At 40.3% G+C, this 1066484-nt stretch overlaps 22 protein-coding genes and 3 long non-coding RNA genes across 35 annotated transcripts in view; 10 read left to right on the plus strand and 15 right to left on the minus strand.

Annotated features, from left to right (window-relative positions):
* LOC109040492 (sphingomyelin synthase-related protein 1) overlaps window positions 1-4356 on the minus strand; it is a 12599-nt gene extending 8243 nt beyond the window's left edge. Inside the window, exons 1-5 of the mRNA XM_072302925.1 lie at window positions 3694-4356; window positions 3181-3335; window positions 2279-2318; window positions 1766-1870; window positions 837-1066 (exon numbers count right to left, since the gene is read on the minus strand). Of these exons, the coding sequence (XP_072159026.1) occupies window positions 837-1066; window positions 1766-1870; window positions 2279-2318; window positions 3181-3335; window positions 3694-3906 (743 nt within the window). The 5' untranslated portion in view covers window positions 3907-4356. The remainder of the gene's footprint in view (window positions 1-836; window positions 1067-1765; window positions 1871-2278; window positions 2319-3180; window positions 3336-3693) is intronic.
* Window positions 4357-47559: 43203 nt separating this feature from the next.
* Window positions 47560-586242, plus strand: LOC109030130 (Crustacean cardioactive peptide receptor). Of its 7 annotated transcripts, none has more exons than XM_072302110.1 (14): window positions 47560-47805; window positions 49160-49593; window positions 368988-369041; window positions 416782-416836; window positions 490311-491623; window positions 505365-505500; window positions 507026-507129; window positions 529985-530078; window positions 534913-535008; window positions 538430-538615; window positions 559329-559427; window positions 561519-561699; window positions 562764-562992; window positions 585004-586242. In XM_072302110.1, the coding sequence occupies exons 5-13, from the start codon at window positions 491390-491392 to the stop codon at window positions 562966-562968; spliced, it is 1335 nt and encodes a 444-aa protein (XP_072158211.1). In that variant the 5' UTR covers window positions 47560-47805; window positions 49160-49593; window positions 368988-369041; window positions 416782-416836; window positions 490311-491389; the 3' UTR covers window positions 562969-562992; window positions 585004-586242. The 7 variants fall into 7 exon arrangements, with proteins under 7 accessions (XP_072158211.1, XP_072158210.1, XP_072158212.1 ...); XM_072302109.1 differs by having other exon boundaries at window positions 47560-47718; window positions 49317-49593; XM_072302111.1 differs by having other exon boundaries at window positions 47561-47718.
* LOC109030131 (uncharacterized) lies at window positions 220357-240477 on the minus strand. Its single transcript, XM_072302573.1, has 6 exons — window positions 240242-240477; window positions 232304-232416; window positions 229356-229745; window positions 227986-228093; window positions 226502-226603; window positions 220357-225048 (listed from the first exon to the last, which is right to left on the minus strand). Exons 1-6 carry the CDS (start codon window positions 240382-240384, stop codon window positions 224780-224782), a joined length of 1125 nt encoding a protein of 374 aa, XP_072158674.1. The 5' UTR covers window positions 240385-240477; the 3' UTR covers window positions 220357-224779.
* Window positions 247987-254993, minus strand: LOC140225151 (uncharacterized). Its single transcript, XM_072302926.1, has 6 exons — window positions 254821-254993; window positions 252515-252603; window positions 251447-251547; window positions 250338-250721; window positions 248535-248654; window positions 247987-248012 (listed from the first exon to the last, which is right to left on the minus strand). Exons 1-6 carry the CDS (start codon window positions 254944-254946, stop codon window positions 247987-247989), a joined length of 846 nt encoding a protein of 281 aa, XP_072159027.1. The 5' UTR covers window positions 254947-254993.
* On the minus strand, window positions 447994-458801 carry LOC140224964 (uncharacterized). The gene is made up of 3 exons (XR_011900181.1): window positions 458476-458801; window positions 456905-457019; window positions 447994-449588 (listed from the first exon to the last, which is right to left on the minus strand). It is a non-coding gene; the product is annotated as an uncharacterized lncRNA (long non-coding RNA).
* Window positions 472784-480874, minus strand: LOC109030129 (uncharacterized). Its single transcript, XM_019040943.2, has 5 exons — window positions 480432-480874; window positions 478278-478511; window positions 475976-476855; window positions 474501-474698; window positions 472784-473052 (listed from the first exon to the last, which is right to left on the minus strand). Exons 1-5 carry the CDS (start codon window positions 480513-480515, stop codon window positions 472862-472864), a joined length of 1587 nt encoding a protein of 528 aa, XP_018896488.2. The 5' UTR covers window positions 480516-480874; the 3' UTR covers window positions 472784-472861.
* On the minus strand, window positions 513123-515347 carry LOC140225108 (uncharacterized). Its single transcript, XR_011900269.1, has 2 exons — window positions 514913-515347; window positions 513123-513414 (listed from the first exon to the last, which is right to left on the minus strand). It is a non-coding gene; the product is annotated as an uncharacterized lncRNA (long non-coding RNA).
* LOC140224962 (uncharacterized) lies at window positions 542341-549631 on the plus strand. The gene is made up of 3 exons (XM_072302115.1): window positions 542341-542807; window positions 543869-544193; window positions 546959-549631. Exons 2-3 carry the CDS (start codon window positions 543894-543896, stop codon window positions 547265-547267), a joined length of 609 nt encoding a protein of 202 aa, XP_072158216.1. The 5' UTR covers window positions 542341-542807; window positions 543869-543893; the 3' UTR covers window positions 547268-549631.
* LOC140224963 (uncharacterized) lies at window positions 556286-557558 on the minus strand. The gene is made up of 2 exons (XM_072302116.1): window positions 557492-557558; window positions 556286-557031 (listed from the first exon to the last, which is right to left on the minus strand). The coding sequence occupies exons 1-2, from the start codon at window positions 557517-557519 to the stop codon at window positions 556706-556708; spliced, it is 354 nt and encodes a 117-aa protein (XP_072158217.1). The 5' UTR covers window positions 557520-557558; the 3' UTR covers window positions 556286-556705.
* A 4180-nt stretch (window positions 586243-590422) lies between the features above and the next one.
* On the minus strand, window positions 590423-602446 carry LOC109030097 (uncharacterized). Its single transcript, XM_019040891.2, has 7 exons — window positions 602221-602446; window positions 601066-601424; window positions 599876-600109; window positions 598931-599146; window positions 597007-597613; window positions 596179-596310; window positions 590423-594911 (listed from the first exon to the last, which is right to left on the minus strand). The coding sequence occupies exons 2-7, from the start codon at window positions 601384-601386 to the stop codon at window positions 594850-594852; spliced, it is 1572 nt and encodes a 523-aa protein (XP_018896436.2). The 5' UTR covers window positions 601387-601424; window positions 602221-602446; the 3' UTR covers window positions 590423-594849.
* A 299-nt stretch (window positions 602447-602745) lies between these two features.
* LOC109030098 (mitochondrial import inner membrane translocase subunit TIM44) lies at window positions 602746-609347 on the plus strand. Its single transcript, XM_019040892.2, has 6 exons — window positions 602746-602977; window positions 603107-603223; window positions 604722-604888; window positions 605906-606039; window positions 607314-607581; window positions 608542-609347. Exons 1-6 carry the CDS (start codon window positions 602975-602977, stop codon window positions 609179-609181), a joined length of 1329 nt encoding a protein of 442 aa, XP_018896437.1. The 5' UTR covers window positions 602746-602974; the 3' UTR covers window positions 609182-609347.
* Window positions 609348-610450: 1103 nt separating this feature from the next.
* On the minus strand, window positions 610451-625147 carry LOC109030029 (laminin subunit alpha). Its single transcript, XM_072302927.1, has 11 exons — window positions 624932-625147; window positions 623773-623911; window positions 623048-623143; window positions 622253-622371; window positions 620524-620691; window positions 619143-619494; window positions 616740-617101; window positions 614962-615207; window positions 613540-613702; window positions 611942-612175; window positions 610451-610771 (listed from the first exon to the last, which is right to left on the minus strand). The coding sequence occupies exons 1-11, from the start codon at window positions 625145-625147 to the stop codon at window positions 610542-610544; spliced, it is 2325 nt and encodes a 774-aa protein (XP_072159028.1). The 3' UTR covers window positions 610451-610541.
* On the minus strand, window positions 625003-630908 carry LOC109030177 (laminin subunit alpha). The gene is made up of 5 exons (XM_072302928.1): window positions 630894-630908; window positions 629152-629322; window positions 627573-627788; window positions 625717-625848; window positions 625003-625204 (listed from the first exon to the last, which is right to left on the minus strand). Exons 1-4 carry the CDS (start codon window positions 630906-630908, stop codon window positions 625789-625791), a joined length of 462 nt encoding a protein of 153 aa, XP_072159029.1. The 3' UTR covers window positions 625003-625204; window positions 625717-625788.
* Window positions 630909-651289: 20381 nt separating this feature from the next.
* On the minus strand, window positions 651290-664535 carry LOC109030180 (MD-2-related lipid-recognition protein). Its single transcript, XM_019041012.2, has 4 exons — window positions 664326-664535; window positions 653908-654039; window positions 652478-652644; window positions 651290-651411 (listed from the first exon to the last, which is right to left on the minus strand). Exons 1-4 carry the CDS (start codon window positions 664423-664425, stop codon window positions 651331-651333), a joined length of 480 nt encoding a protein of 159 aa, XP_018896557.2. The 5' UTR covers window positions 664426-664535; the 3' UTR covers window positions 651290-651330.
* An 18687-nt stretch (window positions 664536-683222) lies between these two features.
* On the plus strand, window positions 683223-691373 carry LOC109030044 (uncharacterized). Its single transcript, XM_019040790.2, has 3 exons — window positions 683223-685098; window positions 687940-688371; window positions 689775-691373. The coding sequence occupies exons 1-3, from the start codon at window positions 684805-684807 to the stop codon at window positions 690180-690182; spliced, it is 1134 nt and encodes a 377-aa protein (XP_018896335.2). The 5' UTR covers window positions 683223-684804; the 3' UTR covers window positions 690183-691373.
* Window positions 691374-692541: 1168 nt separating this feature from the next.
* LOC109030030 (uncharacterized) lies at window positions 692542-696740 on the plus strand. The gene is made up of 2 exons (XM_072302364.1): window positions 692542-694893; window positions 695196-696740. The coding sequence occupies exons 1-2, from the start codon at window positions 694245-694247 to the stop codon at window positions 695501-695503; spliced, it is 957 nt and encodes a 318-aa protein (XP_072158465.1). The 5' UTR covers window positions 692542-694244; the 3' UTR covers window positions 695504-696740.
* Window positions 696741-722941: 26201 nt separating this feature from the next.
* Window positions 722942-733715, plus strand: LOC140223722 (uncharacterized). 3 transcript variants are annotated; one of them, XM_072302106.1, is made up of 8 exons: window positions 722942-723538; window positions 726574-726630; window positions 726802-727024; window positions 728265-728624; window positions 729633-729889; window positions 730623-730785; window positions 731450-731546; window positions 732279-733715. In XM_072302106.1, exons 2-8 carry the CDS (start codon window positions 726628-726630, stop codon window positions 732448-732450), a joined length of 1275 nt encoding a protein of 424 aa, XP_072158207.1. In that variant the 5' UTR covers window positions 722942-723538; window positions 726574-726627; the 3' UTR covers window positions 732451-733715. The 3 variants fall into 3 exon arrangements, with proteins under 3 accessions (XP_072158207.1, XP_072158206.1, XP_072158208.1); XM_072302105.1 differs by having other exon boundaries at window positions 726574-727024; XM_072302107.1 differs by lacking the exon at window positions 726574-726630.
* A 15446-nt stretch (window positions 733716-749161) lies between these two features.
* Window positions 749162-750349, plus strand: LOC140225013 (uncharacterized). Its single transcript, XR_011900214.1, has 2 exons — window positions 749162-749609; window positions 750012-750349. It is a non-coding gene; the product is annotated as an uncharacterized lncRNA (long non-coding RNA).
* Window positions 750350-752334: 1985 nt separating this feature from the next.
* Window positions 752335-764530, plus strand: LOC109030005 (MD-2-related lipid-recognition protein). Its single transcript, XM_019040747.2, has 4 exons — window positions 752335-754354; window positions 760416-760529; window positions 761199-761365; window positions 762996-764530. The coding sequence occupies exons 1-4, from the start codon at window positions 754255-754257 to the stop codon at window positions 763074-763076; spliced, it is 462 nt and encodes a 153-aa protein (XP_018896292.2). The 5' UTR covers window positions 752335-754254; the 3' UTR covers window positions 763077-764530.
* A 54027-nt stretch (window positions 764531-818557) lies between these two features.
* Window positions 818558-828033, plus strand: LOC109030042 (uncharacterized). The gene is made up of 6 exons (XM_019040787.2): window positions 818558-819016; window positions 819456-819534; window positions 820298-820386; window positions 825107-825300; window positions 826854-826912; window positions 827620-828033. The coding sequence occupies exons 1-6, from the start codon at window positions 818942-818944 to the stop codon at window positions 827688-827690; spliced, it is 567 nt and encodes a 188-aa protein (XP_018896332.2). The 5' UTR covers window positions 818558-818941; the 3' UTR covers window positions 827691-828033.
* A 57682-nt stretch (window positions 828034-885715) lies between these two features.
* LOC140224971 (uncharacterized) lies at window positions 885716-902071 on the plus strand. Of its 3 annotated transcripts, XR_011900185.1 has the most exons (6): window positions 885716-889133; window positions 889825-889973; window positions 890425-890552; window positions 891497-891639; window positions 892077-892236; window positions 895709-902071. XR_011900185.1 is itself a non-coding variant. In XM_072302146.1 (5 exons), the coding sequence occupies exons 1-5, from the start codon at window positions 888859-888861 to the stop codon at window positions 892147-892149; spliced, it is 768 nt and encodes a 255-aa protein (XP_072158247.1). In that variant the 5' UTR covers window positions 885716-888858; the 3' UTR covers window positions 892150-895663. The 3 variants fall into 3 exon arrangements, 2 of the variants coding, with proteins under 2 accessions (XP_072158247.1, XP_072158246.1); XM_072302146.1 differs by lacking the exon at window positions 895709-902071 and having other exon boundaries at window positions 892077-895663; XM_072302145.1 differs by lacking the exon at window positions 895709-902071 and having other exon boundaries at window positions 891497-895663.
* LOC140225152 (uncharacterized) lies at window positions 896648-911633 on the minus strand. Its single transcript, XM_072302929.1, has 5 exons — window positions 910355-911633; window positions 908189-909924; window positions 907651-907970; window positions 906185-906676; window positions 896648-896754 (listed from the first exon to the last, which is right to left on the minus strand). Exons 1-5 carry the CDS (start codon window positions 911504-911506, stop codon window positions 896648-896650), a joined length of 3807 nt encoding a protein of 1268 aa, XP_072159030.1. The 5' UTR covers window positions 911507-911633.
* Window positions 911570-912756, minus strand: LOC140224970 (uncharacterized). Its single transcript, XM_072302144.1, has one exon. The coding sequence runs from the start codon at window positions 912686-912688 to the stop codon at window positions 911570-911572; it is 1119 nt and encodes a 372-aa protein (XP_072158245.1). The 5' UTR covers window positions 912689-912756.
* A 957-nt stretch (window positions 912757-913713) lies between these two features.
* Window positions 913714-915599, minus strand: LOC109030195 (tubulin alpha-3 chain-like). Its single transcript, XM_072302198.1, has one exon. It carries the CDS (start codon window positions 915499-915501, stop codon window positions 914959-914961), a length of 543 nt encoding a protein of 180 aa, XP_072158299.1. The 5' UTR covers window positions 915502-915599; the 3' UTR covers window positions 913714-914958.
* Window positions 915600-986793: 71194 nt separating this feature from the next.
* On the minus strand, window positions 986794-1004521 carry LOC109030111 (RNA-binding protein 5). Its single transcript, XM_019040913.2, is given in 4 exon segments — window positions 986794-991186; window positions 991189-993140; window positions 996661-996751; window positions 1004342-1004521. Coding segments are annotated over 2 exon segments (2628 nt in total). The 5' UTR covers window positions 993119-993140; window positions 996661-996751; window positions 1004342-1004521; the 3' UTR covers window positions 986794-990488.
* Window positions 1004522-1066484: the final 61963 nt, after the last annotated feature.

Raw genomic sequence — 1066484 nt, forward strand, 5'->3', positions numbered from 1 at the left:
GGACATCATAAAATGGTGAAAATTTGTCTGCATTGGACGTTTTGAAATAGAGTCTTATAGCCTTAATTTCAAAGAAAATTTTATAAAAAGTCTATGAAGACAGTGATTTTAGTTTCCATGTAATATGAACCAGAAGGTAAAAAACACTTTCTCTTCAAAATCATGAAAAATAGAGGTGAAAAAAAAGACTTACATACATACCTAGATTGACCTAGACCATTTATGAAAAATTGTGATCAAATATTTTAAAAGTACCAGACTAGGTCAAAGGTTAAAATAAAATTTAAAAACTCACTAGTCAGAGAAAATTCAAAACTATCCGACGCGCGTTTCGACCCGTTGGATCATCATCAGGGGCGCAACTGGTATGATCTTCAGATATGCGGCGGTTGCTGGGCCTTTCTTTAATGTCCTTGTTGCCAGATGTTTGAAACAACTTAAATACTGTGTTGGGTGGCGGAAATTCTACATTCATCAGGTGGTCTTTCTTTTGTTTTTGGATAAAGATATTTTCCCAACATGTCAGTCTATTGATATTATTTTCTTCCTTCAGTAATTGAGGTTCAAAATCTATGTCGTGTTTTTCTTCCCAAATATTGTGATTAAAAGAATGATTTTCTGAACTTTAGAAGCTAAAAGCATCATCTATAAAGTCAGACAGAAAAAAAGTCAGGAAAAAAAATTAGACATTTTTTTTTATTTGGGATACTTACTTCTTTCCTTGCAAGGTCATTGCTACTTTGGCTGTGTTTTTATGATTCTTCCCTTTCTGAGTTTATACGAGCCAAAGCAATATTTCGTTTCAATGATATGAATAAGCAATAAATAAAACAAACCTATGCTTGTGAAAAACAAGGACGCAAATCCAGATGAGGAGGAGCAGGGTGCCTGTCCATTCACACATGTGGAATGCCCAGGGGATATAAGGCACATTGTCCAGGAATATGTCTGGCAGAGGAGGGTAGCGTTTCATGTCGGGCACACGATCATGTACAATCACCATTACAAACGCAGTTATCCAAGTCACGACAAACACATACGCCATTGCAATAAGAGTCTTCGACACCTGTAATCAATCAAAATCTAGTTTAAGACATCAAATTACAGCAGTAAAAAAATCATGGTTCATGTGGGCTAGAAAAACAAGGAATCAGGTACATTCAAGTATTTTTCATTGATATTTGCACAAATGTTGAAGCATTACAAGACACAATAAAAATTAACTTATTACCTATCACAGGACAAATTTCCTCATCAAAATTTCAAGCAGAACACAATAAAGAAAAGAGATGCTTAAGATTTTCTTGGGTTCTTTTAACGTTTTTGATCATTTTTTAATTTATTGTTTGTAATATTCACTTAATTTTAGTTGATTCAGAGAATTTTATTACAGCAAATTCACTCGGAACTCCAGATCATATTTAACAAGAATGGTATTTTTTATTTTTATATGCGATTTAACGTTCAATTCCTGATAAGTTACGAGGAGTAGTAGCTTTATAGTTGTCAAATTCAATTTTGTTAATAATGCTACTTTGTGAGAGCTAATTTAACAGGCTAAGTTATTATCCTGTCTTAGGTGATTTCTGCTATTCTATTTTTGTATTTTCTGTTAACTTGCTTTTGTGAATTGGAGCAGAGGATCTTTTTTATTTAGAGGGTCAACCGATGCAGCTAAATTTTCTGGAGTAATAAATTCCTTTGCATAATTCCTATGAATTGCATTTTGTATGAGTGAAAAAACGGTTGAAAAAAACAAACTTACCTCAGGTCTCAGTTTGGTTGCCAGGCCATCTTCTGATGATGGTGTTGAGTGCGTGTAGCAGACATCAGGATCGGTGTACCCTAATTCATTATATGAATCGTAATACTAAGACAAAAAAAAACATAAACCGTCATGAAACAGTGATCAATAATATCCTCTACAATTTGGTGCAAAATTTTCAGGGAATATTAATGAAAGAACCAAGAAAAATCATGCAACATCCTACTCGAAAATGATACTTAGCCAGGCTTTCTTTAGAACAGTAAATTATGACAGGAGCTTTGCAATTTTGCAAACCAAGACACAAGGGACGGTACTTCTACCATTTATATGTTCGATAAGGATGCATGTGAAGTTAGGGTAAGATGACAACATCCAATAAGCTATGAGAAGCAAAAAACTTTCCAAAAAAGTACTCAAAACTCCAATAAAAAGAAGAGACTGTTTTGAGGAGCAGCTGCTAGAGTCAGGACTTTTTAAAAGGAAAAAAGGCCTCTTCCCTTAAAATCATACCTCTTCACATATTTGAACCCTTCCATTGTTCTTATGTAACCTGACAAAGTGGCGACTTGGCAGTTTGTACTTTGGAACAGAAGCTATAAGCGCTTGGAAAGTATATTCATAATCAAAGTGAAAAAATGCTCCGCTTGTAACATTGCAGACTTTCTGTCATACTTTCCTTCTTTTTTGGAAAACTAATCAACACTACCTCTTGAAAATTTCATTGATTTTTCTTCATTGTTAGTAGAATATTTTGTACAAATTTCAAGCTATCAAATTGGTTTGTTTCTCTTCAAAAAATAAAATAGTGACTGAAATTGTGAAAAATTGTTATGGAGATGAATAGTTTTGCACTTCGGCCATAGATATGGCAGTAGAAAGTGCAAGTAGTTTTGTTTCTGCTAAAAAATTTATTTTTTGGACTTCCACCTTCTGAAAAAACCCTGATTCATCCATGTAACTTGGAGTATTTGCAATCAGTTCTTTGCAATACTGAAGGGCATTTTCCTCTAAGGGCTAAAATTCTTACTATTAGAGGTAACTCAAGAAAAATCACTTTCTTGAAGATTTTGCCTCTGAAGACTGAGTCCCCTGAAACATTTACAGAGTGAAATATTGATAGCTGAAGTGCCAAACCATACATATCTGTTTGCCACGGCGTAGACTTCCTGTCATGCTTCAATTTTTTTTGGCCAAGCTACTGCATAAAATTCCTTAAAAATTTTCTTGATTTTTCTTCTCAGTTAGCAGAATATTTTGTAAAAACTTCAAGCAATAAGTGTTCCTCTTTGAAAAATTAAAATAGGAACGGAACTTTGGAAACACCGCAATGAAGATTATAGTTTTGCACTTTGGCCATCCATATGATAATGCCCCATGTTTAAACTATTATTCAAAAAAGAATTGAGACTCACAAAGGATTGGATGAGGAGAGTCCTTTACCATACGGTGAGCAAGGTGAGAGATGCAGAAGAGATGTCGGATCAAACCCAAGCTCTTGGATAGATTGACGATTGTCTGCTTTCAGTTGTCTGATATCTAGATTCAGCCTTTTCATATCTCCTAGAGCCTGAAAATGAAATAAATGATTATACCTATAGTGGTAATAAACGAGTGTTCTGCCTTTCTTCTGAACAACCGCACTCAAAAGGTTAAGGATGCTGGATGCTGGCAGCGAAGATTTAGGCTTTATGCTAGACTGGAATCAAGGGTCAAGGTAACAAGGGATTCAGTCTTTTCTCTTTGCAGTCCATTGCATTTCAATGCAGTTTAGTAAAATAATAAAGGCAATAAGTATCATATCGCTTGGTAAAGCATCAATGTTAACTAACATTTCACGATTAGTACATGATTAACCAGTTTTAGATATATTACCCTTTGGCACCTTAAAATCCTGAAATTATTAGAAACAAGGACTGAGTGCTTACAGTTATGTTGAGCAACGGAGATCGGAGGTCGGAATCATTGAGGAGCAGCAACGCTTTTCCGTCAATGCGATTTTTTTCGAATGTTGATCGCAGCCGCTCATCGTACCCTTTCTCATGGAGCCACTGTTTAACATGTTTTACACTCCAATAGATGACATTGACATTCGATGATGGTGCAGCTTCAGACATTGTCGTTTTACTGCCCACCGCCATTAAGACTAAGCAAACAAAACTCAATTAGGAATTCCACTCGTTCCATATTTTTTAAAGATAAGATTTTGCTGAGGTGATAGACATGCTGAGGGTTCCAGTGAACCCATGGAAAAGATTACACTTGGAAACATAGTAAATGCTTTGAAAGTTTGCAATCCAAGGGGCAAAGTGCAAATGGTTTTGAAAAATCTAATGGGCACCGAGTATTAGAAGTTACACAAGAACACAACATCGAAGATGAAAAATGCCAGACATTTGTCCTTCACTGACACTCAGATGAATTTGAGGTATTAAAGATCACCCACAGTTTATTACTCCACAAAATAATTAGTGCACTCTTGAAAATTAGGATGAAAATGAAAAAATACAAAAGCAAAAGCACTAAAATTGAGGTTATATCTCTTCTGGACCAGAAACACACAAACAACACGAAAGTCAAACGCGTTAATTATTCCAGTAGCCGCGAGAGTGCATAGAGCTCGCAGGCTGTAAGATATGTGGATGTAATAGCGCCTTACAAATGTCTATTATGTAACCCGTGCAACGAATGAAAGAATATCTCTGGATGAGAGACTTCAATGCAAAAGAAGAAAAATAAGAAGTATATCCTGAGTTTTTTTTTGGAAATATCCAGAGATTGCACTATTTCACGATGTTTAAGTAAAAAATTTAAAAAAATATCTTTGAGTCTAATGTATAAGGCTGAAAGGTTTCCCTCCTGCCCCGTGTTTTTAATCATTGGCGTAGTTAGAGGGGTTTCGGGGAGGGGGGGGGATGGCCCCTTGGAATTGGGAATAGTATCATTTGACACCCCCCTCCCCCATCCAGGAGGGGAGGGACTGAAAATCTATTGAATCCAACAATTCGAAAGTATTCTGAAAATTCATACAACAGCGTAATTTTTGTGCAAGATTGAATGGAAAATTTGCGGTTATGAGCTTAATCCTAATATAATCGATCAAATATGTCAGAAGATGAAAATTTCTCGCAAAGAGAATAGCCTCCTCCGATTAAGGAACGTATTTATTTAATTTCATTTAATTTGGCGTTCAGAATGGCTTAAAATTGCCCTGAGACGTTCCAATTTTCAACAATTTCCCCCATATTAGCCCAAGCTCTGTATCCTCCTGTGCCCCCCCCCCCCCCCCCCCCCACAGAAAATTCCAAATTCCGCCTAGAGTTCCATTCCTGACACATCTGAACGAAACTTGAAAAAGAGGCACAAAAGGGTCCTTTTTTGACAGGCTCTCCCCAAGATTCTTTTAGGTAACAGTCGTCGATACAGGAGTGCGTCTGTGTAATTTGTTATTTCAGCGTGAAAACTACAGGGTTTGAGGAAATGCACGTGATTGTAGTAGAAGCTCCGGTTCATCGCTGAAAAGCATGGAGATTTGGCAAGAATTTTTCCCGCTCAATCAAGTCGATGGCTAAAATGTGAAACGACGTTTCTGTAATGCGTGATTCAAAATCTTTGTTCCTAATTTATTTTTTCGAAGGAAAACAAGCCAACTCGACAGCAATTACAGCTTGAAATTTTTGCAGAATATACCACTAGTATAGCTAAACAATCGAGGAAGGTTTCAAGAAATTAAGTTGACAAGTTTTTCAATCAAAAAATAAAGTTTGATAAGAAGTTGCAACGTCGCAAAGGAAGAATCAGGTGAGCGCGCTCTCTTGGATGTGTGTGTGTGTGATGGGGCGCGTGTGTACGTGCCCTCGAGGCTCGAACCACGCGAGGCTCTCCCCTCCACTCCCCTCACGGCCTACCGTTCCTTCAGTTTCTGTCAGTCCGCAGCCTTATCAAGCGGCCAGACGAAAGAAAACCTGACCCGCCGCGACATTTCGACGCCAATTTCGAACAGGGTACAGTCTGTCACAAACACCCTTCCGCGCCAATCAAAATCAGTGTTGATCGGGCGACGCTACCCCAGACCCCCCACCTTCATGCCAATCAAGCCATGCAGATCATCACTCTCGCTTTTCAGATTTCCGTCAGCGGTCGCCCAAGTCGGTTGCATTGTCTCGCGCCCGGTCGGAGTGAAGTCCTCATGGCTTCAAGTAATTTTACTTTCATGAAAAGTTTAACACTCATAGGACTCTAGAAAGTGTCTCGTTACCTCGTCTGCTCTGCGAAAACTCTTCGGTGTACGTATACTGATCGTGTGAGATAAGTTTCTCGGATTGAGTCGGCCTTCATCATCGCGGTATAACTCGTGCCCGGCGTCTCAAGTGACAGTAATGGATCCTGACCTTTTCATCGTTTTCGTTGGTATTTATTGTTCTGTTGTTTTCGGCGTTCATTTTCGACGAGCGAGTCTCGGTACCTCGTGTGTTTCGTGAAAACTCTTTACGATTTATACGGAAAATGTCTTGTATATTATTTGTCACAATGTTGGATCATGGCCGCCATTAGAGTCCCTCTTTCTCTCGAAATTTTTGGTAACTCGCGCCCGGCGTTCGAGTGAACTGAACTTAGGTAATTGATAAATCCAAAATTTTCATCGATTTTCGTAGTTTCCAGTGTCGCGGTGTATCTATGTGGATTGTGAACTTCGCCATTTCTCAGTGAATTTCGCGTGGTGTTTTCTCCATCGTTCGATGACCTGTTGCGCGAAATTTCGGTAGCGATGTTCGTTTCTCGTGTGTGCGTTATTGTTAGATTTGTCGGCTTCGCGTTTGAAGTGTGTGTGCATCTCTTTTTCAACCTACCTACCACGATCAATTTGATTAATTTATATTGTTCCATACCATTTGAAGGAGTCGGATATCTGGTCATAGCTTCCTTTGATGCGTGAATATTTTGGCGTTGGTCTGGATTCAGGTCAGAAGTATCAGCACATAACTTACTTAGATTCTGCTCAGATTTGATGTCATTGATTTCAAAATTTTATGTAACTCACATTTTCTTCCTTCACTTCTCTCTTTCCGCTTTGTCTCATTTACTTTTATTGTGGTTCATTTTACTGTTTTTTTGAGCCTTTGTGCCCTACTTGATTGGGGAACCAGATAAGTTTTATTACAGCAGCATCCTAGTCAGAGGTAGCTTTTTCTGAGACGGGAGTCTGATGCTTTCATGCGCCCGATTTTTTATTTTCAACTCCCCCCCCCCCTCTTTTCCTCCTCATGCCTGTATATTATTTCCTCGGAGTCGAAAAATGTTTCAGTTCGAGAATTTCCGAAGTAGATTTTCTCGGTTCTTGTAATTAAAATAATACCGTGTGTAGTTCCCTCGGATAATCTGCATAGTTGAAAGTGGCATTGTAACGAGTCTATGTTTTCTTATTTCATCGCATACTTTTAAAGACAGGAAAAAGTTTGAGATGTAGATTGTTCCAATGACCATTGGTACCTGAAATTAAACCTTAGATTTTTTTTTATTCTTTAGTTTTGAAGCTTATTATTTGAGTGTCCTCTTTCGTCGACTAGGCCCATCCGATGAAATTTAAAGAGTGAGAAAAAAGGAAGTTGAAAGAGGGAGAGAGAGAAGAAAGGACAGATGATAGAGAGAGAAAAAAGGATGGATGAAAGTGGAAGAGTGAGAGAGAGCGAATATTCGTGCCCCTCCAAAGTTACGAGAACCGTAAATTTTCTTACGGCCGTTGGTGTGAGAGGAGCCTCAAATTGCATCTTAGAGATATCTAATCCAAAATTCCCATATTTCTCGGAGCAGATCTCCCGAAACCTCCCTTTGTGTTGGAAAGACTCATTGTCAGGCTCCTAGAAAAATGGGGCCAGCCCCCCTTCCCTTGAAATTCGATGTAGACACACACCCATGTTCATATCTTACCTGAAAATTTCCGCAGTTATATTTTTTCTAAAAATTGAGACGAAGATACAATGAGCGCCACTTCAAACAAATTCCTCGGGGGGGGGGGGGGATGTCCGGCAGGGGCGAAATTTTCCGCTGGATCAAATATCCGCTTTCCAAAAATGCCTTAAATTTCTAGTTTAGGAAGGTGCGAGGTCTTTCTACTCCCTTTCCCCAGCCGAATGAGAAGTTTGAGTTGTAGTAATTTTTAAATTATGTTTAAATTGATTATTCTTAGGTCAAGAGAGGTCGCCCCTCGCCCTGCCCGTTTAAATAATTCTAATTTGCTGTCGTAAGAAATAGTTATTTTTCTCCAAAACATTTATCGCCTCAGGCAATTCATATCTCCATCAGATTTTTGTTTTTCTAATTTTGTAACCTTACATAGCTAGAAAGAGGCTTTTCGTTAGGTCCGAATGCCAAAGTGAATTTTTTGTCGAGAAGAAGGGAGCAAAGGAATTGGCGGGAAGCGAAGTAGGTAAAACCTCTCCGCTCAGACCACACCTGAAGCCGTTCCAACCGGATGCTGAGTCGTGCACACAGAGAGACCTTTCTAGGAATTCTTTCAGGCTTCGAAGATTTCAGCTCGTAGATCCCGACACTCGGCCCGGCCCCAAACCCTCCCTAGTCAAATCGTTCGGTTTGCTCGCCGTTTGCCGATCACCTATTGTTTTTCCCCTCTGATCCTTCCTTCCAGTCTCCGCAGAGTCAGATAAGAAGCGTTGAACACCTCTCACTCCCTCCTCCCCCCCCCTGTTTTTCACTCATTCCTTCCTGTCTCCACACAGTTAGATAAGAAGCGTCGAATACCTCTCACTCCCTCCCCCTCCCCCTTCACCCCTTACCTGCCCTTTCTCATTTCAGTTTTCTTGTTTCTATAACTGATCTAGTGACTACGTCATTCGATATTATATCGAACTCTCGGTTCAAACCGAAACAAACTATAACCAAAAGGCATTTAAGTGAGAATTCTTCATGAGTTAATTGAGTTAATTTATTAAAATTTAATCCTTGTCTGGTTATAAAGCAAATGAAGACTCATTAAACACGAGAACTTTCAATTGTTAGAAGCACTCGGATGCATTTTACCACCATGGCGCAGCGCAAAAGGCGTGAATTGAATATAAGGCTCTGTGTTTGTTTACATTTGAACCAAGGGCTCGACATTTTATCGAATGACGTAGCCACGAAATCAGTATGTGTATTCAATCCTTGAATATGGCACTGTTCGGATTTTTATCACTAGTAGTATTTAAGTACTTTTACGCGATTTAAGTACTTTATCTTACATCACATTTCGTGAGAAACACAATGGTGCCACTGGTTTTTGCTTACACCAATTTCCAAACTCAAACATAACTCTCCAAATTGAGGCCATAATAGAGGGGATATTCCACGCTGCCCCGAGAGTCAAACTCTATATCCAGTCGTTTCCATGCAAAAATAGGGAGCAACTACATTACCAGGGTTGCCACGTTGTTCGGGGACTCGCTCCAGGATTGGAACAAGGGCAATCCTGCCAATGTATTTGCTCCCTATTTTTGCATTAGACATTTTACTGGATTTAGAGGTGGACTTTCAACGTTGCGTGGGATATCACCTCCATTACGGTCTCAACTTTCAGAGAGATTTTTTGAAAATGGGAAATGATTTCAGAGAAACCCAATGGCACCATCGGGTTGCTCACGAATCTTTCAATTGAGACGCTGAAGTACTTGAAGCGCAAACCCTGACACCTGCAAGAACTTCATTGTAATTTGTTCCCTCTTATCATTTCAGGTATTCTAAATTTTTGTTTTTCAGGTATTCTAAATTTTTGTTTTTCAGGTATTCTAAATTTTTGTTTTGATCTTGAGTGGGTGAATACATTTACCTCCTGCGTGAATGTTGTCTTTGGAGTGGGGGGGGGGGGGAGGGAACCGGGACAGAGGGTGGGTTAGTTTGACAAACAAGTTTGGGCGGTTTGACAAACGGCGAGTGAATGTAGTTTGTTGGACAGTCGGGTGGGCAGTCGGTCGAGCGATCCGTTGATCGCTTTTTCCTCGGAATAAGCTTTCGAGAGATTGTTCGACCTACTGTCCATCTGGCAGTTTGACAAACGGCGAGTGCATGTGGTTTGTTGGACGGTCGGGTGGGCAGTCGGTCGAGCGATCTGTCGAATGCTTTTTCCCTGGAAAAAGCTTTCGAGAGATCGCTCGACCTACTGTCAATCTGGCAGTTTGACAAACGGCGAGTGCATGTGGTTTGTTGGACGGTCGGGTGGGCAGTCGGTCGAGCGATCTGTCGATCGCTTTTTCCCCGGAAAAAGCTTTCGAGAGATCGTTCGACCTACTGTCCATCTGGCTGTTTGACAAACGGCGAGTGCATGTGGTTTGTTGGGCGGTCGGGTGGGCAGTCGGTCGAGCGATCTGTCGATCGCTTTTTCCCCGGAAAAAGTTTTCGAGAGATCGTTCGACCTACTGTCCAACTGGCAGTCGGACAAACTGCGAGGCCTCGCCTGGCTCTCGTCGCACCATCAGTTTACGATCAGAAACTCCCACCATTGTGTGGTCAGCGATGACTTGACATTGATGGGAGTGCGGTCGTAACCTGTTGATGCAACGAGCGCTCTGCATGGTGGTGTTGGTAACCAGGGAGGCCGTTTTTATTTATGCACCATCCACCCTGGGTACACCTGCCGCCGAGTGGCAAAGTCTGCGGATCGAACTCCCGCCGGCGCTGGCCTGCGGCCGTTGGGTTGGGCGTCATTTAGCCGTGATTTGCACGTTGCGGCGAAAGAGCCCGGGTTTCGTTCCGGGGGAGCCGGGACGGAACACGGGTCAAACGGGACTTCTCTGGGGCCGAATGAACCTCTCACTCTTTACGAGGTCTGTCAGATTAGAAACCAGATTTTGGTGATAACTAGCCCACAATGCGTCCGACTTAGGTTTTCTTGAACTTTCCTGATAGCTGGAAATACACTTAAGAACGCTACGTTCACAAATTTCAAAAATCTAAATTAGCTTCGTTGGTATATGCCTTGAAGTAAGGCAACCTCGTGGGTGTTCTGCGAGTTTCATGTTTGACCGAACTTGTCTCTCTTTTCCGGTTTTGCACTACCTTTTTCAACCCATAAGGATGATTGGAGTTTCGTCTCCATATCGTAGCCGTACACTCAAGTTTCGTCACCGAAAATTATCCTATCCAAAAAATTAGGATCATTGTTAGAAATTTCAAGCAGCTAAAGGGAAATTGACATTTGGTTGGATTTTTGTTCAACGGACAACAATCAAGGGGCAAGTGCGTGCCTGAAACTCGATCCATGTCTACATATTCTATCAAAATTGTATGTACAGAGCCTTCAGAAATATTACACTGTTCAGCAAGCTCAAAATTACCATTTTAGAGCACTTTTGCCCTCACTTCTTCCACGTTGCAAATGTCAGTTGCCATTGGTGGTCGATTCCTGTGCTCCTCATCTTCCACAGACTCCTGACCAGTTTTGAATGGTTTAATCCACTCAAAACAGTGAGAACAACTCGTACATTGATCTTGGTAAACTTTACTTAGGAAACCAAAAGTTTCAGCACAAGGCATACTGAGTTGAAAACAAAATCTAATGTTAAATCTTTGCTCTATCGGTGATCGCATTATGAAAAGCGCTAAACGCACCTGACTTACTCGTATTCAAGGTGACACAGAATGAATACTGATCAAAATAAACAAAATCTGTGAATCTAGCGTTCTTTAGTATGTTATCGGCTATCAGGAAAGTCCAAGGAAACCTAATTCGGACGCACAATGGGCTAGTTATCACTAAAATCCGGTTTCTAATCTAACAGACCTCCTACTAAGGCACCAAATTTTACTTTCTTAAAAACTCTGCATCCGACTTGCATCCCGCGCGTGGTTAAAATAATTGTCACACCTGTGTTCTAGAGATAAAAAGCGACGACTTACTTGCATCCCGACTGGAAAATGGGAAAATTCTCTTGTGTCACGCGGCACGGGCGGTAGACGTAGGTTTGCAGCTTCTCGCAATTTCAACTTTTGAATGCGGGACGCAAAGGAGTCCATAGTCGGATGCAGCCCTCGAAAAAACCTTTTTTTAAAAATCTTTTATTGAAGTTGTCTTCTTATCCAGAGATTAATTTTTACATAATTATGTACACTTTTTTACTACTACTGCTGCTACGACTACTACTGCTACTTTACTTAAACTTACTCAGGGCCGCCCAGAGGCCGCAGGGGGATGGGGACGAACGAGTCTCTAATCTTTAGGGGTCGATGTGGTTCCAGTGGCTCTAAAATGTTTAAAGTACCGGAGCAATTTGTTCATCCGTCTTTGGACCTTTTGAGACAGCTCAATTTTTTCGTATTGAGCAAGTGTGGGGTCCTCTTTCGCAGTCTTACGGGCCCCTCTGATCCATCTTTTCTCTTAATTCTTTTTAGCCGTGTTTGGCAATAAGAGAGCTATCAAAACTGTTTGAAATAATTTACATTGAGTAAGTTCAAAATTGCATCTATTTTACCTTCAATTTCAAGAATTTACCGGGAGAACACCCCCCCCCCCCCCCCCCGAGCCTCCCCTTTTCCAGGCGGGGGTGTTTGTCCCGGGGCCAATCTTGTGTTTCGGCGGCCCTGCTCTTCCTACTCTGAGACTCTACTTTCTTTTATTTTATCGGTAGTGGAGAATTTGCACGTACCCAAAATTTGATTTTGATATTGAAGAGGAAACTACTGACCGAACTGAACACGAGAATACCCTTGGTTTTTTAAGTAGAACAGTCGTTGGAGGAGATATGATTATCAAGTGGCGCAATCTGCTAAAATCATTGTGATTAAATGGACTGCATTTTGCAATTCGGAGCTACAAAACCTGGCTTAGTTTAGAAACAACGTATGCACCATTAGTTTCCCTATGCACATAAGTATTTTTACATATGAGCCAGGAATTATAGTTCCGAATTGCAAAATGTAGTCCAAATGGGAATCGCCGCCTGATGACGTCACAAAGCGTTACGTTTTTCATTTTAAAATCTCCTTTTCGACAATTTCCCGTATAATCAAAGAAAAATTATAAAAAACGCTATGAGCTTAGCTCATTATGCACTCACAGTTGAAGCAATACAATGGTATCGTGCAAATTCTCCAAACTAGGTACTGTACGTACGTTCCCGGAAACGTTTGCAAGAACTTTCCCGCTACAAAATGTCCGTTTCCGGCACTTGATTTCTTCGGGAAATATTGGTCCTTACAAGAAGTGGTTTAAATAAAAATGAATGTCATAGTTTTTAAATGTAATCAATGTTCCAAGCCGCATACTCTCGTGATACCCATCTAACAAGTCGTCGAGAATGAAAGAGGTGACTGAAGTATCGCTCCTCCAAATCATCAAAATTATTTTTCATTCTAGGTACGACAATTTTTAAGTTTTTTCAATCTTTTGGGTCGTCCGCCGCAACCCCGTTTAATCGATTCATTATCATAGATTCCAGTTCAAGGCAATTTATTGGGTCCGCAATAAACTTTTTTGGACCTTGACCAACAATGACCTTGTTAGATATGCAGTTCATAGTTTTTGCTTCTTGCACTGTCCACCGAGGAGTCTCTTAGCACTGCGCATTTCCTCAACACGCGTACCTGTTAATATGGATCAATATGTAGATAAGCTTGATTTTGTCCCTTTAATTTTTGCTAATTTAATAGCGTGATAGAAAAATTACATGAACTTAAAGTTAGAATAAGGTTAATTGCTCATGTGGGTAACATATTTCCAACTTTAATGCGGAATTACTTTCTTTTTTTTAAAAAAAAAAAAAAAAAAAAAAAAAAAAACATTAACTCAATTAATCCGTTTAAATTGATTTGAGAGATCATAGCTTACTTGAAATTTTTCATCAATGATCTTGAGCTGTAGTACAGGGAGCGTTCATAAGTTACTAACGCACTTTTTTTGCATCTTTGACCCCCCCCGGATTGCTTTAAAATGCAACCACGGATCCCCTTAATCATTACGTAACTCTTAACAGACCTCCCTCCCTCTATCTTTGATCACTTGGATGGTTCTGATTTCGATTAACTGTTGTTTTATGACCTTTAAACCGAATTCATGATTTGGGACGGAAATATTAGTAAAATGGCCAAGTGTATCCTTTTATCAAGGAAACATGAGTTACAAATTTAGGAAAATCAGCAATTTCCCCCTCTAATATTTTCATCATATACAGGGACATTCTGTGGTGATTTTTCGACTTGCTAGCCGCCTTTGTTGTCAGCTGCCTTTAACTTTTGGTCACACGTCTTCATACGCTCAATACGAATTCTTTCGTGTCATCGGTTTTGGCGCTTTTGCTCTGTCAATGATTTAATGTGAGGCAGGAATTTTATCTGAAACTAAGTTTTACAACATCGCATCATGGAACTGGACAATTTGCGAGGTTTCGTGTGTTTGGAACTCGCTCAGTTTAGTATAAAGTTTGAACTGAATCGGCGGGAGTAATTATTTCAGAGTAAACTTCATGGATCAAGTTTGTCAAGGAAAGACATTCTTAATTTTGCATACGGCTTCTCAGCTGAGGAATCCAAGCCAACATAGATCGGCCATCGATTTGGCAGGCGTGTTAGGTTTTTGTGTTTTTTCGTTAATATCGTTAGTTTTCTAGTTTTTTAAATCTGAGAATTTTGAAACTAAAAAATTCACTCCCTCCCTGTCCTCCTCGTTCTCAATTCGGAAGGCGTGTTTGTTTTTTAAAAAACATAAAAGCATGGGCAGAACTTATTGTGGTGTAATTTGACAGTAAGAACAGCTCAAAATTGCTCCTAAGGCGACTCTTGTTTTTCAAAATCTGCGGGGGAGGCCCCCCGGATCTTTCTAAGACTCGACAAATCCCCTGAGCTCTTCTTTAGCACTGCGGAGGAGTCCCACCATTCCCCCTTGACGGGATGTTTTTTCATGTCCCCTTGACTTCCCTTGACGAGGTGTCCTTTTGCCCCCCCCCCCCCCCCCCCCGCAATGTTCCCTCTTCCGCCCATGTATCGAAACTCTGGTGTTTGTCAGGATCCTCTCGGCGCTAATAACTTTTTCGATAAATTGACGCCTCGCTGTCAAAAATTCTTGCAACTCAGTCAGCAAGGAAATATTCTAATTATATCATAGTGTTACATTACCGTCGTTGGTAATTATAATGTAAGTAACTGAAATTGAGGATGATCAGCCCCTGAATTTTTTTAAGTCTTGCGTTTTATTCCGACATGGTAGGCCTGACAGTGACTCAGACGCTTAATTTTCCTCGTTAAGTTTTCTTTTTGCGAATAATGCAAACATCAGCTGTATTTAGTTTTTTTCTGTACTTAAACCCAAACGCGGTTTTTCAAATATCGAGGAGAACGTAGAGTAGATGGCAGGAAAGTAGTACAAAATGGAAACTCTCGAACATGTTTCGTTTGGTGATGATGAATTTCTTTCGACAGTGGCATTACTGAAACTGAATGTGTTCATGATTTTAAAATATGTGTGCAATGTTCATAATATATGTAAGATTTTAACTGAGTCGTCGATGAAAACTAGCGAAAAGTTTATTTCCTCTACTTGAAATATAAATGCATCTACATTGTGTATTAAGTAACCCATATTGTACGTTCTGTTGTTCGCGAATTCTGGAAAGGTTGATACCTGTGTTTCTAATTGTAAGTTAATTTGTCCCCTTTGCAGAAGGGTTACTTACTCTAGCTTCTAATCAACTTCTATTCTTTTTGGTCCAACAGCTAGACTTTTTTTTATCTTTCTCTTGATAGAAAATACCTATGACTCCAGATTTTCCGGAATTTTGGTCAAAACTGAATGTAACATACCACACACTGAAAAAAAAAAACACATCGGATCTAGTCCAGACTCTTAAAACATCGACAAGAAAAAATTCTCTCGATTCAATCGGATTTTTGCTTAAATCAAGAACCAAGCCTCTTCATTTGAGCGGATTTTCTTTTGATTTAAGCTTAAATCTGCTTGAATCAAGAGTATTTTTTCTTTTCAATGTTTTCAAGAGTCTGGACTCTAGATCCTATGTGTTTTTTTTTTCCAGTGCAGTACTTCCCTAAATTAAAATTTGATCATGTTTTAGACGTAATTTATGGGAGAAATGTTTCGAGTTTAGACTGAGCTAGGGATATGGGATTAGTCCCATAATGACTGAAATTGCTTCCTGTATTATGTAAGAATGATAATTTTTTTTCCTGAAGAGGAAATTTGTCTTTCCTGTCCTCTCTAAAACTATACATTTTTACGGCAAAAAAAAAAAAAAAAAAAAAAAAAAAAAAAAAAAACTCCCTGACAAACAATACAGAAAGCGATTTTGATCGTATTTAGACAACCAGATGGTTCCAGCTCAAACAAAACTTGAGATCTTTCCACCGCGAGCTCGAAAAAATTTCTAAAATTAATTTTGGAAGGAAACGTCGGCCTAATCTATGTTTATTATTTTTGACTGCAAATTAAGTACTGAAGTACCAATATCTCTAAATCTTTTGTAAGTGCACCTATCTAGATTAGGGAACTGGCTCGTACGTTGTCTTTGAAATAACCCAGAAACTATTTCTGGCCAAACAGACCAACCACCAAATAAATGTTACCAAATAAATGAAGTTCAATTATCGTGTACTTGTAGCTTTGAAGTGTATAAATGCCTATAGTCTGCAGGGGCTGTCTGCAGCTTCATTGTTCTGCCTTGCTAAAGAATAGCGCCGTAGGAGCCTTCGGACGTTGTCAAATTTCCTCCGATGAAATACTAATTTTCAAGGAAACTGGTGGAAATTTTCTCTTAATTCCTCAGGGAATTTTATTCGCAATTTAATCTACTGTTTCTGAACATTTCAAAGAAAAATATTGATAACTTTCCCTGAAATTAATATTTAAGAGGGGAAGGTTTGGCAACATCTGGTTGGTCGTGCGGCTGTATTCCTTACTATGGCAGTGTTGTAAATCGTGTATTTATAAGTGTCGCTTTTTCTCAATCCGTGGGTTTCATGCCAAACATCCCTATCGTCGCAACGTTTTCAGCCCTTTTCCCATCTCTCGACGTGTGCTCACGGGAGTTTCAACCGGATTTTGCTCTAACCATTCGTTGAATTATTATTCAAGCAAGGCAACTGGATTCAATTTGGTCAATGAATGTATCCCGAAGAAGATATGCTCCGTTGTCAAACTCTTAGATGGTCACTCTTCAATGGCCACAAGATCAAATTCGTTCACACACTCACGAAATACGTTTCATACAAAATTCATGTGAAAACTATGAGGATACATTCTGATCGCCAGTTGGTCGAATTTCTGCCTAAATCAAGTGAAATTCTGTTCAAGTCCAAGTCAAACTGTCGCGGAAAATCATTGAGGTGGCGAAAAATTCACAAGCCGGTGAAAACATCTTGTTGAGATAGCAGCCGTCGCGTGTCGTGGATAACGGCGATGATGCGATGCTTGAAGTATTCATACGACTTTGCAGGCGCTCCAAACGGTCCATGCTGACTGAACTTCGTTGGTATTCTGCGTGACTGTTCAAAATCACGGCAACCGGAGACGGGACGAGTCCCGAACTTCATTTCGAGATGTTCCTGTTTCCATCAAATTGTTGATAGTGCATTTCTCGAGGCACTCAAGTCTTGAGACAACACCTCAAGTTAGTTGTTATCTCTAATACAATGGTGCAATACCCAATATTCGCTGAACCATCCACGACGCAGAGATTTCGTTCTCGATGCCCGATTTTGCCGGAGTTGCAATCAAGATCTGCAAGATTGCAGATCTCATGTTTCTTTTCTCTCTCTCTCGGCGACAGAAGCAACGTCCCCGATAAAAAATCTTGGAATACTTACGGCCGGATCGCTACCCTACGTCCGTCAATTTGAAAATTGGAAGTTCGCATTTTTCAAGACTGTGCCCTGAAAAATATATCTGTTCCAAATATTCGTCCATAGAATTCTCGGCCAGCGGTTCTAGCCGTTTGAGCTGTACTAACGACCAGTGACGCACGAATCATTGATCAAATCAATACAGCACGAGGAACTGAAATCAACGCCCGTTTTTGCCTGGAATTGAATCGTTGACCAAATCAGTGCAGCACGAGAAACTGAAATCAACGCCCGTTTTTGCCTGGAATTTAATCGTTGATAAAATCAGTGCAGCACGAGAAACTGAAATCAACGCCCGTTTTTGCCTGGAATGGAACATCAGCTCGCTGACTTTCGTCAAAAATTTCATTGACGCCGCAGTTTCATCGATACCACAATTTCATCGCTCGGAAGGAATGCTTCGCGCGTCCACCAACATTCGTCAACCAAGGGCCATGGATATGATCCTGTTTTCTTTTCTGCTTGCAATTTCTAGAAGCGCGCTTGCAGATGTAACGCTCCAGAAACTTGTCGGTATTGTGCGCCAAGCCAGTCTATTCCTGTTGACAGGCATGCTGGTCCCTTAATTGAAGCAGCCTCTCCCTGTCAACAGGCAAGCTGGTTTAGAATTGTGGCCTCTTTCTGTTTTTAACAGGCAAGCCGAGTGTTGCGGCCCTTCCTTTTTTCTTTTAAGAAGCAAGCAAGTGGAATGCTAAGAGCCCTCGTAAACATGGCCCCAACATGGACTGTAGCAACGGCTGGTGACGCATGGACCATTGATCAAATCAACACAAAACGACAGAAACTTGTGGGCACTTTGCGCTAAGCCAGCCTCTCCCTGTTGACAGGCATGCTGGTCCCTTAATTGAAGCAGCCTCTCCCTGTCAACAGGCAAGCTGGTTTAGAATTGTGGCCACTCTCCATTTTTAACGGGCAAGTCGAGTGTTGCGGCCTCTCCTTTCTCATTTCAAGGAATAAGTAAGTGGACTACCAAAGAGCCTCATAAACATGACCCCAACATGGACTGTAACAACGGCTGGTGACGTATGGACCGTTGATTGAATCAACACAGCACGATGCGTCGAAATCACGGCGAGCCCTATTTTTTCAGGCAAATAACATCAGCTCGCTGACTTTTGTCAAAAATTTGAGTGACGTCACAACTGGACGTCAACGTCCATGGACCTTTCATTCGACATTCGAGCAAGGCCGAAGTTCTTTGCCGTGGACTACATCTCATCATGGGCGTTTCACTTGGAAATTATTTGCTGCAGAGCCACCGATTCGATGAGCGTGTCTAATGCCACGCTTATATGGAAAGTCTAGGAATTCGTCGATAGATTCAGCGGCTGGAGTCGAGAGCTTTTGGAGCCCGCCAGGACTTATTTCTGTCAGGAGCATCTTCACTCAAATGTGCTATAGCTATTCACAAGCGGGACTGTTACTTTTTTTCGACAAATTTCAACGGTGGATCAAGAAAAACACCCGAGTAGTACACTCAAGATGGGAGAAGGAAAAGATAATGGCCAGTGAAGAAGATCTGGTCGGTCAGTGGTGGGGATGATCACGGCGTGGAACCCGAGAAGTGACATGAATTTGCCCGTGCAAATTTCTTCAACCAAATAAATCGCGTAAGACCTTTATGGGAAAAGCATCGTTAAAAGCTTAAAAAAAAAACAAAAAACAAAAAAAAACAAAAAAAAAAAAAACAAAAAAAAAACAAAAAAAAAACAAAAAAAAAACAATAAAAAACAAAAAAACAAAAAAAACAAAGAAAACAAAAAACAAAAAACAAAAAAAAAAAAAAACAAACAAAAAAAAAAAATAAACAAAAAACAAAAAAAAAAAGAACAAAAAAAAAAAAAACAATAAGAAAAAAAATGAGAAAGAAAACAAATTTAAAAAGAAGAGAAAGAAATTAAGTTTATCTGTTAGTAATGAAGTCTGCAGTGAAGAGCCGAAAGACCGTGCGCGTATATTTATATAGTTTTGATTTGTCCAAAAAGAACTTTAATATCTCCCGTCGCTAACAATTTAATGTTAAACATAGAAGAATACTTAAGAAAACATCATTTAAGACGTCAAAATTACCACTTATAATAATCACTCAACGAGTCTTTAGACATGGTCTCAAGACTCCTTGAGTGATTATTTTAAGTGGTATTTTCCAAACGTCATGCATGTACCCTCTTCAAGATCTTATGTAGGAAACTATTCACATGTACAATGGGAAGTTCGAATATCAACACTTGAACGAAGAAATAACAAGTACCTACTTTCAACATAGATCAAATGAAAATCAGATTATAAAAATAAAGGCGTGATTTTTATTTTCGCCTTTCACCCAATTTAATTTTAAATTTATACATAGTCAGGTTTGATTTCCGGACTTTCCATTAGGTGATTTGCTTCCTCTCATGAAATTTTGAAAAGATCGTCGCATTGTGCTTTAATTCATATTGTTAAAATGCATATTCTGCTTCCTTGGATTCTCCCAAATAGAGGCAATTTGCAACAAAGCATTCAGAATTAAAAATTGGAAATAGCTTATAGTTTTCGAGGAAAAACAAATGTGACAGCACAGCATCAAATCATATATTAATTAGCTAACCCTGAATGATTAAAATTCTCATATTTTTTTGGACCTAAAATTCATCTGGTCGGTCGGCTCTAATCTGTAGTTCTGCGGAAGTATCTGTAAAGCGTTAGAAAACTACTGTAAGATAATATTTTGTCTACTGCTGAACTCTGTAAAAACAATTTGTTAAGTGAAGTGCATGCGAATTAATGATTTTTGTCGAGAAATTCATCATCACCAACGTAGCTAGCACATCGGATTTCGTTCTTTTTTACCTTGGTATTTCAGAAACCTCGCTTGTCAGTTTTCAATTAGGGGGTGACTCATCTACATCAGCCGAGCCATTCACCCCGCAGTGGCGACTAGCGTGTCGTGCACTGCGATGAATCGATTGATATGCTATTTTCATCCATGGAATATTGGAATAGGGTCGATCAAGAGGGTGTTCGCAGCAAACACCTAATCGATTCTTAACCATAATTTTAATGGGAGAATGTCGATAGTTGATAATTCACACTTCGCCACTGCATGTACTAACCCTATTTGGAGGAATCGGTGTGCCTGTGATGCTGCCTCGTGCGTTTTCTTATTGAATAATGACAGGTTTTAAAGTATACAAATCGTGACGTTTTAAAATATGTAATGTACCCAAGTAGCACAGTGCAACGAAAATGTTGAAATTAAATTGCAATTTGATTTCAATACAATTGTAATTTTTTCCTTTCAATTGCAATATTTTTACATAATTTAGTCGAGTTATGCCGATTTTAAGAAATCAACAAAATGAGCCCCATGCACTGGAAAAAAAACACATTGGATGTAGAGTCCAGACTCAAAACATCGACAAGAAAAACTACTCTTGATTCAATCAGAATCAAGCTTAAATCAAGAACCAAGCCTCTTACTTTAAGCGGATTTCGTTTTGATTCAAGCCAAAATCCGATTGAATCAAGAGTAGGTATTTTTTCTTGTCAATGTTTTCAAGAGCCTGGACTCTACATCCAATGTGTTTTTTTTCCAGTGTATATTAGAAAGATAGGCAATATGCAATGCCAAGAAAAATTGCAACTCATTTAAATTATATTGCAATAAGTTTAATAACGGGGCCCCTTCAAATAGGAGCTAGGCAACATACACAACACGCAGTTGAATTGCAATATTTTTTACTTTGTAATTGCTCCTTATTGTAATCTGTGCTACTTGGGTATAAGTTAAGGTATCACTCTCATTGGCGGGCCGAAATCGCCGCACTGCGTGCGGGCAGAGACGAAACAGTCAGTGAGAGTACTAAATTGGGCGAGATACTACTTTGCGGGGAAACCAAGGCCAAAAATTAGCTCTCGTCACCAAATAAATTCTGATGAGTATCAGAGCAAAACTGAGGTCTGAAAGTTCTCAGCTCAGGCAGATGCACTGGAATACTAAACTATTCACCAATATATATTATGATGTGTATTATTTTCCAATATCTTTGTATGGTTAGTTAAAAAAGCTCAAATCTTCTTATATCCAATGACTAATAGTTAAATAATAACATCAAAATGAAGTTTTGAATTTACTTGAAATTTTAATGAATGAAGTCCCTGATCAAATGATGAATAGATTTCATAGCTGATTGGCCTTTATTTCCCCGTATAGGATAGTGTGGACCCAGCGTTACAGTATTTGGGCCACAGTGTTTCAGCGTTTTAGCGTTTAAATCGGGTATACTTAGGCAAGCACATGTCACTAGGACATACATAAGTAAATTAGATTAGAATAGTACTTTTCTTCTAAAGTAATTTCGCATTTCTGGCACATCGAAACACCCTCCCTGAGGATTGCGGCGTCTGAGTCTTGCAGGCTTTCGAAACCATAAATGTCGGTGCTGGGGAGAAAAAAAAAAAAAAAAAAAAAAACCCAAGAATTTTAACAGAACGTATCGAAAGTCCGAGTATTTTTTTTGATTCATGCATCATAACTGAATCAGCTCTTGCGAAAACTGCTTATTTTTTTTCTAATCTTGTAAAAAGTGCAAAAAAACTGTAATTTGAATGGCGGCTATTGCTCTCAATGTCTGGCCGAAATCGCCGCACTGTGTGCGGGCAGAGACGAAACAGTCATTGAGAGGAATTGAACTTGTAATGGTGGGATTCAGAATGAGCGAAAGCTAACCACTAAACCGCAAGGAGTCCTAAAATCGGTGAGCTTTAAGGATGTAAGAAATATTAAAATTAGCGGTGTTCTCAAGAGCTGACTCCATTTATAACTGTTCAATACTCTCATTCTCTGGCCGAAATCGCCGCACTGTGTGTGGGCAGAGACGAAACAGTCAATGAGAGTAATTGAACTTGGAATGGTGGGATTCAGAATGAGCAAAAGCTAACCACCAAACCGCAAGGAGTCCTGAAATCGGCGAGCTTTAAGGATGTAAAAAATATGAAAATTAGCGGTGTTCTCAAGAGCTGACTCCCTTATAACTGTTTAATAGAGCATATTAAAATTATTGGATGCATGTATGAATAATTTTCGAAACCGTTTTTTTTCCTATTGCCCTCGGATTTATTATGGCTCATTATGCATTACCTCTCTGGTTGCGTTTGGATCCTGACAGACATCGGAGTGCTGTAGTTATACAATGTAATTTCCCTCTCTGTGTACTCAAACAACTTAGGATTCAGAGATCAAAATATTTTTATCAAAAAGGTTCATTGCTATCCTTGTTGGTAGGATAGATGAGAGATGTTTATTCTGGATTGCAATAATATAGAACCTGCATTCAGGAGGTGATCTTGGCCCATCACCGCCCATGAGCTTTATGTAAAATTCAGAAACCCAACTTTTTCTTCCAGCGACAGTAATCGTACTTTCTCTAAATCTTGGTCCTTTTTCCCCCGAATCTTTTCTCGGTAGGAAACTTTTCGGCTTTCGAGCAGTCTCATCTCTCAGTAGTCTTATCAGGGCAGTTGTTACTTGCTTTTGGAACGGAGGTAATTTTTTCTCAAAAATATGAGTGGGTAGGATGACGTATACCATTCAATTGTCATAAGTTCTCAACAGTATTTTTAGATCTATCTACCTTTTTGCGTCCTTTTGTCGATTTAATTTTTCCTTTATCAAAGGATGCACTTTTCCTCTCGTTGCATTGAGCAAGTCGCTGAGTCGCTTGTGGTTGCGTGTTCTGATGATCAGGAGGTGTCGACCTTTTAATTATCTTTTGTTGGTAGGTCATCTAGTCGTGCGTGACGTCTGATTAGCAATTTTTCACCTCAAACTAAAATTTCTTGCTCTTTTCTGAAATTGCCGCTCTTTTTTTCGTATCCTCGTGTGTCTTGTCGCACATCACTGTAGCAATTGATAGGTGACCAAAATAATGGGTAACTAAGCTGTTTTCTGTAGCTTCGTTGCAGAGATTTTTTTTTTTTTTTTTTTATAAAAAAAGTCCTTGTGTTGCAGTTTTAATTTCATACCCGATGGAGTAGCCAGAATTTGTTCCTGGGAAGGGGAAAGTTTATAATCAAAAATTTCTGACGGGGATACGGGGTTCCAAACACTCTCACCTCAGTACCCCTACTCTCCCGCACTACTGCAATTCCTCATGTCGTTTCGAAAGTTCGAGGAGCTATGATGCTGATCTCTCATTCAATATTGCGGCTTTATTTTTATCATATTTATGCTCTTTTCTCGTGATTTACAATTCAAGGGAATAAAATCGTTCAGAAATGTTACTATTGATTCGTAAAACTGATAAAGTGATCATTAAAGGTCCCGATAAAAAAATCAACGCAAGTCTCTCCTCGAGCTATATGACTTCAGATTTTGAGCATCCAAGTTTATTTAAATTTCTACCTTATCATATTTATGCTCTTTCTCCGCGATTTACAATTCAAGGGAATAAAATCGTTCAGAAATGTCACTATTGATCCGTAAAACCGATAAAATGAAAATCGAAGCTCCCAATAAAAAAATTAATGCAAATCTTTCCTCGGGGCTTATTACTTTGAGCATTCACGTTTATTTAAACCACCATAATTTTTGCAGTAGTCATGCTGTTTTAAAAAAAATTCGTTTTTTTTTCTCCCCCCTTATTTTTTTTCTAATCAACCGATTTTAAGTAATTTTCTCAGCTAATGCATCTAATAGAAATAGGTATTCTGATACGCACCTCCTCGCACGGAAACAGCGTAAACAGAAGCAAAAACATACATTTTACTGACTTCATGCAAACTTGCATGCCTGACACTACGACGTATGACATCACCACTGACTCTTCTTCTTTCGTCTTATGTATATGCAATGCAGTAGTAGTAATAGTAACAGTAGTAGTAGTAGTAGATATTTCTTTTAAAAAGGTGCCTTAGCAACGTAGGTCACTCATACCTCTACAATTTAAAAATCTATGATTTAAGCCCTAATTGAAAAGTACTTTTTAAGTAACTTGAAAGAAAAGTAAAAATTAAAATGTGCTTCAGCACTTGAGCATCAACTTGAAGAATATCTCGAGGGTGAGTGCCTTTTCGAGGGAGGGTGCAGAGGTTCGAAGAGCTGATTACACAAGTCCTAAATGGGAGCCGAGACGATGAGCTAGACTCGTCGTGTCGATCCCCACTTAGGACTCGCGTAATCGGCGTGTGTGCTCGGGTCAAACTCACAGTGTGGAGCTCCGTTTCAACGATCAAATTGAGCCCATGAAAACGAGTCATCCATGTGAGCGTTGAGTGTTGCCGATCAAAATTAAGGTGAATCCAGGCTTGGAACTTCGCGATTTGGCCACCACGTCGCGCTGCTCAGAATAGCCGTATATGTATATTTGCCAAAATAATGAAAACCGTAATACTTATTCAAGATTGGGGATCCAGGGGATATAGCAACATACTTGAGGAACACTCAGTAAAAAAATCTTCCCAAAATTCCCAAAAATAAAGCCTTAACTACGGCGGAAAGCAATTCCCATTACGGCAATGGGAGAGAGAGAGACAGAACATGAGGGATTCGGTTGCGCGCTCGGCCGCCGCCGCTGAGCTGAAAGTTTCAGTCGTACTTTCTCTGCGCTTGTGAATCCAATCGCCAATAATTTTGGCTCAAAAAATCAAGGAAAAAATAATCTATATCTTGTGGGTCTGCTTTTTGTAATTTGAACAATATTATTTCAGTAATCGTCGAAGGAAAGTGAAATTCTCAGCGGTGACCGGTGGCGCTTTCTCTAATCTTGAATTATCCCTAATCGAACCCTGGATTCACCTTCAGAAGCGCCTCTATTTTTTTTTGATCATCATGAATCGCGAACTGAGTATCAAAATATGGTCAGTCGATACTCTGTTCGCGATTTGTCTTGATCATGAAGTAGAGATTTAGAGTAATTTTAATGGGCAACATTCAACAGTCACACCGATGATCCACTTTGATGGGCTCAATTTGATGGTGGAAACCGGGCACCACACTGTGAGTTTGACCCGAGCTTCAGGTGATTCGATGGACGCCATATTTTGTGTCAGAACGGCATGCGATATATCGCATCAATTGGTTCCATTTTTTCAGCTACTCGTCATTTTTCTCCAATTTTGAGATCGCAATTCTGTTGTCAGGAGACTAAAGCACTCGCTTACCAATTTTAACAAAGAAATCCAACGTAATAAAGGCGTGGTTTTTTTTAGGGAGAAAATATCGCATTCGAGTGCGTTTCGATATCAGTATCGAATGCGATGTTTTCTCTCTGAAAAAACCACGCCTTTATTACGTTGAATTTCTTTGTTAAAATTGGTAAGCGAGTGCTTTAGTCTCCTGACAACAGAATTGCGATCTCAGAATTGGAGAAAAATGACGAGTAGCTGAAAAAATGGAACCAATTGATGCGATATATCGCATGCCGTTCTGACACAAAATATGGCGTCCATCGAATCACCGTAAAGAGGTCCCGGAAGTTCCGCAAGAGCCGCGACGTGCATTTCACGGCCGTGACGCACAACGACGACGACCGCCGTCAGTTCCGGTCATAGTGCCTCCTTACGGTCCGACGATCCGACGAACGGGTGGACACCCGCTGGACGCTCCGTCGACTGCTCTACCGTGATGACAGCGCCTCCGTATCAGCTTCACTCTCAGGCTGAGGCCTTTAGCCTCGGTCTGAAAGTGAAGTTGAGTTGGAGGCTCTGTCGTCCGACCGAGCACTCGTCGGAGCGCCCGGCGCGCGGTCGTCCACCCGGTCGGCGGGGGTCGTGTCCGACGTCCGACGAGCGGGTGGACACCCGCTGGACACTCCGTCGACTGCTCTACCGTGATGACAGTGCCTCCGTATCAGCTTCACTTTCAGGCGGAGGCCTTTAGCCTCGGTCTGAAAGTGAAGTTGAGTTGGAGGCGCTGTCGTCCGACCGAGCACTCGTCGGAGCGCCCGGCGCGCGGTCGTCCACCCGGTCGGCGGGGGTCGCGTACCGTCTGGAGGCACTAGAGGAGCGACCGCAGACACCGCCCCGGCCGCACGTCTGCCCCGGTGGATGGTTGCCGGCACCGTGGAGGTGCCCTTTTTACCCTTGGTCAGTGACCTTGGGATTGGCTCCCTGGTTACAGCTGCGGTAAAAACGAGTTTTTTACCGCGTGGTTGACTTGGTTATGTTGTGTTGTAGTGTGGTATGGTGTGGTGTGTGGTGTGGTGTGGTGTGGTGTGGTGTGGTGTGGTGTGGTGTGGTGTGATGTGGTGTGTTGCACGGAGAAAGAAACTTTGTGCGTGAGACCCGAAGTTGAGGTCAAATGGATTTCTGAAGTTTACGGATCACGGATCCGAAAACCGATGCCGAAGGGTTCGGGTCGCACATCTGAAGTACTCCGGTACATACCGAAGTACTTCAGATGTCTGACTTGAACTTTGGCAGCTGGACCTCAAGTTTTCGGATCAGAGATCCATAAGATCTCAACTTCCGGTCCCACGCACGAATTTTTTTTCTCTGTGTGAGGTGTGCTGTGTTATGCCAGGTAAGGTCAGGTTAACTAGGCGGGATTGATAGGCCTAAGGCAGGCGGCGGGCGAGGGTTAGGGGTATGGTGGGGGGATTGGGTTGGGATTAGGGGACGGGTTAGAGGGGAATCGGGCGGGGGCGGGGGTCTGGGCACTGTTTATTTTAGAAGTTAGGTCTAGTTTGAATGTGTGTTGGGTTGGGTAAGGCCGAGTTCAATGAAACGTAGGTAGGTTCTTTCAGTCTCTTTCAGTCCAAACTCGGCTTTTGGCTCCCACCGCTAGAGCTGTGGCGCGAAATATGAATTTCAACAACTTTTTAGTCCTGGCCGTTGGCCAAGAATGTAAAGTTATCGAAATTCAAATTTCGCGCCTCAGCTCCAGCGGCGGGAGTCGGAAGCACACTTTTGACCGAAAGAGTCAATAAGAGTATACCTACGTTTCATTGACCTCGGGGTTAGCTGAAACAGGTTAGGCGTCAGTTGACTGACTTGGTAAGGCGGGACTTACGAGTTTAGGTGGGCGAAGACTAGGATGGGGGAGGGCGTTTGGGTTGGGACGAGGGGTTGGGTTAGGCCAGGTTTTGGGTTAAGGTGATTCCACTCAGGAAGCAAACAAACATCGATCAGTCGAACAAATTTTGCTGCAATTCGAGCTTTGCTTTTCACTCTCTGCAAAAAAGTGCTGAAACCTTGTAAAAGCATACTTCTGCTGTCTGTTGGTGAAAAATATCTTCCCAAACCCCCTAAATTAAAGCCTAACGAGACTTAACGCGAAATATCGCAATCGATTTGAATAATCGAATGCGTCGCGTTCAGTCTCGTTTGGCTTTAATTTAGAGGTTTTGGGAAGATACTTTTCACCAACAGACTTCTGAAGTATGCTTCTACACTTTCTCAGTACTATTTCGCAAAGACTGAAAAGCCAAACTCGTATGACAGCAAAATTTGTTCGACATATCCATGTTTGTTTGCTTCCTGGGAGGAATCACCTTAAGGGGTACGTTGAGATTAGGAATTTCGAGGTAGGAGTAGGAAGTATGAGAATTTTATCCCTCGCATTCACTCACTCTTGATCTTAAAGTGATTCGATGGACGCCATATTTTGTGTCAGAACGACATGCGATGTATTGCATCGATTGGTCCCATTTTTTCAGCTAATCGTCATTTTTCTCATATTTTGAGATCGCAATTCTGTTGCCAGGAGGCTAAAGAATTCACATATCAATTTTGACAACCAAATTCAACGTATTATAGGCGTGGTTTTTTCAGAGGAAAAATATCGCATTCGAGTGCAGTTTCGATATCAGTGTCGAATGCGATATTTTTCCCCTAAAAGAACCACGCCCTTAATACGTTGGATTTGTTTGTGAAAATTGGTAAGTGAATGCTTTAGTCCCCGGGCAACAGAACTGCTACCTCAAAATTCGAGAAAAATGACGAGTAGCCGAAAAAATGGAACCAATCGATGCGATATATCGCATGGCGTTCTGACACAAAATATGGCGTCCATCGAATCACCAAAGGTGACTCGTATCGATTACTTTCATTTTTTCTGCTACTTGTCATTTTCCTCGAATTTTGAGGTACACTTAAAAAAAAAAAAAAAAAAAAAAAAAAAAAAAAAAAAAAAAAACATTGGATCTAGAGTCCAGACTCTTAAAAACATCGACAAGAAAAAATACCCTTGATTCAATCGGATTTAAGCTTAAATCAAGAACCAAGCCCCTTAATTTGAGCGGATTTCCTTTTGATTTAAGCTTAAATCTGATTGAATCAAGAGTCCTTTTTTTTCCAGTGTAGTAATTCTGTTTAGCAGGAGGAGAGGAAGTTATAGCAGCCAGTGCTGGACAAAGAAGAATGAGCAGCAGAACTTTTAAGAATAGGAATAGCTGTTCCTTAACACAACGATTATTTTTCTCTAAGCTTAAGGAATAACTGGCAAGGAAACTGTTCTTTTAGTTACGAGTTATGAATCCAATATTTCTTAGTTAGTAAGCAAATCAGGGCTGCCGATTATTGAGTAACTCGAGCATGGTGAGTAGAATGTGAGTAATTAGCAGTTGGTGAGGAATCCGAGATCCGCAAGTAATTTAATGATCTGCTAAGAATATGAGAGTAATTTTCCATCAAATTGTACCAAATTCTGTTGAAGGGATCGATGGAGCGATGGATGATTTTAAGGAAATTCATACCTCGCGCGATTGTGTAGGTAATGAGTGAGTTTAATTGAGAACGGTGAGTGAAGAGTGAGTAAAATCGAGAGCGGAGATCAAAGAGGGAGTAAAAGCGAGCCACGGTGAGTAAAGAGAGAGTAAAAGCGAGAAATAGTGAGTAAAATGAGTTCAAATCTAAAATCTGTAAATTGAAGTGAGGAAAATTAGAATTAAGAGAAAGAGAGAGTATAAAGAGGGAGTGAAATCGAGACACGGTGAGTAAAGAGAGAGTAAAATCGAGACACGGTGAGTAAAGAGAGAGAAAAGTGTGAGTTAAAATCTAGAATTCGTGATTCCAATTGAGGAAAATCGAGATCGGAGAATAAAGAGGGAATGAAATCGAGACATGGTGAGGGAGGAGAGAGTAAAATCGAGAAACTGTGAGTTAAATGTGAGTTCAAATCCAGAAACGGTGAATCAAATTGAGGAAAATCGAGAACGGTGAGTAGCAACTGAATAAGATTTTTAACGACGAGGAGCGGTCGTGTAAAAAATTTGCGAAACTCTTGAGTATCGGGGTGAGGAAGGAGAGATTAAAATCGAGAAACATTGAGTAGAGTGTGAGTTCAAATCCAGAAATGGTGGATCAAATTGAGGAAAATGGAGAACGGTGAGTAGCAACTGAATAAGATTTATAATCACGAGGAGCGGTCGTGTAAAAAATTCCGTCACTCTGAGTATCGGCAGCCCTGATAATGATGTACATCCCAGGGTGAACAGTCCTTCAAAAGTCGTCGAGAATCTGGGGAAGTCCAAGGAATTCAGCGCAGCCCTGAAAAATCAGGGAATTTCTCCTAACCTCGAATAGTCGAGGAATTTTGCCCAACCTTGTAACGTCAGGTATTTTTTGCAGCGGAACCTTGAAATTCTTTCTTCCCGGCGAAAAGTATACCAATTTTTTTTTAAAGCGAATTTAATTTCTCTTCTTGCTATTTTCCTTGAAATGGTTGTCGGATCCTCGGTCTTCAAGAGTCAGTTTTGAAGTTAAAGCCACGAACTTGGCAGCCAATATTGTAGGTTTTCGCTTTGTATAAAAAATCTCCACGCCATAAAGCCATTGAAGTGCAAAACACAAAATTTAGTGATTTTAAACCGAATGATGAATTAGCGATGATGCGACTTAGGTACGACTTGCATCCACGATACTGGTCGAACGTCAATTAATCAAGTCATATGTTTCATTAGGTATACGAAATCAATACAAATGTTAATTTTGTTTAATTTAAAGCAAAGATGGCACTCACATTTTCTTTTTCGCCCGATGTGAATTCACATTGCGCGAAAATGGAAATGTGTACCATGATACAACTCGTTAAAGAAGAAAAATGAAACATCGAAGCAAAGAAATCAATTGAAAACAAGAATTGGAAAATTTTGCATATACGTCTGGAAGTTAATATAATGGAACAATTCATGTTCTAACAATATACGCTATGGTTGTTTTTTTCCTCTTTTCGTTTTTTAATAATCCACAGGAAGATTTGTTCCTGGTTGTACGTATTTCTAGTTTCAAGATGCACGTTTAACTGCTTATCCTTACCATCATTTTATTTTTACGATTTTTCCCATATTTTTTTTATGTCATCTATCATTGTAAACACCTTATCTGAGCAGAATTTAAGTTAGTTAGTTAGTATAATTTTAGCTAAGCAAATATGCTAATATGCATAGATATGTTTCATTTCCTGGTGAATCTGTACATGGTTTCAGTGATGATGTCGTGTCGTGAGTGCTTTCAGCTTGGCGTCGGGCAATTGGATAACACTCATCTGGTACGTATCTAATAGTTCTTCCTTTCTTGTTTTTGAATTTCATCAATTGTCTCTCGGCAGTTGACAGTTGCAAGTCAAATGGGTCAGTTGCGCGTTGCGCCAGATACAAGTCTCAAATGCGTCCAAATAGATTTAAAATTTCATAAATATTCGGGAGATGGCGTACAGACCCCCCCCCCCCCCCCTCGGTACTGGGGGGTTATTTTATGCTCCCCAAATCCCCTAGAGATAGAGGAGCTAGAGTTCCCATATTAAAAGTCTATAACTACGCCTATGTCACAGGAAAACATTCCCCTGTTAATAATTTCTCTAAATAAACAGCACATATGCAAATAGGCTTGTTGCTAACTTCAGCTAGAGCCAAAAGAAGAGTTATTTCTTGTAGAAAATGGCTCAAAAATCTGTATAAGCGCATTGGGTAAGTCTGAAATACACTTCTAACTTCACTTTCTGCGTGAGAAGGATGCATGTGTCTTTTAAAGCTTCCTCACGGAGAAAAAAAACTTCGTGCGTGGAACCCGAAGTTGAGGTACATATGGATCTCTGAAGTTTTCGGATCACGTATCTAAAAACTTGAGGTCGAGCTTCCGAAGTTCGGATCGGACGTCCGAAGTACTTCGATATAATTATACCGAAGGGTTCGGGTCACACATCTGAAGTACTCCGGTACGTACCGAAGTGCCTCAATGTCTGACCTGAACTTCGGCAGCTCGACCTCAAGTTTTCGGATGCGTGATCAGAAAACTTCAGAGATCCATATGACCTCGGCTTCGGGTCCCATGCACGAAGTTTTTTTCTCCGTGCTGCTTCAAAAACGATACAACGATACTACGGGAGGAGACGGGATTTTATCAACCGGCGTGTTTATATTTACATTTTCCTGGGGTTGATGAAGACTATGGTTCTTCATCCCAATTTGCGCGCAGAAGCGTCAGCCATGTTGAATATTGTGTAGCATCCTAGTGCGCAAGGGTTGGATGGAACGACTCCTCTCACGAAATATTCACCCGTGCCGAGATAGTATCGTTTTTGAAGAGGGAGCTTGAAGAAGCGCGTAGTTCTCATGCAGATTGTGAAGTTAAGAGTGTATTTCAGGCTTTCTTGATGCCCTCAGCGTGATTTTTGAGCCATTCTCTTTTGAAAACAACTCTTCCTTATGCTGTAGCTGAAGTTTGCAACCGGATCATTCTGCGAAACTCACCTAACTCCAGTCTTCCTGCCCTTTTTGGCGGAAACTTTTAGTAAAAATTAATCATTGAAAGAAACTGATCTCTTATTAGTTCATTAACTAAGCCTTCCTTTTTGTTTTCAGCTCGCATGGTGAAGGCCCACTACCTCCCGATCGAAATCGGTAAGTCACCTTATTTTGAAGCTCATATATTTCATATATTCTTCCTTCCATCTCAAAGCGTATTTTTTGTTGAATTGTAAATATTTCTTTCCAACGGTGTTTTGACTCGCATGGATTTCGGTTTCTTTTTGATCAAGTAGGTAGTTAATTCGTATCTAAAGTTATCGAAAAATCTGCTTCTTCTGCTTTTCCAGTGCACCTCTAAGAAAATCAGGCCCCTGCCCCAGTGAGCAATAGTCAAAACCGGAACATCTTATTTCTATTTTTTCAAAAGATATAGTCACCTTTCAGTTACTTTAGGCCCACCCTGTATACAAATTTTCCAATAGTTGATTAGACACACAATTTTTACCTCAATTTCGCGGAAAATTCGAAGGTACTTGTCTGGATATTACGGTGATCATCGCGTATTTTCTCATTGTCTTAAAAAAATTGCCGGAAAAATCACGCATTTTCCGCTAGGCCCACCCTGTATACAAATTTTCCAATAGTTGATTAGACACACAATTTTCACCTCAATTTCGCGGAAAATTTGAAGGTACTTGTCTGGATATTACGGTAATCATCGCGTATTTTCTCATTGTCTTAAAAAAATTGCCGGAAAAATCACGCATTTTCCGCTATACCGAGATGAAAAGCACGTAATTTCTATGCATTGGTGGAATCCGCTGTAAATGTCGCGCATTTCTCGCGATATTGAGACGAATCTCGCGTAACTTCTCACACGCGGAAACTGAGCGAGCAACTATTCGAACTCCGGAGTAGATGTGTGGTATCACGCGTAATTGAAGGAAATTTATAGCTTCTCGCCTATCGTAAATTACTAATGTTTATGAATATGCTCGCATCGATGTAAAAGTCGCGTATCTTTAACCATATTGATGTGAAAAATGTGTGTTTTTTCCCGTTGTCAATCAATTACTGGAAAATTTGAGAATATGAGGTGATACTGACACAAGTAGCGCATAATTTTTAGTGATTTAACAGGCTCGATCAATGAGTACTTGCCTCGATGTTGCGGTGATTATCGCGTATCTTCTCATCTTTTAAAAAAAATCTCCAGAAAAATCACGCATTTTCCGCTATACCGAGATGGAAAGCACGTAATTACTTTCGATTTAAGGAATCGTCTGAAAATATCGTGCCTTCTTCGCGATAATGAGATAACTTCCGTAATCTCGCGCTTTTCACACGCAGAAACCAATCGCGCAACTATTAGAACGCCGGAGTAGGTTTGTAGTATCACGCGAAATTGAAGGAGAATAATAGCTTCTCACCTATCTCAAGTCTGACTTTACTGAATTTTATGCTCTCATCGATATGAAAATGCTGTATTTTCCGCGATATCGAGTAGGAAATTGTGTGTTCTCAATCAACCGAAAGTAACTTGGTGTATGTGCCGATGTAGAGGTGAATAACGCGTGATTCTGAATGATTTTATAAAGCCGCTGGAAAAATTGCGTATTTGCTACGATATTGCAATGATTATCGCGTAATTTCTCATATCTTATACGAGTACAGAAGAGTTCTCGAGTAATCGGGCATTCATAAACATCAGTAGCTTGAATAGTTGCTAATCTATGGTTTTCCTTCAATTTAGCGTGATACCACATACCTACTCCGGAGTTCGAATAGTTGCTCGCATCGATGCGAACATTAAATTCATTAACGTCAGTAGCTTGAGTAGTTGCAGAGATATGGTTTTCCTTCAATTTAGCGTGATACCGCATACCTACTCCGGAGTTCGAATAGTTGCTCGCAACGACGCAGGCATTAAATTCATAAACGTCAGTAGCTTGAATAGTTGCAAATCTTTGATTTTCCTTCAATTTAGCGTGATACCATTTACCTACTCCGGAGTTCGAATAGTTGCAGAGCTATGGTTTTCCTTCAATTTAGCGTGATACCACATACCTACTCCGGAGTTCGAATAGTTGCTCGCAACGCCGCAGGCATTAAATTCATAAACGTCAGTAGCTTGAATAGTTGCAAATCTATGATTTTCCTTCAATTTAGCGTGATACCACATACCTTTTTCAGAGTTCGAATAGTTGCTCGCAACGCCGCAGGCATTAAATTCATAAACGTCAGTAGCTTGAATAGTAGTATGTAGTTTTTGCAAGTGAAGAGGAGCAAAATTACGCGAGTTCACCTTAAAATCGCGAGATACACGCGATATTTTCGACGGTTTCATATATATAAAAAGTAAGTCGCTTTATAACGCACTCTGGCGTTCTACGACACCCAAGCGCCACATATGCCTGTCTTCCCAGAGGTTATCGGGCAACTGACACCGCAACATCTCTTTGTCAACGCCCTGCCGCCAACCCTTTACGGGACGTCCCCGTCGCCTCTTCCCAGGTGGTACCCAATCCAAAGCTTGTTTGGGCAACCTCTCCTCCGACATTCTTTGCACATGTCCATACCAGCATAACTGCCTGGACATGACGTCGTGCACGATATCTTTCTCAACCTTCATCACCTGGCGAATTCTCTCATTACGGACACGGTCCCGTCTCGAAATGCCGGCAGATCGCCGCCAAAAATCCATTTCAGTTGCCCTCAACATTTCTTGCGTTCTTTTCGTCAAAGGCCACACTTCACTACCATAGAGCACGATACTTTTAACGATGGCGTCATATATCCGGTGCTTGTTTGCCTTTGAGATGCTCTGATCCCAGAGCACCCCGTTCGCCGTTCGACGGTTTCATTAAATCAAAAGAAATTACGCGCCTTTCTTCTCCGTTTCTAGGGAAATTTAATGTTGCATCGATACGAGCAACTATTCGAACTCCGGAGTAGGTTTTGATTTGCGAGAAAAAATGTACCCTACTGCGAAATTTTAGGGTAAATATGATGTCTTCTTGTTAGGTATTCTGTGCTAAAACTTCCCTTGGCCCTGTCGAGCTGTACGTCGATGGAGTTGCCGTCGTAGCTCCAGGAGCCGCGCAGCCCCTGGGTTGGATTCCTTGGTTGTCACGTGGGGCAGCCCCCGGAGGGTTGGCCTCCTTGGGTGCCAGGGAGGTAGTCTCGAGGGTTGGGTCGCATGGGATGTCAGGTCGGATAGCCCAGAGGGGGTTGCCCTCCTTTGATTCCAAGGGCCCTGGTGGTTGGGACTCTTGGATGCCAAGGGGAGCAGCCCCTGGGTGTTGGACTTCTTGGATGCCAAGGGGCCCAGCCCTTGGAGGTTGGGCTTCTTGGATGCCAGGGGGACCACATCGAGGGTCGGGTCGTTTGGATGTCAGGTGGGGCAGTCCCTGGTAGGTTGGGCTTCTTTATGGAATGAATTCCAGGGGAAAAAGAATATTCTAAGGGGTGCCTTAATCCGAGGGGGGGGGGGGGGCGGCCTCTTGACATCTACGTAGTAGATTAAGTAAGGACGTGGGTCCAATTAGCAAAACACGGGGGAGGGGTCCAGAAAAATGCGAACCACCCCCCTCTCACTAAAACTAAGTCCACTTCGTGCGTCGAGGCCCCCCCCCCCCCCCCGATTCTACTCGTGCGCGCTCCACCATAAAGATTGCTTTGCCGTCCTTTGGCGGAAACGGAATGTTTATACCGCCACCGAATTTTCTGTCGCGTAATTTTTCCTTTTCGTGAAAAAAAAGGTCTAGCAGAAGCCCTTCTCTTTCTCCCGGGTTTTTTTCGCCCCCTTGTTCTCGGCATTCGGCTACATAACGTCCAGCTCAAGTGACGTGTTCAAACTGGCATGCGATATATCGCATCGAATAGGTAAAAAATCTCGGCAGTTTCTGAATTTTTAGCAAAAAAAAGGAAGATAGCCCCTGCGCATCATTCTAAACCCAAAACTTGGCAAAATTCAGAGAAATTAAAGCAGAATAGTGTTAGAAAAAAAAAACCTCGCATTCGATTCAGCTATCCATTTCCTTATCGAATGCGAGGTTTTTTTCGCAACATTAATCTGCTTTCATTTCTTTAAATTTTGCCCTTTTTTAGGTTCAAAATGATCCTTTAGGCTCATGCGCAGGGGAGATCGTCCTTTCTTGTGCTAAAGATTCAAAATCTTCCGAGATTTTTTACCTAATCGATGCGATATACCGCATGCCAGTTCGACCACGTCACTTGAGCTTGACGAATCACCTTAAAACAAAATTGGACGGATTTGAATAAGAGAGAGCTACATTCATTGTAACACGATCCCTATCATGCACGCATTCTTATGCTTATGGATCTCAGGGCTCATGTCAGAATGGATATTGTTCCTTTAAAGACGTTCCAATAATAGAACCTCCTACTTTCTTTCGCTGAGGAAACGCTGAGGAAAAGTGAGAATTCTGCGCGTGAAACTATAAAAAGTGGTTCTCCATTTTATTGTTTGGCTTCATTGAAAATACGTGTTATGCCGCAATCACACGCTGAATTCGGCAGCTGAATGTGGCAGTCAACAGTCAGCGCTCAACAGCTGAACTTTTACTAATTCGAGTTATTTTCATCCAAATGTGTATCAAATATGTTCGTATAGTTCAGACAAATCCGAGAATATCCGATGGTCGCTGAATTTTGCGCGTCAAGCCCTGGATAGACGATCAAACTCCGATCAAAGTAGACATGCTGATGAATTTGGATTCCTTGGGGTCGATTACCCATGAATGCTCATTTTTTCCGAGTCTCCACGTCAATTTAACGAATTTGAATTTTTTTAAAAGGGGGCTCCGTCCCCCACCTTTAGGGGTCGGTATTTTGGACACAGATGGGCCGATTTTGGATTTCTTGGTGTCGATTTAAGTTAAAAATTTCTGTACGTTCTGATTCCAATGAGATAATTTCAAAATTTTGACATAGACCCTGGCTTTTGAAGTACGGACCCCCCTTTTTACCCCCCCCCCCCCTGCCCAAGAGGCTCTAGGGGGGCTCTGGGACCATGAAATTCGGATTCCTTGGGGTCGATTCCCTATTCATCCCCGCGGTCCTGGACTTCTTGCGACCCACATTAACCGAAAAAAAGGCCTGGTACGGTAGGTCTGGGCCACCCTGTATATATTTTTGAGGGTACAAGCCTAGCCGATATATTCTAGTGACTTCGAACTGTCCTCTTACCCATGGTGTAAAAGTTACTCAATGAAGCGAATTCTCTGATTCACTTATTGATGACTCACGGTATTGGATCAACTAAAGCTTCTAAACAAGTTTTAAGTATGATTAAACTCTATTTTTAATCTTAATGATCAAGAGCAGGTTCTAAACCCTAATAATTGCCGAAATGCGTATCTCGTGGTCAAATGTCATTTTATAATCATACAATGCTTGATCTGACCGTATCAGATCAAACTAAATCTTATCAGATAAGGAATTAGAAGCGTGAAACTCTTTTTTCAGTCTTTAAATGATCCAAATCCGCCAACAACAGGTTTAAAACACTAATATAAAAATGCGTATCTCGTGATGAAGTGTCAATTCTTAGTGCCCAAAACGAGAATCTCGGCATTTTTGCCGTATTTCCTAACAGTTCAAGAAATTATTCAAAATACTGATGGAGTCAGAAAAAGCATCTTATTCTTGCTATCCTGAGGAATTATTACCCTTCTACTTACAAGAAGGAGAAATGTAGACAGTTTTTTTACTCGCCTAGAAAATCGTGTTTTCCGAGATACGCACTTCTGCACTTTCACCATCGATATGCCGCGATTTTTCGGTGATGAGCGCGTAACTTCTCAATTCTTTTACAATATCGCAGTGAAAATCCCTCTTTATCGGCGATATCGACTTGGAAAGCGCACAACTTCCTAGGATTGAACGAATCCGATGGAAATACGGCGTGAGTCACGCGATGTCGAGGATTGCAACTAAGCAACTAAGCAACTATTCGAACTCCGGAGTAGGTTTGTGGTATCACGCGAAATTGAAGGAAAATCGTAACTTTTAGCAAATCTCTTGTGAAAGACTTTCACGAATAATATGCGCGCATGTATGTAAAAGTCGCTTGTTTTCCCGGATAGTAAGGTAAAATTTACGTGATCTTCAGTGATTTCACGTGACCTCAAGAAAATTTACGGAGATTTATGGATATGGAGTCGAAGTGCACGCAAGTTCTATTGGCTTTAATATCGCTGGAATTAACGCTTATTTGCCTCGATTTAGCTGTTGAGAGCGCGCAATATTTTAATTTGTTTCTTTTCTTTTGCAATATCTCAGTGATAATTGCGCTTTCCCCGCGGTACCGATCAGTGCAGTTTAAGATATTACGCGCTTTTCACTCGGGTATAGCAGGGTATAGCATATGTGTGATTTTTCCGGCGATACTGTTTAATCAATGCTGCTGATCATGCCTCACAGTGTAAGTTATTTATGCCGTGTCGCATTCCCAAGTAGATTTTTTTATCAAAGTTTTTTTGCGTACTAATAATTGCAATCACAATAACTTCACTTGTTTGAAGAGAAAGAGAATGAAACCAAACTCATCCTCTTAAGTTCTTTCGTTACTTGCAAACTCGCCTACTGCTTTACTATCGTGTACGTTTTCTCCTTTCGAAAGTCATTTTTCTTATAGAGCTAAGAAAGAGAAGTGTACAGGGTAAAGTAACCTCATAAACATACATCAAGCATATCAAAACACATTCGCGAAGATTTCTTTCCAATCTTATTGCGCTCATCGGCAAAAAAACGAATAGCCCACATATGCTGTTTTTAAAATTACCAGTGGCCACTCATTGAAAAATGTAGCCCAGTTACTGCAACTGCTCTGAAATTGTATCTATTGACAATCACAACTCTAATATCTAAACGAGTTGAGAGCACCGAGGGGCATAATACCAGAGAAGTTGCCTGCGCTCAAAATGAAGGCGTTTTAAGCTCTTGGATAATATTACGTTCCTCAGCAGTCAGCGGGGATCAGAATATACTTTTTTGCTGTAGACTTGAAGTGCGCATTCCATTCCCGCGAAAATTTTCCCTATATTTTTATAGATCAATTTGTGAGTAATTATTTTCTCCGTTTGCATTTTAAGGATTTTAAGGGGAAAATTAAAAAAGATATTTAAAAAATAATGGGTGCACTTTGATCCTTGACAATCATTTTTACATCGAAAAGTAGTAGATGATTTCATATTTTATTGAAGGGGATAATTCGGTTGCGTTATCGAAGGCCTGTGTCAGGCTTCGTATCTCATCGATTGCGGCTTGAAGAATGGTGAATTTGCACGCAAATTTTCATTGCTTCATCTGAAAGTGCTTAAAAAGCTGATTTCACAGTATTTCTTACAATTTTTTTCTGATACGGGAAATAGTGTACAAATCGATTTAAAAGTGAGAAAATGTACCGGCGAGTGACGTTATCTAGCGGCATTACCCATTTAAACACACGTATTTTAGCAGATTAGATTATTTTGTCAAATCTTCTCCAATAATTGTTCAATTCATGATTCATGAACCAAGGGTATCCTCGTATTCAGTTCACTCAGTAGTTTCCCCTTGAACACGAAATTCATCAAATTTCAGACACCTGCAAATTCTCTATCGTCGGTATGATCTATCATTGGCCTAATGTGTAGTATCACTCAAAATTGAAGGAAAATCATAGGTTTTTGCGTATCTCAATTATTGACGTTTATATTTGCATGAATGGTATGCTCGTGTTCATGTAAAATCGCGTATTTTCGGCGATATTTCATGTGAAAATTGAGTGATCCCCGTGTTCTTCTTCAACTGCTAGGTTTGCGCAAGGACCGCAGTGTTAAGGTGAATGCCACGTAATAATTAATGATTTATAATACCACTGAACAATTCTCGTATATTGCGGCCATTCGGCTCTCATTTGTTGCAAAATCGCTGGAAAAATGACACATTTGCTGCAATACTGAAATAAAAAGCGCGTAATTTCTCGGATCTACACCCTCAGTCGGTAAAACCGCGTAATTTTCGCGATATTTAGATGAAATTCGCGTATTTCTCTCGTCTCAACGAGCGGAAATCGAGCAAGCAACTCTTCGAACTCCGGAGTAGGTATGTGGTATCAAGCAGGATTGAAGGAAAATCATAGGTTTTCGCCTATCTCAAATTAATAACGTATATATTTGTATTTATAGTATGCTCGCGTCGATATTAAAATTGCGTGTTTTCCATGGTATTGGGGCGGAAAGCTTTTAGTTTTAAGTTTTTCAACATCGCTGAAAAGTCGTGTACTCCTTTTGACATATACGTAAAAACTGCGCAGTAATTTTGCAATTTTTTTTAAACAAAACTGCCGGGTACTGCACGTATGTTCCGCGATTCTGAGATAAAAGTCGAAAAATGTCATACTTTTTCACAATATTGCTTGAAATATCGCGTATTTCCCGCGACATGGAGTTGAAAATCGCATCATTTCTCATATTTCAACAAACCGTAACGAAGTCGCGATTTTTATGAAGTTCATGGCAATTTTTATTTAAATTTTTAGTGTAACAGCATGTCATAGTCATAGTGGAGTGGACGTAATTCGCGGAACGATTCGAACCCCGGAGTAGGTATGTGTTGTGGTATCATGGACAAATGAAGGAAATTCTTAGCTTTTTGCCTGTCTGAATTCACTGGCGTTCAGAAGTTATCCCAAGTTGTTCGCGTCGTTATTAAACTAGCATAATTCAATTTTTTGCAGTATTGAGGTGAAAATTGTGTGTTATATGCGTTATGCCTCGACACTGAGGTGAACAACGGGTAATTTTTAATGATTTTACAAAACCGCTGGAAAAACGAGTATTTGCCGCGATATTGTGGTGATTATTGTGTTATTCTTCATTTTTTTTTATTTGGGTATAAAATCTGTGAAAAAATCGCGCATATTTATGGATACCGAAATAAAATACGCACAATTTTGTTGGATTCAATGCATCCGCTGAAAATATCACGTACCTCTTGCGATATTTTACTGAAATGCGCGCAATTTCTCACTTTTAACAACCGGAAGTAGAGCGAGTAACTATTCAATCTCCGGAGTAGGTATGTGGTATCACATGAAATTGAAGGAAAATATTAGGTTTTTGCTCATGTCAAATTACCTACTGACGTGTATGCATATTATGCTCGCAGCGATGTAAGAAGCGCGTATTTTCCGCGAAATGTATGCACGTGAGAATTGAGTGATCTGTAGATTCTTTATCAACCGCTGGAAAATTAGCATATTTGCCACAATATTGAGGTGAATAAAGTGTAATTGTTTAATGATTTTACGAAACCGATGTATAAATCGGGGTATTGCTGTGAGTATAGCTTAATTTTTCATGTTTTTACAACATTGCTGGATACTCATGCTTTTCTCGCGATACCGAGATGGAAAGCGTGAAATTTCTTTGCCTTCACTTAATCCGATGAAAATATTGCGCTGCTCTTGCGATGTTATGATAAAATTCGCTTTCCGACAAGCGGAAATCGAGCGAGCAACTATTCAATCTCCGGAGTAGGTATGTGGTATCACGCAAAATTGAAGGAGAATCATAGGTTTTCGCCTATATCAAATTACGGACGTTTACGAATGTGCGGTCGCGTTGCTCTCGGGCCGGTGTAAAAATCGCGTACTTTCCGCAGTATTGAGGTGAAAATCGTGTGATTTTTTATGCTCTCAATCATCCGCTGGATTTGCGCAAATGTTGCGACATCTATTGAGGTGAGCGACAGGTAGTTTTTAATGATTGTACAAAACCGCTGGATAGAACTCGTATTTACCACAATATTTTGATCATTATTGCGCTGTTTCTCCCTTTTTTGTATTTATTTTACAAAATCCTCGGAAAAATCGTTCATTTTCTGCGACTCCGAGATGAAAAGCGCTTATTTCCATCGGATTAAACGAATCAGCCGGAAATATCGCTTCATTTTTGCGATATTCAGATGAAATTTGCTTTTCGCCAAGCGGAAATCGAGCGAGCAACTATTCGAATTTCGGAGTAGATATGTTGTTTCACGCGAAGTATAAGGAAAATCCTAATTTTTTGCATTTATCGCTAATTATTAACGTTCATGTGTATGCTCGTGTTGATGTAAAAATCGCGTGTTTTCTGCGATATTCAGGTGAAAATCAGACAATAGGGGGAATCAGGAGATTATTTCATCATGTCCATGTGTTGAATATCTCAGACAGTGGTCGCTTTCTAATTTTCTCGTTGTTTGAATTGCTTTTAGCGTAAAGTTTTGAAGAGAAATCGATTTAATTTTTTTTCCGGTTCAGACAGCTTCTAGTGCGGCACGCAAGTGAACGAGTCAATTTGAGAAGTCGGACAAAATCTGGAAACTTAAAAAGCTTATAATTTTGAAAATATGAAACAATTTAAGTTTGAGAGTAGTTCCATTGCGTTTTTCGTAAAATTTTCTTTCAGAAACACACCTTGAAATGGTATTTATGACGAAATAAGCATCAAAATTTGAAAGTTTATCTAAAAATTTCAAGTCCGGCCTCTCTTTTCACCTCGTTCCATTGTGCGGCCCAGCTGTGTGTGTGTGGGAAGTTCGTGAGAGATAGGTTCCATCACCAATGGCGATTCTTAGATGTTGCAACACAGATTTTCTTCCATTTAAATGCACGTAAAACAATCGATTCTTGGTGAGGTAGCTTTGTCGCACCTCGGATTGAAATGGAAGAAAAGCTATGCTGCCAACCTCAAAGAATTTCTACAAAATAAGAGTCACCTGTATACCGTGCATTACATTTATTTTATAGTTAAATCTGTACATACGCTCGAGGCCTTTCGGGATTACCGCATCTTCAAGAGCACCACTAAAATTACACACTACAACAAGCACATAATTACAATGATAAATAATGCATTGAGCAAACAAACTACATCACCAAATTATAACATGCTAACTCATAATTATATGTAAATATAAAGAATTTCCTTTGACCATTTCACTCTAAACTACGACTCCTGGAGTGTCCGTCAAACTTGACCGCACTGCGAAAAAGTTCAACCACTGGATTTCTGTCGTTTTCCCCCCAAAATTCGCTTCAATGCGTTTTGGTGCCGCATACTAATTGGATTGCATTTTGCAATAAGGAACCACTATCTCTGGCTCTTCCATAAAAGCACCTTTCTGTAAAGGGAAACCAATGGCATATGCTGTTTCTAAATTGAGGCAGAAATAATGGTTCTTTATTGCGAAAGGTGGTCCAATAGTTGAGGGACGATCAAAAATCGTCCTGAAAAATGCTCTTCTTGAACTCTCAGGACTTAGTTGTCAAGTAGGTAGATCTTGAGTGGAAGCTTTTCCTACAGGGTGATCCGAAAGTCCACCATCACTAGCAGTGGCGAAGAGAGAATAATCTATCGTAGAAATTTTCCCGTTCGAAGCTATGGTAAATAATCGATTATTAAGGTGTTCGTTGCAAGCACGCTGTTTATCGATCTTTCCATAGGTTAAAATGACAGGTCAATTGATACATCGCAAAGCACGCCACGCCACTTCATCACCAGCACCCTCGCCTCTGTAACTTTTGAAATAATTAAGATGGAGACTTGAAATGTTATGAGTGCTCGTAGGTTAAAGTAAGCGACTTTTAGGACCCTCCCCCCCCCACCCCCCAGAAAGTGATATCCTTGAAATGGGGAAGAGTCCTGGAGGCTGTAAAGGAAGCGCGGTATTTTTGGATCACCCTGCATATGGAAAACAGCCCCGTGAACTTTCAGACTTTGCTGAATCTCCTTTGAAAAAGGACGAATTTGTATAAGAAGTAATGCATGTTTTTCTTTGATTTTTTCACAGAACTCAACAATCTGGAATGGAACTCCAAGTGACGGAGCTCTTGCATCACCCATCAATCAGGTAAATGCTCACCAACTATCAAATTTAATAAAGAAATTGTGACCGAATCAATGTGCGCACCGTGTTTTACGCGCCATTTACTTCAGTACAATGTATTTGCGAGTCAAAATTCGTTCATCACTGGAAAAAGAAAAAGAAAAAAAAAAAAACACATTGGATCTAGAGCCCAGACTCTTGAAAACATTGACAAGAAAAAGGACTCTTCATTCAATCAGATTTAAGCTTAAATCAAAAGGAAATCCGCTCAAATTAAGAGGCTTGGTTCTTGATATAAGCAAAAATCCGATTGAATCAAGAGTATTTTACATTTTGAATTACATCAACTTCAGTCCAAAATTGAATGTCCGACACAGTGGCGAGGCGAGAATGATCGATTATCGATATCTCCTCATTTGACGCTGTGCACTGAAAAAAACACACATTGGATCTAGAGTCCAGACTCCTTAATACATCGACAAGAAAAAATACTCTTGATTCAATCAGATTTAAGCTTAATTCAAGAACCAAGCCTCTTAATTTGAGCGGATTTCCTTTTGATTTTAAGCTCAAATCTGATTGAATCAAGAGTCCGTTTTCTTGTCAATGTTTTCAAGAGCCTGGACTCAGATCATGTGTGTTTTTTTTCCTTCCCCAGTGTGGTGAAGAATCGATTATTATTACGAGCACCCTGTTATCGATCCTTTTCCATAGATTTAAATGACAGATTAATCAATAGATTGCGAACACGCCACGCCACTATTATGCACCTGCATAAACGGCAGCGCGATTGAGAATGATGTCAATAATATAGAAGCTAAATGGGCAGAGCTATCCACGTAGGGCGGAGGGGGGGGGGGGGGGGGGCGAGCCGCGGCGTTTGTCACGGCGCGCAGCGTGCGGGTGGAAACACGCGAGTTTCACTGCACCTCTTATCTCGCAGATGACAAATTGAGCCGTGCTTCATGGTCCATTGCCGCACCCCCCCCCCCCCCCCTCGCCCCCTTCGACTGACAAGTGCTCCCCGCGTGTCAAAGAGCCAAATCCTGGGAGTGCGAACACGGGGCAGGCGACAGGGTTAGAGAGGGCTCCTCGAAAATTGATGGAAGGCGGCCCCCTTCGCCGCTTTAAAATAGACCGTTTTCGAGGACCCAACGGAACGAGGAAAAATCCAGGCCTCAAAAGCGGGAGATGCATTTATGAGAAATGGGAGGCGTTGTTCAACTTCGCTGAGGAGACAGCAAGAGTGGCCGTGATTGACGTCATCGAAACTGTTATCGACCCCGATCCGTCATGATGGATTCTCGTCAGCGTGGTGTTGGGTACTTTTTCGAAAATCGATTACTCGAATCGATTTGAGTTTCTTCGAGTATCCAATTTCATCGATTTGGATCGTGACAATGAAAGACATCGATTTTAAAAAATTGGAAATTACAAAAACTTAAATTCTCGCTTTTTGAAAAAGAATTCGAATGGAAATTTCTAGGAGGCATGCTGAAATTTTGGTTCAAGAATCGTCTCACGTGCCGATTTTATAAATTCGAGTGGCAAAAATCGGAATTTTCGATTTCGTGGGAATATAGCGATTTACACGATTAATCGAACCCAATTAAATCGATCCGATTGAATCGATTTTCCCGGATAAAGAATTGATTTTTCGGGAGAATGATTAAAAATATCCAACAATATTAAACAATATTGCTCTCTATATGTTCAACGGCCAAGTCATTTATGGTTCCATCACTTCCATCCAGTGATTTTGTGTCTCTTTCGTTCCGTTAACTTTTCTGTGTTGGTATCTTACTCAGATTCCGACAATCGTGGCCAGTAGTGAAGTAAGCAGATTTTTTACACTACGAACAATAAAGGTTGAGAAAGGAACAATGCTCGATTGAGAAGCTTTTCCAACCCGTTGCAAGGAGCAATTTGACTCTCGTAGAGTATTGCGTTTTTTGTGGCCGGGCAATTAAAATCTCCTACAGCCAATCTAGACTAAAGACGTATATTTCTTAGTGAGGAGTTGATTTCAGTAATTTTTGATGCGAGAATCGTGTTCTAAGTGAAATTCTGGTTAAGATATACATGTCTGAATGATAAAGTTATTGTACTTCGTATTGTGGTCCATTTTGACGAGCAAAACTATGTAATGCTTACAAGTCATTGTCGTTTCTCTTGCAATTGGACCTAACTATATGTGAATGCTGCTAAATTTCCCTCAAAAATTTTCTTTTTATGTGGAGAATGTTGGGAAATTTCACTAATTTTTCGCTCCGGAGAGCTTCTCAATTGCGGATATTTCAGAAAAATACGGTTCCATACTTCACTTTCTGGTGTTGAAGGCGGATTTTACGAATCTTTTCACACTGGAAAAAAAACACATTGGATCTAGAGTCCAGACTCTTGAAAACATTGACAAGAAAAAATACTCTTGATTCAATCGGATTTTTGCTCGAATCAAAACGAAATCCGCTTAAATTAAGAGGCTTGGTTCTCGATTTAAGCTAGATTCTGATTGAATCAAGAGTAATTTTTCTTGTCGATGTTTTCAAGAGTCTGGACTCAAGATCCAAACGACTTTTTTTTCAGTGTACGGATACACGTAGGCCTTGTCTCCACGAGCCGTTTCACGTGATTTGTCCTAGGGAAAAATCCCACTTACGAAGTTGGGAAAAATTTTGAGTCAATCAATATTTTTCCCAGTACCAAGTATGGTACTTGTACCCCTATAGGACCCACTGAGAGAAGAAAAAGAAGTGAAAACAAATTGTGCGATATTTTATTCATTACTACATTGTTCATGTTTGTTTAGTTAAAATAATGTGTCTATTTGTCAATTGAGTGCAATTATTATTTTAATCCCGGTTAAATACTCGACTTTAACTAATTTATCTTCCCGCGCAAACTAGTCGCAGGACTGTACATGAGCCCCGTCCCGTGGAGGCGGTAACTGGGAAAAATCCCAGAAGTTTCATTCCTGCGATTCGAACTTGGGACAAATCCCATGAAAACGTCCCGTGGAGACAAGGCCTGACGGACTCTAGATACAATGTGTTTTTTTTCCAGTGATAGTCTCTTCGCGTATACTTGAAAAATTATTCTGTGGTTCATTTGGTGGTCCTTCTGTAGTTCATTCGGTGGTCCTTCTGTGGTTCATTCGGTGGTCCTTCTGTAGTTCATTCGGTGGTCCTTCTGTAGTTCATTCGGTGGTCCTTTTGTAGTCTCCACATCTAATCCATTGGACTTTAGAAATGAGGAGCCTTTACGAAGCAGTCGATAGCCCATATGCGGGGAAGCCGAAACCGTCCGTGGTGGATGCTACTTGTTGCTGGCGTCGCGGCGTGGTCGGCGGCGTCGGCGGCGTTCGGGGCTCTTCGGGCCGGGCTCCCGGTGCCGCGGCGCGGCCCAGCCCGAGTCCGAGACCGCGGTCGGCTCCAGAGTTCGGTGTCGGCCCTCGTCGCTACCACCACGAGATCCGCGCTCGCGTCGTCCTCCTATCCGGAAATCCGCTCGCGGAATCCCTACCCTTCGCTCTTGCTCGCCGAGCCAAGTACTCAGTGCTCGCTCTTCTGCTCTGTTTGTATTCTTGTGTCGTTTGTCTAGCCTTAGGGCGGCGTTTAGTGAATGGGCACCGATTTTTTTGGAGGAACGAGAGGTCTAATAGTTTAAAGTGTCAAAATTGTTGAAATTTGGAATTAAGTATCAATTTCCTCGTCTAATTTGAATTTGATCTCTTGAGCTTCCGGACGATCCAAATTCTTCGAGAAACTAGAGTTCCGATTCGTTAAAAATTTTATATTCTGAGTGAAATTTTGGAGGAACAAGGGGTCTAATGGTTCAAAGTGTCAAAATTGTTGAAATTCGGAATTAAGTATCAATTTCCTCGTCTAATTTGAATTTGATCTCTTGAGCTTCCGGACGATCCAAATTCTTCGAGAGACTCGAGTTCCAATTCGTTAAAAATTTGAAACTCTGAGCATATTTTATTTTAAAAAATTGTTTTGAAGAACGAGACGTCTAATGGTTGGAAGTGTCAAAATTGGTGAAATTTTGAAATTAAGTATAAATTTCATCTTCTAGTTTGAATTTCATCTCTTGAGCTTCTAGACGATCCAAAATTTTTGAGAAACTAGAGTTCCTATTCGTTAAAATATTGAAATTCTGAGCATATATAAATCAAATTGTTTTGAAAAACGAGAGGTCTGATGGTTGGAAGTGTCGAAATTGCTGAAATTTCAATGTTCGTTTTAAATTTCGTCATGTAGTTCGAATTTGACCTCTGGAGCCTGTAGTCGATCCAAATTTTCTGGGAAAATATTATAGTTCCAAATCGTTAAAGTATTGAAAGTTTTCAATTAAAAAAATTATTTTGAAGAACGACAGACCCAATCGTTGGAAGTGTCAAAATTGTTGAAAGTTCAGTCTTCCAAACTTGTTTTTAAATTTTAAGAAAAACGACAAAAATAACAATTGAGGAATTATTAGGAGCCTGAAAAACGATTAAGACTTTAAAGTCTGAATTCGACCGCTTGAACTTATTTGTGATTCAAATTGATCGAGAAAGTAAAGTTTCAAATCGTTAATATATTGAAATTGTTTTTTTGTTTTGTTTTTGTAAAAAAAATATATCATTTCTTAAAGAACGAGTGATCTACTAGTTAGAAGTGTCAAAATTGTTGAGAGGTTAAGATTCCAAACTTTTTTGAATGATACTTCAAGAGAAACAATAATGGCAGATGGTTAATTTATTAATTAATTAATTTTCCTACGGGTACTAATACCAGAAAAAAACGGTACGAATAGAAGATTAAAAATCTCATCGAGTACTTTCTCACGAAGTGTTGCAATGTCCTCATGGATATTTTTGGAGAAAATGGGATCAAAGTTAAGTTCTTCCACTAAATTGTCTCTCGCAGAAAGTTCTACTTACTAAGCAGCGAGTAGACCCTTAGTTTCCCCAATGAAGATTTGGTTACCCTACGCTAAACGCCGACTTTATATTCGCGAAATGGATCAGCTGCAAACGTCAATCCACCCATTTAACGAGTTTACTCATTATCTATAACTAAATCCTTAACAAAACTGTGAGCACCGCATATATTTCAATTAATATTTCTCCTATCTCGACGCGATTTTTTGTTTCATATTTGTGTTTGCTATCTAATTATACGTAGTAGTTTGTTTTCCTTATGTAACTAAGAAAAAAAAATAACTATAAAACGTCAATGCCAAACTTTTTAGTACATTTCAAATATTGGTGTTCCTATTTCTGATAATATACGAGTAGTGACAGTGTGACTCCAAGTGATTCTTAATCTAAAAAGAACAATTTGTGTGGTGTTGTTCCTCGGATATTTGGTGGAACAAGAGTGAATATTGGAACGTGACTCAATCAAACGACTGCCTAGTTGCTGTTTACTTTCATCCGCTTATTTTGGAACCCCATTTCAGGTGGGAGAGTTATTTGATTCATTTCAGTTTGATATTAGAGTTTCCCAACGCAAAGTTCTTTCGTATTTTAACCATCAATTCCCAGGTAGTCATGATTGCGATAAGTTGTGCGATTTTATCGATGGTTAAACATAAACATAGCCAAAATTAGCGATGAACCGCGATAAAATTTGACTGCGAAACCGTTACCTTATCGATGCTAATTTTTGGTGATATTACCGGGAAAATCAACAAAGAATCAAACCATGGATCCTCTGTTAGTGATAACAATTGAGACATCCCAACCGGTAAAACCGACAGAGGATCAAAGTTATGAATTTTTGTTTTTTAATAATTGGTTGATTGGGGGGGGGGGGGGGGGGGGGTTAACCGTCCCAAAACGTCCCAGCCACTATTTAACTCATCATAGGTACCCTTTTTAGCCATGTTTCTTGTGATTTCATCCGTACCTCTATTTTTTCTTTAGTTGCGATCTCCCTGAATTTGTTGAGAAACTATTAGACCATGCGTATTTCTGGCATTTAAATAGCCATCCTCTAGTTTTGGTTCTTACTTTGATGGAACATTCCTTCACAGACCACACACGTTGAAACATTGAATTGAAACACAACGAACACGTGATTTTGTTTTTATTATTTCATAGCTTAGAATAAGTCGAAAAGTGGATTGATGCAAACGCTGGCCAAAATTCACCAATAAGCAACAGAGTTTAGCTCTTGACTGTAGCAGAGCGTTTTTTCTCATTTGGCGGGCAACCCTTCTGATCTGGTTTAACAAATTCGACCAAATCTACCAGCGGAAATTCGCCTGGTGTACCTCATCGTGCTTTTTCGCGTTTTTTTCTTTTTCTGCTGCATTTTTCAAATTATTTCATGCTTTCTTTTCTCATACCGAATCTCCCTGCGATTCTCGTGACATCCTTCCGTAATGATGAAATGAACCCGGATATCAATATAATGAATGAGAAAGTAAAAAGGAAGATTACATGGCATCCAGGATGATCGGAGGTCAACTTTGCAATGGTGAATCATTTATTTTCCCTGTTCCATGGAAACGCTCGAGTGCCCGGCTGTGTGTCCCACTTATGAAATTCTTGATAGCGATTGCTGCCATGCCAGGGAAAAAACGCCGTATCAACATCCGAATGTTGCCAAATTTCCTTCTTTAAAACATTCATTTTTCAGGATATCAATGAAAATTTCTCATTGAAATTTTCAGATATCGCAGATGCAAGTACGGCTTAAATTCTTCTAAAAATTGGGAGAAAAATATCCACAAGTTTCCCTGGAAATTTGAATTTCATCAGAAGAAATCTTGCAACGTCTGATGGCTTATACGGCGTTTTTCCAGAACGGCAGATAACGCCTATCGCGTTCCTTCCGCCAGGATTCATGTCCGCAGACGTCGCATCTTTTTACCTTCAGCGTGGGCTACGATGCTGTGCTAAGGAAGAACGCCGTATGAACCTTCAGGCGTTGCCAAATTTTCCTCGATAAAACACGAATTTCCTGGTCAACTTAAGAATATTTTTCTTCCAATTTTTCGGATAATTTTGCTCGCAATTCCACCAAAAAGCCCTGAAAATTTCAAGAGAAAATATTTATAAGTTTCTTCGAAAATGAACATTTTATCGAAGGAAATGTGGCAACTCTCGAATGTTCATATGGCGTTCTTCCTTAGCACGTCATCACGAGTGACAGATTTTCACCGCCTTTCCCACCTCCCCCCTTCAATTCCTCGGACGGGGAGGGAAACGGAGTTGAAGGTAAACCAAGAACGAAAGGCCGCTAACAAGGAGGATTCAAATTCATTGACGCTTGACAAATAGTAGCGGCTCGGAATCAGGTTTCGCTCAGTGGCGAGGCGTGAATGATCGATTATCGATGTTTACCCATTCGAAGCTATGGTAAAGAATCGATTATTAAGGTGTCCGTTGCGAGCACCCTCTCTATCGATCCTTTTCCATAAGTTCAAATGAGAGATAAATCGATCTATTGCAAAGCCTGCCACGCCACTGATTTCGCTCCATTCTCTGCCCTCTCATTTGCGTGGGTGAAACCGACTGATGACTTAATCGATTAATCATGTTTCGTAAAAATTCTCAATTCTCCTTTCGAGTGTAATTTATTTTGATCGGCGGGTTTTTGTTCTCGAGTACAGTTTAACATAGATTAATGGATCAGATTCGATTTTTTTCTGCGTCTACCAAGATTCCTCCCGGTGAATTCGGAGATATCTTGATTTTGGGTTCTTCTAATTTTGATTTAATTTTTCTCGCGCGGTTGGAACTAGGTCAGGGGCGTCGATGGCAGGAGGCATTTGGTTCCTCTTGAATTTTGAAGTTGTCCTATCATTAGTACGTTGTGGTTCAACTCTCTAAAATTATACCTTTCAAACTGATTTTACAATGGCACGTTCAGAAATTAACTCAAAAAGCAGATTTCAGGGCCGTGTATGAAATACGCACAGCTAAATTTCGGATTTTTTTTACCCCCTCCCTCTCGTTATATTTTTGGGGCGTAGGTCTTAAAAGATATATTCAAGTTAATATTAAGAAATCTGTAAGATAATCACAAAGCTGCGACGGTTCGACGAAAAAATCACGGAAAACGCTGTATTTTTGAAGTAGCGAGAGAGTCGTTTTTGACATTCGACCCAAACCCCAAAGGTGTCGGTCGACCATTTTCATTTAATTTACGTCTCAAGTGGTCCCAAAAACATATCAAAAGCGCCAACCGTCACCTTGCAACCTAGACTATAACGCTGATGTTGAGCATACTGAAAAAAACGCAAATTTCCGTAGATTCGATCCTTCAGAATTGCCTCCGGATTGAAGTTTGGGCCTCCATTTCAACGCCAAAAATGCGAGTATCGTCAAAACACAAATGTTTCTGTTAAAAAATACTCCATCAACTGCAAAATATCGAGAAAGCTCGGAATTTCGGGAGTTGGTCGATTATTTTGGCTCTTATCGATACCCGTTTTTTGCCGGCCATAATAGCAACTCACAGGAATGGACCACTAGACACAGTACGCGAAGTTACGCACTCTGATACATGTTTCTGAACTGAAAGTTCAAGGAGAGCACGATTCGCGCAACGAAAATTACTGAAATTTTCTCCTAACCATGATATTTAATGTTTATTGACGCGTGAATTCAAACCACCCGCTCATGAAAACCTAATGGTCTACGTGAGTCAAATTGCGGACTGAACGTTACCGTAAAAGTCTGCTCGGTATGACAATATGACAACCTCAATCATGACGATTTGACTCAGTTGTAGCTTGTTGTTTACATTTCAAACAACTCAGGGTGGGGAAAGAAAACTGCTCAAGTAAGAAGCTTGCCATTGGCGATGTAGAGTGCGATTTGCCTAATGTAGAGTATTTCGTTTCCTGTAACCGGGCAATTCAAATTTCTCGTAACCAATGTTAAATACAAACGTTAATATCTTAGTTAGGAGTTGATTCCAGTAATTTTCGATGCGAGAATCGTGTTCCTCGCAAGATTCTAGTTACGAAACATGTATGAGAATGCTTGAATTCGTACCTTGTCTAGTGGTCCATTCCGTAGAAATCCACGGAATTTCATGAATTTCGCATGTAATTTTACATATCGCACGTACCAACGCGAAACATTCGTTGATAGCCGACTGAGAGAGCTAGTTTCGACCAGTGGCGAGGCTTGAATGATCGATTTTCGATAATTCCTCATTTGAAGCCATTGTAAATGATCGATTTTCAAGGTGTTCATTGCGAACACCCTGTTTATCGATTTTTTCCGTTGGTTTAAATGGCAGATCAATCGATTTATCGCAAAGCACGCTACGCCACAGGAATTCGTCAAAGCCCTCGAGACAAACCCCGAGGCGCTTCTCAAATCAAGAATGTCTGCGGTAACTCGGTCTATTTGATTCTAGCTCCCGGGATTTTCTCCGCTTCCGCGAAAGCTTTCCGACGTCTGACCTTAATTTTTCGTCTCCGTTTCGTCTGTGTCTAAATTGCCTCCAGGCTCCCCGAATAGACGACTCAAATTCCCAAGTCTCCGTAATCAACGAAATTAACTGATCTCGCGGCCCTGTATCTCCGCCGGTAATCAGCAGTGAAAGGCCTTATTATCCCGTAGGCGTTGCCCCAGGAAGTGTTAGTCGCAGGTGTTTTATGTCCTAAGTAAAGTGTGAGAGGAAAAAGGTTGGAGGTCGAGTAGGCGGGAACGAAGTCTACAAATTCGTACATTTGTTGTGTTCTCTTCATGTGTATTGAATAGCAAAGTGACGGATTTGACCGAAAAAAAGCTATTTATATTACAAGCTATTTAGTCAAAACAGGCATTTAGATGTGTCTTTGCTTTGAAAAAAAAGAAATAAACCTAGGTATGTGAATAGAGTTTCCGTGCAACATCCGCCCTTCCGTCCTTTTAGCAAGCATAAATACGTCTATTTCATAAATTGCCTTTCGGCAGATTTTGAGACCTACTATACGTAGTATCAACTCGTGAGCATTGTATAGACAGTTATCTACGTATGGAAAGAAAAAAAGAGAAAGGGAAAAACGAAAATGTTTACCTTACAAAAAACAGGACAACACACGGAGTAAGAAAGAGGGAACAGATCAAATCACCGCCGAAATACCCCTCGATCTCAAGTGAATACCGTCACCCCCGAGGGAATCATATTCTTCAGCGTTATCCACACTATTCTCCTCAACTCAACCTTCCGACGGATCCAAATGACATGAAAAGCTCAGCTTTCGATCAACTTTATCATCATAAACGTGCCGCCTAAATTTCCGGGCTAGTATCTTCAATTCTTCCGTGCTAAGGAAGAAAGCCGCATGAGTCCTCAGGCGTTGCCAAATTTCCTTCGACAAACTACGGATTTTTAAGCAAAGTTGTGAATATTTCTCTTCCGATTTTTCGGATGATTTCGCTCGTAATTTGTTCTAAAAAGTCTGTAAATGCCAAGGAAAAATATTCATAGATTTTTTCCTTAATTAAATAACTTCCGCGAGGAATTTGGCAACATTGGAATGCTCATACGGCGTTTTTACTTAGCACGACAGAATTGCCTCCGGGAGAACCAAGCATACCCTCTCTGCTCGACAGTATTATTACTCCAAAATTCCCGCTACTGCTTAAGAACCTAATAGTCTATTGAGCTTTCGATAAACACGGCGGCAAATTCAACCTTTTTCCAGTCCTCAATTAGATCATATTGTTGCATCCAGTGGCGAGGCATTTCTCTCACAAAATAACGCACTTACTTGTCAATGCTGTCAAATTTCCCCTAGCATGTTTTCCTTTTATGAAGAAAATCTGAGAAAACCAAAAATTTCACAGGTTCTTCCTATGACCCACGCGAAAATCAGAAAAATTTTGGAAAAAAGAGCGCATGTTAGGTCATATTCTTGTAAAATTTCGAATTTTTCGGGTCAATTTCATAACTTTGGAATGGAGTTACGAAAAACGACGAATTATCAACTTCAATCTCAAATTCCATGCCCGACACCGTGGTGAGGCGTTCATAATCGATGGTCGATATCTTTCTATTTGAAGCCTCGCGGTGAAGAATCGATTACTAAGGTGTTGGTTGCGAACACCCTGTTTATCGACCCTTTTTCCGTAGGGTTAAATGGCAGATCCATTGATATATCGTAAGACATACGACGCCACTGGTTGCATAGGCTTGGGGAGCGCGATTTGGGTTTAGAGGTAATAACGTTGACGGATGGATGTCAAGGAGATATTAGATGAGGCTTTACAACATTGAATCTCAATGACGGGGAAGTCGAGAAATTGATTTTGGCCGACGTTACCCCTCAACAGCGATTCTTCAACTTATTCAGCTCCATTATTCGTTTTTGGTCTGGACGCTACGCGATGTTAATAAAACGCCTGCCTGGATGCAACTATTAATGGTCAGTTGTTGACCTGCTTGCACGTCAATGCCAATGAAGGCGTTCCTGTTTTTTCTGCCCCAATGTCAAAGAGGAATGCTATGCGCTACAAGTTGCTCTCGTGAGAACGAAATATGAGACCATTTTGGACAATATCTGGTTGTTTTATTGGTTCTATTGATTTTCGTAGATTATCTGCAGATATCTTCGACAAATTAGATATATCTGACAGGGTTCCTATTATCGAGAAAACCCAGGGAATGGAATTTTCAGGGAAAACCTAAGGATTTTGACTTTATTCTGTAATTTTTGCTTTTTCAAATGGGAAGTTTATATAATTGAACATTAATAAAATCAATATTTTTTTTAGAATAAGATTGTGCGTTTGTGAAGTTACACAAGAAATTTAAAAGGCAGGGGTAGCTTGGTAGCCTTTTTAAGTCCTCAGTTATCAGAACCTTGGGAGAGTGATTGCGTTACACCTCTGTGACGAAGGAATTGTAAAGAGGTATTTTACACAATCGACGAAGGAAAATATAGGGAAAACACAGGGAATTCGAAAGTAGAAATAAGGTAGAAACCCTGCTTTGATACGCTGCTGTGTTAAGGAAGATCGCCGCGTCGTATCAGGCAATGCTTCGACAAATCAACAAATTTCAAGACAATTTGCAAATATATCTCTTCCGATTTTCCGGAAGATCTCGTTCGTAATTTGATCCAGAAAGTCTGAAAATTTGAAGGAAAAATATTCATAATTTTTTTCAAAAATAAATATTTCCCGAGAGTAAATTTGGCAACATTCGAATGCTCATACGGCGTTCTTCCTTCGGATTACATTTGTTCGCAATAAGGAACCACCATCTCTAGCTCTTCATAAAAGCCCGTTTCTTCGCAAGGAAACCAATGGCACGTATGTTGTTTCTAAAATGAGCCGGCAATAGTGGTTCCTTATTGCAAAATATAATCCATAGATCGAAGCAGGCTATCAAATCTAGAATCGATTGTTCATATAATAAATCGTAATAGAGAAAAAGAACGGTGTAACCGACTCGCGAGGATCGTCCTTCTCAACCGGAAACAATCAACTCCGCGGGTAATCGGATCGCGGATAATGCGAAACCGCGCAACTCTCATTAAAAAGCGGATAACTGGGAAAATTTCGGATGCCGAAGGGAAAAGAAAAGGAAAGACAAGACAAGAGACCCGTAATACGCAGCAAATGCATTAGTTGTTTACTTTATTGATGGAAAAATGTAAGTTATTCGGTCTGAACGCACGGTCGGATAAATATTTGGGGAGTCGTCGGGTTGGGGGGTTGGGAGCCCTCCCCCCCCCGGGGGGGGGGGGGGATCCGCGGATAAGGGAGGCGGCCGGAAGAGAACTAGTCGTGTCTGTGCAAATAGACCGAGCGGCGAGATAACCGTTTCCCTTTTAAAACAAAATAAAGTCTTATCTTAATTTCACGACAGACAGCTTAGTGTCCCTAGCGATGTCGCCAAGCCCCGGAAAATCACCCGGCACCAATGCTTCCGATTTTAAGTCCCGCCGAGGGGGATGGTGGCGGGTGACTGTTGAGGCTCCTTTTGAGGATCCTTTTAAGGTTCCTTGTCCCTTTCGTATAATATGACAGGGTGTCTAGCATCTGGATTTTCCCGATTCTATCAGGATTCGAGGTCAATCAAGATTTAATCCGGATTTCATCAGGATTTGAGGAAAAACCGGTCGTAAAATCAGGATTTGAGAAAAGTCCTTGGAACTTAATTCTCTCTGCTTTCGCATACGTCTGTGCTGAAATTAAAATTTTTCTCCGCAAAAAAAATCAGGATTTTGAAAGAATTATGATATCAGGATCAAAAATCAGGATTTCCCATAATGAAGAGAAAACAAAAACTAGACACAGACTGTATAAATAAGTCGATCTGCATCGGAGGGCGGTAGCGTGGCGTCCTTTGCGATAAATCGATTGGTCTGCCACGTAAACCTACGGAAAAGGATCCTTAAACAGGGTGTTTGCAGCCAATACCTTAATAATAGATTCTTCACAACAGCGGGAAAATGAACAAATATTCCTCTTATCATCTGTAATAAGAGTACTATCTCATGAGCAGGGTCGTAGAGGTTTGGCAAGAAATAATTTGTTTTAATAATTGGGCAGATACGCCTTTCTTCCACCAAGTCGCTCCATACTCCAATTTTTAGCCGTATTATGACAGTCAAACAGCATAATACGTTCGGTTATACGAATCGAAAGTTCGGTCTGAGAACCGAATACATATCGATCTAAATGGAACATCGAACTTCGGTTCCTAATTGGACTCATAGGTTTGACTGCACATGATTCCTGAAACATCAGTTAAACAGCTGACAGTATCAACCATGACTTGACGTCATTGAAAGAAAACTTAACCGCGAAGTATTTCCGAAGGATTAGAATAATATATTCATCATAGTTGCGTTCTTCACGAGTTCGTTCCAGTCCCATCAACTTTTTTCCCCGAAGCGACTTCATGGTGCGGCACAGTATCGACCGGTAAACTGCCGTGCTGAGAAGAAACGCCGTATGAACATCCAAATGTTGCAAAATTCTCCTTTAAAAATTATCCATCGTTGAGGGAATCAATGTATATTTATTACTGAAAGTTTCAGATATCGCAGATTATAGCACGACTTCAGTTCTCTGAAAGATTGGGAGAAAACTGTCCATAAGTTTCCTTGGAAATTTTTATTTTATTAGAAGAGGTCCGGCAACCTTTGAAGGCTTTTACGGCGTTTTTCTTTAGCACGGCTGTAACTAGCCCGACTTGAGAATAGAAACCAGAAATCGTCGATTTTGCGCATCGTCCGGTAACTCATTTGTTAAATTAGTCGCGTGTGGCCAGCAGGAGGCCGATCTACCGCTGCCCCATGAATATTCAGCCGATTTTTTGCGCCTCTACAAATTTCGGGCATTCCATGACCGATGCCAAAGTTTTCTAGAAAAAATAATTTTTTGGAGGAGTTGCCCGACAGGGACGTACATGAAGTACTTTTGGGATCGTTCTGGTATTTTGTAAGCATTTTTGGGCGAATTTTTTAATTTTTCTCCCCTCTCAAAAGGCACTTAAAAGTCAACCGTTCAGCCTCAATTTTTTTTTTATAGAAAGTTAGAAATAAAGGTTACGAAGTTTAAACTTGGAGAGTGAAATTCTATACCAAAGTTTATAGAGCTCCCAAAAACCCCCTAGTATGATGAAGACGTAGTGAAAGAAGCACCTTGAAAGCGTATGACACTCAGCAAAAAGAGTAGACTGCGCTCCGTAACTGCGTAAGTCATTCCGTAACTCCGTAAGGAGACTAGTACTCGGGTTTTTTGTGCATTGTGTAGATTCTACCACTCCAGCACAGAACTGCACTCAAAAATGTTTAACGGCGTAGTGAAATATTAAATACAATACAAGCATTTATAGTAAAGTATATTTATTTTTAGAAAAAAATGAACTTTTTTTCAACGAGAGGGGCTTACTGTAGTCTGGGCTTGACTTCCCTTCCCCTTTGTAAGATCCTTACTGAACGGTCCTTTGGAAGAGATAAGAGAATGGTCGTGTGTTAAAGCTTAAAAATCGATCAGGCCTTCATCAATATGTTCTTGTTCCGTTCTCTCTTGCTTTCACAGCTACCCCACAATCCTCCTACCTAATAATCTTCTTCTTATTCTTTAGCAGCGTTCGAATGCTCATCCTTCGTTTTTTCTCAACACGGCAGCGTCCAGTTCGGTTTGACATTTCCGAGCGTATTTAAGTGACAGTATCTTCGAAAAGCTCTCCTCCAATCATTAGTGCCAATATCTCAATCTTGAATTGTTCTCAACTCTGTAAGGCTCTTTTTCTAACGAATGGTCGCTTGCAATTGAATAAATTATGATTTTCCTTCCTGGTAAACTCGATCCAACTATGTGAGCGTCTCTTGACCCAAAGAAGGTTCCGATTTATCATTGATTGATGGATCGACTTCTAATAAAGCTGTACGTCACCTGTCGAGCGAAAGGTTAAATTTAAGAATCGAATTCCGTTCTTTCTAAAAGCCCTGGTCAATCGCGTGCCTGATTGTCAGTCTGATCTCCAGGCAGAATTTCAATTGGGCAAGTTCTGGATGGCGACATACCATCGTCGAGGTAAAAGTTCGTCCTGCAGCTCTCCAATCGTTTTCCTCATGGTTTCTAGAATTCTTGATTTATTTTTAGCATCGTGTAGTTTCCTGGTTCCCTCTCATTTCCGGGGAAAAATTTTAAGGTGTCCCTCATTTCTCTAAAGTTTTTTTGAGAATATCCAAATTTACTCCAGCATAGTGGAGCAAGTCAATCGAAAATTTTGAAACTTTCAAGGTTACGAGATCTTAGAGCTGTCCTGTTTTTTTCGTTTTGGAGTCCCCAAACAAAGTGACAACTCTGTTAATGTATTCGCTCCCTATCTTTGCATTGAGAATTTGTCTTGATGCAGAGGTGGACTCGCAGGGTAGCGCGGGATATCCCCTCCAATACGGCCTCAACTTTGAAATCTTTTTTTGAGCTTTGGCAGCTGATTTCAGAGGAGAATACCGGCAACATCGTGTTTTTTTACGGACATTTAAGCAAGATGAAGTACTTAAATCGCAAATCCCTCACGCATGCAAAAACTCCAGCTCTATTACTTTCTCTCGTGCGGGAAACGACCATTGGCGGGTCCAGCAAATTGGCAACATTGTTTTTTTCCATTTAAAACTATGGAAATATATCGATTCTAGGTGTCTCGACGAGAATCGATTATTTAACATAGGTTCAAACGGTGGGAATCCGGTGTTGCCAAATTGCTGGATCCGCTTCTGGAAAGGACAAATTATCAACTTCAGTCAAAAATCTCATGTCCGACATCTCTCAATATCTCGCTCCATCGTACGAGTGTCTCGACGAGAATCGATTATTTAACATAGGTTCAAACGGTGGGAATCCGGTGTCGCCAAATTGCTGGATCCGCTTCTGGAAAGGACAAATTATCAACTTCAGTCAAAAATCTCATGTAATGTCCGACATCTCTCAACATCTCGCTCCATCGTACGACGCCGTGTTAAACAAAAACCGCGAATCCATACGGTGGTTTCACTGGATTTACGCGGTTCTTCCTTCGTGGTTCCCCTCTATTTTTCTCCTGTTTTCAGGATAAACGGCGAATCCACGAAGCGTTTCCGTTGGATTTACGTGTTTTTGACTTCGCACGGCGGCGGCGGTTTCGGATCCGCGAATCTGCCGCTACAAATTGATGCTTGGCGATTAAGCGGCACTTTGTTTGAGTTGTTGCTCCGTGGCTCGTGAATGGGGCTCATTAACGGAGACGCCCGACACGTCTTTTTCCGAGGCTCGCAGTGAGTTATCTCCCGCTATTTGGGCGTATTTCTACCAAACGGAACTATGTGCATTAAGCCATGAGCCCTGAGACCCATAAACATATGTGCATAACAGGGCTCACGTCATAATGCACATAGTTCCGTTTGATAGAAATACGTCCATTTGGGTCCCCGCTCGTCCTGTATCACCCTTTTCTGTATTCCTACCCCTAGTATTGCATGGCACAAGATCCAACGTGAAAAGGTAGACAGGGTGCTCGGTGTCTCCTGTACGGAAAAAGTACACTGGAAAGAGAGTCGCTTGGATATTGAGTCCAGACTCTTGGAAAAATTGACGAGAAAAAATACTCTTGATTCAATCGAACTGTTTGCTGGAATCAAAAGAACACCCTTTTCTGTATTCCTACCCTTAGTCTTGCATGGCACAAGATCCAACGTGTAAAGGTAGACAGGGTGCTCGGTGTCTCCTGTACGGAAAAAGTACACTGGAAAGAAAGTCGCTTCGATCTTGAGTCCAGACTCTTGAAAACATTGACAAGAAAAAATACTCTTGATTCAATCGAACTTTTTGCCTGAATCAAAAGGAAATCCGCCTAAATCAAGAGGCTCGGCTCTTCGATTCAAGGAAAAATCGGATTGAATTAAGAGTATTTTTCCTCGTCAATTTTTTTTTTGCAGTGTTAAACAAACCAGTCACATTTGCATGGAAAGTTTTGAGAGTGGTAGTACTCGATTTGTACCATTCATACTCATCATGTACCTGAATTTTGCGAGCTCGCTGTAAATTTGAGAGCCTCAACCCCTCTCCCCGCCCCCTCCATCGCGGGCCGAAGACCCATAACGTGGAAATCGATGAGACTATATGTGGAGCTTAATGTGTTTTTAATTCCGCACCTATTGGGCCGGAATGTGAAAAAAGCTCCCTATTCAATTACACCCTCGTTCTGCATCGGACAGAGCACGTCCGAAATTGAAAGGCCGGAAAAAGCGAGGGGGGTCCGGGGGGTTGGCTGTTGAATTCAGACGGGGGACACTAATAGGCATATCGCGGGTTTATGAACGATCGATTCTCTACTTTCACTCGGCTGAAACACGGGCGCCGAAAAGAGCAGCCCTATAAATATCTCGTTGCTAGAGTTCACGGCTTTCACTAAGTGTTTTTATTTTTGTTTACGGCCGTATCCGATGTTTATGGTGGTATTCATAGTCAATTGTTAAGAATTTATCCATACACGAAGCGCATGGGCATCCTGAGAGAATCGAGAATGCTAAAAACTCAATTGTTCCAATAATGTTAGTCCCTGATTTTATTTTTAAAACCCTCTAAATTATTGACAATATTCAAGTGTTTGCCTGGAAACAGCTCGTAAACGATTCTCTTTAACGATCAGATAGTCTCTTGCAGAGGGATAGATAGGTGCAGATAGGTGCTTTTTTGGATGAGCCTGAACTTTCAGTTCCTTGGTGCATAAGATATAATGCATTTATAAGGCTCACATCGCAGTCGTCTGCTTAATCTTATATGGCTGAAATAAATGTTAGTTCTGCCTAAAAATCTTTTGGAACCTGGCAAGTTTTAGTGAAAGCTTAGTTAACTGTTAGTTTGTGAACGCCGGGAGAGCCTTCAAATACTGGCTATACATCCCGCTTTATCGGGAGGTTAGTTTAGTTGCGTGACCCAACCGAACGCTTAGAACGCCTTCAAATCTGGCGATACCTCCAGCTTTGCCGGGAGGTTAGTTCAGTTGCGTGACCCAACCGAACGCATAGAACGCCTTCAAATCTGGGGATACTTCCCGCTTTGCCGGGAGGTTAGTTTAGTTGCGTGACCCAACCAAACGCTTTGAACGCCTTCAAATGTGGCTATACTTCTCGCTTCTCCGGGAGGTTAGTTTAGTTACTTTTTCAGAGAATATTATTTGCAATTTGTTTTAAGTCATCTGAAAGTTTCAGAGAAAAAAAGTTATCACTTTCCTCAATACTGATTTACTTTTTCTAGAGAAATGTGGCAATATTTGAATTTTCAAATGGTGTTCTTCCTTAGCACGGCAAAATGTTGCCTTAGCTGCACTGCGCATATTAGCTCTTTCATTGGAATTCTATGCACCTCGCGATGATTGGCATGATTCACTTAAGTTTTAAATTACGCCCCACAAGTGCATTCCGCTCATAGAGCGTAAACAGAGTATTTGAAGAGTCACGAGAAACAATGAGTTAGGTTCTGTCATCGTGATAAACTAGCCTCATAATTAGTGTGCAGCGTCCAATTGTAAGTCATGCGGATGTATAGTCGCAGTATTCATACACGGAAAAAAATGGATTGCTGATTTAAAAATTTTGTAGTTTAAAAAAGTGACGGACATGTTTCAAATGTACATTTTACAATGGTGGAAAGCTAATTTAACAACGGGCGTAGTTAAATCAGCATTTTTTTATCGTAAAATCTACTTTGAAACATGTCTGTCACTTTTTTTAACTACAAAATTGTTAAATCAGCAATTTCATTTTTTCCGCACATGTCCGGCTTAAACTAGGTTCGCATCAACGTGAATTTACACCAGAATGTTTTAAGGTAGAACATTTTTCGAAAAATAGTGCTTCACTGGGCTGTTCTGGCGCGCATTATGCGGCTTCTGAATCAGAAATCGCTGGACATATCGTCGCTCCTCTGACGTAAGGGAAGGGCGAAGCTTGATTTTCACATGAGCCCTGTAAGACCATGCTTTCTGGGGTTCATGCTGATATCGAAATATGTTCTTACGCCAGAGGACCGACGATATTCAACACGCAAGTAGCTGACGCCCATCGCAAAAATTGCCCTGATCTCAACTTCTCTGAATTTTTAAGACCTCATAAATCTGAAAATAAAGAAACTGATCCTGAGAAACTTTGAAACGTTGAAAAGGCTTGGAAGTAGGCCGAGTGATTCGCAACTCATTTCATCTCACCGTAAATTACGGACATTCCACGAGAGGGATGGAGCACTCTGTCGTGCAAAGAAGAAAAATGCCGCGTGGACTGTAGGTGTTGCAAAATTTATTCCCAGAAAATATGAATTTTCTCCGACAATTTTAATTTTTTTCTTTAAAATTTTCAGATTATTTTATGTGGAATTTTTCGTATAGTGTGCCTGAAAATTGCGATGAAAAACATTCCCAACTTTTCTCAAAATCCAAATTTTCGTCGGAGGAAATTTGGCAACGTCCGAATGAACATACGGCGTTTTGTCTTAGCACAGCAACGTGGACATTCGATGGGGCTGAAATTCAGCCACTGAATATAAATCGTGGGATTTCTATCCAGCCGCACATGGTCCTCAACAACTTTGGCTGCTGTCGATAGCTTCTCGGGCTGTTTTCGCGCACTAATCTGGCAAAATATGAGGACAAGGATGGTCAAACTTCTGAAAAATTCCCTCTGCCTTTTTATTTCTATGCCTGTTGATTGAAGTGGTTGTTTTCGCGAGGTTTTTTATTGATTTTTCTTGAGATTTCGGAGACGTGACCTCCGTGTTTTTATTGCACTACGATCGCCAAAATTAAGGAATTTGAAATTTTATTTCAAATTTTTTTAGCGCATTTTATGTAGGGAACGAATTAACGCTAAGTAGAATTGTTTTAGATTTTGAATGAATATAATCCTTTTCAATATACCTCATTTAGTCGCATTTAGCTCGTGACAACGGATTATTTTCGGAATTATTTTCGATTCAACTTTACCCTTTTGCATATGTTGGTAGTCAGAAGCTACGAGGTTTTGGAAATATTCATGTAAGCAATTTTTGAAGATTTATTTTCAAGAAATCCACGTTTCAACATGAATAACGATATCTAACGAGTAACGGAATGCTCGCTCATTTTTGGTTTAATTTTGAGGCGAAAAAATTACGTATGTGGTGGCCCAAATCTAATACTAACCTCAGAGAATTCGGTAACCCAATTCGAAGCAAAATGAAAGGAGACCAGGCCCGTATTGACTTAATGTTCATAATTTCGCGTAATTTGATATTACCCTAGCGAAATGTTGACCGCCACGACTAAAACGCGTAAAATTCAATTTGTCACGATATCATGCAGACACGTCCTATCGTGACCAAATTTGTTCCAATTTGGACATCGGGACCTTGGCTCGCCCTTCCAAAAGTTGCCTTCTTGGGAGTTTGGCGAATTTATATTCGCACAGGGTCGATATCAGAAGATCTTGCGCTCGGAAAACATGACCAATTACTTATGCGCTTACAGACTTACACAAACACACGATGTAATTTTCAGAAACGCATGGACTCTGCATTTGGATCAAAAGTTCCCTTTTCTTCATCTGCCTGATCTGCTTCTTCCTCTTTTTTTTGCTTCGTTGTTTTGTAGGAAACAATTTTAAGAATCTCTGAGGGATTGGATATGCATCAATTTAACCTCTGACCGTGTCAAAAAAAAAAAAAAAGGAGAAAATCCCTTACTTTTGTGAGCGATCGTCCGAAAATCCATTATTTTTACAAGACCTATTTTTTGGAAAGGGGAAAACAAGAGAAAAGCAAGAAAGAAAGAAAGAAAGAAAGAAAAAAAAAATTCACATAAATATTTTCTTAAATCTCTAAGACCGAGGTATCAATCCATCGGAAATCATACATCTTAATTATGAATCTAGGAAAAAATTAGGGAAAATGCTTTATTATAAACAAGTGAATACACTGATTTGCTAATGTGAGCCTTGTGACCCATACCACACGCGCACGTATTTAACGAGAAGCGGCCTAACTACACTTCGTGTTGCCTCTTTTCCTCTCTTGATAATTTTCAGAGAAAAATTAAGTTTTATTCCAGAGAATCGGAGAACAAACGAAAAGACCTCCGAGTTTCCACCTCTAAAAGTCTAAAAATATGAAAGTTTGAAGAAATTCCTAGACATCGTGCTTATTCTTAGTTTGCAATGGCCACATCATCTTTGGTGTCGAACACTCACCCAGAATACATTAGAAATTTTCAGGCACCCTGTTGATGGACCGCGGCAATATCAACTGATTCGCGAAGGCGGAATACAGTGTGACGAGTCATTGAAAAAGCTCGTCCTAAGATACGTGGCTCACCCTGCGCTTTAGGATTATCTCAAAAATGGAAAAAATCGATAATTTGTTTCCAGAAACATCTAGTTATTTTTTTTTTCTAAAGGAAGTAGAGGTAACTCGGAGTTTTCACCAGGATTCTTCTGTAAAAATATCAAGGTGCGAAAATTCCAGAACGTGAAAAAAATCCAATACTCTCGTCACTGTGCTTATTCTTAGCGTGCGACAGGTTTATTAACTCCACCGTCGAACAATATCCGCGATTTATTTATTAATTTTCGGGCACCCTGTTGATAGACCCGCGCGATATCAATGGGCTCCACAGGGCGGGGGGCAGAGGCGAGTGATTGAAAAGTCCCGTCGTAAAACTAGTGGTTTGCGTGGCACGTTGATTGCGTCGCATGTTGCCTACGCGTCCGGGGGCCGCTACTTGCTATTCAAAGCTCTCGAGCTCTTGTTCGCGGTTTTACACTCGCTTAATTGACGTTGACGTGCCCCCGCTCCGCTGCGATAGGCAAAAACAGCTGATATACGTATTAAGTGCCTGTGGAGTTAGGTGGTTTTTGAATGGCTGGACAGCACGCGTGCGAACTTTGCCATCCCTCGCGTACTCGCGGGAAATTCTGAGAAATACTCGCGAATAGTACAGAGTGTTTCAGAATTCAAAACTACTCGGAACTATGGACTGTTTCGGAACTCTCCGACTTACTCGGGAGTGGTGTTGACTGTTCTCAGAATTTTCACAACTACTCTACCGTGCGCTAAGGAAAAAACGCTGTATGAACATGCCAGAGGTGCCAAATTTCCTCCGATAAATCTTTTTTTTTTGGGGAGAGCTATGAATATTTTTCCTTTAAATTTCCAGGAACTTTAGGTGAAATTGTGAACATAATTATCTGAAAAATTGCGGGAAAAATATTTACCATTTTTCCCGAAAATTCGTGATTTATCAAAGGAAATTTGGCAATGCCTGAACGTTCATACGACGATTTCTAGGACGCATATGTATATGTAGGCTGTTCCTGGATTCAGAAATGTCTTATACTTGAAGACAGCGTACTTATACTGTTCCTGGATTTTAGTAATTACTCGAAACAGGGAAGACTGTTTCAGAATTGCGAGAATTACTTCGAGATGGTATTGACTGTTTTAGAATCCTCAGAATTATCTACTAATGGACGTTCAAGGAGATCCATGACATTACGCCCTAAACAGAACGATGTTTGTAAACCTCTAGTATAATTCAGTTGTATCACTTTAGATACAGAGCCCTTTGAAGGAATGACAAGGACTTACTACTACAATTAGAAAAAAAATACGATAGAAAATTTAATGCGAGTTTCGTAAATTTTGAGGTAGGTGCGAACCTAACAGACCTTGAAGTTTGTCAAAATCATAGAATTTGTCATTCCGTATACTGTACCTCTTTCAGTGGCAAATCATTGTAATCCCTTGCTAGGATCCAGTTGAATCGGCTCCTGCGAAAACGTCCGATGTCCGATTCAGTTTTTCAGAATTGGAGTGTAAGATTTCGTTTTTTGCTTACAGACACAAGATGGTTTCAGACGTTAGAAATGCAGACCAATTTTAATAAAAAAAAATCCCTCAAGTATAATCAAACGTTTACTAAAGAGATCGATCTTATTCATCAGTGTCATGGGGCAAAAGAAACCACTGCAATTATGAAACCCTCTTTTGGACAACGTAGGTTTTTGCACGAGCCGATTCATTTACAAAGTCACACTGCGTAATTTTTCCCAAGATTGCGGCAAAGAGTGTCCATTTTATGATGCTAACTTAAGTATTTTCTCGAGTGTCCCTTAATCACATTGTAAATCATGTGGGGCTTCCTAAGAAAAAGAGCTGTTGGAGGAACGACTATGACTATGCATAAGAACTAGGTATACTTGGTATAATAGAGAGTGTTTCAATATCGAAACATTCACTTTAGGGATGAGCTCAATGACGTTGGAGCACACTGGAAAAAAAAAAACACATTGGATCCAGCGTCCAGACTCTTAAAAACGTCAACAAGAAAAAATACTCTTGATTCAATCGGATTTTTGCTTAAATCAAGAACCAAGCCTCTTAATTTGAGTGGATTTCCTTTTGATTTAAGCAAAAATCTGATTGAATCAAGAGTATCTTTTCTTGTCAATGTTTTCAAGAGTCTGGACTCTAGATCCAATGTGTTTTTTTCCAGTGCATCTGCGACTGCAGGTGAGTTGCTAGTGAGATCTGAGATATCTGGACCACTCAATCCCATAACGGTCCGAAAAAAGCAGGAGGCCGAGGAAATCTCGGGGGACGAAGAATGCGGGCCGAGGAGCCAAGAATTTTTATAACTTCATAAATACTGGCCGAAAAAAAGGCGCCTTTGTCTCAGCGGCTCTCCCCGGCGTTATGAAGGAAATCTCGGTTATTTACTGACTTGTTGCAAAGAATTCTGGGCTTTATTTCAGCTCCCAGTAATCACCTCCTATTCTCTCTCCTCCGCGGCATCCATTTTCTTGCCGACTTTTTCCCTCATTACGGGGATGCCGCGCATTCATGCAGTGTGCGCTTCCCGTAAATCATTTTTTCCCTTATTTCCCCGCTGACTCCCGAGTCCTATCCCACATGTGCCTCCGTCTTCCGGGAAAGTGAGAGAGGGCGTATTTCCAGTGGAAACGAATTAAAGCAGCATTAACCTGGGAGTAACGCCGAGAATTCAGAGACGAATGAGACGTCGGAGAAAATCTTGGATTAAATTGAATTCTTTTCGATTTTGACTCAGACACTTGGAGCAGGGGGCTGGGGGCTTCCTAGAGGATTTGCAAAATTTTAAAGCATCTAATACGCAGTTTGAGTCAATTTCGTCACGAATAATCACCAAATATAGGCGTCCTTCCATCTGTTTCCTTCGATCCTTCCTTCTCTTTTTCTTCCTTTTCTCCCCTTGGAGGAATAGGGGGGGGGGGGGGCGTATGCCCCCTGCGCTGATTAGTACCTTGCGAAATTAGCGAGTTGCTCTGGTTGAGGAATCGTATTTTAATGATTGAATCTTACTAATAAATCAAAATTCGCCAGAGCACCCAGTTTCTGCGTCAAATATTGATGAAAATTCTGAGGCTTTTCTAATCTAAGCACAAGAATTTTAACAGATTAGGTAATTTGGTCATATCGCCTCTAATAATAATTCCTCATTTCTTTTTTACCCTCACGAAGGATCGCAACTTTAATCCAAGGTTGCAAAATTGACTCAAACAGTTCAATTTTTTTACCCGGTTCAAATTTTTGCCCAAAATTTGTCTGATTTTTGCATGAAAACACTAGGAAAATCAGTGAAATTTTCAGTCTAAGATATCCATTTTCTTTAGGTAAAAATGCAATTCGCGGGGAACAATTTCGAAACATTGAAACGTAGTTTCGTTCCTTCGTCCGGGAAACGACGATTTTTGAAACCAAGGATATTCTTGCTCAGTTCGATCGGCAATTTCTTCATAAACGAGAGCTTCACAAAATTCCAGTCATCTGCAAATTCTCCATTGCTCGGATTGCGGAGGAAACTCACCGAAGCAGACCGAAAGAACTAATGCACTCAAAACGATTCCGATCAAGTGGCTTTTGCGATTGTGTGACCTCTCACCGCCGCCGTGACAAAGTCATCTAGATTGAGTCAACATCCATCAACACGTATATTAATTTTTTCTCTCGACCGGGTGGGAGGGGGGGTTGAGGTGGGGGCGGGGCGGATCGGAAAAAAATCCTCGTGTCAACACGGGTTTAATCGCGGGACGTGATGGTCGTAACTGATGACTGCGGGGCCAATTTTAATTCTCGAATCGCGTGTATTCACTCAAACTGACAGCTCCGCTCCGCCGCACCGTGGGAGCCGATCGCTCGGCATCGAAATTTCTTAAACAGCTCACTGGAAAAAAAAAACACATTGGATCTGGAGTCCAGACTCTTGAAAACATTGACAAGAAAAAGGACTCTTGATTCAATCAGATCTGAGCTTAAATCAAGAACCAAGCCTCCTAATTTGAGCGGATTTCCTTTTGATTTAAGCTTATAATCTGATTAAATCAAGAGTATTTTTTCTTGTCGGTGTTTCTAAGAGTCTGGACTCTAGATCCAATGTGTATTTTTCCCGTGCTCCTCTCCCTAAGAAGACCCGTATTGACAGTGGAACTCCCAAAACCACGTATCTCGATCGTGGTGTTTAAAAATCGTCGCTCCTGTTTAATTTTTATAAAGGAGAAAAAATCAACATCATACCTTGAAGTTTTCTCAGAACTTGTCTCGCACACAAGAGAAAAATTAAGGAGGTTTTTCAGAACTGACTTAGAGTGTTCTACTCTCAAAAATAATGTACGATGGAAAGAATGCGGTGCTTTAAACCGAGATATGTTGTTTTAGAGTTTCATCATCGATGTTGAGAGTTTCATCATGGTTTACATTGTCATTAAGGGAGGTATATGGAGATCCTTAACACAGCATCATTCAAAACGACGATTTTTTGCAAGTTAGAGTTGAATTCAATAGTGGAATTCAGAAAATGGATCCTTTCAAGGAATTACAATGATTTGCCATTGAACAAAAGCGTACACATTATGGGGAAAAAATTCTTTGTTCATAGGTAATTTTAAGCTAGATGCGAACCTACCTTAACATTTACCTAACTCGCAACAGTTTCTTCCATATTTTGTACTTCTACCATGGTGATTCATTGTAATCCATTTCCAGAGTAGTTATACCGCTGGCTCCTCGATATTTGAAAAAAATTTCCTTTTTATGATGATATTTCAAGACTCTCCTCAAACCTCCCTTAGTCGCATTAGAGACCATGGGGTCTGATACGGAAAGGAGCCGTTTAAGAAATGACCATGAGTACGACCCTAGATATTTTTAGTATTTGTCGTAAATCCTGTTTTTTATGCCAAAAATTAACCCGTGCTTTTCATTTTTTCTGTTTCAGGTAAAATTCCCTTCTCTGATGTTTCTTCTATCGCATGAATCTTAAAGGCCAGTGCTGAAAGTAAGTAATTCTGTTTTACGTATTCAATCCGAGCTCTTGTTTTATTCCAAACCGAAGGTTCGGTTACACAAACCGAATGTTCGGTTACACAAACCGAAAGATCGGTTTGACAAACCGATTGTGTGGAATGATATGGAACACCGATCGCTCGGCTCACATATGGCAGAGTTTTTTTTCGTCAGTGATGAAACGTTGCAATGGGGATACTACATTCTTCGACTTGAGTCATCAATACATCGAAGGAGGAGGAGAAGAAAAAAAAACCACCTCCGAATTGCTGGAGTAATGGATTTTCCTCAGAAATTACGAATTACCCACTGCATTTGAATGAATTACCCGCTCATCGCGGCTCTCATCGAGCCGGACAAGGGCCGATAATGAACCGTTGAATTTCGAGCCTGGATCGGCGATTTGTGTCCATTTTGCGGCGGACCGCCTCGCCGCGCCGCGCCGCACGCTACGGGCTCCGCGCTGGGTGCGTTCCCAAATCGGGCCCATCGGCGGAAAGGACAGGTTCGCACACCCACGGCTAATTTATATTCCTGGGTCACGTGGCGTCCCAAAGTCCCCCCCCCCCCCTCCGAAGCTTCGAATGGATGCCAAATAATAGTTTTAAACTTGTGATTGCCCAGTTATACAGAGAGCAAAAACTTCGATTTAGAAAATTGTTTGCACTGAAACGAAAAGCTTGGCCATGTAAACCGAACGTTCGGTGTACCATATCATTCCAAGTATTCTGCTGGTCCAACTGAACTTTCGGTTCATATGACCTAAATTTGCTCATCAGTTCATTTCACCTTTGAAGTTCGGTTTGACGAACCGAAAATTTGGTTTGACAAACAGAATTAGTTGAGATACTATGGAACACCTGACTTTTAGTTCGTACGACCGAATTTTTTTTCAGTGTGGTTCATATTGAGTTATAAGTTATTACGTTATAGCGTATTTAGTCCCGGTAACTGAAGTTTTCTATCGCACGAGAGCAGAAGAAATCAAATCCAAGAAAATCCCAAGGGAGGGAGCTATTAGTGTAGGGTTGCATAGACCAAGGAAGAAATTCAGGTCATTTGTGCCGTATGTTGACTGTGTTCTATCATGGGCCGCACTGTTCGGTTCATGTAACCGTATTCAAGGTTTTAGGAACTGTATCCTCGGTTCATTCAACCGAGGTTTCAAATCAAACCAAACTATGCATAGAAAAACCTCGGTTGCATGGAACGCGGTTTTACGGTTTTTAGAACCGAGAGCATAGTTACATGAGTCAGATGACGATTCGTATGATCGAACTATATTTCATAGTGTAATATGGACTCTGCCTCAAAATATGTTGAAAGTTAGAAACATTGACATCGCAATATGAAGCTGTTTTGACGTATGTATAATGCTAGAAGGAACTATGTTACATGCAAAGCCACGCTCACAACACTGAAAACTTTTAGCTCAATTTGCGGCGTTCATATCATCCATCATGCATCGATATTTTAACCAAAAACCGAGGGACGTCCGTTTTGGCGATGATTCCTATTAGTCTGGGGCCGATTTTTGTTGGTCCTACCACCGTACTTAAGTATACCTACACTGGAAAAAAAACCACATTGGATCTAGAGTCCAGACTCTTGAAAACATCGACAAGAAAAAGTACTCTTGATTCAATCAGAATCTAGCTTAAATCAAGAACCAAGCCTCTTAATTTAAGCGGATTTCGTTTTGATTCAAGCAAAAATCCGATTGAATCCTGAGTATTTTTTTCTTGTCAATGTTTTCAAGAGTCTGGACTCTAGATCAAATGTGGTTTTTTTTTCCAGAGTAGGACAAGTCTCGACTGCTTTTAAGTTGGGCTTAGCGCTTCTGGTTGGCCGATGGTGCGATTTGGACTCATCGATGGATGTCGCACCTCCGTGTGATAGAGCCGACAAAATTCGGCCCGTGGATAATTTATGGGTAAAAATTTGAAGTAGCTAAGCTGTCTTGTTTACCTGAAGCACACAGTGGTGATGCGTGTTTTTTTAGTTTCATCCACGGTGTAAATAACGCGCAAAAAATGATACGCGCAACTTGAAATTCAAGGCAGATGATTACGGAGTGGTAGGATTCCACAGTTTGTTAAATGAAGAGCGTATAACGACGCCTTTTTTCTGGTTCAATTAGTGTGAAGTAAACTTGTTAATGGGTTAGAATTGGCTCTAGAGCTCCTTGGTCTGAGCGTGTTTGAAAAGATCTCGTCGTAAGTATGGTCCTTGAATGTCAATGCGGAACACTCGTTTTTTCCTTGTATATTTCGACCATGTTTAGATGGAACTTCAAAGGGTAGTTTCCCTGTTAGCGCTACTGAAGTGCCATTAGTGGCTCTACGATTTTTTTGAACGCTTAAATCAGTAATATAGTCATTTGCATAACAAATAATTTTACCTCCAGATGTTTTGGCCTGGAGGCCCTCGCGCAAAAAGCTCAAAATTGTAATGTTATTACCGACGCTCAGGGGTTTCGCAAATTTTTTACCGCACAAAGTGCACAAAATACCAAGCCGAGCGGTTGTTATAACGATCAAAAACCACAGTTTAAAAAAAAAAACTATTTGGAGCCTTAAGTCGTCATATTTGAGATTCTAAACGCTCGGATTGAAATGGAACGCGAACTAACGCTTTTTTAAGATTCGGTTTTTCCTCAATGTATAACAATGAAGTAAATAATATCGGTTCCTGGCCCTAAAAACTAATTGGACCACATTTTGCAATAAGGAACTATACAGTCTGGCTCATATCAGTAACGAAAAATGTGTCACTCGTTTCCTATGTACATGGGTGTTTTATGGAAGAGTCAGAAATTCTTGGTAGTCCCTAATTACAAAATGTGGTCAAATTTTCCAGTTTACCGTGATTTCCAGTTTTTCCAACTTTGGCTCTTTTCGAGGAAAACGATTCACTTTGTCTCAGTGTACTAATCGTAAGGTCCTTTTTCTCGTGTACGGACCTGCACCGTCGTTTTCCGGACCAAGGAACGTAATTATACATTGAGGTCGTAAAATAGACTCAAATAATATAATTTTATACAAAAGTTAGATCGTGCAAATATTCTTCAAAATTCTGTTGATTTTTTGCGTGTAATCTGAAGAAAAAGCAGCGCATTTCAAATTAAAAACGCCTATTGGAGTGCTCGTAAAAAATGAATCTGCGAATGCTTTAGCAATTTTGAAAGGAAGTTACGTTCTTGCATCGAAGAAACTAGGATATACGTAAAAACTGCTTGCACTACACCGCATAAGGTCGATATTAAGCAAGCAACGAATTGAGCTGCATTTTCCAACATTAGGAACTACAATTTCTAGCACAGTTTAGGAGCAATGTATGTACCATTAGTCTCCCCATATACTTAAGTGTTTTTACACATGACCCTAAAATTGTAGTTCCAAATTACAAAATAAAGTCCAATCAAGTTTTGGCTCAAACCTGGCGACATCGCCCAACAAACTGTGCCCAATCACATGAAGGGGCGATTAAATACATAACTTAAATTAAACGAGCCCCCATTTGCATATTTCTTAGAAGCTACCCACGCGCCAAGGGTGCAAGAAGCATAGCCCCCGTTCGGTTTTCCGTTAATCGCGCTATTTTCCAATATAGTGTTGCTGTATACGAGACGGTTCGGCCGATGAGGGTGTTATGTGCTAACAAAATTTTAGAGGAACATTGCGGCTTACAGGTTGCGAGCTCTCTTGCCAAATTTAGTGTTATTTCGTTTCTCCTCTGGCGTAAGAACGTCTCACGATTTCCGCATGAGCCCCGGTGGTCTGATTATTGAAATTGATAGACAATGCAGTTGATAGACAAAAAAGGTTTAGGGAGTATGGAGCGATTCTATCGGTTGAACTGGGTGGTTCCTATGGTTTCCGGGAGGAAATGATGGACGAACAGTAGGGTCTCTCGCGGGTTGCCGTTGTCCAGTGCAACCACCCATTTCCACCAATAGGATCCCTCCATACCCCTTATGTCTTCTTCGTCTATAGCTTTGTCTATCAATTTCTATAATCGGTTCGCAGGTAGCATGCAAACAAGGCTCCCGTGGAAATTGAGGTAATCCTTTTACGCCAAAAGAGTGACGATTTATCGCTATTTCCTTCAGAAAAATTGGGAATTATTCTACGCGTTTAACTGGAAACAGCTTAACTGGATTTCACGTTGCCTCATTTTTTCTCTTGTTTAATTTCTTTTATTCTTAGTGCCTTTGAACTTTCTGTGAATTTAACTCAAAGCATGAAGAATGTACTCTGAAAATTGCACGTTTTAGTGTTGCTTAGCTCTCTGTTTTTAAAATAATTCGTAGAATTCAATTTCTTTTGAGGCAGCATCATGCAAAACAAGTCTATCTACATGAAAGCCTGGAGAAAAACCACTGTAATTCCTCCAGGCTAAGTCTTATTTATGAAGTCACATATCGCTACGTCTTTCGCGCAGAAAATGAGCTCTGAACCGGCTACCAGGATCTAATCCTATCATCCGATCCATCCCTTCTGCAGATATGCCCTTTCTAAAATTTTCCGATGTGAGTAGATAGACTCCTTTTGCATGGCGAAAACCGTAACCGACTTTGGACTCCCGGATAAACCTTGTCAAGATCCTTCCTCTTTGAATCTAGTTAACAAAAGGACTCCGTCAAAGGGATAGTCGGGAGAGAAGTCAGTCGTCCAATGGATTTGTCGCAGAGCTTCTGGGATGTAAGGGAAACGGAATCGGGAATTAATTAAAACAACCGGGAGCTGAGCAAACGCGTCGTTGAACCTCGGATCGTGCTCAGCGCGGTTGCCAAACTGTGCTGAGAATCATCACTTTCCTCCATCTAACCTAACGTGGAATGAACGGGATTTTGGGCATAGCCGCCGAAAGTCAAATTTCCGGAAAACTTGAAAAAATTGATTTTTACATATCTCTGTTCGAAAAATTGATTTTTTCGTATCTCTGTTCGAAAAAATTGATTTTTTCATATCTCTGTTCGAAAAAATTGATTTTTTCATATCTCTGTTTGAAAAATCAACCAAGTTTCTTCGTCCCATCTCTAATGAGACCACCGTCACCGAACAGGGTCAGAGAAATTGGGCAAGAAAAAAAAATAAATTTAAATTTTGGTAGATAAGCAGGATACGCTTCCCTTCCGTAAAATCACTCAGTATTGCCATTTTTAGCAGTATCGTGCGACAGTGAAGTAGCATACGTGTTCTATGATAATGTTAAACATTATAGTTTGTGCCCCTACTCATGCTCATGGTTTTTATTCAGTGGAAATTCTCTGCGCTGAGAATTTTTCGGTAGCAAGATGCTTCCTTTCTCGAAGAATACATGGAGAAAAGAAAAAATTGTGCGTGGGACTCGAAATTTAGCTCTTCTGGATCTCTGAGTTTTCGGATCATTAATCCGAAAACTTTAGGTCCATCTGCCGAAATTGGGTCACACATCTGAAGTCCTTATGTTTTTCAATTGAAAATAAGGAGTCAACCAAGTACTTCAAGTTTTCGGACTCGCTTTCCAAAAACTTCAGAGATTCATATGACCTGAACTCGGGTCCCACACACGATAAGTTTTCATTTCTCTGTGTCGTATTTCGTCAAAAATTCCATCTTTGCAAATTTGGCGCTCACGCCCCTCTTCATATAGCCCGTTGAAATATGCAAATTTTGATCGGACAGTCTGGCAACCTCTGGTGCTCAGTGGGGGACGTGCGGTGGAAATGTGGAATTGGCTTGTTTTCCGTTCAACAGCGTCACCACCCCACCCCGACTGCCTGCCTCTCTCTTCGTTCGGATAATCAAATTAAGCCACTTATCTTTGATAGTCGTCAACTTTGGCATGGTTTAAAGGTCTCGAAATATTTACACCCGCGGAGTCGCGAAACGGGACTTTCAGAGGAGCTTCAAATTTTATTTTCCCTGAAAATAGGATAAAAACGTATCAGTAGAGACATGGGTTATCTAGAGCAGAGACACATGGAGACCCTCTGTTGGTATCTGTTGAAGGAAACAAGGCTCCTGGGATAACAGCGGGCTGATTATTGAAATCGATAGACAAATCTAAGGACAAAGGAGACATGAGAGCATGGAGGACAAGGCGCATAAGTGTAGTTTTTACAATGTCTAGAAATGCGTTTTTGAAGTCTCGAAATTACATGATACCTAATTGCGGAAAGAATGTTGAAACTGACTCTTTGATGCTTAAAAATTGGAATTTGGGAGCACATTTTTCACAGAATATGCATCAGGACTAGTTTTATGTGAAATCATTAATATCTCATTTTTTTCAAACACTGTATTTATGCGCCTACTAAGGGAGGAAATGATAGACTAACCAGAGGGTATCTCGTAAGTTGCCGTCAGTTAGTCTATTACTTGCGTCCTTTGTCCAATGCAACCACCTGCTTCCACCAATAGAGTTGCTCTGTTTTCCCCCTGTCTCCTTTTCCTATAGCTTGTCAATCAATTTCAAAAATCAGCCGATTGTAGAGCATAGCCAAGAAACCGAAGGAAAGATGGGCAATCCTAGCGGTGAAAGCGGGCGGTTGAATTGAACGAAGGAGGCGAGTAGTAGACTAACTAACGGCAACCCACGAGAGACTCTTTAGTTAGTCCATCATTCCCCCGTTCGTCTCAAACAACTACCCGTTTCAACCAATAGGACCACTTCGTACTTTCTATGTCTTCTTTGGGTTCGTCTTTCATGTTCAAAACTCAGCTCACAGGAAGTTGAGAAACCATGAAATTCTCTTAATTGTGAACGTGATACCTAATGCTTAGAGAAAAGACATGAATTAAATTAAAATGAACTATCTTATCACTTTCCCCTCCTCCTCTAAGACAACCACCCGTTTCAACCAATAGGATCCCTCCACACTCTCAATGTCTCCTTTGTCTATCAATTTCAATACAGGGTTATTCAGAAGTCACGCACCAATGGTCATAACTCTAGTTCTAAATATGATATCGATTTGCGATTTAAGACGTTTTTCCTCATATCGAGGGGGAAACTTCCATTGGTACTTTCCAGTTTTTGATCCCCTCGGGGAGAAGGGGGGCGGCAACTCAAAAATTTCAAATGACCACCCCCCTCATGGCCAGTGGTGCATGACTTTTGAATAACCCTGTATAATCAGCCCGTTATTATCCCGGGAGCCCTGTTTCCTTCAACAGGTGCCCCACGTGCAGCAGGCTCCCGGCCACCGTCCGTGCCTTGGAAGCTCTATAAACTTCCCCGAAGAGCACGCAGCTTTGAGGTGCCTCCCGGCAGGAGGACAATGGGCTAGAATAAAGCTCGGCGGAGTTGAAAGCTCCCCGAAAAGTGGTAAATGGGCCGAATGGGCGAGCGTGAAAGACGACGAAAAATGGGGCCGGGGACCCGCGAGTGGGGCTCGGAATCGGGATCTTTTGTCTCTCGGCTCCGGATCAATTATCAAAGCGGGAACCACCACTCGGGCCCCCATTCACGAGCTCAATGGCTATCGCTAATCATCGAGTGTTTGACAAGTCATTAGGGGCTTTTGTCATGCAAAGAACTGGAAGACGTCGACTAATTAACATTTATTGGCTCACCCGCGAAGCCGTCCCAAGGAAAAACAGCGTATGAACCTCCAGGTGTTGCCGAATATCTTTGGAGAGAATACGAATTTTCAAGAAAATATGTGAATATTTTTCCTCCACATTTTCGGACAATATGGTAATTGATTAAAAAATTGAGCTACAAGCCAAAATAAACGAGTGATTTTCAAACTACATGAAGATGAGACATGTAGATCTTGTAAGTTGTATATTTTTTCTCATCTACATGTAGTTTGAAATATCACTCGTTTACTTTGGCTCGTAGCTCGGTTTTTTAATCAATTACCATGTTCTATACAGCTTAGCCAGCGAAATTTGGCAATGAAATGTATTTTCGAATTTTTTACGCAATTTAATCGTAATTATTTGGAAATTGCAAGGAAAAATATGTATAACTTTCCTAAAGATTTCATATTTCATCCGTAGTAATTTGGCAACTCTCGGATGTTCATACGGCGTTTTTTCCATAGTACGGCAGCGCGAAGTGAACATGCTTCCGGAAACACCAGTAACTCCATTCCGAACGTGAGCCGTCGTTAACACGTCCTCTTACCCACTTGAAGGCTCAATTCATAGTGGAGTTACTGCTGTTTACCGTAACAAGACGTGTCTCCTATGTTCCTGCGGAATAGAACGGTATAACTCCGATTCGGACATGAGTCGTGGTTGGGAAGTGATTTTACGCGCTTCGGGGCTCACTCTAGAATGGAGTCACGGTTGTTTTCCGTTATACGCCTCTGCCTTTTTTCGTCGTTCTCTCTCTCCTCGAAAATTCGTCGAAAAGGGTATTTTAAGCCTCAATTACTTAGTGGAAGCCGTTCAACCGGTTTTCCTTAAGTTTCGTTCTCGACGTCGTTGGGTAATTTTTCGGATCGGATGTTTTCATCAGTTAATCTGATGAGAATTTGGGTCTTTTTGACTGCTCCGCCTTTTGTGTAAAATGCCGTAGAAAACTCGAGCAATATGAGACTGGATCTGTGAAAAGGCCTCATCCTTCGGGAGAAAATTTTCTATAGCTTTTAGCGAAAATCTAAACCACGTTTTTCTACAACCTAAAATTGTCTTTGAACATCATTACTTTTATCTCTTTCAATTCTTGAGTATTCATGGTCACAATTGCGCCATAATTTCCAAAGTCTCTTTCTCAATTTGCGAAAATTCAAGGAACATTTGCTTTTGGAAGATGAAGTCCCTTTCCACAGATCCGGCCGTCGTACTGTCCTAATGTAACAATGTCAGCTTTTTCCCTAGAGAAAAAAGGAAATGGTCGTATTTCGGGCATCTTGGATATCGTTGATGACGTAGGTAGATATACCGACGCTTTTTGTAATCGATCTTCTTGAAAATGGTGCAGTTTATGGAAACAAGCAATTTGCGGAGTGTCATACACTTTTATGGTGCTAATTTCACTTCGCATTCATATCACTCGGAGTTTTGAGCGCTTCATAGACTTCGGCACTGAATTTCACCACTAGATTTTGAACAGCACACCCGCTTCCATCGATAGGATCCCTCTATGTTCTCTTCGTCCTGTTTGTCTATCACTGGAAAAAAACCACATTGGATCTAGAGTCTAGAGTCCAGACTCTGAAAAACATCGACAAGAAAAATACTCTCGATTCAATCGGATTTTTGCTTAAATGAAGAATCAAGCCTCTTAATTTGAGCGGATTTCCTTTTGATTTAAACTTAAATCTGATTGAATCAAGAGTATTTTTTCTTGCCATTGTTTTCAAGAGTCCGGACTCTATGTAGATCGAATGTGCTTTTTTTTCCAGTGATCGGTTTGTCTATCAATTTCAATAATGAGCCTGCTGTCACTTTTCTCTATGCTCTCCTCGTCCTCTGTGTCTATCACTCTGTCTCAATAATCAGCTTGGTGCTACCTCCCTCTATTTTCTCTTCGTCCTCTGTGTCTATCACTCTGTCTATCAATTTCAATAACCAGCCTGCTGCCACCTCCCTCTATTTTCTCTTCGTCCTCTGTGTCTATCACTCTGTCTATCAATTTCAATAATCAGCATACTGTCACTGCCCTCTATGTTCCCCTCGTCCTGTGTGTCTATCGCTCTGTCTATCAATTTCAATAATCAGGCTGCTGCCCCGTTCGGAGGGCGTTGCGGAAACGCGTCAGGTGATTTACGCTCGGGGACCCGTCGGTTCCGGGCGTCGCACGGGTACGGCACGGCACGGTACGGAATTTGTCGGGAGTGTTGTAAAACACGTCGGGCCGGCGCTGGCTGTAGCTGGGCTGCCCGGTGCGGGGCCGGCTCCGGCCGCGGATGCGCTGATTTATTCGAGCACCTGGAGCTAAAACCGCGCCGGCCAGTAAATCCCGGCCTCGTTGACAACATTTTTATGGGCAGGAGCGAATGAAATATGGGCGGAGTCGGCGCACGCCCCCCGCTCCCCCCTCCGCCACGGCTCCCCAGTTCCGATTCGGTTTGCAATACGATACGTCATTACTCACAGGTGGAACTCACCGTGAGTGTACCGCTCCTCGACCGCTGCCCCGCCGCGAGGTCGTAGAGAACCGACTCGCGGTGCACTCTTCTAAAAATCGGACATACGATGTGCTTTTTTTGGATTCTCTGTTCTAATCAGCACCATAAGCTCTCTGATCCAAAAACCACTGACTAGTTCTCCGAAGGTTATTGATTTCACTGCTCAATTTGGCCGACGTTAATTATGGTTTTTTCGCGAGCAGGAAGTCTGAAATTTCTGTTGAAAATGTAAACTTTCAACGTTTATTTCTTACTCATGGGTTGATTTAGAAAGTTTTCGATATGTTAAACTCATGGTGTCTAGTTTTTTAAAAACCGGTATTCATCAGGGAATGATTTACCGGGAAAATCAGGGACTCTGTTCCAGAAACCGGGCTGTTCTCTTCTCCAACCACCAAAGGGTCATTTCGTTTTCAAATTTGGCGGTCTAATCTGACGTGCGCCAAAGAAATGGCTGCAAGATTAATTAAAATCGATATTCATATCTAAAACTCTGGAAAATTATACTCTTTTCCCTAAAAAAAATCCCGGGAAGTGGGAGAAAACTTCGGTTTCTCATCAGGGAATGAGCTCCTGAAAATCAAGGAAAATCAGGGAAAAATCAGGGAATGAGCCATGCCAAGAAAACTAGACACCATGGTTAAACGTGTTTTACGTCAAAGTTAGCTGAGAATGCCGAAAAAAACTTTGAGGGGTTGGCCCCTAAAATAGTGGTGCTACCAAGATTTGTTAGATGATGCGGACATTTCCAATTAATTGTGGTGGCGCCACAACTCAAGTTGGGGTAATGTCGCTACATTTGGGTTCGCAACCTAATTTATTGGGGTGCTACCACGCTTTATTAGCCATTTTCTTATTATCCAACAACCCCTACCACTCCTTTTCCGCAAAAACATGTGCTGTAGTGCCTGATTTCTTACCCTGTCCAGTGGTCCATAAGGAACCATGATCTTCGGTCTCTTAATTGATGCACTTAAGCTGAATAGGAAAGCTTTGGGGCCTAGGTTCAAAACTTGCAATCCTCATTGCGCTGGTTTACTATTTGGCAATCGTTTCAACTGGTTCCGAAGAGGGTAGGTGACTAGTTTTCCAAAGATTACTGATTTTACCGCGCCTAATTTGGCCTAATTTGCGCCTTTTCTCAAGAATTTTCTACGCGTTCGTATATAAGAGAAAATTACAGGTGTATTTTACGCACCAAGTCTTATTGATTACTTCTTTTTCAAAAATTATAACATCTGCCACATTTTTAGACACCAGAATAAAGATCGCAGCTTTTGGTTCCCGGCGCTTCAACTAATGGTGAATATCGACGGTGTAAGTCGGCAATCACATAACTCGTTTGTGGTATCTGAAAATCTCCGCCTCTGTGTTATTTTTTTAAAGGAGAACAAATTGGCATCATTCCTTGAAGTTTATCCAGAATTTTCTTCGCACGGAGCAGAGAAATCACGGCAGTTGAATTGCCGTTGAGTAGTTTTTCGTTCGTAAATGAAGTATGACAGGAAGTTTGCGACGTCGCAAACCGAGTCATATGATTGCCGACTTACACCGTCGATAGAATGTTCTTAGAATGAGCCTGAAGTAGTGCTAAAATGTGGTCGAAATGAACATTTCCGACTCGGATATCCGAAAATGAATCTTTTCGGATACCGCGTTGACATCCGGAGCGGACGCGACTGCGGTAGAGTGCGAGTATGCTAATCAAAAGCTGATGAGAACTACGAGCTTTTATCAATGCCCCGAGTTAGCGCTCCTAGCTCTCATCCTATTCTTTTCTTCGGGCGCTTTCAGCTTCAGCAGGGCTGGCCTTTTATCTCCTCGCCGCCGGTCGGAAAAAGGACGTAACTCGATCCTAGCCTGCTCCTGCGGAAGCGTGTAAGTGCAGGGACTCGGGGGCTGATCCGAGAGTGGTGTTGCGTCGTTTTGTCGGACGGGGCGGCGCTTTATCAGGATCCGACGCCGCGGTCGCGCCGAGGCGGGTGAAGTGGGTCCATGAATGAGGAAACATGGTCACAAAAGAGTCGCATGCGGAGACAATCGCGTCCGGCGCACAGTGAGGCAAACGATCTTGTGAGGAAAATAAAATCATCTGGATTTGAAATATATTTTGTGAATAGGATTTACTATCAAGGTCTGGGTGAGAAAAGTGAGAGTGCCTTCAATTTTGAACATGCAACCCGCACATCCGTGGAATAATAGTTGCATCAAGACGCCACAATCGACTCAGTGTAGTTTTCGTAGGTCCAGATAAGCACCGATTTTAGACGGTCATGCCAAAAAAAGACTCAAGAACCAGCAATTATAATGAGATCAAGACAGTACGATAGTTTCAATCGTCTCATTCTAAATTTTAGAGCTCTGGCATGTTAAAGCGATGAATTCACTAATCACATGTTAATTTTTAGTCTTCGATTTAAAACCGGTCAATTATGACAGTTTCCAATGTTTTTCTCGTTATTAAGAATGACCGATTAGAGGGTCGCGCAAATATGGCAAGAAGTACACCAATTTAAAATGTTGGTGGACACGACTTTCCTCTTTAATTCGCTCAGTGCCACAATTTTTAGCAGTATTATGACGGTGAAACAGCATGTGTGTTCGATGAAAGTATTTTAAATCATAATTGGTGCCTTCACCAACGGTTTCGATCAGCCAGGGAGCACCCATTTTCTACTGAGACAGATATTCTAATGTCAAGAAAAGACTTTTAAATAGAAATTTTGGCAGAATTGCTCTCTGTAAGGTACGTCCATCCTCTGAGAACAGTATTCCGTCGGAAACTCAATTTATGAAAATTTGGCGGTGATGACACCCTTCCTCAAATCACCGCTTCTTTGACGTCAAGGGTGTAATCTCAATTGAATAAGTGAGAACGAAAACACACCAACTCGGAAAAATGAAAATAATCAAGACACATACAACACTGCAGAACAGGTGGAGAAGTTAGTTTAAGAAGAGGATTTTTGCTGCCGAAAGACAAGCAACATTGGACATTTTAAAGGTTCAAGTTGGAACAGATGCGTTAACATCAATGGCCTTCATGTAAATTAACTGTCTTTAATGGAAATTGAGCATTTTCGAGTTACCGAGTTGGTGTGTTTTCGTTCTCACTGATTCAATTTTGATATGAACCATGTATTACATACAAATCCATGCTTTCTGGGCTCATGCGGACATCGAAAAACACATTTTTGTCAGAGGAGCGACGAAATAACCCGCTCATTTTGGCTCGATGACTGCGCGGCCCAGCCCGGCGAGCGCCGAGCGGGACAAGAGTGCTAAATATTTGGGAAAAATTGAAAAGAGTGGAAGTCAGTCTAAATGGGTTTCTGGCGAGGCATTAAGTAAACCAATTATTTTTCTTTGACGTGCCAGCGAAGCCCGGAGGGAGGGAGGGAGGGTTTCGGACGTCGAGGGGGGGGGGGGGCGCACGCGACTTGACGATCAACGTCGCGTCGCGTCGCGTCGTGCGACGTCGACGACGTCCGCGCGAAGAAGATATCTTTTGAGTCGCGTCTCGCTCCGGGTACCCGGTTTCGGGGCTCGGGAGCAGCAAATCTGGAATTAAGTGCTTTTAGCCCCTAACAAGTGCGCCCGAGGGTGGGTTTTCCAGGTTGATGCGCCCCCGTCACAAGTCGTTAGGGTCGCTGTCCGCAGTGTTGCCACTCGAACGGCGCGTGGAAATACGTCGAAAGAGGTGAATCTATTCCTACGTGAGTCCCGGGAGGCGTTGAGTTATGTGAACTATTCTGCCGTGCTAAGGAAGAACACCGTATGAGCCTTCAGACGTTGCCGAATTTCCTTGTACAAAAAAAAATTATAGGGAAGTATGTGAAGTTTTGCCATCTAATTTTTTAGGGAATTTCACTCGCAGCCAGATCTGAATTATCTGAAAAACTCATGAGAAAATATTCACAACTCTCCTAAAAAATGAACATTTTTCTGGAGGAAATTTGGCAACTCTCGAATGTTCGCACGGCGTTTCTCCTTAGCAGGCAGTATATTAAGCTCAGCTTGGGGTGTAACTGAGGCATTTTTCGGTTAAAGAGCGTATGAGACTTTCAATGCTACTAAGATTGTGCAACGTAGTTCACGTCGTAGTTCAACGTTGGTTGTAAGTAATTTATCCGACAGTTCTGCCATGAATTTTTCCCTGAATCTGCTCCGTGTTTTTCATCTATATCGCAAGGAAGTATGTCGACCGCGAATGAATAACACCTAAGCAAACGCAATAAAAAATTGCACAATCTTAAGAGCATTGCAAGCCTCATACGCCCTTTTACCAAAGAAGTCCTCAAGTGTGTATGTTTGTTCATAGCTCGGTGGGCACTGTCGGGATAAACCCGGAAAAGTCAAGGAAAGTCAGGAAAACAGAGCCGTCTTGCTAAGGATGAACGCCTTTGAACGTTGCCACATTTCGTTCGAGGAAAATCTGTGAATATTTTCCAAAAACATTTTCAAAGTATTTTATTCTCGATCAGATCTGAATGATCTGAAAATTACAAGTATAATACTTATAACTCTCCTTAAAAGAGAACATTTCCTTGGACGGAATTTGGCAATTCTTATAAATGTTCATACGCCGTTTTTCCGTAACACGGCAGAGAATAAAATCATCATTCCCTAGACAAAGGAACGTATCTTCATGCCACTGGTGCAAAATCTACTTACATGACTTTTTGTCGCACATTAAATAACAGCGTAATTTCCGTCGAAAACTTTGTTGATTTTTTAGGACAATCAATTGAAATATCTCTGTGTCTGATTATCTTATTAATTTTAATTCATTCTGTATTAGATTGTCACAAAAGTTCAAATCTATGTAATTCGATCCTAGTATGCGTTCCCGGGCTTCTCGTAGAAAAAAAAGTTTCGGAACTCCTTTACAGAAGTCACGGGCTCTGACCTAGTTAACACACAATGCCTCCATGTGAAAGACTTTTAAGTAACACGGAAAACGCTGCATTCACTAATACATGACAGGGTTGCACACTATATTAGCATGATGGAAGCCATCAATAAACAGGCTATGCGTATAATGTTTGAGGTGATCTCCCGATAATTCAGTAAATTGAATTGAAAATGCACAAAAGAGTATAGTGTGGGGTAGCACTTTGCGGTATTACGGGAGCCTCATATACAGTTAAAGCCCCCGATCGGCAAAGTATTCATTTTCTGACGCGGATACAAAATTGCTTTCAAAATGGTGTAAATTTAATGCTTCCACACTCGCGTTTAAACAGTTGTCGCTTAAAATTTAAAAGGTTTTTTGCCTTTTAACAGCTTTTGCGGTCGATTTAAGATTTTGGTCTTTCATTGCTCATCGTATAATCTCTAAAAATTACAATAATCGTGGAAACCGTCCTATTTGTTAAAATCCAAAGTATATGTTCTCGGATCTGCTTAGTTAATTTGGATCTTTGTTGAAAGCCGAATATCCGGCTCATCATTTTGTCCCCCTTAAGGTTTAATTTAATTCGTGAACTGTTGAATTAGACACTAAAAAGGGCCCGCAATCATATTATGCATACAATTGTAATTTATACTTGTCTTTATTTTGATGGTAATGTTTCAATCATGCATAAAATATTAAAGGATTTTTCTCTCTTTTTTTTCAGGTAAGCACTGCTGCACCCTGGAGGTATTTCATTTAATCGAATGTGTTGCACGTGAGTACGTTTAATAAAATTAGTCCTCGACTCAACACCAATCATTATTCATTTTTGAACATAGATGTCAAATTGATACACAAAATAAAGTTTAATCGTCCCTTTTCCCTCTTGTTTTGGCCAGAAATCCAAGAATCAAAACGTGAAAACACACGGAAACAACTCACTGAATAAACAATCAGACGTGTCAAGCGCATTGACTAATGATGGTGTCAAAGTACATCTATTTGGTTGCCCGAAATGCAACCATCATCCGTCGACTAAAACTGCAAATTTCGATGTTAATTTTCTGTGGAATCATCGATGACGAATCATCGTCAATTTTATGGGGTGCCTCTCAAAGGAAATTTTGCGAGAAAATCAATGAAACTACTCCCTAATCTTATACGTTCCGCACTGACATCATTATGAGCTTTCAATATTACCTTGTTTCGTCCGACTCCTCTTACTGAGTCGCTTTACTGAGCGCTGCAGGTGAGGCGAGTATTGTCCGAAGTCAAAACGCCTTCAATTTCGTGCGTATGCAACACGGATATCCATGGAGCCCGAATAGTTGCATCCAGGCGTTATAATAAATTCGTTTAGTATCCGTCGCATGTGCGACACTTACGAAAGCTTTGGTTGTTTCTCCTACACGCTAACGCAATGCCAGCGTTCCCAATTGTGCCGCTGAAACAAACTATTACTAATCTTTATCACCACATTGTCAACTGTCCGTGAAATGCATTTATCATTTTTATGAAATATGTTATTTCCATGAGATAAGGGTTGCGGCCCCGGCACCTACAGACCTAAGAACGACGAATGTGGGAGTCATTTCATAGAACGATTCTTAACGTAACGTTAGTAACGCAATTGGACAAACATTTTTGAAATTTTTTTCTCTTTTTTATTTTTGTGTGCCAGGGTTCTCTTTTTCGTGGCCAATCATAATTGCAACCTAATTTGGCAATGGCGATCGCAAATTACTTTGCCGTTTTTTCGGGTAACTTGGCACTGTTTGGAAGCGTGAAAGGGTGGGTGGTTTGCAGGCCCGAGGCGTTGAAACCGGAAGCGTGGAGCGGGCATAAATCATATATTTACTTCTTTCGAGTCACAAAGTGGCCTTCTTAAATATATATTTTAAAAAATAAAAGAATCAACTCCTAATATCCACTCGGATTCTTTCACACTCGATGAGCCATTGTTCCGCCCGCGGCAAGGACTAAGTTGCCAAGCAGTCAGCGACTGCGTGGATTTCCCGACCACCTCCCTCACCCCCTCCCTCCTAAAGTATTAACTGTGCGTTATTTTGCGTTAAAACCGCACATATCGTCGCTCCTCTAACGTAAGGACGTATCTCTATTTCCACATAAAGGTCGAAATACACACGGCGGTTAATCGCCGCGATTGAAAGACGAAAGCCAATGGAGAGCCTTGTTTTCGATCCATTGACGTCGATATATCGAAAGCAAGGCTCTCCGTTGCTTTCGCAGGATGTCTACAAGTCCGGAATTTCCGGAAAGTCCGAAAATAGTACTGATTTTTTAAGGGCGGTCCGGAAGTACTGAGAAAGTGCGGAAATTCCGCAAAAAGGTCCGGAATTTTTTGAAATCTTTTGTCATTTTTGTCGCAATTTCAAATTTTTGAAATTTTTCCAATTTCGTCAAATGGAGGTGCTGAAAAAGTACGGAATTTTTCTGTTGGAGGAGGTGCTGAATTTCTTGATAAGGTACTGAAAAAGTACTGTAAAAGTACTTATTTTTGATCAGCCTGTTTTAGTAGACACCCTGCTTTCGTCTTTCAGTCGCGGCGATTAATCGCCGTGTGTATTAAGGCCTTAAGCCTCGGAAAGCTTAGATATACACAGAGCACAGGGTTCTTGTGGTAATTGAGATTCGCCCTTACGTCAGAGGGTCGACTATATAGTCGCTTAGCTGGCATAAGGGCGTAACTACACATTGAGATGAGCCCGGAAAAGCATTGAATTGTATGGAAGACAGGGTTCATTGCAGAGTGTAGTTACGCCCTTACATCAGGTAGGCGACGATATGTGACCCTCAGGAAAAGCCGCCAAGTCCACCCTGAATGTAGCTACGTCTCGTTGGAAGGAACATTTAGGTGGACTTAGGTGGAATCACTCTTCAGTCGGACTTGAAAATTTTAATTTTGATTCATGTAAGAGGGAGCGATATTTCGGCACAGGTTAAGATAATTAATCAAACAATTTTCAAAGAAGGAATAAAAAAAAAGAGAAAAAAAGACTTGTACTGCCCTGCTACAAAAGAAAGCAGCAGTGCTACAGTTGCGGATAATTGGACTGCATTTTGCAATTTGGAAGCTCTAACTCGGATTAGAAACAACCTGTGTACCATTAGTTCCCCTATGCAATAAGCGTTTATAAGGATGAGCCAGATGTTGTAGTTCTTAATTGCAAAATTTAGTCCAATTAAGACTGTAAATGTCTTCAAGAACGACGCAAATGCTAAAAAATTCTGCTCTTCTCGCAACTTTTGCAGCTACTGCTCTTTTTCGTAAAAAGGCAGTACTAATCAAATAATTTCGCCAAGAATCTGGCGCCTTACGAATTTGAGGACAGGTCTCGAAAAGAATTATATATAAAAAATCCCCAAAAATAAACGCAAATAAGAGACGAAAGATGTAGTAGAAGAAGAAGAAGAAAAATCGGCGCGGATTAGTCTGTGATTTCGAGCGGATTCCGTTTTGGCGGTGCGGCCTCCCACCCCTCCCCCTCTACCGCCGCCGCAACCCCTCCCCCATCCTGGCGGCTTAATTGTTTCCAGGATCTAGAATTAGATATCATAATGTGCTTTAATGACGTGCAAAGATTCGAGCCGACGGCGGCTAAACCCGGCTGAGCCCGCAATTTAAATATTTTCCCGGTGCCGAGCCCGAGGCTCGTCGAATTCCCGTCCGCGCTGGTGGTGGTGGCGCGGCGCGTTGTGTAAACACGCGTCCGGCTATTTGTCTTTCCGTTCAATCTAAAAGCTTCGATGGATTTCGCCTTGCTCACCAACGATTTGACTTGTTGCTCCTCCTTGGTTGTCAAATCTTGACATTCCGTCTCGTCACTCCTTTCTTTTCGCACACGGAGAAAAAAACTTCGTGCGGGGGACCCGAAGTTTAGGTCATATAGATTTCTGAAGTTTTCGGATTGAGCATCTGAACACTTTATCTAGCTGTCGAGGTTCGGATCACACATCTGAAGTACTTCGGTTTTCACATCCGAAAAACTTCGGTTCTCACATCTGAAGTACTTGAGATGTAAGAACTGAAGTTTCAGATGTGTGATCCGAACCTCGTCAGCTAGATCTAAAGTGTACGGATGCTCTATCTGAAAACTTCAGAGATCCATATGACCTAAACTTCGGGTCTCACGCACGAGGTTTTTCTTCTCCGTGCATCATTCGGCACTGGCAAGGAATTAATGCAGGGTCTTAGTAAAATTCGCCGAGTTGCCACTGTCAGGGAATACGCAGAAAAACGGGGAATGTTAGGAAATGCTTAAAAAGTCAGGGAAAACTTGGGAGCGTCAGGGAAAAATGTTTAATTCACCTTTATTTGCTTTCCAACGTGGGTTCGACTTTTCGAATTGCAGATTTTGCGAGGGAACTTTTTCAAATTTCGTCTTTTAAATGGACATATTTCTATCAAACAGAACTAAGCGCCAATTTGAGTTCCTTTTGAGGAATTTAGAATGCCGGATAGCGCGTTCTGTCAAACGGAACTAAGCGCCATGGAAAAGCATTGCGAGTATACGACGGAATGAGCCCGACGCCCGGTTCCGCCGCCAATCCAAGCCCCCCTCTACCCTCTTCAACCTGTGGCGCTTAGTTCCGTTTGATAGAAATACGTCCAGATCATCTAACGTATTCATTATTGTCAGGAAATTTCACGGGAATGTCTTAAGGAAATCAGGGAAATGTCAGGGAATTTCATTTTCTAATTTCTGTGGTACTCCATAAATTCGTCGTTTGGAGCCATCCCTAAATTACGAAATACTCTAGGGGAAGGGGGGGGGGTCAAGGAGAGCGTTACGCCATTTTGCGTTTACGTGTTAAAGGATGGTAAAAATGTCGTAAAAGTGCATTGTGTAATTTTGAGACGGTCTCTGAGGTTAGAATTGTTGAGTTGAGCTATCACTATGTTGCACGAAATGAAGCTGGACGTATCGGGAAGGGCGTCTCATTTTGACACGACTGTGCAACTAGCATCGCCGCAAAGTGCACTGTCACATGCAGCATCCATTTGTCTGACCGATGGCGCAACTGATTCACTCCGCGGAGAAGGAATCAATAGTTTCACCGCGCATAACACGGCTGCAACTTCATTCATTCCGTTGCGCTCTCGCCCTCGTTTGTTTTCTATTTTCTTCCCATTTGCGTTGCGTTTTTTCATCATTTGTCAGGACGCGAGACGCGGACGTATCCCAGCGGCGATTGTTGAGACTCGAAACTCGCGTCTGAATAGGGAAGGTGACAAAGCTCTCTTTGCGACAACTTCGATCAAGTTTGCTCTCGCGAGCTTACAGTGCTCTCAAAGAGCAGAAGTGTTGCCGAACGCAGCAGCGGAACTTATCAATAGGAAGTTATCTAATACCGGGAGGTTGATTATTGAAATTGATAGACAAAGCGAAAGAAAGATAAAACGGAACTATCCTTGGTGAAAGCGAGTGGTTGCATTCGACGCCGAAGGTACACGGGCTTCTACGACCTCCGTCGAATGTGTCTCTGCTAATTGCCCATGAGAACAGTAGGAAAGTCGAAACTATACTTTTAGAATTAAAGAATCGAATATCACTCATGTTATTTGTAGTATCCATGTTGGAATACGTTATATTTTAAAAATCAGTTGAAAATGAGAGGAGACAGCGATTTGACTGCCGCATACAATAATACATCTCCATACTGGATAAACATTCTCTTGGAACCAAAATCCAGACTCTTAACAAATTTGAATAAAGAAAGTACTCTTGATTCAATCTGTTTTTTAATCAGAAGGATATCTCTTGACTCAAGCAAAAACTCGCGTGAATCGAAGTATGTTATTCTTGTCGAATTTTTGAGAGTTCGGGCTCTGGATTCAAGGGGCTTATTTTTCCAGTGCATCATTCCCCTGCCATCTCGGCGCGTTTGAAATTCCTTCGAGTCTTTTGAATTTTTTAAAGTGGGCTTTTCCAGGGTTGTGGCCACAAAAATTCACTGTGTAATCTACTTACCCGGTACTTTCAGCATAGGCGTAGCTAGGTCATTTTGCTGGGGGGGGGGGCTGCCTGCCCCCCCCTCCAGCAGATGGAGGCATCCCCATGGAATATGGGTATGGAATATCCCCCAGCTCAATGGGGGGGGGGGTTCCGGGGGGCCTGCCCCGAAAATTTTTTGAAATTTTAACTCTATTTGAGCGCATTTCGAGGCACTTGTGGCGCTAATCTTCCTTCAATTTCTGCCTAAAAATCACCCAGTTTTATGCATTTTAAGGTTAAAATACTTTGAAATTGTTGCAGTCAACAGGTTATTCTATTTATAGGCATATGTTGGGCATGGTTGACTAACATACTGAATACATACTAACATACTACATGTTTACTAATTGCCGAAATATTTACTTTCTATTTGTTACGCATGAAAAATGCAAAAATTAAAAGGTAAAGAAGATTTAAAAGAAAACACTGTTTGTAATGCTTCTTTTGATGGTATCAGCTTGCTGCGTGCAGTAAAATGAGTAAAGTAACAATGTGTTGTGTTCAGTTAGGTCACGCAACTAAACTAACTTCTCGGCAAAGCGGGGGGTATCGCCAGATTTGAAGGCGTTCTAAGCGTTCGGTTGGGTCACGCAACTAAACTAACTTCCCGGAGAAACGAGAAGTATAGCCAGATTTGAAGGCGTTCTAAGCGTTCGGTTGGGTCACGCAACTAAACTAACCTCCCGGCAAAGCGGGAGGTATCGCCAGATTTGAAGGCGGTCTATGTGTTCGGTTGGGTCACGCAACTAAACTAACCTCCCGGTAAAGCGGGAGGTATCGCCAGATTTGAAGGCGTTCTAAGAGATCGGTTGGGTCACGCAACTAAACTAACCTCCCTGCAAAGTGGGAGGTATCGCCAGATTTGAAGGCGTTCTAAGCGTTCGGTTGGGTCACGCAACTAAACTAACCTCTCGGCAAAGCGGGAAGTATCGCCAGATTTGAAGGTGTTCTAAGCGTTCAGTTGGGTCACGCAACTAAACTACCCTCCTTAGCCAGGATTTGAAGGCTCTCCCGGTGTTCACAAACTAACAGTTAACTAAGCGTTCACTAAAACTTGCCAGGTTCCAAAAGATTTTCAGGCAGAACCAACATTTATTTCAGTCATATAAGATTAAGCAGACGACTGCGATGTGAGCCTTATAAATGCATTTTATCTTTTGCACCAAGGAACTAAAAGTTCTGGCTCATCCAAAAAACGCACCTATCTATCCCCTCTGTAAGAGACTGATCATAGGCGTAGCTAGGTAATTTTGCTGGGGGGTCTGGGGGTATGGAATATCCCCCAGTTCAATGGGGCCTCCCCCGGAAATTTTTTGAAATTTTAACTTTATTTGAGCGCATTTCGAGGCACTTGTCGCGCTTATCTTCCTTCAATTTCTGCCTAAAAATTACCCAGGTTTATGCATTTTAAGGTCAGAATACTTTGAAATTGTTGCAACAGGTTATTCTATTTATAGGCATCCTCTCACGGGCCACGTCGACAGAGACTTACCGTTGAAGAAGGTGTTTTTGCACCATCCAGAATTTCTGGGGGGGGGGCAGATGATAATATTTCCAATTCTGGGGGGGAGGCAGGCCCCCCCTTCCTACGCCTTTGACTTTCAGAATATTGCATAAAAATCACAAGGTTTAGTGACCCAAAGGTTAGGACCCAAGGTTTAGTTACCCCCTCTGAAAATTTTGGAGAGAACTTTTTCAGAAGTCTGGTCGGCACTGTTCTTTTTGGTAACACGGCAGAAGAGTTGTCGAAATGTTTCCTTCTACAGTGCAACAGCGGGCGAGAGCGCGGGTAAAAAAAAACAATGGGGGGGGGGGGGCTGTTCGCCGTGAGTACCGTGTGCCCCTGAGTCAGAACCGCGTGAAAACTTTGCGTCGCCTTCACTTTTAATAGGATCATAAAGACTTGGCCAAGTTTTTCCGGCGACGCGAATGAGATCGCACGTACCTATCGCAAACTCTGCAGCGCGCTCCGGAAAAACGTTGTATGAACATTCCGACGTTGCCGAATTTCCGCGCACGGAGAAAAACCTCGTGCGTGAGACCCGAAGTTTAGGTCATTTGGATCTCTGAAGTTTTCGGATTGAGCATCTGAACACTTTAGGTCTAGCTGTCAAAGTTCGGATCACACATCTGAAACTTCAGTTCTTACATCTGAAATACTTCAGATGTGAGATCCGAAGTTTTTCGGGTGTGAAAACCGAAGTACTTTGAGATGTAAGAACTGAAGTTTCAGATGGGCAGGGGCGTAGCTAGGAAATTTTTCTGGGGGGAGAGGGCCATGGGACCACCTCTCGTTGTGAAGAGAGCGGGGGGCAAGTGAGGAATGGAGGATCCCATTTTTCTGGGGGGGCAGCCCCCCCCAGGACCCCCCTAACTACGCCCATGCTGATGTGTGATCCAAACCTCAGCAGCTGGACCTTAAGTGTTCGGATGCTCAATCCGAAAACTTCAGAAATCCATATGACCTAAACCTCGGGTCCCACGCACGAAGTTTTTTTCTCCGTGCAGAATCTCTTCGGTAGCTTGTGGATATTTTTTTTAATATTCCCTGGGTAGCTTTTTTTTTTTTTTTTTTTTTTTTTTTTTTTTTTTTTTTTTTTAATTGAAGAAAAATTTTCAGAGATACAATTTGCAACTTAATTTTGGAAACCTGAATATTTCAAGGAATAATATTTCCAACTTTACTCAAATGGCTCTGTCCCTTGGGGAAAAAGACCGAGAACCCCCAAAGTAGAATCCAGAATCTCTTCGTTAGTTTGTGGATTGTTTTTTTTTTTTTTTTTTTTCTTTTTTTTTTCTTTTTTTTCTTTACAAAAAAAAGTGAAAATAATTTGCAATTCAATTTTTTTTAAAATTTGAATATTTCAACAAACCTCAAAATTTCAAATTCTTGTTTGGCTGCATACTCAATCTCATATTTTAGCCCAAAATGTTTCCAGGATACTCTTCTAGGCGCTTGTTCCATTAACTCAATTATCAAACATAATTTAACTACATGGTCTCTTTTAACGTATCCGCTGGGATTGAGATTTTCGACAAAAAATTGATTTCGCGGTGATTCGATTTTTCCCAAAAAATCGATCGGATCGGGCCTATTCCGAGCCTAATGACATACAATATTTTATGGACGGAGATCGTCGCCTTCCAGCTAAAGTATAATACAAGCGCCATTCGACGTTTAAAAATTTCCGCCGCCATTTTGTTTTTTTACAGAGATATTTATGGTTGAATCCGTCAGAAAATTTCACTGAATTTTCTTTGTGCTTTCGATTAAATTCAATGAAATTATTCAACAGATTCAACCAAAGCTTTCTCCATAAAAAAATAAAATGGCGACGGAAATTTTAAAACGTGGCATGGCGCTCGTAATACTTTGGCCGAAAGGTAACTACATCTCTTTTTTATATTAACCACCTCAAAAATAAAAATGTATCAGCGGAAATTTGACAACCAGCAAATGCTCTTACGACCTTCTTCCATAGCGCAGCTGAATCGCTAGCCGGTGCTGTTGAGTTTCGGCGGGGCGCGTAGATGGAAAAACTGCACTCGCGCCCTGGCGGCATCTGATCCGCACCCTCGCCTTACCCCGGCTGATGCGGGGCGTACCTTCATTTCCGCATGATCCCCGGAAATCACGTGTTTATACGGAGAGCAGGGTTCACGTGAAAATGGAATTACGCGCTTAGGTGAGAAGGGCGACGAATTCAGTGCGAATAAATTGCCACCTCGATCCGGGTCCGGGGGAATTCGCTCGAGTCCCCGAACCCGGGAGTCGTGGCAAGGTTGCCAGATCGCGGGTATTAAGTATGGACCCAGGGTGTTTACTATTTGAATTTCCGGAAAGAGCACCGATTTTTAAGGGCATTCCGGAGGTGCTGAAAAGTGCGGAAATTCCGCAAGAAGGTCCGCAATTTTTGTCCCACACTGGGAAGAAAAAAAAAAAAAAAAAACACATTGGATCTAGAGTCCAGACTCTTGAAAACATTGACAAAAAAAGGACTCTCAATCAGATTTAAGCTTAAATCAAAAGGAGATCTGCTCAAATTAAGAGGCTTGGTTCTTGATTTAAGCTCAGATCTAATTGAATCAAGAGTGTTTTTTCTTGTCGATGTTATTAAGAGTATGTACTCTAGATACAATGTGTTTTTTTCTAGTGCAATTCCAGCGAGAATTTCAAATTTTCGAAGTTTTTCGAATTTCGCTAAATGGAGGTACTAGTAAGTACTGAATTTTTCTGTTGAAGAGGTACTAAATTTCTTGGGAATTCACTGAAAAAGTGCCGTACTGCCGAGTTAAGGGAAAACTCCGTATTAAATTTCAAGATTTGCCAAATTTCCTTTGATAAAATATTAATTTTTGAGGAGTGCTGTGAATATTTCTCCTTAAAATGTTGAGAAACTTAAGGTGAAAATATGGAAAAAATTATCTGAAGAATTGAATAAAAAATATCACCAAATTTGTCGGAAAATTCGTGATTTACCATTTAAGGAAATTCGCCAACGCCTGAAGGTCCATACGGCGTTTTTCCCTAGCACGGCAGTGTAAGAGTGACAGCACTTAAATGTAATAAATCAATAGACGAAGAGAGGACATTTAATAGATATTAGCAATAGAGAAGAAAAGGTAGAATAATATACAAATATATATTGTTGTTTAGTTTATTTACCCAAATCATTAAATTTGATTTTACTTATTTTTCTATCTTTATTTCAACTTTTAAAATTAATTACTATGAATTTTATTTCATTTTTAAATTCTTGTTATTCCCTTTTTATATATTTTCATTTTTTCTTATTTTTGGCTGATTTTTGGTTATCCTGTCTCAGTAGACAGTTAGACGCCCTAATGGGTTTAAGCGGGAGAAAGTACAGAGGCCGATTTTTCGGCACCATCTGGCAACTTTGAGTCGGGGGGTGCGAATATACGTCGCGGGAGCGTCCCGATTTGGCCGATGGAGTGCTCGGCACATATTTCTCCGGGATCCTTTGCCTTTTCGTGGCAGTCCCGCATCGTAATTTCGCGTCTTCGCAACCATTTATGAGCTTTGTGAAACGCAGCTCCAACTATCATAGCGTCGTCCTCGTCGTTATTTCGCGACGAGGTGAAGCTACCGGCTACCCCGCTCTTGGGGAGACTCCGACACGTTTTCTTTTCCCGTCGTCGAACACCAACGGGCTGATTATTGAAATTGATAGACAAAGATATAGACAAAGAGAAAATGGAGCTATCGTTTTGGTGGAAGCAACACTGGTAAAAAAAAACATCTTGGTTCAAGAGTGCAGTTTCTTGTCGCCAGATTGTTGCTTGAAACAAGAGTTCAAGACTCTTAAATCCGGCGACAAGAAACTGCACTCTTAAGTCAATGCACCGCGCCGGCATTGGTCCAAGAGGTTTTTTTTACCAGTGAAGTGCAGGGTGTCTACCATCAGTGAAAACCGGAAAATATTAGAGAATCCGATGTTTTCGCTATAAATCAGGAAAATCAGTCATGGATCAGGAACTTTTTAGTCTTTCGAGTGATTTTCAAGCAATTTTCAAGCTAGTATGGACTTGAAGCCGACCGCACTATTTGGCGCAATGCGTGAAGTATTCTTGCAGTCTTGCAGGCGCTAATATACGTGTATCGCCGGCCGCACTGTGTTGGGCGCGATTATTAGAACTCGTGTCATAATTATTTCGGCATCGAATAATAGAGCTTAAAAGGCTCATGCTGTGTTTCGACGCCGTGTATGAGCATTCCAACGCTGTCTCGTTTCTCTCGATTAAAGATTTTTCCCGATAAAAGTTAGGAAAATTCTGTATACCCACGGCCATTATTCAATCTTTTCACTTCATTTTTCGTCAGAAGGTAAGACATCGATGACTTGTCAACTAAACTAACCTTAACTAGCGTTAAAATAAAAATGCGTTTATTTTCCAACTGCATGTTCCTTGTTTTACACAAGTTCTCCCTTAAATCAACTTCATTTTCAATTCGTGCATTTCTGCAGCAGATGTTAAGCTTTTTGTTCGCACAATCCTCATATATTTTATCTCAGACCTTTCGCGCAATCTTTGATTGCCGAGGAAAGGTCAGGGAAATATCAGGAAATTCCAAATTTTTGCATTTTGCAATTTTGCAGTCCCTGCATATTCACCCTAATTTATTTATTTTTTGCCACGGCAAAATCTGAATCTCCCTTTTCCTGTCCCACAGGTAACTGCACGCGTGAAACCTGTTTTATTGGCTCACAATCAGCGGAATAAACGCAGACCCAATCTCCATTCCGAACTACAGCTCGAATCGCATGGTTAGTTTGCGGGTCGTTCATTTGATTCGATCATTGAAATCCGACTGCAGCATTGCCATAATGTGCGTTTATATCGCATTTTCCGAACGGGGAACATAAGAACGTTGCTCGGAATCGGCATCCCTGGTCAATTCGGTGGAGCCGGAACATGCGATCTCTTCCCTCGGGATGAGCGCCGTGCACGAACAAGGTATCGGGGGGTGGAGCCCCGTGATAAAATAAGTGGCGGCGATATTAATATTTTCATTCGCACGGGTCGCTTGCGTTTACGGCTAAATCATAGCGGGAAATTGCAGCCTGACCAACGGTTACCTGATCATCTGCGAAATTTACAGGCTGCCCATAAGGTTAGCACGGGAGGTTGCCGAATGGATAGAGTTTCAAAGGGCTGCTGTTCTGCCGTGCGAAGTGGAAATGCCGTATGTAAGTTTTAATTCGAGTATTTTTCCCCGAGAAAAAATCCCAATTGGGTTCAAGTTTAGGCCGTCTTTTGGCGTTCTCTTGCTCTCGTGTAAAAATCAGAAAAATTGCCTCGATATATTGTATTATAAAAAACTGAATTATTCTCCGAGTCAGTTTTCGGATTTCGGAATGGAGTAACGTTCTTTCGTCCGGAAGAAGACGACGAATTGGATTGCATTTTGCAAAAAGGAACCACTAGCATTGCAATGTTGCTAAGATTGTGCAACTTCTTTTGTCTTGGAGGAAAAACCCGATTATCCATTAATATTTTCTATTTCACTCGCTAAAAACTGTAAATTTAAGACAAAAATACCATCTAAATTTCATAGTTTTTCACGATTTCCGCAATTTTATTGCAAAAGATGAAGTTGCACAATCTTAGCATCATTGCAATGCTAGTGGTTCCTTTTTGCAAAATGCAATCCAATTGGGCTAAATTTTACAATTAGGGACTGCAATGTCTGGCTCATCCGTTAAAACACTTATTTACAAAGCAAAACCAATGGCACGTACGTTGTTTCTAAACAGAGCCATAAACAGTTGTTCCGAATTGCAAAATGTAGTGCAATTGGGCTTCCCTAAAAACAATTCGGAGGTAAGGCTCTTCCTGTAAGGTAATGTAAGTAAATGTAAAACAGGTTTAATTATAAAACAACGCATGGTCAGTTGCGTTTCTTCATTAGTTAAGCGTTTTTCAAAACTTCCTTTGTCCACACATACCTTCGATTAAATAACGTTCAATTCGAGGCCGCGATCATGTAGTTACAGCCTTAACCACCGAGACTAACGAGCAGTAACCGTGCAAACGAGAGCGCTCTTAAGAAAGGAAAAACGTTGTATCAACATGTAAACGTCGCCAAATCTCCATGGATAAAATATCTATTTTTGAGAGAATTCGGGGTTAATTTTTCTTGAAATTTTACCACACACGAGTTTGCGTTGCAAAGAAAATTCTACGAAAAATCCGAAGGAAATTATCCCCTAGTTTCAAAGAAAATTCGCTTTATATTTATAGGAATTTAGCAATGTCTAAATGTCCATACGACGTTTTTCTCGAGTATACAGCACAGGGAAACAGGATCTTTCTTCAAACGATTCGTGCTCTGCCGTGCTGATGAAAAAACTCGTATCCTCGGGGGGGTTTAAATTGGAGTTAGGTGGTTCTGGCATTCCGCGGCGCAGAGCGAGGGGTTATTAGCATCTGATTATCCCGGCAGATGCACCCAATGCACCGCCGCCGCTGTCAGTTGCACGCGGGCCCACAGTAAGCAACTAGTCAACGGGTACTTGATTTAATCGCGCCGCCGGTTTAAATACTTACTTACATTCTTACATCATTCGTATCGGCGGAGCATTTGTTGTAAAATTGCCCATTCGAACTACAACGAGCGTTTCTTCGACTCAGTAGTCGAACTTTTATCAATGGGCCACGAGGCAAGGTGCGACTTTAAGGATTTTGATCTCTGTTTTCTCATCAAAATTTCACGGAGGACAAGTTGTTTTCTAGTTATTACTAGATCGCATTTAGCCAAAAGGAACCAGCGTGATTACAGTGTTGTAAAAATTTTGCCTCTTCAATATTATCTAAAAAATTTCCCAAAGTAGCGAATAGTTTTGCCTTCCCATCAAAAAATTGCTAATTTTAAAGGAAAATGTGTTTAAATTTTAATACTGTACAGTGTATTTCTGAAAGAAAGTTGAAATTGCACGATTTTGAAAGCACTATAATCGAGCTGGTTCATTTTTGCTAATTGCGATCTAACTTTACATCCGTCAAATTGTGCCTTCCACCGCGCGCATTTCTGCAAATTCAAACACTTTTTTCATCTAATCACTTTTTTGATCCCATGAAGATAATGAAGAATTTGCAGGTACCTCCACGGATAAAAAAGCTCTAGGGGTTATCCCCTGAAATTGTTGGATGATATGGACATTTCCAATAAATTGTGGTAGCACCTAAGTTGGGTTAGTACAACAAAATTTGGGTTAGTACGTCAATTTATCGGCCGGGTATCACCTCAATTAATGGGGACACTACCAAAATTAATTGGGGCACTACCACAATTAATTGGAAATGTCCATATCATCAAACAACCCCGTGCTATTTTATCAGTGTGTTGGGGAATTCCATGTTGAAGATGAAACTAGTAATAAAACTGAACACGACGATACCATTTGTTCATAAATTGAACAATTGTGGGAGATATGACAAAATAATATAATCTGCTAAAATACATGTGCTTGCATAGGAAATGCTGTGAGATGACGTTACTAGGCGGTGAAGTTTCTCACTTTTAAATATATTTTTAAAATATCCAAATTTCCCATTTGAGAAAAAAATACCGGGAACTCAGCTCCTTAGGTATTCTTAAATGAAGCAATACATTTTTTTGGTCCAAATTTTCTATTCTTTTGAATTTAGAATTGGCAACAATAACATGTCCAGAGTGCACTAATGTTTAATTAAACTCGGAAAAAGTTGTGGTCGGGGTTCTAGGAAGCCCGCCCGAAGTCACCACTATTACACGGCGCGTGTAACCTTGAGAGCCACGTTCTTGTTAGCGTGTCGGTGAGGAAGAAGAAGGGAGCCGCTTAAATAATTGGCAGGGAAAAAATAATTTTAAAGAAACTTCTCGACGTTAGCAATTCAGCAGCGCTCTACGTCTCCCACATCTTGAAAAAATAAGTTAGCTTATTTGTTAATTTATATATCTGAACGTTTATTTATTTTCCGATCAATTTGTTCTCTCTCAGCCGCTTTCCCGCGGTTCAGATGGCAAGGTTCCGAATACTGCCGTGCTAAGGAAAAACCTCGTATGAGCATTCGAATTTTACTACATTTTCTCTTAGAAAATAATTTATCCATTTTTGAAGAAAGTTATCAATATTTTCTCTTGGAATTTTCAGCCCAATTAGATCTAATTTCAAAAGGAAATTCTTAGAAAAATTGGGGGAAAAATATTTACAGGTTTTTGGGAACATTTGTTTTTTTTATCAAAGGACATCTGTCAACGTTAGAAGGCTCATACAGCATTTTTCCTTAGGTTGACAGAATAGGTCACACCACTTTCACTAATGATCATTAAACTGCCTTGGAACGATAACCAATTTGCCATTTTTGCAAGGCCTTGACTCTTTTCTGTCAGCTCCATTTTCCCTTACTGTCAATTATTAGCAATTCAGACTAAACGTATCACGAAATGTTTGCTCGACATATTAGCGTGATGTTTTGAATAATCTTTTCAGCGAACAAGGTTAATGGAGCATTCTTCTTTTCTTCCTTATGAGAAGAAAATAATATGACCATCAATCTAGGAATTTTTTCGGGGTTGGCTTTTAGCGCCGTTTGCCTGAAATGATCCCCATTTTTCGCGAAAATTTCACTATAATTCGTACTTGATGATGGTTCTTTAATAATTTTCTTCAACGAAGAAATACGGTCGAATCAATCTCACAAAGAGTCGAAATTCAAAACCTGGTTATAGCTTTTTTGAATGTCACTAAGATAGTGGAACTGTTGCCCTCGTTCACAAGGAATCCAGCGGCTTACAAATAATTGGACCGCGTTAAACAGATTTTGTTCGTCCATGAAGTTTTTTTCCATAAGCGTCCTTTCCCACGGAGCTATGGCGCCCAAATTTATGAGAAAATCGTCGTTTTTCTGTCTTTTTTGACCGCACTCTTCCAACTTTCTCAACTTAACTCTTTCTCAAACTTTTTTCGTCGAAAAATTATCACACTAATATTATGTCAAGTCGATGGTACACTTGATGACATCCTAAAAGTCGAAAAACACGGCAAACGGGTCACTGACCTCATAAGTGAACTGCGTTCTTTAGCCTGTATCCTTCTCCTGTGGTTTTCCTTAGCAAGGCAGCGTCCGGTCGAATGCCTTTTCCCAAGCGATAAATCCGCGTCGAAAAGCCAGCGAATGACTCGGCATCGTTTTTCCACGTTGCGCCATGCGCCACGGCGTCGCAAAATGCGCGTCACGCGCGCGAGAAAAATTGAGCACTCACTCACCCGGACGACGGTGAGACTGGACGCTGGACGGTGGACGGGAGCTAATTAAGCGATGGGAAAGGTGCGCGTAAATGGGATGCTTAAACGGGGCAGTTGAGCCGCTGTCGCCCCTCGGTGCGGGGGTGGAAAAGCAGCGTCAGCGTGCGGGAGTGGAGGGGGTGACGTGGGTGGTAATTGAGACAAGGGAGCGGAGATCAAAGGGCCCCGGCCACCGGAGGACTAATGTTTGGACTAATGAGCCCCATAAAGAGTGCACGCGCGTGTCATCGCTTTATTCGCGCGACACATTCGCTATCGGATCAGCGTGGCCGCTTCAGTTTATTCCTCGGTCGGTCACTGCTCGTCGCGCGGTGGAACTCATGAAAAGAAGAGGTCGGACATGACATTTTTGGCTAACATTTCAAATTAGTACGTTTATTTTGTCTCAAATTCAATGGGCCTGTTGCAAACTTTTGCTATAGCAAAAATCAGAGTTGTTCTCTCACAGAAAATGACTCAAAAATCACGATGAGCACATTGGCAAAGTTTGAAATGCACTCCTGATTTCACAATCTGCGTAAGAAATTTCGCGTTTTTTTTTTAACTTCCCGCTTCAAAAACGATACTACGGCACAGGTGAACATTTCGTTTAGAGGAGTCGTTCCATTCAACCCTTACGTACTAGAATGTTTTGCAATACTCATAACCGACGCTATTAAGACAGATCTTTCTTTATCAACGCGAGGAAAATGTGAATGTAAACACGCCAGATTGTTGACAAATGGTTAGAATTTCGTCCCGGCACATGAGTTTTGGCCAGTTTTGGCGGATTGGCGTCGGCCATGTTGAACAGAAGCTGGAAGGAACGACTCCTCTAACGAAATGTTCACCTGTGCCCCAGTATCGTTTTTGAAGCGGGAAGCTCAAAAAACCGTGAATTCCTTACGCAGATTGTGAAGTTAGGAGTGCATTTCAGACTTTGTTGATGCGCTCATCGTGATTTTTGAGCCATTTTTTGTAAGATACAACTCTTATTATTGCTCTAGTAAAAGTTTGCAACAGGCCCATTTCAGGGAGTGTTTTTGAAAGGATATTTCATAGAGAAAAACCCATGGAGCCACTCTTGAACGTTTTTGTCTCAGTTTCGAAAATATAGACTTCCAAACTTTCCACATTTTGTCCGAACTCTCCTATTGACTCGATCCACTGTGCGTCGTGAGACATTTTTTCGCGCTATGAGGGATTATTTTCGATGGAGCTTGTTTTACTGAATTGAAATCATGGTTTCCTTTGGCTGAAGCGTAAAACCAGGCAAAGTCCATGCCAAACAAGCTCACGCACTTCTAGACTGAAACAGAGGATCGTCTGACGTCACTTTTACATGGATGGTAAATGGAAGTATGAAGATGACGGTTCTTCTATTGCCGTCTAAAAGTGCGTAAACTTAATTGGCTTGGACTCTGTCTCCATTCTCGATTGCGGTGTTTCAAAATCTTCGCTCCTTGGCATTTTTTTCTTTTTCTTTCACTTCTTTTTTTTCGAAAGGGAATAGCTTAAATTAAGTATAATACCTTGAAGTTTCTACAGAACATTCTATTAATAGAGTAGAAAAATCAAGAAATTAAGCCGATTAGTTCTCAAATGAAAAACAAGCAGGAAGCTCCAACGCATTGGCGTCGGAGAGCGGCTCTGGGGGCAGTAGTTGTAGTCAAGAATGAGGGCCTAGACACATTTTGTCATTGATGTACAATCCGACAACTGTCGATTCATGTTTTGTAACTTAGCAGATTTACGTAGCCGGTGTATAAATGTGTATTGGGCTTTGATATGGCGAATACATGGCATTATCACTTGTTGTATACTTTTAATTTTGAAAGCTCTTTGGAGGTCCGCTTCCTAAAAAATCTCTGGTTGATAAGTCGTTTAGCGAGGCTGCAAAAAATTTGCATTTTTATATCTGAAAGTGTAGGTATTGGTTTTTTGTATAATTGTTTTTTTGGATTGCTGGAAAAGTAACGCATACTTTTTAATTTAGGACTGAGTCAGGGAAATATAAGGTTCGTTAAATAGTAAATATTCCTAGTACCGTGTGACACTATTGTTAACGAAAAGTTTTTGCAACTTGTCAAAGAGGTTGTTGAATGATCTTCGAATAACTTTTGATGAGCTAGAGGTAATGGTTCTATCTGCAGCTCGTGGACTTCTGTACGATATTGTCCAGAATCATCTAAATTTTCAAAAAGTGTCCGCTTGTTCGATACCCAATTTGCTCATTCATGCATACAAGGAGAAGCGCATGAAAGCTTTAGCAGACATTTTGGAGATGAATCAAGAATTAGATGAAGAATTTATGACTTAAATCACGGCACCTTAATCACGGGATGACCTTAATTACGGCAACTATTTATTGTCCATGAGATGCAGATGGTTCCATTTCCCTAGCTCATCAAAAGGTATTCGAAGATCAATTTCATCAGCCACCCGTACGAACCACGTTTCTAGTGACCCGTACTTGCTTCGCACGTATGAAACATACAATCAGAGAAAACAGAATTCATCTTACAATAATCAATAATCAGTAGGACATGAATCGTTGCGATGTATAATACGACATTATAATGCGGCATTACTATTGTAATTCATTTTAATGTTTAGGGGCATTATAAATCATTATTGCCACGTCGGAATGAAATGTTGTAGACTGAATTGAAAAGCATGTTGGCAAAATTTATTATAAAAATAGTATAACATGTAGGTACATAACATAAAGGTAATACAAATTAAATGATTAGAGCGTGTATATTTCATTACATTATAGGTATATTACAATCATTTTTGTCATTGTTGGAAATTTTGATAGTTTGAATTTTGATAGTTGATAGTTGATAGTTTGAGAGTTGAAAATTTGGTTATTTTATTTAGTTAAGGTGATTCGATAGACGCCATATTTTGTGTCAGAATGGCATGCGACATATCCCATCAATTGGTTCCATTTTTTCATTTACTCATCATTTTTCTCCAATTTTAAGTTTCGCAATTCTGTTTTCAGGAGACTAAAGCACTCACTTATCAATTTGTATATTTATATTGAGTTTAAGGGTAGAGACGTATTCCTCACCGGAATTGAGGAATGGAGGTGTTACAGTAAGTCCGGCATTAGGTTCCATTTCGACATCAGCGACGATCAACGCTACGATACTGGAAGCCAGTCTTCCGATATTAAATCCCTAGCGGGGAAGAAAAAAAATGCCTAGATTTCGCTAAAAATCCCTAAATCCCCAGATTTGCTCAAATATACTTAAAAAATCCCTAGATTTTGCAAAAAGCGCCATTTTTTTATGAAGAATCATGATGTCATTCGATGTAGCGATTTGCAATATTTAAATCTGATTGGCTCGTTTGAATTTTGGCGCTCTCTGAAAGCAGTGCTAATCCAGACCAATAAAATGAAAGAATATTAGTTGATTTCTTATTATTAACAGGTTGAATGCAGTTGAATGTCAAGTACATCGAAGGACGCAATCGTTTTAATTTCCGGCTTATTTGCGGGGAAAATAGTGTTGCCAAAAAGGCCTACAAAATATAGATGAAAAAATGTTTTCGATTGTCGAAGCTAGAATTGAGGTTAAAAAGTTGATTTTTGGTAACTTTACCTCATAAAAAAAAAAAATCCCTAGATTTCCTGAAAAATCCCTAAATCCCTGGAAATTCCGGAAAATCCCTAAATCTAGGAATAAACTCTTAGACATCGGATGGCTGTTGGAAGCATTAGAGTCAACATTTGAAACGCTGCTGCAGAATTTGCCGGGAGTATAATCGAGTGTTGAAAGTCAGTAGAATTGAACAATGTAATAATTGCTTTCCGAAATAAGCGTTATAATAAAAAAACAACGAATCTGAACTGTTAATACTGGAACACACCTTCTGTAAATGTACCTTGCGAGAGATAAGTAAAAAAATAGATGTACTGGAGGAGAAGTGCTTCTCCACAGAGTTTGAAGAAGGAAAAAAAATGCCCAAATTTACTTACTTCAGCATTTTCGGCAAAATCACTGCAATTTCCGAACCTTTTTCTGGCCAGGGGCCAAAATTAAATGATTATGAAGGGCCACTTAGATGTTGTAGATAAAAATAGGACTGTTGAAAAATTCGCCGTTTTCAATAAATATGTACCCGGAATGGAAGACATCTAGGGGAAAATTGTTACGATTTTCCGATGCAAATATTTTCCTACAATCTATTTTCCTGCGTTTTGGGATTATACGTACTAAGCAGGCTAAGGGCCCGTTCGCCAAAACTAATCGGAACTGTATGAATGAATTGCTCCTTTTAAAAATCAAAACAATATCGAATTGCGATATATTACACAGTTAAGATAGGGCTATGTCCTGTCGTAAGCGGCGACATAAAGTCGATATCATTTCAATAATCGCCCCAATGGCCACGATAGTTGTTAGACGTTTACGGTTTCCCTGGTAACCTTTGTTTGCTATCAGCTGATATCGAGTAAATGACTAGGAAGCTCCAACCCAGTGGTTAAAGCTTCCTTAACCGCGAAAACTTTAAAATTCAAATTTTCAAATTTTGAACGTAAAGTACATTTTTTCCATCACGAGATAAAAGCACAAACAAGTTTTGAATTGTTGACTGTATCACCATGATTCCAAAAATACAATACACAACATAGCATTGACTAACAATAAAACAGTATGCAATAAAATAAAGTCATGACAAGGAACATAGCCGAAAATGGCGCCGATTCCCATCAACCAACGCGCGGTCTCTACAATGTAACATGCTGCATTGATACTCCCCAGCTGGGACCGTCCGGAATAGCAGCTCTAGTGCAAGCACCAGAGCCGCTAATAGCGAGTTTTGTAAACTTGTTTGCACTTACCTCGTAGTTGATCCAAACCTTATTACTTTTTCTTCTGTATGATGTACTTTTTGCAGTGGCAAATCGTTGCAATTTCTTGTGAGGGTCTTTATCCAGAGTCATAATACTTAATTCTACTCAAGGTGTGCAAAGACGTTCGTTTTTATAATGATGCTATGTCAAGGGTCTCCTAACATTATTTGATCGCAGTGTAAACCATGTGGGTGCTCCCAAGGAAAGTTGCTGTTTAAGGAACGACCCCGAATGCAAACTCCAATTTTTGTTGTATTTGTCTATCGTATATCTTGATCCTTATATGCTAAAAATTAACCACTTCTTTTATTTCTTATGTTTCAGGTATGATCGCCTTTCTGATGTTTTCTTGTCTGTTCAAATTGTGAAATTCAATGCTGAAAGTGAGTAATCCCATTATACGTACATATTCAAACTATCCTTTTATTCCTTCATGGTCTCTGGTGACCCGGAGAATCATCCAGAGATAAGGAAGCTCAGGTATGCGAACCAATAAGCTCAAGCCTCCTTTTTGTTCAGAATTTCTGAGCCATCAGACGAGGAGGACTACCAGGCCCACCTCTTTGGCTCATAGAACCGAAATTTCAGTTCAACGAGGAGAACAACTTTGGCTCTTATGGATCATACACGGAGAAAAAAACTTCGTGCATGGGACTCGAAGTTGAAGTCACATGGATTTCTGAAGTTTTCTGATCACGCATCCGACAACTTGAAGTCAAGCTGCCGAAGTTCGGGTCAGACATCGAGGCACTTCAGTATGTACCGGAGTGCTTCAGATGTGTGACACGAACCCTTCGGTATATATCGAAGTACTTCAGATGTCTGACCCGAACTTCGGCAGCTGGACCTCAAGTTTTTAGATACGTGATCCGAAAACTTCAGAGATCCATATGCAGGCCCGCCACAAGGGGGGGGATACTGGGTCCTTGGTACCGGGGCCCGGGCCCAGGAGGGGCCCGTGACGCAGGTGACAAACCACTACGAATTCATGTGTAACCCTTGTCTCGTAGGGAAAAGTGAAAAAATTACCCTAACAATTCCGCAAAAGGTGAATAAAGTTTCAAAAACATGTGAGGGCACTATAAAATTTTTCTTACTTTTTTAGAGATTTTCAAGATTTTGAGTATATGTAGAATGATATTTTTAGCAACTGTGTATCATTTTCTTCCGTTGTCGGATGCTAAGAGGCTCCTTTCTGGGCATCCTCGACTTCAATGGCTCAACTCCCTTGCCATAGACGTACGAAAGGGGAGTCCAGGGGGGCCCGGCTCCCCATAGAATTGAAAATTATCATCTGCCCCCTCAAAAAAAAAATTATAGATGTTTTGAATGCAACAATTCGAAAGTTTTTGGTGCTGAAAGTAAACAAAAAGGCGTAATTATTCTGCAGAAATTGATGGAAAATCTCCATCATAAGAGCTTCATAATGCGTCCAAATAGATTTAAAATTTCAAAAATTTCCTGGGGGAGGCCCCTCGGACACCCCCCCCCCCCCCCTGTGCTAGGGGCCCGGGCCAGAAAATTGGTACCAGGGCCCGAGATGGGATGTGGCGGGCCTGTCCATATGACCTCAACTTCGGGTCCAACGCACCAAGTTTTTTTCTCCGTGTATATGTGTCGAAAATACACTCACATTTTGCGAGTAGGTAACTATTCGTACTCCTCGGCAGGTTTATTGCCTATTCAGCAAGATTGAAGGCGAATTGAAAAAGAAGGTTATTCAAGTTAAGAACCAAGGATGAATCTTCTTATGCACATTTTGCGAGTAGATAACTATTCGTACTCCTTGGCAGGTTTATTGCCTATTCAGCAAGATTGAAGGTGAATTGAAGAAGAAGGTTATTCATCCTTGGTTCTTGAGAACCAAGGATGAATCTTTTCATGGATATGCTCTTTGTTCGGATCGGAACCATCCAACCTCGATGTATCGAATTTCTGAAGAACGCCACTAAATCAATCTATATTTGCCGTGGGAGGTGAAGGCGACACAGAATCCGTGCTCTTTGCAGCCTTTTGTCGCCAGATTATACCGAAAAGTCAGCGTTTTTTCCATTTAATCTCCTGTATAAATCCACAATTTGTAATCTAATCTGGCAATTTTGCAGTGCAGCACCTACACTCGCACGTTCAGGTCATTTTTCAAAATTAAGCGGAAGAAGCCCGGCTAACCGCAGCTGGAACCTGGAGATTTCGGGAAACGCGAATCTGGGTGGGAGGGATAGCAGTGGCTTTGTCGGAGTTTAGCTTGAGTGATTTCTTGCCATTCTTAACAGCGTTGCCCAATGTTTTAAAAAACTAGCAAGCCAGTAAAATTCTAGACCGGAACCATAGATGACACGGAAAGTGATTTAAAAGGGCGAACATTTTTTGCCATTTTTCCATCCTTGTTCTGTGAGCTGAAATGCGTTAATAAGAATAGCGCGCCCTTAATTTCTGCACGTACAGGAATGATAACCGTTGAATAAGTTAAATCAGTTTTCTATTTTTTGTGAGAGAAGAATAGTTTAATTCGATTCGGAGAGAGTAAGGTACGCCAAGTAGATGCATAAATTACATTTTTTATTTACCCAAATGCATTTCAGCCCATAGGGCCATCTTCAATTTAAAATGCAAAAATGTAATTTATGCATCTACTTGGCGTACCTTATACCTTACTCTCTCCGAATCAAGTTTCATAGATGCAATATGCGCTCCTTCAAAACCTACAAGAATGGTTTAGCTTAGCTCGAGTTATAAGTTAGCTAATTTAATGGCATTCTCAACGCTTTGGCCCAATTTTTTTTTTTTTTTTTTTAAATGGAAAGCTAATACAACTCTAAACCAAAACACAAGAATAACACGGACAGTGAGTTAAGAAGACAAACGTTTTTTGTCATTTTCTCGACGTTATTCTGTGAGTTCAAACACTGCAATCAGAACCGCGCGCCTTCAATTTTTGGACATGCAGCTAAGACTACCATCGAGCAAGTAGATTTGCATTTAGTCGTTGTATTCAATATAGGAATATGCCGCGACGTCTCTAGAAATCTAGTATACCACATATGTGTTTTTGAAAATAGCAACAAGAGATAGTGTGTTTTAGAAATCCCGCACTAAGAATGTGAGCCATGTAATTGGGCGAGGCAACCGTAAAATTCGTCCGTCAACGCTGTTTTTCACCTGATGATGGTTGATGAGCAAGTGTTCAAGCATGCATTAAACTCGCTAATGACCGATGAATATCGGGTTGAGCTTTTTGGTAGGCGAATTTTGGTAGGTTAGTCGAGAATTGCTGAATCAATCGCTGCAATCGCTCATCTCCTTGGTTATCAGTCGGTCAGGCGAATCTAAGCACTGACTTCCGAAAGTAATTTTCAAACTGAAATTACAGAGAAGATAGAAGTTCGGAGTCTTCAGAAGAAATTATCTCTGCATTTATCGAGCATTAGTTCCAGTTTGTCATATTTTAATCGGAATTCATAGGCGCTGTAAATAGAAACCAATTAAATAAGCCCATCCCGCGGATTAAAATAGCTTGCACCAATTACAAGTAAATATCCAATGAAAATTAAACTAGACTGAAACGCCTTCAATTCTTAGGGTATGCAGCACGGACATCCCTTGGACACGAATAGTTGCATCCTGCGTCATTATTCCATCATCACAGAATTCGGCTGCCGTGGCTATAGCGTTGCTTCTTTGGCGTAAGGGCGCATCATACACTTCATCGTGTGTCATCATTAGGCGAATCTGAGCATGAACTCCCGAATGTAACTTTTTCACCATGAGGATGATACGGGGTTTCTAAAATATATTGTCTTTGTTCGCATCAATATTGTTATTTGTAGACTCCTCATTTATTTCTTTCGAATGGGGCCAAAGCGGCGGTGAGAAACATACAAGTTGAAACGAGCAGTGAAATTACCAATAACAACGCGAACACGATGATGTATTAAAGAAATTACAGTAAACGTTTGACGACCAGTATTTTTTCACGCGAGCAAATATCACAATCGACTTTGGGTTTTGATAGCAGTGACAGTGTTATCACTCGGTGAGCGATGGTGGTCCTGCGACTCTTATTTCTTTATCAGCGAGACCATGAACCGGGAGGGAGCAGCGCATTGCAAGGCCACAACAACACGTAGAATTTATGGTCTCGCCCCTGGTGTCAAGCTTCCTGAATTCCTCCTTTCTCTCACGAAAGAACGTAACCACATCTCAATGTTGCCAAATTTCTCCTCACCGCGATTGAATTTTCACCAGGAGAATCTCGGTTTTTTTCTACCTGAAAATTTAGCCGAGTTTTTTTTCTGATCTGGTACAAAAATCAGACAAATTTTCAACGAGAAGTACGCAGGTGCATTCATGTAACAAAATTAAAGTGCTTGAGTCGATTTGCAACCTTGCAATGGAGTTATGTTCTGTCGTACGAGAAACGACAAATTCCTTCAATCACCCCCTAACAAAAGTAATGTAAGGGGATGTAAGTATACACGGAGGAAAAATCTCTATTACAGAAAGTTACTGGTTCAGTTGACTCTTTTCAGTTCTGAGGGCTGAGTTTGAACATTCACTACTTATTTAAGTACCCGTTTTTCCAATTGTAATGCATGAAAATCAACATTCGCCGTATTCAATTTTTCTTGGAAGAAGCGGAAAAAGTTGGTCCCTTCCCGACGAATACCACCCCAACTTTCGGGGGTTGTCCTTGCACTCAATTCAGGAATTCCATGTCTGCCGTCACAACCCCGAGCTTCGTTGCTCAAGATAATTGCAGGGCCAAGGGCCGTGGAAAATCCGAGGAAAATAAAATTACACAGGTCATAAAACTACCCCGAAGAACAATAAAAGCGATCTCTCTTCATCTGGTAGCGCATTCCACCAAGACACTTCTCTCGATCCTGTTTTCGGTGTGTCCCCGAGTTGAATCCACAACCCGTGTTTCCTGTCCTAACTTACAGCATCGCATGAAGGGTGTCAAAGAACGAAATCCAATAATTTTGGACATCGGCCATTACTGCCGTGCTAAGGAAAAACGCCCTATGAGCATTCGAATGTCGCCAAATTTCCTCTCAGAAAATGTTTATTTTAGAAAAAGTTATGTATATTCTTCCTTTATTTTCGAATATTTAAGATAAAATAAGGAACGAAATTTTCTAAAATTTGAAGGGAAAATTCGTAAAACTTTCCCCGAAAATTCGTGATTTGTCAAATAAAATTTGGCGACGTCTGAAGACTTATACGGCGTTTTTCCTTAGCACGGCAGATTAGTGGGACTGAAAAGAAAAAGGGTCGAATTCTGTCAGTGCCGTGACGTGAATTGTGATGTATCGATTGTTATGCCATGTAAACCTATGGTAAAGAATCGATTATTAAGGTGTCCGCTGCGAACACCCTGTTTATCGATCCTATTCCATAGTTTTAAATGGTATATATAACAATCGATATATCGCAATTCACGCCACGCCACTGAATTTTGTTGGAATTAGTCCCTTCTAGCGCTCTGAGAAGACGAACAATGCGAACATGTACCATTTAGGTGCGGCAAAAAAAGGAAGACAGTTTAATTGAAATTCGCTTTTTCGGAATAGTGAGTCAAAAGATCTGTATCCAAAAATATGGCAGCGTCCTAAATATCTCAAGCAAGCCCATGCTTTTCCCAAAATCAATGGATAAGCGTTTAAGTGCTTTGATGGTTTCAGTTGCGGAAACTTGTGATCGATTCAGCGCGATACGTAATGGTTCGTGACGTAATAAATTGTGTAAAGGATGGCACTGCGAAGTTAACTGTACTCGGGAAAACATTAGTGCTTGCAATTTCTAATGAATCTCAATCCTTTTCCGATTTTGCTTTTTCTCGTCTGTAACTCAAGGAGCCACAAATCAAGAAAATGAAATTTCGGTGCCCAAAATATTGTCCATTCGTATATTATTTCCCCTCGGTATTTTTTTTTCTCCGGGTATATTTCTGTCGCAATAGAGAGCATAAATGAAATTTATACCATGAGCTCTCTATGAATAGCCACTAAGTCATTAAACTACGTGATAGAGCAGCATTTGAATCTTGCATCGACAAAAAAATATTAAATTTGCGGCCAAGAAATGTTTTTTTTTTTTTTTTAAATCGTCAATTACACTGCTTTATTTAAGCTAATTTTTAGCTTAACCGAGGCATTCTTCTTGCCCCCCTTCTCCCAGAATTTCAGCTTGAATCAAGGTTATAAAAAAGCTGTTGGTGACAAATCCTAAAATCGTCGATTTATACTTGAGCCAAAAGCTAATAATTTTTTTCTCAGTGTGGCTTTCTAAAATTCTTTGTTTTTTACACTCAAGAACGCTGTTTTTCGACAAATTTTAAGATAAGTATGAATCCTGAGCTATATTTTCAAGAGATGCTGCAAGTCACTTGCTAGTCCATCCATCGGGTAGAGCGTCATTAGTCATAGAGCGTCTTGACCGTAGACTAAAAAAGGTAGCCCTTTTTTTGTAGCTCTTTTTTTCTGTAGACGTACTGTCTGCATGCCGCGAGATTAACGTACGTTTTTCGAGCAGATAACTATTCAAGCTCCCCAGTTGGTATGTTGCCTATTCAGCTTAATTGAAGGCGAACTGCAGTATATGAAAGCTCCAAATAGGTCGGTATTGTTTACAGTTTAACTGCCGCGCAAGAAGAAATTCGTCGTTCCCCTCACGAGAGAACGTAACTACACTCCAGTGTTGCCATATTTCCTCTCGAAAATTCAATTTTTACTAGGCACATTTTGGGAATTTATAACTGAGCTTTTCACTGAGGTTTCTTCTGATCTCATGCCAAAATCAGAAACATTTTAGACAGAAGTTGCAGTAGCGTGGCGTGCTTTGTGATATATCGATTGTTATGGCATTTAAACCTATAGAAAAGGATCGATAAACAGGGTGTTCGCAGCGAACACCTTAATAATCGATTCTTTACCGTAGGTTTAAATGGCATACCAATCGATGTATCGCAATTCACGCCACGCCACTGAGAAGTTGTGCAGTTATATTCTTGCAAAATATTGAATTGTTTGAGTCAATTTTGCAACCTTGGAATGTAGTTACGTAGTAGTAGTTAGTCCTTCGTCCGGGAAACGACGAATTGTGAGCCGTTTTTTCCTAAATATTTTATGAAATTAAATTTTGAAGATGAGATAAAAATGCACGGCGTTCTTCCGCAAAATTCGTCTCGTTTGATGAAGGAGGCCAAGTGAAAATTTGCTTTCCTACGCCACCCTCGGATATCAGCCCAGAAGAACTGCCCCGATGTTCCTGCAATACGAACAGTCGCACAGAGATCTAGTCGATGGGGGAGGTCGGACAAAAGTTGGAAACTTTTAAAGCTTACACGGAGAAAAAAACCTCGTGCGTGGGACCCGAAGTTTAGGTCATATGGATCTCTGAAAGTTTTTGGATTGAGCATCTGAACACTTCAGGTCTAGCTGTCGAGATTTGGATCATACATCTGAAACTTCAGTCCTTACATCTGAAGTACTTCAGATGTGAGAACCGAAGCTTTTCGGATGTGAAAACCGAAGTACTTCAGATGTAAGAACTGGAGTTTCAGATGTGTGATCTAAACCTCAGCAGCTGGACCTAAAGTGTTCAGATGCTCAATCCGAAAACTTCAGAGATCCATACGACCTTAACTTTGGGTCCCATGCACGAAGTTTTTTTCTCCGTGTATAACTCCGTGTATATAAAACTTTGCGGTTTTGAAATTGGTTCCACTGGTTTCCTCGTGAAATTTTCTTCTAGGAGCATCCTTCAAAATGTAAAATGTAACGAAATAAACATCAACATTTGGAGTTTTAGTCAAAAATTGAATGTCCGACCTTTCTGATTGACTCGATCCACTGTCTGTCGCTCAGAAATAAAATCCAGCGACACAGTTGAAAAAATCTCCGTCAGAAGATGACAAATGAAACCACGCCTCCACCTCTTGAACATGGAACCCCGAGCAATCATCAAAAATCACCATAAAAAACCGAGCATTGTCCCGGTTATTTTCCGGCTTTGTTTTTGATTAAAATAAAACTCGGTTTCGGCCATCGCAGCGACGACGGCTGGAGCGCTCCCCCGGTCCGGGAGCTCGTCGAAGCGAAATTTAGACTCGTGCGATGAGACAATATGCTCGCGGAAGTTTTGTTTTATTGTCGTCATATTTCCTCGCATTTCAGGTTTTATGGACTTGCTTCCGCGCAGAATAATGAAGTTTACGCGCCGCTTTAAACATAAATAAAGCGAGCGCCCGGACCGGGATCGGGGCCGGCCGGGAACGTTTTATTTTTTAGCGCCACAGGTTTCCCTCTCCGCTTGTGTGATTGCCAATTGCCGCCTCTTTGATCAACCGGAATCAGCGCTCGACAAGCGTGTCCAGACAGGAAGGCAAGTGTTTGTAATTAAATGTGCCTTTGTAAACTGATACAAAAAACTCCGGCCGTGAAAGCCGTACTCACGGGGTAAACCGAACTACCGTCCGGGCGTCCGGCCTGTGCGCTGATTGGTGGAATTGGTAGGCAATTCCAACAATGGTGATGTTGCATATGTGAGGAATTTGCGATTTGACTATTGTTTCTTAGGTAAAAGTTCGCAAGAAACACGATGGTGCCACTGGTTTTCTATGAAATTAACTCCCAAGCTCAAAAAAAGCTCTCGAGTTGAGGCGAAAATGGAGGGGATATCCCACGCTATCCTGAGAGTCCACCTCTACTTCAAGACAATCTCTCCATGCAAAGATAGGGAGCAAATACATTGACAGGGCTGCCACTTTATTTGGGAACTCTAAAACTGAAAACACGGCATCACTGCTAATGTATTTGCTCTCTATCTTTGCATGGAGAGTTGTCTTGATGTAGACGTGGAGTCTCAGGCTAGCGTGGGATATCCCCTCCATTTTGGCCTCAACTTGAGAACTTTTTTTGAGCTTGGGAGTTGATTTCAGAGAAAACCAGTGGCACCATCGTGTTTCTCGCGAACTTTTAACATCGGAATCAATAGTCAAATCGCAAATTCTTCACACATGCAACATCTCCATTGGTGCACAATTGGTCAAGTATGTGAAGTACAACGGTGTATCCCGAAGGGTTCGGGTCACACATCAGAAGAACTGCGGTATAGATGTTCGACCCGAACTTCGGTAATTGGATCTCAAGTTTTCGGGTGTGAGATTCGAGAAATTCAAGGATCCATGTGATCTCAACTTCGGGTCCCACGTACGAAGTTTTTTTTTTTATTCGTGTAAGAGTCACGAACCATCTGTGTTGGTTTGGTTCAATCGCAGCATGAAACTAAATAACGTATATTCTTCCGACAATTAATTATTCAAGCTGCCCGGGAGGTTTATTGCCTATTCGCTTAAATTGAAGGCGCGCGTAGAATGGTCGATATTTGAGCTAATACTTTTCAATATGATAATTATAGGTGGATCCTTGTTTTTCTATGAGCTTGAATATATGCATGGAAAAACGTTACTATCTCGGCGAAGAGCCACTATCGAAACGTAAGACCTTGGATGGGCTATATTTACGATAAGAGTTTCCAAGAAGGTATTTATAGGAATATTATTGCTTTTCTACAAGCGAAAAGCTTGAACACATGCGTTGAAAAACGTTCCTATCTTAGTTAGGAGTTACTTTCAATAACTTTCGTATTATAAATCGTGGTCCAAGTGATTTTGATGAGAAAACATTTTCTGAATGTTTCAAATTCGCACCCTGTCAAACGGTCCATCAATACGACATAACCAGAAGGCTATCTTTTGTTACAAAAGCAGAGCGCAAACCCGATTATTCCCACACCAAGTAAAAAGAGTAGAGTTTTCGGTCCTTGCGTGACTTCAAACCAAAGTTCCCAAGTCACGGATGTTACCCTCACCCATCCCCACTTCAACCCTGCGTGGGAGGGCGGTATTTTTACCGGGCGATTTGATCTACGGAGGAACAGGCCCCGATAATCATGGGGTTTTCGGGAGAAATGTTTTATGTCCGCCGGTGCCCGGCTCTCGTTTTCAAATGCACTTAAACTCCCGAACACGCGTTGTCAGCCAATTAAGCCGCAGCTAACGCTTGTAACGCTTGTAAAACAGGCGCTTAAGGAAGCGAGGGAAGTGAGAATGCGCCCGCGGTAAGTTTCGCGGCTGTTGGCGCTTTTTTTTTTTTTTTTTTTTTTTTTTTTTTTTAAATTTCGCGTGTTTTCATCGCGGCGATTTATCGGAGATCAAAGAATTCGTCAAATTGGCCGATCCACGTCATGAGCGCCGGATGTTTTTGGGTCGATTTGCTGTGTTAAGGAAGAACGTCGTATTAACATTCGAATATTGCCAAATTTTCTTCGATAATCATTTTAATTTTGAGCCAGATGATAATCGAATCAGTGAAAACGAAAATACACCAACTCTGTAACTCGAAAATGCTTAATTTTCATCAAAGACAGTCAATTTTCACAAAAGTAATTGAAGTTAGCGCACCTGTTCCAGGTTGGACCTTTCAAGAGTCCTTTAGTACTTGTCCTTCGAAACCAAAAATCGTCTTCTTAGACTAACTTCTTCATCCACTGTGCAGTTTTGTATGTGTCTTGATTATTTTCATTTTTTCGAGTTGGTGTGTTTTCGTTCTCACTGATTCAATTAATTTATCCTGATCTTTGCAGAAATTTTAGATTAAAGTTTACATACATTTCCTGAAAAATGTGGAGAGGAAAATTTATCTCAAACCTTCGTGCATTCTAGATTAAAGTGCGAGTAATAATCCCTAAAAATACAAAAAGAAAATAACTCTTCGCCGGACAATTCATGTTTCATTGAAACATATTTGGCGATGTTTGTATACTTAGGATTTTTTCTCTCAAAAAAGTTTTTAGGCATTGTGGATGAAATTGCGAGTGAAATTCCCTAAAAATGCAAATTTTTATTTGAACTGGTTTCAAGAAATTTTTATTTTATTGAAAGTTATTTGGCAACGTTTAAGTTTTCCTACTCGGTTTTTTCCTAAAATTTTCAGGCATTTATGGTTTAAGTACGAACGACATTACCTTAAAACCGCTAAGATTCAAATTTAGAACAATTTTCCAGATTCCGTATTTTATTTCAAGATATTTCCCCGCACGTAGTCATGCGGTGTTGCGCACTAAAATTTGAAGAAATTTTGGATGAAAATTGGAATGAAATTCCCCCCAATAATACCAAGAGACAAATTTAAAACATTTCCAGAAAATTCGTATCTTCTTGGTAGAGATTTGACATCACTTGAATGTCCATACGGTGTTTTTCGTAGCTAGGCAATATTGCTCTTGAGAATGGAAATAGCTTAAAGTGCGGAAGTTTACACGCATGTAAAATTTCGCGAAATCCAACACAGCACCACCGCCGGGCAGTTTTCACCCCATTCAAAATCAGCGCGGATGCGGGTTAACCAGACCGCTTTTAAATTACCGCCCCACAAATGGACCCAGCTTGATGGATAAAACGCATGCTGCTCTTGTTTTGACTTAATGATCTAAGTCGAATAGCCGTGCAAAATGATAGAAATCATCGTTCCTCTTTCGTTTTGGAAGTGTAAACAAAATCTGGCCGCAATCTCTTCTCCAATTCTCCATGTATGCGCTTCGTGCGTGGGTGGTTTAACTTAATGAAAGTTTGACCAACGGCTGATATTAGAAATTGATAGACAAAGTGTTCGAGAAAAGTAGACAAAGTGAAAATTGAGCAATCCTATCAGTTAAAACGGTTGGTTCTTAGAGACGAAGGGAGAAAATCACGGACCAACTGAAGTTTCTTGTGGTTGCCGTTAGTTAGTCGATTAATACCCGCCTTTTTTCATTGGACAAACCACATGCTTCCACCCATAGAATATCTTCTTTTTGCCTTTGTCGTCTTTGTCTTTCGCTTTGTCTATCAATTTCAATAATCAATTCACAGAGCTAGGGCTATAGTTCTTTCAACCAAGATTCATGGTAAGGTAGCAGAAAAGAAGAACGCACATGCCGCAAGAGAAAGAAAGTAAAAACCTAAAACTAACTGTTAAAATTTGAAGAAATTTACTTTCTGGGGTCAACTCCAGCGATTACATGGCGTTCAACTCACAAAAAAACCCAGAAAACAACAAAAAAAAGAGATTGGTCACATATTCCAGGTAATTAAAATGTCAAACTAATTGTCACATTCTTCGAGACGATTAATTTGGCAGTTATTTTTTCGGCACCGGTTGTAGGCCAAGTTCCTCGAAAGAACAGTCGAAACCGGTGCCATTTAGAGCCGTCATTTAATAAGTTCGTCTTAATTTTCAGCAGAAACCTCATTTTTCACAAGAGCCGCAAAATAGCGCGATTAGATATGTTCCAGCACTTGCGTGTTTCAACAATTAATTAATCTGAAAGTAAAGATTCACCTCGAATCCGATCTTTCGGAATTTCAGTACGATTTTTCACCTTCGGCAAATCATCTTAATTTGAAGGAGACACATGAATCAAAAAGCTTAATGTCACTCTGCGTAGCTCGGACTTGATTTTTCAGCTGTAACGATTTCGGTTCGATTGAAAAGGATTAGTCTCGTAGAAACGAGCATTTTTAACTCGGGGGTCTCTCAGGTATTTTGAAAGCCTCCTTAATGAAGAATGAGAGTAGTTATGAACATATTCTCGAATGTCTCGCAGCGTTGTCTCAAAAAAGAAATTGAGGCTAACTATGAAATGTAAATAATCTCATAATTTATGTCATTTACTTTTGATGTTTTATTTTCGGTAGAAGGTAGAATTAATAACTTTCTAGTCTTTTATTTTCAAGTTAACTTTCCATTTTATCGTGTGGCGTGTTGTATTCCATAAAAATTTATTAATGTTGTCCTTCAGTCCTTTGGAGAACAATTGAATCAGTGAAAACGAAAACACACCAATTCGGTAACTCGACAATGCTCAATTTCAATTTAAGAAAGTCAATTCTCATGAAGGTCGTTAAAGTTTGCGCATCTGATCCCAACTCGGACCTTTAAAGTGTACCGAAGTACTTGTCTTTGAGCACCAAAGATATTTTCGTACACTAACTTCTTCACTTTATTGTATAGTTTTGTTGTGTGTCTTGATTATTTTCATTTTTTCGAGTTGGTGTGTTTTCGTACTCACTGATTCAATTCAAAAGTGGATGAATCCTGGATTTTAGGACATTTCTTGAGAATTTCTTAACATCACATGTGCATCACGCTTACGGTGTGCAACATATTTTTACAATTTGACCAAAGAACACTCAGAAATGACTCTGGAAGTACCTTCAAGTGAATAGCTCAAATCGCTTCACCTTCCGATTTGCGATTTTTACCAGCGACGAGCTTTTAAAGATTTTTTAGAATATTTCTAAAGTATGACTATTGTATATTATAAAGTATAATATTGACTAGTCACACGTTTCGTCTCTTTTATTCGTGTTGCATTGCGTGTAAAAATTTAGCAATTGTGACCATAAAAAGATATGGACCTTTTGGCTGAAAATTATTCATTACTTTTTCTCAACACTTAAATCGCGTTTTTCTCCAACCTGAGAACTTTTGTCTCAGAACTTATGACCAATAGCTCCCTCAATTTTTAAGATTTTAGGATGAAATCTGCGTCTAAATGTCCAAATTTTCTTCAATTGAGGACTTTTTCGTTAAAAGGGCGTATGAGGCTTGCAATGCTGCTACGCTTGTGCAATTTTTTATAACGCTTGTGGCCGATGAAATTAATTCACAGCCGACTTACTTTCTTAGAATTGTGAGGAAAAGCTTAGAGCAAATTTAAGGGAGAATTCGTATAGCAGAACTGTCGCATAAGTTACTTACAACTGAAGAACTGCGTTGCACAATTGAAGCAGCATTGGAAACTCTTACGCCCTTTTATCGAGAAATTCCTCAATTATGCATTAGCGAGAAGTTACGATACGGAAAATTTTTCTCCGGAGAGCAAGGTCCCTTTTCAGATATCCGGTCACATTAGTTGGTTCTTTGGATAATGGATTAAAATCAGACTTAGTGTGCGGAGAAGTTATTTTCAAGTAAAGGAACCATTCCAATGAGAGAGCCAGAAGCGTGAGATGAGATATTGTAGCGAGGAAAAAAGACGGTAAATGAAGATGGGCTGAAAAGGAGGAGAAGTGGTGAAAATCTGGTCGATGGTTATTCGCGGGAAGAAGAAGGTTGAGTTTAATGGCCGCGTTAAATGGCGAGAGTTTGCCCATTATAAGTAACTCCATCATTCTGCGCGCCCTTTGAAGTCGCCACCGCGAATAAAAACTTCATTATGCAGTAGTTTAATTATGATTTACGCCGTCCCAAGCATTTCGTAATCTGAAGGTTATGCGTCATAATTTAACGCTTCGGCAAGTTTATGACACTAAATCATCGCCGAGATTTCAACTAGACTTTCAAAAATTTCGCCCAAATGTCGCCGATACTCGGGCCGAGCGCTCACAAAACCGCGCACCTCCGCGATGTACCGACCATGGTTGCGCTATCGTGCGTTTAAATTCGTTTTAAAAAATGTATCAAGGAAGTCACGGAAGTAAGTAAAATCTTTACTCCAAGCTGTTTGCTACAGTGCTAAGGAAAAACGCCATATGAGCTTTCAAATGTTGCCAAATTTCCTCTCAAAAATATTTATTATCGAAAAAATTATGAACATTTTCCCTTGAGATTTTCAGAAACTTAGATCAAATACGAACGAAATTTTCTGATAAAGCGGGAGCGAAATATTATTAAATTTTCCTGAAAGTTCCCAAAAATTTGTTGAAATAATTTGGCAACGCCTAATGGTTCATACGACGTGTTTACTTAGCACGGCAGATAATGGCTCCGTTGCTCCCCTCTATGGCTAATCATTTCTTCTAGTACACCTGGTCACAACCTAACCTAAAACTTTAGAATTTTGGTATTGGAATTTTAAAGGCGTCATGCCTCCCTCAATTTTTGGGCTTTTAGGGTGAAAATTATGTCGAAATGTCCAGATTTTCTTCCTCTGCGTAGGGGTACCAAATACTCATGTTTAGATTTTCTGAAAATAAGGTCACTTTTCGCAGACCCTGTTAAAGATCTGTATCGGGCTGTAAGAAGAGGAAGAAATGTGACAATTTCCAACACAACGCGTGTGAAAGTCTTTTCTCACACAGAAGCTGAGATTAGGCATTTCTCCTCGATGGATTAAGAAAAATGAAGTACGAAATTCTGACACATTGAGGTGTCAGTAGGTTGTTTTTGTCAGAGAGTCAAATTAATAACACGTCTGTATTTCAGCTATGGAAATAAGAGGCGAGATTTGCGGGAGAGAATTCGCGGTGACACTGCGACCTCGTGGCGGCGGAGTTGGCGGTGGAAATGTGTGAAAATTGGCGTAGGTTAGGAGTGCCTCCCCCCCTCCCTAGGTGGCGACCCAGCGCACAGTATGCCGATGATGGGAAAAAGTAGACATGAAATGTTTTACGAAAACTGAAAATTTTTACGTTTATTTCATCACATTATAAATCTTAAAGAATGTCGCTCACAGGAAATTTTACGAGAAAACCAATAGAACCTATTGTAAACCTCTACGTTTCGTATCAGCGAAGATATACAAGCCTTTGAAGGGTCCATATGTAAAGGAACCTTTCCCATCGACTCGCTTCATTGTGCGTCGGCGGGGGAGGGGAGGGGGGGGGGGTCCTGCTCCTCGCGACACGGTGACGCGCCGGACGGTGGCCGGTATGCGTAACAAGGGGTACGGGATGGGGGGGATGGAAAGAGGCGGAGGGTTCGGGGGGCTACGGAATGTTTTCCTCGTTCGATTTTGGGATTCCGCGAAAATCGTTGGGATGTCAACGCTCGTAACATCTTTGCCGACTCTCATGGACGCAGACTATCGCGAATTCCGTGACCAGTGGGGGGTGGTGGGGGGGGGGGGGGGGGGTTCCGTGCACCCTCACGCGAAGATCTTTACAGCTCCATTACCGAGCTCTTTTTTCAAAAAAATGTCAAGCCAAGTTCACACGCTAATAATGAGAGGTGGAAACGGAGCCATTTGCGTATTCTGCCATGCCAAGGATAAACGGCCGGCGCACGGTGGATCGAATTGGTAGGAAAGGTCGGACAAAATCTGGAAACTTTAAACGCTGATAAACTCCGTTTATACCAAGCTTTGAGATTCTGAAAGTGGTTCCGTTGGTTTCCCCGTAAAATTTTCTTCAAGAAACACCCCGTAAAATTCAAAATGTGACAATATGAACACCAAAATTTGCAGTTTTAGTAACATATGCTAATGCTGACCTCTCCAATTGACTCGATCCACTGTGTGGCGTATGAAAATTTAAACGTTGCAAAATTTCCCCTGGTAAACATGTATTTTGGAAGAAAATCATGCATATTTTTCCTTGCAATTTGCAGATATTTTATATTAAATTGCGTATGATAAATGGACCGCGTTAAACAGAAACGAACCAAGCCACATCAGCTATTGCCAAATTTAATCGTGCAATTTAATTTTTTACATGAAAACGGTCGTGTGGATTTGTGTGCAAATTTCAGTGAATTTTCTCTATACAAAGCAAATTCCTTAAAATCTTCATAGGAATCCGCACAAACGTTCTTTCGTAAAAAATAAAATTTCCCTGCTAAATTTGGCAACAGCTGATGTGGCTTGGTTCCTTTCTGTTTAACGCGGTCGAAATGTGCACTGAAAAATTTGAAGAAAAATATTCTCATGACCCCCAAATAATTTGTACTCTTGCAAAGGAAGCGGCCTTTTGAGTGTTGACATGGCGTTTTTCCTAAACACGGCGCAGCATTGGTGTTTTTTCGGGCGGTTTCCTGAGAGTAAAAGCTGTGTAAAACTCAGGGATTGCGATGAGAATTGGAGATGCCAGCTGAGAAAGCGCGCAACGGGCCGCCAGACAATATGTTATAAGCATTCTAAAGTATTGGCAGTGACTCAGACAAAAAGCATATTAAATTAATAATTAATTCAGAGAAAGGTTTTTGGAAAATATAACATTTTGCATGTATGTTGATCTTTCGTATTTTACATCAGATTTTCCCGAATGAAATTAGTTTACATGTTTGAACTCTGTGGCACTGGAAAACAAACACATTGGATCTAGAGTCCAGACTCTTAAAAACATCGACAAGAAAAAGTACTCTTGATTCAATCAGATTATAGCTTAAATCAAGAACCAAGCATCTTAATTTAAGCGGATTTTCCTTTTGATTCAAGCTAAAATCCGATCGAATCAAGAGTACTTTTTTTTGTCAATGTTTTCAAGAGTCTGGACCTAGATCTCTGTGTTTTTTTTCTGTGTTTGTCCATGTGTATAGATTTTGTCATATAATTTCAAATAGAGTGCTCGCTTTTCTGCTTAAAAAATAAAAGATCGGAGAAATTCATGCAACGTCAAATGTAGTTATCTGATTTGGTTAATGCGTCCAATGTATCTAAGGATATGTAAGGGGTTCTCGGATGGCAGCGTTATTATGCACGAAAACTTTCTGAGAGAGTAGAAAGCCAGCCCCAAGCGCACACACTTAAAGCAGAAAAAAAGAATGAGGTTGAAAAAATTACATTAAAATTGCAAAGCTACTCTGCATCTGCAGCTTCCTGTGTTTGGGCCCGTCGGAATCCGTGTATGAATATGTGTAACTTTTATGAAATTGCGCATTTCCCGTTTTGACTTGGGGACAGTTGACCTATATGCAAATACGATGAATAACCCGGTTTAAGCCCACAAGAGCTTACAAAGCATTTCGGCCTTCCTATTCGCTGTTATTGCGAAGCTTTATGCAAGCAGAAGAAGATAGTGCTTAGTCCAAACACAGTACGAATCATAATCTTAAGCAAGTTTACTTTCAAAGCATAGCGTCGGAAAAGACCAATAAAAAATTTAGAGCCGTTGGTTTTTCAGCGGCATTCGCTTGATTTTTTTCTGAAGATAAGAAGCTGTCGTAAACGTGGGAGTCTAGGTATACACGACATCGGTTGCTGTAAACAAAAGTGTTAGTTTAGCAACGAGCATGTAAATACAATGTCAACAAAGTATAAGCAGGATTTAAGAACTGAAATTGTGGGATCAGTGCGGAACAATATTGTCGAAACGAAAAATTTGTTTGATGAAGAACTTTCCGGAGAGATTGTTGCCACTCTCAGCTAAAAATCTTTTTGTTGTAAATGATTTCAGGATCAGTTTAACTGTATCTGACGTTGCCTCATCTCATCTCATATTTTATTTTTTGAACAGAAAACTATGCAACACCGCAACTCGAAAGTTTGTGAGTATACTCTCTACATATGATCCAGGAGAAATTCACACAATGTTTATAGGCCCAATTTTGAGTATTATTATCTCTAAAAAAATAAAACAAGAGAGGAAATTGGACAACTTGCATTGCAGTTAAGTTAATTCTGGTAAAGTGTGTTCATTATTCAAGCATCTGAAATTCCTGAATATCTTCTTTCTGAATGAAACTGACACTGTTTCCCCTTTTGCTGTTCCAGGTATGTTGAACTTTGTGTGATATCTTCATGGCTGGATGTTTGTCTGAAGGCCCAGTACGTAAGTTATAATGTTTACGATTTACATTTGCACTTTTAACTTTTTATTCACAATTCAACTTTTCGAAAACGGGCTAAAGACGAAATTTTCTACTGGAAAAGGGATTTTACTGCATGGGATTTAAATTGAATTGATTAATCATGAAGAGAATTTCTCTCAAACTCACTTAGTAGTTACCTGAAAAAAAAATTGTTCTCGGGTAATTTACCGAGGCCGAGACTTTTTTGGCCCTTTTTAGGAAGAAGATCTTAAGTTTGCTCCACGAAGAGGGATCAATTTACTATCGCGACCCTTACTAAAGTGGAATCGCGAATCTACGGGCCGAATATTTAAATTGACAGACAAAGCTCCTTGGCAAAGGGACATAGAGGGATCCTGTCGGTGGAATCTATTGGTTACAATGGACAAAGTTGACGAACATGGATGTGGAGGGAACCTATAGGAGGAAGCGAGTGGTTACAATGGATAAAGGAGAATATACCTAAGAGCAACTCACGACAGACTCTATAATTCGTCCACCATTTTCTCCTTCAGTCTATGATAACCACCCATCACAACCGAGAGGATCGCTCCATACTCCCTATTCCTTCTTTGCCTATCAATATCAATAACAATAATCAGCCCTCTGGGGTCTGGAACCCACAAGGGTCTAGGAGTTAGGTCTAGGAAAATATGCCTCAAGCGACAGAAAAATACCCTACTTCGGAATTTCTTAAGATTTTATAGAAGCCGCAAGGTTTTCCATGAGGGACAGATTTCTAGGGATACTCGCTCGACAGAAAACGAGACGAGGGAGGGGGGGGAGGTTCAGATCCCCTGGACACCCCGTTGACTATGCCACCACCGGCTCGCTTTGGTAAACACGGCAAAAAAGCGTCAGTGGTCACATCTTCAAACTCTATTTTCAGCGCGATCAGCTTCATTTTGGCGTTGCGAGGCGCGCGCAGAAAAAGCAAGCGACGGAATTATTTGCTCAGTGCAGTTTATTACGCTCGCGTCCGTAATCGGGGGCGTCACTTGGTCGGTAAAGTTGAGGGATTTTCCCGTTAAATTGGCAGGAGCCGGCGACGATTTGGCAACCGCGGCGGCGGTCCGGATGTTTACGGTGATAGCGTAGCGCCACACTGCTGCTCTGCATCGCCGCCGCAGTCGCGCCACCCGGAAAGGGGTCGCCGACGCATCTCCGTGCATCGTCTACAATGTTGCCGCTTTTTAGGGCATATTTGTTTACTTTACGTTGCTTCTAATGCCGTAATTAAAGTTGCTCTAGGTCAGGGTGTGACCCTAACCGAGGGCACGGCGCCAGTGAAAAAAGTATATGGAATATGGCAGGCGTAATACCAAAGTCTTGCCTTTACCAGTGGTCCCTTTCCATGACCGTCAAAGTTCGGAATTCAAAAAATTCGGAACTTTTTTGTTCCAATCTCGCCCACACTATGACCGTCAGAAATTCGGGGATCCTTATAGATTTTTCAAATGTTCCGAGAAAGTTCCGGAAAATGCGAAAAATCCGGAACAATTCGGGAATTTTAAAAGTATGGGGAAAAATCAAGGAAAATCTCAAAAGTTCCGGAATTCGGAACTAGTTCCGGGGAATGGGAGCGCTGGCTTTTACACGCATGTTACGTTTTTTCGTAGGGAGATTGTGATAACAGCACTAAAGATGGACTCGTAGTCCGAAATGTGCAAACACCAATCTTAATAAAAATTAACATGCGTGCAAAGACAAGACTTTTCATTTATTCTATTCTTATCAATAACAAGCGAATTGCGGCACTCCGGTTGAATAGGAGAGGTGTGCTATTCACAGAATCGTGTATCGATTATTAAAATTATAGATTTAGCAAACAAACCGTAAGATATGTCCGATTAATAAGTTTTCACGTCCAGTCTCAAAGGAGATATCGCCTTTTAGAAAAACCGTGTGTGACGTCATCTGCCGTGATGGTGCTTACAATGGTTTCCTCCACGTTAGTTTCATGCGTTTTGTAAGTCTAAGAACCAGTGAAAATTATTGGACTGCATTTTGCAATGAGGATCTACAATCTCTAGCAGCACGTTTCAGCAGTAAAATTCGCTGTCTCCTGAATGCTTCTTACATACCACCACAAGATAATAATAAAAATGACTCAGCGTTATTTTGACTTCTTGTTAAAATACACATGATGATAGGTTACACAGTGTTGTGTCCAATTTCTCTGATTTGTAGCTAAAAAGGCCAAATGGAACACAACAGCTTTATAACTAAAAACCACAAGTCTAGTTTTAACATTTCCACGGTGGAACTCCCAGACTACATATCTCGTGTTAGTTTGTTTTAAAGTCTCTGCTCCCATTTCATTTTTCTAAAGGTGAACAAATCGTCTTTATTGTTTGAAGTTTTTTACGGAATTTCCTTCGCACAGAGAGGAATAATCATCGAAGATTTTAATTGCTGATATTAAATATAGTTTCCTATTAAAAATATACAGTATGACAGAAAATTTGTGAAGGGTCAAAGCGAAGTACATTGTACCTCGCCGGTACAAACCGTCGATCACTTGTAAAAAAAACCTCTTGGTTCAAGAGTGCAGTTTCTTGTCGCCGGATTTAAGAGTCTGGACTCTGGTTTCAATGCAAATCCGTTGAATCAATGCAAAATCCGCTTGTAACAAAAGTTCAAGACTCTTAAATCCGGCGACAAGAAACTGCACTCTTAAGTCAATAATGCACTGCGGCATTGGTCCAAGAGGTTTTTTTTTACCAGTAATTGGTACGTTGGAGCAATTGTGTTGTGAAATATCATCGTTGAACTGAAAAAAAAGTTACGGGCTTTAAAGAAATACCGTCCATTCTGGGTACTGGAACCGTAGCTTCGATTGCCTCCGGTGCTGCGCCCGGAACTTTCGGCCACTAAGCCCGGAACGTGGACGGTATGTCTATATAGCCCGTAGGTACGGCTCTCACGGCCGGAGTTTTTTTTTTCAGTGCGTGTTGGATGGAGATTCATTCTCAACAAGGCATAGAAAAAGCATACTGGAAAAAAAAACACATTGGATCTAGAGTCCAGACTCTTGAAAACATTGAAAAGAAAAAATACTCTTGATTCAATCGGATTTTCGCTTGAATCAAAACGAAATCCACTTAAATTAAGAGGCTTGGTTCTTGATTCAAGCTAGATTCTGATTGAATCAAGAGTACTTTTTCTTGTCGATCTTTTAAGTGTCTGGACTCTAGATCTAATGTGCTTTTTTCCAGTGCAGGAAATTTTCCAACACTCGGCAACAGCGACTATACATCTTTTTATCGGAAGCGCCGCGCACCGCGACTTAGTAAATTCATTCACGAAGAAGACTTATTCATTCAAGGAGAAGCTCAGAGATAATGGGGTTTTTTTCTCCCAGATTTTACCCTGTCTCCGCGCGATGAACATATCGGTGCAACCCTGCGGAGTTGATCGAAGTCTCCGTAAAATAGGTCAGCTTGGTGTGACAGAATCACGCTTTGACAGGTGCAGCTTATACATCAGCGAAAAAATGTAGAAAGTAAACAAGCTGTGCTCCAATGCAAAGTTGCGAATCTTCACAAAATGCGCGTCTTTCTGCATACGGTTTAACGTCATCCACCGCGCGAGGTGCCTCGCTACGTTTAACTCCGCATTCGTTGATCTTTGATCCTGCGATTTCACTGTTTGCTTTACCTCTATCGCTGATAAAACCAAAGTGTGTTTAAATGTCGGAATCCAGATTTTGGAATATTTTTATGCGTGTAACGTGCTTTTGTGTGAATTTACTTGCACAGGGTGTCCAGCATCAGGAAAAATCGGAAAATATCAGGAATTTCGGCCGATCAGGAAAAAATCAGGAAACTCGGATAAATCGGACATTATATCAGGAATTTTTCTTACGCAAATCTCCTCAGCGGAGAATGTCTTACTGCTTTTTGCCTACCGTGCCAGGAGTCGAGAAAAATCAGGAAAATTAATATCAGGAATTTTCAAAATGAAAAATTCAGGAATTTTTAACACAATATCAGGAAAAATCAGAAAAATATCAGGATTTTTCAAATTTAAAAAGTGCTAGACACCCTGTTAAGGCAGTCTATCCATTTAACTCTATCTGTTGCATGTGTTGCGGGTAGTCAGAAATCGCCGGCAAATTTTAAGGGACATGCGTGTAATTGGACCTATTTATGCTGGAAGGAACTATGTGCATAGGGCTTGCGTGTAAAAAAGTTTCTTCTAGCATAAATATGTCCACTTTGTCAAATTGCAATGATGAGCCACATTGACCCCGTAAAAGTTCCACCGGAAAAGAAATTTAGAAGCACGTTTATCGCCTTACGGCGCCTTCAAATCCTATGATACTCTCCACTTTGCCAGATTGTTAGTTTAGTTGCCCACCCAAAGCAAACTCAACTAAGATGCCTGATTTTAGTAAACATACTTGTGAGTTTCCTGGTTTTTACCATGCATTTAAGAGGAAAAAAACGACTGTTTAAATTTCAAGTATAATAATCGGCATTTTCTGTCTTGTTTCTCTGCTTCTCAATTTTTGCATTTTCCTATTTAACGGAAATATAAATGGATCGCAATCTGCCAGCGATTGATAATCTCTTGCGACACATTGCATGATATTTGGAAAAAAACGGAAAGAAGTTTGATTTGAAGGGTAAAAAGTGATTTAGAAAATGTTAAAGTCCAATTCATAAAAAATGGCTCCTAGATAAATTGCCTCCTTTAAGTACTGATGGTCAGTTCAGAAATCTTTTTTAAATCATGAAAAACTTTTTATATCTTCAAAATGTGATGAATAATTGCTCAAGCATTCGACAACATGTCTGATCTTACCATTACCTCGCGACAAATCTGTCGTGCCAAGGAAAACCACCGTATCCAAACGTTGTCGTATTTCCTCTGAGAAAATATTTTTTTCTAAAGCAAGTTACGGAAATTTCCTCTCAAAATTTTCAGTCGATTCAGATGTGCTTGCGAAGAAAATTCTCTAAAAAAGTGGAGGAAAAATATATATAGGTTTCCCGGAAAATTCGTATCTTATGAGAGGAAATTCGGTAACGTCTGAAAGATCATACGGCGTTCTTCCTTAACCTGGCAGGGACACACATCGTCTTTTCCTAGACGAAGGAACGTTACCTAATGGCAAGGTTGTCAAATCTGTTCAGGCAATTCAAGAATATGAGTGTACAGTTTCGAACCGAAAATTTGCTGATTTTTCAATGTGTATAGTCCGACTGGGAACGGGTGAATTTTTCTGTTAGATATGCCTAACAGTTGCCTAGTGTAAATTCGGTTTGTGAGTGAAATTTTTCCATTTTTTAATAGTAGTTACGTTCTTTCGTTCAGAAAACGAAGACACGGAACATGCGATATCAATGACAGGTTAAAAGGAACGCGGAATGGTCGCTCAAGCGAACCGTGGAAGGGTCGACAAGGCCGTTAACGGATCGCAAAAAATAAGGAGGAAGTCCGTGAAGAGCTCACATAAGAGGGAAATATTCTAGTGCAGAAACTGGCGACGTCGGAAAATTGGGGCTCGGAAAAGCGAAAGACTCATATTCGGGGGTGCCTTGGTGCCATGACGAGGCTATTTGAGCCGTGCAATATTGCTCCGTGGAGATAAAATCGTGAACCTTATGACCCGGAATCTCTCCGCTTATTGTTTTACGTCCACGACGAGCCCCGTTGTATTCAATTTCTAGCTCATTGCCTCTTTGTAGTCGTAACGAAATGCACGTCCGAATGCAACGTAAGTGATCTCAAATGAACACCGTTGCCAAGTCAGTGCCTGAGATGCGATTCCTAACGGGAAAATGCAGGTTGATCCAACAATTCCGCAGCAACCTCATGACCCCTATCTTTTTGTAACTCCTTTTGTTTAACTATGTCACCAACATGTATATTACCTTTTCTGAATTAACAGGAGTATTGTTTTTTTTTTTAAAAAAAAAAAGAGGAATAACCACCAGGGTTCTTTCGCCTCTTTAGGGTCTTCCCCTTAGAATTTTGAGGAGTGTAAAAAGTATTTTCCTTTGATTGATGAGCAATCACAAAATTTCATGTTTCTATCTTCATTCGTTCGAAAGTTACGGAATTGATGCCTGGTGCTGGTCGTGCGGGACTTTTGGATTACCCTGTATTTGTATAAAAAAATTGTAAACGATTTATATCCTCGAATTGATAGCATTTACAGCACAGAGCATGTCCTCTGGTCTACCTCGGAAATTGAAAGCGGAATGCCAATTTGCGTAACTTCTATGCCCTGTAGGTAATGTCAATTCTGCTTCAGTTAAAGCTCTAACAAAGTTAGTGCGTCTCTCCGTGCCACATTCGTCTTTTCCCAGACGAAGAAACGTAATCATACCTCAACTTCTCAAAATATCTACTCGTAAATTTCATTTCTACCCACATATTTTTGAAAATTTTGACCTACAGTCTAATGATTTTATTCGTACGTAAAAATCAGGAAGAGTTTTGAACAGAAAGTGCACAGTCAAGTTCCTGAAAACATTTGAATGGTTTGAGTCAATTGTGAAACCTTAAAATAATTTTGTGTCCTGAGCGTAGCATGTCAAAATCTCAAAACGATTTCCCCGAAAACTACGTTTTTTGTCTGGTTTTGTTTTATTTTATTTATTGCAAACTTCCCCGCGTGAGTTGCGCTCTGCTGAAGTTGTGACGTCTCCCATTCGGTGGCGACTTTGCAACACTGCTTTTCGTCATTGAAATTTATTGAAAATATTGATTCAAGTGAGCAATGGTTTAACACACGTTAATGGAGGCTGAATAGCTTTGTCAACTTATAGAAATAGTCTCTGCTCCCATTTAAACAATGCAAATGCTCATTTTTTTTTACCGTTCGTTCTGGAAGTCTAAAGAGCAGGGGCCAGTCTGAAGGGTTAGTTTTTTGCTGGATTTTATGATTTTTGCAGCTACCGTAACCGCTAGGCCCTTGCTCTCTTTTGATTAACTCACGGCGCTCACAAAACGCATCTTAGTGAGGGAGAAGCGTCTTCTGGGGGTAGGGCTGCGTAGCAGTCAGGGGGGGGTGTACATCCCGTAGTAGCCCAATCATATCATCACGAATGAAGAAAATTTCCCGGCTAAATTGGCAACCGCGAGCGAGAGTATACGGAATCTTTGATCCATTGCGACATCGTGTCCCGTTGTCTCCGAACTAATAGGGGCCCAACACCAAGACTCCAACAGGTCCAATCCCAAGTTGAGAGACAGGGAGCAAGGAGCAAGGGCCCTGATTACACGGCGGCGCGCGCGAAGTTTCCGCGGCGAAATCTTCGAGTCGGCGAAAAGTTAGGCGCTCCCGAGTTGGATTTTTCCGAGCGGGTCGCTAATAACAAGATCCGACGGTTATGAGAGCTTTCTTTCCTCATCAATCAACCGAGGAACTTCACACATCAAATTAGCCATGCCCCGGCGAGCACAGGTGGAGGCCACCTTTGCTCCCGCGCTCGGGAAGAACGACACATGAGCATCCGGCTGTTGCCGTATCTCTTGCATGAAGAACGGATTTTCCGGAAAGCCCGTGAATTGGATCACACTGGAAAAAAACACACTTGGATCTAGAGTCCAGACTCTTAAAAACATCGACAAGAAAAAATACTCCTGATTCAATCAGATTTCAGCTTAAATCAAAGGAAATCCGCTCAAATTAAGAGGCTTGGTTCTTGATCTAAGCTTAAATCTGATTGAATCAAGAGTCCTTTTTCTTGTCGATGTTTTCAAGAGTCTGGACTCTAGATCCAATGTGGTTTTTTTCCAGTGCAGTTATCAAAACCTTGTTTAGGTAAAACCAAATGTGCTGAATAATAGGGGGAAAAATAATAATTATAACCTTTCGACGGCCATGAAGTCAAATTGGATAGAGAAAAGGAAACATTTTTACTTAATGTACGAAGCGTCTTATGCACTACTGACGATCTTCTGCACAGAGTGTGGAGCGCACCATTGCATTGCCAATGTTAGATATTTGCACAGTGACATGAATCTTTATGCCATTCAACGATATTGAGAGTGTTCGGCATGAGTAAGGATCAATTTGGATCATTCTGCCTATACAGTTTGCTAACTTCATAAAACTTCTAAAATGTCCAGACATATTCATTCATGAATTAAATCAAATGTGTAATTTCCATTATAAAAAAGGGCCATGAAATACTCCTTTACGAGTGTGTTTCGTGAACCACATGCAATGGTGAAAGTCTCGCTTAATTTACAAAAATTTCAAAAATCAAAAATTTTCAATAGTCCCTCAAATCCAAATGCAACAGGTTTTCGCACGAAAAGTCCCAGAGTGAAGATTTTTGGTCAAAAAAACTACTCAATCTTCAAGACTTTGATATAATATTCACAGAAACGATACAAATCCTCTAAAAAATTCCTCCCTGCAAACAACTCCTTCCTCATTTTTCGATTTTTTGGCCGTATGAGGTTTGGAACATCGACGTATTCATTTTCCTTTAAGCGTTCTACAATACCCAGTGTATTTTCATTGTCCTCGGTATAAGGGAAAATAAAATAAAGTTATATAAATATAATTCATATAAAATGTAAGTAAAATACAATTTTAAGGGCCTCTCAAAGACAGACATTTAAGCGGAGTAAATTGGCCAACATTCGAATGTCCATGCATACGACGTTTTTCCTCATCACAGTAGTTTGAAAGTTTGCTTTTCATGAAGGTCTCTTTGCCTCAAGCGTCGAGGCGTTTTTCGAAAGTTAGTTGCTCTATAATTGCGTGCCTTGAACCTTTCTCCGCCTTGCGGTAGCGTTGATCTCTTGAGTTTGAGACCTCTATTTAAGTTACCCCGTCGTTAAGTAGCTACTTCAGAAAGCACTATCAAAAGACTCCGCCATGGGAAACAAGCTCATATAAAGGAATATTTTAATTTTTGACCCATTCCAGCGATTCTTTCAAAGCCATAGTCATTTATATATTTATTTATTTTTTAATTTATTTTTTTTTTGAAGGGGAGGGGAAGAGTGGAGTTAATTGCGACGAGTTGAATAACTGGAAAGACGTTGGTGGAAATAGGACCAAAGTGATCATAAAGGGACCAGCTTTTTTGGTGTATTTGAGAGACGATCTGTCGACTGCTAAACTCGGAAAATTCGTATTTCCGATTGCAACGTTGAAAATCTCCACTAATGCTTAATTTATTGGAAAGAAAACTCAAGATCATTCAAAAGTATTCGTGGGATGTTCAGGCGATATTTTGGTTGGTTTACTTTAAAAACAAGAAGTCATAAACGGAGATTTTGAAGTGCTTTGATAGAAAAACGCACTTTTAATTACTTCAACCATCAGGTTGTAACAGGAAAAAGCGCCCACAGTGACGTGGCGTGAATAATCGATTATCGATATCTCGCCATTTGAAGCTATGGTAAATAATCGATTACTAAGGTGTTCGCTGCGAACACCCTGATAATCGATCTTTTTTCATGGGTTTAAATGGCGTAACAATCGATATATCGCAATTCACGCCACGCCACTGGCGCCCCAGTATTGCTCCGAGACATCTTTTTCAGGAAGTTATTATTGTCACATTGTGTCGAAAATCGGATTTCGAGGCTCCCTCTCTCTACCCTCGGAGACATAACTTCTGAGCCACCAGCGGGAAGAAAGTTAAATTTTAATACGACGCGGCAAACCACAACTTTACACAGCTTTTCCTCAATATTGAGATTATTGAACTGTAAACTTCTAACCGCCATAATTTCGTTTTGGATCGTTATTTTTGGCTTTTGTCTCAAATGTCCGTAGGACCATCTCTCTGTGCTTCGATAGCAACACATCAAAACAGTGGCGACTCTTGAAAGTTAGAAACACTATTTTACCCCCTCCCCCCCCATTAAATGCATGTGAAACCAATCGATTCGCCTCACCTAAAATCGATATTTTTAATGGTTTCCAATAAGACGGAAAACATTGTTGCCAACTTGCAAACTCGCCTCTTCAAACGCATGGAATTCAAGTAAATCAAGGAATGTGATCAGAATCATTTTCTCCCGTAACATACAGTGGCGTCTCTTTAAAGTCAACATTATTTTACCCCCATTTAAATGTATGAAAACAATCGATTCGCAGGTTGCTTCACAAAAAATCGATATTTTCAATGGATTCAAATGGAGGGAAAACATTGTTGCCAACTTGCAAAATGACCAAACGCGCATGAAATCTAAGGAAATCAAGGAATGCGATCAGAATCATTTTCTCCCGTAACCAACAGTGGCGACTCTATAAAGTCAACATTCTTTTACTCCCATTTAAATGTATGAAAACAATCGATTCGCAGGTTGCCTCACCAAAAATCGATCTATTCAATGGATTCAAATGGAGGGAAAACATTGTTGCCAACTTGCTAAATGGCCAAACGCATGAAATTCAAGTAAATCGAGGAATGCAATCAGGATTATTTTCTCGCGGGTCATCGCACCGGGCTCCGGTTGGCGGTGAAGAGTCATGATGATCCACGCGTGGTCATTTGGCTGGAAGCTGGCTTTTTTGCTGCGGAACGGCTGGCTCGGCTAATGAGGAGATGCAATAGAAATGTAAATACACCCGACGGAGTACGACGTTGAGCAAATAAAGCAAGTCAGGGCTCCGCAAGGAGAAATACTTGCGTACACAAACGAAACGCAGGTATTGGAATAAAACTTAGTAGGAAGAAACGGGGTTGTAGGCATAAATTAGGTGGTCCCAGACAGCGTCGCAAGATTGCGCTGCGGATTTGACTGTTGATATACAGGGTGATCTGGGGTTACAAGGCTAGGCACGGCGTGTTCAATGGGTCAAAATAAGAACTTTCTGTTGTATAAAGTTGGGATGATTCCGGCGTTATCCGGGCAGACATGCAGCCGTGAGTTTGGTTTAGTTGGTCGGCTCGATCTCGGTCCCCGATCTCCTTAGCCAGCTTCTGATCAAAGCATTCTACCTAAATTGAGAGCCAAACCAACATATGATAGTTTAACCAACTAGAGGACCATCTGGCCGAAACCCACCCCATGTTGGGGTAGTAGTGCGAAACGGATGGAAATCGAAATCCCCGACTTTGGTTTACCACAGCCGGTGAAGTAAGTTGCTTAAATTGTCATATCTTCGCAAAGATTCGCCACTTTTTCTCCCGGAAAAAACTACATAAAAAAAAAAAAAAAAAATGTTGTATAAAGTTTTTTTTTTTTTTTGCAGTCTATTTGCCTTCCACACGGAGAAAAAAACCTCGTCCGTGGGACCCGAAGTTTAGGTCATATGGATCTCTGAATTCAGATTGAGCATCTGAACACTTAAGGTCTAGCTGTCGAGGTTCGGATCCCACATCTGAAACTTCAGTTCTTATATCTGAAGTACTTCAGACGCATAAGAACTGAAGTTTCAGATGTGTGATCCAAACCTCAGCAGCTGGACCTTAAGTGTTCGAATGCTCAATCTGAAAACTTCAGAGATCCATATGACCTAAACTGCGGGTCCCACGCACGAAGTTTTTTTCTCCGTGTATTCTACTTAGTTTTCCAAAAGTGCCCCCAGTCGGAGCTACACCTCCTCCCCCCCGCCATTTCGGAAAGCTAATCGTTTTTCCTGAATTTTGGCAACGGTTGTGAACCAAATCTCATGAAAAGTACTTTCCTTTACTTTTATGTCCTGAATTCATAAATGATTTTAAAAAAATCGAAATCTCAATATAAAGAGGGGGTCTGGAGGTGTTACGGCTCCGCTTCAGTCTGCCGTTCAACCCTAGATCACCCCATATGGCAAAATACTACGACCAAATATTTTAAAATTCGATTGCGAGTGACTAGCGCAGTGGACGACAACCAATGCGATGTAGGGTCGACCGTAGTGGATCGCGTCCATAGGCGGACCCAGATACCTCAAATGGTGGGTCCGGAGGTGTCCCCCAGAAAATGTTTTGACTTTTTGAAGGAATGCATATGTATATAACAAGGTGGACATGGTGCGGGTCACCATTTCGCGGGGGAAAACGAAGCAAAAGTTCAAAAAATTTCAATTACACTGAAAAAAAAAATTCGGTGTATTTATAAGAAAAGGGTAAAATTACCAAGAATTCAGGGTTCTATTTGCTCCCAGTTTTTTCTGGTAAATTACCATTTATGGAATTGGTAATTTTACCGAGAAATCTCGGTAAATTATTGAACTTTCTCGGAAATTTTACTGAGTCCTTGGTAAAAACGCCAATATTTTTTATCGACTGTGGTAGAATTACCGAGATAAAAATGGCAAAGTTACGGGAATTGATTACCAATAAAAGTGGTATTCTTACTGAAAAAAACAGTAAAAATACGGTTTTTAGGTAAGCTTACCAGTCTGTCTTGGTCTAACATTGACCAATAATTGGTACACAAAAGTGACATGGTAAAGGTTACATGTCTACATCTGAAGTACTTCAGAATTAGAACCGCTTATTTTCGGTTGTGAAAGACCGCGAGTACTAAGATCTTTGTTTTGAGTCAGAGCGAATAGAGAAGCTGAAGTTTGTCGTGGATGTGTGATCGCAAACCTCCGCACTATGACCGATAAGGTTTCGAATGGCTCAAATCCAATACGTTCATGATCCAAATGGACCTAATCTTCGGGTCCACGCACTTGGAAGGGTTTGTTCCCTCCGTGTATCACTTAGTATATTCAAAAGTGCCCCCAGTCGGAGCCTCACCACCGCCCCCCGTCGCCCCCTAGTTCGGGACATGCTAATCGTGTTTGTTCCTGCATGTTGGCAACGGTTTTGTGAAGCCAATCTCATTGAAAAGTCCGTACTTTCCCTGATACTTATTTATGCCCTGAATTGGCATAAATGAAGGGCTCTAAACAAATCGACACTCTCAATTGGAAAGAGGGGCTCTGGGGGTGTTACGACGTGCTCCGCTGGTCCAGTCTGCCGTGTGAACGCCCTGGATCGACCCCAGATGCGCAGAAATAACCACCTACGACCAACTGAGTTCTAAAATTTCGATTCGCGGAGTGACTAGCGCAGTGAGACGGCAACCAAGATGCGATCTAGGGGTCGACCGTAGTGGATCGCGGCCCATAGGCGTGATGCCGGTAGTACCTCGAATGGTGGGTCCGACGGCCGGGGCGTCCCCCCAGAAAATGTTTTCGAATGTTTTGAAGGTGAATGTCTTTATGTATACGATAACAAGGTGTTGAAATGTGGCTGGGCTCCACGTGGGACCATTTCGCGGGAGAAAACGAAGCCAAAAAGTTCCAAAAAATTCCAATTAGAGTCAAACAGTTTTTGAGCTCCAATGGTGTTCAGCTCAGGCAGCTTGCATTGAAATATTAAGTTGTATATGTAGTTCGAGTGTCAATATGTAGTTTGAGTTAATCTCGTCATGATACTAATCAAATTTAAGTGTCTTTCCTTCTTCTTTGTTCCGTTCCTTCCTTCTTCCTTATTCCTCTTTTTTTTTCCCTCCTTTTGGGCGAACGGGAGGGAGAGGTGTACGTCCTTACGTCCCCACCCTGGATCCGCCTATACTCGCAATTGATTTTGAACGAGGTTGCATACAGCCCAAACATTTTGTTAGGTGAATGTAACCTGAAGTAAAAGGAACTAAAGAATATTAACCTCGCTTTTAGATTACTTTGTTTCTCTACTTCGCATATTAGCACAAAATTTCGGTTACTTTTTCAGTTAGTTGATTGTATAATAAGCCCAAAGTTGACTTCATTTTTCTCACTAATACGAGAAAAGCTCGCATAGAGTGTCATTCCCATCATGGAGTGAAGCTGTTTGGCGTAATACTAGTGTGGAAAATGACGTAATTGTAAGCTAATCATAGAATCAATCAACTTGTGTCTATTTGACTGGCGTGCACTAGAAAAAAAGAACACATTGTATCAAGAGTCCGGACTCTTGAAAACATTGACAAGGCAAGCCAAAACGCCTTCAATTTTTACGAATGCAACGCGGTCAACTCCGGAACACGAATAGTTGCATCAAGGCGCTACATCCTACGTGAGCTGTTTTGCGTCCTGTTTCCAAGAATCAGGTATGGAAGGTCAATGACCTGTCTTGCTGTGAGTGTAAATATTGGTCAGTGGGTTATTCTACCAACATTACGGATCATTGACCTTTCGATTTGCATGATCGGTGTGGCATACGTCTCAAAGATCAAAGGTCACTAGACCCCCGATAGATGATTTTAACTGACTCAAGTAGGTCAGTGAGATCAAAGCAAGAGAGGAAATGACCTAATGCGCTTTAATTTAAAAATGGGTCCACTGTGTTACGGCAGAGCTAAAGGTTAATGACCTGTCTTGCTGTGATGGTAAATATTGGTCAGTGGTTTTCTGACCAACATTACGGGATCATTTGACCTTTCGACATTTGCCTGATCGGCTTGTGGCATTTACGCTCGCTAAGTTTCAAAGGGTCACTGGATTCCGCCGTCCGTTATATGACTTTTACCTGTACGCAAGTCGGTCAGTGAGTCCAAGCAAGGAGAGGATTCTCGACCTAAGGATCGCTTTAGGGATTTAAAAATGGGTCACTGTGTTCCGGGCTGAGCTAACGGTTAAATGACCGTCTTGCTGAGGAGTAAGCAGTGTAGGTATCTACCAACATTACGGATCATTGACCTTTCGATTTGCATGATCGGTGTGGCATTACGTCTGCTAAGTTCAAAGGTCACTGACCCCCCCAATATATGATTTTAACTGACTCAAGTAGGTCAGTGAGTCAAAGCAAGAGAGGAAATGACCTAATGCGCTTTAATTTAAAAATGGGTCACTGTGTTACGGTCTGAGCTAAAGGTTAATGACCTGTCTTTCGAGTGCAAACATTAGCCATCGATTTCATGATGAAAAACCACTAATGTCCATCATACCAGCTTTTAGTTGTATTATGTTGATAATGTTAATACTCTTCGAGTTGATGTAAAAACATGAAAGTTGTGCAAATGCCCGTTTTGGGATCGAGGTACCTGAAATTAAGGGATAACACCACCTCCACGGTTCTTTGTAACTCTGAAAAGTAGTATCAACCCAAAAACTCTAAAGACTGAAAAAATCGACGATAGCGGTCTCCGCACGACATGATCCACTCATAATTAGGCGGAGAGTAGCGCCAGCGGTTTGCTGTGCAGCACCACGCACTGGAAAATAAAAAAAAAAAAACACATCGGATCTAGAGTCCAGACTCTTGAAAACATTGACAAGAAAAAAAACTCTTGATTCAATCGGATTTTTGCTTGAATCAAAACGAAAACCGCTTAAATTAAGAGGCTTGGTTCTTGATTTAAGCTAGATTCTGATTGAATCAAGAGTACTTTTTCTTGCCGATGTTTTTGAGAGTCTGGACTCTAGATCCAATGTGTTTTTTTCCAGTGTGTCTAACCGCTTTGCTCTTTACACTTTTTCTTTCGGTGCACTCACTACGATGCAAGTTGTGTGCATTTGGTGCGGAGGAAAAAGTGCATGAAGCAGGCGATGCACTTTTGATCGGGAGGCGATCTGGCAGCGAGGCCCCGGAATCAGTGCTCGCTCACTCATTTGGCGGCGGCCGTCGGCGCGGATGTTTATGATTTTCCCGCCGCGGACGGCTCTTTGATTAAAAATCATGGATTTCGTAATTTCTCCACTATTTATGCCGACCGGCCACGTTTTTCAACGTCCGGGCTCCGCCACCCGCCGCGCCGCGCCCCCCCCCCGCACCGCACCGTCCGACAAATTGAGTCGCCGGGAATATTTTCACAGATACCGCCGATGCCATGTGACACGCATCCAGCCTCCCGTACTAAGGAAAAACCCCGTGTGGACCCTCTGCCCTTGCCAGATTCCCTTTGAAAGGTTGCCCGCGGTCTGGAAAACCGCATTGGAATATGAAGTTACGGGCTAAATAGACGTACCGTCCGTTTTGGGCTCAGAGGCTGAAACTTCCGGGTGCTGGAGCTGTAGCTTCGATTGCTTTGGATGCTCTGCCCGGAACTTTCGGCATCTGAGTCTGGACCGCGGACGGTATGTCTATATAGTCTGTAAGTACGGCTTCCACGGCCGGAGTTTTTTTTTTAGTGCAGGAGAGTGAGGGAATTTACCGATGTGCGTTGAGCAGAAGTGACTATAATTTAAAGGGGATAAATCAAAGCGGAAGTTTTATTTAAATGTAAGGAAAGTCAGGATTTCCGAACATTTTGGAGCCAGCGAAAAGGAAGAAACGGTAATCCAGGATCGCGCGAATGGTCTAAGAAAATATATGAGGATTGCGCTAAAAAGTCACGAGGATTGCGCAAATAGAAGCCTTAGCTTCTGCTACAGGAATGCGCGAATTTAAAATGAAGTTAATATAAGGTAGAAGTTTGGCAGAACAAGAAACATGCAGTTGGAAACTAAACGCATTTTTATTTTAACGCTAGTTTAGGTTAGTGTTGTTGACAAGTCATCGATGTCATCCCTTCTACAGTTGGAAAATAAACGCATTTTTTACGCTAAAGCTAGTTCAGCGAGTCAATTGTTGAATCGTTATCGAATGACCTTGATCGATAAAAAGCATTGCCAAGATAAGGATATATCGATCGAGTTCATTAGATAACGATTCAACAATCGAGCCATAGGTTAGTTTGTTGACAAGTCATCGATGTCTTACCTTCTGATGATAAATGAAGTGAAAAGATTGAATAATGGTCGTGGGTATAAAGAACTTTCCTAACTTCTCTCGGAAAAAATATTTGATCGGGAGAAACGTGGCAACAGTGGAATGCTCATACGGCGTCGAAACACAACATGAGCCTTTTAAGCTCTATTCCTCGATGCCGCGATTATTCTAACAAGGGTTCGAATAATCGCGCCGACCACAGTGCGGCCGGCGCTGAACGTATATTAGCGCCTGCAAGACTGCAGGAATACCTCACGCATTGCGCCAAATAGTGCGGCCAGCGTAGCGCCTACAAGACTGCATGAATACTTCTCGCATTGCGCTAAACGCAGTGCAGTCCGCCAGTTGGCGTCTAACGCATATCAACGCCTACAAGACTGTAGGAATGTTGTAGGACTGCGTGTCATCATTCTTGACTTTCTGCTTTAGTTTTTACTTCAATTAAAGGGAAAATATGTATCCTCATTGTAACGATTCAGAAACTCGGATGATTTTTAATTTTTGTTGGTTACATTAAAAGAAGAAAGAACGAACAAAAACTATCCCTTCGAAATTTTTAATACTCTTATTTGAGATTATTTAGGTAAATTCGTGGAAACTTTTAAGAAAAACTGTGTGTAGCTTTTTTAAAAACATTTATTAAACGTAAACCATAAAAGTGGTGCATGACGTTTCAATCAGAGATAAATATGCACTTTCATTCGGGTGCACCCATCGGGTTGTGAATCCGTTCATCTCTTAAAAAACTTGAACATGGTTGTTCTACGATTTTCACGTGTAGTCTTCTTCGGTGTCTGGCAGCCGCGTAGCGGCCGCAGGCCACTTTATAAAGTACCTACGATATAAAAGTAACTGGACAATATTTTCATAATCTAAAAAGCAGGCTTATGTAAAGACTTTAACATAAAAAATAATGGAAATCGGCGAAGTCAAATGGTAGAATGAACCATAACAAAAGTGAAATTATGAGGTTCAGAGATCTTATAGTAATGATGACGATGCCCTCAAAAGAGAATTTTTTATAGGGGAAATTCGGCAATATCCGGGTGTTCATGCGGCGTTTTTCCTCAGCGCGGTCTTGCTCTGGGATGAGCAGATTGATCTGCCATTTACACCAATGGAAAAAGATCGATTATCAAGGTGTCCGCAAGAAACATCATGATAATCGATTCTTTGCCGTAGCTTTAAATGGGAAAAATTTCGATATTCCACGATTTACAATTCACCACTGCGGATCTCATTTTGCGATGAATCGATTGATTAAACCAACTGGAAAGGATCGATTATCAGGGTATACCTTAATAATCGATTTTTCATCTTCGCTTAAAATAAGAAAATATCGATAGTCCATGATTCACGTCCAGCCTCTGCGCGCATGCTCACATATGCAGTTTAATTATCATTCGAGAATGGAAGTCTAGCATTCGGGTTCGAACCGCGGGAATATATTATTAGGAATCTTGTGTACATACGTGGTTTTTATTAAGGAGTCGGGGCTCTATCGGGTCTTGTTAGATATTTCGTTGCGCGTCTAATCGCCCCGCTAATGGCTTCACAAGTGAATTCGGCTCCTGGATTCACCTGTCAAAACATGAAATGTTGAGTGGATATGCATCCACTCAGGGCTCCCAAACTTCGACCCGTAGACAAAGAATTTAGCTTTGCCGTCTTACCGAAGATAGTCGTTACGGAACTTCGGAATCGAGTTTTTTTTCTTCAAAATTTCAGTAATCGGCTTAAGGGCCGTCCCTGAATTTCGTAACGCACTTTTTCGGGGTCCCCCTCTTCTCCCTTGTAACGCGTTTGTAACGTACACCTCTATGCTTTAACACGCAAAAATAAAATGGCGTAACGCTCTCCTCAACCCCCCACCACCGTACAGCGTTACGTAATTTAGGGGCGGTCCCTTACATTAACCGAGTGATTCCGCTGAAACGGAACATTCGTGGTTGCGTTTTGGACACAAAACAAATGCGCTGGTTACACGCTCAAATTTCCATCAATTTCCGATCAAATGGTGACTGGTGCGCACCACCTACCATCAAATTTCTGCGGCCTGCAAAAATTTGATGGTAGATGATGGAGCTGTGGGGCTCATCCATCATCTGATTTCCACACAACCGTGCTTATTTCATGCTTATTTCAATCAACACGCTGTTTTAATTAATTTTACTCATCAATCTAGATAACTATCGACCGCCATCTTGGTCATCATTTTGATCGGAATTTGACGGGAATTTGATCGTGTAACCAGGCCAAAACACAGTTTCAGGATAGAAATTGGTAAAAGAGGGCGGCACTTTACCCGACAGAACTGTTGTCATCGGCTCTCTTGAGGAATTATGTCACATACTGCTGTCTTGCCTGAAATTACGTCATTTTTGCGCAGATGCGGCTTTCTCATATGTCTCGTTTTTATACAATTAAGATGAATTTTGCTGTTTTAGCTATTTCAAGAATTTCATCTGAAAGAGCTCAAACGAATTTTGAAGAAAACTCGATTTCGAAAATTTGACATTTCCTGCGCGCCTTGCGTTATCACGGCAGTATAAAGGTTGAATCCCAGAGACAAGAGATCCTCCACTAGTATCTTGGCCATGGTGGAAGCTTTTACTTTCGGGACTTCAGCTTTCTACCGTCGACTTACCTACATGGTTGATGTTCAACAACATGTTGGCAGTTTCCGTTTTGTAAACAAGCCGAAAATGGCCGAAGTTTGGGAAACTTGTTTGGCTCATGACGTTACCCGAAGCTCATCATCCACCATGTAGGTAGGTCAACAGCCGAAATTAGGATGATGACTGTTGCTTTCTTATAATTGTCCACAAGGAATTGTTGAATCCCCGAAAGTAAAAGCTTCCACTTATCGCCAAGAGGCCAGTGTAGATTACCTGTATAGCGAGAGTATGGACAGATCGCTTATGGAGGGCTTAGGCCCAAAAGTGCAGCCACCCCTCCAACCAACTCTAACGCACAAAATTTCACTGCCAGTCTGCAGATTCCAAGTCTAACCAAGATGGCTAAGGATGTACATAAATGAGCGTTCTTCCGCAAAATGAGTAAATCTATGCAAAAACTAAGTCAAATACGTGCTTTATAAACGATGTTCGTAACAATTGTATTAATAAATCGCTGTGGATAAATGAAATTCATGGTTCGCTGCATTCTGGGCCCTAACTTTATCGCGGAGGCATTGGTGAAGGCCTGATGGATTTTGGAGTTTCACATCTGTCTATACTCTCGCTATACAGGTAATCTAGGCCAGTGAAGGTTTCTTTTCTCTGTTAAATCCCAACGATGACCCCGGTGAGCACCATCCATCCGTTTGGTGAACCCCGAAAACAAAGATCGAGTCAGCGAGAAAATACATATGCATGCACTGGATTGGATTCACACGCTCTACCCTATCCGAAGCTAAAACACGGCGAACATTGCTTCGAAGATAGGAAGCCCTGGACGCGGTTGAGGAGCCCGGCGGCAGTGCATCGAAGATCGGGAGGCAGCGGGCAGCGGTGACGGCGTGAAAGACGGCCCGTATTAGGAAGCAAGCGCGCGGGCAACATTTCATCGAAAGCGGAAAGCGACCGATGGAGCATCCAGCATGAGCTGCATAACGGCATTTCCCCGTCGCCGAATCCGGGTCCCGGGTCCCCGGCGCGAATCAAAGGCATCTCGTGGTAATTGATGGCGTTTCGTAATTAGTAAAACGCATCCGGACGATCGGAACACGCCCAAAAAGACGCCCGTGTCGCCTGTCATCGGAATGGTCACCGACCGGCTAATCCGGATAGAATACTCGACTCCGGCCTGTCATCGTGGATTAAGCTCAGGGTCTAACAAGAATTCCTGGAATTTATGCAAAAGGGGTCTATCTACATCTCAAGATTTTAGGAGGGAACGTCTTTGCCAATAAGCCTCTTGCATACGTCAGCTAGAACAAGAAGAAGAGATGCTTCTTACGGCCTTAATGAAACACTGGAAAAAAACACGTTGGATCTAGAGTCCAGACTCTTGAAAACAACGACAAGAAGAAATACTCTTGATTCAATCAGATTTAAGCTTAAATCAAGAACCAAGCTCTTAATCTGAGCGGATTTCCTTTTGATTTAAGCTTAAATCCGATTGAATCAAGAGTCCTTTTTCTTGTCAATGTTTTCAAGAGTCTGGACTCTAGATCCAATGTGGGTTTTTTTCCAGTGAAACCGAATTTATGGGGAAATTGAGAATATTCTTTGAAAAACATTTCAGACAATTTTGTACACAATTCTAGAAGTTTCAAGGAATAAATGCATAATAAATTTCGTCAAAAATACATGTTTTATCAAGATGAATTATGCATATGTGTGCACAATGTTCATACGGCGTTCTTCCTTAGCACGGCAGGATATCCAATACGCCTGTTGAATACTTCAGCCGTAGAGCAACAATACTCGTGAGAGTTGCCTCTTACAGAAAATGGCTCAAAAATTACGATGAGCGCATCGGGGAAGTCTGAAGTGCGCTTTTAACTTCACAATTATCTCCGTACGAAATATGCGTGTTTTTAAGCTACACGCTTTAAAAATGACACTATGGCACAGGTGAACATTCCGTAAGAGAAGTCGTTCCACCCAACCCTTGCGCACTAGGTTGTTACGCAACATTCAACAAGCAAAACGCACTTTAAGAGATGGGATTTTATCAACTGGCGAAACTCGAAAAAATATCACTTGAACTTGTAACGTAACGCTTCGCTCTACATCCTCCCCCTGTAACGCCTCGTACCGCTGGGAAAAACCTCCCCATTTTTGAAGCGTTACGTAATTTAGGGACGGCCCCAAAGTTATAAATACATAAACTTTCCTCTGGAGTTGATTTCTTTCACGAAAACTCTTTTTCTTGTATATTTTGGAGAGAAAACCCGTCTCGTATATTTTTTGTCTCTACCATGACAGATTCCTTTGGCGACTAGGTGTCGCAGAGCGCCCTAGCGGGCCGTAAAAGCGACTTATACTTACATTTTGGAGAGGAAATATGCAACAGGGTGCTTTAGCTCATGCCCTGTCCGGTGCCGCATTCTCAACTCGACTACGTCTATCGGAACTTTGTCCCCGCTATCTACCATCAATTTAAATTGTTTTAAAGTTTAACTTAACTACTTTTTTGCACTACCCACGGACGTGGAAGACGGAGGTTTTTTACCGCCAAGTTTGTTAATCCTGGGTGGGTTTTGGTTTGATTTTGGAGTCGCACTCGAGAGATGCATTTGCCTCGCGTTTTAATTCCCTCATCGATCATCCTCTCGGACTCTCTCGACGCGCGTCGTAAGGGTGTATCTTCATCGCTATGTGAGCCTCGGAAAGCATGAATTTATACGAATTGCAGGGCCCACGTGGGATTTGGGATACGCCCTTAAGTCAGAGAAGCGAAATACCACACCGTAATGACGTCACCAGTGTCACCGTTGTCCGTCGGACTCTCGCAGCTGCAATTTCTGTCAAGAGGTTTTTTAAGACGATTTTTCTCTCTCTGGTTCCCGCGTTACAGCGGTAGCGTAGCGTTTTTTGCAATATGTCGATTTTTCTGCTGTTTAAACCTACACGGAAATGGATCGATAACAAGGTGTTTGCAACAAACACCTTAATAATTGGACCGCGTTAAACAGAAAGGAACCAAGCCACATCAGCTATTGCCAATTTTAACTGGGCAGTTTAATTTTTTCCATGAAAACGTTTGTGCGGATTTTTGTGCAAATTTCAGTGAATTTTCTGCATAGTGCCAAGCAAATTCCCTGAAATTTTCAAAGGAGTCCGCACCAACCTTCTTTTGTAAAAAATTAATTTGCCTCGTTGAATTTGGCAATAGCTGATGTGGCTTGGTCCCTTTCTGTTAAACTCGGTCCAATTGATTCTTTACCATATCGATAATCGACCACTCACGCCTCGCTACTGCTTTTCAGGGCTCCATTCAGAGCCCTGCCAGGCCAGGTTCGTTCCCTCCGTATTGACGGTGAAATTAGCTCTATTTAAAAAAAAAAATCTACCTTTAAAGAAGTATTTTGTGCAACATACCCTTTAAATAGCTATTTTTCACCTGAACGTACGGATTATTTCGTCGCTTGGCTGACATAAGGGCGGAACTACACTTTGAGATGAGCCCGGGAAAGCATTGAATTGTATGGAAGACAGGGTTCATTGCAGAGTGTAGTTGCGCCCTTATGTCAGGTAGGCGACGATTTAAAGAGGGAGGTAACTGCCTTTTCAGAAATTAAATTTTTAATCGAATATTATTTTTTGAGGATGGACGTATTTTGATACCGAGCGATTTTACCAGAATTGCTCCTCCGAGGAAGCGAGCTTTCTCAAAACTTGACTTGGGGGCGGTCACGCCCCTCTTCAAATAAGCGTTCATTTTTCGTGCCTCAGAATATTGACCCTTTTTTATTAAATAGTATTGTGATTTATTTTAATTGTGGATTCTGTTTTTGTTTCAGGTAAGAACACAGCTCAACTTCGTAGTCAAACAGCAGAAAGACGTGACTGTTGGTGAGTGGTTAAGAAACTCATTGCCAAGAATCATTGAACAAACTATATAGACGTACTACTATATGTATCTTCAGATAAGCCGCTCAATTCTTTGGATCACTGGAAAAAACCACATAAGATCTAGAGCCCAGACTCTTAAAAACATCGACGAGAAAAAATACTCTTGATTCAATCGGATTTTTGCTTAAATTCAAGAACCAAGCCTCTTAATTTGAGCGGATTTCCTTTTGATTTAAGCTTAAATCTGATTGAATAAAGAGTATTTTTTCTTGTCAATGTTTTCAAGAGTCTGGACTCTAGATCCAATGTGTTTTTTTTCCAGTGATCATTTTCTGAGCAGAAATATAAAGAATTGTTGAAATACTTTCCTCAAAAATAAGCATTGTATCGAAGAAAATGTGGCAACTCTCAAATGTTCATACGGCGTTCTTCCTTAGCACGGCAGTATTAACAACCCGTTCTTTAATTCGTACAATAATGTTCGCAAATGTTCGACCAATCTCCAACCGTGTAAACTGAGCTTTATGGTATTGAAACGGTCACCCGCGACCCAAACCCTGGCGCACAGTGGATCGAGTCAATTAAAGAGGCGGGGTCGGACATGAAATTATTAACTAAATCCGCAAATTTTGATGTTTAATTCGTCACATTATAAATTCCAAGGGTTGCTTTTAGCAGAAAATTGTACGAGGAAACCAATGGAACCACTCGGCAATAATGATAGAAAAAACAACTTAATCGGCCCGAAACATTAACAGAGAAAACAACTTAAAATGGGACTGAGGCCGCAAATAATAAAAAGAAACACATAAATCAAAATAAGAAACCCGGGACGTTTCGCAGGGATCACACCCGCATTTCCAACCGGCAAAACAAGAAAAATTAAATAAAAGACACCAGAGCCTCACCGTTGTTATTGTGAGACTTGAGTCTTTTGAGTCCCACAATAACAACGGTGAGGCTCATAGTGTCTTTTCTTTTAATTTTTCTTGTTTTGCCGGTTGAAAATGCGGGTGTGATCCCTGTGAAACGTCCCGGGTTTCTTATTTTATTTTATGTGTTTCTTTTTATCATTTGCGGCCTTAGTCCCGTTTTAAGTTGTTTTCTCTGTTAGGAGAAGAACCTCAAAGTTTTGTATAAACGGAGTTATAAGCTTTACAGTTTCCAAAGTTTGTCCGGTAATAGGTCAAAATGTCCAAAAACAAATGTCCAAAAGTCAAAATGTCCAAACCCTGAATGCCCAAAAATTTAAAAAGGCCAAATATCAGTAATGTCCAGCAGACAAATAAGTCCAAGAGTAGGCGAATGTCCAAATTAATGGAAAGAGTAATTATATACTAACTGTTTTCAGGCGGTTTTTTTTTTTTTTTTTTTCTTTTTTTTTTTGGCTTTTCATGACAAATGGGGTAATATTAGCCATGTTTGTTATGTTTGTCAATATCACTTAAAATTTGGAAAATAAATCACTAATGCATTTTTAATAGTAAGAATTTGCCTGCTCTCATGAAAAATGTTATCATCATTTTTTCTTAACCTGCATCTCTCCATTATCCGACGCATCTGTTTCTGTGGCTGCATTCACAAATAGCTTGCAAACCTGCACCCAAAAATCCAATAACAACTCAACCAATGCCTAATCTCACATTTGGACATTTGCCTACTTTTCGACTTATTTGTCTGCTGGACATTTCTGATATTTGGCCTTTTTAGATTTTTGGGCATTCAGGGTTTGGACATTTTGACTTTTGGACATTTTCTTTTGGACATTTTGACCTAGCACCGTTTGTCCGACTCTTCATGTTGACTGGATCCACTGTACGGTGGGAACCTGGCATCTCATCGGCGAGATGATCGGCGATCCCACGGCGACCCAGGACGTCTGTCCGGTCCCGTCCACGTCACGCGAACGTGACCGACCAATCGCGATTGAGATGCGTCCAGGCCCCTCTCGGCTCATGCCCTGTCAGGAGGTGGCCTAGCGCCGGTCCCGACCCGCGCTAAAACCGCATATCCGACGAGGATCCCTCGTTGGAGATACGTGGTTCTTCCTCGGCGAAGGTATTGTCAAGCCGAGATCTGCCGGGTGCTCCGCTTTCCTTAATGAGCGGTTGTTTATTCGAGCCGAGCATCTCGGTCCTCGGATCGGCCTTTGGACGTCGGAGCGTCACCGGCGCACGCACCAATAAGGATCGACGCCGGGAGTTATGGCTCTGAGTTTGCTCATGGAACTTAGCGGTGATGCCTGATTTTAATAGAAAAAACAACTTAATCGGCCCGAAACATTAACATAGAAACAACTTAGAAAGGGACTAAGGCCGCAAATAATAAAAGGAAACACATAACATAATAAAAGTCACGAGTCTCACAATAACAACTGTGAGGCTCATGGTGTCTTTTCCTTTAATTTTTTTGTTTGCCGGTTAAAAATGCGGGTGTGATCCCTGCGAAACGTCCCGGGTTTCTTATTTTATTTTATGTGTTTCCTTTTATTATTTGCGGCCTTAGTCCCGTTTCAAGTTGTTTCTATCCTGATTTTAATGAAGGGTACCCAACGGGATTGTAGTTGAAAACTGCAGCTGGAGCCAAAAGATGAGTTGCTTTCCATGGGAATGGTTCAAAAATCCCAATGAGAGCAACAGGAAAGTCTGAAAAACACTCCTAACTTCACGATCTGCGGAAGAATTACGTGTTTGTTTAGCTTTTGCGGGACTTGAAAGGCGTATGTGTCAGTGCCGAGGCGTCAATCAGTTTATTTCACTTGTGCCGTAGTATCGTTTTTTAAGCAAGAAGTAACATATGAATCAACATATGTAGTAACAAATGTGCATATTTCTTAGGCAGATTCTGAAGTTGGCAGTTTATATCAGACTTTCCCGATGCTGTCATTGTAATTTTCGCGAAGTTGAACTACAATCAAGACAAAAGTCCCTAGACAAGGCCATAAGGTGCAATGTAAAAAAAAGTATAATCAAGACGAACTTCAGACTTTAATTGCGAAAGAAAAGCCGCTGCTTGGATCGGAGACAATTTTGCGGGAAACCTAACAAAAATTCCTAAAGTGAACAATCAAAAAGGAGCAATTTTAAAAGAAAGAGACGTTTCAAAACAAGATTTATGATAACATTATCATGTATTTTTGAAGGCAGTACAGAAATAAGAGCTTCAAAGGCTGTGATATTTGATGAAAGTAAAGATACGGTATTTGAAATTTCGCTCATAAATTTAAAAATATACCATCAATTTTTGAAAAATTTACAAAAGCCACTGAAAAAACCACTCACAAATTCCGTAGAATCGCCAAACTCGAATTTTCGATCTCATTTTGCGTTCAAAATGATTTAAAATAAATTTAATTGAATTGTATCGTTCTATAATGAATTATCGTGGTCGTACTATCACGATAGTCACACTTAAAATACATCAAGGGAGTGCTTAGTTGTGTCAGCATCTTCGAGTCGATGAAGGAGCGATGCGATTTTTGATAACTGTATCGCGAAGTCAGATTCGCCTTCAGTTTTGAGTGATACTTTATCACGACACCCACGCTCGAATAGTCGCATCAATCATATTGCACCGATCTCCTTCACGCTAGCCAAGCCGCGCGTCGATTTAATAAACGAGGAATAGATGTACATAAAATCGACTTAGCTTGAGGATCGTTATCTAAGAACAGTAAACTTGTAAGGCTTTTTATTTTTTTCGCTGTGGTTATTCGTCGGTATCCTACCGAACAATCTTACAGCTAAGCAAATGACCAGTAATGGTGAATATAGCCAACTATTTTTACTTTATTTTATTGTTTCGTCGAGGTGTCTTGTTAATTTTGAAAATCATCATTTTATTTTTGTTAAAATGAGCCGTGTTTTTTTGTCACCGTTTGTTGACATTACACGAATGGACACTTCGTCGCAGTGTCTCAAAATCTACGATAACGTTTCATCCGTTATGATTAAAGCAAATGTGTGTAATTCTGTATTACTTTTACTGAATATTCTTCATGATTTCATAATGGTGAAAAAAATCCGTAAAATTTCGGAAAATTAGCCCAATAGTTTCCTCTTTAAAATACTAATCAGTACTGGAAATTCTGAAACACCGCGACCGAGGAGGGCCCTTTCTGCGTCCACACGGAGAAAGTATCACAATCCTAACTATGCTCCTAGCTACTTTTGGCGTCAGGCACAAGCCAGAGGTATGGTTAAATCAGCTAGAAGTGTGATTGGATCAACCATACCTCTAGCTGGTGCCCTTACAGTCAGCAGAAGTGTGGTTGGATTAACTATACCGCTGGCTGGTGCCTTTACACTTCTAGTTAGTGCACCTACTCTTATGCAGGGTGTTTAGCATCAGTATTTTCCCGATTTTTCCGATTCTATCAGGAATTGAGGTCAATCAGGTTTTAATCTCGATTTTATCAGGATTTGAGGAAAAATTGGTGGTAAAATCAGGATTCGAAAAAAGTCGGCCGTCCGATTTTTTCATACTTAATTTTTCGCCGCAAAAAATCAAGATTTGATCAGGATTTGGAAAAATCATGAAATGAAGATATAGCAGTCTAAAATCAGGAAATGAAGATATAGCAGTCTAAAATCAGGAAAAATCAGGATTCGATCATAATTTGATCAGGTTTCCCAAAATGAAATAAAAAAACTAGACTTCTTGCGGCTGGTGCCGGAATCAGCTGGAAGTATAATTAAGATTGTCATACATTTTTTTCAGTCCAATGCCGCAATTGAGGTACGCCCCTACGTCAAAGGGCCAAAACTAAAAGTCGTTCTTTTCCGCAAAATGCGGTTCATTCTATACTTTTCCAAAACTCCCCATGTAGGAACGACCATTGCAACGTGCATATCTCCATCCAATTACGGGTCGAAAAGACCCGGACGTCGGGGGGTTAATGGTCCATGGGCAGGAGCATCGACGGCAACTCGAAGCGGAAAAGCGGCGCGGCTTTCATTGAAGATCCAACGTCGCGAAGAAGCGTGTCGAACGGTTTTGACATAATATTGGAGCTTAACATCTTAACTGCTAATCGGGAAACTGTTGGGGATAAAATAGCGTGTTGGCGACTCCCGACCACGGGCACGGGCTCCGTCACCGGTCAATGATGCTTGAAGCGCAGCTACTTAGTCGCTTCTGCTCGGTCCGCGCACCCGACTCCCAGTTGGCATCTTGTCAAACGCTCCCATGTCGGATGCCCGCGCGTCTTAACAAGCGATTAAGGTAGTTTATTGGAGAGTGTCTCATCCTCCGTGTTCTCGATTCTGTTCCAGCAGAATTATTCATGTCCGCTTTGGACTTCAATGTTCGTCCCTCGCTCATGTCGCTTGATGCGGAAACCGCGTATGTACGTGAAGGGCTGTCTTTTGCGCTGATCATAGGATCGTCTTTATTCATTGAAAAGTCCACGCTGGAAAAAAAACACATTGGATCTAGAGTCCAGACTCTTAAAAACATCGACAAGAAAAAGTACTCTTGATTCAATCAGAATCTAGCTCAATCAAGAAGCATGCCTCTTAATTTAAGCGGATTTCGTTTTGATTCAAGCAAAAATCCGATTGAATCAAGAGTTTTTTTTCTTGTCAATGTTTTCAAGAGTCTGGACTCTAGATCCAATGTGTTTTTTTTTTTCCAGTGTGGAATTTTCAATGAATAAAGACGATCCTATGACCAGCGCAACTGACAGCCCCTCACGTACATACACGGTTTCTGCATCAGGCGGCATGAGCGATGGACGAACATTGAAGTCCAAAGCGGACATGAATACAACATCGACAAGAAAAAGTACTCTTGATTCAATCAGAATCTAGCTTAAATCAAGAACCAAGCATCTTAGTTTAAGCGGATTTCGTTTTGATTCAAGCAAAAATCCGATTGAATCAAGAGTATTTTTGCCAATGTTTTCAAGAGTCTGGACTCTAGATCCTACATGTTTTTTTTTCCATTGCACTGAATAGACAGGTCTATGACCAAAACCAGGAAACGATCAGAGTCGGAAATTCCCGTAGGATTTTTTGCGTTAAATGAAAAAATGTCGTGTGTTTCTCCCCCATCTTGTAAGGACTTTTTTGCAACTCAATTTTTTTTTTTGCAAAAACGGGAACCGCACCGGGAAAATGTTTTTCTAACATTTTCCTCTCTTTTTGTGTGTGAAAAAAATACCAAGTCAAAGAATTATCCCAAGGCCACTTTTTGCTTCAGCAACAATAAGCACTCAGGACCAGCCACAATATATATTTAGAGGAAAACAATTTTCTGCTTGAGAGCGGCCACAAACATGCTTCTGAGCTTCCCTGAATGATTTTCTTGTCATGTTCAACGATGTGAATTATTTCAAAATCTTTGATCAAGCCCTGATCATGAAGGTTTACAAACGAACAATGATTTACCACATCAAAAAACGTTCAAAATTAAGGATCAAGTTGAATTCACATCGAGTTGTTAAGTTGAATGCTCGGCGAATGAAGCACGCTGCACCATTTTATTTCGGATATCGATGGATGGATTTTGTGGTTTTGCCTTGATTTGCCTTTGTTACCATACTCCATGACGGTTCCGTCCTTCAAGAGAGACTAAATGGACGCATTTCCATCAAAAGGAACTATCTTCATCGTGACATAGGCCCTGTCTTGCATGCATTCTGATGAGCCTCAGGGCCCAAGTTACAATTGAATCAGTGAGTTCGAAAACACACAAACTCGGGTTTTTTTCAATCTTCAATTTTTTACGGTTTAGTAGCACTTATGGATAGAAGCATCTGCTCGCAAAAGGAAATTTCGAAATTGCAATCGGAAGTGCTCGAAACAGCGACGGGAAAAGGGAAAAATCGAAGTATTTCATTGGAAATACCAATTTTTGGCCATTTCAAGGGAAACGGGTGACCAACCGATTTTACAGTTTTCTTTTTTCGGTTCAGTATACCTTGTACCAACAAGTCATACAAATATTTAAGCGTTATTCAGGTCGAAAAATATACATTTTTTAGGGCAGACTATGAAAAATCAGTATCTGAAAGTCGGTGAGAAAGAAAACACACCAACTCGGAAACTTTTAAACGCTTAATTCTCTGTCATCAAACATGGTGTATCGATTTCAACTCGGTGCTTTACAAAGTCTCTAAGTTCTTGTCCTTTGGCACCAAAAAGGTTTTTCTTAAACTAACTTCTTCGCCCGCTGCTCAGTTTTAGGTGTTTCCTGAACAATTTTTTTTCCCCGAGTTGGTGTGTTTTCGAACTCATTGATGCAACTACGATGGCTCCTGTTGATTTAAGCACGTCTAAATAGGTTCGAACAAATCTACCATATCCTCTCTCTTCATCTATAAATGGGGTGGGGGTTCGTCAAAAGCGCCCACTCCTGTACCGAATGCGAAAAATTCAAAGCGCTCGGATTTGCTGCAGATGAGCTGTGCGGTATATTGAAGACTTTGAATAATTAGTTAATTCATCAACCAATCGATTAATCCATCGACAAATTTTAAGCTGCTCGATGTTTACGACGTGGTAACGGAACGCTAAGAGCATTATCCTCCGCCACGCCGAGCTAGGGAGCTTAAGGCCGCCATGCGTACCGACGATTGGACGTATTTCTGTCAAACGGAACTATGTGCATTAAGACATGAGCCCTGAAACCCTTAAGAATATATGCATTACAGGGCTCACGTCACAATTCACATAGTTCCGTTTGATAGAAATACGTCCAATTCGTCATGCGTATCTCAATTTCCACGAGAGCCCAGTTTCACATATAAATCCATGCCTTCCGAAGCTCATGCAAAAATCGAGTCTCGCCCTTTTCGTCGGAAGAGCGACGAATTTCAGCCCTACATTTCTGAGGGACGCAAGTCTCGCTGAGAAATTACGAAATATTATCAATCTCTCGATATTTCGAGGGTATCCTCTCCGCTTAACATTCCTTATGATTATTAAATACCAGTAACATTTGTCTTGCTTGTATTGTTTTAAAATTTCCACTCGAACTTTTACTTTCCCAGAACTGATTTAAATATCACCGAAAATGTTAGGGCAATGTGTAGCGCAGGAAGAACAACGGTTGTATTTAAATCAGTTTCTGTTTGATGGGCGTAAGTCCAAGAACTCATAAGCTCCAGCGTCTTGCATTATCAATGAAAGTCAGGGATCATGTTTGTTTGAACGTACGGCCGTCTAACAGAAACCGATTCATTTATGGTCATGGTACTTATCACCTCCTTTCTACAAAGCGGCCTTTCATCGACGTTCAAACTGCCAAAAAGCGTATCTTTTTTCCGGTAGTTGGTCCACATTTTGCAAACAGTAAAGCATGCTTTTGAACACTCAAAACTCGTAAAAATGGTCCTTTTTATGATGCTATGTTAGATCTCCTCACGCACATTATAAATTACTAGGGGGCTACGCCCCCTGGCCGCTACGCGGCCCAACCCCCTGAAGGCGCTCCGCGCCATCAATGGGCCGCTTCGCGGCTCTATTTTTACCCTCCTATCGGTGTTAGTTTTATTTTTTCCCCTAAAAAATTACGATATAAGGTATACTTTACTTTTAGAATGAAATAATTTTTGGTTTTGATGAATAAAGAAACAAAATCATTGTTTTGAAGTCTAAAGGACGCGTTTTGGAATGACTACTTGATGAAATATTGCAGTAAAACAACGAACATTGATAATCAGGTAATAATTAAGTGTTTCGGGAGACGGGGATCGAACCCACACCATATTTCAAGTGGACGCTTCCGACGTCTTTGACGACTCGGCCACCGCTCTACCTGAGGCAGATAAGGCGAATCTTGTGTAGATAAGTGTAGAGCTGATGCGCAGGCTACACAGCTACTGCGCAACCTCCTCGACCACTGCGCATCCTCCCGCGCATAGCGGTAGCAGTCTCGGAGCATTCTGAAAATTCACTCACTTTTATAACGTGATTGTAAAAAAACCTGGGTCCTATTTCCAAAATCTGAATAGAGCGGGCTCATCTAGGGTCAATTACCCGTCGATTACCGCAAAAAACTTAGAAATCGGCCCGGTAGAACGCTCAAACGAACTATGACAAAACATATAAATTTACATTGTTTAAATGGGAGAATTCGCAACTTTACCACTTAATATAAAAAAACCTAGGCCATATTTTGAAAATCTGAAAAGAGTTGGCTTATCTAGAGACAATTGCCCGTCGATAGCCGCAAAAATCATAAAAATCGGCCTGGTAGAACGCTGGAACTAAGCGTTACCAGTTTCGCAAAATTAGGAGGCTTGAGAGCTTATAGTATAGAAGATACGAGACCTCTGTAAGGGAAAGGTTCAATGACAGACTATGAATTCGGCCCCCAAGTGTCTGAAAAAGGGTTCCGGTAAACTGTAACGTTTACTCAGATTTTCATCTGTCAACAGGGATCATGAAACCCCAAAAAGGCTGCATTGACTCAAAATGAAAATGTTTTAAAAAAAAAACGCCATTCGGATCGTCAAGTGTCAATTCTATAGAAGCTAGGACTCAGTTTAGTCTTTTTATCGGAGCAATATTCCCCTTATATCGTCCTCAGAGTGTAGCATATTGCATTTTCCCGTGAACCCTGTTTTCCGTATAATTCCATTCTTTCCAGGCTCATGTAGAAAGAGGGGTACGCTCTCACGTCAGAGGAGCAACGGAAAGTGATCTGCCTAACAAGCTCAATGTGACGGCGAGCTTCTACAGAATCAGAACAGCCTTTTATTTTCTCCCTTCCTTTTTATTTTTTCGAGTCGGTCTCCAACGAATTATTTTGTCAAAACCTTGTAAAAAGGCTTGCATTCCATCCCAATGTGGAAAAAATCAACGCCAAACCTTTCAACATGAGCAATATTCATCAGGACTTAAACTACCTGTACTCCAACTGCGGTGTGAGATTTACGCTTCGATTTTGGTTGAGGTGACGTGGATTCTGTTGAGCGAGTGATGTGACCGGCATGTTCTTGTCACCTAATTTTACAGGAATGTTTTGATCGTTTTTCTGACAAGAGAGGATAGAACTGTCGCCTTGAGATCGGTTCATGTAGAGTTTCACATTGAGCTATCAATTTATTTTAAGTGTATCTAAAGTGAAGTCAAGGTGGAGAATTGGTGCTGGATCCACACCATTTCGCGGTGAAACAAAGCCAGGAAATTCCAAAAATTAAATTAGAGTCAAAATTAAATTTTTTGAACTCTAATGCTCACCAGTACGAAACTGACAAAAAACTGACTGAAGAACTGACTTGTGAGGCGGAAAGTGTTCAGCTCAGGCAGTTTGCATTGGAAACTCCCCCTCAGTTTCGTACTGGTGCGCATTAGAGTTCAAAAAATTTCATTTTGACTCTAATTTAATTTTTGGAATTTCTTGGCTTCGTTTTCCCGCGAAATGGTGTGGACCCAGCACTATTTCTCCACCTTGTTATCTACAGTTCGGGACACTTCTTAGTGCTTTTTTTCATAAAGTAAAGTCTTTACAAGGTAACGCTCAGTTTTGCCGAATGATGAATGATGATCTCTGAACCAAGCAATTGGTTTAGAGATCCTAACTTGCATGCGTAAGAGCCACTTTTACTGTGCCATCTGGCGTTCCTCGGCGCTGAACCGCCACGGCACCTTATTCTTCAGGGAATTGACACTCCCTCATTTCATTTAAAACCCCCTGACACCATCCTTTTACTCGGCGTCCTCTTCGTCTCCTCCCAGAAGGTACCGAATCATTTGGCAGTCCCTATTCCGTCATCCTGTCAACAGACAAGCTGTTTGGCCATGACGTCAAATACAACGTCATTTTCGATGTCCATAATTTGACGCACTTTATCTTTACGAACCCGATCTCTTTTAGACATTCTTGCTGACCTCCTCTAGAAATCCTTCGTCGTTTCCTCAGCTGCGGAACTCAACATTCTAGAGTTAAAATACTTACCTACCTTACCCCCAACTCTCCATAGCCATAGCAAAGTGTCAACCTCGATCCTCATCACTTAGACCGCGTTAAGTAGAAAGGAACCAAGCCACATCAGCTATTCCCAGATTTAAATGGGCAATTTAATTTTTTATATGAAAACGGTTGTGTGGATTTCTGTGCGAACAGTGAATTTTCTGCACAGTGCCTAGCAAATTCCTTAAAATTTTCAAAGAAATCCGCACAAGTGTTCTCTTGTAAAATATTACATTCCCAGTAAATTTGGCAATAGCTCATGTGGCTTGGTTCTTTTCTGCTAAACATAGTCCAGTTGAATCGGTGAGAACGAAAACACACCAACTCGGTAACTCGAAAATGCTCTATTTACACTAAAGACAGTCAATTTTCAAAAAAGTCATTGAAGTTAGTGCATTTGTTCCAACTTGAATCTTTTGAGTGTCCTTAAGTACTTGTCCTCCGGCGCCAAAAATCTTCTTCTTATAGAGTAACTTCTTCACCTACTGTGCAGTTTTGTGTGCGTCTTGATTCTTTTCATTTTTTCGAGTTGGTGTGTTTTCGTCCTCACTGATTCAGATATCATTGCCAGCGAATTTTATTCCATGTTTCCCTGAACAAGTTATCCATCAACCATCATTGGGAAAAGAGAAGCGTTGGCCTCCGAACTCAACTTTTACCTCACCCAATCATATTGTTTCGATTGTAAGTGCGCGGGGTCTCAAAAAAATCGCTCTGATGGTGAATTCGGATCGGGAGCTTAAAGTTAGGAGTTGGAAGACCCGATAACCGATTGATTCTCATTCTGCGTTCACGTCACAGAGTATGTTGTCGCTGTCTCTTCAGCGGCTCGGGTCGCGGTCAGACCTCAGACAGGTGCAAAGCGTCGAGCTAAAAAAAGATCCAGGAAAGAAGAGTCCAGGAAAACCGAAGAGTCGGGCGGGAAAAAAAGCAAGTTCACGAGTTGCCGCGATGCCACCGACAACAAATCCTACATTGCAGCCGGACCGCCGCAAAAAGCACGTTTTTTCTGCTGATTTTACGGATTTTATTCCAAAAGGACATACAACCAACCGTGGAAAAAGTTGATAGGGATTTAGAGCACTGGAATAAAAACACATCGGATCTAGAGTCCAGACTCTTAAAAACATCGACAAGAAAAAATACTCTTGATCCAATCGAATTTTTGCTTAAATCAAGAACCAAGCCTCTTAATTTGAGCGAATTTCCTTTTGATTTAAGCAAAAATCTGATTGAATCAAGAGTCCTTTTTATTGTCAATGTTTTCAAGAGTCTGGACTCTAGATCCAGGTGCTTTTTTTCCCAGTGAGGGCAAGACTTCTTACCTAGGTCTGTTCTTTGCTTATTTTCTTGCTTCAATTTTTTTAACTTTAAGTTTGGGCTCCACTTGAGAATACTCTGGAGTAAAAAGTCTCTTGAATCCAGATTCCAGACTCTTAAAAATTTAACAAGAAAAAATACTCTTGATTCTATCGGATTTTTGCTTGAATCAAGAACCAATCTTCTTAATTCAATCGGATTTCATTTTGATTCAAGCAAAAATCCGATCGAATCAAGAGTATATTTTCTTGGCAAATGTGTAAGAGTCGGACTTTCTAGACTGAGAAACTTGTTTTTCAGTGCAGGTTTGTAATTACATTGGAAAACAAAAAAACACATTGGATCTAGAGTCCAGACTCTCAAAAACATCGACAAGAAAAAGTAATCTTGATTCAATCGGATTTTTGCTTAAATCAAAAGGAAATCCGCTCAAATTAAGAGGCTTGGTTCTTGATTTAAGTAAAAATCCGATTGAATCAAGAGTACGTAGAATAACTACGTACTAAGAGAGTAGTAACTACTTTACCATTCCTACTCTTTAAATCTCACTGATCACAAAAATATTTACAATTTTTAATCCAAAATTTAGCGAACTTTTCTCCGACATCTATAAGTTTAAAAGCTTTTTGATTGTTTGTATTCAATGTCGATACTAATTTCCCAAAAAGTGGCTGTTGACAACTTCCAAAATTGTCCTGTATTCCACCCAACTGGTGAACTGAAGGCGGAAATTTTATGAGAAAGCTGGCGACATGCTTCCGTATCCACAAATACCTCGTCGAGTGTTGAGTGGAATTCAATCGCGTGTCGCTCGTATTGGAAACCAACCGCCACCGCGCAATAAATCAAGCTTCCATGAGTGTCCGTCTGTTGCTGTTGAAATTTCAAAGAAAAATTCACGCCGAGGCGCTATTGCTATGTGCCAGATCCCCCCGAGTAGCCACCAGACTCATTCCAACGAGATGAACTTAGGTACGCTGAAATATGTTTCCATTTCTCGGTGTCAATTTCAAGATTATCAAGTTTTTGTCCGATCGAAAGAAGTGGTTGATAGTAAAATTACATGAAATTTAAAAACGTCGAATTTCACGTCAATTATTTTAAGAAATTTTCAAAATTCATGGAACATCATAGGACATTTTTCGGATTGCTGTTCATGAGCCACACACTATCTAAGTTCCGTCATTATTATTGTCACGGAAAAAAGGGCACGGGGCTGTTGGATGATATGGACATTTTCAAACCGAAGCGATCATGCCAGAGCTCTTCTGGCAAAGCACTGTCACAATTAATTCGAAATGTCCATATCTTCATTTCCATATCAGGATTTTTGGTGATCTGGTGTCGCAAAGCGCACAGAAGCGCTGTAAAAGCTGCAAAGACACACGCACCAAAATCAAAAGCATGTTGTCAAGAAGCTTGTGTGAAGCTTCATCGTCATCGTGTCGAACCGTAACTAAGGGGACTCGTTTGGTTGAACTTGAAGGACCGAGATCAGAAACAGCAAGGCGGCTACAAAATGAAATAGTTCCTACGAATAGGTCCTCGCAAAATACAGCCCGAATGACTCGAACTTTGCATACAAGGGAGGTTTCGATGAAGTTTCAAGTTTATATGAACGAGTTCGGGTCGTTTTCAGGGAATATGTTCGTGTCGTTTGTTTTAAAACTAATTTCCATTTGAAAAGGCTGCAGTGTTAGACCGCGGCACGTGGTGTGTACTCGCGCACCTAAAGATCCTTGCAGTGGGCCTGTTGCAAACTTCAGCCAGAGCAAAAAGCAGAGTTGCCTTTCACAGAAAATGACCGAAAGTCACGACGCGCGCACCGAGAATGTCTGGAATTCTCTCCTAACTTCACAATCTGCGTAAGAAGTATGCGTTTTTTTTAAGCTTCCTGCTTCAGACGCGAGCGATGCAGGTGAACATTTCGTAAGAGCACTGGAAAAAAAAAACCAGATTGGATCTAGAGTCCAGACTCTTGAAAACATTGACAAGAAAAAATACTCTTGATTCAATCGGATTTTTGCTTAAATCAAAACGAAATCCGCTTAAATTAACTTGCTTGGTTCTTGATTTTAGCTGGATTCTGATTGAATCAAGACTACTTTTTCTTGTCGATGTTTTTAAGAGTCTGGACTCTAGATCCAATGCGTTTTTTTTTCCAGTATGGGGTCGTTCCATCCAACCCTTGCGCATTAGGATGCTACGCACTATAAAACATGGCTGACGCTTCCGCACGCAAATCGTGAGTAAGCACCGTGGTCTTTATATCAACGCAAGGAAAATGTTAGTATTAAACACGGTGTTTGATATAATCTTGTCTCGCCTATAGTGTTTTGGCGGGCTGGCGTCGAACATGTTAAGATAGCTTAGCATCCTAGTGTGCAAGAGTGGAATGGAACGACTCCTCCTACAAAATGTTCACCTAAGTCGTAATAGCGTTCTTGAAGCGGGAAGCTTAAAAAAGCGCATGCTTCCAACGCAAACTGTAAAGTTAGGAGTGTATTTCAGACTTTTCCGATGCGCTCATCGTGAATGTTGAGCCAATTTTCTATATGATAAAACTCTTCTCTTTAATCAACGAGAAGTCGAATGTGTGAGGTTTGGAACCATAAAACTCATTTTTGAGCATATGCCATTTAAAGCTATGTTCTAGGCTCAAAAATGTAGGATTAAAATATGGTGGAAAAATCCACCTAACATCAGCATATCTTGAACGAATTTAATTTGCTAAATCCGATCAAAATATGTGAATGTGGTTAAGTTGATTCCAGATCAGCCTAAGAACATCCACTCTTGCCGAATTTATTCTAATGTTTTACTTTTTAACAGGATCCTCGAGAAACATTCTAAAATTTTTGTAAGTATATTTTTCATAATGCAAGAGCAATTCAGAATACGTTTCAAGGCGCTATATATTTAGATGTCTGTTTAAAAATCAAACAAAATAGATAGCTAGGTAAGGTGAAATGCTGTAAGACGCATGTTGGAAGCAATTTGTCGTCCATCGCTTCCAATGGCGAACAAATCCACTTACAGAAGCGATGTGTCAACAGTGTTGGGTGGTCGCGCGGGCTCGAGGTCGGGGTTCCGTGTCGGCGAGCCACCCCCTGTGCAGTATGCAACAGGCAGTACTCGGAGGCAACGCGAGCTGCTTAATGATAGTAATAATGTTGTTAGGCGTTTTTTATGTCGACGATTCCATCGTAACCGTTATTGCTCGCGCGAGGCACTTAACTTGACTACTTGTTCGGCTTCGCCCAGGTAACCCGGCTCGTGCCAACTGCCGATTCAGAGCCGTTTTTTCAATCAATCACTCGTCCGAGAGGCTTCGATTGATTCGTATTAAGCTCTCTACCAACTTTCATTCATCAGCGTAGGGTCTATTCCTACTCTGCCGTGCTAAGGAAAAACGCCGTATGAACCTTCAGGCGTCGCCAACTTTCTTTTGATAAAACACGAATTTTCTGGTAAACTTATGGATATTTTTCTTCTAATTTTTCAGATTGTTTTGTTCGCAATTTCACCTAAAGTTTCTGAAATTTTAAAGGAAAAATATTCATTAATTTTCTTAAAAATGAAAGTTTCATCGAAGGAAATTTGGCAACTCTGGAATATTCACACGGCACGATAGTCACTGTTGTCCTATTCCTCTGTTTTGAGGGCTGTGTGATTGATCGAGGAGATCATATGGTTAGGCTAGTGCAGTTCATATAAATCAGCAGATCTGTTTTTCGCATCTCTTGATGAACCACTAGCCCAGGTACGAGTTTAAGCATTCTGATGTATGATATTTGAATTGATGCATCGAAAAATATCAGTAGTTTTAGGAGTCATTTTCAGTAATTTTCGCTGTACCAATCGTGTTGTACGTGAACTTTTGATAAGAAAATGTAACCTAATGCTTAATTTTGCACCCTGTCTAGTGGTCCATTGGTCCATTACAAAAGGATGAGTTAAATCAAAATCGCCCCTATCCGCATTTCACGTCTCATAATCCTCTCTCATATTTTACTTTTTAACAAAGACCATTACACCTACATTACATCATTACACCAGGGATGCAGAAAATGCCCGATCTTGGGATTCTATAGATCACGGAATATGCACACCTCTACTGCCGTGCTAAGGAAAACCGCCGTATGAGCCTTCAGGCGTTGCCTAATTTCAGTTCGTAAATCACAAATTTTCTGAAAAACTTGTAAATATTTTTCTTCCTATTTTGCAGATAGTTTTGTTCCCAATATTACCTAAATGTTCCGAAAATTTTAAGGAAAAATATCTTCAGCTTTCCTGAAAAACGAACATTTGATCGAGGGACTTTTGGCAACTCTCTAATGTCCATACGGGGTTTTTCCTTAGCATGGCAGTCTAGGTGTGAGCATCTCCTAGAGCTGTGGAGTAGCGAATCGCGGACGAAGCGGTGAGAAAGTGGGTTCTGGCTATTTTTCAGCGACTCATCTCCAGGTACGGAGCTGGTAGCCATAACTCTAGCCGCAGGTGGAGCGCTCATCGACAACCCATCAGCGGCAGCGTCCTCGAGACGAAAACAGGCAAATTGATTGGGCTTCCACGGCCATTTATGGTTGCACCGTCCAAGCCCCGGATTTTCGGTTCTTGCCAACGCGCTCTCGCCTCTTGGTCAGCGTTCAAGATTTTTTCCCCTCCCCGCGACCGCGACAACGGCGACGCTGACCTGCGCGGGAATGTTGTCATGTTGCTCGCGGCAGGTTGATCAAATTGCAATCAATTAATCAAAGGCAGAATTTTCGCCATCGATTATAAAGCCGACTTTTGCGGGATCGGATAGATCGTCTGAGCTAGATCCCCTTTCCCCCTTGAATGGAGATGTTGCATGTGTGAGGAATTTGCGATTTGACTGTTGATTCTGATGTAAAAGTTTGCTAGAAATACGATGGTGCCACTGGTTTTCTCTGAAATTAACTCCCAAGCTCAAAAAAAGCTCTCAAGTTGAGGCCAAAATGGAGGGGATATCCCACGCTATCCTGAGAGTCCACCTCTGCATCAAGACAAACTCTCCATGCAAGGATAGGGAGCAAATACATTGACAGGGCTGCAACTTTATTTGGGGACCCCACAACTGAAAACACGGCAACCTTGCTAATGTATTTGCTCCCTATCTTTGCATGGAGAGTTTGTCTTGGTGTAGACGTGGACTCTCAGGATAGCGTGGGATATCCCCTCCATTTCGGCCTCAAATTGAAAGCTTCTTTTGAGCTTGGGAGTTGTTTTCAGAGAAAACCAGTGGGAACATCGTGTTTCTCGCGAACTTTTACACAAGAATCAACAGTCAAATCGCAAATTCCTCGCACATGCAACATCTCCATTGCGGTTTCATATTAGCTCATTTCCTTGCTCTCCCCGCAAAAGAGCGTAACCACTTTTCAATGTTGCCAAATTTACTCTCGCTAATTGCATTTTTATCAGGAGAATCCTGGGCTTTTCTGACTGAAAATTTCATCGATTATTCTTCACATCTCATGCACAAATCAGATACGTTTCGGATCAAAATTGCACAGGCTTGTGTGTAAACAACGTAATGGTTTGCGTTAATTTTGCAACATTGGAATGACGTTACGTTCCTTCGTCCAGGGGACGACGATTTGTGCAGTCGGTGATTCGACCCAATTAACAAAAATGTACTACTGAGATGGGCAATTTCATAGAGAATAAGAATTTGAAATTTCAAGGATGTAATTTCACGTGAAATTGTATGAAACTTTTCTCTGACATTTCTATAATTTGAAATTGCAAGCTATTTTCCATTTTTGAAATTTCACGTGAAAATTCAAATGAAAAATCACGTAAAATCTCAATGGCATTCTCAGCACCTAGTCCCTGCCGATCTAACGCTAACATACCAAACTTTACCGATGCTACCATCATCGGTGCGCAAGATGTTTCCGGTGTTACCTCACAATCAGCCTCCCCAGCAGTCCCAGATTAATGGCCCTGGTAAAAATTGGCGATAGGAGCTGCGTTTCAAAATACCATAGGAGTTCTTATAGCCGACTAAAGAAGGCTATTGAAAATCATATAGCTGGCTGTAGAAAGCGGAGCAAATCATATAGCCGGGCTATACGAAGCCATAAAAAAGTATACAGTCGGGCTATAGTTCCTATCGCTGGGCTTTACACTTTATCGCCATTGGCTATAAAAGGCTATAAGAAATTGTGTAGAAATTCGTGTGCTTTGGAAATCATTAAGTTTGATACGGAACTACCTTAATATTTACAAAACACACATTATATTTTCCTTTAAAACATATTTTTTTCATCAATTAAAATGAGAATAATCCATACAGAGTGTGCAAACATTTCAAAGTCATGAGTTGAAAAACGCTGACTCCGCGAGATTAAATATTAGAGCCTAACACAAAGCGGAGCGGCGACGCACTGGCGCCTACAAACCTAACAGGGATACTTCACGCATTGCGCAATGCGTGAGGTATCCCTGTTAGGTTTGTAGGCGCCAATGCGCGTTTCGCGCTCTCTGCCCGCCCGCCGTGCCTCGGCATGCCACGGCGTCTGAAGCAACTATTTCTCACCAGATGTATTGCACAGTATCATAAGAAATTGAAGGCGCTCCAACATATTAAGAATGACAGGCATCCTTCAAAAGTACGGAGCTTTCCTCGCAAAATAAATCAAGACACTACGGCACAAAAAGAGAGCGGTAGTCCAAAAACTAACTAAGTCCTAGTATCCGTATTTAGTAACGTTTAGCACATACTTTATCGTCTAGCTGTTGCTTAATCGCCATCGGCTATAAAAGGCTACAAGAAACTGTACAGCCGGCTACAGAAGCTATTGGAAATCTTACAGCCGGCTTTAGGTCTATAGTATTTTGGAACACACATTCTACTGCCAACTTTTATCAGGGGGGTCATTTCTGTTCACTCTTCAAAACCTCAATAATAAATTAAAAAGGTCGATGTTCCTTCAACTTCCGTGTCTTAACTCTGTGACCTAGTGACTCGTTTTAAGTTATCCTGTGAGGGTCATTCGTCTTTTAGTTTCACTGTTAGGAAGAAAAAATTGAAATGGCCACGAGAACCTGCAACCTAATTTCTTTTCTATCAGGGGCTTGGTGAATCCGGAAGGCGGAAAGCTCTATGATTGGTTCGCACTGATGGACCGTTTTATCGCCCCCCCCCCCCCCCCTGATGGCATCGATGTTAGCAATTTAATCGGATCCGGAGGATCTATATGATCCAACGTGAAAATTCGCTTACTGACGGCAAATTCGTGGAAACTTCGGAACTCAAAATAGAAAGTGCAAACTCGAGGTTCGGGTATGAAATTTAGTTCCGAATACCTCAAAGTAAAATTCGCTGAAAATCGAGAATGGATAAATGAGCGAAATTCTGAATAAAATAGAGAAGCGGGTGATTCAATTTGGAGATAGCAGGTGGGGAAGGGAATAATGTCCATGTCACTGAGGATTGAGTTATTACTCCCAACCGAGTCAGTTTTTCCTCATAAATATGCACTCCATACGTAATTTCAAACGGAGGGAGCTTCGATCAAGAATAAAGCACATTTAATAAATAGAGACGCGATTTATTTTTGGCATATCGATGAAGTTTGTTGCTACCGCTTGCAACGATTCAAACTATGCACTTACTGCCGAAGATGGATTCATAATTTACTGTCAATTGATAGATTTTATCGATTTCTGATAAGACCAATCAACACTTCGAGAATGGCGGATAGGGAGAGGGAATGCAGTGACGTCAAATATTATACAAAGTAAGACTCAAAATTGAATCAGTGAGAACGAAAATACACCAACTCGGTAACTCGAAAATACTCACTTTTCATGCACCAAGGACAGACAATTTTCATAAAGGTCATTAAAGTTACCGTATCTGTTCCAACTTGGACACTTAAAGTGTCCTTAAGTACTTGCTTTTAGGCATCAAAAAGCTTTTTCGAAGACTAACTTTTTCACCTTATATGCAGTTTTGTGTGTGTCTTGATTATTTTCATTTTTTTGAGTTGGTTTGTTTTCGTTCTCACGGATTCAATCAGAGCATGGTACTGGTACATTCGCCGCACAATCTCAACGCAGTAATACAAATCGGATGTTGCACTGAATAAAAATTTCTCTAGGATCCTCAGTCCAGACTCCTAAAAAGTTTGACAAAAAGAAAAAATCTTGATTCCATCAGATTTTTGCTTGAATCGATAGACAAGCCTCTAAATGCAAGCGGATTTCCTTTTTATTCAAGCAAAAATCTGATTGGATCGAGTATATTTTATCGAGTCCGGACTCTGGATCCAAGCATTGGCGGATCCAAGAATGTGGCAATACCGGATTCCTCCATTTAAACCTACGGATTTGTATCGATTCTCGGAGGGGCCAAGTGCTCCGACAAGAATCGATTATTTAGCATAGGTTTAAATGGAGGAATTCGGTGTTGCCAAATTTTTGGGTCCAAAAGACTCTTTTCCCTGTGTGCGCGACTGTGCGTATATTAATTTATCTTCCACCCATCTGTCATCGTGTCTCCCTTGCTGAAAATTAATCAGTGCTTTTGTTTCTTTTGTTTCAGGTTAGAATATGTCCTCTCTGATATTTGCTCCATCGAGGTGTACAGATCATGAAGGTCAGTGCTGAAAATGAATAGTTCCACCGTATATATTCAATCCTATATTTGCTGAGAATAATAGAGTAACCGCTAAGATGTACTCGGTCTTCACTTATTAAACCACATAATGCCCACCTTTCATCCATCCTACCGAGAATGCACTGCGCCAAAGCTTAGGATCTACCTTAAAAAGTGATCAGGAGATGTTTTACAATGTGAGAGAAACCCATCATGGAGTCCCTTTGACTATTGACTACCCTGACTTGACTAATTTGTCTACTTTCTTTTCTTCCTCCTTTGTGACCGTCCTTTTTGACTATTTTACACGATACCTTGTTAAAAATTTTGGAGTGAATTTCTGTACCGAAGTTTATATAGCGCCCTAAAACCTCAAATGATATGAATGCGGAGCGGAATCTGTTGCCCTAACGGGGTAACTTACACTACTACAAAGCGAAATCAACTCTTTTTGCGGGGTATCATGCGCTTATATGGTGCTAATTTCACTTCGCGTCCGTATCACTCGGGGTTTTTGGGCGAATTTAACTTCTCGATTTTTAAAAGTGTATTTTCCTCTTCACTGAAAAAAACTCCAGCCGCGGAAGCCGTATTTACGAGCTGTATAGACATACTGTGCGCGTTTCGGGCTCAGATGCAGAAAGTTCCGGGTGCAGTACCCGGAGCAATCGGCACTCCGGCTCCACACGAAGAAAAAAACTTTGTGCGTGGGACCCGAAGTTTAGGTCATATGGATCTCTGAAGTTTTCGGATTGAGCATCTGAACACTTTAGGTCCAGCTGCTGAGGTTTGGATCACACATCTGAAGTACTTCGGTTTTCACATCCGGAAAACGTCGGTTCTCACATCTGAAGTACTTCAGATGTAAGAACTGAAGTTTCAGATGTGTGATCCGAACCTCGACAGCTAGACCTAAAGTGTTCAGGTGCTCAATCCGAAAACTTCAGAGATCCATATGACCGAAACTTTAGGTCCCACGCACGAGGTTTTTTTCTCCGTGCAGCATCCTGAATTTTCGGCATTTGAGCCCAGAACGGACGGTTTGTCTGTATGCACTGTAATTTTTTTTTCAGTGTGGTATAGACGAGAGATTACCCTTATGAAGAAGAAAGAGTATCCAGTAGCGATGAGCTTGTAGAATCAGTGTCCAAGAGGTGAAGCAGCAGCTCTGTTTACGCATTTACGGAGATCATAAGGACGTCCCGCGTCCCGGTCTCGGAGTTGGCCGGAGCCGCCGCTGACACTTCTGACAGCGAGCCAGCGCCGCGACGCCGCGCCGGCCGGAGGAGCGCCACCGACCGCCACCAGGGTCGCCGCGACGCTGCTTGCCACGTCGAAGTAATCAACAGCGCGCTCTTGACGCGCCGCGATAAATCTCGCGTTTCGCGCCCGCTGACCCGCTTGACCCCGCGCGTCTCATTACGGCTACTCGCCGGCACCGCTGTCGCTGCCAAGTCGCGCGCCCAGGAGAGAGAAGGAGCACCAATGACTGAAACAGGGTGTCTACAAGTCCGGAAAGTCCGGAAATAGCACTGATTTTCCAAGGGCGGTCCGGAAATACTGAAAAAGTGCGGAAATTCCGCAAGAAGGTCCGGAAATACTGAAAAAGTGCGGAAATTCCGTAAGAAGGTCCGGAAATACTGAAAAAGTGCGGAAATTCCGCAAAAAGGTCCGGAATTTTGTCATTTTTATCGCATTTCAAGCGAAAAATTCTTAACTTTGAAACTCTTCGAATTTCGTAAATTGGAGGTACTGAAAAAGTACTGAATTTTTCTGTCGAGTAGGTACTGAATTTCTTGGGAATGTACTGAAAAAGTACTGATTTTTGGCCAGCCTATTTTAGTAGACACCTTGCTGAAAGGAAGTAGCGCGGTCTCATAGTGAGCCAGAGGAACTCAAAGTAGACAGTCCGTTTACATGGTGTTTAGGACCGATAAATTGGGGATTCTTCAGGGAAGAGACAATTATAGGGGAAAAGCAGGAACTCTGTCCTGGAAGCCGGGAGTCTTGTTTCCTTTCGTTTAAAGACCAATTGAACTTCATTTTGCAATATTCAGGAACTACAATTCCTGCCTCGTCCGTACAAACACTTAAAAACATAGGAAAACAAATGGTACCTAGGTTGTTTCTAAACTGAGTCAGAGAATGGGGTCCCTAAAAGCAATGCGTTTTCAAATTTTCCAGAGATTTTAAGTGCCTATGGTTAGAGTCCACGCAAAGTAAGCTTACGCACTTTTAAACCACGACCAAAGATCGTCTGACATCATTTTCGCATGAAAATGAAATAGATAAAGCAAGATGACGGATCTTCTGTCGCAGCCTAAAAGTGCGTAAACTTACTTTACGTGGATTCTATTACTGTTATTAAAGTTGCATTTGAGTTTCAAGTATTGACCTTATGAATGACATTTTTTGGCGTATTCAAACGATCTTAGATTGATAGTCTTACGAATACGTGAATAGATTTCTTACCAATGTTGATCGATATGGCAACATTCGTCGTCATTTTGAAAAGCTCCAACTTCTTGAAGACCTCCCTATGGGATAAGAGTCACCTAGGCACCTGGTGCGATGCAGCAGAAACAGTGATGCCAAATCTCGAGTTAATTTCTTCCATCGCACATCGTGTATTATGAGAAAATGAACATAAGCATGTACTAAGGAGCTACATCGGCGGGAAGCACGGAAAACACCGGTGTGATCTCCTGCTGCAGGCGTGATTGAATAAAACCTAATTTGTTTCACAACCGCCTTCAATTAATTTCATACGCGTGTGCCAAGTCTGACAATATTAGATGTAATCCGCCTATTGAACGGAGATTTCAATTAAAATAACATGGGTTGTCTTCCTTTCGTGCTTCCAAGAAGATCCCTTCAATTTTCATCCAGTGAAATCCCAATGATCGGACCACCGGGAAATTAAGCCACACAGAGTCTCGCCAGTAGTAAGGAATGTGAACTTCATACACTTGTGGCATTGATCCGCACTCACCTGTAAGTTCGTCAAAGTCATCGAATTTCTTTCTTTGTATTTTGCACTTCTTACAGTGAAAATCATCATGATCCCTTACAAAAATCTATTTTCAAAGTAGCACCGCTGCGTTTCAATTTAGGTTTGCAAAAAATGTCATATTAATGATGCTACATTGAGCCTCCCTCAGTTTCAAGACTGAGAGAGGCTCGACATGAGTCGATCGACAGACCCATGAATCGTTCGACCAACCCGTGAGTCAGTCGAGTTTTGACGATCGAATCACGTCGATGGGTTCGCGTTTTGTTTTTCGATCGATTCATGTCGATAGTCGATCGAACCGACATCGATTTTTTTTTTTAAATTGGACGTATTTCTGTCAAACGGAACTAAGCGCCGATTTGAGTTCTTTTTAAGGAAATTAGAATGCGGGAGCGCGTTCTGCAGTCAAACGGAACTTACAAGGGGAACTTACGGACCTGCCGCCTCCGATTGGGCTGAATTTTTTTTTACAGACTCTATGGACCAATTCTAGAGGTCAATTTGAGCCGTTTTCCCGAATGCGCAATAGGAAGGGCGTAAAAAATTCCCAAAAGTTGCGTTTTCGGCGTGTGATTTGGTCGTGCGGCGCGTGGCAACACTGAAGCAGCCTCTAGTACCGCTTTATCGGCCTGAAGGTTTCAGCGGAGTCCGGAGCCCTACTGCACACGTACTGGTTCCATGATAGTGATGTCCCGGGTTCGATCCTCGACTTTTTATTTTCCGCATGATCACGTAACATTTTATTTTTAATTCTTCATCCGCATTTATAAATCAAGCAGTTCCGATCACTATCCCCCCCTCCCTCATTTTACGTACATTTTCCCCCGATATTTATTCACATTGGCCACATATAATCGTATGAAACTTCATTGATATAAATTAATGAATTAAAAAGCAAAAGAAAACCTTATTTGTTACTACATTATCTTCAAATGTTTTCCTGGAAAAATATGTAATGTGTAAATAAATCGAAGAGCAACCCCAAACCCATGTGCATGCAAGGGTCACCAAGAAACACATTATTTTAGCCCTTTGCTTTTTAATTCATTAATTTATATCAATGAAGTTTCATACGATTATATGTGGCCAATGTGAATAAATATCGGGGGAAAATGTACGTAAAATGAGGGAGGGGGGGGGATAGTGATCGGAACTGCTTGATTTATAAATGCGGATGAAGAATTAAAAATAAAATGTTACGTGATCATGCGGAAAATAAAAAGTCGAGGATCGAACCCGGGACATCACTATCATGGAACCAGTACGTGTGCAGTAGGGCTCCGGACTCCGCTGAAACCTTCAGGCCGATAAAGCGGTACTAGAGGCTGCTTCAGTGTTGCCACGCGCCGCACGACCAAATCACACGCCGAAAACGCAACTTTTGGGAATTTTTTACGCCCTTCCTATTGCGCATTCGGGAAAACGGCTCAAATTGACCTCTAGAATTGGTCCATAGAGTCTGTAAAAAAAAATTCAGCCCAATCGGAGGCGGCAGGTCCGTAAGTTCCCCTTGTTAGTGCCATGGAAAAGCATTGCGAGTATAGGACAGAGTGAGCCCGATTCCGCCGCGAATCCAAGCCCCCCTCTTCCTTCCTCCCCCGATGGCGCTTAGTTCCGTTTCACAGAAATACGTCCAATTAACTATCGATGGATTCACGTTTTCATTTTTCGATCGATTCATGTCGATCGAATCCATACCTTCCGATAAATCGGGGTTCCTCTGTACTTACTCTCTGTAAGAAGTAATTAAGTTGGCCGCCTGTCTCTGTATCGTACCTTCTCTTAGTTAGTATGTGATAGTTTCTTTTATCATTTTAGTGAATTTTAATTCTTTGTGACTTTATCCTGAGCCCGTATAGTAAAGGAGAGGGGATGAAAAGGTTAAGCCGTAAAAATAAAGAAAGACGGGAAGTGATATCCTGGAGGTTATTATGCACGGTGCACTCGGCGAATTCATTGGCTCTTTTTTTCCCAGTGCATTTCAGAGCGTTTCCCCCTCCATCGCTCAATTACTGTCAGAGCCGTCAGTGGCTCGAATTAACCTCTTAAGCCTCCCTTCCCCCTCCGCCTGCTCTTGAGCCAATCTCCGACCAACCATTCCCAGCGAAATAATCGCAACCGGCCGATTCGCGTGCGAAAAGAGCGCGGCGTTGCCAGGTCAACACCATACTTCGCCAGGTATGATGAAGAACCGCAGGCCAGCAGGCTGATTATTGACTTTGATTGACAAAGCAATAGACAAAGAAGACGACAGCGGGGCGATTATTGAAATTGATGGACAAAGCTATAGACAAAGAAGACATAGGGAGTATGGAGCGATCTTATTGGTTGACATGGTTGGTTCTTATAGACTAAGGAAGAAAATGATGGACTAACTGTCGGGTCTTTAGTGGGTTGCCGTTAGTTAGTCCAATTCCTACCTCCTATGTCCATTGCCACCACCTGCTTCCACCAATAGGATCCCTCCAAATCCCTTTTGTCGTCTTTGTCTATAGCTTTGTCTTATCAATTTCAATAATCGGCCCGCAGGAAAATGTAGCAATCTTATCAGTGGAAATGCTTGGTTATAACAGTCTTAGAGGGAAAATGATCGGCGAATTATAGGGTCTCTCGTGGGTTACCGTTAGTTGGATTATATTTTGCAATTTGAACTGTAAATTCTAGCCCGGTTTCAAACCGACGTATGTGCCATTAGTTTATCAATGCACATAAGTGTTTTTCCAGAAGAGCCAGAATTTATAGTTCCAAATTGCAAAATGCAGTCCAGTCAGTCTATGACTTACCTTCCCTATCCATTACAACCACCAGCTTCTACTACTAGGATCGCTCCTTTTTCAATTTCTCTTTTTTGTCTATAGCTTTGTCTACCGAATCCAATAATCAGCACGCAGGCAAGACACGTTCATTCTAGCGTTCGGGAGACGATGGAGTCTTTTATGAAGGGGTTCAAAAATTTCAGGATCCCACATTATATGTTCAATAGGAAGTTCTTAGGATTTTTAAAATAGCTTGGATGAAATTCACCTGATTAAAACTTCCTGAAAATCAAAGTTGATCGTGTGGGGAGTCATCTATCTCGTAAGCGATTTGCTCAATAAATGAAGATTGCTTGTCGGGATTTGTGTATGGCTTTGTCTATCAACTTCAATAATCAGTTCGCAAAGTAGTTAAAAGGATCCTTCTCAGCGCAGCAGAAACGGACTAAAATTGGCGGAGATTCGGGCCCAATAATGAGTCAGTTGAATATTTTAACAGGTAGAAAGTCTTTATATCGTCAGATTCATGACACCTCCTTCCATTCCTGTCTCTCTTAATTATCTGTCATCATTCTTTAGTGCCAAGTGAATCCCCTTCAAAAGAATAGAATATGCATACCATCACAATTGAATCAGTGAGAACAAAAACACACCAACTCGGTAACTCATAAATGCTCAATTTTCATTAAAGAGAGTTAGTTTTCATAAAGGTCATTGAATTCAACGCATTTGTTTCAACTTGGACCTTTAAAGTGTGCTTAAGTGCTTGTATTTCGGCACCAAAAATCGTTTTCTTGTGCTAACTTCGTCAACTAAGTAGTTTTGCGTAGGTCTTAATTATTTTCATTTTTTCGAGTTGGTGTGTTTTCGTTCTCACTGATTCAATTGCAGTAGCGTTGAATTGGTCACCAAATCGGCGATTCAAAGCGTTCAATGCCTTCCACGCAGACCAAAGGCTCACCTGTGTAGGTAAGGCACGGTAAATCGAGCATTCGGTCCGCTGAATTGAATCCTAGTCCATCGAGCCTAAGTTCACTTCTGTTAAATGGAATGGTCTGTTTGCGCGGCTCATGAATAGCGTCTTCAACATTGGAGAAATACTTCAAACGCTACACCTTTTACACATAAACTGGAATGGTCTGTAAGCGCGACTCGTGAATAGCGCCTTCAACATCCGAGAAATACTTCAAACGCTACACCTTTTACACACAAACTGGAATGGTCTGTAAGCGCGACTCGTGAATAGCGCCTTCAACATCCGAGAAATACTTCAAACGCTACACCTTTTACACACAAACTGGAATGGTCTGTCAGCGCGACTCATGAATAGCGCCTTCAACATCCGAGAACTACTTCAAACGCTACACCTTTTACACATACGTTCCGATGTTTAATTGGACCAGCAGGCAAAGTACGAATTTTAGCATTCGGATAAATAATTCTTTTTCAAAATTTCACGTAAAATACGACCCGTGCAACGAAAATCACTGACATTTACTTCTTGGGAAGAGATTAATGTATTTCGATGCAAAACTTTTAACTACCCACCATAGAAAGAACTTAAATCTTCATTCTTCGCACTCTAAACGTTACCGTGACATTCTCTGCGGTATGAGAATATGACAACCTCAATCCAGGTGCTTCGGCTCAGCTAATGCACGTTGTTTACTCTTTGAAAAACTCAAGGTAGGGAAGGATCACTGCTCGATTAGGGAGTCTATCAAAACCGTTAAATGTACGATCTGGTTCAAGTAGACTATTGTGTTTCATGTGGTAAACATTTTTTTAAACATTTGATTTATATCACTAAATATGTTACTTTCGTAAATCAAACGAGTCTAAATTTACTTGCGCGAAAATCAGGAAATCTCGTCTAAAACATCAGGTAAAAATTGAAGTGCTGGGTGGAGAAAGGGCATTTCTTGATTGCAGTGTCTCAAAATCACAGCTAACGTTTTATCCAATATAGTCAAAGTAAATAAATGTAACTTGTCGTAACTTTTACTGAATATTCTGTATAGTTTTAAAATACTGAAAACGTAAATTTTCGAAAAATTTACCCAATAGTTTCCGCTCTAAAATAAAAATTAGCACCGGCAATTCTAAAACAGCGCAATTAAGAAATGCCCTTTCTGCTTCTAACGCTTCAATTAGTAAAATATCAGGGAAATCCGAAATTATTTTTAGCAGACACCCCATATCAAGAATATTTCCGCCCGAATCAAGTCTCTCACTTCCACCAGTGCACTGGAAAAAAACGCATTGGATCTAGAGTCCAGACTCTAAAAACATCGACAAGAAAATGTACTCTTGATTCAATCAGAATCTAGCTTAAATCAAGAACCAAGCCTCTTAATTTAAGCGGATTTCGTTTTGATTCAAGCAAAAATCCGATTTGATCAAGAGTATTTTTTTCTCGTCAATGTTTTCAAGAGTCTGGACTCTAGATCCAATGTGCTTTTTTTCCAGTGTGAGTGTGGCAAGGTGGCTAAGTATTATGAATGAGCTTTGGCTACGTGATGACGAGCGTGGATCCGTATCTGGACTATGCAGTCGCAGTTAGCTCACATGTGCCGCCGCGGCGCCGCTTAAGTCGCGAGCTTGCGCGTTTTCCATCATCCAACAGAATTAACCCCGGTCGGCAGGGCGGCGCCGTTCGCGCTTTCCGATCCGGGAAACTCGTGACGCCTTGCCTTGCCCTCCGACACACCGTCCCGCATTCCGGCATCAACGTTTCCATCAATAACCGTCAACCGTTCCATCACTCACCACACGCTACTTAAATGCCACATTTTCCCATTTTTATTTCAATACGTCGCACTGAAAAAAAACCACATTGGTTCTAGAGCCCAGACTCTTGAAAACATTGACAAGAAAAAATACTCTTGATTCAATCGGATTTTTGCTTGAATCAAAACAAAATCCGCTTAGGTTCTTAATTTAGGCTAGATTCTGATTGAATCAAGAGTATTTTTTCTTGTCGATGTTTTTAAGAGTCTGGACTCTAGATCCCATATGTTTTTTCCAGTGTTCTCAACAGGTGAATTTTCGCGAGTGGCTTTGGTTAAAGCTTTTAACTTACTCCCTACCTCTGTTACTGCACTGAAAAAAAGCTCTGCTCTGGCCGTGTATGTAGTACTTGCGGGCTACATAGACATACCGTCCGCGTTCTGGGTTCAGAGACCGGAAGTTCCGGGTGCAGCACCCGGAGCAATCGAAGCTACGGCTCCAGCACCCGGAACTTTTGGCCTCTGAGCCCGGAACAAACACAGCCCGGAACTTTTTTTTTCAGTGTGCAAAAAGAAATTCCCTCCAGGCGCCGCGACGCACAGTGGATCGAGTCGATAGGAGAGGTTGAACGAAATTTGGAAACTTTAAACGCCTATAACTCCGTTTATGCAAAACTTTGAGGTTTTAAAATTGGTTTCATCGGTTTTTGCGTGAAATTTTCTTCCGAATGCAAACCTTGAAATTTAAAGTGTGACAAAATAAACATCAAAAGTTGCAGTTTTAGTAAAAAATTTCATGTCCGACCTCTCTAATTGGCTCGATCCACTGTGCGACGGTGCGCTTCCAATACCATTTGGCTTTCATGCTGGCAGCATTGACGACCATATCCAAAATTCTCGACTCATCTCCCAAGGTGAGTTGAAATGGATGGATGGATGCAAACGTTGGCCAAAATTAATCGAGCAACTGAATATAGTTCTTGACGCTAGCAGATCGTTTTTCTCCATTGGCTTGCAAACCTGCCGATCTGGTTAAAAAGTCGGCCAAATCCACTCGCGAAGATTCGCCTAATGACGACATATTTCAGGAACCTTACATTGATATTTTCCATTTGTTGTATAAAAGCTATATTTGGAGGTCAACGCTCAGATTCACCTGATAATGACTCACGACGAAAGATTTCAGTCATTGGTTTAGCGAACCTAACCTCATTTATGAACCACTATGGGGGAAGTTAAATGCTTAAAAGTTGGTCATCAGTCGTCGTTTGGCGATAAATAGCGCCGATCTATAAAATAAACTTCAGGCACTTTTGCCTCAACCGCCAAATGTGGGTATAGCGTCAAGTTGATCCCGAGAATTGATGTGCGAATTTTGTGCCGTCTGTAATAACTTTTCTCTGCATTTTTGGCTACTATAAAATCAAAAGAAGTCGGGCATTCAAAGGAAAAGTCATAGAAGAAGTCACGGAGTTTCAGGAGCAGTATTCAGCAGAAATTAGCATAATTAAAAGGAAAAGTATATATATATAAGTGGAAGTTTCGTTCGGAGGTCACCCCTTGAACCTACCTTCGGTTGGAGGAAGTCAGTCAGGGTATTCGAAAGTATAGAGTCAGGGAATCCGAAAATAAATAAAATATGGAAATTCTGCTCTTGAATATTTTTGACTCAAACTTGGCACTTGGGAGTCACACTCGTATTGCTGTTGCCAGTGATTATTTTTCGCACGCTCGATGCAGTTCTCTTGCGGGTGTCAGGGAGTAATTACTCATCACCACGCGGCTGGATCGATGTTCGATTCTCCACTGTAACAAGGCTAATACATCGATTATCGATAGGTCAATTAGCGATTATCGACGGGAGCAATCTTAATGGTCGTTAGGGGAGTTTGCTTGCTGCGTGTGTACGTAATGCTCGTCTCGCAGTCAAATGAGCTGGATGAGACGCATATTTCTCCAACGATGTCAGATTTATCCCTACTTTTATGATACACTGGAAAAAAACACATTGGATCTAGAGTCAAGACTCTTGGAAATATTGACAAGAAAAAGGACTCTTGATACAATCAGGTTTAAGCTTAAATCAAAAGTAAATCCGCTCAAATTAAGAGGTTTGGTTCTTGATTTAAGCTTAAATCTGATTGAATCAAGAGTATTTTTTTTTGTCGATGTTTTTAAGAGTCTGGACTCTAGATCCAATGTGTTTTTTTTTCAGTGTATGAGGATTGTCCTACGTAGAGAATAATGTAAATGAAACATTTTTCGGTAAAAGGGCGTCTGAGATGCTTCCAACGCTGCTAAGATTGTGCAACGTAGTTCTTTAGTTGTTGGTAACGAGTCCGGAATTTTCTGAAAGTCCGGAAATAGTGCTAATTTTTCAAGGCCGGTCCAGAAGTACTGAAAAAATGCTGAAATTCCACAAGACGGTCCGGAATTTTTCCCCTTTTTTTGTCATTCTTGTCGCAATTTGAGCAGGAAATTCGAATTTTTGAAAATTTCCGAATTCCGTCTTATCGAGGTACTGAAAAAGTATTGAATTTTTCTGTTAAGTAGGGACTGAAATAACTGGGAATGGACTGAAATAGTACTGTATAAGTTGTGTGTTTACTGTTCCACACAAAACAATTATCCTTCTCGCTCTAGCAAAAATTTGCGACGGACACATTTACACCTCAAGGATCCATTGGACTGCGTTCAGCAGAAAGGAACCAAACCACATAAGCTATTACCGAATTGAATTGGGCAATTTGATTTTTCATTTGAATACAGTTGCGCGGATTTTTGTTCCAATTTCAGTGAATTTTCCGCAAAATACGAAGCAACTTCCTCGAAGTTTTCAAAGGAATCCGCACAATTATTGTTGTCTTGTAAAAAATTAAATTGCTCGGTAAAATTTGGCAATGGCTAATGTTTCTTGGTTCCTTTCCACTTAACGCGGTTTCATTGTGAGGCTTCCCTCGTTAAATCCAGGAAATCCTAGCACGAAGTGACAATCCTCACTTGTTGCAATTACTCATTGCCGCTAAGATTAATTTCCGTTCGTACGCAAAAGTACGTTTACTCAGTGCTAATTATTTGTTGGGTTTGTTCGCTTCTTTCGCCCGATAAATCAACAAGTTGCAAATGCCCTCGGCGTCTCCGCAACTCGCTTTTAAATTTTTCAACCCCGGCAACTTGTGCTCCGACAGAGTATCCATTTCCGCTCGAAATTCGTTTTCGGTGCCGGTTTTCCGACCCCTGTTTACGGTTCCCGACCCGAAATCCCGGGGACAAATTAACATTACCTCGCTGGCACTTCTGTCGTGCCCAGGAGAAACGCCTTATGAACAAGTGTTCTTAAATAAGGGTTGCCAAACTTCCGAAGATGAAATTTTCATTTTTGGAGAAAATTATAAACGCTTTTTCATGAAGTCTTATAGTTGTGTGACACTTCTGTCGTGCCCAGGAGAAACGCCGTATAAACAAATGTTCTTAAATGAGGGTTGCCAAACACCCGAAGATGAAATATTCATTTTTGAAGAAAATTATGAATGCTTTTTCATGAAGTTGTTTTAGGTTAACTTGCAAATAAAATCATGTGAATGAATGGAATACGTATAATGGGCCTGTTGCATGCAAGAGATACAGCCGTGCGAATAGACTTGATAGTGGTTAAATGACACGAAAATTACGATGCTCACATTAAAAAAGTCTGAAATAAACTCCTTATTGCGCAATTTGCGTTGTCAGGAACGCGCTTTTTCAAATTTCCCGCGTCTGGGGGCAGTTTTCTAACGGAAACAATTAACGGCAACTCGCGGCTATTTCCGGTCAACTAAAACTGACAACATAACCTAAAAATCGGAGCTCGTGATATCGTGAAATGAAATGTAGAAGGATTGCGCTGGATATTTAAAAGCTAATCGATTTGGTTACTGCATAAAGCGTATATGGACCACTATAAGAGATCACGTTGGGTTTGTAAACAAACTGAAGGAAAAAATAACAACAACAACGACTCGACATCTTCCGGAAATTTCCGAGCCCGCCGTTTGCTCGTTTCCGGTGATTAGAAAACTGCCCCCAGACGCGGGAAATTTGAAAAAAGCGCGTTCCTAACAACGCAAATTGCGCAGTAAGGAGTGTATTTCAGACTTTTTTAATGTGACCATCGTAATTTTCGTGTCATTTAACCGCTAAAAAGTCTATTCGCGCGGCTGTATCTGTTGCATGCAACAGGCCCATTACAAGTTTCCAAGAAAATCGGCATTCCACGAGAGGAAATTTGGCAACCTCCGGAGGTTAATACGACATTTTTACTTATTGTTAGCATGACAGAATTACTCTGCCGTGCTAAGAATACACGGTTTAAACATTCGATTTTTGCCAAATTTCCGCGGTTTCAAAGTTGATTTCGGAAAAATCTAGTAAATATGTTTTTTTTTTCTCCTTTGGAAATTCTCGGGACTACTTGTTAAAAATGAAAATAAAATATTCGAAAAATTCCCAGGGGATGTCGAACAAAAATGTCTAGAAAATCCGTATTTTATCAGAAAGAATTTGGCGATACCCGAGTACTGACATCCTGTAAAGTTCCGCAAATTAAGGATAGCCGGACATTGTTTACTTTATGTTCGTTTACCAACCTCAATAACGCCTTTCTGATAATCTACCAGGTATTTTTCCAATCAGATTACTATTCTTGAAACACTGTGTCCTCGTATTAAAATTTTTGTGGTTTTTGTCCACTTTTTGAGAATGATTTTTTCGAAATTTGGTTTATAAAATAAAGTTCCACAAATTTTCGCTCAGGGCGAAAAGCGTTCCCAAAATTTGATTTGTAAATTTATCAAAATAATTCTCGTTTGAAGGCTCAGGGAAGAACGCAAAGAATCAAATCAAAAAACCCTTTGGAATAATAATCAGTGGATGCTCAGATTTTGCTTTTGATATCAATGATCATAATTATAATCAGAGCAAGGATTGATTAATTCTTCTCACTTTCAATCAGCGATAGATAGAAAAACGGGTGGCTCTCCGCATATCGTCGGCCCTCCGACGTAAGGGCGTATCTTAAATTCAACGTGAGTCCTGTTTTACGTATTAATCCACGCTTTCTGGGGCTCATCCGAAAATCGAGATACGCCCTTACGCCAGAGGAGGACGGTATAATATTCGTGTGGCACGAGAAGTGACCGGCGTGAGTGGTCAATCGGACACGAGTCCTGCGTGAATATTTTTATTCCTGGTTTGGGCATATCGATAGCGACGACTATGCGAAGTTTTAAGGGCGAATCTGGGATCATTCTGATGCAGATGAGAGAAGGGTGGCAGCAGGCGAGATTTATTGCTCCCTCTCACCAAAGCTCCCCAACTCGGTCATCATTTCTGCGACACATTTGCCATTCGCCCAGCCAAATTTAGCAGGAAAAATCGGAATTTTTCATCGGGAGAGGAACACGCGAGGAAATACTTTTTCTTTCATGATGAAGGAAGTCGATCACCAGCAGCCTGATTGTCACGACAATTCCTTGGCACGCCAAGAATCGAAAATCTGTATGTATATTACACGGCGCAGATAGGGCTATTTCTAGTCTTATTGTGCCGGGAGCCATCAAAGTTTCAATATTCAAACTGCTGGTAGAATAAACATTAATCCAAATAGCATACTGAAAAAAAAAATTTCAAGAAAACTTTTTATTTTTATCTCGGTAATTTAAGAGAACAGTTGAACCGTTTCTAGCCCTGGAAAACCTCTTTAAATGATAAAAAGTTGATTTATATGTTTGAGTTTTTAGAATTAGGAATAATGAATGTATTATAATCCTCTTTTTTGAAAACTTATTTTTAAAAAATTTTCAAAAGTTTAAAATGAACCATTCACTAAATTTTTTTTTTACATTTTTCAAAAGTATTAAATAATTTTTTTTTAAATGTTTTCCGTGGACCTAGTATTATTTACCCACTTTTTCTCGATTATTTAACATATAGCCACAAATATTATTGAAATTATCAAATCTTCTTCCCTACAAAGAGTCATCTTCCGGCCGAAGTATCACAAGCGCCATGCGATGGTTATTTTCCGCCGCCATTTTACGTTTTTCACAGAGAAATTGTTCAAAGAAGATGTCCGAAAAGTTCACTGAATTTTCTTTGTGCTGCCGATAAAATTCAGTGAAATTTTTGGAGAGCTTCGTTGAACAATTTCTCTGTATAAAAATAAAATAGGCGGCGGAAATTTTGAGACGCCACATGGCGCTTGTGATACTTCAGCTGGAAGGTATCGATATGGTACGAGGAGAAATTTTCGGGGCATGTAATCTGACAATGCCGACAGATAAGTGATAACCATATTCAACTTGGGACACTTGGCGAACCGCGAGTGATCAGAAGACGGATGGGTCGAAGGGTGCGCTCTTTATGACACCCCCCCCCCCCTACAACCCCCTTCCCCCCGGGAGCATCTTAGCACGAGCGATGGTGAACTGCGGCGTATACGGGAATTGGTGAGGGTCGAATAAAATGGTATGGTGCGCGGTAGTCGATCTCGAGGCGGGAAGCGGGGCACGAGGCCCCACGCCGAGAGGAGGGTCCCGCGGCGCTTGCTTTTACGACTTAGCTCCGAGCCCCCAAAAAACAATCTTGACGTCTTTATCCAATCGCGCAGGGTTGCAATCCTCGGACCTGCTTATTGGAAACCGCGCGGTATCCGCGATTGAGACCGTCGCATCGCGACGCGGATCCGAGCAAGCTTTCACACCACTCGAAATGACCGGTTCAAAATTGTGAGGCGTTAACCTCAGTCCACGGTGTCATGGACCAGGAGTAATCGGTGAAAAATTTCAAGGAAAATTAGGGACCCTGCACTGGAAAAAAATACATTGGATCTAGAGTCCGGACTCTTGAAAACATTAACAAGAAAAATGACTCTTGATTCAATCGGATTTAAGCTTAAATCAAAAGGAAATCCGCTCAAATTAAGAGGCTTGGTTCTTGATTTAAGCTTAAATCTGATTGAATCGAGAGTACTTTATCTTGTCGATGTTTTTAAGAGTCTGGACTCTAGATCCAATGTGTTTTTTTCCAGTGCGCATTCACACCACTCGAAATGACCGGTTCAAAATTGTGAGGCGTTAACCTCAGTCTACGGTGTCATGGACCGGGAGTAATCAGTGAAAAATTTCAAGGAAAATTAGGGACCCTGTTCTAGAAACCGGGAATATTTTCTTCAACCGCGTACCACCGTTTCATTTTCAATTTTAGCGGACATTTTTTAGTACCCATGGTTATTAAGCTTCATGTTGTAGCACCAAAACCTAAACCGCCATAGATGACCCATATTCGTTGGATCCGGCAGAATAATCGGGTATCCCAATTTGCCGGGCAGAATAATGTTGTTTTTCCTTTCATGCCTTACGATTTGGAAATAAAATATATCTTACATTGGAAAAAAAAAAACACATTGGATCTAGAGTCCAGACTCTTGAAAACATCGAGAAGAAAAAGGACTGTTGATTCAGTCAGATTTAAGCTTAAATCAAAAGGAAATCCGCTCTAATCAAGAGGCTTGGTTCTTGATTTAAGCTTAAATCTGATTGAATCAAGAGTACTTTTCCTTGTCGATGTTTTTAAGAGTCTGGACTCTAGATCCAATTTGGTTTTTTTCCAGTGTATCTTATTCTAATCTTATGTATGTATGAGCCGCTTTTACGGCGCGCTAGGGCGCTCTGCGACGCCTATTCTCCACAGGAATCTGTCATGGTAGAGATCCTCCGGAAGCTAAATTCTAATCTAGCTTATTCTAATCTTCAAATCATTAATAGAGATACTTTGATTGAGCCGCTTTTAGAATTAGTAATTTGAGTGTGCGCCAAAGAATCAGCGTGAGATGAAAAAACTTCGAGATTCAATCTAATATTCCTCAGATTTACATGGTTTTTCCCAAGAAAATCGTCGGGACCCGGATCGGAGGACGTTTCCACCTTTCGAAATGACGGCTTCAAAATTTTATACCGTTAATTATGGTGTCTTGGCCCGGGAATTATCGGGGAAAACCGGAGAAATGAAAAATTTCAGGGAAAAATTATGAACCTCCGTTCCAGAAGCTGGAAATTTTTCCTTCTACTGCTTCGAGCCATTTTATCTTCAAATTTTGTGGACATTTTTAAGTATCTATGGTTATTAAGGTTTATGCAGTGACATTTGAGCCGTCATAGTTGAACTTTTCAATGGCATATTCGAATCTTCAAATCATCATCATACTAGAGAAACTTTTATTGACCAGATAATACAATCATCAGGAACGCTTTTGGAATGAAGAATTTGAATGTGTGCCGAAGAATCGGCTGGAAGATGAAAAATTCCATTAATTAATGAATACTCAGAGTAAGATTCGATGAATTGACTCACTTAACTTCGCGTTACATTTTAAAAACTGGTAATTTTCACACACAAGCTAAAGGGGAACAGTAATTTTACAGGTGCAGTATAAATGAGGTACTTCGTGCAACAATTTCAACTGAACACAAATAAGAGTTTAGTGATAGCCCATGCTATTTACCATAAATAAGTCAAAGCATCATCAAGTCATCATGGTGTGTGCAACACGACTGCCAGGGAGGGTAAAAAACTGGAGGGCCTTCATTTATTAAGTATGCAACACGGACATCCCTCGAGCACGAATAGTCGCATCTAAGCGCCGTAGTCAATGCCGCACATTTAGACTACAATTTCTGGCTCATCCGTGAAACCACGTACGTGAACGGGAAGCAAGTGGGACATACGTTGTGCCTAGACTGAGCCGGAGATTATAGTTCCTAATTGAAAAATGTAGTCTAATTTATCTTCTGAAGTCCTTCGAGCTTTCTGGCTTTTAACATCGTCAGTGCGAAGGGTTTCAGCAGAAATTAATATTATAAGTAAGAGGTAGGGTGTTCTCTTATCTCGCGCTAATAATATTTTATCATTACTTTAACATGAATCGAGATAACAATAAATTACTCATCAGAGCACAGACAATTTTTGGTGTACTTCATTTGCCAAAAAAGTGTAAAAAGTGTCACTGCCTAAATGTTAGACTTCAACAACTTCGAAACTGAATGCAAATGGCGAAGAAAGCAATACTATACATTATGCTCCGAGTGATAGAGTGGTTATTAAAGTACAAATAAGATCCAAGAGAGGTAGCTCAACCGTGTTTAACGATCCTTGAGCGTTCCTCGGAGGTAGTTACCATGCGAAACTTTCAAAGAGTATCGATCATTTTCGAATTTCGCTTAGATCGGTCACTCTCCTTCCGAGAAGTTCCCTCGCTGCGGAACTTCGAAAGCCTTTTACTGGCGGAGATTCCCGTGAAAGGGGACAAGAAAAGTCCATTTTGTTTCAGGAGGAGCGCTAAAAGTCAAAGGAGGCGAATAAAATCGAATTAAGTGCAGCGGAAAATCACGGAGATAAACTATATCCCTTCGATGACGCTAACTTCACGGAACTGCGCTGCCATTCTGCGGAGACAGCAGTAAGTGCACGCCAGCGTGAGTTGCCGACGGCACGTACGCGAACGCGATCCGAGTCTCACATTAAATGGCGCTTACTGCTGTCTTCCGTAGCAAAGCAGTATCAAAAGCCCGTGACGCTGCTGGGTTTTCCTGGTCTTGAATGCTGTCATTCGTTATCTTTGTCTGGCATCCTCGTGGAAGCCACAGGAAGATCACTTATTTATTCACTATCTTAAGAATGATACACAAAAATAGCCAGAATTTGAGGTATATCTTGTTTACCATGATTTAAATTAACCAGTTCTTATATTTCTTATGTTTCAGGTAAGATCCCTTCTCGGGTAATTTCTCTACCTTGCAAATCATGAAGTTCAGTGCTGAATGTAAGTAAATCCATTCCTTCTATTTCTTTGTGGTTTATTGTGATCCCTGGAACCACACGGAGGAAAGAAAACTTTTATGCGAACCGAGAGGAAGAGGAAATGTCGAGCTGCTCAAGGAATGCCTCTTAATACGGTCCTTAATCCAAAAATATTAATCCCAAAAAAAAACTGTACTACATATCTCCATTGCTGTGTTGCAAAAATTCAGATCCTATTTTATGAGCGTAAATTTCAACGAACAGTGAAAGTAAATTATAAAATTTCACGTTATTTTTTAAAAAAAATCACCACTTTCATTAGGGCCAGTGAAGACTGGATAAAAGCTACTAGTTAATGTGGTGAGTTTTTTTTTAGAAAGTAATGCAAAATTGTATACCTATTTTATTGTTTTGAAAAGAAACAGGTCAACTTTACAGCTTAAAATTCATGCAGAGTACTTTGTCAATGGAGAAGAAAAGTCAAGGAAATTTTCAAAAAAATAAGTTCACCAGCTTCCTAAAGTAAAATAAAGTATGACAGGAAGTATGCAACATCACAAAAGGAGATACGTGGTTTTGCTCTTCGGCCATCGATACGGACCCACAGTTTATTTGGACTAAATTTTGCAATTTGGAACTATAAATTCCAGCCCGGTTTAAAAAACAACGTATGTGCCATTAGTTTCCCTATGCATACATGTGTTTTTTCAGATGAGCCAGACTTTATAGGTTCGATCGATTATCAATATTTCCTCACTTGAAACTATGGTCTAAAATCGATTAATAAGAAGTTCGGTGAGAACATCTTGTATATCGATCCTTTTCCATAGGCTCAAATGGCAGATCAATCGATATATCGCAAAGCACGCACGTCATTGAACCCCGCAAAACTATTTTCCTGTGTCACGACTTAACATGAACCCAACGCGGTTCCTCTCGCTTGAATTTAGCTCAAATCCTCTCTCCACCCGCCGGGGCTCCGCTCAAGGCCTCGCGTAAGCCTCGAAAGCTTAGCGTGCAAACTTTAAAGTCTCGCCGAGTTCGGGAAAAAAGCTCCGATGAAAACGAGGCTCATCGTAATTTATCGAAATATTCGGCGGAGTTGCGAGGATGAAGTCCATAAACGTCGCCGGACGAAAGGAGCTCCTCCCGACGCCGCACAGTGGATCGAGTCGATCAGAAAGGTCGGACATGAAATTTTTTGCGAAAACTGCGAATTTTCACGTTTATTTCGTCATATTTTAAATTTTAAGGGGTGCTTTAAGAAGAAAATTACACTAGAAATCTATCGAAACCACTTTTAGAACCTCAAATTTTTGTATACACGGAGTTTTGAGCGGTTAAAGTTTCCAAATTTTGTCCGACCTCTCCTATTGACTCGATCCACTGTGCGCCGCCGCCGGATCCGAGGAAACTTTCTCCGCTTTCCAGACCGACGCGCCCAACTTTCGGCCCCACCCCCGCCCCCTCGCCCACCCCTCGGGGGAAACTGTTAAGGACGGGGTGAAAGCGAAACGCCCGCGGGAAAGGAGCGAGCTTACGATAGTGCCCTCCCGAGGGCCCTTTCCCAAGAGCCGACGCTCTTAACGATACCGGGATTTTGATTCTCGTCCGATGAGTCGTCGCGTGCCGATGGGAATCGATTGGTCGAAGTTCGATACTTCAGCAGCAGTCACGGGTCCTTCTTACATACACTTGAAAAAAACAGAAAACACATTGGATGTAGAGTCCAGACTCTTAAAAACATTGACAAGAAAAAATACTCTTGATTCAATCAGATTCAAGCTTAAATCAAGAACCAAGCCTCTTAATTTGAGCGGATTTCCTTTGGATTTAAGCAAAAATCTGATTGAATCAAGAGTATTTTTTCTTGTCAATGTTTTCAAGAGTCTGGACTCTAGATCCAATGTGTTTTTCTTCCAGTGTGGATACAATCTTTTACGGAGCAGCCCGGGACGATGATAACAGGAAAAGAACGAGGGGGGAAAACGGGAAAGAAGGCGGAAATACAACACGAAAAACCCGAGACGTTCCGACTCAAAATTGAGTCATTTTCAGTCTGGAAATAAATTAAAGATTACAAATATCGAAAAAAAACGCGAGATCTACTTCTTGGCGGGCGAGATCCGAGCAAATCCAAGAATCCCCCCAGAACCACTGAAAATGACGCAGTTTGGAGTCGAAACATCTGGGGTTTTTAGTGTTGTCATTTAGGGTTGATTCCCATTTTGCTCCCTTGTTTCCTCAGTCCTCTTACCTAGAGCACCTATAATATATTGGGAGAATACGAACATTTGAACATGTTGGTAATTTTGCGGTAAAGGCCTGGATACATGCTCAAATTTTCATCAATATCCGATCAAATGGTGACTGGTGCGCACCATCTACCATCAAATTTTTGCGGCCTGCAAATATTTGACTGCTATTTATGTCATCATTTTGATCGGAAATTGACGGAAATTTGAGCGCGTATCCAGGCCATTAGGTGATGGAGCTCTTAGAGTCTAAAAGGGCAGCCAATCTGTGAGGTCAAATTATCCACAGTGATCCATATCCCAATTGTTACGATTGGTCGTTGAGAAAGCACGTGTTTGAGGTAGTTTTTGCATGAATTCATTCATTTTTTGCGGGTGTACGCTCATTTATGAACATCCTTGGCCATTTTGGTTTGATATTGGAGTCTGAAGATTGGCAGGGACATTTTTCGTTTTCAAACTTTGGCTGTTCTTTTGGGCCCTAAGTGCTCTATATTTTGACATGTCTGAACTCTCCCCAATTAGGTATACTCTATCTCAGGCTTTACTCGATTTTGGACTTCTGAAACGTCACCATCGTTTTTTTCGCGAGAAAATCTGTGGCAACGTATTTTTTTATTTAAATCCCCCACCCTTACAACAATCCCGAAAGTTTTCTCGATTTTAGAGAAATGTGATCCAATTGATGAAAAAAGAACCTTATTTGAAGAGGAAATCTTTTTTTCATAACCTTTAGCGAATGCACAGAGAAGAGAGTCGAGAAAGTTTGGCGCATGTTTGACCTTAAAAACTCAAAAATGGAAGTAGATATTAGTCCTGGAATTTCAAAACAAAAGTTCTCAGGCGGTAGAAAAGCGTGTTCGGAAATAGTTAAAGAAAATTTTCTCCTGGAAGATAAGGTCCCTTTGCGCAGATCCTGTCACAAATGTGCTCTTGGCGAAACATTGCAGAAAATTAAAGCGCCAATCAAATCCTATTTCTTCCAAAGTTTCCTTCGTGTTGTTGATTGCGTTCATGCTCAATAGGCACTGCTTACCCTATTGGAGATATGTTGTTTCTGCGAAGAATCGAAAATGTTCATCGCCTAATGTATTTTAAATGAGGTATAAGGTTCATTTGGATCCAACCACATCTTAACACTATAAAGGGTTTACAGCGGAGACATTTTGATTTTAATTCTGATTTCCTCGGTTGAGTTTTGGACAGTGATGGAAATCGATAGGTCGGAATTCAAGAATCGAGACGGGAAGCATGACCGTCTATCATCGAAAAGGGCATTTTTTTATCCGATGGATTCTTTCCGGCTGGTAATGGAAATCGATTGATTGAAATTCGATACTACCGGCAGTAGTGCAGGTCTGGGACGGAAGATAGTATTGACCGTGTAAATGAAGCTATTCAATTTCCGTTTAATTTTTCCTCTCTCTAGCAATAGCAGCCCACCACTTGCTGTCAGTGCAATGCTGCCAAATTGCTCGTTACAATCTCTACTTATGAAATGGACTGTAATTTGCAATTAGGAGCCCCAATTTCTGGCCTGGATCAGAAACAATGCATGCAGCATTAATATCCGTATGCACATGAGTGCTTTCACGAATGATAGAGAAATTGACCAAGATATTTTACACTTTTCGATGCGTATATTTAAACCTCCCACTCAGGAAAAAAACAGAATATTAAATGAGTCGCGCTCTAAATGTTACTATGACAGTCTTCGCGGTATGAAAATATAGCAACCTCAATTTCGGTGCTTCAGTTCTGCTGTTGCATGTTGTTTATATTTTGAAGAACACAAGGCGGGGAGAGAACATTGCTCGATTCAGAATTCTCCCAAAACAATTAAGTGCGCGTCTTGATTCAACTAGCCTTTGTTTTTCTTTTGAACGGGAAATTCAACATTTGCGTTACCAATGTGAACTAAAAACATCAATATCTTAATAATTAAAAGTTGATGTCAGCAATTTTTTTGCGCAATTTTCATTCGAACATGAGTCGGTTTTTTCATGACACAGCAGTGCTGGTCCGCCCACAGCAATTTCGAGAAAACGTTGAACTTTTATTTCACTTCATTCTTTTGAACTTTCGAAATGGTTTGATTGCGAGCAGGCATATTTTCATCCTACATTTCCACGGAATATAAAAAGTAAAACAATAAAATATAGAAGCAGGAAAATGCGGAGAAAATAATTGGGTAACTGGAATAAAAACAGGGTCGAGACCTTAATAAATCGTCGTCTATTAAAAAATTGGCTCGAACGAATCCGCGGTGGATAATGCACGACAAACTAACGAGATTGTTCTCTCGGATGTCGTCGCATCGAGTCTGATTTCTTTTGATGTCTCATGCGATGTCACTAACCCGGATAACAACAAGCGACATCGGTGCGAATAATCGTGATTTTGCCAAAAAATTTTCGAAATCAATCAGTTGTTATTTTCATTTACTTTAATTTTAATCATTAATTTTAAAACATGGGTAGCCATATTTTTACGAAGCAGAAATTGGCACACTCTAATTCTTTTACACACAGCATTTCCATTGATGAATGTTCATTAAAAGTGAGGCACATTGGGAGAAAAAAAACGCTTGGATCTAGAGTCCAGACTCTGGAAAACATCGATAAGAAAAAAGACTCCTGATTCAATCAGATTTAAGCTTAAATCAAAAGGAAATCCGCTCAAATTAAGAGGCTTGTTTCTTGATTTAAGCTTAAATCTGATTGAATCAAGAGTATTTTTTCTTGTCGATGTTTTTAAGAGTCTGGACTCTGGATCCAATGTGTTTTTTTTCCAGTGCAATTAGATAGCAGCCCTTCCTTTTGCCCGCATATATTTGAATTTCAAAATTTTGCAATGAAACTGTCACAGGCTAAAAGTCAAATCATGCATTTTGTTAAATACCTAGAGTAATGGTCCAATTTTGAAGACCTAGTTTTGTATCTCATTGATGAACATTTGGGCTGCATTTTTCAATGAGAAACTACAATTAATTTCTGTTCAGAAGCAACGTATATACTTACCATTAGTTTCGCTGAGCACATGAGTGTTTTTAAGAATGATCCTGAAATTGTAGTTCCAAATTGCCAAGTGTAGTCCATTTATAACCTTCCAGCATATTTAAACCTAATTAATCAAAATTCAAATTTCCTCTCTACAGAGTAATCCGAAATTCCCGCACCACTAGCATCAGGTATCACCTCTAACTTTCGAACAAATTGAGATAGAAACTTGAAATTTGTGAGCTTCTAGGTCTTCGGGAACAACTTTTGGAAGCCCCCAAAATCACAAAGGGACCACCCTAGAAAATGGGCAAGGAACCTAGGAGTCATGCAGGACTTTTGGATCACCCTGTCTTCTAGGACCAGGGTTAAGTTCGGTTCTGCAACCAAAAAGCGCCAAAAGTTCGCTGGAAAGAGAACTCAGCCCTCTGGACCAAAGAGCGCCCACCGGCCTGATCAGTCCGTGCAACTGAGGTTTTTTCTCCGTGAAGGTGATGGCGCCAATATCTCAATGTCTAATTTTCTGGCACTGTAGTCCTTCTTCATGTGGTCGTCACAAATACTTTTAAAATTCTTTCCAATCCACCGGAGCCACAGAATCCGATACGACCAAATTTCGGCCACGGGCGGTCTCCTTATTTGTCGACCGATTCCGCGAACATAAAACCGGGCGCCACGCACCTTTCGGGCTCGGCAATATAGAGAGGGTAAAAACGACACATCTTCGTACAATTACCACGGACGTTAAGCGGTTATCAATAAACGCAAGATCGAATAGTCGGACGACACTGCGGACATTCGACTAGCCTAGCGGTTCCTGAACAGCAGTTCGCGGACCCCAAAACTGAGAAAAACACTTCTTCAGATTTCATGGAACTCTAAAGTTATTAATCCAGATAAGTAAAGTTCATCTTCTCGCACAAACCGAACTTCAGCTAAGACAACGCTAGTCTTCGATAAAAAATGCGGGCCATATTATCATAAGTGCGGGTGAAAAAAGCTTCAGCTACTTGAACTGAAATGCAGTCTTTATGTCCGAAAACTTCGGTTACCTTGATTGAAAACCGTAGGTTTTCATACGAACCGAAGTATTTTTCCTTCGTGCAGACTGCCGTTTTACCGAAGAGAGCCATTCCAGAACATTTTTGAAACCTTGTAGAATACGAAGGTGGATGAAGAGAGCACTAAGTGCCGGTGACACAGATGAAAAGTGTTGGGTCGTCATCTCCTAAAATTGTGGTACTACTCCAATTGGTCGGATAATATGGACATTCTCAATTAATTGTGGTATTACCGCAATATTTGGGTTAGTAACTGAATTAATTGGGGTATTACCACATTTTTCGTGGGGATTCTTAAAAGTTGAAAACATAGTTTTTTGGTCCTTTTAAATAAATGTAAAACTATCGACCCTAGATAAGGTAGCATTCCTCACCTAAAATCGATATTTTTAATGGATTTAAATGGAAGAAAAACAGTGTTACCAACATGCAAAATCGGCACTGCTAAATGCGTAAAACTCGATGGCATTCTTGACAAAACCGCAGAATATCATCTTCATCCCGAGAAAAAGCTATACTTACTGCTGTCTCGTGCCAAACGGTGCTCTTTTTAGTCGGTATCTAATCTTAAAATGAGTTACGTATTCATTGTACATAAAACCAAGCAAGCATGCAGGTTCTTGCACGTACGATTATTGTTACCATATAGATCGCGGATAAATGTTGAGGAAATGGATTTAATACCGTTCAAGTGGAAAATTTGATCGGATAAAGCCCTCCATTTTGTCAAAACACTTCTTAAAATCGTTCTAGAGGTAAAAAATTGACGAAATTTATGGTGTATTAGAAAAACACAGACTTATTCATTTTATGTCAGGCAAGGCAGCAGCAAAGGTCCGCGAAGATTCACGAGAGGGTTCTTCAAAGGCGGAAAGCAGTGAAAAAATGCGGAAGTTGAAAAATGAGGATTGATGAACCGTATATTATCATCTAGTGCATCCTCCGTAACCGCTCATGGATTGGTTATCGAGGGCGGGTGGTGGTCGGGAACCAGTTGCATGACGTGCTTTGCGATGTATCGATTGATCTGCCATTTAATCCTATGGAAAAGGATCGATAAACAGGGTGTTCGTAACGAACACCTCAATAATCGATTATTTACCATGGCTTCAAATGGGGAAATATCAATAATCGATCATTCACGTCTCGACACTGTAGGGAATTCAAGATTCGTTTACGCCTACGTCATGCCGACAGCACGGCTTACGCGATGCTTGTAGATATTCACACCTCACTGAAATGTTATTATCTGCGGTAATGGCTTGGAATCTTCATTTATTCAGACAAGAGGAGCTCGCAGAAAAGCCTCCAACACTATTTTTTCATCAGTATCACATCATTCATTCAAAAGTATATGGCAAAATGGGCTCCAGGACATTTCGTCAACGATTTTTTGTCCGCGCACTTGTATTGTCCAGTAGTTTACGTCCTCGCGTAAAATAAGCAACAGTGACTTGGTTCAAGCATTATAATTTAGTTTGTATGTAAAATCATATTATTGAGACTATCTAAATGAGAAAATTGAGAGAGAAGGAGGTGTTGTTATGGTGACTAATTTTTTAAATGAAATGTTACTTCCTCCTTTTGATTCATCTTTTCAAATTGTCACTGGTGAATATTTGGTTTTATTTCTATTCTTAATATTTTTGATATGAAGTTTACCTTATATACACCTTTTGTCAATGAAAATATTACTTCATTTTAAAAACATTTACATTTTTAAAACGTGGCAAGTACTTTCTAAGAGGTGGGATCGATATCGATATCATTTAGCCGCAAAGGTGTTAAAAGAAACTGTACAAAAATGAATAAAAGAGGGAAAAAAACCAAGAAGCTTGCAATCATTGGTATTTTTACATCGTCCTTTTAGAGTCAAATGCGTCCAATTTTAAGCGTTTGGTTACGGATGCACCACGCTGGAGCACAGTAAAAGCACAAAATATAACTACCTGAACCACGGCACCCCCTGAATATTTACAAAACTCACATTATAATTTCCTTTACATACTTTTTTCCCATCAATTTAAATGAGAATAGTCCACGCAGAGTTTGCAAACATTTCAAAATCACGAGTTAAAAAATGCTGACCCCGCGAGTTTAAATATTAGAGCCGAACACAGATCGAAGCTGCCTACAAACCTAAGTGGATACTTCACGCATTGCGCAATGCTTGAAGTATCCACTTAGGTTTGCAGGCGCCAATGCACGGTGCGCGTTGACCGCCCCCTCGCCGCGCCGAGCCGCAGTGTGCCACGGCGTCTTAAGCAACTATTTCACAACAGAGGTGTTGCACAGTATCATACGAAATTGAAGACGCTCCAAAAAATTAAGGATGACAGGCATCTCTTAAGAGTACGGAGTTTCCCTCGCACAATAAATCAAGATACTCCGGCACAAAAAGAGAGCAGTAGTCCAAAAACTTAGTAAGTATTTCATGACGTTTAGCATAATTTCTGAATGTCATTAGAGAAAAAAGTAACTCAATCTAAGCAGAAACATTCTTGAGTATGCAGTCAAGAAGAATTTATTTTAAATCAAGACGAAAGTAGCTGAATGAAAGCGGGTTTCTGTTTGATGTGAGTGACTTTTCTTTTTATGTCAACATCTTTTCTTAAACAAACATTATTTTCTTTATTGATTAATGAGGAAACTCTCTCGGCGATAAATTCAAGTTTAGATCTGCTTGAATCAAGTCACTCTTTCCTCTTATGAAGTTCAAAAATCATGCTAAACGTTCTTGAATACAGATACTAGGACTGACATGTATTCATATGTGGACTTATTAACTTTGGGTCTCAGTTGGGAAGTGGACCAAAACTCCCCTGCCGAAAAAACGCGTGGACGTAAACCGCTAAAAAAACAGGTGCGTGGACCAAATATCGTTGTCGAAATGTCCTATAACCGGCAAAATGTGGTAAGGGTAATACCAATACAGTGGTTTGGATGGCAAGCTTTGTACAGAGTTAAATATTTCCATGCTTGTTGTCACTCGGCGTCACTTGGTGTCACTTTTTTTTGTGCCAGGTCAACTTAAAGGATCGAAGGAGGTCGATTGCTGAACACAGCTTTTTGCTAAATCGACCCAAACCATAGGCTACTCTGAGACATCGGATCATGAACACGGAAAAAATTAAATTGCTGATTTAACAATTCAACTGCTAAACAAAGTGACTGCAACGTTTCAAAGTATATTTTACAGTGGCGTGGCGTGCTTTGCGATATATCGATTGTTATGCCATATAAACCTATGGAAAAGGATCGATAAACAGGGTGTTCGCAGCGAACACCTTAATAATCGATTCTTTACCATAGGATTAAATAGCATAACAATCGATACATCGCAATTCACGCCACGCCGCTGATATTTTACAGCGAAAAAAATGCTACTTTAACCACTATTGTAAGCTAATTTAACCACGGGAGCGGTCGTAAAATCTACATTGAAACATTGCAGTCACTTTTTTCAGCAATTGAATTGTTAAATCAGCAATTTAATTCTTCCCGTGAGGAGAGTGTCCTGCGGACTGATTATTGAAATTGATGAACAAAGTTATAGACAGAGAAGACATTGGAGAAATGGAGCGATCCTACAGGTGGAATTGAGTGGTTGCACTGGACAAAAATTTCATAATCCATAAATTCATCCTTTCAAAGCTTCATTAAATCCAGAGATTTCAAAGTAACTATTTGAAACATATAATTGATAAGAGTCAAAAGGTAAGTTCGGAGGTCAAGGCCACTTTTAGCCTCATGATGATGGATGAACATCTTTTTGAACATAAAGTTCGGCAAATGATGACTGATGAATGTTGCGGGTGAGGACTTTACCTGGCGAGTTGACTCTTGAGTCGTCAGTCATCATTAGGCAAACCTGAGCGTTGACTGCGCCGAAATGTATCTTTTACACTACTCGTCGTTTCCCGCAGAACGAATTGCACCTCCGTTCCAAGGTTGCAAAGTTGACTCTCACAATATAATGTTTCACAAAAATGCTCCTGTGTGCTATCTGTCGATAATTTTTATAATTTTCGGATGAGATCATAAGAAAAATCAGCGAAATTTGCAGTTCGCAAAGACTAAGATTTTCCTGGTATAAATGCTATTGGCGAGGAGAAATTCGGCATTATTGAAATACAGTTCATTCTTTCGTGAGGGAAACCAAGTATTGAGCAAAATATAGTGCGCATTATATAGTAGTGCTGGGTCTCTAATATATAGTGTTTCTAATTTTATTATACATGTATTATTATTTCGTCTTGTTCAATTTTGCGGAAAAGTTGCCTTCAATTTCGTAGGAGTTCAGCAAGCTAAATAGTTAGCAAAATAAAGCGCGCAATTCAAAGTAGTGCTGGGACTCTAAAATATATTGTTTTTAATTTCATCATACTTTATTATATCTGAGAAAATTTCAATATTCGGTAAAGCGGCTTTGAATTTTTAGGAGTTAAGCGAGCAAAATTCTCGTAGTAAGCAAAATATAGTGCGCTTTTTATAGTAGTGCTTGGTCTCTTAAATGTACTGTCTAGATTTCTTTCTTACTTTACACAATTTCAATTTTCCGGAAAAGTGGCCTGACCTTGCATTTTGCAGGAGTTAAACGAGCAAAATCTTGTGGGAGGCGTCATGCTAGATCGACCTATCAGTTGCGTAGCGTGCCTAACGATGTATCGATTGATCTGCTATTTAAACCAATGAAAGATAAACAGGGTGTTCGCAACGAACACCTGAACAACGATTTTTTACCACAGCTTCAAATGGGGAGATATCGATTGTCGATTCATACGCCTCACCACCGTCGCGTCGGTGATACTATCAAGGTGATATCACTGTTTTTCCTCCATTGAAACCTATTACAAACAATCGATCTCTGGTAAAGTAGCCTGCTTCGATAGATATCGATTTCTCACACGCGCTCAAGTGACGTACACAGGTGATATCACTGTTTTTCCTCCATTGAAACCTATTACAAACAATCGATCTCAGGTAAAGTAGTCTGCTTCGATAGATATCGATTTTTTACCACAGCTCAATGGGAGATCGATGTCGATCTACCCACACGTCGCGCGTGATCTATCAGGTGATATCACTGTTTTTCCTCCATTGAAACCTATTATAAACAATCGATCTCAGGTAAAGTAGCCTGCTTCGATAGATATCGATTTTTCACAGGATCTCAAATGAGCGACACCAGTCTTGCCAACTAGAGGACGTCGGGCGGAGCGAGCTCGTAAATCCGGGCTCCGGGTGAAAAAAACAGGACACAAATGGAAGAATAATTTGGAGATAAATGACTCGTAAAACAATGTAAGCGCATTAAGGGGGTATTAAGGAGATTTATGGGGGGACTGTATGCCGCATGAAGCATTAAACCGCGCGGATCCCCGCATCCACCTTGTTATTGTCCCGCGCTCGGATTACACCTCCTTCCCGCCGCGCCGCGAGAACAGCGCAAGAACATGGCCAAACGTGCGGGAGATAGGTGGTTTTGCCCGAGGGCGGGAGCTTTCTCGCCGCAGCGCCTCCGGCACCGGATAAACAACGGCCAGGATTGCTGAGACCCCGACTCCCAACCCAGAGATTCGCTGCACGGCCGTGTGTGAATTAGTTCCTAGTCAAACCCAGCATGTCCGAATCTGCCGTGCTCAGGGAAAACGTCGTATGAGCCTGTAGACGCTGTCATATTTCCTTCGATAAATAATGAATTTACCGGGGAAATTAAGAATATTTTTCTTCGAATTTTTTGAATAGCTTTGCTCGCAATTTAATCTAAAATATTTGACAAATGGACGTATTTCTGTCAAACGGAACTAAGCGCCAATTTGAGTTCCTTTTGAGGAATTTAGAATGCCGGATAGCGCGTTCTGTCAAACGGAACTAAGCGCCATGTAAAAGTATTAGGCGAGTATAGGACGGAGCGAGCAGGACGCTCGTTTCCGCCGCCAATCCAAGCCCCCCCTCTACCTTCCTCCCCCTATGGCGCTTAGTTCCGTTTGATAGAAATACGTCCATAAATATTAATGAAATGCATGCTTAACTTTCGTCAGACCGCATGTTTTATTCAGGGAAATTTGGCAACTCGCGAAGGCTCATACGGCGTTCTTCCTTGGCACGACAGAAATAGTCACTCCCTTTTCCTTTTCTCCCTCTTGTTTTTGATCCTCTTCATCATCATCTTCTTTTTCCCTTCTGCTTCCTCCTCTTTCCTTTTATTATCTTGTGCTTGTTCCCCTCTTCCTTTGCTTCTCCTTCCTGTATTTATCGTCTTCTTATCCCTCCTTCTCTTTCACTACTCCCCTACGCTTCTCCTCCTTTCTCCTATGCTTCCTCTTCGTCCTCCTCATTTTCGCTCCTCGCCCTACACGTTTCGGTGGGCTCGACGGTTGAGTGATCACAAATACCGGTAAGAAACATGAAAACCCCTTCAATTCTGCGTGTATGCAGCACGGGCACCTTAGGAGTACGAATAGTTGTATCCAGGTGTTATTTTGAACTTCTCGCTGTGTTCGATAGCTGAAAATTCACAATGCAGGTAAGGAAGGTGAAAGCGCCTTCAGGTTTTTGAATATGCAGCAAGGACACCCTAGGAGCACGAATAGTTGCATCCAGGCGTTCGAAAATCACAAATGGACGGAATTTTGAAATTAGGAACTACAATTTCTGGCTCAGATTAGAAACAACGTATGCACATAAGTAATTTTACGGATAAGCCAGAAATTGCAGCTCCCAATTGCAAAATGACGTCCAAATGAGATGTGTGGTTTGAAAGTTTCACCGTATTAAATCTCTCATAAAAAAAGAAACTTCCAGGTGCAGGTACAGCAACATCTATTTGAAGCTTAATATCGTAGGATTCGACCTTCTTCAAGCTCCCAAGCTTTCGTTGCTACCGTCAAGGTCCGATACAATACACGATTCAGTTCAAGGGATTGAAATGAAAATTGAATCTGAGGAAATTGAGGCAAATTTTGAAATGTCATCGAAATCCTCGCATCCGACCACGAGCGTTGCACGGCGGACAGGAGATCCCGGCGAAAGACGTCCAGATTTGAGGCGGCCGCATAAATCATGAGCGCTCATTAAAATTCGGCTCATGCAAAGCGGGATCCGTGTTCAAGCCGCCCGAAACAGAGCAGGTGCCGAGTCGAATCAGCCGAGCGTTCGATTCGCGCGTGAAATCGGGCAGAAGCGTGAGTGTGCGTCTAAAGAAAAACGTCATGAGGGAATCACGGTACCGCCAAATTTACTCTGGTAGACCAAGTTTGCCACTATCTTCTTAGTGTTGCATTTTAAATTATTTGGGATAGGAGGGGTGTCGAACATTTTTTGGGCCCATCTCGAATTCCCTCAACTTTACTATATTTTTAATCCTTGAGAATCCACATTTTACGGGATATCGCCATGATTGAGTCATTTGCGGTCTCTTTTCGGAACTGAACCGGATTGAACGTGGGTCTGACGGCAGACTTTGGCAAAACATGCGGATTTGCGGTCGAATGCCAAGTAATATACGTTTACGTACGCAGTCGTTTGTAAAGCACGCATATGACTTAGTTTTTTTCATTTATTTACTCATTTTTGCGGAAGAAGGCACTTTTAAGAACATTCTTGGCTATCTTGGCTTGATATTGGAATCTAAAGATTGGCAGCTGCATTTTCCTAGTTTTTTTGTGTTAAAAGTTCAGCTGCGGTTTTGGACCTTAACAGATCTATATTTCGATCTGCATGTCCCACTCTCCTCGTTTTAACTCCCGTGCCGAGACACATGCACAATCTTGTTGGGTAGAATAATTATCGCTTGAAATTGCATCTCGATCCAGGAAACTCTAATCTATTTCGCAAAAAATCTGCTAGCAGAGTAGGTACTCACCCTCATAGTTATCGCAAGGATGCAGAACGCACTTAGCTTTCCCATTTAGAAAACCCATTTCCCCTCAAAAGTTTAAAATCTTTGACCTTCTTTTTTTTGCAGCTTTAATAACTTTTACCTCTTTTCAGAGGTCTACAGCCAACTATAGACAGTTTTAATGTCCTTAGACAACAGGGCGGTAGGGACATCCGTGCTCCAGGCTTTTCATATTTTCAGGATTGAGGCCGAGTGGAACCTGTTCCTGCAGATCTACTTTTCAGTTCCGTGAAAATTTGACGCCACTACCGGGATTCGCACCCGGCACCTATTGACCTAGATTCAGACGCGCTGACCACTAGGGCAACCTGTCCGGCTTTGACCACCTTTGTTTTTTATTCCTATATTACCGCAATTCTATGACCAACAGGAGAATTTCCCGCGCAATTTTTAAAAAATCGGACTCACCACGAGTCCGGCCACGATTTTACCACGATTTTCGAGAAACAACACGCGATTTTGAGTCTACGACGCGGTGGGCTTCCCAATTTTCAGAACCTGCCTATTTTTTTACGCTAGCGGCCACGCGATCATGATCGCGTGATTGGAAAGTCTCCGCATCCCTATTCTTATTCAGTCATCTCTTGGCGAATTCCATTTGGACGTTTTTCTGCCGAACGAAACTATGTGCAATATGACGTGAGCCCTGTCCTATATATATTCTTACGGGTTTCAGGCTTCATGTCTTAATGCACATAGTCTCTTTTGGCAGGAATACGTCCATTTGATTTTGTGCCAAACAAGTTTCTCATCAATCATCACCAGGCGGAAAGCTACATTGACTTCCGGAATTAACTTTCGATCACCCGATTTCGTTGCTCAGATTAACAGTGCAGGATCTACAAAACATGCTATTATCTATCGATAACCAAATTGCAAAACCACGTATCTCCATTTTGGTATTTCAAAATTTCCGCTTTTCTTCTATTTCTTAGAGAAACCACCAACTGTATTTCTTGCAATTTACAGGTAATATTCTGCTAATAGAGGAGAAAACTCAATTGAGTTTTCAAGAAATTACGAAGAAACGACTAGGTGTGTAAAGAAGAAGCAACGTATGACAGGACGACTGCAACGTTGCAAACGGAGATGCAATGTATCTATAGAAAATGAAAGGGGAAGAAAGCCTGTAAATCAAATTTTAGCGCCCGAAGTTGAAAATAGTTAGAAACAATTAAGAATAGTCAGGAAAAAGTCAGTCTGGGAATTTGAAGACGAAAGAATTTTGGCGATCCTACTTATTTCGGGTATTTTTTCCGTCATTAACAGGTACACCGGAAAATCAAAGTTACGGGATACATAGACAGACGCTCAGGGTCAGAGGCCGAAAGTTACGGGTACTGGAGCCGTACTTTCGATTGTTCTGAGTGCTACGCCCGGAACTTCCGGCCTCTGAGCCCAGAACGCGGACGGTATGTCTATATAGCCCGCAAGTACACTGGAAAAAAAAACACATTGGACCTAGAGGCCGGACTCTTAAAAAAATCGACAAGAAAAAATACTCTTGATTCAATCGGATTTTTGCTTAAATCAAGAACCAAGCCTCTTAATTTGAGCGGATTTCCTTTTGATTCAAGCAAAAATCCGATTGATTCAAGAGTATTTTTTCTTGGCAATGTTTTCAAGAGTCTGGACTCTAGATCCAATGCGTTTTTTTTCCAGTGGACGGTATGCCTACATAGCCCGCAAGTACGGCTTCCACGGTCGGAGTTTTTTTTTTCAGTGTATAGCTTCTCTCTTAAATGGACGTATTTCTACCAAACAGACCTATGTGCGGGTGAGAAATATGGGGTGTGCTCTAGGAAGCTGCATAAGAAGCAATGTAAAAGTGGGCGTGGTTCCTTTTGAAGAATTGGAAAAGCGGGATGTTGCATTCTATCAAAGAGACCTATGTGCAACTGAATGCGGAACTCATGAGCCGCGGGCATGGCAAGAGAGCCTTGTGCACAGGGCTCACGAGTTAAAGCGCCCCGACGACCATCTCCCCGTCGTTAGAGTGCGCACTATCATTGCCGCTGACGTCACTGGCGCACAATTATTCCCATTCACTCTTACGCAAAGAGAACTAACGAGCACACCCCACATTTCTCACCTCCACATAGGTTTCTTTGGTAGAATTACGTCCAAATCATTCTTGGTGGATCTTAAAATTGCGTCTAAATATTGATAACTCATGAATATTCCGATTCGGGAAATTTGGCAACGTTGGGATGCTCTTAGGGCGTTCTTGCTCATGTCGGCGGCGGCTGTGGGCGTGCGGAGCGGTCGCGGTCTGGGCGGTTATGATTGGTAGTCGGGAGGTGTCCGATCAAATAGCCATCGATTAAAATCGACGCCCGAAACGGCTTCATTAGGCGCTTTCCGCGTGTTCCTTCCGAGAAAGGACCGCCGAAAATTACTATAATTCATAACTCGGCCGCGGCCTCCGTGGGCGCCCAATTTGATTTGCTCGCCTTTTTTTCCCCCTTTCGCCTCCGACTTCCGCCTACCTATCGTCGTTGCCCGTAGTCCCGATCCAATATGTGTGACCCTTTGAAGTTAGATGGCTTAATGTGCGGGGTTGCCGGCGTCCCGGAAAACCGGGGAAGTCAGGGAATTCGCGACGACCGGGGAGAGTCAGGGCACTCGTAGGAAAAGTCAGGGAATTTTTAACAAGTTTACCAATCCCTAACAAATATGGATTGCATTTTGCGTAAAGAAACCAAGATCAATTCAATGTTGCTAAGATTGTGCAACTTACATTCTTTGCAATAAAATTACTGAAATCACGCAAAAAGTGTAAATTAACAAAGATAATTTTCGCATTGAAATCATAGTTTTTTGTAAGTACACTGGAAAAAAACACATTGGATCTAGAGTCCAGACTCTGAAAAACATCCACAAGAAAAAATACTCTTGATTCAATCAGATTTAAGCTTTAATCAAGAACCGAGCCTTTTAACCTGAGCGGATTTCCTTTTCATTTAAGCTTAAATCTGATTGAATCAAGAGTCCTTTTTCTTTTCAATGTTTTCAAGAGTCTGGACTCTAGATCCAATGTATTTTTTCCCAGTGTAAGGATAAAACTTGTTTAGATGATCAGTTATACATATTTGCAAGGTAATAAAAGTTGCACAATCTTAGCGACGTTTGAATATTTTTGGTTCCTCTTTGCAAAATGCAATCCATGTATAACTGATATTAGAGCTGCGTGCCCTTTCTGGTCATTTATGAGGCTCGTCACCTTTTAACCAGCTATTTGATGTCTTTTCCCGTCATTTGGTCGTTAAACAAGAAAGTTTATCCAAAGTTTGGCACAAAGTCGGTGTATTTATATAAGATTTAAAAAAAGAAAAAAAGGAGATATTTTGCTGGTAAGTCAGCGTTAATAACGGAATTAGAAGATTTTGGAGACACGCAGGGAAAAGCACAAATATTCATGTAGGAGTCAGGACATTTGAAAATGAAGAAATTTTGGCGATCCAAAACTGCATAGCTATACTGAATAACCAGGCATTGAAGGGGGCTTGCGGTTGTAGCCGAGTTGGCTTCCGGTCGTCCGAGTTCACCAAATCGGACCCCTCCAACCCCCTTAAACGCCTTTGGTGTCTAGGACCGGGAGAACCTATGGGAACCGGGATTCGTCTGGAAATGGAAGTTTCAGGGGTGATAAGGGAATCTATTTAAAAAATCGGTAATCTCTTCTTTTACCGCTTAGAGACCAGTTGAAGCACACTGGGAAAAAAAACACATTGGATCTAGGGTTCAGACTCTTGAAAACATTGACAAGAAAAAATACTCTTGATTCAATCAGATGTAAGCTTAAATCAAAAGGAAATCCGCTCAAATTAAGAGGCTTGGTTCTTGATTTAAGCTTACATTTGATTGAATCAAGAGTATTTTTTCTTGTCAATGTTTTCAAGAGTCTGGACTCTAGATCCAATGTGTTTTTTTTCCCCAGTCCAATATGCGATTGCACCTGAGCCCCCATTATTGACCTCTTGAATTTTCAAATCGTCAGAATAATAGAGAAGCTCTCATTTACCGGATAATATAAACATCAGAAACGCTTTTGGAATAAAAAGTTCTGATGTGAGCCAAGAATTGGCTGAAACATGAAGAGAATCGATATTCATATCTGAAACCCTGGAGGGTTACGTAGTTATTCTCAGGAAATCCCACAGAAATAGGAGAAAACTTTATTTCTTACCAGAGAATGAGTTCATAAAAATCAGGAAACAATCAGAGAATGAGCGTGGCCAACAATTTAGACACCAAACTTTGAGCACTTGAAACAAATTTCAGCCAATCTGATTGACAAGACAACCGGTTGTTTGGCTATCATGTAAGATTTGACTTCTAGAACCTACCTTCCCGCTCGAAATCAATTCAGTTATCGTTAGAGGTCATTTTTGTGTGACCCGCAAGGCGACGCGGCAGCGATGCATGTCGGCATAACGCACTGCATTTCCCGGCGTAGTACGAGAATGAAACACGGCGGAAGGCCCGTGGTCGTCCCTCTGGCGTAAGGGCGTATCTCTATTTTCACATGAGCCCCCACAAGGATTGAGTTGCACGGAGAAGAAGGCTCACGTGGAAATCGATATTCGCTCTCAGGTCAGCGCGGCGACGTTATTTGCATTTGCGGGTCCGTTGCCTGCCGTCTGCCGGTATTCTTAGATTTAACGCTGAAAAATTCCTCCTCCTCGCGCGATAAATAACTTAGTGCCGCGAATTTATCGCTGCAGCTGACAATGAGCGCCGCGTTAATTTCGTAAACGCTGAAATCCAGCCGGTCGAGTTCCATTTCGCAGCTCGGCCGTCTAACGCCCCGCTGTGCAACCGAATCCTGGCTTAATGAACAATGGAGGATTCCCGAAATTTACTCGCTTCGGCTGTCGTCGGTCGGGAGATTGAGCAATTTCTCTTTCAAGAGGAAATAAATGTTTCGCTTCGATCTGATAAACCTGTCATTCAGTTGGTTTGGTCCTGTAAGACAATTGCAACACCTGGGTGCATCCATGAGCCTCCGGACTGGTGTGCTAAAGGAGAGCACGGTAATTTTCTGGTTTGATTTTTTTTTTTTTTTTTTTTTTTTTTTTTTTTTTTTTTTTTTTTTTTACAAAAATCAATGATATTTTAGGAGGGAAGCTAATCATAGTTATGCATGGGCCACTAAACCGTACTTATATATTTGATATTCCAAAAGTATCAGGTAGAAGAGAAAGATTTTACCGTTTTTATATGCGTTTCATAGCATACGCATATTGACTTCAGTGCAGAAGTCTAAAAATTTCACGAAATGTCATGATTCCATTACGAAATTTAAATTAAATAAATAATTTATAAATTACGAAGTGCATCGGTAAGCCTTACTTGCATGCTACAGGAGAGCACGGTATTTTCAAAATTTTCAGTTTTGCGATTTTTTCTACAAAAATCAATGTTATTTCAGGTACGTAAGCAAGTCATATAGTCATGAATGGGCCTCTAAAGCATTTATCGTTCTGAAAGAACGAGGTACAAGAGCAAGATTTTTCGGTGATAGGACATTTCGTCAACGATTTTTGTCCGCGCACCTGTTTTTTCCAGTAATTTACGTCCACGTGTTTTTTCGGCACGGAGGTTTTGGTCTACGTGCCAGTTGAGACCCAAAGTTAATTGATCCACATGTTAATAAATACATACGACAATTGCTCAGACGTTTTGGATGAAAATGTAAAATGTCTCGGAAGAATGAGGGTTTGCTAATTTTTTTTTTTTTTTTTTTTTTTTTTTTTTTTTTTTTTTTTTTTTTAACCAACGGAGAATAATATATAATTGAGATTTTTGGTAAAATTGAGGGCGCTTCAATTCCATCAGACAAAATTCACTAAATCTCTCCACACCTCTTCGGTGCAACAGGACCTAATTACCTTTTAAGAAATTCCAACCTTGTTATACCTGAACCGGATGGACCTCTTGATTTGCCTCAGCTAAAGGTTCTTAGATTTTTCTTGTGTACGATAAGTATCTTGATTAATTTTGCGAGGAAAGATCTGAACTTTTAAAGGATACCTGTCATTCTTAATACGTTCAATTTCGTATAATACTATGCAACACCTCTGTTGTGAAATAGTTGCTTCAGGCGCCGCCGCACGGCGGGCGGGCGGTCAGCGCCAAACGCGCGTTGGCGCCTACAAACCTAAGTGGATACTTCAAGCATTGTGTAATGCGCGAAGTATCCACTTAGGTTTGTAGGCGCCAGTGAGCCTCTCACACTGGCAGCACGCCGCTCCGCTCTGTTAGGCTCTAATATTTATACTCGTATGGTCAGCGTTCTTTAACTCATGATTTTTAAATGTTTGCACACTCTGCATTGATTATTCTCATTTAAATCCATGAAAAAAAATATGTATCAATTTATCATAGGAGAGTAATAATATAAAGTGTTTTTTAAATATCGGTGGTTCCGTGTCAACTTTAATGATTTCCAAGGCCTTTTAATTTTTTATTTTACATTTTGTGCTTTTACTGGGCTGCAGCAAGGTGTACGCGCAACCTAACGCTCAAAATTTGACGTATTTGACTCTAAAAGATCGATGTACAAATGGGTTAAAAGTAAAGATTGCTTGCTTCTTGGTTTTTTCCCCTCTTTCATTCATTTTTGCAGTTTCTTTCGGCACAACTGCGGCTCATTGAGATTAATATCGTTGGAAAAGGTTTTACAAATTTGTCACGTTTTAAAAATGTAAATGTTTACAAAATGAAGTAATAATTTCGTAAAAAAAAAAAAAATTAAAGAAATAAAAAAAGTACCTATACATATGTAAAGTATATTGTACATATTTTAAGGATAGAAATCAAACCATAGATTCACCAATGACAATTTAAAGAGATGAATCAAAAGGAGGAATGTAACATTTCATTTCGAAAATGAGCAACCATAACAACATTTCTTTCTTTCTCAATTTCTTCATTTCGATATCGTCAGTAAAATTTTACATACCGACTAAAATATAAGGCTTGGACCAAGTCACTGTTGCTTATTTTACGTGTGGGCTTATTTTACGTGTGGGCTTATGTTACGTATCTGTCCGATATGGATATACTGTTGTTTACCTGTGGACAACACACCAATTTTTCCGCCTTTGATGAAACGAGTGTTTTTTCTGTCCACTGGTGAAACAGATAGCGCTACAAATCACCGAGCGGCACAATTATTTTTTTACATGGAGAGCAATAGACTGATTCAGTGATTTTTATATTCGATATGTGTATTCGATGATATCACCCAGAACAGATGAACCGTTTTGATTCCGATCGTTACGCCGCTTTTGAACGAGCGGCACAATTCAGTGGCGTTATATACAGCGATGTAGCCACTAAATAAATCCATACTCTCCCCGTTTAAGTACTCTAATTCCCTGAATGACAGTCAAATGTACAGTGCATTGAGAATGCTCAATAGCGCTACCTATCGGTGAAAATGCGAAGTTCACGATAGCAACAAGTCCCCAGGGAGGATAACATACATAAATGCCGCCACCAACGAGCTACGGTGTTAATTTTGTACCAACCGCTTAGCACCCAGTGAGCCGCGGCAGCGCACAATGGAGAGCGTTTGCTTGAGGTCGGACATGAAGTTTTTGACTAAAATTGCAAATTTTGTCGCAGTTTTTACATCTCAATTTAAATTAAAGTGTAGCTTATAGGAGAAAATCTTACGGAGAAAGAAATGCAAATACTTCCAAGCTCCTCCGCCGTGTATCAACAAAGGTATAAGCCTATAAAAATTCTAAATTTTGTCCGAATTTTCTCACTGGTTCGCTCCACTGTGCGGCGTGGAAAGGAACTTGAATGGGGAAAGGGAGTATGTCTCTACAATATATCGATGCGTATTAATTTGTTCCGACTGATAAAATCGATGGGTCGATTTAGTAAGCTACCCTGGTTCCCGATGGACTTGAAATATTCATACTTTTGTCAAGTGATTTTCAGGTAAGATGAGAATTTTCTCAATCGGCAATAATGCATGTTCTGCCACGTCGCTGTTGTTTATTGTACACGGAAAAAACGAGCTTAGGGTTGGGACCTACATGTTAGTGCTGGACACTAACGAGGGTTAGATCAAATGGAGCCAGCAAGTCAGAGGAGTGCTGGGCACTAAACAGCTCGAGGCTGGGTCACTAAGGAAAAAGTAGTGTCAAGCCCTAAAGTGACTTTGGAGCGAGCGTAAAATATGAAACGCCTCCGCCTGGGATCGAACTCGGGTTGCGCCGGTGGAAGACCAGCGCGTTACCACCAGGCTATGGTGACTCCGACGTATCTTGGGTGAATTTACACCTGTTAAGCACAACTACGTCTCGCGGCATCTGATTAGCACTACTCATGTTCAGTGCCCACCTGTACTGCCTTCCGGTGTTGAGCGGTACAGCGCTTAGACGCCAGCCCTCAACTACTCCCCACTAAACGGCCAGTAGTGCTCAACACTAGTCTTGTTTTTTCCGTGTAACTTCAATTTAATTTACTGCGCATTCCTATGTTCCGCACAAATGGGAGGCAGCGTTTTCAGCTTGATTGACTGCATCCATCGATTAATAACGTGGCGTGCTTTGCGATGAATCGATTGATCTGTCATTCTAACGTATGAAAGAGAATCGATTACCAGGGTGCTCGCAACTAAAGGTCGATTAATGGTCGATCCTTTACCATGGTTATAGGACATTTTTTCAAAAAATTTTTGTCAGCGCACCTATTTTTTCCAGTAGTTATCATCCACGCGTTTTTTTTCGGCAGGGGCGTTTTGGTCCACGTACCAATTATTATTGAGACTCAAAATAAAGTATTCTTGACGGCATACTCAGGAATTTTTCTGCCTAAATCTAGTCATTTTTTTCTCTAATGATGCTAGAACCTGATGAGTTTTAGGACTACCGCTCTCTTTTTGTGCCGTAGCATCTTGATTTATTTTGCAGAGAACGCTGCGTATTCTTAAAGGATGCCCGTCATTCTTAATATGTTGGGGCGCCTTTAATTTCGAATGATACTATGCAAATCCTCTGTTGTGAAATAGTTGCTTGAGGTGCCATGCCGCGGCATGGTGAGCGGGCGGGCAGCGCGTAACGCGCATTGGCGCCCACAAACCTAAGTAGATACTTCAAACATTGCTACTGACCAGAAAATGAATGATTGGTTGGTAAATACAATTATTTGAAGATGCCTCAACAAAACAAAGTCATTTACACCGAAGTAAAAGGTGTCAATGTAGAGAAGAGTAATACTAAGTAAAAAAGGGGGGATAAAAAGGCAAAGAATTAAGAAGGGGAATAATTGCAAAAAATAAAAAAAAGACAAGGCAAGAATGAATTAAATTGTTTTAAAAAAAATAACAAAAGAATTACGTTTCAAAACTGAAAGTGCTCATTTCGTTGGTAGAAACTGCTAACTCTCGTCATTTGAAAATTTACACCGAAAAGAAAACTTCACTTATATTGACCGAGTTTCAATGTTCCGAAGGGATATAATCATCCTTGTATGTACACGAATCGAATTTACGATCTGTGTAAAGAATTATCTTTCATTAATTTTGGTTGAATCCAAGAATTTTATGAGTCGAACATTCGGTTCGACAAATTGATCTTTGACAGTCCAAGGTGTTCTATTGAAATGAAATCCCAAATTTCGGTTCATATGATACATCTTTGTTTTCAATGTGGCGGAGGAGGAGGTTCTAAAAAATCAAAAAAATAAAAATTTTCGAAGTACACTGCAGCAAGTTTTGTTTTTACATCAAGTCGTCCAAATATTCTGTATATTCAGCATTGATACGCATTCAATTCAAGTATGGATCCTCAAATGTCAAACAGCTTAAAAGCATCACAAAGATGCCAACAACTTTCTTACGAAACTTCGTGGAAGGAACACAGCAAAAAACTTCATCTGGTAGGGAAGATAATAAGATAAACATCTTGGGTCTCCCACAGTACCAATAGAGGTTTACTCTGTAAGTTTTCGCTTCAACGAACATTATTTCCTCGATTTGAGAGTGAAGAATTAATCCCCTCAAAGCGTTTAGTTCTCTGTTTCCCATTTTTTGCGCAATTTGAGTTCCAGTTTTAAGTTTATTTTTTTATTTTTCGTAGAAAAACGGAGACCGTAAGTCGTGAATATTGACTTTTACAAAAAAAGGGGTAAAACAGAAAAAGAAAATAAAAAACAAGAACCACGTGGGACTGGCAGATTCTAAATCTAGGCAAGGAGGGATTGAATTTCGTGGATTTTCCAACTCGTGTTGTGCAATCCGAGCTGATGGAACAAGGTTTAATTTTACAATGTGAAAAAAAGGCGGAAAAAGTTAAAAAATGACGATGAAAATCAAATAGATGGGAAAAAATGGGTTTACGAATGACTAGTAGGTCAGCCATCGCCTGGAGTTGAATTCATGTGAAATTCGAAGCTGTCGATGAAAGTATTCGGAGAATAATGCACGCAGACGAAATAAATGTCGTAAATTGAGACTCTAATCCATCATTGACATTTGCTGGAAGGATGGATTCGTTATTAAATATACCTATATTTAGCCTGCCTTTGAGATATATCGATTTTTTGAATGTAGATCTGAACAATAACGTCTAATACATGTTGACTGTTCCATCTGTGCCCAAGATATTTCTCGGAAGGTGCTTGAAGTCCTTTAATTTCGTCTCTCCCATACCGTGCAGCCATTTCGCCTAATAATTAGTTTTACTGTGAATCGAATAGGAAAATAGAGGATACCCACCTCCGCCTATATTCTGTTTTTTTCCTCTCATTTTTTCCTTGACTATATAATTTTTCTCCTCCTCTCGTCCTAGTCTCTGCCGTGCAGTTTTCACTTGATCATTACATCTAGGAAAAGAGTAAAGTGCAATTCAATTCATTCATTATCTTTCAGCTTCTTTTAGCTCTTATGAAGATATTCTGTCGTATTTCTTTGCATGAAAAGAGCAGAGTCTTAATTTTCAAGATTAATCACGATTAAATAAGTAAAAGAGCCACGAAATTGGGCAAATCGTTCGACATTTTAAGTTTGTACCCCTAATTTTTAATTTGATTGTTTTAAAAATACGTGTCGGATATATTGTGTTTTCTATATGATGTAATTACGCCCTTCATTGTGCGGTTTCATCAATCATATTAGTGCTTTAGAGCACGAGGGTCGTAACCTTGTTCACGCCGTTTTGAGATACTCTTTTGGGTAGAAAACTACCTGGTAGTCATGTTACTCACCATGTAATTCAAAATTTTTTTAGTTTGGCATCTGCGTGTCTAGTGTCAGGTATTTTGACGCAAGTTTTCAATTAACAAAAAGCCGCCTCCCCATAAGCGTATCAAGGCAAAGGATGGCTCGATTATCTCTAAAGTACCTGATACAACCCTTTTGCTCTAAGTCACTGATTTTGTTTGTTTTCTCTAAGCATTTTGTTTTTTTGATCTGGTGACTAATTCTTATCGAATTATCTTGTTTCAGGTATGCAAAAGGACCTAAGACACTATTTAAGTTAATCTTCAGCTGTAGTTCCGAAAAAATCCACCACGTCGCGCTGCTAAAATCCGACTCCGAAATCAGTGATTATTTAAATATCACAATAGGTATCTTAAATTCTAAGACTCATAAGTTCTAGCAGCATACGTCTGGAATCCTTAGAAACAAACGCGAGCTTTGAAAGTCTAATAATAAAAGCTGTAAATTGATCCCAGTTTCTCTTACGGGATATCTGTAAGTGCGAGAGAGACAGCTTACGGTGGGAGAGAGATATCTGCCAACTGCTGAGAGCGATCAAGCGCGATTGGTTGCATCAAGGTCATCATGCTTAACCCTACTTTTTTCTGGGATCAAATTGCAGAGCTTCAGAAATGACTTTTCACGTTGTTTTTAGGGTCAATAGGAAGAAGATTGCTATGGCTAGAACTTATAACTCTTCGATTTAAACAGAAATTCCTTCAACTTTTATAAAAGCTCAAGGACTCACGTGGAGCTGTACGGACTCTAAAACACAGCGGTGGCGCCCCCTGCGCGGAGAAATTTCTTACTTCACGCAGCTTAAAACTTAAACATGTTGAAACCATCCGTAAGTTTCTTATGCTGATTTTCATTTTTTCTGCGAGGAGGTTGGGTCCAAGGAGAAGAAATATTGTCATCATCCTCAGATTAGATCACTTTACACAAGTTTACGCACTTTTACACTGCGACAAAAGATCGCCTAACGTTACTTTTACATGTAAAGTAAATGCACGAAGCAAGATGGTGGATCCTATGTCGCAGTCTCGACGTGGGTAAACTTACTCGGTGTGGTTTCTAACCCTCTACGAAGGAAGGAGTTCAATTCTTTCCTGTAACAAAATTTACATAACGTAGTCTAAAATTTCAGCAACAAATGCCATATCGTCGATGATTTTCCGAGAAAAGCCACGAATATGAAACGGAGGGGAGGCTCTCGCCCCATACACACGCCGCCACTAAATTTTTCCGGCTGCCTAAAAGAAACCAAATATTGATGCCATAGTGCATCTCTAAAGTAACTTTTACTCCGAAAGAGGCCGTTAAAGTGATGTCGGTAAAATACATCGTGTCTCCTCGCATTCCCATCCTTTTCTGTATACTGTCTATAATGGAAAACGTTGTATGAGTATTCGAGGGTTGCCAAATTTCCTTAGATAAAATGTTTACTTTTAAGGAAAGTCATGCATATTTTTCCTTGAAATCTTCGGGAACTTCCTGTGAATTTGCGGACGAAATCATCCGAAAAATTAGAAGGAAAACGTTCCGAAATTCACCCGGAAAGTCGTGTTTTATCAAAGGCATTTTGGCAACGTCTGAAGGATAGGAATCGGTGTCGGTAAAATACATCGTGTCTTCTCGCATTCTCATCCCTTCCCGTGTACTGCCTATAAGAAAGAGCATCGTATGAACTTTTGAGAGTTGCCAAATTTCTCTCGATAAAAGTTTTATTATCAAGGAAAGTTATTAATATTTTTCCTTGAAATCCTCAAAAACTTCCGGTTAAATTGCGAACGAAATGATCTGAAAAATTAAAAGAAAAATATTATTAAATCCACCTGGAATTTTGCGTTTTATTGAAGGAAATTTGGCAACGTCTAAAGGTTTATACGGGGTTTTCTTAAGCTTGGCAGTCCACGATTTCGTCCGAATTGGAGAAAGGGGGTCTCCGGAGAGGGCTGAGGCGAAAGGAAAGCACTCGCGGTTATTAAGGGTGCACTCAGGCCTGTAAACCCGCGGAGGCACTGAACAAACAGCCTCTGCATACGGCCACTTAGAGGCATCCCTCAAAGCTCGCCGAGAATTTTATACTCGAGAGCCGAATATCAACATCCGCGCTAAAAACTCGTGAATTCTAAAACCCTCCAACCGGCGGAGAATCCACAGTTCAAGAGTTTTTCGCGCTTAAAACATTAGCGCCCCCACCCCCTCCAGCTACGAGTCGGGGTGTAATATCAGATATGTATCGAGTGCGGGACGCTGAAGACACGGTTTCATAGGCAGCTCGCGGTGTGAAGCCGGCCGCGAGATGTTGACTGCGATTTGCCGCGAAATGGAGGGTTCGGTGGTTTTGAACTTGTTCGTTGCTTCCGACATGGGCGACACTAATTGCTGCAGCAGAGGAAAGTGGCACAAAATGCACGCAATTGTGTCGGACGGCGTACGATGGATGGAGTCAAATTAAGAAGTCGGACATGAAATTTTTGACTGAAACTGCAGATTTTGATGTTTATTTTAATCATATTTTAAATTTTAATGGGTGCTTCGAGAAGAAAATTTCATGAGGAAACCAATGAAACCAGATTGGTCGGCTATCTCTCATCACTGCTTTGTCGCGCCTATGCGAGGTAGAATTGACGACAAGCCAAAGGCACCTCTTAAGTTGTCCTGATGGCATGTCTTCAAAACAAAGCCGACTAATCACACTACGTCATTTAACCTATGTCATCTATGTACTCCCAACAAACGCAAAATGTCAATTATCGGCCTGCCCCTGCTAGTCCCTCGCCTATAGCACGCCTTGAGCGTTGCAATGAATCATGCGGGCAAGAAAAGTTAGAGCTCCTTCAATTTTGTGTGTATGCAGCAAGGACATCCTAGGAGCACGAATAGTTGTATGAGAGCGGAGCAATCGACAGTAGCAAAAAAAATTTAGCGCTTTTAGTCTCGTCTATCATGCAACTTCGGCACATACTACGATCAGATGCATCCGAGAGTTGTTACGTTATTTTATAGGCAAGAAAAGTGAGGGCACAAAGTTCCTTTTAGCATGAATAGTCTAAATCACCGCACCTCGTCACGCACTGTCCGTGAAAACGTGGCTTGAAGCGTCGGTAATGTTCGCGCAAGGGGGTCGCTCATTTCGTGAGTGCAAAGCTAACAGAGCAAAGCCGCCTGTAAACGGGCGGGTGAGAGTGTGGGCGCCGCCGCGCCGAAAGCTCCTCTTATGTCAGATCGTGCCAATCCAGGCTAGGAATCAAGAATGAAACATAGAATAACGATAGTTTCAAGTCGGGAAATCTGGCTGTGGAGTCGGTGCCTCTTAAGTTGTTTCGGAAGCATTATCGGGGAAACTTCAGTCGAGTAGAGCTTCAATTCAATGGCAAACTTGACGGCATTAAAAATGGACTGCGAGCGTCCAGTAGGGCTCTGGAAACCGAACTTGCATTTAAATTGTAATAATGCACCACTAGACAAGGTGCGAAGTTATGTATTCTGGTTCATGTTTCTTACCCAAAATTTCACGTAAAACACGATTCTCGCAACGAAAATTACTAAAATTAACACCCAAACAAGTTTTTTAATGTTTCTTGACGCTTGAATTCAATCCTCCTGCTTATGAAAACACAATGGTTTACGTATGTACGTTAGATCGCAAAACTAAACATTATACTGAGGCAGTCTCTTTAATACGAAAATATGGAAACTTCAAATTTGACACTTTGGCTCATCTTTAGCAAATTGTCTACACTTTAAACGATAAAGGGTGGGAAAAGAACCCTGCTTGGTTGAAAGGCCTGCCAAAACCGTTGTATAAGGTGCGATTTGATTCGCGTTGAGTATTGCGTTCCTTGTGACGGGGCAATTAACATTTTCCTTAATTAATGTAATATGAAGAAGTTAATATCTTAGCTAGGAGTTGATTTTGGTGATTTTCCATACGAGAATTGTGTTTTACGCGAAATTCTGGTTGAGAAACATGACTCAGGAAGCTTAAATTCGTACCTTGTCAAGTGGCCCATTGCTATTCACTCCTTTAATTTTTGGCTCTCAAGAAAACCGCCAAGGGGATATTGTAAAATCTATGCCGATGCATTTTTATAATGTAAATTGAAGGGCTTGGAGGACAAGGCGCATAAGAGCAGTTTTTGAAAAAAAATTGAGATACTAATGACTTCAAGTAAAACTAGTTTTAACGGATGTACTGTGAAAAATTCGCTCCCTAATGCAGATTTTTAAGCATCAAAAAGCCAGTTAAAGCGTTCTCTACGCCATTAAGATCAATGTAATTTCGAAACTTCAAACACATATTCCTTGAAATAGCAAAAACTATACTTATGCGCCGCGCCGTGTCCTACAAGCCCCTCAATTAAAATGCAACCAAACTCAGAGCTCCAACTAAACTATTCGGTTCGTATAACCGAAGTTATCTTCTATGTGCGTGTCATTCTTTTTTTGTTCGCTCTTCACTAAACTTCTCTCCAGGTGAAAAGGCCGCGAGTTCTTGTCATCTCCGATTCTCCACCGTTGAAATATTCCGAAACGTAGGACAGCCTTTGCGCGCGGCTTTAAAGAGATGTCCATTGGCAAGCTCAAGCTGTCTGCGGCCGAAGCAACGCATGATAATACCTTCGCGGTTACTCCATGTCTTACAAGCCTTCATCAGTCAAGATCCGGCTATGAATGATCCTACTTCTCCGCACAACGGGAGAGGCTCGCAGATTTGCTCGGACTCATTCGGAAATCCGCGATACTGACCATGCGAATTGCATGGTGAAAAGCGGATTGCGAGCGTTTTGACTTGCTGGAAGTAGTATTCTACACTGAGAAAAAAAAAACACATTGGATCTAGAGTCCAGACTCTTGAAAACATTGACAAGAAAAAATACTCTTGATTCAATCGGATTTTTGCTTGAATCAAAACGAAATCCGCTTGAATTAAGAGGCTTGGTTCTTGATTTGAGCTAGATTCTGATCGAATCAAGAGTACTTTTCCTTGTCGATGTTTTTAAGAGTCTGGACTCTAGATCCAATGTGTTTTTTTTTTTCCAATGTGCAAATTCTTTTCAGCAAGTGGTTGTATCTCTCTTGGAGAGATTGTAGGGACCCATTCTGCCGTACTACCGAACCGGTCTCGAAAGTTGACAATTTTTTTCCTCCATTTAAAATTATTTCCTTACACTGGAAAAAAAAACACATTGGATCTAGAGTCCAGACTCCTAAAAACATCGACAAGAAAAAGTACTCTTGATTCAATCAGAATCTAGCCTAAATCAAGAACCAAGTCTCTTAATTTAAGCGGATTTCGTCTTGATTCAAGCAAAAATCCGATTGAATCAAGATTATTTTTTCTTTTCAATGTTTTCAAGAGTCTCGACTCTAGATCCAATGTGTTTTTTTTCCAGTGTAACTTACTTAATAACTATGACTATTTGCCGAGGCATTCGACAAAATGCCTGACTTTACCATTTGCCTGCAACATATCGATCGCAAAACTCCCGCGTCGCTTATCTTGGTTTCTGACGTTACTTTATTATTTAAATCGAAAACTCTCAACGTCAACTCTTAAAAACTTCCTTGCTTTTTCCGCTCTGTAGGAAGAAAGCTCTGTGAAAACCTCGAGGAATGATGCTGATTCGGATTTTAAAGAAAGTGGAGATTTTAAAACAACACACGAGATACGTGGTTTGGGAATTTCACCGTCGACATGATGTCTGATTGACGAAGTCTCCAAGTCTGAACGGGGAAAAATGTTAATCGACCATTCTAGCCAGGCCCGCCGCCGCCCGCCACATCCCATCTCGGGCCCTGGTACCAGATTTCTGGCCGGCCCCTAGCACAGAGGGGGGTCCGGGGGGCCTCCCCCGGGAAATTTTTGAAATTTTAAATCTATTTGGACGCATTTTGAAGCTCTTATGATGGAGATTTTCCATCAATTTCTGCAGAATAATTACGCTTTTTTTTACTTTCAGCACCAAATACTTTCGAACTGTTGCATTCAAAACATCTATAAAAATTTTTTTGAGGGGGGCAGATGATACTTTTCAATTCTAGGGGGAGCCGGGCCCCTGGACTCCCCTTTTGTACGTCTATGGCAAGGGAGTTGAGCCATTGAAGTCGAGAATGCCCGGACAGGGGCCTCTTAGCATCCGACAACAGAAGAAAATGAAACGCAGTTACTCAAAATATCATTCTACATATACTCAAAATCTTGAAAATAGATAGAATCTCTAAAAAAGTAAGACAAATTTTATATTGCCCTAGCGTGTATTTGAAACTTCATTCATCTTTTGCGGAATTTTTAGGGCCATTTTTTCACTTTTCCTTACGAGACAAGGATTACACATGAATTCGTAGGGGATTGTCACCTGCGTCACGGGCCCCTCCAGGGCTCGGGCCCCGGTACCGAGGACCCAGTATCCCCCCCCTTGTGGCGGGCCTGATTCTAGCCTCGCTGCTGGTGATGACGTCAATTTTTGCGCATTTTTCTCTTTCAATAGACGAGCGTTGCTGTTTCCACTATATCAGGTTCATTCAAACCGGTTTAATCGAATTTCGAGACTCGATTTCGAAAAGGGCTTAACATAACTGCTCTTAGTCGCGCAACGTACATAGCGGCCCACTGTGCAACGGCTCAGAATCAGCGGTACGTAAGGGTCCGCGGCTTCGCGCTGCTCACCGCAAATCAATTTCCTGCCATCCAGTGTCTTCGCGACCATCGCTCATGGGTCTTGTCAAGAAGTCGACTCGACTCATGTAAGATGCGCCATTGTACACCGTTTACATTTACGGCGATCCTATTTAAGTCGCGCGTTATCAACGCAAATAGACAGCTCTCTTTGGACCCAGGCCGGTAGACTCGGGTGTTGCGGGTCAGTTTGGTTGGCGACTTGGCCACTGAAGAAGACGTTTTCGGTAAAACAGCATATTGACGGTGAAATTCCTAAATCACGTGTCTCGTGCGTTGTTTTAAATTCTCCGCTCTCTTTTAAATTCGGATCCGCAGCTTTCCTCGAGGTTTTCACAGTGTTTTTTCGCACAGAGCAGAAAGGTCATTGAAGTTTTTATGAATTGACGCTGAGATGTATTTCCACTTAAAAAATAAATTAATGTCGGAAACCGAGTCGCGTGGTTTGGGACTTTTGTCGTTGATATGATACAGGCAAAGTGTAATATCAGGCATTTGGTCAAATGCCCGGGCAAATAGTCAACTATTCTTACTGATATTGAAATTCTGATTTTCAGTGTAGTGATCCTCAATTTTGATGCAAGAAATTTTGATGATGCCAAAAATGTGTCTAGTATGATCCCAAGATGCTGCTTTTACTGTCCCGCAGTTATTTTTACATCCTGTAAATGCAAATTAAATTTCGTGAGCAATCATAGCAGCATCCTCGGATCACCAGGCACATTTTTGACATCCAAGGTGCTAAAATTGCATATTATTTATTTCAGTGTATATTCTAGTTTGCTTCACTCAACATTAGCCGAATTGACTAAATAATCATCAATATTTTACAAACTATCAATACAGTCAAGAAAAAAATCAAAGCCAAGTGATTAATGCACAACATCAATTAGAAGGGAACAGGACGAATTCCACTTAACACTTCAATTGATCCAAAATTTAACCGAAAATTCTCCTGGTAATTCGGTGATAATTAGAAATCGTCGATATTTGGATAAGTTTAATCGTGTTAAAATAAAACACACCGTATTACAAGATCACCGCCAAAGGGAGTCGTTAAAAATGCTAACATTTAATCACTCAGACAACGGCTCATTCGGCTCTAATTATGGGCTTTAATGTTTGGACGAGAAATGCATCGCGATATTTTTCCTGTAATAAATCAGGATTTGTCACAATTGCACGTCGCGCGCCGCTCGGCCGAGACGGTTTTCCATTTTTGGATCGATTGTTTGACATTCTGAATATTTGCAGGAGATTAATCTGAACGGAAGTCCACAATCATTCCGTCGTCTTAAGGAAAAACGCCTTATGAACTTTTGGACGCCGAATTGGGTTCTATAAATACGAGTCTTCTGGAAAACTAATGAATATTTTCATCCAGTTTTTTAGGAAATTTTATTCGCAATTAGACCAAAATTATCTGAAAAGTTTTAATGAAAAATTACTACCTTTCTTCAAATATAAATATTTTATAAGAAGAAATTTCGCAACTTTCAAATGTTCATACGTTGTTGTACGTTAGCAGCATAGCTTTGGTCGAGAGTCATACCCGAGTTCGCCGAAAGGAATAATTGAAGCTTGAGAATTCGGGCGATAGATTTATCAAACCCTCGCATACATTTGTTGCATTTCAGTTTCTAAAATGTTTGAATGTTGACAGATGATTTCTTTATCTTTTCCCGACATTTAGACAAGAGGAAACTTTTGTCGAATTCAACGATTAAATTGAACAAGTTACATTGGAGCTTGTGCCAGTTAACATTTGCAACATTATATGTATTTAGAGCATGGATTCCAGAATTATGACAGTTCTCCGCAATTTTTATAGATTTCTGAAAATATTGGTGGCTATAGAACGTTTTAAGCATAAACCTGTTTTATTCTAATTTGTCATGTTCAGGTCATGAAATCTTCATATTTCAATGCATTTTTGCGCCGCGTTCTACTGGCTTAAGATTGAAGCAAACAGTTTACAACTTTGAGAGATTTTTTTGTCGAAATCTTAAAATCCGATTTTTTTCTACCTAACCGAATATATTTCATTTAACTGGAAATTTTGCCGCTGTAGACTGAAGTAAAAATCCCTTTGCCCGTGGACGGTGACAATTTAAGCCATTCAATTTAATCGTGTAATTACACCTGTGTGTTTAAGTCGAAATTAAGGAATATAGAAAAGGGAAAATTGATAATTTTTAGTAAGTATGCATAATGGGTTATCAAGCTCCTCTGAAATGCAAAGTAATGTCTGTCCGAGATTTTTTTAAAAAAAATTGTATTTTTTTTTTATCCACGCTATGATACTTACAAATTACAAATTTACAAAAATACCATCGTGTTAGGCCGATGCAGTAAAACAATGATAACAAATCATAAAAATGAATACCATCGCAAAAAAAAGGAAGACCTTTACTGACTTGTTATACTGTTGCTGAAACCAAAATAACGCATATTTTTGTTTATGTTTTCATGTAGAGCATGCTAAACGCCTGCTAAAATATCGTGGATGTAGTTAATTTGATTTTAAGGGGGATACAACCCATTTTAACAAACACCATGCATCGCTAGATAATAAATTTTTTCGCCTCCGACCTGGGAAGAAAATTTCCATCTTACCCGCTCCTATGAGCGAATTTTCAGCGTTGAAAATTCGCGCCTTAACGTGAAATTGCATGTTGATATTATTCCCAGGTTTACATACATTGACGCTTAAAGATACGAAGTGGGGCTGAGTAGTACAAAAAATAAGACTTTCCCCCTTATTTTCTAAAGCTTTCGTGAGATGTCAGTCAACTGTGATCTCACACGCACCAAAAAATCTATCCCTCTGATATTTCAGAAAATGAGAAGACACTGTTCTGAATGTGAAAAGTACGGATATTACGACAAAAATCGTGAGCTGAAGGTTTATTTTTGGTGCCTACATCATAGGAACAACTTTAAATAATTAAATTAAAACGAGATAGTAAAATATATTTACTAATTTTTCTCTACTCTCATTTCAGAGAAGGGCCGTGTACGTTTACCGATGTTTTTCATCGCACATTTTTTGAACCCACAGGATTCGTCATTTGTGTTGTGTAACATCAAACCGAGCAATTTTCACTTTTTGCAACTGATGAAAAACTGCAAAAAACTATAATTCTTTATTGCTTATCAATTGGTTTAAAAACTATTTTCCTTTAAACATTACGAAACTACTACAAATTATATTGTTACCTCTGTATCTATTAACATGAATTAATACTCTAAACTAGGTTTAATCTTAAACTAACGTTAGATAGTACAATTTTAAAAACTTCATGTATCTTGAACAATTTGCTCCTCTTGGCAGTGGCGTGGCGTGAATTATGGACTTTCGATACATCCCCATTTAAATCCGTGGTAAAGAATCGATTATTAAGGTGTTCGCTGCGAACACCCTGTTTATCGATCCTTTTCCATAGGTTTAAATGGCATATAAATCGATATATCGCAATTCACGCCACGCCACTGACTCTCGGGTATAACACAAACCGTTTAGAATAACAGATGATAAATCAGGATTTTCGCAAGAAGCACCTTAATAATCGATTCTTTACCATAGATTCAAATGGGGAAATATTGATTATCGATCATTCACGCCTTGCTGTGATCAAACCGGAGGGGAAATGTTCTTTCAAAGTTTTTCTGAAATGATCGTTACACTCTGGAGTTAAAAGAATCTACCCTGGCTAACAATGCCTGTATTGTGAAAACGCTTATGTATAATCGTTCAAAAAGTGTATTTGCTAGTACCAACAGTACGGCTAACCCAAATGGCTGTTGTGCACCAACTCATCGGTACGCGGATAGAAAAACCTCGTGCGTGGGACCCGAAGTTTAGGTCATATGTATCTCTGAAGTTTTCGGATTGAGCATCTGAACACTTTAGGTCTAGCTGTCGAGGTCCGGATCACACATCTGAAACTTCAATTCTTACATCTAGAGTACTTCAGATGTGAGAACCGAAGTTTTTCGGATGTGAAAACCGAAGTACTTATTCAGATGTAAGAACTGAAGATTCAGATGTGTGATCCAAACCTCAGCAGCTGGACCTAAAGTGTTCAGATGCTCAATCCGAAAACTTCAGAGATCCATATGACCTAAACTTCGGGTCCCACGCACGAAGTTTTTTTTCTCCATGTACCTACTGTACAGGACTCTTCTTGAAGTACTCAACAGCAATCAGGATCCGGTCTTAATGCATCAGCCAACCGCTGCTGGTGAAGTCCATATTGACTGCTTAGCCAATCCAGAACTCTCGTAGCTATCGATTTATTTTTTGGACGAATGCCTTTCAAAGAGCAGTGACAGACCGGGCACGCAGGATGCTTCATGAGCATGAATGCTTCGTCGGTTATGGCTCCAGCGCATGTGAAACATACCTCGTGACCGCATTCCTCCAATACTGACTGCGTCTTCCGTTTAGAGCATATGCAACAAGCTGCGGGTTGAAAATAAACACATCTTTAAGAAAATTGCCTGTCTTTAATGAGCCATGTGAGCCTTTAAACAATGCTATATGGATCGCATTTAGCTTTACCTAGATCGCAACCAGCGCAATTGCAGTGTTTTTCAAAATTGTGCAACTTCTTCTTTTTCTTTTAAAAATACTTAATATGTGTACAGCATTAAAATTTACACACTTATTTTGCTTTAAAATTAACAAGTATTTGGTAGGAAGCAAAAACTGTTTGCAATTCTGGGGGATTCATTTTAGATAATTATGGAGAAGTGACATATTTATCACGCACTGTAAACGCGCTGGTCCCTTTTTGTTAAATGCGATCCATATCTCTTCTAATAAGAACAAATTTTCTAGGAAAATTGAGAATATTTTCCTTCAAACAATTTGTTCGCAATTTAATTTAAATCATATGAAAATTTAAAGAAAAAACATACATGATTTTTCTTAAAATACGTGTTTATCCGAGTTTTATAGCAATTCTCTGATATCTATGCGCTGTTCTTCCTTAGTGTGGCAGTACACTGGAAAAAAACACATTGGATCTTGAGTCCAGGCTCCTAAAAACATCGTCAAGAAAAAGTACTCTTGATTTAATCAGAATCTAGCTTAAATCAAGAATCAAGCCTCTTAATTTAAGCGGATTTCGTTTTGATTCAAGCAAAAATCCGATTGAATCAAGTGTATTTTTTCTTGTCAATGTTTTCAAGAGTCTGGACTCTAGATCCAATGTGGTTTTATTCCCCCCAGTGTAGGGTACCGTGCTAGGAGAAACGCCGCCGTATAAATATCCGGATGTTGCAAAATACCCCTTTTTACGAAATTTACGAACATTTTTCCATTACAAATTTTCAGGTACTGTAGATTTCATTACAAATAGAATTCACTGTAAAATGGGGGGGGGGGGGATAACCATGAGTTTTATATAAGACGTAGCTCTTCTTTCTAAGCTGCATGGATATGCTACCACATCGATGGCTAAAGTGCGAAACCTTGTAAATCCATTGCGGCGTTTCATTACTTTCGCTCGTATTTTATTTTTTCGAAGAGAAGAAAACCAATTTTATAGATCAAAATTTTTATAGAAAATTCTGCTAACAACGGAAGAGACCCAAGGAAGTTTTCAAGAGATAACGTTGACTAATTTTCCAAAGAAAAATTAAAGTGTGACAGGAAGTATATGCAGCGTCACTAACAGAGTTACTTCGTTTCGCACCACAGCCATTGATATACCGAACAAAACCCTGGAACTTCCGGGTTCACAATCCTAACAGTCTGATCGGCATGAAGCACCAAACTTTGGAGTTTATGATTGACCTTTTTTCATAGGTGTACACTCTGACAAAGTTGTAAATGTTTTTTACATTAATTGTAGTAAATCTTGATTCCATATTGGTAACTAGGAAAAATAATATTTTATGAATGAACTTACCGCTTTCATCCTTGTCGGAACATCGTTCATCTCTTGGGTCTAGAACATCTTCAACTTTTTCAAAAGAAACTGGAGCTGGTGAAAACCTTCTTCTATCATTTGCTGGTGCAAAACAAAACCGTAAAAGGAAATATATATTATTCTCTTTTTTTGTGTTTTCTTTCCGTAAGATATTTATACTTTTTTAATTACTTCTAAAATCTTTGTTGTTTGCTCGGCTGCAGCCATTAAAAAATATCCATGTAATTATGACTGATACTGTCAGCGAATATCAGTTCATAACTCACTTCAAACTATCTACAGTTTTCGAAAGAGGGTGATCACAAATGAGTTCTTTTCTACGCATGTTGGTCGACTGGGTGGTCCGTCACAAGATCTTATTTTGACGGTTTATGGTCACGAATTAGCAAAAATTAAATACAAAGGTCAGTCTAGGGAGCAAGTCCCAATAGACATCAGCGGATCCAGCAAATTGGCAACATTGTTTTTCTCCATTTAATCCTATGGAAATGTATCGATTTTTGGGGGGCCAGGTGCTCCGATAAGAATCGATCACTTAACACAGGTCTAAATGGAGGAAACCCGGTGTTGCCGAATTGCCAATTGGACGTATTTCTATCAAACGGAACTGAGCGCCACCGGGGGAGGAAAGGAGGGGGGGGGGGGCTTGGATTGGCGAGTGTTGCGAAACGCGATGTTCGTTCCTTCCTATACTGACAATGCTTTTCCATGGCGCCCAGTTCCATTTGACAGAACGCGCTATCCGGGATTCTAAAATTCATCAAGAGGAACTCAATTTGGCGCTTAGTTCCGTTTAACAGAACTACGTCCAATGGACCACTAGATAAGGTACGAATTTCAGCATTCTGATACATGTTTCTTAACCGAAATTTTACGCAAAACACGATGCACACAACGAAAATTACCGAAATTAACTCCTGACGAAGATATTTAATGATTCTTGATGCGTCAATTCAAACCACCCGCTCATGAAAACTCAATGCTCTACGTGATTCATATCGCGCGCTAAACGTTTATCATGACAGTCTCTGCGATATAAAAATCTGGCAACCTCAATCTTGACGCTTTGGCTCAGTTATAGCAAATTGCTAATAGTTTGAACAACACATGGCGGAAAATGAACATTGCTCGATTGAGAAGCTTGCTGAAACCGTTGTAGTGCGCGATTTGACTCACGTAGAGCTTTGAGTTTCTTGTGAGTGGGCAGTTCAAATTCCTCGTAACCAATGTGAAATAAAAACGTTAATATCTTCGTTAAGAGTTGGTTTCAGTGATTTTCGTTGTGTGGATCGTTTTCTACGTGAAATTCTGGTTAAGAAACATGTATCAGATCGCTTAAATTCGTACCTTGTCTAGTGGTCCATTGCTAGATCCGCTTCTGCCAATAGAATACCAAGGGAACCACTGTCCGGTTTCCAATCTAAATTTTTCATAACTTGCTTTTGCGGAGAGGAAGTACTTACCCCGAATGACTCTTCTCAGCCGTCTGTAGACTTCATCCGCAGGTTGCGCTCCCTGTGGGTTGGCCAGGAGATCTTTTCTCTGCCACGTCATCCTCCTCATGGCTTGGCCTACAAAAAGAAAACAGCGGGGCGATTATTGAAATTTATAGACAAAGCTATAGACAGAGGAGACAAAAGAGATATGGAGAGATTCTATTGGTGGAAGCGGGTGGTTGCAATAGACAAAGGAGGTAGGAAATAGACTAACTAACGGCAACCGACGAGAGACTCGACAGTAAGTCTATCAGTTTATCCTTTTGTCTATAGGAACCACCCATTTCAACCAATAGGATCGCTCCGTACTCCCTATGTCTTCTTTGTCTATAGCTTTGTCCATCAATTTCAATAATCAGTCCGCAGTTAAATTTATAGCTCTTCTTAGATTGAACCGGGCCCTTTAGAACCAAAGCTGGCTGCGATTTAATGGAATCCATATTTTCAATTACGTAGCATGGTGTCAACGATCATGGTGTCAACGAACAGTTTTTCTAAGTTTTTGTTGATACCACGATCATACAAAAAAAAATTCTGACTCCTGTGAGATGATCACGGTGTCAACGAAATTCAAAACTTCCCTCTATAACATCTTTCAAATTTTAAGTCTTGTTTTTCTTGTGTTATTTACTCTAACCTAAACCTAACCTAACTTAACTTTACCCAACTTTACCTCACAAGACCTAACCCACTTTCACTGTGCTTAACTTTCTCCGACCTTAACTTACGTAACTTTAACCTTACTTGCCTAATCTAACCTTATATGTCCTAACCTAAGCTAACCTTGCGACTTGCTAGCGCGTTGGCCTCATTAATGTGATCCAGGTTTTCTATCCTGGCCAATCGGCCCTGATACTAAATTAGGTTGCAAATTTTTAACCCAAAGATTTGGTCAGCGTAACCAAAAAAAAATTAATCAAAAAATATCGATTCCACGTCTAGGCTACGTTGTGTTCTACTTCTCTTTTGACGGCCCGACAGACAAGGTACGAATCTAAGCTCGAAGATATAAGTTTTCTCATCGAAATTTCACGAAAAAGACAGTTTGTGCGAAAAAATTCCTGAAAATCATTGAGAATCCTGTCATAACCATTGTGGTGCGGAATTTGATTCAAGTAGACTCTGCTTTTCTTGTGTGCGAGAAATTTAAATTCTTCGTAACCGCACCAATGCTAAATAGTAGCGTTTTTTTCTTGATTTTCAGAAATTGTCATCGAAATCCAATCGCGTTCTACGTGAGATTTTGAAGACAAAAAATGCATCATAGTGCCTAAATGCTTACCTTGTCTATTGGTCCATTAGGTTGTTATTTTTATATTTCGATGACTACAGCTCACCTGTAACTGGATGATGGAAGATTTCTCGCTTTACTAGATACGGCATGTAACCGTCAGAGGACTGCAACGCAATCATGACTGGGACAAAGAGGAAGATATGAGAATTCAACGTCGGATTCACTTCCGTCGTCACCATCACACCGTCCTCTGGCTGATCAAACATCACTCGCGAGTTTAAAATTTGTGTTGGTAATGCTAATGATTCAAGTTGAGATGATGATGATGATGATGACGATGACGACGAAGATAATGATGATGATGATGATGATGATGATGATGATGATAAAGATCGCTCAGGTCTGCTCCTATCATGGGAGGCTCTTCGCCGACTCGTCGGAGATCGTAATGCTCTTTTCTGCGCAGGTGTTGGGCTGTCTCCTTGGACTCGATCTAGAAATAACCACGACGATGGGTTACATGTAGGCAGAATAGGGAATTTCTGAATGGGGGAGAGGGCAGAAGGGTACCTCATGAAAAGTGTACCAAGAAATAAAAAAAAAAACAAAAAAAAAACACGGGTATACGGTTACCACGGTAGTAATGTCACACGGGATTCCACGGTAGTAGAATCGTGGACTTGAGTAAGATCAGTGGTGAGCATAGTAGCATAACTAAATGTAGTCCAATGGTACACGGACTTTATGTCCACTTTTTTTTACGTCCACAGACTTTTCGTCCACAATTTTTACGTCCACAGTTCTAAAGCCCTTACTATTGTTGGGGAATAATCAATGCAGATAGTGCAAACATTTCAAAATCATGAGTTGAAAAATGCTGACTCCGCGAGTTTAAATATTAGAGTCTAACACAGAGCGGAGCGGCGTGTTAGCAGCGCAGAACGCGCACTGGTGCCTACAAACCTAACGGGATACTTCACGCATTGCGCAACGCGTGAAGTATCCCGTTAGGTTTGTAGGCGCCTATGCGCGTGTCATGCTGGTTGCCTGCCGCGCCGCAACGCTTTAAGCAACTATTTCGCGTCAGAGGCGTTGCACAGTATCCTACAAGATTGAAGGCGCACGAAATAACTAGTGAAAGAGGACTTTCAATTTTGACTGCATCTGTCTACTGAAAAATGTTTAATTTGGCATTGGAGCGTTTCCTAGGCTCCCGCTTTGGTTTTCATCTTATCATATCCGTACAGTGTACACATGAACATACGTTTTTATCTGCTCTTAGAGTCTGTTCTCTTTCATGACTTGATTCATGAATGAAATGTTTTTAAGAATGAAGGTAGTAGTAGTATGCATTTATTTTTGAGGTGGTTCCTGTCATTTAAATGAGAAGGAAAAAATGTGGACATAACATGTCCACAATTTGGACAATTTTGGACATATTCATGGTTGGACATTAAATCATGTGGACTTAATAAAGACTGGACTTAACGTTTAGTGGACATGAATAGCGGTGGACATTTATTTAATGGACGAGAGGTAGGTGGACATGAAGTCCTGGAAGTGCTCTCCGTTAAACTCGGTCCAAATGTTTGTGATCTTTATATGGACTACATTTTGCAATTTGGAACTATAAATTCTAGCCTGGTTTAAAAACAACGTATGTGCTATTAGTTTCCCTATGCACATAAGTGTTTGTCCAGAAGAGCTGGAATCCATAGTTCCAGATTGCAAAATGCAGCCCAATTAACCATGCTTATAGTAGCATTATGAATCGTGCTCCCAGTAATATTACCGTGGACACGGTAACATCACCGTGCTCATCATTACAAGTATCAAAACCATCAAGCGGTTCTACTACCTTGAAATCCCGTGTGGCATTACCACCGTGGTTAACGTATTATCAAAAGGAAATTCGATTATGCGGATGATGTCCTTTGTTTTTTTGCCGTTTAACCGCAGTGATAATATAAAACACTTATATTTTGATCAGAGGTTGATTGTCAGACGTCCCTTTGTGCTATTCGTTCTTCTAGTGAAATTTTGATGAGAAATCACGGAGTGTTGTGATTTAATTCATACAATTCGTGTGATGATGGTAAAGTGAATCTTGCGATCGATGAGTCATTACTTGAGTTATGATTTTCTAATTACACAATTGTAAAGAGTGGACATGGGAAAATTCACAGTGGATTTGGACATTATGGTAACTTTTCAAAATTGTGCTGGCTTTATCTTGGTGCAAATAACAGTCGTTTTAAAATTGTTAAATTCTTGTTTAATTGATAATTTCGCTTTTTTTTTTTGTTGGACAAAATGGGAGATCAATGCGACTGAGCATTGTTCATCAAAAGGGGGCATCTCTTTTTTTCATCAAGATATGAAGTATCAGAAGACTTATTACAAGACGACACATCGCCACCTTCCGGCCAAAGTATCACAAGAGCCATGCGACGTTTAAAAATTTCCGCCGTCTTCTATTTTTTTACAGAGAAATTTTTCAAAAAAACTGTCCGAAAATTTATCTGAACTTCCTTTGCGCTGCCAATAAAATTCAGTGGAATTTTCGAACAGATTCAACCAACAATTTTGCTGTAAAAAAATAAAATGGCGGCGGAAATGTATAATCGTCGCATGGCTCTTGTGATACTTCGGTCGGAAGGTGATGACATCTTGATCGAAAAAAAGGGGCAACTCTAAATTTCGAGGAACGACACTGCTGTGCTAAGGAAGAACGCCGTATGAGCCTTCAGAAGTTGCCACGTTTCCTTCGATAAAAACCGAATTTATCAGAAAAATTGTGTATATTTTTATCCAAAACTTTTTAGACAATTTTGCGCGCAATCTAATCTAAAATATCTGAAAATGTCAAGGAAAATATGCATGAATGTCGTCAGAAATGCATGTCTTATCAAAGGAAATTTGGCAACTCTCGAATGTTCATACGGCGTTCTTCCTTAGCACGACAGAACAGTCATATCGATGTCCCGTTTTGATCGATTCATTCTGATCGTGGAACAAAGTTTTAGGTGACATAGGTCAAGATTAACTGACTTGAGGTCGCTTGTTCATCCAGCTGCCGAGCTCGTCTCGTTCCCGGTTCGGAATTGCTCGATTTTGGAAAGTATCCGGCGTATCCCTGCTGAATTTTTCTGTATCCTCTATTCCTGTCAAATTTTCAACCATACATATGAAAACGTCTCCCCATCTTCTGTCTCAGACGCAGCGTATTCAGGACACATCGACGGTGTAAGTCGGCAATCACATAACTCGTTTGCGGTGTCTGAAAATCTCCGACTCTATATTATTTTTTTGAAGGAAAACAAACTGACATCATTCCTTGGAGTTCTTGCAGAATTTTCTTCGCACAGAGAAGAAACAAGCAGGAAGCTCCAACGCATTGGCGTCGGAGAGCGGCTCTGGGGGCAGTAGTTGTAGTCAAGAATGAGGGCCTAGACACATTTTGTCATTGATGTACAATCCGACAACTGTCGATTCATGTTTTGTAACTTAGCAGATTTACGTAGCCGGTGTATAAATGTGTATTGGGCTTTGATATGGCGAATACATGGCATTATCACTTGTTGTATACTTTTAATTTTGAAAGCTCTTTGGAGGTCCGCTTCCTAAAAAATCTCTGGTTGATAAGTCGTTTAGCGAGGCTGCAAAAAATTTGCATTTTTATATCTGAAAGTGTAGGTATTGGTTTTTTGTATAATTGTTTTTTTGGATTGCTGGAAAAGTAACGCATACTTCTATAATTTAGGACTGAGTCAGGGAAATATAAGGTTCGTTAAATAGTAAATATTCCTAGTACCGTGTGACACTATTGTTAACGAAAAGTTTTTGCAACTTGTCAAAGAGGTTGTTGAATGATCTTCGAATAACTTTTGATGAGCTAGAGGTAATGGTTCTATCTGCAGCTCGTGGACTTCTGTACGATATTGTCCAGAATCATCTAAATTTTCAAAAAGTGTCCGCTTGTTCGATACCCAATTTGCTCATTCATGCATACAAGGAGAAGCGCATGAAAGCTTTAGCAGACATTTTGGAGATGAATCAAGAATTAGATGAAGAATTTATGACTTAAATCACGGCACCTTAATCACGGGATGACCTTAATTACGGCAACTATTTATTGTCCATGAGATGCAGATGGTTCCATTTCCCTAGCTCATCAAAAGGTATTCGAAGATCAATTTCATCAGCCACCCGTACGAACCACGTTTCTAGTGACCCGTACTTGCTTCGCACGTATGAAACATACAATCAGAGAAAACAGAATTCATCTTACAATAATCAATAATCAGTAGGACATGAATCGTTGCGATGTATAATACGACATTATAATGCGGCATTACTATTGTAATTCATTTTAATGGATTAGGGGCATTATAAATCATTATTGCCACGTCGGAATGAAATGTTGTAGACTGAATTGAAAAGCATGTTGGCAAAATTTATTATAAAAATAGTATAACATGTAGGTACATAACATAAAGGTAATACAAATTAAATGATTAGAGCGTGTATATTTCATTACATTATAGGTATATTACAATCATTTTTGTCATTGTTGGAAATTTTGATAGTTTGAATTTTGATAGTTGATAGTTGATAGTTTGAGAGTTGAAAATTTGGTTATTTTATTTAGTTAAGGTGATTCGATAGACGCCATATTTTGTGTCAGAATGGCATGCGACATATCCCATCAATTGGTTCCATTTTTTCATTTACTTATCATTTTTCTCCAATTTTAAGTTTCGCAATTCTGTTTTCAGGAGACTAAAGCACTCACTTATCAATTTGTATATTTATATTGAGTTAAGGGTAGAGACGTATTCCTCACCGGAATTGAGGAATGGAGGTGTTACAGTAAGTTCGGCATTAGGTTCCATTTCGACATCAGCGACGATCAACGCTACGATACTGGAAGCCAGTCTTCCGATATTAAATCCCTAGCGGGGAAGAAAAAAAATGCCTAGATTTCGCTAAAAATCCCTAAATTCCCAGATTTGCTCAAATATACTTAAAAAATCCCTAGATTTTGCAAAAAGCGCCATTTTTAACGAAGAATCATGATGTCATTCGATGTAGCGATTTGCAATATTTAAATCTGATTGGCTCGTTTGAATTTTGGCGCTCTCTGAAAGCAGTGCTAATCCAGACCAATAAAATGAAAGAATATTAGTTGATTTCTTATTATTAACAGGTTGAATGCAGTTGAATGTCAAGTACATCGAAGGACGCAATCGTTTTAATTTCCGGCTTATTTGCGGGGAAAATAGTGTTGCCAAAAAGGCCTACAAAATATAGATGAAAAAATGTTTTCGATTGTCGAAGCTAGAATTGAGGTTAAAAAGTTGATTTTTGGTAACTTTACACAGAAAAAAATGGATGGTGCTGACGACAGAACCTTTTGTTCATACGGCTCCCACAGTTTCTTTGTTACACTTACAGAACTTTTCTGTTTTGAGAACAGAACTTCTGTCGTGGGAACAGAGTACTCGGTTCCCACGACCAAAAGTTCTGTAAGTGTAACAAAGAAACTGTGGGAGCCGTATGAACAAAAGGTTCTGTCGTCAGCACCATCCATTTTTTCTGTGTACCTCATCAAAAAAAAATCCCTAGATTTCCTGAAAAATCCCTAAATCCCTACGACTGATCTGAAAAATAAGGTCGTCTGATTTTATCTTCTTTTTAGGCTTTGAGTTCGACTGATGCGTTTCAAGATTTTCGATGAATGAATTTTCTGCTTCATTTACTGGATGTGTAATATCAGAATCATTGTTCGATATATCATTTGCAACGTTCACCCTGTGTAGAGGAAAATATAAGATCGGTTGTTTTAAAAATAAATTGGAATTCTACTACATGTATGCCACTTGGGTTGAACATAAAACTGTTGGTCAAAGAAAAAATTACATTGGATACATGCATTGTGTGCTTCAAAATTTTGGAAGTTAAGAAGCATTTAAGCAAAGTTTACTTAGGTCATCCCTTATGCAGCCAAAAGAAGCGCGAATAGACTATCTAGGGAAATTTGAAAAAGCGCGTTCCTAACAACGCAAATTGCGCAGTAAGGAGTGTATTTCAGACTTTTTTAATGTGACCAATGTAATTTTCGTGTCATTTAACCACTGAAAAGTCTATTCGCACGGCTGTATCTCTTGCATGCAACAGGCCCATTCAGGCAATGAAATATGGCAACAGCGGCTTTTTTGGGGGCTTTGAATCCAAAAGAGTTTTTTAAGGAAGGTTATGACCACCCACGTCCATTCATTGCCAAAAAAGTTAAACTCTGGCGTAAGATGAGTCGCTTTTTCGAAAAGTTTTTTTTTAACTATGAGTGCAAAGTTTGACATCGACGAAAATTGGCCAAAGTGACACTCTTACATCCCTAATGAACATACTTGAAGGAATTTTTTGTCCTCCGAAAGGATCGGTTACAATAGCGCGTTGAATGCTGAAAAACCCGCATTTTTCGCCAAAATTGGCCTTCAGACCCATGTTTAGGCCAGTGGTAGACCCCAAAATAGATCGGAAATGACCAAACCATTATGCATTCCGTAAAATATAGACCTTCAATGACCATAAGTGACCTATAAGTGCTAAAAGTTCTCCATTATTGTAACAGGATCAGTACAAAGCTACCTCATCTACCGGAAGTACATTTCCGAAACATTGAACTTTGTGAAGAAAATGATCGTGCAAAGCGCCTGCAAAACTGTAGACATACTCCAAGCATAGCGCCGTCTCCCCTATTTTTAGTCTCGCGTTCGGTTTTTGACCTGCGAATCTCGCTAAGCTCCGAAATGCGTATGCCTAATTGCTGCGTAATGCCACAGACTAATTGCTCCGAAGAGGAAAGTTTCCTTTCCATGGCAATTAGTTAGTGCCAAAGAGAAAAATATTTTCTGCTAAGACTCATTGCTCCGAAAAGAAAAAATTTCTCTCCGGAGCAATGAGTCGTAGCAGCGAAGAGAAAATAGTTTTCTCCGTAGCACTAACTAATTCAGTTCGCAAATGCTGAAAACGGATCAACTCTTTTCAAAAACCGGTAGAAATAATTCCTCGACATGGCACAATTTAATGTAGGTGTGTACCTGTCTCAAAGGTTATAGCATTCCGAATGTATTTTCTGTTCTTTTATGTATTTTTTATCAGCTTATCGTTTTCCTCCTATTCAGATACACCCGAAACCGAGTTCCAACGAATCCATCGGCAAAAAGTCAAGGTTGCCCATTGTTGAAATAAAAAAAAAGAGAAAAAAAATTGTATATTCTTGAAACTATCACATTTCCTGGCAGGGAAAAATTGCATACTTATTCCAAGCTTTACAGTTAATTTAAAATTATTCCTATTTTTATAAAAAACAAAGTTGCAGGTTTGTACTTACGATAAGTCACGTGACTTTGATTTTATCTTCTTTTTAGGCTTTGAGTTCGACTGATGCGTTTCAAGATTTTCGATGAATGAATTTTCTGCTTCATTTACTGGATGCGTAATATCAGAATCATTGTTCGATATATCATTTGCAACGTTCACCCTGTGTAGAGGAAAATATAAGATCGGTTGTTTTAAAAATAAATTGGAATTCTACTACATGTATGCCGCTTGGGTTGAACAAAATTCTAAAAAGTTTTTTTTTAACTATGAGCGCAAAGTTTGACATCGACGAAAATTGGCCAAAGTGACACTCTTACATCCCTAATGAACATACTTGAAGGAATTTTTTGTCCTCCGAAAGGATCGGTTACAATAGCGCGTTGAATGCTGAAAAACCCGCATTTTTCGCCAAAATTGGCCTTCAGACCCATGTTTTGGCCAGTGGTAGAAAACAAATTACAGTTCAAGAAGACCACACAACTTCTGGTTACTAACAAATTAAGCCACCACTAAATATTAGGTATTCAAAGTATTAACTCCTAAAATGGTCTTATCAAACGTATAGATGTCCAAAACATTCCTCAATTTTGCATATCAACTAACACTTACATATTGAGTAAAAGCAGATTTCTTACCTCTGAATTATTCTTTGACTGCGGCGTCGACTCATTACCTGAAATGAAAATTAAAACAGCATTATATTTTCTACATTTTTTAAGTCAACTCAAAAACTAAATTTTTGAAATTCTATAAATACATTGAGGCTTTAAAAATAAAAAAGAAAAGCAAGACACTAGTGAGGAACTCTTGAACTATAGGTTAATGAGCTATAGATTGTGCATAGAAATTGCCAGTCTAAAGTTTCAAGAATGAGAAAATAATCAGCCCATGAGTGGGTCCAGAATGAGGGAGAAAGAAAAGTTGAAATAATTTTACTGGAAGAAGGGATAAATGAGGTACTCACCGAATTTCCGGCAAAAAAAATCTGGAAATAGCGGAAAATTCACATTCAAAATCCCCGTGAAAAAACAGCTCACAAATAAAAGCAAATTGCCATAGAAACTTCTTCACGAAATCACACACACAACGAAGAACGAGGCGGTACAGACGAGTCCGTCCAGGACAAGTTAAAAAATTCCCATGAGCCGAGTGCCATAGGTTAAGGGCCCGTTCGCCAAAACTAATCGGAACTGTATGAATGAATTGCTCCTTTTAAAAATCAAAACAATATCGAATTGCGATATATTACACAGTTAAGATAGGGCTATGTCCTGTCGTAAGCGGCGACATACAGTCGATATCATTTCAATAATCGCCCCAATGGCCACGATAGTTGTTAGACGTTTACGGTTTCCCTGGTAACCTTTGTTTGCTATCAGCTGATATCAAGTAATATAACTAGGAAGCTCCAACCCAGTAGTTAAAGCTTCCTTAACCGCGAAAACTTTAAAATTCAAATTTTCAAATTTTGAACGTAAAGTACATTTTTTCCATCACGAGATAAAAGCACAAACAAGTTTTGAATTGTTGACTGTATCACCATGATTCCAAAAATACAATACACAACATAACATTGACTAACAATAAAACAGTATGCAATAAAATAAAGTCATGACAAGGAACATAGCCGAAAATGGCGCCGATTCCCATCAACCAACGCGCGGTCTCTACAATGTAACATGCTGCATTGATACTCCCCAGCTGGGACCGTCCGGAATAGCAGCTCTAGTGCAAGCACCAGAGCCGCTAAAATCACGGCAGTTTTAAAGAATTGCCGTTGAGTAGTTTTCCATTTAAAAAATAAAGTACGACAAGAAGTCTGCGACGTCGCAAACCGAGTTTTGTGGTTGCCGACTTACACCGTCGATATTGACGGTCAAGTTAAAAACAACGACATTATTCAGTTTCCGGCTATTCATGATGAAATCAAATAAAAAACTGAGCTATCAGCCGATTTTCACCACAATGAAATGCGAACTCATACCATGCTTTAATAAAAAAACATTATGTGCAAGAGGATGTTTATGTTTATAAAATGTTTGCCTTAACATGGTGAAAAATAAGAGAGCACGCGTTTTGGCCGTGCTGACGGCCTTCATCAGTGCAAAGAAAGTAGGTACTAAGATATAAGAAACACTAGCAAGATGCAAACCAAGAAATAAAAAGAAAAAGCATTGCTACAGGATTGCTCCATGGTGTTGAAACTACAAGTCTACAAAAACGGAAGTAACAAGAGTGGTGAAATAGTGCAGGAATCAGCGCCATCAGCCGTTAAAATAGAGTTGAATCGCATAAGTTCATATCAAACCCTAGTTGAAAAACAACCTATCTCAAAGTGGGATTTTGGACTTTTCTCATCGCGTTTTCATTATTCAGTCGACGGGTTTTCAGCGATTTTGAGCAAAATTTCGCAGAATTTGTTTTTGTCTTGAATATAATTTTGAAATTCCGCCTAAAAGTATTCTAAAACTGTACAAGATGATTAGAAATTTTAGACCACTTCGCTCAAGATTCGCATTTTTGCAGTTTCAACGTCAATACGTGATGACGTCAGAGAAATGAGAATTAAAATGGCTTGGGGGGGGGGGGATTACAATCTTTTACCGCTCCTTCGTAACAATAATTCTGCATCCTCTGGTTCAAAATACATTGACAAATTCCGTGAATCAACGGGGTGTATTAACAACAATTCTCCAAAACGCTTTACTGTTTGCAAACCTAAATAGTGATGGATAAAGTCGAAAAGTGTACATTTTTGGGCCTTTGCAAGTCTCCGCTCATGTTTTATTTCAGTGATTATGAATCAATCAAATGTTTTTTGTTTTTTGTGAAAAGAAAAGTGTGTGAATATTCTTATTTCACTCCAAAATATCGCAGAAAATAGCAAGGAGATCTTCTAGTTTGTTTCCCTCAAAAAAGTACATGACTGGAGATTGGTGTACGCTGCAGTGACGATAAGCAATTTTTGTCATTTCCCATCGATAGGACTTAATATTCTTATTCAGAACGTCTTTTCTAGGTCGGACAGACGCATGAAAGTCTCTGCTGGGAGCAGAAACAATACGCTTGCATATTTTTGACATTGAATGTCCTCTTATTCATGAAAAAATAACATAATGTCTATATATGTATATCAAAACAAATATGATGTAACAAAATAACACTGTAAAATATTTCGCGCTTTTACAAAAAAGTTTCCAATTCATTGTTTCAACTGAACTAAATAAAGTTCTGCTTGAGCCATGTAGGTATGTTAAAAATTTTTTTTTTTTTCGTTACTCATCAGTGTGTTCCAGACTAAAAGCTTCATTTTCCTCTCTTTTCTTCTTTAATATTGAGGCGTAGGTTTTTTGCTACGACCGGGCGATGACAGCACTCACTACCTGGGTACCTGCCATTGATACTTTTTTGCTCCGGCTAAGTGAAAACTTGCGTCATCGCAAAAGTTTGACGCATCACCGTAGGGTCCGATTTTTTCTTGACCAAGTCATTCCGCGAACAAAGAGGTCCCACGGCTATTAATGGGTTGCATCTAGTTCACATGACTCTTGGGCTTTATGTCTTTGAAACTCTGAAAATGAACGCTAGGAGAATATTACGTACCAAAAGTTAACGGCGGTGTTCACGATCGGTTGAGATCGTTCGCGGACGGCCGATCTCAGTCGTTGTAAGTCAAGTGTACTTGTCTCCTGAATCTGAAATGTTTTAAAAGTGAACGTACCGTGAATTGTTCTTTGCACACTCATTAAAATGACGTTTTGAGAATTGATTATTCACGCCTCCCAGAGGCGGGTTCAGCAATTTGGCAACACCGGATTTCCTCCATTTAAGCCTATGTTAAAACATAGATTCTTGTCGGAGCGCCTGGTCCCTCCAAGAATCGATACATTTTCATAAGTTTAAATGGAGAACAACATTGTCGCCAATTTGCTGGATCCGCCAATGTACGCCACCGAGCTGAATAATGAGGAAAATGAGTTACGGTGTCTTTTTTGGTTTGTTTTCTACGTTATCCCTTCTAACTCGATTTTGAAACGTACAGACGGAAACGACAGTAATAAGCTATCAGTAAGGGAAACGAAGGTAGTTCCTTTCTTATAGATCATTCAAAGGCGACGAAATTCTCCGTTCTATACCCATTCGTTTCGTTTCAGTCTCCGCGGGAAGTTTGAAATAAAGTGCCGATTTTCATACTCGATGCTTATGGGTTCAATTGCTCCCAGCCAGAGGGAGAATGATCCTGCTCTATTTACATTAAGTCACCAAGGTTTGCATAGCGGGCCCCTAGTAATTGATATAGTCGACACTAACATAATTTTTTCTGTGTATGACATTTTTTAAGATCTGTAAAAGTTTTTCCGTATATTACTTGAAAAAACTAACAATTTTTTTTTTTTTTTTTTTTTTTTTTTTTTTTTTTTTTTTTTTTTTTTTAAATGTTGAAAGTCGTTCAGAATTACGATAGATCCTTGACTCGCTTCAATGAACTATTACACAAGGCACGAAGTTAAGCATTCTGATAGATGTTACCTAACCGAAATCTCACGTAAAATACGATTCTCGCAACCATGATCACTGAAATCAACTTCTAAACAAGATATTTAATGTTTCTTGACGAGTGAATCTAAATCTCTCGTTCCTGAAAACGCAATGGTCCACGCGATTCAAATCGCACAATATAAACGTTACCGTGGCAGTCTCATCGATCCGGAAATTTGGCAACCTCGATTTCGACGCTTTGGCTCAGCTATAGCACATTGTTTACGCACTTAGATCAATAAAAGGTGGGGAAGGAACAATGCTCAATTGAGAAGCCATACTAAAACCGTTGTGAGGCGCGATTTTACTCACGTAGAGTATTGTGTTTCTCGTGACCGAGCAATTCAAATTTCCCGTAACTGATGTAAAATAAAAACAGTATTAATGTTTTTTAGCAAACGTGTGTTAAAAATTCAGCATAAAGCAGAACATCTCTATATAGAAGGAAAAAGCTCATATTTTAACGCACGTTGGCTAAAAAACTCCAATACTGTCTTACGACCCGTAAGCCCACCGCAATCAGTTTGTGTAAAATAAAAACGTTAATATACTGGTTAAGAGTTTATTTCAGTAATTTTATATGCAAGAATCGTGTTCTACTTGAAATTCTGGTTAAACTCATGCCTTGTCTGGTGGTCCATTAGACCTCCTTTTTAAGAGTTTCAAGATCTCCTTCTAAGAGCCTGTCATGAACCTGTCCTAGGATCTATGAATCATTCAACTACGCATATGGAACATTGCGTTAGAAATACAATTAACTTGGTGTCATAGGTGACCAAAAATTCGTGTTTTAAAGAAGTCTCTTAAGTTTAAAAATCACGCATGTTTATTTTTGCATGGAAAAATTCACGGACACCATCCCATCCGATGAATTGCTCCTTTGTCAATATTCTTGACCAACGCGACCAAACCTTTATTATGGAATCACTCATGAGCAAATTTAATCTCAAGTGCCTTGCAAAGGCGTTATTACAGTGTCTCACCATTGAAATATTTACTCTGCTCTGAGGGAACATTTTAAAATCAAAGGCTCACCTGAACGCAAGCAACGAAGAAGACAAGCGAGCACCACAGAGTCCAGAACCGCATTTTCACAACCGAAAGAACGTTTTAACCAACACACATAAGAAATACTCCCAGCAGATAGGTCCGTGTGACCATTTTTCGGACTGAGAGTAAATGGATCTAGCTTAAAGCTATGGGGCTAGAGAGTAAATGGATGTAGCTACTTTTGATTAAAAATAGCGCATTTTACACTATCGGCGACACGTCCTGCACTGAACACTGGGGATGGCGCCTTGCACGCTAATGTCAGCCGCGGACGAATCGAAAAATGTTGTGCGTGGTGTTTTTATAAGACTTTTGTACCGCCACTTCGATGCGGAAAATCGTGCTCTCATTATGCGTACTGTCCTAGTCAGCTGTCAGCATCATTGGAGCTCAAAACGTAGAAAACACCATTGGGTACCGCTGCAACTGTGCATGGTATTTGAATCAGTGAGTTCGAAAACACACCAACTCGGGTTTTTTTTTCGATTTTCACTTTTTTGCGGTTCAGTAACCTATGGATGGAGGCATCTGCACGCACAAGGAAATTTCGAAATTGCAATCGGAAGTGCTCGAAACAGCGGCAGGAAAAGGGAAGAATCGAAGTATTTCATTGGAAATACCAATTTTTGGCCATTTCAAGGGAAACGTGTAACCATCCGATTTTCCGGTTCATTTTTTTCGGTTCAGTATACCTTGTACCAACAAGTTATATAAATATTCAAGCATTATTCAGGTCAAAAAATATACATTTTCAGGGCAGACTATGAAAAATCAGTATCTGAAAGTCCGTGAGAACGAAAACACACAAACTCGGAAATTTTTAAAAGCTGAATTCTCTGTCATCAAACATGGTGCATCGATTTCAACTTGGTGCTTCACAAAGTCTCCAAGTACTTGTCCTTTGGCACCAAAAAGGTTTTTCTTAAACCAACTTCTTCGCCCGCTGCGCAGTTTTAAGTGTTTCCTGAACAATTTTTTTTCCGAGTTGGTGCGTTTTCGAACTCACTAATTCATCTATCATCGCAGAAGAACGTAAACGCTCTCTTTTTATGAACTGTTCATTGAGAAATTTCCTAAATTTATATTATCAATATTATTTTTATGAACTATTTATTGAGAAATTTACTAAATTTATATTATCGATATCAATTCCAATAATCAGCCCGCTAGTCTCTAACGGCGCGAGAGGGATGTTGTCTCTCGGCCGATGAAATGTCTATAACAAGACTCAATGTGACTTGCATAAATAAAAGTAGATTCTCGGTTGATACTTGCGACAGTAAATACCGTAAGTAAAACAAGCAGCTGGTTCCAACGTTTAGACGTTGGAGGAGCGTTCACCAAACCAAGTCGTGAATGTTATTATTTTTTTTATCTTTGTATAATCACTTCACAAAAATTACAAAATCCAATTGTTGCAAGGACTGTTAATGCAATGATTAATCTCAATATAATCATTCTACCAGTGTGGTAAATATGAACCTTTTTATTGATCGGCGAGGAGCAGTTATTCTACATTCCATTGCCTTGTTAAAAGTTAGTCTCTTTATTCGAAAGCTGCACGATGGTATAGTTCCCAAATACGTTTTCCACGAATCAAATAAAACGAACGGACGAACGCTTACCCAAAGCACAGCGTACTAGAGTTTATGTTCTTACGGATCGATAAATTAATCAATTTAAATGGGTCAAGATAAATGTGTATTATTCGAAAAGATAATTGCATAGTCCCTGAAATGTGTGTTGCTTAAATGCGCGAATGAAAGCGAACCTCAAGTTGAGTAGGTATATCTATCTCTAAACAAGGTGGAGAAATGGTGCTGGGTCCACACCATTTCGCGGGGAAACAAAGCCAAGAAATACCAAAAATTAAAATCAGAGTCAAAAAATAATTTTTTTAAATATTTGCTTTCTTTAAAAGTCTACTCATTCTTTTTCGGCTTAATCGTATTGTACCTATGTGCACATAGGTATTATCTGCCCATGGGCAGATAATGTGACGGCGAAACTTCAAACCAGTTACTTCTTTAGCGGCGTTTTAAAAGCTCGATTTTTATTTAAAATTCATAACAAAGAAATTAACCAACATCATTTTGTTATGTTTTCACCAATTTTATTTGCAGGGATAACACTTTTTAAAAAAAAAATATCATCGTAAGAGATTATTTAGTATCATCGAATCGCATTTAACAGGCTATCGTCTGGAATCAAATCATTTAATGCGGCTATTTTGAAATCGGTAGTTATCCTTAACGAAGAGATGGCACCTTAACTAACTCAAATAAGAAAATGTTCACACATTTTTTATGCAGCACTTATTATTTTCAATTAATTTATTCATGATGACATAACATAAAAATATAGTCATAAAATATATCTTCCTCTGCCGGGATTCGAACATACTTGACGATCGTTCGCTCTAGAGTCAAGCGACGTAACCCCTCGGCCATTTCGTCGCTCCTCTGACGTAAGGGCGTATCTCAATTTTCACGTGAGCCCTGAAAAGCATGGGGTTATATGAAGAACAGGGCTCACGTAGAAATTGAGATACGCCCTTACGTCAGAGGGGCGACGATTTGTCCCACGATGCGGGCGATTAACATCAGCCGACATTCTATCATGGAGTATAATGTATATGGGTCATGTTGTATAGTGAATGGGTACTTTGTACCCAAAGATTTTTTTAGCAAAACGACGGCACGTATTTGAAGGAACTTTGAAGCAGCAATGAAATAATACGTACTTTGCTGAGTTTCAAGACGTAAGAATAAAAATTTATCAAAGACAAGCCTACCAGGATTACATTAAGTGGACAAGATAGGAGGAAAAAGGTGGAAATGGTAACTTAAAAACATTGAGAAAATAGGTATTGCTTCCCGCCGCAAAAAATGGCGACGATACCCATGGGGCAGCGTGGGCCTTACCAATGGTATAACATTCAAACGGCCGATGGAACACGTCGGGAAAGAGCGTACACTTCCAACGTGGTGAACCCTCAAATTGATTTTTAAAAAAAAGTCATCAGTAGGAGTGATGCCAATCATGTCTGCTTGACAATGAGGCGTGCTGACTTTGATGAATTGAAATCAATGGAATGACAATATTAAAAAAAAAAAAAAAAAAAAAAAAAAAAAAAAAAAAAAACACTAATTAGCCAAAATGTGTCAACTATCGGAAATTGCTCAGCGATGGGGCTCATAATGCTATTACAATGAATAACATTTGTTTCGCGAACTCACTCGCAAATAGGTTTATTATTTCTGAATAATTACAGCTCCATCACGAGCCGTTCGCGAACACATCACGCTATAACCAGCACGCAAAAATTGAATTTCGGTTTTCCAAGTAGGTTACCAAATTGGAAGTATTCGAGATTCAAAGGCCAGTCGTTGCATCATTTTCAACGTATTAGATCCTGGTCACGCCTAAAGCTTTATAACTGAAAAGTTGTATTCGATCCTTCACTTACGTAAAATTAACCCCCTCACTTAGTCCGTCTTCCTTGCCAATGTCGATTTCTTCTTTTTTTTTTAATAATCTGAAAGTTTCCTTGAAGTACATTGGACTTTTGTATTAAAGGAAATCTACGTGTATCCTCTTAAGGTTAACATATGGGCTGTTGGAACAACGAGCTCATTCTTAATTAATCTCTCCATGCATTCTAATTGATTTCAAATCCTTCAATCAAATGTCAAAAAAAAATTGCACAAGAATTAGATCAATATGTCACATTTTTTTTAAAAGGAGAGGTATCGACAAGAGCCGTTTTTGGGCCCTTCTGAGCCGATTCATACTCTACGATCATTTGTTCATTGAAGGTCTAGTTCAGTCATTTCCAGTCTCTTCTTAGATTTAATATTGGCCTGAACATGGGTCTGAAGGCTGATCTCAGCGAAATATACACATTGATGATCGAATGCCAAAAAATGTATACATTTTTCGCCAAAATCAGCCTTGAGACCGTCATTCAGGCTAATATTAAACCCAAGAAGAGACCGGAAATAACCTTATCATGATGCATTCCGTGAAATATTCACCTTTAATGAGCAAAATACCGCTGAGTTGAGGAAATTCAGATGAGGTGGGCCCAAAATTGACCCTTATCGATACCCCTCTTTCCTCATAATTTTGATTTATTTGGATCGTGTTCAAGAGAAAGGAACCTGACTTTTCAGCTACCGGCAAATTTAACCGGGCAATTTAATTTTACGAGAGAACATGTGTGCAGATTCCTTTGAAAATGTTGAGGAACTTGCATCGCACTATGGAGAAAATTCACTGGAATTTGCCCAAAAATCCGCACAACCGTTTTCTTGTAAAAAATTAGGTTACCCAATTGAATTTGGCCATAGCTGATGTGGCTTGATTCCTATTTGTTCAACGAGGTCATTTCATTTGTTCATTCTTATTTGTACATTATATTGACACTTCCGATCACAATTAGCTTAAATTGTTGCGAAGCCGTTTTGTTTTGTCTACGCGAGCGCGCCCGTATGGTTTGTTCCGTCAGAATTAGGGTTCTTTCCATCTGATGTCGCTTTTCCTGCACCAAGCTGTCGACGTTTAAATCTTTTAAGCCATCGTAGAATAACTTTCAATAACGATTTTTTGTTTTTGACGCTCTGATGCCAGCCTGTCACTTTGCAGCGGCAGATCGGGCATTTGAAAATCTCCATGTGGAGCATTGATATTGCTTTCATCCTTCTGGCGCATGTCAAACATACTTCGTGACCGCATGTCTCCAATTCGGTGTTTTTCTCCCGTTCGCGACATACGAAGCAAACTGCGGGTTGAAAATAAACACAGTAAGTACGAAGTGCTGTGTAAAGGTTGTAGTGCTGGTCTATGACGAAGATATCTTGGGTGGTCTAGCCTTACCAAGAAGTGGAATAAAGAATCATACATGTAAGAAAGAAAGAAAATAAGTTAAAATTTGAGAGCTAAATTTTTTTTTTTTTAATCCACCTATTCTGTTTGTCAAACCGGACTTCCGTCAAACGAAACTTTCAGTTTGACGAAACTAATGGTATGATCGCTGTGGAATAAGGAACACAAGTTCATTTGACCCACCTTACTTGTTTGTCAAACCGGACTCCCCGGAGGAACGGTAGTTCATTTGATTGAACTTTTTGTTTTTGTCTGCGATGTAGGACAAATGAGTAGGATGTAGGCAAAGTTAAGAAGCATTCTTTCCTTCACAGAGAAAAAAACTTCGTGCATGGGACCCGAAGTTGAGGTCATATGGATCTCTGAAGTTTTCTGATCACGCATCCGAAAACTTGAGGTCGAGCCGCCGAAGTTCGGGTCAGACATCAAAGCACTTCGGTATGTACCGGAGGACTTCAGATGTGTGACCCGAACCCTTCGGTATGTATCGAAGTACTTCAGATGTCTGACCCGAACTTCGGCAGCTGGACCTCAAGTTTTTAGATACGTGATCCGAAAACTTCAGAGATCCATATGACCTCAACTTCGAGTCCCACGCACGAAGTTTTTTTCTCCGTGTTAGATTCGTATAACTCTTGATTCTACATCGGCAAGTATGTAAAAATTATTATTTCGTATGAATGGACTAACCTCTTTCATCGTCGTCGGAACATGAATCATCAAATGGATCTGGATCAGTTTCAGGTATCTCTTGTTCTTCAGCTGTTGAAAAAATTTTCGAGTCGTATACATATATGGTTGCTGACGGAATCAGTAAAATAATATATAGATACTACTCTTAGTTTACTTTTTTTTTTTTCCCCATCAAATGATTATACTTTACTTCTTTCCACATTACCTTTAAAAATGGGAAGGATCTTAGATGTTTGTTTTCACTCAAGGCACTACGCCACGCGTAAGCGTGGTTTAATCAACCATATCTTTTGGAGCAGAAATCCCGAACCCTCAAAAACCAACGACTGAAATCGAATCCCAATCATGAGTTTGCCATTAGTTCGAACATTCATTGTTGAGTAGATCATGGTGTGCATTGTGCAACACGTTGTTGTTTGGGATCATGGACAGAATTTCAGACTGTCTAGACGTGCCTTCCGGTGGGTTTCTCCTTAATCAAGTCTATTAATTTACCTGCTAAGTATCTTTTGTGTGCGATAGACCCATTTTAGACTTTTCCGATTCAATTAACCGTCTTTTTTTCCGAGCAATTTTACATAATTTACCAAATGATGCTGGGCATAAACCGAGGCAAAATTTTACGATACGCTAATCGATCGATCAACCCTTGTATTTCTCCTAAGCGCTCGTTAGAGTTGCCAAGGGTGTAAATCCCTCGACCAATTTTTTGAAAATAGGAGCTTACCCATAAGTAATTCTGCCAGCTGGTCTACGACTTCATGTGCTCCCATTCCTAAACGCCCCCTCTGTGGCGAATAAGGCCTTAAATCTCTTCTTACCCACACCATCCTACGGGACCATTCACCTGCAAGAAAAAAGCAGTCTAATTTAGGTCTCATCCTACTAGCTCGAGCCTTGGAACAAATGCATGCTTCAATTCGATAGAATCAAGTTTTAGGGTGTAATATGAATGGAGACTGCAGAAAGAACACTAATTTGAAATACTCGAGGGCCGCGTACTCTCATCAAATGGCTTCGCATTAGACATCGGAAGACGAGGATGGAGGAAGCTACACATCGCTTTTCTTGCCTTTGCAAAATGAGAACAGGATGCAACTATTTGTACGCCTCGGATTTCTGTGTTGCATACACACAAACTTGAAGGAGCTCTCACTTTTCTTGCTCTTATTCTTGATTGCTTCGGTTTTAAACGGACTGAGACGTGCTCAGTGAGAAATAGGAAGGCGAAGAAGAAGGCCAATAATAATTAGAAAGTATAATGGAGAGGATGAGGGAGAATAGGTAGGAGGTAATGAAGAAGAGAGTAAGAAGGACAATGAGAAGAAGACAAAAAGGGAGTGGAAGTAGAAGAGGAAGAGTGTGAAGAAGAAGAAAATATCGTTTCCTGTAACTTTTTCCACTGCTTCTCCTTTAATTAAGAGGCCTAGATCTCGCCTCGAGCCATAATACAATTGAATCAAGAGTATTTTTTCTTGTCTAATGTTTTATGAGTCTGAATTCTGGATCCAAGCGACTTTTTTCCAGCGCACCTTCTATCTATTAATGGCTTACACCGCGCCAGTAGCGATTCCAGCAGGTTGGCAACACTGTTAATACTCTATTTGAATAATAAATAGATTAGGCAGTCTGTCTAACTTAACATACATTCAAATAGAGAAAAAAAAAGTTGCCAATTGAATCAGTAAGAACGAAAGCACAACAACTCGAAAAAAGGGAAATATTCAAGACGCACACAAAACTACACAGTAGGTGAGGAAGGTAAGTCTCAGAACAAGATTTTTGGTGCCAAGACACAGGTACGTGAGGACACTATGAGTCCAAGTTGGAAGAGATGCGCTAACTTCGATGACCTGCATAAAAATTGTCTATCTCTTATGAAAATTGAGCATTTTTGAGCAACCGAGTTGGTTTGTTTTCGTTCTCACTGATTCAATCAGCAAAAGTCGCAACTGGCTTACAAAAAGCCCTGGATAGACGATCAAATTCCGAACCAATTCCGATCAAAGTAGACATGCTGATGACTGGTGGTCACCATCTACCATCAAATTTCGACGGGCCGCACCTTTTTGTTCAAAGTAATATCAGAATAACGGAGTGCCACCATTCATTATTTCCTAGGCCGCAGGAATCATTTCTGCCAAGCTTTCATTTTAAAATGAAACAAATGGATAAGTTTAAGACTGATGACTCCCGACACTTTGATGGTAATTGGTTCGGGAATTTGATCGTCTATCCAGGGTGCCGATTATTGAAACTGATGGACAAAGCGATAGACAAAGCAGACATAGGGAGTATGGAGCGATCTTATTGGTCGACATGGTTGGTTCCTATATACTAAGGAAGAAAATGATGGACTAACTGTCGGGTCTTAGGTGGGTTGCCATTACTCAGTCCATTACCCACCCCCCATGTCCATTGCCACCACCCGCTTCCACCAATAGGATCCCTCCAAATCCCTTTAATCGTCTTTGTCTATAGCTTTGTCTATCAGTTTCAATAATCGGCCCGCTGGACTTAATGCGTGGACAGGTCGCGGCGAAAATCGATGGATTGCAAGTTTTACCTGTTTCTGGATCCGTAAGGGCCTCTTTTCGGATCAGGAACGGCATTCGCCCTTTGTAACTCAAGGCGCCTAAAACTGGCATTATAAGGAAGACGAAAGAACTGAGCGACGGCTTTTCCTCCGTCGTTATCATTACACCGGGCTCCGGCTGCACGAACGTAATTCCTGGTTCCATGGTGAATGATGGCGCTTCCTCTTCTGGAGGTGATGGTGGTGGTGATATGAATTCTGGTGGCAGTTGAAATCGCACTCGTTTGACCCTGCTTTTGGTTCGTGTCCCAGATACTGGAGAGGCTTGCTGCACACTTGGTGTAGACGATTCTGATGCATTATCCTGTGTGTGGTTGACTGAGAAGAGAAGTTCATTTTGTTTCAAAATTCCAATGTCGTACATCAACACTTTTGAAAGAAAGAAATAAGAGAAGTTCAGTTTTATAAACCGTAAACACGGTTGCACATCGGCCGCACTGTTCGGACGTAGAACCGTATCCTCGGCTCATGCAACCGGGCTTGTTTTATAGTTCAGTTTGATGGAAGAGTTAGGGGTTAGGTTCCAACCTGGGCAGTTCCAATTAATTATGTTACTAACACAAATGTTGCGGTACTATCAAAATTAATTGGAAATGTCCATATATTACCCGACAAATTGGGATGGTACAATAAGTTTAGGAAATAATACCTAACACTTTTTTTCCGTGGCCGAAAGTTCGACCTATATATTCGAAAGAGGCATCAAACTCAAGCTCATTTATTGTTTAATCTAAACCTACATTCCGAATTCCGAAAAGTAGAAAATTCCACGCCCAACATGAATATAAATAAAAATAAAAAAAAGAAGCCCCATTAATATGAGCATAACGAGTAAGTCAACCATTATTAACATCTCGCATAATATGAATTACTTTATCAAAAGCAACCCTCACGTTAGCTGCATAAGTTTGATCATAAAAACCGTTAGAACGGCCGAACGGTAGAGTTCGGAATGTAGGTTTAGATTAAACAATAAATGAGCTTGAGTTTGATGCCTCTTTCGAATTTTAAACAGAGACGTCGATTATTATTAAACATCTTACTTGAGGTTTCTGCTCCATCCGGTAGCTTCTCTTGCGATGCTTTTGATCCAGAATTGTTTGCTCTTGCGCCACTTTGCCCCTTTTTGCGTTGCCAACTCCTGCTGTAATTTCAAATTTAAAAATGCCTTACCTTCATCAGTCTCAGATGAAGAGCAAACAGCACGTATTGATGGACAAACTACAAAACAACGTGTCTCAAATTGTGATTTTGGACTCGATCAATTACGTTTTAATTATAAAGTGACGCTTGATTATCATTGCTGAGCCTTTCGCGGCGGTTTTCCACGCTTTTTTTAAGAGTATTGTTAATCCTACTACTACTGATAATACTGCTGCTGCTGCTGCTATGCAGTAGTTCCTCTTAATCTTGGAGTTTGCACAAAATCTCAAGTCTCCAATTACATTAGATCAGAAGTTATCAGGTTAGGCCGGGAGGGGCTGGTAACTTTAAGTACAGACACCCTGTAAAATAAATGTTGAGGAAACCTCAAAGGGTTGCACCTCATCGATAAGTAAATCGCATCACCGACTTCGTGAGCGGGTATAAATCAGACGACAAGAGCTGGGTGTGACGTCAAACACATTATTACGACACAAAAAATGAATTAGATCAAAGTTGTGAGTGGGGTCAGAGTGAAAAAGTGAACTTTTTCTGATTTTCCGCGAAATTGCTTCGCAGCCTACGACACTGCACTTAAAATAATCCAGTTTTCAAGGAAGATTGGAACTGCTTTGCCGCATTAAAAAGTTTTTTTCGCTGCAACGGTATTGAGAATAGGTATTAAACACCTTGAAGTGAAGAAACTCTCAGCTAAGCACTAGCATGCATTTTCTCTTGGTTCATTGCAAAAAAATTGATCGGAAAATTTGCAAACTTGTACATTGAGGACTAGGAGTGAACTTTTAACATTTTTAGAAACTGCTCGCGTCGTGCTTCTTAGGCGGGTTTACCCGGATAAGCACTCCCCGTTTGTCTGTATGTGCTGTGTGCAAAAAACCATTTTCAGTAAAATTAAATTGGCGGATTATAAAATGCTCAGTAATTAACGAAAGCAGAGGAATACTCACCGAACGTGTTTCATACGATGCAGAAGCGGTCTAGATCCTTGAAAAAGGGCCGCACCTAGATTTTCTACCGGTCCTAATTCAATCGTTACCTGAAGATGACATTTTTTGTACGTGAAAACGTTTAAAAGATTTAAATAAGTCAGCTGATACATAGGTTTAAAAAATGTGCTCCAAAAACACCGCGCACCCTGGGGGTCTTCTAAGGAGATCTGGCAAGCAGATGGTGCGGCACGAAGGAGACGGTAATATAGGTCTGCTGCGCTGGGCACAGAATTGCGTTTTGATGCTTGATTCTGGTATAATTGCTAAATGATAAGATCTGTCGAAACAGCAACTTTTCAAGTTCAATATATACTAGCCGAAAAATCGCCCTTCTAAAAGTCAAGTTTTTGACGTCATCCACCGCGGTAATGACACCCTTTTTTTTCCTCCACTTTATTTTCATCCGAGTTTCACCTTGAACAACTAATGCAAATGTGCGTCACGCTAACTGATGAAAGCAAGGTGGAAGAAACCAAGGGTGTCACTACCGCGGTGGATGACGTCAAAAACTCGACTTATGAAGGGACGATATATCTCCGTTAATATTGGACGTAGAAAGTTGTTGTTTGGACGGGTCTTATTATTTTAAGCTGATCCACAAGAATCAAGAATCAAAACAAGATTCTGCAACCAGCGCCATTCACTCATTTTTCGGTAAAAACATATTGCCGGAGGTTTTTTAAGGTAAACTATCGAACACTGGAAAAAAAAACACATTGGATCTAGAGTCCAGACTCTTGAAAACATTGACAAGAAAAAATACTCTTGATTCAATCGGATTTTCGCTTGAATCAAAAAGAAATCCGCTTAAATTAAGAGGCTTGGTTCTTGATTAAAGCTAGATTCTGATTGAATCAAGATTCCTTTTTCTTGTCAATGTTTTCAAGAGACTGGACTATAGATCCAACGTGTTTTTTTCTCCAGTGAAAATCTAAGAGTGAATTCGGCGCCGGAGTCTGTATAGTGCCCGAAAGCCCAAAGTGGTATCACTGCGCAACTGACCCATTCTTCTATTTCATTAATTTATTTCGTTTTGACTTTTGTTTAATTTGTGTCGAATACCTTATAATATTGATTGTAGTTGTATGGCATTAAGGTTTCTTGTTCAGTAAGACTCATAATGTCGCGCTGAGTTTCCTTAACAATCACCAGTCACTGAAATTTTCACCTTATAAACTACTTCTCTTTTTGCGTGGAAGTGAATTTTAAACCAAGCAGTGGGTATTATCGTGTTCAGCACAACCTTCACCGTGGATCTTTTAGGTAACTTACAAGCCCCAGCCCCTATTCAGAGAGAACACTCAACACAAAAGTTGTGTAATACAGGAAGTAGAACACAAAATAACCCAAGCCTTCGTTTGACTCTGGGGTTTACCAATCTTTCCATTATTTTTTGCGTTGAATCTACCGCAAATTCTACGAAAATCAACTGAAAATATAGGTTGGTTTGTGTTATTTACTGGCTATAGTAACACAAGAACACAAATATTTTTTCAGTGCGATTTCCGATCTCAAAATCACTATCGCAGATGTTTTTCCATCAAAACGTTTTCTGTTCTCCTACTAGAAAGCACACTAGAGATTTCTACCCATAAAATTGAGGGAAACTGAATTGGTGCGAGGGGGAAAGGGCCCGACACCGATTTTTTTAGTTTTTTAAAAATGTGAGATCTACCTTGGGGTTCTGTAGATAAAATCGTAAATTTGTGGCCAAGTGATCAGCAAAATAGTTCTCAGAATTTGACTTACAAGCGGAGAGAGCGATGGAAGACAGGGCTGCAAGGACAAGGTAGGGGGAAGGATATAGAGAGATAAGAGGGGAAGAGAGTATTAATGTCGGGATACTCGCTTTAGTTAGAGATAGCGATTTTACCGAATAAATCGATTTCGAGAGACCTGTTCGATTTTAAAATCGGATGGGAAAATTGATTTCAGAAAAAATAGATTTTTTCGAAATCGATTTTAAAACACTTAAAAATCCAGGTTCGGCTTCAAAAATATAACTACTACTACTAAAGCTGAGCTTGAAATGAAACTCGGGACTCAGAGAACCTAGACCTTATGTGATAGATTAACGGAGGAAACGATTTGTTTTCAATAATTCGGTTTCGACTCACAATCGACCTCGGACTTATCGATCCGATTTAATCGATTTTTTGGCGCGAAAAATCGATTAGAAATCGCCATCCCTAGCCTTAGTGTCTCGCATGGCCTCGGTTCCGAGTGAACTCTACTAGGAGCGGATTCGAAATTCAAAGACTCACCGAAATGCAAGCCACGAAGAAGATGAGCAAGTTCAGCAAAACCCAGAATCGCATCCTCACAACCGAAAAAGGGTACGAATATGAAACTATGCACGATTTCCGAACTGGCTGTCTGAGTCTGTGCATCCTCCTTCGACTGAAAGTAAATGGGAAAAAATTACTTCGAACTGAGAATCACGGGTACTTGATTTATGCGTCATGTTTCATTTAATAATGAAAGATACCAATTCGCTCATGGAAAGTCGACGTTGAACTTCCTTTTTTTTTAGGTTTTTCTTTCATTTTTTTACCTCATCGATCCACGCAAGTACCACGCTCCAAAGGGTGTGTGAATTGTGTAATTTCCCAGCAACTCTCGAAAACCTTTCTGCCCTAGAGTTTTTTCCCATTCCATTAGGTTCCCGTAGACTTTTTTTGACGGTCGGAGCCCGCATAGATAAAGCAACCGATGGTGAAACTCTCAAATTACGTGTTTCGGTTCGCGAAACTGTAGACTTCCCGGTATACCCTATTTTTAAATGGAGAGTTACTCAACGCGCATCCTGACAAACTCGCATGAACTTGCTCCTCTGTGTTGGAGGCAAATTCTGAAAAAATTCAAGTGACGATGTCGATTTGTTCATCCTCAAAAAAATAAAGTAGGAACGGAGATTTTCAAACACGAGGAACGATGTACTTGGTTTGGGAGTTTCATCATCGATGCATATGTTCAGTTAATAATCATGAGCATTTTAAATTAGGGTGTGGATTCAATCGACATGGGACGATCGAAAAATAAAAATGTAAACCGATTGTCTTGATTCAATCGGCACCGATTCGACTGATTCGATCGATTTGCAAATTTGTCGACCGATTCACGAATGGGTCAGTTGTATGTACTGGTCGCAGAATCGAATTTGACGCTTGATTCTTGCAGATGTTAAAAACAGTAAGATCCATCCAAACCGCAACTTTCTACGTTCAATATTGATCGAGATGTCGCCCTTTGAAAAGTCGGGTTTTTTACGTCATCCACCGCGGTAGTGACGCCTTCGGTTTCTTCCATCTTGCTTTCATCCGGGTTTCAGGTTGAATATCCAGTGCTAATGTGCGTCACACCGACTGACGAAAGCAAGGTGGAAGAAACCATGGGTGTCACATTAGGGTGGCCCAAATTTGGCAATGTCGGAATTTTTTTGGTCTTACCCCCTAGATGTTCCATTTGATCAAAAAACACTCTCTGCCAAGTTTCAGCGAAATCGGATAATATTAACCCGTGCCGACAGAGTCATCTTTTTTATATGGGATTTTACATTGAAAAACATTTTTTTCCAGAAAAATCCATTTTTAGAAAAATGTGTGATTTCTAGAAAAAATCTGAGGTCATATTCGGCTTTAGCAGGAAAAATTGAGTGGAAAACATGTATTGGACACTTCAAAAACAATTTTTTACCCCTCGTTAAAGAGGCGAAACAACTGAAACATCTAGAAAACGCTAAAAAAGGGTAAAATGACGGTGATAAATCCCAAATAATTACGTACGTCTGCATCCGAAAACAAAGCTCAACATATGGTAGGTGATTACAATGTACTTTTTTACGCTGAGTCCGAAAATGCTATCCATTTTTCTCTATTCCATCAGGATTTTCCGGAAAATCGATTTTCTTGTATAAAAAGAGGGTTTCCCGAGGAAAACTCAATTTTCAGGAAATAGACGTCCACATGTAACGGATGTTTTTTATGTGTTTTTCACCGCTGAGTCCGAAAATGGTGTCAAAGTTGCTCCATTACATCGGGATTTTCCGGAAAATCCATTGTACCGAGTTTTCCCTGGAAAATTACCTTTTTATACGGGAAATATTTAGTTCCTCAGAAACTCCTAGTAGAATAGAGAGAAATGGATATGATTTATTCGAGTTCACCGTTAAACAAAACATCAAAAACATATATTTCAAGTCGATCGTTCATTTCCTAAAAATTCAGTTTTCCCCGGAAAACCCTTTTCTACGAGAAAATCAATTTTCCGGAAAATTCTGATGTAATGGAGCAACTTTGACATCATTTTCGGACTCAGCGGTGAAAAACACATAAAAAACATCCGTTACATGTGGACGTCTATTTCCTGAAAATTGAGTTTTCCTCGGGAAACCCTCTTTTTATACAAGAAAATCGATTTTTCCGGAAAATCCTGATGGAATAGAGAAAAATGGATAGCATTTTCGGACTCAGCGTAAAAAAGTACATTGAAATCACCTACCATATGTTGAGCTTTGTTTTCGGATGCAGACGTACGTAATTATTTGGGATTTATCACCGTCATTTTACCCTTTTTTAGCGTTTTCTAGAGTACCTGTATAGGGAGAGTAGCGACAGATCGATTCATGGAGGGCTTAGGGCCCAAAAGTGCAGCCACCCTTCTGAGCAACTTCTAACACACAAAATTTCTACTGCCAGCCTACAGATTTCAATTCTAACCAAGATGGGCTAAGAATGTACATAAAAGAGCGTTCTTTCGCAAAAATAAGTAAATTTATGCAAAAAGTAAACCAAATACATGCTTTCTAAACGACGGTTCGTAACAATTGTATTTGTAAATTCGCTCTGGACATTCGAAAATTCATAGGTTGGCTGCCCTTTTTGGGCCCTAACTTTATCTTCGCGGAGGCATCGGTGAAGGCCTGATGGACTTTCGGAGTTTCAGATCTGTCGCTACTCTCCCTATACAGGTACTCTAGCGTTTTCTAGATGTTTCAGTTGTTTCGCCTCTTTAACGAGGGGTAAAAAAATTTTTTTGAAGTGTCCAATACATGTTTTCCACTCAATTTTTCCTGCTAAAGCCGAATATGACCTCAGATTTTTTCTAGAAATCACACATTTTTCTAAAAATGGATTTTTCTGGAAAAAAATGTTTTTCAATGTAAAATCCCATATAAAAAAAATGACTCTGTCGGCACGGGTTAATATTATCCGATTTCGCTGAAACTTGGCAGAGAGTGTTATTTGATCAAATGGAACAGTTCTAGGGGGTAAGACCAAAAAAATTCGCAAAATAAATTTTGCTGTGTATAATTGGGCCACCCTAGTGTCACATCCGCGGTGCACGGAAAAAACGAGCTTAGGGTTGGGACCTACATGTTAGTGCTGGACACTAACGAGGGTTAGATCAAATGGAGCCAGCAAGTCAGAGGAGTGCTGGGCACTAAACAGCTCGAGGCTGGGTCACTAAGGAAGAAGTAGTGTCAAGCCCTAAAGTGACTTTGGAGCGAGCGTAAAATATGAAACGCCTCCGCCTGGGACCGAACTCGGGTTGCGCCGGTGGAAGACCAGCGCGTTACCACCAGGCTATCGTGACTCCGACGTCTCAGTGGGTGAATTTACACCTGTTAAGCGCAACTACGTCTCGCGGCATCTGATTAGCACTACTCATGTTCAGTGCCCACTTGTACTGCCTTCCGGTGTTGAGCTGTACAGCGCTTTAGACGCCACCCTCAACTACTCCCCACTAAACGGCCAGTAGTGGCTCAACACTAGTCTTGTTTTTTCCGTGTGGATGACGTCAAAAACCCGACTTTTCAAAGGACGATATCTCGGTTACTATTGAACGTAGAAAGTTGCGGTTCAGACATATCTTATTATATTTAGCTAATCTACAAGAATAAAGCATCAAAACGCGATTCCGTGGCCAGCGTAATTGACCCATTTGTCAATCTATTCTCGGGTTCGTCGATCGATTCTCAGATTTTTCGATCTGTTCACGGGTTTGTCGATCGACTATCGGTTGTCGATCGAATCACGCCCATCGGTTCATGTTTATATTTTTCGATCAATCCATGTCGATCGAATTCATACCCTCCTTACCTTTTTATAAGGTGGCCCCCTTCCTTTGCCAGGGCTCTAATACCGAGGCCCGGTCAGGGAGGAAGGGGGAAAAACGGACGACGACGGGCCTAAAAATTGAGGCCACCAGTATCCGCAAATAAAGGTTAACCGTCCGTCGTGATCCAATCGACACCAATTCGATTTACAAAATTCAATCGATTCATAGATGCGTCGATATATTTGCTGAATCGTCGATCGATTCACGTATTTGTCGATCTATTGTCGGATTTGTCGATCGATTTTCAGATTTTTCGATCTATCCACGGGTTTGTCGATCGAATCGTCACGGTTGTCGATCGAATCACGTCCATCGGTTCACGTTTATATTTTTTGATCAATTCATGTCGATCAAGTCCATACCCTCCTTACCTGTCTATGTGTTAGTCCGCTTTCCTTCGCCAGGCTTAATACCGAGACCCGGTCTGGAAGGAAGGTGGAAAAACGGACGGCGACGCGCCTAAAAATAGAGGCCGTGAGTATCCGCAAATAAAGCGGGAGGAATTATCGCCGAGGCCCGATGGTGCGCGTAATTCGGGGGAATAATTCGCGACGGGACACGCGGGGGACGCGGACACGTGTTTACACGGACAATCGTAAATTACACGAAGCATGCATTCAAGTATGATCCGCGTGACAATAAACATAAATTCCGCGAGCCGCCGCGCCCGGCACGGAATCCGCTCCTCCGATGACTCATACAATTAAATCTAATTATAGGTCCTTCGGCCTAGGTGTGCGCCCCAAGCTCCTGGTGAACTTTCGCAGATTTTTGCCAAGCGCTTCCTCACCTCGTCCGAGATAATATGAACCGCGTCAAGAAAAAAGGAACCAAGCCGTATCAGCTATTGCCAAAATTAAGTGGGCAATCACATTTTTTACATAAGAACGGTTTTGCGGATTTTTGTGCAAATTTTAGTGAATTTTTTGCATAGTACGGAGAAACTTCACTAAACTTGCCAATGGTTCGGCGAACGTCCTCTTGTTAAAATTGAACTACCCAGTTAAAGGGAATAGCTGATGTTCCTTGGTTCCTCTCTGCTAAACGCAGTCCATATATTCTAAAACCCCAGCGGACGGATCGTTCAAATTGATGGACAAAAGTATGGACAAAGAAGACAAAAGGGATATGAAGGGATCCTATTGGTGAAAGCGGGTGGTGCAATGGACAAAGAAGGTAGATAATAGACTACCTCCTAACGGCAACCCACGTGAGAACCTTCAGTTAGTCCATCATGTACCCCCTCAGTCTAAAGGAACCAACCATTTCAACTAGATAATAGGATCGCTACATACTTTTTATGTCTATCGCTTTGTCTATTAATTTTAACAATCAGCCCTCGGCTTTGATAATAATCTAAGAAATGTAATCGGAACGTAAAATTTGAAGATCAAAATGACGGTCGATAAGCAACCGTTGAGGATAAAAATATGACAGATAATAAAGTGTAAACTAGATTAGGGTCTTTAAGGACGATATTTTCGCGAGTGGATTTGATTGACTTTTTAGGACATTCTTAGGTAGAACTTTTTTCCCCCGACCCAATCCCCTGTCCGTTGAGATCATCAGCAACCGCTGTCACATGTTTTTGTATGTTTGTATTGTAATTAGTATGATATTTAATATCGTGCATTTAGTCGTGTTGCATTGGCCCATTAGGGTGGCCCACAAAAACTGAATTTCGGAAATTTATAGCCGTAACCCCCTAAAACCTCTATCGGTTGCAGCATGTTCAAAAACACGGAAAATGAAATTTGGAGTCCATCGGACAAAATTAACCCGACGCGCAGTTGCCATTATCCCCCGCAAAAATAGCGAATTTTTACTGTTTTTCAGTAGTTTTCGCTCCCACAAAAATAAGTCGGAGGGGTCTGCAAATTAGACAGAGGGGCAAAATTAGTTCATAAACTACACCCTAGTGAAGTTTTTGGACACCCCTCCATGCATTTTGGACCCGACGCGCGGTTGCCATTTTCACGCATGAAAATAGTGAATTTTTTACTGTTTTTGATGATTTTTCTCCTCTCGATAAATTTAACGTAACAGATGCCTAAATGTAATCAGAGTGTGAAATTAGTAGCTAAGATGCTCCCAATGCTCCCCTTCTGATAGTTTTGACACGCTGCGACGTTGGCATTTTTCTGAGCAAAATCGTGAATTTCGACTTCTTTCAATACCATCTCTATAGACCTAAAAAAAAACTCAGGAGCTATCGAAAAAGTGCGCTAAAACACGGTGATTATACCATGAGTATCTTTTTTGAAAATTTGGACCCTGTAAAATGTTTTCACTCGGCGCTGAAGTTACCACTTGGCAACAGTGGTTGACGGTATGTAGTCAATCTTGCATACGTTAATGCGCCTTCAATATTACATTGGATACAGTGCAATACTTTCGTGGTGGAATAGTCGCATTGGCACTACAAACCTAACAGGATACTTCACCATCATTTCGCAATGCATGCAGTATCCCTGTTAGGTTTGTAGGCGCCAAGCAACTATTCCACCACGAAGTATTGCACGGTATCAAATGTAATTGAAGGCGCACTAACGTATGATAACTTGACTGTTACCGTCATGGTGTCAGGGGGTATTTTTTAACGAGGAACTTGAATCTTAACTCAAATTTTTAAAATTCAAAAATCCAAAATGGCAGAAATTGCTACTCAGTTGCACTTCCTTGTGCCGGGTTTCCTAATCTTTTTTTAAGAGTTTTTTGTTGAAGAATGATGATTTTTGCCCAACACGGTGTGCTCCTAAGTTTACAGATAGTTACAAATTGATGTCTTACGGGTGATGGATGGGAGACCGGGAGAGAGGAGGAACCGTCATGGGCGCCCAGCTAAAACAAATTGGTACTAGGGCCCGAGGATGGCCGTCGTGCGCCGGATCTGCGTTCAAAGAGTATATTGATATCTAGGATTGGCTAGGATTCGCTATATGGATCCTAGTCGGGACAAACATTTTGGCAATTAGGAAACTAGCAAGTTTTTGACTGTATCCAGTGTAAACAGTTTACTGTAGCAGAGGGAAGTAATGTCACATACGTTGTTTCCAGAATGAGCCAAAAATTGTAGTTCCCAATTCCAAAATGTTGTCCAATTGCTCAACGTTTGGTCATGAGTCATCCAAAGGCGAGTCTGAGCGTTAAATCCCGAAAATAACTTCTACAACTTCGGGGAGATACTTATTTGGGGGTCGCTCGTAAACTGTCACTCTGGCTCCATGGCAGAGACCAATGCAACCTCTAACCTTTGAGCCTCTGTACTTCTTACTCGATTATTATCTGATAGAAGAACCGGAGCTCTTATTTTTCACGTGTTAATTACAAAATGATGACCTCAGTAAAGCGCACCGCTGAACATTTTTCGCTCGTTGAAAAACCTAATTTAATTTTTTCTTCTCCTTTTTATTCAATTCCTGATAACATCTTGTACGCGCTGAGTGTTAGTGAGCCATGGATTTTAGTTGCCCCCTCCGTTCACTTTCCTCCTCCCTCCTTTTTTCCTCTCACAGCCTCCACGTCTTCCTCCCCCTTTTTCTTCCGTCTTCCGATCTCTTTGGCGGGGACGAACGCGTTCCTGGACCCTGGAACCCATTCCCGGAACCCGAGAACTTTTCCCTCATGCGTGAATTGGTCCTGTATGTTAGCAAATAAACAAAGGTGTACCCGCAGGGTTTGTCGTTGGGACGGAAAGGGATTTACCTTGATTAGAGCGTGCGGCCTGCTGAAGTCTCTCCCTACGTTTATTCAGGGGTAATCAATGTGCGCCTAGCCCTTTTCTATGAATACAGTTTCACCCATGAGAAATCTCAAGATTCCAATTTTCAATAGAAAACTACTATTTCTGGCTAATTTAAGAAACACATTTTGTGCCTTTTAGTTTCCATATGCAGATATGCGCTTTTACTGATGAGTCAAAATGAATGACTTCTTAATGTACCATGCACTACGCACTGGAAAAAAAAAACACATTGGAGTTAGAGTTCAGACTCTTGAAAACATTGACAAGAAAAAATAATCTTAATTCAATCGGATTTTTGCTTGAATCAAAACGAAATCCGCTTAAATCAAGAGGCTTGGTTCTTGATTTAAGCTAGATTCTGATTGAATCAAGAGCACTTTTTCTTGTCGATGTTTTTAAGAGTCTAGACTCTAGATCCAATGTGTTTTTTTTCCCAGTGCGATGCAGGTCAACTTACGATTTCTATCCCGGGTGCGATTTAGGGCATAGAGGGAGCAGAGTCAACGCCAGTTATTATGATATCAATGGCTAAAGTGCGAAACCACCTATCTTTATCGCAGCGTTTCAAAATTTCTGCCTCTATTTTATTTTTGCAAAGAAGAGCAAGCCAGATGTAAGCTTTACATTTTTACAAAAGTTTCTGGGAACAGAGTAGAAAAATCTGGAAAGTTTTTCAAGTAATTATGCTGATTAGTATTCCACCTAAAAAATCAAGTATGGCGGGAGGTCTGTAACGTCCCAATCAAGATACGTCTCACACTTTGGCTATCAGTAAGTGGCGTGGCGTAAATGATCGATTATCGATATCTCCCCATTTGTAGGTATAGTAAAGAATCGATTATTAAGGTATTCGCTGCGAACACCCTGTTAATCGATCCTTTTCCATAGGTTTAAAGACAGATCAATCGATATATCGCAAACCACGCCACGCCACTGCTATCAGTATAAGTGTAAAGAAGGAGCCCGGAGCTATTCGCAGATTTATTTGGAAAATAAAGGGGTTCTGAAAGACTATCAACGAACATGTTCTTGCCAAAATGTTGTTTTAGCCAAATGTTAGCAAGTGCGTCCCCTTGCTTCAACGACAATGATGATTGACTAATAGCATCAATCAATGGTGAAGAAATAAAACAAAATGAGATCTTGCGAAACCCCAAGTCAAATATTTTGAAAGTATGAGGGATTGATAGCAGGTGACTGAGTGGCCGAAAATTAATCGTTTGAGCCAAAACGAAGACAGGCAGAAACGTAAGCTGGGGAATGCAGTCCGCGCTGATAGCGCACGCCTTCGAGAAGAGCGTGAGACAGCTCTGTCACGCTTGAGGGGAACGCCGTATAAACATTTGACAGTTGCCATGTTTTCCCTTATAAAATTCGAATTTCTCGTAAGCTTACCAACACTTTCTCATGAATTTTTTCGAATTTTTTTTTCATCGGAAAATCTACTAGGTGTGAAAATTGCAAAGAAAACTGTACAACTTTTCTTGAATTAACAGTAATTATTTCTCCGTCCGAAAAGTATTTTCCTCGGGGAATGTTGCGATTCGTTGAAAGAAACTAGCAAGTTTTTTCATTGAAGCGAATGGCCATCGCTGTGATCAACATTAAACCGATTTAATAAGATTTTATCGCAAGTTATTGCCGTTTTTCCACCGCCTGTGTCGCCTAGTTTGGCATCCCACTAATTTTGCCTCCACGACCTAGCGACTATTTTCCGGGATTATGGAAAAACTGAATTTTTTTCTCAGCTGGATCTTTCCACTAATTTTGCCTCCACGATGTAGCGACTATTTTCCGGGATCATGGAAAAACTGAATTTTTTTCTCAGCTGGATCTTTGACCATCCGCGTACAGAGCGCGCTACGAGCGTTACGTAATTTAGTGACGGCCCCGTATGACGGTGCTTTTCTCACATTAAAATCTAATCTTCTGCAGTATCCTGTATCAAAATTAAAAAAAAAAAAAAAAAATACTGAGAATACAGCACCGAGTACATTTAAATGAAGCGATACATTTTTTCCGCGCAAATTCTCCATTTCTGGGAATTTTGGGGAGATTTGGCAACAATGGAGCTCACATACGGCATTCTCCCACTAGCTGTCAAAAGATGACTCGGGGCCTGGAGAGAGGGCTCATCCGCCGCGGAAATCCTTAAGCTCTACCGGGGCTTAAATCCACAGTTTTTCACCGCTGCTATTCTACCGTACCGTGCAAAAACAGCTTATCTCCAATGGAAACCCTGTGTAGTTTCGCTGTTTTTGCGAAGCATGGCAGTACTGTGGACTCATCCGGATGGAAGCTGAAATATATCCTCTCGTTTAGCTGAAACTGACGAAACACTCCTCCTCCCCTCCCCCACGGCACAGTAGAACGAGGTATTGGAAAGGTCGGACATGAAATTTCTCACCAAAACTGCAATTTTTTATGTTTATTTCGTCGAACTTTAAATTGAAAGGGGTGTATCTTACAGATAATTTTAAAGGAAAACCAAAGTTAAACCCCTTTGTCACGTATGAAGGAGGTTCTTTAGTAGTTGAGAAAGCGATTTGAGAGTCGATCAATAAATGGATAATTTCTGGATTTTAGGACACTTTTTAAACATGTTTGAGCATTACATCAATAAGTTTTTAAGGTTTTCAGTCGCAAGGCGTGAATGATCAATTACCGATGTTTCCCCACTTGAAGCTAAGGTAAAGAGTCGATAATTAAGGTGTTCGTTGCGGACACCCCATCAATCGATCTTTTTCCATAGATTCAAATGGCATATCAATCGATACATCACAAAGCACACCGCGCCGTTGAAAGTTTTTCCATAATATCCGAGCTCTTCCATCGACTCGTTCCCTTGTGCGCCACCTCTCATTCCTCAACCCGTCGTCCCCGTCCAGGAGCTGAAAAAGGGACTTTAAAGGAGGCGGTGATCCCTGATCTCTTGAAATTAAAAACTTGATCCCCTCGTCACAATGGAGATTACCGCTCGTTGCAAGCACGCCATCCGCTAAATCTTACGTGAAAGCATCGCATCGGGGATAACCGCTTCTCGGATTTACATCCCTCCCGCGCGACGTCATTTTCCGGTTTTGATGTTATTTTTGGTGACAATCCGCGGGAAAACGCCGAGACCAAAAAACTTAAAATCGGAAAGTTGATGGCACCCATGACGATTCTCGAAAACGGCAACTTTGACTTTGATTTCTCTGAATAGGAGACAATATCGATGGCGAAATTCCCAAACCACGTACCTCACTGGGAAAAAAACAAATTGGATCTAGAGTCCAGACTCTTAAAAACATCGACAAGAAAAAATACTCTTGATTCAATCAGATTTAAGCTTAAATCAAAAACCAAGCTTCTTCATTTGAGCGGATTTCTTTTTGATTTCAGCAAAAATCTGATTGAATCAAGAGTCCTTTTTCTTGTCAATGTTTTCAAGAGTCTGGACTCTTGATCCAATGTGTTTTATTTTTTCCAATGCTGGATCGCGGGTGCTTTATAATTGAACACTGGAACAAAGAGTCGCTTGGATCTGGAGTCTAGACTCTTAAAAACATTGACAAGAAGGAATACTCCTGATTCAATCGGACTTTTTGCTTGAATCAAAAGGAAATACGCCTAAATCAAGAGGCTCGGTTTTTCGATTCAAGGAAATATCGGATTGAATCACGAGTATTTTTTCTTGTCAATGTTTTTAAGAGTCTGGACTCTGGATTTAAGCGACTTTTTTTTCCAGTGAACATATTTATGCTAAAAGGAACTATTGGCATAGGGATTTCGTGTACCATAGTTCCTTTCAGCATAAATACGTCCAATTTTCGCTCCTACTTCCTTCTTTTAGGAGGAAAAATCGATCAATCCTAGAAGTTTTCACGGAATTTTCCTCAGATATCAACTTTTCCTCATGTTGCCTCATCTAAAAACCATCTTTTACCTGAATTCCATCGCACACTATTCGTTTACGTGACAGTCCATGTGTCCGCATCATTATGAAACAATAACGTCCTTAATATTTGAATTTCAGCTCAGCTTTTGTAGGCTGTTCGCAGTTTAGGAGAACGCAAATAGAAGATGCAGCACTGTTTGCGACTTTTAAAGGCTGCTCCAACCGCTGTTGTGCGTAATGCGATTCAAGTAGATCATGCTTTTTCATGTGAGCGGGACAATCCAATTCTCCGCATTAGATGCGAAATAAATTTCCCAATATCTTGGTCAGACGTCGATTTCAAGTTCTTAAATTAATTTCCTTACTCATTAAGATATTTTCGTTGCGGAAATTGTGTTAGCGTGAAATCTTTCCAAAGACGAATACGAATACGAATGAGAAAACTCGCACCTCGAGTTGCGGCAGAAATCTGTTGAGAAGTTTCAACTAAAAATTGCACAATCATTCCTCTAGTCACCGTAATACTATCAGGCACTGGAAAAAAAAACAACACATTGGAGAGTCAAGACTCTTGAAAACATTGACAAGAAAAATTACTCTTGATTCAATCAGATTTTTGCTTAGATCAAAAGGAAATCCGCTTAAATTAAGAGGCTTGGTTTTTTATTTAAGCGAAAATCCGATTGAATCAAGAGTATTTTTTCTTGTCAATGTTTAAGTGTCTGGACTCTAGGTCCAATGTGTTTTTTTCCAGTGGGCTGATAGATCAGCGCAATTTTGAACAGAAATTTAATTAGTTTTATACTTTCGTAAAAAATTATTCACTTTCGCACACTCGGAACTGAGTTACGTTCCCTCATTTTGGAAACTTGAAAATAAGGAGTCGATCCTACCATTTTGTCAACACTGCGACGCTATTCAATTAGTCCTTTGGGATTGCTCACCGAATCGCGTCTCAGTTCGTCATTTCGTCGCTCCTCTGAGGTAAGGGCGTATCTCAATTTCCACGTGAGCCCTGTATTCCATATAAATCCACGCTTGATGGGGCTCTTACGGATTTCGAGATACGCCGTTACGTCAGAAGATCGCCGATTTGCACGAGATTCATTGCAGCCAGACGCGAGCGAGACTGCATCAACGAGAAATTATGCAGTTGATGCGTTCGGCGTTCGGTGTGCTTAATGTGCACCCCTGCCATCCTCCACCTCGTCTGTGACGCCTTTCCATCGAGGACCGTTCCTTTTCGTAATCGCGACCTTTGCGTTGATCTGTGAGTGATTGTCCTTGACTGACCTCCCGTATCAACGTCAAAGCCCTCCTAATGCCTCTTGATCTCGGTGGGTTTTTCGCCCTACTCTCCTCGTTGCAGTGATCTACATCAATTGGATTGCATTTTGCAAAAAGGAACCACTAGCATTGCAATGATACTAAGATTGTGCAACTTCATCCCTTGCAATAAAATTGCGGAAATTGTGAAAAACTATGAAATTAAGATGGTAATTTTTATCGTAAATTTACAGTTTTTAGCGAGTAAAATAGAAACTATTAAGGGATAATCGGGTTTTTCCTCCAAGACAAAAGAAGTTGCACAATCTTAGCAACATTGCAATGCTAGTGGTTCCTTTTTGCAAAATGCAATCCAATTTTCCTCGAATGACCTCGTATCAACGTCAAAGCCTTAGTGGCTCGTGTTCTCAGTGCGTTTTTTGCCCTTCTCTCCTCTCTGCAGTAGACTGCTCCAGTCTCCTGGTTTTACGGTTTTTGACATCGAGGAAAAAACTTCGATTGTATCACGCAATATTCAGTTCGTATGAAACAAAGTTTCCCGATCATGAAACTGAATTTTTTAGACATGCAAACCCAACCACGATCCCGATAACTGAAGTCTTCAGAAGATGACAATTCCTCAATTTGTTGGATGATGTGTACACCTACAATTGAGTACTACAAATACAACACAAATTGAGGCGGTACCGCAACATTTGGGCTAGTACCCTTATGTACGCCCTAATGGGTCGCAGAGCGCCCTAGCGCGCCGTAAAAGCGGTTCATACATACCCTAATGTATCAGGCTACTACCGCGATTAATTGGGGTACTGTCATAACTAATTGTAAATGTCCATAACATCCAACAACCTCTACCTTTTTTTTCCATCGGCCATTCTTGCAACACTGTTAACATCCATCTTCATTTATATCTATTACTCGATTCCGAGAAACGGAGCCTTCTTTAATTAATATCGATTGTACACTCACATTTAAATATACGAAATCCACGGTTGCCAAATTTACGAGTTCCACCACCGCGGAAAAGGTCACAGAACCGCAATGAAGATGTCACTAAGCCGGCGAGGGAATCGACACTCGAAGCTCGGACCATTGCTGCCAGATTGTGCTGAAAAATCAGAACATCTCCCCAGTTAAACTAGTGTACCACTACCGTGCTAAGGAAAAACGGCGTATGATCGTTCGACAGTTGCCAAATTTCCTATCCGAGAATATCAATTTTTGAAGAAAGTTAGGAAAATTTATACTTTAAAGTTTCAGAATTTTTACTTCGAATTTCGAAGAAAGTTCTCCGATTAATCGGAGGAGATATATTAAAAAATTCCCCGAAAATTTGGCAACGCCTGATGGCCCATACGGCGTTTTTCCTAAGCACGGCAGAATACATCTACATTTTATCGTACAATCTGGGAAGCTTGCTCCTAACTCAGGCCCGGAGGAACCCGCCCGGCGAGGATTTTGATTTTAATGAGTGGCGTATCTCTTCTTGCCGCCAAAATCACCGTCGCCGAGGACCGCGTGGGAAATAAAATAGAGCCCATTCGTTTCGAATTAAAAGCTCTCGACTCGCGGAGTTTATAGGAGAAGTTCCGCGGGACCGGGAATAAGTTCCTGATAACTCCAGCTGAAAAAGTGTGTAAAATTGTAAATCCAATCGGATTAAAAGCCGTTAAGGAGCGCCGGGAAGTGCGGAAATGGAGGGAAAATAAAAAGGAAAAAAACCTGCGACGAGGATTTAATTTACATTTTCATTGTAAATATGTCGATGCCACACAAATTACACGGGTTTACGGACGCTATTCTCCGCGCCGCCAAATCGTCCGTTTAAAAAAAACCAAACGATAACGGTCTTGTTTATGGTCTTTCCCGAAACAGCTCCTTTCCTCGAGGAGGACCCAATGATTTACATGGTTCGAGGAGATCTTCGAAACATTGCCTCGTGACAATGGGAATCGGTCTGCATTTTGCAATAAGGCTATTCCGAGCTCATTTTAGAAAAAAACGTATCTGCCTTTTGATTCAGCATGCAGATTGGTGTTTTTTTATGGATGATACAGAAAGAGCAGTTTTCCTTAACGGAAGATTACGGTCTTGTGGATAGTCTTTCCTGAAACAGCTCCATCCCTCGAGGAGATGCCAGTGATTTACAGGGATCAAGGAGATCTTCAAAACATTGCCTCATGAAAATGGAAATCGGACTATAAATTTTTCAATTGGGAGCTAATAGGTATTCCCAGCTCATTTTAGAAACAACGCATCTATCTTTTGATGCAGCATGCAGATCGGTATTTTTTTGGATGATCTAGAAATAGCAGTTTCTCACCGAAAAATGTAATGTCATCGTTTCATGCCCCAAGTAGGACGTGTCTGTTGCACAAAAGTGATGCAGATGAAACAACACATCTGCCTTTTGATTCCCCATGCAGATTGGTATTTTTTATGGATGATCCAGAAATATTAGTACTTTAGTAAAATATGTAATCCCATCGTTACGAGCCTCAGGTCGATCGTGTCTGTTGCTTACAAGGGATGCAGATAACTGGACAGGGTTTAAGGTGACAAAGTGTCACGAAAATCACTATGCATACATAAATATAATCCAAAATCCACTCCTCAAAACACAATATGTGTAGCCCAATAAATATATTTATCAACACAAATATTTTTATCAGTGTGTGTGTAACAAACTCATTGCTGATGTCGGTTTGATTACGTCCAACGTGATTTTGTACAATTTTACACAAGGAAATTCTGCAATATCGTACACTGGTGGAAAAAGTAGCTTGGATCTAGAATCCTGACTCCTAAAAACATCGTCAAGAAAAAATAAGCTTGATCCAATCGGATTTTTGCTCAGATCGAGAACCAAGCCTCTTAATTTAAGCGGATTTCTTTTTGATTCAAGCAAAAATCCGATTGAATCCAGAGTATTTTTTCTTGTCATTCACGGAAAAAACGAGCTTAGGGTTGAGACCTACATGTTAGTGCTGGGCACTAACGAGGGTTAGATCAAATGGAGCCAGCAAGTCAGAGGAGTGCTGGGCACTAAACAGCTCGAGGCTGGGTCACTAAGGAAGAAGTAGTGTCAAGCCCTAAAGTGACTTTGGAGCGAGCGTAAAATATGAAACGCCTCCGCCTGGGATCGAACTCGAGTTGCGCCGGTGGAAGACCAGCGCGTTACCACCAGGCTATCGTGACACCGGCGTTTCATGGGTGAATTTACACCTGTTAAGCGCAACTACGTCTCGCGGCATCTGATTAGCACTACTCATGTTCACGGAAAAAACGAGCTTAGGGTTGGGACCTACATGTTAGTGCTGGGCACTAACGAGGGTTAGATCAAATGGAGCCAGCAAGTCAGAGGAGTGCTGGGCACTAAACAGCTCGAGGCTGGGTCACTAAGGAAGAAGTAGTGTCAAGCCCTAAAGTGACTTTGGAGCGAGCGTAAAATATGAAATGCCTCGCCCTGGGATCGAACTCGGGTCGCGCCGGTGGAAGACCAGCGCGTTACCACCAGGCTATCGAGGCTCGGACGTTCCAAGGGTGAATTTACACCTGTTAAGCGCAACTACGTCTCTCGGCATCTGATTAGCACTACTCATGTTCAGTGCCCACCTGTACTGCCTTCCGGCGTTGAGCTGTACAGCGCTTAGACGCCAGCCCTCAACTACTCCCCACTAAACGGCCAGTAGTGCTCAACACTAGTCTTGTTTTTTCCGTGTTGTTTACGAGAGTCTGGACTCTAGATCCAAGCGACTTTTTTTTTTACAGCGAACAGGATCAATTTGACCTCCTTACAAAGTTATTCAAATAACATTTATAGACATTCCTCTATTAAATACCATAATCTTACTAATATCGGGATTTTTCATTACCTGAGCACATAATGATTTAACCATAAATAAGTTCAAAAATTCGAGGGTTAAATTAATAATATCTATTGATATTGATTTTACTTGTGTATAAGCGGCCCGCAGCCACTCGGCAACTATGGCCGTCTCCATTGTGGACCACTCCGGTTAGTCGGGAATCCTCCCTGGACAATCTGGTGTCTCCCGACGTCGCGAAAAATTTGTGCTTGTAATTATTTCGGTTTTATGACGTTAATAATTTTACGAGCGGCGCGCGTTACGCGGCGTGCGCGGCGGCGGCGGCGCTGATTAAATTTTATACTTCAAAGTCGAATCATTTTTTTCGCGTCTCCGGCTCGTCGCGTTTTACTGCCGTTTTATTGTTTTCGCCGCTCCTTTTTTATATTAATTTCGCGGCCCCTTTTCCGTTTTCCGTTCGCTCGGGTGACCAGTGGCGTGGCGTGAATTGCGATATATCGATTGTTATGCCATTTAAACCCATGGTAAAGAATCGATTATTTAGGCGTTCGCTGCGAACACCCTGTTCATCGATCATTTTCCATAGGTTTAAATGGCATAACAATCGATAAATCGCAAAGCTCGCCACGCCACTGCTCGGGTCCCGTTTAATTGGAGCGCCCGCCGCCCGAAATAGCGCTACCGGTGTCTGTCGTCGCCGCGTTGTGTTTGAGGCCTCGAAATGGTCCTCTTGCACACAAAAGACACGGCCAATCGAGTAGGATTTTTACAGGAAAAATCCTACGAAAATAGTGATGCATCAGTCAAGTTGATAACTCGTTAACGCAGAATGCGACGTTTTCATGGTAAAATGAACTAAGCTCCTTGCAAATCCTATGTTCATAGTTCCTTTCAGCGGAAGTATGCCCAATTGACCAAGTTTTTTTGACGAATTCATGAATTTTCCGCGTCTACTGGTACTTTTTTTCAGCGGCTTTGCTGTGAGTAGCAAACTTTAATGATTTTGTCTTTTTTTGTTCCAGGTAAAAACCACGACCTTCATCAAAATGGAGAACGAAAATGAGCGAGGAAAATTTTCTGGGGCTTTTCCAATGTACTCTCATATTTAAGGTAAACATGCATGTATGTGCTTTTTTTTTCCACACGTTTGAAAATGTGTGGTTTGGACCACGCATGAAGGCATTTCAGTCGGTGCACGTAGTGCGTAATAGACGAACCATACAGTCGATAGTTGGCTGTATCTCTGCTGTACAATAAACCCATATTCTTTTTAGACATATCTTGGGTATATCACCATTACATCCCCCTAAAAGCTGTGTATATACCCACAACAGTGTGAAGCGTTCAAAAGTGGGAACTTGTCCTGAAATTATAAAGTCCTGAAATAAAAGTTACTTTCATTTATGGACTATTATGCAACTTGGCTTGTGCAAAGACGCACGACGTGGCCTCTTTGATGGGGATAAGGAAGAATTTTAAACTGAGCTATGTAAATTTCATTATTTTTCTTGCAAAGTACTCTAAACAGTGTATAATCTCTAAAAATTTCAAAGCCGTAGAAACATTTTAAAGGGAGAAAAAAAATTCGCGAAATGACAAAAAAACGCGTCTTTGCACGCCACGCTCGGAACTTTAGGCTCTTTTAGGCGCGTTTTAAAACATTTTTTTCTCAATTTTTATATTTTCCCCATTATTTTCTCATCAAATGAAACCATTTGCAGGGTTCCGCACTTTAAACTCCGTAAATTCAAAAATAAGAGCCATCCTACGCGAGTAACCTCTTCTGAAATAGCAATATTGACCATTTCGGCGCCAAAAACCGGTACTATACGTGGGGCGCAAGGACTCGATCGGCTTGAAACCTTTTCTGACGATATTAAGGCATGCCTCTTGAAACATTGAAACCAAAAATTAGAGATTTTATTGTTTTAATCTTGATAGCGTGCGAGTAAACCGTTGCCAAAAGAGCCATTTTAACCGTTTTGGCGCCAAAAAAACCATTTTTTCGGTGGGACGCACCACGCGTGAAGGCTTGAAATTTTTTTTGGTAACAACTGGGTATATTACCTACATTTTAAGGCAAAAAAAAAATGTATGTGTCCTCATTTTTTTTAAAACCGCTAAAATCTGAAAAAATTGGAAATTGACGATTTTTACGAATTTTTTTAGGGGCCTAAATGAAGTACGATAAATTTGATTTTTTTACCCAAGAATCTGACTGGTCTGATGTGTAATTGGTGCATTTTTATCGAAAATTGCGGGAGATATGAAATAAAACGTAAAAATACCCCAAAATTCCCCGAAAAATGGGTTTTTCGGGGCTGGAGGGGGGGGGGGTGGTTAGGGTCAGGAGGGTAAAATTGCCCAAAACTATGTTTTTAGGACCTCCTGAAAGGGTTTAGACCATTAAATTCAAAATCCGTGAGGAGGGGCATTTTGGTGCCCTTACCCAGGGATACCCTTTGACTAATTTTAACTCGCTATCGTACAAGAAAGCAGAATGTTTCAACAACCCCTTTTGTCTTAAGTAAAGTGGAATGAATGAATAAATGAGTCCCTCAATTGGTTTCATAGCTAAGAGAAAAACTTTCCGAACTTGAATCAATCGAAAGGTTCCTCATGGTCATTTAGCGGTAATTTTAAAAAGTACGGAGAATTTGTCGAGTAAAATTTCTTTGCATTTTTCCTGTCCTCATCGGTAACACGGCATTACTTTTGTCACTCGAGAGCTCTAAAGTACGAGCAAAAGCTACGTCACTTTAAAAATCTTTGCTTGAAGGGTAGCTTTTTCAGCACGACACCTTGTCACAGACACGGCTATCAACTAGAGTGGAGAAATCCTCGCCGTAAAAAAAGGTGAAATTAATCACGAAAAAGTGGATAGTATGAAGTTTCGTGTGCTCATCTCATCACCTCAACACTCAAAACCCTGCATGTAGGGCAAGTGGGTGAAGGGGGAAAGAGAATGGTGATAGTTTGTGGGTGTTGCCACGGTTGCCATTAAATATTTTAAATGTTTTCTTTTGAGGACTGGAAGTACTTCTGCTGAACGGAACTATGTGCATTGAGACATGAGCCCTGAGATCCATAAGAATATATGCATAACAGGCCTCACTTCATAATGCACATAGTTCCGTTTGGCAGAAATACGTCCAACTGGGCTCATGGCTAGCCGAGGTACGTCGGCCGAGGTATTCGGTGGTAGAGATTATATGTAAAGCAACAACTTTTGTTGGCTGAGCTAAACCTCAGTGGGTTTGTTGCTAACTTCAGCAAGAGCAAAAAGAAGAGTTGTTTCTGATACAAAAAGGCTCAAGAATCAAGATGAGCGCATCGGAAAAGTCTGAAATAATTCACTCCTATCTTCACAATCTGCGTTAAAAACATGTGTTTTTTAAGATTTTCGCTTCAAAAACGATACAACGGACAGTTGAACATTTCGTAAGAGGAGTCGTTCCATCCATCCAATCCTAGCGCACTAACAGCCAGGGGCACGCTAAGGTGTGCGAGAGAGACAGAAAATCGCCTGGCAGGACGCGTGTGTATGCGAGAGAGACAGAAAACAGCCATTGGGCACGCTTAAGTGTACGAGGGAGACAGAGAACAGCCAGGGGGCACGCTTAGGTGTGCAAGAGAGATAGAAAATCGCCCGGCGGGACGGGTGCGTGTGCAAGAGATACAGAAAACAGCCAGGCAGCACGCTTAAGTGTGCGAGAGAGACAGAAAATAGTCAGGGGCACGCTTAGATGTGCGAGAGGGACAGAAAATCGCCTGGCGGGTCGTATATGTGCGCGAGAGAGACAAAAAACAGCCAGGGGGCACGCTTAAGTGTGCGAGAGAGACAGAAAACAGTCAGGGGGCACGCTCAGATGTGCGTGAGGGACAGAAAATCGCCTGGCGGGTCGTGTGTGTACGCGAGAGAGATAGAAAATCGCCTGCCGGGACGCGTGTTTGTGCGAGAGAGATGGAGAACTAGAATGCTACACATTATTCAACGAGGCTGACGCTTCCAAGCGCAAATCGTGAGGAGGTGACATATCGACGGTGTAAGTCGGCAATCACATAACTCGGTTTGCGACGTCGCAGACTTCCTATCATACTTTATTTTTTAAACGGAAAACTACTCAACGACAATTCTTTAAAACTGTCGTAATTTTTCTTCTCTGTAAGAGGAAAATTCTGCAAAAACTTCAAGGAATGATGTCCATTTGTTCTCCTTCAAAAAATATTATAGAGGCGGAGATTTTCAGACACCGCAAACGAGTTATGTGATTGCCGACTTACACCGTCGATATTCTACATCAACGCAAAGAAAATTTGTATGTAAAGACACTAGTTGATAAATAAGATCCGCCTCGTCACGTTAGTTTTGGCGGGTTGACGTCGGCCATGTTGAATATTGCAAAGCATCCCAGGCTTGGATGGAATGACTTCTCTTACGATAAGTTCACCTGTGCTGTAGTATCGTTTCCAAAAGGGAAGCTTAAAAAAAACGCATAATTTTACGCAGATTGTGAATAGGTCGGTTGCGCCGGTCATAGAATTTTATTTTAATTCTTGTTTTTTGTAGATTAGCTAAAAATGATGAGACCCGTCTAAACAGCAACTTACTATGTTCAATATTAACCGAGATATCGCCCATTGAAAAGTCGGGTCTATGACGTTATCCACTGCGATGGGTACACCCTCGGTTTCTTCCACCTTGCTCTCATCCGAGTTTCTCGTTGAGTAACTAGTAAAAATGTGCGTCAGACTGACTGATGAAAACACACAGTTCTAAAGCCCAGATCCACATCATTAAATTTGACACGGAACTACTCTTATATTTACAAAAAACACATTATATTTTCCAGTAGTACATATTTCTTTTTCATCAGTTTAAAAGGTAATAATCAATGCAGAGAGTGCAAACATTTCAAAATCATGAGTTGAAAAACGCTGACTCCGCGAGTTTAAATATTAGAGCCTAACACAGAGCGTACGCGCGGCGTGTTAGCAGCGCAGAACGCGCACTGGCGCCTACAAACCTAACAGGATACTTCACGCATTGCGCAACGCGTGAAGTATCCCGTTAGGTTTGTAGGCGCCTATGCGCGTGTCACGCTGGTCGCCTGCCGCGCCGCAACGCTTTAAGCAACTATTTCGCGTCAGAGGCGTTGCACAGTATCCTACAAGATTGAAGGCGCACGAAATAACTAGTTGAAGAGGACTTTCAATTTTGACAGCATCTGTTACTGAAAAATGTTTAATTTGGCATTGGAGCGTTTCCTAGGCTCCCGCTTTCGGTTTTCATCTTATCATATCCGTACAGTGTACACATGAACATATGTTTTTATCTGCTCTTAGAGTCTGTTCTCTTTCATGACTTGATTCATGAATGATATGTTTTTAAGAATGGAGGTGTAGTAGTAGTATGCATTTATTTTTGAGTGGTTCCTGTCATTTAAATGAGAAAGAAAAAATGTGGACATAGCTATGTCCACAATTTGGACAATTTTGGACATATTCATGGTTGGATATTAAATCATGTGAACTTAATATAGACTGGACTTGATGTTTAGTGGACATAAATAGCGGTGGACATTTATTTAATGGACGAAAGGTAGGTGGACATAAAGTCCTGGAAGCAGGGCGATAGGTATCTCGGTTAATATTGAACGTAGAAAGTTGCCGTTTAGACGGGCCTTATCATTTTTAGCTAATCTACAAAAATCAAGCATCAAAATACAATTCTATGACCTGCCAACTGACCCATTTAGGAGTGTATTTCAGATGTTCCTGATGTAATTCCCATCGTAATTTTTGAGCCATTGCCTAGAAGGACAATTGTCGTTTGTTCTAGTCAAAGTTTGCAAGAGGTCCATTCTTCCTTGGCCTGTGGTCAGTTTGACAACAGGGGGCGCCATCCTCAAGGGATTTGAAGTCGCATGCAGACGGATGGCACGGGTCGTCCAGCCGGAGCGGAGGGACTCGTGCAAAAAAGCGGTGGCAAAGGGATGATAATTGCCGTCAACGGCGGAAATCAGGGCGGAAGAGGAGGGCTGTGTGCGTTTCCGGGACAGCCGGGGGTTGAAAAAAGCCGGAAAATAATGGCAAGTGACTCGCCGCCGCGTTATAGCAAGAGTAGGGACATAAATTCCACCTGTGAGCAATGTACCACCGCGTGCTCACATACACATACTGCTGTCCTCAGGAAAAATGCCATTTGAACAATCAGGAGTTGCCAAATTTCCAGCAATTAAAAATGTATTTTTGACGTTACCCATGTGTATTTTCCCTCGAAATTTTCAGATATTTTAGATTAAATTGCGTACAAAATTTTCTGAAAATTGTGAGGGAAAATATTCATAATTTGCCCAGTAAATTCGGTTTTTATCGAAGGAAAACTTGGCAACTTCTGAAGGCTCATACGGCGTTCTTCCCTAGCACGGCAGTCGTGCTGTCCTGATGTAAATTGCTGTATGAGACTTCTCATGTTGCCATTTTCTTTTCACAAATCACAAATTACCGGGAAATTTGTAAATATTTCCCTTCCAATTTTTAGAGAATTTTCTTCGTAGTTTTATTTAAGTGGTCTGTAAATTTCAAGGAAAATTTTCATGACTTTCGTTAAAAACACATATATTCCGACGTGGGATTCGTCAATATTCTAATGTTCATACGACGCTTTTCCTTACCACGGCAGCAGCATGTTTGCGCTTTCCAGCAGCCGCGGCTGGTGGATTTTCCCAGGGAAGCGATGCCAGGGAAAGCACTAAGTTTCTGTAAAACAAAAAAAAATTAAAATAAAAAAAATTGGTCAATTGAATGGGCCATTTGAAGGAGGGCGTAGCAAGTGCTGCAAGGGATTACAATGATTTGCCGCCACAAAAAATACAGAATCAATCCAGGTTATATGTGTATTGTAGGCAGAGACAAGAGACACTCCACTCGTATCTCGGCTATTGTGGAAGCTTTTACTTTCGGGACATCAACGTTAAACTGTTGACTTACCTACATGGTTGATGTTTAACAACGTGTTGGCAGTTTCGTTTTGCAAACAAGTCGTAGTTTGGGAAACTTGTTTGGCTCATGACGTCACCCGAAGCTCATCATCCACCATGTAGGTAGGTCAACAGCCGAAAAAAGAGGGATTACTGTTGCTCCCTCATAATAATGGACCACTAGACAAGGTACGGATTTCAGCATTCTGAAACATGTTTCTTAACCAAAATTTCACGTAGAACACGATGCACACAATGAAAATTACCGATATCAACTCCTTACGAAGATATTTAATGATTCTTGATGCGTGAATTCAAACCACCCGCCCATGCAAACTCAATGCTCTACGTGATTCACATCGCGCACTAAACGTTAACATGACAGTATCTGCGATATAAAAATCTGGCAACCTCAATCTTGACGCTTTCGCTCATAGCTATAGCAAATTGCTTAGAGTTTGGACAACACACGGTGGGAAATGAACATGGCTTGTTTGAGAAGCCTGTTGTAACCGTTGTACCGCTCGATTTGACTCAAGTAGAGCTTTGAGTTTCTTGTGAGCGGGCAGTTCAAATTCTTCGTAACCAATGTGAAATGAAAGCGTTTATATCTTCGTAAGGAGTTGATTTCAGTAATTTTCGTTGCGTGAATCGTGTTCTACGTAAAATTTCGGTCAAGAAACTAGTCTCAGATTGCTTAAATTCATACCTTGTCTAGTGGTCCATTGTCCATCAGGAAGTGTTGAATCCCAGAAAGTAAAAGCTTCCACGTGTCGCGAAGAGGCCAGGGGAGGGTCTCTTGTCTCTGATCGTAGGTGGAGTGAGATTGAGTTTTTGAGGATTCCATGAACATCCAGCGTCAGTTGAAGTAAACCAGTCCGTCACGTCTACGTAGGTGCAACCTAAAACGCCCTCATACATTATTCCATCCACAACCATCAGATTTTTTGGGATTTTTTTCGTCCTCCGACCAGCGTGTAGGATTCTCTCTCGATTTGTCTGCCAGTCACAGGTACTCTTAATGTCGCACGTTTTGAATCGCTTTACTGCTGTCATTGTAATTGATTACACATCGTAAAGGTAACGAATGGCTAGACATCAGCGCCGCTATGCTGTGATAAAACACCGTAAATGCATTTGAATAATGTCGTGTTTCCTGCGATGAAGTGTTTCTTTTTGAGAGGAGCCGTTCAAATATTGTGTTTGTAAGCCATGTGGGAGGGAAGGCGAGGGGAAAAATTTGGTTCACAAGGAGGGGAAAGGTCAGGTCGATAGGTGTAAAATTTCATGACATTTTATATTATTGAAATTTATTTATAAATGTAAAATGGTGATTTTTTTAAAACTTCTGTTTATTATTACATAAAACGCATAGACACAGTAAAATTTTAGGTTTTTTTTTTAAAAAAAAAGAAGAAAAAATATCATGGGTCAAATTTTGAAGTTTCTTAGCAAATTCTCGGATAATTGCTGCGGTTTGGATATGCAGCCAGCCTCTAACGAATCATTGAAATTTCTTGACCAATGAAATTTCTCTTCGCAGCAAAATAAATTTTATTTTGCATATCCTGTCAGACCTAATCTCAAGCCTCTCACTTGTAGAAAAATGATATCCCTCTATCAGTTTTTCCTCCCATTAATTTTCCAGGTTGTTTCCCGAAAAATTGTTCGAAGGGGTTGAAGTACAAGGTATGTAATTCGAAGGGAAGGGGTAAGACGTCGCTTGGTGCAGAGGGGGTGAGGTCGCGGGAAAGGGGAAGAAAGTCGGTCAAACGGCCTATTCAACACTTGAACAGCTCCAGAGAGTGTGTAAATATTTTCCCTCGAAATTTTCAGGAAGAAATGATATTACAAATCAAAGCAGAGCAAAAATCCAACATCATACCATCCCATTCAGAACTTAGAAGGCGGGGAATTTTCGGAGTTTCGAAGAACTTGATACCGATCCCTCCAATTTATTCAAACGCCTCTAATGAGTGTTTTTCAACTAAGCCCTCCGTCTATGGTAATTCATGGGAACGGAGTGCACGGACATCGTAACCAGATCGTGCTGAAAAATCAGGAGATTTCTCCATTTATACCCGTGTAAAATATTAAAATGTTATCAAAGAATCTGGCGACCTCCCGCACGGACGATCCGCGGACCTCAATTTATTTCGCGAGATCGGAAGTTTTACTCCTCAACTTTCAACTTTGGAGCTGCCGCAGCGGCGGACAGCAGCTTGGATCGCCGCGTCGGCCCGGGAAAGAATAACATAAATAAATGCATAATTCGGGGGGAAATAATTTAGCGTCGAAGGGGAGGGCGTCGGTTCTTATCGAGAGGTTAGCTCGGAACGAGGATATAATTAAAGAATAACGCCGGGGCGATTAAAAACTTTCGAGGGTCGACGGATTATTTTACGAAATTACTCGGAAAATACGCCCCAGACGCTCAGGGATGCTGTTTTTAAACACGGATATTTTTTTTCATGAGATAACCGACCGTCGAAATTCAATTTTCACCGAGGGAAGTTTTTTATTTTCAAAATTGACTGGATTTTTTCCTCGATTTTTCTACGTCTTGAAAGGAAAAAAATGTATTTTATATATTTTTTGATCCAGACAGACTATTTTAATGAAACATATCACTAATGACGTAACTCTAGTTTTTTTATAAGCACGTATAAAAAATGATCTCTCGTAAGGTAACCTTTATGAGATAACGGTCCGTCAAAGTTCAATTTTCACGAGAGTTTTATTTTTAAAACTGATCAGCTTTTTTTAAGTTTAGCTACGACGCAAAAGAGAAGTAATGTTGGTGTTAAATCAATAAATTGACTTAATGGTTGACACTAGTTAAATTTTTATAAAGTCTTGGGGTAATTTTTAACATATTTATACCAAAGTACAGCGGAAAAAAGTCTCTTGGATCTAGAGTCCAGACTCTTAAAAATCGTAAGAAGAAAAAGTACTCAATTGACGCGATAAGATTTTTGCTTGAGCCGAGAGCCAAGCCACTTAATTTAAACGGATCTCCATTTGATTCAAGCAAAAATCCTATTGAATCAAGTGCAGTTTTCTTGCAAAACTTTTTTAGAGTCTATACTCAGGATCCAAGAGACTTTTTTTCAAAGTATGTTTACATTATCGTCGGATATTCTGTGGCAAAGTTTTGAAGCAAATCTTTTAAAATGATATTGTCATGAAGATGCTCATAAATAATTTCGAAAGCATAAAAAACGTTCTTCCGATCTTGATAATTTTCCAAAAAGTATTGCGGAAATTTCTCGAGCGATTCATCTTTCTCAGTGATGGTAAAACGATTATTCTTACCAGTCTCGGATACCGGACGCAACGGTCAAGCGATCCTCCGTTTGCGCGAGCCGTTAAACGGGTCATAACGTCAGCGAAACGTCGCGAATGAAGCATTTTCCCGGTGGCAATCAATCACGTAATGGCCGGCGCTAACGGGGACTCAAACTTTACAAATTTAATCCTTTCCGGATGCACGGATAAGTGAAGGAAATGACAATGTCCGATGTCGCCCTGTGTTGCCGTGCTCATTGGAAAAGCCCGAATTACTTGTTGACTGGTCCGTTGCGAGGGCAAATTCTCACCTGCGCAAACGATTATGGCGAAGAAAAAGAAGGAGGAGAAGGGGAAGGAGAAGCAGGTGGTGGAGAAGAAAAGCAAGAAGATAATATTTTTAGATTTGAAATAGATCACTGAAAAAAAAAACACATTGGATCTAGAGTCCAGACTCTTAAAAACATCGACAAGAAAAAATACTCTTGATTCAATCAGATTTAAGCTTAAATCATCTTGTCAATGTTTTCAAGAGCCTGGACTCTAGATCCGATGTGTTTTCTTTACCAGTGATCCATTCAAACCGACAAGAAAAAGGAGTTCTCACTTTGTTTGCCTGTATTTTTGATGACTCAGCTTCCAGGAACACCGATACCTACGCAATAACGCCTGCTACTATACGTGCGATCTCATGACGTCCTCGATGCATGTACAAAAAATTGAAGGAGTTCTCACTTTTTGCCAGTGTTTTTAATTGCTCAACTATCTGATAGAAGGAAACGTTCAACGGCTGGATACAACTATTCGTACTCCGAAGACGTCCTTGATGCATATAGGAAAAATTGAAGGGGCTCCCACTTTCTTTGCTCATACTATTAATTTCTTAGCTATCGAAGTCAATCACACCAAGATATGTTGGACTGCTTGGTTTGGAGCGAGAAGGTGGAGGAAGAAAAAGAAGGAAAGAAAGAATAAGAGGTGGAAATAGATGAGAAAGAAGAAATAAAGGAAGAAGAGTAGAAAAAAATAGGACGAAATCAATCTTGAAAATCTATCAAAAACCAAGTAAATTAAAGAAACTTGAGAAATTTTGGTGCCCCTACGGTTAGCGCCCGACGCGAGTTGTTCATTCGTGTACACCGGAAAAAAAACACATTGGATCTAGAGTCCAGACTCTTAAAAACATCGACAAGAAAAAGTACTCTTGATTCAATCAGAATCTAGCTTAAATCAAGAACCAAGCCTCTATTTAAGCGGATTTCGTTTTGATTCAAGCGAAAATCCGATTGAATCAAGATTATATTTCTTGTCGATGTTTTCAAGAGTCTTGACTCTAGATCCAATGTGTTTTTATTTCCGGTGTACCCCTCACCGCTGACTGATTGTTGAAATTGGTAAACAAAGGGATAAAAAAAGAAGACTGAAGGAAAATGGAGTGATCATTTGGTTGGAACGAGTAGTTGTAATGGACGATGGATTTAAGTAATAGACTAAAATAGCAGCAATCGGATCTCCCTATTTTCCCCTGAGCTTTTCACTTTGTCTATCAATTGTCCTCGTTTGTTTGTTCTAGGATCAAAACCTGCAATCTCAATTGCGCTGTCTAAAAATTTCGAACGTTCTTCAATTATGCATACTCTCTCAAGAATGTCCAACACATTAACGAGAATACAATACCAGTATTTCACGCACGAAGTCTTATTGCGCTCAAGGTCTCAGGAAAAATAGAGCGATTATATTGGTTGAAACGAGTGATTTTTACTTCACTGGAAAAAGAAACACATTAGATCTAGAGTCCAGACTCTTAAAAACATCGACAAGAAAAAATACTCTTGATTCAATCAGATTTAAGCTTAAATCAAGAACCAAGCCTCTTAATTTGAGCAGATTTCCTTTTGATTTAAGCTTAGATCTGATTGAATCAAGAGTCCTTTTTCTTGTCAATGTTTTCAAGAGTCCGGACTCTAGATCCAATGGGTTTTTTTTTCCAGTTTTTGATTTTATTTAAAGTTTTAGATGTTCAAATGGAGATTGCAGCTAGATAGTTGCTAGATTGCCGCGCAAAAAATGGCGGAGCCGGCATCCGTGGAGCGGCGCGCCCCTGCAAAAAGTTGGGAAGTCGCGGGGAGTGAGATGCACATTACCCGGCGGAATGACCGTGGCTCCGTTTTCCTTTTGATTATAATGTAATGTGATGGCGCTCATGAAATCAAAACACCCCATTAAATTCGCCCAGGACTCGTTTCCCAGGATCCAGGAGGGATATCCCGCCGGAAATCGGACGAATCCCGGGCTTCCACGATCCCTGAGTCCCTGCCAAACGAGCGTCGGGACGCCTTTATAAAAGGAACTATGTGCATAGGCTTTGCGTGGTTCATAGTGCTTTTTAGCAGAAATGCCTCCGTTTATCCCGACTGCTTAGCTTACTCGGAGTCAAGTGAATGTAGGAATCGTGAAGCGATGATATCCGCGGTGAAAATGCGCGATTAGAGGAAGCAGCAATGAGAACCGAGGGACTAATGTGTAACAACTCGTCGTTTTCCTCACGAAAGAGCGTAACTCCACTTCAATGTTGCCAAATTTTTGTTCTGAAATCGCATGTTATAACCAGGAGGATCTTGCACATTTCTAACTGAAACTCCTATTGATTTTACCTCAGATTCCATACAAAAATCAAAACAAAATGTGTATGAAAATTGCATGCGTCTTGTTTTGTAAAATGATTTTTGAGTCAATCTGGCAACCTTGGAATTGAGTTACGTTCCTTCGCACGGAAAACGACAAATTGTTCATAACTAACTAGTGACCAGTAGGCGGAGAATAAGGGTGCATTTCGAGTTCAACCTTTGCCTCGTCCGGTTCAGATTGCAGGAGCGGGGTCTGTAAAATACATATATCGTCTCTGCTCAAGAGGGAAGATACATTGGTGAAATCGAGTAAATAAACAGAATTAAGGTACATGTAATAATTTATGACAATTAAAAATTGGATCGCATTTAGCGAAAAGGAACCAGCTTGAATACAGTGTGTTTTCAAAATTGTGCAACTTCTTTTTTTCTTTTAAAAATACCTAATTACATTTACAGTTTTAAAATCTACACAATTATTTTCCTTTAGAACTGACAAATTTTTGGTGGAAAGCCATCATTATTTGCTATTCTGGGAGATTTTTTAGATAGTAATGAAGAGGCAACATTTTAACAACACTGTAATCGCGCGGTTCTTTTTTGGTAAATGCGATCCAATTAAACCAATCATGTAATCTAAGCAACCACGAAAAATCGAAAGAACAACACAATATCACACATTTCCTCCCTCTCCCAATCGGTCTTTTAGCTCTGCAAGGGCCCTCCTCGGCACTGCGATTAATATTGAGTCAGTCACTATTTGTCGCAACTTGGTAAATACGACTTTTCTCCGCGACAAAACGGGAAAACATCCCGGGGAGACAAGACTTCAGAAACGGACTCAACCAGGCTTTTTTCCCGTGCAAAGTAGAGCAGGATCAACGTCAAAAAGTTTGTCCTGGTGAATTTTAAATCATAATAGAATATGATTCGAGCTGCAGAATTCCAGGAAGCGTCTTGCATCCCGAAGAGCAGCAATTAAACGAAGAAGACAATGAATTATGCTCCAGTAATGAAGCCTAACATTATTAACGGGCTAACTCAATTTAAAGTTAACGAGAGGCAAGCTCGGCATGGGTCGCCTCGGCTCTGATCGCCGGCTTTGTTGTCAGTCGTTAATGTTTCATACTTTAAAAAGTCAACTTCACTCAAAGTTTACCGGAGCTTAACTTCTGCAGGACCGTAATAACAGGTTTTCCAGTCGGTGAAAATGGATGGCGGTCACAAATTGAAGTTTGATGGCCGAAATTGAAATACTTTTGAACTATTTAAAGTTTCAAATTGAGTTCATAAATGGTTCGTACAGGGGCTCTCGGAGTATGCTGGAACCGGCCGAAGTTTTCGTTTGCCTCTGGCTATCATGTACACTGAAAGTTGAACATTTCGATAGCGAAAGTTCTCCGTGGCTTTTTGTTGATCGTGTTTTACGTACATATTGCGAGTAAATTATTTACTTCTAAAATTTATTTACTGATACCACGAACTTCAAATTTTGTCGTTATTTTATACTTTTACTTATTCAGGTACATTTTCCAGTCCTAAAGGGTCCACACAAATTCTCGTCACTCTTATTTGCTCGAGAATATTTTTTTCTAAAAAGGTGCCCCCTTTACAGAAGAGAAGGCGCGTCTGCAAACTTTTAAATACCGCCATCGAAATGAGTTTCTAAGTTGATTATGCGAAATTGCAGGACATTTCACCGCGGACATTTCACAGCGAGACATTTCACCGCGGCGACCTCTCAGCCTACGATTTTTCACCACGCGTGCTCCTGACATGCGTCTCAAGGAAAAATATTCTGTTCAAAGGGGTATCTAGAAGCATCTTCAGTCTTCAGCATTCTTACAGTCCTGTAGGCGCTAATGTGCGTCTCACGCCAATTTAACTGGCCGACTGCGACTGCACTGCATTTGGCGCAATGCGAGACGTATTCATGCAGTCTTGTAGGCGCTAATATGGGCTTTACTCCGACCGCACTGTTTAGCGCAATGCGTGAAGTATTTCTAAAGTCTTGCAGGCGCTAATATACGTTCAACGGCGGCCGCACTGTGTTCGGCGCGATTATTCGAACTCGCGTTAGAATAATCGCGGCATCGAATAATAGAGCTTAAATGGCTCATGTTGTGTTTCGAGGTCATATGCGCATTCCAACGTTGCCTCGTTTCTCTCGATTAAATTATTTTTCCGAGAGAAGTTAGGAAAGTTCTTTATACTGACAACTATTATCCAATCTTTTCACTTCATTTATCATCAGAAGGTAAGACATCGATGACTTGTCAACCAACAAACCAACCTAAACTGCGTTAATATAAAAACTCGTTCATTTTCCGACTGTTTCCTTTTTTTCCAAACTTCTACCCTAAATTAACTTCATTTTAAATCTGCGCATTCCTGTATCAGATGTGAAGGCTTCTATTCGCGCAATCTTTGTGCCTTTTTCGCGCAATCCTCGTGTATTTTCTTACACCTTTCGCGCATTCCTGGACCACTGGACCACTAAACCAGCAACTTCCGTTACTTTCAATTTCACCTGCCCCTATCAGTTAAACCCCCCCCCCCCCCTCTTACTAGGGTCGCTCCATTTCCGACGAGTCACAACACGAGGCTGCGATTGCTAATAAATCCGAACTGCCCGAGCAATTTCATTTCCTGACACGTCCTGCCAGGTTCAAGGGGATACGGAGCAGGGGCGAAGGAATCAATTGACGACACCGATCAAACACTCTAATCCGTCGATTTCAAGTGTCTCCCTCCCGCGGAAAACAGGCCTTAAGCAAATACCGAAAATTAATTAAGGTTTCCAAGGGCGGAACGGAAGTTCAACGGAACGTATTAAAAAGGTTCAGAGAATTTCGACGCGGTCTAGAGAACCTTCGAGCCTTAACCAAAAGATTCCGGCTTCTCCAGGGAACCGGCGCACAGTAACACGAGCAACTACACGAGTTCGGATATAAAATTGTTTACTGAAATTGCAAAATTTAACGTTGATTTTGTCACGAATTCAATTTCAACGGATGTTTCCGAAAGAAAATTTTACAGGAAACTTAATGAGGTCACTTTTAAAGTTCTCCTTTTTCAATTTTCGATAGTGTGGGGTTTCCAAATTTCGTCTTGTCTTTTGTCTGATTGTCTTGTTCCATTGTGCGGCGTGGCGTAACGGTTGTAGATTCTAAGAGCATGATCTCGATCATACCGACCCGGATCTCATTTTATTTCTGGGTTGTTTCTTTCCTGGCTTGAAAATATTTCCTCACGCGCAAATCCAAAGTAAATTAAATTTGATTATTTATTTAAATGCAAAGTAAATTACGTGTAAATCCAATGAATTGAGTATGAGACGAGTCGCTTTGAGAATGAGAGCCTTGGATTATATGCCGTGCCATAGAGGAACGGATTCGATCGACATGAAATGATCGAAAAAGAAAAATTCGATTCGATCGACGTAAACCGAGTGACCCCGATTCGGCTGGAAAATTATTGAAGAGGCAGTGTCGAATCGATCGATCGAAAAAAAACTGGAGTTCGATCAATATCGATTCTATCAACGAAATGTAATCGATTCAAGGGTTTGTCGATTGATTCATGGATTTTATGGACCGACTAACGGATTTTATCGATGGATTCACGGGTTTGTCGATCGGTACAAGGGTTTGACGATATTTACGGTTGTCAATCGAATGATTGTTTATTGTTACGTTCTCGAGTTGAGGGTTTAGTTTTTGATCGAATCAACACTGGATTTTCAATAAAATGGACTGAATTTTGCATTTAGGAACTATAAATTCCAGCTCGGTTTAAAAACAACGTATGTGCCATTAGTTTCCCTATGCATAAAAGTGTTTTTTTCAGATGAGCCAAAATTTATAGTTCCAAATTGCAAAATGCAGTCCAAATGTTGATCGAATCGGTGTCGATCGGTTCACGTCGATCGATTCACGTTTTTATTTTTCGATCGACCCTCCCAAGAAGATTGCCGTAGTTGTAAGCAATCGGAGTTGAAAATGTCTGTCAGTGACTCACATGACTCATTAAAAAAACTAAAAAAGAGAGAGATGTCAAACCCCCTCGGAGTAAAAGGTTATAGGTTGGTGGGAATGTGGGATGGATTATTCTCTCGTGCGTGCAACAGTGCGCGACGTGTATGGAACATTGTGTAGTGGGTGGCATTCGGCGCTTCGAAGGAGAAAAATCAAGGAGCCGAGGCGGGGAGGGAGAGCTTGCCACTAAGTAATTGATCCCTCAACACTGTCGCGTTATGAAAAAACCGCGAATGTACAAACATTCTCAATTGAAGTTACGAGTTTCTTGCACGTGGGTTGAAAATCCGAGTCTAATTACGGAATGAAAGCCACTCGATAAATCAAGTCGTTCACCAAAGGGTCCTTACACTTGTTTCGTGTGTTTAACACGTCCGCAATTTCGAGCAAGCACTCCCGTTTTCGAACTGTGTATTCGCGAGGTTTAAGAGTCGCAATGCGGAAGAATTTCGCATTATATTTTTGTGCTTTCGGAATATTTCAGCAATATTTAACAACCGTCAAACAATGGACCACTGGACGGTACCTGCAAATTTTTTTCTATAATTGCGCAAAAAGTTTTGTGTTTCCATACATGATCCCTGCAGATAAGCTTAGAATAATAAGATCCGTCCAAACAGCAACTTTCCACGTTCAATATTTACCGAGATATTGCGCTTTGAAAAGTATTCGGTTTATGACGTCATACACCGCGGTATAGTGACACCTTTGGGTTCTTCCACCTTGCTTTCATCCGAGCTCCACGTTGAGTAACCAGTGAAATGTGTGTCTCCCTGATAAATGAAAGCAAGGTGGAAAAAACGAAGGGTGTCACTTCCGCGGTGGATGACGTCATTAAATGCATTTTTCAAAGCGCGATTTCTCGGTTCATATTGAACGTAGAGAATTGCTGTTTGGGCGGATATTGTTATTTTTAGCCGATTCACAAGAATCAATCATCAAAATATGATTCTGCAACAAGCGCCATTCACCCATTGTCTTGGTGAATTCATATTGCCGGGGGTCTCTCCGGAAAATTGTTAAAAATCCAAGAGTGAAATTCGGTGACATTAGTCTTTATAGCACCCGTAAGCTCCGAGTGATATGAATACGAAGTGAAAGTAGCTCCATACTAGAGTGCATATGACATTCCGCAGAAAAATTAGATTCCGCTCCGTAATAATGTAAGTCGCTTGATCAGTAGAGCAGATTTATCTTCGCATTCATATCATCTGGGGGTTTTTGGGCGTCATTCAGACTCCAGAACAGGATTTTACAACTAAATTTTTGACAGTGTAATTTTTATAAGATCTATAGCGTTTTTTTGAAAACCATCCCCAGTTCGGATCAGTCCGGAAAATCCAAAGTTTTTTCTGTGACCAGCGTAACTGACCTCTTTTGCCGTGCTAAAGAAAAACGCCGAATGAACTTTCAGTTGTTGCCTAACATCTTTACATAGAATACGAATTTTTAAAGAAATATGTGATCATTTTCCCTCCAAATTTCCAGGCAATTTTGTACGCAAGTTAATCGCAATTCTTTGGAAAATTTCAAAAGAAAATATAACTTCTTACTTCATAACTTTCTTACAAGTTACGTATTTTATCCGAGGAAATTATGCATATCTCGAATGTTCATACGGCGTTTTTCCTCAACTCGGCAGCATTTCCAGGCTTATGTGATGGACAAGATACGCAGTGAGCGTAGTCGAAAACCCTGATACGATGCGAAAATATCGGAGCCGCACATCTTGACGAAACGAGACCAAAGCGAGATGGGGGTCTAAACGCTCCGGGATCCGCGACCCGAGCCAAGTTTAATGTTATCAAAAACAACAATGCACAATAACGCCATGTTATTTGACAGCCCCGCAATTAGTCGAGGATAATTGTTTTAGACGCCCTCCAATTTCACCTCTTCGCCGTTGTTTTGCCCCCGTTACGAGTTGAACCCCATCCCCGCACCCCACCGCAACGGAATTCTCCCCTCCATTGCACTTTTTCTGGGGTCTCCCCGAATTTAAAACCTCGTTAATCAACTCCGCGAATCCGCGATATAATTTTCATGACGAGGAGCTTGGATTATCCTTGTGCGTTGGCGTTGCATCGCCTCAAATTCAATTATGTTTTAATGTTCGCAAATTTTTTTGAAGGAAATTTTTGAAGGATACAATTTGTTTGTTCTCCCACAAGAGAACGTACTTCATTTTAATATTGCCAAATTTTCCCTTGCAAATTGCAATTTTAACTGAGAATCTAGGCATTTCCAACCCAAAATTTCACTGATTTTTCTTCCGATCTCATACAAAAATCAGAAAAAATTTTCAAAAGTACTTAAATTCCCGTAAAAAATTGAATTGTGTAAGTAAATTTTGTACCCTTGGAATGGAGTTACGCTCTTTCCTCCGGGGAGCAACGAATTGAAAGGGTAAAGAAAATCTCACAAGAACCTACCATGTAACAATATTTGACAAAATAGCAATTGTAATGATTTTAAACATACGAGAAGTCCAGGTGTGAGCGGTCTTGATCAATAGTATTAATCAAACGAGAAAACAACCGCGTTAATATTCCTGTGAATTTATCGTGCCCCTTGCGTACTTAAATTTTGTTACCATCTCTGGGAGAAGAAACGAAAGGAAAAATTGAGAGGAAAGTGAGGAAAACGGAAGGACGGGAAAACTTCTCTCCAGAAATAGAAGGTAATGCAACGGTTTCTGGGAGACATTCAGGGATGCACTTCAAAAATTAAATCGGATACAAGAGAAGGAGACAGCGATAAAAATAAGGAAAAATCATTTTTAGGTTAGAAGCTCCACCGAGCTGAAAGCGACTAAAAAGCGAGGAACGCTTCAAATCTAGCAGCTTTGGCTTATCCTTTTGATGTGCTGGTGCGAGGTGGGTCGTGACTGTCGTATTCCCTAGAAAACCCCCTTTTTTAAGGGGTTTTTTTTCTCTAGATTCCGAAAATTCTCTCTGATCTGGCTGGCTTGAAAAAGATTTCAGCGAGGGTGGGGGCTAGAATCTCGTTAAAGGGACTCGAAAGAGCTTTGTCGGTAGTTAGAAAAGTTAGGATTAATTGGGGGTACGTTATGGGAAGTGCAGATGCTATCAAGTGTTGAAAATGAAGAAGAGGTCAAAGAGTTGCCGGTATAAAAATTACTTTTATGCCCGATCATATACGTGACAATCACGAAGGGGTTGAGCAATGTGACAGGGGAAGGTAGTTCCATATGGATTATTCAATCATCTTTTGTTTTATTTTTCGCCCAATGACTTTTACCGGTAATCACAAAAACTTAGATAAAAGTTTTTTTTTAGAATTTACATGAAAAATTAGATAAAACTTAGATTAAAGTTTCTTTTTTTTTTTTTTGGCGCGTATACGTAGTATACCGCCTTTGCGATCGTTTCGAACCCTGCTCGATACAATAACCGAGTCCCTTAGTTCCTTACCGAAAAGTGACTACCGCGAACTTCTGAGATTTTCCAAAGCGTGTAAAAAGTTTATTATTTATCCATCAATAATTATGATTTAAAGTTGTTTCTCATTCTGGGGGTCTCTAGTTTATGTGCAGTGAATACCAAGAGTCAACGTTACTTGGTTTTTTTAAAAAAAAGCCTAAGAATGCGACGCGCTGATTTAAAATATGCATATATAAGCAGAATCAAGCGAATTGATTCGAGGATGGCTGAGCAGGTCGGCACTCTCGGAATGAGAATTTAACTCCTCCGTTTTGTTCAAAACGTTGCTTTGACAGATCTGTAACCTCGGTTACACTTTTCAAAAGTTGGTACCTGTGCTCTGATAGTGCAATCTGTGTAAGTGCAATCTGTGATGAGCCTCGAGACTCATTAGACCATTAGCTAAACGTGGCTCATACAGGAATCCACTTACCCCTCTCTTCCCCACGCTCCTGATCACTGCGTCGGCGTCTCGACGAACAATAGCTAATGACGGTCGCCAAGCGAGGCCGGGATCCTCAGCCCCTCGCCCAATTACTTACGCTTCATTAACCATTTCACCGTCACGCTAGGATTCGCCCAATTTTAAAAAAAAAATTGTCTCGCGAGTTTTTAGCAATTTTTTCCTTACTCTCCGTTGAAACACGAATTAAAAGAGGTCTCATTCATAAAAATCGGCCAAATAGAAGAGAAGTTACAGTATTCGAAATCCGAAGAAATCAACAAAACTTCTCCAAACAAAAAATAAAATGAAGGGGGTAAAAAAGAAATGTATAAATTACAATTTAATATTATTGACCTCAGAATGTGACAAGCAATTCAATTATAAAAAGGAGAAAAAATTGAGTGAAATTACAAAAAATTAGCCTCTTGCAAGGGGCTTCCTTGTATGAGTTTTGACCTGAAGACAAGTAAATCCTGTTTTATTATTAAAACGAAATTGACTCCATAGTTTAATGCCTTAGTTTCTTGAATAAGATTATTTTAAGCACTCGAAAATTTATACCAGCAATTTTACCCATGGGGTGATTTCCTGAGAGCTGATAATATCACGAATTTCTCATAGAGCCCTTCAAAACTGGCTTGCTTTTTGGGCAGCCGATTCGGCCATCAAACCGGGGTTTAAATGGAAGCTGATAATAACACGAAGCTCTGAGAAAAATTTTGAGATGAGTATAGGAACGGTTTGTAAATTACGAAGAGAGGTGGGCATTCTGTTCAGTATATCGATACATAAGTATTTTCACACGTAGAATTTAATTTTCACGTCAGGGAGTCGACATATTTTGATTTTTTCGATTTTATACGGAAAATTTATGGTTTTTTGGGATTGAAATTACTTACAATTTTTTCATGAAAAATGAATGCACCCAAAATGACTATAGCATTTTGACTTTCACGTACGTGCACTCACTAAAGTGATTGGTAAATTCAAAGAGTGGGTACATCGACCTGGTATATCAAGTTTCTGCGATTTTTTACGGCAAATCGGTAGATTTTCGGGATGTGGATTGCTTACATTCAATTCATGAATGAATAAAGCATGGACATGGTTGAGCTTCTTTGCATGAAAAGACGTTTAAAATAACAAAATCAAGACATATTTAATACAATTGCATTTATATCTAGTCAATTTCTTTTCAATAATATAACGAGATTTATAATACCGGTGATTTGGGTATTTTAGCCCCAAAATACCTTTAAATCGACTTTATCTTCTAGGAGTTCGACAAAATTTTTCCTTTTTTCGCTTAAATTTTTCCGTAGCACTTTTCTTCAAGAATCTGATAAGATTTTGCTTGAGGCAGATCAAAAAACTTAAATTTGTTCGAATAGCTTTCTAGATTCACAATACACGGTCTCGTCAAGGTGCGTCGTTGACCTTGCAGTGTTGGATCGTGAATTCTCTTGTTGTCCTGCTTGCCTTTTTTGAAATCTCTGTAAATGAAAACTAAAGGGGTTGATATGTGCGAGTTAATGATGCGCCTTATCAACACATTGTGTTGGAGTTCACTGCTTGTTTTTTTTTGTTAACACCGGCAAGAATTCCAATTTTTGTGACAACAATCTTAAGTTTTTGAAAGAACCGTCAAGAATCACCGGACGAAAAAGAAAGCTGAAGGCAAATACCATTACAGGGAATCAAAACATGTGGAATATTCCTGCAAACGACTGAAAAGAGCAACAAGGATAGAAATTTGAAAAATGCACGTGCACAATGTAATGAGTGCTTTCCCCTTCCTTCTTATATCGACATTCGATTGCGGCCTGTTGACGTTTCCTTCGACAAAACGACTTAACTCCATTTCAACCCTGAAAAAGTTCTACTTGGCTTAAAATTCCTATTCTTTAAGTGAAACTATTATCTAGTTTAAAATATATGCAGTCCGCCGTCTAAAAAATTGGCAATTTTAGTCAAAGCCTAGACAAAAATCGCTAATTTGTTAAACGGCTGTTTGCAAATATTCTTAAGTCGAAGTTAGTTTCACCAGCTTTCCTTGTATAGAGAGTAGTATCTCGTCGTGCCCAAACGCTTGCATATGGTAACATATTGTAGTGAAAGATCACCTGATTCGTATAATAGGGTTTATTGTGATTTTAATGCCTGCTGGATTATCTCTGGATCTTGACTGAAACAGGACGGAGGTGCCAAATTTATTTCGAAACATTACCAACTTCATGATTCGAGCGAAGCTCGTAAATGTGGATTTCGATTGGCAAGCAGGACTCGGCGCGGCGCTGGGTCGATTTTGGCACGGATAAGTGTTTGTTGAACGGGCGATTTATTAATTTAGCGCTCAATAATTTACCCAGAGTGGCCCCAGCGCACGGTGGAAGTTGGACATGGATTTTCATACATAAATGTTAATTTCAGTGCTTTTTCCTGTCACATTACTGGTTTTAAGAAACAATTCTTGAAGAAAATTCCAAAAAAGAACCGATGGAGGTACTATTTAACGTCTTCGTTTCATATTAACGAAGAATAAGCAGGCTTCAAAAATCTATTCCGCATTATGTACAACGTCGCCTAGCGGATTGTTCCAGTGTGCGGAGGGAGAGAATAAGTGGGTTAGGAGTCGAATATAATTTGTCGCGAATAAAACAATTCGTCAACATTAATCGGGAATCGAGCGACAACAGCTGCTTCTGCCAAAATAATTGAGGCGTCGAGTGCAGAAAGGCTTTATCTAGTTGCCGTTTTTTAGAATCTCCCCCATTTAATTCATGTTTCTGAAAGGAAACTATCGGATGAATTTTCTGAAATGTAGCAACCCGCAATTAGTTGAGTCCATCATTCAATCGCTTCACAGTTTATTCTTGAAATTATAATGCTTAAAGCGATAGACGAAGACGAAAGGAAAATGGAGAGAGCCTATTGGTTGAAAGCGGGTGGTTCTTATAGGCTATGGAGAAAAAATATGGACCAACGGTACTACCGTGCTCAGCAAGAGCGTCGTGGAAACTTTCGGGCGCTGCCAAATTTTCCTTCACAAAGTACACATTTTTGGCAGACTTGTGAATAATTTTAGTCCATTTTTTTTGTAATAGAACAGCTTCTTATCGGTATCATAAGAATAAATAAGAATAAGAAGAATAAATAGTAGCCTTGATACCTTGTTATACATCCTTTATTTTATGGTGCGAAGACCTTTCGAATGCAAGGATTCATCTTTAGGCACTTAAGTCACATCATAAAGTTAAGCAACTTTAACACATTTTAGACATAAAGGTTATATAGCGAATTATAAAATTTGGAAAAATTCGACTTTTAAAGGATGTATAACAAGGTATCGCAAGGCTACCATTTACTCTTCTTATTCTTATCAATTGTTTGTAGGATTTCGTTCGTAATTAAATCCGAAAATTTCCATGAAAATTATTCATAACTTTCGTAAAAAATCAATATTTCACTGGGTGAAATTTGGCGACTTTCGAATATTGACGCGGCGTTCTTTATATCGGCACGACAGTAGATAGGGCTTCTCGTGGGTCGCCGTTAGTTAGTCTTTAGTTTTCTCCTTTGTAACCACCTTTTTCCGTCAATGGGATCCCTCTATTTCATCTTCGTCTATCAATTTCAATGATCGGCGCGCTGTTAATTGAGGCGCTGAGTGCAGAAAGGACATTTCTTGGTTACGGTGTCGCAGAATCTTCGCTAATATTTCATCCATTATAATTAAAACAAATATGAAATTTGTCGAAACTTTTAGTGAATTTTTTTCATGATTTCACAATGCTGAAAACGAAAATTTACTGAATAGTTTTCCCTCTGAAAAATAAATTAGCAGTGAGGATTGTGAGACACCGGAACCAAGAAATGCCGTTCCTGCACCTAACGCCTCAATTTTGCAGATTTTTCCTCTGATTTCATGCAAAAATCATCAAAATATTAGACCAAAGCAGCGCACGGAGAAAAATCTATGGCTTTATAAACCAATCAGTGGTGAATATGGAACACCACTAACAGTCGTCAATGAACTAATGATCCTCGGTCTGTGAACCATACTAAGGTATATATACCACCACTAAGATATATATGCTATTATTATATGTTGCCTTTACTACTTTCAGTGTGTTCCATATGAACCACAAATTGGTTTATAAGCTTTAGCTTTCTCTCAGTGCATATCCGGGATAAATTTAATTTTTTGAGTCAAGTTTGCAACCTTCAAATGAAGTTCCTCCATTTAGGGAACGAGATACGCTTCATCTCCAAGTTTAAATTGCCGCCATTCCCCCGATGCAGCGCGAAAAGGAAACGGTGGCAAAAAACTGAGCGAAAAAGCTTATTATCAAACAGGCAGGAAATTTAGCAGGCCCTGCTGCGCCAGGCCGCTCCCTCCCTCGAACCCTTCCGCCCAGAATCAAAGTGCAAATGACATCGATTTCCCCCGACGAAGCACGAAAAAGGGGGCTTCATCGACGGAGGAGCGCGGAAAGACGCAAATTCCGAGCTCCTTGAAGATTCGGGGCACTCATGCCGATTGCGCCGCCCGCCCCGCGACCCGCGACTCGCCGAGTGCAAATTAATCCCATTCAGGGCAGGTAAACATCAATATTCATCCGACTTAATACTTGTTTATAAATATTGATATTCATCCGAAGTTCACCGACTTGGATGCGCCGCACGAGGACCGCCGTTGATAGACTTTGCATTCGGATCCGTCCCGTCGCACACTCCCGTCTTCGACAGTATGTCCACGGCCAAAGTGCAACCACCAATAACTCCGTTTCGGTAAAAGAATGGGCCTGTTGCAAACTTCAGCCAGAACAGAAAGAAGACCGTATCATTTGCCACAATCACACGCTGAATGTGGCTTGAATGTGGAAGTCATCGGCCCGATGCCTGAATTTTGCGCGTCACGCGCAAAATTTAGCAACCATTCTCAGCAACCATCTGACTAATGTTTGATTTGTCTGAACTATTCGAGTAGATTTGATACATACACATCTGGATGGAAATAACTCGAATTTGCGAAATTTCAGCCGTTGGGCGATGACTGTTGACTTCCACATTCAGCTGCTATATTCAGCGTGTGATTGCGGCATCTTGTAGAAACTGGCTCAGAAATCACGATGAATTCATCGGGAAAAAATTTTTTGAACTACTCAAATGTTCGAGTCCTCTGTTGTGTGTCGTAATATTCTTTTTGAAGTGGGAAGCTTAAAAAAGCGTATGTATCCAACGCAGATTGTGAAGTTAGGTTTGGTTATTTGTACTTCAGAATTTCCCTATGCACTTATCGTAATTTTTTGAGCCATTTCCTCCGTAAAAAACTTTTCTTTTTGCTCTGGCTTAAATTTACAACATGCATTGAGGTGTCTCATGATTTTTTCCCTTACATCACGAATCGGTGAAAATGTTGTTATGGCTCTTTATCTCTTAGCTACAACTACAGATATTTCTCATTTGTTTTGGTCGGTGAAAAGAAAATCAAGTTCCAGGAGTTTTGATGGCAGCTGAACGACTCACAATCCTTTTAATGAATGGAATTCGAGAGAGCGAGGGAAACAAAGGAATATCAAGAAATTATCAAGTTCTGTGAACAGACACTGCTTAAAAGCTTATATACTACTAAGCCATGTTTCTGAGAAATAACAGCGTAAGAACCTCCGCAAGTTGCCAAATTATCCCGATAAACTAGTAATTTTAGAAGAAAGTTATGCAGGTCCATTTTGTTTAGATTTTAAAAATATACATTAAGAAAATAACGCAGCCTGTAGCTTAATATTCTTGTGCTATGAATGGAACATAGGAGGAATCAAGGCAACATATAATGCAGTTGGGCTGATTTTAGATCACGCTACGCGGGAAAAAGTAGGACAGTTGTTACAACCAGCCGCTGCATGGTTGTGATGACTTACCCTAATTTGTTCTGTGCATCCGTGTTAAATGTTTTTGGCCTGGTTTTGAGCTCCAACACCGTAGTGTGCGTCGTTCGTACAGTGGAACGAGCTATAAAAAGTGGTCGGGAATGAACTTTTTGGTTAAATTTTCAAATTTTGGTGTTTATTTAGTCACAAACGTAATTTCGAATCCAACATAGCCTGACCGTAGCGTTATCGCTGCGCAATCGGATTTGTGCTTGTTGAGGTGCGTGTCTCAGCTTGGTGCGCCTTCAATTTTGATGATACTTCGAGCACCACTTTGGAGTTAGTATAGTTGCGTGACCTAACCAAACCCGACATAGCTTAAACACAGCGCTATCGCAGCGCATTCGGATGTGTACTTGTCGAGGTGCGTGTCTCAGATTGGTGCGCCTTCAATTTTGATGATACTTCGAGCACCACTTTGGAGTTAGTATAGTTGCGTGACCTAACCAAACCCAACATAGCTTGAACACAGCGCTATCGCAGCGCATTCGGATGTGCACTAGTCGAGGTGCGTGTCTCAGCTTGGTGCGCCTTCAATTTTGATGATACTTCGAGCACCACTTTGGAGTTAGTATAGTTGCGTTTCAGAAAGGAAATTTCATGAAAAAGCCAATGAAATCACATTCAAACTTTTTTGTCTCATATTTTCGAGAGTATAAGTTTTCAATATTTCCAGATTTTGTCCGACCTTTCCTATTGACTTGATCCATTGTGCGTCGTATCACTTCTCACGGAACATTTCTGCAACTCCGGCAGGGACGTCGGCCGGGTTCGTTCTGATTAACTAAGTTTGTTCCGCCGCATCGACAGAATTTAGGGATGCCAAATAAGAACCTGGATGCAGGAGTTTCCGAACAAGGGACTGCTCCGATTCAGGTTCGACAGAAATCCTCTAGGATACAGCAAAAACTATCAAAATGTCCCTCGGATTCCGACTCCAGGGATCTCGATCATTCAGGAGGAATTGTGAAAAAAAACGAAACTTTTAATGAGAATCGTATCGTTGAGGATAGAGGAAATCTGGACAACGAGACAACCGTTGACCGTCTGCCGTGCTTTAAGGAAGAAAGCCGTATGAACCTTCAGGCGTTTCCAAATTTCCTTTGGTAGGTGACGAATTTTCGGGAAAATTTGTAAATATTATTCTTTCAATTTTTCTAGCGTTTTTTTAGGGTTAGTTTTTTTTTAGGTTAGTTTGTTGACAAGTCATCGACGTCTTACCTTCTGATGATAAATGAAGTGAAAAGATTGAATAATGGTCTCGGGTATGAAGAACTTTCTTAACTTCTCTCGAAAAAAATATTCAGTTGAGAGAGATGAGACAACGTTGGAATGTTCATGCGTCGTCAAAACACAACATGAGCCTTTTAAGCTCTATTCCTCGATGCCGCGATAATTCTATCGCGAGTTCGAATAATCGCGCCGAACACAGTGCGGCCAGCGTTAAACGTATATTAGCGCCTGCAAGACTTACGGAATACTTCGCGCATTGCGCCAAACAGTGAGGTCGGCTTGAAGCCCATATTAGCGTCTACAAGACTACATGAATACTTCTCGCATTGCGCCAAACGCAGTGTAGTCGGTCAGTTGGCGTGAAACGCATATTAGCGCCTAAATGACTGCGCCTGTGTCATCATTCTTGACTTTCTGCTCCAGTTTTTACCATAAATAAAGGGGAAATATGTATCCTCATTGTAACAATTCAGAAACTTGGATGATATTTAATTTTTGTTTTGTTTTTGGGTACATTGAAGGAAAGTAGAACGGACGAAAAAATAAAAAAAGGAGCAATTTTAGACGTCCTTAAAGGTCGATCGGTGGTGGGGTAAATTTGGCAAAACCCTGAAACCCTGGTTTGGACAACAGAATTTTTGCACAACAGAATTTTTGCACGAGCCGATTCACTTGGTCGATGAATTAACCAATCAGAAATCGTTGACTAAATTTTTCAAATTTAAAAAAGGACAATTTTAGAAGTCTCTTGAAGGTGTATCGGTGGTGGACTGGTGAGGTAAAGTTGGCAGAAGGGAGGCGGCTCGAAGGACGACCGAAGCGGGCAGGACCCGTGATGGGGGGGTCGAGTCCTCCCGGGAATGTTCGTTTTGCGATGATTTAGTAATAAGCGTCGCCGAGCGGGTGCGGGGCAGCGCCCGGGCCGGGCCGTCCATTTCCGCGAGTTATTATAATGAGCCTGCAAAATGATAATAGCCCCGATAAAATGTATAAATAATGAAACGGAATAATGGTAATCCATACTCCCTGATCGCTCCTTCCTCCTCCTTCGCGCGACTCCCGTCCGACCAGAAAGAAGGAGCGCCGGTCCCAGACGAAAGACACGAATTCTCTCGCGCTAAGCACTGGAAAAAAAACACATTGGATCTAGAGTCCAGACTCTTAAAAACATCGACAAGATAAAGTACTCTTGATTCAATCAGAATCTAGCTTAAATCAAGAACCAAGCCTCTTAATTTAAGCAGATTTCGTTTTGATTCAAGCTAAAATCCGATTGAATCAAGAGTATTTTTTCTTGTCAATGTTTTCAAGAGTCTGGACTCGAGATCCAATGTGTTTTTTCCAGTGAGGAAAAACGCCGTATGAGCATTCAAATGTTGTCAAATGTCCTCTACTAAGATATTTACACGGAAAAAATTGATTGCTGATATAACAATTAAATTTTTAAACAATATTTCCGACATGTTTCAATGTGCATTTTTCAATAGTGTATTTGGGGGTAAAATCTGCATTGAAACATGTCGAACATTTTTTTTCACTACAAAGTTTTTGAATCATTTTTCCCGTGATATTTTGAAGGAAGTTATGACTAATTTTCCTTGAAATTTTCACACACTTTAGAACTAACTACGAACCAAATTCTCGGAAAAATTGGGAAGACATTATTCACAAATTTTCCCGAAAATTCGTGATTTTTCAGAGAAAATGTATCAAAGTCGAAAGACTGATGCGGCGTTCCTCCTTAACACGGCAAAATTGCCAATTGCGTCTTCATTCCATTTAAATTCTCAGATTCTTACATTCCACCCCTTATCACGATATTAAGAGGGTGCGCACCACAGTCGCCAAAAACTCACATCTCCGGAGAATTTTTTGCTACCTATTAATTGAAAAAAAGTGGCTTTAAGGTCTTTTAAATATATTCTCTTGAACCGATTGATGAATTTAATTTATTTCGACTCTCTTTCTAATTGAGTCCATTGATTATTTGTTCATTTTTGTTTCAGGTAATGATCGAACATTTCTAAGAAATTGACAACGAGCTACTTGTACATACTTGAGCATTTTGTACTATTTCCAACACAACCTGCATCAGTCGAGGTAAACTGTCAATTATGCCCATGTTCTGTGCACTCTCATAAGCCTCCAATGTTTAGCATGACTAAAAGTGACGGAAAGCAACACATATGGCTCCTCAGAGTTTCTTATATTTTAATTTCTTTTTCTTGTAGTTTTAGCTCACTTCCATGGGTTACTATCCATTGTACCTACGAATTAAATCAGTGTGTAATATGTTCTTCCTCCTAACGCGTTGTGCACGTAGGAATGCACTAGACTTTTTTTTCTAAAATTCGGATCTTTGTCTGGTGGCCAGTGGTACTGGAAGGCTCCGAACCATTCCGCGCTTTAATTTTCAATATTTTAACCTCGTTTCAGCTCAGTTTTTTTCTCTTTTTTTTCTCATTACGTGATCCATTCCCACTTTTCATTTGCTAAGAGCGACCCAGCGCACTTTTGTCGCATTGCGGTGAGGGAAACCTTCCCCCGAAACATTCCCCCGACCGGAGACTTTCCAACTGACACAGCAACTCCGTCTCCTCAGTAAGGGGAGAGGAGGGGGGGGGTACGCGGCTTTAATCCCCTAAATTCTACATTCCGGTCGACACGGACATTAACCGGGATTTTATGATGCGCGCTGTTAGCGAAATTAGGATATGAATGGTTGCGGTCCGCCGATAAACCCTATCGATTCCCGGCGACTGTTGACCCCGCGCGACCCGCCCGCCTCCATAAAGGCCGCGACAACCATATCCGACATCCAACGCACAGTGGCTCCGAAAGGTCGGGCTTAAAATTTTTGACCGCACTCGCAAATTTTGATGTTTATTTGTTGATACGTGCCAAAAGGAGGAGTATCTGCAAGAGCCAAAACGGCCCACCCCCGGAATCCCAAGATTTTCCGATATTTTGCCGTTGACAACGTACATCGTCGGCGAAACTACCAGACCACGCATCTCGAGCTGCAACGCTCACTGGGAAAAAAAACACACTGGATATAGAGTTTAGACTCTTAAAAACATCGACAAGAAAAATAACTCTCGATTCCATCAGATTTAAGCTTAAATCAAGAACCACTGAACCAAGCCTCTTAATTTGAGCGGATTTCCTTTTGATTTAAGCTTAAATTTGATTGAATCAAGAGTCCTTTTTCTTATCAATGTTTTCAAGAGTCTGGAATGTGTCATCCAATGTGTTTTTCTTTTCCAGTGTTGTGGACTTCCTGTCATATTTTAATTTCTACATGGAAAACCACTCGACGTCAATTTTCAAAAACTGCCGTAATATTCCCTCTTCTTTGCGAAGAAAACTCTATGAAAACTTCAAGGAATGAAATTGATTTTTTCTCCGTCAAAAAAATAAAATGGGATTTTTTAACACCGCAAACGAGATACGCGGTCTGGTAGTTTCACCGTCGATATTTTACAAAAACATTTGTATCTCAGTGGTAATCACATTTTTTGGCTTCGTTACGGAAGCCCAGACCTAAGGCCATCAATCCACAAAAATGTGCGTTTTTTCAGTGTTTCAATCCGATTTCATGCTGAACCAAACAGACTCTGTGAATCACCTTTTCTTCATTTGAGAATACTTGTACCGTAAAATATGTAAAAAGGGGCCAACCAAAGGACTTGGGGACTTGGGACTTGGGACTTTGGCCCAGTATGAACCTACTGTGAAACATTAAAAAAACGCGGATTTTGGTGGATTTTGGCCTTCAGACCCATTATTTTGGGCCTCGATCTCGAAGCCAACAGTTATGAGTATCGCAAGAACGCAAATACGTGTTTGTAACGTATTTGTCATGAGCAAAAAAATATCGAGAAATCCCAGAATTATGAGAGTTGGTCGATTTTGGCCCGTATCGACACCCCTCGCCCCCCCTCTTTAACTAAAACTGCAAATTTCGCTGTCTATGTTCTTAAATTTTCAAATTTAAGTGATGCCAATTGCAAAGAATGGGTCACTAGACAAGTAATTAGTTAGAGCACTACGTGACATGTTCTCTCTACCAAACAGGAGAAAATCGAGTACGCAAGTGTAAGTCTGGAAATCAACCCCGAAACAAGATGAATGTGTTTTGGTCAAGTGGTAAAAATACAAATGACTTCATTTGAATGATCTAACTTCCATTTGAAGGGCTCGGGGGACAAGGCGTAAAAAATCCAGTTTTTGAAAAAAAATTGAGATATTGATGATTTCAAGCAAAACCAGTCTTAATACACATTCTGTGAGAAATTTGCACCTAAGCTCCAATTTTTAAGCATCGAAAAGTCAGTTTGAACTTTTTTTTCGCCATAAGGTGTCATGTAATTTCGAAACTTCGAACACGTATTTCTCGAAATAGCAACAACTGCACTTATGCGCCTTGTCCTCTCAGCCCCTCATTTGATCTGCGATGAAAATACTTTTGAATATCTCGTTCAAAGGTTGCTTTCCAAACTTCCCGCGTGTGAATCATTTTCTACGTAAACTTTTGAAGAGGAAACATGAAAATTTCTTTCTGGTGCAGACCCTCGACAATTTTACGAGGAAACCTCTTTTGAAGTACGAATATTACGTTCTGTAGTGTCGGAGGTATAAGCCCTTGAATTTTCTCGAATCATGTCCGAATTTTCCCACTGTGCAATGTCGGGCGCCCGCAGGGATTAATCATCTCGCTGAGACGGGATCGGAACGGGCCGAAAGCGGCGGAAACGAAATTCGCAAAAGTTGCGCGCCTTTGTAATTGCTAACTTGGACGGAAGTGATTAACTGGTCCCGATAAATTCATATCGCCCGATGATGATGTTTGTTTCGGCGTCGCGTCGATCGAGGAGGATTAGACGCGTCTTGAGATGGATGTCACCCGCGCTGCCAAGTGTCTTTTGCAGCCTGATTGTTGAAATTTTGTGTTTGTCGGGTGGGAATGGATGACATAGGTTAAATGGCGAAGCGTGATTGGTCGGCTATGTCTTATCGCTGCTTTGTCGTGCCTTGTCGGATAACAAACTAAAGGCACCTTTTGAGTATCCGACAGTATGTCGTCCGTTCCACCCGACAAAGCACGACAAGCAACGATAAGACATAGCCGACCAATCACGCTTCGCCTTATAACTTTAGTCATCCATTTCCACCCGACAAACACAAAATTTCAACAATCAGGCTGCTGGTCTCCGGAAGGGTTTTCTTAGCTTCGATTTATGCTCTGTTCTCACTCCTGCTGACAGGTTCAACCGCTACTAAAATATAGGATCTTGCCTGCCTATACTTTTAGATGGAGGTTAAGTTGTTTAGGGCCGTATTCTTTGTCATTCCTTGAAGAAATCCTTTCTTCAGGAAGTCCCATATTGATGTTTGCAGTGCAAAACCTCATATCTCCATCGCGGCGTTTCAAAATTGCCTCTCCTACCTCGTATTTTTGAAAATAACAAATCAAATTCATAGCTTGTCTGCTGAAGGAGAAGAAAAATTAAGGAAGTTGTAATCAAGAAACATATACGCTTACGGGGATTTTTCCTTGAATTGAGAGACCAGCCCTGCCTCTTATAATTCACGTGGAGTTCATTTTGATTCAAGTTGTTTCACTGGATTCCAGATACTTTTTTCCGGTGTGGGCAAAAGTCTATACTTGAACATCCGTATTATTTTTGTTTTCAAGTATCATTCTTTATCACATGGAAATAAAATGCAAAGAAGGAGAAGAAGACATTTTTACGTTTTAGTGTATTCTAATGTAGACAACACGGAAATTTCATAGAGGATGCATTTTTCTTGTGGACAATTAGAATGAGGCCAAAACGCTGAGTAAAATATCTTCCGATGGAAACATTTCCCAATTTTCTGGTTTCATTTTTTGAACTGATGAGGAAAAACGATGTCAAAGAAAAGTGAAACAAACAACGAATTAAGAGAACTTTTGCCAGAGCGATCACCTTCCCCACAAGGTCCACGGCAAGGACAGATGTAGTATCAGTGACACAGAAGTGAAAAGTTACTTGACTATACCCAAAGGAGCTCCTCAAGAGCGGAGAATTTCCGATATAACAACGATTACGATTCCTTTGTAAACTTTGCGCGGAAAAAGAATGATGCCGCTAGTTTTCCTTATAATCTACGCCCGAACTCTTGGAAAAGCTCTTAGAGTTAACGCCCTTTACTCTCGTAAAGTTCCAGGATTATGGAAGATTTCATCTCTGTATTCAATCAATTTTTCTGAAAAGTGATAAAGATGAATACGTATAAGCTCTCAAGGAATGGCCGTCTTCATGATCTAAATACTTAGGCCAGCGTGCTGATTATTGAAGTTGATAGACAGAGTGATAGACAAAGAAGACATTGGAGAAATGGAGTGATCATATTGGTTGAAACGGGTGGTTCTTATTTCTTCTGAATCAAGAGAGATTATGAAGGACTAACTTCAGGGGTTTACTGTGAGTTGCCGTTAGTTCGCCTATTGATTACCGAATTTTTCCTTTACAACCGCTCGTTTCAACCAATAGGATAGCTTTATTTTCCCTGTATCATTTTTTCTTACCGCTGTGTCTATCAATTTTACTAATCAGCCTGCTGTGAGAGTTACAAGAAAAACACACTGGCGTGGGATGCCAACCATAGTGGCATCAAAATTTCTCGAGTTTCTTTCATTTACTTAGTTTTTGAGAGGTTTTCGTGAGTAATTTTCTCCTTTTTTATTCTACTTCTTCTTCCTCCTCTATTTCTTCTTCACCTGTTTTCTGCACTTCTTTCTTCCTTCTTTTTTTATCCTTTTCCTTCTTCTTCACCCTCTCTCGCCCACATCGAGCAGTCCAAAATGGCTCGTTGTGATCGGTTCAATAGCTGAGCAATCTACAATAAGAGTGGGAAACGTGAGAGCACCTTCAATTTTGTGTATATGCATCACGGACGTCCTGGTGGCTCGAATAGTTGTATCTGTGCGTTATTTTGAACGTCTCGTCGTATCCGATATGGTTGAGCATCAGCTAACAGCACAGGCTAAAAATGTGGGAGCTCTTTCAATTTTGTGTATACACAGCAGGGACATCTTAGGAGCACGAATGGTTGCATTTAGGAGTTTTACGTAGGTATCGGTGTATCCGTTGCAATCAGAAATACGGACAAGAAAAGCGAGAACTCCTTCAATTCTGTGTGTATGTAAAAGATGTTTCAAGAGTCATCTCAGTAGACTTGCTAGGTAGGATGGTAAAATGTATTTACCATCAAAGAAGTATATTCTTTCAAAAGCTCGATTTCTAAAAATTTGGCGGTTATGCCCTTCTTCAACCCGTCCTATTAAAGAGACCCAACCTTCATGAAGAAATCAATATAAGCTGCGAGGATCTTTTTCTTGGGGTCCCGAATTACGTCTCACGTAAATCTGCCAAAATTATACACCCCCCCCCCCCCCGATCCGCCACCTGCCGTGCAAATTGATGGTACGCCTTATAGCCACGGCGCGGCGCAATCTTTTTTGTGTCAAGGGCGGAGCTCGATGCTGTCGTGCTGCGGAATAACGTCGTATGAACATTCGAGGGTTGCCCAATTTCCTCTGTTATAACATGTTTATCTTCGAGAAAAGTAACAAGGTGGAGAACTGGTGCTGGGTCCACACCATTTCGTCGGGAAAACAAAGCCAAGAAATTCCAAAAATTAAAATTAGAGTCAAAATTAAATTTTTTGAACTCTAATGCGTGAATTTTGACTCTAATTTTAATTTTTGGACTTTCTTGGCTTTGTTTTCTCCACGAAATGGCGTGGACCCGGCACCATTTCTCCACCTTGTTGCATACAGCTCGGTCCACTTCTTAGTGGTTTTTTTTTCATTTTTGAGGAAAGTTATGACGATTTTTCTTTAAAATTCTCTGAAATTTTAGATCAAATTAAAAACAAAATTATATAAGAAGTTGGTAGGAAAAAATACACAAATTTTCCTGAAAATTAGTGATTTGTCCAACGAAATTTGGCAACGCCTGAAGCCTCATACGGCGTTCTTCCTTAGGACGGCAGAATGATCCAACATGTTCTTCCTCGTGGCATCGGAATCGGGCGCCGGGGTGCGGTGGATCTGCTGGAGGCATGCAGCGGGACAAGACGTCGCTATTCCGATGTAAGGGCATATCTCAATTTTCACGTGAGCCCTGCTTTACATATAAATGCACGCTTTTTGGGGCTCGTGCGGAAATGAAGATACGCACTGACGTGAGAGGAGCGACGAGGAGTCAGATCTGGCGATGGTATCCGTGTAGCTGCCACCCATTCAATCATCGCTTGATTATTTATCGACGGGTTCGGATCGGTGGCACTGCACCGCGGCCATGATGAATGGAGCCTCAACGGCAGGGCGCCGCCGCCGCACAGTGGATCGAGTCAATCGGAGAGCTTGGACATGAAATGGTTGCCGAAAACTGCGAATTTTGATGTTTATCTCGTCAAATTTTAAATTTTTAGGGGTGCTTTCAAAGGAAAATTTCACGAGTAAACCGATGGAACAAGTTTTAGCACCTCAAAGTTTATATAAATGGAGTTGTAAGCTTTCAAAGTTTCCAAATTTTGTCCGACTTCTCCTATTGACTCGGTCCAGTGTGCGCCGCTTCACAATGGAACGAGACTGTCAATGAGGTCGGACGTGAAATCTTTGATGGAAACTGAAAATTTTGATGATGATTTCGGGAGGGTGTGGATTCGATTGACTTAATCCGATCGAAAAATAGAAACGTGAATCGATCGACGTGAACCTGTCGACGCCGATTCGATCGACCAGTGATTAATTTCCGGTGTCGATTTTACTGACATGGATTGATTAAAAAAAAATAAAAAAAAAAAAAAAAAAAAAAAAAAAAAAAAAAAAAAAACTTGGATCGATTGACGTAAACCGTTCGACACCGATTTGATAAAAAAAAATTAGTAAAAAACCAGTTTCGGCTCGATCAAAAAATAAAAACGCGCGAAAACCGATCGATCGACGAGATTCGATCGACAACCGTGCACATTGACAAACCCCTTAAATCAATTGACAAATCTGTGAGTCGATTGAGGTAATCCATGAATCGATCGATAAATCCGTCAACCGATTGAAACGACCCATGATCACCAACTCGTGACTCAACGGGAAAAACCCACGAATCGATCGACAAATCCCTGAATCGATCGACAAACTCGTGAATAGGCCGACAAAGCCGCGAATCCACCGGCTGAATCCGTTTGTTTGTCGATCGGTACAAACCGTAAATCGATCGACAAAGCCGCTAATTCGATTGACAAACCTCTAAACCGATTGACAACTCGATCGAGAGATCACTGAAGTCGTGGATCGGTTGACAGCTCCAACATTCGATCGGAAAACCTGTGATAAGATCGCATTTTGTCGATCGGTTCGCATCGATCGCTTCACGTTTTTCCTTATCGATCGATTCATGTCAACCGAATCTGTACCCTCCATAATTTCGTCCTATTGTAAATCGAGCTTTATGCTTCTTGCAGGAAATACGAGGGAACCGACTGAACCACTTGTAGAACCTCTACATCCTTAAATGGACCGCGCTTAACAGAAAGGAACCAAGCCACATCGGCCATTGCCAAATTTATCCTGGCAATTTAATTGTTCACGAAAGAACGTTTGCGCGGATTCTTTTGACAATTTTCAGGAATTTGCCCAGTACAATGGAAAAAATTCACTAAAATTTGAACGAAAATCCGCACAAATGTTTTCATGTAAAAAATTAAATTGCCTCCTTAAAGTTGGCGATAGCTGATGTGGCTTGGTTCCTTTCTGTTAAACGCGGTCTGAATAAAACTATTAAAGTTGCCTTATTTTGTCTTACTTCTTCCATTGGCCTGCTTCACTGTGCGTCAGTAGCCGGGCGGCTACTGGGGCCCGGCGCATCTCGCGGCAGTCGCGGCATCGATATCAGACGCGAAGGATTTATGCCCGTTACCGATTGACAGACGCCCGAGGACCTCAGTCACTCAGCGGCCCCCGTTCCCTGAGACATCTCCACCGACGTTTCTATTTCAATATTCGTGCTTGTCGCACCCAGCCCTATACTTGATCGTACAACCTCGCGGTTTTTTTTTTCAAGCTTGGGGGAATCCAAGGGATTTTGGGACACAAGCGGATCCAGACACTTCGAACGAGAAAAAAGGGTCCTCCAGATCCCCTTGATGAGGCAGATACCCTTCTGCCCCCCCCTCCCCCGAAAAGTCCCACGTTCCGCCCATGGGTACTGCCTACCCGGTGTATGAAAAATCATAGATCATGTTCCTGTATATTGGGAAGAATTCTACAGTCTGCTAATTATTCTATTTGGCTTCAATGGAGATGTTGCATGTGTGAGGAAGTTGCGATTTGACTGTTGATTCTTGTGTAAAAGTTCGCGAGAAACACGATGGTGCCACTGGTTTTCTCTGAAATCAACTCCCAAGCTCAAAAAAAGCTCTCAAGTCGAGGTCAAAATGGAGGGGATATCCCACGCTACCCTGAGAGTCCACGTTTACATCATGACAAACTCTCCATGCAAAGATAGGGAGCAAATACATTGACAGGGCTGCCACTTTATTTGGGGACTCCAAAACTGGAAAGTGAAAATACGGCATCACTGCTTATGTATTTCCTCCCTATCTTTGTATGGAGAGTTTGTCTTGATGTAGATGTGGACTCTCAGGATAGCGTGGGATATACCCTCAATTTTGGCCTTAACCTGAGAGCTTTTTTGACCGTGAGAGTTGATTTCAGAGGAAACCAGTGGCACCATCGTGTTTCTCGCGAAATTTTACGCAAGAATCAATAGCCCAATCGCAAATTACTCACACATGCAACATCTTCATCATTCTATTTGGCTTCAATTATTAGTTTATTTTCATACCATGAAAATATACACAATGTGTGGCATCTCTAATTTAAGGGCTATTTTAATATTTTAACGCCCCCTCTATCAAATGATGGTGCGGTAGAGGATGGGGCGGTGGGGGATTCTTAGCCTTAAATAAACCATTCGTTTTTTGCGAATCGTGAAATGCCTTCAATTTACAGAGCATGCAATTCGCAAATGTGCGGGCCCCTTGTGCGTCCCGCAGCCAGCACCCCGAGCCCCTGAGCGCTAACTTGGCCCTGCGAGTTGATGACCTCACTGACCCTAGCGATAAACCCCAAGGGTGAAAGAGTCAATGGGAAACTCGGTTTCATGTGAAGGTATACAATGTCAATGTCGCATGCATACATCCGGACTTTCTGATCAATAATTGTAAATACTGTATTCGCAGATCAGCATGTCGTCGCAGGTGAAATGCCTTCAATTTAGAGAGTACGCAATCCGCAAATGCGCTGGCCCCTTGTGCCGCCAGCACCCCGTGCCCCTGAGCGTTAATCCAGCCCTGAGAGAATCGCACAAATTTTGATCAAGTACCTCGTCAATTTCACCCCTGTTTGACAGACCATGATCAAACTCAGAGGGCGTGTGCTATTATTATTTACAATAAACTACAAAAACCCTCAAAAACATTTTTCGGGCAAAAAATCCGGTCGAGGAAATTGACGTGTCACTTCCTTTTAATCAAGTCTAAGATAGGCAAAAACCTTTGATGAATTCCCAAGGTCCACTGAGACTACTAATCATCAAAAAGTTCCAAAAACTTACTCGAAAGGAGAAAAATAAAATGAAAAATAAATCCCTTGCCAAAAATAAATAAAAAACCGATTTTGAGGTAAATCCCTCGAATGAACTCGAATGTATCGGTAGCAAGTAAAATGTGATCGACTGATTGCATTGCTCTTTCTAGTCTTGAATCTGGATTTTCCGCCCAAAACAAATCGTCCGTAGAAATTCAACTTCAACTACAATGCCCGTTTGTCTTCTTTGTCTATCAATTGGAACTGTGTGCTTATGACGTGAGCCCTGTTATGTACGTATTCTCATGAAATTCATGGCTCTTGTCTTTAATGTACATAGTTTCGTTCGGCAGAAGTACGTTCAATTTCAATTATCATCCCGCTAGAAATACTCCCTGCCGTGCCCTGTTTTTGGTCACCTTACGGCGGTCGGCATGTTACAAGCAGTGAGAAACTGTAGGAGTGAATGACCTCTCTATACATGAGTGTGGAACTTGGTCAGTATGTCATTGTTTTAACAATGCGAAATTCCCGCGATCAACAGCGATCGTCTTCAAGGGTCAATGACCCACCAGTGTGGAACTTGGTCAGTGTGCCATTGTGTCAGCATCAACACCAATCATTTTGAAAGTGGCTCATAGTTGGTAGATACTGCTGAAAAAGCAGCACATTCCCAATTTAAATTATACAATTTTATCACCCAACTTGGCAACCCTGAAGTGGTTGTACCACCAGCCAAACGCCTCCCTGACCGAGTTACAAATGTATACATTGGTAGGTCATAGGTCATTGACCCTTCAAAATGATTGGTGTTGATGCTGACACAATGGCACACTGACCAAGTTCCACACTGGTGGGTCATTGACCCTTGAAGACGATCGCTGTTGATCGCGGGAATTTCGCATTGTTAAAACAATGACATACTGACCAAGTTCCACACTCATGTATAGAGAGGTCATTCACTCCTACAGTTTCTCACTGCTTGTAACATGCCGACCGCCGTAAGGTGACCAAAAACAGGGCACGGCAGGGGTATTTCTAGCGGGATGATAATTGAAATTGAACGTACTTCTGCCAAACGAAACTATGTACATTAAGACAAGAGCCATGAATTTCATGAGAATACGTACATAACAGGGCTCACGTCATAATGCACACAGTTCCAATTGATAGACAAAGAAGACAAACGGGCATTGTAGTCGCATTGTCGGCTGCAGTCGAATGGCAATCGAATCAATTTTCAGATTAAGTGAGTTGCCTGTGACTAAGAGTGTCGGCCACCCGTTTGTTATCGGGACTTTAGTAGGACGTCATTTTCCTCGACCGGGGGTGGCTACCGCCACTCTTGATCTTGAATGAGAGGAATTCGAAAACTCCTGACATACACGTTCTAAAATTCGATAAAGATTCATTCATAAGCAGCGCTGAGCGCTTTCGTTGACAAGACCCTCACTTCTAGGTATCGATAGACGATCTAAATTCTAAATATCCTTCTCGGTGGCGTGGCGTGCTTTGCGATATCGATTGATCTGCTATTTAAATCCATGGAAAAGGATCGATCTACAGGGTGTCCAAAACGAAGACCTCACACTGGATAAAAAACACGTTGAATCTAGAGTCCAGACTTTTAAAAACATAGACTAAAGAAAAAAATACTCTTGATTCAATTAGATTTAAGCTTAAATCAAGAACCGAGCCTCTTAAGTTGAGCGGATTTCGTTTTGATTTAAGCTTAAATCTGATTGAATCAAGAGTCCTTTTTCTTGTCAATGTTTCCAAGAGTCCAGACTCTAGATCCAATGTGTTTTTTTTTTTTTTTTTTTTTTTTTTCAGTGATTTCTACAGCTTCATGCGGGAAAAGCTCGATAATCGATCATTCTTGCCTCGCCACTGGGCCTTTTGACGCTAGTTGACTTCTGAGTCGAGTCCCTAACATCCCTACCCTCACGTGCTGACACCTCGCGCGATTAATTGGCGCCTAAACGCGACCTGGCGCGATTAAACGCGAGTTTAATCTCCAACCGCGCGCGGTGCGAGCGTTTGGCACGGGATGAAGACATCCGCATCCATATCCACCCACGCCGCCCGCGCTCGCGAAGGAGGACGACGGGCGATTCGCGCCACCTGTTACCCGCCGATATCCGCGGCGGGGGTGTCGCGTTCCCCGTACCCACGGCGGGGGCGGGGGGGGGGGGTCTCGTTACGACCCCCGAATCCGTGCGCCTAAGTGCAGCTCCGCGGCCAGGGCCAAGATTGATGGGCCCGCTAATTGTGTCGTGAAGCGACTGTCTGCACGCGCGCCGCCGCCGCGGAAAGAGTGCGACCCGCACATGCATGCGCCCGCCCGGGTCATAATTCACCCTGGCGTCGATGCCAGATTTCAACGCAAATCGTCGTCACGAAGGAACGTAACTCCATTGCAGGGTTGCAAAATTTAATAAACATTCAATTTTTCCACGAAATTGCGTATGTTCATCGTTAAAACTTTTCGAGTGAATTTCTGTGCCGGAGTCTATATGAATCTCTAAATACAAAAAGGGCACATGTTTAGAAAGCCAAATTGTTCAGGAGACACAGAAAACTGTTTATTTCTCGGTGGATATTTTTTTAAACAGAACGACTTTCCAAAAAATATCTACCACGAAATAAACAGTTTTTTGTGTCTCCTGAACAATTTGGTTTTCTGGACATGTGCCCTTTTTGTATTTAGTGATTCATATAGCGCCCAAAAATCTCGAGTCATATGGATGCGGAGCAGAATTCACTCTTTTTGCGGAGTTTCATGCTTCTATGTTGCTAATTTCACTCCGCATTCATTTGACGGCATATCATGTGACGCATATCATAAATTCGTATTGGAGTTTTGGGCAATATAGACTGCGGCATCGAATTTTACTCCTCGGTTCTTAACAATGTTCTGCCCTATGTCTTGGACCTTAGTGGATTCTGACTCGCTTTCAAAGGGGATGCGGGTATATTTGATCTTGCTACGTGAAACGCGTTGCTATGAGCCACGTCAAACTGTTGTCACCAGTCAAAAATGCCTTCAGTTTCGCGCGATACTTCATCCCTCACACCAGATTTAAAATATTTGTATCATAACTTGCCATGCAGAACCTTTCGTTTTCCGAACATTTATGAAACAAATTGTCTCGTCTTCAGTCGATAAACCTTCATGGAACCTATTAATATTATTTGCAAGTGTTCCTTCAAATATGTTGCAACTTGATTGATCCTGTCTTGTCTTCAAGAAATGACGGGGATGCGGGTATACTTGATCTTGTTACGTGGATCGCGTTGTTGTGAGGTGGGTTAAACTGTTGTCACCAGCTGAAAAACGCCTTCAGTATCGCACGATACTTCACAGCTCACATCAGAGTTAAAATATTTGTATCATAAATTGAATTGCAGATTCCTCCGCTTTTCGAACATCTATGAAGTAAATTGTCTTGCAGATTCAATCGGAAAAGTCTTCATGAAAACGGTTAGCATTCTTTATGACGTTACAATTTCAATCATTCACTTCGTCTAAACCTCCCAACGTGACAATTTCTGTCCATGCTTTTGCTGATTTTTACGAATACTCAATCAGAAAAAGATCAGTCGGAAAGGTATTGTCGCCTTGAGAATTCAGGTTCTCCCAAAGAGAATTCCAGAACGTTCTCAGGAGACTTGCAGAGCGGATTATGTTTATTAGACGTTCTTATTGGTCGAAGTAGAATTTTTTTCTTCGTGTATCTTCTATGTGTGACTCGTTCGAGAGTGGGGTAATATCCATTCGGGTAGGGATTTAGCGACGTAGTTGAGTTTGAATTTATGTCTTCGTATGAAACTGACGGGCGCTATTATAATTTTAAGATCTTTTTGGAGGATAAAACTCCGAGATGTAATTTCAATCGATACGAGTTCTTGGATAACAGTAGAAAGAGTGCAAATTCCCGTGACACAGCTAGCTGTAGGTACTTAGTACTTACAGCGGTTTTGTCGGAAATAACTGCACATATTACAGATTGAGACCAGTCATCTTTAAACACAAGGACGTTATCTCAGGAATTCAGGAAGAGGCTGTTTTAAACTCAGACCTTTTTGAAGGCAATTTTGTCAATTTTGATGAATCTTCGGACATTTTTTGAAAATGTTATAAATCGTCCCCTCTCTGACTTGAGGGCGTGTCTCCATTTGAACCCTAGTGAACCCTATCACCATTTGTTCATATAACTCCATATTTCCTGGGACTCATGTAAAATTGAATCTCTTAGTTCGAAAACGGCCCACCTCGGGTTTTTAATTATGTTCATTTTTTTGCGTGGAAACACCCATTTTCTGGCTGTCACGCAATTTTGAACTGAGAGATTCAATTAGACCTCGTTTGCAATTGGGAACTAATACAATTTCCGGCTCATTTTAGAGACAAAGTATGTGCCATTACGTTCCCCATGCAGATGAGTGTTTTTATGTATGGGCCAGAAATTTAAGTTCCTCATTGCAAAATGCAATCCCATTGGAGATACGCCTTACATCAGAAAAACGACAAGATGATAAACCCCCCCCCCCTTACATCCAAAAGAAAATTGGCTTCATTTTTCAATTAGACACTAAAATTTCTGACTCACCCATGAAAACACCTATGTCCACAGGGAAACTAATGGTACAAACGCCGTTTCTAAACTAAGCCAGAGATCATAGCTCAATGTAGTCCAATTCTTATCCGCCTAAAATAATCGATTACTTCTCAGGTGCATTTGGCAACGGTGGATTGCGGAAATCTTGCGCGGGTTTGCAGATGAATCTCCTCCGCAGGGGCAATGCATCATAGCCGCCGACAGGTGGGGAGGGGTCACCCCTCCCCAGCCCCCTCCCCCGCCGAGGAAGGGATTGCCCACGTTTAACGACGAAACGACCACGAGCACATTATCGCGCTAACTGCCGTAAATTATCATTCTTATTGGGTGCGCCCCCCCCCCCCCTCCTTCCTCGCGGAGAATCTCAGGTGGAGCTGCGGTGAAATAAGACCTCCAGGAGAATGGCGGATAATCGATGTGCAAACATTGTAATAATTGAGGAGTTAGCAAGGTATCGGATCGGGCAGTCGTAAGATACGGATCGGAGGATTGTATGGGCGTCGCGACGATAGGCGCCACATGTTGTCGCTCCTCTGACGTAAACGCGTATGTGAATTTCCACGTGAGCGCCGGGGAAGTTACAGTTAAATGGATAATAGAGCTCATTCCGAAATGGAGTTGAGCTCTTACGCCATAGTGGCGAGGATATGTGATCGTATCCGGAGATGCTAGTTCTGCTCGTTTTCAAATGGATGTATTTCTATCAAACGGAATTATGTGCATTAAGACGTGAGCCCTGTTATGCACATATTCTTATGGGTTTCAGGGCTCATGTATTAATGTACACAGTTCCGTTTGGCAGAAATACGTCTAAATGGTGTATACTATTGAATGGACGTATTTATGCTAAAAAGAACCATATGCATAGGGCTTGTGTGCGACATTGTTTCTTTTAGCATAAATACGTCCGAATGGAGTGTGATCCTTGTAAAAATACGTGGAATGATACGTAATCGAACCTGCGAAAAGGGGCCTTGTCTCCCGGAGGAAAATTTTCCTTTCCTTTTTCGAGTACATGAAAGAAGATAATTTGGAAATTTTGGTGTAAGCTTAACCCTGAAACCTCAAACATTGAAAGACATTTGACCTTTTGAATTTCAAAAACATTCTTCCGGTGTAGAAAAAATCGATTCCAGCTTTTCGACTGTGAAACTGCAGAAATGCGTTCCTCGATTTTTTGCGTTGCAGACTTCCCGTCGTACTTAATTTTCTACATCGGAAACTAATAAACGTACATAAATATAAGCCGCTTTATAGCACTCTATGGCGCTCTACGACACCTGCCCCCTGTCAAACCACAACCCCTGGGGCATCGAGCACCTTAAAATTGCTGTTTTAATCCCATCCCTCCAACCTCTCATCGGGCGCTCTCTGCGTCCTCTCCTTGGAGGAACCCAATCAAGGATTTTCTTATCTGCCATCCTCTTAATACGACCTTACAAAATACTAATAAACGTCATTTCTTGAAAACTCCGGTGGTATTTCTTATCTTCTATTTTAAAAATTTTCTGTGAAATTTCAAGCGATAATGTCGGGTTGGTCTCCTTCTAAATTATGAAAGAGGAGCGGAGATTTCGAAACACCACAACCGAGACACGCATTCTTGCAGTTTCACTTTCGTTTGATGAAAAGTTAAGGATTATTCTTTTCCGCAGCCTGATTGTTGATATTTTGTGTTTGTCGGGTAGAAATAGATGACTTAGGTTTAAAAGCAGAGCGAGCGTGATTAGTCGGCTATGTCTTATCGTTGCTTTATCGTGCTTTTTTGCCAGGTGGTATGGAATACTTAAGAAGTGCCTTTAGCTTGTCGTGAGTTCCACCCGATATAGGCACGACAAATAAGCAGCGATGAGACATAACCGACCAATCACGCTCCACCTTTTAACCTATGTCATCTATGTGTACCCGACAAACACAAAATTTCAACAATCAGGCTGCTGAAAGACAAAGTGCCTTTTCACAGATCTGGGGTCATCGGGCGCGATGGCGCCTACAAACCCAACAGGGATACTTCACGCGTTGCGCAATGCGTGAAGTATCTCTGTTAGGTTTGTAGGCGCCAGTGCGCCGCCGCTCCGCTTTGTGTTAGGCTCTAATATTCAATCTGGCGGAGTCAGCGTTATTCAACCTATGATTTTGAAATGTTTGCACATCCTGTATGGATTACTCTCATTTCAATTGATGAAAAAAAAAATGTATTAAAGAAAAATATAATGTGTGTTTTGTAAATATTAAGGTGGTTCCGTATCAAACTTAATGATTTCCAAAGCACACGAATTTCTATACCATTTCTTATAGCCTTTTATAATCGATGGCGAAAAAGCAACAGCCAGGCGATAAAGTGTAAAGTCTGGCGATAGGAATCATAGCCCGGCTGCATAATTTTTTATCGCTTCGTGTAGCCCGGCCGTATGATTTTCTCCGCATTCTACAGCCAGCTATATGATTTTCTGTAGCCTTCTTTAACCGGCTATAAAAATTCCTATGGTATTTTGAAACGCAGCTCTTATCGCCAATTTTTACCAGGGTAACCTCAAACTTTCTTGCTGATAACAGCTATCTTGTTTGTTTATTTACGGCCGTAAGAACATCGTGTCAGCCTATTTTCACGCGACCAATGAAAAACCGGCACAGAAATGGCCATACTCTGTCAAGGTACTCTATCACGAGGCAGGTGGCCGGGGACGTCCCCTGCTGGGGCGTGCGTATGAGGGTTAAAACCCGAAATAGTGCTGCGCGTCTCTACTCGGAGACCTCGCCCGAAAAATCCCCCTCCCGCTTGAATTTCCCTATCCACTGGCGGGAGCCTGACATGCGGGCGAGTGACATCCGAGCCGACCCGCGGGATGCCGCCCGTCACAACATGGAAGCCCAACAGCTGAAGTTGAAGTTGAGTCCTTGTCCACGCTCCTACGCATGACGTCAGCCTCAGCCTCTAGTGACGTCACGTCATCGGGTGCGAGTCGCCCGCCCAAGCCTGAGACACGGGAAATTCTATATTCTGAAAGAGAACATCAAAAAGTAGGTTTTCCACGTGCCTATAGAATCCGCGTCAACTAAGTTTACGCACTTTGAGACTACGACGGTAGATCCACGATCTTGATTCTTGGATTTACCTTTCATACGAAATTGACGTCAGACGATCTTCTACGTCCGAGAGATAATGGGCATTGAGGGGACGATTGTGCACGATATGACCAAGCAATTGACGTGGTATGGGCATGTGCAGAGAATGGCTGATACCAGGTTGCCGAAGAAGGTGTTGGAGTGGGGTCCCCCCAGGTAGGCGACGGAGAGGGCATCCGTGAAGAGATGGAGAGATGCCAGCTTCCGGAGGATCTCTACCATGACAGATTCCTGTGGCGGGTAGGCGTCGCAGAGCGCCTTAGTGCGCCGTAAAAGCGGCTCATACATACATACGATCTTCTGTCACGGTTTGAAAGTACCTAAACTCAAAGAATGTGAAATCTAAGAACCCCATTTGAGGAGTTTGGAGGACAAGGCGCATGAATGCGGTTTTTGCTATTTCAAGAAATACGGGTCCAAAGTTTCAAAATTTCGCGGAGCCTTAAGGCAGGAAAGAAGTTTCAACTCGCTTTTTGATGCTTTAAATTTGAATTTTGGTCGTGAATTTTTCACAGAGTATACTGTCAAACTAGTTTTCGTTGAGCTCATGAATATCTAAATTTTTTCAAAACTGCACTTATGCGCCTTGTCTTCCGAGGCCTTTCATTCACATGACGCTCTCTGGAACTCTGCGAAGCCTGACCGCATTAGCATCCTATCCTCCTGCAGCACTCAGGGGAGTTGGGACTCCCTCATTTCTTGCAAAACCCCCTGTCGCCATCCTTCCTTACGGCGCCCCCTTCATCTCCTCCCAGGAGGAGCCCAAGAAAGCGTTTTCTGCGGCAACTGTTCTTCTGTCATCTTGTAACATGCCCATACCAGACTAGCTGTTATGTCTGCATAACGTCGAATACGATGTCATTTTCGACTTCCATGATCTGACGTACTCTATATCACCACGGACCTCCTCTAAAAATTTTAGTAGAAATCCATCTCCGTTATTGCTCTTAGGTTGAGCCTAGGTGCATACTCTTATCCTCACTGGAAAAAAAAAAAAAACACATTGGATCTAGAGTCCAGACTCTTGAAAACATTGATAAGAAAAAGGACTCTTGATTCAATTAGATTTAAGCATAACTCAAAAGGAAATCCGCTCAAATTAAGAGACTTGGTTCTTGATCTAAGCTTAAATCTGATTGAATCAAGAGTATTTTTGCTTCTCGATGTTTTTAAGGGTCTGGACTCTAGATCCAATGTGTTTTTTTTCCAGTGCTGTTCCCGTTCATTAATTTAAAAGTAGATGTTTACCCAATATATAGAAAACTCTGTTGCCTCTTGACTGTGAACAAGGCATGAAAATCTGTCCAGTTGCAGGGTTGATTTTTACGCTTCCCGTCGTATGAATAGTTTTTACGCACGAATTGAAGAGACAATATGTGATGGTTCTTTCTAATTCAAAGCCTTCTTGTCTATTAGCCTACTTTTGGGGTCCGACTACGATTTTTCAGATGGAATGGTCGTCTTCGATTCATTGCGGTTGAATTTCAACTTGAGTAATGGCTGAGCCGCAACTCATGGCATGACCGCACCTTTCCCCGCTGTATCCCATTTAAGTGAGATCCCCGCCACATGCCACAGTTAACTAGGAATGGCCATTTCACTCAACAATTAGAATTAGATCTAGACCTTTAGCTCTCTTTTTTCCGCGCAAATTTTTTATTTGCTTTTTATTTTACTCTAAATGAGCTGCAGCGATTCAAGAAGGCATTAAACGGAGGCTGGCATTCACATCGGTGGAGGAAGAGGATCACAACCGTCCTAAGGAAAATCGCCGTATGAGCCTTTAGACGTTGCAAAATTTCCTTCGATTAAAGTTGTATTTTCAGGGAAACTTGTGTATGTTCTTCTCTCAATGTTTTAGACAATTTTATTCTTACTTTAATCTACAGTTTCTGAAAATGGCAACGAAAAATATTCTCATAAAGGAAGGGTATATCAATAAGGGCCATTTTTAGACCCACCCTGAATTGCCCCAACTCTACAAATTTTTGTTAGTTGAAGGTCTACATTTTCGCAATGCATCATAATGTGATAATTTTCCTTTTCAAGTCTACTACTGGCGTAATCACAGGTCTGCAGGCCGATTTTGGCGATAAATGTGGGTTTGCGGTCGGAGGCTCGAGTACTCGCATTTTTTATTGTCTTCAGCCTCATTTTCTGGACAGTATTTGACCTGAGTAGCTAAATTATAACAACAAAATGCAATTTTGAAATTGATTTATTTTAAATTGTAACAAATAAAGGTTCTGACGAAAGGATCAACATGTATTAGGTACAAGTTTTTCAAATTTTTAATAAAATTTGAATTATTAAATCTATTTATAATTTTGAGATTTCTTTAATAGTAAAAATCTTAGAGTTGAAGAAATTCAGCCAGGTTTTGCCCGAAAATAGTCCATTGTCGAGCCCCCCTCCTTTCCTAAAAATGAATGCTTCCCAGGGGAAATTTGGCAGCGTTCGGATGTTCATACACCGTTTTTTCCTTAGCCTGACAGATCAGTGGAAGGGGGACCTGGGAAAAAGGCTGCGAGTGTTGGGTGGCTATGCTCTAATTAAAGACGTTTTAACATGCCAAGGTTAATTAAAAGAAATGGAGCTTAGCGCGAATCCCAGCAGCGCACTCAAAACGCCAGCAGGAGTCGACAAGGGGCTCCAATTACGCCGATCCTCCGAAACAAACGCCCATCCGCACTCCGAAGTGAGCCCTCTTCCCCGTTTAACCGTAGGCTCCTCACGGCTCACGTTAAAGGATAGTCGCGCTCTCACGTCACGACAGCCATGAATTTGCATGCGAAACGAAGCCAACTTCCAAGTGGGTGGCAGTTAGGTGAAGAGCCAAATGAAGCCTCAGCCTCATCACACGTCCGCGTTTAGTGAGCTCCCGCGCAGAGAAAATAAAACAAAAGGCTCTCACGTCTAAGTTCGCCCAAAACAATATCTCACTCCGATTGTGAGCTCGGAGAATGTGAGCTCCTAAGCGTGAGGTCTGTCTGCGCATCGGTAACATACTGCTCTGGTTAGGAAGAGCGCCGTATGAGCCTTCGGGCGTTGCCGAATTTCCCTTGATAAAAGTTTAATTCCAACGGATTCAAAACCGTTGCTTGCTTATCGACGGTGAAACTACCAAACCACGTATCTCGTTTGCGGTGTTTAAAAATTTACGCTCACATTTTATTTTTTTGAAGTAGACCAAATCAATATCATTCCTTGAAATTTTCACAGAATTTTCTCTGCGCGAGGAGGAAAAATCACAGAAATTTTCAAGACTGGACGTTAAGTAGTTTTTCATTTAAAAAATAAAGTATGACAGGAAGTCTGCGACGTCGCAAACCGAGATACGTGGTTTGGTAGTTTCACCGTCGTTAATCTCCAAGGAGTACATATGGACCGGGTTTAGCAGAAGAAACCAAGATACATCAGTTACTGCCACATCTAACCGAGCAGTTCAATCCTTAAAATAGAACGTTTGTGCGGATTTGTTGTGAAATGTTCAAGGAATTCGCTTTGCACTATGCAGGAAATCCCTAAAATTTGCAAAAGAATCGCATAACCATTTTCATGTAAACGAATAAATTGCTCAATAAAATTGAAAATAGCTGATGTTGTTGGTTCCTTTCTGCTGAATGCGTTCCATATAACTTTAGTATTTTCGTAGTTTTTCTCTGAATAAAACAAAAGGAATAACGAATACGAACACAAATCAATTTGATTCATTCAATTTTTCAGAAAAATTTCTTTCGACGGCGAGACCGCGAAAATGCGTATCTCGGACCGATAACCATCATCGTGGAGTGCGATCACAGCATATTCCTTGCGTTGAGAAGTCATCCCACCGAAGCTTTAAAGAAACGACGCGGACGTTCAGTAGTGTTCCACGTAGAAAATAAAGAATAGGATATCACAAGATATCACAGGATTGACAGGATATCTGCAGCGCTGCAAACCGAGTTACGCATTTCTGCAGGTTCACTATCGATTCACGTTTTAATTTAAAGTATCTGAAAATTTCATGGGAGAATGTTTATGACTTTCCTCTGAAATTAATATTTTATCGGGTTAATTTGACAACTTGCAAATGTTCTTACACTGTTTTTCCTCAGAAAGACAGCTTGGTAGTAAGCTTTTAAGCAACGTCTGTTCACAGAACTAGATAATTTCTTGATATTCCTTTGTTTCCCTCGCTCTCTTGAATTTCATTCATTAAAAGGATTGTGAGTCGTTCAGCTGTCATCAAAACTCCTGGAACTTGATTCTCTTTCCATCGACCCCAAAACAAATGAGAAATATCTGTAGCTGCAGCTAAGAGGTAAGGAGCCGCCATAATAACATTTTCACCGATTCGATAAGTCAGAGGAAAAACCATGAGATACCTTAATAGACCTGTTCTAAACGAAACATCCAGAGCAAAAATAAGAAACATGAATGCTTCCTCAATATTTCCGCGAGTCAGCCATGTTGAATATTGTGTATAGCAAGGGTGCGCAAGTGTTGGATGGAACGACTCCTTTTACGTAATGTTCACGTAAGTCGTAATATTGTTTTTGAAGCGGGGAACTTTAAAAAAAAGCATGTTTCTAACGCAGATTTTGAAGGTAGGAGTATATTTCAGATTTTCCTACCGCGGTAAAAATTGGCAGTAGAATCTGTGTTCCAAAATACCATAGACCTACAGCCGGCTGTAAGATTTCCAATAGCTTCTATAGCCGGCAACACAATTTCTTACAGCTTTTTGTAGCCGATGGCGATTAAGTAACAGCCTGGCGATTCAGTGTATGCTAAACGTTAGTAATTACGGATGCTAGGACTTAGTGAGTTTTTGGACTACCGCTCTCTTTTTGGGCCGTAGTATCTTGATTTATTTTGCGAGTAAAGCTCCGTGCTTTTGAAGGATGCCTGACATTCCTAATATGTTGGAGCGCCTTCAATTTCGTATGATACTGTGCAATACCTCTGGTGTGAAATAGTTACTACAAGCGCCGTGGTACGCGGCGGCGGGCGGGCAGCCAGCGCGAAACGCGCATTGGCGCCTACAAACCTAGCAGGAATACTTCACGCATTGCGTAATGCGTGAAGTATCCCTGTTAGGTTTGTAGGCGGCAGTGCGCCACCGCTCCGCCTTGTGTTAGGCTCTAATATTTAATCTCGTAGAGTCAGTTTTTTTCAATTCATGACTTTGAAATGTTTGCACACTCTGTATGGATTATTCTCATTTTAGTTGATGAAAAAAAATATGTAGCAAAGGAAAATATAATGTGCGTTTTGTAAATATTAAGGTGATTCCGGACAAACTTAAGGATTTACAAAGCACACGAATTTCTACACAATTTCTTGTAGCCTTTTATAGCCGATGGCGAAAAAGCAACAGCCAGGCGATAAAGTGTAAAGCCCGGCAATAGGAGCTATAGCCCGGCTGTATAATTTTTTATCGCTTCGTGTAGCCCGGCCGTATGTTTTTTTTCCCACTTTCTACAGCCAGCTATATGATTTTCTATCGCCTTCTTCAGTCGGCTATAAGAACTCCTATGGTATTTTGAAACGCAGCTCCTATCGCCAATTTTTACCAGGGTAATACGCTCATCGTGATTTTTGAGCCACGTTCTGTGAGAGGCAACTCTTCTTCTTTCTGAGGTTTGCAACACGCCCATATTGTAATTAAATCGCTGAATTTCATGCTAGACTGTAGCGTAGTACACTGAGAAAAAACTATGGTTTATAAACCTATTAGAGGTAAATATGGAACACCTATAATAGTCGTAAATAAACTAATGATTCTCGGTCTGTGAACCATACTAAGGTCTCTGTACCTAATTAAGGTACAGGTACCATAACTAAGGTATATGTGCTATTATTATATGTAGAGGTACTACTATTAGTGGTGTTCCATATTTACCTCTAATAGGTTTATAAGCCATAGTTTTTTCTCAGTGTAGATCGCGGTGGTTTTGGAAACCAACGTCAACTAAAAACCTCAAGAATGAACAGAGGACCCAAGTATGAAAGTCGTTCAAATAAATTGACGAGCACACGATTCCACATGGGCTTTTCTCAAGGACCCAAAGAAAGACGTCTATTCGACTCTAAGTGAACAACTCCAGAATGGATGTAATTTTTACACACTCATAACCAGGAGAGCGGACCGTCGGCCATTACTCTCACACCCTGAGGCGATTTTTTTGTCGGGGGTAGATTGAACGGTCAGTCGCCCCCATCGGAGGGAGGAACAACGGCGGTTTCGGCCTTGGGAGAGCGCGTGAGCGTTCGCAACGATAAGAACGTAATGAGCGTTTCTCGGTCGGAGTCGAGGAACCCGCGAAAAAATTAGAGTAAATTAAAAACCGAAGCGAGGGTTGGACTCTTTCAGACTTGAGCCGAGAGGACAGGTCAAATCTACTCCCGCGCCCTCGTGAAAATTAAGCTGGTTTATTTTTCTCCCCGCAACTGAATTAACCGCAACAGCGTTGCCAGATTTCACCCCCCCCCCCCGGTCCTCGAAAACCCCTCTGACGGCTTCCTCACAACTGCACCTAACACCCTGCGGCCTGATTTTTGAACATAAAGAGGAAATACAAGTCCGCATTGAAGAGGAAAAGTGCGCAACCACCGGGTCTTCCCGCGAAGAGGCGCCCGACGACCACTTTTGAATTCCTTGAAAATAACTTGGGAAATGGAAACCATATATTTTTTTCGTATTCAGCCGATTTTTCGAGAAAAAGATGTCTGTTTAGTTTTATGGGCACCACATTTCTTTCTCTCCAAAAACAAAACACCTGGGATCTTGATTTTTGAAATTTCAATTTTCCTCTACTTGAGTTAGCAAGACAATCAGAAACATCGTCTCAAGTGGAAGAAAATTGAAATGTAACAAGTCAAGATGTCTGGTGTTCTTTGGAGAAAATGGAATTTGTTGTACACTAATAGTGTGGTATGGTCTTCAGGATCTTTCAGCGAAAGATCCTGGAAACCACCACAATAGAGATGCCAAATCCTCAAGTAGTCAGTCATGAACATGTTTTTGCAGAAAAATCGGCTACATTCGAAAAAAGTATATAGTTTCGATGAACTGTATTATTTTCCACGAGGAATTGAAAAGTGGTCGGCGAGAGCCTGATTGGCTAAAAATCAACCGAGGGAAGATCAAGCGCGGTCACAGCCCTTTGCGGACTCTATTTTGTCTTAGACTGGACACGTAGAAACTTGGCGTTTGGACAGATCCTATTAGTTTTTGCCAATCCATAAGCTAAAAACATCAGATTCGAATTCTTGAGCCAGCGAGATGATGATTGAAATTGATAGAGAAAGCTGTAGAGAAAGAGGACAAACGGCGTACGGAGGGATCCTATCGGTTGACGCGGGTGGTTGCCACGGACAAAATAGATAGGTAATAGACTAACCAACGGCAACCCGCGAGAGGCCCTATAGTTAGTCCATCATTTTCTCCCTTAGTCTATAGGAACTAACAATTTCAACCAATACACGGAGAGAAAAACCTCGTGAGTGGGACCTGAAGTTTTGGTCATGTGGATCTCTGAAGTTGGGCATCTGAACACTTTAGATCCAGCTGTCGAGGTTCGGATCATGCACACATCTGAAACTTCAGTTCGTACATCTCAAGTATTTCAGATGTGAGAACCGAAGTTTTTCGGATGTGAAAACTGAAGTACTTCAGATGTGTGATCCGAACCTCGACAGCTAGATCTAAAGTGTTCAGATGCTCAATCCGAAAACTTCAGAGATCCATATGACCTAAACTTCGGGTCCCACGCATGAAATTTTCTTCTCCGTCTAGAATCGCTCCAAACTCCATTGCATCTTCTTTGCCTAGTGCTTTGTCCATCAATTTGAATAATCAGCCCGCAGCGCAACTGACTCGTCCGCACCATGTCTAGTGGTCCAGCCGGCATCCCTGTCGGAAAGCGAGCGCGCGGGAGACTGCCGTAGAGTTGGCCTCGCGCCCTTGTTTTGGAATAGCGAGCGTGATGGAGTCCAGCCGGCGGAGCGGGGGCGCTGGGGTTGGGGGCGGGTGTCGCAGTGCGCGAAGGTGGAGATGGAGGCGGCGGTGGAGGTGGAGGCGGCGGCGGCGGTGGAGGCACAATTAGCAGCGTCCCGCGATTGTCGTCGACGTCAGCCGGTGGTAAGTGCCCGCGGATAATTGAGTCAAGAAAACTCGACGCGTCGGATTCCGCGCCATCTGCGACAAACCCTCGCACCCAATCGCTCTTGCACCGTTCAGTCTCCCGTGCTCGGGAACAACGCCGTATGCGCCTTCAGACGTTGCCAAGTTTCCTCCGATGAAAATAGGACTTACTCGGAAAATTGTGAATGTTATTTTCCAAAATTTTCAGACGATTTTCTACACAATTTAATTTAAAATATCTGAAAATTTCATGGAAAAATATGCATGGATGTTGTTGAAAATACACGTTTTATCAAGGGAAATTTGGCAACTCTCGAATGGTTGTACGGCGTTTTTCCGTAGCGCGGCAACAGTTCGGCTGCAACGGCTCAATGCCCCCACCCCTCACCCCGTGCGCCATCAACGCACTTCCGAATAAAATACGTCGGTCCCAGCTCTCTCTTTATTAACTGTTGACTCGAAGGGATCGATCTGTGCGATCAATTGGACTTCTTTTTGCAGTGAGGATTAGGCGCACTATTCGAAGCTCATAAAACAAAAGAACAAAAGAACGAAAGAAGCCTCAAAAGAACGTATGTGACACCAGCAGGGTTGCGGGTTGCCGGCGGTCTTGAAAACCGAAAGTCACTGCAGGGTGTCTACCACCAGTAAAAATCGGAAAAACTGGAAAATATCAGAAAATTCGATGTTATCAGGAAAACGCAGGAAAATTGGTCATGGATCAGAAAATGCCGAGTGCTTCAAGCATTTTTCAAACATTTGATTCAATTCATTGAATTTGTTGATTTTTTAAAGCAAACAAGTGTCAATTTATCCCCGCGAAAAATCAGAAAAATTTCGTCTGAAATATCAGGAAAATCCAACATTAAATGGCAGTAGACATCCTGTTTTCATATGAAAAAAAAGAATGAAAGAAAAGAGGAAAAACTTTACCGATTCCGGAGTTATTAATTCTATTACTTGTATCCACCGAAGATTTTTCGAGGTCTCATTAATTATTTTTCAGCCCTCCGTGTTCAATGAGTGGTGTTATGAGCTCAATCTGAACTCCGTGCGTCCGGGCGGATGAGGCGCGTTATAATCGGAACATTTCGAAATTCATTAGGTGCAATCACCCAATTAATTTTGATGAACCGCCCTTGATGGGAACGGCCGTTGGGGAAGATTAAGAGAGCCCGCAATGTTCTTCCAATTACTTTTAATCTAACAGTTTCTCCCTCCGCGAGCATCTCGGACGCATGCTTGCTCACTCGTAAAAACTGTCCGTGATTTCAAGTTGGACGGACTTACTTTTTGGGCCTGTATCTTCACAGTCATCGTGGTTCAACAGTGTGACCTCTCCGACTTTCTAGATTTTCTTTTTCACTCGTTCTTTTTTCCTTTACATGTCCATATAGTCTGTTGTGCTAAGGAAAAATGCCGTATGGACCTTCAGATATTGCCATGTTTCAAGAAAATGCGTGTCAAAAATTTAGGGCAATTCAAAATTCCATTGGGCCGATAGGTACTTTAGTGTGTTGAGCCAGAAATAATAGTTCGGAATTGAAAAATGCAGTCCATTATTCCCTAGTGCTTGGGTCATTTTGTTCTTTTTTCAGACTATATTACCAATTTTCCCAACTGGTCAACATACTACTACCGTGCTAAAATTGGTAATATAGTCTGAAAAAAGAACAAAATGACCCAAGCACTAGGGAAAAATGGACTGCATTTTTAAATTCAGAACTATTATTTCTGGCTCAACACACTAAAGTACCTATCTGCCCAGTGGAATTTTGGATTGCACTAAATGTTTGACACGCATTTTCTTGAATGAATTTTAATGGGAGCACGTGATTAATTTGAAGTGATGCAATTAATACTCTCAATAACGGTCTACATAATCTTTACGAACAAATATATTATGAGGCGATCATAAATCTACAATAAATATATTGATTCGCCGATGGACTTAAGTGTTTTATAAAACATTAGATTTTCATTCCGAAACTTTCAATCTTAATCTTTAAATCATTATTTCTACAGCCTCACCACCGATGTTCAAACTTTAAACCATTCTAGCAACAGAATTAACACGTGCTGACGTGTGTAACAGCTTCATGAAATTGTTTCGAAGCGGTGAATTATAGCGGTGGCACATGAGCAAAAGTACCCGTGACCCACACGAGAGAAATTCGCAATAATTGCCAGGGTTTTTCTCAGAAATGACGTGCGTTTCCCATCACGTTCACTGGCCACGTGATAGAGACGTCCACTCTTCCTGAATGCAGTGAGATCGGGGTAAAATCGTAACATTCGGCCCTGCAAACAATCAAGGAATGCGAATTACAACACACGATTTGGTGACACCATAGCGGATTTATCAACACGAACACAGTTATAAACACACGTCTAATGCAGAATGATAATGCAACATGCATTATGCATGTTTAGAGTGGTTTCATCACTTGCTGTCAATGTAAACTGAATGAATTCCGGAACAAAATAATACACAATACGTGTTCTCTCATTAAAACCTCATAAAGGGCATAGTGGACACATTTAAAATTTCCAAAATTACTCATAGGTGAATAATTAACACTCCTCGCTCTCGTAAATTCAAGCTGTCAAGTGTCTGTTTCGAGTTGAAGTCTGCATGAATTGAATCTAGCAATAATATCACCATTATTCTAAGCTCTCTGGCCAAATAAATTTTTAATTTTTGTCACAGTTTGTTCTACAGTTCCAATGGGCCCATTGCCATGATTTTTCCGGCTATCAACAAGTATTTGTCCCCATAAGAGGTTGCTCTTTTTAGATTCGGGAAATATGACCCAGGTTTTTATTTACATCCCCTGATAAATTTATGAATTCTCCCATTTACATAATGAGAATTTTAATTATTTGTCGCAGTTCGGTCTAAAGATTCACCCGTCCAATTTCTATGATTTTTGTTGTCAAAGACAGTCCCTAAATGAGCTCACTCTATTTCAACTGAGCGGGCCTTCTGGGTTGAGCCGCTTAGCGGCCCAGGGTATACCCTCTAGGAAATGATTCCTCTGTAAGTTGAAAATTCTTGAGAGGTTTATGTGCGCTCTCAATTATAGAAGGAATATTCTTCTTTTGAAATTCAACTGTAGTTATATACCAAATGATAAATTTATTCTCAAAGGCCAACCAGGCCTACGTATGTATTTTACTCTTTTTTTCCTCCTTCTTAAGGGATAGAAGGTTATAGGACATTTCGTCAACGATTTTTTGTCCGCGCACCTGTTTTTTTCCAGTAGTTCACGTCCACGCATTTTTTCGGAAGAGGAGTTTTGGTCCACTTACCACTTGAGAGCCAAAGTTAATTGGCCCACATGTAAATACAAACGACTATTGCTTACGACGTTTTTGGATGAAAATGTTTAATGTCCTGGAAGAATGAGGGTTTGCTTGTTTTCTTTTTGTTTGTTTGCTCCAACGGAGAATAATATATAATTGGGATTTTTGGTAAAAATGAGGGAGCGTCATCTCCATGAGAGAAAATTCACTAAAACTCTCTACACCTCTTTGGTGCAACAGGACTTAATTATCTTTCAAGAAAATCCCATATTTTCATACCTGAACTGGAAAACCTTTTGATTTGCCTCAGCTAAAGGATCTCATATTTTTCCTGTGCTTGATAACTTCGCTTCGGCACTGGTTTGCCGCAGCGCTTCGAGCTATTATTTCGCCACGGAGGTGTTGCACAGTATCATATGAGATCGAAAGCACCCTAACGTATCATGATTGATGGCATCTTTCAAAAGCACGAAGTTCCCTTGAAAATTAAATCGAGTGAGGACAACAAAAAGAGAGCGGTAGTTGAAAAATTTACTGTCCTAGTATCTGTATTTAATAACGTTTAGTATGATTTTTAACTTCATTAGAGGAACAAGTGACCTAATTTAAAGAGAAATATCCTCAAATTTACCGCCGAGAAGATTTCCTTATGAGTTAATAAAGATAATAATGTTTTCTCAAAGAAGGAAAGATGCTTTTATAAAAAGGAAAGTCACTTACATCAAGCAGAAACCCGCGTTTGTTCACCTATTTTATTCTTGATTCAAAATAAAATCTTCTTGACGGCATACTCAAGAATGTTCCTTTATCTCTCTTATCTCGACTTATTTTGCAAGAAAAGTTCCGTACTCTTAAAGGATGCCTGTCATTCTTATTGTTGTTGTTGATATGTTGGAGTGCCTTCAATTTCGTATAATAATGCACAACACCTCTATTGTGAAATAGTGAAGCGCCCTGGCACGCTGCGGCGCGGCGCGGCCAGCCAGCCAGCCAGCACGGAACCGCGCATTGGCGCCTACAAACCTAAGGGATACCTCAAGCATTGCGCAATGCGTGAAGTTTCTGCTTAGGTTTGTAGGCGCCAGTGCGCGTTTCGTGCTGGCAGCACGTCGCATCACTCCGCTTTATGCTAGGACCTATTATTTAAACTCGCGGAGTCAGCGTTTTTCAACTCATGATGTTTATATGTTTGCACACTCTGCATGGATTACTTTAATTTAAATTGATAAAAAAATAGATATATGAAGGGAAAATTTAATGTGTGTTCTGTAAATATTAAGGTGTTTCCTTGTCGTATTTAATGATTTTCAAAGCACATTAATCTTTTCTTTTATATTTTGTGCTTTTACTGTGCTGCAGCGTGGTGTGAGCGCAACCAAACGCTCAAAATAGGACGTATTTGACTCTGAAAGATCGATGAACAAATGGGCTAAAACCGAAGATTGCGTGCTTCTCGGTTTTTTCTCTCTTTTATTCATTTGTGCATAGTTTCTTTCGACACAACTACTGCTCATTGACTTTAATATCAATGCCATCGCTTGGAAAAGGTTTTACAAATATTTGCCACGTTTTAAAAATGTAAATATTTTAAATTAAAGTAATATTTTCATTAAAACAAAGAATTTATAAGGTTTTTTTTTTTCATCGAAAATTTTAAGGATGGATGGAAATAAAACCAAATATTCACCCATGACAATTTAAAAAGATTGATCAAAAGAAGGAAATAACATTTCATTTAAAAAATAAGTTACCACAACAACTCTTCCGTCTCTCTCAATTTTCTCATTTCATTATTGTCAATATAATTTTACATACGGACTAAAATGTGACGCTTGGACCAAGTCACTGTTGCTTATTTCACGCATGGACGTAAACTACTGGACAAAACAGGCGTGCGGACAAAAAATTGTTGACGGAATGCCCTGAAACCGGATAGAAACTTTAATTATCGCATATAATTATATTATAATTTTAATACTATCGAGAAGACGCGTATATCTCTCTTAATAGGTGATTTTAAAGCTTAATGTGTTTTAAAAGAGAGTGCAATGAGTGAATGTTTCTTGTAACGCTTCGACTCTTATCCTATCCAATCGAATCAATAGACTGATTCCGTCTAAAAGCAGAACTTGGTCTAGAAGGATTAATGTAAATCCTAAAGCAGTGGAAGATGCTTGAAAGGCGAAATAACAAGGAGTTATGCAGCAATTCGAGGAATTTTGACCGTAAGCAAACAGCTTCTGTTATCAGTTTGGAGCTTCACTCAGCTGAATAAATTATTTTCTGCAAAATCGGATTTGTGTATTATTTATAGTCGCTTCATGAACACAAGGCATGCTGTCAATAGCTCCTAGCGTTGTATGAACAGTTGGGAATTGAACATCTACCGCTACGCGGCTTTAAAACTAACGCCTTGATGCAACTATTCGTCCTCGAGGGACGTCCATGTTGCATATGCGAAATATTGAAGGCGTTTCAGTTTTTCTAGCTCAATCAGCTACTGCACTACACTTAATAACCCAAAGGTACTGTTTTACCAGTACGCGTAGTGGACTCTCCAGTTACTTTCAATGTCTTATTGCCATAGGAAACTAACCGCCGTTAATGCTTGATCTTTTCCTGAATATTAATCGCATTGAAAGATTCGTTCCACCAAAATCCAAAATTCCAATCAGAACAAGGTGTAGGAAAGCTATCTTTTTGAGAGGGTATAAGGATGTTATTTTTGTAGGTCAAAAGAATGTTAGGCAGTTGTACATTTTCATCTTGTGTGATACATATTTTTTGCTATTATTTCACACTTAACACAATTTACATAGACACAGCGAATTTCAATGATGATTCTCATTGTTTGAGTAAATTTTTACGTGACTTTAGTGTGAATCTCTGACCGATTTGCTCCCTTCTTTTTAACGTCTTAAAGGCCATATCAACAAACAGACTTTAATTAATTGTATAATTTCATAACTTCTTCAACAATATCGATTTCCATGCTAGTTTGGAAATAAATATGACACGAAATTAGTCTTCCATGACCGGAGGAAAAGTAGAGAATTCAGTGGAGGGGGGGGGGGGGAGAGAATTTACCAGTTAGAGTAAAAGATTGAAAAAGATAAAGACCGTAGGGGAAGAAGAGGAATCCAAGGAAGCGTGCAGTGAGCAGAAAGAAATCGACAACAATGAAATCAAATTCGAGAACGACGTTCGGGGAAGGGATAGGCGGTTCCATGCAACTCCACTTACGAGTAAGCCGTAAGGATAGACAGATAGTTACGAGAGGACGAAAATCTCAAATCCAGATAATCCCGATTGGCATACTGCCCTGCTGAGGAAAAACGTCGTATAAGCCCTTGGACGTTGCCAAAGTTCTTCTGATGAAATACGAATTTCCCAAGAAAGTTTTGGATATTTTTCGCCCATTTTTTCAGAGCATTTATTTCGCAATTTAATCTATAATATCCGAAAATTTCAATGCAAAATATTCATAACTCTCCTGAAAAATGAATGTTTCATGGGGGGAAAGTTGGCAACATCCGGTTTTCCATACGTTGTTTTTTCCTCAGAACGACAGCATAGGACTACGAGGCGGAAGTAATCCGGATGGGTAGAAGAGGGTGACCAAATCTTGACGGTCCGAACAAGAGGCTGTTTTTCGATTTGCATCCCTCGAGCCTTATTTGGTCATTACTTTGATTTTCTTGGAAAAAGAAAAAGGGAGCTCCTCGAAATGATGTCACTGCGCGTCTCCCCCTCGAATCAGAGGCAACTTACGATGATGCACGAAGACAGGCGTTATTTTGTGTCCTCACGAGCGGATCGGGAAAGTGTCCTTGGTAACAATACACGCTACGCACTCAATGCTTGCGTTCCCGATGAGAGCTTGATTTTCTCCAGTGGGTCAAAACTTTGAAAAATATATTTTCTTTTTTTCTCTATTTCTTTATCTCCCTCTCCTCCCCTCCCCTAATTTCTCTCTTGTATAAGAGCTCCATCCGTAAGCCACTGACTCGTTTTATTCCTCTGCCATTACATTTTGCTTTCGAAAAGTTCAAGCAAAGCCTCCAAATAATTTGTGATATTTCAAATAGAGTGTACTAGAAACGCTCCTTGTAGCGCCTCTGAACGAAGACATAAAGCTTCGAAGTTTTATTCCTCCTATGGACAAGGTGTTACGGACTAAGTTCAATGACTATTTTCAAGTTCAAAATATCTTTTCTTGACTTTAATTTTTTGCCAGAAGAAAATTAACGATAGGTAAAATTCAATACTATAAAATCTTTTTCTTCCAAAATGCGACTTGGTGCGCCTTCATTAGACTCGGTCTAGATTTAGATGGAGGATGATACTGCCGTCTGCCGTGCTAAGGAACAACGCCGTCTGAACATTCGAGAATTGGCTTTCCCGGAATAAAATATGTATTTTTGAAGAAAGTTTTGCGTATTTTTCCTTACAATTTTCCGATATTTTAGATTAAATTTGTAACAATATTGTCTGAAAAATTAGAGGAATAATATTCAAGATTCTCGCGGTAAATTCACTGGTTATTAAAGGGAATATGGCAACTCCTGAAGGTTCATACGGCAGGATAGTCGTTTACATAAAATTTACTTTTTTAGCGTTAGTGGAGTTTTCTCAAGAATTGATAGTTTTTTTTGGTGAGCGAGTTCTGTAATCGCAACGATGCTCATTCTCTCCGGGGAACTTAGAACCGCGCCCACATAGAAAGCAGCTAGGCGCTTTTCCTATAGCATTCCCGCTTTCCCCCCCCCCCCCCCGTATTTTCTAGCCATGCAAAGACTGTTCCCTGCTCACAGTCTTGCAGCGAGGCTATCAATACCTTTCCCGGTTTCACTCGAAACGACGGCCAGAGCGTAATTACAAATAAATCCCTTTTCCTCGATGCAACGACAATAAATACGGGAACGACGCTCATTAATCAAAACAATTATCTCCATTCATCACCACTTCCCGAACCCGGCGAGGGATTTTTCTCGCGGACAAAAAGGCTCCGTTTTCACTTTCCCCCGAGTTCGCAAAAACTCGCGGATCCGCGTTTTGGCACTCGGCCGCTTATCGCGCGCTCATCGCCACATTGTTCCCGCCCGATCGTACCCCCCCCCCCCCCACTTCTCCTCGCCCCCCCCCCCCGGGCTCCGCGGAAATCCGCCCGTCGGATGAAAAATGAACTGCGGGGCTTGCCGACTGTCAGCAGCAAAGATAAGGATCGAGAGGCGAGAGGGTCGCGTTGCGTCAAAATTCGGGTCCGGACGGGTCATGACGTCATGAACCGCCGAGACGCGAGGGAGGGGAGGGCTCATCCTGGCACATTGATTTATCCGCGTTTTGATCTCGCAGGAGGAACTCGCCGATTTTGAGCCAAGTATTGCGCTCCAAGGCTGTATTTTAGGCTGTTTTCGTTTTGAATTTAGCCAAGGAAAAATTGAATTTCCCTCTCGTTCAAAAAAGCGGAGTCCACTTGAATCAAATGGTATTTTGTGTAGAAATAAATAAGAGATACAAAACAGGGAAGTAGGGAAAAGGGAAACAAAAGTATATTCAGACAAAGTGTACAGAAAAAATACAATCACCATGACAACAAATGTTTTGCTTATTCTTAACATTTTGACAGTGAAACTCCCAAACCGTGTATCTCGGTTTGTGATGCTGCAGACTTCCTATCATATTCTATTTTTTACATGATAAACTTCCCACAGCCATTTCTTGAAAATTTTCTTGATTTTTCCTCTTTGTTTGAATAACATTTTTGAAAATTCCATCCACGTTGATTTTTTTTAAAAAAAATCAAATGGGAGTGGAGATTTTGAAACACCGTAAAAGAGATACGTGGTTTTGGAGTTTCACCGTCGATATTACAAAGGTTTCTGCAGGCGTCGTAACAATAGATCAGTGTTCTTACTCCTTTATGTGTCGTTCAAAGTGTAAACAACTTGCAACAGCCAGAAAAACTGGAGCGCCTTCAATTTTTTGAGGATGCAATACGGGCATCCATTGAGCACGAATAGTTGCATCAAGGTGTTGATATCAAATCAGATGCAAGCATGGTGAAGCCATGGAGGCATCTATTTAGGGATCTTTTAAGGGAAGATATTTGAGATTTCAAACTTCCATTAAGATCCAATGGCTGACTCAGTTTTTAGTTTTAACATCGATATCTTTTTTTTTAAACTTCTTGTGTAGTGAGATTTTTTTCGTTTGACTGAGTCCGTTTTACATAGAGACAGTTTTTTTTTCTCAACTTTCGTCACCGTTCAATGAGAATCATGCAGCCTTTTTTAATCATGCTATACAAATTATTAGTATATTTAGTATAATTATGGCCGACACTGTGGCTCTAAATTCATTTGGGTTTATTATAAATAATATTTTTGACAGGTTCCTGATAATTTTGATTACAATTTTTGTTTTTTCAAAGATGAATCCTTTCTAAGTTGCCTATGTTACTGTTAATATATTTTCCATGAACACGAATCTTGGTGATGCATTGAGTGTTTTATATAAATCACAAAATCAAATTATCTGTTTGTATTTTTTAATGTTAAGTCATACTATTGATTAAAATCATATTAAAACAGTTTTAAATGAGTGGTACACTCTTATCAAGTCGATTCTCGCGTCACGGTTAACATCATTCGTGTCGGTTTATAATTTTCGCTCTCGATGTGTCGGCGGACATGCGCTCGTGTATTTTTGATTGCTGGCCGTTCAACGGCGGAAAATTAGGGGATATCACGGACAGAAAGAGAGAATGTAGGGTGATGCTGGGAAATTGACACTTTTGCGCTAGAGGGCGTTTCAGGAGGAAGAAGTCCGCGACGCTTTTCGGGAATGAAACCATTAGTTTAAACCGGCGATGAGACCACGGTTGTCATATTGCCCATCGTTTCCTCGCGTTTGTTTTATCGAACAGCGGGGAAATTATCATGAAACTTTGAAATCGAACGGCAAACTCTTATAATATATAAGTACCATGGGCTGTTCATAGCTTTCCCCGGAACGCATCCGTAACATAAATCTGTATCGCCTTGGAAAAAAGTACGACATGTAACGAAAAAAAGTACGAAAGTACGAAATGTAACGACATTCAATTCAATCCACCTCAAATTAGCGTTTTGTGATGAATTTCGGATGAAAAATCACCAGCTTATGTTGATTTTCCATCTTAAATTTTCGAATCATGAGCACTACACGCCCAAACTAGCGTCACGTAGCGCAACCCTGAACGCCCCTCCTCTCTTTGTAGAGAGCCCGAAACGCAGGCACCTCTACCTCTCTAGTGAATGATGAATTTTATGAACGGTCCCTCATGTATCGCTAAGCAATCAATGGGGCTTTGAAGTGAAATGAATTGTTTTTCTTAGCCAGCGGGCTGATAACTGGAATCGAAGGATAAAGCGATAAATTAAGAGAACAAAAGGGAAATTGAGCGATCATATTCGATGAAACGGGTGGTTGTTATAGACTAAAGTGATCTCCATTTAACCATTGCTACCGTATGCTTCCACCAATAGGATCGCTTCATCATCCGTATGTCTTTTGTCTATCATCATTTGGTGTATCAATTTCAAGAATAAGCCTGTGGAGTATATAAAAGGATCTCAAATCATTAGTGCATTCTCTTTATTATTTCAACGCAGTATGAATCTATAGCGTTGTGCATAAATTAATCTATGTGTACATGTGTGTATTTATCTTGCGTTTGGCATCCCGATGTTTATTTATCTCTCCTACCTTCATCTGTTGTATATCTTGTTTCTTGTTCTAAAAATTAACCGGTGCTTTTATTTCTTTTGTTTCAGGTAAGATCCTATCTTTGATCTTTTCTCTATCGTACAAATAACAAAGGTCAGTGCTGAGAGTAAGTATAAAACCAAATTCAATACCCAGCCCGCATGCGAGTTTAACGAATATCTTGCTTTGACGTATTTCTGCCAAACGGAACTATATGCATTATGACGTGAGCCCTGTTATGCATACATTCTTATGGGTCTCAGGGCTGATGTCTCAATGCACATAATTCCGTTTGGCAGAAATACGTCCAATTAAGAAACGATGAGAGGGATTCGGATGAAAAACTCGTATGGATCTGAGGAGAAAATGATGGACTAACAATATAGGGTCTTTCTTCGGGCCGTTTTTCGGTCTATTGCTTACCTCCCTTGTTCATTGCAACCAACTGCTTCAATTACCCATAGGATCGCTCCGTTTTCTCTTTGTCTTCTCTTTCGATCGCTTTGTCTACTTAATAATTAGCCCACAGTTTACTGTAAGGAAAGAGAGGTTTAAATAATTAATCGATTAATTTTTTTTTTTTTTTTTTTATTTTTTTTTTTTATTTTTTTGAGGACGAGCATTCTGTATCATAATCATAACCAAGGTTTCAACAGCCAGCAAGATTCAACGAATTCTCAGAGGGATTTGCATAAAACATTGCTCTCAAAAATGGAAGCAGTGTCCAATTTCTCTCCATGATGCATTTCGTTGATAGTAAAAGTGCGAAAATTTAACTAATGCAGTTCTAGGTCACTTTTCGCCCCTAAAATGATACGTACTTAGGGGTCATCCCTAAATCTCGTAACGCTCTATCGGGGAAGGGAGGGGGTTTGAGGAGAGCGTTACGCCATTTCGTTTTCACGTGGTGAAGGGTTAGGATGACTTCACAAAAGCGTTACTCGGGGGGGGGGGGGGTCGAAAATGCCGAAAAATTGCGTTACGTATTTCAGGACGGCCTCTTATTGCATAACTAAAAAAAGAAGGCACTCTTTTTCCTCCCCGATTTTCCACCGTTACTAACGGCAACGGTGAAGGAGGCCGATAGCTGCGCGTCTAGTGTCGTCTAGCCGAGCTGGATCGGAGATTAAAAGTCGGAGGCGTGGCGGGGGTGGGAGGGGGGGAGCCCGAAACCGGGAAGCTGCAATTGTTTCGCGCGTATTTTGTTGTTTCCTTGCCCCGAATCTCGCCGACGCACGGTGGACCGAGCCAATAGGAGAAGTCGGACAAAATTTGGAAACTTTAAGCGCTTTACAACTCCGTTTATACAAAACTTTGAGGTTCTCAAAGAGGTTTCATCGGTTTCCTCGTGAAATTTTTTCTAGAAGCACCCCTCGAAGTGTAATGTATGACGAAATAAACATGAAAATTTGCGGTTTTAGTCGAAAATTGCATGTCCGACCTCTCTAATTGACTCGATCCACCGTGCGACGGAGGGGAGCGGGGGGAGGGGGGCGCACCCACAACCGCGGAGAAGTCATTTCGGTCGGGACCGACGTCACGTGACTCCGATGAAATTTCCCGCCGACCCATACACTCCGACTCATCCTCAGTTCGATCATAATTATACGTCCCTCCACCCCCTCTCCCCTGGTTCTCGGAGCAGCCCTTAGCCCCGAGCCCGACCGACAGGCAGGGTCCTTGCCTCATTTGCCCGATCGCTACTCCGTCTGAAATCGCTACCGGCCGGGTTAAAAGCGCTTGTTGAAAATGAAACACCAATAGAAAACCAGGATTTCGAGCGCTCGTCGTAGAGCTATCGAAATCCTCGTCGCCCGTTGGTGCTTCACACTCAACAAGCGCTTGCGACTCGAAGGTTTATCTGGACCTTAAACGACGGGCTTTTTTGATTCGATGGACGTCACATTTTGTGTAAGTACGATATGCGGTATATCGCATTGATTAGTTCAGTGGTTTTAGCTATTTGTGATTTTTATCGAATTTTGAGATCGCATTTCTCTTGTCGCGAGACGAGAGAATTCACTGACGAAATTCGACAAACATAAACGTAATAAAGACAGGGATTTTCGAGATGAGAAATATCGCAGCAGAATGCAGTTTCGATATTAGTGTATCGATTTCGATATTTCTCCTCTAGGAAATCCCTGCCTTTATTATGTTTTGGTTTTTCGAATTTGGTTAGGGAATTTTTCAGTCTCATGACAACAGAAATGCGATCTCAAAATCGATAAAAATGACAAGTAGCTGAAAAAATGGAACTAATCGATGCGATCTATCGAGTATTGCACTGACGCTAAATATGGCGTCCATCGAATCACCTTTATAGTTGTACACGACCATCGCGAAATTTCAGTAGCCCGAGCATTTAATATTGCCAACAGTTTCCATTAAGGTTTTCCGACTAATACATGTGACACAATACACTTCGTGAAATGAAGATTTGAGATTTCCAGTTTTCTGGATTTTAACGCACGTTGGCTACATCTACGACTTACTGTCTATTCATGAATGTTCGGAAAGCGTAGGGTTCTGCACGGCAAGCTATGATACAATTATTTAAACTCCGGTGTGAGCGGTGAGGTATCGCGCAAAATTGAAGGCGTTCTCGACTGGTGACAACGGTTTGACGTAGCTCAACACAATGCATGCCTCGAACATTGAGTTTATACTGATGCCTCCTAAGACGAGTCATCAGGATCCACCGAGGTGCAATACAGTTTGAGACATCGTACATTTGCAAGTATGGATGGATTTAAACGTAATCATTACACGAGAAAAAAGTTTGAATTACGTTTCAAGGATCATAAGTGTGTTTAGAAAACCATGAATCTACATTGAGGTGTCACGAAATATCCCGTTTTTTCCATTTTAAGCGCTCAGCTGGTAACGAGCCCGTTTGGATTCAAATCGCCTATAGAATTTTATTATAAGGTGTGTCTCCTCATAATAGGTAATAGCACCTCATAGTACCGCATAATACATCATACCATTCCGTGCTCTCTGAAGACTGATTGGACGCAAATTCCTCCATTTTTTCATTCATATTATTTTCAGGTCAGGATCGATCAAACTCAATACTTGGGAAATATTTTTCGCCCTTACAAGTCCAGCGGTGTTTACTAGTGCATGAGCGGTGTTTCTTGAAAATATCAAGCAGGTATATCATACATGCGAACAGTTGAAAACATGTAAAGAGCATTCAAGTGTTTTCCAGAATATGCACGAGCTAAATCGTTGAGGCCATACAATATCATTTACGTTAACGATGTGCAAACCTTCCCACAGCCCTGATACGCTTGAAGATGTTTTTCAATAAACATGTTCCACAAAAAATTAAAGTTGAAGTTGGATAATCGTTCATGCAATAATCGTTTAATCGTTTATTGCATTTTGGTTTATCATTTTTGAAATGTTACGGTGTTTAATTTTTCTGTCAGTGAAATCGAAAGGTTTGAATCCACTGTTAAACCATCAAACAAAATTAAAATAAATCAATAAATGATAAAATTGATCATTTTCGAAACATTTACACTCAGAACCCAATTCCGAATCATCATTGTTGAACTTACTGTTCTCAAAAGGTATGAGCAAAGTATATTTAAGGATTCAATCTGTTTCAATGATCAATAGTGAAGTGATAAACTGAATATTTGCTCATCGATCATGCACACGCTTGTGTCTTTGATCCTCGTACACATTGCTCGGGTCGTTTCCGGCAATTATACTGGCCTCCAACCCCCTCAAAAACACGAGTGGGAATTGCTCACATCACTTGCATTCCACGTAAGTCAAAAGATTGTAAGTATTACTAATGTGAAGTTATTTTACGTGGTGGAAATGAATTCGTATCCAAGTTTTACGGATTTCATTCATGCCTTGCATGAGGAATCGATCCAGACCATTTCAATATCTAATCACAGCAAAATTGCCAGCTTAGTGGTTCCTGATCATGGTAAAAATATCATTTTTACCCTAGATGACGTTAGTGAGATATTAGACTTGATTTACTACACTATTTCACGAGCGGGGCAGTTTGAACAGGAAGATAAATTGATAAAAACCCCTATGAGAAACGGAAAAGAGGATGTATACCAGAAGGAAGTCTTACCGCGTTACTGCATAAAAGTTGATGGAAGGTTTCTCTGGTTGAAAACGGCTGAAAGAAAGAAGTGCAGTAGGGAGATAAGCGTAACATCTCGCGAATTAGACGACGCCTCGATTCTGAGCGATCAAGTTTTTAATCTAACCCGAGGTTTGTTTTTGAGCAAAATCTGGAATTTCAAAAACTATCTGATCTTCTTGGTGAAACGTTTTGGCCACATTACCAAAAGGAGTATGCTGAACGCTTCCCGCAACGTAACGCTTATGAAATCTGAGTCGGTGAACGGCGCCTTGTTATTCTGTTTCAAATTTTTTTGGCGCTTCTTCAAAGGCCAAAAAGCTGTTATTTGTCATCCAAACGGCTGCGAGAGATACGACCCGTTCACGGAAAATCTTATTTCCTTCCAAGAATGGGAAGAGGCCGACGAGACTTTTTTCGACTTTTCATGGAGAAACATGCATAAAAAACCCTTAAAAGTAGTCTTCGACTTGTCCATAGATACACTCAAAAAAAAAACTACGGCCCTGTGACCCGGTTGCTCTGGACACTGGTGATCCCGGCGTTAACGCGCTGTGCGCCAGCTAGTACTGGACCCAGTGGCCGGTGTCCCGTGGACCCCGCGCGGCCTTCATGGCCGTAAGACCGGTTAGGAGCCGAGCGTAAGTTACGGGTTTCAGGATCGGAGCCAACCGCTTCCACGGCCGTTGGCAGTGAAGTGAGATTCAGTTTTCGGAAAATGGCGTCACCATCAGATTAAAATTGAGACGGCTACGTGTATATTCGCAGAAAATTATAATATTTTACGTCAATGTTATTCAGTGCGTGAATTTAAAGTTGCCGCCAGCCTTGAACATATTCGGGAGCGATCGCAGCCACCACTCAGCGTTGTTTATTGAGGTTAGAATCTAGTAAATTGCTTGTCGTTGTTCGGTGCCGGACACGGGAGCTGTCAGCATTAGATTTCGGGTGCACTGCAGATTGCGAAACGACGGGTGGCGCGACTGCGGATTGCACAGGAGTTAGGGCGCTCGTATGATGTAAACAAACTTTGGCCGCGGAATTGAAGAATTGAAAATCTCTAAATTGAATCGGACATCTGAGGAACTAACGAACAGCTTGTGAGCTGTAAAAATTGACGACCTGTAATACAGATGGACAAGATTCTAAAAACTCTTTGACTTTTAAAAAGAGGTGGCGGGGGATTCAAAACAAGTTGATGCTGTACATGCTAAAGAGGGTTTTATATATGAAGCGGAAAATTTATTAAAAATGAGAAATTTAGAAAATATTGACTCATCAAAAACTAATTAGCAATAAATGCGCGCAAAAAATGCGCAATAAAATTCCGGAAAGTTTTGCTTTGAGCGCTTGAGTGTATATACGCAGTATAGCAGCATTCTCATGCCGTCAAGTGGTGGCTCTGCGGCAGCGCGCTCGCCCTGTGATCCGGCGGGCCCGGGTTCGATACCCGGGCGCCACGCCAAATTTTTACGACCGAATTTTATATTCTCACACATTTTCACATCGATTCCCATTTGATACATTAGATCTTAAAACATCAATTAATTTACAACCATCAACGATCAATAACTTCTTCAATTTGAAGTATAATTTTTTTTTTTGGGAGGGGGGAGGGATCACGCGCGCGATATTCTCGCCAATCACTGTACTTTCACATTAGCAGACGACCCGCTCCGCCCCCTCACATCGACGTATTTCTCCCGAATGAGTCATGAGTCATGTCGCCCGGTCGTATGAGTCATGATTTTTTCCATCATTATCCAAAAAAAAAAAAAAATCATTATGAAAAATTGTAGCATTTTTAATTTGAATGTTCGTAGTAATTTTTCATTATAATTTTCTGGATAATGATGGGAAAAATCATGACGCATACGGGTGATCGGGAGAAATATGTTGATGTGAGGGGGCGGAGCGGGTCGTCTGCTAATGTGAAAGTACAGTGATTGGCGAGAATATCGCGCGCGTGACCCTTCCCCCCCTCCCAAAAAAAAAATCTATACTTCAAATTGAAGAAGTTATTGATCGTTGATGGTTGTAAATTAATTGATGTTTTAAGATCTAATGTATCAAATGGGAATCGATGTGAAAATGTGTGAGAATATAAAATTCGGTCGTAAAAATTTGGCGCGGCGCCCGGGAATCGAACCCGGGCCCGCCGGATCACTGAGCGAGCGCGCTGCCGCAGAGCCACCACCTGACGGTAAGATTACGCTGCTATACTGCGTATATAGACTCAAGGGCTCAAAGCAAAACTTTCCGGAATTTTTTTGGGGTGTTTCTGGGGGGCATTGGAAAAAACAAAAAAATACGGGTCAAATAAATTCATCCAAAGAATTCGTACGAATTTTTTCAGCCCGATCGGAGGCGGCAGCTTGGGCAGTTCCCCTTGTTAGGGTGATTAAAATACAAGAGGAGAAAGGTAAGGCCTTGTCGCTCCACGGGACGTTTTCATAGGATTTTTCCCAAGTTCGAATCGCAGGAATAAGAAAGAAAAAAGTAAAAACATTTAGAGCGAAAAGAATCACTCTCAAAAATGGGCAACCACTGTTTGACCAGTTATTCCGATTAATCAGTTCACTGCCCCTTCTTTTATATCGACACAATTCCCCTTTACCTGCACTTCTCTGTAATAGACCGTTAAAAAAAGGCAGCGTTCGGCCCGCAGTCCGGACAAGAAAACTTCTAAAAGTCAAAGTTCTAAAATGAGCCACACGCTTCATATAGGTATTGTTCATATATTCTCGCGGAGCGCCCTAACTCCTGTGCAATCCGCAGTCGCGCCACCACCTTCTTGATTCTGTGCGGTGCACGATTGATTCTAAAGTTCTGTGTGATAACGCTTGTCAAATACTTTCGGAAATGCGACGAGAGTTAAGTGAAAATTGTCAGTTTTACCTACACACTGAGCTCATATCCTCTCCTCCTGTAAGTTCGTTTGCAATTCACTTATTTTCCCCCTACTAAGGGAAAGAACTTAAATTCAAGAAAAGCAATCAATTACCTGCCACGCATCTTCCCACAGAGTAAATTACCGCCACACTAAAATACTGATAATGTAGACACAAGAATGTCTATTTACCGATTGCAACTTCATTGTGCCACCTTTGTTTGCTCATAAGATTGGGTTGATTTTTTATTCCATTTCAATCTAATCTCTGGCTTATACTTAAATGTTTTCAATTGAGAGTAGGTAGTATTTCACTCTCCGACATCCAACACCTCCCTTCTCTGTTGCCAAAATAGCTGTCCGCCAGCGGAAGCTATAAGCCAATCTTGCCTGCGTTGATTATCCGATAAGAGCCAGTGCAAACATTGTTGCTGTGAATATCTCTCTGATTCCATATCCCAATTCTAGGGAGCTCAGTGTACTGTAATAGTGGTAAAATTTTGTGTGAATCGCGCTTCAGTTTGCTGAAGGGAAGATCTACAATTTTAACAAGTGTGACAATTTTCGGTGGTATATTTCTTCGCTAATATTTTGTGGAAATTGTATCCGGTAGTTATTGCGGAGAGTTATATCTTGAAGTTTTGTCAACTTTTACTACTGAATTTACACTTTGAAATATTCTCAACCTCATTTTCAAGATTCTGAAGCTTTTCTAGTCGTAAGGAGTAAAAATCTGTAAGTACCTAGACCTACGCCTGTGCTTTTCCTTTGTTAATCATTTGGGTGATTTCCTACTTTGCATTCGTATTTTTTATTGAGGGATGAACCAGGTTTTGTTTTTGACAAATGCTGAATTCTCATTGAGTGAAAGTAATTACATTTATTGAGAACGGGCTGCCAAGTGATAAAAATGATTTTTCAATTTACATTTTTCGCTGCAATGAGTTTTAGCAATTTATCATACCTTGGACAGTCTGTTCTACATTTAAAATAGGTAGCATGAATTTTTGATCTATCTACATTTGTTCCTTCCAGTGCTTCCCCAGTGCTTTATTTATTTCTACGAAGGCTTGCAACATTAAAGTTAGGTTTTTGAAAATTTCTCTTGATATCTCTACACGATGAATAAGCTAACATTCATATGCTGATTTTCTTTCTCAATAAGCATCATCTCTTCTCTAAGATTCATCTCTTTTCTCAAATTGACTTGCTGAACTATCAGCCAAGGAGTTCAAATCTCTCTTGATATCTGAAACATGATCAACAAGCTAACGTTCATATGCTCTTTTTCTTTCTTAGACATTGAATTATCCATCACTTTCCTGAAACTAAATTGTTATGAACTATCAACAAAGAAATATATACCTATTTTAAAAAGAAGGAAAGAAAAAAAATCTTGTTCAGAAATTGACACAAGATAATTCACTCAATGTTTAAAACTTTGCTGGAAAGTTTTTCTTTTCTAAGTATGTACTTTAATGGTGAATTTTCAGCTGTAGTTCCGAAAAAATCCACCACGTCGCGGACAGCGGCGGCGCGCAGAGCTCCGGCCGTCCAGCCCGTAAGTAGCGCCTAGAGCGCAAGCTGCCTATGCCGCTCGAGGCCGCGACTTACGGTTTTCATGTCCGTAGGACTCCGCATCGTCCCCGCACGTAGCAATCCGGCCGTCAGGCGCGTAGGCGAACGGTAGTGCCATATAGCCCATCCAGTCCGTGCTCCAGGTCCGCTGCTTATGGCCTCCACGGCCGGAGCTTTTTTTGAGTGTAATGGCTTTATGGAATCTTCCCACCCTACTTGGTGTGACTGGTTCTTATTTCAGACGACTGTTCTTACACACCTCACAAGCTCCGTTAACGGCACCCTTCGGTATTATTCTTTTCCAGATTATGTTCATTTGAGCGGTGATGAGGCCCTAAAACACGGCCTCGATATGATTATGTATTCAAGTGGAACAATTGTATCAGAATCTGAGTATTCCAAACTTGACTTCACGGTCGGTTTTGATACGAGTATTCTGTGCATAGTCGCTCCACACAGCAGCTATATGTCACAAGGGCTCGTCATCTTCAAAAGTTTTTCACCAGTTGTTTGGGGCTTCATTTTCGTCACAATCGTCCTCTTTTGTTGCAACCAATATATTTTCCATCGTTTGCACGGATTATTTCATCGTCTCTACACGAATGCGGAGATCGACTATTACAGAAACGCATCATCTCTGTTGACGCTCTACGCGTACTTTATTTGCGGAAGTCCGCCATCTTTACACCTCGGCCATCTATTTTCCGGGAAGATCCTCTTCGTAATCTACAGCTTCTCTGCGCTCATTATCTCTACAGTTTTTTTGAGTGGTATGACGACACTGCTTAGTGATAAAGTTAGGTATCCAGAGGTTGACTCCTTGAAGAGTTTGGAGGAGTCTGACCTCCTCATTCAAAGCTATGAGTATGGTAAGTCGGAGATCACAAGTCTTTTTAACCAATTGAACCAATCTGAGACGATGAAAGCCAAAATAACGGACAGTTATCATTTTTACGTACAAGACATATTCCTTCATGACATAGCTGGGAATAAGAGGATTGTCTCTTCTATTAATAGAACCTCCTTTGATGAAAAAGTGTTTGGAGCGGTATTGAAACAATTTTTCGGAGTCCTATTCGAAGAGGCCGAGGAGAATGTGCGCACAATGGCGGAAGAAGACGCATTTTTAGTGAGTCTCCCTTACTCAGCTACGCCGGAAGAAAATCTTCGCATAAAGTTTCTATATGAAGACATTTGGGTGGAGTATCATGTGATCGAGGAGGGTCTTATTACGTACCCGTTGATAGGTGCGAGTCTGAAAAATTCTTTTTACTTTGAGTTATATAACCAGCTGGTCACTAAATACTTCGAGACTGGACATGCTCGAAGAATTTTGTTAGAGGGAAAATCCTTGAACTACAAAATGGGGTCAGAAGCGCCCACGGCTGAGAACAGTGAAGATCCCCGGCCGTTCAATTTAAATGATTTACAATCGGCATTCATTGGTCTCGGTGTTGGCTTGTTCTTAAGCATTTTGGCTTTCGTTGGAGAAATTTTGATGGATATTTTTCCGCATTCTGCCGCTGTGAAATTTCTAATGCGATTAGAAAAACTTACTTTCATAAAGCCCAAATGAAAATTCAGAGAGCTGAATGACGAAATAGATAAAAATAAAACAAAATAAGAAAACTGATAAGTTAAGAAGATGGATAAATAAAATTAACGTTTTCCATATTCTGGAACTTCGAGCATCAGTTAAATTGTTAAATGTTATTTTTTTCGGAAGTTTTTCTTTTGATTAAATTATAATTCTAAACGATATCTCACCCTAACCGTGAGCGTTTTTTCATTATTTTATTTTCAAGGATCACAAAGAATAAGCCAAATGAAAAGTGTCACCGTTCTCATTGTTCTATTTTTTGTGTTCGCACTGATTGTAGTTGTTGTTTAAATGTTAGTCAATACAATAAGCTGTTAATCTTACTGTATTTTTCTTCTTCTTTTTTTTTGCAAAAAATGGAGTTAAGTAAGTAATTATTATTATTGTTTTTTTTTTCTTTTTTTTTTTTGAGGACCTGCTTGTCAAAAAGGACCTTAACAGGTTGACGGCTAGTTGGAATATTGTCTGATAGGGTGATAAACCTTCCTCATGTCACAACTTGTATAATGTTTTAGAAGATTTTGAAAAGAAGCCATTCAGGACAACATGCATCCATAATTGGACGAAGTATCAACCTAACTACATTAGACGTTGTTTGACGTTTTCTAATTATTCGGTTTTTATATTTTCGCGATTGAAAGTACCTAGCAGAAGAAATACATTGGAAAAAAAGAAACACATAGGATCTAGAGTCCAGACTCTTGAAAACATTGACTAGAAAAAGGACCCTTGATTCAATCAGATTCAAGCTTAAATCAAAAGGAAATCCACTCAAATTAAGAGGCTTGGTTCTTGATTTAAGCTTAAATCTGATTGAATCAAGAGTATTTTTTCTTGTCGATGTTTTTAAGAATCCGGACTCCAGATCCAATGGTTTTTTTCCAGTGTAAGAGAACGGAATAAACGAAAATCAGCCTCACTCCAGAAAGATACTTGAAATTGATGGACAAAGCTATAGGCACAGATGGCAAAGGTGGAAATGGAGCGATTGGTGGAGGCGGGTGGTTGGAACAGATGAAAGAAGTTAGTGATAGACTGACTAATAGCAACCCTCAAGTTACGTTTACGTGCTTATGATTATGGTGAAGAGTGCGCGCTCTCCTCAATTTTTTTTTTTTAGTCAGTCTATTACTCTCTCTTACATCTCTTTCTCTTCTAAGCCTTAGATCATGAAAAAATTACAATTTTACCATGAAACCCCGCTGATTGCTGACTGCTTCCCTATCAGCTAACACCTACGCATTAGAGCTTTCCGACCAACAATTGAACTTGAACGGATCCATCTTCAATCAACTTAACTGCATAAGGCGTAGCCAAGTATTCGCTCATGTTTTATTGTTTCAACTGAAAACTGAGCCACACGGAGACTTGAAATTTTGTGAGTACATTCATCGTGTTCGAGGATAAATTCACAAAAAGTTAAAGGTGCTACATAATCTTAGTTCTCTGTTAAAAATTAAAAATAAAAAAAAGTAATAGAAAAATTGTAGAAAAAGTAGAAAAATCCAACCAATTGGACTGCATTTTGCAATTAGGAACTACACTGTTCAGAGCTAATGTTAGAAAGAACGTATTTGCCAGTAGTTTTCGTATACAGATAAGAGCTTTTACAACTGAGTCAGAAATTGTAGTTCCTAATTGCAAAATGACGTCCAATCAGGCAACGTGAAATGAAGTCGGGCTGATTCCGTTCAAATCTAAACACGTGAACTATATTCTGCAAATTAGGAACTGCAATTTTTAGCCCATCCGTAAAAACACTCATGTGCATAGGGAAACTAAGGATACATACGACGTTTCTAAACTGAAAATAATTGTTCCACATTATGCCTCATTCATGTTCTTGTTTCTGTCATTTTCTTGTTTTTTGTGTTTTCTCGTTTCTTGCTTTGTTTTTTTCTTATTTTCTGTCTCTAATTGTAGTTCCAAATTTCAAAATGCAGTCCAATCATTGTGTGGCGTTTATATGAAATGAGACAATTTTTGTTTTCAATTGAATCATTGGTCGGGCCTTATTTCTCAATCAGGAACTTCCTTCCAGGCTAGTTCAGAAAAGCAGCAATCCACCTAAGTTATCTGATTACTGAAATGTTGTTTTGGAAATAAGCCAGGAATAATAGTTGCTTATCGTGAAAAAATTGTCCAACCGATAAATCGACTGCGATATTGCAACGCTTCATCGGTCGGTTCGATTCCAAAAAATTTAATATAGTGTCTGAAAATGAGGGAGCTATGTGCATCCCACTCCCCACCCCCTCAATATCCCTTCCTTCTCCTCTTCTTTTCCTCCCCCTTGTTATTCTACGGAAATTCTTACAGCAGCTCTATCCAGCCGGAGCATCGCTTGATTAAATTAACATCGGAGCGGGAGTTTAACAAGATGAACTTCGCCTTATCGGGATTTGATTAAACTAAATTAGAGTCGTACTTAGAGGTCATGAAGATTTTTTTTTGCTCTTTTTTTCAAATTCCAATGTTCGGTAATTTCGTTCCATCAGTTTACCGGTTCAAACTTTTTTTAAAACTAATCACTTCCTCCCACTCCGCCTACGTTCTCATTTCGTGTTTCGCTTCTTTCATTTCTCAGGTTAGCATTTTCAAACCGTGTCCTCGAAATGTTTGTACAATCGATAAACGCCTTCACTTTTTCGCATATGCAACTCGACTTGCGCTGGAGCTGAAGAATTGCTGTCATTATATCAAAGGAGTCGCTTGCACAAAAACTCAAGCAGGGAGTGATAAATTGTAATAATACGTAGGTTTTAGAGCAGCGCTCAGGAATCGGCGGGGTTTTTAAGTGAAAATTGGTATGGACCACCACCACTAGACGAGGCCGGACTGTCGCGGCAAAGTAACCTCACAATACATTGAATTTTCATGTTTAATAGAAAGTTTGGGGAAAAATAGGACAATTCTCAAGTAAACCATGGTAGGCGATCTAGCGCATCATGCAACCGTCAACATCTTGCTCTGGAATTTGGCAACCTCAGGAATGGTTAAAGGAGAAGCAAAAAAAAAAAAAAAAAAAATTGTTTAAGAAGATAAAATTAAAGCTTTCTTGACAACTTAGAAATAGTAGAAAGTACATACATAGTAATAATACATTGAAAGCGAACAACCCAGGGGGAAGGTCTTGGTCGACATGGAAATATTTGAGAGTAGGTACACTGCTGAGTTACGGTAGCTCCAAAACTTCACAACATCATTAAACCAATGAGGTTCGGGTAACACGTTCAAGATCATTATATCCTTCATATTAATGCTATATCAACAAAAAAACTTGCCAGAAAAAGCTGATAGTATCGTAAAGGATCTTGGTGATATGAGCTAAGTGATGGCCACAACTTCGATACGATCGGGTTTACCAGGCGTGAAACACGAAGAAAAGATGTTATGAAAAATAACGTGGCGAACTGTTGATACTGTAGAAAACATGAGATAATGATAATTAAATGTTTAAAGTTAAAGAGATAGTAGAAAGAATATATTGGTATGTTTTGATATGGCTATGACATTGATAATAAACCAACAACAAACTGTGCATACTGTTTAGTGCAAAAACATCAAGCATCAAAGGTAGCAGCACTATCAACTCAAGGAGCGGGCAAAGAGAATAATCATTTAAATTAAACCGGGAACTTTTAAATCGGCACACCCCCCGAACATGTTCCCGAAACCTTTCCAGACTTGACACTCAACGCTTATTTTCAAAACAGCTTGGAATGATAAGCCGCAGATGAAGTTGTAAACGAGAAGGATCGTGCCGCTCACCAAACTCGTCTGGTGCACGGCACCAACCACTGCCTGACGTCATACGAAACAGTTCTCTAAAACGACTCAACAGTTCTCGTGCTCTGCAAGATTTTCTCGTTATCCACTGGAAAGAAACACATTGGATCTAGAATCCAGACTCTTAAAAACATCAACAAGAAAAAGTACTGTCGATTCAATCAGAATCTAGCTTAAATCAAGAACCAAGCCTCTTAATTTGAGCGGATTTCGTTCTGATTTAAGCAAAAATTCGATTGAATCAAGAGTATTTTTTCTTGTCAATGTTTTCAAGAGTCCGGACTCTAGATCCATAGTGTTTTTTATTCCAGTGAACTCATTTTTCAGTGTAAAACCGCCTACATCAGATCTCTCGCCTGGTGGTCCGTTGACCCTCGACCCGCAGAAATTCAGTATTCAGCGATTCCGAAATGCAACCGCTCGCTGGGCCTAAATATAAAACTTCGAAATCATGCGCGATTCCGCCGGCGGATGCCAATTGGACGTCTTCCTGCCGAACGGAACTAAGCGCATTATAACATGAGCCCTGTTGTGCATATATTCTCACGGGTCTCGGAGCTCATTTTTCAATGCACGTAGTTCCGTTCGGCAGAAATACGTCCAATTAGTCAAAGCGCGACAAAAGGGAGATGCCTCTTGGCCTCCCGGTCCCGGTCCGGGACTAGGATTTCCGCAACTTTTCCTCCTTATCACCGGATCTCCGTCATAATTCGCACACACGCGCCCGTCGACAGCTGGGCGGCTCCGCTCGCGACGGGATAAATCAAATTTGACTAGAACAACTCACAACATATGTAAATATGTTAAATATACACCTATCGTGTAACAGATAAGCGCGAATTAGCGTCGACGTTCGGGCATCGTGGAGGAGAGGGGGGAGAGGGAGGACGGGGTTGGGTCGCGGATCGTGGAGCGTGCCCAGGTCACTCTGCCGTGCTAAGTTAAAACGACGTATGAGCATTCGAATGTTGCCAAATTTCCTCTCAGAAAATATCTATTTTTTAAGAAAGTTGTGAATATTTTTCCTTGCAATTTTAGACTTTATAGATCAAATGGACGTAGTTCTATTAAACGGAACTAAGCGTCATAGGGGAGGAAGGTAGAGGGGGACTTCGATTGGCGGCAGAAACGGTCGTCCTGCTCGTTCCGTCCTATACTCGCAATGCTTTTCCATGGCCCTTAGTTCCGTTTGATAGAACGCGCTATCCGGGATTCTAATTTCCTCCAACGGAACTCAAATTGGCGCTTAGTTCCGTTTGACAGAAATACGTCCAAATGGAGACTTTGCAGGTGTCTGAGATTTGATGAATTCCGTGTTTAAGTGGACGCTACCAAGTGAGCTGAACACGAGGATACCTTTGGTTCATAAATTGAACAATTATTGGAGGAGATATGACAAAATAACCTAATCTGCTAAAATACATGTGTTTAAATGGGAAATGCCGCCAGATGACGTCACTCGGCGGTGCATTTTCTCACTTTTAAGTATATTTTTATGCTATTTCTCATTGCAGAAAAAAATATAAAAAATACTGCAAAATCAGCTCTTTAAGCACTTTCAGATGAAGCAATAAAAAATTTGCGTGCAAATTCTACATTACGTGCGAAATCATCTGAAAAATCGGAAGAGAAACATTCACAAATTTGTCTAAGAAGTCGTGATTTGTCGAAGGGAATTTGGCAACGCTTAATGGCTCATACGGCGTTCTTCTCTAGCACGGCAGCCTGGGTCACTGGGAACGGGAATCTTAGGGATTCATCGCGATCGCGGGAAGAGGAAAAGGTGGGCCCGTGTGTCTCCCGTTCTGTAACGTGAAACCTTTGACAGAGTTATGGCCCGGCACAGGAATTACTTATTCCGTCCGCAGCACTTGCCTCGGCTTCGGACCGCTGCGGATAAATCCCGACGCAGGGGAGGATGCGCTGCCCGGCCCCGAGGAAGGTGTGCACGTCCGAAATTTCGTCGGTCCTCCACAGTCAGTGGCGCTGTTGGCGTGGCTGTAGCTTTGCGATATTATCGCATTAGTTTTATGTCATTTAAACCTATGGAAAAGGATCGATAAACAGGGTGTTCGCAGCGAACGCCTTAATAATCGATTCTTTATCATAGGTTTAAATGGCATAACAATCGATACATCGCAAAGCACGCCACGCCACTGGTCCTCCAGCGTATGGTCGTATCTCGATTTCCGCAAGAGCCACAAAAGCATTGATTTATACGGGTGATCCGGGGTTAAACGGCCAGACTGCAGGAGCCGAACCTTCAAACCCCCTCTTTAAATTGAGATTTCGATTTTTTCAGATCATTTATGAATACAGGGCATACAAGTACAAGAGAGTGCGAATTTTCATAAGATTTGGTTCACAACCGTTATCAAAATTCAGGAAAAACGATTGACTTTCCGAATTTTTTTTGTGGGAGGGGGGCTTGGTTCTGACGGGGGCACTTTTGGAAAAAACTTTATACAACACAAAAGTCTTAATTTGGCCCACAGAACACGCTCTTGCAGATTGGCCATTTAACCCTGGATCACCCTTTTTGGACCGCGTTTAACAGAAAGTAACCAAGCCGCTTCAGCCATTGCCAAATTCAATTGGCCATTTTAATGTTTCACATGAAAACCGTTGTGCGGATTTTTGTGCAAATTTCAGTGAATTTTCTGCATAGTACGAAGCAAATTCCTTGAAATTTTCAAAGGAATCCACATCAACGTTCTTGTGTAAAAAATTAAATTGCCCAGTTAAATTTGGCAGTCGCTGGTGTGTCTTGGCTCCTTTCTGCTAAACGCAGTCCACGTGTAAAACTACGTGGAAATTGAGATACGCCCTAACGTCTGAGAGCGTCAATTTAGTCCATCGGGGGTCTATTAGTACCTCTAAGACTTTTTTTCAATGATATATGACTTAATTTTAAAAATATTTCCATTTTTAAAACGTGGCAAATATTTGTAAAACCTTTTCCAAGCAATGACATTGCGTAGTTGTGTCGGAAGATCTCCACAATAATGAATAAAAGAGGGGAAAAAACCAAGAAGCACGCCATCTTTGGTTTTAACCCATTTGCACATCGATCCTTTAGAGTCAAATGCGTCCAATTTTGAGCCTTTGATAGCGCGTACACCACGCTGCAGCACAGTAAAAGCACAAAATATAAAATTGCTTTGGAAATTATCTTTGACACGTACCCATCTGAATATTTACAAAGCGCATATTATATTTTCTTTTAATACATATTTTCTTTTTCATTAATTTGAATGAGAATAATCCATGCAGCGTGTGCAAACATTTCAAAATCGTGAGTTGAAAAACGCTGACTCCGAGAGTTAGAATATTGGAGTCTATCTCAAAGTGGAGCGGCGCGGCGTATGCTGCCAGCGCAAAACGCGCACTGGCGCCTACAAACCTAAGTGGATACTTCACGCATTGCGCAATGCTTGAAGTATCCCCTTAGGTTTGTAGGCGCTGGCCGGCCGCCCGCTGCGCCTCAGCGTGCCACGGCGCCTCAAGCAACTATTTCGCAACAGAGGTGCGGTGCACATTATCATACAAAATTGAAGGCACTCCAACATAATATGAATGACAGGCATCCTTTAAGAGTACGGAGCTTTCTTCGCAAAATAAATCAAATATACTACGGCGCAAAAAGAGAGCGATAGTCCAAAAGCTCACTAAGTAGCATCCGTATTTAAAAACGTTTAGTATATACTTTTTGAATTTCATTGGAGAAAAAAGTGACTCGATTTAGGCAGAAAACATATCATATCGATGCCCTAAGTGTGGAACCACGTTTCTCCGTTTGCGACGCTACAGACTTCCTGTCATACTTTTTTTTCTTTGGAAAACTATAGTCAAGGTAATTTCTTCAAAATTTACTCGATTGCTCTTCTCTATTGCAGAATATTTTGTGTAAATTCCAAGTGATGAAGTTGGTTTTTTTCTCTTCGAAAAAATAAAAGGGAAGCAGACATTTTGAGACGCCGCAATGAAAGTACGTGGTTTGCATTACGGTTATTGATATAAGATATACAGCCAACCGACCAGTCTCTTACAGATACGAAACGCACGAAAATTATGTCGCGCACATCTAAAGACTGATATTGAAATTTGTGGGCATCACAGTAATAGACGAAGGGAAAATGAAAATTGGTTGGAACGGGTGGCTGTAATATACCAAGGGGGAAAATGGACTACCTATTGAGTCTCTTGTGGAGTGCCGTAGGTCTATAACTTACCTCCCTTGTCCATTGCAAGTATTGCAAACACGCGCTTTAACCAAGAGGATTGCTCCAGTTTTGCTTCGTCTTCTTTGTGATTTACGTTGTCTATCAATCGCAACGATCATCCCGCAGGCCTGCTGCGGTCGTCCAGAGAAAAACGAACCCTGATTCTTAAAACCAATATTTTCGGGAGAGTGATTCTTGTCGAGAAAATCTAAGTTTTAACTTAAAAATTTTGACAAAAAATCCTCGTGAATGTCCTAAAGAATAAGTTCTGAGCAGGTTAGTTAGACTGGATTTTGCGATTTGGAGCTATAAATTCTGTCTTATTTGAAAAAACACGTATGTGCATAGGGAAACTAATGGCACATACGTTGTTTTTAAAGCGGGCCAGAATTTATAGTTCCAAATTGCAAAATCCAGTCCAGTTCATGCTTGTCAATTAACTGGTTTCTCATTCCTCTCGGTTCACCCTATGAAGATCTACAAATAATTCTGTTTTTGTTCCACTGCAGGGCGACAAGTTTGGCTCTTTGTGTAGGGATGTATTTTTAAAAAGCCAGAGAGGACCAAACAAATGAGGAAAGTGGAAAAAAGGGAGCATGAATACGGGGAAAATTTGGAAACCCTGTTGTAAATGACACCTCCTCCCGCTTTTCCCTATTTATCGAGCGATATTAAACACGCAACCATTTGGGTCCTACCCAGGGTGGTTTTTAGATTGAAATTTATGGGTTTCATGATCAAACGGCACATTGAAACCACGCTTACAACTTCCAGTGTGATGTCTCAATGGAAGCTCCATTATGCAGGCGCATATTCATCATTCAAAGTGCTTTTACAGGTCTTCGATTTACAAGAAGGAAGGAACTCATTAATTTTTGCATGGATGGCATTTTAATCTCACCTCGGAGGACTTCTATCATTTGACGTGTAATACCAAGTGTTCGGAATTGGAGGTCAGAGCGAAGCAGGAAAGATGTGAAGGGTGAAGCACAATAGCCCGACTTACTTAGAATGTTTAATCCACCCCCATAGTTGATGAAAGTGTATGAAATTTGAAATCTTCATGTTTGGATTGACAATGTCTTGAGATATTTTTTATTTAATACAAAGAGTGCGCAGTTGAATTCCATTTGAAGCATATATCATCAAAATGACATAGATAAATTCTCTCAAGCTGTAGGAAAAATGCATAGGGAAATGGGCAAGTGCGAAGGGTGTCAGATGATGGGTTGCTTAGGAAGATTCGAGATTGGGCCCCGGCCCCTGGCAGAAAACGTAGAAAACGTCCTGCCAAATAGTGGATTGATGGAATAAGACAGGAAATGTGATTTGCGAGAGGAGCTCTGCGAGGATCGCTATCAGTGGCGGTTGGATGTCGCGGAGCGTCCCGTTGTAAGAGCGGCATGGTAGTAGCAGTAGGAAAAATGGAAATAACGGCCATGTTGATTCAGAATTATTAATTTTGAACTAGCAAACCTGGTAATGTGAGGTATCTATGTTTAGACTTGACATTTCTTTCAATTTCAACGCGTTGCAGCTGAGAATTGCCAAATTTGAAAGAAAAAATATATTTTACCCATTTTTATGGTTGTAGCGTAAAATAGTATAAAGTATTTTTTAACCTATGTCTCAAACTCGATAGCATCAAAAAGCGGATCGGTGCAGTTTATATAGATTCTATATACTTTTTGTCATCAACATCTATTTGCACAGGTGTTAAACTTTGACGAATATCGGCTACATTCCCCTCGCTAGTCGAGGGTGACGAAGTGTTCATATTATGCGCCAAGAAGAGGGATCTTCTACGTCCTGTCTCCACATATTTGGATTACCGTTGGAAACATCACGAGTTTTTCTGATAAATTCTGCGAATTTAAGAAAAAAAGGTGAGAAGAGGATTATGGACACATTTCAGGTCACCTCAAAACAAATCGTCTTTACACCGCCAACAATTCACCTCATGTCTAACCAACCATTAATAATAAGATTTTGTTTCGGACCAGTTTCTTTCATTTTTTCCTGTGTTAGAAGTGTAACACATGCAAATGAAGTCTCTTTTCTTAAAATAAAACGGAGCATAAATTCTCAATGCTAAATATAGGTGTCAAAAACGCACGATTGCCTTAAGTCTTACAAACAAAAATGCAGGAAATATTCCTGTAACCTAAAGCTGATCATCAAATGCACATCCATCCTTATGATTAATTTCTGTTGCAACATTCGGTATTCAGTTTTAAACAGACACCAATACGCACGTATATGAGGAGCAATCAGCGAGGTTTTATATTAAAAATCTTATTGATGATCAAAGAGCGATAAAAATGAAGACTGAAGTAATCGACAACTTAATATTTTCAATGAATGACGTACACTCTCCCACCATCATAATCAAGGTAACGTGGTATTAGAAAGGATTATTCCCTGCGAACACCGAATGGAATGTAGAATGATGATAATAGTTTTGATAAAAAATGAATACTGTTGATTTTACGATGACTTATTAAAAAAAAAAAAAAAAAAATGTTTTTAGCGAGGTAAATTTTTAAGTTGCTCCATATTCCCTCCGCCGCGCCAATCGACCATTACGTTAAACGCATGAAACGCAGACGCAAATAAATCGTCGTAACTCAGACGAAGGAACGTTACTGCATTTCAATTGGACGTATTTCTATCAAACGGAACTATGTGCATTAAGGCATGAGCCCTGAGACCCATAAGCATATGTGCATAACAGGGCTCACGTCATAATGCACATAGTTCCGTTTGACAGAAATACGTCCAATTTGGCCACAGTTTCCCCCGTTTATTGCATTTTCACGAGGAGGACCTTGGACTTTATTAACTGAAAACACTAATTTACTTCTGATCTTACGCAAATATCAGAAAAATTTCGGACAAACGCTGAGCAGGTGTATCTTTGAAAAAAATTGAATTGCTCGAGTCAATTTTGCCACCTTGCATAGGCAAATCCAGGGGGTGTAGGCCCGTACGCCCCCCCCCTCCCACGCCCTCTTCCCGTTCGCAGAGTCTGGATATCCGCCTATGCAACCTTGGAATGTAGTTACGTTTCTTCGTCCTGAAAACTACGAAATTCACGAGGATTTAAGTCTCTTTTACTTAACAGATCATTCGAAACGTCGCTCACCAAGCAACATTCGGCGGGAAGTGTGGTGTAGTGTTGACTCCCGAAAATATAACTTTCTAACCATGGAAATATTTTATTGTGGGTTCTCTAAAGATTCTCTGTATGTAGATGGCATACGATACCCTTATTTTATTGGTAGAATTGTGCTGGTGATCGGTGGAACTTTCCTTCAGTCGCCCGCCAGGGCGCTTTATTTTACAGCTATTCTTAGCAGACAACAACGCTGCCCTGGTAGCGAAGAGAGCAGTGAGTGCATGCTGAGATGAGCCTCGAGACACATAAAAGCATGTGCTAACCATGGCTCATACAGAATTCACTTAATGCTCTCTTCGCTTAACGGCAGAACAACGGGCCCCACGAGACCAAAGCAAGCAACTGGAGGATGAAACTCTTATTTGGGCATAGCGCTCCATAAAACCTGAAAGTGTGCTTTCGGAATGTCGCTAATTACCGAAATGACATGTTGCCCCCAAAAGAGAAACGGAACCACCAACAAAAAAGACCTGTCAATCATCGCGACACTCATAGGATTTGACAGGTTTTGCCCATTACTCCCCAATAGGCTCCCTCCGATTATAAATCGATTTTAATCAGATCGATTAAAAAACATAGCCGCATCGGGGTTGTCAGATCGTCCATGAAAAGTATGCTCTTTCCTAGAGCATCTTTACAGGGAGAGCACATCCGTGTCTCTGCCGCTTTTTTTATCGGTCCTCTAATTTCGGGCCTTTTAATCTGCTCATAATATGACCCAATGTGAACAAAATCGAGCTGGAGATAATACAAAATTTGTAAATTATCTTATATTTTATTATCCGTATTTACTCATCCTTATTTGTTTCTTGTTAATTGTAATATTTTCCGAATTGCATGGAAGGCGCAAAAAAGATTTTTTTGTGGTTTAAAAAATTTTTTTTTTTTTTTTTTTTTTTTTTTACTATCAACTATCACTATTGTTTTTCCTTCCTGTGTTTGATCTCCCTGTTACCATACGAATACTACCATTTCCATAGATCTAACTTAAGCATTCTTAAAGGTTTTAAAAGAGGCGCAAACATTTAAACAAGGTTTAATGTAAATCGTTGAAGTTTGTTGTGCCCCCTTACACAATATTATCGCGTCTAAGAATTCGTTGAATTGAGATTTACTTCAAAGCTGGCACTCGCCCAATTTCCGCCGGTGGCAGTGTCTCTAATGTCTCCTTTAATTCTTCAGTAACGCACTAATTTTAAACCACCGCAACCGGGAATCCTCCTGGTATCTCATTGAAGTCTCCTCAACATTAATGCGGAAGTTTTAGCTACTCCAAAGTTTTCTTATTACGCAAGCTCTTTGTAGTATCTTCAAGCCTCGTTTGTCTGGTCGGAGATGATTTCGGGAGGGAAATCGCGAGACTGTTAAGTCGAGCACATTTAGCAAAAAGGAACCAGCGCAATTACAGTGTCGTAAAAATGTTGCTTCTTCATAATTATCTGAAAAGCCTCCCAGAATAGCAGATAGTTTCTGCTTATAGGATAAGAAATTCTTAATTTTAAAGAGAAATCTTTGTGTAAATTTTAATACTGTACATATATTGAGTATTTTTAAAGGAAAAGAAGAAGTTCCACGATTTTGAAAACACTGTAACTGCAGTGGTTTCTTTTTGCTAAATGCGTTCTTAAAGATAAACTTGCCGGCGCGGAACTGAACCATGATGAAAATAGTTAAACACGTACCTCAACTCCGCGGAACCAACATTTACGCCAAAATTTTATTTTTCGAAAAATGGACATTCATATCGCTACTGTTTGGAAGATTCAACAAGATAGAAAAGAAACATTTGACAATGCCTCAAGAAAATTTTATAAAAGTTACTCCTCGAAAGAGTAAATATTAAAGAATTGCAAGGTCATATATTGTGTTTTTTTTAGTTTTTGTCATTTTTTCGAAACACTTGAACCCCATGCTCTATGTTAAATACATCCACAAACCTCCCGTACTCACAGAATGAATCGTGTAGAGTCTCCCAAAATTAAGATACAACTATGAATACACAAACAAAAATACTTCCTGTATAGGATTCAAAGTTTAGGTCATATGGATCTCTGCGGGCTCATTGAAATTGATAGACAAAGCCATGGACAAAGAAGACAAAACAGATATGGAGAGATTCTATTGGTGTACGCGGGTGGTTGCAATAGACAAACGAGGGAGGTGATAGACTGAGCAGCGGCAACTCACGAGAGACCCTTTAGTTAGTCCATCATTTACCGCATTACTCTATAAGAACCAGCCAAATTAACGAGGAGGATCGCTCCATACTCATTATTTCCTCTTCGTCAATAGCTCTGTCCATCAATTTCAACAATCAGCCCGCAAAATGGAAATCTCATACGGATATCGGATTGTGCATCCGAAAACTTTTTGTCGAAGTTTGGATCACAAATCCTCTGAAATAGGTCCTTCCGTGCTTTGAATTTTTTTTTTACCCTAATTGAAATTTTTGACCTTTTTGACTTTTCTTTTCCATAAAGTTGTGTGGACTCAGCCGTATTTTACTAGCTTGTTACCTTCAGTTCGAGTCACATTTTTCAATGTTTTTTTCGTGTTCGGTACTTTGGTTGAATCTTTAAACGTTTCAGAATGCTGAAGTTCGCACCTCATTTAGTGGCCCCTTCTACCAAAATTCACAGTTTATCATCGAGCGAGTTTGCAACGGCGCGCGAAACTGGAATTGAAATCTCAACAGTTTTGACGTATATGGGTCTCGGACGCGGCCGAAATACTGAGCGTCCAGTTAAGCGGTCGACTTCTAATCAGTGGTCATCGGATTGTCTTCGCCAGGCGGCGAATTTTCGGCGGTAAAAGCTCCGATAAATTATTCGCATGCGGTTGGTCGGCTCTCGTTTATACAGTCGGAGATAAATTGGTCGACCATATTGGGAGGATTCTTTGACATTTGAAGAGCAGACCTGGCGTCATCACTGGCTTTGAGTTTCCATCGGATGATCAGGAAAGTAAATGTCCGATCGCAGCGAGTAACCTGATATTCGGCGGGTTTTCGCCGTTTTATCGACTTTTTGCAACCGGTTCTTGCAGCTAAAACGCACGCACCTATTTGTTTCGCCTTAAAATGAGATATTTTGCTTATCACACTGATCTTGTCAAAAGGCCTTATGGCAAATAACTGTTGCTGTCAGTCGTAAACGCCTTCAGTTTTGCGCGATACCTCATTGCTCACACCAGAGTTAAAATATTTGTATCACAAATCGCCGCGTAGAATCCTCCGCTATTTGAACATTCACGAAGTGTTTGTCTCGCACTTAGTCGGAAAAACCTTTGTGGAAACTGTTAGCAATATTAAAAGATGCTGGATTACTTGCGATTACTATTGGCAAAGACCAGATTAAAAATTGAGCAGCCTTTTCAACCTATAATTTCACTGCAGAGAATTTTCACCCTCCCTTTTCAAGAGAAAACGTCGCCTCTTGCTTTCTGGATGAAGCGCTATTCAATTATATTTTGTCCCCACTCCTACATAAAATTGAATTGGTTAATCACAGCGGGCCCGTCACAGTTCTTTTTTGTGTTAGTTTTTCATGAATTAGGCGTGCTTGAGCGAGATAAATTTATTTATAAATAAAATGAATAAAACGCGTATCTGCTGAAGAATGCCAATGAGCCGGATGATGATTCTGTCTGAAGTCCGCGTACGCAGATCCTCGCGGCTTAATCAAGTCCAATTCTCCCTCATTTTCATTATTACATTATTGAATCGTTCCTCGTCAAAACCACTGTGACGATTATTTGATCAACTCTAGAACACATGCCGCCTTACGGGGCTCAAGGTCCATTAGGATAGGTATCATAATCGACTGATTCAAGTAGAACAGCAGAGGATTCCTGATTCACATCTGTTCACATAACCATGACCTGAAAATAGCAGCATACAGCCATCTCAGCTCACACGAATAAAGTAATGAACAGAAACTTGGCACGGTAATTTTGTTCGTTCGGTGGTAGACTTGCAAATAGCTTTATGCATATGAACAACGGACAACTAGACAGACTTCAGAATTCAGTACCGCGGTGTATGTTTCCGAACCAAATTTTATATGTAGAATACGATGGATGCATCAAAATGTTTCAATGAATCCAATTCATGTATCAGGAAAAAAGTTTTTTGTTAACGTCAATTTACGCTCTCCATAATTTGTATCGCACTTTTCGCATTTTTTTTCCAGTGTATGGTTTCTAATGATTGACATGACTTACATCGATTATGGTTTTTTACTGAGCGGGAAGTTTGAATTTATCATTTAAATAGTAATCTGCAAACGTTTAATTATCTTGTATAACTTGATTTTTGAAGTTGTGGGTATGTTCAACGTGTCTGCGCGAAATTTTGACAAGGATTCGTCCATCATAGATATAGACATATAGATGTTTAATTCATACCTTATCTTGGGGTCCATTGTACATAAAAATACAGACGTAAGCGTTTACCAGTCGTAAAAACTGACGTAATAGTTCCCTGGGGATGGTTTTTCTCCCAAAACTCGTTCGCTTGCTAGCATAAAATAACGCTAATGGACGACAAAATGATATGAAAAATGCAGCCTATACCAAGTATCACCTCATCAAAATTTCACATAGAACATAATAAACACATCAACCCTTTCCACCTCTAACTTATGAATGAGACATCGATATTTTCTGCGTTGGTAAATTCAAACCTCTCGCTTACCATGACACCAAAGCCTAATTGGTTCAAATTTACATTGAAAATGTCGGAAGGTCCACTCTGTCCATTTCCCAAGTTTTTCCCTCTTTGGCATTGATCGACTTGACAGCCTCCTCGCGGCGCACGGTGGATCGAGTCAATTGGAGAGGTCGGATATGATTTAAAAACTTTAAAAGCGTTTATCTTCATTAATGTGAAATTTTGATGTTTTAAAAGTAGTTTAATTGGTTTTATCGTAAAATTTTCTGTGAAAAGCACCCCTTAAAATTAAAATTGTGATGAAACGGACATGAAGTTCTACAATTTTTGTCGAAATTTCATGTGTGACTTCTCCCATTCACTGGAAAAAAAAACACATTGGATCTAGAGTCCAGACTCTTAAAAACATGGACAAGAAAAAATACTCTTGATTCAATCAGATTTAAGCTTAAATTAAGAACCAAGCCTCTTAATTTAAGCGGATTTCCTTTTGATTTAAGCTTAAATCTGCCTGAATCAAGAGTCCTTTTTCTTGTCAATGTTTTCAAGAGTCTAGACTCTAGATCCAATGTGTTTTTTTTTTCCAGTGTTGGCTCTACTGTGCGGCGCGGCGATCAAAATAGGACTAGATTTTGCGTTAGAGGACTGCAATGTCTAGCTTATTTTAGAATCAACGTATATTCTATCAGCTTTCATATGGAGATACGTGTTTTTTGAGATTAGCAAGAAATAGTAGTTCCTTATTGCAAAATCTAGTCCGATTCGACAACGGAGCTCCGCCGTGAATTAAGTGCACACGTAATTTACCGGCTCCGGTTTATCGGCTCAGGTCGCTGCATCGTCTTCCCTTTGTGCTCGTGTCCTAATCAGAAACCGCGCATCTGCACGGAGATTGCGTGGGAGTTAGGCAGTTGTGCGGAGTGACCCACGCGACGATCAAAATGACGGCCCGTGACCGCTCATTTCGTCGCTCCTTTGATGCAAGGGTGTATCTGTAATTCTCTATGAGCCCCAGGAAGCGTGGATTTACATGTAAAACAAGGCTCACGTGGAAATTGAGGTACGCCTTTACGCAGAGGGGGGACGATTTGAGGATTCGCCCGTGTTTGCGGTTTGGCGCCCCGCGTAGCCCGAACGCGGTTTTGGGGACTGCGGTCAGTTTGGCGCTGTTTAAGTTCAACACCACGTCACCACGCCCGATGGGTCTGTTGCGCGTTAGAAGTAGAACAAATTAAACAGAGTTTCTACAGAAAAAATTACAGGATAATCACGTTGAGCGTATCGGAAAAGCGTAAGATAAAGTGTAAACCTTAGCATGACTGACCTGGGTCTGTTAGACCCTTATAAGGGTAGTTTTTAAAAAAAAATGTATGTGTGGAATAGCTTTCGGCTACTATTTACTTTTTTGTCTCAAAAAATACCAATTGCTATTTTTTCCTACATTTTCTCGTCATTATATAGTTTTCTCGTATTGGATGATTTCCGATCATTATAAACTTAAAAGCTTTGAAATGAGATCAACTAAATCAGCCAAAGCACGTATTAAAATAACAGCTTAATCTAGGGAAAGGCTCCACAACAACACAAACGACAAATTTGAAAATCCCAGAACGTTTAGAAATTTATGACGGATTTCATTTTAAACCGGAAAAAGGGCGAAAAACCGAGTCAATCTCGGTTTTGCAGTATCAGCAAATTGCTTCATTTTTTCGCCTTTTTTTCCGGTTGGAAATTAAATCACTAGAATGTGTTTTTTTCCGCGTAACTTAACCACAGAAGCTTGCTGTGTTGAACGCTGCACGTCTTTAAAAAAAAAATTAAAAAACACCCGACAGGAGAAAGCGTTCTTTCTCGCGTGAAACCCGCCACATTCTCAAGTCAAAACAACCGAGCGGGATGCGTTTTCTCAGAAATCAGCGCATAAAGTAAACTTGTGTACTGCCGGGGAGACTCTCCGTCAGTCGGTCGGCTTGGCGAAAAAGCATTCCTGAGCATGATATTTCAATCAAACACAGGAAGCCAACTGTATATACATTTTCGCTTGAGCTTTGAAGTGCGTAAAGACACGTAGAAACGGTGGCTCACGCTGAGGCACACTTGAAGCGAGCAGAAGAGCAGGACGTCTTAAACGGACAGTAATCACCGACATTTCGGCGTCGCGGCGCGCTAATGAAGCCGAAACGCGCGCCAAAGCGAAGCGTCATATTTTCGCCGGCGCACTTCGACACTTGAATGAAGCACGCACCGCAAGGGGGCCGGGGGGCGGTGCTCCCGCTGGGGGGAGGACGATATTCAAACACATCATTAACTTTTATTGGCGTCCGTAAAGAACTCGCTCGGACTCCACGCGACTGACAATAAGCACCTTCATTTCTCAGTCGAATCACTTCGCCGCGACTTTTAGTTGAGTAGTTATTGCTACCACGGATTCGTCCGTCGGCTACATTGTTTCTTCCCCGGCTTCCCGGCTTTTTAATTGAGCGGTGGCGTTGCCACGTTTGCTTAAATTTGGGTATTTTCCTTGGGATGGATTATAGCTACAGATGATGTATAAGGTGGTCCCAATAAGGCTAACTGTCAGCTGCACAAGCGTGTTCTATGGGTCAACATAATAAAGTTGTACCGAAAAAAGTCTACAGTTGGTATTGCAGCTCTCCGAGCTGCAGGGAAACCATACATTGTAACGATGACATTGGACCAATATTCAATAAAAATGACATTTTTAGCACTTAATACATCAATGGACTGAAAAATACCAATATTTCTTGTTGATAGGGGTTTTTTGGCATAGGCGGATCAAAAAGAAGGGCGTAGAGGGCGTATACGCCCTCCCCTGTTCTGCCGTGCTAAGGAAAAGCGCCGTATGAACATCCGAGAGTTGCAAAATTTCCTCCGATAAAATGTTTATTTTTACGGGAAATTATGCATTTTTCCCCTTGAAATTTTCAGGAGCTTTAGAGGAATTTGCGAACCAGACTGTTTGAAAAATTGGAGGGAAAATATTCATTTGTTTACGAAAAAATTCGTGTTTATCAAAAGAAATTTGGCAACGACTGAAGGCTCATACGGCGTTCTTCCTTAGCACGACAGTGTTCGCCCGATGAAAAGGAGGAAGAAAAAAGAGTTGAAGGAATGAAGAAGGAAGGATGCTTTTATTTGGTAATTTCTCATGACGAAATTGACTCGGATGCATTAGATTCTTTGTCTATCAATTTCAATAATCAGCCCGCTGGGTAGATAGCGGTGCGGGGTCTAAAAATATTGTCTCTGATTTCAGCCGCGATTTGGTAGCTGCGCGGGTGCAGGTCAGATTCAATCATCAAGTTGTTCGCGGTTCGCTCATGCAGCGGTGGCGAGGAATTTTTAAGCCTTTCTTTATTTTCAGCCGAAGAGTAATGCTCTCTTCTAACATTTGTTAATTAAAAATATACTCACGCAGGGACCGTAAACTTCAAATATGAATGCAGATGGGAATGAACAACAATTTTTCTCACATGAGTTACCGGTGGCGTGGCGTTCTTTAACATACATCGATTGATCTACCGTTTAAACCTGTGGAAAAGGATCGATAAAAAGTGTGTTCGCAACGAACTCCGTAATAATCGATTCTTTTTCATGGGTTTAAATGGGGAAATATCGATAATCGATCATTCCCGCCTCGCCACCGGTGACCGTCCAAGGGAGAAGGAATTCGATGAGCGGACGGAAGTATTCCAGAGGAGCCATTTTTTTCAACTCGGGTCGAAAATAATAAAATTGCCGTATTCTAAGCCAAATTATTTGAAAGGCATGAAAAAAGTTGTGCTGAGGATGCAAAATTTGCTTAGTAAGGGAGGAAACACCTAAAAAATGCGGTAGGAAGATGCAACGGACCATTAGACATGGTGTAAATTTAAGCAATTTTTGAGGCCCTTTCTTTTGAAGATAGTTGAACTGAGTGAAGAATGAAGAATCTAAGTCAAATTTTGGAAAACATCAATTTAAAGCAGTTTTAAACTTCATCCAGCCGCATGAGTTCTCCGTCGAGAATTTGCAGAAAAAATATTCTAATTGAGGCAAAGGCATTAAACTCTGGCTCAAGTATTGCATCTAACGGAGAAATTACTTTAAAATATCTTTTTCTCGCTTCGATTTTGGTGTCTTGATTCCTGTCTTCGGAACTCAGTCCAATTTATAATTGAAAGGTACATTGCATGAAAATGTCAAGTGAAATTCTTGCAAAGCTGATAATCTCTCTTTTTTCTGGTTTCTCAATACCATCGGAAACTTTTTTTCCAGCCCTAAGTCTTGAGGTGTATAACTGTTCAACCTTAGACTTGCTGTCTTCGAACAACGTCAGTTAATGAGGCTCGGGCTCCTGGTTTTCGAAAGAACCATTAAAACTGCACCGCTCCACTCATCTGAATTCTTTACATGAAAAAACCATTCATAATCCGATTAAGTATCCAACACAATAGGAAAGTTATTTAAGTTCGTGTCCTTTTATTCCTGAACAAATGCATTGCCCAAGATAAAACTGAGATCGTCTCCACGCTTCCCACGAAAGAACGTAACTAAGTATTAATGTCACCAAATTTCCTCTCACAAACGGTATTTTTGCCAGGACCATCTTGCTCAATTCTGACTAAAATTGTCACTGATTATTCTTCTGATTTCGTAGCGGATCAGGAAAATTTTGGACAAAAATTCCTCAGGTATATTCTTAGGAAAAAATTGAACTGTCCGAGGCAATTTTCCAACCTCGGAATGGAGTTAGGTTCCTTCGTCCGGGAAACGATGATCTGTACGCTATTAAAATAGCAGACTATCACAAATAGAGAAATATAGCTTGAGCCGTTGTGTCTCGACATGCAGCTAAACAGCTTTAAAGCTTGCGCATTTGGCATTTTACGACTTGGATCTGTCGGCCAATGACTGTAATTGCTTTATAACAATCGAGAATTTGTTTTATGTTGCAGAGAGCTTATTCGGACTGGTGGTGTGTCCTGGAGCTTTTTGGATATCCAAAAAAGGTAAAAGCTGAGTTTGTTTTTTTTGCTTTTTAGCGGGCTGATTATTGAAATTGATGGACAAATCGTTAGACAAAGAAGTCATACGGAGTATGAAGCGATCCTATTGCTTGAAATGAGTGGCTCCCGTAGACTAAGGGAGAAAATGATGGATTAACTAAATTTTTTTCAAATGAGTAAGGGAGAGAGAAAGGAAGATATCACGCATTGCGTGAATCAATAGGTTACGCCCGTTATGATAGTTTTATAATTTAAATTTTTAACGATTCATCAAAAATATCCCTGATTATGCTCACTTTCTTAAAACATATTGGAGTGGAATTCCGTGCCGGGGTCTATAAAGCACCCAAAATCACGAGTGTTATGGATGCGGAGCAGCATGTATTCTCCTTTTACGGAGTGACTTGCACTATTACGGAGCGGAATGTACTCTTGTCGCGGAGTATCATAACGCTTTTACGGTGCTAATTTCACTTCGCGTTCATATCACCGAGGGTTTGAGGGCGCTTTGTAGACTCCGGCACCGAACTTAGCTCCTCGATTTTTAACAGTGCACTGAGCTATTTCGGATGTAATACAGCAGTCCGACTTATAAATGGATTGAATTTTGCCAAAAGGAACCACTAGCATTGCAATGTTGCTGAAATTGTGCAACTTGGAAATTGTCTTGGAGGAAAAACCTGATTATCCCTTAATAGTTTCTATTTGACTCGCTAAAAACTGTAAATTTAAGACAAAAATTACCATCTAAATTTCATAGTTTTTCACAATTTCCGCCATTTTATTGCAAAGGATGAAGTTGCACAATCTTAGCATCATTGCAATGCTAGTGGTTCCTTTTTGCAAAATGCAATCCAAATTTGCTGTTGTGTGCGAATCGAGCAGAACTTAACAGTGGAAATAGCAACGGTGGCCGTTGAAAATCCGTAAGCAGGCGATTTAGCTAAATGAACTCGGTTGCGGTATCTGTATCAATCATGAGCGCGGGGCGATTTATCAAGCCTCGAATCCGGACGAATGAAAAATGCGTGGATTAGATGCAATAGCTGTTGGCAAAGCCGCTCCACGCTGCAGCGCACATATTTTGCAGCTGTTGCTCCCAGCCGCGATTCCACCGGAGGATTTCCCCTCCATTTTCGGCCCTTTACGCTACGCTCCTCCCGAAAATTTACGGACTGGACCGACTAATTTCAGCCGGAGGGTTGAAGTCATACACCCTTAATAATATCGCAGTTCCGTGCCTAAAATGTCATGTTTCAGAGATAATGTTATACCTTACGACTCTTCCACAAAATTACGTTTCGGTCGAACTCGAACGAAACTCCGAAGCTCCCCCAAATAGTGTACCCATTATGAATACAAGAAAATCCCAAAGAAATAAGTCGAATCACATAGAGCAACTTACTAGCAATTGAATTGATCCGTTATGGTTTAAAATCATTCGCTGGTTTTCAGAGAGGGCTCTGATCAAATGCCACTCAGGGATATCACGGCAAGAAGTTGGCGCGTAAAGAGCGCGAATCGCGTAATGCGTTCCATCGAACAACTTTTATGCACCCCTAAAAATCTGCAAAAGCACGTAACGAACATATCCCAGGCTTTGTGCGTTTTCAACTCACTAGTGAATGATCCAAAATCGCTTGATGCGTCCGACCGAATAGCCGTGTTTGTGACCCTAGGAATCTGCAAAAAGCGCGTAACGCACATCTTCCAGGCTTTGTGTGTTTTAAACTCACAAGTGAATGATCGGGGATCGCATGATGCGTCCGACCGAATAGCCGTGTTTGTGACCCTAGAAATCTGCAAAAAGCGCGTAACGCACATCTTCCAGGCTTTGTGTGTTTTAAACTCACAAGTGAATGATCGGGGATCGCATGATGCGTCCGACCGAATAGCCGTGTTTGTGACCCTAGAAATCTGCAAAATGCGCGTAACACACAACTTCCAGGCTTTGTGTGGTTTATACTCACAAGTGGATTGCATTTTGCAAAAAGGAACCACTAGCATTGCAATGTTGCTAAGATTGTGCAACTCCTTTTGTCTTGGAGGAAAAACCCGATTATCCATTAATAGTTTCTATTTTACTTGCTAAAAATTGTAAATTTAAGACAAAAATTACCATCTGAATTTCATAGTTTTTCACGATTTCCGCAATTTTATCGCAAAGGATGTAGTTGCACAATCTTAGCATCATTGCAATGCTAGTGGTTCCTTTTTGCAAAATGCCATCCAAGTGTATGATCCGGAATCGCATGATGCGTCCGACCGAATAGCCGTGTTTGTGACCGTAGAAATCTGCAAAAAGCGCGTAACACACATCTTCCAGGCTTTGTGTGGTTTAAACTCACAAGTGTATGATCCGGAATCGCATGATGCGTCCGACCGAATAGCCGTGTTTGTGACCCTAGAAATCTGCAAAAAGCGCGTAACACACAACTTCCAGGCTTTGTGTGGTTTAAACTCACAAGTGTATGATCCGGAATCGCATGATGCGTCCGACCGAATAGCCGTGTTTGTGACCCTAGAAATCTGCAAAAAGCGCGTAACACACATCTTCCAGGCTTTGTGTGGTTTAAACTCACAAGTGTATGATCCGGAATCGCATGATGCGTCCGACCGAATAGCCGTGTTTGTGACCCTAGAAATCTGCAAAAAGCGCGTAACACACAACTTCCAGGCTTTGTGTGGTTTAAACTCACAAGTGTATGATCCGGAATCGCATGATGCGTCCGACCGAATAGCCGTGTTTGTGACCCTAAAAATCTGCAAAAAGCGCGTAACACACAACTTCCAGGCTTTGTGTGGTTTAAACTCACAAGTGTATGATCCGGAATCGCATGATGCGTCCGACCGAATAGCCGTGTTTGTGACCCTAGGAATCTGCAAAAGCACGTAACGCACATCTTCTGTGGTTGATGCGTTTTAAACTCATGGTTGAACGATTAAGTATCGCGCGATGCATGTAACCGAATCGCCGTGTTTGTATACCCGTGATAAGGATCCGGATTCCCATGATTCGTTTGAGCGAAGAACCGTTTTGTCACTCCGGGAATCCGTTCAAATAATACCTGTTCGAAAAGTCCGAACGTTTCAGTTCCTTCATCTTATTTAGTCTCTTATTTAGAGGAAATGAGGAGAACAATTTTGAGGACATTGATTTCTAGCCTTAACAGTTCCTATCTTTTGATTTGAAGAGAATTTCATTTTTTTATATGAACACATTATATCGATGAGAATGGATGAATCCACTAAACTTCCGAGTTAGCCAATCAATATAAAGCAGTATTGGTTGGATTCTTTTTCGGCTCAGTCTGGTGTTTAAGTCGCAACGCAGCTCTCGGTGTCATACGAGTACATGTAACAGATTACACATTAAGCCAATTTTCAGAACACGAACGAATCCCGAAACAATTGTCGGTTCTATATCACCTGCGAAGTCCAATTTTACCTTCGAAACTTTTACCCTCAAACCCATCTTCCCGATAGATACCTTGATTGCACATCCATTGTCCTTTCCTCACCATTGAATTCTGTCGTTGCAGGGATGTGACGATTTGGGAAGCAGTGACGCGGCGTGCGAATGATCGATAGTAAATTTTTCCCCCATTTGAAGCTGCGGTAAAGAATCGATTATTTTGGTGCACGTCGCGGATTTATTGATCTCTTAATGACCTCTTTATTGATCCTTTTTCGTAAGTTTAAATGACAGATCAATCGATATATCGCATAGCACGCCATGCCACTGTTGGCAAGAGAAGCGGAATTCGGAGAGGAAAAAAAGTCCCTGGCGTCCCGCGAGGAAAAGGACCGCGGTGCAGTCATCCTCGAAGCGTGACAGATGCTATATTATTTAAATTATATAATTAATAACTCGAGGGAGCGCGCTGGCAGTTCTGGCAATGTCACACATTCCGCGGCGGTCGCGGGCAGAACCGCAGGACAGTTTAATGCACCGCATTCTTCCTTCAGACATCTGCCAGTGTCGAGGGTTGCAGCTTCGACCGAAAATCTTGTTTTAGCACTTAATTTCTTTTCAAGTGTGCGGTAGTCTCCATTGGCGAAACTCAGGGTGAGGGGTTAGCTCTTAAGAAGTCTGCTTGGCTCCCTCCAGAAAATATAAGCTATCTTGCGATGAAGATCAAGGGTCATGAAAATGGCGGGAAAAAGTACGGCGAACTTGATACAAATCTACGCGCTCCTAAGTCGAGAAATTGCCTACTCAATGCACAGTGAAGGCGAACATCTGAATGTACTAAAAGACGCGACGCCGCGCCAGTTTATAGACTATTCTGCCGTGCTAAGGATAAACACTGTTTGAACCGTTGCCAAATTTCCTTCGATGAAACGCGAATTTCCTGGTACAGTGATGAATATTTTCTTTCCAATTTTTTTATATAATTTTGTTCGCAGTTTTACCTATAGCCCTGAAAATTTGAAGGAAAAATATTCGTACTTTCCTCAAAAATCAACATTTTATCGCAGACAATTTGGCACCTCTCGAATTTTCATACGGCGTATTTCCTTAGCGCGGCAGTATTGGACAACATTTTGCAATCAGAAACAACGTTTGTACCATTGGTTTCCCTATGCTTCTAAGTGTTTTCACAAATAAGCCGGAAATTGCAGTTTTTAATTGCAAATCAAGTCAATTTATGCTGAAAGAAACCATGTGCACAGGATTTATGTGTACCATACGTTCCTTTTAGCATACATACGTCCATTTAATGTAATGCATGAAAATTAATGGTCAGTAATAATAATAGTGAAATGCGTGAAATTTCCGAGATTTTACTGGACGTACGATTTATCTCTAGAAATCGACCACATTTTGCACTTAGGAACCAGTATTCTCAGCTCACTCTAAAGACAGTGTATGTTTCATTAGTTTCTTCATGCAGACAAGCGTTTTTACAAATGAGTCAGAAATTGTATTTCCCAATCGCAAAATTCCAGAATACAGTCCAAATATAGCGCCGGCTACTGGATGGGATTGAGTGACCGCTAGCATTTATCCTTTTATTTTCTACCATGAAGACTTTTCCAAGATAGTTACGTATAGTTCGATAATGCGAGAACACCCATGCAGAGGATAACCGTTCAATTTTTGGAGCGAGAAATGAAAATACATGCATAGAAGTTTAAAATACCGAACAGAATATCACCAGACTAGAGCACTGCAAAAAATAAAAAATTACTGACTGCTTATCCGAAATTAGAATCATAGTCATTTTTTAAGAACGCTAGTGCCAGTGATGGATTTTACTTTTGCCAGTGTTTTTCGAAAAATGACTTCTTGCTGAAATAGCCGGCATGAATTTATTATTTGATTGAAATCAATGCCCGCCAATTCACCTTTCCAGAAACTGTCATTATGAATAATTATACGATTTCCGAGATTTTGCGTTTCTAACCATTTGTCTGCCAAAGCTTAAGAATGAGGACCACCGAGAGATAAACACCGTTCACTTTCACCTGCGGTTTATTCGAGTGGCTGGTCAGTATCATTTTTGAAAGGAAAATTAAAGCCTCCTCCGCAGAGAACGCCGTTTAATTGATGAGGGATTTCCAATTCACTCACGTAACGGAAGTGACTCCTAATCGTTTAATTTCCGGTCGCCAACGAGGGCAAGACAATTTACATCCCGAGCTTTGCCCAAAAGTTGAATACCTTTGCTCTGATGTCACAGTTCAAAGACCGCGTGTTCATGGTCGTCTCAATTTGACTTTAAAGCGTCTCATACCGAATTCAAGCGTATACTTCAATTTTCTAAAATCTACAAATATACGTAAACATTTTAAACAATAGACTGATTTCGTGACTTCGTCATTCGATACAATATCGAACTCTCGGCTCAAGCCAAAAAAAGTACCATAGTAGGTTCCTGGTTCGAATCCCGGTGGCGGCGACAAATTTTCACGGAACTGACGAGTGAATCTGCAGAAACAGATTCTACTCGACCTTAATCTCTGAAAATTTGAAAGCCGGAGCACGGATGTGCCAAAATCCCCTCGATATCTACTGACAGTAAAATGATATCTATGTTAAAACTCATGTATTTAGTTGACTGTAGATTCCTAAGCTACGTAATGCAGAGGAGTAGAAGCCAAAAAAAAAAAAAACAAACAAACAAAACAAACAAACAAACGTCACCTCATCATGCACGAATTCTTCAGTAGTTAATTGCATTAACTTATTATAATTTAGTCATTGACTGGTCATAAATCAATTAAAGACGCATTAAACACTTGGACGCATTTTACCATCATGGCGCAAAAAGTGCGAATCAGAAACAAGGTTCTAAGTTTGTTTACATTCGAACCAAGGGTTCGATATTATATTGAATGACGTAGCCACTAAGTCAGTCTATAGATCGTATTCGATACATCAAACAGGTGAGATTGTATCGATATCGATTGGTTCAAAACATAAACATAGCCTCAAAAGTAAATTCAGAAACCTGAGGGAACGGGTCTTTTGTAACAGATGTTTTATTCTTTTGAGTACCAAATGCCAATGCAAAGTGAAATTGTTAGGAATTTTCTCTTTTTCAGCTTCTCCAACTTAGATCCTAACAGATTAGTTTGAGGTTATGCTCCATTGTTTTGAACCGAACGATACATCGAACCACTATCGAATACGGTCTATAGACCGTATTCGATAGTGGTTCGATGTATCGTTTGGTTCAAAACAATGGAACATAACCTCAAACTAAACTAAAAGGATTTAAGTTGGAAAAGCTGAAAATGAGAAAATTCCTAACAATTTCACATTACGTTGGCATTTGGTACGCAAAAGAATAAAACATCTGTTACAAAAGACCCGTTCCCTCAGATTTCTGAATTTACTTTTGAGGCCATGTTTATGTTTTGAACCAATCGATATCGATACAATCTCACCCGTTTGATGTATCGAATACGGTCTATTCGAATACTGCAATTGGACGTATTTATGCGAAAAGGAGATATGTGGAAGTGGGAAGATGGGGTGTGCTCGTTAGTGGTCGGGCCATAAGAATGAATGGGGAATATAAAGCGCCAGTGACGTCAGCAGCAACTAAGCCGCTCGCCTACTCCGCCCTCGTCCGCCCGCCTCCGCATAAACTCATGAGCCCTGTCCACAAGGCTCTCTTGCCATGCCCGCGGCTCATGAGTTAGCATATTTTGGCGCTTAGCTCCTCTTGATGTAATGTCAAATCCCGCTTTTCAATTTTCTCAAAAGGAGCTATATCCACTTTTACATTGTTTCTTATGGCCCAACTGACGAGCACACCCCATCTTTCCACTTGCACATATCTCCTTTTCGCATAAATACGTCCAATTCAACCGTTACTGCACTAACGGCAGCAGTGGACCCACTCGCAGAGAATGATGAATTCCTCCGCGTCCGTTTATAGTCCAGAACGCTATGAGCCTCTACCCAAGGATCTCGTCCAATCGCAAACAAAGCCGCGAGTCCCATTCAAGACCGCGGTGATTCGACAGGAAGATTAATAAAAGCGAGTGCCTATAAAGGTCGATAAAAATCTGCTACAGGAGTGCTCGTTTGTGATCACGAGCCAGGGAAGCTTAGAGATTGCCGTATTCCGCGAAACAACAGTATGTGCGTTTCGATTTGAGCCTCGAATCACGTCGCGATACGTGCCCTTCGTGGCTCACGTTGGGCTGCACATACTGGTGGCTTGCGCAACACGGCGGAAGAAACGGAGCCTCTGAAGGCGCCGCTGCTCACAGTGGAACGAAACTTAGGAGAGATTGGACGTGAATTTGTTGGCTAAAATTGAAAATTTTGATGCTCATTGTGTCTTGTTAGGAATTTTTGAGGGGTGATTTTTTATAGAAACCACAGCAACACAAATGTCGAATAGAAACACTCGAACACACTCGCATTTTGTATTATCGACAAAGAACCGTAACTGCATTTTCGCCGATTCAAAAAATGGAGAGAAAACCTGACGACAGCTCGACTGCCTAAGGAGCGCAATTTTTCTTAGTTAAGAACCCAGTATCTTAGGCTTGTTGTCTGTTATCAAAAGTAATTTTTTGGAACTTACTTGTAAGTATTTATAAGGGTTTTTTTTTTGACGATAAGTATGTTGAGGATGCAAGTATTAGCACGATTTTCGTTCGAAAAATTGTCAGGTACGTTTCTTTTGCTCTTAACTATAGATCGTCGTTTCCCAGACAAAAGAACGTAACTACATTTCAGTGTTGTCAAGTATCCTTTCTCACTTGTATCGTATTTTTACTTGGAAATAATTAAAGAATTTGTATGAAAAGTGCAGGACTTTCTCATGGGTTAGCGTCAAAAATCAATAAAAATTTTGATAGAAACTATGCCGTCATGGAGGGAAAAAAGGAACGTGCAAGTTGATTTTGTAACCTATGACTGGAGTTGCGACGAATTGAAAAAGTTTAAGTGGTGCCATTGGTTTTCTTGTAAAATTCGATTCGAGAATCACTGAAAATGTTACGAATAAACATCAAAATTAGACTAGATTTTGTGATAGGAACTACTCTACTTTGCTCATCCCCAAGAACACCTATCTTTACAGGGACAGTAACGGCACAGGCGTTGTTTCTAAGATGAGTCAAGAATATATTGTGCTAAGGAAGAACGCCGTATGAATCTTCAGGCGTAGCCAACTTTCCTTTGATACAACGCGAATTTTCTGGTAAATTTATGGATGTTTTCCTCCCAATTTTCCAAATAATTTAGTTTGCAATTTTACCTGAAGATTTTGAACATTTATAGGAAAAATGTTCATAACTCTCCAAAAAAATAAACATTTTATCGAGGGAAATTTGGCAACTCTGGAATGTTCGCACGGCGTATTTCCTTAGCACGGCAGTATTGGACAGCATTTTGCAATCAGAAACAACGTTTGTACCATTGATTTCCCTATGCATCTAATTGTTTTCATAAATAAGCCGAAAATTGCAGTTTTTAATTGCAAATCAAGTCAATTTATGCTGAAAGGAACTATGTGCACAGGATTTTTGTGTAACATACGTTTCTTTTAGCATACATAATTACATACGTCCATTTATCAAATGCATGAAAAATAATGGTCAGTTATAATAATGGTGAAATGCGTTCTTCCTTAGTACGGTAGTATTGCAGAATGTAGTTGGAGTGGCAGTATGTGGTAAACAGTTTCATGTCTGTCTTCCTCGGAAGGGCGCTTCCTCTGTGCGGCGTCTTGTTGCGAGGGTATACACGTGCTCTTTGGCGCTAAGTAAATAATAAAGGCGGATTAAATCTAGACGAAGCGAGGCTAGGAGAGCCGCGTCCGCCTCCGAGGATTTCCCGCAACTTGAGAGAGGAAGCCTCTCAATTATGTTTGCGGCTTCGCGTGCTCCTACTCTATCGAAAAGTGCAGTGCGTGATACTTTGATCACCCCTCGGTAAAATATCCATGATTATATACTCGTATATGCGAAAAATGCTTATCTCCTCTGGAACGCATTTTTCACAACGCACTGAAAAAAAGCTATGGCCTGTAAACCAATTTGTGGCTGATATGGAGCACCACTTTAACCCTTTATTGCATAGCGTTGCATGAAAGCAACAGATAGTTTTCAGCTTTATTTATATGCTGGAGTATTAAATTGAATCAAAGCAAGAAATGATTTTTGGGGAGCATTGTAAGTCTGATCTCCTAACTTTAAAAAAATCTACAAAAATCGATTTCAACTGACTCTATTATCGAAAAAGTACTGTAAAATGTAGATTTTCTCTCCAAAATCGACGATTAGCTCATGCAACAAAGGGTTAAAGAAAATTTAATGCACTCTCAACACGGAAAGAAAAGTGTCAGTGGTTATCCCTCAAAATTGTTCTACTACCCAAATTTTACTGTATCGTCGTTTGTAATCTGGCGAAACATTGTGTGGCCACCGGTCGACGCGAAACGTATATTAGCGCCTACAAGACTGCAGGAATACTTCACGCATTGCGCCTAACACAATGCGGTCGCTGGTCGGCCCGAAAAGCAAATTAGCGCCTACAAGAGTGCAGGAATACTTCACGCATTGCGCCTAACACAATGCGATCGCTGTCGACGCGACGGTGAAACTATCAGACCACGTATCTGGGTCTTCGACGTTGCAGACTTCCTATCATACTTTAATTTTTACATGGGAAACTGATCATCGTCAGAGCTTGAAAACTTCCGTGATTTTTCTTCTCGGTGCGAAGAAAATTCTGTGAAACCTTCTAGGAATGATATTGCTTTGTTCTCCTTCAAAAAAAAAAAAAAATAAAATAAAATGAGTGCGGATATATTTAAACACCGCAAACGAGATACGTGGTGTGGTAGTTTCACCATCGATATAACCTAATGATGGGAGAGGAAGGAGAGACTGAAGAAGAGGAGCAAGAAATATAAGCAAAAGGAGGAAAGGAGAAATTACTTGCTTTTTGAGGATTAAAATAAAGATGCAATGTGCAAAGACGAAGCACGGACCAAGCGAGTCGTGCGTTTAGAAGTGAATTTTAGACTTTTCCTGATGCGCTCAACGTGATTTTCGTGCCATTGCACCAGTATCAAACGATTCGTTTTAGTCAATATCTACTTTTCTCATTTCTGTTAAGTTACTCTCTTGTTTACTTGCGAGGGATATTCAGCTTTAAATGATCACAATGTTGGATTTTTGCTCATTCGTCGGAGACAAATGGACGTATTTACGCTAGGAGGAACTATGTGCATAGGTATTGCGTGAGACATAGTTCCTTTTGACATAAGTACGTTCAAATAGAGTCCTTCCGCCGGTCTTCCCGGAATACAGGAAAATTTTACTCTCGGCGTCGCTTCAGGTGAGGGTCTCTTCGGAGGAAAATCAAATATCGTTATTATTGTTCATATATCAACAACAATATCCAAGATCCGTTTTCCTGCGGACTGTTAAAATTCCGTTTTTTCGATCCAACTTTCAGACAACATGGCCCTCGTTGTAATACAATAGTACAATCAAACCATTTTTCGGGAAATTAACAATATTGCGAAAAAAACCAGTAATCAGTAACCGGTAATCATTGGCGTAGTAAGGAACACAGGAATCAATAATTTGAGGAGTCAGATAAACAAGCTGTGCACCTTCAGTCTTTTGGATAATATCGCATGCAACGAATACTAAAAATAAGCGAATTTCATTATAACGCCTGGATGCAACTATTCGAGCTCCAAGGACGTCCATGTTGCATACACACGAAGGTGAAGGCGTTTTGATTATCCAGGCACTCACCACTCAACTATTCGAGCTCCAAGGACGTCCATGTTGCATACACACGAAGGTGAAGGCGTTTTCATTATCCAGGCACTCACCACTCACCACTTATCCCTACAAACATATCCACTTTCGTGCTCATTTGTCTTTTGGACGGAGACTGTATAATATCACGTAATTCAGAAATATCGTTTAAAGTTTTTCTTCAGGTTTTTCCTAAGTTTATAGGTTGAGAGAATCATCACTAAACAGACTTTTTTTTTCGGAAATCACATAAATATTTCGTCTTTAATACCCTTAATTCATTAATTGTGTTGCCTTTTGGTCACACCACGCCACCGCAACGCAGTTTGAATCTATAATATTGTATGTCATATAATAATCATTCTCGTATTCATCTGTCGCACATCTTGTATCCCATGTCAAAAATTAACCAGTGCTTTCATTTTTTATGTTTCAGGTAAGATTGCTCCAGAATATTTCCTGTATTTTACAAATAATGAAGGTCAGTACTGAAAATAAATAATTCCATAATAGACACAAGTTGGTTGACCTTATTTTAGTAACTCGAGGTTACGTGGTCAACCAAGGTGACCTCAATTCATTCCCAATATGGAGAGAAAATCTCACGTAGAGTATTATTTCTCTGATGGAATTAAGCTGTCTTTCGATGAAACGCGTCTAAAGTTGCCTTCTAATTGGACGTAACTATTGTTGCGCCAGACAGCTTAACTGCACGAGGGATATTATTTTCTATGCGAGATTTTCCCTCCATAGGGAGACTAAAATGACGTCACTGACTGACCGTCTAATCAACCATCTGGTGTCTCAGCAATTGACTGGTGCATCCCGCCGATACAAGGTGATTCAAAAGTACACCACCACCCACACCAGGCATCACCCTGTAAATTTTGAACTATTTAAGATAGAGATTTGAAATTTTTGGTGAGTGCTCCTGAATCAAAGGAAACGACTCTTTAGAATCCTCAAAATTTTCGAGGGACCACCTTGAATTGGGGCAAGAGCCTCAGGGGCTCCAGCAGGCTGATTATTGAAATTGATAGACGAAGGTTCATACAAAAAAGAAGACAAAGAAAGCAATGAGCGATCCTATTGTTCGAAAAGAGAACTTATCATAGAACAAGGGGTAAAATGATCGACTGAGTAAACGGGCTTCCGCGGGTTGCCGTTAGTTTATCTATTACTTGTCTCCCTCGTTCAGCGCAAAAAGAATCGCTCCATTTTTCCTTTGTCTCCTTTGTCTATAGCTTTGTCTATAAATGTCAATAGCCCGCCAGATGGGGCGGTGTGGGACTTTTAGATCACCCTGTGTAGGGTGAGAACCATAGGAACTACAGGAGAGATAGCAATACAGGGTCTCTGTAATGTATTTTCCCCGAGTGTGTCAGCACTTGTCTCCGAACCTAACCTATAGCACGACTCGACCTACATTAACCTCCTGGCGTTATTCGAACGGAAATCTCGCGCTGCGGCGGCGGGGAGGGAGAGGGGGGGGGGGAGAAAATTGAAATCGAAGCTCACGTAGGGGCCGTCGCCGCCGCGCCAAAAACCCCCGCCGGAGCCGAGAAGTGCGGGAAATTATTATTTTGATCTCGCGCGTCGGTCGGGTCGTCTGGCGGATATCAAAGGGCCCGAATTTATTCCGAAAGAGTTCCCGCGCGCGAGACAAACGACGAGCAACCCAACGACAAACGACAAAGAATTACACTGACAAAAATGATGAATTACCACTTATGTCTAGCAATGAGCCCGAACCCACCCCCTTCCTCAGCCCCTCCCTCGAGCCACGTCGAGCTAGTAGACAAGGGCTGCGCCGTCTTGAGGGAAAACGCCGTATCGCAGTATGGATTTTGCCGAATTTCCTCTTAGATGTAAAATACGCATTTTTTTAAAAAAATAAATATGTAACTTAATGACGGAAAAAAAGGATTTAGAAGTAAACTGAAATGAGGTTGTTTAATTGAATATGAAATAAACTATTTACAAATCGCCCTTCATCCTTAAATAAATTAAGACAAGTCGTCACAAATTAAGATTATTGGAAAATAACATTAGACATATTTTGTTAACTAGAGTTTAATATGTTAGATAATGTCCCTCTTTCCTTAATTCTCAAGGTAAAGTGACGGTCGGGTAAGCCCTTGAAAATGTGAAAAAGATAGACAATTTTTAAAAAAAATCTTGATTGTCAGGGAATTTTTTTGCCGAATTTCCACCTAAATATAAGATACGCATTTTTTTAAAATTTTAAAATATGTTCCTTTACATTTTCTAGATAATAATTTGCCTCGATACGTAATGTTGAAGGTATAAACAGTAGGAACAGCCTTTAAACATGTGGATCAGATTGAACATGTTTAAAAAAATCTTGACTGTCGGGGAATTTTTCCCGAACCGAGAACATTTTTCATTTTAAGGAATGATCGGATCGAGCGAAGCGCATATGCATATCAGCTTTGAATCATCATCGCCAAATGTTTGATGATATTCTGTGTAACAGCGTGAGATTTACCTTTTCAAAAATGGACGTATTTCTGCCAAACGAAACTATGTGCATTGTGATGTGAGCCCTGTCATGCACATATTCTTATGGGTCTCAGGGCTCATGTCTTAATGCACATAGTCCCGTTTGGCAGAAATACGTCCAAATGATCGAGGAGCTCCTCTCTTTTAAGTGAGGAAAGAGTCACGGAATTTTGCAAAAAAAAAAAAAAAAAAAAAAGGACGAAATGTTTCCCAAAAAGTCTTCTTTTTCTCTACTAATTGAGAGTCATTTTCCAGAATTTTTTTCAGGTCAGCTAAACGTTGCGGAATTTAGAATACGATTTGGCGAAATTTGTTTAAGGAAAGTCAGGACAAATTTGAAGGAAAGTTAGGATCAGTTAGAAAATTTTGATATTTGAGTTCTATCGCCACCCAAAATGTTTTTCTGAAAATCTCAAGAAGAAATTCACCTCCTCAATTTTTTTTTTACGTGGGTAGATAAATTTGGCAACATCCAAATGCACATTCGTCGTTCCTCCGCAGGACGGCAGAAGACAAGCGGGTATTCCTCAAATGTCCCCGCAATGCTTCCGTCATTAATTCGGTTCTCGATCGCGTCGGCGTCAAATCCGGGGGGGGGGGGGGGGGGGGGTAGGAGGGCAGGACGGGGTAAAAGGGACACGAGAGGGACGGGGGTTGTGTGACAACTTTTATCGCGCTCTCGTGCAGTTCACTTTCGTATCAGCGCGCTCTTCATTTGGGAAGACGCAAAGTTCAACTGTGACCTTTTTAGTTCTCCCGCGAGCGATTGCCCCTTCATATGCCTTGCTGTTCTTTCTCTATGCCGCACTGGGCACTCTTTATGCTGATTTTTTACCATCGGATTTTGTTCCTGTTCTTGTTCTCTTTTTTTTCCATCCATAACCGTAGACAAACGAACAGAGAGTGCTATTTTGAAAGTTATGCCAAGCGTTGCCATTTAGAGTTTTCAGCCCTGGATAGACGATCAAATTCCCGAACCAATTCCGATCAAAGTAGCATCAAAGTGTCGGGAGTCATCAGTCTTAAACTCATTAATTTGCTTCATTTTAAAATGAAAACTTGGCAGAAATGTTTCCTGTGGTAGGAACTGATGAATGGTGGCACTCCATTCTGATCTTACTTTGAACAAATAAGTGCGGCCCGTCAAAATTCGATGGTAGATGGTGACCATCAGTCATCAGCATGTCTACTTTGATCGGAATTTGATCGTCTATCCAGGGCTTTCGATTAAACGCAGACGACACTTCATGAATGTCCGATTAGCGATTGAAAGATCCTACGAATTGTATCAAGATGTGCAGTGGTTTTGATACAAATATTTTAACTCCGGTGTGGGCGATGGAGTATCATATGAAATTGAAGGCGTTTGTGACTAGTGAAAGCAGTTATACGCTGACGCGTATCACGTAAGCGGATCAAACAAACCCGAACCTTAACGCCATTTCTTTGAAGTCAAGCCATAATATATTTGAAAGAATATTTGAAAATGATGCTAACCGTTTCTATGAAGGTTTTTTTTTTTTCGATTTAATGCGAGGTAATGTACTTCATGAATGTTCGAAAAGCGAAGGGTGCTGCACGACAAGTTATGACACAAGTATTGTCACTTTGGTGCGAGTGGTTGAGTATTTGAACATTTTTCTCAAAAGGATTCTGCAGTCACTTTTTTTAGTTTTGTCAATTTTGTTTTAAGATGATTTTTTAGGCTCGGATGCGAAGGAGGTCTCGTTCTTTGTTTGGCTAAAAACTCAAAATCTTCTCAGATTTTTTACTTAATCGATGCGATATATTGTGCGCTAGTTCGACCATACCAGAAACCGTGACAAATCTCCTTGATTCCTGGACGAAAATTCTCGTTCAGTCAACTAGTAATCTATTTAAAGTGACAGTCGTTTTTTTTAAAGTAACAGAATATCGCTTGAAACTAGGAGATTTCCTGCTGACTCAACAAGGATTCTCGTCCAGGAATTATGAATTGGAGTATTTAATGATCTAACATAAAATTTTTCTAAGCGTGGTGGCGGATCTCATGCCTAGATCACTTACAATCACCTGAACACCGAGAGGCACACAAGATCTAAAATTTGCCTTCCTCTATCTCTGCAGTGCAACGCAAAAACGTCGTAAACGCCTTTTTAAATTTTTTTGGAAACAATGTATTATTGCATAAACTTTTGCGTACCTTGGGACAATATTTTTACAGAATTCTCTCGTAAATACTATCAAAAACTTAGCCTGAAAAGTTGAGGTGCGTGGATAAAACAGTTTTTATTTTATAGGGTATTAAGTTCCAAAAAACGAGGTAAAATTTTGATGGATTTATGGCGTTCTTGCTTAGCACGGTATATTTGATTTCGATACCGCACTTTCGAAACTTTAGCATCAAATCCCTCACTTTTATAAGCAGCTTAATGTGCATATTTAATTTATACTTTCCTTGGCGTTTTAATATCTAGTACATTTTTCTTTTATCGCTCTTTTTTAAGGTGTCAATGACTATATAGTTTTAAGGCACTTGTCAATTAACGTATTATTCAGTCAACCAACCTCACTTTCTGAAATCTCCACTCCTGAAGATACTGTTCTCTTGGGGTGTTGTAAGGAGGGAACGGTGCTCGTGTTCCCTAACGCGGCGCGCAAGCCGTGGCGTCTCATGTTTCGTGTTTCACCGCGCGTGGGGTTGTGTCTCTCCAGGTTATTTATCATGCCACGAGTCACCCTAGCCGAAACCTCGAAAATGTGCGAAAAACTGAATTTATAGCACCATCCAACCGCTCCGTAAGTAAAGCCGCCTCCTGAAATTTCCTTCTTCCTCGCATACCGCCAGTGGCGTGGCGTGAATTGCGATGTATCGATTGTTGTGCCATTTAAACCTATGGTAAAGAATCGATTATTAAGGTGTTCGCTGCGAACACCCTGTTTATCGATCCTTTTCCATAGGTTTAAATGGAATAACGATCGATATATCGCAATTCACTCAACTCTCCGTCTGGGCGCCAGTGGCGTGGCGTGAATTGCGATATATCGATTGTTGTGCCATTTAAACCTATGGTAAAGAATCGATTATTGAGGTGTTCGCTGCGAACACCCTGTTTATCGATCCTTTTCCATAGGTTTAAATGCCATAACGATCGATGTATCGCAATTCACGCCACGCCGCTGCAAACCGCGCCCGCGAAGGAGAGGCCGATTTCTCGTGGCAATTCATCTAATGTGAATCAAGTCGCAGAGAGCTAAAACGAACAATCAGATGAAAATTCTTTAGGTGAAAAGCCCCGGAGTCAACCATCTTCGAGTAAAATGAAAACGGTTCGGTTATGAGTTTGTCGCAGGATTGTTTTTTTGGTGCTTGAATCTTAAAAAAGTGGACCAAAATTATAAAGAGCACATCAATTAATAATAATTGATTCTGTTACTTCGGAAACGTCCCAACTCGGATTTTTTTAGAATTTAATTATTTTTTTCCGTACAAACACTCCTTTTCTGGCTGTTACGCAGTTTTTGTAGTTTCCTGAAAAATTCAAATTTTCCAAGATGGATTGTTTTCGGAATGAGAGATTCAGTTATATACTAGTCTATAATTAGTGCATCCATTTTACACCCGGGGGTATCCGACTATGCCAAGTGATCAGTTCCTGTGGTGTTTTTCGGTTAAGCTTCCAGTTTTGAAAACTAACCTTCTTGGTTGATGGAACTGAATTTGGTTCATTGAACCGAATGTTTAGTTCTACGTTGCAAAAATTTATTTTACGTTCCGTTACGTGCAATGCACGGATAAGAGAGTTTACCGGGCAATCCATATAAATAAGGCCACAGGGTTAACTATGGACATAGCATTCAAAAGCGCGTGCATACATTCAGGCACTCGGTAATGTAAAAGCGCACACTCCCCCAGAAATATACAGGGTAATCCAAAAGTGCCGCTAAGCCCCTAATACCCCTAGGGCTGGAAGGAGCTCTTCGCTGGTAAATATTGGCAATAGGAGCTGTGTTTCAAAATACCATAGGAATTCTTAGAGTCGGCCACAGAAGGCGATAGAAAATCATACAGCAGGCTGTAAAAATGTAGTTCCTATCGCCGGGCTATACAGTTTATCGCAATTGGCTATAAAAAGCTAAAAGACAATGTATAGCCGGCTACAGAAGCTATAGGATATCCTGCAGCCGGCTGTACGGCCGGCGGGATCTATAGTATTTTGGAACACAGATCCTACTGCCAATTTTTACCAGGGTAGGGGTATTAGGGGTTTAGGGGCATTTTTGGATTACCCTGGTAAAAATTGGCGATAAGAGCTGCGTTTCAAAATACCCTAGGAATTTTTATAGCCGGCTAAAGAAGGCTACAGAAAATCATATAGCTGGCTATAGAATGCGGAGAAAATCATACGGCCGGGCTATACGAAGCGATAAAAAATTATGCAGCCGGGCTATAGTTCCTATCGCCGGGCTTCACACTTTATCGCCTGGCTGTTGCTTTTTCGCCATCGATTATAAAAGGCTATTACAAATTGTGTAGAAATTGGTGTGCTTTGGAAATCATTAAGTTTGATACGGAACCACCTTAATATTTACAAAACACGCACTATATTTTCCTTCAATACATATCTTTTTTCATCAATCAAAATGAGAATAATCCATACAGGATGTGCAAACATTTCAAAATCATAAGTTGAATAACGCTGACTCCGCCAGATTAAATATTAGGGCCTAACACAAAGCGGAGCGCCGACGCACCGGCGCCTACAAACCTAACAGGGATACTTTACGCATTGCGCAACGCGTGAGGTATCCCTGTTAGGTTTGTAGGCGCCAATGCGCGTTTCGCGCTGGCTGCCCGCCTGCCTCGCCGCAGCGTGCCACGCCACGGCGCTTAAAGGAACTATTTCACACCAGAGGTATTGCACAGTATCATACGGAACTGAAAGCGCTCTAATATATTAGGACTGGCAGGCATCCATCAAAAGTACGGAGCTTTCCTCGCAAATTAAATTAAGATACTGCGGCCCAAAAAGAGAGCAGTAGTCCAAAAACTCACTAAGTCCTAGCTTCCGTAATTAGTGACGTTTAGCATACACTTTATCGCCCGGCTGTTGCTTAATCGCCATCGGCTATAAAAGGCTATAAGAAATTGTGTAGCCGGCTGTAGAAGCTATTGGAAATCTTACAGCCGGCTGCAGGTCTATGGCATTTTGGAACACAAAGATAGGAAAGTGTTGACATCTCCCCCGCGAACTCAGAGTTTAACACTCCCAAAAACTCCACCGATGAAATGCCAGGGGTGGTTCCGGTGTGTCAGCAAAAGGCTGACAACAAGTTCCCGACCTGTTCATCCAGTGTATACCTAGTCAATTCCAGATTAGACTTTAATTATTCTTATTTCTCTATGTAATAATACAGACAGGACACCGTACCTCATTCGTCTTTAATATTTATGTCTTATGATAAGTGAAATGTGTGTCCGCCTTTCTGGCCCGATTTTCTTTCTTTCTTTTCTCTCTTCTTTTTTTTTACTATTTTCGAATTGCGAGGTCGCAATCTTCACTAGCTGGGGGGATGTCAACACTTTTCAATTTTTTCTCCATTGTTCATTTTTAATATCATGAAAGTGTTTTTTCCGATTTCAAATCTTCTCTTCAAATCATTCAGTCAATCTACATTAATGGACCACTAGATAAGGTACGAATTGCAGCATTCGGATACATGTTTCTAAACCAAAATTTCACGTAAAACACGATGCACACAACGAAAATTACCGAAATTAACTCCTTACGAAGATATTTCATGATTCTCGGTGCTTGAATTCAAACCACCCGCTCATGCTCCCCCGCTCTATGCTCTACGTGATTCACATCAAGCGCTAAACGTTATTTTGACAGTCTCTACGATATACAAATCTGGCAAACTCAATCTTGACGCTTTGGCTCAGCTGTAGCAAAGTGCTTTTAGTTTGAACAACTCATGGTGGGACATGAACATTTCGACTGAGAAGCTTGCTGAAACCGTTGTAGTGCGCAATTTGATACACGTAGAGCTTTGAGTTTCTTGTGAGCGGGCAGTTCAAATTCTTCGTAACCAATGTACAATAAAATCGTTAATATCTTCGTTAGGAGTTGGTTTAAGTAATTTTCGTTGTGCGAATCGTGCTCTACGTGCAATTCTTACCAGGAAACATGTATCAGAATGCTTAAATTCGTACCTTGTCTAGTGGTCTATTGTCCCAATATTGTTTTCTGTGACCTAAAAACACTCACAAAATTTCAAGTCTTTACCTCAATCTGTTCATGCGTGATGCTGACGATGCGGCGACTTTCTGATCACCCTGTTAAACGAAGTGTTGACGTTGCCTCGATGATCGGCGCAAGGTGCGGACAGCTATAAAAGCAACGCGTCTAAAAAGCCCCGCGTCGTAAACCTATTTCAGGGAGATCGTCCTGTCGGGGAGGTATTCCATAAAATGCAAGGCTTGTCAACACTTGCATCCGATTTATTAGAGATCCGCGGGTAAACGCCTCGTAACGGCGACTGTAAAACGCGTAACTCGCGGCAATCGTTAAATTCCCGGTGGTTGCGAACAAGGCCGGGCGTTATTTTCGCCAATTAGCGGGTCGTTAAATCCTGTGATGAAGTGTTATATTCCAGCTATGCAAAAAAGGGCTGCACGCTGCGTGCTGAGGCGAGTCTGGAGGGATGTTTCTTGTGTAATGGGTTTGTGTTTATTCATGGGCGAAGTAGGAAACCACGTACTGTCACTCAGGCTAACTTTGTGCGATAGGGTCTAACTTAGTGCGAATGGAAATTTCACTTAAGTACCAACTGTTACATATAGGAGGGAAAGGAAGATATGGGCTGCCATGGCTGCCATAGAAAAATAATAGATTGGCAATGCTCTTTGAGAAAAAGAAGAAATAAGTGAAATTTCCATTTGCACAAAGTTAGACCCTATCGCACAAAGTTAGCCTGAGTGACAGTACCTTAATCGTGGTGTTTCAAAATCTCCGCTTTTCTCCGGAAACTTGGCAACGTCTGAAGGCTCTTACGGCGTTCTTCCTCAACATGGCAGTATAGTACGTGTTGCTCTACGCGTCACTCGAATGATTTTATTATCATAGTGTGCAATTTGATGAGCTTTTTCTCTAAGTTTCCCTATCGCATGGGTCCATTGAAGATTCAATTCTATCAACCATTGACGTCGAATAACGAATGTAGTCGTTAAGGGTGTGTCAATCGATTTGAGTGAATACCAAAAATTGGCGGATTTGTTTAATATCTCTCCAGCTCAATTTTAAGTGGAGCAGTCAGCTTGTTTGATTTTCGACGTGATTCACGTGCGAGAGCGAGTTTCATCAGCGTTGTCCAGTTATCCTGAAACAATTCCTGAATACTTATGAGTTACACTGTTTCCGCCGGACCTAGAGCATCTGTATACTGAAGAGTATTGCAATCTCAATCCTTTTACTACAGAAAAGGTGTGCCGCTCTCTGATTGGTCGGCTATCATGGAGCCCCAAAGTTGGACCAATGTAACCAAACTCCAGCCCCTCCGCTCGTAGTTTGGCCAAATGTAAACAAACAAGATGGCGACAAAGTTCTAAACAAAGTTCTAGACGTGATTTTGGATGTGATAGAAATTTTTTTATGATCAACTTCTAAATAGAGTTCGGACCGACCTTTAATGGATATTTTTGCCGAAAATTAACCTCTGAGTGTGATTATCATTCATTTCTCTGCCGTTAATACGTGTTCCTCTGGGTCGGGTTTGTTTACATTGGGCCAACTTTAGAGCTCCACCATAACCTAAAATTGATGAACCGATCAGAGAGCGGCACAGAGATGGCAAACCCTCCCGCATACAGGTACTCCAGCCGGATCTAGGGAAGTTGTTGACTGCATGTAGTGCAAGTGCATCTACCGCTCAGTTCTCCGCTAATGACAAAATATGAAATTCAGATTCGTCCTAAACCTCCCTCTCTATCTGTCCTAATGTGATTAGCAAGGAAGCATATGATCTAGCCAAAAGCTAAGGCTTTCCGTCCAGGTATTGTTCATTGAAAAACACGGTTTATAACGGCACCCACTGTGGTGATGCACACCATGGTTTCTTTGATATATTGGTCTCATCCGTGTTTTAAAGACAGGAGTACAGGGAAGTGTATAACTATTTAATGAATCCATGGTTGAAGAGATCATTGCATGTACCACCGGGGTGGATGCCGTCATCTGCCTTGTTTTTTAATGGGTAATATCATCGTTAATATATCGAACGTAGAAACTTGGAGCTTAAACCATAGAGTACAGTACCGTCGCAATGTGCTGGAGCGCCGATGAAATTAATCTTGGAGCGATGCAGCCTCTTGCTTGCCCGAAAATAGGAATCATATGGCATTTTTCAATACGACGCACAGTAGATCAAGTCAATGGGAGAGGTCGGACAAAATTTGGAAACTTTAAAAGATTATAACTCCGTCCATCCGAAGCTTTGAGGTTCTAAAAGTGGTGCCGTTGGTTTTCTCCTGCGATTTTCTTCATTAAGCACCCCTTGAAATTTAAAATTTGACGAAATATACATCAAAATTTGCAGTTTTAGTCAAAAATTTCACGTCCGACCTCTCTCATTAACTCGATCCACTGTGCGACGGGTTATGGAAGCATCGCGAGCCGAGAGTGTTTTTGGGGATTTATTCATTCAAATCGATCGTTATTTCCGCGAATTTTGACAAATTATGTAGACCCAAGTCATATTAAATTCAAAAAGTACGAAACTCCTGGTTTCAATGAAATACATTTTATACCTAAGTACCTATATTTTCTGAGCAAATTCCGGAGTCGGGGTTTTGCGCATACGACATTACTAGTCTCTGCACTCTAGTCTCAGGAGCACTGGACAAAACAGCCACAAAATTCTTCATCGGTCAACTAACTACGACTCTACTGTATTTTATGGTTTGAAGAGATCCTAGTTCGCTAATTTATGACTGCAAACCACCAAATCGCGACCCCACGACTAGCGCAAATGACCATTATGAAAGTAATATTTTAGCATGATTATACACGCTTGGCAACGTTGCCAGGGCCCCAATTAATTCGGAGGTGGTCGCGTTGTGCACGTTCTGTCTCCGAAACCGAGTCCAACACCCAACGCCCCTCCCGCTTCCAAAACCTCCCTCGCGTTGTGCACGAAAACGAGCCCCTCGCAAATAATTGATGCAAATTTACGCTCGCGCCGCCTAGCGGCTCTGAGCAACTCGCCGCGAGACTTGCCGATTGGCGGAAAAACACCCGTATCTACGATGGAAACTACAGAAAACAGTCGAATTTTCCGACGAAACCCGGCAGCTGTATCTCATCATTCATCAACCAGCATGGTCATCGATTTATGGTGGCCGAGCCCACAGCACGCAGCCAGAATTCGGTTTCCGATTTGCGTTTCGCCGCGGCGGCTTACGTGTTTTAATCGCCGCCACGTTGGTGCGGCGGCTCATAGTCCTGAACAAGAACCACGGATCTTTGTATGGTTCTTATTGGGTCTCACGCGGTTTTTGCGTTTGGGTGAGTGGTGAGTGCCAATTAAAGTACCTTTATAGCAAGAGTATAGACAGATGCGAAACTCCGGAAATTCATCAGGCCTTCACCGATGCCTCCTCGAATAAAGTTAGGGCCCAGAAATGCAGCCAACCTATGAATTTCAATTATCCAGAGCGATTTCCTAATGCAATTGTTACGAACCATCGTTTTTAAAGTACGTATTTGGCTTAGTTTTTCCACAAATGTACTCATTTTTGCGGAAGAACGCTCATTTATGTACATTCTTAGCCATCTTGGTTAGAATTGAAATCTGCAGACTGGCAATGAAATTTTGTGTGTTAGAAGTTGGTTAAAAGGGTGGCTGCACTTTTGGGCCCTAAGCCTTCCATGAAGCGATCTGTCCATACTCTCGCGTGCCAATCGGATCCGTCTATGACGTCAACCGGGAAAGAGGCCTTTCGCAGTCCAATTATGTCCGTTTTCACTTCAATGCGATGAAATTGAATAGTGTCCGTTCGGATGAAATCAAGAATATGGGCACTTTTGTAAAAACACATACGTGATGAAATCGATACTCAAGAGAGTATCGATTTTATCAACCTTTCAATTATCGATTTCATCAACCTTTCGAGTATAGATTTCATCAGCCTTTCGAGTATAAATTTCATCATCCTTTCGAGTTTCGCTTTTATCATTATTTCGAGTATAGATTTTATCATCCTCTCGAGTATCGATTTCATTAACCTTTCGATTATAGATTTCATCAACCTTTCGAGTATCGATTTCATCATCCTTTCGAGTATAGATTTCCTCAACCTTTCGAGTGTCGATTTCATCAACCTTTCGAGCATAGATTTTATCATCCTCTCGAGTATCGATTTCATCAACCTTTCGAGGATAGATCTCACGAACCTTTCGAGTATCGATTGCATGAACCGGGCGCACGATGGCTAACAAGATTTCCGAGAAGGCGGGTGCAGGTTCCCAGGAGCGGTCGAAAGTTCATCTCCTCCCGTTTTACGATTGGGACAGGAGAATCCTGAATCCACGCGCTCGGCGACTCGGCCAAATAATACTCCACCCGCGCTCCCCATAAAAATTTTATGGGGTGTGACTGAATACTCAACTACTTCCGCTTTCGCGGCGCTTGCAGTCGAAGCTATAATCGTAAATTAATTTATTTCGGGTCCTTACTTTTTTATGCACTTCCCCTTTGGCCGGATATAATTCACGTGGAAGCTCAGATGCGTAACTCGTTGTTTTCAAATTTTGACGCAGACGAATCCCGGCCCTCCGCTCACGCGGTAAACAAGAAGGACGTTGAGCATCGCCATCAGCGGGCTGATTATTGAAAATGATAGACAAAGCCATAGACAAATAAGACAAATGGCAAATGGAATCATATCGGTGGAAACGGGTGATTGGAATCAGAGACAAGAGACCCTCCACTGGCCTCCCAGCGACAGGTGGAAGCTTTTACTTTCGGGGTTTCAACAATTCCTTATGGACAATTACTAGGGAGTAACAGTCATCACCCTAGTTTCGGCTGTTGACTTACCTACATGGTCGATGATGAGCTTCGGATGACGTCATGAGCCAAACAAGTTTCCGAAACGTCGGCCATTTTCGGCTTGTTTGCAAAACGAAACTGCCAACACGTTGTTGAACATCAACCATGTAGGTAAGTCAACAGTGGAGTGCTGAAGTCCCGAAAGTAAAAGCTTCCACAATGGCCAAGATACTAGTGGAGGGTCTCTTGTCTCTGATTGGAATGCATAAACGAGGTTAGGATAGTAGACAAACGGCAACTCACGAAAGAATCTTCAGTCAGTCCATCGTGTTTTTCCTCAGTGTATAACAGCTACCCATTTCAACGAATAGGATCGCTCCTATTTTGCCTCCTATTATCCTCCTATTTATCAGATTTTGCCTTATTCTTTATTGTCTTAAGCTTTGCACATCAATTTCAATAATCAGCTGGCAAGTAGGCACTGAAATAGCGTGATATTAAAGCCATATATAATGGACTTAAGCGTTCATTCAGGAGCTTTAATTTTGCAGCTTTCGACAACACTATGTCAGGCAGCTTACACGAATCACTTAGAACTGACACATACAGCACTTTATTTTATTAAAAATTAAGGGTCTCGGGAGACGAGGTGCATGAGTATACAGTCTTTGAAGAAATTGAGATATTACTGATCTAAAATATACTCCGTGAAAAATTCACTACTAAATTTTCAAGCATCTTTTTAGTAATTTTGAATTTCTTTTTCTCTATAAGGCTCCATGTAATTTTGAATCTTCCAACCAGTATTTTTTGCCACTGAATCTCTCAGTTCGAAAAAGATCCTTCTCGGTTTTTTTACGATCGCGTAGAAACACTCTTTTTCTGACTGTTATCCAGTTTTTATCGTCTCTTGAAAAATTTCATTTTACCAAGATGAGTCTCTTTCGAACTGAGAGATTCAGTTGCAAAAAACTGCACTTCTCCCGTTTGTCTTGCGAACACTGGAAAAAAAAAAACACATTGGATCTAGAGTCCAGACTCTTGAAAACATTGCCAAGAAAAAGGACTCTTGATTTAATCAGATTTTTGCTTAAATCAAAAGGAAATCCGCTCAAATTAAGAGGCTTGGTTCTTGATTTAAGCAAAAATCCGATTGAATCAAGAGTATTTTTTCTTGTCGATGTTTTTAAGAGTCTAGGATCCAATGTGTTTTTTCTTCCAGTGAGCCCCTCGATTATCGTCATCCCTTTATTTTCGCTTGGTCAGTGGACGTCAGTAATGAGCCCACTGTCGGACGTCTGACGGAGTTACGGGCCGTTTCAATCAACAAAAATGCCGCGGTCCCCGAAGACGCGCGTCATTCTCGCACTTTGTCAAAGTTACGCTTTTATTGCAGTTTCGGAGTATCGCCCATTTTTTGAATTTTATCACACTTTTTCTTTCGGATCCATTATATTGATGACACAAGCCGGAGGGAGAAAGAAAACCCCTTTCTGGTGAGATGGACGGGTTTTCGTCGTCAGATTTTATCGCCCCGGCTTGTCGACACTTGTATTTATATGACTGCATTTGCAACCAGAGAGAGGTCCCGCTACGCCGTCGTTTCAATAAAAGTCCCATCGGTCACGATATTCAGTCGCACACATTGCGCCATTGTTTACAGTCTTTATCAATAGGTTAGTAGTAAAAGAAACGCAGTGGCTTGATTTATCAATAAAATACAAGAAAATGCACTGGAAAAATAGGTAAGACACGGCGCACGAGTGCAGTTTTTGAAACAAATTGAGTTACTAATGATTTCAACTAAAACTAGTTTAAAGACATATCCTCTGAAAAATTCACTGCTAAATTTTTAAGTATCAAAAAGTGAGCTTGAATATTCTGTCCATCATAAGGCTCCATGTAATTTTGAAACTTCTAACCCGTATTTTTGGTCATTAAATCTCTCAGTTCGAAAAAGTCCCAACTCGGTTTTTTTTACGATCGCGTCGAAACACCGCTCTTTTTCTGACTATTATCGGTCACGATATTCAGTTGCACATATTGCGCCATTGTTTACAGTCTTTATCAATAGGTTAGTAATGAAAGAAACGCAGTGGCTTGATTTATCAATTAAATGAAAGAAAAATGCACTGAAAAATTAGGTAAGACAAGCCTGAAATGTTAATTAAACCCGAATCTTGTCGGTCAGTTCACGTGCGGTTGAAAGTTATGATAAAAAATGTCGATTTTAGTGTTCGATTGTTGATAGACGGTTTGCACCGTTGAGGAACTAGGGTTGGCTCGAGTCTACCCTAAAGAAGCTCAAATTGCGTCAGTTTGAGTTAAAATATAATTTTTGCGACTCTAAGTCGAATTTAGACTTCAGGCTTCGCAACTTGCGGTTGACCGTCAACCAAAATTCGGACTCAGCCTGCTGATGTTTGAAAATTGGTAGACAAAATGATCGACAAAAAGAAAAGAAAGTGACCCTGTTGGTTGAAACGGAAGGTTGTTAGTCGTGCGTAAGTGCGGTATTGCCTAAGGCGCTTTGATGCGACTATTCGAGCTCGAGGGATGTCCGCGTTTCATTCCTAATAATTGAAGGCGTTCCAGTTTTTCACTTGCCCTCATATTCGTATTGCGCTTACCGTGGTACTTTGACTAATATGGTAACTATCCCGGCCTATCACTAAACACTTATTTGTATTCTGTTGCTTTTTCTGCACTATGCATAGCTCATTTATACTCCACTGTGAAGTTGCTGTTTTTCTTAAACTTGTTTCGTATATTTACCAGGTTGTAAAATGTAGTGCACAGTAAAGTGAGAGCACTGAGAGCGGAATCTAAAGATAAAAAAGAATTCCGAAAAGCTTCGGGTTCGATTTCTCATTACTGAATCGAATTGGTAGCGTGAAAATTCAAAACACCCTAAGCGCCATCTGCGGGATGATTTTTGAAATCGATAGACAAAACGATAGACAAAGAAGACACAATGAAAATGAAGCGATCCTATTGGTTCAAATGGATGGTTGTTATAAATTAAGGGAGAAAATTATGGACTTACTACATAGTCTGATGCCGGGATGCCGTTAAGTAGTATATTACTTGCCTCCTTTGTCCACTTCAACCACCCGCTTCTACCAATGGATCGTATTTGATAGTGGTTCGATGTTTCGTTTGGTTCATAAAACAACAGAACATGACCTCAAACCAAAATTTTAGGATAATAGTCAGAAAAGCTGAAAATGAGAAATTTCGCAGCAATTTCACTACTCTTGGCCAATTAGTACTCATACGAATCGATAATCTATCACAAAAACCCAGTTCCGTCAGATTACTCAATTGACTATTGAGGCTCTGTCAATGTTTTGAGCCAATCGATATCAATGCAATCTCACCCATTTGATGTATCGCACACGATCCCTCCATGTCCTCGTTATCTTCACTGGAAAAAACACATTGGATCTAGAGTCCAGACTCTTAAAAACATCGACAAGAAAAAATACTCTTTGATTCAATCAGATTTAACCTTAAATCAAGAACCAAGCCTCTTAATTTGAGCGGATTTCCTTTTGATTTAAGGTTAAATCTGATTGAATCAAGAGTCCTTTTTCTTGGCAATGTTTTCAAGAGTCCGGACTCTGGATCCAATGTGCTTTTTTTCCAGTGTTCTTTGTCTATCGCTTTTTCTATAAATTTCAATAATTTGCCCGCCGGTGGGTAATCCAGCGACAACGCGGGAGATTAACGCAAGACGGACGCTTTGGCAACTCGGGCGTCGTTCGTGTGTCGACGCTATCAAGATGATCCGATCGAATTGTCTGTCAACGGAGCAGCGATTGCTCCGGCTAAATTTACGACCGTATTGATTCTGCGGCTCCTCCACCCGGCCACCCCCCCCCCCCCCGCGGCTCGAAATTTCACCGACCGTCGGCTCCTTTGTCCCTTCGGCAGTGTCGATTAAGTCACACACGCGGTCGTCTCATTCATCATCTCCATCTCCATTCACGGCTCGACTCCATGCCCCGTCGGGCTCCCAAGAGCCTTATCAGAGACGCGCCAGTGTATGTCTATGTCTATCGATTGTTGTTTTAAGCGGTCGCCGACCGTAAGATAACTCCGGGGAGCTTCCTGAGAAAAAGTTAGGTTCGCTGAAAAGCTCACCTTGATCGGGAAAGTCATGAACCTTGTTACGTAGAGTTTCGGTTAGGCCTTGTCTCCACAGAACGTTTTCATGGGATCTGTCCCAAGTTCGAATCGCAGGAATGAAACTTCTGGGATTTTTCCCAGTTACCGTCTCCACGGAACGAGGCTCATACAGTCCTGCGACTAGTTTACGCGGGAAGGTAAATTAGTTAAAGTCGAGTATTTAACCGGGATTAAAATAATAATTACACTCAATCGACAATTAGACACATTATTTTAACAAAGCAAACATGAACAATGGAGTAATCAACAAAATATCGCACAATTCGTTTTCACTTCTTCTTCCTCTCTCAGAGGGTCCTGGGGGTACAAGAACCATACTTGGTACTGGGAAAAATATTGATTAACTCAATATTTTTCCCAACTTTGTAAGTGGGATTTTTCCCTGGGACAAATCCCATGAAACGGCCCGTGGAAACAAGGCCGTAGAGTCCCTGTGAAAGAGAGTTAAGACAACACGGCTCATGGAGGACACGAACGGAAATGAAGATTACACAAATTGAACGTGTTTCGTGATCTTTAATGATCAACTCGTTTCCAAATTCCTGTCTCCGTTCTTTCGCCCATTCCGTCTGTTGCTTGCCGTGCCCAAAAATTCCCCGGTCCATTCTAGTTTATAATCTTTGCAATTGGTAAGAATGTAATCTTTTTTCCCGTTTGTGACACTATGAAAGCATAAAATGCGGGACCTAATCAGAAAAGGATTCATACTATCTTTACTCTCAGTATAAAGGAACTCTAGTCACCTGTGCGTGGTTGCTGACCCACAGGCAGGGATACAAAATGAAAGGACCCCGCAAACTTCTTATGGAGATCACGTCAACTTCTGGCCAAAGTATCCCAAGCGTCATGTGACGTTTCAAAATTCCTGCCGTCGTTGTCGACGAGACGGGATTTTATTAACCGACGTTTTTACATTTACAGTTATTCCTTGCGCTGATACAGACCATAGTGCTTCCTTATGATTTTTGCGCAGAAGCGTCAGACATGTTGAATATTGTGTAGCATCCTAGTACGCAAGGGTTGGGTGGAACGACTCCCTCACGAAATGTTCACCTGATCCTTGATATCGTTTTTGAAGCGGAGAGCTTTAAAAAAATGCATGTTTCTCCCGCAGAGTGTGCGGTGAAGAAAAAGTTACGGGCTATATTGACATACCGTCCGTTCCGGACTCAGAAGCCGAAAGTTCCGGAGGCCGGAGCCGTTGCTTCGGCCGCTCCCGGTGCTACGCCCGGAACTTCCGGACTCAGAAGCCGAAAGTTCCGGAGGCCGGAGCCGTAGCTTCGACCGCTCCGGGTGCTACGCCCGGAACTTCCGGACTCAGAAGCCGAAAGTTCTGGAGGCCGGAGCCGTAGCTTCGACCGCTCCGGGTGCTACGCCCGGAACTTCCGGACTCAGAAGCCGAAAGTTCCGGAGGCCGGAGCCGTTGCTTCGGCCGCTCCCGGTGCTACGCCCGGAACTTCCGGACTCAGAAGCCGAAAGTTCCGGAGGCCGGAGCCGTAGCTTCGACCACTCCGGGTGCTACGCCCGGAACTTCCGGACTCAGAAGCCGAAAGTTCCGGAGGCCGGAGCCGTAGTTTCGACCGCTCCGGGTGCTACGCCCGGAACTTCCGGACTCAGAAGCCGAAAGTTCCGGAGGCCGGAGCCGTTGCTTCGGCCGCTCCCGGTGCTACGCCCGGAACTTCCGGACTCAAAAGCCGAAAGTTCCGAAGGCAGGAGCCGTAGCTTCGACCGCTCCGGGTGCTACGCCCGGAACTTCCGGACTCAGAAGCCGAAAGTTCCGGAGGCCGGAGCCGTAGTTTCGACCGCTCCGGGTGCTACGCCCGGAACTTTCGGCCTCTGAGCCCGGAACGCGGACATTATGTCAATGTAGCCCGTAAGCACGGCTTCCACGGCTGGAGTTTTTCTTAGTGTGAAGTTAGAAGAGTATTTCAGACTTTTCCAATGCGCTCATCGTGATTTTTGAACCATTTCCTCTAAGAAAATTCTTCTGTTTGCTCTCGCTAATGTGTGCAAGATCAGGCACATTGTCAACAGTGTACCTCTTCTAAAGCCCTGGATAGACGATCGAATTCTGAACCAATTCCGGTCAAAGTAGACATGCTGATGACTGGTGGTCACCATCTACCATCAAATTTTGACGTGTGCCGCACTTTTTTGTTCAAAGTAAGATCAGACCGGAGTACCACCATTCATCATTTCCTGCCACAGGAAACATTTCTGCCAAGTTTTCATTTTAAAATGAAGCAAATTAATGAGTTTAAGACTGATGACTCCCGAAACTTTGATGCTACTTTGATCGGAATTGATTCGGGAATTTGATTGTCTATCCTGCAGGCCGATTATTGAAATTGATAGACAAAGCTATAGACAAAGAAGACGAAAGATATATGGAGGGATCCTATTGGTGGAAGCGGGTGGTTGCAATGGACAAAGGAGGTGGGTTATAGACTAACTAACCGCAACCCACGAGGGACCCGATAGTTAGTCTATCATTTTCTCCCTTAGTCTCTAGGAACCACCCATTTCAACCAATAGGATCGCTCCATACTTTCTATGTCTTCTTTGTCTATCGCTTTGTCTATCAATTTCAATAATCAGTCCGCTGGGCTTACTGGTTGATCGAGTTTTTTTTCGGATGGTGGGGCGGTTTGGTGAAGAAAATCCGGGACGGGGAGAGAAGAAAGGAAATTAGCGAGGTCCCATAGGCTGGGGCCGGGGCGGTGGCGTTATTTATGACATCGGGGCAATTGGCCGATTATCGCGTTTATGACGCTCTAAGCTCTGATCGATAACCGCGGCTGTTATTTATACCCGGCGCGGAGCCCTGACCGCGGCACTCCGGCCAGTAACTCACGCTCGAGCCCCGAGTGCGGGGGAGGGATCGCCCCCGAGAGGAATAATCGCGAAATTCATTTTCAGAGCAACTTTTCGGAACGCTTAATCTTATTTATCATCGGCCTCTCCCGAACGCCAACCCAACGGCCCCTAACTCCTTCTGTCCCCATCGGCTCCGATGTAAAATTCTCGTAACTGCCCTCAAATTGACGTCGCCAACAAGGTTGCAATTTTTCATAAAAAATAAAATCTTGAAATTTCATGTGAAATATTGCTTGAAATTTCCGGAGAATATGAAAAATAATGAAAAATATTTTCCGAAATTAAATGCAAAATTAAATGAAAGGCGATTGATTTTTGCTTTTTGGTGTTTCTTAGTGCGTGTTGCATACCCAGCCCCTGAAAATGTGTTTCATATGTTTCATATTTTTCACAATTTCGTGAAATTTTATGAAATATTTCACGGAAACTTTCATATTTCATATTTTTCATTTCACCCGTGCAACTTTGGTCGCCAACTGTTCTGTCGTGCTAAGGAAGAACGCCGTATGAACATTCGGCAGTTGCCAAATTTCCTTCGATAAAATGCTCATTTTAAGGAAAGTTATGAATATTTTTCTTTGAAATTTTCTGGAACTTTAGGTGAAATTGCCAACAAAATCATCTGAAAAATTGGGAGAAAAGTATTCATAAGTTTACCAGGAAATTTGTGTTTTATCAAAGGGAATTTGGCAACACCCGAAAGTTGACTGAATTCACTGATTTTTTCACCTTTTTACACTCAAAAATCATCATCAAAAGTTTGCACTGAAATTGCAGTTGTGTCCGTGTAAAAAATTGAATTGTGTCATTCAATTTTGGAAAAAATGTGATTTAATCTTTACCAAAAGTCTGGGAAAATGTTTTCTCGGAAGATAAGGTCCCTATCACCGAGCCGGTCACACACTGAACATAGGAAATGCATTAACGAGGCGGTGAAACAGTGCTGGATCCACGCTGTCTTGCGGGGAAGGAGGCCTAAAAATTCCCAAAATTTCAATAAAAATAAAAATTTTGAGGTCTAATGATTATTAGTCCAAGACTAAGGTGTTCAGCTCCGGCAGTTGCATTGGAAGACGCTACCAATAATTTAAGTAAATTTTATATCACTAAATCATATCACATTGTATTAGCCTATGCTAAATTCTCTGGAAAGGTCGCTTTATGTATCCTAATGACAGTGATAATCTGAAGCGTAGCTTGTGTCTTTATTACGCCTGTAAGGCAGCGCTGTTTGTCAAGTGGACGGTGGAAACGACGTGAAGAACTACCCATTACTGTCACTGGGCCAGCGACTGCCTACTCGGCCTTACCGGCGGCAAGCGACCTATCATAAAATCGCGGGTGCCCAATACCCGACCAGCGACTCAGCGAGGCGGTGCCGCCTCGAGCCGCTCGACTCCGACTGGAGGCGTCGCGGCGCGGCCGGCGTCGGTGTCGCGGAGGGGGCAGCGCAGCGTCGCGGCGCGGCGCCAGTGTGCACGATCCGCAACGGTAGCGCCCGCAACAGGTGGGAGTGGCTGCACTCTTGCACTCCGTCGCGCAGTAGCCTCGCTTTCCAGTCATTTATGGACTACATTTGGAAGGAGCATTGCAATGTTGCTAAGATTGTGCAACTCCACCCATTGCAATATCGTCACCTTCCCGGCAAAGTATCACAAGCGCCATGCGACGTTCAAAAATTTCCGCCGCCATTTCATTTTTTAACAGAGGAATTTTTCAACTGAGTTGTCCGAAAATTTTACTGAATTTTCTACAGGCTGCCGATAAAATTCAGTGAAATTTCCGGACAGCTCCGTTGAAAAATTTCTCTGTGAAATAATAAAACGGCGGCGGAAATTTTTAAACGTCGCATGGCGCTTGTGATACTTTGACCGGAAGGTGACGATATAACGATTTTTATCCGGAAATAATGTGATATTTACATGGTAATTTCTGTCCTAAATTTACAGCTTTTAGCGAGTTACATAGAAATCGTTCAGAGATAATAAGGTATTCCTTCCAAGACAAAAAGAGCTGCACAATCTTAGCAATATTGATATGCTCCTGGTTCCTTTTTGCAAAATGCAATCCATTTTCCACTTGGCAACTGAAATTGGACGTATTTCTGCCAACGTATTGTGCACAACGACGTGAGTCATTTTCTGCAAGCATTCATTTGGGTCTCAGGTCTCATGTCTTAATTGACATAGTTCCGTTCGGCAGAAATACGTCCGATTGAGGGGCTTGAAGGACAAGGCGCATAAGTGCAGTTTTTGACTTTTCGGGAAACACGCGTTTGAAGTTTTGAAATTGCATGGATCCTAATGGTGGATAGAAAGTTCAAACTGACTTTTTGATGCTTGAAATTTGGAATTTGGGAGCGACTTTTGCACAGGATATGCATCAAGACTAGTTTTACTTGATGTCATCAATAGCTCAATTTTTTTTCAAAAACTGCACTCATGCGTCTTTTCTTCCGAGCCCCTAAATTTCTGGCTCAATTTAGAAACAACGTGCGGGCCATTAGTTTTCCGAAAGCGTGGTCACAGATGAGCCACAAATTGTAGTTTCTAATTGCAAAATGAAGGCCGTTTGGTAGACTAAAATTCTCACTACGGATGATGCCCCGTTCCAAAAAATATCCAAATTTATAGGAAAGGTAAATAACTGGTGAGAAGTGAAGATGCGATTTTAGTCGAACAAAATTTGTTGAGTCCTTAGAGACCTATTCAAGTGTACTGTGAAGGATTATTTCAATAAGCTTTGAGCAAAAAAAGTATGATTTGAGTGACAGTGATATGGTCCGACTCTATGATAGCAAAGGCCACATGGCGAGTTTTGTAAATTTTTGTTAAAGTTGTCACCAAATATCGAACAAACAAAAATTTACAAAACTTGCGATTAATTTTTTTTTTTGTATTCTGTACTTTTTTACCACCAAATCATTGTAATCTCTCGTATGGATCCAGTAGCAGAACATATGCTTTGAATTTTTCGAGGTTTGCAAAAAGTGTTCTTTTTATGACGCTACATTCAAGGCAACCTTTAACCGCTCTTAATTAGAAAATTTACCACCGAGACCCTTTAAGGAGCTGTTTAAAGAACAATTGTGAATACAACCTGAAAAGTTTCTTACTCGTGAATACTGTAATTGTCCAGAGACCATTACGACTAGAGAAAAAGGTCAAGGATCACTTTGAAAGATCGAAGCATTTTTCGTCGAAAATTCAAATTCCAATTTTTGAGCCAACGTGGAAGAATTAATTTTGCTAAAAAAAATACTTCTGAGGCTTTTTATTCCCGCGGCCGGTCAGTCAAGAGTCTCTTACTCGTAAACGTTGAAACTGACCGGAGATCATTACGATTAAAGCAAAAGGTCGAGGATTTTCATGGGAAAAGCTTTACAACAGCGAAAGACGGTAGCAAGGGGGGAGGGGGTGGTGGTAAGTATACTCCCGTGTTAAGGTAAATCGCCCTGTAAACATCCGAGAGTTGCCACAGTTTTCTTCTTAAATTATTAATATTCCAGAAAAATAATTAATATTTCTACTTGAAATCCTCTGATATTTTGGATCACATTGCGAAGAAAATTCTTTGAAAAACTATACGGAAAATATTCAAAAATTGCCTAAAAATTTGTATTTAAGAAAATAAATTCGGCAACGTACGAAGGTTCGTACGGCGTTTTTCCCTCACAGTAGGGCAGGGAGTTAAAAGTAATCCGTCGGAAATGAGGTTAAAAACTTTAAACCGGACTCAGAAGTGGGGCTCTGTGATGCAACCCGCCAAGCAGAGCTGTGCTTACGGTAGCACAAAGTGAATTGAAAACGAACCACGGCCGGGAGGAGATGGCGAAAAGAAAAGAGACCCGGGAAGAAATTTTAATCTACTTAATAACATGGAATAAAAGGAGCCTGTACAAAGTTTAATCTGCCAGGAAAATAATTACCGTCGCTAGACAGGATCGCCGTGGACGAGCGAACAAAAGGAGAGAGAAAAAAACCTCCACCTATAACAGAATTCCCGGCTGACAAAGTAAATAAATTGCACCGGAAAAGCCGCAAAAAGAAAGGAGAAAAACGCCCGCAGGCCAGCAAATGTTTTCCGCGCGATATTTACGATCTGCCGACCAGGGGTGAACTCCCATGCTTAAGCAACAACGCCGTATCAACGCCTTACTCGGGTGTTGCCGAATGTTCTCCGATCAAATTTTTATTTTCAAAAATAATTAGGAAACCATCGCGGACTATCCAAAAGATGGCTCTCGTCTCATCCTTACAAGATGAATAAATGTTTTTTATGTTTTAAATTTTGACAGCGCTCAGAATGAACACGATTTCTGTTAATTTTATCGATTTTTATACAATTTATACATTTTCACTATTTACCACTTGTATCAACTTCTTATCAATTTTCATCAATTTTCGTACCATCCTCATCAATTTTATCATTTTCATCACTTTTTTTTTTTTTATTAATTTTATAAGTTTTTATCAAGTTGATCTATTCTTAAAGTCCAAAAGACGATCATGGATGGAGACACGCAGGGTTTATGCCCCAGTCAAAGGAGAAGAAAGAGAAGAGGAAAATTGAATTAATGTTTTTTTTTATGTTCTTGACAACTCTCCGTTAGGTTGAATACGATTTCTATTAATTTTATAAAATTTATACATTTTTCATAATCTACCACTTGTATCGACTTCTTATCACTTTTCTTATCAATTTTATCATTTTTATCACTTATTTTTATCAATTTTATACGTTTTTATCAATTTGATCTATTATTTAAGTGCAAAAGGCGGTAATGGATGGAGAAAGGCAGGGCTGACGCCCCAGTCAAAGGAGAAGAAAGAAGAAGAAGAAAGTTCGGAATACTTTTCCTGGAGGTTCTCATACATAATGAACTGCGAATATGATTCTCAAAACAATCGGAAAAGAAATATTCATAATTTTCCGAGAAATTTTTGATTTTATCAAAGGAAACCCGGCACCGTTTGAAGGCTCATACGGTGTTTTGCAGGCGATAGAAAATTACGTGGGTCCTCTTCTCCGCGCGGGCTCGTTCTCCGAAATTTAAAATTCCCCTGTTGACGGCGTAATGCGCCTCGCGAAATGAATATCCGCCTTAATTGCCGATACTTGTCACTAATGGCTTCGAATTCATTTTTCTCCCGGACTCGGCGCGCTAAAATTTAAGCGACCGTATTCTTTTCGCGAGGGCCGCATCGCGTCATTTGCGGTCCAATTGGCTTTTCTGTTTTCCCGCCGGGACAAAGAGCAGCCAAGGAGAATGGGTTTAAAGAGAAGGAAATACGCGAGGGATAGTTCGCAAGACTCTTCTCGACTTTCCACGTGCAAACGCTTCTTTTCTAGCTTTAATTTAAATTCATACGTGGCTCCATGTAAATTTGTGCACGGTCTCCGCGATGAATATTAAATCGTGCGTTTCTTTGAAGTTGGGAGCGAGCATATTCGCTTCTTCCGTCGCAACATGCAGAAATGAATATGATATAAATTGTGAAGCGCGCAAAGATCTAGGCGTATTTTCAGGGGAAAAATGAGGGGATCTTTCCTTGGATGTAACTACACCACACACACCTACACATTCTGGGTGCATCAAAGCTGTCATAATTTTTAGGACCGAAAAAAGAAAGATATGGTATGAAAGTTAGTTTGAACAATAAAAACACACTAAAATACAAAAAACAAATGGGTATACAAGGTTAGAGGAGACATAAAACAGCCAGGACGTTTCGGGCCAATTACATGCCCATTCTCAACTGGAACAGAAGCTAAAAAATGTAAAAATTAAAACGAGAAAATGAGCATGCAACTGACCGAGGTAGGAATCAGTGCAAACTGAAAAACAGAGCAGTTAGTTTGAACAGTTCCGCGTATATTCATACTGGAAAAATTGTAAATAATTTTGTGACTGTTCGCAGGAACAGGGATCTAAGTGCGAGGGGAAAAAATCAGGGAAACAATATTCTCGCCCAGCTGGGTAGGAAAATTCATTTCTGATTTTTATATTGCTTGTTTTTTACGGAAAATAGCATCCTGTTTCCCAAAGAGATAGAGCGGTAAGTTGGAAGAGTGAGCAAATCAGTTCATTTTCAAGGCAACAGAATGATGACATACAGTTGAAGTGTAACATAATGAGCCTGCTTATATGACGTATGATAACAACTTCGCGAATATATATTTTCATCGAATCTGTGATTTTTTTCAATTGGAAACTTTAAATTGTCATTGATCCATATCTTGTCGAAATATTCGGGCGTAATTTCCCTGTTTTTTCCTCTCAATGCTAAGAAAACTCTGCATGTGAAAATTTTGAGAAATGATATTGATTTGTCCTCCTTCAAAAAAATAAAATGGGAACGGAGATTTTTAAAAGCCGCAAATGAGATACGTGGTCTGATGGTTTCAACGTCGATGTGTAACATAGAGAGATAATAACTAAATTTTCATTTGCGTTCGAAATTTTGAAAATTTTACCGCCAAAGAACCATGGCCCAGATTGGCCCAGTTTTTGTCATGGTGTGCTCTCGATGCGAACACATTAGAGCACCTTTATAGGGAGAGTATGGACACCTCGATTTTTACAGCTCTTAGGGCCCAAAAGGGTGACAACGTGAAAAACGAAAATCACTAGAAAAGTGCCGCTGCCAACCTATGCATTTGAAAGATTGATCAATAGGGCCGACAGCGCACTGTAACCCGGTGTTTTTAAGGATGAAACTAAGGAAATGTATGCGAAATCAAAATTGTATACGTTCGTTTGTAAATGACCAGTGTATCTACTCTCGGAGTTTGAATTAGTACCACTGGATACTTCGAGCTCATAGATTCGCTGCCTTTTTGGACCCCAAGAGCTGCATGACCTGATCAAACCTGACCTGCAAATTTTCGAATTGTCCATACTCTCCCTGAAAGTACTCTAGAACACATGGATTGCATTTTGCAAGAAGGAACCGAGAGCATTCCAATGTCGCTAAGATTGTGCAACTTTGACTACCTTGCAAATACATAAAGATTATCTAAACTAATTTCATCTTTACTCCCAGTAAACTATAACTTAAAGGTGAAAATTACCTTCGTAAATTTAATTTTTTACATAATTCAGTAATTTTATTGAATGAATATAAGATACACAATCTTAGCAACATTGGAATGCTCTTGCTTCCTTTTTGCAAAATGCAATCCACATTATCTCACGCCTTTCGAGGGGTCGAAATAAAATATCATATTAGAGGTGAAAAGGAATCCATGGATGATTCACCGTTGAGTGGTGTCCCGAAACTTATCGATGGATAATGCACCGTTGACCAATGCCGGATGAATCATCGGCGCTGCACAGGGAGTCACGACCTGTCCCAAGGTGGTTGGCAGCGGCGGATGTTATCAAGGTACCAGATTTGGCACACCATTGCACTTTGCATGCTGCATCTCAATCGAGTTTCCAAATCCTAGTTGCCGATTCAACCTTCTTTATATTTTTGTCGCGAGATAAATTCATTCATACGTTAATTCATAGTTTCCCTACAAATAGGGACCTCCTACCTAAGGGAAGATCGGCATCTTGGGATATATTTTTTTATCAAATGATTGGTTATGCTAACTTTTCGTAGTCAGAGTTTGGCCTGGCCTAAAAGCTCAACTGAAAAGTCCTACATATTTCGTTGGCGCCTTGTCTCCTCGGGGCGTTTCATGGGATTTTTCCCAAGTTCAATCGCAGGAATGAAATTTCTGGGCTTTTTCCCGTTAAAAACACAACAAAATTTCCTCTTCTTCTTCTTTTGAAGTCGTTCCTGGGACTCCACGAGGACTCTTAGTTGGTACTGTGATTAGTATTGACTAACTCAATATTTTTCCCAACTTTGCAAGTGAGATTTTCCCCTTGCTGGTTGAAGTTTGAGGGAAACTGAGATATCATGGCGTAGCTTTTCTTGGAACCAACACTTTTTGGATTGATTGAACCCTGTTAAGATACTCTTTTTGGATGAGTTTGTTGCAATCAAGGTCTAATCATAAACTAGACTAAAATTTGTATCAGAAACTAAAACTTATCGTTCATCCATGAAATCGCGTATCTGTCCAGGGAAACTAATGCAATTTATGTCGTTTCTCAAATAAGCCAAAAATAGTGATCCCTTATTGCAACATGTAATCAAACTGTAAAAGGTTCATCTTTGTGCTGTCCAGTTAGGTTTAAACAGATACAACACATCAATATCGTCTCTCCCCGATTAACAAAGACATCCTCCCCTAGGAATCGATAGAGACAGCACGTTTTTCCAGTAGCTCTTATGCATGATTATTACGGGCAATTTGAAGTGTGGTAGAGGGTCATTGTCTTGAGGGCGCTACAGAATAGCACCCCCCTAGAATCACCCCTCCCAAACCATATTCCGCTTCATTAATCTCTCGCCATCATTTGAGCCTCTCCTCTCGACGTTCCGCAGTGTTGCCCACCCAATAGACCGAAATTCAGAAGGTGTTGTACGCCGCACTCTCTCTCGGTCAAATCTTGTGTTTTCTGAACCAGTTTTTTTCCTCCGACATAATTTACTCAAACGCAGGGGCGACTCCAGCGAGTTGGCCATATTATTTTTGTCTGCTTCTCAGTGTACGTGTAACAATCGATTCTTGGAAAGGCAGCTTCCCCCACCCAAAATCGATATTTTCAATGGAATTAAATGGAAGGAAAACAGTGTTGAAAACTTGCAAAATCGCTACTGCTCAAACGTATCCTAAGCACCGAGGGCTATTAAAACTGAGAGGGCAAAAAAGCTAAAACGCCTTCATTTATTAGGTAAGCAACACGGTCATCCCCTGAGCACTTATAGTTGCATCAAGGCGTTCTTATCAAAGTGGCTTCAAGTATGGTTACATATTACGACCTTTTTAGGGACTTTTCAAGTGAACATATTCAACGTGTTACCTTTTGTCAAGGTTCAATAGCTGATTTAGTTTTCATCTCCATGATCTGGGACTGAATGTCCAGTTTGCTCTCGTCAAATTTTAACCAGAGAAATTCTCAACGCAGCTGTATTTTTGAACCCGCCATAGAATTTTTCAAAGAACATTTTACTCATGAAGAAAATAAACTTTTAAAATTTGAAATTTAAAACGAAATGAATTAATTTGAAGATTTAATGAGAATCAGCCTAACTACTTCAGACATTGCCTAAATTCTTCTTATATCTTCCTTTTTTAGTAGAAATATTAGCAATATTTTCACAGAAAATGAATTCTGTGAGTATATTTTTCATAACCCAGATGAGCTATACATCGAAAGTTTGAAGGCATTATTCTGTTCAGCTGGCTGATTATTAAAATTGATAGACAAAGTCAGACAGAGAATTCAAAAGGATAACGAAGCAAACCCATTGGTTGAAACGGATAATTTTTTTCACAGAGGAGAAAATTATGGACTAACTATAAGATCTCTATGTTTAGAAGAAGCGAGTTGTCCTCGGTTAGTCTAGTTGGTTTTTCTCGGATCTCGGCCATCAACATGTAGGTCTTAGGGTTTTCCATCAATTTTTTTAAAATTTTTATTGTATTATCCCGACTGAAAATTACTCAGTTTTGAGTGGAAACGTCTCGGGTGTTTTATTGTTTTATTTTAGTCCCGATTCCCGTTTTTCCCCTTGTATTTCTCCTGTAACCATTTTCTCAAGCTGCTTCATAAAAATATATTTCTATGTTCGTCTATTCCTCACCTTCTTAGTCTATCAGACCCACCTGATCTCATCGACAAGATCACTCAATTTTCACCTTGTCCTCATTGTCTATCGTTATGCCCATCAATTTCAATAATCAGAATTATTTTCATAATTATTTTCAATAATTCATAATCCCCTTGTTTTTCTCCTGTGAGCATTGTCTCGGGCTGCTCCACAAAAATTCATATCTATGTTAGTCTATTCCTCCCTTCTTAGTCTATCGCAACCACCTGCTTCCACCAACAGGATCACTCAATTTTCTTCTTGTCTTCTTTATCTATCGCTTTGCCTATCGGTTTCAATAATCAGCCCGAAGGATGGAGACGCGAGAGCTATCGGTAACGATGACTGCGAGCGCGGATTTGTTAAAATTTGATTTGATCCAGGGCTCATACCTCCTGCTATAACGATCCCTCGTTTGAAAAAGCGCCGCCCTTCTGACATAAAGGGCGTATCTACATTTCTACACGAGCCCCTGAAAGCATAGAGTTATACGGAGAACAGGGCTCACGAGAAAATCTGGATACGCCTTCACGTTAGAGGAGCAACCAAATGAGCCAACAATCGGAGATTCCTGCTCCGAGAGGGGCATTTTTCCGCCCGTCTCGCGCCCTCTGCGTTGAAATCGACGCAAGGGCGTACCTCATTTTCCACGTGAACCCTATTTTACATTTTCATCCGTGCTTTTCGGGTCTCATGTGGCAATCGAGATACGTCTTTATGTCGTAGGAGCGACGCAGTTCGCCGACAATCCATTACTTATCCGCCGTCCCCCGACATTCTTAATTTTTCACCGCATCATTGATGTTTTACTCCCGGACTCGCGGGCCTTCATTATTTTCCAACTTTCTTCTCCCCCCCCCTTCCCCTCGCCACCCGCGAGACGCCGAGCGGTGGGACTTTCGCCGAATGGAAAATTGATTCCCTAATCCTGACACGCAGATTTACTTGTTGAAATATATTTCCTTTTCCTTCGGATCCCACTCCCGTGTCTTCGTAAAGGGAGAGAATGAGTGTTTGTATTTTAAAATCTGGCTCTTGTTCTCACTTTACACGGAGAAAAAAACCTCGTGCGTGGGACCCGAAGTTTAGGTGGTATGGATCTCTGAAGTTTTCGGATTGAGCATCTGAACACTTTAGGTCTAGCTCTCGAGGTTCGGATCACACTTCTGAAACTTAAGTTCTTACATCTGGAGTACTTCAGATGTGAGAACTGAAGTTTTTCGGATGTAAGAACTGAAGTTTTTCGGATGTGAAAACCGAAGTACTTCAGATGTAAGAACTGAAGGTTCAGATGTGTGATCCAAACCTCAGCAGCTGGACCTTAAGTGTTCAGATGCTCAATCTGAAAACTTTAGAGATCCATATGACCTGAACTTCGGGTCCCACGCACGAAGTTTTTTTCTCTGTGTAGCTCGAGATTGACCGTCCTTGAAGTTTCTTCAAGGTCCTCATTTTTGCAACAAAACGTATTCATTTTGCGATGAGGAACCACTATTTCTGCCTCATCCTCATGAACATCAATGCTAAAATACATAGTTCTAATGCGTTTTCCGGTAAAATAACTTCAATTAACTTCCAAGGTGGTATGGTAATCTCTCCAGAGCGCCTTCATGTGTATCCTTATTTGGACGTATTTCTGTCAAACGGAACTATTGCAAGACGTGCATATATTCTAATGGGTGTCAGGCTGTCAGGGCTCATGTCATGATACACATAGTTCCGTTCGGCAAAAATATGTCCATTTTTAATTGTTCCAGGATCGTTCATAAATGACGTGGCGCGCTTTTTCGACATTTTTGAAACCCCCTCCCCTCGTAACGCTGTCGTGATGTGGTCCCTATCCCTAACCCTCTATGCCATGATTTAATTTTGGGTTTCGGATTCCGGGGGACATTAATCTACGCTGCAGCTTTCGTGAAAGCATTAGAGTGAAAACCTTCCTCAACATTTCAAATTTTTAATGATAATTTGTTTCAAAAATTAAAACCTTGATAAACATTTGTAAGATTGTGCCACAGACAAAAAGTTCAATTTATGAAAAATCCAAAAAATTTTGTTTTACGAATAAGTACCACCATGCCATTAAGGGTGGACACTTGAAAAACATGAGCATGACATTTTTCTTGTCCCTTCTGGAGAGTTCCGTAATTTATGAACCCATGGTAAATTCGCATATAAACAGTCGATTAGGGATAATAACTACCTAAGAGCTCCAGAACTGCGTATCTAAAGCGTTTTCTTTGTCTTCATTGCGAGTGAGAAAAATGATGCAGTTGGTCGCAAAGGCACTTCAAATGTGCCTTTGCGGCAAAAAAGGGCTCTCATTTGACTTATATATCGATTAAATTAAATATCAACCAAATTAAATTCTTTCTTAAAAAAATTTCAGGTTGCCCAGTTTTTGCTAGCCTAACTCTTACAATTAGTGTTTCTGTGCTGTGAGGAAGGTAAGGGTTATAGGACATTTCGTCAACGATTTTTTGTCCGCGCACCCATTTTTTCCAGTAATTTACGTCCTCGCGTTTTTTCGGCACGGGAGTTTTGGTCCTCGTGCCAGTTGAGACCCAACGTTAATTTACCCACATGTAAATACAAACGACAATTGCTCACGACGTTTTTGGATGAAAATGTAAAATGTCTTGGAAGAGTGAGGGTTTGCTTGTTTTTTTGTTTTGTCTGTTTGGTCCATTGGAGAATAATGTATAGTTGAGAGTTTTGGTAAAAATGGGGGAGCGTAAATTCCATGAGACAAAATTCACTAAAACTCTCTACACCTCTTTGGTGTAACAGGACTTAATTATCTTTCAAGATTTTCCCATTTTGTTTTACCTGAACCGTATATACCTCTATATTTGCCTCAGCTTAAAGGCCCTTAGATTTTTCCAGTGTACGATAAGTATCTTGATTTATTTTGCGAGGAAAGATCTGTACTTTTAGAGGATGCCTGCCATTCTTAATACGTTCAATTTCGTATAATACCGTGCAACACCTCTGTTGTGTAATAGTTGCTTCAGGCGCCGCCGCACGCCTGGCGGTCGGCCAGCGCAAACGCGCATTAGCGCCTACAAACCTAAGTGGATACTTCAAGCATCGTGCAATGCGTGAAGTATCCGCTTAGGTTTGTAGGCGCCAGTGAGCCTCTCGCGCTGGCAGCACGCCGCTCCGCTCTGTTGAGCTGTAATATTTATACTCGCATAGTCAGCGTTTTTTAACTCATGATTTTGAAATGTTTGCACACTCTGCATTGATTATTCTCATTTAAATTGATGGGAAAAAAATATGTTTCAATTTATCAAAGGAGAATAATAATATAATGTGTGTTATTTAAATATTGGTGGTTCCGTGTCAAATTTAATGGTTTCCAAAGCACTTTAATTTTTTCTTTTACATGTTGTGCTTTTACTATGCTGCAGCGAGGTGTATGCGCAACCAAACGCTCAAAATTTGACGTATTTGACTCTAAAAGATCGATGTACACATGGGTGAAAACTAAAGATTGCGTGCTTCTCAGTTTTTTTTCCCTCTTTTATTCATTTTTGCAGTTCCTGTCGGCACAACTGCGGCCCGTTTAGATTAATGTCGCTTGGAAAAGGTTTTACAAATATTTGTCACGTTTTAAAAATTTAAATGTTTTCAAAATGAAGTGATAATTTCGTAAAGAAAAAATTAAAAAAATAAAAAAAAAATACCTATGCATATATAAGGTATGTTGTACATCGAATATTTTAAGGATAGAAATAAAACCAAATATTCACCAATGAGAATTTAAAAAGATGATTCAAAAGGAGAAAGTAATAACATTTCATTTAGAAAATGAGCAACCATAACAACACCTCCTTCTCTCTCAATTTCTCATTTCCGTCTTGTCAATATAATTTGACATACCGACTAAAATATAACGCTTGGATCATGTCACCCTTGCTTATTTTACGCGTGGGCGTAAACCACTGGACAAAAAAGGTGCGCGGACAAAAAATCGTTGACAAAATGTCCTGAAACCAAGGTAAGGAAATAATTTCATTAACACCGTCTTAAATTAATGGTACATTTATATCGGAAGGAACTATGTGAAAATGAATCAACTCAAAAGGAATTATGAGCATAGAGTTTGCGTGGATCACATAGTTCATTTTGATTTCATTCATCATCACATAGTTCCTTTTAGCATAAATACACCCAACTGAAAAGCGCCATTGTCGCAAAACTGCACTTCCACAGGTAAATTTAGAAATTAAAAAGACGCTTTTGTAGAACCTTTTTGATTTTGCAACACCTCGACGCGGGAATCTAATTAGATCGCCGGCAGTCGCTTCAGGGGGACCAGGGTCGATCAGGTTTCCGGGAAACGGCGTGTGAATCTTACCATACTGGAAATGGGCTTGCATTTGTTTTTAAAGCCCGTGACCCTACTGCCGTTCTAAGGAAGAACGCCGTATGAACATTCGAGAGTTGTCAAATTTCCTCCGATAAAATACATATTTTGAGGAATGCATGTTACAAATATTTTTCCTTGAAATTTTCAGAAACTTTCGGTGAAATTGCGAACAAAATTATCTGAATTGTTGGTAGGAAAATATTCCTAAGTTTACCAGAAAATCCATGTTTTATCAAGGGAAATTTGGCAACGCCTGAAGGCTCATACGACGTTTTTCCTTAGCACGGCCGTCTAGTTCCGCGTCGTCCCTCGTCCGGGTTCCCGGAATCATCGCGCTTTTCCGATTACCGACGTGCGATGGCCTCGTAATTGCGACCAATTACGACTATAATGCCGTGCTAAGGAAAAACGTCGTATGAACCTTCCGGCCTTGCCAAAGTTCCTTTGATAAAACACGAATTTCCCGGTAAACTCATGCATAATTTCCTTCCAATTTCTCAGATAATTTTGTTCGGAATATCACCTCAAGTCCCTGAAAATTTCAAGGAAAAATATTCATATCTTCCCTCAAAAATAAACATTTTATCGAAGGAAATTTGACAACTCTCGAATGTTGATACGGCGTTTTACCTCAGCACGGCAGTATAATGCCTAATTGATTAAACAAGTTCAACGGTAAATTGAAAGGCCTCGCAGGCCTGAACATTTTCGACGCTGTCGTATCGTCAACGCTCTTAGTGAATACCTTGCAGAAATGGGATTTGGAGTGTCTTTCACTTCGACGCGTAAAACAAACACAATAAAATGGGTAAACAAGGCTAAAATACAAGAATGCAAATACAAATACCATGCTTTTATCTGTTCTGCGAGTATTGTTCCTTTAATTTTTTTAACGTATTAGTTACTTAGTTTAGTTATTAAGTGTGGAATTTTTTTTTTTTTTTTTAAAAAAATCAGAGGGTTCTGTCAATTAAATTTGTATGCTTTGTGAACTTAATCAAGAAACGAATTTACACATCTAAACCAAATTTAAGAACAACCAAGATTAAAGAAGCTAAAAATGGGGCTCGAACTTTGAGTAACATAATGGTAAAATAGTGCTGCGTCCACGCTTCAACCGTAACTCATTAACGTTCCTCAAAATAAGATACTTTCAGTAACGATGTTCGTTTTTTCAAGCACCGCGCAGTGGATCGAGTCAATAAAAGAGGTCGGACATAAAATTGTTAACTAAAACTGCAAATTTTGATGTTTAAATTGTCATATTTCAAATTTTAAGGAGTGCTTCTAGTAGATAATTTCATGAGGAAACCAATGGAGCCACTTTTAGAACCTTGAATTTTTGTATGAACGGAATGATGAACTTTTAAGGTTTCCAAATTTCGTCCAACCTCTCCCATCGACTCGATCCGTTGTGCACCGGCCAGTCGCTAAATTTTAGCCTTTTCCTTTCCGTCATATCGCCCCGTAACACAGTCTTGGCCCTGTTTTCCTCCTTGTATCTATAATTTTCAGACGTCTCCTGTCGGGCAGGAACAAATACTTCAGAAAATTTCCGCTTCTCTAAACGAGTCTATTAATGCTCCTTGCTCTTCATTCTCGTTACTTCTCCGTTTAATACTTTCCAATCCGATGAATGTTGCATCTGCAAGTTGAATATCTTGGCCTCCTTCCGTGAGTTTCTCGAACCGAACAAAAGCAACCGAAGCCACCTCGAATCAATATTCGAGCGATGAGCTCTGCCACCTACGCTACTAACTCGCTTTGCAATTTCTGTTGACAGGAACTCAATTTGCCGACGCAACAGCAGCGCCATCTGCACACCGACCACGGAACCGGTGAGTCTCTTTTAAATAGCACTTGTTGCTGCTTAATCTTTTTCCATCCCCCTCCGCCCTCAACTTCGAGCGGCTTCGGCTACGAAATGGGGACCGAGTTCCTGTTTCGGAGACAGCGTATTTGAATGCGCCCCCCCCCCCCCCCCCCCAGCGTTGTCGTTATGATTTTGGAAAAGCGCACTCTGGCGAAGATCGCGTTGATTTTTGAGGTTGAAAGGCTGCGTGGCTAAGCTGCTTTCCTCCGTTCTTACCTCTTTGCCGAGGAAGGTTTTTCTTTACCATAGTTGCCGCATGGATAGAATACAAAGGAAATAACTTCGGCTATCCCCATACTGTACTCAACGTCAATGTTTAAACATTTCTTTGATTTTTCTCCTCCGTGCGAAGAAAATTCTGTAAAAAGTTCAAGGAATGATGTTAATTTGTGCTTGTAATAGTCGCTATTATAATACGCTAGGGCACTTTATGGCTCCCAACCGCCATTAAACTCTGCCAAGGTAGAAATTTCCCGGAAGCTGACATCTTTTCTCCATCTTTTTTGTATGTAATTTATCGACCCTCTGGCTGGATGCTGTTTACGGCGCCTACCTATGGGATGATTTTTAAAATTGATAGACAAAGCTATAGACACAGCAGTCAAAATGGGCATGGAGAGATCCTATTGGTGGGAGCGAGCGGTTGCAATAGACAATAAGGGTAGATATTAGATTAACTAAGGGCAACCAACGAGAGACCCTATAGTTAGTCCATCATTTTCTCCTTTATTCTACAGGAATCAACCATTTCAGTCAATAGGATCGCTCTGTACTCTCCATGTTTTGTTTGTCTATCACTTGCTGTCTATCAATTTCAACAATCAGCCCGCTGGAGGAACCCACTCCAAATCCTTGCGTTTCTTGCGTTGCTCTCCTTTAAAAAGGGAAAATGAAAGTGGAGATTTTAAAACCCGTCAAACGAAATTTGTGCCTGAGAGTTTCACTGTCGACATAATAATGCAATTTGGGAATAAAAATGCAAGCTAATGCACGGATAATTCAGTTTTTCAACCTGAAGCGGCAACAGTGGCCTCTGTACAGCATTGAACAGAGAGGAAAGTGCTGAAAGTGTAATCGCACAAAGTAAAAAACGCGAAGGTGAATACCACAAAACTTGCATCTCCTTTGCAAAGGACACGGGAAGGGAATTTAAATTATTTATAAAACAGTAAACCTCTCTCGGAAAACCCTTTGCTTGAAAGAGCTGCCGTAATGGAATTGGTATCGTAAAGGGAGCTGAAATGCAAAGTACCCACCTTTGAAATTAATGACCTTTAGTTTTTATGAAAGATGCTTACAGAGTTGTATCAAATTGCTTAGTCTTTCCTGCTTTCTTGAGCCGAAACAGAAAAAATAAGGAAATTTGGAGGCTTTGATTCTTGGTTTGGCAGCCTGCTTCACCGAGAATCGATCGACATAGATTATTTAACTAAGCTGAATACCCAGTGCTGCCAACTCTCAAGGATTGCTACTGCGTAACACAGTCATTTTCACTGCGTGCCTCCTTGTAATGGTAAACTTGGTGGCTCCGTTTAAACTCGTGTGCGTGGTACAGGGTCGTGATCTTCTCGCAAGTAATGTGTCGTTTTCAACTGTTCGCCTGAAAACAGATTAACAGGCGCTATGCGTTTCACGCCGACCGCTGTGCAGCTAAACGCATTGTGTTTCACGCAATGCGTGTAGTATTTATGCAGTCTTGTAGGCGCTATGCGTTTCGCGCTGACCGCACTGGGTTTGGCGCAATGCGTGAAGTATTCATGCAGTCTTGTAGGCGCTAATATTGGCGCCGCATCGCGCCGCGCCAAGAGCTACTTTTCATCTCAAGTCCTCGTCATCATTGCTCTCTGCGCCGCGCCGTTCCAGGCCTAACTGCGTGTATGCAAGAGAATTAGTATAAAGTCGAGAAATAATGATGCAAATCAACCACGAGAAAAAGGAGCGAACCTTGAAAATTGTTGCATCAGAATTTAAATGCATTTTAATCTCTAAGCTATTATTTTTAAAGGAAATCTTCAAACAGCTAAATAGCAGCTAAATTTAGTCAATAGGAAAAAAACACTATAAAATGGCCCGAACTGTATGTTACAAGGTAGAGAAATGGTGCTGGGTCCACACCATTTCGCGGGGAAAACAGAGCCAACAGAGCCAAGAAATTCCAAACATGGTTGGAATTTCTTGGCTTTGTTTTCCCTGCGAAATGGTGTGGACCCAGCATCATTTCTCCACCTTGTTAGCCAATAGGTAAAGTCTAGTTTAGCTGTAAATTTCCTTAGAAATTTTCTTCCAAAATTTTTTTAGAACTGAACTCTTTTGTAGACTTATGCCCTGATATTATAGTAACTTTACTTCGAATATTCTTGGAATAAACTCTCTTATCCGTGGACGGTCAGAAATGAGAACCTTACTTTCAGTGGGACAAAAAATGAGCGTTCGTATTAATTTTCCCTCAAGTGGAATGCTCCGGGAAAATGCTTACTCAAAACCCATTATTTTCAAGCACAATAGGCTACAAGAAAAGGTATATGAAATACCCGTCCCCCCCCCCCAAAAAAAAAAAACCCCTTGTGAGTTTTCTCATCAAAATCTGACGTAGAAAACGAAGAAAACGTTGTTCGGAGAGCAACTTCTAAACGAGGTATTGCCATTCTACGACTTTACCATGCAGCAAGTATTTTAAATACAAATCAAGCGGAAGTCAGATTATAAAAATGGCGTCATTTTTAAGTAGTCATTTAACCCATGTTGATTGCAAACACTTATATCTTGTTTTCAGAGTGAAATTCCAGACTTGCCGTATTTTCCGCGTGAATTTAGAACATAATACATATGCTGTGTAGTGCTTTAGTTCACACCTTGTCTTCAGGCCCACAAGCCTAAAAAAATCACAGGCCTCTATATTTTCCATATATTTTGTTTTAGAGGTTATTTCGTAACGGCATGTTGGCAACATTCCGTGGGATAGGTTAACCATAATGTTTACACCAACCTGGCCTTAGACTCGACCTTTTAAAAAACCTTTCCACAAAGCAAATAAAATTGCGGGGAGGAAATTTGCACCTCGGTCGTAAGTTTTAAAGACGCTTTGTGCTTTGTGTACAAGCGCGGGCACTTGTAAACCGATGCAACCATCAAAGTAACCGCGAGAGAATACACCCTGATGCCAAATTGCATGGAAGATCTCCAAGCGTCTCTTGTTTAACTAAAGATAAGCATCTTTCAAGTAATTTCACCCGCATTGAATCAACTAAATCAGCTACATCTCTTGGGTGCAAAAGCCCTATTTCATAATTTCACTGCATACAGTCCTGGGCCGGAATTTTGTTGTCAGGATTGCGGTCGGCTGCAAGTTGAGGCCAGGATGTTGATTTCGTTATTCGACCGCTGGTTCATGATTCGCACCGATGAGAAACTAAAGGTGGCTCGACCCTGCTGTAATGAAAGCTCAATTTTCGTACAGCCTGAGTTTAGAATACAGTTTCCTGACTGAAAGTCAGATTTAGAGGTTTGGTTCCTCAACTTGCAGTCGACTGTTAACCAAAAAGATTTGGGCTCTGACCATTTCCTTCGGAAAGATGTAAGGGTCAAATCAGCCCTCTACTTTTCCATCTCCCGGTATGTTCAGTGCTCCTAACTCCCGGATCTAGTACCGAATTTCGGATTTTTTAAGTTTTCTCTGAATTTTTCCCGGAACTTTTGAAGTTCTCGAAATATTCCGGATCTTTTGCATTTTCCAGGACTTTTGAAAAAATCTTAAAAGAATCCCGGAAATTTTGACGGTCACGGGGTGGGAGAAATCGGAACAAGAAAGTTCCGAATCCCGGAATTTTTAACGGACCCGGGATGGGAGCACTGGGCATATTGGAGCTGGAGTGATATCCCGCGACGGTTTGACAATGTCCACCCGCGGGAAAGAGGGTATCGGATTGCTGTTAGGCGGGAATGGAGCGTTAAGTGGCGGGGACAATGGGACCATTGACAGGACTCCCGTCCCGGGAAGGCGCTAGGTTCGCGGGCAGGACACGGTCCACCCCGCGCTCAAAATTCAAGATAAGAGGGACCAATAAAACTTTATTCCGGGATCGGGGACTCCGTCACGACCCAAGAGGCAAAGATCCTCCGGCTCCATGCTCGCCGCTTTAACGCAATAATTACATTCATTTAATTCGCGTGATTTTTTTCAACGCGCAGGGGCGGGGGTGAGTGGATTCACGGGCAGGGAGGTGGTGAGGGGGTTCGGGGGTGGTAGAGGAGGTGAGGAAGGTAGGGGGTGGGGGAGGTAGAGGAGTTTCATGAGATGCTTGCGACGTGAGGTGAATGAAGCTCGTCGAGCTGTGGGCTCGCAAGTTCCACGTTTAGGACGAGGTTTTCCGGCGGTGTTTTTCTATCCACGCGGGGAAAAAAATCCTTGAACGTTGGCAAGGACATTATATTTTAGAGACCTCTCACCGCTGTCTTCCCTATAGGAGTGTAAAAGTTGCTTTCGGAAGTCGATGCTCAGATTAGGCAAGGTTAAAAGAGTATGCTGGTACACTGAAACAAAGTTACGGGCTATTTAGACATACCGTCCGTTCCGGGCTCAGAAGCCGACAGTTCTGGGTTCTAGAGCCGTAATTTCAACTGCTCCGGGTGCTACAACCGGAACTTTTGGCCTCTGAGCCCGGAGCATGATCGGTATGTCTATACAGCCCGTAAGTATCGCCCGTTTCCACGCCCAGAGTTATGTTTTCAGTGCAGATGCAGTTTTTAAGGTTTTATTTGTAATAAGCCAAATCGATGGCCAAAGTGCAAAACCACGTATCTTTGCCTGTGATTTTGCAGAAATCCTGCTATCCTTCATCGGGCGGATTATTCGCTCAAACAGTTGCTCATCAACCATCGTTTGGTGAAAATGTAGAATACGGTGTCTGAAACTTGGTGAATTTCATGCTTATGAAGAGGTCGGAGTATGATGATATCCTTGGTTTTTAAAGAGAAAAATGGTTACAGGAGTTATGACCAAATTACCTAATCCGCTAGAATACATGTGCTTAAACACAAAATGCCACCTGGTAACGTCACAAGTTGGCAGTTTTCCCTTTCAAATCGATTTTCCTACAATGAAAAAAATCAAAAAAAGCTCATAAAACACTTTCAGATGCAGCAATTTTTTTCCCCGTGAAAATCCTCTATTTGCGTTGATTTCTGACTTTAACTTTCGCTCCACTCGCTTACATCGATCGTTAAAGCAAGGTCTCCAAACTATTTTAAAACAATAAGCTTAGTTGGACCGTGTTCAGCAGAAAGGAACCAAGCCAGATCAGCTATTGCCAAATTTAATTTAACTGGGCAATTTTCATTTTTTTACAGGTGAACGATCGTGCGGATTCCTCGGAAAATTTTGAATAATTCGCTTCGCACTGTGCAAAAAATTCACTGAAAATTAAACAAAAATCCGCAGAACCGTTTTCATTCAAACTATTAAATGTCCCCTTTATATTTGGCAATAGTTGTGTGGCTTGGTTCCTCTTTGCTTAAAGCGGTCCAGTTTTGAGGGACAAAAGAAAAAATTTTGGCGCACCCCAAAGTCACTTGACGTGCACAAGGAGACCATAGACATGGTCTTCCATGCAAATTTTGACTGAATTTGAACAAACAGATTCTGAGACATGGCTGTACACAGATTTGGGGACGCCTGCCGGACGGATACACATTTTTTCAAGGATGGTTATTTTGACTCCAGGCATCTAAAAACGCCCAGAACTGATGAAATTTTAACGTTTTTTTTTCTTTTTTTTTCCTTGGACGATGGCAATACTTCCTCTATCCGCGAAGGGAGCACTGGAAAAAAAAACACATTGGATCTAGAGTCCAGACTCTTGAAAACATTGACAAGAAAAAATCCTCTTGATTCAATCAGATTTAAGCTTAAATCAAAAGGAAATCCGCTCAAATTAAGAGGCTTGGTTCTTGATTTAAGCTTAAATCTGATTGAATCAAGAGTATTTTTTCTTGTCGATGTTTTTAAGAGTCTGGACTCTAGATCCAATGTGTTTTTTTTCCAGTGAGCGAGAAAGTAAGAATCGTTTGATGTGGAGAAGAATTTTCTGGGATTGACGGAGGACGAGCCTCGAGTGCGACGGCGCGGCGCGGCGGTTGAGCATGTTGTTTACGATGGCCGGCATCCACTTACCAGTCTATCATTACTCGTGAATTATTTTTATGGCTCTCCTCCTGGAACCGACGCAGCGGCGTGCTCCAGCTCCTTCCCGTCCCGGCCCGCAACACTTCCCTTTAATGCACTCACAATCTTGCATCGGGGCTTAAATCTCCCGCAAAGGAGGAGCTCCCACAGGAACGCTTCGTTTCGGAAACGGCTTATTCCCGCTCCGCCGTTGCCCACTTTAAGGGCGATAATGACGTGCTTCTGCTGAAAAGAACCAGCGGACTGATTATTGAAACACATTCAAAGCAATAGACAAATGAATCTGTGAGGATGAAACACACCAACTCGAAAAAATGAAAATAATCAAGACACTCAAAAAACTGTACAGTAAGTGTAAAATTTAGTCTAAGAAAAATATTTTTGATGTCGGAAGACAAGTACTTTTGGTGTCGAAAGACAAGTACCAAACACACAAGGTCACACAAAGACATTATAAAGGTCCGAGTTTGAACAGATGCCCTAACTTCAATGACTTTTATTAAAATTGATTGTCTTTCATGAAAATTGAGCATTTTCGAGTTGGTGTGTTTTCGTTTTCACTGATTCAAATAGTATAAAGGGAAAATGGAGCCATCCTATAGGTCGAAACGGATGATTGTATAGACTAAGGAAGAAAATGATGAGCCAATTATAGGATCCTCCATGGGTTGCCGTTAGTTAGTCTATTACTCACTTACTGTGTTAATCATAACTAACCACTTCCCCCAATAGGATCGCTCAATATTCTCTTTGCCCTCTTTGTCTAGAGCTTTGTCCATCGATTTCAATAATCAGCCCGCTGAGACGGGTGATGGAGAAGGAGTGTGCTGTTTAGTTGAGGACCGTAAGAATGATACGGTTGGGTCTGTTGCATGCAAGAGATACAGGAAAATGTATATCGACGGTGTAAGTCAGCAATCGCATAGCTCGGTTTGCGACGTAATGCTCATACGGCGTTGAGACACGACATGGGCCTTTTAGCTCCATTTTTCGATGCCGCGATTATTCTAACACGAGTTCAAATAATCGCGCTAAACAGAGTGCAGCCGGCGTTAAACGTATATTAGCGCCTGCAAGACCTCTGAAATACTTCACGCATGGCGCCAAATGCAGTGCAGTCCCAGTCGGTTAGTTGGCATGAAACGCGCCATATGGCGCCTATTACAAGCTTGTAGTAATGCTGTAGGACTGCCGCGTGCCATCATTCTTGACTTTCTGCTCCAGTTTTTACTATAATGCAAGGGAAAATATCGACGGTGTAACTCGGCAATCACATAACTCGGCTTGCGACGTCGCATACTTTCTGTCACACTTTATTTTTAAACGGAAAACTACTCAACGGCAATTCTTTAAAATTGCTGTGTTTTTTCTTCTCTGTGGGAAGAAAATTCTGCATAAAATTCAAGGAATGATGTCAATTTGCTCTTCTTTAAAAAAATAACACAGAGGTAGATATTTTCAGACTCCGCAAACGAGATATGTCATTGCGGACTTATGCCGTCGAGAACCTTTTTAGTTTAGGTACAGGGCGGGGGAACGAAATAAAATAAACATGCAAGCTGAAGTATATTAAAAATCAATTATATTTTCTAGAACGGAAAAATTAAGTGAAAAAACTAGGCACGCTTATTTTTGTCATTAAATTACAAGTTGTTCAATTCTATTGGATTTGATTTGAATTCAGTTTGGATTTATCACCGTGCAATTCAAAAACTCTGAGGCGGAGTACCCATTTGAACCCTGTATCCTTCCCTTAATTTTTGTATTTATGCTACTGAATATTTCTCTGAAAACTTGATCAGTCTGTGTAGAGCCGATTCCCCCGAATAATAATTCTACAACCCCGGTCTCAAGTTACGTCGTTTTAAAAACTAGCCGTTGGGTTTGGAACGGTGACAGAACTGACCGGTGTGTCCTGTTTACTCCAGTTCGCAGGATATTGTGAGCCAAGTTGAGATAAATTTACGCATGTACAGAGCCAAAGTGGTCAACGACTTTGAAACCGCCCGTATGAAGGCTTGTACCAGTCAGTGGTGTTTTTTCCCGCGATGACCAAATTTGGGAAACCAGGCACCGTAAGAGCAAGAAAGAAGGTGACTTATGATGCACGCTCCTCACTCAACTCACGCACTAACGACTCTCATGAGCATGAGCTTTTAAGTGCCGTAATAAGTGAAATGTAAAGCAAGCTCTACCACGATAGTATACGAACGAATCTGTGCAGCATCTAAAAACCAGAAATCCAGAGGCTAAACCCCCTCAAAAGGTATAGAAAGAATTGTAAATCGATTTACTGCCAATATTACTACAATTCGACGGTCTAAGTCGGCAATCACATATCTCGTTTGCGGTGTCTAAAAATCTTCGCCTCTAGGTTATTTCTTTAAGGGAGAACAAATTGACATCATTCCTCGGAGTATTTGCAGAATTTTCTTCGCACAGAGAAGAAAAATCACGACAGTTTTAAAGAATTGCCGTCGAGCAGTTTTCCGTTTAAAAAATAAAGTATGACGGGAAGTCTGCGACGTCGCAAACCGAGTTATGTGATTGCCGACTTACACCGTCGAATTGGTCACCGGTAGCCTTATTTTTGAAAACTATTATGACTTTGTTGCCAAGCTAAGACAACACACAGCCCTATCTTCTCAGTGTAAGATATAGACTTTTGATGTCTTGTCGCGCGGCTATCGTATATATAAATCGTTGCTCCTCTGACGAAAAAGCGTACCTTAATTTCCACGTGAGTCTTGTTCCCAGTACACTCTTCGCTTTCCGGAGCTCTTTTGGAGAATGGAAATAGAGATACGCCTTTATGTTAGAGGAACGACGAAATTCCAACGATCAGGCCGCAGACAAAGTCCTGATAACAGCACCACGTCGCATGATCTCTCTTCCAAAGAGCCTCCCAAAAAAAGGGCCTTTTTTGGCCCCTTTTCTGAAACTCGGGGATTTCATTCAAATGTAGCCTAAACGAAACCATATGATGACCTAAGACCCCAGTAAAAATTTTAGCTTGAGTATACATCTCGTTTCGGAGATACAGCGTTGCAAAGTTTGCATATTTAAGCTTTAAAAACCCTCATATTTTCAAATATTATTTTCCTAAAACCAACATTAGAGTGAACTTTACAATCTAAAACCAAGCGTAAAAGAAGCATAATGATAAAAAAAGCCTCCATTAAAAGTTTTAGCTCATGCATGACCCCTGTTTTGGTAGTGCAACGTTGCAAGTTTACCTTTCTGAGCTTTAAAAATGCCCATATTTCTAAGTTTCTTGTTTAAAAACCAATTTTAGTGAATATCAAACTGCATTTTGAGGGATAAAATTAACCCCAAGTGGTACTCGTGGATGCATAGTTGCATTGATAAAAGGTTACAATGATTTAAAGTAACACAGCATTGCACAGTTTACATCATAAATCTCTGAAATTGTATTTTCTCTTGTTTTCTTATTAGAGACAACTTCGATCAAACATGTTTCGATATTGTAAAGCAAAATACAAGGACTCTAGGTAGTTCTAAGTGACAGTTGGTGTAAGAAATGACACTGTTGCCTATTTTTCCTTTTTTTCTCTCAGCGTTTAATCATAAAATAATATTAAAATTAGGATACTTCCAATAATTATCTAATTTCGAAATAAAATTCAAGAGACTTTGCCATGCTCGATGAAATACTCAGCATCAGCGTTGCTTTCAAAATCCAATGAATCATGCCTCGCCATAGTTGCCAATTTGACCTGTTTTTAAGTAAAATGAAAAAATAAACAAAGAATACGGAATTTGTCGAGTTTTTTAAGTTCAAATAAATCTTGATCTAGAGAATACATTTATTATGCCTTGCAAAATAGAGTGCCCCCACTGTTTTTAAAAAGAAATTTAAAAAATTAAAAATATTGAAAAAAAAATTTAAAAAAATTAAAAATATTGAAAAAAAAATTTAAAAAAATAAAAATATTGAAAAAAAAATTTTAAAAAATTAAAAATATTGAAAAAAATTAAAAAAATTAAAAATATTGAAAAAAAATTAAGAAATTAAAATAAAATAAAATAAAAATTAAAAAGTAAAATAAAATAAAAAAACAAAATTAAGTATCAATTATTGGAGACATGTTTATTTTAAAGTAATTTTATTATTTATCGTTTGAGAAGAAGTCTTAATAAACTTAGCAATAGTACTTTTGCGAATACCAATCTTCACTTGGAACTAACATCAGCCCTTGACATTTTTCCTTGATATGAGGTATGACACCCATTGATGTTCTCTTGAACTAGCATAAATAATAACTTCGAGAGTTTAAAGTTGTTAGCTTGGCAAGGCTGTATCGCCACCAATCAAATTATCCCTGTTGAAATACAAACATAGAGCTACAAATTACACATTTGGTAGATTTTATGCTTCAAATTCTAAAGAAGATCTACGAAAGTCGCTTTTTGAACGCGGAACTTAGAAATATTAAATTTTATTAAAAGGAAAAATTGCTATTAAAAGGAATTTTTTAACTTTTTTTATTACATTTTTAAAGCTCAAATGTATAAACTTAGCAACGCTGTATCATTAAATCTGTACTTACGCTCGCAGTGAGGCCTATACTGAATACTTCTCATACTATAAAATTACATCTAAACACCATCCACAGATCTTTTGGTGATCAATAAGTTCGTTTTTTTCATTCAGAAACTTACAAAAATGAGCAATTTTTATAGGTCTTTGTTGTCAACTTTGCAACGTTGTATCAAGAGAATCAGCAGTATTACCGTATCAATAGGAATATGGATTTAAAGATAAGACTGACTGTAGGTAAAATGTCACAAAATAACATATTATACCGGATGGAGTTGTTCTTTAAAGTAAGATATTTGAAAATATGCGAACTTTTAAAGCTTAAATATGCAAACTTTGCAACGCTGTACATTGGAAACCAGACGCATACTCAAGCTAAAATTTATACCGGAGGCTTGTCTTATCATAAGGTTTCATTTAAGCCGCATATGAATGAAATCCCCGAGTTTCATAAAAGGGGCCACTTTTTGGGAGGCTCTTTCACCTAGAAAGCAGTTCACGCGACTAGAACTAAAAAAAAAAAAAAAAATAACAATACTCCTAAAGAGATAAAGACACACTTGTTTAACACTGTACGTAATTCCATCCCAAGTCTGCAAAATTGACACAAACAGTTTCATTTTTTTTGCAAGAATGTACCGGTGCAATTTTTTCAAAAATTCTTCTGATTTTTGCATAAAATCAGAAGAAAAATGAGTGAAATTTTCAGTCAGAAATGACTAAGATTTTCCTAGTAAAAAAGCAGTTTGCGAGGGAAAATTTGGCAACATCGAAATGTAGTTACGTTTCTTGTACCCAAGTAGCAGTGATCGCGATAAATTGCGATTTAATTGGAGAATGTATCGCGATTTTATCGACGTCGCGATTTATTGCAATATTATCGGGAGAAAAATCGCGATAAATTGCAACAAAATCGCGATATTATCGAACGCGATTTTATAGAGATAAAATTGCAATAAATTGCAATTTTTCATTAACGCATGAATGACGCATATGAAAGATGTTTCTATTCCGCCGCCGCCGTTTTTACCGAGATCCGTTGGTAACTTAACCATCTCATTTTTTTTTATCAATTATTAGTATAATGTTACAAAGACAGACTGGTAAGCTTACCTGAAAACCGGTATTTTTACTGATTTTTTCAGGTAAGAATACCACTTTTATTGGTAATCAATCCCCGGTAACTTTACCATTTTATCTCGGTAATTCTACCACAGTCGATAAAAACTATTGGCGTTTTTCCCAAGGTCCATTGGTAACTTTGCCATCTCACTATTTAGTCCAGGCAAACAAGGAAAAGAGCCTGCAAAAATCCCGGGTAGCAATGTTTTCATCGTTTCCTATGTAATTTTTGACGCTGAAATCCGAATTTCAACTTTGCGCCATTAAATTCGGACCGGAAAGTTGCCAAATTTGGCAAAAATGGCCTAAAATCGGACTTTTTTCCGGATTATGGCCTGTAACTTGCCAAAAATTGATCTGACGATAAAATTAGTTATTTTCAGAAATAAAGCTCGTTAAATTTCCTATAAAAAAGTTCCTATACACTTTTTTGCTCAAGGCAAAATCAAGCGCGCTGGCGGGCTCCAAACTTTGAAAAATGAGCGAAAATTTGGTTACTTGCGGGTTACGGCCTGTGACTCGTCCAAAATTGATCTAACGACAATGTGGTTGTTTAAAAAAAAAAAATTCCTTAAATTTCCCCAAAAAAAAGTTCCTATACCTTTTTTTGCTCAAGGCAAAATTAAGCGCGCTGGTGGGCACCGAACATTGAAAAATGAACGAAAATTGCGTTTTATGCGGTTTTTGCAAAAATCCCGGATAGTTATGCTTTCAGTGATTCCTACGTAATTTTTGACGCTGAATCCGAATTTCAACTTTGCACCATTAAATTCGGACCGGAAAGTTGCCAAAGTTGGCAAAAATGGCCTAAAATCGGCCTTTTTTCTGGATTATGACCTGTAACTTCCTAAAAATTGATCTGACGATAAAATTAGTTATTTTCAGAAATAAAGCTCGTTAAATTTCCTGTAAAAAAGTTCCTATACACTTTTTTGCTCAATGCAAAATCAAGCGCGCTGGCGGGCTCCGAACTTTGAAAAATGAGCAAAAATTGTGTTTTTCGCGGTTTTTGCCCGATGTCTCCTGTTTTAATCGTCCGACGAGTAATTTCTGGACAAATTAAGTGAAGATGATAAAATTTACACTTAGTGAAATGAATTGATGTAAATAATAAGGATAACCCAACACATTACAGTATGCGCAATTTTCGCACATTTTACAAAGTTCGGAGCCCGCCAGCGCGCTTGATTTTGCCTTGAGCAAAAAAGTGTATAGGAACTTTTTTATAGGAAATTTAACGAGCTTTATTTCTGAAAATAACTAATTTTATCGTCAGATCAATTTTTGGCAAGTTACAGGCCATAATCCGGAAAAAAGTCCGATTTTAGGCCATTTTTGCCAAATTTGGCAACTTTCCGGTCCGAATTTAATGGCGCAAAGTTGAAATTCGGATTCAGCGTCAAAAATTACATAGGAATCGATGAAAACATTGCTACCCGGGATTTTTGCAGGCTATAGCCCTTTTCATGGCTTATTTGCCTGGACTAATTATTGGTAATTTTACAGAGACAGAATGATGAGATTACCAATAGAACCTTATTTTACCAACCGTATTTCAAGGTATGAAATAAAACACAGAGGAGGGAAAATTAAAAAAAAAAAAAAAAAAAAAATCCAATGAAAAATCGGTGTCAGTCAACGCAAAGACATAAGTTGTGAGGTTGCGAAGCGCCGCGCCGATCCATGTATAAGAGGCTTCAATTCGCACACGCAAGTCATATAGCGGTCATAGCATAGTGACAATGTGCTGGCCTTCCACCGTAGCGATTGGGGTTCGAATCCCCGCGGAGGCTCCGGGGATTTTACGCTCGTCTTCGTCAAAGGACCTGACGGCTGAACCTAACGGCAATCGGCTGACAACTTTAACCCCTTTTTTTTGGCGATTTTATCAATCGCTAGGATCATCAACATCTGAGCGATCATCCTCGATCTTATCGCGATAAAATCGCAATTTTTTCGGGCCGATAAAATCGCAATAAAATCGCGAAAAGATCGAGGATAATCGCTCAAATGTTGATGATCCTAGCGATTTTATCGCCGATAAAATCGAGGATAATCGCGACTTTATCGGCGATAAAATCGCGATTTTTCCGTTGAAAAATGCTACTTGGGTAGAGGGAAAGACGAGGTCTCGACAGATGTGAATTATTAGGGAAACGATGGTTTGACTAGTCAACCGCGCGGGAATGAGAAAACGGATGGAACTTTACTTTGATCGAGGTGTTTGTATGCATGGAAGTAAATGCAGCCATCGATGACTGGAAATAGATTTTCAACAGTCTACATCAATGCACCACGTTTCTCTCCCTCTTGTGCCATGTGGGCAGCAGCATGTACTCCGTTAGCGCGGACCAACCTTAATGAAATTATAGAGGGTCTACTCTTTGTTGTCCGCAAAATTTCATTATAGCACATAGAGGAGATTTGTCTGAAATGTTTTCATCGAGAGTCAGTGGCGTTTTTGGGTGTGCGCTAGGAATACACTCTTTGTTGAAGAAATTTGGGAGTGAGGTATTATTTTTGTTCCAGTTATAGTACATTTTGACGGTGGAACTGAGTAACCGGGCGATTTGTGGTGTTGCGGACTTTTTGGTCATAATTTACATTCTAAATAGAAAACTTCTTAACGTCAACGGAGCATTTGCACGCAAATTTTTTGCATCATCTGAGAGTGCTCGAAGAGCTGATTTCGCAGTATTTTTCATAATTTTTTTCAGTTATGGGGAAAAGTATAAAAATAGATTCAAAAATGAGATAATTCAGCGCCCTAGGTCATCATCTGGCGGCATTTCCCTTTTGAACATTATGTATTTTAGCAGATCAGATTTCCTCCAAAAATTGTTTAATGTATGAGCCAAGGGTATCCTCGTGTTGGTTTCAGGACACTTTGTCAACGATTTTTTGTTCGCACACCTTTTTGTCCAGTAGTTTACGCCCACAAGTAAAATTAGCAACAGTGACTTGGTTCAAGAGTTATATTTTATTCGGTATGTCAAATTATATTGACAATACGGAAATGAGAAATTGAGAGAGACGGAGGTGTTGTTATGGTTGCTCATTTTCTAAATGAAATGTTATTACCTTCTCCTTTTGAATCATCTTTTTAAATTGTCATTGGTGAATATTTGGTTTCATTTCTATCCTTAAAATATTTGATGCACAATATACCTTAGATATGTATAGGACCTTTTTTGTATTTCTTTAATTTTTTTTTTACGAAATTATCACTTCATTTTGAAAACGTTTATATTTTTAAGGCGTGACAAATATTTGTAAAACCTTTTCCAAGCGACATTAATCTAACGACAGTAGTTGTGCCGACAGGAACTGCAAAAATGAATAAAAGAGGGAAAAAACCAAGAAGCACTCAATCTTTAGTTTTAGCCCATTTGTACATCGATCTTTTAGAGTCAAATACGTCAAATTTTGAGCGTTTGGTTGCGCGTACACCTCGCTGCAGCACAATGAAAGCACAAAATGTAAAAGAAAAAAGTAAAGTGCTTTGGAAATCATTAAATTTGACACGGAACCACCAATATTTAAAAACCACACATTATATTATTATCCTCCTTTGTTAAATTGATACATATTTTTTTCCCATCAATTTAAATGAGAATAATCAATGCAGAGTGTGCAAACATTTCAAAATCATGAGTTAAAAAACGCTGACTATGCGAGTATAAATATTAAAGCCTAATAGAGCGGAGCGGCGTGCTGTTAGCGCGAGAGGCTCACTGGCGCCTACAAACCTAAGTGGATACTTCACGCATTGACAATGCTTGAAGTATCCACTTAGGTTTGTAGGCGCCAATGCGCGTTCCGCGCCGGCCGTGCGGCGACGCCTGAAGCAACTATTTCATGACATTCAGACATAGGTCTGTTTGATAGAATGTTATATTCCGCTTTTCCAATTCTTCGAAAGGAATCACGCCCACTTTTACATTGCTTCTTATGGAGCTTTCTAGAGCACACCCCATATTTCTCACCTGCACATAGGTCTGTTTGATAGAAATACGTCCAAATATACGTTGCTCCCTCTAAAATTTAAGTGAGAAAACGCCAATAATGTGTCAGTTGCACTGGTTCCAAAATCGTGTTTTGATGATTAATTCTTGTAAATTAGCTAAAAATAATAAGATCTGTCCAAACAGCAACTTTCTACGTTCAATACTAGCCGAGATATCGGCCTTTGAAAAGTTGGATTTTTGACGTCATCCACCGCAAAAGGGAACCCTTGCTTTCTTCCACGTTGCTTTCATCAGTCGGTGGGATGCACGTTTCCACCGATTATTCAACGTGAAAATCGGATTCAAGCAAGGTAGAAGAAACTGAGTGTGTCCCTACCGCGGCGGATGACGTCAAGAACCCGACTTTTCAAAGGGCAATAACTTGAAAAATATTGAACGAAGAAAGTTGCTGTTTGGACAGATCGTATCATTGTTAGCTGATCTACAAGAATCAATCATCGAAACACAATTCTGTGACCAGCGGGCTGATTATTGAAATTGACAGGCAAAGCTATAGACAAAGATGACAAAAGGGATATGGAGGGAACCTATTGGTGGAAGCGGGTGGTTGCAATGGACAAAGGCAGTGGGTAATAGACTAACTAACGGCAACTCACGAGAAACCCGACAGCTAGTCCATCATTTTCTCCTTTAGTCTATAAGAGCCACACATTTCAACTAATAGGATCACTCCATACCCTCTATGTCTTTTTTGTCTATAGCTTTTTCTATCAATTTCAATAATCAGCCCGCAGCGCAACTGACCCATAAAGGCACTCCAGGTAAACGCTGCCCATTGGAGCCTCGGCCCGGAACAGCCATATCCGCTTTCAGAATTCGATGACAAAGGTAATCGCTGCCTCGATGGCAACAAGGTGTCACGGGGGTTTAGCGGGGGACGGCGCGGGGGCGGGGGGCGGAGGGGGCGTAATCCCATTTAAAACTAATTTAACCGATAGAATTACAGGAGCGCGCTGGAGCGTGACTTACAAACTGTTTGACGCGGTCGAAGCCGAGACCCGCGCCCCGATAAAAGAGCGTCTAATCAAATAATTAAGGGCTCATTGAGGAGCGCCACCCCCGCGCCACCCGCAATTTGACGCGACCCGTGACCTCTCCCCCCACCCCCCGCCTCCAAAGCCCCTCGAGCTGCCGTTCTTGCCAATTATGCTCGTGTCTTGATTCACTGATGACATCCTCTCGTTTAGGTGCATCTTCAGCATCAGCCTAGTGCATTCTGAGGAAAAGGGATATATTTTACGAGCGCCGTTCAGAAAGTAAGTTTACTTATTTAGGAGGTATGCCTTATCCGCACGGAAACCTCTGTTTTGTCATTTCCCCACAAAAATCGTGATTGACGTTTCCCCGCAAATTCCATCTTCATCAGTCGTGGTTCAGAAAAATAACTTCTCTTTCACGATTGCAATATGCATCCTATTCAAATCAGATAGAACTGCCATCTCATTGACTTGCCATCAAGTTTTGGCTCAACTTTTTTTTTGACCTGTTCTACTTACGTCCTGATTATGCTATTTCTAGAATTTTAGAGGTTGTTGCTCCGAAAGACACTCAATGTAACACATTCTTATGGTACATTGAAATTTTTTTATTAATCTGCGCGGTGCTGCACAATTGTGTGAATAAATACTATTTACGGTGAGATTTTGTGCGGAAATGTTTAAATCGGAAATTTTGTGCGGAAACTTCAACCTTCCCTCATTTAATATTTCCTAGATTGAGATAGATAGAGGAAATCTGTGAAAATTGCTCAACGTCACTACTCTCAGATTTCGAATGCGCTATAGGTTTATTAGAACTCTACAAATGTTGATTTTTTTTGAACCCACCTTTTCTCCGCGCAGGTCCAAAATTTCACAAAGCGCCATCAAGAAGGTAAGCTACTGCCTCCGTCGCTTATCGCAAGAGAGCGACTGAGAGGCGGTTGAATTTCATACAGAACATCAGGAAACACATTTTTAACCGGAAAATTGCAGGATTATTCACAGAAAAAAAGGATGCTGATTTAACACTATGGATGTAGAAAAGTGTGTGACAACTCACAAAACGCTGAATTAACCGCTACATCAGTTAGTTCTACATCTTTACATTGCTAAAGTAACTGCTGTCGCGGTAGCATTTTTTGCGTTGTCTCACACACTTTTTTACATCCAGAGTGTTAAATCAGCATCTTTTTTTTTTTTTTTTCCGGTGTTCCGTAGTCAGCATAACAACTCGTGGAGTTGTGAAGCTGAATTTCAGTGGCGTGGCGTGCTTTGCTATATATCGATTGTTATTCCATTTAAACCTATGGAAAAGGATCGATAAACAGGATATTCGCAGCGGACACCTGAATAATCGATTCTTTACCATAGGTTTATACGACATCAGAACAATCGATACATCGCAATTCACGCCACGCCACTGCTGAATTTGGTTCCGATGAGGGATTATATCATTTACCGGCTTACATTTTGGGGAAAAGTCGAACTCCAGATAATGAAATCTTATTTAGATCGACCCAGTTCAATATTCTTCCTCCTTCGCGTCCCGAGCATGGTCATTGTTTTTCATTTCCCCGCCCGAAACTTCAGTAATGTTAAGTCATGAAAAAATATTTTCCTCAATGTAATAGAGACCTGCCGATCAGGGGTTGGGCTACGGTCGCCGTCTCGGAAATATAAATCCGCGAGCTCCGGTCTTTGGGAGGCGGAGAAAAGTTGGGACGATCTCAACTCGGCCCCTATGGCAAAAGCTGACTCATCGCGTGGAAACTTTTGACCGCAGCGGGGGGGGGGGGGGGGTTTGGCTGAGGGCACCCGCCAGGCGTGGAGATAATTTTTTTGCGCCGAGTCGCGATTCGGAATCGGACTGGATAACGCTCCGTGGCATGGCGCTTGACAGCTGATGGGGGGAAAGGGGGGGAGCTACTGTTGAGTGTTGAGGCCAGGATGCCGGTTCTTGAGTTAGTGTTGGGGATTTTTTCGAAAAAATCGATTCAATCCGAAGGATCCGATTTCATCAATTTAAATCGTGACAAAAAAATCGATTCTAGAAAATCAGAAATTATGAAGGCTCAAAATTCAGAGGTTATAGGACATTTTGTTAACGATTTTTTTGTCCGAGCACTTGCTCTTTCCAGTAGTTTAAGTCTATGCCTTTTTTTCGGCAGGAGAGTTTTGGTCCATTTACCAATTATTGAGACCCAAAGTTAATTGGTCAACATTTAAATACAAACAACATTTGCTCACGACGTTTTTGGATGAAATGTATAATGTCTTCGAAGAATGAGGGTTTGCTCGTTTTTTGTTTGTTCGGTTGGCCAAACGGAAACAAATATATAATTGAGAATCTTGGCGTTAGTATCATACAAACAGTCATATACAAGATTGAAGGCACCCCAACATATCATGATTGATGACATCATTCAGAAGCACGAAGTTCCCTCGCAAATTACATCGAGTGACGACGAAAAAAAGAGAGCTGTAATCAAAAAACTTGCCAAGTCCTAGTATCTAGATCCAGTAACGTTTAGCATGATTTTTGAACTTAATTAGAGGGAAAAGTGACTTGATTCAAGCAGAAATATGCTCAAAACCGTCGAGAAGATTTCCTTATGAATCAATTGAGAAAATAATACCTGTTTAGAGAAAAAAGGATGCCTAAATAAGAAGAAAAGTCACTTAGATCAAGTAGAAACCGTATTTCATTTAGACATTTTATTCTTGATTCAAAATAAAATCTTCTTAACGGTATACTCAAGAATGTTTCTGCCTAACCCGAGTCACATTTTTCTCTAATGAAATTCAAAAATCATGCTAAACGTTATTAAATATGGATGCTACAACTCAGTGAGTTTTTGGACTACTGCTGTCTTTTTGTGCCGTATTTTCTTGATTTATTTTGCGAGGAAAGCCCTGTACTTCGATACCTGTCATTCTTAATATGTTGGAGCGCCTTCAATCTCGTATGACACTGTGCAACGCCTATGTCGCGAAATAGTTGCTTGAAACGCCGTAGCACTCCGGACTTCGCTGGGCGACCAGCGTGACACGCGCATAGGCGCCTACAAACCTAACAGGGATACTTCACGCATTGCGCAACGCGGGAAGTATCCCGTTAGGTTTGTAGGCGCCAGTGCGCATTTCGCGGAAACGGAAACATTTTGTTGTTTCGAACAAAACACGACTCTGTAAGCTAACTCCTCAAGCTCTCACTTGAAAAAAAAAAACACATTGGATCTAGAGTCCAGACTCTTGAAAACATTGACAAGCAAAAATACTCTTGATTCAATCGGATTTTCGCTTGAATCAAAACGAAATCCGCTCAAATTAAAAATCTTAGTTCTCGATTTAAGCTAGATTCTGATTGAATCAAGCGTACTTTTTCTTGTCGATGTTTTTAAGAGTCTGGACTCTACACCCAATGTGTTTTTTTTCCAGTGAGCCGCTAGAATTACGTAAGCCCGACTTGACCCTCCCTCCAACTTTTTAGATAAAAATTGCTGAAGACATTATTTTGATTGTAAAGTATTTCACGTAACGCTACCCGCACTCTGATGACGCGGTCAGGAATCGCAACTGCAACGGAGGCGTGCTCCAACCCCTAATATATCGCCAGCCAGGGCGATGTTCCGTTGAAAAAGTAATCAGGAAATTTATTCGGACGTTCGGAGCGGGAGGCCGGCCGCCGCGTATTTTATCCGTTTCCGCTGGCCTCCTCGGACGCAATCGCCGAGCCGATGATAAAATACGCTCGCCGAGCCCCAAGTATGAATGAAATGGACCCGCCCCCCGGAGCCCGCTTTTTCCCGCGCGGGGAAAAATGCCCGCCCGCTTTTTTGTGATCACCGATGATTTGCGTATCCCGGGAGCCGCCGCGCCGTGAATAGGTAAGTTATGTTTCCAAACGCCAATTGAATCTATTCCCGTTGTTGAGGGAAAACGAAGGATGAGAGTTGCGCACATTGCCGAATTTCTTTTTACACGGCTTGAATTTTCAGCACGGAAAGAAAAAAATCGGCTTCTAAGGCCAAAAGTTGGTCCATCCGGAAAGCCAAAGTTTCCGACTTGGATTTCAAGCCCTCGGTTGTAGAAACTAAGTTCTATTCCCAAAATCTCCCTCCTATTGTACCGCGTCAAGCAGATTGGAACCAACCCACATCAGCTTTTGCTGAATGTTAACGAGCAATTGAATTTTTAAATGAAAACGGTAGTGCGGATTTTTGTGTACATTACATGGAATTTTATACATAGGATGAAGCAAATTTCTTATTTTTGAAAAAATCCGCACGAGCGTTCTCGTGTAAAACATTTAAGTTCCCGGTTAAATGTAAACGAACAATTTAATTTTTATATGAAAACGGTTGTGCGGATTTTTGTGTACATTTCATGGAATTTTCTACATTGAATGGAGCAAATTTCTTATTTTTGAAAAAAATCCACACAAACGTTCTTTTGTAAAAAATTTAAGTTGGCAGTTTTAGTTGACCATGGCGAATGCGGCTTGGTTCCTTTTCTGCTAAACGCGGTCCAATATGACCAACAAAAACATTGGTAACCTGACCCGAAATGTAGTTCCTTTGACCAAAAGGTGTAGGCTCTCAGATACGCGCCTAGCACGGCCTTTCCTGAAAACAATGCGGCGATGTTTGCAATTTCCACAAGTTACGCAAATCATTTTAACTTTGGCAAGTGCCGGGAAGATCCCACATTGTCAAAAAAGTTCCAAATTTCTGAACAGACGTTGAAGCGTGACAGCTCAGACTCACTTCAACCCAACGGGGCTGAAAAGCTCGCTATTGAATGAATATAGCGTTGTCAAGTCTGTGCATGCTGCTCGACATGCATCCCCCCAACCGTATTTAAGGGAGAGAGAAAAAACCAATATGTATGACAGCGTTGTACCCCGGTGGAACGGCCGGATAAAAGCCTCGTAAATTGAGTGAGCCGATTGAAGGGGTTTTAATCCTGCAAAATGACTGCTAAGTCTCTTTGCTTGATGAGCAAAAAATTTAATCGGTTTTAGCAAGAGTGAACGTCGGGTTTGAAATATTCTGGAAGCGCTGCGTGCAATACAATTTTTAATTGATTCATAAATGTACACAAATTAAATCCGTCATGATATGCCTCGGACGATGTGCGACCGGATATGTAAAAAAGGGTCTCATCATCTGGGATCTCCTTAACTTTTTAAACCATGTGTTTCAATCGGCCTAAGAATTTTTGTCTTGGAATTTCAGGACTACTGTCTTTTGATTTTTGAGATTTTAAGGTCAAACTTGCGCTGAATGTTTCAGATCTTCTTCTTCCGTGTATTTGCTCAAAGTTAGGGAATTTTATTTGATTTTGATATTCATATTATATAGGGTACTTGGTAATCCCTGTAAGAAAATTTGAAAGTGAGAGAAACACTTATCTCCCTCCTTACAATAGGTGGACAATGATTTTATCGTCACCTTCCGGCCAAAATATCACAAGCGCCGTGTGACGTTTAAAAATTTCCGTCGCCATTTTATTTTTTCACAGAAAAAGTGTTCAACGAAGCTGTCCGAAAGTCCGAATTTTCAGTGAAATTTTCGAACATATTCAACCAAAAATTTTTCTGCAAAAAAATAAATAAATGTAAGATCAATAATGTATTTAATTTTTACCATCTTTAATATGTCTACGTATCTCTAAATATCTAATAAAGCATTTAAAAAAAAAAAAAAAAAAAAAAAAAAAAAAAATTAAACGTGGCATGGCGCTTGTGATACTTTGGCCGGAAGGTGATGATATTGAGATGTCCTCCTGCTTCCAATGAAAATTCGTCTTAACCAAGGGAAGTTCAGTGTTCAAGATGCAAAAATGGCCAATCTATGAACCAAAAAATGGCACCAAGGTCCAAGGGACTCGGGTCAAGCGGACGGCAAATCCCTTTTGATACGCTCCGTCGGAAGTCCGCCAAGCGCTTGTCTTACAACTACGAGGAATTACTTATTTAATTACCTCCGAAACGGACTTTGCCACTTCGGCACGATAATTTCGCCGAAATACCGTTGAAATTTCAATTTTCTCGCACGATTTCGCAGCTTTTTCGTAGCGGATCGCACATGACGAAGCGGGCAAGATCGACAAGATACCGCGGTGCTATCTCGGAGCGCGCGTATGTATCTCGACACACGCCGTCATTACGTGCCTCACGTGAACAGGTTTTTCTCGGCTATAAACTGTCTTTCACCTCTTTTAGCGCACTCGCATCCAATTGGCTGGGTATTGAATGAGTTATGAACTCAAGTAGGATAATATCTTTACATATATCTGCAGTCAAGAGCCAAAGAAACATATGGGTCGATTGGATAGGTTTTATTAGGTTAAATTCGGTTGATAAATTAGGTTGGTTTTCTTCTTTGTTTCCAAGATTTGACCTGATTTCGAGAATGCAAGGCTTTAGATACAGGGTTTTTAAAGTTGCAAAATATGCAATACACTCGTATATTGGTCAATTTCAGTCATTTTCGTTGCACGAATCGTGTTTAGAGCACACCTATATGTATAGGGAGAGAGTAGGGACATGTCGGTAATTTTGAGGTTACGACATGGAGCTTTTAGGACCCAAAAGGGCCCACCTGTGAATTTAAATTGGACGTATTTCTGTTAAACGGAACTAAGCGCCAAATTGAGTTCCTCTTGAGGATTTGAGAATCCCGGATAGCGCGTTCTATGAAACGGAACTAATTGTAAGCGCCATGGAAAAGCATTGCGAGTATTGGACGGAACGAGCAACGCGTTCCGCAACACCCACGAATCCAAACCCCCCTCTCCCTTCCTCACCATATGACGCTTAGTTCCGTTTGATAGAAGTACGTCCAATTATCGGAAGTGATTTATTACTATATTGCTACGTCCCGTCGTTTGCAAATCACGTATTTGAATTGGACGTATTTCTATCAAACGGAACTATGTGCATTATGACGTGAGCCCTGTTATGCACATATTCTCATGAGTCTCAGGGCTCATGTCCTCATGCACATAGTTCCGTTTGATAGAAATACGTCCAATTGGTGTTTGCATAAATTCACTCATTTTTGCGGGAGAGCGCCCATGAACAGTTTTGGCTCTCTTGGTTTGATATTGGAATCTGAAGAGGCAGTGACATTTTTTGTTTTAGAAGATTCGCTGCCCTTATGGACCCTAGGAGCTCCATATTTCTATATGTCCGTACCGTCTCTATACAGGGCGATCCATGGGTTAAAATTATACTTTTTTGTTGTTTAACGTATTTTGCAGAAGCGCCCAGTCGAAGCAACGCCCCCCCCCCCCCCCAAAAAAAAAATTCTGAAAGTAAATAGTTTTTTTCCTAAATTTTGGCAACGGTTGTGAACCTTTTTAAATCTCATGAAAATTTGTACTCTCCTGTACTTTTATGCCCTGAATTCACAAATTATCTAAAAAAAAAATCGAAGTCTTCATTTGAAGAGGGAGTTTGGGGGCGTTTCGACTCCTGCAGTCTGGCCGTTTAACCCTGGATCACCCTGTATAGGTCCTCTAATCATGGTCTAAGTACGTGAAACTGAAGAGGAAACATAAATCAGAATGCTTAAATTCGTACCTTGTCTAGCGGTCCATTTTTGTAGGAAGACCCGTAAAAAGTTCATTCAGTTGGTAGGATCTCGGTATTTCCTATTTGCAACGGCTCAACTCCTTCGACTCGGCAATATCGCCCGCATGTACCATGCTCGAGGAGAAGGAACGAACCTGCTCGGAGAAATAGACGTTGCAGTCAATCTGCATTGCCATTACCCGACGGCTGCGCTATGATGAGTTGGAAAAAATACTGGAAACGACGCAGAATTCTCCAGTAATGAGTACGTGTTGCTTTGCGAGAAAGCTAACACGACAGCCGTTCGCTACTTCATTTACCTGGACGCTGAACCTCCGTCGTATTGGTGCGTGCAACTTCTTGCCGCGTTGGGGGCGTGTTCTATCTCTACGTGCAAAAAAGATGAGCCTTAGCAGGATCTCGCGTTTTAATGCTATTCTCCGATGCTAAGCGAAAACGGTGCAAATGTCACAAAAATACCCCCCGACAAAAAGTGTATATCTCTAAGGCATGTCCTTACTTCCCCCTCCCCCTTTTTTTACTGTTCAAGTACTTTAAATCTTACTATGGCTGAAATTTCCATAAAAATTGGTAGAGAAATATTCAAAATTTTCTCGGAAAATTCATTAGAAATTGTATGAAGGCTCACACGGCGTTTTTCCCTAGCGCGCAGCAGTACTGATTGTCGCCATCATGGTCGTGTCAAAACTAATCGACGATAAAAGTGCAAAACCGCTGCTTAACTCGGTTTGCGGTATCGTTGAGATATAAACTAATTCTGTCATCTTAACAGTCTCAACAAAGGATTGCATATTAAATATCTTCACTTGAAAAGTTCACAAGAAGGTTATCTTGAACCATGTTTCAAGCTGCTTTGATAATATTGATAATAATGCCCTCATGCAACTGTACGTTCTTGAGGGATGGCCGTGTTGCATGCTTTAAAAAATGAAGGAGCCCCACACTATCTTGCTCAGTCAGCACTCATCTATAATTGGCTTTCCAAATGTCGGCGATGAAACGGCAAATAATGGACCACTAGACAAGGTACGAATTTAAGCATTCTGACACATGTATCTTAACCAGAATTTCACTTATGTAGAACACGATTCGCGCAACGAAAATTACTGAAACCAACTCCTAACGGAGATATTAACATTTTTATTTCACATTGGTCACGAGGAATTTGAACTGCCCGCTCACATGAAACTCAAAGCTCTACGCGAGTCAAATCGAGCACTACAACGGTTTCAGCAAGCTTCTCAATCGAGCAATGTTCATTTCTCACCATGTGTTTTTCAAACTATAAGCCATTTGCTATAGTTAAGCCAAAGTGTCATGATTGAGGTTGCCAGATTTTTTTTTCGCAGAGATGTTATGATAACGTTTAGCGCGCGATGTGAATCACGTAGAGCATTGAGTTTTCTTGAGCGGGTGGTTGATTCACGCACCAAGAATCATTAAATATCTTCCGATGGAGTTGATTTCGGTAATTTTCGTTATGCGCATCGTGTTTTACGTGAAATGGTGAAAAAACGTGTATCAGAATGCTGAAATTCGTACCTTGTCTAGTGGTCCATTCTCACATAGTTATTTTTAGCATATATACGTCCTTATAGCGGCTGTTAAATTTCATAAGATTTGAAGGAAACCTTAGATTTTTCAAAGGTCTTTTCCTTTCAAGCCATCCCAAGTCCCAAGTCATACACACCGCTCACCACACTAACATACAAGGAGGAGGCTTATCTTCCTCCCTCATGAAAAATAAAAAGTATTTTCCTTATGGCTCGAAAGTCTATGAAATTCTCCTCTCACAGCGGAAGGTTTTCGCGCCTAGCAATCGCCCTTTTGTCAGAAGTTGGCCGGAAACTCACAGAATGCGCCAAACATAGGGCGCTCGCGAAGTTGGTTAGCCGATCGTGTGTCTCACCGCAAAATGGATGAAATTTCCTGAAAACTGAGTTACTCCCACGCTAGTTACTTTGAGTGTTTGAAGGCGCGTGTGTATGAGAACTTTAAGAGCAAAACCGCGAAAATTCACTTTTTAAAACTTTTGGAAAACGACGAAAAAGGCCTTCTCTCTTGAATGGATGATTTTTGTGATCTTCACTTCTTTTAGAAGCAGCTTGTGTGCAGATGAAACAGAATGAATACGCACAGTAGTTTTTTACTTCTTTAAAAAGGAAGGATTGATTTATGCACCGTTTGTCCTAAGAAGTTTTGTAATTACAAAGGCCGCATATCGACGGTGAAACTACCAAACCACGTAATCTCGTTTGCGGTGCTTAAAAATCTACGCTCGCATTTTATTTTTTTGAAGTAGACCAAATCAATATCATTCCTTGAAATTTTCACAGAATTTTCTCCGCACGAAGAGGAAAAATCACAGAAATTTTCAAGGACGGGACGTTAAGTAGTTTTTCATTTAAAAAATGAAGTATGACAGGAAGTCTGCGACGTCGCAAACCGAGATACGTGGTTTGGTAGTTTCACCGTCGATATGCTATTTCAATCCTTACACTTAGTCGTAGAAATAAAGATATCTTTACCTTTTTCTTTATCCTTGGAGACAAGGAATTTAAGAATTATCACAAATAATTTGCCTGAATCCATCTTTTTCAGATCCAGGACACTGTCCTGACTATTTCAAAATGTCAGTGAATAACTTATTTGAAACCATTTAATTCAATTGCGTTCAAAATTTGATTGTGACGTTTTGATGATAAAGCACGCTCACAGGAGTATCTGATACATTGAGATACATAGGCGCGTTATAAATGTATCAATTTTCTCATTACAAGTTAGCTCATCTCTTAAACTTGTATTAAAGTTTTATTAACGCGATATTGTCATTACATATGATCAATATAGAGTCTGGCACGTAGGGATAAATCTAAAATAATACTCTTGAAGGTCAATTAAAATTAATAATTTATTTGAATTAAAATAGACAGATTTTCAGGCCATAAGTTGGTGCTTTTTTTTTCTTCTGAATTTACCTGAGTATTATGATCAACATTCCATACCTGTGCTAAAATTCAAACCGGAAAGTCACTCTCTATTCATCACAAATGTATCCTATTAAATGGATATTTTGGGGATTGTGCTGTTCTTCCCCTCTGAAAAAGAGAATCACCGGCCCCGGTCAACATATCGATGGCTGAAGTACGAAATAAACCGTATCTTGATTACGGTGTTTCAAAATTTCCGTTCCTATTTTATTTTTTTTTAGAAGAACCAATGAAACAAGTTTTTCTCGAAATATTATTATGACTCAAAGCGTCGTTTCGTGTCGATATTGCCGAGTTGCGATCGCGCGGACAAAGTCGCCTTCAATGCTAAAGAATAGGCTACTTGACGTCCCCAGTGTTCGGAACATATGAATGTGCTATTATGCATGCATATGCATGCCATGTGCTTTGTGCTATGTGCTATGTGCTATGTGCATATGTTTTATATGAATGTGCAGTTCACGCTCTCAAAAATGGTCATAGACGGATCCAAAGGGGCCGTAGAGGCTCAAGCCCCCCTCGTTGACCCGAAAGAGCAGGGGAACGAAAGAGGGAAGGAAGGAAGAAGGAACGGAGAAAAGCGGGAGAAAAGCGGGAGAAAAGCGGGAGGGAAAGCGGAAGGAAGGAAGCTCAGATTTGTAAATTACTCATGACAGAATTGATTCAAACTGCATATTAGATGTTTTAAAATTTCAAAAATTGTCCAAGGGAAACCCTTCGGACCTCCCCTCCACCCCTCCTGTTCGAAGTGTCTGGATCCTCCGATTGAAAGGGTTCAAATAAAATTAAGGAAACACTTTTCCGCGCTAAAAGAGGACCGCCGTATGCGTTATTTTTAATTAATGACCCCTCCCGATTTAGTATTTTATTTTTGAGGGAGCGCACATGAAAACATGCACATTTTTCTTTGACATTTTCAGAAGGACTGGACTAAGTAAAAAAAATAGTATGCTTTAGCTGAAAGAGTCGAAGAGAGTGCATTTTCGAGCTTGCGGGTTTGTAAATTAGGGAATGAAATTTGGCAAAGTTCGAATGCTGCTACAACGCACTTCCGTCGCACGGATGCGTCGGAATGTCCGAGAAAAACTGGGTAAAAATGAGAAATTTTAGTTTAGGTATGCGGAAACTCAGAGGATCTAATGAAATTTAAGTCCTTTCTCATACCTTCCTCTGAAACAAGGGCATACCTCCATCTCCACGTGAACCGTGAGAAACATCATAATTATTTAAGGAAGATAATGTTCGTCTAAAAAGTTAGGTAAGTCCTTACATAATCAGAGTCGGGTGGATTTATACTCGTTAGTTGAGGACCGTAAGAATGAATGGGAACTACATATGAACATATCCATGCTAAAAGGAACTATATGCATAGGATTTGCGAGCAACATAGTTCCTTTCAGCATATTTACGTCCATATATAAAGCGCCAGTGACGTCAGCGGCGACGACGGTAACGTTTTCACAGAAAAAAATTTTAATTTAGAGTAACCTATAGTAAGAACTAATATCGCCAGCTAATAAAAAGCCAGCAGTTGCGGTTAAGCTTGCGGTTATTTGATTTTGTACAACTAAATCATATTGTTTATCAAAATAAAAATTTATAATATGATTTAAGTACATGAAATTTTTATATTTTAAAAATTGTGGCAGTTAAAAAGTTTTAATAAGTACTTTTTAAAAACTAGGATTAGACAACCTAGTATCAGAATGCTTTTTTACTTATTTAAGTAGTTAAAGAAAGATCTCCAAACTTAAAAAAATGATGGTAGTTCAAAATTACTAGATTCAGTAATTTTAGCATCTTCTGATACTGGCCAACACATTTCAGTCAATTCACGATGAACAATATGAAAATCAACAGCCCGTTTTTTTATTATTTCATTTTTTCTTTATTGGTCAATTTAAGTACATTACATTATAAAAGAACATTATACATTACATTATAAAAGAATATTAAACTACAAGTGACAAGGGTTAGAAATTTAAAATGGTGGGACCGTATTAAAGGAGAGAGAGAGAAGAGAACCGGAAACGCGATGAAAGCATACCATCGGCTAGGCAAGCTCGTTACGTGCATCTGTAAATTTCCATTTCCAAGTAAGTTGAAGTATAAATAAGTTGCTGCTTGATTCAGAAAATGAAGTCGTTTCAACGATGCTCAGAAATATTTATGAAATCGTTCATGCTTAGTAACACCATTTGCAGTATGAGAAAGAAAAGGATTTTAGCCAAGGTGTTATGGTTATCACTGCTTTATTTATTTTATAAACATTTTAAACGCTAAAGCTTTTCGGCTCGCTTTTCGCTAAAATAAATAAAGCAGTGATAACCATAACACCTTGGCTAAAATCCTTTTCTTTCTCATACCAGAAATATTTGGTATCGTCGCACTACTGCACAATCTCTGCACTCAATCATGAATTCAATGATTTTCAATTTTCCGACCAATTTTGAAAAAATTATGCAAATACGCTTTTGTTGGTTTTACAAATCAATACTCGCTCAAATTTGCTCATTTTCGTTCGTGTGACTATCTGCGAGAGATGAACAAAATGAGAGGACCGGCGAAGAAAAAAGCGCATGCGAAGCTTTTCATTTCATGCGTGAAAATGATCAAAACAGAATAAGTTTTATTCACTCACTACAGGTGCCCAGGAGAGGAGCATGTGACATTGGTCGAACTATATTTTGCAACGAAGACTTGCTATCTTTGATAGACACGTTCTTCTATGGCTGAGCCAGAAATGATAGTTCATTCTTGTAAATTTGAAATACATCATATAAAATACACCATAGAAAAATACACCAAAATACACCATAGAAACCCAAACTAATAATATACAGAAAATATACAAATTCTTGTATTTTAAATCGAATATTCGAGCAAGTTTGCGAAGAAACGTGGCACTTCTCCAAAATTGCAGAACTTTAAATAAAAAATTCAACGAGAAAAAAGAAGCAATGTAGTTGGAATTTCCAGTAATTTTCAATGGAATTGTTTCTAGTTTCACGCTTCAGTACGCGTAAATGAGCTAACTTTCGTTCGTCAAGATTACTTGCCTGTGAGAGATAAACCAAATTGGGAGGAGCGGCAGTGAGAACTAGAAGATCGCATGTGAAACTTTTCATTTTTATGCAAGAGAATGGTCAAAAACTATCAGTTAGTGTTTTATTCATTCATGAAAGGTGCTAAAAGGAGGAGCATGAGACATAATAGTTTGTCTATGCTATCGACCCCTGTGTAGGTATTACTACCAAAACCTGCACCTATTTGTCGGCGATTAGCCGAGGGTAAAACCCTCGTTTCCACCGTCCACCACGAGGAGGAACCGACATCAGACGGCAACGCTTCCACCGTCCAACTTACAACTCCCATGGCATTACGTTAATTTGAAATTCAAAATTTTGAAGAAATTTTGAAGAAATTGAGAAGAAATTTTAAAAGACAAAGGCATGGGGCTCATGCCTTTGTTTCACTCGAGATCGGATGCCCTATAGCCGGTCCGGACCGACCAGTTTCCTCCTTAAGATCTCTTCTCCGTTCTGCTTTTTTCACACGGACTCCCGCGCGAACGAAGCACAACGGATCTACTCAGTTCCTACGAGATCAGAGGTTTAGTCGAGTGAGATTTAGTAAGGATAACCAGTGACCTCTTCAAGATCTCATGCCATGAAGAGTTGGGTCGCCTCGAGGTCGCGCACCCTCACTCACAACAGTGAACAATTCGCCAATGACCGAATGCAGGGAACTCCTCTACCACCGTGCGATCCAGCAGTGAGACAACAAACTCGTAGCTGGATACTCTCTACAGAGATAGAGATTGCTGAAACTTTGTCCGGCTTGTTCGGCCCAGGAGAACAGAATACCCTGAGCCACGAGGCCCCGGAACTCTCGTGAAGTATTCGGCTCTCCTGCATCAAAACCTACTTCAATCTGCAACATCGCCCCAACCACCAGCCCGTTTGAGAGGCGTCCGACCCTCCGGTTCCGACTTTGCCTGGTCTAAAGTGTCCCGGGGGGGATGACGGCTTTAGACTTAATGCGCAAGCATCGGCAGATACCGGAGGTTGACCAGTACAGGATTGCCAGGCTTCGATCGGTCACCCCTGCAATTGGTCACTGACGAATCGCGCAAAGTCGGTCACAGATCGGGATTTTCAGACCACTGTGTACCGGTTGATCCTTGCACCTCGCGGTTCAAGGATATGGCCTAACTACTATCAGTGGTCCTCTGAAGATCATCGTTCCCCTCATGTTCCTCAGGTTCCGCTTGATCTCTTCCGTAAGCCAGGGATATGGGCTAACAACCAAGGTAATAACGTACCAAGGTTCCGCTTGATCCAAGGCTGCAATGGATATGGCCTAACATCCAAGGTGTAAACAGCCCTGCTGCGCGCGGAGCAGGGCACCGAGGAAGCGGTTGATCCATGCCCGAGCGTATTAGGGATATGGGCTAACAACCAAGGTAATAACGTACCAAGGATGCGCTTGATCCTAAATTGCTCGTTACGATGTGTGAAGAGATATGGGCTAACAACCAGAGGCGAGGGAGGGTGCAGAATCACAACAGTTTGCCGGCGTTTGGCACGGGTCAGAGACCCGTCCCAGGTCCACCACGAGGAGGCTCCGGCACCAGACCCTTTTGCTCACTCTTTTCTTCTCTTTTCTTCTCCTCTCTCTCTTCTTCTTTCTGCTCTTTGCTCTTCTTCTCTCTTTTGTTCTTCTCTCTCTTTTCTTCCTTTTCTTCTTTCTTTTCGCTTTTCTTCTCTTTTCTGCCTATTCTTCTTTCTCCTCTTTTCTGCCTGTTCTTCTTTCTCCTCTCCTTCTCATTTCTCTTCTCTATTCTCTTCTCTATTCTCTTCCCTCTTCTCCTCTTCTTCTCTTCTTCTTCTCTCCTCTTTTCTTCTTTTCTTCTCTCCTCTTTTCTTCTTTTCTTCTCTCCTCCATTCTTCTATTCTATTCTTCTCCTGTTTCGTCATTCTTTCTTTCCTCCCTCTCTCCCTCTCTCTCATCCGACTTTGATTTTGTTTTATTCTGTGAAAAATTTACCGAGAAAATCCAATTTTTAAGCATCAAAAAGTGAGTTTAAACTTTTTTCTGGATTAAGGCACCATGAAATTTTTAAACTTTAAACTCGTAATTTTTGAAATAGCCAGAACTACACTTACGCGCCTTGTCCTCCAAGCGCCTCAATTCATCTACCCTACTTTTGGAATCGCTCCTCCTCTTCAATGCCCTTTACTGCTCTCGGTAGCCTAAAAAAAACATTAAAGAGCGGACTCCGTATTCTCAGAAGTAAGGTTTGTGAAAGAAAAAAGTAAATGAAATGCAAATTTTAAAAGGAACGACGGCATATTGATATTTATGAAAGCTTTAAAGCTACAAGTAATCAATAAAAGAGAAAAATTCAACAAGACGGAGTTTAAGTATTAGTCGTAAAAAAAATCTCCTCAGGCAGATTTTTTTTTTTCATTCTGCAAATAAAACTATAGTATATCAGTAATGGAGGTTTTTGTGGTTCACTTGCCGAAGCACAGTTCCCTGGGCCTAAAATTAAGAGACTTCTACATTTTATCAAGCGCCTGCGGACTGATTATTGAAATTGATGGACAAAGCGATAAACCCAGCACACAAAAGGTAAATACAGCAATCCTACTGGTGGAGGCGGGTGGTTGCAATGGACAAAGGTGTTAAGTAATTTACGGCAACCTACGGGAGACTGTACAGTTGGTCCATCACCCCCCCCCCCCCCTTAATTTACAACAACTACCCGTTTTAACCAACAGGATCGCTCTATATTCCCTATATCTCTTTGTCTATAGCTGTATATCGATCAAAACCAATTATCAGCCTGCATGTCAGTTTGACCTACTTTTGACAAACCAGAGTTAAATGAGTCCTTAGGCTATTTGAGCGGAAGGAAAATTATTATTCATGTCGAAGTAACCCTCCATAACAATGTAATCGGGCCCCTTTTACCTAAAAATGTGACCAGATCTGTAAGAAAAGACCTTTCCCTCCAGGGGGAAAATTCCTTAACTCCCTGCAAATTCAAGGAGGAAAAAATTTAGAAATTTTGGTGGAAGTTTGATCCTCACTCTCAAAAATTGCCACGAAGTTTCAAGACTTTTAATTCCTAGGTTGTAGAACAATATGCTTCAAGTGTTTGAAAAAAGTCAAGAAAAATGTATTCCCAAAAGGAAAGATAGCTTTTTACAGATAATGGACTGCATTTTGCAGTTAGGGACTATAATTTCTGCCTCAGTTAAGACGTAAGTACCATTAGTATTCTATGCACATGACAGCGTGGCGATGAAATGAACTTTACTACTGTTATTAAATCGCTCTCATAGCGCTTCTGTGCGCTCTGCGACACCCAACCGCCACTGACAGCGATCTCGCCAGAGTTCCTCCGGCAGATTGCAATGAGATGAACTTCATTTTGCAGTTAGGAACTACAATTTCTAGTCCAGTCAAGGAACAACGTAAAGTACTTTCAGTTTCCGCATGCACTTAGGTGTTTTTACAGATGAGCCAGAAATTGCAGTCCCGAATCCCAAAAATTCCAAATTAAGTGCGATGTCGCCTCAGACCGCCCTCTGCCCATCCTCCTTCGGATTAAAGGCAAAATGGGAGTATAACAGTTTGATGTAACCCAACAAGGTTAACAGTCTACTTTCCACTAGGATGCATTTTTAGACCCCGATTCATCAAAAATTCCTCCCACCACAGACATGAGGCACTTTAGAATTACATGAAAAATAATCCAAAATCCAAATTGTTACATAACATTACTTTGCTCATGTGCCGCCCCCCCCCCCACCCTCGTCTGTGACTCTGGATGGTGCTGGCAAAGATTCTGCACCATACGACCTTTTCATGGATGAGCATTTCTAGAACATAAACCGCTGACATCATCGTATATCACTTCCAAATTCTGCTCATGGATATGCCAGTGGTGTTATCGCAAGGGCCCGTCATTGCGAGGTCAGTTGCGCTGGTCTCAAAATCGTGTTTCGATGCTTGATTCTTGTCGATCAGCTAAAAATATTAAGGCCCGTCCAAACAGCAACTTTTTACGTTCAGTATTAACCTAGATATCACACTTTGAAACATTCAGTGAATGACGTCATCCATCGCAGTAGTGACACCCTTGGTTTCTCCCACCTTGCTTTCATATCAGTCAAGGAAACACATTTCGACGGTGTAAGTCGGCAATCACATAACTCGGTTTGTGACGTCGCAGACTTCCTGTCATGCTTCACTTTTTAAACGGAAAACTGCTCAACGGCAATTCTTTAAAACTGCCGTGATTTTTCTTCTCTGCGCGAAGAAAATTCTGCAAGAACTTCAAGGAATGATGTCAATTTGTTCTCTTTTAGGTAAAAAAATAACATAGAGGCGGAGATTTTCAGACACCGCAAACGAGTTGTGTGATTGCCGACTTACACCGTCGATTTGCACCGGTTATTCAACGTTAACTCGAATGAAAGTAAGGTGGAAGCAACCAAGACTGGCACTACCGCGGTAGATGACGTCATGAACCAAATTTTTGAAAGTGCGATATCTCGGTTAATATTGAAAGTAGGAAGTTGCTGATGGACAGATCTTATCATTTCTGGCTAATCTAAAAGAATCAAGCATCAACACACGATTCTGTGACCAGCGCAACAGACCCATTGGTTAGCCTAGCAGTAATGCGAGATTTAGATACTTCGCACATAAGAGAACGTATTTTATATAAAAAAAAAAACTATTGTTTTTTATCAATCACAAGAAACCATCACTCAACGGACGAATTTAAATTAAGGAGAAATTATCAGCATTGTGACTTAGGTCCAGTCATGACTGATTTCGTGTGGGTTTCAATACCTATGGGTTATAATGAAGATAGTTCTTTTCGATTTCAATACGTTCGAAATGAGGCTAAACATGTAACAGCGTAAATCGTTGGCGTAACAGCAGAAGAGCCTCCCAAAAAAGGGCCTTTTTTGGCTCCTTCTTGGAAACCCGGGGATTTCATTCAAATGTGACATAAATGAAACCTTATGATGTCCCAAGTCTCCAGTAAGAATTTTAGCTTGAGTATACGTCTGGTTTCGGAGACACAACGTTGCAAAGTTTGCATAAGTATTTAAGCTTTAAAGTTTATTGTATTTTCAAGCATCTTCCTTAATGTAAACAAATCCATTGAATGTTTCATGATATCTTGTGACGTTTTATCAACAGTCAGTGTTATTATTGAATGCATTTTTCTATTGATACGCTAATTATGCCAATTTTGTCAATCCAACGTTGCAAAGTTGACATCACAGACCAGAAAAAATGATAATTTTGTTAGGTTTCTAAATTAAAAAACGAACTTAGTGACCACCAATAAGGTATGGTAATGGGGTTTGGCTAAAATTTCATGATAAAATTAGTCTTTTGTAAAATTTTTACCGCGAGTTTAAGTATAGATTTAACGATACAGCGTTGCAAAGTTAATGAATACAAGCTCTAAAATGACTATATTTTAAGTTCTGTGTTTAAAAAGCGACCTTCGGAGATATTTAATTTACAATTTGAGTAATAAAATAAACTATTTATGTTATCCATAGATTTGGGTTTGTATTCAAATGGGAATACTTTGATTGATGATGATACAGCGTTGCCAAGCTTAACATTTTGAACTCTATGATTTTTTTTTCCAGCTGCAGACGAAGTCAATGGGTATCATCCCTCATACCAAGTCAAAATATCAAGGTCTGATGTCAGTTCCAAGTGACAATTGGTATTTGCAAAAAAAAAAAAAAAAAAAAAAACTGCCGCCAAGTTTATTCATAAATGCATTTTATTGCCGAATTTGGCTAGCTAAGCTGTGTAGAACAAAATTACTGATTAGCTACAAGCCAAAATAAATAATATAACCTTGCCTGTCTTTACTTTTCATTGTTTACCTGCTGTTTCCTTGTCATCGCTGTTTCCACTCATCTTTCTTCATTAATTTTATTTTATTTTATTTTATTCTAAGATTTAGTCGCAAATAATTATGCCCAGTAAAAGCTCGCTAAGTCGAATCTGTAGGGACCGAAATAAAATTGGACTTAAGCGACATTTCGTCTTAACCGATTCTCCACTTAATTTATGGACTTATCTAGGGGACGAAAAAAATTCGACTTAATCGGCATTTCATTTTAATCATAGTTCGACTTAGCGACCTTTTACTGTAATTTCACATAGTCTGGTAAGGCTTTTTTTTATTGAGTTTTTGTTTTTTTTTGTGTAATGCTACGAAGGAGACCGCAGTTGGTAGGTCGAAACATTTGATTTGTTTTTTGTAAGTTTTATTTCTCCGATTTATATGTAGTTTGAATTTTTTTTATATTCTTTATTTTGGCTTGTAGCTCGATTATTGAATCAATAATGAAGTTTTATTCATAATACTCTCTGAGAAATGAAGTACGATAATTTTAAAATAAGGATACTTCCAGTAGTTATTTGATTTTGCTTACTTTTTATTTAAATTTAAATTTTTTTTCTTCATTTTTCTATGATTTTTTATTGTTAACTTTTTTGTGATTTTATTTTTGAATTTTGTATAGTTATTCATTTACTTCCTTCAAAATATTTTATTCAAGTGATGCCTCAGTATCAGTCCTGTTCTGCCTTCAAATGTGTAGAAAATGCCTCAACATGTTGCCAATTTTAGATTTTTATCCCCCAAAAATCGTACTTAAATCATTTTAAAATTCTCTCTTAAGGGGCGTCTGGATTTTTCATACATCCACACAACAGTGATTTAAGAATTTTAATTATGTTTTGAATTATTTTTTCTCTTTTAGTTTGTTTATTATTTTTTGTAAATTCAATTTACTTTGTACTTATTTATATTCCTTTAATTTTTCAAAATCTGCTATCCTCATGTTCGATATACTCAGTTTTTTAAGGCACAATGAATGTATTGTCTATATCAAGATTTATTTCTACTTAAAAAACCCAAACGCCTCCATATCCTATGTTTGTTTCTTTCGTTACACCTAAAAAAGGTTGAATTGGCAACTAAGTCTAGGCAGAATTTTTTATATTTTGAAAGCAACGCTAATGCTGAGTCATCCATTGTATTTCATACATCCTCTGGGATCACATTTTAAAATAAGATAACTATTGGAAGTATCCTTATTTTGAACTAATTTTACATAATCGAATGTGAAAATATAAGTAAATGAAATTGACAACAATGTTATTTTTAATACAAATTGTCACCCATGATTAACATAAATCCTCCACATTTTGCTGCACAATATTAACCATTGGCACTTATTGTAGCTTGTCTCCAATGAAATAACGAGAAGAAGTAGACATTTTCATGGATGAAATACGTAAACTTAGCAACGCTGTATTGTCCAAAATTATCGTATTCTGATATAAATTATACTATCCGTCTAAACTTTGCAACACTGTATTGCCCAAATTTATCGTATACTGATATAAATTATACTGTGCGTCTATAACAGTATTACTAATTGTTTATTTTATGCCTCAAATACAGCTACAGTACAAAACTATGAAAAATGGGTATTTTTAAAGGTCAAAAATGTAATTTTTGCAACGTTGCACTGCTATTGAGGGCTTATCCATAATTTGAAACTTTTACCAGGGATATTTTTAATTTTTCAGTTACGCGTGATGTAAGTAATGTAAAGTCTCTTTGAAGTTTGTTTTTTGGAAGAAATTCTTTTAAAATATGAGGATTTTTAGACTCAAACAAGCAAAATTTGCAACGCTGTATTTCCAAAACCAAACGTATACTCAAGCTAAAGCTCTCCGGGTTTCAAAAAAGGGCCACTTATTGAGAGGCTCTTAAGTCAATTTCCCTCACTCAATACGTTGTTTCCCACCACGAAAGAGCGTAACTACACTATTGTGGCCAAATTTCGACTCTCAAATTTGAATTTTATAGGAAAATCTTGGGCTTTAACTGAACGTTTCACTGATTTTTCTTCTGATCTCATGCAAAAACGGAAAAAAAAAAATCGGACACAAATTTCAGTCACATGCTTGTGAAAATATTAATTATTTGAGTCAATTTGCCAACCTTGGAATGGAGTTACGTTTCTTCGTCCGGGAAATCGTCGCTCGGTTGACATAGGAGCGTAACTACACTGAGAGATGAGCCGAGGAATGCGTTGAGTTCAACGGACTTCAGGGTTCATCGCGAAGTATAGTTAAGCCCTTATGTCAGCCGAGCGGCGAAATGACAAAAAATGAAGCTAAATCCTGTCGCAAAGAATGGAAATGTTGCATGTGTGAGGAATTTGCGATTTGACTGTTGATTCATACGTGAAAGTTCGCGAGAAACACGATGGTGCCACTGGTTTTCTCTGAAATCAACTTCCAAGCTCAAAAAAAGCTCTCAAGTTGAGGCCAAAATGGAGGGGATATCCCACGCTACCCTGAGAGTCCACCTCTACATCAGGACAAACTCTCCATGCCAAGATAGGGAGCAAATACATTGACAGGGCTGCCACTTTATTTGGGGACCCCACAACTGAAAACACGGCAACCCTGCTAATGTATTTGCTCCCCATCTTCGCATGGAGAGTTCGTCTTGATGTAGAGGTGGACTCTCAGGATAGCGTGGGATATCCCCTCCATTTTGCCTCAACTTTGAGAGCTTTTTGAGCTTGGGAGTTGATTTCAGAGAAAACCAGAGGCACTTTGGTAACTTTTACGTAATAATCGATGGTCAAATCACAAATTCCTCACACATGCAACATCAACATCTCCATTCAGTAAATACATTTATTCTGCAGAATCTGGGAAAATTTTTCCGACGATTTCAAGGCAGTATGTTCCATAGTTCCGCAGAGTTGCGAAAATAGAATATCAGGAAAAAACTAAGCAACGTGAAATGCAGTTAGGTTGATTCTACTTAAAATCGCCCGAATGATGACAGCGGCGATGATCAGTGGTAAGGAGAAATGAGGGGCTTGGAGGATAAAGAGCATAAGTACGGTTTTTGCTACTTCGAGAAATATGTGTTTGAAAGTTTCGAAACGACACGGATCCTTACGGTGGGAAGAGAGTTCGAACTGAAATTTCGATGCTTAAAAGATGAAATTTGGGAGGGAATTTTTCACAAAATATTTATTAAGACTAGTTACACTTGAATTATTAAAATCTCATCGTTTTTAAAAAAAAAGTGCACTTATGCGCCTTGCTCACCAAGCCCCTCAAAAATTTTAGCAGCCAATTTCAAAAATTGAAATTACTGGCAGTTCTGCCGTGCTAAGGGAGAACGCTGTATGAACATCCGAGAGTTGCCAAATTTCCCTTGATAGAACATGTGTTATAAACGACAATTATGCACATTTTTTTGAAATTTTTAGATATTTTAGATAAAATTGCGTACAAAATTGTGTAAAAAATTTGGGGGAAAATATTCACAATTTTCTCAGTAAATTCGATTTTCATCGAAGGAAACTTGGCAACACCTAAAGGCTCATACGGCGTTCTTCCTTAGCACGGCAGAGTTGTCGATTCATTAGAAGTTAATTATCGTAGTAAGTAGGAACTGGAGAGATCTTACCGTGATGAAGTGATGATCTGTGAGGTCAGGAACACGGAACAGCTCTGATGCGAAGTGAGGATTTCCATCTCCGTGCATCGCCTTGTCGGATGTTGGCGGGACTAAAAAATATTGGCTGCAAAGGAAAAATTAAACGCTTTTAGAGATAAATTCAACATAAAATTGTTACAAATTGTCTATTATACGGAATAAAGCCATTTTCAAGTAGCTCAGCTTGACAAGATATTGAAATAATGTTACGAATTAATGGAAAAAACTGCAATTTTTACCAAAAAATTACAATATCCCTACATAATTTATTCAATCATAATAGACTTTCAACGATTAAAACGTTTCTTATCGATGACTGAAGTGCAGAGCCCCGCGCCTCCGTCTGCGACTTTGCAGACTTCTCGTCATACTACATTTTTTCCTAGGGAAACAGATCTACCCAATTTCTTGAAGACTTCCGTGATTTTTCTTCTCTCTTTGCTGAGGATTTTGTATACATTTCGAGCTATGAAGTTTACTCGTTTCTCTTCAAAGAAATATAATAAAGGTGGAAAGTTTGTGATGCCGCAACAGAGATACATGGTTTTGCACTTTGGTCATCGACTTGTGAAGAAATTACGCAATTCGCAAATTCAAAAAAAATTGCAACATATTTCAATGAGCGGAATACCTTCAAATAGTAATTACACCATACACAATTGATGCGATATATCGCATAAATTAGTTCCATTTTTTCAGCTACTCGTCATTTTTTTTCGAATTTTGAGATTGCAATTCTGTTGTCAGGAGACTAAAGCACTCACTTACCAATTTTTACAAAGAAATTCAACGTAATAAAGACGTGGTTTTTTTAGAGAGAAAATATCGCATTCAATTCGCATATCGAATGCGATGTTTTCTCTCTAAAAAAACCACGTCTTTATTACGTTGAATTTCTTTGTAAAAATTGGTAAGTGAGTGCTTTAGTCACCTGACAACAGAATTGCAATTTCAAAATTCGAAAAAAATGACGTGTAGCTGAAAAAATGGAACCAATTGATGCGATATATCGCATGCCGTTCTGACACAAAATATGGCGTCCATTGAATCACCTTAAAAGCGAGTGAATTTCCTAATCAACATACTAAAGAGTATATACGTATGAGCATAATGATATCCTCAAATCAAATATCCTAGAAGTGTTACGGAAAAAAGGCTCTCATGTAATGACAGCAAACACGAGTAGCAAAATAGTAGCGAGTAGCAATCTCGAGAAAATTGCCCACAGGGACTCTCAAATTAGATATCTATAACCAAAGTGCGAAACCACATATCTTGGTCTGCGACGTCGCAGACCTCCTACCATACTTCATTATTTCTTTGTAAAATTGGTGAACTTATTCCCTGAAAACTCCTCTCGGTTAGTAGAATATTCTGTATAAATTTCAAGCCATTCAGTTGACTTATTTTTCCTCGAAAAAATAAAATGGTAGCAGAAATTTTAATTGTGATACGCGGTTTCGCACTTTAACCATAAATTTATACGTAACCACATTTTTCTCGGGGAAAAAAAAAATTATTGATGGCATCGAGCAACTTACCGAATCAACGCTGAGGAATATACTATGAGCAAAATCACTTCCGAAACGATATCCACAAACCAGATTTCATGGAAATATCATGGAGACAAGACTGCCGAAAATTCGCACAATAATAACCGACACAAGTGACACGATATATAGTAACTCCACTGATAGTATACACAGCAAACTACTGAACCGAACAGAAAAAGTAGAGGCTTGCAGACAAAAACTTTCGGTGGATAGAAATCTAGCGGAAAGTAATGTGGTTCAACTATTCACTGCAACTTCTGCATTCACTGGAAAATCCACTAAGAAAAATTATTATAATGAAGTACCGAACACGAAATTACGGTTTTTGCGTTTGGCCCAGATATTCCAGACCAAATTTTCATCAAAGACCAAAGTCTGTAATCGGTGTCAAACTCGCTCCTAATGTAAACAAACAAACGGCGACATAGTCCGGACATAAACAAAGCGGACCTCGTCGAGATGTTCCAGACTCAATTTCTCAGCGTTAGCGTTTCTTCACCTCGACAAAAGAACTTTCGTCCGCGTCCATCATTTATCCCTTTCGTAAAATCAGATATCAGTTACCCCGTTGATCTGTTCATGGTGATTGCAAGTGAAATTGCGGCGAGATACTCCGGACTCCTAATGTAAACAAAGCGGCCTGTGCCTGGTCGAGATGTTCCGGACTCATTTCTTCATCTCGACCAAAGAAGTTTCTTGTGCATTCAAAGTAGCATTTTCCAGCTCCATTGTTAGAGAAGAAACAAGTCATTTTGTTGTAAGTTAGGATAATATTTGTGTTGATTAAGTGGCTTGAGCATCGGACTACCTTGCTGCGCCTTGCATGGCTGCCTCTATCTCAAGATGATTGGACAAAAAGCTTACTGGTTGATGTGCGAATCTGAATCCTAAATCCCTAGTAACGGTAGTTGTGAAAACCAGACGGATGTACAATGCTAGGTAGATTGCTCCCCACTTACTTTCTCATGGATGTTCGCTGGTCTCTCCAAGGTTCTGGTTTTGCGTTGCGTTGAAGCCAATGCTTTAAGTTTAGCTATAACAACCAGGCTTTGGAGATACCAATCAACAATCCTAGCAGTCACCAAATTCTCCAGCAAACCCGCATAGTTGTCTATTAACAGCTGAAGAAGCCATGGAAACCGTATTTACCCATGACAACAAAATTTTTTCCGTCGGAACTCTGATACTGATAGTAAGTATGAGGGGGAACTATCTCCTTTAAGGCATGTTTCTGCATGAATTTTCTTGTTTTTTGGCATCAAACTAAGTAGAAGTCAAGGAAAATGAGGCAAGACTTTACAAGTAACCATGTAAGGTTCATCTGCTGAAAAAATAGAATAAAGTCTAAAATTCCTAAAGAACATCACCAAGATGGTTCTGCCACCAGCAGCTCATTTTTGAAGGCACGAATCAAATGGACCGCGTCATAGAATGAAGAGCCTAACGTAGTCTATTTATTCTATGACCGCGTACAGAAAGGAACCAAGCCACATCAGCTATTGCCAATTTTAACCAGGCAATTTAATTTTTTACAAGAAAATGTTTGTGCGGATCCCTTAGAAAATGTCCAGGAATTTGTTTCGTACTATGGAGAAAATTCACTGAAATTTGCACGAAAATCCGCACAACTGTTTTCATGTAAAAAATGAAATTAGCCAATTACATTTGGCAACAGCTGATGTGCCTTGGTTCCTTTCTGTTTAACGCGGTCCAAATACTGTGGTTATCTATTTTTCTCACGGTGCCCACTTTTTAGGTAAGAAACCTTGTCCTGTAATAATAATGGCATGGAATGGTGGGCTCTAATTGGTAACTTGACCATCCCCAATAAGTTATCGAAAGAATTTACTTCTTAAAAGATCCTTTGCAAATAAAGCCAAGTAAATATGCAGATAAAAGTCCCGTGTGATAGGTATGTGAAGTGTATTCAAAGGGAAGGGATGAAATGTTCAAAAGGTAACGTCCAAATTTGCAAAGTTGCAGAGGCTCTAGGCACAAATTGGACAAGGTGCCGCTAAGTAATGACTATATGCATTTTTTATTGTTATTAATTACGGAAAAGAGGAAAAGAGAATCAGGCCGAAGAATGCCATAATTCGAAAAGTGTAGGACTGTAGGGTTGTAGGAGCAGGAGCCGAACCTTCTTCGAGATTACGGACGGCAACCTGATTGGCTACGAAGATTGCCGAGCACGGCCGAAGGCCTACTCGCCGCTTGGTAGGTGTTGACGGCGGTTTGACAAACAGCAGTTTTTGGTGAAATGTGGTCCGGAATATCTGGGCCAATCTGTTCACTCCGAAATTACACTGCGCTTCAAATACATGATTATCACACGCGGCCGAGGGAAAAATATAATTTCCGAAAATATATAAAACGACATTTCACAACACTCAAATGTGGCAGCACAAAATCTAAATATGAACTTTTCCGATTTGTTTATTTTCTACACTCAAGCTCACACCCAACGGCTACTCAACTTCGACTGCCCGAACTACCAGAAGTTCCGAACCTTCGAGTTCTCCAAAGTTTTCCTTTTTCTTCTCGAAAACAAAAGAGTGGCTTCGATTTCCAAAATATCCCTACATTTGGGGATTCCCAGGTGAAAGTGGCTCAATCACATAAAAGAAAATACCTTTATTGACCTGAAAAGCAAGGAGGCACGCCGTAAGAACATTCAAGAGTTGCCAAATTTCCCTCGATATGATGTTTATTTTTGAGGAAAGTTATGAATATTTTTCAGATAAATTTTCCAGAACTTTGGATAAAATTGCAAAAAAAAAAATAACCGAAAAACTGGAAGATGAATATTTGGACTGCATTTTGCAATTTGGAACTATAAATTCTGGCCCCTGTGGAAAAACACTTATGTGCATAGGGAAACTAATGGCACATACGTTGTTTTTAAACCCGGCTAGAATCTATAGGTCCAAATTGCAAAATGTAGTCCATTTATAAATTTTCCCAGAAATTCGTGATTTACCGAGGCAACGCCTGCACGGCGTTTCTCCTTAGGATGGCAGAATTGGACTGCATTTTGCAATTTGGACCTATAAATTCTGGCTCGTCTGAAAAAACACTTATGTGCATAGGGAAACTAATGGCACATACGTTGTTTTTAAACCGGGCCGGAATTTATAGGTCCAAATTGCAAAATTCAGTCCAATTCGTCTCTCACTTTTTACCTCTTTCCTTTTTTGCTGAAAAGTAGTGAGGATCCGTTCATAAATTACGTAACCCATTTTTCCCGACGTTTTGACCTCTCCTTCTCCCTTTGTCATATAGATGTCACTTACCTCCAGGCAACCCCCCCCCCCCCAAAAAAAAAAAAAAATAATACGTAATCTCAAGAGTGCCTCCTTTTTTGCGTAAGTATGGGCCATAGCGAACCCTTGCTATAGGCGCATCACATACTAGGGGGCCCTGCCCCCTGACCGCTACGCGGCCCAACCCCCGGGAGGGCGCCTCGCGCCCTCAGGCTCGCTTTGCGGGCCCTATACGCATACGTATAGACAAATTGTGATGGGAATATGCCGCTTTCAGGGCTCATTGGTGGTGCCTTCAGGAGTAATTTTGGAAGGGGCAACACTCCGAGGCTCGTGACTGAAGCGAGGTGGCGGCCGTTGAAGTCCACCGTTTTGGTTTTTTTCAAAGCGCTGTCCTTCAGTTTCTTTTGCAATACGTTCATAATCAATTCCATGGTTCTGATTTGGATCGATTTTTTTTCAAGAAAGGCAATTTCCAGGAGAACAATTTTATTCCAAATCAATTTTCTTATTAGACTTATATTTTGTTTATAAATGGAGAATTTGCATTCAAATTTTTTATTGCTCCATCTGAAAGTGCTTCAAGAGCTGATTTCACAGTAATTTTTATAATTTTTTTCTGATATGGGAAATAGTTTAAAAATATACTCGAAAGTAAGAAAATGCACCGTCCAGTGACGTCATCTAGCGGCATTTCTCATCCAAACACACGTACTTTAGCAGATTAGATCATTTTGTCATATCTTCTCCAATAATTGATCAATTCATGAAACAAGGGTATTCTTGTGTTCAGTTCACTCAGTAGTTTCCGCTTGGACACGAAATTTATCAAATTTCAGACATCTGCAAATTCCCTTTTGGGCTAAACTGAAAATTTTCAAATTTTCGGAAATTTCAAGGTCAAATAACTTTTTGATAGGCGAGAAAATGAATAATTTGCCTCCTCAAAAGGAGACGTAGAATTGTCCGACGTTTAATATGACCATTTCTGTGCGATAATAAATAAACTCTTAAGAGCAATTCTGCCGTTCTAAGGAAAAACGCTGTATGAGCATTCGCACGTTGCCAAGTTTTCTCTCAGAAAATACTATTTTTTCAAGAAAGTTGTGAACATTTTTCTTTAAAATTGTCGGTATTCTTAGATCAAACTACGAAAAAAATCCTCTGCAAACTCGGAAAGAAAGGTTTACGAATTCTTCTGATAACTCTTGATTTGTCAAAGGAAAGGTCTTTTGAGTTAAACTCGTGCAGATTTAACTCAGAGTAAATTTTTTTTTAAGTTTAAGAAACGTTGTTTGATATCGTTTTTCAACTTACACTTAATGATACCAAAACTACGCTGTTTTACTTACACATAATGCAAAAAAAAACAAATTTCGTTGATAAAAAACGACGCTTTAAGTCAAATTAATATCTCGAGAAATTTTTTTTTTTTCGGTATGCTAACCGAGAAGAAAAATCAAGTTGGTTTTCAAGATATCGCGTTGACTAATTTTCCAAGGAAACAACGTAATATGACAGAAAGGCTGCAACGTGGAAAATAGTATGGACAGAGTTTAACAGAAAGGAACCAAGCCACATCAGCTATTGCCACATTTACCGGGGCAATTTATTTTTTTACGAGAGATCGTTTTGCGGATTCCTTTGAAATTTTTGAGGAAATTGCTTCAAACTATGGAGAATTTTCACTGAAATTTGCACAAAAATCCGCACAACCATTTTCTTGAAAAAAATTAACTTGTCCGACTAAATTTGGCAGTAGCTGATGTGGCTTGGTTCCTTTCTGTTTAACGCGGTCCGTATAATAATACGTGGTTTTGCACTTTGGCCATTGATATGTGGCATCTGATCCATGAGTTCCGAATTTCAGCTCGTTGTGCGGCGCGGTGCCCGTCAAGATGGGAAGTTAGACCCGTAGGCGCGAGAAAGTTGGCGCCTTTTCCGGCGGAAACTACGATTTGGAGTCTAGGCGCTCACAATGAGCGAGGAAACTCGAAAACAAGCTCATTTCCTCCTCGCCACAGGCGCTGCCTCCGAGTCAGCCACTTCGGTGATCCTACCATCCTTGTCAGATTTATTCAAAATATCCCATTAAACTTTCACAATGTACATACATATCGACGGTGAAAATCCCAGACCACGTATCTCGTTTGCGGTGTTTAAAAATCTCCACTCACGTTTTATTTTTTTGAAGATCAAATCAATATCACTCCTTACAATTTTCACAGATTTTTCTCCGCACAAAGAGGAAAAATCACGGAAGTTTTCACGAACTGACGTTGAGTAGTTTTCTATTTAAAAAATAAAATATGACAGGAAGTCTGCGACGTCGCAAACCGAGATACGTGGTTTGGTAGTTTCTCCGTCGATATGTATGTATTCAGTTTTAAAGCCCCAGCACACATACATTAAATTGCACAATGATTTCTATGACCGAAAAACTTCGGTGTTTCTAACTGAAGAAGTCGGGTGTTCAATTTGCATTGAGGTTCAGCATCCATTCCTATACGTTTTTTCTCAGTTTATGAAAAATCAATATTTTATTCGTTGGTTTTTACATTTTTTTCAGGACGCCTGTATCATTGGGGTATTACGGCAGATTTTTACTATTTTTCAGCAGGCGGCAGGTGACAATCGCACTAGATGAGCCCGCTGCTTTCAAATTTTATAAGACATAATTTTCTTTACGGCTATTCCTATTCGTGGTCGTATCTTAAGCTCATTCCTTTCCTTGGTTCTCATAGCGATCAAGGGATCGTTTTTAGGATGTTTTTAGCATATAGCATCAAAAAAGGCATGACCACGAGCATTCAGTAATATTCAACAAAGTGGCTCGCACCTATTCTTTTGTATTTTATATATTTTATTATGATATATTATATATATTATTTTATTTTGATATTTCTACAGACTAATCGTACATTTTTGCGAAAGAAATAATAGTTTTAATTTTATTTGCCGCTCTTATAGTCCTCAAACGCCGGGCTAAGGGAAAACGCCGCATGAGCTTTCAGATGTTATCAAATTTTTCCTTTTCTATGATATCAGTTTTCGATGAGCCCTGTGTATATTTGCCTTCAAAATTATCAGAGAATGTTATTCGTCAGAAACCGAGTGACAAGGAGACAAGAGAAGCTATTCATAACTCTCCTTTAAAATTAACATATTATCTAAGGAAATTTCTAAATTCTGGAATCGATTCTTCTTAGCACATTATGTCTGCTTCGTCTTAGGAGACCCAGTTCGGAACCAATTCAGCCATGCATCCGGCAGCCTGTGTACAGGTACACAACCGTGCCAGGCCAGCTATTTAGCGACAATATCATGTGCTTTGTCAGTGGCGTGGCGTGGCGTGAATTGCGATGTATCGATTGTTATGCCATTCTGAATTGGACTGCATTTTGCAATTTGGAACTATAAATTCTGTCTCTTCTGGAAAAACACTTATGTGCATAGGGAATCTAATGGCACATACGTTCTTTTTAAACCGGGCTAGAATTTATAGTGCCAAATTGCAAAATGTAGTCCAATTGATGCTTGTAGTTCGGATTAACCCATATGATCCTAATTTTAGTAAAACTGATGCTAGAATTATTGATCCTTGAACTGGTGATTCTACATGAACTTTGGGAAGTCACATATGTAAAAATATTGTGGGTATTTCCATAGGTTTACCGATGGAAAAGGATCGATAAACAGGGTGTTCGTAGCGAACACCTTAATAATCGATTCTTTACCATACGTTTAAACGGCATAATAATCGATACATCGCAATTTACGCCTCGCCACTGTAGCTATGTCCTTCTCAGTGTGCGCAATTTCACGTTCCCACCCACTTCCCAAGATGTCTCAACTTCCCCTCTAAATGAATACCATAGATGAGGAGGATGACAAAACGTCCGAACACACGAGGCATTCAGAATGAACTTGGACCATAATGGGGGAAACGGGAAACCGCCCTTTGCTCGTGGGTCGTGCGTGGAAGCCCGTGGCGCCAGCGTGGTGGACGTTGTCTGAGGTCAGCGCCGGGCCGAGGCAGGACTCCCGTCACGTCGAGGAAGAGGCCTTCTGTCCATTCTCATGGCGGACCGACGAGGAGCAGGCGAGACGTGGACGAGGACGAAGACCAGGCGTCGCCGTCGCGTCGGGTGCATCGACATTACGTTGCGGCACCAAGAGCCACCCATCAGACTGGCCGCCACGCCGCCGCACAATGAAACAAAAAATTCTGTCGTCTCAACTGAAATACCTTTCTTGCGAGAATGTGGACATGTTTGAAAGGACGAAAATTCACTAGGCTGGTGCCTTTGCGAGGTACTTAGCGCCCAAGAGGACAGCCTACTTATGTTTTTAAGTCACCAAGGGCAGTGGCGTGGCGTGGCGTGCTTTGCAATGTATCTATTAATCTACATTTGAACTTACGGAAAAGAACCGATAGACAGGGTGTTCTCAATGAACATCTTAATAATCGATTTTTTTTCTCCACAGCTTCAAATAGGATAATATCGACAATCGATCATCCACGCCTTGTCACTGGTCAGAGTCAAGAGTTATATGTTCATACTGTTGTATTTTGTTCCTTAAACAGCACCTTTCCTTGGGAGGTCCCGTTTGGTTTACATAGTGATCTAGAGCAGTTTTAGAAAGTCATCAATATAGGCTGGGCTCTCGAATCAAGCAAAAAATCGCGTGAATCAAGAGTGTGTGTTAAAATTAAAAGAGTGTGCGTGCGTGAATTTAAAGGAGTCTGGACTCTGGATTGAAGAGGCTTTTCTTTCCAGTAAATTTTTGAGAACCTTGAGCGAAATTGGACCGCTTTTAGCAGAAAGGAACCAAGTCACATCAGCTATTATCAAATTTAATCGAACAATTTAATCTGTAACAAAATATCGTTTTTGCAGACTTTTTTAAAAACTGTAAGGAATAATATGCAGAAAATCCACTGAAATTTCCAAAAAAATTCGCACGGCCATTTCACATCAACAATTAAATTTCCCAATTAAATCCCAATATCTGATGTGGCTTGGTTCCTTTCTGCTCAACGCTGTCCAATTCACCCTTGACTAATTATTGTCCATGAATGATATTCGTGTCAAGCTAGGTTAAAAATCATAATGAGGATGTTTAACGGAAATATGTCCCAGTCCAATGAAGGACGGCAATTTTTAACCGATTTTTTGCGCCGAAAAATCAATTAAAATCGGCATCGATTTTTCGAGCCGGAATCAAATCATTGAAAAAAAAGAATCAAAATTGCATACGTTAATGTGTCACAGGCCTAGGTTCTGTAAAACCCGAGTTTCACTTCAAAATCACTCTTAGTAGTAGTTACTTTTTTGGCGCCGAACTTGGATTTTCAAGTGTTTTAAAATCGATTTCGAAAGATTTGTACTACCCGATTTTAAAATCGAATCGATTTTTTACCGAAAATCAAATCGATTTATTTAAAAAAATCGCCATCCCTACCCAGTTGGCCAGGACGACGGGGGCCTGGAGCCACTGTTTGGCGGAGTGCATTGAACGTGCAAAAATAAATATTCCCGACGAAGAGGAGTTGCACGGAGCGGCCGGCGAACGCGTCACGCAGCTCGCCGAGCCAATGAGGGACAACTGTGTTAATTGTATTTGCATTCAATGAGACAGTATTCAATTTTCCATTCACTCCCAGACCGTGTCCTGCTACCAGCGCCGTGGCCCGCTTTGCGACTTATCGATTGATTCACCATTTAAACCTACAGAGGAGAATCGATAATAGGGTGTTCGTAACGAACACCTTAATAATCGATTCTTTACCACTTCTTCAAATGGAGGGATATCGATAATAGATTACTGCCACTACTGCTACCGGCTGCCGCATCTCTCGCTTCTTTCCCGATCTGCTATGCTGAGGCACAACGGCCCATCAACATGCCGACCTTGCCAAACTTCAACCTATGATACCCGAATTTTCTTAATTAACTTTCGTTCCTTTTTTATTCAAATTTTCACAGAATGTTATTCGCAATTTAAGCTGATATTCCTGAAAATTTCGAAGATGAATATCGATAACTTTTTTTCGGATATTATAATTTTGTCGGATAAAAATTGGCAAGGCTCCGATCTGTAAGGAGTATTTTTTTTTCGCAAGTCAGCGTTGCGAATGCACCATTCACCGCTGCGAAATTGACACCGTCACGCGCGTCACCAAAAGCGGTCGTGCTCAGGAAAAACGCCGTATGAACATTCGAGAGTTGCCAAATTTCCCTCTACTAATCATGTATTTTTCAAAACATTCATGCATATTTATTCTTGAAATTTTCAGATATTTTAGATTGCATTTCGTACAAAATTGTCTGAAAACTTTAGAAAATAATATTCGCAATTTTCCCAGTAAATTAGGTTTTTATCGGAGGAAACTTGGCAACGCCCGAAGGCTTATACGGCGTTCTTCCTTAGCACGGCAGTATAAGTCGCAAAGTTTGCCGGTGCCCTTAAAAGGGCGTATTGTAAAATTGGTCTTTGTTTTGAAAATCAATTATATAGCGTCAGCACTTCATTGGAAACACACTGTCATGTTGTTATGTTCATCCGACGCTCCTGCTATGCAGAGCTAAAGGCCAAAATTGCAAACACACTTTCTTGACGCTTCAAATGAGAATGCATCAAAATAAATAGGTTTTGAAGACGCTCCTCTACCGGCAAAATTTTCAATTTTAGGATGCTTGAATTATGATGAAATACTCGTGCAAAGCACATACATCGAAAACTCAAGATCTTTTCCCCTGAAATATATTGACGGTTAAAGTGCGAAACCCCGTTCCTCCAGTGCTGTGTATTAAAATACGTGCTCCTGTTTGATTTTTTCGGAAAAAAACTGGGCAACTGTATAGCTTTAAATTTCTATGGAATCTTTTACTAATAGAGAAGAAAAATCAAGGAAGTATTCAAGGACTTAAGTTGACTAGTTTTCCAATGAAAAAATAAAGTTTGAAGACAGGAAGTCTGCAACGTCGCAAACGGAGATACGTGATTTTTTTTCCACTTCCGCCGTTGATATCTGAAAAGACACGTTTGATCTGTTACTCACAAAAAATGTTGTGACGAGCATTTTTTAAATTCGAAATACCCCAAGTCCTCTCAAGTGTTGGTGAAATGGCGCACAATGTTCTTCACTATTTAAAAAAATAGACGAGAAAAAAATAAAATAAAAATGGAAAACCTGAAAGCTCTTGTTTCAAAACATTTTTATCAAGAAATTTTCTCTAAATTGCGATATTATTTTTAGGACATGAACTATTGTCCGTTGGCTGAAAGTCTCATGTTAAAGAAGAAAAAGGGTTGCACAATATGTATAGTCATTGGCAACCACTTTTAAGAGGGGAAAAAATTAAGAAAAATTTAGTAGTACTAGAGTATATTCGTTTTATAGGGATGCCTAACAACTTAATGTACTGAAGAAAATAGTCTCGTAAGCTGTCATGTCGTTTTTGAATAATTTTACTTGCAGGAAAAGGCAAATGAATATGCTGTAATGTGATTGAAACCATACGTCAGAGAGATCTCCATGTCACCAATCGGTGGTTGACATCAAGATAGATTCAGATCTTCAACCTGATGTGGCGCGTCATGAGGATCGATATGATTTGAGGATAAGTTAGTCCAAACGCCTTCAATTGCGTGTATATGCAATACGGGCATCCGCCGAACACGAATAGTTGCTTTCTATCTTACGCATTGCTCAAAGAGGCTTCACGCGCACGCAAACTTATCGTCGTTCCCCAGATGAAAGAACGCAAATCCATTCCTAGGGTGCGGAATTGACTTGAGCAATTCAATTTCTTTTTGCAAAAATGTACCTGTGTAATTTGTTTCAAAAATTATCTGATTTTTGCACGAAATCAGAAGAAATACCAGTGCAATTTTCAGTTAGAAATGCCCAAGATTCTTCGGTTAAATTGCAATTTGTAAGGCAAATTTTGCAACATTGAATTTTAGTTACATTCTTTTGCGTGGGGAATGACGTTATATGAAATAAATAGATATTGAGAGGGCGTAATTTATTTAAGTGTTAAATTTGCCGTTTTTTTAAATTATCTCAGATAACATTCAAAAACTCCGATCGCCATGTTTTCTATTTAAAGAGATTACTTCTTTTTATATCATTAATATCATTAGTTTGAAAGTGTACTGCGGGATAAAACGTATCCATTTTACCTGAGTTAAACCCACTCGATTTCCACTATTTTAGGTTTTTTTTTTTGTTAAGTAGGTTGTGCTCAGGATGCCTAAATTTATTCTCTCCTATTTTCCCCCTCCTCTTTTTTTAGAATCTTAAAAAATATTCGGGACTTAAGTTCAATCCACAAAATTAAACTTTTCTTCTGCATTGAACCCAAGACGGACTCACCTTGCTGAAACGTCTTCCTCAAATCTTGAAAGCGAGACTGAATCATGAATCTGGGACCAGAGGCTCACCCTATTGTAACCGGCGCGCGGCCTGCGGTGAAATTTCCACAGGGATGATCTCTGAAAAGTCATTCAACAGCGTCTCAATCAGCTCAGACCTCTTTTGAGGCCAATGCTGCCGAGCTAAGAAAAACCCCGTATAAGCCTTCAGACGTTGCCAAATTTCTTCCGATGAAATACTAATTTTCAAGGAAATTTGTGGATATTTTTCTTTGAATTTTCCAGAGATTTTAAGTTGCAATTTATTCTACTGTATCTAAAAATTTCAAGGAAAAATATTCACATCATTTCTCAAAAATTAATGATTTATGAAGGGAGATTTGGCAACATCCGGATGTTCTTACGGCGTTTTTCCTTAGCACGGCAGAATGACAGCCAAAGCTGAAAATTCCTCGGCGACGTCCTCAAACATTCCGAGAAAAGGTGAATCGTCTCTGTTCGGAGGAAACACCGATTAGTTCCCGTCCAAACATCTTCTGAATGAGGAAATCTTTTCCTCGGCTCGCAACTGAATGCAACCCGTCATACCTGCAAAAAAGCATGACTGTACTTCCAGACGAGCCCCGTAATCCGTATAACTGAGCACTGTTCGGGGTTCATGTTGGAAATGGACTTACGGAGTCATACCGCTATCGTGAATGACTGTTTTTCCGCGACAGAAATTAATTAAGCAAATTGAGGGGGTGCGCCTCGTGGCCCAAACGGGCACAGGACAAAGATCATTGAGGCGGGGGAGGAGAGAGGGGTTGCGTTGAAAGGAATTAAAATTCTGAAAGAATGGGGTTTCGGGAGCGGTATCCAGGATAATTGGGGATTTTTGTTGGGATGAAGGACGAAAATGTAATATACCTAACTTACGCTTTGCGTGCCTTCAGTGGAGCAATTAAGCATTCTTGTACATTTTATAGGCGTATGCACTGAGGTATACAGTTTCGACGCGAGCAAATACCTTCTGACTCTCATCGTCACGAGATGAGCGGAATGTTTGATGATTATCCGTCGTCCGTTAAGATAAACACAAATTTCAATCAATTGGGAGAAATTTTAACTAAATTATCCATTCATCAATTTTTAGCGATTTGATCTATTTATCGCAATTTCATTAATTTTGATCAATATAATCTACTTTTCAACACTTTTACTCCAGCTTTTCATACAGAGTGGTTATTGAAATCAATAGAAAAAGCAATATACAAAGAGGGAAAAGGAAAAACGGAGCAACCCTATTGGATGAAACGTGTGATTGGTACAGACGTAAGGGAAGAAATATGGATAACCACAGGGCCGTGGGTTGCCGATAGTTAGTCGCGTTGAAATGCTCATACGGCGCGGCGTTGAGACACGACATGGGCCTTTTAGCTCCATTTTTCGATGCCGCGATTATTCTAGCGCGAGTTCAAAAAATCGCGCTAAACAAAGTGCGGCCGGCGTTGAACGTATATTAGCGCCTGCAAGACCTCTGAAATACTTCACGCATTGCGCCAAATGCAGTGCAGTCCCAGTCGGTTAGTTGGCGTGAAACGCGCCATATGGCGCCTATTACAAGCCTGTTGTATAAATGCTGTAGGACTGCGTGTCATCATTCTTGACTTTCTGCTTCAGTTTTTACTATAATTCAAAGGAAAATGTGTATCCTCATTGTAACGATTCAGAAACTCGGATGATCATTTTTGGAGTTACATTTATAATACATACAAAATTACATACAAAAATACGGTGAAAGCTCGCTAAGTCGAATTGCGTAGGGACCGCCAAAAAATTTTACTTAAGCGGCAATTCGTCTTAACTGTAGTTCAACTTAGCGAGCTTTTACTGTAAAACGAACGAAAATATCGCGTCGAAATTTTCGATACTTTTACGTGAGATCATTTAGGTAAATTCGCGCAAACTTTTCAGAGAAACTGCGTGTAGCTTTTTAAAACCATGTATTTAAAATAAAATATAAAAGTTGTGCATAAAGTTGCAATCGGAGATAAATATACGCTTTCTTTCGGGTGCACCCGTCGAGCTATGAATCCACTCATCTCATAAAAAACTTGAACGTGGTTGTTCTACGATTTTTAACGTGTAGTTTTTTTCAGCGGTTGGCGGCCACAGGCCCCTGCCCCTAGTTCACTTTTTAAATGTCTGTGAAAGCTCTCTAGGCCATTCATGCTGCAAATGAACAGTGTTTCACGATGTAGTTATCTACTACAAACTACCAAGGTTGCCAGATTAACGCTTCCTTGTGGAATACTGAATATTCGCGCAAACAAGTTTTCAGTACCAGAAAAAGTCACGCAATCCTATGCATCTCCAAAAAGGTAAAAAAGGGGGCATTCGCGCAATCCTATCGCAACCCAATGGACAAAGGAGGTAGGTAATAGACTAACTAACGGCAGCCCTCGAGAGACCCTATAGTTAGTACATAATTTTCTCCCTTGTCTATCGGAAACACCCGTCTCAACCAATAGGATCGCTACAAACGCCCTATGTCTTCTTTATATTTAGTTTTGTCTATCAATTTCAACAATCAGCCCGCAGCAATCTACAAAGGGCCCCATTTATTGCTGGTAATTACACGGAAAAAACGAAGGCGTAATCGATGCTTGATTTGAATGATTAATCAATTTATTAATTTGTAAACTTTTATAAATCGGGAATACCTGCGGAAGGGCTTCGTTTAATTATGGTGCGTTCCTTGATCCATCCCGAGCATGAATCTTCATATGAGTTTGCAGCATTTGACGGCTTGGGAGCACCGCCTGGCAAATTTGGCACGTCATTCCTCCGAAGTGATCTCTGTCCTTGTGCAAACGCAGCTGCATAGCGTTTTGAAAAGTTCGCCCACAATTGTCCTCATCGCATTCGAAAAACACTTTTGAAGAGAGGAAATTGAAAACAAGTCAATACGGTGAAATGCGATCGGAAAGCAACCTTTGTTCAGCGAGGTGATTTTTGAAATTGATAGACAAAATATTAGATAAACAAGAGAGAATGAAGCGATTCTGTTGGTGGAAGCGCGTGGTTGTAAGGAGGAAAGTATAACAGACTAACAATCGGCAATCCACGAAAAACCGTATAATGTAGGTCCACGCAGTCTGCTACAACCACCCGTTTCAACCTATGAGATTGCTCCATTTTCCATTTGTCTCCTTTGTGTATCGCTATGTCTATCGATTTCAATAATCGAGCGCTGAGAGGGAAATCGATCTCATTGGAAATTTTCTCCGGCCCTGTTAAGTTACTACTTCAACTTTTTTGGTAAAGAGAACATATTTCTTCGTTCATTGAACTAAAGAATGTGACAATACGTACTTTCATTCTTAGGATGCATGATGATGACTCGAGCAATCCAATTTTTTGTACGGGTTACAACGCTCATTTATAAACATTGTCGACCATCTTTTCCCCCCTCTATTCCCACTTCAAGTATCCCTGAGGGGATATTCATATACGCGTGCAGTCCCGGATCTTGGTCAGACGTTCCACAGTGGCGTGGCGTGCTTTGCGATATACCGATTGATCTGCCGTTTAAACCTATGGAAAAGGATCGACAAACGGGATGTTCGCAAGGAACACCTTACAAAATCGATTCTTTACCACAGCTTCAAACGGAGGAATATCGAAAATTGATCATTCATGCCTCGCCAGGAACGTCCGAATGTAAGTATTGGCAGGCGACATTCTTCTGCTATTCTATAATTGGAAGGTTGACTGATTTCCAAGGAATTATGTTTCGACATGTTCACGCGTTAATATAATTTAGTTCTGAATAGAGCTATCGTGGTTTTCCAGGGCGCTACCCGATTTAAGACCCTTTTCCACGCATCTTGCGCTCCTCAGTTTCGAAAAGGTCCTTGGTCCTTAACTGACGTGTTGTGTTATCACATTCAATAGAAAAAAAACACATTGGATCTAGAGTCTAGACTCTCGAAAACATTGACAAGAAAAAGGACTCTTGATTGAATCAGATTTAAGCTTAAATCAAAAGAAAATCCGCTCAAATTAAGGGGCTTTGTTCTTGATTTAAGCTTAAATCTGATTGAATCAAGAGTATTTTTTCTTGTCGATGTTTTTAAGAGCCTGGACTCTAGATCCAATGTGTTTTTTTCTTTTTTCCAGTGTTCTTGAAGGTATTTTTTTTAGCACTCTCGATGTAAATATGTCCCGTTTCCTTCTTTCCAATACGTTAGTGTTACAAACTTAGATGACCTATATCTTATTTAAGGCTACAGATATTTCGAATTTTAATAGATTTTGATCAAAAGAAAGACCCGGAAAAATTATTATTATCAATACTTGTCGAAAAAGATAAAAATTCACCTGATCCGTGCTCTGACTTCATATGTTCGTTGTACTTCTTCTTGGTAAGAAAGGACGTGGGATTTTCGCATTTGGGGCATGTATATTTTCCTCCTTGTACATTATGTTCCGCCGTGTGTCTCTCGAATTGCTTTTTATACGTGTAAGCTTTTCCACACACAGGACATACGAAATCCCCGATGTTTTTCCTTTTCGATCCTTGAAAATGATATGACATAGGACAAAACAGACACACTACGTGAGACGTAATCATAAGAATAGAAAAGAATCTCATAAACACTGGGCTGTTGTAGCCAGTGGTCGAGAAAAGGGTGGGGGGGGGGGGGCGCACTCCCCAAATGATACTTCTCGCTCAGGAAGTGCAATGACAAAATATTAAATTATTCGTGATCAATAATATGTTGTCCTAAATTTCTAGAGTGGTCCAAATTATTATTCATCACAACGCTGAAGTACCAAAAGCATTTTTATATGTTTTTTGTGTAAGAAGATATTTCAAATACAAAAAAAAGGTTCAAAATCCCGTTTTGAGCAAAGCAATAAACTGTGAATTGATACTTGTTGAAGAACTAAAAAAATGTTCGACTTCTAGGCCCATGGATCAATTAATGCTAAAAATTATTTAAAGTGATTAAACCCAACTCAACTTTTCCTGTTAGAATGTGTTTTTTCTCGACATCTTTAAGTTATGATTTGATTCTTTATTTACTCACTATTTTTTCCCCTGAACTGAATGGAAAAGGTTAGTGCAGTGACAATAAATGTTAAAAATATTCCGAAAATTCTTCGTAGAGAGAGCGGAGACTAGTTAAGCCCCTTCCCCCCTCTTCCGATAGCACAGCGGTCTCCACACAACTTGCTCAATCACCGAACCCACCGCATGTTACTGAAATGGAAATTTGAGGGGCTTCTTCGAGGACAAGGCGCATTGCAACTATTTGCTATTTCGAGAAGTACGCGTTTGGAGTTTCGCAATTACACGGATCCTTATGGCGGAAAGAAAGTTCAAATTAATTTTTTGATGCTTAAAAATTGGAATTTGAGAGCAAATTTTTCACAGAATGTGCATCAAGACTAGTTTTACTGGAAATCATTAATATCTCAATTTTTTAAAAAAACTGCACTTATGCGCCTTATCTTCCAAGCCCCTCATTCGATCATTTCTGTTTCTGTTCGTGTTACCCCTCTGGATCTTGTATATAGGTAAACTTGGAAACATTGTAACAAGGTGGTAAAATAGTGCTGGGCTCACACTATTTTGCGGGGAAATCAAGGCCAAAAAGTTCAAAAGTTTTAGCCTTGTTTTCCCCGCAAAATAGTGTGGACCTAGCACTTTTTCACCACCTTGTCACATGCACTTTCAGTCCAAGTATCTATGTGTTTCTTTTTCTCGCTCGGAAATATTGATAGCATGGGCATGCTGACCTCTAAACATTCATGGTGTTCTCGACATTTTGAAAAATCACAATACTTACTTGAACCACGCGGGCGCGAAGGACTTGCAGGAGGTGGAGGGGGATTCGAAGTCCCACCTTCGTGTTCCAACTCATCATCACTACCGAATCCGTAAGCACTCACACTAAATAAAGGATCCACTGGCAACCCACTTGGTGGAGGCGGAGTACGGCGTGGAGTGCCGGGGAGTGAATCACCGAATGAGAAACTTGTGAACTGGTCGATGTTGGACGTACCGGATGAAGGTGGTACTTGTGCTGAAGGAAAGACACGCGCTGCTGAAGGAGCTGTACCTCCTGAAGGAGCTGTACCTCCTGAAGGAGCTGCACCTCCTGAAGGAGGTACACGCACTGAGGGATATACACGTGGTGGAGGATTTGCGGCACGTGTTGGACTTCGAGGGGGTGAAGGACGCGTGAGGTACGAAGAGCCTGAAGGTTGATTATAGCCTCCGGGGTAGGGAGCTGCACTGCTCCAGCCACCGGTTCCTCCGGTTTCGAAAGGATTTACACTGCTCCAGCCTGCGGTTCCTCCGGTTTCGAAAGGATTTAAACTGCTCCAGCCACCGGTTCCTCCGGTTTCGAAAGGATTTACACTGCTCCAGCCTGCAGTTCCTCCGGTTTCGAAAGGATTTACACTGCTCCAGCCTGCGGTTCCTCCGGTTTCATAAGGATTTGCACTGCTCCAGCCACCGGTTTCTCCGGTATCTTGTCTCCGACTCGTTCCTTCCAAAGGTCTTTTGCCTCTGCCGCGGCTTGAGCTGGAAGACGCCCCTCTGGACAGGGACGGGGGTGGGTTTCGCCGGGTCGGATCCATGTTGAAAAGTTCGGACCCGCAGGTGTCAACGGTGAGAATTTTTGCTCTCGCACCGAATGCTTCCTCTAGCACACAAGGAGGGACCTGCACAATAAGAAAAAGTAACGGAAATGTTAATGTATTAATATGAGGAGTAGAACACAAAGTAATCTGAACGAGCGGTTAATAAGCGCTCAGCCGATAGGGATCGCCTTTTGATTTCAACCTGCCTCTAGAATTCTATAGTATATCAGGGACGATGTGTTCAAATGCACACCAGCTCAACAACAAAATGGCGGAGAAGGACCTTAAAAATTTAGAATAGATTAATCTGTGATACCTTTATTTAGTGCCTCTGATGTCAAAGCACGGTGGACGATAATCGTTTTTCTATAATTTGTTTTTTTAGCGGAAGTATAGTTTTCTCAAAATTGATAGTTGAAACTTTGGTGAGCGAGTTCTTTTATCTCAACGGTGTCCATCTTCTTCAGGGAACTAAAAAACGCGCCTACATAGAAAGCAGCTGAGCGCTTTTCTAGTGCGAAAGTTTAGAGCTTTTCTGTTTATTTTTTTGGTTAGTTAACCTAAAGGTTACATCCCGGCGAGGCGTGAATGATCTTATCGATATATCTCCATTTGATGCCATAATAAAGAATCGATAATTATGGTGTTTGTTGCGAACACCCTGTTTATCGATTCTTTTCCATAGGTTTAAATGGCAGGTCTATCGATATATCGGAATGCACACCATGCCACTTGGTTAAATCGACCAAATCTTTAGGCTAAAAATTTGCGACCATGTTAAAAATCAGACACGCAAATATAATTGTCTTGGATCGCATTGGTGATAGCCCAATGCGTCAGTCACTCGCAAGTCGTAACCAAAGACATAAAGACGGAGCGCTAAAAGCAAAAAATGAAGCTTCTTTTCAACCACCTCTACTATCGGCTAGAGGAATCGGCGGCGAAATCGGGACAAGTTTGAAATTCAAATGTAGCGCGGGAACTGAATAAAATTGCGTAGTCAAATTATTCTAGGTTGATTTTTGCCCAAATTCACTTACCCACATATATTTTTTTAACTTTAGGTTATTTTTGATCCTTCGTCGACCGATTCATTTTATTTGGGAGTAACGGTCATCTATAAGACTGTAACGGCCTGTTTGAACCGGCAGGACCACTATGAGCAGAAGAAAAACTAACTTTATCTCAGATCCTTGCTTGTTACCGAGCCAAATTAGGTGTATTATAAAAATTCACCGCCCCAAGTTTCTTAGTATATTTGTTTTAAGCATTTAAAACACGTTTAGAAGAAGAAATGTGGAAAAATCAAGAGGACAAGTTCAAATCAAATTTCAGATTGCCGCCATGGATTCCCGCGCTTATTTACACACTCGCACAAGCACCCATCGCCAAACCAGGCTTCACTTTTTCCCGTGCTTTTAGATACGAGCACTCCGTCTTTATGTCTTTGATTATGATCCCGAAAAAGTTGTTGAAGAATTAATTTAGTCAAAAGTTACGGACCTCGACGGAGCACTGGTAGGCCTTTTCGCCTGGGACGAGGCGACACTTGGCATTCCGCCACCCGTGGCAAATATTAACGTTGAGACGGTCGAGGGATTGAAATACCTGCTTGCAAGTCAGGTGCGCAGCCTGCCTCATTTCGGCAGGCGACCCTCCCGTGACCTGACTGCACTGCTTCGCCGCATCGTCAACAACCTGGATCGCCGTCGTCCAGCTCCAGTCTCCTGATTGCATCTGTGGATTCAGAACAGAACGGAGGTCTACAGAATGACTTGGCATTGACAAGGTGCCCTCATGGACGAAAAATGAAATTCCATTTTGCCCGAAGTGTGCTATCATTTTCAATTTTTCAGGGGATGCAACTGGATATGAAAATAACCCGCAACAATGGGCAACAGTAATTAAAGGAGGTCTGATCGTGAGTCAAATCGCTACGTACACGGAGAAAAAACCTCGTGCGTGGGACCTGAAGTTTAGGTCATATGGATCTCTGGAGTTTTCGGATTGAGCATCTGCACACTTTAGGTCGAGCTGTCGAGGTTCGGATCACACATCTGAAACTTCAGTTCTTACATCTGAAGTACTTCAGATGTGAGAACCGAAGTTTTTCGAATGTGAAAACCGAAGTACTTCAGATGTAAGAACTGAAGTTTCAGATGTGTGATCCAAACCTCAGCAGCTGGACCTAAAGTGTTCAGATGCTCAATCCGAAAACTTCAGAGATCCATATGACCTAAACTTCGGGTCCCACGCACGAAGTTTTTTTCTCCGTGTAACAGGATTCCTCTTCAAAATTTCACGAATCGGATGACGATTCACACAACGGGAAGTCTGAAAATTAACTCTTAAACAAGATATACGTGCTCACAGTTGAACCTACTTATACCAAAAGGAACTATGTGCATAGGGATTGCGTATAACTTATAGCTCCTTTTAGCATAAATACGTCCAGTTAACATTGATCAAATTGCAAAAGTACAAATGACGTCATTTGTATGATTTCATTTAATCTATGTTAAAAATATAGTGAACCTCGGATTATCTGATTTTTTCGTTATCCGAACCGGCCGACCGCCGCGCCAGATTAGTCCGGATAACGAAAAGTTCAGATAATCCGGAGTTAGTTACTTTTTCTCGTAAAATGAATGGAAATTCGACTAAATTAATGCAAACTACTTTAATTTTACTAGCTGCTTCAGCTCGCTACGCTCGCTCGTGCCGCCAGCCGGGAGCTTCATTTTCATTCTCAAGTTATGCCAACAGCTCCTATTGAGGTTTTTTTTTGACTAAATGCAAGACACCACTCTGTGAATGTTTGGTAACCGATTGAAAGACCCTATGAAGTAGTATCAAGATGCTTAGTGTTTTTGATACAAATATTTTAACTCCAGTGTGGGCGGTGAAGTATCGCGCGATATCGTAGGCGCTTTTGACGGGTGAAAACTGTTTGTCGTAGCCCACAACACTGCAAACAGCGTAAATGGATCAACCGAAGCCGCATCTCCCTATTATCTATTTACAGACTTAACAAAAGATAGCTTTTCAATGACATTTTTTTAAACATTTCGTAAAAATTACTTCATTTCATCGTTCAATTTTGTTTGAAAAGCAAAAAAACATTTCCAAAATTTGTTTGACTCCAGAGATGTTTTCATAAAATAGGGCAGGAAAAGGCGGGGACGAGGCTGAAAGAAACACAATAATTTACAAAACACGGGATGTTTCGACCGGGAGTTATATCGATGTTTTCATATGTGATAGCATATACAAAAGATAGTACTCAGAAAATTCAAGAATATATTTTGGATACTTTTCTTTTAAAAAAATAAAACATAATCCGAGGTTTTGAAACATTCCAATTGGAGTTTTGAATTATTAATTGTAGTCATCGATATATAGGATCGGCTTCAAATATTTTCTCCATGAATCAAATGAAAACGAACCCTCAATTTTAAACTTTATAATGTTGTGCAGTATAAAATGGAAGTCTACTTTCATTAAAATCATCCTTGTCCCATTGAATGTTTCCAATTTTTTCCTCCCGAAAAACACGTACTTCTACTTCGGAGTGCTGTAAAGCGACTTATATGTTTGTATGTAAAACACGTACTTCAATGTTTTTTTCCTCACATGTATATGAAACATCTAACTCACCGCTTCTCCATAATGTCTGAGGAGAAACCACAAGCGTAGTATGAACACAGCGTAGCGCGGGTTAACGAATCTCAAAGGCCTCATTTGCGAGACAATCTTTTCGAGCTTAGTGATTAAAGGTTCTCCTTGTCTTTAGAGGGAAAACATTTGAGAGAGACTAAAACACTGACTTTTCGACTGGCTCTGATTACGCCCTCAGCTCTGATTTGAACTCCACCGGCCTCAAACGGCAAAAACAAATTCAGAGAACCAACACTCAGCTTCCAGGTATAAAAAGTAATTAAGGTTGATGTGACATTTCTAGAAATCCATATCACCAAAAAACTCTCACAGGTGCATTTACGCAGAAATATCGCCCCCTCTCAGCACTCAAGAGCAAGGCCACCCGCATGTGACGATGTTATATTGAAAATTCCAAGAAAATTGTCTGTAATATTTTCTACTTTTGACGGCCATCTCTGTCTAGTATATTGACCTTTTATCTCGTGCATTATTTGCGTGCATTATTTGCGTGCATTATTTGCGTGCATTATTTGCGTGCATTATTTGCGTGCATTATTTGCGTGCATTATTTGCGTGCATTATTTGCGTGCATTATTTGCGTGCATTATTTGCGTGCATTATTTGCGTGCATTATTTAGCTGTTTTTTTTTTTATACATATTCGTCTTTTTTATCGCGCGATCAGTGGAATATTAAAGGTTGATATGACTCCAGCGCTGCACGATAAGAGTGTTACTATGTATTTTGATGGCTAAAATGAGGTTCGTATTCATAGTCGTTTCTTAAACAGCATATTTCCCTTGGAGGCCTCATACGGTTTACATGATGTTTAAGGGTGGTCTATGGGGATCCTTAACATAGATCATTAAAATGATATTTGGACTGAATTTTGCAATTTGGAACTATAAATTCTTATTATTTTATATCGTTGTAGCGGTATGCGATTGAATACATTGCCCTGCTTTTTTTTAGCTTGGAGCTCGATGTATTATCTTTCTTTCTACCTGTCTACCTATCAATAATTCCTTTACGGAAGAATACATTTAAATTTCCCGGGGATTTTCAATGACGTTTTCTGATTGGTTAATGAAAGACCAATGAGAATGCGAAATGACACGGACGTACACACAAAAAAGGCCTTATTTTTTTTTACTATAGTAAGATTAGCCAACCAATTGGCATTCCAATGTCTTTGATGAAATTTTACTCAATGTTGAGTTTTTGTGCGACCTAAAGTCTATTTACAAGTATGGACGATCACATTTCTTTGCAATATTTCAAGTCTGCCGGAAAACTATTGCTACAATGCAACTCTTCCATAGAAAACCGGCAGATGAAAATGAATCGAGTGGCGAAAGTTAAGGAAACTAAAACGATTCTCCGAGAAGATATTCCCTTATCTGAGCGGTAAACACCTAATGCTCATTTCTCAATCGCGAGACACAAAGATACAAAGTTGCAGGAAAGAGGGAAGACTGGATTAAGAGTTGCAAAGCCCTCTAGAGTGAAAATTGTACCTTACGTTAATGATTGAAGTGTTGAAAAGGTAATGAATTCTTGGAGTTACGAGCATGAATAATTTATCACATGCTGGCGGTCCGCCGTTGCCAACCTGACGCGCCAACTTTCCCGGTCTGCTCCGCGGGGAATTTCGCGCCACGAAGTCTGGTAGCCATGGCGCGGCTGATAATTCAATCGTTTCGCAAAATTACAGGTTCCGAAGCACTAATCAAGGAAACATTTTAATCGGTGACGCCTGTAAACAACCGGCCGTGAGGTTACCAATTATACCGGGCGGTTTTTACGGCAGGTATTAAAAAGTAGTAAAGTTTTACAGTTTTTTAAATACGCTTTGGCGCCTTTTAAGTATAGTAACTAAAGCTTTTAAGTATAGCTTTCAAATATGGGCTCGAAAAGAGGTTAATTCGAGCGTATCAGCCCTGTGATTCGTATTTTATCGGCTTCTCAGGAGGGCTGTCGGCTTACAAGGGGCACCCTGTATTTCCCATTCTAACACAGCTCGATTTCTTATTTAATCTTGAAATGTGGCAATCCTGCCTCTGGTTGGCCGCCTCTTCATTTTTCTGAATGTTTTGTCCGCTGTATTTTGCATACGTGGATGAGAAAGTGTGGCGTATCTTAAAATAATCGAAGGGGTCAGGCAAATAGTGGGTTCATCACATACCTACGGAAAAATTGAACGGTTTCGAAGGAGGAACAAATCTATTTGCATACAGACTTCCTTTTTTATGATGATATGTCCTCCCAGTGGTAGTGAATTCTAGATCTAATCGGAAAAGTATAACTGTGGTGGAAGTGTCTGTGCTCTCTCTCGCTTTTTCGCTGCATGGTATGGTAACATGCATGTAAGGACATGGCCAATTCATAACAATAAATTAAGAAGGTGCAGGTGTCTGAACTTGGTGAATTTCATATTAAATGAAACTATTAAGAAAACTAAAAAAAGAGAATATCCTTGGTCTCTAAATTGAATCATTCATGGAGGAGATATTACAAAATAACCAAGTCTGCTAAAATACATGTGTTTAAATGCATGGTAAAAGCCGCCAAAACACGTTTTAAGGCGGTACATTTTCTCCTTTTTAAATCTAATTTTCTTAACAATTGCCCTTATCAGAAATTTTTTCTTGAAAAATACTGCAAACTCAGCCCGTTAAGCACTCTGAGACGAAGCGATACAAAGAGCCGTATGCAAAAACGACATTTTTCGCCCCCCCACTAAAACTTATTCAAACTTCGTCTATCAGTTACTAATACTGGAGCGCTTCTCTCCCCAAATTTTCAGACCCCCAACAAATTTTGGGGGGGCGCTAGGGGGGGTGGAAGTCAAAACCTGGGACCCTCGATATCTTTCGAACGAAACAAGATATTGAGGCCCGGTTTGGACGAAAAATCGTCTAAAATTGCATACTTTAAGATTCTAAAGGTCAAAATCCCAAAATTAAATTTTTAACTTAACTTATGTGCTTTTTTTCAGTTTTTGAGGAAAACCAATTTCTTTTAAACAGATTAAACTGAAATTTCACATTTTTTGATTTGAACCAAAACCAGTTTTTTAAATTGTTCGTCTTTTTCCGCATCCAACGAGTGGTCGTATAAGCTGGGGAACCGAACGGTTCCGGAGTTATGATCGATTGAAGTTTCCGCTCAACGCGCGCCGACCGATTTTCGCGCGCAAAAAAGTCGGATTTGACTGTTATTAAATCAGATTTAATGTTCAAACTGAGCAAAATGCATTATTAGGGACTCTTGAGGGTCGCTGAGTCCAGAAATTACAGATACTTCCAAAAAATTCACGTTTTTAAAATTACAGCTCCGTAGCGCTATTTTAGAGGCCCACTGAGCGCCAACCGGCCGCTCAGTGGTCCTGTACGGAGCTGTAATTTTAAAAACGTGAATTTTTTGGAAGTATCTGTAATTTCTGGACTCAGCGACCCTCAAGAGTCCCTAATAATGCATTTTGCTCAGTTTGAACATTAAATCTGATTTAATAACAGTCAAATCCGACTTTTTTGCGCGCGAAAATCGGTCGGCGCGCGTTGAGCGGAAACTTCAATCGATCATAACTCCGGAACCGTTCGGTTCCCCAGCTTATACGACCACTCGTTGGATGCGGAAAAAGACGAACAATTTAAAAAACTGGTTTTGGTTCAAATCAAAAAATGTGAAATTTCAGTTTAATCTGTTTAAAAGAAATTGGTTTTCCTCAAAAACTGAAAAAAAGCACATAAGTTAAGTTAAAAATTTAATTTTGGGATTTTGACCTTTAGAATCTTAAAGTATGCAATTTTAGACGATTTTTCGTCCAAACCGGGCCTCAATATCTTGTTTCGTTCGAAAGATATCGAGGGTCCCAGGTTTTGACTTCCACCCCCCCTAGCGCCCCCCCAAAATTTGTTGGGGGTCTGAAAATTTGGGGAGAGAAGCGCTCCAGTATTAGTAACTGATAGACGAAGTTTGAATAAGTTTTAGTGGGGGGGCGAAAAATGTCGTTTTTGCATACGGCTCTTTTCGTGAAAATTCTCCATTGTTTCTGGAAATACAGCGTAACCGTAGTCGCACCAGTTTTCTACTTATTTTCTCCTCAAGTAACTTTTGCATTTTTAAGTTTTAAAATGTATCTTGTACCACTTTATTTAACTCCGGGCTGAAATTTATTCAGCCTCCTTTAGATTAAGAATACGAATTGGACGTATTCAAGCTAAAAGGACCTATGCGAATAAAGTGTGCGAGCAACATAGTTCTTTTTAGCAATAATACGCCCAATCCCCCAAAAGGCAGGGCGCTACTTGAATGAGTATCGCGAATGCTTACAATAGTTTCGGAGGCATGCATTCTCATCACTTTGAATCACTGCATTGGAACCTCCCACGCTTCCCTGTTCCACTCCAGGGCATCGCATCATCCGTATCTTCGTAACAGCAGACAAAAGAACTTACCGGCTCAGAGCATCTGAATCTAACTCCGTAATGCCCCCCGACTAAAAATAGGAATAATCCATACCGATCAAGGAGAAACTTACTCGGGGCTGCACCGCATTGCCAATAAAAAAATATCTTAACAGGGATGTTGAGACCAGTGATATACTGCCGCACCAAGGAAGAACGTAGTATGAACGTTTGAACGTTGCAAAAATTCCTTTGATAAAATATAATAATTGGTTAAGAAACTTTGTGAATAGTTTTTGCGAATATATTTTGGGAGGATTTTATCTGCAATTTGATGTAAACTATGGAACAGTGGGTCAGTTGCGCTGGTCACATAATCGTGTTTTGGTTATTAATTCATGTAGATCAGCTAAAAATAATAAGATCAGTCTAAACAGCAACTCCCTTCGTTAAACATTAACAGAGATATCGCGCTTTGAAAAAATTGATCTACGTTATCCACCGCGGTAGTGACACCCTTGGTTTCCTCCACCTTGCTTTCGTCCGAGTTTTACATTGAGTAACCTATGAAAACCCATGTCTTCTCGACTGAGGAAAGTAAGGCGGAAGAAACCAATAAGGGTGTCATTACCACGGTAGATGACGTCATTAGACACTTTTTTCGAAGCGCAATATCTCAGCTCATGTTGAACGTTATAGAGGGTTGCTGTTTGGACAGAATTTGTTATTTTTAGCTGATCTACATGAATTAAACATCAAAACACGATTCTGTGACCAGCGCAACTGACCCATTGAATCTCTTAGTTCAAAAACGGCTCAACTCGAGTTTTTCCCGATGTTCCTCTTTTGCGTAGAGATACTCCTTTTTTGGTTGTTATGCAGTTTTTATAGTCTCTTGAAAAAATTTAATTTTTCCGAGATGAGCCGTTTCCGAACCGAGAGATTCAACACTGAAAAAAAAAATCTCGGTGTATTTACTAAGAAAAGGGTAAAATTACCAAGAATTCAGGGTTCTATTTGATCCCAGTTTTTTCTTGGTAAAATTACCATTTATGGAATTGGTAATTTTACCGAGAAATCTCGGTAAAATTATTGAACTTTCTCGGTAATTTTACTGGACCTTGGTAAAAACGCCAATATTTTTTATCGACTGTGGTAGAATTACCGAGATAAAATGGCAAAGTTACCGGGAATTGATTACCAATAAAAGTGGTATTCTTACCTGAAAAAAACAGTAAAATTACCGGTTTTTAGGTAAGCTTACAAGTCTGTCTTGGTAAAATTACCAATAATTGGTAAAAAAAAGTGAGATAGTGAAGGTACCAACGGACCTTGGTTAAAACGCCGAGAATTTTTTTTTCAGTGTGCTGTTTTTATAGTCTCTTGAAAAATTTTAATTTTTCCGAGATGGGCGCTTTTTCGGACCGAGAGATTCACAATGTCAAGGAACACTATCCGTAATTTTGTCCAAAAACAGATATTTTATCCGGATAATTTGGCAACATTTGTTCGTTCATAGGATGTTTATCCTTAAAGCAGCAGTACTGGCCCTCGGTGCCTCGGTGCGGAGTCAACCTGTCGCATCTTATCTCGCGTCCGGGCAACTATAAATAACCCCGCCTGCAGTGCAGCGAATGCAGCCCGCCCGACGTCCGCCGAAAAAATCTGTCGTCGGATAACAATTTTTTGCTCAGCTTTCGTTTTGCTCTCTGTGTAAGGGGGGGGGGGGGGGGGGGTCGGTGGAGATAAACCTTCGGGAGAACTTCCGGACTAAGAAATAATAAAGCGAAAAAAGTTGAGTTATACGGTACTTCATTATGGTCTCGCGATATCGCTGTGTAACTTTTACATATAAATAAAGATGTTCCATTATAAATATACTCCGACTTGGCTAACGTATTATCACAATACACACAAGTAGAACATGAATACTTGGCATTATACTCTGGTTTCTTATCAAATCGTATAAAATAGCCCATATTTCAGACGCTCAAACTGGAGGTTAAGTCTGGAGGCATCATGGGGGTGTTGACTGTTGAGCATTTACAAAAACAGTAAAAAATGGCACAATTTTCACATTTATGGCAAAAAAATGAGAAAAACCAATATGTTTTGGTGATGGTTGCTTTCGGCGTTTTGGTTCAAAGGTCATCAGCCCGCGAACCTTTGAAGTTCAACGGTCGACACCCGCATCGATGCCGCCAGACTGAACTTCCATTTGAACGTCTGGAACGGGCTAATTTATGCAGTGGCGTGGCGTATTTTGCGATTCATTGATTTACCCACCATTTAAACCCATAAATAGGATCGATAAATAGGGCGTTCGCAACGAACACTTCAGTAATCGATTCTTTACCTTGGCTTCAAATGGAAAAATATCGATAATCAATCATTCACGCCTCTCCACTAAAAAATCTATCTCGATTCTCTCTTGCGGAGAAGAGAATGATAATTTCAACCGTACTCCTGGCTGTTTTTGGTGCCAGCCAGGAGTTTGTCAGAGGTATGATTGGATCAATCAGAAATATGGTTATATCAGTCATACCTTAAATCTTGTGCAACCACACTTGAACTGCTTATTTGAACATTGGAGGATCCAGCAAATTGACCACACTATTTTTCTCAATTTGAACCTATGGAAATGTACTTGGCGGATCCAGCTAATTGGCAACACTGTCTTTTCTCCATTTAAACCAATGGAAATGTATCGATTTTTGAATCTTGGAGGTGCCAGGCGCTCCGACAAGAATTCATTATTTAGCATAGTTTTAAATGAAGGAAATCTGGTGTTGCCAAATTGTTGGGTCCGCCTCTGGAAATGTATTGCTTCTCGAACGTATCAAGTGTTTCGACCAAAATCGATTGTTGAACACAGGTTCAATTGGAGGAAAGCCAGTCTTACTCCGCCTCTGGAAGAGGAGCGTAACCGCCAGAAGTCGCATCAGGTTTCGAGAAGAAATTAATTCATTTAATTTCTTCGAAAAAGCGTTACCTAATTTGTGACTGCTCTATTTTCTGTTGATTGTCACGGGTATTATTGATTCCAACATATTCAGACATTCTTCAAACTCAAATTTTAAATCATTCTGTAATCTGTCAAGTATATTAATTTACTGGTCGGAAGCGGAATAATGTAGGGAACGGACGGAACGAACATACCAAAGAGTCATGAGCTCATTAATGTGAAAATTCATCAGTTTATATTTCATTCACCAGCATCAATCTCGAAAATCTGAGAACTTATTTCGACGAGAGGAATTCTGCTCTTCCATAAAAATTAGTAGCGTTTTAATGAACGTTGCTAAAATGAAAAACGAAATTCAAAAGACGGTAAGCACCATGAGTGTTGCTTAGATTGTGCACGAATTTACTCGCTATGAAAGAACAAAAATTAATTTTCTTCTGAGACTCATTCCTAAATTTGGTCTTATTTTCTTGATAAGAACCCAACTTCTCAGGCCTCAGAATGCCCGTTGAATGAGAGGAACAGTTGCACAATCCTAGCAACGTCTGATGACGCTTACTCTGCTTTGAATTTTGACTCTTAAATGCTGCTTTTTTAGTGGCGTGGCGTGCTTCGCGATGTATCGATTGATCTGCCATTAAAACCTATGGAAAAGGATCGATAAACAGGGTGTTCGCAACGAGTACCCTAAAAATCGATTCTTCACCATAGCTTCAAGTGGTGATTTATCGATAATCGATCATTCACGCCTCATCACTGCTCATAAACGAACTTTTACCCCACTTGCACTTCGGAATATTTCAGCTGCAAGTAATGAAACACATTCCACAAGGGTCGATAGCTGCATCGGGTCGAAGCAGGGAAAATTCACGAAATAATGAAAACTTTTCCGCTATTATTTTTGCGGAGGCAGACAGCCCGTGCTTTTATCAAGGGATGGACTCTCGCCAGAGTTCCCTCTCCTCGCGATACGGGATACGCTTGTTCCATTCTTCCCATCGACTTAGAGTTAATGCTATTAGCAACTGTCATGCGGGGTCAGATAAAGCCCCGAACGAACAGGATCTCCGACAGATCTTACCGTCAGCTCGCCGCCAAAACCCGACGTTCGAGCCAAGTAAGTTGGCTTTTCTGGAGATTTTTATATTGTTTCGGTGGTCTTAAAGTATCGAAACTTTCGAGTGAAAATAATCGATACTTCATGGTATCGATGCTTGTTCTCCCCTGCTGTGGAAAAACGCCGTAAGAACCTGTAGCCGTTGCCGAAATTTCTTCGACAAACACGGATTTTTGGCGAAATTCGCAAGTATTTTACCTTTAATTTTGCAGAGAATTTTGTTCGCACTTTAATCTAAAGCATTTGAAAATATCAAGGAAAAATATTCATAACTTTCCTCAAAAATAAATGTTTTCCAAGAGGTAATTTGGCAACATCTGACTGCTCACACGGTGTTTTTCTTTGGCACGTCAGTGTTGGGATTGATGCAATTGTATTTTATAGTCGGACTTGCAATTTTTAGGGCCACTATAAACGCAACCTGAATATCACACTTAATAAGATACCCAAATCCGCAAAATTCAAATTTTCGCTTAAATAACTACAAGGAGGTTCTTGTGTTCGCGCTGGAAAAAGGGTGCAGCATGAAAGTCTCTCTCAGAACAGTATATGTATTTTCTTGAAAATTTCAATTGCTATCGGTACAGTATGGCCGCAGTCATCAGGGGCAATGTTGAAAAGTCAGGGAAGTAAATGGAACAGGTAAAACCTAAAAAAGGCAGAGAAAAATTGTGTTCACAGAAAAAGCAAAGTTTTGCATGTTATGCCTTACAGCTTCAGCGTTTCTTTTAACTGGATTGAAAACTTCTTAAAATTGAAGGAGGCTGGTGCAAGAACAGCCAAAGTGCGAAAACTTCGTTTCTGCAAAATCTTAATGAACCCTTTGATGCACCTCCTTTATGCACAAGAGCTCAAGCTGTGAGAATGCAACAACATTATTTTATCATCCCAAAACTGCAACAAGTTACCGACAATTTTAAACTTCGGATGCATTTCTCCCCGAAAAACTTTCCGCGTATGGACTGCTTTTGCAGCCACCGCCTCAATTATTACTTTTCGTCACGGCGCGTCTCAAAAGTCACGAGTTTTTCTCAAAATTGACTAGGAACAATTCGAAAAAGTCATTTCATTTCAATGATGCTACACTTCTGTAGCCACCCAGACAGTAGCTCTGGAGAATCGATACTTTGCCATTTGTATCGATGTATGTATCGGTGCCACGTATCGATACTCACTCCGATATCGACATCCATCGGAAGTGGCTACCCATTGGTACGGCCCGAAAGTTGCGCCTGATCCGGGACAACCGCGGAAAGAATGCGGCAGCGCCATAAATCATATGCATTGTTGTCAAATTGTGCTGAAAATCAAGAACATAGCGTGGTGTAAGCACACTTTATCATGGAGTCTGGCAACAATGATCATACGTCATTTCTTCTGTTTCAGATAACCGGTGGAAGGAGGAGCAGCGGGTGATTAATTTGGACTGGCGCCCTCCCGAAAATGCAGCGGGGGTGGGGGTGCTGACCCGATTGCCGAGTGACGTCACGGATAGATAAGCCGACCATGAGACCGCTATCGTGCATCCGCCCGGAGGTCCCCCCGCAGCGCCCCCCTCGGCCCCCCTCGCCGACCCCCGCCGATTAAGATGCACCGTCGCCACGACTCCCCCAGGACGCTCCCGCCTTCCGACCATGCCGTGGAGACTTGAGATGGGAACGTCACCTGCCGTCGATTAGAGCGCCGAGTGCGTGTGTGAGAGCTAGCTCGAGGTGTGCGCACAGCGCTCTCTACCGGAGCTTATTCGCCAAGCCTATTCATCTGTACATCGCGATCTATTAACAGCAAGGGGAAGTTCCTAGTTTTTGGGAAAGTGCGTGTGCGAGACCCAGTCTACAGTGTGCTTATAGCGCCATCTACCTGCGCCCGCCCGGAGCTTTTCTGCGTATTCAGGAATCACGCCATCTGCACGTCGCGATCGGAGCTGCTTGTGATCGGCAGTGCCATCTGTTAACAGCAACTCGAAGCTCCTAGGTTTCGGGAAAGTGCGTGTGCGGGACTCAGCCCAGGTGTGCTGACAGCGCTATCTACCTGGGAGTTTCTTCCTGATCAGAAACCACGCTAACTTTTCCTGCCAATCGAAATTGGAGTGTCATCTATCGAGAGCCACTCAAAGCTTCGGCGAGCTATCTCACGTACAATATTTGAACTTCTGAGGTTAGATTGAAGCTATGTGATGCGATCTAAAGCTGTCTGATGTCAGAACTTTTAAACCATTCAACGCAATGCGCTATCTTTAAATAAGCCATTGTAACTAACGAGAGTTCAGGTGCGTGCGATACATTCCAGACCCGAGTGTCATCTGATGGTGGAGATTTTTTTCGGTTTTCTCGCGAGACCCAGAAGGAACTAGATTTTGAGGTGCGGATTTGGAGCGAAGCTATTGGCGCGCCCTCTGGCGGTGAGAAGAGGGCACTGTCGGTTTGCGTTATGAGTGGCTCGTGCGGAATACTGGAGGTTTGCTGATGGCAGCCGAGACGACTGTGAGGGTGTGGTCCACCGAGGGGGAGCCCCTGGGGTCGCCCCTCGGGGACAAGGGGGAGCGAGTGCCCCCCGCGGGGGGTCCGGGGCCCGGGGGTCAATTCGTGGAGTGGAACGACGGCCTCGGGCACTACATCAACAACTCCTTCCCGGCCAACTTCACCGAGTACGCCCAGACCAATTCCACCGACGACATCAATTCCTTCTTCTTCTATGAGGTGAGTTCTACTCCTTTGACAATGATGTAGTGGCCAATTTTTTGTTGCAATGTAATTGGTTATCAGTGAAGACTAGAGTCCCTTTATACTGAGAGTAAAGACAATGCAAATCCATTTCTGATTGGGTCCCGTATTTTAGGCCTTAACGGTGTCACAAACGGGAATAAAGGTTACATTTGCACCAATTGCAAAGATTATAAACTGGAATGGACCGGAGAATGGAGATGTTGCATGTGTGAGGAATTTGCAATTTGACTGTTGATTTCTATGTAAAAGTTCGCGAGAAACACGATGGTGCCACTGGTTTTCTCTGAAATCAACTCTCAAGCTCAAAAAAAGCTCTCAAGTTGAGGCCAAAATGGAGGGGATGTCCCACCCTACCCTGAGAGCCCACGTCCACATCAAGACAAACTCTCCATGCAAAGATAGGGAGTAAATACATTAGCAGGGTTGCCGTGTTTTCAGTTTTGGAGTCCCCAAATAAAGTGGCAGCCCTGTCAATGTATTTGCTCCCTATCTTTCCATGGAGAGTTTGTCTTGATGTAGACGGGGACTCTCAGGGTAGGGTGGGATATCCCCTCCATTTTGGCCTCAACTTGAGAGCTTTTTTTGAGCTTGGGAGTTGATTTCAGAGAAAAAAAGTGGGACCATCGTGTTTCTCGCGAACTTTTACTCAGAATCAATTGTCAAATCGCAAATTCCTCACACATGCAACATCTCCATTGGGGGTACGGCAAGGAGCAAATGAAATGAGGGAGGGAACGGAGACAGGACTTCGGGAATGGGTTAATCAAATATTACAAAAAACGTCCGATTTGTGTAATCTGTATTTTGTTTGTGACATCATAAGCCGCGTTGTCTCAACAACTTGTCATTTGGTGTTTGGAGGACTGGAAGTCCTCCAAACACCAAATGAGAAATGCCGTCTGAATACACCGAGAGGAGGCAGATTTTCTAACTTGTAAATCCATTTTTCTACAGTTTCCCATATAGCTGGAAAAAATTATGAAATTAAACTCTCTCAGATGCAGGAATAAAAAAAATTCGTACAAAGTCTCCATCGACGAATCTAATGAAGTCTCAGAGTCATATCAGTCCTGTATGAGCAACGCGGGAAAAATCCTCCCGTACAAACAAGTGGCACCCGCGATACTTTCCCAAGTCAGTTCTCACAAAGAATTCCCCATCGAATCGCCATAGTCACTGCAGGAGTCACCTACCCCTGAGAATCTCACAAAACAAGCGGCGCACACTGCATCGAGTCAATAGGAGAGGTCGGACAAAATTTGGAAACTGGAAAATCTTCACCGAAAATAAAAGAGGTGCTGTAGTAAGATCCTGGATGTTAAAAAAACGTGCGACAACTGTTGGATGTTGTCATTACCACTCTGACTGTCAAAGTAACATCCTAGGATGTTACTTTTACATCCTAGCATGCTACGTTAACTGCCAGAGTGTTCAAAGCAACATCCAAGAGTTGTCGCAAATTTTTTTAACAACCGTAACATCCGGGATTTTATTACAGCATCTTTTTTTTTCGGTATTGTAACTCCGTTCACACAAAACTTCGAAGTTTTAAAAGTGGTTTCATTGGTTTCATCGTAGAATATTTTTCTGAATGCACCCCTTATAATTTAAAATGCGACGAGATAAACAACAAAATTTGCAGTTTTAGCAAAAAATCTCATGTCCGACCTCTCCGATTGACCCGGTCCACTGTGCGGCGAACGCATTTGAAAGGCTTTCGCAGGAGCAGAGAAAAGCTTTCGTGCTTTCACTCCGTTTGGCGGGATCGCCTTCCGCGCGAGCTCGCGCCAGCGACAAAGGAGGAATTGAAAAAATTTGTTTGACTCAAACGCGAGTTAATAGCGCACCTGCGGGAGGCGCGGGGCGGGGGGCCGCTGTAGGTGGCACGCTGCAAGTCTGCCCCACCGTGCGAAAACCGCCTACGTCAACATTAACGACCATGTTCATACGCGCTTTTCCCCGCGGTGCGGTGGAGTGGTGAGGAAAGGCGTGCTCAGACTAAATCATTTTTGATTCATGACCCGCACGGGGTCTCTAACAAGCTCGCCGCCGCGCTCGAGCGGAAAAAAAACCTACCCGCGTGGAGTTTCTCGGTGCGGATAGGCGGTTTTGGGTTGAGTGCGCCTTGTAATTTTTTGAGCCCTCCCAGCAACGCCCTCTATTGCCGACTTGTCAACTAAACGATGGATTAATCTCCGTAGATTGGGGGCACCGCCTTGCATAGTTAAAAATGGAACTTGGGTCGGAGTCATTGATGAGTCTTTTGCAGGAGGAGATGATAATTAACGACGGTGAGGCGTCATTGAGGCCCTATTTATAGCCGTTTATGAACAATTTGTGGGGAATGTTATCAGAGGACGATGGACCATTCGGCTCGGAAAGAAATCAACCACGATAACAAAAGTGAAATTTATGAAGTTTTTCGTCAAAATTTTACGGGGTAGCGACGAAAACATCGGAAATGTTCGTGTTAAGCCCATGAATGAGGAATGAGGGGCTTGGAGGGCAAAACGCATGAGTGCAGTTTTCGAAAAAATTGAGGTATTAATGATTTCAAGTAAAACCAGTCTTAATGCATATTCTGCGAAGAATTCGCTCGCTTAAATTTCAATTTTTATGCATTAAAAAGCCAGTTCGGTTTTTTTTTCCGCCTGAAGGATCCATGTAATTTCGAAACTTCAAACACGTATTTCTCGAAATAGCAAAAACTTCGACTAAGCGCCTTTGTCCTCCAAGCCCCTTAAATGAGCGCTCGATGTGCGATACCTTTCAGGGTAACGCATTATGCTTGTTATTAATTGAAAGTAGTGCAAGAAATGTTTGGCCTTTACATGCTTGTGGTTTTATTTTTGGCTCAGAGTGTGTAGAATTTCGGACGACGAGTTTATCTTGGGCCGAACTGATCCTACAAGTTCAATCAGTAAATGGCAGCTCTCAAATGGAACAATTTAAACTTATACCTAATGGTCACCATATCAGCAAAGTTTTATGCAAACCCTGGTAAAAATTGGCGATAGGAGCTGCGTTTCAAAATACCATAGAAATTCTTATAGCCGGCTAAAGAAGGCAATAGAAAATCATATAGCTGGCTGTAGAAAACGGAGCGAATCATATAGCCGGGCTATACGAAGCGATAAAAAAAGTATACAGCCGGGCTATAGCTCCTATCGCCGGGCTTTAAAAGGCTATAAGAAGTTGTGTAGAAATTCGTGCGCTTTGGAAATCATTAAGTTTGATACGGAACCACCATAATTTTTACAAAATACACATTATATTTTCCTTTAACACATATTTCTTTTTCATCAATTAAAATGAGAATAATCTATACAGGATGTGCAAACATTTTAAAATCATGGGTTGAAAAACGCTGACTCCGCGAGATTATATATTGGAGCCTAACACAGAGCGGAGCGGCGCGGCGTGCTGCCAGAGTTAAGCGCGCACTAGCGCCTACAAACCTAACAGGGATACTTCACGCATTGCGCAATGCTTGAAGTATCTCTGTTAGGTTTGTAGGCGCTAATGCGCTTTTCGCGCTGGCTACCCGCCCGCCGCGCCGCAGCGTGCCACGGCGCTTGAAGCAACTATTTCACATCAGAGGTATTGCACAGTATCATACGAAATTGAAGGCGCTCCAACATATTAGGAATGACAGGCATCCTTCAAAAGTACGCAGCTTTCCGCGCAAAATAAATCAAGATACTGCTACGGCCCAAAAATAGAGCGGTAGTCCAAAAACTCATCCGTCCTAGCATCCGTTATTAGTAACATTTAGCATCCACTTTATCGCCTGGCTGTTAATTAATCGCCATCGGCTATAAAAGGCTATAAGAAATTTTGCAGTCGGCTATAGAAGCTATTGAAAATCTTACAGCCAGCTTTAGGTCTATGGTATTTTGGAACACAGATTCTACTGCCAATTTTTACCAGGGTAAATCGGCCAATGGCTAGCGTACATACACTGAAGAAGAAATAAAAGATGGCGTTATTCAGCGCTACGGTAACGGCGAATGACCACTTCGAAAAATAAAACCACAAGCGTGTAAAAGCAAGACTTTTCTTTTATTAATTTGATATATTTTGTGTGCGATGGTGAAATAAAGTCAATTTTGAAAAGTTACCATGAACGCTGACTGCTATAGTGAAATCACATGTATCTAAATCGCAGAATTTTTCTAAAAAAAGAAACAATTAGTTCCTCACTTTTTTAACAGACAGTGACACGAAGAAGGACATTTTAGTCGCGCTTTTACGTCAATTCAACTGAAAAGCTGAAAAAACTATTACGAGCTGGTGAAAGCTTCGCATGCATCACAATTCATCCAACTTACTGGAGCCCGAATTTATCACGGTATATTTTCATCGATTGCACCACATGCAATTTAAAATGGACAAGCTCCACTGTGAAATGTAATTGTTGAAATCCCTTGCTCGTTGATTTTTATCAATGCATTCATCACCTGGAAAGTCCAATTTTGATAATGGGTATTTTATCACAGGTTTTCTCTCAGTTGTAAGCCTGCAGTTAAGTATTAATGAAGGTACAAGTTTCTGCAGTCCATTGAATGTTTTCTCTTTAAATTTTTACGCAAAAAATGATTCCCACAACGGGAAGTTTTGAAATGAACTAACAAAGCATTTGGCTATAGTAAAAAAATGTGTCACTGTATTACAACGTTTAAAAACCTCCGATTTCAATTTGTATGTTATTGTAAAAAATCAATAAAGCATTTTAAAAAAGAATTTTGGTTCGTTGATTGGATGGTTGGTTGGTTGGTTTCTGGCAAGAATATCGCAAGTAAGAGCGAAGATGCGAACATAGATCTGCGATCTCACAATCGGAGATCCGAATTCAGCCATCAGTATTTAAGTTTTTGCATTCAACTTTATAGTTAAATTAAAAAAATACAAAGACAACGTTCAAATGCTTTGCGTCTCATTCAATTAAGGTTGCATTTAAAATTAATAGATTTTTTTCATAAAAAAAATTATATTTTTTCATTACTTTAAAATATTTTACAACCACCTCACGTGAAGTGTCTATTACAATTTTTCTAATTGCACTTTACAGTCTTTATTAAAACCTAACCCGGGGGGCATGAAACAAAAGAAACTTACGCAAGATAGAAAATTTCCATGAAATATTTCATAAGATTTTACGGAGCCGTGAAACTTTTGAAATTTATGGATCATTTACTTTAGAGACGGGTTATGCAAACTGCGCTGAAAAACCAACTATCACAAAAAATCCCAATGTTTTGGAACTGCGTTATTCTAAATCTAACCCTGGGTTTATATTTATTTTTCCTTGTTTGGGAAACATGAGTGTTAAAAACGGATGAAACAATGTCTCTTAACGGTTTTAGCGGCATTTGATCACTATTTAGTGTGAATTGATAATCGACAGTTTCAAATGTATATCTCGACATCTGTCATATATTTCTGCAATATCTCAAGTGCAATTTTACGATTCTATTATTTTTCATAAAATTTTTCCACCCTGATTTCAACGCATTACACGTTATTATTTCGCCTAGGGGTTTTTTCCGAAATGCTCATCAATTTTTTCATAACACTGTGAAAAAGGAAATGTATAATACAGGGCTTCAAATAATACCTTGTCTCGTAGCTAATTCCATTTAAAGTCACGTGCAAGTTTCTAGTAGGCGGATCTAACATCTTTACTCGTTCACGGTTAGTTAATTCGTCCTGGAAATTCCTTCAGGGCTTGTTAGCTTCCCCGCGGGGGTAGTTACAACAGACCGGGTCGAAAGCTCAATTCCAGGAACCCAAATTCAACTTATCCTCACCGGTGAAGCGCAGTGAGCATGAGCTAGTCAGCCTGAAATTTTCCACGAACCCAGCTCTTCCTTGGCCAACTTGAAAAGACCAACAGACAGTTAGAAACCTAATTAAGCAGCACAGTACTTCGATGATAAACTGAAAACCACTTTTTCGATTGCGCACCCTCCAAAATTTTGTCTATCTTTTCGCAGGATCACGATCCAAGTTGTTCCCTGAAATTTTTGTAGGTCATTCTTCAATCGAAAAAGGAAACTCATAGAAAATTCCTTGAAATTACAATGCTTCCGTTTATTGGAAAAAAATATAATATAACGGATAAAATGCAAAACGTCATGAAACGAGGTAATTGACTTCTGAGTTTAATCGTTGACGTTCCTCTAAATGGGAATTGCACTCAGAGTACAGTAGGCACAGAAAATACCTGAAATTGCTCATTAATGTTAAGTTATTAAAAATTCCCACGTCTTTAAACAAGGTAAAAAGTATTATTGATTTGTAAACCTGGCTAATTCCTGAATGTTCAAGAGCATCGAGCATAAAAACGCTCTTCACGGAATGGATTTAATGCAATCGTTTGAAATTGAAAAAGTATAGAGATTTTACATAGAAACACTTAATTACCGTTTGTATGATCCAGAGACAAATTATAGCAGAAGATTTCTTCTGATATTGATTCCTGTATTTTGGTCATGAATTTTAACAAATTTCGATCAAAATATTGATTCCGCAAGTTCGAAAGGAATAATCTAAATTTTAGAATTTTCCATGATTCGACGGAAAGCTTTCCTGACTTGTCCGTGGTTTTTGAAGTTGGGTAAATTTTCCTAATATTTACAGGTTTTTTTTTTTCAAATTTTTAAGAACTTCTCACCTAGCTCGACTCAAAGTGTTTTAAACAACAAAAAAACTAGAGTATACTTGATTTGAAGTCTCTTTTTGCGATCAGGAGTTGATAAGCAGAAGGACACAAACTATTCCAAACGAATTAAAATTTCAAAATTTGATAAAGTATGGCCGATAAAGTTAAGAACAGAAGTGAATTGAGGTTTCTCTTTAAAAATGACTCAACAGCTCAAAAGTAAAACTGGCAACGGACTCGAGGAAAATAACTCATATATGACCGCGTATTCATTGATTCGAACAGAAGGGCGCTATTTAGTCTCCTGTGCATTATTTTGCTTTATGATCGAATTAAAAAATGGCTATTGATTCCAGGGCCCCCTTTGAACCATTATAGCCACTATTCTCCGGCAATCACTCCGTCAATCCTTTGGGCCAATTTTCAAGTAATTTCATAGACTTTATACCTACCACTTTATACGTGCCTTTATGACATAACGCGGTCATAAAGGCACATAGCCGAGAGCACCGTTTAACCCCTCTCCTTGCCTTGCTCTCAGAAAAGGTATCCGTGAGTGTTTTGGTGAACTAAACAGATCCCTTTCCCTTCCGATCACGTAAATTGAACAATTATTTTACTTCAAGTGCGAGTGATTTGAAATTGAAGTCTAATAGATTTCTCTCAGTGCTTAGAGTCACCAAAATACACTAAACATATAACATCTGTGACCTCATCATACACAATAAAACACACGCGGGGAAGTTCCAATACGTTTGTTTTAGATAATCGCTCAGTTATCAGTTTGTGTTTAAAGTGAAAAATACAATTTTTATTAATTGATAGCGCATCCAAAGACATAAAGACAGAGCCAGAAGAAAAAAATGATGCAAATTCATACAAACTCTCCGATTGGCCAGAGGATTGGCGGCGAAATCGGGACAAGTTTTAAATTCAATGCGTAAACAAAGTATTCTAGGTTGATTTTTGCTCAAATTCACCTACTCATATATATTTTTTTAACTTTACGTTATTTTTGGTCTGTCATCGACCGATTAATCTCATTTGGGAATAACGGTCATCAAGGACTGTAACAGCCTGTTTGAACCGGCAGGACCACCAGAAGAAAAACTAACTTTATCTGAGATCCTTGCTTCTTACCGAGCCAAAATACGTGTATTATACCAAGTCACCGTCCCAATTTTATTTATTTGTTCGTTTTAGTGACTTAAAACGAGTTGAGAACGAGAAATGTGCAAAAATCAAGGGTACAAGTTCAAATCAAAATTCCGTTTGCCGCCATGGATTCCCGCGCTAATTTACACACTCACACAAACGCAGTGCCTGGGTCAGGGCTACATCATTTCTTCCCCGTGTTAGTAGACACGAGTGCTTCGTCTTTATGTCTTTGCGCGCATCGGAGGGTATGAAAAAATCTAAAAAGAACTCAGCTGATATGAGACGTATTAATTTTTGCTTTGACGGCATTAGCATAGCAACGTATTCTGTGTAGGCGCGTTTTAAGTTCACCGGAAAAGATGAGCACCCATGAGAAAAGAACTCACTTCAATGAAAATTTTGTGTTAACTCGACCCAAACCTTAGGTTACTCTGAGACATCGGGGCCAAATGTCCTGTGGAACATATGTACTCCTGCTTTCTTCCCCATTCTCATAGACGTTGCGAAGTGCGAGTGATTAGCGCAATGGAATAGATCGTAGTCGATAGATCAAACGGGTGAGATTGTATCGTAGTCGATACATCAAACGGGTGAGATTGTATCGACATCGGTTGGTTCAAAACATTAACATAGCCTCAAAAGTAAATTCAGAAATCTGAGGGAACGACTCTTTTGTAACAGATTTTTTATTCTTTTGAGTACCAAATGCCAATGTAATGTGAAATTGTTAGGAATTTTCTCATTTTCAGCTTTTCCAACTTAAATCCTTATAGTTTGGTTTGAGGTTATGTTCTATTGTTTTGAACCAAACGATACATCGAACCGTTATCGAATACGGTCTATACTGCCAACGCGGTTAATGTTCGATTCTGGCGGCTGGTGCCTAATTTTTAACGAGGTCGAATATTTTCAACGCAAAGATTTGGTCGATTTAACACAGGGAAAACTAACACACACAATTAAAAAACAGCTTGTGCTACTTTGTATTTTACTTCCCACTCGAACACAAAATGTTGGGTACTTTTTCTTACTGCATAGGTGTTATTGAGTCGGTCGGTATTAGCAGAATGTTGTGTAATACCTACCCAGTAATTGTACATTAACTGTTTTCCTCCGTGACAGTGGCTGTCTTTACAGTGTTGCTTGAAGTCTAGCCAAAGCTAATCCGTGCCGACCATTAGATATCCGATGGCTGCACGCTGAAGAAACGGAGTGGATTTCATTCATCAGGGGAAGGCTTTTTCAGTTTGAGGTCTATGTCAGAAGTGACAACCAACAATATCACGCGAAGTTGGATGTAGACCAAAAAGGGGTCGGTCAGGCCGCCGTATGATTGATTATCCGAACGACTAGTCAACCGAAAAACTGGGCTTCGAAATATTTTGACGGGAAAGTTCAGGAACCGTGTCATTGTGTTTATATTCTTCTTAAAGTTTCAGCGTATGGCATACAACTTGGAAACTCATACTAAACGCTATCACGCGTTCTCTGGTAAATCTAAAAGTCACAATGGAGAATTTTCTCTCACTTTTATTGCTTGAGCTGAGTTTGCAGTGTTTTCCATAACTTCTTTCTGAAATGGGAAATTGTAGGAAAATATATTTAAAAGTGAGAAAATATGCCGCACTGTGTCGTCATCTTGCGGTATTTCGCGTTTAAGTACGTTTTTTGGTAGATTACGTTATTTTGTCCTATTTCCTCTAATAACTGTTTAATTCAGAAACCAATGATATCCTCGTGCTCAGTTTCCTCGTTAGTTTCATTTTAAACATGAAATTTACTAAACTTCAGACACCTGAAAATTCTCTATTCAAACTTTTCACACTAAGAAGAACTCCGTCTGAATAAAATAAAGCAAAATAATGAACTATTGAGCACGCAAATCATGGGCACATATTTCCTTTTGATCAAATATATTACTGTGAGAATTTTTTTTTTTTTTGTTTTGCGGCCAATTTTCAACTTGTCAAGGATTTAACCGGAAAAGATGAGCACCCATGAGAAAAGAACTCACAAAAAACTCAATTTTCAACTTATCAAGGATTTAGCGGATGAATTAACAATTTCAAAGACCTGAAAAGTACCGGTACCCGGTTTTGGTTTAGCTGGTGCTGATCGAATGTTCGTAATTTTAAAGACTAGGGACTGTTTGTCGCATATATCGGCAATTTGAATCTATTTGCAAGATTTAAAGAAAAATTAAACAATAATTAGAGCCTAACAAATATTGGTAAGTTATACATTAACCTGTAAGCTGTGGATTCAATATTTTACACCATTATTGAAACAGAGAAATTGTTCTCGTGAGTTCGGTCAATTTAAATATAGGTTGATAATTGAAGTAGCATAAAATCATGCATTTTTTATTTAACACTGTACGCAAGGAAAGGATGGAAAAAAAATTTCTACAAATTATTTTTTACGCAGGGAATCAGCGGTTTTTGTAATATTAAGTCAATGATTGGATGTGGTTTGAATACTATTCAAAATGCAAATCCTTTTCTAGCGAGTCCTGTCAAAGGAGGAAAAACCATTCCATCCTTAATGTCTCATATGTTCCTTCTAAATCTCCGTTATTTCTAATGAGGCAGGAGAAATCGTATTGATTTGAGCGTTAAAATCCCCTTCAAATAATCGTGATACAATCCGGCTTTCACTCGCGGTCGAATAGTGGTATCACAGTCTACAACCTCGTTTTGAGGTATATTGCAGGATTCAGCATTGAGAGGCAATGCAATAGGCCATCGATTTTCATGAGTACAATATGACATTTTGTGCAAATTTTTTATGAAACCAATTTTCACTTGTATTGCTTCACATCGAATTTAGAGAACAGACGCAGTTACGAAATATTGACTCTATAGACAAGGGACGAATTTAAGCAGTCCGATATATTTGTTCTATGAGCAGCTATAGCCAAAGCGCTACATAAAATTGTAAGATAGGCTTACTTAAAAAACTCGTCTATTTTCGTTTCAGGACATTCCGTCAACAATGTTCGGTCCACGCACCTGTTTTGTCCAGTAGTTTACGTCCACGCGTAAAATAAGCAACAGTGATTTCGTAGAAGCGTTATATTTTAGTCCGTATGTAAAATTATATTGACAATAGCAAAATGAGACAGTTTAGAGAGAAGGAGGTGTCATAATAATAATTCATTTTTTAAATGAAATGTTACTCTCTTCTTTTGATTCATCTTTTCAAATTGTCATCGGTGAATATTTGGTTTAATTTCTATCTTTAACATTTTCAACATAAAATTTACCGTATAAATTCCCATTTTTTAATTTTTTTTAAAATGGAAATGTTACTTCATTTTAAAAACATTTACATTTTTCAAACGTGGCAAATATTTGTAAAACCTTTTCCGAGCGATGTCGTCGATATTAATCTCAATGAGCCGTAGGTGCGTTGAAAGAACTATACAAAAATCAATAAAAGAGAAAAAAAACCAAGAAGCACACAACCTTTGGTTTCAACCCATTTGTACATCTATATTTTAGAGTCAAATACGGCCAACTTTGAGCGTTTGGTTGCGCGCACACCATGCTGCAGCACAGTAAGAGCACAAAATATCACAGAAAAAATTTAAATGCTCTAGAAATCATTAAATTTGACACGGAACCACCTTAATATTTACAAAAGACACATTTTATTTTCGTTTATTACATATTTCTTTAGTCAATTTAAATGAGAATAATCCATGCAGTGTGTGCTAACATTTCAAAATCGTGGGTTGAAAATAGACGACGACTCCGAGAGTTTAAATATCGGAGCCTAACTCAAAGCTGAGCGGCGCGGCGTGTACTGCCAGCGCAAAACGCGCACTGGCGCCTACAAACCTAAATGGATAATTCACGCATTGCGCAATGCTTGAAGTATCCCTTTAGGTTTGTAGGCACTGGCCGGCCGCCCGCTGGGCCTCCGCGTGCCACGGCGCCATATTTAATATCGTTTAGCATAATTTTTGAATCTCATCAGAAAAAAAAGTGATTCACTTTAGGCAGAAGCATTCTTGAGTATGCCGTCAAAAAATTTTATTTTGTATCAAGAATAAAATAGCTGAATGAAAGCTGGTTTCTGCTTAATGTGAGTGCCTTTTCTTTTACTAAAGCATATTTTCTTCTTTGAACAAGCATTATTTTCTTTATTGATGCATACGGAAATCTTCTCGACGGTAAATTTGAACATGCTTCTGCTCGAATCAAGTCACTTTTCCTTCTAATAAAGTTCAGAAATCATGCTAAAAGTCAATGAATACAGATACTAGGACTTCGTAAGTTTTCCGACTCTCTTTTTGTCGTCTTCACTCGATATAATCCGCGAGGAAACTTCGTGCTTTTGAAAGATGCCATCAATCATTATACGTTGGGGTGCCTTAAATCTCGAATGATACTGTGCAACACCTCCGTGGCAAAACAGTAGCTCGAGGCGCCATGATACGCCGGCGCTGTCGCGAAGTTATCGTACACAGGAAAAATCTAAGAGCCTTTAGCTTAGACAAATCAAAAGGTTCATCCGGTTCAGGTATAATAAGATGGGATTTCATTGAAAGATAATTAAGTCCTTTTGCACCAAAAAGGTGTAGAGAATTTTAGTGAATTTTCCCTCTTGAAGAAGCACGCAGAATTTGGGTTTAACCCATTTGTACATCGATATTTTCGAGTAAAATACGTCAGATTTTAAGCGCTTGGTTGCGCGAACACCATGCTGCAGCTCAGTAAAAACACAAAATATAAAAGAAAAAATTGCAGTGCTTTGGAAATCATTAAATTTGATACGGAACCACCTTGATGTTTTCAAGACACAACATTATACTTTCCTTTAATACACATTTTTTTAACCACTTAAATGAGAATAATCCATGCAGAGTGTGCAATCATTTCAAAATCATAAGTCGAAAACCGCTGAATTCGCAAGTTTAAATAGTAGAACCTAATAAAGAGCGGAGAGGCGCGTGCTGCCAGCGCATAACGCGCATTGGCGCCTACAAACCTAAAGGGATACTTCACGCATTGCGCAATGCTTGAGGTATTCCTTTAGGTTTGTAGGCACTACCCGGCCGCCCGCTGCGCCGCAGCCTGCCACGGCGCCTCAAGCAACTATTTCACAACAGAGGTATCGGGCAGTAACATACGAAATTGAAGGCGCTCCAACAAAAGAAGAATGACAGGCATCCTTTAAGAAAACAGAGCTTTCCTCGCAAATTAAATCAAGAAAATACGGCACAAAAAGACAGCAGTAGTCCAAAAACTCACTAAGTTGAAGCATCCGTATTTAATAAGGTTTAGCATAATTTTTGAATTACCCTAGAAAAAAATGAGACTTGATTTAGGCAGGAACATCGTTGAGTATACGATCAAGAAGATTTCATTTTGAATCAAGAACAAAGAAGCTAAATGAATGCGAGTTTCTACTTGATGTGACTTTTCGATTTATATAAGCCTATTTTCTTCTTTAAACAATCATTAATGCCTTCATTGATTCAATAGGAAATCTGCTCGGCGGAAAATTTGAGCATATTACTGCTTTAATGAAGTCAGTTTTCCTCTAATGATGTTCAAAAATCATGCTAAACGTTATGGAATAGAGATACTAAGACTTAGTAAGTTTTTCGACTAACGCTCTCTTTTTGTTGTCGTCACTTTATTTAATAATTTATAAACCCGCGGGGCCCGTGTTTTTAACAAGCCCCTGGTCAGTTTGACCCAGCTTTGGCATCCACTTGGTTTGAAGTGAATTTTTTTAATTTTTGTAGCATAAAACGAGAAGCACATACAATTTTTGAGGGGAACAGATATGAGAATGCTTAAATTCATATCCACTGCTGTATTCTCATATGACCGCCTAATACATCATTTTAAAACTATTTTCGAATGATCTATGTTTCAGAAGGAGCAATTTGCAGTGCTTTGGATCCTGTTCACGAGCATAGTGCTCGGGAACACAGCAGTTTTGGTGGCCTTATTCTTTAGCAAGTCTCGAAAATCTAGGATGAATTTTTTTATCATGCAACTAGCTCTCGCAGGTAAGCCATTTTAAACGGTGACCGATTGTATTGGAAGGCAACTTGAAACCAAAATTCATTATAAAATATCCAAGAGTCTTTCATCGTGAAAATGTTTGTTGCAGAGCTTTTTTCCGAAAGACTATTTAACATAACAGTACCACCTTTCAAGTGCGGAGGGTTTTTTTCCTTTATTATTTTCTGTTAAAAGTATTGACCGATGCATTATGTTCATTTTCTCACGAGAAAAGTCGAGGAAAACATTTACACAAACTGAAAAGTTTGAACATGAGTACCAGGTTTTGATTATAGTTTTGGTTGCCCTTCAGAAAAGGGGGGCATCTATTTACACAAACTGAAAACGTTGGAATGTACGTATGTAGGTTTTGATAAATAAAACAGAGCCAATTAGGCGAAGATGCATTTTTCCTGCAGAATTTTTTAATGATAATAAAATGCACTTTTGGCTACTTAGCTCTATTTTGTTTATCATCATATATGGATGTAGCAATCGGCTTAACAACTTTCTTTCATTAGGTTTCGCTCACTGATACGTTATAAACAATAGAGAAGTAAACATCATAAGAATCAGGGGAAATCACAAGACATAATATCATACACCTGTTGTTCGCTTGAAGAAGGAAAAGAAATAGGAATCAATAAATCAGGAGGAAATTAATTCAATTTTCGTTACTTGGTTTCCGAGACAGTCCTTAACAATACATGTGTAATATTTTAAACATCTGGCTGTAGAAAGGAAGTAATGATATGTACGTTCTTTTTGAGATTAACGAAGGTAGCTGATGTCCGGTCATTTTTGTCCAATTTACTTTAATTCTAATGGATTTATTGCACTCAAAGAGGCACAGTCACCTCAAAAATGTTTCAAAAGTAACGGCACACGCAAAACACGTTGAGAAAATCGCAAATGTCTAAAATTCACTCCTTGACACACACTTTTTCGCAAATTTTCGAACTTCCCACGTCCGCAAAAACTTTTGTTTAATCACCGACAACATGTTTATCACAAGAGAGATGCTTTAAAAAAAGAATCCTAAACGTAAACAGACAAAAAACATTTTTAAAAATTCGTAAGACACTAGCTATCTTTTTTACTTGCGATTTTAACGGTATGAAACATTTACTCTTTCTTTTTCCCCCTACATACGAAGCAAGAAAAACTTTTGACACGATTAAAAGCACACGTGAGAAGGGTTCGTATAGTAGTTGGCTCTGAGATTTTTTCTTCATGTATACTAAGTTTTTCACATCTGTCTCAAAGAGATCCTCTGATTGGCGGTAATTAATAAAAAAGTTCAAAATTTGAAAATGCAGCTACGAACTATACGGATTTTCTTGTCAAGGCATTGATCTCATACTTTTTTGGTGTGCCAAAATTGCAAAAATCTTAGTGCGATTTCAAATTGCAAAACCTACCCAGACGGTTAAAGTTTATACGCACAACGGACCCATGTTATTAATGTTTCTACGTTTATGTAGTTCTTGGGTGGAGATTACAACATTAACACGCATATTTTGATTTCAGATCTCCTAGTCGGTCTCATTAGTGTGCTGACAGACATTCTTTGGAGGATGTCGGTTTCCTGGAAAGCGGGAAACCTAGCTTGCAAACTAATTAGATTTTTACAGGTAAGCTGCTAAAATCTTACTGTTGGGTAGATGTAGCTTTTTGTTTACTTTGGATCTGTTTTTACCCATCGAGGTGACGCGCAATCTTTGTGCTCTTAGATGTCTTCAAATTTTTTCAACCAAATTATATGTGGGATTCTCCATTTTTGATTATTCGACGGAACTCTACAGAAATTGCTCCACCAAACATTTTGTTTTCGTCGACTAATGTTTCGCTTTCTATTAACGGTTACGCATTGATAAAAATCGGAAATGCGTTTTTCAGATTCCGATGATAAAAGTCTTCAATGTTTTTTAATGTTTTCAAGGATAACCAACCATTAGATCCTATTGAAATTCTCTGTATATTTTTATCGCTTTCTCTAAATAAATCACAGCCAATTGCAATGAAACATTTCAATTAGTTTTCTTTGATTAAGATCGAGTCGGACGTTTTTTAAGGTGATTCGACGGTTGCTATTTTTGCCAGAGCGACGAAAGATATATCGCATCAATTCGTTTCATAATTTAAGGTATTTATCATTTTTTTTGAATTTTGAGATCGCACCGCTGTTGTCATTATGAGACTAAAGAATTCTAAGGAGACTAAGAAAAATATAGCATTCGATACTAATATCGAAAGTGCAGTCGAATGCGATATTTTCCCTCTAAAAAACCCACGCCTTTAATACATTGAATTCCTTTGTGAAATTAGGTACATGAATTCTTTAGTCTCATGACAATAGAAGTGCGATTTCAAAATTCGAAACGAATGACAAGTAGCTGAAATTATGGAACGAATTGATGCGATGTATCGCACGTTGCTCATGACAACCGTCGTATCACCTTTAAGCGTTACAATTGAGGTTTTACTTTTTCGCCTTTAGCCATTGATATGTGAAGAGTGGAAATTCAAAATCTGGAAAGTGTCATCCGGTATTGCTAAAATTGTGCATCTTGCTCCGTAGCGTAAAAGGACCTGAATACTTCCCTTCATTAAATTTTAGTGAAGAAATGTTCTATGAACTTTGACCTTATAGAAACTGGTGCTCAATCGTAGCAACACCAGGGGGCACTTGCCAGGTTTTGAATTTATGCTCTCCCTATAAAAAAGATAAAAAAGCACTTGATGAAAAGATTCTCAGGTTTTGATTTTACTTACTCAGAGGAGGAATAGAGGAACATATTTTGACAAGCTCGTTTCCACACCACCTTAGGAAAGCCCGATCAGGTAGAGGATACGGTGCTGCTCCTGGAGGTAGAGCTTACGGCGCGTTTTTTTTAACGTGGTGTCGCCAAGAGCCCTAATCCACGGGGAAGGGAAGAAGAAAAGGGAGAGGGAAGAGGAAAAGGGAGAGGAAAGAGGAAGAGGGAAAGAGGAAGAGGGGAAGGGGAAGAGGAAACAAAAAATATACACTCACCAACGCCGATGCATCTCCACCTGTCACTTCTCCATGCCGTTTTTGATACTCCTAAAAACAGCTGTGCCCGCAGAAGACGAAAGTAGCGCCCTCCGCAACTGATTATGGAGGAGGAATAAAACAGTATCTTACCTTCGGTTGCGGGAAGATCCAGCAGCAGCAGCAGCAGCACCTGGAACAGAGAATAAAAAAAAGAAAAGAAAGAAAAGAAGGGGGAAAAAAAATATAAAAAAAATGCGACGATCCCGGTACGATGGCACCCAGCAGCAGCACCTGAAACAGAGAATAAAAAAAAGAAAAGAAAGAAAAGAAGGAAAAAAAAAAAAAAAATGCGACGATCCCGGTACGATGGCACCCAGCAGCAGCACCTGAAACAGAGAATAAAAAAAAGAAAAGAAAGAAAAGAAGGGGAAAAAAAAAAAAATGCGACGATCCCGGTACGACGGTGTCCACCAGCAGCGGCCTCCCCCAACCCAGGCTTCCAGCGTCCCGGTTCCTTTCCCACCTCCTCCCTTTTTTTTTTTTTTTTTTTTTTTCCACTCGTGGCTTGCTGAGATCCTCCGGGGCGTAACGCCCCGGAGCCGCCGTCGCCGGCAGGGGCGCCCGCCGGGACCCCATAAGGGTCCGCTGGGCACCCCCACCCCCGACCCCCCGCGAGGGGGGTCAAAAAGCCCCCCCTTGCGGGGGGGCAAAGTGACCCCCCTCGCGGGGGGTCGGGGGCAGGGGCACCCAACGGACCCACGGGGTCCCGGCGGGCGCCCCTGCCGGCGACGGCAGACCCCGGGACGTAACGCCCCGGAGGATCTCAGCAAGCCAGTCGCGGAGAAAAAAAAAAAAAAAAAAAAAAACCCTAGTCCTCCCCCCGTGATCCTACTCCGCGGCCCCTCCCCCCTTGGAAACCCTGCTCCGCGATCCTACATAAACCCAACGGAGTCCCCCCTCTCCCCGGGAACCCCCTTTGGGAAACCCTTCTCCGCGATTCCGCCCCCAACCCCACGAGCCCCCCTTTCCCCGGGAATCCTCCCCCCTTGGGAATCCTCGTCTCGCGGTTCTTCCCAACCCCACGAACCCCCCCGTTCCCCGGGAATCTCCCCCCTCAGCGAGCCCTCCCCCAAAACCCCCGCTTCTTCTGCCGCATCTTCTGGAACAAACAAGATAAATCGAGAGTTATTAGTATGGTTTGCAATGGGTGACAAGACTGGCTTTTAGAATTCTCTATTAAACCCCTCATTTTAATTAGAAGTTTTCTTGTTATCAGCAATTAAATTAGTTGGACCCATGTATGCTAAAAGGAACTATGTGCTTAGGATTTGCCTGCAACATAGTTGCTTCTGGCCTAAATTTGTCCAGTTCTCTCTCGCCAAGATTTTAGTCGATGCATTATGCCATAATGAATCAAACGTTATTTTTCCAAATTATAATTTGAATTGCAGTTTCATACTCTCTTTGGACTTGCAACATCATTGGATCACATTTTGCAATGAGAAACCACTATCTCTAGCTCTCATAAAAGCACATATCTGAATAGGGAAACCAATGGCATGTGTGTTATTTCTAAAATTGGCAAGAAATAATGGTTCCTTATTACAAAGTGTAATCCAATTACAAGTTTGCATTCAGTTGTAGTAATTGAACTGCATTACGCAAAAAGGAATTAATATTCTTGGCTCTTCAAAATTCACCTACTTATGTTGGAAAAATGAAACTCGTGTTTTTTCTACGGTGAACCGAAAAAGATAATTTATTTTTGCGTAATGCAGTTTAATTTCTCCCAGTTAAATGCAATATTATTTGACTGAATTAAATGAGAACCATGCGCAGAACTGGAAGGAATGGCAAATACTTCTTATATCCCTTTAAACAGCTGAGGGCATCCAAGTTAAGGTGATTCGACGGACGCCATTTTTTGTGTCAGAGCGACGTGCGATATATAGCATCGATTCATTTCATAATTTGAGCTACTCGTCATTTCTTGCGAATTTTAAAATCGCACTTCTCTTTTCATGAGACTGAAGAATTCATGTACCAAATTTCGCAAAGAAATTCCAACTTCACAAAGGCGCGGTATTTTTAGAGGAAAAATATCGCATTCAAGTGCAGTTTCGATGTCAGTATCGAATGCCATATTTTTCCTCTAAAAAAACCACGCCTTTATTACGTTGAATTTGTTTGTCAAATTTGGAATATGAATTCTTCAGACTCATGACAACAGAAGAACGATCTCAAAATTCGAAAAAAATGACAGGTAGCTGAAATTTCAGAACGAATCGATTCAATACATCGCACGTCGTTCTGGCACAAAAAATTGCGTCCGTTGAATCATCTTAAGGATACGACACGTTTAAAATATAATTATTTTCATGGATTTTATGAATGAAATTAATGAAAAATTGATGGGATAAAATTTCAATCATACTAGTAATTACTACTTTCTAAATTATATGGAAATAATACACATTTAGGAGGGCACTACTTCCGTCCTCAATGACTCAACATGCGGAGCATCCATCCTCTTCGTTTCTTTCCGACCTGAAACAGACTAAGAAGAAAAAAAAAAGGAATGATTAGTTCTTAACCTAAACCTAACTTGAAAATAAAAACTTTTATAACAAATTAGTTTTGATTTTTGCTTAATATATTTGTCAAAACTCATACCTCCTCTTTTCTAATGCTAAATTCATTCCGTGCAAATATTTGGAACTTAAGGTGATTCGATGGACGCCATATTTTGTGTCGCATCAATTAGTTCCATTTTTTCAGCCACTCGTCATTTTTCTCGAATTTTGAGATCGCAATTCTGTTGTCAGGAGACTGAAGAATTCCCTCACCAATTTTGACAAACAAATTCAACGTAATAAAGGCGTGGTATTTTTAGAGAGAAAATATCGCACTCGAGTGCAGTTTCGATATCAGTATCGAGTGCGATATTTTTCCTCTAAAAAAACCACGGCTTTATTAAGTAAAATTTGTTTGTCAAAATTGTTAAGTGAATTCCTCAGTCTCCTCACAACATTATTGCGATCTCAAACTTCGAGAAAAATAATGTGCAGCTGAAAAAATGGAACCAGTCGATGCGATATCGCATGTTGCTCTGACACATAATATGGCGTCCATCGAATCACTTTAGTGCAAATGTTTTTACGCTATTTGTTCTCCTGAGCTATTTATTCTGTGAGCAAATAATTAGTCATTTCAACTGGCTTTTTGAACGCAGCATAATTGGACTGCATTTTGCAATTTGGAACTATAAAGTTTGGCCCGGTTAAAAAAGAACGTATGTGCCATTAGTGTCCCTATGCACGTAAGTGTTTTTTCAGATAAGCCAGAATTTATAGTTCCAAATTGCAAAATGCAGTCCAATTATAATTGTTCTGATTTTAAATACTTAAAATATCAAACATCATTAATGAGCGATTCAATGATCAAAATGTGACTTTATGATACGTCTAAATTGGACCGTGCTGTACAGTAGAGGAATTGATAATTTGTCTTATTTCAGAAATATTAGCAGTTTGCAGATAAGTGCTTTTGTGAGGGAAAAAGAATTAGTAGTTTCAATCGGATGTATTTCTGTTAAACGGAACTATGTGCATTATGACGTGAGCCCTGTTATGCATGTATTTTTATGGGTCTCAGGGCTCATGTCTTAAGGCACATAGTTCCGTTTGACAGAAATACGTCCAATTACAATATGTACTTCAATTGCAAATGGTGTAAAGTGGCAGATACCTACACTTGCAAGTTAGAAGCGCTTGTTAAAAGTGAAACATCAATAGGAAACCGGGATTTCAATCGCTCGACGTCTAGCTATCAAAATCTTCCTTTCCGATTGGTGTTTCACTTTCAACAAGCGCTTCTAATTCGCAGGTGTATCTGGGTCTTCAGAGGAGACGCTAATGAAAGATGGAAGAAAGAATAAATAAAGAAAGAGAAATTAATAAGAGGTAGTTACGAAATAAAATGAAGAGAGCAAAATAAAATTAGGTATGAACTGCTTTCCTTGCACCCGTTTCTTGCCAATCTGAAAGAAGAAGAAATAATGGAAAATTAGTTTGAGGTATTTAGAATATATAAAAGAAAAAAAAGAAAAATAAAAGAAGATGAAACAACTTTCACTGTGTTCGTTTCTTATCGACGTAAAAAGAAATAGATAAAGAAAAAACATGATAAAGATTTGAAAAAAACACGGAGAGAAAAAGTAATATGATGTTTGAGAAAAACTACCAATTCTGTAAAGCAATTTTATCCGCGATCAGTATGCTGAAAGTAGCTTGTGCTCTGACCCTGTCTCTTGTCAATTTAGAAGAGATAAATACACGAGAAAGGAGAAAGAAAAATTAGCATGAAGCCTTTGAAGAGGAAAAATAAAAATTTAGTCCCATAAAATAAGTTGATTTCATTCAAAAAGCAAAATGCCGGAAACTTCATTACTGTTTTGCCGATCTGAAAAAATAGAAAAATGAAGGAAGCAGAGCTGCTAAAGATCTAATGTAAATTAAAATTATAGCCTGTGCGCAATTTTTTTTTTTACTAAAACTTTAACGAGAGTTCGAATATCGATAGCTGAAGGTTGAAAATACTTATCTTTGACTGTGACGTCGCAAATCTCTGCTCTTGTTTTATTATTTTCAACCAGAACTAATCAGCAGTTTTTCATTAATATGAGTTTTTCATTAATATGAGTTTTTCATTAATATGAGTTTTTCATTAATATGAGTTTTTCACTCATTCTATAATATTTACGGAGAATTTGAGGGAGATTCCTCGGTTACTTTTCTTTTCTGAAAGTGGAACACCATCGGAGATTTTCAAACGTGGAGGTGTAGTTGCGCATTTTTTATTTAATCAATGTATTTTGATGCGATTCTGGATGCAAAATAATGACCTGAAACAAACAAAAATAAAAAAAAAAGAATTATTAAAAGTCTAAAAGCATGAAAATAATTGAGAAATCAATGAATAATTGAATTGATTATTAATCAATTTTAACCTAGCAAATATGACCTTCTTCTAAAAATTCTGGGATTTTGATTTCGTTTATTTTTTTGACTAGGCGCTAAAAATTACTCAAGATTCAAGAATGCAAAAAAATGACCTAAAAGAAAAATAGCAATAATATAAGTCAAAAAGCATGAGAGCGATTGGACAATTCGACTACATTTTGCAATTTGGACGTATAAATTCAGGCTCATCTGAAAAAACACTTATGTGCATAGTGCACACTAATGGCACATACGTTGTTTTTAAACCGGGCTAGAATTTATAGTTCCATATTGCAAAATGCAGTCCAATTAATAAATACTTTGATTGATTACTTTTAAACTTTAACCAAACGAATGTTCACTTCTATTAAAAAATCTGCGATTTTGAGGGTTGATTCTCGTTTATTTTTTTTCAGAATAAGCGCTGAAAATTACTCAAGAATTCAAGAAAGTTTTCACAATCTAAGGGTTTTTTTGGTTGTGTAGATCTGTGCAAATTGCAGGAAAACAATGAAGGTGATTCGATGAACGCCATATTTTGTGTCAGAACGGCATGCGATTTATCGCATCAATTGGTTCCATTTTTTCAGCTACTCGTCATTTTTCTATATTTTGAGATTGGAATTCTGTCGTCAGGAGACTAAAGCACTCACTTACCAATTTTAACAAAGAAATTCAACGTAATAAAGGCGTGGTTTTTTTTTTGAGAGAAAACATCGCATTCGATACTGATATCGAAACTGCTTTCGAATGCGATATTTTCTCTGTAAAAAAAAAACCACGCCTTTTTTATGTTGAATTTCTTTGTTAAAATTGGTAAGTGAGTACTTTAGTTTCCTGACAACAGAATTGCGATCTCAAAATTGGAGAAAAATGACAAGTACCTAAAAAAATGGAACTAATAAAATTGATACGATATATCGCATGCCGTTCTGACACAAAATATGGCGTCCATCGAATCACCTTAATATACTGTTGATCCATAGAATTCGAATGAATTGGAATAAAATATTATTTTTTTCCTTTTTCCTTTTTTATTTATTTACCTTCTTTTTTCCTTTATCTTTTTTCTGAGAATACGAGTATCTAAAACGATGATTAATAAAAATTTAAACCTGGTACGGCCGTAGTAATGATAAAATACTATAGAATATACCTAAAATTTATAATTTATAAGCGAAAAAATTTCAATTTGAAAAATGACTGCTTTATTTATCTTTGAAAAATAAAAATTAAAAATTTGAAAATTCAAAATTTGAAATTTGTAAATTAAAAATTTAAATTTGAAATGTTTAAATTGGAAAAATAAAATTTTGAAAAATAAAAAATTTAAAATTAAAACTATCAAAATTTCAAGTGTATAAAAATAGAAGGTATGAGTAAGCTATAAGGTTCACTTACATATTAGGAGCTTAATCCAAATTGAGTTACTACAAATGTTGGAATTCCGGTTGCTGACTGCAGTGTACCACTAAATCACTACCACTGAAACAATGAAACACTGAATCAATGAAACACTGAAACACTGAAGCACTGAATCACTGAATCACTGAAGCACTGAACCACTGAACCACTGAACCACTGAACCACTGAACCACTAAACAACTAAGCCACTGAACCACTGACCCTCTGACCTGTTCACCCATGGAACTTCTTCGCTTTCTAAACTCACACTGATTGAACTTTAGGGAAGGGGTCTCCCTTTTGTAAGCTCGGTTGGTCTGTAGCCACCTCCAAAATTCCCACCCCCCTCTGCTGACCCCTCCTGCAATTAGGATGTAATTTAGAAACTATTTCCTCGTTGTCCTGTGGCGGGAAACCCGAATTTTACGGAACAAAAGGACAAAAATTCATCCCTTTTGTTCCATTGAGGTGAAGGGACCTCTTTATTGTAAACAGGATTTGAAAATCCCTGTTCTGTTCTTCGAGAAACTTCGAGACTACAAAACAATGAAAAAGGATTAATTTGTGTTAACAATAAGAAACGAAAAGAACGCTGTGAGGATGTATTTTTGGGGGAAGGGAGGGGTAAAAGTTCAAAACAAAAGAAAAATACTTAACCCAAAACCCTTTGGGGAGGGGCGAAAAAGAGAGGAAATTTCTAAATGAATACTGTTCCAGAATGTTCCAGAAACAAGAGCGTCTATAATGTGATGATAATGGGGAAAAATTAATCAACGCAGAACTTTATTTTGCGTTCAAAACAACGTAGTTTTTTCTCCGTTCTCAAAATTGTCACGGAATCACCATGCGTGCACTGAAATAAGAAGCAACTTGCAACAGTTTTTGCTCTAAACTGGGAGGTGTGACTTGCAAAAAAGGTTAGGTAATTCCAATTGGACTTCATTTTGCAATTCGGAACTACAATATTTGTCTCATTTGTAAAAACTTTTGTGCATAGGGAAACTAATGGCACATTTCGTTGTTCCTAAACTAAGCCAGAAATCGTAGTTCTCAATCGAAAAATGCAGTCCAATCGACCTTTGATGTATATTCGATGCAAGCTAATTTTTTGCTTGGATATTCCGTAAGTCGCAAAAAAGTTAGGTAAATCCAATTATTGGACTTCATTTTGCAATTTGGAACAACAATTTCTGCATCATCCGCAAAAACACTTTTGTGCATAGGGAATCTAATGGCACATGCGTTGTTCCTGTACAGAGCCAGAAATTTTAGTTCCTAATTGCAGAATGCAGTCCCATTCATCGCCCCGCATTGTGTCTCCGATGCAAGCTAATTTTTTGCTTGGATATTCCAAAACAAAAAAGGAAGATCAGGAAAGGAGGAAAAGGGAAGGAGGAGAGAAGGAGGATAGTCGCAAAAAAGTCAGGTAAATCCAATTGGACTCCATTTTGCAATTTGGAACAACAATTTCTGCATCATCCGTAAAAACACTTTTGTGCATAGGGAAACTAATGGCACATACGTTGTTCCTGAACAGAGCCAGAAATTGTAGTTCCTAATTGCAGAATGCAGTCCAATTGACCTTCTCGAATTTTGTCTCCGCATACAAGCTTTTTTTCCGCGGATGCTCTGAAAAAGTCCCAGAATATCATTTTGTTGTTGTTGAATTGTTAAATTTAATTTATTTTCGTTTTAGTACAGAGGTATACAAAGCTTAAAGACAAATAGTTTTTGTCTATACTAGCGTATTAAAATATCGTGGTTTATCCATTTCCGAGTAAGAGTTGCGCTAAAAATAATTATTCCAACAACCGTTCCTAATCAAATAACGCGCGTATCAAGAGTATTGAGTAGTTCTGAATGATGGGTAAATGAAAGGCTTCCATTAGTCTTTAAGTGCAAAAGTGATGATTGGATAATATGAGACATCGGCTATAATCCGATATACTTATAACTTGCAGAGGCATTCTTCTCTATGAAGAAAACCCCTCGGGACTTTTATAAATAGTTTCACTTGCGCCTTTGAGAGTGTGTTCCCATACTGTCACTTTAATTATCGATCACTTTACCTGAACTCGAAAATTTCCGTTGTTATCTCAGGGAGAAGAATCGGTGACTTGAGAGACAATATCGTTATTTAGATCTTATGTATTGCAATTAAAAATATTACCGCATCTTCTTTCATTCGTTTTTTTTAAAAATACTAATATTGCACTCAGTGTTCGAAACTCACAGGCGCCAACGCGCCAAATGCGCCTACAAAATCGGCCATGGCACCTAAAAAATGAAGATACTGCGCCAACGTGGCCCCCAAAAATCTTGATTTTCATAAGAAGTCACATAAAGAAAGAAAACAAATCTATTAGAATTAAAAAAAAAAAACTCTATTTCTATTCTTCACAATTTCATTCTTAGTGCTTTTGTCTTACCCAAGTTACAGCTACTTACTAGTTCTGTTACAAAAACATCTTGCGTCTAACTAAATAAATATGCGTAAAATATAGGCAAAAAGTCAATTTGGCCCCTAATAAATCTTCAATGGCGCCTAAAAATCGGGCTTGATGCGTCACATGGTTCCTGAAACTCAAAAGTGAGTTTCGAACACTGATTGCACTTCAATCGCAAACAAGTAATTGTTTGATCAAAAGGGTCAAATTTGAATCACACAATTAAACGCAGAAAACAAGAAGCGGCAGCTGAATACTTCACTTTAAAGCTGTATCCGCCCTCACTTTTGTTCTCTTCTCACGAGTGTGCGCCTTCAATTTGAGCGCGATACCAGCCGCGCGCACTGGCGTTAAAATAGTAGTATCATACAAAATCCTTATCTCTCGCGGAAAACGGAGTATACCGAACCTCACAGTGGGGTGGCGTGAATTGCGATTTATCGATTGTTATGCCATACCTGCACATATTTTTCTTCCAATTTTTCAAATAATTGAACGTGCAATTCGATCTAAATTACCTAAAAATTTAAAAAAAAAAATACTCATATCTTTCCTAAAGAATTCATATTTTATTGCTGGAAATGTAGGAACGTTCGAATGTTTATAAGGCGTTTTTCCATCGTGGACGACAGTATTGAACTTCGGAGAAAACTGCGCCCCTCTCATGTGACATTGCAACATCCTCGACAGGTATGACGTGAACGATCGCACCTATACTACCGTCAGTGGCGTGGCGTGATTTGCGATATATCGATTGTTATGCCATTTAAACCTATGGAAAAGGATCGATAAACAGGGTGTTCGCAGCGAACACCTTAATAATCGATTCTTTACCATAGGTTTAAACGGCATAACAATCGATACCTCGCAATTCACGCCACGCCACTGACTACCGTGCTAAGGAAGAACGACAAGAACGTCGTATGAACATTCGAGAGTTACCAAATTTTCTTCGGTAAAATGTTTATTATTTGAGGAAAGTTATGAATATTTTCCCTTGCAATTTTCCGGACTTTCCGATGAAATTGCGTGCGAAATTATCTGAAAAATTGGAGGAAAAATATTCATAAGTTTACCAGTAAATCCGTGTTTTACCGAAGGAAATTCGGCAAGGCCTGAGGGGCCATACGGCGTTTTTCTTTAGCACGGCAGTATAATCTAGAGTACCTTTATAGACAGAGTATGGCCATTCCTGTTCCGGTTTTTCATTGGTCGCGAGCGAATAGGCTGACACGATGCTCTTAGGGCCGTAAATAAACAAAGAAGATGGCTGTTATCAGCAAGCAAGATTGAGGTTATGCACATCTTACATCCTCCTGTGATAAAGGTGTGAGGTGGTTTAACAATAGTTTTCGTGTTTTTTTTCGTGTGTTATTCGTAGATATGCTAGTTTAAATTGTTACTGCCATATAATTGAAATTTTTGTCAAATTTAGCTTCTTATCGATGTTACGGTGAGTCGCCATCTTGTTTGTTTATCTACGGCCCTAAGAGCATCATGAAGCCTAAAAACTCGTTGACCAATCAAAAAGCGGAACAGTTTTCCTGCAGTAAAAAGATACGAATGGCCATACTCTGTCTATAAAGGTACTCTAGTATAATCGAGAGAAAAGCCCGCTGATGCACTCGGCGAGTCCGGCCGTGACGGTTCACTATTCGAATATTCCGGACAGGAAGTTTCAAGGACCCGAACAAACAGAATCAATCGTACGTCCTCTTAATGGCGTTCGGGGCCCGTTAATGCAACATTGACGGCTTCATTGCTCGCGGGTACCTATTCAGATTCAATGGACAAACGGTGTCACGGACTAAACTTCCCATGACTGATGCACTCCTACTTCGCGCTTTTATCTTTTTTTCTAAACTTCTCCTCGCCTGGCGATCGTCATTAATCCTGAACGAATTTGTTGCTATACGGCTTCACTTCTGTTTATTACCCTCTTCCGCTAAAGATGCCATCTCTGTATTCGGCGGCATCCACTCGGTGATATTATGACGGTGATAGTTGGCCGAGGAAAATTGGTTGGTGAATCAAAAATTGATTCGGTTGTAAGATTAGGTAATTTTATCGGCTATAATTTTGAATAAACGTTTTTCCTTGACATTTTGCGTTGGAACGGAGATATATTAGAAAAAAAGTAGAAAAACTCGATTTTTCGCGTCATTTCCAATTTCCCGGAGTCAGCCGAGAAAAAGAGCCTCCCAAAATTTCGCCCCTTTTTCGGTATTCGATTCCCAGGTTTAAGTGGAAGCTTATAATAACAGAAAACTCAGGTACAAAACGAGTATAGGAACCGTTTTCGAGTTACAAGGGGGAGGGGGACAAAGGGGTCAAACTCCAGCCTTAATTTCCGCTATTTTCTTGTTGAATTGATGTGTCGACGGGGTTGTTATCGTTGTTTTCACATGTTATATTCACCGGTTCCTGTTCCCGCCATTAAGACTTATCAGCTGGGACGGCCTGGGCCACGGTGGAAGGGGTTACCATGGAACTGGAAGTTTTTAGTTTTGGTCTTAACTTTCTCAGTCAGAGAAAAACAAGTTGTAGAAGAAAAAGTTTGGTTTTCTGTCGATCCTGTCTTTATCCCTGTCTTTATCGCTGTCTTTATCCCTGTCTTTATAAAGCCTTTATCCCTTCTACAAAGTGAGTTATTCTTGATATTATTCATGGTCCTCCGAGCCGGATATATAAAACTTCTGAAAAACTTAGAAACGTTGTAGCAGCCACCCAGGTCCTAACCTCCAAGCTCTCGTCCCAACAAGTTACCAACAGAAGTCCTAATTTGACCCAGTCCTGCAGAGACGCAGCCACCCAGCCCCAGTGCTCCATCCAACGATCCTGAGAGAATCCTGTATCGTTCCATCCATTTTTCCTGGTGAATTCTATCCATTCTCCCTTCCTCCCTTTCCGTGTTTTTTCCTAACCTCGAAAAATAACCTCAATTGCTAATCCATCATTTCAATGGAAAATTATAAGAATTTTTCATTCTATTCACCCTTAAAAGCTTAGAAAAGCTTAATACAGCTGTTTACTTTTCATATTTAATTCAAAAATAACCTATATCGAATCTTCGCATAATTGGGTCAATTCACAATATCAGCTGTTTTAGAAAACAGGTTGTGAAACTGTATAACTTATAAAAAAAAAAAAAATTCTTTTTCGAGGTTAGAAAATTTGTCCATGTTGCCTTCTTCTCCAGCATCTAATGTTAGTTTAACTCCAAGTGAACAGTTACTGATGGACCACAATTACGATAATGGTCTGCGGGAACAATTGAACCGAGTCTTACGTCAGGGTGTAACGGGTGGGGGAAACGATGATGAGGTTAATCGAAATGCCGTATTGAATTCCTTGTCAAATCCGACAACATCACTAAATCAAAATGTAAACAATGGAAACGTCAATGAGAGTGATTATCATACAGCGACTTTAACGTCGCACACATTTCAGCAAAGAGTTTCCGCGCCTCCTTCTCGTCCCCCCTCGGTACATTCGCGGGATTCAAATGATGTTGAAATCAAACTTATACGCCAGAGGAATTTGATCATGAGCGAAGTTAGAACCATTTTGTGGAAGTTAACCGAAATAACTCCGGAAAACATTGATAGTTTTTCATTTTTCATGGAAAGGCTGGAAAAACTCCAGGATGGTTTTGACAGAACTCAGGGTGAAATTCTCTCCACCGATGTGTCAGAGGAGAGTGTGATTAACGCTCAAATGGAATTTTTAGAAATGGTGATGAAAGCTCAATCACTATATCAACATGCCAAAAAATCTTCGAAGGATTCTAATCCGAATTCTACCACATGCTCTAATAATACAAGGTCTCAAGTGAGGCTTCCTAAAATCGTGCTGCCGCGGTTTGATGGTAAAAAATTGTCAGATTGGTCAATTTTCCATAACTTGTTTGAGGTTACAATTCATAAATCTTCCACGCTTAGCAACATTGAAAAGTTCCAATATTTGCTCGCCCAACTGGAAGGCGAACCACTAAATTTAGTTAAAAATTTAGAATTTACTTCTGAAAATTATTTAGTTGCCTGGGATTTATTGGTAGATTATTATCATAACGAGAGACGACAAATAACTTATTACCTTTCAAATTTACTTGATCTCCAAGAGTTAACGGCGTCTAATTTATCTCATTTCTACACCAAAATAAAAGAGAATATGCAAGCGTTGGAGGGTTTAGGGTTGAAACCTGAAACTTATTGTTCATTATTGGTTTTGGTTTTATTACGGAAATTTAATAATTTTCATAAACGACGATTTGAGGATTCTCGGGATGAAAAAACTAAAATGCCAACTGTTGACGAAATTTGCAAATATCTACAAGACGAAATTGCACAAATGTCAGATGGCGAATCTAATAAATTTCGTTCAAACCAAAAATGCCCAAAACTCTCATCTGCTCCTCCAGTGAGAGCTTTGCAGGTGGGAAAGGGTTCATCATCTCCCTCCCCCCCTCAGTCGGAGGGTAAACAGGGAAACTCTGGGGGAACTACAAAATTACCCCCACCATATTTGCGATGCAAGCTTTGTCCCAAAAGCTCTCATACTCTAGCTCAATGCGAAAAGTTTAAAAATATAACTGCACAGGATCGGCGTGATATTGTGACACAAAATCATCTATGTTACAATTGTTTGAGTACATCTCATGGGGTTAAGGATTGTGAGAGTAAAAAACGATGTCAATCATGTTCGAAAAAACATCATTCTATGCTGCATCTTTCAACTGCAACTGCATTACCCACCCAGATGTATCAACATGAATCGACTCCACAACCTTCCACATCAGCCACCATTGGTTCTGATCAGACGATCCAACCTCAGGGTCAGCGTACCCTCCTTACTGAGAGTCGAAATATGACGTCAGTGTTGCCAACAATAACTGTTTTGTTGACGGCAAAAAATGGCCGCACATTGGTTGCAAAGGCCATCCTAGATAGCGCGGCTGATACGGGCGTTATCAGATCAGAGTGTTGTTCTCTTCTTAGAATTAAACCTAGCCACACTGAAATGAATCTTTCAGGCCTATCTGAAAATCAGGTTGAGTCTAAAGGCATGGCTGAAATCAGCATTTCAACGCCTGATGGACGGTTAGTGGCTCCAAACTATCCTATGATAGTCGTCAAGAAGATAACTGGTCTTCTTCCACCAGTCCCATTAGATAAGGATTTGAGGAAAATTCTGGGACAATACCCATTAGCTGATAAACATTTTGATGTTCCGAGCAAACCTGATCTCATTTTAGCTGTTGACCTCTATGCATTGATTGTCAACGGTCCCCCTCTCCCTCTGGGACCCTCTTTACCATCAGTAATGTCCACGGTTTTTGGTTATGTTGTTTTGGGAAAAACGTTTTCGACGTTGTCATCGTCTATGGCAAAACCTCCCCTCCCCCCTTCGCAGCACTCATCGGTAGCGCTCCTCCGCTCTGCTCCGGTACGTTCGGCAAGGGTTCTTCTAACATGCAACTGTTCTAGTGGATTGTATTCAAAAGTAGAGCAGTTTTGGGCATTGGAGGAACCAACCCCTTCGAACGGTTTGAAACCGGAGGAAGAATATGCGGAACGGTTGTACACGGAAACTACGGTACAACTCCCAAATAAAAAATATCAAGTAGATTTGCCATTCCGTCAAAATTCTGGGAATTTGGGCGAATCGTACTCCATCGCGGTTAAAAGGTTTCATCAATTGGAATCGAAATTTCGTAGAAATCCAATCTTAAAGGAAAAATATGTTCAATATATGAAGGATTATGAACAGAACGGTTTTATGCGGGAAGTTCCCCGCCCTCCTGAGGGAACGCCTCATTATTATATGAGCCACCATGGAGTTATAAACGAGTCGTCAAGTAGCACAAAACTTCGAACAGTTTACGACGCAAGTATGAAAACTTCTAATGGAAAATCCTTAAATGATCTATTATTACCTGGTCCTTCATTGTTAGAAGACATTCCTATGCTTCTGTTGAGTTTTCGGCGTTTTCCCACGGTGTTCTCAGGGGACATTAAACAAATGTACCTTCAAATCGAATTAAATCCTAAACATCATCTATTCCAACTAATTGTTTGGAGGCCTGAACCTTATATGCAACTAAAAACTTATGCTTTAGTAACAGTATGTTTTGGGGTAAATTGTTCACCGTTCTTAGCCATACGCACAATAAAACAGATCATAAAGGATCATGGTCATAAATATCCTAGGGCAGCAAAAGCGCTAGCGGACGCGCTTTACATGGACGATTTGGTATATGGTGATAAAACAGATGAGGATACCAAAACTTTGTTAAAAGAAGTCATCCTTCTTTTGGCTGAAGGGGGTTTTTTCATGAGAAAATGGACTTCCAATAAATCAGCCATTTTAGCGAATTTTCCTTCAGAAGATTTGGAGGTTCCGAAAAGTGGATTTGACGACCCGGTCTTCAAAATATTAGGGGCATTTTGGGCTTGTGAGAAAGACATTTTCTCTTACAAAATAAAACGAGCAGAGTCCGTTAATACAAAAAGAGGCCTTTTATCATTAATCAGTTCGATTTTTGATCCGTTAGGATTTCTAACACCTGTCATTTTTAAGGCAAAAGCCTTCATGCAGGAACTTTGGTTGATTAGTTTGGGATGGGATGACCCACTCCCCCAGGAACTAATACATCGTTGGGAAAAGTTCGCAGATGAATTGCAATTGTTATCTTCTATAGAGATCCCACGATATATAGAGACCGAAGATAGGCAAGTACAATGTCATATATTTTGCGATGCAAGTGAGCTGGGAATAGCATGCCTGATTTATCTGCGATCTTTCCACCCTTCCACGGATGAATTTGCAAAAATAACTCTCATTGTTGGGAAATCGCGTGTTGCGCCTCTAAAAAAGGTCTCATTACCACGACTTGAATTATGTGCAGCAGCACTGGGTATAAAAGTATTGAAAACATATCTGCCAAAAATAATGGAATATTTTAGTGTAAAAAGAGTCTTCGCTTGGTCAGATTCTACGATAACTTTGGCCTGGATTCAAACTCCTTCATACAAACTAAAAACTTTTGTAGCAAATAGAGTAGCGCTAATCCAAAATTTAACAGAAACAGTGAGATGGGGTCATGTTGAAGGCCGCTTGAATCCGGCAGATGTCGCGTCAAGAGGAATAATGCCTAGTGAGTTGAAAGATCACCCTCTGTATTGGAATGGTCCACCTTGGTTAAAAGAAAAGGAAGAACTTTGGCCAGAGCAGTTACGAATACTTCCATCCGATGGAAAATTACCAGAGTTAAAAAAGTTTAACACGGTATTAATAACAGCTCAAGAAGAAAAGATAGAAATTAAATTTCCACAATTTTCTTCATGGAATAAGGTAGTGAGAGCAATTGCTTATGTTTTACGTTTCTTAATACGTCATGACCGTGTCATTAAAAAAGGACCCATTACAGTGGAGGAATTTCTAGTCGCTGAAAATAAAACTCTATTCTTGGTTCAGAAAGAGAGTTTTGGGGGGGACATCGACCGCCTAAAACGAGGTGAAAAATTAACAAATAAATCTAAACCACTCAAACGATTGGCACCATATATTGGCGTGGATGGTTTAATTCATGCTCAGGGTCGATTAACGCATGCCCCTCTCCCAGAATCAGCGCGGTATCCGATAATACTACCATCAAAACACCGCTTAGTGCGCCTTCTGGTTGAAAAATACCATAAGGATAACATGCACGCTCCTCCGCAACTCCTGCAATCTCTGTTACGTCAGAGATTCTGGATAATGGCATCAAGAGGATTGACTCGATCAGTGTTTCAGTCATGTATTTATTGCTTTAAGGTACAACCTAGAAACAAAACTCCTTTAATGGGTGATTTACCAGCTGAAAGAGTTCAGCAGAGTCCCCCATTCCACAGAACGGCATTGGACTTTTGTGGCCATTTCAATGTAAAATTGCATCAGCTTCGGTATGCGATTATTTCTCCAGTCTATGTTTGTGTCTTTGTGTGCATGAGCACCAAGGCAATTCATCTAGAAATGGTCTCAAAATTGAGTACCGATGCGTTCGTCGCTGCGTTACAGCGCTTCGTCAGTAGACGAGGCAAACCGGCATATATTTATTGTGATAATGCTAGCAATTTCCAGGGAGCGGCAAATAGATTTTTAAAATTAATTACGTCAGAGGACCCAAATTTAATATTGTTTTCTCACAATAACAGAGTGGAATTTCGCTTCAATGTACCATTAGGGCCCCATTTGGGGGGTCTGTACGAAGCTGCAGTGAAAAGTTTTAAACTACACCTGAAACGGGTGATAGGTGATAGTGTATTAACTCAAGAGGAGTTTCAAACATTGACAGCCCGTATTGAGGCTATTTTAAATTCGCGTCCTCTCACTCCACTCTCCTCTGACCCACGTGATTATCAGGTTCTCACCCCTGGCCATTTCTTAATTGGTCGGCCATTAGTAGCGTTACCAGAAAGGCAATATGACACGGAAAGTCCACCATTTCTGCATAGGTGGAATTTGGTGGAGTTGTATGCCCAACAATTTTGGCAACGTTGGCACCTTGAGTACCTTCATACACTCCAACCACGAGGGAAGTGGTTGGAACAAGCCGGGAATCTGGAGGAGGGAACATTGGTTCTTCTCCATGATCCTCAAAGCCCCCCCTTAAAATGGACTCGAGGCCGAGTCTTACGTACATTTCCAGGGAAAGATAACAACACAAGAGTAGTAGAAGTCAAAACTCCCAACGGAGTGTACAAAAGACCGGTGGTAAAATTATATGCTCTGCCATTGGGTAGTTCTCAATAGTGAATTTAACCTTCTCGTAACAAATGAAATCTACTCTATGTTCAAGATGAGCAATAACGAGAAGTCTGTATCTACTCACCCATCTCCCACATCGACCAGTGTGTCTTCCCTCCCCTCCGCTCCATCGACCAGTGTGTCTTCCCTCCCCTCCGCTCCATCGACCAGTGTGTCTTCCCTCCCCTCCGCTCCATCGACCAGTGTGTCCTCCCCTCCCTCCGCTCCATCGACCAGTGTGTCCTCCCCTCCCTCCGCCCCATCGACCAGTGTGTACTCCCCTCCCGCCCCTCACCGTTTGGATCTCTCCTCCAATTTCCTCTTACAAGCAACATTGCAATTCGATCAATGGTTCTACGGGAACCAGGTTGCAGTTATCTCACATCTCCAAAGGGAGAAAGATAAGGAGACTTCAAACAAACAGTTGTGATTGTTGCTCTATCCTTTACATGTATCCCGTTCCCTTCCCTTACCCCCCTTTTTTTTCTGTGTTCACAGTGACTGAGCAACAGAACTCAAGGAAACCGCCATTGCGGACCACCATTACCAAAATTTTGGAAAAAAACACTTGCGATATCCTCGACCATCCTTTGCGGCCACCGTTCGTAAAGTGTACAAATGGTCACTCTGTATGCGGATCATGTCGTCCACAGTTGACGAATGACGAATGTCCTTACTGTAGAGTACCTTTGTCAACGGTTATAAAGGATCGTATTTTGGACGAGATTTTCTTTGCTGTTCATCCAACTTTTGGTTCAGATGACCCAGAACCACCATTAGGCCGGGGGGCCAACCGGTCATTGAGTGCAACCGCTGGACCCTCAAGACTGCCAAGGGGCAGGGGATATCTCCTCCCCCAGTTGGGACAGGTAGACTCTTCTCCACCACTTCCAGGACGGGGGAGACAATTAGGCCAATCTCCAAGTCAGAATCTCCAACGGACAATTGGGAGAAGTCTGATTGAAGCAGCATTCGAGGAGTCGCTGTGGAACACATTGGATATTGACGACGCCGGGAATTTATTTGCACGAGTTCCAGTGCGTAGATGAGTAGTGGTTCGGGACCCCTGCCTCCGGGGCTCGGGTTGTCTCAGCTGCGTCAGTAGGGCGGGTCATCCTACTCGTCTTGATCCCTTCGGGGTTCAAGGCGGGCCGGGATGTTCCCGCCATTAAGACTTATCAGCTGGGACGGCCTGGGCCACGGTGGAAGGGGTTACCATGGAACTGGAAGTTTTAGTTTTGGTCTTAACTTTCTCAGTCAGAAAAAACAAGTTGTAGAAGAAAAAGTTTGGTTTTCTGTCGATCCTGTCTTTATCCCTGTCTTTATCGCTGTCTTTATCCCTGTCTTTATAAAGCCTTTATCCCTTCTACAAAGTGAGTTATTCTTGATATTATTCAGTTCCTACGTATTTTTACACGCAAAATAGAGTTTTAATGTTAACGAGTCGATATATCGATCGGTTATATCGATTTTGTAAGATTCTTCACGGAAAATCGACGATTTTTTGAGATTGAAATTGTTCATTATTGATTTATGGATGACTAAATGCACCTAATATGACTGTAGTACACCGACTCCTACGTATTTTTTCTTGTAGAATCTTGTAAGAAAAAATAAACACACATGCTGATTAGAAGAGAGAAAAGTACATGTAAAATTAAAGATGGAAATAAATATCTCTGAAATCTTTATCAGTGTATAAGTCGCAGGGAGCCAGCAATCGCCAGCAATTTGCAAGCTCCGTGCTTGTCAATTCGTCAAATTGTAATTACGATAACATCGATATAGTAAAGATTTCTTTACGCCTTCAAATCCAGCGATACGCTCCGCTTTGCCAAGAAGTTAGTTTAGGTGCCTAACCGAACCTAACACAGATTATTATGATGACATTTCACGAACTCGCGAGTGTGCTAGCTGGCACTATGTATCCAAGAAGAAGGGGCTAACGTATGTTTGAATTCAAAGCATAATAATCCCTACTTCCAATCTCGTTTTTCACTTTAAAACGAATTAATTTGTTGATTAAACACGAATAGATTGCAATTTGACGACGATTGCTAATTGCCTGCAACATATATACCTGAGAATGTTTGTGAAGAAATTAATGAGAAAAAAAACTACTGACTGAACAATCACAATCACTGCCTGTGCAAATGTTAATTAAACAATACTAAAGCACTTTATCGATGGTGAAAGTGCAGAAGTGCGAATCTCGGAAAACACGATTTTCCAGGAGAGTAAAAAAACTGTCTGCTTTTCTCTTTATGTTCGGTAGAAGGGTAATAATTCTTGAGGATAGCAAGAATAAGATGTTTTTTCAAACTCCATCAGCTGTTTCAATAATCTCTCGAACTGCTAAAAAATACGGCAGAAATGCCGAGATTCGCGTTTTGGGAACTAAGAATCGACAATTCATCAGAAGATACGCATTTTTGCATTAGTAGTTAAAACTTGTTGGTGGATTTGGATCATTTAAAGATTGAAAAGAAGGTTTCCCACTTAAAATTCCTTATCAGATAAGATTTAGTTGGTCATCGATGCTCCATCCATCCATGCTTTACGCTTTCCTAATGGGCAAGTGGACAAAGTACCTTTTCTTCAATTTTAATTATACACAGTTAATCAAAGAAAGCACATTTTATCCGTGCGAAAGTGTTTAAATTCACAACCGCTTTTAAGTAAGTTGCGATCTTGTAAACGGCGACTCCTTCACTTTCGCTTCAGAATACAATGACCGAACCAAGGGATTTAAAATACACGATCTCATCCAGCCGCCTACGCTCTCTTCCTTGAAATAAGACATAGAAAACCAAAAACAATCATATTATTTTTTCAAAATAATATTCGTCGGCATTTTTCGAATATGCGGTTCGATTTAAAACCCAAAATTATGAACTTTCTGGTCAACATCATTGTACAGGACCACTCACAACGGATGCAGAAAAGCGCCTTCAAATCAATCCGTAAACTTAATGCAAAACTCTGATACTACTATTCGTGCGTCACGGCAAACATTTTGCATACCCGGCCATTTGAAGGCGAATCAATGACTTCAGGCAACGGGATACGAATAACAGCAATGTCATTCAATATTCTTAGGGAGAACAGGCCCGGGAGGCAGCCCCCTGGCAGCTAAGGAGCCGAAGCCGGGGGCCGCCCCCCTGGCCCCTAAGAAACAAACCCTCCTTGATTGGGCTTGGGCTCCTTAGTTGCCAGGGGGGCGGCCCGCGGGTTTAGCTTCTTAGGGGCCAGTAGGGCGAACCCAGGGTTTGGCTTCTTAGAAGCCAGGGGGCGGCCCCCGGCAAGACAGATTAGCGGCAAGACAGATTAGTGGAAAACAGCGTAAGTAGGGCACTTACGTTAATTACCGTTTATAAGTAAACGGTAAATGCGATTTAACCAAAACTCTATACAGTTCTTTATGAGACCAAAATGGACTAAATCACAAAATTTGAATAGGCTAACGTAAACCTAACGATAGTTATCGTGAACGAAAGAATTGACGACAGGTCGGGTAACTATTATAGGTGGGATGGGATGGGATGGGATGGGATGGGATGGTATGGGATGGGATGGGATGGTATGGGATGGGATGGGATGGGATGGGATGGGATGGGATGGGATGGGATGGGATGGGATGGGATGGGATGGGATGGGATGGGATGGGATGGGATGGGATGGGATGGGATGGGATGGGATGGGATGGGATCCCTTCTTCACTATTACTAATGATCACTGTATATATTATCCTATCTCTTCTTCTCTATTACTAATTTCACCGGCCCTTCGAAACCTACGAAAAGATTGTTGACGGACGTTATGGGTTGTGTTCCAGGCGATGGTGACGTATTCGTCGACGTACGTGCTCGTGGCGCTGAGCATCGACAGGTTTGACGCCATCACCCACCCGATGAACTTCTCCGGCAGCTGTGAGTATCCCACTTTCACTAGTCTCATCGCCCTTTCACTACAGCTTCACCCCCTTTTTCACTCTCCTCCCGCGCTCCCAGCCCTGTCTGCAGCGCTGCTCAATTAAAGTCCCGTCCGAAACTTTTCCCGAATCCCCACCCGAAACTATTTCACCGCTGTTTAGACTCGATAACAGGAGCTAACCAACTTGAGTGGTCTCTTCATTGCTGAAAACTCAGTTCGAGCAACGTTGCTGGATTTCGTTTTTTTCCCGGCGTAAAAGGGCGTATCTCTATTTTCACAAAAGCTCCAGAAAGCATAGAGTTATACGGAGCACAGAGCTCTCGCGGAAATTCAGACGCGCCCTTACGTCAGAAGAGCGACGATTTTACGTCGTTTCCCAGACAAATAAATGTAACCTCACCCCAAGGTTGTAATATTAGATGCAACTTTAAATCTTTTACTAGAAAATTATTGTACTTCCTGTCTAATATATTTTGATATCATGCGTTTATTCAGAAAAAATTGGTGAAATTTACAGTGAGAAACGTTCCATATTTTCCCAAAGCAGATATTCATACGATGTAAAAATACGTTTGAACTAATATAATACAAAAAGGTGGAATCTATTCCCGACTCATTCTCTCTGAATTGCAATTTTGTGCGTTTCTACAAAACTCGGGCTTTACATGGAATTTCATGCTAAGCGCGGTTGCCGGTTGTATCAAAATGAATCATTAAACCATGTGATTTTTATTTGATATTCTGAAAGCACCAGGTGATTACTTGGTGGTTTATCGGATATTTTTGGAGCCGACATTTTGGAGAAGCTCATTTTAAAAATTCTAAAGACTCAAAAGAATTCCAAAGGCGCCGGAATGGCGGAAAAATGATGGAAGTTGTGTCCTACAGCATGCGGGAGTCAAATCGCGCCAGCTCCTCTTATTTTCCACTAATGTTTGTCAAATAAAATTGTTGCTTGCATGTTAGCAACGGATAACAATCGAAAACACATGAAAATGCGGAAACAAGGCTAGAATATAAAATACAAAGGCAGGACGTTTCGGTACCTTACGGCATCATTATCAACTGCTAAAATAGAATTAAGAATTAAAAATTAATTAAAATAAAAATCCAACAAACGGCGTTACATGGTGAAATTGGTATTGGAAACTAGCCTTGTTTCCGAATTTTCCTGTGTTTTCGATTGCCGTTTCCGTTTTGGGCTGCTTTTACGAGTATCTTTGTTTCAACGGATAACATGAACAGGATTCGATTCTTTGATCCTGTAGGTGAAGTTTCGACGCTCCATTTGTTTTCATACAAATATACGAGGAGCAGAGAGACATTTTGACGGAAGTCGTGGAAACCCATGCTCGCTTCTGATTGGTGCCAGATGACGTCATTCGGTTCAGCGCGAATCCGGGGCGTTCTTAACGGAAAATTTGCGACTCTGGAACCGCGTATTTCTCAGTTTCTGTTTAACTTTTTCGCGCGTTTTTAATGTGCGCATCATATTCTACGCGTAATTTAACCTCAGAATTAAGTGTTCGCAAGTCAACATTCATTCATGTTTCAGCGATTCATTGTGGGATTAGAATCCAGCTTTACGCTCACCACAGATACAAAACTGTATAACCATAACCGCACCATGTGCACCCTTTACAATACTGCCGTGCTAAGGAAGAACGCCGTAAGAATATTCGAGAGTTGTCAAATTTCCCTTGATTAAACCTTCATTTTTTACGAAATTCAGGTCTATTTTCCCCTTAAATTTTCAGATATTTCAGAATAAATTGCGTACAAAATTGTCTAACGATTTTGCAAAAAAATATTCAAAATTTTCCCAGTGAATTCGGTTTTTATCGAAAGAAATTTGGCAACGTCTGGAGGTTCATACGGCGTTCTCTCTTAGCACGGCAGAATAGTTTCGCCTGTTAATTGCTCGGTCTCCGGAACCGGAGAGCAACGCCTAAACTTCTGTAAGCTCACATCACTAGGGGTTTTTTCCGGAGTTTTTCCATCCGGAGACGGGAAACAATATTCCGTGCCACGCGCCAGCAACTCGTTTATATGAAATGCTGCCGCTGCCTGCCACATCCAACAAGCCTCCGAAAAGGGCATAATGCTCCCTAAAAGCGAGCATATCGTAACTACGCGAGCATGTTTCACTCCGAGTATGCATCCACGGCCTCGTTGAACAAGTTTGTTTCGCCGACGATGAGCAAAATATTAAACTTACAAGACACTTGCATACAGCCACTGCAATTTCAAGAAAACCTGACGAATTTCGCTCATTGCATCAAATAGTCCGACTAGACGTTCCTTCCTTTAATTCCCTGTTTTACTCGGTTATTGAAATTCCGGTATTTGGATTTCATCAAACTGATAGGGTACTCTGGCCTCTCCATGGCAGTCCCATTCCATGTCCGTCAAAAGTTCCGGAATTCGGAACTTTTTTGTTGTAATATCTCTCACTCTATGACCGTCAAAAGTTCCGGGATTCCTCTTAGACGTTCGCAGAAGTTCCAAGAAAGTTCCGGAAAAAATCAGGAAAATCTCAAAAGTTCCGGAATTAGGAACTAGTTCCAAGAACAAGTCAACCCCAATTAGTTAAGACCTATGAGAGACCGGTTAAAAATGACAAAATAATGCTGGAAGTTACCTTTTTTGGGGAAAAGAATCGAAGCCATAGAGGCTCCTGCTTTCTGAATGACCTACGGGCTGACTTCTCATATTGATAGATAGAGCGATAGACAAAGAAGATAAAAAGAAAATGGAGCGATCTCATCGGTTAAAAAGAGTGGTCGGTTCACTCATGATAAGGGAATAAATGCAATGTTTTCGTTATAGGGCACCGGGGGTTGTCGTTACTCACCTCCTTGGTCCGTTACAACCACCCGCTTTTACCAATAAAATCGCACCATTTTCCCTTGTCCATCTTTATCTACAACGTTTTGTCTACCAATTCTAATAACAAGCCCGCTGGACAGCTACTGTTATCATTTAACTTTCCTCCTCGAACCAAGTAAAATCAAGCAAGATAAATCAGAGAAAATTTTCAAGACAAACTCGGAATACTTCGCGGAAAAAAGTGTTAGGGGTTATCTCCTAAAATTGTAGCACTAACCCAATGTGTTGGATAATATGGACATTTTAATTGATTGTGGTAGTACCGCAACTGAAATTGGGATATTACCGCAACATTTAAGTTCGTAACCTAGTTTAATGGGGCACTGCCACAATGGACCACTACACAAGGTACGAATTTCAGCATTCTGATACATATTTCTTCACTAAAATTTTACGTAGAATACGACGTGCACAACGAAAATTACCGAAATCAACTCCTTCCAAAGATATTTAATGATTCTTGATGCGTGAATTCAAACCACCCGCTCATGAAAACTCAATGCTCTGCTTGATTCACATCGTGCGCTAAACGCTATCATGACAGTCTCTGCGATATAAAAATCTGGCAACCTCAATCTTGACGCTTTGGCTCAGCTGTAGCAAATTGCTTATAGTTTGAACAGCACATGGTGGGAAATGAACATTACTCGATTGAGAAGCTTGTTGAAACCGTTGTAGTGCGCAATTTGACTCACGTAGAGCTTTGAGTTTCTTGTCAGCGGGTAGTTCAAATTCCTCGTAACCAATCTGAAATAAAAACGTCAATATCTTCGTTTGGAGTTTGTTTCATTACTTTTCGTTGCGCGAATCGTGCTCTACATGAAATTCTGGTTAAGAAAAATGTATGAATTCGTACCTTGTCTGGTGGTCCATTAACTGGAAATATCACAACACTTCATTTGTTCTGTGTCGTTTCAAATAAGTGCCCTTTTCTCTCCCTGAGACAATAGTTTCGATGTTCACACAAGGCGATGAAAAAGGAAAATTACCTCACTCCTTCCTTTGAAAAAGGTACAATACCCGAAATAAGGCTATGTTTTTAAGGAATGATTACAGATTTACTGAATGTAGCACAACGATAGCATGCATGATGTGCGTCTTTTAACATTAACCATAGCTGTGCTTGTCACGCGTTGTTATGGGGGACGGGTTTTTCTGTCTACCTTCCTTTTGACGACATTTTCTTGGTGAGTACGTGTTTAACCTTGCTGGAAAATCGAAAAACGATCCATGCTGCTTCATCACGTAAACTTCGAGGCTTTGCGTTGCCATTCGGTGCCTTTAAACATCCTTCTAAACAAATCTGTACTCGGGAATCGCCGGTCGTTATCGGCGCTTAGTACAAAGTTTAGTGACCCATTTCACCGTCGAGATATAGTTACCTACCTCGGATTGCCTCCCCTCCTAACCTCATCTAACGGGAAGTAAATGGACGTATTTCTATCAAAAAGAACCAAGCGCAAATTTGAGTTCCTTTTGGGGAATTTAGAATGCCGACTAGCGCGTTCTGTCAAACGGAACGAAGCGCAATGGAAAAGCATTGCGAGTATAGGACGGAATGAACCCGACGCCCGATTCCGCCGCCGATCCAAGCCCCCCTCTACCTCCCTCCCCCTATGGCGCTTAGTTCCGTTTGACAGAAACACGTCCCAATAAGATGCGAGTAGTCTTCCAACAAGAAAATCGCCTGCAGAAAATCAGATAGGCAATACGACAATCTCGTCCAATGACCTTTGTGGCAACACCGGTCGTTGAAATGCACGTCGGGTATAGATTCACAGGTTATTTTCATCTCTTGTCCTTCTGGATCCGATTGTTGAATGATTTTACTTTTTTTTTTTTTTTTTTTTTTTTTTTTTTTTTTTTTTTGATTTTACTATCGGCTCCTCGAATGCTTTCTTCCACGTTTTCTCTTGAACTTGTTTGTTTTGCATGTTGCAGGGCGGAGAGCGCGGCTTCTCGTTCTCTTCGCGTGGGCTCTCAGCGCCTTGTTCTCCTCGCCGCTCATCGTCCTCTTCGAGGAACGACTCATAGAAGGTAAATACAATTATTATCAAATTGAGGGAATAATTAAGAATGTCATCGTCTGGCCTCAAAGACGTAAAGACGGAGTGCTCGTATCTAAAAGCAATGGGAAAAAAGTGAAGCTTGGTTATGCGCTGGGTGCTTGTGTGAGTGTGTAAATGAGCGCGGGAATTCATGGCGGCAAACGGAAATTTGATTTGAACTTGTCCTCTTGATTTTTCCACATTTCTTCTTCTAAACGTGTTTTAAATGCCTACAACGAATATATTAAGAAATTTGGGACATTGAATTTTTATAATACACCTACTTTTGCTCGGTAATAGGCGGTAATCCCAGATAAAGTTAGTTTTTCTTCTGCTCATGGTGGTCCTGCCGGTTCAAACAGGCCGTTACAGTCCTAGATGACCGTTACTCCCAAATGAAATTAATTGGTCTAGGACGGACGAAAAATAACCTAAAGTTAGCGAAATATATGTGGGTAAGTGAATCTGGGCGAAAACCAACCTAGAATACTTTGTTTACGCAATGTTATTCGGTTCCCGCCCTACATTTGAATTTCAAATTTGTCCCGATTTTGCCGCCAATCCTCTAGCCAATAGTAGAGGTGGTTCAAAAGAAGCTTCATTTTTTGCTTTTAGCGCTCCGTCTTTATGTCTTTGTCTGGCCTGCACAATATTTCAAATTTGTGCTAAAAATTTCTGCTGGAAAAATGCACGAATAATCCAAAAAGATAATAAGAGTCCGCATTGCATAGGGAAAGTGCAGACCTCCTGATCTTCCCGCACTTTTTTTTAACCAATCGGACACCCAACGACCAATGTTTTCAATTCTTATGGGAAATCACATGAGAAATCAAAACCATATGTTTTTTTCGAATTCCGTCATTTTTTTGGCCGAGAAATGTTCACGACTGACTTCTGGAGGATTTGCCGATGGTCCCGGAAGATGCACAATACGTTCCACTTGTCCAAAGCCAAAGATCTTGATTTTTGAAAATGTCAATTTTCTTCTACTCGGGTCGCTGTTTTTGACCAGAGAGCTCAAAAAATATATGGTTTCGATCTCCCATAAGAAATGAAAAAGTGGTCGTCCAGTGTCTGATTGGTTTAAAAAAAAAGTGCCGGAAGATCTGGTGGTCACGCACTTCTCCTATTTAATAGGGACTCTTATTTTCTCTTTGGAATAATCATTCTAGATATCAATTATTCCACAAAAAGTTTTCAAGGGAGAGTCTCAAAAGTTGTCAACCTTGGGTTTTCACCATTGCCGGCAGAAAACCACAAGTTTCGAGCAGTATGCTGCTTGTTTTTAGTTGAATAAATAAAAACTTTTTTGATATGATTTCAGAAGTCTATGACATGTAATCGTAGAGCGACCAATATTAAATTAATCCAACGATCAGGATACATTAGAATCAATTATACAGACACTTTTAAGGAAAGAAAAACGTCAATTGCCATTTCCCATTTGCCAATAAAACTAGCTATCTTGAAAACTAGTTCCCTAATTCTTTTATGCTTTCTAAATTAATTAATTTATTTTTCTTATTTAATTAATTACTGAGAGTGCATTGTCTTTGAGAGACAAAGCAATTTTAATCAAATATGATCCTGTCAGAATGAATCAGATGCAAACGCATTGACGACGCATCCACATTTCATTATCCAAGAGGGCCAGTTGAAGGCGCTATGGCATTCTTACGGGTATCACCGATACAACTATTCGTGCTCTAGGCATGTCCATATTGCATACACACCAAATTGCAGGCGTTTTGGTCTGCTCATTCGCAACGATTGGTCACAGCTTTTCCTGATGAACGGATATTCGTGTTGCTTACAAAATCGCGTTCGCCTTGGAAGAAACCCTCTGAATTTAGATGGGCCGTGTAACATTGTTACACTTTGGAGGAAAAAATAACTTGAGTTTACCGACAGCAAGATTTCCTTTTGCATCAAGTATAAATTCCTTGAATCAAATCAGTCTCTGCTTGATATTTAGATACGTTCTTTCCTATATAAGCACGTTTTCTTCTTTATTTAAGAAAGATCCCTTCTGGTGACAAATCCGGAAATATTTCTATTTAAAATAAAGACATTTTTTTTCCAGTACAACGTTGTCAAATATTTCGAATTGCGGAAATTCTTTGACAATGGTTAGCATACATGCTGGCATCTTTGCAGTTTCAGCATTTAAATTTATGTTGAAAGAAATCTGTATTTATCGATTCTCGGTTTAATAGTCTGCCTCACATTAAATCGAGTTTCATAGTGGATTTAAATAGAAGGAAAATAGTGTTTTTAACTTGCGAAAATAGCCGTCAATCGTCATTAACGAATTTTTGGAATTCCAGATATTTGACAACGTTGCACTTGAAGAAAGTGAGTTCATTAAAGTAGGAATATGTTTTGATTTGCCGTTATGAAAATACTTTTCTTTACAAGCAGAATACACGTTTCATAGGTTCAAAAAAGAACGCCACCTAAATATCGAGCAAAAAACGGCTTGATTCGAGAAATTTCACTGTCGATTGAAGAGGATACTTTATTTTTAATGATAACTTCATGTAATTTATATTCCAGTGTGTAGCAATTTTCTACAATTCATCTAAATTCCGAGGTTTTTCATGTTCGACGCGTTTGTGAGTACGGTGATTCAACTACGCATCAAACGCCTTCAAATACAACTGATACCATATATTATACAGTCAGCTTAAATTCTCTGGGCGAGCTGCGTATCGAGCACCGACTCGAACACTTCGTATCATAGTGTTTACTTTACATCGTCACTTCCTTATGCAAAAGTTCGCAAGAAACACGATGGTGCCGCTAGTTTTCTCTGAAATCAACTTTCAAGCTCAAAAAAAGCTCTCAAGATGAGGCCAAAATAAAGGGGATATCCCACGCTATCCTGAGAGTCCAACCTCTACATCAAGACAAACTCTCCATGCAAAGATAGGGAGCAAATACATTAGAAGGGTTGCCGTGTTTTCAGTCTTAGAGTCCCCAAATAAAGTGGCAGCCCTGTCAATGTATTTGCTCCCTATCTTTGCATGGAGAGTTTGTCTTGATGTAGAGGTGGACTCTCAGGATAGCGTGGGATATCTCCTCCATTTTGGCCTCAACTTGAAGCCTTTTTTTGAGCTTGGGAGTTGATTTCAGAGAAAAACAGTGGGACCATCGTGTTTCTCGCGAACTTTTACTTAGAATCAATTGTCAAATCGCAAATTCCTCACATATGCAACATCTCCATTGTCAAATTGCAAATCTTTCACGCATGCAACATCTCCATTGATTCGATTCACTCTGCGGCGCTCCCTGCGCGGAAAAATTTCTAAATACGCAGCGCAGAAGATTGACGTTGTATCATGAATTATCCCGTTGATTTTCCTACGACTAATTTGAAACTACTGAGGAGTAACTGTTGTGTTTTGCAGAGAAGCTGCAGTGCTGGATCGACTTCTCGTCACAGTGGCAGTGGCAAGTGTACATGACGTTGGTGGCGACGACGCTGTTCGTCATCCCGGCGGTGATCATCACGGCCTGCTACACCGTCATCGTCTACACGATCTGGTCCAAGAGCAAGACCCTCTCCCCCATCAAACGGGCCGAGTGCACCAAAAGTAAGTCTCCCTCCTCACTAGATTCATTCCAGCTATCACTGAAAAAGAAGTTCGGTAAATCCGAACTAGTTAGGATCATATGGGACCACGATTTTGTTCGGTACACGCGACCGAATTATTCGGTTTGCTCAGCCGACTTGTTTGGTCCACTGAACCGAACTGTAAGAATTTATTATCGTTCGGTCGCCTAAACCGAACAATTCGGTTGAACAGACCGAATAATTCGGTGTACCGAACAAAACCTGGTTCCGTATGATCCTAACTAGTTCGGATTTACCGAACTTTTTTTTTCAGTGAGAGCTTACCGACAGCTCACGTAACAGCAATCATTAGCAATAGAGAAGGAGAGGTAGAATAATATTTACATAAATGAATACATTGAGAAAAAAAAAACACATTGGATCTAGAGTCCAGACTCTTGAAAACATTGACAAGAAAAAGGACTCATGATTCAATCAGATTGTAACTTAAATCAAAAGGAAATCCGCTCAAATTAAGAGGCTTGGTTCTTGATTTAAGCTTAAATCTGATTGAATCAAGAGTATTTTTTCTTGTCGATGTCTTTAAGAGTCTGGACTCTAGATCCAATGTGTTTTTTTTTCCAGTGTATAGTTAGTAATATTTAAGTGCTGTATATACCATACCATGATACCATGAATTTAATGAATCATACCATGAATTTAATTTTAACCTAAAGTCTTACTAGTTCAACGCAAAAACAAGTAACTTACCTCTGTTATCGCGATGATTTGTATCACGGAAAAATAGTATTCGGGGTTATCTTCTAAAATTCTGGTACGCCTACTACGCCTGAACGAGATACTAGCAAACATTTTTAATACAGGTCTAATGGAAGTTCGATTACACAAATGACGTCGTTTGTATTTTTGCCATTTTAACCAATGTTAATTGTAAACACTTAGATCTTGAAATAAAGAAAGTAGAAAACTAAAAAAAACTCAAACTCACAAATTAAAATTGCCAATTTCAATTTATTCTTGTGAGTTTGAGTTTTTTAGTTTTAAACTTTCTGTATTTCATTATTTAGCCCACACTTTGTTACCTCGATTTCCCTTTTGTTACGTTTCGTTTCGTTTAGTTTTCGTTACTTTCGTTTCATCACTTAGATCTTGTTTAGGATTTGATTTTCAGACTTCTCGTCGCGTGATTCGTTTTTGTCGCGAAATTTTGAAGAGATAACATCTTGCGTAGTGTTTTAATTCGTACCTTGTCGAGAGCCCGATTCCGATAGTACCGCCAGTTAAGTTTGGGTAAAGTGCTACATCATTTGAGTTAGTAGCCTAATTGATAGGGGTACTACCAAAATTAATTGCAAATGTCCGTATCATCCAAGAACCCCATGCTCTTATTTCCCGTGATCTACTCTGGAGCTTTGGTTGTTTACCTGTCTTTTTCGTGTGTTGGTAAATACTGTTGTAAATATGTGCATATATCAATTCATTTTCGTAGTGGTTCGTCGAGAGAGATAAAAATAGGTGATGCAGCAAAATCTTGCCGTATAATATTACAAAGTAAAGAGCCTCGCCAAGTTTCGCCCCTTTTTTTTTATACCCGAGTTGGTCAACCGGACAGTGCTCAGATGAAAGCTTATGGTAAGACAAACTTCCATGCAAAGTTTCAACTTGAAGTGACCCCTGGTTTAGGCTGTACAGCGTTGCCAATTTTCCAGTTTCATGTGCTAAAATCAAGGATATTGGACTATTAGTTCGGCGCATAAGTAGACTAGTACACCCAAGTTGGTCAACGGGACAGGGCTCAAACGAAAGCTTATGGTAAGGCAAACTTCCAGGAAAAGTTTCAACTTGAAGTGAAACCTCGTTTAGGCTGTACAGCGTTGCCAATTTTCCATTTTTATGCGCTAAACTCACGAAATACTGAATCGTCATGGTTCAACAGACTATTATACCCGAGTTGGTCAACGAGACAAGGCTCAAATGAAAGCTTATGGTAAGGCAAACTTCCAGGAAAAGTTTCAACTTGAAGTGAAACCTCGTTTAGGCTGTACAGCGTTGCCAATTTTCCATTTTTATGCGCTAAACTCACGAAATACTGAATCGTCATGGTTCAACAGACTATTATACCCGAGTTGGTCAACGAGACAAGGCTCAAACGAAAGCTTATGGTAAGGTAAACTTCCAGGAAAAGTTCCAACTTGAAGTGAAACCTCGTTTAGGCTGTACAGCGTCGCCAATTTTCCATTTTTATGCGCTATACTTAAGGAATACTGGATCATCATGGTTCTACAGACTAGTATACCCGAGTTGGTCAACGAGACAAGGCTCAAACGAAAGCTTATGGTAAGGTAAACTTCCAGGAAAAGTTCCAACTTGAAGTGAAACCTCGTTTAGGCTGTACAGCGTCGCCAATTTTCCATTTTTATGCGCTATACTTAAGGAATACTGGATCATCATGGTTCTACAGACTAGTATACCCGAGTTGGTCAACGAGACAAGGCTCAAACGAAAGCTTAGGGTAAGACAAACTTCCAGGAAAAGTTTCAACTTGAAGTGAAACCTGGTTGAGGCTATACAGCGTCGCCAATTTTTCATTTTTATGCGCCATACTCACACAAATACTGATTCATCATGTTTCATCATGTAAAATTGCTAGCGCTGTAGAGCCTAAACATTTCACTTCAGTTTGAAACTTTTTCTGGAAGGTTTTTCTACATAAGCTTTCGTTTGAGCCCTGTCTCGTTGACCAACTCGGGTAAAACTAGTCGTTGAACCATGATGATTCAGTTTTCGTATTATGGCGCATAAAAATGAAAAATGGGCGACCTGTATATGCCTCAACCATTTTCACTTCTAGTTGAACTGCTAGAAGTTGCCTTACCCTAACTTTCGTTTGAGCCTTGTCCGTGACCAACTCGGGTATACTAGCTTTAGAACCATGATGATCCAGTATTCCTTAGTATAGCGCTTAAAAATGGAAAATTCGACGCTGTACAGCCAAACGAGGTTTCTCTCTAGTTGGATCTTGTTCCTGAATGTTTACCTACCATAAGCTTCGTTTGAGCCCTGTCTCGGTACCAACCGGGTATAATAGTCTGTTGAACCATGACGATTCTAGTAATTTCTATTTAGCGCATAAATATGGAAAATTGGCAACGCTTACTGCCTAAACGGGTTTCACTTCAAGTTGAAACTGTTTTCCTGGAAGTTTGCCTTACCATAACTTCATTTGATCCTTGTCCTCTGGACCAACCGGTATAATAGTCCTGTTGAACCATGTAACGAACCCAAGTATTTTTCGTGTGTTTAGCGCATTATATTTTTATTGCTATCGCGGTACAGCCTAAACGAGTTTCACTTCAAGTTGAAACTTTTTTCCGTGGAAGTTTGCCTTTACATAACATTTGTTTGCGCCCTGTTCCCGTTGACCAACTTGGGTGTACTAGTCTACGTAGCCCGAACTAATTGTCAATGATCCTTGATTTTAGCACATGAAACGGAAAAATTGGCAACGCTGTTTAGCCTAAACCAGGTCACTTCAAGTTGAAACTTTGCATGGAAGTTGTCTTACCATAGGCTTGTCCCCCATGTTGAGCACTGTCCGGTGCCAACTTCGGGTATAACAATAGGGGCGAAAAAAGACACTTTTGGCGAGGCTCTTTCTTCATGAGATCCTCAGTTCAATCGACCAAAAAACACAATTTATAGTCGAGACGGTGCAAGTTCAAAGCTTGAACACAATAAGCTCAGATAACTGCAGAAATCAAACATATTAAACTCAAATATAAGCATTTTTGAAGCATTTGGACTATATTGACGTTGTAAATCAAATGACGCGTCTTTCATATACCTCTTATGCACATTGTTTCGGATATGAGCATGAGCATTTAACGGGGCTGAACGGTTTAAACTACGAAGTAATTTTGACTGGGTTTTAAGGTCAAACACTGCGCGCGGTGTGCGGCTCGACGTTACGTGACGTTAGGCACGCCATTTATGACAGAGGCTATGACGTTGATTAGCATTGCGAAAAGTGATGGATCGCATCTTCTTATACCAGTCTGTAAAACGCAACTGAAAATGGTGTCTCGTAATCACGATCGTCTAGTGCCTCATTCAAGTCTCTTTTATTTGACAAAAAGTCTAGCCAAAAATCCGCCAAAACCTTTGTAGTGCACGATATTAGTTGAAGTAGTTAGAGGACTCTGGTATTTCATGTGAGCGGGAAATTCAAATTGTTCGTTGCCAATTTAAAATAAAAACATTAATAATATCGTTACGTTACGTGAATCGTGTTCTGCGAGAATTTTGAAGAGGAAACATAGAATTCTTAAATTCTTACCCTCTCTGGTGCTCAATTTCTCATTTCTGTGTAGAGTAGGATTGTAAATTAATTAAATTTTCGGCAAATCGTTAATTACATTCGCAAATTTACATTATCGTTGCTGCATTGCGAGCCTTAAATGTCTATTTACCGAAAAATTCGTTCGTTGATTCAGCATCCATCGACCCGTTTTCAAAAGTGCAGAAGATCTGGGAGAATACAGACTTGTCGAAATACGGAGCTCTTGGGCACAAAACGTCGCTCCTCTGACGTAAGGGCGTATCTCGATTTCTGGATGAGCTCCAGAAAGCATGGATTTTTATGTGTAACAGGGAAAACGAGCTACGTGGTTGCGGACTTACGCCGTCGAAATGTTACACCCGTCGTTTATGAAACACGTATTTGACTTAGTTTTTTAACGAAGGTGCTCATTTTTGCGGAGGAGCGCTTATTCTCGGCCATCTTGGTTTGATATCGGGATCTGAAGATTGGCGGTGACATTTTTTGTTTATTCTAACACAGAAAATGTCACTGCCCTTTTTTACCCAGGTTAGCTGCCTTGGGTCCTGAAAGCTCCACATTTCGACATGTCCTTTCTCTTCCAGATCCACCTCTAGACTAGAGTCCCTTTATACTGAGAGTCAAGACAACACCCCTCATGGAGTCACAAACGGGAATAAAGATTACACAAATTGAACGTTTTTCGTAATCTTTGATCGGCTCATTCTTAAATTCCTTTCTCCGTTCCTTCTCTCATTCCGTTTGTTCCTTGTCGAACCCGAAATTCCTCGGTCCATTCCAGATTATAATCTTTGCAATTGGTGAAAATGTAATCTTTATTCCCGTTTGTGACACTGTGAAGGCCTAAAATCCGGTTGACCAATCAGAAATGGATTCGCATTGTCTTGACTCTCAGTATAAAGGGACTCTACTCTAGACCATATTTTGCTTCAGATTTTTCGGACATAATTCCCAACCGATGATGTACCACCCGGTCTATACTGGTGGATCCCTCTGTGTCTTGTGTCTGTTGCTACTGGGGGTGTCGGGAGCTCGTCGGGGGCTGTTCAGGTCAGCGCGCTTCGAGCAGGGCGACCGGGTCCTCAACTCGGTGATCCCGATCCCTTTCTTGCCGCTCCCGCCAAGTCACGTCATGTTCGCCCTCTCTTCCACCGAGTTGCTCCACGTGGAGAGGACGAGTTTTAGCTGGTCGGATACGATCCCCACGATCATTCATCGCGAGATGGCCTCCTGCACTCAGATGCTCAAGTACGCCAAGGTGCTCAAATATGTTACATTTCATAACTTTTTCCATGATATTTCATTATATTCTAAAACATACATAAAGGTCGCTTTATAGCACTCCCTCGCGATCTACGACTCCTAACCGTCACTGTTCTCTGTCGAACCACAAACCTTGAGGTACCCATTATGCTCTACAATCCGTTGTAAAATTTTGAAGGGTACAATTGGACCGCGCTCAGCAGGAAGGAACCAAGTCACCATCAGTATTGATTGGGCAATTTAATTTTTTACAAGAGATCATTTGTACGGATTCCTTTGAAAATTTTAAGGAATTTGCTTCGTGCTAAGTAGAAAATTCACTGAAATTCGCTCAAAAATCCTCACAACCGTTTTCATGTAAATAATTAAATTGTCCAATTATATTTGGCAATAGCTGATGTGGCTTGGTTCCTTTCTGCTTAACACGGTCCCATTTCATAATATTTGACTAACCGTTGTAAAATTTTAGAGGCTTCCAGGACCTTCCACCTACCTTTCGTTCATTAAATAAATGCCCACCGCTATTTATGTCCACTAAACGTTAAGTCCAGTCTTTATTAAGTCCACATAATTTAATGTCCAACCATGAATATGTCCAAAATTTCCAAATTGTGGACATGTTATGTCCACATTTTTTTTTTCTCATTTAAATGACAGGAACAACCTCAAAAATAAATGCATACTACTACTACCTTCATTCTTAAAAACATTTCATTCATGAATCAAGTCATGAAAGAGAACAGGCTCTAAGAGCAGATAAAAACATATGTTCATGTGTACACTGTACGGATATGATAAGATAAAAACCAAGGCGGGAGAGGAAACGCTCGAATGCCAAATTAAACATTTTTCAGTAACAGATGCAGTCAAAATTGAAAGTCCTCTTTTACTAGTTATTTCGTGCGCCTTCAATCTTGTAGGATACTGTGCAACGCCTCTGACGCGAAATAGTTGCTTAAAGCGTTGCGGCGCGGCAGGTAACCAGCCTGACACGCGCATAGGCGCCTACAAACCTAACGGGATACTTCACGCGTTGCGCAATGCGTGAAGTATCCCGTTAGGTTTGTAGGCGCCAGTGCGCGTTCTGCGCTGCTAACACGCCGCTCCGCTCTGTGTTTGGCTCTAATATTTAAACTCGCGGAGTCAGCGTTTTTCCACTCATGATTTTGAAATGGTTGCACTCTCTGCATTGATTATTCCCTTTTAAACTGATAAAAAAGAAAGATGTACTACTGGAAAATATAATGTGTTTTTTGTAAATATAATAGTGGTTCCGTGTCAACTTTAATGATTTCCAAAGCATTCAAATTTATGCTTTTAAGTTGTGGCCTTTTACTGTGCTGCAGCGTGGTGTAAGCGCAACTATGCGCCCAAAATTGGACCTATTTGACTCAAGGAGGTCGATGTACAAATAAGTTAAAAACAAAAAATTGCGTGCTTCTTAGTTTTTTTCCTCTTTTATTAATTTTTGTATAGTTTCTTGCATCACATCTACGGCTTATTGAGATTCATATCGATGCCATTGCTTGGAAAAGGTTTTACAAGTATTTACCACGTTTTAAAAATGTAACTGTTTTTAAAATGAAGTAATCAATTTTATTTAAAAAAAAAGAATATACATTTAAGGCATATTTTATATCGGAAATTTCAAGGATAGAAATTAAACCAAGTATTTACCAAAGACAATTTGAAAAGATGAATCAAAAGAAGAAATTAACATTTCATTTAAAATATGAGTTACGATAACAACACGTCATTCTCTCTTAATTTTCTCATTTCGATATTGTCAATATAATTTTACACACGGACTAAAATATGACGCTTGAATTTGATTTTAGTGGACTTTACATTTTGTGGACTTAACTTAGTGGACGTTTAAGTAATGGATTTAACAACAGTGTGGGCTTTAGAACTGTGGACGTAAAAATTGTGGACGAAAAGTCTGTGGACGTAAAAAAAGTGGACATAAAGTCCGTGTACCTTTTAGAGGATACAATTTGTTGTACAATCTCAGCAACAGAGCGGCATTTTTAGGTATCAAGTTGCTGAAGTTTCTCACATCAATCTGGTCCATTTTAAACGTATTTATGCCTTTAGGAACTATGTAGAAATGAATTTAATCAAAAGTAATCATATTCATGAAATTTGCTTATTTCATAGCTCGTTTTGATCCAAATGGTTCCTTGAATCAGAATGAATGCGTCCAACTTCACGAGAAAAACCTAATCAATACGAAAGAAATCATGCAAACCTCGTCTCTTTTACCTTACTTTTAGTTTGTTTTTTGTTTTTTTTTAGTTTTTTCCTCCTTTATGGTTTTGGGTAGTATGTTGGCATTATATATTGGAGGGTATGGATATAATCGACGTAAACCGATTGAAAAGTAAAAACGTGCATTGAGCAACGTGAACCGATCGACACCGATTCGATCGAATCACGGATTTATCGGTCGATTTACGGAGTTGTCTATCGACTGACGGTCGTCCATCGAATCTGTTTCGATCGAATCACGTCGATCGGTTCACGTTTTCATTTTTCGATCGATGCATGTCGATAGTTTCGGAAAGAGTCATAAATACTTTTAAAATGATGTGGGCATTCATGTTATCAGTGAGCTGCAAATAGATAACATAAAATGAAAGAAAAAAAATAAAAAAAGAAAGGGGAAAAACTGAAACTTCGTGTGGATGAAGTGAGATGCAGTTGCAAGTCAAGCGAAATTCCCAGGCATTTATAAACTTTCATTTTGCATCTCCAAAGGTGTTGCCCCCGCGGCCAACGGAGGGGCGCCCGGTGGTGGCGGAAAAGGGCGCCATCATCGCCCGTCGCCTCCACAACCGAATGCTCCCGTACCACATCACTCGATGCAATTGCAACCATTATGCGGACTACCTCGTCTACGGGCGCACGTTCGGGAGGAAGAAGAAGCTCTGGTACCAGCCCATGAACGCCTCTTGTCCGCTCTACACGAGGATCCATGCGAATACGGAGGCCGAAACTGTGGTGCTCACCAACCGCGCGGGGGTGGATCAAGGGGTGCCGCCCTATACGTCACCGCCCCTGCACTGAAAAAAAATGGTTATCGACGGTGTAAGTCGGCAATCACATAACTCGTTTGCGGTTGTCTGAAAATCTCCGCCTCTATTTTATTTTTTTAAAGGAGAACAAATTGACATCATTCCTTGAAGTTTTTGCAGAATTTTCTTCGCATAGAGTAGAAAAATCACGGCAGTTTGAAAGAATTGCCGTTGAGTAGTTTCCCGTTTAAAAAATAAAGTATGATAGGAAATCTGCGACGTCGCAAACCGAGTTATGTGATTGCCGACTTACACCTTCGTTGTGTGGTGAGAGTCCATACTCCATACTGCTTGGAAAATCTAAGGTATGAACTGCTCGCACATACGATCCGGCTTTCACGACTAGAGCAGAGATATGCCTTTTAAACATGTCGTGTATGGAAAAGCATGTGTATGAACTTACCGTATATACGGTATGGACTCAGAGTACATACTCCTCGTATGTAATTTTTGTTCATACTAAAATGGACTCTATCTCTATTCATAGGCCGGCATCAAATTTTTCACGGTCCGTATGTGGACCCGACCCATAATTGAACCAGTGAGTTCGAAAACACACCAACTCGGGTTTTTTTCGATTTTCACTTTTTTTCGGTTTAGTAACACTTATGGATAGAAGCATCTGCACGCAAAAGGAAATTTCGAAATTGCAATCGGAAGTGCTCGAAACAGCGACAGGAAAAGGGAAAAATCGAAGTATTTCATTGGAAATACCAATTTTTGGCCATTTCAAGGGAAACGGGTGACCATCCGATTTTGCGGTTTTCTTTTTTCGGTTCAGTATACTTTGTACCTACAAGTCGTATAAATATTCAAGCGTTATTCAGGTCGAATAATATAAATTTTTCAGGGCCGACTATGAAAAATCAGTATCTGAAAGTTGGTGAGAACGAAAACACACCAACTCGAAAATGTTTAAACGCTTAATTCTCTGTCATCAAACATGGTGTATCGATTTCAACTTAGTGCTTTATAAAGTCTCTGAGTACTTGTCCTTTGGCACCAAAAAGGTTTTTCTTAAAGTAACTTCTTCACCCGCTGCGCAGTTTTAGGTGTTTCCTGAACAATTTTTTTTCCCCGATTGGTGTGTTTTCGAACTCACTGATTCAATTTACGAAGCGTGAGTGCATATATTTTTTTCAGTGTGGAGAAGGTTTAGATAGAACAACCCGATGAATCAATAAATAGATAGATGGAAAAATAGATAATTATAGATATTCATAGTCGTGTCTTTGATAACTTTTTTCCTCAAGAAGGTCTCACGTTGAGAAAAACGGTTTCCGACGGATTCGTCAAGGTTCGGCTGAGGTCATGGAGCTTTCAGGACCCAAAAGGGCAGCCAAGTTATGAATTCAAATTATCCAGAGTGATTTATTATTACAATTGTCACGACCCGTTGTTTGTAAAGAGGCACGATTTGACTTAGTTTTTGCATAAATCTACTCATTTCAGCGGAAGAACGCTCATTTAATGACCATTCTTGACCATCTTGTAGTGATATTGGAATCTGAAGATTGGCAGTGATATCTTCTGTTTAAGAAGGTTACCTGCCTTTTTAGGTCCTAAGAGCTCTATATTTGTCTATAAGAGCTATATATTGTTACGTGATATCAAAAACATAGGAGAACATATCTCCCATGTTTTTGATATCACCATCGTCACGGGCTGCTGCTTTAGAAATTTTAACCTATTGTTACATTGTTACTGTGCTCTCCCTATGAAAGGTACTCCACACTAACTCAACAGGAAAATACAACACTGAACTTCATGAGTTTGAAGCGATTTTGCGCATCACTTCACGCGGTGGATTATTATTTAAAAATCATATTTTTTAGGGTTTGCATGACAATATTTTCTCAGAAAAAAACCCAAAAATGACACGATATTGACGTAACCTACGCGCGCACTTAGAGTTATTTTTAAAAGCACTTAGTTTTTTTTTTTTCATATTCGTCACATGCTCGGAACCGTGCTTAGGAAAAACGATGGATGAAAATTTGAACGTTGTGAAATTTCCGCGGAAATTAAGAATATGTATGTAAAGATTCCCCCCCCCCTTTGTTTTCTCTCTTCTGAAATAGTTTTCAGCTCGTAAAGCGCTGTATCTCTTTATATTTTGTATTTAGAATAAGAAAAATTCATAAAGACTTTTGTGGGTCTGGCAATCATCATGTAATTTCTATATATGTAAATTACATTAATAATAAATAAAAAAAAATGTGAAGATTTTTCGAAGAATTATATTTCCGATTCCGTCCAGAAATTTGCGAATTATTCTTCTGTAAAGTGTAAGGATAATGCTAAAAGGATCCATCAATGTGTAAAATGCATGAAATCTAAAAGAAACTGTTTATGTAGCTTTCGTCTTCTCTTCACATAGTTCTTTTTGATTTAATTCATTTTCGAGTGGTTCCATCCAGCTTGCAGACGCGTACAGATGTCCAAATGGACTTATTCAAGTCAAATTGAACTAATCTCATTGCGTGAATTGGGCTCTGTCATGCACGTAGCCTTATGGTTCTAGGGCAGAGGTTACAATAAAGATAGGTTTTTTGTATTTAAATACGTCTAGATATTCCCAACTTCCTTCAAAAATGAGTATTTTATTGGTAGAAATCAGACAACTTTTAAATTTTCGCACGTCATTCTTCTTCAGCCCAGCATAGTACTGGGCAATTTTAGCGTGTAATTTTAGCAATTCCAGTCCTCATTAATGTGCTTTCCCTGCTTGTTAGCCTCGTATTATCATCACTTTTAGTGTAGTAAGTGTTGCATAAAAAACATACGTTCTAATGGAAAAAGTATACGTTCTAATGGAACATGTCTAGGTACGAGATCACGAATGCCGTATATGCCACGTGGATTTCAATGAGGCCCCGCCAACGCAAAACAAGACTCATTATTTTGAGCCTCTTGTTCCACTGAGTCCACGATTGACAGATTTCGCTCGAAAATCAGCTTTTCCACCCCCTCCCCTCCCATAGGATGATTGAAAAGTCCCGGACCACCCTTTTTTTTTGGTCCAATCGCGATATAGACTTGACATTTTTGGACGATCGGACTAGTGTCGGTTTTCACATCGCGAGATGACACTCCCTCCGACTCCTATTCGCCGTCCTTGTCTATCGAAACAGAGGTCATTTGGTAAATTGCTCCTTGTATTTTCATTTTGAATGTCACTTCTCCAACATGTCGCTGGGCGCTCGCTTCGTCTCCTTCTGAAAGGAACCCAATTTGGTACCTTCTTAGGCAATCTGTCATCCGCCATACGTCGAACATGACCATACCAGACAGCGGTTATGGTCATAATTTCACGAACGATGATGTCCTTCTCGGCATTCATTATCTCACACACTCTTTCGTTCATTACTTGATCTATTATCGAGACTCTGGCTCATCTTATTCGTCTGAGCTCCATTTCGGTCTATCAGAATTTATCATCCAAATTGCAAATCTCTATCTATCACCGATGCCAATCAATGTTTTGTGAAATTGAAATTGATCAGGCGCAACCATTTTGCAGAGGCGGATCCAGCAATTTCGCTACACCGGATTTCCTCCTATACTAAATAATCGCTTCTTGTCGGAGCACCTGGCCTCTCCAAGAATCGATACATTTCCATTTGTCCAAGACAATAACGCCAATTTCCTGGATCCGCCAATGCCATTTTGGATAGAAGATAATTAGCAAATAGTAGCTAAAAGTAGTTTCCTTTAATATATGGATAATAGACACTCCCGCATTTTCAAGTCTTCATCTCAAATTAGTTAGTACGAGGGGTGGTGGCAGGGCTTCTGGATCACCATGTTTCTGTAAAAAATTCCAGATCCATCGCATAACCCTGCAACGTTGAATGAGTGTAACGAGTGAGTTATATCCAATGCTTGCAACCATTCATCGAGTGACATGGAAAACAACAGGGATTAGTTTTCGCTACACGCGCCCTTTTGTGAATAGCTCCATACCACCGATCACACCATTGTATAGGTATTTTTTAAAAGTTCACGGGTTGCGAAAACGAGGCAAAAACAAAGAAGTAAAGTCTCAAGTACCTAATTTTCCTGAAACCGCAAATAACTGTTACATTGATGTAAAATACAAAACATGCATTGGTGGGGCTAGGCTCCTTTTCTGGGGGGAAGGGGGCGTCCTGAAGGGCATCCTTTATGACATCATATTTTCTAGCGTCCACAGCAAATTGAAATGTGGACAAGAGTGAAGCCACTACTTCATAGGAAAGGCTATGCAATTTGATCCACGCAAGAGTCAAAATAATTCTATGACGAGACCCCGAGGGGTGTTATGGAGGGGAGTTTTTTAATTATTCTCTCATGGATAAATCAATGAACGGTGAATATTACAACCGAGGCCGGCAGGAAAGTTGAACTTCGGGAGTATGATTGCTCTCAGAGATACATTTTTTTTTTCAATCTAGCTTTTTTTCTGACTCATTAAAATCAATTCTCTTTACAATTTTCCCCCTCTTGCTTTTCACTTCAAATAGAATGTAGGAAATTAGTGGCAAGGCGTACTTTTCGATTTACGGATTGATCTACCGTTTAAACCTATGGAAAAGGATTGATGAACAGGGTGCTCGCAGTGAACACCTTAATAATCGATTCTTTACCGCGTTTTCAAATGGGAAAATATCGATAATCGATCAGTCAAGCCACGCCACTGTAGAAAATTAATTATTTGGCTTCATTTTTCTCTCTCTTTCATCTCTAATTTTGAGCTTCTCTTCCTGCCGTGCCATGAAATTTATCATAGACAGGAAATCGTCATAAACTGGGCATCGAATGTCGATTTTTTTCCCTCCTGGTTTTCTTTTTTTTTTACCAACCTGGAGAGAGTAATTCAAACAATAATTATTCCCTGCGCAGCTCATTTTTTTTCTCCCTTTAATTACAAATGTAACCAACTGTGTTGCCCAATGGACATTTTTTGAAGCTTTAATAATTAATCATTCGGCTTGAAGAATGGACGGACGGATGGTAAGGCATCGGATTTATTGGTGTGAATGAACAGTACAATTCAAGTTCTGGATTTACAATTCAGATTTGTCTTGGTAATTTCCAAAAATTTGCATGGGACGAGCATTCGTGCATTAAATGGAAGGGATATTTTTTAAATTAGCTGCGTCTGTTAGTTAATAGTTAATTGTATATTCAGATTGCGTAACAAACCAAAAATTACTTTTAAAAATTTCACTTTTACATTGAGAAATTATAGACAGTTTTTTTTTCTTTTTAAAACATAAAGGATTTGTTCATATCTATCTAAATTATAATCGGAAGTCAATGCAAAGATTCATCAAATGATGACTGTTAACTAAATAGTTATAAGCTGTTGTTACAGAGTATGGCAGTATGCTAAATTGACTTCTTTTTACAATAGAAAATTATAATTTCTGGCTCACTTTTGAAACAACGCATACTTGCGGAGAGGTGCCTTTTTGGATGATTGAGAAATAGTAGTTCTTCATTTCTAAAATGCAGTTCACATGGCCCGCGTCAAGCAAAAAGGAACCAAGCCACATCAGATATTGCCAAATTTAATTGGGCACTAATTTTTTACATGAAAACGTGCGGATTTTTTCATGCAAATTTCAGTGAATTTTCTTCAAAGTACGAAGCAAATTCCTACGAATTCAAATTCATCCGCACAAACGATCTCTTGTACAAAATTAAACTGCCCGGTTTTTGGCAATTGGTGATGTGACGAGGTTCTTCTCTGCTAGTCGTGGTCCATATATGGATTACATTCTGCAACACTGGAAAAAACACATTGGATCTAGAGTCCAGACTCTTGAAAACATCGACAAGAAAAAGTACTCTTGATTCAATCAGATTTAAGCTTAAATCAAGAACCAAGCCTCTTAATTTAAGCGGGTTTCGTTTTGATTCAAGCGAAAATCCGATTGAATCAAGAGTATTTTTTCTTGTCAATGTTTTCAAGAGTCTGGACTCCAGATCCAATGTGTTTCTTTTTCCAGTGAATAAGGAGCCACCATCTCTAGCTCTTCCATAAAAGCACCTTTCTGCATAGGGAAACCAATAGTATGTATCACTGGTAAAAAAAAACCTCTTGGTTCAAGAGTGCAGTCTCTTGTCGCCGGATTTAAGAGTCTGGACTCTTGTTTCAATGCAAAATCCGCTTGAAACAAGAGTTCAAGACTCTTAAATCCGGCGACAAGAAACTGCACTCTCAAGTCAATGCAATGCGGAATTGGTCCAAGAGGTTGTTTTTACCAGTGTGTTTCTAAAATGAGCCAGAAATAGTGGTTCCTTATTGGAAAATGTTGCCGATATTATCTGTGATTCCGTCTCAAGGCTCCATCTTCTCAACCCGAGGCTACTCCAACTTCATTACCCAGCGAGTGAGCCCCGATTTAGAATCCACCCTCTCGTACAGTTCAACGAGCTCCATGTCATTGCCGTATCCATCCAAAATGGGGACTTTGCCCGGATTAATGTCTCCATCCAAGGGAGTGTATAGGGGGCACTCTTTGCTCATGGGTTGGTACCAGACCTTCCACTTGGCCCCGAACGTCCGGCCGTAGGTCAAGTAGTCGGCGTAGTGGTTGCAGTTGCAGGTTAATTTGTTGTACGGGAGCTCCGCCCACATCATCCTCGTCGCGATTACCGCACCTTTGTCCATGACCAAAGGCGGTACCTCCGGTCCGGCTTCACCACTCGCGTCCCACGATTCTTCGTCAGCATCTTCAGCGCCGCCAAGTCAACGGGGTACGGAGTCTGCGTATTGAGATTTCTAGGATTATGAGGCTGTATTCATAGTCGTCTCATAAACAGCCCCTCCCCTGCTCGGGTTTACATTTGACTTATAATGTGATTAAGGTGCAGTCGAGGAGTTCCTCAAAATAGCCGCAAAAAAAGAACAAGTTTTGATAACCTCCAGTAAAATTCAGTCGTATAACTGGACCAAATTTTGCAATATTCAGAGCTATCATCACTGAGAAAAAAAATCTCGGTGTATTTACTAAGAAAAGGGTAAAATTACCAAGAATTCAGGGTTCTATTTGATCCAAGTTTTTTCTTGGTAAAATTACCATTTATGGAATTGGTAATTTTACTGGACCTTGGTAAAAACGCCAATATTTTTTATCGACTGTGGTAGAATTACCGAGATAAAATGGCAAAGTTACCGGGAATTGATTATCAATAAAAGTGGTATTCTTATCTGAAAAAACAGTACAAATGCCAGTTTTTAGGTAAGCTTACCAGTCTGTCTTGGTAAAATTACCAATAGTTGGTAAAAAAGTGAGATGGTAAAGGTACCAACGGACCTTGGTAAAAACGCCGAAAATTTTTTCTCAGTGTACATCGACGGTGAAACTACCAAGCCATGTATCTCATTTGCGGTGTTTAAAATTTTCTGCTCTCATTTTGTTTTCTTGACGGAGAACGAATCAATTTCATTCCTCGAGGTTTTCACTGAGTTTTCTTCGCAAGGAGAAAAAAGGTCGAGGGGATTTTCAAGAATTCTTGGCGAAGTGTAGTTTTCCATTTGAAAAATTAAGTATGACAGGAGGTCTGCAACGTCGCAATCGCAAATCGAAATACGTGATAGTTTCATGACATTGGTTTCCCTATGCAGAGATGCGCTTTTATGGAAGAGTCAGAGATAGTGGTCGTAACATTGCAAAAACATTCTAAAATGCAATCCAACTTTGGGAACGAACCCTTGCCATGGATCACAATTTCCCTCTGCAAAAATTAGAAAATACGGCAGATAACGTGCTATGATTTTGACAAACTCTGAAGTTGGTGCGAGCCTACCTCAAAATGTAAAAAACTTTCAATATATTTTCTTTCATATTTTGTATTTTTATTTTGTGATACATCATTATAATCCCTGTTAATGACTCGTTTTCAAAGTTGTACTGCTGAATTTTACCCGTGGTTCGCGAAAATTTCCAATTTTATGATATGTTAGCATGAGGATCTCTTTAGACCTCTCATAATCACAATGTAAATCGTTGGAGCGTGAGGCCCTCAAAGTTTTGTATTTTTATCTTGTGAATTGTGATACATCATTATAATCCCTTTTAATGACTCGTTTCCAAAGTTGTACTGCTGAATTTTACCCGTGGTTCGCGAAAATTTCCCTTTTTATGATATGCTAGCATGAGGATCTCTTTAGACCTCTTATAATCACAATGTAAATCGTATGGAGCCGTGAGGCCCTCAATGAAAAGAAGCTGGATAAGGGACGAAGTCTCGATTATAGTCGGAGGCAATTAATATAAGATGCGTTTCTAAACCCAACAAATTCGTCAAGGAAAATGGCTACGTTCAGTTACCCAATTTTTTCTCTGACCGATACGTTACTCTGACGTCAGTGTAAATGTCAATAATAAGAAATCAAAAGCCTTGCGTCTGTTTGTCATTGTCAAATGTCAGAAATACACAAACTGACGAATTTGAATGATTTGTGCCCCATTCCATCGGTGTATTGGGTACATGTCAGGTAACACCTCGCCGCCTCGCCGAGAAGTTGATTTCCTAGCTCACCGTTGAGGGAATCTTTTTCTCATTAAAATTTTGAAGGATAAAAGTACAACAAAGTGCTTTAATTGGACGTTTTCTCGCCGAAAAGAACTACGTTCAAATTAATTATATCTAAAGGAACTATCGAGTATGCAAATCCTATGCACACATTTCCTTTTCGACGGTGTAAGTCGGCAATCACATAGCCCGTATGCGGTGTCTGAAAATCTCCGCCTTTGTGTTATTTTTTTAAAGGAGCACGAATTGACATCATTCCTTGAAGTTTATGCAGAATTTTCTTCGCACAGAGAAGAAACATCACGGCAGTTTTAAAGAATTGCTGTTGAGTAGTTTTCCGTTTAAAAAATAAAGTATGACAGGAAATCTGCGACGTCGCAAACCGAGTTATGTGATCGCCGACTTACACCGTCGCTTTGATTACATTAATTTTCACGCAGTTCCTTTTAGCATGAACACGCCCAATTTATATCTTGTAAAGTGACATATTCTAGTTCTCTATGAAAAGTCATAACGTTCCCTCGGTGAATCTATATCTGCCGCAGGCAATTAGCGACTGTCGGCAATTTGCAAGTAACTATAGTGATAAATAATAGAAAGACATTAAGTACAAAAATTCAATAAAAAGGAGAAGAAAAAAACAAGGCGAGATTACTATTGATTTTACCTTGCATTTTTAAATATTTGGTGTATTTGATTCTCATTGTCTGGGTGTTAGCAACTGGTACAGTGTGCACCTGTAGGTAGGTGTATGTAAAGAAAATTGCGACTTTATTTGGGTTTGGGTCGGATAGGCAACTAAACTACCTCCGATGCAATGCGTAGAGTATTAGGGAAAAATGAAGGGGCCTCAAATCAAGATCGTATTTTCTAAGTTCTCCAACAACAAAACCTCGCGTTTCTAATTCACAAACTGCCGGCGATCGCTAATTTCCCGCGACATGCCCACCGCTCCTACGCTCGTCATGAAAAAATACGATACCGTCTTGTCGGGGAACTCCTTGCTTTGTTCGATGTGGAGGATCTGATTATCGGATACGGCGAAGAATACATGGCTAGGGGGCAGTGGGGCGTACGGCACAGGGACGAGGGACTGAAGAATGTGGTCACCCTGCTGGAACTTGACGTTTTGGGCCAAGGAATACTTGCCCCAGGATGACCAGCACCTCGCCAAACTGGAATAACTTGCCATTACTAGTAACTCAGCAACAGGTCCCGCTAGCGTAGCTGTACAGGAAGGGAAAGAGCTATTAGAGACGAGTAGAGAAGACCCTTCAAACCATTAGGACAACACGTAAAAACTTTAAGTTTTGAGGATTCAGAGACGAGACTAATGGTTTTTAAACTAATGGCTCTAACATTTGCGCATATAAAATTATCTGTATTTTAGGTAGTTAATCTAAATTTAATGTTGTGGAGGTGCCCCGGGACAGGTTAAAAAGAATTTATGGAGTGGTGCTAAATCTAAATCAGGACAAATAACCATACTATAGTTTCGATCATTGATTTTCCAGATGAAGGGCGGGTATGATTATAGTCAGCTCAGGATGTAAGCCAACCGCTATTGTTGATAATTCAAATATTTGTTTTGAAATTTGGGCTATATATTTGAAACCTCCAAAAACATTAAATCCAAATGAAATTTTGTTGAGGATTTGGATAGTTTTCGAATGTATATCAGACTCACCGAGGACGATAAGCTGAAAACGCCACATCTACAGCATGGATTGAGTCTCGCACTAAAATGAAAAAAGTGTCGCTTAGACTTTACCTCGTGTCAACGAGACTGCGCGTCATTGGGCGGTCAAAAAAATGAAGTAAAGAAAGAACCTCGCAAAAAATTCATTTTCAGGGTGCAATACCTATGTAATTTCCTCGTAACGCACTGCCATCACACATTTTTCTACGAACAATCTCGGGATTGGATCTGACAAATTCCTGTGCTCGAATCTGTTTTTTTCCTCCCTTTTTTCTTTTTTTCTTTTGTTCTTTTTCTCTGTTTTCTCTTTTTTCTCTTTTTTCTCTTTTTCTCTTTTTCTCTTTTCTCTTTTCTCTTTTTCTTTTTTTCTTTTTTCTTCCTTTTTTCCTCTCTTTTTTTCTATCTTGCGAATGCCGGTTTTTAATGACTAAATGCACAATGGCAAAAATTCTAACTCCTGAATTTACGTCAAATCGTCCTGAATTTTGCAAGACTTTTTCCGTCGTATATGTATTGTACTATATTTTTTTCATCTCTTCAAATCACGTGATCAGGTGCAGTTCATTGGCCAGGTGCTCGAGGCATTTTAACTGGAAACAGTCCTACGCTACATTACACATTTCCGAATGTCATCTTGGATGATCCATCTAATTTGAAACCCTGCCTCGTAATAGCTTAGGGGCCCCTCCAAATCAGTAGTGATACTTGTAACTTGGCAACACCGAGCAATCTTTTCCTTTTTCCTCTTATTCTCTCTTTTTGTTTCAAACTCAACGTCAACTCACAACGCAGGAATTGCTATCGCCATGCTCAGGAAAGATGATGTGGACTGTTCGAATTTTTTTTTAGGTCCTAAAAGCTAACGCGGTAGTTAAATAGAAGTTAATGAGAATTGAATTCTTAGAATAGAGCTATATGAAGTGTTGAAGCGTATAGTATAGAAATAATTTTTATTCTCGCTCGAAGCTGAACATTTGTCTGGGAGCCTAATGAGTGACGCAATGGTCTCGATTCTGAACTGAAGCAAAAATATCTGATGTTCTTTGCATGATTCAAATTGATATCCTCCCTCCCCCCCCCCCAAAAAAAAAAAAAAAAAAAAAAAAAAAAAAAAAAAAAAACCCTGAGAGGTTCCGATAATGGGACTTTAAAGTAAAAAATTGTATTTTTTTAAACTAAGAAGTTGACGGATGACAAATTCTTTACTGCGCATTTTTCAACAGGAATATAATCAAGGTTACAAAGCCGGTGAGTTTTTATAAACTCACAGTAAAATTAAAATCTTTAAGAGTCGTTGATCATTTAAGGTTCAGCGATTGTAGATTTCAGGTTTGAGGAAATTATTATCTTCAGTGAAGTATAAATTTTTAAAACCATACGTAGGTTGACTTAAAATCATTTATAACTTTTAATAAAAACTATTCAACTTTGAACTGACACACGGAATCTACGACAAAGAATGAAAACTCGGGGGAACAACTCGTCTGCAGAAATGATGATGTCACGCTTGATTCGAGTGGTCGTGAGCTCATCTGAGCTGTTAGAAATGTGAACTCTTGTATAAATGAACGAGTACCTCTCTCGAGATAATAACAACATTCCCAGTTGAAAGGTACTTATCAGGTACTATTTTAGATTTTTAACCATTTTTATTTTGATTTATCCAACTGAGGATGGCTGATTTTTCAGCCGAAACGTTTTGGTTTTGTGTATGTGAAATTTTAGCCTTTGTTACCCGCTTTTTAAATTGTTTTTTTTTAAATTGTACCTCTCTCGGTTTCCTGTTCTTCTGCAATATAAAAAATATATTTTCTTTCTTTTTCAGATGGGGAAATCGAGCCGGACATCCGGAGATCTAGTTCCCGGGGGATCATCCCTCGAGCAAAAATCAAAACCGTCAAGATGACTTTCGTCATAGTCATAGGTGAGTGAGATTTATACGTCTTTACGCAAATGGGATCATACTACTATCAAAGGTACGCTTTGATGCAATTATTCGTACTCCTAGGATGACCGTGTTGCACGCACACTGAATTGAAGGAGTTTTTGAGCAATGGACCACCAGACAAGGCACGAATTCAAGCAATCTGATACATGTTTCCTAACCAGAATTTCACGTAAAACACGATTCGCGTAACGAAAATTACTGAAACCAACTCCTAGCGGAGATATTAATGTTTTTATTTCACATTGGTTACGAGGAATTTGAACTGCTCGCTCACAAGAAACTCAAAGCTTTACGCGAGTCAAATTGCCCACTACAACGGTTTCAGCAAGCTTCTCAATCGAGCAATGTTCATTTCCCACCATGTGTTTTTCAAACTATAAGTAATTTGCTAAAGCTGAGCCAAAGCGTCAAGATTGAGGTTGCCAGATTTTTTTATCGCAGAGACGTTCATGATAACGTTTAGCGCGCGATATGAATCACGTAGAGCATTGAGTTTTCATGAGCGGGTGGTTTCAATTCACGCACCAAGAATCATTATATACCTTTGGAAGGAGTTAATTTCGATAATTTTCGTTGTGCGCATCGTGTTTTACGTGAAATTTTGGTGGAGAAACATGTATCAGAATGCTGAAATTTGTACCTTGTCTAGTGGTCCATTGAAGGAGTTTTTGAGCAATTGACTCGTTAAGCTTCTTGCGAAGCATTCAACGTGGACGGTTCCAAGTTGACATGGGAAAGAGTCCGAATTCGAGCATTCAGAGTTAAAATCCTCACTCCTTTGACGAAACACACTCGGTGACCTACCAGAGCAGAGCGTCATAGAGGAAAAAGGGTGCGAAAGGGAACAAAAAAAGTCGTGAAAAGAAAATCACTCTCCCGCTGCGCTCGTTCCCGCCTTCTCCGCCGACAAATTTTTATGTGCAACTTAAAGTTAAAATATTCAGCCCGTCGAGTGATACATTCTTCCTCGCCTATATTAAACGTCCAACGGCTTAATTATGCGTTACTCCAGCACCGCGTTTTTATCGCGCGGAATCTTTTCGGCGGACTCGCGGGTGCAGCGACTCGGAGAGAGTGATCCATTCAATTTGGACGCTTTAATAAATTCCCAAGACGCTTTGAGAGCTTTTTTATATTTTTATTAGGCGTCGCACGGTGGCTCGAGTCAATAGGAGATGTCGGACGAAATCTGAAGACTTTGAAAGCTTGTATTTTTGAAAATATGAAACGAAAATGATTGAGAGTGGTTCCGTTGGTTTTTTCGTGAAATTGCCTCTCAGGAACATTCCTTAGGTTGAACTTGTGACGAAATAAACATCAAATTTTGAAATTTTACATTCAACCTCGTCCGTCGAGTCAATAGGAGATTTCGGACAAAATCTGAAGACTTTGAAAGCTTGTATTTTTGAAAATATGAAACTAAAATGATTGAGAGTGGTTCCGTCGGTTTTTTTCGTGAAATTGCCTCTCAGGAACATTCTTTAGGTTGAACTTGTGACGAAATAAACATCAAATTTTGAAATTTTACATTCAACCTCGTCCGTCGAGTCAATAGGAGATTTCGGACAAAATCTGAAGACTTTGAAAGCTTGTATTTTTGAAAATATGAAACGAAAATGATTAAGGGTGGTTCCGTTGGTTTTTTCGTGAAATTGCCTCTCAGGATCATTCCTTAGGTTGAATTTGTGACGAAATAAACATCAAATTTTGAAATTTTACACGGGAATTTCATATCCAACCTCTTATGTTATCCCGTTTCAGTGTGCGTCGTGCCGCCCAGTGGGAGGGGTCTTTGGAAGAGGACAAAAATTAATTTTTTACATAAACCGCAAATTTGAATTAGACTGACACATTTTAAAACAAAATTTAAATTATTCTGTCCTTGTCTTTTTTTATTTTTGTGCAAATTTCCTTTTCTCTCTCAGTCGTATTTACTTGTCCGTTTCTCCCTCTACTATGTTGACTCATGCTCTCTCTTTGCATCAATCTCTCTTTTCTTAATTGTTAGGGACTTGTTGTTTCTATAATGAGTCCAATTGATCGGAATGGTTTTATTTCTGGTTGCAGTTTTCATTCTTTGCTGGAGTCCGTACATCGTATTCGACTTGCTGCAAGTTTACGGGTACATCCCGCGGACTCAGACCAACATCGCGGTTGCGACGTTCATTCAAAGTTTGGCACCACTCAACTCGGCCGCCAATCCCATCATTTATTGTCTCTTCTCCACGCATACGTGCAGAACGTTGAGGTGAGCAAAAACTCAGACATGACGTTTGCTATGACGTCGAGAAAAAAAGTATTCTCTTCATCGCCTACCAGAAACGTCAGTGACAAGTATATTTTTCCAACACATCCCGTTCACAGCTTCATAGCTACGAACGCCTTCAATCTGAGACGATACTATAACGCATTGCGCTATTGCGCGTCCACATTAAAGAAAATGTTTCCTCCACAATACACGAAATTGCGCAGCTTTTAAAATGGGTTGCATTTATCGGCACTCAAAAAAAAGTGTATATTCAGGGAAAAAGTAAGTTTATCACCAAGTCGAAAATGCATGTCACAGAAATTGTAATAATTCACGCAATTGAAAAATAATTCACGCAATGGAAAAAATTTTGCACGAAAAATCAAAGTTGTGAACAGAGAAAAAAATACTTCCACGAGTAATGAAGTGAAGAACAGGAAAATTATCTTCTTTCACCGTGGAACTCGCACGCAAATTTAAAGTGCAGGAGCTGTAATCAAACGTCTTAAAGTTCATTAAAAATTCAAAAGAATTCATAAAAAAGCGCGTTCGTCGTATTGTTAAAAGTATGTTATATAAAAAAAATGCTCGTCGTATTGTTAAAATTATGTTTTTAAAAAAAAATATCGCAAAAATGAAGCGTCTTAATCTTGAACCAACAGAGTTTCCTTGGCTTTTGCGGGCCGCCCTCTCTTTCGCGTATGGCCCAACGGAATTGTTTTGGCCTCTGGTGGTGCATTCACTAATTTCAGCCGGATTTGCATTCCCAATGTATGTTTACAAATGTGTTTTTTCAGGAAGTGAGGGTATGAGCAATAGAAGTCATTAGTATCCTGTTCATTAATTGAAATGGTTCAAATGTTGTAGTGGCTCTGCTTAAATTGGTCGAATATTTTCCACTTACCGGCCACGGCTTTAAATGTGGTTAGACATTTTTGAGTGATATTCTCAGACATAGTGGAGGAGGCCGTGAAAAACAGTGACCTGTCAGATCAAAATCAAAAGAGAAGAGCGTCTCTTTTGAGTAACAACTTGATGTAATTAGTTTACGTGTTCTATTTCAGGCGACTACCTCCGCTGTCGTGGATTCCATGCTGCTGGAAGGCGAGCACGGATTCTAGCAGCTACACGGAAACTCTGACCTCGTCGAATCGACAGGCAAGCTCATCCCTCCTGCGCAGCAACACCACTCAAATCAGGCCCATCCTCCGGACAACCATCGTAAATAACAATAATAACAATAACAACACCGAGGATTCACTTCTGTAATACACGCCCAACAACATCTTCCAGGTATGAATTCTCCCTCCGTCCTAAGAGGAAACAAAAGCCGCAATTTGAATTATCACAAGTCAAGTGAGGCGTCTATGCTGAGTGAGAAAGGTAGCAGTTCCACGTGAAATAATGACAACATTTTTGAACATTTTTTTGTTTTTTCAGGAAGTCCCGTCGTGTACTTTCTTACTTGAAAAACCAAGTGTGGCTAAAAGTTTGCGTTGCCACGAACGGTAGTCGTGACCTTCTCGTTTCACATAATTTACTTCGTATAATTGGACTGCATTTTGCAATTTGGAACTATAAATTCTGGCTCTTCTGGAAAAAACACTTATGTGCATAGGGGAACTAATGGCACATACGTTGTTTTTAAACCGGGCTAGAATTTATAGTTCCGAATTGCAAAATGTCCAATTGTTGTAATCACATTGTGTGTGATGTGGCAGATATCGTCACAGCGTAAACATTTCGTATGAACTCGAGCGCTTTCACAAATATTGTTAGTGAACACACTCGTGAAAAAAAAATTTTTTCATCCTCCCGTTTTATTTCTTTAATTTAGGTCAACCTGCAGTACTGATATTTGTTTTGAACATTTCATATACAGTCCTACATGTTTACCAGCCCTATAGTTTTAAAAGCGGAAAACAGCGAGATCTTGAAAAGGACTAAAGATGGCCCGATTTGTTTAATCACGCGTTAACTTAAATACAACTTACGGTTTCAAACGGGACTATTATTATGGTTTCTAATATGTTTTCGTTTCGGGCGCTTCAGTCCTTTTAAGAATGACCGATTCAATTTTTGGTCTGAGATGCTCTGGCCTTGTTTCACTTACTGATAATAGTCTTCACATGTTCGTACTCTGTTATTAGAGTGCTACAACTGACACGTCCCTTGCATCTCTGAAGAAGTAAGAAAATCGAATGTGCCCCTGAAATTTGAGCATGCAATGTGCTCACCCGTGAAACACAAATATTTGCATCAAGGCGCTACAGTCAAAAAAGTCTAGCCTTTGTAAAGAAAAAACGACTCTAATTTTTAAATTATCTACACTATTATTTAAAACACCGCAAATGTCCCTGGTAAAAATTGGCAGTAGAATCTGTGTTCCAAAATACCATAGACCTACAGCCGGCTGTAAGATTTCCAATAGCTTCTATAGCCGACAACACAATTTCTTATAGCCTACTATAGCCGATGGCGATTAATCAACAGCGTGGCGATAAAGTCTATGCTAAACCTTACTAATTACGGGTGCTAGGACTTAGTGAGTTTTTGGACTACCGCTCTCTTTTTGGGCCGCAGCATCTTGATTTAATTTGCGAGGAAAGCTCCGTACTTTTGAAGGATGCCTGCCATTCCTAATATGTTGGAGCGCCTTCAATTTCGTATGATACTGTGCAATACCTCTGGTGTGAAAAAGTTGCTTCAAGCGCCGCGGTACGCTGCGGCGCGGCGAGGCGGGCGGGCAGCCAGCGCTGAACGCGCATTGGCGCCTTCAAACCTAACAGGGATACTTCACGCATTGCGCAATGCGTGAAGTATCCCTGTTAGGTTTGTAGGCGCCAGTGCGCCGCCGCTCCGCTTTGTGTTAGGCTCTAATATTTAATCTCGCGGAGTCAACGTTTTTGAACTCATGACTTTGAAATGTTTGCACACTCTGTATGGATTATTCTCATTTTAATTGATGAAAAAAAAAAATGTAGTAAAGGAAAATATAATGTGCGTTTTGTAAATATTAAGGTGATTCCGTACAAACTTAAGGATTTACAAAACACAAGAATTTCTACACAATTTCTTATAGCCTTTTATAGCCGATGGCTAAAAAGCAACAGTCAGACGACAAAGTGTAAAGCCCGGCGATAGGAACTGTAGCCCGGCTGTATAATTTTTTATCGCTTCGTGTAGCCCGGCCGTATGATTTTTTCCACTTTCTACAGCCAGCTATATGATTTTCTATCGCCCTCTTCAGTCGGCTAGAAGAACTCCTATGGTATTTTGAAACGCAGCTCCTATCGCCAATTTTTACCAGGGATACGCAACATTTGAAAGGAAAAAGCGAGTGTAATTTCGTCTCAAGATAACTTTCAAGAAAATATATTAGGTTGTAAAATGTATTTGCATGTAACATGTAAATTGTTATAATACTTGTAAATTTCGTTCAAAATCTCGTGAGCAATTTGTCAAAAGTCAATCAGTAAGGGACATTCGTCGATCAGCATATAGATTGCATTTAAAATTAACGACCGACCAGTTGGCGTAATTTTCAGACTTTTGACCAGCCAGTCCGAAGACTGGGCTATGGAGGTAACCTGTCCACGGACGAGACAAAGAAATCGGTGTCTCCAGACTCCGTCAATTTCATCATCGGGGTGTACCACAAAAACATTTTGGCAAGAAACATTTCCATCACGTCGAAGAGTTAACACTATTTATCACATGCTTTAAACGATTAATTCTTTCCATCATCACTTTTTCTGGGTAATTCGTTTTGATAGAGCCTTCCATCCGCCATGATTGGAAATGATGAGACAAATAAGTGATGAATCAATCCGGTCTCCTAATACCTTTGCCATGACATGAATTAAATCAAACCGAAAGACTTGACGGACAAACAAGTTTCTTGGCCCACAGAGTAAACCTTGACATACGGATCTCATTCGGAATATCAACCATGAGCTCTACGGCAAAAACGACACTGCTGAAAATCCAGCCTATAACGAGACTGACAAATGCTGGTTGTAAATTTTTGAAACTGAGCGCTTCGGCTGTATGTTCATCCTTATTGGTGTCATCAATAAAAAGAGAATCCCTTTCCTTGGCGTAGTCAAATGCATCCACCATGACTCTCTGAACTAAGCCCATTTCAACGTACGTGCTTACCGTTTCGATGAATAAATCGGAAAGGTAAGAATTCTTTTGGATTTGAAGGGTCATAGGATAAGTGAGCATGCACTCTTTGACCAGATGGAGTTCTGGGAAATCCATAAATAATGGATCCTCCACTTTAATGTTACCTCGATCCATGTAGCACAAATTCGAGACCGCTAGCTCAACAGCGTTGGATTCTACAATCGATCGGAAATTAGACGCCGCATCTATAAAATTCTTTGTAAGTGGATCCAAATTGGCATTTGAAACATTGGGAGTGATAACATCAACGATCCGCGTATCGATGTCATAATATTCTCTAATCGTCTTGTACAAGAACCGGCGGTACTGATACGGTCCTTCGCTAAGTTTAGTCTTGATAGCGTCGTAAAAGGGGTAGTCCTGGAGGATTTCCAAGGACGCTTCAAGGTCTGGAGTTTGTATCGTTAGGTATGAATTCTTCAGATCCTCCAATGTATCTATCTCTGGGTACCGAACTTGTTTAGCCAAGAGGGTCGACATTTGGCTTTGGTACACCGTCACGATGACCAAGACAAACAGGGAAACGATCAAAAACAGCATCTTTCCGGTGATCACCCGCCCCAAAAGCACCCTCGACGGACTCATAACCACCAAGAACGAATAGAGGTAAAACGACACGGGTGTATTGGCGAAAGCACTTCGCTCTATCTCCGAGTAGAGTTTGTCGAATTGCGTCCATTGCGAGCGATGGAAAGCATAAAAAGCGGCGTATAGGGACATAATTGTGATCAGGATGAGGAACCAGGTTTGTGGCGAAAAGCAAATGAACGGTAAAAACGACTGCGGCACAAAACTGCTGCGGGGGGTGGCAAAACAGTAAGAGAGAGATTGAATGGCAGCCGAGAAGTCGAACATGGAGAAATCTTCGTTCGGAGCTATGCTACCATCGAAGACAAGCATGTCGAAGGCTTTAGCCTGAGCATCCTCAAAATAATCGATTCTTGAGTCTCGATCTGGAAATAATTCCTTGTAACGCCCGTATATAAAAATGATACACTGTAGTTTCTCGCCGATATCAGCGGCAGCCTGGTTCAAGACCGCGAGCGAGACAGGAGACAACGACCTTCCGCTCTCGAATACGTCCTCTTTGGCAACGTACCCGATATCGATAATTTTTCCGCGTGGATTAGGAACGAAAGTGAAATAATTTTCACTGATAATGTCAATTTCTTGAATCATATCGATGAAGGGGTCGTAACCGAAGCATATTTCGTCGAGGCAAACAGTTGTCCTCAGCCCTTTGAAAAAACGCCAGAAAAATTTGAAGAGAAATTTCAAACGGGGGTTTTTCTTCATCGAGCTGACGAATTTTACTCCGTCTTTCGTGCTGGGTATCAAGAATGTAATAAAGTTGTTGGCGTTCCAAATGGTGTTTGCAAAAAGGTCTTTGGTATGTTGAAGGACAGGATCGGTTAGTGAGTACGAGCCGTTCAACTCGGTTCGATTGATGTGTAAGCTGAAATAGTAGTGTATATATGAGGATATGGCGACAAATTTGACCTTTAAGTCGGGAGCTACGTGACCCCGGTGTGAGATCACTGGCGACTGGTTGCGGGTTGCCTACCTATCGTTTCGGCCACTTGACCTTTAAGACGGGACCTATGTCACGTGACCCGGGTGTGACGTCACTAGCGACTGTTGCGGGTTGCCTACCTATCGTTACCAGTGTTGTAAAATTGTGCAGAAAAATGTTGATTATTTTAGGATGATTTTACAACCATGGTGTGACGTCACTAGCGACTGTTGCGGGTTGGCTACCTATCGTTACCAGTGTTGTAAAATTGTGCAGAAAAATGTTGATTTTGCAACCATGGTGTGACGTCACTAGCGACTGTTGCGGGTTGCCTACCTATCACCCACGTTGTCAGTCTGAGCAGGAAAATCGTGATTAATTGCGGGTATTGTTGAAAAATTTGGGGGAAAAACTGGATTATTTTAGGATGCCTGATTTTACAACCATGGTGTGGCGTCACTAGTGACTGTTATCTGTTACAGGTTGTATAGCTATCAGGGGTGATGGGTAATCGTTATCAGTCTAGTAAAATCGGGACAGGAGGGGCGTGGGTTACTTGAGAGTTGTGACAACCACTGGTTAATTGATGCGGCTTGCCTACCTATCATGGGCGACGGGTAAGCTTACTCGTTACCAGTGTTGTAAAATCGTGCAGAAAAATCGGGGTAAATTAACGGTGTTGGTTGGGTGATGGGTGTTTTAGCGGATCATATGTCAACAATGTTTTCATACTATGACGTCACTAACGTTGTGAAATTGAGCGGGAAAATTTGAATTAGTTACGGGTGATGGGTGTTTTAGTGTATAAAATGACAGCCATCTTTTCATGCTGTGACGACACCAACCAACGTTGAGAAATTGAGCGGGAAAATTTGAATTAATGACGGGTGTTGTAAAATTGAGCGGGAAAATATGATTTAACCCGGAGTCGGGTATGGATTAGTGTACGGTGTATGGCATCCGTGTTTACTGTTGCGGGTTGCCTAAACGTGAAGGGGGCTACCATTAGCTTTTTAAACCACAACCGTTTAATCCTTATGGGCTACCTACCCACCCGAGCGAAGCATGATATGTTAGAGTCAACGATTTGCCTCCGAATTAGGCGGGAAATTTGAAGGAGCAGACGTTGCAAAAAATCTGCAAAAACCTATCTTCACAGGGTTTTTCATGTGTCATGAGTCCTTTACCGTGACGATATCTGCTCTATTAGCAATCATACACAGTACAACCATTCGGGTAAATACGTTTGACCAATGACCTGTATCATTTTACGTGACGTCATGCGAAGCATCCATTATGTGTCGTCACCCCAACCCAGCTAGCGACCTTACCCGCTCTACTAGGAATCATACACAGGAGGAGGACCGAGGTTCTCCCATAAATTCGTAGCGGGTTGCCTATCCATCCGGGGGAATACGATTGAGTGTCATCACTCTAAGCATCCATTCTATGACGTCACCCTGTTGTATACCACAGTATCAACGTTGTATGATCGGAAAAAAGTTATACCAGGCTATACGTGAGATGATAGAAAATTCGGGTTTAAGTATCGACAGCGGAGACTAGAGGGGCTAATGAGTCGAACTCTAGGTGCGACAAGTATAATGCTCTCATCGCGGAGATGTGGATTCGAAGTTGACAATTATTTTGAATACCGCGGTGATGTGCGTATGTCTGCGGTTCGATTGTTGATTCGTTATCGAAAGACCTTGTTCGATAAAAAGCATTGCCGAGATAGGGATTCATCGATCGAGTTCTGTCGATAACGATTCAACAATCGACCCGGTCGCGCGACTGCGCGAGCCCAATTCAAGGCCACCCAGTTCTCGCTACTCGTTTTCCTGTTAGAGTGTCATTCGGAAACCACACATGTTCCACACAAACTACTCATTCACTTAGCTCCTTTCACCATACATATAACTGATGAAAAATCACGAATGACTCTGGAAAGTATCACTACTTATACGGGGTTTTCGCGGTAACTCTCATTCGATAATCTCCAAATATCCGTTCCCAGTGATGCCATCCTTCGACAAGTTTCAACTTGTCTCGATCAACTTCTCTATAATATATTTCTGATTCCCACGGCTTGGCAATAGCCGAGGACCTGCGGTCCCGCTCATTTAAACGCGTGGTGCTGGTGCGGGTGTGAAAACCATCATTAATTTTCGATTATTTAAACGGTGATGTTTCTAGTCAGTTGTCGACCATCATCCTCATCTAAATTTATAGGAAAAAATCGATATGATCCGTTTTGAATTTGGAAAATGAGTCATTTGTCCTTTCTTTTTGAGACAAGTGAAACACTGATGGGGTATGAACCACGACGGGATGTGCAAATTCTCGTTCCTTGATTGCTCCCGCCCGGGGAACACCGGTAGACAAATGATGTTTCAGTATCATGAGCCTTGGCTGCATTGGCTAGAGGAATCGATGGAGCTCGGATGAGGGGGAGAAAAAAAACAAGAAGAGATTCGTTTATCACATACAGCGGATTTATTGATATAAAAAGGAACATGAGTATTGTATATTTGCCACACACACTTTCATACTGCGTTATGAACCGTCGAGATCATGATGGCTCAAATTGAAACCGTGCTTTATACTCATCACTTTCCTAACGATTAAATGACGACACTGGTTTTTCAACTCGCAAAGAGCATAGGGGAAAACCATCATCGGAAAAGTCTTAACATCAAATGAGTCAGGGTCTAAAGCGCTCACAAAATTTGAAATTGAAGCGTCGTCCAAATACTGACATTTTCTTAATACTAAATCACAAGTTTCGGAAAAAAGTTTTTGAAATTTTTGCTGATTGTCAACAGCTTTGATCACTACTGCGCTAATCGATGGAGCGAGTTTCTTCAATTCTTTCCATGCCTTCTCTTGAAGCGCTATTTCTCTCGGACACTTACGATGAGATGAATTTTTCTGACCGAGTACAAGACTTTTCCGTCCCAGAATCCTGCCAAACTTCAAAAATCTTGATACGGTCCCGAGATAGCGCGTCTCCCCAAAGTCGCTGTCCCCCTCAAAATACGCATCGATGTCCTTGTCCCAGCGTGTAAGCTCTCTCCACTCGCTCGGCTTAAGGGCGACCATGTTTTGAACTGTAGCGTAATTGTAAAATTTGATGATCGGAGTAAACTGTTCATTACAACTATAACCGATCACTATCTGCTGTTCACCGTTCGGGGTCAGGAAAAAAGACGAGTTTCCCATCGTTTTCGATACGATAGGGCCCCTGCACACACCACGACCGGGTTTTATCGGAGACATGCTCGAAATTTGATAACAAATCACTTCGAGCAAGCCGAGCTGACAGCAAAAGCGGACCACACCGACGAAAAAACGAACAGAAAATGGTCACTGGTGTGTAACAATCCACGGTAAGAAGACATCGTGATCCAGGAGGAGGAGGAGAGAAGAGGAGGAGGAGAGGGGTCTGCAACACGCATTTAAAACGTATCAGATCGACTATCCACTCAAATGAAGGCGCCCTCGTCCCGAGTCGCTGACATTCAAAGCCTCAGTGTCAAGGTATGATAATGGAGTATCCCATTTGAACCTATGATAAAGAATCGATTATGCACATGGTGCTCGTTACGATCGATATTTTTCAAAGGTTTAAACGGCATAGCAATCGATACATCGCAAAGCATGCCACGACACTGGAAACCGTATGTATGTATAACCCGCTTTCACGGTGCACTAAGGCGCTCTGCGACGCCCACTCTCCACAGCAATCTGTCATGGAAGAGATCCTCAGGGAGCTGGCATCTCTCCATCTCATACCCTCTACCCACCGTTTGGCTGCACGCCCTCTCTGTCACCTACCTGTCAATCGATACATCGCAAAGCCCTCCACACACTACTGCAAAGTCCATAGCCGTCTTCATCCCGCAAACAGTACCATGCAGCAACACCAGATTGCCTATTCGTTCAAATCAAGGCGGTATCATCCCGAGGATAGCCCCGGGCAAGGCTTTCACGTTATAAAACCACACTTTTCAGTCCGGGAGAGGGTACCCAACGAGCTAGCTATCACCTCTATTTCGTCCATTCCATACCCTCAAATATGGCGTCACTAGTGAGGTGAGGTGTAATAATCGACTATCGATTATTGAGGTGTTCGATCTCGTGTCATATCAATCGATACATCGCAAAGGGAACCAACGCAAACGGCAACAGATTGCCTATGAAGCTGTGATAAAGAATCGATTATTGGGGTGTTCGATCTCGTGTCATTTCCATCGATACATCGCAAAGGGAGCCAGCGCAAACGGTATCAGATTGCCTATGAAGCTTTGATAAAGAATCGATTATTGCGGTGTTCGATCTCGTGTCATATCAATCGATACATCGCAAAGGGAACCAACGCAAAACGGAATCAGATTGCCTATGAAGCTGTGATAAAGAATCGATTATTGCGGTGTTCGATCTCGTGTCATATCAGTCGATACATCGCAAAGGGAACCAGTCTCATAACGCAATCGGCATCAGATTGCCTATGAAGCTGTGATAAAGAATCGATTATTGCGGTGTTCGATCCCGTGTCATAGGCTTGAATATCATATCAATCGATACATCGCAAAGGGAACCAGACTTCTAACGCAATCGGTATCAGATTGCCTATTCACTCAAATGAAGGCTGTCTCGTCTCGAGGACACGCCGTAACAGTTTGATCCAATCTCCCGTAGCAGGGGGATTCCCCTCTCCCTATCCTCTCGGTGGAAGGGTTCGCACATGGTCCACGAAAGCAGACATACAAATGGGTGAAAATCGAAGCAAAATCGATCGACTTCGAGTGGGTGAGATGTCATATTCTGCACATTCAAATCGAGGAAAAGTGATGGAAATCGTTACTGATCGAACAACCGATTCGTGATGAGACAACACAAACAACGAGAAAAGAGCAGGCGCTCAAGCATATGATAATGAAAATTGGTCATAGTCGATACCAATCGAAGCTATATCGATAGGAATCGGTGAAAAATCTATGAGCCTCTCCACTAATCGGAGGCAAGAGAGCGAAGTTCTTCGCTTAAAATACACAATCAAGCTTGGTTCCCAGCATTCACCATCATCTCATCATCTACCTTCGCGTCGTCAGAACTCAATGAGCATTAGTGAAAATCGATACCGCCCACACAAGAAATCGATACCACCCACACAAGCAATCGATTGAATTCGATCCTGGTAAGCTGCTACCAAGAATCGATTTCCATCCTTCTCACCTCTCGCTGCGAGATCCGTGCATGGTTCACGAAGACAGCATCGAGATAAATGCATGAGTATCACCGTAAATCTAGTCCTAATCGATTGAAATCGATAGAAAATCGATAAAACGCTCCCGCAATTCGGGGTGAGAGAGCTATATTATTCGCATGCAAATCGAGTTTATTCGATGAAAAATAATGTGAATCAATACCGATCGAGCAAACATCTATCATGTTCATCGTTAAGACCGGGGTGATCGCACGATTGAACGTTCGATTCTATCGATAGGAGCCGATCAGATGGGGTCAGATCATTCGATTCGCTGATCCGATCACGAAGCGCCCGATCACCCGTCTTTCCCCTTCGTTTGAGCTTCGCTAGTATAGCTCTCTCACCCCGAATTGCGGGAGCGTTTTATCGATTTTCTATCGATTTCAATCGATTAGGACTAGATTTACGGTGATACTCATGCATTTATCTCGAAGCTGTCTTCGTGAACCATGCACGGATCTCGCAGCGAGAGGTGAGAAGGATGGAAATCGATTCTTGGTAGCAGCTTACCAGGATCGAATTCAATCGATTGCTTGTGTGGGTGGTATCGATTTCTTGTGTGGGCGGTATCGATTTTCACTAATGCTCATTGAGTTCTGACGACGCGAAGGTAGATGATGAGATGATGGTGAATGCTGGGAACCAAGCTTGATTGTGTATTTTAAGCGAAGAACTTCGCTCTCTTGCCTCCGATTAGTGGAGAGGCTCATAGATTTTTCACCGATTCCTATCGATATAGCTTCGATTGGTATCGACTATGACCAATTTTCATTATCATATGCTTGAGCGCCTGCTCTTTTCTCGTTGTTTGTGTTGTCTCATCACGAATCGGTTGTTCGATCAGTAACGATTTCCATCACTTTTCCTCGATTTGAATGTGCAGAATATGACATCTCACCCACTCGAAGTCGATCGATTTTGCTTCGATTTTCACCCATTTGTATGTCTGCTTTCGTGGACCATGTGCGAACCCTTCCACCGAGAGGATAGGGAGAGGGGAATCCCCCTGCTACGGGAGATTGGATCAAACTGTTACGGCGTGTCCTCGAGACGAGACAGCCTTCATTTGAGTGAATAGGCAATCTGATACCGATTGCGTTAGAAGTCTGGTTCCCTTTGCGATGTATCGATTGATATGATATTCAAGCCTATGACACGGGATCGAACACCGCAATAATCGATTCTTTATCACAGCTTCATAGGCAATCTGATGCCGATTGCGTTATGAGACTGGTTCCCTTTGCGATGTATCGACTGATATGACACGAGATCGAACACCGCAATAATCGATTCTTTATCACAGCTTCATAGGCAATCTGATTCCGTTTTGCGTTGGTTCCCTTTGCGATGTATCGATTGATATGACACGAGATCGAACACCGCAATAATCGATTCTTTATCAAAGCTTCATAGGCAATCTGATACCGTTTGCGCTGGCTCCCTTTGCGATGTATCGATGGAAATGACACGAGATCGAACACCCCAATAATCGATTCTTTATCACAGCTTCATAGGCAATCTGTTGCCGTTTGCGTTGGTTCCCTTTGCGATGTATCGATTGATATGACACGAGATCGAACACCTCAATAATCGATAGTCGATTATTACACCTCACCTCACTAGTGACGCCATATTTGAGGGTATGGAATGGACGAAATAGAGGTGATAGCTAGCTCGTTGGGTACCCTCTCCCGGACTGAAAAGTGTGGTTTTATAACGTGAAAGCCTTGCCCGGGGCTATCCTCGGGATGATACCGCCTTGATTTGAACGAATAGGCAATCTGGTGTTGCTGCATGGTACTGTTTGCGGGATGAAGACGGCTATGGACTTTGCAGTAGTGTGTGGAGGGCTTTGCGATGTATCGATTGACAGGTAGGTGACAGAGAGGGCGTGCAGCCAAACGGTGGGTAGAGGGTATGAGATGGAGAGATGCCAGCTCCCTGAGGATCTCTTCCATGACAGATTGCTGTGGAGAGTGGGCGTCGCAGAGCGCCTTAGTGCACCGTGAAAGCGGGTTATACATACATACGGTTTCCAGTGTCGTGGCATGCTTTGCGATGTATCGATTGCTATGCCGTTTAAACCTTTGAAAAATATCGATCGTAACGAGCACCATGTGCATAATCGATTCTTTATCATAGGTTCAAATGGGATACTCCATTATCATACCTTGACACTGAGGCTTTGAATGTCAGCGACTCGGGACGAGGGCGCCTTCATTTGAGTGGATAGTCGATCTGATACGTTTTAAATACGTGTTGCAGACCCCTCTCCTCCTCCTCTTCCTCCTCCTCCTCCTGGATCACGATGTCTTCTTACCGTGGATTGTTACACACCAGCGACCATTTTCTGTTCGTTTTTTCGTCGGTGTGGTCCGCTTTTGCTGTCAGCTCGGCTCGCTCGAAGTGATTTGTTATCAAATTTCGAGCATGTCTCCGATAAAACCCGGTCGTGGTGTGTGCAGAGGCCCTATCGTATCGAAAACGATGGGAAACTCGTCTTTTTTCCTGACCCCGAACGGTGAACAGCAGATAGTGATCGGTTATAGTTGTAATGAACAGTTTACTCCGATCATCAAATTTTACAATTACGCTACAGTTCAAAACATGGTCGCCCTTAAGCCGAGCGAGTGGAGAGAGCTTACACGCTGGGACAAGGACATCGATGCGTATTTTGAGGGGGACAGCGACTTTGGGGAGACGCGCTATCTCGGGACCGTATCAAGATTTTTGAAGTTTGGCAGGATTCTGGGACGGAAAAGTCTTGTACTCGGTCAGAAAAATTCATCTCATCGTAAGTGTCCGAGAGAAATAGCGCTTCAAGAGAAGGCATGGAAAGAATTGAAGAAACTCGCTCCATCGATTAGCGCAGTAGTGATCAAAGCTGTTGACAATCAGCAAAAATTTCAAAAACTTTTTTCCGAAACTTGTGATTTAGTATTAAGAAAATGTCAGTATTTGGACAACGCTTCAATTTCAAATTTTGTGAGCGCTTTAGACCCTGACTCGTTTGATGTTAAGACTTTTCCGATGATGGTTTTCCCCTATGCTCTTTGCGAGTTGAAAAACCAGTGTCGTCATTTAATCGTTAGGAAAGTGATGAGTATAAAGCACGGTTTCAATTTGAGCCATCATGATCTCGACGGTTCATAACGCAGTATGAAAGTGTGTGTGGCAAATATACAATACTCATGTTCCTTTTTATATCAATAAATCCGCTGTATGTGATAAACGAATCTCTTCTTGTTTTTTTTCTCCCCCTCATCCGAGCTCCATCGATTCCTCTAGCCAATGCAGCCAAGGCTCATGATACTGAAACATCATTTGTCTACCGGTGTTCCCCGGGCGGGAGCAATCAAGGAACGAGAATTTGCACATCCCGTCGTGGTTCATACCCCATCAGTGTTTCACTTGTCTCAAAAAGAAAGGAAAAATGACTCATTTTCCAAATTCAAAACGGATCATATCGATTTTTTTCCTATAAATTTAGATGAGGATGATGGTCGACAACTGACTAGAAACATCACCGTTTAAATAATCGAAAATTATTGATGGCTTTCACACCCGCACCAGCACCACGCGTTTAAATGAGCGGGACCGCAGGTCCTCGGCTATTGCCAAGCCGTGGGAATCAGAAATATATTATAGAGAAGTTGATCGAGACAAGTTGAAACTTGTCGAAGAATGGCATCACTGGGAACGGATATTTGGAGATTATCGAATGAGAGTTACCGCGAAAACCCCGTATAAGTAGTGATACTTTCCAGAGTCATTCGTGATTTTTCATCAGTTATATGTATGGTGAAAGGAGCTAAGTGAATGAGTAGTTTGTGTGGAACATGTGTGGTTTCCGAATGACACTCTAACAGGAAAACGAGTAGCGAGAACTGGGTGGCCTTGAATTGGGCTCGCGCAGTCGCGCGACCGGGTCGATTGTTGAATCGTTATCGACAGAACTCGATCGATGAATCCCTATCTCGGCAATGCTTTTTATCGAACAAGGTCTTTCGATAACGAATCAACAATCGAACCGCAGACATACGCACATCACCGGGGTATTCAAAATAATTGTCAACTTCGAATCCACATCTCCGCGATGAGAGCATTATACTTGTCGCACCTAGAGTTCGACTCATTAGCCCCTCTAGTCTCCGCTGTCGATACTTAAACCCGAATTTTCTATCATCTCACGTATAGCCTGGTATAACTTTTTTCCGATCATACAACGTTGATACTGTGGTATACAACAGGGTGACGTCATAGAATGGATGCTTAGAGTGATGACACTCAATCGTATTCCCCCGGATGGATAGGCAACCCGCTACGAATTTATGGGAGAACCTCGGTCCTCCTCCTGTGTATGATTCCTAGTAGAGCGGGTAAGGTCGCTAGCTGGGTTGGGGTGACGACACATAATGGATGCTTCGCATGACGTCACGTAAAATGATACAGGTCATTGGTCAAACGTATTTACCCGAATGGTTGTACTGTGTATGATTGCTAATAGAGCAGATATCGTCACGGTAAAGGACTCATGACACATGAAAAACCCTGTGAAGATAGGTTTTTGCAGATTTTTTGCAACGTCTGCTCCTTCAAATTTCCCGCCTAATTCGGAGGCAAATCGTTGACTCTAACATATCATGCTTCGCTCGGGTGGGTAGGTAGCCCATAAAGATTAAACGGTTGTGGTTTAAAAAGCTAATGGTAGCCCCCTTCACGTTTAGGCAACCCGCAACAGTAAACACGGATGCCATACACCGTACACTAATCCATACCCGACTCCGGGTTAAATCATATTTTCCCGCTCAATTTTACAACACCCGTCATTAATTCAAATTTTCCCGCTCAATTTCTCAACGTTGGTTGGTGTCGTCACAGCATGAAAAGATGGCTGTCATTTTATACACTAAAACACCCATCACCCGTAACTAATTCAAATTTTCCCGCTCAATTTCACAACGTTAGTGACGTCATAGTATGAAAACATTGTTGACATATGATCCGCTAAAACACCCATCACCCAACCAACACCGTTAATTTACCCCGATTTTTCTGCACGATTTTACAACACCGGTAACGAGTAAGCTTACCCGTCGCCCATGATAGGTAGGCAAGCCGCATCAATTAACCAGTGGTTGTCACAACTCTCAAGTAACCCACGCCCCTCCTGTCCCGATTTTACTAGACTGATAACGATTACCCATCACCCCTGATAGCTATACAACCTGTAACAGATAACAGTCACTAGTGACGCCACACCATGGTTGTAAAATCAGGCATCCTAAAATAATCCAGTTTTTCCCCCAAATTTTTCAACAATACCCGCAATTAATCACGATTTTCCTGCTCAGACTGACAACGTGGGTGATAGGTAGGCAACCCGCAACAGTCACTAGTGACGTCACACCATGGTTGCAAAATCAACATTTTTCTGCACAATTTTACAACACTGGTAACGATAGGTAGCCAACCCGCAACAGTCGCTAGTGACGTCACACCATGGTTGTAAAATCATCCTAAAATAATCAACATTTTTCTGCTCAATTTTACAACACTGGTAACGATAGGTAGGCAGCCCGCAACAGTCGCTAGTGACGTCACACCCGGGTCATGTGACATAGGTCCCGTCTTAAAGGTCAAGTGGTCAAGTGCCGAAACGATAGGTAGGCAACCCGCAACCAGTCGCCAGTGATCTCACACCGGGGTCACGTAGCTCCCGTCTTAAAGGTCAAATTTGTCGCCATATCCTCATATATACACTACTTGAAATCGCATGTTTTGTTGGCTACCTTGAAATCAAAATCGAACAAATTGTTTTGGATGCAGTAATGGTTCAATTTGTTCAACTTGCGAGGTCTTAAGTCTACGATTTCATCGGATGTCAATAATGAGTCCAAAATAAAACTTAGAATCTCATCCATATCGTTTAATAATATGATAATATTTTTAGTTGCGCTTCCATGTATTGAAAGTTTCAACCTGGAATGATGAGTGATAACCACCGTTTCCACCATACTCTCATGTAAATTTTGAATTAACTTGTGAATTGGGAAATCGTCCCTGATACTGATTACGTAGAAAAGAGCTTTTGCCGACAGTTCAGTGGTCTTATTGCACAAAGTGAGAGCAGATAAGAGAAGGTGTTCCTCTGATCCATCTTCTGGAAAATAGAGAGCGCTAGGATAGTGAGGGATGAAAATAAGTCGTACGAAGAAACATGAGCATAGTGTGAAACTTGGATACATATTCGAAAGAAGTTGAGTTTATTGGGGTAAAGACGATGTAGGTACTCACGGCACTTTATCAATTAATTTTGTGTGTGGAAAGCCAGCATTGTTGGAATGCTTAGATGTTCTTTTCTTTAATGTTTGAAGTCAAATTTCTGAGAAAAAAAAAGACTTAATCATCTGCGCTTTTAAAATTACACCAAAATTTAGTTTATTTTTCCTCTTGACGTGCTACACGGTTTACGATCATGCTTTCTCGTTTTTTTCGAGAACTGATTGACAAACCATCCAGCTTTATACTTTCCAATTATCAGTCATCGTGATTACTTACTTGCTCTTCCAGTTCCAAAAGTTAGGCATCGATAGAGGCGCTGACAAGGGATCGATGCATGCACAATGAAAAATATACTGATCATACAGCGATAATGAAATCCTGCATCTGTGTCTCACCGCATAAGATTAGAATGCTCGGCAGGGCCGACTTTTAAATATACTTGTACCTTTGGCGACCAAGATCACATAACTAAACTTGCATACCGTTGCTCAATGCAAGAAAACGTGCAGAGAAGCTTTAGCTTTATCCTAGGCGGAGGGGCCGCCTTTGATGAGTTAGAAAGATAGCAGTACCACACTAGATAATGATAGTATTTTGGTACATTTTATGTATTTTCAGGAGGTGACTTTGAATACTTTCTAACTTGAAAAAATCAAAAGTGGCAAAAAGTTTGCGATGCCGCGAGCGGTAGTCGTGTTTTTCTCGTCTCACAAAATTTACACATATTGTGTATGAAGTGATAATATTTCCATAGCGTAAACACTTGGTATGAATTTGAGGGCATCCAAGAATGATGTTAGTGGTGACACGTGTTAGAATAATTGGTCCACCCGTGTTATTTCTCCACTCTATGTCAATCTGCAGTACGGAGATTTGTTTTGAACATTTCCCATACTGACCTACCTGTTTATTGGCCCTATAATTTCAGGAGCAAAAAATAGTGAGACCTTGAAATAGACTAAAGATGACCCAATTTCGATCGAGTTATCGGAATGCATGATGGACTTTCCTCTGTAAAAACGTTGATACGGCATCTTAAATTCTCACGCCGCTCAATATTGGGGGGGGGGGGGGGGGGGGGGAAATGTACACAACAAACCATCTCCGCCAAAAATATTTAACATTATTCAGGCATACAGGCACTGGGCAGTAGCCTTCAAGCACTGCACCAGGCGAAATTGCCTTCGATTTTGAACATGCAACACGCACAACCGTAGAACACGAACAGTTGCATCAAGGCGCCACAACCAATTCAGAATCAGGTCGACATAATCACCGATTTGAATTGGTCGTTCGAAAATAAAATTATAAAGAACTAAAGCGTTAAAAGACTAAAAATTTGCAAAGACCACAAAGTATAAGGCATTTTCGCCGTTCAATAAAATGGAAAATGATAATGGCATTTTGAGGACGTATAAGAAAGACGTTAATTGAAAAAATGGATGATTTTCCAAAAGACATCATTGACAAGATTTTTAAATTCTTGGACAAGTTTTTCAAAAAAATTTCCCCCGTGGCTCGGATTTGTCACGTAATTCTGCGCTTGATTCCCCTCCCCCAATTGGAACGATTGTTACGCTGGCTCACCCCCCCCCCCCCCAAGTGCGTGACGTAATACATGTAAGTATACGGCAGCAGTGTGAAGGTGCCCTGTTAAAATCATTTCTGCATGAGCCACGATTAACACATGCTTTCATGTGTCTTAAAGCTCATCCGAGAATGCATTCATTGCTTTTTTTCGCAATACACACGGAAATAAAAAATTGCTGAGTCAACAATTCAATTGCTAAAAACAGTGAGTGCAATGTTTCAACGCAGATTTTACAACGAAAAAATGCTACTTTAACCACCCCCGTGGTTAAATTAGTTTACAATGTGGTTAAATTAGTTTACAATGTGGTTAAAGTAGCATTTTTTTGTTGTAAAATATGCGTTGAAACATTGCACTCACTGTTTTTAGCAATTGAATTGTTGAATCAGCAATTTTTTTTTCCGTGCAGCAGTGTAGAGGGGGCGTTCCCTTTAAAACGTAGCCTCCGCGGGGACCGAGACTCGAAGCTGTTCCTTCACGGGGAAGTAGCTTTGACATGGCGGTGCGGGGCGCGGTGCTAAAAGTTTTCAAGACGGGGAAGCTACAAGTTTCGCGCGTCGCAATTAAAATTGCAAGTTAAAACTCGAACGAAATCGCGGCAACGGAAGGCGGTATTGTCGGGTGAGCGCAATGAAAGCGGTGCAGCGGTAAAACCTCTCGTCGCAGAGCGGTGGATCTCAACCACCATCCGACCCTGCGGGGAAAAGTTAGTCGCATTGTATCAAGCCTGACAGAGCCCTGGTCTTTTAATGCACCCCTTTGAACAGATGAACTGGAACACCCAACGTACCCTGCCCCGAATTCGCCTCTTTAGCGTAGACCTGATTAACGAGAAACTTGGGTTTTGTCTCCTCTCCTCTGCCGTGCTAAGGAAGAACGTCGTATGAACATTCGGGAGTTGCCAAATTTCCCAGATAAAATGTTTATTTTGCGGAGGAAAGTTATGAATATTTTTCCTTGAAATTTTCAGGCACTTTAGATCAAAATACGAACAAAGTTCTCTGAGAATTTGAAAGAAAAATATTCACAAGTTTACCAAGAAATTCGTGTTTTATTAAAGAAATTTGGCAACGCCTGAAGCAATAGTATACAGTATAAGCGCCTCTATCGATGCCTAACTTTTGGAACTGGAAGAGCAAGTAAGTAATCACGATGACTGATAATTGGAAAGTATAAAGCTGGATGGTTTTGGAACTTTCCTACCACAGAGAAGAAAAATCACGGTAGATTTTAAAAATTACCGTTGGTGGTTTCCCACTTGAAAAATAAACAATGATACGAAGTTTGCAACGTAGCAAATCGAGATACGTGGTTAGGGAGTTTCACCGTTGAAATACGTTTGAAGCACTCGCTTAGAATGCCGTATAAAGTAAAAATGACGTATGAGCATTCAAACATTGCCAAATTTCCTATAAATTAATTATTTTTGGAGAAAGTTATGAATATTTTTCCTTGAAATTTTCAGACTTGGTAAATCAAATTACGAACGAAATCATCTGAAAATTCGACAGGGAAATATTCACAAATAAAATTGTCCAAAAAATGCGTGATTCGTCGAAGGAAATTCCGCAACGCCGTATACGACATAATAGTATACAATAACAGCCCTGTGGGAAAAACTACCACCACCCCCATCTTCATTCTTCGTGTAGGGGTGCCAAAACCTCAGAGCGGCTACCAGTTGACTTAATCCCGAGGTCTGTGTAAATATTTAGGTAACAAAAGATTAAATTGCCGCGTAAAGTGGAGGAACAGCCCGCAAGTCATTAATAGGGTTTATGCGGGTGAAATTGAATTAATTTGCAACAAGCCATGCGTTTTAATCCGAATCCCTCCGATCCTCAGTTACAACGTCACCGGAACGGAGCACTTTAAATTAGATGAATGAATTGAAGAAACTTCCGGCGAAAACTTTACTATTAAGGCTCAGTTTACTCGTCCGGGCTGCTCAAGGGTAGTCGACTTCGCTCTTCGTAGACTTGCCTGGAAGTGCTTGAAGTTCGAGTTAGAGGATTTGAATTATTTACGTGAAAAATGTCATGCGATTTGACGTCCCTTGCCCGGAAAAAGTTCGGTTCATTTAAGAAGAGTCGCATGACTCATGAGTCATGAGTCATCTTCTCAATGCAACATTTACCGATGCTAAGGTACACTTTTTTCAAGCTGTACTGAATAGATGTTCTAAGACTTTATTTTTTTTTATTTTTTTTTTTTCGATTCCTTGGACTTTCGAGTGCATGTTTGAAAACTCGAGAAACCTGACCTTTGTTGAGTATTCGACAAAAATTTTAAAAAAATTCACTCGAAGAACCCCAAGACTGAACTTTTTTCTTTCAGAGTTATCCGTGAAATTTCTTTTTCTTTCCTTTCTTTGGTAAAGATAAAAACTTGGAGGAAAAAAGATTTTGAAAATTCATCCTAAAGCTGTTGAGAAAATTGCACCCTACGGTCATGAAGCGTTGTTTTGAGGAAAACCTCTTCAAAGTTTTGGTACACATAAGAATGGTACGAAAACATCGGTAACGAAAACTGGATAGAGATCGGGAGGGGATTGTTCCTGGGCCACATGATCGAATTGTTCCATAGAGAGTGAAGGTCCTTACGCTCTGACCCCTTGTCCACCGGTTCGGACTCACAATTGACCTCAACAAACTCTTCATTACGGACTTCTCGTAGTAGATTCTGATGGTGAATTCGCTTTCAGAAAACATTAGCGCTTTCGCATTGTTGCTGCAGGTAGGACCTGCGCGGCGGCGTGCTGCCGGCGCAAAACGCGCACTGGCGCCTACAAACCTAAATGAATACTTCACGCATTGCGCAATGCTTGGAGTATCCACTTAGGTTTGTAGGCGCTAATGCGCGTTTTGCTGACCGCTCACTGCATCGCATTCAATCGGTCAGGTTGTTAAAATCTTGGCAATTTGACATCAAATTCAAAATCAGCGACTCGAAGAACAATACAAGTACAAATGGGTTTTGACCTATTTGTACATCGATCTCTCAGACTCAAATACGTCCAATATTGAGTGTTTGGTCGCACGCACACCACGCTGCAGCACAGTAAAAGCACAAAATATAAAAGAAAAATTACTGTGCTTTGGAAATCATTAAATTTGACACGGAACCACCTTGATATTTACAAAACACACTTTTTATTTTCCTAATGTATTTTATTTTCCTTATGTATTTTATTTTCCATAATACCCATTTTTGTTTCATCAATTTAAACGAAAATAATCCATGCAGAGTGTGCAAAAATTTCAAAATCACGAGTTGAAAAGTACTGACTCCGCGAGTTTTGGATTGCATTTTGCAAAAAGAAACCACTAGCATTGCAATGATGCTAAGATTGTGCAACCTCATGTTTTGCAATAAAATTGCGGAAATTGTGAAAAACTATGAAATTTATGTGTAATTTTTGTCTTAAATTTACAGTTTTTAGCGAGTAAAATAGAAACCATTAATGAATAGTCGGGGTTTTCCTCCAAGACAAAAGAAGTTGCACAATCTTAGCAACATTGCAATGCTAGTGGTTCCTTTTTGCAAAATGCAATCCAAATGCTTGAGGCGTGCTGCCAGCGCCAAACGCGCACTGGCGCCTACAAACCTAAGGGGATACTTTACGCATTGCGCAATGCTTGAAGTATCCCCTTAGGTTTGTAGGCGCTAATGCGCGTTTCGCTGACCGCTCACTGCATCGCATTCAATCGGTCAGGGTGTTAAAATCTTGGCAATTTGACATCAAATTCAAAATCAGCGACTCGAAAAACAATAGCAACGAAACTGTCGTGATATTTCAGTCATTAACCGACTTATTTCTTCCTATTTTTGAGTTCTGGTTCTTGACCATTGTGCGGCGGCCGTCGCGCGGATGCTCATCGGTCTTGCTGTTTACGAGGTTTACACGCAACCGACTGCACGGAACAAAATTAAATTCTGATTTAGCCTTTAAAATGTTAAAAAAGAGCCAGTGAAGTTTCAAATGCTGATTTTACAATACAAAAATGCTAACAGAACATTTCAATTTGTTCGTTTTACAGTGGGCGCAGTTAAATTGGCATTTCGTCAAATGTAAAATCAGCATTTGAAACTTGTTGGACATGTTTTTAACAATATTAATGCTAAATCAACAGCTATTTTTTTCCGTGTGAGCCGAAACGTATTCGAGTACTGCACTACCTTTATTTATATGCAATGAATAATTGAAATTTTTCCCGCGATTTTGTGCGAGAACGGTGCCTTGTAGAAATTTGGGCCAGTGATGAGTTTTGATCAGAATCCATAGACGAATTTAAAACAATAAGAAAATTAAAAATCGATCGTTATACACATTCCCATAAGGAATGTGCTGTGTCCTTTGAAAGTCAGGTTTAACGCGAGACGCAACGCAAGTAAGAGTATATTTCTATTCTCAATATGAGTTTGACCTTCTGGTCTTTTTGTTTGTTTCAGGAGTCACTATTGGGAAACTGTTTGTCTTCTGCTGCTGTATGTTCAGAGAATGCCAAATAAATTTCTAGTCATTGCAGAAATTGTATAGCTCTTTACTTAGGTACCTTCATTTATTCCCGCGCTGAACTCTCTGGACTTAATAAAGTTGTAAAAATATATTTTAAAAAATTGTGTAGTAAGATTTTCCTGGTGTCTTCGATGTCACGTTGTTTTTGAAGGCCCACAGATTACTTCCATGTCAGGATTGGCCTTCTTGTAAGTTTCTAAACTACAGAGAAATAAAATGAGGTCAAAAGTTTGACTGTTGTGTTTTTAAAGTGCTTCAACTCCGTTCTCAAATTTGAGATGAAAAATCTCTAATAAAGACCAAAGTATATACTACCCAATTTACGGAGACTTGAATAGGTAGCATAGCCAAAGAAACATTTTATTGTTGGTTTTGAATCACAACGAAAGAAATGTTCAAGCGAGGGCTATTTAGAATACATCTGATATATATATACTGTAGCCCTACTACCAATTATACAATTGTGCAGCTAAACAAATCTAAAATCTCTGTCTAAAAGTTTACAGGTTGAAAAATTAGGGAAGTCTTCAGCAAAGATTAGGAGATTGCATGTACTAAAGGCATCCCTCTATTCAAGATATTTTTTCACGAATTATTCCAATTTTTGAGTATGGAAAAAACAATTGTATACTCGTGATACTTAAGTTCATTTGCTTCGACTTTAAAATTTTCATTTTCGATTCACTCTTCCTTGAATTTTTCCTTGCTAAAAAGCATAGGAAGATTTTTAATTTTTTTCCCTGAACATTGCCCACAAAATAGGATAAATGAGAAACACGGAAAAAAGTAATGAAATCATTCACATCTACTGCACTTAAAATCGATGACTCAATTGATTTCTAACTGCTCATTTCACACCTTCAATTTTTTTCCTCTGTAAGAATATTATAATTTCTACCTCTATTAGTAAACGAAAAACATTTTTTACGACACAAAACTGGACCTGGCAACGGCATTTGGCAATATTTAAACTGTAAATAATGTACATATTGACAGTGTGACTGAAAATTATAAATATTGATTTAAATTACTGTTTTTATTCGTAAGTATTTTGTGTGCTCTTTTGCTAGCTTCGAAACTTTCCTTGTTCCTCAGTCACTCAAAATGGAGTCGAACTTTTCAACAAATATAGAGCAAACATTTCTAATGCAAATACAGGAATCATCCAACTATTACTTGACTTCTGACTTTTTTGTCCCCTTTAAACCCTATGGAAGGTGATCCGTCCAGAAACCTAACTTTGTGAGAGAAAAAAAAAACTTGGCTAGCGAAAAGGAAACTTGGTCGGAGAAGAAAAAACTTGGCTTGGAAAAAAAGACTTGGTAAGAGAAAGAGAAAGGTCAACGGAGGAAAAGATACTTGTATGGAGCGGAAATAACGTTTCAGAGGAAAATAAACTTCGTTGGGAGAAAAATACTATTCTGGGTCCGGGTTTGATGTTATGTTCTCAACAATGGCAACGGTTGCATCAGTGATTTCATCATGTTGTCAAGCGTCTATTTAATTTTTAATTTATTAACAAGTGCAGGAGGAAGAAGAAGCGGTGTGTAATCTTAGGTTCGCGCCATGTTGTCAAGTGTCAATTTAAGTCAGAATAGTATTTTTCTCCCAACGAAGTTTCTTTTCCTCTGAAAGGTTATTTCCGCTCCATCAAGTATCTTTTCCTCGTTGACCTTTCTCTTTCTCTAACCAAGTTTTTTTTTTCCAAGCCAAGTTTTTTTCTTCTCCGACCAAGTTTCCTTCTCGCTGGCCAAGTTTTTTTTTTCTCTCACAAAGTTAGGTTTCTGGACGGATCACCTTCCACAAAACCCATCAACATGTCATTTAGCATGGCATTTCCTTGGTCCTATCCACTGTTCAGTCATTTAAAGTAGGTACCGTAAAAGCCGAGAACACTCTGCACCAAAAATTCTTATTTTCGGGGTGCTTTTTTGACTCGTTTTTCCCGGAGCATTCCGTCCGTTTGCCACGAAAATGAGTGGCGTCAACGTAGCTCTGATCGCACCGGGACGGTCCCTTTCCTCCTGATGAATTTCATTTCCTTTACAGTTTCAAAAAAATGGTTTTTCCGGTACGGTCTTGAACTAGTAAGCCTGGAACGCTCTGATACCAGTGTGTTCCACCGGTGTGTCAGTGTCACATACCAGCCCGAGTATGTCGATTGAGGATATTGTCGAGAAATTAGTCAGTAGTCAAATTTGCAAAACCGAAAGAGACGAGTTAGCTCGAATATCCACGAATTAGTTCAAATTTGAATACCCGCTTTAAGTTTGAGGTTTCAGGGCTTTCTCCGTTGCTTCGGAGCCTGTTCGGAGCCCTGCTTTAATTCGTGGCATTAGCGGCTCACAACAGATATTACTAATATTTGCCAGCAACTATCGTTTTTCCCAAGGCCGGTTTTAGGGCATTTTGTCAACGATTTTTGGTCCGCGCACCTATTTTTTTTTTTTTAGTAGTTTACGTCCACGCTTCTTGCCGGCAGGGGAGTTTTGACCCACTTACCAATTAAAACCCTTTAATTGGTCCACATGTAAATTCAAACGACAATTGCTCACGTTGTTTTTGGATGAAAATGCATAATGTCCATAGGAAGAATGAAGGTTTGCTTGTTTTTGTGTTTACTTTTTGTTTGGTGCAAATGGAGAAAAATATACAATTGAGCTTTTCGGTAAAAATAGGAGAGAGTCGATTCCACGAGGGAAAATTTACTGAAACTCTCAACACCTCTTTGGTGCAGTAGGACTTAATTAGGTATCTTTCGAGAAAATTCCATCTTCTTTAACCGGAACCAGATAAATCTCAGCTTGTGAATAAATAAATAAATAAGTCAGAAAATGATGCTTGTTCAAAGAAGAAAAGATGCTTATATGAAAAGAAAATTAACTTTATCAATCAAAAACCCGCTTTCATTAAGCTATTTTATTGTTGATTCAAAATTAAATCTTCTTTACGGCATCTCAAGAATTTTTTCTGCCTCAATCGAGTCACTTTTTTCTCCAATGAAATTCAAAAATTATGCTAGACGTTTTTAAATACGGATGCTACTCGGCGAGTTTCTGGACTATCGCTCTCTTTTTGTGCCGTAGTATATTTGATTTTTTTGCGAAGAAAGCTCCGTATTCTTGAAGGATGCCTGTCATTCTTATTATGTTGGAACGCCCTAAATTTCGTGTGATAATGTGTACAGCACCTCTGTTGAAAAATAGTTGCTTGAAACGCTGTGGCACGCTGAGGCGTAGCGGGCAGCCGGCCAGTGCCTACAACTCTGCCGGTAAGTTTGACGCAATATTTCGCTCGTTTGCATACATCTTTTACAAAAAATGACTCTATGTTCACGATGCTGTATCTTCCTCAATTTTTAAGAAAACCTAGCAAATGTATACACCATTTTCTTCCAAATTTTGTCCGCTATTCAAAACATTAGCTAAATCCGGGAATTTTTCTCATGCGTAACCCCTGCATAAAAAAAACGCAAAAAAAGGCCTTTTTAGGCCATTTTTTCAAAATGGCGGAAAATGCTCACCAGAAACGCGGTAGGAAACTTCAGATTCGGATTCGGCGACCCAAAAAACATAAAGTGAGCCAAAAAAATCACTGTGTACCCAAAATTCCAGGTAGCCTCATTTTTAACTACCAGGCGCCTAGACTATTGTGGTGAAAAACGGGACAGAGAGTCAAGGATAATGACGTGCAGTCCTCCCCTTGCGGCGATTTTAGCGGCGCGCCAGCCAGGGAGATCGCACGATACGGGACCCGAGTAATCGCTGGAGTGTGGCACGCCTTCAATCCGGCTGGCAGCAACATGCTTACACCAATGGTCGAATAGTTGTATCACTGCGCCTGCCTTGAATGAGTTCAAATATCCTTTCCTGCACGCGTAAGGGAGCGTATTTAGCTCCGATTGCAACGTTACAGACCTCAACTAATGTCTTATTTTTAATCATTCTTGTCACGAAAGGCAAATACAGTTTTTCTAAAGAATTTTCGCAGATTCTCCTCAGTTGCCGGAAATTTTGACGCAATATTTTCGCTCGTTTCATACCTCATTTTAAAAAAAATGAATTTAATAAACCCAATCCAAGATTCTGAATCGTTCCAATTCAGGGATACACTTTCACTCAAATTGTAGTCCAGGCGCATGGTAAGTCTACCTGGAATTTTGGGAACACATCGATTTTTTTGGCTTACTTTATGTGTTTTGGGCCGCTGAATCCGAATCTAAAGTTTCCTACCGCGTATCTGGTGAGCATTTTCCGCCATTTTGAAAAAATGGCGTAGAAAGGCTTTTTTCTGCGGTTTTTTTTTATATAGCGGCTACGTATGAGAAAAAATTCGGGAATTAGCAAATGTTTTGAATAGCTGACAAAATTTGCAAGAAAATGGTATATGAATATGCTAGGTTTGCTAAAAAATTGAGGAACCTCGGATCTCAGAACTTTGGAACACTTCGGAACGTAGCTGACCGCGGCGAGCCGGATCACGCGTTAACAGGTGCGCCGCGAAAACGTGAATAGGCGCGATGTTCACGATGCTGTATCTTCCTCAATTTTTAAGCAAACCTAGCATATGTATACACCATTTTCTTCCAAATTTTGTCAGCTATTCAAAACATTAGCTAAATCCGGGAATTTTTCTCATGCGTAGCCGCTACATAAAAAAAACCCGCAAAAAAAGGCCTTTTTAGGCCAATTGTCAAAATGGCGGAAAATGCTCCCCAGATACGCAGTAGGAAACTTCAGATTCGGATTCAGCGACCCAAAAAACATAAAGTAAGCCAAAAAAATCGCTGTGTACCCAAAATTCCAGGTAGCCTCATTATTAGCTACCAGGCGCCTGGACTACCAATATTTAAACTCTCGGAGTCAGCGTTTTTCAACTCACGATTTTGAAATGTTTGCACACGCTGCATGGATTACTCTCATTTAAATTAATGAAGAAGAAAATATGCATGAAAGGAAAATATAATGTGCGCTTTGTAAATATTCAGGTAGGTCCGTGTCAAATTTGATAATTTCCAAAGCGATTTTATATTTGGTGCTTTTACTGTGCTGCAGTGTGGTGTATGCGCTACCAGAGGCTCAAAATTGGACGCATTTGACTCTAACGGATCGATGTGCAAATGGGTTAAAACCAAAGATGGCGTGTCTTCTTGGTTTTTTCCCCTCTTTTATTCATTATTGTAGAGATCTTCCGACACAAGTACGCAATGTCATTGCTTGGAAAAGGTTTTACAAATATTTGCCACGTTTTAAAAATGTAAATATTTTTGAAATGAAGTAATATATCATTGAAAAAAAGTCTCAGGGGTACAGAGGAGGTAGGGACCTACAATAATAGAAATGAAAATCTGCATTAACTAGAAAACTAAATTTATTTTTTAATATTCCTCATCGATGAATATTTACAAGGGAATAAAAAATAAACATAAATAGAAGAACCTAAACTCAGTACAGTTTTAATTTGATCATGAAGGTCAACAATCAATTGGACGTATTTCTGCCAAACGGAACTATGTGTGTTAACACATGAGCCCTGAGACCCATAAGAATATATGCATAACAGGGCTCATGTCACAATTCTCATAGTTCCGTTTGACAGAAATACGTCCAATTACAAACAAGTTTGTTAATTTTTTTTTCAAATATTGCAAACTTTTAAAGTTTAAAAAAGGGAACAATGAGGTAAAAATGTAAAATAAAAACCTTTCCGTGACAGTTCATCAGAGTGACAACAGATAAGTTTCAATGGCCTGTTGAATAACAGAAACGATCTATTTTGAACTGTTCCGAAAAGATTCATTATTTTTTCATTTTGTTATGAGCCAAATAAAACATTTGTAAACAAAATAGTAATTTCAGGAAATGTAAAGTTCCAGCATTCTATGCAACAATGATCCTCAATACAATACATCTAATAAAAATTTTAGTAATCACCTTAAGTTATCCCTTGAAGTATACACATTTAAAAATATGTATTTTTAACCATAAAAGGGGAGTGAAAATGAGTCAAAATAATTTTAAAATGAAATGAGAAAAATATTGATAGTCCGAGAGCCAGACGATATTTGGTGATACAATCATGACACAAGTTTTGACCACTTAAATCTGCACTGACGCGGAAAATGGTTGTCTGCTTGTACCGTTGTACACGCTACAACATGGCAGACGACCAGTTTCCATGTCAGTACATGTGAGACTATCTTTTTAAGTGGTCAAAACTTGTGCCACAAATTTGTCACTGAATGACATCAAGCTCTTGGACTATGAATAGATGAATGAATTACATCGACAAAATTTTGGTTTTGAAAACTGTTGGGAGATACAGAGCCTCAAGATGTTAAAATCAAAAAGATTTGTCTTTTTTTTAAATGGAAAAAAAACATAATAAAAGGGAAATCAGCCTGAAAATTTCAACTGAAATACCTTGCTTCAGTCGGGTACTCCTACCGTTGCCAGGAAACAGAAACTACAGCTCATTCAACTCGACAGCACTGTAAAACCAGTCACATAATCAAACTGCTGGGTAAGTACATTCAAGAGCTTATTCTGAATAAAATAATTAGGAACTTAAAATGGATAGAAAAACCGAATCATGATCTTGAAATCAACATATAAGTTGACAAAGTCTTAATTTTACCTATTGCGCAACGTATCCAACTATCCAATCTCAGAGGAACTCCAAGAGACGTTCAGGTGTAAACATATTTGCGGTCACATATTCAGGAAGGAGAATGAACAAAATAATTTGTTTCCTCTTCATGCAACTGATATCCATATTAAATTAAACAACTTGTAACAGGGATGAAAATTTTTCTTAATTTGTTACAAGTGCATGGAGGAAAAAAATCTGGAGATTCTGGAGCAAGTTTGACCCTAAAATCTTAAACATTAAAAAAGACATCAGTCCTGAAGATAAAAGACAAAAATCCTTAGGTTGTAGAAAAAATTTAAGAGATAGCAATGCGTTACAGAAAATTTTTTCCCCAAAGTTAGAGGACTTTCCACAGATCCTTTTAAATTTTGACTCCCAAACAACGTATGTATCTTGTTTGCGATGTTCCAAAATCCCTGCTCCCTTTTTCTTTTTTTAAGCAAGAACAAATCCACATGATTACTTGAGACTTTTACAGAATGTACTTCACACGGAGACGAAAAATCACTGAAGATTAAAGAAGTTGACGTTCACAAGTTTTACATTGAAAGAAAGAAGTATGACAGGAAGTCTGAAACATGGCAAAGCAAGAGACATGGCTTAGGAGTTTCATCGTTGATTTGATTTCCATCAATAGTGGTAATCAAAACTATAGACTGGTAAGTAAAGTAAAGGAAATTTATGCAAACTTCAGTTTCAGATACAAGAGATGTTTAAACAATGGTAGGGGACAAAATGGCACTTAATTTTAACAACCTAAGTAACAAAATACCTAACATATCAAATGAAAAGACCCGAATGGGCAAAACAAAACCTGACTTTTTCAACCTCATATTAATGTAGAATTTTGCGGGCTAAACTGCTGAGAATAACAATTTTTCACACTTTCAAGCTTTTGCTTAAGTTTTGAAAAACACAAGATCACTACACTCAAAAAGTATCTGTTGTTACAACTACCTAACAAAATCAAGACAAACTCTTTCGTCAGTTCCCCGGGCGTTTTGGATAAAAGAGACTTTTGACTAGAACCTTTCAGTTTCTGATCCCAGCTAAACTGGATTAATTGATTAATTTTGCTGCTTACAAAACATGACGAAATTACCACACTGAATTGGCATAAATAGTAACCAACAGATGCCTTGGTTGCATGGACAAGAAGTATAATTTAAGCAGAATCAAATAAATAGAGAAAAGTAAGTACTGATGATCTGGAAATCCCTCCCATGCCTTCGGATCAATGGACCGCTAGACAGGGTTCAAATGTGAGTTCTGAGGTACAGTAATACCCCAATTATTTGAGGATTTGTGGCAAAGGTGGCGTTCCATGATCAAAACCAACAAAAAAAACTGGAAAATGCCATTTTGGGCTCTAGTTGTACCTAGAGAGCAAACTTGGCTAATGCTCTATCATAATTGTAAATTATAGTCATTTAATTGGGGGAAAAAAACACATGCATACTTAATTTTTGTCTCAAAAACCAGTTTTAGTCATAATGTCAAACATAAGTTGGACCAAAACTCAATTTTAACTATGCTGCATAAACAGGGTATTACTGCATGTTGAATGTAATGAGGATTTTTCCACATTCAACTATTAAGGGTGGAATTTGCATTTCTAATGCCTGTCAATTTAAACTTTAGACTAAAGAACCTAAGTGTGCTCGGGTCAAACTGGGCATTCAACTGGGCATATTTCAGAGATCATTCGAATATGATAATTTTTTCATTCTAGTAAATTTTTTAGGGTCGTAGGAGAAAAATGTGTTACAGAAATTTACTTATCACCGTGTCTAGTGGTCTATTATAGAAAATTAATTTATAGCTTTTAAAGCAAAGTTAATCAATAAATACAATTGCAAGATGGGACCCTAACAATCCAAGTCCCTGAATCACCAACCCGTTGGCATTCCTTGAATTATACGTGATTCATAATTTGAGATCAATGATAAACCTGCTCATGGCAGGCGACAAGCAATCCAACTCCATTCATGTAACATCAATTTCACATAAAAGCGTGTCAAATAAGGAAAAACCAGAAGCCAGCAAAAAATATGACACTTGTTCAAATCATTGATTAATCATTCGATAGGATCAATGACAAAACAGAGAAGTTTGTGGGCAGTATTTAGTCTCCTTGACAACACAAGCTGATCCAGAAAAAGATAGACTTAGGACGCACAATTTGGATACAATTTTCTGACTGGTCAGATAAATTTATGATTTCGCAGAATCAAATGCGTGTATTCGCTGATCCAAACCAACTACAGATTGAAATATTATAACTTGTCCTCATAGACAGATTTTCTTGCATTTTTATTTTATTTCCAATCTTTTCATAGATCGAGATAGATGGTACGAGTTTGAAATAAATCTCATCTGTTTTTGTTCATTTACAAAAACCAAAAAAACTTTCTTGGTGGCTTAAATCTCAATCTTTGACAAATACAAGTTGATTGAATGAAACGCTATGACAATATGTCAACATCTTAATGACCTATGAGTTTATCCTAACAGTTGAGCTTCCTAGAAAAAGAATTTTTGGAGAGTTAAACAAAAAAATCTATTTATTAATTCTTTTTACTTCAGCAAAGACGATTGTTTTGTTCAATTAAAAGACTTCCTCCTAGTTAAAGTAAAAAAATAGTTCAGTCTTTTTTCAATCGTGAATGAGATTTTTCACAAATTAAACTCTTTTGCTCTACATGTGCAGTTTTGCTGAGGTCTGCAATACAAAAGATATTACTGTAATGCAAAAATCTTCTTTTTCTTGATGATTCTCAAGACGGAATTAGAATATCTATCTGGAACCATGACCAAAATGCTGATGGAAACCGTTCAGACATATGAGCCTGATTTTAACAGATCAAGAGAAGAAATCCAAACAAAAAGTAATTGTCCGAAATTAAGGCTTAAACTATAAAGTACTCGATTGTAAAAAAAAAAAGAAAACAACAAAACTTATGAAAAAAACAAAACACTTAACATTATTCCACTGGTACAAAAAGGTAACAATGAGTTACACTCAGTGAGGGAGATATAACCTGAAAAAAATTGATGTTCTGTTTAGTTAGCATCTTCTTGGAAGCAAATTAATAAAGTTGAAATCTGTTGTTTGCACAATATCCTGTTCAGAAAGGAATGAGTGGCTTCTTTGTAAGTTTTGATTGCTGACTGCTGTCCTTCATGACTTCTATTGGACAAAAAATAAGGAAAGGATTAATTAAAATAGGCACACCAGTGACCAACTGCATTTTCAAAAACCCAGCTAGCCATGAAGCTGAATTGAGCTACTGAGTTTAAAAAAAAGGCTGAATGCACAGAAAGGTAAATTTTTTAAGGAGCGTATTTTCGTTGATGATCGGTCGAAACAAAATGGTTGGATCATGCAGTTTCGTATTTTGTTTTGACGTGATCATAATTTTCAGAACAACATCGGGACTCACCATACGGATAGAAGGTGGAACTCATGCAAACGTTGGAGCAAAAATGTAATCCTAAAAAAAGTAGGGTTCCGAAATGACCTGATGAAGATGATGGCATCCAACCAGTATCAATTTTGAAAGTCTAACCTCAAATGTTTACCAACCTGATTATGATCTCGCCGCCATTAATACGGAATTTTGGCTCCGCTTAAGAAAATGATCATTGACATTAAGTTAGCCTAAAAATTTAGAGCTTGAGTTTTTGATGGCCAACTCTTTCCAGTTTACCCAGAGTGAGTTTAAAACACTACAGCCATTTTTGCAGCTAAAGAGCGCTACAGGGAGGGGCAGAGGTTGCATTTAAATACAAAAATTTTTAGCCTCAATTATCTAATCTCTTAAGACTTTCCAAACTTTTTCTCAAAACTGCGTTTTTGGAACCGCAAACATCAAACCCTCTTATCTCCAGTTTAATCCCAATTTTGTAGGTCCTTTTTTTTTATAATGCCAAAATATTTGCGAAACACTTATTTGTGTCACAAAACCGATAACTCCATTTTGAATTTTTCTGCACAAGGGATCATTTTCATATTGACGGTCATGCTTAGAAACAATGGTAATCAATTGAGTCAAAACGCATTAAATTCAAGCAGCTACAAATGAAAAGCTAAAAGTTTGCCTCCAAGCTCATTAAAGATAAAATTGAAGCATTTTTTTAAATGGAGGGGTACTGAAAAATTTTCATTCATTGCAAATTTCAATGCAACATTAATTTCACTGAGAAAATTCAACCAGAGCATACAAAACTTCCCTCTATAACAGTATTTAACACTTCTGAAAAATCTTGAAAGTTTACGAACAGCGAACATTTCAATCATAGGACTAGAAATTTCCTGGAATTTGGTTTTTGCAAAACTCCCTTTCCTAAACAATGCTTCAATCCACAACATTTTACAAAGAAACTGAGAGGCAGAGATGACAGTAGAGTCTCAAAAAAAAGTTGCAAGTAGAGAGTACAGTAAAGCAAAAACTTACCATTCAAAATTCCTAGAGATTCGTAGGTCTCCAAAGTCTTTAAACGTTCACCAGCAGCAACGCTTCCGTGATCGGCTGCCATTCGGTACAATTGCATCGTGAGCTGTAGATCTTGAGAGTCTCCTGTAGAACCTAAGAGTAAATTAAAGTTAATAAAATTGATAATGATTAATGAGCAGTAGCATTACCAGAGTCTTCTTGAGTCTACAGGGAACAGCAAGTATCAATATAAATTGCTGCAAAATCTCCTCATACCAACCCATCTTAGGATATTTACTGGAGCCTTAATTTAACAAATTGTATTATTTTTTTCTCTTTCTTATTCTCCCTCTCTCTTCATAGATCCCTTTTGTATAATATTTTCTTTAAATGCCCTCTTACTTTTCTAATCCTCACTCTTTGCGGACTTGGTTTAAACCTGTCTGCAAAGAGCTCCTCTGAAAACCCTTTCTTTTTTTTAAGAGATTTTGTGAATCACGTAAATTATAACAATTAATGATAGTGAGAAACTTAAACTTGTTCATAACTTATGGAACTGGAGGTCTTAGAAATTGCAATAGAGTAATATTTTTTACTATATACCCCTGAAGTCCAAGAACAGTTATATAATGATTTGTCTCTGTACGGTTGAGACATTCAGTATAAAATCAAGTTTCCAAAAAGACCTAGATAAAATTCTTGAATGATTCATTCAAGTCCAAATCAGCAAAAGGACAAAAATTTCAATCGACTAACTGCCATCAAAAATAATATAGGGATGACGGATGAGACTTCCACTAGCCCCCCTCAAAAAAATGTCATCTAGTTATACCCTGCTTTGGTACTAACCTTCATAGTACACAGCCAAATTGTACAGAGCCTCTGCATTACCGCTGAGTGCTGCCTTTGAGTAAAACTCAGCAGCCATTGGAAGATTCTCATCAACACCCCAGCCATTCTCATAGCACATCCCAGCATAGTATTCCGTCACTGATGGTTCCTGCTCTGCACTTGAGCAACCTGAGTCTGTCCAAAGCGGAGTAACCGGGATGCTTCCACTTCCTGAGTCCTTTCCGTTGGAGCTATGGCTAGCGTCCGATCCAAACTCACTTGTTGAGGAGAAGCTGAGCTTTTTGGCTGCTTCGTGGAGGCTGCTTGACTTGGAGACATGTGGAGAAAACGCAAATGATTGAATTGTATTGCTGATCTTGCGAATTTTTTCGGTTGAGGGACTTGGGTTGGGCGACAATTTCAGGTTGATAGGACACTCCTCTGATTCTAATTTCAGTGCCGATATGGCGTCTGGCTGGCCAAGAGCTGCTGCAGATGCTAGGAATCGGCGAGCGACTTCCGGGTCAGCTTTGACTCCGCCCCAGCCGTGGGCATGGAAGACTCCAAGGTTGTACATAGCTCCAGCGTGACCCCAGTCGGAAGCTTGTTGGTACCAGTGAGCAGCCTGAAAATAAAATCAGCATTCTTAAAATTTGATTTGAACACAGTTGGAGAGTGATTATTACAAAGAGTAATGTTTTTTTTCAAAGGAAAAGTGACAGATGCTCAATGTTATTTTTGCAATGTTTCCCTTAATTTCTTCCTTTTCCAACTCCTTGACATTCTCTAAAGTTTTTTCTTTTCTTTGACACAAAAATTTTAGATTTACTGACTTTTCCTGAAAATAAAATAAAACTTCCACTTAGATTTTTCTCTATGTAATCACACTTACTTCTGCTATATGCTGCTCGCAAAATTCCCTGACTCATTTGACGAATTTTCTACCTTTCCCTCACTTTTACAGGTTGCCACTAAGTCCCTGACTTTCCAGGATTTTGGACCACCAGAAACCCTGTTTTAGTTAAAATTTGTATAACAAATTCAGAGAGTATGTGAATGTTTAAATACTATATTAACATTTTCTGACAAAACTTACTAACTAACTAACAAGTCGCTCTTATAACGCTTCTGGGCGCTCTACGACACCCAACCGCCACTGATAGCCATCCTTCCAGAGCTTCTGACAAAACTTATCATCGGTAAAAGAACGAAAACACATGGATCTCAGATTTCAACATTGCAGATTCTCCTACGCGCATACCTGATAGTTATTTAATTTTTCAAGAACAAAGTACATACTTCACATATTTCCCTTTTGAAATTTCTACAGATTTTCTTTTGTGTAAAAGTTTTCAGACACTGACATAGGTTTGTTTTCCCTATGAGAGAATGAGGCAAACTTCTAAAATTTAAAACACCAAAATCCAAATAATTATTTTAAACTTTCACCAGCATGATTGATATCTTATATGGAGAAGGATACCTATACATAATCTGTTTGCTGAATTATTAACTGATTTCTACGCACGGTATGTAGTTTTTCACTTTCCATCAAATGTCAAAAAAAAAAAAAAATCAGGGTTAAATGTTGGGAAGGCTACTTTCAATTTTTTTTTCTTTACAGCTTCTTATTCGGTAACTATTTTATCAAACTGCTTCCTCAAACAAAGAAATAAAATAATTTTTTCTCCTTATTTAGACAAATTTTGAAAGGGACACTTTTGATGGGTACAATGAAATAGCTCATTATTTTGTGACAAAACATCTGCTACCAATCCTCCAACTCAACGATTCACTGCTCACCACCTACCACCTATAAACAGTTTTCTTTTTCTTTTTATTCATTTTGGATCTACTGACTTCCAAATTTCACTTTCGGTTCTCCTCCAACTTATTATCAAATTTTTCTATACAACTTAAATTTATGCAAGAAATATTTTACCATTTTGAAGTCTTGACTTGTGCCTAAGCCACGCTCGTAGCATAATGCTAAATTGTAGGCAGCAGGAGCATAGTTAAATTTTGAGGCCTCTTGGAAGTGTTTGACAGCTCGACGATAGTGTTTTTGTTCTATGCACTCCATCCCGTGCTGGTGTTCGACTTCGGCCATGATATCTGCGCGTACTTTCACCAGTGCCTCCGCTGCATCTTCCAAGGCCTGTAATATTAAAACGTTGAGTTTAGACAATGAGTCTAGAATCACTTTGAAGTCTAAGGAGCGAATTGAAATTAGAAAAACATCCCTCATTATCAACTGCTATCTTAGTTAAGTGAGGACACTTGGCAATGAGAACCGAGATGAAACCAAATCCCTCCTTATCTAAATTTTCTTGAATTTCTCATTAAAACGCCAAATTGATTTTATATCTTGGATTAAAATATATTTTCCATTTGTTCTGAAAATTGAAATGGATTGTTTTTATACTTTAAATTAAAGTCTGTCTATGCTAGAAAGAAAGACGTTGAGCAAAAGCTCTAAAAGCAAGTTATATTACTCCATAAAAATAGAGAAAGGTTCTTAGTACAATCGTTAACAACAAAGAAAAGTGAGTTTCTGATCATGGAAAGGAAATCACAGAATGAATAGGGTTTAACAGAAATGAGGCAAGTAGCATTTTGGAGAAAATGAGTTGGGAGTGGTTACAAATTTAACTAGTTATGCCTTGTCTCCCGTCAAAAATTCAAAGTCAAGAAACAATAATTTCAACGTGAGAACGTTATGCAGAATGTGTTTTTAACATTGAGCCCTATGAAGGGATAAAACCTCAAACCAGTTTTTTTTGCTTCAAATTTGATACAACTAGGTGGATTTTATCCAAATGACATTATCAGAAATTTTCATGAGCCCTTGACTACAGTAGATCCAGCTTTGTGAAAGATTGCATACCTGTTCGGCTGATATGGGACCATATTCAACTAGATTGACTGACGAATCAGTCTGAGGTAGAGCAGGAAGGATACTCCGGACAGAAATGGGTTGAGCAAATGCGACATTGCGGATGAGCTTGAACAAGGTAACGTATCTATCCTCATGCTGCTGGCGTTGCGTTTCAGAGTCGTAATGACAGCCCCATCTTAAGAAAGGCTGCCAGGCATACCAACCCAACACTAGCGCACCACTCTAGAAAATTCCAACCAAATAAATTAAAGTTTATCGAGACCTATCGCTACTTATGCTCCGTAATGGAGAGTTTGCACACAAAAATTTTATTGCTTCAGCTGAGAGTGCCTAATGAGCTGACTTAGCAGTATTTTTCATAATTCTTTTCTGACATGGAAAATTGGAGAAAAGTAGATTTGAATGTGAGAAAATGTGCTGCCTTGTGACGTCATCTGGCAGCATTTCCCATTTAAACACGTGTATTTTAGTAGAATAGGTTATTTTGTGATATTTCCTCTAATAATTGTCCAATTTAGAAACCATGGATATTTTCATGCTCAGTTTTTCTAGTAGTACCATTTTAAAGATGAAATTTACAAAATTTAAGATTTTAAGACCTGCAAATTCTCCATTATTAACTTTCATAAGATTTTCTCAATCTTTTTCTTACCTTCTAAATCCTGATTTCCTCAAAATTAGCAGTTGACAATTTAAACTTTAGAGTTTAATCATCGTGCTCAGTGAAATAAAGAATTGAAGGTCACAAAATGTTGAAAGTTAGCTAAAATTAAATCACTTATAGTAAGTACCAAGATAGGGTATTCCAAGATGTTCTTCAAGTTGAATACTTTTTTATTTAAGAAAAAAAAAGATAATATATGATATGGAGCAGTGGCTTTGTGTACATGGAAACTAGTTCCTCGCAAAATAAGTGTTGCACTTTCTCAATGGTACCTACCTTACAATTTTAATTGTTTTAACTTTGCTACACTGCTTTTCTTTTGAATGGAAAAATGTTAGTCTCTACAATAATAAATTGAACATTATAAAGATGGACATACGTCCAGAAAAGCTATTATATGAGAATTTCAATGAGAAGATGGGTACACTGGGTACTTTCTTCATCTTCATCAGTATCCTTCAGGGTTCCTATTTCAAAATAAAATAACCAATGTTTTACATAATCAGTTACTTACCCATCCGACTGCACCCAGCCATGCATGTGGATGCTTTAGGTGTAGGTCCTCCCATGAATTGTCAGCCTTTTCTTGCCGATTTTTACGGAAATGACTGCTGAGGGTAGAACAAAACTGTTTTGGGACATGAGACTCAAAGTACTTTGCCAGACAACACTTGTGTTGTTTCTTGAGTTTGTCAGGATCAAAATCTTGGATTTGCCCGGTGACTGCCTTGCATTGTTTTTTCGACTTATTGAAGTGAAGGCATTCTGACTGAAGGGCTATTAAACGGTCAATGCGATCTGAAAATTCTTTGAAGCCGCGAGATATTTTCCACATTTTCAAGAGGACTATTCACAGCAGCTTGAAGAGACCACCTGCAAAAATTATGGAAAAAATTATAATCAAAGCCATGCAAGTCCTCAAGTGGAGATGAATAATTGGGCAAAAATTTCTATTTGTGGGCGGCTTGGCAAATGAACTTGCAAGTCTTGTGACTGCAGAAAAGTACTTTTACAATAATTTCATTTGATAAACAGTAGTACACCACTCATTATATGCCAAGTAAGTACTTTAGTCCTTAAGTACTGAGTTAAAATTCATAACTGTTATTCCCAACAAAAATTGGTTGCTGCAAGTAAGCTGGCATACTTCCAGAGTCGACCGCTGAGGTATGCACATTCCTCCCATAAGGTGAAAGTAACATGACAAGGGGACATAACTACTCAAACATTTTATGAATACTAAAATAAGACCAATGTTGACTAGATGTCAACAAAACCAAGCGGAAACAAAGGAAGGAAACTTCGCTCAAGAGTCCAGCAATAACCTAAAAGGGTATGTTTACACTCTCAATGCTTATAATCATTGATTCCTCAGTTCCTGCCTTCTTGACTAGAAAACACTGGGTATGTCAAAAGTTCTATAAATTCATTCCCTTTTCTTTCGATTTTGACAAAGATACAAGAAACATCATACTTCAGGGTACAATGAATTGATTGAAGAAACCGTCTCGCAGAGATTTCAAAACTCTCGCATTTGACAAGATTCTCGAAAGCTTCAAACGTTGGACAAAGATATAAGTTCATTCGCAACGTGTTACTGAAAAAATTATTAACTACATACGACAAAAATAGTCAAAATGAGTAAAAGAGAAAAAAACATTTTACGCACGATGGAACGACAGATCTTGACAGCGAAAATGTTTCAAAAAGCATAAAACATTTTAACGACACAAACAAACACTGTCCTCGGAAATCTTTGTAGCACTAGCAAGGTTCGAAATAGTTGGAATCACATTTTTAAAACTTAGGAAATCTTTTTCCCTTGCGGAAGTCAAAGTTTACCGAAAAGTCGTAGTCGTAAAGTTCGCGACTTTCTGTCGCAGGGTACTTCTTGGGTCTAAATTGACGGTCTAACCTTTACAAGTCTAACTAGGTTTACGTCCAAAGTGTTAGCGTCTAATTGTTGAGACCTTGATAGATGTAAACGATACTTACATAAAACTAATTGGACGTTAAAAATTCTAACAGATTGGCGGGTTGATTTTCTTTCATGTTATCTTTTCAGACCAAAAAATGTCGTTACCTCGAGAAAAGAAATATTAGCTCCAACGCTTATTATTAGACGTAATTGGTTTTTAGACGTTAACTATTTAGACAATGATTTAGACCCAAAAGGTACCCCCATCCCCCCCCCTTTCCATCTGGTCGTGTGGGTCACGCGAGTAACCTAACCTCTCATTGCACGACTTCCCATAATTTTCCATTATGCCCGTTCATTGACTTACATCTTACAGAAGTCATGTGTCGGCGCGCACTTGTAATTACAATTAACCGTCAAAAATGATTGCACGATTAGATTAATAATCTGTGACCAAATACTTGATTGACTCTACGCCAAGCAGCACCATTCCAGTCCGTTAAAAATGGTAAGTTATCTCTTATCACAACTCCTGTTTGAAGGGTACTGTTACAACACCTCCATGGTATTTCTCTATAAATCGAAAAATTTATCCCTTTTTGTCTGGTACTGACCACTTTTTTTTCTCTGGTTACAGTATCAAATCAGGAAGGTAGAATGTGGTCTATCTCTAGTGAGGATCTCAATACCCCTCATCACTCGTTCAACACAACCGAATGTTATCTCTTCACCAGGTCCTAGCTACCTACGGCTGGTACGTATATAGATTTTTTTTCTCATTCGCTGTTCTTCAATGGGCTTATTAATTACCAAGTTCTGCGCTGAAGAGCACTTTGCCGTCTCGAAGAAGAGCAATTCAAGGCTCACTTCTTGACGAAGGTGTGCTGTTGCTTATACGATGACACCACTGAATTTTTTTATCAGCCGAAGATAAATCTAGCATCAGCTAAACTCGGATGAGGTGTTTCTCAATTTTGGAGTTTTAATTTCTACTCCTGTTATTTTTATCAAGAAAATATATCTACCTTGTTGCTTGAAATTTTTTCTCATTATTCTGTCAGTTGAGAGAAATAATCAGGGAAAGGACCTGGCAAAAAGAACCAAGAAATTAGGTACCTTGATCTATTCTTTACAACCTAATGCGTTGAATAAGGTATGAAAATTGGATTCTCAATGTGCCGTCATGACAAAAGCAGGGTTGAGCAGTGAATACTTCATTTACAGAAACTACTCAACATATCTTTTTGAAAATGTCCTTGATTTTTCTGTCCTCTGCATATAATGCACTGTGAAAATTTCAAGCTTCGATGCAGGTTTGGTTTCTTTTCAAAAATGAAACAGAGATTTTGAAACGCCTTAATCGAGGTTCATATTTTTGCTGTTTCTCAATCGATTTACCTTCTGGCTACTAATCAAATGTATGGACTCATTAATTAAATTGCCCAACTATTCATTTATGTACGCTGCATTGCTGCTGTACTTAGGATAGACGCCATATGAGCATTCAGGAGTCGCCAAAGAACCCTGCACCATCCTTATGGGAAATCCCCCCCAGTAAAACCTGATGAAACTTTGATATGTTGCTCAGCTAGTCATTCTAATCGAAAGCTCTCACGGGTCCAAAAAGATTCCATGTGCATTTTCGAGATATTCGCTGTTTTATATGTATATGTGTGAACGGAGGTCTGGCTGGCGTCCTCGCATATATAACGAAGAATATCTCGAAACATCACATGGGATCTCTTTGAGCCCGTGAGAGCTTTTGATCAGAATGACTAGCTGAGCAACATATCAAAGTTTCATCAGGTTTTACTGGGGGGGGGGGGGGGGGATTTCCCTTAAGGATGGCGCAGGGTTCTTTCTCCTACTTAAACAATAATTTCTACGGATAGCTAGGAATATTTTTCCTTGAAATTTTCACCTACTCTAGATCGAATTGCAAAGAAATTTTCTGTAAAATTGGAAGAAAATTGTCCACAAGTCTCCTTGAAAATTCGCCCTTTAAAAAAATAAATTTAGCAATGCCTGGTGGCTTATATGGCGTTTTTCCACATCATGTTAGTGTGGAAGTCAGTTACAGGAAAAAGTCCATAAAGCTGGTTTCCACTCGCAGTTCATGAGAGATTGAGTGAATGTCCCCTGACACTTCACAAAGCATGAGGCAAGTGAAGCCAACTGCATTTTTACACAGTTTCATCAGAGAAGTTTGGTACAGAAGTATGAATGTTGACAAATGCACTTTAATGTTTCAGTGTCGTAGCTACGCATCTCCTCCATCTAAGAGACCAAATTTTTTCACTCAGTTCGTAGAAAATGTAAAACAAGAAATTGCCAAGAATAAAGAGATGAAAGAGAGTCTGAAGAAATTTAGGGAAGAAGCCGAAAAATTAGAACACTCGGAAGCTCTGCAGAAAGCACGGTAAGTAAGTTTTCATTAAAATGGGTGAGTAGCAAGAGTGCTTTTGCTGTTTGATATTCACGTAATCTTGGAATGAGAATTTTGCAGTATTAGCTCCTGATACAGTTCCTTATTACAATTGCTCCTTACTAGACACAGTTTATAAGGTTCCTCTTTGAGCTGGAGCCAAGAATCATCCTCCAAAATTGTCGGTAGACTTTTGGAATCACCATCAATTTGCGGTGAGCGGAGGGAAAGGAGACACAAGACAGCATGTCACTTTGTCGACACCGTGTCTTGGTGAATGAATGTGACAATAGTGGGCCAAGCCCGATGAGACAAAATTAGACGACTCAGCACAAGCATGGGTCCATAATTTTATATGCAAGTGAAAAAAAATACTAATGGTGTGTCTGCAAAAATAATCAAGAGTCTGATGATTTTTCTGCATTAAGAGTCAACTAAATTTGATCGATATAGTTTCTGTAATTGTCTTGTTTTTGAGCAAGTAACAGGAATCCTTTCACTCTGCCTGTTCAGGATTCAGCTGCTCAGAGAAGAAGTCACATCCTGACCTACTGAAATGGTCTAAAGAAAAGCTTGACATACCATAGCTTGATGTGTCACTAGTGAGAGGGTCCTCCTTTGAAAATGTTGATATTTTGGGGGTGTGCCCCCTCCCTGGGGGGTCGTGCCTTACCATAAAATTTGCCCCCTCAATGCTCAGGACAACAGCCCATAACCGGAGTATTTTAACTCAATAATTGAAAAGTTATGGCGAATTGATGAAAAGTTTTGACTTTTACCCGTCTGGGTATGTGATTTTTTCGTGGAAAGCGTTCTATTCTTTTTTCTTCTTGTTTAGAACTACGCGTTGGCCACATTCCATGGTCCGAGAAAGTATCCGTCACACGATATTGTAAAAATCATTCACTCATGTGGCACTTGCAACATTGCTATGTACATATCCTGGGCCCTTTGGTTGATTTTTCTAATTGCTTTTTCAAGCAAATTTTAATCAATTTTTTTTTCATACAGGCAAAAATATCAGAGTGTAGAGTCTGAAGCCTCACGTAGCTCGGAAGTTTTCAAGGACAAACTAGGTTCTATTAAAGGCAAAGTTTCAGAAGTTTTTGAGGAGGCTAGCAAGTCTGACATAGCCAAAAAAGCAGGTTAGTGTCAAAAGTGTGCTTGTTTAATTTGGTGACAGCTCAACTCTTACTTCACAAGGCCCCATGCAGAAACCAAAATTCTAAGAAATTTGTATGCAGGTGCGCCAAAAATACTTGAACATACGTAGAAGCTTTAAGGTGATTCATCAAGCTCAAGTTACGTGGTTGAACTGGCATGCGATATATTGCATTGATTAGGTCAAAAATCTCGGCAGATTTTGAGTTTTTATAAAAAAAAAGGACATTAGCCAATGCTCATGAGCCTAAAGAATCATTGTAAACCCGGAAATTGGCAAAATTCAGAGAAATGAAAGCAGAATAGTGTTCGGAAAAAAACTTCGCATTCGATTCTGCTATCGATTTCTGTATCGAATGCGAGGTGTTTTTCATAACACTTTTCATTTCGAATTTTGCTGATTTTTGGGTTTAAAATGATTCTTTACGCTCATGCGCAGGGGCTATTGTCCTTTTTTTTGCTAAAAATTCAAAATCTGCAGAGATTTTTGACCTGATCAATGCGATATATTGCATGCCAGTTCGACCAAGTAACTTGAGCTTGACGAATCACCTTAACTTAAATAAGAAGAGAAAATCTGTGAGCAGGCGAGGGAATTTTTTTGGCAACCTCTCCCAAGTAAAGAAAATCATTTCACTGCATAAAATTTTGCAATTTTATGGTTCAATTCGTACCTTCAACCGTTATGCAAAAGTGAGGAAATTTTCCAAGTACAATGAAATTTTTAGTTGAAGACAGTGTCCGTTTTTTGCTTTGCAGAAGTTTTTGCACCTTTTGGTCTATTTATATGAAGAATTTTCTTCAAAACAGGATGTCTACCGTCAGTAAAAACAAAAAAATATCAGAAAATTTGATGTCCTCAAAAAAAATTGGTCATGCATCAGAAGAGGACACGCAGTTTAGCACATGCAAAAGTGAGACAACATGTGATACAGTGCATTGAATATTTTGGTTTGTTACAAATCAAAATAATGACACGCCTTTGTCTAATCAAAGGCGTGTCAATTTATTGGAGTAAAAATGTAGGAGATCTCATTTGAAATATCGGAAAAAATCAGGATGATATCAGGAAAATCTAAAATGAGATTTGAGTAGACACCGTGTAAAATGTTATGGTAAGAGGAATAAGCATAAGAAAAATTTGAAAGCAAAATTTCCTTTTCCGTGATAGCAATCCCCCCCCCCCCCCCATACGAAAAGTGTTACTCGATTTTTCTTGTGCTGAAAAATCAAGCTATTTTCCTCTCTATCCATCCAGGACACATCAAAGAAGAGTTGGGGAAAACAGCGAGAGGAGCAGCCGAGTCTTTAAGCGAAAAAGGATCGAAAATCGGTAAGACAGGGGCATTCCAGACGATAAGTCAAACTGCAGAAGCCGTAAAGAAAGAACTAGACAACACCTCGATCCATGCCACTGTCTACTCAGCGCCAAAGAAGCTAAGGAAGCGTGTGGAAGCTGCGGCGGATTCCAAAGTTTACCAACCAAACGAAGATGCCACAGGAGTGGAATTGCACAAAGACTCACGGTAATTTCCATTATGCTAACCTTTTTCAATGAGCTGGAATTTTAGGACATTTGAGAATACTTAACCTACTATAGACAGATGTAACAGGTGTACAGATCTAACACCAACCCTCCACTGCTCAGTATGTCCATTCTCAATGGCTGATTTCCAGCGGCGAATTGTGAATCATCAGTTATAGATATTTGGACCACATTTTGCAATAAGGAACTGCTATGTCTGGCTCCATCATAAGAGCTCCTCTCTGTATAGGGAAACCAATGGCATATATGCTGTTTCTCACACAAGTCAGAAGTAGAAGTTCCAAATTGCAAAATGCTGTCTTTGTATCATCCATTTAAAGCTATAGCGAAGAATCTATTACCAAGGTTTTCGTTGTGAACAATTCGATAATCGATCCTTTTCCGTAGGTTTGAGCAAGCCACTCTGCCATTGCTAATCTCTGATTTTTGTGAAGTTGGGAGGAGAAATTGGATTTTAAAGTTTTTAGTGGCAATCAATCGCCTTTAGTATCTCTAAGATCAAGTTATGAGTGGCAATTTTGCAAGTTTTTTTTCTCTTTTACCAACAGATAGTGAATTTTTTTAACATCTAATTATCTCAATCCCTAAATTTAGGAGAGTAAAAAATTAACAATAACTGTTCCTAAGAACTATTTCTGAACTGCAAACCTGAGTCCACTGAAAGTCCAGTTTGATTTAACATTTTTGGGATTTCATATGTACCCTAAATTCTTGTAAAGCACTCCTCTATGCCACCAAAATCACAGCATTGAGTTTTTCAGCATACAGATTCCTTTTGCCTTGAGCTCTCTTTAATCAGGGAAACAAGTTGAAAATTTGAATGCTTGGGCTGTTATTTTTGTCATGACTTCATCGTATCTGTTGATGCTGTCAGCTCCTCTCGTAAAAAATTGTAGTATTAATTGATTTTAATCATCTACAACCATGAAATCTTTTTCAGGTTTTCGCAAAGTTGGCAGCAATTCAAAGACAACAATCAATATATCAACAAACTCCTTGACTGGAAAATGCGATACGATGAGAGTGACAATCCGATGGTCCGAGCTTCACGATTCTTCACAGACAAAGTCTCAAGTGCGGTAGGAGGTATCTTTCAAAAAACCGAACTATCAGAAACACTGACTGAAATCTGCAAACTAGACCCTAATTTTGACAAGAACGAATTTCTTCTCCTCTGCGAAAAGGAGATTATTCCAAATATCCTGGAGTCAATGATTCGAGGGGATTTAGACATACTCAAAGACTGGTGCCATGAAGCTCCATTCAATGCCCTCGCTACACCCATCAGACAGGCAAAGACCGCTGGGTATATCTTCTGTTCCAAGGTCATAGATATCGATAATGTCGACCTCGCGATGGGAAAAGTCATGGAACAGGGTCCTGTTCTTGTGATCAGTTTCCAGACACAGCAGATAATGTGCCTTAGAGATCGGAGCAACAAAGTGATCGAGGGCGATCCAGAGAAAATCCTCCGTGTCAATTACGTTTGGGTGCTGTGCCGGGATCGGAGCGAGTTGAACCCGAGAGCCGCGTGGCGACTCTTGGACTTGTCGGCAAACAGTGCTGAACTGCTTGTATAAATTGTTATTAGAGTTCTTGTTAGTGTAATCTAATTGAATTTTGTTTTCATTGTACATTTTCCCTGTATAATTTTGTAAATAGCCATCATGCGTTTGTACATTTTAAGCCGTTTGTTTCTGATCCAGTCATTTTTTTCTAAGAAAAAAAAATTTTATTCTCTCTTAATTTTGCTTTGTCTCTCTGACCTTTTTCTCAGAGCAAAAAGGCAGAATTTCACTCATCCTAGTTTCCTGTCTCTGTGGACATTTTATTTTTTCATGGGAGAACCGTCGCATGAATTTGTTTGTAAATATTTGTCTTTTCTCTCAGGTGTTGAGAAAAATCACTGAAAATTTCAGTCAAATTAATGTGACACTTTTCACAAGAAAAAATAAACTATTATGAAATACTGAAACAGCGCAGTCAAGATTTGTTTTGTTGTGCAGGCGATGACGGATCGACCCACTGAGTGTAGAAAGGGCTTTTCTTCGCTGTGCTGTCTCAGAATCTCTTCTGAAGTCATCATTATGATCCAAGGATTGAATTTGTTGAACCTTTCACTGAATTTTCACTATGATTTCATAATGCTCCAAACGAAAAATTTCAAAAATTCACTCAAAAGTTTCCTCTCTAAAATCTAGATCAGCAGTGATTTTGAAACATTGCAACCAAGAAGTGCACCCAGCGTTTCTATCGAAAGATTTGTAAGGAAGGTGCTCAGGTGCAGTTTTTGCTATTTCAAGAAAGAAATGTTTAAAGTTTCAAAATTACATGAAGCCTGGTGGCTGAAAAAAAGTTCAAACTCAGTTTTGGATGAATAAAAATTGGAATATTAGGAGTGAATTTTTCACAGAATATATTTGAAAAAAAGTTAAGTATAGTTGAAATAATTAATATCTTAATTGCTTGAAAAAACACTTATGCGCCTTGTCCTCCAAGCCTCTCATTTATTCTGGAAGGTGACATTGACTACTTCCAACCAAAGTATCACAGCGCCAAGTGAACGCGAATTTCCATAGGACTAATGTAAAATGGAAAAAAAGTTATCACGGCTACTAGAAACACGTCAAAAACTCAAATTTTTAATACATGTTTAAAATCACTCTCAGCATCTAATTTGGATAAAATTTGAAGAGAAAATTCAAATTAATAGTCCATTTTGGCGCTTGTGATACTCGGTTTTGCCATTTGCCATTTAAATAATCTTCTCTTCTTTTGGAATTTTTAGGAACATTTCACAGTGATCTAGTACAATGTTTACAAAAAAAAAAAAAAACAATATTCTAAGATTTCAGTGGCAGTAGTTTCAAGATCTATATTTTTCTAAATGGTTCAACAGATTCCAACAGTAATATTTCCAAACGCTTCATCGACGGTGATCTAATGCTCTTCTTGCTTGCCATTGCTGTGAATATCTCTGTCCCGAATGCAACCAATAAAAGTTTCAGTAGTTTCCAAACGGTTCTCCTCGAACAGTTTCTGTGCGTCAGGATGACTTCCAACATAGAGTGGGTCTTTGACGTCAGTTCTAAATGAGCCTCCAATACCAATGCCTGGCTCCACGAACACTTTGTTCACACTCAGTGACACAACGTTCTTCGCTTTTACAGCTAAAAAATAGAGAGAATGTTCAATGATTCTGTTGCAAAGATGTAATCATGTACTACACTATCATGAACTTCTTTATTGGAAAAAGAGGAAAAATTCGGATGTGCAACTTGCATTCACATTTAAACACAGGCTTTGTTCCCTGTTAAAGCTAATCACTGATTAATGACTACAATCTGCATGCCGAGGTAATTCCTAGACTTTCATTTGGGAGATTTCGTTTGATTTTCAACACAAGATTTAAGTGAAATCGATTAATTCATTTTCAATGAGGTAAGCTCCCGCAAGATATCTGACATCACATAGAATTCAAAATCAGGAGATTGGAGCCAAAATCTGTGTCCGATCCATCAACAACAAACACTCCTTGGTGATGTTGGAAATTATAGGAGACTGATATTCAAAGTGCTCACTGAAAATTCTTTCCATTTCACAGATTTAAATATTTTCAAAACTTTAAAAAATTGGAACAGGTGCCATCAGTTTCTCATGTGATTCTCTTCTGGTAGTTACTACAGGATAATTTTTAGAATTTCCATTTCTGCCAGAGAACCTACAAAGTAAATTGAAAAATGCTGCTGGAAAAAAAAGATGAATAAATAATAAAAAAAAAGAAAATAAATGATCAACCCAGTACTGGGCCAACTAGACCATGGCGTCCAGGATTCTTAACCATGTTTATTCCATGATATTCAGGAACTTATTTCTCGATGAGAAACCAAAAGAAGTTTTCTCCCACTTTCCTGGATTTGCTTGGAAAAAACTTCTTAACTCTCCGGAGTTCCAGACATGAATAATAATTTTTTCCACCTTTCAGCCAATTCTTCAGTGCAAATTTTCGTTTTTCATTCCAAAAGCTTTCCTGATAGTTACATTATTTGTTCCATAAAAACTTCTATAATATTTTGATGATAGGAAGATTCAAATATGCCATAATAACATAAACTCTGAGCAGTAGAAGAAGAGATTCCCGGTTTCTGGAACAGATTCCTAGATATTTTCCTGATTTTCCCTGAAATTTTTCATTCTCCGATCAATCCTGGTTTTTTCCCCATCCTATACACTATGGACTTAACTTACTTCTGGCCACCTAAATTCTGCGTTATAACCATCTTAGCACTTTGTGCCATCATGGGTTGACTTGTAAGAGATAAATAATTAGGGATGCTTACCTGGAAGTGAGTGCCATTCACTGTTACAGAAGAAGTGAGGCTCAGGTGGCTCAAATGACGTTGATATGATTCCGTTAACATTCTCCACGGAAAATTTAATTTTTCCATTTTTCATCTGAAGGGACAGGAAGTCTTCCTTGTTTTGAGAGAACACTCCGAGCATAAATCCTGAGGGACTCCTAGATTTGAAATCTAGTTTCACATCAAACTCATTCAGGACTCTGAACTTGTTGGCTGTGACAGAAATGGAAAAACAAAGGTAAATTAATTCTACCAAACAAAGAAATCTACAGTATAGGATAAAACTTAGCAGAAATAAGGGACGTTCATATTATGAAACTTAAAAATCACTCTCCTGGAGAAAAAAATCAGTACTGCTGCGCATGGGCATTTGCTATGGAGAATGGGTGGGAGCCAATGGGTCAGTTGCGCTGGGCACAGAACCGTGTTTTGATGCTTGATTCTTGTAAATTAGCAAAAAATAATAGATCTGTCCAACCCGCAACTTTCTACGTTCAATATTAACTGAGATATCACCCTTAGAAAAGTCAGGTTTTTGACATCATCCACCGCGGCAGTGACACTCTTAGTTTCTTCCTCTTTTGTTCGATTAGTGAAGCAGAGGGTGCAGCGCAAAACTCCAATAACGTTAAACGTAAACAAACTCAAAAAACAGACAGATTCGGATTTTAAAGATCTTCTTATCAGGAGATAATGCACTCGCCGCAAAAAAGATTAGGCAGTCCGTCAGTTCACCTCAGTTTGTTTACGTTTAATGTCACTGAAGTTTCCTGTTGCGCCCTCTGCATCATTGATCAAACAATAGAAGAAGAAACCAAGAGTGTCACTGCCCCGTTGGATGACGTCAAAAACATGACTTTTCAGAGGGCAATATCTTGGTTAATATTGAACTTAGAAAATTGCGGTTAGGACGGATCTTTTTATTTTTAGCTAATATACAAGAATTAAGCATAGAAACACAATTCTGTGACCAGCGCAACTGCCTTGTTGAAATAAGTTTGGCCAATGGTAAACTAATTAGGAAAGGATCTGAAAAAAAAAAATGATAAATGAATTTATTAGAACATTCATAGGATTTCACAATCATTTCATACACTAGAGATCTGTACTATCTTACCATCCAAATTTTTTTAAAATCAATATTCAATGAGACGCATACAAATTTTTAGCGATGAAGTGCTGAAAATGCATTTCAAAAATTTTAGGCTTTGATTAGAGAAAGAATTGGGTAAGGCTCAGCTGCAACAAGAGTCAAATAGCTAACATTGCACTTAAATAACTTGGAAATATCATTAACAGGAAAAAATTAACTCCTGCGTGCGACTTTTTTCCAAAGTGTTATACTCTGAAATGAGATTTACTTGTTAAAAAATGTCACTCAGTCCTAGCAACTAAATAGTCCACAGCATAACTCATTATCAATACCTGCTCTTAAATCAGTTGAACCTTGAAATTAATACTGAAATAGGGATGACCAGTGGTTCCTGAGGACAGCAAAATTTGAGTTGAGAAATCGGGTTCGAAAGCAGTGCGCTTTTAAGTAAATTCTACGTGCTTTGGATTAAAATGCTTCTCACCACGTTTGACATATCTGCCCTCCACTGAAAAATATGTGTCTCTTTCAACCCTGTCAGAGCAAGGGATGACTCCAAAGGATTGAGATGGATTCTTGGCATTCTTGATGGGCCTGCTATGCATTCTGAAGTTCCTGAGACATCCTTCAAAAAATGTTGAGGAATCCTGTGAATATGAATTTAGAAAAACCTTTAGATAACTCATAGTAAATGCCTTTCTCTATTCTAGTTAGTGGCTCACGGATTTCGAACAAGATATGAAGGATTAGTATTGTGGACACAAATTGTGGTATGTGTAGGACAAATGGAAAATACTTGTCATATTCTTAATACTTTAAAATGTTGGCTTAATTTCGAGTCAAAGGAAATGAAGATGAGAATACTGATGTCAGAAAGATTTGTGAGAGGAATTTTTTCTGAAATTTTCACAGCACACAAATGCTGCTCATACATGTGACCAAACAATATTGCACATTTGGTGGCAAGCTTTCCATAAGTTCTTCATTTTGCGATCCTCAGACTGTCTTTTACTTAGTTTGCTTTTCCCAGGATCCAAAATTCCCGGACAATTTCTGACCTTCGAACAAAACTCTCCTCAGACTTTTTTCCTATCCCTCACACTGACTTCTACTATATGCTGATCATTAAGTTCGCTGACTTTCCTTGAAATTTCTAGGTCGTTGCGAATTCCCTGACTTCCCAGGTTTGCCAGACTAACGAAAACCCTGGGTTGAGCACACATAAATGAATTCACATTATTTTATCTTCACTAAATGTTTGAGACTCACTTATATGAACAAAGGATTCAAAATAAAGTTATTGATAAAACTGCTAAGGAGAAAAAAAGATGAACATTCAGGCGCAAATTTGAGTGTAACAAGCATTGTAAACTGATTAAGAGAGAAACATCTACATTTTCTGGATTAAAAGTCAAGGTTTTGAAAATTGGAGTCATTGGATGATTATCTTTTAAAAAAAAGAATGAACAAAGTATGTCATTTATTCCCAATACTACTAAAGAGCATTTCAGATCCTCTATTTTGCCGATTTTGATTTTTCTTGCAAATTTTATTAATAAGAACTGATAATCCACTTCTTAAGTCTTTTCTCAGCCACATCTATGCTTAATCCTTATAAGCCTTCCTCAAATAACTTCAGCTTAAAACTTTCAATTTGGATAGCACTTAACGGATGGAAATCGAAATCCCCGACTTTGGTACCATAGCCGGTATAGTAAGTCGCTTAAATTGTCATATCTTCGATAAGATTCGCCATGTTTTCTTCCGGAAAAACTACAAAAAAAAAAATTTGGATAGCACTTGTCTCTCTCGAACTGTTCACGAAGTTTTAAAAGAGGAAAAAAAGTTGAAAATTAGGCTAGGATAAACCAAATTTGTGGACACAAAAAAGGTGAATTGATTTTACCATGATGTTTCCTAGAACTTGTTCATGGAGTTTTGGATCCAGTCCTCCAATATAGACTGTATCAGTTAGACTGATTGTTGATTTGTTGCCACCTGCTCTTCCTTGGGTGACTGATTTGCTATCAATGATCAGTTCACCATCAAGTCCATCTTGTTTCAACCAGAGTTCATGCCACTCGCCGTCGTTGTATGTTTTTGATGACTCCAGAAGAGCTGGCTGGGCGCTGCCACTGAATCCGAAGCGAACCTGTGACAAACATACACGAAAATAGGATATAAAAATGGTACACTTTCAATTGTGCGTATAAAAATTCCTTGGAATAAAAGTGATAAAAACGCAGCAAGACAAGTCTATTTAAGAGCTGTGAGAAAATACATTACTATTACCGATTGAAGACTTTGCAATATTTGGAAAAGTAGTCATGTTAAATGGAACATGTCAGTTCTGATTATTGAATTCTAGCGATAGTCACACTTCCGCTGGAATTTTACTTAAAAAAACTTACACACGAAAGTGAAATTTCCTGACATGCTTTCAAGATCTAAAAGTAAGAAAAGCCTGAGAGGATTCCAAATCAAAACAATTTTAAGGTGCGTCTTGAAATTTCACACCCTGTATCATTAAGGATTGATTAAATTTTGACATCTAGAGAGTAATGTGACTTTAACGGACATTTTTGGGGAAAATTTTTCCTGTACACTGAAAAAAAAAGGATTGCTAATTCACCGATTTAGGGTGGAGCAAAATTTGCTTCACTTCGTAAAGCTTTCTTATCCGTGCATGGTGTTGAATCAAGTAAACGACTAGCACGAATTGCTACACCGATTTGCTACATCTGCGCGCCTTCATGCAGTTAATCTTGCATCGAGTGGCTTGGAAGTGTAACTGCATTTTTTGGTATTGGTACTTTGCGAACAGTAAAAATAGCTCAATAGTTATGCTGAAATAGCAGAATTTACGGTAAAATAGCGAAATTTACGGAAGAATAACTAAAAAGGTAACAGACGTAGCTTTTCAGAGAGCAAAATCACCTACACGCGTGTGTGTAAGTTAGCTGAAATTTGTGTAGCGATTTTACCTGCATGGTTTGCACGTTCGTTTTTTAGCTACACCATGCCATGAAATACCCGCGTGCAAGGCAAATTCAGCAATATTTTTTTTTCAGTGTAGATTTATAGTTTTATACATCTCTCTCTTTTGTATTATCGAACCATTTCTCTTACGCACTTACATCAAACCATGTATGTATTAAGATATTTGAAAATTTTTAACATTGTTTTTCTCTGTATTTGTCTGTCAGTTTCTGTAAAATATACCTGATGATAATTTGGTGTAATTAAAGTCACTAAAGTGGCTCTTCAGAAATAAGTAGGCAATATCTCCTGGTAGTGGTGCATAATTTAAAAATGAATCGCATTAAACATTTTTCTTTTAAAGGAATGGAACCGTCAGAACTCTGTAATATAGCTTGCAAGTAAGAAGGAAAGTTCAGAAACTGATTGTTACAATTCTCCAAACGATCTTTCTGCAGAAATGATTCTTAGAAGAGAGTAAAAGTCTCCCATCCTGATAGTGTAATACTAGAAAACGAAAGAAAAAAAATTTCCGCCATCTATTTCACCTATTGGACGATCTATAAAAGGAACAATTTCACTTAAAATCAGCGAACATTGTAATACAATGTCTGAAAGGTAGTAGCAATGAATATATTGGTATTTGGAGTGTAGCCGAGTGCACTCGGCTACACTCCAAATACCAATTTCACTTAGGTACATTACCTTCCCATCAACCAAGTACGCAGCCACATACTCAGTGTGTAGCTCATTAGCAGCGTAAAGGATGGTTCCGTACTGAGAGATGGTCTTGAATTGTAGTGACACATCAAATTTGCTTTTGAGTTTGGGGGCAAATGATGGATACTCAATTCGACTGCCATTTGTCGTACCGAACTGGTGGCCACTTCCGTATGTAACATTTGGATCCTTTGGAGGAGAAACCGGGAGAGCGCACAAACCGACTGGAGTTGGAGCTTGCGATGGAAGGACAGTAGGAGTTGTTGGGCTTGATGGAGGAGTTGTTAGGCTTGACAGAGGAGTTAAATGATAATCGATTTCCTCTTCATCCTCAAATGTTACTGGTTCTGGAAAAAATTCAATTTATTAAGAGCATATGATAGTGTAAAAGCTTAATAGCTTTTGCCATGTCATAAAAAATCTGCTCTAGCATTGAAAGAGATTACCTGTGTTATTGTTAATGTTCCGCTCCAGTTTGAAAAAGCAAATGAATAGAATGAAAAAGAATGTTTCGTAGAATGAATTCATGAGTCGAAATTAGCTCTATACTTGTGTCTCACAATAACAGCAACGAGGCTCAGTATAAGTTAGAGTTTTTGTTTATTTTTTTGTATTACCTTTTTTTAAGGTGCGATAACTGTCCCTTAGTCAGCCTCAGTCCCCTTTAAAATTGTTGATTTTGTATTATCGTTATGGGCCCATTAAGTTGTTTCTCATTTCTCTATACTTATGCTCACAAGAAAAACGTTACCATTTTTTTCATTGGTGCAGTTAAGATTCATTAATATCCATTTTTCTGTTGTTGATTTCATTCAACAACTAACACCATCTGTGATCGAAAACTGAGACATTCTTGTTAACTTACGCATCATTTCGATTTTTAGCAATAACAAGACAAAGAACTCAAGGAACTTACTCAAGGATGGTCTGACATGTGTTCTCCGTGAATGCACGTCCCAATAACAACTTTATTTGCTTTGACCTTGGCAAAGTTGACTATTTCTCTGTTGATAGTGACATCACTGATGCAGCCAGAGAAAGGATATGTTTTACCTACTGATAAATAATAATAATATATCTTTATTTGTTTTTTTGGCTTGCACATGGCTTCTACAAATGCGTCGAATTTTTCTAAACAAGAAACAAGAATAAATATATGTATATATAAAAAAAAGAAAAAAAAGACAATGATATCAACCTGTCCCCTTTAAAAAATCGTTGATTGAATATGGACATTCCTCAATTAGATAATGTCTGACCAGGGCATTGTGGCTTCGGGGCTCATCTTTAATTTTTTTCCTTATGTTTGATGGTAGTTTAGAGAAAAAGTTATGGCCTCGAGCCGCTGTTTTATTAATTTTTATGATTAGACTTTCTGTTCTGTTTCTGGTGTTGTGGTTGTGCACCACTCTCGATTCCTGTAGTTTCTTGTTGTTGTATAATTTCAAAGATGAGTATATGATCAATGCTGGAACAGTTAAGATTTGTAATTTTTTAAAATGTTCCTTGCAAGATTCTGTAGGCTTTAATTTAAGCATAGTTCTAATAGCTTTTTTTTGAGTTATGAATAATTTCTCGATCTTTTTATTATTGCAAGTTGACCAGGCATTGATACAATATAGTATGTGAGATAGGAAAAGAGAATGATACACTACCATTAACAGATTCATGTCGCAAAATCTTGATAGGACTCTCAACACAAAAATAGCGCCATGCAGCTTTTTACACATGATGTCAACATGGTCATTGAATTTAAGAGTATCATCTAACAAAATACCTAAATATTTTGCAGCGGCTACTCTTTCCATTTGCTCATCATCTAGTAGCACTTGGAAGTCCTTGATCAGTTCATTATTTACATTAAAAAGCAAAAATTTCGATTTACTCGTGTTTACATTAAAAAGGTTGATCTTACACCATTGGCTAAAATAACTCATGACAGTAAATGTATCAATTTCCAGATTTTCCAGTATGATATTGCTTAGAATTATGAGGATGTCATCAGCGAACAATAGAAGGTCAAAAAATGATTTTAAGAGAGATTTAACTTTTACTTTTAAAAATATAGCTAAATCATTAATGAACAGAATAAATAGTAGTGGCCCTATCATTGATCCTTGCGCGATGCCTCCATAGATCATTCTACTTATTGAGTTATATTTCTTATTGCTTTTCCTCATATGGACATATTGTTTTCTTTGTGACATAAAGCTTTTTATCCATTTAAGAGCTTCTTTTCCAAATCCCATCTTTTTTAGTTTGAACATTAGGATATCATGATTTACCGAATCAAATGCTTTACTTATGTCTATAGCGATTACAACAACAGGGTTTTTTTCTTTGTGCTGATGATTGCTTCATAGCATCTAAGTATGGCCGCTTCAGTACTTAGTTTCTCCCTGAATCCATACTGATTATCACAGAGTAAATTATTTATTTTAAGGAATTTATTAATTTGCTGTACTACGGACATCTCATAAATTTTTGAGATTGGCGATACAATTGATAATGGTCTGTAGTTTCCTGGGTTGGTGGGATCACTGTCTTTCCACAGAGGTATTACTTTGATTTCTTTCAGGCAATCTGGGAATTCGCATTCTATGATTGAGTGGTTAATGTACTTGGTTAAGAGTGGGCTTATTTCGTACTTTATTAGTTTTAGAAAATAGTTGATGAGATATGGGTTAAATGGGAGCTCAAAATATGTGTCTTTTAATTCACTTTCTGTGGGTTCATATTGCTTGAAAAATCAGGGGAAATTCAAGTAAATAAAAGGCACTTCCTAGATGATGTGTACGAGTAATTTTAAATTCGATCACTGTTCACTGATCACTGTTGACTTACTCAGTTTGGTTGAATACATCGAAATCATCGATGACCAGCTGAAGGGTATTATCGATAGAATTATGGCTGGCAAAGATAACATGCCACTGCTCATCATAATACGGCCTTAATTAACTAGATTTCAATTCTGATTCGCCTGTTTTGAATATTAGGATTCCATTCTCCATGCGCAATGAAATCGCATTTTCTGTTCCGTCACTTGCAAAGAGAATGAGCCCGTGGGGATGTGTTGTATTTGAACGCAGAATCAGCTGGAATGTGTTGTCCGTCGCAGATACTCCTGATAGCCTATCGTAGTCGGGGGACTCACTGTCAAACAAGATGGTACTTTACAAACTGTTCAACAAAAAGTAGTTTTAATTTGTAAAAAGATAAAGAAAAGTCATAAGGTTTGTGAGGAGTTGAGAGAAGGGTGCTTAATAAGATCTCTAGATATTGATGAGCCAGTATTTCCGAAAAATTCTTGATTTTCTGAACTCGTGAAATTTGTTTTTTTTTCCAGTTTATGAGATTTGTTTCCACTTCGAAATTTGTGTTAATTACAGTTTTAAAACCACAGTGGTTCAATTTTACCTTAACAATTGAAAATTCAAGTCTATATACTCAAAGGCCTATTAACTTTGTTGGATGAATATTTCACATATGGTGAACCACTATTTAAGAATCAAATGTCATAATGCAGATTATTCCCAAAAGTCTACAGGAAACATAGCAAACACATTCAGAATTTCCAAATCTATTCATGATTTATGTATAAATTATACATTTTAGTAAATCATGAAATTTTTTAGCTACATTACAATTATAAAACTCCATCAGCCACTGCTCAAAAATATAAAAATCAAACTTTTTGAGATTACTCCGCCTTTAGTTTCTGATGTTTCAAGTTAATGCGCTACCAACAAAAATAAAAGAAAAGGCTTACCTCTTCGGGGCAGCCAGGGACTACATCAAGAGCATTGATGTTTTTACTAAGATCTACACTAATGCTCATTATTTGCACATTGTCGACACACCCATCGAAACCCGTATTTGAGACGTCAGGTAATTTATGTTCACCTGGATAACCACCCACGTAGAGGCGATCAGAAACCTAGGCAAAAAGAGAAATAGAATGAGAGTAACATAGATGAGAAAAAAACAAAGTTGAAAAAAGCGATGTGCACTTTCTGATCACTCCCAGATACATATTACGCCAAGGAAGGGGGAGTGGCAAATAATTACTAAAGCAATTGGACTACATTTTGCAATTAGGAACTACACTTTTTGGCCCATTCATAAAAACGCTTATGTGCATAGGAAAACTAATGGTGCTTATTTTGTTCCTAAATTGTGCCACAAATTGTAGTTTCCAATAGCAAAATGTAGTCCAATTATCACCAAAGGATACAGAAATGACCATGTACAAGGAGAACGACTTCAGTATTCGGACACACATTTTTCAGAGGAGCCAAAGTGAGGTTTTTGACAGGAAGCACTTTCTAATCTCTCAGATGCTAAGTTTCGAGGAGTTTCAGGGTGTTCACTGTTTACAAACTCGGTCGGTGATAACTCCCTGATGAAAATCATTGTAATTCCTTTATCTCCCACATCAACAATATGCACGTACGGAGCTGAAACCCTGCATAGAACAAAGGGCTCAGTGGCTCTGGGTAGATTTTGATAAAATTTCAATAGATTGACATTAAGTTCATCATTAGCATAGAGCCAAAAAAATAGCGATTGAACCCGGACTATTTTTTATCATATCACACCATGACGGAGGACTTCCGGATCTCCTCTCCTCTGGTTGTTTGGCGTTTTCAATCAGACCTCACACACAGTTAGGTGCTTAAACGTTCCGCCAGTGCAGTGCTAAGACCATACACCCTCCTTCTCCCGCATCCGCCAATCTTGTTTCAGCAACTCTTTAGTCATTTCAGAGGAGGGGTACGAGAAATAAGAGAACTCCATATCGAATTGCTCGAGCTGGCCTGAGTGGCTACCTGGAGGAGAGAGGGGGTTTCTCAGCTGAAGTCTGAGGTGTTCAAGCACAAGAAAAGGCGATGAAGAGCGCCCATTTGTCTCCACCACACAGAAAATGCCCCATGTTTTAGGGCGAATATCTCGGCTTCTACTCATTGGAATGAGCTAATTTTTTGGCTCCATGCTAATAGTGAACTTTATTTTAATCTACTAAATTTCCATCAAAATCTACTGGGAGCCACTGAGTCTCCTGTTCTATGCGGGGTTCTTTTGGGTACGAATTTCACTGTGACTGACAAACGTGTGAACTTTCTTTTTTTGGGTATCAATCATTCAATGAAGTGAAATTGTGATTCATTCTTGAAAATGATTCCTCTTAACTCAGAGCACTGAGCACCTCAAAATAGCCTAAGACTAAATCTGATTGTGTCCAGAATGCTGATGTTTTTCCTGTAGACACTCAAGTTAGGATAATTATTTAACACAAAGGCAAGAAGTTGCAGGTAATAAAGTTTGAGCTGGAGAAATTCACATTTAATCTGAGTCTAATTACAGACAAGTTTCAGTTTTGAATGAGTTAATTATAATTTTAGGTAGCTTTGCCATAAAACTTTATTTTTTTATTCAAATGGTCAAAATTCTGGTTTGAATTATTGCTTTTTAGCATTTTTATGGCAGAATGTTTGTACAGCACCACCTTGCTCAGATGCATCAACTTTGAGAACACCATCTCTTCCTAGACGAACAGCCTCCACATGATGCCACTGATTGTCATTGTAAGTTTTTGATGAAAGTATTTGAGCTGCATCTGCACCAAGGTTAAACTGAAAATTGGAAAAAATGTTAAGGTAAATAAGAGTACTGCAACCAGTATTTCTTGAAAATTCTGGGCTCTTAAATCTTCAAAGATACAAAAGTTTCACTCAGGGTGACTATAAGCGTGAGCTTAACGATGAAATAAATTTAACAACCAAAAAAAGAAGAAAAAAAGACATGTAGGGGGAAATTTTTGAAAAAGGTTGATGTGGCCCTTTAAAAGCCAGTCAAATTACAGTGTGGAAAAATTAGAGGGTAAATTTGAATATTTGAAATGCCAGTTTTTTTTTTAAAAAAAAAATTAATAGTTAATGGATTATAGCTGGTCATGTTTGTATACTTTTTAAAAATTGTTTGCAAGATAAATTATGAAGAAAATATTACACAGTAATATTACAATGGTACATATATTTCGGGCGGTGAAACATTATCCTTCAATAGTTTCAATGATGAGAGCCCATTACTACTGATTCAACTCGGGGGAGACTTACAAAAACATTCAGGGTACTTGTGGTAACCGGCGGTTCACATCTCGCAAGTCCGCCCGGCAAAATTGGTCAAACAGGCACATTTTCCTGTCCCATCACAGCCAATTGAGACACTTCCAATTAGGCTGCAATTGCAGGGCTTGCAATCGGGAAATCCATAACAACCGAACTTGCACCTACCGCAGCGATCTCCTTCATAACCTTCGGCGCACAAACATTTCCCTAGGTTTTTCTCGCAAATCTCTGCTACTGTGCCTTTCTGATCACAGCTACAACCTGAAAAGAATTTAGGAAAGATTATCATTAGACATATATACACCTTCCACCATTATACTTTATCTACTAAGAGTAACTTCAGTTCAACTATTTCAATGAACTGAATGCTGCCTTGTGTGGGGTCACAGGAAAATCTCACTTTTTGATACAAGCCAAAAATAGACAGTCTACGGCAAATTTGTCAAATTAATATTCGCTGAACTAGGTACTTCAGCTAAAATTTACAGTGATTTACACATGAAATTCGAGCATTGCGTCAGTCCATTACTACATTGTGAATACATACTTCCGTAAATAGCAAGAATAAGTAAACTCAGAAATTATCTTATCAATTTTGCCATCTTGGAGCCATTCTATTTTTCCTCTCAACCAATTGCAACCTGCCGATAAAGAGGAGTTTTTGCACAACTTATCCTAACAATGACAAACATTGAGAAGCTTTAACACATGTAAAATAAAAACTGATTACATAAGTTTTGACTAGTTTCACTACTGGCACTGACTAATTTAATACAACTTACAATATTGAATTTCAATAATTACATTTTTCTTCTCCTGAATAAGTAAATAGAGACCTTTACAAATGAGTCAAAAATCAGAATGAAAAAAGATATATCGAGAATACTCACAAGTACAGCCAGGAAAGTCGTAGTACCCATTGTTACACTGATCACATGTTTCTACCACCATAACTGTTCTAACAAGGACAATTACCAGTTTCTGGATCACAAATATCTGTTTGGGCTCCTGCTGCGTCACACTTACAGGCTACAACATTGAAGAAGCAATGCATCAAATTTAAAATAGGAAATTTTAGGACAAAAAAAAAAAATTAGCCACAAGAAAGGTTCTAGGTCTCCATTTTGAATTTCACTTCCTCTTGTTCAAGAACCATAATAAAAATCATGTTCAGAGATTAGCAAAAATAAATGTCCTTGCACAGAGAGTATTTCTCTGAGGAGTGTGAACGCTACAAACGGTGAAATATACAAAAGGACATTCTGCATGCATGTGGCTGTCAATAGCAGTAATACGGGAGATTCACATTATCGGATTTTTTTTTGTTTACTTTCATTATACACAGATTGGGTTTTCTGTGTCAATTTTAAAAATTGAGTCCTTCAGATTTATTCTAATATCTGTTGAAGAAATGTTAAAGAAACATTCTCGTAAAAGAAGTTCATCAAACATCGATGTTGTTAAAAAAATGTACAACAACTACATTGCTGATATAACTCCACATTTACATCGGTGTAAGTCAAATCAATGTCCTGGTATGTAGAGTAAACAGCGAATAGAGTAAAATAAACATTTGAAAGTTGGCGTCTTTTGTTAAACAACATTGATGTTGGATTAACATTGGGATGTCTGATTAGCAACTTTATTTTTAGAATGTTTTTAGGCTTTGCACACTGCTGAGATAAAAAGCCTTTTAAAAACATGTTTTTCTCCTCAGACCTGCCTTTTTCGCTTGATTAGTTAAAATCAGAATTATAAGAGGTAGTGCCTTAAAAACTTTGAACGTTGGAAAACGGATTGTTGAGATAAGGATTTCAGCTGACATCTTACGTATCTTAGTGTCTCAGCATTATTAAAGACATTTTGGCTCGCAACTAGTAAATGGATCAATTTCAGTTTGTGACAATGCTAACAGAACAATAAAAATAAGGAGAGCATGCATGACTGATTGTAGGGCTTCAAACGGAAATGATTTATTGAACAGAAATGAAAGCCGTGAGGATGGAATATCCAAAATAATATTATTATTAAGTTGGACCTGTTACTTACGAAGACATTCAGGAAAATTGTAAAATCCTTCCCTGCACTTGTCACAGAACTTTCCAGCATAGTTATACTGACTAGGACGTTGCTCGCCTTCTGCTTCACAATGAGAATCAACAGTACCATTAGGATGACAGTCGCAAGGTTTGCAATTGGGGTAATCGTTGTGTCCAAAACTACAACTGTCGCAGTTTGGCGGTTGGAATTCTTTCCTACACTCATATTGACCAGAGCCTTCAGCACAATTCCCGGTTGCATAAAAGTAGCTACACTGACAAGCTGTGGAAAGAAAAGAGACATAATATCATGACACCTTGAAATAAACAGAATTTAAACCTTAACAGAAAATTACTATCCACAATGTTTGTTTGTTCGGGATCCAACTTCTGTTTTTCAACCTTCATGCAAAAAGAAATGGAGAAGGAAAAATAATCCTTCTGAATTCAATTTTGAGTAAAACACAGGAATGTTTTCATCAAATCTTCCTCACTCCACAACCCGACTTTGTAGCTTGAAATTTATCCAGAATATTCTGCTAACAGAGAGGCTAAATCAAAGGAGTATTCAAGAATTAAGCTAATTAGTTTTCCGAAAATAAAATTATGGAATAATAATAATGAAAAAAAGTATGACAGGTAGCCAAAAATGTCGCAAACATGGTTATACACGGTTTTGTATCTTTCTCCTTAAAGAACTGATATTAAGAGACTCATATTGACAAACGTCGGTTTCATTCCATTGCTTGTTGTATGGGCGATAAAATCCTGCTTTGCACTTGTTACAGTTAATACCTTCTGTATTGTCACGACAGTTTTGGCAAACTCCTCCGCCTTCTACTTTCCCATGAATGTCCGGAGATAATTTCATTTCATCGACTGTTGAGTTGTAAACACATTGCTCCGAGTGACCAAAACAATTGCAAGCTGTTTTGACAAAAAGGAAAATGAAATAAGCGGTCTGAGAGAGTGGTTTATAAGATAAATAAGATTGTTTTATTAATACTCAAAATTTCTCAATTTCTATCCGTTTTTTTCCATCTATAGATAGTATGTTGTTCATGAGCATTACTAAATTATATGCAGGAATACGAAAAAGTTAAAAATTAAAAAAATAATTTAAAATTATAGCATCATCACCCCCAAATTTGTAAGAAAATACTCCTGCGCGTAGAAGTGCGCATTTACCGACTTTGAGACTTGCAGAATCTACAAAAATCCAAGTTTTCCTTGACCCAAAAGCTAAAAAATTCTCTGAACTTTCTTGGTTGCTGAGAACACCTAACTGTAATTATTTTGAAAATTAGCAATGAAGGCAAGATAACAATAATTTTCTGCAACTTGACAGTTTATAAATTTTTACCTTTTGCTGAAAACAACTGAAAAAAGAAGAAGGCTTAAGAAAATACTACTTTTCCCTTCTTTCAATGGATGGTTCAGTAGATAGTTAGATGCTTAATGCAAAACGTCTGCAATGGAAGGCACAAACATTTTCTGAGCTATTCTTGAAAATGGATGGCAAAGAAAATGAATTTAAAAAAGAGAATATTTAGGAAGTATGCCAAAGTTATTTTCCGTCTTTAATTAAGTCAGTCAATGCAAAAATTCTGATGAATGTTCCATCACTTGTAATGAAAGGTACCAAACTCCAAGAAAAAAAAATCTAGAAATCGAAAAAAACTGACTCAAAACGAAAATTTTTCTGAATGAGGAATGACTTCAGCGCTTGTTACTCAGTGCTTAAGAAGAGCCCTTAAGCCAAAAACATGAAATTTTTTTATCTCCTAGTAATACTGCTGGATCATTTTCAAACCATGGAGTTGGGTACTTTTCAAAATAAACAAGATCCAAACTTGTCTTCTCAATGTCATATGAGAAAAAATAAAAGATGTGCAAGATCCTCAAAACCACTTTTCCATAGGTAACTACCGTAAAACTTCGATATAACGAATTTCTGGGGATTCGCGAAAAAATTCCTTAAATCGAAAACCGCGGAAAACCCGATTTTAGGCCACAAATTGTTTTGAAATGTTCGGTTTTTTCCAGTTTTGTGTACACCCCTTTACGGAAACACCCGGTTAAGGCTTGATCAGTAAAACTGCGCAGCGGTAGTGATGAGCACACGGCAGGGGTTGAAATCGTACTGATGACACTATTCACGTAGCTCCTTATAATCACCCCGTTTACTCGAGGAAACATGTGCGCCTCGGAAATTCCCAATCCTGCCGTATCGGAAAATGACCTTTGCACTGACACCGACGTACAGTACGCGGGTGAAGACAAGCATGCTTTCTCCCCAGCGGTGTTGCCAGGCGCGCGAAAATTCCTGTGCATTCGTTAAATCGAGTTCGATTTACAAGGTAAAGTTCGTACTCGGACCAAAGATTTCCTTCGTAAAAGCGAATATCCTTATACCAAAATTCATTATATAGAATTTATTTTACATTGAAAAGATAGGGATTTTTCCGGGGCTGTGAAAAAATGTGTTATTTCGAAGAATTCGTTATATCGAAGTTTTACTGTAGAATTTTAATTTTGTCCAAGTTGAGCACTTTTCAAGCTAAGCAGTCCAATCGCTTAATCCGGCCCTTTGGTGCCCTTTTCACTTATGTGAGCAATAATACAAGAAAATGAAAAATTCAGCAACTCACGTTTGCACTCAAAGTAGGAAATGTTGCTCTTTGACTGACTCCTTGCTTTTTGCTCAAATCCGGGGCAGCAGTACTCGCAGTTATGACCACATGTGTTATGTTAAATCTGCAAATAAGTTTATAAGAATCTTCTGGGTCAGTAATATCACATGTATCTGCATGTCCATTACATCGACAACGTCCTCCTATACTGATATCCTTGATTGAGTAAAAATACTGAAATCACAGAATTGGGGAAAGAATGTCAGACTTGAAATAACAAATGTTTGACCAAATTCTGAAAGCTAAACAACCCTATTTACATATCTTAACTTATACACCTATCTTAATCATGACAAAGTCTTCACAGAGTGACATTGAATGGTTCATTCTTTGAGAATGAAAATTTTGACAGAAAAAAGTAGTTTCATAAAAATCTAATTCTAGGAGAGTTCGACATTCTTTGCTTTCAGTATTTGTGAAGAAATCTACAATATATACTTTGGTGCTAGCAGCTTTTCAACACAAGTCAACTGATATGCAAGATATTAGGATCAAATTTGGTTCAAACATACAAATACTTTCAAACAGCGATGGTTATTAAGTGCTGCATTGCTCTCAAAGGTAATGCTTCATCCTGTCCACAGTTCATGGACACCACGAACAAAAATCTTAAATTAATGTGTTCAAACTATCCGCGTTCGTGGGCTCCACGAACACAAATTTAATTTCAAATAACTGAATAAATTTGGCACCGTGCATAAGCTTGAACAAGTTCCAAGTTTTTTAAAGTTCAAGTTTAAAAGTCTAAAGTTTTCTTCAAAAGTTGCAAGCCCTTATCATAAGTCATGCGTAAGCACAGCTTTGAGTAATTTGTGAAAACTTGGTTCGTGGACTCCACGAACACCTTAAATCTACTTTAGGTGTTCGTGGAGTCCACGAACTAAGTTTTCACAACTTACTCAAAGCTGTGCTTACGCATGACTTATGATAAGGACTTGAAACTTTTGAAGAAAACTTTAGACTTTTAAACTTGAACTTTAAAAAACTTGGAACTTGTTCAAGCTTTTGCACGGTGCCAAATTTATTCAGTTATTTGAAATTAAAATTGTGTTTGTGGAGCCCACGAACGCGGATAGATTGAACACTTTAATTTAAGATTTTTGTTCGTGGTGTCCATGAACTGTGGATAGAATGAAGCGTGATCGCTGTCAAAGAGTGTTATCATGACATGGACAACAATTTATCAATTTGAAACCTTTATATGCTGCTTCATCTCACTTAACTTACACTTTCAGAAATAATTTGTTAGTTTTTTAAATCAATTGTGGATTTCCTTTTAAGCTCATAGATTTGACCTACGAATCCATCTGTTGTGAATCAGAGTTTGTAAATTACTGATGGTTACAGTGCTTAATTAAAGGCTCACCGAAGATAGGTATTCAAAGACTAGCATTCAAAAGGCATTCAAATACAACTGAGTAACCAAAATTAAAAGCTTGGTGCATCGATGACATTAATCAACACCTCTGACTGGGCAGTTCTAAAAAACTTTTGGAAAAGTTTTTAAAATTTCAAAGATTTTCAATTACCAACTTACCCTTCTGGTGACCGTGGGATCTTGCCGAGATACAGCCACTAGATGCCCAAGTAATGTTTTAGTTCTTAGAAGCCGAAGTCGGACATTTGTTGCTCTTGTGTACTCTTGTAGGACAGTCGAATTAAAGAACTCAGAAGCTGAGGGCCGCTTGTTCAGCTGAGATACTACAATCTAGAGTGCAAAAACAGATTTTGAATCTTAACAAACTTCGAAATGTACTTAAGCCTAAAGATATATATTATACTGAGGTAAGAGAAATCAAAATATCTATTCATGTTAAGCTGCAATAATTTGCGACTGGACAGCATGTGGTAGGAATTGAAATATGTCAGCTTTCGCCATACATCATTTGACAGTTTATTAATTACTGAATGATGGCTAAGAACTTAGATTCTATCAAGAATTTCAGAAAAACATTTTCAGCTGTACACAAAAATTTTCCAATTTTTCTTTTTAATATTTCAAATCACTCTCCTGTGAAAAAAATAGGTCGTTTGATGTAAATTGGCGACGAAGGATGTCTCTCCATCCCTTTCCTCGTACAACTGTCTGAAAAGTGTACTTAGATGCTAAAATATATAATTCACAATCTTCTCTCGGAATTTTTTCATCCAACCAACCTGTTCCCCCTACCGAAAAAATCTCTGACTCCAAATGAATCTTTTTTTCTTGAATCTAATCTTTCCTCTGATTACCTCAGTGTTCCCTGTTTGACTTATCTCGGAATTTCAACATTCTCAGTTTAGATTGATTGTTACAAAGAACCAAATTTTTGAAGCACCAAAAATTTAATTTATTTTATTATAATTTATTCGCATCAATTGGTTCCATTCTTTCAGCTACTCATCATTCTTCTCCAATTTTGAAATTGCAATTTTGTTGACAGGGAGAGTCTCCCTGGAGACTAAAGCACTCCCTTGTCAATTTTAACGAAGAAATTCAACGTAATAAAGGCATGGTTTTTAAGAGAGAAAATATCGCATTCGAGTGAAGTTTCAATAACAGTATCGAATGCGATGTTTTCTCTCCAAAAAAGCACGCCTTTATTACATCGAATTTCTTTGTTAAAATTGGTAAGTGAGTGCTTTAGTCTCCTGACAACAGAATTGCGATCTCAAAATTGGAGAAAAATGACGAGTAGCTGAGAAAATGGAACCAATTGTTGCGATATATGATATATCGCACGCCGCTCTTACACAAAATATGGCGTCCATCGAATCACCTTAAACATTTGTGAATTGAATTCCTGTCAGGAGCAAATATCAGACTACTTACATCCAAAATGGCCTTAGGACTGTATTCACGATTTTATAAGACTTAAAACAAAGTGCTTACGCTTTGGTGTCAGCGAAATATTGCCAAGAATCATACGTTTCTCCATTGTCAGCTGATCTTTCTAGCCAGGTCGGGGCGAATTCCCCATTTTGATGAGTACATAAGCGACATGAAACTCCTGGAAAAGATTTAATGGATTACTTGATCAGTTGGAATCCGTGCCTGCGTCAAGGCAGGAAAGCAGAGCTAATAAGTGATAGAAAGATAGGGGGAAAATTAGTGAGAACTTACACATACTTAGAGAGAACCCCTACAGGAGCATTGACTCGTAACCATCGGATTGATCGACGGAAAAATAAATAGAATATTATCGGGCGGGATGTGGGTGAGATAGGCACGAAAAAACTATTTCGCATTTTACAGAAAGTCAAGAACCTCGAGCGACTTTCCATATTCAAAGAACTTACAGTAATCACATGCATGATTTCTTTTTTTTTTTTTTTGGTAGGGAACTGTAGAGAGGCAATCCATTAATAAGTGTTCAGCACAATGTTAAGAGAGAGGTTAGTTCATCAAGGGGGTGGGGTGTAGACCCAATGGCTACATCCCCGAGCACAGTTAGGTATTACGATATACCACTAAATCACCAACAGAATACTGAAGGTATTACCACATAAAGCAGTAGTCCTGCTGGCAAACATCTATAACGCCTGCCTTCGGCTTTCCTACTTTCCAACCACCTGGAAACACTCTGTCATCCACGCAATCCCCAAACCTGGAAAAGACCAGCACGACCCATCATCTTACAGACCCATCAGCCTCCTACCAGTAGTAGGAAATTTGTTTGAAAAAGTCGTATTCAAAAGACTTCTAGCCCAGTATCCCAAATTAGTACCCGACCACCAATTAGGGTTCAGAAAAAACACTCGGCAGCTGAACGAGCTCACCGACTGGTAGACAAAATAACCACTGCTGTGGAAAATGGCCAATATTGCGGAGGAATATTCCTCGATGTCAAACGAGCTTTTGACAGGGTCTGGCATGAGGGACTACTCTACAAAGTTAAAAAATTAATTCCAGAGTTTTACTTACTGCTTCCCTCTTATCTATAAGACAGATCGTTTACTGTCACACAAGAAAATTTTCTCTCAACAGTCCACCATCCACTCTATCCTAGCTGGCGTACTCACATAATGATAAGAAGAACAATCACGTTTTTTTTACAACTTGTTATCACGATAACGCGAATGTAAACAATTCGGAACGACCAATCCCATTGGTTCCCGCCAATTTCAGTGCCGCGCTCGGCAAAACATACAAATTAGCGCGCCACTTTTCAAACTGGCGGAGACTACTCTGGGTGAGCGACAGAGCCAGTGTTCCCAGGTGCTCCTATCTTGAAAAGTCCTTACGCTCTCCGGATGGGCTCTTGCAATACCACCTACCCATACCTTTCATCGCAAAAAAAATGAGCGAGGAGATCGGGTATCCTGTGGTAAAAATAACTGTTGTTCTTCCAATAGTTAGATGTAGGCCGTATTCAGGTGAATTTTTGTATTGTTATTATTTTTTTTTTTTTTTGAAATATTTGATCCGTGTTGAGGTAATAGTTTATTTATAAACTAGCAGGAAACCCGTGCTACGCACAGGAAAACCCCCACCATCAGCAATCACTGTGATTAGTGATCAGTTACTAATTGTGTTTCTGAATTATTTTTTACTATTTCAAAATTGGCGAGACGCACTGGTTTGATAAAAATGCAGAGCTTAGTAGTATGCTGATTAAAGCTGCTATTTTGGTCTGTTCTGCAGTAAGCTCATATGATCATTATAATAATCAACAATACCCAATCAAAAGTTGGTTATTTTCATAAAGATGTGTTACTTTTGTCAGTCCAATGTTTAATTGAAGTTACAGCTGGTGAGTTTCAGCCGCGAAAATTACGGGATTTAACCAACGGTTTCGTTTAATTCTCAGCAATGGCGGGTTTGTCATCGACATCGCGGAGAAAACGTGATTTTTCCAGGGATTTTGAAAAACAAATTAGAAATTACACGATAATCACCACGATATCACGGCAAATACGTCGTGTTCCTGGCGAATTTCTAAGAGTATTATAATTGCGCGTTATTCAAATCAATATCGTGGCATACACGCGAATTTCTTACTCAACTAAGACTACGTAAATGTGCGCATAAAACTCATAAACATCTGTTACTTGGGATGGGCGAAAACGTATGATTTTCCTTCAATTTTTTATGATACCACATACCCACTCCGGAGTTCAAATAGTTGCTCGCTTCATTTCTGCTTGTTAAAAGTGACGAATTGCAAGAATCCAATCTCGATTTTACGAGAACTATGGGATGTAACCATCGGTTTCCTTGTATAAGATTTAATGCTTTGAAATTAAGAAAAAAAAAAGGAAAAAACATTAGCGATGATCCAAAATTTTGCAAGTATGACTCGTGTGTTTCGGTAAACTATGATAGAAACAGAAAGCAGGTGGAGAATGTCGAAACGATGTTCTAGTTTTGCTCTGCTGTCAGCACCGCGTCTGCAGGCGCTGTTCGACCGAGCCGTCATCACAGTACAGAACGCCTTCAATATAGCGAGCAGCAATGTGGACATCCCCCGTGGTGAAATAGTTGTATCAAGAGCGCCTTCCACGATCGGAGTCAAGTATTGATGAAATGCGCGCAAAAACCCCGCTTCTCCTCCGATTGCAACGTTGCACACCGTCTTTATGTTCCATTTGGGTTTATTTATTTTATTTTTGAAGCCAAACAACAGCTTCTCTCAAAATTTTTCGAGAATTCGCCTAAATCATTTCAAAACAGAACTAATGCACAGACAGATTTTCCAGATTTTCACATCCCTGAGAGAGTAGCCCGGCAACGGATGCACGAGTCGGAGCTCGCAAAAATCATGGCGCGGCGTTTCCAACAGCGCGACGCCGAACTCGTTCCATCCTCCTCGCACTCGTTGGACGCCGAACTCCTTCCATCTTCTTCGCACCCGTTGCGCGTACCAGAAGAACGTACGTAAAATTTATCAGCTGTCTTCCAGCGCGAGACGCGGAAATCGCTCCATCTCGCTCGCACTCTCTCTCGCACCCGTTGTCCTTACGGGAAAATCGACACACGCGGACCGCGATATCCCGCGAACCGGCGGGCGGATCGCGAAATCCTCCCTTATCCGGCGCCTCGGGGTAGAGAGGGATCCCAGTGCGGAATCTCAGGGTCACACGGCCTCCCGTTCACGAGATCCGCTGATACGTGAGTCAGTCAGTCAGTCAGTGAGTGAGTCAATCAACGTGAAGTCTGCTTTATTAGTATAGATAATTGGCAGTCTGTATTGCGAGTCATGAGGCAAATTTAAGGTAATTAAGCTTTCAAGTCTATATTGATCTACATTATGTATGTAGATCTCCCTCTATTCAAAATGAAACTAACTTCATCAGCAGTCTTTAATTTTTTTTAAAAGTTACTAAGCTAATCGTGCACATACTAGCTGGCGATGTTAATTTTGATCTCCTATCAAATTGTAATACGACAAGTGATTATATAGATTTTATTATCTCCGGGAATGGATTTGTAAGTTAACTTAATGAATCAACTAGACCCAATGTTGCTGACGGCCCTGATTCAAGTATTGATAATTTACTTTTCAGGGGACACCTCCTTGACTCTACTCTATCGAGTGAAGCTATCCAGGAAGTTTTTACAGATCACTTCCCCATTACTTTTAGTATAAATTTTGAAACTATCGAACAAAATGTAAGAAATCATTCCGAAGAGCATCCAAACTCTAATAGCATGCAGCAATTTCGCTCTTTGGAAGTTTATTATGATAAATACGCACAGCTATTAGCAGGATATAACTGGGGTTATTACCGCAGAAATTCTCTATAAATTAGCAAAGAAAGTGATGGAAGAAGTAGGCTTCCGAGTCCTATGTATGCTAGCAGATGACAATCAGGGCAATGCAAAAATGTATAAAATGCTCGGTGATGGAGCATTAAAACCTCGTGTTCCACACCCATTTAACGCAGATGAAAAATTATGCGTTCTCTTTGATCGAGCCCATTTGTTTAATTCTTTGTTATAAACCTTTAGATCGAAAAGTTGCCTTAGCTTTTATTTATGAAATGGCCAAAAAATTATAAATTATTTAAAAACTTTGGTCTTTGTCATGCTTTTCTCACTCCAAAATTGACACCGAGCTGTGAAGAAAGTGATACAGAAAGCAGTTGTTCTGAAGTAAAAACCGCGAATACCGCAGCAACGTATGATTTAAATGATATCCCACGATCCTTAACTTCCTTCACAATTGGGTGCCATTTTTGAGTACCTTCTATCCTTTGCAGGCTTTCGCATGGTGGCACGGACTCAAGGAAAAGTTGAGAAAAGTTGTGAATTTCACATTCTCATGAAAAGTATCCACATCCAAGTCCCATCACTTCTTGGTCTAAGCATCATTTTATGCATTTTTATACAAGTTTTCACCCGTTTGTGCATTCAAAATTTATCCTAGCTTTTCATGAAGTATTCGCCAAAAATTTAAGGTAGCTATCGGCAAACTAGACACAGGAGTGCTTGTGTGAGCAAATATTTCCCAAATTTTTACGAGCACATCTAAAACTATTCTTGTATCGGTTCACCTGGAAAATATTTCTCGTGAAAAGATTTTTTCGCATGCAGCAAAAATTACTAAAATCTGGAATCGAATTCCAGGCGGTTCGGATCGCGTTATCACTGTATGGAACGTAACTATCTATTTCTGCCTAAAAGCAATCATTTCCGTTTCCAACGCAAAACCTAAGACGGTCAGAAAAAACGGCATTACTGTAAACCGATGATAGTAACGACAACAAACGGGTTCATTGTCATAATCCGTGACAGGGCCAAAAAGACTGTTTGAATGAAATACAATAGAAAAATTTACAGAGAAATTTATCCAAACTTTTTAAAAATATGTAAAATAGACCCACTACTATTTGAAAGACGGAAGATTTTCATTTTTGCTTTGGCCTGATAGTAATCTAATGAGGATCTTGCAAGTGCAAGATTCAGAGTTTATTTTATGAAAAATTCAAAGCCTTTGTCTAGCTGAGCACGGAACAGTTTTTGAAATTTTCCCAAGTTGATTAAATTTGAAATATTTACATATGAAAATGATCGGAATTTGAAAAGGCCGGAAAACGGAGTGTTTGCGCGGGACTTGGTCGTGAAGCAGAAAGAGCAGAGGGTTGAGTCGTTAGGCCATTGCGAGCTGCCTAGCTTTTGTCAGAGTGACCATGTAGAGAACAATAGACCTCTTGCTGTCTGTTACCAGGTTTTACCTTTCTACGTCACTAGGGAAGAGCACGCTAAAACTCCATTTCAAAACATCCAGATTTTCGCTGATTTCTGCTCACATTTGGAGCGATTTTTCTGTGTGTTCCTGCGGCCAAAAAATAAAAAAAAATACTGGTTGCTCGGGGGGGGGGGGGGGGGGGAGTACAAGTACTTTCATTTAGTGCAATAAAAAAAGTTGTGCAAGATCCCCATTGCTATGAGCTAAAAATTCAAGTAGGTCAACCCGGAAAAATTCACCCCAAGCCACACCCATAAAATTCCTTGATTTCTACAAATATTAATAGTCATGATTTTCATGCAAAGCACCGCACTTATTGATTTTAAGATGTTTCAAACTTGTGTGCTAACTTCACATCGGTTAATATGGGGCAAGACTTTTTCTTCCATGACATTTTTTCCGAGAGTGCTCCTCCTCCGAGCTACAGATCGGAAAAGGTATTTCACTTTGCACCTACTATGCCCGCAGTTTTGCTTGAAATCAAAAACATTATCCTATATATTTTTACCTTCTTTCCATTTCAGCCAAAAAAAAAATGATTTGAGTATTTAAAAGTGTTTTTGGGTGGTTTTTATGCTACTTGGGTTTTTGGGGCAAGACTCATAGAATACTAGAATGCAGAGCGCAAAAAACTACATAAGTTTTATCCCAACCATTGTGCGATGAATCGTTGGCGAGATCCAGAGTCTCAAAGTCAACAAACTTCCGTAAATTCAAAGCTGCATTTTTTGCCGTGCTCTTGCCAAAGGTTCATTGCACAAAAAAATGGTTGTGACCAAACATGTGGCGCTCTTTTCAGTGGTTCGTTTCTTATGGATCTTGAAGCTGAAGGGGATAAGTTGAACCAATCAGACTATTTATCCCAGATGGAATAACTAAAACTAAGGGACTCTATCAGGACTGCTTGGAAACGCTGACCAGCTGTCTTAATTGGCCCTATTTAATCTATTTGTTTCTCTTTTTTTTTCTTCCAGAAACAGCGTACATCATCACCTTGGATGGCATTATACAGTTATTCATCTCCGGCAAAAAGGCTATGCTACTAGACGGTGGGAGTAGTTTTTCTGACTGCGAAGAAGTAATTTCAAATAAAGGAACGTTTAAAATTATCAACGTACAATCAGATTCCAGCAGCACCTGTGCTGCTGGCACGGAAAAAACAAGACTAGTGTTGAGCACTACTGGCCGTTTAGTGGGGAGTAGTTGAGGGCTGGCGTCTAAGCGCTGTACAGCTCAACACCGGAAGGCAGTACAGGTGAGCACTGAACATGAGTAGTGCTAATCAGATGCCGCGAGACGTAGTTGCGCTTAACAGGTGTAAATTCACACATGAGACGTCGGAGTCACGATAGCCTGGTGGTAACGCGCTGGTCTTCCACCGGCGCAACCCGAGTTCGATCCCCGGCGGAGGCGTTTCATATTTTACGCTCGCTCCAAAGTCACTTTAGGGCTTGACACTACTTCTTCCTTAGTGACCCAGCCTCGAGCTGTTTAGTGCCCAGCACTCCTCTGACTTGCTGGCTCCATTTGACCTAACCCTCGTTAGTGCCCAGCACTAACATGTAGGTCCCAACCCTAAGCTCGTTTTTTCCGTGTAGGTATTCATTACTTCAAGACATATTGAAAACCATAAATGCTTATGAGAACAAAATAAAATTGAAGGAACACGAAATCATTATTTTCATTGAAAGCTGCCATTTGTTTAAAGTAGACGCAGCAACTGCTGAGGTTGCAGAGGAAGAAGCTATGTCGGCTTGGAAAACAGCACATGAATTAATGGAGAAAGCACAGTCAAGTGAAGAAAGAGATGCATGCAGCATCAGAAGCCTCTAAATCCGCGAAGAGCTTACTCGAAGATGACAGAAATCTAGTTGACTTAAAAGATGACAAGATGGAATATGTATTCAAAAAAGAACTAAGAGGTCTTTTACAACTACATAATTTCAAACTTAAGGAGTATGAAAAAGCGACGTATGGAAATTTGTACAAGATCTTTCTTCAAACTGACTGCCCGATACTCACGTTTGGAAAGAGTGATCATGCATTCTCTAAAGGAGTTTTGTAAACCTGGTGACCTTTCTTTTCTGGATCGAGGTTTTGAGCGTGTCACCATTTGTCCTCAAACGCTTCGGTCTCTAAAAGCACCGTATCTGCACAAGAATACAACCACTCGTACACGGACTTGAAGATTTCTAGTACTATTAACGATGATTTTTCAGCCATAAGCACAGTGATGATGATGACGAAGAAGCAGCGAGGCAAATGATCGGGAAGCTCCAGAAACTCGTAACAGACGAGTCCTTCATATGATGGACAAAAACTTGAGAGAATTTTGAAAATAATCAGGGTACCTACACATTAAAGTTTAATTTTTCAATAAGTTCACACCCCCAGATCAAGGATGCAACATCACACTTAATTTTGAGACCTTCACATCGGATCCCTTCTCAGATTTTCCAGAGTAGACCGTTGCATAGTTCCGGAAGTTTTCTGGCACATATCAATTGTGTCTGGCACGGTCCTGAATAGGTGATCATTTTCATGCCGGAAAATAGAAATTTTCAGAGTGTTGTAGATGTTGTAGATGTGTGTGCGATTTTATGTTCCAGAAGGAGACCTCCTCGTCGAGTATCTCGGTGAGGATGAGGCTTCAGACGAAGAAGAAGACTTCTGTGGGTTTAATGATGTAGAGGCAGCCGCAGCAGACCGGAGTAGATTTTGCCGTGTATGGACTCGGCGGAAATTACCATTGCGGCATAAATCCAAAAAATATGACAGCATTTTCATCCTAATTGATAAGGATCGACCGGCAATTACGTCAGTAATCGCGTATTACTGCAGTTTTGAAAGTGGTGCTCGTGACCATAATCCAAGACCTATCCAGACCTATCCAATTATTTAATGCCTTGCCTTGGGAACTAAAATCTCCTTTTCGTGAAGGCCGTGTTCAATATTTTCTAAGTAAGCTCTTGGAACATCTCCTAAAAAATGCTTTCTTCAGTATCGATGAATTGCTGAATGGTATAACCCAGACCACCCTCCTGGTTGAATAGCTGACTCTGCTTCTCTTGGTACTACTGAGGTAATTCTAGCCCTCTCTCGAAATTTGTAAACAATATTCTGTGCTTTCGGATTGTTATCTTAGAAATTTAATACTTTTTAGTTGATTAAAAAAAACTTTATTGTATCTGAATTGACCTATACTATAGCCTCACGGCTCCCGTGTATCAAAATGTAATAAATAAATAATGGTGTGTGTGAACATAATGTTGTGTGTGTGTCCATAGGTTAGCCCGCCACATTCCATCTCGGGGCTTGGTAGTAGTTTTCAGGTTCGGGCCCCATGACTGCCTCCGATCCGACCCCCCCCCCCCCCCCCATACTTTTTCTATTTTTGGTTTTGATTTCGGTTTGAAAAAAATCAGCTTTGCAGAAAAACGTTTCTGGGAATTTTTGACCTTGATTTCCCTGCAAAGTAGCGTGGACAGCACTATTCTACCATCTTAAGTAATACTAAAATTTAAGATGTGTAATGAAATTACTTCATCCGGCACTCTGTTAGTTTTAAAATTATCGTTTTATTTGATTTCTTTTATCATTTTCCAAAAAAAATCAGTGAAAATCTATTTTCAAATTTTAGCTTGACATTTTATAATTTTCTATTCCTTCTTTCTTCCACAAGTTTTTATCTCCTAGGAATATATTTGCACACTACAATGCTTTTCAACATTATAAAATAGGTGAATCGTTATTAATAAAATATATTCATCAGGTGGTTGTAAACATGCTGCTGCTTTTGTTGCATGGCTAGAGACATGACAGTCCCTTGAAACCCCAACGTCCGAAAAATGCTCTTGGGCGAAGTCAGCCATTCGCATGTCAAGAATGGAGAAAGCTTTAAGGCTATAAAGATCTGAAACCTCAGATCTGTATCAGTACCAGTGGCAAGGAAGAGCGAGTTCTTCAAAGAAAGTAGCCCAGACGTTTAGTAAAAAAAACTTCGTTTTAGCAGAGCATTTAGCCCCGAAAACTTCCTATTCTCTTTTCCATCAAATGATAGAGTACAAAGAAAAAATTCCTGTATTTGAGCATAATCGCCAAAAGTTTGTTCACTTTCTTTCAACATGGCGGCTGATATGAATCCTAGCAACCAGAAACCGGTCAACGTCATCTTGGTGGTACGATCTACGTTTCGGAAGAATTACTGCTTCAAAATGTTCATGAAAAATCTGGGTGCAAAACAAGCGTTGGTAGTACTTCGCATTCTACATGAGGCGTTGTGAATGTCAAAGATACAAAGTTTATCAAAAGAGGAAAGAAATTGGAGTCTCGGGCTTTAACAGTTGTGAGCAAGAAAAAGAAATCGAGAGGAACCAAAATTGGTTTTGTCTTGCAACAAATCCGACCTGTTGTTAGAGCTTTCTCCTGATGCTATAAGGGAGAATACGTTGTTAAGTGAAGAGTCCTGCATCTAAAAAAAAACAACGTTTCCTCCTTATTTTACCAAAGATTTTAAGCAGCCATCTCGAAAATATCTCGCTCAGATCACCCTACAAATGTTGCTGTAAGGTAAAAAAGGAGGATTGTTCTGTGCAGCTGATCCAGATTTTGAAAACAACAAAGAACTACACAATTTTGGAAGTTTGCTTGAATGAGCTTTATATCAATACAAAGATTGATGATGCTATGAATTATTTCAATTCTTGTGTGTATCCATATATTGATAGTCATATTATGTTTGAACCTTTGCACTGCTGCCCGATTATATCCTCTGTTTTCTTGTCTGGAGCCCTCAAGCTCTACCCGTATCTCTTTAGTCTTAGATTTTTAGTCAATCATTTGATAAAAAAAATAGAGTTAGACTTTTTCGTCTGATTCTTGTGCTCATTTTGAATTTTACATTGGAGTAGAGAGAAGCAGTTGAACTGTTTTCGTTTTTCTTGCAAACAAAAGTCTCAACACCCTACTAGAACAACTCTTTCCAGCTGTTCTGCACGCAAGTTTTCCTTAAAGGCTTAAATAATTTTCAGTGATGTGCTTCAAATTTAGTTTCATGAGCATTGTTTTGTTTTTTTAAGTACCTCATCAAATGATTCGAAGGTAGCTTCATCCTTCAAGAAAAACCCGAAATAAAACCGGAAGCATTTATTCGGTTTATATTTGATAACGCTGATTTCAATGCCAACAAGCTGGGCGGTCAAAACACTTTCCACAGTATGAACAGTATCACCTGCATTACTCCTGGATCTAGTTTAGTCCTTCCACAGCAAATGACTAGGCTTAAAATTCAGCCATCTGCGGATGAAATTATCACGAAAACGGCACCTCAATCCCACGTGTTTCCGAGGGAAATTTCTGCAAGCACTGCACTTCAAGATTTTAAGATAACAGCAAAACATCGAACTGAAATAAGTGACGTCACACCTGAAACGTGTGATGCATTTTGTGGTTGCACGCCAAAAAGCATCCGGAGGAAATGTCCGAGGGTGGAATGGATTCATGGAAATTGTCACAAAAGAAGAATCCTACGAAAAGGCAGCAGTTCACTACTTGCCGTTTCTGAACTCGCGACCAACTCATATAAATACTCTAGCTTTTGCACAGCTCTCGAGAAGAGTAAAGAAGTCAACCAGAGGTCAGTTTTTGTCACTTTTAGTCTCCCGTTGTTTATGAAAGCCCGTCAAATACGCGACGCCATGCGAACTGATGCATCGTTCGAAAATCTATACCTGCGATTAGGAGGCTTCCATCGCTTAAAGTCATTCCTTGGAGGCATCGGATACGTAATGGCTGGTAGTGGTCTAAAGGAATTGCTTTGCTGCATTTTTGGGAGCTTGACAACTGAAAAGATCCTTGGTGGGTCATAACTTTGCACGGGCGGTCAGAGCTCACACATTGGTGCGATTGGCGCTTGCAAAATTTATCATGTCTGATGACCAAGTTTCGGTGAAAGAACAAACTCAGTTACAAGAATTACTAGAGAATAGTCTTTTAAGGATTTTATCGACAGCGGTAAACAAATTAGCCGTTAAAATAAGAACTGCATGCGTTGATTAGTATTGAAACAAAAGGTCCAACAGGTTTCAGGACATTTTGTCTAAGATTTTTTGTCCAGTGGTTTCGTTCACACGTAAAATAAACAACAGTGACTTGGTCCAAGCGTTATATTATAGTCGGTATGTAAAATTATATTGACAATATGGAAATGAGAAATGGAGAGAGAAGGAGGTGTTGTTATGGTTGCTCATTTTCTAAATGAAATGTTATTACTTTCTCCTTTTGAATCATCTTTTTAAATTGTCATCGGTGAATATTTGGTTTTATTTCTATCCTTAAAATATTGAATGTACAATATACCTTGTATATGCACAGGTACTTTTTTTTTTTTTTCTTTACGAGATTATTACTTCATTTTGAAAAAATTTATATTTATAAAACGGGACAAATATTTGTAAAACCTTTTCCAAGCGACACTAATCTCAATGAGCCGCAGTTGTGCCGACAGAAACTGCAAAAATGAATAAAAGAGAAAAAAAAACCAAGAAGCACGCAATCTTTAGTTTTAACCCATTGGTACATTGGTATTTTGGAGTCAAATACGTCAAATTTTGAGCGTTTGGTTGCGCGTACACCTCGTTGCAGCACAATAAAAGAACAAAATGTAAAAGAGAAAAGTAAAGTGCTTTGGAAATCATTAAATTTGACACGGAACCACCAATATTTAAAAAACACACATTATACAATTATTCTCCTTTGATAAATTGATACATATTATTTCCCATCAATTTAAATGAGAGTAATCAATGCAGAGTGTACTAACATTTCAAAATCATGAGTTAAAAAACGCTGACTACGCGAGTATAAATATTAAAGCCGAACAGAGCGGAGCGGCGAGCTGCCGGCCGCGGCGCGGCGCACGGTGGAGCGAAGCATAGGAATGCCCGGTCATCGCCTTGCTCCCCAACTTGTTTCGACTATTCCACTCGTTCCAATGGGCATTTCGTGATGAAATTTGAGTATCTTACGGTATTTTGATCGTAGAATTCATTTTTGACCTTAATTTACTTGATTTATTGACGGAAACACATAATTTTGGGGGTTCTTTTTAACTTTCAGTAGACACGTGAAAACATAAGTTACTCAAAGATAAATTTCACTCGTTCCTGTGGACATTTCGTGTTGAAACTTCGCAGGCTTGTGGTATTTTGATCGTAGAATTCATTTCTGACCTTACTTTTCTTGATATGTTAACGCAAACGCACGATTTTTGTGGGTTTTCAAACTTTCAGCGGAAACATAAAAAGATAAGTTGCTCAAAGATAAATTTTACTCATTCTTGTCGGAATTTCGTGTTGAAATTTGGTTAGGTTAGGTTATCAATCATGGTATTTTGAAGGTAGAATTCATTTTTGACATTAGAATTGTTTGTATATTAACGTAATTACACTACTTTGGTTTTTTTTTTTTTTTTTTTTTTTTTTTTTTTTTTTAACTTCAGGTAGAAATGTGAAAAGAAAAGTTACTCGAAGATAGAATTAACTCGTTCTGGTAAAAAATACGTGTTGAATCGTTGATGCACGATCATACTTTCATCTTAGAACCAATTTTTGAGCTTAATTTTGTTATTTTTTTCTCATGCATACGTGCTTTTGAAGGATTTATTCAATAATCGATCGGAATGCACAAAGAAAATTTACGCAGAGATTTTATCTGTTCCGATTGACAATTCATGTTGCAACTATTGATTTCCTGTGATATTTTCATTGAGGAAGCAATTTTTATCGATACTATATGATCTCTCAATGTAATGAATGCTCATATTTCTATATCGATTATGAAAAAAATATGGTATTACCGTTATCTTCTACACTGAAAAAAAGAGATAGGGGTTTAGTCCCAACTGTTGGATGATATGGACAATTCCAATTAATTGTGGTGATACCCCAATTCATTGTGGTAATACACCGATTAATTGTGGTAGTACCCTCTTTCATCAAGATCGACACCGCTATCTTCATGAAGATCTGAAATGAAAAGCTCGCGGTGGATGTCCTAAGGAATCGAGAACTTTTGATTTCTTCTTATTTGAGGAATTATATCTAAACAAACAGAAAACACGGAACACGGAACAACACGAAACACGGAAAATTAAAGATCAACACTAACAACGAGATTAAATTGCACGGTAAATCGGTCCATCTCATATCACGAATCACGATATCTCAGAATCAGCTGGGACACTTCGAACGCTTTGTAAAGGATTTTATATGTACCACGCCTGAAGCGCCAAGCGCTTCGGGAGGTTGGGCTGCGAAGTGGTCAGGGGATGTAACCCCTTCTATGATGAATAATTCATTCAAAGGTATTGATAGAACATTCAACATTTTTATTTTCTCCTTAAAATGCCAAACAATCATATAAGATAAAAGCAAAAACAGCTCTGTTTCCCCGCCTCGATCGCGAGTTCGCGAACCTATCAAATGATGAATTTTGGCCAAAAAATGGGCAAAAGTAAGGTCAAAATTGAATTCTACGATGAAAATACTGTAAGTACATCAAGTTTTAAAATGAAAATTCGACTGAGTGTATTAAGACGCCAAGATAATCAAGTAAGATGTAGAGAAACAGCGAATTCCGCCCTCACTTTTTCGGACAAAAATCGATGTAACTCTCAAAGCGGCAGCTGGCGGCAGCCAAATACGACGGATTCCTCATCCTGGGGGATCACTGGAACACGCCTTATGCATGATTGGACGGCGAAATGCGGCGAAATTTTTAAAAGTCTATTCAAACATTTATTTCCTTATTTTCGGAAGGGTCATCTTTGATCAGACATTACAACGTATACAATTGAGTAAATTTAACTTTTTAATAGTGAAATATGTTCTTCATACACTCTAGAATAAGATCCAAGCATTCATATTTGTGTCAATTATCGTCACTCGAAGAGGCAGGTATGGAAACCGACCTTAGAAAACAGAGCAAAATCGGCCGTTACAGAAAATGTCAACTTCAGGAGTCCAGGGAGCAAAAGCATTTGAAAAAATCATCAAACCAACACTAGATTCATATAACATGGATCCTTAGGAACACATTCCATCACATATTTATGCAAAACATGAGAACACCCCATGTCCGAGGTTTTACCCATTTCGTCCCACTGTGAAGCTCACTGGCGCCTACAAACCTAAGTGGATACTTCACGCATTGCACAATGCTTGAAGTATCCACTTAGGTTTGTAGGCGCCAATGCGCGTTACGCGCTGGCGCTGGCCGCCCGCCCGCCGTGCGGCGGCGCCTGAAGCAACTATTTCACAACAGAGGTGTTGCACAGTATTATACGAAATTGAACGTATTAAGAAAGAATGACAGGTATCCTTTAAAAGTACAGATCTTTCCTCCCAAATAAATCAAGATACTTATCGTACACAGGAAAAATCTAAGAGCCTTTAGCTGAGGCAAATATAGAGGTTTATCCGGTTCAGGTATGAAAAGGTATGGGAATTTCTTGAAAGATAATTAAGTCCTGTTACACCAAGAAGTGTAGAGAGTATTAGTGAATTTTGTATCATGGAATTGACGCTCCCCCATTTTTACCAAAACTCTCAACTATATATGTTTCTCCGTTGGACCAAACAGACAAAACAAAAAAACAAGCAAACCCTCCCTCTTCCAAGACATTTTACATTTTCATCCAAAAACGTCGTGAGCAATTGTCGTTTGCATTTACATGTGGACCAATTAACTTTGGGTCTCAACTGGCACGTGGGCCAAAACTCCCGTGCCGAAAAAAACGCGTGGACGTAAATTACTGGAAAAAAACAGAGGCGCGGACAAAAAATCGTTGACGAAATGTCCTAAAACCGTCCAACATCGTAATTGTGGTCTCAGTATTTCCTAATGGTAACCCTGATGCACAAATTTACAGCCACCGAGAGAAGTGATGATTGGCATTTGCATGTCGAAACTATTCAAAACATGCTTCCTTTTTTCGCAGCCAGTGGGCATTTTCTGTATACAAAAGCTTGCCTCGTATACTTAGAGGACATGAAGAAAATGGAGGACCGACTTAAGTAGTGATATAAGCAACCGTTCTCGAGTTATGACTATAAAACCGATTGCCCCCCCCCCCCCCCCCAATAAAACCCAAAGCCGTCACCCTATCGATGAGGGCTTCTTCGGGGAAACTCAGGGGGTCATGAGGACTCACTATACCAAAAATTAGCTTATTATTAATTTTTCCCCTAACTTTGGTATAATTCCTTGACTATTCCCCGAACTCTTTTTTTCGGTGTAGAACCCGTCATCTACAAAGAAATTGCCTTCTTCTTCATCCACTATGAAATTCAAAAATAGACATTTTCACTCATGCTCACTTCTAGCCGCTCTGTCTCCACTCAAGCATCCTTAATTCCTGGAATCTGGGGCTGTGTTTCCCACGGCTCATTCCATAGTTAGCCATTGGTAAGTCGAGCCTCTGAGAATGTGAAACTTTTCTAGCTCAGGTCTTCAACTAACCGTCGTCCTAAAAAAGAAATTAAACTCTTTCTACAGCTCAGTCAAGCCACTCTATTTATCAAATGTTATCATTGTTTCATATGCAATAAGCTATACGTATATGTATAATTTGTAATAAGTAAAAATTGTTTTTAAGTTGAAAAGAAACTCAATGGAAATGTAAATTTTTTTTCGATAAATATTATTATTATTTATTAGTGTAAAACTGGAACAATAAATAAACGAGGAAGACCCTGACCGGCGCCTTCAATTTTGCGAAACAGTGGAGGAGCTCATTCGTACTGATCCGGGCATCTTAAAAAAATATTTTCTAGTGACGAAAGCACATTTTTTTTTAATGTTGAGATGAATCGAAATAATTGCCAATGTTGAGCGACGGAAAATCCGCACGAATTTCGCGAAAATCGCACTCGGTTCCCCGTTAAAGTTAATGTTTGGTATGCGGAATTCTTGGTCATTTCTTTCTTAAGCAAAACCTCAACGGTCCACTTAATCTGACCCTTCTTGAAGACGCGATGGTTCCAAAAATTGAAGAGATAATTGAAATTGGTGACTTAGGCACTGATCCCATGGTGCTGTGAAAAAGGAATTCTGCATGAAAAAAAGTAGAGCACCCATGCTCTGGCAGGGCTCGCGAGGACCAGGGCCGGATTAACCTTCTCACAGTCTCGATTAATACTATGAAAGAAATTAAGATTAGGGGAGTACCCAAAGGAACTAAATGAGAAAAACATTTACTATTAAAGTTAAATCAACCCAAAATTAAAAACGCCAACCAAAAGGGAAATCCAAAACTAACAGAAAACACAAAATGTGCAGAACAAGAGAAAATATAAGGAACCAAGCCTAAAATATTAATAATCAGGATAAATAAAAATAAAGAGATGAATATAAAAACTCTGACTTTTATTTTATTATAATGATAAAAATTAATAAATTCAGTAGTTAGAAGTTGCAATAAAGATATATATAAACAGACAATAAAAGAGTTTAAACACCAAAACTCGGAAATTCTTAATAATAAAATCAAGAAAGTAGGAAATCAGTTAAGATTTAAATTAAAGAAAAATCTATAAGGATCATAAATCTCGAAAAGCCTAGAAATCATAAAAATAGAAAAATATTATGTTAGCCAAACTAATTTTATTATTTATGTTAGTAAACAATAATTCATTTCAAAGCTTTTTCAAGCATTCAAGCTTTTTTTTTACAAAAAAAGCTCTTCAGTCGGGACACTGCCAAGTTGGCACAAGACGTGTCCCGTGTCGCGGAAGAATCAAGCAGTGGTTCTGAAACAGGACCTGACTGCGGTCCCACCAGTGAATTTGAAAAGCGGAATCAAAAGGCCGAAGCAGCACCTTGTCAATAGAACAACAAAATATCGAAACTCGAAATTGCTGCAATGGAACCTGAAGAAACAAAAAAATAAGAAGTCCCGCTTGTTGACCAACATATTAATCAGACTTCAGTTGAAAAGAAGCTTTCAACTAACGTTGAAACAAAGAATTCTGGCACAGAGAATAATGTTGAAATCAATAATGAAGGAAGTACTCAACTGTCACAAAATTGGTTGAGAATCTGAAGCTGATGCAGGCTTTTGTTTTCTCACAGAAGAAAGTTGCACGCGTCATGAATCAAACTGCAGCTCAAACCCTGAAAAAGGTTCCTGCATGTTTACAGTGTAAGAAGTCTTTCAAAACAGCGTACAATCAAAAACGGCATGCTAAGGTATGTAATTCAAGTGGTGGTTGCTACGTTGTGAGCTGCAAGTTTTGTAAAATTGATTTCAATAAAGCTAAAAGCTGAACTAAACTGAAGAAAAAATGCAGAGCTAAAATTGAGAGAGGCTCGCGTATTTTCCAATGTTCCAATGGAAGCTCGTCCCTTGTCGGCCTCAGAGGAGTCATCGAAGTGCTTCTGTGTAGCTTGCACGTTATTCCTGAACTCCGTTAGTATTTAGCTTAATAACTACAAGTTTTGGTTTTTCTTTACCCATTTTCAATTTGTTTTCAATCAAAGTTTTTATTTGAACTTTTATTTTTTCCCTTGATTTAAATTCTTTCAGAACAATGTTTCGAGTGTTTTTACGAACTGATAGCCACGACAGGAGCTTGGCCAAACGATTGATAAATCTTGGTTAGTCCGTGGACAATCTTTTGAAGCTAAGCGCCCTATACAATGAGGTAGTAAAAAAAGGCAGCTCCTAAAGTAATGATATTCTCATTACTATGGGAGGGACAAATGACATCTGGTCATTGTCCACCAAAATTTTTAACCTTGAGCAAATAAAGGAAGCGTTTAATGATATTAACGTGCGTGAACTTGTTAAATGCTCGAAAAAGATTATTTGCATTGCATTCCCGAAAAGAGTCGGACGCCAGGGCGGGGATACAATTAACTCACAAATCCATTAAATTAATGGAAACTTTTTAAACCTTCTGAGAAAAAATAAAAATGTGTCTTTTATCACAAATACGTGGCTTCAACCAGAAGACTAAACGCACGATGGCGTGAATCTAATCGTTTAGGAAAAGACCTCCTCATCCAAAAAGTGGATGCTGTCATTAAATCTCAGGGTAATCAGTAGAGCTCTTTGAGGTACAGCAGTATTCTTATATCATTATGTATATATTTAATTATTTTTTTCTTGTTGCATACTTCCCTTTTCTTAATATTTTATTTATTTTTTTTTTCTGTAAGTATCAGCTTCTGACTGTGATGGTGGTCGATGAAAACCAGCGAGGATGGCCGGTCACTCATCTGATTCGTTATAAATCGGAAGCTATCACTCTTCAATTTTTTTCAAAACTTTGCAAAGCGGATGAATCCGGAGAGAAAAATAACAACCTTTAATTCAGTAATTACAGATGATGACCCATCAGCTCTCATCAATGCTGTGACCATCGGCATTTCTCAGTCATTCTCTCCCCTCCTATGCAAATGACATGTGATCAAAAGTTGGATGGAGCACCTGAGATCCAGTACCAATGGATTCATTCAATGATATGTTTTCTGAGCTAAAGGTTATAATGAATGCTTAAGATGAAAGCTCATTTACTATGCTCAAGGAATATTTCCTTGAGAAGTATGAGGATAATCCTGATGTTATAAACCTTTCCGATTGACTCGATCCGCTGTGCGCCGTCATGAAACGCGAGGATTAATTCAAATAGCTAATCTGATATCGTCACCTCCCGGCCGAAGTATCACAAGCGCCATGCGACGTTTAAAACTTTCCGCCGCCATTATATTTTTTTACAGGCAAATTGTTCAACGAAGCCGTCCGAAAATTTCACTAAATTTTCTTTGTGTTGCCGATAAAATTCGGTGAAATTTTCAAAAAGATTCAACCAACAATTTCTCTGTAATAAAAATAAAATGACGGCGGAAAATTGTAAACGTTGCATGGCGCTCATGATACTTTGGGCAGAAGGTGACGATACATGGAAATTGTAAATCGTGTGGAATGATTATTAATAAAGGGATGTTATAAAATACTAGCCGTTCTGGACGCGCTTCGCGCGGCCGTCACGGCCAGCCAAGGGGCTGCGCCCCCTGAGCCCTTGATCACTCGCTCCGCGAGCCATTTTTCTCAGTGATTGGACATTTGATCACTAAGATGTATACATTTTGGAGACTCTGGAGGCAAACATTTTCGTCACAGAACCTTGTTGCCGGAGCGTGCCATCATTTGCACGTGAATAGATGTGTGGAGATGAAGCGATGATGGGGATCGATCATTTCTTCAAAAACGCATTTGACTGGGACGTCATCCCATCGGGTGGCGGAAAAAGACAATCCATGGATCTCCTTCCGCGATTTGACTTGCTGAAGTGGCAAAAGTTCATTTTTACCTCTTAAGAAGATTATTGGTGGCACGGCAGGGGTCTAAAAACTGCTCAACGATAGTATAGTTCGAGTTCCGAATCGCAATGAGCCCACTCGTGTTCTTTCTTATACCTACTTTCATCGCATATAAATTTCTCTGATGTTTTTGTTATATTCTCTCTGATTGCATATTAGTATTCATATCCTCATTTCATTTCCTTTCCCTTTCCTTTTTCCCTTTCTGGAGCATCTGTGTCCATTTACAATTATTATTTTAAAATAGCTTTCCTCTAGTATACAATTGATGCTTTAAACGTAATGAATTGTTTTAATGACATTTCCGGCTAAATCATGGGTTTTCCCAGGAAGGCAGCCTCTCGTCCCTCCCGGACTATTGTTGCCAGATAAGTTGCTTTTTTAGCACTATTCCCAATTCAAATCCATGTAAAATATTCACATTCATCGCACAATCTGGCAACCTCTCGAGTGAAATAGAAAAAGGTAGAATCGCTGAAAGTCTGAATCCTTCAAAGTTTATATTAATGATGGTACATACAGTAACAACTACCTGATTTGTTTAAAGTATTAATGTATGGGAAACTCACCTATGCCCCCTTAAATTGGAAGTATTTATGCTAAATGGAACTGTGAGCAAGTGGAAAGATATAGGGTGTGCTCGTTAGTTGAGGGCCATGAGAATGAATTGGACTTTAAAAGCGCCAGTGACGTCAGCGGCAATGACCGAGACCGGGCAAGACGAGGAAATCGGTGGCGGGACTCATTAACTCATGAACCCTGTCCACAAGGCTCTTGTTACATGTCCAAGGCTCACGGGTTAGCGGTCATTTCCTTTTGATTCGATGTAAAATTCCGCTTTTCCATTTTCTCAAAAGGAATTATATCCACTTTTACACTGTTTCTTATGCAGCTTCCACGAGCAGACCCCATCTTTCCACTTGCACGTAGTTCCACGAGCAGACCCCATCTTTCCACTTGCACATAATTCCACGAGTAGACCCCATCTTTTCACTTGCACGTAGTTCCTTTTAGCATAAATACGTCCAATTCACATTCCAGAAGCGAGAAAAGCCGCACGAAAGTCTCGAGTCATTCCTGATCGGCTTGGTGAAAACAGAAGGATCAATGAAAAAACCAACGATCATTTTTGTGGTTTTATTTTTGTTTGCGAAAATAAATATTTACTTAAGTTTAACGGCATACATAAAACAACATTCATCATTCTTCTCGTTCCAAACCTTCCACTTGATTGGGTAGTTACCCTGCAACAGAATCATATTGCTAGCATTAGAATAGACAACATTGAGGTGCCGACCGACCAGCTGCTTGTTACTGTGGTAACAAGAGAAGTAATTTCGGAAAGTAGTCAGAGGTGGTAGAATAAGAGGGGCTTTCATCCCAACAGGATTAACGCCAGCCGGTTTGAGAGGTAAACATGTTAACACATGATAACAAAAAAGGTTTCACAGATCTTAGGAAGTTAGTGCGTTTCGATCACAATGCTGGTGCCAGCGCCTGCAGTGATGCAACTATTCCTGCAGTAGAGAGGCCGGAGTAGCACACTCAAATATCTGAAGGCGTTCAAACTTTTAGCGCAAAGCGTCACAAACTGAGCGCCATGGAACGTGCATAGAATTTTGTGTTGGAAACGAGCACGATTTTCCCGTGAGGTTACACGTCAGAAGTCTACAAACAGCTGTTCCAGGGTAGCGCACAGGCAGCAAAAAAGCATGGTCTCATTTAACAGCATAAAGAGGACCAGCCTTTGAGACCAATAATTGTTAGCACTATAAATTCACCATACCAGAAATTTTCTAGATTTATGCCTAGAATACTTACCAACATAGAAGGTAAAAGTGAAATTTTGTAATTTTATATAGCCTTGTTTCTCACTGTTTTATAGGGTGTTCTCATTCGTCTAGTAATTTTTAAAGGTCGGGCGTATTTTGGCGATATGAAAGAAATAGCCACAACATCCAGTAAAACACCTAAAAAGCATACGACGGCCGAACCCGTATGCTGGCTTACCATGGCATAAAAAATACTATATTCAAAGTAATATTCAACGAATGTATAAAACATAAAAAAATAAAATAAAATTGTAGTGTGGTTAGCGAAGAATTTAAAGGCTGTCGTGTTTTGAACCTTAGGCTAAAACACACAATTCAGCGAACTGAAAGGGAAGCAATTTGAAACAAAAGTCATATTTTTCCAGTCTTTAATGTTCGGGTTTGGTTTCGGCCCATCCTATTCTCTTGAACCCGTTGACGAGTTACTAAAAAAAAATGCCGCTTCATTTCGCATCCCTTATATGGAGATTTGACTTACAGGAGGATATGATTCACGGATGAGGAGTCCGTATTTCAGAGTATAGTTCTTGCCAGCTTCCATCGGGCACGTGGTGTACAAGCATCCGTCCGAGTTCATGTCCAGGAAAGGGATGTCCAGAAGACTCGCCCAATACACTCTTGCGCCGATTTGCTCTCCGGAGAAATCTAAAACGGACCCATTCAATTAATATCTGCCTCATTTTAACCGCAAAAACGTATTAATACACTTTTCTTCATAATTTCCTTTCTGCATCTTTGATGGTGTCAAATACTGAAGGCTTTGGTCGTTCCTTACAAAGTTTCTTTCTTGGGTCTTTACCCTATGTGTATGATTTTGACAATATTTACGCATTACCATACTAAATATACTTCACTAAGTGTAACGCGGAGCCATTTGATAGTTTTCAATGAATCAGATTTTTACCGCGGGTAGACATTTTTCAAGCTAATCTATGTTGTAACTTCTTTTCCGGCTTCAAAATGCGTAATGTTTAGTCGTTCCTTTGAAAGCTCCTTAACTCGAGATATGCCCCATTATGCATGGTTTGCAGGAAACTTACACATTACATAAATAAAAAGAAGACTCTACACACGTAGATAGAGGGTCAAGAGCCCTGGACCTAAATTCAAAACAACAAGAAGACCATTTTTGACGCGCTTTCGTTCTCCTTTACCATCGATGCCCATTCAATGAAAAATTGTATGGGTTTATAGGACGTTTTAAAATCTAAAACACAGCATGAATCAGATTTTAACCGCAGGAACTTGAGAATAAGTTTTCAAGCTAGTGTTGCTCTGAAGTATTGTTTTTAGCGACAGAGAATCTCTCTCGTTATACTCTCTTCTTCGACAGCTCCTTTCCTCAGTGTGCCCACGGATTAAGGAAATATCGTTATACCCGAAGTATCCATACGGGTATGTACGCTATAACCTGTAATGACTGAGCTGCTCAAAGCATTGCTCGTAGTTTTAATTAGTGTTTTAAGGAGCACATGAAAGATCCCCATTCAAACGTATGCCTTCGCACCTGAAAGATTCCAACCACACTATTCAGCACGGCGCTAGGCCGCCCCGGTTATTGTGCTATCGAGTACCTCAATCATTCTACTCCCTCGCCCTTTATTCACGCCTGGAATTTTCACGGTATACAATTTGAATCCTATTAAATGAAATAAAAAATCGTAGACATTAGACGCCAGCCGATTCCGAAAAATCCTAATTCCGTCAATAAAGAATTTCAATCTCTGTAGAGAAGTAAACCATACAAAAGATGACTCTATGTGCACTCTATTATTAGTTAACTATGATGAATAGAGGCACGTGCAGATCACGATTAGCTCACAGGAAGTTCAATTACTTGGTGCTGATTGAAAACTCAGCCCAGGCTGAAAAAATGTGCAGTGAGTTAAAAATGAGATTGTGACTTACAGGGAGTGAAATCAAATTCTATGGATCCTGTCGTATTTCGGTACATTTTACACGGTTTTCCATCTTTGGCTTCTACGCAGGGGCTGATTCTTACTTGGTTGATATCACATTGTTTGGTCTCGTTGGCTGCTTCTGAAAAAATACAATTCCTGGTGAGGATATTCGAACGCAGAGCAATTTTTCAACAAAATGACGATTTATTAGTTGCGTCGCGGCAGCTACAGAACATCTGGATTTTGGCTGGATGAAACTTGCATATTGCAGGTAGAGTAGTCCCTGTTCATAATTGGAATTCTTTCACTGACATAGACTGAGAAATACTCTTGAATTTTGATGCGATGAGGGATGAGTAATCATACTTTAAAGAAAAAAAAAGCTTCTCACCCTAAAAGACCATACTTAAGATGGAATATTTTATTTTTTAAAAATAACCAAAAAATCGAGATCAAGAAAACTTTAAGTAAGTCGACAATCTTTTTCAAGTAGATCCGCTAAATTTGGTTCGTTTTAGGACATACGTCATTGTTTTCGTGCTGAATACCCCAAACGTATTTAAAATCATGCTTAAATTAGTCGGACGGAAAAAAAATATAGCTGAGGTTCCGAAAAAACGACAGTAAGATGCAATAGGTTTAAACTTGGTTTTAACGCAAACTCAATGTTTCCCTGACTATGACACCATTCTGTAGAGAGAAGCAGAAATAAAATCTAACCCAACATCGAGTTAATACGATCAAATCGACGGGGATGATTCTCGCGTAAAAATGGCGAATGACCTTAACCGCATTAACACGATATTGTTCCGACAGAGTTTAGGAGAGAGGAACCAACTTCATTGACAGTACCGCCAAAACGACGTACATGCCATCATAAAACCACGTCATTTTCGGAAAGAGGAACCGACGTCATGGACACGGAAAAAACGAGCTTAGGGTTGGGACCTACATGTTAGTGCTGGGTACTAACGAGGGTTAGATCAAATGGAGCCAGCAAGTCAGAGGAGTGCTGGGCACTAAACAGCTCGAGGCTGGGTCACTAAAGAAGAAGTAGTGTCAAGCCCTAAAGTGACTTTGGAGCGAGCGTAAAATATGAAACGCCTCCGCCTGGGATCGAACTCGGGTTGCGCCGGTGGAAGACCAGCGCGTTACCACCAGGCTATCGTGACTCCGACGTCTCTTGGGTGAATTTACACCTGTTAAGCGCAACTACGTCTCGCGGCATCTGATTAGCACTACTCATGTTCAGTGCCCACCTGTACTGCCTTCCGGTGTTGAGCTGTACAGCGCTTAGACGCCAGCCCTCAACTACTCCCCACTAAACGGCCAGTAGTGCTCAACACTAGTCTTGTTTTTTCCGTGGACAGTACCGCAAAAACGACGTAGATGCCATCATAAAACCACGAGATTTTCGGAAAAAGGAACCAACTTCATGGACAGTACCGCAAAAATGACGTTAATGTCATCATAAAACCACGTGATTTTCGGAAAGAGGAACCGACTTCATGGACAGCACCGCCAAAACGACGTAGATGCCATCATAAAACCACACGGAAAAAACGGGTTTAGGATCGGGTACTGCGGCGCAGGGCCCGGCCCCAAACCCGGGTAGGTGAAATTGCTTCACCTAAACCTCGGAGGGTCAGGCCCAAGCTGAAGGTAGGGTCCAGCCCTACCTCCATATCGACGCCGAGCGTAAAAAATCCGTGCCCTCGCATGGATTCGAACTCGCATCGCAGAGATGGTAGACCAGCGCGTTACCACCAGGCTACGAGGCCTCGATAATCGAGGCGGCGAATTTACGCCTCTTGAGTGCAATTCCCCCTCTCGGCATATCAATGACACCTGATCATACGGGCATCAGTCCTCAACTGGCGTTCAGCGAGAAATGACGTTATTCGCTACTCCTGCGCATGCGCGCGCATGCGCAGTAACTAAAACCTCAAAACCCAGTCGGTGGCAGCGTTCGCAACTAGCTCATGGAGGTCTCGTGCCTGTAATCTGTAGGGACGTGAGCTACCTCTCACTGCCCTACCTCTAGTTAGGGCCCCATCCTAAACTCGTTTTTTCCGTGCACGAGATTTTCGGAAAAAGGAACCAACTTCATGGACAGTACCGCAAAAATGACGTTAATGTCATCATAAAACCACGTGATTTTCGGAAAGAGGAACCGACTTCATGGACAGCACCGCCAAAACGACGTACATGCCATCATAAAACCACGTGATTTGAAGAGAGAGGAACCAACTTCATAGTGACAGTTCGCATTGCTGACAAGATCGTTGAATTTATGCAAATCAGCGGGCTGACTATTGAAATTGATAGACAAAGAAGACATAGAGAGTATGGAGCGATCTCATTAGTTGAAGTCGGTGGTTCTTAAAGGCCAAGAGAGAAAATGACTGACAAACAGCAGGGTCCCTCGTGGGTTGCCATCGTCAGTTCATCGATTACTTACCTCCTTTGTCCATTGCAACCACCCGCTTCCACCGATAGGATTGCTTTATTTCCCTTTGGTCTTCTTTGTCTATCAATTTCAATAATCAGCCCGCAGTTGTGACTCTCGCGAGTTGGTGAAATCTCTTCCTCCATTTCGACGATCTTCTGATGTAAGACCGTATTTATATTTACACGTGAGCCCCGGAAAAAATTGAGTTTCACGAAGAGATGCGGGTCGATTATTGAAATTGATAGACACAGCCGTAGACAAGGAAGGCAAAATAGGTATGGAGTGATCCCGTTGGTGGAAGCATAGTGGCTGCAATGGACAAAAGAGGTGGGTAATAGACTAACTAACGGCAACCCACGAAATACCCCACAGTTGATACATCATTTTCTCCCTTGGTCAAAGGGAATCACTCATGTATACAACAAATAGGAACGCTCCATATCCCCAAAGTCTTCTTTTTCTATAACTTTGTCTATCAATTTCAATGATCAGCCCGCAGGGCACCCCCGTGGACATATACCACCGAATTTACGTTCCCACCGAGGAAAAAATTGTATCGTTTGAGTCGGACTTTTGGTTCATGGGATAAAGTTCTCAAATTCCACCGAACTAAAAGAGAGAGGATTCATAACGCGTATCGAAGTTCACTTCAACGAGCTGAAATTCTTGTATGAACTCAATCGACATAGAAAACCGAGCGATCGGCCCATGCATTTTTCTGTGATGTAACGATTTTTTTTGTATGTAAATGAGGACTTTAGGGGCTATTAGTGATTATCTATGTTGGTATGAAGAAGGCCACTTTCTTACGTAGTGATTAGAGGAGAAATGGGAGCCTCATGACGAATGAAAAAGAAAAAACCTCATTACAATCACGAGATAAAATAACGAAATCACCGAGAGAAGTGAATTAAATTCCTGTAGAGTAAAGGGTTAATAAAACAGAAAAAACAAAAGCTTGAATTAAACCGACAAGGAATTCAAAGAGGAATAACATAACTGGATTATAAGTACGCAGAAACCACAGTCTCCCAAAAGAATTATCAATAAATGGCCAGAAATTATATTGGATATCAGCCGAATTCTTAAAGATCAAGGCCGAATTAAACCTCTAGTAGTTTCAATTAATACCCTAACAAAGATTGAAATTTGAAAAAGATTGAAGAACTAGATGAGAAAAATTCAATGGATAAAAGGATAAAAAGGATCTAACAGCCCCAGCGGAGGGAAAATAAGGGATGGAGAAAAGTATGGTCCTGGATAAAAAAACATGCTTTTTAGTCAACTTTCAGAATCATTCTTTAAACTGACCTTGCTGTCAATCTGCCAAAGATTATCATTAAGAATTCAATAAGGCGTCTTTGTCATGAGTACCTTTGCCACTCTCTTATTTATTTTGCAAAGATATAAAGTATTAAGTAAGTAAGTTGGTTAATAATCGCATGTATGGTTGTGTGCTAAGACACGGAAAAACACTGTTTGGTTTATATTGAAAACCAACATTTTAACGCTCCGATATAACGAAATTCGATTCCTGTAACCAAAAACTCCACTCATCTGAACTGGAAAACATCGGTGCTCAATAAAACTCGAGGTTCAGTCTTCGTGACCCAACTTTCATTCTCAAAGCAGAGGCAATTCTATCATTTTTTCGCTTACTTTAACGGTTCATCGGTTGTATGAAAAACCAAAGTTGAGGAACCGAAATTCGATTCCTATGGCCGCGAACTTCGATTAACCGAAGAGAAAAATTTCAGTGTTCAAAAAGAGCCAAAGTTGAGTCCTTGTGATGGAAGTTTTCTACCCTCAGTATGGAAGCGATGAGTACAGTGGTCATTCTTGAGCATTGTTAACACCGTTTTTTCTCCGATTAAATACGTGTAAAATTATCGATTCTTCGGGAGGCAGCTGCACTAAAAAAGGAATCGCAATTCTAAGTATACTACTGGCTGATTTTGGGGCCATTTATAATAGTTGTTTCAGCGGGAGTTATACGATTGAGTCAGCCGAGAGTGTGGTTGGATCCACCATCTGTTTCCGGTGTGACTGCTCTTTTAGTTGGATTAGGCGCAAAAATCAGCCAGGAGTACAGTTCAGATTGCGATTCTTTTTTTTCCGTGTTGCCTCACCTAAAATCGATAAATCGATATTCTGAGTGACTTTAATTGGAGGAAAACCAGTGTTGCCAACTTGCAAAATCGCGATCCCGATTTCACTTTTTTCCCACGGATTAAAACAAAGGCGCAATTTTTCGGAGAAATAGACGGCTTAACACTCATTGGGAATCATAAACAGGAAAAAATGTCGGATGTAAGGAAAAAAAACGGAGAGGAGCTCGACTCACGCCGTGATAAATAAGTATCGTTGACCTAGCTTCCTGAGAAATTCAGAACGTCATGAGTCGAGCCGTTAGATAATAATTTCAGGGTTGCTCAGTCGAACCGAAAACCACGAGCCTAACCCTCAAGTATCCAAGTAAAAGGGGACTAATTGGCTGCTCGGCTAAGTGGATATTCTGAATGAAGCACGATTGACTCGATATCGGTTAGCGATAGCGCGGTGACCTTTATTCAGAATCGAATGTGAGAAACAAATACATATGTAGCACGCTCAAAGAATACTGCGAAATTGGGCCATGGAAAGGTGGTATGTGTGATTGGCGCCTGCAGTTCGCAGTGATAGAAGCGTGTCAATTTTTGGCCACCCGGTGTCATGGTCATGGTCAGGCTCCGTTACAAATGGCGGCCGACGAATTGTTTCCGGAATAATTCATTTCTGGTTCGTCTAAAGAAAATTGCTGACAGCTTCGGTTGAAAGGCGTATGAGGCTTACAGTGATGTTACGATTGTGGACTTTCGTACAATGTTTACGGCAGATGAAATTCATTCACAGTCGACTTACTTCCTTGCAATGCTGGGGAAGAACTCGGAGCAGATTCAGGTGAAAGCATAGAGAAAAAAGAAGAAGGTGTTTGCATAATGAGGATTCTTTACCCCGTAACGTAAGTCGGTACAGTAAAACAAGGCGTCGAAAATCCAGAATTTGAAGTATGAAAAACGGACCATAACGTCCGATTTATTTTGTTTAAATCAGTCATGATATAATCCCAAATACTTTATATAGAATGACTTTTTTCCACGAACTACACCATTTCCAAGAAATTCGATGATAGCAGTCGTCCGTGCCGACCTACGCCATCAAAAAAAGCCAAGATCTCCGAAATACAAACCAGGGCCGGATTTACCTACTTGCCGCCCATGGGCCGCCTGCATTTTGCCGCCCCCTTCTCATTCGTTTTGAAACATCAATAAAAACCATCAAGTAAACGTACCGGAGGGAGAGGGGTGCATTAGACGCGTTTACCTACTTGTGTTGGATACTTTTTTTTGCAAAAGCCCTGTCGACACTACCAGCAAAATTTCACGGAACTTTGCGCGAAAACTAAGTTCCGTAAACCTATCTCTGTGTGGACAAGGTTCTCCATTTATAAGAAATGAACCAAAATATTATGGAAGAACAAAAATAAATGTGCTTTAATAATTTTAACTTCCACCGCTGCGTCGCGCTGATCACAATGTGTTTGGCGCAATGCGTGAAGTATTCCTGCAGTCTTGTACGCGCTATGCGTTTCACGCCAACCGCTCCTGACCGCACTGTGTTTGGCGCAATGGGTGAAGTATTCATGCAGTCTTGTAGGCGCTAATATGTGTTACATGCCGACCGCTGCGCCGAGGGCTTGTCCTTTTCATCGCAAGTCCTCGTCATCATTCCTCTCTGCGATGAGCTCCAGGCGAAATTGCGTGTTTGTTTCCGCTCTTAACCCGACTAATTAAAGATGCTATCTCTTGAATCACCGAAAAACGACAAAATTAGAAATTACTATGCTCTCAGGAAAGAGAGATTTTGTCCCCTTTTTTCATTGATAATTTTTTTTCTGAATCCGATTTCTTTTATACCTACATTTAAAAAAAAATGCAAAATTTGCTGCCCCCTAAATTTGTCGCCATGGGCCGCGGCCCATGTGGCCACCTCCTTAATCCAGCCCTGATACAAACACCTCCTTTTTTGTGAGTGTGAGGGAAAAATTCATAGGAGATCTGTCGGATAAGTTGTTTGCAACTAGAGAAGAATGTTGCAGAATCTTAACAGCATTGGAAGTCTCATAGCACCCTCGTACCAAGAAATGCCTTCATTGATCCCCAGCTCGGCAAAGAAAGTTTACAGCACCGCTCGTATTAAACGTCATTATTGCAATATTAACGATTGGAAAGAAAAGGAAACTCCGATAACCCCGTTAGCTTCATCAGGTTTCTGCATTGTGTCATTCATTTGAAAAAATCTAAATTTTTTCGCTGCGTAAATGTTTCACTGGAAAATTTGCACTGAATTTTAGTCTAAATTTCTGAGAAACGAACTGTTCTTCTGAGCAATTGAATCTCCCTTACATGAGAAAACAGCGGCACTATTTTGGCAACACCAAATGGCGCTTTCCAGTTTATGAATTTCCAGTTTTCGATTGAGATTATAACAAAATTATTCTTTACCTCAGAAATTTCTTTTAAAAATACTTTTTCAAATGTAAAGCTTTGCAGACTCTTCCGATCTACTTGCAATTTCCTATGGGAATGGTCCAGGAACGGTTCCGACCGAGATTATTGAGAAATCTCAACGGATCTGACTCGTCCGCAAGCAATAACTTTTAAAATTTAACTGCCATGAACTGCAGTGTTTGTGATCGCAATGTCTTCATTGCGTATGGAAATTATGAAATCCAATGACGACGTTTATAGGTACGCTTCGACGTTATTGTTAATTCTTCAGACAATTTTTTTTTAAATTTTTACACATTCAACACGGCTCTTTTCCGAATCATTCATTGTCGGTAATATCGGAACAAAGTCAAGGGCTCGACATTCATACCTAATCTGCTTCTTTGGTAACTATTTACCACCGTTTTCCAGACAAATGAAGGTAACTTCATCTCAAGATTGGACAAGTGACTCAAACAATAATTGTATTTGTTACAAGAGCATGTCCAGACGAATTTTATCCAAAATTTCCCTGATTTTGACGCGTAGCCAGAGGGAAAATTTATGTATGTCCAGATACACAACCTCATTAGTGAGGCACCGAGATTTCACGCGTCAGAGAATGCGTTCATTTCAGTACATCGATCCGCCCTCATATACCTAATAAGGTAAGAAAAACGAGTTCTCTCGAACAACATTGGTGGTATCTTGAGAGCAGAAATTTCAAAGGTGAAATTTTAAGACAGGAATTTCGATTCTCGAGGGAAGAAATACGTGATTTTTCGATTGCGAAGCCACTATACGACGCAATTTCTCACGAAATTCCACGGTTCTTTTCCTCAGGTGACAATAGTCGCATCGTTCAAGCAAAACTGTAGAGTTGATTCGTTCGTCTTAAGTAAACATGATGGGAATGGGACGTTAGAAACACCATAGAATCGTCAGGATTAATCCATGTTCACTAATGATGCAACGCTACAAACTTTATTTACTGAACGTTTAGTCTCAGTGCTTGATAGATCCATTAATAATTTCTGGGTTTTAATGAACTTAACCGAAAATCCGTGCAAGTCTCATCGTACTACGATGCGTCCGATCATAGCGCACAAGATATGATCGACAAGTCGTCGTCTCCTGGACGAAAGAACGTTACTCCATTTCAATGTTGCCAAATTTCCCCTCGAAAATTGCCTATCAATCAAGAGAATCTCGGGCATTTCTGACTGGAAATTTCCCTGATTTTTCTCTAGATTCCAGGCAAAAAACCAACCAATTTTGGATAAAAATTGCTTACGTACATTTTTGTAGAATAAATTAATTGTTCGAGTCAATTTGGCAACCTTAGAATGGAGTTACGTTCCTTCGTGCTGGAAACGACGAAGTAAGTTGATATCTTAGAAAGTAACTTCCGAGTGATTGTCACGAATCGTCCTTCGAGATTTTCGACCTTGCTAGAGAATTCACTTCGAAGCGTTACCCATCACATGGACTATACACTTATAATACGGAATTCCCATCACTTCCTTATTAATAAAAACACTTATCAACGGAGCTGGAGGCATATATCGACGGTGAAACTACCAAACCACGTATCTTGGTTTGCGACGTCGCAGACTTCCTGTCCTACTTTATTTTTTAAATGAAAAACTACTTAACGTCCAGTCTTGAAAACTGTGATTTTTCCTCTTCGTGCGGAGAAAATTCTGTGAAAATTTCAAGGAATGATATTGATTTGATCTACTTCAAAAAAATAAAATGTGAGCGAAGATTTTTAAACACCGCAAACTAGATACGTGGTTTGGTAATTTCACCGTCGATATGTTGTTTCTAACATGAGGTTCGTGTGTTGCGTACGATTATCTGAAGCATTGGAGTCTGACGCGGGCTTTTCGAGGATTTTAGAAAATGTCTTACAATTTAGAACATATCGACTGATGGATCGGATGTCTTCCTCGAAAGCAGTGTAAATACACCTTGAAGAATTACATTACATTGGAGGATTACGCTAGTTTAGAGCAAGCATCGCAACTGATTGGGGCGATGAGAGTGATGATGAAAACCCTCAGGCAGCAATCAACATGCTGATTAGCATAAATGCATGCTTTCACAAATGAGCTTTTCACGTGACCTGACGCTGTCCCGGATCGCCAAATCAACTTGATCGGCAAACGCCACGAACATGCACGGAATCGGACATTCGGAACTTTGCAAAACGGTCATGAGAATCAATAGGAAATGCATATAAAACAAGCGAAAAACAATCAAAGAGGATTATGTAGCTCGGGAGTGCTGAGGACATTTAGACTTATCGCAGTTTCTCTTTCCATACTGACAAAAATCCCCAAACAATTAATCTCCCTGTTGCAGCAAACAACCAACTGAAGAAAAGCTATACGGCTTATAAACCGATTAGTGATTCAAATGGAACAGTGGAACACCACTAATAGTAGTGAAGGCAACATACCACAATACCACAATATATCACCAACCTACAATACCACATACCTAATAACACAAGCCTCAGTATATGGTACGAGATACTTTCGTGTAGTTCACAGACCGAGAATCATTAGTTCACTTACGACTGTTAGTGGTGTTCCATAGAACCCACTAATTGGTTTATAAAGCCATATATTTTTCTCCATGCTGAACATTAAAGCTCGCCTGTAGGTCATTCAATGGTGTCAGTACAATGCTTAGGCAGCTCACAATGGAACTTAAAATTAAAAGTCGACTTGCCACTGGGTCTCTGGCACCAATAAAACAAATGCAAGAGGTCTTGCCCTGCGGGCTGATTGTTGAAATTGATAGACAAAGCGATAGACAAAGAAGGCATACGGAGTATGGAGCGATCCTATTGGTTGAAATGGGTAGTTCTCAAGACTAAGGATGGACTAACTATGGGGTCTCCCGTGGGTTGCCGTTAGTTGATCTATTACCAGCCTCCTGTGTCCATTGCAACCACCTGCTTCCACCAATAGGATTCCTGCATATCCCTTTCGTCTTCTTTGTCTACAGCTATATCCATCAATATCAACAATCAGCCCGCTGGGGGACCTTAGGCTGCCATGCTAAGGAAGAACGCCGTATAAGCCTTAGGACGTTGCCAAGTTTCCTCAGATTAAAACCGAATTAACTGGGAAAATTGCGAATATTATTTTCCATAACTTTCAGACAACTTTGTACACGATTTAATCTAAAATATCTAAAATTTGTAAGGAAAAATATGTATGAATGCTGCAGTAAAAACGTGTTTTATCAAAGAAAATTTGGCAGTTCTCAAATATTCATACGCCGTTATCCTTAGCACGGCAGTAGTAGGCAAAAAGGCTCCATTGAAAAGCTTTCTCCTGGAGGATAAGGTCCCTTTTCACGGATCCGGTCACTTTTGATGATCACCCTGAAGGTGCGCGCGCAAAGTCAAAGTAAAGCTTCTCTACTCACTGCCGTAAACGGGGCACGGTGTCCACGGGACGATTTCCGAGCGGACGAGGGCCAAGCACGAAACTATAGCTACAACAACGGAGACTAGACAGTAGTTCATTTTGATAGATGGTCGCGGATCGGCGGGGATGACTGATCACACTGGTTGTGCGGCGCTGGGATACCGGTCCAGCTTCGTACACGGAGCACTGAATACTGATTTTCGGGCTGATTGCTTTTCGGCTCATTCCCGGCGACCTGATCGACCTACGTCGATTAGGGTCACGCGAGCGAGGGCTCGCGATAGTCCGCTTCCGATAAATGGACGTATTTCTATCAAACGGTACTATGTGCATTGAGCCGTGAGCCCTGAGACCCATAAGAATCGATGCATAACAGAGCTCACGTCATAATGCACATAGTTTCGTTCGATAGAAGTACGTTCGAATCGTCTCTGCGATGGAGTAAGGACGCGACTCCGAGTTGGCGTGAGCTCTGCGAAGCGTGAGCTCATACGGGCGCTAGGGCTCACCTCGAAGGGGGGTTACGGTGTGGAGTCGGCGGAACTACGAACGAGATCGGAGGCCGCCAAATCAAAGGGTGTTAAGGGCGGAAATCCGACTTAACGCGGAGCCCTGGGACTTGTTGGGATATACGGGCGCTGGGGCTCATCTCGAGATGTCACGGAAAAAATGACATGCGACCGAAAAATATAAACGAATATTCAACATTTATATTTACGGTAAAACTTAAAATTAAAATAAAAATAAGTTCACTTGTGTTGCCCTTGTGTTATGTAAGCCCTGATGATGGGACCTGGGGTCTCGAAAAGCTTCGGCATGTAAGTGATTTAATTATACATAAAATGAATAGCATCGTGGTTTGTCTTGAACTTATTTTTATTTTAAAATTAAGTTTTACCATAAATATAAATATTTCGGATGCTACTTGTCCAAAAATGTTAGAATATTCAACAGCTGCAGATTCCACTCTGAGCTGCTCTTTTTCTTACGGCAGGAAATCGAAAGTTGAAAAGTTACAATAATGATGTCCATTTTCTCTAATTTTGAAAGAACTGCAAAAAACTGTAGAAGTCTTTTAAATACGGGATTAAAAAATGTTTAGAAGTTGATTATTACAGGAGTGGATTGTACAAAAGGATCCCCAACAATCTTCAGCTCCACTTCTGTTTGGGACGGAGTAATTAAAAGGAAACGCCTCGGGACATTAGCGGTTTATTTCGCATGATACGTACAAATACTGTTCTGAGGAGTTTTAGAAATTTTCTGATGCCTCTTTACGTAGGTCTCTCCTGATGTAATAATTAAGAGCCATTGAATCCGAATTCGCCCTCTATTTATCCCTGACAGCCCCCCGTTTACTAGGAGGTTTGATTTTTCTGGGCCAAAAGTTTTTCGGGGCTGCGCTCCCATTTCTGGGGAAATTTAAAAAAATTTCCGCACGTGTATTTTCCGATACATCGGTTCTCATGTAATTTAAGCTGAAAACCTCGAATATGGCCTCAGAAATTCGTTACCACCCATCATATTACTAGAAAACATGATTTTCTCGGAAAATTGGTGCAAAAATACCAATAAGCTCCTTTTCCAATAAAAATCGACTTTTTCGGTAGAATGGATAGTAATTAAAAAAACTGGAGGTCGCTATCTCAAAATGAATCTATTTTGAAAAAAGTAGGAAAAAATTTTTTTCTTCCAACTTCTCTTGGTGTTAAAAAAATAATGGAACTAGACATTGCTAAAACTTTCACACCCATGCAACTGGAAACAGTTAACGCTTCCATTCTTTAAAATAATTTTCTTTCAAATAAAAAAATAAAAATAAATAAATTCTAGTATAAGTTACCCACCTGAATTACCTATAATTTTTAATTATTTTTGTTGGGTGTGTAATTCTTATTTAATTAATCATCCTGGATACGCAGAAGAATGTTTCCTATGTATTATATAGGATTCTGAATCAGAATATCATATACTCTTTGTCGCTGGCGACTCACGGGTTTCTCGATCCATTCACGAGTTTGTCGATCCATTTGTTTGGTTGGTTTGTCGATCCACTCACCATTTGTAAATCCATGAGTCGGTCGACAAATATTGTATTTACGTCCAATTTGGCAATGCCGCGTCGCATTTCATATGTGTTGGTGAAAGGAATTCTCCCTGATTGAAGGCGAAATCACCGGCGGAGAACCATCCCACATTTTGACTTTAGTATGACCACATCCCATTTCATGTTTCGTGGGAAGTATTCCCGCTGACTGGAGGCGAAATCACCGACGGAGAACCTTCCCACATATTGACTATGCCCCTCCCGCTTCCCATTTCATGATTCGTGGGAAGTATTCCCGCTGACTGAAGGCGAAATCACCAGCGGAGAACCTTCCCACATATTGACTATGCCCCTCCCGCTTCCCATTTCATGATTCGTGGGAAGTATTCTCTGAGAAGACAAGTTGAAAGCTCAACGGTCGAATGGGAAATTGATCGGAACCAATTATTGGAAACTGCTACACCCTACTTATCAGACCCAGAAACTGCAAAGAAGCAAATCAAAATACGTTTTAAGGACGAAGAAGGCGTGGACAATGATGGGTTAAAGAAGGACTTTTTCCGATCGGCTTTCAACGCAATGAAAGAGTCTGATATTTTTTACGGGACTATTAATCAGAAGTATTCGTCTTGAAACAGAAAAATGATAAGAAGCAACTTGTTTTTTTGTTTTGGGGCATTATGTGCTTTGTCATTCGTGCACGGAGGACCAACTCCAAATTTCTAATCGACAAATCTTCAAGATATTATTTTAACTTTCTTGAAGGAGGTTATTTGATGAAATTCTGCCACCGATCGCATCAATTCGTTTTCGAACTCTCCTCCGGACCGGAAATCGATTTTTCCAATTGTTGGAACTCACCGGTCTCCGATGAGACCCCCGAACTGATCGAATATCATGAAAATAAAATGCACAACCGTCGAATTTGATACGAAAGCCTATGATATGATATTCGCTCTCGAAAATTTGCCTTATTGCTCTGGTAACTTCAGGATTCTCTTTTCTGAGCTCAGGATTCTATTTTGATCTTGAGGAGAAGTTTTGATGATGATCTTCACTTTGGTAATTTTGGTGACGCAGATTCTTTAGCCCTGCGTCCACTGGTCAAAATGGACGATCAAAATGAATCGATATAAACGATACATCCGAAACTGGTCCGTCAAATTTGAGCCGCCCCATCCACTACGCTACTGAAAAATCACCAGCAGCAGCATTGCATTGCGATCCAGCAGCATTGTTGTGCTTGGAGTGCACATAACCTCAAGCCAATATAAATATTTAGTGCAGGAGCAGTGAAAGTGAGCAGCCTAAAGACAGCTATCAAAGAAAAATTCTCTTTTGGCCTATTCCATTCTTTCGTACTTAACTCTCTGATCCCTCCCCAATTAAAGGATCAATTGAAAATTCAATATTATTCCAGATACCAAAAAGCAAATGAGTCATTTGCAACCTTTGTCTCTGAAATCAAGCTCGCCAATAAACTTTTGAAATTAAATTACTCTCAGCATGAAGTTATCCAGACTATTGTGCATTATTGTGCACCAGAGGATCGCGCTAGGTTTGTCTTCGCCGAAGAACCTCGCACTTACTATTAGTTACAATTACTATGCGAAAAGGTGCAAAGCTTTAAATTTGCGGAATCGGCCCGACAAACAGGCCTTGCGCCCTCCTCTGGAGCGCAAGGTGAACAATCGTCTGGTAACCCAAGCGCTTCCAACGATAGGAAATTCCGCCCCCAAGGACAATCGAACCAAAAGGTCCCATTTTATCAACCGAAGTATCCACCACCCAAGAGCTGTAACGCCGCCTTTGTAGCTTCAACAAATTCTCCAAATGGACAGAACACCCCAAATAGTGAGCAAAAACCCCAGTTTGAGAGAAAATGTTATCGTTGCGGCGACTCCTCTCACCTGATCCGCAATTGCAAAATAAAAATGGAAAATTATGAAGTTCTGGTCGCTGTATTTCGTACTCTCCTCACCTCACGCGCGTTCCGGAAACGTCACAATAGACGACGGCCAAGGCGATTTTGGATGAGGTAAGCATGAAGCACAGTTTACTTTACTTTCAGTTTTTACCGTTAGCCCATACTCAGCATGACCATGCCCGGCCTTAGGCCGGCTTTCCCAATGGAACTTAGTGTAGTGATTCTATTTTTTTTCTCTTTTTTTTGACGTTTCTATCATCTTCTCATTTTAAAATATGTCTGAGTAAGACTATTTTGAGCTTTCTCTCCCTCTATTTTTCAAACTAGTTGAATTTTGTTCTATTGTTGTATTGTTTTGTTTTGCTTGCTCTCCCCCTGCCTTCCAAGACAGTTGGATTTCGTTGCATTGCCTTTTCAAAATGTTAAAGCTTTAACTTAGTTTAGAGGTTACATTTAAAGTTATTCTGCAATCAAAAATTTTCTTGTGTTCAATCGCGTTTAGATTTACAAAATTAACGGTTTCCAAACTTTGAAATGGATTTACCACCAGAATCTATCTCTAAATTGCTGTTAGGGGATAAAATCGATGACAACATCATTAATTCCTTCTGTCACTTGATCCAAGAAAGGTTTCTCCTATGCCACGAAAAGAGTTATATTGTAAACTCATTTTTTTTTTACAAATGTTTGCGGTTTCGAGAGGCATGGAACAGGCTCTCCGTTTTTTTAAAGGCACGAACGCTCAAGATCTAGAAACCCCTATAATACCTGTGAATCTAGAAACGCGAGACCACTGGCTACTGTTATGCGTGGATTTTGCGGCACACTGCATAGTTGCCTTCGACAGCCTCTACCACGATGACAGCATTTGCACAGTGTTGTCAAATATCGCTGAGTTTATGCAAGTATTGCGACACGGGAGTACGGCTCGGTGGTCCAAGTACCCTGTTATAACACCGCAACAAAAAAACGGAGTCGATTGCGGACCCATCAGCCTCCTTTGCGCAGAGGCTTTCTCCCGTAGAATCTCCCCCCAGTTTCTCCTGAAATTAGGGAGCCCGAAGGGGGCGTAGTCTCCCAAGCTCTACGAATCTCCATCAAGGATCAGTTGTTAGGACATTTAATTGGTTTTGCCGGTCCTCATTCCGCTCGTGTAAACTTTAACCCTGAACGTTCCAAAGCTTGCCAGTCTAACATGAAATCTGTGGTAAGAAACTGATCCGTTGCTGGTGAATCAAATTTGAAACTTACCTGTTGTAATCTAGGTACGAAGATTATGCAGCCATACGCAATTTGTCAACTTCAAGTTTCTCTCAAAACATAGAAACATTCGGCAAACTGTTTTTGCAGACTTGTTTTAAGGTGATGATAGATTACTTTTCAAAGTCATGCTTGGAACCTTTTTCAAAAAATTGCATTTGCTGACATTTTTTGACAGTAAAATTTTGCATGTCTTAGTTCTGAACTGTTCTCCTTCTGTGTTAATGTAGGAACTGGTTTTTAAGACGTGATACGTTACAGAAAGGCCTCATGATAGATGCAGAAAATGAATTAAAAGTTGAAGATGATTTCTACTACAGGCGCTTCATGAGGATGCAAGAAGTGGAGTTTGAATACATTTTCAGCATGATAGTTGATGATATAATGAAACAGGACACCCGTCTGAGAAAATCAATTGAGGCAAGACAGAGGTATAGATGTTACACCCCGTTGGTGTAATTGCCCAGTCCGCGGACTGGGCAGAAAAGTTGCTCAGTCCGCGAACTGGCCGGTGGAAACTTGAACACTTGCTACCACGAAGCTATTAAAATGCAACCCTACGAAGTGGTTGTTTCGGTTCTTCTTTGCCCTCCTGCTTTTTAGAAAAAATCAGCTCAGGAACCTTGGAAGAGGAGTTGATGGAAATGATTTCTGCAGCTGAAAGCGAAGCAATTGTAGAGGTCGAGGATGGGATTTCTGTAGATGCCTTTTTACCTGTTGAAATGCCCGATGAAACCACTATCGATGGACCTCTTCGTAAGAGACCTTGTCTGGATGTTGTCTCTGATAACTCAGCAGTACCAGCCACATATTTTTAATTGCTTGACACGGGCATTTTACACCCAAGATTTTCAACATGGGTACTTTACACCCACGATTTTTATACTTTTACGAGTAATTGCTTGACACGGGCATTTTACACCCAAGATTTTCAACATGGGTACTTTACACCCACGATTTTTATACTTTTACGAGTAATTGCTTGACACGGGCATTTTACACCCAAGATTTTCAACATGGGTACTTTACACCCACGATTTTTATATTTTTAATTGCTTGACACGGGCATTTTACACCCAAGATTTTCAAAACTCGATTTTCTCACACTCGCTGCAACAACGAAGCAAAAGTTTCACACTGCTGCATCATCAATAATTTTAAACACGCCGACCGAGGAGGAAAATTTTTTTTCTGGTTTAGAGGTACGAAAATCAAATAAAATTAAGAAGAAGTTTCTTTTTCGTTTTGTTCAATAAATTAGAAAATTTTCCTCATCGGCTGACAGTCCTAACCCTGTACAAAGTGTGAAGGTGAAATTGTTGTGATGTTTATCTTCCGGTTAGTCATCATAAGCGTCTTTAAAATTAGGGGTAGCCCGTTGGCGTAATTTTTCAAATTTCCACCGGCCAGTTCGCGGACTGGGCAATTACACCAACGGGGTGTAACATAGATATCTACGCAATATATACTTCTCCAATGCGCCTAAATTTTAATTAGTGAAGAGTAAACTTGTAGTAACGTCTCTAGGATATATGAATATTTACTTTCAGGAAAAAGCACTTAATTGTTAAATGTTGGAAAAATACGGGGGCAGAAAGTTCTTTACCCCCCTGATAGATGGAGACAAGTTATAATTTCTACCCAAAAATTTGGACGAGTCATTGCTCTATAACACAATATATTGTGTTTGCATGTAAGGTACGTAAATGAGTAAAAAAAAGCCTCATTAGTTGTTTGGTCGTCCATCTCTATGGGGTAAGGCTACCCGAAGCAAAGGAAGCGTAAAAGACATCGCTCACCTTGCATTAAGATTTCTTTTAGTGTTCAAGTGGTATCAGTTTTTTTCCCCCTCCAGGATTCTGATGAGCTCAAAGATTACTAAGGACTCCAGATACCGCATTCGAATAAAAAACGGCCCCCTAGTCCCCTGCAGCTCCAGGGTAGGCAACCTGTTTAGCGGTATGCCATACTTCGAGCTAACGAATAAACTGTTTGCCGTGTGTTTGACCGGTTTCGCCGTGCTGAGCTAAGTTTGGTTAAAGATTCACTGTATTAAATTTTCTTATGTTTTAAATCGTTAAAAAATGCCGAAACCCCCCCCCCCCCAAAAATGTAATGCAAATATCTTTGCTCAATTTTCTGAGTCCATTTACCATGACTAGTGACTAAAATGAACAATTTTCGCAGTTTGCCGGTCATAATCTGCACATTCGAAGTGCAATTTCCTATGCACTTCCATCACAGATGGGCTAAAGTATGGCATACCGCTACACAGGTTGCATACCCTGGCGCTGCAGGCGACTGGGGGGCCGCTTCTTTCCTACGGCAAGTATACGGCGTACGGTATCTGGAGTCCTTAGTAATCTTTGGATGAGCTCCATTAGTAGCCTTTTTTTCATCACTTTTGCTGAGTTTTATTATCACTCATGCGGTATTTGTTCCCCTGGAATTTCAGATTCTGAAGCCATCAAACTAACAGCGTTGCGAGTGCTGCCGTATCTTTTCTAAAAGGTTGGTGATGTCACGAGGAATAAGGAAAGCCACTGGACTCCGTCCTTTGAAGAAGGTGCAGAGGCTTCTTTATTGAGGATCAGTAATGTAGGAGAGGTAGACACTGTGATTTCTAACAAAAGAAAATTCTATGAAGGAAAAGGACTAACTCTGCAACTCAGCAGTCTGCATCGTGCACCGGTGGAGTGTGGTTGTGTGAGGTTAGGGAATGCGCCGCCATCTTGGCTTAGATTTGCGACTCGTAGATTTACTCGTATTTGCGAACGGAATTTCTGAATTTCAGGATCAAATAATTTTGCGGATTTCTGGACTTACGGATCTAGATAGTGATTTCAGTGTGATTTTTTTTTTTTTGTGATTAGTGACTATAGTGCGAGATTTGTGGAATAGATGTGCGTACTGTGATAGTGAACTGAGTGAGTGTGGATAGGGCCTGTAGAAACACGTGGGATAGAAGATTTGGGATTGGAGAAGGTTCAGGATTTGTGTTAGGGATAAAAATTGTATTGTGAAAGGGATGGACTCTAGAGAGGGAGAAATTAAGGGGGCTGTTGATGAAATAATTAAGGAAGTAGAATTGGCTCAGGGAATGGAAAAGTTGTGTATGGACAAGAAAGGGAGTACTGCAATTGGGAGCTTTTAGAAATAGGGTATGGAATGAATTAATGAAATTCCAGAGAGATAACTGGGGGGAGGGTGAGCTTCTACCGAGATGTTACAAGTGGAAGGAGTTTGGTCTATAGGGACTGGTAACTTGGTAAGGGAATGGTTAAATATGAAAAATAGGTTAGGGATTGGCTCAAACTGGTTCACGAGCAGATGGGATTAGCCCTTAAGGGCTAGTTAAAAAAAAAAAGAAACGACATATGTAATTCCTAACACATAGTGTGGAGTCTTAGTAGACCAGACGGAGTATGATTTCGGGCAAAATTTAGACCAAGCATTCGATTTCTGCTTTAAAAGTTTTTTTAAGTCTGCATGGTCAGTATCCAAAAGAAGCAGAGCAGCCTTGGATATTCATCGAAGAGGTTGTTCATAACATAAAAACCTCAGTAAGGAAAACGGAAAGCGTTTTAAACAACATTAAGGCAATACAAAATATGGTTTAGGTATTTTTGATACCTAGATTATTGAAAAATGTCAACTATTATAAAGAACTATTTCACTGTTAATACCATGTGAATTGCTGGTTTATCAACAACCTTGTGTCAATTTCTACTTCTAAGTACTATATTTTCTGTTATCATGTTCGGCTGTTTTAAGTGCTCCAAAGCATTTGCTTTATCAAAGGAGTTGCGTAGGGTGTACCTTATTTTTGAGTTTTGCGAAAATCAAGTTGGTCAACCCCTAAAAAGTTTCAATGTAGTCTCTAAATGAATCCCCTAAAGGGAAAATATTTTAAAACAACTTTAACCCGTGCCTCAAAGGGCCTAAATCCAAAATTCAAAAATGTTGGCAAGCGCCTTATCAATATTGAAGGAAATTTGCAAGTTACGGCTCTTTGGGCGGAAATTTTGTCGTATCTTGGCGCATCTTGAAGCGTAAGGTCACAAACGGCCCAATGACGACGTGAAGCTATGGGCCGGCGGGGCGCGCGCGCAGGGCGGGGTTGCGCATCGCCGCATTACACCGGCGTAGAGGACTAATTAAAAAGATATGTGCGATGTTGTCGAATAGTAAGCCCTTTACGCGATCAAATGCGATTAAATTTAATTGGAGTTGAAGAAAAATTTGATGAAAGAAAATTGCCCACAATGTGCAAAGTGCTCCAAGCGTTTTTCTATCATGTGAGGTGTTTGCACATGAATGTCAATGACAGTGCGTGGAAAATCTCTGATCTGGTAATTTCAATATGGAATGAAACATGTAGAATCCCTGTGATACATTGTGTCCATGTTTTTGAAAATGTTTACATTTTTATGAGGAGTGGAGGCGAAGTCTCTCGTATTGCTGCGAATTTTAATCTTACTTTTCGGTCCGTTTTGCGTTTTAGAAATTTTCGCAGGTCTTATCGTTGGCGTGACATGTGTTCTCGTGTTGGTGTAGTATGGTCCCCTTTAAATTTAAAATTTATCAAATTCGGCGCCCTCCAGGCGGCAGCCATTCCCGTGGGAGCACTCTCGAACCCAGAAAGTAACGCCATAGGTGCTGCTTACTGGTTGGTCGAGAGTGTTCTCAGTTCGTTTTTGGCTCGTTTTTCTTGGATGTGCGAGTAAGTCGTTTGCTCTCGATATTTTTCCCTTTTTGGGGGTAATCCTTCCGGATTACCCCCCATCTTTCATCGGACGGTTCGGTAATGTTTCTGTAGTTAAATTTTTGGTCACGCCAAACTAAAGTTTTGTGTTTCTTGTTCATTTCCATCCCTTCTTCATTTGTGGCATGTGGCCTGAGTCTCTAGCCCGGCGCTCAGCAGTCTGTTCTGTTACCCCACATCGCTTCATTGGAATGTGCCATCAATGTAAATTTTCGGGCGTTTAAAATGTATAAAAATGTGTAAATTTGTAATTTTAATGGCGTGTTTCGGTGAGATTGTGACAATTTTAAGAAGTGCTTTTTTTAAGAAAAAAGTTCCGCAAGATGCCAAAAAAAAAAAAAAAAAATAGCGCGCGCCGCGGCAGAATGCCCAGTTCTGAGCAAACCGCAAGTTTCAAGTGGAATTTTGCAAACACCTTATCGAGAAGTTGGACAGTACTACTTTTTCGTTAGTGTCGCTCTAAACTACAAAGACCGCATTGGGAACTGTGCAACGTTAATCGCAAAAAAGCCAACTGAAACTTGGACAAAAGTTTCAATACCCGTGGTGTCAATTGAAAGAACAGCAGACATGATGATCATTTATCATTCACGGTGCTTATTCCTAATAAAAAATTCCAATGAAATTGAAAAGTCAGACTCTTGCGAAAGTAAAGTGAAAGATTTTCTGACAGTGTTTGACACAGCAAAGTGCAAGTGCAAATCCTTTGAAAAATGTTTGTGCAGGAAAGTAGATAAAGTGCCAATCCACGAAAGAGAGTTCTTGACAGATCAACGAACGCACAGATAAGAATGATGATCGCTGGAATGGAAGTTCGAACAACGAAAAAACTCAAAAAATCGAAGGAGAGGCAGTAAAAAATAATCGAGAGACAAAGGATCCCAACTAACTACAATTTTTGGAAATTTGGCAAGTCAATTTTCGATTTTTGTGCATGGGATGCCGCACTGTGCGGCGCGGCGTGCTGCCAGCTCGGAACGCATATTGGCGCCTACAAACCTACCCATTGCGCAATGGGCCTGTTGCAAACTTTTGCTAGAGCAAAACTACGAGTTGTTTCTTATAGATAATGCCTCAAAAATCACGATGAGCGCATCGGCAAACTCTGAAATGCACTCAAAACTTCACAATCTGCGTAAGAAATTTGCGGTTTTTTGAGCTTCCCGCTTCAAAAACGATACTACGGCTCAGGTGAACATTTTGTTAGAGGAGTCGTTCCATCGTCTGCAATACTCATCATGGCCGACACCAATCCGCCAAAACACGTGTGATGGTACGAGATAACACCTGAACAGGATTAGACCAAGTAACAATCGGCGTGTTTACGTTCATATTTTTCTCGCCCGCCTTGATTGACCTTGAACTCTCCTCGAATTACGCGCAGAACTGCGCAAGCGTCGGCCATGATGAATATTGCCGACGATGGAGCGACTCCTCTAACAAAATGTTCACCTGTGCCGTAGTATCGTTTTTGAAGCGGGAAGCTCAAAAAACCGCAAATTTCTTACGCAGATTGTGAAGTTATAAGTGCATTTCAGACTCTGCCGATGCGCTCATCGTGATTTTTGAGGCATTATCTATAAGAAACAACTCTTATTTTTGCTCTAGCAAAAGTTTGCAACAGGCCCATTCGTGAAGTATCCCCGTAGGTTTGTAGGCGGCAGTGCGCGTTTCGCGATGGCAGCACACCGCGGCTAGGGTGTTCCTTACTTTTCAAAGTTGAGAAATTTTCATGGGCAGTTTTTTCAAAACGTGATGCGGCCCACAAAATTAAGAAATCGTTTTGAAAAAAAAAAAAAAAATGGGGGTCTCTCAAGTGCTCCAAAAGGCGCAGGTGCAAAAATGGAGAAATAAGCAAAAGTATAATCATTTCTCAGTGGAAATCCTAGAATTGCGGCTCTTCAGGGCGAACATTTCGTCCGTTTGGCCGCTACAGGTCGGTATACGGCGCGAAAAGCTCACGGTTGCGCGCGGATCCGCGCCGCGCACGATGAGCTTGAGCTTGGCGATCTCAATATCAGTCGTTGGACCAATTATTCAACCTATGTGTGGGCATTTCTGGATTATAAGCTGAAATTTGAGTTGCAGAAGACTGCAACGAACATGTGTGCAGTCTAAAGGCCGGGGACGACGTAAATTCCCATTTGGGGTTTTCCATTATCAGTGTCCTCCAGAGGTAAGTAGGTAAACCCTCTATGCCCGATCAGTTAACAAGTATCCGCTTGTGTCGCGATTGTGTATGTGTTATCGTGATTATCTCGTGTTCGTGATCCTGTATTTCAGTGTTCCATGGCTGGTCCTAGGACTAGAAGTGTTAGTGTACATAAATCCGAAATTCTATTCGTTGGCCAAGCGCGTGAAAAATTTGACGTGAAAACATTGCCGAGTACAGCTGAAGTTTTGCAAGTGTTTTTCCACAATCAAAAATTATTAAAAATGACTGTGAAAGACAGCGTACGGGAAACTGTAAAAATGCTGATTCCTACGTGGACAGAGAAATCCAGAATTCCGATCGTCCCGAAACGATATATCGCTGAAAGACTGACGAAACTTTTTGACGAGCGTATTTTGATTTAAAAAAAGTCATACACGCAATCGGACGCTCAAGTACAAAGATGTCGTGATTTTAAGGAAAAAGTGGATACATTCTTTGAAATCGCTGCTCGTAATGCGTTGGAACGGATGGACAACGAAGAGGAAAAACTGTTTCTCATTGGTCAGCGTAAAACAGAACGAGAGGGTCAAATTTCCACAGCCAAAGATAAGAAGTTAAGAGACATTGGTGTCTTTATACATTTTCGATTTCAGAGTGTCCGATGAAGAGAAAAGATTATTCGTACGTAACCTGAAGAAAAATGTAGGTGTTCCTGATCCTCCTAGAAGTTTACGGGAACCGATTGAAGAATGCACAGAATTAAGCTCATTGTTTACAACCAATATTTAAGAGTTTTTTAAAACACTTAGATTTTTTAGATATTGATTCCACAGCATGGCCAGACAATGTTGATTACCAAAGTGCCCGTAAAGTTGTTTCATCACTTGTAGATGTGAATGACCACGCCGACAGGGCAATTAAATTAGTACAGACATATAATAGGGAAGTCACCACAGAGGAGGACTTCCAAGATTTAATGCAAGTGTCAGCAGAGTACAATAAAAAAATCAGCACAGTATAATAGAAAAATAGATGAAACGAAGAGAAGAATATCTGCTAAAGATTTAGAAAACTTCTTTTGATGTATTGAAATTTCGTTCATAACTCTTTTCGTTGTCTCATGCGTATGTATGTTCTTGTGAAAATCTTTTTCCTCTTTGTAAACATGTGCACAAAGTCCATTCCATGACCAGAAGGACCAAGTCTTCTGAGATTACTTAGCCTTATAGATGCTGAAGAAACTGAAGGTTGGAAACTCCATTCTATTCCGCCATCTTCAACCAAACCTTTTCAAATTGCGAAAGCAAGCCGTATGGTTTTGGATTGTAGAAGAATTTTTCAAAAGCTTAGTGATGGGTTAGGCACCGAATGGGTGCGAGAGAGTCTGTTGGACCACATCCACGGCACCGCAGAACAACTTGAAAGTATGCTTGATTAAGTCATGGCAAAGTCCGTTTCATTTCCTCCTTTACCAACGATGGACCATGAAAAAATGTCTCCTAACCATAAGAAGGAGAAACAACCAAATACGTTGTTTAGAACCCTAAAAAAGAGAGAAGACAAAAAAATCCTCACTCGATCCCCCCGCATCTTTAAGGAAGCAGTTGTTGAGAGTGGAACTTGATGTTGATATACTATCAGAGTCACAGCTAGGAGAGTATGTTGCATCCAGTTGGGCTGAATTACAAAAACCTCTTTTTACAATTAATGGTGGACACATAACCATGTTTGAATTGAAATCCCTTGATGCTGATTTGAGTGATCAGGAAGTAGAGCACATAAATGTCCTAAGAACCATAAATGCTCGAGAGACGTGGCTTGGCACCATTTGTGAAAGGTTGGACGAATAGTGCTGTAATTGATGCATTCCTATACACTTTGATAAAGGATAATCCAACTTGTGCTTACATTAACAATTTCATGACGTAATATTTTTCCGCCTCAGATGTTGGTAAGAAAATTAGTGATACACTTAAGTTACGAGACTCATTCCTGAGTAACTTGGTTCCTCACCGGGTTGCAACGAAAATTTTTATTCTTTTCAACCCAACTTGAGGCCATTGGACATTGATCTATTGTGACGTGCAGAACAGAAACATGTACTTTTTAAATCCCCAACGATCAGATTTGCAGGATCCAGTAACACAGACAATGGAACCTTACAGGAGTTGCTTACGGAGATGGGCTGAGATTTTCGGCACAGTGTACAATGTTGGTCCATGGACAGTTTTAGGAAAAGATCACGTTCACCAAACTGACAATATAAACATAGGTCAATACATTTGTTATTTCACCATTTGTTAAGTCTCAGCAGAAAAGGAATATCATGATTTAATGCCTGTGTCAGCAGAGTATAATAAAAAGATAGATGAAAGGAAGAGAAAAATATCTGCCAGAGATTTAGAAAACTACTTTTGATGTATTGAAATTTCGTTAATAACTCTTTTCGTTGTTTCTCTATTTTTATGGTGTGTTAAATATTTTAAAATGTTGTCGAATAGTAAGCCCCTTACGCGATCAAATGCGATTTAATTTAATTGGAGTTGAAGAAAAATTTCATGAAAGAAAATTGCCCACAATGTGCGATGTCATGCGACAGCTTTTAGCACTACATACCAGTAATATTAGACTTTAACTTAAATTTTCCACACACGCCCACTCTCGTATTAACCTATAAATTGGAGATTTTCGTCCGTCGTGTCTATAGCAACGTATTTCATGAAGGAGTATATACATGTTTTTCACACCTGTTACTTAACCTACTAATTATTAACTTATTTTTTCGGTATCACGTATCAAATTCTAAATTCCAGTTTTTTAATTAATTTATTGTTTTCTTTACAGCTTACCACCTTTCGTTTATAATGAGTGAATCAAGTGAATCCACGACGCCGCCGCCACCCGAATCAGACTCCGATAATGAGTCCTCTACATCTTTAAAGTTTACTGAAATTAGGTAAGAAGAAATGAAAATAATAGAAATGTATGCTGGAACTCCACTGAACCGAAGATTCTTCATCACAAACAAGAATACGTAAATTTGAAAAAGAATTTCGAAACATTGAGATGATACGCGTTTGGCTAAAATGAATTTTGAAGAGGCGGATTTTTGAAAAGGGAAGTGCGCATTATATCTGTTTCGTCAAAACTTTTATTAATTCACTGTTAACGTATACTTAATTTTATCCACAGGACTCTCCAGTATATTGACGTGTATCTTAAAAATTAGTAAACTTCATTCATACTATTCTTATTCATTAGGAATTGGAAAGAGAATAAGAGAAGTTTTTAAATTAATGCTGGGTGGTTTTTAATGTTTGTTTCAGATGCAGAGTGACCCACTTGGGGGAAGTTAAATCCGCTCCAATAACTATAATAGACCAACCTCACATTAATGAGAGGACGCATCATGTTCATACGTATGGTAACACCCGCTGCGTGCATTTTGTTAATAAATGCAATTTTAAATCTATGAGCTCGGCCCTCCCCTTGTCAGTTTTCATGCCGCAAGACCACTACGACACATTAATCAAGCTCCTTCAGAAAAGTTCAGTGGGGACCGTTCTGTCCGATGGTGTCAATTATTATAGTGTCATAAGCGACAAAAGAGATGCAAAAAACATCACATTCTCGCTCATAGAAAATGTAAGTAGTCCACTCTCTATAATTATTACTGGATAAAGAACTCTAATAGGTTTTCGTATTAACGGTTTACTTAAGTATAGACGCACAAACCAGTCTTAGATTATTTTATGGTTGAAGTTAAGTAGGTGGTCGAAATGAAGGAATATTACGAAGTGCTTATAATTCTTGAGGTCGATTCGAAAATGCAATTAAAGCAAGTAATATGCCACGAATTATTGTTACTTTTTGGAACTCACGTTTGTGTTTCCAATATTCGATAGAGATGCGGTGAGAGCAGAATTCAAAATATGACGAAATGCTACAGTTTTTTATACATGGGAGAAAAATCAAAATTGGTATTCGATGATGTCTGCGATTCTTACTTGGAGTAAATCCCCGTATGGATATAAAATGGAGCCTCCATAGTACAGACATGGTTATTAACTAATTTCTTTCTTTGTTACAGACCTTCCGAAAACTGGTTAATTTTATCGTTACGAAAGGACTGGACCACGACCTGCACTATATCACTAGGGGGAACAGGGCAGAGTTCAGACCCGACCGGTTCACCCTAACTTTTACGACGTCAAGAGTTAAATTAACCTGCCACCGCCTCATCAAGATGAAGAAAGTAAAAGCCACCTATTCTTATCAGTTGCCACCATCAATTGACCGAGTTACAAGGGGTCCGATGGAAAGAGGGACACTCTCATTTGCAACGATATATAAAAAACCCAAGTGGACGGTGGCGATTAAAGATACGAGTAAGTAATATACTGCAGTCCTTCTATTGTTCTATATCTTTCTAACCATACTTTTATATCCACCATTTGTTAAGTCTCAGCAGAAAAGGAATATCATGATTTAATGCCTGTGTCAGCAGAGTATAATAAAAAGATAGATGAAAGGAAGAGAAAAATATCTGCCAGAGATTTAGAAAACTACTTTTGATGTATTGAAATTTCGTTAATAACTCTTTTCGTTGTTTTTCTATTTTTATGGTGTGTTAAATATTTTAAAATGTTGTCGAATATTAAGCCCCTTACGCGATCAAATGCGATTAAATTTAATTGGAGTTGAAGAAAAATTTCATGAAAGAAAATTGCCCACAATGTGCGATGTCATGCGACAGCTTTTAGCACTACATACCAGTAATATTAGACTTTAACTTAAATTTTCCACACATTGTGTGCAACTGAAGAAGGAGAAACAACCAAATACGTTGTTTAGAACCCTAAAAAAGAGAGAAGACAAAAAAAAAAATCCTCACTCGATCCCCCCGCATCTTTAAGGAAGCAGTTGTTGAGAGTGGAACTTGATGTTGATATACTATCAGAGTCACAGCTAGGAGAGTATGTTGCATCCAGTTGGGCTGAATTACAAAAACCTCTTTTTACAATTAATGGTGGACACATAACCATGTTTGAATTGAAATCCCTTGATGCTGATTTGAGTGATCAGGAAGTAGAGCACATAAATGTCCTAAGAACCATAAATGCTCGAGAGACGTGGCTTGGCACCATTTGTGAAAGGTTGGACGAATAGTGCTGTAATTGATGCATTCCTATACACTTTGATAAAGGATAATCCAACTTGTGCTTACATTAACAATTTCATGACGTAATATTTTTCCGCCTCAGATGTTGGTAAGAAAATTAGTGATACACTTAAGTTACGAGACTCCTTCCTGAGTAACTTGGTTCCTCACCGGGTTGCAACGAAAATTTTTATTCTTTTCAACCCAACTTGAGACCATTGGACATTGATCTATTGTGACGTGCAGAACAGAAACATGTACTTTTTAAATCCCCAACGATCAGATTTGCAGGATCCAGTAACACAGACAATGGAACCTTACAGGAGTTGCTTACGGAGATGGGCTGAGATTTTCGGCACAGTGTACAATGTTGGTCCATGGACAGTTTTAGGAAAAGATCACGTTCACCAAACTGACAATATAAACATAGGTCAATACATTTGTTATTTCACCATTTGTTAAGTCTCAGCAGAAAAGGAATATCATGATTTAATGCCTGTGTCAGCAGAGTATAATAAAAAGAAAGATAAAAGGAAGAGAAGAAAAATATCTGCCAGAGATTTAGAAAACTTCTTTTGATGTATTGAAATTTCGTTAATAACTCTTTTCGTTGTTTTTCTATTTTTATGGTGTGTTGAATATTTTAAAATGTTGTCGAATAGTAAGCCCCTTACGCGATCAAATGCGATTAAATTTAATTGGAGTTGAAGAAAAATTTGATGAAAGAAAATTGCCCACAATGCGGGAAGTGCTCCAAGTGTTTTTCTACCATGTGAGGTGTTTGCACATGAATGTCAATGACAGTGCGTGGAAAACCTCTGATCTGGTAATTCCAATATGGAATGAAAAATGTAGAATCCATGTGATACATTGTGTCCACGTTTTTAAAAATGTTTACATTTTTATGAGGAGTGGAGGCGCGTATCAAAATATGTAGAAAATATGTTAGATTAATAGCTCTTTCTCCGGTAGAAATTAAGTTAGATTATACCATTATAACTCTTTTCGTTGTTTTTCTATTTTTATGGTGTGTTAAATATTTTAATACATCTGTCAACTCAAACCTCCTGTATTGATTATTTTGAAGCAGTTTCCATTTCCTAGATGCTCATTGATTGATGGCGAACGTCGCGACGGATGAGCGGCCAGCGTGGCGAGGGGGGGGGGGGGGGGGCTGATCCGTCGCGCGCCACCGTGAGTTTTCGCGCCTGCGAGTACGTCGCGGCACGCACGTATATCGACCTGAAGCGGCCAAACCATCGAAGATACGGTCAAACGGACGAAATTTTTGCCCTGGAGAACCGCACTTCTAGGAATTCCACGATGAAAAGACTGTACTTCTGCCAATTTATCCATTTTTACACCTGCGCCCTTAAGAGACCTCTAATATTTTTTTTTTTTTTTTTTTTTTTTTCAAAACGATTTCCTATTTTGTTGGGCCGCATCACGTTTTGAAAAAACTGTCCATGAAAATTTCTCAACTTTGAAAAATAAGGGACACCCTAGCCGCGGCGTTCCCGGCGGGCGGGTGGTGAACGATTTCTAGCGGGGAGAGCTCCGTGGCGGAAAAACTCGTATATAGCTTATGTATTTCTTTTATTTTTGACTTTTAAAATTACACATTGGTCGTATGAGTGAACTCTCAATGCTAGATGAAGTGTAATAATGTGAGGCGGGTCGTGCACCATGCGCGCTGCGGACGGCGCAGGGCGGCTCATGAAAATCTCCCCTGTGCTCTGTCGCGGAAACAAGGCTGAAAACACACAGAATTACGCAGGAAGTTATGGTGTCACACGACACCATTATCAACCGCTCAAGATAAAGAAGGATTAATAGAGATTTTTTTTCTACTTCCTTTCTTCTCAGCGGTTTTGATATTGGAGTTAGTCGTGAGACACCGAAACGTTCTGCGCAATTTAGTGTGTTTTTAGCCTTGTTTCCGCTGTTTATGTTTTCATCGTATGATATAGATATAGTAATTATAATAATACTAGAATTTTGCCTTCAGTACTTAATGCTTGTTGCAAAGGCAAATCATTCAGGTCCCTCAAAAATTGTTGCAGTTTCATTACTGAATTCGACTCGAAATTTGCAAGAATTGGACGTATTTCTGTCAAACGTAACTATGTGCATTAAGACATTAGCCCTGAGACTCATAGGAAAGTAAGCGTAACAGGACTCATGTCATGATGCACATAGTTCCATTTGGTAGAAATACTTCCGATTGTCCAATGCATAATGTCGTGTTAAGAATTTCCTAAAACCTCCCATCTTCAAAATGTAAATTATATAAGGCCCAAAGGAAGGAGTGGTTTAAGAAATTACTACGAATACGGTTCCACACCGATGAAAATAATCGAATTCTAGTGTTACGTAACTAATACAGAGAAACACAACCCAACACAAATTATGTGTTGATTTTGGTGCAATATGCGGTGAATTTAGCGCAGAAAATATGGAGAGACGGGAAAAATGTATTCATCCGATTGCGAAGTAGGTAAATTAATCACTCGTTTTTCATTACATTTCTTCAGGAAAACTAGCTGGATTTGTCTCTTAAAATATTCAACCGAAGGCTAAGGTTATTTTGTGGTACTTAAACTAATATAGACAGTGAAACACAACTCAACACAAATTTTGTGATGATTTTGGAACGATTGGCGGTGCCTATATCCAGAAAATAAGGAAAAACAGGAAAAATGAATTCAACCGATTGCGACGTTGGTAAATTAATCACTCGTTTTTCATCACATTTCTTCAGGAAAACTAGCTGGCATTGTCTCTTAGAATATTCAACCGAGGGCTAAGGTTATTTTGTGGTACTTAAACTAATATAGACAGTGAAACACAACTCAACACAAATTTTGTGTTGATTTTGGAACGATTTGCGGTGCCTATATCGCAGAAAATAAGGAGAGACAGGAAAAATGAACTCAAGCGATTGCGACGTTGGTAACTCAATCACTCGTTTTTTATTACATTTTTCTAGGAAAGCAGGAAACCTAGCTGTCATTTTCTCTTGAGATGTTCAACCGAGGGCTAAGGTTACTTTATGTCTTACGTGCTGTATTAACCAAACTAATGCGTTGAAATTTCACTCAGTGCACTGATTTCAGGATCTCCGAGGCTGACAGGAGCGACCGCGTGGTCGCGCGTGGCACCATGGCCAAAACCCGTGTCTGGACACGCCTATGCCTCCTGCTTCTAGCGCTTCAATTCTGGAGTTCGTTGTTTTTTGCGGAAGGAGCGAATTTCCACCAAGAGGCGGGCCCTGTCCCCCGCTCCCGGAACCCGCTGAAACGTTGGCGTACAATTCCGTTCCAGAAGCCTAAGGCAACCAAGGCTGATCGCAGAGCACAGCTCTACATGGAAATGAGGTACAAGAGGACTGAAACCGTTTCGGGTGAATCACTGATAGGATTGGTCACCTATGGGTGCATACAGGAAAAATATCCGGTCAGTATCCTTTGTTTCCACTTTGCCCTTCGTGCAATTGAGAAAAAATGTTCGAAGAAATGTGCAGTGATCGCGTTCAACGATTTTATCCGCGTCGCGCACAGTGGATCGAGTCATTAGGAGAGATCGGACAAAATTTGGAAACTTTAAACGCTCATAACTCCGCTCTTACCAAACTTTGAGGGTTTAAGAGTGGTTCCATCGGTTTCCTTGTGAATTTGTCTACTGTGAGCACCCCTTAAAATTTATAATGAGACGAATTGAACATCGAAATTCGCAGTTTTAGTTAAAAATTTCATCAGAGATCGGACAAAATTTGGAAACTTTAAACGATCATAACTCCGCTCATACCAAACTTTGAGGGTTTAAGAGTGATTCCATCGGTTTTCTTGTGAATTTGTCTGCTATGAGCACCCCTTAAAATTTAAAATATGACGAATTAAACATCGAAATTCGCAGTTTTAGTTAAAAATTTCATCAGAGATCGGACAAGATTTGGAAACTTTTTAACGCTCATAACTCCGCTCATACTAAACTTTGAGGGTTTCAGAGTGGTTCCATGGGTTTCCTTGTGAATTTGACTTCTATGAGAACCCCTTAAAATTTGAAATGTGACGAATTAAACCTCGAAATTCGCAGTTTTAATTAAAAAAAATGTCCAACTGTTAGCACCTCCAATTACTTCCCGCTTCTTTTTCAAATTTCACACTTCCAAATCTCTCCGCGCACAGCGCCACAATCGACGATCATCAGGAGAGAGGAGGACCGGCCATTTTGGGGCCGGAGGTTGCGTGACGCACATTGAGAGCTTCTTTTTCTCCTTTTCAAAATTCTTAGTTTTTGCTGAGTTTTATTTCGTGCACTATTATTATTTCATTTCGAACAATATACGCGAAGTTCCACGAGACTTCTTCTTCGTTATTTTTGTTCTCCGCTCTCCCACAACCACGGCTTCACCGAGCAGCCCACTAACCTAACACCAACCTCTCTAATAATTTCATGACTCGATCCATTGTGCGTCGTATGACCGTACTTTCGGTTCTGATAACTGGTAACATCTTAAAAAAGATAATCTACAACGTGAAAATGTGATGTGTGCTCCTTATGAGTCAGTCGTTTCCCCCACCAAAGAGCGTAACTACATTTTATATTGCCTCATTTTCCTCGTAAAATGCGTTCTCATCAGGAGAATCTTCGGCGCAAGGACTTGTCTTATAACATAACCGAGTTATTTGAAGAGTTTCTCGTAAAATCTTACAATAGAGGGGTTAAGAATCGATCCACACATTGTTTTAGGGTGTCTTGAATTCGAATTAAAGCATTGAAAGCAAACCTTTGCAATGTCAGCTTTGATAATTTAGGTTGCCACAGCATGATGGGTATGGTTGAAAGTTTTACTGCTTGTTACTATTGTCGATTTTGTTTGGCTCACAAGCAAGAATCAGGTCTCCCCACTCACATTAATGCAATCCATGCGCACCACTGAAAACTACAGATTACACTTGGAGGAATGTCTAACTGCACAAAAACCCGTTTATGGTATTAAAAAACCGTGCTTACTGAATAGTTTGAATTATTTTTGTGTCGATGCGTTCCACGATTTACTGGAAGGTGTTGTACCTCTTGAAATTAAAATGTTTTTAGGTTTTTTGGTGGGCAATGACTCTGGCCTGAAGGAAACAATAACATTCAGAATCTCGAATTATGATTATGGGGAGTTAGAGGAATCAAACAGACCGAGCGTTATAAACTTTGAGACGGGCCAAAAGAAATTGGGGGCAGAGTGCCTCTCAAACTTGGTGTTTGATTAGGTTCTTGCCCTTAATAATCGGTGATTTAATTAAAACGGAAGAACGACAACAAAATGGGAGGTGATAATTTTATTATTGAGAATTATGGAGATAGTGTTTTCTCCAGTCCTCACAGACGGAATGATTGCATACCTGCGAGAATTAATTCAAGACCATCACCGTTTATTTATGGAAGAATTCTACCCGGCTATATTCACACCTAAACAGCACTTTTTAATACACTATCCTGATGTCCTTAAGGCATTAGGCCCAGTAAATTATTATTGGTGCATGCGCTTTGAAGCAAAACACCAATACTTTAAAGACCTTGTTCGAAAAATCAAAAACTTCATAAATATTGCAAGACATTAACTGAGAGACAGCAACAGTTCATGGACTGGAATTGGTCGCAATTACAATTCGAAGTAGATGTTGACTACGGCTCTGGAGCACGGGTTTAAATAAATGACTATGAATTCAAAGAGGTTGTCATCCAAGGACTAGAGTTACATGGCTGTAATTCCATTCTGGCTGTTAACTGGGTTCAGTGCATAAAAAAGATAAAGATAGGTTACTTTGTTTTTTCTGGAGTTAGTAAATCTACGTCGTTGCCAATTTTTCTAAAAATTGTAGGTCTGTTTTTTCATAAGAACAATTCGTATGCTGTAACGCAAGTCTTAAGCAGAGAGGAACTAAGTCACATCAGCGCTGTCGAATGTAATTGGGCAATTTAATCGTTTACATGAAAACGGTTGTGCGAATTTTTTCGGCAAATTGCAGTGAATTTTATGTATGATATGAAACGAATTTCTTCAAAATTTTAAAAAAGTTCGCACGAACGCTTTCTTGCAAAAACTTAAATTGCTCAATTAAATTTGGGAATAGCTGACGTGGCTTGGTTCCTTTCTGCTAAACGCGGTCAGTCTGAGTGTTACGTTGCGCAAATCGGGAGACGTGCGTCAGAATCCTTAAATTCGCAGCTTGGCTACCTGGCAGCAATTAGTAGTCATCCAATAGATGAAATCGCTTACATACGGCCATTTGATTCCAGGCCTCTATAAATTGTACGATTCTAAGCAAAGAGGATGCTTTTGACAGCTACAAGGTGGCCAATTACTACAGCGTGAACAGGTTGAGCCCGTACCCCGCTTGGACGATTGAGTTCAATCCAAAAATATGGAAAGAAGAACGGCTACCCCCACAAATGATGCTGGGCATCGAGCCGAAAGATAAACTAGTCCGAGTCTTCGAGAGCCTCAGCGTCGACAATCTCAAATTTGAAAAGGATGCAGCCCTCCGCTTTGTCAACAACAGCCTACTTCACGATTCGGAAATCGATCATTTTGTCGCTTATTACGGAATCAACGATTTGATCGTATTTTCCAACAACTACGAAGCTTTTGTGCGGCCCGGTCTTGAAGTCTTCGTCAACGTCGCAAGAAGAACTGTGGAGGCTGCCAATAGGCGAGCAAGTGCAAGGAGGGTGAGTTTCCTTGATGAGTTCGGTTAACCGTCTTAAGAGTTTCAGGAGCATTCCATGTTCAAAATATTTGCTTCAAAAAACCGGGTTTCCGGAAATCTGCCTCCAGGGGGATAGTTGGACGAATTTTTCCTCGAGGAGATACGCTGTTTGGTGCAACACTCTCTCTCTGAGGGAAAATTGTGCTCGAATGACCTTTTTTCCTCCCTATTGAGATTTCCAGTTTTCTGGATTTTTAACGCACATTGGCTAAAAAATTCCAACATACCGTCTACCCTAAAGCAAGTTTGAGAAATACATAATTTGAAGAGAAATTAAGTACACTGAAAAACAAAACACATTGGATCTAGAGTCCAGACTCTTGAAAACATTGACAAGAAAAAATACTCTTGATTCTATCGGATTCTTGCTTGAATCAAAAGGAAATCCGCTCAAATTAAGAGGCTTGGTTCTCGATTTAAGCTAGATTCTGATTGAATCAAGAGCACTTTTTCTTGTCGATGTTTTTAAGAGTCTGGACTCTGGATCCAATTTGTTTGTTTTTCCAGTGAATGAAAACAAACATTTCTTGGGAGGGAGGACAGTTTTCGATTGGGTTCAGCCGCGAGAAATCTGCAAAAGCATGTTCCAAACCAAGGAAATCGCGCAAAAAGGAGAGGATTTCAGACTTCATTTCACGTGACCATCGTGATTTTCGTGGCATTTTTCCTCCACATGTCAATTCACACGGCTGTCGCTGTAGCTCTTGCGTGCAATGGACCTATTCTGTTCTATTTGAAAGGCGACGCCACTGACTCACCGCTCCCTTTCGTACCGAGCGGATTTTTCCTCTAAAAAGTCTATTCACAAGGCTGTGCCTCTTACGTGCGACAGAACTATGCTATGGATCGTATTCGATACATCCAACAGGTGAGGTTGTATCCATATCGATTCGTTCACGTTAACATAGCCTCAGATCTGCCATGCTGCCCGGGGAAAAAGCATTCGAGAGTGGCGAATTTTCTACGATAAAATGTTTACTTTCAAGGAGAGTCATAAATATTTTCTCTCGAAATTTTAAACTAATTTAGATCTTGTCGCGCATGAAACTCCTTGAAAAATTCAAAGAAAAATATTCACAGACTTCCTTACGCATTAATGAGTTACGAAAGGAGATTGGGGAACGTCTGCAGGTCCATACGGCGTTTTGCCTTAGCACGGTAAAAAGCCAATCGACTTTTTATTCTTATGAACACCATACTGCAATGACAGTTAGAAATTGTTTTGAATTTTCTCATCTTAAGCTTGTCTAACATAAATCCTAAAATTCTCGTTTGAGGTATGTTATTGTTTTGAACCAAACGATACATCGAACTGCTATCGAGCATTGATAATCTGCGCCACTGACTCACTTGTTCCGTTCATAGCAATTGGGATACGTTCCCGAGTACCTACTCCCGAAGAAAGAGGTGAAATTCGCTCTTTTCTTCCTGATGGAAAAGATGATCGACCCTTGCATGGTTACGATGACGGGCGAGGATTACATGGCCGAGGGTGTATCAACCGAGGATGCGAATTATATCTGCCGCATCTACTGCTTGGCCATCAGATTCGTAGCTGCCATGAGCGATGTCAGCGGTTCGGATGACATGGAAATCCTAACGTGCAAGACTCTCAGCGGGGAAGGCGGCTGCGTAACCCGAACCGAGATGAAGACGACCGGGGACAAGACGCGCGTAGCGAGATGCTGGTGCTCCGCAACCCTCACGACCGGCCACGGAGATACCGCCAAAGCTTTGATGCTCTGGTGTCACAATCTTTTCCGCAGGGTATAGACGCTAATGGCCGGCACGTCACTAAGTGGAACGAGCCAATGGGAGCAGCCGGACACGAAATTTTCCCTTTGGGAGCCAAGCAAATTTCTAAAGCAGATTGTGAGCTGGATAAAAAATCTAATGTATAATTAAGACCCTACCTGTTAATTTGCAGTTGTAATGGACACTATTCTCCTGATACAGTGATCTTCTGTAACTGTCTTAGGTTGTTCGCACACGTGTGCGTTTTTGGTATTAGGTCCAGCCAACCTATGTTTAAATGGTTTTCATTCTCATAACTGTACTAAAGTTTATGTGAAAGAATTTTGAACTTTTTTCTCCTCAGTCGCGGGCGGAAACACTTGCCCCATACTCTTGGGGGTAAGCTTTGTGGTTTTTTGTCAATTTTTTTTTCCAAGGATTTTTTCTGTAAGATGTGTTTGTAAAACCTGCCTTACAAGTTGTTGCTTCTGGCATTGCTCTTCTTTGTAAAATATTGCCTGTTGCTGTACTTATGAAAATAAATTCATTCATTCAAAATCATGCATTCAAAGAGCAATTTAACTCAAGTAGATGCTTTTCTTTTTCTGTGAGCGGGAAGTTAAAATCTATTCATTGAAAATCTTTAAGTAATATTTTTGTTACGGATTAATTTCGGATATTTTTGTAGTGCATATCGTTTTCTACGTCACATTTTGGTACAAAAACCTGCGTCATAGTGCTTGAATCTGCACCTTGTCTAGTGATGCATTCATTTTTGCGAGAAAAAGTGAAATTAGCGTTGAAACTGGATCCACAAAGATGACACAGTACACGCAGAGACATTCGATTACTAGTTACATGCATACGTCGGAACCTAGCTAACCGAAGCGATAGTTATTCTTGATTATTGAGATGCGGAATTTCGGCTCAAAGATCAATTTTCAAAAAAAATAATTAGTGAACTGAAATGAAGCAGAATCATGCGTTGTTTTTACGGAGGACTCTATCCTCTGAGAAACTATTGACAGCAAGTTTCATCAAAATTGGTTTCAACACCTGTAGGAGTCGGAAAGAATGATTTTGACAAAAAAAAAAAAAGAGAAACGGGCTCCACCGTAAGCTTCATTGTTGCTTTAAATATACCTACAGATTTCACAAATTTAATTTCGTCTCTAATCCAGTATGGGAGTTCAAATTCAGGGGAAAATCCAGTGGAAATTTTAAAACCTTAAGAGGGAGATAAAGGCATACGGGCTTCAGCAGGGAGAAGGCCTTAAAATCCAAGGAGAAATCCGGGAGGTCTGGTGGGGGGGGGGGGAGGAGTAGCTTAAAATCAAGGGAGTCATCTAGAAGTTGTGTCATAGTTCGGGATCACATCCAGGGGCGATGAAATTCCAGTGAAAAATGAGGGGGTGAATTAAAAGGGGGATTGCAGGGGGGAAGTTAAAAATCTAATTGAAAATTTCTGAATCGCAACCCCCCCCCCCCCCTCCATAAAAAAAGAGTCCAAGCTGTTTCAACAGAGAATAGACGCCTGTTAGGAAAACCCTGGGTCTTCAACGGTGGTTCAAGTAAGTTTCGTCACGTTTCGTAAATCATGTCCTGTTCTCGTGACCCACTGACTGACATGTTTCCTTTTATTTACAAGAAGTGTTCCTGAAGATAAGGAAAAGAAGCTGGCGGTATGATCTAAGCGTTTTCGAGTCTCTTGCCCCTGTGACCCACTGATACACTGCCGTACTTAGGGAAAGGCCGTGCGAATATTTTAGAGTTGCCGATTTTCCCCCGAAATGTTTCTTCCTGAGAGAGCTGTGAAATTCTCTCTTGGGATTCTTGCGTTCATAAAACGGTGGTTCAAATAAGTTTCGTCACATTTCGGAAATCATGTCCTTACCTCGTGACCTACTGGCATGTGTCTCTTTTAGTTTAACCTGTTGCAAAAAGTGTTCCTAAAGGTAAGGAAAGGGGCTGGCGGTAGAATCTAAGAGTTTTCGAGTGTCTTGCCCCTTTGACCCACTGATACACTGCCGTGTTGAGAAAAAGGCCGTGCGAACATTTGAGAGTTGCCGAATTTCCTTAAGAAAAATTTTTAAGAGAGCTAAAAATTCTCTCTTGGAATTCTTGCATTCATAAAACGGTGGTTCAACTAAGTATCGTCGTGTTTTGGACAGCGTGTCCTCGTGATCTACCGACATGCCTGCTCTGCCGTGATACACTGCCAAGTTGAGAAAAGGCCGTGCGAACATTGAGGAGTTGGCCGAATTTCCTTAAGAAAAAATTTTTAAGAGAGCTAAAATTCTCTCTTGGAATTCTTGCATTCATAAAACGGTGGTTCAACTAAGGATCGTCGTGTTTTGGACAGCGTTGTCCTCGTGATCTACCGACATTGCTCAAAGAAAAAGAAGTCAAGATTTGATAATCCTGACGACTTTGCACTTAGAAAACTCCCGTTGGAGCAAACTCGTAGCCCTTCCGGGTTTTGTTTATTCCTTTTTCTTTATTTGCAGCCTTTTCCCCAAATTAAGTTGTTCTTTTACTAAGCAAAAACGCCGTATGAAACTTCAGGCGTTGCCAAATTTTCTTCTATTAAGCACAAATCCCCGGTAAACTTAGAAATATTTTTCTTCCACCTGTCCAGAAAATATTCTTCGTATTCTGATCTAAAGACCCTGAAAATTTCAAGGAAAAATATGCAGAATTTTCCTCATATATAAACATTTTACGAAAGGAAATTTGGCAACTCTCGAAGGTTCGTACGGCGTTCTTCCTTACACGGCAGTACTCGAATCTATCCTTTTGCAGGACCGGCGAAAACACGTTTTTGTTATCTGTGGGCAATTTTCTAGCCTTTACGAGATAAGGAAGGAAAAATTGTAGAAAGCACGGGTATGGTTCTTGAATGTCTGTTCAATTGATATCTTCCCCTCCCCGCTGCTACTGACTCAACATAATAATCAGCGAAGGAAAGTTTCCCCCTCGACCGAGTACGTCGGCCACCGGATAGATTACACCCCCTCCTTCCGCAGCGCTTCTTGGTGCGGTCAGAGGGATACCAGCTATACGTCACCACTTGTCCAACCCCCACCAACACCCATACCCTCTAACTGCAGTTGCCCGCCGGAGGCTGGTATTTCCTTTGAGGGTTGTGATCAGCAACTTAGCCAGATTAATGCGAGCAGTGCGGGGAAAACGGTCACTTTAGCAAATCAAGGTTGATCGACATCGTTACTCTAAGTATCAATTCGATATCATCGCCGTGTCTCGTTAGTGATTTCGTTATCTTATCATAGATTGATCCGAACAGTTTTAAACTAACATACTAAAATGGCATTCGAAATTCGCGCGTAGATTCGCTACCTGGATAATTCTTCGGGTGAAGTGCCGGTTGCTTTTTTTAAAGGAGTGAGCAAAGACTCTGATTTAACGGTTGGCAAAATGTACGAAGTGTTTTATAGTGCGGATTCACGGGAAAACGCCGGAATCTTTGAGAAGGAAGCAAGGAGTAGTGCACAATGTTGATAAACTGTTGCGTGACGTCGAGAACCCGGAAGAAATTGCGGAGATCCAGGGATCAGCGGGCTACTACTGGGCCAAATTAATCGCGATTAAAGGTAAGCAGAAGTTGATATGATGGAAGAGGTTCGGTACTCGGGCTCCTTTTTAGACCCATCAACGGTACTCCCTACGCAGTTCGGTACACGGGCTCCTTAATTTAAACTTATTTAGAAGAACATACGATGCCCGTAATCAATCACAAACACATTTTGAATGAAATTTAATTTGCCGAGATGGTTTCCGGAGTTCACGTAAAGTGGGGCTATTTTCACATACGCTTTATTCTCAGCGTAATTTTTCAATTTCCGTTTCCGGTCGCATTGAAAAACACCGGTTATTTCGCGCACTCTGGTGCCACAATTTTCACATTGCACACAAAGTGGGGCTATTTTCACGTACGCTTTTTTCTTAGCGTAATTTTTCAATTTCCGTTTCCGGTTGCATTGAAAAACACCGGTCATTTTGATTGTGATTTCGACGTGCGGTTTTTCTTCCCGAGTTTTGATTGTGAAATTGTATTTTTAATTTTTATTATAATTTGCAAAAATGGCTCCGCACATGAGTTTAGTGAACTTAGCAAAAGAATTTGCAACACATGTTCAATTGCGAGAATTTGTATTCATACATAATTTATTGCCACCAAGTAAGATTTGTCCATCTTGTGGAAGTGAAATGAGTTTATTGTACAGTGATAACAAAGTTATTGGAACTTTCAGATGTCAGAAAAGGAGTCGGCACCCAAATAAAAAAAACATTAAAATTACACAAAGTGAAGGTACCTGGTTTGTGGGCGCTCATATTGAAGTAGAAAAAGTTTTAATTATAACTTATGGATTCGCGCATCAATTTTCTTATAATCAGGTCATAAATGAATGCAACTTATCAGATGAAGATACCACTGTTAGTCGTGAAACTATTGCTAACTGGTATACATTTTGTCGCGAGATGTGCACAATCGCATTAGACAAACAATATGAAGCAGACGGCGGGCTTATCGGCGGAGACGGGCATCTCGTCGAAATCGATGAAATGAAGCTTGGGAGGCGGAAGTACCACAGAGGAAGAGTGGTGGAGGGAAACTGGATCCTTGGTCTAATAGATCGCGACACAAAAGAGTTTAGATTGGAAATTTGTCCAAATAACAAACGCGATGAAACAACTCTCATGTCTCTCATCATTAAACACGTGGAAAAAGGTAACTATTATAAAGTAATACATTTTTCCTAATTTTCATTTCATTTTCATTTTTTTTTCATTTTTCTTTATTTTTCTTCATTTTTCTTCATTTTTCTTTTTCTTTTTTCTTTTCAAAAAGTGGTTCTGAGTGGCGGTCTTCGGCCGCATAATAAACTATAATAACCCTCACGAGTTGGTGAGGATGGTGAAAAAGTACAAAACTTGATTTATTTAGCTAAATATAGTGCAAAAATATAATAAAAAAAACCCTTAAATTTAATGTTCCTTAACTAATATAGTTTGAATTAATTTTTGTTGCAGGAACGGAGATGAATACGGACGGCTGGACGTCATACGCTGCTCTAAAAGAGCACGGTTACAAACACAGCACCGTAAATCATAGCGATACCTTCGTGGCTGCCGATGGTACGCACACAAATACAATTGAGAGTCACTGGAGGCCCATGCGTAGAAGACTCGCTCGCGGAGGAATCACGCGCGAGGCATTAGCAGACCACCTCTGCGAATTTCTATGGCATAGAGAGCAACGGCGCCTAAATCGTGATCCGTTCTTATCACTATTGAACACAATTGCAAATGTCGCGCACACTCCCCCAATACCTGTTTAATTTTAATGCTTAATTGATTTTAATTTTCGTGTTATCACACGAGAAAAAAAGTTCTTCTCATTATTAAAAGAATTCTTTGTTATTCGTTACTGCTCACGATGTTGTCGTGTATTCTGTAAAAGAAGTGAACAAAGAAATAGGGTAAATATCGTTAGAGGCAGCAAAGAGTCAAATATGATGTTTAATCTTGGCAACATTTGAATGCTGTGTTCGGTTTAATTTTATTTTCATTGTTATTAGATTCTGCTCATTTTGTTCATTAGTTTAGTCAAGAAACATTCCATAAGTGGGAAAACAAGAAACGTCGGATGAGAAGCGCCAATTTCGGTGCCTTTTTAAAGTTTGCCGTTAGTCGCGCGTTTAATTTTGCCATGAGCAGAAAGTATTGGATCCAGCTTGTAAAAAGTTAAACGAGTTTCAACTGTGGAAATAACCAATTTTGTCTTCAGATCACCCCCTGGCAAGTCACAGTCTATAATCCGCTGAAAAGGCCGTTTTTGCCAAAATTTGGCAACTTCCGGGGAACAATTTCTCGATTAATTTGGATTTAACGTCAAAGATCACACAGGAGACTATGGAATTAACGCTACCCGATGTTTTTGATGGCTACAATTTCTATCTGCCTGGACTCAAGAAGCATCGTCGCTTGAAAAAGCTGTTTACAAAAGTGGCCATATCTCGAAACGAATCATTTCCATGTGAGGCATAATATATCGATGGATGCAACATTAACTATGCAACTATCGACTATCGATTAGACAAATTTTTATTCAAATCAAAATAGAGCTCTTTCTTGGTATTTGTGATAAGTGATAAATTAAGAATCGAAAAATTGGCAACAATGCATGTTAAAAGTGATAGGTCATTAAAATCGTGAGAGTATCTTTAAATTGCGTTTTTTTTTAAGCATATTTATATCCAATCCGCGACTTCATAGCTCAATTTCAATGCCACCTACGGAATTCTGACGATTTCAACTTGGCAACGCTGTAGCGCGCGGGGAAATTTTTTCGTAAACTTTTCATGCTGGAGAAAGGCGTGCTCTGTGATAAGGAACAACATATCTTGCTCCGGGCAAAATCTATGAGGGGGGTAACATGGCTGATTTTGTATAATTATCGACTCATCATGCTCTTGCAGCTCCCTCCATTAACTAAGAAGCTAATATACAGGGTGTTTCAGACCACCCGTACCTGGCCTTTTTCTCGGTTGTTTGAGGTCGCACGAAGTCGGGGACCGCGGGGTTGAATAGGGATTTGACCCCAAGGAATCCGAATTTTGTGGTCCCGAAACCCACCCACCCCCCCTTGGGGAGTAAAGGGGGGGGTCACGATGCCAAAAGTCACGGTTCCCGACCGAATTGCGGATTAATCGCATCAGAATTGAAAAGCACGGAAAATTTCACGTGAAATTGACCCCTAAAAATCCATAATCGGCCCATCCAAGGCCCAAAAATGATCCCCTAAAGAGGGGGACAGTACCTCCCTCCATAATTTCTCTTTGGTCTCTTGGTATTTCCTTCGAGGGTTGTGATCAGCAACTTAGCCAGATTAATGCGAGCAGTGCGGGAAAACGGTCACTTTAGCAAATCAAGGTTGATCGACATCGTTACTCTAAGTATCAATTCGATATCATCGCCGTGTCTCGTCAGTGCTTTCGTTATCTTATCATTGATTGATCCGAACAGTTTTAAACTAACATACTAAAATGGCATTCGAAATTCGCGCGTATATTCGCTACCTGGATAATTCTTCGGGTGAAGTGCCGGTTGCTTTTTTTAAAGGAGTGAGCAAAGACTCTGATTTAACGGTTGGCAAAATGTACGAAGTGTTTTATAGTGCGGATTCACGGGAAACGCCGGAATCTTTGAAAAGGAAGCAAGGAGTAGTGCACAATGTTGATGAACTGTTGCGTGACGTCGAGAACCCGGAAGAAATTGCGGAGATCCGCATGAATGAATGATTGCTGAGGTAAACGTCCAGGTCACTTCAAAAAATCTGCGATGTTATGTGGTACTCAAAATTAAGCTTAAAAAAAAAACCTAAACAAAAAAAAATTAAAAAAATGCATGTTTTCGGTGTTGGGTAGCTCATATTATTCTCCATAAGTTATGCGTGACAATCCATATTGTGCTATTTACTAATCGTTAAAGAGCTTGTTCAACATTTTTTGTTTACTCAAAAATGTTCACAATGCTCTTGCTAAGTTTTTGTTTCAGGCAACGTTCATGAGGACATGTTTTGAACACTCTCCTCCTCATTGTATCCGGACGAAAATAACGGCATCTTTTCAGATTTAATGCGCCCGCGAGCGAAAAAATTCCATCGATTCTCTCTTTTTTCTTCTTCTTCTTCTTCTCCTCCTCCTTCTTCTTCTTCTTCTTCTTGCACATCTGCGAGGGTCGGCACTGCTAAGAAGGATTCCTAAATAACGCTCAAAAATTGCAGTAATTAAGTAAAAGCATATTAACATAGTATTTCAATTTCAATTTGTGCCTCTGTAAATGTAACCAGTGACCAAATTTCTGTTAATTCGTGTTGTTTTCAACTTGCTATGAAGATTTTAGCCTCGCCAGGCGTAATTGCGTAATCCCGGCTTTTTGAAACGATGCTTTGTGTGTTGTTATCTATTAATTGTTAAATCCCCCTCTTATGTACCTATGTAATCGATGGAACTCCCCAGCTGCTTTTGCTTTAGGCGCGCGACAAGCAAAAGCTGCGAGCTTATTAGGCATGTCTGTCTTGTGTTTTTTATACGATACGAGCAGCATGAGCTAATAGACTTCCAGCGACCACTTCAACGATAAGTTCTCCAGACCGTTCTACTTAGGCAATTAGATGCGGTACTGCCGCAGGCAGCATTTTTGAAAGTCGAATCTCAAATCAAAAGTGGCCAAAACTGCTTGAATGTTTTCAGAGCAAGCAGTTCAAGGGAGCTTCTTCCTTATTGTGGTCTAAACAGGAATACTTATCATGTTGTGTGAGTTATGTTTGAGAGTATTTAATTATTTTCCTGTTCTTAGTTGGGGTTGATCACGGATGAGATGTCCGAGGATCGGGACAGATCTCTAATGTTCGAGTGGGTGTTCCAGTCTTATAAATTTCATTGGTTAACCCTGTCTAATTGGTTGAACGTCGGTAAAGAAAACATTAGATAAATGTCATGTCACATTGACCTGAAGTGATTTATTCAGCAGTTGGCCCGTACGTTAGCAAATTTATTTCTCTTGAATGGAGTTCTCCTTTCTGACGTAATATTTGTCTAAACTTCTATTTTGCAAAGTGTAAATGAAGCAAATAAAAATAAATAGATACCTGTTGAATATGTTGCAATCAATTCTCAGTAAGAACCAACAATATTTCAGTGAGGAAGAAAAACATTTACATTTTATGACATTACTTATTGATGAAGTATTTTAATTGGTTCTTCTTCTTTTTCAGGGGTCGCCAGGCGATATTTTTTCCAAGAAGGTGTCAAATATAAAAAGAACATTCCACGAGATGGGGCATAAACAGATTCCGTTCTCCACAATCGCCAACCTGCTTTGTAAGTCACAGCACAACAGTATAACTCATTCTTATTTATTCAGAAAATGAAGAATGTTCGATAGTAGTTGTTGCAAAGAGCCCCTGGACAGGGGAAGAATTGGAGGCTATTAGCACATGAATCTCAATCAGAATTTTGCGTAGAATGGAGATGTTGCATGCGTGAGAATTAGCGATTTGACTGCTGATTCTTATATAAAAGTTGTCGAGAAACTTGATGGTGCCACTGGTTTTCTCTGAAATCAACTCCCAAGCTCACAAAAGCTCTCAGGTTGAGGCCAAAATGGAGGGTATATCCCCCGCTATCCTGAGAGTCCACCTCTACATCAAGACGAACTCTCTAAGCGAAGATAGGGAGCAAACACATTGATAGGGCTGTCACTTTATTTTGGGACTGTAAAACTGAAAACACGGCAACACTGTCAATGAATTTGCTCCCTATCTTTTGCATGGAGAGTTCGTCTTGATGTAGACGTGGACTCTCAGGATAGTGTGGGATATCACCTCCATATTGGCCTCAACTTGAGAGCTTTTTTTGAGTTTGGGAGTTGATTTCAGAGAAAACCAGTGGCATCATCGTGTTTCTCCACAACTTTTACAGTAGAATCAGCATTCCAATCGCAAAATCCTCACATATGCATCATCTCCATTCAAGACCCCCATAAAACCCTCTAGAAGGGTAAACAAATTCTGTTAGCCCTATAAATTGTCACAAAATTAGTATGTATTTGAAAAAATTTAAAAAAAATAAGAGGGGGGAAAAAGTGGATTGCATTTTGCAAAAAGGAACCACTAGCATTGCAATGATGCTAATTGTGCAACTTCATCTTTTGCAATAAAATTGCGGAAATCGTGAAAAACTATGAAATTTAGATGGTAATTTTTGTCTTAAATTCACAGTTTTTAGCGAGTAAAATAGAAATTAATAATGGATAATCGGGTTTTCCATCAAAGACAAAAGAAGTTGCACAATTTTAGCAACATTGCACTGCTAGTGGTTCCTTTTTGCAAAATGCAATCCAAGTATTAAACCTTCGAAAATTACAAAAGGAGAAAGGAAAAGTAACTCTCACTCTGTCCACCTGCCTTTTCCGTTTCAACCCTCAAAATGTCTGATATCATTTGAGGTCAAGATTTTCTAAGTGCACGCACGGCCCTGAACTACGAGTTAAGTGGCAGTTTATTCTGTTGAGAGTTCCCTTTAGTTGGTCTCTCACGCAACCAGCTTGCCTTTGAAACAAGTGAAACAAATCCGAGGTCCTTCTTAATTGCCAGACAATACGACACGAAAGGCAGCCGGACTATCTGGCTCTACTCAGACATGGAAGCTTATTACACCGCAGTGTCAAAGAGGACTTACTTGTTCCAAAAAATTTTTCCACATATGTACGAGGTTATTCCTGAAACCCGCCCCTGTAAAATTTACTTGGACATTGAATGGCCAATATCAGAAGGAGATACGAGCAGTAAAACAGAAACTTTCCTCCTCCTTTAAAAGCAATTCGAAAATTTCATCTTGGCAAATTTCAATTCTTCCGTCCACATAACATTCTTTTGGTCTCAATCTGTTTATAGAAATAAAGCTAGTTATCACCTCGTGGTAAATGGCATGTGTCTACCGACGAAGAGCGACGTGAGGGCAGTCGTAGACGCATTCAAGTCGTCCCTCGACGCGGAAACGATTAAAAAACTTAGTATCGGGGGCAAATTCGTAGTCGACGACAACGTCTACACGAAGAACCAACAATTCAGGCTCCTCTACAACAGTAAGATGCTCCATTCCACCTCACTGCATCCGGTGCTTCCATTGGAGAAAGCGTTCAAGCTGACCGAAGAGAACATCCATACGACGATCTGTCAGGTGCTCAAAGAGAGTGAAAAATTTCATCCGCTGATAAAACCGGAAGGGACAGTGACCAAACACATACCAGAGAATAACAAACTGCGAAAATTCCCAGTAGAGGACGTGCTACCACCTGCAGTTATAGAGCGAATAACGCACCTGACAGGTAACGTGCGTCCGGTGATAGCGAGCACTTACGACAATGTGAAGTTTCGGATGCTAGTGGGAGGGTTCCGGAAGTGTCTTATTAAAGGAGGGGAGCACCGGAACAACAATGTGTTCTTCGTGTACGACATTTCCACAGACGTCCTAGAGCAGGCTTGCTGGGACGATGAGTGCGCGAAGAACAAAGACCCGAGGCCCAACATCCGCCACGTCCACCCCCTGGTAAAAAAGACGACTACCCCGGTGACTAGGAGGGTACATAAATGGAACACCCGCAGGTAGTCGCACGACTACACCTATGTAGTCGCACGACTACAACCACGTAGTCACACGACTACGACTAGGGTAGTCGCATGAATACATCTCAGGTAGTCGCACGACTACCTAGATGTAGTCGTGCAACTACCTGTGGGTGTTCCAACTACGTACCCTCCTAATCACAGGGGTCGTCTTGGCGACTACCCAACTTGTGGAGTGCATATGTCATGCAAACATGCTCAATAAAATAGAAAATGAACAAAAACCACTCACCAACTTGCTCGAATCAGTAATCCACTGGGTCAGGAAAATCCACTTGACAACAATTAATCCAAATTTCCAATTAGAACTGGTGTAAGTACAGAGAAACACTTGAAAACACTATGGGTGCATTGTAAAAAAATCTTAAGCACTCTTCAGCGGAAGTGAAAAATTAGCACCATGATTTAATAGCTGATCAATACAGAACAGCACTCTCAGAAAAGCACTGACACAACACCATTTTTCAGTTTATTTTTACTTCTAGGAGAAAAATGCATTTTTCAAAAGATCCGACATCATCGGCCATCGCTCGACAGCAATGAATGAGATAAAATTAAAGCTTAAATAATTTCACAATTTACTCCGATCATTGATGATATTAAGGTAGCCATTGATTCTCTACCCGACGTCCTTATCACACATAACAAGGAAGGTCAAGAGCACAGAGCAAATGGCACTAAGCAGCGCAATGCACAAGTGATATCGCAAGTTCCGGAAGTGTCGATCTGCAAAAATACAAAGCGAGAAACAGATCATCATATTGATCCACCTACAATTAATGACCGTCAATAGAGACAGACATTCAAATACGTTACAATAAATAAGCCACCATTTGTTAACAGAACAAAGTTTTCGTGAGAGTAAGACCCTTCCGTCTGGAGGGACGAGGACCTAACTTGGACCTTTCTTTCCGAGAAACACTTAAAAATGGACCACTTTACTACTTACAGGTCTGAGCTGCTGAATGAATTACATTACACCAGTCAATAAAATTTTAAACTCACGCCCTCACCGTCGAATGTTGACGGATGACCTGATCTATATCGCTGAATATACATAGGATGGGAAGTTGGCACATCTGAAATGTTGAGGGGTTCATACTTATTTCAACTCTAGTGGTACTAGATATTATTAAAATTAGATAACCCAGATGTCCTACAGGAGATGAGGTGGGTGCTACAAAACTTTTCGACTTGAAATAGAGCCCGCAACTGCAGTTAGGAATACTTAGCACATGGTAGTAAATGCATACACAGACAAAGCAAATAGAATTCACAATTACCTTGCTAGTTAGAATTCCTAAATCGACTGAATCGTAAATCGGGAAAGCAAATTCAACTCAAGTTACTTTATCAGTTGCTTGACAATCGGTGACAGGCTGACAGGCTCATTCGTGTGTCCGTCATCCCGAGTTTAAAGGTGGAAGGAGAAGGGACAGTATTTACCTGTGTTTGATGAAGTTAAGTACAGTGAGGTGGATGCCGATGATACGAATCACGAAAACAACTATAAGGAGATCAAATATTGGATTAATTATTTCATTTTCAAAGTAACGGCATGGTCGACCGTTACCGTTGCCCACGGGTCGGCTTGGTGAATTGAAATAAATTACTAAATTAGTGTTCCAAGTTGGATACCGGATAGTTGGGCGGTGGACCGTTCCAACTGTTGACTTTTCATCCGGGTTTCGTATGAAAATGAAATTCAGCCTCTAAAAGCATTTAAGAATGCCAGTTTTTGTACTTTAATCCCTGCTTTAAATTATTCTGCTGATAATTCTCTTTGATAATTCTTTTGATAAATATGTACGTCCCTTGAAGTATCGGCAAGGAACGATTATTCCAGGAACACCTTGACAACTTGACAAGTGTTAGGTTATGTTATGTTTTGTTTATATTAATTAATGTTTAAATCGTTTATATCTCCCACATTTGTCCAAAAGAGCTCTACTGGTTCTACCTTTTTCCTTTTAGTCCTTTTACTCAAAAATTGGCACAATCAGTAAGTAATTTTTCATCATCACACCCTTGCGTACTTCAATTCAGTCTAATGGCATCTATTGATTCCAAGTATTCAAATTAAAAATTGAGAACTCTCTTCTTGCCCAAATAGTTTGCCAACTGTTACCTACTGTGAGACAACAGCTCTTTCACCCGTCCGTTCAATATACTGACTTATAGAAAGGCATCCTCACTGCGTATCCTCTGTCATTTTCTTGAATTGGCTGGCTAATTTATTAGCGAAAACTTAAAACACCTCATCCCTAGAAATTTGACAAATCGCACATTTGCAGTGGTGCGCTGGTGTTGCACTTATTTCATCCCTTTTAAGGCAACAGATAATTGTTAAATTTTAAAATACTACCAGAGCTGAAACAAAAATGAACCGCTCTGCTTTTCAGATGTGCCAACTCCTCATCCTATTTATGTATATTCAGCGATATAGATCAGGTCATCCGTCAACATTCGACGGTGAGGGCGTGAGTTTAAAATTTTATTGACTGGTGTAATGTAATTCATTCAGCAGCTCAGACCTGTAAGTAGTAAAGTGGTCCATTTTTAAGTGTTTCTCGGAAAGAAAGGTCCAAGTTAGGTCCTCGTCCCTCCAGACGGAAGGGTCTTACTCTCACGAAAACTTTGTTCTGTTAACAAATGGTGGCTTATTTATTGTAACGTATTTGAATGTCTGTCTCTATTGACGGTCATTAATTGTAGGTGGATCAATATGATGATCTGTTTCTCGCTTTGTATTTTTGCAGATCGACACTTCCGGAACTTGCGATATCACTTGTGCATTGCGCTGCTTAGTGCCATTTGCTCTGTGCTCTTGACCTTCCTTGTTATGTGTGATAAGGACGTCGGGTAGAGAATCAATGGCTACCTTAATATCATCAATGATCGGAGTAAATTGTGAAATTATTTAAGCTTTAATTTTATCTCATTCATTGCTGTCGAGCGATGGCCGATGATGTCGGATCTTTTGAAAAATGCATTTTTCTCCTAGAAGTAAAAATAAACTGAAAAATGGTGTTGTGTCAGTGCTTTTCTGAGAGTGCTGTTCTGTATTGATCAGCTATTAAATCATGGTGCTAATTTTTCACTTCCGCTAAAGAGTGCTTAAGATTTTTTTACAATGCACCCATAGTGTTTTCAAGTGTTTCTCTGTACTTACACCAGTTCTAATTGGAAATTTGGATTAATTGTTGTCAAGTGGATTTTCCTGACCCAGTGGATTACTGATTCGAGCAAGTTGGTGAGTGGTTTTTGTTCATTTTCTATTTTATTGAGCATGTTCGCATAACATATGTCATCCGTTCGTACCTTGCATGATGCAAATGTAGCTGGAGGGAGGATTCTCCTACACATGTGTAGTGGAAGATGATGAGCATTCTGAGAATATTCTGAGTTTAGCTGCTGATACAGAATATTCTCTGATTATTAAAATGCTGCTCAAAATGTAGGAACATTGTCGGAATATTCTCAGAACATTGGGTGCTATCTGGCTGGTGTGGCAGTTTCACTGTCGGTATGCTGTAATTAAATCATAGTCTGAGGCATAATGTAAAGGTGATGTTAATATGTAGTTGCACAACTAAGTGTCCCAGAGTTGTGTAGTCACATGTCTAGCGGGTAAAGGTAGGTACATAAACATATGCACCTATGCTTGCGGATACCCACTATTGCTCTGCAACTACACATTCATGGCGACTACTAACCGGTGACCACCTTGCAACTACCTTGCGAATACACTGCGCCTACTGATGACTACCCTTGACAACCATGTGACTACACTGCGACTTCTTACATATGCACACGACTATGATATGTATTCGCAGCATAGTCGCAGCGTAGTCGTCTTTTTTACCAGGGCCCCGGACGACTTCGAGGAATTCAAAATCTTCGAGGACTGAGTCATATATATTAATATACTCTCCTTATAAAGAATGTATGTTCTAATCGGGGAAGCGTGTTCAAGAATATCGTTGTATTGTGAAATTTCATTGCATATTAATATTCGATTGTATTGTAATGTGTTATTGTATTAGGGTATGTGACGAATCTGCATTGAAATTAAAACATTGTGAATGATATGTAAATGAAAATAGGTCCATGTATAACGTGTAAAAATATCAGTAGCAAAGTATTTCAATGCACTTCCCTATTCCTTTGTATTGAACAGTGTAATTGTATTGGCGTATGTGATCTAGGTGAATTAAATTGATTATATTGTAAATGAAACAGAAATAAACTCAGCTGATCAACATATATGACATATATAATCTCGTTTATCCTCAGAAGTTAGAATAACTATACTATACAGGGTGTCCCAAAAGTCCGTACCCCCCCTCGTAACTTTTGAACGGTTAGAGATAGAAAAACGAAACTTTGGGAATGCTTCTATCTTAAAGGGGTCCATCTTCTAGGGGGGTCAAAATTTTTGTCCCCCCCTCAGGGGGGGCGCGGGGGCCCCCAACTTTTTTTTTTCAAATGGTAACCCCTATCTTGTGATACATCATTAGAAAGAGCATAAAAAACTAAGAATTTTGGCGCAAACCGCAAATCAATATCTTAATTTTTGACCGAGTTATGATAGGTCAAAGGTCAAATTTTACCTATTTTCAAAAAATCATATCTCCGGTTCAAATCATCGTAAAGAAAAAAATAAAACGGGAAAATTTACCAAATTGTAAGCACTTTCAAGTAAAAATCACAGAAATTAATTCAAACTAATTTTAAGGGGGGTTTCGGACCCCCAAATACGTCATTTTAAAGGTCATACGATATTCTCGCGAAATGAGCCAATTTCCCCTTACTTTTCCTCAACATTATCTTAGTAAGTTCAAAATTAATTCAAAAGTGCGTTTTCAATTCCCCAAATTTCGAACAAAGTTTTTAAAAAAAAATGAAATTTAAATGGTTGAATTGAATCACCTTAAATTTCGTTTTTTGAACTTTGCTCGAAATTTGGGGACTTGAAAACGCAATGTTGAACTAATTTTGAACATACTAAGATAATGTTGAGGAAAAGTAAGGGGAAATTGGCTCATTTCGCGAGAATACCGTATGACCTTTAAAATGACGTATTTGGGGGTCCGAAACCCCCCTTAAAATTAGTTTGAATTAATTTCTGTGATTTTTACTTGAAAGTGCTTACAATTTGGTAAATTTTCCCGTTTTATTTTTTTCTTTACGATGATTTGAACCGGAGATATGATTTTTTGAAAATAGGTAAAATTTGACCTTTGACCTATCATAACTCGGTCAAAAATTAAGATATTGATTTGCGGTTTGCGCCAAAATTCTTAGTTTTTTATGCTCTTTCTATTGATGTATCACAAGATAGGGGTTACCATTTGAAAAAAAAAGTTGGGGGCCCCCGCGCCCCCCCTGAGGGGGGGACAAAAATTTTGACCCCCCTAGAAGATGGACCCCTTTAAGATAGAAGCATTCCCAAAGTTTCGTTTTTCTATCTCTAACCGTTCAAAAGTTACGAGGGGGGGTACGGACTTTTGGGACACCCTGTATACTATACTATATAGAATATCGTTGTATTGTCGCTGATGTGACTTCGGATCGTCCCATCAATCTATATTCGAATATTTCGAATTATCGATGTTACTATACTAAAAAAATGAAATAAGGGCACGAAAGACTATTCGTATGAAAAGACCTTATTTAACTTAGTATTCTTTTGGATTGAAATTTGATAGTTTTGAGCTTTTGGTTTTACCTGTTATTTTTTTTCATCTCTCTTTAATTTGTTTAACTAGTAAGTATTTCAGCATTGTAAAATAAATGTTTGTTTTCAATTTTGTTTGGCATCTACTCTTAATATAAACATTCTTCCTAACTTATGCCTACTAGTGTTGAACAGTCGAACTGATCTCAGTAGCTATGGTACCTTCAAGTGACGAGAGATAACTGCCACACACGTCACAAGTATGCAGTACGTGTCTTAATATTGCTGAGTTTGTTCCTCAGGTTTGTGGCAACACAAGATGTAAATAGTAATTGATGTAATGATGTTTCAGCGCTGTAAAAAGCTGATTTAGGAACGATTAGGGTCGATTATTCATTGTCGTTCGATCCTTCACCATGTCATTCGGACATACCGTCGTCTATTTCTCTGGCTTAATCTTGCTTTTTGGTCAGGTTCGCGTTTCAGAAATTTTCGCAGGTGTTATCGTTGGTGCGACTTACGTTTTCGTGTTAGAATGTATCATCAATGTAAATTTTCGGGCGTTTAAAATGTGTGCGCTGTATTTTATTCGCGTGTCTTGGTGAGTTTGTGACAATTTTACGTGGTGTTTTTTTTTAAAAAATGTTTCGCAAGATGCCCAAAAAAATAACGCACGCTGCGGCAGAATGCCCAGTCCGTGGGAAACCGAAAAGTTTAAAGTGGAACTATGCTACCACCTTATCGATGAGTTGGACAGTATTACTTATTCGTTAGTGTACCCTGAAACATTGCGTTTCAAGTCCCCAAATCGCAGGCAAAGTTCCAAAAATCGAAATTTAAACTGATTAAATTTGTTCTCACTTAAAATTTCGTTTTAAGCGCTCAGCCGATAGGCGGCGCTTTTTGATTTCGACCTGCCACTAGAGCTCTAGTATACTAGTGCGCTCAAGCGATCAAATGGCGCACCAACTCATCGATGCACGAAACGCCATTTTTACTTTTTTTTGTTTTGATTACCTCATTATGCCTCTGTGAATACGATTAAATGCAAATTAGCGTAAGAAATAAATAACAGTCCTAAAACTCTCTTTGCTATGCGGTTTATAGTATCCTATAATTACTTCTGAAAGTTCAAGATTCGCGTTCTGTTTTCCGAAAACTTTTCCACCGGTGATAACCTTATTCGGAGACCTTAGTAGAATTCGCCTACATCTAGGTTATGTGTCTTTGACCTAGGTACTGGAGAGTATTGCCATCCTTTTGCCCTTCTCTGATTGGTTCATGAGTTTTGGCGTCTTTGGCCCTCTTCTGGCTCAATAAGATAATGTTCATTTTCTGTAGGTACATAGCCGCGATTCAGATTCAGATGACACTACTCTCCCGTATTTGCTTCTCGCGTCTCGCTTACTCCTTTGTGTTTTCATATTTCGTCCATCTCCCTCCATCCATAATTAATTCCATAATCCATCCGCCTCGTTTAAGATTGTGTTGTGAAATTTAAGATTGTGAAATTGTCTGAAATTTGAAGCATAATATTTTGGAATTGTTCAACGTATGTCGTGTCTTGTCTTCAGACTCGTTCTGCCCACCTCGTGAAGTTTGTGAAAGTTTCTGAAGTATAATGCTGTGAAATTATTTGACCAATTATCATGCTACCTCAGAGACTGTTTTAGTGTTTTTGGGTTAATTAAAGTATGTCAGGTAGGAGATCTGCCATTTGCGATACATGCAAAATGCTTCATTATACTAGTGTACCACAGTTGTTCTCAAGCACCAATTACAACACGGTTTGCATTTTTATGCTGAGTAGCATAAGGTTAGGTTAGGTTAGAAACCACTACAGTTATGGCTCAAAAGCCAGCTGAGCTTTTGAACCATGTGATAAACACGGAGTGGTACGTCAAAGGAATGACCTACACTGAATTTATTGACTTGCACACTGGTTCACAATTTGACTTTTTTGAATTAGAGAGGAATTTCAACAATATGTGAAGATTACCCTGATAATATTAAAACAGATAAACCCATGATGTGCATATTTTTCTGTGGCAAGGTTCTCTATGAAATAGGGCCGGAGAGTCGCAAAGTGAAGGGTAGCATGAGCGATAAAACATGGATCATGCACTTCCCATACAATAAAGATTAACAAATTAAGAATCAAAACTGCATATATAAGCACCTTCAAGAATCCTAGTAGCAATTACAAGGGGGAAGCACATGCTACTAAAATAGTTTTAACAATTAAGCAAGCAAGCTTGCTTGCAGTGGAAATCCTGGGTAGAATCTGTACCAGAGCAGCAGCTGAGGTGGAACCTAAAATCCTCTTAACTCCTCTCGCAGGTGCAGTGTTCTCTAAGGAAGACATTAAAGCACTTGCACAGGAGTTAAAGGTGTCCCTAGGCACAGTGGTTCGTGTGGTCAATAAAAGCTGTCAGTCAGGGGCTCATTACTTGGATGAGTCAGACATCCACGTGGCTGCAGTGGCTGCTTTAACTGCCACTAAGGCCATGACTAACAAGAACCTTAGAATGTCTATCATTAGAAAGACACTGCGCCAGTTCCAAACTGCAGGGAAACATTTCAATCATGACACCTTTAAGATTTACTCTCAAAGAAGTAGTGGTGGACTTCCTGAAGACATGCTACCAGAGAAACTGGTAGAGGACTACGAGGCATATCGTGAGGTGGCTTCTAAGGAAGCTAGAGCATTGAGGGAGAATGCTCGGAAATTGAAGGAGGAAGAAGAGGCTAAGAAGGCTGAAGCTGAGAAGGCTAAAACACAGGCTGCAGCAGAGGAACAAGCAAGGGAACTTGCATTGAAGTTGAGTGATAAGAACATTGGAGGAGAATCGTCTAATGCTCCAGTCACTCCTGACACCCAGGAATCTCAGAAGCCTCCTGCCAAGCCTAGGGCAAAGTGAGCCAATTCTGTGTTTTTGGCAATGGTGCCTATAGCACAGTTTAGGTTTGAACATGCAGGTTGCTATAACATGACTCAATATGTCATTATGTATATAATCTGGAGGTTTGGTTAAAATCTCTTCAGCATCCGTTTGACTGCGATGGGTCGAGTGCCCCGTAGCATAGCATGGTGGTAGGGTAGGTTAGTACACAACAGTATGGCACATATTAGAATTAAGGCACAACTTAGGTTAAGACGCATTGAATATTATGAGTGTATTGGCACAAGGGGGGGTAACAAACAATACACTTCATACACACAAATTTAGCTTTAGGTGCACATGTTGAGTCAACCTTTAAATTGTTATTCAAATTATTATTTCGTGTTGAATTATATTTTGAATTTCTGTATTAGTTGGCTCAGCATGCTGCTTTAAAAAGTTAATTTAAAAAAAAAAAAAAAAAAAAAAAAAAAAAAAAAAAAAAAAAAAACAGTTCTGTTCTGCGTGCCGTCGAGGGAACACGGTTCCCATCCACGGTCCTTTCCTTTTTGAGGTTAGAAGCGTGGTAGCGTGGTCTCGTGGTATCTCGTGATATTTAGCGTGATTTGGAATTGGTGTTAAATTGTGCCTTTTTATTAGAAAAACTTTACTTTACTTTACTTTTGCTTTATATAATTGTTCTTCGTATATAATTGTTCTTCGTAGTTAATGTGTTCTTACTTTGCAAAAATTGTGTGAATGTGAGTGTGAAGGCAGTGTGAGTGTGAGGCCTAGGATTACTTGGGGAGTTAAACAATCTTATAATTGTAAAATATATATAAAAGTTGTAATGGGGGACAGAATTGAAGATGGTAGTAGGGGATTGGGGGAAAATAAAAATGTGGGCAGTAAGCAAAGGTTTATGAAAGTTAGAACAGGGAGTGTTAATAGCGATGTGGGGTTAGGACTTAGTGACACTCCGAAGGTGGATTTACCGCAAAGGTGCAAAAGTTTCGAAAGATTGGGCGAGGAATTGAAGGGGAACACCAAAGTTAAGAAGTTAAAGTTGAAAATGGGGGAGGAGATTATCAGGCAAGAAAGAGTTTTAGAGAAGGAGGGTAGGGTTGAAAAGGTATTGGGGGAAACCATCAACAGGTCAATGGGGGATCTTGATACTGAAATCGACATGCTTGATAAGACCCTAATTGAATTCAAACTTGAAGATGATGTTAGTTTAGATGAGGAGTTATTACTGATGGGAAGCACAGAAAGGATGGAGTCAATTACAGTGGTGGGCAAATGTGCGAATTGTAATACTAACATAATGGAATGTGATAAGGTAATTAGGTGCGATGGACCTGAATGTGAACAGGGGGGTTTTCATCACCTACAGTGTGCAGGTATGACGGAGCCAGAACTTAATACTTTAAATAAATTTGAATCAAAGCTATGGTTGTGCAACAAATGTGCAGGCGATATTAACACAATGATGAGTGATTTAGTGCTTATTAATGAAGACTTTAAAGCAGAGAATGCTAAACTTAAAAGGGAATTATTGAATGTTCAGTCCGAAGTGAGAGAATGGGAAAGGAAGTTCGAACAAGCAAATAAAAAAGAAAAAAGTATTGAGAATAGCGATGAAGTAGCGAACAGTGAGAAAAGGAGAAAAACCATCTGGGTAATGGCCGACGAATTCACCAAAAATGTGGGGAGCAAACTTCATAGTGGGGTATTTAGGTATGGACTGAATGTTATAGTTGAATGCAATGTTGAGGCTAGAATGAAGGATTGGGGGAGGTATTGGTTAGACAAGAGAGGGTTGATGAGAGAAGGGGATATAGTCATTTTCGCAGCAGGTAGGATAGGAAGGACGTTTTCTCAAATGAGGGGCAGAGTGTTGTGGATGGGGTTAATGATCTGAGGGCAGAGGCCAAAAAAATGGGGGTGCTATGCTATTTTGTGGGTATAACGCACCGATATGATCTATGGTTACAGAGTTGTGTTAATAAGGAAATTGACAGAGTGAATAGAGAGGTGGCTAAGATTATGGTTAGGGAGAGGGGAGTGTATTTGAATCTAAATTTATTAACTTCAGATGACTTCAAGATTACCAAAAATGATTTCTGTACTTTGAATGGGAGGGGTACCGATCTAGTGGTGGGGGCGATTTACTATCAACTTAAGGAAGATGGTGTGATTCACAGGGGGAATTTTGGATAAGTAAAGGACAAAGACAGAAGAGTGTTGGCTGGGCACAGCTAGTCTTAACGACTTTAAATTTTTTGACAAGTCACAAGCAAAAACTCTTCAGATTCTTGAAGTAGAGTGTCTACTGAGTCATTTAAGCCAAAAAGAAAAAAATTCTGTCGAGCTCCTGGAAAATAAAGTCGATTTAAAGGTATTTTTGGGCTAAAATAGCCAAATTACCCATAGCAAGGCCCGTCATCTTAATATTTAATTTGAAAAATAGAATGAAATTGTGAATCAACCACTGTACTAATTGCGAGGGGCGTTGGTTCATTTGAAAGGTGTTGTTCTCAATGCTTCGGGAAAACTATAAATTATTTTCTGGGGTTCGTCCCCGATTTTTAAATCCCTAAAAACTCATAAATTGGATGAGGGGAAGTGGGGGTTTTTTGTTTTTTGTTTTTCGGAAAAGTTTTGTTGCTACGCATCTTACTTTACTGTTTGCTGTCTTTTTATCAGCTGTTTTCATTCAACAATCATCATTAAGTGAGGTTACTTCCAACACTCAACTGCCATCAACTTACATTTTTCTTTTCCCGCGTTTTTTTTTTTTTTTTTTTTTTTACGGTTTTTCATGATTGGTTCCATCTTTTTCCTATTGCCAATTTTTCCTCATTAAGGCAATAACCTCCAAGTTTTTTTTCTCAGAACTTTTCACGCTGTTTCTTTTCAATGTGTATAAATATGTTTATTATTAATTTCCATTTTCATTTCATCCCTTTTTCTTCTGATTTATTTTTTTTAATTTAAATATTGAACTTTTCAGTTATGATTTTGTTAAAATAATAATAATTTTTACTAATTTTAATTTTAAATTTAACAGTTGTTATGAGTGAAATTTTCAATGACCGAGGCGGTCGTCCTCCAAAACATGGTCGCGTTTTCCAGAATTCTTCGCATGTTCGTTTAGTGAAGCAAGAACTTAACTCTGTTATTAGTATAGAAAATCAAAGTTTCATTTCTTCATTTCGGAAGTATAAAATTGATGATCAGAACTTTGATGAAAATTTTGTTACCAAATTTTCAGTCGGTTCAATGAATATAATTTGTCATCATTGTGATGCTCGCCATTTTCAGGGTGAAATGTCCAATGGTCATTTTAATAACTGCTGCCAAAATGGCTTAATTTCTTTACCGAGTATTCGGACAAATACCGATTTGAAATCATTATTTTTATATTCTCCAAATTTCATAAAGCATATCAGAAATTATAATAGTGCTGTTGCTTTTGCCTCTTTCTCTGCAAATCGAATTGATATTCCGGGTGATGGACCTTATTGCTTTAAAGTTCAAGGATCCATATATAGGTAAGTTTATTTAATATTTACCGTTACGTAACGTACTTTTTTCAGTTTCTCAGTCCGTCCCTCCCTCCTTCCCACCCCTTAACGCATCCGGAATGCATTTAAATCTTTCCTCCTCTGTTAATTACTATTTGGACTTTGTCTATTCCGTTTTGTTTTTAAACATTTTAAAAATAAACAGTTCAAACCCCAAATCGTGATTGGCTCCATCTTTTTCCTATTTCCAATTTTTCCTCATCAAGTCAATAACCTCCAATTTTTCTTTCTCACAACATTCATGTGGAACAGTAAGATGAAGAAACTGGAAAAAGAAAAAACTTCTGAAACAGAAAATACGGAAAACGGAAAGAAAAATGAACAGGAACAAGAAGAAGAAAAAGCGGAAGAATTGGATGAAGATAAAAAGGGAGCAGAAAATGAAGAAGAAAAAGAGGGAGCAGAAAATGAAGAAGAAAAAGAAGAAAAGAAAAAAGGAGGAACGAAAAAGAGAAGAGTTGAAGGAAAAATTGGGAAAAAAGCAGGGCAGAAATCGAAAAAGAAGAAGCAACAATTAAAGAAAAACAGAGTAAAGTATTTAGAAGATAAAAAACCGATACTTAAAACTTAGTTTAAAAACAAATGTAAAACCTAAAAAATAATTTTGAATGAAGATTAAAACAAAATTTTAGTTTAAAGTTTACTAAATAAAATTACAATTTTTGAAAACATTTGTTATATTTATTCTCTCAAAGAAATAATTAGACCCGATTCAAAGACAAAACAGAAAATTAAATGAAAATAAATAATAAAAAAAAAAAAAAACATGTGAAAGTGAAAAGTGTACAGGCAAAATAAGGGGCTGCGAAGCAGCCCCATAAGCCCCTAGTATTATTTAAAAACTTGTTTTCTTCCTGGGTATAATGCCCAAGTTTCTTAAACATGCATATTTTAAGCCTCCGATTACTTAAACTACCAATTTTAACCATATGGTAAATTTTGGGGGCCTAAAATGAGCCCTCAGAGCCAAAAATTGCAAACATTTTTGAAAACTTCGGATTTTCAGGGGGGTGTTTTTTTTTTAACGTTGTTTTTTCTACAGTCGTCAATGAATAATTCTGAAGAGCATTTTCGATTACATAATTGAAATTTTGACTGTTCAGGTGAAGGGGGAAGGGGGCACCAGGCTTTGCTTTGCCATTCTCACAGTTTCTGAAAACGCTTGAAAATGCCCTATTACATTGGAAGTCAAAAATATCTATATATTTAATATCCTAAGGCCTTTTTTGGCCTTCAACAGTTTGTGCTAATTCGATCTCGGAAACTACTGGACCGATTTTCCTCGGATTTGTTTTAAATGAAAGCTCTTAGGCTGTAGACGTGCCAACATTCCTTGGTTTTTCGATTTGCGCGACCGACGTTGCAATATTTACTTTGATTGATAACGACATATTTGCATTTTTGACGCTGGACAGTTTGTGCTAATTCGATCTCGGAAACTACTGGACCGATTTTCCTCGGATTTGTTTTAAATGAAAGCTCATAGGGTCTAGATGTGCCAAGACCCCTTCGTTTTTCGATTTGCGCGACCGAAGTTGCAAAATTTACCTCGATTTGATAACGACATATTTGCGTTTTTGACGCTGGACGAGTCATATGGTTGGGGGACCTCCCACCCTCTGATTTTCCGTTTCCCTCTCCACGTAAACCCATCCCTACCTGCTCACAACACGTGTCACCCTTCTACCCTAGCATGGGTCCTACGGCAGTTTCACTCATGTCGGGGGTCGGCTCATGTCTTCTTCCAAGAGAATTGGTGATTTATCTTCACCCTTTCGCACCGTTACATTTTCAAAAAGTGTTCTGATTTTCTTTTCCAGGAGTGTTATTTATTTTTCAAGGTTCTTTCTTTTTCTAAAAATAGGTAATTTTTAGTTTCCTATTCTTTGTTTTTGAATTTTTTATTTTGCCTCCAGGAAGTCCTCTAAGCACTGGTAGTAGCGAAATTTGGCTCGCGAAGCGAGCCAACAGTTACTCGCGGAGCGAGTAACTGGGGGTCCAGGGGGCTTGCCCCCGGCTAGCGGCGCAAGCGAGCGTAGCGAGCTGAAGCAGCTAGTCCCTTTTTATTCATTAAATACTGTATCTGATATTATAAAATATGCAGCAGGAGTTACTGCCCCCCCCCTCCTCCTCCCTACGAGATGCATGTAAACCTTGATCTTACTGCGCGCGCTACCGGATCCTTGCTTTTCGCATCCGGGCATTTGCAGGATAAACTTGTAGCATAAACATGTCCATTTATATGTAATGCTAAAGACCGCCAAATGTTTTATTGCAAATGCCCGGATCTACTGTACAACGGACTGCCATCACGCGAAAAGCAAGGATCCGTTAGCGCGCGCAGTAAGATTAAGGTTTCCATGCATCTCGTAGTGAGGAGGAGGGGGGGGGGGGCAGTAACTCCTGTTGCATATTTCATAATATCAGAAGCAGTAATTAATGAATTAAAAAGGGATATTTTGGACTTCCAATGTATTAGGGAACTTTCAAGCGTTTTCGTAGCGCGCGCAGTGAGATCAAGGTTTCCATGCATCGCGTAGTGAGGAGGGGGGGGGGGCAGTAACTCCTGCTGCATATTTTATAATATCAGATACAGTAATTAATGAAAAAAAAGGGATATTTTGGACTTCCAATGTAATAGGGCATTTTCAAGCGTTTTCAGAAACTGTGAGAATGGCAAAGCAAAGCCTGGTGCCCCCTTCCCCCTTCACCTGAACAGTCAAAATTTCAATTATGTAATCGAAAAAGCCCTTCAGAATTACTCATTGACGACTGTAGAAAAAACAACGTTAAAAAAAAAACACCCCCCTGAAAATCCGAAGTTTTCAAAAATGTTTGCAATTTTTGGCTCTGAGGGCTCATTTTAGGCCCCCAAAATTTACCATATGGTTAAAATTGGTAGTTTAAGTAATCGGAGGCTTAAAATATGCATGTTTAAGAAACTTGGGCATTATACCCAGGAAGAAAACAAGTTTTTAAATAATATGACGGGCCTTGCTATGGGTAATTTGGCTATTTTAGCCCAAAAATACCTTTAAATCGACTTTATTTTCCAGGAGCTCGACAGAATTTTTTTCTTTTTGGCTTAAATGACTCAGTTGACACTCTACTTCAAGAATCTGAAGAGTTTTTGCTTGTGACTCGTCAAAAAATTTAAAGTCGTTAAGACCAGCTGTGCCAAGAGAGCAAAGCGTACATCATGAAGTTAGAATGTTCCAGCAATGGTGGTAGTATATTGAATTCCGCCCCGCCACACTGGTTTTCTAGGATTTCTTGTCGACATTGAGACACATTATGTGCCAAAAGCACACGCAGACGTCTCCTGCGTCTTTATCTGGGAAGGACAGAGATGGCTACTACTCTCCCAGTGGAATGGCATTTATCTAGCTTTTGGGACAGGAAGACTGATGGACAATATCTTCAGTGACGAGGAGCTGGAATTCCTTGCGTCAGAGGCGTTTCAAGATTTATGGAAGTTTATGTTGTGGAAAATCCCCTACTTTAGATTTTTAACCTGCATATAAATTTTCGCAGGACCATCTGGAAATTTTCTTTGGGTGTATCCGAATGTGTGGTAACCATGATAATAACCCAACTGCCCGTAAATTTTGTAATGCTTATAAAACAAATCTTATACATATGGAATTGAAAGTGAGCTCAAATAGCAATTGCACACCCTTAGAAAACACTACAAATTTGACCTGTCCCTCTACGTCGACTGCAGATTCAAAAAAATGCATAAACATTTCCCCCTGTCAAACTTTGGCATCTTCGCATCTTGGCATGAGCCCGTCTTTGAAAAGCTAGAAAACGAGTTCGACGATATTTCTGTAATATCAGAAATTACGGATGAACACATAAATCATTACTTCAACATCACGTAAATGTAGAAGACTCTTGAGATAATTTTCCTTCAGTTTTTTTAAACACAAGACAAGAAATTTTTGAACGAAGGCAGAATAAACTTTATAGAAGGGGAAGTACATGGTTTTTTTTCTTAGCGGGTTTTATTTTTGCACTTGCGCCCTGTGCCTCTTATATTTTAAAGACGCGAAACTTTAGGAAAATTTTAATATTATTCTGTTTAATTATGTGGGTAGCGTTCGGGGAAAAAACTTTCCCTTCAATTTGAAGTTTTCCCGTTCTTTTAGGATTCAGCTAGGAAACTGAACAAGCCACTGGAATCTCTGAACTGACAACAGTCATGAGGAATAAATGAATTACTCATTAACAGTGTGTATACATCCTCAGTTTTAGTTTTCATTTTGTGTTGTCTCCACATTCATATTTTTCCTACTTGTATCACTTCTTGTTACATAGAGCAATTGCTTCTCCTACATTTTGTGCCTGGTAACCCCAATTTTTTTATATTTTTTGGTTAATCGAATCCTTTCATAATAAACTGGCTGTAATGTTTCTACAGATTTGTAATTTTTGCTTCCTTTGTTTCATTCTTCCCCGACACATTGTGTGTAAATTTAAAAAAAGCCAACGATTTTACTTTTCGCACCATATTAATTATTTGTGAGAGATAAAAGTGTAAATGAAGCTCATCGAGTAATCAACTCCTTTAGTCATAGAAAATATTCCTCTTAAATTGCTTTAATTTCACGTAACTTCAAGTGTTAAGACCTAACACTTGTACGCCAAAATCGCGGATAAAAAAACAAGCTTGATTGTATTTCAATTTAGAGCTTCCAAATTTCCTATAAAGTCTGTTTAAAATGTGAAAATGCCTAGGCACTTGTTTCTTAATGTTTTGTTAGCCCAATGGCACCATTGAGCAGGGCCTATTTAATTATAGGGAGCAAAAATAGTGCTAGGCATATGACAACGCTTTTGGACTTCACAGAATTCGCTTTTCATTAATTTTCTTCCTCCCCGTAAAATATAGAGTTAAAATGTCTCAGGAGGTGCTGTTGATGTCTCCTCGAAGAAAATGCATCTTAGAAATGTTTTCTTCCCGTTAGGGTGCAACGAAAATTTTTATTCCTTTCAACCCACCTGGAGGCCATTGGACATTTATCTATTGTGACGTGCTGAACAGAAACATTTACTTTTTAAATCCATAACGACCAGATTTGCAGGATCCACTAACAGAAACAATGGAACCTTACAAGAGATGCTTACGGAGATGGGCTGAGATTTTAGGCACAGTGTACAATGTTGGTCCATGTACAGTTTTAGGAAAAGATCACGTTCACCAAACTGACAATATAAACTGAGGTCAATACATTTGTTATTTCGCCGAACATTTAATAAACGATGAAGAATCACTTTTAAAAACTTTGTTCAACCCATTCTTCATGAGATAAGATGCTGCGTCACATAATTCTTGAAGGCTTACGGCAGCCAGTGATTTACCATGATGAAGTATGGGATAGTGCCGATGGAGAATGTCCTTACACAGTGAATGAAAGTGGCATAATTGTATTAGATTAAATTGGAAAAAGTACTGCTTCCTCTTAAGTTGTCACAAAAACGAGATAAATAAATGCACCATTAAAACTTTAACTAGCAGCCAGGGGCGTGATCTCCATATTTTCCTGCGCTCCTTGTTCCCAGGCGACTACAATAGTGATGTAGTCTTCAAACCTAGTGCTACTTTTGCTGGTGTCATTGAGAATCTACATGAAATAGTTCAAGGCCTAACACCAAATGATTATCTTGTGATTATGGGTGGCTCCAATGATATATTCAGAGGTGAGACAGGTAATACTTTCACAATTTTTCAACAGATGAACCTAAGTGTTATTTGAGAAACTGTTATTCCATGTCGCTTGATAGTGGTTGAGGTACCTCCAATGTGGAAGCAGATATAGTTCAAAACATAAACAAAAGATTATTTCGATACTTTAGGAAGGAGCCGAAAATGTTGCTATTGCGTCACAGCGACCGCTCCTCTTGCATCCAGCCAGAATCAAAATGTCTTTAGCTGAGGATCTGCAGAGCGTAATTCTAGAGCAATGGCATGATAGCACTGAGGAAGAGAAGAGTTTGAAAGGAAGAAGGCTACGCAGAGTCCCATGAAAAGATCTCTCATCGTTACCATTATATCAATGTGTATTAAGTGGTATAGGAGATGATAAATGATATTTCACCGTTTACGATGACCTCATATGGGTCCTTCCACGCCAAATCAACCGAAAAAATGACAAAAGCTCACCACCCGTCTCGGAATTGCACGATTTTTTTTACTTGATCTTTAGGTCAAAGTAAGAGAAAGCCCAAATTTTCAGCCCTAAATACCCAGTAGGTCTTGGGAAAAAACTATTGAAGTTTTGATGATTTTTGAAAATTCGCATTTCTGGAATTACTAAAACGGCTGTGCCTGTCCTTCGAAAAATCTCCGTAAAAATTTGAGTTTAACGATATCAGGATAAAAATTTGTACTTTGGTCATTGAGAGTAAGCATGATATGAGAAGGAATAATGTTGCATGGACCCAAACCATGAGTGAGTAGAGCACCGGTCAAAGATATATAGTTATAAGCTTCATTTTTGCAGTAAAAACTAAATTCAGTAAAATGAGAGTAGCGAAAAAGGCGTGGGGGATATCCTAATTTTTTCTTCATTTTAAAATGATCCTTTAAGTATAATCTAAGAAGCTATGAAATAAAATTGATGGCTATCTGGCGTTCTGTGGGTTCAAATGTCAATTTTTACTCAAAATGCCTTGAAAAAGCCGAAAAAATCAGACTTTTACTATTTTCCATCAGAACGGATGAAAGGGTTGGTCGGACAGTTAAAATTTACTAAACCTCTATTAAAGTTCATGCAATGTTGCATCTTTTTTATGTGGTTAAACTAACTCAAGCCGTTTGTGAAGGCGTGCAATGATATCTTGACTTGCATTCGATAGCTTCCTGAATGATGCTTTCTACCATTTCAGAAGTTATGCCTTCGGTAGCGCTTTCCCTGAAATAAGTATAATTAGTTGGTTTAAACGATACATATTTCTTCTCCTCCGTCTTATTGTTCTCCGGATCGTCTCGCGTTTCTTGTTCGGCGAGTGGAAACAGCACGGGACGGTCCCGGGTTTTCTTTTGTTTTTAGAGACACTAGAATCGATAATCAACGCGACATCCCGACCAGAAGCTCAACCCCACGCAGAAACTGAGGGTAAGCAACGAGGAAAAGGAGAACAGTTAAATCACGAGTAGCAAGGAAACGAAAGCATTAAATTAAACCGGTGGCAAAATGTAACAATCAGAAAACAAAGGGGTCCCCGCTACAAAAATACCACGTGGTAGAGGAAAATAAATAAGGAAAGTAAAATAATATAACGGGATCAAACAATTAATTTACTTTGTATATAATTTGCAGCGCAGCAAACAGAAACGGTGGTAACGTGGAATACGGACCTACAAGGAGAACTTAAGCGCACAAAGGATTACACTCTCGAGGATTCTCGGCGGTAAGGATATTAGATATAATCGTATTATTCAGGGAAAATCAGAATGAAAAATAGAATGTAAAATGGTTGTATGTGATGGTTTGTATGGTTGAATGTAAATGGTTATGTTCACTTTCACCGACGTCAGCTCGATTAGCGAGTCCCGGATCTTGTCAAGTACGACGGGTGCCGTGTCATCCTTCATGTATCGCTCGTAGCCCAACTGATTCGCGTTGAGGTTCCTCAAAAAGAAGGTCAAGTAACGACTTCGAAACGCAGATTCCACGACCCCCCCCCCCCCCGGATGTAATGCCCACAGGCGGTTCCGGGGCTTCATTATATTAGTTCTTTTAATCTTAAGATCAATAATGTATTTAATTTGTACCATCTTTAATTTGTCTATGTATCTCTAAATATCTAATAAAGCATTAAAAAAAAAAAAAAAAAAAAAAAAAAAAAAAAAAAAAGATTCCACGAGAGTAACAGGTTCTTCGAGCGCAGCAGGGTCCGTGTGTGTGAGAAGGTCCTTTCGTGCTTCTCTCCGAGATGATACCACGCTCCACAAACGTTGCAATACCTTTGTAAATCATGGTTATGGTCGGTTGACATCACTGCCACCCTGTAATTTCGAAAGCTCTCGAATAACGAGCGTTCCTTTCTCTCTATATGCAGACTTGAAAGAAGGGTGTACACTCGATTGTACAGAAACCTCTTTCGCCGTTTAATGCGTCGATTATACGACACACTTTTTGGAGCTTTGAGAAACGCAATCGGCTTATATCTAGGACTACCCCCCGTTCCGTTAGACAACGTTCCGGAGGATGATTCCAGTGACGAAGAGATCGTCGAAATTGATTCGGATAGACATGCCAGTCCGCCAATGATTGTTTCGGATTTTTCATCCGATGAAGAGAATGAGGCCATGGATAGCTCAGAAGTAGCGAATTTTTTTTTTTTTAATTATTATTATTTTTTATATTTCTATAAATTAACAAACACCATGCTAGCCACCAACTAGCCAACGCTTAAACTCACTCAGAATTGTTAGGGCTGACTCCTACTCAATTTTCTCTCATGACCAGATTCATGATTTTCACCCACAGAATGCAGCATCACCTGCGCAATGCTGCCTGATAGCAATTTACTGTATGTCTCACTACTTCACAATTCGTAATTCATTGACGTAAGGATTAAAGTCTCCCGTAAATCTACTGTAATTTCTCCAATTACGAAGGTAGAAGGTACGATGATAAGGATATTTTGGCAGAGCATCGCCTTTTGCATCTAATACCTCTTGGCAACCCTAGAAAACGCACATTTGAGGAGTCTGCGTCTTTTCGTCTATCTCGAACCGAAGTAGTTAATGGTTTTCTCCTTCGAGTTCTGACAGAAGGTAATCTGGAGACCGCTATTGCTGAGAGGACCGACAAATTTTTAAAACAAGGTGAACGTTGTCATGCCTTTGTGGTTATTTCAGGAAGCAAACCTCCTTACACATATATTGTAGTGTTCAACAACACTAAGCATTTTTTTGAGGACTTAGGTAATCTGTTCAGTTGTACAAGTTAAAACTTAAGTATGGACCAAGAAACATCTAAGGATGTCCCTGGGCTTTTTTATGTGTTCTTTTAAGTGAATATTTTTATTTGAAGAAGATGCAAAGTACAACAACTTGAATGTTCCAGAACCACAACTTGAAGTTCTTTATGATAATATCTACTGTCAGATAGCAGAGGAGGAAACTATCAGAATAGGCAGAATCCCAAAGAGTTAGAGAATCTCCATTTCGAATAGCTCTCGAATACGCAATATGTCATCTGTTGCTCTTTGCTCAGGGGCAAGAAATGCTGCATCATCAATAGTTAAGCCGGTGTCAAAGAATTATCTCGACTGCAATATTGAACTGGCGGCAGCACCCGCCTTCGTCTCAAATACTTTTTACCATATCATTCGTGCCAAAGATGAGACTGAACAACATTTCTATGAGGAATTAATGTATTTACAGAAATGTGTTGCCCCAATACCAGGGATATCCCTATCAATAGCCCCCACTCAGCATGAAACATTACATCAACATTGATGCATATCGACAAATCTGATGAAATGTTACGCCATATGGATGTTATATTGCATCCAGGTTGGCTGAAACGAGGTGGACGCTGTCAATCTTAATATAATGTGTATCCTATATCGACATCACGCTATTGACGACGTCAACATCTATCTAGCTTACATAAACATTGACATTAGTTGAGTAGATACAGCACATTGATTTTCATTGACGGCGTCAACATTTCGATCGACAGTTTATTAAATTTGCGCGCGCTCGGTCGAATTTAGCGCGCAAACAGCGTTACACAACATCAACAACAGACCGCGAAACGGCTTTCTAGAAGGTTCACTAACCTCAAAATTCATAAGTGCGCGGCGTGTGCGTGATTGCCCAGACGTATATTTTGTTCGACGGAACATGTTTTGTTTCTTGTGTTATTTGCTCTGTTTGCTTTCGTGTCAAGTCAATTAATAATAAGTTGCAAAGTTCAGCATCCTGGCATTCCTGGCCGCAATTCTCAAGTGATCTGTGATCATCATATTACTTACTACTTCCTAGTTACTACCGCCTGCCAACACCAGAGACCGTAAGTCTAAATATCATGTTTTGAAGTCCTAAAAATCAATCAGAATGTCTGACGGTGACAATAAGTTGTTCGTCAGTTTTCGTTCGAAATCTAAATATAGGAAAGTGGCTCGATCCATTCAAAATGCCCCATCAGAAATCTTGCCCTCCACCTCCACTACTCCTCAGGTTCCTCAATTTTCTCCCACTCAAGCTGTCAATCCTGATCCTGAAATCTTTGATAACACCTTTTTTGTTTCCTCCCCTCCTAGCATATCGCCTTCTCCCCTCGACCATATTCCTTCAGCCCCTAGAGTTTCGCCATCTGATGGTGATATAAATCAGGAAATTTTGCCTGGGCATCTCGACACAGGGTTGCCAGAGTCAGAGCCGTCATTTTCTACTGAGGAGCTACTTGAGCTTGTAAATGCCCCCCCTGAAGCTGATTATTCTGAGGAAGAAGATGAGTTTATCGACATCTGTGATCCTGTTGAGTCGTTACAAGATGAGCTCAGAAAGTGGGTGGCTGAATTCAACATTACATTAGTGGCTCTTTCAGCTCTCTTATGTATTTTGCGTTCCCATGGCTGCTTTTCGAGGTTACCTAAAGATGCTCGAACTGTTTTGAAGACACCCAAATCAGTAATTCCAAAAAGTGTTCCCCCTGGGCAGTATTATCATCTTGGTTTGCGAGAAATTCTATTAAAATTGCTTGAAAGTGTTGTTGTCAGAGGTCTAGTGTGTATCAAGTTGATTATTGGAATCGATGGTCTACCGCTGTTTAAGAGTGCTGCACGTGAAGTTTGGCCAATTTTGGCTTGTATTAGCAACGTGCCCTCTCTTGCTTCCACTGTATTTCCGATAGGTTTGTATGTTGGTGCCAAAAAACCACTTGACTGCGGTACTTTTTTGGCAGATTTCGTAGAAGAAGCAAAAGATCTGATAGTCAATGGTTTGTGGGTGAAAGGTGTTCATTTAGCAGTTCAAATCAAGGGATTTTCACTTGATGCTCCTGCAAAAGCCTTTGTTTTAAACATTAAAGGGCATGCTGGATACTGGTCCTGCACAAGGTGCCATCAAGAAGGCGAACATTTTGCAAATAGAGTGACATTTCCTAATCTTTCAAGTACCCCAAGAACGAGTGCCGAGTTCTTGAGAGGTGAAGATACTGACTTTCATCATGGTCCAACACCACTATCTACTCTTGGAGTTCTTGGTTTTGATTTGGTTCGAGGAGTGGCTCTTGATTATTTACATCTTGTGTGCTTAGGAGTTGTGCGGACTCTACTCTTTATTTGGTTGTATGGTAAAGTCCCTCTCAAATTGTCTGCTCAGTGTGTCCAAAAACTCTCAGATAAACTTGTCCTTTATGGCTCCTTCAAACCGTACGAGTTTGCTCGCAAGCATCGAAGTTTAGACTACGCAAAACGGTTTAAAGGAACAGAATTTCGCCAGTTGCTTTTATACAGTGGTCCCGTTCTGTTTGAGGAGCACCTGAGCAAGGAACACTACAACCATTTCTTGTGTCTTCATGTCGCAATGACTATATTATTACACCCCACACTAAAAAATAAGTATCGTGACTATGCCAAGGATTTACTGAAACATTTTGTTCAGTGTACTATAATACTTTACGGGCAAGAGTTTCTAACCCATAATTTTCACGGGCTTCTCCACATTGCAGATGATTTAGATTATTTCAATTCTCTTGATGAGTGTAGTGCTTTCAAGTTTGAAAATTATTTAGGGTGGTTAAAAAAACTTGTTCGAAAAGGACAATCAGTCTTGCAGCAGTTAATAAAGAGATTGAAAGAACGATGCTTTGTAACTGGCGAAGAATCCCAAACAACTTCTTCAAAACTTCTTCATCAGCATGACTATGGTCCTCTTCCAGCAACGTGCTGTGACCCCCAATATAGGTTTTTTTCTCTGCCTTCCTTTAAGTTATCCACTGAGAAACCAAATAATTGCTGTGGTCTGAAATCTGGAAATATTCTTCTTATAGAGAATTTTGCGCACTCTTCTGAGACTAATGAACCAGTTTTGATTGGTAGAGAGTTTACAAAGAAAGAAAACCTTTATATGGATCCGTGTGAAAGTTCTTGTCTTGGTATTTTTGAAGTTAGTGAACTTTCTGCTTTGAAAGTGTATCCTGTTTCAGAAATTGCCGTTAAATACTACCTTCTTCCATCTAGAAAGAACCATGCTGTGTTTCCTATCCTGCATACCCAACAATAATTTTTTTGTTTTGTTAGAAATACCTGGTAGAGGTGTCGTCAGCTAAGTTGATGGTTGTTTACTTTCGGTTTGCAGGCGTTTTCGTGTCACTACTATCCACATGAAAACATCCGACTCTCTCAGAAGCAAGAACACAAGCTAAGATAACTTTTTTAATACTTTCAAACCTTGTAATACTTTAATTTTTAGCCACACAGAAATCACAACCACAAAAAAGTCACTAATCATAACTGATAAGTAGTTTTTTTTACGATACGATCATGAGACTGATGTTTTCAGTGTGGATTGTAGCGAACGCCGCTTTGTTCAGAGGCCCAAATTCGTCGTTGGCGCTTGCAAACCGAAAGTAAACAACCGTCAACTTAGCTGACGACACCTCTAAGTGAAGGGTGAAAATTAAAAGAAAAAATTCAAATCGTAACCTGCAATGTTCCAGATTTCTTGTCTCTTTTGATTTTTTCTAAGTTGAATAAACCATTTCATATTTTCAAAATTATTTTCACACTACAATGAATAAGTAATCTGTACAAATTTCAAACTTGAACGTTCATCCCTTGCCAGCATGGTAAAACCTTCATACTGTTCCAAATCCGACCTATAAATGGGTCTCAACCAAAATATTTACTTCTAGCCTCTATACATTTGTAAGTAGTCTATATTCAAAAGTTTTTGCATACGGGGCTTGAAAATGGATACAGGCGGATACAGTTAAGTTATGAGTTCCTTTATGCGCCATCTGATCCACTGCAACTTGCAAGAAGAAGCTTTACACTCTGTGGATAGAGGTAATAATGTTGATCATATTGTTGAAACTTGCAGAAAGTGGCCAGGTAAAACGTACTTTGCAACAGGTGTAACTGAGCAAAAGTTGTAATGGTAAGTTTCAGAACTTTCTTGTTTTTTTATTTTCTAATTTCTTTTTCCCTATTATTTTTTCCTCATTAAGAAAAGTTTCCATCAATTCTTTTGAATTAAAATCTGAGTTTCCTTAAAGTCTCAAAATGCTTGTAATGAATCCCTTAATATTTTATGTCTTTAATATTTCAGGACATCATGATAACATTTGCTATCGTTTTGTTTACGGAGGAAGAGGATTCTCCTGCAGTGGTGAGGGATGACTGGCTGCGTGTCAATGACACCAAAAGTTTCTGGCCATCGTTCGCAAGGTCCAAATGTCAAATTGAAAAGCTTCTTACTGATGTGAACATTTTCCCAAGAGAAGAGGACGGGTGGGAGTTGTGTCCTGTCCGAGTTCTTTGCAAGGGAATTGGTATGTTTTTTTATTAATCGTTTACTTAAGTACTAAGTTTTCTTAAAGTGTGAGAGTGTAGAAGAATGGATATAATTCATATTAATTCCCCTATGGTTTGAAGCACTTTCCATTAGTAAAATCAATTATTTTTCAAAAGCCCCTATCTTCCCAATAGTAATTATTGACATACAATTTTGGACGCAAATACATCCATAGCAAATGACAGGATACAAATTGCTGGTATTGATCGAATTTGAATCTGAGAGCAGATCATGCTGAATACTTTTTGTGGGAAAATCGCCTTTTTAGGTGGGCTCCCAATTATTTTTGGAGTTACGCGGCCTTAAAACTGGGGATCAGCGGTGGCATCAAAGATAGGTAAATTGGATTCCTCAAAAACAAGACATTGTACTGTTGGGCTTTCTTTTTTTCTTACCTTCTCTGTTTACTATTGAAACACCCCCCGTTTTTAATCATCATAATAACCTTTTGCAGGGAAAGAGGAAATAAAATGTGAGCAGGGTTGGGAAAAATTAACTTAAACTTAATGGGGGGGAGGGAGGCAGGTATCATTGATGATGAAAATTAAGTACTTTTGTATGAAATTCAAGAACAGTTTAGTTAAGTTCAGTAGGGAGGATCTAGGTCACATTTTCCGAAGATTAGTAGACAACGATTGTTTCTATGACCAGTTTTTTCCATTCTCCTGCTCAAAAATGAAAACCCATGTAAAATTCTAGTATCAATCTAAAACATGAACTTGGAAGCTTTCTTCTTATATTGAGCCAAAATAACTCAGTTTTGTTCTGCTGAACTCATTCACATTTACAAATCCACATTTTTGCGTCCAATAGTGCATAAGGAGTACCTAGACTCATTCTGAGCGTACCACCGTTTCAAACTCCTTGAGTAGATTAAAAAGCCCAACTGGCAGCAAATACTGCAGAGTTGCATGATAATCTTTAATTTATTTGTAACTGACACCAAAAGCAAACATACCTGAAAGCCTTATCATTGAATTAAACTTAAGACTTTCATGATATTTCCGTTTTGAAGAAAATCATGTTGCCAAGAAAGTGCCAATAAGAGTATTTCTTGAACATTTTTCCTGTAAAATTTAGGATCTGCTTTCTTACCCTAAAGATTGTCCAGCAGGAGTCATTCAAGCTCAGTGCTCTTATTCTCACTTTTACATCTTGTCCTTGCTTTTATAGTAACATTTCTCATAGCTTTTTCTGATCATGCTTTATTTTTACAGATGATCTCATAACAGCTAAAGCTTCTGCCAAAACAGCTGAGTTTACTTCGGACATTGAACTTTCAGGCAGGTCCAAGAGAATTATCAAACCTGTCCAAAGGTACAACTTCGACGGAAGTTCTGAAGATGATGAGGCTTCAAACTCCATCAATAATCGAAAAAGACAAAAGAAACAAGAGAAGCCGGCTCTACCATTTCATCCCCTTCCTCAAGCTCCGGCAATATATGCTTCTTCTAGGGTACCTGTTGATCTCGTAAAGCAGTCTCCATCAGATTTTATATCTCCCTCAAAGGCATCACCAACTTTGAACACTAACGAGAACAATAATTTCAATTCCACCCATGACCAACGTACCTCTGGTAACTTCCTATGCTTTATTTCTTACTGCGAATCATTTATATTTCTCCAGTCGTGCAGTACTTATGCTTCTTACTTATTCCCCACTAAGCTAATTAAAATGTTACTGACCCTCCGCAGTGAAGTCAGCAAGAACTTTTCATTATTTCCAAGGATGGAAAATTTTAAGAGAGGCAGTGAAGTTTGCCTCTGACCACTGATAGCTGAGATTTAAATTCTTCTCATGGAAGGCTTCATCTCCTCTCCAAAAATTTATTGAGTAACATCAAGAACTTCAAGAGACCCATCTCTTTGGCTAAAGTTTTACTTTAATATCTTTCAGCTGAATTTTTACGTTTTGTTCCATAAAACCTCTTCACGCACCGGAAATTTATTGACATCAGTGGGCTCAGAACAATTTTTTTGTGATATCATGCCAAAGTTATGAAGCATGTAGATAAATGAAAATCTTTCTAACTACAAGCCTGAATATATGATTGCTTAAAATCGAATCTCTCTGAAATGTTGGATACTTGCTAATTAAAATCTGGCAGATCATTCAGCATAAATTTTCCTTGAAGTTGCAACAACCACAATTGAAGAGTTTGCCCGTAAAAGGGCATATTATAAAATCGTTCCTTGTTTTGAAAATCTATTGTACAGCATCAGCGCATCTCTGGAATCATACAGTCATGTTGTTATGTTGATTCGTCGCTCATGTGCAGAATTAAAAGCCGAACTTTGCAAAGCCACACTCTCAAAGCTTCAAATGAACTTTTTCTATAACACACATTTTTAAAAGATGCCCTTCTACAGGCAAACTCTTCAATTGCATTAAAATTTGATAAACGCTTCATTTTTTTGTCAATATTTTGCGATGTAATTCTTAATTTCAGTTTCTCTTTTAGTGAATTTTATTTGTCTCCCCTTCCAAAAGTACCTAAGAATGCTGAAAAAAATTAATTTAAAGTCTGTTCCAATTCAGTAATCACTGTGTCACTGAGTCTGTTCCTTGTCCTATTTGTTCATAGATGATGCCATCCTTAGAAAATTGCATTATATCCAGACTTCCGTCGATTCACTAGCCAGAATGGTAGAAGTACTGTCTAAAAAAGTGGACTCAATCAGTGGATTTATAATCTCAGTAGCTGAAGCTCCTAAAGATCTCTCTGCAGGTGTCAGCAGTAACCCATTGGCCTTAGAAGAACTTTTGCCATGTCGTGACAATGATTCTTTGGTGAAGGTGAACGATCAGCTAATTGATTCAAATGAAGCAAGAGTGAAATTAGTAAGTACAACAGCATGTGGATACAAAATTAATAAATAGCAGGCAACTTAACCATGAGGAAAACTGAAGCTTTGATTAGGCTAACATTTGCATGGTAAAACCCCGCAAATCCCAGGCAAGACTCAAAACCTGGATATCACATGGAATTCTGGCAATTTGCTGTAATTATGAAAAATAATTTGAAATTTTGGCCCTTGGATGATTTCAATGCTGAATTTTGCTTCCTATGTGACTTGGATAAGCAGTGGTGGTTTTGGACAAAGTAAAAATCGAAGCATTTGGAATTTAGGAAATTTTATGAACCCTGAAAGTGGATGCGAAGGATAGTTGTCCAAGGGCTGTTATCATTTTGTGCATCTTCATTTTAACTCCTGCTCATTCACTTCGCCAGATGCGTACCTATTGCCTAAGCAAACGAAGTAATTTCAGATTATAAAGGGATAAAAATTATCATTTTTTTTATTTAATTAATTTTTTTCCATGCTACTTTCTCTCAGAAGCTACCAATCTCCACATTTCCTTCGCTTTCTTTACTTGGTATAAGTAGCAATGTGCCTCTTTTATTGTTTGTTGAGAAGCTGTGAAGCATATTTGTAACATTTTGAACATCATTCAGTGAGAAAGTCACTGAATTGGTAATCGCAGAATTTTCATCTCTTTTCTTCATGACAGTATATTTGGTTTGAATTTGATTAATGAAGTCAGATACTCATTTTTTATTGCTTTTTTTTAGGTGAGAATCCTATCAAATGTGGGAGGCAAAACCACCAAAGATAAACTGTTTGGAATGATGAAGAGGATAATGAATGATGACGTTGCAATCCTCTATAGTTTTAAAGGGCAGTCGCACAGCAAAAAATCATTCGAGGATTTAAAATTTCTCAAACTTATGACAAGTAAGTTTTTATTAATTAGATTTAGATTAGGTGTAAAAGTCAGGAAACTTCACGTAATCAAACTTAATTTTCCATTATTACGATTATCATGCCAGTCAGGGCAAATCCACGAAATAAAATAAATAAAAAAGTAATGAAAGGGTCAAGTAATTAAGGCAACTCACAAGGCTAGTGCAATAACAACTACAAAGATGGAAGTAAGCTTAGGCAAATGGTAGTAGCAATTAGGTTGAAGTATTCAAGCAAAGTAAAGTAAATCACAGCTGCTGTCATAGCATTGTCTGGAACCTTTGTGAAGGTACCCCATTGAAGTCATCCAGGTGACCGGCAATGCCTGCCCAAAAAAAATTAAAAAAAAGAAGGAAATCGATGGATAGAGCCGTAAAGGAAAGATAATAGGGCTCATGGTGAAATATACGTCTGTATGGAAAGAAGCGATGATTAGTACTTCAGGTGAACTCTATTATCCTTTACGTAAATATCACAGCCACTGCAGTGACGGTTACTCTTCCAAAGGGACCACCTTTAGTTATCAGCCTTATAAAATCAATTACAATTTCACCAAAATCTGATTTGTTGAAATGCCTGTACTTGGGTGTTTATAAAACCTCATACCTCACTGATTTTTCGTTTCATTTAATGGTTTCTTATATCTCTTGCAAAGTTCTTCAAGATCAGAAAGCACCGGATGCGACAGATGTTTACATAAAAGATGTAGTTGCAGATTGGCTCATTCAAGCTAAGACCAGGAGAAGCCGGAAGTAAGTAAGATATTTTTATTCTACATATTATCCACTAAAGGAGTCAAGTAAAGTTTCCCCTCCATTTTTTGACTCAAGTTCCATGTTTGGACGTATTAAAACAAAATTATGAATTTTCAAAATTTAGAAGTCTTGTGTTAAATATTACAAATCCCTCGCTGAAGAGATGGCCCCGTCTTTTTCATTTTTCATTAAACCAAATAAAAAAATCCCAAAAAAAGGGGAAAAAACCTTGTACTTTCTCCTCCAACTATCTGTTTTTCCGTGTGCCTTTGTTGTCCAACCAACCTTGTCGAGGCTCATCCCGCTTTTTTAGTTTTCTTTTTTAACTGTCCTCTATGCCTACTTAAAACACATAATGTGACGAGACATAATTGAAGAAACTAATAAGGAAGTCAAATGCACATGTAATGGAGATTTCAGTGGATACGGTTTTTTTTTTTTTTTTAGTATCCCCCAGTGACTAGGGGTTATATACTGAGAAATTTGCATGATGCTTAGAGATGGCTCAATGGAAACAAATGGGCAATGACAGACAGTTCCTGTCTCCTCGTAAAACGTCTCTTTTTTCCCTCTGACTATTCCTGGTGGATTATTTGAACCTTTTGAATTTTCTTATAAATGCCGTGCCTTGGTTGGGAGCTACAGGGAGCCATAGGACATTAGGATTTTTTTTTCTTCATAAAATATTTTAAAAATGAGTGTTAAAAGTTCAGTAATTTCCTTTTACAGACTTTCACGAGCATTGAAGAAGACTGAGAATGTCATTCAAGGAGATGAGAATGCTCATAGCCAGAATCCTGTAGACTGTAATCCTGGAATCCAAAATCCACAAAATGAAGAAATCCTGTCAGCTGTTCACTCAGGCCTCGACATAGCATCTGTCATGCTGACTAGCTTATAGATTATTGCTTATGCAATTTCACCGTCCCAGAAGATGGACACTTTCTCCAATCGTTCTTTTCTTTATTTCCGTTTTTGTTATATTATTTTTTTTCGTTATTATTTTTGATTTTTATTTTCGTGTTATCAGATGAGGTACTATTCTGAGATACTAGATGTAATTTTCAATTTATTCCTTGGTTTCTCTCAGAAACTGAAAATATCAGGGATAAGTAATTGTGTTAATTGAGCAAAACATAGCTTTATAATCATTACTTACATTATTATGCCACTTTTTCTATGGATACTCATACAGAAACTTTAAGTTCCTTTTTTTTTCATTAACTACCATTTCCTTCATTTCCATTCTTGTGAGATTCTTTAAATGTTTTTCTTGGTTTCTTTCAGAAACTGAAATTATGAGGGATACATAATTTTGTTTTTTGTGTACAACTTTGCCTTCAACAATGGCATTACCGTGCCTTTTTTCCTATCGATATTCATACAGAAACTTTAAGTTCCTTTTTTTTCTTTAACTGCCATTTCCATTCTTTTGAGATAAATTAGACTTTTTCAATATTTACGAAAGTTTTCATCGCATACCTGTAAATTGGAGAAAAACACTAAAATTTTGACCCGAATATTAAACAAGTTGTTCGAATAGTGCTGGGTCCACATTATTTTGCGGGGAAACAAAGTCAAAAGAAGTACTAAAATTAAATTAGAATTTATAAGTATCAGAATTTACTTTTAAATTGTAATTTAATTTTTTTACTTCCTTTGGCTTTGTATTCCTGCAGAACAGTGTGGACCCAGCAATATTCTAACAACTTGTAACTTAGGTAATGCTTGTTTCACACTGTGTTGACCTCAGTTTCCTTTGAGTTTTTTCTCCTTATTCTCATTCGTTGCTGGCTTAGGTAAAATTAGCCAGCTAATCATTGCGAAGACGCTTTTAAATATTCTGACAATTTTAAGCTACAACTTAATTTGTTACTAGACAGGTTTGAATGTGAAAAAATGTGTTACAATCATTGTGTTACAACAATTGTGTTAATTTGTTACAATCTTTGTGCATTTGTTCGTGCCTTTCCTGGAGTCTGATATTTATTTATTTATTTAATAAAGTACATGTCTCTTATAATTTTAAAGATATTCTCACTTACAAATATTTTATGAATTTCATGTTAGCTGTAGACGTCTTTATTTCCTGTAAAAGTTTTCGAGGTAAATTATTGTAGTCAGTTCAGGAAGTTACAGGACAACCAAATGTAGTTTTTTCATGAATGCAGATGTTTGTTATTCTGCATCATATTATTTCTAAACACTTGCTTAACAATTTATAGCCAAAATTGATTTTTTGAATGTAAGGAAGCCAGTAGAGGTTTCATTGGCCAGTAAACTCCGTGAAACTTTGATATTTTTTAACTCGGTTTTCTTCAGATAAGTAGGCAGTTGAACTGGCAGTTACCCTCTTACCCTTTCAATTGATGTCTCGCAAGGTATTTGTAAGATCTCAATGGCAACTTTCAAAAAGGCATAGCACCTGTTTTGAAATTGGAAAGAGGGCCCGTTTCCCAAGCCACAAAAATGCTTTGAAAGCATTTTTGCACTAAGACTGATCCCTTGATATTTTTCAAGACAGGTGACATACCTTAAAAATTGTCTTAGAAGATGATGCAATTACAGTTCATTGTTTAATTAATATAATTGAATGAACAGTTAGCATAAAGGAACCAATTGGCATCAGCTGTTGTCAAATTTCACCGGGCAAGTTTTTTCCTTTTTCACAGGAGAATTTTTGAACAGATTCTTATAAAAATTTCAGGGAATTTGGCTCACACCACACCAAAAATTCTCAGAAATTTCTGAAAAAATCTGTAAAACTGTTCTCCTGTGAGAGGATGAAGGGCCCGATGAAATTTGGCAATAGCTAATGCCAGTTGCTTCCTTTCTGCTGAACGCAGCTCAGGTGTCAAGGTTATATCAACCTAACATTAACCCAGATATCAACATGAAATCAACCTGTTAGCAATATAGCATCCATACCACTGCAGCTCTTTTGCAGTAACCGTCAATCTCTTTGTTACCTTGATTCCACATTGATGCATCTTCTTGCAAGGTTTCATCAAGGCTGACGATTTTGACACGTCAATATCAATACAAGGTTATATCCACATATTATGCTGAGTGGGGCAGTGGCCATGATCGAGACAGTAGACTCAAAATCCTAGATTAGGATGAAGAATGAGCTACAGGACGCAGACGCAGAATTCAGGATAGAAGATATCGAAATTCCAGACTTAGTTCTGTTATTTCCCTCATATGATGGACTGATAGATCCCAACCATAGAGCATTTGGTGAGTGCATAGGGTCGCACTACGTCTTTGGCTTGAGCCTGTATCTTACAATTATCGGGAAGAACCTCACAACCGCCAATTACAAACATTGGATGAAGAGGAGATGAGCATCCCTCGCTAGTCCAGTAGGACTCCCCCATGATGACCCCAAGTTACTGCTGTTCGAGCCCACGATACAAGTGTGTCAGCACTTTAATCGTGAGGTGCGCGGACTATGGCAACTCAGAAGAGAAATCTTCTGCGAGATATGGTCTCAATCTAAGGGCAATTTTCTGCTAGCTCGTGGCTTGCAAGTCACACTCGTACTTCTCAAGTATGCAGAATTTAGCAATTTCCAGTTCCCCTGGAACTGGATTGTTATTATGATGAGGGCCTCATGTGGCTTAGTGGTTGTAGCGCTTGCTCTATACTCGGGAGGTCCCGGGTTCGATTCCCGGCCAGGCGATCCGAGTTTGATGGTCTCAAACAATGGTTGCCTGGTTTGATGTTTGATTCCCTATTTGACATACTAAATTCAAAGAATATGCTGCAACCAGGCTTTAAGAAGCCTATGAATCCTAAGAATTTTCCCGAAATAGAGGCATATCTCCAAGAGAGCAAAGCGTACATCATGAAGTTAAAATGTTCCAGAAATGGTGGTAGTATACTGAATTCCGCCCACCACACTGGTTTTCTAGGATTTCTTGTCGACATTGAGAGCATTTTAAAGATTTATGAAAGTTTATGTTCTGGAAAATCCCCTACTTTAGATTTTTAACCTGCATATAAATTTTCACAAGACCATCTGGAAATTTTCTTTGGGTGTATCCGAATGTGTGATGACCATGATAATAACCCAACTGCCCGTAAATTTTGTAATGCTTATAAAAAAAATCTTATACATATGGAATTGAAAGTGAGCTCAAATAGCAATTGCACACCCTTAGAAAACACTACAAATTTGACGTGTTCCTCTACGTCGACTGCAGATCCAGAAAAATGCAGAAACATTTCCCCCTGTCAAACTTTGGCATCTTGGCATGAGCCCGTCTTTGAAAAGCTAGAAAACGAGTTCGACGATATTTCTGTAATATCAGGAATTAGGGATGAACACATAAATCATTACTTCAACATTACGTAAATGTAGAAGACTCTTGAGATAATTTTCCTTCAGTTTTTTAAACACAAGACAAGAAATTTTTGTACGAAGGCAGAATAAACTTTAGAGAAGGGGAAGTACATGGTTTTTTTTCTTAGCAGTTTTTGTTTTTGCACTTGCGTCCTGTGCCTCTCATATTTTAAAGAGGCGAAACTTTTGGAAAATTTTAATATTATTCTGTATAATTATGTGGGGAGCGTTCGGGGAAAAGCTTTCCCTTCAATTTGAAGTTTTCCCGTTCTTTTAGGATTCAGCTAGGAAACTGACAAGCCACTGGAATCTCCGAACTGACAACAGTTATGAGGAATAAATGAATTACTCATTAATAGTGTGTATACATCCTCACTCTTAGTTTACATTTAGTGTTGTCTCCACATTCATATTTTTCCTACTTGTATCACTTCTTGTTACATAGAGCAATTGCTTCTCCTACATTTTGTGCCTGGTAACCCTAATTTTTTTATACTTTTTGGTTAATCGAATCCTTTCATAATAAACTGGCTGTAATGTTTCTACAGATTTGTAATTTTTGGTTACGGTTTGGATATGAACGATTGGATCGACATGACTTTAATTTCAAGATTGGCAAATCTATATTCTCACGATTATGAAGAGAGGGAGTGGGTGGTTTCCTTACCACCGGACCCACGCCCAAGAGTCAACGCTCTATTCAGTATTCGGGATGCGTTATACATGCTGTGGTCGTTGGGTGATGACCCACCCTTCATTCAAGCAACCACTGCCACCATTTTCCACCAATTTGGGGCCATTTGGGGCCACCAAAAGTACATCTCAGAAATGTTTTCTTTCCGTGAGGGTGCAACGAAAATTTTTATTCCTTTCAACCCACCTGGAGGCCATTGGACATTTATCTATTGTGACGTGCTGAACAGAAACATTTACTTTTTAAACCCCTAACGACCAGATTTGCAGGATCCACTAACACAAACAATGGAACCTTACAGGAGATGCTTACGGAGATGGGCTGAGATTTTTGGCACAGTGTACAATGTTGGTCCATGGACAGTTTAAGGAAAAGATCACGTTCACCAAACTGACAATATAAACTGGGGTCAAAACATTTGTTATTCCGCCGAACATTTAAAAAACGATGAAGAATCACTTTTGAAAACTTTGTTCGACCCATTCTTCTACAGAGACAAGATGCTGCGTCACATAATTCTTGAAGGCTTACGGCAGCCAGTGATTTACCATGATGAAGTGTGGGACAGTGCCGATGGAGAATGTCCTTACACAGTGAATGAAGATGGCATAATTGTATTAGATTAAATTGGAAAAACTACTGCTTCCTCTTGAGTTGTCACAAAAACGAGATGAATCACAAAACAATTAAAGTTTTAACGAGCAGCCAGGGGCGCGATCTCCATATTTTCCTGCGCCCCTTGTTCCCAGACGACTACAATATTGATATAGTCTTCAAACCTAGTGCTACTTTTGCTGGTGTCATTGAGAATCTACATGAAATAGTTCAAAGCCTAACACCAAATGATTATCTTGTGATTATGGGGGGCTCCAATGATATATTGAGTGGTGAGACGGGTAATACTTTCACAATTTTTCAACAGATGAATCTAAGTGTTATTTGAGAAACTGTTATTCCATGTCGCTTGATAGTGGTTGAAGTACCTCCAATGTGGAAGCAGATATAGTTCAAAACATAAACAAAAGATTATTTCGATACTTTGGGAAGGAGCCGAATATGTTGCTATTGCGTCACAGCGACCGCTCCTCTTGCATCTAACCAGATAGTTCCAGGTAGTTCACTTGAACCACCATTGCAAAATGTCTCTGGCTGAGGGTCTGCAGAGCGTAATTCTGGGGCAACGGCATGATAGCACTGAGGAAGAGAAGAGTCTGTTGAAAGGAAAGAGGCTACGCAGAGTTCCATGAAAAGATCTCTTATCATTACCATTACATCAATGTGTATTGAGTGGTATAGGAGATGATCGATGATATTTCACCGTTTACGATGACCTCATATCCCCCATGTCCCCATTATCCCCCTGTAGATCAGAATTATGTCCGTTACTTGATCGACAAGATTAGAGAGAGGTGAAAGACCTCCACCTTAGCCCACACCAAACTCTCAACCGAGATTTTCGGAAGTATAACAGCCGTGCGTCATCATGGCTATAAAAGAGGGCTCAAGCCTAAATCGGGGTCTTTACCTAACTTTCTGACCCGCGACTCTGGGCAACGCTCTTTCCGATAATTTTGCGTTTGTGAAGTTACCCTAACAATGTATAGTTAAGGAGCTCTCTTTATACTCTGTGTTTGTGAAGGTACGCTAGCAATTTATGGTGCATTTTAGGAACTCTCTTATTACTCACAAAGTTATCTTCAACATTCAGGATACAGCAGTGATTGATAATTGAAAACCATTGTGTCGACACCATCATTTTTCTCACATCCCTCCGACATATTTTTCGATTTTAAGATCTTCCGAAATTTTTTGGTTACTTCGTCCTAAACAATTCAGACTCACTTAAAAAAAATTGCTAATTGACATACACTTACCGAAACGCTAACAACAATTCAGGATCATTGACAGAACCTTGGAGGCGGCTAGCACTAAAGTGTACGGAAAGAGCAGCGATAAAAATGCGAAAAAAGTACATTTGTCGTCAAGGTGAAGAAGCATGTACTTGTGATGTATTCATAAGACGTAACGCAGGTTCATGTAACTTTATGATCCCATTACCATGAAACTCAGGAAAAAAGTCACCATTTGTCTTAATATAACAACTAAAAATAACAACAGGAGCTTAATATAAAGTCATTACGTATATTTTTTCCTGCTTATTTGCAAATGAATTTGTGCACGGTAGTTAATACTTTCACGATAATAATCACATAGTGATACTTCTGAGCAATATACTTATATTTACTTGTGCGTAATCGTGATAAGTTATAATTTATCAGAAGGGGATGGGATTAAATTAGTATGAACTTGTTCCGTGTATAAAGATATAAGTACACTATGGCAGCCCGAAAACATAGAATAAATACAGAGAAGAAAAGGCAGGGACGAGGGTGAAAAAACACACAATAATTATTAAAAATCACGGAACGTTTCGACCGGTCTCCCAGTCATTATCAACCGTTGAAAAAGAATTAGAAAATCTAAAAAAAAAGCTAAAAGTAATGTTACCGGTCCCTGGTCATGGCGACTAGAAGACCTAAAATGAAGACAATAAAAATTCATTATGAAAAGAAATTTAAGGCGAAGAAGGCTCATTTTTAAAGACTGTGTAAGCGAAGTCTTCGCTTAAGCGGTCTGACTAGATTCGTAAGCAAGATGATGTTTTTCTTGTTAATTTGGATGGAGGCCCGGACATTATCAGCGTAAAACGCAATGGAGAGGATTGCCGTGACGATTGGTTTCCTTTCAGCAAAGGAGGGGCCATTTACTTTAGGCATAATACATGATATGGATTTAATCACTGCAGTATCCTTCTCAGCAATTTTGACGAAGTGAGTATCAAAGTCCAGCCAGATTCCTGGGTATTTCAAGGCGTAACCGGTAGATCGGCAACTTCAACTTTAAAGTTTCTGCGCCCCCCCCCCCTTTTTTTTTGGACGAAACTACCATAGCCTAGGTTTTTGCTGGCTACATATAAGACAAGGTATACCTGGCTAAAATCATTTTCGAGTTCCTTTGTGATGCTGTTGGAATTTCTTGACACTTGGTGCCTATTTTTACCTTCGACTAGAAGGGCGAGATCGTTTGCAAGCTATTTTCTTAGAGACGATGGAGGTGGAATACTCTAGGATTTTGTCGTAGCAAATGTTCCACAGATGAGGTCCGATTACCGATCCTTGTGGGACACCGCTGTTTACTTTGAAAGTAAGGTCATAAATATGTACAAAACGATGTCTACCAGAGATTGCTATCGACAGTTTCCATGTAGGGGCGTTTTTAGGTTCCCCGAGGAATACGAGCACCGATGCGGATGAAATGATGAAACCAATGGAGCCGAGTGAAATGGTGGTCACCAATCGATTTTGAGAAAAGTACCCTACCGCGTTGAACCAAAAAATTATAGAAAAAAGATAATTCCTCCGTGCACCGACATCAAAGGCATTAAATAAAGGTATCACAGCTATTTTAAATACATATTTGAGGCCCCTATCCTGTGAGCTCCGAATGAACTGTTGCGCTATTTGATAAAGTTGCCACTAGTATACTAGAATTCTATAGGCAGGTTGAAATTAAAAAAAAGCGCTCCCTATCGGCTGCGCGCTGAAAAAGGAACGAATTACTTAAGGGGAGAAACAATATTGAGAATATGAAAAGTACGCTCTGCATAGATTATCAAGTGGATGCAATAAGCAAGAAAGGTGGAAAATCTGATAAATGCATTTAGGTTGAGACTCAAAGGGTTACAAAATTGGAGGGCTTGGATAGTAACACATCAATTCAGTAAATGAAACTCAAGACTTAAAGAGAGGGGCAAAGTGGTTGAAAAACTGGAGTGGGTGGCTCATCGAGGAACTTGAAAAAAATACATGGAATAAAAAAATATATACAATTGTGGCTACATGCAATACATACAGGTCTTCTAGCCGCCATGACCAGGGACAGGTAACATTGATTTCAGCTTTTGATTCTTTTGTTTCAACTCTTTCTTGGCGGTTAATAATGACCGGGAGACCGGTCGAAGCGTCCTGTGATTTGCAATAATTATCGTGTTTTTTTCAGCCTCGTCCTCGTCTTTTTACATTGGATTAAGATATTTAGTTGATAGTACGTGATGGAGGGTTTGTTGCATTGTTTCGATATGTTAAGATTCTAAAGGATCTTGGTTCTTATTAATGAAGACAACTTTAGAGTTTTACTATACGACTTATTTATGTGGATGATGACATCCACATAGGAAGATTTCTCAGAGAATACAAGTTACGAGTTCTAGAAGCAAGCACACGCAAAGCAAAAAGTTACAGGACTTTATCAAAGGACAATTAATCTTTATTACTTGATCGACAAGATGAGATGAACTGATTATTTAACACAAAAAGAGATTTTGCCATTTTAAAGGCTGGTAGGGTGCACTTAATTGTCAACACAAGTGACATGGTTCCTGTTTTTATCATTTCCAGATATGATATGCGTTATTCCAGAACTAAAAACAGTAACTTCCTTGCTAAAAAAGCTTCGGCCGATATATTGCGTAGATCACTGACCAATTTAGTGTATTCAATATTGCTCGACTAAAATCATGTAATAAATATGCAACAACAAGACAATGGTCGAGAACAGAACATGCGTTACTGGCGTTGATCAAATTGAAAGGGGAGTGGTCAGTTAGTTGAGCTTCATACTTATTCTGAACTGGTGTGGTAAACTAAATTGTTACAACTAAATTGTTAATGTGATTAATGCTGGGCGCCAGAGTATCGATGCAATTGCAATTATGGCTCCATTTTCGCTCGAGCGTTCACTAAGAGTGCCCTCTTTAACGGGCCATGCGACTTTTAACTAATGAAGTGGTGTAATATTCACGCATTTCACATGACTCAACATACGTAAAATCGTATCGGGGCTCGCAGTCCATCTCAACTCACTCACACATTTCTGCGATGAGGTCTTGTGTCACATTAGAGCATCCCGTCTATTTCCAGACTTTTTTCCTCTTCTTATTAACATCCAGGACGGTAGTCTCTTCTACCTTTACTTAAGGCGCAATTAAACGGCTGTTGCCTCTTGATACGCCTCGGTCCAGGTGCGTACTTAAAAACAAGATCAGATGCCTTCTTCTTTGGATGCCTACTTAGTCTTTCGGCATATCTGAACGTGAAGTTTTCTGTAGTTTCATCCACAGGAGGAACTCCCAGGAGATGACGGATTGTCTCATTGCGGACGTAGTCATCCCATTTCACTCCTAAGAGCCCCCTAAGGACAATATTTTCAATGGATTGTATACATTTCCTAACCGTTGGTTTGGCGCATCCCCTTATGGGGCATGCATAGGTCCGAATGGGTTTTAATATGATTTTGTATATTAGTAGCTTATTATAAATGGATAATCCACTTTAGATTTAAGTAGCCACCATAGACTTTTAAATTTGTTAGAAAATTTGTCTCTTTTGGGCTTAAATATGTGCCCTGTATGTCAGACGACGATCCAGGAGCACCTTCCAAGTAATTGGTGATTTTGGATTGGAAGATGATTATCCCGTCTAGCGTCACAGGTGTATCCTCCCTCCTGTATACGAGAACACAGTGTGTTGAGATTTTCCGCTGTTTAATTTAATTTTCCATCAACTACAATATTCAGATGCTTTGTCTAAGCTTATTTGCAGGTTGTTGTTTGCTTCGCGGGTGGTATAGCCGTTATTTCCGATGACGGTGTCATCGGCAAATCCCAGCTTTGCCGAATTAGTAAGTGTGTCCTTTACTGTGCCGGAGATATCACATATTTGATTGATATCGTACTTCTTGACCTTCATTTTCTTACAGTGGTTAAAAATTGTCGATTAATTTAGATACTTGGGTTCAGCATTCAAACGAAGGCACCTCATCAAGTCATTAAAGTAACGATGAGAGGACGCATGACTTGTGGTGTTACGATTTGTAAACTACAGAGGCAACGTAATATTGACGCAAGTGGCAGCATCCGTAAAATCGCGTTTCAAGTCATGAGCCATTTTAACTTTTTCACTTATCTCCGCAGAGAGGTTTTGATCGTCACACAAGAGTATCCTTTCTATTTCTACACCAGACTAAAAAGTTGAAGTGTCCATTACTATGCTAGGAGTGATAGATAGCATATTTGCTGACTTAAGTTTCCTTACAGCAAATGAAAATTATCAGTTGAATAATGATTTTGTCATGGGTAAACCTGCACCAGTCATTGTAAAAGTTGATGCTCCCATATTCTTCTTATGATGAGTTCCCTTAACTAATCATAACGTCTTTCAGTAGCGCCATAAAGAAAGTTAGGAATCTGGATGTATTTCCTTTAATTTTGTTCATTGTAACCTTCTTGTACAAGAAACAAATAAATTAATTGTAAATTATAAATAAAGAATTTACAGAGAAACAACTGCATGTTTCCTTAGTTGCTTCATAGTTAAGTTAAAATTTGGAACTTAACAGACAAATAAGAATGGAGTGAATTGCAAAAGAGGATTAGATGTGATAAGAAAGTTATGAATTTGAATCTAGATGAGTAAAGTTGGCGTCACGTTGTTGTATCACGGCATGATTTATAGCAACATGGGTTTAGCATGTAAATAAAGGGGCATTTCATAAATTCACTAAAGCATGCTTGAAAGGAGGATGAGGATCTTTAAGATTCATTCCGTGAACGCAGAGCTAATTCATAAGCCTTCTCCGACAGAAAAAAGTAGGAGAGGATAACAGCAACCACGTACGGCGTTAATTGAAAAGAATTGTAGGAGGAACTATGATTTGTAGAGGGGAAAAAAATGGAGTGATAAAATTATAAATGAGTTCAGTTTAAGAAAAAATAAAAATCATTGAACTTTAACAGTCGATCATTTCTTAAAATGAAACAATTCACAAAACACTCAAAAAAAGACGCAATATTAAGACCCTCGTGGACGAAAAAGGCAAAATTGGGGAGAGGCACACACAATTTGAAGACCTTCCGCCCCTTTGGAAACAACCTCAACTTTCGTCTGCTATCAATTGGACGTCGTTCAGGAGAGAGGATCCGTCCAAAAAACGAGGGATGAAAAACCGCGCAACAACTGGAGTATTGCGATTGGAGATACGTTATTTTTATTCTCTACAAGAGGAAGTCCGTTTCAATTTTTGAGTGCGGCCACCGACGCCTCAACTTTTCGGGACCCCTCGGCGAGAGACCGTAGATTCGGTTTATGACAGGGAGGGATTGTCCGATGCGACGAGCGAGGCTCCTCGATGACCGCCCGCCAACGCACCCTTCCCTTTGGAAAAACAAAAAAACAAAGCGGCCAAGTAACGTGGTAGGTCGACAGAATTCCCCGGCGGGAAATAAAAAACGATCGCCCGACATCCCTCAGTCGGAGAACGGCCATAAACGTCATATTCACCTTCATTCCGAATTCAATTGGTCAGCTCGGTTTCGGGAGCCGCTGCCAAATCGACACCAAATGGATCAGTGAGTTCGAAAATACACCAACTCGGGTTTCTTTCGATTTTCAATTTTTTACGGTTTAGTAACACATATGGATAGAAGCATCTGCACGCAAAAGGAAATTTCGAAATTGCAATCGGGAGTGCTCGAAGCAGCGACGGGAAAAGGGAAGAATCGAAGTATTTCGTTGGAAATACCGATTTATGGCCATTTCAAGGGAAACGGGTAACCATCCGATTTGCGGTTTTCTTTTTTCGGTTCAGTATACCGTGTACCAACAGGTTCTACAAATATTCAAGCGTTATTCAGGTCGAAAACAATAATTTTTTCTGGGCAGACTATGAAAAATCAGTATCTGAAAGTCGGTGAGAACGAAAACACACCAACTCGGAAATTTTTAAATGCTTAATTCTCTGTCATCAAACATGGTGTATCGATTTCAACTTGGTGCTTACCAAGTCTCTAAGTACTCGTCCATTGGCACCAAAAAGGTTTTTCTTAAACTGACTTCTTCGCCCGCTGCGCAGTTTTTGATGTTTCTTGAAACATTTTTTTCTTCCCGAGTTGGTGTGTTTTCGAACTCACTGATTCGAATATAATAGTCTCGATTAACCGCAGTACACTGCAAATCGCGGTAAATCCAAACTCAGATATCTACCCAAGAAATGATAAAAAAGACCGTGATTAAAAAGACTCTGATGGGAAACTTGTCAAATATTGGACAGAAATGTAACGATAAGTGAAAAATGAATGAACTTTACGTTCAGAAGGTAATTCTGGCGAATATCTACCATATGGCGAATGGGTAGAGGAAATGTTTTACGGAAGTTCGATACGTACAAGTGTGTTTCAAGTGCTCTATGGTTACAAGATGTTGAAAATCAGGAAAGGTAAAAAAACGTTATGATAGAAGTAGGGACGGAAAAGAATGAGAGTTCAGAGCTCACCTCGTTTTAAGACATTAATCGAAGAAAAGAAGAAATAAAAAATAATTATGATGAAAATGAATAAAAAATGAAACTTACTATCGGGGGAAAAAGCGATTGAGCACAGGGGAGAATTTCATGAGCCGCCGCCCGCGGCGCACTATGGTCCAAGACTCAAGAATATAGGAAGAAATAAGTTGGGCAATGACTGAAAGATCGCGAAAGATTCGTCACTGTTGTTCTTTGAGTCGCTAATTTCGAATTTGATGTCAAACTGCCAAGATTTTAACACCCGGGCCATTTAATTGTGGGCAAGTTAATGGCACGCTGCGGCGCGGCGTGCTACCAGCTCAAAACGCACCTTAGCGCCTACAAACCTACAGGGAAACTTCAAGCATTGCGCAATGCGTGAAGTAGCCTCATAGGCGTCAGTACGCGCATCGCGCTAGCAGCATGCCGGCGGCGCGGCGTGCTGCCAGCGCGATACGCGCATTGGCGCCTACAAACCTAACAAGATACTTAACGCATTGCGCAATGCGTGAAGTATCCCTGTCAGGTTTGTAGGCGCCAATGCGCGTATCGTGCTACGCCGCGGCGATCCGGGCCCGACGGGCGGGTGGTGGACGATTTCCAGTGGGAAGAGCTCCCTGGCGGAGAAACTCGTGAATCGTTTACATTTATTTTAAAACTTTTGACTGTTAAAATTACACACTGGTCGTCTGGGGTAATAAGTGAACTCTCAACGCTGGATGAAAAGTAATAACGGAAGGCGGGTCGTGCACCATGCGCGCTGCGGATGGCTCATGAAGTTCTCCCCTGTGCTCTATCGAGGAAAAAGCACCACAATCCCAACTTTACTCCTGGCTGATTTTGGCGCCAGATAAAAGGGTTGATGCACCCGTCAGAGGTGCGGTTAAGTATGCAAGTGTCGTTGGATATTGGAGCGAACATAGTTGGGATAACCACTTCAGTGATAGGGACTGGTAAAGCTAAGAACAAAAGCTGAGCAAGGAAACTGAGTGAAGGGAGTGCAGATAAGAAACCTGGAAAAAAAGAGAAATGATACGTTCGGGACGATGCTGATCAAAATTTTATTTGGGGCTGAAAATTCAAAGTACGAAGTGATCACACCAATGAGAACTAAGAGGGAGTCATTGGACTGGCTGGATCACCATGCTGACCGATTGAAGGACGGTGACGGAAACACGATGGAGTGAATTTTTTGTCGTTGTGCGAAGTCGTGGTGGTACACGCTCACGGGTGCCGGAAAACAGGCCTCAAATGCTCTAAATGTGCATCGTATGTAAATGCAACACACGTGAAAAATTCAAAATCCCAGATTTAGATGATGAGGACAAAAATGTCGATGATGATCTCCTTAAAGTAGAAGAGCTGTCAGGGGCTAATGAAGGAATTTGCGTATGAGAAAAAAATTCGTCGCAAATTAGTTTTTGAAAACCTTTTATACTCGCGAAAACTTGTGGGGTATAATTAGCTCCCTCAATTTAAATTTTACCAATGAAGGAAGTCAACTTGATGCACGAAAGAAGTCAACTGGATGCACGAAGGAAGTCAACTAGATGCACGAAGAAATTCAACTAAAAGCACGAAGTATGAGTCAGGTATCGCAGTTGACACGGCCATCAACGTCCGACAGCTGGCCGAAATCACCAGTCGTAGGGGGTCCATCGTCTGACCAATCGACTCCCGAGAAAGTGACGAACATCGTCCTAACATACGTAAAAATTTTGCATAATTTTAGGTCCTCAGGTCCAAGTCAAAATACTCATTATCAACAGTGGCGTGGCGTGCTTTGCGATATATCGATTTTTATGCCATTTAAACCTATGGAAAATGATCGATGAACAGGGTGTTCGCTGCGAACACCTTATTAATCGATTCTTTACCATAGGTTTACATGACAGAACAATCGATACATCGCAATTCACGCCACGCCACTGGTTATCAAGATTATACGCAGTTACGTCTTTCATTCATAATCTGCGCTCAATACTTCCCTCGTCCTACTTCATTGTTTCACTTTTCAGATGCTTACCCCCTCCCCCCTCCAATGATTTATTTGTTTACACTATCATTTTAATGGTTCTTCAAGTCTGCATGATCAGTTTTGAGAAACAAGGTTGAACACCTCTTTTCAGAAGTACTTTTTCTACCGATCCCCCCCCCCCCCACCTTTGAACTTAGCTCGAGAACGGTTGTCGAAGGAGCTGTAAGGAATCGGACCAACAGATAGGAAAGACATGGAGCAGCATTTGTCGTTGAACTCACGACTCACTACGCCAAAAATCAACGCGTTATCAATGTTTCCCTTTATCTGGCCTTTGACATATAATTCCTCGGGATAAAATAGGAGGCTCAAGATTTGACTGATCCTCAGAGCTAATTAGAACCCATTATCGCAACAAATGGTGCGCTTGATTGAGGCTTTTCCGAATGAAAATTTCGCTTACCATTAGCTTGAATGCAGCTGCTCGTTGAAAATGCTCGGATATTAACGCGAATTTTATTAGCGCTGAAAAAAAAAAACACAATGGATGTAGAGTCCAGACTCTTAAAAACATCGACGAGAAAAAATACTCTAGATTCAATCCGATTTAAGCTGAAATCAAAGAACCCAGCCTCTTAATTTGAGCGAATTTCCTTTTGATTTAAGCTTAAATGTGATTGAATCAAGAGTATTTTTTCTTGTCAATGTTTTCAAGAGTCTGGACTCTAGATCCAATGTGTTTTTTCTTCCAGTGAAGTATGGCAACTGTGTATTGGATGGCGCGGGTACATCATCCCTGCGTTCCCTTCGACCCAGTCATAACCGCGTAATGGTTTTCCGCGCGCTCGTCCCAGGATCGGCAAGTGCTTTGCAACAGAGGTAGCTTACTGCCCGAACCATAAACGTACTTCCCGCGCTATCCCGGCGGCTTTCAAGATTAGCTACTTAGGAGCCCACGCCACAATACAGCCCCAAAAACGTTCGAAAGACCATCATATCGTCACCTCTCGGTGAAAGTAACACAAGCGCCATGCGACGTTTAAGAACTTACATCGTTATATTTTTTTACAGACATTGTCGGTTAAATTTGCTTGAGAATTTCACTTAATTTAATTAGTAGCACAAAGAAAATTCAGTGACATTTTCTGACGGCTTCGGTGAACAATTCTTATGTAAAAAAAATTAAAATGGCGGCGGAAATTTTTAAATGTAATCTGCCTCTTCCGTGATAAGCGTCGTATACCGCGGAGACCTGAGAAGTGTTGTCTCCGTTCCGTCACCACGACGAACCGACCGCCGTCCGCCGATAGCTCCACGTGCGTGCAACTATTGCGCGCTCGAGCACGTATCGATGATTTGGCCCGAATTAATGCAACTACCATCACGAGCCAGGCTCGACAAGATCCGCCGCAGCGGCAGATGCACGAACTGCCTAGGAAATCACCCGTTGGGAAGGTGCAATTCCCAAAAAGGGTGCCGAGATTGCGGTGGGAGGCACCAAACAATCCTCCATCGCATCCTGGGGCAATCATCCGCCTCCTCCTCGTCTCGCCTGCACCCCCAGAGAGACGTAAACCGCAGGAACCCGCCAAAAACTACCCGCGGAGCCTCGCCACCACGATCGGCAGTAAAAGCTCGCAGCAGGACCGCTCTGATACTACGGATGCAGCAACGGGCACCCGGCTTCGCTTGCCGAGCGCAGTCCAGTGCCGCCGCTCAGAAATCACCAGGAGCAGAGCGTAGTGCCGATCCAGCCCAATTTGAGGACGCGGAACAACCAAGATTACTGCCCTCCCAGCTGTACAGGCAGCCATCGCCCCAGCCTCTGGTCCGGCCAGAGGAAATGCCCCGCCGTGAAGTCCTAGAAGACTTCAGAGTTGTACATGTTACCCGCCGCCCAATAGTAGCATTAGAGGCACCCTTCTTACGTTACCAATAATTAAGATCCAAATATTTATCACAAATATCTATACTTTATTTAGCATGTATACATATGTATATATTTTGCACCAATTATCTCAATCGTAATGTACAGCACCTGTACATTCTGTAATCTAGATAGGGCGGTGTCGTACCAGCCTACCCATTATTGTAAAAGTAGTTCTTAGTTCCTAGTTATAAGAAACAGAGTTAATACCATGTAGTCCTCTATTCTTTCAATAAAGAAAAAAAAAAAAAAAAAAAAAAAAACGTTACCAAAACTTACCAGTAGGGGTCGCCCAAAACTGCTTCTGTGCGGAGTGCCGAAATTAGGCACTCCAGTCCGCCGTACCGCCACCGCCGCTTTACCCTGCTTTTTTTTGGACCCTTACAGGCTCCAAGGCTGGGGGTATGTTGGGTACTGCGTACCCTTGACTGAACAGAGATGTCGAATCTCCCGCCGCGCCATCTGTCCTAATGCCACCTCGTGCCGACAGATGGTAGCACGCTCCAGCCCGGACCCGAACTGGTCCGCTTCCGAATTCCCCCGCCGTACCGCCGCCCGAGCTAGGTAGCTGACCTCTCTAGCTTTTGACTTCTTCTGTGCTAGTACGAAGAGGTTATCATTATCTTTCTGCTACCGCTACCGCAACTCGTGGTTTTTGCTCTTACGCATCTTTATTTTCAAGTTTTCTTTTCTTTTGGTTTGCTTCCGCAATTTTGGTGAGTGGCATCAGCCGTCCGCCGTAAAGCCGCTTTGCTTTGGTGAGATCTTTTATTTGTCATTTTTCATTTAGTTGCCAGTGCCATGATAGTTTGCTTGGTGTTATCATCCTTATCAAGTTGGCCATCTCTGGATTACTTTCCTATTTTTATTTTCGCTCTCTTATTTCACGCCGATGAGTAGTTACTCCACCGACCGCCGGAGCTTTTAGCCATGGAGTAAGTTTTAGTATTTGAGCCGGGAGTGAGGTTCTTTCCCAGCATGTGATCTGCGGTCTTCCCGTGCGTCAAAGGTAGGCCAGCTTATCCGCTCTCTCTCTTTTCCCTTATCATACTGGTGACGGGCGGCTGGGAGGAAAATCTACAGTCCTTGGAGTATTTTCAATTTGTTTGTGAAAATAGAGGGCCCGCAGCAGTTGCCCAGCCAGGAGCAGTTGCCCAGCCAGGACCAGTTGCCCAACCAGGACCAGTTGCCCAACCAGGAGCAGTTGCCCAGCCAGTAGAAGTTGCCCAGCCAGTAGCAGTTGCCCAGCCAGTAGCAGTTGCCCAACCACGAGCAGTTGCCCAACCACGAGCAGTTGCCCAACCAGGACCAGTTCAACCAGTTGCGAGAAAATCATACTTCGAACTTCATTGCATCCGATGCACTAACCACATTATTGATGATGAAAGTTATTTCAGTGATTGTGTAATTTTAAAAACCCCAATAAATGTCAAAGTAGGAGATGGTAGAATTTTAATGATGATTTTATTATATTGACTACACAAGGTTTCATTTAATTACCAAAACTTTAATATTCAACGTACACGAACACGAGACTTAGTTACATACATCGGACGTCATACTTGAGTGTGAGAAGCTAGTTTCCTTTTCTCCCAGAAGGTTATAGAGGGGAAGGCGTGCATCAGTCAGTGCTGCACTCTATTGGTAGATAAATTTACTATTCAACACAGACACTTGTTTTCTGTGTCCCCTTGCGAGGGCGAGTTTTTTTCACGGTCGAATGCTTCAACGATTTGCGGCTTGAAACTTTCGAAAACTACGTCGGTTATCGTTCAGCATCGAATTCCGCGTGGTCCGACAAGGCAAACTGCATTCTCCTTCATGCCGCAATGTTTTCAAGTGAGTTCTGCATAAGTCCAGAACTTAATTTCTTCCCGAAGTGCAAGTATTATGCAACCAAGGTGCTTCGCAAGGAGCGAAAATACCACCGTCGGGATATTCATAAGCCCCACTTGCGTTGTATTCAAATCCAGTCTTAAAATGATAAATGCAGTCCGGGGCTACATCGACCGGCGTTGCCATTTTCCGAAATTAACTCCGAATTTCCCTCGAGAAGCTGTTCAGAGATGCAACACATCACAGCGAGCTGCAACGTCCGTTTTGTCGACAATAAGTCTTTGACAATTAGTCGAGTGTGGGTGTTGAAAGTGCGGGCATTAACAGCGCGTCGGAAAACTTGCACCGACGAACGCTTAAAGCTCCTAAAGCTCCCCGAACTTAGAGAGAGATCGCACGTCGTTGTCGCGTTTTCGCCCCCACCCCCTAAATTCTGTACAAAACTGACTACTCTCTTTCTCCCCTGCATGTGTGTTCCACTCTCTGATTGGTCGGCTATCACGGAGCCCCAAATTTGGACCAATGTAAAAAAACGCAAGATGGCAAAAAAGTTCTTCAAAGTTCTAGACGTGACTTTTGGGTGTGATAGAATTTTTTTACATCCAACTCCGGAATTGAGTTCGGATCGAAATTAGATGAATATTTCTGCCGAAAATTAAGCTTTGAATGTGATTATCATTCATTTCTCAGCCGATAAAACGAGTTTCTTTGGGTCGGGTTTGTTAACATTGCTCCAATTTTAGAGCTCCATGATAGCCTGGAACTGATGAACCAATCAGTGAGTGGCACAGATATGGCAGTACTCTCTCGTTAACAGGAACTCTAGTCCCTTTAAAATCCTTTTCCTTCACTACTATATGACCTACATTTAAACCTGAAATTAAAGCAAGTAATGGAATTATGTTACGATGCGGACCCTTTAACACACGTCTTTTGGGCGTGTCCTTTAATGTTAAAGATATTACTTGCTAAGTTTCTTATGTGAGAGCCATGTCTGTTCTCAGAATCCACCAACTGTAGCATCCTTATTCGTTCTGTTAAGTAATTTTTTCATCTGCTTCGCGTTCATTAACATGACCTACATTCAAACATGAAATCATAGAAGGTAATGAAATAATCTTACGGTGAAGAACATTTAAAGCACGTCTTTCAGGTATTTCATTTCATTTGAAGACTTTATTCACTTTCGTTCGTGAAAAGAAAGCCAGTTCGAAACTGACGAATTTTACTTCCTTGTTCGTTTTGTTCAGTAGTTTTTTCATCCAGTTTCTTTATTGTTGTGACCTACATTTTGAAATTATCGCAATATTTTATTGTGAAGGACGTTTAAGGCAGGTCATTTTAGTTGTTTCATTTACTTTTCTGTCGTGAGAATCGAGTATGTTCTCGGAAGGTAACAATGCTAATACATCGGGACAAGTGCAGAAGTTAATTTTTTATGCAGATTTAAAGACCTGAAGAACGAACAAGCGCATTGAGCTAAAAATGATTCACTGGAAAAAAAACAAATAAAAAAAAAAAACACATTGGATCTTGAGTCCCGACTCTTAAAAACATCGACAAGAAAAAGTTCTCTTGATTCAATCAGAATCTAGCTTAAATCAAGAACCAAGCCCTGTAATCCAAGCGGATTTCCTTTGGATTTAAGCAAAAATCCGATTGAATCGAGAGTATTTTTTCTTGTCAATGTTTTCAAGAGTCTGAACACTAGATTCAATGTGTTTTTTTTCCAGTGATATTGACGCATCGTGTCCCTTTCATACTTCGAAGAGCATTTCAATAATGCTAGTACAGAGTGAGGAAATAATTGATATTATTAGCAATATGAAAGAGCCGCCACTCTCATTGACGTTATGAATATTGCCTTTACTCAGTTTTCAAATTCTAATGCTCCTAATTAATTATAACGTGCATATAATTATCAATCGTATACGTATTAATGCGCTGAAAAATACCACAAGAAAGGACAGGAATTCTAATTCGAAATTATGATCTTGTGAATTCGAATTTTCGTGAATCCAATTATTTACAGCCTGAAAAGTCTCTTCGATCACATGTGGTGCGCGATCCGAGAAAAGAGCGCTGATATTAAAATATTGCTTGTAGAATGAAAAGCTTGCGTGAAACTTGTCAACTTGAAGACAGAAAAAAATACTTGATGGATTAGATATACCCGTGTTGACAGGGAAACAGAAATTTTAAAAAAAAAGTTGGCAATTTTCGAGAGTTACCCGGTGCAACTTGAATGGCTCTATCAAATAACCGCACATCAAGTATACTCACTTACATTATAAGTCCCACACCTGGGAATGATTAACTTCGATGCAAAATAGCGGTCTCGCTGGCACGAGCTTAATATTTCAAGGTCCCGCTCATTCAAAAGTCAATGTATGTAAAAAACGGACTCGTGTGACGATCACCGCCGCACGGTGGGGCGAATTGGCGAGAAATGTCAGCCATGATGTGGAAACTATAAAAGCGTCCATCTTCGTCAATTCAAAACGTAAGAAATTTAAAAATGGTTTATTGGTTTCCACGTAAAACTTCCTTCGAAGACATCCATGAAAATATATAGTATATGATAACGAAAGAAACTAAAACGTTTCCAGTTTTCGTTGCAAATTTCTTGTCCGACCTCTCCCGAAGGCTTGTTCCTCAGTGCGCCGCAGCTCTCGATTTCCTACTCTGCTGCGTTAAGAAAAAACGCCGTATGATCCATCATACGCTGCCGGATTCCCTTCGACAAATCACAAACTTAAAGGAAAGTTTGCAAATATTTCTCTTCCTATTTTTCAGAGGATTTTGTTCGTGACGGGCCAGTTGCGCTAGTCACAAAAGTATGTTTTGATGCTTAATGCTGGTAGATTAGCTAAAAATACATAAAGATCTGTCGAAACAGAGACTTTCTATACGTTCAATACTGACAGAGATATCCCGATTTGAGAGGTCGGGGTTTTCACGTTATCCACCGCGGTAGTGACACCTTTGGTTTCTTCCAACTTGCAATCATCAGAGTTTCACGTTGAGTAAATAATGTGCAAACATGTTTTCCTGACTGATGAAAGCAAGGTGTAAGAAACCAGGTATTTCAAAGCGCGATATCTCGGTTAACATTCAACTTAGAAAATCTCTGTTGGGCGAATCCTCATAGTTTTAGCTGACCTACAAGAATCAAGCATGAAAACACGAATATGTGACTAGCACAACTGGCCCATCTGATCTAAAAAGTCTGAAAATTCTCAGGAAAATACTAACTAATAACTTTCCTCAATATTTAACGTTTTATCGAAGGAAATTTGGCACGTATCGAATGTTCACACGGCGTTTTTACTTAGCACGGCAGTGCTCATGTTGGGTCGTTCTGAATCAACCGAAAACGCCCATGAGACCGGTCATCGATGATCGCAGATCATTGATCCTCGTGCGTATCACTGATCTGTTGACGTGATTTCGAGAGTGTTTAAAATCATACTGCTCCTGGTCACCTTGCCCTTCCTCTCGCCGATTTGAAACAGTTTTAAAAAAATGAATTCCTTCTTGATTTTTTCAATTGTTACGCTCTTTTGGAGTTTATGTTATGTTCAACCGGAGACCGTGCAGCATACCAAGTGTCCTACTGATACCAGTGAGTACGATCGATTATTTTCATTAATTTGGCCGATGGTTGTAATCGCAGCCATACAGTTATTTCCCCCCTACATACACTACTAGAAAAATTCTAACTGCGTTTTGGAACTGTGTCAAATATTTTCCGAGCCTTGGAGTTCGTGTGAGAAAGAGTCATATTAGTTCAGGGAGTAAATCCGTGAAAAATAAAGAAAACCCACGCGGATTTGATAAAAAACCATAAAGATATTTTCCCCCTATATACATAGTAAAAAAACAACTGGGTGGAATATTTCCTGAATCTTGGAGTTCGTGTGAGAGAAAGTCAGATAGTTCAGGGAGTAAATTTGCGAAAACTAAAGAAAACTCGCGCGGATTTGATGAAAAGCCATTAAGTTATTTCCCCCTATATACGTTATATGTACAGGGTGATCCAAAAGTCCCTTCCACCCCCTCTAACTTTTTACCTAATTGAGATAAAGATTTGAAACTTGGGGGATATTCCTAGGTCAAAGGGAGCTACTTTTTGGCCCCCCTAAAATTTTCAGGGGGGCCCCCTTGGGGGGGCAACGGCCCCCAACTTTTAATTTTCAAATGGGAAGACCCCCTTTGTGATAGCTCGTTCGAAAGAGCATAAAAAAAGAAAACTTTTCGCGCAAACTCGAAGTCAATATCTCAAACCGTTTCAAAATGGCGGCCGGTTAAAGTTCAAAATGGCCGAAAATTCACACCGGTTATTTGTCGATGGATTTGCGCGAAAATCGGTATGGAGGGGTATTTTGACACGATAAAAACGAATTTGACGTTAGATTTTCAAAAAAAACCGAAATTTCCAAAATGGCCGCCGGTGAAAGTTTAAAATGGCCGAAAATTGTCACCTTGGTTTTTTGCTGATGGATTTGCCTAAAACTTGGAATTTGAGAGTATTTTGGCATAAGATAAACAAATTTGAACTTAGATTTCTAAAAAAATCAATTTTTGGTCATTTTGAACTTTAACCGGCGGCCATTTTGGAAATTTTGGTTTTTTTGAAAATCTAACGTCAAATTCGTTTTTCTCGTGTCAAAATACCCCTACATACCGATTTTCGCGCAAATCCATCGACAAATAACCGGTGTGAATTTTCGGCCATTTTGAACTTTAACGGCCGCCATTTTGAAACGGTTTGAGATTTTGACTTCGGGTTTGCGCGAAAAGTTTTCTTTTTTTATGCTCTTTCGAACGAGCTATCACAAAGGGGGTCTTCCCATTTGAAAATTAAAAGTTGGGGGCCGTTGCCCCCCCAAGGGGGGCCCCCCTGAAATTTTAGGGGGGCCAAAAAGTAGCTCCCTTTGACCTAGGAATATCCCCCAAGTTTCAAATCTTTACCTCAATTAGGTAAAAAGTTAGAGGGGGTGGAAGGGACTTTTGGATCACCCTGTATATGTAAAAAAATAATAAAAAAAACCTACGTGATTTCGGGAACTGGGTCAAATATTTTCTGAGCCTTTAAGTTCGTGTGAGAGTCAGATAGTTCACAGAGTAACTTTGCGGGACAAAAAGTAAACACACTCGGATATGATAAGACGAAACATAGAATACTGTTATGGATCACCGATCTGTGCATTGGTTCATCAGGTTCGAGTGACTGAACATGGGAAAACTTACGGTACCATCTGACTGCGATTTTAAACGATCCCCGAGGTTTGGAGCATGTTTGACCCAGTCTCCATATTCACTTTGTTAGCGTCGGTAGTATGGAATGTAATATCTTTTTCAATAGCTAAGGGGCTCATCACCCTTCTTCTTGGGTGGCTGCCTCCTTCCTGCAAAAATGATCGGCATCACATTCCGAAATTTTAGATACCTACTGAGCACCTTGAATGTCCAATCTTAGAAGAAAAAAAAATTCCGCGATTCTCAAGTCTGGGCGTCCAATGGGCGCCGAAACTCAGACTGTTTTACGTGCGTAATTAATTTGAAGCTTCTGCGGTCACACCAAACGCGAAATTCCTTTGATCCTCGCTTCAAATTACGATGTTTGCAGATGGATCGTACCTGTATCCTCCAAGGCAAAATGTTCAATGCAAGAGAGGTGAAAACTATGGACTGCGTTTTGCAATTTGGAACTATAAAGTCTGGCCCGGTTTAAAAACAACGTATGTGCCATTGGTTTCCCTATGCACATGAGTGTTCTTTCAGATGAGCCAGAATCTATAGTTCCAAATTGCAAAATGCAGTCCGAATAAACATGGGAAGAGCGCGCTCGGGAACTATCCGCAAAAATTTAGACGCATCCTCTAATTCAAACACACATAAAACAAAAGATAGATTCTTTCCGGAAAAGACCAATTTCATTGAGAAAATTTCAAGTGAATTAAAAATTACGTTTCGGGGATATATACATTTCATATTCAATTCCAAGCTGGTGATTATTTCAGGCTTAAAATGTGCGATGGGGAAAATATTTGGTCAAAATGCATTCATGATTTGAGAATTACTTTTATTCGTATAATTCTCAAAAAGCAATGTTCATTGCTTCTCAGTTAATAGAGCAAAGCAATTTATACGTATTTCTTAAAGAGAGAGCAGACTTTCGGCCTTTACCCAAGGGGAACTAAAAACAATAGAAAAATTGAGGCAAGAAAAATTCGTTGAAAGGTTCCAGGCCAGCAGGAATTACCACCCCATCACCTAGAATTATTGGTTAATAAGCCCACAAAAAATAAATGTTTATGACAACGTTTTCTAGATAGCTGATGACTTTCCCGCCAAACAGTGTAATGGCCCCAAACTGAAAGATGAAATTTCAAAAATCAACTAAAAAAAAAAACAGAAAAATTGAGGCAGGAAAAAATCGATGAAAGGTTCCAGACCTGCAGGAATTACCACCCCATCACCTGGAATTATTGGTATTTAAGCCCACTTAAAATAAATGTTTATGACAACGTTTTCTAGATAGCTGATGACTTTCCCGCCAAACAGTGTAATGGCCCCAAACTGCAAGATGAAATTTCAAAACTCAATTAAAAACAATAGAAAAACAAGCAGGAAGCTCCAACGCATTCGCGTCGGAAAGCGGCTCTGGCGACGGTAGGTAGTTCTTACGCGTTTACGGTTTCCTTGGTAACCTTTGTTTGCTATCAGCTGATGTCGAGTAGTATGACTAGGAAGCTCTAACCACGGCATTCTTCGAAAAAAGCGCGAAAACTTATAGATTTGAATTTTCAAATTTTAAACGTAAAGTACATTTTTTCCAGTGCGAGATTAAAACACAGACCCGTTTTGAATTATTGACAGTATCACCATGATTCCAAAAATACACTACACAACATAGCATTCGCTCACAGGAAAAAGATATCAATTAAAATAAAATCAGTCCCCCCTAAACAGCAGAAAATGGCGCCGATTCCCATCAACCAACACGCGGTCTCTCCAATGTAACATGGTCCGTTGATACTCCCCAGCTGGGACCGTCCGGAATAGCAGCTCTAGTGCAAGCACCAGAGCCGCTAATAGAGGCAGGAAAAAATCGTTGAAAGGTACCTACAAACAGAGATGGCATGCAAAGTAAGCCAGCAGACAAGGTCGGTAATCCCCCTTCAACTGCATGAATCATCAAACAGAATATTCAGGTCGCTAACCAACTCAGAGGAGATTTAACATACGACAGAAACTATTTTCCGTATTCTTTTTGTCTGGAAATTCTATCTGATCGCAAGAGCCTCGTATGATAGAGGTGCAGGATTCCATGTTGCATTTGAAGAACCTTACAGGCTAGATCAAATGAAAAGGTCATTGGGTACTTTTCTTCCAGAGATAAGAGATTGGAGACCGAAAAATTGTATTTTAAGGTACATTGAAATTTTCACAGCAAAAATCAATGACAATTACAAATCGCCATTTGACACCGGAAGTAAACGATCATATCCGGTGCTGTTCTGGACGATTCTAATTCCACTGTATAGTCAGAAGAGTGGACCCTTTGAAATCAAAGGACGTTACAACGGCTGAAGATTTGGACGAAATTATTGTTAGTTGGACGAATTCATGTTAAAAGGAACTATGTGAATTTGCGTGCAAGATTCCTGCTTGTTGTTAATTGCTTTTCGGAGTGACTTTTCAATTCTGATGGCAGCGGCTCTTCACCGTGGTCCCCGAAATTACTTTCATCGATTCTGAAGTATCTTAACATAAGCTTCAAGTGACAAAATTCACGCAGGAGGATTCCGTTCGGGGCACGTTCCGTTCCGGTTCTGCTTCGCGCGCCGTCGGGGAAGGTACCTACACGCGTATCTCGTGGATCTCGTGATTACGTGATTCGGCTTTGCGGTCTTTTTTTTTCGCGTGATTCGTTTTTGCCTTGCGATTTTTGTTAGTTGATTCTTGTTTTTTGTTTCGGTTTTTTGTGATGGTTGTCTAGTGATCTTGTAGGGGAAGTGATCTTAGAGTGTAACTAGTAAGTGTTGTGTGTGTGAAGCGTGTGGCTGGACAAACGAACGATAGTGTGGTAGAGGTTAGAGTGAATCAATTTAGTATGGCGAGTGCTATTAGGAAAAAGATAGGGGATCTAGGGAAAAGTAAGGTGGATAGCCCAGCGGGGGATGGGGGAAAGAAAAAAATGGGGGATAGTCCGGCGATTGTAAGTGAGGGAAAAAAACTGAGGTCTGGTAGTGTGAGAAGCGAGGTGGGAGTAGGCTCGGGGACACCTAAGGTAAGGTTGCCACCAAGGAGTAGAAGTGAGGAGAGGTTGATTGGGGATAAAAGAAAGGGAGTGACAAAAGTAAAAAAGTTGAAGCTAAAAATGGGTGAGGAAATCATCAATGTGGATAAGATGGTTTTCTATAAAGGGGTAAGGGAATATAATAAATTTAAATGTTATAAGTTGGAAGAATTGGGACTGAAGGCATTTAAAACGAACTTGTTGTTTAAAATGAGGATATATCAAAACGATAACTGGGGTGATGGGAGATTGTTGAGGGAAGTTGACAGAGTGTGTTTATGAATTGGTGAATGAACGGTGTGTGAAGTCGGAACGGGATTAGCCTTCCAGGCTATTTGAAAAAAAAAAAAAGAAAAAAAAACGTATATCCTTTATCTCATTCAATCAAGATCAAAGCCACTTTTTTCATTCTATTCCGTAGTTCCCGAGGACAAATTGCAGGTCAAAATATATTACTTAACCATTTGGCCTTTACAAGAAAACGTTCATTAGAGAAATAAATCGTTTCTCTCAAGAAATAAAAGTGCAAGAAGAGGTGGATTCAACAAGGAACGACACTTCTTCCGATTCTAATATCCCTGACATGGATCAAAAAATCCTCAATGCAGTTGAGGAAGTTTGCAATGTATCATTTCTGCGGCGCCCCTCCTGGCTTTTTATGCTAGAATTGCTAGAAGTTCATTACCTGAATGAGGTGCATTCTAAAAGAGAGCTAAGCATATATACGTCTGGCTATAAATAACCGAAAATATTGCGCGAAGATTAAGCTCATTCTACTTTTTATGTTTTCACGCAGATTAAGATGCTTGATTCTGTAGTTTTTCTACTCTAATAGCCAAGACAAAGACTCTTGGGACAGGTTCTCATTATCTAACTTTCGATAGATAAGTTGTAGAGACTCGAAAGGAAAAAATTTTCTCGTGAAGTTTATAAGTTATCTCTGCTTATTGACACCCAATGAAACAATTACTACATACTGGAAAGTATGGTCGAAAAGTCATGTCGAACATCCCTACTAATAGAAACTTAATCTTCCAGAGAGAGAGAGAGAGAAATATGCGTCAGTATATGAGTAATTCAGATTAGAGTCCGAGATTAGAATGAAACTTATTTTCAGCTGTAACGGACACAGTTTAAACCCCAGGAGCCGATGCCGTTGAATGTTAATGTTAACTTTACACGGAGACTTAAACGCAGGAAAAATGAACTTGAGTACCGATTGGCTTCTCTGTTAAAAGATAAAATGTGATTAGAAAGTTAGAAATGATCAGGCCTACTAAAAGAAACCAAGTTGCATGAAAAGCCTATGCACATAGTTCCTTTTGGCATAAATAAGTCCTATTCAATTAATAGCAAACCAATTACCTATTTGTTTCAGAAAAATGTGACATTCATCAAGTGCGGATAAATCCATGTCCAGATGCTAGGGAAGGAAAACCTTGTAGGATGTTCCGTGGCACAAATGGTAGCATAGAATTTGACTTCACTCCCAGTAAGTACTGTATACAGTAAATTAAATTATTATCTATATTTTTATTAACCGTCTATTCCTTTTGAAAAAGGCTTTAGCTACGACAAAAAATACTTCGGAAGAAACCAAAAAGCACAATCACACCCGCACAAGACGATGAGGAGAAAAAATGCTAGTGCATAAGGAAAAATACTCATTGAAAAGTCTTAGAATTTTGCAAAAGGGTTTAGTACACAAATCGTGTTACTATATGTACAAATAATATGCAGAAACTGCGGATCCATCGAAAGAAATAATAAACAGCATAATTTACCTACAACTTCATTTACCACTGTTTACGTACTGAAAACGTTGAGAAAATTAGTAAAAACAACACTTTCACTAATTTTCTAACGTATTTGGTACGCAGTTGGGTGCAAAATCCTAACTCGCGGTGAATTTTTTTTTTTCATGCCATGATGATCACGCCATTCGTCGTGGTAGTAAAACACTTATAATACACGATCAAACCGTGCTATCAATATATCTAGGTCAAGTGCTGTGATTGGCCCAAGTCATCGAAAAAGGCAATCACAACACCTTACTTTGATATTTTGATAGCTGGGTTTGATCGTGTAAACAAGCACGGTAAGTATGCATGAGCAAGTAACTCTGAGCAGGTGTCATACGGGCGTGCGATGTCTGTTCCAGAATTTTCCGGTAGTCAAATCGGTGCTCGAGTCTACTGGGCCTCGTGGTTCGACGTGCCTTTTCTCGATATGAACTCTGACGGATGCTTGTATACGACCTGCCCGATGGAGGCAGGCAAAAATTACACCCTCAAGTACGGAATCCTGATAAAAACCTGGTATCCGACGGTAAGTTCTGGTATATTTTCATGCTAGTTGTTGGATTGAAAGTATGAAAAAAACTACGGAGACTCGCATATTCTACATTTATATCTTCTTTGAGACACGTTGCCACCTTTCGGCCGAAGTAACACAAGCGCCATGCGACGTTACGAAATATCCGCCCACCATTATATTTTAGTACAGAGAATTTTTTGGTTGATCTGTTTGAAAGTACCAGTGAATGGAGATGTTGTATATGTGAGGAATTTGCGATTTGACTACTGATTCGTTTGTAAAAGTTCGCGAGAAACACGATGGTGCCACTGGTTTTCTCTGAAATTAACTCCCAAGCTCGAAGAGAGCTCTCAAGTTGAGGCCAAAATGGAGGGGATATCCCATCCCACGCTATCCTCAAAGTCCACCTCTACATCAAGAAAAACTCTCCGTGCAAGGATAGGGAGCAAATACATTAGCAGGGTTGCCGTGATATCAGTTTTCGAGTCCCCAAATGAGGTAGCAGCCCTGTCAGTGTATTTGCTCTCCATCTCTGCATGGAGAGTTTGTCTTGATGTAGAGGTGGACTCTCAGGATGGCGTAGGATATCCCCTCCATTTTGGCCTCAACTTGAGAGTTTTTTTTGAGCTTGGGAGATAATTTCAGAGAAAATCAGTGGCACTATCGTGTGTCTCGCGAACTTTTGCTTAAGAACCATTGATCAAATCGCAAATTCCTCACGCATGCAACATCTCCATTATCGTCAGCACAAAGAAAATTCAGTGAAATTTCCGAACAGCTTCGTTGAACAATTTCTCCATATACAAATAAAATGGCGGCGGAAAAGTTAGACGTCACATGTGGCGCTTGTGATACTTTGGCCAGAAGGTGAGGACGTACCGTGTACGGTAGACTGTGATTCGTCGGAACAAGGAGTCTTGAGCCCAAGGAATTTTTGACTTCTCGCGTTCCCCGATACTTCCTGGATGTTTTACAGAAATTTCCCAGAAAAATTGGGAATTTCTTCCCATATCGACCACAATGAGTTTGTGTCACTCATTCTTACAGCGTACACTGCTAAATGAGGTTTTTTCTGGGGGGGGGGGGGGGGGGCATAGGGCTGTGGCCGTTGACGAACGAAGATCGATAAGAATAAATTAAAAATGAAAAGAAAGATGAACAAAACATTTACACCGGCACCACTTGGCAGATTTATAGGTTTTTTCGTTTCTAAGGATATTCTACGGCACAACTCATTAATTTAGCAGTTTATGTTGAACGAGAAATTAGCCGGGTTCAACGTTGCTACATTCAAAGACGATCGCAAAGAATACTTTCTTATTCCTTCGAAATAAATGTTTCAACCTGTCGCTGGGTGCCACGAATTATTGGACCACATTTTGCAATGTGGGACTACTATTTCTAGTTTACTTTAGAAACAGGGTAAGTGCCATTAGATCCCTCGAGCAGGAGGGTGCTTCCATGAATGACCCACAAATAGCAGTTCCTTAACGCAAAACGTAATCTAATAGTCGTTCATACTCCGCGACCTCAATATTGAGAAAATCTCGCACACACTCCATAGAATAAAAGCGTGCTGTCTCCACGCGTCGGAAGTAAAAAGAGGATGGATATACTGATGGACAATGTATTTCTGTTTCAGGGCAATTACCCGATCAAATGGAAAGTCTGGAATGAGCAAAATGAAGAATGTTGTTTTATGTACTTCATGAAACTTAGGTAGAAATGAATTCTGAACCCAAAGAAAGAAAACGCATTGTTTGTAGGTCTCTTACGATAGAGATCGTTCCTATGTCAGTTGTCCCATGGATGGAGTACATTTTAGTGCCTTGTAGGATGGACAAAGGGAAAACTCGATACGCGTGTCACAAGTGAGAAATCTCCATTTCAAAATTATATTTAGGGAGGGTACCGTCACCCCTCTCCTCTCTGGCTTTTCCTGACGGTGCCTTTCCATAAGTCTTCCCCCTCGATGATTGGAACAAAAATCCAAACCGAAACATGACCATAAATTGAAAAAGGTACTTCCGTATTGAGCACTCCTTTTGCCCATCCCTATCTTCATACAGCACAGCAGTCGGCCTGAAAAGCAGAAAGACATGCCGCATGAACGCGCTTTTTTTACAGGCATAATTTTGAATAATTCACTTTGAACGTTTGGATCAGTTAGCAGATTTTGCTTGTCAAAAAGAAGCTGCCTTTGCATGTTTAATATCTCTTCATATTCAATTGTGACTGTTCCTTGCAGTTATTTCAAATACAAAATAAACAAGGAATATGTGAAATCTGGTGTTCTTTTCTCTGGGCAGGTCACCCGTCTGTTTCTCTTGTACATATACAATACTTCAGACACTTAACTATTGGAATTTGGAGTGTAGCCGAGTGCTAAAAATAATGTAAAATTTCTTTAAAAAACTTACATTTTATTAACAAACTTAGACCGAAGCTTTTTGAAGCAAACGCTTCATCTTCAGGGTCACAAAATCGATTGTTATCAATTATTACCATCAATGACATCTGTTACCTTGTTTGAAATTTAAATTATGGCCTTTGTGATATCGATTTGTGACCCTGATAAAGCGTTTGCTTCGAGAAGCTTCGGTCTAAGTTTGTTAATAAAATGTAAGTTTTTTAAAGAAATTTTACATTGTTTCTAGCACTCGGCTACACTCCAAATTCCAATATATTCAGTGATACTGCCTTCAGACATTGCATTACAATGTTCGCTGATTTTGACTTAACTATAAGTTGTATCGATTTGATTATACGAACACTAAAAGAACACTGAAAGTGTGGCCCGAACTGTAAGTAACAAGATGATGTATTACACACTTAACATATGTATGTATGCTCGATTTAATTATACGAACACAAGAAGAACACCAAAAGTGTGGCCTGAACTATATGCACTATACCACAAGGTGGTAAAATTAGAGCTCATTAGAGCGCACATTTTTAGACTCTGATGGAAATTTTAAGCCTTGATCTCCCTGCCAAACAATGTGGCCGCTGCACTATTTTACCATATTCTTAATTACGACACTTGAACGTTTAATAAAAATAAAAAAGTTGTAGAATGTGAAGGAAACTGATCACCTTCGAAAAAAGCAACTATCATCTGAATGTGATGCCAAAAACTCAGGATAATATAATAGAATCTGTCAGTCCGTAATTAGTTGTTGCACTAGTCACAGAATCGTGTTTTGATGCTAGATTTAATTGGTGATTAGTTTGAAATAACAAGACGTGTCCAAAAAGCTATTTTCTACGCTCCATGTTGACAGACGTACCGCGCTTTGAAAAACTCTGTTTATAACGTCATCCACCACAGTTGTACATCGATGAATCGGTCGGCTAACATGCGTAACACTTTGATGAAACCAGGGTGGAAAAAACCATGGTACACAACGACCGCGGTGGATGACGTCATAAACCAAAATTTCAATGCGCGATATCTTGATAAGATCTCGATACACGATCAAATTCCCGAACCAATTAAACCATCAAAGTGTCGGGAGTAATCAGTTTTGAAATCAATACCTTCCTTAGTTTTAAAATGAAAACTTGGTGGAGATGTTTCGTGCGGCCGGCAATGATGAATGGTGGCAGGCACTCCATTCTGATCAAAATTTGACGGCCCGTCCAATTTTGACCAAAGATGACTTTGCATGGTGACCATCAGCCATCGACTGGACTACTTTGATCAGAATTGGTTCGGAAGTTGATCGCGTATCCAATCCTTTCAATATTTCACTGGTAAAAAAAACCTCTTGGTTCAAGAGTGCAATTTCTTGTCGCCGGATTTAAGAGTCTGGACTCTTGTTTCAATGCAAAATCCGCTTGAAACAAGAGCTCAAGACTCTTAAATCCGGCGACAAAAAACTGCACTCTTAAGTAAATGCACCGCGCCATTGGTCCAAGACGTTTTTTTTACCAGTGTTAACGTGGAAATTTGCTAATTGGAAGGATCTTATCATTTTCGGCTAGCCTACAAGGACCTAGCATCAAAACAAGATTCTGCGACTGGACTCATTGCAACCTACTACGCGAGGCGACCGATGGTCTGGCCGATCCTGAACGAGGACTCGGGGTTCGTCGCCCCCACGATGTTGTTCAGGGCACCCGCCGGACCGTCACTCGTCCCCACCGCGAGGCCGACCGTCACGACATCCGAGCCGGAGAGCCCCTCGATCTTCTTCAGGAACCCCCCGATCTTCTGCAGGACCCCCTCGGAGTCGGCCACCCGGTCGTCCTTCTCCAACGCCACCGCGCTCACGGCCAGGCCCCCGATCTTCTCGACGGCGCCGGCGGCCGACGCGAGCCCGCCCGCCGCCGCCAGACCGGCCACACTCTTCAGGTCCACCAGACGCCGAACCCCGGGCACGCGGCTCAGGACCCGCTCGTTCGCCCGACACACGGCGCCCACCACGCTGGCCGTCTCGGCGACGGCCGAGGCTCCCAGGTCCACGGCCGAGCTCCCCACGTTCCCCGCCAGGTGTCGCAGACGATGGAGATTGTCCATGTTCGCGTTGTGGACCCGCACCATCGAGTTGAACGCGCTCGTGCTTAGCTGCGTGGTGAATCCGTTGAAGAAGCCTAGAAGGAGGCCCACCGCGCTGACGGCTCTCCCGGCCGCTTCGTCCAACGAGCTGACGACGCTCATGACGGAGTTCTTCGCCATGGTCGAGATGCTGGGTGTCGGTGAGGATTCGGATGGACTTATCTTTGGCGTGCTGGCTGTCGGTGAGAACCTCGTTCGCGCAGCCGCTGTTCGATTTCGCAGGCTTCTGTATGGTGACTCCTCGAATCCCTCATTCATGTCGGCTTGTTGTCCGCGGCTGTTGGATGACCCTTCAAGGGACCCTGAATTGGCGGTTGGTTGAGAAATCGCAATTGGACCGGCACGGCAGCCATCCTGCAAAAGATCAGGGGGCGAGATGTGATCATTGGTGGCTAAGGGAAAATACCGCCTTACGGACGATTTTGGCCAAGAGATAGCTATATGAGAACTTAGTTTTCGTGTTTTTAAATTTTTTCCGCGTGGACAATCGTTAATTTCAACATTTCGCGTAGACACCCGACCTGCTTTTACGAACAGATTCAAGTTTTAATGTGATAAATGTGATGTGTATAAAGCCTGACTGAAGATGCCCCCCATGTGGAGCGAAACGTCGCGCGTCGCAGTAAGGAATGCGTTACTACTTGGCTGCAAGCTGAAAACAAGGTAAATTTTGTAAAAATTACAGCCATAAAATCGTAATGTGAGAACTAATATGTAACAATAGCGGTTGCTGACATCCGCCACCCGAGAGGAAATGGATCATTCAAGCTTATTGAAAAATGAAAGATCCAGATCATTCAATTTGAATGAGTTTTTCGCCAGCTCATTCAAATTTGAATGATCCAGGGAAAATCTTTGGTATATGGGCTGCTGAATTTCGGGATGAAATTCGGAGGGTAGTTAGGGCACTAATAGAGAAAGATAACTGTGAAATTTCAAGTGTCGGAAATGGATATTGAGAAAGTTACGAGCTTTGAAAGCTTCGAAAATAACACACAAATCGTCGCTGCTCAGCGACGAGGACTACACAGCAACTGCCGCTATGTCACCGCCACGCTCGAACCGAAGTGACCCCTCCCACCCTAATCGTATTAACTGATCCTACATGCAGGTAAGATAAACAAAGTAAGGATAAGATAATTAATAATCTGTTGATAATCATCTAATATGTTCTTTTTTCTTTCGTAGTTTCCGTTTATCAACAAGTCGAACTCGCGCCCGATTAATTTATTACGGTTGAGTGAAATACTATAAGGAATCAACGCGGGAATTTTTATTAGAACATTCACTGATCGAACGCTCAAAAAAATGTCCTTTTCGTCGGAACGATGTGAAAATTTACTATTCAAGATCGGAAATTATGGGCGAATTCAGATGCCAAAAAAGTCACGCATCACGCGGCAATAATATTCGCAGATCCCGCGCTGAAGGCACATGGTTTGATAACGCGAAATTAGGCGTTCGAAAAGCGATATTAGTTACATATTGTTTCGCATATAAATTTAAATACGAAGACGCGAAATGTGAATGCGCACTAGCAGAAGATGATACCGAACTAAGCGACGCTACAATAGCGGATTGGTATAATTGGCTCACTCTTGATTGACTCACTCTATCTTGTTCAACTTGTTAACTATTTCTTATTTAACTTTTTCTTTTCACACTCATGTTAGCATTTTCCTTTCTTTTTCTTTTGTAATGTTATGTAGTCTAAGTTATGATTATTTTATGTTACTTATCTATTGGTTATTGGGTTCCAGACCCACATATTGGATATTGGATTTGCTTTTTGTGTTAATAAGATATGTTTTGGGGCCCCTGTGGCCCTGTATATATTAGTATAAGTTGTTTTGAAATAAATAGATAAATAATTATTGCCGACACATGTGTTGCTTAGCCTTAGATCGTGATTACGAAGACGAGGGCCTAATCGGTGGAGACGGCCATTTAGTCGAGATCGATGAAATGAAGTTAGGCCGCCAAAAATACCATAGAGGTCGAATCGTAGATGGACATACGACGCTGTAATGAATTATAATTAATGCAAATTTAATATCAAAATTACAAAAATTGCGAAGTTTCAATTACGTCTTGTAAAACTATCATTTACGTCATATATTATACGGCATTAATATAAAACCATCAATAGGATTTGACTTGTCCTTGTTGCATCGCGTATTAGAAATGCATTATTTCTAATGCACCCTCTACCGATTGCATTGGAATAATCCTCAGTTCCACGTTCCACTCGTGCCCCACACAGTGTTGCCGATCAGTTGTTCGAGATTTGACCTTGAAACCAGCTGTCTACCAATGAGCTAGCAGTAAGCAGAATGGTTCGGTCTCGTGTGAGCAGCGTTGAAGCGGCGATAGGAGCGCAATCCACCGAAAATGAGTACGCTTCGAGAATACACATGTTCAGAGCAAATCTAGCAGATTTGAGTAAAAACAGATTAAATGAAGATGTTCATTCACTTATTCAAGAAATCGCTCATCAGCACAACCTGTATTTTCCCTCCACATTCAAGCAAACGCCTAATAAGTTTCATAATGCAATCAGTCCAAATATTAGAGCCAAACAATAACATTGTGAAAGAAATCACGAAAGAAATGCAAAATTTTAGAAAAGACGCCGAAAACGTCCAAAATTCCAGAGTAAAAAATACGCGTATCTCAAAAATAGACTCAAACACCATAAGCGTGACTACAAAATAAGGATATTACGAGAGAAAGCAAAAAATGTAACATACATAATAAATAATTCTACAAATATTTTAAAAATTTCTGGAATATTGTAAATTCTAGTAGATCCTTAAAGCACGAATCATGTACATGATGAACTACATTACAAGGAAACAGTTGAAGTTGGAGCGGAGCAAGTCATAGGTGTACTTAATGATCACGTTTTTGCTATCCTAAACTAGAGCTCCAACATCAGTATTGTCTTCGAAAATGTTGACTATTTGAAGTCGTAAGACAATGTTTTTCATATCAATCGAATAATTCTTTGGGCAAAATGGAAAAGTGGAATTTGACATTTAATCAAAAAGAACTAAGCGCCAACTGTATGTATGCTACCAGTAACATCTAGTAACAAGTCACAACCTTTAACATGAGTCTTGCACATATGACAAAAGTGTTGCGGACAGGTCTCGTGCGTTGAAGACCGCGTAGCTCGTCAGCGTCGCCGCTGACGTCACTGGCGCTTTATAGTTCCCATTTACTCTTCCGGCCCACAACAAACGAGCACGCTCCTTCTTTCCCACCCGTGGCTGGTTCTTTTATGCAGAAAAACGTCAAATTCCACGACCCCTTCTCAGCATTTGCTGAGTGCGCATTCAGGGGCAGAAAAAACCTCGGGAAGGTCGAGGAGAGCAGATCTCATCGCCCGATCACAAATTTCTACTGAAAAGTTCCACGAAACTTTCCTCGTTGCGCGCGGCATAAAAAAAAGTCTGTGGTATCGATGTTTTTACCAAACTTTTTTCCTGTTTTCGGCTTTCTCTCCTCTGCCGAATTCGTTTTTTCCTTTCAGTATTCTGCCCTTTCTTCATACTTTCACACAGGCTTGTTCAATATTTTTTACGGACTGAAATCTTTTTCATCGTCTGGAATTTGGGAGAGAGGCAAAACGCAATACTGCGGCGCTAAGGAAGAACGCCGTATGAACATTCGAGAGTTCCCGAATTTCCTTCGTTAAAACGGATGTTTAGGAGGAATGTTAAGAATGTTTTTCCTTGAAATTTTCAGAATTTTTAGGTAAAATTGCGAAATAAATCGTCTGAAAAATTGATAGGGAAATATTCAAAAATTTACAAGGAAAATCGAGTTTTATCAAAGGAAATTCGGCAACGCCTGAAGGTTCATACGGCGTTTTTCCGTAGCACGGCAGAATATGCGAGTGATTAAAGTTTTTACATGATGATGACTCAACTTGCCGTATGAAGTTGTTATGCTCCTGACTAGATGCACCCGTAGGTGATTCACACATACAGGCATACTAAGATTTCTCCTATCAGTCAACAAGCGATGAAAAAATTATTTCGAAAACCTACGCTCTATAGTGAATAGTGTCTGTATTTTGGGACAAAAAGGCTAAGTGATTTAAATTCGCTATGAAAGCTCACCTGCACGTTTTTTCCTCCCTTATACCGGTTGGACGCGTTTAGGTCTCTTCGTGAGACCATGAAGAGACCGAAACGCGACCGACCCATATAAGGAAAAAAAGGTGCAAGTGAGTATTCCAAGAAATTTAAAAAATTAAGTTCTTAGGCGAACCCAAACCCTAACGATAAAAAATGCCGAATGTCTGACGTTTGTTTTGATCAATACTCTTCGATAATAGTTGTTCATGCATATTTAGCACCGTTCTGAATCGGTTTCGACACTGCTTGCACAGAAGTTCTGCAGTGAAGTCGCATATTGACGAGTGAAACTACAAGACCAAGTATCTTAGTTTCCAACGTTGTAAACTTCCTATCATACTTTATTTTTTAAATGGAAAACTACTCAACGTCAATACTTAAACTTCCGTGTTGTGTCCACTTAATGCGGAGGTAACTCTATACAAATTTCAAAAACAGATATTTATTTATGCTCCTTCAAACAAATAAAATGGGAGCAGCAATTATTAAACGCCGCAAACGAGATACGTGATCTGGTAGTTTCGCCGTCGACATGTGCTAGGAATGCATCACATTCACATTTCCATGATGTACCGTCGAAAAATCCCGGAAATACATGCAGTAGAAGAACCAATTGAAAGCAAATTACAAAACAACACTAAGCAGCTGCAACTTTTCAATTCGCGCGCAAAAGTCGCCTTCGAAAGGAAGAGTATGCAACCCCGCGACGCCGGTGTTCGAATAGTTATCGCTTGAAGTCGGATAGTTTTGCGAGGATTGCCACTCAAAATGAATGCTTGGGGGATGAGGAGTAGGTTACTCGCATTAACGTCTGACGCAGAGAGGCGATCGACCAATCAAAAATTGGACCATCTACGGCGCAAGGTGGGCAATCTCGCGCCTTGCGATTTCTGGCTTTTTCCAGAACTAAAAAACGCTTTACGAGGTACCAGGTTCAATTCAGTTGCTGAAATTAAGGCCGCTGCTCAAGCTTTTTGTGGAACTCTCACTCCCGAGGATTTCACAAAAACAATTTTGGTGAAATGGGAAGAACGCTTGCGTCTGTGCATCAAAGCTGGAGGAAAGTACTTTGAAAAGAAAGAAGAAGCTTAGAATTGTAAGTATGTAAACTTCATTAGCAATACTTATTTTGTTCAATTCTTTTAATACACGGATCTGATGTTTAAACTTTGTTAGTTTGTTTTTTTCCCCCTGAAAAGTCCTAAAATCTGGTAGGGGTCCACCCAACACGTCTCCGAAAAAACGCTGTATCTTGGTCAATTTTTGACAAAATGAGCTTGACAAAGACCCGTTTTGAAGCTAATGAGTTGATCTACAGAACCCCGCAAACCGCAACTTGCTGGCTTTCTTCGATGGCTTATACGGTGTACCGATGCGAAACTTTCGGGACAGCCTATGTGTAAGTGAAAATTGAACCCACGAATAAAACAAATATATACTGTTCTCTAATTCTGATCAACTGCCCTCCCGTGAGTGTGAACTTCGCACACGTACGAGTGCACGTCAAAATTCACATCAAAAGGCAATATGTTTCGGACGTGGCCGAATTTACCGACACAATGGAGGCATTTACAAGAAACATTTAATTGCAAACTCGGCAAAAAAAACAAAAAACAAGATAATCAAAGAGCGCATAGGTAGGCTATCCACAAAAAATAATTGTGAAATCGTCCCGCGTGCGGAACAGAATTACAACGGCACAAAAAGTATAACATCAGGAAGCCGGAAGTTTTTTCTTCCGCCGGTTCGAATGAATTCTTCGAAACACATTTAGGTTTCAGACAGTGATGGGTAATATTTTTCTCAGTTTGGTTATAATTATAATGTAAGTAGTTTTAGACAGTGATGCGTAGTATTTTTCTCAGCCCTGTAGGAATTATAATGTAAGTAGCTGCATACTCGAATATTATTATGATAATAAAACGCCTCTACCTCGCCCCAGTCCCACAATTCGGCTTTAAGCGCTATTAGGACATTTTTTAGTACAGCTAGAAGTGCACTCGCAAAACTTAATACTACGTGATGTCGTTTAGGGCTTTTCAAGAAGCCTAGGTAGGATTTCCGATTTTCCGCCTTTTCAATGGTCGGTGAAAATTCTCCAGAAGACAGATGAGAGAAAAAATTGGAAACTGAACTTTTCTTCGTTGAGATGGTGATGGTCTCGTCCTTACAGATAGTTTTTCCCTCTTTCTTATTCAGTGTTTAAATCATTTGTAATTAGTGAAGTGAAAGTTGCTCCTTAATAACTCAATCAAAATTTTTCAGAATTATCCAACCTGAATCTATCCAGCCTTATGACGGGCATATAAACCGCTACGAAAAATTTACTTGAATTCATCCTATGGTTTTTAATTGGTTGAAAACAGTGAGGGTTTCGAATATATTACCATGAAAATGAACGAGAGAAAAAGAACACAAACGGAACAACGGAAAACCAGGCATTTTAGCATGACCACGAACTATCGAACTACGTTGCGAGTGCATACTATTCGGACGGTGCCTTAAAAGTACTTTGCACAATTCGACGCATTGTCAATGCCTGCGCACAGAAGTCACATTACCTTTTTTTCCTGGTGGCACACCCCCACTCCATAAAACAGATCGCAGTTCGAGCAACGGCTGTCTCTGTTCTGAGAAGTAAAAAGAGCAAAACCGCAAAATAAGAGGGAAGAGTGCCACGATCTGTTTTTGTCGCGTCACGCACGCACGTACTTATTCTGAAAATATCAGGTGCTTTCCACGAAAAAATGACGGTTATGTAAATGATCCTTTCAGAAATCATTTGCATCATAGCCATTTATCGCATCTATTAAACATCCAGCTTAGATCTTAAACATGTGTTCCTCTTACCTCGAGAAACTCATTGTTTATACGAGTAAATATGACAGCAAGAAACAATAGCGGCTCCCTCTATTGTTTCAACAGAGGGAATAAAGAGGAGTTTCGGCCGGAATACTACCTCGATAATTTCATAGATGGCCTAACTGCGTCTTATTTCTCGCGCTCATTGGAGGAAACAATCAACATCATGAACAACAATACCGATGTATGAGAAAGGTTCTTCACTTGTTGGGAAGGGTCTCGAGGGTGTATTTTTTTTGTCCCACCCCTTTTCCACAACTATATCATTGACCCACCCTATGTATGAAAAAAATTCTGCAGTTCCTAATAGGCACATTTTTCAGAACGCTGATCTTTCTGTGGTAACTGTTAGCCTTTTTAGGAGCGGATATAAGTCAAATACATAAGGAATCGTAGGTTTGAATGTTACTTAGCGGATCCAATTCTTTGCCCAGACGTAAACCCACGTCGGTATTCTGATTTAAGCGTGAAATGTAAGGTGTTAGAAGAAGAAAGCATGAGGCTTAGAGATAGGGAACTACGGACCGGTCCATCCGAGAATTTTTAGGAAAATTTTCAGAAGTTGCAGGAAGACGTAAATAAAAATAAAATTGAAAGTGCAGTCTTCGCAGAAAAATGTAGGAATTTGGAGGCAGCAAATGCTAAGTTGGAGCTTGAGCATCAAAATCTTTACTAGAAGTCCACGGAATAAACGTCGGGATGCCGCTGAATATTATGAAAAGGAGTAAAAAATATACGGACCTAAATGATCGCATCACAAACATTTTGCTACAATACATCGAGCAGAAGGACCTTAAGAAATGTTTGGACCGGTTATCAACTGTAAATGGACTGTAACCTTCAGATATGTAAGTACACTATGTTAAATGGCTGATTTTTTTTTATACCACGTTTCATTCATGTTTGTTCTGTGCATTGTTGCCAAACTTTCCACACTCTGAATAATAAATTAGAAACTGGCCGTATCCCAAGAAAAATCCGACCGGCCGAATCCCCCCGCGACCAAAATTTACAGGCTAGATATGACGAGGCTATCGATAAAGTTACAAATTTAGTGAAGAGGGACGTACAGCAACATTCCAGCACGGCTTCAACTTCTATTCATGGCTTCACCTCCTTCGAGTTTTCACTTTCTGATCCCTTAAATCAACAGTCGTCCTTCGCCCCTGCAGCAGCTAATGCGTCTATATAGTCCCATATCGTCCAACAACTCAGATTCACCATCCCTCAGTTCAACCCCCTTCTGGTCTGCTACACCATCCTTCAGTTCAACCGTCTGCTGCGCCATCTCAAAGTCATATGACATCATCGATCCTAAAGTTGAAATGGTTGATTTTCAACTTGAAGATATCCCAATGACTAACATAAATTCAACCGAGAACATCCCCGGTCCCTTTGGTTCCCAAGTTCCGATGCCACCACCTAACGTAGCACCATTTGAATTACCAGAAAATCGAAAATTCAGTCGCATATCCCAGGCCTCTTTTTCAAGGTTCATGACCGAGTCTCCACCGGGAAGTGAGGGGGACTCCGTTTTCATTAGGAAATGCTTCAGAGAGGTTTTCGCCCCTGAAGTCCGAGCTGTGGCAAGTCTTACAGGGAAGGGGGGTCAAAATAAGAATGAAGTTAAGGAAAAATTGGACGAGAAGGGTGTAAATTATTGTCAGGCTTTATTTACGGAAAGGATTAAATTGGATGAAGTAAATTCGAAATTGCAGCATAAGGACTCAAGGAGTAGGTTAAATCGATTCAGATATTTGCTAGCAAAAGTTGCACAGGTTGATAATTCAGCGCACAATTTGAAAGTTATGAAACAGGCCGCTGCTAATAATTAAACTTTAAACACCAATAATAGTACTGCTAGAACTCTTCCGCATTTTAATTAGAACATGTAAATTATCCTTATAACAATTAACATGAATTTTACATTCGTTAATCGTCAATTATCCGTCTGGTACTTACTTACTTCGATTCAAAAGTATATCCTCGACACCCATCAGTAACTAAATGTTTTAGATTTAAGACTTAGAAAAAATTTGCAAATATTTTGCGTATTTTGTTATGCTGCGTCGTGTGTGTGTTATGTTATGCTGGTACCGCATGATTTCCGCGAGGAAATATAGATTGGGCCTTTCCCAAAGCAATTATTAGTTTTTCATTCACTTTTTCTCATATTAAATTACTGATTTCAGGGATAGTAATAACTTCGGGTTAGCTTTTTTACGGTGATTCATATTTTTTAGGAAAGAGACAAAAAACTCTCTCGAGCGCTACCCTCCGTAACACGATGACAAGAAATAATATAAACGTTAAAAAACTGGTACGTCTGCATCCACTGCACACTGGAAAAAAAAAGTCGCTTGGATTTAGAATCCAGACTCTTGAAAACAATAACAGGAAAAAATACTCTTGATTCAATCGGACTTTCGCTTGCATCAAAAGGAAATCCGCATAAATTAATAGGTTTGGTTCTCGATCTAAGCAAAAATCCGATTGAATCAAGAGTATTTTCTCTTATCATTGTTTTGACGGTTAAAAATTGTGATTTTGTCACCGAGTGTGTGCAAAATAGGTGGGATGGCTTACTTAATAACTTACTTAAAGTGTTTTATTGTTAACTAAGGAGTGTAAACGACGTTGCCAAAAGGGGCGTCAAATTAGTTGAAGAATGCAGTAGACTTCTAAATAGAAGCTAAAAACCGCTGGAGTGTGTTCTGCAATTGGTATCGGCGTACAGAAAGACCATTCCGTACGCAAGAAAGTATCACTAGTAAAACAAGTAAACCTTTGTTAAATATACCGATAATAAAGCCGACCCAAATACTGCATAAGAAAGGGGAAAACATGATTATTAGAACTGGCAGAACGAGCTGTTACTACCTTCTGGACGCCAACCATCGAATCACGTAGAAGTGTGGGTCGCAAAAGAAGTAGCTGTTGATGAAGCCTACCTGCGTAATCCAGTAGAAAGTGAAATAACTGAAGAAGTGGAACGAACCGAGCCATTGAAATTGAAAAAAAGAACAGTGGCTGTCAGTTTGAGAGGCGAGCATTCAATTCCAGACTGAAACACGATGAAGTTGCTTGAGCGACCAACACGTTTCATTTCCGTCAAGCATGCAAACTGCACGTGATGAAATGACGGCACGGAAAATCCACGTCCCAGTTAGGCTACTTTTCCTGGAGCGTTCAAGGTCGACGTGGTGCGTGCGGTGGCTTCAACATTATTACACAGCGCTGCTGGTGGAAACATTTTTTCCGGGGGTTGCGAATAGGCAGGCGGGGTTCGCGAGGGTAAGACGGGAGTAGATGGACCATTGCAAATTCACGCGAACGTAAAACCCTTCGTTTTTGACTGTGAACCGTACTGCGAACGAAGTTCAATTAAATTTCGCAGGACGTTCCTTCCGTCTGCAAGACTGTAGAAAAAATCATAGGCACTGGCAGGAGCGTGAACTGCTTCGGCTCTCACCGCCTGCCAGCTTACACACGGAGAAAAAAACTTCGTGCGTGGGACCCGCACAAAGATCTCTGAAGAGGGATCTCTCTGGGTCATAAAGATCTCTGAAGTTTTCGGATTGAACATCCGAACAGGCTGCTGAGCTTTGGATCACACATCTGAAAATTTAGTTCAAGAACACGAAGAAACACAGAGAAGAAATCGCCCAGGAAAATAAAAAAATTGGATGGAAAAACAAAGCATGCGTTAAGAATATGGAAAAGTTTCAGAAGGTTTTTCCAATTTTTTGTGCAATAATAAAATTTACGGACCTTTGCTCATTAAATTATCACCTATTATTTAGCATTGGTCAATCTTCACTTGACCACACTTTCAGATACACACGTGCAAGTGTTGCCTTTTGGTGCAAATTGAACAGGAAAAAGAAAATTTTTTTAGTGCTGTCGCCGGCCTCCGGAAATCGCGCCATTGGAGGAAAATCGATCCGTTTGCGCACCTCTTCGCGCCCAAATTTACGCATGCGGTATGTCACATACTTTTCAAATAAAACATTTCGGACACGACTTGTGTGTTTTTTACGATTTTCTTTGAAATTTCCCTTTCTAGATATTAAAATTATCCACGGTGATAGCCAAAAGTTAGCCAAAAACGTGATTTTTTGCGCCCTCATCTTCATTATACTGCTGTTCATCACTTTCATTATTATGGATTAAATCCTTCATAAATTCGGAATTCATAATCAACTAGGGTGGACGTTTATGTGAAATGATAATTAATCATAGTTGGTTTTTGCTTCCTGCTGAGATGCGGCAAACGACAAGCAACGTACACCACGGAGTGTCACCTCTCAACTATCGTAACGTAAACACCGCGCTTTTGAAATTGATTTCCTCTTATCACTACTATTGTATTTTTGTAATGTAAATCATTGTACATTCTACATATTGTTTCTTTATCTACATGAGCTACGTCATTTGAATTTTTGTGAAGCTTCTGTTTGTGTCAAAACAGAATGCTTCCAAGGATGCAAGAAGTATCAGTGTATGAATGTGAATCTTAGCCAGCAAGATCATAGTACCCTTGCCATGTACTTAATGAACGCTGATACTTAGATCTCACTCACTCACTGTCATTGACATCTCCTTCCTTTCTCTTCTGTTACACTACTATTACATACTTTACATTTTGCAATGTTATCCAAATATCATGATTTGGCCCTGGTTATGATGGCCAGATTAGTTCCACTTTTCTTACCATTTCATACATGTTGCTCAATACCTGATAAAGTTTGAATTGAGAGCAGCAAATACCGATGCTTTCCTAATAAGCAAACTGGATTTGCAACCAGCAAATACTTAATTGATCAAACAATATTGATGCTGAACTGCTGACAGGATCTCGATATCATTAGACTTGATGTTGTGATTCAATTTTGACTCGTGTGCCTTAAATTCTTAGAAATTTGTGAGCAATATCGCATTATCATCATTTGAACGAATACTTTGACAAAAATGCAACAAAGTGCGTTACTAATAGTAGGAACATGTGAATACAAAACGCCAAGGTGTTAAGAGAGATACATTTATTAGATTATAGCTGAAGCTTTTCGATCCTTGCGATCTTTATCAAGGCTAAAGGTGCATTAAGGAAAATATGACTTTGGAGTAGTTTGGCATTAAACAAGAGCCTTAAATTTTTCTCTGTCAAAATATTTTGAACGTTGCAAAAAATCCTCAAACTTGGTCCTCATTATTATGGAGGAATAAGACTTTGAATCTCTTTCCTATGGTTCAAGTTTGGTGCATCTACGTTACCTAATTACTTCGTCCATGTGCAGCACTTGTGTCCGGCAGAAAAGGACCTAAACTTTTAATTGTACCTATATTCATGGTCATTCCATCAAATACCTGTGGGTCATTTTTAATTGAAGAAAAAGCTTCTGGCCTTGGCCATTTGATGACTTGATTTGGTCAAGAATGCCTAGACGTCTTTCAAAGGGAGACTGTCGATCATATTCAAAAAAAAGCAGAGATGCCCTGCTTTTATTTTTTTTTCTGAGAGTAAGTCAAATCTCATTTGATTTGTAATTTTTCCCCAATTGCAGAAACAGTAGGAAACTGATCAGCAGCATCATAAAAAAAATTTAAAGCCTTATGTGTCACTTTTCTTACGGGAGGTCAAAGAAATAAAATGATATATTACGTAAGCTTTTAGTGTATTTTCCGAAGGAAATACACTATTTTCAATGATGCCCATACACAGAGGGAAAATGTGTCATTGGTGTTATTCACGAGATTATCCGTTTAGTTCCCAAATTTTTACAATCACTGGGGACGAGTCAGAGTTTACTAATTGGATGAAACTCATTTTCCTCCCGAAGAGAAAATTGTGGATAGTAAAACAATTTTTGGCTGTAAAGAAATTTCTGGGCGAGATAAAGTTTGGCTTACAGTTTCCAAGATTATTTGCTTTAACGCAGGTAGGAAAATTCAACATTTTTGTATACAATTATGATGTATTAAAGTCAAAAACTTGTGAACACACTTGCAGCATAGAATAATAAATGCTAGTTATTATTCTATGCTTGCAGCATCAATATGACCTCTCATATTTAATTGAGGGTGGCTGAATCCTGTACTGATGATTACTGAGTGAGTTGTAAGTGAATCAATATCAAGAATTGCTGGTTGAATCTTTGGCTCATAAAAAAATGTCTCTCATCAAAACATATAGATCGTGAATATTACTTAGGGCCCAAGAAGGCGAACCTCCAGTGACAAACTCCTACCGAGAAACAAGAATGAGCAAAAATTTATTCATTGAGGATTGTTGAGTTGAAGTGACAGGTATTTTGTAAATGCAATTAAAAGATTTAAGTTTCTATCTGAAGAATCCGATGATTCAACTCCTCAATTTTTAACCACTCATCAAACAGCATGATATAAATTCAAGTACTAAGCAGTTTGAGAGTAAAGAACAAAAAATTGATTGATACTGTTCGGCTGTAAAAGAAACACGATGTGATAAATAGGGATACAACTTTTACATAGACTTTCCTCGTTTTAAATTTTAGACGATGGAACTATGAAAGTGACACGAAAATTAGAGAACCTGGATCGACTGAATAGCTTTGGATATGAATTTCTAGTACCGAACTGAGCTTGCTTCGAAAAATTAAATTATTTCATGAAATTTTAGGATTCTTACGTCGTCCTAGCAGTTCACTAGTGTTATCAGCATATCAGCCCTTATCTCTGTTATCAAAACTGTGTTTATAACCTCAAAAGCAGCTTCGCAACGGTTTGTGGTTAGTGCAGAAATTTGAAGGTTTTTCGGTGAAACTCGTTTGCCGCATCTCGGCAGGGAGGGTCGTCTCGTGATGATGAGTGTGATCGCCGACACGCCAGACCCCCCCCCCCCCCCCCCCGAGGGGGTGTAGCACCAAAGTTGGTGATGAACACGAGATTATAGCCCAGTGCAACGTATAGATAACCATTCAGAGATCAAGATGAGCGCAAACAATAGACCCCGTAGATCCCGGCGGGAATTGCGCAGGACTCTACGAATGTACCGATCCGCGCATCGACGGAGGGTGATCGTCCTTCGTGAGATCGAACATCTTATTGATGATCACTTCCAGTGGGATGTAGGGTCGCTATATTGGTTGGATGTCGATCTGAGCTACCAACTGGCCGACCTCGGGAGTTACGTTTACGACCGGCGCTTCAGACCTTCATGGATCGGTGCCCTTCCGCCCGACCCGCGCCCCCGCGTGCATGCTCTCGAGCACATTGTGCGGGGCGTGAGGCTCCTCGCATCCCTGGACGAAGACTCGTCTTTCGTCCATGGGGTGGTTGCCACCGTCTATTGGCGGTGGCTGCGATCGTGGGCACGGAGGTGCACTGGAAGAAAAAAAATCTCATATTTGCCGCCAAGAAGTATTTCTTCTTAAATCAAGAATTTTGCTGGTTAATATAAGCTACTTTTTTGCTTAACCCAAGCATTATTTTTCTTGAATCAAGAAAAAGTCAGCTTAAAGCAAGATAAAGAAAATTCTTGGCAGAAAATTCAAGAATTATCATGCTTGATCCAAGCTACTTTTTTTTTTCAGTGTGTGTCCCTGAATAGGCACACGCTCCGGCGTGATTTTGGACCTACATCTAACTGCTTTTGGGCGAAAACGGCAGGGCAACAGCGTTGCCATTTTTGAAAGTTGTAACCCTTAAAATAACCTAGACTTTCGCAAAAATGCAGTCACAGAGCTCGTATTTATACCAAAAAATGCAGAAATTTACGCTCTATCGATCTATGCAGAAGTAAATTTTATTTGAGTCCACTGTTGCCATGTTATGTCCATTTTTTAATTTTCATGATGAATAAAAATCACGTTTTCGCCTAAAAGTGTGTTTGCAGTTGGTAAGGATTGAATAAAAACCTGTCGGAAATATTATTCGTTGGATTCCGCGTGAAAGCCGAAAAACTTCAAAAAACGTGCCCGATTTCCGAGAGGAGGGTGGCGCAGTTAACAAAGGACATGAAAAAAAAAATTCTTCATCCCTTAGCACAAATTTAAGATACAGTTCTCCAGAAAGGGGGAGAGAGGTTAGTGCTCTCCGTCTGCGTTAAAAACGATAAAAGATACTTCGAGCACTATCGGAGAGCTGAGATATCCGATGAAGAAAACCAACTTTCACTCTAGGTTAAGTTTAACTTCGTGATTCTTTTACAATGTGACACCTTTCGACGGTGAAATTACGAAACCACGTATCTCGGTTTGCGACGTCGCAGACTTCCTGTCATACTTTATTCTTTAAATGAAAAACTACTTAACATCCAGTCTTGAAAATTTCTGTGATTTTTCCTCTTTGTGCGGAGAAAATTCCGTGAAAATTTCAAGGAATGATATTGATTTGGTCTACTTCAAAAAAATAAAATGTGAGCGTAGATTTTTTAACACCGCAAACGAGATACGTGGTTTGGTAGTTTCACCGTCGATTTCTAAAATTTGACTTTTCTCATATTGCACAAAGTAAAAAAATCCTCATGGATCCAGAATCTGAACTCTAAGCAATTTTGACAGGAAAAAATACACCTGGTTCAATCGGACTTTTGCTTGAATCGAGAGACGAGGCTCTTACTTAAATACATTCACTTCATATTCGAGCAAAAATCCAATTAATTCGAGAGCATTTTTTCCAGTAGACACTCAAGATCCAAGAGACTTTTTCTTCCAGTGGGAAATCGGTTCGTGGACCCGTTTGTAGACCAGTATTAGACCCTAAAAGAGACCGAAAATAACCGATCGAAAGACATTCCGTGGAATATAGACCTTAGGCGACTTAAAAATCGTAATGTTATGGAAATTCAGGTTGGACCAAAACCCGACCCTTGTCAATACCCCTCCTCCTATAGATGAGGAAATGAGTCGCGTAGTGCTCCAGTTGACAATTTGTGTAAAAGCCCGTTTGACTCCAAGAAGTAGCGAGACTTGGGTTCCCCGACGAGGCAGGAGCGAGAGTGGTCGTCGACCGTCCAATGGCGCCGCTGCGGGTGCCCGGGAATGTATCCCGAACCCGCCTCCCGGAAAAATCCCCATCCATTGGGCCGGGGGCGGAGCATGGCGGAAAGAAAAGCGGCGCACAGTGGATCGAATAAAACTAAAACTGCAAATGGACCACTAGACAAGGTACGAATTTCAGCATTCTGATACATGTTTCTTAACCGAAATTTCACTCAAACCACGATGCGCACGACGAAAATTACCGAAATCAGCTCCATACGAAGATATTTAATGATCCTTGGTGCGTGAATTGAAACCACCCGCTCATGAAAACTCAATGCTCTACGTGATTCACATCGCGCGCTGAACGTTATGTCATGACAGTCTCTGCGATAAATAAATCTGGCAGCCTCCGTCTTGACGCTTTGGCTCAGCTATAGCAAATTGCTTGCAGTTTGACCAACACATGCATGGTGAGAAATGAACATTGTTCGATTGAGAAGCTTGCTGAAACCGTTGTAGTAAGCGATTTGACTCACGAGGAGCTTAGAGTTTCTTGTGCGCGGGGAATTGAAATTGCTTGTAACCAATGTGTAATAAAAACGTTAATATCTTCGTCAGGAGTTGGTTTCAGTAATTTTCGTTGCGCGAATAGTGTTCTACGTGAAATTCTGGTTAAGTAACATGTATAAGAATACTTAAATTCGTACGTTGTCTGGTGGTCCATTGAGTGTTTTTATTGAAAACACTTACAAAATCTTACGGAAATTTTTTCTCTTCAGTTACAGCCCTGCCCGATCCATCCAGCTTTGTGTGCAGAGCACATTCCCGCGCAGGTGATTGCTGAGTACATTCCCACTCAGGTGATCGCAGAGTCGGTAAGTTTATAATAAGGCAGTCAATGTATAATAAGGCAGACTATGTTTATATAAGGTGACTTTATAATAAAGGCTAAAGAACAAGTAAAATGTACCTTTAAATTGAAGAACAGTTGCACTGCATTTTGCAAAAAGGAACCAAGAGCATTGCAATGTTGCTAAGATTGTGCAAGTCCTCTTGCCTTGGAAGAAAAACCTGGTCATCTATAAGCATTTTCTATTTCACACGCTAAAAACTGTCATTCCAGTGCATTCAAGTGCGTTCCAGATTTTACTGATGCGCTCATCGTGATTTTTGACCCATTCTCTATGAGAAACAACTCTTATCCTTGTCCTAGCAAAAGTTTGCAACAGGCCCATTGGATGGAAAGTAGAGCGAAAAGTTGAATGTGACGTCACATCAAGCTTCCGTTCAATTATTCGTCAACTTGACGTTTTCTCCAGTCAGTATCACGCTACCCAACTTTTCTTTCGACTAGTTGCATCCAAGAGTTGAAAAGTGTGAATCGGGCTTTAGAAGCGTTCAAGGTTTCCAGATTTTGTCCGAGCTCTCGTATATTAACTGGAACACTGTGCGGTGCTCGGCCGGGAAAGCTCAACCCTTTTTCCGCGCCGATGCGGTGCCCCGATTTTTCCCGGCGAGTTTTCCGCGCCTCACTCGGAGGTGCCGCCTCGCGACGAACACTCCTCCCATGCGCTCGTGCGTCGCACGCGCTACTTTCCACAGTTCGCATTGCGCAGAGATTACCGAATCCAGGGTAGCAGGAAAAATTTGGACGATTAAGTCCTGCCTTTTAAAAGGCCGTATTCAAAGAGAGCCTTTCCTTGGGAGACCAGTACCAAAATTGCCTGTACCTACCCCTACAAAGGCGTAGCCAACAGTTTTCTCGATCGTAAATTACGCATACAGTAAAGTAAGTTCGTTGTGTAGAGTTTTTAAAAGACTTGATAGGGAAAAGTGGTAAGAATATTTGTAACTCACTGGTAGAGTTGAAACTGAGCTATCGCACGTCATTTCTGGGGCAGGCTAATGAAAAGAAGATTAGGGCGTTTCAGAAAAGACAAAATTCGGCTCAGAAACCTAGATGATCTAAAATTAAGAAATAAAAAATGAAAAGATTATCAAAATTAAAAAAAAAACAGGAATACCTTTTGTTTAAGGTCTAAATTTCAAAATTGCATTACCATCTCTCATCGCCATCATATGTTATTTATCATGTTTATTTTTAATTATTCATATTTATTTATTTATTTCTTATCATATTTGTCTTATTTATTTATTAATTTGGAGGCTAGACAAACAGGGTCACAGCCCTAGTCAAAAGGTAGAGGAAGAAGAAGAATTACCAAGCCCCCTCTTTACCCCTTCAGCTTCCATCTGTAATTGCTCGTTGACTCCCACCGTCAATTCATCGAGAGTTCTTTTATCCTGCTGGGATGAAATAGCTGGAATCGTCATTATGAGAGACACTATTAGAGTAATAACATGTTGCTTGTAAACTGTTATTACTGCATGCGGTATGGCTGCTATTAATCTCAACTTCTTCATCCTCCACATCTATAATTTCTATATCGGGGTCCATTTCCTGTTATTTGGTTCCTATTATTTTTGCGCAACTTATTTCAATAAAACATGTTTAATTACTTCTTCCAGGGGAAACTGAGTACAGCCTTTCAACCTAAGATAGGTTTCGGGCCCTTTAAATTGCTTGGAGCAATGATTAAAGTTCAACTTATCCTCAAAGTCATTTGATATTGTGATTTATGTATAGAAGTGAAAACGGACGAATTTATTGGTTCCTACTTTAAGTTTAGCATGCATGGCTTTATCCTTTTTTATTTTGGGCCCCTCCTTTCATCCCCCCCCCCTTATCTCTGGGGTATAGGAAATACCTTAAGGTATTTTCCTGTAATATAAAAGAGATAATCCCCTATAATAATATTCGAGACATGTTTCGCGGCCTAATTTTACCAAATGCTTTAATTTGTGTAACCGGAACCCCCAGGGAGGAATATTCCTTGCACGATCGCCCAGGAGATGGGCACAGAGATGGCTTTCTCTCCTCCTAGAGATACGAATATTTTTATGGTGCGTCTGTTTTACTGATTTGACTATCGCCGAATATTATTTATGGTGAAGTTATTTATTTGATGATGAATAACGTGCTTGGTAACTTGCTAGATAGCTATTCAGAAGCCCATTCAAACAGGAGTTACCTTTGTCTACAGTAAAAATCGCCGAATATTATTTATGACGATGATGAAGTTATTTATTTGATGATGAATAACGTGCTTGGTAACTTGCTAGATGGCAAATCAGAAGCCCATTCAAACAGGAGTTACCTTGTCTACAGTAAAAATCGCCGAATATTATTTATGATGATGATGAAGTTATTTATTTGATGATGAATAACGTGCTTGGCAACTTGCTAGATAGCAAATCAGAAGCCCATTCAAAGAGGAGTTACCTTGTCTACAGTAAAAATCGCCGAATATTATTTATGATGATGATGAAGTTATTTATTTGATGATAAATAGCGTGCTAGAAAGCAATTCAGAAGTCTATTCAAACGGGAGTTACCTTGTCCACAGTAAAAATCGCCGAATATTATTTATGATGAAGTTATTTATTTGATGATGAATAACGTGCTCGGTAACGTGCTAGATAGCTATTCAGAAGCTCAATCAGACCGGAGTTACCTTGTCCACGATAAAAATCCTGCAGCTACGAAAAAGTGTTTCCAAGTGTTTGACGGGAGAGAAACTTCCGCGTTACTGAATAGTTTTTCCAGAACTTCAAAAAATGGAGGAGTTTCCTCATTAGAGGATCGACTGAAAAATTTCACAAAAAGACATGCTACATTTTAGTTTCGTGAAAGAGAAAAAACCCACTTTGATGGAAAAATTCTGATGTTACAAGGTTACCTAACTGAGAATACTTCCCAAGTCACTTGACTTCTGATTAACCCATGCGGAATTGGATATTATTTAACGCCGCAATCCGGACACATACACATGTTCTTCTGGTTTTATCGTCCAAATATTAATCGAATAGGGTTTTACTTTTGTCAGCAAATGGAGGTTATAACTGAAACGGTTGAGAGTAACCGCAATCCAACTACCTGATGTCATCAACGGACTGAATAAGTTCGGTGTCCCGGATAGCGGTTGAGATGAAGCGAAACGCGTCTTGGCGGGAAAAGCGACACCGGTGCTGCGCTTTTGGAAAACTAATCGATGAGGACTCCAGCTCGGGGCCTCAATGACTACGAGCGGCGACTAGTTGAACGTATTTCTATCAGACGGAATTATGTGCATTGTGATGTGAGCCCTGTCATGCACATATTCTTATAGGTCTCAGGGCTCATGTCATCATGCACATAGTTCCGTTTGGCAGAAATACGCCCAGTTATCCCGCGAGGTTGTGAAAGGGACGCACCCTAGTTTCTTCGGGCTACCTTCCCAACTTGAACGTCTCAGAGCCGGCTGGGCTCATGAGAACGGGGCAAGATGGTGCCCAGACTCAACTTCATGCCTCGCCGACTTTCGCCACGCCCCGATCTTTCAACTCCGCCAAAATTCACCAGAGTTTCCAGGCGAAATCCTCCAAACACCGAGTTATTTACTTTAAAAAAAAAAAATTAACTCTGGTATAAAATATAAATTTCCGAATTGTCACTAATGGATCCGTACAACAGGCATCGAATAAAAGCGAATTGTGTGAAGAATTGAATTTGGTGTTCCTGAAGAATTCCGAAAAATGTTTAATGAAGTCTTGAATTCGGTCCACCCCAGCGTGTACTGCATTCATCATGAAAGGAAGACAGTGAAGAGTGCAGGAGACAGAAGTTTACTAACTGAAAATATATCATACAGGGTAATTCAAAGGTCACGCACCTCTGGCCATTACTTTAGTTCGAATTATGATATCGACTTGCGGATTAAGACGTTTTTCCTCCATTCGAGGGGGAAACCTTTTCAGGTACTTTCCAGTTTTTGATCCCCTCGGGGGAAGACGGAAGTAACTAAAGTAACTTCTATGAATTCACTAAAAGTAGGAGCATATTACATCCTAAAAAAATTCATGTGTGAAGTCTCAAAGTCCTCCTTAGAGGAGATTTAAAATTTGAACCAAGGCCGCACATGAAAACTTCCGTTCCTTATTTTCTATCATTAAGCGGGAATAATTCTTTGAGGTAGAAATTATAAGATGATTTTTACCACTCCATGAGCATTTTTGGAAATAGCCCCACCGGTTAGAAAATATGGAGGAAAACCCGAGTTAAGTGTTTTGCGAATTAGGAACCAACACTACTACCTAGATATATGTGAATTTCGAATCAAGGTTTTAAGCCAGATATTTGAGGATTTTTCTCGATGTAAGGCCTAGCGGAGAGTCATGATGAACAGTGTGCTTAAATTATTGCACTGGCAGCTTCTGTTGATCCGACAGCTGGACCAGTCATCGTATATTCCTTAATTACAATAATTTTAAACGTCGCGGCGTCGCGTCGGGCAACCAGCGCGCAGCGTGCTGGTGCCTACAAACCTAACAGAGATACTTCACGCATTGCGCAATGCGCGAAGTATCCCTGTTAGAATTGTAGGCGCCAGCGCGTGATCGTGCAATGCGTGAAGTATCCATGTTAGGTTTGTAGGCGCCAGCGCGCGATAGTGTAATGCGTGAAGTATCCCTGTTAGGTTTGTAGGCGCAAGCGCGATCGTGCTGGCATGGCAGCACGTCGCTGAATGACCCACTCAGTGAGATTTTCTGATCGGAAAAGCTCTACGAGCCCGGTGAATCGCGCGGGGAGCATCGGTACTACGCGCAATCGATTCAGTGCCTAGGATCTACTACTACAAAAGCTGTCCCAAAAAGAATGCAACATTGAGGATTTTAAAAGAGACTAAATCAGATATCCGATATCGATTTGCGGGTTAAACAGAGCTCAAGAGGACGTAATCACTAATCAAATGAGACCTTTTTGAGCTCATTTAATAAAAAAAAAACTCGCCGATTTACAGCCTTTCTCAAATGACGTGTTGGCAAATCGCCTGCACGATTTTTAGGATTTCTTTTCAAGAAAAACAAACGACTTGCAAAACACTTTTCAAAATGATTTGCAACTCGGCTCATACGCTACCATGGAGTTGACACTTGGTTTCGTTACGTTTTATGTAAAATCCCACTTTTCTTGCCTCGGACGGAATCGCGCCTTTCATGCTTTGTTTCTTATGTAGCTCACCACGAGCACACCCCCGTTTTTCACACACGTCTCTGGTTCCGTTTAGCAGATATGCGTCCAATTAAGGAAACAAACTGCACGATCATATTGTTCACGCCGTGAACATGGCTCGGCCAGCACCGGCCTCGCCGTCGGCCGACTCCGCGCCGCGGTCGCTCCTTCCCCGCGACCCGCGCTCCCCCCTCCTCGCCGCCGCGCCCACTGTCGCGGATTGCCTGCCTATCAGGCGCCCACCGCCTGATCCAGTCCACTCAAGCGCTCGGATGAGCTTCCATCACCGGCCTTACAACCCGGTGCCGCTCTCCGTCCTGCGCGCTTGAAATTACGTGCCTGCGCGCACATATATGGTCCTCCGAGCCGGATCTTTTGAGGCAAGCACACTTCCTTGAAAGACGGCAGACATCAGTCCTCTGGACACGCCACTTGCTTCCAACTTTCCAGTATGGCAGACGGCGGAGAAAACTCCAATGCAAACGACAGCGAGGTGGATATTGCGACGCGCATATCCTCGCTCTCGCTGAAGGCCAAAAGGACGATGGTGCTGTCAGAGTTGAGAGCCATCCACGCCGACCTCACCCGACAGATCCCAGCAGAAGAAATAGAAATCTTCCGGCCGTCCTTCAATCGTTTGAACGTGCTAAGAGAACGCTTCGAGGAGTTCCAGGATCAAGTAATCCTGTTGAATACCTCTCTGCCACCCGGTCTGAGATTGAGGTGGAAATTCTGCAGGCCGAATTTAACCGCCTCTTTGATGAAGCTCAGCGCTCCTTCCTACGGAAGACGCTGCCCGCCCTGGCAGGCGTTTCCACGCTCAACAATACTTCTTTCTCCGTGTCCTCCATCCGACTACCAAAGTTAGAGCTCCCGAAATTCAGCGGAGATTTGGGCGCATGGCGAACCTGGTATAACCTTTACAAGGCATCGGTTCACACCAGCCCCTCGCTCCTGGCAGTCCAGAAATTTCAATATTTGCTCGGCAGCCTAAAAGGTGACCCTCTTGCACTCATCACCGGGCTAGACATCACAGATGCCAATTACGACGTCGCTTGGACGTTGCTCTGTGAACGCTACCATTCTGAGCGTCGCCACGTGTTCCATCACTATAATGGCCTTCTAGACCTTCCTGATGCCAACGCTTCGAGCAAATACCTGCGCTGATCACCAAGATCAGGGAACATTCCAAGCGCTCCAAGCCCTCGGTCACCCACCAGACTCTTACAGTGGTCTGCTGAGCGCCCTAATAGTGCGAAAATTGTCCACTCGCCTGAAGCAAAGGCTAGAGGACTACCGAGGAGCTGATCCCTCTTACCCCAAGCTCAACGAACTTCTTAGCTTCCTGGAGAAGGAACGTCGCAGCACCGAAGATAGCCCCCCCAATCGCAGAGAGGCTAAGGCTCTAGTTTCATGCCATGAGACTAATGCCATCCCGCACCCCGCAAAAAATAGAGCCAAAGGCTCCAGAGCCAAGTCTCGCTCACCCAACGGCACCAAAATTTTGGTATCATGCGATGGGTCGTCTGATAGCTCTGACTCCTCCTCTGAGCACGAGCAAGAGGATAGAGACGATCATAGCAAGCCTCAGACCGACCGCGCACGCCAACCGCAATGCCCTTGTTGCCCAGAAAGACACCGACTCTTTGACTGTTCCGCCTTTCGCGCCAAACCCATTTCTCAGCGTCGAGAATTCATAAAGAGTGCAAGTAGGTGTATTAACTGTCTGAACACTCATTTTGTTGAGTCGTGTGTCTCACCTCGGCGTTGCATGCTTTGTTCCAAAAAGCACCACACTCTTCTCCACGAAGAGTCTCCGGCAAACAACTCTGACGACCCGGATGCTACTTCTGACAGCCCGGCGTCCTCAGGTTCCTCCCAGGAGAAGGTCCTGCTGAGCACCAGCAAAACTTCTTCTACCATTCTCTTGGCCACCGCCAGACTGCGCATAAAAACTCGCAAAGGATCGGTTTTGGTCCGCGGGATTTTGGATTCAGCCTCACAAGGCACTCTGATCACCCGCGAGTGCGCTGACAAGCTCGGTTTGAATGTCCAGTCTCCTATGAATGCAATGAGTGGCTTAGCCGAGAATCGTGTCGAAACCTTTGGCTGTTTCCACGTCACGCTGGCATCTGTGCGCCACAAGCCTGTGGCCAAGAACCACCCAGTCACTGTGGTCCAAACGATCACAAACTCCACTCCTTCCACGGCCATCGCCGCCTCGGTCAAGGATCTAGTTAAGGAATGGAGCCTTGCCGACCCTACCTTCGATCAGCCAGGCCCTATAGACGTGCTGATCGGCGCAGAATTATTCTCTGCCCTCATCGTCGGTCCACCGCACCCGCTAGGACCCTCGCTTCCCACGGTGTTTGTGACACCCCTCGGAGCTGTCCTGATGGGCCCAGCCCCGACTTGCGAAAGAACTCAAACCACACTGATTACATGTTTGTTTAACGCAACACCTCCCCGGGTTCCGGTGATCCAGCCTGGATCCCAAAAGTCCTTCGATTGGAGAAAAACAGAATCCTCTAAATTCTCGCTACTCCCGAAGAAGCCCACAGAGTGCGTCTCTTGGAGAGCTACCAGAAAGCCTAACTCTGTCCACACTTCAGACAAGCTCTCTGACGATAATTCTCTCCGAGAGAATGCAAAAAAACCCACGAAGCCACGCTTCACCCCTCCCGCCCGACGCCGCCCATTGAAAGGGCCCCTCCCGAAAGATGCTTGTCCCCAACTAGCATCTCCCAACTTTGACTCATGGTGCCAGGAACGATCTAATCTCCATACCGCAGGCGAGACAACCGCAGTCCGGCCTAAAAATACTCGTCAGCAGAGTAACAAAAGCTCTTCATGTGAGCAAGGACTGACACAAGGATCTACTAAAGACATAAAAACGTCACAGCAATCATGTCTTAAACCGCCAGTTGCTTCTAAATCAAAGGAAACAGTACCTGATGAACGCTTAGAAACTGACCGGGACAAACCCCAAAAACTGGGACCCTCTAAAACTAAATTTTGGAAGCGATTTCTCAGCCTTCTTAAATCTTAGTCAGTTTTTTTTTCAATTTCTTTGTAAATATCATTGTTCTCAGCGAATTTTAATTTTTTTCTTTATTTTTCCTTGTATGATGAGCCCTTAACGGGCCTCATGGGGGGCGGTACATGTTCACGCCGTGAACATGGCTCGGCCAGCACCGGCCTCGCCGTCGGCCGACTCCGCGCCGCGGTCGCTCCTTCCCCGCGACCCGCGCTCCCCCCTCCTCGCCACCGCGCTCATCTTCTCGCGGCCGCGCTCCCCCGCAACCCGCGCGCCCACCTCGCGGCGTCGCGACGCCGCTGTCCGCTAGATCGCGTTGACGCACCCAGCTTTAGACGTTCCGCCACTCTCACCCGTCGTCTGATTTTGACGGCATCCCAGCGGCGCGGCCCATGCAAAGTGTGATCCACCATTCACTCCTCAACCAAGCTTGAGCACCTTGGTAAGTGAATTTTCACCACTTCTCTTTCAGGTTTTCAAGAAGAAGCATCCAGTCCAGCGCCCAACGCTGTCGACTTCCCAGTCCAGCTTCTTACGCTGTCGACTCTCAGTCCGGCTTCTAACGCCGTCGACTTCACAGTCCAGCTTCCTACGCTGTCGACTTTTCAGTCCGGCTTCTAACGCCGTCGACTTTCAGTCCGGCTTCTAACGCCGTCGACTTTCAGTCCGGCTTCTAACGCCGTCGACTTCCCAGTCCAGCTTCCTACGCTGTCGACTTCTCAGTCCGGCTCCTAACGCCGTCGACTTCCCAGTCCAGCTTCTTACGCTGTCGACTTCTCAGTCCGGCTCCCAACGCTGTTGACTTCTCAGTCCAGCTCCCAACGCCGTTGACTCCACAGTGGCTCCCGTGCCTGGCCGCTTACAGCGCTGCACGGAGCAACCCGCAATCGCCTCATCGCGATATCCGTCCGAGCGATTCGCTTAGGCAAGCCCTGGGGGTATCCCTTGGGGGTCTTCACCGCGCTTCAAGCGCACAAACTGAAGACGCCGCGCCCACTGTCGCGGATTGCCTGCCTATCAGGCGCCCACCGCCTGATCCAGTCCACTGAAGCGCTCGGATGAGCTCCCATCGCCGGCCTTACAACCCGGTGCTGCTCTCCGTCCTGCGCGCTTGAAATTACGTGCCTGCGCGCACACATATCAGCATGGGAAGCATCATGCGCCCTTTCACCGAAAAATGGAGATGTTGCATGTGTGAGGGATTTGCGATTTGACCATTGATTCTTATTTAACAGTTCGCGAGAAACACGATAGTGCCACTGGTTTTCTCTGAAATCATCTCCCAAGCTCAAGAAAAGCTCTCAAGTTGAGGCCAAAATGGAGGGGATATCTCACGCTATCTTGAGAGTCTACCTCTACATCAAGACAAACTCTCCATGCAAAGATAGGGAGAAAATACATTAGCAGTGATGCCGTGTTTTCAGTTTTGGAGTCCCCAAATAAAGTGGCAACCCTGCCAATGTATTTTCTCCCTCTCTTTGCATGGAGAGTTTGTCTTGATGTAGAGGTGGACTCCCAGGGTAGCGTGGGATATCCCCTCCATTTGGGCCTCAGCTTGAGAGCTTTTTTTTGAGCTTGGGAGTTGATTTCAGAGAAAACCAGTGGCACCATCGTGTTTCTCGCTAACTTTTACATAACAATCAATGGTCAAATCGAAAATCCTTCACACATGCAACATCTCCATTCCTCAATCCAGCTTGCACCGTCTCCGACCCGCACCCGATCGGAAACCGGAGCGTCAGCAGATCTCCGAAGGACCATGGCCATATTCTCGGGTGAGCGCTGAAAACCGCGGAGCTATACGACCGACAGGGCTCATCTGAAATTGAGGTTACGCCGTTGAATCAGCAGACACTAGGAACGAAGGGGTTAAAGTATGCAAAACGCGAAGAATGCGGGGAGCGTCTGCGAAAACGGGGAAAAAACGGCGCGAAAGGCGAAACGGGCCTGTGGTGGTGGTGATGGCGGGGGCAAATAAAACAGAGATATAGCTATTTTATTAACAAGCTGCGATAGAGTTGTCGAAGGCACGACGAGAAAATCGGGGCTATCCCGCCGAGGCGGGGGCGGGGGTTTAACTTAGTTCCGGAGCGGATTGGAAGCGCTGCGCACGGAACGTCGTGGTGGGGGGGGGGGGGGATTTCGCCGCGAAGATCATAGCGGTAATGAAGTGTTTCCGGACATGAATATTCATGGCTCCTTGAATCAACTCGGCTCGACCCGAGGCTGGGAGTAGGAGATTGTTTGTTCCTCCTTCGCTGGATTGCGTGCCCGCTTATTTCGAGCACCCCCCCTCCCCAAGAGGGAAAAATCCTGCGAGGGTTCTCTAGTTGCCGCGATTTTTCATCCCCGCCCTCGCAAAGCGAAATGATTTGGAATGTGGGTCAGTTCTATTAAGGGCACCGACATGGAGATCATTCCGCTTCCTGGTGGAGAATGAAGAGACATTTTTTTTCGTATTGGCGACGGCTGGGAGTTGGGTTCACCACATCAAAATACGAACACGGGGAAACAAAGACAAAAGAACCGATTCACCTTCGTGTTCAGGCCACCAACACTGAAAAAAAAAAAAAACGCATTGGATCTAGAGTTCAGACTCTTAAAAACATCGATAAGAAAAAATACTCTGGATTCAATCAGATTTAAGCTTATAAATCAAGAACCAATCCTCTTAATTTGAGCGGATTTCCTTTTGATTTAAGCTTAAATCTGCTTGAACGAAGAGTCCTTTTTCCTGTCAATGGTTTCAAGAGTCTGGGCTCTAGATCCAATGTGTTCTTTGTTCCAGTGAAACCTCTGCTGCTTACGAATACAAATAGCAAGTACTGTGGCATCCACAACTAACCAAAGTTATATTCACATGAACGCATGTGTCTCGGCGGATGTCATTAGTTCGATACGGATGTTTAGGAACCCTCCGTTGAACTTCCAAAGTTAAGCGAAAATCGGGGAAAAGAATGCTTCTCTGAAGGGCATGAAAACCCTGCTGGTCGAAAAGGTCTATTATTCATGAGATGATTTCTATAATGATAGATTATGAGAAGTCAATTTTGGGGGGTTCATTGACAAGTGTGTCGGGCCACAACGTGTGGCATGTGACATGTATACCTACACCGGGTTTGCCCAGAACCGCACATCCATCGCGATCCAGCCCTAAACCGCACAGTAAGGTACAGCCCACCCAAAACAGCACATTTTTGTGACGGACAAAACCGCATACACAGCGTAACAACGTACATGACACGTATGACACCTGACGTACACGTTTTCAAGAATGAGAATATAATAATAATTATCTATTAGTATACACTAATATACATGAAAAGAAAATAAAATAAATGATTATTGAAAATTTTTAGACCTTGAAAATGGCGTTAACCAAAATACGTACTTGTTCACATCCTACATGAGCGCATGATGCAATATGTGAGGCGCGCGCACTCTTCCAATGGGATGAGCGGCGCAGCGAATCTATTCAACGCGAGAAATTCCAAGCAGCGAGAAGGTGATGACGGGACAACGCGCGAAGTCGAGCGGTGGGAGGAAAAATTTCACACTAAATTAGTTAATCTCCGAAAACTAATAAAATCTCATCCCGAATCGGAAACGCATCAAAATAACATTACCAATTTTTTAAACACGGTTAGCTGTCTGCTCGATGTAGCCAAATGTAAATGTTGTGCTTGCAAGTGTAAGCCGAAGGATGAAGCTGAATGCAAATGCATTGATTGGTCTTTATGTCGTTGTGCTCCAGATGATAGAGTTCCTGAAAAGGAGCGTTCCTTTTTGATGGACCAACGCGGTAGACGAGATATGTCGATGTCCTCTGTTGATCAAAAAACTACTAAATTTAGTCTCAAATGGCGCGAAGTCAACAACTAGAGGAAAGAAAATCAAAACGAGACAAATATTATGAAAAAATATCACAGCCATCCGCCGAGACCTTAGAACAATGAGCTACTTCCTCATCATTGACTACACATGAAAGTGTCACTTCTAGTCCCCTTAAAACGCGATCTGGAGTTCCATTGACTTACGCAAAAATTTGCGCTAATGCTACTCCTAAACGTATTGTGTTAAAATCTTTCGCTAGAGCTTGAGATAGATTCGGCGTATCTGACCGTGCTGGAGCTCACCTTAGCTCGTCGTTGTTTGCTGATGCTAGAACAGAGTCTCCATCAGATACAGAGCCACTCGTCTTGTACCGACGTAGAGTGCGTCGTGACAGACAGAAGCTAAGGAAAGAACTGCAAAAATCACCGGGTACGCCAGAAGGCATTGTTGGGGGCTGGTTTTCGATGGGAGAAAAGATAAAACCCTATGTGATGAAGTGGATGAAGACGGTCACCATCATCGCAGGACCATTAAAGAAGAACATATTTCTACTATTTCTGAGCCTGGTTCTGCATATGTGGGTCATGTTACTCCAGAAAGTGGCACCGGTTTGAGTATTGCTAATGCTGTTTTTGATTACCTCGAATCAATTGCAGCTGACTTAAATCATTTAGTCGCAATCGGTTCAGATGGTACCAATGTGAATTCAGGTGCAGATAATGGGGCTATTGCTTTATTTGAAAAACTGCTTCGGCATTCGTTGCAACGACTAATTTGTTTGCTACACTTTAACGAGTTTCCATTTCGACATGTTTGTATTTATTTAGACGGTCTAACAAAGGGACCTCAAACCCTTTGCAGCCCAATAGGTAATTTACTCGAAAAATGTACGGAGCTTGTAGTCGTCTCTTTTTAGGCTGTACCTTGTGACCTGCCAGATTTGGGTGAAATAGATTCAAAAGATCTCAGCTCTGATCAGCATTATTTATTTGACATATGCCGTGCAATTTCTGATGGTGAATGTCCCCCTGATCTTGCCGCCAGGAGTCCTGGTGTCATGCATTCAGCGCGATGGCTAACAACTGCCAACCGAGTCTTGCGGGTGTAAGTTGCCACTGAAAATCCTAGTCCACAGCTAAAATCATTAGTGCACTTTATTCGGACAATTTACTGCCCCACGTGAGAGAAAGCGGATAGCACAATAAAAATTAAGCTAAAAAACATTCATTTCCAGGATTTGGAAGGCCACGAAGCGCCTTCAAGTTTAACTGATACGACCTGGAGTTACCTAGGAGGTCGAATAGTTGCATCAACTGGATGTATTTCTGTCAAACGGAACTATATGTGCTTTATTGCGTGAGCTCTGTTATGCATGTATGCTTATGGGTATCAAGGCTCATGTCTTAATGCACATAGTTCCGTTTGATACAAATGCGTCCAATTATTCCCACTCGGAGCTTGCTATTCGTCGCATGTGTCACCTTTAGAGCCATTTAGTCATTGAAGTGAATTTCGGACTTTCTTACAGTGCTCATCGTGATTTTGAGGCTTACGTTTGTCAAGGGCATTTCGTGAATGTTATAAGAAGTGCACAAACTGATTGCGGCAGATGCACGGGTCGTAAGACAGTATGTTGACATTTTCTAGCCAACGTGCGTTAACATGCGCTTTATACTGATTTTTAACGGACGTTGGCTAATAAATTCCAGCATACTGTTATTAGAGGTGATATCAAAGACGAATCCTTACTTCTCTACGTCGTTATATAGTTTAGAGAAATGAGAGATTCCCTTCATCATCAACAATTAAAGAAGGAATAAGTAAAAGGTCACTAAATGGGATTTGATTGAAACATTCTCCTGTATCTAACTGGCTTATTGCCTGACATTTTGATGGCAGGGCTTATTGCCTGACATTTTGATGGCAGAAGTGGGAACGGTTTCGACTTCAGACCTCGGCCACCGTCATGTAGGTTTCAAGTTTTTCCCCGGAAATTTTCATACATTTATTTTATACTTCTTTTTTCGATTGAAAACGGAGCCGAAACGTCTCAGTGTGTTAGCCGTATATATTCAGTCTTCATTCCGTTTTCCCCCCTTGGTTTTTTTTTTATGTTTAGACTTTAAACACGCTTGGCCAGCGCAAGGCCATACAACCCAGAAACGGTCGCGAGGTCGAGTTGTGCGGGTGGACTAGTTGAGCGGCGTCACTCTTGTGGTTCGAGCACGCATGATCGAGTGAGAACCGGCGGTTTGTCGCGGGTAATGAGGTGGAATTGGGTAAACACTCCCGGTCGCGATCTGAATCCACAGCGATTCGCGGTCTCGGCCTCAGGCCCTTCGCGCCATTACCGAGTTCCGACGGCAGCAGTGACGTGGCGTGAATTGCGATACATCGAATATTATGCCATTTAAACGTATGGAAAAGGATCAATTATTAAGGTGTTCGCTGCGAACACCCTATTTATCGATCATTTTCCATAGGTTTAAATGGCATAACAATCTATAGATTGCAAAGCATGCCACGCCACTGGATGGCAGGAACATTGCCACCTACTGCACTCCTATGGAAGAACGCCGTATGAACATTCGAGAATTGCCAAATTTCTCTTGATGAAGCATGTACTTCTGACGACATTCATGCATATTGTACCTTGAAATTTTCAGACACTATGGATTAAATTGCGTACAAAATTGTCTTAAAATTTTGGGGGGAAAATATATTCACAATTTTCCCACTAAATTCGGTTTCACGCGAAGAAATCTTGGCAACATCTGAAGGCTCATACGGCGTTCTCCTTTAGCACGGTAGCATAAGGGGTCTCCATTTTCGCCTTCGTAAGAATGACAAGACATTGATACGTTGTGGTTGGTGGTTCCGTCTACAGCGCGCTGATTGTTGATATCGATCTCGAAGGAAGCGATGAACAAAAAAGCCATTTGCGTTACGTCCATCTATTCCAAATTTCAGTTTGCATGTCGATCGTAGCACTCAGGTCCCGACGATAACTCACTGGAAGAAAGAAACACATTGGATCTTGAGTCCAGCCTCGTGAAACCATTGACAAGAAAAAGGACTCTTGATTCAATCAGATTTAAGCTTAAATCAAAAGGAAATCCGCTCAAATTAAGAGGCTTGGTTCTTGGTTTCAGCTTAAATCTGATTAAAGCTGATTGAATCAAAAGTCCTTTTTCTTGTCGATGGTTTTAAGAGTCTGGACTCTAGATCCAACGTGTTTTTTTTTTTTTTCCCATAGTGGTGGACCGTGTTAAGCAGAACGGTTCCAAGCCACATCAAGCTAATCTCCAGAAAATTGAGGTGATAGGATTACTGTTCATGCATTTCGAAACCAATTGAAATGGTGGAAGATTGAATTTCTACTAGCAATGGGGACAAAAAATCACATTAAATCTTGAGTCCAGACTCTTAAAAACATCGACAAGAGAAAGTACGTTTGATTCAATCAGAATCTAGCTTAAATCAAGAACCAAGCCTCTTAATTTAGGCAGATTTCGTTTTGATTCAAGCAAAAATCCGATTGAATCAAGAGTGTTTTTCCTTGTCAATGTTTTCAAGAGTCTGGATTCTAAATCCAATGTGGTTTTTTCCAGTGAACAAGTGTCTTCAAAAGAGACTAATCGACACCAATAAAAGTGGAATAAATTTTTTGCCCATTTAATAATCTATGTTTTTGGTCACTGGTTCCCTCTTGCCTACTTCCAAATGGACGAAATCAAACCAGAGAAAGGAACCAAGTACCACTTGGTTTCGTCGAGGATCTTATCAAATTGGAGGACGAATTCACAGAAAGGAACCAAACCCACTTGATTCCCGATTGGGCAGGGGGAGAATTTTATGAGTGCCGCCGCCCGCGGCGCACTTTAGTCCAAAACTCAAGAATACGAAAAAATAAGTCCGATAGTGACTGAAAAAGATCACGAAAGTTTCGTAACTGTTGTTTTTTGGAGTCACTAATTTCGAATTCGATGTCAAATTGCCTACATCTTAACACCCTGGCCTAGAAATTGTGGACAATTTTATTGCACGCTGCGGCGTGCAATAAACGCCGCACGCGCACTGACGCCTACAAACCTAAGGGGATACTTCAAGCGTTGCGCAATGCGTGAAGTGGCCCTTTAGGTTTGTAGGCGTCAGTGCGCGTTCCGTGCTGGCAGCACGCCCATGAGTCCCGCATTCAGTTGGCGCATAGTTCTGTTTGCTAAATTTAAAAACCCGTTTTTCCAATTCTTCACAAGGAATCACGCCCGCTTTTACATTGTTTCTTTCGCAGCTTTCTAGAGCACATCCCATATTTCTCACCTGCACATAGTTCTGATTAATAGAAATACGTCCATTTTTGATAACGGTTATTTTGCCCGCCTTTCTCCTTGAATTTGGTAATTTTTTACTTTCTAAGAGTACAATGATAATGAGGTACGAGCTGGTCAAGATTGATGGGGAGCCCGTCAGAGATTCCTCTGGGACCCGGCTACTTTTGAGAGATCAGTATAAGTACTTATTTCTTTGTTGATATGTATTTCTATCTGATGCAAATCAAATCTGCCTCTCAGTCTCTTATGGTACGAATGTTAGATCGTCCTAAACTCCATCAGGGGTGCAAATTGTTCTCGACCACGCGGTCGAAACCTAATTGTGGAAAATAGAGAAGGAAGTATCACATTTAACAGCAACTGAGGCTGAGAACTACAAAATTCACCATGAGTTTATTTGTAGTATGATTGACGGTAAAGTCTGTGATACAATTACAGACAACAAATCGACCAGAAGATGCTATATTTGTGATAGGTCTTAATTACTGAATGTCTTGTTGAGATGAATATTTAAAAAAGCTATTAATAGGATCGCATTTGGCAAAAAGGAACCAAGAGCATTGCAATGTTGCTAAGATCGTGTACATTTATTTTTTCCCTGGAGAAAAACCTTAGCATCTATAAAAAGTTTCAATTTGCCACCCTGAAAACTTAAAATTTATAAGACAAAAAAACCACGTAAATTTCACATTTTGCATGATTCAGTACTTTTATCCGAGGGGATGATGAAGTTGCACTATCTTAGCAACATCATTGCAATATTCTTGGTTCCTTCTTGTAAAATGCAATCCAGTCATCCCTCCCTTGTCTGAGGCCACTCCATAGCATCTCACCTTCTTTCAAAATATATTTGGAGACTTATTACGTCTTAATAATTTGAGCTGACTGAAATTGTTTAAGTTTTTGTTTATATTTCTGAGTTTCTTATGATCTTCATAACGTCCTTTACGAACTAAAAACCTTTGACCTTGTGTTTTTATCTGTTTGTCCTTTTCCTTAAAAATAATTTCATGTCTACGTGGATAAACCCTTTTGGTGTATGTTAGAAGTAAAAAAGAGTCAGCTACCTTTCAATTTTAATTATCTATCTACGTCATTATTATTTTTCAAGAGTGGTCCATACAACCAATCTTTGCCGTAGAGCAGCGAGGAATTAATCGACTGAAATCTGACCTCATGAGGTCATGAGCTCATGAGAGGGGCATCGGCTCATTACATTTTCATTTTATTTTATTATGGCGGGGGGTTGTTATTTCTTTCTACATGGACTGCATTAGGCGAAACTTCTTTTACCTCCCTATTTCATTTTTCTCCCTCTCTTTCTTTCTTCCACTCTCTCTTTCCTTCTTTCATTTTATTTTACGTATTTTGTTATGGTTTTTATTTATTTTTTGTTTTGTTTTTGTTTTCCAGAGAAAAGTGAGCAGTTAAGCCATCATTTTCTTCTTGTAGCTGTTTCAGAATTATTTAAATTATTCTTTGTTTTATACTTTAAACTCTAGTTCTCCCACACGACTCCCCTCACTGCACAAGATTTGGCCTAAAAGACAGACAAGCGGTCAAGCAATTTCCTCAACCCGCAAGGCAAAATCGATACACCTATCAAGACACCGGTGCGTAAGCGAAACTTAAGCGCTAGTGAAGCCGACCGATCGAATATCTATTGATATTAGAAGGTCCGAACTATCGCGCACCTCCAGCGCACGAGCCAAGATAAAATGGACGTATTTCAGTCAAACGAAACTATGTGCATGAAGACATGAGCCCTGAGACCCCTAGGAATATATGTGTAGCAAGGCTCACGTCATAATGCACGAAGTTCCATTTGACAGAAATACGCCCAAATATCCAACAGATATCGATACTAAGGGAGGAAATGAAGACGTTGACCAAGTCTCTAGTAACGGAGGAACGCTGTTTAACCGAGGACGGCTGTGTGAATGTCAGCGTGAGCCTTGGAAACACTGCCGATGGATGTGATGCGAGGCTCAAGATGGACCGCGGATGCCATTTTCCACCTCAGCTCCGTTTGGATGGAGATTCGGGTAACAGGACCGTCCAGTTCGGGTTTTTGGACCGTGGGCGCAGCGCTTCCCGGCTCCACTCACGGCTCACGAGTTCCTCGGGGACTCTTCGATAAATTAGGCGGCCGAGGGCAGGATATATACGGCCCTGCTCAGGAAAAACGCCGTGTGGGTCTTCCGGCATTGCCAAATTTCCTTGTTTTCCTAAAAACTCCGACACAGATAAGGAAATTATATTCTCAACTCTAGAGACGACATTCGAAACATATATGGTAGGATAGAAAAAACAACTTAATCGGCCCGAAACATTAACAGAGAAACAATGTGTCTTACAATAACAACGGCGAGGCTCATGGTGTCCTTTCTTTTGAGTTTTTCTTGTTTTGCCGGTTGAAAATGCGGGTGTGATCCCTGCGAAACGTCTTGGGATTCTTATTTATCGTTGTTTGAGTTGGCTGAAACTGACCTCCAAGTGTCTGGACCTGACTTCAAGATGCAGAGGGATAGGGCTGTAAAAGGTAATGTCTCTTTTTGTTAAACTTTTAGTTTTGTGCAATACTATCTTTATAAAGCTATTCACTCAAATATGTCTGTCTTTTCTTCTGAGTTAAAGAAAGGCCAGGAAGAGGCCAAGCAGAGCGGTTAGGGAAATGGAACATCAACAAAAATTTTCTTGTGTGTTCTTTTTTATTATTTGCGGCCTTTGTCTCGTTTTAAGTTGTTCCTGTTATATGGCAGGATGTGTTCCTCCGGAAAATAAAATTAGTTTCTTCTGGAGTTCTTCTTCGTGCATAGCAAAAGCATCCTACCATTGTGTTGTGAATGGTGTAAGTTCGATAAGATACACACATTTCCAGGGAAACTTGTAAATATTTTTCCAACGACCTTTCCGAAGGATTCCGTCGAGAATGAATCTGCGGCATCAGCAAATTTAAACGAAATTAACTCATAGAGGAGCGCGTTATCGATAAGGGCACTTTTGGGGCTCACCTTGGCTGAAGTTCCTTAACTCCAGGAGGTTCCTTAACTATTGGAGGTAAATATTTTCCGGAATCCACAATGATTTCGTCAATTTTAATCCCTTTTATAAGTCGAATACTGACCTTAACATGGGTCCGACAGCGATATGCACTGGAAAAAAAAAACACATTGGATCTAGAGTCCAGACTCATGAAACCATTGACAAGAAAAAGGACTCTTGATTCAATCAGATTTAAGCTTAAATCAAAAGAAAATCCGCTTAAATTAAGAGGCTTGGTTCTTCATTAAAGCTTAAATCAGATTGAATCATGAGTAATTTTTCTTGCCGATGTTTATAAGAGTCTGGACTCTAGATCCAAAATGGTTTTTTTTTTTTCGAATGTGGCGAGAGTTCATTGAAATTTGGCAAACATAGCAGAGTAAGCTTCCGAAAGCCGACAGTATATTTCGGCTATACATCGACCTCCGAAACCATGTACAAGAGAAGATTTTCGGAAATTTTCTAGCGATCCGACGATGAATGCAAGTTTACTGTCGATTGCCGAAAAATCCGTATTTATCGGACATACGTCGGCCTTAAAAACCACGTTTAGACGATTTTCCGTAATTTTTCAGCGATTTGGCGAAAAATACGAGTCTGCTTTCGAGAACGGGAAAATCCGAATATTTCGGCTACATCAGCCCTTAGAACCATGCCTAGCACGGTTAGGCATGAATCGAGCAAACCATGATGCATTCCATAACTGGACCACGTTTTGCGATAAAGAACCACTATTTCTAGCTCATTTTAGAAACAACATACAGGGTTATTCAAAAGTCACGCACCACTGGCTATAACTTTGGTTCTAATTAAGATATCAATTTGCGGTTTGCGACGTTTTTCCTCATATTGAGATGGCAACTTTTTTAGGTACTTTCCAGTTTTTGACCGCCTCAGGGGAAGGGGGCGGGGTGCGACTCAAAAATCTCAAATAGCCACCCTCCTCATGACCGGTGGTGCGTAACTTTTGAATAACCCTGTATGTGTCATTGGTTTCCCTATGCAGAGAGGTGCCTTGATGGAAGAGCAAGGGATAGTGGTTCCTTATTGCAAAATATAATCCAACGAATAGACCTTCAACGAGTAGCACTCTTACAGTTGAGGAACTTCAGATTGGTCCCAAAAATGTCCCTGATCGAAGTCACTCTTCCCCATAAAAATGAATGTTCCATAGGAGGAAAATTTGGCAACATCCTATTGTGCATACGATGTTTTTCCTCGGGATGGCAGAGGAGATAAAGGGTCTGGTCCGGGGCCGGTCGGCGGGCGGAGCGGGGAAAAAGTTAATAAAATTTAAAGTAATTCCGGCGCAAACTGCCCCATGTATTATGTATGAACCTTATTCATTTCTTTCCGCGCGGTGCGGCGCAGGGTTGAATCGGTGGCTCGCCGGTCGCGCCGCAATATGGTTTTCCCGCCATTTTCCCCCCGGATTGTTTGTCAAAGACTTGTGGCCAATGAACCGCGACTAACGCCTCTCCGCGAGCACAACAACCCCCCCCCCCCTCCCCGGGGCAACGGTGGTGCTTTCAGGAGTCCTCGAGCGGAACGTTTTCGAGTTTCGTGTCGGTTAACCGAAACTGGAATGATGCGTCTTAGGGTTTCACGGAGGAACCAGAACAGGGCGATACATATTTAATGATTATAACTGTTAGGGAGTTTGGCTTCTTAAATTCTACTCTTTAGTAGCATGGATAGTCCAGAAATGATATTGACGGAGATGCCTGTTTAAGTGCGATTTTCATATTATTAGGTTGCAATACGTATAAGTTATTTGGCCATAGTGAAGGCCATTTGCGATAAATATTTAATTATTATAACTGTTAGGGAGTTTGGCTTCTTAAATTCTCCTCTTTAGTAGCATGGATAGCCGAGAGATAATATTGACGGAAATGCCTATTTCAGTGCGATTTTCATACTATTAGGTTGCAATACATATAAGTTATTCGGCCATAGTGAAGGCCATTAGGCCATACGTATAAGTGAAAGGAGCATTGGTAAAAACTCAGGAAAAATTGAGGGGGGCACAGCTTGAGAACGATGAACTAAGGATTAGAGTTATGGGTATCTGTGGTGATATAAATATTGAGCAAAGAAAATCTGAGGAAGTGAGGGAATTTGTTAATGCGCGGGTTAAAAAGGAGAGGGAAGTAGGAGCGAAAGGCGCAGATGGGGAGAAGAATGGGAGGAATGTTATTTGGCGAATAAATGCAGATTTGAAACACAAAAAAGGTAGAAGTGTAAAAGTGATTTCATTTTATTTCCTCGTAGAGTTCCCTCCTTTAAGTTATCGAGACAAAATATGCAACCAAGTGCAATTTTAATAAAAAAAACATCAGAAGCGAAAGGCGCAGATGGGGAGAAGAATGGGAAGAAAGTTATTTGGCGAATAAATGCAGATTTGAAACACAAAAAAGGTAGAAGTCTAAAAGTGATTTCATTTTATTTCCTCGTAGAATTCCCTCCTTTAAGTTATCGAGACAAAATATGCAACCAAGTGCAATTTTAATAAAAAACATCATAACCGACCGCTTCTAATGAGTCATCAACTGTGTGCCGTCCGAAAGCATCGCGAAGTAGAGTTTTCAAACTCATTTGTGTTATCTGAAAAGTATCTAGTAATAAAATGAAAATATTGACGTTAATGCTAGTATAATGCATTCAAAGTGCGATTTTCATAATGTGAAATTGAAATTCTCTTACGTTATTAGAAAAATACCTACTCTTTCATATTCTTCAATGACAACGACAACTAATTTTGCAGTCAGTACAACATTTTAACCAAGTCAGTTTGATACTGTTTACATGATTACTTGCATGACTTATGTTAAAAGGCATTACCTTGAGGTATCTTCGAAGGGCCCACATCTCTTGGATCCGAAGGGCGATGGATATCTACTTGAATTACCGCAGGACCTCCAATTACAGACGGAGGGGAAGGTTCTGAAACAAAAAGGATTAAATAAAAAAACCTGTCATGATTTTACTGTTAAGTTGTTATGGGTAACTGTATCGATTTTACCCTTGTTACCTACATTCTTAATACAAGCGCTATGGTGTAAGTTGAAGATAACAGGCTGCATAATTTTAGTTCATGTTTCGTTCGATTATTAACTTCTCAGTGTTTGGGTTTCTCGTGTCTCGTCCAAATTTTGCGCCTTCACAAGAGCCAGCCTCAAGTCGCCGCTTTTCTCTCTCTCCGCAAAGTATTTCCTTCGCCACATATTTTTTCTTTTTCCAATTCCTCCACCCTAGCCCGCAGCTGACACAGCTCCTCTTTCTTCTCCTTTTTCTTTGTCCTCAGCTAGTTTAGAGAACTTTAGGGAAAAGTGCTGAAATTTTTTGTGCCGAAGTGCTGATTTTTTTCAAAACCGTGTGAGACCCCTGTTTCGGGTGTCTTCGATGTAGGATCCAAATATACATCAAATGTATTTAAAAGTCTAACATCTGGTCGATTTCTTACGAAGGCTGACAACCAATCATTGAACAGTCTTATTTCTTCACCGATTTGAACAGACGAGAGAGGAATAGGTGGAACTTTCGCAAGGATTACCTTTTTGAAGAGCTTTAAGCGACGGCGCACCAAGTATCTGCATTCCCTCTCCACATCTGCACGGGCTCAATCTAAAGTCATTAATACCACCAAGAAGGAAAAGGGCATCATTATTGAAGAAACCTGAAGGCTGTGTCTTCTAAATGTTCTTTTATAATTTGCATTATCCAGATATTCTGGTATTCTTGGGGAGTTGGGTGATAGACGCTCCACTCATAGCCAGAGGGTAGCTATCACAAATAGGAAAGTTGTCGCTCAATCTCACGATTTCGCTCCCTCCCAATAAGAGGTACATACTGAATAGAGACAAAACACAATTATACAAACATAAATTTGCAGGGAAACGAGGGAAGGCTCACGAAAAGACTAAAACGGAAATTGGACCGACTTCGTTTCGTAGCTCGTAGAACCGAGGTCTTGATTGGAGTTAAGTTAACGAGCACCAAAAGTAGCAAATAGAAAGACTCACAAAAAGGATAAGGATTGGGAGATAGAATCCGATTTCAAATGACGGATTTCAAACCCGTTTAATTCGATTTCTAATGACGGAGACCGGAAGATTCGAAAGTCCAAAGTTGGGCGGGAAGGCGGCAATGGCAGACGGATCGGTGACCGATGACCGAAGTGATGGCTGCTGGAATTCTGCAACTTTGATGTCTCGTTCCTTCTCATGCGTAAACATTTGTCTTGGGTTGGTTGATGATGTTGCGTTTTGCGAAGTGTCGGTATAGACTGGAAAGTGATTCACAAATGTGCGTCACAAATCTGAGAATTTGATACTTCCTTTTTTAATGCATCTTGCTTCGGGTGCCACCTTAGTTTTTTTCGCAGGAAGATCGGTTTCGAATTTTGAAAAGCGCTCGCGCCCCTTCTTATCTCTTTCGTTAACGCTTTCTTCGGCTATTTTCGTATTCCTGCCGGTATATCCTTCCGGTTTTATCTGCGGTCAGTTGCGTTGTGTTCGAGCTACCCCCGTGTTGGTCCTGCGTTTGTTGTTTTTTCGGTTAGAATCGAGTGTTGGCGGAGGAGTCCGCAAGTTGTTCCCGTCGTTGTTTTGGTGTTCTTCCCTGTCCCGATTTGCGTGTCAAGTCCGCCGGGTTGTTGTCCATTTAATCTTTAAATTGATCGTGACGTCGTTTATCGTTCGTTGATTATAGGTGTTGATGTGTTTCGACGCGTTCGAAGTGATTGTATAAGTGTTGTATATTGTTGGCTTAGAGTTCATAAACGGAGTGGCCAGTGTATTTTTTGGTGTTTTTCACTGTCCCGGATACCCATTTTGGATCATTATCCTACGTCCTGCCGGACTAAGTAGATCCATCCAAAGATAGCACCATCTAAGGCAGCTGCAGACCAACCCATAAAAACGATGCCTGCTTCAGCTCAGAAGAGAACCATGCAGCCTTCCAAGAAAAAATGTGTCAGCCGTAGAAAGAACGAGGAACCAAGTGGGGAGGAAGCAATCTGTGATGTCTGCGGCAAGGCGTTATCCACAGTAGGAAACCTGACAGTGCACAAGTTAATACATAAGGCACCCATTTTCGACAAACCTTTCCCATGTGAATATTGTGACAAAAGGTTTAGACACAACTCTTCGTTGAAAGAGCATATTCGGATTCACACCGGTGAAAAGCCCCATGGATGCGATATGTGCGGCCAAAGCTTCCGGGCACGGGCAACCCTGGCAAAGCACAAATTATCCAAGAAGCTTCACCACCTGCAGGTGACAAAGCACGGTGATTTTCAGAAAATGGTGGCAGAAACTGAATTTTATGACGTCCTGGGTGTGAAGCCAAACTGCTCCCCAGATGAGCTGACAAAGGCTTACCGCAAGCTAGCGCGGAGGTATCACCCTGACAAGAATCCTTGTGAAGGTGGAAAGAAAAGATCAGTGTATGACAGAGGAGGCGAACAAGCGTTGAAAATAGGACTCCGGTGAATTTTGAAACCTACTTCTGGGAGGTTTAACAACACTGGCTGTTGGATTAGAGCTGGACGCTGGCTTGCTTGACTGATCCACTGAATGGCTCTGAATGATGAGAGCATTTTGAGTTTGCATGGGCACTCTGAGAATGGGTGAGAAAGTGACAGGTTCTGAATCAAATGGTTCCGAGGTGCTAGGAACTAGTGAGCTGCTGAAGTTATCTTCGCTTCTTTCAATATGTTGCTTATAGTGAATCCAGAAACTTTCCATCATTGTAAATTTTTTTGAACACGAACACGTACGGACTGCCCTGGGGATGTGAAGCAGCGACCGCCAATTCGTCCTATTTTCAACGCTTGTTCGCCTCCTCTGTCATACACTGATTAAATTAAAATAATACACTAATTCAATTAAAGCCATGTTACATAAAATTGACCAAGAATATCTATCTCTTAGAGAAACCACAGAACCAGCTGCGATCAGGAAAATGGTAAATGAAGTTCAGAAAAAAATATCAGAACTTAACATGGAAAAAGACAAAGAAAAGTTAAATGAAACAAAGTTTGTCCCCCATTATAACCTAATTAACACTGAGAATATTGATGCCAACCATAATTATTTATATCGTAAAGTGAGTTTTGCGAAAAAAAGACTATTCAGCCAACTACGAGCGAGAAATGTTAACTCCCTTAACATCACTATCAATCAGATGAACCATAGAATTAACCCTACCGAAATTTGCACAATTTGTAATACTCAACAACCTGAAGATGCGCACCACTTATTCTTTGTTTGCCCCATTTACCATAACACTCGAAAATATTACTTACACAGCTACCTTAACAAAGACATAAACCTAATTCTTAGTAAAGACTCAAACGAGCAACAGCTTACAGATATTTATAATTATTTTGCGACAATTCTGAGTATAAGATCGTTCATAATAAATGAATAACTGAACCAAAAACAAAGTTTGCCTATCATGAACGCTGCTATTTCATGTACATAATTGTAAGCTCAGCATATCCTAAAGATAAGTGTAGCACAATGAAGTAATCTCATGTTTGTAAATGTTCTCCCAACCTAACCCCCCTTTGTTAAATCCTCCCCAGGATAAAAAATAAAGTATTCTTTCTATCTATCTTCTATCTATCTAAATTAACTCCAATCAAGACCTCGGTTCTACGAGCTACGAAACGAAGTCGGTCCAATTTCCGTTTTAGTCTTTTCGTGAGCCTTCCTTCGTTTCCCTGCAAATTTATGTTTGTATAATTGTGTTTTGTCTCTATTCAGTATGTACCTCTTATTGGGAGGGAGCGAAATCGTGAGATTGAGCGACAACTTTCCTATTTGTGATAGCTACTCTCTGGCTGTGAGTGGAGCGTCTATCACCCAACTCCCCAAGAATACCAGAATACCTGTATAATGCAAATTATAAAAGAACATTTAGAAGACACAGCCTTTAGGTTTCTTCAATAATGATGCCCTTTTCCTTCTTGGTGGTATTAATGACTTTAGATTGAGCCCGTGCAGATGTGGAGAGGGAATGCAGATACTTGGTGCGCCGTCGCTTAAAGCTCTTCAAAAAGGTAATCCTTGCGAAAGTTCCACCTATTCCTCTCTTGTCTATTCAAATCGGTGAAGAAATAAGACTGTTCAATGATTGGTTGTCAGCCTTCGTAAGAAATCGACCAGATGTTAGACTTTTAAATACATTTGATGTATATTTGGATCCTACATCGAAGACACCCGAAACAGGGGTCTCACACGGTTTTGAAAAAAATCAGCACTTCGGCACAAAAAATTTCAGCACTTTTCCCTAAATTTCCCTAAACGAGCTGAGGACAAAGAAAAAGGAGAAGAAAGAGGAGCTGTGTCAGCTGCGGGCTAGGGTGGAGGAATTGGAAAAAGAAAAAAATATGTGGCGAAGGAAATACTTTGCGGAGAGAGAGAAAAGCGGCGACTTGAGGCTGACTCTTGTGAAGGCGCAAAATTTGGACGAGACACGAGAAACCCAAACACTGAGAAGTTAATAATCGAACGAAACATGAACTAAAATTATGCAGCCTGTTATCTTCAACTTACACCATAGCGCTTGTATTAAGCATGTAGGTAACAAGGGTAAAATCGATACAGTTACCCATAACAACTTAACAGTAAAATCATGACAGGTTTTTTTATTTAATCCTTTTTGTTTCAGAACCTTCCCCTCCGTCTGTAATTGGAGGTCCTGCGGTAATTCAAGTAGATGTCCATCGCCCTTCGGCTCCAAGAGATGTGGGCCCTTCGAAGATACCTCAAGGTAATGCCTTTTAACATAAGTCATGCAAGTAATCATGTAAACAGTATCAAACTGACTTGGTTAAAATGTTGTACTGACTGCAAGATTAGTTGTCGTTGTCATTGAAGAATATGAAAGAGTAGGTATTTTTCTAAAATTATTAGTTGGCCGGTTTATGCTTCCGCCACTGTTGAAACAGATTTTGGATCAATTACTACTCAGGCAACTGATCGATTAGAGGCTGCACCTCCAACCAGTGGCTCTGCTCAATGGTTCTGGTTTTATTGTTGATACCATTATCTTTTCAATACTTCAAGGATAATCTTGAGCCCCAAATTGATTTTAATCCTGTGGCACAAGTGCCTGGACCGAACTATGTCCATGAGTCGGAAACAGTGTTTGACAGATGATAACACCATTCTTCTTTAAAGTTTCAAAGCATTGATTCCAATTTTTTTCTGTTTCATTTAATCAAGGTATTTGTTCTGCTTTATAGATTGTGCCACCAATAAGATAAAGCAACCCATAGACGACAGTACTCAGAAGACGAATCAACCACTGACTGCAGAGCATAATTATGATTGGGACATCATCGAGATTGATCCGACATATGAGCCTGAAGCTGACGGTAATGCTTCCACTTTCTCTCTCTCACTTTAACGCCTTCCTCCTCCATCCCTTTTTAGGCATTAAAGTCAAAACATAGTTCTCTTTGTATCTGCCAATGTGTGAATGTATGTGACGTTTAAATTTTCTCTGAGCATGACGTTTGAGATTTCTTCGAATCTGTTTGCCAATAACCTCAACTTGACTGAATCCGAATGCAGGATGTGTACTAAAGCAGGCTAGCCAAAAATCAGTACTTTTACGGTACTGTTTCGGTACAATCCCAAGAATTCAGTATTTCCTCGACAGAAAAATTCGGTACTTCTCCAGTACCCCCATTTAACGAAAATCTAAAAATTTCAACGATTTGAATTTCCCGCTCAAATTGCGACAACAATGACAAAAAATGGAAAAAATTCCGGACTTTCCTGTGGACTTTCCGCACTTTTTCAGTACTTTCGGCGCGCCCTTAAAAAATCAGGACTATTTCGGGACTTTCCAGATATTTCGGACATGTATACACCCTGGAATGGGACTCTCGATTGTCAGAGGAGAATTTGTTTGCTGTGATGATGATGAGAATGGAGAACGATGTGAAAATGATGAGCGAAGCAACTACAACCAGGAGGTAGTATGTTAGGTCAGCTAGTAAACATAACTAGTGAGTTTCTTAATTACACACAAATTTTTCCTCATTAATTTTTGGTAAGCTTTTCAACTATGTGAGCAGATAGGAGATGCCTTAGATTCAGAATGGTTCAAACCGAAAAGTGGCAGGAAGAGAAGTGGTAGCTCCACTTGAGCAGCGGTCCCCTCTGGTCAAAATAATTACATTTGCAAGTTTTGCTCCAAAACATATCATGCCAATCCTTTCTTAAGCTTTTAAAAAGTAGATCTTGTCAAAAGCCTTGGAAGCCCTCTGAAATTTCAAAGCCCCTGTACTACATTTGTTCCAATTGTGATGTGCAAATAGAGGAGAGAAAAAAATGTATGAGGCATGCAATGAGATGTAAAGGCAAAGATGAAGCAAAGTATACAAAATGTCTGGAGCCTTCATGTGCTATCTCATTTTAGAAAACCTCTAAGCTCATGAAACACCTTAATGAGGAACACACGCAGAACATTAATATTGAACACCATTAAAATTCTGTCGATGAATTCAACTCCTTCAAGAATGAGCAGAACACGTATTTCATGTGACGACCATTGGGGCTCGCGCACTATCTAAAGTATCTCTTACTCGTATTATATCTGCGATCACAATGTCAAAGACGAAAAAAAAACGAATACAGAAGAGGCATGGGACTCCTGACAATTTTTGTCCTGCTAGAATGATGGTCAAGACAGAGCAGGGTGGTAAATAAGATGTAAGATACATTAAAGATCACAGCCCTGAGATTAAAAGCTGCTAACTTTCAGGACAATCGTTATTCAAAAGATATGTTAGATTATGTTAAAGTATTATTTATTAAAGGTGTTAGTCCGCGCAAGATTAAATTGGAGGTAACGAAATTGTGCTTAAAAGGGGAATATCCCATGAAAGATAGCCTACGTGTGCCGTTGCTGATGAAGTTCGTTGCATCCTAGTCTGTGGCGTTTTCAGGCCATAAGCATGTAGTTCCATTTATTACCCCTTCGATCATTCGTGTGTAGTTTGACTCAGGTCGAGAAGCCTGGGATTGTTTACACGATGTGAACATTATCTTTGAAAGGTTGGGGGACGTGTCCCCCAATCATATCTATGTCCTTTTAAATAGTGCGTGTATCTTTCCGGCCGTGCTTCTGTTCGTCCAAAAGATTCATTCCGTAGTTTTCCTTTCAGAACTTCATTCTCTATTGTGTGCTGGGCCCCAGAGCCGGTGGAGAGCACTGTTTTCATTGGCTCTCATGCACCTGCGGCTGTCTTGAAAAAAAACTATGTCATTTTCTGTGCACTTACGGCTTTCTCATATGTCTTGTTTTCATTAAATTAGGATGAATTTTGCTGTTTTAGCTGTCACAGTAATTTCATCAAAAAGAGTTTAGACGAATTTTGAAGAAAACTCGATTTCGAAAATTTTGCACTTACGGCTCTCTTCGCTATCACGGCAGCTATGGTCAGTCATTCATTTTAACCCTCAGTCCATTGCTCCATGTGTCTATTCTTGATATAATTTCCAATAGTGAGCCCGCAGAATGCTACGCGACAGGCCTTCACGCAAACCTCAATAATTGCGGAAGTATGAATCGCGCATCTCATTACGTCACTCCTCCAGTTATCGAGACGTATCCCAGTGTCCACGTGAGCCCTGTGCTCCGTAGAACTCTATGATTTCCGCGGCTCATGTGGAGGTAGAAGTCCGCCTTTGTGTCAGAGGAACGACGAATTCTGCTGAAGGAGGCGGCGGAGGTGGCTCAGATTGGACTCTTCTCGGCTCCAACTGTCACTTGCACGTGGCACCCTTTGACACAGCCTCGGATCGGGGCTCACTCTCCGTGGCGTGGCGTGTGGCGTGCTTTGCGATGTATCGATCGATCTGCCGTTAAAACCTATGGAAAAGGATCGATGGAAGGGTGTACGCATCGGAAACCTTAATAATCGATTTTTCACCACATCTTAAAGTGAGGAAGATCGATAATCGATCATTCACGCCGCGCCACTGCTCAGTCACCTCATGCTGGCTACACCACTATCAATTCTGTCGTGCTAGGGAAGAACGCCGTATCAACATTCGAGCCTTGCCGAATTTCCTCCGATAAAATGTTCATTTTTTAAGAAGAATATTAATATTTGGACCGCGTTAAACAGAAAGGAACCAAGCCACATCAGCTACTGCCTTTAATTGGGCAATTTCATTCACTACATGAAAACGGTTGAGCGGATTTTCGTGCAAATTTCAGTGAAAATTCTCCGTCGTACGAAGCAAATTCCTTAAAATTTTCAAAGAAATCCGAACAAACGTTCTCTCGTAGAAAATTTGATTGCCCGGTTAAACTTGGCAATAGCTGATGTGGCTTGGTTCCTTTCTGTTAAGCTCGGTCCATTTTTCCTTGATATTATCAGGAGCTTTATGAGAAATTGCGAAATTAGTTATCTGAAAAATTAGGAGGAAAATATTCACGAGTTCACCGAAAAATTCGTGTTTCAGAGAAGGAAATTTGGCAAGGCCTGAAGGTTCATACGGCGGTTTTCCTTGGCACGGCAAAATTTGCCCCGAGTCCTTAGGATTGCGCGAGTTCTGGGACTCCTTTGATAATGGACATCTTCGCTTGTGATATTGACACATTCATCCCAAATAACATACTATTGTGCAGGTGCAGCAAACGGAAATATGTTCAAACCGTAGCTCGCTATAGCTAAAACGGCAAAACGGAATCGTTACGAAGTTTAAGTACATGGTATCTAAAGAAGCTCAAAATGCCTGCCTACAAAATCGAACGAATCCGAGGGATATCTCAATGATTGCAGCATCGAGCGGAGCATTGCACGTTTGAGCCTCGCGGCATCGCGCCTTCAATTTGGTAGATACAACACGGACATCCATCGAGCACGAATAGTCGTATCTCTGCGCCGTTATCAACTCACGTCGTCCTTCACCTTCCTCCGTTCCCACGTTGTGTAAATATTGGAATAAAGGTAAAAAGCCCCATTGCGGGCTTATAAAAATCGTATATTGATGCTTCAATTGTTCGTTGACAAAAAGGTTGAGGTGGTATCGATATTTTGGGGGCATCCACTGCAAATTCATGATTGAAACTGTCTTTATCAGTCAGACAAAATTCCTGCTGAAGAAGTTAAAGAGGTAAAAGACGGAGTGGAAACAGAGGAAATAAGTCGCCGAACAGTGAAAGGACGGACAAATGCAGAGAAAGAGATAAAGAAGACAAAAAAATTCAAATTCACGCTGGGAAACGGAAGATAAAGTGGAGCAAGAGAAAACGACGGCGAGGATCAGCGGGAATAATACAGGACAAAAAGTCGGAGGAAAAGAGAAGCGAGCAAAAAAACCGAGTGCTGTTCAAATGAAGAAACTCTAGACCAAACAAAGAGCCGGCCGCACCTCCTTCTCTGTCCCGAAAAAAGCAGAAGGATGAAAAAAAAAAACTTTTAAGACAAAAGCTCGAGAGCTTATATTCAAATTAAGTGCAAATACTGCGACATTTCCCAGCCCTGCCGCCGTTTTTTTCCTTCCCGTCTTAAGTTCCGCCACTGAAAGGTGAAGCATGAATAACCGACTATCGATCTCTACTCCCGTTTGAAGCTACGGAATATAATCGACGCTCGAGGTACAGCCTTAAAATCGATCCTTTACCGCAGGTTTAAACGGAAGATCGATCGATACATCGCGAAGGCGAGTCACTTAAAGGTAAGTGCAACCGGGGCCGCCCGAGCGAAAGAAAACAGTCCATTTCCTTCTTTTCGTATCTTATTGAAAACTGTTAAGCGGATTTCTGTTCCGCTCCTGTTAAAATATGTAAACGAAATCAAATGAATGTATATCTTCCTAACTTTCGGGGAAGAGTCAACAAGAGCCCGGGCGGAATATGAGTTGGGCGTATTCGTGCTGAAAGGAACTATGTCACAAGCAATCCCTATGCACTTAGTTCCTTTCAGTGTAAATACGTCCAGTCGAGCGAGGAGTCGGGAGGGAAAAAAATTAACAGATATTTCGATGAGAGAACTTCTTTATGAATTCATTAAGTGCTCCGCTCGTCGGGATATCAGCGGGAATACTTTGAAAGTAAACCGAAAAATAAAGTCGAGATTAGAGGGAGAGTTGCGAGGGAGGAGGGATTAAGGCACATAAATTCTGGAAAATGAAGATGAAGAAGTATTTCGATTGACACAGTCGCAAAGCGCGGATTCAAACCTGGAAGATCAAAATCTCGGCTGTTCGAATTTTCAAAGAATAGGAAAAGATAGAGACTGCCCTAGTAGCAGTCGGAATCGATTCCGACTTTGTCAGATGATGACGCCAGAAAATCAGGGGATGACTCGCGCTTCGAGGACACCGCCTAATTATTGCTCTTTGAATTCCGCGAGTCCAATGCCAGTTCCAGTTTTTGGATTTCATTTAATTATTTGTTTCAAGTATTAATGTTATTAATTTTTTAATTGCAAGTATTATTCAGAAATAATTATTGCTCTTTGCATTCCGCGAGTCCAATGCCAGTTCCAGTTTTTGGATTTCATTTAATTATTTGTTTCAAGTATTAATGTTATTAATTTTTTTATTGCAAGTATTAATGTTCAGAAATAAAAATTGTTCATTCTCTAAAATTGAATTAATTATTTTTCAGACCAATGTTTGCTTCCACGATTCCTGAGTTCCTGAATGCCTTCTTTATTTTAAACGACAAAAGAGGAATAATTCAACATTTGTCTTTTCTTCCTTCATCATGTAGCCTCAAAGCCTTCACAGGAAATAGACTTAGTTTGCTTTGAATTTTGAATCTACATTCAATTATTTTACTCTAATTTGCAATGACTATGAAATGGTTGCCTCCTTTTTATCGAAACCGATCAAGATTTGTATTTCATGCTGAGTAACAGTAAGAGAATCTACATCAGAGGTGCAAGTATGCAACATGTGCAAGTATATCTGGACAGAGTTTAACAGAAAGAAACCAAGCCGCATCAGCTGTTGCCAAATTTAATTGGGCAATTCAATCTTTTTAAGAGAGAATGTTTGTGCGGATTCCTTTGAACATATTTTAAGAAATTTGCTCATATTACTACGGAGAAAATTCACTGTATAATTTGCACGAAAATCTGCACAACCGTATTCAAGTAGCAAATTAAATTGCCCAATTAAATTTGGCAATAGCTGGTGTGGCTTGGTTCCTTTCTGTTGAACGCGGTCCATGAAGGGAAGGGGAAAAAAAAAAAAAAAAAAAAAAAGCCGAAGCGTATAACGGTACTACAACGGTTATATAAAGGTTAAGTAACGGGATTTTCAAAGGAAACCTTCAATGTATAAAGTTCAAGTAACCAGTTATATAATGGTTATACATCGTGTTATATAACGGTTATACGACGGCGGTTTCCTTTGAACATTCCATTACTTAACCGTTATATAACCGTTATATGAGTGGTATACTTTCGTTAAATACTCATTATAATTTCATTAAATTTTTTTTATATAAATCTGCTATTAGGGTGATCGGTAAAAATTCGAAAAAATCATGCTTCTTGGTTTACAATAAGACCATTAAACTCAGTAAGTTCCCGCTTAGAAACGCATTCGACTGCGAGGACAATAACGAGGAATGCGGTCCCGTAAACTCCACACGAAGCTATACTGCCTTGCTAATAAAAAACGGCGTATGAGCTATTAGATGACCATAATTCCTTTAAAAAAGACGAATTTGTTGGGAAAATTGTGTATATTTTTCTTGAATGTATTCAGAAAACTCTGTTCGCTATTTTCTAAGATCTGACAATTTCAAAGGAAACTATGCGTAACTTTCCTCGAAAATACAGGTTCTATCCGGGTAAATTTATCAACTCTCTAATGCTCATGCGGTGTTCTTCTTTAGCACGAAAACAGAGGTACCGAAAGTCACGTGACAATTCTTCGGGTAAAAACAAGTAATAATAAAAAACAAACAAATACCATTACCGGTTTACTTGATGTGTGATGTAAGAAAGAGAAGAGTTACCATAAATGATGTTTGAGATGAAAGTAAACGGGTTTTCAATGCAAAATTGCGACACATGGCACCTTCGTCTGTTGTAGTATCCTTCTTAAAGTGAGGAGGTTCATAAAATTGTTTTCTCTCCAAATGGAGAGAAAACAATTAACTAACAATTAACAATAATCCATGAAAATAAATCGATTCCAGGAGGAGTCAAGTGCTCAGACATAATCGATTATTCAACACGAGTTCAAACGAAGAGAGGAAAAGGTTGCTAACTTGCTGGATCCGCTCCTGCTGGAAGCTAAAAAGGGCGCTTCCTCATAAAGATTGTAAGTTGGGCGACTATTTCAGCCTTTTTAATCGTAGTTTTTTAACAAATTTTCAGCGAGAAGTGGAACTTTTTTCCGCTTTTCAAATAGTTAGCAACAGGAGCCTTACTCTTTACTACCTAGTAAAGCGGAAAGGGTTCAGCGTCGGGGCTGCATGGATGGGTTGATGGACTTCAAGACATTCTTTCGGCGTATGTGCGACGAAAATGAAAAATAACGCATGAAAGCATACGCGGCAAAAGAGCAACAGTCAGATACTTGGACGTATTTATGCTAAAACGAACTAGAGAAGTGCACTAGAAACTAAAGTCGCTTGGATCTATAGAGTTCAGACTCTTAAAAACATCGACAGAGAAAAAATATTCTTGATTCAATCGGATTTTTGTTTAAATCGAGAACCAAGTCTCTTAGTTCAAGCGGATTCCTTTTTGATTCAAGCAAAAAGAAGATTGAATCATGAGTATTCTTTCTTGTCATTGTTTTCAAGAGTCTAGAATCTAGATCCACACTGAGAAAAAACTATGGCTTATAAACCTATTAGTGGTAAATATGGAACACCACTAATAGTAGTACCTCTACATATAATAATAGCACATATACCTTAGTTATGGTCTCTGTACCTTAATTAGGTACAGAGACCTTAGTATGGTTCACAGACCGAGAATCATTAGTTTATTTACGACTATTATAGGTGTTCCATATTTACCTCTAATAGGTTTATAAACCATAGTTTTTTCTCAGTGCAAGCTCCTTTTTTTTCCAGTGTGTGGAAAAGATGGGAAGTGCTATTGGTGAGCTGCATGAGGAACAATGTAAAAGAGGGCCGCGAGGGTGTAGTTCCTTTTGGAGAATTGGAAAATCGGGAATTTACATTAAATCGAAAGGAACTATTTATGTGCCAAAATATGCTAACTCGTGAGCCGTGGGCACGGGACAGAGGCCTGGTGGACAGGGCTCATGAGTTAAAGCGGAAGCGGGAGGAGCGCGGCGACAGTTTCACCCCCGCTGACGTCACTGGCGCTTTATTACCCCCATCCACTCTTACGGCCCTCATGTGACGAGCACACCCCAGATTTCCCGCCGCACGTTCCGTTTAAATACGCCCACTTGGCAACAACGTGGCACCATTTTCAGATATCAGCTGATAAGCGGTAAAAATGCATGATTCGAATTTTGCACAGTAACCTGGAAGTCAAAAATAAACGCATGAAACTTTCATGATTTTAAGGAAACTGGTTTCCGAAGTGAAGCGCCGGTAGTTATTGTAAGTGAAAGTAATCGGTGCTGTGCGCAAAACGAGCTGCAGGGATGGAAAATCATGTCTTTCTGAGTAGTTTCTAAAGACTGTTCTGTTTTGTGTATTGTAGTGATAATCTTTAGCTAAATGTGTCTCATCTTACACTCATGGTTTGGAAAGGACCTTGGAGATGGTGTCATGCTCGGTTCTGTCCTTGGCATTGTAAGTAAACATATATACAATAGATTAGCAGATGAAAACACGATATGATGACAGAGGGCTGTTTAAAAAAAATTGTTTATTACTTCCTACCAGCCAGCTCAACGCAGATGAGCAAATTTCCTTTTACTTAAGATAGAGAACATGTGTAAAGTAAACATGTTCCTCTGCACGACTCGATATTTCTTAATGAGATATAAACTTTCAACGGAGGAGTTCAGGCAATAGGGAAGATGAAGCGCAAGCGTACAGTAAACATGTTTCTCTGCACGACTTGATTTTTTATGAGAAGTGAAATTACAACGAAAGACTTCAGCCAATCCTGCAGGATTCGAAAACGGGGTGGACTTGGCTATGTTTCACCTTCAGCTGATTATCCATTCATCAGCGACAAAAAATACTGAGTTATCTGTATACCAAAACACTTGCTTGTCTGTTCCAGTTGCTGACTTTTTTCAAGAGTGGTTTTTTTGGCCTCTTGTACTATCTCACGGTGGACAAACATACTTTTTGGGATAGAGGTAAGTGCAAGAACAAAACTTCAAACGAAAGATGAAAATGGAAGGAAGAAAAAGAATGAAACTTAAAACTAGAGATAGAAATAGAGGTAAGAGAAAGAATAAAACTTAAAACAAGAGGAACAAAATTCGGCCGTGAAGTGGCTCAGCATTCCAGAGAGACGTATTCGCCTCGTCTTTCAACTTTACTCCCACATCTGAGCGACACACAAAACAGAGCATTGCGAGTTTACGCCTCGCGGCATGGCGCCTTCAATTTGGCAGCCGCAACACGGGCATCCGTCAAGCCCGAATAGTTGTATCTCTGCGCCGTCGTCGACGCGCGTTGAGGTGTATCGTATTTCTGAAGCTTGAGAAGAGTCAAGATTGCTCAAAATACTCAAAGCTACGTCCAAATTGATGATTATTTAGGGGAGGGGGGGGGGGGTATTTAAGGGTATCCAACACGCCCTAAAGGACACACGTCTAGGGAATTTTTCTGACAACTACAGCTAGAAATTCCAAGCACAGTCAGAATGACCCGACTATCTCCTCTGCGGGGGTTATACATTTGGTGGATGAGGAGCGCCAGTAGGTATGTTACCAATAACGTGTACATTCACCTGACTTTGGAATTCGCGTATTAAACAAGTCTTGGGCATCTGAGAGTTAAAATCGATGGACATTCCATTATCAACAGAGAATTTCGCGGCTTGTTTCGGACAAAAAATAAATCATTCACTCCGGAATCCAGGCTTGGGTGTAATTCTTCTTATTTTCATTTCAGAACTAGCTTCACCGTCACCGCTGACATATTTCATATACGATTTGGTTATCCTCCTGGCGTTCATCCTGATTTTCATCGGAGGCAAAAAAGTAAGTTGACATCAGAATCATTTCCATTCAGAATAGAATTATACTGATAAAGAAGAACACTAATGCAAGGCGTCCGATGATATAGATGCTCTAGCGTCGAAAAATGACTGAATTTGACAACCTTGACGTTACGGTTCGGTGAGCATGTACAAAACGCTACATATTACAGGTGGAATTGTCCGTTTGGGAAACATGCGGCACTTGGCTGGCGACTTGCGTTAGGTGCCTTGGCCGCTGCGTGCATAACCGACGTTCTTACACTTAGTACACGATGTGGCACTTGACTCCACGGAAAACGTTGCTTTCAACTTCAGCCCTAAAAGCTGTTACATCACTGTCATTTCAAAAAATAAACATAATCTTTTAACACACACGTGAAAAGATAAAGCACACGAAAACTTAGCTAGAAAACACTAATAAAATATAGAAACAACACAAGGATAAACAGGGCTACCAATATTTTAAAACACTAGAAGACCGGAACGTTAAATAGCGTCATCGACCAATTTTTAGCAGCAAACAACAAAGAAAAAAAAGAGAAGAAAAAATTGAGTAATTGCAAACGTCAGCCGTGTCGTCCTATGAAGAAGCTTAAAGTTCGTCAATTTTCGTAAGATTTAGTACGTTTTTACAATATAGACACTCAATGGGCCTGTTGCATGCAAGAGATACAGCCGCGCGAATAGACTTTATGGAGGTTAAATGACACGAAAATTACGATGGTCACATTTAAAAAGTCTGAAATACACTCCTTACTGCGCAATTTGCATTGTTAGGAACGCGCTTCTTCAAATTTCCCGCGTCTGGGGGCAGTTTTCTAATCACCGGAAACGAGCAAACGGTGGGCACAGTGATTTCCGGAAGATGCCGAGTCGTTGTTGTTGTTATTTTTTCCTTCAGTTTGTTTACAAACCCAACGTGATCTCTTATAGTGGTCCATATACGCTTTATGCGGTAACCAAATCGATCAACTTTTAAATATCCAACACAATCCTTCTACATTTCATTTCACGATATCACGAGCTCCGATTTTTAGGTTATGTTGTCAGTTTTAGTTGACCGGAAATAGCCGCGAGTTGCCGTTAATTGTTTCCGTTAGAAAACTGCCCTCAGACGCGGGAAATTTGAAAAAGCGCGTTCCTATCAAAGCAAATTGCGCAGTAAGGAGTGTATTTCAGACTTTTTCAATGTGACCATCGTAATTTTCGTGTCATTTAACCTCTAAAGGTCTGTTCGCATGGCTGTATCTCTTGCATGCAACAGGCCCATTCTCATTTAACTTTTTTTTTCTTGACGAACATATTTGTTGCTAAAATTCTGTAGGCAGTCACGCTACATGTCATTTTTAAAACCCTGTATCTCTTTCATTTTTTAAGCTGGAGAACTGTTGTTGGGTTTTTTTCATCGGTAATTACGCCTACTTACGTCTACTTACGTCTACTTTAAACACACACAACTTGCAAATCGGTAAAAACTTTCGTTCGCTCAAAACCCGGAAATTTGCAAAACTTTTTGTACAACTTTTGAGTCTTTGCCACTTTTATTTACGTCTACGGAAATCTTATTCCATATTCTTCGAGGTGTCCTTGGACTATTTCCGTCCCACATGCTGCGATTCATTTCGACATCTTATAAATCAGCACGGGTTGTGTAAGCCCGTCTCTTGTGCTAGTTATACTTTCGGCACTTCCATTTCGTTCTTTTGAACTCAACCTGACAACCCTGTTTCACTCCTTCGGTCGCCCACCCTTTCGCGAACAACAAGCTAGAGCACGAGATGCGAGGAGCTCCGCAAGTTTGTTTTCGGTTTTTTCCCCCTCCGCTTTCTTCCTCGCTTTTTATTTCCCTTTATTTTAATGTAAAAGATGAGCACTTGTTAAGGAATCGGAGCATTAAGAACGTCGCAAGTTGCGACTTTATTAAAGCGCACAGTGGAACGAGTATTCAGAAGAAGTCGGACATGAAATTTTCGATAAAAGTTGAAAATTTTAATGACTACTTTGCCACATTTTAAATTCTATGGGATGCATGTTATGAAAAATTCAACGAGGAAACCAATGAAACCACTATTAAAGCATCAAAACTTTGGACTAACGGAGTTATAAGCTTTTACAGTCATCACATATTGTCCAACCTCTCCTATTGGCTCGATCCACCACTGTGCGCCTGGATCGGGTCCTTGGGAAACCGTTTTCTTCCCCACAAAAGTTAGTCGAGGTATTGCCTAATGGTCGGGGAGAAGAGGACGTTCCTCTAAGTCAGGAGTGTCTCCAGAGATGAACTTCCTGTGCTTAAAGGACTCACTTGAAAATACGCCATGGAACTTAAAGGATGCCTCCATCGATGGAGATCGAAATTATTCTTGAAATGGGAAAGTTTGGATGCTCAGCGAACCCGTGATATGACACCCATTTAAAACAATTGTAACAGCGGGTAAAAGCGTGAGTTTTGGACTTGTGCCTTTTTTCCGGAAAGCTCCTCAATCAGATATTGATTCTAGACGGTTTGCTAGTGGCAAAATTATATCTTACTCTCGAGTTAGAATCCCCACGCACGGGCGATTCATAAATTTAAAGCACACTCAGATATAAAAGAGAGAATCCACCTTAAATCCGTAGTTTACGGTCGTATCGACTCCAGATATAACTTGTTGTCAATCGCGAAATGGCAACATGCAGAGGGGACTCAACGAGACACAGGGAAGAAGCCAAGTAAACCGAGTTTGTTTACTTCTCCCCATTCCCGTCCCTGCAGCAAACCAAGCGTCTGCTTTGCATTTTTTCCCATTATTCCTTGAGTCCTTGGCCCCCACCTCCTCCCTTCAGTCACTTGCACCCGGGATTTTCTTCTCTACCGTTGAGACCATGTTCGTGGCTGGGTGGAGCACCCAATCCCTAGATACAGGCACATGTGTATAATGATGTGAGCTGAGACTTCGAAGTCGATATCGTCCCGCCTCAGTAAGGTACGATTGGATTACATTTTGCAAAAAAGAACCACTGTCTCTGTCTCTTCCATGAAAGCACGTATCTGCATGGGAAATCAATGGCATAAATGCTGTTTCTAAAGTGAGCACGAGATAGGCGAGATGGCTCCTTGTTGCAAAAGGTAATCCAATTGAATGAGACAAACGCAAGATTGGAGAATCCGAATTGATTTGTCGTACGTTTAGTTACCTTCAGAAATATTATGAAAATTCCGAGGAGTAAACGCTTAAAAACACCATAAAGTGTTTAAGTAAATTGATAAAACAACTTATTTCAGGTCGGGTCATCTACCATGTTTTCGACTTACCGGAGACTTTGAGGTCGATATCGAGAACTCACTGTGGTGCGGTTGAACAAAATAAACGCAGACTTGAGCAAACCAATATGATTTTTTAAAATCTTGTTCTGTTGAACACGTTTTGAAATTTTTTGGAAAAAAATCTTGAGAATAATGTGGTGCTTCTATCATGAAATGACATCACTACATCTCTTCTGGGCGAATCATCTATCATGTTAAAGAATCTAACAATTTATGCAAAATGTTTTAGATTCAGAATAAAACATTAGTCAAAACAAAGCGACAAAACAAAGTGTACATACAAAATTAAAAGCCCACCTTGCCGCTATTAGGAGCGATATTTACAATGACTTTGGATTCTTTAGCTTCTTAGTTATTGAAGAAACTCAAGGTGCATCTTGAATGTAATGACTCTGAAAATTCTACTAGTATGTCTTAAATTCACACGAATGCTTCCAAGAGGACCAAATCGAACCGATTATTTTCCAAATCACGTAACCGTCTTAATTCGGAATGCGGGAAAAACAAACAAAAAACTCGTTTAATTCCCTTTTAGAACCATCTCCGAAGTCCAAAAAATGCATGTTCTTTAAAAGGGTTATTTTGAAATCAGACATGATTGATTATACCAGAGAAAATAAAGAAAGAACAACCCCTCTATCACCAAAATAGAGATTGCCGCTTTCGTGATTTGGAAAATAATCGGTTCGTTGAGAGTAACTTTAAGATGGCTGTCAATATGTCTGGTGGATGATCTCAGCTCGTAGCAGAAGCAAACTAACTCTGAATGATAGCCACCATCACCGTGGCGCACTGTGCAATGTATCGATTGATCTGACGTTTAAAATGGAAAAGGATCGATAAACAGGGTGTTCGCAATAACTCCTTAATAATCGATTCTTTACGATAGCTTCAAATGGGGAAATATCGAAAATCGATCATTCACGCCTCGCCGCTGACGTAAAATGCTACCGTAACTCTTCGGTACTTAGCCTGAGTCACACCATCAAAATACGCCATCAAAAATGCAAGGTCGAGTGCTGTGATTAGTCCAAGTCATCGAGTAAGCCAATCACAACACCTGACCATGATATTTTGATGGCCTAGCTTTCACGGGTAAAAAGAATCTCTTGGACCAATGCCGCGGTGCATTCACTTAAGAGTGCAGTTTCTTGTCGCCGGATTTATGAGTCTTGAACTCTTGTCTCAGGCGGATTTTGAATTAAATCAATGCATTGATTGCGTTGATCGGATTTTGCATTGATTCAATTCAAAATCCGCTTGAAACAAGAGTCCAGACTCTTAAATTCGGCGACAAGAAACTGCACTCTTGACCCAAGAGGTTTTTTTTCACCAGTGTTGGTAGTGAAACAGAGGCTCTTGTCGACGGGACAAAATCAATGACGACAAACTAATCCTAGTTCTAATTCCCCAGTGCAGCTCCGCACTGCTGGTGACCGGTCTCATCTGTCTGATCGTGGGATTTGTAGCCCAATTCCTGTCCCTAACTGTCCACATCGCTGCGTGGATCGCCAAAGGTCAACAATTGCAGCATGGTGCCGCCAACGCTCACCCGACGTTTTTCATCAAAAGGACGACTGAAATGCCGTTTATTTTTGCAGAGGAACCGTAAGTGCCTCCCGGAATCAATAAGCCTATGAATATGATCGAGCGCAAAAAAAAAACACAAAATGAGAAGCACTAGAATACGGAAGTAAAAAATGGGTAAAAAAAGGATAAAATGCGAGAACTCTAAAAAGGCAGGAAGTTACAAGCCGCAAAGGCCCATTGTCGGCTGCAAGAAATGATGAAAACGAACAAAATATGAAGTGATTTAAGTGATGAAGAGTGGTTGAATAATGACGACTGCGTTACGTTTCATTTTAAATAATTTTAAATGTTTTTTTTGCAGCTGAAAATAAACCTGTATCAGATATGGCTCAAAACGTTCTGATTTGTAGGTGTTTTGGACCGCGTTTGGAAGAGGGGAGCGAGGCACATTAGCTACTGTCAATTTTAACTGTGCAATTTCATAAAATAACGTTTGTGCACGTTCCTTTGAAATTTTTAAGGAATTTGCTTCAAATTATGAAGAAAATTCACTGAAATTTGCACAAAAATCTGGATAACCGTTTTCATGTAGGAAACTAAATCGCCCAATTTGACAATAGCTGCTCCTATTTGATTAACGCGATCATGACTTTGTTTCACCTATTCCTTACTTGCGCATTGTGACGTATTTCACATGAAAATTCGATATATTAAAAAGCCAAGAAAAAAACTCCTTCTTTCAAGAACCCGAGAAATCGTTTGAAATGGTTTGAAACCACGTGATTTCTATCACCAATTCGGTACAGAAATCGAGTTTAATTAGAACGAATTAGGAATTAACAAAGTTTGATAGCGGAATCTTATAATTAAGTACTAAATTCATTAAAAATCAGCATAACTGCACTGCTCGTTGATACCATTAAATTGATAGAAAACTACAAGCGGATTTTTTTAGAAAAATTAAGAAGGGTTATTCCTTCATCTATTGATGAAATCACAGCAACTATCAGACACTAAAGTTGCTTGGCTTCCTGTACGGAAGAAAAAAAAAAGAAAAAAGAGGAACATGACAGAATGAGCAACATAAAATGCAATGAGAAAATCAAGCTCATTTATTGCGTTTTTGTCATCATTAAGACAGCCACAACGAGCGACACTGAAAAACAAGTTACAATCTATATAGGCATACCGTCCGTTGCGGGCTTAGAGGCCGAAAGATCCATATGCTGGACACGTAGCTTTGACTGCTCCGAGTGCTGCACCCGGAACTTTCGGCTTCTGAGCCTAGAACGTAGACGGTATGTTTCTAGATAGCCCGTAAATTCGGCTTGCACAGCTGTAATATGGTTCCGGTGTATTACACCGCGTTTTGTCTCGTAAAAACCCAAAAATTTCCCGATTTTTCGAAAAAAAAAATTTGCGGCTTTACACCCGGCACGAAAAATCACTGATTCGACTAAAACGCTGTTTTTTTTAACATTGTTCCTTATGGGAGCATCCCGGGACCAAAGAAAATTTCGACTTCATGGGATTTTCGTCAAAAGCGTGGTTCGACTAGACGAACTTTCGCTGAACTTTCTGCATTCATAAGTTATAATTTCAATACCCTTTTTTACGTGATGATGTTTCAGAACGATGAGGACAACGCTGACCGTCACGGCACTGTTCATTTTAACCGCGATGTACCTAAGTAAGTACACTGATCCTCATAACCCTAAGATTTTTCTGAGATTTTGCTGATTTAAAATTTAACTTTCATTCTTAAAGAAAAGAGAGGGAGGGAGAGAGAGGGGGAGAGAGGGAGGGGGAGAGAGAGAGAGAGAGAAAATGACGAAGGAAAAACCAACGCAAGAAATTTTCATTTTTCAACCTTCATTCCAAGTCACAGCCGTGAGAGGTGGAGAGTCATGCGACCGACCAAGGTGGCGCGTTTAACGGCTTCGTATTGAAAATAAGGAATGATCGATCAAAAATGAGTATATTTCACATCCTTACGTCGATAATATCAATCCGTCTTCTGTGAATCGATTATAGGTATCGATCTATGATAGAACGTAAAATTAGAATAGTTTATCGACATATCGACGGCTGAAATACGAGACCACATACCTCCGTTTGCGTTATGTAGACTACCACTCATACTTCACTTTTTCCTTAGAAAACTTGTGAACGTAATTCAATGAAAACTTCTTCCTTGTTTTTACTTATCTGTACGTAGAATATTCTGCTGAAGTTTCGAACTGTAAAGTTGACTTGCTCCTCTTAAAAAATAGGAGAAAAAAATAGGCGTAGACACTTTGAAACACCGCAACTGAGATACGTGGTGTCGCATCTCAGCCACCGATACTGATCTACAATAAAAAAAAACTAGATTTGATCTATTTTTTTTACTTCCAGTTTACACTTTCTACTTTATTATGACGGTTACTTCGTACACTGCTCACATCGGAGAGGTCAGAGTGCGGTGATAACTGGTTCCAATAAATTGTGATTCTGGAAATCAGGATCTCGAGAGAGCGATCTTCACAAGACTCAAAACATAGCTGGACGAGAACTTGGAGTCGGCGTGGCGCAGTGAACGAACCGCGCGCCTTCAATTAGGGCGTTATGCAATCTGACCTACCCAAGAGTTCGAATAGTTGCCGCTCGGGGTTTGACCGAAGTATCCGCTGAGATCTTCCGTGGACTCCACTGCGCAGGCTACAAAACTCTTTGCAAGAAGTGTAGGCGATTGAGCATATTGTTAGTTGGCAAGTATGGCTAACTAAGAGAGAAAAAACTACCATAGAAAGAATAAGCATCATTCAACTATTCGTTGTTCTTTTTTATATGCTTTTCGCTTTTTTTACTTAGGAAAATGTATCAATCTCTATTGGTGTGAAACAAAATCAGCTGCGTTGGACTAAAAAATTAACCAAGTAAACAGAAGTGCTGCCAAAGTTGTACAGTACAAAGAACTGGAGCTGCGCTTAAAATATTAAAAAATAAATTGACAATGTCCATGTGTAAAAACAAAAACAGATGGTGAAAAACCGGAGCATATTTGTTGTGTCAGCTCGAGTGAGGTGCTCAATCTTAGCAGCAATGCAAAGCACTTGGTCAATTCCTGTTGTCAAGATGATTCTGTTGGCAGTACACAGAAAAGCGATGTGTGAGAGAATGAAAGGAAGGCTGATGATGGCTTCAAATGTTCTTCTAATTAACAGAAAGTCTTACACATGATGAAAAATTTAATTAGGAGGAAATTCACTGTAAAGCAAGAAATGGGGGTAAATAAGGTCAGTGCGCTGGATAAAATTAGATAAAAAGTGTCTAAAAACAAAACCTCTTTGTGTTTTTAGGCTGGAGTATTCGAAAAAAATTTTACGTCGTAGTTGTTGGGATTCAGAGACCTCATTTCCGACAATTTGACTAATTTAGTTTTTCAAGGCAGCGCATTTAGAATCGAATCGGTTAACGATCGGAATCAGTAATCAGAATAAAATCGATCAGAAGAAAAACTAATTAAACATTTGGGAAAACATTTCAACATTAGTTTAACCCCGTGTTAACTTAGGGGAAACAATTCGGAAAGACAGAAAAAAATTGAGCCAACACTGAAAAAAAAATAGTTAGCGTTGAGAACGAATTTGATTAGTTCTCGCCCAGTAGAATCAAAATTAGACTTCAGAACGAATTTATCGTACTGAGGCAACAGTCAATTCGCTCCATCCGTTGACTTGACTTAGCTAGAGCGCGAAACAGAATTAGACCACAGCACTAACTGTCAAATCAGCGCTGTGGTAAAACTAATTCGCCTTCGGGTGAAACAAATTCGCCCTCGACGCTAATCCCAAAATTTTCCGTTACATTTTTTTAGTTTCGAAAAAATGGCGACGGTATAACAGCCTCAATCGCGTCAGTTCGTGAAAATCAATTAAAATTTATAATTTCGGGGTCGTCCGACAATGTAAATGCTCCCGGTATTATTTATAGTGCCCTCTCTTTTCTGAAAACGTTCGAAAGCAACATAAATCAACTTGTTAAGGTTAGAAATCGTCTGTTTGTAAACAGGCATGATCTCCGTTCGAGTCGTCTAACATGGGTCCTTCTCATTAAATTATGATTAAAAATTTCAGCGTTCAGTTTATATATATTACGAAAATCTGTAAAATTAAACTGCATACTTCTATACTTCGTATTCTTCCGTAATTTCAATAGAATATCTCAAGTGTTCGGACGAGATATGCTTCCTTTGAGGGATCAGTTTCGTGTGTGGGGAATTATCCGTCATTCGAGATTCAAAGTTAATTATGAATTTATCCTTCCTAAAGAAAACCGGTGGTCAGGAAAACATCACTATCTAGTTGTTCTGTCGGTCACAGAATTGCAAACATCAATTTTCCTGTTCAGTTTATTCAGTGTGAACATTCGCTACTATTTCATGTGTCAAGTGTGTGCTTCTAAAGGATAATTCTGTCTGCTTGCATGTGCATTTCTTTCTTCTGTCGTTCATTTGGAACCGGTGAGTTTTTTTTACCTCTCATTCTTTCAAGAAATCTTCTCCTGAAAGTTTTGTCCAGTTATCATTCGCTATGAACTTTTCTTCTCTCTCAGATTTTGATAGTAGGTATTCTTTCTGAACTTGTAGATCATGCATATCGTACGCTATTTATTTACTCGTTTTTGGAATAGCATTACTTATAGCACTGCTTAGAGTTAACACAAAGACACCTTATAGCTACCTAAAGGAAATGTGTTTACGCACTTGCACATGGACGGTCCTTAGTTGCATCACCTACGATTCTGATGGGCTGTGAAGTAGCTGTCAAATTATCTGTCAAAGTCTGGCAATGCTGCTCATTTCACACATACGTTGCATTTTTTTGCTTTATGTACCTATTTCTTAAGTATCATTAGATGTTATTTTTCTGGTAGAACAAACAGGATTGTGTTTGAATTTACGGAAGGATGTTGGCAGTCTTGTTCCCATCTATGGATTTGGTTTTTCATCTACACTATCATTCTCAGTAGACCTTTTCCAACCAGAGGTTTCATTATGCAAAACTATTATAACTTATCTCACACAGATTTCTCTTTTCAGTTTCTTAAAAATATGTAGACAAAATGGTCCGCGTTTAACAGAAAGGAACCAAGCCATATCAGCTATTGCCAAAGATAATTGGACACTTTAATTTTTTACGAGAGAACGTTTGTGCGGATTCTATTGAAAATTTTAAGGCATTTGCTTCGTACTATGGAGAAAATCCACTGTTTGCACGAAAATCTGCACAACCGTTTAAATGTAAAAAATTAAATCGCCCAATAAAATATGGCAATAGCTAATGTGGCTTGGTTATCCTTTCTGCTTAAAGCGATCCAAATAGAAGAATGAAGGTTGGAAAAACATAGTCTCCCATTATTACAGAGAATGGATTTCATAGTAAGATCCTCCCAATAGCTCAGTGGTAATGATCCTGTGGAGAGTGCTTGAAACTAGTCATAGTTTTTGTCATTCCCCACCACAAAATTCATCTTAGATAGGCATAGAAAGGCTTAGTTACTTCATCTTACCCCAATGCCATTAGAACCCTCTCGTTGCTAGGTAAGATTACTAACTTAGTGCTTCCAGTAATTTCAGTAAGACATCACAGTGTTGCTGGGATGAACAATCTTGAAGTTATTTAGTATTTATGAGAAATGGGTTTCGTTTAACAAAAACTCACCAAGTCACATTTCCACCAAAAAGTTACAAATGGTTTTAAGCTCAGCCTGTGGAGGCACTTTACTTTCTCTAGCTAAACATTCAAAGCCCACTGAAAATGTTTAGTTGTCAAACATGGGCTCAACATTAATTTCTTGCCTCCAAAACAAGGCCCTTATCTACAGTGTGTTAAAATAAGCAGAGCTAATTTGGATTTCAACGAAATACGGTATTTTTTAACTGAACCGAAAATAAGAGAGGAATTTCCCTCATGAAATACATCGGAAACAGTGATAGATAGAACCATATCACAATTTATCTCTGACATGGTATATTTTCAAATTTTCGTGGAGAGGGGGGGGGATACTTTTCTTCAATGGTTTCAAACACCCCCTTCCCCTAAGTACCCGAGTGTTTCTTCTAATCATTTCAGAATAGAGATATAGAATGAAAACTGTTGACATGAAATTTCATACAATTTTCAGGGGCTGCATATGCAACCCAGATATTTATTTTCAAAATATCAAAATTCCAAAATTCCATTTATAATGTCTCTGTTTTTCACAGCCTTCCGAGTGTATGACTGAAGTCCCAAAAATTTCAGACTATATTTCAAATTTTACATCTGTGTTCCGGAAAAGAGAAAATGCTGGAATGCTATCAGAGAATTTGCTGAAACATTGCATTAAAATCACCCACATTACTTTGGCTTAATAGTGTCCAATTATTGACATTTTTATTTCACAAGGGAATGTATGCACCAAAACTACAGAACGTTTGCTTTACCTCTTACAATGACCTTCTGAATAAACTATTTTTTGGCGCTCATACGCCCTATTAACTAAACGGCTCAATTGCCGACGACAGACCCCCGTTTGAAAACCGCGCGACCGGTAAACTTGCAGTGTGACCCTGCTTCCCAATGAAAGGGAACTGAAAGCTCATTGGTACGTGAGACTAGTGTTTTTTTTCTACTCTATTTTATCATGTATACTGTAGCGTCGGATCGAGTACACTATTTTGCAATACAACATATCTTGGTGTCAAATGTCGATAAAGAAGTGTATCTATAAGGGCACATCACTTTATGTCTCATCGGAAAGTACTGTGACATAGAAATTTGTGTTGGTACTGTTTGTTTGATTGTTCATCGTCATTTCCCGCCGGTGTGAAGTGAATCTGTTGTGCTGTATCTCGTTCCTTCAAGTTTGTATACCGCCACTCTTGATAAGTGAAAATGGATAGGGAAACAGAAGAATTTATGAAAAGAATCGGTCTCGAGCGGTACCTGGATGCTTTCAAAGGTCAGTACTTAGCATATTATGTTACAATTTATAAAGACTTGGATGTATAGTTCACACCTAGATTTCTGTCTTCGAGTGCTTATCGACATCCTAGCTTTCAACATTTTCATTTGCTTCAGTTGAGCCTTATCAGTGGTCGAATAAGCATCTTCAGGAGGAAGTGACTTACTTATGTTTTGCGTACATAAATTTAATTTTTGCTACGGTATCCGCTTATCTTAATATCTAATTTGAAAAATAGAATGAAATTGTGAATCAACCACTGTACTAATTGCGAGGGGCGTTGGTTCATTGGAAAGGTGTTGTTCTCAATGCTTCGGGAAAACTATAAATTATTTTCTGGGGTTCGTCCCCGATTTTTAAATCCCTAAAAACTCATAAATTGGATGAGGGGAAGTGGGGGTTTTTTGTTTTTTGTTTTTCGGAAAAGTTTTGTTGCTACGCATCTTACTTTACTGTTTGCTGTCTTTTTATCAGCTGTTTTCATTCAACAATCATCATGAAGTGAGGTTACTTCCAACACTCAACTGCCATCAACTTACATTTTTCTTTTCCCGCGTTTTTTTTTTTTTTTTTTTTTTTTTTTACGGTTTTTCATGATTGGTTCCATCTTTTTCCTATTGCCAATTTTTCCTCATTAAGGCAATAACCTCCAAGTTTTTTTTCTCATTTCCGATCAGAACTTTTCACGCTGTTTCTTTTCAATGTGTATAAATAGGTACGTTTATTATTAATTTCCATTTTCATTTCATCCTTTTTCTTCTGATTTATTTTTTTTTAATTTGAAAATTGAACTTTTCAGTTATGATTTTGTTAAAATAATGATTTTTACTAATTTTAATTTTAAATTTAACAGTTGTTATGAGTGAATAGCAAACTTTTTCTTTCTGTGCCGGAATTACTTCAAAGAAAAAATTAGGACCAGTTCAAAGACAAACCAGAAAATTAAATGAAAATAAATAAAAAAAAAAAATGTGAAAGGGAAAGGTGTACATGAAAAATAAGGGGCTGCGAAGCAGCCCCATGAGCCCCTAGTTTAGTTCTAAAAGCGAGGAGGAGGCCGCGATGGTGGATAAGGCCGTGGTGGAGAGACGAGCACAGCATAGTTAAAGTTACTCATGATGAAATGCGCCCGAAAGACCCAGACAGCTTCCGGACGATTTTTCGGGTAAACCCGGAAACTTTCGACATTCTGCTCTCAAAAATAGAGGCCAAAACGAGGAGGAGAGTAGATACAAATATGCGAACGGCAAGGACGCTACAGTAAGTACTAAATTAATTGTCGAACAAAGATATGTATCAAGTAATCAGGGAATTCACATGTGTGCATGAAGTACATTACTTAATAGATGAAGGTCCAGGAGGGATTCTGGCGAGGGTGGTAACATTTAGAGAAATCTAATTCCCCTCACAGCCTCAGCCATCGTCGAGCCATGAACAGCCTCCCATTTCTCGGCACTCGCCAAATTACCAGATTTGAAACAACGCAATGAAATTCCTTAATTTTTAGCCAAAATCCAGGAACATTTCCACGCCTTACGCGCCTTAATGCAGGATTTGACCGTCATTGGACCAGCTCTCGTCATGTCAATTCGGAAGCGATTTTTAGAGGAAATCATGGGAAGATTTGAGGACCAGCGAGAGGATTGCAAGAAATTTGCAAATCTAACGGAGATCGAAGATTTTCTAAAGTCTGAAACAGTGAAGTTATTGGATTCATCAACCGTCGAAGCCCATTCTACGCAGAAATCCACGCAACCAGCAACGAAAATTTTAGTCACGAGCTCGACATGGTGATAGACAAAGTGATAGACATGGAATTCAGCGGAAAGATGAAGCTATCCTATTGGTTAAAACAGGTGTTCGGATTGGACGAAGGAGATAAGTAACATACTAATAAACAGCAACCCACGAGGGGCCCGAAAGTTACTCCGTCATTTCCCCCTAAGTGTATGAGAAGCACCCGTCTCAACCAGGAGGATCGCTCCAGGCTCTCTATGTCTTCTTTGTCTATAGCTTTGTCTATCAATTTCGATAATCAGCCCCCGGGGCGCGATAAATCAAAAGCGAAACTCATTGACGCCCGCGTCGACTCGTGAGAAAATCGGGTTCCTCGGCGGGAGCCGACAGACGAGTAAATAAAAAGATAAAAAATTACACGCGAGGTCCCGTCCGGGGAAGCGTTATTGGATTGCGTGGGATTAGCGGAAACGAGCGGGTGCGAAAACCGCGCAAGCGAGCGTGGCTCCGAGCGAGCACTTGCGCGGTTTTGTCCCGCGGGGAGGGCGGCGGGATGGGGCGCGGCGAGTTGCTCCCGTCAAAAACCGATGTCATCTTACACGCCCCGCTTTTTTGCCCCGCACGTCGCGCCTCGTCACTTTAACACCGGATAATATGAGACCGACTCAATTTAAAAGGAAATGAGTTGGCACGCGGACGGACGACGATAGAGGTTGTGACGGTTTTGCTAATGTCTTCGGATTGTTTCCACCCCCTCGGCGCACAGTGAAGCGAGTCCGCACCACAGATCCAACATGATAACGCAAGAAGAATTCCATTCTTGATACAGGGTTATTCAAAAGTCACGCACCACTGGCTAGGAGGGGGGTGGCCATTTAAAATTTTAGAGTTACCCCCCGCCTTCCACCCCCCGGGGGGATCAAACACTGGAAAGTACATTTAAAAGTTTCCCCCTCAATATGAGGAAAAACGTCTTAAACTGCAAGTCGATATCACAATTAGAACTTAAAGTTATGTCCAGTGGTGCGTGACTTTTGAATAACCCTGTATAACAGGAACTGTCCCGGATTCCTGATGCAACAGGAGTTGTCCCGTTGACAGCTTTCCTGGAACGCATCCCCCTGTGCACTTGGAGGCAAATCGGCATCAGAGGTCGTACATGACTTAACTAAGAAGAATTCGATTCATGATAAAACAGGAATTATCCCGGATTCCTGATGCAACAGGAGTTGTCCCGTTGTAGCTTTCCTGGAACGCACACCCCGGCATACACACAATGAGGCGCGTCGACACCAGAGGTCGCACATAATGTCACAAGAAGAATTCTTTTGATGAAAGAGGAATCATATCGGATTCCTGATGCACAGGAGTTGTTCCGTTGGTATGGAGCTTTCCTGGAACGCCAGTGCCAAGATATCAGAAAGATATCTCCACCAGTTTGAGGCGGTGTTCTATGTTACCCAATGGTAACCCCGTAGCTGATGAATTAGGAGTCAACATCATGTATTGGGAACATCCTTGTGGCCGTTCCTTGATGTTGAGTAACTGGAGACAGGAATATGAAGATAGCTGTACCCGGACATATCACATCAGTGCTCAGCTACCATGTAAGAAACCACCAAAATGGCGTATCGAAACTATGCTCCACACGGAGGAGGATCCTCGCTACTACGATCCGTTAACACACTACATGCGTGACCTGCTGGATATTGTGATCCCAACTCGGATTAGGCGTGAGACCTTCCTTCAATTCTCAAAGCGTCGAGCTGAGTGGATGACCAGTTATTCGATAAGAACCTAAATCAAAATTGATCAAAAATCAATAAGATGGGTGAGGTTGCATATAGCCAATACGGAACACCAGTGGCAGTAGTGCTGGAGAGTTCATGATGATAGACGGCAAACGTTGCCCAGTCAATAAACGCGCGGTTGGGGAGAGACCTTGGATGTAAATAGCTACGTACAAGCCCTGCATAAGTCCACACCTATTGAAGAAGCTGTGGCCTCAGAATAGATGGAAAGCGGAAAGGCTAGGGCTATTTATGGAACGAAGCCTTCGTTGCATTATGTTATGTGTGTTATGTTATGTTATATGTTATGTATTGTGTGTATGTGTTGCTCGAAGCATTATGTTATCTCGGCATACGCAACAGACAAATTTGAGGAACGTCTGAAGTTGAAGCCAGGGTTGGAGAAGGGCGTGTCCAGGCTAGAATCTATGGTCAAGGAGATTAAGAGGGCCTCTTTGTCAAGTACCAGTCACCACCTCACCATGCTTGACTTCGCGAACTTCAACATACAGCACTCACCACGGGCGAAAGCTATCCTACACGAGGTAAGTAAGGCATTAGGGCCCCAACACCATGCCCCGATAGATTGGTTACAGGCCCACTTGTGGTTGGCTCGCTCGAAGGACAACATGTGGGTGGAAATGCCAGATCCTCAGGTTCCTGCCGAGCGGATACGTGTTAGAATCCACCAAGGTCTATTCTCAGGCACCAAGACTCCAGATCTCACGAACACTGCACTAAATTGGTGTTAGGTTAAGGTAGCTCAACAGTTGGTAGCTGGGTCCTACGCCTTACGGCCAATGCCATTATCTGGTTGTCCAACTTATCTACAACTTGGTCTGCGTTTTTACTCTATTCTATGAACGCCATGGGGTTTAATTTCGCTCCAACCAAACAGATGATCGATCAATGTCAGGACATGTTTTGAAGTGTGAGAACTTTAAAGGCTTGTATTTTAGTTCATACAAAACTATTTAAATTACAGGCACCACGGTTGGTTTCCCCACCTAACGTACTTCAAGAAGCGCCCCTAAAAGTTGAAATCGTCACGAAACATGTATCAATAATTTCAAGTACGGCTCCCCCGATTTTTTGCCCCACTGAGCGGCAGCAGCCTCCTCATCTCCTTTCAGATCGCTTCACCGACTCGAAAGCTATTTTGTCAGAATTTCGACCCCACGCGCTGGATAAGTGGAGGGGGGGGGGGGGTGCGGCTCCGATTGATGGGGATGAGCAGCTTTGCTAAAATTTCGAAAACATCATGCTGGATCTATGAAACTTTGTCTGCAATACGATTGGACGAGAAAGTCTTTCTCGAATGTTTTCTTCTATAGGCCTTGTCCACACAAACGCGGTTCGCGGAACTCAGTTCGAGGAACTTGTTCCCGGAACAAGTTTTTGGCTGAGCTGAAACTTATTCCTCCAAAACCTGGAATTTCCCCCGTGCTCCGAGCTTCTAAATATGTTTCTTTTGATGTGAATTTGCTTGTTTTTGTTTTTCACGTCCTTTACATATGATCTTGACATTTATTTTTGTTACTTTGGCGGTCATAATAATCTATTATTTTGCAATAATTGTATAGTTTTATTGAAGTTCCGGTTCCAGTTCGGACGAACCCATGTGGACAGCATGCCTCGTTTCAAGGAATAAGTTCCGGGAACTGAGCAAGTTCGAGGAATAAGTTCCACGAACTGCGCTCGGGTGGACAAGGCCATATTCTTGGCTTCGCGGTAAAATATGAAAGAATTCCGTTCCCAGCACGTGGATGATTAAACAAAAACTAGGGGGTTCCTTATCGTCGAAATTATGTTTTCATCAATGCCTGACCCCCTAATAAATCAACAATTATGAGGAGGGTTTTAGGAGAGAAAATAAAATGCTTTCCAGCCGAAGTGGAAACAAAGAGGTAGATACAGACTGAAAAATTCTGTGATTAGGTGTACCTGTATACCTAATAGGCAAGCAGAGTGGGTCCGAATTAATGATATAGTTTCGTTATTTATGTTTCAGTTATTTATTGCTGTCATGAAGATTGTTGGCCCTCAAAAGGAAATATTATGTTGATAAACAGGAAGAAAGAAACTTAGTCTCTGAACCTGGTTCACTTAGTGTAATACTGTGCGATAAAGTTTTTGGTGTATGTTTTGTGCAGAGCATATTTCACATTCTTGCAGAATTTGTACGAGCTGTATTATCCTCAAACACGGTTTTATAATACCCTTTAAACCTCCATCCTCCGAGGTCACTTTAGTTGAGGATTTGTCTTCTGTGTAAGACTCACTCTTGCAGCTTTCGATCGTGAAACAGAAACCAATGAACAAGAAACGAAGGGGATAAATCACATTGTGCACTTCTGTACTTCGGACGTCATTCCACGCGAGATAATCACAGTATCGTTCCTCGAACAATACATCTATTTTCAATGGCAGTGCGTGACTGATCCATTATCGATATATCCCCACTTGAAGCTATGGTGAAGGATCGATTGAGTGTTCCAATCCGTAGCAGAAATCTCGGTTTTTCTGTCTCGAATCCAAATACCATTGAAACGCCATGTAAAACGATTGATTTTGAGCTATTCTCCACGATGTTGTGACCAGTTGAGTGTGGAGGCTATAACCTCAACTCTAGAACAAGTGCTCAACTCAAACGAGGAATTTTTAGTTTCTGGGCCATTAAGAGTAAAATTTTCCGTTGTAAGAATGCCAGTTGGATCTGGTTATAGACTTAGTAGAAAGAATGCAATAGTAATGCATTTGGAACAGTTATGTAAGAGAAAAAAATCTTTTATTCCCATAAATAGTGTCGACAATGTATGCTTACCGCGTGCCTTAGTAGCACCGTAGCACGTGTTGTAGTCCGCGTGTGTGCTATAGCACATGCTCATAAGAATGAGAGTAGGGCGAAGTTCAGGGAGTTTGATAAAATAAAAAGACAAAGAATGAATAAACAATATCAATTAATAAAAGCCCGCGATTTGTGCCGGAAAGTAAAAAAACATTTAAAAATGGGGCTTCTCTAGATGAGTTACATCGTTTCCAGGCTGTTCTAGACAAGAGGTGCTCGTTACAAACGCCCTGTTTATCGATAATTTCCCATAGGTTTAAATGGTAGATCCATCGATATACCGTAGAGCACGCCATGCCACTGGCTGTTTTTCTAATTTCTTCCTTATGTATTTTCCATAAAAACGGTCAAAAATTCTTGATCAAAAAAGTTGGCAACATTGTTTTTTCTCCATATAAATGTATGCAAAACAATCGATTTTTGTTGAGGCAGCTTGCCTCACCTATCACCGATGATATTAATGGATTTCAATGGAGGATAACCGTGTTGCCAACTTGCTTAATCACCACTGCAACACCGGTTGCGTGTCACTCGCTCTCCAGGAGTATCGAGAGCTCCTTTCGTCGGGTCGTTCCCCCCCCTCCCCCACCCCGCCCATCCGGGGCTCCGCGACTCGGGAATTAAAAACAGGAGGAATAAAAACGCAATAAATAAACGGAAACGCTAGGAAGAAAAAAAAGCAAGTCGTAACGGAGAATTAGCATTACTGTGCTTTCTGCGGCTCGAAACAAAGCTCACTTGTAAACGGAGGCGAATCCGCCGGACAAAGAACGCAACAAGTCCACACTGAAAAAAACTTCTCGGCGTTTTTACCAAGGTCTGTTGGTACCTTTACCATCTCACTTTTTTTCACCAATTATTGGTAATTTTACCAAGACAGACTGGTAAGCTTACCTAAAAACCGGTATTTTTACGGTTTTTTCAGGTAAGAAGACCACTTTTATTGGTAATCAATTCTCGGTAACTTTGCCATTTTATCTCGGTAATTCTACCGCAGTCGATAAGAAATATTGGCATTTTTACCAAAGTCGCGTAAAATTACCGAGAAAGTTCAATAATTTAACGTAGATTTCTCGGTAAAATTACCAATTCCATGAATGGTAATTTTGACAAGAAAAAACTGGGATCAAATAGAACCCTGAGTTCTTGGTAATTTTACCCTTTCTTGGTAAATACACCAAGATTTTTTTGTCAGTGAACTTCCGAGGAGCTCCGGCATCGACGGCAAACCTTATGTGGTGAGTCTCCTCGAAAAGGCGGATACGATAGGCACGGTGGCATGAAAGGTGAGAAAAAAAAAGGCCAAAATTTTTCGTTATGAGGTATCGTCGTGGTTTCAAGATTATAAGAGTGTAAATTATAATAAATTTGATCGTTGAATTTAACGAGTTAAAACAGGATGGAGAAGTCGTAGACAGGTGAGTAACACAATCGAATTTTCCAGGAATGACATCTATGAATCAGAAGGAAGCTGACAAGCAAAACAAGCGAGGTGCATAAAACAACTCGGTAGTTATCATCAGCCACAAACTTTCGAACATCCCGGGCTGGGTACATTTTCGCCTAAGAGAATAACTTCTCTCAGTTCTCTTTCAGTGAAATATTTCATGAAATTTCACGAGGCTGTGAAATATTTCATGAAATTTTACGAGGCTGTGAAATATTTCATATTTTTCAAGGGCTATTGTATGCGATCCGCACTCGAACACACAAAATAGAAGAAAGTCACAATTTTTACATTATACGAAACATGAAAAAGAGCCGATATTTTTCAATATCTTTCATAAATTTCTGAAATTTCGTGAAATATTTCACTAGAAACAGGATTTTATTTTCACGAAATTTTGCCACTCTGACGTTGGATCTCGACATGGACTGATTCATGAGGAGAATGAAATGAAATCGCGTTTAGAAAAAAGGAACCGTACGTCATTTCGGAAATGAACGACTCGATTAATATAGCTCCGTTACAGAACATAGAGGGAAGCGTTGAAGGCTCCACGGGCAGGGGGCAGGGGTGTCGCGACTACCCTGCCACCGACGCGAAAAGCCTCGTCAATTGGCGACGGTGGTTCCCCGGAGGGACAGAGCATCGGCCGTGGATAAGCAGTGTAATCCCTTCCCCTCCTGCCACAAAATCTGTGTTTTTTTGTCAGTCCCATAAAGATTACTCATCAAAGGTCGGGTGGTTCTCGCGGCACCATCGACAACTCTTTATTATCGAACAGACTTCGACACCCCTGTGTTCGGCACGTCCCAGAAATCAACCAAACCTTGACTTGAGTCAGGTTATTCGGGATGCTTCCTGTTTCAGGCGCTGGGAGTTGGGGTGGGGGGCGTTTAGATTTATAGTATCCGAGGGTTTTCTCTCTTAGGGAAACACCCTCTCTTTTATTTACTTACTCCTCATTTGTGCGCCGTATTTCATTTTTTATCTGTATCCGAGACGTAATGGTTACTGTATTGAGCCCTACACCGTTCGTCAGGAGGGCCTGCGGATTTATGAAAGTTCTGGCAGCCGTCACGGATGAACTTTCCACAAGGAGAGGTTTAGATGGGATAAACACTGTAAACACGATGATTTTTGACAAATACCCTGTGGCTAAAGCGAAGAAAACCTTTACGTACTGGGTAAAGCTTTCTTCCGTCGCTGACAGGTTTGTGCAACTCGCCCCCGACAGTCTGTAATTAACCATCAAAATGAAGCGAGCATGATTCGGGATACGAACCGTGGGATAACGGCTTCCTGTCGATTCTTCGCCTGTTTCGGGATATGTACTACAGTTATCCCGAGAGATAGAGACTCTGGAAAATATTGGTTGAACACTGTGTGAAGTTCTTGTTCGTGCAGATCACTAACTTAGGTTGGAAAAGGTTTCTAAAATCGTAAAAGATAATATGCTTCTCCTCCATTACAGCCGCAACAAGTTGCTATGGGCCTCTACAAAGCAACCGTACAAATATAGAATTTTTACCAATTGTAAATTAAGTATCATGAAAGGGTCCCCACACGCAAGCAACAACGTCTTCTTCGACGTAGATATCCAACATAAAGTTATACATCAAGGATGTTTCAATTCCAAATGCGCTGATAAATATTACAATCCTGCTTACAACAGGCCCAACTTACTGGCAGAGTTTGAAGAACCACTTTCTGAGATATCTTGTTCATGATATAGGACTGTATGCCATACCCCAAGACGAAGTAGATGAATTCAACAAATTGTAAGGAATACATAAAGAAAGCACCCATGTTCTTAATAATCCTATCCATGCGTGCCCCTTCAATTTCGAAAGTATCGTCCTGGATCCTCTGATATCTAAACATAAGTGTACCCTCTGAATGCGAGTAGGGCAACATGTAGAGAAGTTTTCCTGGAAAACTCGATATTAACGACCCCTGCAATGATAATTATTTGAAGCCAGGTACTAGAATTCAACTTCAAACGGCTTGATTTGAGTAAATTTACAACAAATAATCATCGGTGTATTGCTAAAAATATAGAAATTACCAAAACTAAAGAAGAGAGTGCGTTCTACCAAGAAGCTATAAATATGTACGATAGATAACCCGGAGCGTTAAAAAATGAGGCCAACCAGATTAAAAACTTATAATTCAATATAAAAAAATTCCCAACTAATAACTGTCCGTACAGTATCAGTAAATTTATCGATATATTGATATGTGACTTCATTGTGATATATTTGTTAAATACTTCCATAATTAATCGCGCCCAGCTCAACGATGGATTCGCAAGTATCTTTCGTAACTCCAACTAGTCTAACAGTGGACACAAAGCTACGTGATACAATTGACATGTAAGACCTCATGTAAAATTTTGATTCCCGCATGTCATGCATCACTAAGTTATAATAATGATTATTCTTGTTCTCCTAGCAGCCATATTGAAAAACAAGGAATTTATAAAAACACAGTTGGGCAAAAAAAAGTAGGTGGATTCAAAAGATTTTGCGTGCGGAATCCACCTTGCACCGCGCTTTCACGGGGGATGCGGGCCGGATTCAGCAAAATCCAATTGGACGTATTTCGCCAAACGGAACTATGTGCATTAAGACATGAGCCCTGAGACCGATAAGAATATACGCATAACAGGACTCACGTCGTAATGCACAGAGTTCCGTTTGGCAGAAATACGTACAGTTGAAGAGGGGCAGAAACGAGGCGAGATAATTAGTTGTTTTGAGAGTTGCACTTAAATACGGCCGCAATCTCGCACGGGCAAGAGTTCCGTAGCCGGAAAACAAAGCCCGAATCGAAGGAAAAAGCTCCCGGAAAGAAATTTATGCAGATTGAAAGCTTAATTTATACTCGGATGAAAATCCCGACAAGATTTTTCGCGTCTTGCCCGGAAGTAATTAAAACCGAGTCGGCAAGGGGCGCGGGGTGGTTATTCGGGAAAATGACGCTTATCCGGATAAGAAACGCAATCCTCTGGTTTGGGGGGGGGGGGGAGGGATCTCGAGAGGTGAAAATGAAGGGATCTCGAGCGGCTGCCTTGATATGGAAAACCAATTGGAGTTGAAGCGAGACCAAGTCTCGAAGTGACGAGAGAAAAAAGCGAACGAGGCACCGCGCGGAACACACAGTTCACCGGATGAGATGAATCCGTGACTCGGAATAAGCGTTCGCCCTGTTGTTCCGCGCAGGGTTTGATGCGATCCTGTAGGATATTTTTTCTGGTGTTAACTAAATGTTACGGACGAAAAGTGGAAGAATAAAACTCAATTCCTTAGAGCCCATTTAAGCACGCTGTTAATTTGTGTCGCCGTGTCGCCGGCGACAACGAATCGCGCGATTTCAAACTACACGGGAGGCTATGGAGCCGTTTGTGCAAGCGACAGCAAATCGCGGCGGCAAAACTGCCACGGCGATTTCTAGATCATGTCGCTTGTAGTTAGAAACCGCCCGGCGATTTCCTGTCGCCCGCGGTTTGTAACTACACGGAGTCATATGAGCGCATTTATGCGCGCGACAAGTTTCGGCGACCGCCACTTGGAATTGAACTTCTCGTCACATATCCGTCAGTGTTCCGCATATTTTACCAGTGGTAGTTGTGTAGTGCAGCTGCGTTTTTCTTTATTTTTTCATCTTTATGACTGATGAAATTGCTGAATTTAACACCGAGTTGTTCATTGATGAAGTTCGACGGAGGGAGTCAATCTGGAACAATGCCGGAGAAGATTATAAAAACGAGCGACTAAAAAAAAACCATTGAATAGAGATCGCTGAAGATTATGAATACAGCCTTTGAAGACCTGGATGCGAAGGAGAAAATGACGATCAGTAAGTTTCTAGTTCTCAACCATTCCTCCCCTAAAGGAAAAGTGAAGGAAAGTCGAAGTTATTTTAATCCCTGTGATGATCCTCGATAAAGAAGCACCAGCAAGTCCTGAGAAAAGGTACACTTTGTGTGGCAGAAAAAAGGTGCCGCGGCGACAAAAATATGGATCGCGCGATTCCAAAAAACGTCGCGGTGACACGAATCGCGTGCATAAACGGGCTCTTACGCACATATCGCGTTAATTCCAGGACGAAGGAACGTAACTCCGTTTAACTCAAACAATTCAATTTTTTACCTCGGCATACCTTACGCTAATTTCGTTGAGTCTCACTGATTTTAGGATGTGCAATCGGGTCGTGCAATAGAGTGAGCGGAAAGGGCGATTATGAAATCTATGTCTTATCGGTTCATAGACATAGAGACGACATTGCGCCGACAAACTAAATGAACCTCCGGAGCACCCGACAAAGGTTCAGTCGATTAAAAACCTCAAAATTTTTTTCGCACGATTCAGTTAAAATGAATTTCTGGAGTGCAAAAGTGCAACTTTCACTTGAGATTCGTCACAACGAATTCAGACGCGTTTCTTTAGCCCAAATTACGCAGCGCTGAGTATCCGATCGTCCGATCCGATGACCGACCATGTATGTTAGCCAATTCTGCAGTCAGCGGGTTGTTCACAACCAAATCTACGTCATCAATAAGCGGATAAGTATAAATGGCGGACTAACGTCATTTCGCTCCGGCCGTGCTGCACTTATATTGGTTGAAAAACATTTAAAAATTCGGTAATCACACACACTGGGGAAAAAAACACATTGGATCTAGAGTTCAGACTCTTCAAAACATTGACAAGAAAAAACACTCTTGATTCAATCGGATTTTTGCTTGAATTAAAACGAAATCCGCTTAAATTAAGAGGCTTGGTTCTTGATTTAAGCTAGACTCTGATTGAATCAAGAGTACTTTTTCTTGTCGATGTTTTAAGAGTCTGGACTCTAGATCCAATGTGTTTTTTTTTTCCAGTGCAACCAAAGACTGCAATGACGCCGCTTTGACGTTAGTTCTTTCTCGATTAGACAGTCGTGTTCGTATCGTCTTGTCGTTTTGGATCCGAGAAGTTCAAAAATAGCTCTCAGCTAATCCAATAGACAAGACATAGAGTCGATTGAGCTTTGTCGCCCGTTTTCCATAATCGGCCCGTTTCGCGGCACATACAGATTGTTCGCCAATCCATCGTACAAACCGGAGACAATGGTCAAAGTGCATATGCAGAAATTTACCCTCCTAGACCGCCGAACGAGGAGTAAAGCACGTAGATTAAGGATCCAGTTAAAGATGTCTACTGCCTATGGACCACTAGGCAAGGTACGAATTTCAGCATTCTGATACATGTTTCTTCACCAAAATTTCACGTAAAACACGACGCGCACAACGAAAATTACAGAGATCAACTCCTTACGGTGATATTTAATGATTTTTGATGCGTGAATTCAAACCACCCGCTCATGAAAACTCAATGCTCTACGAGATTCACATCGCGCGCTTAACGTTATCATGAACGTCTATGCGATAAAAAAATCTGGCAACCTCAATCTTGACGCTCTGGTTCAGCTGTAGCAAGTTACCCATATTTTTAAAAACACATGGTGGGAAATGAACATTGCTCGATTGAGAAGCTTGCTGAAACCGTTGTAGTGCGTGATTTGACTCACGTAGAGCTTTGAGTTTCTTGAGAACGGGCAGTTCAAATTCCTCGTAACCAATGTGAAATAAAAATATTAATATCTCCGTTAGGAGTTGGTTTCAGTCATTTTCGTTGCGTGGATCGTGTTCTACGTGAAATTCTGGTTATGAAACATGCATCAGAATTCTTAAATTCGTGCCTTGTATAGTGGCCCATTTATCAGATCTACTCAAAAGGAGTGACAAGATTCGCGAGTTGGTAGCCGCTGTGCGACGGGCGGGTCGAGTGGGATTGAATATGCATCAGAAAGCGACCCCATGAAAAACAAACCACTCGAGCGGGATCGTCGGCGGAACAATAATATTTGCCGACATAATGACGAGTTGTTACCGGGCATACATTAGTGCCGCTCGACGTACAAGAGATCCGATTCGGACAAAACGCACACACATTCTTTCGTGGGAAAGAGACGGCGAAATATTGAAAACGTCGAATGGGATCTAATTCACGAGGCCTTGTCCACACGAGCGCGGTTCGCGGAACTTATTTCGAGGAACTTGTTCCCGGAACAAGTTTTAGCTGAGCTGGAAACTTATTCCTCCTGAACCCGGAACTTCCCCCGTACTCCGAGCTTCTTTTTTTTTTTCTTTTTATTTTCTTCTTTTTTTTTTTTATTATAATAAAAACGAATTATTGTTTACTAACATAAATAATAAAATTAGGTTGGCTAACATAATATTTTTTTATTTTTATGATTTCTAGGCTTTTTGAGATTTATGATCCCTATAGATTTTTTTTTAATTTAAACCTTAACTGATTTCCTATTTTCTTGATCTTATTATTAAGAATTTCCGAGTTTTGGTGTTTAAACTCTTTTATTGTCTTTCTATATATATCTTTATTGCAATTGCTAACTACAGAATTTATTAATTTTTATCATTATAATAAAATAAAAGTTAGAGTTTTTATATTTATCTCTTTATTTTTATTTATTTTGATTATTAATATTTTAGGCTTGGTTCCTTATATTTTTTCTTGTTCTGCACATTTTGTGTTTTCTCTTAGTTTTGGATTTCCCTTTTGGTTAGCGTTTTTAATCTTGGGTTGATTTAACTACAACAAGACTGTTTCTTTTGGTGCGAATTTGTTTGTTCTTGTTTTTTACGTCCTTTACATGTCTTGACATTTATTTTTGTTACTTTGGCGGCCGTCATAATCTATTGTTTTGCAGTAATTGTATAGTTTTATTGAAATTCCGGTTCCAGTTCGGGCGAACTCGCGTCGACAGCATCCCTCCTATCAAGGAACAAGTTCCGGGTCCAAATTTTGCGGGTCCGGCAACGCTGCTTTAGACGTATAGACGTGTTGATTTCGGCTCCCGAGTTTTATTTACTTTGACGCTCCTATTGGACTCTTTTGTTCTGGCTTTGCGAACTGTCTTCCTTTGACCCACTCGGAACGAGTTTTTTTCCTGCTACGTGTTATATGTTCTCAATTATGCTTTAATTTAGTGCTAGAGGATGCTTTTATGACAAGTGTGTTCAAATTTCAATTAAAAGTATTATACAGGGTTATCCAAAAGTCACTGACCACCCCTGTAACTTTTTTCCAAATTGAGATAGAAGTTTGAAACTTTGGGAATGTTCCTCGGTCTAAAGTAGCAACTTTTTGGTCCCCCCAAAATTTTGGGGGGCGGCCCCCCTTAAGGGGGGCGGGGGCTAACTTTTTTTTTCAAATGGCAACCCCCCCTTTGTGATACCTCATTCGAAAGATAATAAAAAAAGAAAATTTTTGGCGCAAACAGCAGGTCAAAATGTTCATTTTTGACAAAATGGCGGCCGGTCAAAGTTCAAAATGGCGGAAATTTGGCATCTCCGTTGTTTATTGACGGATTGGTGTAAAACTCGCAATCCTAGGGTTTTTCGAGATGAGAAAAACGATTCTGGCATTGGTTTTCCAGAAAAGTCAGTCCTTTTTAAAATGGCGGCGGTCAAAATGGCGGCCTCGAGCGGGAAGTGGATATTTAGGCTGCATATCGTTGGATTTGCATGTAACTTGGTATCTGGGGGTATTTCGGCACTAGAAGAACGAATCTTCCATTGGATATCTAAAATTTTGACAAATTCCAAAATGGCGGGAAATCAGTTTTACGGCTCTTCACCGATGGATTTGCATGAAATTCGATATCCTGGCGGTTTTTGGTTGGTTAAAAAGGAATCTTTCATTAGATTCTTGAAATATCAAATAATTTCATGCTAATCCATCGGTAAAGAGCCGTAAAACTGATTTCCCGCCATTTTGGAATTTGTCAAAATTTTAGATATCCAATGGAAGATTCGTTCTTCTAGTGCCGAAATACCTCCAGATACCAAGTTACATGCAAATCCAACGATATGCAGCCTAAATATCCACTTCCCGCTCGAGGCCGCCATTTTGACCGCCGCCATTTTAAAAAGGACTGACTTTTCTGGAAAACCAATGCCAGAATCGTTTTTCTCATCTCGAAAAACCCTAGGATTGCGAGTTTTACACCAATCCGTCAATAAACAACGGAGATGCCAAATTTCCGCCATTTTGAACTTTGACCGGCCGCCATTTTGTCAAAAATGAACATTTTGACCTGCTGTTTGCGCCAAAAATTTTCTTTTTTTATTATCTTTCGAATGAGGTATCACAAAGGGGGGGTTGCCATTTGAAAAAAAAAAGTTAGCCCCCGCCCCCCTTAAGGGGGGCCGCCCCCAAAATTTTGGGGGGACCAAAAAGTTGCTACTTTAGACCGAGGAACATTCCCAAAGTTTCAAACTTCTATCTTAATTTGGAAAAAAGTTACAGGGGTGGTCAGTGACTTTTGGATAACCCTGTATGTCACCTCTGAGATTAAAATTTTGGAAATAAGGCAAAATTAGAGCAAATATTGGGAAGTGATACACTTGACGGTGGAAATTCGGGTTGGAGCCAAACTATTAAGCTCGACGAGCTATATTTCCTAAGTCTACAGCTGATGATAGTCAAAATAAAGTTTGGTTTGCCCAAAAAATCACAAAAAAATTTGGGGAGGAAATAGAACCTGGAATTTGACCCTTGTTTGAATTCACCCAGGTGTGTCCTCCCAAATGCAAACATTTTGCCAGATAATAAAGATCCTAATCAGTGTGAAGTATGTTTTCAGTTCCCTTGAGCAGTTGGTGATCTGATGGTAGTGATATCATCTGGTGGCCATTTTCCGTTATCCCTGTTCACGTTTTCCCCTAATAAGTTTAACGTTTTATTGTTTGGTTCCAATTTATTTTCAAAATTATTTTTTCGCCAATACCCTACAGAGAGTCCATATTAGCTATCGCAAACAAAAAAATGAAAGTAAATCTTGCCTGTCACTTATTGAGCGAGTCTGTTGCTGTTGCAATCGAACTTTGTAATGAGTTAGATATTGAACATTTTAAAGGATGTGAAGGAACAGTAGAGTTTTTGAAAAGTTTCAATAACGCATTTGACCTCTTAAATTCAAAACATCTGTATCAAAGGCACTTCAAATAACCGTTTTGCGCATCTAACGAAGACCATTATAGAAAGTTCATTAACAATATCGTAGATTACATAAAGAAGCTCAAAGTACTTGAGGATGGAGTGATGGTACGCGTATTATTGTCAAAGTGAGACACTGGCTTTTTAGGATTTGTCATTGCATTGAAGAATTCATTAGAATTGTACTCAGACTTATGTAAATTAAAAACCTCTTTTTAACCCTTCAGTATCGCGACGCGTCGCCGGCGATGATACGTGGAATTTTAACGTCAGTTTTTAGCTTCGGTTTTTGTTTTTATTTTCGTTGTTAGTTATTGATTACCTGATGATGGCTTCCACAGAAGCCGAAATGGCCATTGTTTAAGTTTAAATAGAGACAACCGAAAAATTCATCGGGCGAAAAAGAAAGTAAGTAAGTCAATCACGTAGTTCCCGATAAAGAAAACAAAGGATTAGTAACCTTCTTTTTTCATGACAAGAAGGTAAAAATTACCAGGAAGTTGGTAATGCCCCTTTATCTAGGTAAAATAATTTTCATTTTATCAGAGGATGATTCAATAGTGGATCCTGCAATTAATAATTTCTTGATTGTAGGATATTTCTTCAGAAGTTCTTAAGATGCTGTTAGCATGTTAGCTGTTAACTGTGAGCTCAAGAGAAGATCTTCTCTTGTAAAAATCATTACAACTCAACCTGATTCAAAACGAGTATTTCTCTCCTTGACCCTCCCCCCTTCTTTTGTTTCCTTTTTCCTACTCCTGGATCTCGCGAAGGTGACTTGATCCGAGGGATTTTTATCCCTCTCTATCGCCACCTTCCTCGAGGTCCTTTTCGCTCTCTCATCGGAGGCTTGATCCGAGGGACTTATCCCTCGCCATTGCCTCGTTACTCGAGGGCCCTCCCCCCTTCTCTTTCAGGACATCTCCAAGGGACTTCGTGGACCATTACAGTGTTTATAATTTTCTATGCAATGTGTTTTCATTTATGTTCATGTGTACCCTTTTCTTGGTCGAGAAAATGTTCTATTACTACCCTCATTGTTGCCTGAACTTTAAGCCAACCATTAAATTAAATGCTTGTATTTTTGAATCCGATAAAACTTTATAATACTCATAACCAGTACCTAACACGATCTCTGCTACTTAAATGTAAGGGAACAAAGCCGTTACCTATGTAATTTTCCGGAGATCCCTCTTGTGAACAAGCCCCGGGAAAACGCACCCTTGGGAGTGGGAAAACTTCTTTAAGGGTTCGGATGGCCTTTAACCACCCTTTAAACCCTCTGAAACTATTTTAGTCACTACAGTAATTCCGGTTTTTGAAAGCTACACTGAATAAGACAGAAAACACATGAAAGGGTTACGTTTCACAATTTCATAGGGATTTTTCTTGCTTTCAGGATAAATCTGATTCTCCTAATTGGCCGTGGACTTCGACGCCGGCAACATCAGCAGGCCCAGCAGAAATAATAGGTACGCCGTCACTTTCTGACGCATTGGAAGCCGGCCCATCCCACGACGCGGATCCCGCGGATCCAATAGGAGCTCCGACCGGTTCCGACATCCACGGATCCGAAAATGTCCCTACGCCTCCATCTCACGAGCCAGTATCATTCAAAATACCGACGACTGGACCGACAAAACCAATGGACGAGTCCGCAAAGTAAGTTTCTTTCAATTAAAATCTAATTTATTATATGTTACTGGCAATTATTACAAAAAGGGATTTTTACTGATATTTTTACCTTCCAGATGGTATGCATTCGATGAGGCAACGATGTGCCTCGGAAACAGGCTTGGATATACTTGCTACCGGCTAGATAACACAGTCGCCGAGCAATTACAGTCGGTTGGGGCGCGCCCTCCCTTCGCTGTAATGGGAAACATACATTCGGTTGCTCCACTTAAAAGTATGTCATTTCGCTGCAACGACGGGAAGAGCCTAACAACCCCAACCGAAGGATATTGCGGAATAGATGCGTCATATGCGACGAAGGTTTGTGTGTTATCTATGAATAGGAATCCAAAGAAGCCTCTAAAGGAACTGAAAAACTGGATTAAACGCAGTCACAAGAAGCCGAACGCTGCGAAGAATCGCTATAACGATTGAAAAGAATTTGGTGTTCAACCGAACTCATTACGAAAAATTGACAGTCGAATCCCTGGAGGGTTTATTGGCAGCCATCGTAATTGGATTAAAGGAGTCCAGAAAAAAGTTCTGCCTTGTAACAGAATTTATTCAGCCATAGTATGTATGATCATATGTGCGTATTACTCTTAACGTTAATGCGAAGGCTGCAATGGGTTAAGAATTAAGGGGGTGAAATTTCTTCTTGGGCATGAACTTGCGGATGCTTGTTCATGTACAAGTATGCTTCCTTGTTCATGAACAAGCTCTTGCTTGATCTTGAACAAGGATCAGCAATAATAGGATGACAATGTGTAAAAATTAGCTCCGTGCAGGAACTATCCATTCTTATTTCGCATGGATTGTTCGCAGGTTCCTTGAAATTGCCAAAAAAATAAACCAAGGAATCACATGCTTGAGACCTGTGGAGATTGATGCAATAAAGTGCTTTCTACAAAAGCACAACACCGCTCTGAGGATGCCGACTGGGAGTGGGAAGACAGTATGCTACTTGACACCATCTTTAATTTCAGCTCCTTCAATTGTCATTATATTAGTGCCGCTAATAGCACTTCTGGAAGATTTATTTTTTCGCCTTCACGCGAAAATAAATCTAATTGACCTTCGAAAATCAAGGGTTACGTATACGGCGGTAAAGGATTACGACTCCCTGATGCGTAATGGAGAGTCGATATTCTTCATCTCCACACATGAGGCTTTCCTCGGGCAAAAAATTCTTCATGCATTTTTGGAGAGGTGCAACAGTGAGTGTGTAAAAATTGTCCACGACGGCTACATGGCAACCGTTGGTTATAACACAGGCAAAGTCTTAGGGGCAAGGCAATACAACGACAACTTTTTAGTCAGATGGATTGAACCCGACAAAAAACAAGGATACAAAATATGGGAAGCTCCGAAATCATCTGTAAGTAGAAACTTACAGATTACAGAACAACACAAGATTGTATCCTCCGATGTTTTCAATGCTGCTGCAGCACCTCGGCTCAGCTGTACCATACTTCTCTTACCATTATCCGTCTGTAGTCTCAGGAATCTTTGTCAAATTGTAAACATAAACTTAAGCTGTGAACCTTCATTACAGAATTGTAGAGTTCCTTGATAAAAAGTAAAATGACCGAATTAGTGAACGTGAACAGACTCAAGTCTTCCCACGTAGAGCCAATTCAATTGGCCTCACCACCAATCCACCATGCGTGGGTGAATTTGAATCTTCTTTTTGAGCTTTTGGGCAGCGTCACATTAATTTAAATATAAATGGTTATGCAAAAGTCACGCACCACTGGCCATGAGGGGGGTGGCCATTTGACATTTTTGAGTTGCCCCCCTCCCTCCGTGGGGATCAAAAACTGGAAAGCATCAATTTATTCAGGGAAAAACGTTTGCGTTATACTCCCGACGGGGTTCGGAAAGACGGCAACATTTGTTGTACCCTTTATGATTCGGCAATCAATTTGTATTATAATAATTCCTTCAGTAGCATTGTGTGTAGACACATTTAATAAACTGTCAGACAAGGTTCGTGTAATTAATCTTAGGGGAATCATCTTGACAGAAATAGTCCTGGAAAATTTGCGAAAAGAAGTAAGGAAAAACAATTCGGTTTATTTCTTGGTAACGCCGGAAAAATTACATTTTATATGGGCATTAGAAAAATTCATCAAGGATTTGAATAGGAATGTGTGCTTCATCCAGGCTCTCCATTGGCTTTCGTCTTTCAATCGCGGCGATTAATCGTCGTGTGCATTTGCGCCTTTAAACCGCAAACCGATATCATGATTAGAACTAAAATTAAGGCCAGTGGTGCGTGACTTTTGAATAACCCTGGTTTTTTTTTTTTTTATTTATTTTTCTTTTTTTAATTTGTTACCAAAGTATAGTAAATTACATCTAATTTTCGGACCTTACGGGTCTTTAAAAATTTAAACTTAACATGTGTCAATTAGTACTACAATAAAAACCACTTTGAATAACCCTGTAGGTAGCACCGGCAAATCTTCTTAAAATAACACACGAACTCTTCATTTTATTTATTTATTTATTTTCCTTTTCTCGCTTCCCTAGTGGGTGGAGAAAGTATCGTTTTAATTATATGTGTTTAAGTGTGAGATGTTTCATGAATGTTCTTGCTTGGCACGACAATGCGGATCGAGTTTCCACGCTCTGTCCATCAGCTAGAGCGACCCTTACCCTGTGTGCGGCGGGGAGGATGAAGTGGGCTCCATGAGGGGAGGGGGGGTTGTCGCGCTCGTCATACTTTCGAGTTTGACACCGGCGCTTGAGCCCAGGTTGCGGCTCTCATTTGTTTTGCATTGCAAAGACCGGGCCACTCCAGGCTCGGGGGATCGCTTCGACCAAACAACCCGACGCTAAATTATTTGCTAAGTGGGCCGCATCCCCCTCGTGCCGATCCATACGTGTCGACGCACTCCCTACCCGAGTTAGCGTGGCTGTCCCTCCCAAAGGAGATCCACGAGAATACGACAAATTTGCTTGTAAACTGTTCGAGTGGAAGACAAGGTGCTTAACTAAGCGTTCTACTAAAAGGCCCAGATCGCGCGAGCGCGGTTCGAAGAACTTAAGGCGAACTTGATCCAGGGACTGGTTATAACTCAGGCCCTGTATTCACGAGCGCGGTTCGAGGAACTTGTTCGACGAACTGTTCAGTTTCCCGAAACCTGTTCCTTAGAACGAGAGATGCCGTCCGCACGAGTTCGCCCGAACTGGAACTTCAATAAAACTATAAAATTATTGCAAAATATAGTTATGATCAAGCTGAGTTCCAAGTTCCAAGCTGATTATGACCGCTTTAATGCAAAACAAGCTTTTCTAGCAAACGTTTACGCTAAATTCATTTCAGCACCTATTGAATACAATGGAACAGGAAAGGTAAATATGAGATGGAGACTTTGCGCTGCCCAGATTTACTAATTGAGGAAGCTGAACAAGCTTATTATGTGCGTACCACACTGCAAGGTAATGTGACGAAATTCTGGAATGTGCGTTTTATCCCTCCAGTGCAGCAAATCGATGCTAGCTGTGCTCTCCCCGGAGAGCTTCCAACTACTGTATCACAGCGTTATCCGTCATTTGCTATCAGGGAGCAAATTGTATGTACCGAAGTGAGTCTGAATTCATTTCAACTAGGTCATCAATCTACGTTTAAATGGGCAATTATACCATCTAGATGACGACGTTAAATTTTCACACATCAAAGCAGTAATGCATTTTGGCCGTATGGGGGACTGATGTCACAGGTTCAGCAATCCTGCGGACCCCAGCTGGTAGCCCCTGCCTGAAAGGGGGTGGAGGTGGTCACCGGCTTAAAGGCGTATGAACCACCCACTAGAGGGGCAGACAGGGCTCTCAGCTGTAGTGGAAGCAACCTGTCTCTGGTCCTGGTCCTCCAGGTTGGGGGTTGAGTCATCGGGCTAACTTCTCGATACTCGGAAAAAGGAAAAATGTTAAAAAACCCAACAATTGCCTCGGTGCAAACGGAAATAAACGAATCTATCGGAAAAAAATTACGAAAAAGTATGATGGTTTTTGGAACATGGAATATACAAGCAGGAATTTCTACAGAAATGACGGAAGTGGTATCGGAGATAAGGAGTCACGGATTTGATGTCGCAGTATTAACGGAAACCAAGAAGAAAGGACAAGGCTCTGTAAGTTTGTATGACTACGATTTGTTTTACAGTGGCAAAGAAAAAGTGGCAAAAAAGAAAGGCAAAAGAAACAAGTGGCCATGCCACCTTCCGTATTTGCCCAATTAGTTAGCAGAGCGATCGAATTAATACACAATTTCTGCAAATATGCCCAAAGGTTCTTCGGCCTGTGGTTTGTACCCCTGAAATCATTGCAAAGCTCCCTCAGTACACCGAAAAGTTAATTGATGTTTCCCACCGTGTATCAGATGAATTCATTTCTTTCTTGAACTTGAAGGGACAATGATTTGAATGGTGTCAATCGAAGAGTCAAAAAAGTACAGCTAGAAGTAGGGCCAGGAAAGAGCATTTCAGGTGAAGAGATGGAGACTTTCCTAAAAAAAAAAAAAAAAAAAAAAAAAAAACTTTCCTAAAAAAAAAAAAAAAACAGGAGGAGAAGAAGCTAAAAAGAAAGAGACAGCTCGTCAAAAGCAGGAGGTTGCCAAAAAAAAAAAAGAAAGACGAAGCTCAGAGGAAGGGAAGAGGCTCGGAAAAAAAGCTTGTTTCTGAGACTGTTGCCGTTGCTTCGAGACGGTTACCAAGAAAGATTCTTTTCGGTATGAACGCGGAAAGACAACAAGGTTTTTAAAGTAAAATTCCATCTTTCCAAATTTTCTCAGTGAATTGATAATAATGCGAAAGTTATTATCAATGTTAGATAGCTCAGGATCGGAATCTGGTAAGTATCTCATGTCTAAACGGCGGTATCACACAATGATTAATTGCTAATGATTTGCTTGTTACTAATCTTTGATTGGGTGATAAAATATTTTAATGGAGTTTTTATGTTTTCCATTTTTCCAGGAACTTTGCGGACGACGATTTTAGGAACCCTGTATCCCCAAGCTCTTACATTTGATTCTCTCGTTAGGAGAATTCTGGAGTATCATTAGTCGATAGGCTTCCCCTATCCCAGAAAAGAGCTTCACGATTGGTGGGTAATGAGAGCTTCGTAGCTAAGCTCTCGCCCGCTCGTTCGGACGGTGCACGGTGGATCGAGACACTGGGAGAGGTCGGACAAAATTTGGAAACTTAAAAAGCTCATAACGCCGTTTATACCGGTGCCGGACACGGGAGCTGTCAGCATTAGATTTCGGGTGCACTGCAGATTGCGAAACGACGGGTGGCGCGACTGCGGATTGCACAGGAGTTAGGGCGCTCGTATGATGTAAACAAACTTTGGCCGCGGAATTGAAGAATTGAAAATCTCTAAATTGAATCAGACATCTGAGGAACTAACGAACAGCTTGTGAGCTGTAAAAATTGACGACCTGTAATACAGATGGACAAGATTCTAAAAACTCTCTGACTTTTAAAAAGAGGTGGCGGGGGACTCAAAACAAGTTGATGCTGTACATGCTAAAGAAGGTTTTATATATGAAGCGGAAAATTTATTAAAAATGAGAAATTTAGAAAATATTGACTCATCAAAAACTAATTAGCAATAAATGCGCGCAAAAAATGCGCAATAAAATTCCGGAAAGTTTTGCTTTGAGCGCTTGAGTGTATATACGCAGTATAGCAGTTTACTCTTGCCGACATGTGGTGGCTCTGCGGCAGCGCGCTCGCCCAGCGATCCGGCGGGCCCGGGTTCGGAGCCCGGGCGCCGCGCCAAATTTTTACGACCGAATTTTATATTCTCACACATTTTCACATCGATTCCCATTTGATACATTAGATCTTAAAACATCAATTAATTTACAACCATCAACAATCAATAACTTCTTCGATTTGAAGTATAATTTTTTTTTTGGGAGGGGGAGGGGTCACGCGCGCGATATTCTCGCCAATCACTGTACTTTCACATTAGCAGACGACCCGCTCCGCCCCCTCACATCGACATATTTCTCCCGAATGAGTCATAAGTCAGTCATAAGTGAGTTCGTAGTAATTTTTCATTATAATTTTCTGGATAATGATGGGAAAAATCATGACGCATACGGGTGATCGGGAGAAATATGTTGATGTGAGGGGGCGGAGCGGGTCGTCTGCTAATGTGAAAGTACAGTGATTGGCGAGAATATCGCGCGCGTGACCCCTCCCCCCCTCCCAAAAAAAAATCTATACTTCAAATTGAAGAAGTTATTGATCGTTGATGGTTGTAAATTAATTGATGTTTTAAGATCTAATGTATCAAATGGGAATCGATGTGAAAATGTGTGAGAATATAAAATTCGGTCGTAAAAATTTGGCGCGGCGCCCGGGAAATCGAACCCGAGCCCGCCGAATCACTAGACGAGCGCGCTACCGCAGAGCCATCACTTGACGGAAAGAGGGTGCTGCTATACTGCGTATATAGACTCAAGGGCTCAAAGCAAAACTTTCCGGAATTTTTTTGGGGTGTTTCTGGAGGGCATTGGAAAAAACAAAAAAATACGGGTCAAATAAATTCATCCAAAGAATTCGTACGAATTTTTTCAGCCCGATCGGAGGCGGCAGCTTGGGAAGTTCCCCTTGTTAGGGTGATTAAAATACAAGAGGAGAAAGGTAAGGCCTTGTCGCTCCACGGGACGTTTTCATAGGATTTGTCCCAAGTTCGAATCGCAGGAATAAGAAAGAAAAAAGTAAAAACATTTAGAGCGAAAAGAATCACTCTCAAAAATGGGCAACCACTGTTTGACCAGTTATTCCGATTAATCAGTTCACTGCCCCTTCTTTTATATCGACACAATTCCCCTTTACCTGCACTTCTCTGTAATATACCGTTAAAAAAAGGCAGCGTTCGGCCCGCAGTCCGGACAAGAAAACTTCTAAAAGTCAAAGTTCTAAAATGGGCCACACGCTTCATATAGGCATCGTTCATTTATTCTCGCCGAGCGCCCTAACTCCTGTGCATTCCGCAGTCGCGCCACCACCGTCGTTTTGCAATCTGCACCCGAAATCTATTGCTGACAGCTCCCGTGTCCGGCACAGCCGTTCATACAGATCTTGGAGGTTCTAAAAGAGGTTCCATTGCTTTTCTCGTGCAATTTTCATCGAGAAGCACCCCTTAAAGTTCAAAATAAGACTAAATGAACATAAAAATTTGCAGTAATAGCCAAAAATTCCACGTCCGACCTCTCTGATTGACTCGATCCACTGTGCGGTGATTCGAACCATAAAAATGCTATTTCGCAAACTAAAAGCTTCTGATTCCAGAGCTCAACTACTCCAAATGTGGTTCTGCTGTGGCATGACCTTAAAGATGTTGGAAAGGTTTTCTCATCATCCCATGCCACCGACAAGCTTTCTGAACTTTACCTCTATTTTACAGAGAATCTGATTAACCCAGAAAATTTAGCTTTCTGTCAAGAAATGTTGAAAAACGCAGAGGAGGACGAAGCCGTGGATTGCATGACCTGCGCGCCGTTGGGACAGGCTCCTGGTTGGAGGCGATTAAGCATCGCTAACAACTCTTCTCGGACTCTGTCTTAGGATTAGGTACGTCTAGGCTGAATACATGAATTTGCCGGGGTCCTATGGTGTAGCGGTTGTATTACGTCGACTTTCAAACTATCGCATCTATTCTTTTATGTGAAAAGTCCCTTCCTTTCCTAGAGATCAGGTTTGGAGCATGAAATCTTCTTCTGCAAAGGATAATTCAATTGTTTCGTTTCTTTAGCATAGTCTAATTTCTATGTGCAGAAGGCGAATGATTAAATAAAAAAAAATTCTTGATCAAAATATTCTCTTCATTGAAGCCAATGTTTACTTGTGCTTCTGTATGGATAAAGATTGCTGCAGGACCAGCTTGTTTTTCTTCAGCCGAAAAGTTTAGAGTACGAACTGGGGCTGAGAACGAGGATTGCGGACTTTCAGTGGGTGAATTGATTTGAAAATTAGGGCACAATCCCGGCTCCCCGCAGCGTGGCTCCAAGCGGGATATCAGTCAGGATAACAGTTGTTCATTACTCGCTGACGTCCCGTTTCGTCGCAGGTTCGTCAGCCTGTCCCTTCTTGCGCGGGCTTCTCACCCCTTGCGGCGAGGGTATTTCTTTTTATTTTTCGATTGTTGTTCATGGGCTTCTCCAACAAATCACAAAACCGAAACGGAAGAGGCAAAAGAAGGATACGTCAATTCACTGCACAGAAATAAGGTTTGTACATTTACGACGAACTGCGCGGTTTTGGCACTGTGTCAGACCTTGCTTTTTTCAGACGTAGTCTGTCCTAAGACAACGATTATTGAAATCGGAATCTCACTGGAACTCAGTTATGCGTTTTGTCCGCCTAGTTCTCACTACCAAGCATCTCAAGATGTACCCACCCGTTGATATACCGAAAGGTGCAGCCGGGCAGTCTTCTACATCAAATTAAGGTCCTTACTTGGCTCTCTCAGACTTTACTTTCTGGCTCTAAATGTCTCTCTACGCTTTGTTTAATGCCTTAACCTACACTACCTCCAGTCTTCCTACATGCTCTCTAACCATTGGCTGTCTTCATTTAAAGTCTTCTATTTTATCACACTCTTTTGGGCCTGATCTGCTGTCTTAATGTCCTCATGTTTTTCTGCTGTAGAATCTTAAATTTGTCTTAATATCCCTGCCAATTTATTGTCATTTTCGCATGTAATTTTCATTTTGTATACTCTTTGTAAACTCTTTTGTAGAATAAAAAAAAAAAAAAAAAAAAAAAAAAAAAAAAAAAAAAAAGACAACGATTAAGGTGATTCGATGGGCGCCATATTTTGTGTCGGAGCAACATGCGATATATCACATTGATTGGTTCCAGTTTTTCAGCCTGTCATCATTTTTCTCGAATTTTGAGATCGCAATTCTGTTGTCAGGATAGGTACTAAAAATCACCACTTTTGACGAATAAATTCGACGTAATAATGTCGTCGTTTTTCATAGGAAAGATATCGCATTCGAGTGCAGTTTCGATATCCGTACCGAATGGGGTATTTCTCCTCTAAAAAAACCACGTCTTTACTAAGTTGAATGTTTGTCAAAATTGGTACGAGAATTCTATAGTCTCCTGACAACAAAATTGCGATCTCAAAATTCGAGAAAAATGACGAGTACAGTGGACTCTCGATAATTCGAACCTCGATAATTCGAAAACCTCGTTAATTCGAAGGAAAGTCTGTATCCCTTGAAAATCTCTCGATAGTTCGAAGAAAATCAATGTATTTTTCTCCCCTCGTTAATTCGAAATTTTTAAAGTGGCGTGGCCCTCTATAATTCGAAATTGCGACGAAAATTCTCTCTGTAATTCAAAATTTGGGAGGTAAGTATGGCCCTCCCTCTATAATTCGAAATAAGACGGTACATTCCCTCTACAATTCGAAGTCAACTGTTTATGTACCTGGGTGTCTGAAAGAGCTTGACCTTTGACCTAAAGACCTTTTGGCGTAAATCCGTCCATTTGTCCCTCTATAATTCGAACTCAGATGGCGCCTTCCTTCTATAATTCGAACCTCTCTAATTCGAAATTTTTCTACATGGAATCTCTTTAATTCGAACTCTCTTTATTTCGAAACCTCGCTAATTCGAAGAAAAAGCCGATTCCCTTCAATTTCGAATTATCGAGAGTCCACTGTAGCTGAAATGACGGAACCAATCTGTGCGCTGTATCGCATGCCGTTCTGACAATAAATATGGCGTCCATCCTATCACCTTAAGTGATGGACGGATGGACGAATGAGTAAAAGAGACGCCAAGGATTGGATTAAGAAAGTAATTTTTCGTTCCCTATCAGTAAAAACATTGGGCTTGCACGTGGAGCAAATTCCGAGCATTCGGCAAGTGAACCAACGCAACAAGACGGCGCACACAGGATCAAGCCTAAGAAAGGGGCAAAAATGAACCTCTTCATGAAAACTGCGAATGGGCATGTTGCAAACTCTAGCTGGAGCAGAAAGAAGATTAATTGGATTGCATTTTGCAATTTGGAACTATGAATCCTGGCTCTTCTGGAAAAACACTTGTGTGTATAAGGAACCTAATGGCACATACGTTGTTTTTTAACCAGGCTAGAAATTATGGCTCCAAATATCAAAATGTAGTCCAACTTATAATAGAAGATATCTCAAAAATCTAGATGAGCGCATCGGGAAAATTTGAATTGCACTCCTAACTTCACAAGCTGCGGAAGAAACATGCGTTTTGAAAGCTTCAAGAACGATACGACGGCACAAGTGAACATTCCGTGCGATACGTCGTTCCATCCAAACCTTGCGCCACGAAATATTCTACATGACCCATGCAAACCCGCCAAAACGCCCGTGGCAGCGTGTTTATGTTTGCATTTTTCTCGTGTTGATGAAGACCATCTCGCGATTAGCGCGGAAACGCGTACGCAATTTCGATTCTTATGTAGCATCCTAGGGCGCAAGGGTTGGACGGAACGGCTCTTCCTTACGGAATGTTCATCTATGCCGTCGTTTTGGAAGCCGGAAGCTAAAGCAATGCACATTTCTCACGCAGATGGTAAAGTTAGGAGTGTATTCCGAACTATCCCGATGCGCTCGACAAGAATTTTCTATCATCTTCTGTAAAAAATCACTCTTCATCTTGCCGTACAATCAGCTAAAGTTAGAAACTGGCAAGTAACTAAAATGATGCATGATGTTTAAAGAATCACTCTTCCTGTTGCCTTACGATTAGCTAGAGTTAGAAACGGGCAAATTTTGGCGTTAATTTCGTCAAAATTTCCATTCCGAAGGGTGTCTCCGAAAGGCAATTTGAGGAAAAACCCAACTGCGCCACTTGGAAACCACCCCCTTCCCAACTTTCGAAGATAAGACTCTCAAAGTCTCCAAATCTTACACGACAAGAATCTTGTATCATCTTCTGTAAAAAATTACTCTACATCTTGCCGTACAATTAGCTTAGGTTAGAAACTGACAAATAACTAAAATGATGCATGATGTTTAAAAAATCACTCTTCTTGTTGCCTTACAATTAGATAGAGTTGCAAACTGGCAAATTTTTAAGTTTTTTTCGTCAAAATTTCCATTCCGAAGAGTGTCTCCGAAAGACAATTTGAGGAAAAACCCAACTGCGCCACTTTGAAACCACCCCCTTCCCAACTTTCGAAGATAAGACTCTCAAAGTCTCCAAATCTTACGCGACCCCCTATCGACTCGCTCCTTCATGCGGCGTTGCCAACTTGTTAGAATCGCCTCCGCCGCGGGTCGAAAGCTCCGGAGCTTCCGCGAACGGCGATGCCGAATCCGCGCGGGTGGGGGCGCGGGAAGGGGAGGGGGGAAGGGGGGCGGCGTGGCGGAATTTGCATGTTATTAGCATACTAGTTGATCTCGAGTAACTTTATTTGCCTCCGTGGTCTCCGATTCTTAAAAGCTTCAAATGAGAATCTCTTTATTAGAGCGGCTGCAATCTGCATATCAAACCAAGCCTCCTTCTCCTTGCTTCGGGCCCTCCGCCCCCGCTCCCACCCGGTGGCGCGGCACACTTTGCGATACATCGATTGATCTGCCATCAACACCCGCGGGGAAGGATCGACGATCAGAATATCTACAACGAGCACCTTGATAATCGATTCTTTGCCCCGGCTTCAAATGGGGGAAAATCGATAGTCGATCGTTCGTGCCTCGCCACTGCTTCTACCGCCCACGCTCGTTTCTTTTTCACCTCCTGATCCATCTGTTGCCCCCCCCCCCCCCCGTCTTCAGTGTGGCGCCGCAGCGCCGACCCTTGATCTCTAAATCTCTCCCCGAGTTAGTCGAAGAAGTTGGGGTTGTTTGGCCGCGAGGGTGGGGATGCCCGTGGGGGAGGGGGTCCAATTAATGCCGCCCGATGAAAGGCGGAACATCTTAACTTACCGATAATTTCCCCCAGGGTGGATAACGCGGAGGGAGGGGGGGGGGGAGCTTGGCCTTCGCGGCCGCTAAGGAAAACCGCGGGGCTGTGGGTAACGAACGGTTTTCTCGTTCAATAGACTGAATCAATGGCTGGCTACGCCATAGTTGAGATGTAAACAAACACATATCCTTCACTGGAAAAAAATACATTGGATCTCGAGTTCACACTCTTAAGAACATCGACAAGAAAATATACTCTTAATTCAACCGGATTTTTGCTTAAATCAAAAACCAAGCCTCTTAATTTGAGCGGATTTCCTTTGGATTTAAGCAAAAATCTGATTGAATCAAGAGTATTTTTTCTTGTCAATGTTTTCAGAAGTCTGGACTCAAGATCCAATGTGTTTTTTTTTTTTTTTTTTTTTTTTGTTTTTGTTTTTTGTTTTTTCCAGTGTTGTTTCTGCAACGCGCCCTTTCCGCCATGGTGGTAAAATGCGTCCAAGTGCTTCTCACTATCGAAATACCTTAAGTTTGATGATTCCTTCATCGATTTATGGCCAAATACTAAATTCTTATCAATTAACAAAGTAAACTAACGAAAAATGTATACGTGAGGTTATAAAAACATGGATTGCAGATTTAAAGATTCGGTTGTTAAAAAATGTGACTGCTATGTTTCAAATGTACACTGTAAAGAATCGATTCGTAGGGTGTTCGCTGTCAACACCCTATTTAACGATCCTATTCCATGGGTTTAAATGGCAGATCAATCGATATATCGAAAGGCACGCCACGCTACTGGATCACGGATGAATGGAGATGTTGCATGTGCGAGGAATTTGCGATTTGACCATTGATTCTTATGTTAAAGTTCGCGAGAAACACGATGGTGCCACTGGTTTTCTCTGAAATCATCTCCCAAGCTCAAAAAAAGTTCTCAAAGTGAGGCCAACATGGAGGGGATTTACCATTCTACCCTGAGAGTCAGCCTCTACATCAAAACAAACTCTCCATGCATAGATAGGGAGCAAATACATTCGCAGGGTTGCCACTTTATTTGGGGACTCCAAAACTGATAACACGGCAATCCTGCTAATGTATTTTCTCCCTATCTGTGCATGGAGAGTTTGTTTTGATGCAGAGGTGGACTCTCAGGGTAGCGTGGGATATCCCCTCCATTTTGACCTCATTTTGTGAGCTTTTTATGAGCTTGGGAGATGATTTCAGAGAAAACCAGTGGCACCATCGTGTTTCTCGCGAACTTTTACATAAGAATCAATGGTCAAATCGCAAATCCCTCGCACATGCAACAACTCCATTGCTTCTGAACGTCTTCTTTCATTCCATTGGTGGGAACAAAATCTAAGTGATAATGATGCAAGTACCAGGGCTTCGTTACAAGCTGGAATTACAGTTCACTGTGAAGATAAAAAACCCTCAAAAACATTTTTCGGGCAAAAAATCCGGTCGAGGAAATTGACGTGTCGCTTCCTTTTAATTAAGTATAAGATAGGCAAAAACCTTTGATGAATTCCCAAAGTCCACTAAGAATAATCTATCAAAAATGTCCAAAAACTTACTCGAAAGGAAAAAATTAAAATGAAAAATACAAAAACAAACACAAAAAAACCTTGCCAAAAGCAAACAAAAAACCGATTTTGAGATAAATCCCTCGAATGAACTTGAAATCACAAAATCGGTCGAGGATGTCAACTGAAATTTTCCCCCCTTCAATTATGAGCTCTGCAACAAGCGTGACTCGCTTGAACCTTTTCATACACGAGCCGCACGAATTCAGCTCTTCTTCTCTCCTCTCCTTCCGTCCATGGACAGAGGTCCAAAATTTTTCGGATTTACTGACGCGACCGGCTGCGGCTCGATGCTCTCAGTGAATCGGTGCCTTCTTATCCCTGAAGTCGGCTTCAAGTCGGTTGCATGCAGTCGACCCATTTTTCCATAACCACATGTTAGACTTTTTCGAAACATGATTCACCTGAAACATGGATTTTTTTTTAAGGGAGCTTACAATTTGCTTTGGACGGTAGGTAGGTTGAAAGTAATAATTGTTCTTATACTCTATCAGTTAAGTATAGGATACATCATGGATGACATTTCAACGGACACGTTGGGTCCGGAGAAGTGAGGGGATTTCTGAATCGCCAAATTATTAGAGGAATAGTTATAGTGGAGAGAAGTTGAGTCCCCTCACGGAATGAATCCCACTTAAGTCGACAGGTTGTACGTGTTTCCCTCTACCTTTTGTGTCATCTTAGTAATCCACCCATGTTTACGCATCAAGCCGCAGCCGGTCGCGTCAGTAAATCCGAAAAATTTTGGACCTCTGTCCATGGACGGAAGGAGAGGAGAGAAGAAGAGCTGAATTCGTGCGGCTCGTGTATGAAAAGGTTCAAGCGAGTCACGCTTGTTGCAGAGCTCATAATTGAAGGGGGGAAAATTTCAGTTGACATCCTCGACCGATTTTGTGATTTCAAGTTCATTCGAGGGATTTATCTCAAAATCGGTTTTTTGTTTGCTTTTGGCAAGGTTTTTTTGTGTTTGTTTTTGTATTTTTCATTTTAATTTTTTCCTTTCGAGTAAGTTTTTGGACATTTTTGATAGATTATTCTTAGTGGACTTTGGGAATTCATCAAAGGTTTTTGCCTATCTTATACTTAATTAAAAGGAAGTGACACGTCAATTTCCTCGACCGGATTTTTTGCCCGAAAAATGTTTTTGAGGGTTTTTGTAGTTTTATATAGGTACTCTACTATGCACTGAGGCGGTAATAGGTTTCAATCGCGGCTTAAGGGCTTATATTTGTTCAGCGGTAGTGTGTCAAAGCGAATTTAGACTGTTTATCTGGAGATATTCTTAGAACAAGGCGATTCGCTGCAGGAAATTGTGCTTTACTTGTGTTTGAACAACACAATCCACTACGTTTTTCGTGAGAAAGCTCGCCTCGATTAGTTTGTGCATCGCAAACGGCTAAAGTCTGCGATTTTATTCGCGGAGGTATTCGCTTTTGCAACCGATTGAAATTTTCACTACACGGAGAAAAAAGATTCGATCTTTTTATCGAAGTTCGATGATCCGCATCGAATTATCTGCATCAATGGCCCTCTGAGAAATTCGATGTAAACAAATGAATTTTTTTTCGATATTTAGATTCGGTTTTCAAGCCCAAACCACTTATCTCCCTACTTTTGGAGTATCTTTCATTAAAAAGGAGCAGCCCCGAAACTCTGCTTCCGGCTTTTTTTCGATATTTCGATTCGGTTTTCAAGCCCAAACCACTTATCTACATACTTTTGGAGTAATTTTCATTAAAAAGGAGCAGCCCTGAACCTCTGCTTCCGGCTTTTTTTCGATATTTTGATTCGGTTTTCAAGCCCAATACACTTATCTACATACTTCTGGAGTATATTTCATTAAAAAGGAGCAGCCCCGAAACTCTGCTTCCGGCTTTTTTTCGATATTTAGATTCGGTTTTCAACCCCAAACCACTTATCTACCTACTTTTGGAGTAATTTTCATTAAAAAGGAGCAGCCCCGAAACTCTGCTTCCGGCTTTTTTTCGATATTTAGATTCGGTTTTCAACCCCAAACCACTTATCTACCTACTTTTGGAGTAATTTTCATTAAAAAGGAGCAGCCCCGAAACTCTGCTTCCGGCTTTTTTTCGATATTTAGATTCGGTTTTCAACCCCAAACCACTTATCTACCTACTTTTGGAGTAATTTTCATTAAAAAGGAGCAGCCCCGAAACTCTGCTTCCGGCTTTTTTTCGATATTTAGATTCGGTTTTCAACCCCAAACCACTTATCTACCTACTTTTGGAGTAATTTTCATTAAAAAGGAGCAGCCCCGAAACTCTGCTTCCGGCTTTTTTTCGATATTTAGATTCGGTTTTCAACCCCAAACCACTTATCTACCTACTTTTGGAGTAATTTTCATTAAAAAGGAGCAGCCCCGAAACTCTGCTTCCGGCTTTTTTTCGATATTTAGATTCGGTTTTCAACCCCAAACCACTTATCTACCTACTTTTGGAGTAATTTTCATTAAAAAGGAGCAGCCCCGAAACTCTGCTTCCGGCTTTTTTTCGATATTTAGATTCGGTTTTCAACCCCAAACCACTTATCTACCTACTTTTGGAGTAATTTTCATTAAAAAGGAGCAGCCCCGAAACTCTGCTTCCGGCTTTTTTTCGATATTTAGATTCGGTTTTCAACCCCAAACCACTTATCTAAGCACGGTTAGTACGTTTCGGTTAGGCACGCTGTCATCTTTGAGATTCAGACTGACTCATGTGAGTGTTGACTTAATTTTCTTTAAATCCGTTTTATTTCTGTCATCTGTCAGACCTGAGCTGACCTCTAAAATTTCATGATTATAAGATTGTTTCTTGGCCTACGATTAACGTGCTCATCATGTGCTGCACTCTACAGTATTTTTGAGAACGTAACCGCTGACAGTAGCAACCTCTGAGTTTTGATGATGTAATAAGTTCTGTTTCCTCCCAACCATACTGAATTTTACTTGGTTTGTGTTCTTATTTATGCGCTGGAAGTTTACAGAGAATTTTAACCTGAGTAGCATGGTTTAATTTAAATCAAGGCAGCTAGTTATACACATCGGCCGGAGCTCACCGATACTTGTTTTTGGTAGTTTTATTGATCACTTATATTAGTCATCTTATTTTTTCATTTTCGGATCAAGAGCTCCGGTACTTATTTTTTTAAAAGGACAGTCTTATAATAATTTTAAAACGTCACAAATAATGTTTGAAAAACTGTCAAGCTCAAATTTTGCGGTCACAAGATGCCACTAGTTTAGTAGGCGTAAAACGAGACTTCACAATGCTGCCAATTGTAAGGACAACTCTTCAGATCTGATACGTTAGAATTAACGTCACGGTTGGCAGCATTGATGTCTTTGTTTTGAACCTACTAAACCAGTGCCATCTTGTGACTGTGGAGTTTGAATTTTACTGTTATTCAAACGTTATTTGTGGGGTTATGAGCTGATTTCAAGACTTGCTGGTAGGTGATTGTTATTTTTGGACGCTTTTCCAGAGGAATTTATGTGCCATTTGCTTATCCGGTTGCGGTTGCCACGAAGACTCACCAAATGGTGCGTATTCGGTACTCATACGCGCCTCACCGTTTCCAAGATGGCCGCCTTCCCCCTCTCCACCCGCAGCCGGTCAAATGTGCGTCTCGTTTCCGGAGTTTTCTTGTGTGCGATTTTACAGCTTTCCAGTCCTTTTTTATATTAAATATTTTATTTTTTATATTAAAAATCCTGTGATCGGTCCTGTAATGCTCCTCTACGTCTCATATTAGTTCTGGTGTTAGTTTATCAGTGATATTTTTGCTCCTTTTACTCCACTCCAAAGTGATCTTCCGCTATCTTCGCTGTATCCTTCTTTGCTGTTCTTGCTCTGCAATTAAGTTTCATCCTTTCAAGGTACGTTCTTTAACTTTTACGAATATAGACCCTAACTTCAGTATATTTTTATCTTATGATTGTGCTGTAGTGTTTTAAATTCATTTAATAGGCTCTCTAAGAGCTTTTGTATGGGAAGCCAGTTCAAGTTCTCCGCCACTCCGAATTTTAGAAGTCTGCTTCAATTACTGTTAAATAGTTCACGGCCACCCTTCGTTTCTCTTAATTGACGAGACAGGTGCATTATTTTAGGCAGCAACTTGCAGATCACCAGCCAGGTGCCCTTTCTCGTGACGTGGACAAGTGACCTCTGGAAACAATTTTACGTTCCTGGAGTCTTCTTTTGCTAGCATTTGGCAAATTGCTTCTAACAATGTATAAGAACAAAGTAGAAAGTGTATCAAGCGTTTTCTTTTTAAGCTCACATATTGTTGAAAGTTAATTTGACAACTTTAGGGTCATTCCACGTCGAATCATCAAAAAAAAAGACAAAATGGCACCCACCGACTCAGATTTGCATGATTTTTTTTTTATGTGTTCTTTAGGTCAAAATAAGAATAACTGCACAGTTTTAGCCCCATATCTTGATTACTTTTTGAGAAAAAAAATTTCAAAGTTTTGACGCTTTTCCTCAAAATTTGTTACCCGCGTCACCAAAACGGCTCTGCCTGTTGTTAGAAGAACTTCCATAAAAACCTGAATTTTGAAGATATCTGGCTGAAAATTTGTACACAGGTCAGTTAGAGCATGCACTTTACGGTAATTAATGTCCCATTGAACGAAATCTTCCCTGAGTAGAGTATCAGTAAAGTATGTAATTTTGTTGCGCTTTTTTTTTGGTTCAGAAACCTGACTTCATTAAAATGAGCGTAGCAAAAAAAGCACTGGGCATACCATCAACTTTCTTGTGACAAAAATGATCCTTAGAGTATGCTCTACAAGTCTAAAAAATAAAAATCTTGGGTATTTCACTCCCAGTGTGTTTAATTGCACATTTTCGCTCAAAATTCATGAAAAAATTTTAAAAACCTGATTTTTTATGCTTTTTTCATTTTATCATTGAAAAAATTGCTCCGATGACGAAAAGTCACTGAACCTTTTTTAAAGAGCGTACAATTTTGCATAGAATACATGTATCAAATTTTTCCCTTATGACTTGGAAGGTGTCGCAAACCCTAGCTTCAAATTCACTCTTTTGCTCAAAGTTTGCTTAAACGCTGTAAAAATGTGGTTTTGCCTGCTATTTCTCACTTTATCTCCTCAACGGTTGGTTTGTACGCAAAAAGTCACGAAGCTTTTTTATAAAAAGTGAAATTTTGCACAGGATTCACATATATATACCCTTTTCCAATGATTTATCAGGGGTTGTCAACTTCAAGTTGAATTCTGCCGTTGAATTAACATACCTGTTGGTCTTAATAATAACAACTGAATTAATCACAAAAAGTTAGCAAAACTGTAGCTATCAAAAGGGGCCACACTCATGTCATGCATCTACATTGAGAGTACATGTAAAGGATAATGTGGGAATAAGTTAACCAAAATTTACTCGTCATTAACTCTTTTTGAATCAATAGAGATGTTGTGATGCTCATACATATCCTGACGAAGCCATTGTGTTACTGGATTTCTCTCAAAACTACAGTTATTGTATACAAGATGAGGTACAAGGCTACTACTGGTCCCGAAATAGTTGTTCCTTACATCCTGTAGTTATATATACTTATAGTGGGGAGGCAGATCCAATTGAGACTAGTCTGTGCCTGATATCAGATGATCTTGATCACGATGTCGGATTTGTGTACGAAACACAAAAAAATATTGTTCAGTTTCTTAAAGATAAATTCCCAGATGTCAAGCATGTAACCTACTTCAGTGATGGCTGTGCAAAATTGTAAAAATTTTCTCAACCTGTGTTACCATCAAGAGGAATTTCTGTTAACTGCCTCTTGGTCATGCTTCGCAACTAGTCATGGTAAGTCTCCATCTGACGGAGTTGGCGGGGTAACGAAACGATTGGTAAGAAATGCAAGTCTCAAGATAGTTAATGGAGAGAATATTGACACAGTCGAGAAATTTTACAAATTTTGTAGTGCAAATATTGTCAAAATTAAATATTGGTTTGTTCCATCCAGTAAAATCTCTGAGACGCGTGATAAGTTTAAAGATCGATTTGCTTTAGCTAAAACAATACCGGGAACCAGAAGTTATTATCATTTTGAGCCTCAAACAACTAACACCATCGGAACAAAAAGAGTAAGCCACAATACCAAGAGGCTTATGCGTTTTGGGCCAAAATTTCCCCCCCTCTGGAAAAACCTGTAATTTTGTATGTTGATTCTACTCTACGTAGAGCAAATTAGTCAACAACTATTTCGGGACCAGTAGTAGCCTTGTACCTCATCTTGTATACAATAACTGTAGTTTTGAGAGAAATCCAGTAACACAATGGCTTCGTCAGGATATGTATGAGCATCACAACATCTCTATTGATTCAAAAAGAGTTAATGACGAGTAAATTTTGGTTAACTTATTCCCACATTATCCTTTACATGTACTCTCAATGTAGATGCATGACATGAGTGTGGCCCCTTTTGATAGCTACAGTTTTGCTAACTTTTTGTGATTAATTCAGTTGTTATTATTAAGACCAACAGGTATGTTAATTCAACGGCAGAATTCAACTTGAAGTTGACAACCCCTGATAAATCATTGGAAAAGGGTATATATATGTGAATCCTGTGCAAAATTTCACTTTTTATAAAAAAGCTTCGTGACTTTTTGCGTACAAACCAACCGTTGAGGAGATAAAGTGAGAAATAGCAGGCAAAACCACATTTTTACAGCGTTTAAGCAAACTTTGAGCAAAAGAGTGAATTTGAAGCTAGGGTTTGCGACACCTTCCAAGTCATAAGGGAAAAATTTGATACATGTATTCTATGCAAAATTGTACGCTCTTTAAAAAAGGTTCAGTGACTTTTCGTCATCGGAGCAATTTTTTCAATGATAAAATGAAAAAAGCATAAAAAATCAGGTTTTTAAAATTTTTTCATGAATTTTGAGCGAAAATGTGCAATTAAACACACTGGGAGTGAAATACCCAAGATTTTTATTTTTTAGACTTGTAGAGCATACTCTAAGGATCATTTTTGTCACAAGAAAGTTGATGGTATGCCCAGTGCTTTTTTTGCTACGCTCATTTTAATGAAGTCAGGTTTCTGAACCAAAAAAAAAGCGCAACAAAATTACATACTTTACTGATACTCTACTCAGGGAAGATTTCGTTCAATGGGACATTAATTACCGTAAAGTGCATGCTCTAACTGACCTGTGTACAAATTTTCAGCCAGATATCTTCAAAATTCAGGTTTTTATGGAAGTTCTTCTAACAACAGGCAGAGCCGTTTTGGTGACGCGGGTAACAAATTTTGAGGAAAAGCGTCAAAACTTTGAAATTTTTTTTCTCAAAAAGTAATCAAGACATGGGGCTAAAACTGTGCAGTTATTCTTATTTTGACCTAAAGAACACATAAAAAAAAAATCACGCAAATCTGAGTCGGTGGGTGCCATGGTCTTGATGATCTGATGTGGAATGACCCTTTAGCGCTGCTTGCTCACGCGTCCCTCAAGCTGTCCGCATTGGGTAAATACTGCTGGCAGCGCTACAAATGCTGCATCAGTTTCCAACAATAGAATTTTCCCTACAATTGTAGATACTGACAGAAAGTAGAACAAATTTAATCCATTCAAGTTCTAGATGTTTGACAATGTGCAAGTATGCTGGATGGACTGATGTGCTTTTCGCTCGCAGGCAGAGGTGCAGAAAAATCAATCAGGGATGCAGAACCTTCTTCGGGCAAGATTATTTCCACATTATTTTAAACTGGTATTTAGTGGAAATTTTGAAAAATATCCATGTCGATGCGAGAGCGCCCGCTCGGCGCTCCCGCATTTTCTGCACCCCTGCGCAGACTGAGCTCTGATTTATCCATCCCACAATTTAACTTGTCGCCTCATCAGTTCACCACTCTAGTCCTGCCTCAGCTTTATTCGAATTACAGCCTATTAAAAATTAAGCTTCCAAAATGTGCAGTGTATATCTAAAGAATACTGATAAAAGGAGTTGGTAAAATGCTAGAGAATGTTGATTTGTCTTCGTTACTCTCACCAAATTTTTTTTAATCAACTGTTCGTCTCTTCCATTTTTCAGATGGCAAAACGTAACTTGCTGATTATTGGTGACTCTCAAGTTAAATACTTTGAAAATTGTGCCCATTTCCCTCAAAATCAAGAAGTCACTGTCATTTGCGTTCCTGGCTTGAAATTGGAAGCCCTACCAGAGGATTGCTTAGAAGCCACGGAGTTTTTTGATCATGTCATCGTGCACATAGGCACTAACAACACACCAGGTAATTTTTTGTTTCCTATGTCGGCTGTGACTTTAATTTTAATGATGGTTGGGTTCATTTTTCCCTATCCTAATAAAAACCCCTAAAACTTTCAGCATTAAGATTTTGCAAATTGAAAGAACAATAAATAGCATAAAATTCTATCACTATGTTCATTTTCAGTCCTTGTTTTGGGCCAGCAAAATTTCCCACAGAAATTGTTCTTCCCTCGAGGTAAAATTGAGGAAAGGTAAATACAGCATGAAGAATTCCTTCCGCGAATTTTTTCAAGGAGGGAGAAAGTTTTCTTTTCCATCACTTCAACGGTATCCACTGGAACAGGGAAACAAATCACAATTAGAATTGCAACTACTGCTACTATAAAAATGATAACTTATAAAAATTGAGAGAATGGACAAGCACTTTAATTAGTTTGCGTATCACACCTCTGCTCAAATTAAATTACTCTTCAAGGCTAACTGAAATTCTGTAATTTGCAGAGGACTAAGCGCTTAGCTGTCGAACGCATTCTTTTTGAAAAATCATTAATTTCTATATAGTACTTTTCTATTAAATGCTAACAATCTAACATGATACGTCTGAGTCGAGAATATTAAAAATTTTCAGTGCAAGTGCCTGTTTTTGTAAAATATATGACAAAAATTAACAGTTTAATAGGAAAATTAAAAGAAAATCTGAAATATCTTTCGATAAACAAAGCTTTTTTTTTAAAGACGATAGATAGAGGAGGTTAGATAGAGTTGTGTTGTTAAAGTCGGCAAATGACGCAGCGTTTGCTACTTGCCAAGCTAGTTGACCGGCTCAGCGGAAACAGCAGTGCAACAGTGACGTCACTCACGACAGCGCTTGCAGTTCACTGACTTTAAAAACAGGGTCATTCTAGCGTAACGGATGGGACAGGAGCACACCTTAAACTAACATTTTTCAATACCTTTTAAATGAATATTAAAAAATAAAGTTTATAAGCAGTTATGAATTTGCCTGGAGATGAATTTTTACTATTTGGAATTATCGTTTGCTGTATTTGGCACCATGAACTTAAAACTTACTAACACACAGTTTACCTCGTTTTTAACCGAATTATAAAAAAAAAAACATTTAAACTGACCCTGAGCCAAATTTGTAGAGTGTCAAGCGAGTTGTTTAATTGTGGTGAGACTGAATTTGGATCTTGTTTTCGTCACGGATAGGACAAAAAAATTCAAATTTAGACTAATACTGGAATACTTCTTTTAAATTTAATCTGATCACCTTTACTATAATTTATTTTATTGTGTTCTAGGATACTTTAGTGTTGTATGTTACGTCCAAAATTTTTCCAGCAAATGTTTTGGAGAAAAAATTAAAAACAATTTCCTACCGAAGCTCACTTCTATCTGGAATAACCCAACACAACTCAATTAACAATTACTGCTTCTCTGCTCTTGCAATGCAGGCAGCAAATTGGTCTGGTCAGACTTTATAGAAAGTGGCTCTAAGTGGAATTTTCTTTTCTTTTTATTATTATAAATTTTATTATTATATATGATTACCGTCTTCTTTGACGAGAAGATGAGGGCGTAAACCCTCGTAAAGGCGTAAAGAGATGGAGAGATGACATTGTCGATGAGGAGAGAACGAGGACGTAAACCAAGGAGATACAAAGATGACATAGTCAAAGCGGCTGGAGAAAACTGGATCTTGAAACTGAAGCTGGAGAAAGCAGAAGATACAGCCACTTGGCTGGAGATCTGAAACGCCAAACCCTGAGAACCGTCAAAAGTAAAACAAACTTACAAAACCTCCAACATAAAATAACTTTCTCAGGAGAGGCCGTAGCCCAACGCAGAAGTAAATTGGGGTTTAATCTTACTGATCACTTTCTTCTCATCATTCTAAGCAAAATTCAACATCGCACTACGTTTCAGTGAGATCGGGGCAAAATTTGTTGTGAAAAACAGTAATACTGCAATTGTGGTTCAAGATCTCCTCAAAACCAAAATTCGCCGTGATTTCAACGTCTCACTGCGGTATCCTTCCAAAACCAACTTTTTCCACTCGATATCCAAAAATCTATGATTGGATCATCTTTAAGACATTTTGAAGAAATTTTATGTCGAGTTTCAACGAAATCGGAATGAAATTTGGCGAGAAACACAGCTTACCCCAATGGCGCGTCACGATTTATTCTAAACAAAATTTCCAGTAATTTCGACAGTTCGCTGCTAGGGTTAGGAACCCATGCTTGTTCGAACACTTGAACTGATTTGCAAAACAGGACGAAATACCGAAGGAAAAAGGCATTCCACTTTACCTCGTCGCCAAATGTTATGTTTATATTGATTGGAAAATGAATTGGAAAATGAATAACTCCGTGCTAACTGGGAAATGGCTGTATTCGATCAGAGACAAAACATACCATGTTGGACATGGACATTACACTGTTGTCAAATTGAGTACATAACACTAACTGTATTAGGAACTGCATAGGCTGTGCATAAGATCTACATTACTCTCTACATTATTGTAAGAAGAGCTCTGTGCTGCAGACTGCAGGGTTTCGTACCACACTTATCCTCGCCTAGGCTTCGTTTCCCCTGCATCCACTAGGTAGAGGAAAAGCAAAATTCATTGGTAGTCAGGGAAAAGTTGAAACCCACCAAAGCCCAATGGTAAAGCATCAGTATGACTTTTCCCTGTTTGCCATCTTATTTTGTGTCAGTTCTAGTTTTTGTTACGTGACTGGAAAGCATACTGGATTTCGCAAAGCACCTGTCCTGGCCTTAGATTTAAGACGATCTTACAGCAATCCATATCAAGAAAGCAGTCGCAAATTATTCCACACGCAGTTCTCCTTGCTTCATTGTTTTGAAGCTGAAATTGTTAAATTCATTTGATTTGCTGCACTGGACTCATTTGGAGATCTATCAGTGCTGTATGTTTAAGGTTTCGGTTTTATTCGCACCATAAAAGTAGAGATTAGTGGTGAATGTGACATTAATTTCAATATGGCCCAAGCCTAATTATAGTTTTGGTTTATTTTAGCCCTCTGACTCCAGCTCTAATTTCTCTCAAAGATAATCACTCCATGAAGAATCTAGGAGTATCAAAATTTGTTACCAAATGCATTGCGTCGCTATGAACAGTTTACTTTAATTTAAATCATTACCATGACATCAAAGATAATACAACCTATCGCCAAAACCAAATATCAGTTACTTCTCATCAACTCACTGCCTTAAAGTGATAGACAAATGGATATATTTGTGCTGTGATTGCATCGAAAACTAAATCGTGAACTTTCTTTCTTTTCAGATGGCGAAACCTGGCGTGCTAGTCATTGGAGATTCCCTCGTCAAATATTTTGATATGATGAACCACATGTCTGTGCTTTTTGATGTCACAACCATTTGCATTCCAGGCGTGAAGCTTGAAGGAGTTTGGGAAGATGCTCTAGAGGCAACAGCGTACTTCAATCATGTAGTCGTGCATGTCGGCACTAACAACGTGCAAGGTAACAATGTTTTATGAATTTCATCGCGCTGACTTACAATCCTCTTTTGTTGCGTTTCATGAAAATTTTTAGGTATCACTTTCCTGCACAAAATACAACTAGTTTTGAAATCAAAATCAGACCTTGCAGTCTGTAATGAACTAGAACTACTAGGCAACTTCTAGAAGCCTCCAGTAAAGACTTTTTAGTTTGCACTGTGGTTATCGACAGTTTTTTATACAATTTTCAGTAGTTGTTTTGCCAGCTGCAGAAAGTCATTGCCTTTCTGACACAGGCAGAATGGTCGCAAGTGTAGGTAAAAGTATGCATGTACTTGTGACTATTTTACCTAAAAATGCAAGGCAGTTAAGCGGTGACTTTCCGTAGCCGACGAATTCTTCAGCAAAAAGTGCTTTCTAATTCATCCTTTTTTTGCTGCACTCTATTAGCGTTATGATCCTGACTGATTTCACCAAATCTACTTTCTCACCTTCCTCCTAGCTTCTGTTACCAAAGAAGCAACTTCAAGAGGTGTCGACTGCCATTTTTGTACGCAACTCTGCAATTTATCTTTTCCATTAGCGCTTACCCTGCCTTAATTTCTCAGGATCAGATATTTATTAAATGAGGAAAAACACTGTTTTTCAGAAAAGGCAGATGATGCAGCTCTGCTTTGACCAGGAAAGCGCAGCACTATGTAGTTTATGCAGTAATAAACGTTCCCCTCTCTTCTTTCATAATTGGTGATGATAGGTAGTTTGAAACTCAATCTGAATTTTAATGAAATATTTGAAGTTGCAATTCTATCAATTACGCAAGAGGTAGTAGTAAATCAATTTTATTTACGGTTTCAGGTGATCCTGTTGATGTCATTTTGAACAAAGCTCAGAATCTGCTTCAAGCAATCCGAAAAAGGAACAGCACCTGCCTAATTTATTTTTCTGCCATTCTTCCCAGAGGAGCGAATTATTTCAAACCGATGGATCAGTTCAAATGGTCCACTGTTGCCGCTTTGAATGGAAAATCTCAATTCATCAATGACAAGTTGAAATCGTCATTGGAAATGTAAGTTTGTTTTTTTTATTGATATTCAATGAAGTTCAGTCGTAAATTCAGTGTCATTCATACCATGCATCAAACACTACAGAGTACTCTAGAGTATCCATATATATTCATCAGCAAGTAGTGAAAAATGTACTGCTAAGTAGATAAGAACAGTGTTCAAATTTCAGCGGTTGCCATCCGCAAGAGTGCGACTAAAACTAAGGCTTTGGCACCTTTAAAATGGGGCGCTGGTCTAATATGGCGTTTTAAAAACGCAACCTAATTGTAAATGATGTATGAAAATCAGCAACATCATTTTTCTCAAACTCCTGAAGGTAGCAGCATAGCTCGCAAGTGTGAAGCGCTCGTGGCAGTGGCAAAGCTCAAGAACAAAACAAATGAAAGACAGCACGTACAAAAACTCATTTTAAAATCAAAACTTTATGTTGAAAGGGGGGGGGGGTGCACTAATCACGCGCAATTTTATGATTCTCTCATCGATCTGTGGAAGGTGGGAGCTTTATAATTGTGGAAGGGAAAGTGGCTCGCCAGGGTTTTGGATTCTGCATCTCTGCGGTCAAAGAAAATGCACTAAAGAGCTTTATCAGAAAAACACCGCTGATATTAATAATTTTCCATTAAATTTTATGTCCTCTTGCACTTTCAGAAAATGTTTTTTTTATCAAACATGTGGTACCTAGTAAAAGTAATGTCTTACATTTTTTAAAAGTAAGTCAACGGGAAAAGTGTCCAACGTTGCCGTCTAAGCCCCGGGAAATCGAACAATATTTCAAATGCCCTCGTCAACACCCTGTATTCAGAAGAGGCTGGAGGGATTATTTATCATTGGACTTTCATGAAACTTTGTAGACTTACTCTCCTTGATACTAGAGAAAAGGAAAGCCACTCAAAGTCAACGGGAAAAGTGTCCAACGTTGCCGTCTAAGCCCCGGGAAATCGAACAATATTTCAAATGCCCTCGTCAACACCCTGTATTCAGAAGAGGCTGGAGGGATTATTTATCATTGGACTTTCATGAAACTTTGTAGACTTACTCTCCTTGATACTAGAGAAAAGGAAAGCCACTCAAAGTCAACGGGAAAAGTGTCCAACGTTGTCGTCTAAGCCCCGGGAAATCGAACAATATTTCAAATGCCCTCGTCAACACCCTGTATTCAGAAGAGGCTGGAGGGATTATTTATCATTGGACTTTCATGAAACTTTGTAGACTTACTCTCCTTGATACTAGAGAAAAGGAAAGCCACTCAAAGTCAACGGGAAAAGGTCCAACGTTTGCCGTGTCTAAGCCCCGGGAAATCGTAACAATATTTCAAATGCCCTCGTCAACACCCTGTATTCAGAAGAGGCTGGAGGGATTGGATTTATCCATTGGACTTTCATGAAACTTTGTAGTACTTTACTCTCCGTGATACTAGAGGGAAAAAGGAAAGCCACTCAAAGTCAACGGGAAAAGTTGTCCAACGTTGCCGTCCGAAGCCCCGTGAAATCCCCCCAACACATATTTTTCAATTGCCCTCGTCAACACCCTGTATTCAGAAAAGAGGCTGGAGGGATTATTTATCAATTGGACTTTCATGAAACTTTGTAGACTTACGCTCCTTGAATACTAGAGAAAAGGAAAGCCACTCAAAGTCAACGGAAAAGTGTCCAACGTTGCCGTCCTAAGCCCCGGGAAATCGAACAAATATTTCAAATGCCCTCGTCAACACCCTTGTATTTCAGAAGAGGCTGGAGGGATTATTTATCTTTGGACTTTCATGAAACTTTGTAGACTTACTCTCCTTGATACTAGAGAAAAGGAAAGCCACTCAAAGTCAACGGGAAAAGTGTCCAACGTTGCCGTCTAAGCCGTTGGAGATGAATTGGATGTATTTATGCTAAACGGAACTATGCGCCACTTTCGCACATAAACAGCTCGCATTTTTTTATTTATGAACCGATTTTGGATTTCTTTGGCTTGTTAGAAAGCTGAAGACTTCCTTTAAATGACTACGTTTTCAAATTTCCGAAAAGTTGCATATTAAAGCGAGATACCAAGCGAAAAGGTTCATAGTTCTCTTTGATTTAATTCACTATCGGCTTTTGAATTTTTGTCAAAAGGAACTAAGCGCCATCAATCGAACAGTTTTTCGGCGTCCAGTCCGCGAGGAGTGCGCTCGCACACAGTGGGCGTTTCGCGGTCAGCGCCGCGCACAAGAGTAAACAGAGTCGCAACGTAAATGACAGGGATCGTGGCAAAGTGTGATCTGCGCAGGTGGTCACGGCTTGGCTGCTTGTCTCTGATTGGCTGAAAAGTTGTGGTTCACACGATTCTCGCCTTATGGGGATTTAACACGGGAAACACGACTTTTCCCGGATAAAGTCAGTTTTCTCGAAAACAAGGCAAAATCAATCATCCGTAAGTCTCAAAATGTGTTCTCGAGGCTTCCAACGAATCTATTGATGGGTAATACATGCTACTTCTTTGCCGTTTTGATAGAGAAAACTTGTTTTGAACGGAAAAATAATTACCTCATTTTCGGCTGCAAACGGCACGAAAAGTAGTTTTTATTTTTCCGTTCAAAACAAGTTTTCTCTATCAAAACGGCAAAGAAGTAGCATGTATTACCCATCAATAGATTCGTTGAAGCCTCGAGAACACATTTTGAGACTTACGGATGATTGATTTTGCCTTGTTTTCGAGAAAACTGACTTTATCCGGGAAAAGTCGTGTTTCCCGTGTTAAATCCCCATAAGGCGAGAATCGTGTGAACCACAACTTTTCAGCCAATCAGAGACAAGCAGCCAAGCCGTGACCACCTGCGCAGATCACACTTTGCCACGCTCCCTGTCATTTACGTTGCGACTCTGTTTACTCTGTGCGCGGCGCTGACCGCGAAACGCCCACTGTGTGCGAGCGCACTCTCGCGGACTGGACGCCGAAACTGTTCGATTGATGGCGCTTAGTTCCTTTTGACAAAATTCAAAAGCCGATAGTGAATTAAATCAAAGAGAACTATGAACCTTTTCGCTTGTATCTCGCTTAATATGCAACTTTTCGGAAATTTGAAAACGTGGTCATTTAAAGGAAGTCTTCAGCTTTCTAACAAGCCAAAGAAATCCAAAATCGGTTCATAAATAAAAAAATGCGAGCGGTTTATGTGCGAAAGTGGCGCATAGTTCCGTTTAGCATAAATACATCCAATTTCAGGTTGCTATTCGTGCTGAAAAAAAACCAGCAAATGCTCATCGGGGTCGGTTTAACAAACCTATGACAACGGAAGTGGCTGTCGTAATCGTGGGCGAGGCTTTTGAGAAAAGAGACATCGTTCTCCACAAGAGGAACGATATGCTTTTGAGAGTTAGCGAAATTCATCGCTCATATGACGCACTGCAATACCCATTACTATTTTGTGAGGGCGAAGACGGTTATCAAATTAATTTGCCACAATACGATCCAATAACAAATACTGCTCTAAGCAAATCTGTCTCAGCAGCAGACTTTTATTCTTTTCGTCTTATGACACGTGAGAAGCAAAGTAACCGTCTCTTTTATTGTCGGGACTTAATGAATCAGTACTTGGTTGACATGTACGCTAAAATTGAGACTGAAAGACTGAATTTCATACGAAACAACCAAACCAAACTCAGAGTTGAGAATTATGCTCATCTGAGAGATGCACTTAATAAAGGTGATGCAAAGCCAGCTGATCTAGGGAAAACGGTTATATTACCATCTACCTTTACAGGGAGTCCACGTTATATGCATGAACGCACTCAAGACGCCATGACTTATGTTCGTCAATACGGTCGCCCTGATTTATTTATAACATTTACGTGCAATCCAAAATGGAGCGAAATCTCAAATAATTTGTATCCTGGTCAGAAAGCCCATCATCGACATGATTTAATTACCAGAGTCTTTCATCTCAAATTAGACAAAATGATGGACGTTCTTGTAAAATCAAAAATTTATGGACCTGTAAGATGCCACATGTATACTGTGGAGTGGCAAAAGAGGGGACTCCCTCATGCCCATATTTTGCTTTGGTTAGAAAAAGGCATTACTCCCGACAAAATAGACAGTATCATAAGTGCTGAGATCCCTAATCCTGACGAAGATCCGATTCTTTACGAAATCGTTAAAAGTAACATGATTCATGGCCCATGCGGTGCATTTAACAGGAATTCCCCGTGTATGGTAGATGGCTCATGCAGCAAACGATACCCTCGACAATTTGCCGACCAAACTCAAACAGGAGACGACGGATACCCTTTGTATAGACGAAGATCACCAGAAAAAGGCGGATATACTGTGAAAATTAGAGGCATTGATGTAGACAACCGCTGGGTCGTTCCGTTTAGTCCTGTATTGTCCCGGCTTTTTGAGGCACACGTAAACGTAGAAATTTGTAATTCGGTAAAATCAATTAAATACATTTGTAAATACATCAATAAAGGAAGTGATTTGGCTTCCTTTGCTATAGAAAATAAGTTTGACGAAGTAACACGGTATGAATGTGGCCGGTATATCAGTAGTGCAGAGGCGGCATGGCGTATTTTGTGTTTCCCTGTGCACAATAGATACCCTTCAGTAACGCATTTAAGTGTGCACCTTGAAAATGGGCAAAGGGTTTACTTCAACAAAGACAGTGCTTTGACTAAAATTGCTGTTCCACCCAGCACAACGCTAACGGCGTTTTTTGAATTATGTCAAAAAGACAACTTTGCCAAGACGCTTCTCTACTGCGATGTGCCGGCATATTTTGCATGGGACAAAAAAAATAAAAAATTTAACAGGAGAAAAAAGGGTAAAATTTTGAAGAATTTTCCAGGAGTGAAAAAGGCACACGTTTTAGGGAGGGTCTACACGGTCCATCCGACAAATGCTGAGTGTTATTACCTTCGTCTACTGTTGCACAAAGTCTGTGGCCCAACATCCTTCTCAGATCTAAAAACGGTTGATGGTCAAATTCATACAACATATCAGGCAGCTTGCAAAGCACTTGGTTTGTTAGAAGATGATAGGCATTGGGAGTTGACTTTGCAAGAGGCCTGCATGACCAACCATCCGTACAAGATTAGAGAGCTATTTGCTGTTATGTTGATTTTCTGCCAAATTTCAGATTCACAATTTTTATGGGACAAGTAAGATTCCAAAACTTATGCTGTGACAGACATGTTACTTTTCAAAACACAAGTGGCAATGCACTCACTGGTCGTTCGATCTCAAAACTATCGATTTAACTTAGGTTAAGATTGTATGAATTAAAAATGTACAGGACTCTCTTTAATTCATTTTCCTATCTTTGTAACTATTTTAATTTTAAAATTCTGTATAATCTTTGTAAAAAAAAGAAAACATATTAATTTTTTATGATGAAAATGAGATTGCGTTTTCTATTACTGGGCATACAGGACTCTCCTTATTACATGCTCCTATTTTTGTAATTATTTTAATTTTAAATACCTGTATAATCTTTGTAAAAAAAGTAAAAAATTTTAAATTTTTATAATGATAATGAGATTGCGTTTTTTCATTACAGGGCATTCAGGACTCTCCTCCTTTCATTAATTAATTTAATTTTAAATTTCTGTATAATCTTTGTAAGAAAAGGTAAAAAATTCAACATTTTTTATGATGAAAATGAGATAGCGTTTATTTTCCATTACAGGGCTTACCGGACTTGAGGACTCTTCTCATTTCATGCTCCTATTTTTTGCAATTATTTTTATTTTAAATTTCTGTATAATCTTTGTAAAAAAAAGCTCAATTTTTCAATTTTTCAAGAAAATTTCAAGCGCACTAGACGGAAACATGACAATTCTTTTGATATAACATTATATAGGGCTGTGATGTCTCGTATTCTCCATAGCTTTGACAGAACGTGAAATAATGGTCAAAATGGATACTTTTCGCTGTTTTTGGCACATATGCGTAATTATCTCTTTTAATAAATCATCAACTCCTTTGAAACTCTTCAGTTCGTTAGACGGGACCGAGACGCATCTTTAGACACCAAAATTTCTGAAATCCGTCGCTCCGTCGCTTTTAAAAGCTTTTGAACTCGCAACTAAAAACCCAAATAAGCAAGTTACGTGTGGCTATGGTGTCGTGCCTCGACCGGGCTGTGCTGTGTTGCCAGTTGTTGGAGGATAGGTTACTTGCCCGGATGTGGCTACCGCCACGCATGATATTATATTATATTATATTATATTAAAAGTATGTAAAAGTAAAATAATTTCCTTAGAAATGTTTGATACTCGTGGAGAAGAAAGATATTAATGGATGAAATGGAGTTACGAGACTCAGAGATAATAATTAAATAAATAATAATTTAAAAAAAAAAAAAATGGGTCAAATTAAATTCAATTAAAGTAGCATTTTCCCATAGCTTATAACTTGAAGTTCTAAATAATTATCTTGCATGAATGGATACGTTTTGCATGAATGGATACGTTTTCCCGTCTGTCACCGAACGTAAAATAATTCAGACAAAATCGTAAAAAAAAATGTCACATTGTTTGAGGTGATTGAGCTTCCATTTCGTCTCCGAGCAGAAAGAAGGAAAAACCAAAAAAAAGTAGTAGTAGTAGTAGTAGTAGTAGTAGTATATCCAGCCGCCCAAAGACTAAGCTTCGTTATGTCGTATCACTTGCGTGATACAACGAACGACTGGACTCCGAAAAAAAAAAAAAAAAAAAGACGAAAGAAAACGGGTACAAACCTTATAAGAATAATTTTGTTAGCAATAATTGACGTTGATAAATGTTCAAAAATCAACCGTAATATAATCAAACCAAAATTTTGAACGAACTTGGACCCGTGTATTTTTCCCCCCTTTTTATTTCTTCTCATGGGCTTTTCAACAGGTAAACCGGCTAACGATTTTCTATTTTTTCGTTAATATTTTTGACAAGTTTTTCGCAAATATATTGTAGGTACCAAAATCACACTAGAGACTTTCTATCGATTTGTCCCGTTCCGTCGCTTCAAAACTATTTCACAAATTGAAGGGTTGAAAGATGACTGCCGTAGTAAATTAGACCAACATTTTACGGTTTCTTATTCAGGATTTTACTTATATTCAAATGTAAATTATTACAAAAAGCACAGATTTCTGGTCGAAAATTCATTCAGACTTGGCAAAATTTTAATTGGGACAATTCCCGAGGTTACACACCGCCTTTCATACTTTCAATAAATGATCAAGGCTATGAATTAAGAACATACGTTACTGCACATTGGAAAAAATAATCATTTGAAACTTATACATTGAACCTTTGACATTATGGAACTAGAACAGAATACAATACATACATAAAACAAATTAAAAAAATAAAATTACAATTAATAAAGAACAATACAGAATTTAACAACATCAGATATTTCAATTTCATTTTCACATTACACGAAAAAATTGGAGACTTTTTTGCTTTTCAACAAGTACATAAAGGTAAACCTGCTGACGAAGTAAGAATGTAAGTATAGAAATGGTAAATTTATAAGTGGATCAAACCGAGTGTGCATGCATGTAAGTACTGCACACACTTTCACAGTTCAATAAATTATAAATGAAATTAAAAATATGTACAGATAGGTTTGTGCGACCGTTTATTAAAAAAAAAAAAAAAAAAAAAAAAAAAAAAAAAAAAAAAAAAAAACAAGACGAGAATATTAATAATATCTCATTCACCGCAACCGCGCTGGAAAAACATGTGTAGAAATAAAAATGACAACGTAATGACTATGCAGAGACCAGCAAAGACAACATAGATGCTGAAGCCTGGAAACCTGAGATTGACCTGCTCATAAAAGATAAAAATTTGAAATTTCAGTTTTCCTTTAAAAATTAAAAAGAAAGCAATTGATATGTTTTTACTGATCAATTAATATCTGATTTAATAATGTCAAAATTAAGTGGTGACAGAAATGTAAAGTTGGTATCGATGAATGATACGGCAGAGACAAAATAGGTAGATGTGAATAGAAACATGAAGTTTTTATTTCACAATGCTTATGTAAAATGGTTTTAGAACGTTTGAAAACTACATTGAGACTGAAATTTAAAGCAACGAGAGAATACAACAAAATGGAGATATTTAGATATCCATTCCCATTATAGGGAAAATGGGGAACACTTACATTATGAGAGGAGTGAATTTGGAGAAAGATGAATTTTGGTTTAACCGCAGAAATTCGGTGGAACGTGAATAGCTGACTTGCATTGTTACTATGAACTTTCAACGCGGTCACTGTGAGCCAGCTTTCGTATAGCCGTAGCTGCGGCGGTGGTACAGAAACCGCGGTTACGGTACAGCCACCGCACACTGAGAGAAATTTTACCATAGATCCATGGTATAGCTTTACCATAAATCTAAGGGTAAAGTTACCACAGATCTATGGTAAAGTTCCAGTTCAATATGCTCCTGGTATAAATAAATCGTAGATCTGTGGTAAAGTTACCATAGATCTATGGTAGTTACCATAGATCTATGGTAACTTTACCATAGATCTATGGTAACTTTACCATAGATCTATGGTAACTTTACCATAGATCTATGGTAACTTTACCATAGATCTATGGTAACTTTACCATAGATCTATGGTAAAGCTTTACCATAGATCTATGGTATAGCTTTACCATAGATCTACGGTATAGCTTTACCATAGATCTATGGTAAATTACCACAGATCTATGGTAAAAATAAAACTTTATCATAGATCTACCGTATAGCTTTACCCCTGATACAGTGGATACCGAAATTTTACACTTATGTTGTTCCCGAGCGGTCTCCCATCCAAGTACCAACTTCGCCCAACGTTGCTTAACCTGGTTGGTCGGACGAAGATCGCTGCAGTTGACGTGCCTGTAACATGTGAGACTGCCGTCGAAATTATTGGGTATAAGCGTGATGTTCCGATGCGCGCTCGTTTTCCGTGAATATTTTGGCAATCTAAAGACCGATTTCGGTCAAATTTTAGATCGAGAAAATATAATTAATTTTTTTCCTTCTTTTTTATTTTTAGGTATTTTTTTTTTTTAAATTTTTTTTCTTTTAAAGAATAAACGCTTCAAAAATATTTTAAATGATACTTTTTTCAATTTTCCAAAGAATAAAGACTTCAAAATATTCTGAAAGAGTTTTTTTTTTTTTTTTTTTAATAAAAAAAAAAAAAAAAAAAATAAAATGTACCAAAATCGCGAAAAATCACACATGAACTGCTTACATAGGGACGTTTCTCCGCCACTTTGCTGGCCTTTTTAGACCTTACGCGGTGGTCCCACGGTTGAAATCATTTTTCCAGTTCATCATTGTATTAGAAAATTTAAGAAAATAACAGTAAATTTGATTAATCCGGTTTAAAAACTCAATGTAGTGCACCGAAATCACGAAAAATAGCTGTTGAGCTACTTTCATGGCGGTCCGCCCCTTTAAGGATCCGAAGTAGGTACCTCGGACGGAAGAAACCAAATAAATTTCAAAGCCTCTGCCGTTTAAAGTAGCTACGTTACACAATGTCATTGAACTAACGACTCAAAGAGTCAGGAGCTAGAAACACTCTCAATAAGAAAATACTTCAGAAGTTGTTTTTCGCGATTTTGGCGAACATGATGAACTGGAAAAATTATTTAACCGCGGGACCTCCGCGTAAGGTCTAAAAAGGCCAGCAAAGTGGCCAGTGGGGTGGCGTCACGAAATATTGAAAAGCTGAAAAGTCGTAGGCTAGTATAGAAAATCCGACTTGGAAAACGGCGCCTGGATAAAAATCGCCTTCAATCGATTAGTTATGCAACCCCAGCTCCGGAAAGCCCGATAAGTCGTATCTTCGTAAGTACCATTCTGACTCGAAAAAATGTCGAAAAGTAAGCGTTATTGAATACTACTTTTTGTAGATGTTAGTGAAACCCTAGAATTCTTATTTTTGAGCAAAAAATCAGCGATATTTTTGAAAAAATTCATGGTAATGGGTTCATATTCAGAGTATGCCACACGATTCTACAAAGATTAAAGTTCTGCATAAAGTGTCTTGGTGTCACGAGAAATAGCGGAGAAGCCAACGCAGAGGGGGAGGGAGGGGATGTTTTAGGGAGACTAATTTAAGGAAACGGTGGTCTAATTGAGATTTTACTTTGATATTTTTCAAAAATAGCCCTCATTCTCATAATTTCGAGCTATTCTTGTTCCAAAATTTCGAGGTATATATGATGCGTTTGGCCACAAAAACATTGTAAATTTGCACTCCGAGTTTTTTAAACAATCTTCTCCAGTCTTTCTTATCAAAATGAAAGGGAAGCAGCGCGTCCCTTGCGTACATGGTTGCCGCGCCACTGAAAGTGGCGGAAAAACGTTCCTATGTAAGCTGTTCAAATGTATTTTTTCGCGATTTTGGTACATTAATTTGAGTTCTTAAAACCGGGGTCAATGAAATCTACTGCTATTTTCTGAAAATGCCCAGTACGGTGATGAACTGGAAAAATTATTTTGACCATGAAACCTCCGCAAAAGTTCTAAAATGGCCGGCAAAGTGGGGGGAAAATGCGATACTTCATAATTCCGAACTCTGCCCCGCTTACCCTCTGGGCCGAGGCGGCACAAGTTAAAATATCGTCTGATCGAGCTTACTTTTTTTTTTTTTTGGTTCATTTCACACCAAATGAAGCCGTTTTAAAGGACAAGGCCTTCAAAATAAGTATAATAATGTACCTATATAATTGGTAATTAAAATAATTAACAGCACGACTAACGTGCATTGAAGTGCGTATTTTTCCTTCGTGGAGCTACTCAGGCGTGGCGTCAATGCACGCCGAATTTTTCAATTTCGTTTTTTCCTTTCTTTCTTTTCCCAAAATTTGAACCGGGAAAAACGGATGTAAACGTGAAAAATTGGTCCGAATGAGTTCCTCAAGCAAAACCAATTAACTGTGTCATCATGATTTTTAAGCTATTTAAACCCCTCAAATTGCGTCATATTTATTTTGAGGATGAAGTTTTCAAAATGTTCCGGAAAATGTACCGGCGCGGCGTACCCAGAAAATATAGGCAATGTAAAGATACTGCGAAGCACACTCAGCAACTCCTTGGCTGATGGGGCCTTGGGAAAATGGAAGTGAGAAAAAAAATCAGGCTCACGCTGTTGAAAGGGAAGTTTCTGGGAAGTGATTTTATTGCGATCAAAACAGACCCTTCACATCAAGTGAGGACGACGGATGAATAAGTCTCGGGCTACCTGCGTATTGCCCCTCGGGGCTTTAGCGTTGACTCATTTGGAATTCTGTCTTTCTTGGCGACTACAGTACATACTGCGCTCTCTACCGCCTACCGACAATACTAAAGAACGTGGCAACAGCTCCACTGTGGGCTCTCGGGCCTCTAGTGTCTCCTTACTCTATGTTCACACTTGTAACTAGCAAGTTTGATAAGCGTGTAGTGCTCCGATCCAATTTCAATACTTAAATCTCCTGCTTGTATCATCCTAATTTAATTTAATAAAGTTATCTAATTATTATCTAATTCAGTGACTCTTCATTCAAATACACCCACGAAACACTTTTCGAACGACATAGATTCCGAGGATGAAAAATATTTTTGTTTACCATATTGTCATTACTTTTTCAATTTTCAAGGTTTCGTCCCATATGATCAGGGTCCGTACCAGTTTTTCAAACAACAGGAAACGGTAGTAATTTTGGTCTAAAATACCATTTTTAAAAAGAAAAATTTAGAAAAACTGAAAACATCATCTTGAAAAGGGCAAAAAGAGCTTTAAAATGTGCTATAGATGTTTAAATGTGGTCAATATTCGGTGTGTTAAATATTTTTTTAGAAAACACCAAAGAAGCTCAGCGTTTCTGCAAGAGCATGTGCAAATGTCCAACGGTTTTCTGTCTGTTGCAGGTCGTTCAAACAGAAGGAGAGGTGGTGTGGACGTTCTGTCTGGGCATACACGGAGGGTTCAACTCGGGGGCCAATGCCGGAGTTGCAATGAACATCCTGCTTCATTGGTGCCTTCCGTTTCTGAGGCAGCTGGTTTTCGACCTGGATGAATTTTGCAACTGCGAAGAGTGAGTATTGCCCAGAGGGACGATGGTCTCAGTTGATCTCACGTGTGATGAAAAATGTTATTTTTAGGGGGCTTCCATTAGTTAAGTTTCGAGGTCACCCGGCGGTCCTACTTTTGGAAACTTAAAAATTGTGCAACTCTCGTGTCGGTGACGCTCAGACATTCTCGGCTTTTTTATTTAACCAAGTCGTTTAAATTCTGGCCATTTGGGTTTGCTTTCGGATTCGTAAAAACTTAACTGTCTGCTCGTGATGGTAAATCTCACCAGTCTAACAAAGGAAAGAGTTTGAAGGTCTCTTTTCCGAACCGGAAGAATCAGGGGCTCTCTCTTGAGGACAAAGTCTTACACTGCCAGCACAGGGGCCGCCGGGTGCCAATAAGGTAGTCTGAAGTTTGTCAATTAGCAGCGCGCTTTCAGTTGTCGTTCAAAAAGCTTAAACTTAATTGTTACTGTCAGTCGTCGCTCGCCGATTGACGGGTGGCGAAAAACTTTGAACCAAAGCAAAGCGAAAAATCATTTACTTTGGCCCTGCTCGGTAAACAATAAGAAGAGCATTCGTAAGTAACATACTGTATTTTCCCCTGCCTCAAAAACACCATCAATGTCACTCGTTCCAATCAGAGCCGATGATGAAACGGTTTAGCGAACCCAGCTCCAGAATCCTAACACTCTTCCTTCTTTGTGATTGCAGGAACAATAAAACTACATTCTCAATGACCAAAGCGGAATACCTGTCTTTAGAGACGAAGGCTTGCAGATACCATGCTCGGTCAGCGGTCACGGAGCCCGGTGTGAAGTCGCTGCCTGCGCCGGAAGTTCAGGAACCTCCTGCTCTCCAAGGTGAGCATAGTTGTATGTCTACCATTTTTCTCTTCAAGCCCAAGCGGGCTAAGGAGTGGTCCAAATTGTTTTAATCGTCGCGCTGCCTGTGGGAGGGACTTTACCTGGGATGCCTACGTACCTGGTCCTTTAATCGAGGCAGGGAGAGATTATTAGATACTAATTTTTCTGTAAGACCCGGACGTCATTTAAATTCCAAATTTTTGAAAATTCAAATATCGAAAGATTTCTACTGCCTAAATGCGATGAAATGAAAGAAACACTTACCTGAAATTTGTACCGGAAACCTTTTAAGAACGTAGTCCGAAGCAGAAAGCCTTAGAAGGAGGAAGGGGGAAAAAAAAAATGGAAAAACTGTCTTTCCCAATTTATTCACATTCGGTTTCCCCGTTATATCTTGCACGGAGGTACTTTTACGCATCTACAACTGTGTTCTGTTCTTCGTTTTCAGTGTGCGCTGTTTGTAAGGCCGTAGGAAGCAATATGAGAACGGACCTGAACCGTCTGCGAGGCACCAGGAAGCTCTTGGCAGGAAAACCTGTTTGCGGCCCTTGCAGAAACCGCAACCAACCGGAAACGGTGAGTAGTCGTTCCCCTCATGTTAGGCAGTCCTAAAAAGATTTAAAATTTTGTCCGGGTTTGTAGTTTAGAGGAAAAGTGGAGAATAGTATATTTAAAAAGACTCGTCTTGCCAGGATTTTCCCGACGTTTTCCTGTAGAATTCCGAAAGCCCTGTATTTCCTTGATGTTCTCTGGTAGAAAGTCTTACCAGAGATAAGGGCTTCTGTTTTTGTGAGAGTCCCCCCCCGAGGAAAGAAATAATACAATGTTTGGTCTTACCGATTTTTTTTTTTTAAAGGAAAAGTTGAAATAAATCACTTTGCCCCGTTTTTCCATGTGTAAATCATAGGTGGTTAACGGGAAAGTTTTTTCTTCGAAGAATCCAACGGACAGCACCTTCGAGTTTATGGTTCAGAAGGTTGTCGATCAACAGTCCTAATGCCTCCCTGGCTGAAAACATGGACTATACGAAAGGATTAATCCCTGTCTCGAAGAATGTTTTGTGTACGAGTAATCAAAATCAGGCCAATAGCCACCGAAAAGTCCCTATTGAAAACAAAAATACCTACTTCTGCTTTATTTGTTTCTTCCAAGCAGCCTCTCATTTAGCCGAAGAGTTTTAAACTCTCTTTTACAAAATAGCAGGGTACCCACCCGGCTGTTATCGCACGAAAGAGTGCAGAGTAAGAATTTGAAAAGACTCCAAAAAAAGTTTAAATCATAAGACCGAAATTAAATAGAGTCCCTAGTTACAACAAGCTTCAGGAAATTACTAGGTGCATATTCTATTAAGAGTCGGAAAAATCATCATCTGCCTTCAAGGTTTCATGGGCTGCCGATCTGAGAGCAGGAGGAGAATAGGAGATTGGTATATGGAATTGATTATGTGTATTTATTTCCCCACCGCTCGGGATCTCTTTCACCCACGATACTAATGTTCTCCGTATTTGTTTGTTTTCCAGAGATTTCACAAATGCTATATCTGCAACTGTTCGAGGCTCAAAAACCTGGTCTTCCGCCCTTACGTTTACCCGGCTCCAGGAACTCCAGAAAATCACCGGTTCATTTGCAACAATTGCAGAGCCAAATATAAATATAAGATTGAGTACGTATTTTTTACGAAACCGGTTCGGTGGGATAGAAAACCTCGTTCAAACACAACCCTATTCAGATGCATTCCTGTTTAAACATTGCTAACGCACCTCCGAATTATAGAAAAATCTCCAAATCGAGACCAAATCGTAAGGTGATGAGAAGGTGTTTGTGAGACGTTTAGATTCTTTACAGAAGAGGCTTTAAGAAAATAATAGAAAACGCAGTCTCCGATCAAATATCTAGGGGGAAATCTCCAAGGGTTGAACCACCCTTTTTTTCAATAACGCCTTTCACCCGGTACTCCGAAAGAATTCTAATATCTGTCGAGTGGTAGATTTGCAGAATCAACGGAGGTTGCCTCATATAAAGGAAGTGCAATTTTTTTTCAGCCATTAATAAACGTGTCATGTCAATCGGCCATAACGATTTCCTTTCTTATCGTTGCAGGGGATGGACATTCGATGGCGTCCTCCTAATCCACATCAGTGAAGAGCAGCCAGGGCCTTCGTCGTCCATCTAGAGTTCGGTCCAAGTTCCTCAAACCACGGCCTAGTATGTCTTAAAGCTCTTCCTCCTGTACCAATTTTCGCCTAAGCCGCCAATTTTGGTAAGAAGCATGAATTTTGTAAAAATGTCGATAGTTTGTACATTTGCGAAACTTTTAAAGCTCAAGGATCCCTTACTTGTGTCTGTCCGACTACTCTCCTGAAATATGGAATCCCTGCGAAAGGGTATAATTGCAGTTTTCGGGTCCCGTTTCCCATCGACCGAAACGTCGCTTGTGGAGAATTTTTCTCGGTACTTTTCGAGGAAAAATTTTTCCGCAGGCCCCAAACTCTTTAGGGTTCACTTCCTCGGGTCTATCAGGATGCTCATCTGAAATATGGGATCCCTGAGAAAGGATATAATTGCGGTTTTAGGGTCCCGTCTCTTATCGTCCAGAACGTCGCCCGGTGAGAATGTCTTATGGTACTTTTCTTGGGAAAATTACTCCGCGGGCCCCAAACTCTTCAGGGATCACTTCCTCGGGTCTGTCTGAATGCTCTCTTGAAATATGGAATCCCTGAGAAAGGATATAATTGCACTTTTCGGGTTCCGTTTCCCATCGGCCGAAACGTCGTGTGTGGAGAATTTTTCTCGGTACTTTTCGAGGAAAAATTACTCCGCGGGCCCCAAACTCTTTAGGGATCACTTCCTCGGGTCTATCAGGATGCTCATCTGAAATATGGGATCCCTGAGAAAGGATATAATTGCGGTTTTAGGGTCCCGTCTCTTATCGTCCAGAACGTCGCCCGGTGAGAATGTCTTATGGTACTTTTCTTGGGAAAATTACTCCGCGGGCCCCAAACTCTTCAGGGATCACTTCCTCGGGTCTGTCTGAATGCTCTCTTATAACATACACTTCAGAGAAGCATAATCACTCCAGTGCACATAGGTTGATGGGAAGATATAGAGCGAATAAATTTTGGTCGACGTTCAGTGACAGTCGCATGTGAAGGCCGAGGCTCATATTCCAGTAATTTTTAGACTTTAGTAGTGAGAATACATTCTGTGATGTAAATGCTGCTTCCTTTGGAGAGTTTGGCACAATTTCGGTGTAATTTCGTTAACATAATTTACCTGAATTACATCTATCGCTTAGGTCAGGTACTGACATCAACAAGACGACATAACCTCACTTAAAAATTTGTCACATTTTCGTTCAATAAAATAAAGATACCACTTGAACATTTTAAGAGAAACTAAGGTAATAGAATATCGGGCTCCAGTAGAACACGTGAGACGTAATAATATGAGTATGTAAATATAGTAGTTAGCATCTACAAAGAATTAAACTCTTATCCAAATTAGGTAAATCTATTCACAACTAGTTAAAGTAAAGAGGTTGGTAACGACCGACCAGAAATCACTTGAGATTTTTAAGAAACCAATGAAGTAGTGTATCGGGATAAAAGTGGGCGTAATAATATAAGTGTGTAATATTAGTTAGGATCTAAAATGAATTGAACTTTTAAATTAAATCTGTTCATTATTCACAAATAAATACAGTAGATGGAGGTTGATAACGACGACAGGAATTTCGTTCCCGAAACTCGGACGAACCTGAACAGAATGAACCAATGGCGTTGAACCATTATATTACTGGTTTTTTTCTAAATTCAAAAATTATAGCTAAAATTTTGAAGGATGTAAGCGGATGCTGGATTATCCGTGAGATAAAGCGCTTTTTTATGTGGCAAAATGAAATCCTCACATCTTCACGGAGTGCCCTTTAAATAGGCTCCATTACAATCTGCGGCCGGGTAAGCGAGAAATCTGTTGTTAAAGATGGTCATGACGGGCAGTTTAGTCGTATTTTCCGTAATTTCTCTTTTGGTTCACTAGGAATGTTAGAAAACTGTAAAAACCCATGGACACGGTAACATGACGATTCTTTAGGTACCCACTTTTATGGGTCTAAGGTTTACCGTTATCGCGGAGTTTGAGTGACTTTCTCAGGACCCTGGATTCTTGAAATTCAAATTTCCCGGCAAAGTAAAAAGTAAAATTTTCCTTGTTTTGGGTCATTAAGTGCTTATAACTTTTTGAAAACTCGATGGATCTTAATGAAACCCTTAAACGCCATCCGGCTAACTTAGCTGCGTCCATAGACACCAAGATCGTTGGAATCCGTGCCGCCGTTTGCTCTGAATTCCATTCTAAATCGAATCAATTTTCAGATTAAGGGAGTTGCCTGTGACTAAGAGTGTCGGCCACCCGTTTGTTATCGGGACTTTAGTAGGACGTCATTTTCCTCGACCGGGGGTGGCTACCGCCACTCTTGATGATTCGCCCACATACTTTTTACAGCTTGTAAAGTATATTTAAAAAGGTACCCATAAAGAGTTCCCCAAAACACACATTTTAGCAGCTTCCTTCAGAGTTGTCTTATTGACAACAACGAGCTTTTTAAGAGTTTGTTCAACAGACGTTGCTTCTAGCGTCCGTCGTTGGATTTCCCGGATCGGGGTCGAATTTGAGGGGCGATCGGAGAGGCCGAGGGAACGGCGCACCTGCCGCGCCCCCCTCTCCCCACCCCGTCGTCAAGTCCGCCTGTTCGAAAGGTAGATAAACTAAAAATAAAGACGGAGCCAACTAAGAACCGAAACTTTGCATTTTGATGGAGCGGGCGGGCGAGACAAAAGAGCAAACCCGCGGCCGGCTTAATGGATAAATAGATTACTCGTCGAGGTGATTTGAATAATGCTATTCCCTTAAAACTGTTCCCTGAATCTTTTTCTCCTCGGGTTAATTATGGGGCGCCGAGTGAGTTTCCTTCGAGTTTCTCGCAAGTTGGTCCGTGACGCACCGATAAACCAACGTGGGCCCCGCTCGCTCCACCCTGGTATTTTCATGATCAAAATGTGAACCTTAGTTGGACCGCGTTAAGCAGAAAGGAACCGGGAAATATCAGCTGACAGTGGAAAAACAAGGATGAAAAAACGGGAGACAAGGCTAAAAATACACAATTAATGAAACCCGAGACGTTTCGACTCAAAACTGAGACATTGGTTTTTTCTTTTGAATTTTAATTGTTTCCGACTGAAAATGACTAAGATTTGAGTCGGAACGTCTCGGGTTTCATTAATTGTGTATTTTTAGCCTTGTTTCCTGTTATTTCATCCTTGTTTTTCCACTGTTATCATTGCCTTGGGCTGCTCTTAAAAATTTGGAAATATCAGCTATTGCCACTTCAATGGGACAGTTTTAATTTTCCCACGAGAACGGTAGTGCAGATTTTCGTGCGAAATTCAGGGATTTATCTGCAAAGTACGAAGAAAATCCCTTCGAATTTTCAAGGGCATCTGCACGAACGTTCTCTTGAAAAGAACTTAACTGCACATATACATTAAACAATTGCTGATGTGAATATCAACATAAAGTTTATCATCGGTCATTTGTGGGCATTACGACCTGATACATATCGCCTGGTCAGAGGAGCTGCTCAAACCTCTAGATGACCGCCAAATTTGAGGGATAGGAGGGTTTTAATTGCCGCAATGATTTTTTCAGTGCGTAACAACTACATTATGTTTCAGGTATGGAGGATTCAAACACCTTTCAGATGCGATACCCCGTCTGGTAAAGAATCCAAATTCATTTTTAGTCGCTGCACAGTAGGACAGCAAAGGATCCCGAACTTTCTGGTTATATTCGCCAAGCGATGAATATTTTAAGGCATTAGCAGGAAAAACAGATTACTTCACAGAAAAATTTCCACATTTTTTTGAGGTGATTCCAGATGTGAGAGCCGTTAAGATATACGTAGACATAGAATGTAAACTCCTCGGACACAACATAGAACAAGAAGACACTTAACATTCTGAAATCGACGTTCGAATCTTTCATAACCGACAATTTCGGCCAAACTAGGAATTTAAGTTTTTTTGGAGTTATTCATCTTATGTGGAAAAAGCATCATATCATTTAATAGGGAATGGTATCTCCTCTAAGACAAAAGTAGAAATTAAGGATATAAATCAAGCGTACAAAGCAAGCGTTCTATGTGTGATTGATGATCCAATTGAAAGGGCAAGCATTGGCGGATCCAGACCCTTCGGGGGAAGGGGGTGGGGGGGGGGGGGAGGCGGCTTAGCTCAAATCAAAACAAAGTCAGTTTTTTTTATAATTTAAAACGAGTCGCACACTTCTCTCAGCTTCTCCGCCAAGAGATTGTCGGAGCGCCGCGTGCCGCTTTCCCCCACACCTCTACAGTCTACACACCCCTCTGACAGAGGGCCTCTGTGAGTGGTTAGAACGACACGGCTGTCAATCAAGAAACTTAATTTAAAATTAACGAGTTAACTGGCGCTATACAGGGGCAGCGATTGGATTGCGCGACTGGCCCCTTTTTTACCTATTCGGAGATGCAAAGGATTGTGCGAATTGTTCTGGTACTCACAACTTACATGTTTGCGCGAATATTCGATGTTCGAAGAGGAAACTTCATTCTGGAGGACTGTCCATTCCCTCCTCGTTTACGGGCATGTCTGTCTTCGATGGGTGGCCCTCGTAGCTGCACGAATGGCCCGAGAGCTTTCACCGACATTTAAAAAGTAAACTAGGGGCCTGCAGCCGCCAATCACTGAAAAATATACAAATACAAAATCGTAGAACAACCATGATCAAATTTATTAAGGAATGAATGGGTTCAAAACCTCAAGAGGTGCAACCAGAGGAAAGCGTTTTGTCTTCGATTGCAACGTTATGAACCCTTTCTTATGTTTTATTTTCAATAAATGTTTAAAAAAGCTACGCAGTTTTTCTGAAAAGTTTCCGCAAACTTACTTAAATGATCTTAAATAAAAGTATCGAAAATTTCGATTCGAAATTTTCGTTCGTTCGATTTTCTGATAATGTAACCTAAAATATTTTGAATATCATCAGGGTTTCGGAATCGTTACACGGAGAGAAATGAATGATGCTGACGACAGTGATTCCGCTCCGTTCAACAATGTTACATTGTCACCCACAGGCCCAACATTGCCCACGTCGTACCGCACAATGTCAGCATTGTAATTTCGAAGGTGCGTGTTAAGCTGTGGAGGTAACTTTGTAGCATTGTTGAATGCATGGCCCCGCTGTGGTGAAGCGCACCGTGCGCTTGCTGCGTGGCCCACAATGCGGCATTTTTGTGTTTTTCGCTCTCTGTGGCTGTATCCCGGGAGTATGAGTGGCGGAACATGCAAAAGAGCCCTTTAAAATGATTACTCGCGAGAACAACCACCAAAATTGTAAAAAATTAAATATACGAACCGTGCGGATGCTTTCCTTTGGAATTTTGTTGATAGAAATTTTCCTGCCTTAACCGGGGATCGAACCTGCGACCTACCTAACACTAGCCTAACCCTTTACCGACTGAGCAACGAAGGAACCTGTTTCGGTGGGATGAAAAACCTGTGTATAGCGTCTGTTTGAACGGATCGTTAAGTTGAACGCAATTTTTGGACAGTTTTCACCGACAGCATTTTACTATCGTACATATTTATTTCTATTTGTGGTTTTAATGTTTCTATTCTATTATTATTTAATTTTAAAATTAATTATATTATTTTATTTTTTGTTTTATTTCATTATTTTATTTATTTCGATTGTTTAATTGTAATTCTCTTGTTTTTTTTATTTTTTGTCTTTTTCATTCTTTTATTTATTTTTTTAAAAGTTTAATTTATTATTTTATGCTGTTATATTTATTTTTTTATTTTGTCATCAGCTTATCTTTCAGTTTATTTTTGTTTTGTTTTATTCTTGCATCTCCTTTATTTGCAGCAAAATGTAGAAAGGTAACATCCCCACTTCTTTTCCTATCAGCATGAGCCCCATTTTTTAAAAGAATCTCAAAGACATCTATGAAACCATAGTCGATTGCAAGGTACAAGGGTTCACCATTATTTTCGTTGACATTGGCCCCATAGTCAAGAAGTAACTTCACAATTTCCACACAATTATATTTCACGGCATGGATTAATGGTCCATGGCTGCGAATTTTCAAATTAACACTGGCCCCGATTGCTATTAAAAATTCTGTTATTTCTTTGTTGCCCACTTCAGCGGCAAGGTGTAAGGCTCCTAATTCATTAAAATATTCCGCCTTATTGGCATTGCTCACATTAAAAAAAAGCTTTACTATGTTTAGGTGCCCTTCTTTAATAGCAGTCTGCAAAGGTGCGATATTATTGTTTGCTTTTATGTTCATGTCAGCATTGAGAGCTTTATAATGCAGAAAAAAATTTGTCTTTAAGTAAAAGGCAATGAGTTATTAAAATGCTTGATAAAATAAATACATAATAAAAAAATAAGAGAATAACTTTTCAATACTAAAAGCATCCAGTGCAGTTTAGAAAGTCAATAAATAAGAGAAAAATCATACAAAGATTCAATGAGGATTATAACCCATTGTCGACACTTTCAGAATTCAGCATCCCGCATGCTGTTTTCCAAATTAGTATTCCTGTGACTGAGATTTTGATTTGCCGCTCTTGACTGGTCCAGAGGTGGTTCCGGTTTCCTTGGGCAGAAGGATGGCCTGAATGTTGGGCAGGACACCACCCTCAGCAATGGTAACTCCAGTGAGAAGTTTATGAACCCCTGCGATTGGTAGTACACTCCCGATCGCCCCCACGCTATCACAACGCTACAACGGTCGCCGATTGGCCAAAAGCCAGATTGCACCATACTCAAACCAACAACATGTCAGCATTATTACTAATTAGAATAAAAAAAGTAAACTAGGGGCCTGCAGCCGCCAATCACTGAAAAATATACAAATACAAAATCGTAGAACAACCATGATCAAATTTATTAAGGAATGGATGGGTTCAAAACCTCAAGAGGTGCAACCAGAGGAAAGCGTTTTGTCTTCGATTGCAACGTTATGAACCCTTTCTTATGTTTTATTTTCAATAAATGTTTAAAAAAGCTACGCAGTTTTTCTGAAAAGTTTCCGCAAACTTACTTAAATGATCTTAAATAAAAGTATCGAAAATTTCGATTCGAAATTTTCGTTCGTTCGATTTTCTGATAATGTAACCTAAAATATTTTGAATATCATCAGGGTTTCGGAATCGTTACACGGAGAGAAATGAATGATGCTGACGACAGTGATTCCGCTCCGTTCAACAATGTTACATTGTCACCCACAGGCCCAACATTGCCCACGTCGTACCGCACAATGTCAGCATTGTAATTTCGAAGGTGCGTGTTAAGTTGTGGAGGTAACTTTGTAGCATTGTTGAATGCATGGCCCCGCTGTGGTGAAGCGCACCGTGCGCTTGCTGCGTGGCCCACAATGCGGCATTTTTGTGTTTTTCGCTCTCTGTGGCTGTATCCCGGGAGTATGAGTGGCGGAACATGCAAAAGAGCCCTTTAAAATGATTACTCGCGAGAACAACCACCAAAATTGTAAAAAATTAAATATACGAACCGTGCGGATGCTTTCCTTTGGAATTTTGTTGATAGAAATTTTCCTGCCTTAACCGGGGATCGAACCTGCGACCTACCTAACACTAGCCTAACCCTTTACCGACTGAGCAACGAAGGAACCTGTTTCGGTGGGATGAAAAACCTGTGTATAGCGTCTGTTTGAACGGATCGTTAAGTTGAACGCAATTTTTGGACAGTTTTCACCGACAGCATTTTACTATCGTACATATTTATTTCTATTTGTGGTTTTAATGTTTCTATTCTATTATTATTTAATTTTAAAATTAATTATATTATTTTATTTTTTGTTTTATTTCATTATTTTATTTATTTCGATTGTTTAATTGTAATTCTCTTGTTTTTTTTATTTTTTGTCTTTTTCATTCTTTTATTTATTTTTTTAAAAGTTTAATTTATTATTTTATGCTGTTATATTTATTTTTTTATTTTGTCATCAGCTTATCTTTCAGTTTATTTTTGTTTTGTTTTATTCTTGCATCTCCTTTATTTGCAGCAAAATGTAGAAAGGTAACATCCCCACTTCTTTTCCTATCAGCATGAGCCCCATTTTTTAAAAGAATCTCAAAGACATCTATGAAACCATAGTCGATTGCAAGGTACAAGGGTTCACCATTATTTTCGTTGACATTGGCCCCATAGTCAAGAAGTAACTTCACAATTTCCACACAATTATATTTCACGGCATGGATTAATGGTCCATGGCTGCGAATTTTCAAATTAACACTGGCCCCGATTGCTATTAAAAATTCTGTTATTTCTTTGTTGCCCACTTCAGCGGCAAGGTGTAAGGCTCCTAATTCATTAAAATATTCCGCCTTATTGGCATTGCTCACATTAAAAAAAAGCTTTACTATGTTTAGGTGCCCTTCTTTAATAGCAGTCTGCAAAGGTGCGATATTATTGTTTGCTTTTATGTTCATGTCAGCATTGAGAGCTTTATAATGCAGAAAAAAATTTGTCTTTAAGTAAAAGGCAATGAGTTATTAAAATGCTTGATAAAATAAATACATAATAAAAAAATAAGAGAATAACTTTTCAATACTAAAAGCATCCAGTGCAGTTTAGAAAGTCAATAAATAAGAGAAAAATCATACAAAGATTCAATGAGGATTATAACCCATTGTCGACACTTTCAGAATTCAGCATCCCGCATGCTGTTTTCCAAATTAGTATTCCTGTGACTGAGATTTTGATTTGCCGCTCTTGACTGGTCCAGAGGTGGTTCCGGTTTCCTTGGGCAGAAGGATGGCCTGAATGTTGGGCAGGACACCACCCTCAGCAATGGTAACTCCAGTGAGAAGTTTATGAACCCCTGCGATTGGTAGTACACTCCCGATCGCCCCCACGCTATCACAACGCTACAACGGTCGCCGATTGGCCAAAAGCCAGATTGCACCATACTCAAACCAACAACATGTCAGCATTATTACTAATTAGAATAAAAAAAGTAAACTAGGGGCCTGCAGCCGCCAATCACTGAAAAATATACAAATACAAAATCGTAGAACAACCATGATCAAATTTATTAAGGAATGGATGGGTTCAAAACCTCAAGAGGTGCAACCAGAGGAAAGCGTTTTGTCTTCGATTGCAACGTTATGAACCCTTTCTTATGTTTTATTTTCAATAAATGTTTAAAAAAGCTACGCAGTTTTTCTGAAAAGTTTCCGCAAACTTACTTAAATGATCTTAAATAAAAGTATCGAAAATTTCGATTCGAAATTTTCGTTCGTTCGATTTTCTGATAATGTAACCTAAAATATTTTGAATATCATCAGGGTTTCGGAATCGTTACACGGAGAGAAATGAATGATGCTGACGACAGTGATTCCGCTCCGTTCAACAATGTTACATTGTCACCCACAGGCCCAACATTGCCCACGTCGTACCGCACAATGTCAGCATTGTAATTTCGAAGGTGCGTGTTAAGTTGTGGAGGTAACTTTGTAGCATTGTTGAATGCATGGCCCCGCTGTGGTGAAGCGCACCGTGCGCTTGCTGCGTGGCCCACAATGCGGCATTTTTGTGTTTTTCGCTCTCTGTGGCTGTATCCCGGGAGTATGAGTGGCGGAACATGCAAAAGAGCCCTTTAAAATGATTACTCGCGAGAACAACCACCAAAATTGTAAAAAATTAAATATACGAACCGTGCGGATGCTTTCCTTTGGAATTTTGTTGATAGAAATTTTCCTGCCTTAACCGGGGATCGAACCTGCGACCTACCTAACACTAGCCTAACCCTTTACCGACTGAGCAACGAAGGAACCTGTTTCGGTGGGATGAAAAACCTGTGTATAGCGTCTGTTTGAACGGATCGTTAAGTTGAACGCAATTTTTGGACAGTTTTCACCGACAGCATTTTACTATCGTACATATTTATTTCTATTTGTGGTTTTAATGTTTCTATTCTATTATTATTTAATTTTAAAATTAATTATATTATTTTATTTTTTGTTTTATTTCATTATTTTATTTATTTCGATTGTTTAATTGTAATTCTCTTGTTTTTTTTATTTTTTGTCTTTTTCATTCTTTTATTTATTTTTTTAAAAGTTTAATTTATTATTTTATGCTGTTATATTTATTTTTTTATTTTGTCATCAGCTTATCTTTCAGTTTATTTTTGTTTTGTTTTATTCTTGCATCTCCTTTATTTGCAGCAAAATGTAGAAAGGTAACATCCCCACTTCTTTTCCTATCAGCATGAGCCCCATTTTTTAAAAGAATCTCAAAGACATCTATGAAACCATAGTCGATTGCAAGGTACAAGGGTTCACCATTATTTTCGTTGACATTGGCCCCATAGTCAAGAAGTAACTTCACAATTTCCACACAATTATATTTCACGGCATGGATTAATGGTCCATGGCTGCGAATTTTCAAATTAACACTGGCCCCGATTGCTATTAAAAATTCTGTTATTTCTTTGTTGCCCACTTCAGCGGCAAGGTGTAAGGCTCCTAATTCATTAAAATATTCCGCCTTATTGGCATTGCTCACATTAAAAAAAAGCTTTACTATGTTTAGGTGCCCTTCTTTAATAGCAGTCTGCAAAGGTGCGATATTATTGTTTGCTTTTATGTTCATGTCAGCATTGAGAGCTTTATAATGCAGAAAAAAATTTGTCTTTAAGTAAAAGGCAATGAGTTATTAAAATGCTTGATAAAATAAATACATAATAAAAAAATAAGAGAATAACTTTTCAATACTAAAAGCATCCAGTGCAGTTTAGAAAGTCAATAAATAAGAGAAAAATCATACAAAGATTCAATGAGGATTATAACCCATTGTCGACACTTTCAGAATTCAGCATCCCGCATGCTGTTTTCCAAATTAGTATTCCTGTGACTGAGATTTTGATTTGCCGCTCTTGACTGGTCCAGAGGTGGTTCCGGTTTTCTTGGGCAGAAGGATGGCCTGAATGTTGGGCAGGACACCACCCTCAGCAATGGTAACTCCAGTGAGAAGTTTATGAACCCCTGCGATTGGTAGTACACTCCCGATCGCCCCCACGCTATCACAACGCTACAACGGTCGCCGATTGGCCAAAAGCCAGATTGCACCATACTCAAACCAACAACATGTCAGCATTATTACTAATTAGAATAAAAAAAGTAAACTAGGGGCCTGCAGCCGCCAATCACTGAAAAATATACAAATACAAAATCGTAGAACAACCATGATCAAATTTATTAAGGAATGGATGGGTTCAAAACCTCAAGAGGTGCAACCAGAGGAAAGCGTTTTGTCTTCGATTGCAACGTTATGAACCCTTTCTTATGTTTTATTTTCAATAAATGTTTAAAAAAGCTACGCAGTTTTTCTGAAAAGTTTCCGCAAACTTACTTAAATGATCTTAAATAAAAGTATCGAAAATTTCGATTCGAAATTTTCGTTCGTTCGATTTTCTGATAATGTAACCTAAAATATTTTGAATATCATCAGGGTTTCGGAATCGTTATACGATGAGGATACATATTTTCCCTATAATTATGGTAAAAACTGGCGCAGAAAGTGAAGAATGATGACGCTAAGTACTACGGCATTCCTGCAGTCTTGTAGACGCTAAAATTGGTTTCACGCAAACTGACCGACTACACTACGTTTGGCGCAATGCTAGAAGTATTCACGCAGTCTTGTAGGCGCCGACCGCACCGTTCGGCGCCATGCGTGAAGTATTCCTAAAATCTAGCAGGCGCTAATATACGCTTGCCGCCGCGGCCGCACCACCGTGTTCGGCTCGATTATTCGACAACAAATCTGATGAAGGCTCTAAGTATGCTGCTTTTCGTTGTTAGCAGCTTTCCCCGTACTGACGCGATCTACGCGCTCCCCAATTTCTTTTTCTTCGTACAGTGTTGCCACATTTTTAGCAGAGCGGTTTTTTTTTCCTATTTCATTTCCATCTTTCATTTGTTCTTGTATCCTTTATTTAGGCATGGAGCCCGTGGCTCAAGACTCCTCGAGCAGCGTTGCCGAATTTAACACCACGATGTCGACGGAAATTTGCCAATCAGTGGCGCCTCGGTGGCAAATGACTTACCCAAACGATAATTGCAACCTCATGAAAGAATTTTGGAAACTGTAGAGAATTTTTCAAATTAAGTGTCAGATTTCAAAGTTAAAATTTCGGAAAGCGGACGGCAATATTCATAGAGCACCCACGAACATTTTTAGATCAGGGCTTGACGAAAAGAACCAATCAACTTTTTCTAATTTGCCGGCTCTAAAGGAAGGCACGTATCGAGTCAAACGAAAAGTGCAACCGACAGTACCGAGGAACATTGACGACGCCATAGCACAAATTTGTACAAAATATTCCACAAGCTAAAACGAAGCTAAAATAGTCTTCATAGCTGACAAAACTACGGAGTTAGTAATTGTTACATTCAAAGGAAATTATAGTTTTGTGTAACCAAGAGTAGCGCAGTCAAATTTTAACTGACGAAACATTCACATATTCTCCAAGGCATTTTGTTCAAACAGAGCCTGACCATGTATTCAAAACAGATTTGATGCGTTGCTGTTTGGCTTTAAATACCTCAACTGAGTGAAAAATGGACTTTCGCAGGATCTGAACCGAGCTACACTTTATATCCAAGAGGAAAACAAGACTACGATTAGTATGAGTGCGACATGGTCATTTTTACAGAATCAATGACCGAAGTAAATAATCTCACCAACAATGATATGCAGGGATGTGAAGAGCTACCGGAATCAAGAATGGAAGCTATGCTTCGAAATGACTCTAAAGAACTTATCAGCAACATTTCGTCTTAGTCCTCCCATTTCCCCCCTTTCGTGTAATATTGTGCTCCCTCGCTCAGCCCCCAGTATTACCATTTCCATTACTTTTCTCCAGCTAACAATCTCTTAGGTGTGTAAAGCTGTTTCTCATTGAGACCATTGTGACCAATTGTATTTGATTACATATTTTGTGATTTTGCCTCAGTGGATTCTAGGTTTTGTTGTTTTATCTATACAGGGTGATCCAAAAGTCCCTTCCACCCTCTCTAACTTTTTACCTAATTGAGGTAAAGATTTGAAATTTGGGGGATGTCCCTAAGTCAAAGGAAGCTACTTTTTGACCCCCCCTAAAATTTTCAGGGGGCCCCCCTTGGGGGGGCAACGGACCCCAACTTTTAATTTTCAAATGGGAAGACCCCCTTTGTGATAGCTCGTTCGAAAGAGAATAATAAAAGAAAACTTTTCGCGCATACCCGAAGTCAATATCTCAAACCGTTTCAAAATGGTGGCCGACTGAAGTTCAAAATGGCCGAAAATTCACACGGGTTTTTTGTCGTTGGATTTTCGCGAAAATCGGTAGCTGGAGGTATTTCGACACGAGCAAAACGAATTTGCCTTAGATTTTCAAAAAAAGCGACATTTTTAAGATGGCCGCCGTTTAAAGTTCAAAATGGCCGAAAATTCACACGGGTTTTTTGTCGTTGGATTTTCGCGAAAATCGGTATCTGGTGGTATTTCGACACGAGAAAAACGAATTTGCCTTAGATTTTCAAAAAAACCGACATTTTTAAGATGGCCGCCGGTTAAAGTTCAAAATGGCCGAAAATTGCCACCTCGGTTTTTTCCTGATGGATTTGCCTAAGACTTGGAATTTTGGGGTATTTTGGCACAATATTAACACATTTGAACTTAGATTTCTAAAAAAAACAATTTTTGGTCATTTTGAACTTTAACCGGCGGCCATTATGGAAATTTCGGTTTTTTTTAAAATCTAACGCCAAATTCGTTTTTTTCGTGTCAAAATACCCCAACACACCGATTTTCGCGCAAATCCATCGACAAATAACCGGTGTGAATTTTCGGCCATTTTGAACTTTAACCGGCCGCCATTTTGAAACGGTTTGAGATATTGACTTCGGGTATGCGCGAAAAGTTTTCTTTTATTATTCTCTTTCGAACGAGCTATCACAAAGGGGGTCTTCCCATTTGAAAATTAAAAGTTGGGGTCCGTTGCCCCCCAAGGGGGGCCCCCTGAAAATTTTAGGGGGAGTCAAAAAGTAGCTTCCTTTGACCTAGGGACACCCCCCTAAGTTTCAAATCTTTACCACAATTAGGTAAAAAGTTAGAGGGGGTGGAAGGGACTTTTGGATCACCCTGTAGGTATTCATGTTTTTTTGCTGCCTGGAACGCTAAGTGAAAGAGTGTATGCCCTGAATGATTACGAGCATTTGTCACTACCTTAAAGTCATCTGCATTCATTGCTTTCAATTTTCCGACGATTTCGGTGGTACCTTTCACGGCATCCTCAAACAAACCCTCGATTTCTTCTGAAAGTGCGGAAATAGTCCGATTTGTAGATACATCAAGGGGTGTTTTATTTTCTTGATTTTTAATACTGTACTTTGCACCATGATTCAATAAAGATTTAACAACATCCAAATTACCATTTCTGGTCGCAATATGTAGAGCTGAATTGCCGCTAGCGGTTGTTCTGAGGTTGATGAGACGATTTAATTTATTTTCAGGGACGTACTGAAATAAAATTTCAACAACTGCTTTGTCACCTTTTGCTACAGCACACTGAGAAAAAACTATGGCTTATAAACCTATTAGAGGTAAATATGGAACACCACTAATAGTAGTACCTCTACATATAATAATAGCACATATACCTTAGTTATGGTACGGGGTACCTTAATTAGGTACAGAGACCTTAGTATGGTTCACAGACCGAGAATCATTAGTTTATTTACGACTATTATAGGTGTTCCATATTTACCTCTAATAGGTTTATAAACCATAGTTTTTTCTCAGTGCAGTGTGCAACGGAGAATTGCCTTTGTTAGTGGTAAGAGTCGGATCAGCTTCGTTTTCTAGTAGAAATTTTACGACGGTAAATGTCCATTATTAACTGCATAATGTAAAGGTGATCTGCCTTCAGCATCTTTATCGTTGACACCTACTCCGGTGAAAAGAAGTCTCTGAACAGTCCTCAAGTCTCCTTCGGAAGCTGCAGTGTATATATTTTTCTGCTCTGTTATAATTCCGCCTTCCATCCTGAAATGCAGATTAATTTCCTCAATTTTCTTTGATACTTGGATTACGAGCAGGTGATCAAGTCCATAAAGAATCTTACTTCGCTCTTGTACGTCTTTAAAGATTTTCAGAGAGGCATGGAACTTGTTTTGTGAAAAAAAAACCTCAGCGATCGCAGCTTGAGAACATAAGGTATCATAATGATTAGGCCCTAACTTATCTTTTTGAATATTGAAGACCTCTTCGAGAACATTTAAGGCGTTGCGATATTTCTCTAGGGAAAGGTACATTTGTGCAATGTCTCGCAGGGTATTCAGAGTCTCAGGCTGATGAATGCCAAAAACTGTTTTCCTTTTCGCATAAACTTCTTTAAAAATTTCTAATGCTTCTTCGAATTTTTTTAGGTTTCCTAAAGCAGCTGCCATGTTACTTCTTGCTAATAAAGTAGCCTCGTGGTTTTCGCCCGCAAGCTTTTTTCTAAATTCAAATATTGTCTGAAAATTTCTGAAAGCTTCCTCACACTTCCCTAAATTACCCAAAGCTACTGTCACATCGAATAAAGCATCTAAGGTGTCAAAATGATTCGGTCCTGAGATTCTTTTCCTAGCGAGATAAATTTCCTGAAAAATTGTGTATGATTTTTCGACCCCTCCTGATTCAAGCAATACTGATGCTATCATTCTCCTTGACAGCAGAGTATCATCACTATTGTTGCCTAGCATTGCTATTTGCTTTTTGTTGACACTATTCAGAATGTTCATAGCCTCTTGATAGTGCCCTTGGATGCACTTCAGTTCAGCCATCAGTACCTGCACATCCCAAGTGCCTGGGCTGTCCTCTCCTAAAATATCTCTCCTATTTTTACAAAGGTTTTCTAACATACTTTCACTACGAGCGCTCTCATTTTTGGAATAAATCAACTGCCTGACAGCTTTGATGGACCCAGCAAATTGAAATACCTCTTTCAACTGTTTTACCAAAGGAAATTTATGGTAAATGGCAACCACTATGAGAGTGCGGTTTTCTTCATTACATGCTTGCATTATCGCTTTCACAATTTCCTTACTGGTTACTTTTTTGATATCACACAAAAATTGAACATTATACCATTTTTCACGCTTCTGAAGGCGTGGTCGATCATTTTTAAAAGCCACATAATTTTAACATCTTTGGCAAAATGCAGAGGCATTTTTTCACCATTGGAAGCAAAGTTATACATTGCACCCTTGTGCAGTAAACTGATAACCGACTGTGAGCGAGAGTACTTAGCAGCATAGTGCAGGGGAGTAAAACCTTTTTCCGTGACTGTATTTGGATTGGCATGATTTTCCAAAAGACACTCGACAATTTCGTCATAACCTTTCCAAACAGCATAGTGTAAAGGAGTTCCAAATTGGGGATGTATCGAATCGATGCAAGCCCCTGCTTTAACCAAAGTTGCAAATTCTGAAAGATTATTTTGTTTTAAGCAATCAAATAATTTCTCGGTAGATAACAGCAAACTTTTGACTTCTTTATTTAAAGAGTACTCAAGAGGTTTCTTTTCAAACTTATCCATAGCACAATAAGATGATCCATTCCTTAGGAGGATATTTATAATTTCCTTGTGATCGTTAGCAGCTGCAACAAGTATAGGTTTTAAACCATTAACATCTTCAGAATTAATGTTTGCTTCACGAGTAATGAGATGATTCGTGACTGCTATGCTACCTTTTGCAGCAGCATAGTGTAATGGAGTCCGTCTGAAGGCATCAATTTCATGCATGCTTAGTCCCTTGTTCAAAAAAAACTCAATGGTTTCTTTTTTGTCTGCAGTTGCTCCACAGTGAATAGGTTTTGCACCTGAGTCATCTATAGCATTCACATCAAATCCATGATCCGTCAGGAGCTTCACTAGTTCTAAATTACCTTGCAAAGCAGCTTGATGCAATAATGTTCTACCATGGTCAACTCTAATATTAACATCTATTTCATTTCCTTCCGGTAGTTTGAGTAGCATTTGAGCTATCTGTGAATCACCTCTAACAACAGCTAGTTCTAATGGAGTTGTATTCCTAGGACCTGTGAGGTTAGTTTTAGCTCCATTCTTCAACAGAATTTCAACGACTTTTAGATGGCCGTGAGCTATAGCTACATGTAATGGAGGGCCCACATCACTAGAAATATTTGTATCTCCCTTTTTCATAATTAAAGCCTTAACAACTTCTACATGACCTTGCATGGATGCTACTGATAATGGCGTTGCACCTCTTGCAGTTAAAGCATTAATTTTAGCTCCTTTATTAATTAACGCAATCACCATTCTTGCATCTCCTTTATTTGCAGCAAAATGTAGAAAGGTAACATCCCCACTTCTTTTCCTATCAGCATGAGCCCCATTTTTTAAAAGAATCTCAAAGACATCTATGAAACCATAGTCGATTGCAAGGTACAAGGGTTCACCATTATTTTCGTTGACATTGGCCCCATAGTCAAGAAGTAACTTCACAATTTCCACACAATTATATTTCACGGCATGGATTAATGGTCCATGGCTGCGAATTTTCAAATTAACACTGGCCCCGATTGCTATTAAAAATTCTGTTATTTCTTTGTTGCCCACTTCAGCGGCAAGGTGTAAGGCTCCTAATTCATTAAAATATTCCGCCTTATTGGCATTGCTCACATTAAAAAAAAGCTTTACTATGTTTAGGTGCCCTTCTTTAATAGCAGTCTGCAAAGGTGCGATATTATTGTTTGCTTTTATGTTCATGTCAGCATTGAGAGCTTTATAATGCAGAAAAAAATTTGTCTTTAAGTAAAAGGCAATGAGTTATTAAAATGCTTGATAAAATAAATACATAATAAAAAAATAAGAGAATAACTTTTCAATACTAAAAGCATCCAGTGCAGTTTAGAAAGTCAATAAATAAGAGAAAAATCATACAAAGATTCAATGAGGATTATAACCCATTGTCGACACTTTCAGAATTCAGCATCCCGCATGCTGTTTTCCAAATTAGTATTCCTGTGACTGAGATTTTGATTTGCCGCTCTTGACTGGTCCAGAGGTGGTTCCGGTTTTCTTGGGCAGAAGGATGGCCTGAATGTTGGGCAGGACACCACCCTCAGCAATGGTAACTCCAGTGAGAAGTTTATGAACCCCTGCGATTGGTAGTACACTCCCGATCGCCCCCACGCTATCACAACGCTACAACGGTCGCCGATTGGCCAAAAGCCAGATTGCACCATACTCAAACCAACAACATGTCAGCATTATTACTAATTAGAATACTGCCTGCTTCCTTCCATCCATACATTGCTGCAAAATGAATTGCTGTGAATCCATCGCTACTCTTTATATTGATGTCAGCTCCACTTTTTATTAAAACATCAATGATAGCAATATTTCCAGACATCACAGTTTCATGTAATGGGGTACAACCACTGGCACACTGAGTATTTACCATAGCCTTATGTTTTATTAAAAGTCTGACTATGTCCACATCACCAAAATGTGCAGCAGTATGTAATGGTGTTTTTCCATTTGCGTCTTTGGAATTCACATTAATTCCACTTTTTATTAACAATTCAGTGATTTTAATATGGCTTCTAGCAGATGCATAATGCAAAGGACTAACTTTACTATCGGTTGAAGCTTGGATGTCAAGGCCGTGTTTGAGGAGAGTTGAAACGTTTTTTAGGGAAACAAATTTTGCGGCAAGAGATAATGGAGTTTCACCGGTCAAAGAAGGAAGTAATGCACGAAGGATTCCATTACAGTTTCGTTCGGCTGCAAAATGTAGAGGCGTATAAGCATTTTCTCCATCAAATACACATACGTTTGGATTTGCACCATGTTGCAACAAAACCCTCACTATTGTCTCATGCTCAAATATTACTGCATTGTGTAAAGGGGTAAAACCGTGGATGGTTCTACAGTTCACATCAGCTCCGTTTTGAATCAAAACCTTTGTCACATTCAAATGACCATCACTTACCGCTAAGTGTAATGGAGCCTGACCATTATCATGTTGAGCATTAACATTGGCATTATTAAGCAGCAAAAAGTTAACCAAATCAAGAGATCCACCTCCTGCAGCATAGTGTAACAAGGTAAAACCACTAGAGGAAGATGAGTTGATACTAATGTTTCTCTTTGTTTCCATCATAATTTTGACTACTGCTAAATGCTTATTTCTGACTGCTAAAAGTAATGGAGAGAACCCCTGGCCATCTTTAACTACAGTACTGGCATTATTCTTCAATAAAGCTTTGACACACTCTAAGTGACCATTTTTTGCAGCTAGGTGCAACGGCGTTCTTCCAAAGTTATCGATGTCATCAACTTTTAATTTCACTTCTTTTAAAAGGAACAGCACAACATTATGATTTCCGTGCTGTGCTGCCATGTGAAGAGCAGTTTGGCCATCAATATTTCTTGTATTTGGGCTCAAGTTCTGTTTTAAAAGAGATTATAAAATCTCAAGATTTGAGCCCATACAGGCAAAATGCACTGCTGTTGAAAGATTATTACTCCTTGCACGGATATCTGATCCTTCTTTGAGACAATTTTCAAATAATTCTGTATTTCCTTTGGCGAGAGCAGAGAACATTTTCTCTTGATTCGTAATGATATTCAGCTCTTGATTGTGCTTCTCTCTTAAAGTGAAGGGATTTTCTACCATAAATTTACCAATTTTACTCGTACAATTAATCAAGTTTTCAATACTAACAAGTTTTTTAGGATTGTGGATAACATACAGATATGGGTCATCCAAAATCAAATCAACTGTAGCATTGCAATGTGCTAAATGATCTCGTAAGCATTTTCCAATCAGTAGAGGGACATTTTCATCCATCAAAAAGGTATTCTTCCCCAAACACTTTTTCGCACTGACTAAAATTGACATTACATCTAAAACAAGCATCTCTATCACAGGAACTGACATCAGGTGCTTATGAGAGAAGTTTTCAACTATCTTCCCATCCAAACCACTTCTCTTTAGAATGCTTCGGAGTTCCTTGATCTTTGACATAAGTCTATCTCTGTATTCAAATTTGATTGCATCGGCAGTCACTTCCTCAGTATCAGTCGAATACAAAACTTCTCTCTTGACCAACCTTTCTCTAAGTTTTTTGATCCATTCAACATCATCGATAGCAATCTCTGCAAGATGAAATAGTTTCAACTCTAACAAACGAATTTTTTCAAATTCCTCCATTTTCACTCTTGGTATAACACTACTGACAATTGCCAATGACGTATTGATTGCTGCTTTCAAGATGTTCGGATCTATTTTTAAAACGACTTTGTTTAAAGGTGCTAAGGCACCTAACCTCAACTTGTTGAAAAGTTGTGAATCAACTTTCTCATTCTTTAGAATAATGATTAAGCTAACTACTGCATCAAATCTCTTTAAATGACCGGACATTATAGCTTCTGATTGAGTACTTAAGGGTGCTAAATGCTCTTCGATTTCTTTAAACAATCCTTTCTCAAAACTGGTTAGATCGGTTGCATAACTGCGAAATTCTTCAATCAGTTCCTCAAGTTTTTCGAGTTTTATGATTTCGGGATTTTGAGGAATCATTTGATTGAAATTTTCCCAACTTAATGTCTCTACAGGGTGTTCCAAAAGTCCCTTCCACCCCCTCTAACTTTTTACCGAATTGGGGTAAAGATTTGAAACTTGGGGAATATTCCTAGGTCAAAGGAAGCTACTTTTTGGCCCCCCTAAAATTTTCAGGGGGGCCCCCCTTGGGGGGGGCAACGGCCCCCGACTTTTAATTTTCAAATCGGAAGACCCCCTTTGTGATAGCTCGTTCGAAAGAGCATAAAAAGAGAAAACTTTTCGCGCAAACCCGAAGTCAATATCTCAAACCGTTTCAAAATGGCGGCCGGTTAAAGTTCAAAATGGCCAAAAATTCACACCGCTTTTGTCGATGGATTTGCGCGAAAATCGGTCTGTAGTGGTATTTTGACACGAGAAAAACGAATTTGAAGTTAGATTTTCAAAAAAACCGAAATTTCCAAAATGGCCGCCGGTTAAAGTTCAAAATGACCAAAAATTGATTTTTTTAGAAATCTAAGTTCAAATTTGTTTATCTTATGCCAAAATACTCTCAAATTCCAGGTTTTAGGCAAATCTATCAGCAAAAAACCGAGGTGACAATTTTCGGCCATTTTAAACTTTAACCGGCGGCCATTTTGGAAATTTCGGTTTTTTTGAAAATCTAACGTCAAATTCGTTTTTCTCGTGTCAAAATACCCCTACATACCGATTTTCGCGCGAATCCATCGACAAATAACCGGTGTGAATTTTCGGCCATTTTGAACTTTAACCGGCCGCCATTTTGAAACGGTTTGAGATATTGACTTCGGGTTTGCGCGAAAAGTTTTCTCTTTTTATGCTCTTTCGAACGAGCTATCACAAAGGGGGTCTTCCCATTTGGAAATTAAAAGTTGGGGGCCGTTGCCCCCCAAGGGGGGCCCCCCTGAAAATTTTAGAGGGGCCAAAAAGTAGCTTCCTTTGACCTAGGAATATCCCCCAAGTTTCAAATCTTTACCTGAATTAGGTAAAAAGTTAGGGGGGGTGGAAGGGACTTTTGGATCACCCTGTATGTATGAGTTTAGAGCCTTCTGCTCGAATCTGTGGTCAAACCTTGTGCCTTATTTTATATTTCATGCGAGCCATATTGAGATGAGCTATTTGTGTTTTTAGTAAGAGCCTTCTGCTCGAATCTGTGGTCAAACCTAGCGCACTAATTAGTATTAATGCAAGCCATAGTGAGATGAGCTATTTGCATATTGCCTGTGTATTTTCTAGTTCTATTGAAATTGCCTATGTGTGTGTTGTTGCCCTTCATGCCTAAACTTTAGAGAAAGTCCTTTTTTGCATACTGAGATGCCCAAAATTTTCACTGTGTATATGAATCATTTCCCAGGGTCCTTGTTCCCGAGTTGCGGAATGGAAGCCCTGACATGAAATCAAACCCTTGACGACTCTGCTGCCGCGGATACAGTTTCTCGAAACCCCAACAAAAGGATGCATTTTATGCATATGCAAATTTTTATCTGGTCATTACAGTTATTTGGGTGGAAAGCTAGGTTTAGGAAAGAATCCCGAATATGGTACCTATCGCGGTCTAACTATCCAAATCGTTTTATACAATTTTATTTTACATGGCATGTTGCTGTTTTGTAGTAAACCAACCGAGAATTAGAGCTTACCCGGATTTCGGAGCGTCACCTCCTACAAGGACTTCTCTATTCCATCATCTCCACCCAGTTATGCTGCACCTTCTGTGAGACCGTTTTGTATTTATTTCTTGTTAGGTTGTGACAATTCAATTGCCTTAGGCTTTTCCGAAATCCCTGCTCTCTCGACCCAGCGGGTTTTATCTTTAATTTTAATGCCATAGTGGCTCTCAGTGTTTTGTTCTTTTGTTGCCGTTGAGTTCCCGGCCAATATTTCAATAATTAAGCGGCCCTTTTTGTTAATTATGTGAATCTTCCAAATTTCGGAACTCCAGTTAGGCGATTTGTGTTGTTTCTGCGTTATCACTGGGTGATAACGCAGCGACAGAACGGATCGTCTATCTGCTAACCTCTCTTTCCTTTCTTTTCCTGTGATTTTGATTTGTACCTGGAGCTATATGCTCATACGTGTTACTCATATGCTGTGATGTGTTATTGATCCTAAGACTGAATATATATTTTGTATCATCGTTTATCTCAGACTCATTATTGTGTGTGTTCACCTACCTGCCCTGATTTAGTAGAGATTATTTTCGAGTATTGAGATTATTTTAGTGGCCTTTCTGTCTCTCCCCTTTTTTTATTGTGTCACGCTTCCAGTGTTTAGAGAGAGATTGTCTGGTCCAAATGGTAGCAGAGCGTGGTTAGGATGGAATTGTAGGGTTCAACAACAGCGGTAGATACCATGAGAAGGGAGGTGAAACCAGATCCGGTACCACCACCGAAGGAGTGGAAGATTAGGAAACCCTGGAGACCAGTACATTGGTCAGCTAATCTACGGATGCGGTCCAATACTATGTCTACAATTTCCTTTCCAATGGTGTAATGACCACGTGCGTAATTGTTGGCGGCATCTTCCTTTCCAGTGATCAACTGTTCAGGGTGGAACAGCTGTCTATACGTGCCTGTTCTGACTTCATCAACAACAGTGGGTTCTAGATCTACGAACACAGCTCGGGGAACATGCTTTCCAGCTCCAGTCTCGCTGAAGAAAGTGTTAAAACTGTCGTCTCCACTTCCAATAGTCTTATCAGAGGGCATCTGACCGTCAGGCTGGATGCCATGCTCAAGGCAGTACAGCTCCCAGCAGGCATTACCGATCTGGACTCCCGCTTGCCCGACATGCACTGAGATACATTCACGCATTTTGAATGAGGTGAAATCGAAATCCACGGAAAGTAAAGTAGGTTGAGGACTAGAAACTCGGGAGTGTGCGGTGCCCGACCAGTTCAAACTATCATCAACCAATAATGTTTACATCTCAACATCCAACTCCAACTTTGAAAGTCCACGGCAAGCACAGATCCGCTCCCCCCGGAGCCCCTCTCCTAGCGGCGGTCCCCGCTCTGTTCCTTATGGCTCTTGCGCGGCGCTCAGAACGTCAGCGACTCGCCCCAATGAATCACTTGTACCCTGATTGTATCCAGCACGCTAAATAAGACGGATCTCACCACGGAAACAGCCCTCTCTCGGACCTAAGAAGCCTTGCCTGACTTTCCTGCCAAGTTGGACGCTGAATAAGGATAAGGACCAAAAAAAAAGAAGTTAGTTATGTTTCAGAAAAAGAGTGGAGCAGATAAGTAAAAATATCAAAACGGTGATAGTGTCACAAGCACACCCTCCCCATCTTCAAGTCCAAGTCGAGGAGGATGAGGTACAAATTGTGTTCCTCAGCAAGAATGGGAGACTAAGTTCCTTGCAGAAAAACATTTCACACGGCTTTCCGGCTAGCATCCTTCCAAGAATCACAAAGCTCATCGATACGTCAGAAGAAGAAGGAGAGATGGTAACAGACGAAAAAAGATTGTATGCAGAGTTCTCCTAACAAGCTAACCCTAAAGGAACCATAGGACTCTCTCTGGTCCTCTCTACCATAGGACAAGGACATCTTCCCGCTCTTTTCAAGTCCCGTCAACCGACGGTCCTTACGAAGCAAAGCATTTATGTGAATTCTCCTTGCTCTACGAAGAAGTCTGACGTAATCTCATCCCAGCTTTCTAAGTGCAGACGGGCTGTCTCCATCCTCGGGGCGACTATGCGTGATACGTCAAGGGACGCACAAATCAAACACCGTTTTCTTCGACGTCGACCTCGAGGAGAAAACCCTGTACCAAGGGTGTCACGACAGGGAGTGCGCCAAACAATATTACGGTGGCCATTACAAGAGGCCTAATCTTTGGTGGGTTATTTGCGGCAAGTGATGAAAGGTATGCCCCAAGCGCTGCCTCATCACACGTCGTGATAAATCTTTCGTTCTTCTTTTCAGGTATAACCACTAACCTTCACCACAGGCGTATCGCTTGTATTGCTTTTGGGATATCCCAAAAAGAAACCTCCACTTATTGCATGTTTCATTCTCTGGTCAAACAGTGAAAGTTTCCTGCAATCAGTTGACATGCTTTGATACGCACCTTCTGTGCTTATTAAAACGTGTTTTCCATTAATCTCAATTATTATTCCAAATTCTCATTTTCCCCGACCTAACCTAACCCCGAAATTGTGGAATTGAATCATTCTGTCTTCGCAATTTCAAGCTCCATCAATTTAGCGGCATGCTTGAATGCAAATCTTCCATTTGCATTAGAACGTTGTTTTCTTTCCCTCTTTCGGCTAATCATTCATTTTGGTCATTTTCACCCCCTGACTACTTTCCTTTAATATTTCTGTTCGCTCCTTTTCTCATATCCAATTTTTTCCCTCCTCATCCATTTTTTCTAAGTTTTTCCCTTTTACATAGCTCTAAACAAACACATTGGATCTAGAGTCCAGACTCTTAAAAACATCTACAAGAAAAAATACTCTTGATTCGATCAGATTTAAGCATAAACCAAGAACCAAACCTCTTAATTTGAGCGGATTTCCTTATAATTTAAGCTTAAATCTGGTTGAATCAAGAGTCCTTCTTCTTGTCAATGTTTTGAAGAGTCTGAACTCTAGATCCAATGTGTTTTTTTTTTTTTTTTTTTCATTTTTTATCCAGTGAATTCGAGTAAGTTATGAGTCCCTGTAGTTGATGCACGAGCTTGTTCCTTCACCTAAGGCTAAAATTACATTACCGAGTGCCAAAACACCTTGTTTAATGTTGGTACCTTCAATGAAGCGATCCTCAATCGCTTCTGTTTTTTTCACCCTTTCTGAGCCAGCAAGGTCGACAAGGTGAAACTTAGTAGTCATCCTCTTTTTTTTTCACGTTTGCTTTCTTTCCCGATTGTTATACTAAATATTGCGTGTGAGCGAGAACTAGTAGCATTCATAGCTCTAGCTCCGGTTGCTCTGTTAGCTGATCCACTCTCTAAGCACGACAGCGTTTCTAGCTTAGAAATGACTGGCTTCTCTGTCAAGCCTGACAAGAAGACACCTTTACTGTCCTCTCGAACCTCTACGACTGGCTTCTCCGTGACCGGAAAATGGAAATTGATTTCATTATGACCCAGCTCCTCACCGGCCACGGGATTTTCAAATTGTACCTCCACAGATTTAAACTTGACCTAAGTCCCAACTGTGTTTTTTGCTCAAAGGACGTCACTCACGACGCGCGGCACACCTTCTTTGTGACCGCTTTATCATATTACGGGGGTGCATATCAAAGACCAAATCTTCGGTCCCAGTACCCATTCTTCCTATCCGATGAAGAGGAAATATAATTCTTTCTTTAAATTCCTTCAGACATAGACTCGAGGTCTACGCGGATCTCGGAGAAGATATATAAATGTCGAGAATTTTCAACGAATCGCCCTAAGCAGTCTGATGGCCTGGAATAGGGTCAAGCGGTTTGCTAAGGAGGTTCTTTCTTTTAAATCCCTTGTGTTTAAGGGATTAGAAATTACACAAACCCCTGTTTGGAATTTCATACTTTTTCATGTTGTACTTTTCGACCATGTTGTTCTTATTGATCCACTGTCTTTTGTTTAATTCCTTCCTGATGGAAGGTGGGTAGAAGAGCTGATGTTACGCTTCGCTGCGGTTCCGGCTCCCTCTTTCCCTAACTTAATCCTTTCTTTGATATGTCTCATTTTATTGTACTTAGATTAGTTAGCCTTTATACTCTTTTTCTATACTGTTGCTTCACCAATAAAGGAAAATTGAAATAATAATGATACAAAAAAAACGGTTTGGTCCCTCGGTTTGGTTGACAGCAAATCATAGACCTGCTCTTTAAACAGCTCTATGAAAGAAACTGTGATGTTGAAGTTCCAGTCCTCCGCTTTCTCTTCAACGTAGTACATAACCATAAGAAATACAATCGAGTTTTTAACTTTCAGTACTGAGAAAAAAATAAAGTTTTCGAAAATTACAACAATCGAGTACAATTGAAATCCCTGCCCAAAGATTGCATTAGCAGATTTAAAAACAAATTAAATTGGGATATTTTATCTGTCTTCTATCCATTTACGCAGAAGAGATCAGAAAATATAAGAAATTTAGTAATTTCTGCCTTTATGTTAGATTTCAACGCTTAAAAACTCGTGAAGTACAGAGAAATATGTGCATGTGGTATAAATACCAATTTGAATCGGAACAACCCTTAGATAAAATAATTTACTTGATTTCAATCGTTCATTTTTCGTTCCTAAGGATTTCAACTTTGACGGGTTGCAAACAGCTCTATGAAAGAAACTGTGATGTTGAAGTTCCAGTCCTCCACTTTCTCTTCAACGTAGTAAAAAATGTCGTCGATGGACCTCGGGATGATTCCTGTGGTCCCGCTCTCACCGGAATACGCTGTGCCCATCGAATAGGTCTTGCCCAAACCGGTCTGTCCATGGGCTAATATCGTTACATGGTACCCTTTCGGTACCCAGGAGAAGCAAAATGTAGTCCAAACTGGTAAAAAAAACCTTTTGGTTCAAGAGTGCAGTTTCTTATCGCCGGATTTAAGAGTCTGGACTCTGATTTCAATGCAAAATCCGCTTGAGTCAATGCAAAATCCGCTTGAAACAAGAGTTCAAGACTCTTAAATCCGGCGAGAAGAGACTGCACTCTTAAGTCAATGCACCACGCGGCATTGGCCCAGGAGGTTTTTTTTACCAGTGCAATTGCACCTCAAGTTGCTCCATAGAGCTGGCAACCGTATCCGTATCCCAAGTCCTAACGTAGCAAACCGAAGAAAACGCCTCTGTAAAAAAACAAAGAGGGGCGGGGCAGGGTGAGGAGGGAGGATTAAGTCGCGGGGTCAATTTGGGGGAATGAATTGGACGGCGCGCGGCTCGGCGCGGCAGGCGTTTGGACCATCGGGGGAGGGGAGGGGGCGTTACGGGCTCATTGTGGCCGCCTCGGAGGGTGCGAAAAGTTCCGCGGTGTTTAAGTTTGTTTAGCTACACCCCTGCGCAGGGCGGGCGGTGAAGGGGTGGAAAAAACGTGCACCGTGCGATGGATCCCTTTTGTTCCCAGCCGCTAAATGCCCTGCTTTACGCGTGCATTTCGGCGAGCGCGTTTCGGTAGCGAGGGGAACCGAAACGGACAACTCGCAGAGGTTCATAGAGACTTGATGCTGTGCGATAACACATCGAATTAATGACAGAAGTTGTATACGCGAATAAAAGATGTAATTACGGGGGTACTCCAGCACGGGGGTAGAAACAGAAAGTTCAGAGGTATCGTTAGTGGCGGAGGTAACGCAATAGTAGTGGAAGAATGGCCGGTGCATCAGGCTAATTAGCTGAAATCGTCAATAAATTATGACGAGCTGTGCCGCAAACGTGCTAAAATGTGAGGATTAATTCACCTTCCATTTCCCATCGCATCATCGCTAGACATTCATGGATTTCGCAAAAATCGCCCGGAGAAAAAATTAGGAGAATCATTGATAAACTTCAATTACTCCTATTTTTTCTTTTTTTTTTTCGTTGTAAAGAAATGATTTAAGACGATAATTTAAAGAATAAACGAGTGATCCGAACACTTTTAAATTAAATACTTCGAAAAAACAAAATATTTTCACAGGATTTAAATGAGAAAACACGCTTTGAGGATGTTTTTCCTCTTAAAAATGTCTAAAATAAAGAAAGTAAATCAAGGTTATATTTTTATTGTTACATACATTTTCAGTTCAATTGAGACTTTCAGTCATTCGCTGACAATGTTTCGTTCTCAGGGACTTTTAATCAATGTCCAATTTGAGGTGATTTCTGATATTAAAAATCTCTACCTGAGACGGTTCGGTATAAGTGGCCCCTATCAGCTTCCCTACCCCAAGCAACGTAAAAGGGTTGATTTGAAGGTGGTTGGATCGTCTCAAAATCAGTGGCGTGGCGTGCTTTGCGATATATCGATTGGTCTGCCATTTAAACATGGGATAAGGATCGATAAACAGGGTGTTCGCAACGAACACCTCAATAATCGATTCTATACCACAGTCTCAAATGGGAAAATATCGATAATCGATCATTCACGCCACGCCACTGCTCAAAATATGCATATCTTTAGCCGGGAGTTCGGCTCTAAAGACTATGGTCATAAAATCTGAGGATTGTGTTTGATCACGTTTGAGGAAAGAGGCACTTCCACGGGCCTCCTAGCCGAAACTGGATACCATTGCATTGTTTTCTCCGTTTCCGTAAAAAAGATTGAGATTTTCCGTCTCTCTCCCGTCCTCTAGATCCTGGAGCTCTCTTCGTCTTGACTTCGCGACGTTTACCGTTACGTCTTCCTGGTGGGCAGCCCGTTTATACCGCGCCTCAAAGGAGGAACGGATATTTGAGCCTGCGGTAAGTGCCGGGTTTTCGTTGATAAAATACGAATTTGCGAATTGTGTTCATCACTGACATCTATTATCGCATGAGAACTTTGCGTCGGTAGTGAAAGTGGTGTTGGGAATACAGGTCCTTTCCTCACAACTGGCAATGTCCCAGTGTGTGTTCTTGCAGGTGCTAGACACAGCCCCTGCTTTGGAAAGGCTCCTTTCTTAGGAATCCATTTTTACTTTATAATTTCTTCCTTAGCAAAATTAACTAGTGCACGCTTCGCCTGTCCTGCTTTCACAGGGCCAGCTTTTGATGAAACTAGTGCTGTTACACAGGCTCCTTGGACCATAGATGGTTTTAGGAGAGCTTTCTTTGATTCATTTACCTTGGAGCTTTAGCATGAAACTGACTTGACCTCTCCTGTTATCACTAATGTAGTAAGCAATGCTGGAGACATTATTAAAAATATTAGTGAAATAATGAATATTTCTACTTGAAATTTTATGATACTTCAGATCACATGGCGAAGAAAATCTTATGAGGAAAATCTCATACTTTTATGAATACTCTGAGTAGCGATTTGGTCACAATGAAACATTGAACACATAAATTTGAAATTGAAGTTTTTGAAAATGATCTGTAACAGAAATTAATAATAAAACATAGACAAACGAAGTACGTAAATTTTAAGTTGTAGTCAAGGGAAAGAAAAGAAAGTGTTTTACTCCAAGAGCCTTACTGAATCTTGGCGATTTCAAGGCGTGACTGATTTACTAATGAGTGATGGCTACGTGATATTGATAGCGCTGATCGAGCGCCAGCTACCCGGAGGGAAATTTCGAAGGAAACCAGCTACTCGATGATTCGTTTGGTCATTCGCCCCTGAACCCAGCTCGGATGATCGATTTGCACGTCAGAACCGCTGCGGACCTCCGCCAAACTTTCCCCTGGTTTCGTCCTGGCCGGGCATAGTTCACCATCTTCCGGGTCCTACCGTGGACGCTTCGAGAGCGCCTCGCTCGCCGCTCCAGATGACGGGTATCTGCTCGGCGCCCCGGGATTGATGCAACGGGACGCAGCTAGGATGGACACCGCCGGGGTACACGCGGAGTTCCCCCCCGCCCCCCCGGCCCCGTCGTTTCGTCGCTTGAACTGAGTGTTCACTTTGATTGCACCTCAGGGTTTAGTAGGTGTTCCCAATGCCTCACAAAGCTGAAGTCGGGGTATACTCAGTGGTTTTAGTGGAGCCCCCTTAGATTTTCCAATGAGAAGATTTGACTCGTATTGTTAATGAGCAGTAAAAAAAATGGAGGAGGTAGCTAGGAGTGAAAGACTAGGATTGCAAATTAAGTTCTTCTGCTTCTGATCCGATGAGGTTCAGGAAAATGGCCTTCTGAACCTCATCGAATTTCTCGGTAATTTCAGCGCCAAGAATGTAATTTCTCCAACGTCATATGATTTTGTCCCGATTCTCTTTAATATTATGTTAACTTTAGAGGGAGGATCACTCCTCTGTTTTTTATAAATTAACACAAATAATGAACTTGAATCACAAATAACAACCACAAGAAATGCTTAGGATTAACATAATTGAGAGGATAAAAAATATAAAAGTAATTTTGAAATTAGAGACGAGGTTACACAAATATTTGAGATGATAACATATTGTCCTTACTTACGATAAAAAAATAACGCTCCATTAAAAGAAAAAGGCAGGCTATGTGTAAGGCAAGAGAAAGCATCTGAGAATTATTATACGGATCTCGGAATTCCGTTATTATGGATGAGAATAATTGTACTATAGAATAGTGCTAGTGTATGTACTAGTGCTAGCACTTAGACTTGTAGCGTTTCTGCTGTTATCACCGCTTCGAAGATTTTAGCTGTAATCGCATTCTGGTTCTACGCTTTTGCTCCTTTCTGCACATCCCGAGGATTTCCCTGAGGATTTTCGCTTCCCGCACGGTTTGCTTGCTTTTGTAGTTTTCATTACGGTAAGCTGCATTTTCCTTCTTTCACCGCATCTTTTTTCACCGCCCATGTGGAGACCTTGTCCATAGGTAGTACGGCATTGAGCCCACCGCCGCTTAGCCTGGAACTTCATCTTCCCAAACAGAAAGGGTTCTGGGAAGATGATCGGCTGAGCGCCACCGCGTTTGGGTTCGGGGGTTGAGAGAGAGGTGAGGCCCTCCATACAGTCCACTATGTAGATTCTTATTTTTTGCTCATCCCTGACGCACCATTTCATCAAATGAAGGTAAATGAAGTCAATGAACCACTGTCAATTTGGTCCTTTCGCGTGTGTTTCAGGTCTTATGGCTCTCCGATTGGATTGTTCAGACATTGAAGATCGGGAGGACTCACCCCGCCGCGTCAGCCGCCGCCGCCCACGTAGCATCAGGGCCGCCGACTACTACAGGTTCTGCGAACCCCTGCCAGAGACCAACGACTCTGAACTGTTTCAGGAGCAGTTCGACGATTGGCAATATCGTCGACGATGCCATCTTGAACGCGCAGCCGCCCTCGCCTTAGAAGAACGGCGTCGACAAGACCGCGCCGCCACCGCCGCCGATCGCCAACGACGTCACCAGCGCGAAGAGCGCGAAAGCGAACGACGTCGCCACCGCTCCAATCTTGTTGAAGAACGCCGGCAAGACACCTCCCACTCGAGGCAACCCCACCACGTCAGGTCGCGCACCCTGCGGTGCGTTTGGTGCTTCCGCGAGCACATCTCGTTGTCGTGTCCAGAACTCCTGGCCTTGGCCCCGGCGGATCGACTTCAGCTTGTGGAGACGCATGACAGATGTTCCAACTGCCTGGGGACTCATCGGGCAAGCCGCTGCCAATGCTCAAAGAAGTGTCGGTTTTGCCGAGAACGGCATCATTCGATTCTCCACCATGCCTTCCCCACGGTAGAATCTCGTTCGCCGGCCACGACCCTCTTGACTAGACAGTCAACTCAGGATTCATCCGCTCTCGAAAGGCGTAGTCCGTGCGCTTCGCCGACCCCGTCGCCTCAGTCATGGACGACTTGGAAGCCGACGTTGAGGTGCCAGTGTTCCAAGCACGTCTCTTATACCGCCGTCAGCGACTGTCCGCCGACTGGGACAAGCCCGGCGCAATCGTGACCCCTGACGCAAGCTACTACATGCTTCGACACCTCAGAATTGAAATTCGGCAGGAGGATGGAAAATTTTGAGATAGCAATAAAAATATTGGACTAATCCTTGTGTAATTGTAATTATTATGTATTATTATTATTAAGTAATTATTATGTACCGCGACGCGTCGCCGGCGACAATACGTGGAATTGTAACGTCAGTTTTTAGCTTCGGTTTTTGTTTTTATTTTCGTTGTTAGTTATTAATTACCTAATGATGCCTTCCACAGAAGTCGAAATGGCCATCGTATAAGTTTAAATAGTGACAACCGAAAAATTCATCGGGCGAAGAAGAAAGTAAATAAGTCAAAAATATTGGAAATCGACCGTGGTGCACATCACCATAAGGAGTGTGCGGGGTCCTTTCTCCAAAAAAACGGGAGGAAGGGACTTGATAATATTCCTGAGAATACTATCATTTTCACAGGAATTTGGCACTGCGTGAAGGCTCATATGGCGTTTTTCCTTGGCAAGGGAGAACACCAACGGGGGCTCCCGTTTGCGACGCTTCCAAGGTAGCGCACAGTGGATCGAGTCGATCGGAGAGGTGGGATATGAAATTTTTGTTGCAATTTTACTGTTCATTTCGTCGGATTTTAAATTTCAAGGGGTGCTCCAAGAAGAAAAAGTCACCGGAAAACCAATGGAGCCACTTTGAAGACCTCAAAGTTTCGTACAAACGGAGATATCAGCGTTTACAATTTACAAATTTTGTCGAACTGTCTTACTGACTCGATCCTTTGTGCGGCGTGCGGCGATCAATCACTGAAATTGAGGTACAAGTCGAGGAGGACCGCGTCCGCGGGAGCAGTTTAAGCTCCGCCGGGCCGGGACCTATTGACGGCCGATCCGATGAGTCGATAAACCGCCGAGATATCAATCAAAAGATCATGAAAGGATTTGGCCCCCGACCCGACCCGACGCGCGATGTGGAGGGACTCGACGCCGGCGTCGCCCCGGCCCCGGCTAATCCTGGCGCCCTGTTGCTAGACTGCCCCGTCCAAAAGCTGGACTCGACCGTGAAAGTACGGTGGATATGGGCTCGATTGGCATGGATGGATCAGAAAGTCGAAGTAAACCGATCGAGAGGGACTTCTTCGAATGATTCGATCGATTCACAGGTTTGTCGATTCATTCACGGTTTGTCGATCGATTCAGGGTTTGTCGAACGATTCATGGAGTTTTAGATGGATCCATGGAGAACATGGGTTTGATTGGCATGAATGGATCGATAAATACGAAGCAATCCGCTCGAAAGCGACTTCTTCGAAAAATTCGATCGATTCTAGATTTGTCAATTCGTTCACGGTTTGTCGATCGATTCAAGATTTTGTCGAACAAATCAAGGAGTTTTAGATGGATACATGGACGGCATGGATTCGATTGACATGAATGGATCCATAAATACAAGGTAAACTGATCGAAAGCGGCTACTTCAAAAAATTCGATCGATTCACAGGTTTGTCCATTGATTCACGGTCTGTCGATCGATTCAGGATTTTTTCGAAGAATTCATGGAGTTTTGGATGGATAAAAGTAAATGTCGATAGAGTCGTGTCGATCGGTTCACGTTATTATTTATCGAATGATTAATTTCGATGGATGTGATCATGGAAATGAATCCATACGAGAGATGACAATGCATTGCTGATGCACAAATACGAATAAAGAAGAAAATGAATTGCGAGATAGCTAAGTTTTAAGGAAGGTTCGAAACTACCTTAAAGGTCGTGAAAATCGAAGAAATTTTTCGTCCCAATGTATGCTTTTGGCATTTGAAAATCATAAAATCGCGATCTCGAGTGTCAAGCATACCCCGCGGTTGGGATCCCAAACACGGAGTATACACTCTAGAAGGTAATCAAAATGTAAGCGTTATCGAGGCAAATTTAATGATTAGACGATGCAATAACCTGATCCACTGCAGGGTGGCCCTGTGTGAGAAGGCGGCTGCGAGCTCGTCCGTTATTGCTTTAAAAAAGCATTGTTTAGCCAATATTGGCTTTAAAAAAGCATTGATGATTTAGATATACAGCAGCTCTATATCTTATACTGGAGCTGAACAAAATTAATTCACGACAATAATTCAGTCAATGGAGGAAAAAATGGCAAAAATTGAGATACAATTGGCATCTGAGGCTCCTTGTGCCACGGATGGTTTTCGGACAACTTTCTTTGCTCCATTTAATTTTTAACAAAATCATACCTTGGCTAAGGAAAGGATTGGCCTGGATCGGAACTTCAAGGCTTATCGGCTGGCTAGCTAGAAACACAGCGGACTCTGAAACAATATCAACCACGTATTAACAACGTGTAAAAACGGAGAATCGTCTGTAATCATGAAAAAAATCTGCATTATCTTGGCTGTGGGTATAAAGGGACTTTGGGTGTGCCAGGCCGCAGGGACACTCGATGAAAAGCATCGTAGAAAGAAGATTGGCAGACTATCTCCCGGCAAAGGCCAGACGGGAAGCCTCATCGGGCCGCCAGTGACCCTCGCGACAAACATGTTAAAACGTTGCATTAAACTTGTGATACTTTGCCCGGAAGTGACGACGAGGTATGCATGGTTGCGTCGTCCATAAAATTGACATTCACTTAGTTTAAAGATATTGTAATATTGTGTAATTGTTGAATTTCTGCAGGACAAAAGCTTTGCATAGATCACAAGAGAACAAAAATTCTGGGGCCGCTCCGGGTTTATGTGTGGTCTTAATTACTTGGTTCCGACCCTATGATCCATGATAAATGTAAAGAAATTATAAATACATGCTTAGTTTTGAATTATGTATGTATTTAAGTAGGGAGAATTTAATTTTTAACAGATTATAGATACCTGCACTTAAAAATGGATGGGCGGCTATTTGACAATCCACGCTAAATACCTGGCTATTGGATTGGAGAACCACAGCCAACTCAGACACTAACAACCACAAATTAACAACGTCTAAAAACGGAGAAAATTTCATTAATCACGAATAAAATCTCTACTATAAACCCATTCGGGCTAAAAAAACAAGACTCAAAGATTTCAAATAGACTAAAATAAAATATTACTACTACATAGTGAAAAAACAATGAGGACAATGTATACTTAAAAAATCACTATTCTCCCTCAGTCTAGTGCTGATGCTCATTCGAGGTCAAAACTTTGATTCTGATAGAAATCTGAAATTTTTAACCTTTTGTGATGTTGGTTTCCCCACAAAATAGTGTGAAATCACCACGATTTTACCACCTTGTTATATACACTTCCGGCCTGTTTCTTGGATTTTTTTAATTGTTTAATTTAAGAAATGAATTATACTCCTATTTAGGGTTAAGGTTGGGTTTGGGAAAATTCTATGCTCAATGCCTTTGGTAAGTTGAAAACCGAGCTTAACATACAGATAACATAACATTTGGGGGAGAGAAAATTTCTCTCTTGGCATTTTTGCATGTAAGCCCATGATGCTATATAGTATAAACGCAGGAATCGCATTAAGCAAACAAGACATAATCATGATAGTATTAGTAGAAAGAAATGGATCTGAAATTAAATTAAACCTTCGATGCTTCTTTTTGACTTTACGTCCAGTTTAATAGAAACTAGATGGTGGTGTATGATTAAATGAATATGCCTACAAGGAACAGTATGCCCCAATGGCCCTCCTCGTGAATTATTATTTCCACCACCTGAGACCATAGGTAGTAGTCATCAAAGATATTCTAAAGCTAGGATTGGGGGACTTTCAGTACACTTAGATTCCCCTATCCCCCTCTTGACCCACCAAAACGAACTTTATTTCGCTCATTTCATGTCATGTCTGCTATGTTTTGGATGAGAGAGAATCAAAATGGGACTGAATTTATACTCACTCCAAAGAAAAAGAAGAAAAGAGAGAAATGAGATCAAGACATTAGTTTAGACACAAAAAGTATTCATGAAATGTGACATTTTCTTGTCCTTTTCACTTCTTCCAAATTAAAAGAGTTTAGAGAAAGCGAGACCGGTTAAATTTAAAAGCTCTTTGCATAATCTTAAGGTTAACACATTAAGAGCAGCAACTTATTTTTTTTTTTTTTTTTAAATTGATGGGTCTAAGGAAGGCCTCTTGGGATTTTAACTTCTTTTCTAACTGCTAATTGGTTAAAATGAGAATTGGGAACCTACTGATTCTAACCATCCAACGAAATGCATATGTTTACACTCATTTCTTATTTGAAACAATTGAGTGGAGTTACCGAGTGGCGTCACAGAAGCTAGGGTCAATTTGGTCCACAGGCCCCAGAAAATCACTTATTACCAGGCACCAAATGGTTGGAACAATGACAACCTCTACATTTCAGGGCTCATCCATTCGATCCCATTTTTTAAATTATCTCACACTCATCAACAATTGTCCATAAAATTTTTCTACATCACTTAACATTAGCGGGAAGATACTTTTCAATCCCTTCATTAATGAATATCGTGGCCCCTATCTGAAAAAAAGAAAACAACGTTTGTTGCAACACCAGAGGTGATCAGATAAACCAGTTTTCTACATCATAAGCACATAAAAACTAAAGGTATTAAAACATTTGGTTCACTGCACTGAAGAATGGTATATAGCTACATGATCCGGTAAACAGAATAATCTTAAGTCTATTTCTTTTTTTAACATGTGGAAAGGGAATTGAGTCCACTTAATTTTCCATAAAATACGCCTTTTCAACAAAATATTCCCATAAATATATGCATGGCTGTTGGCGCAGTAGTCCAATGACAGTAAAGGAGATTTCATTATTTTATTGGTCTTAACAAATACTTCTAATTGCTCTAATGTTTCAAATCATCTTACTTAATCTGTACCGCACACACACCGTGGGCATGGCAGAAAGTGAGCTGGGTTTGACATTCGAGTCCGAAAACTGAGATACTGGGTGTGGATTTACAAGTTTCAGGTATATTCCTGCGTTCTTCTTCATCAAAGCGGTCCAGCATTTTATCTGGTTTTGCTCGTTAGTATAATTCGTCAGTTGCGTAGCATATTTTGCTATTTTGGGCAAGCATTTGGCTTCCGGCCAAGCATTTTGCTCAGCAGCCATCGCCTCTCTCAAGGCAGCGTCTAGATAAAATCTGAGAATATCTTGCTGTACATCGTCTCCCATCATGATGTGGTGGCCTACGGTGAAAATGATGCTACGCTGATTGTCGATCGAGGTAAATCGAAGAATTGAGGGAATGAATCATAGAATAGTTAGGATACTGATGAATAAGCCCTTGGATACATTGTTTGTGAGATTTCAGGAATTGAGGTTTGGAGATTATTGGGGTATTAACGATGAAGTTCCAGGGAAGCTAAGGAGACAAGAGATAGAAAAGGCAGCGAAAACTATACTAGGATGATATACTATCATGATGCTTGACTGTATAATTTTATTGTAAAATAAAGTTTCAGATGACTTTGTCATTTCCGCTTTATTCCTTCATCATTTCTAAAATATTACCATTGGTATTACGATCGTGCATAGAAGAAGATCCATGGAATCATGGACAGCAGGTGTACGAAAAAATCGTACCTCAAAAAATGTCCGAATGTTTTGGTCTACAGTCAAAATGTTGACAATTAAGAAGTCTACTTTTGGAATGCCTAAAAAAGTAGGAGTCTACGTACACCTCTATCGTCCCAAAATTCTGTTCAAATTGACTCTCCTAAATTGAAAAAAAAAAACGTAAATAACGCGTCTATTAAAGGAAAATGATGATTCTTGATGATTCTGAACACGATGATTCTTCTCCATAGAAACAACAATCATTTCTCAAACATTTTGAATGTTTTTATTGAAAACACTTACAAAATCTTACGGAAATTTTTTCTCTTTGGTTCCAGCCCCACCACTTGCGGAGTGCGTTCCCCTACAAATAGCGCCTGTCCCAAAAGAAGACGATCCTGCATATATTCCCACACAAACTCTCAATGGGGAAAAATCATCAAGAGTGTACAAAATTCGTGCGTTTTCTAAGTGGCAGTTTACATAGCAACGTAAATTTGATTCATGCGAGTGTGTGTACTGAAAAAAGGCTTCCTAAATGTTAGTAAACGCGTTTCATCCATGCGATTTTTCTTTTCAGTGCTTAAATTATTGGTTCTGTAGTAAAGCTCATTAACGGCGGTTAGTCTGTGAAACAAACGAAAATTAGTATGTGATAGTTCACTTTCTCACGAATGAGTAGGTGAGGTAAGAAACCAACTCTGTTGGAGCGAATGGAGATTACGCACTTGTCAAGCACGAAGTGCTATACGACAAGTATAAAGTGTTAGACTTCTTAGGCAGGGGCGGTGAATGTTATTTTTGTTTCATTTCATCAAATGTATGTTCCAAAATTTTACCAGAAAAATTTGGAAAATGAACTTGAACGTTAAATAGAAATCTCTGTAAAATGGTTTGTAACTTTGCTCTCTTGTGACATCTGACTTCAGGGAAAGAAAAGTACAATTTCTGTTTCGCAAAGTTCCTTTAATTTTTTGGTTCCATTAAAATATTCCGTAAAAATCTCATTCAATTATATTTGGTAGCTATTTTATTTATTGTTATTAATATTATTATTATTATTAATATAGCAAAGAGAAATGGTCTTTAGAGTCTTACTGTCTTATTATCATTGATTTCCTGTTTTCCAGAGACTTCTGAGATGACTCTCATCATAGATTATTTTGTCAGTAAAAACTACCCATTATTTAAACCTACAGAATTTACACAATTCTACCTATACTTACATTAGAATTACACAATTTTACCTATATTTAAACAATCAGAAAACGGTTTTGTGATTAACGCAACTGCCCCATCATCAATTGAAGGCTTTTTTCAAAATTTTGCACACTCACACTAGTGTAGCGCTGTCATGTATTTATCTTCTGGAGTGTGTTCTAAACGTGTCAGCTATTCTTTCTCTTCTACTCTTTCTGATAACTCTGAGGGCAATAAAGAGAACCTGGAACACGACTTCTTCAATCTAAGGGGAAAAAGAATACCAGAAGCAAAAAAACCACGCCCTGAAATGTGGAAGAAGAATGTCCAAAGTGTAAAAGAATGTTATTGTTAGGTGATAGTTATGTAAGCAAACAAGGGGAAAAAGGTTGCCCAGCTCGATTAACCAAACGACGTGAGAAAAAATTAGGGCCTAGGTGCACATCCAAGATGTGCAAGAAGAGTAACAAAAGGCACTGTGACCTGTTTCAAGAGACCACAAGATCTGTAATATTCGAAGAATTCTGGGCCCTTCCTTGGGAGGCGCAATACATTTTCGTAGTCTCCGGATGAATGTTAACAAAGCTAAAGAGAGGCAACCTGGAGATTCCAAAAGTAAAAACTCTTATCATTATATGACGGCGCCTTCATCATGGCGGTGAAACTGGTGCGCGCCGCATCGGAATGCTCAATGAGGGCTATGAACTACGGCAGCGAGCAATACGAGATTCAATCACCACTTTGATGAATGTAAGCAATCGTTGCAGGCGACCTTCCAGCAGATCAGCTGAAGCTTGTTGTCCCTAGCCGGATTCCTGATGACTGGGCAGCGAGCGCGATCCTCAACCCGTCGCTATCCAGCCCCAATATGGCCCGGAGTCTATCTGGAGTCAGGAGTTATCCAACTGACCAACTATTCCAAGAAATAAACGTATTGACTATAAAAAACCTTTGGAGATTTGAATTAATAAAATAGGCCGTAAAAAATAATGAAATTAAATCAGAAGTTTCCACGTACAACACCCGAAGAGAGGAACAACTGCTTATCAAAAATAAAAAATTCAACCTCGAAATAACCAACAGTAGTCATATAAACGGTATAACAGAGGGATATAATAAACTCCCGTTGGGATATAGACAACTCATAGCAAATAACTTGGTTTCTCTCCCAGCCGTCACAGTTACAGGGCGACTACCCGGTTAAAGAAAATCCAATCCGCTGTTCGTTCCTCAGTCTGTCTACCAGAGATATCCAATGTCCAAGTGTCCAATGTCCGAAATCAAAATCCCCTCTTCCGACTTTAACTCTAAGCCCAGATTCTTAGAAACATTGACAAGAAAAAATACTCTTGATTCAATCGGATTTTTGCTTAAATCAGAACCAAGCCTCTCAATTTGAGCGGATTTCCTTTCGATTCAGGCGAAAACCCGATTGAATCAGGAGTGCTTTTTCTTGCCATTGTTTTCAAGAGTCTGGACTCCAGATCTAAGCGACTTTTTTTCCAGTGATCCGCTGATGAAACAAAGACGAAGAACACGGGCCGAAAAGTCTTTCAGTATAGTATACCGCTCCAGCAGCGCAATCGAGGGAACCTTATTTTCATGGGCATCGCCACGTAACGACACGGGCGACAGTGAAAAAGAAAAGGGCTTATCCCGATCCGGAGGGGGGGGGGGGGGGTGGCGTGTGCGGCGGGGCGTCATAAAACACAGCTTGTTTCGCACCCGCCCTCGCGAGTGTTTGCGCTAGTCGCACGTACGAGTGTCTCCGTTTATTTATCCGGGCGGATAAATAACACTCCTTTATACGAGTCGTATTGACTAAGTAACTTTAATATGATGGATGTCTTTGTCTCTTTTTACGCGTCGCCGGAGTGCCGCTCCCACGGCTCCGGTAAATATTTAATATATATTCGCGAGCGGGGATCCTCCTTTTATTTTCCCGAGCTCAGCAGGAATGTCGCTTCGGTCCTTCTTACGAGCTCGTTAACCGTCGGCAGGGGTTTGCGCACTGAAAAATGCGAGCATAATCCCATCGCGGGACGCTGTGAGTCACGGAGGAACGGGGTCGTCCCGGTTTTTTTGGGTTGCCGTTTGGAGTACAGCGATAGGCGGAGGAGGCAGGTTGAAGGGATTTTTTGAGTCTTAAAGGGCTTAATAACACCCTCAAGGGGCTCAACAAGAAATGGACTGCATTTTGCAATTTGGACCTGAAAAGTCTGGCTCTTCTAGAAAAAAGCTTATGTGCAGAGGGAAACTGATGGCACATACGTTGTTTTTAAACCGGGCCAGAGTTTATATTTCCAAATGCAAAATGCAGTCCAAATAGATGATGGAACTTAATAACCAATAAAATATCAAACACGACTCTTCATTATTACAAAAATTTGCGAAAGTGAGGAGGTTGGTGTTGATCGCAATTTTGGTTGGACAGCATTTTACTTTATCAGGTTGTTGAATTTCCTAGAATGTAACTCTCTTTTCTTTTTTTCGGTCCTGATGTTGTCTCGAATGAAATTCTCTGGGAATAAACCCCCCCCCCCCCCCATTATTCCTCGGTCGCTGTTATCAACCTGACGAGTGCGCGAGTTATAGAAATTTTAGTGATTTTTAAAAGCTTTGAATGTTACACTGGAAAAAAAACACATTGGATATAGAGTCCAGACTCTTAAAAACATCGGCAAGAAAAAGTACTCTTGATTCAATCAGAATCTAGCTTAAATCAAGAACTAAGCCTCTTAATTCAAGCGGATTTCGTTTTGATTTAAGCAAAAATCTGATTGAATCAAGAGTATTTTTTCTTGTCAATGTTTTCATGAGTCTGGACTCTAGATCCACTGTGTTTTTTTCCAGTGTATAATTACGTGAGTGAGTTACATTCTGCAAAACTTTGGTGTCCTTGAAAGGCTTCCGCAAGTCTGAGCAAGGCTTGTCGAGTCTGAGCTCTCGCAAGGAGTGGACCTTAGGCAACGACAGTCTTCCCGTAGTTCCGGTCCATCATGGGATGCCACCGTGAGCGGAGACGCGGGACATTGCTTTCCCCAGCAGAGCTTCAAGCACACTACGAAAAACTAGCGCCTCCAGGTGGCCCAGCGCTGCCTGGTTTTTCACCGGACTCGATTCTCAAGACACAGCAATAGGCACCCCCAGACCAGCTGGACATCCCACCCGATGAAGTTTGGGACTTTCTCCAAGACATTGCAGACGACTTCGCCATTGATATCGAAGACGCCGACATGTGGCAACTGATAAGGTGGTTTAACCTTGGTTCACTCACATTCGGCCCTCGAGATATCATCGATGGTGGCGCGAGCGACGAGGACGACCCTTGACCGGACCCACCTATAGAAGGTAGTCCATCCTTGGCTGCGGATACAGGATCTGAACCGGAAGAGGACATCGAAGTGATCATCGAGGACTACTCACCGCCCCGCGGACGAGCAGCCTTCAGGCCTTCATTTCTGAAATCCTTCCACACGGGAAAAATTTCTTCAAGCAGGACTCCCTATCTGGAAGCACTTTCCTCGGGCATCTCCCTTCCACCTTCACGGAACGCCACCAAAGAGAGACGGGTCAAAAAACTCACGTGCGCGAGAAATAGAAATTTAAGTGATAATTAAAAGCTTTGAATGTTACACTCGAAGAAAAAAAACACATTGGGTCCGGGTCCAGACTCTTAAAAACATCGACAAGAAAAAATACTCTTGATTCAATCGGATTTTTGCTTAAATCAAGAACCAAGCCTCTTAATTAGAGCGGATTTCCTTTTGATTTAAGCAAAAATCTGATTGAATCAAGAGTATTTATTCTTGTCAACGTTTTCAAGAATCTGGACTCCAGATCCAATGTGTTTTTTTCCAGTGCTCGAAATGTTCATACGGCGCTTTCCTTAGCACGGCAGAATATAAAAACGCGCTATTTCGAGACTGGTTATTTGAAACAATCCCTCCTGGATGGCAGCACGGGAGGGGAACGATTTGACGGTTGGCGGCGTGACAATCGGGCGATTATCCCGGCAAGTGCCGTAACGACGAAGTGACGGCCGCTGTTTTAAACCACGTCTTTGTCGTCGCCCTGTATCGACAGTCGCTTCATTAATCATCGATATTTTCTATTCTTGGTGTTTTATTTGTTTTGCCGCTCCCCTGGAGGGCGTGCACTTTATGTTCGCACCCCGGCGATGACCCGAGTTAAGGTCGCCGAGGTCACCGCTTTTCGTGCGGCGTTGCCGCGTCAAAAGACCTGTATTATGAAAGTATACAAACCCGGATGTTAATGTGATATCACTCGCGGAATGAGAAGTGCGGATGTTAGTGTGATATCACTCGCGGAATGAACAGCCTGGGTGTTAATGTGATATCACTCGCCGCCTTTGTTGAGCTGAACTTGGAAGAACGGGTCAGTTGCGCTGAAGCAGTTTGTTTTCAAATAGGTGATGGCAACTTTCGTTCAAATAGCTCTTTGTCCCTTGCCAGTCCAGCTCGTCAATACTGCCAGTGCCAGGGGTCACGTTGTTAGCAAATGAGTCATCATCTTCTTTGCTCGAGGTTGATGCCATTTTTGACTCCTTAAGATACCTTAGTGATTATTGTTCAACTAGTGTCCTTCTGAGTAGGCACGTGCACTGTTTCGCAGCCCACGTGGAGAATGCACTTCTCTACAGCGCCAACCTCCACATGTACGGGTGGCCAAATTTGTGGGACGTGTGGCCCGCGTCGCAGTTTGAAGAGGTGGCGTTGTTTTGCAAAGGACCATCTCCTGGGCTCGGATCTGAGGAGTCACGTCCGGAAGTGCCCGTTCCCGATGTCCCACAAAGGGGACATTTTCCCTTCCTTCAGAGTGGAAGGAGGAAGCCTGGGAGTGCAATGTTTTGGGGACCTTATGATTACTGCCCCGGCAGCTACCCATATGGGTTTTAACACGGGCGAAAACTATTGTGAGGCTGTCAATTTCGGCAACCGTTTCTGGCTGTCGTATGTGAAGGGTCGGATGGATGCTGGCACGTACCCGCAGTGCTCCCACGAGCACAAGAAGAACTGTCAGAGCATAACGCCCACCCCCGCTGACTTCCAGAAGTGGGAAAATGTTGAGCACTTTGACTCCATCCTCACAAAACGTTTCGCCCGAGGCCCACGCAACTGCCAACCGTCCAGTACCGTGTGCTCCAAGTGCAATAAAATAATTGTGGGCGAACATTACATCAGTAAGGAGACCGGTAAACCGCTGTGCTCCAGTTGCAGGGAAAAGGAACGCATGCTCGACAGGTTGTCCTCCAGGTGCAATACAGTGCGTTTGACGAAAAAAGATCGCAGACGTGTGTCGCAGGAGAAGGGTAGCCGGTACATCTGCACTTCATGCCACGATGCCATCCACAAGCGGGGCACAGGTGACAAAAATCCAAAACGAGGAAGGTCAAGGTCCCCTGCGCCTCAACCCAAACCGTCTCGCATGGGTTCTAGGAGCTCCGGCGCAACCAGTTGCTAAATTCCTCTGGTTTGTGCTGAAGTTCACCGAAACGGCACAACAAGAACAAGAGAAAGCGACTTCAAGAACAGTCAGAAAGCGGCAGTAAGCAAATAAATAAATATAGGAGAAAAGAAAAGAGCGTACAGCGGAAATACGTAGCACTTACATACGGCAAGCAAAAGACGAGAAAAACAGAGAACGCGACTGATTCACGAAAACGCGGTGGCTACCCAATCAGTACTGAAACCAGTGCTGAAAATCGCTAGCCGCGGGTCTAGCCGCGGTTCGAGGTAGGCGCGGCGCGAAGGGGGGAAAGGAGACGCGGCGGTGATAACAAGGTCAACGGGGTCAAGGTACAACGGTATTAGGAGCCGCGACCTACCGGTGTCCGGCGGGAACACTGGTCAAACAGAAATGTGAAAGGAAATACATTTTGACACCTCTAAGGATATACATCGTATCGTTTTCTACTTTTTACTATCGTTAATGTTTTATTAAATATTGTACTTTGTAATAGTCGTGATTAAAATGTTTAAACGGTGAATGAGACTGTTGCAAACTTATGCTGGAACAAACATAGGGGTTGGAATACGGTATCAGCAACTCTATGATATTTAAAAGCCATGCTTTTAGACCATTTTCTCTGAGGCACTGCGGGCTTAAAATAGAAATTGATACACAAAGCTATACCCGCTTCAACCATTCGACGCTCTGTTTTCCTTTTTTTTTTTTTATTGATTTCAATAATCAGCTCTCTAACAAATACAAAATATGGCAACCAGGTACGGAGGTGTGACCGCTGCCGCGGATCAGCCCTGATTCGCTGTCGTTGTTTTTATATCGCCCCCTGGCACGCGCCTCTTTGATATCCCATTATTCCCATCATCATTAATAACTCTAAACGATGCCCGTTATGATCCGTTTTCATCGGCACCAGAGAACCACCAGCGGACCGATTATTTAAATTGATACACAAAACAATAGACAAAGAAGACAAAAAGGATATGGAGGGATACTATTGGTGGAAGCGGGTGGTTGCGACGGACAAAGGACGTAGGTAATAGACGAAGTAACGGCAACCCACGAGAGACCGGATAGTTAGTACATCATCCACCCCCTTAGTCTATAAGAACCATCCATTTCAACCAATAGGATCGCTCTACACTCCTAATGTCTTCTTTGTCTATAGAAATTGTCTAAAAATTTCAATAATCAGTCCGCAGTCAAGACTGGCAGGACGCGTGTTTACCAGTTGCGTTGACTAGAAACGCGTTAGTATCGCGGATAGCACGCCGTACGCCGGAGAACAACTTTGTTTGAAAAAAAAAAACCTTTGTTGAATTTGTAATGAAGATGCCAGACCTGATTGTTTTAAAAAACAGCTTGAAAAACCTCAAAACAAGCGTGACAAGGCTAAAGTCATCGAAACCTATGACTTAGGTAAGAAAGTTAGGGTTCGTTTAGCCAACACAGGTTAAAGTCCCCCCCCCCCCCCCACTCAGCCACTATGCTCTAAAGATTGTGCGAAAAATAAGAAACTAAATTGTCTTGCTACATGTTTTTTCATTTAAGTAAGAAGTATAAATTTCAAGTTGCTAAGCAAGGATACCTATTTGTCTGACTTTTCTAAATATGGACTTTCATTAAAATCTCCTTTTTTGTCGAGGGCTAATATAATGACACGGCATAAATCTCAAACTGAGTACAAAGTATTCATTTTAGTGGATACAGACGGAGGTTGTTCAGAAGCAGTTAGAGGCACTTTCTGTTTTTGCAAAATGGGAGCAAGAACTGTTGACCCATGCAGCATGCTCGCATGCATTTTCTTTCATTTGGTACCTTGAATAGGTTTTATGAGAGAGAAAACCACATTATTGTTTCCTTAGAAAATAGAAAAGCGGTTAGAATGTTAGCTGAGGAGACGAACCGGCTAGGTAGAAGCGCAACTTACATCCATAGAAAACCCCAGACGCCCACAAAAGCGAACGATTGCAAAGGTGGAAACAAGAGATGTACTCAATTTCCGGAGTAGATTCTGTAAATTTTCATAGTTATTCAAAGTCAGTTTTCCCGTTTTCCAAAAAAAAAAAAAAAAAAAAAAAAAAAAAAAAAAAAAAAAAAAAAAAAAAAAACGGTGTGTATCTCTATGGCTTTTATACATAGTCTTAAGAAAAATTTGTGAAGACCACTGTAAGTCTAAAAATTTCGCCGATATTCATGCGAATACACTTTGCGCACCTCACTGAAAAAAAAAAGTAGCTTGGATCAAGAATGATGATTCTTGAACTTGCCGCCAAGAAATTTTTTTTCTTGCTTTAAGCTGACTTTTTCTTGATACAAGCAAAAAATGCTTGGGTTAAGCCAAAAAGTAGCTAATATTAACCAGAAAAATTCTTGATTTAAAAATAAATACTTCTTGGCGGCAAATTTAAGATTCTTTTTTTTCCATTGCATGCCGCAGCATCATCCAGGGATCGATGATCATATTAAACATCTTCCGCCTTTCGTCTGATTCGCCCACGACACAGATAACAAGATACCTGCAACTTTCAGAAGCGCACCTCTTCATATTCGTGGGGAAACTCGAAGACGTTGAACCGACGAAAGCAATTTGCCTGGCAGCTCGAGCGGAGACGCGACCGCTCAAATATTGAAGCAGAAGAAAACAAATCCGGGGAAAATTCCGGTAATCCATAATTTGATTAAAAAACCGGAGCTATCCCAGACGTTTACGAGGCAGGGTCCGGATAATTCGGATACGGTTAAGCTAAAAGAAACCGCGTACAAAACGAGTAGAATCAAAAGAGGCTAAGTTACATGCGAATCCAATGCACATAATTCCTTTTTATTTAATTCGCTTCCACTCGATGCCTTTCAGCATAAAAACGCGCGTTTGCGGATCCGCAAACAAACAAAAACACGGATTCGTAAAATATTACGATTCCATTTTTTTAACCCCCTCCCCCCTACGCTATACACGCCCTCGGCAGCGTCTCTCTCCCGGCTCCTTGTCCTCCTTGACGTAAGGGGGTAACTCGGTTCTCACGTGAGCCCTGTGCTCCGTATGGCTCTATTCCTTCGGGGGCTCATGTTATGATAGAGGTGCGCCCTTGCGAAGGCGGAGCGACGTTGTGAACTGCTTCGGAGCCGGGGGCGCCCACAAATAAATTAGCCCCGCGGCTTGAACACACGTATTCCATATGTAATGCACTTTACTTAATTGGAATTGCCTTCCACAAATTACACTGCGCTTCGGCACTTGCGGCGCCCCCCTCCTTTACAATTTAGCTAATGAAATAACCTTTCCGTTCACGGCTGACCTCGTCCGGGTGCCGGTTATACTAACAGGTACTTCAGGGGACTGGCGCCCTCGCCCTCCCGCGGGTAGATTTTTGGATCCTTATCGATTAGCCAATAGATACAGCACAAAAACATAGCCCGAATATACGAATAAAGAGGAGATTTAATTAAAATATGGGTAAACAAGGCTAAAAATTATTGAAACACTAAGGACTAGGACGTTTCGAGCTGTTACCAGCTCATTTTCAGCTGCAAAAACACACAAACACAAGTTAAAAAATTGAGTGGCGACCTGACCCCAGCCGTTATCACGTAACCACTGGAATTCAGTACCGAACATCCGAGGCAGACATAGTGGCCGCCTACACACCAACCGATGTGGAAGATGGGTAGGCAACCCCTCCTCCTACACATCTGCCCGCGGAAAGTCTGCTGTGTAGGAACAGGGGGTGCGTTTCAAGCTGGTAGCAGCTTGAAACGTCCTGCCTTTTGGTGTTTCAATAATTTTTAGCCTTGTTTACCCATATTTTAATTGAATCTCCTTCTTAATTAGCCAATAGATAGATTCTTATCTTAGCGATGCTATTTATCGGTCACGTTACATCAAATCAATATCAATGATCGATAGATATCCTCATTTGGGCTTGTTTATGCTAAAAGGAACTAGGTTACACGCAAACCCAATGAACATAGTTCCTTCCAGCATAAATACGTCCATTTCAACAATGCATTTAATCAATCACGGCAATTGAACAGAGTCAAGGATTATTAAGAGGAACACTATTTGGGAGCTAATTTAATTTAAATCAGAACCATTTTAGTGGGTACAAGTATCCAGGTACACAATTTTCCACGAGGCAAATACTTTGAAATTAGCTTTCAACTAGTATTAAATAACGGTGATCGCAATATATTAAGCTAGTATACAATATGATGTGGGTCTGTGAGCCAAATTCTTATTTTATGTGACTTAGGTTTGCTAACGTCAAAATAAATAATCAATTAACAGTGCGGCACATCATTATTTCACAAGAAGGTTATAAGAAACTTTGTCCAATGTTTTTGTGTCCATTTTTTTTTGGTCCATTTTACATGATGGTCCAATAGTTAGTTTGGTCCAAAAGAAAATTTGTCCTACTTTTTTCAGTCCTCTTTATTACTTTGCCCTATAATTATGTGTCCAATGATACGAAGAGTTATCATAAAACTTGCAATTTTGAATTTATTGAATTTGTATGAAGTTTTTAACCTTTATAGGTTAGACAAAGATGAGAAGGCCCTTTCCTCCTTCTTAAGCACCATGTGTGCATAAAATCATATGTTGATGTTTGTCTCACTTGTCACTAAAACCTTCTAACCCATTCCTATCGTACAATTTCAGTGGTCGAAAAGAAAAACATTGTATAAAGGACAAAAAGAACGACTGGACCTGAGAGCAGGGCCATTTTATGGATTGGGCCAAAAAATGTAGGACCAAATTTATTGGACCACGTGGTTCTGGACGAAATTTATTGGACAAAAATTCGCTAGGACGAAAAAAATTGGACGAAAATTCCTGAAACCCACAAGAAAAGTCGCTCCATGAGGAGTTGTTGGCTTAATTCTCACACTGGAAAAAACACATTGGATCTGGAGTCCAGACTCTTAAAAACATCGACAAGAAAAAATACTCTTGATTCAATCGGATTTTTGCTTAAATCGAGATCCAAGTCTCTTAGTTCAAGCGGATTTCCTTTTGATTCAAGCAAAGAGAAGATTGAATCAAGAGTATTCTATCTTGTCATTGTTTTCAAGAGTCTGGAATCTAGATCCAAGCTACTTTTTTTTTCCAGTGTTGGACTAAATTATGAAATTAGGAACAATAAATTCTGGCACGGTTCAAAAAACAACGTATGTGCCATTACTTTCCCTATGCACAAAGGTGTTTTATCAGATGAGCCGGAATTTAGAGGTCCAAATCGCAAAATGCAGTCCATTTAACTGACTGATTGTTCTTCTGACTGATTTGTTCAAGTTGTTCACGTGATGTATGAAATCCTAGCTGAGAACGCAGAGCTATGAGACCGCTGCACGGAGGTGCATCATCCGTGAGAGAAAAGAAAGAAGAAGGGGGTTGAGTAAAAGTGAAGCTCAGGAAGGACGAGGAATCACCACCACGAAGAAGCTGAAGCTTTTGCGACAGTGCGGTGGTAGTTAAGGTCTTACGGATATATAAATTAATTTACGATTCAAAAGAGTGTGTCGGCGCTTCATTTGCATACACGAATTAACGCCGAAAGAAAATCGGGAAAAAAAAGCTCGTTTCTTATTTTGAAATGTAGATGAGACTCTTTGATAGGGAAGATCAAAGTTAAAAATTCATAAAGATATTATTATTCTTTAACACTTCTGATTTTTATCTCGGGAAGCGTGCAGATGCACGCGGGTATGCTTTGCATAAATTGTCCCGCTGAGTCCGTTCAAGTTGTAAAAGAGAAAAAGTGTGGTATGAAAAAAATCTTGAGAGAAGTTATGATAGGGCATGAGAGGGGCCTATCATTATAAAACCCCGAGGAGGATTGATAGAACTTTGAGGATCAAATAACCGACACCTTCAAGCCTTGTTAAGGGAAACTCAAATTGGATTCCGGAACACGAAGTTCTTGGCGTTTTCCACGATATACATAATGCCTTCGCCTGTCGCTGGATGAAGGGATCGCCTTCCAAGATAATTGCTGGGAGAAGAAAATAATGTCAATTTGGAAAAATATAAATCATCCAGACTCAAATCGAGGAGGTCCTACAAGATTCGATGTAGTCCGTTAAATTAAATTAAAAGCAGGTTGCAAGAAATCGTAGGAGAGGACTCATTCCGCAGTGTTTCGACCAGAAACAACGCCCTATCGTGTCCTCGCTACTTCCAAGACATCAAGATCGGAGATATCATTTAATTGATTTTGCCGAGTGTTGGAGGCATTGTAAGTACGAAACACTTTTGCACTAGGACCTACCAATAATTAATTGAGATGTTTGATCAATACAGCAGTATTGAGAAGATCAAACAGATTATCTCCTACGAAGGATTATCTCCTATTATTTTCTACGAGGAGTTGCAAATTTCGGAACACTTTCTTCTCAACGGGCACAAAAAAGTGATACCTAATGGAATCATTACCGTGAAATTTTAATTCCACAGCACACTCTTGTCCTCTCCTTATGTTTCATGCAGTTTGATGAGCTCGATACGTAAAGAGCAGCTTGATCTTCAAATTTTTCATTATCGGCTCTCAACGCCAATTTATCAAAGAAATAAAGGGCAACAGCTCTTTATTGCTGTATCCTCATTTCTTTGTTCAGTGGCGTGGCGTGCTTTACGATAAAATCGATAGATCTTTCATTCAAACCTTTGGAAAAAGATCGATAAACAGGGTGTTCGCAGCGAACACCTCAAGCGGTCGTCGGGGTTGCCTTTGGCTATGAAGTCGTCCTACCATACAAATCTTGGCAAGCCAATCATTCAAATCTTGGCAATCGTTGGCGCCAATGACGATTAATTGGCCAGATTCACGATCCTAAGACGCGGTGGTATTGCTGTTCCACCAGCTCAGCCCGGCCCTATTAATTCCGAGGGCTTGTGGCGCTTTATGCAACGCTTATAGCATTGACTAGGCGTGAGAGAGACTATTTTGCAGCTGGTTGCTATGAGGCTGCACTTCTAATCAACGGGAACTCATGCTTTGCCATAATGGCGCCGCTGTACCTCAAGACACCACTTTCATGGGATTAAAATGTCAACCGCATTTTGCAGGACATACTTGTAAGACAGTGATGCAAAACTAATCAAGAACGAGTTAGTGACATCCATCATAAAACTAACTTTAAATGACATGAAATCATTTGTTAATTTTACTTGCAAGACACTTATTCAAAACCTCTTTGCAATATTGTCCTTGCACATCTACCTTGAGTCTTTGACAATGCTACACGATCTCTACTCCGGAACTTGACCGCGTTTAGTGGAAATCTTCCAAGGGGGACAATTACTTACTTGCAAGGCGTAATGCGTCCGGAGCTTTATACGATTTCCGTTGACATCGTTCGAATTACAGTTTCGCTCCAGACGAAGCTTACGCGCGCGCTGCCGAAAGAACGAAAGCTCAACCCCCAAAGTCTAAAAATCTTAGAAACAACGACACATTACTTTGTCTGAATAATTTATTGAAATAGGCAAAACAGTTAAATGTTATCAAATTCCAAGTTTTTTCATGTTCACAAGAAATCACTCTTTAATGTTTCATTTGCTTGTGGTTATTAATTAAGAATCAATTGAAGTTAGTTCTAATTTTTGTTGGCCTAATAATTATATAATATTATACTTAACTAAACTATACTTTATTATACTTTACTAAATGACGAATAAAATGAATTTTTTAAATACAGGGTTATTCAAAAGTTACGCACCACTGGCCATAACTTTAGTTCTAATTATGATATCGATTTGCGGTTTGTGGCGTCCTTCCTCATATCGAGGGGGAAACTTTTTGAGGTACTTTTCAGTTCTTCAACCCCCCAGGGGGAGGGGGGGCGGGGGGCAACTCAAAAATTTCAAATGGCAACCCCCATCATGTGATACATCGTTAAAAAGAGCATGAAAAAAGAAAATTTTTGGCGCAAACCGGAAGTCGATCTGACCCCCCTGTCAAAAGTTAGGGGGGTCCAAAGGTTATTTAGGGGGTCCGTACCTTCATTTTTTAGAGTAGCTTCGGCGGCTCTTGGACATACCGTTTCTCTTTTCAAAGAGTCCTCGAATACCCCAAGTCTGATACCGAAGTCTTCATATTGCCCCCGGGCCACCACAGCCCCCCCGTAGGGGGGGATGGGCCTGTTACAATGAAACATTGAATTAAAATGCGAAAAGTCACAGAAGAGCTTCTAACTTAGTATCAAATCCGAGTGGAACTTCTTGCCAATGCTAACGCAAACGCAGCCTGCGACTTTAAAGTGAGTTTTCAAAACTCTTAGCCCCCTGCCCCCCCCTCATTTTTGGTTGCAGAGCGGGTAAAAACCGGGAAATTCACTACAAATAATGCCCGAAACTAATGTCCAACTTGAGGAGGACCCTTGAAACGTTGCGATCAGTCGGAGAATTGAAATAAAAGGACTGCCACCCCCTTAAAGTGCGGAAACATCCAAAACACCCCCGCTGCCCCCCTCATTTTTCGTTGCGGAGCGGGTAAATACCGGGAAAATCTCCAGAAATGATGCCCGAAACCACTGTAGAACTTGACGAGAACCCTTGAAACGTTGCGCTCAGTCTGAGAACTGCAACACAGGAACTGCCGCCCAATTTAAGGACGGAAACATCCATAAAACCCCCGCTGCCCCCCTCTTTTTTCGTTGCAGAGCTGGTAAGAACCGGGGCATCATTTCTGGCGATTTTCCCGGTATTTACCCGCTCCGCAACGAAAAATGAGGGGGGCAGCGGGGGTGTTTTGGATGTTTCCGCACTTTAAGGGGGTGGCAGTCCTTTTATTTCAATTCTCCGACTGATCGCAACGTTTCAAGGGTCCTCCTCAAGTTGGACATTAGTTTCGGGCATTATTTGTAGTGAATTTCCCGGTTTTTACCCGCTCTGCAACCAAAAATGAGGGGGGGCAGGGGGCTAAGAGTTTTGAAAACTCACTTTAAAGTCGCAGGCTGCGTTTGCGTTAGCATTGGCAAGAAGTTCCACTCGGATTTGATACTAAGTTAGAAGCTCTTCTGTGACTTTTCGCATTTTAATTCAATGTTTCATTGTAACAGGCCCATCCCCCCCTACGGGGGGGCTGTGGTGGCCCGGGGGCAATATGAAGACTTCGGTATCAGACTTGGGGTATTCGAGGACTCTTTGAAAAGAGAAACGGTATGTCCAAGAGCCGCCGAAGCTACTCTAAAAAATGAAGGTACGGACCCCCTAAATAACCTTTGGACCCCCCTAACTTTTGACAGGGGGGTCAGATCGACTTCCGGTTTGCGCCAAAAATTTTCTTTTTTCATGCTCTTTCTAACGATGTATCACATGATGGGGGTTGCCATTTGAAATTTTTGAGTTGCCCCCCGCCCCCCCTCCCCCTGGGGGGTTGAAGAACTGAAAAGTACCTCAAAAAGTTTCCCCCTCGATATGAGGAAGGACGCCACAAACCGCAAATCGATATCATAATTAGAACTAAAGTTATGGCCAGTGGTGCGTAACTTTTGAATAACCCTGTATGTTTGTTAGTTAACAGAAACCGGGGAGTAAACAGAGGAACGGCCGTGAGAGGGAACAAATGCGAAAGAAGGAAAAGTTTTTTTCAGGATCCAAAAATCAAGGGGATGCGTTGTGATGAATGTTTTTCGACTCCTTGCAAGTTAATTGGACAACAGACAGACACATCTACAGTGCAATGATAAGGAGTTTCATATTGCATTAAGACCCAGTTGGCTGGGCACACTTTTCCCTCAGTCGTTCGCATCACCTATCGAAGCAGGATGTAAGGTCTCTTAACACCTCTGTCCTTTCCTAAAAAAAAACATCTGTATAATACCAAAAGTTGGGTCATGCTTTGCGCCTCTAAAATCCTAAAACTGATGAGCTAATCCTTCAAAAAAGAAAGGAGAAAGGAAACATAGAAATGACCGTGTACGATTCGCGGAGGGAATTGAATCTGAGGCCATCTAAATTGTTAGACTACTTTAAAGGTGGATTAGACGGGGGGTACCTTTTAGGTCTAAATAGTTAACGTCTAAACCAATAACGTCTAAAACTGTTTTCAGCAAAATCGTTTTGATCTAACGCGGTAGCGTCTAAATAATTAAGATCTAATTTTTCTTTTCTCGAGTGAACGAAATTTTTTGGTCTAAAAAAATAACAATTTATTCTATCAATCTCATGGAATTTTTTCGTCTAATGTGTTTAAAAATGTGTGACGTTTCAAAATGTCCGTCGCCATTTTCTTTTTTTACACAGAAGTTCTTCAACGAAGCTGTCCGAAAATTACACTGAATTTTCTTTGTTGTACCGATAGCCTTCAGTAAAGTTTTAAACAGATTCAACCAACAATTTTTCAATAAGAAAATAAAATGGCGGCGGAAATTTTCAAATTCAGGAAGTTTTCAAACAGGTTCAACCAGCAATTTTTCAATGAGAAAATAAAATGGCGGCGGAAACTTTCAAACGTCGCATGGCGCTTGCGACACTTCGGCCGGAAGACGACGAATTATTGATAAGAGTTCAATCGCGAGAAAAACGCGTCGGATGGTGACAGAATTTCCCTCTGACTAGCGAGTTTTTGATGCATCTTAAAAATATTTTTAGTGTTAAACTCACAGTCAAGTTCTTTTCAATCAATTTAAAAAGTTGATAAGAGTTCAAATTATAACTGAAAAGGATGGAAGAATAAAAAAGGTTGACGAAGTGCCTCCAGAGAACGAAATTGACCGATGAAATCCACTGTTTTGAGCCGAGTTTACTGCTAAATTCAAGAATCATCCCTCCATAGCCCAGTTGAGTGTTAAGCGTGCTCGGGAGGCGCACGAATGGCTGTCAACTTCAGTAGAACTTTTCTTCACCGGGGCAAGTCCCCAAAATATTCGGATTACACCGGTGCGAGCCACCGTGCACCATTCAACAAGACCACAGCGCGCGTTGAAGCGTTGCGATGTTGCCGAGTTCACGGAGGAGAGCAGTAACACTGCCGTGCTGAGGAGGAACGCCCTAAGATCCATCAAACTTAATCGAAATTCTTTCATTAAAACCCAAATTTTTGAGGAAAATTTTTAATCATGATCTCTGAAAGTTTCAGAGAATTTCGTTCGCAGTTAGATTTTAAACATCTAACAATTTCCGAGGAAACTACTCATGTCGTAACTGAGGAATTAACGATAAATAGGGGGAAATTCGGAAAAATTCCATCAAACTTCATCGAAATCCCTTCAACAAAACCCAAATTTTTGAGGACAATTTTCAATAATGATCTCCGAAAGTTTCAGAGAATTTCGTTCGCAGTTAGGTTATAAACATCTAACAATTTCCGAAGAAACTACCCATATCGTAACTGAGAAATTAACGTTTAATAGGGGAAAATTCGGAAAAATTCCATCTAACTTCACCGAAATCCCTTCAACGAAACCCAAATTTTTTAGGAAAATTTTCAATAATGATCTCCGAAACGTTCAGAGAATTTTGTTCGCAGTTAGATCTTAAACATCTAACAATTTTCGAAGAAACTACCTATATCGTAACTGAGAAATTAACGTTTAATGGGGGGAAATTCGGCAAAATTCTATCAAACTTTACCGAAATTCCTTCAACAAAACTCTTTTTTGGGAAAATGTTCAAAGAATTTCGTTCGCAGTTAGATCTTTAACATCTAACAATTTCCGAGGAAACTACTCATGTAGTAACTGAGAAATTAACGTTTAATAGGGAGAAATTCGGAACTTCACCGAAATTCCTTCAACAAAACCCTTTTTTAGGAAAAATTTCAAGAATGTTCTCCGGATTTTTCAGAGAATTTCGTTCGCAATTAGATCTTAAACGTCTAAAAATTTCCGAGGAAACTCCTCATGTCGTAACTTAGAAATTAACTTTTAATAGGAGGAAATTGGGCAAGATTTCAGTACTCATACGGCGTTCTTCCGTGGCAGAGGCAAGCGGAGGTGGCGCGGGCGACTTGGCGAGGGGTGCAACGGGGTGAATGGAGGCGGCAAAGCGCGGATAATATGAAAATGAGCTCGGCATCGGTGGCTGAATTGAAATTTAATATAGATCCAGGTCGGGGGATGACGCCAGTGGACATCGCGCCTTGGTTTTGACAGATGATTTCACGCTCCGCCGGACCCGAATCGGCGCGCTCGCGGCAGATCCGCGCCGCAGATTACCGCGCACAGCCCCGTATGTTCCGTCCCCGGCCCCTCCCGCCTTGCTGCAAATAGTGCTAAAAACTCACCACTAATCCCCATTTAACCCCATCTAAAATACCAGCATTAGTCGCACAACATGACTAACGTGCCCTCTTTCCCGTGCGACGAAGGATGCACACACCTCGCTTATCGTATCTGGAACAAGAGAATTTTCTTATTCCCCCGAAACTTAGGCGGTTTCCGGATATCCAGGAAAAACGTCTTTCCTCTCTTGATTAACATCCATGATAACCCCGATCCAGAATTTTTCGCAGATACGATTAAGTACCTTGCGTAAGACAAAATACCCTCTACACTTCTCCTAGTAGATAACGCGGAAAAATGTCTTGATTCTCCTGATTTACATCCATGATGACCCCGATCCGGAATTTTCCGCAGATACGATTAAGCACCCTGAGTCAGACCAAATTCTATCTACTCTCTTCCGTGTAGGTAACGCGGAAAATTGTCTTTACTCTCCTGGTTAACATCCATGATGACCCCGATCCAGAATTTTTCGCAGATACGATTAAGTACCTTGCGTAAGACAAAATACCCTCTACACTTCTCCTAGTAGATAACGCGGAAAAATGTCTTGATTCTCCTGATTTACATCCATGATGACCCCGATCCGGAATTTTTCGAAAATAGGATCAAGTACCTTGAGAAAGAGAGAGAGTTCCCTCTGCTCAAGGAGTCAATTTAATTCTCGTGGTTAAGTAGTAGACTTAATTTGGATGCAGGCGCAGGAGAAAAATGGGTTCAATTTATTTTCAAATAGCAGAACCACTTGACGAAGTTCTTCTCCATACGCCCATTAAAGAGTAAGACAGCGGAGTGAGTAGCCCTAACTATGATGATTAACCAAAACTTTAAAATCTCTCAATGCTAGTCCTCATATTGAATTCATGTGGGAAGATATTTTCTCTATATTAGAGCACCCTTTCGTAAATATGCGGTCAGGCTGCATTAAACAAAGAGTTTCGCCAAAGAGGGTACATACATTGAACCAACTCCAATTTTACTCGGCTCTGAACCGGGAGTAGGAACGAGTAAAGGTGGCCATGTTGTTCAGATGGTATTACCTCATAGCTCATTTTATACCCTTAAGAGGATTATTAAGAAAATTTTTAAATCAACCGGAGGTCATGGTAAAAATTTCAAAATTTAAGAATGATGAGATAGGAAAGTTTAAAGATGTTTTTTCAAATTTTATGGATACGGAAACTTGGAGAGAATTAAGTTCGGGGCCTAACATTTTTTTGCCGCTTTTTTTGTTCGCCGATGATTTCGAGTGTGGGAATCCTCTTGGCTCCAGCAAGGGGTTTCACAAAATAACAGGAATGTACGTTACAATGCCCTTTCCATCCCCCGGAATTTTCAGGTAGACTTCAAAACATTTTAATGGTGTATTTGCCTCAAATACACCATTAAAATGTTTACAAATAAACAGATATACCAATGCATGATAGAGGAGTTTAAATTTTTGCATGACGAAGGCCTGTGCATTGATGTAGCCCCAGTTTCTGGTAACACCATTCGCTTCAAATTAGCCCTCATAATTGGCGACAACTTAGGGATACATCAATTGCTAGGTTTCTCTCAAGGGTTTACTGCCAACTTCCCTTGTCGCCTCTGTAGAATTCATCGAGATGACATGAGAATTGCGTGTGAAGATAATTTGTCCATCTGGAGGAATCCAGAAAATTATGAGGCAGATGTTGCGAGGAACAATTTATCGGAGACCGGCATATCAGAGAATTGTGTGTGGAATGAGGTTCCTTCGTACCACTGTACCAAGGCCTCAGGATTTGCCATTATGCATGACCTGTTGGAAGGTACCTGTATTTTCTCGCTTCGGGTCTTAATTAACCACTATTTGAAAGGAAAAATATTCGATTTAAAAACTTTAAACCGCCGAATCCAGTTCTTTGACTACGGTTCTGTTGATAAAGATTCCAAGCCTTCAATGTTAGCTTCTCAAATGCTAATTTTTACTAAGTATTTCGGTCTCCTTATTGGTGATGTTGTTCCAAGGTACGACCCTGTGTCGGATCTTTATATTTTGCTGCGGAAAATTTTAGATATTGCATTGTCACCCGTGATTACCATAGAGCTCACCAAACTTTTAGCCGACTATATCAGGCAGCATCATGTATTGTATATATCTCTCAGTCCGGACAATCGGCTGAAACCTAAAATGCATCACATGATCCACTACCCAAGGTTGATCCAATTATTAGGGCCACCGATTTATTTATGGAGCATGAGATGCGAGGCCAAACACCGATTTCCTAAATCGATTGCAGTCTCCATCAGCTCCACAGTGAAGCTTACTTATTCAATTGCTAAAAGGGGGCAGTTAGCCTTTCACTCTTTTTCAAAATCCAATGCTTTCCTTGCTAATGAAATAGAAAGTGGCCCCTCTTTTTCCTGTCAATTTTCTGATGTGCCAGGATTTAATGAGATAAGAAATGAAGCTCCCCCTGGCAATTGTCAGGTTCAAGTCATTTTTTGGGCTCGAATTAAGGGTACACTTTACAAGAACAATATGGTCTTAGTAACAGGTCAACAGGATCACTAGCATGGCGAACATCAAGGCGAGCTTTCTCGGGGCCGAATATTGGGCCCGATATTCGGTCTTGGCCATGGGTCGCCTCGTCCGCTGCTATAAAACAGCTGATCAATCGACGTGCCGGGGTCTAAAGTTTATTCAAGGAGGCCCGCAGCCCTATGCGTGAGTAGAAGGAGTTTTGAAGTAGTAGTTTAAAGTGTGTTTTGAAGTAGAAGTTTTAGGTAGAGTTTTGAAGTAGAAGTTTAAAGTGTGTTTCGAAGTAGAAGTTTTAAAGTGTGTTTTGTTATACTGTCTCTTATACCTGTGAATAATATATTTCTACCCGAAAAATACCCTGCACACCGGCGTTGTTCCTCAGCTCTACCCAGTCACCAGAGCTCCCCCGCCCCTTAAAAACGTAGTCACGGAAAAGATCGATAACTATTGTGCTAGCGGTAGTTCCAGGAGTAGTTCAGGTTCTAAATCATCGGGCTCTGGCCCTCTGTCGTTATGGTTAGTGCTAGTGATTTCGAGCACGACGACGCGACTACTCCTGTTCGTTTCGATACTGGTACGACAGATTCTTTCGAGGATCTAGGCGGTGATAGATTTCCTCCGGTAATGAGACACGCAGTAAGATGTAAGTGTAAGTTAGGTAAGTTAAAAATCGTGCCGGGTGATGGTAAGTGTTGCATTCGGTCGGTGATGATAGCTGTCGGAGACAAGAGACAGCCCTGAAGAGATCGTTCCCTTTTTGAAAGAGTTGCCAATATATCAGGAATTGAAACAGCACGACCCCACCATCGATGAAGAGCTGTCATTTGAACTGTGAGGAGGCGAGTGCATGTTAAAATTGTTGGCTCAAGTAATCCTCCAGAATATTGCGCTTCTTATTGCGGAAGGCAAGATAATACCAAGGGTTACCTTAGACGACAATACGTTCGAGGCGACTGATTTTCATTTCGTCGCGTGATCGAAAACCAACACGAAGTTGATTTTTATTGATAATCGTAGATCGCCATCGTCGTTTTCATGAAAGATATTAGACAAAACTTTCATCACCATCTACAGAACAACCGTTCTGTCTTCATTCTGGTAACGCCAGAAACGTTAAGCCGGTCTCCCGCTCTTCGTGGTTTTGCACAGGCAGCCGGTTTCCCTGTTGCATTTATATTCGACGAAGCGCACACCGTCCCAAGTTGGGGCATCGAGTTCCGGGGGGAATTGCTCCAAGTCGCTGAGACGATCCGTTACATCCCGAGGAGTCGATTGATCCTCTCCTCGGCTTCCATTTCGCTTCCGGACATAAAATTCATCGAACGATGTTACGGCAAAAAAATTGAGACAGTGTTCACTCAATTATTTATTAGACCCAATGTTAAGTACACGGTTCTATCTGTACAAAATTTACCGGGTGGAAAAAAATCCATTCTAAAATTTTTATCCTCTTACGACGATATCGCCACTTTTTTGAACGGCCATTTTCCACGAGGTTCTGTCATAGTGTTTATAGAGAATAAAAAACTAGTCAACAAGCTAGCTGCCGGGCTAAACGGTGCCGGTTTTCCAGTTGTCCGCTACCATAGCGACATGACGCCCAACGCCAAAATTGTTGCTATGCATAGTTGGATAGCTGGAAATCCCCGTTTCATTATTGCAACGTCAGCAATTTCCCTTGGCGTAGATAGTGAACGATGCATCCGTACCGTACACTTCGGGCAGGCCTCTTCTATCTACAACCTGATTCAGGAAACAGGTCGTGTAGGTAGGAGAGGGCAGCCATCATTTGTCGTACACCGGCACCCACTATAATTGTTATTCGGTAATTTCGAGTATTACTCCATCAGGCACATCATTGGCTAGTACTTACGAGTGGGATGAGACACATGAATGTGTGAAAAGCAACTACGATCTGCGCGCCAACGCCACACCCGACACCGCAAAGAAAATTGATAGTTATTTGTCTTTGATCTCTATGAGAGGGTGTGAGTCGTTAATAATTTTGGGCGGCGCGTCAGTAAGTAATGATAAAACAAATCCTGTTTGATCCAAAGGCTGATGAAACGTTTCAGGGCTGAAACCATGTCTGTATTTCAAGCGGAAGAAGTCACTAGCACAATCAAAGTTTCAAAGGCCTTGGAAATGGCAAAACAGGGCGAAATTGCTGCCACTGTAGGACCTCTCTTGACTTCTCTTTTTATTTAATTTGACGTGGCGCGAAGCCGAGAATTTTTTGTGAGTTTTATATTTTAAGTGAGTCTCCGTACCGCAGAGGGGAAATGCCGATCTACGATGATGAAGCGTTCAGATGAATCTCCGATGCTCGGCTTTGATTTTGATGCTTTGACTGTTTTAAAATTGTTTTTTTACCGCAATAACCACGAATCGAGGGCTCATTTTTATTTTGATTTTTCCTATTGAAAATGAAAGAGTTAATATTCTGAGACTTAACGTTTCGGGTTTTTTGTTTATCCTTTGTTGCTTTTTTGCAGCCTTTTCCCAAATTAAGTTCACTCGAACACACATTGGATCTAGAGCCCAAACTCTTGAAAACATTGACAAGAAAAAGGACTCTTGATTCAATCATATTTAAGCTTAAATCAAAAGGAAATCCGCTCAAATTAAGAGGCTTGGATCTTGATTCAAGCAAAAATCCGATTGAGTCAAGAGTATTTTTTCTTGTCGATGTGTTTAAGAGTCTTGACTCTAGATCCAATGTGTTTTTTTTCCAGTGTTGTTATTTTCTTACATAAATGAAATATGTATGAAGCTAGCTGATTCTGAAATAGCCTCTCACAAAAAGAAGATAAAACAAACTTGTTCAAGTTACTAAAATTGTTTATTGTTAGATTTATTTATTCATCAAATGATTGTTCATTGTTAGATTATTATCTATCATTGGATTTGTATAAATTACGAGTATGCGTGTAAATTGTAATAATGACAAAACGATAAATAAATAAATAGCATGTATATCTTGTCAAAAATTTCGCTAACAACTGCATGTGGTGGAGCTAGAAACTTCAACGGAGAATTCATCATTCCCATCGATAGGTACCTATACAAGCACGAGCTTTTTCCGGCTCAACGCAGTCAATAGAAACGAAAAACGCGGGGACCAGACCCCGCTGCGGGGGGAGGCCTCAAAAGGGATTGGTACTCCGGGGAAGGAAGTTCCCGAACGGGGTAGGGGGGGATGAAGGATAAAAAAGGGGCGAGGCGAGGTTGAGGGAGGGGGCACGAACGGCCAATGACGCGAGGGGGACGGGCCACGCGGTGCCCCGAGCTGGGAGACCACGTCCCCCACCCGCCATTCTTCGAGCGGCGAGAAGCGACGACGAGGAAAAGCAGCCAAAACTTTTCGCCTCAGCTCAGAGGCCGCTCTTAAGATACCGAATATGAATAGAGGAGACAGGGAGAAAAACGGCCAAGTTCGGCTCGGGGACTGTTAACAATTGAATCGGTCAATTTACAATAGGGCTCAAGCGCCAAAAATGGTAAATAAAACCGTTTTAATTGACCCCTTATAACTCTCAGAGCTCTAAACATTGAAGCGATGAATGAGTTAATAATTGTATGAATCGATGAGTTGGGGTAAAAACGGTCAAAGTCGGGCGAGAAAGAGGTTGTTCACGATTGAATCGATCAGTTACTAAACGGCTCAAGAGCCAAAAATGAGAATTCGAGAAAAATGGCAATTACCTTTTTAAGTGACCCTTTCTAAATGTCCGAGCTCTACAAAGCGATGAATTAAATAATCGCATCCCAGTGGGAATTCAGATTATCATAATATTATGTCAATCTTGGGTTATGTTAAGGTGCGAGATTGAACACCCAAGCTTAGAACAGTAATATGGGCATAATATCTTTTCAATATTAAAGATAGAAGGTTACTGTCATAATATCGTACCAATATTATTTTCATAATGTCAGATTGGTATGATTTGATCCAACATTGTTACTATGTTGACTCAAGATTAAAATAATAATATTGAGAATGCAATGTTCCTCTAATATTTGAATTTCAATCATGCAACCATCTTATAAATTTGATACTGTCCCAAAATTGAAAACATAAGATCATGTACGATTATCAACGTTACACTGACTCAATTGAGGTACGGCTTCGTAGAGGTTACCGTTCTTCTCCTTCTCAACCAGCGACAAAACACGATTTAATCCGAAAATGTTGAATAATGCCACAAAATTAATAACGCAAAATTAGTACAAACGCTTTCGTGACGCCGCGCCGCATGCGAACTGCGAAACGTGGAAAAATATGTTGTTTTCTCGACGATATTTTGGTTTTAATGTGGTGATCGTGCGTGTAAATACTGAACTATGGTTTACTAATGCAGTATGCCCAGCGCGATTTAAAGATAACAGTAGTCTGCGCAGACACATCCGTTGTCAACAAAGAGATGCGTTGTTAAAGTCCACAACTGCCCAACGAAAATTACCCGTTGAGTGTTGAGCTCAACGAAAGCGTTGGTAAATTCCGGTGGATTTACCCGTTTTCCAAGATGGCTGCTCAGCAAACTGCCCAACAGCTCAGCGAGGTTTCTGGCTGCTGCGGACTGCTGCCGAGTTCACTGGATTGTTATTCCGCCATTTTTTTCTCACTTTAACCTCACACCACGCAACACACTTTGCCGGTCGCCAGTCAGTCTAGGGAGAATTGCTTGTTTTGTTTGTTCTTTCCTCTTCCTCCGCGAGTTCCGTTGTGCTCTGCTCTTTTTCTTTTTACGAAGATGTGGGTCCTCATTCGATTGAATGTCATTACTTTAAAAGTGGAACTGCCAGAGCAGTTTCCATGAGCATATTATCCTCTTCTTCGTCAATCATGTCAAACACTAAAATAATGCTTCACAGAAGATTGAGAAGATTCTTTCGAACGAAAAAAGCTTTGACTTTATCACCGGGCACATATGTCAAAAATTTCATTATCAATTTCACAACATCAACATAACCTCCAAATCATCTCAATCCAACGGGAATTTAACAACGGCACCAAGATTTTCTTCCGTCCGTTGAGCTGACGTCGTCGTTGAGATGACATCAATCCTGCGGAGAGTCAGCCATTTTCGTTGGGCAGCAAAAGTAATTTAACAACGCACCTAAGGTGAGTGCCGGAGCTGGACGCTTCTTATCAATAGGTACCCTCTCCTCTCCTCCTCCCATACTTCACCGAACGCACTTCACTCCGCTGCGTCCCCGCGTTGCCGATAATACATATAAATATTGAGACATTACCCGGGTAATTTCAAACATATAAATTTCGACATTACCCACCAGCCATTGGGTAATGCCATTTTGCCGACATTACCCGCTGATTTCATGGGTAATGACGACATTACCAAAACGGCCTGGGTAATGTCAATTATTGCCGCTATTACCCGGGTTGACTATACCCGTAACAGATACATAATTGTAACTTAGGATTAAAGCTTGTAAGGAAGTGTCTGGACTGTAAAATCGGTTACGCAGGACAGACATCCCAGGTACTAAAAAAGAGGCTTACTCAGCATCGATATGATGGAAAAGAGGGGAAGACTGCCTTACAGCACCACCAGGATGCACAGGTGCATAGTTTTTACTTCAGGGGGGCTAAAATTCTAGCCTCCGAAAAGCGTTATTTTCCACGTCTTCTCCGAAATGATGAACACCTTGAAGCGCAGGGACACAATGTGTAATTGCCTCGCTGATGTTAATGGTCTTTGTGCTTCTTGTTACCAGTTTTTTTTTCTCCCAGAGAGAGCTGGTGATTAAAATGTGGTGCATACATGCGTTAAGGTGACAACCAGGCACCCCCTCTAATACATGCGCGGAACCCCGCTTACGGGAAATACTTAAGTGTAAGTTCATCTCGTACTGTCATCACCTTTGATTTACATCCTCAATAAGGTGACGAAAATGAATTGTTACAGGCTGAAACGCTTGGGCAGCGATAAATAGACAATGATCACTTGATAATCAATCACGTGATGATGAGTGTCATTGTCGATACGGCAGGACCCCTGAGGGGGTGTTGCTTCCTTAGAGAGCAAGATGATAACCCTGTGATTAGACCTCGTAGATCCCAGAGGGATAGTTGCGCAGAATTCTACGAATGTGCCGATCCGTACATCGACGGGGGATGATCATCCCCTAAATACACGACGGCTTCCATCGAAAGGCTATATAGATAAATATCCATCCTTCGTAATCGTTGTCTTGCGTGCTTTGGTTTTGCTGCACTGTGCCGAGTCTATTTACCTTGTAATCAGTCTCGGTCTTGCAATAACAGCGAATCGACGACTCATTTTTATTTTTATTTTCCGGTTGAGAATGAAAGTGTTAATAGTCTGAAACGTTCCGGGTTTTTTGCTTTTTCCTTCATTGTTTTATTTTCTTTTCTTTTTATTTATTATTTTTTTTTTTTGCAGCTTTTTCCCAAAATTAAGTTGTCATTTTGTTATATGAATTTTAGCTTATTGAGTTGTTTTTCATTCTTGGGGATACTTGACAAAACACATTATAACGGGACCTATACCAATGCGCGAAAAACTAATTAAAAACTTTAAAAAATAAGAGATAACAATAAAATTATGATCATTTCAAAATTGACAACGCTGGAATTTAGTCGTGAGTAAATGAAGCTGTTAGCAATGACGATCCCCAAATACAGCTCATGCCTCACCATGTGGGCATGCTTAATTTTTATACTTTTCCAGCAGCGTACTCAATAATGCGTAATTCTAAAATGCTTACAATCCTTCATCCAGCACATTTAGAACGTTTATCAGGAGATGTGAAAAGCGAGGCTGGTGAAAAGCGAGTCTGGAATCAGCAGTGAACAAACAGCTTAACCTATCAACGAAGTTCAAAAACATCAAGGAGCGTGAAACAGTAATCAATTTGCCGTTTGATGAGATACATAGAATCCCTGTGGTAAACTAAAAAGGTAGAAAAAAATAGTGGGTCTAGCGTCGGACGATGAGGGCGCTACAAAGGAGCAAGCACATCCTATATTAATTTTTGGGAAGGAAAAAGATGTGGTTTACACCTTAAAAATAGTGACAGAAAATATGCTATCACCACAATTTCCATAAATTTGGTCGTTAGCAATCACCTCGCTTCTTGTGTCGAGTAGGGGCTCCCCTCTCGTTATACTCCGAGTAAAAGATCCGTGTATAATCTATCAGTTTCTTATCACTGAAAAAAAAGTTCGGTAAATCCGAACTAGTTAGGGTCATATGGAACCACAATTTTGATCGGTACACACGACCGAATTATTCGGTCTGCTCAGCGGAACTGTTCGGTCCACTGAACCGAACTGTAAGAATTTATTGTGGTTCGGTCGCACAAACCGAACAATTCGGTTGAACAGACCGAATAATTTGGTTGTGTGTACCGAAAAAAACCTGGTTCCATATGATCCTAGCTGGTTCGGATTCACCCAACTTTTTTTGAATTGGGCATTTCTTGCCCAATTTCGGCGACCCTCCTCCTGTGAGAGATCTTATTAAAGCTGACTAGAGGGGAACGCCCCCGGGCTACTGAGCAGCTCAACCCCCCGAGATCTTAGAGCCCTCTGAGGTCCGAACACCGACGACTAGCAGATTTTTTCAAACAGAAATTAGAAGATCTGCCGGTGGAAGAAATGAAGTTTTTTCATGATTGATCGGAACTCTACCTGCGGCAATTACGCTCTTCTTCGAATAAGCCGTTCCTTAATGAGTGAATGTTAACTTACATGCTGAGTTGGTTCGATGACAAAGCGGTGAGGTTTTGACGAGCAGAGGTGAGGTATTGACCAGCAGAGGTGAAGTTTTGACCAGCGGAGGTGAAGTTTTGACCAGCAGAGGTGAAGTTTTGACCAGCAAAGGTGAAGATTTGACGAGCAAAGGTGATGCCTTGTGGACTGGCGAAGGACGGCGCCGCTGGAAGCCAACAGCCGGCACCGACCCTTCACGGCACTCGACACACCTCCTCCGCGGAGCGCTGAGTCCGCCTTCAATCGGACGTGTATGCAACGCAGGCGGCTCTGGTGCGCGAATAGTGGTATCGAAACACTGCTAGTTTATTGGTGACAATCAGAGAAGGAAGAGAGAGCCGGAGCTCTGTTCTCTGGGAAGTAAACATTTTATATAACATTCCTCTCGTGCTTGGAAAGATGCAATCTGGTCGTAAGTTTTCTAAAATTTAGATTTGATAATATTTCGATCAAACTGAAATCGGCTGGGGTGATCAAGCTTGAAAATCAAAATCAAGGTCGACGAAACTCAGATTCTCACGAAAAATCACGAAACTCGAGAAAAATCACGAAACTCCCGAAAAATCACCGGTTAACAGCCCTCCAGAAGTCAGAAGAATCAGAGACATGACTGACGATTCTGAAGAGGGAGACATTTACAGTGACCAGGATCGTTTTTACGTAATCCAAACTTCCGCCGACAGGGGCATCCTGAAGGAAGTGAGTATTATTTGAATCATTCACGGAAAAAAAGGAGCTTAGGGTCAGGCCCTGACTAGCGGTAGGGTAATGGGAGTCGCCTCACGCCTTACCAAAGGAAAGTAGTATAGCGACAACGAGGGCGCTGCCCCAATTGCCTCTCAAGGCATCGTCTGTCTTTTTGCAATTCCCCTATAAGCGATGCGCGGCCCCGAATTGCGGCCGTAAGCACAACACGCTGCTTCATGAAGGTCCGGGAGGGATCCCGGCGAGGATGGTTACGTTTGGAGCAATCCAATTTCCCTCACAGCCTCAGCCATCGTCGAACCACCAACAGCCTCAACAGCTTCAGCCATCGTCGAGCCACGAACAGTGGACGTTTTTTCAGTGTTGGCACGGAAATGAGAAGAAATATTTATTTACGTATATTAATTGATTATTTATTTACTTACTTTATTTCTTATTTATTGCTTTAATGTTTAATTAATATTTATTTGAGTTGTTTGAGAAACTTATTATGAAAAGAATTAATATAAATTATCCAGGTGTCCTGCCTGACCACCAATTCGGCTTCGGACAGAAACATTAAGCGGTTGAACAAGCACATGGGCTCATTGACAAGATACCGAACTCCTTGGAAAAAAGAGAGTATTGCGGTGCTATTATTTCTTGATGTTAAGCATGCCATCGTGACACTCGTGTGACACACTTGTGTGGCACTCAAGACTTATCTTTAAAGTTAAAGAGCTCATTCTTGAGTTTTATTTACTCATGAAGTCTAAGTAACAGAGCATTCCACCAGCCCACCTCTCACCCCCAGCCCACCTCTCACTTCTGTTAGAAAAGTTGGGCTGGACCCGTTTCCATTGCGATAAATACAAACGAATCAAGTATAGACTATAAGCTGCGGTTGGGGAGGTCCTGCTACACTGTTCAAGCACCCTAAATAAAAACACAAATTTCGGCACCCGCCTCCTGTGAGAGATATTATTAAAGCTGACAAGAGGGGAACGCCCCCGGGCTGCTGAGCGGCTCAACCCCCCGAGATCTTAGAGCCCTCTGAGGTCCAAACACCGACGATAGAATAATAACTCAATAGAAATAATGTAATCCGGTTGGAACACATTTTCCACCAATAATTATTGAAGACAATGGACCAGTGGCGTGCGGTCCGGATAAGCAACGCAAACACTGCTTGCCCAAAGATTTCAAACGAATGAAGAAAATTACACCTATTTCATATTGAACATTTTAGCAAATATAATTTATAAAAGGTGTTCAGTAAGTAAATTGCATTAAAAATAGAAAAAGAGAGGGACAGAAATACGTGTAGAGCCACAGCAGTGGGAAAGCGGCTGGGCGGATGGAGGTGGCGCAGCGCGCTGCGCGGCCCGAACACGAGCCAACCCATGCGCTGGAGAATCGCTTGCGATTTTTATTTTATTTTTGGCCCTCCCCCTTTTTTGTCTTATATCTCTATCAATTAGTAGATGATAAATTGAATCATAATAAAAAAATTATATTTAAGTATGCTTTAGCCAGGTAAACATTTAATATTGCGTAAAACATGAATCTATTAGTTTTTTTGTTCTTCATGTATCGAGTCGCCCAACCCTCCACCGCTACCCCAGGCTTCCGCGTCACATTGGTGGCAGCGGTGGGATTTGAACCCGCACTGGAAAAAAAACCACATTGGATCTAGAGTCCAGACTCTTAAAAACATCGACAAGAAAAGATACTCTTGATTCAATCGGATTTTTGCTCAAATCAAGAACCAAGTCTCTTAATTTAGGCGGATTTCGTTTTGATTCAAGCAAAAATCCGATTGATAAGATTATTTTTTCTTGTCAATGTTTTCAGGAGTCTGGACTCTAGATCCAATGTGTTTTTTTTTTCCAGTGCACACCTCCAGGGTGACCAGTGTCCGCACTGCCATTGCATTTGGAGGATTCCTCTTTATCATCGAATGATAGCGGCTTGCAAAGGTAAATGGATTTCGAAGCCTTGACCCAGTTACTGGGTCAAGTGCTGCGCGATTGTAAGTGGTCTTCCCCGAGATAAATAGGACCGTCACGATATTCTGTCGTCCTGACGTTGAGGAGGACGTTTACAGTTTGTTCGTTTACCTGAGAACCACTTGGCGTTTCTCAGAATATGAGGTCCATACTCCAGAACTCTAAACAATTCCAAAGATTTTAGTTTCATTTCCCGATTAAAATCTCCAACTACTGAAAAACAGAGCCAAGTAAACAGAGAAAAGGTTAGCTGTTAAAGAAGTGATAAATTTTTACCAGAGGAAAGGCTTATTCATGAACAGTAAGCGATTACATACAGAAATTCTAGAGTTCATTTTGTAAATATATTACTTTATGCATTTATTGAGACAAACGCTGGTAGGTACCCTTATCTGAATTCATTACCGCTACGCAATAAACTTCACCCGTGGAAATGATTTCAATTGTTATGCATGTATACAAGTAAATACAAGCAACAACAAGCAACAATGCAGTAGCTGCCGAGTAAGAGCACGGCCTATAAACTGAGATTTTTTTTTTTTTTTTTTTAAAAAAATAGAAAGAGCAGTTGAAATTAGAAACAGGCTAAACTGCCATTCTGCCGTGTTGAGGAAAAACGGCGAACTCTACCTGCGGCAGTTACGCTCTTCTTCGAATAAGCCGTTCCTTTATGAGTGAATGTAAACTTACATGCAGAGTTGGTTCGATGACAAAGCGGTGAGGTTTTGACGAGCAGAGGTGAGGTTTTGACCAGCAGAGATAAAGTTTTGACCAGCAAAGGTGATGTTTTGACGAGCAAAGGTGAAGTTTTGATCAGCAGAGGTGAAGTTTTGACCAGCAAAGGTGAAGTTTTGACGAGCAAAGGTGATGCCTTGTGGACTGGCGAAGGACGGCGCCACTGGAAGCCAACAGCCGGCACCGATCCTTCACGGCACTCGACACACCTCCACGGAGCGCTGAGTCCGCCTTCAATCGGACGTGTATGCAACGCAGGCTGCTCTGGTGCGCGAATAGTGGTATCGAAACACAGCTAGTTAATTGGTGACTAGCAGAGGAGGAAGAGAGAGCCGGAGCTCTGATCTCTGGGAAGTACACATTTTATGTAACATTCTTCTCATGCTTGGAAAGATGCAACCTGGTCGTAAGTTTCCAAAAATTTAGATTTAATAATATTTTGATCAAACTGAAATCGGCTGGGGTGATCAAGCTTGAAAATCAAAATCAAGGTCGACGAAACTCAGATTCTCACGCAAAATCACGAAACTCGAGAAAAATCACGAAACTCACGAAAAATCACCGGTTAACAGCCCTCCAGAAGTCTGTAGCCAAGCAGCGCACTGGATTCGATCAGAGACATGACTGACGATTCTGAAGAGGGAGACATTTACGGTGACCAGGATCGTTTTTACATAATCCAAAATTCCGCCGACAGGGAAATCCTGAAGGAAGTGAGTATTATTTGAATCATTCACGGAAAAAAAGGAGCTTAGGGTCGGGCCCTGACTAGCGGTAGGGTAATGGGAGTCGCCTCACGCCTTACCAAAGGAAAGTAGTATAGCGACAACGAGGGCGCTGCCCCAATTGCCTCTCAAGGCATCGTCTGTCTTTTTGCAATTCACCTATAAGCGATGCGCGGCCCCGAATTGCGGCCGTAAGCACAACACGCTGCTTCATGAAGGTCCAGGAGGGATCCCGGCGAGGATGGTTACGTTTGGAGCAATCCAATTTCCCTCACAGCCTCAGCCATTGTCGAGCCACCAACTGTCTCAGCCACCGTCGAGCCATCAACTCAACCTCAGCCAACGTCGAGCCACGAACAGCGGACGTTTTTTCAGTGTTGAAACGGAAATGAGAAGAAATATTTATTTACTTATATTACTTTATTTACTTATTTATTTACTTTATTTCTTATTTATTGCTTTAATGTTTAATTAATATTTATTTGAGTTGTTTGAGAAACTTATTATGAAAAGAATTAATACAAATTATCCAGGTGTCCTGCCTGACCACCAATTCGGCTTCGGGCAGAAACATTCAGCGGTTGAACAATGAACAAGCACATAGGCTCATTGACAAGATACCGAACTCCTTGGAAAAAAGAGGGTATTGCGGTGCTATCTTCCTTGATGTTAAGCATGCCATCGTGACACTTGTGTGGCACTCAAAGACTTCTCTTTAAAGTTGAGCTCATTCTTGAGTTTTATTTACTCATGAAGTCTAAGTAACAGAGCATTTGCAGTCACCAGGAAAAACCTTTAACTGGAGTTTGCCAAGGGTCCATTCTTGGGCCATTTATACATACATTGTTTACCTCTAAAATTTATATTCAATGATATTTTGATCAAATTGAAATCGGCTGAGGTGATCACGCTGAAACGCTTTGGTTCCGTTGTTCCTTCTAGCCGTCACTGAACAAGTTTTACCATGAGGTATTACTCTGACTTAAAGCGTCAGTTTCTTGTCGGCAAAATTTGGTTTTCTTGAGTTAAATTCGAGCGAGTTCAACTCAACATCAGAAGTTAAAAGCGTCATTTTGCTCGTTGAGTATTGTTAGGTGGGTGGGGTGGAAAAATTCGAACTTGAAAAATTTGCACTGAAACGCATACACTAAAAAAAAGTAGCTTGGATCTAGAGCCCAGACTCATAAAAACATTGACGAGAAAAATACTCTCGATTCAATCGGACTTTTTTGCTTGAATTAAAAGGAAATCCACTTAAATCGAAAGGCTCGGCTCTTCGACGCAAGGAAAACTCGGATTGAACCAAGCGTATTTTTTCTTGTCAATGTTATTCAGCACTGGCAAAAAAAAAACACATAGGAGCTTGAGTCCAGACTCTTGAAAACATAGACAAAAAAAAAAGGACTCTTGATTCAATCAGATTTAACCAAAATCAAAAGGAAATCCACTCAAATTAAGAGGCTTGGTTCTTGATTTAAGCTTATATCTGATTGAATCAAGAGTATTTTTTCGTGTCGATGTTTTAAGGATCTGGACTCTAGATCCAATGTGTTTTTTTTTTTTTTCCAGTGTAGATGCAATACTTCGTAAATGCGCTCAACGTAACATTGATTCCACCGATGGCAACGACACACTTTGAACTTCGGGTAAAAGTTCGAGGGCGGTTTTCGTTCGTTACGGGGACCCAACCGACCCTCCACGAACCGAGGGCGGAGGGGATGTGCCCGCGCAACTTTTCAACCATCTTGTAACTGAGAAATCAGTGACCACTTCACTCACATGGATCCGTGAACCGTGTTTTCGCACTGGATATCTAGGGAGAAAGCGTATGGACAATGGACATGCCATAACAGAGCTCTTAAGACCAGAAAGGGCGGCCAACCTTGCAACACGAAAAACACTTTAAGGTACAGTTGCCAACCTCTACATTCAAATGTCAAACCGAGATGTTTAAGGTTTGAGAATAAGCATCCATCCGCAAAACTGAGAAATTTCAGGTGAAAAATAAAGTCTAATGCTTTTTTACACAATTTATGAGGCGACGGAAAATTTGCACGTGTCCGAAATTGAATGAGTTCCGTATTTTTGTGGTAAACATTCAGTGATGCACCCGAGAAGACACAATTGGCTCATAAACTTAACATTGTTTGAAGGAAATAAAACAAAATCATTTCTTTGCCAAAAAACATGTGTCCAAGAGGGAAATTCCGCTAGACGACGTTACTAGGCGGTACATCATCTCACTTAGAGATCAATGTGACGATTCTTTTTTCCAAATCATCAAAAATCAAAATGATAAATAGCGAAATCAGCTCATCAAGCACTCCTAAATGGAGCAATTACAATGGAGAGCTTACGCGCAACTTCTTCAATGTAAAGATACAAACTTTTAGTCATTCGGGTTCATAGGTTAGTTGCTCCTTCCCTGAGATCGCCATCAAGTATCACAAGCGCCATGCGACGCTTCAAAATTGCCACCGCCATTTTATTTTTTAACAGGAGAATTGTTCCAACGAAGCTGTGTGAAAATTTCGCTGAATTGTCATTGTGCTGCCGATAAAATTCGGTGAAAAGTTCAAACAGATTCAACCACCAATCTCTCCTTAAAAAAGCACAAAATGGCGGAGAAAAACTTGAAACGTCGCATGGCGCTTGTGATGCTTCAGCCGGAAGGTGACAAGATCTCGACAACCGGCTCAAACCTAACCTCCAAAACAACCAACGCGCCCGTGCTCTCCTCGCAACGCGCACTGCACTCCAACGCGATCCAAACTTCGCGAACTTCACTCCGACACAATCCGAACTTCGCGAACTTCCTCGCCGTCACCGGATGCACCGCCGACCGTAGAGCCGCCGCGATGTCTAAACCACGAGTGTTTGGCGCGAAGACGACGTGCCCAATTTTATACGGGAAAAGCAAACAGATAGAAAAGGCGGAAGATAGAGGAGGAGAAAGAGCCGTAAAGGAGGAGCAGGGGGGCTCGATTTTTTATATATATATTCCGGGGGCGAGGGGGGGGGAGAATATATTCAAAATTATTATTCATCCGCAGGAATAGTCGCGGGGAGCCGCCAGCCACGGCGGCACTCATCTGCAATTCTAGCGATCGAGCGGGCTAATTATCAAGTTGGTATGGACATTCCCCGGTGGGAGGAATAAAGCATGAGCTAGGAGGGGCCCCGGCCCCGGACGCCGCGCCGGCGAAAGAGCAAAGGGAGCGGGACACGGGGAACATTGATATTATAAGTTAGTTCAATCGCTGTATTCATTTGTAAACTTAATCAGATCTCCCGTCTTCCGCGCCCCGTGCGGCGTCTCCGTGTGCCTTATGCCTCATACAAGTTTCATATATTTTAAAGCGCCAAGCCGCGGCCGGCCCCGCCACTTCCTGCCGCTGCCACGCTTATTCAATGAAAGCGATTACGTAAGCGACCCACCCCCCCCCCCCCCACACACACCAGGACACGGAGAAAGCGGACCCGCGAAAAGGCTCTGGCTTCCCCTCCGCTGGGAGCCCTGAAGAAAGAACTACGTATAAAACTATTTAGGTGGAGCTCGGTATTGGTATAGTAGTCACTACTGTAAGTGGTATTTTTACTGATACATAATAGTTTAACTAGCGCAGTGATGAAACCCATAAAAAGCAGAACCGAGAAGGGGGAGCGCTGAAGAAAAATCTACGGATAAAACTACCAAGTAGGTGGAGCTCGGAATCGGTGTAATCATCGATATAGGTGGAATTTTTACTAATACACGGAGAAAAAAACCTCGTGCGTGGAACCCGAAGTTTAGGTCATATGGATCTCTGAAGTTTTCAGATTGAGCATCTGAACACTTCAGGTTTGGCTGTCGAGGTTTGGATCACACACCTGAAACTTCAGTTCCTACATCTGAAGTACTTCAGATGTGAGGACGGAAGTTTTTCTGATGTGAAAACCGAAGTACTTCAGATGTAAGAACTGAAGTTTCAGATGTGTGGTCCGAACCTCGACAGCTAGACCTAAAGTGTTCAGATGCTCAATCTGAAAACTTCAGAGATCCATATGACCTAAACTTCGGGTCCCGCGCACGAAGTTTTTTTCTCCGTGTACATGATAGTTTTAACTGGCGCAGAAATGAAACCCCTAAAAAGCGAGCCAAGAAAGGTCTCTGACTTCCCCTCCGCTAGGAGAGCTGAGGAAAAAACAAAGGGTGGAACTACCACATTGGTGGAGCTCGGAATTGGTGTAGTAATCATTATAAGTGGTATTTTTACAAATACATAACATTTTAACTAGCGCAGAGATGAAACCCAAAAAAAACAGAACCAAGACAGGATTCTGGCTTTCCCTCTGCTGGGCGCGCTGAGGAAAAAACTACGGATGAAACAACCATATTGGTGGAGCTCGGAATTGGTGTAGCCGCATAATAAACGTGGTATTTTTACCAATACGTGATAGTTAAGCTGCCTCGGTAAAAAAAATTGCCAACGCATTATTGGAAAAAACACTTTTACTGGTTATACGCATACCATTCTGCCGTGACAGCAAAGAGAGCAGTAAGTACATTTCTGTATGAGCCATGGTCAGGACATGCTTTCACGTGTTTCGAGGTTCACTGGTAAAATAAACCTCTTGGACCGATGCCGCGGTGCATTCACTTAAGAGTGCAGTTTCTTGTCGCCGGATTTAAGAGTCTTGAACTCTTGTTTCAAGCGGATTTTGCATTGATTCAAATCAAAATCCGCTTGAAATAAGAGTCCAGACTCTTAAATCCGGCGATAAGAAACTGCACTCTTGAACCAAGAGGTTTTTTTCTACTAGTGTTCATCCCAGCTTGCCCTTACTGCTCTCTTCGCTATCACGGCAGCATTGAATACGAGTTCAAATCGAACACCACGAACATGGTGCCACACACGGGAGCTTACATCGTTGAGGCACCAACCATCCTGCAGAAGCGAATTCGTTCACTCGAAGTAACTGCTTTTAGTAAAACATTGGGACAAATCCCTAATGTTTGGGTATTGGTAAACCCCTATAGGTAAGAACATTCTATTAACTTAGGCAGAACATGCTTAGACATCATCAAGCAATAGTGTATGTATCTGTTTTTCTTTCCCTTGTTCCGGATCTCATTTTGTACGTAGATGTCTAAACATCGTCTAGAAATGTCTAGAGATGCGCATCGTCATCGTCAACGCGAATTTCAAGCTTTTGGCGAAGCTCGTCTTGAGGTCCTTAAAAAGTTTGTAAGGGACACCGGTTAAGGGTGATTCCCATATTTTCCCATTTTCCATGGGGTTCAGCCAAGATGTGGTCGAGTCGCCTGGGGCAGTCTCGAGTGGGGGCTCTCATCCTCAATATTTTTCAATATTTTTCTGTTTTCCCTGGTTTGTTTTATGTCTCCTTAGCCTAGTATACCCATTTGTCTGTGTCCGATCTATTCATAAAGAACAAGGCGGACTGAGAGAATGTTTTGTCTGATGTATTTAAAAAGGACAAGGAGGACAAACTTAATGCCAAGAAACAACGCTACATCCAGCAAATAGTGGACCGAATTTTCAACGACAGATGTGTTTTAATCGTTTTCTGTTTTTCTGTGTACTCTATTTTCTTTATTTACGGGGTTTTCTTTAGGATACTTTCAGCAAAATTTCAATTTTTAATTCTATTCAGTAATGATTTACATAGGTACACGTAAATAATTCATTCTTAGAGTCAACTTATTTTTGCAGCAATTGTTTGGTATTTTTGTTTTTGTTTTTTGTTCTTTTAAATTGTAATTGGATCCAAGCCCATATTTTAGTCAAGTAGAGACTAGGCCATTAAGGTATGATTTGGGGCCCTTACGGCCCCGTATATCTCTATATAAGAGAATTAAACAAATAAATATTTCGGCACAACTTTCACGTTTCGGCACAGTTTGGGGAGAAGGGTTTTACATATGCAATTTTTCCTCATTTACATCGTCAACGATTGAGACTCTTAGTACTTAAAAATTAATCCTCCTCTCACAGCTGGGCGAAGAAAAATATGGAGCCAACCACTTTCTACTATTTGGCGAATAACTCGTCACTGTGGCATCCGCAGCTTTTCGCCCCTGTCTCCCTTCAATTTTTGATTCGTGTCTCAATTTATGCATGCTTCACCAACCAATTATTCATTTACAGTCTCTAACGCTAGTGGTCTTATTATTTCAGCATGAGTGACAAAAATCCGAAACAAACGATTACAGAAGCACAAAGGTAGTGTTTGAGTAATTACTCGATTACCCACAGTTATTGGGCTAAGCACGGCATTGACCCAGGCCCGCAGGGCAAACAAAAAGGCGAGGAAAGATGGGAGCTGCTCGCTAACCAGCTGAACGCGATGAGGAAAACGAAGAAATCGGTGAAGGAGTGGAAACAAGTAAGTATAATCTAATGCATTAATGTCACATAGGCCCTCTTGGTCAAGAATAATGCATGGCAGAAAAGTACCTAATTTGTTATTTCTCTCTGCTAGAATTTGAGATTGGGAATATCAAAATTAACTTGGTATGACTTAACTTAACTAAAGTTACCTTATTTAACGCAGTTTTAAATCGATTGGAGTTCTGTAACGCGGTCTCAAATAAATTTTCGGGTTTTTTTCATGAAGTTTTGGATAGTTTTTAAGTGTTTCAACGCAATTTTGCAGAGTTTTTATTGAGTGCTTCAACGCAATTATTTTTCGAGTTTTCAATTGTTTCAACGCGGTTTTAAAGAGTTTCGTTGACATGAAGTTCGAAGTCATTTCAAGTAATCGAGGTAATCCGATGCTTCACTATGAAACACAATAAATTTAAAAAAGGGAGGCAGTTAAAAAGTGGCGTCATTCAGTGGCGCTGCAATATTGACGACTGCCGGATGATGCTGTGTAATGATGTTGCTGCGGCCTACAGAGAAGCTGCATTAAAATATCACCCGGATCGTGGCGGGTCAAACGCACTTACATAAACGATGCAATAGAAATATAATATTTTAATCTATTGGTAAATATGAACAGACACAATAGTAACCTCTCATTATCAATAAAGCAAAACTTAGATATGGTACTGTTAATTGATAGAATTTTATGTTCACAACCTAGAATCATGTTTGATTCGACTAGTTGGTTCCATGAACGCTCTACATAGCGATTATAAACACGCCAGTGCACATCGGCTCGTCAGTAACAATGCAGGAATTAAGAGCATAGCTTCAACGAGCTGTAATCCGAGGAATGGACAATGCCTATTCCACTGAATACATAAAAATGCCCTTGAAACTAAAGGCTCTGACGTTAGGAGTGTAAACACAACCATGAAAATAAGGACAACGAAATAGAGCGGGAAAAACTTAGAACCACTTCCAAGAGAAAAACAAGTACCAAGTAGGAGAAAAACCTTCAAAATTAAAGACGAGAGCTAAAAGATGCTGAAAAGGGCTAAATATATCCGTCTTATGGGCCACCAATTTGTTCCAATTTAATCGGGGAATTCTGTATTATAAATGTGTATTATCAAAGAAGAGTTATCATAAAGTAATGTGTAAGTGTAGTAATCATGTGTAATCATAAAAAATTGAAAATCGAACAGGGCACACATTCCCATAAGGAGTGCGAGGCCGCGCGGGGTCCCGTCACTGAATTTTCTGAAATAGTACGAAACAGGTTCCTTAAAATTTTCGAAGAAATCCGCACAAACGCTCTCTTGTAAGATATTATAAAGTTTCCCACGGAGGAAAATCTACGGCTTTATAGATCGATTAGTGGTTCATATGGAACACCATTAATAGTCATAAATGAACTAATGATTTTCGGTCTGTGAACCATACTAAGGTATCTATCGTACCATCACTAAGATATATGTGCTTTTTCGAAGAAATACGCACAAACGCTCTCTTGTAAGATATTATAAATTTCCCACGGAGGAAAATCTAAGGCTTTATAGATCGATTAGTGGTTCATATGGAACACCATTAATAGTCATAAATGAACTAATGGTTTTCGGTCTGTGAACCATACTAAGGTATCTATCGTACCATCACTAAGATATATGTGCTATTATTCCAGTTGCCTTACCACTAATAGAGGTGTTCCATACGAAGCACTAATCGGTCTATACGTCATAGCTTTTTCTCAGTGCCCAGTTAAATGGAGATGTTGCATGTGTGAGGTATTTGCGATTTGACTGAGATTCTAATGTAAAAGTTCGCGAGAAAGACGATGGTGCTACTGGTTTCCTCTGAAATCAACTCCCAAGCTCAAAAAAAGCTCTCAAGTTGCGGCCAAAATGGTGGGGATATCCCACCCTACCCTGAGAGTCCACCTCTACATCAAGACAAACTCTCCATGCAAAGATAGGGAGCAAATACATTAGCAGGGTTTCCGTGTTTTCAATTGTGGAGTCCCCAATTAAAGTGGCAGCCCTGTCAATAATGTATTTGCTCCCTGTCTCTGCACGGAGAGTTTGTCTTGATGTAGAGGTGGACTCTCAGGGTAGGGTGGGATATCCCCTCTATTTTGGCCTCAACTATAGAGAGCTATTTTTGAGCTTGGGAGTTGATTTCAGAGAAAACCAATGGCACCATCGTGCTTCTCGCGACCTTTTACATAAGAATCAACAGTCAAATCGCAAATTTCTCACACATGCAACATTTCCATTCTTCTCCCTCCAGCCAAAGTATCACAAGCGCCATGCAACGTTTCAAAATTTCCGCCACCATTTTATTTTAGGCAGAGAATTCTTTCAACAAAGCTGTCCGAAAATTTCACTGAGTTCTCTTCTGTGCTGCCAATACAATTCAGTGAATCTTTCAAACAGATTCAATCAACAATTCCTCTGCGAAAATATAAATGGCGGCGGGAATTTTGAAACGTCGAATGGCACTCGTGATACATCTCCATTAGGCAAAAGCTGATGTGGCTTGATTCCTTCCTGCTAAAAACGGACCGTGTAACGTTAACCATGAATCCAAACGGTTCCCGATCGTGAAACCTGAGTTGAACCTGGCGGACGGACATCAGCTCGAAAGACCCGGAACAATTTTCCGCTTGGGTCCGCAATTGCGGTACAAACGCTCGCCACCAAGAAGATGAAATTCTCGAGTGCGTACTCGAGGCTGCTCCCTCGTTTCGGTACACAATATACCAGCCCGGAACCTTTTTCTCGGGGGGTAAATATTTTCCGGCTTTATAGAATAACAGCGAGCGGATGCATTTGAAATTTAGATTTCCTCCTCCCCTCCCGTCCCGTCCGGCGCGACCCTCCCCTGAACTTTGCCCCCCCCCCCTCCGCCCCCGCCCGGATACGGGAGACGGGCCTGTCCATCCGACTTGGCCGGGCTGCGCGGTGGAAAAATTGAATGCATAAGTAAATAAACCCCGTAAGCAACATTCTCTATGATGGATCTATTGTACGGAGAGCTTCTTTGTGCTATCACCCGGCATGATTGATGCCCTCCTTCGCGCCGCAACGTGTCGGGCTTTTCTTCGGATGAGGAGGCGCATGAATGTGTCGTGCGTGTTCGCCGCAACATCTGCCGGAGGATTTCCCGTCCTCCGAGAGCATTCGTTCCGTTAACCGTAGAATCGACTGGAGAACCTACGAACCCTAATAGAATTTTCCGACGGAACAACCGCGAGATTTTAAAAATAAGTTAAGATTTTTTTTACGATTATTGGGCGATAGGATCGCTGTGAACGTCGACATTTGAGCGCTTATTCTCGATCTTGTCGCAATGGACATCGAATTGGATCCAGACAATATCATAAATTATTATTCGAACAAGTTCAAACGTGATAGCTTCAACCAACGTTCTTGAGATTTGTGTTTCTGGTAGTCAAACGTGATGGATTTTGACCAACGATCTCTTTTAACTACAAAGTGTTACTTGAGGTGGAATGACTTAACTCTATCACATCCTTGAATTTTTCCAGTCGGTAGACGGATTAAGGCAGTTCCAGAAATAGTGCGGTCGCTTAGCTCAAAAATGCACGATGATACGCGGTTTCCGGCTACCAACGTGATTTTGGTCTTAAAATAACCGTTAGACCCTCCTGGTTCAGAAACCACCGGGAGCCACCCGCGCTCCCCCCCCCCTTTTGGCCGCCATCTTGGAAAATGGCGGCCAAAATCGGGTTTTTTCAAAATATCTCGAGAACGGCGGCAGATATCAAAAAATTTTCTTAGTTAAAAAAGATTCAGCGTGAAAAAGCGGTATGAATGAATTACTCATACGTGAATAATATGAGAGAAGGGAGGGGGGGAGGGGGAGGCCCGCCGCGCCGCTGCGCGCTCCTCTGCTCCTCAGCTGTCTTGCGAAAAACTCGCTGTTCCGGCGGGCGCGCGTCATCATCCGAGGCGTTGCGCCCTCTGGTAATCAAGCAATTAATAACTGTACACTTGAATCTTCCCGCCTTTTTACTTGCTGTGCTCTGGATAGGTTGGTAGATATAGACAAATTTGAAACCAAAGAAGGTAATTGGTGGAAATGCCTACGAGATTCAGCATGTGTCAAGCCTGTCTTTTGACGGTGAAATTATGCTGATCAAAGGTGGCGTTCTAGCAAAGCCAGCGAGACTGAAAAGATGACACTGCGGCATACTTAGATGATCTAATGAATGGGTTGAGAAATTGTGACACTATGTTTAAAGGCGGCTCTGAAAGCATGAGTTTGAAGTACGTCCAAAGATCAGTCACTTCCCGGTAATTTTTTTTATGCTGGACAAATCATTGTTTTTTCGTTTGTTAATGGAGAACCTGGACCCCGTTGTTTTTCTCCGATTTTAAATACTCATTAACATATGATTTAGACGAAAGTGATTTTACATACACTTCTGATTCAGACGAAAGTGATATTGTGAAAAAGAATATTTATAAATTCCAATATATTTGAATGAAAAAATGAAAAGTATTCCATTAATAAGTAGTCCCATTAATGCACCGAGAAGAGAAAACACAGTTATTCTACCGTCACAACGGTAGAAATGACACACGGGATTCCACGGTAGTAGAACCGTGGATTTTGATTCTTGTAACGATGAGCACGGTGATAGGACCGTGTTCACCATAACATTACCGTGGGCACAGACATACTATTATGAGCATGGTTATGCCACTGAGCTCATCAATAATATTACCAAAATCCACGGTTCCACTACCGTGGAATCCCGTGTGACATTATTACCCATCATTACCCATGGGTTATCTCATTAATTTAAATAAGTTAAACATTGGTAGGATGGGGAGGAGGTAATTAGTAAGTTTTTTCTTTTAAATTAAAGTTTTTATCCGCTGAAGAAGGGGTTGGTCATTTTTTTCCTCGAAACGTCCGGTTTTTAATGTTCTTGCCATTCGTACCGTTTGTAATCCCAATTTTTGTGTGTCAATGTTTGTATTAAGTCGGGCTGCGCCGTTCCTTCATTCATATTACAATAAATATATATATTCCAACAATATATTTTCAATCCTCCTTTTCTGTATGCAAATAATCTAGCAGACGCTAGCAATGCCCTATTAGAGGTGAATCAAGCAAAAGCCGATCATTAGATCATTGCAATAACTGGCATTAATCAACAACTACACGTAAAAAATTCTCTTAAATCAACAAAAGCGTCAGTCATCCGAGAGGCAATCGTTTCGGGGTTACAAGAAAAACCTCGTAAACAACTAAAACAAGAGCTAGAGCCTTTCGTAGCAGATCTCTAAGAAAACAACTGGCGAATTGCCGCTTTCAGCAGAGCGTCAATTTATTTAAACCGTGATGATCATGATTCATTCAGTGGCAGAGGTGATTCTTGCAAGGCGCAAGTAAGACTGAAGCTTTCTTCTCAAAAATCATTTCAAGAAATCAGTGATGAGAGACAGCCGACCATCATCACCACCACCACCACCACCATCCCCAAACCCACAAGAATTATCAATGTTTCTACATAATTTTTTCGAGTGGATCAAATTAAAGTTCCAAAAATTTATCATGATACATCCATAGTGACGATTTGGGAGGGCCAATGATGGATATTATTGTCACTACTTGGTGCATGATTTTTTATTAATTCCCTACAACTTTTACGTTACTTTTCGTAAATAATCACGATCAAATCATTTCCATTTCGAGCGTTGGTGCGATTTACAAGCGGAGAATCGGGTGCAGTGCCGGTAGAATTTGTTAAGGGTCAGAATCATGCGTACACATTTCACTAAAGTCAAAAGTACGAATGCTTCTGGAGTCCGGTACATTCAGACACCCCAGAATCTTTGCTCGAATTGCAAGTTGTCGTACACAATAATGATGTCCTGATGGATTCGGTAACCACAAAACAGGAGAAGGCAGCATTCAGCGATAAACCTGGATACTACAATTGCTTCATCTACGTAATCAAAGGTACGTGAGGAAAAGATAGTGCATTCGTGTTTTTTATACGTCTATTTCTTGCAACACCCATGCTTTTCCAGTCAAATTCCCTTCTCTGAATGTATCCCAGGAAATATTGTCATTAATATTGGCATCTATTGTGGAAGTATTACCATTTTCCTTATCGAAGGGTATGCCCTGATATCCATGGCAGCAGTCTCCTGACTAGTAGAACTCCTGATCATTTCGATAATTACAATTCTATTTGGTGAAATTAAGTCTTCAGATCCCCTCCCCATACCGACTAGTTGAGCAGAATTCTTATCTATCTTAAAAGAGTGTTTAACGTATGAATCTTCAGTGCGTTATTTAAATATCAGTGGTTTTTGTTGTATCAGTGATATATATCCATATAGTGAAGCGTGGAAGTACAATACAGAACACAAGGTGGAAGAGGAGGCCGCACAGGCCCACCCCCCCCCCCCTCCAGATCAGATGGAAGAAGAATTCCAGTACGGAAACCCCATACGCGTCCAGAGAGCTCCTCAAAGAGGCAAACAGAGTAGTAGGCGCACAAAATATCAGCAAGACCGCGCTGATAAGCATCATCTTTCAAAGAAGAAAGAATTTATGGATAAAATGGCTGATGAATTGAAGAATCGCCTCCTGCCCGGTGCCAAAGACAACAGTTCGGCCGCAAAAAAATGCGAGACCGTTAATGCACCAAGGAGGACTATTATCCCTACTACTAGTAGAGGTCAAAGCTTCGGTGCCTATTTAACAATGGCCGTAATGTATCAAAGGCCTCCTGCACAAGTCCCCGTGCCAGGCATAATTTACTAGATGTACAGAGTCTCACTAGCAATCGCCTCCGCCAGATATGTTATGGTGCAAAGGGCTTTGACTCTACCCTACGACAATACATTCGCGTTTTGGCCTCGGCTGAAAGCAGATACTATAAACGTAGTATTGTCGCTCTCTCTCTCTCATGCGTGATCCTATGACAAGAGCCGTCCGCCACATTGGCATATACACTGATCGCGAGACAACCTTCGTCCCGTGTCTCAGCCGCGACAGTTTTGCGGAAGAACGGTTTATCCCTAGACCGGAAAACGTTCACCTCCTGAATCTTAGGAACACAGTGGTAGCTCTTCATGATGCGGTGACACCAGCAGTCCATCGTAAGAGGTTTTACGACAGAAATCCTATTCCTGGAGCCTTATGTACTACGGGTCATGTGTTTAGGGCCGATGTTCTCTGTGCCATTTTTCAAAATCAACTCTGATGAGCCATCAAACCTTCGTACTGTTCCTTTCGATAAAATTATCTCCTATGTTGAGGATAAAATTCGTGATGAACCTTTGTAGTTGCTGCTAAGATCAGAGGCGGTGTGTGAGGTGCTATCAATTGATACCGGCAGCAAGTTAAACGGAACAGAGGTCCTGAAAATATTGATGTGGTGTCTAATAACAGGTTTAAACAATGTTATTACATGCGTACGTTCAAAATCGATCTGTAAAATACCATCATTTTCTGTAAAAAGCACAAAAATCTTAAATTCATACGAGCTGATAAATCCAATATAACAGTTGTCATGAATGCTATCGATTATGATATAAGATGATGAAATTACTGGGTGATACATCTACCTATAAAAAGGTGAATAGGTCTCTTGTCCCCTCACAAACTCAAAAGAATAATTGCATTGCTAAACATTGGTTTAAGGAAGGTTTTATCAACGAACAGCGGTTGAAGCATCTGTTGGTAAGTTGTTTGTCTGTTGCTAAAATTGCATAAACCTGACCAACCTCTGCGCCCCATCGTCAGCTCCATTAATATACCTTACCAAAAAATGTTTAAATTCCTTGCCAACGTTTTGGCCAACGTGATTGGGAAAAGTGAATACCATATTAGAAATTCTTTGAGGCCATAAATAATTTTGAAATACCCGAAGATTTTATTCTCATATCTCTGGATGTTACCAGCATGTACACGAACATTTCAAACGACTTGGCGTTAAAATGTGTAGATGTAGAGAATGTATGGGACGAGATAAGTGAACACTGCAGCGAACGCCGTTTGCTGATTTTTATTTTTATTTTAATTTCTTTTTCATTTTTAATTTTAGCAGTTGATAATGGTGCCGTGAGGTACCGAAACGTCCTGCCTCAGTATTTTGTATTTCAGCCTTGTTTCCGCATTTTCCTGTGTTTTCGATTAAAGCCATACATAATTTATGTCATCATATTCATCAATGTAATTGGAGATACTGTTGTGATGAGGAATTTTATTAATTTCCTGAGCACGGGAACAGGGTAGGCTAACTTGTTCTGGTTTAAATATTTAGTGGTATACTTATTAAAATTTGATACTTTTTAACCTAATACTTTTAAACCTTGTAACACCTTAATATTCGCGAATCTCGATTCACTACTTCGTTAAACTTACATTTGGCCTTGGGGAACGCTCAATGACTCTGTTGATTTCTGTGTCATCATGACTATTAATTACATCAACGATTTCACAGAAATCGGCACGGAAGTCGTTGTCTCTGTTTTCCGCACGGATGCGATTCTGAGACGAATCACTTTTGCTTGAGTTGTGATATCGATTCGTAACAGATCCAAGATGTGTGCAGAGAATATCATCTACGAAGCGTCCAAAACTATGGTCATTCCTCTAGCACGAGGACTCTCAATCAGTCAATCCTTTCCGCCCCTGCGTACCCCCCCCCCCCCCTGCCCTGGGGCAGGGGGATAATGTAATACTTGATTTAGAAAAAGGGGAAAACACCTGTTAGTTTCGAATTTTTTCCCGCCTAACCAAGCATAGAAAATTCAACAGCTGATACGTGATTCTGATGATTTATGAATATTTTCCTAGAACAGATGAATCTAATATTCACCTATTATAAATCTATGGAAATTGGATAACCTCCAAATTCGGTGCATGTTCATGGCGTAATCAAAATTCTAGTGTGTAAATTCCAGTAAATTGATTTATAGAGTCGTTTATGTATTGTGGTTTCTGCAGAAGAAAGGTAACGTGATTTTACATGTTATATTATTAGACATATATGTTATGAAAGTGGATAATGATCAAACATTGATGGGGAAATGTTCCATCTTCGTGTAAGGGATCGTCGTTGTAAAGTAGTATGGATGTTCCTTTAATGAAAGAGATAGGATGGATGGATAGGTTTGATGGGATGATGCCCTGGGGGTGCCTTGCTGCGTGTCCGGCCCTGGTGAGGTTCCCCTTCCTGAGCACGGGAACAGGGTAGGCTAACTTGTTCTGGTTTAAATATTTAGTGGTATACTTATTAAAATTTGATACTTTTTAACCTAATACTTTTAAACCTTGTAACACCTTAATATTCGCGAATCTCGATTCACTACTTCGTTTAACTTACATTTGGCCTTGGGGCACGCTCAATGACTCTGTTGATTTCTGTGTCATCATGACTATTAATTACATCAACGATTTCACAGAAATCGGCACGGAAGTCGTTGTCTCTGTTTTCCGCACGGATGCGATTCTGAGACGAATCACTTTTGCTTGAGTTGTGATATCGATTCGTAACAGATCCAAGATGTGTGCAGAGAATATCATCTACGAAGCGTCCAAAACTATGGTCATTCCTCTAGCACGAGGACTCTCAATCAGTCAATCCTTTCCGCCCCTGCGTACCCCCCCCCCCCCCTGCCATGGGGCAGGGGGATAATGTAATACTTGATTTAGAAAAAGGGGAAAACACCTGTTAGTTTCGAATTTTTTCCCGCCTGACCAAGCATAGAAAATTCAACAGCTGATACGTGATTCTGATGATTTATGAATATTTTCCTAGAACAGATGAATCTAATATTCACCTATTATAAATCTATGGAAATTGGATAACCTCCAAATTCGGTGCATGTTCATGGCGTAATCAAAATTCTAGTGTGTAAATTCCAGTAAATTGATTTATAGAGTCGTTTATGTATTGTGGTTTCTGCAGAAGAAAGGTAACGTGATTTTACATGTTATATTATTAGACATATATGTTATGAAAGTGGATAATGATCAAACATTGATGGGGAAATGTTCCATCTTCGTGTAAGGGATCGTCGTTGTAAAGTAGTATGGATGTTCCTTTAATGAAAGAGATAGGATGGATGGATAGGTTTGATGGGATGATGCCCTGGGGGTGCCTTGCTGCGTGTCCGGCCCTGGTGAGGTTCCCCGTGTTAAGTCAAATTGAGCCGCAGGCTCCACTCCTAATGGTGCCCTACCGTCAATTCCTTTTAGTTCCAGTTTTGCAACCATACTTCCCTTGGAACCCGTTAACTTTGGTTTCCCGGCAGCGGCCAGCCGAATTATAACGGAGGAATCATCGGCTATACGAAGCTAGAATAGCTGCGGAAGTAAGGACCGAAGGTCCTTAGTTTAAAAGGCGAACAGGGACCCCTGCTTAAGGCATTTAATTTTCAATTACCTCATAACTTGTAACCCCCGTAAATCGGAATGGTTCAGGAGTGGGGACAGGGAGGGGTCGGCGAGGGTAAAAAGAAATGTCCAATGTGAATTTTTTGATTTCTAATTTCTCGCTGCTGCGAAGCGGCTGGACCCGGTCATTACGGTGCTTCAACCGGGGCAACTGTTAGCAATGGAAGCGATATACATGAAGACCTTCTATTACTTGGCAAATAACAGCAGTAAATGGAGCCCGCTCCAATTCGAAGACATTTTCGAAGGCAGCGGATTTACTCTTATAAGGCATCTGATATCACAAAAAAGCGGCTTGTACTCGCCTGCCGACCCCGGATATCCGGTAACCCACGGAAGGGGAGTAATCAAATCTAGAACACAGCCCGCGAAAATCAGAGGCGAAATATATAGGGACACCCCCTGCAGGGGTGAGAACGTTTGCTTGCGGTTCCCAACGGGGTACGGAAAGACCTCCTGCTTTGACGTGCCGTTCATGATTCGGAAAGCCATGGTAATAATTGTAGTCCCACTGGTAGCCCTCTTATTAGACATGTTTACGAAGGTCCGCGGTATCATTTCATCGATAGATCTCCGGGAAGCCGATTTAACAGACTTTTACTTAGCCAACGTTGATAGAATATTAGATCAGGGTAAATCAGTTTTTTTTCTTCACAACGGGTGAGAAATTGCAATTTCACGCCACCTTCCATTATTACTGCGCGAAGAGACCGGAGCCGAAAGTAATCGTGTACGACGAGGCCCACTCTATCCCAACTTGGGGAGTGGAATTTCGAGCAGCGCTGCTGAAAGCCCACTCCTGGGTGCGGAGTCCTAAAAATACACAAACGCTCCTTCTATCGGCAACTATATCTGATTTAGATATTCGATTTATTGAAGGGGCCTTCAACTTTACTGTTGGCAGAGTCGTCTCAGAATTGAAGCCCCGAAATAACATTGAATATGCTACCGTCGATATCAATTCGATATCGGATTTCAAATCAATTCATTACAAGAATTCTTTCAAGTATAGATTAATTTCACGTGAGAAATATGTTTCTTTTCTAATTATATCTTGTGAGAAATTATTAAATCTCCTGTATGAATGTCTTTCCGACTAAAAATGTGCGATACGATTTCCTGGAAAATTCCAAGAATGGCAATGTCAAACGCGAAAAATTCCTTACGTTACTGAAAGCGAAAGAAAAGAAAAAACATTTCTTCGACCATGACGAGTGTATATACTTTTCACGCAGACCCCAGATGCAACCTTAATGGAAAATTTAGCTAACTTTCGAGCATACCCGTTGCATACTCAGAGATTTTGAAACTTCTCAAAGTATGTTCAACGCCGCCAGCCACGAGTGCGGGGCCCTAGCGCTTTATCCGGTCATTGAACAAGTAAAAAATCACCTCCGTTCTTAGTCCAGGCGCCTGGTAAGTGTACCTGGAATTTTGGGTACACAGCGATTTTTTTGGCTTACTGTATGTTTATTGGGTCGCTGAATCCGAATCTGAAGTTTCCTACCGCGTATCTGGTGAGCATTTTCCGCCATTTTGAAAAAATGGCCTAAAAAGGCCTTTTTTGGCGGTTTTTTCGATATAGCGGCTACGCATGAGAAAAAGTCCCAAATTTAATTAATGTTTTGAATAGCTGACAAAATTTGGAAGAAAATGGTATATAAATATGCTAGGTTTGCTCAAAAATTGAGGAACCTCGGATCTCGGAACTTTGGAGCGCTTCGGAACTTGGGTGACCGCGGCGAGCCGGATCGCGCGTTGACGGGTGCGCCGCGAAAACGTGAATGGGCGCGATGTTCACGATGCTGTATCTTCCTCAATTTTTAAGCAAACCTAGCATATGTATACACCATTTTCTTCCAAATTAAGTCAGCTATTCAAAACATTAACTAAATTCGGGACTTTTTCTCATGCGTAGCCGCTATATAAAAAAAAAAACCGCAAAAAAGGACTTTTAAGGCAATTTTTTTCAAAATGGCGGAAAACGCTCACCAGATACGCGGTAGGAAACTTCAGATTCGGATTCAGCGACCCAAAAAATATAACTTAAGCCAAAAAAATCGCAGTGTACCCGAAATTCCAGGTGGCCTAATTTTTGGCTACCAGGCGCCTGGACTAACTCGGTACCTCCATGCGGGACGACAGGCTGGAAGCGCTCATGCTCATGACAGTCGAACCGGAACTTCTAATGTCAATTGAACAGTTGCAGCCGGTTGATGATTCCTCTGGCATGAAGCAGCGCCGATTCCCGCTTATTTGAAAGGTCTATTTCCTTCCTTTTTTCTATTTTGACGTCTTCCCCCCCCCCTCCCCTCCCCAAACTTTCACAGAAACAACACTCCTGAATTGTACCCTGTCACCTGAAGAATGGGCCAGTTGCGCTGGGAACAGAATCGTGTTTTGATGCTTGATTCTTGTAGATTAGCTAAATTAAGATGATCCGTCTAAACAGCAGCTTTTTACGTTCAATATTAACCGAAATATCGTCCTTTGAAAAGTCCGTTTTTCGACGACATCCACCGCGATGGTATTCACTACCGCGGTGGATGACCTCATGACTCGACTTTTCCAGGGCCCGATATCTCGATTAATATTGATCGTAGAAAGTTGCTGTTTAGACGGATCATATTATTTTCTGTTGATCTGCAAGAATAGAGCATCAAAACACGATTCTGTTACCTGACCCTTTACGATTAAAATCAACGAGAGACGGCTGAATGGATGACAGGCAGTACATTAATGATACATTCTTACCCTTCCCAACCAACAAGATACTGTTACCGGATGGAAGTTAGCTAGCAAGATCCGGATTAATTACAACGTGATCAGTGGAATGACGAGGGACCCTTGAACTCACTACCGGAGAGTTTCAAGGCTCCAAAAATTTTCACTTATTCCACGAGCACATGATTTACAAAGGGGGAAGAAAAAACGGGAAACAAGGCGAAAAACACATAACAAAACCAGAGACGTTCCGGCTCAGAATATATGTTTAGCGATATTTCCCTTTGGTACGTGTTATCATTATCATAGGCTGCTATGAGCATCCATGACAAGAATACCCGGAATGATCTCAAGATACGGCATACATTCCTCAGGCAACTTATGAAACTATGATGAAATTAAATTACTTTGTAAACGACTGATGTAGTCAGAAAAAGAGGGAAAATAAATGTTACAAAGGTAGCACAGGTGATAATGAGACGAGCGCGTTATTACCGCTGGATTTTTTATCATTCCTGAAATTTTTGGTTTTGGAAGGTTTAAGAATATTTAAACCGTTTTTATTATTTAAGTCATTTTTTAGATAATTGTGATGTAACAACACGTGTACAGTAACACAAGATCAAATATCGCGTATGAGACAAACATGTCAGTTTTGGTTCTGCGTGGGTAGTCCCTCCCGAAATCCATGAATGTCCAATCCCTATGAAAACCACTCCTTTAAGGGTGGTATGGTGATTTTTCCTCTTGATGTGCGCGTGTTGTGACCGCGGCATGGCAGGTCATGACGAGCTACAAAAAACAAGTTCCTTTCTTTTTCTTCTCCTTGTAGACGTGGCCTTCGCAGCTCATATCATCCCCGACTGCGATGATTCACCCCCCATGAGTTGTCTCAATGAGTTCATCTGGCCCCAGGGCCGAAACCTTGAGTTGAATCCCTGCTTCACTAATCCTTGGTACCTGCTGTCCCCGGGGAGGAATTGGATAGGGAAAGGAAAGGAATCTTCACCTACCCGGCTCGCTGGTAGGACTTGAGAAGAGCTGGAATGAGCCATGGAACTACATTCTTGAACACCTTTGAACATCCCCATCCCCAATACTACCCCCTAGTGCATAATTCTTCTGAGGAGGAGTTGGTCAAGGAAAGGAAAGGAAAGGAATCTTCACCTACCCGGCTCACTGGTAGGACTTGAGTGGAACTGGAATGAGCCATGGAACTACAATCCTCAAAACGTCTGAACATTCCCATCCCCCGTGCATGACTTTTGCCCACATTAATGAGCAGAGAGAAAAGGAAACATATTCTTACGGCCATGTGTCGCCGTATACTTTCCACGTGTTAGTTGAAGAATCGATTAAAATTTTCGACAGATTGCTGAATTGACGGCAAGCAGTACACTAATCATACATCCCCATCCTTCCATGTGCAACATACGGTTGCTGGCAGAATCCGGTTACATACCATATAACAACAAAAAGCCTAAAAAGCTTAAAAGCGTTAAAAGCTTAGGTACGCGTGGTGAAGTTTTCAGGTTCCGAAAATGTTCAGTTCAACGGTATAAATACTGGGAACGACACTTGAATTCGTCACATATTCCACATCCAAGAGAGTCGACCGCTGAATGAGGTCAGATAATCACGGTGCATATAGTTTCTTTTGAAACGAAAGTACTTCAGCCTGGAAACAAAGGAACTCTCGACTATTTCGCGCAAACACGAAGCTTATAGCTTGGTGTGAGGTACATAACTTCGAATTTGAAAAAGTTATACTTGTGACGGAAAGTTCTTTTCGATTCTTCCTGAGAGAAGAACCTCCAATTGTAACACAGCATCATGAACAGGCGCTTTCAATCTTCTTTTTGAACAGTAAATAATTTCACAATGACCATTATAGAATCAAATAATGTCTCTTCTTATAATTTACACTTTGCTATTTGCAAAAATGTTTAATAAGGTAGTCCAAGGACGACGGAAGTTCGCGTGGTCAAATAATTCCCGACCAAATTAATGAAGAAAAAAAAAAAAAAAAACAGCGGACAAACATATCCTTCAGGACTCACGCGTGAAAATTTCTTCTAAATGCGATGAATGTCGTCAGAAAAGACTAAAACTAAATGATACGAAGGTAAAAACGGTGACAATGAGACGAACACCAAAATGAAGTTCGAAAAGCTTAGAATAGTGACGCATCATTTCTCTTCACTTTGCAGCTTGAAGAAACGGGTGTACAAGAAATTGTACAGGTGCCTGAATAGAAAAATGTTCCGAAGGCTCTACGATAGGAGTATGATATCGTCCCAGAAATTCAAGTTTCAACAGGTTTATAAGTAAAAATGTTTGAAATAAAATAATTTTAAATGGATGAGAGAACCCTTTTTGAAAATTACCGGGGTAAAATTCTTTTTACATGTGTTTTTTTTTTTTTTTTTTTTTTAAAATCAAGTAAGTTCCTTCAAGGCAAGATGAACACGTGATAACGATGGAAATTCACACATGGGAAAGAAATTCGCGACAAAGAAAGAAAATTCCATTACTTACCGGTGTACAATATCATAATATTGAAAAAAGTTCTTCCGTCGCATTCTTGAATTGGTTCTCCACGATGAACGTTCACAACTTGCTGATCTCCGAAAACGAAAAAAAAAAACACTCTTCCTTACATTAAAATGATCAGTATTCTTAGATAATTCTCCCAAATGATGTGATGATTTTTTTTTTCTTCTTAGAATTGGGTTTGACTTTTGTCTTTGGGTCAGATCATGTTGTCACGATTTGAAAACCGTGAAAGTATTCACATCTTCGCCTATCCTTCCGAGCTTCACATTAGAAACTATGCATACGATGACGAGTGCAGTAGTCATCTCCTCAACCAAAAATTAAAGATCGCCGAACACGCAATGGAAAAAGTAAGTACAATAGTTGAGTAGGTGAAGTTGAAAAAAAAAGATGAGATCTTCGAATACTTCCCATCTTGACAAAATGGTTAGATAATCTTGGCTGGCATCTTGAGTCAGCACAAATGAGAAATGTCGACTTCAATACCAAGAAAAAAATCGACTTCCTTTGAAAGTTTCCGGCTGTACCGAGAAAACAACCTGTTGCATTGAAAAAGCGATTACGTAGGCGAAGTATGAGTAGATTGCATTTTGCAAAGAGGGACCAGAAGCATTGCAATGATGCTAAGATTGTGCAACTTCATCCTTTGCAATATAATTACTGAAAACATGAAAAAATAAGAAATCGACTTGGTAATTTTTGTCTAAAATTTACAGTTTTTAGCGAGTAAAATAGACACTGTTGATGGATAATCAGGTTTTTCTTCCAAGAAAAAAGAAGTTGCACAATCTTAGCAATATTGCAATGCTCGTGGTTCCTTCATGCAAAATGCAATCCAAGTTAAGTTATAAGAGCAAGAGCTTCCTAGAGCGATGGTACTGTTCTTGACGCAACGACTATGTTCCTCGGAGCAGCCGATTACCGGTAAGGAAGGCTTTTTCCTCGCTGTAGCTTGCCGGTTTTTCTCAGTCCATGCATCTCGTGAGTGTTCGTTCAATGCAGAGTTTTTCCTGTGAAGCTTTGAAGGGCCGAGGAATGGAGTAATTATGTGGTGATCAATATCTTCAAAAGATGTTCCTCTAGTGTAATAGAGCAGGCACGTTGTGACAAAAAATCGTACCTCGAGCCACAAAAAGTGGAGACGCAATTCGCCGTGAAAAAGGCTGAAATCCGTCTTCAGTCAAAACTTGTAAACTCTGTATGTCTCATCATGCCACTATCAGTTGGAAGACGCTAATCTCTGTCAGATACCTGTGACGGTAGCACTCTTTAACTTGAGGAAAATATTTTTGAAACTGTCGAGATTTTTAAGAGTTTTATAGAATTTGAGCTTCATTAACTAGGGCGCATCGCTGAAACATGTGCGAATAAATGTACAGTGTGAACAGGACCGGGCCTTTTTGTTTTAATTATGAACAGTCTCTTTATCGTGACTACGTCTTTCTATTGTTAGGTTCTTCGTCTGATTATTAATATTTATAAAAGAAGGTGAAAATTCATGACAGCTCAAATATTGAACGACAAAATTTTACATAGCAAAATAATTAGTGCGCAAAGAGTTGATTTTGAGTTGAAGACAAGTGAGAAGCGATGCTTGTACTTTCCAAAAACATTACTTGGGGAAATGGGGAAATCACAAAATGAGATGTGAAATTAACGAACTCTTTTATTGTACGTAGAAAAAACATTGCGGGGGGAAAAAGTTCATTCAGAAGGCAAAATGCCTCACAAGATGTATTACAAAGTTTAAAATAAATAACAGCATATTCTTAAAGAGTATTCTGGAAGGAAACAACAAAGAACTGAAGCGAAAAACTAAAATAAAAAAATTCAATATAAATAAATACAACCCCTCCCCCCAACCCGCCCGCCCGTATGAGTCAGTCTAAGTAATCACTGATGAGTCGAACACTATACAAAACTTAAAATTACTCTGACTTCGATAATGTACAGCTAATTAACAAAACAAAGGTATCGTATCTACATTGAAATCACTTCATAAGATCTAAAAAGAGCATTTTCCTGGGAGGAGCGCGTGAAAGAACACTTCATGATTCTCAGGAGAGGTTGTTCTGGTAGAAGAACGTTGAATGATTAAAATCCGCTCAAGAAAGCCGAGAAGGTATGATTCGAACAACATTATGAGACTCCAGCGACTAATTGGACTGCATTTTGCAATTTGGAGCTATAAATTCTGGCTCATCTGTAAAAACACTTATGTGCAGAGGGAAACTAATGGCGCATACGTTGTTTTTAAACCGGGCTAGAATTTTTAGTTCCAAATTGCAAAATGCAGTCCAATTTTCGATCAAACTTGACGATAGGAATTCTTCAGGATACGCATGGAGAAAAAAGCTTCGTGCGTGGGACCCGAAGTTCAGGTAATATGGATCTCTGAAGTTTTCAGATTGAGCATCTGAACACTTTGGGTCTAGCTGTCGAGGTTCGGATCACACATCTGAAACTTCAGTTCTTACATCTGAGGTACTTCAAATGTGAGAACCGAAGTTTTTCGGATGTGAAAACCGAAGTACTTCAGATGTAAGAACTGAAGTTCCAGATGTGTGATCCAAACCTCAGCAGTCGGACCGTAAGTGTTCGGATGCTCAATCTGAAAACTTCAGAGATCCATATGACCTAAACTTTGGGTCCCACGCACGTAGTTTTTTTCTCAGTGTGGAAACGTAAATATTAACGTACATCTACTCTCCTTTCAAGCTTAAAACGTTCAGACAGTGCAAGTCCTCGCGCTATCAAGGCTTATCACATAGAGTCGCCCTGAAAATGCTAAAGGTTGAACGGTCGGCGAGACATCTTTACCCGACACTTGAGTACGAGCAAGGTAGGGATTACATACAGCTAGGGATACAGCTTTCACAACATTGTTTTCCTTATGCAGTTCACCAGACAACGAGATATGGGATACTTTAACTCCCACGTGACACACGAAGGGCGTTCAATATGACGTAGACACTGAAATGTACACAGGGTGATCCAAAGTCCAATCGCAGGAGGTATTTCCACGCGTCAAGATAAGACTTTTTTCTTCGATAAATTTCTTTCCGAAAGTGCTTATCAACGGGGCAGTAGTTTCGTTTACGCAGTTCTCAGACAGGAATCGTTTTTCCTGCGTTATGGCAGCGGTAGTGCGCGAAATCTTAATCTTGCGATTTTTTTTTTAGAACTTAGAGAGTCCTATTAAAGAATCACTTTGCGAAAAAACTTCCATAAAAGAAAAAAGTGTTATTTTGACCCGTAGAACACACTGGAAAAGAAAACACATTGGATCTAGTCCAGACTCTTGAAAACATGGACAAGAAAAAGGACTCTTGATTCAATCAGATTTAAGCTTAAATCAAAAGGAAATCGCTCAAATTAAGAGGCTTGGTTCTTGATTTAAGCTTAAATCTGATTGAATCAAGAATATTTTTTCTTGTCGATGTCTTTAAGAGTCTGGACTCTAGATCCAATGTTCTTTTCTTCCAGTGCACACTCCTGCAGTCTACAGAGAATGTGTGCTAAAGATCGAGTTACTTACAAGAGCTTTGACAAATACACTACATGTGTTGGCAAGAGAAAGTTACGAATATGACAAAAAGGGTTCAGATTTGACTTTCACTCCGAACTGATAATACGTAGGTCTCTCGAACTATATGTGTGACATGTACATAACTAATGGAAGAGCCTTAAGTACACTTTGTGCTTCTAGACTAAGTATCAACGTACGACAAAGCAATAAAAAAATCCATGGAAGTATTTACACAATCCTTGGTAAAATACTTGGTAAGCCGTAAAAGAAGAGACTGGGTCTCCAGAAACGGAAGATTTTCAGTTGAAATACCGACTGAAAAGTTCAAGTCGTTACTTTGGAAGAATACTTCTTAAGTCGTGAGAAATTTACATGCGAGTATTCACAGATAGTGATACATTGGTGTAGAATTGGAGGGCCGGAGATCAATTTTTGACTGTAAGGCATCTTTCAAAAACCAACAAAAATAAAACGAAGGGGGAAATCCATAACCATCAATATTCACACGAAGCCCTTGTAGATGCATCGACAAGCGTTGTTAAAATAGCATCATCTTCGTTCAAAACGGTGGTAGGGGCGACTAGATCGCAATTAGAATCACTCAATAGACTGATTCAGTGACAACGTAAATTCTATTGCAGGAAACACTTGCACGCATTTCACCACCATAGCGCGAGGAGCGCGAATCAAGAGACAAGGTTGTGTGTTCGACTACAACTAAACCATGACGTAGTCACTAAATAAGTCTATAGTGATCCATCACTGAGATCTGTAGTGATAGGTGAATAAGGGGTTGCCGGATCCCTCATCATAACTTGACATCATTTTGCAATTAGGAAAAACTAGTACCGGCTTATTATGGTGACAACGAACGTACCGCTAATTTCCCTGTGAATTTAGGTTCTTCTACGGGTTAGCTAGAAATAGTGGTTACCAATTGCAAAATAAAGTCCAACCGCTACCTTTAAGAGGAGAATCGAGCATGAGCCACGTCGGAGCCGTTGAACACTTTTCAGCTGCTGGTATTTAGGAAACCAGTGGGCTGATTATTGGAATTGATGGACAAGGCTATAGACTAAGAGGACAAAGGAGCGATTCTCTTGGTCGAAATAGGCTAAGAAAAAAAATGATGGAGTAACCTAAGTGTCTCTCGTGGGTTGCCGTTCGTTAGTCTATTAACTACCTTCTTTGTCCATTGCAACCACCAGCTTCCACCAATAGGACCCCTCCACATCCCTTTTATTTTCTATGTCTACACCTTCGTCCATAAATTTCAATAGTGGAAAAACAAGGATGAAAAAACGGGAAACAAGGCTAAAAATACACAATTAATGAAACCCGAGACGTTTCGACTCAAAACTGAGTCATTTTCAGTCGGGAACAATAAAAATTTAAAAGAAAAACGATAAAAAAACCTGAGCCCTACATGGTGGTGGCCAGGATCTGAGAGAAAGAGGGCCACCATGTAGGGCTCAGGTTTTTTTTATCGTTTTTCTTTTAAATTCTTATTGTTTCCGACTGAAAATGACTCAGTTTTGAGTCGAAACGTCTCGGATTTCATTAATCGTGTATTTTTAGCATTGTTTCCCGTTTTTTCATCCTTGTTTTTCCACTGTTATCATTGTCTTGGGCTGCTCTTAAAAATTTGTATCTAAAAATTTCAATAGTCACCCCACAGGTCATGCCATGCGGAACTAACGCTCGACTAAGAGAGAAACAGTGAAGGCGCTTACGGCAACTACCCAGGACATCGAAAGGAACTCATTGGAGAAGGAATCCACGTTGGAAGTATTATTTGTTGCGGAAGCCGGAGACTAGCTATCACAGATTTCCTCGTACCTATGCCTCATCATCTTCTTGACACAGTCTTTGTAGGTTTCGCCGGGTGCGCGGGTGATTCCCGTCGCCCGGGATCCCAAGCCCGCCGTCGCGACGCGCTGCTCGGCTTCGATGATGGTGGTCCGCCCTTGGTTCTTCTTGCCGAGACCCATTCCCTCCTGCCAGCCCATTTTCTGGAGGAGCTTATTACCCAAGTTATCGGAGCCGATCCCGGCTCTCGTTGGTTCTTCGTAGCTGACGGTCGCTTCTTTGGCTTTGAGGAAGGCTTCCTTGTAGCGGTTGGGCCTGGGCTCGTCCGGCTCGCCGTACTTCTGCCGCCGCTCCTTAGCGCGATCCCTGTACTGGACGTTCCTCTTCTGGATATCGTCGGGGTCCAATCCTCTGTCATCGTACCACTTCCGAAGGTTCTGCTTGTGCAAGTCCGACAGAGACTGGTGCTTCAGCAACACGTCTTTACTGGGGAACTGACGCTTGCACAACAAGCAAGCCAGTTTCACCCAGTCGGTGTGTTGCTTGTCTTCGTTGGCCGTGTTCTCGGCCGTCTCGTCTTCGCTGTCGCTGCCTTGGCCGTAGTTGGCGACGAGGCTTTCGGTTTTGCTCAGGAAGGGTGCGGGGTCAGGATCTATGTACAGCGCGGACTGGGTGGGCTCCTTGCGTTCGAGAACCGAGAACCGATGTCTGCAGAGCCCTGGGCCTTCGTGTTGGACGCGGCGGCTTGCGCGGCGACGAGATTCTGCTTGGCGATTTCCTTCTTGTGGTTCAGGGTCTTGGCCCACTTCTCCATGTCTTTCGCGATCCTCTTCGCTACTTTGACCTTATCGTCCTTTTCGGGCTTTTCCTTCTTCTCGGCGTCGGACGCCGGAGCAGCGAGGGCCATTCCTGCGGCTCCGCCGTTGGCTGCACCGCCGACGGATGGGACCGTGCTGGAAGTTGGTGCGGGAAGATACGTGTTGCGCGTACCGTCCCAGTACAAGAACTTGGCCAACTTGGAATTATAATAATACTGCGAATTCGCATCATAGTACAGTGTTGTGTAAGGGTCGTAATAGTAACCGGACGTCTTGTCGTACTGGTAGGTGCTCACGTCCGGGATCGGGTACGCATGCTCGCCGGAACCGGTCGGGGCTTCGACCAGAGGCGTAGCCGCGGCGGTTTTAGTACCGTCGTCTTGAGGAGTGGCAACATTGGAAGAACCCGTGGTCGGTAGCGAAATCATTTCACCATTGGAGATTTGCTTCGAGTAATACTGTAAGTAATAGGTTAAATAGGTCGCCTTTTCCTCGGGGGTCTTGGCGTATAAATTCGCGCTGTACTCCGCCAACCGGTTCACGTCTTCCAAGGTATATTGATTGCCCTCGGTCTTCTGATGGCTCCACTGCGCCGCTGCGATGGCGGCGTTGGCGGCATTGGAAGGTACCGTTGAACTACTTTGTACAGGGGTTAATTTACAGTAGGAGATATCTACAGCCCGGTTGTTGACATACAGTGTGTCCATCAGCAAACAATTATGCAAGTACATAGCATCGACGACGTTGTTCATTTCCAAGTAGCACACTCCTCGCGACATACCCGTGACGGGGTCCTTACCGATACGCACGCTCCTAATCGGCAAGTTGGACAGCTTTTCAATCGACCTAAGGACGTTTTCTTCGGTCGTTTTCAAGTCGAGATTCCTCAAAAGCACCGTGCTGGTGGGGTGCGTGCTGATCTCGTCGAGAAGATCATCGCTCCCGCCCGACGATCGCGGGGTACCGCACTTGTAGCAGTAGTCCCTCCGCTTGAAGTTGCGAGCGTTGCACTTGCAGAACCAATCGGCTCCGCCGTCGGGCTCGTTGGGCACGAAGATGCTGTACTGCATGACCGCCCGGTACAAGTCCTTGATCATGAGCTCGCCTCGCTTCCACTCGATCAGGGACTGGGCTTCCCGGGTCGTGAAGAACTCGACGAAAGCGAAGCCTCTCGAGGCGCCCGTGTCCTTCTTCCGGATGAGGCGAACGTCCTTGGGGACGAGCTGGTTCTTGAGGATCTCGTTGCGGATGTCGTCCTCGGTGACGTGCTGGACCAAGCCTCGGATGATGAGGGTCCTGTTGGGCGTCTGCTTCTTGTACGAGAACCGGTCGTACTCGAGCAGCTCGTAGTCGTAGTTGGTGTCGTCCTGCCACTCGCCGCGCTTGCTGTAGCTCGAGCTCGAGCTGTCGCGTCGATCCGGGTCCCGGAGCCGATCCTTGTCGCTGCGATGCCGACCGCCGCGAGAGTCTTCGTCCCACGAGCGGTCTTCGTCGTAGCGACTCGAGTCGCGACTCTTGCTTCGGGAGGAATGCCGACTGCTCCGATCCTCCTTGGGCGAGTCGCGCCGCGATTTCGGTGAATAAAAATCATCCCTCTTACCTTTTCTCTCGTCGCCTCTACCTCGCTCCCAGGACCTGTCCCTGGGGCTGCGACTCCTGTCCCTCCGCCGTTCGTCGCCGCGGCGCTCTTGGTCGAGAAATATCTCGACCGACCGCTTCCACGTTTCGCGGTCCTCCGGGGGGGATCGCCTCGAGCCTCGATCCCTCCGCTCGTGCCGGGAGTAGCTCCGTGAGTAGTCGCCTTCTGGGTGGGCCATCCCTCTCGTGCGGACTAAATAGCTTTACAACGGAAAAGAATCAACGTCACATTAGTGGGTTGCAAAATGAGGGTGACAACATTGGTGAGCACAAGGACCATCGACCATAGAACAACTTAACATTAACAAGGTATGGAAGACATGCTGAGATAGAAGCGACTTTCGCTTTCGACATCGTTACCGAGCTCGCCGATTAACCTCTTCCTCGTCGGAGCCGAGAATTGAACGCGCCGTCGACTCCTCGGTTTTTACGTCTTACCATTCTTTGCCCGTAAAAGTAGATTACAGCATATGCTTAAAAGGGGACCCAACGATGAGATAGATTACTGCGTCGAGTTTTTTTTTTCAAGAAATGACCTCCTCATATCAAGATCAAAAACTTCAAGAATACAATCGAAAAATATTATATATACGTGTTTGTTTACATAGCTTTCTCCGAGGAGGTGTGGGGAGGGGGGGGGGTGTTGAGTTTGGAAGAGTGCATGCTCCGTCATATTTAAGCCCTCGGCAGTCACTGGTAGAAAAACCTCTTGGTTCAAGAGTGCAATTTCTTGTCGCCGAATTTGAGTCTGGACTCTTGTTTCAATGCAAAATCTGCTTGAATCAATGCAAAATCCGCTTGAAACAAGAGTTCAAGACTCTTAAATCCGGCGACAAGAAACTGCACTGTTAAGTCAATGCAATGCGGCATTGGTCCAAGAGATTTTTGTTACCAGTGCACTGAGATAACGGTGTGCACACAAAAATATGAAATCCGCAGCTAATTCAGTAAACCATTAATGAATGGTCCTCAATAAAATGGGGCGGGTCGTTGATGGCACTTCTCTTCAGAGCCTGGGTTCTTCCTTACTCATCAAGGAGCAGCCAATCCTCAATTGTTTTAAATAACTCAATCGATGTCTAGTCGGTTGTCTGGTGAAGCCGATCTGATATGATTGATGATTGGAACGTCTTCGGGGAGAGGTACTCGGCATGATTTTAATGTTAGATGGTTCCTATCAAATTCGCTTTTCAACGCCAAAATCTCACTCCTTGTCTCAAAGCAACCTTCGAATTTAATTAAAGAGCTTCTCTTTGGTGTGGTGGCGACTTAAAGTTTTCAGACATGAAAAGAGGGCACGGAGTTTGGCACTAGCTCCATGCAGGACTTGTTAATTTAAAATAATTGCACTTTTTCTGTAGGAGAATAAAAAAAAGGAAAACCTTTAAAGTCTTAACTTTTGTGTTCCTGAAAACTGAGGAATGAAGAATTGCAGGGAATCAGTCAAACCATGTGACCTCATTTGCTACGCCTAATACTAAAAACATTTATTTCGCTTGTGGGAAAGAGAAATCCGCCTCAATGCTGCTGATAGTTTGACAATATGTCAAAATTATTAGTATCTGAGCTTTAGCAGAAATGCTTCCCAACACGAAAAAGACTAATTAGCGCTGAGCCCTGAGACTTTAGGTAAAATAGTGCCAAAATAAAGACAGTAGTGCTGAGCTTTTTTAGGGTTCGGCCCCACTGCCTGTAGTTGGCACTATTTTACCGGAAGTGTCGGGGCTTGGCGCTAATTGTTTTTCGGATTCTTTTCTTTGCTGTGAGGATATTACGAAGTCGATATCTGTTACAATATCATATGCGTGTCATAATTCGTTAATAATTCGGGTTTCTTGCTTTTCAATTTTCAACTAATTTTCAGGAAAAAATTAGTTCCTCCTGACTTATTGTCAGGACAAAATTAGTTAATCTTAAAATTTGGGAAACTTGATATTCGTATAAGAAAATATAAACTACATCCAAACCGCAACCAGCGTTTGGCTTTAGGCTATACTTGTACATTGCAGGAGAAAATGTTTAAATGGGGAACGATAAATGGTTGAGAGCTTTATTTTTGCGGCAATCATAGAAATTAGGATTCACGTTCGAGATAATTCAAATGCCCTCGTTCTTCTCTCTTTACTTAGATCAGAATTTCCACAAAGGGCTCATACGCTTTGACGGCCTCGAGAAGAAGAAAAATAGAGATCATTGAAATTACCAATTTCTTCTCCCTTTACTGAAATAAGAAATTCCTACATAGAAATCATACGCTTTGAATGCCTAAGAAATCTTAATCCCTCATAATTGCGGTGTCTGTTTTCCTAACAACTAAGGCCATAGTTAAACCAGAGTAGAAGAAAGAAAGAATAAATAAAATAAAATTTAAAAAAAAAAAAGATGACTGCGCAATGAACGAGACTTCTCCGTTCAACTTGGTGTATTCACGTTCAAATCAATGTGCATAAAATATTGGTCACTGCGACTTGGATGCCAAAATGTAAATCAGGCCTCTTGAAATTTAAATCACGGTTGAATAACCGTCGTATGGACATAGAGATGGTGAATTTTGCAGATTCGTTGAATTCAAAGAGAGACTGAAAATTTCGTGATAGGGAGAGAGAAAAAAAACTCGTTGCAACAGATGCCTCCAATGGCAAATAGAAAAAGGGATATCAGATAAAATTAGCCATGGACTTAAAATAACGTTATATTATTTATTATCAACTAGAAATTTCAATTTCGGGGACAGAAAACTTGGCGAAAAGATGAAGAGTTTCTGCTTTAATCGCAAAGAAGGAGATCAGGGCTAAGATGTAAATGTAAATTAAGACATTCCCTTAACCAAATGTGCGACTCCAAACGCAATTTTTAAAGCTAGAAAACGCTGGGCCGTTGAAACGTGTCAAATATTCAGGAATTGTTAATGAAAGTAAATAAAAATATTAAAAAAAAAAAAAAAAAAAAGAAACGGTGTAACAAACTGCAGATTTGCTGCGTTATAGTTCACTCAGAAAAGGTAATATTTTGAAAATTTGTTGAACAATTTTAATGGTTAGAGCCAGTGCGAATTTCAAATCTCGGAAAAGTATTAGGCTTTTGTGGGACGAGAATCTGGTGAGCGATGTACGAATCCGAACAAAACAAAATAATCAGGGATTCGCTTAAAGTTCAAAATTGGTAAATTTCGAAACATCAAAATACCAGATCTAGTTCTCGGAGCAGTAGAAATTCGGATACTAAAATTTTGACTTCCTCCTTTTTCTCTCCCTGATCAAGATCCGAACACTCCGAAGAGAAGAAAAACTTCGACGCACAACAGTCTGTAAAGTCTGTCAGAAAAAAAGTCTGTAAACTTCCGTGTCTCCCACAAATCGAGCTCTCGAGTGATAGCTTCCGGAGAAGAACTTGGAGGATGGCTGCAGAGAGACGAGGATCCAAAATCATCCCGGAACACTACCGAGCGTCCATCATCACTTACGAAACAATCGTGAAACAAGCGCGGGAATAACGTTAATCATTGCTGTTATTACACTCCCGATAACTGTCACTCAGTACAATTACATGGAACTCAATGTTCAATGTTCCACGAGATAATTTAATGTTCCATGTTCCACGAGATAATTTAATGTTCAATGTTCTGAGCGCGAGGCGACGGATCGGCGATGAGTCCATGGTGTCGATCGGGGCTGAAAAGAGACACGTTAGATGATCGGTTGGTTTGGCTGAGCGAACTCACCTGTAGCTGTGATGCCGTGGCTAAAATGGGCTGCAAGCAACAAATACGATTTATCGGACTTTAATCTTCCGTGCTGTAACGCTCACGTCATCTGGAAAAAATCAAAAGCCTCCCAATATTAAACACATGGCAGGTTCGACAGAAACGTTCATCAATTTTCCGGAGAGATCACTCTTCGGCGGAACACGGATGACTCGACAGGGACGAGCAAGGGCGCGCTCAAAGTCGTGAGGGGTCACGTCACAAAACATTCGGAAGACCCGTCCTGATCGCGCGGCGCTCGGTGTCATCACGAATGTCGTCGAGCCACTGCTAGGTCTAAAAACAATTTTAAAAACGCTTTTCAGGGTACCTGCTAAACCAGGCTGGCCAAAAATCAGTACTCATACGGTACTTTTTCAATGCATTCTCAAGGAATTCGGTACCTCCTTGACAGAAAAATGCAGTACTTTTTCAGTACCTCCACTTGAAGAAATCAAAGAAATCTCGAAAATTTGAAATCCTCGTTCGAATTGCGAAAAAAGTAGGGAGAAAATATGAATGAGAGAGTGAATGGGGCGCGAAAGGTAACATGTTCAGTAAATAAACTAAAAACTTATGTTTTAAAAATGGACCACTAGACAAGGTACGAATTTAAGCATTCTGATACATGTTACTTAACCAGAATTTCACGTACAGCACGATCCGCGCAACGAAAAGTAATAAAACAAACTCCAAACGAAGATATTAACGTTTTTATTTCACATAGGTTACGAGGAATTTGAATTGCCCGCTGACAAGAAACTCAAAGCTCTACGTGAGTCAAATTGCACACTACAACGGTTTCAACAAGCTTCTCAATCGAGTAATGATCATGTGTGTTGTTAAAACTATAAGCAATTTGCTACAGCTGAGCCAAAGGGTCAAGATTGAGGTTGCCAGATTATAATATCGCAGAAACTGTCATGATAACGTTTAGCGCACGATGTGAATCACGGAGAGCATTGAGTTATCATGAGCGGGTGGTTTGAATTCACGCATCAAGAATCATTAAATATCTTTGGAAGGAGTTAATTTCGGTAATTTTCGTTGTGCGCGACGTATTATACGTGAAATTTTGTTTAGAAACACGTATCAGAATGCTAAAATTCGTACCTTGTCTAGTGGTCCATTCTAAAAAAAGACAGAGAATTTTATAATTCCTATTTTTTAGATAAGGATTTCATTAGCCAACGTTGTTCTGTATATTTAAAGAAATTAATTCAGTTAATTTAAATCATGTAAATAGATACAAGAGATATTCTTATAGTAGTTGCGTCTTCCAAAAAAAAAAAAAAAAAAAAAAAAAAAAAAAAAAAAAAAAAAAAAAAAATTGCGAAAAAAATGACGTTGAAACAAATTTCATTGATGGATCGAAAATTAACCGACTGCACCATCTCGATTCATCAGGGAGACGCTACTTAAAGAATCAACGCGCAGGGGATGGCTTACTTTCATGGCTTCATTAAAAAGTTAGCATGGTATAAAGGAACATCTTCCGGAAATACCGCATTCTCCGGTACTTCGCGACTGCCCTTAAAAAACCAGTGCTGTTCCCGGACTAATGCACACTTTTTCTCTATCACCCTCCCTTTCTTTTCCACGTGATCAGAATGAAACAAAAAAAAAGTACTGAGCTGAAACTGAAAAACCTGAAAATGATGAAAGGAGAAATACAGAAGCAAGCAAAGTTTAGGGATGGAAAAATCAACTGGATCCAACCATTAATTGGGCCGCGTTCAGCAAAAAGGAACCAAGCCAAATCAGCTTTTGCAAAATATAACTGGGCAATTTAATTTTTTACAGGAGAAAGTTTGTGCAGATTCCTCGGAAAATTTAAGGGACTTTGCCTTGTACTAAAAAGAAAATTCGTAGAAATTTACACAAAAATCAGCGAAACTGTTTTCATGTAAAAAATAGAATTGTCCGATTAAATTTGGGAATGGCTGACGTGGCTTGGTTCCTTCCTGCTGGAGGCGGTCCAGTTGTGAACGTGAATTTTCCTGAAAGGAAATCGAAGACAAGGAGTTCATTGGAACGAAGAACCTAAATCTTTGCAATGCTGCCAAGACAAATGATTCCGGGAAAAAATAGCCGAATTTCCCAAAAAATTTCCCAGGAAAACTCCCTTTCTCCGGAGAAAATTCTCGTCGGCGGAAAACATGTTCTTGTTAAGAAAAATCCAATCGTACATGCAGATCAGCAGCTAAATATAAATAAACGGGCAGCTGTGGCACGACTATAGCTTTTCCCGATGAGAAAATTTCCTCGCAATAGAGCACCACCCCCCACCCACCCCCCGTTGTACCCGATGTAAATCTTAGCCGCCCAACTGGTATCTGAGAGAGTAATTAATACTAATAGTTATTACTCCTCCTAAGGATGTAACATGGAAAAAAAAAACAACGCTGACTGCACTTAAGTAGTTCAATAGGGCAAGTGCCGTTGAACCATGCAACATACTGTATTGCCGTATGTAGCATTATGAGAAGTCCGTCCATGAGCCCAAGTTCTAAACATACGCATCATATTTGAGCTGGATGTTTCAGAAAGGGTTCTATGATATAATTATTGCCAATTTTCGAAGAACAAAAAATTAAAAAACTGAAGAAAATTTTTTTAAAAAAATTGAGTTGTTTGTAAAAAATTACATAATTGAAACTTCAAGGAAAAAGTAGAGATACCGTTAACTATGAAAGAAAAGAAGAAAAAAAAATCTGGAAAGAGAAATTCCATCAGCTGCCATGAGAATAATAGTGAAAATCAGTTGCGCGCAGATGATGAAGAAAAGATCATTCCGAAAATCACTTGGCTTCATGTGTCTTGAAACAGCATGAAGTAATCAATTTCCTTGCCAAGGAGTGAAAAAATAAAACAGAAAACAGAATAAGTGATCCTATTCACAGCTAGTAAATAAAGAGGTGTAATTCTTGATACATTTGCGTCGTTATCTGTTGTAGGTACATTGAGGCTCAAATCTTGCAACTGCACAATGCTCTAATACCGTGCTAAGAGGAAACGACCTATAAACATTTCATTCCTCCGATAAAATGTATATTTGACAAAAAGTTGTCAATATTTTTCCACTGAATTATTCGAAAATTGCATTCAATTAATAAATAATAATTTAAATTCAATAAATAAATAAGGCAAAATTCAATAGATTGAGTGTAAATAATTAAAGCAAATGAGCCAATGGGCAAGATCAGACCTAAGAAAAATTTTACTCTTTAAAATCTTATACAGAAAATAATTCACGTCACAGGAAGTTAGGAGATCAACTCCTGAATGAAATATTAACAAGTATGATTAACAGAGATCAAATGAAGGTATTGTAAATAATGACATCATTCACGATTTATCCTCCTTTATTCCTTATTCTTCACTATTTATCCAATGCGAAGTGTAAACACTTTAATACTTTATTCAGGAGTTGATATTCAGACTACCTGTTGAGCGATTAATTTTTTTTTTTTTTTGGTGAAATTTAGAAGAGAAAATATGATGCACAGTGATTAAATTCATCCCTTGTAAAGAGGCCAATTAAGAAAACAAAAAACAAAAGATCAGATGTTTCTAAAAAGTACTGGTTTCAACAGTAATTTCAGGGAAATGATGATTCATTCTTCTGAAAATCTTGTGGTTAAATGTAAAACTAAGGAAAATTACTCCAATACAATGTTTCCTACTCAATACTACTACTGAGAAATAATTTTGTACACCTAAATAAGGTGACCTTCACTTTGCTTTTGCTTAGGATTTTATGGGCGCGATGCATACTTTCCATCCGCACTGCACATAGGACTTGGGGATGCCAGATGATGAGGGATGAGTTTGAGGATTTTTGCGCTCAGCAGAGATGTTTTCAGGAGCATTGGGGGAACTAGTTAGGAGGAGGGGGGAGAAATATTACCCTCTCCTGACTTCAAGAAATATGAGGGCTTTTGCTAAGTTAGCTGTGTTGCTAGACTTTCATTGTGGAATTTGTAATTCTACCAAAAATATTTCCATGTGAAGATGAACCATCAAGCTAAAAATTTAACTCAGCATTCGCACAAATTTATAAATTTTTTTTGTGGCACAATGGTACAACTTCTGGGAAACATCCTGTTAAAGGTAACGAGGCACTTAGCATATTTCTTGAAAAATTTGCTAAAAAAATATCTTTGCACATTTCTGCGTTTGATAACTTATACCTACAAAAGTACATAACGATCCAAAAAGTGGTGAATTTTACCAGTCAGGCATCAAGGGGTGAAATATGGGAGCATAAATATAGCATTAGGTACCTAAGATGACATTTGAATCAGTGAGTTCGAAAATACACCAACTCGGAAAAAAAAATTTTCAGGAAACACCTAAAACTTCGCAGCGGGCGAAGAAGTTAGTTTAAGAAAAACTTGTTTGGTGCCAAAGGACGCAAGAAGTACTCTACAGACTTTAACGCACCAAGTTTCAGATACTGATATTTCATAGTCTGCCCTGAAAAATTTATATTTTTTGACCTGAATAACGCTTGAATATTTATATAACTTGTTGGCACAAGGTATACTGAACCGAAAAAATAAAACAGCATCGGATAGTCGCCCGTTTCCCTTGATCGGCCAAAAATTGGTATTTCCAATGAAATTCTTCGATTCTTCCCTTTTCCCGTCGCCGTTTCGAGCACTTCCGATTGCAATTTCGAAATATCCTTTTGCGTGCAGATGCTTCTACTTATCCATAAGTGTTACTAAACCGTAAAAAAGTGAAAATCGAAAAAAACCCGTGTTGGAGTGTTTCCGAACTCACTGATTCATTTTACATTATTGGAAACATGATTATGTGGATGGATAAGGTGGGGAGACGGCAGACGATAGGATGGGTTAGAGTAGGTATTGGTTAGAGAGTGCTCGAACTGCTCTGAGTTCCCGTCGCGCCACGCAGCCATCTTGCCTGCTCATTCCGAGGGGGTCTTTGCCTGCAAAAAGTAAACATCGGACTTTCGTCTCTTTTTGCTACCATTTAGCAAACAGCTTAACTTCAGTATAATCCTGAAAAATTCCACCCTGATGCGATACTAAATCCTGACTCCAAAATCAGCTATTACCTTATTGATATGACGGTTAAAATTAATGCTGATAATTAAAAGTAGTGGCAGCAAAATTTCAGAATGTATCAGACTGAAAACAAGCTTGGAAAGTTCCAAAGGTAAGGCCTAGGAATTGATCAAAACAATTCGCTTACAGTGCTTAGTAAGCGCCCGAGAGATAACTGCTATCGTTGGATCAATTACGCAGGATTTGCCTGAATGAAGTCATTATAATTCCACCTAAGCTTACTCTTATCCCCTGTGAATTAATGATGCTTCAGAGCTCAGTATTTTCAGCGCTGATGTCAATTAGAAGAAGAAACTACTACCTACAATCCTTGAGTTTGCACTTTCAGTTAGACTTTCCAGAATTTTTTTCTAGATCGAGTTGGCAGGAGGCTGGACCACTTTCCACAATGTATTCACAAAAATCAAAACACCGCTTAGAGAAACTTTTTCCGAGTTGCAGCAGATTCATTTTAAAATGCACCATTTCAATTGATTTCATAGGGAGATTCACAAGGAAGAAACACCCTGCTGATATGTACTACAGAACTAAGATGGTTACATTATCAGCTAGCATTGAAGGCTGCGAACGCCTTCAAAAATTTAATGTTTCGATGGGGAGGATCACCATAAACATAAGTGGCCACAACTTTTCAAGGAGCTGGCATATACTGTATGAAGAGTTCGGGCACTGATTTCATGGGAATCAAGGGGAATTCTGGGGAACTTAAATACTGACAAATAAAGCCGGACCCTCAAAAAACCTGCTTATCAATGTAATTGTTCTCAGTAGTGCAAGTGAATTCTTACACTGAAGCTAACTGTTGTAACTGTGGGGTAAAATGTTAGGAGTCATCCCTAATTTTATAGGGCAGATTTAAAGTTGAAATGAAGAGTAGGATTGCTGCTTTAAGAGTTTGTGAAGGGTTGAGCTTTGGTGTCTTGGTTGAATGGTTCGTTAAGTTTTTAAGGACACTGTTTCCTGTTTGAAGCGCATTTTGAACACGGTGTCCAGTAAATTTGAAAACTACGTAAGCCTGGGAGCACGATCTTAAAATTTCAAAACATTTCAGCAAAAGAAGATCAATCCTGACAAGGGCTGTGGGCCTAGAGCATTGAGACTTCACTGGTTAACATATCTCTCTCCTAAAAACTTAACGAGAGATTATTTGTGATCAGTCTACTTAACAGCTGAGTGATTTACACCATCTAAGGCTCCGCTGTGCTAAACCCTGACGCCTTAATTACTTCCACGTCTTCAGTGGTATTTTGCAAGAATAGGCACACAAGATCTCACTTTTCAATCGCTGGATAATTAATACTTCACTGCAACACGGAGCTTGTGGTAAGTTGTGAGATGCAAAAAAGAAGTGATACCTTAAACAAAAACTACATTAATATGCAGCATTAGAAAGTTACTCACTCAGACTACCTCAAGCTGTTCATGATGGAAGTAAACTACAACACAAATTGCCTTATAATTTTAAAACACAATGAGGTAATTACTTCAAAAAACTTATCGGTACAACTAGTTGGGCTCATGGTTCGTTCAGATTCAGTTTCTGAAAAGGGGGCACGTGGGGCAGTGTTATGGCAACACTGTTATGGAACAACCGTAACACGCTCAGAAAACAGTACAACAAAAGTGTGACACTTGTTAACTAAATTACTAACCGCACTCCTTGCTTCTATACTCTCATTAGTTGCGTAATAGTGTCGCAAAAACCACAAAATCTTAAGCAGAGAGCATTCGTTGCACTGAGAAAAATACACCTTAACCTAACTTGCCGATCCAACTCGGGCGAAATCAACTTCGTTTTCCAACACACCCACACCGTTACAGAAAGTCACCAGTTAAGGATGGTGCATGATCAGTACAAGCCCCCCCTCGATGTAGAAATTGAACGGACAGAAGTCATGGAGAGAATACAATGCATAGTAGCAGTGTAGCCAACTACTGACATCTTCAAGACTAAGAAATGCGCATCGGCCTAACAGCAGGTAAAAGTAAGATTCTAGAAACTGGCCAAATTCATTGAAAACTCAACTTCTACATAGTGCTCATTAGATCTGCCTGCTTGAAGTAAGGCAGGGCATTTCTTGACTAGCCGCCAACAGCTACATTGTCTCTCCAATTGATAGTGGGTATGCAGCGGATACAGCTCATGGTTAAGGTGCTACGTCCAGTTATGATACAAACTACAAGATGGGCTCCAAGGATAATTAAAGAGTACTGACTGCCAGATCAGGTATATATCAAATCACACGTGAGAAGAAGTCGAAGGGGTAGACTTAAAAGTTCAAAACAGAACTTTCTGGAAACCTAGCCACAGGTTCAAACTTGTTCGATGCAGCCGCATGGCTTCATCAAGATTGACATATCATTCAATACATGCGACGTTCCACCTCGCAAATTATACCTCGAGATTACTGGAAAGAGCAATGCTTAACTTGCAACAAACAAATTCGACAGGTACCTTCCAGTAAAATGTAATTTCCACTAGTGGGGGTTCAAGAATCGGGAAGATGGACCAAGTTCGTTCTCAGCAGCACGGGACAAAAGCATGAAACAAGACTTCCACTTACCCATCCGATGATATTTATCGTAGCAGAACATGAGGAAGACTTTCTGGCACAAAATAAGACTAATTTAAGCTTGATAAGATGAGAAAATTATGTCTTTATCCGCAATATGTAGCGACGTAATTCCTTTCACAGTAACACATCCGCCATTTTGATCAATTCTCCTTCGACCGACGCTCGCAGCGGCGCGCGCGAAGACAAAAGGAGGGAAGAGTTCATTTTGCAGACATGCGTCTCCTGAAGCTACCTGCCCGATTGGTCCTAATTTTAGCCACCTTTAGTCGTGATCATTATTGACACTAATTTCCAGTGATTTATGCCGATCCAGTTCAGTGAAATTTAGTTTCAAGGAGACATTGGATGCGTAATAATAAAATTCAAGAGCCTACTAAAGTGAATGTGCTGAGTGAGACGAATCTCTGCCGATCGTAAAATCCCCGCAGAGGCCGCGCAAAGTTCGTGACGTCACGTCTCTGTGATGGGAGGGGTAGGGGATCACTGAAAGCTCTGGATGGAATGGAAAGAACATACAGGGTGTCTCAGACAGCTTGTTCCAGGTTGTTTTTTTTTGGTCGTCAAGGTCACACGAAGTCGAGGACTGCGGGGCTGTCTAGGCAATCGACCTCGAAGAGTCCGAATTTAATGGTCCCGATGCCCCCTCCCTCCCTCCCATCCTGTCATCCTCCGTCATCCTCATCACCCCTTACAGGGTAAAGGTGGTCACGGTCCTTATAGTAGGGGTTCTTGACCGAATCGTGATTCAATAGCATTAGAATTGAGAAGTACGGAACATTACATTAAGTTTGAATCGTTAGTAATTTAAAATCGGCCTAAAAATGACCCCCTGATGAAAGCACTGCGTCCCCTGCCCCCTCCCTCAAGACTCTCCGAAAAAGCATGATATTCCGGGTTTTAGTAATTGCTAGGATCCTTGATCCACCAGTTAGACTTAAGTTATGTAAATAGATGTTCAAGTAAAATTTCCCTAATACTGTAAAGTAGGAGAAATGAAATAAAGATTAAAAAAAAAAAAAAAAAAAAAAAAAATCCGGGTAATCGATTTCAAAGAATCCGACTTTCATGGTCCCGGAGCCCTCTAGCTTCCCTTGGAAGTTAGCTCTCCTTTCCGAATCAGGGTGAGGAAAACTCATAGTGAAATTTTCCGTAATTTTCAATTCTAATGCAATTGAATCGAAATTCGGTCGGGGGCCCCGACTTTAAAAACCCTCCGAGGGGTGGAGGGGGGGGGGTTCGGTACCATGAAATTCGGATTCTTAGGGGTCGATTCCCTACCCAGCCCTGACTAAGTATCAGGGTCGGACTGGCTCGCATCTGAGGGCGTAGACCCTTGGCTGGTTAAAGGGGCGTAATGTGATATTTCCTAGTAGGGCATTCCCTACGTGGAGAGGGGTTCAGAAAATTTTGGCAAATCAGCACAAGTTTACGCTATTTTCAGGTTCAAAGTTTATTGATCGCACGGAGTAAAAATTGCAAAATTGAAAGTAAAGCACAGCATTGAGAGCTCACAGTTCGTGTCATCGCGCCTTCAATTTTTCAGATGCAGCACGGACGTCCATCAAGTACGAATAGTTGTATCTCTGCGCCGTCGTAAACAGGCATCCTTTCCCTCCCTCTTTTTCCATATTGTGTTTGTTTCCGTTTGTCTTATTCGTAATGGTGCTTCAAGCACTACGTGAGTAATACAGCCGAAGGTAGGAGAGATGTCTTCAGGCCTTTTTTTAACTTTTCTTCCGAATCAGAGCGACGCTTCATTGACAGCATAAAGCAGAGCATTGAGAGCTCACGCTTCGCGTCATCGCGCCTTCAATTTTTCAGATGCAGCAAGGACGTCCATCAAGTACGAATAGTTGTATCTCTGCGCCGTCGTTAACGCGCATCCTTTCCCTCGCTCTATTACCATATTGTGTTTGTGAGCGTTTGTCTTATTTGTAATGTCGCTTCAAACTAGAGCAGAGCATTGCGAGTTCATGACTCACGGCATCGCGTCTTACATTTTTCATATGCAATGTGGACATCCATCTTGCGCGAATAGTTGTATCGCGTTTACATTTTAGATGTCTCTTACTTTTGAATTTCGAGATAAATTAAGGTTAAGTTTGCCCAAGCTATGCTATGGTATGTCCAAATCAACAGTAATTTGAAAAGGAGGAAATATGTTTAAAGGTCTCTTAAGAGGTCTAACTCTCTCCTCTTCCGTTCATTTAAGAAATTTTTTCTCACATATTTCGGTCGTAATTTTTTTTCTTCTTATTTTGCTATCTGTAAGAGGGGCGCGTTTTCGGCGCGGAAAGGGGGCGTATCTGCCAATGGCAGATTGGCCTTATGGCCAGTCCGAGCCTGCTAAGTATGGTCTTAAACAACCAAGAAAAAAGCCCGGTGCGGGCTGTTTTGAACACCCTGTACATACTTTAAAAATTCATTTAAGAGTTTTTCTCTCCTGTTTAGCTATAAAGAGTTGGTGTTGAGGTAGCGAGCCCCATTTCATTCATCTTCGTAGAATATCCCCGGATATATCACGGCTCCCTAAGGATGCGGAGGGAGGGGGGATCAGAGCCCCCCCCCCCCTCAATTGAAAAAAATTGAATAACGCTGAATTAACGTGAGAGGTTCCAGAACAGATTTTACCAGAAGTAATCGGTTTTGTGAAATCCGAATTTCATTGTCTAATCTCGGTCCCTCCACTCTCCTAGGGTGTTTCCAGATCAGGATGAAAAATCTTCATCAAAAATAAAATCGTAAAATTTCACATGAAATACTCTGTGGATCTGAGAAACATGTATGAAAGATATATCTACAATTGTGGATGATTAGCTCATGTTTAACAATTGTGAAAATTCTGTCAACATTCTTTAAGAGGCAGTAAAGAGCTTGCAACGTCGCAAATTGAAGTGTGCACCGTCGATGATGCGGAAATATGTAACTGCGCATGCGCTATTGAGTGCAATTTCAGCGGCTACCGTCATCTCCTGTCATCAAGTCGAAACGATACTGTTTAAGGCGCTGTGAGCAACTATTCCGCCGCAGAAGTGTTGCACGGTATCAGATGAAAATGAAGGCGCACCAACGTATGTAAGCTGACCGGCGTTGTTTACTACAGTGCAGAGTCCTACTAATCCTACGATATGCGGCTCCTGTTCGATCGATAATTGTGATACTTGGTACCAGGTGGCATTTTTTGACTGGAAATTTTAATTTCAACTCAAATTTTCGAAATTCCAAAATCCAGGAAGATGGGTGTGGCCTGAAATGCTATCTTGGCTCGTAATCGATTGATTTCTGTGAAACTTGGCAAATACACAGCTTTTGCTAATTTCTTCAGGGTCCAGCAATATTTTTTTAATCTACCCCTCCGTACCCTTCCCTCCTAATTCTTGGTCCCACTGATGCGGAATGGCATCATCCAACGGTAGTCAATTCAATAGAATGAAAACACAATTTAATAGTCATTAGCTGGAATTAATTGGTTTATGATGGGCCACAAATTGGAATGCATTTTGCAATCAGGATCCAACATTTCTGATTTATCCATAAAAGCACCTGCATGTATAGGGTAACTATCGCACTTACGTCGTTTTTTAAATGAGTCCGATGATATTAGTTCCCTAGGACAAAATGAGGTCCAGCTTGAATTAACATACCACGAAATCAGTGGGATCAGGCAATCAGAAAACTGGGGATGGTAATATCCGACCGCATCTAACGGTAGGGTGGACAGAAAAATTCAGGTCCTCTTACACTCTCTGAATTTGAGAGAGCTAGTTTTCCTCATAATTGGAAATTCCAGTCACTCAATTTTGTTCATAACACTTACTCGTAATTTTCTATTTATAGCATTAGCACAGGGTAATGTATACTTAGTCGAACTACTTGAATCAAGTTCCACCCATAAAACATGTAACGCTCAGGCTCAGGGAGAGAGGATGCCTGAGCCTGCGTTACAGGAGCGTAACAGCGGGGGGGGGGGGGGATATATGGTTGCATTACGTGTAATGTTAAAGCAGGCGCGTCGCGCTAATGTACCTAAGATAAAAATCAACGCAACGAGGGAATTTTTCATCTAGTTTCAGTTTGTTTCCAAAGCTGCTATCTCTAAAGGAGTTACATTACAATTTTTGAGAGAGAAAGAGCAACCTTTATGAATGATAAGAATCAAAAGTCCAGGGGTGACATCGAGAACTCAACTCATGAAGTCTTGAACTTTTAATGCAATCATGCATTACCTTAAATTTCTCGATTGATTTCTCGACGCTTTTCAGGAAAACATCTTAACAATGCCATCACATCGAAATTGAACCGCTGGGTGCAGAAAGGGCGTTTCTTGGTTATAGTGTCTCAAAATCTCCGCTAACGTTTCATGCAGAATGATTAAAAGCAAATGCATGTAATTTTTTGTAATCTTTACTGAATATCCTTTACGATTTTACAGTGCAGAAACGCAAAATTTCTGAAAATTCACTGCAGGGTTTCCTCTCTAAAGTAAAAATTGACATGGGAGATTCTGAAACTCCGCAACCAAGAAATACTCTTTCTGCATCCAACGCCAACTCAATTTCATTTTTAAACGTAGAAGCAGAAAGCGTTTTTTTATGGTGGTTTCTCAAGTGGATTACTAAAACACGGGTTATCCGACTTCAGAGACGAAAGGAGTGAAAACATTTGGAGACTTCTTTTTTTCTCCCGAGTCTAAAGATGAATTAGATTTTTTCCCATCGTCTTTTAAGTTTGCAAAAAAAAAAAAAAAAAAAAAAAAAAAAAAAAAAAACCTTTAATATTTACAAAATTCAGCTTTAAACTAAACCAAATAATTTAGGAGTTAATCAATCAATACTATGTAGACAGGTTCACAAAACGAAAGCTGCAACTATTCTATTTAAGTTTGCGACTCAGCGATTTAACTTTCTTGACATCACTCAAACTCCTATATGTAAATAATGTTACGAAAATTCGGAAATGAAACCCCTAAATAAACAGCTTTCTTTCTCAAAAATAGCTATCCTCATACAATGAGAGAATCCGCAGCTCCGCTCCGCGCCGCACCAGCATTCATGCATACTAATCTCAGAAGGCAATAGATTCGCCTTCAATCAAAGAGGTAGGCCAAAATGGGTACTCAGAAGCAGCTTTAGTTGTATTCCCACTTTTCGCAATAAATAGAACGCATCCACGCAAAAGAAGTTTACTTTCATATTCTAGAAGATTTTAGGTACAGGTTCTCTGTTTCAGGGATACTTTTGGTTTTTTCAAAGGAGTTTTTAGATAGTGTGCAGCCGCATTTGATGCTTAAACGCTTACAAAATGAAGGGCCAAGCATTAGGGAGACACGCTTTAGCTTGAAACAAATACAAAGGCTTCGCTTACAGTTGCACTTGCAGTTGCAGTTGTTTATTCCCGCAATGAAGTATGGACTGTATTAAGAAAAAAAAATAAACCAATAGGAATTTTAAGGAGGATCTTTAATTTGCTTTGCCCTTTGAAAAATTTCTAAAAGGTTTTCGCCTATGTTAGAAGTGTTTGTCTCAAGGCGTTATTACAGATTTTTTTTTTTTTTTTTTTTTTTTTTTTTTTTTAAATTTTAGTATTGCAAGTCTTCGTAATTAAATGTTCTTGCTTAGAAATAGCTAGCTAAATTCAGGCATCACACATTTACTGCAGTTCAACCTTGCACACCAAGTTACATGTTTTCTCCTGTGAATATATGTTATTTTAAATACATCACGAGGAATAGCGTTTATCAAAATGATTAACAGGTAACTCGTGCCCATAGCCAAATTGCAAAAAAATTATCTAGAAATCAGCAATTTTTAGGTATTTTCAGACTCTGGGGAAGACCCAACTCGGAATATTAAGTACCGTCTTTATAATGTGACTTATGTGCAAAACTGTACTTCAATCTTGAAAATGGCATTGAAAAATACGATTCACCAAGCATTTTTTTTTTCTCGAAAATTCAAAATATTTGAATTAGGGCCGAAAAAGGGCATTATAAACGCACTGCACTGCCTTCAGCACAATTAGGCACATAGAGCTTCAGACGAATGAAGAGGGTAAGGGGATCAATTAGAAAAAACAATTGAGAGACATTGGTCTTGTAGGAAACTTGCTTCGAAGCAAAGAAAAATTCAGCAATTCATCGATTGACAATCGATCGTTCTCCCGATCACTGAAAAACCATCTTAATATTCGGATTGCTTATCGTGGCAAGTGACCAACAGCAAAATAAAAAACCAAATAAAGAAAAGAAGAAGAAAAAGAGTGCAGAAAAGGAACAAAACTTAACTCAGCCGAAAAATGTCGGTGATTAGCTACTGTTTTTTGCCCATGTATTTAATATATACCTGATACTTCCAGCGGTATAAGAGTCATTAAAAATTACGCTTTTTCCCCTTAGTATCGAACAATCCATGCTAATTTTCCTACGGTCCATTTAGGTAACAGATGATCACATAATTTTCACGTTCATATCGGGAAAAATAATCGATTTGTACATGCATGCAACATGTGCATACAATGAAAAGGAAAGTTAGTAACTTGAGATCGGCGAAAAGCTATGATTTTCCTTCAATTTCGCATGATACCACAAACCAACTCTGGAGTTCGAATAGTTGCTCGCTAGCTGTCCTACGTGTGAAAATGAGAAATGACGAGATTTTCAACTCAATATCGCGTGACTAACGCCATATTTTCATCAAATTCTTTAAACCCTGGGATTTTAAGCGCTCATAACGTCGATATCGTGGTTTAAGCCCGATTTTCACTGCGATATTGAGGGAAAATAGAGAAATTACGCGCTCTACATCGCAAAATCGCGGTATCTGAGTGGGTATTTGCTGTTTCGAGTTGAGTATACTAACAACATTGGCATGAAACATTAGTAAATCATCTACACTTTTCGGCCGAATTCAGTTTTGTTCATTTTCTGTACTCTCTTATCTTCACAATGTAAACCAAATGGGGCCTCTTACGGGAAGGTTCTGTTTAAGGAACGGCCATGAATACAACCCTGAAGATGGGAATTATTCCAGAAGTCCAGTAAGATTGTCTCCTGAATGCCAGGGGTAGGTTTCAGCGTCAAAAATGGCGGTGCTGCTTTATGACACGGAGAAGACTCCCCGTTTCGCCTGGCTTCCTCGGAGTCGGAGGAGTTTCATTTGTTGCAATGCGAGGTTCGGAAAGAGGACACTTACAGGACGAAAGGGAGATGATTGAAGTGGTATCCCGGCAGCCACTTTCCCGCGAGCTCTCAAGCGTCCCTCGCATTTGATCAGCGCTTTCCGCCGGGCTAACCTTTGCGGCTTCCATTATTTTTATAAGTCGAGAGAGACGGAGAGGCCCGCTCGCTCGCTCGCTCGCTTTTAATTTATCTTTAACCGTCAAAAGTTTTCTTTCCTCGTGTTTCCAAGTGGCTGTTACATAAAACATCAGCCCTCGAGAGTAACTACCCGCCATCAGCTGCTTATTTATGGATGCTGATGACTTGTTTCAATGAGGCCATCGTTCTTGATTCATCGGACACGCCGCACCCCGCCGCCACCCTCTCACCTTCCGCTTTTCACCAGACGCCATCGTATTATTTACCACTTTTCCCCCGGAGACTCGCTGCGCCTTTGCCTTCGCCTTTCCGCGCTCTTTTTCCTTCTCCGCTCCCTCATTTATCTCGTTCCGAGCTTTGTTTCGGCTTCCGCGGCCGCCCCCGCTCCCGTCAGCGCCTCCCATTCGTTCCGTTCCACCCGTCTTGTGGTCAATAAACACCACTCTTTCAATTTGATCTCGGGAAAAATCGCGGCTGTGAACCGATTCTTAATAACTACGGGCCGTATCCAGCCGGGGGTGTACTTCCATATGCCCTGAATTCATAAATGGTCTTTAAAAAAAAATCGAAATCTCAATTTAAAAAGGGGGTTTGGGGTTGTTTGGCTCCTGCAGTCTGGCCGTTTAACCCTGGATCACCCTTTATAGTTTCCTAGGCAACTCCTTTTCTCAAGATACAGGGTGATCCAGGGTCAAACGGCCAGACGCGGGAGCGTGTTCTATGGGTTAAAATGAGACTTTTTTTGTTGTGTAAAGTTTTTTTCCAAAAGTGCCCCCAGTTGGAGCTCCCCCCCCTACATTTCGGAAAGTAAATCGTTTTTCCTGAATTTTGGCAACGGTTGTGAATCGAATCTCATGAAAATGGTTAAGCCCCTGTACTTTTATGCCCTGAATTCATAAATGATCTAAAATAATTGAAATCTCAATTTGAAGAGAGGGTGTGGGGGTGTTTGGCTCCTGCAGTGTGGCCGCTTAACCCTGGATCACCCTGTATAGTTTCCTAAACAGCTCCTTTCCTCAAGAGACCTCGTGGCCACATCGATGACTCAAGTACGGGAACACGTATCTCTTCTTGCGACGTTGCAGACTTCCTATTATACTTTCCCATTTCTCTCGAAGCACAACATACTGCATGTCAAGTTACAAAGTTGGCTTGTTCCTTTTCGGAAACATAAAATATAAGCGGAAATTTTGAATCACCGCAAAAGAGATACGTGGTTTTGCACATTACCTATCGACGTGGTTTTCTTTGTGATTGAGGGGAGTATAGGGAGATCCTTGGCATAGAATCCTGTAATTGACATTTTTTACAAACGCGGGAAAAATTCAAAGGAGCGCCCCTTGCAAGGGATACAAATGATTGTCCACTGCAGGAATAAAAAAATCCATTTGAAAATATGCAATGATCTTGACGAACCTTAAGGGTGGTTCATACTTAGGTGGTAGGGTAGTCTTAATTCATAAGTGTTCCTTTGACACCTCCTTTCCTCACAAGGTCCCATATGGTTTACAATGTAAAGGAGGTTCAGGGTGTTCCTTGACATGATGTCTTTAAGATGACAAGTTTCGCATACCTCGAGGAAGATTCATCAGTGGCGTGGCGCGAATGATCGATTATCGATATTTCCCCATTTGAAGCTATGGCAAAGAATCGATTATTATAAGGTGTTCGTTGCGGACACCCTGTTTATCGATCTTTTTCCATAGGTTCAAATGGCAGATCAATCGATACATCGCAAAGTCACGCCACGCCACTGAGATTCATCTGTATAAGTTTGGAAATGGGTCCTTGAAAAGGATTACATTGACTAACCACTACAAAAAATAAAAATTGCGAAATAAAATATATTGCAAGTTTAGTAAATTGTCATGCTTTCATACTTGTATTTTGTATTTTTATACAAAATTTTCATATTTTTAGTATGCATCATTTTATCAAGAGTGGCAGTAGCCACCCCCGGTCTAGAAAAATGACGTCCTACTACAGTCCCGATAGCAAAGTGGTGGCCGACACTCTTAGACACACGTAACTCCCTTAATTTTATATACAAACATGACAAGATAATGTATAGAATTCAACTTCAACCGATGTTTCTAAATTTACGCCGGAGGTCAAAAGCAACTACAACTGCTGTTCGTGGACGAGCCTTTAAAATAAAAAGTATGCACTATACGTAAAGTATCCATTTTGAATAGAATGACAAAAGCATTATATTGCCCATAATTATAATTTTGATGTATAATTAATCTACGCATCCACCTTGAGCACGAAACGTAGTGTGCACAGAGCATTCTCATCAGCCTCAAACACTTAGTTAATGCGACAACCCGACGCCCTGAACCGACGAGTTATGCAACCTGCAGCACCTCCCAATGCGACCGCGCTTGCGTCCCGGTTATTCTACGCTCACTTCAGATGGACTGCATTTTGTAAAAACGAACTTCTATCCTTGGCTCTCTCATAATAGCACATATTTGCCTAGAGAAACCAATGGCATGTATGTTGTTTCTAAAGCTGGCCAGAAATAGTGGTTCCTCATTGCAAAATGTAATTCAGATTTGAATGAGGATTTTTTCGAAACGAGTGATTTTAGTGATTTTATTCATATGAATTAGTCATTTTAAATATTTAGGTGAACTCAGGACAATAGTAGTATCCATTACGCCAGTTACAGCCCGTATTTTTGTTGACATAAATTTGTTTTCAATTTGAACATATTTTTGGAACCAAATTCACTTGTGTTGTGCAAAAAATTATATCTGGACTCAAAATTTAATTGTTTCAATCAGAACACATTTTTTGAGTGAAAGGAAAAAAATTCATGTGCGTGGTGCAAATCTATATGTATAATCAAAACTCTAAGACTTTTTTGTCCTCCTTCGATCTCGGAAACTACTGGACCGATTTACTTCGGGTTTGTTTTACATGAAAGCTTATCTCGACCTGTAAATTTTTCAGCACCCCTCGATTTCTCGATTTGCGCGAAAAAATTGCTTGACAAAATTTACCTCGATTTAAATAAACATATTCTCGGGTTACCGTTAGACAGTTTGTCCTCCTTCGATCTCAGAAACTACTGGACCAATTTACCTCGGATTTGTTTCAAACGAAAGCTCTTAGGCTCTAATGTGCCAATGGTGATATACTCGGCTGATAAATTTTACCCTGAAAACGGCTCACGATTTCATTGAAGTCAGTAATCGAGAAATGGACCATGATCATGCGAGCGTGAACAAATTTTTATTTTAAGATTATTTTGTAATGTTTTTTCAACCAATTCAACCCACGGCCCAGTCATACACCAAACCCGTAAGAGTACCGGCATCATCACGTCATGATTTTGTTTTTTTAGCTCATTTTTTGCTTTATTCAAAAAATTAAAAAATTAAATTTAGCCAAAAAGACGGAGCTACGCTCATAAGAAGAGTCATTATGTACTTGATTCGGAAGTATGAAAAAAGGTGGGATTAGGAATTGTAGGAGATTGTAGAAAAATTTGACCTCGAATTTATTTGAAAAATTTTGAGAACTTTTTTCCCTCTGTAAATCGTTCGTTAAAATCGGATTATTCATGATTATGCCGCTCCTATCAAACACCAAATGTTCGACTTTTCTGCTTGTTTCTTAATCTAACTAAAGAACTGTAATGTTAAAACATCTCTTTTTCTGCTCTAGGTAAAAAACCAGAGTAAATACGGAGCTATATGCTCATTAGAAGAGTCATTATGTACTAGATTCCGAAGTATGAAAAACGGTGGGCATTCAATCTTACCTTGGCGCCGTACTCAACCTCCGAGTATGCAAACCTCCATACACGTTGAACCGAGGTATGAAGTTGAAATTGACTCGACAGGTGCTGCCATCTCGTTTCCAATGCAGGAAGTTTATACACCTGAGGAACTTGCTTGCCACTCACTCATGACCGTGCGGTTTCTATAGGTATTTTATTTCGTTCCATGCACCGATCGCCAAGCGTTGATAATCTGTGTTTCCATTGATATTTAAACACATTATCTTTGGAAGGTTGATATGGTGTGTCGAACAAATTTGATTTAGAGAGAAGCTACCTCAAATTTGAAAAGTCACCTGGAAGCTAATGAAAAAGAAAAACCTTTTTGAATTCGAATAGTATCGAAGCCAAAAAATGAGCTCTAATGGCTACCTACATCTTAAAATTATCCTCTGCGGCGAAACACTGAAACACGAACAAAATTACTGATGGGCCGATTTTTTTCTTTTAAAACCATCAAATGTTTTCTCCTTTTACTGAAAATAGGAAAAAATGGGCACACTATTCTTGTGAGAGAAAAAAAACGCACTTTATAGTAAATAACAATGATGATTAATAAGATTAGGTGACGATTAAACATTATTGCAAATAGCAAGGTGTAAATTATGACAAATATTTTTTTTCTTTATCAGGTGCAGTTTGGACGACATTTTTTGTAAGTTTTAAGTATGCCGCTCCATATGTCAACTTTCTCTCTTTTGTTCTGGTTGAAAGAAATCATTATCTATTCGATTCCATCATTTTCTTTTAGATCAATATGTATAGTTGTTTTCGGAAGGCAAACCCCTTACGTATTGTAAAAGCTGCATGCAGCTTTGCTCCTTTTGTAATAATTTATTTCACGAAGTATATTGAAAACTTCCGCCGTAGACGCTGACTGTGTTGATGAAAGAATTAACTATTTTGAGAACAATTTTTCGGAAGACGAAAATCTTTAGATTGGGGAGTACACTCACAAATGTCATCCTGTAGTCACCTGTAATATTATTCAACTCCTTCCTTTGGGTCAGCGATGAATTATAACCATTTTCCAAAACATGGTAGAATAATGTTCCATTTCATACTTAAATTAAGGGGCTTGGAGGACAAGGACATTATTATTTCAATTTTTCAAAAACTGCACCTATGCGCCTTGTCCTCAGAGCTTCTTACTTGCCCTAATATTAAAATTACCGGTTAGTCCTTTCAACATAAATCTTTAATCTTTCTTTTCATTTACATTTGTATTGCTTGTTTACTTGAGATATCCTTCAAACAAAATACTTGTATCAAAATAATATTAAAAAAAAATTATATAGAAATACACGAAAAATTAAAACAGAGCTCTTGGGCCAATAAATCACGAGCCCAGTTTCAAATGGGAAAAAGCTATCATAAAAAATTAAAAAAGGAAAACGTGTGTTAAACGAGTTTGTGCTGATTCACACCATCAGTACGAACTCAATCTCTCATGTCTCTTTTTTATATGATTAAATTTTAACGCTTGAGAACTCCTAGATGGCTTTACTATAAAATACTTTTTGCGAGTTTGAGGCAGTTCAAAAAATATCAGTAAAACATAAAAATTAAAAACAATTCAAAAGACCACGTTTATTTTACAAAAAAAAATGTATCTCTCAATTTCTGCAAAAGAAAAATCCTTTCTTAGATTCCTTTCGATTCCTTTCCTGAGTCGCATCGATAATGAGCCGCTGCTCGAAATGCGTCTGCACAGTACAAACGGACTACGTTTAGCAAAAAGGAACCAAGCAACATCAGCTATTGCCAAATTTAGGCGGGCAATTTGATTTTTACAAGAGAGCTTGAATGCGGTTTTATTTGAAAATTGTATGGAATATGCTCCGTACTGTGCAAAAAATTCACCAAGAGCACAAAAATCCGCCAGCAGTTTTCATGTACAAAATTAAATTTCCCAATTAAAAGTCGCAATAGCTGATGTGGCTTGGTTTCTTTTAGCCTAGCGCGGTCCTAATGGATTGCATTTTGCAAAAAGGAACCAAGAGCATCCCGATGTCGCTTAGATTGTGCAACTTTTTTTGTCTTGAAAATATCAACTTTTTTTTTTTTTTTTTTTTTTTTTTTTTTTTAAAAAAGAAATTTTATTTAAATATATCGTAACTACTACAAGTGTTTCTTGTATCTATCTACGTGGCTTAAAACTAAAACTTAACAAACTGCATTAATTTTATATGTTAACGTTAGATAATACTATGATTATCTAAAAGAACAGGAATTGTAAATTCTCTGCCTTCTTTCTTAAATGTATTATAACATAAAGGTTTTTAGTTTAATGGTAAAATATCAACTGATCATCTACACAAGTCATATCTGCACTATAGATTCAAGACAAAAATTACCTTTGTAAATTTAATTTTTACCGCGATTTCAAACATTTTATTGCAATGAATGTAGGTGACCTAATCATAGCAACATTGCAATGCTCTCACTTCCTTTTTGCAAAATGCAATATAAATTAAATTCGTTGCAAGTGAGTAAACTAAATTTAAAATTGTTTAATTACTTGACCTAGCTTGTACGGAAACTTTCCCCCCTTAATTCAAAAATAATTCTTTTTTAGTACGTGCCATCTTTTTCTTATCAAACGGAGGAAGGAACCTCATCAATTTGTCTCTAAAATGAGACTTTTCACTTTATTATATGGATTACATTTTGCAATGAGGAACCACTATCCCTGGCTCTCCCATAAAAGCACATATCTGCATGGGGAAACCAACTGCATGTATGTTGTTTCTAAAATTGGCCAGAAATAGTGGTTCCTTTCTGCAAAATGTAATCCATATAATTTAGACGGAGCGCATCTTACGTATCGCGAGAGCAATCTTCAAATTATTGACAAGCGTTCGTCAGACGATTAAAATATAGAGAATCTTCTCAACCAAAAAAAAAAAAAAAAAAAAAAAAAAAAAAAAAAAAAAAAAATGTTTGAAGGCGCAGACATGTTGTCTAAGGGCTGAGTAACCAAATCCGGATCAGCGCGGTGTCAACAGGAAGAGGAGAAAATAGGCCGATAAAATCAGTAAATGAAAGAGGAAATAATATAGTTAATATGCTAATACACGAGGGTGAACTTGGCCGACTAGTGAGAGTTCGACTGACCAAGACTACCATAGGTTGCCGAGTGGAACATACGCAATTTTTTCTTAATATCATTCTTGCTTGAACTTTATTTCGTCTTACAATTAGTAGAAAATCTCCCTCAAAATCCAGTAAATACTTTCGGGCAATCTCGATAAGGAACAATGAAGTTTGCCCTTTTACTCAAAGTAGCTGAGTGGTTTATCTCCGTTTTTTTTTTTAAAACAACCGAAGTGTCGGATCACCTCTGGAATCTTAAAATACACACTGTTAGAAATCTTGTGGTGAAAGTTGAAGTGGATTTCACGTCAGATCCAATTTTGATATTCGGCAAGTCAATTCTATTTTTAACAATATGCTGACTAAATGCTCACTTAATATGGATTACATTTTGTAAAAAGGAACCACTATTTCTGACTCATTTTAGAAACAACAGATATGCCATTGGTTCCTGTATGCAGAAAGGTGCTTTCACAGAAGAGCCAGAGATAGCGGTTCCTCATTGCAAAATGTAATCCATACAATACAGCGGTTACCTGGAACTGGCTCGTTTAGGGTCTGTGGGGGGGGGGGGGCATTTAGGGAATGTGAAGGGATGGGAAATTAGGGACTGTAAGCTTGCGTGAGATTATTCACAGGAGGGATTTTCAGGGATATTTGTAGTGAAAAAAAAAAAAATTTCTTAAGAGTTATTTCCTGAAATTCCCGTGCACTGAAAAAAAATATTTAAGTATTTACTAAGAAAAGGGTAAAATTACCAAGAATTCAGGGTTCTATTTGATCCCATTTTTTCTTGGTAAAATTACCATTTATGGAATTGGTAATTTTACCGAGAAATCTCGGTAAAATTATTGACTTTCTCGGTAATTTTACTGGATCTTGGTAAAAACGCCAATATTTTTTATCGACTGTGGTAGAATTACCGAGATAAAATAGCAAAGTTACCGGGAATTGATTACCAATAAAAGTGATATTCTCACCTGAAAAAAACAGTAAAAATACCGGTTTTAAGGTAAGCTTACCAGTCTGTCTTGGTAAAATTATCAATAATTGGTGAAAAAAGTGAGATGGTAAAGGTACCAACGGACCTTGGTAAAAACGCCGATTAGTTTTTTTCAGTGTGGTATGGATTATTTACCGCACAATATTTTGTGTAGAGAACATGTATCTGAGTGCTTTAGTTGGTGCCTTGTTCGGTGCCCCATTACAGGGAGGGTATTTTTCTTTAAGGACTTCCGATCGTCCCGCTGTGAGCCGGTCAGTCGGGCGCCTGGTCAGTTACACTGTCATAACCGAAAGGATGCAGTTCCGGCCCATTTATCGGCCGCATCCCAGCTACGGCCGGGGCCCTAATTAAAAAATGAAAATGTGGCGCTTCATCCCACCTTCCGGAGCACGCCAAGCAGTCCCAGAGAAACGAAGGCTCACATTTCGTCGTCACTTTGGCGTAATGACGTATCCAGATTCCTGCATGAGCCGCAGAAAGCGTGGATTCTTATGGAGAAACATGGCTCATGTGGAAATCAAGATACGCTTTAACGAAGACGAGACAAATTTTGTCGTTTCTCAGACGAAGGGAAGTAACTTCATTCTGAGGTTGCAAAATTTACTCAAATAGTTCAATTGTTCGAATAGAGTAAGCCAATTTTTGTGCCCAGTTGGATAAATAGTTCTGAATCTGACGAAATTGCCGACCCATCCCTTCAAAACGGAACGATCAAAGAGCTTCCCACCGCACAAAGAAACGAGTCAATTGGGAATGTCGGACAAAATGTGGAAACTTTAATAGCTTATAACTCCTCTGACGCAAAACTTTGAAGCTTTAAAAGTGGCACCGTTGGCTCCCTTGTAAAATTCTCTTAAAGACGTATCCCTTAAAAGTTACAATTAGACAAAATAAACATAAAAAATTGAAATTTGAGTCGGAAAATTCATGCCCTACCTCTCTCATTGACTCGATCCGCTATGCGCCGCGCCGTTTTCAGCAAGAGACGAATTTCCGCAAGTGGATTTGGTTGATTTTTTCAACCAGATCAGGATGGGTGGCAAACCAAAAGAAAAAAAAACGCTCTGTTGAAGTCGAGGGCTTAATGCAATGATTGTTACATGAATTTTGGCCGAAGATTGCGTCCACCATCCCTTTTTTCAACACACCTCTAGAGGTGCGTCGAGAATTTGGATGTGGTCGCGCGTCATTGCTGCCAGCATGAAAACCAAATGGACGTTTTTCTGCCAAACGGAACTATGTGCATTAAGACATGAGCCCTGAGACCCATAAGAATATATGCATAACAGGGCTCACGTCATATGCACATAGTTTCGTTTGATAGAAATACGTCCAAATGTTGTAGGCGCCCCGTCGCTCGGCGGGAAATTCGTTTCGTTGTAACGGAGGCTCGCAGTAAGTCGAAAAGTTAACCAAATCCTCTTGCGGAATTTGCCTAAGTCCCTAATATTTCACGCGATACAGGTGATTCCGACGATGACCCCTGGTGAACACCAACCATCGATTTGGTGAGCTTTTCTTACGAGAAAATACAGATACAATGAATCAGGTTTGGACGATCTTTCCAAATCATCGCGAAAATATTCGCTTCACCTCACCGTGCAATATCAGTCCAAACTTCTTCTGATTGTAGGTAGGGTAAAAATCAGTGAGAATTTCAGTTAGGCATGCCTGACAGTTTTGTAGTGAAAATTCCATTCGTGACAGACGATTAGGAGACGTTGCAATCTGCCATTCACTGCAAAACGACGATTTCCTCAATCTTTTTCTGGCAAAATGTTTCCTTTTTTCCAGAAAACTATGCAACGAGAATTTATTCCTCATATTTTTCTGAATAGTGTGATAGTGGAGGTGGTATACCAATTACCATTGAGCACCCACACTTTCAAAATGAAAAATGATGATGATGATAATGATGATGATACTTGCTAGTATCAGATCTCATGTGAGAAGTGGAGATACAACACCTATCAAGTGTTATTATGTGCTGCTGAAGGTTTTGTACGTTTTACCCTGCGTTGCACTAAAAAAATTGTTTTCTGTGGCGCAGCATATGGAATTAAATTCAGTTACCTTATGAACTTTCTATCAAGACTTTTCTTCTACAAATTGTTACTTTCACGGTTGTAATTGTTATCCCAAGTCACTATATTCCCGTTAAATGCGAGAAAAAACCAGTCGCATTTCTTCAGCACTGCCTGATGGCTCTTACCAGGTTTTGAATTTCCATTTCTCCCTGGTGAAAGGAGAACGCAAAACCCTACTTGGATATATACGACGTTTTTACATCAAACGGCAAGAATGTGCAAAGTTTTACGTTCTTTCATCGGAAGAGACGAATCTCATCATATTAAAATCGAAAAACCAAGATATTTTTCTAACGATCCGACATCACCGGCGTTCGAGCAGACGGTTTCCTGCAGTAAAATTTAGGAAGTGGAAATGCAGCAGTTGTGAATGTTGTCCATCATCCATGGATACTACCCCCCCCCCCCCCCGCCCAGGTGCTGCTCGCCCCCACCGTGACCCCCCTCCCACCCCCATTTCCCCATTCCGAACCCCTTTCGGCGACACACGGTCACACCAGTCGGACTTATGAATATTTATACGTTTTGAGGAATATATTAACAGCGGAAAACGGGCGGCGTACAAACATCTTTTTCTTCATTAACTCTTGCCCGCTCGAATCAGAGTTGTCGTACACTGGAGCGAGACAATAGGAGAAGTCGGCCGAACTCTGGAAACTTCGAAAGGTCAAATTTTTGAAAATATGAGACAAGGAAGTTTAAGAGTGGCTCCATATTGGTTTTATCGTGAAATTTCCTTTCAGGGACACCCTTGGAAATTAAATGTGTGACGAAATGAATATAAAAATTTGAAATTTTAGCCTAAAATTTCTTGTCCGACCTCTCCGGTTGGTGCGTTCCACTGTGCGTCGTCGCGAACGGGATGGCGCGCACCCCGCGATTCCGCTTTTCGAGGCGGCCGCGGCGTGTCGAAGTTCCGAACTTTCAGCCCTACCCTGAAAAAGTTTCCGTCTCGGCAAAGCGGATTGAAAATGTACACAAAGCGAAGGGGTGAAAGAGAGGTATTGGATCGGATTCAGTGGGTGGGGATCAACCGCGAGCTTGAAAAATGGAATTGCGACCAACTTGAAACCACGCAGATGGGATTTATAATTGGACTGAATTTTGCAATTTGGAACTATATATTCTGGCCCGGTTTAAAAACAACGTATGTACCATTAGTTTCCCTATGCACATAAGTGTTTTTTCAGATGAGCCAGAACTTTATAGTTCCAAATTGCAAAATGTAGTCCAATTGTTCCTCTGGCGAGAGGACCGCACGAGCAGGGTCCAGAAAGTGTTCAGGAAACGAAATTTTCTCAAATTTTGGTGTTTACGCCCTTCTTCATCGTTTTCAAGATAGTAGGGGCTAATGGTGAAGATTAAGGGAGAAAATTATGGATTAACTACAGGGTCCCTTGCGAATGGCTATTGGTTATTAGTTCGTCTATTTCTTACCTCCTTTGTCCATTGCAACTACCCGCTTCCACCATTAGGATTACTCCATTTCCCCTCAGTTCTTTTTGTCTATTGCTTTGTCTGTCGATTTCAATAATCAGCCTGGTGCCATTTTTAACACTGTTATAACAGTTGAAGAACATGCGTTTTCGATGTCAATAATAAAAATGTGTATGGGCTATGGGCGCATACTCATGATTTTTATCAGGAAGCACCTTGCGCTGGGAGAAGTGGTTTGGAAACGACACCCTTTCTCTACAAAAGCAGGTCTGCAAATGTTCAAAAAAAGATGATTAAAGAGCGATTTCGGTGGAATCGCAGGGTGGTAAAAAGCGTTCACCCTCGAAGAATAGTATTCCGAAACATAATATCTGAAAATTTAGCGGTTACGTCCCTCCTCAATGGAACCGTTCAAATACGGTCTTTAGTGGGCCGGTGATACTAAGTGTTGTTCGTTTGGACCTTGATCTCCGTATCCGTATCCGCAATGCTTTCATGCCATGTCCGTCAAAAGCTCCTTTCTGCTTTCAATTTTTCCTACCTCACGATCGTCAAAAGTTCCGGGATTATTTTTAGATTTTTTCGAAAGTTCCGGGAAATGCAAGAAATCCGGAGCATTTCTGTAAATGGAGATGTTGTTGCATGTGTGAGGAATATGCGATTTGACTGTTGATTCTTATGTAAAAGTTGGCGAGAAACACGATGGTGCCACTGGTTTTCTCTGAAATCAACTCCCAAGCTCGAAAAAAGCTCTCAAGTCGAGGCCAAAATGGAGGGGATATCCCACGCTATCCTGAGAGTCCACGTCTAAATCAAGACAAACTCTCCATGCAAAGATAGGGAGCAAATATATTAGCGAGGTTGCCGTGTTTTCAGTTTTAGAGTCCCCAAATGAAGTGGCAGCTCTGTCAATGTATTTGCTCCCTATCTTCGCATGGAGAGTTTGTCTTGATGTAGAGGTGGACTCTTAGGGTAGGGTGGGATAATTGGGATATCCCCTCCATTTTGGCCTCAACTTGAGAGCTTTTTTTGAGCTTGCGAGATGATTTCAGAGAATACCAGTGGCACCATCGTGTTTCTCGCAAACTTTTACATGAGGATCAACAGTCAAATCGCAAATTCCTCACACATGCAACATCTCCATTCAAAAAAGTCTTACAAGTTCCGAAATTCGGCACTATAGTTCCAGGAAATAGGAGTATCCGTATCCGTACGCTAGAAAATTCTGGGAAGACGGAGAGATATGAAGAAAGCTCTCATTCCAACATTGTCTTTGCTCCATTATTTCCGCATCAGGATGAAAGATAACCTGAGCGCAGCCTAGATCGGTCAGCGATCGCGGCCGAAATCACCTCGGAACCATAAATCAAAGCCGAACAAAAGTGGCCGGACATAAATCATCATTACCCAGAGCAAATAGAATTTTCCCTTGACCTTTGCAGGGCGCGGACCAGGGCCGTTAGGGACGCCGCGATCGCCTCCCCCTTCCCCCACCCCCGCGCGGAGAAAGTCCGCGGCTTATCTCGAGTGTCTAGTTGGGGAGCGGAAATGACAGAAATGAAATCATAAAGCAACGGGGAGAAAGCAGCTCAAAAATTTAGTGAGAAATTATACGGACGACAGCCGCGTCTTTGTAGCCGGCCCGATCAATTTTTGCCCCCGCTCCCGTGCTCCGGGAAAACGCCGTATGAACATATGGAGGTTGCCAAATTTCCATTTGTTAAAATCCAGATACTCTGGGAAATTCGCGAATCACAGAAAAAAGTGGTATGCTGTTTTAGCACCTAATATGTCCAAAATGTGTTTGGTGATCCTAAGATGCTACCTCGATTGTCCACGCAGTTGAATTTGCATTCAGAGGATGTAACTTTAACTGCGGGGGCAGTAAAGACAGCACCTTGGGATGACCAGACACATTTTTTACATCCTAGGTGGTAGAAGAGCATGTTATTTATTTTAGTGATATTTCCCGTTTGATTTCTCGGAAAATTTTCGGAAAAAAGTAGCAGTGATTGCGATTAGCTGCGATTTGATCGGGGAATGTATCGCGATTTTATCGACGGTGATTTTTTGCAAAAGTATCGGATTAAAATTTGCGGGTTCATCGCATTCTGCAATGAAATCGCGATTCTATCGACTGCAATTCATCGCGATATGATCGAACAAAAAATCGTGATGAATTGAGATAAAATTCGGATCTTGTCAATCGCGATTTAATTTCCAAGTATCGCAATTTTTCCGCTGAAAAATGCCACTTGGGTTTCTGGGAAATTTGAGAATATTTCTCGTCTCATTTTTCGGGAATTTTCTTTCCAGGTTGATTTACTAGGAGGGTGTGGATTCGATCGATATGAATCGATCGACAATTGAATAAAAAACTCGAAACAATTTGATAGACATGAATCGATCGACTTGATTCGATCGACAACCATGAACCTATCGACAAAGCCGTAAATCTATCGGCAACACTGCTAATCGATCAAATCGGTCGAAGTGTCAAATGGTTCACGTTTTTATTTTTCAATCGATCCAGGTAGATCACGTCGACAGTAGGATATTAATAATTTGCTGATCAACTTTTGTCGATAGCATCACGTTTTTATTTCTCGATCGATTCATGTCGATTGAATCTATACCCTCCAATTACTGTGCATCAGAATTTCAAGAAAAAACACTTCTGAACATTTTCGAAGGCGAACATTTTTTTAGGGGAATTTGACAACGTTCGAATATCGATACGACGTTTATTCTTAGCCCGGTAGTTTGGTCCGACTATCTATTTTTATGTCCGTTCGTTTACTGCACCATTTTCGGACTCACGACTCATTTATTTCTCTGATTCATGTCGAGGTTGCGTCCCGCGGGAGGGGCGCCTTGGATTAATTGGGCTTAACTCCAGTTTCCCCGTGAGCCATGGATACCGTGACGTTATACGGTAAACAGAGCTCATCTCAAAAAGGCAGATAGGATCTTTCGAGAAGTTCGGACTTGGGGCTCCGGTCTCGGGCGTTAAATGGGCGATGAAATCCTCGGTCTCTCGACTACTGTGCATCCCTCTCGAGGCGGATGAAGAAACGTAAATGAGATGATCACTACATTAAGTCAACTTAAGAAATTTTCACGGAGGAGCCGCCCTGCCGCCCCACGATTTCATTGCTTGCAGTCTCGGATCCCTCGAAACTTTCCTCTTTTCCGTTTTTGTTCGGATTTGGCACGGTTTTCCTCGTGGGTCCATCCCCAGGGCGCCCCTTGATTTTTTATTTTCTTCCTGCACAGTTCACTTATCCATGTAAGAGCAATGCGTGAAGTATTCCTGCAGTCTTGTAGGCGCTACAGGCGCGTTTCACGCCAACCGCTCCTGACCGCACTGTGTTTGACGCAATGGGTGAAGTATTCATGCAGCCTTGTAGGCGCTAATATGTGTTACATGTCGACCGCCGCGCCGTGCCGAGGGCTTGTCCTTTTCATCTCAAGTCCTCGTCATCATTCCTCTCTGCGCTGAGCTTCAGGCCAAATTGCGTGTTTAGTTCCTCTCTTAACTCGACTAATTAAAGATACTGTCTCTTTTATCACCGAAAAACGATAAAATTAGAAATTACGTCTACGATCCGAGGTACGTCTTCGAACGCACTTACGCCTTTTTCATCCTTTCACCGACCGACCAGCGCAAATTTGAAGATCTAAAAGTTCTCTACAAAGAACTGATACACACTGAGAAAATATTTCTGATCTTCGTATTTCTCTCGTTAATAGGGGAAAAAGAACACAAATCAAGCCAAATTTTGTTTTGATTTCGATACAGCTTGTTCGTTGAATTCAGCGTATGTTGCAATGAGAAAACACTGGGAAAAAAAACACATTGGATCTAGAGTCCAGACTCTTGAAAACATTGACAAGAAAAAATACTCTTGATTCAATCGGATTTTTGCTTGAATCAAAACGAAATCCGCTTAAATTAAGAGGCTTGGTTCTTGATTTAAGCTAGATTCTGATTGAATCAAGAGTACTTTTTCTTGTCGATGTTTTCAAGAGTCTGGACTCTAGATCCAATGTGTGTTTTTTTCCAGCGAACCGGGCAACTCGAGAATCAACCAAAAGCTTGGGTATATTGTGCTCCAATTCCCATTTTAACCGAACTTTTTGGTCATTTTTTCTTTCAGTGTAGGCATCTCACTGATAAATTTAACCTTTAAATATGCTTCAAGGGAGCTGGAGTTCCTCAGACAAGCTCCCCGCAATGGCCGATTCGAGGTACGGTTCGGGTTGTAGGCGGGCCAGGGGGTTTTGAGAGGGATAGGAGTGGGAGGGGGCTCGAAAACCGAACGGAAATGCACGGTCGAGCGCCCCGGCTTGGCCGGGACAGGCACCGTGGAAAATTTACCTGTTATTAGGCATCATAGTTGTCAAATGAGACGGTCCCGGGACTTGAGAAATGTTCATTACATGTTACGCGGCATGTTCTTTACAGCCCTCTTGGAACCTTTTTAACCTGCGAAAGATGCAAACTTTACACAATGAAGATGTAGAAGTTACATAGTCCAAAAATAGGAACCTGGTAGAATAAAAGATAAAGGATGCGATTAGAATACAATTTTATTAAGAGTTTGTAAACGTAGACAGAATTTCCAGTTCCTAATTGCAAAATTTAGTCCATTTGGTGAACTTTTCCAAAATATTTTGCATAAATTCGCTCAACATTATTAATGTATTGAAATTTGATGAAAATATGCTGTAAAAGAAAGAAAATAGCCAAAAAACTCGAAAATGTCATTTTCCCCGCTTACAAAAGTAACCTTTAATTTCAACCGTCGAAACATGTGTCCTAACGTATAAATGCGTAATTTTCATTTTGAACGTAGTTTTTCATTTGTCGTGGAGAAGGCAATCCGAGAAAGAACATGTTATTAGTGTGCCATGGTGTAACAACGAAATGAAAAATCATCAAAGTGTCCACTACCTACATTACCACAGTGTATCTACTTTCCTAGGCCTGTTACATTACACTAGAGCTTTCCATTGCATCATGCACACAGACGGTTATCCGATATGATATTCCAACAATTTCTGTTTGGTGCGGCACAATCTGACAATTTCCTTCTCGTAGCCGAGCGACTCCCACCCCCGCGGTAGGAAGACAGGCCAATTAAAAAGTCAACAATTACGATAAATACGCGATTCATCTCTCATAAATAAGAAATAATAATCCATAAAAATAAAATGTGCCTCGGATCGAGCTCATGGTGTTCCAAGGTAAGAATGGAACGCAAAGTGAATCCGATCCTTGGAAGAGCAGATTAAAAATAGGCCGTGTATGAACACTGGTGGATCTGCGTGTCGTTTCATTTTATCGGTGGAATATTCCATAACGCAGAAAGAAAGATTTGGTAAACTAGATTCTTAATAAAAGACGGATAGACGTTTTTATTTTGTAGGAGAAGGCTCTGCTTGGTGAAGGCAACTTGCATTTTACATTGGTTCTTACGATTTGCCTCGATTGGATACAGGACGGACGACTTAGAATTGCACGTCCTATTGATTTAACATAGCTCTTTCTTAACTCGATAGTATTTATTTCGGATTTAGTTGGTGTAACTTTATCTGCCGATGAGTGGAGGATAATTTTGATGCCTTATCACTGATGAGAGTTCAAAAAAATTAGCATGGACTGTATAACGTCCCAGAATTGTCAACGTAAACCTTTCTAGCTTCTGTATGGCAACATATATCGTCCTGAAAAGAAACTAATCAACTTTTTTCTAAAAGCTTCATCTAATTTTACTTTGACAAAAAGGAGGAGATACACGGAAAAAAATTGCTGATTCAACAATTCAATTGCTAAAAACAGTGAGTGCAATGTTTCAACGCAGATTTTACAACAAAAAAAAATGCTATTTTAACCACCCCCGTGGTTAAATTAATTTACAGTGTGGTTAAAGTAGCATTGTTTTGTTGTGAAATCTGCGTTGAAACATTGCACTCACTGTTTTTAGCAATTGAATTGTAGAATCAGCAATTTTTTCTCCGTGTAAATCAATGTCATCACCAATGTCACCACGAAGATGCTGCACATCCTTGTCATTCTTTAGACTCGCTTTCTGTGCTATTTACAACCGCAGAGGCACGTTTAAATTCACAAATTTTAATTGGACGAATTTATGACAGTAGGGATACTGTATTATAAAATGCAATAAATTGAAAGGAACTAATTACCTACCTAGCGAATCATATCGTCAATTTCCGGCCAAATTATCACAAGCGCCATGCGACGTTTAAATTTCCGCAGTCATTTTTTTTTCTTTTACAGAGGAGTTGTTGGTTGAATCTGTTTGAAATTTCACTGAATTTTATCGGCAGCATAAGGAAAATTCAGTGAAATTTTCGGACAGCTTCGTTGATAAATTTCTCTATAAAAAAATAAAATGGCGGCGGAAATTTTGAAACGTCGCATGGCGCTTGTTATACTTTGGTCGGAAGGTGACGATATGTACACAAGATCTTTGGATGTGATTAATTTGCGCATAGTACCTTTTGACGTGAAAACGTCGAAACCAGATTTAAACAATGAAGTTCAATTGGTAATGTCAATTTCAACGCCCGAATAATATAATTACTGTCATCTTTGTCACGTATGAGGAAGTATAAGATGCCATATTGAGCAAAAACACGTATTTGTGCAGGAAGTTAAACATGTGAAACATGAAGTGATACATGTTCGTTGCTTCGCAGAACAGTATGCAATGGCTGGATACAACTATTCGTGGTCTCTGGATGTCCGTATTGCATAATCGGAAAATTGAAGGCGCACAGGATTGCCGGATGCTCAATGAGATTTACTTTGTGACTATTGCCGTAATAAATTCATGCCGGGGCCACAGCTCATCCACAATTATCGTCAGGGCCACTCTGATCGTACTATTAGCAGCATAAAAAACAAAATTGGAACTCAAATTGGCCTAAATTAATGACTGCAGAGAACTAGATGAAATGAAAAAAGAGAAAAAATGAAAGAGGGGAGAAGAAAATAGAATGAAAGCAATAAAAGGTATATGCAGAATGGTCCGGTTCTAAAATTTCTAATGAGCCAAACCACGATCGTTTTCCGCGACTGAGTATTCAATAGGTTTTATTCCTTGAATAATTTATATTTCAATGAAGTCAAGTCAACCTTTTTCTTTTAAATACATGCCGGCGCGACCTTATTTTAGGGATTTTAGGTCCTGACACTGTCATTGAATTCAAGTTTATTTAATGAAAACAAGTTTTTCAAAAGTGTTCATTATTTTGATTCCGGAAAAGGACAAACATAACGTGAGGAACAGTTGTTCAAAGCTATAAGCTTAAAATAAATCTAAAATGTTCATATGTAAAGAAAAGTGTATTGGAACTGCAAGTTCATTACTCAGAATGCAAGAATTGAAACTTGTATATGTGTTGTCCTCCTCGCTATGCTGAACCTACATCGATAAAAATACACTGAAAAAAATGGTATGCTGTTTTAGCACCTAGGATGTCAAAAATATGTCTGGTGAGTCTGAGATGCTACCTTGATTGCCCGCACAGTTGAATTTGCATTCATAGGATGTAAATTTAACTGCCAGGGCAGTAAAGGCAGCAACTTGGGATCACCAGACACATTTTGGACATCCTAGGTGCTAAAACAGCATATTATTTTTTTCAGTGTATTTGTGTTCTTGTGTTACTTCCGGTTAATATAGGAAGTGAAACACAAACCAACATACATTTTGTGTGCTTTTGGTGCAGTTTGCGATGAATTCAGCGCAGAAAAGAATGGAGAGTCCGGGAAAATGCATTTCTCCGATTGCGACGTAGGTATTCGCCACTCGTTTTTATATTATATTTCTTCTGGAAACTAGCTGTCATTTTCTCTTGAATTCATCGTCAACCGAAGGCTAGAGCCAGTTTGTGTTTCACTTCTCGCATTAACAAAACTTTTATGTTAAAATTTCTCACTGTGCACTCGGCGCAATACTTGCGAGTGCATCAGATAGATCATATATTCCTGCAACTGACTCAATCATCGAAATATTGAAAATACCCGATGATACTCGAAAACATGCGGAATCCAGAAATCTGTTATTTTTCCTTTTTTGGAAAGACAACCTAATTGGCCTAATTTTTTTAATTGTCATAATAGCTCAATTAGTTGGAAAAAAATTTAGGTTAATGAGTCTACACGGATTTGAATATTCTATTTGATACTGACATTTTGTTGATCTGACTACGTGTATGCCTGACTAAGTTTGTTCGTAAGTCAAATTTAAGTCAAATTAATAATTTTATTGTAGATTCAGGATCACCTTCTAATATCTCTTATTTTTGGAATTTTGGATCTTTGCTGGGTCTTTCAATGTTAGTTCAGTTTATAACAGGCTTGTTTTTAACTTTTCGCGGGTATATACCGCGATTCCCCACCAGCTATTTCCCTCGATTACTAAATTTGTCAGCGTCATGCAAATCCTACCATGAGCGAATTAAGTTGTTTTTAACGTCACCTCGCAAATCGCTCTGTCACTCGGAGAGTTCGGTGCGTTTGCTCTGGAGAGCACTCAAAATAAATCAAATCATGGCAGCACTCACCCTCGTCTGCATTCTCTGTTCTCGGAGCTTCTTTTTTCCTCTTCTGTTGCGTCATGGTCGATGCGTGCTAATTCGGGCTTTAATGGAGACTTTGAAGCGGACACCAGTCCCCGTTTCAAGAGCCAAAGAGGCCCATTTGCAGATGCACCTCCATACTTGCCAACCCAACCTGTAGATCCTCGCTCACCGGCGCGTCGATTTCAGTGTGAGAAACATACATAAAGCGTACATAAAAGCCACTTTCACAGCGCTCTTTCCCACTGAAAAAAAAGTTCGGTGATTTTTGCCAAACCTTTCGGTATATAGTTGTTCAGCGACACAAACCTAGGTGGTGGATTTTGTGAGCCGAACGGTACCACGGGGTTTGGGACATACGACCAACCGAGTTCGGTAAGGTTTTACCGAGCTTTTAAGGTCATGGAAACCGATTATTCGGTAATTCGCATACCGAACTTTCAGTATGTATTCGGAGAAAGTCGGAAAAGTTAAGTCGGCGTCGTAATATTGTATGTTGATCCGTAGATATGCTCAAAGACCTTTTTCTTATTCTTGCCTTTGTGGCATTATTAATTTTGAAATTTATGTTGATATTTTTTCTTTGAGTGAATTTTCCTTTAAAAAGTTTTCTAATCTATTTTTCTTTTCAACTCCTTCCTGAATTGAATAAAATTTCATTTATATCTGCGACTTAAAGTGAAAAAAATGTTACTCAATTTAGATGTGACCTGGAAGTAATTATCAAGTAATTCCCATTGCATTTCGCTATATTTTAGAGATCATCACATCCTCACTGGCTTCAGCTTGAGCTTAAAGATTTTTTCACGTATTTCAAACTCTTAAAGAGATGTTTATGGCGCTCTACGACACCCAGCGCCCAGCCTCCAAAGCCCCCTATCCTCCCAAAGCCCTTCAGGAAATTGGCACTCCCTCATTTCCTCTAAAACCCTCTGTCGCCACCCTTTCATTGGGCGTCCCCTTCGTCTCCTCCCAGGAGGAACCAAATCAAGTATCTTCTTCGGCAGCCTGCCTTCCATCATCCTCTTAACATGCCCATACCAGACAAGCTGCTTGGTCATGACGTCAAATACGATGTCATTTTCGACTCCCTTGATCTGACGCACTCATAAATCATTGTGGACCCGATTTCTTCCAGGAATTCCAGCCGACCATCTCCGAAAAGCCATCTCCGTTGCTCTTGGCATATCCTGTGTCCGTGTCAGAAACGAGGAGGTAATACTCGTTATTACGTATCACAGTGCATGCTACACCATAGATATATCAACGTGCCTCTCTGTGCTCCTCAGACATGATCTGTTGTTCTTTGGAATCTAACCGGTTCCGATCGTTCACAAAAACAGATTAAACAAAGATTCACTTTTTATTTAGTAATAATTTCATCTATAATTTCCTTCTCGATAGTGATTAGAGGTAGCAGTTTCTTATTTTTAGAATTTAAAAAAAAAAAAATTAAATTTTCTTAAATGATATGTATGCATCTAAAAGTATAATTTTGTCAAAAAAAAAAAAAAAAAAAAAAAAAAAAAAAAAAAAAACTCATAGAAATATGAACAAATGCAACTGCACTGTCCCAAGTAGCACAGTACAACAAAAATATTGCAATACTTCTGCAATTTAATGGAATACCTAAAATTGACCATTTTTTTTATCAAGAAATGGCAATATTTTTACATAATTTGGTCGAGGAATACATGACGAAACATGATTTTACATGCTCAGTAAGGTTAACAATGGTTCACTCGCGCTGGTCTTAGAATCGTGTTTTAATGGTTAATTCTCGTGGAGCAGCAAAAAATAATCAGATACATCCAGACAGCAGCTTTCTGCGTACAATATTAACTTAAACTTTAAAAAATTCTGTTTGTGACGTCATCTATCGCGGTAGTGACGCTCTTAGTTTCTTCCTCTTTGCTTTATTTTTTCTAAGAGACACGCATTTTTACTGGTTACTGAACGTGAAACTCGGAAGAAGGCAAAGTGTAAGAACCAAAGGTGTCGTGGTGGATGACGATGTAAACGGAATTTTTCAAAGTGCTATACTTCGGTTAATATTAAACGTACAGAGTTGCTTTTTGGACAGATCTTACTATTTTTAGCTGATCCACGAGAATCAAACATCAAAATACGATTCTATAACCAGAGCAACTGACTACTTGCCAGAGCAAAAAAATTGCAACATTTTTCAATTTTTGCAATAAATTTCAATGAGAGGTACCCTTTCAATAAGCAAATAGACAACATACACAACACCTCTATGCAATAGCAATAATTTCATAGTAAAATAGCAATTTATGAAAATCTATGCTTCTTCAGGAGATAGAAAATAGCACAGCAGATTGGTCAATATGAAACTCATGGTCCATTTCAGCGCTATGAATGGTACAAACCCTTTTTTCCCCTCATTTATTTTCATAAATACATCCGCGGGCTGGTTATTGATTTCGATAGACAATTAGGACGTAGGGAAAATGAAGCAATCCTTATATTGGTTGAAACGAGTGATTGCTATAGACTAAAGGGGAAAATGATGGACTGAAGTATAGGGACCCTCGTGAGTTGCCGTTAGTTACCTTGCCTGTCCACTGCAAACAACTGTATGTTTCAACCAATCACATCGGTACATTTTTCCTCTGTCCTCTTTGTCCATAGCTTTCTCCATCTATTTCAATAATCAGCCCGCAGTCATAATCAAGATCGTGCAAATCTCTAATCCTCAAAAACGAGCACGCTCTCCAAATGGCAACCCAGCTCGGCAAATAAACACGGGTTTAATAGGGTGCGTTTGCTATGTTTGTCCATATTCCGTGTTTGATTCCAGAATTTGCATTCTCGGCATGAGTCCCTGAGCTCTCTTGCAGGGATTTCTTCTCCCCGCGCTGACCCCTCGTGCCGCCCCGCCGGCATCAGTTTGCGTACCGTCTCTCTATTAATCCCTGCGCCCTGTAATTGTGCATCCGTCAAAGTTGCCGGCTGTACCGGAAAGACAAAATGGACTTCGTTTTGCATTCAGGGACGACCATCGCTGGCTACCGATGAAAGCACCTATCTGTACAGAGGAACGAATGCTATGTACGTTGTTTTGTAAATGAGGCAGAAATAGTAGTTCCTCATTGCAAAATGGACGTATTTCTGTCAAACGGAACTAAGCGCCAAATTGAGTTCCTTTTGAGGATTTTAGAATCCCGGATAGCGCGTTCTGTAAACGGACCTAAGCGCCATGGAAAAGCATTGCTAGTATAGGACGGAATAAGCCGGACGCCCGATTCCGCCGCCAATCCAAGCCCCCCTCTACCTTCCTCACCCTATGGCGCTTAGGTCCCTTTGATAGAAAGACGTCCAAATGTAATACAAATTATGAACGTCACTGATCCATATTGATCTATTGATCTTGAAATTAGGAAGATACTCCTTGCTACAGTAGCTTAAGCATGTAAAAATGTGTTAGATAAGGGTCAATTTCGAATTTTTGACACCCGCTTTTTCTTCTTTGTGACGTAGTTCCTCATTCTTTCATACATGAAAACAAAATGGCATAACGCTCTCTTCGACCCCCCTCCCCGTAGCGCTTTTTACGTAGAATACGCTGGTCTACTTTTACCAATAAAATCTTTTAAATGTACCGGTCATGAAGCCTATAAACTGCTCTCTGCCTATTTTTTAGGCCACAAGAAAGGGTTTTCAGTCCTAAACTACACAATTTTTCGATCTATTTCGACAAAAATCGCTCAACTGCGACTTTTTTCTCCGTATCCTCTGCCCCTACAGGTACCTATAACCAGGCACCCTGAGGTCCCTTTCACTAGAACCCTGACGTCATGTTCATAGTATTCCGGTAAAGAAGCTGATAAACTCAAAACAAATTGCAACCACCAATGGACGCAGAAAAATCACCTGAATCCGAATTTGTCAAGCTCACCGCGTTAAGTCGTGTTTTTAAACCCAGAAACCTCTTAAAAAAAACCAAAATCGAAAACTTAAAACTTTTCCTGTTAACATTTCATCAAAACGGCGTATGGTTACATCAATGCATGCAGAGTAAGCGGGAGAATTCAAATTTTATTGACTCGCCGCGAGTATAGCTTAAAATTTCACCTTCCCCCTCAAAAACAGCCCCGAAATTAAGGACACTTTTAAAATTTTGTAAATAGACGGCCCTTAAGGTGATTCGATGGACGCCATATTTTGTGTCAGAACGGCATGCGATATATCGCATCAATCGGTTCCATTTTTTCAATTACTAATCATTTTTCTCGAATTTTGAGATCGCAATTCTGTTGTCGGGAGACAAAAGCACTCACTTATCAATTTTAACAAAGAAATTCAACGTAATAAAGGCGTGGTTTTTTCAGAGAGAAAATATCGTATTCGAGTGCAGTTTCGATATCAGTATCGAATGCGATGTTTTCTCTCTAAAAAAACTACGCCTTTATTACGTTGAATTTATTCGTTAAAATTGGTAAGTGAGTGCTTTTGGTCTCCCGACAACAGAATTGCGATCTCAAAATTCGATAAAAATGATTAGTAACTGAAAAAATAGGGCCAATCGATGCGATATACCGCACGTCGTTCTGACACAAAATATGGCGTCCATCGAATCACCTTAAAGTCCTTTTATCCCCAGGAAGGGTAACATTTTTATAAGTGCTAGCCGAACGCTAAACGAGAGATCGCATGCGTTCACACGCGAGAAGAACCCGGGAGAGCGGGCCCACTTCCCGCTTGGATCGGAATACACGCTGGAAGCCCACAGAAGCAGAATAATTACCCTTGTAGACACCGCTATCTGGTGTCAGGATTTTTCCTCTATTACGAGCGAAACACGAGTGTCAATTCAATTTTATTGGAGCTCGCTCAATTAGCGAGTTTGCCACTGCCCATTGTTTTATGACTGCTTCGCGCTTGCTGCCTCTCGCTGCGCCCTCGGTTGTCAGGTCTGCCATCAGCCCGTGCCGCACTATCAAAGCTCGCCATCAAAATATCAAGTTCAGGTGCTGTGATTGGCTTATTCGATAACTTGGACCAATCACAACACTTGACCTTGACATTTTGATGGAGTATTTTCATAGTGTGATACAGGCCATCGGGATCGGAGCATCTCTCGATCGTCCGGTTTTCCCACGATAATAACGAGCCGATGTTGAATCCTAACACGAAAAAAAGGTTATGGTTTTATCCCTAAAATTGTAGTACTATCTCAATTTGCTGGATAATATGAGAATTTCAAAAAAGTTGATGTAGTACCGCAATATTTAAATAACCTAAGTTATTATATGGTACTGTCACAATTAATTGGAAATGCTCATTTCATTCAACAACCTCTACCTCTTATTTTTCTGTGATAAAAAGCTAAAAACTAATGGAGAATTTGCAAGGGTCTGAAATTTGATATATTTCCTGTTTAAGTGGAATCCTCTGAGTGAACTGAACACGAAGATACCCTTGATTCATAAATTGAGCAATTATTAGAGGAGATATGACAAAATAACCGATTCTGCTAAAATACATGTGTTTAAATGGGAAATGCCGCCAGATGACGTCACAAGGCGGCACATTTTCTCACTTTTAAATCAATTTCTCTCCAATTTCCCATGTCAGAAAAAAATTATGAAAAATATTGCGAACTCAGCTCATTAGGCACTTTCAGATGAAGCAATAAAAAAATTGCGTGCAAATTCTCCATTGTGCTCTTCATTGTAAAATCATAAGAGTAACGCATGACGCCTGAGGTGCGTTTGACTGCGAGGCGGTCAGAGGGGTAACCCCAAAGTTTCAATTTTAAAATGATGTAACCACAGATGAAATGGCAATTTTCTTGAACAAATGATAATAATAATATACTACGAGGATCAAATGTAATAGCTAAAGCGATCAGAATTTTTAACTGTTCAAGTTTCTACTGTAATAAGTTAAAAAAAAAAAAAAAAATGAAAATAAACATTTCGAAAATGAGCCTGTTGCAACCAAGAGACAACAGCAAATTGAGTGGAGTTTTCCCACACTGGAAAAAAAAACACATTGAATCTAAAGTCCACACTCTTGAAAACATTGACAAGAAGAAGTACTCTTGATTCAAGCAGATTTAAGCGTAAATCAAAAGGAAATCCGCTCAAATTTAGAGGCTTGGTTCTTTGTTTAAGCTTAAATCTGATTGAATCAAGAGTATTTTTCTTGCCGATGTTTTTAAGAGTCTGAGCTCTAGATCCAATGTGTTTTTTTTCCAGTGCATGAAAGTTCGCCGAAAAATAACCTTGTAAGATCTTTAAAAATGCCCCCTTTCCGCTCCCTGAGTAGTCTGCGTCATGTTATTTGAAATACACACTGAGAAAAAACTATGGTTTATAAACCTATTAGAGGTAAATATGGAACACCTATAATAGTCGTAAATAAACTAATGATTCTCGGTCTGTGAACCATACTAAGGTCTCTGTACCTAATTAAGGTACAGAGACCATAACTAAGGTATATGTGCTATTATTATATGTAGAGGTACTACTATTAGTAGTGTTCCATATTTACCTCTAATAGGTTTATAAGCCATAGTTTTTTCTCAGTGCAGTCTATATCGAATATACCGACGTCCACACGTTTTTTCGAAAGGGAAGTTTTGGTCCACTTACCACTTGAGACCCAAAGTTAATTGGTCCACATGTAAATACAAACGACAATTGCTTACGACGTTTTTGGATGAAAATGTTTAATGTCTTGGAAGAATGAGGGTTTGCTTGTTTTTTTTTTTTTGTTTGTTTGCTCCAACGGAGAAAAATATATAATTGAGATTTTTGGTAAAAATGAGGGAGCGTCATTTCCATGAGAGAAAATTCACTAAAACTCTCTACACCTCTTTGGTGCAACAGGACTTAATTATCTTTCAAGAAAATCCCATATTTTTATACCTGAACTGGAAAACCTTTTGATTTGCCTCAGCTAAAGGATCTCATATTTTTCCTGTGCATGATAACTTCGCTTCGGCACTGGTTTGCCGCAGCGCTTCGAGCTACTATTTCGCCACGGAGGTGTTGCACAGTATCATATGAGATCGAAGGCACCCCAACGTATCATGATTGATGGCATCTTTCAAAAGCACGCAAATTAAATCGAGTGACGACAACAAAAAGAGAGCGGTAGTCGAAAAACTTACTGTCCTAGTATCTGTATTTAATAACGTTTAGTATGATTTTTAACTTCATTAGAGTAACAAGTGACCTAATTTTAGGAGAAATATCCTCAAATTTACCGCCGAGAAGATTTCCTTATGAGTTAATAAAGAAAATAATGTTTTCTTAAAGAAGAAAAGATGCTTTTATAAAAAGGAAAGTCACTTACATCGAGCAGAAACCCGCTTTTGTTCACCTATTTTATTCTTGATTCAAAATAAAATCTTCTTGACGGCATACTCAAGAATGTTCCTTTATCTCTCCTATCTCGACTTATTTTGCAAGGAAAGTTCCGTACTCTTAAAGGATGCCTGTCATTCTTATTGTTTGTATGTTGGAGTGCCTTCAATTTCGTATAATACTGTACAACACCTCTATTGTGAAATAGTGAAGCGCCGTGGCACGTGGCACGCTGCGCTGTGGCGCGGCCAGCCAGTCAGCACGGAACGCGCATTGGCGCCTACAAACCTAAGGGATACCTCAAGCATTGCACAATGCGTGAAGTATCTGCTTAGGTTTGTAGGCGCCAGTGCGCGTTTCGTGCTGGCAGCACGTCGCATCACTCCGCTTTATGCTAGGGCCTATTATTTAAACTCGCGGAGTCAGCGTTTTTCAACTCATGATTTTTATATGTTTGCACACTCTGCATGGACTACTTTAATTTAAATTGATAAAAAAAAATATACATATGAAAGGAAAATTTAATGTATGTTTTGTAAATATTAAGGTGTTTCCTTGTCGTATTTAATTATTTTCAAAGCACATTAATTTTTTCTTTTATATATTGTGCTTTCACTGTGCTGCAGCGTGGTGTGAGCGCAACCGAACGCTCAAAATAGGACGTATTTGACTCTGAAAGATCGATGTACAAATGGGCTAAAACCGAAGATTGCGTGCTTCTCGGTTTTTTCCCTCTTTTATCCATTTGTGCATAGTTTCTTTCGACACAACTACTGTTCATTGACTTTAATATCGATGCCATCGCTTTAAAAAGGTTTTACAAATATTTGCCACGTTTTAAAAATGTAAATGTTTTTAAAATAAAGTAATATTTTCTTTTTTAAAAAAAAAGTATTTATAAGGTTTATTTTTCATCGAAAATTTTAAGGATGGAAATAAAACCAAATATTCACCCATGACAATTTAAAAAGATTGATCAAAAGAAGGAAATAACATTTCATTTAAAGAAGGAATGAGGGGAAGGAGAGGAAGGAGAGAAAGGAGAGGAAAGAGGGGAAGGAGGGGAAGGAGAGGAAGGAGAGGAAGGAGAGGAAGGAGAGGAAGGAGAGGAAGGATAGGAAGCAGAGGAAGCAGAGGAAGCAGAGGAAGCAGAGGAAGCAGAGGAAGCAGAGGAAGCAGAGGAAGCAGAGGAAGCAGAGGAAGCAGAGAAAAAGGGGGAAGAGGAATAAGAAGAGGAAGGAGAGGAAGAGAAGGAACAGGAGGAAGAAGAGGAAGAAGAGAAAGGAAAGGAAGAAGAAGAATAAGAATTCAAATTTTGCGCCACAACTCTAGCGGCGGGAGCCGACAGCCGAGTTCTGGCCGAAAGGGTCAGGAAGAGCATACCTACGTTAAATTTACCTTTTCCAAAAGACTCGAGTCTGTCAGACCAGGTTCAAAGTTGGCAATGCCGCGTAACAATAATTCGCACCGTAACAGAGCCGTCAAGGTAGCGGAACAACGATGGGCCGGAAACTAGGCTTGATCCAGTGATAACGCTCGCACCGAAATAAAAATTAAAGCAAGGGAATTAAACGAGTGTTTACGACAGTTTAACGGAACGCTAAGCAGAGCACTGCCAAAGGTCGCTCGGCTGCCGAGGCTCCCGTGCTAAGGAAGAACGCCGTATGTACATTCGAGGGCTGCCAAATGTCCTCCAGTAAAATGTTTGCTTTCGAGGATGGTTATGAATATTTTCTATTTAAATTTCTAGATAGTTTAGATTCGAGAGCGAATAAATTTTCCTGGAGAATCGTAAGAGCAATTTTCATTAGAAAACCGCATCTCGCGTGGTAAGAAAGTATTTAAATAAAAAAGTAAACTGCAAACCAGTACACGCATTGCTGGTAGTAAAAGTTTATTTTCTTGTATTTATATTTCGGGAAATCCTGTCATCAGCCAGGAAATGTTTTTAAAAACACAATTACGATCACATTAAAAACGTGTCACAGTGCATCATACGTGGGAACAATAAATACAGGAGGGAAAACAGTGGGAAACATATCAATGCAATCGAAATTCGAAGTAACTAAATCTGAGGTTAATTGATAAGAACACAGAAGAGATACGAGTATATGAACTGGTTTACTTTTTACTTCTTAAAATTTCTATAAATATGTTCACAGATTTTCTAAAAAATTCGTATTTTAACGAGGGAAATTTGGCAGCGTCTCACGGCTTAAACGGCGTTCTTTCTCAGCAGTAGGGCCGGCCCAACCGGTGGCAACCTTTCATTCGGTGGGATCCCGGTGAAATATTGATCCGGCTTAAGTCACCTGTATGCTCGCAATGGCGCTCATAATGCGCAAGATACCTTCTAGATCCAAGTCTCTTTAATGTCTCTTCTCAAGACCATCAAAAAGAGCCGTTTAGCTTCCGTGGGATGAACTAGAATACACCTATGTGTAGCCGTCTACGAGACAAAAGACTTTAGTATCGAAAAATGGTAACAACGCAGAGATGAATGTTTTCTAAAGTGCGTTAATTTAATGTCATGCGGAGCACCAGATAGAGTAAGAAATGGGTCAGTTGCTAGTCACAGAATGGAGCTCTTGTATGTGAGGGGGTTTTACGATTTAAGTACGTCCGTTTTCGAAAAATTTTGCGAGAAACACGATGGTGCCACTGGTTTTCTCCGAGACGAATTTGCCAATCTGAAAGCTAAAACTGTCAAAAACATCGCATTTAAGTTAGGGAACTGACCTATTCAGAAACACAACACGCAACAAATAAAACTGATCAAATTCAATAAAAAGGAAGAATTTGTAAGGGACGATTTCTTACTCTGGAAAACATTGTGATGGATATCATTCCCCCCCTGTGAGCTCCAAAAAATTACATTGGTGAAACATTGACAGTTTATATTAATCCCGGATTTCATGAGGAGGCTCCAGTTTCCTCTTTAACTGTTCAATTTAGAAAAATAAGTTATACGTAGTTATACTTATTCGTACAGTCTCAAGAGTAGAATTGCGTGTCTCGTCTAGATATTTTTCATTTACATTTAGCGCCAGAATGGTTAGTTCGTTCGTAAAATGGACATTTTGGAAGGGGGAAATTTTGGTAATGTTTTCGACTTTGCATGGGGTGACATTTTATTTTTTTTTGCGTATTTCTCATATTCGAATTTGATTCATTTGTCTGTGTCTATTGATGTATATAGAACCTCATATCATCATTAATCCGGGTAACACTGGAAAAAAGAACCAGACTCTTGAAAACATCGACAAGAAAAAGTACTCTTGATTCAATCAGAATCTAGCTTAAATCAAGAACCAAGCCTCTTAATTTGAGCGGATTTCGTTTTGATTCAAGCAAAAATCCGATTGAATCAAGAGTATTTTTTCTTGTCGATGTTTTCAAGAGTTTGGACTCTAGATCCAATGTATTTTTCCCCCCAGTAAACCCCCTCCTCCCGCCACAATATTTCATACCTCTCTCGGACTTGGAAAAGTGCGCAACAACCCGATGCTTTTCCGGCTGAAGAATTAATCCGCGGGTCATGGTTATCGTGTGGCGGGGTCATCAATTAACACCGTATCTTCGTCGGAGCAAGATTGTCAGGTTGTGCAATAAAATATGGGTGTTCATTGTTCAAACGGGCCACTAGAAAAAGGGTATAACCGCCGAATTTCGAGAATTTGTGTTTTTGACGGGAGACTATTCTCTGACGGTGGGCAAATCTGACTGCCGAGCGATTCCATCAAAATCACTTTTTAATTTCGACGTTTGTATGCTAAAAGGAACTATGTTACACGCAAATCCTACGCATACAGTTCCTTGTACCATAAATACGTCCATTTAGCATTTTTTGAAACATTGGAATGCCCGCTTTAGTGCAAAAAGGATGTAAGTTTCGAGCCACCTCTCCCAGCGTGAGGTGCTTCTTTACGACAAAAAACACGAGTAAAGGTATAAACTATAATTTTTAACACGATCATCAAAAACGCATTAATTTATTGTCACAATACTGCTATAAATGACAGTGCTGAGCGCTTTTGTAGTAAAAGGACGTATCCACCAAAACGTCAAGATTTCTTATTCCTTGCCAAATACCTCCGACTCGACTGGGAAAAAGAAGGAATGAAAAGATAGCTAGGGAAAGGATGTGCGCTGACGACGGCGTAGAGATGCAACTATTCGTACTTGATAAATGTCCGTGTTGCATCTGCAAAATTGAAGGCGCGACGGCGCGAGGCGTGAACTCGCAATACTAGATGCTTCCGTTCGTTTTCTCAAAACTTCATGTTTGCACTTACTACTCTCTTCACTATGGCGGCAGGTCTGGCAACGCTGGCAGGTTGCAAGTGGCAATCGAACCGCTGACTGTTGCGCATCAATCACCGTTATTAGACGAGAAGGGGGTGGGGATGGGGCCGCGGCAGTGACCGGAAACCGGGGATCCCGGTGGATCGGCCGGGACGTCCGAGCGGGAATAAAAATACAAGCGATGCGGAAGCTTGGACAGAGCTGATCCACGCGAGAGCGAGGGCGAGGGTGGTCTAGTGGTCTCCTTATCTCCTTCGAGATGTGAAATATAGCGAGCCCGAGGCCGTGAGGGGGTGCGCGCCGCGCGGCCGGCCAGGTGCCGTCGCGGCCACTCTCGAGACCGCTCCCGCGGGAAAGCGTTGTCGCAGGTCAGGCAGACGAGGATGAACGGGCTTGGATGGAACTCATACGACAGAAATTGAAAGGAGCAGGAGAGGACTGCCGTGATAGTGAAGAGAGCAGTAAGTGCAAAAATAAAGTTTTCAGAAAACGGGCGTAGAGGCGTCGGACCGAAAAATATGTGTCATCGGTCATACTTCTCACGAATAGGTTACTAAGCTCCTGACAATTGCGTTGTAAATTCTTTTTTTTTATGTTCTCTTTGGAGCTCCTTTTGTCCAGTGTTCGAAACTCACAGGCGCCAACGCGCCAAATGCGCCTGAGAAATCGGTCATGGCGCCTAAAAAATGAAGGCTCTGCGCCAACGTGGCCTCAAAAAATTGCCCCCTAAAAATCTGAATTTTCATATTAGGTGATTATTCGAAATTTTCAGCACCACAAGTGAAAGCTTTTTCTATTCTTCACGATTTCATCATTTGTGCTTTTGTCTTCCTCAAGTTACGACTACTTTCTAGTTCTGTTACGAAAACATATTGCGTCTATATTTTAATAACTAAATGCGCCGTAATATATAGCCCAAGGCCCCTAAAAAAATCTTCAATTGCGCCTAAAAATCGGACTTGATGCGCCACATGGCTCCTAAAACTCAAAGGTGAGTCTCGAACACTGATTAGCGCATGCTTTTATGCGTCTCGAGGTTCATCCCATCATGCACCTACTGCTCTCTTTGCTGTCACAGCAGTCTAGTCGTTTTGGTAGTAGTCCTCAATCCAAACTCTTACATCTGCCGTCAAAATATCGTCGATCGACGTGCAATTTAATCGACTTACAGGGTTGCCGAATTTCAAAATTCCCGGACTACATCTGAAATAAATACGCCCGAAAATGTGGAAATTTGGCAAGATGAGACCAGCCCGGAGCTCGTGGCCCCAGGCCGCGGTGGCGTTTCCGGCATTGCCCGGAATTCCTGACGATTCGTGTCGAGACTCCAGGACTGCCGAGCATGGGAAGAACATCGTAAGTCCCGAGGGAATCGCGCGGAGATACGCGGTTTTCAACGGAGGAGCGGACGACCGCCGTGAGGAAGCGAGGATTAGCATAATATCCGAACATATTATTTGAGTCGCGGAAGTGGGAACGCCGGTCGCGGGCATCGCTGGCGGCGGCGTCCAGTCTTGACCCCGATCCAAATCACGATTTTTGAAAGTTGGCAACACTGTTTCTCTTCCATTTAAATGTATATGAAATAATCTATTCTTGGTGAGGCAGCTTTTTTCAACCAAAATCGATATTTTTTGTGAATTTAAATGGAGAAAAAACAGTCTTGACCCCGATCCAAATCACGATTTTTGAAAGTTGGCAACACTGTTTCCTCTTCCATTGAAATGTATATGAAATAATCGATTCTTGGTGAGGCAGCTTTTTCAACCAAAATCGATATTTTTTGTGAATTTAAATGGAGAAAAAACAGTCTTGACCCCGATCCAAATAACGAGTTTTGAAAGTTGGCAACACTGTTTTTCTTCCATTTAAATGTATGTGAAACAATCGATTCTCGGTAAGGCAGCTTCTTTCAACCAAAATCGATATTTTTCGTGAATTTAAATGGAGAAATGACAGTCTTGACCCCGATCCAAATCACGATTTTTGAAAGTTGGCAACACTGTTTCTCTTCCATTTAAATGTATGTGAAACAATCGATTCTCGGTAAGGCAGCTTCTTTCAACCAAAGTCGATATTTTTCGTGAATTTAAATGGAGAAAAAACAGTCTTGACCCCGATCCAAATAACGAGTTTTGAAAGTTGGCAACACTGTTTTTCTTCCATTTAAATGTATGTGAAACAATCGATTCTTGGTGAGGCAGCTTCCTTCAACCAAAATCGATATTTTTCGTGAATTTAAATGGAGGAAAAACAGTGTTGCCAACTTGAAAATTCGCCACTGAACCGACTGGACTACCGGTCGATATCAGGGTCACTGAAACTTGGGTTGCTCCGCTTGAAGAAGTTGACGGCAACTTCAGGTTACCGAAGTTGGAACCCAGCGCGAAACTCTAAAACGGACAGGAAATTACTTCTTTCATCATTGCAACCAGTTCTCTGAGCTCTGAACTCCTAAATTGTCATTTTTTCTCACTATTGGACAACATTTTTCGATTAGAAACTGCGATTTCTGGCTCACTTTAAAAACAAAATACACGTCATTAGTTCCCCAACGCAGATAAGTTCTGTATGAGCTAGAAATGGTAGTCCCTCATTGCAAAATGTTGTCCAATTCGTTTTACTTTTCCATTGAACAAAGTTTTATGCTTTCTGCGGTTATCTACCGGCGATAGTTCTTAAATGAGCCCGCTTTATTGAAATCATGGAAGTATGGCCCAGGTTTTTTGGCCTGGGTGGTTGGAGGCGCAGAATATTGCGGTTACAATTCTACTAACACCTGAATACGCACCAGTTCGCCTTCAATAAGCTGGTAGGCAATGTGAGTGGCTGGTTATAGGATATTTCGTCAACGATTTTTTGTCCGCGCACCTGTTTTTTCCAGTAATTTACGTCCGCGCGTTTTTTTCGGCACGGGAGTTTTGGTCCACGTGCCAGTTGAGACCCAAAGTTAATAGGCCCACACGTAAATACAAACGACAATAATTGCTCACGACGTTTTTGGATGAAAATGTATGATGTCTTGGAAGAATGAGGGTTTGCTTGTTTTTTTGTTTTGTCTATTTGGTCCAACGGAGAATAATATATAGTTGAGAGTTTTGGTAAAAATGGGGGAGTGTCAACTTCATGAGACAAAATTCACTAAAACTCTCTACACCTCTTTGGTGTAACAGGACTTAATTATCTTTCAAGATTTTCCCACCTTGTTATACCTGAACCGGATAAACCTCTATATTTGCCGATAAAGGCTCTTAGATTTTTCCGGTGTACGATAAGTATCTTGATTTATTTTGCGAGGAAAGATCTGTACTTTTAAAGGATGCCTGTCATTCTTAATACGTTCAATTTCGTATATTACTGTGCAACACCTCAGTTGTGAAATAGTTGCTTCAGGTGCCGCCGCACGGCGGGCGAGCGGCCAGCGCGAAACGCGCATTGGCGCCTACAAACCTAAGTGGATACTTCAAGCATTGTGCAATGCGTGAAGTATCCACTTAGGTTTGTAGGCGCCAGTGAGCCTCTCGCACTGGCAGCACGTCGCTCCGCTCTCTTAGGCTTTAATATTTGAATCACATATTGCAGAAAGGGCACTATTGCAGAAATGTTAACTGTTCAGAAAATGTAAAAAACTGATTTGAGTAAACTATAAGCTTTTGGAAAAAAAAATTTTCGAGGTTTTCTTTTGTCCCCCAAGTAGACTGACAATTTCCATAAAAAAATTTTACATGATACTCTTTCTGGGTTGTAAATAATGACACTTGAAGGAAGAGCATTAGTGCCCTTTCTGTAATACATGGGGGAAGGAGCCATAATGAGTGATAGAATGAAGCCAGAAAATTATTTTAGCCCTTGTTTTTCATCTCAAATGTATGGCAATGATGCATGTCTATAGCGAAAGTTGGAAATTGTATATCTCCATTGCAACGTTTCAAAATTTCTGCTCTCTTTTTATACTATTTTTTAAAGAGAACTAATAGAGATTTTCCCATGAAATTTTCAGAAAATAATCTTGATGGTGTGAAGAAAATTTACACAAAATTTCAATAGAGAATACTTAAGAACAAAAAAAAGAAGACGAAATAAAATTGGCAATGTCGCAATTGATGGTATGCGATTTCGAACCTTCACCATGTGGTTTGCCCACAGCTATGTAAATTTTAAAAATATTTCTGGCTTATTTCAAGTCAAGAAATTTAAAAAAAAAAAAAAAAAAAAAAAAAAAAATGTATCCCTTGAATTTCAATAGCGTAGTATTCTTCTACCTACTTCCTCATCCAACCTGTTAAGGGCTCCTCTCACTTCCTACACTCAAGGTTCAATTCTCACTCCTTTCATTTTCAGCATGAGTGAAGCGTGTAGCGTGATCACTGTCGTTTCGAAACGCAAAACTAACCTCTCAATCGTATCAAAACAAAACAAACGACGAGTTGCCGCTGCCGATGCGCGCGCACCCAGTGGGCATGTACTGCAGAAACGGCACTATATGCTGCAACAGTGCCCTTTCTGCTCTACGTGAAGAACTTAACCCCTGTCAAAAACACATAAAAAATGCGAATATAGTGCCCTGTCTGCACTACAGGATGTGTCTACATACACTAATGCGAAAACCGCAAAAAACTCAATTTCGAAAAAAATGTCGATTGTGCCCTTTCTGTAATAGCTGATTCATTTATACTCCCATGGTCAGCGTTTTTTAATTCAGGATTTTGAAATGTTTGCACACTCTGCATTGATTATTCTCATTTGAATTGATGGGGGAAAAATTTGTATCAATTTATCAAAGGAGAATAATAATATAATGTGTGTTTTTTGAAGATTGGTGGTTCCATGTCTTTAATGATTTCCAGAGCACTTTAATTTTTTTTTTTTTTTTACATTTTGTGCTTTTATTGTGCTGCAGCGAGGTGTACGCGCAACCAAACGCTCAAATTTGACGTACTTGACTCTAAAAGATAGATGTACAAATGGGTTAAAACTAAAGATTGCGTGCCTCTTGGTTTTATTCCCTCTATTATTCATTTTTGCAGTCTCTGTCGGCACAACTGCGGCTCATTGAGATCAATGTCGCTTGGAAAAGGTTTTACAAATATTTGTCACGTTTTAAAAATATAAATGTTTTCAAAATGAAGTAATAATTTCGTAAAGAAAAAGTTAAAAAAAGTACCTATACATATTTAAGGTATATTGTACATACAATATTTTAAGGATAGAAATAAAACCAAATATTCACCAATGACAATTTAATAAGATGATTCAAAAGGAGAAAGTAATAAAATTTCATTTAGAAAATGAGCAACCATACAACACCTCTTTCTCTCTCAATTTCTCATCTCCACATTGTCAATATAATTTTACATACCGACTAAAATATAACGCTTGGACCAAGTCACCGTTGCTTATTTTACGTGTGGGCGTAAACTACTGGACAAAAAAGGTGCGCGGACAAAAAATCGTTGACAAAATGTCCTGAAACCGAGTGGCTTGGAAGCAATAATAGTTGCTTGCAGCAATGCGAGCAATCCATCAGTTTTTCGCTAATGTCCAAAGCCGCACGGTGTTCCGCATTCATCCTCTCTTATTCGCCTTCGATAAACTTGTAGGCAATAAGAGCGGCTCAGAAGCAGTAATTGTCAATTGTTAGACTATTAGCAGTGTCAGTATTTCGTCTGTATCAGTTCCAATAGCATGTTACACTGCGTTACGATCATTCGCACCAATATTGTGACAAAATTGAGATATTCATGAACTCGACTGAATCTAGTTTCAAAGTATGTTCTGTGAAAAATTCAAGATTAAAATCCAATTTTAAAGCATCAAAAATTGAGTTTAAAATTCCTTTCCGTCATGAGGCTCCATGTAAAGAGCCTTGTTAAAAATGGGTCGAAATTCGCCCCTTTTTAGGCCCTCGATTTTGCCAACGGGACTTGCGCCAAATTGTTGCATATGATGCCCCAAGTCTCAGGTAAAAATTTCAGCTTGAGTTGAAAAGCGGTTTCGGAGATACGGGGGGGTGAAGTGGGGGAGTTGAGCGGCTGGCGTGCGCTCTTTCCGCGGCTGTTCCTCGCCAAATCTTCGTTTTGATGTCACCCATTACATGTTTTCTTATGTAATTTTTTGCGTACTTTCCATTTCTGACCTTAAAAATTACTTACAACCACTTTTGAAGGCGCTAGGGGGTGAAAATAGGGGTTGAACGGCTGGCGGCGCGCTCTTCCGCGGCTGTTCCTCGCCAAATCATCGTTTAGTTGTCACCCATTACATGTTTTTCTATGTAATTTTCCGCGTACTTTTCATTTCTGACCTTAAAAATTACTTACAACCACTTTTGAAGGCGCTAGGGAGTGAAAATGAGAGTTGAACGGCTGGCGGCGCGCTCTTTCCGCGGCTGTTCCTCGCCAAATCCTCGTTTTGATGTCATCCAATACATGTTTTCTGATGTAATTTTCTGCGTACTTTCCATTTCTGACCTCAAAAATTACTTAAAACCACTTTTCAAGGGGCTACGGATTTTGTCACAGTTTTTTTTTTTTCTTTTTGGGGGGGGGGGGTCTTTCAATTTAGGGGTGAGGGGGTGCTTGGGTGAGGGATGGTTTTAAATAAATAAATTACGAACTAAAGGACAGAATTTTTATGAATCAGATTAATATACTACGCGAGGCATATCCTAGATTTGTTCTCATATTTGTTGTATCATTTTAGCGTGTAAATATTTATGTTCCGATGAAATCATGCGTATATATTTTCTCGTAAGGCGTGTGAGGTACACTGAAAAAACTTGAAAATATACGGCAGCAATAGATCTTAAGGAATAATACGAAATAAATTGAAAGAACTCCAAAAAGAAAAAAAAAACTGTGACAAAATCCGTAGCCCCTTGAAAAGTGGTTTTAAGTAATTTTTGAGGTCAGATGTGGAAAGTACGCAGAAAATTACATCAGAAAACATGTATTGGATGACATCAAAACGAGGATTTGGCGAGGAACAGCCGCGGAAAGAGCGCGCCGCCAGCCGTTCAACTCTCATTTTCACTCCCTAGCGCCTTCAAAAGTGGTTGTAAGTAATTTTTAAGGTCAGAAATGAAAAGTACGCGGAAAATTACATAGAAAAACATGTAATGGGTGACAACTAAACGATGATTTGGCGAGGAACAGCCGCGGAAGAGCGCGCCGCCAGCCGTTCAACCCCTATTTTCACCCCCTAGCGCCTTCAAAAGTGGTTGTAAGTAATTTTTAAGGTCAGAAATGGAAAGCACCCCCTCACCCCTAAATTGAAAGACCCCCCCCCCCAAAAAAGAAAAAAAAAAACTGTGACAAAATCCGTAGCCCCTTGAAAAGTGGTTTTAAGTAATTTTTGAGGTCAGAAATGGAAAGTACGCAGAAAATTACATCAGAAAACATGTATTGGATGACATCAAAACGAGGATTTGGCGAGGAACAGCCGCGGAAAGAGCGCGCCGCCAGCCGTTCAACTCTCATTTTCACTCCCTAGCGCCTTCAAAAGTGGTTGTAAGTAATTTTTAAGGTCAGAAATGAAATGTACGCGGAAAATTACATAGAAAAACATGTAATGGGTGACAACTAAACGATGATTTGGCGAGGAACAGCCGCGGAAGAGCGCGCCGCCAGCCGTTCAACCCCTATTTTCACCCCCTAGCGCCTTCAAAAGTGGTTGTAAGTAATTTTTAAGGTCAGAAATGGAAAGTACGCAAAAAATTACATAAGAAAACATGTAATGGGTGACATCAAAACGAAGATTTGGCGAGGAACAGCCGCGGAAAGAGCGCACGCCAGCCGCTCAACTCCCCCACTTCACCCCCCCGTATCTCCGAAACCGCTTTTCAACTCAAGCTGAAATTTTTACCTGAGACTTGGGGCATCATATGCAACAATTTGGCGCAAGTCCCGTTGGCAAAATCGAGGGCCTAAAAAGGGGCGAATTTCGACCCATTTTTAACAAGGCTCTTTGATACTTCAAACACGTATTTCTTGAAACAGCAGAACCTGCACTGATGCGCCTTGTCCTCGAAGCCCCTCAATTACCATTACTTGAATGCCAAAAATACAAATGATGTCATTCATGCAATCAAACTTCGATTTGATTTATGTCAAAAATACTTGTTGATACTCCTCGTTCAAGGGTCGATTCTCGAACTTTTCGTTGTGCGACTCGTTTTTTATGTGCGATTTTAAAGAGGAGACATAAGACATTAATAGCTAGTCCAGACCTTGTCTAGTGGTCCATCGAGGTCTCGCTTTTAATTCGTCTGAGAGGAAGTACAAAAAAAATTAAATCAATGAAAGAGAAAAAACTCGAGTTTAGATCCACCGCAGCCGAGGAAGATCAATGAGCAATTTAGATGCCCGAGTGAAACGGGAGCAAGATTTTTCTCAGGTCTGAAAATTCCGCCGCAAAAAGAGAGTCGCAACTTAACGGGCAGTCGCCGACGACAGACATGAATGAAGCTATTAAGCCATCCGCGGATCCGAAAAAACGGAGCAGAAGGATCTGTTTTTCCCGTGTCTGAAAATCGCTTGAATGGGCCTCGTAAGAGGAGCGCAAAAAAGTGAAAAGTGACTTGAAGAATGGCCAACACGTGTGGGTCAATTAAAGAAGCTACCCAAGAAGACGGTGGTCGTGAGAATCCCGTCTGTTATAGATTAACTCATCCGATGTTGATGTTGCATCCAGAAGCATGGCGCTTTATTTGGACTCGTTCGCGATGGCACTTGCATACGAATCCCGTCGCCCTGCTGTCAAATTGTGCTAAATTAATCAATTTCGTCAGCAATCGACAACTAGACAGATTTGAGCATGTTGATTCATAAATAAAATAAAATAACTGCACGGAGAAAAAAAACCTCGTGCGTGGGACCCGAAGTTTAGGTCATATGGATCTCTGAAGTTTTCAGTTGAGCATTTGAACACTTCAGGTCTAGCTGTCGAAGTTTGGATCACACATCTGAAACTTCAGTTCTTACATCTGAAGTACTTCAGATGTGAGAACCGAAGTTTTTCGGATGTGAGAACCTAAGTTTTTCGTATGTGAAAACCGAAGTACTTCAGATGTAAGAACTGAAGTTTCAGATGTGTGATCCAAACCTCAGCACCTGGACCTTAAGTGTTCGGATGCTCAATTCGAAAACTGCAGAGATCCATATGACCTGAACTTCGAGCCCCACGCACGAAGTTTTTTTCTCCGTGTGATTTCAAGAGCCATAAGTTGCAGTGGCGTGGCGTGCTTTGCGATATATCGATTGGTCTGCCATTTAAATCTATGGAAAAGGATCGATTATCAATGTGTTCGCAGCGAACGCACCTTGATAATCGATCCTTTTCCATAGATTTAAATGGAGAAATATCGATAGTCGATCATTCACGCTACGCCACTGATAAGTTGTTTCTTAAAAATTTTTGTAAGCTACTGAAGATAGGCTATGCCCGAAAGGCGTCTTCAGCTGAAATGTAAGTTTTGTTACTTAATTAAATATTTTTTGCAATTGCAAATAATATTTAACTAAGCAACAAATAAAGTAACACAATAACCTTATGGTTATGTCTCTTTAAATCAGTTATTTTATTTTATTAATAATTCGCTTTACTCATTGCAAACATGTGTGAAGTTGATTTAGGTTTCCTTTGAAAAATTCCACATACAATCCGAAACGAAAATAACTAATAATTATTAAGCTCAAACCAAAATATAACACCTCTCTGCTGGAGCTCACGAATGCGCAAAAGATGCGCGCTGATAAAATGAGACGTGAAATTCGGCGTACAGTCATTACTTACCCCGAAAAAAAAAGTTGCTGGAGTAAGATCCCTGATGTTAAAAATTTGTGCAACAACTCTTAAATGTTGATATGAACGATACGGTTGTTAATTTAGCGTAGCTAGGATGTTACTTTAACAGCCAGAGTGTTCATAACAACGTTCAAGAGTAGTTGTCGCACAGATTTTTTAACATCCAGAATGTTAACTTCAGCAACTTTTTTTCTGTGTTACACACATGTGTTACACATAGATTTTTTCTCGAGACTATGTTTTTTGAATTGCGAACTTCAAACTGCCACAATCCTGGCTCATGTTGTATTTTTGAGTGGTTTTTTGTCCCAAAATGGTCTGATATTTAATTTTTTAGTTTTACTTTTTGTGAACTACCTTTTCTCATGTTCTGCCTCACACTGGTATTAAAGCATGTTGATCTTGGTCACCGTCCGTGATGTTCAACTGCTGAGGGTGTGAAGTTGTTGTGAGAAGACACCTTGTGTGTGTGATATGACGTTATTTGGACGTATTAGTGCTAAAAAGAACAATGTTCCAGGCAAACCCTATGCACATAGTTCCTTTTAGCATAAATATGTCCATTTGACTACCTCCTCATTTAGAAACAATGGAATTTCGTTATAATGAGAAGCTCTTAAGTTAAGATATTCTGTTTTAACTGTTTATATTGCTCTCATTTTGCGACGAAAATTTGTGTTTAAACTTTAAACTTTGCATTTCATTTATGTATTGTTAAACGGCTTCAGTTATCATGATTTACGCAGTAGTATCACGTGTATCGTAGATACTTATTTGCGTTTAATTATCACCTTTTTTCTGTACTCTATAACTACGCTTACCGCTGAGGATGAGCCTCCATAAGCATGTAGTGCTTAAACCGTCATTTTGCTGACTTACGGGTGTATCCAGGGCCGGATTAAGGGGGTGGCCACATGGGCCGCGGCCCATTGCGGCGAATCTAAGGGGCGGCAAAAATTTGCAATTTTTTAAAGTGTAGGTATAAAAAAATCGGATTCATAAAAAAAAATTACAAACAAGAAAAGGAGACAAAATATCTCATTTCCTGAGAGTAAAGTAATTTCTAATTTTGTCGTCTCTTGGTGATACAAGAGACAGCGCCTTCAATAAGTCGAGTTAAGAGAGAGACCAAACACGCAATTTGGCCTGGAACGGCGCGACTTAGAGAGAAATGATAACGAGGACTTGAGATGAAAAGGAGAAGCCCTCGGCGCGGCGATCGGCATGTAACACATATTAGCGCCTACAAGACCACACGAATACTTTATGCATTACACCACACACAGTGCGGTCATTGCGGTCAGCATGAAACGGATAGCGCCTACAAGAATGCATGAATACTTCACGCATTGCGCCAAACACGGTGCGGTCAGCGTGAAACGCATAGCGCCTACCAGACTGTCGGAATACTTCACGCATTGCGCCAAACACGGTGTGGTTTGCGCGGCGCGACGGTGGAAGTTAAAATCATTGATCCACATTTATGTTATTTCTTTCATAATTTTTTCGTTCATTGCTTATGAATGAAAGGCCTTGCAGTCCACAAAGAGATAGGTTTACGGAACTTAACTTTCGCGCAAAGTTCCGTGAACTTTTGCTAGTAGTGTTGACAGGGCTTTCCCAAAAAATGTGTTCTACACGAGTAAATGCGTCTTATGCACCCCTCCCCCGCTGACACGTTCATTTGATGGTTTTTATCAAGTTTCAAAACGAATGAGAAGGGGGCGGCAAAATACAGGCGGCCCATGAGCGTCAAGTAGGTGAATCCGGCCATGGGTGTATCCATTTCCGTGTAGTATTCCATGTAGATGAGAGGGGTACAAGGAGAAGCCCTCGGCGCGGCGATCGGCATGTAACACATATTAGCGCCTACAAGACCACACGAATACTTTATGCATTACACCACACACAGTGCGGTCATTGCGGTCAGCATGAAACGGATAGCGCCTACAAGAATGCATGAATACTTCACGCATTGCGCCAAACACGGTGCGGTCAGCGTGAAACGCATAGCGCCTACCAGACTGTCGGAATACTTCACGCATTGCGCCAAACACGGTGTGGTTTGCGCGGCGCGACGGTGGAAGTTAAAATCATTGATCCACATTTATGTTATTTCTTTCATAATTTTTTCGTTCATTGCTTATGAATGAAAGGCCTTGCAGTCCACAAAGAGATAGGTTTACGGAACTTAACTTTCGCGCAAAGTTCCGTGAACTTTTGCTAGTAGTGTTGACAGGGCTTTCCCAAAAAATGTGTTCTACACGAGTAAATGCGTCTTATGCACCCCTCCCCCGCTGACACGTTCATTTGATGGTTTTTATCAAGTTTCAAAACGAATGAGAAGGGGGCGGCAAAATACAGGCGGCCCATGAGCGTCAAGTAGGTGAATCCGGCCATGGGTGTATCCATTTCCGTGTAGTATTCCATGTAGATGAGAGGGGTACATAAAGCCCAATTCCCACCATCAAACTTTTCATCCGACGTAATGAAGCGGAAAGTTGGATGGAAAGTTGAACGAAAAGTTGAATGAAAAGTTGAATGTGACGTTACATTCAAGTTTTGCTTCAATTTTTTTATCGATTTATCGTTTTCTCGCGTCAGTATCACACTATCCAACTTTTGATCACGACAAGTTGCATTCAAGAGTTAAGTGAAAAGTTTGATAGTGTGAATTGGACTTGAGAGGCATGAAGCACCTCGCAGGGTTGGGCCACGGGGCGGTTAGGGAGCGTGCCCCCTAGTCTCAATTCATGGAGATGTTGCATGTGTGAGGGATTTGCGATTTGACCATTGATTCTTATGTGAAAGTTCGCGAGAAACACGATGGTCATTGGTTTTCTCTGAAATCATCTCCCAAGCTTAAAAAAGCTCTCAAAGTGAGGCCAAAATGGAGGGGATATTCCACCCTACCCTGAGAGTCCACGTCTACATCAAAACAAACTCTCCATGCAAAGATAGGAAGCAAATACATTAGCAGGGTTGCCACTTTATTTGAGGACTCCAAAACTGAGAACACGGCAACCCTGCTAATGTATTTACTTCCTATCTTCGAATGGAGAGTTTGTCTTGATGTAGAGGTGGACTCTCAAGATAGCGTGGGATATCCCCTCCATTTTGGCCTCATCTTGAGAGCTTCTTTGAGCTTGGGAGTTTATTTCAGAGAAAACCAGCGGCACCATCATGTTTCTCGCGAACTTTTACAAAAGAATCAATAATCAAATCGCAAATCCCTCACACACGCAACATCTCCATTCCCCAGATTCCCGGGGAAATTGGGGATTTTCGGGATGCTCTCTGGCTCGGAAAACGCCTCGATAAAATGGCCGCCATCCTCGGAGCCATGGCATCAGGGCCACACATCACGAGCGTGACGTCAGAGCGACGCGCCGGCGCCACCCCGGCGCTAGGGCCGAGCCGCGCTCCTGTTAGGGGAAAACCGCCTGAATTTCCGGGAAAGAAGCTCGTAAAAAACGAACGTGGTTGATATTGGAGGCACAGGCCGGTCGCCGTCGGCCGGCCGTCGTTCGCGGCGGATGGTGGATGGTTTCCTGCATGTTGAGGAGTTGTCTCCCGACCCCGGGCGAAACCGCGCATCTCCGTGGGGTTGTGCGATGGGGTTGCGGGGTTTCGCGAGCGCGGTTCTTGTCACCGGCCGGTGTAGTCGCTAGCCCCTCCGCGCGCTCCGATGGGATTTAATTGCGTCTGTTTACAGTGTTACCAGCGGCCGGTCGCCCGTCTACCGTGTTACACGGCTTCGTTGCCAAAGGAGCAGCGCCGCTCGCTGGAAAAATGAATCACGAGACAGGCTAGGAAAAGGGCCTCATGCTAACTTACACTTCAGCACTGGAAAAAAAGGGGCAAATTTTGGAAATGTTTTCGACTTTGCATGGGGTGAAATTTTAATTTTTTTTTTTTATGCGTACTTCTAATTCGGATTTGATTCATTTGTCTGTGTCTATTGATGTACATAGAACTTCATGTCATCATTAATCCGGGTAACACTGGAAAAAAACACATTGGATCTAGAGTCCAGACTCTTGAAAACATCGACAAGAAAAAATACTCTTGATTCAATCAGATTTAAACTTTAATCAAGAACCCAGCCTCTTAATTTGAGCAGATTTCCTTTTGATTTAAGCTTAAATCTGATTGAATCAAGAGTCCATTTTCTTGTCAATGTTTTCAAGAGTCTGGACTCTAGATCCAATGTGTTTTTTTTCTAGAGTAAGAAAGGGACCTCTTGCTAACTTACTTCAGCTAGAGGAAAAAGAAGAGTTGAATGGCCGATTTTCATGAGTTTATGGCCATAACCGTTACCAAAACTCAGAGAATCTGATGATTTACTGGAAAATTAGGGCTCCATAAGGGGGATTTAAACGAAAAAACTTTTCAGAGCAGGAAAAAGTCTTATTTTGCCCATGGATCACGCTACTGGTGTTGAGGCCGTCTAATCCAACACTGGAAAAAAAAACACATTGGCTCTAGAGTTCGGACTCTTAAAACCATCGATAAGAAAATGTACTCTTGATTCAATCAGAATCTAGCTCAAATCAAGAACCCAGCCTCTTAATTTAAGCGGATTTCCTTTTGATTCAAGCAAAAATCCGATTGAATCCAGAGTATCTTTTCTTGTCAATGTTTTCAAGAGTCTGGACTCTAGATCCAAAGTGTTTTTTTTTTTTTTTTTTCCAGTGCGTCTAATCCAAGGATATTCAATGCTTATTTTTGGCGTTTCAAGAAAGCTTCATCAACGGGACAATGGGCCCATTGCAAATATCAGGCAGATCTAAAAGAAGAGTGATTTCTTTTCATCGCTTTTCTTTCATTTCTTTTCATCAAAGCTCATCGAGATGAGCTAATCAAAAATTACTGAAACACGCTTCAAACTTCACAATCTGCTGAAGAAATATGCGCTTTTGAGCTTCTCACTTCAAAAACGATACAACGCCAGAGGTGAACATTTCGTAAAAGGAGTCTTTCCATCCAATCCTTGCGCACTAGGATGCTACAGGCTACACAACATTCAACATGGCTGACGCTCCCGCGCGCAAATCGTGAGGAAGCATCGTGGTCTTCGTCAACGCAAGAAAAATGCGAATATAAACACGCCGCTTGATAAAATCCCGTTTCGTCACGTAATTTTGGCGGGTTTGCGTCGTCTGTAAGAGTTGGATGGATCGGCTCCTCTAACGTGCTTCGTTCACCTGTGTCGTAGTATCGTTCTTGAAGCGGGAAACTTAAAAACGCGTATTCCTTACGAAGTCTGTTAGGTTCGGAGTGTGCTTCAGACTTTTCCAATGCGCTCATCGTAATTTTTGAGACATTGTCTACAGGAGGTCATTTCGCATTTGCCTTAGTTGAGGTTCGCAACAGCCCCCTCAATGCACTATATGATGCTATTGTTTTCTTGACAAAATGGTCAGCAACTTTTTTACAAAAAAATTAATATATCAGTAACAGTGGCGTGGCGTAAATTGCGATATATCGATTGTTATGCCATTTAAACCTATGGTAAAGAATCGATTATTAAGGTGTTCGCTGCAAACACCCTGTTTATCGATCCTTTTCCATAGGTTTAAATGGCATAACAATCGATATATCGCAATTCACGCCACGCCACTGATCAGTAAGTAATTTCAGGAGAGAAAACTTCCGCTCGTATTGGCGGATCCAGCAACATTGTCTTTTCTCCATTTAAACCTATGGAAATGTATCGATTCTTGGACGGGCCACTCGGACAGGTGCTCCAACAAGAATCGATTATTCAGCATAAGTTTAAATGGAGGAATTCCGGTGTTGCCAAATAGCTGGATCCGCTTCTGGTTACGCCATTATGTTTTTACGTGAAAAATAATAGGGACCCACGTAATAGAAGCGTTATCGAGCGTAGGGAGCAGTGTTCGGAACTCACAGGCGCCAACGCGCCAAACGCGCCTAAGAAATCGGTCATGGCGCCTAAAAAATGAAGGCTCTGCGCCATCGTGGCCCCTAAAATTGCCCCCCCCCCCCAAAAAAAAAAAGAATCATAGTTTTTCTGTTTGGTGATTTTTCGAAATTTTCCCCAAGTAACAGCTACTAGTTCTGTAAACACTAACTGCTACTCGTTCTAAAACATCTTGCGTCTAACTTGTCACTAAATGCGCCGTGGTACACAGGAAAAAAGTCAATTTGGCCCTAAAAATCTTAATGGCCCCTAAAAATCGACCTTAATGCGCCATATGACCCCTGAAACTCTGATGTGAGTTTCGAGCACTGGTAGGGAGGGCCCAAAAAATCCTAAATTTAGCGTTCCTTTTTTTATGAACGGCCTTATACTGTTCTCTTACTCTCGGCAACGCTGCTGCGACGAGTGGACTACTCGGCAGTCCACGGACAACCTCTTGGACCACGTGTTCGTAATATGCGATGGTCCAGTCGTCAGCTCCGACCTGACCAGCGGCTTGATTTTTGAATCGATATCGAATGACCTTCATCGTTAAAAATCATTACTAACAAAGGGTTTATCGATCTGGATCATTCGATAACGGACAAGAGCCACCTAACTCCAATGGAAACCCTACATCACACTGGAAAAAAAAAAAAAAAAAAAAAAAAAAAAAAAAAAAACACACACACACACATTGGATCTAGAGTCCAGACTCTTGAAAACATTGACAAGAAAATGGACTCTTGATTCAATCAGATTTAAGCTTAAATCAAAAGGAAATCCGCTCAAATTAAGAGGCTTGGTTCTTGATTTAAGCTTAAATCTGATTGAATCAAGAGTATTTTTTCTTGTCGATGTTTTTAAGAGTCTGAACTCTAGATTCAATGTGTTTTTTTCCCAGTGCAATGGGTCTTATTAAAATCAAAAGGTACTACATCCACTCCGACATGAGCCTTCAGACCGATAAGAGATCATGCATGGCAGGGCTCATGTCACAACGGGAATAGTTCCTTTTGTTTTATGCGCACGTCCAAGGTCCCTTGGTTGTACGATGTAATGCGGATATTTTATATGGGTTCAAGGGTCGTATTCGAAATCGTTATTTAAACAACTCTTTTTCCTAGGAGCCTTCTTTGGTTTATATTATGATATAAGGGAGCCCTTAAAATTCCATCTTAAAAATAACAGGTTTAGCTACAAGAGTAAAATGCATCTATACATTTTTATAAACGGATCCCTGCGAGATCACAAAAATTTGCCACTTCAAAAAATGCAGACAACGAAAGGAATAATTCTAACATAATGGTAAACTTTAGGGTAAGCAGTCAAAAATAAAAACGGTACACGGACTTTATGTCCACTTTTTTTACGTCCACAGACTTTTCGTCCACAATTTTTACGTCCACAGTTCTAAAGCCCACACTATTGTTAGGAAATAATCAATGCAGAGAGTGCAAACATTTCAAAATCATGAGTTGGAAAACGCTGACTCCGCGAGTTTCGATATTAGAGCCTAACACAGAGCGGAGCGACGTGTTAGCAGCGCAGAACGCGCACTGGCGCCCACAAACCTAACGGGATACTTCACGCATTGCGCAACGTGTGAAGTATCCCGTTAGGTTTGTAGGCGCCTATGCGCGTGTCACGCTGGTTGCCTGCCGCGCCGCAACGCTTTAAGCAACTATTTCGCGTCAGAGCGTTGCACAGTATCCTACAAGATTGAAGGCGCACGAAAAAACTAGTTAAAGAGGACTTTCAATTTTGACTGCATCTGTTACTGAAAAATGTTTAATTGGGCATTGGAGCTTTTCCTAGTTTCCCGCTTTGGTTTTCATCTTATCATATCCGTACCGTGTGCACATGAACAAATGTTTTTATCTGCTCTTAGAGTCTGTTCTCTTTCATGACTTGATTCATGAATGAAATGTTTTTAAGAATGAAGGTAGTAGTAGTATGCATTTATTTTTGAGGTGGTTCCTGTCATTTAAATGGGAAGAAAAAAATGTGGACATAACATGTCTACAATTTGGACAATTTTGGACATATTCATGGTTGGACATTAAATCATGTGGACTTAATAAAAACTGGACTTAACGTTTAGTGGACATAAATAGCGGCGGATATTTATTTAATGGACAAAAGGTAGGTGGACATAGAGTCCTGGAAGCATAAAAACGTGCAATTGGTCCTCTTTGTAGCATTTTGCGTCAAGTTTGACGTCTCGTGAAATTGCAGAAAAATTAAAATAAATCTTCGCGGTCGAATCCACAGACGCTGACGTAAAAAGTACCATGTTTGCGAAAACGCGTCGATTTTAGAGGTTGATGCGTTATTTACCCCCAAAGAGAGACGTATTTTTGTCTACTTAGTGGTTCCCTCGTATGCGGCCGGAGTTTTAATTCCTGACATTCAGAGTGATCTAGCAGAAAGTCGAACTCGGCGATAAATGGATCGCACTTTGCAATAAGGAACTGCACTATCTCTGGTTCTTCTATAAAAGCACCTTCCTGCATAGGAATCTAATGGCATATATGATGTTTCTAAAATTAGCTAGAAATATTGGCTTCTTATTGCTAAAGGTAATCCAAATGTCACAATTTGTTTACTGTGTAAGTGCGGATCCACCTTAAAATCTAAAAAACTCGCAATATATGTTCTTTCTGAATATGTATTTTTATTAATGGTAAATCACTGAAGTCCCTTGCAAGGGGCCATAGGCAAAATTAATAAACAGCTGAATTCTACTCAAAGTCGGCAAAAATTGTTTTTTTTTTACGATATGCTATGTTAAGGATCTCCCAGGATCACCTTTGATCAGGATGCAAAATGCAAAAGCAGTGGAATATCCTGATGAACCTGACCTAACCAAACCGAACCGAACCTGGGAGCTGTTTAACGAACGACTACGAATTCGACCCCGAATGGGAAAAAGTCCTGATTACCCAGCTTTATCTGGCAACGATGCTCTCCATAGATACACAGTTCTTCCATAAGCACGGTATCTAGGGCCACTACCTCTCCTCCCCCCTCCCTTACCCTGCCTTGCTCAGAGTCGTATCAAGACGCCAGATGATTCAAATGAATGAGTTGTTTCCAAAAGAGAACATGACCATTTCGAGATGAACCTTGGGCTCCATGATGGAAATAGTGTTCTGGGGCTCATCTTAGAATTTCTTTCAGATAAAACTCGTTCAAATAACAACCAAGCTGGCCTCTGACAACCGTAATTGATCCTTGATGGATTGGTTCCATGATTGAGGGTTTCGCTCACTCGACAGATTCGATGATTGGATGATCGGGTATCGATATTTATTATGACGTTTGGTCGCCGGCTCGGATCGAACGTAGCAGTGCAATGCGTAATTAAATGATTGACTGTCGATATTTCCCTATTTGAGGGTGTGGTAAAGAATCGAGTACTATGGCGTTCGTTGAACGCCCCGATAATCGATCATTTTCCATAGGTTTGAGTGGCAGATTAATCGATTCATCGCATATCAGGTGATTCTCGAGGCAAGAGAAAAATCAAGCGCACGGAAAAATTTTTTATGTTGGATCAAGAGATGTCAGGCATATCACACGGCAATTCAAGGAAGGAAAATAAAAAAGACGAACAGAAGTGGTTAAAGCTTATATTTATTGTTAGACAGTGCCCTAAATGTAGATTAAGAAGAAAAACGAAGGAAATTAGAGCGAAAAGAGGAAAGTTACTTTTAAAATCGAATTTTTAGGTAGATACATTTCCAAAACGAATAATGACTTGCCTAAACTTCTTCAAAGCTTTTGAGCATCACTTTTTCCTAGAATAATTTTTTTGAGTAGAGTCCATCATACAGAATCAAAAATCATAGGAATTATGAGAATTAAATTCCTGGGGTCCCTCATTACTTTTGCCATGGCTTAAACAAAATCAAGCCCAAAGATTTGCAGGACGAATAAGTTTTTCACCCCACTTAATAAATTTCGACTTACTACTTCCGTTTGAAATATCGACCATGAGTTCTACGGCAAACACGACACAACTTAAAATCCAGCCAATTATCAGACTCACAAATGCTGGTTGTACATTTTTAATGGTGAACGCGTATGCTGGAGAATCATCATCGTCCGTTAGGTCATTTATAAACATGCGATCAGCAGTACTAAAAAAGTCGAATCTGCCACAAATTTTTGAATAAGGCCCGTTTCAACATATGCCTCTATCAACTTGATGAGGATATCAGAGAGGTAAGAATTCTTTTGGATTTGAAGAGTCATCGGGTAAGTAAGCATGCATTCTTTGACCAGGTGAAATTCTGAAAAGTCTTCCGGTAGCATTAGATTTTCCACCCTAATGTTTCCACGAAACTTGTAGTGCAAATTAGAAACCGCTAGCTCTATAGCGTTAGATTCTACTATTGATCGGAAATTAGATCTCCAATCAATAAATCTCCTTGCGAGTGGATCCAAATTGGCCTGTGAAATGTTAAAGGTAATTTCCGTATCATTTGACCAAGAATATTTAAGACTTCGGAACAACTGGCTTTGATAAAAGTATTCTCCTTCACTTAGTTTAGCCTTGAAATCCTCGTAAAATGGATGGTCCTGGAGGAGCTGCAGAGACGCTTCCAGATCTGGTGTCTGTATCAACAAGTCTGAGTTCTTTAGATCCTCCAATGTGTCTATGTCTGGGTAGCGAACTTCTTTGGCTAGTAGGGTCGTCATCTCGCTTTGATACACCGTGATAATGACCAAGACAAAAAGAGAAACGATTAAAAACAGGATCTTCCCGGTGGCGACCCGCCCCAGTAGTAACCTCGATGGGCTCCCAACCACCAAGAACGAATAGAGGTAAAACGACACAGGTGTATCAGCGAAAGCGCGTTGTTCTATTTCCGAGTAGAGTCCGTTGAATAGCATCCATTGTGAGCGATGGAAAGCATAAAAAGCGGCGTATAGGGACAGCGTTGTGATCAGGATAAGAAACCAAGTTTGCGGAGAGAAGCATATGAACGGTAAAAATGACTGCGGCACAAAACTGCTACGCGGGGTGGCGAAACAGTAAGAAAAAGATTGAATGGCAGTAGAGAAGTCGAACATGGAGAAGTCTTCGTTCGGAGATATGCTACCATCGAAGATGAGCATATCGAGATTGCTCCCTTGTGCATCCTCAAAATAATCGATTCTTGATTCTGGACGCGAGAATAATTCTTTCCAACGCCCTCGTATATGGATGTATACTTTTAGTTTCCCCACTGTATCTTCGACGGCCTGGCCTATGAGGATGTCTGACGTGGGTGACAAATTCCTACCCGCCTTGAATACGCCGTCTTTTGCAACGTACCCGATACTGATTATTTTTCCTCGTAAATCCGGGACGAAAGTGAAATAATTTCCACTGGTTATGTCTACCTGTGAAATAAGGTCAGAGAACGGGTCATACTTGAAGCATGTGTGGTCAAAGCAAATAACTGTTCTGAGCCCTTTGAAAAAACGCCAGAAAAATTTGAAGAGTAATTCCAAACGAGGGCTCCCTTCTTTTTCGATGGAAGCAATGGAGTCTCTCCCTTTTTTTACGGTAGGCAGGATGAATGTGATGTAGTTTCTGGAGTTCCAAACCCTGTTTGCAAAAAGACCTTTGGTATGATCGTAAATTGGATCTGTTAAGTCGCACTCCCCACGTAGCACAGATTGACTCAAACGCAATTCGAAATCGCAAGTCTTGTTGACATCCGTCAAAACAGGATCATGCTCATCATTTTGGAGACAGTAACGGTTCAATTTGGCCATCTTACGGGGTGCCAAGTCAACGATATCATCAAAAGTCAACGATGAGTCCAAAATAAAACTCGGAATCTCGTCTAAATCATTCAGGAATATGAAAATATTTTTTGTCATACTTCCAACTATCGAATGTTTCAACAAAGAATGGTGAGTGACGATTACCGTTTCAATCATACCCTCGTGTAAATTCTGAATTAAGGTGTGAATCGGGAAATCGGTCCTGATACTTATTACATAGAAGAGAGCTTTGCCGGACAGTGCTGTTGTCCTCTTGCACAATGTTAGAGCACTTAAGAGGTTGTGCTCCTCTGCTTTGGAATCAGGCATGTAAAGAGCTCCAGACGTGAGAAAAATCACGTCAATGCTCACACTGACATAAAAATATAGTTTTAAACTACGGTACATTTTTAGATGGAGCCGTGAAAATTCATCGAGGAGTGGTGAAAATTACTCTTTAAATTTTGATTGATTATCTTACCGAAAATTCATTTTTGGGTGAACATCCCTTTGTTGATATTTTTACACGGTCCCTCCCACATTAATCCATGTCAAGTAGTTAAAACAATTAGATCTGTGATACTGAAATTCTTTCTGAAAAGTAAGGAGGAATTTTTTCCATGCCCTGCCGTTTTGCATGAGAATTTTCACGCTTACTAATTTAATGTTCGGAAACTGTTTCAAAACCCGCTCTCCTTTATATTTTTCAAATGCCAATAATCATAATCACCTGCGTGTCCCTCCAGTGTTCCAAAAGTGAATAGTGATGAAAATGGTGAAAACTATTGGATGTCTCTGCAGAAAAAAATTCTAGAGCTGTATCTTACTTTTTGATCAAAATAAAAATATAAAAACTAGTAGTGCCGATTTGCAAAACCTACCTGCATAGACAGGGCCGCACATATCACACAACCAGACATTAGAAATTAAGACGTCATTTCAGATATATTAATTAAACAGTAATAAATAAGAGGAACACACTGAAAAGTTTAAGGTTTATTTCAAGCGGGGGACCTAGTTTTGAGGCCGGATAAGAAAAATGCAAATTGAAAATGGTGAAATAATGATGGTGTGTTAGCACATTTTTTGTATTTTTAAAGTATGACGGTAAATATTTTTCCCGTTCCACAGGAAGAAGTTTGCTGCATCGTAAAACGGAACTCAAGTTTTTCTTGTTTCATAAAATTTACCTCATATTTCTCATAAACAATTATATATAAATAAGTGAATACAGAGTGATCCAAGGTTAAACCGCCGATTGTTTGGGAAGGGGAGGGGACCTGAGGGGGACCGGAGGGGGGTGTCCTGGACTTATAAAGTTGAATAACTTGATTTTTCTGGGGTATAAAGATGGTATTTTCCGGACTCCTAAAAACCGCTTTTAATTGGGATTTCGATTTTTTCGATTTAATGAAGCGTATTAAATTATGTGTGCATGCATATTAATTTGCATTATATTTGATGCCAAAATTCAAGAAAAATAATTAATTTCCCAAAAATCTAGGTGGGGGACTGCAGCACCCTTAAAAAGTGCTCGTTGAAAAAATATCACAGAAGAAAAAGGTCTTATTTTGACCCATATGACTTATTGCTTCTGCAGCCTGGTGGATTAATTTTAGAACATTCTGTACAGTTCTTATAAAATTGTGTATGGA

Source organism: Bemisia tabaci, chromosome 7 (assembly GCF_918797505.1).
Source record: "Bemisia tabaci chromosome 7, PGI_BMITA_v3".
NCBI classification, from domain to species: Eukaryota; Metazoa; Arthropoda; class Insecta; order Hemiptera; family Aleyrodidae; genus Bemisia; species Bemisia tabaci.

Excerpts from the sequence above, each read along its gene's own strand:
- LOC109030131 (XM_072302573.1), bottom strand. The coding sequence starts at position 240,384 with ATGAGTGTGCAAAGAACAATTCACGGTACGTTCACTTTTAAAACATTT. Across the intron at positions 226,604-227,985 it reads GCTGAGAAGAGTCATTCGGG|CAAATGATAGAAGAAGGTTT; the intron begins GTAAGTACTTCC and ends GTTTTGCACCAG. Across the intron at positions 225,049-226,501 it reads TTCCGACAAGGATGAAAGCG|CTTGTTGCATATGCTCTAAA; the intron begins GTAAGTTCATTC and ends TTCAACCCGCAG.
- LOC140225151 (XM_072302926.1), bottom strand. The coding sequence starts at position 254,946 with ATGCACAGACTCAGACAGCCAGTTCGGAAATCGTGCATAGTTTCATAT. Across the intron at positions 252,604-254,820 it reads TCTTCGTGGCTTGCATTTCG|GTAACGATTGAATTAGGACC; the intron begins GTGAGTCTTTGA and ends TGTCATCTTCAG. Across the intron at positions 248,013-248,534 it reads GCTGGCAGAATTACTTATGG|GTAATGTGGAAAGAAGTAAA; the intron begins GTAAGCTCCTAT and ends CCATTTTTAAAG.
- LOC109030129 (XM_019040943.2), bottom strand. The coding sequence starts at position 480,515 with ATGAGGCCTTTGAGATTCGTTAACCCGCGCTACGCTGTGTTCATACTA. Across the intron at positions 474,699-475,975 it reads TTCGCGCCCGCGTGGTTCAA|GATCGAAAAGGAAAAACATC; the intron begins GTAAGTATTGTG and ends ATCATTTTCAAG. Across the intron at positions 473,053-474,500 it reads GAAGTCAGAGCACGGATCAG|TGTTTTTCGAATGCGATGAG; the intron begins GTGAATTTTTAT and ends TCTCTTCAAAAG.
- LOC109030130 (XM_072302110.1), top strand. The coding sequence starts at position 491,390 with ATGGCAGCCGAGACGACTGTGAGGGTGTGGTCCACCGAGGGGGAGCCC. Across the intron at positions 505,501-507,025 it reads CATGCAACTAGCTCTCGCAG|ATCTCCTAGTCGGTCTCATT; the intron begins GTAAGCCATTTT and ends TTTTGATTTCAG. Across the intron at positions 538,616-559,328 it reads ACGGGCCGAGTGCACCAAAA|ATGGGGAAATCGAGCCGGAC; the intron begins GTAAGTCTCCCT and ends TTTCTTTTTCAG.
- LOC140224962 (XM_072302115.1), top strand. The coding sequence starts at position 543,894 with ATGATGTACCACCCGGTCTATACTGGTGGATCCCTCTGTGTCTTGTGT. Across the intron at positions 544,194-546,958 it reads AGATGCTCAAGTACGCCAAG|GTGTTGCCCCCGCGGCCAAC; the intron begins GTGCTCAAATAT and ends GCATCTCCAAAG.
- LOC140224963 (XM_072302116.1), bottom strand. The coding sequence starts at position 557,519 with ATGTGGCGTTTTCAGCTTATCGTCCTCG. Across the intron at positions 557,032-557,491 it reads TTTTCAGCTTATCGTCCTCG|CTACGCTAGCGGGACCTGTT; the intron begins GTGAGTCTGATA and ends CTTCCTGTACAG.
- LOC109030097 (XM_019040891.2), bottom strand. The coding sequence starts at position 601,386 with ATGTGGAAAATATCTCGCGGCTTCAAAGAATTTTCAGATCGCATTGAC. Across the intron at positions 600,110-601,065 it reads GGCTGGGTGCAGTCGGATGG|AGTGGTGCGCTAGTGTTGGG; the intron begins GTAAGTAACTGA and ends GGAATTTTCTAG. Across the intron at positions 599,147-599,875 it reads GTCCCATATCAGCCGAACAG|GCCTTGGAAGATGCAGCGGA; the intron begins GTATGCAATCTT and ends TTAATATTACAG.
- LOC109030098 (XM_019040892.2), top strand. Across the intron at positions 603,224-604,721 it reads GTCCTAGCTACCTACGGCTG|TGTCGTAGCTACGCATCTCC; the intron begins GTACGTATATAG and ends TTAATGTTTCAG. Across the intron at positions 607,582-608,541 it reads GAATTGCACAAAGACTCACG|GTTTTCGCAAAGTTGGCAGC; the intron begins GTAATTTCCATT and ends AATCTTTTTCAG.
- LOC109030029 (XM_072302927.1), bottom strand. The coding sequence starts at position 625,147 with ATGAGTGTAGGAAAGAATTCCAACCGCCAAACTGCGACAGTTGTAGTT. Across the intron at positions 623,144-623,772 it reads CGACTTTCCTGGCTGTACTT|GTTGTAGCTGTGATCAGAAA; the intron begins GTGAGTATTCTC and ends AATTCTTTTCAG. Across the intron at positions 619,495-620,523 it reads TCCCTGGCTGCCCCGAAGAG|CAATATGAACCCACAGAAAG; the intron begins GTAAGCCTTTTC and ends TGATTTTTCAAG.
- LOC109030177 (XM_072302928.1), bottom strand. Across the intron at positions 627,789-629,151 it reads ATCCCACGGTCACCAGAAGG|TATTTTTACTCAATCAAGGA; the intron begins GTAAGTTGGTAA and ends CTGTGATTTCAG. Across the intron at positions 625,849-627,572 it reads TTCCTACTTTGAGTGCAAAC|CTTGCAATTGTTTTGGTCAC; the intron begins GTGAGTTGCTGA and ends TTGTCAAAACAG.
- LOC109030180 (XM_019041012.2), bottom strand. The coding sequence starts at position 664,425 with ATGAACTACTGTCTAGTCTCCGTTGTTGTAGCTATAGTTTCGTGCTTG. Across the intron at positions 654,040-664,325 it reads ACCGTGCCCCGTTTACGGCA|AAGCAGCCAACGAGACCAAA; the intron begins GTGAGTAGAGAA and ends GTATTTTTTCAG. Across the intron at positions 652,645-653,907 it reads AGAATTTGATTTCACTCCCT|ATTTCTCCGGAGAGCAAATC; the intron begins GTAAGTCACAAT and ends GGTCCGTTTTAG.
- LOC109030044 (XM_019040790.2), top strand. The coding sequence starts at position 684,805 with ATGGCCAAAACCCGTGTCTGGACACGCCTATGCCTCCTGCTTCTAGCG. Across the intron at positions 685,099-687,939 it reads GCATACAGGAAAAATATCCG|GCCTCTATAAATTGTACGAT; the intron begins GTCAGTATCCTT and ends ATTTGATTCCAG. Across the intron at positions 688,372-689,774 it reads GGCGAGCAAGTGCAAGGAGG|CAATTGGGATACGTTCCCGA; the intron begins GTGAGTTTCCTT and ends TTCCGTTCATAG.
- LOC109030030 (XM_072302364.1), top strand. The coding sequence starts at position 694,245 with ATGGCTCCGCACATGAGTTTAGTGAACTTAGCAAAAGAATTTGCAACA. Across the intron at positions 694,894-695,195 it reads CATTAAACACGTGGAAAAAG|GAACGGAGATGAATACGGAC; the intron begins GTAACTATTATA and ends TTTTTGTTGCAG.
- LOC140223722 (XM_072302105.1), top strand. The coding sequence starts at position 726,784 with ATGTCTTTAATATTTCAGGACATCATGATAACATTTGCTATCGTTTTG. Across the intron at positions 729,890-730,622 it reads ATGAAGCAAGAGTGAAATTA|GTGAGAATCCTATCAAATGT; the intron begins GTAAGTACAACA and ends GCTTTTTTTTAG. Across the intron at positions 731,547-732,278 it reads AAGACCAGGAGAAGCCGGAA|ACTTTCACGAGCATTGAAGA; the intron begins GTAAGTAAGATA and ends TTCCTTTTACAG.
- LOC109030005 (XM_019040747.2), top strand. The coding sequence starts at position 754,255 with ATGAATTCCTTCTTGATTTTTTCAATTGTTACGCTCTTTTGGAGTTTA. Across the intron at positions 754,355-760,415 it reads CAAGTGTCCTACTGATACCA|AAAAATGTGACATTCATCAA; the intron begins GTGAGTACGATC and ends TATTTGTTTCAG. Across the intron at positions 760,530-761,198 it reads AGAATTTGACTTCACTCCCA|AATTTTCCGGTAGTCAAATC; the intron begins GTAAGTACTGTA and ends TGTCTGTTCCAG.
- LOC109030042 (XM_019040787.2), top strand. The coding sequence starts at position 818,942 with ATGTGTCTCATCTTACACTCATGGTTTGGAAAGGACCTTGGAGATGGT. Across the intron at positions 819,017-819,455 it reads TCGGTTCTGTCCTTGGCATT|TTGCTGACTTTTTTCAAGAG; the intron begins GTAAGTAAACAT and ends TGTCTGTTCCAG. Across the intron at positions 825,301-826,853 it reads TTTATTTTTGCAGAGGAACC|AACGATGAGGACAACGCTGA; the intron begins GTAAGTGCCTCC and ends ATGATGTTTCAG.
- LOC140224971 (XM_072302145.1), top strand. The coding sequence starts at position 888,859 with ATGTGGTCAATATTCGGTGTGTTAAATATTTTTTTAGAAAACACCAAA. Across the intron at positions 889,134-889,824 it reads GAATTTTGCAACTGCGAAGA|GAACAATAAAACTACATTCT; the intron begins GTGAGTATTGCC and ends TTGTGATTGCAG. Across the intron at positions 889,974-890,424 it reads GGAACCTCCTGCTCTCCAAG|TGTGCGCTGTTTGTAAGGCC; the intron begins GTGAGCATAGTT and ends CTTCGTTTTCAG.
- LOC140225152 (XM_072302929.1), bottom strand. The coding sequence starts at position 911,506 with ATGGCAGCACAGCACGGAAATCATAATGTTGTGCTGTTCCTTTTAAAA. Across the intron at positions 909,925-910,354 it reads ATAATGCTGACATGTTGTTG|ATTGCCTTTTACTTAAAGAC; the intron begins GTTTGAGTATGG and ends TTTTAATAACTC. Across the intron at positions 896,755-906,184 it reads TAACTTTTTACCTAATTGTG|TGATTGGCGGCTGCAGGCCC; the intron begins GTAAAGATTTGA and ends TATATTTTTCAG.
- LOC140224970 (XM_072302144.1), bottom strand. The coding sequence starts at position 912,688 with ATGATTCCTCAAAATCCCGAAATCATAAAACTCGAAAAACTTGAGGAA.
- LOC109030195 (XM_072302198.1), bottom strand. The coding sequence starts at position 915,501 with ATGCGTGAATGTATCTCAGTGCATGTCGGGCAAGCGGGAGTCCAGATC.